Source organism: Eumetopias jubatus, unplaced genomic scaffold (genome assembly GCF_037043125.1).
Source record: "Eumetopias jubatus isolate StellerSeaLion01/CBP00866 unplaced genomic scaffold, mEumJub1_p1.0 scaffold_1, whole genome shotgun sequence".
NCBI lineage: Eukaryota > Metazoa > Chordata > Mammalia > Carnivora > Otariidae > Eumetopias > Eumetopias jubatus.
The window spans coordinates 5,158,609-6,312,041 of record NW_028274807.1 but is presented as its reverse complement, the minus strand read 5'-3'; the positions used below and the strand labels follow the sequence as shown (position 1 = coordinate 6,312,041).

The following is a 1,153,433-nucleotide window of genomic DNA, read 5'->3' as shown; positions in this document are numbered from 1 at the left end:
AAGGACTTAGGGGGTTTGGTGTCCCAGAGGACAGCGTACCCAGGTGATTGTGCCTGCCCTGTGAAGTCTGTCACCACCTAGTGGCCAGGTGTGGCCAGTGGAGAAGTCACACCCAGGACAGAGGCGGCATTCTCTTGGGCCAGGTGAAGCTGCTCAAGATGGAGTTACTTATGCTAAGCCAAGTCACGAAACTGGGGCCTAATACCTACTTGCAGTTTCGACGTCTCCCCGAAATCTAAGTTTTAACAGGTCAGTCAGGAATTTTCTGTTAAGCACCAATGAGGTGGCCTGTCCCGTGGGCCCTCTCCATCCCCCGGAGGAAGAGGAAGGAATCCATCTAAGAACCGCTGCCCTTCCCCTTAAGGGAAATTGTCCTTGCCTGAAACAATCATTTCTTTTCTTTTGCTAATAACTTCCTTGCCCCACTGTCCTTCCTATAAAAACCAGTTTTGTACAACTCAGAGCCCCCCTCTACTTGCTAGATGGGACACTACCCTATTGGTGAATCACCTGATGAAGCCAATTAGATCTTCAGATTTACTCAGCTGAATTTTGTTTTTTAACATTGTGAACTTCCACCCCCTACCATGGTTTAGCTAAGAACTTGCTTGTGGGGTTTCTTTTTATTGCACACCTTTCTCTTCTACCTGACTGTATGCTCCATGAGGCCAGAAACCGTGTCCGTTTTATGTACCTGCAGCAGGAAAACTGATCCCTGACACATACTAAGTACTCCACATGTGTGGAGAAAACAGTAGGAGCAGGAATCCCTCTATGGTCAATGACAAAATTCTGGAGGGGACTTCACCTTTTTGAGGCTTCCCCTGGGTCAGTTCAGGCACAGAATGAATCCCAGGCCCTCTCTGCTGGCTTGGCTGAAGGCCAGCCTGGTCTATTCTCTTCCAGGTCATGGTCAGGATGACAACGGTTGAGCAATTCTTTATGTGGGAGCAGATTGAAGAAACAGGAAATATAATCCATGCATTTCCTGTGACTACAAGAGCCACCAAGTTTGCTTTATGCTGCCCCACAGAGTAGTTCTTAATGCCATTTGTCCCTAAAATATAAATGTAGAGTATATGAAACAATCCATTTGGTTTGGTGTTAATGTGTATTTCTGACATAGCATGCTCTGGCCAGTGAGGAGGGAAACCCCCCTGAAGGCCTGATATACATGGGGTGGCATTTTAGATTTCTTTCTAAGTTGGCATGACTGTACATAAACTTTATTTAGATCAAAAGCCTGATTTATGGCCCGCAAAGCATACATTGTCCGTAGCCTAAAGGAAAATCATCTGTCTCTAAGATATTGTTCAATGCTCCTCTTGCTTCCTGCATTCCTCGACATTAAGATGTGTGATTCCTGGGGCACCTGGGTGACTCAGATGGTTAAGCATCTGCCTTCAGCTCGGGTCATGATCCCAGGGTCCTGGGATCGAGCCCCACGTCTGGCTCCTGGCTCAGCGGGGAGCCTGCTTCTCCTTCTCCCTCTGCCTCTCTCCCTGCTCATGCTCTCTCTCTGTATCTCTGGGTCTCAGATGAATAATAATAATAAAAAAAATCTATATAAAAAAAGACGTGTGATTCCTGTCTGTTATGTTACTCTATACTTTTTTGAGCTTTCATAAGATGTAAAGACTGTTCATTCTCTGGAGAAGACCTTGTTTCCCTCGGTAGCTGTCTTAACTTAGGCTCAAAGAAAATGCTCTTTCTTTTAGAGATTCTAAAAAGCTTGTTCATTTTCTATCAACACCAGTGAGAGCTAGTGAAGCATCACCTCCATCGGCCCCAGGTTAACCCCAAAGTTGAACATTGCACTAACAATTAAAGCAATCTTTCCTAATTTGACTTGTGCAAATGGTTTTTTGATGACTTCGCTTTCAACTTAACATTTTTTTGTCTTAGGCTTCTTAATTTATTTTATTTTATTATTATATTTTTAAAGATTTTATTTATTTATTTAAGAGACAGAGAGCACGCGCACGCACAAGTGCTGAGCAGGGAGCCTGACACGGGGCTTGATCCCAGGACCCTGAGATCACAACCTGAACCGAAGGCAGACACTTAACCAACTGAGCCACCCAGGTGTCCCTGTCTTAGGCTTTTTTAAATAAACTTTTTATTTTGGAATGGTTTAGAATTACAGCACAATTGTGAATATAGTACGTTGGGTTTCCATATTACGTCTATAAGGTACGCGAAAAACATGAAACAAATCCCAATTGAGGGACTCTACAAAACGTCTACCCGGTCCTCAAAACTGTCTAGGTCATCAAAACCAAAGAAAATCTGAGAAGCCTAAGAAGACAAGGTGCCTAAATGTCACACATGTGGTTTCCTGGACAGAATTCAGGAAAGGAAAAAGGACATTAGGGGAAAACAGGAAATCTGAGCAAATTATGGACTTTGGTTCATAAGAAGGTATCAATATGAGCCATGAACTGTGACAGGTGTACCATAATCATGGAAGATTAATAATAGGGGAACCTGGAAACCCTGTGTCTATCACTGCATTTTTAAATTGAAAACTACTCTAAAATAGAAAGTTTACTTAACAAAAAAAACCCATGTGAAATCTAAAAAATACAAAGACAAAAACCCCCTGAGCTCACAAATAAGAGATTGGTGGTTGCCAGAGGTGGGAGGTAGGTGAAGGTGATCAAAAGGTACAAACTTCCAGTTATAAAATAAGTAAGTCGCAGGGATGTAATGCACATTATGGTGACTATAGTTAACAGTATTGTTCTGTATATTTAAAAGTTGCTAAGAAGAGTAGATCTTAAAGGTTCTCACCACAAGAAATAAAGTTCTGTAACTATGTGAGGTGAGGGTTGTTAACTAGACTTATCCTGACAATCATTTAGCTATATATACAAATATGTTGCACACTCGAAACTAATATAATGTTTTATGTCAATTATATCTCCATTTAAAAAATCCAGACACTATAAAACGAAACAAAACAAGTAACCATCACCCTAACAGGAAGGATTGTTATATAAAGGGGCTGATGAGTTGAACTGCAGGTGGCAATAATTTAATCTGTAGGAATGGACATTTGAAATCACATCCTTCATTGTTAGGACAGTTTTCCAAATGGGAGGTTAGGTTAGTGAGGCATTTTGTAAATTTATCGTGAATATACTAATGGAAAGACAGTGCAATAGTGTGGGAAGACCACGGGGATGTCTTTGGGGTCAAATTCAGAGGCGAAGCTGGCTTCTGGATGGCATGGCTATTGGCAACATAATGAAATGTTGAGAGCCTCAGTTTTGGTCTCTGTAAAATGCGTATAATAATGCTCACCTCTCACGACTGTTGAGCTGATTAATGAGATTGTAGAAACAAGTCCTTCCACAGTGCCTGGAACAGGAAAAGCAGTCCCTCTGCCTTCCACCAATGCTGAGCCCGCAAATGGACATGAATCACAAGGAAGGCTTATTTGAAAGGGGAAACTGTTTGTAGAATGTATTTAATTCAGGAAGTTAGTTTTAATTCAAGTGCATATACCATCTAAAACAGGAACACCAATGTGAAATTTTCTTGCCTATTGTAATTGGGATTTGCATGCAGATATAATTGATTAAAATAAATCCCCTGAAAATTAAACCCCAGGATTTTATTTGCATTGTTCAGTTGATACAGAATAGTTTCAAATAATTACAAATTTGATATTATCATGAATTCTGAATTAAAGAAATCCATGAGGTTTTAATTTACAGTTAAAATAACCAGGTGCTTAAGAAATGTGGTGTCCTTCCCCATATGGATCACATACCTCTCTTGACGGTGTCAGATCCTGGATCTAATGAGGCAGCATTAAATATAAATAATGTGCTTCTCCCCTACTGCCAAACCGGATGACATACTCACCAGTGGGGAGCAGGGACATTTACTTTCAGAACATTGTGGAAAGTGTCCTAAGGACCAAAAGGGAATCAGAGTGATGTAGTAAAACAAACAGCCAGCTAACCAGCCAGCCGCAGTGGTTTAAAAAGAGCTTCCATGAATAAAATCAGAGGAAATCAGAGAGGGAAGCAAACCATAAGAGACACTTAACTCTAGGAAACAAACTGAGGGTTGCTGAAGGAGAGGTGTGTGGGGGGATGGGGTAACTGGGTAATGGGCATAAAGGACGGCACGTGATGGAATGAGCACTAAGTGTTATATGCAACTGATGAATCACTGAATTCTACCTCTGAAACTAACAATGCATTGTATGTTAATTAATTAAATTTAAATTAAAAAAGAGCTTCCATTGTTTGGGTTTGGGGTGAGATGATGCTTTAGATATTCAGAAGTGTGCTGAGAATGTCTCTAGGGGGCTGAGTAGATCTGCTGTGAGGAATGACCTGAAAGGAGCTGGGCAAAGCCATATAGAGCTGCAGGGCTTTCAGAGTAATTTCCGTATACAAGGTTTTCAGCCTTGCGCTCTCAGATTGGAAAGGTAGTGTGTTCATTGTAGTAACCTCGGAATATGCAACTAAGAACAAAGAACATTTTTTTAAAAATCTAATTTTACCACCCAGAGATAACCGTTGTCAATATTTTGGCATATATGTTTTTAGTTTCTGTTATGGACCGAATGTTTGTGCCCTGCATAGAAGTCACGTGTTGAAGCCCTAACACCCATAGGATACTATTAGGAGGTGGGGCCTTTGGGAGGTGATTAGGATAAGATGAGGTCATGGGGGTGGAGTCCTCATGATGGTGTCAGTGTCCTTAGAAGCGGAAGAGACAGCATCCCTTCTTTTTCTGCCATGTGAGGACACAGCCGGAAGGTGACCAACTGCAAATCTGGGAAAGAAGAGAAGGCTTCTCATCAGACACCATCCCCGCCAGCACCTTAGTCTTGGAATCTCAGCCTCCAGAGTTCTGAGAAATAATTGTCTATTGTTTAAGGCACTCAATCCTTGGTATTTCATTATGTTCATTATGGCGACTTGAGCAGACTAAGATAGACTCCCTCTCCCTCTCCTTCTTTCTCTCTCTCTGACAGTATTTCTCTCTCTCTCTCTCTCTCTCACACACACACACACACCTGTAAACACCCATAGACATACATTTTTAAAAATTGCAATTATGTTACACAATTTTTCTCTATCTTAATAATGTAGAGTCTGTCTTGTCTCATGACATTATTCTGCAACTTGGTTCTTATCAACTTTATAAAGTTCCATTAAAGAATTTCTGTTCTTTATTTAGTTAGTTAAATGATCACCATACTATATTTAAGCAATTTCTGCTTTGTTAGTTTGCTTCCATTCTCTCTCTCTCTCTCTGTCATCTATCTATGAAAAACACTCCTTGTTTCTCCTCTACTCAATAGTCACGTTGAACACTACTCTGGCCAAATATGCAAGGTGTTTCTCCCTGACACCAAGCAATTCTGTGACACCAGCTGGGTGTCCTCTGATTTGACTCCGTTCTGACTTATCTGGATCGCATCAGATTCCACAGGTGAAGGGCTCAGTCCCACAAAACCATGCCCCCCCAAACCCACCCCCACTTCAGACACCAAGTGCAAGTCCAGTTTGCCTCCTGTGCTGCTAACTGATGGGCTATAAGTTGGAGGTTCCCATGACCCCCTCCCTGAATTTGGTTAATTTGCCAGAGCGATTTGCAGAACTTGGAAAACCTGTTTACTCGCCAGATTACTGGTTTATTACAAAGGCTATTAATGGATATGAATGAATAGCCAGATGAAGAAATACTCAGGGAGAGAGCCAGAAGGGTCCTGAGTCCAAGAACTTCTGTCCCTTGTAATTTGGGGTGCACCACCCTCCTGGCACATGGATGTGCTCTAGAAGCTCTCCAACCATTATCCTTTGGGGTTTTTATGGAGGCTTTGTTATGAAGGCACAATTGATTACATCATTGGCCTTTGGAGATTAATCAACTGTCAGCCTTTTTCCCTCTTCAGGTAGAGGCAAAGCATGGGACTGAGAGTTTCAATCCTCCAGTTCCAGGGTTGGTTCCTCTGGCAACCAACCTCCATCCTTAGGGACTTGCAAAAAGTCACTTCAATAACATAGACTCAGGTGTGTTTGAAAGGGGCTTTTTAATGAATAAAAAAAGCATCTTTATCTCTCTTATCATTTAGAGAATTCCAAGGGTTTTAGGAGCTCTGTGCTAGGAACAGGGATGAAGGCCAAAAATACATGTTTCTATCAATCAGTCAATCAACCAGTCAATCATCATCTATCTACTTATATAAATGCGAGTTCCTCCAGAGAAGCAGAACCAGTAGCATATTATATACACACATATTTCTAGCTAGGCAAGTCTGAAATCCATAGGATAAACCACCAGGAAGGGTAGGCTGGAAATCTTGGCATGAGCTCAAGCTGCCATCTGCAGGTGGAATTTCTTCTCCTGAGAAGTCTCAGTTCTGCTCTCAAAGACTTTAGATTGTTTGGATCAAGCCCACCCAGATTATCTAAAATAATTTCTTTTTGAATCAATTGATTATAGGCATTAATCACATCTATAAAATGCCTTCTCAGTAACACCTAGGATTTAATTGAACAACTGGAAACTGCAACCTATCCAACTTAACACATAGAACTTACTCATCTATGTCCATCGACAGATGAATGGATAAAGAAGATGTGGTATATATACACAATGGAATATTATGCAGCCATCAAAAGGAATGAGATCTTGCCATTTGCAATGACGTGGATGGAACTGGAGGGTATTATGCTGAGCGAAATAAGTCAATCAGAGAAAGACATGTATCCTATGACCTCACTGATATGAGGAATTCTTAATCTCAGGGAACAAACTGAGGGTTGCTGGAGTGGAGGGGGGTGGGAGGGATGGGGTGGCTGGGTGATAGACATTGGGGAGGGTATGTGCTATGGTGAGCGCTGTGAAGTGTGCAAGACTGTTGAGCCACAGACCTGTACCTCTGAAACAAATAATACATTATATGTTAAAAAAAAAAGAAGAAGATAGCAGAAGGGGAAGAATGAAGGGGGGGAAATCGGAGGGGGAGACGAACCATGAGAGATGATGGGCTCTGAAAAACAAACTGAGGGTTCTAGAGGGGAGGGGGGGAGGGGGATGAGTATTAAAGAGGGCACGTACTGCATGGAGCACTGGGTGTTATACGCAAACAATGAATCATGGAACACTACCTCAAAAACTGATGATGTAATGTATGGTGATTAACATAATAAAAAAATTAAAAAAAAAGAACTTACTCATCTATCTATCTATCTATCTATCATCTCTGTCTTCTGTCTATGTATCCATCCAACTGTCATCTCTCTATTGTGAGCTCTGTCTTATGGTACATTCTTTGTATAAACTAGGTGCACATTCCTGGTTGTTTTTTTAGAAAGGGGAGTTACTGAATGAAGATGACACTAATTTTAAAATTATGAATTATATAGATCAGGGGTCAGCAAACTTTCTCTGTAAAGGACCAGAGATTAAATATTTTTGGCTACGTGGCCCATATGTCTCTGTCACAGCTACCTAACTCTGCTGTTGCAGAACAAAAGCAGGTACAGACAATGTGTAAAAAATGAGCACGGCTGTGTCCCAATAAAACTTTATTTACAAAAACAGGTGATGGGCTGGACTTTGCCCCAGTATAGACTAATTGCAAAGGGACTCTTTTAGGAAACAGTGGAAAAGGAAGCTAGCAAGAGAAGCAGCCAAGGGCAGCTGTGGAGGAAAGAGAGAGGACAGGGCACCTCGTTAGTGCTCAGAGCAAGAGCAGGAGCCTGATGGCTACTGTGTGAAAACTGTGACCATGGCTGAGCTCCATGTGAGGCCAGCAGAGCCTTTCACCAAACATGGAATTTCCCTCCTTTCAGGCATATGGACTTCCCTGCCCTCTTTGATGTTAGGTGTTGATTTGGACCGTGACGTATAAGCAGAAAGGACACGTTGCTTATGAGGGGGCATTTGAAGAGCCAGCAAGCGATTTGTCACATTTCTGTCCCAATGCAGCAGTTTCCAGAGGAAGCCTCTATACCCCGGGTGTCTGAGTAAGCAAGAAGAGCAGGATGCCCCGGCCAACCCACGTTATGTGGGTGAGATGTAGACTTGGGCTGTGTGAGCCGCCGAGATTTGGGGTTCTTTGTTACTGCAACAGAGCCTAGCCCACCCTGACTGCTAGACCTAACATCAACCACAGCCTTTACCTGAACTAGTACCCCATTACTGTCTGTGTTTTGTACTCTACCTTATTTGTCTTTACAACACATACCATAATCCAACATAAACCTTATCTGTTCACTTATTGATTGTTTCCCCCTCAAGCATATGAGCTTCCCCAAAGTGAAGATTTCTGATGTGCTCATTGCTGTCAAACCTCAGTATGTATTTATTATATGAATTAATCAACATCACTGAAAGCATCAACAATATAAAGAAGCACTTACTAAATACAGGGTATTGCATAAGGAGTTTATATGCAGTATTTCAGTTAGTCCTCACAAAGCTGTGTGAGGTTGAGTATTGTTAAGCTTCTTTTTCCTTATAGGGGAATTATTCTCATTTTATCTACAGGTAATGTATTTGTTAGCTACTTCTGTGTAACAAATTACCATAACAGCAGCTTAAAACAACACACATTTATTATTTCCTAGTTGCTGTGGGTCAGGAATCCGGACACAGCTTGCTGGGTCTCTGCTCAGGGTCCCTGCATGACTGCAATCAAGAAGTCAGTTAGGACTGGTGTCTCATCTGAAGGCATGGCTGGGGAAGGGTCCACTTCCCAGCTCACGTGGTCACTGGCAGGATTCAATTCCTTGTAAGCTGTTGAACCGAGGGCCTCAGTTCTTAGCTGGCTGCTGACTACTGGAGTCTGCCCTCAGTCACTGCCCTTTGCCCCTGGACCCTCAGCCTGACTGCTCCATCAAAAGTGCCTGCAGAGGAGGCAACAGTGAGCATCTGCTAGCAGGATGGAGGTTACAGTCTTATGTGATTGCAGAAGGGATGTCCCATCAGTTTTGCTGTGGTCTGTGGGTTAGAAGTCACTCAGAAATCCCACTCATGCTCAAAAGGAGGAACTTACACAAAGGCACAAATACCAGATGCAGGGCTACTGGAGCCATCTGGGAGTTCAGAGAGGGGAAGTCACCTGCCCAAGGCCATGTGGCAGGTAAGTTGATAAAGACCTTTCTCCCCAGACCTTACCTCACTGAGATGGTAGCCGAACCATAGGTGAGGGGCACCTGGGTGGCTTAGTCGGTTCAGCGTCTGACTCTTTGATTTTAGCTCAGGTCATGATCTCGGGGTTGTGAGATTGAGCCCCGCATCAGGCTCTGTGCCGAGCATGGAACCTGCCTGAGATTCTCTCTCTTCTTCTCTCTTTGCACCCCTACCACCCCCCTCCCTGCTCCTGTGTGCTCTCTCTGTCTTAAAAAAAGAAAAAAGAACTATTGGTGTTTAAGGATCAAAAAGTAATTTGTATTCCCTGAAGCATGATACAAATATTCACTTTGTTCCCATGAGGGTCGGAATCAGGGCTCTGACTAATATACATCCTCTTTTTTTTTCTTTTTAAAATATGAAATAGCAAATTTAGACTTACTTTAAGAAGGAAATCAGTTTTTAATGGCCTGAGATGATGAAACAAATTTCTTGAACCTAAAAGTACTTTGTGTCTTCAGGTAATGTAATAGATCTGTATCTCTACACGGGTCACAGAAGCCAGTGGAACTATTTCTGTTCACCCCCTCTTTGTCTTTTTATTTGGGCCAACAATGTGTCCAGCTGAAAGAGTACCTTTTTCATCCTCTGCAGGCGGTGTGGACATCTGACTGAAGTCTGGCCACGGTGTTATGTGGGGCTCCCAGGAAGGTGCCTTGCAGCCCGGTGGCTCAGCCCACCTGCACACCCTCTTCAGCTTTTGTCTTTGCTGCCCGGGCCACCAGCTGGGCAGTGAGAGGGTATTGGGACTGAGAGCTTCATGCTGAGGGTGGAGAGAAGAAAGGACTCTGGGAACTGCTTCAGGATCGCTTACCTCTGGACTTCTTTTTTTTTTTTTAAAGATTTTATTTATTTATTTGAGAGAGAGAGAGAGAGCACAAGCAGGGCCGGGGATGGGGGTAGAGAAGAGGGAGAGGGAGAAGCAGGCTCCCCCAGACATCTGACCCACAGAAATAAATAGGTGCTCTTTTAAGCCACCAAGTTTGTGGTAGTTGGTCACCGAAAACTAATCCAGTGACAGTGTGCGAATGTCTTGGTCCAGGCTTTAAAAGACTAGCAGCCTCCAGTTTTTGTATAATGGAGCAAAGGCTCTTGGACCCCAGAAGCTGTGCTGTAAGGAAGCCCAGCAGCTCCGAGGAGAGGCCCACGTGGAGAAGAACGAAGACCCTCTGTGCAGTCACAGCCCTGCTCCCAGCAAATAGCCAGGACCACTCTCCAGCCTGGGAACCAGCCACCTCAGCGGGGGAGTGGCAGGGAGAGTCCCCAGCCTCAGTTGATCTGTCCCAGCTGACACTGTGTGAAGCAGACAGACCGCTCCTCCACTGAGCCCTGCCCAGATGGCAAAATAAATGATTGTCCTTGTCTTTAGCCACTAAGTTTTGGGGTGTTGTAAATACAGGGTGAATTTTCTGCTCTTGACCCTGGGCCAAATTTGCTAATTATTTCACCCATGATATGAGTGACATTAAAAAGAACGTAAAGCCATTAAAGACATTTCTACTTTGAGGGAGAGAAAACAGCCCTTGCGACTTGAAGGGCACATTATTCTAGCTGACTTTTCTTCTGGGATTTTGTGAATCAAGGAGTGCAAGGGACAGAGAGCATTTTGCAAATTCCTAGTCACAAAAGGGGTTTATTTACTTTGCATTCCAGTTAACCACATTCATAAATATGACGGCATCCTGTGTTGTTGAGGGTGTGGTGAAACAAGTCATCTTTGAAACTGCATATGGGATCGTAGGTTGGCATAGTTCTGGAAACTCTCTTAACTTTATCCTTCATTTTAAAGTGACTAATGTTTTTACATGATCCTAATGAAAAAAGCCTAATATAGATACAGTACCAAATGCAACACACACCTCCCCGCCCAAACTTCTTTGTACTTAAATACGTTCATCTCAGTATTATTTGCAACACTAAAAAGATGGAAGCCACATGATGTTTAACCACATGGGTATTCTTTTTTTTATGGTTAAAATTATTATTTCAAAAAAAATTTTTTATTAACACATAATGTATTTTGTTTTGGGAGTACAGGTGTGTGATTCAGCAGTCTTACACAATTCACAGCGTTCACGGTAGCACATACCCTCCCCAATGCCCATCCCCCAGCCACCCCATCCCTCCCACCCCCCACCACTCCAGCAACCCTCAGTTTGTTTCCTGAGATTAAGAGTTTCTTATGGTTTGTCTCCCCCTCTGGTTTCGTCTTGTTTCATTTTTCCCTCCCTTCCCCTATGATCCTCTGTCTTGTTTCTCAAATTCCTCATATCAGTGAGATCATATGATACTTGTTTTTCTCTGATTGACTTACTTCATTTAGCATAATACCTTCTGGTTCCATCCATGTCATTGCAAATGGCAAGATTTCATTTTAATGGCTGCATAATATTCCATTGTATATGTATGCCACATCTTTATCCATTCATCTGTTGATGGATATCTAGGCTCTTTCCATGGTTTGGCTATTGTGGACATTGCTGCTATAAACATTGGGGTGCATGTGCCCCTTCGGATCACTACATTTGTATCTTTAGGGTAAACACCCAGTAGTGCAATTGCTGGGTCGTAGGGTAGCTCTCTTTTCAACTTTCTGAGGAACCTCCATACTGTTTTCCAGAGTGGCTGCACCAGCTTGCATTCCCACCAACAGTGTAGGACGGTTTCCCTTTTCTCCTCATCCTCACCAACATCTGCTGTTTCCTGATTTGTTAATTTTAGCCATTCTGACTGGTGTGAGTTGGTATCTCATTGAGGTTTTGATTTGGATCTCCCTGATGCTGAGTGACGCCGAGCACTTTTTCATGTGTCTGTTGGCCATTTGAACGTCGTCTTTGCAGGAACGTCTGTTCATGTCTTCTGCCCATTTCTTGATTGGATTCTTTGTTCTTTGGGTGTTGGGTTTGATAAGTTCTTTATAGATTTTGGATACCAGCCCTTTATCTGATATGTCATTTGCAAATATCTTCTTCCATTCTGTCGGTTGTCTTTTGGTTTTGTTGACTGTTTCCTTTGTTGTGCAAAAGCTTTTTATCTTGATGAAGTCCCAATAGTTCATTTTTGCCCTTGCTTCCCTTGCCTTTGGCAATGTTTCTAGGAAGAAGTTGTTGTGGCTGAGATTGATGAGGTTGCTGCCAACCACATGGGTATTCTTATTGTCATTATGATACACTTATAATGATGTTATATTATGTATCATAATAGAGCATATTATTATGAAGCCATTAAGACAGTGCTCATGAATGGTTTTTAATGATAGGGAACAATGCTTATGATGTAGTGTTAAATTAAGAATGCTATAAAATCACATTCTACTATATAATACATGAAAGTAAACATGGCTCTTCAAGTAAAAGATTTCTAGTAACTAAAATATAGATGCAACTTAATGTTTAATAATAAGAATTCTTTAAATAACTGATGGTACATCCATAAAACAATACTTTTTAGCCACTTAAAATTGTTTTGTAAGGACACATACATTTATGGAAAGACACTTAGGCCGTTTGGTTAAGTGGTTGTGTGAGTTGCCTAGGGCTATTGTTACAAAGTACCACAAAATAAGACACATTTATTCTCTCTCTCTTCTGGAGGCTGGAAATCTGACAAGGTGTTGGTAGGGCCATGCTCCCTCTGAAGGCTCTGGGGGAGATGCCTTCCTTGCCTCTTGTAGCTTCTGGGGGTCACCGGCAGTTCTTGGTATTTCTCGTTGGTACAACACACCCATCTCCGCCTCTGTTGTCATGTGGTACGCTCCCGTGTGTCTTCATGCAAACGTCCTTCTGTGTGTGTCTCTGGGTCCACTTTCTCTCTTCTTATAAGGACACCAGTCATACTGGATTAGGGCTCTCTGTAATCCAATATGAGCTCACCTAATTTAACTAGTTACATCTGCCAAGACCCGATTTCCAAATAAGAACACACTCTGAGGTTCTAGGTAGATAGGAATTTTGGGGAGACACTATTCGATCCAGTTCAGTGGGTTAGGTAAAAAAAAAAAACACAACAGATTTTGTATATAAAATTATATATAATACTTCAATAAAAAGTTAAAAATTATACTTGACATACACACATACACACAGTCACAGACGTACAGATGCACATACACACACATTCGCTGTTGGAAGGCTTTATAACAAATACTCCACAGTGGGTCTTTCTGGATGGCAAGATTTTGAGTTCTACTTTAATGATCTGTTATTATTTTTCCTGAATTTTCCACACTTTCCACATTGACAACATTCCTTTTGTAATGAAAACAATATTGAATTAAACAAAATTTTCCAAATTGTCAAAAATTAAAATAGCTGACGGTGTTGATTGCATTGGACATTAGCTGCTAAGGGCACTACAACTATCCTGGGGAGACTTTGCTAATCCAGGGTATTTCAGACTTGCAATGTGCATGTCTTTTGTTGCAGCAATTGCATGAAAAATAGACTTTTATTTTTTAGAGCAGTTTTGGGATTACAGCAAAGTTGGACAGTACAAAGAGTTCTCTCCACACATGTATAGTCTTCTTCCACCGATGCACCCCCCGGGGCCAGAGGGGTACATTTGTTGCAACTGATGCATCTATATCAATACGTCATAGTCACACAAAGTCCACAGTGGACCTTAAGGTTAACTCTTGGTATTGTACACGATATGGGTTTTGCCAAATGTGTAATGACACCCACCCACCATTATAATACCAGGCAGAGTATTTCCATTGTCCTAAAAATCCTCTCTTCTCTGCCTATTTATTCACCCCCCTCCCCAGAAATCACAGATCTTTTTACTGTCTCCATCATAGCAATTGCATTTTCAGAATGGATCCTAAGGAAATCGTTAGGTGTAGACTCCCTGATCCAGCTGAGATGGTGTATACCACCCACATGTGGTGTAAAGCCTGATAGGATAGGCTTCGGTAAGTGATTCTATCTTCAGCTGATGGCATTATGTTTAGTCACTCAAAATCATGTATTTACTGACTGGAGACAGAGGTTTATAATATATTAAGTAAATAAAAACTGGCTATTAAACAGTAGATCCCACATGAACAGATACTGATACTTAGCAGATACTTGCTGTGCTGTTAACAGTGCTTGTCTGCGTGGTGCGCTTAAAAGGGATGTGTTTTAAATTTTTCTCCTTTTGGTTTACCTCCATTTTCTAACTCTTTCATAGTGAATACATCTCACTTTTTAAGTAAGGCAAATAATAGAAGCCATTCATTAAAAATGGGTAATGCTTATCCATGGATGATATTGAGATTATAGACGGTTTTTATTTTATGCTTTATATTAGCTTGAGCCTAATATGAAATTGCTTTCTGTAGGACAAACAATGGTTACATGTAGGCACTTTTATATTACTCAACCTACTACTTTTAATATTTTGAAAAATTCTACAGGGATTATGCCAGTTGTTCACTTAAATTCCTCAAAGGGCTCCTGATGAGGGAATTTAAGATTGTGGCTCTCATACAAATCTAAAAGGAACACCTGTCTGAGATTTTATTTAACTCTCAAATTAACGAGGCAACCAACCAGCAAGACACTGCAACAGGTTCAATGGAAATTCAAAGAACACACATATACACGCTATCATGAATGTTGAAAAATTTATGAATAGATGCAAAACTGGTCAATATCTGAAGAGCAAAAATCAGGTGCATCTTCAAAATTCACTTGCATATCGATATACTAGAATAATTAGTTTTACTATCAGTTTCTTACAGCTTTGTATTAGTCAGGTTCTCTAGAAATAGACCCAGTATGTGTGTTGTGTGGTACGTGCTGGATGGCTGGTTTGTGCAAACACACCCCAAACGTCCCTGTTAATCACTATCTTGAGAATATACAGATCCTGTCCTCCCACTATATTCCCGTCAAGCAGGAAATGTAGAAAAATGTGTTGTTCAAGGGGCGCCTGGGTGGCTCAGTTGGTTAAGCGTCTGCCTTCAGCTCAGGTTATGATCCCAGGGTCCTGGGGTTGAACCCTGCATGGGGCTCCCTGCTCAGCAGGAGTCTGCTTCTCCCTCTCCTTCTGCCTGCTGCTCCCCCTGCTTGTGCTCTCTCTGCAAATAAATAAATAAAATCTTAAAAAAAAAAAAAAGAAAAATGTGTTGTTCAGTGTTTGAGGTCAGGTGCTCAGGGGGTAACCAACCTGGAATGACCACCTTTGTAATGAGGGTGTCTGGATGGCAGGGCTTGATGTCCTTGGAATGCTGGCCACGCAAGGAAGGGAGAGGTGAGAGGTAGTTGCTCGGCTAGTTGCTACATTATAAAAGCTGCATCTGCTTTGTCCTGCCAGCTGCTCCTGAACTCCCTGTATGTAAGCTCCCCCAATAAACCTGTGTCTTGATTCCTGTCTCTGGGTCAATTCTTTGGTCTTGTGGGTCCATCACCCACACTGGGCTCAGAGTCTGGGGGGTGCATCTGCATAGTATCTATGTATGTGTATGTATTATGAGAAACTGACTCATGCAGTTTTGGAGGCTGAGGAAGTGCAGATCCAGGAGACCTGGTGCTGTGGTTCCCATCCAAGTCTGAAGCCCTCAGTCCAATGTCCCGGGGCAGGAGAAGACAGATGTCCCAGCTAATAAGCAGAGGGAGAAATTTTATCCTTCCTCACTCTTCTTTTCTATTCAAGCCCTCAGTGGATGAGATGAAGCCCACTCACACTGGGGAGGGGTATGTGCTTTACTCAGTGTCCTGATTCAAATGCTAACATCTTACAGCTATACCTTCACAGACACACCCAGCAATAATGTCTAACCAGCTCTCTGGGCACCTCATGGCCCAGTCAAGGTGACACATAGCCTGAACCATCATACATATAGAGTTTTCAATAGCTCAAAGTTCAGGTCCTGCTACACCAGGTCACCTCATGTGGAGAGCAAAATGGAGTCACTCATGTCAAGCAGTGACTCATGTCAAACAGTGATGTAAGGAGCCAAGGGCGTTGCAGCAAAGACTAGATATCCCTGAAACCAGCACCGGCCGACCACACCCCAGAACCGACAACTAGCAGAAGCGGAGAGGAGGTCTGCAGGGCCCAAGACCGATGACATCCCTTTAGAAAGGGAGGATTTTTGCAGCCAACCGTCAGCCTCCTCAGACACTGACCCCTGCATCTCTGACCACTTCAAACAGGCAGCTGCCGCCGGGGGCTCTGCCCGACTGATCTCCAAGAGGAACCGAGATCCTTCCCTGATGGAATGTGAGAAGCAGTAAGTGCTGAGCGCTGACTAGGGCAGGACTGAGACCTTATCTCAACCTCGGGCCCACAGACTGACGTTGCATGGGGATTGTTCACTTCCTATGTCCTGTTCTGCCTAATGTGTTGTACGGCCCGTCTCCTGCTTTGCTTTGTGTGACCTGCAAGAAGCCAAGTTCAACACATGGTGAGATGTCACTGAGTTTGGAATCTTGAACCCGCCTCATCAGCATGTTAACCTTGAGGACTGCATAAAGCCGGCGTTGGGAAAGACACACCTTGTGTGTGCTCCTTCGTAGTGTGCTCAAGACACCCCACGATCTTCTTTGCTCATTTCAAAGTTTTTTTTTTTAACCACTTTTTCTGACATTCCTTTTTATATGTGAAGATGAAAACCCAATTCTTGACTGTAGTCTTTGGTCTGGACCCTGCCTCTCTTCTGGGCTCAAGGAAGGACCTCCGCACCCCCCAACTCTTACCCCTTTGCATTCAGGCCCCACTAGGCTCTCCGACCTCCTCAGGCTTGCGGGCCTCTGGCCACCTGCTGCGGGGACGCCCCTTTCCCTCTGCTCCAGGAGGCAGTCCTTCCCAACTCCACCTTCCTACCCAGTGATCTAACATGCCCACCCCCACCTGAGCTCAAACGCAATTTCCCCAGGGAAACCCCCTCCCAGCCCCTGCACCTTCATTAAAGCTTTCTTTAGAGCCTTTACCACAATTTGAATTTGAGTGTGAATGTTTTACGTAAATCTGAACTTTGTGATTTTCAAATAGCATAGGCTAAAAATATTGGTAAATCTGTCTTTATGCTTAAACTTTGAAATAATGCAACTTCCCAAAGTCCCTCCTCTCTCCCCCGCAAAAAAAGTCCCTCGGGGCCTGCACAGCTTCATAGCTGTGTTTCCAGTGAGCTGTAAACTGGGTTTCCACTCCGGGTGGCTGTGCCCAGGGTCAGCTGCATGGGCCCCGCATTTGGGTTACTCAGCACTGAGTTTCCCCTGCCTGTATGCATGCTGCCCATATTAATAAACTCTCATTATTCTCTTGTTTTTCTCTTGTTGATCTGTCTTTCGTCAGTTTAATTTTCAGGGCCCAAGCCACAAAACCAAGGAGGATATAGGAAACATTTCCCCCCTCTCCTACACACTTATTGTTATCAAAATTTAAAATTTCTAGAAGCTCTTAACAATATTCTCCAGTAGTCATGCTGAGGCTAAGACTGTGCTCTGAAGGCCAGTCCTCATGACGCCTGGTGCTGACAGAGACTCTAAAAATTAGGACTGAACTGAGGAAATTTTAAAAAGTATATCAGGGAATAAATCAGCTACACTGGCCTTGGGTTTTCATGTTGCAGGGTTCTTGTCTCAGAGTCGAAGAATGAATCTCGAGGACAATAGTGTGAAGTGAAGTGAAAGTTTACCAAGTGAAGGTGAGAACAGAGAAGGAAAGCTCTCTAGAGTGAAAGGTGTCCTGAGTGGGTTGCCACTGAGGGCCTTTATGGTGGGTCTTTTCTAGAAAACTGACCAGGGAACTTAAATTTTGACATCATCACTGGTAGATGTCATCCCTGGAGGCACCGGGTCTACTTCTATGAAGTTACTTGGTAACTTTCAGTGGTCAATTTGTAACTATCATGAAAATATCTGTCTATATCATTTAAGACAAACAAGTGGTCTCCTTCTTGTGTCCCCTTCTCTCTGGTTTTGTACCCCTCAGCATTTCCACATCTGGATTTCTGGGAGCCTGGTCACATAGCCCCCTGTGTGAGTCTAGTCAGGGGAATCAGGGGCCCCCTATCTCTCCCTGCCTATATCTTAACCTTTTCCTTAGTCATCCATTTTTGTGGCTCATTGTTCTGGAATTATTTGAGTTTTGAATTATGCCTGGCCTTTAGGGACATAGCTCGTAAATAAAACACTACAACCCTGGGTATATTTGGGAGATTATTTGACTCAAGCATTGCCTCCTGGAATCTATCTGTTTTCCTCACCATTTTTTTATCACCAGCTTCTAGCACAGGGCCTTGTAGGGGAGGAGGAAAAAAAAAAAATCTTTTCCTTTACCGTCTTAAGTGTTATACTTGGGACCTGTGCATGAAACTGACAGAAGACAGGTTAACAGGATAAAAGTTTATTCTGCATGCATATGGGAACCAACAAAGGAAGTATCTGGCTCACTAAGTGGTTAATGACTTACATACTTAATTTAGAAGGGGAAAGTGAAGGGGCGAAGAAAGGTTTCTTATGGAAAAAACAGATTTTTTTTTGTTTTTTTGGAAAGACAAATAGATTTTCAGGAGAACAGACAAGAGATGGGAAAGTCTGTGATAATGTTTACCTATACAGGCATGAGTGGTCTTTGGATCTTATTTACTGTCACAAACTCCCTCTGGAGAAAGAATCTGGAGTAGGCTTTATTTGTGTTCTCCCTTCTGGGGGTAGATCCACCCTGAAGAGGAATTTATGGCAGCCTTATTTCCCTGTAGTGGCTGCTTTTAGTCCAAAAAGGGAAGCTCTGAGAAGGCTTTGAAAAAAATCTGTTAAATGTCAAATATAATCTTTATGCTAAACTCGCTTCTTTTGAGGTGGTGTATTCTGACCCTGTTCAACATTTCCTCCTATTTACTTGTTTCAGCATCTTACCCTGAGTATATGATCCACATCCTCTGCTGGTGTCTATTCTGTTTAGATGCCCTTGACCCGGAGTTCCCTGACAAGAGGGAAACGCAGTAGGGGAGACAAGCTAGACGCTCAGAGAGAACCGCATGAGAGCAAACAGTTCAGCACGGTGCTGCGCATCCAGATTCTGGGTGGTGGTCTTTTCCAGAAATTGCCACAGTGCTCGGAGAAGCCAAGTTCCTTTGTTCACACAGGGTTGGGGGCGGGGTGGTGGTCACGTTCCAGAGGGCTTCACCCTCCAGGCTTCTTTCCTTTCAGCAAAGAACCTGTTCTTGTGGAGATGGAGGTGCCTGGCCTGGAGACGGAACCGGCTGGCCCCGGGCCTGCGCTGGCGCCAGAGGGCGGCAAGGTTGTCCAGCCCCCGGCAAGAGTGACCATCGGCCAGGCCTGCGGGGCCCAGGCGGGGCTTGGCTCTGCGGGACCGGACCAAGAGCGGCCTAGAGGAGGAGACTGGGCGGAAGCCCAGGGGGCGCGGTCGTGGCCCGGAGGCCGTGGCATTTCCAGCCCTGCCGCAATGCCCGGGCTGCTGTTTGGGGCTGGCTAATGATTAGCAGGAAAAATGTCACTCTGGGGCGCGCACACCTTCCGGGAGCGAGGGGCCGGTGGCATGCAGAGGCCACCTCTGTGTTTACAGCCTGTGACGTGACAGAGCGGGGAACTTCCTGTTAACTGGTGACGCGGGTCGGGATTCTCCGGAGGCCACTCAGCTGTGTTCCTGCGTCTGTGTGCAGCTAGAGAGGACCCTGGCCCAGATGCCTTTGGGATCAGAGAACCTTCTCTGAAGCCCCGAAGAGGAAGGAGGCCTTCCTGCCCGAGGTAAGCCAGCTCCAGCCAGTGGCCAGGCGTCTGTCCAGCAGGCTGGACTCCAGGCACCTGTCTCGGGCTGAGAGGCGGGTCCCCGGCCGCAGGCCTCTAGCTGCGCTCCCGGGAAAAGTGTCCCACGATCAAACACATACTCCTTGTTGCCCAACTTCCACAAAGTTAAACATTAGAAGAGGGGGCTGCTCTGGGAGTTTAGGAGTTCAAGATGATTTTCCATCGAGCGGGAGCCCCTTTCACAGTGCGCTGCGCTCGGGGTGCAGGGAAAGCTGAGACCCCGCTGGAATTTGGGAGGTCAGGATTCCGGTGCTGGAAAAATCACTGCGGCTCCATTGTTCCTTCCATGCATCTGTAAATGCCGTTTGTCCTCCCGTGGGAAGGAGAGCTGCTCTGAAGTCTCTGGAGGCCCGCAGACGGCCCTGAGTGGGGCATGCAGGGCAGCCCTTCCGGACGTCCCAGGGGAGCTGTGTTGGCGCCTATTTATATTTACGCACAGACGTTTGCAGGCAGCCCCTTGCGTGGATTTTGCTGCAGCTCATTCTCACTCACCCTGACAAGCACTCCTCCTTCCTTTTGGGTTTCGGCTTCATGCGGCAGCCCGGAACAGAACGTTTGCAGGCACCTTCGGATTTTACGATCTCAAACTACTTCCAGGGACCCAGAAATAAGGGCTTGTGTGTGTAGGTAATTAAGTGAAATGATAAAATTCAGCACTCTCCTTCCTCAGATCGTTCCTTCCGACTATTTTTGCCTTGTCCCGGCAGTAGGGAATTGGTTGGTGGTTAAATCCTGTCTATTTCATAAAGTTTAATAAGGTGTAAGATTTTTAAGAAGACTTTGCAGTTTTTCACCTAGAAGTAGGTGCTTCCAGTCTTCCATCACAAAATGAATGAGAAGTTCAATCTCAGGGATCTGTCAGACTACTCCCTAGAGATATTAACTTGCAAAATACCTGCCACAGGTCCTAATTTAATTAAAGCGAAGTGTCTGATTTCAGCTAAAACTTGAAATCGACTTCCTGACGGTGTCTTCCAACACACACCCTTCACACCGAACCCCGCACGCATCAGCCTCTGCAGTAATCCTGCCATGGGGTTCCTGTAGCTCTCGGGTGCTCCTACCCCGCCCACCCTGTGGTTCTGCTGGGCTCTTTGGAAGCGGAGTCCCCCCTCCTTCGGAGAATAAGCCAGCATGGCCTGAGGGGACGGCGGCAGAACGGAGCCTGTCATAAATGCAGCAATCTGGCCTGACTCAGCTCGGTTATTGGTATCCCCTGGTGGACCTTAAGCTACCACCCAGTTTCGACAGCGCTGGCTGCGCACTTGGCATTTATTGCTTTCGGTGAAATGTGTAAGCTTCTGTGACGTGGTGGTTCAGCTTCTCCTCCAGCTGCTGCTGGGGTGTAGCGCTCTGGGTGCCTGGTGCAGTGCCTGGCTTGTTGAGTTGTGCTCATGGAACTTTCACAGTTAGTAAATGATTTATTTGGTGTTTCATAATTCGGGATCTGGAATCGGTCTGGGAAGGCTGTGATTTCAGTTCCGTTTGTGTACAGCTTGCTGCTGAGGCTTGTTTGTGGGGTTCTCTAAGGCCTGTTTTAGATTACGGCCGGGGGCGGGGTCCGCCGCGGCTGGGGGCGGGGCCCACCGCTCCCGGCTGCAGCACATACTTTGAACCTTACGTTATGCACACGGGTGGTTATAGTTTAGCACACATGCTGAGTTTTGCTTTCCCAACACACCCGAGAATCAAAGAGGGTGGAAAGCCTATGTTCCTCCTCATGAGCTGTGAAAACCCAGTATCTCGCCTGAATGGAAAATGGGCTACAGGCCTGAGCGTCTTTACGACGCTTCACACCACTACTCAGTTTTACTCGGCAACCTGTATGATGTCTGTTCTGCAGACTGAGGTGTGGCGGTTATTAATCTGTGCCCTGTTTCACTGCTTGTATTTCTGCTTGTGTGTTGCTGTGGGGTCTCTTTCGGTCTGTACCGGAAGAAAGGGGACTGAAGCCCTGGACAGGTGTCAGCTCATTACAAAATCCCAGGGGGGAGGGGGTGTCTCTGGCGGAACCCAGCGCCCCACATTTTGGAGGGTTTGGATGGGTTCCCCAGGGTTCCCCCCCCCCCCCCCACCGGCTGATGGGGCTGTGAAATCCGTGTGGATGCCAAAGCCACAGAAAACAATCCCCTGGTTAGGGTGCTGTGCACCACACGGTGGTGTTGAAGAATGTTTGAAAGTTTCTGAGGCTAAGGGGCTGTCGTTTTTGCGGACAGCTCCCGACCTGTTCAGTGGGTGATTTACCTTAAATGCTCCAGTGGGACCTCACGGTGCTGGCGACTGCATTGCATAGGCCTGTCACAGGGGAGAAGGGGGAAATCAAAAGACAACATGCGGGGATGGAGGGTGAGCAAGAGGGTTATCCAAGAACAAGGGACTGGAAGGAAGGGCCAGGAGGTGTACATGACAGGATCCCCCTGTGCTGCCAAGGGGACAGTAAGGCCTTACTCAGTCTACCCTGGCCTCTAGCTCTGACCTCTCTGAGCCCTTTCCCTTGCCCTCACTCTGCCCCAGCCCCAGAGACCTCTCGAACATGCCAGGCACGGTCCCATCCCAGGGCCTTTGTACTTGTTGCTCCTCTGCTTGGAAAGCTCCTCTGCAGATACCCCCGTGGCTGGCAACCTCTCCTCCTTCACTGTTCACAGAACACCTTCTCGGGAGCCTTTCTCCAATTTCCCTAGTTGTGGTCATAGCCAGCCCACCCCCTACACACAATCGCTTGTACACACGCTCCTGTTCTATTTTTCTACATACCTTTGGCACCTTCTAATAAGTTTATGTTCTGTTTTTTCATGTTGTTGCCTGTTTCCCTTTCGATAACGTGAACTTGTTGTGGGCAGGATTTCTTTTTCCCTCAGTGATTAAAACATCGTGATTGAAATGAAGAGCCGTAAGCCCACGCCCTTGCACCTTGGTGAGGGCTTCTGCGGTAATGGTATACCATCTGCGTTCCACGATTTATACACGGGCTTGGGAGTAAGACCAACTAACACAGTGGTTCTCAAACTTGAGCACGTGCCAGAATTGGCTCCTTGTTGCATTGCTTACACAGATTTCTGGGCTTGACCCTGGAGCTTCTGATCCAGCAGGTGTGGAGTGAAGCTGTGACCATGCTGAGGAGCTCTGACTAACCCATCCACAGACACATGAGCTGGTAGGGGCTCCGCGTACTCTGAATGGCAAACGTTCATCCGTGGTAGATTGTGACCTGCCTGCTTTGTTTTCCCAGGGGTGAAGAAAACGTGTGGAGATGGAGGGCAGCTGGAAAGGCATCCCGGCCATGCTGGTCATCCTGGCGGGGCTGGCAGGTAAGGCTCTCCAGGGCTTGGCGGGACATTCGTAGGCATCCGGTTGAAGTGGGTGGAAGGGAAGCCAGAGGAGGCGGCCTGGACACGTGACTGCCAGAGGCTTCTTCCTTGGGCCCTTCTCACAGTGAGGTCTCTTCGGTTGGGCCCATTTCCTGCTCTGCTGACTGAGCTGTGGGAGTGGTCCTCCATGGGCATCTGGCCCACCAGTCCTGTTCATTGGTTTGTCCCTGGTGTGGGCGTTTGCCTTCTGTACCTGCCCAGGACTCATGGCTCTTGTTAAAATGTCCCATTCTTTGCCTGGTTTTCTCTTCTTTCATTTATAACTGGCCTTCAAGGAAGGCCCCATTCAGGCATCACCTCCTCCCTGGAGCCCTCCTGACCTGGCAGTGTTCAGGGTGATAATCCCAGCTCCCATTTATTGACGGGGGGCGGGGCACTGCCTGTGAGACCTGCCATTCCTCTCATCAGCTTCTCCTCAACCTGGATCTCCCCCAGGGTGTCCCAGGCCAGGGTCTCCTGATCAAACTCTGCTTTGCAGGAGATGGAGCGAGCAGACTGTGGGGTCCTTTGGCTTTCTCGATTAGGTCTTGTCTAGATTTCTTTGCTTCAGGTGTGTTTGTCTTGTCTTTCCAACTAGATTGTAAACTCCGGAGGGTATCCCTCCCGTATTCCTTATGCAGTGATTTTAAGGCATTGTATCGAAGCATAATGAACATAGAGAAAAGCACACAAGTCCTAGAGGTACACCTTGATGAAGTTTCACTGACTGAACACCTTCGTGTATCAACAGTGAGACCAAGCACCTCCCACGAATGCCGCCTTTCGGTCACTCTGATATCCCCTCCCCCAATATTCAATATTTATTGAGAATTGGAAAAGGCATAAAATAGTATAGGGACTATCAGAGTGTGTTATGGGCAGTAGGGGATGTTTTGTGAATTTTGGTTGGGGTGTGTGGAGATCCTAAGCCCAGGGCACCAGGCTGTGGTGTTAACATGTATTTGGGCGCCACGATGTTTGGAAACTCCTGGCTTATAGTGCGCAGTGCCAGGTGTTTAGTAGGTGCTGGATAAACATTTGTTTGTAGAGTGGAGAGCGAAACTCCGTCCCTGCTTGTGTGGAGCTTAAGGACTCGTCTCGAGGCTAGCAAACCACACTCAGCACACATTTTAGGGACAAGGCTCCAAAGCGGCTATTTCAGCCACAGGGGCAAAGATCTCTTCTAGCAGCTCAGCGGGAAACTGATGTGCCATGGGGTCTACTGTTTTTCTGAGGCAGTTTTCCCCGAAGCTGTTTTGAACAAAGGGATGGCTCTGGCCGAGGTCCAGAGTTGGCTGTTCCAGGAGGGGGGAGGCTTTGGGGCTAATTCTAATGCCCCCCTGGGGGATGGGGTCCATCGCAAAAGCCTGAGCCCCTTGGATGTTTCATCTTGGAAAGTCTTGGAGTAGAGACACCTTCATTTATAGACTTGGCTTTGAATAGCTGAGTGCAGCCTCCAGGTGCACCCAAAGGGTTCCTGCCAGCTCTCTCCTCTCTACCTTGCCCCAGTGTAATGGATTATTTAGAACTCAACACCCTTATTTATCTGCTCAGTGAGTATTCACTGGGGCCCTGTTATGTGCCCTTTAGTTGCAGGCACTGGGATGTGGTGATGAGCAAAACCAGGCACAGTCCCTGCTAACAAAGAGCTTACAGCTTAGCAGGGGAATCAGGCATTAGTTGAAAAATCAACATAAAATCACCATTGTGACAATTGCTTCGATGATTTGGAAGCCTGTTATAGGATAATTCAACGTAATAATCTGGGAAGGCTTCCCTGGGGAGGAGACAACTAGGCTGGGAGCTGAGGCAAGTAAGCAAGACTGGTATGCCAGGCTGATCGCGGCCTGTGCAAATGCCCTGGGGCCAGAAAGAGTCGGTGAGTTTGATAAATTTAGGGTAGTCTGGTGGCTGGAGGGTGGAGTTTGGGGCGGAAGGAAGTTAATGTGAGACTAAGTAGGGTCTTAAGATATGATAATGTTAAGGGTTATCTGGTCTTTCTCTAAGATGGATGTGTTTAAAATACTTAAAGTCTGAGTACGGAGGTGGGAGGTAGGGGAGGGGTACCTGATCACCCTGGTTTGCTGAGTAGGTCCTGCTGGCTGGCTGCCATGTGGATAGCCGTTCTGGGTGCTGGTGGCCCAGCAGTGACGCTGGTGCCTCCTGCCATCGTCAGCAGGACTCTGCAGGCGCCTCAGGACCCCTCCCTCGCTTCTCAGTTTCCTTCTGACAGGCCCAACCCCTAATGTGTTCCAACTCCCATTTTCTTCCTCAGACCTGCCAGGCCAAACCATTTCTCTGCCGCCAAGTCCATTGCATTTCCCTTTCTCCCTTCCGCTTTTAATTGTCTGCTTTTCTGTTCCTTTCCAGTGCTGAGTAAGAGAAGGGGGAAGGTGGGGGGCCCGCAGGTGCAGTGAGGAGCCTGCTGGAGGAAAGCGGAAGAATGGAGGGGTCTAACCCCCAGCGGGGGAGACAGCAGGCTACTCCTCCAGGGAGCCGAGAGAGAGCCTTCGAAGAAGGATGGTAGGATCCATGCTTGGGATCAACTGATGCAGGGCCGGCAGGAGGCACGGAAGCAGGCAGAGGGGCTACTGTTGGAGTGATTCCCATGTCGCAGACGGGAGGATGCAGTGAGTAGAAGAGATGCTTTCCAGTCGGGCTGGAGCCTGTCGTTCAAACTCCACCCGGAGTAGGATCCTGGGTGGGGGGGGAGGAAGCAAGAGGGTGGGGCTGCAGGTGCCGATGTGGAAATTACAGTGTGAGTTAGTGAATAAGAGTCTTGCGGGTGGATCAACTCCTGAGTTGGGCGGCCACCACGGCTAGCGGCGGGGGGAGTGTCTGGGAGGGGGACCCTGAGCTTTCCCGTGGCTCTGCCCCAGTTTGCCTGTTTGCTCTACAGAGTGAAAGGGGGAGCCGAGGGAAAGGGAGGTTTTGTGTGTGATGAAAGGTCTTATTTACAATTTTCTCATATTTGTTCTGTGCAGGGCAGGGTTACACACACCATAGCTGATAGGATTCAGGGAGAGGAAGGAGGCTCCAGGACCTCGCATTATCAGGATATCAGGCTTCTGAGTCAGGAGGCAGGGCTGACGGCGCGTTTACCCATGGTGGGAAGCCAAGACTGCGGGTGATGCTGTCCGGGGAATGTAGTGCTTAGGACTGGGCGCCTCCCTGTTTAATTTAGAGGTCAGGCTCAAACTCGAGGAGTTTCCATTTGGCCTCCCTCCCCCTCACCTCCCACCTGTGAAGTAAGGTATGTGGCCTGCCCGTCGTCATGGTCACATGTTGCAGTCTGCTGGCTTGAACAAACTCAGAGTGAGATAATCTCTCTACCTCGCACCAGGCGGTGAGGGAGCCATGGTTTCTGAGGGGCTTGCGTATTCTGCGGGGGCTGCTTAGATGAGCTCCTGGCAGGGAAGCCTGGGTCTCAGCCATCCGGGCCCTACCCACATCTGAGCCGCTGGGCTCTGGCCGCTTGGTTCTCACCGACTTGCATCAGGAGCCGGGGAAGAGGGCTGTCGTCACACGGTGGGGTCGGGAGAGCTCATCTCTTTCCTCAGGGTGCAGATTTCGCTCTTTGTGTTCTTTTGCCCTTCTTTTAAAAGATGCAATTCAGGGCTCATGGGAAGAGCCAAGTTGGACAGCGCTGTGGCTTCCCTGGGGAATCCTTTCTGACTTCCCTACCCAAGCTTTTTTTCTTTTTCTAAAATCCCAGATCAAAGGGATCTTTGGATCAAGGAGACTTGTCCAGGGATAAGAGAGGATACCCAGCAGGAGCTGTTCTTTAAACTCTCTCTGTCTCTCTTTTCTTATCACGCCCAGAGACAAAAGAGTAGCCATCATGTTTGCCCAAACACAGGAACAGTCTTAGTTAATTCTGACTTTTCCTCAGTTCTGCCTCTTTGGACCCTGCAAGACCCCCTCCTTGACCTTGACCCTGGCTGCCTCTCCCCCTGGTCCAGCTTCCCTCTGGGACACTGTCTGTGTAGCAGTTCCTACTCTCCCGTCAATCTGTCCTTGTGGCCGGCAGCGCATGCTGGGTACTCAGGTGATGTGTTAATGTATTAATGCCTGTCTGTGGTGTGGTGTCTCCCCAGAAAACTATAGGGCTGTAATGAGATTCTTTTAGAACCTGTCTTACAAGTTGACCTTATGAGGTTGGAAGGAGAGGGGGCTGCAGTGATTTGGGGGCAATCGGTGTATATGGCAGACTGCCTGGTGGACCCAGCGGAATCATAAAGCTCCAGAAGGTCAGAGGAACCTCCTGCAGTCTTATTGCTGTGGCAGGTGGGACTTAGAAGAAACCACAGGGTGGGGTCTGCCGGGGGTCATTTTTGCTGTAAACGCTGAGTGAGATCAGAGGGGAAAATGGGAAAGAGTGAGAATGTCTGAGTTTGGGTCCCTGCTCACCGCTGTGATCACAAGTCCTGGGGTATTGCTGCCCTTCATTTCTTCATTGTTAAACAATAGGTGGTAAAAAGATGAGCATAAGAGATTTTGAAGGCTATCCTTTGCTGTGCGAGTTCTACTTTGAATTTTTATTGCAAACATGGGAAGGTCTTGAAAACTCTGCCTGCCAATTGGTTCCTCTAAGATGATTAGAACGTCAGTCCTAAATGGCCAAAAGATCTCCTGAGCTCTTCCGGTGTAGAGCATGCTCCGTCTCAGGTGATTATGACTGAGGTCAGGTGAGCTGAAGAGCCCTTGGTGTACCCCATGTGGAAGACCAGTCAGAGATTGTCACTCTAGTTAAAACCGGTGTCACAGTGCATCTGGTGAGCTAAGGGTTGAATGTGGTGAAAAGTGTGAAGGAAACAATTTTACTTAAATCTGTGACATTCTTGGCTTGTCTTACAAATCAACACATCCCTTCTTGCACGTCACATAACAATAAATGTTTGCTGAGTGCTTGAGGGTCGTGTGAAGGGCTTCACGTGGATTATTATATTTGGCTTTTGAAACAAGTCACTGTGGTACTAGTGACCCAGTTTTGCAGCTGAGGGGAGTGGGGCATGGGGAAGTTGAGATAATTTGTCCAGTGAGCCAGCAGCCTCATCGGAGAGTCCGTGATCTTCTCTTGTGGGCCACCTGCCTGTCTGATGGGGTTTTAAACCCAGCACTCGGCGTGGTGATACTCGTACCAGGCTGCCAGACTCACCACTTGGCTGTTCTCATTAAGAGAGCCCCCTCCCCTACATCCTTCGACCTTTCCTTTTCCTCTCTTTGTATGTCCCCACTCACGTCTCTTCTGGTCCTTAAGAGGAGAGGTGTGGCCTCAATGACAGACGGTATGGTTCTCTTGATACTTGATACTGACTTACCTATTACTCCACGAGAGGGTACTCAGGATGCAACTTTTGTCTCTCTCCAGCCGGATCTCTTCTCTGTCAGCCTTGTTCCTCCAGCCCCAGACACCGTCCTGAGCATCCCATCTGGGGGCTCTAAGGGTGCAGGCGCGTGCATGGGGCTGGGATCACCACATGCTGGGGCCCCCATTCTCTTTGTGAAGAGAAGCTGCTCTCCACCTTCCTCTCTGAGCCTTGGGATTTCCTCAGAGGTGGGAATCAAAGATCCTTCCCACTTTACTGGGAGGATAACTCTCATTTCATAGTGAAGGTGAAAAACTTGCCTTAAATAACAGCTGGCCTAGCGGGGGTGCCCTTGGGGCCAGGCTGGGATCAGGTATTTGAGGTAACATCTCTCTGGAGGTGGAGGAACGGCATTTTTTTCTTCCAGTTTTGCCGGGAGTGCTGAGAACTGTGGAGGGAGGGATTCGAAAGGAGGGATGGGTGGCTTCCTGTCCAGTGGGGGAGACGTGGTGTTGGAACCAGGAAGACATGGAGTCTGACCCCTGGATATCCAGCGGTCATAGCTGGTACACATAGAAGGGTTAAGCCATACAGTTGACTTGCATAGATCCATTCACTTGCCGCCTTGAAAAACTGGCTGTCTTCCAGCTTCTGGATCCAGCTATCAAATCATAGAAGGTCCCAAGAACGCAACGGTGCTGGAGGGCACAGAGGCTCGCTTCAACTGCACCATCTCGCGGGGCTGGAGGCTCATCATGTGGGCTCTGAATGACACGGTGGTGCTGAGCATCACACCCACGGAGCCCATCATCACCAACGACCGCTTTACCTCTGCCAGTTATGAGGAGGGCAGCAACTCCATCTCTGAGATGATAATCCATGACGTGCGGCTCCAGGACACCGGGCGTATTAAGTGCAGCCTCCAGAACAGCGACCGGGATGCCTCTGCTTTCCTTTCCGTCCAAGGTGGGTACCCAGGTGGGTCTGAGTGGAGAAGGGGGTGTCTGCTGGGCCAGGCGCCAGGGGAATGGAAGGAGCCTTGGGAGTTCACGTCGCAGGTGATGACAGGGCTGCTGTCTGCTGGAGTTACACTTGGAATGGATGATTCCAAACCAACGAATATCCATAGTTTTGTTACTTGTGATTCCTTATCCCCCTTCCTCACCGGTTCTCCGTCTACTTCCCTTCTTTCTGCTTCAAGAGAAGCAGTCTCTCTCCTCCCTTCCCTTTTCTCTCACTAAGATTCTTAAATACAGGGCTTACCGCTTTTCTGTCTGGTCTGTGTCGGTACCGATAGCATTTGTTCTAGCCCCTGGCCGGTTGCGGTCACTGCTCTTTGATTTAGGGGGGGCTACCAATCTTTGCCTTTTCTCTAGTTTCTTACACGCTTGACTCTGTCTCTTTGCCTTATGTCATGTATGCACTTTGAATCATGCTTTACCCTTTACCTCTTTCCAGCTGAACTCCTCCAATCTTTTATTCTTTCCTGCCTCCAGCAGTTCTTATAGTCAAAGGTGTGTGTTCACAAAATACACCAAGTGTTTTAGAGAGGAGTAAATGAAATTTATCATAATGGATGACTTATTTTTCATTCTTAGAGGGAATTGTGAGGTGCTCCAAATCATGCTGTTTAGTGAAAAAAAAAAAAAGGATGTTTTACAAGAATTCAGAACATCTTTATCAAAGTTTAATCACTTTGCATTCCTTATGTAATTAGATGGTATTTATAGACCCACTGGAGGTGGTAGAGCTCCTGATTTCTGTGGCAGCATTTCGTACAGCAGACCACATCATGTTTTTGAAATTTTTCTTATGTCTATTTATTTGCTTGTCTAGGAGAAATTTTCAAACATTGGATTTATGTTAATGTTGCATCGAATCCAGTTTGATGACATTTGGTAGAGATGCATGCCTACCTATTTCTACTTGCCTTTTTTTTTTTTTTACTTAGCCAATTGTTTTCTCTTTGCTTTTATGTGTCTTTAATTTTATGAGGTTTAATGATATTTTCTAAATAGTGATTTTATGAGATGACCTGGATTATTGGCTTAGTTTGCACGACTAGATTCTTATTATAACAATTTGAGGTATAAGGGAGAGAACACGGGAAAAACGGAATCAAAGACATGAGTTCTGGTCTGGCTTTCATCATTTACTAGCTTGGGGACCCCTGAGGTGACTCAGCTGCTTCATCTCTAAAATGGGGATAAAGCTCCCCTGCCTACCTCGCAGGTTTACTGTGAGGATCCGATGAAACAATGACGGAGGATGGTTTGAAGACTCCAAAGTCCTGTCTGATTCAGTTCATCACACACACAGTCGGGAGCCAGAGTGGTCTAGTCGTTCATGATGCAGGCTAGGGAGCCCGAATGCTAAGTTCAGATACCAGCTTTATCACTTACTAACTGTGTGACCTTGACCATGTTATTTGATGACCTCAGGCCCTAGTTTCCTTATCATAGGGTTGTTGTGGGACCACATGAGTAGGTTCACGTAAAGCCTTTAAAGCAGCACCTGGGTCCTAGCAATCTCCGTATAGCCAATTGCTGTTATTTATTGCATTCCCAAGAAGAGCACACCCTTGTGTTAGGCATCTGAAAGGGGACTCAAAGATTAACAGGGTAAGGCAGAGTCCTGCCCTCAAGAACCTTACCCGAAAAGTAGATAAGGCAAATGCATGAATAACATTGGTGCACCGGAGAGGCTGGCAAGGACTCTGAGGGGGAGACAAGCTCAGGTTTGAACTGGGAAGGGGGATGAGAGACTAAGGAAAGCCTTCGTGGAGGACTCCATGGTGAGGTGCCCTTATGGGCTTCGGAGGTCTGGGGACGATAGGCAAAATGGAAAAGCGAGAGAGGAGAAGGGCACCCCTGGATCAAGGAAACAGGGTCAAAGGCATGACTTATTTGATATAGCATATCAAATTCATAAATCCATGTGGTTTTATAGCAGCTTTTCTCTAAGCTATGCATCTGTAAAGTTGTCTGAATATGCCTAAACATGCATTTTTATATGTTGGTGATTACTGTAGCTTTTGGCTTTAATACAGACGGAAGAACAAGCATCTAGGGATGTTACATTCTTTCCCAAGGTCATGCGGAAGGAACCCATAGACCGGGGACTGAACTTGGTCATATTACCCGGGTTGCAGTGTTCTGAATGGCACTTTGTTCCTAGAGGAACAAATGTGCTCTAAGCAGCACACAGATCTCTTTCAAGGGAAAAGAATCTTTAAAAGAAGAGGAGACATCCATTTTATTTTTAAAACGAATTATCCAAAGATTTATTTTTTTCCTCCTCATGTATCAGCAAGAAAAATAAAGACAGCTTACATAACTCCATACTGAGTCATCCAAAATCTATGTGAATGTTCTAGTCATCACCCTTGTATCAAGTGTTTGTCGTGCTACTAGATAAGCTTTGTGTAAGCCAATGGGAAAAGTTGAATCACAAATATATAGAGAAAAAGGAAATGCTTCAGACTGCTTCACTTGTCCAGTCTATCAATCACACACCAAATTCCAGACCTCTTGTGTTTTGAGGGCCACTGGGTTTGAGTTCAAGATCGTCCCTTATTAATTGAGGTAATACCGTTGTTTCCAGTTTCTGTCATCTTAAACCTCTCCATCAAATGAAACAATGAATGAAGGAAAAAGAATAAGGACAAAACCCTTTAGCTTTGAGGGACAGATCCATTCTCCTCTCATTGTTGCATTTACAGTAATCCTTGCATTAGCAGAGGTGCTCTACTGATTCCCAGAGACCATCGAGGAAAGGAATAATTGGAAATTTAACATTTCAGAATAGGAAGAGCTTTCAGAGCTGATCCAGTTCCATCTAGTTTGGGAATTCTTGGGCATCCCCTAGATCCTTTCAGGGTCTGTGAAGTCATGACTGTTCCATAATAACACTGAGATGTGAGTTGCCTTTCCTACTCTCATTTCAGTGGTGCACAGAAAGGCTTCCACTGTGCATTGGGAAGGTCTGCATAGACCCGAGGATCCGCATTTCCTAAATGACCAACGAATAATGATACAGTGTCATGCAAGAGTGAAAGATCAATCAAAGTGCCAGATAGAGCAGTGGATTTTACTGTAAAAGGGAATGAAAATTCCTTTATATAGTTACAGTTTCCACAGTGCAACTAACCTGTAAGAAACCGCTGCTTGCCAAGATTTGGTACAGTATCAAAGACTATCCTTGTTTATCTGAAAAGCCTTCTCATTGTTCCACCTATATATCCATGGGGGGGGGGGTCAGATTTTTTTTTAACATACTCCAACTAAAGCAATATATTTTAACAGATTGAATGCAGAAGCTGATATGAGAATCCAACCAGACGTTAAAGAGATTTGCATAGCACTGGGTGTTATATGAAAACAATGAATCGTGGTTCATCACATCAAAAACCAATGATGTATTTTATGGTGGCTAACATAACATAATAAAATAAAATTAAAAAAAGAGATTTGCATAAATATAAAACACTGTTTTTAATAATTTATTTTGGTTTAAAAGTATTTTTTTCATAATAATATGTTAATCTATGTTAGCCTGTAGTGGGTTATCACTGTTATTATAAAATAAATACTTAAAATTTCTAATTTCAAGTATGGTAAATATTGGTAGGTAGGATCCACATAAACAAAAGGTCTTTGGTGTCTTCATGATTTTTAACCTTGTAAAAGGTACTGAAACCTAACATTTGAAAACCCCTGATCTAGTCAAATTGTTTCATTTGACCAGTGAAAAACAGAGAGCCTGAAAAATGTCAGTGACTTGTTCCAGGTGATGGCAATTTTGCAGGAAATCCAGGATTGAGAACAGAGTTTTTGATTCTTAGTCCAGTGTTCTTCCCATTACATTACGCAGCAGGGAGGCTATTTTAATTTGGATGTTCCAGTGTTTATGTGTTTCACTAAGGCTGTGTCTTTACTGGAGCCAATCCTCAGGTTATTTTGTTAATATTAACACACACAAGCACTATTTTCCGGTGGGTTGTTTACAGTGTTCACATTGGCATATGCAGGTGGGTCCTTAATAAAAACTTTAAAATACTTTGAGTATTCTATTCTGATACGTGATTTAGGGTAATTATTTTTATAATTAGATTTGATTTTGATTTAATTTGTAATTGGAAAAATACTTTAAGGAACTATCATGGGAAGTTATGTTTAAAAATGTGTGACCCCAAAAATAAATAAAATGAATCTGACTGACCAAAGGCTAGGAGAGACTTGGTTTCCGTAAGCCTTTGAGATGTGTTCTCCTTACAGTGGAAAGAATGTAAAGGTTTTTCCCTTCTCGCTTTGGCTCCCAGGACAACTTTGTAACCCCACTTCAGTGGTTGTGTAGCCTTTAATGGCAGGCACATTTGCCCTCTTTCCCATATAATTTATACTCCCCTGGATCCTGATTTTTATTTATTCATTTTCTCTGGAATAATCTGTTTTCTGGTGAGCAACCTCACCTTCTTTCATGAACCTGGAAGGTATAAATAAAAACACAGCTAAAACCTGAGTTAAGGTTCTTGATACAGACATAGCCAGTTTGGACTTGGGAAGATAGCACTCATGAAATGTGATTTGAAGGAAAAATTAAAGAAAACCTGGAACCAAGAGAGTCATGGTCACTCCTTCAGAACGTTTCTCTTTTCTTCTCTAGTTATGGGGGAGTTGCTCATTCCCAGAGGCAACCTTATAGTTCCTGAGGATAAGCCCTGTAATGTGACTTGCCATGCATTGGGCTGGATCCCTCTCCCGGATATTTCCTGGGAGATCGGCATTCCGGTGAGCCACCCAAGCTATAATTCTGGTCCGGAGCCCGACGACGTCCAAAGTGCAGTGAGTGTCTTGACTCTCACACCACAGGGCAATGGGACTCTGACTTGCCTGGCTAACATGAAGGGCCTGAATGCCCACAAGTCTGTAACTGTGAATCTTACTGTGGTTCAGCCTTCTTGGGGTAAGTGAAGACATTTTGCTCTCTATAAAAAAACTACTGTTACATGCTTATACTTTATATATGGTGTTCTTAATCAACAATGCCTAGGAAAATTGTATAGTGACCTTGACTTTGGGTAGGGATGGTGATGGAGACAATCAGCATCAGCTTCATGACTCTGTGATTCCACTTGCTTTTTTTTTTTTAAAAGATTTTATTTATTTATTTGAGAGAGAGAGAGAATGAGAGATAGAGAGCACGAGAGGGAAGAGGGTCAGAGGGAGAAGCAGACTCCCCGCTGAGCGGGAAGCCCGATGTGGGGCTCGATCCCGGGACTCCAGGATCATGACCTGAGCCGAAGGCAGTCGCTTAACCAACTCAGCCACCCAGGCGCCCTCCACTTGCTTTTAAATTTCATCTTCAATGTGTCATTCTTTTCTACTTATGGAAACCATTAAGAACCTTGACAATTATTTATCACAAAGCAGCATCAATTCAGTGATAAATATTTGAAGTCAATGTTTCTCTGTAGCTTTTATCTGTTGTTCTAGTTTAATCCCATCCCCTGGGCCAGTATGAGACAAGTTCTTGTAATATTTGAGGAGGGTGTACAGGTGCTCTTGGATTCCTTCCAATCTTAGTAGAATTATGGTTTCATTTTTTTTTTTTTTAACCTGGCAAATCCACAGTGTATTTGAAAGTACCAAGTCTTATATTTTTTAAAACTCAACTAAGTGACATAAATAAGATGAAATCAGAGGGGAGACAAACCATAAGAGACTCTTAACTATGGGAAACAGACTGAGGGTTGCTGGAGGGGAGGTGGGTGGGGGGATGGGGTAACTGGGGGATGGGCATTAAGGAGGGCACGTGATGTGATGAGCACTGGGTGTTGTATGCAACTGATGAATCACTGGACTCTACCTCTGAATCTAATAATACACTGTATGTTAATTAATTGATTTGAAATAAAAATAAACTATTTAAAGTTTAGATCCCCAAGAGAACCTACTGTAGGCTCCTCAGCATACCAAATCTCCCAACTACACAGCCTACAGGGCTGCAGAGCCAGCTTCAGCTCTAGGTCAGCCCAGGCCAATGAGAAAACATGGGGCCCGGAGCTGGAGATTGACTTTAGGTCCTTCATTTTGCAAAAGAGGACAGAAAGGGAGGCCCGGAGAGGTGCTGTGCTCTATTCCAGGTCATGCCTCAGGTTGAGGTGGAACAGGGCCCAGAAGCCAGGGAAGGGGTTCCTTCTCGGTGCAAAGATTTTCCCACTACAAAAACACCTTTATTCAAAGTTCAGAACAAAGCTACCGCCAGAGCAAGACTGATGAAGAACAAGAAGAAAAAGAAGAAGAGGAAGAAGGAGGAGGAAGGGAAAGAGGAGGAAGAGGGAGAAGAGGAAGAAACGGTGTTTCACGGCGTTTGCCAAGGAAAGGCTCCCTTTTAAGTGCTTCTCCAACGTTAACCAAATTGACCTGCACAACAGGTCTATGAGGGGATCCTCATGCAGCCAGATGGCTGAGATCGAGGTGTTGGCAGGGTTGGTCCCTTCAGAAGACTGTAAGGGAACGATCTCGAGGCCTCTCTCTTAGCTTCTGGTCTTCGCTGGCAGTCTTCAGTGTTTCTTGGCTTGGAGAAGCATCAGCCCAACCTCTGTTTTCATTTTCACACGGTGCTCTCTCTGTGTGCTTCTCTGTGTCCAAATTTCCTTTTTTTTTTTTTTTCAAATTTCCCTTTTTTTTAATAAGGACTCCAGTCATATTGGATTAGAGGAGCCATCCCATCCAGTATAAATTCACCTTAGTTAAATTATGTCTGCAATACTCTATTTCCAAGTAAGGTCATATTCTGGGAGTACTGGAGGTTAGTACTTAAACGTATGAATTTTAGGGGGACACAAGTCAACCCATGATAATGTCTCCATGAACCCGTAAAAAGCCATTCAGAGTCTACCCTGTGGTCAGTACCAACAATTCTGTGCTTTGCACTGCAGGGATTGATCCTCAGTGCAGTGAGCCAAAGCTTGCTCCCCTGTTGTTAGGACTTTGCCTCCCGTCTCTGACTCAGATGCCCCCAGAGACCAGGCAGACAACAGAAATGAAAGCGTGAGTGAATACATGGTAGAAGACTGAGTGGAGTGGCCCACTGGGAACCAGACATCATGCTCCATCCACATGGAGCAGCCAAACCAGTACCAGCTGGTTGTTGCTAAGAGGAAAAGGGATCCAGGACTGCCAGATCTTTGATGTGGATCTGGTGAATATCAATGCTTTTGAGGGTGAAAGGCACAGAAATCTGTGTTTCTTTGATTTTAAGTCAAGATTAATTTATTTTAGCTTATTTTTAAAATTTTATTTATTTGAGAGAGATAGAGAGAGAACACAAGCAGGGGGAGGGGCAGGAAGAGGGAGAAGCAGACTCCCCACTGAGCAGGGAGCCTAATGTGGGCTCAATCCCAGGACCCTGGGATCATGACCTGAGCTGAAGGCAGACACTTAACAGACTGAGCCACCCAGGTGCCCCTCCAGTTTATTATTTTTAATAACTAAAACCTTTAGAAAAGTTGCAAGACTAGTACAATGAATACCCATGTGCCTTCACCTAGATACAACAAATGTTAATATTTTGTCATGTTTGCCTTTTTCTCAGCCTTTGTTTTTTTCTGAGCCATTTCAGAGTTTATGACAATTTACCCCTAGATACCTCAGCATGTATATCATAAGAACGAAGGCGTTCTATTTAACCACACTTGATGTAGTTGGCGATCAGGAAATGTAACATTGACACAAGACTGTTATATAACACACAGTTCATATTTAAAGTTTCACCAAGTATCCTTTATAGTGATTTTCTTCTCCACACCAATGTCTGGTCAGAGACCATGCATTGCCTTTGGCTATCAGGTGTGTAGTCTCCTTCCTTTACTCTTGAATGCTTCCCTCACCTTTTCTGTCTTTCCTGATATAAATATTTTTGAAGGGTCCAGGCCATTTTTGCAAGATGCCCTTCAGTTTGGATTTGTCTGAGGTTTTCCAACATACTTTGATTTGAGGCTAAATAGTCTAGGCAAGTCGTGGGTAATGTCATGTGGGGTCATGATGTCAATTTTCTCTGTCATTGGTAGTAAGTTTAATCATTTGGTTAATGATTTCTCCATTGTAAAGATCCCTTTCTCCATTATAATGAATATGTAATCAATGACTACTACATGAATATCCCGGTGGTCTTTCCCCCTAATAGTTTTTGCATTCATCAGTAAGTCATTGCCCAAATCTGTTGTTTCTATGGTGATTGTAAAAGAATGATTTTCTGGCTCCATCATATTTTCATATTTGTTGGTTGGTAGTCTTCTGTAAAGAAGAGACTTCTCTCTCCTTTTGTTTTTCTTTTTTTAAAAACAGGTTTAGTATGGACTCATTTTTATTCAGTGCACTATAAACTGCTCCTGTCATTATTCCTTTTGATGCTCAGAGTGCTCCAGATTTGGCTAGTGGGAATCCTTTCCAGCTGGCTCTGGTGTCCTTTTGACACGGCCGTATTAGTTTTTGAGCACTTGGCCCAATACGATGTTCTGAACTCCCTTTCATTTCCCCTGTTCTATCCTGGAATCAGCCATTTCTCCAAGGAGCCAATCCAGCTGGCTTTGAAGCTATTTAACTATGATAAATATGGTCCAAGCTTTGAAACGGAAGATTTAAAAAAAAAAAGTTCCATTAGCACCAAATGGAATGAAATCGACAGTTTAAATCACACATCTTAACAAGGTAACAGTGCAACAAAGAGGGCTGGTCTGATTGATGATGCCCCGTAGAGATGGATTTTAGAGATTCACTTGCCTGCAAAGTTCTTCTTTTGCAGGGAAGGGCAAGGGGCACTTAATTTCCCTTGATCAGGTTTAATTCAGTGGAGTGCTTCCTTCGTAGGCTAGGACTAGGGAAGTTAGAGGCCTTAATTATGGCAGCTAGAGTCCCTGCAGCCTCAAAGGGAAGCACAGTGGGTGCCTTGCAATGAGTCTTACTTTATTGGACCCATTTGGAAAAGGGTAATTTGTTTCTAAATTATTCATCAAGATCCAGAGCAGCTGGTGGCTGGCTGCATGTTGTGTATTTTATGCAAGTTTTAGTAGCTGAAGACCTCATTACAGCCCCGGCGGCTGGTGTCAGGGAGGCTTCTAGGAGCACAGCCGGGGGTACGGAGAGCCCCAAACGAACATGCCTGTGCTGTGCAAGCTTCTCCAGGCATCGATAAACACCTGTCCTGCCACTCATTTTCTCCTGAAAGTGCAAGGAGTCTGTGTCCATTGTGTTCCTTTCTGGAACAGTCCCTGTGAGTTGTTGCAGGAAGGAGAGTGGCAGTTGAAGAAAGGCTAATTAGTTCAAGCCTAACAATCATTGATTCTTGAAAGAAAAGCATGCTGAAAGGGGTACTGCTAATGATTTTGAAAAGATCAATTTTTTTCGATTCCAGAAGCAGCACAGACTTCAGGCACTGCAGACACAGGTACAACTGGAAGGTGGGAGCCCCTCTCCTGCCCGCCTGAGGAAGAGCACTGTCCATCCTCTGTGCACCCAGCTGCGTTGCTTTCTCTGTTTTCTCACTCAAGTGAAGCGTTAGAGCAAAGCAACATTTTTAGGACAGGGGAGCACCTGGTAGAGCGCAGTGATTCCTGGTTATAACCTTAGTTTTGTGAGGAGTGGCAACTTGGAGGGCAGACCAAGTGGGGGGAGTCACAGTCCTGGGTCACAGCCCTGGGTCTGGCTGTGAGACTCTGGGCAAGTCGCTGACCTCTGCGGCTCAGTTTTCTTGTCTGTAAAACAAGAGGGAGAAGAGTAGGGCGGAAGTTCTCTCTCCTGGCTGCCGTTTAGCCTTCAGGAACTTTGACCCACGGGATGGGCCCAGGCCCCACCCCAGAGGTTCTGATTGAATTGGTTTGTGTGCAGCCTGGAAATTGTCATTTTTAGGAAAACTCCCAGATTATTGGGCAGTCAGACCAGGGGGCTACAGAACAGGGAGATCCTGAAGAAGGCCTTGACTCCTGACCCAGCCTTCTGACCCAGCCTCTTCGGATGCTACTGTCCACACGGACTTGGACAGCAGATAGCTTGGGCTCCGATCCCGGCTTGCCTACTTACTTGCCGTGTGGCTTTGGGCAAGTTACTTAACCTCTCTGTGCCTCAGTTTTCTCATCTGTAAAACTGAGATGATAATAATAACTACCTCACGGGCTTGTTGTTGGTGTGAGAAGTAAGTGGGTTAAAACGTCTGACACTCAGGACAGTCCCTGCCACAAAGCCCACAGGGCAGGAGAGGGGACAGCTGCTCTCTTTTGTTTCACTGATTCAGAGACCTCCTGTGTCCCCCCCTCATCAGCACCGGAGCATGCCTTGCACATGCCCCCGGTGACATTTTGTACTGATCCAGTTGGTTTCGAGAAATTCCGTGTGACCTTTTAAAACTGAGCATTTCTGTGAGAGCATCTGGGAAGCACTATCTTCCTTTCCTGCACAGATGGGAAAAGGACAATCCTGAAGCTGAGATTGAAGCTGCACAGTAAATTCAGTCCTGCGGTGCCGACGTGCACAGTTGTGTGACGGAACGTAAGGAGGAAAGCAAGAGGTGTTGAACCTGGAGGTCATCTTCCTTGGTCACTAGGTGCCATACACATCCTTTCTAGCGACTCTGCCATTTGCCTTGAACCATTATGTCCACACCCTTTGCCAGGACACAAGTCAGGGACCAGTGCCCACCTGGACTCCCCGTTTCCCGTAAGACCAGGGCTGTACCTTCCCAGAAGATATTCCAAGTTGGACACACAACATGAATAGAAAGACAAGAGTCACAGCCCCGGGTTTCTGCTGGTCTGAGTGCCCTTGTCCGGTTCACTGAGCTGCTTTGTCCCAAGAGTCTCTGCACAATGAAGGGGCTGGATTACGGACAAGGTTATTCCAAGGATCCATGCTTTCTGTCCAGTGTCCTGCTTTTTATCAATATATGACCATCATTTATTTTTCTTTCAGTCCACTGTAAATGTACTCATTTAAAAATTAGCATCCCACTGAAGTGTCTATGATATATATGCATGTGTGTATCCACGTATATGTCATATATGGTAAATTAAAAATTATTTAAAATAAGAAAGATTCTTCCGTGCAGCTCCGGTACCAAATTACACCTCCTCATGGCTCATACACCGTGCTTCTTTGGCAGGGAGGGGGCTCCAATGGAGTAGAGACAGTAAGTCTTCCCCTGGTGTGGAACTCCAGGGGAGATCTGACCCCCAGCGGACTGTGGTCACAGCATATAGGAAGCGGAAGAAAGAGCCACGTGGCTTCTGAGACCAGTTTCTGTTTTGGTGAGAGTTTGGGGCTTTTATGTGAGAGCAGGCATCACTTTGCTAAACTTGGTGGTTAAATTAAGAGCCAAGAGAGTGAGTGATGTCACGATATCCCCTGGGCTCTTCCTTGTTTCGGTCACCAAATCCACTGAGGTGGCCCTTCCCCCCCTCCCTTTAAATAATAACTCCTCCCTGAGGATAAGCAGCTGTTTATGTACTAGATCAGAGGAAAGCTTGCCACGTCCAGACTCGGGTGACAGAAGCTTGGCACCCTGAACATTTTCTCCAGTAGGGGAGGAAGATGCCCCGATAGGGAATGTTTGAGTAAGTCAACAATGTGTGTTGACTTTTCCCAGTATGATTTTCAAGCCCATCTCTTGAGTCTTGAGCCAGACCTTAATGTTTAACCCCAGCTCTCTCCCTGATTATGAAAGCTTCTAATATTTGCAAACTTCAATTTGTAACAAGTTCCTCAGGCTGATTTAGGATGACGTCAGCAATCTTGAATGTGTGTGTCCGTGCCCTGCAGTGTTCTCAGTGTTTTCACACACATCCAGAGTCACTGAACAGCCTGGGGGGTGGGGGGCAGGAATTGTTGTGGGTGAGTGAGCAGAAACAGTGCCCATGAGATTTCACTGAATCCACTGACAGGAAGCCCAAAGCTCTTTGTCGGTCATAAAGTTTCCAGGTGGTGACCTGAGTTTAAACTCCAGTTTGTGATTATCATAAATGTGATTTGGAACTTAATTTTTTTTTTTTATCACATCCATAGGAGGGAGATTATGGGAACATCCCGTAATGTGGCAGTTTGTTTGGGAAACATTTCCGTTTTGGGCATTCTCAACGTGTGGGTCACCAACCACTTGCATCAGAATCACCTGGGGTGCCATTCCAGACCCCCTGACTTGGCACCACAGCGGTCGGGCTCTGAATCTCCTTGTGTAACAACCATTCCCGGTGATGCTTGGGAATTTTGTTCTCTGTGTAGCAAGTGGATAACTTGTATTACTCTCTGGATGTGAAGAGACTGGCTTGTCGGAAAGCTCCAGTTGCAGGGGCGCCTGGGTGGCTCAGTCGGTTAAGTGTCTGACTCTTGTTTTCGGCTCACGTCATGATCGCAGGGTCGTGAGAGCAGGCCCTGTGTTGGACTCTGAGCTCAGTGCAGAGTCTGCCTGCTCCTTCCCCGGCTCTTTCTTTCTCTCTCTCAAATAAAGAGATAAAAAAATAAAATCTTAAAGCTCCAATTCTGGGGCTGAGGAGGGGTGATATGGGAAGGGTAGAATACCGTCCCCACCACCTCCACCTTTCCTGGGGAACTCTTTTCCTATCTCTATCTGTCCCAACTCATCTTAGAAAAATGGTGGGTGATGTGGAGATCCATCCTCCCCCCACTTCCTGTCCCTCGCTCCTTCCCTCCCTCCATCTATTCATCCAATGTGCCCAATATGTGCCAGGTGCGTGGGATATAAGAAAAATAAGACAGTCCTTGACCTCGAGGGGACTAAATTTTGTTTAGATAGTAGCAGATGTGTAAGAAGAACTGGAAGTGATAGCAATTTCACAAACATTTACGGTGACAATGAACAGGAGATGTTTAAAAAAAAAGGAAATTTAGAAAAACTATCACAGGTAATGCAGAGAAGCTTTGCACAAAGAGCAGAAGACGAGTATCTTTTTATATTATGTAATTCTTCAAAGCACAGTGTTCTCTGAGTTTTAGCACTTGCTTGGAGATCAGTCAGTCCTTGTATTATTTTGCAGTGGAATCCTTACTTGTCCGTGAGTCACAATCCAGGTGGTTGATGGTCGTAGAAACCAGGGCATTAGTGATCATCTCTAACCAGTACCACAAGGTACTCTGAGCCTTTAACTTTGACACAGGATTAGCAAATTATGATTTCAAGGTCATTTTTCATGGGAAACTCCAAGGGAGAACACCTAAGAACTATTTTCCTCCTATAAGCTCTGGTTCCAGGGTGCTGGAAAGGCTGTTGATTTACAAACTCTGTCTTCCTTCATAGGAAGTCTGTTGTTTCAGTATTTTCTGACGACTTGCATTTAATAAAATAGCACTCATTCACGATGAGAGTCCAACCAAGCGCTCAGGGTTGAGTGGCGGAGTTTATTGAGTAGCTCTTCACATTTGAACAGATCAACTTAAATGCGGTTTTTCCTCAGCATGGTTCAGGAGGGGAAATGCAATGCTGGATAGAACCTACTTGCAGTTCTCACAAACCCGAGGCTGGGCAGTGCTGTCTAGCGGGACGTTCTGTGATGAGGGCAATGCTCTTCACCTGTGGGAACTGAGCCCTTGAAATGTGACGAGTGTGACTAAGGAGTTGAGTATGTAATTGCATATAATTTTGGTTCATTTAATTTGAATTTAGATAACTGCGTGAAGCGTGCTGGACAGCCTTGGCTAAGACAGGCCTGCCCTCCATCAAAATGGCTTTCCCCTCTCCCTTCCTTCCTGCCCCGCTCCGTTTCACTCCCTGCTGGCCCCTGCCTATCCATTCTTTTCCCAGCTCCATGACTACTGGATACAACAAGAAGGCAAAGCAGACCTTAAGGAAGGTGGCTCCTGAAGAGCCAGGGGAAACAGCAATGAGCCGATGAGAAAGGCATTCTCTGGGGTGTGGGTGGGCCGGGGCTGAAAACCTTGCAGTACGTTCCTTTAGATGTGACACCTCTTCAGTTCGTCCTCATTTCTTTTGGACTCTGGACCCCTGACGGGTGGGAACGTGGAAGGGAGAACCAAACTCAAGTCTTGCAGTCTTGTTCAGCAGTAGCTGCTCAGTAAGTATTTATTCCTTGGCTAAATAAAGGATGTTGGAGGTTGGTAATTGCTACTCCAACCCGGGAGCTGTCGTTCCTTGCCATCTACTTTCCCTTTAGGACTGGTAGAGGCGCTAACTGATGGATACGGGGACTGTGTTGCTCAGGGGTATTTACTGGCAGCAATGAGTATCATAGTGGAAGATCCTGTAGAGTACTGAATATCTGAGCACGCTCCAGAGAAGTTGGCTTATGACACCCAACTGTAGCAGGCCGAATAGTTAAATTATCAGAAAACAAAATCTGACTTATAGGGTGGTATACAATCAGGGATTACGTACCTTGGACAGTAGCAAGCACCACTAAATACATTTTTTTTTTTCTCTCTTCTTTCAACCTTATAGGCAGCATTGATAGAGCAGGTACATCCTTGCCTACCTGGGCCATAGCTCTGCTTGCAGTATCTTTGTCATTGCTTTTGATCCTGATAATTGTTCTGATTATAATATTCTGCTGTTGCTGTGTCTCCAGGCAAGAGAAAAAAGGTAATTTTTTTGTTCATATGGATTTGTATGTGTTTTTGAACTTTTGGTACAAGCACTTGAAGTTCATTAGCTCCTCAGCAATTTTGTAAGATGCATTGACCTTCGGAGCATCCTTCACTTGGAAGTGGACATGTGAGCTTCAGAGAACGAAAGGACTTTCTGAAGAAGGGATACATTCCTTTGGGGTCAGGTGTAACCCCTCCGGGGAAGACCGAGATCTTCACACTTTTCCGAAGGTGAAGAGACAGTACCTTTCTGAGCAAAGACACTGACTGTTTGAATTTGTGCATGTTTTCGAGGCTGTAAGGGCATTATAATCTGCCATTCAGATGCTATGCTTTTTTTTTCCAGAATAATACCTATCTGAGCACATTAAAAGATTATTTCCTATTTTGTATAATTCCAAATTGGCTTTTGTAGGCAAATGTTTTAGTGGCAGGAAGAAAAAGGTCTTCTGTCAAGTAAAAATAGTACAGATAAAATTAATAAAGATAATTACACCTTTCTTCTGAATGAGGTCTCTTGAGGTACTCAAAAACAGTGGCCTCATTTGGGGGTCAGGTTCAAATTCGTGGTGGGCTCATCAACGTTGTGGTGGGCTTGTCATAGAATTCAGCTGTTTGTGACTCCAGAAACCAAAGGATCTTTGTCATGTGGTTGGCTCAGGACTTTCCAAGTGCTGAATGTGTGTCCAGCCTTACCTTTCTTTGTCTCATAAAACCTCACCTATGCCTATTTGAATATTTTCTACAGTTAAATTATTTTTCTTAAAATCAGACTTTTGATATTAGGCTACGTGTCAGTTTAATTGCATTTAAAATTTTATTAACACTAATTGCCATTTGATGAGCATTTTGTGGCTGTGTCAGGCACCGTGTTAATTACCTTACATGGAATCCCTCTCAGTGAGATATTCTGTGTAAAGTGCACAGTTAGGCTGTATCTAGGCTAATTGTCTAGCCTAAGCCCCTGCGTGGATTTGGTTTGGCATTGGGAATTAATTCTGTCATACAACTTAATTCCTTAGGAAACAGAACATGAAAAGTAGTGAGCCTCTGTTGGCCCAGATTTGACGGAAATTTGCTTTTACCTGGGAGTTACCCTATATGCCACGGAAGGATTACTCAAGTAAAATACACTGGATTTTAAAGGAAAACTATTGGATAACTTACATTTTAATTGAGAAGTGACTAGGATTGTTCAGTGCCTTCAGATTATTATTTTCAACATTAGCTACTGTGGTGTCGTTGGAGGACATTCTGGTTATTTGGACTTATCCTCTTCAGCTGTTTTTTTGTGTGTTCCACAACAGCCTAGTAAGAAGGTTGTGAGGGTTGGTGGCCCATGTAAGATGTACACCGGGGGGACTCTCTGATTCTTAGCATCCTCATGAGATAGGCGTAAGTACTATCCTACAGATTGGTTGCGAGGACAAAATAAAATGATATATGAAACTGTTTCCACCCTAGATTTTATCCTTTATTTAACTTTGAGATGAAAAGCTCATATAAGAGTGAGCTGTTTTTATTGCCCTGGTTTTTAACAGGCATAGGGCCTGTGACAACCTATGTACCGAGGCCACCGCATTGGGTGGAATTCACAGTGGACGCTACACTTCACCTTGACATAAATGTAAAGGACCCAGGGAGGTCCTGGACTTCCCCATGACAATCGTCTCCATGCTTAAAAACAACACGCATCAAGTTTCTTCAGAAGTATTGTCCGGCACTTTGCTTTGCCAGTGCCTGGAGAATTCTCAGTGCTCTGATTGGTTAACTGGGGACTGACTGAGGAGAGGTGAGGGCCCCACTCCGTGCGGTCTGAAGGCCTTGGGATTGCTTCTGCTAATAGAACAGAGAAACTGGGAGCCCATCTCTCAGAGCCCATCCTTATGGGAACACTAGTGATATTCCAAACTGTCTCTCTTTTTCATTTCAAATAAGATTGCTTCTGAGGTCCAATTTGGGGTGTGAATTGGCAGATGTTATTTCAACTGGAAGTGAGAACATATCTAAAAATAAGGAAGATGATTTTTTTTTTTTTTTTTTTTTTTTAGATTTCAGTAAAGCTTGATGAATAGAAGGCCTAGACAGGACAGCAGAGTAGCAAGGAACACTGGCTTTTGAGAACAGATGATTGGGGACTGGTGTGTGGCTCTCTTACTCCCTATTTCCAGGTTCCCTAGGTCCCCTCCAGTCTAAGAATCTATTGATTAAAAACATTAGTATTTTAATGACAGCTTCTGGGGGTGGATGCAACTCTGTGCATTGATACCATTGTTACATATTGATTGAAAATATATCTTAGAATTAAGGAAGTACAGCGCTTACACAATGTAATTCCTTATTTGTTAAAGTATGGTGATAAGATATAATAGTGTCTAGTTTGTTAAAAATATGATGACACTCACACCTACCCCTTGGGTTGTTGTAATGAGTAAATGAAATAGTATTTTGCAACGTGCTGGCACACAGTGAGTACTGAATGAATGACAATAGGGATTGGGAATGCAGAATGCCTCTTCCTGGTGAATCGAGTCTTCATATCTTGCTAGTTAAATTCAAGATTCATTGAGAACTTATTAGGTACCTACTATACTTTAGGTATAGTAGTTATCATAGGAGAGCTAATAGTGAATTCTACTTGCCTTAGGCTTGAAAGTCATTTGGTAATTTGGTGTGGGGGTAATTTCATAATACCGAATGGGTCACAAATACTCAGCAATGTATTTAAAATCAGGGGGGTCTATAAGAATTGATTAGATTTTATTTTCAGAATAACTAATACTAATGTGATTTTGTTCCTTTTTTTTTCAGAATCTAGTTATCAAAATGAAATAAGGTAAGTTTGAAATCACATCAATTATCGGAAAACAAAAACAACTGAAAAACAACCAAAAAACACCAGCCCTACAACTGCTAACACACACAGAGCTGTGGGGTTTTAGGATCATGTTACTCAAAATTAAGTACTGAAAATGGACAACTTTGAAAAACACGTATGCCAAACACAAACTCATATGGCAAAATTCATTGTAGAATAAAATAGAGGATGGAGATCCTGCCTACATTTGACTTGCCCCAGCTCACTTAGGAAAATGGAGATTTTCTACTTGGTGTCTGGCATTTGCAACTCTTTCCACAAGAGGACACTATGCACCGTGACTGTTGTCCCTCCTGTTTTGAGTCAATGCAGGGGACTTGAGGACCATTTCAAGGATAAAGAACCAGGCGGAGGTCCTGATTGGAATTTCTGGGGCGGTGGAGAACAGTGAGGCCAGCTGGATGGCTTCAGGCACATGAAACTGACCAGGCAGGCAAATTAGGTAGCGTTCACTGCTTGTACCCCTAATGCGGGAGGGGACAGAGAAATCCCAGCCATTCCCATGGCCGTCCAGAAGTAGCTGCAAGCACTTTTAAGGTAGCTATACCGACGATAATACAATAACCAGTTTAAATGTCTGCAATGTTTAGACAAGTATAAATGCACTAAGGGGAGGGACTTTTAGACAGTCGTCATTATGCTGGGGGTGTTACAACAAAATCATAGCTAATTTTCAGTATTTTATTAGATAATTTTAGCTTCTGAAATGCTGAGATTTTAAAATACCTTTTGGTAACATGTGGTGAATGAGGATGTGTGTAATCACGGTATAACAGACCCTAGCCGTTCTCCCTTTGACCCCAGTCACTCACTGGTGGTAACGCAGTGTTGGGAGAGGCGGCTGTGGTCTCTGAGAACACTACAAAGCATCGGTCTGAAACTGCTCCTCCTTTGGGGCCTGACAGAGGGCAAGAGGAGAGGAAGGCAAATGGACTCCAGGAATTATTCCAGCATTTCTCTAGGGTGCTGTTTCCAGCAGGATGGCAGCCTGGATTTTTCTGTTCACCATTATGGACTTTGTAACATCTTTTATTTCTCTTCTCTGGGATCTTTGATGATTTTAAAACATAGTACAGTGGTCAACAGCTATTTGGGGTCATGGATAGAGAATAAGAAGAATAATGACGACAACAGCAATAATATGACAGTAGGGATGACAATCGCTAGTATATGCTGAGTGCCGAACATACATTAGGTCCAGGGAGGAAAGACGGGGAGACTCACCGAGACCCCGCATCCTACCTGCTTTCCGTGCACAGTGGCACCTGTGCAAACTCCAGTTGCTTCGGGCTCCTTCTGCCGTAGAATCACACATATTCCTTCCTACAGAATCAATGCATTTTTTATATAGAAAAAATTAAAATATACTTTCAGGAAATGATTTTGAGAGGCTCTGGGGGATGCAGTCAGTTGAGCATCTGACTCTTGATTTCTGCTTAGGTCATGATCTCTCCGTGCCCAGTGAGGAGTCCGCTGGAGACTCTCTCTCCCTTTCAGTCCGCCACTCCCCCCTAAAAATAAATGAGCAAATCTTTAAAAAAATAGAAATGATTTTCAAATCACCCCAATTCTATCGTTCAGAAGCAGGCATTGTTATGTAAGTATGTATCGGCTCACACGCATGTGTGTTCGCATAGATACATGCGCATATGCATTTTGTGAAATTTGCATCAGCATAAATTTTATTTTGTAGCGTGCTCTTCTCACTTGGCACTATTCTGCAGATTCTGTTAATAAATTTCTGTAATAAATAAATTTCTGTTAATAAATAGTAATAATAAATTTCTGCTTAATAGAAATGTCTTATTGAAGTATAATATAAGTTCAGAAAAGTATACAAATTGTAGGTGTGTAGCTTGATTCCTTTTCACAAAGCATATGGGCCTTGAGTGGGGACATGCAGAACTAGAGCACCCCAGATCCCCAACCTCTCCATGCCCCTCAAATCACTGTCTGCCCCTTCCTCAAAGGTCATTTCTTTTTCTTTCTTTCTTTTTTTTTTTTAGAGAGGGAGAGTGAGAGAGAGAGGGCCAGGGAAGGGCAGAGGAAGAGGGAGAGAGAGAATCTTAAGCAGGCTCCACGCCCAGCGCAGAGCCCAACGCTGGGCTGGATCTCACAACCCTGATCCCAAATCAAGAGTCGGATGCTTAACCAACTGAGCCATCCAGGCATCCCAAGGTTATGTCTTCTGACCTCTATCCCCACATCCCCAGAGATTATATTCGTATGAACTTTATGTAAATGGAATCATAGCATGTATACTCATTCATTTTGGTTTTCTTAAGTGTCACACTGTGAGATTGGTCCATATTATTCAATGAAGATGAAGATGTAGATGGTTTATTATTATATAATACTACACTGTGGGTATATATGCAATTTATTTTTCCTTTAAATGGGCATTTGGATAGTTTTTGGGGTCATTATGAATTCTGTGGCACTAAGCAATTTAATATGGATCTTTGATGACGTGTTCATAAGTACTCCTTCCTGTGTTGTATTCAGTTGGGTGTATGTCTACCCGTGAGAGCTGGGTAGGTAGAGTCTCAGGGTAGGTAGGGCAGACAGACAATACTGCCATATGCTTTTCTGAAGTGGGTATGCCAGTTTATACTTTCACCAGCAGTGCATGAGAGCTCTCACCTGTAATAATTTTTACAGGTGGCATGGAATTTCATTTTAGAGATGTATTGTCATTTTTTTTAATTTTTATTTTTATTTTATTTTTATTTATTTATTTGACAGAGAGAGAGAGAATACAAGCAGGGGGAGTGAGAGAGGGAGAGGCAGGCTTCCCGCAGAGCAGGGAGCCCGATGCGGGGCTCGATCCCAGGACCCTGGGATCACGACCTGAGCCGAAGGCAGACGCTTAACCGACTGAGCCACCCAGGCGCCCCGAGATGTATTGTCATTTATTTCACTAGTCCCCTATGGTGGGACACCTGGGTCATTTGCACTTTTTGCTATTATCAATAGCTCATGAATGAACGTTCTTTCAAGTAAATTTTTGCACATATCTTTGGTTATTTCCCTATAATAAGTTCTTAGTGGTCAAGCGTGAATATCTTTAAATATTTAGGTATCCATTGCCAACTTTTCTTCCCCTGGGAGGCTACATAAATTTTTACTTTATTTCAGAGATTAGCACACGTTTTCTATAAAGGGCCAGAGAGTAAATATTTTGCTTTTGTGGGCCACGCGCTTTCTATCACAATTACTCAGTTCTGTTGTTGTACCATGCAGACAACCATAAATAATATGGAAGCAGACAGGGGTGGCTGTGTTCCAATAAAACTTTGTTTATATAAAAGGGGGGTGGATTTGCCCTGTGGATCATAGTTTGCCAGCCCTGCTTAATTTGGTCCCTGGCTTCTGGGGGTTGATTATCGACCGGGGAATGGAGTCCATGGGCCTATCTCTCTCTATCTCAATGGGAGTGTGAGCAGGCAGACCACCTACAGAGTCATGCTGGTGGCTATGAGTGTCCCTCCTGACGTTGTGGTGGGTTCAGCGTGCAAGAATGCTCTGGGTGGAGCAGACTGAACCGAATATCCACTGCTGATTAACCTTTGGCTTTTTAAAATGGTTAAAATAAGATAAAATAAAATGGTCTGATTCCAGGAAATCTGCAAGCATGAAGACAAACAAAGAAACTTCGGAGACAAACGTAAAAAGTGGGAGTGAAAACAATGTCTACAGCCTGGATGAGCCCAGGACCGCCAGTGAGTGGGCGGGTGGGGCATTCCGAAGACCTGGAGGGGAGTGTGGGGGAGGGGCTGACTGACCCTGACCAGCACTGCTGTACACGGGCTGCACCAGGCAGGGGACTCAGCCCTTGCTGGTCATTAGTTTTTGAGTAATTTTCAGAAGAAGGGGAAATGTCAGGACTAGAAATATTCTAGGATATAGAAATATTCTATAAAAAGTAAAAATCCACCTATATCTCCAAAGTTTAAAATAAAGTGGGATGAAAATTTAAATTTTAAATTTAAATTTAAATTTATTAAAATAAATTTTTTTATGCTTTCTCTTTGTTAAAGCCTTCTACCTTTATTTTATTTATTTATTTATTTGTTTTATTAAAGATTTTATTGATTGATTGATTTGACAGAGAGAGGCACAGTGAGAGAGAGGGAACACAAGCAAGAGGCGTGGGAGAGGGAGAGGAAGGCCTCCCTCCCAGCAGGGAGCCCGATGAGGGGCTCAGTCGCAGAACCCTGGGATCATGCAGGACCCTGGGATCAGGATCTGAGCCGAAGGCAGACACTTAGCGACTGAGCCACCCAGGCGCCCCAAAGCCTTCTACCTTTAGTAAAGCATATGAGGAAGCATTTTAATACATTGAGGATCACTTTCCCAAAATGTCAAATAAAACCAAAACTCAGAGAGAAATCTGTTCCTCTTGAGCTTTGGAGGGTGTAGGAGAATGTTGAAAAATGAAACCCAATTTTGAGAAGTCTTTGTAGCACCCGAATGTCTTCCCTCTCGAGGACACAGTCCTAGTGGGGGCTCAGCCACTGGCAAGGGGCTAAGGGTAGGGTTTGATGTGAGGTCCTTCTGGAAGGCAGATGAGAGAGGAGGGGCGTATGAATGGGTGGGAGAGGGAGACCTGGCCCTAACAAGTGGCCTGGCAAAGCAAATTCCACAGAAAGACGTTTCGTCAATCAGTTCTTGCTGAGAGCTGCCCCCGCCCCCCCACAAATTGTTTTCAATAAGATTAGGGCTGCCCTCCTGGCCCATTTCTCCCATGGTGGCCTCCCACGTTCATTCCAAATGGCTCACTTCAGATTCTTAAAAATTCCACGATGCTGTTCTGATCATAGCTTACAAAATTTCCTGTGGGTGAATATTTATTTATTAGTGTTTTGAGTAGTTAATCAAGTAGCTTGACCAAAATCATGGCCCAAACCAAACCTCTCTGTGTTTTTGTCCTTTTGACTCCTGTGTTTATATTCCTTGGTCAGCATTAAAGCTACAGATTCACCTTGTCTCTGGATGAGACTAATGAGTCAAGGAAGGACTGGATTGTGAGTTTGCCATACTTTTATTTCATTAGAAAGATAAGATTTGAAAAGTATATAACCTCAAGGGAACTCTAAAAACAAGTTTATGGCTAAGGATTGCTTTATGCTTGGGTTACTGTATAAAAGCAAATGTGTTTCCTTATAAATCAGAATTGCTAGAATATTATTTGGGCTTTGTTACTTATCACTCTAAAAATCATTCTTCTGTTGCAGAGCTTGCTTCTCTCACTTCAGAGTCCCTTGAATCCAGTGTTTGGGAACAACACAGAAATGGGCAACCTTATCAGGTGACTCAGACCATTTTCCCCATTTCGAGGTTTTTTTTTTTTTTTTTGTCATTTAAAAACACTTGCCTGGTGGTAGGTGATTATAAAATGGTGCTTGTTTTATGTTCATGATGGAAGAACGTGGCCTTTGCTCACCTGTTAGCATGGAGGACATAGTATCTCTTGCACACAGAAGTGTAGGTGGGGGCTTGTAGATCTCGGGGTATCTCTTACATGCCCACTTAGAGATGCTGAGTGGGCAGCTGGATGTACAAGTCTGGAGCTCCAGGGGAGGAACACTAGTTGTAGATATTGTTGGTTGTTAGGCAAACTCTGATGGGCTCCATCCTTCCAAAGAACATGAAGAACACAGTCACCCAGGAACCGTGAGGACATGGTATGTTGCTTTTCTGACACGGAGTTAGTGTTGGTTGCCACAGATGAATGAATTGGAATGCATACACAGAAAATATGATTCTTTATATCCACAGTCATATTAGGCAAAATATGTATTTTCTGACCTCCTCAAAGACACCTTCAAATGAGAAGCACTTTGATGTGACTCCGCGATGCTGTGCCTGATATGTATGGATGTTCTCCCCTTTAGCTTTTGGAAAAGGCGCGCTTGCAGACTAGGTTCCCGACAGCATGTGGCATCTGAGGTCTTGGCTGTGTTCTGCCTATGAGTCGCTATCTGTTTGAGGTGCTGCCGCTGGGAGTGCTTGCCTAGACCCATCGTTCTTTCTTGGGGTAGTTATTGACTTAGGTTTCCGGGCAGCTCCAGGCCATCATATTCCTCCCTGCAGTTGGGATTCAGCTCAATCCATATGTCTTGCCGGTGATGTGTTTCTCCCAGGGCTTTGTGGGGGAGGCGAGCTTTGACTGATGCTCAGCCATGTATCGGGAGGACCTAAGTGATGCCTTTAGTGGAAAACCAGTGGTAGCCAGATGGGAAGACATATGAAGGGTCTGTGGCACCAAAGAACATTGGCCTAGGTGACAAACTGTTGGGTTCCTGGTACAAGTTCAGGCTATATCCTTAGGCTGGGTGGCAGGAAAATGGAAAGGTAAATTTCTTCCCATCAAGTCTGCTGTCTTTGGCACATGTGTCTTCTGAGGCATTCAGTCTGGCCCTGGGAGAGATGGCTATAGAGATGCAACAGGTTCTCTTCCGAGGGACCATCTCTTGAGTAAGGGGTAGCTGGCCAAAGGGAGTAATCACCAGGCCGTGAAGGATGTTTCCTGTCGAACCTCCACAACTGGACCTGAGTGGGGCTGTGGGCTGATGGAAGGGTTCTCTTCCCAGAACTAAGCATGGTCACCCAAGAACACATTTCCTCCAGCCTTTATTTCTGTGGCTTTTCTATGGTTACCTTTTACTGTCACGTGTCTTTCCACCAGACAAGCCAAAGTGCTTACGTCTGGGGTTGGGGGCATGGAGTAGGCAGGGAGGGAGTCAGAAAAGGTCATGTCAGATGGTGCCCTCCTGAAGTAGACATGAGGACAAAGGGGAACTCTAGATGCTTTTGGATACAGGAATGGAGAATGACATTTTGGAGCTCGGAGTAGATGCTTCTTAGGCTTGAAGTGTTTTGAAAATATGCGGGGAGAGAAACTTCAGAAGTTTCTGCTACTTGAACATGTAACCAGCTAATAATCTATTGGTGGGAAAAGAACAGTCGCCCGGAGGTGCTGGGCCCTGGGGGATGGTCACGTATATCTGCGTTTCTTGAAGTGTCTGACAGCCTTCTAGGGGGAGGTTGTATCTCGACCCAGAGCATCAGGGTCCTTAAGAAACCAACGGAAGACAAGGAAGATGAGCTGTTTTTGCCTGGGATAGAGACTGGGAGGGGGCTATTTAAACAGCTGGAGTCTTCTACTTAGAGCTGGGGCACCTTAGTGCAAGCACAGTTTTGAAGCAGTCCATCTCTGATTATGAACCAACGGGTGCCTCTTGGGGCACCGTCTCGGGGATGGGCCTAGGCCCTCCCTGTCTGCAGGTTGTCCATTTGGAGAATGTGGACTCGAGACGTGGGCTACGCTTTTCGTGAGCACGTGCGGACGGGAGGGAGCAAGATGGATGGTGGAGGAAGTGGCTGGGCCTCGGAGCCCACGGCCCAGAGAGGACATAGTCCTGCACGTGGGCAGCTGGGCCAAGTGGTCAAACCACTGCCTAGAGAAGAGGTCAAGGTGAGCTGTAGCACAGAGGTGACTTTAGGACTTCCCAAGGCCAGGCCTGCAGCCATGCCTGGTCCACGCGGCCGAGTTCTCACTGTGCAGGAGGACCTTCCTCAGAACGCTTTCTTTTCCTAGCCTTTCCCCATCCTGTAGGGGGCCTTGACCCCTAATGGCCCAGGAGAGGCAGCTGAGAGCTTCTCAGAGCCCCGTTGTTTCTCTTTCATCCCAGCCCTCTCCCCACAGGCCTCAATGTGCCTCCAGCCTGTGACAGAGCCACCCGGGCTGCTGTGGGGTGTGTCCATGCACATGGGCTCCAGTGGGGCTCCTGCCCGAAAAGCTGGCTTGTCAGAGTTGAGGGTTGTTGACTCCAGACTACACGATTGTGCAGAATATCCGCACTAGCCTCAGGTCCTGAAAACCCTGTAGCTCCAGCTGAGAGATTTCCAGCTGGGAGTGAGCCTGCAGCCAAAACTCTTCCCAGTCCCCGTGGCGGTGGAGCTGGTGGGGGCAGACGCACGTCCTATCCGTGGAGGCCAGGCGCGGTACATCAGCTGCCGAGGCTCCCATTTCGTCGTATTACTAGGTCTCACAGTGGGGCGATCGTGGCTTTGCCAACAGCACAGCCACTGTTGAGTCTGTGCCCCCGTCCTCCCTTCACGCTGGTTTTCTCGTCTGCTCAGCCTGCTGGTCTTATTTTCGCTCAGCATTTTTGGATCTTAACTAACGGGTGGCCACGGACCACGTGCAGTCTAGCGCAGTATTCCCAGGTGCTCATTAAAAAGTTATTTGTTGAAGTGGAGAATGTCTCCAATGCCTAGAATTATGCTGTCACAAGCTAGGCAGTACAAGGCGTGCACGTGCAGTAGGCACGGTCGCTTTGCGGATAATCACAATCCAGTCATGACAAGCAATATTATTAGACTGGTATAGATGAATATGCTGCACAAAAACGCTGTGTTTTGGGTCACTAAAAAAGGTATATAATTCCACATCACATTGCCACTTTGCTCATTTGCAGTCTTGGGCACTTTGGTTTTTTTCAAGGGTATTCTGTTCAAACACAACCCAAGGAAGGGAAAGTCTGAAGGGCCAGGGGCTCCATAGGGGAACTGTTGACATGGCCTTTAGGATGCCCAGATTCTTGGTCCCACTGTGGACCCCCTTGCTCAGTGGACTTGGGTGCAACCCGAGTGTGTCTGAGTTTTAAGACAACATTGAGTGATTGTCTAGGTGACTAGGTCTAAGGGTAATTGGCTACCTCATAGCAACATGGACATGAGGGGCTGCTGGCACAGTGTGACATTGCTGATGACCACCTTGCCTACTTTGTAACTTCACATCGCCTGTGAATATGATTTGGCTGGTGTTCCAGGGCATTCACGATACCCATGCTAAGTACATTGGGTAGGGGTTGCACTGGACCCTTTCCAGGACTGGAGGGTTCCTGTGCCCTTATTGGAATCATGTGGATCCCCTGTAAGTAGAGGAGGGTCCAGCCCTGAGCCTTGAGTGTGTGCCCACACCTGGCTCAGGGACCAGTGAAGTGCTCTGAGGAGCAAGCAGTGTCTTGGGGTCATTCTCATCCTCACCTTCAAGACCACAGCTTCCAGCCCCACCCAGCGTTCCACGTCTATGTCTGATCTCCTGATTGTGATGAGCCTCCAGGCACCACATCGTCATGCAGCACCGGGCATGATTTTAATTATGTCCTGTACCCAACAGTTACTGAAACAGGAAGCTGGAGTTTTAACACTTAGGATGGGCTACAAACCCCATTTGTTGCTGTACCAGCCTCCATGACTCTTGCTCCATCGGTACCCTTCTGATTGAGGTCCAGAATGCCAGAGCCCCACACTCCCTTGGGGAAGATCAACCCGAGGTGTCGTGGGGAGCCTCTTTTTCACATCTCTTGGTATGTCCAGATGCTTTCAGTGCTGACAGCCCTGAGAAAGCTTCAGAAGCGTGAGGGCTCTGCTCAGGGACAAGCTGGCATGAGTCAGGTCTGTTGGTGACTCTGGGCTGTAAACACACACAAAAAGTACCTGCTGGCTGCCTGGAGCTCCCTGCCTTGCTCATCCCCACCTCTAAGCCCACTCCCCTGCTAGGGTTCTCCCCTAAACATGGGACTTTTCACCAGAGGCTGAGAGATGGGGGGCAGTCCCTGTTCCTATCACTAACTGGCAGAAAGGAAGGATGTATTTCCAGTATCCTGGATCCCAAGGAATGCTTGCTGAGCATGGAGGTACATCCAGTCCCTCTAAGCTTCCGTATCTTGGTAACTTGCTGCTTTAGCAGTAGTTCTCAAAGGAGGGTATACCTGAAGCTCTTTGGATGTTTGTTAAAATGCAAAGTCCTGAGCCTCTTCCAGCCTTTCTGGATCAGAATTTCTGGGAGATAGGGCCAAAGAATGGATAGTTTTGCCATGTTCTCCAGGTGATCTGCTTTGAGGACAATATTTTCATGGCCCAAACATGACAGCGTAACAGACAGGCACAGTACTGTTCCTAAGGGCAAGTCATCACTGAGTGCAGGGCTTTTCCTTAGAACCGTGCGTGGGGAATGACTTCTACTCCACAAGCTTGCCACAAAGCGTGGAGAGAAATTTGGGGTGTGATGCTGTGATGAGTGTCAGATGGAAGGGTCTTGATGCTGAGGCTCTTCACAATCTAGGCTGCACTGTCGTGGGGAAACACTTTTTAAAACCTGTGTTTTAGGTGGGTCCTAAGCCACACTACCTTCACTGTGGATGAAAGAGAAACAGGATTTTAGGCTGCAGAGACCCCACAGCATGTAGGAAATTGTAGGAAGGATCAGAAAGGAAAATAAGAAGTGACATTCCAAACTGATGTATACCAAAATGTGACGCTTCTCTCCACTGATGATTCCTATCCAGGCTGGACTTACACTTAGGGTACGTAATACTGACTTTATTTTCTAGAAAGGAGTTTCTGTTGGTGAAGTGCTGTAAATGCAGGTATAACTGCCAACAAAACACGTGAGGACAACACTAGTAAATAAAATTAGAAAGTCTTACTAACAATTACAGCTAATGGGAAGGGCAAGTACCCTTTGTTTTTATATGAAGTCATGGGCTTTGCAAATGCTTTACATCTTGGTGAATAGTTAATACAAACAGCCCTCCTTTTCCTCTCCTCTTTCCAGGCCTCAACTCCCTGACAGTCAATTTTTCTGTTTATTTTGGGCAACTCTGTTTCTTTCTCTCCCAAGCCCGTCAGTTTTGAAGGGTGAGTGCATGAACGACTTGAAACGTGGATCGAGTCTTCCCCGCTAATCACCACTCTCCCGAAATAAACAGAAATACAACCTTAATAAATTTAGAAAAACAGCAACGCATTTGCACAGCCCAGCAGGGAAAACAAAAGGCAAACAACAACTGCAAAAATGTCAAAGCATTTTCACAGCAGAAGCCTGGTTCTTAGAGCACGGTGGTGAGGTGACTCCAGCAGGCTCTTGTTCTCCCTGCATGACGGGGACTCATTAAAATTAAGACTGTGAGCCAGAGTGATTTTATCCTCAAGACTTACTGACGTTCCATTGCAACATAAATAATGCATGGTGCCCAGTTACATTATTTAGGATGTGCAGTGCAGCTGAGTCAGCAGTCTCAGGACTGGCAGGAAAACATATTACATGTTTTGCAATAGGGCAGTACTGTTGGGCAGGTACTGGCCCCTCTGGAGGAGTATGTGGTTTGCTTGGGGTCATGTTACCCAAGGAGAATGGCAAAGACCACATTTCTGAGAGGAGGCACAGCACGGCCTCCCGAGGAGAGAGCAGGTGGACCTGTACAGTCAATTCAACTTTGTCCCTCGCCTTTAGGAGGAAAGTATGTTTTTAAAGAAGTTTAGACATATTTTATATTTTCATACAGAAGTTAGAATTTCCATAGGAAGATTAAAAAAACAAACAAACCAGAATAGTGCATCTTTGCTGTCATTTGCCTTCATACAAACAAATATGGGATTCTTTGAACTGCATTACTCGTAAGGCCCTGAACTCAGAAACTTCTGGAGGGTGTGGTTATTGAAAATAATGCAATAAAGGAAGGACATCTTTGGTTCCTCTCTGGGCCCTCACATTTCTTCTTATCTGATGAGTGGAGCTGTCAGCTCAAGTTTGCCTTTTATATTGCTCTCCACTGATTCAATGCACCCCCTTCCCTTTGTTACCAGGGACCTGACCACCGGTGGCCGGGACCCGCAGGTCGCCCGCAGGTTTCCTTCATCATGGCCAGTCCTAAGACTGTCAGGAACGTAACTTTGGTCTAGCGAAGATGTCTCTCCAGTTCCATTCTGCATGTGGCTGATGACCTGCATCATACCAACATGGGATCATCCTTCCTCTCTGTCCCAAGGCTGGGCTCCCGCTTTGCCAGTGTTGTGGGGACACAGCGAGGCAGAAATAATCAGAATGAATACTTCGTGGGGGAGAGAAGGAGTCTGTTTCGCACCTTTCAGAGTAGAATTTGGCTTTTGAAATGTTTCAAGATTTTCGTGAATTCCACCAAGTAACTAAGTGAAAGCTGCAAATTCATCATCTTAATTTACTTGTCACTCGACACTCCTTGTGAATCCCATCAATGGCGGATAAACCTCTATCTTACCATGACTTTTAAAATATTTTTGTTATCTTACATAATATGAAGACAATATTTATGTATGTTTAATATGTGGGGCATTAATGTATATTATCCGTGAAAAAGGAGCATACACATTAGGATCAATCCGAAATCTAAGATTTCCTGGAAAATCAGAACTTACAGGTTAAGAATAAGATTAAATTCAAAGCCGATGTGCACACTGTGAAATATCCCATTATTGGATATTTATATGAAGACATTCACTGTTATCTGCGCCTTGTCAGGCTTGCTCTCATGTCGTCTGATGAGTTAGATGTGGATTATGCTTTGTGGGGGATGTACCTTACATACCACAAATGCCGTGAAAAAAACTGGAAATGGGTAACATGTTCTTTAATAAATAAAAGAGAAAACACCAAAGAATGTTACTGCCTTTCTGAGTTCCTTACTATACAGGTGGTAGTTTAAAGAATCCTGATGCTTTGGAGACGTCTATAAAAAAAGCACATCTTCATATTAGTCTTTGATTATTGTACATTTGCCCCATGGAAGTTAATATGAATGTTGCTCTGATGAATAGAATTGCTGCCTTTTCCAGATATTTTTTTCCGTGTGAATATTGTCAGTGCATTTCCTGCCCACCCATCTCTTCATGTTTACCCCAGAGGCAAGACTGTTATTTGGCGAAGCGCTGTGCCAGTTGGTACAGATTTCTGTGATGATTAGTAATTAAAAACCGCTCAGTAATTAACAACATGCCCAACCTTGGTGCTGCTAATGTGGAATGTGACTCTTAAAATGTGTTAAGATTTTAGTGCTGCCTTAGGGTTAGTCAGTAGGGATGACAATCGCTAGTATATGCTGAGTGCCGAACATACGTTGGGTCCAGGGAGGAAAGACGGGGCGACTCACCGGGACTCCGTATCCTACCTGCTTTCCGTGCACAGGCTCCTTCTGCAGTAAAATAATATATGTACTTCTTCCTATAGAATCAATGCATGTTTATTATAAAAAATTAAAAATACACTTAAGAAATGATTTTGAAATCACCCCTAATTCTATTGTTCAGAAGCAGGTATTTTTAGGTAAGTATGTATCTGCTCACACACACACATGTGTTCACATAGATATACACACATACATACTTTGTGAAATTTGGATCATCATAAACCTTATTTCATAGCTTGCTTTTCTCATTTGACACTATTCTGAGGATTATTTCTATTAATAAATACTTGCCTACAACATTTTGCTTCATTTGCTTAGTAAAAATATCTTCTTGAAGTACAAGTCCAAAAAAGTACACAAATTGTAGGCATGTAGCTTGGTTACTTTTCACAAAGCGTATGGTCCTTGAGTGGGGACATGCAGAACTAGAGCACCCCCAGCACCCCAACCTCCCCACGCCCCTCAAATCACTCTCTGCCCCTTCCTCAAAGGTCACCTTCCTTGAAGTTTCCTTAAAATGTGTTAAGATTTTAGTGATTCCTTAGAGTAAATGTTGTCAATTCATCATGGTGATGTTTCTCATCACTGAACACTCCTGCTTGCTAATCCACTCAATGGTTGACAAACCTATATACCACCATGATTTATAAAATATTTTTATGATCTTAAATCCCATTCCGCCTCTACCTTGAACCCCCTCGTGTGAATCAACCACTGATTCCAGGGCTGTTTGCTGGCACACATGGGGCTATGTCAGGTGTCAATTCTGATTCGCTGGCGCTCATAAGGCTATCTGTTCTGAGGTGCTGGAGTTCATGCTGTACAGGTTGTCAACTATTTTAAGTATCACCACTGCTTAGAGGATCCTGAAAAAGATGTCATCTCTTCTAGGACTGTGTCCCTAAAGGGAGGGAATTGGCTGCCTATTTCCTTTGAAGTAGAGCTAAAATGCAAAATGTTTGAAACCCATGATTACTGCTGTATCACTTTCCTAAGATATCTTTATATGCAAAAACACTGCTAATTCACCAGCTTAAAAACTAGACTCTTGCTTATTATAACTCCTTTACTCTGTGCCAGTGTGGTTCTGTCTCCCAGCACCATCCTTGGATGGGTACAAGTCAAGGGGAAAGACAACAGTGTCACAAGACCCTTTGGGCAGAGTTGGTCAGTGAGTGAACTCCATACTCTTCACTTCATGGTTTGCTCTCCTTAAACCACCACAGAGCCCCGACCCAGAGACAAGGCAAATGTCATGTCAGTTATGCCTTTTGTAACCTTTACAGAAGCTAGCATTCTGTATGCATTTGGTAAATATTGAGATCAAGCAGGTCAATATTGAGAAAGACAGTATATCGAAGTGTAACGAATGTTCGCCACCTGCCTGCTATAAGAATCGTATTTCTGTGGTTGTTTTAGGAGTCAGTGGGAGTTGCCTGTAGACTATCATTGAACTTTAAGTTTTGAACTCTGCAGAACAATGCCAAGGAAATTTCATGGAAATGTCTCCAACTTAGGTTGTGCCTGCTGAATCACTCTCAAAATATTTATCAGACTCTGGGAAGTTTTTCTGTGTCACTAATGGACTACTTTCTTACAGTAGCTTATTCCAGAAGTAAGGTTTCTCAGCCAGGTTTTATTGCACAAGAGGGGGCAATTATTTGAACAGAACTATCTATAGCTGCATTGTCCAATACCTTAGCACATGTGGTTATTTACATTTAAATTATTTGAAAGTAAATAAAATATAAGATGCATTTTCTTGGTCCCACTGGCCACACGTCAAGTGCTCAATAGCCACACGTGGCTAGTGGCTACTGGTTGGGCAGAGCAGATGGAAGGTTTTGCTGCTGCAGAAAATTCTACAGGACAGCGCTGACCTAGAGCTAGCTACTTGGAAATGACCTTGATGTGTCAAAGATGGGCTCTTTTATACAAACACTCAGTTGGTGTTTTCTGTTAGTTTTATGTCTGTGTACTTGCCAGTTTCTATTTAGGAACCCTGTAAACCCCAAGGCAGCTTTCAACTGAAAATGGTATTTTGCTGATGTGGTGAATTCATCTCTTCCTTCTGCAGTGCAGAGAGCTGAAGCAGGCTCAGGGGGATGCAGTGAGAGGGATCAGTCACAGCAAAATGTCACCGCCAAGGGTGTTCCTCAGAAAGGCAGAGGGGGCTACTGCTAAGGAGTGGCTGTGAGGTGCAGGTTTCCTTAAACCAGTATCTCTCACAGGTGTGTGTCACAAAAGCTTCGCTGTGGAAGGCACACCTGTCCATCCTTCCAGGCATCTTTGACCTTGGTTCTTCTGTCAGATGCCAAGCCTGCCCCCTGAACTCAGGGGTCTTCCACAGTTTACTCAGAGTAGGGCATAAGTGGTAATGTCAACGCATGGAAGATAACTGGAGATCTTAAGTAGAAACGCCTCCTTAGCTCTGCGTGGCTCTGACGGGGGCCTTTAAAGTTGCCTTGCCAGATCCTGGGAGTTTGATGACCCAAAGGGTGAATGGATGCTGCCAAACCTATAGGAGGCGCCGTGTCAACAACCGGGTCTTGCCATGTGAGTGCTCCCGATGCCACTGGGGAAGAGCACTCTCTCCTGTGAGAAGAGGGAGGACGATCCTCCCCGTGGAGCGCCTGAGAACTTGCAGCAGAGATGAGAGGGACGGGGAGAGGAGAGTGAAGGACTCGGAGGGCAGCAGACTGGGACAGACAGGGGGTGGAGCAGGCCTGAGGAGCTGTGACCATCCCCAGGGCTGATGGGACAGGGAGAGGCGGCTCGACTAGTATGGAGAGGCCCTTAGGTACAGGGACGCTGCCAAGTCCTGGACGCCTGGCCGCGGAGAGGGAGGCGGCCAAGACTCCTCCCCACTCTTCTGTTCACACCGCCCACTGACCAGGCACGACCAGAACCAGAGGTCCATGGGGCCCTCTGATGTCGTCCATACAGGACAGAGAAGGGCAGAAAATGGATGTGGATGGCAGGCAGGCAGAAAATATCTAACCCGGAGGATCTGGCAACATTTGGGACACAGAAATCAAGGAATGGAGAATGTGTTTGTAAAGTTACGGGGAAAGGTGTGTGGCTGAGTTGCATTCCACTTTTTCCTTTCCTTAAGGATGAATCCATTTACCAGAAGGGGATGCCATTTGGGGGAACAGAATTTGGCTGCACTGAATTTGAGTAGGTCACATCTTCGGTGACACACCAGTAAAACAAAGGGATGGATGGTGGGCCCCTGAAGTCTCTTCTGGCACTTACCTTCGTAGAGATGCACACACACACACACACACACACGCACACACGCACACACCTGCCCCGTCCTCACCTGACATGGCCCAGCTGCTGGGATTGAAGCTGCTCCCACGTGAGTGTGTGCAGACGTCCCCCATCCCTGCTGCGTGGGGAGAAAGCTGTGCTTGTCTGCAGATGGTAAATATTTAACTCTCACCTAGTTCAGCCTGTAAATCACGCCACGGGCTATGGCCTCGGGTGAGACACACTCTCCAACATTTCTGAAGCAGGCGCTCCGGCGTCTCCCTGGACCTGGGTGAAATGCAGAGTTGGAGGTGGCAGGCTGGGTCCTGGGCTGTGAGCTACCCCACATTTGCCTTCCCTCCTTTGTTGGCGGAGGCATGTTATTTCTCGCAATGCAATGTGATTTGGAACCCACAGACTGATGGGAAGATTTGTGAGAATTACTGCCCAGCCAACGGCTTCAGACTGAGAGATTCATGACCAGTATGTAATCCTACTGGGCTGACAGAGCAGAAAATGAATGATTCCAATAAAGTCTGTGGGGGAAATACAGTGCAGAATATATTGATTATATTTCTGTTCAGAAACCTTAAGAATGTATGATATTTTATAGGGTAACTTAATTTGAGAACAATTGGCAATATTGTGCTTCAATTTCATGGCTCATAAATCTGAGGTAGTTCAAATAATAGCAAATTATTGTCTAAATCAAAAACTAATTCTAAACCTATAGTTGGCCTAGTTTTTTTCCTTAGAAAGTGCAAGTAGGGTGGGATTAGGTGAAATGTGGTTAGCCTGAAGGCTTGTACCCTGGCAGTAGCAGGTGGTGGAAGAAAGTGCCCATCCCTTCTGCATCTTCACAGTTATGGGGTGTGTGGCTGTGTGTGTGCGCATGCGTATGCAGGTGCGTGGTGTTCATTGTGTGATGTGCATGTGTATGTATGTGTCTTTCTGTGTGGTATGTGTGTATATGTGTGCATGCTTGGCATGCATGCATGTGTTTGCGTCTGTGTGTGGTATGTGTGTGCATGTGTGTGCGTGTGTGTGGTGTTCGTGTCTGTGTGCATGTGTGCGTGTGTGTGTGTGTGTGTGTGTAAGGATCAAGGAAAGGGGAGAGACACTTGTTTAGTGTCGACTACAGGGGTCAGGAGACTAAAGCCCGTGAGTCAAAATCAGTCTGCTGCTTATATTTGTATGGCCTGCAAACTAAGAATGGTTTTTAAATTTTTAAATGGTTGAAAAGAATCAAAAGAAGGATAATATTTCATTACATGTGAAAATTATATGGAATCTAAGTTTCAGCATCCGTAAGTACAGTTTTGTTGGTACACAGCCAATGTTTACGGATCGTCTGTGGCTGCTTAGAGGCCGCAGGGGCAGAGGTGAGGAGCTGGGACAGAGCCTGTGTGGCCCACAGAGCCTGAAGTAATTGCTGTGTGGCCCTTTGCAGAAAGTGTGGTCTCCTGCACACAGGCGCTCTCCTGGGTTAGTTCACTTAATCCTGACTTAATCCTGTGGTGTTCTTTTTGCCTCCATTGTACCAAGAGCAAAGTGAAGTCACATGATACAGTTCCCAGAGTGACATGCCTGTCTTCGGACCCCAGGTCTTTCTGATTCCAAAACTGGTTCCCTGTCTTCTCTCCGTGCTAGGTGACATCTTCCCCTAGATCTCCACCACTCTTAGGATAAAATCTAAAATCCTATTATGGCCTGAGGCCCGGTTGGCTCCATCCCAACTCTCCCTGGCCATGTACCACTCTCTCCAAATCACACTCTAGTACAGGAGATTCCACAGGGGTCCATGGTGGGGCCCACCTCAGGGCCTTTGCACATGCTTAGAACATTCACTTCCTCCCTCTTCACTTTGTCTGACTCCAGCTGATCCTTTGGATTGTCCTTGGTGAAGCCATCTGTATGGTTTTGTGCTAGGTCCACTAGCTACTCTTCCCACTATGGTTCTGGGTGGGAGTTGGCCACAGAAATGTGCCTAAGATCTGGAAGGTAGATATGAAGGCCCCGCTACTACATGCTCAGAAGGATGATGCCCAGATGCCCTGGAAGCTCACACATGCCGGCCCTCCAGTACCCTGGCCCTCCTGACCTCCTTCTGCCCCTTTGGGTCCTGGGCAGGGGTGTGTGCAGGCCCTGAGGGGCAAGGGGCTGGCTTCTGCAGGGTGCGTGTGTCATGGGGGTTAGGAGAGCTGGGAGAAAGGTAGGGGCCCCGGTTTTTCTTCCCAGGTCCCAGTTTGCCTCCCTGCTGTCCTATTCTTTTTGCTGATGGCAGTGACGACAGGCCCATCCTGGATGCAGAGGCGGGAGCTCCTCCATGGACTTCTCATGGGCTTCCCTTCGTAATCCCTGGTGAGTGATCCTCTCTCCTGATCCTCTCACCACCTCTTTCTGGGCCTTTACTTCCCTGGCATCTCCTATGATTGTGTGAAGTTGAGTCCCTATAATGAACCCCTTACTCTGTGTCACTGGGAACATTCTGCTTCCCTGGTGGAACTCTAACAAACCTACACCCTGTTGGGTTAATGCCTTGACTATGTTAACACATCACCTTAGACGTCTTCATTGTGCTACCTAGTGACATAATTGTTTGTATGACGAATTACTGAATGTCTCCTTTCCCATTCAATTCTGTGAAGGTGGGCAGCTCCACGCTGCCTTGCTCTCTGTGTAGCCTGGGCAGGCACATTCCATGTGGTCCATACATACTTGCGCAATGAATGATTTATGTCAAAAGCAATGAGGGGCACGTAAACATTGATTTTGTTTTTAGGCAATTGTTCACATTGTTTTTGGAACCTCTAGGCAGTCAAGGTCCATGCGCTAATGCACGTTAGTGGCCACTTTCCACTCATTGGCTCACCTGGTGCCAGAAACAAAAGGGGCACAAGCTCTCACCTGCTGCTGAAAGGCACGCACTGTTAAGGTCATCACCATGAGTGTTTTGGTCAGGGGGTCATTGTTGAGTTGCATTTTCCTTCTTGGGGCTCTGGAGTCCCCTGGCAGCATGATACAGGGGAAAGAGCTGGAGAGAAGCAACTGGGCTTGCTACCCAGGTGACCTTGGGCGCGTCACCTGACTCATGTGAGCCATACCGCATTGGTAAAAGGTGTGAATGTGGGTGGGTGCTTGACGTTCTTAATGACTCACACGTGCCAGTGGCTTTCAGTTGAGGGCAGGTATCCTCAGAAGCCTGCAAAACTTTCACTTGATGGATAGTGAGAGATATGTTTATATGAGCTTATGTTTCGCTGTAAATATTTCACAATAAATAAAAGCATAAAATGTGTTTGTCGTGCATCTAAGGCACTGAATTTTCCACGAATGCAATGACCTTGGAAAGATTAAGGTTGGTTTTGCGAGGGGCTTCATCCAGGGTGGTTTGCCGTTTTGGCAAACTACATCACCAACAGCACCACCACCTGCAGTCTCTGAGTTGCTGTCATGAGACACCGGATCACTCGAGAGGTATAGCTGCTGCATTCCTGGTGAGTCTCAGTGTGGAGGCCGGGATTTGACTACTTCCTATGTCTTGGGTGGAGTTCCACGGAGCATTGCATTTGCTCTCTTATAAACAGCTTCCCTGTTAAATCTCCTTTATACCATATACGGGGCGTTATGTTGGAGTTCTTTTTTCATCTTGAAATTTAGGTATCTGAGTTATGTTATCTATGAATTTAATTTCAGAATAGTAAAACAGGTATTGCAAAATAATTGTTATTCAAAATGGTGTTTCATTCAAAAGGATAAGAGCCTTCAGACTGTCAATGTCCTTCTCACTTCACAGTATCTCTGCATCTCCCCCACTCCCACAGCATCACACTTGACTTCTGGAGGAGGTTTGGGAAAGGGCAAGAAGAGCAATCCTCCAAGTTAGCATGTTTGGGTATGGGTTTCTTCTCTTTCCATCTATTGTTCCCTTTACCTGGGTGTTAACCCGTAATTTCTTTTTTTTTTAATTTTATTTTATTATGTTATGTTAGTCACCATACAATACATCCTTAGTTTTTGATGTGGTGATCCACGATCCATGGTTTTCGTGTAACACCCAGTGCTCCATGCAGTACGCGCCCTCCTTAATACCCATCACCGGGCTAACCCATCCCCCCACCCCCCTCCACTCTAAAACCCTCAGTTTATTTCTCAGAGTCCATAGTCTCTCATGGTTCATCTCTCCCTCCGATTCCCTCCCACTCATTTTCCCCTTCCTTCTCCTAATGTCCTCCATGGTATTCCTTATGTTCCACAAATAAGTGAAACCATATGATAATTGACTTTCTCTGCTTGACTTATTTCACTTGGCATCATCTCCTCCGGTCCCACCCGTGTTGATGTAAAAGTTGGGTATTCATCCTTTCTGATGGCTGAGTAATATTCCATTGTATATATGGACCACATCTTCTTTATCCATTCATCTGGTGAAGGGCATCTTGGCTCTTTCCACAGTTTGGCTATTGCGGACATTGCTGCTATGAACATTGGGGTGCATATGGCCCTTCTTTTCACTACATCTGTGTCTTTGGGGTAAATACCCAGGAGTGCAATTGGTGGGTCATAGGGTAGCTCTATTTTTAAATTTTTGAGGCACCTCCACACTGTTTTCCAAAGTGGCTGTACTTGCATTCCCACCAACAGTGTAAGAGGGTTCCCCTTTCTCCACAGCCTCTCTGACATTTGTTGTTTCTTTCCTTGTCCATTTTTGCCATTCTAACTGGCGTAAGGTAGTACACGTAATTTCTTGAAAATGTTTTGAGCGATAGAGAATTATCAGTGACATCAGAGCTTCGTGGGAGAGCTTTAGAGCACTGTGCTTGACACTGTTTGTGAGATACATTTCTTCTGGTACTGAATTCAGCATTTATACACAGCAAACTGGCTGCTTAACATTGGATAGGGGCTCCACTTTTGCCTGGGGTGTAGATAGCTGGAAAGAATGTCATGCAGACTTCAATGAGAAAATGCTGGAGAAAGTACAAAATCGTAGCTTTTCCCGAAGCCATTAGGAGTCAGAGATCTTAAGATCACAGGGCAATGGAGTAGCCTGAAATCCAAAGAGCCAGAGCCCTTCCCCCAGAAAGGAAGGACATTAGCAGGGGGACAGAGCATAGGAGGAAGTCCCTCTACTATACAAGTGTTTCAAAGAAATCAGCTAAAATTTTAAGTGATTGCTCCTGGCCTGGGGTGGACTAGCATGCCAGTAGAGAGACCCCGGGAGCAGCAGATGCAAGAGGGTTCACACTCACTCACAGACTCTGTTCCTTGCATCTCCAACAGGGACTCTCTAGAAAGACCAGGGTGGGAGGCTGGAGAGAGCCTTGTTGGCTTGCGGTTGGCCACCTTCTCCCTGTATCCTCACGTGGTTGTGCCTCCATGCATACGCATGCATGCGTGTCTTGGTGTCTCTTCCACTTCTTATAAGGACACCAGTCAGATTGGATTAGAGTCCATCCCTTATGACCTTATATTACCTTTATCACTTCTGTAAAGGCCCCATCACCAAAGACAGTCACATTCTGAAGTACTGGGGGTAGGGCTTCAACATATATGGCTTTTCGGGGGAAACAATTCAATCCATAATGATAACAATAACTAAAACAACCCAAACCCAGTTCCATTTTAACTAGATTTACCAAGCCTCCACACTTAAAAAAAAAAAAAAAACCTTTGTCATCCTATTATTAGTGTTTCCCTACTGCTGCAGTCACTATGGTTGCCATGATTAAAGGCTACATAATTTTTTGAGTGGATTTGTCATTCCTATGTCCTCTCCTGCTGTTGCACATTTTAGGTTAGTTCCATTTTTTTTTTTTGCAAGGAAAAAAATTTATGCACCTATTTTCTATAGTTGGGAACAGTGTATAAGGATAGATTCTAAAAAGAGAAATTAATGCATTGAAGGGGATGACCCTCTTCGTGCGCTAAATTGTGTCCCCAGGAAATTCATGTATTGGACCCTAACTCCCATTATAATGGTATTTAGAGGTGGGGCCTTTGGGAGGTAAATAAGGCTAAATGAGGTCATGAGGGTGGATCTCTAATCCGATGAGACAGGTGTCCCCGTAAGAGGAGGAGGCACCAGTGCCCCCTCCCCACACCCTGCCCCCAGCGTGTGCCCACAGAAAAAGGCCATGGCAGCACACAGCCAGAGCAGACTACTATACCCCCTTTGACACATTACACATCTGTCAGTCCTCTTGCCCCTAGTAAAGTCATCTACCTTTTCTTCTGGCCACTTACATAAAGTTCTCTGTGTGACCTCCTCTGAATGACTTCTGTCATCTATAAACAAGATATTCAAATGTACTCCCTCATTTAAATAATTTATGCAGATATATGTCAGATCCCATCCCTGACATCCCACAACTAAAAATCATGAATTTTGTGTCTTTAAACTTATCAATAATAAAACATGACCCTAATGCCAACATTTCTTTCTTTTATTTTTAGATCAGCCCTTTCTTGTACTGGGAAATACACATATGACCAAATGACCAAAAAAAACCCCAAAACCCAATAAAACCCCAAACCCTCCAAACTAAAAAAAACAAAAAAAAAAAACAAAAAAACCCGAAGTTACAGAAATTCATGCCTAAACCCTATAAATATTTAGCATAGCCATTTTTCCAAATTATATTTTTTTGGATCTTAATACACAAAGAGTGTTATCTGAATACATGTTGCTTTAACACGATTTGTATTAGTTTAAAACGTGGAGAGGAAAACTTCAATGAAACACTTTAAACACACTTGTCACGTGTGTTGTCAAAAATTGGAAGTGAGAGTTATGTAAAAATCAAGAATAAATAGCCTGGGAGAGATTGGCCATCGTTGGATGATCTGACTTCTCTGATCATCCAGACCCTTGGTTCCCCCTGGGATATGGCTTCTCTGAGACCACAGGAGTATCACATGGATGGAAGGTCAAATTTTGCTTCAGAGCCTTTGTTTTGCTGTCTTCACTCGAAGCTAAAGAGTCAGTCAATGAACATTTATTGATTTTCCAAGGTTTCTTAGGATGCGAGGAATAAGATAGTGTCTGTATGGACTTTTTGAGTCATTGGTTTTGTCAGTGTTGTTCTAAGGCTGACTACTTCTCACGATGGTACCCTGGGGACCGGCCCTGGGTTCTCACGTGAGTTATATCATCTGAAAGAGAGACACATCTTCTCAGCTTCTCAGGTCTGTCTACTTTATATTCACTCAATGACCGGCTATACTGAGCCAATGTACAGGTCAGGACTTTTTGAGGGAGTAGGGAAATTTTCAGATGATCCCAGATTGTCACTTAATGTTAAAATGGGCTCATCAAACCAGTTATCTCCTGGCCCAATTTCCTGACTTACACACACAGCAAAATTGATGGAGGGGAGGGTCTTAGTTCAACTCTGAAGAGAGACGATTTCAGGAAGCAGGAGTTAGGGAATAGGAGAGTGAGGTGGGGAGGGGGAAGGTAGCGGGTATGGTTATTATCCATAATATGCACAAACCAATAGGGCTTGCAGCTGTGACAGTGAGGGCTGAGGCTGGCGCTGCTCCTGCAAGAAGCATGGTGCCCCCAGAAAGGCCCACCTGAAGGCCAGCAGGTTTATTCACCTGTTCCATTCCCACTGACTGGGGACATTAACATCCTCCTCCCTTCCTCCCAACTACCAAGAAGACGCTGGAGTACAAATGAGGGAGGCTCAGCAGGCTGCCTGAGGTGGGATGCTGCAAAGTCCAGGATGAGTCTGAGCACACCGGGAACTCTTCACCACATCTGGGACGGTGCATCGGGGAGACGGACTTGGGGTGCCAGCAGCGTTGGCCTCAGTGACTTTGTCTCCCCCTTCCTTTTCCTATCTGACTCCATAACCAAACAAGCGAAGATCAGGAGAGGGTAGGGGGAGGACTCAAGCTTCTGATACCAAGACTTGAATAGTCTAAACCTTGCTTTTTTGGCAAACTGCTGAGAAAATGTGTGGTACTTGCAGCTGCGCTTAGATCATGATAATTATAAGGAAACAGATTAATGAAGAACCTGGGGGTATTGACGAGATTCTTCCATTGTCATGGATATGCAAGTGATTCTCTTCAAGACCTATAGGACTCACTAGACTTAAAAATTAACCAGAGTTTAATTAAAAAAGTAAACTCACGTATCTTTCCAGGGCAAACGAGGGCAGGTGCAATTGCAACCTGCAAAACACAAAATTTGGATCTATTCTCTGGAAAATGCACAACTCTAAGTTTCAAAGACCAATGGCCAACTGTGGTGGAGGGCAACTGTATGGCTACAGTTGGCCATATTTTAGGATAGCACCAATATACCCTCGACTTTTTATTTCATCGTCAAGATAAAAATACCAACATCTGTCTGAATGTGATACTACATAATATAAAGCTGTGATTTGTGCCTTCTTAAAAACTTAAAATATAGAGGACACCACCGAGGGGAGAGGCTAAATAATGTAGAGTCAACCAGGAAAACAGTTAAATGAATGCTTAAAAAAGTGAGCTATTAGCCTCATTACCAAGTGGCAAGGTCGTGAGTGTGCTTACGAGTTCATATTTTGGGGAGGGTGAGTGGGCGATTTTGCTGTTGTTTTCCTGTAGTGGTGAGTTCTTTGGGAGAAATGGGTTTCAAGGACTGCTTATATTTAGGAAGAGGTGATGATAAGAGAGAGCATCCATGGCTAGAGTGGGAGCCCAGGGATGACTTTGAGATGGAACTATGGCCAACGCCACACTGAGTACACTGAGTACATTTCTAGAGAACACACACTTTAGGCAACTTGCAGGAGTTGTTGTTAGAAGGTGGGCTCTTAGTAATGTTGGAAGAATGGATAAAGACACATGGTGTGTGACATGCATAAGCCCAAGGGAAGGCTGGAAGACGACAGTGAGGTAGTGGATATTGTGCCTATTTACTGTGCAAGGGAGGAAGGGCACCAAGGGGAGAGAAGTCACCAGAAGAGGAAGAAACATTACCAGGGGTCAGAGGACAGCCCAAGGGAAGTCTAAGCAGCAGACAGTGGTCCAGTGAGGAATAGGTGTCAGTGAGGAGCAGGGTGAAACCCAGCGTGGGGAAGGTGGGAAACACTAGGAAGGACCTACCCTTGGCTGGGTCTTCCATAATTTGTGCATAATGGGTTCCTGAGGATCTTCTGAGGAGACGTTCTGAATGGCCAGATTCTCTTTGGAGAACTTTGACCATGAATCCTTTTCCATTATGTAACCAAAGTGCTGAATTTCACCTCTCATTCTCTTGGTGGTTGCTGGTGACTTAAGCTGAGTCTGCATGGAAACGGGCTGCCTGTAGGAGCCCCTCGGCGGTGGCCAAATGCTCAGCTTGCGATTTCTGCAACTACCTGTCTCTGGCACATGTCTCATTACAGCATTTAAGGGGGAGGGGCACACAGGATGCGGCAATCCTGGCAAGACCTCCCCTCCCCCAGCCTCCCTGCCTGAGGATGAGATGAAAGCTGTTTACCTACTTTCTCCTAAAAGATCATCAGGAATAATCCCATCGCTTTGTATGCATAACTCTCTTTAGGTCAGTCTCCACCAGAGCACCAAGGCTTTTAGGTGGTCTTTTCCCGCCCTGATTTGAGCCTCGTAAGGTTCTTTATATCCCTTAAGAGGACTCAGTCTCCCACCCCTTCCCTACCACTCAAAATGTTGTACTGTGCCCTCTGCAATCTGGTCTGTCACCAGAAAAATCCCCTGGCCCTTCAAACTCTTCTCAGAAAGTTTCCTTCTTTCTCAGAATGGGATCTGCTCTCCCCCGAGGGCACGGTAGTCCTCTTAACTGTTCTCTCCTGTCCCATGGAGCACACGCCTGGGAGGGGGGTGGGCATCCTTTGTGCTTCTCATGGCCTCCTTCCCACCATTTCCTTCCTGCTTTCCTCAAAAATTCTGGCCTTGTCAGGTAGCTGCCATTACCATAGGTATTAGTCTGGATTCTCCAGAGAAACAAAACCAATCTCCTCTAATTGAAAACATTATTATGTTATATTATAATATAATATATATACATATGATATATTGTGTATATATTTACTATAAGGAAGGGCTCAAAAGACTATGGGGGAAGGCAAGCTGGTGCAACCCCTCTGGAAAACAGTATGGAGGTTCCTCAAACAGTTGAAAATAGAGCTACCATATGATCCAGCAATTGCACTACTGGGTATTTACCACAAAGATACAAATGTAGGGATCCGAAGGGATACGTGCACCCCGATGTTTATAGCAGCAATGTCCACAATAGCTAAACTGTGGAAAGAGCCAAGATGTCCATCGACAGATGAATGGATAAAGAAGAAGTGGTATATATACACAATGGAATATCATGCAGCCATCAAAAGGAATGAGATCTTGCCATTTGCAACGACGTGGATGGAACTGGAGGGTGTTATGCTGAGTGAAATAAGTCAATCAGAGAAAGACATGTATCATCTGACCTCACTGATATGAGGAATTCTTAATCTCAGGAAACAAACTGAGGGTTGCTGGAGGGGTGGGGGGTGGGAGGGATGGGGTGGCTGGGTGATAGACATTGGGGAGGGTAGGTGCTATGGTGAGCGCTGTGAATTGTGCAAGACTGTTGAATCACAGATCTGTACTTCTGAAACAAATAATGCAACATATGTTAAGAAAAAAGAAAAAGAAGAAGATAGCAGGAGGGGAAGAATGAAGGGAAATAAGTTGGAGGGGGAGACGAACCATGAGAGACGATGGACTCTGAAAAACAAACTGAGGGTTCTAGAAGGGAGGGGGGTGGGGGGATGGGTTAGCCTGGTGATGGGTATGAAAGAGGACACGTTCTGCGTGGAGCACTGGGTGTTATGCACAAACAATGAATCATGGAACACTGCATCAAAAACTAATGATGTAATGTATGGTGATTAACATAACAATAAAAAAATAAAAAAAAAGATTATGGAGGAGTCCAAGAAGTGTAATGGGCAAGTGAAGACCCAGGAGAGCTAAGGGTGTAGTACTAGTTTGAGTTCAAAGGCTTGAGAACCAGGAGAGCGAATTTGTATAAGATCCTGTCTGAATCTGAGTCTGAAGGCAGGAGAAGACTAATGTCCCAGCTGAAAGACAGTGAGGCAGAGAGAAAAGATTCTTTCTTATTCTGCCTTTTATTCTATCTGAACCCTCAATGGATTGGATGGGGCCCACCCTAATGGGGGGGGTCTCTAGTTTACTCAGCCTACTGATCCAAATGTGAATCTCATCCAGAAACCCCCCCTCACAGACACACCCAGAATAAGGTTTAGCCAAATATTGGGGTGCCCTGTGACACGTACAGTCAGGCATCATACCATACTGTCCTGTCACAGTCCTCTGCTGGTCTTCTGGTCACTGCTCCTTGTTCATGGAAAAGTTGGACACTTCATCACTATTATTACCTGGGGAACTATAGAGAAAATATTTTTACATTTCTGCACAGTTAGAGCATTCTGAGCAAATTTTATTAAACTTGAGGCTTGGGCTAACAGAACAAGCCTTGGAAGTTGAAGTGTGATTAGACAGGGAGAATTTCCGGAGAGATTTGCTTCCCTGGAAGTGTATGTTTACAGTTCAAGGTGGGGATGAGACCCAGGACCATCCCTGGGTTCTGAAGCCGGAGACACTAATGTCTTCTTCTTGGAATCATTTATTTACATTCCAAAGGGTGAGAACCCAGGATCCTTTCCAAGGAGAATTTATTTATATTAGGGAGTGACAAAAGATTCTTTGCTTGACCAAACTTTAGTCAGGCTCCTGAACCTTCTCCTGGACCCGTCTGTGTACTTCCTTGTAAAATCGAGTTTTAGCAAGGACCCTGCCCAGTCAGTTTAACCAGCATCCCCCACCCTGGGTGTCTGGTCAGGTTGCCCATCCTCCCCTCTGGCCCCACGTGGGGTCTGATCACCTGGCCTGCCTTCAGCAAGAATCCCGTTAGGTCAGTTTTGCCAGAATCCCCCTTAGCCCTGGTGTTTCTTCTTAGAAATTTTTTATCCATTGCCTCACACCTGCTCCTTGGCTATAATTTCCACTTGCCTATGCTATGTCAGAGTTGAGCCTGGTCTATGGTCAAGTCTATTTTCCCCTATTTTAATAGTTCTGAATAAAATCTGTTTTTACCACTTCACCTACTGTCCAACTCTGGTTTTTCTTAGACAAGAAATAAGTTTTATTTTCCTTTTTCAGAACGGGAGGAGGACTATGAAACAAGCCATCCTATACAACCACCCAGATTTATATTTTTATTTGTGGACCACAGTGTGTGGGGGGACATCTGATGTAGCTCTAATTGCATCTCATTGCATTACCCCAGGGGCAAGATTCAGGGTGTGAGGAAGGAGGGTGGTTATTAGAAGTAATAATTAATCTGTCCTTGTTCTGAAAACTCACAATCAACTTTGAATGTGAACAGCTATGGTTACTGCACACAGAACATTGTCTTCAACACTGCTCCAGCATTCTTGGTGGTTGAATACTCACGTCAAACCACCACATTCAGGCTTTTTGGGTCCTTCATTTCCTCATTATGCACACACGTTTTTTCTCTACATCAGTCCCTACCCACTGCTTTGATCATTTCTTAGACCTCCAAAATTTAAACTCTAAACATATTCCACTCAGACTCAGCACTTCTTTTGTTTAAATTTTTTATTGTTATGTTAATCACCATATATTACATCATTAGTTTTGGATGTAGTGTTCCATGATTCATTGTTTGTGCATAACACCCAGTGCTCCACGCAGAACGTGCTCTCTTTGATACCCATCACCAGGCTAACCCATCCCCCCACCCCCCTCCCCTCTAGAACCCTCAGTTTGTTTCTCAGAGTCCATCATCTCTCATGGTTCGTCTCCGCCTCTGACTTACTCTCCTTCATTCTTCCTCTCCTGCTATCTTCTTCTTTTTCTTTTTTCTTAACATATATTGCATTATTTGTTTCAGAAGTACAGATCTGTGATTCAACAGTCTTGCACAATTCACAGCGCTCACCATAGCACATATCCTACCCAATGTCTATCACCCAGCCACCCCCTCCCTCCCACCCCCCACCACTCCAGCAACCCTCAGTTTGTTTCCTGAGATTAAGAATTCCTCATATCAGTGAGGTCATATGATACATGTCTTTCTCTGATTGACTTATTTCACTAAGCATAACACCCTCCAGTTCCATCCACGTTGTTGCAAATGGCAAGATATCATTCCTTTTGATGGCTGCCTAATATTCTATTGTGTATATATACCACTTCTTTATCCATTCATCTGTCGATGGACATCTTGGCTCTTTCCACAGTTTGGCTATTGTGGACATTGCTGCTATAAACATCGGGGTGCACATACCCCTTCGGATCCCTACATTTGTATCTTTGTGGTAAATACCCAGTAGTGCAATTGCTGGATCGAACGGTAGCTCTAATTTCAACTGTTTGAGGAACCTCCATACTGTTTTCCAGAGTGGTTGCACCAGTTTGCATTCCCACCAACAGTGTAGGAGGGTTCCCCTTTCTCCGCATCCCCGCCAACATCTGTCGTTTCCTGACTTGTTAATTTTAGCCATTCTGACTGGTGTGAGGTGGTATCTCATTGAGGTTTTGATTTGGATTTCCCTGATGCCGAGCGATGTTGAGCACTTTCTCATGTGTCTGTTGGCCATTTGGATGTCTTCTTTGGAAAAATGTCTGTTCATGTCTTCTGCCCATTTCTTCTTTGGATTATTTGTTCTTTGGGTGTTGAGTTTGATAAGTTCTTTATAGATTTTGGATACTAGCCCTTTATGTGATATGTCATTTGCAAATATTTTCTCCCATTCTGTCGGTTGTCTTTTGGTTTTGTGGACTGTTTCTTTTGCTGTGCAAAAGCTTTTTATCTTGATGAAATCCCAATAGTTCATTTTTGCCCTTGCTTCCCTTGCCTTTGGCGATGTTTCTAGGAAGAAGTTGCTGTGGCTGAGGTCGAAGAGGTTGTTACCTGTGTTCTCCTCTAGGATTTTGATGGACTCCTGTCTCACGTTTAGGTCTTTCAACCATTTGGAGTCTATTTTTGTGTGTGGTGTAAGGAAATGGTCCAGTTTCATTCTTCTGCCTGTGGCTGTCCAATTTTCCCAACACCATTTGTTGAAGAGACTGTCTTTTTGCCATTGGACATTCTTTCCTGCTTTGTCAAAGATAAATTGACCATAGAGTTGAGGGTCCATTTCTGGGCTCTCGATTCTGTTCCATTGATCTATGTGTCTGTTTTTGTGCCAGTACCATACTGTCTTGATGATGACAGCTTTGTAATAGAGCTGGAAGTCCGGAATTATGATGCTGCCAGCTTTGCTTTTTTAATATTCCTCTGGCTATTCGGGGTCTCTTCTGGTTCCATACAAATTTTAGGATTATTTGTTCCATTTCTTTGAAAAAAGTGGATGGTATTTTGATGGGGATTGCATTGAATGTGTAGATTGCTCTAGGTAGCATTGACATCTTCACAATGTTGGTTCTCCCAATCCATGAGCATGGAACGTTTTTCCATTTCTTTGTGTCTTCTTCAATATCTTTCATGAGTATTTTATAGTTTTCTGAGTACAGATCCTTTGCCTCTTTGGTTAAATTTATTCCTAGGTATCTTATGGTTTTGGGTGCAATTGTAAAAGGGATCGACTCCTTGATTTGTCTTTCTTCTGTCTTGTTGTTGGTGTATAGGAATGCCACTGATTTCTGTGCATTGATTTTATATCCTGCTACTTTACTGAATTCCTGTATGAGTTCTAGCAGTTTTGGGGTGGAGTCTTTTGGGTTTTCCACATACAGTATCATATCATCTGCAAAGAGTGAGAGTTTGACTTCCTCTTTGCCGATTTGGATGCCTTTGATTTCTTTTTGTTGTCTGATTGCTGTGCTAGGACTTCTAATACTATGTTGAATAGCAGTGGTGAGAGTGGACATCCCTGCCGTGTTCCTGACCTTAGGGGAAAAGCTCTCAGCTTTTCCCCATTGAGAATGAAATTGGCTGTGGGTTTTTCATAGATGGCTTTAATGATATTGAGGTATGTACCCTCTATCCCTATACTCTGAAGAGTTTTGATCAAGAAAGGATGCTCTACTTTGTCAAATGCGTTTTCTGCATCTATTGAGAGGATCATATGATTCTTGTTCTTTCTTTTGTTAATGTATGTATCACGTTGATTGATTTGCGGATGTTGAACCAGCCTTGCAGCCCAGGGATAAATCCCACTTGGTCGTGGTGAATAATCCTTTTAATGTACTGTTGGATCCTATTGGCTAGTATTTTGGTGAGAATTTTTGCATCCATGTTCATCAAGGATATTGGTCTGTAATTCTCCTTTTTGATGGGATCTTTGTCTGGTTTTGGGATCAAGGTAATGGTGGCCTCATAAAATGATTTTAGAAGGTTTCCTTCCATTTCTATTTTTTGGAACAGTTTCAGGAGAATAGGTATTAATTCTTCTTTAAGTGTTTGGTAGAATTCCCCTGGGAAGCCATCTGGCCCTGGGCTTTTGTTTGTTGGGAGATTTTTGATGACTGCTTCAATTTCCTTAGTGGCTATAGGTCTGTTCAGGTTTTCTATTTCTTCCTGGTTCAATTTTGGTAGTTGATACATCTCTAGGAATGCACCCATTTCTTCCAGGTTATCTAATTTGCTGGCACAGAGTTGCTCATAATATGTTCTTAGGTTTGTATTTCTTTGGTGTTGGTTGTGATCTCTCCTCTTTCATTCATGATTTTGTTGATTTGGGTCATTTCTCTTTTCTTTTTGATAAGTCTGGCCAGGGGTTTATCAATCTTGTTTATTCTTTCAAAGAACCAGCTCCTAGTTTCATTGATCTGTTCTACTGTTCTTTTGGTTTCTAGTTCATTGATTTCTGCTCTGATCTTTATTATTTCTCTTCTTCTGCTGGGTTTAGGCTTTATTTGCTGTTCTTCCTCCAGCTCCTTTAGGTGTAGGGTTAGGTTGTGTATTTGAGACCTTTCTTGTTTCTTGAGAAAGGCTTGTATTGCTATGTACTTTCCTCTCAGGACTGCCTTTGCTGTATCCCAAAGATTTTGAACAGTTGTGTTTTCATTTTCACTGGTTTCCATGAATTTTTTTAATTCTTCTTTAATTTCTTGGTTAACCCATTCATTCTTTAGTAGGATGCTCTTTAGCCTCCATGTATTTGAGTTCTTTCTGACTTTCCTCTTGTGATTGAGTTCTAGTTTCAAAGCATTGTGGTCTGAAAATATGCAGGGAATGATCCCAATCTTTTGGTACCGGTTGAGACCTGATTTGTGACCTAGGATGTGATCAGTTCTGGAGAATGTTCCATGGGCACTAGAGAAGAATGTGTATTCCATTGCTTTGGGATGGAATGTTCTGAATATGTCTGTGAAGTCCATTTGGTCCAGTGTGTCATTTAAAGTCTTTATTTCCTTGTTGATCTTTTGCTTAGATGATCTGTCCATTTCAGTCAGGGGGGTGTTAAAGTCCCCCACTATTATTGTATTGTTGTCAATGTGTTTCTTCGCCTTTGTTATTTATTGCTTTATATAATTGGCTGCTCCCATGTTAGGGGCATAGATATTTACAATTGTTCGATCTTCTTGTTGGATAGACCCTTTAAGTAGGATATAGTGTCCTTCCTCATCTCTTATTATAGTCTTTGTTTTAAAATCTAATTTGTCTGATATAAGGATTGCCACCCCAGCTTTCTTTTGGTGTCCATTAGCATGGTAAATGGTTTTCCACCCCCTCACTTTCAATCTGGGGGTGTCTTTGGGTCTCAAATGAGTCTCTTGCAGACAGCATATTGATGGGTCTTGTTTTTTAATCCAATCTGATAGCCTGTGTCTTTTGATTGGGGCATTTAGCCCATTTACATTCAGGGTAACTATTGAAAATTATGAATTTAGTGCCATTGTATTGCCTGTAAGGTGACTGTTACTGTATATTGTCTGTGTTCCTTTCTGATCTATGCTGCTTTTAGGCTCTCTCTTTGCTTAGAGGACCCCTTTCAATATTTCTTGGAGGGCTGGTTTCGTGTTTGCAAATTCCTTTAGTTTTTGTTTGTCCTGAGCTTTTTATCTCTCCTTCTATTTTCAATGACAGCCTAGCTGGATACAGTATTCTTGGCTGCATATTTTTCTCGTTTAGTGCTCTGAAGATATCATGCCAGTCCTTTCTGGCCTGCCAGTCTCTGTGGATAGGTCTGTTGCCAATCTAATATTTCTACCATTGTAGGTTACATATCTCTTCTCCTGAGCTGCTTTCAGGATTTTCTCTTTGTCTCTGAGACTCGTAAGTTTTACTATTAGATGTTGGGGTGTTGACCTATTATTATTGATTTTGAGAGGGGTTCTCTGTGCCTCCTGGATTTTGATGCCTGTTTCCTTCCTCACATTAGGGAAGTTCTCTGCTATTATTTGCTCCAATATACCTTCTGCCCCTCTCTCTCTTTCTTCTTCTTCTGGGATCCCAGTTATTCTAATGTTGTTTCGTCTTATGGTATCACTTATCTCTCGAATTCTGCCCTCGTGATCCTGTAGTTGTTTCTCTCTCTTTTTCTCAGCCTCTTTATTTTCCATCATTTGGTCTTCTATATCACTCATTCTCTTTTCTGCCTCATTTATCCTAGCAGTTAGTGCCCCCATTTTTGATTGCACCTCATCAATAGCCTTTTTGATGTTGACTTGTTTAGATTTTAGTTCTTTTATTTCTCCAGAAAGCGTTTCTCTAATAACTTCCACGCTTTTTTCAAGCCCAGCTAGTATCTTTAAAGTCATGATTCTGAACTCTAGGTCCGACATCGTACTAATGTCAGTATTGAGTAAGTCCCTGGCTGATGGTACTACCTCTTGTTCTTTTTGCTGAGGTGATTTTTTTCGTCTTGTCATTTTGTCCAGAGGAGAACAGATGAATGAGAAAACAGAATGCTAACAGGTTAACAACGTCCCCAGCAAATATACTATATACAAATCAGAAAAGACCTGAAACCAGGGGAAAAGAAAGGGAAGGAAAGAAAAAAGAAAGAGAAAAAAAAAAGAAAAAAAAAGATAAAAACAAAAACAGAACAATACAAAAAAAGCAGAATATGATCAAATATGATCAGGGTAGTGCATAGATCAGTGCCACACACTAGATTTTGGGCGTATTTTGGTCTGTTAGAAAAAAGTGCCTCCTAAAATTTTAAAGAAGAAAGACATATATGTACAAAATAAGGGTTGATACAATGAAGGGATGGAAGATGACTGTAAAGATGAAAATTATAAAAGATTTTATAAAAGGAATTGATAGGAAAAGTTGTTTGAAAAAAGAAAGAAGAAGATTAAAAAAAAAAGAAAAAAGGGAGAGAATGTGATCAGGCAGGAGACTAGAACAAAGCCATACACTAGTGATTTAGGGTATATTTTGATCTGTTAGAAGAAACCGTATCTCAAAATTTTAAAGAGAGAACAACTTATATATATATGCCAAAAATAAGGGTAACTACTATGAAGGGATAAAATATGACTCTAAAAATGAAAAATAAAAAATGCTTTTTTTTTAAAGGGATTGATAAGATGTTGGTTGAAAAAGGGAAAAAGAAAAATTAAAAAAAAGTTAAAAAAATTAACTTTGATGAACTAATGAATCATGGTAAAAAAAAAGCCTTGAATTCTATGTGCAGTATTCCCCTAGCGCTGGAGTTCTCCCGTTCTCCTTGATCGGTAAACTTGGTCTTGGCTTGCTGGCTGTTCGTGCTGATCTTCTGGGGGAGGGGCCTGTTGCCGTGGTTCCCAAACGTCTTTGCCGGAGGCTGAATTGCCCCGCCCTCGTTGGTCCGGGCTAAGCAAGCTGCTCGGGTTTGCTCTCAGGAGCTTTTGTTCCCTGCAAGCTCTCGGTGCAGCTTTGGAGGACCAGGGCGAAAATGGTGGCCTCCCAATCTCCGCCCGGAGGAGCTGAGAACTCGGGGCCCCGCTCCTCAGTGCGCCCCCAGAGAAAAGCAGTCACTCCCGTGTCCCCGGTCTCCGGCCGCACTCCGTGCTCACCCGGCCTGTGACCGAGCGTTTCTGTCTCTGGCACCCGACCCCGTGTGGAGTCTCCAAACCCAGCAGATCCCTGCGGTGCGCTCCCGCGCCGCTCCTCCCGGGGGAGGAAGGGGAGTCTCCCCGGCTCTGCCGCTTGTGGGGTCCCTGCTGGAGGAGCAGTGGCCCGACTGGGCCGCGGATCACAGTTTATGGCCACCCCGAGCTGAGAGCCCGCGCCTCGGCTCCGTCTCTGCAGCCGGCTTCCCCGCTCCGATCCCTGGGAGCTCTGCCGCACTCAGGCACCCCCGGTCTTTCTGTGACCCCGAGGGTCCTGAGACCACACTGTCCCGCGAGGGTTCCACCCCCCGCTTAGCCACTGCAGCGACGTCCCTCAGCGGAGCCGACTTCTAAAAGGTCCGATTTTGTGCTCCGCGGCTCTAGCACTTGCCAGAAGCGGCCGACGGAGGCCCCTCCCCCGCCGTCTGTCCTCCCGAATATCGCCTCGGATTCACTTCTCCGCACGTCCTACCTTCCAGTAAGTGGTCGCTTTTCTGTTCAGAGAGTTGTTGCTATTCTTCTCTTCGATCTCCTGTTGAGTCCGTAGGTGTTCAGAATGGTTTGATCCCTATCCAGCTGAATTCCTGAGACCAGACGAAATCCAGGTCTCCTACTGCTCCGCCATCTTGCTCCGCCCCCTCCCAGACTCCCCACTTCTTTCTTTTCTTTTCCTTTCCCCTTCGTCTCCTTTTCTTTCTTTCTTTCTTTCTTTCTTTCTTTCTTTCTTTCTTTCTTTCTTTCTTTCTTTCTTTCTTTCTTTCTTTCTTTCGAGAAGGAGGGAAGGAAGGTGGATTGGGGCAGAGAGAGAATCTCAAGCAGACTCCCTCCTGAGTGTGGAGTCTGACATGTGGCTTGATCTTATGACCCTGAAATCATGACCTAAGCGAAAACCAAGATTTGGATGCTTAACCGACTGAGCCACCCAGGCGCCCCTCTTATCTTCACTTACTGTAGTCCTTCTGCTCCTATCATATTTAGTCTGCATTGGGACCACTAGTGTATTTGCACTCCTTCTTCACTCCTCATTACTCCTTTTTTTTGACCCATTTTAGAGTTCATGGTCCTTAAATATAACCACTCCCTTGCACAAACCTTCAGCTCCTTTGCCCTTCTTGACATTGCTCAGCAAAACTCCAGCCTTCACTACAGTAAATTTTCTGACTATTTCACACCTGCTTCCAATGGCAGCATGTGGTGCCAGCTGTTCCTGTTTTGAATTCATCACACAACCTCATGTAGATCTTCAGCACTGCCCAGCTATCCTGCTACTTTCTCTGGTCAATTCTTTCTCACATACACAGAGATAATTATTTCATACTTTCTCCTCTCTCCTTGAAATTGCTCATACCCTTCTGTATCAGTCAGTTTTTGCTCTGTAACAAACAAGTACGAAATCCCAGTGGCATACATTGGTAGGAATTTGTGACCATACTTACAGGTCTGTGGATCAGCTAGGCTGCTTGCTCATTTTCCTGGTAGCAGCTGGTGGCCAGGGGGCACATTCTTCTCATGGCAATGGCAGAAGCAAACGGGCCAGGACCAGGTGGTCTAGGTCACTTTGTTTCTCTGTTCACCTCACATTCACATTCCATTGGCCAAATTAAGTCACAAGGCCAAGCCCCACCTCAATATGGTGGGAAAGTCTACTCCTCAGATGGCCGAAGTAGAGGAAGGGAGTGAATATTGTTGAATAGTAATCACTCCCAGTTGAAGATCTTATTTTATTTCACTGAATAATCAAGAGAGAACCACCTTACATCTTCCCCACCAAACCATGAGTTCAACAACAGCCTTGGTCTGACTCTTATACTCTGCTTCCTCTCTTGTGGTAAAGGGCCTGCTGTGACTATGCCAACTGCTCCAGTGTGTCCCGGATCCTGTCTCCTTTGGCCATGCCAGCTGGCTTCCCTGTATCGTTGGCTTTTCCTTCTCTCCTGGATCATTCCCATTAGCCAGCACACTCTATTGCTGGCACTGAAGCATTGTCCTTGTTTGGTTTCTCACCGCCTCTAGACACCAACTCCTTCTGCTGTTCTTTATAGCAAAACTCCTCATAAGAGGTTCTCCGAATCACATTTCTCACTACCCCACTTCCCAATTCCAATCAAGCTTTTGTCCTCCACATTGAGATCATGCTGGTCAAGGCCACTCCCAACCACCATCTTGTCAAACCCAGTGGACACTCAGCACTCTCCATCTTCCTTGATCCATCGGTGGCATTTGGCAGGGTTGGTCGCTTCCTCCCTGAAATTTCTATGGTTTCCATGAATCTCCATTCTCCCCTTCTACCATATTAACTTGTTTTTTGTTTGTTCTTTGAGATTCCCCTCTTCCTGTGCTGTCTAAATGTTGGTTCATTCTGGACTGAGTTTTAGATTCTCAATGTACAATCTCTCCCTAGGTGGCTTCACATTTCACTTAGTCTCATGGCTGATAGTTCCACATTTTATATTTATCCTTGACCTACCTCAGAATGCCAGACTTGTTATCCAATTTACTACTTGGCATCACACTGAAATGTTGAGTAGACACCTCAAATCTACATATCAATACAGATTTCTCCCCAACTCCACTGCTCCCCATGTCAGAAATGATGCCACCTATAGTCCAGCCATATGGTTTTGGTTCTCTTCTTCACATCTTTCATTCAGTGTCTTGTTGGAACTATCCTTTAGACACATCTGGAATTCACTTATTACCACTTCTGTGGTTGGCAGAATAGTGACCCCCAAAAGATGTCCATTCTGTAATCTCCAGAATGTCGCTTTACATGGCAACAGGGGCTGTGCAGATGGGACATGGTCACAAACTTTGGGGGGAGATTCTCCTAGATAATCTGGGTCACACAAGTCCTTAAAATGGAAGAGGAAGGCAGAAAGATGGGTCAGAGAAATATGATGTGGGTAGGAGTCAACCTCTGCTGTGGACTTTGAAGATGAAGAAAAGAGCCATGAGCCTAGGAATGTGGCACCTTCTAGAAGCTGGGACAGCCCTCATTTCACAGCCTACAAGATAACAGAGACCTTGGTTCTATAGCCACAAGGAACTAAGTTCTGACAACTCAAATGAACAGGAAAGAGTTTCTTCCCTGGAGACTCCAGAGAGGACTGCCACCCTGCCAACACTTCGATTTTAACATCATGAAACTGTCCTGGACTATTGACCTACAGAATTGTAAGGTAATAAATTAGTGTTGTTCTAAGGCATTAAGTTTGAGGTAACTTGTCACAGCAGCAATGGGAAATGAATACAGCCTCTGTTATTATCACCCTGTGGAAGGCACCATCATCTCTCTTTGCCAGTAGTCTCCTACTTACTTCTACTCCACAAGATAACCCAAGTGGTAGTTTATTTATTTTTTTAAAGATTTATTTATTTATTTTAGAGGCGGGGGGGAGAGAGAGAGAGAGAGAGAGACTGCATGCAGGGGGAGGGGCAGAGGGAGAGAGAGAGAATCCTCAAGCAGACTCCCCACTAACATGGAGCCCAATGCAGGGCTTGATCCCAGGATCTTGAGATCATGACCTGAGCCAAAATCAAGAGTCAGAAGCTCAACCAACTGAGCCACCCAGGCACCCCCGCAAAGTGATATTTTAATATATAAATCAGATCATGCCATTCTCCTGCTCCTCTAAAAGCCTCTCAACACATTTAGGAAAAAATACATTTAAAAAAAAATCCAGGTCCTCAAGTCTCTAAATGTCTGATGCCTGTGTAACTTTATGATCTTGAATTCTTCCAGGCTCCTTCCTTCTCATTTTGCTCCAAGGACACTGGTATTCTTGCAATTCCTAAAATACACCAAGCTCATCCCTGTCTCAGAGCTCTATCCTTGCAGTGCCCTCTTTCTTGAATCCTTGATTTTCTCCTAGATATTCACCAGGTTAGCTCCCTTATTTCATCAAGTCATGCAAACACGACACCACCATGGGCAGGACCTCTCCGGCAGCCGTGTTTATAATTGTCCGCTGTCTTACTCCTGCCATCTCTATTCCTTTGCCTGCAGTATTATTCTTGGTAGCATTTACTAGTACTCGAAATGAGTATTACCGACTCATTCCTTTGCTAGTTTATTGTCTGTCTCTGAGACCAGACTATAAGTTTCTTGAAGGCCCCTAGAAGTTTATCTTGTGTATTGCTGTTTTGTGTGTTGCTGGCTAGAGTAGCTTCTGTTATATAATAGGGTTCAGTATATCTTTGTTGAATGAATAAGCAAGGGGCAGTATCTGAGTCTTTGATTTGATAAACTCATTTCTTCCATACATACCTTAACTGAGAGGAGAAAGAATAGAGAGAGATATTCTCAATTTTCTACATAATTAATTCTTTACCAGACAGAGGAACAAGTCATCAGGATCCCTGGGTGAAGGGTCTTTGTAGGGCCATGGAAGACAATGGTGCTGGATTAGGCGGGCATGTTACACATCTCCCAACATAGCAGAATCAGAGCCCAAGGGGCAAGTCAAACGGGAGCGTTTGATGGAGCTAGTCAGCTGCTGCCTCAGGGTGCTGGAGCTCAGAGGGCAAGAGGTCATAGCATTTTGCTTGCTTCTTTGGTTTTCTGCTGAACTCACAGAGTTTTGGAGTATAATGATGGCTAGAAGAAGGTTCTCCCCTCCTCCTATTTACAAAATGAGCTGGTACCATGCTGTCACAGCCTACAGGAAAGGTCACTGAGCATGACCTTCCATTTAAGTCACGCATGTAGCATCTCTCATTTCTGATGACATCGTTGAAGTGCTAAGACATCAGGGTATGCGATGTTTTAAAACAACAACAACAACTTATTCATGGGACAACTCCTTCACAAAGGGGAAAATTCCAGCAGGTGTGTCCTTGGGTCTACATGACCAGCAGAACTCCTGTATCTCACCGTCTACTTCCTTCCACCTATGCTTCGGGACCTAGTGGCACAGCAGGGCTCAAGCTTCTGTACCTTCTTTGTGTACATCACGAGTTTTCTTATAGTTTTGACCAAACACTTTTTATTACAACTGCAAAATAGAAATTTACCTTTATTTATCTATTAAAAAATAGTTATTTTGTCCTGGTCAATTTACTCTGCTGGTACCCTTTTCCTGGATGAAGTAGCATTTTGGCATGCATGTTGACTTTTGTATTTCTACAGTTGTAGAAAGTTGTAGCAGTCTACAAGTTAGGAGTCATGTGGACTGCACAGGAGACATGCCTTGTAATGGATAATGGTAGGTGACGACTTTTAGTAGAGCTTACTATGTGCCAGGCTCTGTGCTAAGAGCAACACTTTATATGGATAGTCCCTCATCCTCCATTCTCCTCACTTTGGTCCAGCTCTGTCCTAAGGACAACAGGGAATCAGTTCATGTCAAGGTCATCAATGACTGCCATCCTGTTAAGACCCATGAGAGCCACATGGGTTCTCTCACTGGCCCTCTGGGCAGCATTTGAGCCAACTGACCACTTTCTTCTTCTGTAACCTTTTCCTCTTTGGCTTTCATATTGTTTCATTCTCTTGATTTTCCTCCTCCCTCAAATTACTTTCTTTGTTGTTTGTTGTTACCAGATTTCATATTGGAGAAGCCTGGTCCATGGCCTTTTTTCTCCTTCTATTTACATTTTCTCCTTAGGGGATTCTTTATGGTCCAGTGCCTTTACACACCATCTATATGCTGATGACTTACACATTTATCTTCACCCCCAACTTCTTCCCTGAGCTCTAGCTTCATATATGCAACTGTCCCCTTGGCATCTCTGTTTAGATGTCTATTGTGCCTCTCAAACCAAAAAGCCCCAAATAGAATTTCTAGTGATCCCCACTATAAAATGAAAAAAAAAATCTAGAAGCAATTCTTTTTTCCCCTCATTTTTTTTATTATTATGTTAATCATCATACATTACATCATTAGTTTTTGATGTAGTGTTCCATGATCCATTGTTTGTGCATAACACCCAGTGCTCCACGCAGAACGTGCCCTCTTTAATACCCATCACCAGGCTAACCCATCCCCCCACGCCCCTCCCCTCTAGAACCCTCAGTTTGTTTTTCAGAGTCCATCGTCTCTCATGGTTCGTCTCCCCCTCTGACTTACTCCCCTTCATTCTAGAAGCAATTCTTGATGTGTCTTTTTGCATTATTGCAACATCCGAATCCATTGGCAAGTCCTGCCAGCTCTACCTCCATAATATACTTCCCCAACTCATCCACTTGGCGCGTGCCTATGGCTCCCACCATGGTCCAAGCCACCATCACTTCTTGCCCAGAAAACTGCCCAAGCCTCTTACTGGTCTCTTTGCTTTCACTGAAGCTCCAGTCCAAACAGCACGGAGTGTTTAAAAATTAAGTCAGACCTTACTTATTGTTTCATTAAAACTATCCAAGAACTTCTCATTATACTTAAGGAAAAAAAAATCCTCCAAGCTTGATTAATCTGGCTCTACTTTATTATGACTTCAGTTGGCACTCCCTGACCCTACATTGTCCACCCGTGCACACGCTCACTGGACTACCATGTTGTAGACTCCCTGGCCTATTTTGTCTTCCCATCTTGGTCAATTTTGTTTCCATTTCAGGGCCTTTGTATTCGTTGACCCTCTGTGTTGGACACTCTTCCCATATATCCCATTCAGGTCTCAGATTTATGCCACCTCCTCAGAGAAGCCTTCCTTGTCTGATTGGGAAACCAAGGTTCAGAGAGGTCCAGTAACTTGCGTGAGGCTGCTCTGCTGGTAAGTAACATGTGTGAGTCTGAGCTCAGGTGGCCTGACTCCGCTTCCTGTGTTGTAGCCACTATTTTCTCTGTCTTTACTTTCTCATAATAGGGGCAGAGAATATAGTATGATGCACGGCTAGTTAGGGCTGCACTTGCAGAAGACACAAGGAAGCAGGGGTGATGAATAAGGAGGAAGTGAACCCAAGAGCATTTTTGGCAATAGCGGCAGAGCCCAGTAACAGAACAACTGGACGCTGAATAAAATGGAGAGTGAGCCTGTAGAATCCTCAGTGCACCCAAGAATAAGACATTACATCATTATCCACCGATTACAAGATCAGGACTACAAAATTAACCGTTCTCCCCATTAGGAAGGTATTGTTTATTTCCTAAGGATGTAAAACAGGCATGAGAACCTAACACGTACTTGTATCTGTGGTTAGCACCCTATACTTGATTTAACAACTTAGCAAATACCCTCCACAATTTATCACAGTGTGATTGCTCAAGTAAATCCTTTAGTTTAACATTGCCATTAAAGTAATCCCACTGGGTATTGGTTGAAGTAGAAACACCTGAAACTCGTGAGCAACATTGTCACAGGACTGGAATCAAAAAAGATGATGGGAATGATAATAGAAAAGAGTGGCTGTATCAACTTTTCTGTTAGGTTCCTTTTGGGTGATCTCTACCTTAACCTTCTTGGGAGAGAGAAAGACAGATCCTTATGAGGTAGCCAAGAAAGAGGGTTCTTATATAAACACACTCAGATACCAGCATAATCTTTTGGAGCATGTACTGAGTTTAATGGCTTCCTCCCTGAATTTATGTCCATCTGGAACTTGTGTATGTGACCTTATTTGGAAATAGGGTCTTTGCAGGTGTAATCAAGTTAAGATGAGGTCATTAGGATAGGCCCCAAATCCACAATAACTAGTGTCTCTACAAAGCTGGAAATTTGAACAAAGAGATTCAGATGCACAGGAAGAAGGCTGTGCAAAGACAGAGACAGGAGTGGTGCAGCTAGAAGCCAAGCTATGCCAAGGACTGCTCACAACAACCAGAACTGGAAGAGAAAAGTAAGGACTTTCTGCTAGAGTCTTCAGAAGAAGCATGGCCCTATTGATGCTTTGACCTCAGACGTCTGGTCTCCAGAACTGGGAGAGAATATATCTCTGTTTTACAAACCATCTACTTTGTGGTTATTTGTTATGGTAGCCCCAGGAAACTAATACAGAACCTCTGAATAATTGGTCACTATCAGATGCTCAATATAAGTAAAAATCCCTTATAAAACAGCTTGTTTTTAGTATTTATTTAATTTACTTTCTTAAAGATTTTATTTATTTATTTGACAGAGAGAGAGAGAGAGAGAGAGAGAGAGAGAGAGTGAGAGAGCAAAAGCAGGGGGAGCAGCAGAGGGAGAGGAAGAAGCAGGCTCCCTGCTGATCAGGGAGCTGGATGAGGGACTCGATCCCAGGACCCTGGGCTCATGACCTGAGCTGAAGGCAGACACTTAACCGACTGAGCCACCCAGGTGCCCCTTATTTTTATTTTAAAAGTGGTTTCTAGCAATATGTGTGAATAGACAGTGCATTCACATGATGCTCAAATGAAAAATCAATCCGGGAATGTGTGAAAAGCACCCCCTCCTTCTTCTGCTTCAATTTCCCCTCTCCATAGGCAACAGTTTTTATTAGTTTCTTGTGTATTCTTCCAGGATAATTTAGTGCATATATAAGCAATTCAAGGACATATTCTCCCCCTATTTAAAAAACAAATCATAGCATACTATACATTCTGCTTTGCACCTTGCTTTTTTCACTCAATTATTTATCTCGGAAAACTTTCCATATGAATATAAAGAACATCTTGATCCATTTTTACAGCTGCAAAATTTTCCATTGCGTGCTTGGAATAATAATTTATTTAGCTGGCCCTCTCATGATGGTCATTTAGATGCCTTCCAATATTCTGCTTTTCCTTCTCCAGACCCTGGAAATCACCATTCTACTTTCCATCTCTATGAATATGACCACTCTAGGGACCTCATACAAGTAGAATCATACAATATTGTACTTTTGTGTCTGGTGTATTTCATTAGCATGATGTCTTCAAGGTTTTTCTATGTTGGAGCAGGTATCAGAATTTCCTTCTTTTTTAAGGCTGAAGAACATTGCACTGTATGTATAGACCACATTTTGTTTACCCATTCATCCATGAATAGACTTTTGGGCTGTTTCCACCTTTTAGTTCTTGTGAATAATGCTACTATGAACATGGGGGTACAAATATGTGTTCAAGTCCCTGCTTACAATTCTTTTGGGTAGATATTCAGAAGTGAAATTGTAGGATCATTTGGTAATTTTATATGATTTTTTTGAGGAACCTCCATACTGTTCTTACAGTGGCTGAGCCATTTTACATTCCCACCAATAGTACGCCAGTGTTCCACTTTCTCCACGTCATCACCAATACTTGTTATTTTCTGATTTTTTGATAAGAGCCATCTTAATGGGTGTGAAGTGGTATCTCATTATGATTAATGATTAGTGATATTGAGCATATTTTCATGTGCTTGTTGGCCATTTGTATATCATCTTTGGAGAAATATCTTTTTTTAATATTTTTTTCTTTTCTTTCTTTCTTTATTTTTTTGATGTAGTGTTCCATGATTTATTGTTTGTGTATAACACCCAGTGCTCTATTCAATATGTGCCCTCTTTAATACCCATCACCAGGCTAACTCGTCCCCCCACACCCCTCCCCTCCAGAACCCTCAGTTTGTTTCTCAGAGTCCATAGTCTCTCATGGTTCATCTCCCCCTCCAATTCCCCCCCTTCATTTTTCCCTTCCTACTTTTTTTTTTTTTTAACATATAATGTATTATTTGCTTCAGGGGTACAGGTCTGTGATTCATCAATCTTACACAATTCACAGTGCTCACCATAGCACATACCCTCCCCAATGTCTGTCACCCAGCCAGCCCATCCCTTTCACCCCACCCCCACTCCAGCAACCCTCAGTTTGTTTCCTGAGATGAAGAATTCCTCATATCAGTGAGGTCATAGGATACATGTCTTTCTCTGATTGACTTATTTCGCTCAGCATTACACCCTCCAGTTCCATCCCCATCATTTACAAATGGCAAGATTTCATTTTTTGATGGCTGCATAATATTCCATTGTGTATATATACCACTTCTTCTTTATCCATTCATCTGTCGATGGACATCTTGGCTCTTTCCACAGTTTGGCTATTGTTGACATTGCTGCTATAAACATTGGGGTACATGTACCCCTTTGGATCCCTACATTTGTATCTTTGGGGTAAATACCCAGTAGTGCAATTGCTGGGTTGTAAAGTAGCTCTATTTTCAACTTTTTGAGGAACCTCCATACTGTTTTCCGGAGTGGCTGCACCAGCTTGCATTCCCACCAAGAGTGTAGGAGGGTTCCCCTTTCCCCGCAACCTTGCCAACATCTGTCCTTTCCTGACTTGTTAATTTTAGCCATCCTGACTGGTGTGAGGTGGTATCTCATTGAGGTTTTGATTTGGATTTCCTTGATGCTGAGTGATGCTGAGCACCTTTTCATGTGTCTGTTGGCCATTTGGATGTCTTCTCTGCAGAAATGTCTGTTCATGTCTTTTGCACATTTCTTGATTGGATTCTTTGTTCTTTGGGTGTTGAGTTTGATAAGTTCTTTATAGATTTTGGATACCAGCCCTTTATCTGATATGTCATTGGCAAATATCTTCTCCCATTCTACCGGTTTTCTTTTGGTTTTGTTGACTGTTTCCTTTGCTGTGCAAAAGCTTTTAATCTTGATAAAGTCCCAATAGTTCATTTTTGCCCTGGCATCCCTTGCCTTTGGCGATGTTTCTAGGAAGAAGTTGCTGTGGCTGAGGTCGAAGAGGTTGCTGCCTGTGTTCTTCTCTAGGATTTTGATGGACTCCTGTCTCACATTTAGGTCTTTCATCTGTTTTGAGTCTATTTTTGTGCGTGGTGTAAGGAAATGGTCCAGTTTCATTCTTCTGCCTGTGGCTGTCCAATTTTCCCAACACCATTTGTTGAAGAGACTGTCTTTTTTCCACTGGACAGTCTTTCCTGCTTTGTCGAAGATTCGTTGACCATAGAGTTGAGGGTCCATTTCTGGGCTCTCTATTCTGTTCCATTGATCTATGCATCACCCCTGTTTTTGTGCCAGTACCATACTGTCTTGCTGATTACCACTTTGTAATAGAGCTTGAAGTCCGGAATTGTGATGCCGCCAGCTTTGCTTTTCTTTTCCATCATTCCTCTGGCTGTTCAGGGTCTTTTCTGGTTTCATAAAAATTTTAGGATTATTTGTTCCATTTCTTTGAAAAAAGTTGATGGTATTTTGATAGGGATTGCATTAAATGAGTAGATTGCTCTAGGTAGCGTTGACATCTTCACAATATTTGTTCTTTCAATCCATGAGCATGGAATGTTTTTCCATTTCTTTGTGTCTTCCTCAATTTCTTTCATGAGTCTTTTATAGTTTTCTGAGTACAGATTCTTTGCCTCTTTGGTTAGATTTATTCCTAGGTATCTTATGATTTTAGGTGCAATTGTCAATGGGCTTAACTCCTTAATTTCTCTCTCTTCTGTCTTGTTTGTGGTGTATAGAAATGCAACTGATTTCTGTGCATTGATTTTATAGCCTGCCACTTGACTGAATTTCTGTATGAGTTCTAGCAGTTTTGGGGTGGAGTCTTTTGGGTTTTCCACATAAAGTATCATATCATCTGCAAAGAGTGAGAGTTTGACTTCCTCTTTGCCAATTCGGATGCCTTTTATTTCTTTTTGTTGTCTGATTGCTGTGGCCAGGACTTCTAATACTATGTTGAATAGCAGTGGTGATAGTGGACATCCCTGCTGTGTTCCTGACCTGAGGGGGAAAGCTCTCAGTTTTTCCCCATTGAGAATGATATTTGCTGTAGGTTTTTCATAGATGGCTTTTATGATATTCAGGTATGTACCCTCTCGCCCTACACTCTAAAGAGTTTTGATCAAGAAAGGATGCTGTGGGGGGTGGGGGGATGGGTTAGCCTGGTGATGGGTATTGAGGAGGGCACGTTCTGCATGGAGCACTGGGTGTTATGAACAAACAATGAATCATGGAACACTGCACCAAAAACTAATGATGTAATATATGGTGATTAACATAACAATAAAAAAATTAAAAAAAAATAAAATAAAGGTAACCAACCCTTAAAAAAAAAAAAAAAAGAAAGGATGCTGTACTTTGTCAAATGCGTTTTCTGCATCTATTGAGAGGATCATATGATTCTTGTTCTTTCTTTTGTTAATGTATTGTATCACGTTGATTGATTTGCGGATGTTGAACCAGCCTTGCAGCCCAGGGATAAATCCCACTTGGTCGTGGTGAATAATCCTTTTAATGTACTGTTGGATCCTATTGGCTAGTATTTGGGTGAGAATTTTTGCATCCATGTTCATCAAGGATATTGGTCTGTAATTCTCTTTTTTGATGGGGTCTTTGTCTGGTTTTGGGATCAAGGTAATGCTGGCCTCATAAAATGAGTTTGGAAGTTTTCCTTCCATTTCTATTTTTTGGAACAGTTTCAGGAGAATAGGTATTAATTCTTCTTTGAATGTCTGATAGAATTCCCCTGGGAAGCCATCTGGCCCTGGGCTTTTGTTTGTTGGGAGATTTTTGATGACTGCTTCAATTTCCTTAGTGGTTACAGGTCTGTTCAGGTTTTCTATTTCTTCCTGGTTCAGTTTTGGTAGTTGATACATCTCTAGGAATGCACCCATTTCTTCCAGGTTATCTAATTTGCTGGCATAGAGTTGCTCATAATATGTTCTTAGAATTGTTTGTATTTCTTTGGTGTTGGTTGTGATCTCTCCTCTTTCATTCATGATTTTGTTGATTTGGGTCATTTCTCTTTTCTTTTTGATCCGTCTGGCCAGGGGTTTATCAATCTTGTTAATTCTTTCAAAGAACCAGCTCCTAGTTTCGTTGATCTGTTCTACTGTTCTTTTGGTTTCTAGTTCATTGATTTCTGCTCCGATCTTTATTATTTCTCTTCTCCTGCTGGGTTTAGGCTTTATTTGCTGTTCTTCCTCCAGCTCCTTTAGGTGTAGGGTTAGGTTGTGTATTTGAGACCTTTCTTGTTTCTTGAGAAAGGCTTGTATTGCTATGTACTTTCCTCTTAGGACCGCCTTTGCTGCATCCCAAAGAGTTTGAACAGTTGTGTTTTCATTTTCATTTGTTTCCATGAATTTTTTAAATTCTTCTTTAATTTCCTCGTTGACCCATTCATTCTTTAGTAGGATGCTCTTTAGCCTCCATATATTTGAGTTCTTTCTGACTTTCCTCTTGTGATTGAGTTCTAGTTTCAAAGCACTGTGGTCTGAAAATATGCAGGGAATGATCCCAATCTTTTGGTACTGGTTGAGACCTGATCTGTGACCTAGGATGTGATCAATTCTGGAGAATGTTCCATGGGCACTAGAGAAGAATGTGTATTCTGTTGCTTTGGGATGGAATGTTCTAAATATATCTGTGAAGTCCATTTGGTCCAGTGTGTCATTTAAAGTCTTTGGAGAAATGGCTATTCAAATTCTTTGCTCATTTTTTAATTGGGTTCTTTCTGTTGCTTTAAGTTCCCCATAATTGCTTTTTATATACTTAAACGCCACCATAGTTTGTGCTGTTTTTGATAAAAAATGTAGCTACAACATAGCTACTTTTCTGCCTCACATTGAGCAGAATTTATCCTTTCCTTTCCAGCTCAGAGATGTCTTGCCTCAGTTACTCTACTGCTCTGCTGTACAGGGAAACCCGAGGTGTTGACCATTGTGCAAACATCCAGGTGTTGATAATTAAGCCAAGGCTTCTGGCTTCTTGGTTTAAGACCTTCAGTTCATGTATTTAACATTTAATAAGGACCTGCTATGGTGAGCACTATTCTTCCAGTTGACAAAACAAAAATGAGCTAGAAATTTTCACTGTCTTTGCAGGACTTGCAGATAAATAAACACATGCTTGTAAGAGAGGGTGGAAGGCCAGTAGGTCATGGGGAATGCAGGGAATGTTCTTAGGCATTACTCTAATTAGGAATGTCTTGGGCTATATCACACAAGTCAGAAGACTAAGAGGACTGTTACTCTATCAGAGAATCATAAATTAGAACCAGAGCAAAGTCTCTTTGCAATGTCTCCATCTCAAACACGTTCCCATAGACTCTTCAGCTACAAAATGGTACAAAGGTGGTCATGAATTCATAAAGTGAGTATCATACAAGTAGAGATTAGTTGATCTAATTAAATTTTTCTTGAGCACCTACTGGATGCCCAGTATTGTGCTAAGGCAGGGTCAGAAAATACTTCTCTGATCTTTTCCATGTCAGCCCTGTAGTAAGTCCACCTCCTAGGGTGAGACCGACAAAATATGGCATATGGTGCTTATGGCAGACATCACTAATTGACGGTGACTTTTCCCACTTAGCCCAGTGGTAGCTTCCCAACCCAGGGCCACCAGTCAATAGGGTTGGCATTGTAGATTAAACCCTTTTACTATTTGGTTGCTGAGGGTCTCCATTTGGGTCTCCCAAATTTAGGGGAGATTAGCATCTGCTGCTTGGAGGAGAGGAAACTTTGGTACTTCAGGGAATGAAACCAGAGAGGCTGCGCTCCTCTGGGCCTGGATCCTGGTGACTCAAGGTTGCCACCTCTTTTTCCCCCCTAAGTTTATAATTTTTCTTTAAAAAAATATTGCGTTTAAGAGTAAAATCTTCAATGTGCTGGTCCCTGAAAAGAAACAGTCGTTGCAGCTTTCCTTTGACTGATGTGTTCGCACGTTTGTTTGCATTCTGTTCGTCTGTGTATCGCCAGCTCCTGCCGTAGTGCTTGAGACATGATGGGGCTCAGAGAACATTAGATGGATGAATGACTGAATTTATAGGAAGCCAGTCTTCAGCCTACCCATTTGGTTAGATAAGAGTACAGGTACACTGTAACACAGTTACCAAGTAACTGTTTTCCAGGCAAGCAGGAAAGCTCTCAGATAGGATTGCTACTTGGGAGCCATGTATTCAGGTATGCATTCATACATTTATTCATTCTGCACATGTTTGTGTTGGGTACTTGGGGGCAGACCAGGGGCAGGATCCCCAAACCCATGGGACTTCCAGTCTGGTTGAGGTGACATACCTTCAACAAGTAAATAAAGAACTACAAACTGATACATACTAGGAGAGAGAGCGCAGGAAAGATGCAGTTTAGATGGGGTATAAGGGTTGGCTGGTAATGAGGTGCGGTGGAGCTTGGCACTCAGTTCTTCACCTGGAGGTCTTTGGAGTGCTGACATACGCCCCCAGTAGGAAGGACCAAGAAGCACAGTGTTGTGCTGCTCTCTTTGCATCTGAGGCCCCCAGGTTCTTAGAGCATACTACTCTCCTCCGTGAGTATGTGGTCTGTTACCTAACATGCTCTACCAGCGGTGGGATCTGAGTGAGCTTTCCAACATCATTAAAATTTCAGCTTCTCAGACTTTGGTTTCAAAGAGGCAATAAACTAAATATTTAAGAGGACCCAGGATTAATGTAGACAGACAGTCCCAAAAAGTCTCCTACTTTGTAATTATAAAAATTAGCATAGTTTCCACTTCATAAAAATGTACTCTTACAGGGTTTATTGGTTTTCACTTTATGGTGGCTTAACTAAATCTAAGCCCTTGGAGCTTGGATTTTTTAAAAAATTCCATAAAGTAGTAACTTCATTCTCTTCTATTTAAAGCTTTAATTTCTTTTCTCTATTTTATGAAACAATTTTAATTTTATGTTAGATTTCAAATCCTGGTAAGACTTTGGAATGCTTATTCTATTTGATTGGCTTCATTCTTCCCTCCCTCCTTCCCTTTTCTCTCTTTCTTCTTCCTTCCATCCATCTTTTTCTTCCTTCCTTCCTTCCTTCCTTCCTTCCTTCCTTCCTTCCTTCCTTCCTTCCTTCCTTCCGTTGTGTTTTCTCTCTCTTTGCAAAATATAGAATTTGAACCTACCCCCTCCCCCAAAATTAAACCCTAAAAAAAGTTAAAACCTGTCTTCTCTTTACTAACAGACTCTACAGAGTTTTCTAGTTATCTCTAGGGTAGGACAAAGGAGAGCATTTTAGAATCTTCTCTACCAATAAGGATACAAATGTTTGAAGGTTAATTGTTAGTAATTTCTCCCCTCGTGTGAGCATAATATTGACTTCAGGAAGTCAATGTTCAGTCAATTTTCCATTTGCTTGTGTATAATCAAGTGCACCCACTATCTATTTTTCCTTGCTGGTGTCTGATGTTTGGGGCTGCTTGCTGCTTCCTTGGCTGGGACAGTGCTTCCTGAATGTCTCTGTCAGAGTGGTCTTTGCAGTAGAGGGACAAGGTGCGTGTCCCTTGGGTTCTGGAGATAGCACAGGAATGCTTACCAAAGGCATAAGACTTTTGTGTGATCTCATATTTAGTTTCATATTTTCCCTACGTTTGCATTTGTATTATATTCTTACTTGTTTTAAAAATGTTTATTTCTCCAAACCTTCAAGTAACCTTGATGTTTTCAGATGCTGTATCAAGCACATGTGTCCTACAGCTGTGTGTCTGAAGAATAGCAGGTACTTGGCCCAGATGAGCCCCACAGTGTCTGGGTATGGGACTCATAAGGTTTATTGAGCGCTCCAGGCAGTGGGCAAAAACTGAGCCTGATCTTCTCATGTTGCCCCAGAACCCAGCAACCTGCTGTCCTGACTGTGAACACCCCTCTACTCCCACATCTCCCCCATGTGGTTCCTTGTGTGTGCCTGTATGAACCAGCAGGAAACTGGAGGAAGGAGGACCACCTATGCCTGGCCCAGCCAGGGCACTGTTTGCATTTGTAGGGAGTATCTCTTTCCTGATAGAAAGCACCAAATGCAGCTTTTTCAATATCCTTCCACATCTCCAAATGCCATCTCCTGCCTGAGGCTTCCTTTATCACCTTTATTACCCCGAGAGACGGGATCCCCTTCCTTCAAATCCACATGGCAAAAGCAAAGCGCAACAAAACCAAAGGAGGAGACAGAGTTAAAGGGAAAGTGATGGAATTAGAGAATCATTATTTTGTCATTGTCACTAACTGAGTCAGGTGAAAACCATGGGATGAAAAGCTGGGGAGCAGGGACCTCACATTGCCTCAGAGTAACACTCCCCAGGCTATTTATTAATCACAAGGGGAAACTTCCCTGTCCAGCCCAGCCACCTGTCACCTTCAGGGTCACGGGAGAAGACGACATCATGGGCTCCCACTCTGATGAAGGAGAAGGGCATGGCATCAAATATTTAGCATTCTGGCCCAGCACGTTGAACCTGAATCTAATAACGAGGACACAATCTGACAAAATCAGACTGCTCAACATTCTACCAAAAAATATGTTGCTAATGAAAACAAAAACAAAAACAGAGGCAAGGGATCTATCCATTGTAGGTAAAAAGAAACAAAAGAGGCATGGAGATTAAATACACTGGTCCTCGATAGGGTCTCAGATGACTGGGACATTTGAGTACAGACTGTTTATTTGATAATATTATTTATCAGTGTTAATTTTCTCAGGTATGACAATGATATTCAAATTATGTAGGAAATATCTTTTTTTTTTTTTTAAAGAAACACTTGGGGATGAAACCTTTGGGGATTAAGGGTTCTAAGGACTTGAATTTACTTTCAAATGATAGATAAATAGATAAGGATAGAGCCAGAGAGAGAGAGAGAGAGAGAGAGAGAGAGAGTGGACAAGCAAATGTTGGGGAGATGTTCATATTTGGTGAATTGGGGTCAAAGGTATGTGAATGTTGTTTGTATTTTTTGGTGGGTTTGAAGTTTTTCAAACTTTTGCAGAAAAAAATCCACATAGCAAAACATACCTATCTACAACACTCATTTGGAAAATTTTAAATCTTGTGCTCCAATTGTTTGTGGGTGTTCTACTGTTCTAATGAGATGTTGACTCTTCTCTCTCCTACATTCCACAAGCACCCGATGAGGCAATTCATGGCTTTTCACACAATACATATTCAGTAAGTATCACTTGCATGAGTGCTGTGTACTAATACCTTATACGTTGAATGAATGAATGAGCTTCTCTCCTCCACCCATCCTGGGGCAGTAAAAGGGCTCAGTCTCCATTGCATAAGATAGGGAGTTTTCACCTTTGTGAGTGAGTCATGAAGATCTTGTGGGTCCTTCTAGCATGCAAGCCCCATGTTCAGGATGCTGGACTTCATGACCTTGAAGGCGTCACTGACCTTTATCTATACAAGATGATGGGAATTTTTGTATGGGGGGCTTGTATGAGGGAGCTGCCCAAATAACTTAAAAGTAATGCAATGATAAGGCTTTTATAATAGAGGAGAGATGAGGCACAAAGTTTCAGATGATAAAGTTTTTATGAAGTTATGTCTTAAGGATATAAGCACAAATAATAGAAAGGAAAAGCACATTTAAGTCAGAGGAATCAATTTTTTTCAGAATAATATATTTATTCAAGGTTCAGGAACCTTGAATTTTTTTCTTGTTTTCATTTAACCAGGGAAGCATTGGTTTATTTTATAAAGGGGCTCAGTGATGGTGAGGAGGGACTCTCAACCTTCCCATCAGATCCCAACAAAGTCTTGGGAGTTTCTCAATCTTTTTCTTGAGTACTCCAGAGTTTGTTGCTTTTCTGAACCCCTCCTGGATGGAGATGGAGGCATAGAGCTTCTTCACTGAAGAGTCAGATCGGTAGTAGCGGACTACCCCCCTCCTCTTTGGAGGATGGGGTTTTCTCCAATGGGGTCCTTATGAGTCTTGAATTCTGAGCATCTCCAAGTTGGACTCGAGGCTGACGGGGACTCCTGCTGCTGCTGAGACTCCAGGTGGAAGGGTCAGCACTGCTTCTAGGGGTGCACGGGAAAGCAGGCACCCCACCGATAGTTGAACCCATTATCCGCCAGACCGCCTTCCTCGCTCACCGGCAGAGCAGGCACACCTTGCCAAGGTGAGCGCTATTTCTTCTTGGAGACAATGCAGTTGGTCTCACCTAGTGAGAGGGATGTTGCTGCTATTACATGACCTTGTTGTTGCCCCCTTGTTGCAAAGAAATAAACCCTGGCATCATTGTGCCCAGGAATGTTTGGCTTCTTCCCAGGACCAGCTTCCATTACAAGAGCCTCTTTGCTGGCTGTGAATGGGTTTGTCTTTGTCCTCAGAGAGAAGGACACTGTTATAATGAGGTTGTTTTACCTCCAAATCTTTCCCAGTGATTAGAACAGTGGCAGTGGTTCCCAATTCATATGTTTGTAAGTCATTGGGGGGATATAATAAAATTAGACCATAATATCACACTAAATCCTCTGTATCATGCTTTGTTTTGTTACTGTTTTTGATTCCGTTTGAATTTTTTGATTTTAGTCTGGGGCGTGGAGAGCTTACCCCCTTCTCTCCCAATTTCATGGACCCGTTTGGGAGAGGGGCTGATGGTTGTATTCACAGGGCACACCGTTGTCTCTCTTACCCTGGGTCTCACTGTGTCCCCATGATTGACTTATTTGAATATTTAAATTTTACTTTGTATTCATTTTTGGAATAGGAAATACATTTGCAAGACTCAAAACTCAAAGCAATGTGAAAGTTGCACATGGAGCTGTCTCCACCCATCCCATCTCCCACCTGCCCTCTCCTGTGATTCTCCACTTGCCCTCCATGTCCGTTCTATGCTCTCTTCTGCCCACTCAGCCCAGAAGCTGCCCTCTGGAGGGCACTGACTGGGCTTCTTGGCCATCAGCCAGGGGGAGATATTGACAGTGGGTCAGACAGAGCGCTGGAGGGAGCCTGGGGGGTATATGCATATACCGTCTTACTCTTCTTCTTAGATAAAAGGCAGCACACTTTTCACTGGACAGTATATCCTGGAGGTATAGCATGTCAGTGCATAAGGAGACTCCTCTTTCTGTTCTCTCTCCTTTTTTTCTTTTTTTCCTTCCCTCCCTTCTTCTCTCCTTTCTCTCTTTCTCTCCTGTTCCAGTCCTGCCTGAATTAGTGAAGTTTTTGTTAACACCTGCAGTGTGTACGTCAGGGTGGGGATGGAAGGCAGGTTGCTTGTCCTATGGTGTGGTCCCACTGAGTGGGAGAGGGAATCTGTGGTTGGGTTTGGGTGTCCCCAAATCCACCTTCAGCACTAGGATATTTGGGAGCCAGAGAGAAAAAGAGATCGGGGGAGTGGCAGGGGAGGCTGAGAGATGGGGGCAGGAAGGTGGGGGCAGAGGGTAAAGTGTTTTTGACCAGAGTGGGTCGGCACTTCTGCTTCACCGTTACGAAGCTTCCTGCTCAAACCTTTGGTCTATAAGGTGTGAGCCCTGGGGAGCCCTCAGTTCTGTGACCTCAGTATGTGCGTGTGGTCTAATGAAGGAGCTAAAAAGCAACCTGCACCCATGGGGTCTATCCAATGAAAAAAATGTTTTAGCTCTATTTGACTCAGGTTTTAATTTATTCATGGGGCTGATGGCTTCCCAGCATGTTGTCCATCTGGCATCGCTACCTGGGAGCACTATTTAATCTGAGGAGCTGAAAGCCTTTGACCCCCTTCTACTTCCCATTCCCAGTGGCTGACTTACTTACTCTTATCAAGTAACAGTTACCAGTTCAATGTCCTTTCCAAGAAAGGAAGGAAATAAAATGGTCAGCCTGGAAAAAAGTGGGAGGCTATCACAGAAGAAGGTTTTGGGGGAGAAGTGACAAGGTATAAACAACACAAAAAGAGCTGTGGAAAAGCACTGTTCTCCACTGTGAAGCTCTGCCAACACAAGAACTGTAAGGTCACAAGAGAGGGGAACCCCCTTGTTTTCCCACTGGGGCATCTTTTTCTTTGAGCTTTGTGAGCGTGCAGGAAATCCATCTTGGCTTGGAGGTGAGTCGCACAAGCCGTTCCTAATTGCATTTGGAAAGCCAGGCTCTGTCAGGGGCAAAACAGGCACAGGTTTCGGGAGAGAACAGTCTAGAAGGGGATCTTGGGCAGGATCCAACTTCTGAAGGTGACCAGCCTGCCAGCTGCTTCCTTTTCCCCTGGGGTTGGGTGTTTTTCCTCCTGAGGTTGTTTGGAATGATGGCACCTACATCTAGGGCCCTGGTGAACAGGTGCTGGGCACGGCGCTCCTTGCACCAAGTGTCTTGAAACCAGAAAGGAAGAGTAGGAGGCAGAGGTATACTTTTATCATCATCCTTTCTAAACTGCAAGAAATAATTATTGAGGCCTTTTTTAAACACATTAATTCCCCTGTCTGAATAGAGATTGAAATTTGTTAACTGATAATTAATGTCTTTTTTACCTTTTAATTAAAAGTTAACTGCCAGGGGCAAGTGCCAAGGAAAATTCTTGTGCTGTACCCAGTCAGTTAATGCTTCTGTGCTTTCTTGACCCGTGGCCAGTTGGAGGGCCAGGGGATGGCATCTTTTGCAAGTGACAGGTTAGGGACTTAGGGAGCTTGAAATAAAAATTATTTCTTTTACGCAGAATTATGCAAAAGGTAAGGCTGAAATAATTAAAAATGAAAGGCATATCCAAGTCCATAACCCCTTGAGCTACCAACCCCAGCCCTACTTCCTGCTTGCTGGAGAGGAGAGGAAAGCTTTGCTTTGTCTTCCTGAGGATGACTGATGAGTCATCGTGGATAATAGCTTTCTCCAGTACCTTCCATAGTGGAGGACAGCTGGCCACCATGCTCTAAGTCTCCATTGGGATGATACCTCCTTTTTACCCTTCCAGTTGTCATGAGCTGTCGCAGATGGTGTTTAAAATTTCCCCAAAGGATACTTTCTTCCCACCACTGTTTATACCTTAGTTAATGGCACATACTGTGCTCTGTCCAAAGTTGCGGGGGGGCAGGGTAGGGGACACACAATGTTCTTACCTAGAAGTTATTTTTTTATGGCATTTTGCATCCAAGTTTAATTTAAATCCTTGTAGGATTCATATTTACCATTTATTGGCTCTTATGTGCCAAGCACTGTGCTAAAGCCCTGAAATATTTGTTCGAACCCTGTGATATTGCAGATATTCAAGTATTGGACCTATAAAACTGGGCATTTCCTATACGGTTCAACCAAATACCTGATGTCATCTAACCCTTACAAGACATCTAAAGGGGAGGTATCATTTAATTCGCCTTTTGGATGGTGAAGAACCATGGTTTGAGGGAGGTTATGGTATTTGCCTCAGGCCGCGTGGCTGGTAGGCTGGCAGAACCTGTGGTCTTGTTCTAAATAGCTCATACTGTTTTCACCTTGCTCTGGGGCTCGGGGCCCACATCTGTGTGTTTCCAAAAGCTTGGACTAAAATTCAAGGCTTTTCAACAGGATGCAGTGCTGTATGCTGAGGAGGCACTTAAAGGGGGCTGGTTTCGTGTTGCAGTGCCTGGGAAAGGGGGCCTTTGGGCATTTACTGGGTTGAACAAGGGTACTAAGTATCCTGCAAAGTGTGGGGAGGTCCTGAACAATGATCAGTCATTCTACTCCAATGCCAATTGCTTTCTTTTTAGAGACATGGCCCACATGAATGCCAGGTTTCTTCAGACAATAGAATCTGAACCTTCCAAGGTGAGAGTTTCTTTCTGTGTGTAGCTGATAAGCTCTCTGACCAGACCCTTTTTGAGGATGGGCTGGGTCTGCCAGCGTCAGGGCTAGCTCCCGGGGACATGATTCTGTCATATGACCATTTTTCCCAGACATAGTCAAGCCATCCGTGGGTAGGCACCTAGCCAAGCTAGGCTAATTTCTGGGAAATCTGACCACATATACACACAGAAACCCTGGGTGGCAGGAACCACACATGTGAACTTGGGCTTGTGAGTGGTCATCTTCTATTCATAAGTGGCCTTGAGGAGCTGGAAAAGCCAGTTTGTGAAGAAAGAGGGTAGAGGCCAATCATCAATACCTCCCGGTTCCCCAGGGGCCTCTGGGTCCCAAGTCCAGCCTTCCTTGTTGATCATCCACCTTCTTGTCCTTGGGTTCTAGAAGGCAGGCCACTTCCTTACAATCAGTCCTTCTCTTTGGTTTAAGCCAGCTGGAAGTGGCTGCTAGTTTTGAAACTGAGATAAGCCTAAGCAGGAGCGGTATCAGCTCTGCCTTTGCATACACATGATAGAACGTGAAAGATGAACCATGCTTCAGACTCCCTCTTTGGAAAATAAAGTTATACTTCATGCAAATGAGAAGATGCTCATCTTAATTTGACTCCACAGGAGGTTAATATTTTTAGAGTAGAAAAACTTAGTTTTCATTGTTCAAGGTGAATTTTCCATAATGAAAAAGGCAAATTACCTGTGAATCTGGCAGCTGTTATTAATTAAACAATTTCCAAAGGAAAATTTCCTTGTTTTCTTACTTAAAGACATTTTTTACCCCCTTGAAATCCTTCCTTGAAATTGGTCTTGTTTTTTGTCTGGAAATTTATCCAGTATTCACCTATTTATTGTGCAGCTAATTTTCATAAAATGGAAATGAATTATAATAATTGAACTTCATTTCAAAGTAAGAACATGGGTACTTTCCCCATCAAATAACTATTGTCTATGAATGCTTTTTATCCTGTGGATTTTTTGTGGGCAATAAGAGCAGCTCTTTTCCTTGTGTTCAGATCATCACGGCTTAAGTATTCTAGCTTAATTATCTTGACGGTTTTATCTTCATCAAAGTCACTGAGCTACTTGGAAATAATAGTTCCAACATCAACTAATAGAATTATGTGTGAAAAAAATCCCATCCTCAGATGCTGAAAGGAACCATGACAGCTGTAGACACCTCTACCACTCTCCTTTTATGTTTATAATTACAAGTATTAGATCCCATCATTATGGAAAAAGAATATACTTCATTTTATTAAAAAAATGGGATGTGCCTGTTACACAATGAGAATCAGATTCTCAGCTCATCAGGCACTTGGGGGAAAGTCTTGCTTTTTTTTTTTTTTTTTGTCTTTTTTTTATTATTATGTTATGTTAATCACCATACATTACATCATTAGTTTTTGACATAGTATTCCATGATTCATTGTTTGTGTATAACACCCAGTGCTCCACGCAGTACTTGCCCTCTTTAATACCCATCACCAGGCTAACCCATCCTTCCACCCCCCTCCCCTCTAGAACCCTCAGTTTGTTTTTCAGAGTCCATAGTCTCTCATGGTTCGTCTCCCCCTCCAATTTCCCCCCCTTCATTCTTCCCCTCCTGCTACCTTCTTTTTTTTTTAAACATATAATGTATCATTTGTTTCAGAGGTACAGATCTGTGATTCAACAGTCTTGCACAATTCACAGCGCTCACCATAGCACATACCCTCACTTGGGGGAAATTCTTTATCTGAGAATTTCCTGGAATTTTTTTGCTGGAGTCGACTGCCCAGGTGATTCATCAGGGCTCTAGATAACTTCTAATATTTTGGACTGTAATCCAGCTCCTGCAAAGCCCTGGATGCGTCCCAGGCTTCAGTCTGGATTATTTGTGTCTGAACCCACTTCATTCATTTATCTTTGTTCATACCTCAGGGGGCAAGAGGCCGACCTATTGATTAGAGTCAGGATTTCTCATGGTCCAAAGCCTGATGATGGCAGAGTGTGTGTGTGTGTGTGTGTGTGTGTGTGTGTGTGAGAGAGAGAGAGAGAGAGAGAGAGAGAGAGAGAGAGATACAGAGACAGAGAGACAGAGAGAGACAGAGACAGAAAGACAGAGAGAGAGAGAGAGAAAGTTCAACAGAATAATGATTTCCACAAATATGTCTGTGTCTTAATTCCCAGGACACGTGAATATGTTACCTTGCATGGCAAGAGGGACTTTGCAGATGGGATTAAGTAAAGATTTTGAGGTGGGAAGATTTTCCTGGATTATCCCCATGGGCCCAATGTGATCAACAGGGTCCTCCAGGATCTCACTAAGACAGTTCATGGAGAAGATGGTGTAGCTCATGGAGAAGATGGTGAGGCTCATGGAGATGGTGAGGCTCACAGAGAGGATGGGGAGGCTCATGGAGAGGATGGTGAGTCTCAGGGAGAGGATGGTGAGGCTCAAGGAGATGGTGGGGCTCATGGAGATGGTGAGGCTCATGGAGAGGATGGTGAGGCTCAGGGAGAGGATGAGGCTCGTGGAGATGGTGAGGCTCACAGAGATGATGGGGATGCTCATGGAGTGGATGATGAGTCTCAGGGAGAGGATGGTAAGGCTCATGGAGATAGTAAGGCTCACGGAGAGGATGGTGAGGCTCATGGAGATGCTGAGGCTCATGGAGAAGATGGTGAGGCTTATGGAGAGGATGGTGAAACTCAGGGAGAGGATGGTGAGGCTCAGAGAGAGGTTGGTGATGTTCAGGGCAATGGTTAGGCTCATGGAGAAGATGGTGAGACTTATGGAGAGGATGGTGAGGTTCAGGGAGAGGATGGTGAGGCTCAGGGAGAAGATGGTGAGACTTATGGAGAGGATGGTGAGGTTCAGGGAGATGGTGAGGCTCAGGGAGATGGGGAGGCTCAGGGAGATGGTGAGGCTCAGGGAGATGGGGAGGCTCAGGGAGATGGGGAGGCTCAGGGAGATGGGGAGGCTCAGGGAGATGGGGAGGCTCAGGGAGAGGATGGTGCAGCTTGACAAAGATGCTTTCCTTGATTAAACTCTAGTCAGGCCCTCTGAGCCCTCTTTTCAACTAAGCCTCAATCTTGGCTTATAGAAACTACGGCTTCTCAGCACAGATGATTCCACCTCCCAGCCCATACTAAGAGATTTGAACAAACACTAACATAGTTTCTAACAGCTCAAGGCTGTGTCCCTAGGATGATGACTGCACGCCCTTAAGTCCTGTCTGAGAAAGCTCAAGGCTGCCAAAACCTGGTGATGGGCAGATAGGCCTCTGTACCTCCTGCTAGAGCAGTTACTTAGAATTCTTGCCATTACAAATTCTTTCTCTGTCCCTTTGAGATATAAATCTTCTCTCACACAGAGCTGTCTTCTTAAGGGCCCCAAAGCTGTCCTGGAGAAACATTCAAGGAGATAACTCTTTGCTCGCTCTTACTCCCAGTCCCTGCGGGAGGGAAAGGGCCTAACTTTAGTGGATGCCATGCCCTAACCTGTACCAAGGCCTTCCATCCTAGAGACACATGAAGTTTTTTCTCTGCGAATAAGAACCAATGAAAAAAATCCAAGTGGCCTAGTCACATGGACCATCCCCACTTAATACCCCTTAGGGTCTCTTTTTAGCAGCTCCAGTCCTTTAAGAAGTCTCCTGATTTCTGTTTTGGTAAAGTTGAGTTCAGTTCTTGCTGGACCCTCTTCTCTATTGCAATAATTATTACTGAATGAAATCTATCCTTAGCACTTCTAGCGTCTAGCTTGTTTATCTCTGACAAGCACTCGGGGAAGACAGTGCCCTTCCCTCTGTTGACAGCCCTCAGGCCTTGAGACCGTCGGAGCTCGCCTGCACCCGAGAGGGACAGACTCACACCGCTCTTCCGTCTAGCAGCCATCGTCGGAGCTCTCCTGCACCGAGAGGGACAGACTCACACCGCTCTTCCATCTAGCAGCCATTTTTCCTCAGTCCTTCCTCATGGCAAAAGCTCTCAATCCCTCTGAAGTCTCAAGCCAAAGCCCCTTCACAGATGGATAAGGTGAACAAAACCTAGCCACTGTTAAAGGGAGGCAGGGACTAAGGCAGCCGGGCAAAACCTCCTTCTTGGTCTTGCCTCTGGGTCCAGACTGAGAGAAATTACTCCTTCTTGTCCGCTCTGGGAACTGTACTCCTGTTTTCCTGACTTCCTGAGGTGCGTGACCCCAGTGATATCCTGGTCCGATGCAATAACCACACCAGACATTGGACTGGAAAGGCACAATGCCCGCTAACAGAAGGTGCATTCCCGGCAGCTGTGCCTTGGGTCAGCTCTCACTCAGTCAGCCGGTCCCCGTACCCATGGATTCCCTCCCAGTTAACCTGTTAGTTCAGCGCAGTTTCCATCTGCAAGAATTCTCCATGTGCACTAAGTCAACCAGGGTCTCACAAGATGAAGTTCTTCCTCTTCACACAATGTCCAGAAGTACTTCCCTTCTCTACCTCGAGATGCAACCTGGCCTCCTGACTCCAACGTGCTGACCTAGCTGGCCCTGCCTATCTCCTCTCACCTGAAACATGATTCACCTACTCATAATCTCAGGCCATTTCTATTCCTCAGCTCTGGGCCTCTCCATCTCCCAAAGAATCTCAGCAATTTTTTGGGAGAACTTCAGGGAAACTTCTACTGGCTCCCCCCTTACTCTGTTTTGACTCCACCCTCTCCCAACTCTTCTGGTCCTTGGTTCTCCCATGCCAAACTACAGATGGTGAGTCTCACGGGTCTGCCATGGAGCCACCGTCCCTCCCCACTGCTGGGCTCCTCCCCTCTCCCCGGGGGGTAAATCCCTTTCCTGTAGCTATTCACTTATTCCCTATATCTCTACCACCCACGGCTGGTATTCTCACATGTTTCTGGCTAGCCTTCCAATAGTTCAAATACCTTACGTAGTTCTAGGTATTTTTCCACGGCACTAGAGATCAAAGGATGCCCAGGACCCTGAAGCATTACTAAAGGCCGTACTACTGCAGTTAAGGTGTATATGTTCAGGCAGGACTGGGCAGTGAGCTTGTCCACACTACAGTGTTTTGGGTAAAGATGTTGCAGTAGATAACGTTCTTTTTTTAAAATTTTTTGTTGTTATGTTAATTACCATATATTACATCATCAGTTTTTGATGTAGTGTTCCATGATTCATTGTTTGCGTATAACCCCCAGTGCTCCACGCAGAACGTGCCCTCCCCAATACCCATCACCAGGCTAACCCATCCCCCCACCCCCTCCCCTCTAGAACCCTCAGTTTGTTTCTCAGAGTCCATCGTCTCTCATGGTTCGTCTCCCCCTCCGATTCCCCCCCCTTCATTTTTCCCCTCCTGCTATCTTCTTCTTCTTCTTTTTTTTTTAACATATAATGTATTATTTGTTTCAGAGGTACAGGTCTGTGATTCAACAGTCTTGCACAATTCACAGCGCTCACCATAGCACATACCCTCCCCAATGTCTATCACCCAGCCGCCCCATCCCTCCCACCCCCCACCACTCCAGCAACCCTCAGTTTGTTTCCTGAGATTAAGAATTCCTCATATCAGTGAGGTCATAGGATACATGTCTTTCTCTGACTGACTTATTTCGCTCAGCATAACACCCTCCAGTTCCATCCACATCGTTGCAAATGGCAAGATCTCATTCCTTTTGATGGCTGCATAATATTCCATTGTGTATATATACCACATCTTCTTTATCCATTCATCTGTCGATGGACATCTTGGCTCTTTCCACAGTTTGGCTATTGTGGACATTGCTGCTATAAACAGCGGGGTGCATGTACCCCTTCAGATCCTGTAGATAATATTCTGACTCTTAGATTGTTCAGGTCAAAATAGGGCCACTGAATGGAATGTTATCACCCAAAATGTTTTTGACTTGTAGGTATATGGTTGCAGAAGCTACCTTTTCCCCCTTTTTTTAGGGAAAGAGAGGTGGGAGGAGGGGCAGAGGGAGAGAAAATCTCAAGCAGACACCCCGCTGGATGTGGAGCCTAATGCAGGGCTCAATCTCACGACCCTTAGATCATGAACTGAGCTGAAATCAAGAGTCAGATGCTTAACAGACTGAGCTACTCAGGCGCCTCTGTAGAAGATATTTCTCAGAAAGGAGTAAAGGCTTTTTCTGGTCAATTTCTCTACATGATGAAAATGGCCTTGCTTTTTGGGATCCAAGTATATGATGGCATTTATGCATTTTTGAGCTTCATTGACCACAATTTTGCTTTTGTCAAAATATCTCAATTATGAGGCTAGTAACTCAGGCTGCTCTGGTGGAACATTTTGCTTGCTGCCCCCCACCCTCCAGCTGCTTAATTAGGGAATTAAATTTTTCTAAAGACTTTTAGTTCCCGGAGTTTAATTGACTGAGATTTTCCCTAATTTTACAATATTGGTAATAAGTTTTTCAGCATGATTTAGCATTTGGAATTATTTAAAGCAAGCATTCATATTAAATGGAATGAACTTATCACTTTCTGTGCTAATGTTTTATAGCCTTGAAAGAACCAAAATGACATGAAGGTTTTGCAGATTGATTTTAGACATCATTTTCGCTTTCATTTGGAAGGATATTAGCACAATTTCCCAGCTTTCTATTGACACATGAGTTAGGTCCAGATAGTGGTGGCCATATATAAATTCTTCTTTCAATTTAGCACAGCAGAAGTTACCACTGGGAATATACTGTGGTTGTTTACTTTCTGTCTACCCCTTTCCTCGGCTTCCATCCGAGACACACACACACACACAAACACACACACACACATCCCAAATCTTTGTCCTGTTTGTGCGGCATAACCCCTAGTACAGGGAAGATTCTATCAAGGAGCAGGAAGAACAAGAACAGTGGTATCCGCCATGTTAATACACCCAAGAAGAAACAAACTTTAAAATTTGATCACCATACAAACTTTTTCTTGAGGGAAAAGAATTGGATTGTCTGAATTCAGGGAATTGCAAGTCAATATTGTGGGTAACAACAGCTACATTACCCATTTGTCTGGTATTTTTATTTCCAGATCACTTGGAGATTCTCACGTAGACAGTGAGATGCGAGACTCATTTCCTCCAATACGACCCATGTTGCCTTCTCTGGGGCACTTTCATGATCACAGACTGACACTGATATTTACGAATCCTGCTGGTCCCTTTCGAGCCCCTGGATAGACAGTTCCTTTGATATCAGTGAGTCCAGGCATATTATCATGCATGCTGCTATGCAGTCAAGCACACAAATTTTTAAAGCCAGACTGCTGCATGGTTACTAACTGTGGGACTCAGGGCAAATTACTAACTTCTCTGAACTGCATGTTCTTTGAAAAAATGAGGTTAATAAAATTGCCCATCTTATTCAGTTTTGTGAGAATGAAATGTAATAAGGCACCTACATCAGGGGCTATGCAGGTAGGGTTATCAGGAGGCAGAAGCCACGGATAAAAGTTCATAGAGAAGTTGATAATGAGGTGTAAAGTTGCTGAATGGCTGACCGAAGGGGCAAAAAGCGAACTCTAAAGTGTCACAGAGGTGGCAGTTGAAGGCAGCTACCACCCCTGGGGCTGAGGAAAAAGGAAAGAATTTAGGATTATTAAAATTTAGAAGCTTAAAGGAAGGACCTCAGGGGGCTGATGTTTAGACTTCTGTTGTCTCTGGGGGGAGTGCGGTGAGGCTGATTCTGCAAATGTTGGGAAAACCACAGACTAGATCCAGTCCGGATCCTGCCACCAGTGGAAACAGGGATCAAACAGGAAGGAGCAAGAAGGAAACAGGAAGGAACACACCTGTCCTTCTTCCTTCAGCCTTGCAGAATCCTGACCTACCGTGCTCTCTCTTGGCTGATTCTGGAAGGGAGTGGCTGGCAAACTTGAAATGTGGTTTGCAGAATCTCAGATACAGAATCGTAGACTGGGGATATATGAAAGAGAGGCTACCAATTCCACCATCTCTGCAATTAATTTTCATGAAATGAATGGATCATATTTTCCTGCTTTTTTGGCATGCCTGGTAATTTTCGGATGCCCGACATTATGAATGCCGAATTGTGGGGTGCTAGGTTTTACTGTATTCTTTTAAAGAGTGTTGGATTGTTTTCCTGGCACATAATTAAGCAAGTTGTGGGTCACTTTGAGTCTTTTGAGGCTTGGTGTTAGGCTCCATTGGGCAAGCCAAGAGCAGCCTTTATTCTGGGACTAATTGAACCCTACTCCTAAGGCAGGGCTTCAATCCAATGCCTGTGTATTTCAAGGTCACACCATTTCGGCTGGTGGGAACAGTAATGATTTCCAGTTCTGTGGGATCTCCAGGAATTGTCCAGGGGCTCTTTCCCCAGCATTGGGAAGTTTCCTCCACTTTGGCTTCAGAGAGTATTTTTTGCACGGATCAGTATTCCGTCCAAGGCACAGGGGAACACTTTGGGGCTCTCTGACTGTAATAACTTCCTCTCTGCTAGCCAGTCTTGCAAACCTTGGTCTCCCTGGCGCCCCCTGGTGAAAGCAATGTCCTCATCGTGTTTTTCAGACTGTGGTATACTCACTCTAGTCCTCTATCAAAGATAGGACTCTGTCCAAGATGATGTTATGCAATATTCTGTGTCAGTAGATCAGATACTCTTCAAGCCTCCAGACAGTGGTGCTGGAATTGGATAGATAGAGGCCTATGGGCAGCAAAGGAAACTCACACCAGAATATATGCCTATTCCAGTGAAGACAGATTACTGTCTTTCCAGGGTAGAAGGAGTCTAAAAATTTCAGCTTGCAACCAAAGGGCTGGCTGATCTCTTTGAGGGACAGTGTCATATCAGGGCTCACACCTTCTGATCCCCCTTCTTCATAAAGAAGGAAGAAGACACACTTGCCAGATCAATGACCACATACCATGTGCCTGAGGCTACGTTAATCTCCTCTGGTAGAGTGGCGTTGACCTCAGCTATTGCATTGGGATGTGGTATTGGTTTTTATGATCACTTTGGCTGAGGTGCGGGCAGTGTCAGAGCTTTTACTTGGCTTTCCCCACAACGAAAGCTCTTACACCACAGGTCACGGATCCATTGTGGAGATTCTGCCAACTGCCAATTATGTCTATTTCCAGGGAACCCACACTGTGTTGTACAGGACTTCATGTGTACTCAGCTTCCTTATACTCTCGCTTGGACAGAGAGGCTGATGCTTTGAGTTCCCATTTTCCACTTGCACCCTGTACTCAACAGTCCTCTAAATTTTGGGGGGGTTCTCTTTTTTATTGTGCAGTTGCTCAAGAAAATGGTCACGGACCCTTCTGAGGAATAACTGGGAAAATTAATACTACATACTATGGCTATGATGTTGGTGGGTCCTTTTCCCTGGACACCTGGCCCCCTTTTCGGGTGATTGCTTCTGAGTCTGAAACCTGGCTCAGATTGAAAACTGGGCAGGGAATCTTGACTTTTTACTGGGATGCCGGCCCTCAGCCTCTTGATTTCCTCCTTCAGTTTCTCGTACAGATTTGTGTAGATCTTTGTGTAGATGTGTTTATATAGATTTGGGTTTCTCATCCTCAGCACATTTCGCCTCGGATGATTCTTTGTTGTGGGAGACTGTTCATAATACTGCAGGAAATTTAGCAACGACTCTGGTCTCTACATACGAGGTGTCGTAAGACTGTCCCTGACCCAATGTTGAGATACTCACAAATATTTCCTCCCAGTTGTGACACCCCAGAATGTCTGCAGACATTGCCAATGTCCCCTGGGTGTGGGGGGGAATCCCCTTGCTCCCCCTTGGAGAACCACTAGTATGCACTGAGAAAGGCCCTTGTTGGTGCCCCTCCATCCTGCATCTATGGACGTGTGTTCTCTTACTATCAACACAGCGCTCTGTGAGTCAAGCCCACCGGCTGCCTCAGACCTTCCCGTTCATTTTATTTATTGCACCCACATGTTTTCAACGGTTGACGGCTGCCACTTGGCCGTGCTTGCCACTGCCACTATTATTTCTGGGCCCTAGCATCCCTGTTGCTACCCGGAAGCCTGGTTCTCTATGGGCTTCCCCTACCACCTGTCCTGGTCTGAGGAAGAGAGAGACCACTGAGCCACCCGGCGATGCAGCAGTCCCTCTCACCAACACATTCTTTGTCGCCTTGGTGAAGGCAGTGTCCTCACTGCGTATTTTTCCAGGATTATATGGTCTATCCATTCCAGCATGCCCTCACCTCTGGACCTTTTGATCCCCTCTTCCACTTCTTGCCATAGCGCTTCTGGCATTTCTGCTTCCCTCAGTGTGAACCACCACTTCCTGCAAGGTTCCAAAGCTGTCTTAGCAGCTTGTTAGAACTTACATCCCTTGGGGTCTTGCCTGGAATGGTAAGTGTTATATCATAAGATAGTTTTCCCGTATCAACAAACTTTCTCTTGTCCAACTTTACTTTCTGCCCCCACCTGTGGCTTTCTGCTTTGATCCAACACTCAGAACCCAGCCACATATGCATTCCCATCTTGGCTTCTGCCAGTACCCGTTGGCCAAACCCTGCAGCTTCCTTTAGGTTCTTCCCTTACCGGGCTCAACATTTGTGGCAGCTTATAGAGTGATTTAACTCTAGGTATGAGTCTGGCAGTCAGGAGGGGAGGTGGGACAGGTCTGGGATAGGCACGCACTGTCTTGCAAGATGGAAGCCTCTGTATCATCGTCAAGTACCAAAAGCACTAGCCTTCAGCAGGGAGGAGGAGGCCAGCACCGTAGGCTTGGAGTGATCAGAGGGATCTGGGCGTTCGAGATATTCACACGCGTCTACCCACGACTCAGGATCTTTTCCCCTCCCAGCCAGGCCCTGACTTTGGCATCGATTAGGAGAACTTGCCTTCTCTGGGGTTTGGCTACACTATGGTTAGTCTTGGGCCTGTTCCTCAGCTTTTTCTGCTGCAGCCACAAGACATGAGAATTTCTGTATGCTGCTCAAGAGGCCCTGGATTTCACACTTAGTCTTCAGTTCCTGGCTAATCACGCTCAGCCTTGCCTTATTTTGCTCCATGGCCTCGACTTCCCCAGCAACAGCCTTCTCATTCCATTGTCCTTATAAATGTCTTTCCCACCTATTTCCCGAGTGGATCCCTGGGCAGAGGGGGATTCGGGCTATGATTCCGGTAGAACAAATACCTCAGGTGATCCAACAGGAAGCATTAGAGCTGCAAGGGATGACCCCGCAGAGCTGTCCCCTTTTGGACATGGAACCGAGAACTGCATGTGGATGGTCACCCAAATGGCATGATGACTTTGAGCAAGCAGGGCCCTTTGGCCGAGAGCAGCCTCCCCGGGAGAACTGAGTTGAGGGCTGAGTCCATCACCAACACCCAGCACCCTGGGAACGAGCGCTTCTCTCTGCACATGTGTCCTTAGTGTCTCTTCCTCTTTTTTATATAAACACCAGCCTTATTGGCGTAGGGCCCCACCCTTAGGACTCCATTGAACTTTAATTACCTCATTAAAGGCCCCATCCCACATATGGTCACATGGGGGGTTGGGGCTTCAAAGTGTGAATTTGGGGGGACACTACTCTGCCTATGATACCAGACCCTTGGGCTGGCTCTGCAGAATCATTGATTTGAAATTTTGGAAGGAGTTGCTGAAGAGTGAATTGGAGGAGTTCACCTGTGTAGGGCGTGACTGCAGGGAAAATAATGAAAAACTCAACAAAGCACCATTCTGAGAGCTGTTGTGGCTGCTGAGAGCAGAGAGCCCTACCAGCGGGCCCCCGACGTGGCCTTCAGCAATGGGCCCCGAATCGAGGCATCGGGGACAGGGCTCTCTGAATGCAAACACCGCTGACCTTTTCATCAAAGAGGGAGCTGCCGAGGGTGACACATGGCTCTGGGAGCTCTCCAGGCAGACCTTATCCCCAGGACAGCCTTGGACCTTTAATTGAGCTAGAAGGGACTGCAGGTTATAAGGTAACCTTTTCATCCACAAACAGCATCAGCTTCCGGTGAGACTGTAGCACTTGACGTTGGAAGTGAGAAAAGCCAGGTGCCCAGAACCGTGGCAGCTAGATTGGACCTGCCCGTGTCTGTCTCCTGCACCATCCCCTCTTCTCTCCTAGCGCCTGGTGACTTTTTGCAGAAAACATGACCTCACAGAGGGCCAAGGTGGGGTGGAAATTGCATATGGAAACACAAGTTGTTTCAGGAGAGTGTGAGACATGGAGGGGGAGGGATGGAGGGAGAAGGAGAGAGAATGCTCAGGGATAACGAGTTTTCGATACCTCTGAGAAATAGTAAACTGTACACACCTGTTATGCAGAGTGCCCAGTTAATGGTGATGGAAGAGATGAGGAAACATGCATGTGGGACAGGAATGACGAGGCGGGGGGCAGAATAACAGCTGTAAATATTATTTGCTAAAACCTTGGGAAGCCACAGCCTAATATTTCTGTTAATCTATTTTTCCTTTAAAAAGTCAACAAAACACAGTCATCGAAGTTTAAAACAGGTCCATTTATATATCTATTACTGTTTTAAAAAGCTGGCTTAAAATCTGACAGCATAGAGATTGTTGAAATATCCTCTTTTTCCATTATTTATTTATTCTTTATAAATTTGCTTTTTTTAAAAAAGATTTTTATTTATTTGAGAGAGAGGCAGAGATAACGAAAGAGATAGTAAGAGAGAGCACATGAGCGGGGAGGAGAGGGAGAAGCAGACTCCCCGCTGAGCAAGGAGCCTGAGGTGGGGCTCGATCCCAGGACCCCGGCATCGTGATCTGAGCCAAAGGCAGACACTTAACTGACTGAGTCACCCAAGTGCCCCTCTTTTCTCATTTTTAAAAGAGAAAATTCTTATATGTTGGCTCTGCAAAGTGAACCTTTTAATTTTATAGAAAAGAAAAGAGTTTATATAGCAGGCTCCACACTCAGTGGCCGGTAGAAAGCTTACTTATTTGGAAGTGGTTTTGAGAGCTAACTCGGTGCTCACGTGGGCATTGGGAGAGAGAACAGGATGGAATAGCCTTACCCTAACCCTGGCTTAAAGTCCAGGAGGGGAGAGACAAGACTTGTGCAAGTGAGCACACACCTGAATCAGTCACTTGAACAAACAGATGCTTCTGGGAGAGGTCAGTAGAATTATGCTGCATTTCTATATCTGTAGATACAACCAGAGTGGCTTCCTGGCTCTGGGCCATGTGACATCCAGAGGTTGGCAGAGGGTTAGAATCTGTCAAGGGGATTAAAATTGAAGGCAGTAGGAAGCAAGGCGGGGGGAGCAAAGGCAGGAGCTTACTGGGTCCACCTTTTGGTGGGGGGAATGCTAAGTCTTTGGGGTGGGGGCTGCATAGACACCCAGGGACTGTAGGGGGCTTCTTTTGGGGGGCAGTGAAGGCAGAAGGGAGGGAGGGGTCTAGCCACTGACACTGGGCCATGATGCCTCCATCCTAGGAGGATGACCACATCCTCCCTTGGTCCAAGCCTTCCATGTCCAAGGATGAGGCCTGTGCTGTGCCTGCACATGGCAGCTCACAGAGCGGTAGAGAAGCGAAGGTGGGAAAATGAAGCAAGAAATTACACATAAATGATGCGCTTGGTCTAAAAGTCTGATGAAAAGCCCCAGGTCATCAGTACATAGTGGCCTTATTTATAGGGCTAATCTATTTTTCTATTTATAACCCTATAGGGTTATAAATACCCCTAAAGGAGGATTTTGAAAGATTACTTGGTTCAAGTCTGCACCTTCAGGCAGGATCACACTCCCAAGAAGATGAAAATAATCTATCCATATTATGTATATATATTTATATATAATTATATATAAATATACATAATATATATTTATAAATATATATTATATACATTTACAAATATATATAAAAATATATATATAATAAATTATAGAACTCCATGTCTATATTTTAATTCAGCAAGGTTGAAGTATTCCCCAAGATCTAATATATGAAGCTATAGATCTAATTCTCCTGAAGTTCTTTCAAAATTTATTTCTTGGCTCAATATATGTGTTGTATATATTTTTGCTTAGGTTGGCAGATGCAAGATTTTACTATTTCTATATCACAAATGGAGATGAGACACTGAGGAATGGAGAAGCTTTGCCAAGGTCTCTTGGAAAACCATTGCTCATGTCAAGGACTCAAGTTCTAAGCTTCTGGTTCATGACTCCATCTTCCATGTAACATAGTGTTTGGTTATATGGGTCATATAATAGGGCCACATGGATTCTAAAAGGCAGGAGAGAACAGGCAGGAGGCAGGAAGGAACCTGGAAAGTTTGGAAGGAGTGAGTGAGGTGTGCGGGTACACGTGTGCACGTGTGTTTCATCACCGTTTCAAGCAATGATTCTCAAACTTGACTGTTTATCAGAACCACCTGGAAAGGTTTAAAGACCATCCACTTACTGTCCTTGTCCCTTGGGATTCCAAGATGAGGTCCAGGGAGTCTTTGCAACCCTTGGTCCGATGGCTGGTCTTGTGGCGGCACCACTCCCCCAAGATGATGGCTGGGGCTGGGAGCTGTAGTCCAAAGGCCCACCTGCTGGGGAATGATGGAAGGAGCACTCCGTGCCCGAGTGCCCATGTAGCTGACCCCCGAGCAGACCTGGAACCAGGACTGTGTGGCGTGCACCCCTGAATGCATCCTGTGTAACCCACGGGTGCTGATTTCCCACAGCTGCTCAGTTCTCTCTCTGTGGCCACACTCACCTTTGCTTTGTGTTTGAGACAGACAGCTCCCCGACTCCTTAACAGGAGATAACAGTGTTACAAAAGGTATCCTGGGGAAATTAACAGGGTTAAGTTGCACGCCACATGGCAAATGCCAATCAAATTCGCCTTAAGATGCATCTGTGCTTCCCCTCAAAGTCTTCTTTGGCACTTGTTATGGCATCTGTAATAGTTTGCTGGGGTTGCCATACCTAAGTGCCACAGGCTAGGTAGTTTCAACGATAGAAATTTATTTTCTCTCAGTTCTGGAGGCTGGAAGCTGGAAGACCAAGGGTTGGTTTCTCCTTGGCTTGTAGATGACCATCTTCTTCCTGTGTGTTCACAGGGTCCTCCTTCTGCAATGGGTCTGTGTCCTGATCTATTTTTCTTATATGGACGCCAGTCCTATTGGACTAGGGTCCACCCGTATGACCTCATTTTAGCTTATGTACCTCATTTTAGTTTACGTACCTCTTTTAAGACCTCACCTCTAAATACAGTCACGTTCTGAGGTACTGGGAGTTAGAACCTCAATATGTGAATTTTGGAGGGGACTCAATTCTGCCAATATCATCTATCTTCTATTCTATAGCCTTTATGACCCCCTGATTTGTTCTAAACAATTGCGCACTCTATGCAGCAAAGCCTCAGCCCAGCCTGGACACCCATTCTGGCCTGTTCCCTGGAAACTCCAGCAACCATTGACTGCTCCTCAAACCCCCTGCTGTTGCAGATTGATATGCGCGTCTATGTCATGAGAAAATTCATGTCTGCACCACAACCAGGCCAACAGAGCACGGCTGGTTCTCTGTATATCCTCTATTTGTCCCCTTTGCCTGAGCATAGCCTACAAAACCACATGTGGGACCCTGTCTGGGTTGTCTCTGGGAGGTATCAGTCTCCACCTCCAAGCGCTGGGTGCTCAAATCCCAGGCAGGCTTTCACTGGGGAAGGTGGAAGATGTGGTTCTGCTCTTCACGGAGGGAAGCGAACACTGCTCCCCTTCCTCTGGTCGGCTGTGCCTCTCGGCAGACCCGTCCTCCTCTGTCTCCCACTCCTCACCACCTGGGGAACCCCAAACGCATCCTGGCTAGGCCCTCCCACGTGTGAATTTGGGGACAGGGAGGGGACGGGGGAGTGAGAAGATGCTGTCAGGATGTGCTAACAGGCAGATCTTTGTTTGCAAAAGCTTTGTGTGGTTGGGGTATATGAATATGTGTATACACATATATATAGAGAGAGTTATTATAATGAATGCACATATCCTCCCATTGAAAGGGACCTTTCTCTAGACACATTCCCATGGAAAGCGGCTATAAATTAAGAAGATTGGTCCCCATGAGCCGTAGGAGTCTCGTGCTTCTTGCTGCTTCGTGTTTGTGTTCCTCACGTGCATGCCACAGAGACAGCCTCTGGGCCAGGGCTCTGGGCCCGGGCCTCCGCGGGCAGTCTGTAGCGGCTGGTACCCATCTGGGGATGTGTGGCCTTCTACTCACTGAGGTGGACCCGAGAAGGGAGTTGACAGGAGGGGCCACCATAGCAATGGCAGGTAGGAGTTAATGGCGGGAATCAGAGATGGACCCGAGCTTAGTGTTGGTCCGTCCCGCAGCTGTCGGTCCACTGAGTCTCCCCCTGTGGGGGATGGATGAGGCCCTCCCGGGGCGGGGGGGGGGCATCTGAATAACAACGACCTACTTTCTCATGTACTTACCCACATGAGCTACTAGGTAGCTGTCACTTGGATATGCTTATGTCTCCGGTGGGTCCTTTGAGGAGTTACTAGTCATCGTTTGGAGTATCTGCTCTGACAGAGCCTCACTGTTCTCCAGCCGAGGCTCCTGTTTGAACTTGAGCCCAAGGTGAAGCTGGCAAGTTGCAGGAGGGTGACCTGACCAACCTCGGGCCGAGGAGACGGGCAGCGACACGCACCTCGTGCTCTGCTTCAGCCACGATCCCTGCTGTGAAAGTCAAGGCTTCACTTGGATGCTCTTCAGGGTCTCCTGAGTCCAGGCACAAGGAGGGAACCTCTTTACCGAGAGGCTGCGGGCTGCAACAATGAAGCCATCAGTAGGGTCCACGGTCCTGCCCACATCCTCTTCCCAATGCTGGCGAGGTTCTGACAACCCCCCAGATAGGGCTGGGGACCTTCTCCGTCATCACAGCGTGACTCTCCAACCCATGTCCCAGAGCTGCTATGACCTCCCACCAAGAGAGGATGTGCCCGGGGTACAAGCATCCTGGCAGAGTTGGGGGTGGGGCGGGGGACAGTGGAAAACCTTCCCCCAAAAGGCTGAGGTTTGTGCCCTGAAAAACAGGGGAGGCTGCCGCTCCTGGAGGAGAGCATGGGCTGCTGTTTCCAGACCTGGCCTTCCTTCGAAAAACAAACCTTCTTTCCACTGACATTGAAAACGTATTTTCCATGAATCTAAGTCCTATACCCTTGAATTAATAAACAATGGCAAGCCTGTGATGATCTTTGTATGTGATGACTTTGACCTTTAAAACAAAAACAAAAACAAACAAACAAACAAACAAAAAAAACAACTAGCTGTTCCTTCTCTCCCTGGCGGAATTTGGAGCAGAGACCTCGCTGGCTTCCCGCTTCGTTCCACTAGGTGGCCCCTCGTGCTCTCAGATGTCTGCAGGGAGTGCAGACAGGTGAACGGATCTCATTGGCTTACAGGAGGCATGATGCCACCGGGCAGCCCTTTTTAAGAGAAAAGCCAGGACCGGTGGAAGAGCGACCCCTGAGCAGCGTCCTGGGTGCTGAGCACAGTGCCGAGCACAGGGACCCCGGAGCTGCGGTGTTAGAACAACATGAGTGAGGTGAGTGGTGCTGTAACTTGCAGGGGGAGACTTGGGGTTGAGAAGGGACGGGGCCACAGTTGGTCTCGGAAAATGTGAAGGGTTTCCGAGGGGCGACGGAACACAGATCAGCCCTGTGACTCTCTGCTTTGAGGGCTGACACTATTGACATCTTGGTTGGTACGGCAGGTGCAGACCCCGGTCAAGTTTGCAACTTTTGAAAATTTGCCTTAGAAAGAGAAAGGGATTCATTGTGTGCTTCTGATTTCATTGTGACTTTGGAAAGTGCTTTGGGTGTGAGACCTCCCGACAGAAAGCCGATGGTCTTGGCGTCTCCGGAGGTTTGTGTGGTTTCCCGCTTGTCCTCACGTGTTTGCTTTGGGGGATACCTTGCGGAATGTTGGCAGGCAGGCCATCTGGTGACAGTCAGGCTTGAGAGAGAAGCAGGGGAAGGATTTCACGGCACAGCCGTGTGGAGGCACAAACTCTATCTGCAGTTAATCAGAGCACCAGTAAAAGAGGCAGATCGCCCGGTGACAAATCTGCCTGTGGGGATGGGGCTGGAAGATAGGGCAGACCCGGACAGAAGACCAGCTACAATGTTCCGTTGCAAGTCCCGTCTCTGAGTGTGTTTCTATAGAAGAGATTTTGTTGGGGCAAACTGATAGCTCATTTTATTTTAGGAAGATCATGTTCTCTTTCTTTCTTTTAAATGAAGCAGGTTTGAGGGTGTACAAACTGCCCCCTAATTCAGCTCAATAACCGAGACAAGTCCATTGTCACGTCCTTTGGGTCGGCACTTAAATAATTACTTTTAAAGACCTTTTATATTCTCTATCCTTTTTTTTTGACAGCTGGGTGATCCTTTTTTTGGAAGTCCAGAGTAAAATTAACTCCAGAAGGAAGAGGCACCTTCACTACGTTTCTCTCTCTGATGGGTGACTTTTGATATAAACATGACAGGAAGAAGGTGGGGGTGAAGCATATACGGTTTAGGAACGGGGTTTGGGACGGAGTGAGGACAGGGGCGTGTGGGAGGAAGACGGGAGGCTGGGAGCCTTCCTGCCACGGATCCAGCTGGGAGCTCCAGTAACAGCAGGGCGCTTCACTTTCGCCTGTTCTTAGCCCCCAGCTCCGCGTCTAGCGCTCCACTCCTGTTACCTCATTTGCCTCCCCAAATCCTGTGAGGGAGGTGCTAGTATTATTCCCAATTGACAGATGGGGACACTGAGGCACAGAGAAGTTCAAGGTCACCTGGTTCCACATCAGAGGCGAGTGAAGGGCGGGACTCAGGCTTTGTGGCTGGCGGCTGGCCGCCGGGGTGGATCTCGGGGTCCAGAGAGCCTTTGGAGCTCTCTGAGCACTGGGTGCCACCGAAGGAAGGGGAGAAAGAGGAGCTGGGGCCTGAAGCAGAGAAAGGGCAAGGAGGACCTGGCCTCCGGGTCCCTAGGCTTTTTGCTGGACTCCATGAGATTTCAGAGGCTTCTACCCTGTGTCAGCTCACCCTGCTCCCAACGAGAAGTGATGGCTGGGGAGAGTGGGTCTGTAAATATACAGATTAACAGTTTCAGAGAGGAGGAGTCAGAAAACAGTAGAGCAACTGGGGGCCCTTCCTCCGTAGTTCGCTGCTCTGGGTTCTTCTGGAGTGTTGGTGCTCCTGCTGGCTCTCACCCCATCTTTAGCTGGGGCTGGTGGCCAGCATCATACAGGTGAGCTTTCTAGAATGCCTCAGCCGTGTTCACCTAACTGTGGGTCCCCAGGGAGAGAGCAAACGTCCCAGAGCTCAGCCCATGATTAGGGTCACAACCTCGTTTCTGCTGAATGTGAAATTAGGGCAGCTCTGCGGTCGCGCCCTGCCCCCCTCCCCCCGCCTCCCCATTCCCTCAGACATGGTAGCAGGCCGCTGCAAAAGCTTCCATTAATGTTGATAAAATCCTGCAGGAGGCACATCAGCCTTTGCTCCAACCACACCCCTTCCAGCCCCCTCCTCCGCCTTTCTCCCCGCCTGTCCCCCCTGCGCCCAGCCCCCCTTCAGCCGCATGCAGGGCTAGTCCTCTGGCCACCAGCTGGGTGGCCAGCTCTCTGGCTGGTCTCCAAGTTTCCGGGCGTGTGTCCCTCAGAGAGTGGGAATTTGTCCTTTCACTAAAACTTAAATCTGCTTAAAACATTTAATAAAGTCGAACAGAAGCTCCTTTCTGGGTAGAGCACTGAACCTCTCCCCACCCCAAAGCTTTTCCTTAGTTGGATGAATTACATGTGGCTTCTTGTTTTAATAGCTCTCAGGCAGGGATGGATTTCAGATGATCGTTTACTTACTCATGTAACTAAGTACTGCGGAGGGCCAAAGCAACGGATTTTGTCAGGCTTTCCTCTGACTTTAGGATATTTTTGAGTCTGGTGGGCAAGTAGTGCCTGCTCCTTTCGGCAGGCTTTGGGGCCCGCTGCAGAAATCCCCGAGCTCACAGCTGCTCCCTTGGGCTGCACTGGAGCTGGGCCGGGGGGAGAGGCCCCCAGAGGGTCAAGCGCTCCCTGGGTGGGCCCTGCTCCTCCAGCTCTTCTAGCTTTTAGGGGGAAGGCGGTGATGGGTGGAGACTTGGGGACTGAGCTGGCTTTCAACTTGTGACTCGACGATACAGTGTCATCTCTATCCCCGGTGACAAGGCTTTTTGCGGGAATGGTGATTGAAAAGAGCAGCTCAAGTATAGTGAAGAAAGTCAAGTCCAAATTTAGGGCACCGAGAGAGTGGAGGTGGTTTGTGGGGGTGTCCAATTTACATTTCGGGATTAAAGTATGTGAGATGGACCTGGAGATAATTTAGTAGGAATCAAAATGCAGGTTAAGGTGCATTCGTTGGATCAGAAATCCCAACCACCAAGGCTGAAGTTTACAAAGTGCTTCTCTTCTCTCTTCCACTAGAGCCCCGCACGGGAGAAGAAAAAGACTCCCCTTGTTGAGCCACCAAATATGAGTCCCACGAACAATGACAGTCAGTCCCATTTTCTCATGCAGGTGTGAGTTTTTAAGTTGCTCTTCAAAAGAACTTATTTAGGAGAGCCAGGAGCAAAATTTTAACGTGATAAAGGCACACATTTGGAGAACCAATTTAAAAAATGACACACACCATCATCTTATTTGAGAGGGGGTAGGGGGAGCTCCCGTTGCATAATGCGTTGGTTGGCAGTTATTAATTAGACCTGAGACCCCTTTGAGAAAGTGTCTTCCTGTCACCGCTCTTTTCTTGCGCCAGCTTGGATGGGATGTTGCAACTCGGCGCCAGGGTTACGAGCTTTCTTTCATCCAGACACTGCCCACAAAAGGACTGTGCCCATCAGAGGCATGGTGGGAACACACTGAGGACATTTAAGGGCAAATTTTTGGACCCACATGCCTGTCCTTAGCACAGCATCAGAAGCTGCTGGCTACACATTAAATCTCTAAAGAAGGAAGAGAACAGTGAACAACATTGTCTGGAGAGAGATTTGCAAGGGGAGGGTAAGCTCACTTAAGCCTTGGGGTGGGGGCTTAGAAAGGACAGGATTTTTTTTCTCAAAAGTAGCCATTGGATTGTTCAAACATCAACTGTACTATTCGAATGTTTACAGAGCTCGTGCTACTTACCTAATTTTTAATTAATAAATATAAAAGCATTGCAAAAAAAAAGTAGACATTGGTTAAAATATATCATATGACACTTGCTTGGGACTTAGCTAGTCAGTCATCAGGGTAACCGATTGCTAAGAAAAATTGTAGGAAACAGAACTGAAATGAGAATTATCATAGTCATGTGATTCAATATGACATCATGGTGAACTATGGCAATTGGTAATGGACAGGTGATCAGGTTTGCAGAGAACTGTGTGGTTTAGACCAGTTAAGCACAGATTCTGAGGATAACTGCATAAAGTGGATTTTACAACTGGCCACAAAGACCTAGCAACAGAAGTCCAAATGACAATTCAATTTCTTCCATAATTTTAACCTCATTTGGGGGTGGACCAGCAGCAGGGACATAGGAAGATCCAGCAAGATCCACATGGTTTTACTGGATCACACCAGGTTAGACACTCTCTCTACTCTAACTGAGGATGTTAGGTCTAGAAAGACACCAGTTCCAACTTCGGTTCTAAGTTCAACTTTTCCGGAGTGCGAAGAGGTCATAATTCAGCCCGGAAATGTATTTGCTGGGCTGATGGTTGTAATGGATTGCCATAAAATATGTTCCCCCGATCCTGCATTTCATCAACGAATGGTGTGAGATTAAGAAGTCTCACTGTTTTCCTCTTTTGAATTCTAAGAATGACAGAATGAAAGATGTATTTTTTTTTCCAGAAACAAAAATTGAAGAAATGACTCACACTTGATTTTATTAAGGGTTTAGTTGAATAGTGTGATCAAGATGAAAAGGAAATGCTTTTTTTTTTTTTGGTCAGGGAAAGTGCCTTGAATGTATGATGAATACGTTCTCTGCATTATTTTTTTAAATTATAATTTCTGCCTCGGTGCTTCATTAGAGGTTTTGTCACAGGAGGAAGGCATTCACAGTTTGTCTGTGGTCCTTCTGTCCTCAGCGTACTTGGTGCACCATGCTATTTGAACACCTGAATAATATCATGAGCCCAAGCCAGGGGCTTTTCATTAATTTAAAATAGCTTTCTAGAAAGGGCTTCTCACTGCGGGGGAAGAAGGACTTTAGAGGATGTATACGCACAGATCTATGTTATATTTGGCTGATGGTTTTATAAAACCCAGCATCCAAGCTCATGCTGTTATGTCTGTCTGTTTGGGCTGCTATAAGAAAGTGCCACAGTTGAGCGCCTTATAAACCATAGGCATTTATTGCTCACAGTTCTGAAGGCTGGAAGTCTGAGATCAGGGAGCCAGCTTGTTCGAGTGAGAACCCTCTTCTTGGTTCCTAGACAGTCATCCCCTTCCTGTGTCTTCATATGGTGGAAGAAGGGACAGGGAACAGCCTGGGGTCTCTTCTGTGAGAGCCCGAGTCCTATTCGTGGGAGCTCCCTGCTCATGACCTAGTGCCTTCAGCTTGAGGGTTAGGAGTTCAGCACATGAATTTTGAAGAAACACAAATATCCCAACCATAACAAGTACTATGGGTTGGATTTTATTTATTGGCATGTGGCATTGGTCATATTAGCCTATGATTGTGAGCTTCCTTAGGACAGGAATGACTTTACATTGTCCACAAGACCTGGCTCCTGGTCTGGCACTTGGTAATATTCCTTTACTGGACGAATAAGTAGATTTTGGGGTGTGGATTTATTAGTTAATGTGACCAACAGACCCGACACCCTCTTTTCTAAATGTTGAGATTTGTGGTCCAGACAGGTTTGGAGAAGAAAAGTTCTATCTTTTGTTTTTTACTCCTGGTTTGAAACCTGGGTTTGTCATTTAAGTTGGAAATGGATACTTTGTTATATATGCAAAATAAATGCTTTGATGGCAGGCAAAGAAATAAGAAAAACTGGGGAGAATCTGGACAGAAAGAACTCTTGACATTTGGAAAAATGTCAAGGAAAACAGGGGAGCTGAGGGAGGGACAGAGAATTCTAATATTCTAGTTCGGGGTTGTCTCCATTGGGACTATTTCACTTCAGATAAGCTCTATGAAATTCAAACAAAAGGAGCTGTGTAGCCAGAGAGGCAGAGTCCGTGAATGCCTTACAAAGTGGTTTGCTGTATTGAGATAGGAAACCAATTTGTGCTTCGGGGAGGGTCAGAGAGAGCCTGAGCAGACCTTTGGTGAGATAACTCCTCGCGACGAATCATGGTTGACCAGACTGCAAATCCTGGTATATTGTTGAAGGCAAAGTATATCTCACATACAGAAAGCAAACTGCATATTCAAATATTTTAATTCATATTTAAAAATCAACCATTGATGTTTATATTAATTAACCAAATATTTTAATTTATAGTTGCATATATAAATATTTTAAGTTAGTTTATATTTGACATAGAAATATATGACAATTCATATGCAAAAAAGAGATGGATTTGCCTGTGTTCTCTCGGGAAACTAGACACTGAATTGGATGACTATGCCCCCGTGCAGTCCAATAGCCTCTGTCTCTATGTTCCTATCATCACCGTTTACCATTCTTCATCCCATCTTTGGAACGAAGTGAGGTACAAGTAATGAGGAGAGAAATATTTTCCGCTCGATTTGGTTCAGGTACCTTTCGAGCATGGATATGAGAATGTTCTACAGCTCATTGTTTTGTGCCATAAGCCAAGCAAGCTTGCCACATTTGCCAGTGGCCCAAACCTATAAATCCAACATCCATTTCTGGGCTGTTTTACACGAACAATTCAGCGTAAGTTACATATTCCAGGCATCAGTCTGCTTGAATATTGTTTGTGCCTTGCAAATAGCCCGAAATTTATGCTTCAGAATCTCACTGAATGACTTCTCATTCCATTTCTGAAAGGGAAACGCTTGGCCATATTTATAGCATTGCCAGTGGAAAAATCAATCACCCCCTAAATGCCATTATTTTATATTTTACTCTTAAGCTGCCACCTTATAAATAAAAAGAAGACAAATTAGAATCATAAAGCAGGAAGGTAATCATCCACAAGTTGAAAACTCCCCTGCAGAACACCGAAGGGAAAAGCAGCCAAAGAGTGTGAATTGATAGAAGTATTGAAATGAGGCGATTTTCTTATCGCAGTGGAATTAGACAAGAGGGCAGGAGAATCCTTTTCCCTGGAAAGTTTCTGCCCCCAGTTTGAGGACAGTCATGGGCTTCGCCAAGACTGAAATATCCCCAGTCATCTGTACTTTGATCTTTCGCCCAATGGTCTGGAATGCATTTGAATGTTAGGCTTTACATATTTGGGTATGACTATTTGAAAGCTATTTGATAGCTGAGGTTGTATCTGGATTGGCTTGAGATTATGCTTTTCCTGCTGTTACAATCCGAAACTGCGGAGTAGCGGTATGGCCAAGGAAATGGTCATCTGTCCTCATAACACCACACCTGTGGTTTGGCCAAGTTTGTTAACAAAGTGATCGATTATTTTAATTTTATACAATACCTGAAAAGAGGACCCCAGAGGTTGACAAGACTCATTAACATTTATCTTAACCAAACAAGACAGCAAAAATAGGACAAGGAAATGTGTTCTCTCTTTCTCCCCAAGATTTTTTTTTTTTTTTTTTAGCCAATATGGACTTTTATGTCCATCAGGGGCTAAGTGCCACTATTTAAAAACTAATTAAGATATTATACCTGTTTTTATTTTATTTTATTTCATTTTAATTTTTTAAATTTTTGAGTAATCTGTACACCCAACATAGGGCTTGAACTTACAACCCTGAGATCAAGAGTTGCACGCTCCACCGACGGAGCCAGCCGGGCGCCCCCCGATCATACCGGTTTTTAAATGGAAGATTCTGACACATATAATTTCCTTAATCCCATAATCCAGGATTATGAGAAAAGTGTCACTTTTCTTTTCCAGAGCTTGGCAAAAGTGTACCTGTATGTGGGCTTTTCTTTTTCACATTTCCTGACGCTTGTTTGATACACAGAGAAACCCCCGATGCTATGAATTGGTCAAGTAGTCTCGGTAACTGCACTTCTTCCAATCTGATGGCTGTGGGTTAGGAGCTCATGTCGGTGCTCACGAAGATATTCTATTTTTTTTTTTTAAAGATTTTAACTATTCATGAGAGAGAGAGAGGCAGAGGGAGAAGCAGGCTCCCCGCTGAGCTGGGAGCCCGACACGGGACTCGATCCCAGGACCCCGGGATCATGACTTGAGCCAAAGGCAGACGCTTAACCATCTGAGCCACCCAGGTGCCCAGCTCATGAAGATATCCTAGCGGTAGCATCAGGGTTAGATCATACTCCCACTGCTTCCCTGTTGCTTTTGCTGATGGTGATCGTATTCTTTTCAATCTGTGAAGTTTTATGCACAGTTTTTTTTAATTGGGGTAAGAAACATACCATAAAATTTACCATCTTACCCATTTTTAAGTGTATAATTCAGTAGTGTTACTTGTGTTTACTTTATTATGAAATAGGCCTCCAGAACTGGTTTATCTTGTAAAGCTGAAATTCTACACCTGTTAAACAACAAGTCCCCTCCCCCAGCTCCCCTTCCCCTGGTGATCACTCTTCTACTTTCTGTCTCTATGGATCTGATTACTCCAGGGACCTCATATACGTGGACTCAGACAGTATTTGTCCTTTTGTGCCTGGCTGATTATACTCAGCATGACGTCCTCAAGCTTCCTCCAGGTTGTGGCAGGGCACTATGCAAGACCTTTTAAAAGTCACTTTCCTACTTGGTGGGGAGATTAGTTTTGTTAAAGGTAGATTACATAATCTATAAATCCTCCTCCCAGAGCTCAAGGAACTGCAATGCAGCACATGGTGATATTCTGAGAGCAAGTCAAGAGTCGTCGGGCTCCCATCCTTCCTACTCACCAAGTGACAATGTCAGTATCAATCCTGATAGTAGCTATTGATAAAACCTTATTTTGTTCTTATTGATCTTTGAGCCTAGAAAGATACAAATAGAAATTTTAAAGTTTCCTTCACCGTGCTTGATTGTGAGAGTTAAGGACCTTACAGCTCCAGAGATGCCATTCTTGCTGTAGTCTGTATCAGTGCTGCCCCCTGGGGTTGTGCTGTGCACAACTTGTGCAGCTGAACATGGCAGCCCTGCCCTTTCCTGGGGTGTAGTCACCCTGCCTAAAGACCACTGACCTAGAGAAAGGCTGTCATTTCTATGGTCCTACTTAGAATTCAGAGAATTGGAAGAGACCACAGTTGTCATTTCATTCAAATTAGTCATTTTAAAATAGGGAGCTGAGTGCCCAAAGGCAAATTTTGTTCAAAATCATAGAGCTTCTTGAGGAAAAGCCAGTGTAGGTTTCACTTACACATTTCCTTTCCTATTAAATTTCTCATTCTCTTTCATATCCTGGATACAACTCAATTTCTTTTACACCTGTCCCAATTCCAGTTAGGACTTGGATGTGAAATCTATGAAAAACAATATTGTCCCGTTTTTTTTTTTTTATTAGCCTTGAATAAAAAAAGAGCAGCTATGGAAATCTTGACAAAGTCATTCTTTCCTCCCCTAGGTCTTCCACTTTATTTCTAGAGGTTCAAGTGTGCACTCTGAGCCTTATGCCTCGTCCTCACTCCTTGTCCCAATAACACAAGGAGCCTCACCCCTTGTCCCAATAACACAAGGAGCCTCACCCCTTGTCCCAATAACACAAGGAGAGGTAGGTGAGCGTCGGCGCACGGCTGCCGTGAAGTCCCTCATTGAGATTGCGGTTGACGGTCTTCTCCTGCCTCGCCGGGAGGTTTTCTTGACTTTGACTTTACACAATTCCACCTTCATTTCTTGCCTTACCCACCCCCCCCAGCTCTGTTTGAGTAAGAAAGAGCATTCTGAACCCCTCAAATAGAACTCTTAAAAAAACCTTTGCTCAGGGAATGGCAGCCCTTTGTATGGTCAAAACCATTGCGTGTATCATTGGTAATCACATATTTTGTCGGCCATGTTTCCATCTTCCTTCTAGATTAGGAACATTCAAAAGGCAGAGACTGTGTCTTCTACAGTTTTCCTCTCCCCGGCACATGCCCTTCAACCCACATGGTTGGGGAATCCTTCACGTGTTGTAGGCTGTGCTGGTGAGCGAAGAAGACATGGTCCCTACCCTTCAAAGATCTCAGAGGCTCGCCGGGGAGACAGAATCCTATAAAATTAACTGACTTCAGGTCTAGTCACTGTATAAACCATGGAGTCAATGCTTCCAGAAGTATGTATTGACACCATGGCTAATGGTTAGTCTGAAAAGTCATGAATTTTAGAACCACATGACAATTTAGTAATCTTCAAGTCCCAGGAACAGATACATATCTATTATGATACTATTGTTGATTTCTACCTCTTGCCTAGTCATATAAATTGCCTTAAGTGTGTCAGACATTTTCCCATCCTTATCAGTGGATATTTGGGTCCTATTAAATTATCATGTTTTCCTTTAAAAGTGCTCAGTGAGCCACGTGTCTTTAGTACACTGGAAGCGGATTACACGTGTATGGTCAAGAAGACTTTTGGAATTGTGCAAATTGTGCGTATTGTTTCACTTTAAAAGTTCCATGTTCCACTTGTGAGAAATGCCTGAGTGAATTCAGATAGGCCCGTAGCCTTCCTTCTGTGTGAGTATTAGCGTTTGTCCAGGGCGAAATATCAACTGTTCACTGTTTTATCTCAGAGCTCCTGGTGGCTCCCTCCCCAATGTTAGCAGTTTCTTCTCTTTGGAGTTTGTTCAATGCATGGGCTCATCCTTATATTTATAACTCTGTTCTCACATAGGCATAAGTCCTGTCAAAATATAGAGATAATCCAGCACCACAGCGCAAATATTATTTCTGGCAATGTTCTATACCTCAGAAATGTGGTCTATTTTACCTATTCTGGAAGATAAATTCCTAAAATAGATGTAGCAATTTGTCAAGTCCCTCCACCAAATACCTCATGCGAGTTTACTGTTATCTTTTCATCTAGATTTAATCTGTCCGGTCTTCAAGGAGGATTCATTCTGGGGGCGCTATTTAGTGAATTTCCATGCCACCCTTTTTTTTTGCCACGTTTTTGCTGAGAGCCAGATGTGGCTGAAATTCATGATGTGGCTGAAATTCATGTCATACCCTGACAATTGAATTTGGGGTAAGGATTTTGAATCTCACACGACAAACACATAAAGGCAGTGTTCTGTTGTAACTTCAGTGCTGCAAACAGTGCCCTCAGGGAACCCCCACTCTCGCTCCTGTGTCCCTTGCATATTTCGACAAGGAAGCAAGACAGGGACTAAGGAGTCAAGCAGATCTCCTCCAGAAATGAGGTGATTTCAAGACAAGCATCAGCTCTGTAATTGTTTGCTCCCACCCACCTCTGCACGAAGTATCTTTTGAGGTGATGGTGGCTCAGACAGAGCTGGACGGTCCTGGGGAAGCCTGTGTTTGGACGGCAGTACAGGACAGTGGCATGTGTGTGTGTGTGTGGGCCCCAGGGGAAAACAGACATGTGGGGGCTCCATGGAAAACATTATTAAGAATTTCAAGACCAGGATGCCTGGGTGGCTCAGTTGGCTAAGCGTCTGCCTTCGGCTCGGGTCATGATCCCAGGGTCCTGGGATCGAGTCCCACATTGGGCTCTTTGCTCAATGGGGAGCCTGCTTCTCCCTCTGCCCCTCCCCCCCGCTCATGCTCTATCTCTCTCCCTCTCTTTCTGATCAAAAACAAAAACAAAAAAATCTTTCCTCCAAAATAAAAAAAATAAAAAGAATTTCAAGACCATGATGACAGAGCGTTAAACCATGCTTGGGATTTTCCAAGCCAGAGGACCTGTGTGACTGCACAGGTCACATGGCCATGAAGTTGGCCCTGGGTGAAATTGGGGGCTGCCTGATTGCTTTTTAGTGGAGAGAGAGAGAGGGAGAGAGCATGTGCCCTGATGAAACCATTGTTATCCCTCGGCAATGTCAGGGGCCTTTTATACATTCTTCCCTCACCCAGAGGAGGTTTTCAGAATGGCCCATGCCTGCCCACAGGGGCAAGCGGCTGGAGGGTCTTCCCGCTGAAGCAGATGGAGTGTCGAGGCTGGCTTTGAGCAAGCCCAACTAGTAGCATGCTTGCACAAGAAACCAGGTGATACTGGCTGACCCTGCAGGACTGCTCTGAGGTTAGAGGAATAACATTGATTATAAAGCACTTGGAAAGCATACATTTTTTTTTAAAGACCATATAAATGCTAAACTGTGACCCCAAGGTGGAAAATTCCCTGCACTCCGATTCAAAATGACTTTACGGAGTGTTGACTGTTGATTCAGATGAATGTGGCAGGCAGCCTGCTCGCTCCGAGGTACCTCCTACACTCATGTGTTACTTCCCCGGAGGGGAAGCAGGTGTATGAGGCTTGTTCAATTAAAGAGACATTTCGTGCTGTGGAAGTAAAGGGTCCTCATCAGAGCAGGAGCCCAGGTCAGGATGTGCAGATACAAAGCCATGTGGTGGCTCGAGTGTCAGCCATTCGGATCAGCCCTGACCCAGGAAGGCGACCTTGACCTAAGTTGCAGCTGGGTTTGTTTTCCAGCAGATTACATGGCTCTGGATTTTGGAGGGACTTGAAAATAAGATAGGGAGCGACTATCCACCGTGAAGGAGGCAGAGCATGAGACTGAGCTGGTAGGTGGTGCTGGTGCTGGGTATGCATGCATTTTGTTTTCAGTGGGGAGATAGCTAGAATTTTCACCTCCCCGGGGTGTAGCTGATCAGATGGCCCATACAGCTTCATCTCGTCTTCTAATTTGTCTTAATTCACCCCTTGAGCTGTGACAGCTGATTTATGACAAAGCAATCCCCTTTCTTCCAGAAGTATACAACCTCAGACTTCTATGTGTTCTGAAGCTATTTTCGTTTTAGTTGACTGGGGGAGAAAAGCTGGCTGCTTCTTTATTACCAAAAAAGAAAGTCTCCAGCTTCTGCAACCTCAGAACACCCCCTCGGGGAGAAGCACACTGAGTAGCACGCCGTGCCAGGTTACCATCTGAGCTTTATCACAAGGAGTCCACACACAAGACCGGAGCTTCAGCTTCCTTAGCAGGGGTGCACATAGAGGAGTCCACGAAACTAGTTCAATTGTGTGAAAAATAAATCAGGACACCCGGACAGAGGGAATTACGGAGTGAGAGCTGTCTGCACAGCCCCCGAGCCCCATTCTCACCGGCAGGGTAAACACATCTGCAGGTCTGGGGTCCGAATGGGCTGAACACTGCATAGTGGTTACCGGGGTCCCTGGCAATCTTGTGAAGTGTGTTCACCCCATCTTTCCCCTGAAACTGTCGATGCATTTTCACACACAGAATTTTGGGTGACGTGGTGGATTTCCACACTAAGGAGGAGAAAGAAGGAGGGTCAGGAAGCATGATCCCCACCCTGCCACCAGATGGGTTGAGGCATAAAATATCTGTGCCGTTGATGGCAGAGGGGTCATCAAAGTCAGATCTTCCAACTTCCAAGCCAATATCACCCCCTCTAGATAGGCAAGTTGAAGCGGCAGGTGTGCAGACGTCCAAACCACTCTGCCTAGGTTTAAACTCCATCCATTCCAGATTAGCAGCTGTAATTCTTGGGCAAGTCACTACATCCCTCCGTCAGGGTCTCAAATTTTGTGTCCATCAAATGGGAATCATTGTCCTATCCACTTCATAGGATTGTCGCTACAGAAGCCTTGCACTGCTGCTTTGCAGAGACAGAGCCTGATGCTTTGGTGCAGAGTAGGGAAGGCTTTGCCAAACTTGGAAGCCTGATCTTTCACTCAGCCCTAAATGTGGCTTCTCTTGGTTAACAGCGGATTTGGCTGAGGTTCTTCCCTCTCCTGCACACTGTTTTGTTCACGTGATGAGGAAGTTGAGTGCCGCCGTAGATCATGATGGGCTCAGCCATGGTGGAGCTGTGTTGGCCATGGCGAGTGACCATTCAGGGCCCAGGATGGATGGCTGTTTAGGGCCCAGCAGGGCAAGATTCTCCCAGCTATGAGGGCGTTTTCATTCTGTGGTCTTTGGCCTTCACTTGATTACACCCAGCACTGCATTTTACTCTCCATCCTGGGGAAGAGATGGAGGAATAAAATGCCAGTGTTTACTGCTGAAAGCAAGCGAAGAGGTCTTTCTCTGGGGTCTCTGTAATCTGGGGGAACGTGGACTTTCTGGCCTCGCATCAGCTTCTCTGGCCTTTGAAATATAAAAGTGCCCTAAAAATAACATGACTAGAAGAGGGACGGGCAGGCTTGGTGCTTTCACAGTGATACAGTACGGGTCTCATTTCATTCGGAAAACGGGCCATGCCTCTTGGTTTTCTCCCCTCATCATCTGTACAAGGTCGATTTGTCCTTTAATGAGTTCGTTTAGAGGCTCATCTCAGTGTCTGCCTTTGCATTTATCTTTTATTGATGCTTTTCCACCTCTTTACTTTCTCGTGGCTTTGGACCAACTCGCTGTAGCTCCCGGGATAGGAAACAGAGAGAGTCTCTGCTGTCCTTTTCTGCTCTGCATGGCTCTGGTATCTTCTGTGTAGGCTAAGAGAAATAGTACACGTTGGGGCACGTGTGTCTTTGTCTGAGAGCCTTTTGTTGGGTCACAGCAGCTGTTGGAGAAAGCGTCTGCTCTCTACACCGACAGCCTCTGTTCTGAGGATATTCTAAGGAACCGCCACAGCGTTAGGAGGGCAAAGAAGGAAGTGGGGCAGATGGAAAAGCATTTCTTTGGGTGCAGTTCAGGTGTGGAAGGTGGATGATGACGTTCACATTCATGGATCGTTCTGGCTCCTTGCAGATCCATGGGGCTTCCCAGGACTGCTCAGGGCAGGCTCGTTCTGCTCTTGCTGGGGTTGGGGAGGGGCTGTGTCTTGGCTGATGCTTCTTTCTCAACCTCAGCTGTGTGGGTCTCTGCAGATGGATTAGCTGCACCCACGAGGCCCCAGGGCCACTCCTGTCTCGCCGCTTCCTTCCCGCCTCTTCCATTGGTCACCATTCTAGCCTCTTCCCACGTCTTCTCTTTCTGGAAAAAAAATACAAGCTGTCATTTGTATCAACACACAAAACACATCCAACCTGGGATTAGAGGCCCACCTGAAATTAATAACAACTAACAGGTAGAGACTACTTACTTTGTGAAAAAACCATCATAAATCCCAATATTCTCTTCTTTACATTCTCATAATAGCCATGTGAGCTACAGGTTGAATTTAATTTAATGTAATTTGATTTGATTTAATTTAATTTATTTTAATCCTTCGTGGAGAAGAAACTGAGCAGATGAAGAAGCCAAGCTCTGGGGAGTGAAATCACTAGTTCAGGGTCATTTGGCCACATGTGAGAGCTGGGGTTCCTCCTGGTCCCCAAAGTGCTGAGCCCAATGTGCTTTCAGTACCTTAACCTACTGCAAATGGAATACAACGGAAAAGCGAGAGGCAGACCTCTTTTGAAGCCTGGTTTCCCATTACTTTGCCATCTGATTCCTTTCAGGGACCAGGCCTGTGCACTGAGACCATTTTCAACATGTGTCATTCTCACAGCCCGATGAAGGAGGGGTATCGTTGTCCTGGCTTTATGGGATTAGAAAACTGAGGCCCAGAGAAGCCAAGTGACCTGCACAGGGTCACACAGCAACTAAGGGGCAGGACTGGGAGAGTCTGGACAGTCTGATTCCAGGACTTTTCTTTCTTTCTTTCTTTCTTTCTTTTTTTTTTAAGATTTTATTTATTCATTTGAGAGATAGCTTGAGCGGGTTGGGGTGCGGGAGAGACAGAGGCAGAGGGAGAAGCAGGCTCCCCCTGAGCAGGGAGCACGACACGGGGCTCAATCCCAGGACCCTGAGATCGTGACCTGAGCTGAAGGCAGATGCTTAACTGACTGAGCCACCCAGGCGCTCCTGATTCCAGGGCTTTTTTTTTGTCTTTCTTTCTTTCCTTTTTGGTCGTATATATAAAGGTATAATTTGCATATAGTAAAAGCTACCTTGTTCAGTTTATAGTTGATGAGTTTTGACACAATTGCTGTCTTATCATTGAGACAGAGACTGTTCTACCACCCCATAAAGTTCTTTGTGTGCCTCCCTGAGGAGAATTGACAGCAACCCATGTCTTATTGTGACTCCTTTCTGAGCTGAGTTGAATAAACAAAGCAAGGTGACTGTATCGGCCTATTTGAGATACATGAATTTGAAAATTTAGAGGTATGTACTGTAAATGAACTTAATAGGAAATGAACTCATCCTAGTTTGAACTTACAAGGTGCAAAGCAAATCCACAAAATTAGAGGAACCACACAGAACAGAGACTGTTCTACCACCCCATAAAGTTCTTTGCGTGCCTCCCTGAGCTCCAGAGCCTACATTCTTCACCACCACTCCCTAAGTAAAAACAATCCCAATTTATGATATAAGCTATTCGCACTGCCTTGAGGATACCACGGTCACCGAGGCCTGCACGGGGCTTTTGTAACTGACAACTGAAGCTCTAGGAATGCAGGGAAATGATCAGGAGCTTGAGGATGGTTCCGGTCCCCGTGAACCACTCCTGAGTCTCAAACTGCAGGGAGGACAGGACGTTCAGTGACAGCAGCCTCAGCCTAGTCTTTAAATGTGTTTCTGTCCTGCCCCCTAAGTGGACACTCTGCCACCTGCTCAGGGAAGCTCTTCAGGAAGAGATGGCTAGGGAGGCTCCCTGGCCATAGAGCAAAGAAGAAAGTGCCTCCGGGCCAACACGGGTCCCTGCTGCTGTCCTGGGCTCTGCTCCGCACCTCCTCCTTCCCATGCGTGCATGGCTCTGGGCTGGGCACAGGGTTTAAATTGGACACTTCACCTTCCGTCTGGCCCACGGACAGCATCCCGCCTCCATGTGTTTTGGGGTTCAGGAGAGAATTCAGCCCATGCCCGTAGAATCACATGCCCCAGGCAGAGCAGGGACCCCGAGGGGTATGGAAGGAGGATGGCCTCCTGTGTGCTCTGGGCACTGGAGGCCAGGGGCGCCCTCGTTGTCCTCCGAGACCAGAGTTTGGGGCATCCTGGACGAGACCAGTGGCATAGCTTTCTTTGTGTGAATCTAGTTTTCCGCCCAAATGGAGAAACATGTTGCTGTTGGCATCCCTAATCTGCCAGAGCTGCCCTAGCCAAGTACCACAGGCTGGTTGTCTTGAACAACAGAGATGTATTGTCTCACAGTTCTGGAAGCTGCCAAGTCCAAGGTCAAGGCCTCAGAAGGCTGTTTCCTTCTGAGGCCATGAGTGAGAATCTGCTCCAGGCTCTCACCTTGGCTTCCAGGTGGCCATCTTCTTGTATCTTTCCCTCAATGCATGTCTGTGTCCACATTTCCCCTTTTATGATGCCCTCAGTCATATTGAATTAAGGCCCATCCTAAGGACCTCATTTGAACTTGATTACCTCTGTCAGGACCTGGTCTCCTAATAAGGTCACTTTCTGAGGCACTTGGGGTTCATACTCAATTTTAGGAGCACACAGTTCAACAAATAACCCTGCAAATGTTGCGGTGAATTTGAAGGGCCATTCAGAACCTTCTCTGCCACCCATTTTCAAGGAGAATTGACAGCAGCCCAAGTCTTATTGTGACTCCTTTTTGGGCTGAGTTGAATAAACAAAGCAAGGTGATTGTATCACCTTGATACATGGATTTGAAAATTTAGAGGTAGGTACTGTAATGAACTTAATAGGATATGAACTCATCCTATTTTGAACTCACAAGGTACAAAGCAAATCCACAAAATTAGGGGATCCACACAGACGCCATTAAAGTGTTCTTAAAGTTCCAGCATATTCCAGTTATGAAGTTGTATGTGTGGCATGTGGCCATTTTTATAGAACAGAGACTATTTATGCATGTCCACACAGAAAAAAGATGGGAAGGAAACATTCTGGAATATTTCATGAACTATTAACAAAATTTAACCCTGATTAAGTTGGATTATATGCAGTTTTATGCTTTCCTCCTTGAACATTTATTTTCTGAAATTTTCATAATGACCATATCCTACTTTTATAAATGAAAAAAACAGTGTTATTTAAAAAAGAAAACTGGCACAGGAAAGGTTTTAAAAATATGGGTGTAGGGGCGCCTGGGTGTCTCAGATGGTTAAGCGTCTGCCTTCGGCTCAGGTCATGATCTCGGGGTCCTGGGATCGAGCCCTGCATCAGGCTCCCTGTTCAGCGGGGAGTCTCCTTCTCCCTCTCCCTCTGCTACTCCCCTAGCTCGTGCTCTCTCTCTTTCAAATGAATAAATAAAATTTTTAAAAAAATTAAGATATGGTTGTAGGAAAAGTATAAAGTGAATTTCAGTAAGACAAACCATGCACGGATCCCTAAAAATGAAGGTCCTTTTGTAAGCCCTCTGCCTGAACCACAGCAATGCTAATTATTTCTATTACCATAAAGGTCAGGATAAAGACGCTAGGGGCAGAATATAGCATCTGGGGTGGAATTTCGGCCTGTGGGTCTTTCCGCAGTGAGAGTGAGCACAGGGAGAAAAGTGAGGAAGTACGGAGATCAGTGCCCTTGTCTGTGAAGATCCCATCACTTTTTCTTTTAACCAACTATTTTTTTTTTTAAACCCTTCCAGCTGTAGTTCTCTTTTGACGTTAGTTTCTACACCGTTAGGGATTAAATTCGTGGAGTTTTAATGCTCCATTTTCGGAATGGAAAATTATAGGTGATTTAAAGTATCAGTGGCAAGAAATTAAATCTATTCTGTCCTTATCACATAACGTTGGCATGGAAGTCTCTTCTGCTCTTCAGACAAATTTAGGGGCTTTGATTTGGAAGAGGCTTTTAATGATGTGCCTTTGATGTTCCTGAGAAGCCCCCTGTTCAATGATCGTGGTGGCCCTAAGCAATCATCAACTACCTGCTGGCTAACCCAGCTGTTCAGCCCACTTCACCGCCGTGACCATGGTTTTGCTCCACTGTTCATTTAAAGTCTGGTATTTCATTCGAGAGACTGGCAAAACTCTGTCCATAAAGTGTTAAATATAATACCATAGAAACACACATTTTTGTTTCTTTATAAACACGGTGAGCAAAAGAAAACACAGAAAAAGTGCTGGGAAGGGTGAACTGAGATCTTCGGGGACAATCCCTGTCTTGACGTCTCCCCTGTGCAAGGCATCGATTCTGGGAAGAATCTGCAATATTCCAAATGTTGTGGTCCCTGAGCACGGCCCACACCCCAGACAGGAAGATTCGTGCTTTTCCTCTTATTTAGGACCCATCTGAGAAACTGCTCGTCACGATGCTACCATTTCAGGCAAGCTAGAAACCCTGAAACCATTGGAAATATGAATATCAACAACAGCACAAAAGGAAGACAGCACCGAGGAGAAAAATTACTTACGCAAAAATGCATCACCAGGGGATAGACGGCGTTAAGTAGCACTTGCGAACAAGAGCTTCCAAGCCACCATGGGAATGAGATGGCTTTTTCTTTCCTTCTTTTGCCAAATCTCCGCAACTACTTGGTAGACAGACTCCAAGAGAGGCCAGATGTTGGAAACAGAGAGCAAGGTGCTTTAAAAAAAAACAAAAATGCCTTGAAACAGGTACTTTCCCCTCTTTTGATGTGGACATGCCATCCAGTTGGTATCACCGAGTAACACCGCCTCTGGAATACTTTGTCACTGATGGAACGGGGGGGAGCATGCCTACTTGCTACCAGGTCCTGACGTGTGGCCAGAAGGGGCCAGAGGTTAAGGTCGTTCCTTCTCGGAGGTAGGAGCAGAGACTCCAGTAAGGGATATCCCCAGCGATACACGGCGGGTGTGGGGGCGCTGTGACTCACACCGATCAAGATGTGGAAAAGCCCCCTTGATTCCCACTCACTCTGGTGAGCCCTGGTCCCTCACCTCTGCCCCTGATCTTACTCATCTTGGGTCAAGCTCTTACCCAGCTCATAGAGATGATTGGTTTATGCCCTGTCTGTCCCTCCAGGTTGTGAGCCAAACAAAGTCAGAGAATGTGCCCTTCTCCAGGGGACCCTCAGGGCCCAGCCCAGTGCTTGGCTCCCTGGAGAAAGTGAACAGTCCAGGAATGAGTCTCTCCCCTAGGCTGTGTCTAAGCCTCTGTCTGACACTGAACCCGTACCCTTCACTGCAGATGGTCTTGCACATTGGTGAATATACCTAATTTTGACGATCTGTTTTCGTAAGGAATCTTTTATTTCTTAGGCTGGGAGAGACCAAAAGCCTTTAACTGGAGCATTTTCCTTCTGCAGCAGCAGTGAGAGGCTGATGCTGGAGCAGTGAGCAACCTGTTTCACTGTCACTGGAGGAGTCTCTTGGGAGCCTGGGAGGAAGGAGTAGAGAGTAGGTGGCACCCTGGGGACCCTGAGGATGGCCTGGGACATTTACTTGAGAAGGCTCTTTGTTTCCCAAGCTCATGGGGGCTTTGGAAGTGGTGACTCTCTAGTCAAATCATGTCACTAAATTAAATAGCAAACCAATAAAGATACAGTACAGATTTATACATATTTATTTATTTGTTTCAGAGGTAGAGTTTAGTGATTCATCAGTTGCATATAACACCCAGTGCTCATTACATCACGTGCCCTCCTTAATGCCCATCCCCCGGTTACCCCATCCCCTCCCCCTTCCCCTCCAGCAACCCTCAGTTTGTTTTCTAGCGTTCAGCGTCTCTTATGGCTTGCCTCCCTCTCTATTTTCATCTTATTTTATTTTTCCTTCCTTTCCCGTATGATCCTCTGTTTTGTTTCTTATATTCCACATATGAGTGAAATCATATGGTATTTGTGTTTCTATGACTGACTTATTTCGCTCAGCATAATACCCTCTAGTTCCATCCACATTGTTGCCAATGGCAAGATGTCATTCTTTTTGATGGCTGAGTAATATTCCATTTAAATGATACGGGTATAGCTTCATAAAATGTTCTCAGACTGTCATTTGGACCTTAAATTTAACTTGCTAAAATTCATTTCACATTCCATTCTCTTCAAACTTCTGGAATGGAAAGTAAATATCTGATAATGGCAACCTGTGTCTCATCCTAAAGATGAAACAGTGTGTACTGGCTGAATGATTTTCCAAGGAGACATAATTTGTCCAGTGTTCTGAGTTTGCACTGATGCAGAAGGAGGTTTTGGTAATTTGGTTTCGTCTACGACGTATGATGAGCATACCCAATTTTACAGGTGTTGATGGCAAAGTATGAAAGCTGAGCCCCCCCCCCCAACTGCAGTATTCTGGAAGTCATATAATAAGAACTTGCAGAATGACAGCACAAACTCATAACCTATAGTTGTGGCCCATGAGAAAGCTGGAAATTGAAGTTTTCAAAGACTTTATTAAAATAAGTTTCCAAATCCTTGAAATTACATAACTTCTTGAATCTTTTACTTCCTTTGGGGGGAACGTGTGACCAGTGCCTGGTGGAGCCACGTGGAGCCTGAGGCAAAAGGAAATGTCAGTAATACCAGTCGATCCTGTCTTCGCGTACAATGTTGATATCTTGTTATGATGACTTTTCACGGTACTTTTGATTTTCTAAAATATTACCTTAAGATATATATATTTTTTATCTTTTTAAAGCTGTATTGAGGTATGATTGACAAAATTGTAACATACTTAGAGCGAACAATGTGATGGTTTGATATATGTGCACGTTGTGAAGGATTCCCACCATCGGGTTAATTTCCACATCTCTCACCTGACATACTTACCTTTGTTTTTTGGTGGGAACACGTAAGTTCTACTCTCTTAGCAAATTTCAGTGATACAACACAGTATTATCAATATAGTTACCATGTTGTACATTAGATCCTAGACTTTATTCATCTTATTGCTGAACGTTTGTACCTTTTTACCAAAGGAAGTATAGATTTTACAGCCAGCGTGCAGGCAGGTGTTTGCTGAGTGTGTTTGTGAGGGTTGGGACAGCACCTCATTTTCTATTTAAACTGGCACTGTGAGGACATAGGTGCTGGTGATGTGTGTAGACCCCTACACGTAGCATACAGGTGATCAGCCATACCTCAATCTCCATGCCAAGCTCAAAATGCAGGAAGAAATGGATCCAAAGCCACTTGTTTACCAGAAAGTAGGTGTGGTCTCTTTCACCATTGGAATCATATCGAATATGAACTGTGATTTTGCAACTTGGTTGAAAGAGTCACCCAGACAAATGCATATGCTGAGTCAGATACCTTTCAGATGTCACTTCAGACTCTGTCAGTGAGGACCCCTTGGGCTCCACAGGCTTCAGGCAGGTGTGAAATGACAGCATGCACCTCCTGGCCACACCACGTGTCTCCACCTCTGCATCTGCTGCCTGGCACTTCCTCCTTGTCCCCTGGTAGATGCCAGAAGTGAGACCTCGCCCAGCCGAGAAGCAGCAAGAACTGGACTGGTGAGGGACAGCAGCTGGTGGCTTACTCGCTGGCCTTCTCCTGCTGGGGCCCCCTGGGTCACGCCGCTCTCAGAGGGGCAAGGTCACTGTAAGGTGTAGCTGTCAAGCCAACTTGATGATGAGTCCCCCCCTCTCTCCTTCCTCCCTCATTCCAGGCGCCCTCTCTAACAAAGCTGTAGTGCAAATGGCATTTGCCTCAGGCTCTGCGTTCTGGGAAACCAAATGAAGACATATTCTTTGTTATTTTCCTGTAGCTCTTGGTGCTGTGGGGCTGTCAGAAAAATTACTTCAAAATTTATGCCTTGAAATACCAATCCTGCCTTTTTATGGATACATGGCATGTACTAGATTTTCAGAAAGAACTGTCATGTACCCAGTCTTTATTTGGCTCCTTTTAATTGGGAGTTTATTAAGTTCCGGATGCTATCTTCTTATTAGTTAACATCACTGGGGAAGGACGCCTCCCTTCTGAGAACCGTGTGAGTTGCTTGGCAAGTGTTTAAGGGTTGGGGACAGTCCTCTCTGGCTGCAGTTCTGCCTCGTTCCCTCCGGTATCCTGCCTGGTTCTCTGCAGACTCTGCAGCAGGCATGCCCACCACCAGCTCATGCTGGAGGAGGTTACTTCAGTGTTGCAATCAGAACGTCTTGTGTCGCATCCTTGGAAGGCTATTTAGCATTTCCTAATGGCAAAATGTGGACAATATACAAAGAAGGAGTTTCCAAGAAAATGTGTCTGTGCTCTAACAAGCTGAGTAGTTTTTGTATTTGTGATTCTAAAGGTAAATTGAGTGGAATAAGTTTTCTCACACGAGACCATCTGTCCCTTGAAGGGGTCTTGGGAATGCTGACAGGGACGCTTTCTTGACATGTTAGAAGAGAGGATGCCATTGTGCCCGCGAAGGATGGGCACAGAGCTGGCCTGAGCAGCAGGCATGCTGATTTCAGATGGCTGAAGAAGGAAGGGACTGTTATTCTTCCAGACACGTAGGAAAGCTTGGAAGAAAGTGCTGGGTCTGGAGTGCGACAAGGTGTAGTGGTGGGTCCCAGCCAGGAGTGTTTGATGAATGTGAAGTTGTTAGCATGGGGCTGGAGTTGACCAGGAGAGGACCTGAATGAGAACATCTGTGCCAAGGGCCATGACAAAGGGCTGATGGCAAGAATCATGGGATAAAACAGTCATGCGTGATGACCACTGTAGACCCCCCAGAATAGGAAAGCTCTCAGATCGTTCCCCACAGTGCTCAGCCTTCCCCTTAAAAATGCTGCAAGGTCTCAGGGAATTCTGAAATGAGATACTGCTAGTGAATAGTTCTTTTTCATCAGGATCATTTTCTGATCCGAGACATCTTCTCCTTGTGACATCGATCAGTTTCATTTTGCCTCCATCAGAGTAGACCTGACACAAAACCCCTGTCTTAGAAATACTGAAAAAATGAACTCCTTTTTTCCCTGGGCACATTTCATGTTGGATCTCCTCGGGCTTCTAAAATGTGATCTTTTATGGAATGAGGTATTCATGACATTTGAAAGGTGTCACTGTTTAAGGTACTTAAAGACAGTGAGGGTAGAGTGCGCTCCTGTTTTGCATTTGTCTTCCGTTTAATTTTGACTTTATTCAACTCTGCAACCCTGTCCTTTCATTCTGTGAAATTCACTCCCCCCCCCGCCCCCGGCCCATCTATGGATTATGTGGGGACGGACGGAAGGTTTAAACACTGAAGTGTTCAGTTTCCGATAGCTGCCATGCAGCTGGCTGGATCCTCCATAGCGGTGGCCCGATTCCCTTCAGTTGCCACTTAACCAGCCTTGCAGTTGAAGAGGGCACTTCAAAGTCGGGTGAGAAGAAAGGAGTGTTTTACTTGCAAATCTACTCTATTTAAGAAATGTGTCATTTATTTAAATGAAGATGATGTATACTCCTGGTTGACTGCTGAGGTAACGATGCCATGACATGGGACCTAAATGAAGTTTGTAGAACAGTTGATATTTGGCTAAGAACTGTAGGTGCTCTCCATGGGAACACATGGGCAGATCTAGTGTTCCGAAAATTCAAGACGTTCCAAATTAAATATGAAGACGGGGCCCACATTTATATAACCTTTCCAACTTGTGGCCTTTCCTTCCTCCTCCTGCCACAGAGAATTGGTTCATCCTCCCAGAATTAGGACTGGATTGGGTGGGCGTTTGCACTTCATGGTGACTGGGTTGGGGTGTGTGGTGGCTTGGTGACACCGGGACACTTGGCTTTGTCACCTTCCCTCGAGTTATCCTCGGCAAAAAGCAAAAAACGTACACAGGGATGGTCAACTTGGTTAACATGATTCTTTATCATTCATCCTATTTATTTATACGACTCAGAACCAGAAAGCAAGATTTTCCCAGATGATCCATCTACTGTTATTCAAGAGTTGACTAAGGATCTGGGAATTTCTCATTACAACATTGAACACTAATTGGAGCTGATAATTATTTTTATGATACTGTTTTTAGACTGGGGTCCTGGACACAAATATAAATTTTGAGGACATCTTTTTTATTTTTTTATTTTTTTTTAAATTTTATTGTTATGTTAATCACCATATATTACATCATTAGTTTTTGGTGCAGTGTTCCATGATTCATTGTTTGTTCATAACACCCAGTGCTCCATGCAGAACGTGCCCTCCTCAATACCCATCACCAGGCTAACCCATCCCCCTACCCCCCTCCCCTCTAGAACCCTCAGTTTGTTTTTTAGAGTCCATCATCTCTCATGGTTCGTCTCCCCCTCTGACATACTCCCCTTTTCTTCCTCTCCTGTTATCTTCTTCTTTTTTTTCTTAAAATATGTTGCGTTATTTGTTTCAGAAGTACAGAACTGTGATTCAACAGTCTTGCACAATTCACAGCGCTCACCGTAGCACATACCCTCCCCAATGTCTATCACCCAGCCACCCCATCCCTCCCACCCCCAACCACTCCAGTAACACTCAGTTTGTTTCCTGAGATTAAGAATTCCTCATATCAGTGAGGTCATGTGATACATGTCTTTCTCTGATTGACTTATTTCACTCAGCATAACACCCAAATTTTGAGGACATCTTTACCCCTTAGTGAGAGTCACCTATAGAGGTTGCCTCCTTGCCCAGCACTCTGTCTCTCTTCCCAGGATCTTATTTGAATAGTTATGTAGCCAAGACAATCCCTGCAAGTCTCTAACCTCTGGACACCAAAGTCCCATCTCTAGTCTTGACTGTGTCACCAACTAGTTCCTGACCTTAGACAAATCAGGCTCCCTTCCTGGTTGCGTTTTATTCATTTGAAAGTAAAAGACTTCATAATCTCTTCAATCTTTTTCAACTTGAAGCATATTTGCAATAATGACCAGAAAATTGGATTGACACAATACTTCTCTCTCCATGGACTAGAACCATTCTGAGCATCATGTTATTTAGAGATAGTGGTCGGATAAGCTTTGAGGAAGCATGCTTGTGTGTTGACATGTGTAATGCATTTCACAAGGCTCCCCAGACCTCACAGAGAATCTTGCCCAATGATCCAAGACTGACCATAAAATTTTCATGCTTTTGGTCAACCTGGTAAAATGAAAATGCGCAACGTAGGCTTGCACAATGACAGACAGATGACTCAACAGTAGGAGAAACTCTGACTACAATCTAATGTTTTTTTAGTCGATCAATTTTTTTTTTTTTTAATCTCAACATTGTGATTGGAATGAGAACATAACTGTGTAGGGGCCATCATTGACCAAAGTGATAATTCTCATTTTCTCACAGTTGGCTGTTTTCCTCATATTTCAAATGAGGTTTTCCTCCATCAACAATAGCTTCCCATCTGGTGTTCCTTGGATGTGGGCGAGGGGGGCAGTCTGTGCAATTTGAATGGATCCTTTCTGGGCTTGACCCTTTCTTGGTCTCATGAGCACCATGTTTTTACCATCTGAGCTCAAGTAACATAGAACATGATATAATGCAACAGATATTTGAAACACTAGAAGTGATAAAAATAATAATATATCTGATAACAATTTCTTTCCCCCCTTTTTTTATGCCTTTAGCGACAAGGTGCTGGGGCAACCAATGGAAAAGACAAGACATCTGGCGAAAATGGTAAGATGACATGAGTTGTCCAGATATTTCTTTGCATCACCTCTGCAACCTCTCGCCTGTGGCCGGTGTGGGTAATGTCTTCCGTGCAAACCAGCTTACTGTGTGTGTTTGTGCTTCGGGGTTAGAGTGGATCTGAGCAATTCACAGTGAGGACCATGGTCTGGTTTTACAAAGAAAACCAAGCTAGTTAAATGTGGTGATAGGAACAGTTTCCTTCCCAAAGGAGGACTCCCATTTTGGGCAACATGATAATTACAATGCAAATATAGTTCTGTGCTTTCTTCATTAAGGTTGGTGAGACTTGTCGGAGTTGTTGTGAGGATAAAATGAGATCAAATGAGATAAGTGCTTTGAAAGCTGTGAAGCGCTCCTCTCCTGACGGGAGGCTCTACAGTCTGCTTCAGCCCTCCCTAGGACCCAGAGCACAGCGCGGGCTCCAGGGGGGGCGGTCTGGATTGGGGAGCAGAGGCAGCGAGTTGCCAGGGAATGTGAATGTGTGGTAGAGGCCAGAGTATGTGCATCCTGGGCAGCAGTCTCCACGCTGGCCTTGAGTTGTAGGAGCGAACATCGTATTTGTGGATGGGGCCTGAGGCTCGGAGAGGGGGCGCTGGCTGTGACCGCAAATGGGAAGAGGGTGGACTTGGGAGGAGACCCAGCCGGGTGTGAGCCTGGCCCCCAACTTTAGTGGCTTGAAGGGGCAGATGCATATTAATGAGGACTATGGTATGCTCCTGGTGAAGTTAGATTCTGGATGTTCTTACTTTTTGTTGTTGATCATGAAATTAACTCACCTTTGTGGAAAACTGGTCCTGTCGCGCCTGTGCCCCCTCCTTCTGTTGTGCATCATGCCGCTCTCCATACCAGCTGCAAAAAACTCCCTGGGTGCCTTCTGGGTCTTCCACTGGGTCTGCGCTGGGGCCTGAGCAAGACTCAGGTACTGGAATCTTCCTCTGTGCCATACTCTGTGGCCTGCTGACTCACCCACCTGTTCTGGGCCATCCTTGTAGGCACCCCAGGGTGAAAGGTCATTATTTGAATGAGTAGAGTGTGTCCATTCGGAGCTGACGGCCCTTCCTGTCTTCTCTGTGTGAGTCAGAGGTGGGCTGTTGGCACAGAGGTCAAAAAGCAGAGAAGGGCAACATGAGAGTTGCACACAGAGGAGGGCGGAGGGACCCCCAGCAGCTTGCTGGTCTCCCTGGTTCGTGGATTTGTAGCCATGTCTTTCCTAGAGGCTTTCCGAGGGCCCCACAGCCTCAGGATCCCAGGGTTTTATAGTCAAGTCTTTCAGAGACCTGCTGTTGGGACAGTTCTCATGCTTTTGCTCTCCCGGCTTCTTTTCATTCTTAAAAATTCTCGAAGACCCCTAGGATGGGGTCTTGGGGTTGGTTCCCAGATTGGAAATTAAAAGGGAGAAAATTTTAAAAAGGTTTATGAATTACTTCAGTAAAAATAAAGTGATAAACCCATGACAAGTTCATGTAAATAACATTTTAAATGGAAAAGTAATGACATTTTCCAAAATGGAAAAACTATTTAGCAAAAGGATAGCAATGTTTTACATGTTTTTGCAAATCTCTTTAATGTCTGGCATTAATAGAAGACAGCGAGCTGCCTCAGCATTCCATCCCATGACATCTCACATCGGGTCGGCTCAGGAAAATTCCACTGTGACCTCCTGACAGAACGCGATTGGAAAAAGCAAGTCATACCCTAGTACTCTAAAAAAAAATTCTGATCTGAGCGCTTCCTCAGAGGAGGGCTGCACTCCCAGGGCACCTGGTCCACACTCGGAGCGTTGCTGCTCCGGTATGACTGCCGTGTCATGCGTGAGGAGTCTGGACTCTGGAGATCAGGCAGAGTCATGGCTCAGAAATGACCAGACCCCTTGCATTCACTGCCTCTGCCCCTCGGCTCTACCCTGGTAGAGCCATCCCTTCCCATCGGTCCTCCAAAGCATGTCTGCACCCTCAGTGCTTTGCACAAAGACACGCATCAGCTGTTGGAGAAGACACACCTTTCTGCCATTCTGAGGCATGGCATTCTTTCAGCCCAAACCCCATCTCTTCTAGTGAAAACCGAATATGTCTCTTCTGGAGGTACAGAAATCAATGGAAAGAAAATATCAAGATGCCGTGGATAAAGCTTTCCTTTATATAATTCTAGATATTAGAGGATATTCACTTCTGAGTCGAAAAAAGGTTGTTTAGAATTAGAGATTATTCAGTACTTGTAGAACAAAGGTGCTGTCTACATTTAAATTATTAACATGTTGCACTTTGACTTCAGACAAAACTGCTCACATGTGATAGACGCACACGACATTTTATTATAATATTGAGTTTGTGCTTTGCCTCTAAAAATGAACAAAGACAAAAAAAAAGAAATGAACAAAGACATAAGTCAGTAACAACCCAGCAATGATTGGGGTAAAGCCTTGGTCTAAAAGACATTTTCTTAAATATCTAAGTCGCTTTAGTCCTTGTTCTTAAATTTGTAATACGAGACTATCATCTGGGAATTTGTTTTAACCTATTATTACATTCCATTGAAATTCAAATTATTTTACTCTGTCATCACAGGTGTCTCGAGAGATCTTTTAGCTGAATGTATATTTCCTGTTAACACAAATGAAGCTGCCCACATGTGTGGAAGGAACAGGGACCCATGAGAGTGGAACCATGGAGCATAGAACATCAAAATGTCAGGAGAGTTGGATCATGGTCAATTAATCATAAAATGATCATTCCCAAATTTCATTAGTTGTCTACAAGTCAAAGTGTTCTTATTACAATTATTACAAATTTACTCTAGGCCGCCATTTAACACTTAAAGCAATGAAGACCATGGCAGTGAGTTATGAGTGCCTGGAAATTCTAATTCAGATCACAGAAGACACCTGTCAGATACATGAAAACTCCAGAGGGATCTACATTGTTGGCTCTGCTGGAATTTTGTTACATTAAAAATTATCTCAAGAGGGCCACTGACAAAGAATCTGGATTCTTGGTATTCCAAGATTATTTTTACTGATGGAGTTGTTGCTGTGGTGTTTACGGATGTGAGATAGGATATTTATCCACTACACATCCAGAATGCGCCTGAATTCTTCCTCAGTCTCTGGGATGCCAACCTCTGGATACACAACCCGGTTCTTCATCACATCTGCAGTATGGAGATAGGTTTTTCAGAAATCTTAGGGTTATTATTATTTTTTAATTAAAAAATGAATTCATTAGGCTCTTGTTGGTTCAGAGATTTTTATTCCTATATGAAAAAAGTACCTTCATTGTTTGATTAGTTTAGGCCAAGAACTTCATTTGTTACCCTTCTTGAGTGAAATGATAGTTCATAGCTCCAGTTAAGACTCATCTGCTGTGTTAAACTTAAACATGTTTATAAATACAGACACAACTGTCTGACTCTCGATTATTCAGATTATTCACCTCCAGTCACCAGTTTGGATGCAAGCAAATGGTTTTTGTTTTTGTTTTTGCAAGACAGTAATTTTCCTCAATGTCTTGATCTGTATCTTGATACTTGTGCTTCAGAGAGACTCCAAGAGTTAAAGGTTTTATCGACATAGAAAGTTGGAAAATACTGGAAGGAGAGTGGCCGCTGGGAGGCCTCCAACATGAAGGAAAGATTTACAAATAATAAACCCCTGGCAGAGCTTACTTTCAGAGCCTGGAGGCTTACCCAAGCTAAATTGAATTTCCAAAACTGCAATGTATTTCTCTTGATTTAGTGAGCTGTGATATATTTGTTTCTGGAAAGCTCTGTCTTTGGGCGTGGAGGGCATGGATGCACCTGATTTAAGAAAAGGATCCCCTCCCATCCAGGCTGTGGGTAAACGTCCAGAAAGAAGGTGCTATTCTGTACCATCGGTGGAGCTCACTGCAGTTGTAATTTCTTTGAGGTGTGAGTGCCTGAGCAAGAATGCAGGTGTGCATTCTTGGGTAGGTGTGGCCCTTCTTTGGAAAAGAGGTGGTGGCTTGAGAAACTTCTAGTAGGTGTGGGGATATGCTAGGACCACATAACGTTCAGTTTGCTTTGATATGATTATATGATTGCTAACAATGAATAAGATCAAACGTTGTCCTGGGTGCTCTCCTCTCCTTGTTTTGAATAAAACGCAGACACACGGAAATTTAAGTTTATCTCTCCTTTGGATTTGAGAAAACACACACGCACATACTGAAATTTGGTTTCTCTGCTATCAAGTAGGTGGAGATATTGAGAAGGATTTGTGTTTATAGACAGACTTAGACACTACCATTAATCTGGGCATGACTGTGCAAACAAGAAATGAAATTCAAATGTTTACCCCCAAAGTAGCCCCCTCTCAGCTCCAAATCACTTAGTAGAGAGCAACATTTTTTCTTTTGGTGTTTTTGGTGTATGATGACCTTTTATACCTGCAAATGGACATGGGCAGATGTTGCCTAGGACACATCGAAGCTACCAGTTCTCCTGGTTTGTGGAGGTGTGTGGAGTGAGGCCTCGAGTACATGGGTGGATGAGGAACCGGGAGTAGGAGGGGTCCAGGAACAAAGGGGACTGAGTGCTTACTTTCTCCATTGAGCGAGGAGGTCAATCAATCTGGCAGGAGACGCTGCCTGGCTGATCCTGTTTTTGTGCACAGGACGTTTGGATGGAAGGTGAGAGGAAGAAGTGTAATTTCTAGAAAGGCTACAGAGGCGTCACGTCATGCAACCACTGGGGCAGGGAGGTGACCCGGTTCCGCTTCAAATGCAGGGTAGGAGAGACCAGAGTTTGGGGCCGACAGAGCGAAGGTCACAGCCCGCTGGGTGGGTTTGCGACATTCCTGTAGGCCGGCGTGTGCAGGCATCTGGAAGCCAGGATCTGTGAAGCTCTGCTCCGCAGGGAGATCTAATACGCCAACTCTGCCTAAATCTCAATGGGAGTTTAGGTGGGAACTTGCCATCCTCTGCTAAACCTCTTTGAAAAGGGGAAAAAAAGAATTCAGAATGTTGAGCAGCAACATGAATCGGAAATACCCCGTTTAGAATGTTTACAGCCCTCACCTGGCGGCGGGAAAGCACCTCCCCAAAGTTATCAATCTCTCAGGTGTGCAACGATTCCTGGGCCAGAAAGCTCTAAATCTGTCTCTGGCTGGTGTAATCAAGCCTCGAGCTGCAGGGAGCCCAGAATTCGCCTGCTGACATATTGCGAGCGCTGCCGTGAACACCACAGACACATGAAGCTTTCAAGGCGAAAAATCAAACGACTCTGGTCTCCATCTGGGGACTCTTGTCCCTTTCTCTCTTTCTTTTTCCATACTCAGAACAACCAGAAAAAAAAAATCAAAACCAGAGTGATAAGACACGAACACGGCTTTCAAATATTACAGCAGGATCTGCTTTTCTTCGCTGTCAGTGTGCAACGCTCGGAAGATCTATATTCCAGAAGGAAGGGATGGGCACACAAGGTTGCTTCTGATATTGATCCAGGGGGAGAAAGAATGGAATTGGAATTGCTGATTAAGCCAGGCCTTTCAACCACCAGGCTCTGCACACAAACCTGGTCAATGGGTATTATCGTTCAACAAATGAGTCGATCCGGCGTGAGGGTTATTTTAGGGATTAGTGCCGACAGGAAATTTATTACTGTTAATCTTAGTTCTACCAGTGATTTTATTTTGAGGGGGGCCTCCAGGTTGAGCATTACAATGACTTCGGTGTGCAGGTCATACTTTGGATAGATATGGTGCTTCGAATCTACTGTCTTCGGAGTAAACAAACTTGAAGGGTCGTCAGTAGGAGAGGAGAGTTGTATCTGCTCCTAGCGGTCAGTCTCTACATCTGTGTACATTGGCATAGCTTAAAATGCTCTCATGCATGACCTTCTGTCTGATTCCCTGGCAGCCTCGGGATGGGGGTCGGGAGGCCATGTTGGGCGAAGCTCCTCGTGACGTCGGTGATTTGTCCAAGGTCACACGAATCACAAGAGGGAAGTTGTGGTTGTCTGGCCCGCAGGGCAGACATGCCAGATTGTCTCCATGGACACCCCCTCCTGAGATGCCTCTGGACCTGGGGTCTTGTTGCAAACTGGCAATGAGGGTGGGCTGTGGCCTGAGCCCATGGAACAGAATGAGCCTGACAGGCTTACACCTTGGCCAAGCCAGAAACCAGAGTCTCAGCAGCACCATCACCTCATCCACTTAGTTAACCGGCCTCTGGAAAAGATGTGCAATGTCAGACTCATTACAGGGACAGCCACATTAATTTTTTAAATGAAGCAGTATGCTAATTTATGGGCTTATCCATATTTTCCTTCTTCTTCCTCTCTCCCTCCCTCCACCCCTTCCTTCCTTCTTTGTGAAACTGAACATTGGATAACTTTAGACCAGCTGAAGATAGAATTCTGTTTCATATCATATGGAGAAGGCCCATATGCCTTAGCGGAAACCTGAAGGTATAAATTAGGTTGAAAGAATTGCCTTTTAAGATCTTTTCAAGCCCAAGAAGCAGCTAGGACCAGGAACATGGCGATCCTTCTTTTCTTTGGAATCCTGCCTTAATCGGGACACAGGAACATCTCATATTCTGCTAATCAATTATTCATATGGAAATAATATTTCTCAAGTGCTTGAAAACATTTTGCTCTTTTAAGCATGCGAAACACTTACAATTTTACTTATAGAATTCATTTGCACAGCAAACAGCTTTTCAGAAGAGAGAACCGACTTGAATCTCAGCCTGGGCTCTCCGATAAGATGGTTTAAATTTGTAGGTTTCATATTAGTGAGTTCGTCTGTGATTACAGAGGCATGTGGGAATGCTAATGTTCCTTCTTGAGAAAGGGTGTTCTTGGTAGAGAGTGGGCTGAACTGTCTTCAGAAACTGAACCCCCTCTCAGGCTGGAGCGGCCCTCCCAGTTGCAGGAAGAGGAAGCCTTGAGGTCCTTGTAACCTGTCTCCCTGGGCATCCTTCCAGCCACCACAGCTCTTGCTTCAGATCCGAGGACAAAAGTCACCCTGCGTCTTCCAAGAAAGCTCTTTGCCACTGATTCTAGAACATGGCTTTGGGGAAAGTCCCTGGGGCGTGTTGTGAGCTTATGTAAATTCCACTCAACACTATTGACTGGTTTCTTCCAGCATTCTTCATCAGTAACAAGTGGGAGTTTCTGATCAATACTAATTAATTGTGACAATTTGGCTTGATTTGGACCATTCAATCAAGAAACAGCACTATTTTGTTCCATGTACGATTTTTATTCTCTCCTTAGTGGGCTTCTCCTTGTTTTCAGGAAGTGACTGATTTTCATGAACTTAAGCAAGCTGAGAACAGAGTTGCCTCTGAATGCTTCTTTAAAGAGTTACTTCAAAATGTGATAATGGGTGTAGCCGACTGGCCGAGTCACTAAGGCAGAGGGCAGGTGGCTGCGCCCTTGCTTTTTTGGAGGAGTCAGGAGAGCAAATGCTGTTCACCAGCCAAGCGCTCTGGAAGACAAGACCTAGCGAACTCATTCCGGGTGGTTCTCTGATTGACGCCTCCTTACCTTTTTCACTTTTTGTGAAGGACAGGGCCACCAATATCAGGGTCTAGGGGAAAATGAAAACACGGCCCCCTTGTTAAAAACGATTAAAGTGAAACGTAACTCGCCGTGATGAGTGTGGGGCCTACACACGTTGTCCGGCTATGAAGCCAGCCTCTAAGGGCACCAGATACAACCTTTTTTCTTTAAAACTATTCAATATGTACCATTCATTTTATAACACATTTTCTTTCTGACACTTTAATCTGCTGTCCTGGTTTAAGCACAGCAGATAGATAATTGGGAAATCTTTAGGGTATGAAAAATTAATTTGAATGTGAGTCATCTTCCAAATAAGGAGCACAAAACCTCTCCAGTCTTTATACTTGCCTTCCTTTGTGATGGACTTGGCGAAGCCTCCCGGATCACTTTGTATGCCCATTGTAATTGTGTATGATTTCTGGTTTTTCATCCTACTTTGTAGAGGATTACAGATGGCTTCAAAGTCTTTGGCCTGGGGAGAGGGAGTTCTACGTCTCCTGTTCTTACATCAGGGTAGGTGTGACTTCTCGGACCAGCCGCACACGGAAGACGGGTGCACGGGGTTTCTGGGTCGAGACCTTAAGAAACCGGCAGCTTCAAACTTTTTGTCTCTGGGAACACTTGCTGTGGGAGAAGACTGTGGCCACATGAGAAGTCTGATACCCTGAATCCATCACGTCATGAGTAAGCCTGGGTTAGCCGTGTGGAGCAGCGGCTTGTTGAGATGCGCGACCAGCCAGTGATGGTGCCGTCTCTCCCAGCCCCACAGCCAGATGAGTGGTGAAGTTCCCCCAGGTGACTCCAGCCCCAGGACCCTCTCGCTGCAACACATGGAAAGCTCCGTGCTAGAAGTGCCCGGCTGAGCCCATGCACCTCCAGAATCGGTGGGCAGAACAGCCGCTTCCTGTGTGTATGCTGTTAAATTTTGGGAGAGTAGTACCTACTCTCTACTACTACATACCTACACCTGTCCTCTTTACTGGCCTGTAGTTTGGGTCTCCCCTCCCTCCACCCTTCCTTCAAGTCCACCCTGGACTGTTTTCTGTTCTTGTTGGTAGGAATGTAATCTCTTCAGGAAGCCGAACTTTAGGTTCTTAAAAACCAGAACAGGGATGTTGCAAAACTGTATCAACTCTAGCCTTTTTTTGCACATTCGTTCAAAAAGTATTTGCTCAGCACCTACTCTGTGCTAGACATCATTATCAGAACGAGTAATAGAGTATTTTAAAAGAGCCGTCCTGGGACAGTGGGGTTGGAAGTCCTTGGTGACAAAGAGATGGGCCATGATCCTGGGGGGGGATGGAGGGTGCACCGCACCCCTGAGTAACTTGAGGAGAGTTAACTACAAAGGGACTGTTTGCAAAGACGTGGGTAGGGTTTGGGGAAACCCACATGGAACAGCATAGCTCCTCAGACTAGCAATGGCAGAGCCTGAGGGGAGGAACCAGAATTCAAAGTGGATGGGTGTCGGAAGATGCAGCCTGACGGGGGCTGTGTTCTTCTGTTGATGGACATACCTGAGCTGCAGCGACTGTGCAGACTTGTAGGGTTGCCAGATTTAGAAAATAAAAGTATGAGATGCTCAGTTAAATTTCAGTGTCAGATAAGCCAAAAAAAAATTTTTTTTAAAGTATTAAGTATGTCCCATGCCATATTTGGGACATATTTATTATACTAAACATTTTTTCATTGTTTTTCTGAAGTTTGAATTTATGGGCAGCCTGTATTTTATATGCAGCCCTAGCAGAGAAAGAGGCAAGGGAATCAATACCCAGATCTCTCTCTGTCTTCTGTTTGCCTATAGTACCATCCATTGGAAGAACCCAACCAAAGCCACAGAACGATGGTTAGGAGAAGCAGAGAGCAAATCCAAGGAGCAAAGTTTGAAAAACTGCATTATGCCTTGCCCATGCACTTTCCTCACTGAAACTTGGGTCATCAGCTACCCCTTTCAGTCTTCCCTAATTAAAAAATGTAGCTTATTATACGGTAAGTGATGGTGGCTCTACACAGACAAAACGGGCAGGCTTTTTGTATACAAGTTCTAGATTGGTTTCAGAAAAAGCACAAAAAAGAAAGAAAGGAAGGAAGAAAGAAAAAAAGAAAGGAAGGAAGGAAGAAAGAAATGAAGGAAGGAAGGAAGAAAGGAAGGAAGGAAGGAAGGAAGAAAGAATTGTCATTTATTAATATTATCCTTTTCTTTTAACTGTGTAGTGTCATTGGTTGGCTTCATGTTTTTAAAGGGAGGAAACCTGTCAGCTCTATTTTTGAAAGAGCAGTTAGGCTGTCCGTGAAGGTTAGTGTGTTTTCCCGGTGGTGAATTTAAGACCCCAGCTCCTCTCCGGTGTCATTCAGGAGCAAAGGGAGGTGGCCGAAGACTGGGGAGGGGTACTTAATAGGAATGCAGCCAAGAATGTGTGCGTGTGCACACACGTGTGCAAAGCTGTGCACATCTCACCCTGGTCTAAAGGAAAACCCAGATGGAAGCCCAGGCCAATTGGGAAATGGGTGTGTGTGTGTGTGTGTGTGTGTGTGTGTGTGTGTGTGCAGGGCAGGTACCGTCACCCCCTCCTGAAGTCGGGTTTGTCAGGGCAGGAGGGAGGGCCTGCAGTTTCAACCTCCTGGGATTTGGGGCTACCAGAGTCCAGACAGGGCTGGGGTGTGGTCAGGCACCCTCCAGTGATCTGGGTCTGGAAGCCACAAACCGAAGGCTTCCAGAAAAGCTGCCTCCCGGTGGTCCATTGCACCTGCGGTTGACTCTACCCAGCTGCCCTGAGCCACAGGAAGAGTGGGGAGAAGGGGGGCTGCCACTGACCCCAGGTGCTGCCCAGGAGGGCTGGAATAGCAACTGCCAGCCTGGGGCTTAGGAGTCTAGCTGGGAGGCACGCAGCGCTGGGCTCTCCCCGGGCAGTGATTCAGACAGGAGATGCTGAAATTCACCTTCACTGTCCTGGAGAGGGATCAGGTCGTAGGTTGAAGTCCTTAGTTTCAGAACCTTGAATTAAACTTCAGACTTGTGACTGCAAGATCAGCTGTTTCAGAAATAGGAGAAACAACCATCTCTTTCTTTTAATCAAGTGCAAACCAGAACCCAAATCTCCCTTCCTCTCCTTCGCCACACAGCCAGGGGAATTGTTCTTTTGGGCATGTCAGGGAAGATAATTTCCCGCAGAAAGGAGGACTTGAGCCTATTTAATAGAAACCATACTTTGAAAGTTCAAGAGGAAAGAAGGATAACCGATATTATGGAATCATTGGATTTGAAATGTAATTATTTATAAACTTTGCTTTTTCCAATATTAATTTGAAGGTGTATATATTATTATTATTTTTAATAAAAATTGTTGCTTGTGATGGAGAAGGCTAATTATTTGCATATCACTAGATTTAATTTAATGAGACATTTAAAAAAATTTATATTTCCCTTGAAAGTTACCTCCCTCCCCCCGAAAACTGACTAGAGGATGCTCTTAATCTGGGATTCCTCGGAGTTCTTGCCAGAGAACTCCTGTGCCAGGAGCCACTTTCCGTTTTCCTGTTGGGATCTGGAATTGATTCTCTAACAGACCAATGATCGGCTAAAAGATGTATTGATTCCATAGATACAGATGGGGGTGGGGTGGGGGTAGGAAATGGGAAGACAGAGACAAAGCCTCCTTCACATTTATGAGAATACTCCTTCCAGTAATTTACGATTATGCGAAATGGAAGCTTGCTGCCATTTTTGTGCTTGGCAAGGGGCTTCTTCAGTACTTCTAAAATGCCTTCTTCTCTTTCTACCATTCCACCATCCCAGACCCTGAAGATAATTGGAAAATTGAACTGTGCTCCAGCATTCATTTAGAAAGCAAAGTGTCCTTGGATGTCAGAGAGCAGCTTTCCTGGCTAGATGCTGATGTGAGCCAAGTAATTTCCACGTTAGATCTTCCTATCATAAATAGCTCACAGACCTGAGTGCAACAGAATCGACCTTTGAGCATGGTAGAACTCATAACCCACAGCACAGAATCACTCATTGTGCTAATCACAATGGAGACTATGAGTCTTCTTGCCTCTGACCTTTCTTAGATTTCAGAGTTTCAGAGTTTCAGTGCAAACATAAACCCTTTGGCAGTTTGAATTGATGTGCACTCACCAAGATTCAATTTCCCACCAGTCCATAAAGCAAGCGTTTTTATAGTATGCTTTGCAAATGGGCTAGGTCATCAGAAACAGCCCATGAGAATGTGTGTTGTAGATTATAATGCATTTTCTGCCTACAGAAAGTTCTCTAAATGTTCCTCCCAGGTAGTGGCACTCAATAATTATTTCATAGGAGTTTCAGAAGAAAATAGAGAAATGTTTAGCATCGACTTTTTGCTGGGTTCATCCATGAATTAGCTGGCACCATGCTACCACCCACCTCTGCAGTATTTTGACATTTTAGCCAGTTGCTTTTAGGTTTTTCTTTGCTTTTCGGCTGTTGCCCTGATTGCAGTACCACTGGACCTCCCCGGCTGGCTGTATGGTTTGGCAAGAAAACCACATCTGCCTCTCCGTTTGCTTACCAAGGGGTGGGTGAAGAGGAGATTCTGTTTTTTGTCCCTGCCATTTGTGGCTTGGTCATTGGCTGGTGGTTCACCTGTGGCAAATAGTTTCACATCTCTTGGGCCCCATTCCTTGCTGTGGGACAGTGTTGTGTTTGGGCTCTTGCCGAATTTTGATGCTTTAGGATCCTGTGGCTGTCCCTTTCTGGGACACTAGAGGATGTTTGACTTCTTTGGATTTTATGTTCTGCACACATTGAGGGAATATTGCCTGTGAGTCCGAAGAAGAAATACGATGCTATTTCTCGGCAGAGGCAGTGGAGGGGAAAGAAAGTACAATGGGCAGAATCTGAATAGGATTGCCAGCGGCTGTGATAACAAATATAACTATTTCAACAAAATGGGAAAATTTGTTCTTTCATTTGGATGGACTGCATTCCCACATTGCTGCCTGCAGAACACGGACAGAGGGCTCATTTCCTTGGACTTTCCTTGGTATGCTTTTGGGTGTGCGAAAGGCTGCCTGACCAGTGGCTGGACTCCTGGTGTGGACAGGTGTAGACAACAGTGGTCCACTCATCACAGGAACACAAAAGAAGGGGGCAGCCTCCTACCGCTGAAATGTGCACACCTGCGCACATAAAGAGGCTGCTGTCAACCCGCCTGCTATCCCTGAAATTAAATTGTTCCTGCAATTTTGCAGCCAGAAAGTATTCCAATTTTCTTTTGAAACTTTGTAATCATTTCACTTGTGGGTTTGGGCAATGCCCCCGGTGCCATGCGCTACTGGAATCGTGTGTGGGGCTGCCAACAAGTGCCCCTCTAGACCCTGGCAATGGAATATTGAGTTACAGCCACTTTTTGAAAAATGTCTCGCTTTGCATTTTCTATAAACCCAGCCCATCAGCACTCTAAATTATGGCAATGAGTGGAGGATTTGAACTATCATTTGGAAATGAGCCAGATTAGTTGGTAGAAGGTTAGAATCGTGTCTTAAAAGACACGGTGAGCTACCTGCAGATAAAAGGAGCAGTCTTATTCTGTTCACACATCTCCACGTTGAACAAAACCGTAACATCTTGCCAGTTCCATATCTGGCATGGAAGTAGACTTTTAGGTCACCCTAGCCATCCACAGTTGGCAAAATATATCCCTGGTGTGTATTTCCTCAGTTCAGCTTAAAATGACTTCAGTGAAAGGTCGGATGCCTTAGCTCCGGGGAGCACTTCCATTCTCTAACAGACCAATGTTAGACATTTTCCCCGAACGTCCTACCTAAATTGGTTTTCCGTATCAGATTCTTGATATCAGCCTCTATTAATGTTCCTTTGAGCTACTGCAACCCAAAACGGATATTTTATCACTGCTTACATTTTTGATCTAGACGGAAATGCTTCTATTACCTCTGTTGATCATCAGAATGCTTCAAGGGATGCTATTTCAATGCTTGTCCTTTGAAAAATGATTTTTTTTGAAAAAAAAAAGCTATTTAGAAACTGAATAAGTTTGGATCATGTTGCCTGACACTGGAAATTTCTCTGTTTTTGGAATTCTTGCGATAAAAATACTTGGTTTTATTTTTGGTCTGTAAGGACTTCTGTGTGTGTGTGTGTGGGGGGGGTTGATGGCTCCCCTATCACAGCACTACATAAAAGTCCTTGCTTAAACAGTGGTGATGGCTCGTCAGACCAAGCATGGTTCACATCTGATTTTTTCCCAGGCGCTAGCCCACCTAAACCAGTAGGAGAGATGTCTGGAGACTCAGAACTTCACCATTACCTGGGAAAGCACTTCTTAGTCTATTTCGTCTTGAGATTTGTTGTTGGAACATTATTATCAAATAATGCTTTAAACTAAAACCCCAACTCTTACTGTTGGCTAGTCCTTCTGGGTCTGGGTACCAGATGTGGTTCACCTGCCAAGTTCAGAAACCGCATAATCTCGTTCTGTCCTGGGCATTTGATTTTATTCTCTTTTTACAAATATGTGAACCCAGTCATTGGGCATCTGCCTTCGGCTCAGATCATGGTCCCAGGGTCCTGGGATGGAGCCCCACATTGGGCTTCCTGCTGAGCCAGGAAGCCTGCTTCTCCCTCTCCCACTCCCACTGCTTGTGTTCCCTCTCTGGCTGTCTCTCTCTCTCTGTCAAATAAATAAGTAAAATCTTAAAAAAAAAAAACCCAAATATGTGAACCCATCTTTCTGGTAAGTAGAATAACAAATCCAAAGCTTAAAATGGTGCCCCTCTAAGAAGCTCTTTCCAACAAAGCAGCAAGTAGTTGGCCATGAACTCTTAAGATGGTGTCTTTTTAAAAAAGCGCATAGAAATGATACACTAATACATGATGATACATGATAAATGATGCTTGATACATCAAGCATAGGCAAAGGAATGTGGAAGCAGAGGCTGGTGGGGTCAGGACACCAGGCTGCGTGGAATTTAAACCCACAACTGACAGTTCCTGGAACCAATGCACATCTTTGTTCACACATTTACAACAGAGGCTCACACCTCTGTGCAAAGCCATCCCTGTCCTTAGGATATTCTGGCACGGAACGTGTGGTCATGTTCGGGACATTTGAAGGGTATTTAAAATACGGGAAGTCGGGGACATGAGCAGTCTTGTCTACTTCTGCTTCTCTCTTTCTTGCTGTGAATGAGAGGTGTGGAGAGTGAATGGAGGCATCTGACGCGTGACCGGATGGGGAATCAAGGTTGGTGACAGCCTCAAGTTTGAGATTTTAAGCAGTAGCAGTGTTCATCAGCCCAACTGCAGCTGGACTTGGCATGCACCTGCCTCTGGCTTCGCTTCACAGAGTCCCTTTCCAGGTGTCACCCAGAGCGTTGCCTCCAAAGTCAAATTCTGTATACACAATGGACGCATCTGCACAATAGTCCTGTGCATCTAAGGAAGCTTGTAATTCCTGAAAATCCACACAGGAAAACACCTCTGTCTGCCAGGATTAGAGACACAGGGCTGAGAGCCAGGGTGGGAATGTGTCCAGTGAGATAGCGCAGCCTCTCTGCTCAGCTGCCGTGGGGGTCCAGGAAGAGGAAAGAAAAGGTCCACAGTCCAATGTATGAACCCAGCGTTGGTCCTTTGCTGGTGCATGTGTAATGCTTTTTCTATCCACGCTGCTGCTTCCCCACAGTCCGGGGCTCCTCTCGTCTGTAGACTTATGAGCCTTTCTCTTCCTTCCTCACCAAGTCTGGAAAACAGTCCAATTGCCTTAGTTCCTCCTTTCCCTCTAAAGACAACTTCTCTGGAATGATGGGCGAGGGGAGGGAAGACCCTCCAGTTTCTATATTAATGAGCTGAGCTAGTGTTCCTCGGAGGCTTCTTGAAGATGGCCTGTCATTATGACTGCATTTTCTTTCATTTTAAAACTGGAGAACTTTATAAAATTCTCCACGGTGCTGAAATCCTCAGAGTTTAATCCTTTGAAGTTTTGAAGGTTAGCAGCTAGGGACAAAGGAGTCTGAGAAGATTTCACCCTTCTGAAATAGTAAAACCAGGTAATATAAGAGAAAGGGAAAACAGCTAATATTCCAAAGCTCTGAAAGAAGAAAAAAAAATGGTCCCGGAGCAGAATGAAGGGAGGATGCTACACCCTGATTAAGGAAAACTTGCATTCCTTTCATGTATTTTCAAGCATTTCAAGCTACATACTTTCAAAAGCCAGAAGGGAAGGCTATGGAGGCAGAAGCCACAGTAGGAAAGCCCAGGAGTAATGCTTGGCAAAGGTTACTGAATATATGGGACATATTTCTGCAAAAAACCTCCCGAGGTTTTAGAAGTACTAAGTGCTATAAGGAAATGGCCAGCCATATCAGAAATTGGACAAATATACATAGCAGAAGAAAAAAAAAAACGTATAGTTAAAAGGGAGGAAAAAATAACCATATATTGTACAGTGATAATATATTTGAATTTGTTATTAGCCTGAAATGAATTCAAATGACTTATATGCTTATTATAATGTATGTGTAAGTAGATGAGGTTTATCACAAGAAGCTGAAATCCTAAAATAACAACAGCTTAAACAACAAAGTTATTTCTTTCTCATAGAAAAGGTAGGAAGTTTAGGGGCAGTTAGGATAGTTATGAGGAGCCTCAAGCATCTGTATTCTTTTTTGCCATCCAAGCATAAGACTCTTAATTTATGGCCCAAAATGGCTGCTTGAGCACTAGCCATTGCATCTGCCTTCTGGTCAGCAGAAAGCAGGTAGGAATAAGAATAAAGGACAGAGTGTCAGCTTTCTTTTAAAGGGATTTCTTTTTTTCCCACTCATACCATACTGGCCAGAACCTAGTTGTGTGGCCACACCCAACAGCAAGGAGGCTGAAAACCTAGTTCTGGATTTATAACTAAGGAAAGGGGGATAAATGGATGCAAGGAGCAGATTTGGCCACAATCCATTTCTGCTTATGGAGTTTCTCAAGCACTTGTGTATCTGGCTGTCTTGCGTGGAGGGCTGGTCTAAGGTGACAGATGACTCCTTTGTTGTCCATCCTCCCAATCAGCCTGAAGTCGTTTTTCTTTGTCAGCATGTGAAGGAAGGGAAGTTAGCTGCTGATTCCTGGGAAGGAATTTTCATTCTTTGCATGTGCTTAGAAGAGGGAAAGAAACATTTGGTATGTTATCCTTACCTCTGAAAGGGTTCTCCTTTATCTACTTTGATTCAAGCTATTCTCCAGTAAGTACTAAAGAATTTTCTATGCAAATAAAATGAAAGCCTGCTCTCTGATCCCTAAACACATGGGGGATGACCCGCTTTCTTTACATAACACCCCTGTCCTTCCCCTGCCCCCGTATAAACTAGGTATGCCTGCGGCAGATGGTGGCACAGACAACAGAATCCACTCTTGCTAGATTCAGTAGAAGGGGGTTTTTACAGGGTATCAGCATCTTACAGAATTTCCGAGAGGCAGAGACCCCAGTCTGGACCGTGCACTGCCGGGAACACTGCATCCAGAAACACCCAACCACACACAGGTCGTTCTAGCAGAATCCCTGCTGCTGCTGCTGCCGCCGCCTGGTTCGTGGCACCAGGCATGGACCAGCCAATGTCCCTGCGGCTGCCCCACAGAAATCCAATGCCTCTGCCTCTGTGCTTGCCAGAGGTGGGGTCTTTCTGTGTTTGCTGGCCACCCCCAGTGCTCACTTCTGCCTTCTCAGATACCGCCACATTGCACCTTCCTGGCTGGCCCTAAGCCTGGATGGCAGAATCCTCCTTCTGGGACATCTGGGAATGGATTTCCTCCAGCAGGTCAGCTTGTGTTGGAGTGAGCCAGTGGAAGGAGAGGGTATTGGGTGAGCCAGTCTGCAAGCCACCATCTTGAGTAGCAATGCATTTGTAATTGCTCTTTATACGTGACAGAGCAGGCTGGTGCACAATCTCTCCTTGTCCCTCTAAAGATCTTCAGAGGCAAATGAGTCTCAATTCATGATCATCTCCATTTCAAACACGGGGGAGCATTTGAACCCCGGAAAGGCAAATCTGACCACACTCAATCAGTTGGAACTTGAATTTGAGCTTTCCCTAGTGTAGCTTTTTCTTCATGCTTCATCTGCCTGTCTTTATTTATTTTTTCTAGAAAATGTAGGCATTATGGCTAGTGCTATGTGCTGAATTGTGTCTGTCCCTCCCAACATTCATATGCCCTAACCCCTAGTACTTCAGAATGGGACTGTATGGGAAGACAGGGTCTTTAAAGAACTGATTAAGGTCAAATGAGGTCTTGAACATGGGTTCTAATCCAAGACAACTGGTGTTCTTATAATAAGAGATCAGAACCCAGATGTGCACAGATGGACGAGCATGGGAGGGCACAGGGAGAAGACAGTGTCTACCCTCCCAGGAGAGGGGCCTCAGAGGAACAAAGTCTGCCTTCCCCTTGATCTCAGACTTCCAGCCTCCAGACTGTGAGCAAATACATTTCTGTGATTTAAGCGCCCCACTGGTGGTACTTTGTTACACAGCCATCGCAGACCAATACAACTAGGAACCATTTTGCCTTTCCAATAGGAAAAATAGTTATTTCAATAATATTTCTATCTTCTTGTTCTCTTCCTTGGCTTAATGAATTTTGGGGAAAATTCTATCTCAGCAGCACCTATGTGCACCCATTTGATTACCTAAATGGCCCAGCTCGGTAGTCTTTCTACATAAGCAAGGTGCACGTAGGTAGGGGCCAGAACAGCGGCATAGTGGAAGCCGGGGACTTAGGAGCTGGAAGTAAGCCGAGGCTTTCAGCGGACCAAATTAGGCTTTGCATTAACAACAGCGCGTTTTGAACAATGGAGACTGTGGATTTCAGAATGACTCTCTTTTAGGACAACAGAGAATTTCTCTCTCTTCGAAAAAGCTGTAAGAATCAAAAAGGTGCTAACTTGGTGTGTGGAAAGTTAGAAGCGGGAAATGTGTGTTTATCTGGTATGAGAACACAGTAGATGCAGACAGCCCCCGCGCCTGCTGCCGCTAATGCCTGACCTTGCTCATTAATCTCCGCCGCTTAGCCAAGACCTGGAAAATTGCAATTCTCTGCACCAGCAGCCCCCATTCAATAAATCCCGAGGCCGTGGGCAGTAACGAGAAAAGGCTTGGAGCTCAGGGCTCGGGTGGTGCCGGCATGCAGGAATTCCACGCACGTGCCCAGCCGCGGGGAAATGTTCTAACTCATGACCGACTGGGTTTTCCCCCAGCTTTATAAAGAAGGTGCAGTTATTGTTTTTTTATCGGTCTTTCATAAGGTGGATGCTTGATGCCAGCATTTTTTGGAACTTGGTATCCAAATTTATCTTTATTATTTTTTTGCGGGGGAGGACGTGGCCTCTTCCCTAACACTAGGTGCCTTGTTCTCTGGGTATATTTTGATTCAATTTGAGGCTTAAGGGATGAAAATTCCAATCTTTGCTTGCTTTTCTTGCTGGTCTTTTTGCTCTCCCTGCCTCCAGGGCCTGGGTTTGGGTCCTTATGCAGGAAGCCACACTGGCTGTCCTTTACCAATAGGGGGCCCCGGTGCGGGAGAGGGCGGAGAGCCAGCTAAGAGGCCCCAGGAGCCCACATTGCCCTCTATCAATTAGCTTAAGTATATCAACGGCAACACAATGGACAGATGTGAATTCTTTCCAAGTTAGGATTATACTCTGAAAGAAGGTAGGGCATTCTAAGAACCTTAGTATTATAATACGCCATTTGCAAGGCATACTTAAATTAAATGACTGTTATTTCTTCATGGTGAGCTAAAATTTAGGTCCTTTTATAGTAGGCTCTGTGCTGTGCCTCCTAATCAAGGCAAACTCCTACTCAGGACAATTATATCCCAATTTACTGCTTATGCACAAATTTCTGATCTATAGGATTAGGACTTGGGAGGTAATTTGTTTCTATAAAATAACTCTTAAGATATGGAGAGTTATAAGTATGTAAATGACTGTGTGTGTGTGTGTGTGTGTGTGTGTGTGTGTGCGCAAGCCCCTATGTTCATGACTTACTGCCAGTACCTCTAGGCACTGACTCTACATCATCATAAACTCAGAAACGAATATATTTAAGAGTTCCTTAGGTCAAGCATGGGGGTTAATATGATGTATTTTTGAATGATGCTGAGTTTCAAACTTTTTATCAGATCTTGGGCTGTCACAGGATCCAGGAATAGCTCTGTTATGCTCTGGATGACTACATGTCTGTTAATTTCTAAAGAATTTATGCTAATTATTTGAAGTCTGCTACTTAGGTTGTGGATGCATGGATGGAGAATAATTTTTCAAAACATGTTGTTTCTTGGCAGCGGAGGGCCCCTGCTGCCCCTCCTTCCTGGGCAAATGGGTCTTAGCCTTGCTTTGGGGACAAACCTCCTCCCCTGAACTGTCTCCTTCCCAGAGCACTTACCTGACCTCATAACATGCACACACACACACACACACACACACACACATTATTTTTGGAATTTATGAAATTCCATAACTTATTTGTGCATTTACTTTTTTATTTTCTGTTTCCTCCTGACAGAGTGGGGCTTTGGGCTTGTTCCTTGCTCTCTCTCAGCCCCTAGAACAGTGATGGACCCATACTAGGCAATCTCGACTATTTGCTGAATGATGAAATTTGGTGTAAATTCTCCTGGACTGCCTAGTAAACGAGCAGATTTTGCAAACTGGTTGACTCTATCATGTGTTTAACTTGGACCATTTAAGATTTGCTTTCCCTCTAAGCAACATTAACTGGTCCATACGAAAAGCTGTCATCTTGGCCTCTAAGGATCTGAAAGTAAGGTAACCCTGCTGATTAAAAAAATCAAGATTTGGAGCAAGACTGGGTTTCCAAATCAGCCCTTGGCCAGCTCTCACTCAGGTGATCTTGGGTGAGGCATATTATGGTCTCTGTGCCTTTGTGAAATGGGGACAGTGGGCATTTCCTGCAGCTCTTGAGAATGCAGCAGGCAGACAAGGGAAAGAATACAAAGCTACTTTGAAACCTATTGAGCCCAAAGTTAGGTGAGGTGTTATTATAGGTTGAACTGTGTCCCCCCAAATTCATGTGCTGAAGCCCTGATTCCCAGTCCCTTAAGAAGGAGGCTATATTTGGAGATAAGGACTTTAATGAGGTGACTAAGTTAAATCGAGGTTTTTATGGTGTCTGACCGGTGTCCTTATAAGAAGGGAAGAGACACCAGACCATGTGAGGACACAGTAAGGAGGTGACTGTTGGCAAGCCAGGGAGAGAGGTCTCAGGAAAAACCGAACCTGCTCACATGTGGTCTTGGACTTGAAGCTTCCAGAACTGAGAGAGAGCAAATGTCTGTCATCCAAGCTGTCTGGTCCGGGGTACTTTGTAATGGCAGCTCTGCAGATGGACACAGGTGCCCAGTAAGAAACTGTTGATGGGGTGTAGCCCTGATTTGATGACCATTATTCTAGCACTGGCCCCGTGTTGATCAGAATAGATGCGCACAAACAATATTTTAGCATGTCAAACCATTTTCCCCTACGAGAGATTTTCATGGTAGTATCAAAGACTTGCAATATTTACCTGGGATTGTCTTGAACTGGTAGTAGCTCCTTCCTTTTCTATTTATGATTCTCTATTTTACATTTGCCATCAAATGATCTGTAAAAGAAAATCCACTTAACTCTATGAGGGAGGACCTATTTCATGCTCGGTGAAGGGTTGCTCTTATGACAATGACATCTTCAAGAACGGCTACCTGAACATCTCTCTTATAGCATCATAAAATCCAAAACAGCAGAGCCACTTCCCCTCTGAGTTTTTGCAAGGAAAAGGCAGTATATCAGGAAAATGGCTTAAGAAATATCTACAGAATAGCCCTGGGTTCCTTCCTGGGGAGCAGGTCAGGGCAGCACTGAATCATGAGACTCCCGAGCCTGGGGGAGCATCAGTGCTCATGGTGCTGTCCAGTGGCTGGGCTCGGTTGTCTGATGAAGTTTCCTCCCAGGGAGAAAAGGCTCGTTGCTTGGGACTGTTGTGCAGCTGGTTCTGCAGGAGAGGTGGGGAGAGAAGAGAGGTGGACACACAGACTGGAGGGGGAGGCAAATGGAAAGGCTGGTAGATAATGCAGTGGGTGGTGATGACTCAGGCTGCCCCGTACCTTTGAGGCCAGGCGTGCGAGAGCTGGGTGAGATCCGAGGAGCTTGTGGGGGCTTCCCGCCTGCCTGGGCTCACGAGACACTGCAGTTATGAGGGTGCCCCTCACAGCTCCAGAGCTACGCGGTCAGGAAGGTGGGTTCCCTCCTATTCTCCAGGGGAGGTGGCAATCACTAGCTTTTATAACCAGCTAATTGGTACGAATAACGTCTTGGCCGTTCTCCTGGTCAGCTTCAGAAGGTCTTCACAGAGGGATGCACGATGATATGAAATGATGTGATATGAAATGATAAAACCCCTGTACTTCAGAGAGCCAGGAATAATAGCAACCATGCAATAATGGGCAGGTTACAAAGTGCTCAGGTGAAATACTGCTCGCTCAGGCTGGTGGAAAGCCATCACCAGGGACAGGGTCCCTATGCCTTTTGCTTACTGGGATCCTGGATACAAATGTCAGGCAGAGAGTCCATCCTGCCCAGCTGTAAGCCTGCACACGTCTTTTTGAAGCGACGAGCAGAAGCATCTGGGAAGGCACAGGGTGGTCTGGAGATGACAGGAGCACACATATTCCCTCTGCTCATTTTGATCTACTGCCCCTCATGAAGAGGGCTCAGGCCCCTTCAGTGCCTCCCAGCGATGGTGACTGGGGACTGCTGAGTTGATATTCACATGACCTGTGAGTCATGGGCTGCACCTGTCTTTCTGTGTAGCCTCTGGGCCTTGTGCTGCTAAACAAGGTCGTGAAGTCACAAGCCCAGCAAACGCCACCTGCCATCCAAGAAGCTGGGGAGGGCCCGACCCCTCGGCGCCGTCGCCTCATTGCATGTGATGGCCGTGTGGCTGTCCCTGCTGGAAAGCATTCCTTCCCTTCCCCTCCCACATTCCCTCGGATGTGGGCCCCAAACATCCGAGAGTCTGAGCAAGTGCAGGGCCTGGGGGCTGGGGAGCCATGTGACTGCTCACACCCTCGTCCACCTGCTTTGCAGCTCTGGCACATCCTGCTCAGTACCACTGGGCCAGTGGTTCCATTTACAATATGGCCCTGATCTGCACGTAACACTGATGGCTACATGGAACTGACTTTTAAAAACGATTTTACCTCCCCATTTTCGAGATGAGCAAACTGAGACCCAGAGAAGCTATGAACCTTCCTGAGAGTCACAGAGCGGTAGGACACCGCCCCCCACAAATCACTCTACCTGCTTCTGCCAGGTGCCTCACTGGGACCAGGAGAGTTAGGAGGGAGTCAGCCTTATCCCAGAGAAGGTTGGAGGACACTGCCTGCTTGATGCGAGGCTGCTTTTCCTTTATTCACTGGCCAGGTGGCGATGGCAGGCACTGCTCTAGGCACAGACGGGCTTAGCAGCCCACCCAGAGCTCACCCTTAGTGGGAATTTCTCAGGAGCTGTGTATCTGAAGGTGCCCACCCCTGGATGCCTTTCTCTCTCTCCAGGCCCTGACCATTCCCTGTGGCAGACCCCCTCCATTAAATGATGCTTCCTTATGTCACTCCAGTGTGACCACGTTTTGCATCTTGTTCACTAAGCCATCTGTGGATGGTGCCTCTCAGCTGGAGCTGCAGAGGCTCTGTCGTGGCCCCTCCCAGCCTCCTCCTGCTGAGATTGGGATGCTCTGAGCCCTGCTTTCCTAGTCTCAGGACCACAACAAGTCATCTGCAGGCCCTTGTGTCATCGGCGGTGAACCCTGTGCCACCAAATCTAATAGTTGCCCCTTCTCCACCACATTCTGGGGCCCCCTCCTCTGCTTTGTGAATCTCGGTGGAAGGAGTCACAGTGTCAGACCTTCCCCAGGGAATGCCCGACCCTGCCAAGTAAACAGAAGGTAACAATTCCTGAATTATTAGTGCTTTCTTTTTAAACATTGTAATATTTTTCCAACGTGGGAGGCATGTATAAATCACTTTCAGCTGAAGATATTAGTTTCAGAGATGATTGTGAAATTTATTTTTATGACCCATCCTCACAATCTTATATGTTTCTTAAATGTACATAATTTTCCACACCTTCTTTTATCATTTGTCAAAAAATAATATTGCTGTTTTCTTCATTATTATTAAGGAGAAAGATGAATCAGGTTGTTCAAAACCTTCAGGTTGCACGTTTTAAATCTAAAACCCGAGGTTTTCTGTGTCCCCTTGAATGACAGCAAGGGTTTCCTCAGGGAGGAAGAGGATTTGGGGCTCTGAACCATCTTATCACAAGTCCTAGTGCTGAGGCCGATGTGGTTGGTATGGAGGGTCCATCGCTGGGAGCCCGGGAGCTGCAGCTGGTCACAGTTCAGGCTTGCCAGACACTGTGCTGTTCCAGGCTTATGCAATAATGCTAAAGAAACGTGTTTAAGGTACTGGTGCGAGCCTCACGGAACTCCCCGCCCTGCCCAATGGCCCTATTCCTTATAGATTCCCTGCAATGCTGTTAAAATGGGAATGCACTGATGCAGTGCCAGGCAAACCCACCGTGTCCTCTGTATCATCTGGGCTCTCATGGGTTAGAAAAAGACGGTCCCCCAAATATTCCCTGGACATTGGGGCATTCTAAATTCAGTGCTGTTATGGGCATCAGCAGCCAGTCTGGCATGGAGGAAAACAGGTCTACTGATTTAGGTCACAGATGCATCAGCCTGGCAAGGCTTGCAAAGCCCCTGTCCTCTCCTCCCAGATGTAGGTGTGATTGGAGGGATCTAGGTGACCAGCTTAGTCTCTGGGAAAATTAACAGGAGTCTGCTTAGGGTCTGCAAAGGGAATGTCACACAACCAGATGCACCTGAAATAAGATGCAACTCATATATACTTATATCCTGATCTATGTATTTATCATCATTTATCTGTGTCTATCTATCTGTCTATCATCTATCTGTCTATCATCTATTTATCTATCCATCCATTATCTATTATCTATCTATCTACCTATCTATCTCTCTATCCATCATCTATCTATCTATCTATCTATCTATCTATCTATCTATCTATCTATCATCTATCTGTCTATTTATCTATCCATCCATTATCTATTAATCTATCTATCTATCTATCATCTATCTATCTATCATCATCGTCTATTTATCTTCTATCTAGGAGAAAAAGAACGGAGCAGGCAGGAGAGAACAAGCCTGCCTCGCTTGAAATGATCCCATGTCCTCCACCCTCTTTGTGAGGGATGCTGCTTGAACATTATTATCCAAAGTTGCTGAGGGAGTGAATGATGGACACAGGCTGCCTGGTGACAAAGTCAGGAGTAGAGCTCTGTCCCTGCCTCAAATGCCCCAGATATTCCCCTCCTGAGCTGCATATGCCGGGCACACTGCTGGGCTCCAGGTATAAGTCCAGGTGGCGGTGAGGTCTTGACCCAAGTGCTAGGGGGTAGGTCCTGTCCCCAGTTCTTCCTTGAGCTAACTCTAGGGCTTTATTTGGTGCTTCATCTGTAGACAAAGTAGTTGAGTCTCAACTCTGGCCAGATCTTGGAATCATCTTAGAGCCTTTTATAAAAGCAGGGCTGTCTGGCGCTGCCCCAGATGCATGTGACTCGGTGTTGCTACCAGAAGCCCTGAGTCTGGAGTGGGGTCCCGGGCCTGTATGATTTTTTTTTAAGATTTTATTTATTTATTTGAGAGAGAAAGTGTGTGTGTGTGTGTGTGTGTGTGTGTGTGTGTGTGTGTGTGTGTGCAGAAGCAGGGGGAGGGGCGGAGGCAGAGGGAGAAGCAGACTCACTGCTGAACAGGGATCCCCACCCAGGACTGGATCCCAGGACTCTGAGATCATGACCTGAGCAGCCAGGATCTGTATGTTCTTAAAAAAGATGCTTTGGCAATTGTGATGATTAACTTTCACCAGACTGAAGGAATTGTAACGATGCCTTCCTTTTATAACTAGAGGATTTTATTTATTTATTCATTTTTATGTTTGACTAGAAATTGATGCTGGTGCCCAGTGAAAAGGGACAACCGGTATGTGCTTTCACTTCGCTTTGGCTTATATCTTATTTTCTATAATTGTTACAGTGTGAATTAGTTAAATCCTTCCAGTTTAGCAAGCATATTGCTAAGTCTCCCTCATTGAAACAGAATGTAAGACCTGTGGAAGATCAACCAAATTGTGAAGGTCAAATGGGGTCATCCATTGGTGACAATGATAGAAACAGAAGCCCTTATTCAATCAGCAATCTCATTGGCAATGGAAGTATATGCAGAAACTCAGTGACTTTGACCCAGGGTTCTTGTGAATATCAGTCCCCCATTGGGTCAATATCTGTAGCACTATTTAAATTCTGTCTCTATGAAGTTATCAGGAAAAAGTCAAAGCACAGCTAATATTTTTAACACCATGGGATACGTGGCCATGAGACACAGAAAATCACGTACAGAAAGTATCTGAGGGGTTGGGACTGTGTTCTTGAGTTTCACGGTCTCTTGCAAGTGTAGAGTTGGGGCAGGCAGACAACAGCCAATCCTGGGCTCTGATGGGGGTCAGTACACGCTCTACTCTGCAAACCAGGTCTTATGCTGGGGATGGTGAGTGCACGCCACGTGGTGACTGGTGGCTGTCTGCCTTCCTGCTCTCAGCTCAGTGATGGCTTCACCTTTGTGTTTTCTCCTGTCACAGATGGGCAGAAGAAAGTTCAAGAAGAATTCGACATTGACATGGATGCGCCAGAGACAGAACGCGCAGCTGTGGCCATTCAGTCTCAGTTCAGAAAATTCCAGAAGAAAAAGGCTGGGTCCCAGTCCTAGTGGAAGATCCCTTCCTAGTCTGCCAGAAGACACTGAATTCAAGCATCATCTGTCAAGAAATTAAAAGAACAACACCCTAGAGAGAATTCATCTGCACACGATACACACATGCACACCTGTCCTGCAATGCATGTACAGAGACCCATGATATTTATTCCCTCATAGGAAGGTGTAGACAATGCAACTGTGAGTGGTTTAATCTCTGTTTATCTCTGGTATCATTGCTCCTGCAACTAACTATTTTCCTTGATGTTGTAATAAAATGGAGTTACGATGTGTGAATCAAGTGTCTGCTTTGTCTCTCCCTTTAGATTAACCTGGGAAGTGACCACTGCTATAGATGACTGTGGGGCAGGTGTCTGTTTTTGCCTTCCCTTAAGAGTTAGAGCTGAAACACGGTGCTTCTGCGAGAAGCCTTTCTGCTGGGAACAAGAGATCTACTCTTTGCCATGCCTGTCTCATTTGAAGAGTATCAACTTCCAATTGGCAATGCATTTTCCTCTTATGATGGCAGGAGAGCCCTGTATCCCGGGGTGCCAAAGAGCCAGTTTCCCAGGGGAATTCTGACTCACCCAGGAGAACAAGAAGGGGGAGGGCGGAGCATTGACATTTGGCCTGTGTCACGCAGATGTGCTCAGCAGGTGCATCTCACAACTCCAAGGGGACGCCCCCACTGCTGAGGCCATTCTCTCTGCACCTGCATGGCTCCAGAGGGAACGTGGCTCTCTGGTCCCCCCACCCCCCAACCTCCCTGAGCTCCTTACACTGTGATTTGCTACTTGCTAGAGTCATTGACCACAACCTGCAATTTGGAGAAGCTGTCTGGCTTCTCTCCCATCAAGAGAATACCCTCCTCTGAGATCCTTGCAGGTAAATGGTTTCACACACCCTGAAGGGGTTCCACAGCCTGGGAGGAGAGATTGTCCATCATATGGAGAGGATGCTTCACAGGGTAAAGGCCAGGGGGTTGGGTCCTTGCCTTGGGGCCCCAGTGGTAGGAGCCCCAAACCATTGAACCTTGCTGTTTGAGCTTTGCGGCATGAGAAGCTGATATGGAAGTTGTATCTTGTCTTCAGCATCCTGAGGGGGTCTGTGAGAGCACAGTGTTTTTATTTTATTTTATTTTATTTTATTTTATTTTATTTTATTTTATTTTATTTTATTTTATTTTATTACGTTATGTTAGTCACCATACAGTGCATAATTAGTTTTTAATGTAGTGTTCCACGATTCATTATTTGTGTATAACACCCAGGGTCACCTAGTTTCTTTCTTTTACCAGCTCCTTAACTAGGGATTGAGGTGGAGCATGAAGAATGGTGGAAAGAGGAGAGATAGGCTCTGTGTGTGTGTGCACCTGCTCACACCTGTGCCTGGGAGTGCAGGTATAAAGTGTGGTGGAAGGGGGCCAGGGGACGGCTGGGGTAGAGCCCATGCTGCAACTCTGGCAGGGCCCCATTTGTGACCACAAGCGTCGGGACCAAGAAAGACGCATCCGTGGGAAGATTAACTGTTTCAAAAACTCCATCTGAATATGTGTCTAATGTGTTTTGTGGGGAGATCCCTCCTACTGAACAAGTCTCTGGGGCTGTTAGAGATAGGGGGTGGGCTCTGGGATTCCCTGATGGGTTTCTAATTAGAGAAGTACTCAATAGGACCGCTTCAGTACCAGCAAACAACCAGGGCTTCCTGGGGCTCCTGGAAGCTGTGGACTCACTGCAAACAGGACAGCAGGTCGAGGGGACACTCCAGAGTAAGCTTCCTGAGACAGCAGGGCAAATGCCTCAGAAGTTATATGGGCTGCTCCCGTAGTCTTTATGGAGGTAAAGAAAGTTGGGAACATAATTCAGATGAATGCCCGCTATGCCCCATCCTTCTGGTGCCCTCATTGTCCCTTCATTCTCTGAGTAGTGTCACATAAAGGTAGTGGCCCCCTTCCTGAGTGTGTCTGGCCCTGATGGCTGGTGTGGGTCTCCTCCTGCTCTGACTCACCTAGAAGCAGATCTGGTTTTACAGGAAGAACGCTCCCCCTAGAGGGAACTCTCCATGCAAAGCTGGAGAATCTAGGGAGTGTTCTCCCCCAATGTTCCAAAGGGATGGGAAGCACTCCTTAGTAATAATGGCCCATTGATGCAGAAGGAGGAGAGGGGGACCAGGGCTGTCATGTTTGGAGAGGCCCTCAACAGCCCCAATACACCTCTCTCATCCCAATCACAGGACAAGGTTGTGTCTGACCTCCTTCGAGCCATGGGAATGAATTTAATTTTTTGCTTCCCAGGTGGACTCATAAGAGTGTCAAACTCTAGCTAACAGCAAGGGGGAGAATCCAAATGTGCTCCCCTCTGCATGGGAATTAGGTATGTTGAGTTTCTGGCCTCATGGAGCCAGAAGGAGAAGGGGCTTATGGCTCTAGGCTTGGAGGGTCTTTCTCTTCCCATGGGCTGCAATGTTCATCTCTGAGGAGGGAACTTCCCCAGGGTGTGCCCAAGGAGGGATGCATAGAGTGTCAGTAAGCTGGAGCATCATTAATTCAATTTCATTTCACACATATTTATTGAACTCCTACCACGTGTATGTACCGATGCCGTGGCCATGCCTTGTCAAGGTGCTGGAAGGCTGGTGGGGAAGAGGCCCAGAAAAACAGATGATAAAATGGAGAGATTTGCACTGAGACAGCTCATCCAGGCTTGGAGAATCACTGAAGTTTCCCTGAGAAACTGCTACCCCAGCAATGATTGGAAAGATGATGGGAGTCACTAGATAAATAAGGTGGGTTGTTGGGGTTGGTTGGTGGACAAGGGTCCGGGCAAGGCCCAGGAGAAGGAGATGCTCAGCTTTGCAGAGGCGCCCGGTATTAGTACATCCCAGCCCGGGACACGTGGTTCTGTCATCCACACTTGGGCAGGCCAGGAGGCAGGACTCAATGCTTGAGACTTGATACGGAATTGATCTTTGACTTTGAGTCGGCCAGGTGACTGCAGAGAAGTTACCTACTGGAGCAGCAGTTTTCCTTACCAGCAAGGTGATGATCAAGTGTACTTAGGTGGGTGTGAAAATTAGGAATTTAAAATGAGATAAAGTACTTGAGTGTCTGGCTGAGTGTAGGATGTCCAGTACATGAAAGACAGTGATGGCAGACCCATGTGGTAAAGAGTCCATCATTGAGTCCAGTGGCAACAACCTTTTTCCTGACTCAACCCTGATGCAGAATTTCCATGGGACTTGGCTTCTCTTGGTGATAGCCATTTGGGCCAGTGGTGGGCACCTGACCCAAGAGGTGGACTCAGCCAATCAGAATCCTTCTCTTGTGAGTCTGGACTAATGGTCATGGTTACAGAGCTAGTTAATGGGAAAGAGATGTTGAGTGGGGTCAAATCTGGTATTGTGACAGGTAAATCTCCAAAAATCTCTTCACAAAAAAGCAATTCCCTCCCTTTTTTTCCAAGAAGCTTCAAAAGCCCATTTGGAGAGAGATGTAAGAGAGTGCCAAGAGGATTTGAGGGCCATGATATATGGGCCCAGGAGAGACAAAGGGTAGCTTAGGTTGAGTTAGTCATTTTGTTGCAATGAGCAGAAACCCATTCACATGAACTAAAAACAGAGAAATATTCAGGTCTCAGAGACATCTAAGAATAGAATATTCAAGACATCCAAGTAAAGAATAGAACACCATGGGCAGGCAGAATTACATTAAATTTATAAATAAACTGGGGTGTGATGGGGGAAGAATTGACATGTTTATATTACTAACTTTACAGCATTTTATGACTTTCAGAGAAGTTTCATAGTTTTCTTCATAAAGGTCTTTTTATTCTATTTTTACATATTTCATGGTTTTTGTTGTCCTTTAAAAAATTTTTTTTATTAACATATAATGTATTATTTGTTTCAGGGGTACAGGTCTGTGATTCATTAGTCTTACACAATTCACAGCGCTCACCAGGGTACATAACCTCCCCAATGTCTATCACCCAGCCACCCCATCCCTCCCACCCCCACCACTCCAGCAACCCTCAGTTTGTTTCCTGAGATTAAGAATCTCTTATGGTTTGTCTCCCTCTCTGGTTTCATCTTGTTTCATTTTTCCCTCCCTTTCCCTATGATCCTCTGTCTTGTTTCTCAAATTCCTCATATCAGTGAGATCATATGATAATTATCTTTCTCTGATTGACTTATTTCGCTTAGCGTAATACCCTCTAGTTCCAACCACATCGTTGCAAATGGCAAGATTTCATATTTTGATGGTTGCATAATATTCCATTGTATATATATACCACATTTTCTTTATCCATTCATTTGTCGATGGACTTCTTGGTTCTTTCCATAGTTTGGCTATTGTGGACATTGCTGCTATAAACATTGGAATACAGGTGCTCCTTTGGATCACTCCATTTGTACCTTTGGGGTAAATACCCAGTAGTGCAATAGCTGGGTCGTAGGGTAGCTCTATTTTCAACTTTTTGAGGGACCTCCATACTGTTTTCCAGAGTGGCTGCACCAGCTTGCATTCCCACCAAAAGTATAGGAGGGCTCCCCTTTCTCTGCATCCTTGCCAACATCTGTCCTTTCCTGACTTGTTAATTTTAGCCATTCTGACTGGTGTGAGGTGGTATCTCATTGAGGTTTTGATTTGGATTTCCCCGATGCTGAGTGATGTTGAGTACCTTTTCATGTATTTGTTGGCCATTTGGATGTCTTCTTTGCAGGAATGTCTGTTCATGTCTTCTGCCCATTTCTTGATTGGATTATTTGTTCTTTGGGTGTTGAGTTTGGTAAGTTCTTTATAGATTTTGGATATTAGCTCTTTATCTGATACGTCATTTGCAAATACCTTCTCCCATTCTGCCAGTTGTCTTTTGGTTTTGTTGACTGTTTCCTTTGCTGTGCAAAAGCTTTTTGTCTTGATGAAGTCCCAATAGTTCATTTTTGCCCTTGCTTCCCTTGCCTTTAGCAATGTGTTTAGGAAGAAGTTGCTGTGGCTGAGGTCGAAGAAGTTGCTGCCTGTGTTCTCCTCAAGGATTTTGATGGATTCCTTCTAAATAGAATCTTTGCTCAAAGCTTTTCTAGTTGGTTTTGCTGTTACCTAGGAAAACTACTGATATCTGTGTATTTAAGTCTGTAACTACTCCTCTTACTGAACTGTATACTATCGGATGGTTTTTCAGTGGATTCTTTGGGATTTCCCAGTAGACAGTCCTATCATCTGCAAAGAACAATAATTTGTCTCCCCCCCCCCCCTATTTTTAGCTCCTTTCTTTTTCCTTGTCTTCCTTATACTTCATCCTTGCACTTTGAGGGAGGCTTGGGGGTTGTGTCAGCCTTCGGTGACAGTGATAGACCATCTCTTGAGGTGTTCTCACAGCTCATCTATTTTGGGTTGACAGATTTTAACTTCAGGGGGTCATGTATTCTCAAGTCCTATAGTCTTCTTGTCATACCTTTGAAGGAACAAATTTTGTACACCCTGAAGATTAGCTTGCATAAATTAGTAGAATTGTAAGGGAGGAGTGGAGAGGAGGAAGAGTTTAGGCTTGGAGCTTATTTAGGGTTTGTGCTTAAGGTGAGGATTCTCACGGATGGCATGTTTAGGAGATTTCACTTGATTCCAATTCAAAGCATAAATCACTGAGGTGGGGTCCCTTGGTTAGTCTGCAACATTCACAGTCTTTTCTCAGGATTCTGTAACAAAATGCCACAGACTGGGGGGCAACAGACATTTATTTCTCATAGTTCTGGAGGTGGGAGGTCCAAGATCAAGGTGTGGACTAATTTGGTTCCCGGTGAGAGTCCTCCTCCTGGTTTGTGGCCTGGTGGCCTCATTTTTGCTAACTCTTCACATGGTAAAGAGAAAGAGAGCTCTTGTGTCTCTTCTTCTTATAAGGGCACAAATCCCACCATGGGGCTCCACCCTTATGACCTCACCTAAACCCAATTACCTCCCAAAGGCCCCACCTCCTAATGCCATCACATTGGGAGTTAGGACTTTACCATATGAATTCTGGGGGAGAGAGACATTCAGTCCATGACACCTGCCTTTGTAGGAGCAGAGATGGCCAGTTCTCCTAGATGTCATTGACTGTAATATGATCAGACTGAATAACACATTGGACTTTATTCACAGCATGGCTGATTTACTGCAGGGCTGGGATTTGCAGCCACTGCCTGAACTGTGTTGGCTCTCTTTCCCTGATGGCTGTGACAGTGGATTCCGTTCAGTGCCACATTACCCTTTTGGAAGGAGTTTGTTCTTTTGCTAACAGATGCTTAATTGATTAAGAATTAAGGGGGAGTGAGATGCTCCTATGCTTTCTGTGACCTCCCCAGGAGGCAGGGGTCCAAAGGGCAGGGATAATGATGGGTTGGGCGGGGGCCCTATCAGGCTTCCTGAAAAAAACAACAAGAGGATTGTCAAAAGTAGAACCACTAACCTTGTTCTCTTTCTCTGTTCCTTGCCCTGTAAGGCTGATCTGACTATGGAGATTTTAACTGTCCCCGACTCCCCCAAGCTAATCATTCTCACTATTTCTGTGTGCCTCTGCTGCTGTAGGGTCCCTGCTACCTGAGTGTTTTAAAAGATGACATCACATGAGTCACGGTTCCTCACAAAGGTTGAAGTGCTTCTCTGTTAGAGGTTCTTGAGCTTTGGTTGGGGGTCTTCTTCCAGCCCCCGCAACTCAAGAACCATTTCCTAGCCCACCTGTGAAATGAATGATGGAGATTCCATTAGATGATTGTTTTGTCCAAAGCCAGGCTGAGTCCTTGACTGGTGAGTTGGATTCCTGCATGGAAACACCCAGTGTTCCATGAGACTGGGAGGGGCCCAAGCTTCCCTGATAGGTTTCCCAGATGTGACTGCATGTTTCCCTCTGGTACAGCCATGACCACCTGTGCCCCAGGCCTTTAACCAATCACTATGGTTAAGGCAATCACAGAGTGTGCATCCAGCCTGAGACAGTAAGGCTTTGGCTGACTTGTTAAGTGTTGACTGGTGGTTAGAGCTAATGGTGGGGAGAGAGCCAATGCCTTTCCACACCCGGATCATTTCAGCAGTCACCCCTCTGATTTCTCTACTCTTCACCCACTTTCCTCTTTCCAGTGCATTCCTTTGTGTCAGCCAGTCATTTAAGAATGCAAATTGAATCATGTCATCTTTTCCATGCCTTCTCACTTCCAAACTTAAAATCCTTTGAGGGTTTCACTATGTCTCAGGATAAAGCCAATTTTCTTGATGTGGCCTGTGACAACCTGCGTGGTGCCCATTCTCCTCACTTTCTGGGAGTATCTTCCTCAAGCACACTCTTTCCCCCACATCAGCTCCTTTGAGCTTGCCCCTCTGTCTTGGCATTCTTTAGTTCTGAGCTGTCATGCTACTTCCTGGAGTAGTTGAGATAAAACTACCTACCAGGAAAGATAAATCTCCAAATCCTGGGGGCTGCACCCCATAAAATTTTTTTTCTCACAGCAGAGCCTGATGGAAGTGTTCTGAGTCATGGCCAATCTTCATGTGGAAGATGGCATCAAAGGTTTGTAATGGACCAGACCTAGAGGTGATCAGTTCCGATGGCCAGAAAGCAGGCACATGCACTTTTCTTCCTTTTCTTTTCTCTCTCTCTCTTTTTTTTTTTTTTTAGAGAGAGCATGCATGAGAAGGGAAGGGGCAGAAGGAGAGGGAGAGAGAGAATCTTAAGCAGGTTTCATGCCCAGTGTGGAGATTGATGCAGGGCTTGCTCTAAGGACCTGAGATCATGACCAGAGCCAAAATCAAGAGTTGGATGCTTAACTGACTAAACTACCCAGGTGCCTCTACCACACCTATTTTTTAAAAACTTTTTTTGATTGTTATGTTAATCACCATACATTACATCATTAGTTTTTGATGTAGTGTTCCATGATTCATTGTTTGTGCGTAACACCCAGTGCTCCATGCAGAACGTGCCCTCTTTAATACCCATCACCAGGCTAACCCATCCCCCACCCCCCTCCCCTCTAGAACCCTCAGTTTGTTTTTCAGAGTCCATCATCTCTCATGGTTCGTCTCCCCCTCTGACTTACTCCCCTTCATTCTTCCTCTCCTGCTATCTTCTTCTTTTTCTTTTTTCTTAAAATATGTTGCGTTATTTGTTTCAGAGGTACAGATCTGCGATTCAACAGTCTTGCACAATTCACAGCGCTCACCGTAGCACATACCCTCCCCAATGTCTATCACCCAGCCACCCCATCCCTCCCACCCCTCACCACTCCAGTAACACTCAGTTTGTTCCTGAGGTTAAGAATTCCTCCTATCAGTGAGGTCATATGATACATGTCTTTCTCTGATTGACTATTTCACTAAGCATAACACCCTCCAGTTCCATCCACGTCGTTGCAAATGGCAAGATCTCATTCCTTTTGATGGCTGCATAATATTCCATTGTGTATATATACCACATCTTCTTTAGCCATTCATCTGTCGATGGACATCTTGGCTCTTTCCACAGTTTGGCTATTGTGGACATTGCTGCTATAAACATTGGGGTGCACGTACCCCTTCGGGTCCCTACATTTGTATCTTTGGGGTAAATACCCAGTAGTGCAATTGCTGGATCGAATGGTAGCTCTAATTTCAACTGTTTGAGGAACCTCCATACTGTTTTCCAGAATGGTTGCACCAGCTTGCATTCCCACCAACAGTGTAGGAGGGTTCCCCTTTCTCCACATCCCCGCCAACATCTGTCGTTCCCTGACTTGTTAATTTTAGCCATTCTGACTGGTGTGAGGTGGTATCTTATTGAGGTTTTGATTTGGATTTCCCTGATGCCGAGCGGTGTTGAGCACTTTTTCATGTGCCACGCCTATTTTTAAGGGCAGCTGGGAACATAGTCCACCTATGTGCTCAGGAGGTAGAGAAAACAGGTTTTGGTGGACACGCTACAGTTTCTGCCACAAGCCCTCCTGTCCTATCCCCACCTCACATTTGAAGTCCTGTTCTTGATGGCACTTATTACAACTTTAATCTCACATATGCTTATGTGATTCTTTGATTAAGACTGGCTTCCTCTACTCAGCTCCATGAGGTCAGGAACAATCATTTTATGGGCAGTTTAGTTGTTCAGCAAATACTTGCCTTGAGAATTAATGAATACACAGGTGCCTAAGTTTGTTGCATGTGCTTTACAGAAAATGTCTCCCCCAACATATTTGAGGGCAGAGGGACATAGACAAATCCTGTGCTTTCATTCAGTAAACAGCCCAGAAAGACCATGATTTGGTCAGAGTTCAAAGTCAACCTGTAGCCTTTGGCTTTTCATTTTCTTTCTAAAGAGGGTCTTAGAAAGCCAGCCCTGTTGTAGATTTTCTTGTCACCCCAGTTTATGATGGATAGGCATACAATGGAGTCCAGCACAGATGGACACTGACGCATAGGTACATTTCTAGTCCACCTCTCTTATGGAAAGAAAAAAAAGCAAACAAATCCCCAAGCTTGTGGTGGCCTCAAGGACAACTGGGTTCTGAATACTGCAAATCCAGGATTCTACTTATACATTTTTTTCATGTCATTCCTTCCATAGAGAACATAGCCCCACCTTTCCATTCACCCATCCTGGGAGAGAAGACCTCCCTGGACTATGGTCCATGTAGCCAGGCTTTGACCTTGACTCAGTCACTATTATTGATATTATCCTGTAAGAACTATAACTTCCTCCTGCCTCAGTCTACCTCTCTATGAAGTGGGTATAATAAGGCCCCAGGATGGTAGGAGGGGAATGGATGGAGTCTTTTCCATATGTCAGCCTGAAGCCAAGATGCTGAGCACTTTATGTGTATTAATTCATGTGATCTTAGCCATCTTAGAAAGTAGGTACTTAATCCCCATTTTACAGATGAAGATATTAAGTCTGAGAGAGGATGAGGCAATGCTCAAGGTTGTGCAGGTATTGAGGGGTGAGATGGAGTTTCTCATCTGGGTCTGACTTGAAAGCATGGTCTTTGACACCTACATCACCCAGTGTGAAGCACTGAATACCAATGTAACTTATAATCAGTGATATTTCTTATCCACATACGGCATCGTTCAAGTTCTACAGTCCTCAGCGACCCCCATGGTGCTTCCCTCATCCATTTAGGTCTTTAGGGGTTCCTCTTGACTTTGAATTCTGACAGTGGTCCTGGTAGATAGAACAATGGCCCACTAAGGTGCCCACAGTCTAGTCCCCAGGACCTGTGACTACATTACCTTACACAGTAAAACAGACTGTAGATGTGATTAAGTCAAGGATGTTGAGATGGGGAGGTTACACTCATTGTCTGGGTGGCTCAATGTCATCATGGAGTCCTTATAACAGGAAGACAGGAAGGTTGATAAGGCTCAACTTCATCACACTTCAGTCTCCATGGGACCCCCTCAGACAGGGAGGTGTTGATGGTTGAAGGGAGCCAGAAGTATTATGGGGTCTGTAGCTGCTGGGACCAGACCACTGTGGCTGAATTCAACACATGACAGTGTCCTGCCTTGGAGGCGGGCCAGCATTAGCTGTCATCACCGATTCTCTCGTGGTGGTTCAGGTATAGCTCAGGCTCTTTTGTGTGTTTTGTTTGCAACCAAGCCAGCAACCTCTGCAGCACCAGGGCCCTGAGCCAAGCTGATGAACACAGTGGCCACAGGAATGGCTTTGCCACTGCAGTGCTGTGAGCAGAGAGGGAGCAATGCAGGCTCTGCATCACCTGTAATATTCCTTCAGTGTTCCCATCCTCCCACAGCAGTGAAGCTCTGAGCAAAGGAAGATGCACATCTTCTCTTTTTAATATTAAATTTCCACCATCCTCCCGGTGTAGATTAACAGTGGGGTGAGACAACTTTATTAATTTGATAACCTCCTAGGTGGGCATTCAGTGGTGAGGGACTTCCATGGAGCTGTTCATGGAAAGGCTGAGCTTGACTTTTATGATTGTCTGGGTCTAAATGAACAAAGGCGTTCTCTAGCTCCCTAGGGAATTTCCAGGCTCTCACTCTACCTCTTACTCACTACAGCCCCTTATGTGCTTCATGCTCGTAAATCAAAGAGCATTCAATGCTGCAAACCACTGTAGGGATCTCATTCACCCTGCATTTTATAAACAAATAAAGCAAAGTTTGGAGTAATGGAGTGGCTTATCCATGGCCTCATGGTCAAGCCCTGGCCCAGAGTCCTTTAGGGACGGTGTCTACTGGCAAGCTAAGACCACAAACACAGCTGATGCAGCCCATCCCAGCTTCCCATCAGACATGTGAAGCTGCACTTGTCCACACCCTGGTCCCTAGAGACCCTTGCTGGCCAGGCTGTACAACCTTCTGCCAACATTCCCTGGGAGTGGAAGTAGAAGGAAGATCAGAAGCAAACAAATAGTGGGCTATACCACAGCTATTTTAGTGCAGATCTTGGGAGAGTGGAGAGGAGGAGGTGTGGCAGTCAGGATAAGCCCAGCTGCTTTCACCAACACCCCAAAAAATGGTGGCTTCCACAAGAGGGCTGTCTCATGTGGGGCAGTCTGCATCAAGCATTCCAGGGCTGTGTGGGCACCTCCTGGTGTCAGGAACAGTGTTCCTACCAACCTGCTGTTCCACTATCCACTGGCCCTGCCCTTTCTCTCCTGGTCACTATTCTAGGAAGGGGACATAGGGACGGACACCTAGAAGGATGGATACAGAGGGACAGCACACAGTCTGTGCCACGTGGGACATCCTGTGGCCTAAACTATGGAGATGGGCGTGTGTATGGCCCAAGTGCTCCGGACAGTTATCATCTGCCCAGTCCTCTCGGCAGGCGTGGTCTGGGGATGTGTGAGTGATGTGGCATAGCAGATGTTCTTAGTGCCTGCCCAGAGCTCCCCAGTAAATGTGACAGCCTCCTCTTTTGAGCCCCTATGACTCCCCTGGGGCTTCTCCCAGCCTGCATGCAGGGCAGCTAGGGGTTGACAGGGTATCCCTGCCACTCAGTGCAGTGCCAGCCAATGCCTGATGGGGGTTGGAGGATACCTACCCCAGTTCCCTCGCTCCTTGGGTGAGCTCACTCCAAGGCTGTTCCCTGAGCACAGAGCAACCTTGGTTGGCTTTGCTCTCTCCCATGTCACGTCCTCACTTCCCTCCCCACACTCCCTCAGAAAACCTCCTAGATAAACCACTTACATTTCAATCCTTGCCTCAAAGTTTACTTCCGGGGGAAGCCAGCCCTAGACATATGGTGAGGGAGACATGTGGGCATTTTTAGCTAAAACTCCAGGTTCTAAGGATTCTGGATCATATGTTTTGTTTACATCCTATTTTTCACAACCTCTTTTTATTAAGAAATCAGCCTCTTTTTAAAAAATTTTTATTTTATTTTATTATGTTATGTTAGTCACCATACAGTACATCATTAGTTTTTGATGTAGTGTTCCATGATTCATTGTTTTTTTATAACGCCCAGTGCTCCATGCAGTACATCCCCTCCTTAACACCCATCACCGGACTAACCCATCCCCCCACCCTTCCCCTCTAAAACCCTATTTGTTTCTCAGAGTCCATAGTCTCTCATGGTTCATCTCCCCCTCCGATTTTCCTCCCTTCATTTTTCCCTTCCTTCTCCTAATGTCCTCCCGGCTATTCCTTATGTTCCACAAATAAGTGAAACCATATGATAATTGACTTTCTCTGCTTGACTTACTTCGCTTAGCATAATCTCCTCCAGTCCCATCCATGTTGATGTAAAAGTTGGGTATTCATCCTTTCTGATGGCTGAGTAATATTCCATTGTATATATGGACCACATCTTCTTTATCCATTCATCTGTTGAAGGGTATCTCAGCTCTTTCCACAGTTTGGCTATTGTGGACATTACTGCTATGCACATTGGGGTGCATATGGCCCTTCTTTTCACAACATCTGTGTCTTTGGGGTAAATATCCAGTAGTGCAATTGCTGGGGCACAGGGTAGCCCTATTTTTAACTTTTTGAGGAACCCCCACACTGTTTTCCAAAGTGGTTGTGCCAACTCGCATTCCCACCAACAGTGTAAGAGGGTTCCCCTTTCTCCACAACCTCTCCAATATTTGTTGTTTCTTGCCTTGTCAATTTTTGCCATTCTAACTGGTGTAAGATGGTATCTCAATGTGGTTTTGATTTGAATTTCCCTGATGGCTAATGATGATGAACACTTTTTCATGTGTCTGTTAGCCATTTGTATGTCTTCTTTGGAAAAGTGTCTGTTCATGTCTTCTACCCATTTTTTGACTTGATTATTTATTCTTTGGGTGCTGAGTTTGAGAAGATCTTTATAGATCTTGGGTATCAGCCCTTTGTCTGTAGTGTCATTTGCAAATAACTTCTTCCCTTCTGTGGGTTGCCTCTTTGTTTTGTTGACTGTTTCCTTTGCTGTGCAGAAAGTTTTTATCTTGATGAGGTCCCAAAAGTTCATTTTTGCTTTTGTTTCACTTGCCTTTGGAGATATATCTAGAAAGAAGTTGCTGTGGCCAATGTCGAAGAGATTACTGCCTATGTTCTCCTCTAGGATTTTGATGGATTCCTGTCTCACATTGAGGTCTTTCATCCATTTTGAGTTTATCTTTGTGTATGGTATTAGAGAATGGTTGAGTTTCATTCTTCTGTATATAGCTGTCCAATTTTCCCAGCACCATTTATTGAAGAGACTGTCTTTTTTCCATTGCATATTTTTTCCTACTTTGTGTAAGATTATTTGACCATAGAGTTGAGGGTCCATATCTGGGCTCTCTATTCTGTTCCATTGGTCTATATGTCTGTTTTTGTGCCAGTACTATCCTGTCTTGGTGATCACTACTATATCATTCTTAAAGGGTCTATCCAACAAGAAGATCTAACAGTTGTAAATATCTACACCCCCAATATGGGAGCAGCCAACTACATAAGCCAACTGTTAACCAAAATAAAGAGTCATATTGATAATAATACGTTAATTGTAGGAGACCTCAATACTCCATTCTCAGCCATAGATAGATCATCTAAGCAGAAAATCAACAAAGAAACAAGAGCTCTGAATGACACACTGGACCAGACGGACCTCATAGATATATACAGAACATTCCACCCTAAAACAACAGAATACTCATTCTTCTCGAGTGCACGTGGAACTTTCTCCAGAATAGACCACATACTGGGTCACAAGTCAGGTCTCAACTGATACCAAAAGACTGAGATTATTCCCTGCATATTCTCAGACCATAATGCTTTAAAACTGGAACTCAATCACAAGAAAAAATTTGGAAGAAATTCAAACACTTGGGAGCTAAAGACCACTCTGCTCAAGAATGTTTGGGTCACCCAGGAAATCAAAGAAGAACTTAAACAATTCATGGAAACCGATGACAATGAAAACACCTTGGTCCAAAACCTATGGGATACTGCAAAGGTGGTCCTAAGGGGGAAATACATAGCTATCCAAGCCTCAGTCAAAAAAATAGAAAAATCCTGAATTCACCAACTAACTTTACACCCTAAAGAACTAGAGAAAAAGCAACAAATGATGCCTAAGCCATGCATTAGAAGAGAAGTAATTAAAATTAGAGCAGAGATCAATGAATTAGAAACCAGAAACACAGTATATCAGATCAATGAAAGTAGAAGCTGGTTCTTTGAAAGAATAAGATCGATAAACCACTGGCCAGACTTATCCAAAAGAAAAGAGAAAGGACCCAAATTAATAAAATTATGAATGAAAGGGGAGAGATCATGACTAACACCAAGGAAATAGAAACAATTATTAGAAATTATTATCAACCACTATATGCCAATAAACTTAAGCAACCCAGAAGAAATGGATGCCTTCCTGGAAACCTATAAACTACCAAGACTGAAATAGGAAGAAATTGACAACCTGAATAGGCCAATAACCAGTAATGAGATTGAAGCAGTGATCAAAAACCTCCCTAAAACCAAGAATCCAGGGCCTGTTGGATTCCCTGGGGAATTCTACCAAACATTCAAAGAAGAAATCACCCTCTTAAGATTAAAATGGGCAAGAATTGATTTAGTTTTTATCCATCAAGAGATGTTTTTTCCCTTTCCTTGAAGAAAAAGCTTGCCTTCAGGGAGAAGGAAGGTAGAGTAGGATGGTATAACCAGTCTGCTTTGTGTTGGGCTCTGGATGAGTCCTGTAGATACAAAAATGAAGGAGACATAACCTCTCTGTCCCCCTGAAGGCTGTCTCCAGTGGGAGATTGAAGATGTAAGAATATGAGGAGGCAAGTAAGGCCGAGCATGCAAACATGTCACATGGAGTTCATGTGTATGAGAGAGAGGGCGTGTCCTTGAACAATGGAGGGGTCTCCATGGCCAGGTTGAGGTGCAGAAGTTTCTTGGACGGAAGAGATAGAAAGGGGAGAGAGGACGGTCCAACATGGGGGTTATGACATCTGTGACAAGACTACATGTTCTTGCATCAGCTTCACCTACTTAATCACAGGAACTTCAGTCATGAAAACCTCCCTCTGGTTCCTTGGGCATTGCATATTAACTTACTTTTGGCTTTTCTAGTTTAGCTAAACATGCATTTCAGGTCACTTCAGGGCCACTGCTTTCTTCATTGATTCGTTATGACTTGGTACTCAGGTCTCTGGGATATGCTAACATCTTGGGTCTGCTTCTGCATCTAAGGTTAAAACAAAGATGGTGTTCTTTACACGTGCACTTCCATTCTTTCCCCTGGTGATGTTACCTGCTGCCCACTCTCTCTGTTCCTCCCAGATGCTCTCTCACTTGTTCTTTGTCGAAGCCCTCTTGGCCCCTTACCCTCCAGACCATTTTCAAGAAGGTCCTTGCTCCCCAGGAACACCTCCTTGTGTTTGGTCCAGTCTTAGTTTCCTCAAGGCTATGCCTAAGAGGTAATGCTTCTCAGGAGGCTCCTTGATGCCTCATGACAGCATTCTTCTGATGGACACAAACTCTCAATGGTCCTGGTTGCAGAGAAGCTTGAGCTGGTAGCCTGCACGAAGCTAGCCTCTCTCCTGGCACCTACACTATTCTAGAACTATGAAAAGCTCCTCCAGTTAAAATCAGTTCAGTTTGGGATGAGACCAATTGCACTGTGGCCACTCAAGATTTTCTGAGTCCTGTCTCTCCACTTTTTCTATAGTTTCTAGGCCCCAGGCTATGACCTTCCAGTTTTCTTAATGGGCAAACTAACAGAGTTGTCTTCCAGATAGATTACATCATCTTTATCTTGCTTTACACTAGATGCTTTACCTGGGTTGAACCAGTCCTGGGTATGCGTGTTGGCTTCCTCTGGGATGGGACCACACTGATTCTCAATGTGAGGTCTCCCTAGGAAATCATGTCAGTGTCCCTCTGCGGGGTTTGTGGACTTTAAAACTTGGCTTTGTAATAAGTGGTCTGACTTGGTCTCCATGCTGAAAGTGACTCCAGTAGGTTTTAGGGATAAGGTGGGACTAGCAGGGAGTTAGGTGAGTTTCTATTGTGTGAGTCATCCTATTCTGGGCCCATATCTGCAAGAAAGATCCAGAACTTGATATGCCATCATGGATGAGGAGGTGGACTGTCTCCCTCCTCTTCTTCCCACCTTTTCTGCTATTCAGGTTGCTCTTTGTTTCTGTCTCATCTAGATTCCCACTTTAGATCCCTTAATAATAATAGCTATTAATCCTATTAATAGGATAATTAATGCTAGCTGCTGTAACAAACAACCCCACATCTCAATGGTTTGATGCACAAGAAGTGAGTATCTCACTCCTATGAAGTCTGATGAGCATTGTGTAGCTCTCCTGGGCAGCTCTCCACCCAGGGGGGTAACTCACAAACTCAGGCTCCCTCTCTTGGGTGACCGCTATCTTGGATCATTTGCTTCTGAGAGAAAAAGCTTGAGGGATTATATGGTGCATTGATTTTCTAGGGCTTCCATAGCAAATTGCCACAAACTGGGGGTTAATGACAACAGAGGTTTATTGTCTCACAGTTCTGGAGGCCAGAGTCCAAAATCAAGGTATTGACAGGGTTGGTTCCTTCTGGAGACACTGAGGGAGAATCTGTTCCATGCCTCTCTCCTAGTGTCTTGTGCTTCTGGAAACCCTTGAGTTTCCTTGGCTTGTAGACACACAACTTTAGTCTCTGCCTTCACTTGTACCTCTTCTGTGTATATCTCTCCCTCTCTCTCTTTTTCCTTTTAAAAGGACACCTGTCATTTGATTTAGGGCCTACCCTAAACCCAAGATTAGCTCATCTCATGGTCCTTGATTTAATTACATCTGTAAAGACCCTTTTTTCCCCCCAAATAAGGTCACCTTCACAGGTTCCGGGGGTTAGGACTTGGATATATCTTTTGGGGGACCACTACTCAACCTAGCATACACAGTGTGTCTTATTGTCAGTCCTAGAGGAGCATACAAATCTACCCACATTCCACTGGCCAGAACTAATCACACAGTGCAGCCCTAGTTGTGGGGGAAACTGGGAAAGATAGTCTTCTAGTGTGTTCAGAGAGAAGAAATGGAGGAGGTAGGCACCTGGCCAGTCTCTGACATTGGCGAACACTCAAGGGGCGCTTACTCTGTGTCAGATGCCCTGCTAAGAACTTTGCAAGGAAAATATCATTTTCATCCCCACAAGAAACCTTTGAGGTAGATACTCTCAGTTATCCAACTTTCAGATCAGTAAACAGAGGCAGAGAGTACTTCAAATGATTTCTAAAGGTTATTTGTAGATGGTGGAAGCACTATTTTTGTCTAAGCAGACTGTTTTCAAAGCCTGTTCCTTTGGTTCCTGCATGACATGGCCCCTGAGTGCACTGACCCCTAGCTATTTGTCCCTGGGGAACACAGTTATTACCCTTCCTTGCTTGTCTTCAAGCCTGTTCTCTGACCTTCCTTTACTCATCACTGGGGACCGACCTGGCTGGAACCAAGTGCTGTTTGGGTGCTGCCTTTCCTAGGAAAGCCTCCTCCCTTCACCCTGGAAAGTCTCTCAGCTTTCTTTCCCTCACAGTGACTTGTTCAAGGACACTTCAATGGACACCTGTGAAGCAGCCAAAGTAGTTACCTGCCAGCCCAGTAACTGGATGGAACCTACCGGCAGGAAGGTCACTGCAGATGTCCCAGATTGATTGAAGTAAATGCTGATAAGTTTGTCTGCCAAAGAAGAGGAACTGGCAAGTAGAGCCTGATGAGTGGCTTGCAGGCACAATTATTGACTTTTGAGCTAGAGGATACTGCCCATTTATTTCTGTTTTGGCCACCCCCAGGACTGCATTTCGGCAGCTCTCGCATAACCTACATCAAGCTGCAGAACATCAATTGGCTGCTTGTTTGAAGTGGGTCCAAACTACCTTGTCTGAATAGAGAACACAGCACATTTTTAAGCAAGAAGGCCTTGGATTCGTGGTGTGTGGGGAGGAGGGGTTCAGGGTTACTTTCCTTCTCTGGAAAATTTTCTGCTGGCTTGCAGAAGTCCAAGAAGGAAAATATGCTTGTGTAATTTTGGATTTCATTACTGATTATTGATCCAGATCTGGCTTGTACACATAGCAGAAAACAATATTTTTGTGAAGAAATAAAATCCAGGAAAGGAGTGAGGTTGGGGGAAGGGTAAGAAGAAGGAAGAAAGGAATCAAAGAAAAGGAGAGAGGCAGGAAGGGAAGAAAAAAGAAACAAATATGCAGGAAGAAAGATTTCCCTTTAGCTTGGTTTTGAGGTAAGAGAAAATGTTTCTCACCATGTCCTTGGCAAGTGCATTGTCAGAGTATATCCACGCCCACTAAAAGTTCTGTGAGTTCTATTTCAGTGTCTGCAGATGCAGTAGGCTTCATTAGAGGAGCTGGAGACCTGTGGCCAGTCCATGGATGTAGGGAGCACCTGAGGGCATGACTAGCTGCTCACTTTGCACCTGCTGTGTAAGAAGCATTGTGTCTACTCCACAGGGACACAGAGTGAACGATGCAATTAGTTCTCATAGTTGCTATGCTTAGGCACAATGTTAAGGCATGACCATCTGTCTGCAAGGAGCTTGCTTTTTAATGGAGGTGATAGACATACAAAAAAGATAAAATGTCAACTTCTTTGGCAGACTGGTAGATGAAGAATGGAAGGGAGTGAGATCAATTTCAACAAGAGAATACTTCATGGAGACGTGTGAGTCTTGAAAAAAGCATAGAGCTTAGACAGTGGGGATAGGGAGGGCCAGACACAGAGGCAAGAAAACACTTGTTTGGGAGAATAGTAGCTATTACAGTTTGGGGAAAGCACAGGGAACTTTGAGTGTTGGGGTGGAATCAAAGCCTGGACAGGTAGGTTAAGGCCAGGCCAGATTACAGATGGCCCCTGTGGCAGAGATGGCTGGTAGTGAACCAGCCTGTCTCCTCCTTGTCTTGGAAACACAGCCATTTTACACTTCCCAGTCTTCCTTACAGTTATATGTGACCATGTGACATGTGAATCCCAACCAGTGAAACAGGGGCAGAAGCCATCTGCCAGAAAAGAGGAGTAGACACCATGGGTGGGCGGAGGGTGAGCCTGGGCACCTGCACCCCCACTTCTTACGATGCCAGTTGCCACCACTACCACCACCACCATTACTATTACAACCACCACTACCACCACCACCATCACCATCATCACTACCACTACCACCATCATCATGACCACCACTGTCAATGTCATAACCACCACCACCACCACCACCACTACCACCATCACCACCACCATCACCATCACTATCACCACCACTGCCACTGCCAGATCCACCATTACCAACCATCACTATCATCATGATGCCTCTACTACTGCCATTACCATTGACAGGAGTATCAGGCACACATGCTATACCAGGTGTTGTTCTGAATATTCTATCTCATTTAACCTTGACATTGACCCTGTGAGGTGGGCACTATGATAAACTCCATTTTGAAGATATCTTTAAAACTACTGGTTGTGTTCTAGATTTCAGGAATTTTAGCCCATCCATGCTTTTGAATTTTTTTGAAGTCAATCTTTAAATCATAGTATTCAGGTCATGGCTGAGGCTTTGTTTACTTAATCATATTCACCATGAGTCTTGCAGTCTTTTACTTAATTTTGAATAGTAGACCAGGGTTTTCAAATATAAGCACATTTAGCTGCAGATGGAAGAGTTTCCAGCAAAGTGCTACAACATACAAATGTTTAGTGTTATATAACTCCTTAAAACTTGGGCAGCAACAGCCATTGCTTTGATAACTGTCCTTCACTCTTATGACTCTTGCTCTTTTGATGAAATTATATAGGATAAATAAAATTAGGTGTTTAGAAACTTAACCTACAGTGGAACAGAAAAGTGATGATGATGGTTTTTGAAACAAAATGTTTTGATCTGAGTGCTGAATCCCTCTGTCACCTCCATCAATTCCTTCTACCTCTCTATAGCTACCATTCATTTATTGACTTTGCTCTTCATCCATGCCTTGACCTGTGTCTCTAATCTCTCTACTTTCCTTCCAGCCAGCTCCATCTCACCTTTACTTTCTTTTTAGCCTCTGCCTGGATCTCAGCCCTTTCTCAGGCTACATATTCCCTCCCCATCTTGATATGCTGCCTGAAATTTTTAGTTAAATTTTACCTTTAAAAATGTTGCATAGTTCTACAAGTCTTATAACAAAAACAGCAATGCTCTGCCTTACCCTTCCCATCTCCATGTCCTATTTCCCAAAGGAAACTCTTTCAACTTCTTCAGATGTTTCTTTGAGGATTTACCTCCATATTTCTAAAACATGTTTACACAACTCTTACTATTTCAGTTTCAGACATTATATGTCAACTTCCTTTATCAAATGCAAGGATTTGCCTCCCTCTCAATCTTCTCCTTCTATTCTCCCAATACAATTATGTTTTAATCAGGTTTGGTATTTTTATTATTATGTCTACATTAATATAATCTTTAGCTGAATCATTTAATGTACCATCCATTGCATTTTCTTTCCTCAGAGTTAATAATCGTCTATATTTTCTGCTTAGGTTTTATGTACTTATCCCTATTTTAATCCCAAATTTTCCACCCGAAGTGTATATGTGCCCAATACATTCAAATACCTCAAGTAATCTGTAGCTTCCTTCATTCTTGACATATTCCTCCAACCTCTTGCTTCGCTAGGACTGCGGCACGGCTTTCTTCCTGGAGCATCTGTCTATCCCTCAGGCAGTCACTTAATCTGTCTCCTGAGTTAAATTTCTGAAGTTCTGGCTCTCATATAGTCCTCTTTCTTGGTTAATGCCTTCATGTTGATGGGACATATCTTTGGGTTCCTACTAAGAAAGAGTACCTGGAAGGTATATTTTTTGAGATCATGCATTTTTGAAGATGTGTTTTTCTTAACTTTCACAATTGAGTGGCAGTTTGGCTAGGTATAAAAATCTGCATTGTGAATAATTATTTTTAGATTTCTTATATGGCAAATCTCCCAGCTTTACTGATGCATAATTTACAGATAATAAAATTTATTTCTGAAAAGTATATATTTTTATGATTTTGGTAATTATATATAATTGTGTAACCACAACTACAATCAAGATATAAAATAGTTCTATCACTCTAAAAAGTTACCCTTTTATGGTCAGTCCTCAGGCAACTACTGCTGTTTTGTGTCACTATAGTTTTGTCTTTCCCAAAATTTCATATAAATGGGATCATACAGTTTATAGACTTTTGTGTTTGTCCTTTTTCACTTAGCATGATGTTTTTGAGACTATGTTGTTATATGTATTAATATGTTATTCCTTCTTTTATGGCTGAGAAGAACCCCAGAGTATATATGTACTGCAATTTGTCCCTTTGTTGATGGACATTTGGTTTGTATCAGTTTTAGGATTTTATTAATCATTCTGCAAGAAACATTTGCATACAAGTCTTTGTGTGCACATATGTTTCTATTTCATTTCTTACTCAGTGAGTGTGGGTGATATTTCTGTGTCACATGGTAGGTTTCTGTTTAGATTGATAAGAAATAGCCAAATTGTTTTCCAAAGTGGCTGTGCTATTTTAGATTCCCACCAGCAATGTATGGGAATTTGGCTAATCTCACATCTTTGTCAACACTTGGTACTGTTTCTTAAGGTTTTTAAATGTGTTTTTTTATTATGTTACTGTCTTTACTGTTGCTGAAGAGAAATCACATACCATTCTGATTTTTCAATCTTTTATCTGTGCCTTAATATTTTTTGTTAGTATTAAGCTTTTATTTTGATTCCAGTATAGTTAACACACAGTGCTATAGTTTCAGGTGCACAATATAGTGATTCAATGCTCCCATACAACACCTGGTGCACATCACAACAAGTGCAGTCCTTAATTCCCATCACCTATTTCACCTATCCCCCACCCACCTCCCCTCTGCTGACCATCAGTTCTCTGTGGTTAAGAGTCTCATTCTTGGTTTCTCTCTCTCTCTTTTTCCTTTGTTCATTTGTTTTCTTTCTTATATTCCATATATAAGTGAAATCATATGGCACTTGTCTTTCTCTGACTGACTTACTTTGCTCAGAATATACTCTCTAGCTCCATCTATGTCATTGCAATTGGCAAGATTTGCTCTGGAAACTTTAAGGTTCTTCTCTGTATCCCAGTTTTCTGAAAATTTACAGTGATATGCTTTGAGATAAGTGTCTTTCATCCTTTTATACTGGTTGTTTAAAGCAGACTTTCCAATTGGAGCCTCATGTTCTTTAGTTCCTGGAAATTTTCCTAATTATTTTTTGGTAATTTATTCCCTTCTATTTTTCTCTGAACACATGTCTTTAAAGTCTCTATTGTTTGAGTGTTGGCTTTCTAGAACAAATCCTTCCATTTTGTTTACTTTTTTTTCCTACTTTCCATTTCTCTATCATTTTGTCTTACTAGCGAGAAGATTTTTTTTCAATTTTGTCTTTCAATACTTCTATTGTGCTTTCCATTTTGATCTCATATTTTTAGTTTCCAAGATTTATTTTTTGTTGCTTGAATGTAATTGTTTTTTAATCACACTCTATTGTTGATTTATTAAAACAGTATCTACCCATATCTATCAGGATATTAATTGCAGTTTCTCCCCCCAGAGATACGGTATTATCCTTGCATCATCTTTGTTTCCTTTTCCTTATTTGTTTTGGAATTTGTTTTTTCTTTTCCTGCTAGATCATGATTCTCAACAGGCAGATGGGCAGAGGAGCAGGGGCAGGAGGACGAGGAGGAGGAGTTTACTCTCAGGATATATTTGGTAACATCTGGGGATATTTTTGGTTGTCACAGCTGGAGTGGGGGTGCTACCCCCTCTAGTGAGTAGAGAACAGGGATGTTTCTAAGCATTTTACAGTGCACAGGATGCCTGCCACCCACCCTGCAACAAAGAATTATCCAGCCCCAAGTGTCAATGGTGCAGAAACTGAGAGCCCCTGTGCTGCTGAATGCTTTTGTCAAATGTCTGCTGGTCCTTGGCTGTCAGTTCATATTTAAAGTGCAACGTAGTAAAAAGTTTCTATTGGCAGAACTTGTTGACTGATGGATCCAACATAGAGAAATGTGGCTGGGTCTTTTCATTGATATGTGTAGGTCATTGGCAGAGCTGAAGAGAAATCCTTAACTCTCCCCAATATGAATGTGTAGGAGCAGAGTAAAGATAGCAGCCCTTGTGCTCCCAACTGAGGAGGGAGAGGGGCCCAGGGGTCTCAGCACTGAGTGTGTGAACTTAGTTAATTCTCATGTTTCTGTCTATTCCCTGACCTCAGCTCTGTGTAGCCTGCCTCTGTCTCAGTCTCTCCAGAGAATAAACCTCAGCCTTCTGCGGGGTCGAGGAGGATAACTCAGGACAATAATGCCTTTACACGGACTTTCGATCCATGTCTTGCTTTTGGTGATACCTGGATCCCCCCATTGCTCCCCTGAACTTTAATATTGGCCCAGCCTCCCTGGGTCTCATCTGCTCTTTCAGCGTTGCCTCTGCTGCTTTCCCACAGCAGCTGCCACACACCCTGTGAGCTCTGCTTAAATGCCCACCCTACTGCAAGCTGTTCCTTAAATTCTTAGCAGCTCATCCCACATCCCACCTGACTTCTCAGACTGAAGCCATTCCGACGTAAACCCCTTACTCCATTCCCCTTACGGACAACATTTCTAAGCTGCACCGGGCCTCTCGCTCCTGTTTACGAAGAGATATCTATTTCCCTTAAGAGGTGCACCATCACTCCTGTGTGGGGTCAACCCCTCTGGTCTCTTAGGAAAAGTGCCCCACTCTTTCACTCTGTTCTTGAATCCTTAGTTTCTCCCTCATCATAGCCTCCCTTTTCCCTGAGATGGTAGGGTTAGGTGTTTAAAAATGACCCTGGTATTTCCTAAGACTCCCATCCTTTCCTTCATGACCAAATTTCTTTTTACAAGTTGTCTACACGTCTTGAAAGCACTTAGCCAACTGGCGCGTGTGGACTGGCCCACACTTCTGTCCCTCCCTGTCACCGGTGACAGTCTTGCCTTGCACCCTCGGAGATAATTCCATGCTTCTCCTCCCTCTTGCCACTGCTCCTTCTTTTTGCTGACTTCTTCTGTCCCTTCTACTGGGTCTCCCTCTTGCATTAGTACTAACCAACACCTACACTAACACTGAAAGTAACCCAGGATAATCTTATTTATACCCATGGCTTCTCTCAGTTGACTTTCAAGTCTCCATCACCAGCTTCCTGGTTTTAAATGTTCAGACTCTTTATAAAGCACATGTGAGAGAAATAAACTTTTGGTTTTAGATTATGTTGGGGGAGGAAAGATGGTAGCCAAAATATTGCTCTAATGGCTCAATCCATATGGGCAGAGGACAATAGGCCATCAACCTGCTGGGCTCACCCCATCAAGTGTGGAAGCAGCCTCCCACCTCAGCTGAAGAGCCAGTATTTCTGCTCTTCCTCTACACTAAATCCTTACTTACCCTGTCTTAATTTGGGAACTTTTTTACACCGAAACTATTCACATACTTTTGTTTCCCGAATTACCCTGAAATTATTTTTTGTAGTCCCTCTGTAGCTAAACCAAAGAAATACGGTCTTTCATTCTTTTTCAGTTTAAAATGAAAGCATAATTTTGTTTATTCTGTGACTTGGAGCACAAAGGAGTAAGGTGAACCTCCTCTGAAACCCACACCTGCTCACACACTCATTATACTGACCCTGGATTGAGTCTTCTGGCTTAGGTTGTTGGCCCTGGCTCACACTGTAATAACCTGTGGAGCTTGTGAAGAACACTATTGTTCAAGCTCCACCCTAGACCAATTATGGGCCTCCGACATCAGTACTCTTACAAAGCTCTTCGTGTGATTCCAATGTGCTGCCAGAGTTGGGAGCCATGGTTTTGGTTGGGGTTTTTTCTTTGCCCAGCTTTTATTCTCTTTTGGCCAATGCTCAAATCTTACTGTAGTGGCTTTCAAACTTGAGTGGATGTAAGAATCACCTGGAGCACTTATTAAACCAGATTTCTGAGCCTTGCCCTCAGAGTTTCTGATTCAGTAGGTCTGGTTGGGGCCCAAGAAATTGCATTTCTGACAAATTCCCAGGTGATGATGATGCTGGTGTGAGGACCACACTTCAAGGACTACTGCCTTACTCCACCTAAAAGCATGGGTCTTTTGGAGTCTGCTTCTCAGCATTAGGCTAACCCGTAGTCTCCATGTTGGCATTAACAGTCTGACATCTTGGGAAACTCCTCAGTCTCAGGAAAACTGAGACAGGTGGTTACCAAAAAGATATGTCCCCATCCGAACCCCCAGAACCTGTGACTGTGATGTTATTTGGAAAAAAAGGGGGTCTTTGTAGATGTAATTGAGAAGAGTCTTGAGATGAGGAGATCATACTGGATTATCTGGGTGCACCCCAAAGCCAATGACAAGTGTCTTTAAAATAACGAGGAGGGAGGTTACAGACAGAAAAGAAGGCCATGTGGCCACAGAGGCTGAGATTGGAGAAATTGGCCACAAGACAAGGAATGTCTGGGGCTACCAGAAGCTGGAAGAAGTGAGGAATGGATTCTTCCCTAGAACTTTCTCTAGAAGGAGGAAGTGTAGATCTGTTGGCTCCTTGATTTTGGACTTCTCCCGAACTGTGAGGGAATACATTTCTCTTGTTCTTAAGCTACCAAATTCATGGTAAGTTATGACAATAGCCACAGGACATTGATAGAGTGGCCCTAACCACCGTTCCTCTACTGGGGGTGTTTCTTTTCTCTTGTGTCTATAAAAAGTGAACTATTCTGAAAAATACATTGCCTCCACAAAGACTGGCTGATTGACTAATGAGTCTGTAAAAATGCTTCCCAGAAAGAACAGGCTAGAAGCCAATGGATTGCAGCTAATCTGATACATTAAAAAGTTCTGAAGATTATCTCTAGTAGGTCATTAAGCAGCAAATGATGTAAATAGAAAATCTATTAATACTAAATGTGCCACTTTATTATGCAAGACATGGCAGCCCAACAATTGTGGGCGTCCTGTCAGAAATGTTCTGGAGCAATTGTGCCTGGGAACAAAAAAGAGAGCACATGGAAAGACCTGGAGAGTGCCAGCAGGTCCTCGGCCAGTGGGAAAGTCCTTCCAACCTGGAGTCAGGGGTTGAAGGGTTTTCTGTGTTCTGGGAAGGTATTGGCACCTTTGCATCATTAGGCCGCACAGATTTGGAGCCCAGGTGAGAGGTCTGGGCCACACTCAGGGCACACCCTGTCTACACCAAGTCACTTCTAGGGGATTTGTCCATAATGCTTGGAAGAGGAAGGTTAAGATCCATGTGGAAAGCTCTAGGAATGGCAGGTTTTCTTGCAACGGTCTTTGGATCCCATGCCCTGGGCTGGTTCTACCCTAGAAAGCCAAGTGTGGGTCTGCGTGTGGTCCACTGGCTTCTTCTGAGGGGTCTCTGGCTCCTACATCCTCACTGAGGTCCGAGTCATGGTTTTCCCGATATTCAACTTCTGGACTACCCTGTGAATGTACCACTGTATAAACCGTCTTGTCCAGGTTGCCCATACCGATATATGTCCAGTATATACTGGGATGTGTTATGCTTTTTCTGTTTATTTTTTAAAGATGTCCATCCGTTGTCTCATGTACATTCTTCTGCACACTGTGATTACTAATTATTTAAAGACAACAGTCAGGCCATCTTCTTTTTCTTAATTTCAGTACACCCAGATTTGGCACCAGCACACAGTGAGATCTTATCTAGCATAGATGCATTCACAGTCTCCACTATTTTTTTTTTTATTATTATTACTGAATCTGGTTCAGGTAGGAATTGAATGGGGCCCCCTGGATGGGTCTCAAAAGGTGGCTAAATGTTCTAGAACACAAGGAGAAAGGATCAACACAGCAGGCCAGGGAGAGGGTGATGGAGCCAGGGGCAGAGCTCAGTACCCAGCATCTTTGCAAACATTCAGTGACTATTTATTGAATGAATGCTGCCTGAGGGAATTAAGAGTGTCTAACATATTGTAACAGAATACTTTGTGGGTGTTTTTGCATTGAGAGAGAATCTGTTTGGAAACTCTGCAATGCCTGTTCTTATGGGACTGACTTCTTTTCTAAGACCGCAGAGGAGAAACTCTCAGTTGTATTTAGCGTCATGTTCAGCCCAAGACATAACCAGGCCCCAAAGGCCCAAAGTGTGTTTGAAAGCTGGTGTTTTAGCCTAAAAATTCACATGAACATCCATCCTAGTCTCCAGTGTTTGCATTGTACATTGCCCAAGGAGGAATGTAATCTTTAGGGAAGATGTGTCATGTGTATTTCATTTCTTTATTTCCAGCTCCTTCTGAATCCTGGGGTTCAGGGTCCTCCTGCACTGCGTTCAAACATACTGGCCCAGAGCCCAAGTGTAAGGAATTGTATTAAAATAGTTATTTTAAAGGGGAAGTGATTAGCATAGTTTGTAATGTGGAAAGATGTAAGATCCAATACTTAGCTCTCCCAGCTAACCCTACAGCTAGTTTTGCAGCATGAATTTACACAAAACATAAAGTGCTTCTTGCTAAAAATAGAAGCAATTTGTCCAGATACAATAGGCTAGTGGGACAAGCTTTGCAACATTTTTTCCCTTTTTTAACAAGAAAGAATTGTTAGTAAGCTACAATGCTGTGGGTTTCAATTCACAGGTTTGCTATTGAAGTTTTTAATTTGGGAAGGCTGACATAAAAAAAAATGCTTGGCTTGCAAAGCTATCAGTTATTTAGGTGATGTTTTCTTTGGGATTTATTTACTGATTTCATTGAGAGTTTGCAGTATGGGGAAGAGAAGGTGACTATTTTTGAATGTGGTTGAAGTTATGCTACACAAAGGTTCTAAACTGGAGAAATAAGGTAGAACAAATTATCTCCTGTCAATGGGAAGATAATTATTTCAAATACTAACAATCTTGTATTAGTCACCTTGGGAAAAATTAGAACAAATTTTATGTCAGTTCCTTGTAAATTTTAACTGGAATTGTTATGGCACTTTATCACTAAGTCCCAAATCCAAAGTGAATTTTGTGAAATGAACTTCTTGTGCTAAAAAAGAAAAAGTGTATCCGAGGATAGTAAGGCTTCCTCCTGATAAACACTGGCCATGTTCTCTTAGCTGTTGTTCAGTATTGTTCAGTACTTCTGAGCTGCTTCTATAAGCTTACTAAGGCCTTTGAAACTTGGAAGCACAAGCCAATGTCATGTACATAAAATTAAGCTCAGGAAAAATTTTCATTCTGGTTTGAGCACTCTCGATAAACACTGAAAAATAGATTTTTAAAAAATAAGTTCTGACCTTGAGGAGTTATGATATGTGATAGGATAAAACCAAAGAGAAATAGTATCTAAAAATTATGTGAGCCTGCTAACTCCATCCTGGGTTTTAAAAGTATGTGTGGGCACTCATTTTACAGACACTTTCTGGTATGAAACTAAGTTTCATGAAAAAAGTGGCATTTCCGAGGGTCTCAGAGTTAAGTTCGCCTGAGGATGAAGACATTTCCGTGAATGTGTGATTAAATTAAAAGCCCCATTTGGAGAGGCATTTACCATACCTTCCATTTGTTACCTTCTGTTCAAGTGCCATCCAACTGTGTGTCCACAGAATACTTTCACACTGAGTTTGCACAGACTGCCACCCCTAACTCCACGGATGTAGACCACCATTAGGAGAACACACAGCATGTTTAACTGTCAAGTCCAGGTCAAGGGATGCTGTGGGGCCATGGGTGCTACCCAAGTATCCTTTTTGTATTTTCCAAGTCACCCTACCTCCAATTCATCCCCAAAACTTGCTTCTATCATTGTTGATATTTTATGGAGGAGCTGAGCTGTCAAGTTGTGTTGGATGTTCTTACTTGCTTCTTTTTTTTTTGGAAACGCGCTGACCTGATGTTTTCCACCTTGAATTTCAAGAGCCAGGTGGATTTTTTATTTAGAAGTTCAAATTCTGTAAGTGTGTATGTTATCTTTAGCTGGGGCTCAAAAAGAAAATAGGAAAGCATTTATAAAAGGGAGACTTTTCAAAGAATGTTATTTCTATACTTTTAACAGTTTGAGTAGACATTTAAAAAGACTGTTTCATGTCAGCAAGGAAGCTTACAGAATAAAACTTTTCTTAAAAATTAGAACTTTGCTAAAAATCCCAGAAAAAAAAAAGCACAACATTTTCACTTAGGACAGGAAACAGAGGATCAGAGATGAAGTATAGGACAAAGTGTATGGGTCTGACCTGGGTTCTTTCATCAGTTTGAGAGAAAGCAAGTAATTTTTGGCTTCAGTCTTCAACCTTTTTGACATCAACAATCTTTATTTTCATTTCAATTAAGAAACTGTCATTCATGGATCTTTTTCTGGATCCTACAACCTGAAGGAGAGCAAATTCTTCACCATGGCTTTGGTCTTTCCCACTGACTCCTTCAGAAGTTCCTTTTCTCCTTATCAAACCAGTAGTCTTATAACTAGTAACTGGTTCTTCCCATGCCACCAGCCATTTTCCCCCCAGATCCCCCGCTTGGTCTGGGTTAGATGACCAGCCATTCCAACTGTTCTCTCACTAATGTTGTCAGTTTCAGTATCTGCTTGAATTTCCTCATCACTCATGTGATTTTTGCTTAACATGGATTAAATTACTGTGTGTACAAGCATGTGTGTGTGTGTGTGTGTGTGTGTGTATGTGCCTGTGAACATGTGTGTATTTTTATAGCCTTGATGTTGAACTTTCTGATGCTACCAGAGAAAGATACTCAATAATGTTCATTGCTCTCACCCCAAAATTGTTTTATGTAATCCCATTTGAAGCCTTCTGGTTACCTGGTATTTCTTATCGTTTATTTTATTTTTATTTTTTTAGGATTTGTTTATTTTTTTTTAGAGAGAGAGAAAGAAAGAGAGTGGTGCATGAGTAGGGGGAGGCAGAGGGAGAAGGAGAGAATCTCAAGCAGACTCTCCACTGATAGTGGAGCCCCACATGGGGCTCAATCTCACGACCCTGAGATCATGACCTGAGCCAAAACCAAGAGTCAGACACTCAACGGACTGAGACACCTACATGCCCCTTATCATTTATTTTGGTTAATTCCCTAGAGAATTGCTCACAGTGGCTGATCTAGCTCTTTTCTATTGTCTTCAAGTCTCAAACTGATTCCTTAAACTTCATTCTTTGATGGTGAACTCTGTCCTGCCCTGCTGAGAAGGTACGGCTGTATAAACTCTCCCTTACTCTCAGCTTCTCACACCTGGATATCAGAATTATATTTCATCTTCTACTCCCTTCTCTTTTGTTAATATTCCAGAAGATGAAATAAATCTCCCCTTTTTTCACTACTGGAAAATTCTCAGCCATTATCTCTTTGACGATGACTTCTGCTCAATTTCCCCTCTTCCTTCTCCTCTTTGGGACACAAACACAGGTATGGTGGACTTTCTAAGAGTATCCCATGTGTCATTTAGGTTCTTAATTGTTTTTCCCACTATTTTTTTTTTCTTTCCACAATTTGGGTGGATTTTACTAGCTTTTCTCCCAATGTGTTAACACTTGTTCTGTGTCCAGTCTGCCATCAAACCTGTCCACTATTATCTCAACTTCAGACATTATGCTTTTTTCAATTTTAGATGTTCATTGATTATTGATGAGCTTAAGTTCTTCTGGAAAATTCTCCACCTTTTGGGATATATTATGATTATTTTCTTCATTTAAAGAAAAATATTAATTAAATTAAATCCTTGTTTTCTATCTCTAGTATGTAGCTTATCTGTGTTTCTATTTCTATTGAACGTTTTTTTCTATTGATTATTGGTCATTTAATCTCCCCTCTTTGCATATCTAATTTTTAAATTCATACTGTATGTAAAAAACAGTAGATACTACAGTTGATGTTATCTTCCACCAAAAAGACTTGTTCTTTCTTTTGTCGCGCAGGGAGGATGAGGGATTGATCAGCTTATAGAGTCAGGATTGGGTGAATTGGGTGTTGAGTGGCAAATGTAGTAAGACTCAGTTTATATCTGATTTATCACTGTTTCAGGCTTTGACTGAGAGCATAATTGGTCTTTCTCTCAGCCTTGAAAAACAAGAAAGTTGAGTTCTGCCCTTCAGAGAGTTACAATTCAGTTTTTTAACTATATATACAGGTATGTATATATTAGTTATCTCTCTCTGCAAAACACATCACCTCAGATGTAGAAGCTTAAAACAAAAAACATTGTTATCTCAGTTTCTGTGATCAGGAGTTTGGGAGCAGCTTACCTGGGCAGTTTGGCTGACGATCTCTCATGAAGTTGCAGTCAGGATGTTGGCTGGGGCTGCTCTTGGGACAAAGACTGGATCAGAGCTGGAAGATTCGCCTGCAAGCTTAGTCACTTGGCTGCTGTGCCCTTTCCTCCTCTCTGGCTGTTGACCAGAAGCCTCATTTCCTCATCATGTGGCCTTTCTCTGGGGCACTTGTGTGTTGTTATGACATGGCAGGTGGTTTTCCCCAGAATGAATGATTCAACAGAAAGAGGAATGTGGAAGTCCCTGTCTTTATGACCTGGGTTCAAAAGCCATTCTCCATCACATCTACCACATTCTATTCCTTAGAAATGAGTCTCTAAATGGAGCCCACACTCAAGGAGAGGGAATTAGCTCCACTGAAGGGAAGGGTACTGAAGCATTTGTGAACATACCTTAAACCACTGCACCTCCACAAGCATCTTTAGAAACCTGGCAGATATCTTTTTTTTTAAATTTTTTATTGTTATGTTAATCACCATATATTACATAATTTGTTTTGGTGCAGTGTTCCATGATTCACTGTTTGTTCATATCACCCAGTGCTCCATGCAGAATGTGCCCTCCTCAATACCCATCACCAGGCCAACCCATCCCCCCACCTCCTCCCCTCCAGAAACCTCAGTTTGTTTTTCAGAGTCCATCATCTCTCCTGGTTCGTCTCCCCCTCTGACTTACTCCCCTTCATTCTTCCTCTCCTGCTATCTTCTTCTTTTTCTTTTTTCTTAAAATATGTTGCGTTATTTGTTTCAGAAGTACAGATCTGTGATTCAACAGTCTTACACAATTCACAGCGCTCACCGTAGCACATATCTTCCCCAATGTCCATCACCCAGCCACCCCATCCCTCCCACCCCCGACCACTCCAGCAACCCTCAGTTTGTTCCTGAGATTAAGAATTCCTCATATCAGTGAGGTCATGTGATACATGTCTTTCTCTGATTGACTTATTTCACTCAGCATAACACCCTCCAGTTCCATCCACGTCATTGCAAATGGCAAGATCTCATTCCTTTTGATGGCTGCATAATATTCCATTGTGTATATATACCACTTCTTCTTTAGCCATTCATCTGTCGATGGACATCTTGGCTCTTTCCACAGTTTGGCTATTGTGGACATTGCTGCTATAAACATTGGGGTGCACGTACCCCTTCGGGTCCCTACATTTGTATCTTTGGGGTAAATACCCAGTAGTGCAATTGCTGGATCGAATGGTAGCTCTAATTTCAACTGTTTGAGGAACCTCCATACTGTTTTCCAGAGGGGTTGCACCAGCTTGCATTCCCACCAACAGTGTAGGAGGGTTCCCCTTTCTCCACATCCCCGCCAACATCTGTCGTTCCCTGACTTGTTAATTTTAGCCATTCTGACGGGTGTGAGGTGGTATCTCATTGAGGTTTTGATTTGGATTTCCCTGATGCCTGGCAGATATCTTGAGGGAAGATCTGTCTTGTGTTTGAGGTAGACTCTCTGAAACTCCTTGCTTTTTAAGCATCAAGAGAATGCAAGAGAATTTGTTTTGTTGTCTGGAGTGTGTGGCTTGCCTCCCCAGGCTTCCACATGGTCCAGAACTCAGAGAATGTCCCAACGCCCCTCACCATTCCCATTTGTCACTGCAGTCTGGTGTGCTGCTGGAAGTCTGGTTATTTCTCTTTCTCCTGATGGAAGCCCTCTGTGGGTCCTGACCCTCAGCAGCAACCAGGAATGGGAAGTCCCCTGCGGGAATAGTGGACAGCCATCGTCATGTCATCTCAGAGGGGCTCCTCCATGTTTGGAATCTTAGTTCATTGGTCGCTCATATTGCTTCCACAGTTCTTGAATGCTTTACAAACATAATTTTGTAATTCATTCACATTTTTGTGGTTGTTGCGGTAGAAGCATTGGCCTGCTGTGACTGCTACATCCTACCCTGAGGCAGAAGCTGATTTCTTCCTTTAAAAGAAAATGTCTCCATTTGTTTTCTTGTTACTGAGTCCTTTGGGGTTCTGCTCCATGAAGTATATGTTCTTTCCCTGGAATCTCTCTTTGCTTTTGTTCTTTACCGACAAGCAGCTTTATGTCTTTGCTCTCTCGAGCCAGTCTAGTGTTTGCAACCCTGACACCTCTTTGAAACCAGCCTCCCACTCCCCTTCCACTCCAGTGTTGGAGTTGCCTTCAGCTCATCTCCCACTTGGATCCTTACCCTCCAGTTTCTGAAAGCCCCCTGTAAGGTCCTGTAATGACCCCTCTAGTGACCTTGTGACAAAGCCCAGAGGCTTCTCAGTTGGCCCCACACCCAAACACGCGGCAGCTTCTACTGTTGAAAACTCTGCTGTTCTTTGGTGTTTCTCTTAAGGCACCCTGTTTTGGTACATCTAAGCATCTTCTAGTGCACAAGCCAGCCCCACAGCAAAGAAATCCAATGTCTAGTGCTGAGAAGCCGCGTGACACTATCAGCCTTTCAGAAAATAGTGACGGGTCTACCTGTGCGTGAACCCACAGGGTTCGACTCACTGTGTGTGCTCAGTAAATATCTATGAAATGTCTGAAAGAAAAGAAACTCATTAAATACACTCTGCTGCTTTACCTTCTTTCTAGATTCTGTAATACCTTTTTCTCTTTTTGTTTACTAAATCTTTTTTTCCTTTTTGTTTACTAAAATCTTATACATGGTTCAGCTCAAAAACTAGGAGCACTCCACGGGATCTGTCACGGGCCCTGCAGTACTCCTCTCTCTCCTGCGTGCACCCAAAGCAATGCATCTGCGGCATTCATCCCTCTTCTGGAGAAGTACCTTTATTTGCTTCCATTGTCACCTCCCTCAGTGATTCCTAAGTCCCCTGGGAGAAGGGTTGGCTAACTGCTCTTTTTAGAATGCTCCAAGGGCCCAGCACAGTCCCTCCAGAGAGTGGGGTTGTGTTTCATCCTGAATACATTGACTCATGCTTCCAAATGGCCCTCATTCTCTCTCAATCTGGAGTCCTTCCTGTGTACCAAGCTGCATCCCCTAAAATGATGCAGAAACCAATGGATTATTTGAACCTCCTGATTGGTGTCCTCTGTTTTCTGATAATAAATGCCTAATTTGGGTCACCTGGGTGGCTCAGTCAGTTAAGTGTCTGCCATCGGTTCAGGTCATGGTCCCAGGGTCCTGGATTGAGCAAGCCCTGCATCGGGCTGCCTGCTCAGTGGGGAGTCTGCTTCTCCCTCTGCCCCTCTCCCCCTACTCATGTTCTCACTCTTTCTGCTCTCTCTCTCTCTCAAATAAATAAATAAAAAATCTTTTAAAAATTGCCTAATTGTGAACTGGTGGGCTGGTAATGCCCTATAGTATCTGTTAAATAAATCCCAACAAAAGGACTTCCAAAAACATCTTGTTTAACAACAGCACCACTGGAATTAATACATTATCTTTCTGTAATGATGAACAAATTTTATTTTAGTATATAAATATCAGTATGTTTGCAAAAAGAAAATCAAGCATATCACTAAACAGTCACGCCTGGCTTACAGCACTGAAGGTAGCAGAATATTGCCACCCCAAAATATGCCACTTTGGCGTAGGGATTATTCTGAACTGAAGACAGAACAGATATAAAGAAAAGCTCTCTGCCCTTTCCCAGTTGTCTAAAAGCAGGGCGTACATTTGTAAAGATGTCCCCTCTTGCACTTGCTATGAGGAAGGACAGAAGTTCATTCCTGGAGACAACTCGGACCTTTGCTGGCCCTAAGATGGCCCCAGAGGAATCTACATAGCGAAATTTACTAGATAGCCCTATTTTCCACTGGTTTCTCCATATATTTACCTTCCCAGAATTTGCCACCTCTAGAAGCTCAAGTCCTTTTCCTGTATGTTTTTGCTTCTCTGAGACTGTGTTGTTCTCTTGTTAAGATGCTCTAGACGCCTAAGTTCTAATGATCTCTTTGAGTTCCTTGTAGCTGGGTACCCTCGTGTACATACGTGGCATGTGTTAATAAGCTTCCATCTATTTTTCTCCTGTTAATCTGTTTTTTTTTTTTCAGTCTAATTTACAGAATTCCAACCAAGAAACCCAAGATGGGCAGAGGAAATGGTACCTCCAAACCATCATGAATGAGTTTGGAAATATGGCCATTTATTTAACAAGCCCTATTGGCTGGCACTAGGCATAGAGCAGTGAGCAGCATGCTCTTTCAAAGACAGACCCATCCTTCTTGCTGTTGCCAAATTCTTGCTCTTTGGTGGTGGGTTTGAATTTCTGAAATTGCCTAAAATCATTCAGAGTTGAGAGCAGAGAACGAAGAGAACCATGTGCCCTCTCTCACTTACTCCTCAAGTTAGAAATGGGGCTTAGATAAAACTTTGAAACCTGTATTTCTGGAATCACTTATAAACAAGTTCAGAAAGCCATTCCAACATTGCTTTATATGTTTCAGCATCACCGAACAGCTTTCAGAGACTTCAGGTAGCTATTCAGAGAGGCTCGAACTCATGTTGATATGTAAACACTGCGGGTGGGAATGCAAGCTGTAACAGGCACTCTGGAAAACAGTATGGAGGTTCCTCAAGAAATTAAAAAATAGAGCTACTTTACAACCCAGCAATTGCACTATTGGGTATTTACCACAAAGATACAGATGTAGTGAAAAGAAGGGGCACCTGCATCCCAATGTTCATAGCAGCAATGTCCACAATAGCCAAACTGTGGAAGGAGCTGAGATGTCCATTGGCAGATGAATGGATAAAGAAGATGAGGTTCATATATACAATGGAATATTACTCAGCCATCAGAAAGGATGAATACCCAACTTATACGTCGACATGGATGGGACTGGAGGAGATTATGCCAAGTGAAGTAAGTCAAGCAGAGAAAGACAGTTATCATACGATTTCACTCATAGGATCCTGGGGAAGGGAGGGAAAACTGAATAGGAAGAAATCAGAGAGGGAGACAAACCATGAGAGACTCTTGACTTTGGGAAACAAACTGAAGGTTGCAGAAAGGGAGGTGGATGGGGGGATGGGGTAACTGGGTGATGGGCATTAAGGAGGGCATGTGATGTGATGAGCACTGGGAGTTATATGCAACTGATGAATCATTGAACACTACCTCTGAAACTAATTACTATATGTTGGCTAATTGAATTTAAATTAAAAAAAAAACAAATTCTGTCATGGTCTCATTATCTGTTAATCATGCTTTGTTTTGGGGCTCCTGGGTGGCTCAGTCCTTAAGTGTCTGCCTTCGGCTCGGGTGCCTTGTTTTGAAAGTGTCTTTAAAGACCTTGTGAAGAGATAATGGGTTCTACTCTATCAGAAAAGACTAGAATATTCAGAAGATTGGGGGAAAAGAACATTCAACATACTTCTCATGAACGATTCCTTGAAATACTTTTATTACTTTATTTTTTCAAATTTTATTATGTTATGTTAGTCACCATACAATACATCATTAGTTTTTGATGTGGTGATCCATGATTCATTGTTTTCGTATAATACCCAGTGCTCCATGTAGTACGTGCCCTCCCTACTACCCATCACTGGGCTAACCAGTGCCCCCTCCCCCCTCCCTCTAAAACCCTGTTTGTTTCTCAGAGTCCATAGTCTCTCATGGTTCATCTCCCCCTCCAGTTCCACCCCCCTTATTTTTCCCTTCCTTCTCCTAATGTCCTCCATGCTATACCTTATGTTCCACAAATAAGTAAAACCCTATGATAATTGACTTTCTCTGCTTGACTTATTTCACTTGGCATAATCTCCTCCAGTCCCATCCATGTTGATGTAAAAGCTGGGTGTTCATCCTTTCCGATGGCTGAGTAATATTCCATTGTATATATGGACCGCATCTTCTTTATCCATTCATCTGCTGAAGGGCATTTCAGCTCTTTTCAGTTTGGCTATTGCAGGCATTGCTGTTATGAACATTGGGGTGCATATGGTCCTTCTTTTCACTACATCTGTGTCTTTGGGGTAAATACCCAGGAGTGCAATTGCTGGGTCATAGGGTAGCTCTATTTTAAACTTTGAGGAACCTCCACACTGTTTTCCAAAGTGGCTGTACCGACTTGCATTCCCACCAACAGTGTAAGAGGGTTCCCCTTTCTCCACAACCTCTTCGACATTTGTTGTTTCTTTCCCTGCCCATTTTTGCCATTCTAACTGGTGTAAGGTGGTATCTCAATGTGGTTTTGATTTGAATTTCCCTGATGGCTAATGATGATGAACATTTTTTCATGTGTCTGTTAGCCATTTGTATGTCTTCTTCAGAGAAGTGTCTTTTCATATCTTCTGCCCACTTTTTGACTTGATTATTTGTTTTTTGGGTGTTGAGTTGGAGAAGTTCTTTATAGATCTTGGATACCAGCCCTTTGTCTGTAGTGTCATTTGCAAATATCTTCTCCCATTCTGTGGGTTGCCTCTTTGTTTTGTTGACTGTTTCCTTTGCTGTGCAGAAGGTTTTTATCTTGATGAAGTCCCAAAAGTTCATTTTTGCTTTTGTTTCACTAGCTTTTGGAGATGTATCTTGAAAGAAGTTGCTGTGGGCGATGTCAAAGAGGTTACTGTCTATGTTCTCCTCTAGGATTTTGATGGATTCCTGTCTCACACTGAGGTCTTTCATCCAGGCAAAGACCCCAGCAAAAAGGAGAATTTCAGACAGATATCCCTGATGAATATGGATTCCAAAATCCTCAACAAAATCCTAGCTAATAGGATCCAACAAGACATTAAAAGGATCATCCACCACGACCAAGTGGGATTTATCCCCGGGATGCAAGGGTGGTTCAACATTCGCAAATCATCAGTGTGACAGAACACATTAATAAGAGGAGGGAGAAGAACCATACAGTCCTCTCAATTGATGCAGAAAAAGCATTTGACAAAATACAACGTCTTTTCCCGATTAAAACTCTTCAGAGTATAGGGATAGAGGGAACATTCCTCAAGTTCATAAAATCCATCTGTTAAAAACCCACAGCGAATATCATCCCCAATGGGGAAAAGCTGAGAGCCTTTCCCTTAAGATCAGGAACACGTCAAGGATGCCCACTCTCGCCACTATTGTTCAACATATCCTAGCAACAGCAATCAGACAACAAAAAGAAATAAAAGGTATTCAAATTGGCAAAGAAGAAGTCAAACTCTCTCTTTTCACAAATGACATGATATTTTAAGTGGAAAACTCAAAAGACTCCACTCCCAAATTACTTGAACTCATACAGCAATTCAGTAATGTGGCAGGATACAAAATCAATGCACAAAAATCAGTTGTTTTCTTATACACTAACAACGCAACTGTAGAAAGAGAAATTAGAGAAACAATTCCATTTACAATAGCACCAAAAACCATAAGATACCTCGGAATAAACCTAACCAAAGAGGTAAAGGATCTATACTCTAGGAACTACAGAACACTCATGAAAGAAATTGAAGAAGACACAAAAAGATGGAAAAATAATCCATGCTCATGGATTGGAAGAATAAACACTGTTAAAATGTCTGTGCTACCCAGAGCAATCTATACCTTCAATGCCATCCCGATCAAAATTCCAATAACATTTTTCAAAGTGCTGGAACAAACAATCCCAAAATTTGTATGGAATCAGAAAAGACCCTGAATCTCCAAGGAAATGTTGAAAAAGAAAAACAAAGCTGGGGGCATCACGTTGCCCGATTTCAAGCTATGTTACAAAGCTGTGATCACCAAGATAGCATGGTACTGGCACAAAAACAGACATATAGACCAATGGAACAGAATAGAGAACCCAGATATGGAACCTCAACTCTATGGACAAAGAAGGAAAAAACATGCAATGGAAAAAAGACAGTCTCTTCAATAAATGGTGCTGGGAAAATTGGACAGCCACATGCAGAAGAATGAAACTCGACCATTCTCTAACACCATTCACAAAGATATACTTTTATTACTTTAAATCATGGTGTCTCTTTTCTGCCTCTGGTAGGAAAATTCCAGGCATCTTAGATTAGGTTTTCTGTGCTTCCAACACAAGCATGTCATTGGGGAGCTAAATTACATTTAGAAGTTGCATTTTTATTTTGATGATATATAGTTGATTGACTTTGCACTCAATTTAATAGAGTAATCATCTTGCTCCCGAGTGGCTATGAATGCCCAGTGCCCGAGGCCACGAGCCAGAATCTAGATCCTGTTTAAGAAAGTCATCAAGTTCTTTAACAGAGAAAAGAAAGAGAATAGATTCTCTGTTCCACACCCTCCAGCCCCACCAGCTGTTTTTAACTCATTTTCACTGGGATTCCAAAATTAATGAATTGTCTTTTCCAAAACAGTAATATCAGTTTGTACAAGCTGATGTGTCCTGAGTGGACAAAATAGGTGCTTGTTTTATAGTAGGTAAGGCATGGGCTGTAATATTGCATACTTAGTTTCATCTTCCTTTTCAAAATACACACGCACACACACATACACAGCAAATTCCTATGAAAAATTCTAGGACATCTAATTCCACAGTGCTGGGATTGGATTACAGTGGATATTACAGTTCTGCTTGGACTTATCATTTATAGCCCACATTTTGTGTTTTTTTAAAATAATTTTTATTGTTATGTTAATCACCATACATCATTGGTTGTTGATGTAGTGTTCCATGATTCATTATTTGTGTATAACACCCAGTGCTCCATGCAGAACGTGCCCTCTTTAATACCCATCACCAGGCTAACCCATCCTCCCATGCCCCTCCCCTCTAGAACCCTCAATTTGTTCTTCAGAGTCCATCGTCTCTCATGGTTCATTTCCCCCTCCGATTTCCCCCCCTTCATTCTTCCCCTCCTGCTACCTTCTTCTTTTTTTTTTAACATATATTGTATTATTTGTTTCAGAGGTACAGATCTGTGATTCAACAGTCTTGCACAATTCACAGCACTCACCATAGCACATACCCTCCCCCGTGTCTATCACCCAGCCACCCCATTCCACACTTTGTGTTTTATTTTATTTTCAAAACAATCACCAGGGGGGTAGTAACTCACCAGAGATGAGAACACGACCAGGCTGGACTTGAGAATCAGTCTTTGACTCAAGTCATCCACCCGCTTCATTATAAGAACGTTTCTCAAACTGAAGTACTGGACAGACCCCTGTACAATACTTGTACAGGAAAAGCCTTCTTATGAGAAATGCACAAGTGAAATACTTCCATTTGGGTGATCACCTGGTCTAATAACATCATAAATCCAGAGGCTAGCATGAGCATCCGGACTTTTGGAATATGCTCATGCCTTTGAAGGTTAACATCAAAATGAGAACACACAATGGACAAGATACGTATGATTATGGCATTTGAGGGCTCCCTGTAAATCTATGGACTCCAGACTAAAAAAAGACTGAAAAATATCGTGACTTGTGACAAAGAGGTTTTTTTTTTTTTAACTTTCCTGAGTGAAGATGTAGAATTTGCATCTGAGCATGCAAGCTTCTACAGAGAGCATGAATCTCAGTCCTCAAACCCAAGCATGGAAACAATGCAGCCTTGTTTCCATACATATATACTAAGCCACGTAGATGGTGGAAGCAGAGGGTCCTAGTTCATTAGACATAATCACCAGCAGGTCAGGGTTTCCTCTGGTGATTCAGGGTCTTCTCTTCTCCCTAAAGTGGTGAGTCTATTTCAAGGGTGGTGGGCTTAGGAAGTGCCACAGGATAGGAAGAAAGGGGCATCGTGGTTTTGGGTGTCATGGTCTATTCTTGTGAGCCTCTGAGATCTCCATGTTCCATTTAATTAGGGGGTCACTGGTCCACCCAGATCTTTCTACATGGAGCCCTTGGCAAGTGTTTTGTCTTCTGCTTTTGTATCGACTGAGTGATTCTCAGGAAGGAAGGTGTGATGGTTAATTTTGTGTCAGCTTGACTGGGCTAATGGATGCCCAGGTAGCTGCTGGTAAAACATTATCTCTGGGTGTGTCTATAAGGGTGTTTCCAGAAAAGACTAACATTTGAGTCAGTAGACTGAGTAAAAAGATCTGCCCTCTCTAAGGTGGGGGGCACCACACAATCCACTAATAGCCCAAATAGAACAAAGGACAAATTCTGCCTCTTTGGGGGGCATTCATTTTCTCTCCTCCTCAGACATCAGCTCCCCTGGTTCCGTGGCCTTTGGACTCTGGGGTTCCCACTTGTGACTCCCGCCCCACCTGGTTCAGCCTTTGACTGAATTAATCCACCTACTTTCCTGGTTCCCTGGCTTGTAGACTGCAGATTGTGGGACTTTTTAACCTCCATAACCACATCAGCCAATTCCCATAATAAATATCTTTTTAAATATATCTTTATTCATTCTATTCTCTGGAGAACCTTGGCTATTATAGAGGGGACACTCTCCATCTTATGCAGAGGTTTGTGGGCCTATCCCAGCTGTCACTTCTCCTGCAACAAACTATCTGGGAGGGGAAAAAGCTGCAGATGTTGGTCCCCAGCTAAAGAGCAAGGCACAGGACACCTCTGCTCCTGGATCCCCAAACTTCTCCATGTGGGGAGGGTGAATTTGTCATTCTCCCCTTGTATAGGTCAGGGTTCTTCAAAGAAACAGAACCAATAAGATCTTCTATAGATAGATGGGTGGATAGATAGATAGAGATTTATTTTAAGGAATTTATTCACATCATTGTGTAATTGTGAGCACTACCAAGTCTGAAATCTATAGGTCAGGTCAACAGACTAGAAATTCAGGTTCATTCATGTCACAGTCCTGAGTTCAAGTCACACAGGGCATCAGGCTGAAATCTCAGGCAGGATTCTTATGCTGCAGTCTCAAGTTGAATTTCCTTCCTCTCTGGGAAAGCCCAATATTTGCTTGGAAGGTCTTCAACTGATTAGACGAGGCCCGCCCACATTATAATCTGCTTTATTCAAAGTCTACTATTTAAATGTCACTCATATCTACAAAATGTCTTCACAGAAACATCTAGGCTGGTGTGTGACCACAGAATTAGGCACCATGGCCCAGCCAAGTTCCCACATAACAGTAACTGTGACATCCCCTCCCTGCATGACTTGGCTCCATAGGACAGACCAGCCTGGATCTGGAGTGTCTTTTCAGGACACCCACTGACCTCTAATTATCAGGAATCCTTTCTTGAGTTCCTTTACTCCAGCCTGGGGACATTTAAAAATTCTCCCATGGGGGCAGGAAAAATTGGCTCTTACCTTATCTATGTTCTTCCAAATCTGCTGTTTACGGTATAAAATGTGCTTTCTTGGGTCCTTCAGGATTGTGGTCTCTGTCACTCAAATGGCTTTTCCATGTCAACTATAGTTTCTTCAGTGACTTGCAAAGGTGGTTTTTAGACTCAAAAGCTGGGTTGACACCCTGATTTTGCTGTGTCATCACAGCAGGAAGGGATCACACAGCAAAGGACTCTGTGATGTCACAGCTGTCGCCTCGCCCAGGGAGAGCAACCTGGGGCACAAACAGAGTCTCTGGGGGTGGGAACCCCAGAGCCAAGCCATCAGCATGGTGGTGGCTGAATTCCTACCAAATCCGCCCATGTATGTTGATGAGATCATGTGTGTGTGTTATGTGCACCTGGACCAGAGCCTTCTCTGCAGCTGCTTTTGCAGGTCAATCATCCTGCATCTACCCCGCAGTTAGGTTTCACTGAAAAGAAGCTGAATGGAGTGGGAAGAAGCTTCCAATTTCTCCTCATACCTGATGACCGTCCAAGCCAGGCCAGAGAGCAGAGCAAAGATGTATGTCTTTAAAAGAGAACTGGGATCTCTTTGTCCTCTCTGGCTGGTGCTGTTCTTTAAAGTAGTTGAACATTTTCACAGCCACGGAGACCCAGGGCTTCATGAATTTGCGCCTCTCTCCACAAAGCCCTTTCCTGTGGTTAGATTACAAGACCAAAACCATCTGTCTGGTCACTCAGGTCAATTATTAATAATTGCATTTTGGAAAGTAAGACTTTTGAAGCACAGACATAGAAGGAACATCTAACCACATCATTTATAGCTAGTCCTCCGTGTCCTTGAACACATTTCTAGTTTGTCTCAGAAAAAGCTGGCTCTGTGAAATATGGCATATCTTTTAATTGCTGATGAAGACCTACATAAATCTAAGGCTGTATGTCTTTGTTCAAAGACAAACTGCCTTATATAACTAGCACAGAGGAGGTTCTCAGTATTATTTGTGGAACAAACAAATAAATACATGTTAGTATTTACATGTAGATGCTCATATAAAATGCAAACTAGTCCCCGAGCTGCAGAAGGGGCACTTGTCCATGTGACTTAAACTATTTGGCATTGTTGGCCCATATATTACCAGGTCCGTTTCCCATTTTGAGGGCCTTTTTGTCAATGAATTAATTGTCAAGACCTCTAGGGTGATCCAGAGAGGAATTTACTAGAAGCTTCCAGAACTGAAGGGAAGCCTGGAGAATCTGGCTCAGAGAAGGACAGGGACTAAGGTAGACTCAGCAGCAGCGCTGGGGCCCAGGGGCCTCCAGTGTGGACATCAATGTTGATGCTGTCACAACTCCTGGATACCTAATGCCAGTCCTGACATGCCCTGGGGGCAGAGGCCTCCCTGGACATCTGTCTCTGTGTGGCAGCCACAGTGAGCAATTTCCTCCTCTATCCCAGCAGATCCCTGGGTCACCTGCCTGGATGCAGAGGCTCAGGCAGGAGCTTCTTGTTGGTCGAGTCACAAGCCCACTCAGTAGCAGTCAGGGTGGCACGCCAGGCATTACCATCCACCAAGATTCACACAATGTGGGGATTCCCCCCAAAGAGGACTGGGTTCAGAATCCTAGTGAGCAAAACCCTCAGTGATGCTCACTTCTATGTTGCAACAGATTCACGAGCACAGGTAGTTTTACAGGGATGAAATCAGCATAATACGAAGGAAAGCAACATTACGTTTATATGGAGCCATTTAGCACAGAGTTGGGCTCATGACAGACATTGTTTATTATGGCTAATTTATTATTCATCATTATTAACAAGAGGGATTTGCCCAGATTTTCAAAATAGTGGGTAATAACTCACGGTCCATGGGCTGGCCATCGGTGAAATTGTGCAGCAGGGAAATTTTGTCTCAGGCACCCCCTGTCCCTGCATTTTCAACCCTCCCATCCACCCCTTCCCGTCCCCCCTGTCTTCCCAGGCTATCTAATCCTCTTTCCCCATGACACCAGGTCTTGTTCTTTGCTAGTGGTCAACTAATGTTTGTTAAAGTAGTTTACACTGAGAAGGGCTTAAATGCAGAGCTATTTGTACTTACACCATGAGCTTGTGAAGATCTTAAAGTATGAAAGGCTCAGTGAATACATCTTTAATGGTGACACTTCCTGCTACAGGAATAGGAGCATCCAGTAACTAAGCACATGTTAGAAGAATACATGTTGGGCAAGGAGCAAAATGCTTTGGAAGCGCTATCTCCTGGGCGTGGAATAGTCACAGTCTTTGAGATAGTTATTACTATTATCATCCCCTTGATTTTCAGAGGGGAAAACTGAGGCCTAGAGTCAAGGCTTGAACCCACTTCTGACCAATCCACAGCTCATGCTGGGGGCTGCAGATCAAACTACCCCACCTTCCATCTAATAGCACCTTCTCCCAGTGCTGGTTATCGATACTGCTGCCCACTCAAAGGATACAGAAAATAACTTGAGGAGCATGGAGGAGTCCTGTGTTCATCAGGGTTCTCCAGGGAAACAGAACCATTAGGATGTGGAGATAATTGGCTCATGTCATTATGGAGGTTGATGAGTCTGAGATCTGCAGTCTACAGGCTGGGCACCCAGGAGAGCAGATGGTGTAGTTCTACTCCAAGTTCAAGTCTGGAGGCAGAAGACCGGTGTCCCAGCTACACAGTCAGGCAGAGAGAGAAGTTCTGTGTTACATAGTCCTTTTGTTCTATTCAGGCCTATAACTGGTTGCACCAGACACAGTACTCAGTTTACCAATTCAAGTGTTCATCTCATCCAGAAGCATCCTTATAGACACACCCAGAATAACATTTGACCAAATGCTGGACACTCCTGCCCCAGTCAAGTTGACCCATAAAATTAACCATCACAAGTCTTAATCTTCTATAGTGTTTTGAGTTCCCTAAAGCCAAGAAATAATGTTTGCTCTTTTTTGAAGCTTTTTGTTACCTGTGAATATTCAGTGTTCAGCCTGTCAAGCTGAGTTGAATAAATCTTTACCAGACCTTAGTTTCAGTGCATGGTGGCAGGTGGGGGTGGACAACCCCAGGGGATTGTGTGTCTAGCAAGCCCAGAGCATGAGAGCCAGAAGAGCCTGGTTTCAAGCCTTTTGTCTGCAAATAAGCGAGTGATTCAAAGTCTCCAAGTCTGCATATGGGAGACTGGAACGTCTACTTCCTGGCACTGCCGTGAAGATTGGAGAGAGGGCAGGGGACACGCCGGGCATGTAGTGGGCACACCATAAGCAGGTGCCATTATATTAAGAGAGGAGGAAAACGAAATCAGTTTTCTTGGCAAGGATCAAAGATGGCACCTATCTACTGGCTGTGCCCAAAGCAGTTTAGGGAGCCGGTCCTCCCCAAGCTGGCATTCATCAACTGGCCATTTAAAGATTTTCTCACAATCTCTTCTGGACTGCTTCATTTAAAAGACACCCAGCATGCCTCCTTTTAAAAGATAAATCACTGAAAATGTGACCTTTGTGTTCTAAAGCAGCTTTTATCTGGTGCAAACAAAATCCCTGAAATGCCGAGAAAGCCTTTTAAGTGAGGACGTTTGCTGAAGACTGGCATAGCCAGGGTAGATGACCTTTTAATTGATGGTCTACCAAACTCTCAGAAATCAAGTTCAAAGTTAATTTGTCAAACACTGTTTCTTTAAGGAGTTGAGAGCCATGACTTCTTTCTTTCTAATGACAGCATAGGGGTTTTACTTTTTTAGCACAGTATTTGCTCCCTCTTTTAACATCCGCCCCCTTCTCCCACCATCTCTGGGGCTTTGACGTAGAAGTTCATTCTCTGTGGGTCAAGGCCCCTGTTGAGGGAACTCAGGGAAACAGTAGCTTTCAAGATTCATAAAGACTTACAAAGAGTTCCCAAAGATCTAGGAGGATAAATGTTGGGTCTGATGTTGCAAGTCATTGAAAATCCATTTTGGAGTTACAGTGTGGTTGAGACTTTCTGCCAGTTCTGTCGAATTCCCCTTGCTGTGTCTTCATGGAATGCAACAGTAAGTTGTGGCTGTTAGGGGGAATGCTTGCCCCCGGGAGGAGTGGGTCTAGGTACTTCCGTGGACTTGAAATACCTTTAACTCCCTTATATTACTTGGTCAAGCCACCCCTTTCAACTTGATAATTCTTTCATTTTGCAAATGCCCTTTCTGCTCTGGACTTGACTGGGCACCATGGCTCAACTCAGCCACGTCTGTAAGCTGATTCCCAAGTATCCTTTCTGATGGGGTAACTTCTATTCCTCTCAGTCACCAATATCTTTGCAAAGATTCAGATTTGCTTAGTTATACAGCTTGTGCTTAAAAAAAAATCCAACAGAATGTTTGGCCATGTGGATTTCTAGAATGTTTCATGTACTCACGAGTTTGTTATCTACTCCCTCTTTCTGGGAGTCCTGGTTTGTCTCAAATACACCAAGGTCATGAATACAGATGGCCTGAGGTTTGGCCAGCAATCCCATGTCTGTGCAAAGGGTAAATCCTAAAATCTTTGCCATGCAGGCCCCTATAGCCTAGAGCCACACCTTTCATAAACCCCAGACCACATCCACCTCTCCCAGGAGAGGGTCAGCTTCTCTTTAGCCCTGTATCTCCCTCCCCTTGGGGTGACCCACCGAGTCAGGATACACAAATGCTCTTGGTGCCCCTGCGCCTCCCCACAGAGTGCTCCTGCCCAGAAGGCCATTCCCGAGGGTTCTGCTGCCATTTGAAAGCATGCACAATCAACTTCAGACGGAAGGAAACTGATGCAGCCCAGCGTACTTTTGGCTCAGGGTAGCTAAGAGCCATGGAATGCTGATTTAGTTTTCATTTTTTGCCAGCAGCACATAACTGCCTCTTTAAATTATTTCAGCTAACTTCCATTGATGGTCTGTGGATAAACAAAAGTGCCAGTTGCACTGAATTTGTGGGGTGGTTGGTTTCACATAAAAGAGGCATGTCCTAAGTAGGAGATCTATGCTCCAGAGCATCTAATTAGGAAAACCCAATGACAGCCTCAGTATATGTCTCCCAGGGAGCTCACAGCTGGGCTTGGTGCATCAATTGTAAATTAAAGATTCATAGATTTTGTGAGTCATTAGAAACTATGTGACAATCATAAGGCACATTCAGCTGTTGGGGAAAATAGAAGGCACCATTATGGATTTAAAAGTCATTTGTCCACGTGTGTGTGTGTGTGTGTGTGTGTGTGTGTGTGTGTGTGTGTGTGTGTCAGATGCAAAAACGTTCAGTGGGTGACCTTTGTTTCACAGGTCTCCTGTCTTGGCCTCCACCAGGTCCCTGGCTTCCACCCTGTAGTACTCTGTGTCTCCCTTATAGGCACCTACATGGGATTTCATGCCTATAAATTCTTGTTATTTTGCTGGCTGTCATGTTTGGAAAGCTAATATCCACTAAGCTTTTTAACATTTTAAAAGAACACATTTTAATGTGAAGCTTCTGAAAACTGAAAAACTTTCAAGACACACAAAGATTCATGTCCAATAGTGGCACGTAGGTTCCTGAAGAGTTGATGGAAAGACGGTGGTCAGAGGTGTCTTCTGTTCACTCCATCTGTTAGTGTCCTGGGTCTGCCAAAACAAACGATCCCCAACTAGGTGGCTTACAACTGCAACAATCTATCCTCTGGGTTCTGGAGAAGAAGTCCAAAGTCAAGTTGTCAGCACAGCCATGCTCCCTCCGAGGCTCCCTCTGAGGCTCCTTCTATGCCTCCGCCGTCTCCTGGTGGCCCCAGGTGTTCCTTGACTTGTGGCTGCATCCCTCGTTTCTGTCTCTACAGCCACAAAGAGTAGCATGCATTTTATTAGTCCACACATTGGCCATAAAAGACAGGGCGAATTCTTTGTATTGAGCCGAAGGGGAGAGTCCATTGTGGTAAACCCATGCTTATACCTCAGAGACCCCTTCCTTGGCCTTTCTCCCGCCCTCCCTGGACAGGCTCTTCCTGGAACAACATAGCCAGATGGCATCAGTCAAAAAAATATGACAAGAAATCAGTGGTTATGGCCTGACAGCCCACTTGGGAAATCTATGCCACTTCTCCAGCAGTTTCTGAGTTTAATGTTTCTTACTCAATCTTTCTATGTTCTGAACTCGCTGGCAGGCAATGATTTTCCTTTGAGATTGCTGCAGCAAGGAGCTTCTCTGGGCCGAAGTCATCTTTTGGAACTATAAAAATCTCAGCAGAATCCAAGAAACTCACTGGTGGTCCAGTGCATCTCTAGGTGATCGCTCTACTGAATCACAGGAGACAAAAAATTTGGTCCAAGCTCCACTGACTGCTATCACAAAGTTGGGATTTATTATAGAGTTCAGAAATCTAACAATCCTGGGAAATCAGGGAGAAAGAGTAAATTCCCAGATCTTCGGCAAAACTACTCCGGTAAATGGATACAATCCTGTCTCTCATTGTGAGCTCAAAAGACTAACTTCAGAGATCTAGAAGTTTCTGTTGTTGATGCTACTTAAAAGTGGCTGGTTCCAAAATCATCAAGTGTTCTGTTTGTAGAACAAATGAAGTTTTAATGGCCTGCAGTGCCATTTGAATATTCCTGCTAATAGGTATTTTCCATTTAGGAAATAAATAGAGTAACCGAGAGTTAATTTCAACGGCTAGCAGTTGTTAAAGGCAACTAATTTACGCTGATTCTTGACTAGAAGAAGCAAATTGCCACATCCATTAAGGAAATTAAAGGCCATTCTTTTTTCTTTCACCTGCACCAGCCCGAGGGCACCCTACATATGCTAGGCATCCAAATGTCTCCCAAATGTGTTTACCAGTTTTATTCCAACCATTAAGTGCTCTGTTTTCCATTTGCTGCTATTCATTTAACAAGAGAGGAACCCAATATGAAAACCTAGATTAGGTTTGAAGAGTCCAGTACTTAGGGCACATTATTAGGTCCTTCAAAGAAGACTGAGGCCCTGCAGATGGCTGGTAAATCTTGTAGGTCATGGTTGCGCAGATCAGAACCTGGTCGCTGCTCCCAGTTAAGTATGTAGATTTCAAAATGTATAGTTAGAACTGATGGGATGAGGAGCTTGGATGTTCTCCTTTGCATAATCAGATGAGCCAAAAAGAAAGCATTCTCAAGAAAGAACAGGATGGTCTATTTATTTTCCAGTCTTCTAATCAGGACCATAAGAATCATTCTTGACCTACCAACCTTCTCTCAAAATCAACATGTTAGATGTCAGAGCCTCTGCTTATACAACTTATCTGAAAATAGTGATTTTATTTATTTATTTATTTATTTATTTATTTATTTATTTATTTATTTAGAATCATTCCTTGAGGGTTCCCTGTTTTCTGTTTTTCTTTTTAACCGAGACTTACAGTCTTAAATAAGACCACCTGGACTGAGAATCAGCCTACCTGGCTCTTAGATCTTGTTCTGCCACTAACTAGTTTGGTGAACTGCTGAAAGTCCTCTAATTATGCTGAGCCTCAGTGTCCTCATATCTGCAGTACAGACATTAGACCAGACCATTTTCACGGTTTGTTTCTAGTTATTTATTTATTTTAAAAAGATTTATTTATTTGAGAGAGAGAGAGCATGGAGGGGAGGGTCCGAGGGAGAGGGAAAGAGAGAATCCCAAGCAGACTCCTCACTGAGCATAAAGCCTGAGGCTTGATCTCATGACCCTGAGATCATGACCTGAGCTGAAATCAAGAATTGGATGCCTCACTGACTGAGCCACCCAGACGCCCCCGTCTGTTTCTATTTAATACTCACTTAGATAACGGTATTCCCCACTAGTGGAACCTCATACCATACCAAGTTCAAAAAGACCCTTTGAGTACCCTAACAAAAGAAAACCAGAGAAGAGCAAGGTTCTAGGATCTTAATTGGGAACTGAAACATCCTAGACAAGGAAGTATACTTTATACATTTTAGCACAGAAAATTTTCCCCCACTCGTCTTCCTTATGTCAAATTCCATTATATGGAGAGCCACCTCTTCCTGCTTTGCCTATAAATGCACAACTTTGGGATAAGTACACACAAATTTCTCTAAAATGTTTGAACTGTTTTTACTCACTGCCCTTCTGATACCAAATCTGTGGGGTTTTCCACACCAAGAAATTCTTCAGTTTTCTGAGAAAGCTAGCCAGGTGTCCTCAATTCAATTCAGTTCTGACACTATCCAGAGTTAGGGTCAGACCCCACAAGCCCCCATTTCAGACATCAATCTCAAGTCCAGGCCACCTGTACTTCTCTGACTGACCAGCTGTAAATCAGGGATTCCTATGACCCCCAATTTAGGTCACAGAACTCAGGAAACCAATTCTTCCATTTATTAGTTTATTATAAAGAATACAACTTGGGAACAGCCAAATGGAAGCCATGTACAGGGCCGGGAATGGGAAGCCTGTGTGAAGCTCCCAAGCGTTCTCCAGCATTGCTGCTCCCTGAGCACCTCGATGTGGATGTGCTCACCCACCCAGAAGCTCATCATCGTTCACGAGTTCTTACAGAGCTTAATATCCAACCCCTCAACCCCTTTCCTGGAAGTCTGTGTGCAGGACTGAAAGTTCCAGTCCTCGAATCACTTGGTCTTCTTGGTGACCAGCCCCTCATAGGCTATCGTGGGGGCCCTGACCTAAGCCACCTCTCTAGCATTAATTCTGATGTGATCAAAATAGTCTTATTATGAATGAAAAAATGCTTCTTTTTTCACTCAGGCAATTCCAAGTGTTTTGGGAGCCCTGTGCCAAGAATGGGGGCAAAGACTAAATACATTTCTTATTGCACCATAACTACACTTCTTGGCTACAAAATTGGGGGTTCCTATAATCCCCTGCCCCTTTCCAGTTCATTAATTTGCTAGGATGACTTGCAGAACTCAAGAAAACACTTTTCTTACAATTACTAATTTGTTATGAAGGATACCACTCAGAAATAGCCAAATGGAAGAGATGCATAGAGCAAGGTATGGGGGTGGGGTGCATGAAGCTTCCATGTCGTCTCGGGCATCTTACCTTTTTAGCACCTTGATGTGTTCCTCAACTTAGAAGTTCTCTGAACGCCATTGTTTGGGGGTTTTTATGAAGGTTTTTCTTACATAAGCATGATTGATGACGTCATTGGCTATTGGTGCTCAAACTCAACCTCCAGACCCTTTCCCTTCTCTTAAGGTAGGAGTGGGATGGGCCCGAAAGTTCCAACCCTCTAATCATGTCTTTATCTTTCTGTCATACAGACCTGGAGCTGGTGGGGGTCCTGCAACCACCAGGCATCTCCAAAGTACACAAAAGACACTCTTATCACTTGGGAGATTACAAGGGTTTCAGGAGTTGTGTGCCTGGAACTGGAGACAAAGACCAAATATTTACTTTTATTACATCACAGTGCTCTCATATTAATTATGAGAAGACCTCTTCCTATTGCATAGATCAAGATCAGTGAAATAATTAGTCACATTTAGGTTCTATTTCATGAATTTATCTTCTCTCTAAAATATTTGTGTTGTGTGTATAACCATTGTTCACTGCCATATTCTTACTGCTTGCATGTGGCAGATAGTGAACAAATATTTATTGAATGTGTAAGTAAATGAACGAGTATGGTTTTCATACAAGCCATGTGCTATCGGGCACAAAATATTTAAGAGTAATGCCCTGATCTGCCATTCCTGGGGAGGGAGAGAAGATGATTCTGATGTAGTGACACAGAAATACATCCATTTTCATCTTATATCCTAGAAGTAAGTAAAACTCTTTCTTTTTTTTAATTTTATTTTATTTTGTTATGTTAATCATCATACAATACCTCATTCATTTTTGATGTAGTGATCCACAATTCTTTGTTTTTGTTTAACACGCAGTGCTCCATGCAGAACGTGCCCTCCTTAATACCCATCACCAGGCTAACCCATCCCCCACCCCCCTCCCCTCTAGAACCCTCAGTTTGTTTCTCAGAGTCCATTGCCTCTCATGGTTCGTCTCTCCCTCCGATTCCCGCCCCCTTCATTTTTCCCTTTCTTCTCCTAATGTCCTCTAAGTAACTCTTCCAATGGAAGAGTGTTTACAGAATGCCCTCAGTGCCACCAAAGCTAATGGTGCCTACAAGGATACTACAGAGATCATTCCATCAGAGAGCTTTGTTTTCACACATTGTTCCTATTTCCTAGTAATAAAGGCAGCCTGGATTTTGTGCAGTAAAGAATAGCATTTCATAAGATTTGGTTGATGAGACTCAGAACTTAACTATCATTCTTCCACTTAATAGCTTTTCTTAAAGACTTTATTTATCCATTTTTGAGAGAGAGAGAGAGAGAGAGAGAGAGCAGGGGGAGCGGCAGGCAAAGGGAGAGGGAGAAGCAGACTCCCTGCTGAGCAGAGAGCCCGATATGGGGCTCGATCCCAGGACCCTGGGATCATGACCTGAGCCAAAGGCAGACACTTAACCAACTGAGCCACCCAGGTGCCCCTCCACTTAATAGGTTTTTAAAAAGAAATGTGTCTGTGTCAGTTGTATTCTGGGGATGAAAACATGATTAAGATAGGGTTCCTATTCTCAACGTGGGAGGAGGTCACCATCCATTACACACCATTGTTTCAAGTGTCACAACACAAATGTCCACACTGTATTGTGGGAAGTTTATCCTAGACTTGAGATTGAGATTGGGGCCTAAATCGTCTTGTACTGAGTCATCAATGTCTGTGACTCTCAACACCACATCCCCTCCATGCCAGTGGTGATGCAGTACATCTGCCAGGAGTGATCAGCAACTGTCTCCAAAGTTTCTGCAAGTTTTAATGTGATGCTTACCAGGATGGGTCATGGAAAAATTTCTAATTAACAATGGTACTTACTTCCATCACCAAATGATCTTTAACAAGTTCATTGAATACAATATCAAAGGAAAGAAGGAGCAAGACTTTGGAAACTCCCTAATTTCCCCATAAGAACGTACAGAGCATCTAGGGCAACAAAACTAAAAACCCATGGGCATCAACTTACCATGAAACTTGGTGACAAGATAGCCCTACAAATTCCAACATCTAAGTGAGTCAGAAGTCCGTGTCAACAGGTGCAATCACTCCACCCTTTTCTGCATCATGTGCTCTTCATGACTTGCCATGATCTTTGTATTCCTTCTCTCCTTCCTTCTTCCCTTCCTTTCCTCCTGCTTTGTTTTCTTTTTTTTTTTTTAAGATTTTATTCATTTATTTGAGAGAGAGAGAGAGCACAAGCAGGGGGAGGGGCAGAGGGAGAAGCAGACTCCCTGCTGAGCAGGGAGCCCGATGTGGGACTTGATCCTTGCACCCTGGGATCATGACCTGAGCCGAAGGCAGATGCTTAGCCAACTGAGCCACCCAGGGGCCCCATTCTCCTGCTTTGTTTTCTGAAACTGAAGTCAAAAAGGGAGAAGAGAAACTAATATGTATTGGACTGCTATTCTCTGCCCGTCAGGGGTATACACTGGAATCTTCCCAAACCTCCACAAACACACATGTTATTTTCCAGAATCCTTATGTTTTCATGTAATTTTGTTCATTTCAATAAAGTCAATTTGCTAAAACTACATAACTAAATGCTATTTTTGTATGCTTGTAAAACTTCTCATAAATAAATTCATAAATCATAAAAAATCTTGTTTCTAAATGTGTACCATGATCTTGGTTTGGGAAATACAATTTTTAGAGATGACAGAAAGGGACAAATTTAAATTGAACAGCTGGGGAAACAAGCTAGAAAAAAAATTCAGCCTCTACATAAGATGGAAGGATTTCATGGTGAAGTGTAGTTCAGTGAAAGTTGAAATGACTGCATATCAGATTTCATAGTGTTGGTTTGTGTTCCCGAGACATGGCCAAACTCTGGTAAAATTTACTGTATGCAATGCTCTACTATTGGGCGCTGCTTCTGCACTTGCTAGCCCCTTCCCCGATGGCCCCGCTTGCCTGTGGAGTGCACACTTCCTTCCAAATTCCTGCTGCAGCCTGCTGCACTTCCTGCTCCCTCTCATTCCTGGAGGTGTCTCCAGTGCTCAGATTTTGTGCAAAATATGCTGGGGACTCCCAAAGGCCCTTCTCAAGGGCCTCCCGACTAGCCTGACTAGTTCTCCTGACTAGCCTCTGGAATTCCAGACCCATATCGGCATGGAGACTGGCACTTCTCAGCTTGGGCCTATGGGTACTTTCCGAGTCCAGGGATGGTGACAGGACGTCCGTCCATGTGCATTTTTCTGGGAAGAGGGTACGTAGGCTTTATCATATTTTCAAAGTGGACCCCCGTGCCCCCTTCTGTCATCCTAGCTAACATTCAATGAGTGTTTACTTTATGCCTGGCACTGTCGCAAACACTTTTTTTGAGCTGTTGCACGTCATTATTGCAGTGGTCTGCTGAGGTGGAATGTGTTAGCGGCTCCCATTTTTGTGTGTGAGGAACTGGAATAATAGTGAGATTGCTAAGTAGCCAAGCTTATGGATGTTAGAGGTAGGGTCCAAACTCTGACACCCTTGCCCCCGCCCACCAAAGTTAAGAATCCCAACCCTAAAGCCATGTTCTCTACTGGACATGGCTTCATATCACTATCACCTACCTAGTCCTCTAGACTCCCCTCTCTCCCTCCTCTGCCCAGGATTTTGTTGTGTTTTTGTTCTTGGTAATCTGCCTCCCAGATCTCACTCATAGCTTCTCCTCCAATCAGATCCCAAAGACGATGTCTGAGTTTGGGCTCTCCCCACCTCAGATCAGATTATGTTCCCATTGGCTTTCACCCCTCCCCCTCCCATCCATCTGCCACTTGCTGCCCTCATCGTTCTCAGAAGTGTTGATTGGCTTGATTGGATCCCGTTCCTCTGTTCAGATACATTTATGGCCCCATAAGATACAATCCAGCTTTTTAGCAACAAGTCATGATACTTCATGATCAAGGTAACTCTGACTTTTTCAGTCACAGCTCTGACTGGCTCCTACACACACACACACACACACACACACACACACACACACCACAGGCACACACATCCCACATGTAGATACATAAAGCACACACATCCCACCACACAGACACATGCCCACACACGTACCACTCACACAGACACACACACATCGCACTATGCAGACACATACATCACACACATCACACCACAAACACAGATACACACATCCCACATGTGGATATGCACATCACACACATCACACAATCTGTGTCTGACCCAGGCCCTTGAATGGCCTCTCCACTTGGAACGTGACCTCTTTTCTCGCTGGCCAAATCTTTTAAGTGATGACCACGTGGTTGGTGGGGTGGGTGGGAAAGGAGTACTGACACTGATACTCTGCTGATAGAAAGTGTGGGGGCTCCACCTGAGAAAGCAGACACTCTACTACTCCTGGCAGGTCCACTGAGGGAGGAACTTTTCACCTATGAGGGAGAGGAAGCAGCAGAGAGGAGCAGGGAGGGAGCTGGGCAGCCCCATGCATGAAGCACCACACGTGGAGTGTGGCACACCATCTTCCTTGCCCTCACAGTCAGGCAGCCTGGCTCCATCCGTTCCTTGGACGCTAGCCCAGGGAGCACGTGGTGGTCACTCGGCCACCTGCGCTGGCTCTGAGCATGCCTGAGATTCTCACAGACAAGCATGAGAACATCACCTGGCCCCTCCTGGCCTTGCTTTTTGGTGACAGTGAGTGACGGACACGCTGCCTTTCTTGCTCCTCCACACCCCAGGGAGACCTGGGCACCACCTGGCTGTGTCCCTTTGCCCCTCCGGGGTTCGTGCCATCTTGTCCCCCACTTTACATCAATTCCCCCTTCCACTGCTTGCTGTTGCTCGCTGCAACACTGCTGTTTGTTTCTGAGAGTGGGAGGGCTCCAGGGAAACAGGTCTGAGGCAGAGGGAATGCTGGGCCTCTGTGCAGGGGGCCCTAGGCCTGAGGTGGTACTCAAGTTGACCCCCTGAGGCAAGGGGTCCAGGCCTTCACAACACCCTGCACGGACCTATCACTGGGTGTGAGCTGCCCCTGGGGAGCGACAGGACTCCCGGCGAGAGGGCGCGCATCAGCTGGTGCCCCTGAGACCCTCATCCACCAACACTCTCAGCAGCTGGGGGAGAGAAGTCCTCTGCCCTGAAGGGGGTTCTGGGTGACCCATAAGTCACCCACCACACTTTTATAATTAAAATCCTTTAAAACCCCCAATATAAGAATTTCATAGAACCAGTATGGGAAGGAGAGACTCTTTAGTCCAAATGCCTTATTTCATTTGTCAGAAAAAAGAGGTACAGGGAGAGGTAAAATGTCCACCCCAGCCTGTGGTGACACAGCTCCTCAGTGGCTGAGCTGGGACTGGGACCCCCGGCCTCTGCTCTGGGTCCAGCATGGTTGCCTCGGTTTCTTCTGGCTGGTGGGGGGTGTGCTCACGTCGACCAACCACAAGCGGCAGCCAACTTGCACGTTCCTCACTGTGTCTCTGCAAAGGGAGCCAGGGAAAGACTACAAAAGGTCCTTTCATGAAGTGTCACTACAGGCCAGAAGTGTTCGCAGGATAAGCAGAAGACACGAGAATTTTGAACTCCAACCCCCCCCCCCCCCACCGCAAACTTCTCTGACAGTGATGCCCAACGGCCTATAAAGTCCTGGAGGAAAAGACCCCTGGCCGCTCATGGGCGCCTCCACCCAGTCCCTAGCACAGAGCTGGTACATGACGGGGCACACTATGGGCTCTCTGAACCAATAAGCCTCCTCACAGCAGCTAACTTGCTTATCCAAACTGCTTACACAGGCTTTCCTTCTCCAAGATTCCCTCAGAAATTAGCATTACCTTCTCAATTCTTATCTATATCCAAACTTTTGGGGAAAAAAAAAAAAGCAAACAAACAAACAAAAAAACAGGCCTTAAAATGAATGCCATGATCCCATTCTACCCCAATTCACCAATCTGCTGTCCTCCCACTGGGAATATTGTGATTTAGCATCTAAGGAATTCTCTGGCAAGCAGATCTGATGGGAGCCGGTGTGCAGGAGACTTGCTGGTGCTGGGGTGTGCTCTGTAAGGGAGGGAGGAGCGCAGTGGGTCTGGGCAGAGGGAAATGATGAATAAGATGAAATTGCAAGAGACCTCAGCCAGACTCACAGGGGGCTCTTGAACTGTGCTGCCTTCAGAGTCCTCCCGAGTCAAGGCTAAGGGTGAGGACTCCGTACCCGGCACAGATGTCAGCTGGCGAGGGAGGGGGGTTCCTCACAGGGAGGGCAGCGCCTTCCCCAACCACGGCCAATGCTGGAGAGGGTCTCAGCTGTGTGCCGTGGTTTTGGTCCTCAAGGGGCGTAGGGCTGGCACACGCAGTGTCCTCTGCACTCTACAGTTGGTCAATCTCTCTAGATATGGCAGATAGATACACCATGGTCCCAGGGACCATCAGACAAAACACTGCTATTCCTAGCCGGTGTCGGGAGCCGTGGTGCAGCCGTTCTGTGGATGTGTCTGGTGCTGCCTCCCTCTCAGCCCACCCTCAGTCTTTCTCTCATTCCCTTGGATATTTTCCAAAGGTCTGTTTGCAAAGTCAAGACGCCTGCCCCTTTAAAAAAATCCATTTCCTGACGTCCATCACTCTGTAGCCAATTTCTCTCCCTCCTGTCTCACCCAAACTCCCTTCAGCAGTAACCTGTGTTTCTGGACTTCACTTCAGCACAGACTCTCCCCTTAACCATAAGAAGAACCACAGGACGAAGAAGACTGGAGGTGGGGGGGGCCTCTTTCCCCAAACCCAGACGGTCACAGTAGAAACTTGGTGCAACCATAACAAGCTGCTCCAATCATCTGTGGAGATTTTGAAACATGGATCAGGATCCAATATCATGTTATTTTAAAAAAAAATGACATTGTTTTCATTTAGATAGGAAGTGCGTGCCTCGCACTCCTGCAGTATTGGGGCCCCGCAGATACTGGGGTCACACTGTACCTGTGTCTTGGCCCATTGCCATCTGGCTTCTTGGTCCTCACGTGACAGAGAGTCAGGTTCTCCCGTGGTCCCCAGGTTGCTGTGTCCAATAGATAGTCCCCTCCATTTCCTCTCAGTCCATTTGCTGGACTCTTCTTGCCCCTTCGTTTGGAAGCTCCCCCATGGCTATTAGAGGCCGGACTCTGGTTCTCCTTGTACTGCATTTACCATTCTGTCTTTTGCTCTTGGATTCCTCTTTTCTGGTCGCCTGTGGAAGCCTCACCTCCTCCCTCCTCACTTCGTGCTCATCTCCAGGATGGTCCCGTCCACCCCAATGGCTTCAAACACTGTCTTCACAGTGTCGAGGCTCAAACTCCATCTCCAACCTGGACTTCTTAGATCCAAACCCCACGGTGCTGCTGCCTCCTGGATCTAGAGGCACATGGGACCTCGGAGAAGTATGTCCAAACACACACGTTCTGCTGCTGAAAATCCTCTCCATCCTTTTGAGCAGCTCTCTAATCTAAGGCATCGACACATGTAGCTCGTGTGCCTGGACGAGGGCCTGGCCTGCCAGGATCTGCACAAATGGGCAGGCGGGAGAGCAGAGGCTGTGTGGCCATGCTCTGGGACTGGCTGCAGGACTGACCTCACATCAAGCTCTCTGCGCACCCACGCACGCACCCTCATGGGCTCACGCACGCCCCCGTGGGAACGCGGTCCCCATGCTGCAAGCATGGGGGATCAACGCGTCTGCTGAGGGCTTCTCAGGGGGACAAGGAGGATGCACGTCCCGTGTCCCACAGCGGACCTTCTTCCACATTCTCTTTCAGTGCCTCCTTTTCTTCCCTGTCAGCTCCTCTCCCGGGACAGTCCGCATCCCTTTCCTCCTCCATGTTTGTCTCTCTTGTCCTTGTTCCTCTGGCCTTTTTCTCTGGGGGGTTTTCCATCTTTGCCAAGGAGAGACATCTGGTCTCTTCTGGTCTCCTGAATTTCTCCTCTGCCCATCACTTCCTTCAGGGACACAGCACTAGTGAGAAAAGTGAAGGGCTGCTCCTATTTAGTAAATGCACTGGCTTCCTGGGGCTGCTGTCACCCAGTGTCACGGAAGTACTGTCTCACGGCCCCGGAGGCTAGTGTCTGCAATCAGGGTGTCAGCAGGGCGGGGCCCCTCTGAGGGCTGTGGAGAATTGGCGCCGGGCCTCTCCCATAGCTTCTGGGTATTTTCTGGCAGTCTTTGGCCGTCCTGGGCTTCCAGAAGCAACACACAGACCTCTCCTTTCATCTCCACCTGGTGTTCTCCCCGTGTACTTGTCTGTGTCCACATTTCCCCTTTCGATAAGGACACCAGTCATATTGCATTGGGGTCACTCTACTCTGGTGGGACCTCATTTTAACTGATATATCTGCAATGAACCTATTTCCAAATAAAGTCGCATCGTGAGGTTCTGGGGGTTAGTACTTCAACATAAGAACACGACTCAAACCATAACAAAGTAGGGAGGGGAAAAAGGATTATAAATATTGTCCCTAGGATTTCATACATTTTCTTTCACCTCCTGCTTGAGTGAGGAAGTCTCAGAATCCATCCTGGCCCGGGATATGACAGAAGGTAGAGATTTCTGATGGTGGCCTCACCGTTCCTGGGACAGAACGGGGTTTCCAGCTTCTCTAAGGCAACAAGTCCTGGAAGCCTCTTTAAAGGGAAGAGCTCTCTGAAGCAGGCAGAAGTTGGTTCCTGGGTCTCTTGAGGAGCATCTGCTTTGTGGGTAGAGCGTATGATGGGCTGGTGGTCAAAGGCTGATGAGGGGCACCTGTTGCTGCAGCAGTGGGTACAGTTTGTCATTTTTCATTAACGGACATCAGTGATCATAGTACTGATTCTAGCATTTATTACTTTCCCATGTGCCAGGCGCTAGGCTAAGTGTTGAACATGTGTGATTTCACCGATGTTAGTTGAGGAAAGCAAGGTTTAGGACACATGCCCCGGGTGTGCAGCCAGCAAAGGCACTGAGCATCAGGTGAGCAGTGGCAGGAGGGGGTTTCTGGAAAGACCAGGCTCACCCTATGTAAGGAGGGACTGTTCACAGAGAAGTGAGAAACGGAGTCTGTCTCTATTCCACGTGCACAAGCACATCTGCCCTCGGGAGCCCTCACAGGTGTCCCCGACCTGCTCCCGAGGGGACACGATTCCCTCTGCCTCCCTCTGCCACTACTACCCAAACCAGTGGTTCTCAAAGAGGGGTGTACAAGGGAGCAGTATCTGCATCACCCAAGCTCTTGTTAGCAGTGTAGAGTCTCGGGTATTCTGAACCAGACGCTCTGGGCCCAGAGATCTGTGGGGTTTCTTAAGCCCTCCATGTGATGCTGATCCACTAAGTCTGAGAAGCACAGAACAAAACTGCTGGGTTTACAAAGCCTCTACTGAGTGTTGGTTGAGAGGAATTGGGTTTTTAATGGGGACGGACTTCACCTTGACCAGAGGAGGCCTGCTTTGCTCGGTGGCCACAGACAGTCCTGGGGAGGGGTGGCTCCGGCCCTGGGCATCACACCCCATCCAAACCCTTTCTGCCCTCTTGTCTCACTTCTCATGTAGTTCATGCTTACTTTCCATCTGCAGCCACATTGTAATTTTAGCAGTGAAATTCATTTTAATGAACGGAAACCCCCGAACGCCTTGTTATATGTGCGTTCATAGTCCCGGATAACTGTGAAGTAGGAATGCTTATGGTGAGTTAGTTAACATGTTGCAGTTAATCCAGAAACCCCAGGTTCTAAACCCCTAACTCCCCGGGATGCTGAACGCATCCCTTTCAGTAATTTATCTGGAGGGAAGGGAAAACAGCTTAGACATGTGTATTTTGTTTTGCCACATGAGGAGCAGCTCCCCAGCCTGCAGCACTGCCTCACCAGCTGCTGCTGACTGGGAATCCCCAGACCACCTGAGCAGGTATGGGGCTGCGTTCAGGACAGGAAGGGAGAGTGTGGAGTGGGGGAGGGGGGCTGCCCAGTTCTGCGTCCCAGTAGAAGCTGTTGCTAGTTCTTAGCCCACTCTGTAATTTGTTGAGTAGGAAGGGAGCAGAGCTGGGGTCTCAAGCTCCTGCCCTGCTGTGATGTTGCCCACCCACTATGCTCGTGAAAAGGGTCAAAGTCAAGGGCTGCCCAACACTGGATGCTGGGGGTGGTATTTTCACTTTGAAACCAGATGCTGTCAATTTAACTGCACTATTTGATTGCATTAAATGCTCTTTTCCCTGGGGGGCTTTTGTTTGAGTGACACAGGGTCTTTTATTTCCCCAGACCCTCAAGCTGAATGTTGAGGTCTGAGTGGGGCAGGACTGGAGATGTCAGACCCTGCGGAGCCGATTGGCCAGAAGAAGGGGAGTTTAAGACAAGCAGGGTCGCCCAGTGGTCAAGCCATTGACACTGGTGTTGCTCCTGGGTGTACATGGCATGTCTGTGTCTTCTGGGCACCCTCCTTTCCCCTCTAGGACTTGGTTTGCTCACCCACACCCTACAGGTGACAGCAGTAGTCCTGCTCACCCAGGAGCCCCAGGGAAGGCATGACTTAGTTTTCATAGTGTTTAGAACAGTGCCTGGTAGAATAAGCACTATGGGTAAAAATAAAAGAGTAAATCAAGGATGCTGATGTGTTTTCATATACATTTTTTCCCCTAAAAGTGTAAGATGGAAAAATCATTCTGGTTCATGGAAACAATGGAGGGTCTTGAAGATGACATTTATATCAGTTTCCTAGGGCTGCTGTAGCAAAGTCCCACAAACTTTTATGGTCTCACAGTTTGGGGGCCAGAAGGCCCTGAAGGGGCACCTGCTCCAGACCTCACATCTTGGATTACAGGTGACTGTCTTCTCCATGGTTTTGGTCACATCCCCTTTCCTCTATGAGTCTCTGTGTCCAAATGTCCCCCTTCTGCAAGGACCTTGGCAGGTTGGATTAGGGTCATCCCAATGGCCTCATTTAATTCAATTCCCTCTGTGAAGACCCAGTCTCCTGGTAAGGTTCATTCTGAGGTGCTGGAGACTAGGACTCTCACACGTCTTTTGGGGGGAGCCCACAATTCAACGCATAACAACGTTTAACCATGGTTCTGGTCTCTGTGCTCATCTCAGGTGATTTGGATTTGGATTTCCACCAGCTCTTCCTTCTCCAACGTGGGTCATTTACATTTGCGTCTGTGCTCGGACCCCCTTTGGCCTCCCGTGATGTGGAATCCTAAATGCAATCAGCCGCTCCTCACTGGTTTTTACAGGACAGCTGTACTTCCAGTTTTGAGGTTGTCTCAGAGTGGTTGTGCTTTAATGGCTTTATTTTTTCTTGTCCAGCAAGACTGCTACAAGTGCTTGGCTTTCTGGATGAGGTTTTGGGATGCTCATATGTATGCAGCAGGCCAGGGTCTGGCCCGTGTGCTGGATGTTACAGGCTTGGAGATCAAGCCTGACAATTAATAACAATTATCACAGGGTGACCGCTCAGAGTCAATGTCATCTCCAAAATCGTAATTCTCTTCAGCATCTGCTTGCTTGAAATACAGGCGTGGGATTTTTAAAGAACCAAATATTCAGAATATACTTCTTTTCTCCCCTTGGTTCTGAGGAACTCAAGTCACTTTATTTGCTAGATCTAATGTGACTCCTTGCTTTTCATGGCATTTCATGATAACGTGGTCATCTGATGTACTGGGCGATCAGATGTAGTGTTAGACTGGTTCATGGACAGATGCTCTGCAGAGTAGCAAGGACACAGAAAGAGGGATGTCAACATTTCTGACTCTTGGACCTGTGTTCCAGCTTTTAGTCATACTCTGTCTAGGTTGACCAAATTTGGAGACACCTGTCATTGCAATTTCAGTGTATGTGCTCTGATACTTGTCTTGTACCAGGCCTTTAAGGAATTTTACTGGATGTGCTTTATATTATCCATTGCTGCCCTGGATGGAGCACACACGCTGGGTTTCCAAAATCTTGACATTTTGGGGTGGCTTTGCTCTTGTTGGCCTTGTAGCCAGGATCCAGCTGTGCAGGGGGCATGGTGGGTCTGGATGCCCTTGCTCTTTCCAGATGAGACCCACTGCAGCCTTGGACTAAAGAAGACAAGATACAGAGCTGCTGGGAGGGGCTCATGGATCACATCTTTCCTATGTATGAGCTATAGCAGAGGAGACATGGATATGTCAGTGGGGTCTGCAGCCCTCTTAAAATGTGCTTTTTAATGAGCAAGATTCAAAAACGAACAAACAAACAAAAATAACTCAGAACCTATGTAATGCTGTATTTGTTTCCCAGGGATGTTGGCACAAAGTACTACAAGCTGGGTGGTTTGAACAACAGATAGTGATTCTGCCACAGTTCTGGAGGCCAGAAGCCTGAGATCAAGGTCTGGGGGGGGGATGCTCCCTCTGAGACTCTGGGGGGCACTCTTCTTGCCTCTTCCTAGCTCCTGGTGCTGCTTGTTGCTCTTTAGCATTCCTTGGTTTGGACCTGTGTCACTCCTAGTCTCTCCCTATGTCTTGTGTCCAAATTTTGCTTTCCTTGGAAGAACACCACTCATTGGATTTAGGGCCCCTCCTCCCCTTAGTCCAGGATGACCTGTTGTTATCTTGATTCCATCTGCAGAGACCCTCCTTCCAGATAAGGACATCTTCATAGGTATGGGGGTTTGTGACTTCAATGTCTCTTTTTGGAAGTCACAGTTCAACCCGGGACATGCTCCGTCATCCTCACCTGCACTCATCTGTCTGCTTCGTTGTCAGAAGGTTTATCACAAGAATGTTAAATTCTAGGATATGCTGAAAATGATCTGACCTTGGGATGTTGAGGTTGGGTTTGCAGTGACCACACGTCTCCATTGATAGGGATAAGACAATAAAATTTGTGATGCGTTTTTGTTTTTAGGGATCAGGCAAGCTGCCCAAGAGGCAGCTTCAAGCTGATTGATCTTACCGTTGCCATCAGGACTGGTAAATGCCAACTTCCTCCGGTCCAGACCCTCTCACACCCATGGCCCTGTTTCATGGCAGTGGTGTGAAAGGGTTCCCTGTGCTTCTGTGTGTGATCAGGGAGCATGGGCAGGACCAACACTGAAGTTAAACAGTCAAGCAAAAAGCAGTGATGTTTTGTTAACAACGTACTTTAGTGTTCACTGGGAGTTAGGAAATTTCATACAGAAAAAACAGAATAACTTGTGTGGTGCTTCACATCTATGGCTTGTAGGAAGTGATTGTCTACTGTCCAGAGTCACAGCCTAAGGTGAGGAGACCCCTCTGCATGGCTTCTCTATGCTCTTGACATTGGAGAAATAAGGGTGATGGCCTCTCATGATCCTCACCGTGTTAAGAAGTTCTCCGTATGGATGTTAACCTGGCAAGATGGCCAAGAACATGTCCATTTCATCTTTGGAAGCATTGGCTTCAAATGCTTCAAATTGCCCAACCTTGCACAAAGCAATCAGACTCCCTCTGGCTTGCTTCTTTTGTTGTGAAGGGGAGCTCACACATGAGAAGGAAACTCACACAAGAAAGGTTTCGCCGTATGTTAAAAATAAATAGCAGGGCCCTTAGAGCAGCTTATTGGGGTCTAATGTGAATGACACTATAGGTACTCCTCACAATGAGCCTTCCAGCGTACTCATTAATGTTTTCAGGGTGCCAGGGCATTATGGAATAAATTGCAACTTAGGCATAACAAATAAAATATAACTGAAAAAGATTATATAGATCATAACATTTTTGGGGGAACATTTTTACAGGTAATTGGGACTTTCTGAATACATGGGCCATAATGATTCCCTCATTCAAGTAATTCTCCCATGATTAAAGTACCTAAAATGGCAAGTCCTGAAATCCTGAAATAGCAAGTGGTTGAATTTAGAGGATGCCCATTTATATAAATATGGCTTTTTGCACATATATTTAATGTCTTTGTAAGGTAAAAGTTGTGTTCACCTAAACAGCCATTGTTTGAGAATTTTCTCTCAGCTGAAATTGAGGTTGCTGTGAATGAAGGAAAATGGCCTTTTCTGGGTAACTTTAGAACTTCTTAGAGACATAACAGGGAAAGGAAAATAGCATTGTGAGTTATAAGTCTTAGGCTCCTATTATCAAGCCAGTGATTTGTTACTTGTTCTTTCTTATTCCTTGATAAGATGCACCTGTGATAACATTGACTAAGCTTGAGCTATAGGTTTATGTACAAGTTCAAAATTCTAACTTTCTGAAATTTGAACATATCCATTTACTTACATTTACAGTGAAATTGGCCTCTTGTGAAATGTCAGCATGTCTGGATGATGAACGAGAAACCTATAGTTTTGTTTTTCCCAATACACACCCTTCTGAACTCTCCCATTCTCCAGGCACAGCTCCCTGAGTAGAACCTGCATGTCTGTGCCAGCCCCTTCAGTTCTTAGAACAGTCTTGCTCTGGTACTCAAGGCTCAGGGTTGTTCCTTTGCAGACATCACTCTCCAGCTGTATTTATGCCTCTCTTCTCCTCCCCACAAAGTGGGTCACACGTCCTCCCCACCTTCCTCTTCTTCCTATCCCTCCTCCTCCCTCCATCACTTCTAGGCACTGGATCCTCTGAGGATGGGTTGAGGAGGTTGACAGAAAAAAGCAAATCTCTCCTGAGTTGACGGGGTGAAATGGCAGTCGGCTCTACTCATTATGGTTGCCTCTCTGGCTGACACTGATGACCTTTTTGTGCTCTTCTTCAGCTGAAAATCCAAATGCTCGGGCTGTCATGCGGTGGACACTCGGGTGGTTCTTTGGAAGACCCTAGGGATATCTCTCTCTCCTCAGCCCTCACTTCAGGAAGTCTCACCCTCAGACTCTCACAGCTCCAGTGACAGAACCCCTCTTGACTAGGTCTCCACAAGTCAGTACAACATTGAGGTGTTCACTCAACCCTCAGGGAACTCCTGGATCCTTACAACATCAGATGGTAGAGGTTCAGGGGGCTCTAGGTGCCCCATCTTGAACAGTTCTCCATGGTTCATGGAGGAAGGGTGTTGCCCTGCTTGGGTTGGGGAGAGTGAAGGGAAGTGACACAGTAGCTGTGTTCATGGAGGAGCCCATGGACTCCTCTCCCCACCCTGAGGAAAGCCTGTGAGGGAGCTGTGGGTGGAGTTGGTATGGTGAAGCCAGCAGCCTCCTTAGGAATGGGAGGGAGGCTTCCAGGTGAATTTTTTGACTGGTTGTAGACGGTCATCCTCATGTGAACTACATGGCTTCTGTGTCCATCATCAGCCTCGAATGGAAACACACTGTCTTCCTAAATTTTCTTCTCACAGAAATCCCATAAGGCCGATACTGCCATTCTCCTCAAGGTAAGGATCCCACACATTGTGTAACCTTGCACACTTTCCATCTGTTCTCCTACTGAGACAGAAATAACTACCTCTCTAAACCTCCAATGATTAGGCTGACCTTTATGGTCTTTCCTCCTGGATACTTAATTTGGCACTAAGTTTAATCTGTTTCATCCTATTTTATCTATCAAGTGTATTTGACTTGTTTCCCTCACAGGATAGTGAAATATTTGAAGATGAGAATCACATCTTCTTTTTTTTTTTTTTTTTTTTTTCATCTTCAGAATCAGAGAATCACATCTTCTAAGACTTATATTCTCTTTTTAATTGATTAGAAAATGCTGGACATTTAGTAAGTACTTTAAAAATTTTTCTTTTTTTAAATTTTATTTTATTATGTTATGTTAGTCACCATACAATACATCATTAGTTTTTGATGTGGTGATCCATGATCCATTGTTTTCGTATAACGCCCAGTGCTCCATGCAGTACGTGCCCTCCTTAATACCCAACACCGGGCTAACCCATCCCCCCCCAAAACCCTCAACTTGTTTCTCAGAGTCTATAGTCTCTCATGGTTCCTCTCTCCCTCTGATTTCCCCCCTTCATTTTTCCCTTCCTTCTCCTAATGTCCTCCATGGTATTCCTTATGTTCCACAAATAAGTGAAACCGTATGATAATTGACTTTCTCTGCTTGACTTATTTCACTTGGCATAATCTCCTCCAGTCCCATCCATGTTGATGCAAATGGTGGGTATTCATCCTTTCTGATGGCTGAGTAATAGTCCATTGTATATATGGACCACATCTTCTTTATCCATTCATCTGTTGAAGGGCATCTCTGCTCTTTCCACAGTTTGGCTATTGCGGACATTGCTGCTATGCACACTGGGGTGCATATGGCCCTTCTTTTCACTACATCTGTGTCTTTGGGGTAAATACCCAGGAGTGCAATTGTTGGGTCATATAAATAAATAAATAAGTAAATAAGTAAATAAATAAATAATATTTCTTGATTGCCTAGAAAAAGCAGCCCACACTAATTTTAGAAGCTTGGATTATTCAGGTAATTCCTTTAACTCCTTTTTATTGGCAACTCTTGAAGAGACTCATGATAGGACGATCTCTCCATCTCCTTCTTTTCATTCTATGGATAAATGAATGACCTTTGGCAGATGGAACCAAGGTGAGGCCCCATTCAAATGCACTAAGAGGGGAGATTCCCTGGCCCACATTTTCTGAGATCCAGAACCTACAAATGGTAGTTGGGGTCTTCTGTCCTACAACCAACCCCCTTAATCTCCCTGGAAAAGGATCTCTCATCAGTACCTTATAGAGACATCCAAGGGTATGGTTGAGAAGAACCAAAAGCATAGTATGGAAAATGCATACATAATTTAATAAGCAGGAGTAAGTACATGTAAGGCTATGTGCATAAAACCCTCTGTGGTCATAAGAACAGTCTCTTTCTGGTACTAAGCACAAACATATTCTCCCCTAAGCATTAAGGGAACCTGAGTGGCTCCACCTCTGTCCCATTCATGATCCCTTTCCCCCTCATCCAGCTCTGTGGTGACGCTGATCCTCTTTATGGCCCTTCACTGACCGACATTGGATGGGCAAATACTTCTGTTCTGGCTGATACAAAAATGGCATCAAAGCCTTCGTCTAGCCAGGAATTATGGCTTAAGATACTGACTCTAAAATACAGAGTTTTCATGAATTAAACTCCCACCACCCTTTGTGGTAAGGCAGAGATCCCTTGTATAAACTGGAAAATGCATAAATCCACCCCACCTCACCCCACCCCTGAGCATGGTCCTCTTTGTGTAGATTTCCTCACAACCGGCTGCTGTTCCTGACTATTCCTTCCCAGAAATGGCTCTTGTTTTCTCCTCATGGTTTCAGTGGCTGGTTCTATAATCCACTCTGGTTTGGGGGCAGACAAAAGCAAAAATTGGAATCAGCCAGACATGGATTTCCATCTCTATGACTGCTTATTAGTGGTGCATCAACTCATCTTTGGCCAACTCATCTGATCTCACAATGTTTTCACATGATTTCCGCTACCAGATCCTTTTGCATATGGGTGCTAAATTACCAAAGTTCCCCAGCTTGCAGCAGCAGCCCAAGAGTGGGGAAGGGGACAAAGACTGCAGGTTTTTTTGTTTGTTTGTTTGTTTGTTTTGTGCCCTCTTATGGTGACTCACATTTGCACAACAAACCAAAAAGTTGTATTGCTCCATCTGATGCATGCATCAAAATATTGTTGCTGATGATAATAAAAACTGACCAGAGAAACAAAATCCTGACATTTGTACCTACATTTTCCCATGTACCATTAATTGGATTCTTTTTTATTATTACTGAGTTTTCCTGAGAGTATTTCAAAATGTTTCCACAAAAGCATTCTTACTGACATTTATGAACTTGTACTCACTCCTCACTTGAGTTTGAAGGAAGGCAGGGATGCAGGATCCTGATGACCTCTCATTGAACTCAAGATGTCATGACCCTGCCTTTGTGCTGAATCTGGTCTGGGGACTGATTTTGGAACATAAAGGGCGCTGAGTATTTAGAAAAGGAAACTGAAGGCATGCCGGCCTTTAGGAGAGCTTAATCCATCCCAGACCCCAGGTAAAAAGGAAAAAAAAAAAGGAAAAACATTTAAAAAGAACTCATTAAACTGGAGGCATTTAAACAAAGCAAGCCTTAGTCTCACAAATGCTCTTAGGTGGAGAGCATCCTTTGGCTGAAAATATCAACTTGAATAGTTACTTGAAAGTCATGAAACATTAGCAGGGAAACTTTAATTAAAAATAGCCATTGCTTACTGCTTTGAGAGAATTTTCCTCTTAGGGGAGGGTCTTTAAACTGCTTGCAACATCAAATTTGCTTCCTTTTTTTCTTTTTCTTTTTTATTCTAATGATAAGCCTTGAATACTCAGAAGAACAATAACCACGTGAAAGACTTTACTGACATGCAGAGCTGTGTCTATGAATAGCGTCTTCTGCGAAGGGGACATGGTACCCCTAAGAAACAGAGCATCTCTGCCAAGTGAGGAGTGGGGGGACATCTCCATAGTGCATCAGACCTGCTTCTGTGAAGCCTTTGTTTGATCATGTATTCCTCCCTCAGTAAAACTGCTATGAATATCCTTTCAATTAACCGTGGGCTCATCATTAAATATGCACTGTTTTTCCTTGTTCATTAAGGTGTTGACCATCATCGAGGTTGAAGAGACCCCCATGAGTTCATAATCAGATCTAAGCTTAACTGGCTAATTTCTATCATTCAAATCCTGAAAATGATCCCTTGGTAAATAACACCCTGTGTATTCAGAAAGACTTTGGGAGCTTATTTTAGGTGAGTTAACCCTGGCTTTGCCATGGATGTTGTTGCACAGCTCCCCATCTGCTGAAGGTCCTGGCTAGCCGCTCCAATCCCTGCATGTCAGCTCAGGGACCAGCATGGTGGCCAGGATCCAAGCCGCGGAGTCACAAGTCCTGCCTCTGGCACTTGTCAGCAGTGTTGGAGAAGTTACTGCAGGTCCCCGTACCTCTGCTTCAAAATCTGTAAAACAAAGATTCCTATCTTCTAAGGTTATCAGAAGGATCACAGGAAATAATGCCTAGGAAGGGCTTTCTAGGTGCCTGGCACAAGAGAGGGGACTCCATCTGCAATAGCTGTTTTATTGTTATTTTTATTCCACAAAACTTTACTGAGACCCTACTATGCACCAGACGCTGGTCTAGGTCACTGGGGTGCTGACAGGTTATGATAGGTCCCTTAGTCTTAGAAGCAGACTTTCACAGTCTGAAAGAAGCAGATGAATATATGGACCATGAGAGTTCAGGGTGAGCCTAACTTTGATGGAGGATTCCCAAGGTATTTGTGAGCATCTGCCCAGATGCGGGTCCTGGGAGAGACACCTGCAGGGAATTCTGAAGGCTGGGTAAGAGTTAGACATAGCAGACTGTTTCCATTGACAGGGAGGAGCTTGAGCAAAGGCCCTGAGGCACAGAGGGGGACATGGAGGGGTCTGGAGTCACTGGTACAAGGCGGGCAGTGAGCATGTTTGATCAGAGGGACCTCAGAGATGGTATCCAGGGGCAATGGGAAGTCACCAAGAAATGTAAGTGAAGGAGCTATTTGATGATACTTCTGTCCCAGGAGGATAGATTTTGCAGGAATGTGAGGAAGAGACTGGCTCCCAGTGATTTGTTCAAGCAACACTCCACGGAGAGAGGGAGCCCCTCTTGTTTGTGTAGAGAAGGGGTTCCCACAGGAGCGGCCAGGCACGCAGGAAGAGATAGCAGTGATAGGAGGTTGGAGTGGACAGCAATAGCAGCCGCTGAAGGCCAGACTTGAGGTGTCTGGAGGAGGGGAGGTTGAGGGCAGGGACACTGGAATTGGCAGGCAGCTTGGAGTGAAGCCCGCCCTCCACCTGTAAGGGGGTTTGGAACCAAGAACAACTCTGAGGGGGGATGAGGCATCTGGCTGCCTGAGATCCCACCTTCTATTCTTTATGGTCTCTGACCTTGGGCAAGTGACTCTCTGTGAGTATGGGTTTTCTCACACGGAACTGGGACTAGTAACACCTTCCTCCGGGGCCCTGTGCACATCTGATAAGGGAACGAGTGTGCAGAACATGGCACTGGGAGCCTGAGGCTGGGTCAGGGGACCCAGACTGAGCATGTGGCAATTGTCATCAGAATAGTGTGAGGCCATGTAAATCAGGAGGGGTCTGATTCGAGGTTTCGCCAATTGCAGTTCTGGTCCCTATGAAAATGGGTGCTGGGCTTCATACCCAGGAAAAGGATTAGAATGGATCCCAAGGGCATTCTTATCCTGTCCGAGCTGCAGAACCAGTTGGTATGAAAGTTGCCCAGATAAAGTTCAGTCCCTCAGCTTAGGGAGCTGGGAGCTGGGGGAGGAGACCGGGGTGGAATCGGAGAAGTCGGGCTGCGACGCTCAGTCCTGCTGCTGCTTCCTGCTTCACCATTTTAGGTAAATTTCTCACCTTCCCTGAGTCGTGTTTACTCACCTGCAAAATGGGGATGATGATGGTTGCTTTCTGGGCTACTGAGGGTGGGGAATTAGGGGTGATCCATGGCAAGAGATGGCAGGCAGTGGCTTAATTATCATTAGGGGAGATGCAGAATCATTACAAATAGTTATGTAGCACAAAATCAGGAGCACTATTTGGGGAAGGATAAGGTGTTTTGGGGTGCCCAGGAGAAGGGGATCATTTTCACCTGAGATAATCAGGAGAGCCTTCCCCTGGATGACATGGGACTTGCTCTGGTCCTGGAGGAATGGTAGGGATTGGGTGGTGGCTTCACCACTGTGACATGGCCAAGTGGCAACTATGTTTCCCAGGATCCAGCTCTGTGCATACGGTCTAATTAGACTGGGCCATAGGGCATTTGCATGAGGTTTTAAAGGTGAAGGAGAAGAAGCAGCCATGTTCCTTCAGCCCTTGGGACGTCAGTGAACAGTGTCCAGGCACCATCGTCGCTGGTACACATTGTCCTCATTCACTGGCTCGGCTGTGTGGCTCCCACTGAAGGTCCACTCTGCTTCTCCAACTCCTCGGTGGTGGTGGGCTTGGCTCCATGACCAAGTGCCACCTTCTTCTGCAGGACAGCCCTCCACCTGTCACAGACTGGGACACGGCTAATCCCTCACCTCTGGGAAAACACAGGAGAGCCTCCAATGGCATCACCGCAAGTCTGCCTCCCCATTGTGCTCTTGTGGAAAGGGCCCCCTAGCTAAACCACTCTCTTTATCACAGGGACCAGGCACAGGGCTTGCTCACGGATGACAGCAGGCTTCAGTTCTCTGCCGGCCTGCAGCATTATTCAAACCAGCCAGCCATGTCCTCCTGACTCTGCAAAGCCTGCTCCCACAGTCCTGCGCAGTGTGTGGTGTCATCCTGCCCTGGCTGTGAGGGTATGTGACCAACAAGCGGTTCCAGTCTCCTCTGTCCAGGGCGAGATGCTATGTGTTTGATCCTCCCGTAACGCGATGGTTGTGGTCCTTCCCTCACCAGTGAGGTAAAGAGGCCGCGTTCAGAACAGAGATCCACACAGGTTCCCATCTGTTCTTGGGGCTTCTGGCTCCAGCGTGTGGGTTCCACGTGTTCTCTCCCGTCTGATACCAACTCTTCTTTTCCCACTGCCTTCCTTGTGGAACTTAAGCCCCGGCATCAGCCACAAAACCCACCACTTTGCACGGAGCAGTTTCCAAAACTGCACGGATCAATGCCTGGGTCATATAACTTACCTTGTCTCCCGAGAGGCCCTTTTCTGCAAGTAGCAGAAACATGATCTCCCTCGTTCCCAGTAAACACGGTGAATATTCAGGCTCCTTTCCCACTCCCTTTCTTTTCGGGGCTGGGGGCAAATTCGTTCTAAGGACTAACATGATGGCATCTTGGCAGGGAAGGAATTGGGCCTCACTTGGCATCTGTAGTCACCGGCCTCTGCAACACTCATGTCCTGTTGGTGTTCCTCAGTTCTGGCCGGCCCACACCGCTACCCTCAGGACAACGACCCCGGCTCTGACCCTGCCTGCCATCGCATTCGATTCCTCTCCAGTCTATCGGGGTGGGGGCTCTGTGAGCCTACCTTGTGCCCTTGGGCTCAGTATTCCACTCAGATGGGCCCCCACGTCCCCTTAACTCTCCAATCCCCATCATATCAGAGCGGATATGGCTCTGGGATGCCTCCTCCACTTGGGGTCAGTCCTGGGGTGGATTCACGACTACTTCTCAGAGATCTTGTGCACATCTAATTATTTTCCTTTCCATGTCTTTCTTCTGGTTTAAAGAGCACTTTCCCTCTTAGGAAAAGCAAGTAGTTTTAAAATCATTTCATTTTTTTTTTCCTGGGGCTATAGCTTTTAAAAAAAAAAAACCCTCAGATATTAAGAACTTGACATCTTTCTTCTTTCTTTCCAACTGGCCTGATGACTTTGCTTTGGAGCAATGACAGCCTCTAGTTCTAACTGGAGAAGGCCATGGGGCCACTGGGGGATGGGGGCACACAGCACACTCCAAAGTCCCAGATGGAGGACAAGGGAGGTGCAGAGCCTAGTATTATGGGCTAAATGTCTGTGTCCCCCCCAAATTCATATGTTGAAGCCCTAACTTCCAGTATGATGATATTTGGAGATGGAGATTGGGGAGGTAATTAGATTTAGATGAGGTCATGAGTGTGGAGCCTCATGGTGGGGTCAGCATATTTGTAAGAAGATGAAGGGAAACCAGAGGCCCTCTACCTTCTCGCCTGTGTCCACTCACTGAGGAAAGGCATGTGAGGACACAGCTAGAAGGCAGCCAGACACAAGGCAGGCAGACACAAGCCAGGAAGGGAAGCCTCAACAAGAATCCAATCTGTGAGCCCCTTGGTCTGGGAGTTCCAGCCTCCAGAACTGTGAGAAACAAGTGTTGTTTAAGCTGCTCCATCTGTGGTGTTTGCGTGGCAACCCAAACAGACCAAGACACCGGGCTAGCCACGGGTGGGAGACAATTCCAAGGGAGAGTCATGGACAGGTGTCCCTCTCCAGGTGGTCAGGAAAGCTGGGCCTTGGAAAGGCCATCCGATGCCACACTCAGGGACTGTTTACTAACCTTCGAAAGAGCATTCTGGGGAGAAGGTAAAAAGAAAACAAGACTGTAAAGGAAGTAAGCAAGGGTTGGGAATATGGGAGTGCTATCAGCTACTTCTATGAGATCCCAGTAAATAAAAGTGGGAACAGATGAGAGATGTTTAGGGCCTGCAGGGGACATTCAGAACCCAGCAGGAGGAGGGAAGGATATTTTTAGGACAAGGGACGCTTGGGTATTTCAGAACACAGAGGAGGAGTCAAATGGAGGGAGAGATCTCCACACTTGGAAATGAGAAAACTATTTTGGAATATTAGCCATATTTTTGCTAACTTGGTGATCTTGGACAAGATACTAAACCTCTCTGAGCTTCACTTTCTTCACTGTATAACTTGTGGGAAGGGCAAGTATATGTCCAAGGCTTGCTTTGAAAAGTTTTACTTCTAAATTTAAAAGGACTTTGCATGATGGACAGCAAATTCTATAAGTAGGGACACATAGGGTGCTCACTGTTTGTCAGGCCCCACTCTCCACATTTAATGCATATTAACTCCCTGAGTTGCATGTACTAAATGCCTCTCAACTTAGTTCTCGAAGCAACACTGTGAGGTAATTACTTTTCTTATCTTCATTTTACAAATGAGGCACAGAAAAGTTAATAACTCATCCAAGAACACAGAGCTAATGGTTGTCAGGGATACTGGCTCCTAATCACCGTGCAGCACTGTCTCATGCCAAATGAGTTTTCAGGATTAAAATTGATTATGTGGTTGATTGATTAGCTGGACAGAGAAAGAGAAAGGATAATTACTGGAAAACAATAGCAAAGGATGAACAAAAGGGTGGGTTCCATAGCCCAAGTAGAAAGGCTGAGCTTTGAAGGATGAAGGACAAGAGGAAAAACAGACAAAGCTGGAAGGTGATAGTAACTGAGCACCTGTACCAGCCGCTCCTGAGGCTGATCAGATCTATTCTGCAGATTTAGGCTTGAGCCAACAAAATCTCTTTCTCACTTAAATCAGGATATGTTGCATATTCACTGGCTTGCATCTGAAGGATGACAACTGATACGTTCATGGAATTTGGGGTCTGGTGGTGGACAAGAGAGGTGGAGGGTTATCATCGTATGGTCGTGACCAGTCCCCGTCTAGTTGTCTGCATTGGTGTCCTCAGGCAGCCCTACCAAGTTAGACCAACTGCTTGTCTTACATCAACAGAAATTATTCTCTCCAAGTGCTAGAGGCCAGAAGTCTGAAGTCAAGGTGTTGGTAGGGCCCTGCTCCCTCTGAAGGCTCTGGGGGAGAATCTGTTGCTTGCTCTTGATGATGCTGATAACCCTTGGTGTTCTTTGGTTTGTAGCGCATCACCGCAATCTCTGTCTCCAGCATCACACGGTTGTTTCCCTGTGGGTCAGTGTCTAAGAACATCAATCATGTTGCAGTAGGGCCCACCCTAGTGGATTATGACTTAATTTTAATTTGAGTCTATTTTGAAATAAGGTCACATTTAGGTTTCAGTGTTAGGACTTCAACATATTTTTTGGGGGGGGGAGACATAATTTGCCCACTGTACTCTTATACGTGGCTGTATGTGGCATATGATTATCTTGACAGTGTCCCCTCTGTTCCTCCTATCTCTCCACAAGCGTTCAGGCAACTTTCTCTCTCTCAGGTCTCAAGGGAAGAGATGATACTGTCTAGAACAAAGGCCAAATTCTTGACTTGGAGCTCCAAAACTGGTTCTTGAAATTCACTGTAAAGATAACAATCTAAAAGCAAAGGGAATTTTGATGTGTAAGAGTTGGACTTGGTTGAAAAACAAAAGGATTTGTGAGTTTTGGCAAGAAAGCCTGGAGGGCCGAGTACAGAGAGAATAAAATAAGCCAGATTTCTGGAGAAGACACAGAATGTAATGCAAAGGCCGCTTTTCAACTACTTGCGAAGGGAAGTAAGGATTCAACAAGGTGCTTAGGAGGAAGGGAGGTTAGAACAGAGCTGTTAGTCGGCATCTGAGAAGAACCCCAGAGGCAATTTTAAACTCTAAAGAGGCAAGAATCATGCACAGAGGTTTGAGGAGCCCAGGGAGCATAATCGGGAAATACGGCAAGCTTCTTAACATGACCTAAGCAGACCCTTAGGTAGATGACAGAGGCATTTAGCCAGACAGGTTCCAAGGTAATCTCAAGGTCCTGCACATCCCAGAGAGGGCCAGGCCCCCAGGGGGACCAGAGCACTCACTAAGTCAGAACAGGGGAACATAGTAGCCATGGCAGGGACCGTGGGCCTTAGTGCTCACTGGCTGTCCACACAGAATACCGACAGGCCATGAGGGGAAGCTTCACTGAGACCCGGGTTGTAGCAGGGGTTGGAGGCCAACCCTCACCCTGTCCTGAACCATGTGTGTGTTCCCCAGAACATACCTTCTCCTAGAACTTAGTTTGCCACAAAGACACAAAGAAGGGAAAGGAAGGAATCCTTCTTTTGGATAACTACTTACCCCCAATAGACCGAGTCATAAATTGGAAGTGTCCAGTTTCCTTGGATTGAGTTTTAATTTTTTAAAAAGATTTTATTTATTTATTTATTTGAGTAAGAGAGAGAGAGAGAGAGCATAAGCAGGGGGGAGGGGCCGGAGGAGAGGGAGAAGCAAACTCACTGCTGAGCCAGGTGCCCTATGTGGGGTTTGATCCCAGGACCCTGAAATCATGACCTGGGTTGAAGGCAAATGCTTAACTACCTGAGCCATCCAGATGCCCCTTAATCACCAATTCAAATGGAGGCTGAGTTCAGTTATGGAGGAACAGGATAGTTCCATCTCTATACATCTGAAGCTTCTTAATATGTGTATTAATTATCTACTGCCATGTAACTTAGCGGCTGAGGACAACGCATGGTTCAGATCTCATAGTTTCTGTCAGTGAGGGTTTGGGGTGGGATGTAGCTGGGTTCTCAGCTTCAGGGTCTCACCAGGCTTCAGTGAAGGAGTTGACAGGGCCTGAGGTCTCATGGGAATGCTCTTTGGGAGAAGAAAGTGTTTCCAAGTTTGTTCAGATTATTGGCAGAACGCATTTCCTTTTAGGTGCAAGACTGAGGACCGACTGCTGGCCGAAAGTTGCCCTAAGCTTGCAGGGTCTCCCCACGGTCCCCTGCCCCACAGCCCTCCGCATGGCAGTTCATAGCTTGGCACCTACCTCTTGAAGGCCAGCAGAAAAGTGAAGGCAAGTGGCTAGCAAGGTGAATTTTTATGTGATGTAATCACGGGAGTGACAGACGGTCAGCTTTGCCTTATTCTGTTTCTGGAAAGAACATCCTAGGTGCTGTCCACACTCAGAGGAAGGGGATTGCCCAAAGGTATGACTATCAGAAGGCAGGGCTCATGGGGGGTCATCTAAGGGTCTGTCTGTAACTGAATGTGTATCTTCAAACTTGCTTTACAGGCACCATTGCTGCATATAGCTTTCATTCCAGCATACAAATTCCATGATTTTCAGTGAAGTCTTGTCAGTTTTGTAAAGTTCTATTGAAGGTTGCGATAGTTAGAGGAGCTCTCTGTGGCCCTTTACATGGAAGCTGTGTAAATCCTCCCTCACTGTTGAAGGATGGGAAAGCAAGCAGGACTCTAATAGAGGTTGCAGGAAAGAACAGCTTCCAAGTGGGTGTGCCGTGACCGTTTCATACGCCGCCAAGGTCCACATGGACGCTTTTCTGTGCTTAGTCAGGAGTTACTCAATGTAATTTGGCTATTAGACATTTGAGAAACAAGAACTTGTTTTTGCTACTTTTAGTAAGTCTAATAAATAAATACATGAGAACGTGTAGCTACGTGACATTAATGACTATTTAAAAATTCTAATCATGCTTCTTTTAGAGTGATAGTGGAACAGTTTCTTTTGAGGTTTAACCCATAAATGCTTTAAGATGGCTTTAATTAGCGCCTCTTTTTCTCCCTACTCTCCCCTTCTGCAGCCCTTCTCCTCCTTCTATAATATGTTAATATAATTAGTTTTATGAACCCAACTGGCTCACATCACCAGAAGACATAATATAAAATTGAAAAGGCACTACATAATTAAACATTTAAACATGATTAAGCATGCTTACATATATATATGTTCTTGGGCTAGGAATCGATTTCAGTACCACGGACATTCACCCAATCAAAAGCTCCTAGGAGTGTTTGCCTTATGCGGATATATGTAACAAAATGACCCTTCTCAGCCCAAATGTTGAAACAGTGTTTGGAAGTGAGTGGGATGCTTGTTGGGACATTTTCTATTAACAGGTGTTACTCAGCATGGATAGTCTTAAGTAACTGGGTCAAAGGAATCCTTAAGCACAATTGTTAATACTTATTAATAACCTATATGTGCCAAACCGTTGTTCTGAGCCTTTTAGGTGCATCAACTCATTCCATACTCACAACATCCCTGAAAGAAGTTAGTATTATTTCCCATGCTTTACATATAATGAAATTGAGACTCAGGAAGTAACCGCCCAAAGGTTACAAGTTTATCCATGGTAGAGCCCAGAATCAAATCCAGTAATCTGACTGTAGATCTCATACTCTTAATTACTATGTTTTAAGATCCCAGCAAGGTTAGTGTACGTGGGCAAGTCAGGGCAAAAGTCTTTGAAGTGACCTAAAGAAAGGTAAGACTTCTTTGAGTTATTTCATTAAGTCTCAAGATGAATTGCTTGATGAAAAGACCCTGGTGTGGTGTGTTCAGGGTTCAGTGGTTTCCATCTGTATAATGGGGCAGGTTCTAATGAAGCCCATTCTCCTATATTTATTATTTTTGGTCCAAAGACTAGCTCATATGGACTTTGTGTGAAATGGTGTCTTTTTTTGGCCCTCTTTTAAAATGTTGTGCTCAAGTCAACAATCTCTTGCCCCATGTGTTAGCAACATTGGGCTCCTCTTAGCAGGGAGCAGGGAGGATGAATCAGCCACAAAGTGGGGTATCATTAAAAAAAAAAAAAAGCCTTAAAAGAAAAACCAAACTCAGATTTCTGGAAATGGTGTTAAAGGTTCTACATGTAATGCAAGACCTATAAATATCTCATCTTCTATCTTTGAAAACCTTTGCTGCTGGTCCAAATGTTAATCCTCATCAGGTTATAAACCTGGAAAGGATTTTGTGGTCAAAGATCAAAGACAAAAGATAAAATTGGATACTTCCTGGCTGAGTCCTACCCTGCTGAAGAAACCAGTGACTTCCCCTCCTTGACTTCAAAGCCCTGACTGATTTACCTATTCCCCAAGCCTGTCAATCCAGATGAAAATGTCCTTTGCAGAATCCCTGCTCTAGCAGCGTCCTGCCAGTTCTTCATCGGTGAGAAGGCCTGGGAGGGAAGGTTAACCCAGAACAAGCTTCTACCTCACTTTCTATTGGAGACAACATCGGTGGTCTCTCATGCTGCTTTCCATTTGTCTTCCCCAGGCTCACAGATCAGCTTCCAAGCAGACTCCCCAAAGCGGGCTTCTGTCTCCTCAAGAATGCAGAAGAGCATTTTACAATTCAAACAGTAAATATCATGGCCACTAGGGGATGGGGGGGGTGAGGGCTTAAGATTGGTGGCCTTTAAAGGTACAAAAACTTGTAAAAGGTACTCAATAAGCCATAGAGAACTAATGCACAGTATATTGAATATAGACAGTAATATTGTACTATAAGTACATAATGTGACAAATATCATTACAATGGCAACGTAATGTATCGAATTAACAATATATAAATGTATCACATACTGTACACCTTAAATTTACACAATGTTACACGTAAAATTTATTCAACTAAACTAAAGAAAAAAATAGTAAAGCAAAATAAGAGGATTTGGTCTTATGTTTTGTCCTTTACTTTTGGACAAGATTTACTCGCATCATACGCGGAGAAGGCCAGAAAGCAATCAGCAAGCCTCTCCCAGGAAAAATCATAATAAGATTAATAATAATAATATTCCTTAATGAAAATAATAAGAAAAGAGGTATTAACATTTGTGATGCCACCTATTCATTATGTCTTTATTGCCCAATATTTATTGAACATGTAATACATACTAGGCGCTAGGACAGGAACAGGGAGTAGAACGAAGTGGGAGACCTGTCATTAGGTATGCCTCCCTAGAAATAGAAATTGAGATGTGAGTTTATATGCAAATAATTTATTACAAGGCTACAATGTTACCAGGAGAAAGCAAAACGGAAGTGGGGGAGGAAGTTGGAAGAGATAAGAAGCAAGGATGTGATATCTGGCAAAGTCCCAGCTTTGGGCTGGTCTCATGTTCTAAATCATAGACTGCAGTTTGGATTTTGCTCCCTATGGAGGCAAGGGAGCTGGGTTTCCATACTCTTGTGCTCATCAGTCCCTGGGTAAGCTCTCTCCAGGGGATGTTAATTCCTGGGCATGTTGGCTCTCCATGCTTGTAGGAAAGGTAATCCCAGTAGCTCAAGAGCAGTGCACTGATGGCAGTTATAGGGGCTACCTTTAGGAGAGCAACCTACCAAAGCTGGTATGTGGGCACTTGGAAAGATTAAGAAGATATTTGAAGGGTCTGGGTGGGGGCACCAATAGTCCATATAGTCCAGCCCATAATCTGTCTAGGTTTACTTCCTTCTCACCTTACATTCCCTCCAACCTGTCATGGCTTCAAGCTTGGGTTTGAGTTCAATTTCTGTGGAAAACCCTGTAAGAGGAGAGTTAGTGGGACAAAATGTAGCCCCTGCTGCTATAGCTGGTCTCAAAGAAGTATCTGGCATCTGTTCTAGATAATCCTCACCAATGGCAATTATTTCTGCTGGCCTGGGTGGCTTGTTTAGCAAAGTCACCAAGACCCTCATCCCTGAGCGGATGGAGCCCCTGGTGACTATCTCTATTTATGGCTATGGTTGTTATAACTGCCCACGCACAGTTAAAAATGGGCTTGGGAGCACCAAGAGATACCCCAGTGAATCAACGGCATGGTGAATATATTCCCTTCTGCACCCAGGACATGGAAACCCTACTTCTTCATGATGATCAAGGTCAAGCACTCCTGCCAGGATGGTAATACCTTTATTTGCCTGCTGATCTGCTGTTAGAGAGAACCCAAAATGACGGGGTAACAGCTGCAGCTTTAAGTTTAAGGTGACTTTTACCGTGTCTCCAGATGGAAACAGCTCTCCTCTGGTAAGTGGGCCTATAGAACCTAAATTTGTGGGGATGAAATCACAAATTTCCTTGTGAGTTGTTAAAGGCAGTGGTCAGTAAGGTCACTCCTGCTTCCAAACTTTGGTTTCTGGATCCATGTATTCTACCACCGGGGACTTGGTACCATATAATGGCTGTTGGTTTAAGATATGTGCTGCATCCTGGGGGACCACAGTACCCCAACTTCACGGGGTGTTGTCTCCATTCTATCATCTTGGCTACATCTTCAAGGTACCATCATCATGCTCTATTATTCCTTATAGACATTGTAGGACCAGTAGACCCATCATCATGTGTCCAGTGGCACACTTTCTTTGCCCTAAGTGGTCCCTTTGTTCTAGACAACATTTTGTTATATGGGACCCCATCTTGGTACATTTATTACTCCATGAGCCCTGTGATGTGTGGGCTTCAGCTCTGGGGCAGGAAGGGTGAAATGATATATGTGAATCTTGATCATGATTGCTGACCTTTCCAAACCAGAGAAGAATAAGGAAGATGTCAAACAGGGAATAACTTCAGACAAAGTCTTGGGCTCAGACTAGTGTCTCAGGGAGAAGTGAAGAGTAAGGCACAGCTCAACAGGATGGTTGCCTTGCCCATAGGCAAGGCATCTTGGATTCCACACTCTGTGCCAGTTAGTCACTGGTAAAGCCCCTTCATCCAGGGGACACAAACTCCCAGGCAGCTCCTGCTCTCGTCACTTGTATGTAAAAAGTGGCTCCAGCAGCCAAAGGGAGTTCTTCCAAAAAGAGTCACATATACAGACCCTTGAAGCCAGAGGATGGGCACAGAGGAATTGAGTAAAAGAGATGTGAGGAGTTCTAGATGAAGTACAGACAGTGTCTTCTACAGACCTGTAGTTCATGGCTAGGAGGAGAGGCAGATCCTAAGCAAAATGTCATTAATTCAGAGAGGTAAGTGCGATAACTTACCTTGCAATTCCAGGGTCACTGAGCCTCAGTCTCTTTCTTGGGCTTAAGGGTGTGATAAGGGAGAAGGACAACTATGCCCCAAGAGGTGACCTCTGAGCTGAGCTCAGAAAGATGGGTGAGGATTATTCAGACAAGTGGGATAAGGCATATGATGTTACAGGTAGATGAATAGGTACGTGTAAAGTCACGAGGATGAGAGACTAGGTACAAATATTGAAGAAACTGACAGAAACTTTGAGTGTGTGTATGTGTGGAAGGGGTGGTGGGGGATAAAGGGGTGTTGATAGAGTAGTCTAGTTTAGACAGAATACACTAGATGAGAACCAGATCATGGATGGTCTTTTATGTCATACTGAAGAGCCTGGATAGTTTACTTAAGGCAATAGAAAATAATGAAAATTATTAATCAATAAATTACTCAATGGGAATTGCATGACAGGAAGACTAGTATGGCACTTGTATAGAAAATGAGATTGGAAAGTGTATAATATTGGAGATACCAAGACCTATTCTAGGAAGTCATTGCAATAATCCATGTGAAGAATGACTTGAACCAGAACAGTTGTGGAGAGATTAAGAAGCATGGGGAAAAGTGTGAGAGGATAAGAGACAAGGTTAGTGACTGTGGAGGTGAAGGAGAGTCATGGATTGGATGATAAAGCCATCACTGGGATAGGGACTCAGGAGGAGGGAAGCCAGGAGCAATGAGGTCATACACAGTCATCAGTGTTGAGGACATCCAAATGGAGATGTCCAGGAGGCTGTTGGATGTAGACTGATAGCTCAGGGCAGAAGTTCCGGCTGGAGGAATAAATTAGGAATCAGCAGAATGCAGATGAGAATTAAAGTTATGATTGCAGATGGGACACTAATTGTCCAGGGTGAGAAATAAAAGCATGAGTGAGGGTGGATATCTGGGAAAATACACAATCTGAAAGGAGCTTTGGAGAATGAGAACCTTATCAATGAAATTGAGAAGAATTATCCCAAAGAGCAGAAGAACCAGAAACCGGGACGAAGACAATTTCTCCAGTGCTGCAGAAGAGGTTGACCAAACTGAGCGGGACTTGGGATTGGGCCACAAGGAATTCCTCTGTGTCCTTGTGGGGAGGTCAACTTCAGGGGAAAGAGTAGATATGGGAGAAAAACAGGTGGTGAGGGCACATGGCCATGGTGTACACTTCTTCAAGATGCTTCATTGTGAAGGAGACAGGGGACAGGGCAGTGCCTGCAGTGAGTAGGGGGGGAAGAAGAGATTTCTTTTTTCTTGATGTGAAAGACTTGAATATCTTTATATATGAATATGAGAGGAGATAGGAATGAACAGGGGAGTGTGGGTCTTATAAAGGTGGGAGGGGTTGAGATCCAGACTACAATGGACAGATGAGCTGTGGGTAGGAAGGGACCACTTTTTCTACTGCCCTGGCAAGGCAAGAGTAAGGAAGGGTATAGGCTCAGAAGAGTTTGGGGGTGTGTGCAGAAAAAGGAAGACATTTTCTTGGTTGCTGTCTGCTGGCAGTGAGGGCAGGAGATGGGATGGGGGTTTGGAGGAGGTCCTGATGGGTTAGCCTGACCCAGGTGGAACTGGGGTAGCATCAGAAGTGTTGGCCTCCTAGGAACCTCAGCTGCAGAACACTGGTTTACATTTCCAAGAGTGGGAAATGTGATGCCCTGGCAAATGTGGGCTATACCCACCAAGGACAGACACCTGCCTTGTTTGTTTGTTTTTAAAGATTTTATTCATTTATTTGACAGAGCAGAGAGATAGTGAGAGCAGGAATACAAGAAGCGGGAGTTGGAGAGGGAGAAGCAGGCTTCCTCTGGAGCGGGGAGCCCGATGTGGGGCTCGATCCCAGGACCCTGGGATCATGACCTGAGCCAAAGGCAGACACTTAATGACTGAGCCACTAAGGCTCCCCGACACCTGCCTTGTTTTTAATTTTAATTTTTTTGTTGTTATGTTAATCACCATATATTACATCATTTGTTTTGGTGTAGTGTTCCACGATTCATTGTTTGTTCATAACACCCAGTGCTCCACGCAGAACGTACCCTCCTCAATACCCATCACCAGGCTAACCCATCCCCCTACCCTCCTCCCCTCTAGAACCCTCAGTTTGTTTTTCAGAGTCCATCATCTCTCCTGGTTCGTCTCCCCCTCTGACTTACTCCCCTTCATTCTTCCTCTCCTGCTATCTTCTTCTTTTTCTTTTATCTTAAAATATGTTGCATTATTTGTTTCAGAAGTACAGGTCTGTGATTCAACAGTCTTACACAATTCACAGCGCTCACCGTAGCACATATCTTCCCAATGTCTATCACCCAGCCACCCCATCCCTCCCACCCCCGACCACTCCAGCAACCCTCAGTTTGTTCCTGAGATTAAGAATTCCTCGTATCAGTGAGATCATATGATACATGTCTTTCTCTGATTGACTTATTTCACTCAGCATAACACCCTCCAGTTCCATCCACGTCGTTGCAAATGGCAAGATCTCATTCCTTTGGATGGCTGCATAATATTCCATTGTGTATATATACCACCTCTTCTTTATCCATTCATCTGTCGATGGACATCTTGGCTCTTTCCACAGTTTGGCTATGGTGGACATTGCTGCTATAAACATTGGGGTGCACGTACCCCTTCGGGTCCCTACATTTGTATCTTTGGGGTAAATACCCAGTAGTGCAATTGCTGGATCGAATCGACACCTGCCTTGTTACCAACGGTGGCAACAACAACAAAAATCAACTTTCTGTGACTCTCACATAAGGTTTACCAGCACAAACTTAGTAATCTGCTAAATGGAATGTTTGAATGGAGCCTACCTAAAAGAAGTTTTTACTTAAAGGGGACTGAGAGAAGGTCAATCTCTTTAATACCAGTATGTGAGATTTTATGCAACATGCAGTGAAGTCTCTGTTACCTGAAACCTTCAAAAGTGGAAGTTTCAATGAAATAGGCATGCTTTCTTGTCACGTGGCCAAGTAGTCAGAATCAGGTTTCTTTATTTTCCCCTCCCCTCAGGATAAAGAGTATCACACAGTAATTAGCTGAATTTAGGAGTTTATTAAAAAGGTTAAAATCTGTCTTATACCCTGGGCTTACGCATATTTAGAGCACCCTTTTTACATTCTACAGAACATCTGCACACCTACATTCACTTCATAAGCATCATTTAAGAACATCTACCAGTTTTGGCTAATGCCTGGGCTGGATGTAGGAATAAAAAAAAAAAAATGAATGTAATGCAGCCCTCACCTCTCACACACACTTCCAAGGAGCTCAGATATTTACCCAATGAGATTGACACCAAGAAGGATCATCCCCTTGTTGAGCTGGAAGGGCCTTGGAGAGCTGATCCAATCAGGTCTGTTTGCAGATGTCCAAACCAGATAGCCATGCAGGAGATATCACGGTGAGTTTCTGGGCTTCTTGGTGCTAGAGCTGAGCCTCTCTGCACAGTGTTCTTGCTGTTATACCATGTGCCTTGCCACCCCCAAATCCTCCTATGACCTGACATCATTAAACACACAAAATTTTTCACGTTCAGCAGAATGGGCAATTGGGAGGCAAACAGACAAAGGCATCTTGAGAACAGTTTTTGACAAGAATGGAAGCTGGAGGGTTTCCAGTTGGCTCTGTAGCCACTAGAATGTCCCCTTGCTCCTTGCTCTGATAACCCTTATTGGAAGTATCTTCATTATGCTTGGTTTGATACAAAAGACTCTTAACTACTCTTAATGAAACCATCATCTCCTCAGTGTTGAAGGTTAACTCTTGCCACATGATTGGGCTGAATGTTTTCACCAAGGTCCACTATTCTGAAGATCATGAAGGAAGGTAAGTGGAAGTTTCAACGGAACAGGCGTGTTCTCTTGTCGTATGGCCAGTCAGAAAAATAGGTAGTGTTGGGCTAACAGGACGTCTTTACCAGGCTTGTGCTTTGCTCTGCATGTGCAGATTACATCTATTTGTTCTGTCATCAGATTACCTTCCTTGTCAATGACAGAGCAAACTCCCACCTTGATGGGAACATAGATGTTGGAGGGTTGCTGATGTGGTGGGTGGGACGTGTTTCATCCGTGTGTTACTATGAGTGTGGGCACAGTGGTTGCATGGAAGATTGTGCTCTCCCTCAGGTCAAGGATCATTTTCTCCCACATGCCTAGGGTTGAGTGCTAGACCAGCATGCTGCCACCATTATTGCTCCATCTCAGAAGTTGAACCTTGGTAAAACACTTAAAATTTTGGATCTGGAAACAGGAAGCATCTTTTTAATAGATTGCCAAATATTTTTTCATAGAGTGGCAAGAGGAGGTCCTCTCTCTTTATTGAGACATTCAGCCCTTAGGGGAACCTCAGAGAATGAGAGATTAAGGCAAACACTGAATTAACTCTTCGAGAGCATGACTTTGTGCCCGCACACAGCATAATTGGAAATGCTGCCCCCCACCCCCGACTGTGATGCCTAGGAGGTCATGGGTAGCCCACTCTGTGGTAGTTTGGCCCTGGGTCCTCCTGACTCAAGGACATTGCTGAGTACCTTCCCTTCATTACATACATGAACGTATATCTCAGTTGTTTTTCTCTCCAGAGAAGGATTATTTCTTTGAAGCAGAACACAACCCTCTCTGGGGAGGCACAATGCCAGTGACAATAAACATTGCCTTTTCTTCTTACAGTTGGCTTGAAGTTTCTGGAACACAAAGAGCTTTACAGCTTTGCCAAGCTTGTCCTGGGAGGTGAAACAGACACTCCTTGCCATGTGCTCAAAGTCACTTTTTCCCAGCTTTTCCCCTTTCTGAAAGTGAGAGATTGAGAAAGGTAAAACAACAATAACAACAACATTCCCATCAAATTTTGCAAAAAGTCTGTGAGTGGATTACACCCAGAAGTCAAAGCTGCAGGAGTCCTGTTAGAGAGTGGAGGAGGGGGCTGGTGTTCCCCACATCTAGTTCACCATTGTCAGGATCTGTAGAGAGTCTCAGATTTATAGTCCAAAGCTAATAGGTTGGTCTGCCACAGTTCCATGGGTGCTGGAAGAGGACAAGAATCTCCTAAGTCAGAGACTCAGTTGTGGTATTACTCCCAGCAGAGTGATTGGCATGAGTGCCATGCTCCCATCAGTTCCTTTGTACCCTCAAGGCCCACAGGGTGATGCAGAAGAGCCAGGGAGACTCTGTGTACACAGTAGGTTTGTGTCACAGCTTACAAACCATGAAATTAAGAAACACCAAACATATTTTCCATTTCAACAAATATTTATAGGATGCCTACTATGACCAGGTGCCTGACTTAGGAAAGGAAGACACAATGAGAAAAATGGAGTTCTGTTTTTGTGCAGCTGACCTTCTTGTTGGAAAAGACAGATAGTGAAAAATTATCATTATAAATTAGTAAATTACATAGTAATTCAGAAGAAGAGAAGGGTATGGATCGAGAGCTACAGAAGATGTGGGAGCAGGAATGCTGGGAGGGGGCTCGATGCAGTATGAAATGGGGTGTTCAGGGAAGGCTTCACTGAGAAGATGAAATTGGAGCGAAGATGGAAGAACACAAGGGAACCTGCCTGAAGTCATGTAGACAGGCAGGGAACCTGGAGGATGCGAACGACTGTGTTTAATGCCTATGAAGCTCCAAACTTAGAAAAGGGGGTTGCTGGCAAACCTGGCAAATTTTGCCTTGGAGGGAGACATTGCTTTTATTATCTCAGTCAGCAAGTAGATCTGTCTTTTGCCCAGCAGGGAGACATAGGTCTGTCTTCCAAAGCTACTCGTTAGGCAGACATCCTTGAAAAGAGAGTCAGAACAGAATCTATTAATGACTCTGCTCAGAAGACATGCACAAATGCAAGGGACTCATGAAGGATTGTTTCTCAACAGTTATTCCCCACTCCCATGCCTAGTGACATTTGAGTGACCCAGCTAACACTGAGGTCCTTCCAGTATTCGGTCCCGATTTGCAGAGGGAAACAGGGCTCAGCCAGGGCTCTGTCCATAGTTACCATCTAACTCCATCTTAGCCCTGGCTTGGCAGGCTCAGATAGTCCTGCTAAAAGCTCAAGAGCTCTACCATCACGAATCTTCTCAAATAAACAACATACAAGAACAAACAGACATAGTTCTACATAAACCTGAAGATTCCTTGACTTATGTCCTTACTAAGATTGCAACACCTTGGTTTCTAAGAGCTGAAGAAAACCATTCCTTCACTCCAGCTTCATTCCTCTGGCCCTGTTGTTTGAGAGGTCACTTTGAGCGAATGGGTGGAAGAGTAACATGGGGCTCAGGATCCCTGGATATTAAATTGTTGATACTTAATCTTCCCAAGTGACCTTCAGAGAGCTGATGATACCCTCCAGGCCACATTCTTTAGGCAACTGAGGAAGGCTTTTGAACATGGACATACCATCAGCTCCCATTGAACTTTCCAGGGTAGGTGACTAGTCTAATCATCTAGTCCTTGGATTTCCAATCCTAGACCCTGAAGGCTCTCCACCTTTGCTAGAAATAGATTTATAGAGTTCACAACTAGGTCTCAGTCATTTCCTTAAAAATCACATGAAGTTTTGGCCTACGGAGGACCAAGTTCCCAGACCAGAGGAACCTTAACTGAGTGTGATCTCCTGTTTATTTTAAGAACAATTGAAACAATGATATGTTTTCTGTGTCTTAAAGTATTATCAAGATTCTCTGTGGCAAGGGCACAGAGATGATGGGATGAGAGCTTATCCAGTCTCACCTATGATAATCTTTGTATAATTTCACTCCTCCATCTTTCCCTACCTCCAATTCTCCACCCCCTTCTCCTTGTGGGTGGTCAGGGGGCAGATTTGGATGCAAGAAAGTGAACAGGCAGACATGTGAACTGAATGGAGGCACTAGGGTTCCTGTAGATGTATGTGCAGTGAGGGCTATGTGGTTTACTGCCAATGTATTATGAGAAGGCCTTGCTCACTTCAGGAAAGTGGGCATTTTTCAGACTGTCAGCTGGATGGATGCCTTAGAGGAAACCCAGCCCATTGACCCAAAAGCTATTGTCCATTGAACTCTATACCTATTCTCCATTAACCAAGAGCCATAATGCATTGACCCTATAGCTAGTCTCCATTGACCCAATGGCTATTGTTCATTGACCCTCTAGTTTTTGGCAGAGGATAAAGAAATCAGAGTTCCAGTGCTCTAAGATACGTCAGTCTGGTTTCAGACTTAGCCCAACAAGATGACCTCTCAAAGACATTATAAATCAGGTTAGAGACAGGCAGAGGTCTGGAGGAAAATTAATTCTTCTCACCCAATAATGGTTGTTTTACTACACAGTGCCCCTTTTAATCTATGGATCTGGATCTCTTTGTGGTCATCAATAGTGGAACTCTTCCTGAGAGGTAGGGAACTGGGCTTTTTGACACAAAGCTTGTGTCAAACTCATTTTAACAAACATCATAAAGGCAGGATTATTGAAAGTAATCCATTACAGAGGCAGGCATGATGCAGAATTTTTATTTTTGCACAGCTTGAGAGAAAAAGAAAAAAAATGGTAAACTTCTAGGTTTGGGGAACATAGAAGTTTTAAACTGATGAAAGATAGTTTTAATTTTTTCCCAGAAAGTAGCATTTAATTTCTTTTGCATACAAAAGCAGTCTGTGAGGGTCTGTGAGGGTGCAGACCATGAGCTGTTGACACAGATCAAATTCTGAAACGATGGCAAGAAAACACACACACACACACACACACACACACACACACACACACACACACTTCACAAACATAGAGTCATCTAATGTTCATGTCAGCAAGTGGTCTTGACCGAGTCCCGGACGTGTTCTGCAGGTGCTCAGTGTCACTGAATCTATGTAGGCAAATGTGCCTGCCTGGAAAATAAATGGAAGGAAGCGATTGATGGAAAAGGGGAGGTAGGACGGAGGGAGGGAGGGAGAGAGGGAGGGAAGAAGGAAGAACAGGAAATACATTTCTGAACATGTTCCCAGATGGTAATAACTGGCACCAGTCTATGCTGGTGGCTTAAATGGGAGCCTGCTATTAAGAGAGAGGAAGGTACTTGTGTAGTCTGTTACCTGGGCAACTGAGCTACCATGGGCATTTGTTCAAGTTTTCTGGTCAGTTCCAAACTTCTGTCGTGGAGACTTAAGAAAGTCTGGGGTGCGGGTGCCATGGGAAGATGAAGTGCTCTTTCCTGCGCACACTGTGTAAAGGTCATGGGATGAAGAATGCAGTTCAGAGTACTTAAGAGTAAGTTCTCTGTAGATTGAGTCACATGGTAAATCATTTAAACTTGGAGGAAGAAGAAGTAAAAGATTTCAGAGGAACATCACTTACTACTGGTTGGTGTTCCTCTGGGTACAGAGGAGTGAACCAGAGGCAACATATGATAAGATGGTCTATTGCAAACTTAGATACTGGACATGGCAGTGACAGGGCAAGTCTTGGAGGGTAGGGTGCATGGAATTCCCCCGTCCTCTCTTCCTTTCTCCAGTAAGCTGGTGCTAATGGTGGGACTCTAGAGTAGGGGTCTGCAAACTTTCTGTATCGGGCCAGATGGTAAATATTTTCTGCTTTGTAGGCCATACCATTTCTCTTGTAACTATTCAACTCTGCCATCGTGGCACAGAATAGCCATAGACAAAATGCAAATGGTATGCATGGCTGTGTTCCAATAAAATGTTATTTATAAAAGTAGCAGGGGGCTGGATTTGGCCCAGGGGCCATGGTTTGCTGACCCCTGGTCTAGCTAGAGGGCGAGGTGTTAATGGAGAGGCAAGGAAGGAGCAGAACATCTGGGAGGCTTAGAGTACCTGGCCAGCCCCTGGTTATGGTTGGGAACAGCTGCGTCATCTGTGCTCTTCCCAGCCATTCCTGAAGAGCTCGCAGTGTTGGTTTCCTCTCTGGTTTATTGAATTGGGCTCTGGGTTCAGCCCTGGTGTTTGCAAACACAAGCATCAAGAGGAAGGAGGACCCAGCAGTCAGGAGGAGACAAGAGAGGTAGACATCGAAATAAAGGCAGACCACCTTTTCGTTTTTATTTCGCTTAGACAAAATGCAAAGAGTGTCTCATTAAATTAAAAAATAAACAGAAAAGAAAATCAAATTGATTCCCCCCCACCCCTTCACTGACGGCACTCATCCTAATTCACAACAGAAGGAGGTCAAATTGAGGACCCAGTTTCTAATGGGAAAGAAAGGTGTGCAAACATGACTAAAGTCTCCCCCCTGCCCCCAAATCAGTGTTCCTTTTAAATTCACAAAGAGGGTAATTTTTTTCTCCGTTTTCGTTCTTAAATCTTGTGTGATAGAACTTCCAGTCAGAAGATTTAATTAGTCCCCCATGCACTTTGTAGAAAATCAGTAAAAATGCAATAACCTGTGAAGATCATAAAACTGGACTTCTTTCCCAAAAAATCAGATGCCCAGGCAGATGGAGCTCACACTCAGACAGAAAAAAAGCAGAAGAGTCTTTGCACTGTCTGTGGTTTCAGTATTTTCTCTCTTTTTTTTAATATATTTTGGCAATTTTCTTTAATTATAAATATTGGAATTCTGTAAAAAAAAGGTAGCTTTGATTGAATTTTTTAAATTGTATTTACAACCGCTGTCCAGTCATGCTGTTTGTTATACCAGGGTGTAGGATTTTGCGTAGGGATTGTTTCCTTTCAAATGGCCCCGAGAGTCGAGCAGCGATTCTTGGGAGCTGCTCATCTTAGCTGCCTGTCCCAGCTCTGCTCCCTCTCGCTGAGGTAATGTGGCCACGGCCCCCTGCTGCCACTGCTGTCCCTCTCTCGTGGAGGACGTGGAGGAGGAGGCCTCCATGGGGATTGGCTCAAGGACCGTGGGGCGCTTCAGGGTCCGACTTTTCTGAGGTTCCAAGCATGCTTGCCCTAAACTCAGGTCCCTGCTGGTGCCTGCACCGCTTCGGTTTAACAAAAAGTCCATTCTAAGGTATGGAGGCAAATGTATGAGGTCACCTGCAAAGAAACACAGAGCAGTTAGTTGGCTTCCTCATTTGCTAAGCAGGTGCTGAGTGCCATCCGGGTTTAGAGCTGGAGATGTCACGGTATCTGGCCGTGTTTTGCAAGACCCCTTGTCAGAGCTCACCAGAAAGGCAGGTGGAATCATGCTCACCCCCATCCCACCAGGCATAGCTGGAGCTGGCTTTTCTATGGCACATTCCTGAGGCTCTTAAGTGTCATACTTCAGCCAGAGAGAGAGAGGTAACAAGATCCTTCAAAACCCCACATTGGAAAGAAAAACATAGCTCAAAGGCAACAGTGCACCCCAAGGTATAAAGCGTGATGGACCAGACCCCGAATGCAATCAGAGGCACTCCGGGGAGTGCAGGGATTGAAGAGGGAGCAGGGATGCCAAGGCAAGGGTAATGCTCATTGGCTAGCCCAGAGCTTCTGTCTTCCCCACACGCACACAAGGAGTGCTTGAGTGGTAGCAAGCTGGGTGAAGGCAGGGGGCTCTTTCTGGCCACCCAGGGATGGAGGGGCAGCTCTGGCTAGAAAGCAGGCTGGGGGTGGGCTGTCCTAGAGACAAGAGACCAGGTGTGCAGGTTGAGGGAGGCATGGCGATGGTCTGAGCTGAAGGGACATCCATGGAATGTCAGAGGGAACGTAATGGCGAGGTATAAAGGGGCCCAAGGATCATGGCTTCCGAATGCAGGATGATGGGAGGGTGACAGGGAAGGATGTGTGGATTTTTATATATCCAATTTCCTCAAAGAGATGACCTGTCTTTCATTCTTAGGAGTTTAATAAGCAAATAACATTAACTTGCTCTTGTATTTACTTACATGACTATTATTCTTTTATCATTTTGTTCACATACTTGAGAAAGTGTGGAATTCATTTACCTCCAGGGTTATTTAAAAATGTAGGTCAAGAGTGCCTCATGATATTTCTGAGACCCAACTAAATCTTGAATACTTGACATATTTGTAATGTGTTGTAACAGATTTGGGAATGAGCCTATCCCGGTAACTCCCCACTGAATGAACAGGGCTTATTAAGCCCTGGAAAAACAATAGCCCCTTGGTCCCAGCTGGATTGCAGGACGCTCAGGTCCTAGATTAGGTGGAACAAATGTGTTTGAAATTAAACACAAAGCCCATGATAACTGCCCTCTGCCTGCAGGGGCTCTCACTTAGATTTAGTGATCAGGAGGGTAAGGGTAGCTGAGAAAGGTGGGTGAGAATTTCCTTAATAATGGACACAGTCCAGTGCCCACATCTTCGCATAAGAGGGCTACTTGTGTTTGTTTACTTTACTGCAGGTCTGCCAACTATCTCTGAATATCCAATATCTCTGAGTGATCCAGTTTCTCAGGCAAAGCTTTACTAAGTTGTATGATGCTCTAATTAACCCTTCCGACAGTGTGAATGCTGCAAATGTGTTCTCTTAATAATTCATGCACTTATGTGAAAGAAAGCACCAGAATAATCAGTGGTGAGCTTTGTTTATTAAAGGCACTTTATGTCCATTAAAATCCCACCCCGTGTGCTTGTGCAAGTACCACTTGGGAAACTGGGTTCTGTAATCATCCGTGCATCTCTTCTGTTCTTCAGATGCCTGCAGCTCTGAGGCAACTTGTGTGCTTATTACTCCAGCTAGAAGAGGAATGGAAACCGTGGCGACCGTCTGGATGTTGGCACACCCGCTTTTCTCAGCCTCCTGCCCTCCGTCTGCCGCCTGTTTCCGTGGGAGAAACTAAATAAGGATTCTAACAGTGGAGATTAGGAGTAGAGGTCTAGAAGGCATTGCCTGCATTTAGTCTGGGATGAGTCTCCTCGCTCATAAAATGGGAATAATAGTAGAATCTACCACATAGAGTTGTGGTGAGGATTTAATTTGGTTTATGCATATGAAAGGTTTACTGTCAGACATGTCCCTTCTCAGAAGGTCTGAGGTTATGGGCTGGAGACCGGCCAGGGGAAGGAGGAGCCGGGAACACTTCTTTCTGCCTTGGTTTCTGTCTTCAGTGGGCTGATTAGTGTCCACCCCTCCCAAAAGATATGTCCATGTCCCAACCCTCAGAATCTGTAAGTGTGACCTTTGTAGGAGAAAGTCTTTGTAGATGTAATTAAGTTAAGGATCTGGAGACAAAATCATCAGGACTGGAGATGGGTCCTAAATCCAGTGACAGGTGTCCTTAGGAGGAAATACAGAGGGAGACTGGAGGCAGAGAAGAAGGGAGAAGCCATGCGAAGAGGGAGGGATAGAGTGGAGAGACGCAGCCGCAAGGCCAGGTGCACTTGGAACCACCAGGAGCTGCAAGAGGCAAGGAAGGAATTCTTTCCTAGAGTCCCTGGCGGGAGTACAGCCCTGCTGACACTGGATTTTGCAATTCTGCCCTTAGAACTAACTGTAAGAGAATAAATCCGTGTTGTTTGGAGCCCCCCAGTTTGTGGTCCTTTGTTAGGCCAGCCACGGGACACTCACACAGATGTCCTTTCTTCTTGCCTGGGAGGACCTCACTTGGAGCCTCTTTGAACACTTCTACTGTATGGGAACAGTCCCTGCATATGTCACTCACAGGAAAGGAGGGAATTTCTCTTGAGAGACCAGTAACTGCAGCCAACAGGGTTGTGGTTTGCGGGGTGCCCACCCTGTGTTCTGACCTGTCACCCACCCTTCCCCCCCTACAGAAGCCAAGGCTGCCCCTCTTCCCCCAGTTCCTCTGCTCCCTGGGAAGCAGACACCTGTCCAGCTGGCCCCCAAAGACCCCCTCAGGACTAGGTTGGAGGTCTAGTCTAGGGAGACTTTCCCGCAGTCTCCCTCCGGAGGGAGCAGAAGCCTCTTCAAAGGCATCTGAATCCACGGGGAGCAGGTGTCTCGGTTCCTCACCAGCCAGCTCTCCCAGCTGACCCACCCCTGGCCACTGGACCCTCTCCATCTCTGTGGAGCAACACGCCCTGAAGCTAATCCGCCAGGACCCTCTGGAAGTGTCCCATGCATGTGAAAGCAGCAGTGACCCAGTAGACGTTCAAGGATCTTTTTTGCTTTGAACTCTACAGTCACCTCCATCAGGCACGCACGGCCCTCGGCATCCTTGTGCATCAGGCCACCATCGCCACAAACGCGGGCAGAGCCAAACCCTGGCCTCAGCGCATGTCCAGGAAAACCAGCTACAGCGGAGTTTCCCTCTACTTTCAGCAAGGATTGAATCTTTGATGATCTAAGTTCCTCCTCTTTGTTTTACTCCTCCTTACCCCTCCCCTTTCTCTCTCTCTCCTTCTTGTTTTGTCTCCCTTATGCGGACACTCTCCTCCATGGAAATGAAAGGTGGAGGGAAGGGGTGAAACAGTGTGGGTAGGAGGTGGGGAGGAGATGGCAGCGGCGTGCAATGCAGTCACCCTGGCACGACTGCAAGTAAAGTGGGGTGTATGTGTGTGTGTGTGTGTGTGTATTTGTGCATATGTGCATGTGTGTCTATGCATGAGTATGTGTATTTGTTCATGTGTGTATGTGTTTGTGCGTGCACACATGCATAAGTGTTTCTGTGTATGTGCATATGTGTATATTTGTGCGTATGCACATGTAAATGTGTGTTTAAGTGGATATGTGTGTGTGCATCTGTATGTGTGAGTATACATGTGCATATGTGTTTGTGTGTGTGTATATTTGTGTGTATGCGTGTGTATGTATGTGGTTAGGTGACTATGTGTGTGTTTATGTGTGTGTCTGTGCGTGTGTGTGTGTGTGTGTGTGTGTGTGTGTGTGTGTGTGTGTCACAAAGACAGAGGGGAGGAAAACCCGGGAGGGAGAAGCAGACAGCACAAGGAAAGAATGAGGTGCCCAGGAGAAAGGGACAGGAGGCAGGAAGCCCTGGGCTCACATTCTGACTGCTGGAAGAGAAAGGATCTGGGGATGCCAATGTCCCCTTCCACATCTTCCTTCTGCTCTGCTTACCTAACTGTCCATACCTCTAGCACTTTCCTAGTTAGCTAAACCTATTAGCTACTTTCCCAAACCCAGCATGAGTACAAACGCAGTGACAGGGGGCTGGGAACCCCAGATGAGCCTTTGGGGCACACTCTGCCCACTGGTTCTTGTGGTACTTATTCATGCACTTGTGTGTCATGAATAGTCACCCCTCTGTGCTCTGGTCCTGAGGCCCACGGCCCTTGAGTCAGAGACGTGGGGTGAGGGCGAGGGTGGGGGGGTTGACACACCCTTGGCAAGAAGGGGCTCTGAGAGGCTGAGCTTAGGGGCTGAGGTGCCGGACTAGAGTAGAGTCAGAGGGGCTGACAGGGGTGGTCAGGGCAGGGCAAGTGGGGGGAACGGGGCTGAGAGAGGCAGAGAAATGGACGGAGGGATGAGAGAGAGACAGGGAGAGGGAGAGAGATGAGAGAGACACACACAAAGAGACAGAGAGATGAAAGAGACAGAGATGGAGAGACAGAGAGACAGAGGGGGGATGAGAGAGATGGAAACACACACACACACACACACACACACACACACACACACACACACACACACACGTAAGCAGAAGGAAGGGACACAAGACATAGAACTGGGCGGGGGGATGAAAATGGGAGACAAAGAGCCATAAATGTTATGCCCTTTTGTCGACATCATGGTCCATTCCTCATTGTTACCACCTGTTATCCTCTGAGAGTTCACACTAAACAAGTGGCATCAATTTCTCCCTCTCCCTAACCACCTTGCTTACGGGCGCCTTCACAACTCCTCATCCCCAGACCCCCTAATGGTCCCTCATCCACCAGCAGGTGGGTACTCAAAGCTTGCTATCTTCCCCAAGGGGGCCTTCAGGCCATGGTTGGCCCCATCACCTGAAAACTGCTATAGTAAACCTGCCTCGCTCATCTGAAACCAGGAGATGCCCCTTCCTATCAGGAAAGCCAAACTTCCTGAACTTTCTCAGTAGAGTCAGACACACAAAGTCTGAATTCACTTTAGCTTTGGAAGAAGGATGGCAAAAATCGATATTGAAAAAGAGCAAAAATTCATCCATTCAGAAGATCTGTAATGGATGTGCATTCCATGAATCTATTCTTAGACAATGCTTCCTGCTGTTCGGTGTGCACACACTAGGGAAGGAAAGGTCTAAAGTTGAGATCAGTGGTTCTCAGCAGAGAGGGATTCTGCCCCCAGGAGGCGTGTGGCAATGTCTGAAGATTATCTGGATGTCACAGTTGGGGGTGGCTGCTACCGGCCTTTCCTGGATGCAGGCTAGGGATGCTGCTCAACATCCTACAAAGCACAGGACACCACCACCATCCCCCCATGCCTCCAATCCTCCAATGCTCATTGTGCTGCTCCTGAGAAACCATAGTTTAAAGGGGCTAAAGTTCACAATTCCAAGTGGACCCTTATTTTTGCTTTAATTTTATTTGAAAAACACTTCATTCAATCAGAATAAGGAATTGTACTGCTCAGCATCTACTAGTCCACAGGAGTTATGGCCTCAGTTCTTGGGAGAAAGTGAGGGATGGTCCCATGGAACGGCAGGCACAGGGTCTTCTTCCAACTTGGTCTGATGAGGTGCGAGCTTTCGTTGGGGTAAGAACATGAGCTAAGGGCTTCTGGGCTTCCTATAAAAATCTTGCCTTTACCTCTAAATGGTTCTGTGACTCCCTTTTAAGTTTTGCATCTTATCTTTAGTCAAGTGAAGGAGGCACGGTCATTTCTAAGGGCACCTTCAAGGCCGAAAGACTCTTTCTTATGCTCTTTACTATCTCACCTGTGAAAACTGGGTAAGCACAATGCATTAGGAATTTGAGGATAAGTATGACACAAACGAATGCATTTCTGGGAGCCTAAAATTCTGAGGCCTATGGCAAGAGCCTTCTTCCCCCTCCTATGCAATACTTCATCAGCACCTGTGAAAGCATGCATAGACTTTCACAACAAATACGCGTGGAAAGGAAGTGAATCAGAGTCCCTGGGGGCTTAGCTCTCCTCTGGGGCCATATAAAAAGGAACTTTCATCAATTTCTAATAAGCCTTCACATCTGCGCTTGGATGGAGCTGGGTATTGATGCAAAGGTAAGAAGCAAAGGATGCTTACCTTGGCTTCTAGCAATTTCAGTAAGAACCACACAGATCAGACTTGTATGATGGTACAGCATCAAAGAGCTAGTTACAAAGGGGGAGAGTATGGAGTTTGCCCATTCTGGAGGCAAATGAGATCTAACACTTTTTTAGTTTAATACTAATGCTGCAGCAAGGTAATGAAAACTTGTAAATGAACCTCTCTTGGTAAATGAATCTTCACTCCCAAATGGCCACAGAAAAACCCCTAAATAAATAATGCGAGATTGATACCAGAGGTCCATGTACACAGATTCTATTACCATTCTTGGCTTGTACTTATGAGGCTCATGCATTCTTAAGGGCTCATCAATATTGCAATCCTCCTATTCACTGGTGAACTTTTAAAACTACACTGAGGTACGAAGTGGGGCTTTGAGTTTGTTGCTGCTCACGATTCTTTAGAAATAAAGTAGTTCTGAATAAAAAGTAGGATTGGAAAACCTGCTCCAGCATTTAGGCCAGGTCAGAATCACTTAGCTGGGCGTTTGGAGCACCCAGTGAGGAAGGGTCCGTGAGGTTCAAAGAAGCTCCAGCTCCTGCGTAAGACCCCCGAGGACCCACACACTGGGGACCACGGAGGAGGAAGCCTGCTCGGAGGCTTGTGCCTGCTTCACTGTGGGGCTGGCAGACCCGTCTCCATAACCCTGTGCATCTTGAGTTATCCCACAGAAGGACTGAGTTAACCTGGAAATGAGAGGGTTCTAGGCAGAGGGAATATACGTTTGTGGAGTTTAGGAGCCCAGAGAGCAGGAGTCATGACGAGCGAGGAAGACAGGGCTGACTTCTTGGAGCCCTGTGAGTCTCTATCCTGAACATTGGGCAACTACACAAGGGATTTCAACGTGAGAGCATCCACCACACTGCTTGAATTTAAGGTTTCTTGCTTCCCAGTTTGGGATATAGGATGAATTAGAAGTTGGTGCCAGTTCTGTCCACATAGAACCCCATTGAAATATGACGGTCTTTGCTGTCTTCTTACCTTTTTGTATATTCCCAGCATTTTCAGGTTATCATGACATCTCACTGGGGACTGTGTGTGGGGGGGTGGGGGGAGGAGGTAGCCCCTGTCTTCCAGAAGCTGGATTTTGCCTTGTTTCTTGGATTTCCTCATTTATCTGTCTTGTGTCTTTAGGTCTCTTTCTGCTGTTTATGATACTACCTGCTATTCTGATGAACTAAGGAGACTGTGAGAAGTGTTGGTTTAATATATTAACATTATTATGTCTTAGGATAATACCTGGTAAAGTATCTTTTCACAGAGAAGATATTCAATAAATATGGGTGGAATAAATGAGTGTAACAGATCTGTGTTTTCACAGGGCCTTTTTGGAGATGCCGTGAACTTTCACTGTGGGGAACCTTTTTGCTTGTCATCCGTGGCACTGGAATCTAGAAACTTCCTTCTGGCCACCCAGCAGGACACAGGTGGGCTTCCTACCTCTCCCTTACAAGTTATCAGGCACGGACCTACTACCATGGGCTCCCCAGCAACTAAAGCTGAACCCCTATAAGCCGACCAAGAAAATCAGTGAACTAAGGGGCTCAGAGTTGGAGAACAGGCAGTCAGAACAAAAGAACACACACTTAGTAACTAGCGGACGCACACAAGAGCAGCATCTATGATAAATCCACAGGAGCACTCGGAAAGGTGAGACAACTCAGGCCCCTGGAACCAGTGGAAGAAAGGGGAGGAGGTCAGTGCAAAAAGCAAATGGGCTTTGAGTTCCAAGCTTGGGACCCTTCATAAGGAGTCCCACCATCACTTCATGGGTCCTGGAGACATCAGACTAAAAATAACAAGACAGTCTTTAAGAAGGTGAAGTCGAAAATGCACATTAAAGAGATCAGTTTCCTATCAGTGAGCCAGAACCAGCATGGTGAAATATGTAGGTCTACCCAGGGCAGGTGTGCATAGCAATATTCGGAGATGCTGTTCATGACCTCCAGGTCCTTCTAACTTTAAATAACTATGGGAGTATTTGAAAGCTTGTCAGCTCAGAGCTAACTGTTGCTCTGGGTGGTGAATGTGAAGCTCATCCCAATCTCCTGCTTTAGCTCTTCCTCTGCCCACACCACTGTCTCTTTAGGATGTCTGCTGGGCTTTCTCTGCCCCATTCACCTTAGATCTCAGCGCACAATTCATTCCTCCAGGAGGCCTTCCTAGACCATTATGCCCAACCCCCGACCCCCTGCCGGACTTGATCCCCTTCCCCAATTACTTCTTTTCCCAGCACTTATCATGGTCTGAAACTGTGTTATCTGCTTATTTGATCGGTGTCTGTCTCCCCCACCAGGAATATAAACTCCCTTCAGATGGGATCTTCGTGAGTCTCGTCTATCACTGTATCTCCAGCTCTGAAAGCGGGACCAGTTATTGAGTGGGAGCTCAAAAAAGACATGCTGAACTTAGAAAGGGAGCTGGGAGGTTGGGAGGGAAGAAGCAGAGACATCTCTGGAAGGATGGAGGCCAGAGCAGCTCAGTGTGCATGGTGTGTGTGTACGCATGCATGGTGTACACACCTGTTTGTGTCCATGTGGAAGTATCAAAGATACTTGCACTTGAAAGGAGACCCTTTCCATAGCTCTTAGAATAGCATTCATGATGAAAATTTCAAAACCTCATTGTAATGAGTGCAAAAAAGAGGGGAAGGATGCAAAACCTGAGGCATGGGACCCCCGTCGCCCAACCCAAAGGGGCGAGGGGAGGGGGGATACAGAACTGCTTGAGAGGAACCCAGTGTGGCGCCTTGGGTCAGGAGGAGGGAAGCTGCGCCAGGTGACCTGCAGGGAGCAGAGCTCACGTCCGCAGGTGGCGAGGGAGAGGCAAGTAGAAAGAAGCTGTGGAGGGGGATTTTTGGCAGTGAAGATCCCTGGAGTCTAATTCTGATTCAAGAGCCAGCACGAAAACCACATGGGCTTCAGAGGGGAAACAGCACGATCACAGTGACAGCTGAGAACTGAAAGAGCAGCTTTCGTTGGAGGGTGCTGCTAGAGCGGAGGCCAGTGTGTCCTTCAGGTAAGCACTTCTCACTCCACGCTCTTCCATTTGATTAAATGCACATATGCAGAAGATTGTGAGGGATGGCATGAATGGATCTGAACACCGCAAACCAAAAACTGCTTCAGGTCACTGGTTGTTCAGAGAACCAACAAGTTAGCAGCAGTCTGTGATTCTTTCTGACCGGAAAACCTCAAGTGTGTTCATCACAGGAGGGACCGATGAACATATATTTAAGGCTGGGGTCCCAGAGTGTGAGTGCAGAGATCTAAAGGGGCTGACACTTCTCCTGCTGCTCATGGGGCCAGGATGCATTTGGTTACATATGTGAAGCTTTAAATTGATTTAGGTAGCTGCGTGCGAGGGTATTTCTTGATTGCATAGGATAAACTCATGAATAAAGGAGCAGCCACAATCCAAGAATGTTAGAAACTGGCTTAGAATGCTACCTGAACCCAAGAACAGGTACTGTAACCTAAGTATTGGAAGTTGCCTTGACTGAGAGGGAAAGAAGTTGCTTAACCTTCCAGCTATTTCTCAGAGGAAGATAGAGTTTTATTTGTTTGTCTGGTTTGTCTTTTGTTATTAAAGATGGAAATAACCATCCCTTATTGTAGAAAATGAAACCATAGCACAATTGGCATTTTATTTAAAATAAAAAAGTCCTAAAAATTCAGTAAATTCAAAATTCAGGTACTGTTAAAATTCTAAAGTGAGATTCTGATGTTTGCCTTCTGTGTGAGGCATCACATTTCATGGGGAGCTTCCCTTTATCTGTGGAAGAGGTTTCCTTTTGATTTGTGAAGAGCAAGAATAGAAAATAAATCACTTTGTTTAAAGGTAAGCTGGAAAATGGGGTCGACTTGAATGTTCTCTTATATTTTACTAAGAATTTCTAATAATTGCCATGTTTTAACCAAGTGGCTAGTCTTGTCATCATCACAACTATGATAGATGCATTCATTCAATATATTTATTAAGCACCTACTATATGTATCAGACACAGTGATAGGAGCATATATTCAGCGCTACTAAGTCATTTAAACTATTTCTTGAGTGCTCACTGTACTGCCAGATTACCTGTTAGAGGTAATCGGGGAGAGAAGTAGGAAGGCAGGGAAGACATGTTTTCTGTCTTCCTGGAGCCAGGATCTGGCCACGTTGATTTAACTTGATCCTGATTTGATTTGTGGAGTGTTTAAAAGTTTTGGACCACAAATGGAGGAAAAGACCATCACACGGGAAGAGCCGATGATGAGGAGAAAGATGTACAGAGACTGGGAAGACTTCATTGAGATGCATGCTGATCAATGCCTCCTAGAGCCACGGGGACACAGGTAGGAATGAGGTTTGAAAGCGTAGCTCAAGGAACTGATGATTTTGATGCAGCCTCCAGTCATCAGAATAATAAATTGTAACCTTGGCTTTTGTGCCTGGTGTTGAATTTAGTTTCATAAAGGGACAATAGGAAGGCTTTCCGTAAAGCATATCAAATATTCATTAATAACAATACAGTCATTTAGGATGGACAAAACAAAGTATGTGGACATTAGGACTTGTGTTGACTTAAAAAGTGACTCATACCTAAAGTTATAAAGTCATTTTAGTCTAAATAGCATTTTAAGACTATACTACTTCAGTTAATTGTGATCTTTCAATTTTTCTGATGGATCCAGGCAACAATGTCATAACACTACATCAATAACTAATGATGTATTGTGTGGTGACTAACATAACATAATAAAATAAAATTTAAAAAAAGTTCAAAAAACTTTTTTTAATTGAATCTAACAAGAGGAACAACAAGACATCAAAAAGAAACTCAAGCCTTTAATTAATTCAAAGCTTGCACAGATAAGACTATCATTTCACCCAGGAGCTCCTGTATACAAGGGAAGATGGCTGCCAATGGAAGCTGGGTATTTACCCCAAAGACACAGATGTTGTGAAAAGAAGGGCCATGTGCACCCCAATGTTCATAGCAGCAATGTCCACAATAGCCAAACTGTGGAAAGAGCCGAGATGCCCTTCAACAGACGAATGGATAAAGAAGATGTGGTCCGTATATACAATGGAATATTACTCAGCCATCAGAAAGGATGAACACCCAGCTTTTACATCAACATGGATGGGACTGGAGGAGATGATGCTAAGTGAACTAAGTCAAGCAGAGAAAGTCAATTATCATATGGTTTCACTTATTTGTGGAACGTAAGGAACAGCAGGGAGGACATTAGGAGAAGGAAGGGAAAAATGAAGGGAGGAAAATCGGAGGGAGAGATGAACCATGAGAGACGATGGACTCTGAGAAACAAACAGGGTTCTAGAGGGGAGGGGGGAGGGTGGAGTCGTTAGCCCGGTGATGGGTATGAAGGAGGGCACGTACTGCATGGAGCACTGGGTGTTATACGAAAACAATGGCTCGTGGATCACCACATCAAAAACTAATGATGTGTTGTATGGTGACTAACATAACATAATAAAATTAAAAAACAAAAAAGGAAGCATGGTGTGCTCAACTGGGTGATACCCAAATGAGGCAATGCTTCCCAGGATGTCTGTGACCACTGAAGAGAAATAAACAAAAGAGGGAAAGAGGAGAGGAGCCAGCAGCTCATCTGGAGACCACACCGGAGTCACCATGAGAATCCCAACAACAGCGTCAATAAGGCAAAAACAGAAACAACAACACTAGCCACTTTACCCAAATTATGCTACACATATCTTACACCAGGGTCATGCCCATTTTACAGGTGGGGCAACTGAAGGCCACCAAGGCTAAAATGTGCCCAGAGGCACATTTTCTCCTCTCCTGTGTTCCTCCGCCTTGGCTTAACAGCCACGAAGAGCTTATGTTTTTATCCTATGTTTTTCTGCATTTGCCTTGCAAATAAATGCCAACAACAAGAAATGCCTGAAATAAAAACATCCACAAATAACAGCTCATCTTCTCCCTGAGGAGGTAGACAGAATGAGAATAAATGAAGCCATCATTCTTTATTGTATGCTGGCATGAATCTTGACTCAGTTTGGAAGATTAGTTGCTGGATAGACAATTCTTATTTTATATATTTTTATGCATTTATAAGGCTCATTTCAGCTGGGCTATATGCCATAAAACCCAAGGGAATTGCAGTAATTTAAAAGTGAAGATAAATTTTTGAAATAAGACTAGTAGAGTGGTTCAGAAAATGGGAAAAGAGGAAATAAAACTGGATTCAACAAGAATGGATAGGCCGGTCCACAAAGGAAAGTCTTTGGCAGCTATTTCAGGGTGAAGAAGAAGAAGGAGTGATTCTTCAGATGAGAAGTACCACTGGCTGCCATGGTTGGATTCAGTATATAATGTATTTATTTGCCCTCTACAGTGGTTTGCAGATATCTGACCCAACACTTGAAAACCGTGGGTTTCCATAGAAACACCAAGATTTCTGGCTTCTCTTGAGAAAGTCACTCATCCTGGCCCCCCATTTCCACTTGGGATGAGTTGGCGGGAACATACTGGAGTCTATCCCCTCTAGATAGTCTGTGAACTCAAACTGTCTATCATGCTTCACCCCACTTCTCCTTGCTCCCCATCCTCTTCACTTACGCACGTGATCTGCCAGGCCCCGCAGGCCTTAGAGCTCAGAGCTCCCATCCACACACCAAGTACTCTCACACACCCAGTCCACCTCTCACAGGCTCAAGGCAAAGACTGAACAGTGGCTGACCAAACCCCAGCCAGTCACTGTCACTTTGGGTAGCTCAATGAAACCAAGGCCCAAGCATCGGCCCACTGGTAAGACCTCTCTCCTTCTGAAAGTCCTTGGTACAGCAGCTTTGAAACATAAGCCCCCTGTGTTTGAGCCTCCTCTCACCACGTGATGGGGTCTCCCTCTCTCCAGCCTGAGCTCCTTGGGCTCTTTGACTGCTTGAACAACAGAATATGGCAGAAGCGATGTGTCACTTTCCAGGCCCAGCCTTACGAGATCGGCTATTTCTATTGCTTGCCTGTCAGGATGCCTGCTTTAGAACCGAGCTGCCATGATATGAAGAAGCTGGAGCCACCTTGGGTAGAAACCCACCCAGGGAGGACACGACCAGCACCAGGCTGCCAGGTGAGGGAGCCGTTTGGGAAGGGCTCCTCTGGACCTAAGTGAGCCTCCCCAGTGACACGGCTGGAGCAGAGATGAGCTGTCCCCACCAAGCCTTGACTACATTTCAGATGTGTAAACAAAATAAGTGACTGTCGCTGTTGGAAACCCATAAGCTTTGGGGTGGATCATTACATAGCAACCTGTAAACAGAGCCCCAAGTCCAAACACCAGGATGGTCTTTCATAGCAGGCGGGTGTGAATCAGGGAGATGTGTCTCCTATACAGTGGTCCATGCATTGCTTTTCTCACCTGGCCGATGTGCCTTTGGAACCGCCATGTTCATCACACGACCTCCATCCTGAGGTTTGGGGGGAGATGCAGTGAACCTGCAGATCCCCGATTCTGAAGGGGTGCTGGAGGTCAGACTGTCTGTGTACTCGTTTGTCCCTGCCGTCAACTGTTCAGATGATGTGTCTGATATGAAGCACTCTGTGATGGTGAACTTGGCGTGCCTCAGTTGCTCTTCCATCTTGGCATGCTCGTAGGCTCTGGCCAGTTCTTCATAAGTGGAGGAGGCACTTTCTGTGGAGACCATGCTGCTTCGCGCTCGATCTGCCACGTGTAAAAGAGAGAACAAGATGGATCAATTACTGCTTTATGGCCCCACTGGATGGCCATCTCTGGCTTGTGGCTGTCTCTCCCAGATCCTTGTACCACCTGGCAGGGGTCCTGGGTCTTTGACTGGGAACTGCCTTTGTCACCGCGGGGCCTGCTCTGTGCGCCTCGGTAAAGTGGGCAGAGAACTTTGTTTCAGCGGAATTGTTCCCAGCCTGGACGCTTCCGTCCATCAGCAATGCTTAAAAAATCCTGTGCTTCAGGACGTCTGGGTGGCTCAGTCCGTTAGGCGCCTGTCTTTGGCTCAGGTCATGAGCCCAGGGTCCTAGGATCGAGTCCCACATCAGGTTCCCTGCTCAGTGGGGAGTCTGCTTCTCTCTCTCTCCCTCTCCCTCTGTTGCTCCCCCTGCTTGTGCGTGTGCATGCTCTCTCTCCGTCAAATAAATAAATAAAAAAATCTTTAAAAAATATTCTGTGTTTTGTTAAGATGATTGGGAAGTTGGTGTACACAGACGGCAGTGCCCACCCCCTGCTCTGACTTGACAATCAGCCTGTTCCATAGAGACTTTAATTGGCATGGATGGTTTGAGCTCTGAAGTTCGGCTCCTCTAGCCCCAGCTTGGCAAGGAGGATGTGACGGTGGTTGGAAATGAAGCCCAGGATGACGCATGAAATTGGCCAGTAGGAAGAATGGCCCCTGGTGCCTCAGACCATCCTTTGTGACTGCCACATTTTATGGGGCCCAGAGAGCCACCAGGACCAGAGGAGGAGCGTCTTGGCCAGAGGAATCTCTATTTTACACACTAAAAAGTTTTGAATCACCTCTGTGGAACTCTGAGACTCTTCTGAGAGAAATAACAGCCATAAAAATAAATGTACAGGGTAATACTCCACCTTTGGAACACTATTTTTAAAGCATATCAGCCAGAACAAAAGAAAATGAGTATGAAAATTTCCTACAGCTATTAGGTTTAGATATAATTTCTTTTCAAAAGTTAAGGTGGGGGGTGGGACAAGCCGATGCTATTCTTAGGCCCTGTCTTCTCTCCGAAGTGAAATCTTGGTTGATGGCACAGACTAGATGACTTACCTTATAATCAACCCCTCTTAATTGTCAAAAGGAGCAGCCTATGTTCCCTATAGAGGGTGCTATGACCTTGTCATGAAATTTCAAGTGTAGCCTCTTAAACCCAGAGATGGTAGTGGGTCATGTGCCCTCAGAGTATAATCGGGAATTTTTGGAATCATGTGGGTGAAAATTTTAAAGTATCTGTGTTTCTCTTAGCTGGGTAGGAACTGAAAGGAGAGAAGACCATGAGTCTGAGATTCAAGACACCTGCAAAGTAGCTGCCTTTTGGTTCTGCTTTGCAGAAATCATTGGGCCCTGGGCATCATCAACGCTGCATGGTTGTATTGGTACCTGTTACTTAAACAGTCTAATAATTTGAAAATGACCTTAAAGGAGCATAAGTAGGAGGCTCTGAAGCCCATCTGTGGGCCATGCTTATCCCCAGGGTTGAGGAGGAGGCATGCAGACCCCTACCTGTGTCTTGTGAGGGGCTGACACTGTAGCTGTCACTCTCCTTGTCCATTGATCCCGCAGCCCTAGGCGTCGGCAGCCTCCAGTCTGTGGTGAGGGTGTGTGCTGAAATGGTGGGGTGGGGTCTGTTGAGGGTCCACTGGCTGGCATACCGGTTTCTTGCTGTGGGTCCTGCCTTTGCATTCCTCCTGGTGGTGGGATCTGTGAAGAGCCAAGAATAATGTATATCTTAGTGTCTAGGAGTATGGTCAGTCATGATCCAAGTGTTGAGAGTGGTTCTCTCCACCCAGCCCTGAGACCCCCCCTGCAGGATTCATGCTTCCAGGAAGCCTTCCCTGACTGCCCCTGTCCAGAGCATTCATTTCCTTTCTCTTATGGTCTGAGACATTTTTATGAAATGTAAACATTTAAAAAAGTCCTGTGGGGGGCGGGAGAGAACATTAGATTTGGACTTAGGAGTTATGGACTCAATGTCCACATCCTAACCCCTAGTACCTCAGAATGTGACCTTATTTGGAAATAGGGTCATGGCAGATGTCATTAGTCATGATAAAGTCGGACTGGAGTAGGGTGGCCTTCAATCTAACATGACTGGTGTCCTTCTAAGAACAGGTGACAGACACGCAGAGGGAAGACAGCCATGGAACAATGGAGGCAGAGATTGAAGTGCTGCAGCTGTAAGCCAAAGAATGTCAAAGATTGTCCCCAGCAACCACTGGAAACTAGGCAGAGGCGAGGAAGGACCCTTCTCTACAGGTTTCAGAAAGAGCGGGACTCTGCTGACATCTTGCATTTGGATTTCTGGGCCCCAGAACGGTGAGACAACAAATTTCTGTTCTTTTAAGCCACCCCAGTTTGTGGTATGTTGTAATAGCAGCTCTAGGAAACAATACAGTGTTATTGTGGTTTTGTATTTACTCATTGCCTTGAGTAGGACTGTTTTACTCATCAACTAAATTGCAAGTTCCTAGACCAGGAAGATGATACTTTTTGTCTGAATACTCTCTTAGTTTTTTGCCTATGGTAACATATCTTTTCAACAGAAGTGTCTAAACTTTGTCAAAGTTCAAATATATGGGTCATTCAATGCAGAGCACACACAGTTAATTGGTGTCTGAATTTTATATGTCTGCTATCTTCAGAAACAGAGATTTACATATATAGAGGCAGGTGCCAGATGGGTTTCATTTTCTCTAAATCTGGAACCAAAGACAGCAGGTCAATGTGGTGGACAGAGTTCTCAGTTCAGCTCTTTGGCTGGACACTGGAGTGGACCACAACACTGTCTTTTCTGGAATTTTGTGGAATAAGGGAAAGGCTCAGTGACCTGGACTGATTTTTCTTGGGCTCCAGCTTGAAGGCCACATAAGGTCCTAGATGGAGCTTTTTCCACCATTGAATTCTCTTCTTCTCAAAAAGGAATCTTATGCAGTTATATTTCAAAATGGTCTGGACACCTTTCAACACCACAGTTGATATTTACTGCTCAGCACTAATGAAGCAGGATAAAAAGATCAACAGAGAGAGGGCCAACCCTTGGCATTGGGAGAGTGACTTACTAATGTGCTTTCATGGGCCTGGAAGTCTGTCTAGGGCAGGGGTCAGGGTGTTCATCCTTGGGTCCATTCACAAAGCCTATGATAATCTCTGGTATACAGAGGCTCCTGGATGAACACACACAGCCCAGGGTCACTTTATGGATGAGGCAACAGATGCTCAGAGGGAAGTGACACAGCTATTAAGTGGTAAGTAGGGAGCCCAAGACGCCATGGATTGGTTCAGAGATTGCCCAGCACTTGACCACCCAGATGTCCCCACCCTGGACACCTAAGTATTTAATACAGTGTCCCTGTGACACTGAGTCCTTTGTAATGCCATTTTGGATCACGGGAGGCAAGACACTTGAAAGGGGTGAAAGGACTTTCTTTTCAAATGGAGGATTTTCCTCTTTACAAATTCTAGTTATTGGACTTTGAACCGAATCCATCATTCTACAGTGCTGGAGAGAAGCATTAAAATGGCAGCCAAATCAATATATTTTAAGACTTCCTGGGTCATCAAAATGCTTCATCTTGGTGCATATTCTTTGGGGCATTGATTTTAAAACACATTTCATCCCTTACTTGCAAAATTCCACAGAAGACTTTATTGGAAGATGTATTTTTTTTTTGCCTTGATTAGAAGGTGAATGTGTTATGCTTGAGCGCCAAGCTCTCTGGACATCAAGGTATGAATGATAATTGTGTTTCTCCACTGAAATGCTAGGAGAGAGGTCCTCAAGGAGGTAGAGAAATATTCTCACGGGTAGGAGGCTAAGTATCTTCCAGGTACAATGGACTTCCTAAGCAGAGCTTCAATAAATGGAGCTTGTTATTTAAATGCTAATGAATCTTTCCCCAAAAATTACCCTGTCCCTTACATAAGATTTGAGGATTCTCATTTTCTTTTAAAATTTTTTTTGAAGGTTTTCATGTTTATTCTTCTTTATGTTTCTTGCAACTGCAGCTGTGGATCAGATTTACTCCTGGCACGGATGCTTGGGCGGTGGGGCTGGGTGGGTGGGTGGGTGGGTATCAATTTGATCTTCCCACTTCAAGGACACTATTTCCTCAAACTCCCAAACCCTCCCTTGTGTTTCTTCCCACTGACCCACCCACCCATAGTGGGGCAGGACCCGTAGCCCCTTTCTCACTGAGATCACCCTGTGTGGAAAATTCCATGGTCACGTTGTACATGTCAGCCTCTATTCAAAGCCAGAACTCTTTTCAAGTTAATTTTGTTCGTTATCCTTTTTTTCTAGATGAGGACAGTTTTACCAGTGGCCTGATAACGTTGGAAATATAGGTCATGATATTACTTTCTCTGAACCACAGGCTGCAATTCTGTTCTGCTCTAAGCAAGCATCCTAGAGGCGAAATCATCTCAGTAGGTAGAATATTGGGGTGGTTGACACATTTTTTTTTTTTTTTAATAATCAGGTTTTGGGAGCTGTTTTATACCTGAGCTGAACTCTTCAGTATGATAGCTCCTAAGATAGCAGCTAAAATAAAAATCTGACTTGGACCCTACTTGGTAGCCTCCTTTGTAGGCCTTACCAGGTAATCAACTAAGGAAATAAATGTTGAGATTTACTGTCCCTGCATGAAAAGCATTTTATTCGGCTCCCCACCACTCTAATGTAAATACAACTTAGTGATGAGCCATCACGCTTGCTAAACAGTTAACAAATTAGAAGGTAAGTGATACAAATAACTTGGCCTTTCAAGACCGAGTCTGAACCTAAATTAAGCTTTTCTGCCCACTGAATCAAATTATTATAATCATCCTGAATTCGGGATAAGAGAGGATTTTGTGGCTAATAGGGTTATAAAACATGTCATGTGTACTGTGGTCTGGGTATTAATCTGTTTTTATTCTCTGGCTTTTGCTGTCCTATCTCGTAGGTGCCGTGGCCTCCACTGCATGTGGTGATGACGCTGTGGGGCCTGAACATTCCCATCACGTAACGAACAAGTATTTACCAAAGGCTCATTATACACGGGACACTCCTCGCCTGCCTCAGGTATTTTCCTGCAGTGTGATGTCGCGTACAATTCCGCGTGATGGGGTGTGTGTTGGTTTCCAGAGTCTCAATGAAAAAAGAATCAGTCCGTGTTGTGAACTCTTCTTATTTCTATATGTAAGTCTACTCAGCCCCTAGACATCCCCTAAGAAGCATCGTTTCCACTTAACAGCACTTAACAGTGTTTGAGTTAAGTTGCCTGCCTTTGACCCAGTTTCACTACTTGCTGGTGGTGAGCTCATCAGACGTGCCCACTTCCCTCATCTCGGAGAGTGGCGTTATCACCTCACCCACCCATAGGGCTGTTGTGACACATGGAGGGGCTCAATAGATCTCGGGGCCTGGCCTGTGATTCCTGAGTGACAAACACTTGGCAAGGGTTGGAGCACATCCTGCTTATTGGGAAGAGGGTGGCGGAGATTTGGTGGGTTGATCAGGAAGGCTAGAGACTCAGTTTAGAGAGGGTTTGGCAGAAAAAATAATACTCATTAAAAAATCAAGACCAGAGGTACCTGGGTGGCTCAGTTGGTGAAGTGTCTGACTTTGGTTTGGGTCATGATCTCAGGATTCTGGGATCGAGGCCCCCATCGGGCTCCCTGTTCAGTGGGGAGTCTACTTCTCCCTCTTCTGCTCCCCCTTCTTGTGATCTCTCTCTCTCTCATAAATAAATAAAATCTTAAAAAAAAATCAAGACCAGATGCTGGAGAATTTCCATGCTGCAGAAAGCAGCTGAAAGGTAGAGCTGGTAAGGACAGGCATGCGTCCTATTCATTCCCAGTCTAGCCCTCTGTACATCAAGTACAGTCAAGCCCTTGTACATGCCCTTGGCCCAGATGGGTGGATGGTGACAAAGGGATGACTTCCAGGTAAATATGACCCCAAAGCCCAGGTCATGTCTCTTACGCTTCACTTCATGTGTCTTTGTACCCTTGCACAGTTTGTGCGCAAGAAAGCTGATTCAAGTTCTCCTGTGATGGTCTCGTTGGTAAGTCTCACAGAGTGTGCTGGGAGAGACTATGTACATACCTACAAACCTCCAATCAGCTGGCATCCAGACCCCCAGCCTAATAGATGTCTTAGGAAATGGAGAACAAAGAGAGGGGCCAAATGGACTGCCCAAGTCCTGTCTAAAATGCTAAACATCCTTTCTTACCACCCCCTTTACTCTGATTTCAGAACTTGACAGTGGATTGATATTTAAGTATGTTTACTGATGCCTACTACGTGTCAGACTCTGTGGCTGGAGCTGGGGGTGGGAGACACAGACACAGACACCCACAGATGCCCCACTTTCTCCTGTACCCTAATACACAGGAGAGACAGGGATGCAAACAGAACTGCAGACACAGCCAAGGCATCTGTTTCCCTTGGTTGAAGAGCTAAATAGCCAATTGTTGGGATTTCTCCCATCCTAATAATGAATCTTAGTTGTAGGTCTGGAAAACTAAAAAAATAAATGCCTAGTAACATAGCTTCTATGATGCAGTCATGATAGTGTGAAAACAACATATTGTAGATGCTCTCCTCAAAACTAAGGAGCTTCTACATTGATGACCCCATCCTAGCATCATTAGAACAGAGTAATAATGCCATCTGCAGCTGAGGAAACAGACTATAAAACCATCTCGGCAAATGCGCCCAACTGCAGTGTGGAGAACCAGCCGCATGGGACTGAGATGACAGGGGTGCACCATGCGGACACCGTGACAAACTTGAGGCACAGGACTGAGATGACAGGGGTGCACCATGCGTACACCGTGACAAACTTGGGGGCACAGGACACAAGTGGAGAGTGGGCTCCTGCTGGGGGTCGTCTGCGGGGCGGGGGTTTGGATGCCCATTCTTTCCACTTCTAAATGAAAAATGGGCTGTTCTTAGTCCCTCCTCATGTGGTTCTGGAAGGAATATTTAATGAGAAAATGATCCCAAAGATCTTTTACTAATAGAGAATGTTGTGCAGATGCTAAAGGAAGAGCTCTGCTTTTTATTTTTTTGAATTAGAGACTGATGCATGCGTTTGAGTAGATCTACCTAATGCTTGTAAACACTGTTGGATGAAGTTCATCACAAACGAAGGAAGCAGCGTTCTGTAAGCTGTGGTTGCTTCAATGTGATGTGATCATCAGGCTGAACCCTGGGGTGAGCATCCCAACACTCTCAGAATGAGGTGCAAACTCACGAGGCTGGCCCAGGAGGCCTGGCGACTGGGCCACCTCTTTCTCTGTCTATGCCCCCTCCCCCCCTTCCCTGTGGCCCACTGCAATCCAGGGATGCTTCTGCCCCAAAAGGCCTTAGGAGCTTTTCCCTCCTGTTCCCTCCACCTGGCAAGTCAGCTCATGGCCACGGATTCGTGTTCCAAGTAGCCTCTCCCATCACCCCCCAAACCCCTCCTGACTCACTATCTCACCATTTCATCATTGTCTCCTATTTTTCCCTAGTTCTTTTAGGTAAAGGAGAAATGCTTGAGTTCTTTGTTTGCATCTGATTCCTGCGCTAAGATGAAATGAATGTCTTTTTGCGTCTCATGATGTACTCCCATCACTGGGCCATATGGCAAGTAAAACCTTAGTGAATATATTTGAGTCTGAATGCATGCATCCTTGCAGTTCCCCGGCTATGCTTCTAGAGTTACAGGTGCGAGAGACCCAGACATGCTGCCCCATGGGCCTCCGGGCCTGCCACTTGCCTCTTGCTGCCTCTAGTTTCTGTTTATGACCGACATTCACATCTCTGCTAATATTTTGAATGTCACCAAATCAATGTGTCCATTAGCCAGGTAGGGGTGAAATCATGCAGTTGGGAGCTTCCCAGTGCTTTTCTCCTCTATTTATGGCTGGCCTCTGTGCATGGCTCTGCCAGTCGAACATTGAAGGGGAGGTGGGAAGGCTTGCTTGTTTTACCTGGCAGAAAGAAGGCATGTGCTGTGAGTGTGGCAAGCTTGAGAGATCCTGCCCCACTGCACTCAGGGGCAGGGACACACATAGGTCTAACACTTGGGGAAATAGTTCTCCAAGAGGGCTCCAGACAATCAGCATCAGAATTACCCAGAATGTCTATTACAAGGCGGATTCCCGGGCCCAGTGGATCAGAACCTCTGGAGACAGAGCCCTGGAATGGGTGTTTTGGACAGACATCCTGGGTGATCCTGATGCATCTGAGTCTGGGAACCACTGTCTGGGCATCTGTCCTGTTTCCTCTGCCTCCTTCCTATCTTCCAGTTAATGTCTCTATCAGCTTCCATGCTGCCTGGGCATGGAACTCTGAGGTCAAGGATCCATCCATTTCAGTACCCCCCGCCCCCCCGGTCTATAGGCTTTCTCTCACTGAATACCAACCAGTGGCTCAGAAACCCATCAGTGCAGCAGCCTACATCCAGACCCTGGACCAGGCAAATGATGATGGGGAAGCCAGTGGCGGGAGAGAATATCAAGGGCCACGAAGCGGTTTCTAAGGGCAAGGCTCTCGCTCACACCCCCTTGCAGAATTAACTCTCACTCATGGCCCGTTTGGCTCTTCAGTATGTGCTAATGTCATCAGGGAAGGAAGGTGGTGAGGTTAGACAAAAGGGGGAATAAAAGATTTCTTTAGCATGTTCTTGAAGATAATTTTTCAGATGAATTTCACTAACAGTTGAAAGCTTTTTCAAATTACAATGTTATTAGGAATCAACTGGTTTGATTCATGATGCTCGGCGCATTTCACAAATGCCTTTCAAGTCAGAATTTATGAAAAACGGCTTTTAACATTGTAATATTTATTTTTCTAATTATAACACTCTGAGAATGTAAATTTTTGCGGAGTGATTAGAGATTTAAAAGCTAGACATCAAAGCTTTCAAAAAGATAATCGGGACATCAATTTCTCAGTCTTTATAAAGAGATTTAGAAACAATTTCAATTATGAAGGAATAAGAATATCTGATTAATAAGCTCTAGATACATATTAGGGAATTTAATTTCATTGCAGGAATTAATTCCCATATATTATGGATGCAGATATTAATAACTAAGTCAAACATAATCCCCGGATTAGTCAGGACTACAATTTTTCTCAGACAGCGTGTGCAGGAGAAAAGCATGAACTCCAAGGACAGACAGACCCACCGTTCAATCTTGGCTTCGTTATGCATTATCTGTACAACTTTGGGCTGTTTACTTAACTTCTCTGAGAATCCATTTCTTTTTCTACCGGTAAAATAGAGGCTATCATATCGATTCATACCTATTATAAGTAGGTACGTCACAGGGTTGCCTTACAGATGACATACACGACATAAGCTTTTTATCCTAATCCTGGCACAGAGTAGATACTCACTAATGTTAATTACCTTCCTCTTTTCCAGTGTCGTCCAAATTAAAAAAAAAAAAATTACCTCTACCTGAAATTTCTAGCACTTTCATAGTAAATCACTACCAAGGGTTATTGGCTTCAGCTGACACAATTTGAATACCAGCTCAGATCCAACAGTAAAAACTCACTGTCCCAAAGAAAACTACTGTTGTGTGTATTTGTTTCTCAGGCGTGGGGCCAATGAGCCCCACCTCCGTTTGACAGGGACAGAGCACCCATGTCTTGTCGGTGTTGACAACACCCACACGGTTTGCGCTGTCTGACCACTTACTCGTTCCCGGCCGTGCGTCCGAAACATCCACCAGGGGCCCGGTGGCCTGTGACACTGACTGGTAGTGGACTGTGTGCGTCACTGTCAGGGACTTCTGTTTCGCTGCCTCCCCAAAGTCAGCATCCGTTAACAGGACCGTGGAGCGATCGTCTGCAGAATAGCAAGGACACGGGAAACCGGACACGTTTACCCTCTTTCCGTGGCTCCCCTGCTTTCTCTCCCCAGGTCCTTGTGTTATCATTCATTACAACCGCAATTTACGGCCTCATCTAAAGCAGCAAAAACCACTGAAAATTCAAGTGCCACATTAGAACCACGGGAGAGTGTTAAAAGTGTTGGCTTTGAGTGAAAGAGAATGACCACAGAGAGGGTCTTCTCACAAAGCAAACACTGATTTGGGGAGGCTAGTTGTTGCTGCTGCCTGTTTAAAAGAGTTCGGGAATTCTGTATTTGTCAAAGGCTCACCTGAGTTGTCAGCAGGGAAGCCGGCACCACCCAGGGATGGGGCTGCTGCTGCAAGTCAGCTCTGTTTGCAGGACTAGAAGAACACCGCTGCCACAGCTGTCTACACTTGAGGGGCTCTCATGCTGAACTTGGCCAATGCTTGGGGCGGGGGGGAGGTGCGGGAAAGAGAAGGGCTGGTCTTCAGAGTTTATTGATTCCTCTATTTTAAAGATTCTGATGTATGTTCCTTTCCTTCCCACCTCTTCTAAGCCTCAATTACTCTAGAACATCCTTTAATTGATTTCTCAAAATGACTCACTTGTCAGATTTCCAAGCCCAGTTGGCATCTGAAGGTTAGGGAAGCAGGAGCCTAGGTTCAGACGAATTAGGAGCATTTTAGTGCTTGGGAATGGAAGCTGTTGGTTGAGCTGTGTGTCCTTATTTGGTTGTCTCAAGATTTTCATTACTTTGTTGTGATACTTTTCACACTTCCTTAAGAACTCTTTTACTCCAAGGGAAGCTTCCGTTAGGATATATGGATATATTCATACGTTTTCAAGCACTGCAGCCTGGGATGCTGTTCATATGAGTTTATCAGTCAGCTGGGACCACGCTGCGGTGTGCCTTGACACAGAACGGTGATGTGAAAGTCATAAACAACACAGTTAGACTTCTGTGTCCAAAAAAGGCTCTGAACAGAATGAACCTTACAAAATCCAATTACTCAGGCTCTGGCAGGAGAGGAAAGCCTCTTGAAGTTAGAATAAAATTTCTTGGCAGGGAAATAGAAGAGAGACTGCCAAGGTGTCTGTTGGCATCCTGGCGTGGGATGCAGCGCGGGCTGGTACCACAGCAGGATCCGGGGCTCAGTGCGGGGGGTCACGCCGCAGCCTTCCCCTGGCCCCCAGACTGGGTGGCCTTTCTCCAGAAACAGGTTCTTACAATTGGACCTGGCATCAGAAGCCCAACATCTACGTTCGTTTTTCACTAATAATACTGGCGTGTTCTGGTTTCCAACACTTAGCCCTGCGGAGAGCACTCTGGATTATCTTCGGGGCTAGGGTACAAACTCTTAATGGGAAATTTCAGGTGCCTGTCAGTGTGTGAGGTTAACCATTCATTCTGGCTGGAAATTAATGGCATTCTCCTATTGGATTCTTGTAGTCAGAGCCCAGAGTGTTTTAAAGCATCACATTTCTACTGCCCAATAATTAGAAAATGCCATTGACCAACTGTTAAGCGTCACCAGGAGGTAAACGACTCTTGGTGATCGATGATCCTGTGAAGAATAGGACACATCTCCGGTGAAGGGCAGTGACGATGGACAGCCTGGGATGCTTAGGCCAGCAATGACTACCTATTGTAACCACCATGGGGACAATGATTAACAGGTCTGATGAGGAACATTTATAGAATGTTGTAACTATATTATAAGGTCAAAGGAATTATATTTTGATTTTTGAACTGATGTTTCAGAGGAAATCTTGGTTTTTATGCCCAACCTATTGAGTTCAATAAAAGGGATTCCAGCTATACTCCTGAAAGGTAAAGGTGATCAAGAACAAAGCCTGGTGCTTTGTCCTGATGGGAGCTATCGAATAAAATCTTATGTATTTTAGGATGAGTAAGTGAGCCCTCCAAGAACACAGGTAGTATTTAACTGAATTTAGTTGATTGAGGGCCACACTGGGCTTGACCAACCTTCTCCAAGTGCTATTATGCCTGAACCAAACTTAAAGCCAGCAACAGCAGCCCAGACCTTAGGACTTAGGAACTTTTAAGTCAAGATGTCTCTGCTGTACTATTAGAACATAATCATGCAGGGCGGGAGACAGGAGCAACGGAGATGTTCTGCCAATGTGGCCATTTCCACTGTTTTTCTGGCAGGAGGCTTCTAGCGTAGGTGCCAGGAGTGCGGTAGTTTTAGCCAAACCACAGGATAGGGTTGCCCTGGGACCAAGTGCCAGCAAACACCTTCCAGAACAAACACAGGGCAAAGTTTGAAAAGGGCCAGACTGGGCAACCTGCCTTAGAGTCTGTCTCTATGGATACTGGAAAGCCGAGTGATATTTCTAAGGTGAGGGCTTCTGGGAAGTAGCTTGTTGATATGGAAGCAGGTGGTGACAGTCACAGGAGCCTAGGCTGGCGGCTGGGTGGGGGCCCTGCCCTGGTTCTGCTCTAGTCTAAGTGACCTGCAAGCTATGTAAGCTCTCGGTGCTCCAATTACAAAGTAGTATCTTTTTCCTATGTTGATTGGGTGGGTTAAATGAAAGGATGCACATAAAGTGCTTATAAAAGTAGGTGACATTAGAGAGCCCTCAGTAAATGTTAGCTATTCTTCTGATCGTTATTGCAATGGAAACATAAAGTCTCTGATTCTGGAATAAATAGACCTGTGTCAGAAGGCAGTATAGAACAGCGGATTTTGAATGGAAAGGGCTGGAAAGAGTCAAGACAGCAGGGTTCTGGGCGAACCAGACACAGAAGTTCTCCAGGTGAAACATGGATCTGGGTGTTTCCCAAAGCACTGCCAAGGACCCCATCCCAGGGTGTGTGCATGGTGCTGAGGGATGGGGAAAAGGCAGCCCATGCAAAGACACTTGTTTGTTAAATACTAAGTAGAGTTTAAATGTTTTCTTTAATGAAGGCCTTATTGTAGCTGAAGAAGGCACTGAGTGAATTTCTAGGATGGGGCTTTAGTGTGTGGCCCTTCTAGGCTTATTTGATTACAGGTGTTTGTTCTTTGGAGAGGCACCAATAGTCTCTGCAGGAAAGATCCAGCATGGATCAAAGTTGGGGAGCTCCTGTCTCAGGTGACCTCTGAGCTACGTGTAAGTTCATTTCCCCTCCCACATTTGCTGGTATTTATTATTCTCCTCAATAACAATTACCTCCCTTCTACCTTTGCTTGTGTAGCACTCAAGACGTTCCCATAACTACTGGGGTTGGGGCTGAGAGGGCACAGCTGTGGCAGCCACATTGTGTGAAGCCACGAACAAGGCACCTTACCGATGGTCTCCATTGTGTCTCTCTCTTCAATCAAAAGCTGAGCCCTGGGTATGTCAATGTGCATTCTCAAGGTCTGTTGTTGCTTGCTCAAGGTATCCGAAGTCCGGGTATTCTTACTAGGGATAAAATAGAGGGGATTCAGGAACAAATGCAGTTCAGACTTATATGATGCCAACAGGTGCTTATACATCAACTGGGTTTGGTATCCAATTATTTGAATACCTTGTGGGGAGGGGAGGGGGGAAAAAAAAGCAAGGAAGGAAAAGGGGATAAGGAGAAGGGAAAAAATTTTTTTCCCTTCATTCAAGTGATATTTACTAATATTAAGCTTCAGCAGTCAGTTGTGAGGCTCAAAGAATGAAAACTGTCAATAGGGATTGGTTCCATATTGATAGAACCTTTGGAATTTCCCTTTTCTTATGTAACACTAAGTAAAACCAAAAAAAAAAAAAAAAGTGATTCTTAAACCAACAACACTTTTATTTGTCAGACCTGAGATATTCCAGGGATGGTAAGGGAGGAAGCATGCGTGCTGGCTGCCCATTGGGTGGGGTTTCTACTAATGGATTTGTATTTACATCTGGTGTCGTTTTATTTTTGTTCTAGTAACAAATCATAAACCTTGTTAATTTCCCTGACACTAGTTTATCCTAACTGATATCATATTTTAGAATTAAAAACAAAACCCAACTACTGTAAGAATTTGTGTACCAGAAAATTACTCTTAGAGCGAGCTGTCTTCTAGAAGTAAATGAAAATAGGTAGTAAAATGGCATAGGATAATCAAATTCAGTTACAGCCTACAGAAAAAAAATAATCTGCATGTTTCACAAAAACACAAAAAAACTCCCACATCACAGGAGTGATTGTGCGGTCTTTACAGAGTTGTAAGGATTGAGAAGATTTCAAAATAATGTATAGTTGACCCTTAAAGAACACGGGTTTGAACTGAATGGGTCCACTTACATGCAGATTTTTCTCCATAAATACAGTCTGGTACTGTAATATTTTCTCCGCCTTATGATTCTCCTAATAACATTTTCTTTTCTCTAGCTTATTTTATTGTAAGAATGCAGTATATAATACATATAATACGCAAAGTATGTGTTAATTGACTGTTTATGTTATGGGTCAGGCTTCTGGTCAACAGTAGGCTACTAGCAGTTAAGTTTTAGGGAAATCAAGAGTTATAAGTGGATTTTTGACTGTATGTGGGGGTTAGCGCTCTTAATGCCTGCATCATTCAAGGGTCACCTGTGTAGTAAAACAACTTCTAAGGAGCAACAATCATTCAGAATAATTCATCAATGTGATAAACTATGGCATCCATAAATCCAGCTCAACAGTTGCCAAAATCTACTTTGGGAAAGATTTCTGGAGCCTACTTCACTGGATGATTTACCTCTGTGTTAGTTACTTTTGGTAAAGAACAATAAGAGGATAGTCATACTACGTCTTAAATGTTTTTCTTCTCAACTAAGCATTCTCCAGGAGTCCTAGGTCCTTTCTTGTTGATGAGGATTCATCTACCCTTGAACCCTGTAGCTGAAGGAATATTAATAATCCAAAGGTCAAGTTCACTCAAGAACCCCTGTAGACATTTGCATGTTGAAGTCTGTGTTAATATTCCAAATACTTTGTAATGGCCCTTCCCTCATTTGAGTCTAAACAAAACAACCTACAGAAACAACAGCTTCTAAGAGGTGCGTCATTCCTACTTAGGACTTGATCTTGAACCAGATTTCTTGCTCTGCAGATAAGTAACTGGGTTATGTAGCTAGATCATGCTAATTATGCAGAGCCCAAATTCAAAATTTGGCCTGAATTTTTCACATAGTCTATATACTTTTTGAAATTATTTACTTAACTATGCTTTCATTGTGTGTGTGTGTGTGTGTGTGTGTGTGTGTGTGTGTGTGTGTTTTAAAGCAAAGATTCAAATACTTGTATAAAATGAAGAACATTTTGGTGACTTGGGGGTTGCAGTTTAGACAAGCTCTATTTCCACAAAAACAGATGGGGAACTACTCCTCTGTGAGTATCTGAAAGGTCTGTTTAGAAACTCCGCTAGGGACTTGAGCTTGTCCTTGCACCAAAAATAGAAATGTGAGCTAGTTCCTTCTGCTCATCATGAATAGTTATGAGGCAGTCAGCGGCTGCTCTATTAAACACTATGAACCCGAGCACAGACTATCCTTAACAATAAGGGGTCCACTGTCAGACTGACACAGGAAGCATGCTAAATAGCTACTGTGCCCCACTGCAGTGGGCACGAGGACTTAGAATATGATTGAACTTCATAAACAGAGACAGTCAAAGCTGGAAGTAAATTTCTCCTTCTCCTTGAAGGCACGCTGTCAAGCCCTGTAATGGAAAGGCAAGAACATGGCCCAACAAACCTTGAGATTCAGGAGCTACTTGTTCCTCTCTCCCTTTGCATTGCTGTTCCCTTTGCTTAGAAGAAATGCTCCTTCTCCCCATCCCAGTGGCCAAGTGGCTGGCTCCCTCTCTGGCTTCAGGGCTTGGTGCAGGTGCTGTCTTCAGTGGAGCCAGATTGGCCCAGCTCTGGGCACGGCTGATGCTTCTCCTCCCCATCCTCTGTTGAATCTTGTTTCCTCAGCACTGAATACTCTTGAGCATATGTTTAATTGACTTATCTTGTTTGTGATCTGTCTCTTCCACTGGAATATGAGCTCTACAAGGGATAGTTCCTTCCGTTCTGTCCCTGTATACCCTTGGAACTTAGAGCAGTGTGTGGCCAGAGTAAGTGCTCAATAAGTATTTGCTGAAGCTTGTTGAATAAATCATGTTGTTTGGGGGGGTTCAGTGGGAGTGAGTGACAAGTCCCAGAGGCAGTAATAGCCTTCTCATTTTAAAGGATTATTAGGTCTCAACTTTTTTAATGTGGCTGACATAGTCTATAATCTATGGTTCTAGGAAGGCTGATTCTCTAAAATTATAACAATTGGTCATTAAAACAGCAGTAAACCCTATCCCCCCCCCAAGAAAAACCTATTTGAGGAAAACTCATTTGTGAAAAGATTCTGAATGTGTTCACTGTAGAAACAAAATTGCATCTTTTTTATGATATGGGATCATGCTAAATATGTTAGTTATTATTGAAATATCATCTTCCACCATCCATTTGCCATCTGGTTGTCTGATTAAAATGACAAAGAGCTGACCCTCGTTCACCAAGGATTGTATTTCCCAGCTTAGCCAATAAATTACTTGCAGTTGTTAAAACTCTTAGTATTTCCTTAAGCTTTGTGGGGCTGGGAGGGGACTGATGAAAAAGTCTGCACATCACCCACCTTCCCAAATGTGACGTGAAGCATTCCGTAAGTTTAGAATAACTGTAGGGTTATCAGGACCTCATTATAATAGGTCAGTGGTTTTTTTTTTTTTTTTTTACCATTTGTCAAAAATTTGAACATCAAAAAAGCTAAACTTATTTAAGTTCTCAGTTTGAACCCTTCTCCACCCTTTTCCACTTATAGCTAGCTCTTAATAATACTGGTCTTTGTATATTAACCACGTATTGGCTAATGCCTCAGAGCAGGCTAGTCTTACCTCTTAGAAGGCTGGTATTTTTCTTTAAATTATTTTCACATAACCATAAAAAAGGAAAACCCTTTCTATTTGGGCATGGTGGGTGAAGTCTCTCTTCTCTCTCTCTCTGTGGGGGGTGATCTGCATGGGTGAAATAGCGGAATGTGCAGATGCACAAAGCCCAGCGACGGGAGATGGGAGATGATACCTTGTGGGGGATACCCTGGCACCAGCTTATCTGTGTTTGTCCCACAGTAGCATCTGCCTTCTTGGCCCTGGGACAGCTAATCCCACTAAAGTATGCAGATACATTTTTTGTGGAACATGGTTGGAAAATAAGTTACCTTCACCAAGATCACAGAATGATAAAGCTAGGAATATTGCAAATTGTTATTTTTAGATGAGGAAAGTGGGGCATATGAGGGAAAATGACTTGCCTAAGATCACAGAACCAGCAGGTGGCAACATGAGGCCTACAATGTAGGCCTGTGGTTCTATGTTCTCACTGCACCAGGCTGCTATGTCCTCAATTTCCCACTCAAGCAGCAGTGAAGATCAGAGACAGCAGTTCTGTAGCCTTCTCTATACCAACAGATATGACTTGCCCAGATTTTCTAGACCACATTCGAAATACGGTTGGCCCTCAAATCTCCAGGTAGGTGACAGGGTCTTTTGTTGCTTGGCCCCATTAACCTGCCAAACTTAGAGTGAACTGACTCTTCATGATTAAAAGCATTGCGTTTGCTTCTAAATTAATCCCATAAAAATCCACCTATTTGAGAAGCTTGGAAATTCTCTTCTTTTCAATCACTGTACCCTCTGGAGGAAAACCACCTCAACCACCTTAAGTGGGAGTAATTACTAGTTTGAGTGTTCCTAATTTCATATTGGCAACTGTTAACCTCAAATACCACTATTAATTCCTGCTTTACTCAAGAGGTGGTCTTTCAACCACAGTGATTGACCTATTAATGAAGAAGATGCTTTTTGACGTCTTGCTTGGGGCTAATAAGAAGGGGGAGGGATGCATTCTAGGACCTTAGAGAAGCTAATACCAACTCATCCTAACCAAACAAATGTTGAACATGTCAGAAAACACAGATTCCAGTGTCACGGGCTTTGGGCAGAGACATGATCCCTGGTTGAAGAGTGGCCAGAGGAAGTGGCTGGAAGGTCTCTGGGAGGGCTGCAGGACCCAGGCTGGGGTACAACCCAGTGAAGTTGGCTGGGGTGGAGATGGGGATGGTGATCTGTTATACGGGGCAAAAGTCATGCCCAGTCTGCAGGGAACATTTGATGGAGCTCTAGACAGCCATTATCTCTAAGCTGTGCCCAGTATGGCCAGAATATTTTCAAGAGAAGTCAGAAAGCCACAATTTTATATGTAATCTCTTAGGAGGGCAAGTGATGTGATGAGCACTGGGTGTTACACACAACTAATGAATCACTGAACACTACATCAGAAACTAATGATGTACTACATGTAAGCTGATTGAACATAATAATAAAAGAAAGGAAAAAAGAAATCTCTGTTTCTAAATGTCGTCAATGAATTCATATTTTTAAGTCTACATTAGAAAGTTTATTTTATTTGCTAGATAAATTACTATAAATTGAATGACTCTGGCTTGTTTTGTTTTGTTTTGTTTTCCAGATCTTTTGTCAGATTTGCTTTGCACAGGTGCATGTGTGTTTGGCTGCCTTCCACGTGACCACAAAAATGTCCCAATACTTGCTTAGCAAACAAGTACAGACTTACATTAGAGCATGGACTCAGAGCATTTCATATAGATTTTCATATTCTCCTCATGCAAGTTTGATCTAGAAGGATGTGGTCAAAGACCCATTATGAAAGATACATTTTACAGGCCATTTGCATTTCTGAGTTCTCCTCGGAGGTCTAGATTCCTGCTAGCAGCTATCTATTTGACACTTTCATTGGACACTTGGAAAGCATCCCAAATTCAACATGACCCGTACAAGTCTTTTCATTCCCATCAACATTTCCCTTCCCCTGTCCTAAAAAAAAAAAAAAAAAAAAAAAATCTGTACCCTGCATCTATCTTCCTAATTCCTAATTTTAGCAAATGTCACTTATGTTTATTTAATTGCTCACTCCAAATATTTCAGAGTAATCCTGAGTCCTCCATATCCTTTACCTACAATGCACATAGTTTTAAAACACGGTATGGCCAAACAAAGATGTCTGTGTAAAATGTAATCAATGGGCCAATGGCAGTTGACCTCTGCCTTAGGTCTTCAAAGATACTGGTGATATGGGCTATGGGCTCTTCGTGAATAATAAAAAAAAGTACCAATTCTATATGCAAAGATGGGGAAGGATGTTAAATCCAACTGTGGTGGGGTGGGGAGTAGGAGAGACCCCATAGCCCATCGTTTTTTTCTCCTACAGTATCCTAAAATGGCAGCACCATTAGGGTCCCTGACGTTTTTCTTATCTGATTTCCAGACTCTGATTATCCTTTTTCGCTTTTGGTTTAATCATTACAATACAAAAAAGGCTTAAAATGTAAATACTGGGGTGTCTCCTACAGCTGTGAACATTCACTTACTTATTCAACTACCACTAGTCATTCATCAACTATAGTGCTGGTATTTCTAACATGAGGATGACATATCAGGCTATGACCTCCAAAACCAGACAGTGAATAGATATTTGCAGCAGAAGTTGGTGAGTGCTCTAGTGGAGGGGTGCTCAAGGTGCCATGGGTGCTGAGGGCAAGGAGAATCTTTCTTGATCAACCCGTCTCCTTAGAAAAGCACAGTGCACAATGCATTTCCTCTTTTTTTTTTTTTAAATTTAAATTCAATTAGCCAACATATAGTACATCATTAGTTTTTGGTGTAGTGTTCAGTGATTCATTAGTTGTGCGTAACACCCAAAGCCTTTTTGGTTTTCTTTTCACTTGACTAACTGTTAAAGAAGAAGGCTCAACCTCAAAGGTAGTATATTTAGGTGGAAACAAAACCAAAGCTACTTCCTTTGATGTGCCTTTTTATTCCCAGCTTAACGGGAAACATTCCACTGGGTGAGTTTGGTCAACAAGACAACTACCTATGGCATGTATAAAAGTATATTATTTGGTATATACATACCATATTAGGCATAACATGGATTTCTGGTACATAGAATGGACTTTATGTATCAAAAGTAAGATGTGCTATCAATTTCAGATAATTATTTAAAAAGCATTAAAGCAAGTTGGAAATTATTCTTTTAAACATGATATCTGAGATGGTAGGTTTTGTTCTTACCTCATGAGCATTTCAGCTAAACTCTTCGCATCTGGGGAAAGAAAGTCAATATTAGTACATGATAAACAACTCATTAACATTCACTTAGGCATTTATAACAAATATTCTACAGAGTCAGATGACAACAGCCATTTTAAAATGTAAATGTAAATCCATATAGCACTACTAATAACCAAAAGTTTAGTGGATTCCTTATTTCTTCTACATGAGAGAATATATATATATTTGAAATATATATATATTTGAAATGTATATACATATAAACACAAATATACATTTCAAAAAAAGCATAATACTCTGGGATCATAAAAATTCTCAGACACCTGCTAAAGTCTTCTTACAGTGTATTTATTTGCCTGTTTTTGAAAACCCAATTTTATTTTCAGTAGTCAGAAAATTAACATTTTGAAAGCAGTTTATTTATGTAGTACACATTCTACTCTTTTTGTTATCAAAATATCAAAATTTAAAAACATATGACATTATAGATCACTTTAAAAAGGCATTATTATAGAGCTGTGAGTTCCTTAGGTTGATCAAAGAATTGTATAAATGGCATAGCACTGTGTCTAGAAACTCAGATGCTTATTTCAAATTCCGAAGTAAAAATTTTCTTTATTTTTTGTCTCTGAGGACATTGTTTACTAAGACTTGGTTACCACCCCTGACAAAAGAAATTCTGTCTAAAAATGATGTGGAAAAAAATTTTCTACATTTTTGGTGGCATTGCTTTGAAGTCCTCATCTCCCTTAAAATATACTTTGTTTTTCCTTTTACACATTTTGTTCTAGCAAGAAATGAATGTTTGCTTTCTTAGAATACAAAAGCCCTCTTCTTGCTTTTCTTTTTAAAAAGTCTTGATATTAAATGTAGTATTCAATGAACAGAACTTTCTGGAAATGGATTCAGCAATGTGACTGGCTCCATAGGGGAGAAATGCAAATGTTGGAGCATTTTCATCTCATCTTTCATCTTTTGGGGGCCGACATTTAAGTGCAATCATTGTCATGTCGGGAGCAGCATGGGATTACCGAGGGGGCGCGGGCAGTCACAGGGATAACCACCCATAGGCTGATGCCTCCATGAACCAAAGCTCAGTTTTTCAAGTCAGCCATGCCAGCTCCCACTGGCAACCTCACAATGGGGCCCTGGTTTTGTGCACAGATGGGTTCAGTCTGGGAAATGAAACAGCTCTCTTCTACCCCACCCATATGGTGAAGCAAAGAAAGCAAACCAGCTTTTAACTTCCTAGTTCATGTCTTTGAAACGACCAAGCAGACATGAGTTTCTTCTCTTCCTGAATGATTTAACACTTGCAAAGTAAATATATATATCATGCCAAAAGCGTGGGATTAATTAGCTCTATGTAACAGCCAAGCAGTGGCTAGCCCAACAGTCTAAAAAAGAGGGGGAAATTTAAGGAGTACACACTGTACTTCAGCTCATGATTGGAAGGTAATTCAGTCTCCAGCATCTTCAGAATGGACCTGGTTTCCTTATTTTGCTCATTATCATCATGCTTTTTCTGTTCCTGAAGTCAGCGCAGTTTTCTCTCTCATGATTTTTTTCATATCCATGTGCTAAGGAATTACAGCATCCAACATGTGGGAAAAGAGCTCCCCTCAAATACTGGCATGCTCTAACTGCAAGCAGGTGTCTTCACTGTGATTAAGCTGGTCCACAGCTGCCTCCACCCTGAGCCATTTTGGTCCATGCTTCCCTACTCTTATCATCTTACAACACATCCCTTTCTCTTTCTGTCTGGTTACTATGTCCTCCTCCTGATTTCATCTGAAATTGTGAGAAAATTCTATTAATTGAAATTCACTTCTGTGAGTTTGCTCTTGGGAGTCGCTGGTGGAGTTTTACTCACTGTGATGGGGGCTCGACAGCACAGGTGGCACCGGGTGGGGACTGTGTGCGAATGTCTTCTGGGAGTGGACACGGGGTGGGCCACGGTCACAATGGAGCACACACTGGGAATCTGGATTGTGCCAGTCTCTGCCTGGGAATTATCATGCCCTCCTTCAGGAACCAGGAAATCGAGACCCAGATACATTCCGTAATCTGCTGCAGCTGAGCGGGAATTCATAACCAATGTCTGTTGGTTCAAACTTTTTTTCCATCACTCTCCTTCAGGTTCTTTATACATAGAGTGGGATTTGTGTCCTATCCTCAGGGGCACACAGAGCACAGACACCTAGCGCCAGCTGACTGAGGGAGATGATCCCAGGACCATCTGTTTCAGGTTGAGTCAATCTGGAAAGATCCAAGACTGCTCATCTTAAAGGGGGCATGGGACTTGGATAGCATAGGATCCAATGGGAAGAGAGCTCCATGGCACAAAATCAGTGTGCACTGGAATTTGAGCTCCTTCAGGAAGCAAGGGGTAGGTCAGTTTGACTGGAGAGAGAAGTTTCCAGGAGTGATTGTGAATTGGGGTTGGTCAAGGCATAAGGAGTTGAGGAGGTGTGACTTTGTGTTACTGGCCATAATCTGGACCAAGAAGAGGAGTGAAAGGAGAGCAGAGGTGGTGATGGGTGGGTGTGGGTGCTGTGTACTAGCATCGGTCCATCCAGAGTGGGTGCAATGGGGGCTGGGGACAGGGACTTGGTGGCGAAGGTGAGAGTCTGGGAGGGTTGGCTGTAGTGAGCATGGGGGCGGGGAGCACTTGATGCTAGAGCAGATGGATGGTGTCTGCAAGAATTTGGACTGCTGGGTGTGGAGGGGACCAGCAGAGAGGCTGCAGGGAGTCCAGGGAAATGGCAAGATTGAGGATATGCGGGGCTGGATGTAGGATAACACAGCGACAAGCACAGGAGTCTGAAAGGACATGGAAGCAGCAACGTGGGTGGTGCCGAGATGCTTGGCTTCAAACCTACCGCAGTACTTGGCCATGTTAGCGTAAGCTGTGGGACATGAGGTAAGGCCGTTCCGGGCAGATCTGGAATCGAGTTTGAGAGAGATGGCAGGACTGAGATGGGGTCCAGGGTCTTCTTCATATTCATGTAGGGATCGTGAAAAGAGATGACAAAATTTCGGACACACTTTTGTTTAGGGGTGAGAAGAGAATCTGGGGCAAGTGAAGAACACTTTTAGAATCATGGAATCTTAAGAGCATGAAAGAATCTTCAAGTCAGCGCTGCAGTAAATGTTTGCCTCCTTGCCACAGTGTCTTGGGCAGATATTCAAATGAGCTGGGCCACCGAGCCTTCCAGGGAGGGCTCGATGCTATTGCCACTCTTACAACGCCCCACCTCCCGCTCTCAGGTTTGACTAGCTTTCAAGTCTGTTGATCTGTCACCTCCACATGTCCCCGTGGGACCTTTGCTTTTTTTCTCTCTGCTCAGTTCGAATTTCATGATGAGTCAGCAGCCTCCTCCTTGGCCTCCCCACCTCCAGTGTGTCAGTCCTCTAAGTGACATGCACCTGCAGGAAGGGGGATGGATCTGAAACACACCCCTCACTGTGTCACACCTGTGCTTTGCAACTCTCAAAGGGACCTCCCTGCCGATAGGACTCGGAACAGAGCAAGAGCCTTCGCATGCTGGTCCCAAGCAGTCTTTCCAGCCCTGCTGCCCCTCACGTCCAGCCTCTAGCCCCCAGGTTCTCGCTCTTGCATTCTCTGCAGACCCCATGACAGGGCTCCTGGAAAGCTTCCTTTGTTACTGCACCACATGCAGATGCGACTTGCCCTGCGCAGCCTTCCAAGCCCCCCAGGTGAAGTTGGTGCCTTGGTTCTCTGGACCTCAGGCACCCCTCTGCACCGTGTCCAGCACAGCCTTCTGCACTTGACACGGTGGTTTCTTGTTCCCATGTCCTCTCTCCAATGGCCGAGTCATCTTCCTCTCCAGGCTCAGCCCAGTCCCTGCTAGGCACATCAGCTTTTCCTGGAGATACAGTTCCCTGTGGGAAACATCATTCTGCTCTCGTGGTGAGAGCCCTTGCTGTGATTTCTACCTGGACATAATGAGGACACCTGGAACCATTCACAAGCCATGCGAGTATCTCCTTGCTGATGCAAGCCACCTGTCTCTTTTCCAAGTTGAAGTTTCTAATTTTCTCAATCCCTCCTCAGGTAGCATAATTTCTAGGTAATTCTCTTCCTGGGACTCCCTTCTATGAAAGAGCTGTGATTTCTTATTGTCCTTTATTAAATAAGGCTGAGCGCAGAAACTGGTCATATTTTGATATTCTCTTTCTCACACACCCGTGAGGACACGATCCTCATTATGTGCGTTGCAAATGAATTTTTACAACTTATATAGAAGGTTTTACAATGATCCCTTTTACATTTTATTTCTTTGGTTCCAGCCTTTCAAAACTCTTCAAATTTGGAGTCTTCCCGCTAATACATTAGCTTTCCCCCTTGGAGTTCTGGCACCTCCAAAATGGGCTCAGCCTGCCCAGACTTCAGCCTGGTACTCCTTTATTAGTCAGCCGTGTCCCAAAGCAAGTAGAATTTGTCTGGGCCTCTGCTGCTCCCTGTAATTTCCTGATTGCTCACAAACCATCCTTTCTATAACCTAAACTACTTTATTTCAATCTGTAATTTCTAGAATTTATTGTTTTTCACAATGGGTATGGAGTAAAACTAGTTTGCAACACCTTTAATTTGATTGTTCAAATATTATCCAGAAAGATTTTAGGATTATGTCTGGAAAACGTTTGTCCAGAATCCTAAGACATCATCCTTTGGGGTCTAGGGACCAGTACCATGTGATATCCTTCCTAAGAATTCCTGTGGGAAAAAAAATCTTCCCCTTCAGTGTATTATCATAGCATTTATTGGTGTCCATAGTATGTTGCTTATCATTTAGAATTTGTGTAATACTTTGTTGTAAACATGCCTTCTTCCCACTAGCAAGAGATCAGAACTATTATTTTATTCAATTTCCCTTTTTTTTGCTCCCATAATGACTAGAACAGAGCAGGTTTTGAAATAATAAGTCAATTTAAATAATCAGGGGCTCTGATTATTTTCTTAAGCTCCTCCTTCCTTCCTCCTTCCTTCCTTCCTTCCACTCTTCCTTCCATCTTTCCTTCCTTCCCCCTTCCTTCCTCCTTCCTTCCTTCCTTCCTTCCTTCCTTCCTTCCCTCCCTCCCTCCTTTCTTCCTTCCTTCCACTCTTCCTTCCATCTTTCCTTCATCCCTTCCTTCTCTCCCTGTCTTTCTTTCCCTCCCTCTCTCCCCTCTCCTATCCTCCTTCCTGCTCCCTCTCTGTCCTTTTCTTCCTTTTTTATAATTCTTGCTCCACATTTTATGGTTTGAATAGCACTTCTCCTGGTGCACATCAAAGCAAGACAGACATTGAGTCGTTCTTTCCACCTGCCATCTGTTAATATGAGAACATCATCTCAAGGCTTGTTCTTGCTAAACAGCCTCTTGTGTAGCCTGTCACATTTCCCCCCCACAAATTTCAGCTCAATCTGAGATTTAGACTTTGTGACAACTTTCCTAAAGTCCTTTTCTACTCCTGCATATCCATCCTTGGCTCTGTGTTTCCCTGTTAATCTTCTGGGCTGGGGCGTGATAGAGAAATATCACCAGGATATTTGGAAGGAAGGGGTTTCGAAAAATAACGTTTGCTAACACTCTGAATGTGCAAAGAGTCCTAGCAAATGGTAGCTGGAAGGAGAATTTGGTGATCAGAAGGTAACTGGTCATCTGCCTTCAGGAGAGCATTTGAGGGGTGGGAATGGAAGTGAGACCATGAGGATTCAGGAGCTGGTGAGAAGCGATGCAGCTGAGTATAGAATTGTCTTTCAATAATACAGAGAGAAGGACATCAGGTAGAAGATATGGAAGACAGAGGTATTGAGTATAGAGATAAAAAATGAATAAACCAAATATTTTCCATGCGAAAAAAAAATAAAATTATAAAGTAGCTGTTGATTCTGTGTTAATATATCTTCTGACTCCATGTTTCATTGACAACACCTTCAAAGTGAACAATATTGATGGGATGTCCCATTTCTTTCTTGACCATTCCCAAATCTGAGGAAGTTTCATGGAAAGAGAACTGGGGTTGGGCAGCAGCAAGCTGGGCACTCTCTCTCGCTCTGTCCTGGTATGTAATTTTGGACAAGTTCCCTTAAGTTTCCATATCGGCAAAATAGAGCATAATATAATATCAAGTTTACACTCTATCTTTTTGCACTGCTGTGGAAAAACAAAGACAGGGTAGTGTAGAGTTAAGCTTAATGGAAGAGGAAGAGGGTGAAAAAGTAGATATGAGTCCTCTATCGATTACTGCATGATTCAGTGGGCTCTTGGAAAGAGGCACCCCTGTTGGGTAACGAGTACTATAGCGTGGTCTCGCCCAGTTCCCATGTTCTTTTTGTGGACCACTCTTCCCATCGGGGTTCTACACACAGCGCAAAGTTCTCATCCACCAGGCAGCGCCGCCATGTGCCTCGGGGGAGCACAAGGCAGGTCTCAAGCACCACAGCTGTACCAACTGAGAGTCTGAGCTGATCATATTTTGCGTGCCCAAATGTTTCATTAAAAAAGAGAAAAACCATTCATGGCCACACGACTACACTTTCATTTCTGAAGTTCTACTTAGGTGAAGTGGAATATGCTTAGGTTCATACTTCTGTTGGGCAGCGACTTGCACACACCCCCCAAAATAAAAACCAGCTTGCGAGTAGCAGATTTTACCTAGCTTTACTATCTATCAAGAGTTCTTTGCAAACCCCCTGACATCAATCCCTGCTTTTCTGTGGAATTGAAATGGGTCTCATGGGTCTCATAAAGTAGCTCTTTTCGTAAGAGCTTTGAGCCTGCATTTATGTTTTTTCACCAGATGACAAATAGGACTTCCAATCATCAGCATGCTATGAAAGGTGATCCAAAGACCACAACTCAATAAATATCCAAAAAAGAAAACAATATATACTTGCACTCTAAGAAAACTGCAAGTACAAACACGAACCAACTAGAACACCCAGGCGGGGCAAGTCGCCAGAGCTGACGCCAACTCTCTCCCTCCTGACTACCCGCTCTCTGTACCTCGCTCCACTGGTTGCCCTTGGCTTGGCCCTGCTGCCATCTTAATGCTCCTTTGCTCCCCACTCTGACACAGAGACCCCTTTTACTCAATTCTCCTATTGCAAATTTGGAGTTTTGAAAGAATAATTTTATTAAGAAATTAAGGCTTAAAAAAAGAAAAAAAAAAGAAAAGAGGGAAGGAAGGAAGGAAGGAGGAAGGAAGGAAGAGAAATAAAGTTTCAGAGCACATGCTTCTGATCTCAAATAAACCACAGTTTGGACATTCATTAGCTTGGTGAAGAAGTCTCTACACTGCTCTTCCTTTAGATTATTAAATTCAAGCGAATTTTTGGTCTTACAACTAAAGAAAGCATTTAGCTCATTTGCAGAACAGATGAATGGGATGTTGGAGCTCAGCAGATGCTGGCCATCCCTCATGGCCCGTCCCTTCACCTGTGCCCATGTAGAACCACGAGGCCACATTCTCTCTGGGAATGGCCTTCCGGAACTGATCTGTTTTTATATTAACCCATTTCAAAGCATGCTTAAAATAACTAGGCTTCTGTTCACAGGAAGAAAGGCATTTGCCACAGAAGCATGGTCAAAATTTATATCCTCCATTGATTTTTATCTTTAGTTTATTTGAAGTTCCAGAAGTAGCTTTTAGGCTTGGCATGCCAGTTGACCCAACTGGCTGGTGCCAACATAACTTTGCACCTTCTTGGGTAGACTCACACTAAAGGAGGAAGTTTTTAGTGATACTGGTGTTGATTGCTTGATGTGGGAATCAAATTTTTACAAGATTAGGGCTTCTGGGATTATGGACCCAGCCAGAGATTTGTTCTGTAATCTAGAACTTCGAAGGATTTGGAAGTGGGGAAAAATCAGGGCATGATTACAAGCGAAATGTGGCTTCTGGACTCCTGGATAAGGTTACAGATTTAAAAAAAAATGTAGCACTTGCAGACAATTTAGACTTAGGAGGTCGCTATGCTCTAAAATTAGTAAAGTTCTCAGGAAGGAAGAAATATAGGTTGGCTAAATTGCTTGAGTCCTATCTTCCTTTTCTTTTCCTTCTTTTTTTCCTTTCCTTTCCTTTCCTTTCCTTTCCTTTCCTTTCCTTTCCTTTCCTTCTTTCCCCCCCTCCCTCCCTCCCTCCTTTCTTCCTTCCTTCTTTCTTCATTTTTACCCAAAAGAATGTTATGTTATATTCGCCTAACTAGGTTGTTTGTCTACATGGTAAAACATACCTTGCTTATAAACATCTAGCAAACAAGGTCAAAAATACGAAGTTGACCTTAAATAGTAACGCTAACAGTGTCCATTAGGAATCCCACAATATTTTGCTATAACCCAAATTTTATTTTCAGTTTTGATCCTGTTGTTTAAGCAACGCTGACATATTATTAGAAATCTCTTTATTTGGGACAATAAAAATATTGTATGACGCAACCCTTTCTGTTGAATCTGTAAATATATTTGAACTCATTCTAATCCAGGCACAGGATCTGTGCCTTATGTGGGTCAGATTGTAACTAGGTGACTCTACCACTGAGCTCTGTTTAATAGGTAGGCACACACTTCATTAAGCTCTGGCTACAGTTTTCCTCTATGAGTGAGTTGGAAACATTTTATGTCATTAATTAACATTGTGTGGGCTCTGCTGGACTAAAAGAGAGATGTTTTGGGGGCAAGACCAGCCCCCCTGCCCCCAGTAACCTATGTCACCTACTCTGTCCTTTCATGGTGCACTTTTCACAGTTAGAGAAAGATGTCTGTCTGTTGTAAGCCTTTACTCACTGCCACTAGAGTGTCAGCTTCTGTGGTTCTGGGACAGGGTTGTAGTCCTCATTTTTCGCTTTGGGACCTAACCAAACCCTTGTGCTCAAGATACAGAAGTGGTTAATAAGAAAATTTTATGTTCGTTTTAATAAAAACGGTGATGGCCAGCACATGGCAGATGTGGTTTGTTGATTTGAATTTAATTCTGTGCGTCCGCATTAAAATGTGCTGATCACCACGTCAAAAACTAGTGATGTATTGTATGGTGACTAACATAACATAATAAAATTAAATAAATAAATAAATAAATAAATAAATAAATAAATAAATAAAATGTGCTGTTAGGAAGCATGTGGAATTGGATGCCTGGTCCTTTGCATTCTCACTGCCTTCTTGTCCGACTCTGGGTTTGGAAGGCTTTGCGAAGCGCGTGCAAAATGCAAGACAGCAGACACTTCTGTACTTCGGCAATCTGTTTTCCTGGAATTCTTTGCTCCCCAGCATCTTGCATAAATAAACACTCTTTCCCATAGTATTTGTTTTCTTCCTGCTGAAACCTTTGTGCGGGCTCTGTCTTTCCTCGGGCACAAAGAAAACAAAACCGTTTCCGGGGAAGGAAAGGTTGTGCTCTCTGATGTGATGTATTGCTTTCTTTACCAAAAGCCTTTATGAAATACTGGTGTCTAGGAGTAGAGGTGTCCACAGTAACAATGCCAGTCCCAGGATATTTTCTGGCGGGAGCCCTTGCAAAACAATCCCTGAATGATAAGACATTGTTAAGAAAAACAATAAAGGTGCATGGGCCCACCATCAGTACAGCCCAATATGTTGGTAAGGGTTAGAGGCATCTTCAGAATCTTTAGAGACTGGGGTGCTTAGATTATGAGTAGAATAGGGCAAATTAAACAACAGCTGGGAAGGAAGGAGTAATTCAGTAGAACTGGGGGGAAAGGAATGGTGAATTTGGCAGAGGGTGGTAGAATACCAGGAAGGAGTACCTTCACGTTTAATGCATTTGCTGCCAAACCCTTGTGATCAAATGGAAATGATTAAGAGAAAAAATTTACTGTTGGTTTTAGAAGATGTTACATGAACAATTCATAACCTCTGAAATGCAGCTAGTTAGACCTGGCCATCTAAATGCAACAAGGACAGATCTGTGTTGGTCTGTCAGTTATTGGCTCCTCAATAATATTGTCTGTAAAGTCCAGAATATGGGATTCTGTTGTCTGTGAAAGGATTAGAAAAACATCCTTTTGGTATCTTAGTGATGAGCACTTGTGAATGTAATCCAACACAGTTCACCTTATACTGGATTTCTCAACGTATTAAGCAATATGTTGCTCTTATGTAGTTCTTAGATGGCATCCCTTTCTCTCCCCGGTTGGGATTAATTGCTCCTTCTTTTGAGCGTATGTAGGATTTATTTGAAGCCCTATTTTAATATTCATGACATTTTTGTTCTTTTCCTGGTAGATGCTCATGTGTCTGCCTCCCACACTAAACCCAAAGTTCAGAAGGCTCTTTCTCTTCATCTTGGTACATCAAACAGCAAGCATGGTGCTTAGGATATATAGGATTTACTAGGGTAAGTCTGCAAAATTAAATAAGTGGTTAACAGAATTTAGCAAGGATATTTCAATGAGACCGGTGGCTCACCTGAATGATGGGGCTGTGGGAGATTTAAATGGAAGGGTGTACAGATGGAGTGTGATGTACTTCAAATATTTTAATTTTTCAGTTAAGTGGAAGCAAATTGAAAGGAAACTGTGTTAGGGCCACATAAAGAGAAATGCTTCGCATAAGCACAGACAAGAGAAAGTTTCACCATGTTCTGCTGCTCTCATGAGATGATAGCCAACTGAAGTGTTTGCAGAAGATGTCAATGTTTTCCGTTTGTATCAGCGATGTCTGGGGATGTCACAGATAGGTCTTGGGGCCTGGGCTTCCAGACTTGTTCCTCAGATGTAACTTTGAGGAATATGCAGGATGCTGCCTGACATTACTCCACACTGGACTGATTAAATGCAAACATCGCGTCCATGCATTTTAACAAAAAAAGGACTTCGTTAAATACTCTGACAGATGAAAAGCAAAGGAGTCAGAACCACTCTTCCTGCATGGGGTTTCATGTTGGAGAAAGCTCGTTTTCCTCACACTGCAGAGCAAGGGTAAGGAAGGGCTTTTGGCCAGGAGCTAGAAATAGCTTCGTCACCCGGACCTCACCGAGCTGGACATAATAATGACGGTGCCTGCTCACAATGGCTCTCGTCCGGCCGAGGCTCTTGTCTTCCATGGTTTTTTTGTTGTTTGAGTGAAACTCTTACACTGAGCTTTAGCTCACATTTCTAATTTGGGAAAGGGTGTGTTTTCTGCCTCACAGTGCTTTCCCATAAGCCCTCAATTTCCACTTCCTGGCAATAGAATAGTTCTCATTGCCACAGCAAATGTGATCGGTCTTTTTAAAGGACGCCATAATTGATGGCCTTGCTGCAATGGCTGAGAATTAAGGCGAGCAGAGTTGAAAGACCCACGAGAAAATAACTGTCTCTGCCTGCTGATTTCTAGGATTTAGGAGACCAGTGTGAGGTTGACCCTCCCGCAATGTCTGATTGTGTTGGGTAGTAACATCCGTGCGACTCTTCCCCTAAGGCTCTGCGGCCCTGCTGAAGGCGCGGCACAGAGTCTGGCAGTTGGGGAACCTGGCCTAGAGAATAAAAGCCCTTCTCCTCGGCGGTAGCGCCCGCCAGGCCGGCTGTCCAGTGGTGCGAGCAGGTAGGTGACTGCGGGGCTGCCACTCACCTCTCAGCCTCTTCAGTCTCTGCTCCCGCCTCCTCCTCCGCACCACCAGCAGGAGCACAAACAGCAGCAAGACCCCCACCAGGATGCAGGAGATGGTCACGAGCATCTTGAGCCCCTCGTTGGTCGTCAGGCCTTCTTCACTTTGGACAACTGACTTAATGAGTGGAGGGATTGTACCTGAAAGCAGGGCCATGATGTTAGATGACTATTAATGAAGACAGCATGGCGGAGGGTTTAGGGATGATGGTTACAAGAGGCGCACTGTGTGATCCAAGGGTGTCCAGGGTGATGAGAAATGAAAGGTGTTCTTTGCCTAGGTCCTGGCTCGTTGATTTACTTTCTCACGCCCCTCCTCTGCCCAACTTGCCACTTACTTGACAAAACATCAAATCAGGATTTGCACAAAGGCTGAAGCCCATTTCTTTGAAAGGGACTTCATTTTGCAATGTACTGCTAGGTGCAGGCACTTGAAAGCACAATGTCCAGGCTAGGTGCTTAAAAAAGCCACATGCATTTCGCTGGAATTGTCACCCATAGTACAACTGCTTGAAAACCTGCACATCAAAGGAGGAACAATAGGTCTGGCCAGTAGACAGGAGTCTGCAGGGAGACCGTACCAGATATACTGGCTTAAAGAAGCTTAGCGTCCCTTTTGGTTTGGTGATTCACCTGCTTTTTATCTACTTTAGAAACTCTCATTTTAGGGTGTAAGAGCTGCAGACAACTTTTCAAAGACGCAGCATCTGAGTCTCCAAAGCAAGCTCCTTAGTGATCAGACATTATTATACAGCGTTAGGAAATTCAGATTATTTAGAATTATAAGGAAACACCTAAGTAGACTGAACTCTGAGCTACTTGAAGCTGCTTACTAGGCAGAGGCTGAATGCAACAGGTGCAGAGTTTCAAACATACATCTGCACTTTACGGGGCATGCATTTTGGCACCTTCCATTACATAAGATGCTCCATCCCACTGTATTTTCCATGTAAAACAAGGGCCAGGAAGTCAATTGTTTAGGAAAAATAATGCAAAAATAATGCAGTTTCCTCCTGAGCAAAAGTGGTCTTTATCCTGCACTTAGTAAGTAGAGCAGGATAATTGAATCCTAGTCGCCTATGTTAACAGCCCAGGTCAAGTAAAGGGCTCTTCCAAATGCGCCATATTTTCAGCTGGAAACCCACGTCTGCAGATGCTCAGAACCCACGGAAGAGGATGCAGGGGAAGCTGGTCTGCAAAACTAAGGCAGCACAGGCACACGCGCAAACGTTTGGCTAAGGAAATGGCAGAAGAAAGAGTCAAATACAGACATGGAAGAATCTGAGATCTGACTGGTATAGGTGTGAGGCTAACTGTCAGTGTTTGTTTCTCCCCAGATGAAAGGGAAATCTTCAGCCAGATAGGACAAAAGAGATATTAAAGCTCTATATCCAGGAGATCGGTTCAAAGAAATCCACGATCCTTTTCAAGGAAAATGTAAATACGTAATTTTATTTCCTAGTGTAATAAAGTTATTTCAGATTTCAGGAATTTAAATGTAGCTCACAGAACTTTTGCATGATTATAATCTAAGATCCTGGATAAAATGAGAGCATCATTTTTTTTTTTTTTAAGAAGACAAGCATTTAAATTCTGCAGAGTGCTCTCCAAGTTTGAATCACAGTTTCAAATTCTGCTTGCGAGTCGTTTCTAATTAAAAGATTAGCATGACCATATCACCAATGTGCACACTGAAGCCCACGCTCTGGCATCTACATTAAACAGAAACTTCGTGACAGCATGTGATTATCGTAAGTCACTTCATGTAAGCCAATAAGCTAAAGTAAGAAATATGCTTACTGCCCAAATGTGTACCTGCTGGCAGAGGACTTTGGGGAACTCTTAAATGCAAAGTAAAGTGTTTGGTAAGTCAAAGTCCTTTATTCTGTAAGGTCAAAGAATTAAACCCTGTTGGAGGAGAAAGCCAGTAGGAAGGGCTGCTCTGCCTGTGGGTGGTGTTTTGGGATGGGACACCCTTGAATGACGTCACTTGTAACTGAGGCCTAGAAAGTTAGTCTGCTCGGATTCAGACTTTCCGGGCTAGGCTATCCAACTCTGTGGTCTGACCTGGTCAGTGGCGTTGGCCAGAAAGCTTGGAGGGGTGGGGGAGGATGCTAAGCCAGGAGCTCCCAACATCCTGATGAACTGTGGCAGGTTTTACCTTGTGACTGAGCACCTAACTCAATCACTGCTTTTCCCTGAGTGAAAGTCACTGCAAAGCTGCAGAAATCAGCACCAACATGCTGCTATTTAAGACTTTCTGAAGTTCCCTAACCTCTTAACGATCATCCCACTATCTTTCAGCTTCACTGGGTTGGGCATTTGTTCAGATATCAATCAATGGCCTTTGATACTAGTTGTAGGAAAAAAAAGTATAAAAATTTCTATTGTTTATTTTTGGTTGACTAAACATCACAAGATACCCCTCCTGGTTTTCAGAAAATCCAAGCAAATTGCACATGTGTGGAAGGGAGGGGCAGGGTGGGGCACACGCTAACATCCTGTGATATTATATTACTTTCATCAGTGCCTGCATTTCTGATCAGGGACTACCAGAAGCTCCTGTACCATGAAGACTGTTTCTGCACATGCAGTCTAAGGGCTAAATGAGAGCAAAGACGGAGTTATGTGGGTTGGGATGGGGTGGGGGACGGGTGGGGAGACAACAAAAGCAGTGTTAGCACACAGTCATTGACAAATGCACAGAACCACGTGTTTGGTAAGGGAAGGTAAAGAATCCTTCAGCCCGAAGAGAAATCACTACTGCACCATGATTCCCTAAGGAGATTCCCAGTGGCCCTCGGACCCTTATTTCTGGAGCAGAGCCACGGTCCCGTGAACACAGTGAACTAGGGAGCCCCACAGGGAGCCAGCTGAATGACCCCGAAGCCTAAAGGGATCTGAGGGCACTGGTCACTCTGTGCCCAGGATGAATGTTGGATGGGAAAGGGACAGTAAGCACATGCACGTGTGGGAGGGCCATAAAGCCAGCCAGCTTACTGCCATCATAGTTGAGCGTGGCGAAGTTGGCCTGCTTCTCCGCACAGCCGGCACTGTTGCACACCCTCATCTGCAGCTCGTACCACGTGGCTTCTTGCAGGTCGTATAGGATGTAGGACTTGGAGAGAGAGGTCCGCTGAGCTGTGGTCCACACTGTGGTCCCAAAGGGTCTGTACTCCAGTGTGAAGGAGGTGATAGGACAGCCGCCGTCATTCCAGCCGATGAGGTTCAACCTCACGCGTGTGGTGTTGATGCTGGCGAAGAGTTCTTGCTCTTTCGAGAACTGGGGCTCTGTGGGAGAATGCATGGTGGGGATCAGCTCATGGGATACACGAACGCCGGCCATAAGCGTAGTCATGCATTAGCCCTTGGCTGCTTTCCCCACCTGGGTGAGGAGCTCAGTCCAAGTCTGGGTCATAGACCAGTCCCAATTTGTCCACTATTACAGGGACCTGTGGACCAATGGGCTGTCTCCAACCACAATAACCTAAGTATGAGAGGGAAAATTGGGTGGGTAGAGGTTATTGTTGTGTATGTCAGAGCTCCTGAAGAACGGTGCTGTTTTCATGTATGTGTTTCCTTGAGTGATTCTGAAGGATCCCGTACCGTGTGCTGAGCTGACCCATTTCCATTCTTGTGTGGATGCACCTGACTCAAGAGAAGTCTAGTTGGATTTTGGAAGTACCAACGGGTGTCTCTTACGATCCAAGCACTTCTTACTGGAACCCAGGGACCTAATGGATAGATTTCTGCATAAATCAATCCCTCATCCTCTGAACCCTTGCTGCATCTTAACCAAAACTCAGGTGCCCGATCCAAGCAGCACCTTTGCCTTCCCATTTCTCGCTCTTTTGCTATCCAGTGTGGCCCTGTGCACCAGATGAGGGTCAGATATGAGGGGAAGCTCCAAAGACCCTCTCTTCACTGCCTCCCCTACACTTCTGGGCCACTGTACCCCTCCCCTTACTGGTGGCCCCAGACTGCAATTTCACCGCCGAGCGCCATTTCCACCCCCCAGGGGCTCCTCTCCTCAAAGGTTCATGTTTCAGATTAAAAAACCAATTCACATTAAAGGTCAGCAGTCTACCCCAATCACTTCCCACCTGAAAAGTGGGGCCTTGGAGGCAATGGGAAAGTTATGGATAGAAGGGGCATAGGGTGATGGAGGGGGAAGGTCATGCTAGAAGGTGAGAGGGCAAATGACATATTTCATGGCGACCCAGCCGGGGCACGTGATGTTGGCCCTGAAGCCCTTGGTTTGCAAATGACGCTCTTCTTTTCCACTGCAAATGAGGTAATGAGGTAAGAGAACCAGGATATTGTGTGAAGACCAGCCATCTCTCTCATTGCACGGCAACACGCCCAAACCCGTTTTGGGAATAACAAAGTTCAAACTCACAGACAAGTGTGCAGATATATGACGCATCATCTGTGATTGCAATCCCCCATTCAATCCGGAAAGCAGAGGAAATACAGACAGCAGAAGACACACATACCTTTCCCCAATGTTTTCGCTTCTATGATTTCACTGATGCGTCCCGGTCCCACTCCATTTTGGGCAGTAAGAGTGAACTTATACCAAGTACCACACTTCAGATTTTCCAGGCGGTAAGAACGTTCACTGGGGCTGATTGGAAAACTTCCCCACTGTTCACTGTTATCCTCGGAGTATTGCAATATGTATCCTACAGAACACAAGAAATGTTCAAAAGAGCCTTATTTCCTTTCTACTAGGGCTGGTGGATGTTGGCATTTTGTATGGGATGAGAATTCTCATCATTCATGCATCTTTGGAAGAGAACATCTGAAGTCTTCCTGATGAACCAGGAAATTGAACCCAGGCTGGGAGGAGTGCTGTGATGATGTTCTCATTAGTATTCAGGCCGTGCCAGACATTACGACGGTGTATCGTTAATGGGTGGGGTGAGATAAAACCACTTTCTCCCCATTTCCTTTTAAAAGATGTAGCAGGTAGCAGAGGATGGACACTAAGTCTCTAGAAATTTGCCCTCAGGGCATACGTGCCTGAATCCTTGGGTATCAGCATGGTCTGAGCTGAATTATTTTTTCAGAGAACCAAAGCTCTGGAAAAGGGATACGTTGTCAAGGGGGTAGGAATCTCCTCAACCATACCCTACCCAGTCCACAATCACTAAGGAAATAGCTCTAAATCCTGTAGCCATCCCAACATTTCAATGTTCACCAGGTTTCTCCTTAGTCTGAAAAATCCTTCCAAAAATTCATTTCTGTACATGATCACTATCATCTGGACTTCCATGACCACGAACATCAACTGTCCCTTTCTTGAGTGCTCACCAGGTGCCAAGCACTGTCCTCAGCCTGCTACGTTCAGTACCTCATGTAAATCTAGGACATAGTGATTATTATCTCCATGGTGCAGAGCAAGACACTGAGGTCCAGAGAGGGGGGGTGACCATTCGAGGGTCCTGTAAGTCAGTAAGATTCAAACCCCAACTGCAGAATCTGAAGCCAGATCTGCTGGCCCTTGTGATCCCTGAGACATTCCCCCTTGTTATGGCTGCCATCCCTGTTACCCCAGCCATTTCGGCAAACCGAGCCTGTTTTCTCTATTCCCCTTCTCCTCCACATTCACACCCAGGGGACCCAGGACCAGTCTGCCTGGTACACGTTGTCCTCACGCTGGTGGACTGCTATCTCCCCTCTGGCCCATGGGCTCCATTTTTAACACAGGCAAAGCACTTCTCAACTCCGCGCTACAGAAGCTCCTAGGCCCACACTGGCAGCATCAAGTGTTTTGAAGACCTCACACGGAGGTCACCTGTCCTTGATTCTTCTGTGGTCAGGAACCCCATCTTCCCTACTCTTTGCTCCTTTCCTCCCCTCTAGCCCTCTGCTGCCTTGGGGTCCCTCCTCCTTTCGGAGCCTCATTTTCTCTTTCAGTATCCTTGATCTGCACCCCTCAAAGCTCCTGCGTTATCTGACAGCTGGGCGAGGGATCTGGGTACCCCATGCTCCCACTGTCATTACCTGGCTTCCACTCCAACTCTGCCCAAACCACCTCCCTGCTGCCCTGAACATCATGGGGAGAACACTTTCCTTCTAATGTCCACCACCTGAATTGCATCTGGGAAGCTCTTGTAATCCTTGGCAACAGGAGCCCCCATGCCAATGACTTTGGCTACCAATGCATTTCAGGGACCCCCAGTTGCCTTTGCTTGGAAACTCTTCATCACCAAAATTGGCTTCACTTTCAAGACCTTCTGCTCTGACAATTCCTGTACCACCTCTCCCAGGCTCTCACACTTACAGAACCCAAACTCTACTCCATTTGAGCCTTGAGTCCTAGAGTCCCTTGAACTCTTCCCTCGATGCTCCATTTTTTTTTTTTTTTTTTCCGTAACAGTGTTCTCTAACCAGCCTAGAACCTTCTGTAGACCATTTCCACCAGGAGCCTATTTTCACTCACTCCTCTGACTCTTGGCCACTCTTGTTCTGCCAGTCAGCAGCTCTGGTAAACGGTGACTCAGTCTTCCTTGCAGGTGTCCGGCCCCACTTGACAAGGTGATGAGACTGTGAAATTGTGACCACCACAATTTGGGATATTTATATGCAGATGGGACCTCACTCCCTCTTGGCAATTACTTTGTTGGTCTATTAATGACTCCCTGTGCATTTCACATGGTAGCTGTTACAAATCTTCCCCACACTCTTCAAACATACAAACACAACCTTACCCCAATCAGCTTACGATTTAAAAAAAAAAAATCTAACTTTTTTCTTTTCCAAAAAAAAAGGAAGATCCTCCCTTTCTCTCAGTGGAGTGCTGATAAATGTTTAACAACTGGCTGTTCAAAGAAAAAAATAAAGCCCTGACCAGTAGCATTTCTGGTTTTTGGGGTGTGTAATGATTCTCAGCCTGGGTGCAATCGCTGGGTATAATGTGAGGAAGAGATAGGACAGCTTGCTCTCATGAACTGGAAGGAGCTGGCTCCCGGGCACTACTGGCTTCACTCTGAAATGACCCCTTATTTCCAGTTGTCTGCTCACCCTCCTCACTCAGAAGAAGGGATGTCCTCTGTCTTTGGAAGTCCCCTCCTGTGTGCTCTAGGACCTCTAGGTTCTCTTCCTTTCCCTTGGCCACAGCTTGCTCAGAATGATGTTTCCCCAACCATACTCAGGCTAGAATTATCACACTATATCATTCCTCAGGACAGACTTCCTTTATTCTTTTCTGCTCCGGACTCAGTGCAAAAGCTTTGTGCAGATAGATCATTTCCTATCTAAACTCTAGGTTCTCCATCTTTTTGTGCTTTGTAAATTGGAACAATAACTGTTTAATTACTAATTAAGTTAAATTAGTAATTACTAATTACTTTAACGAATGATTGCATACAGGAGTGAATGAATGATGGAGTGTTGACAACATGGGGAAGAAACAGTAGGCAGAGTCTTGGGGGAGAGATTACCAAATTCTTTCTTTTCTGCCTTCATTAATCTTTCACTCAGATTGGAGGCATAATGGTAATTTTGTGAATGGAATGCCTTGGATGAATGATGGGTTTCAGTCAATACCATAGAAATAGGTGTGTGGCTTGCTGTTTAGGTGGTGGGAGAATTAATTATAACTAACACACAACCATTACTTGATGGATATGTGTCATTTATCAGCCTGGGGCTAGTGACAGTCAACTACTGTGGCCAACCTATTGCTCTTACCTCTGATGGAACTGCCCCCATTGTCCCCAGGGAGCCATGAGAGTGTAATGGAAGAAGATGTCGTTTTGGACACCGTAAGCCGAGGCTGATCAGGTGGAACTAGACAGGAAACAGTTTTTAGAAAACAAGAATTAGTTTTTCACACCTTTAATCTGCTTGAACAGCCATTTACCAAATCATTTTTAACAGCCATTTATTAAATAAGTGTTTTAGGTTGCCAAAATATGCAATTCACTTCTGTCAAAGTGTCTATTTAGTTGATGTCCTTGGTTAAAGAGATAGAGCAGAGTGAATCTATTATTTAACAAAAATTCAACCACATTTCTACTTGGGTTTATATCTAACTCATTTCCTCACTCATTCCTTGAATTTCTGAGTCGTTCATCACTGATTGAAATCTTCTTTAAACTTACTAAAGATGCTCACAGTACTCTGAATTTCAGCCATGATCCAAGTGAGAAAGATAAATGGCATCCACTCAGCTGTTCTGTTCCCAGGGATGAGATGGGGGAGGGAAGAGTGGGGGAGGGGATATTGGTTGAGGGAAGAGTAGAGGAGGGAGAAGGGGGAGGGGAGAGTGGCTAGTGGGAAAAAGAATTGCAAAAATTTCCACTTTTTTTAGCTACTCCCCCAAGATGCAACACACACACACACACACACACACACACACACACGCACATGCACACGCACACGCACACACGCTCAGTTCTGGAAATCAAAGGTGTGCCACTGAGTGGCTGTACATGAACTTGCACACATTCATACAAGGTTTGAAGAATACATACTTCTAACCAATGGGCCTCAATATTATTTTGGATCAGCACCGAGGACAGAACATTGAAGAAATTCAGGATCAGGTTATCCAAATTGTAAAGAAACTTCCCATAAAATGTCCATCTCTTTTCCTCTGAGAGAGGCCCATATATATTAACCCAAAGGCGTGAAAACCTGACCCGTCTACTTAGAGTCACGCTATCATGTCCATCTTCTGAAACACCATGGAATTCTATAGACTCCAATTTACTTGAAATTTCAGACCAATTTTGCATTATTTTTTTAAAATATGATTGTTCTCCTCCTCTTCCCTCCCACTGAGGACAATACTGATTTTATTTTTACTCGCTGTGATTTATTAATGTGACAACACTTAAGTCCCAAGAAGCATACCCTTCAGTTATTCTACCCAAACCTGAACCCAGTCAGTGGCCATTTGGGATTTTACACATGATTTTAATTTAACTATCTTGAATTTGTCACATACTTTTTGTGCTTGATATCAAGAAAAACCACATACGCTGTATGAAAAACCGAACTAAATATTATAGCAATACCCTTAGAGTTTCAGTTCGTGATTTTTAACGTACATCGCATATAAAAGTTTAATTAGTAGATGAAAGAACTCAATTCAGACTTATTTTTGGTCTGTGGTTTTTGGGTTCCACTTACACATATGTAAACTCTGCAGTTAGTGAAAGTTATCAAGGACTTTCTCAGTCTCATTATTCTTGACTAGGTTCTCTCTATGCAAAAATAAAAATAGTGTCATCTTTGAGATTATGAGTGTTTTTATTTTCTTTGATTTGCTGCATTACATTTTCCAAAATGAACAATTAGCTCTTTAGAAAGGCTGATTTTTAAGTTTGTTCAATTTTACTCTTTGCATATCGGCATACATAGTAAATATGTCATAAAAAGAGTCCTCAAACTTTGTACCTTGTACTTGCAAATTTAAAATAATTTCATCTGATCCCCAGTTGTTATTGGCGATGCAGCTGTAATAGCCAGAATCTTCCGCCTTCACTGTGCGGATAATGAAGCTTCCGTTGCTGAAGATGCTCCTCCGCCCATCAATCGTTACTAAGCTGGGTGTCCCGTTACTACCTCACAGGAAAAAAAGGGCACAGATTAAAGAAATTACAATCCAAATTAGCTGAGGCTGGGGAAAAGCATAAAGACTCTCTCTGAGGTCAACAGCATACTTGGAACTAAATTGTGATTACACGACAAAAACAATCAAATAGCTGAATTTCATTCTTTGTAGAACATGCTATGTGGAGGTTAGATCTGTGCCAAGGGCTGGGATTCTGGCTCTCACATATGTCAATGTATGCCACATCCTGAATGGGCCTCTCCTTCCTCCACCATGTAGGCACGAGCCACCTCCTCTTGGGAATTCCTTTTGGGGTAGAAATGCCATTTTGACCCAATCACATAGGGACAACTAAATGTGGCAGTCTCTTGTGGACTTACTTAGATTTACAGTTGTTAATGATTTTGACCCCAAAAGAGTCAACTGTGGTCTCTCAAGAGGGTCATGTGTTGGTCTTAGAACAAAAGAGTTCCTTCCCCATTATAACCGCCACCATGGTGGCAACTGTCCAGCCATCCCCACGTCAGGCAGAATGGCTCTTGACCCTGGGAGCTTATTTATTTCCTTGGGTTAACTGATTTTAAAAGACGAGAAAAGTGGTCCCTGGACCAAGACCATTATTTCAATAGTTTATGTCTTTTAAGTGCTTTTGTTTAAAATAGGCACTCTTCTGAATCCATTTTATATCAAATCTCCATGTTCATTAGTGAATTGTCAGCTCTTTATTTATATCCTGATTTTGTCTTCTGAACATAGAGAAAGCACTTACAAAAGTTACAGGATAGAATACATCTCACTCACTTTCTGCCTCCTATCTTGGCTGCTATTATTTTAATAATTACTATTGAGTACGGAAAACCAGATTTTATATTAACTAAGTCCTAATGCATTCCGTCTCTAAGTCATTTCTCAGAGCATTTGAAGTAGGGTTAGTTGGGCTATTATCTTGGAAGGAGAAAGACAGGGTGCCAGGTCTCCTATGATGTTGGGCATGATCATCTCAGTAATACAGGAAATTTATATGAAAAAGTACAGAGATTATTGGATTGGTTAGACTATTTTCCTTGCAAGCATTCTGTTATGAATGTAAAGGCTCTGAATTTACAGAAGATAGAGGCCACACACCAGACCCTTTTAGCACTAAAGCCAAGATTCCATCCCCTGCCCCACCTCCTCTCCCATCTCAGAAGAGTTGGTGTTTTCCTGGTATTTTCATGAGTGGCAATGCATACAGCATTAGACCACCAGATCCAACCTGGTATGTCTGATGTAACCTCTTACAGTTTCGCTAAGGGCATACATTAGGTTACTGGTTACCTGTCTTTCATCCATTTTACTGCAGGTGAAGGGTCCCCAACAGCTTTACAAGGCAAGGCGATGTCCTTCATCCATGGAGTAGTCACTGTGCCACTGAAGGTCAGGATTCTTGCTGGAGCTGGAGCACCAAACACAGCAGAAGACCAATCATGGCACAGCCTCATTGACATAAAAGCCAAAATGACCTTCCCCCATATAGTGACACCCCCCCAAAAGGGTGAATGCTGCACAGCTGATTAGTGATACCCCTGCCAACACTATTCTCTGGTATCAGGAGATGTATAAGGGATTTTTTGGTGCCAAACTGTGGAAAGAGCCGAGATGCCCTTCAACAGACGAATGGATAAAGAAGATGTGGTCCAATAGATACAATGGAATATTACTCAGCCATCAGAAAGGATGAACACCCAACTTTTGCATCAACATGGATGCGACCAGAGGAGATGATGCCAAGTGAAATAAGTCAAGCAGAGAAAGGCTATTATCATACGGTTTCACTTATTTGTGGAACCTAAGGAATAGCAGGGAGGACATTAGGAGAAGGAAGGGAAAAATGAAGGGGGGGAAATCAGAAGGAGAGACGAACCATGAGAGACGATGGACTCTGAGAAACAAACTGAGAGTTCTAGAGGGGAGGGGGTGGGGGGATGGCTTAGCCCGGTGATGGGTATTAAGGAGGGCACGTACTGCATGGAGCCCTGGGTGTCATACAAAAACAATGGATTGTGGATCACCACATCAAAAACTGATGATGTATTGTATGGTGACTAACATAACATAATAAAATAAAATTAGAAAAAAAGAACATACAAATAGCTGAAAATCCCTATGGTAGCGTTTTCCCCCTCTATTGACTAAACATGAGGAGCCCAAATTAAATATCTGGGTCTTCATAAACCCAGCAGCCCCAAGCTGTGTTTTCTATGAGCCCAATTATTTGTCACAGCCCTTTATTAAACAATTTATCTCAACACCAAAAACTGCACATTAAAATACACTTTTAATATCTGAGAGAATAGACAATACAAGGCATAAAGTGCTAAAAGAAGGACTAGTAACACGGGGCAACTTCTATTTATCAATTTTGTGGTACGTTCCTGACTTTATTGTGTCATCTTGATCTTCAGCACAAACATTAAGGAAAATGAATGCTTTCTGAGCAGCTTCTCTTGAAGAACAACAGTTTGCTTGGGACAGTGATTCAGATGCTCCAACAGGAACATTGGCCAGAGGCATCTGGCACCAGCACAGTCCTGAAGTAGCAGGAGTAGAGAGGAAAAAGCCCAAGTGGACCTACACGAGCAGGGACCTCCTTGAAGACTAAGGAGCCCAGCACGGACAGGTTCTTAGTGTTACCTTCTTGAGGGAGACACAGAAGCTGACATCAAGACCCCAGTCTTCCAGAGGCAAAACAACGTGCCCCGTCTTAGCCATACACTGGGATACTGTCTTCAAGGACGATCCCTCTGGAAGCTCAACCAGGCCAGATGCAAAGTCATGGAGGCTACATATGAAAGGTGGCCCCAATCTGATTCTGGACCCATAAGGATGGGACCAATGTTGGGACCCTGAATCATCTGGGGCTTGAGGGTTTGGACTGGCCAATGGGCACGGGAGCAGACTCCCCAGGGAAGTGCTGGAATTTCATGAAAGATGGAGCCAAGTCATTACAGAGGCATCCTGGCCTAGAACACAAACCTTGGTCATTAAGGTCTACCATACAACTCCTATTTTCATTGTTCTGAGTGTTGTGGGCCAGAGCTGAGACAGGGATGAAATGCCATTGGGTTCAGAAGCTGGGCCCATTTTGTGCAGCAAGAATTACAGCAAACTTTTCCTTCTTGGAGCAGGGTCTTCAGAGATGGTTCATGGATGGCAAAGACCACTTTCTCAGTAACTGACCTTTTTGATTTCTCATCATAACAAAAATATCCTGGTCAGGGAGCATCGGATTTCTGGCATTGGTGGTTTGGCACCTTCCATTTCAAACCCTTCAGACCATCCTTTTATATGATGAGGAATGTTTTCCAGCAAAACTGGGATGATTAGGGAACCCAGCTAAAGTTAAGGGCTTTCAAGCCTTTTAACATCTCCCTCCCTACCATAAGAAACACATAACACATTGAATCCCAGAAGCTACACATGTGGTGGGGGTTGTGTGTGAGTGAAGACAAAGTGACTCAAATTAATATTTACCATGTTTCATTTTTTTCAAGTCAGTCCGGACTATTTGACTCTATTCCATTTTCGTACTTTAATATGCTGGCTATAACCCTTAAAACCAATTCCAGGACTTATGAATAATTTCCCATCTGCATTTTGAGAAATATAGGCCAGAACCACTTCATCTTGAAGCCCAACACACCCAGTTTATAGAATTAATGCCCATTTGTGGCACAGGAATTTAGGGTCCTCGTCCGAAATTCCAAGACTAAGCGATAGAACCCGCCAGATCTGGTTTTTAAACAAGAGCAGGCAAGAGAATCATCTAGAATCTCTGTTAGAAGTGCAGATTCCTAGGCTGACCTGTGACTCGGTGAATCTTTGGTGGATTCAGGGAGTCTGTCTTTTAATAAGCACCTCAAATGATTCTGAGAAACTGCTGTCCATTTGCAACCTGGACATCCCTTCTGGATCCTGCGCTGCCCTCAGCCCTGTGGCGGTGCTCTCTGTCAACCCTGAGATTGGTTAGACTATAGTCTAATACTATAGACTAATAGTCTAACCAATCCAACCCTGGGCTCCTTCGGGTTGGTGTTCCTCCAGGACTGGGTTCATGACTCCATTCTGCCACTTCATTCACTAAACAGCAGTCTTCTCTGTGACCCTAACTCTGGATTTTGGACTCCGCTACCTGCTGACAGATTTGCCATTGCTGTTGCCTGTGCCGATCTCCCAGCAACTGCAGGATAACTTGAACCTGTCTCCTTGGGCTGCCGGTGGCCTCATCTCTCCAGATTGCACCTTCCAGCCTTCGTTGTTTGCCAGTCAGTGTCTGAGGCTTCTGGGTAGAGCCTTTCGGCTGGAACATCTCCTCCAAGCCTGAGCCCTTCCCTAGCTCAGCCCCTTTCCAGAAAACCCATCTGGATTAACCCTAGCTCTGGGTGAACCCCACTTAAGCATGAGAAGCTGAACATTTCTGGAGAAATCCATACAATGGAAATTTAGGACCCACCATAGATTTACAATCACCGACCTCAACGGGACTGTCCACTTTCCCTGCCAGTCTTACTGTTTTGTTAGGAAGTTCCTTCCCACTTCTCTGCAGTGATGATTTCCAACTGTCCTTCCTCTTCTCAAGCTCCTGATCTTTTCTCCTCCACTCCCCAAATTGCCTAATACTTGGTAGAGGAAATAGAAGACACAGGCTGGGAACTCTGCATTTCCTGTCACCAAACCTATAAACCCACTTGTGTTTCTTCCTCTAAACCGCAGTCCTGTGGCCCTGCTCTTCCTCCCAGATTATTACCTCCCCCTCTCCACTTGGGTCTACCATTGTCATGCAAACATTCTCTTCTGGCTGACATATTAACCCATGGCAAAACCAGAGCCTTTCTTCGCATGAGACCCACCCTCGCTCCAGCTTGTCTTTCTTGTGCCTTCTTCCAGGTGATGTGTGTTTAGAGAACTTTCTGCAAAGTAGATCTGCTTCCTCACCTCCCAGCCACTCGGTCCCCTCATCAGCTCCCATTCCCATGAGGTTGCTTGCAAGAAGGTCCGCGAGGTCCCCTGAGTGGCCAACCCCAGGGCACTTCTAGTCTTGTTTCCCTTGACCTCCCAGCATCTGCTGCCATGGCAGACCACTCCTTCTTTTCCAAAACATCTCTGTTGAATTCTCGGCCTTGCCCTCCTGGTTTTTCTCCTGTCTCTCTGGCCTGACCCCTTCCTCTCTGGCAGCCCTTATGCCTCTACCTCTGCAGAGCGAGCTGATGTTCTGCAGAACTACTCCTGGGCCTAGGGCTACTCCTGGACCTGACTCTGTCTTCCAGGTAGGTTCTTCCCATCCCAGGTATGGGGGTGTCTGGGTGCCGAACCCTCTCCAAATCTGACTTCTGCCAGATGTCTCTTGAGAAAAAGGACTTTCCCAACTGCCTGCCTGACACTGAACACACAGAAGTAGAGAGGAGGCAAAGCAATTACTAATCCTGCATCTCATGTGGCTGGTTTCCTTTATCCCATGGTACAGTCCTTATGCCCATTGATAATCACTGTTTTCTAATGTGAGAGTGTGTGTTGGAGGTGGCTGGATATCATAATTGAAGAGTCCAATAGACAAAAAAAAAAAAAATCCATGATTTTATTTTCCTTACCAACAATGTATTTACTTTCTATCTGCAGTTGTGTTCAAAATGGGACAAGATTCTCTTTTTCCCCTCACTATTTCATTCTTTTTCTTAGCTATCACATTAATGAGATGTTATCAAGAGCTCTTCAAGGTAAAATTGGAATCTTGGAATGTCCTCTTACATTCTCTTTTAGGCACCTAGCAGCCTTGTTAGTAATAAATTGCCACCGTGGTGTAGTCCAAAATCAGGGCGTATCTCCTGCTGGCCTGGAATTGTGATGTTAGTACATTTACTCATGCAAACTGCTAATTTAGTGGTACCCTAAACACTGGGTGGTAGCAATTATCAGAAGTAGAATAAGAATATTCTGTGCCTATATGTGCTTTTTAGGACCGGTATAACATCTCAATGTGTAGATTCTATATTCATTTTTAGGAACTTTTATTCTTTGGTGACTCTGACTTCCCACTGTTAATTAAAGTCTTTGTTTATAGTATTCTAGCAATAGAAGAAGAGCTAAATATTTTCTTATATTTATAAATTTCCAAATTCCATATTTTCTCTTTAAGAAGTTTGATGCTTGCTTCTGATGAAAGTAGGACTTCGCTGGTAAGTTGCTATGTAGTGATTTTCACCTACCCAAGGGGTGAGGGCGGGCTCCTCTTCCTTACTTTCCTTAAGACACTTTGAGTTGTAAAACCACTAACCCTTAGCAATGTGTTCACTTCTAGGGGGATTCTTTTCTGATTTGCACAAAAGCCCAGTGCCAGCTAGCAGCAACCTTATTTCTTAAGCTGAAATGTGAAAGCATGGGATGTTCTGATTTTCTGGTGATTTTTAGGGCATTGTAAGCTTTATTTCTGGTAGAGTAAGGATTTAAAAACAGTCCAGTGAGAGTGGGAAATGAGGTCTTTACTACAGGGGCGCACCTTTAGCTAATGGCTCCACCATGATGATCTCACTGCTGTTGCCTCTCCCAGCTGAAGTCACGGCTACCACCCACACGCTGTACTGACGGTTCCGACTCAGGTTGGGAATTCTGTAGGAAAATGAGTCAGGAGAGGCTTCAAACTCGCTGATCACCTGTGAGAGGAGACATAAATGTTCCCACATTCAAGGAGGCAAATGGTACACATGGATTTCCTAAAAGCATGGTTATTAACATGTTATCTATCATAAGAAACAAGAGCTACTGCTAATCTTTTTCTAAAAGACTGGAATATATGGTATCAATATTGACATCTCATATATACATGTAGACAGCTTACATTTCTCTATGCAGCAGCTTTCACAGCTACCAAGGAAATTATTTCAAATTTCAAACCATTGAAATTACGGGTCTTAGCACATCTGTTTTCCTCTGAGATAGAGTAACAGACACAGATTGGAAGAGGGTCCTAAGTGGCTATTCAGCAGAGCAGATTTGTGCAGGCATGGGAGGAAACTGGCAGAAACTAGGGAAGGAACTACCTGAATGGATTGGAGGTCACAGTGCCCAGCATTTACACAGGGCTGGGAATAGTCCCTGTTCTATGGAAGGAGGTCTTGGAAGACCTCAAGATTCACTGGGCATTGGATACAGTGCATCAGGGTCTTACCTTGGTGGTGGGGAATAATTAGGCCTAGATTGAACACCACACTGGTATTGCCTAACAAATATTAAAAGCAAAATTCATATAGATGAAATTGTCATGAAGTAACTTAACTGCATCCCCGACCAAAAGTCAGAATATTTACAGGAGTAAAAATATTCGGTACTCAATAAAGTAAAATTCATAATGTTGTACACCCAATAAAATTTTTTCAATATGAATGACCCAAATATCCATCAATGGGTGAATGGATAAACAAAATATGTTGAATAATACCAAAGAGTGTTATTCAACAATAGAAAGAAATGAAGTACTAACACATGTTAACTTGGATAAATCTTGAAAATATTATACTAAGTGAAAGAATCCAATCACAAAATATTACATACTTATCCTTCCCTTTTTATGAAATTTCCAGAATAGGCAAATCCAGGGAGACAGAAAGTAGATTCGTGGTTGCCAGGGGTAGGGTAGGTTTGGGAAAGAATGGGGAATGACTGCTACGGGGTATAAAATTTATTTTGGGGATGACGTGTGAATGTTCTAAAATTAGATAATGGTTGGGGTTGTGTAATTCTGTGAATATACTAAAAGCCATGGAATTGCACACTTTAAAAGCATTGACTTTTATGGTATGTGAATTATATCTCAAAAAAGCTGTTAGAAAAAAAATTAGGAATGCAAAAAAATAGAGAAACATTTCTTCAGAAAGAAAATATAATTCAATCAATCCTCATTGACACATAATTGACACAGATATTAAATTTAGCAGAAATGAGCATTGTAACAGTTATTATACTTGTATTATAGCTGTATTTTAACTATAGATATTCAAGAATTCAAATGGATACATGAATGATATAAAAAGAGTCAAGTTAAACTTGAGATGGATTTACAATATGTGAAATGAAAGATACACTGGATTAGATTAATAGTAGATTAGATTTGCAGAAAAAAAGGTCAGTGAACTTGAAAATATATCCATATATGAAACAAAGAGAAAAGAGGATAAAAACTTAACAAAGCTTTAGTGAGCTATGGGACAAGATTGAGCAGCCTAACACACATATAATTGGAATCACTAAAGGAGGGAAAAGAGGCACAACAGAAAAATGTTTGATGAACTAGTGGCTGAAATTTTTCCACATTTGATGAAAACTATAAACACAGACAGCCAAGAATCTCAATGAACTCCAGCCACAAAAATATGAAGAAAACCATACCAAGGCTCAAAACCAGTGACAGAAATTTTAAAAGTAGTCAGAGAAAGGACGTGTTATATGTGGAGGAACAGAAATAAGGATGTCAGCAGACTTCTTGTCAAAAACAATTCAAGTGCTAGTGAATGTGTCCCCAAAATCTGTACACTGAAACCTAATCCCCAAGGTGATGGTATTAGGAGGTGGGGCCTTTGGGAGGTGATTAGGTCATGGGATTAGCGCCCTTATAAAAGAGACCCCAGAGAGCTCCCTTGCTCCCTTTCACCATGTGAGGACACAATGAGAAATCTGCAAGGCAGAAGCGGTCCCTCACTACAGTCCCACCAGGATGGCACCATGATCTCAGATATCCAGCCCCAGAACTGTGAGAAATAAATCTCTGTTACTTTTGAGCCACCCAATCTATGGTAGTTTTGTTATAGCAGTCTGAGCTGACTAAGACACCAAGTAAGAAGACAGTGGAACAACATTTTTAAAGCACTGAAAGAAAAAAAAGTCAACCTAGAATTCTACACTCAACAAATAAATATTTTAAAACTAAAGAGAAATACTTTTTAAAAATATAAAAAGCTTACAGAATTAATCATCAGTAGACCCCACACTATAAGAAATGTTAAAGAAAGTCCTTCAGTCAGAAGGAAAATGATACCAGATAGAGATATAAATGTACACAAAGGAATATAAAGTACCAGAAATGGTAACTGTAAAGGCAAATATATGGTTTTTATTACTATTTAATTCTCATAAAGATCATTGATAATCAAAAGATAATGATGTAGTGTGGGGTTTATAACATATAAAAGTAAAATGTATTATAACAATTGCACAAATATTGAAAAGGGAAAAAACAGAGGCATACTATTATAAGGTCCTTATATGTACAGTGTATAATATCACTAGAAAGTAGAAAGCGATAAGTTAAATGTATATGCTTTTAATCCTAAAGAAATCACTGAAATTAAAGACACAGATGTAGTGAAAAGAAGGGCCACATGCACTCCAACGTTCACAGCAGCAATGTCTGCAATAGCCAAACTGTGGAAAGAACCGAAATGCCCTTCAACAGACGAATGGATAAAGAAGATGTGGTCCGTATATACAGTGGAATATTACTCAGCCATCAGAAAGGATGAATACCCACCATTTGCATCAACATGGATGGGACTGGAGGAGATGATGCCAAGTGAAGTAAGTCAAGCAGAGAAAGTCAATGATCATATGGTTTCACTTATTTGTGGAACGTAAGGAATAACATGGAGGACATTAGGAGAAGGAAGGGAAAAACGAAGGGAGGAAAATCGGAGGGAGAGAGGAACCATGAGAGACGATGGACTCTGAGAAACAAACCGAGGGTTCTAGAGGAGAGGGGGAAGGGCGACGGGTTGGCCCGGTGATGGGCATGAAGGAGGGCGCGTACTGCGTGGAGCCCTGGGGGTTACACGCAAACAATGGATCGTGGATCAGCACATCAAAAACTGATGATGTACTGTATGGTGACTCACATAACAGAATAAAATTAAAAAAAACAAAATAAAGAGTAAAATAAAGCTAATGAGCCAGCCAAATAAATAAAATGGAGTTATAAAAAAAATGTTCAATTAATCCAAAGGAGGCAAAAAAAAAAAAGTAGAAAGGAAACAAATGGGACAATACAGAACCAAGTGGCAAGATTATAGATTTAAACTTATATCAATATATCAATAATTATATGCAGGGTAAGTGATCTAAAATCCTAAGTAACAGCAGCGATGGTAAGAATGGCCATAAAGGCCATACACAATTATATCCTGCCTATAATAAATTTTTTTCAAATATTTCTGAAATATTTCAAATAATTGCCTAATTCACAAAATGCTAAATTGTGTTCATGTTCCAGTGTCTTGTGGAAGGTAGAACCCAAAAGTGATGAAATTGGACATTTAGCTAAGATTTCTAAGTGAAGTACAGAAGTTAACAACTGTGGTTTCTCCTGACTGCTTATGGTAAAATGCAAAAAGAGAGAAATGAATTGAAGAAGAAATTGTTAAGTAAAGAGGAACCAGAACTTAAAAATTTGGGAAATTCTCAGCCTATCCATTGCAAAAACAGGAGAAAGTGTGTTGCGGATGAGAACATTAAGGGTGTGGGCCAGCAGCCATGTGATAAGGAGATTGGCACAGACGTGAGCCGTGGACTGAATCAGCTAAGATGGCAGGAACACTGCCAGTTTGCACTGAGATGGGATAGAGTTGAAGAGGGCTGTCTGAGTTCTTCGATTCTACAAGACAGGCTGATTGAGCTATTTGACCCCGAACTTGTGCTGTTCTTCAAGAAAAGGGAAGAATGGCTCTGAAGGATATTCGGAGATCATCAGGGTCACTGCCTTGGTTTCAACAGGCCAGACAACCTCCACCTAAAACCCTGAGGAGAGGACCTCCCAGAGCTGAGGTGGGGAGACCCCTGCCTGGCAGAGCCCTGGGGGTTCTACTCTGCCCTGCAGAACTGCAAAATGGATAAAGCCTCTGTAGAGAGCTGCAGTGTGGGCATAGCCCCACTGAGTAGTCAGGGAGACATTGTAATCCTCGGAAGTGTTGAGGGTAGAGCACTGAACCAAAGAGGATTATTCCTGTGCCTTAAGATCCAGTGGGATTTGCCTTGCTAAGTTTTGGACTTACATGGGAGCCTAATCCTTCCTTCTTTCCTATTTCTTCCTTTTGGAATGGGAATATCTACCCTATGTGTGTCCCACCTTTGTATTTTGGAAGCATATAACTTTTGTGGTTTCACAGGTTCACAGCTGGAGAGGATTTTGCCTCTGGATGAATGTACATGGACTCTGACCCATACCTGATTCGGCTGGTATGTAGACAAGACTTTGAGCTTTAGAGTAGCTGCTGGGATGAGTTAGCACTTATGGGGCTATTGGGATGGAATGAATGTATTTTGCACTTGAGAAGGACATGGACTTTGTGGGGCCAGGGGCAGAAGGGACCGAATGTCTGTTTCCCCCCAAATCCATATGTTGAAATCCTAACTCCCAATATGATGATACTAGGACATAATTAGGTCATGAGTGTGGAGCCCTCATGAATGGGATTTGTGCCCTTATAAGGGGATGAAGAGACCAGATCTCTCTCTCTCTCTCTCTGCCATGTGAGGATACAATGAAAACAGCAGACACTGGATCTGAGGATGCCTTGACCTTGGACCTCCCGGCCTCCTGAAACATGAGAAATAAAGATCTGTAGTTTAAGCCCCCCAGTGTGGTATTTTGTTATCAAAGTGGACCCAGGCAAGGAAACTAAGGTACAGAGTAAGTGACTCACTGAGGTCAGAGTGGCAGATGGGTGAGCAGAGGCTCAAGCTCCGTGCCTCTGGTCCAAGTCCATGCTGTCATTACAAGCAACCAAACACACAAAGGGCTTACTTTGACCCTTGCAAGCTGTTGAGTAGACCTCATGTAGGTCAGTAGGCTGCATGAGCTGCAATACCAGCTCTACAATTAATCAGGGGGTGCAAATGTTAACTATGCCTCTTCCTTGTCACAGACCCCTTGCTTACTCAATAAAAAATAAAGTCAGAGAATTTCCCATGGTGGAAAATTTGACTACTGTGCACGCACTGTCCGATGAATAATGGGAGACTTATAGGGCTCTTGCACAGGTTCCCCAGGGATGAGTGTATGCTTTAGTGTGCGTGCATCTTCGTCACCCTACCTGTCCCCTTCACTACCTCACCTCTCACTCACGCCAGTCTTGTCTTGTGTTTGGAAAATCATGGGAACATCAAATCCTTCTAGAATTTCAGAGAGAATTTGGCTTGCTTCCTAGCCATCTGAGGAGACAATCCCAAGACTGTGTGTATTTGTATTCTGTAATGCTCCAAGGCTATGTTGTTGCCAAATTCATTCTACAAAGCTTAATGATGTGCAAATTATAACAATCACTCCTATTGAACATTAAGCATCAACAGAACATTAAAATATATTCAGAAAATAAGAATTTTCTGTGAAGAGTACATAGCTTTTGGTTAAAACTCAATAAGCATCCTGTCTATAAGGGACAATTGGTCCTTGACTACTTCCCAAATAAGCATTTTATTTAATTTTTACCTGCAACCCAAGGTACAGCTAAAATCAATGATAAAAAAATACAATTTCTTAGGCAACAATATTTGTTTCACTGTTTATATAAAAGATCAACCAAAAGGCAAAGTAAAAAGGTTTATCAATAGAAACTTCTTCCTTTTGGAACGAAATTTCTCTATAGAGTGAGAAATAATAGTCAAGCTGTCCAGGGGTTCCTGTTCTTTATTTGGGAAACTTAGTTGCACTGGTGTTATCACCCTCTGATGCCACTCTATTCCCCTGATGGCTGCCATAATTAGGCACCAGTTTTTGGCTCTCAGACGTGTAAGCAGAAGGTTGCCAACCAACCAATTTAAACAATAGAAGAGTTGATTTGTTTTCTTCATAATATATGTAACTGGATATTAAATGTGACTTTTCCTGTTGTCTTAAAATTTTAGCAACTGGCTTAACAAGTGAGAATAGTCCCAAAGATGCTGGTACCTTCTTTCCTAACAAAAAATGTGAGACCGCCGATGCAGGGCTTTCTGATGTTTTGTCCATCATCCATTTCTGGGCCTGATGAGAGGCTAAGCCAGGAGTAACATAATCTTGTGGAGAGCAGTCTGTGTGCCTTCCCACCTAGGGGTGCCAGGGGTTTTGAGCTCCAAGCAAACCCCTCAGAGAGCTTGGAGTCTGGAAGAATATAGAGATTGGAGAGTCACACCTGAGGAGGTCAAAGGCTACCCAGAGTGGCAAAGGCTAGCCCTGCTCTCAGCAGGAGAGCATGCTGTGCTGGGGCTGGCTGTCACTTCCAGTGTGGTGGGTTTAAGATGCTTACATGTAGGCCCCGCAGAAGAGGGCAAGACTGGATGTCTCCAGGGCTGTGAGATGCCTCCTACAGAGGGCCGTCCTGTGAATCCATAATCACTTATCCGTAGAGGGTGCATGATTCAAACATTGTTAAGCTCAAGAGGTGGCAATATGTAAGAGAAAAAGAGCTAAATGGGAAAAAAGATCCTCAGAAGTTCATGTGGCGTAGGGAAGGAAATCTATTTGTTTAAAGACTTCCCCTTAATGCTCAGCCAAAAACGCTTGTTCTGAGAAACAGGGAGGATGAATGTTACTTCCTTAGGAAACATTTTCCTCAATAGTTTAGATGAGATATAATAACTGATTATATTTACCTTTCATCAATTGTCTCTTTGTTGGATACCAGATTTCCCAACACAATGATCTAATCGTGTTGGAAATGAGTTGCTAATTTCTACCTGCGTCCCATTATGTGTCTCTCCCTCCCAAACTCTGGTCAGTGAGAAGGGATCAATTTTATTTCCAGAATTCTCCTGCTACTTCCACTGCATCGATGCTTCAGAGACTCTAAATAGAAAGGAATGGGGGAGCTTCTCCCTCAAGGGCAGCAAGACAGAAAATTGTAGCCTAAAGCAAAGCACTCTCCAAATGTAGTTCCTAGGATGAATGAATCAAAAGTGGCAAAAAGAAATTGGTAGGGAGGAGAGACAGACACTTTTCTCAATATTTAAATATTTAAATCTCTAAATATTTAATTTTCTGCTGGCAGATCTATAACTCTGTTGTCTCATCTTCAAAGTTAAGACAGAGATATTGGCCACTCTAGAAGATTTGATTATGCCTACGATGTGAATTAATCATGAATGGATGTGGCTATAACTGGGCTGGCAAGGGGTGGCCAGAGCAACAGGACACCTGGGGACAGCCGTGTGAACTCACTGGACTAACGATCTCTCCTTTGGGTCTTGCAAAGAAAATTTATGCGAGAGCTCTTAGCACAATGCCCATAATGGGAAAAACTCATAAGTTGTTGCTGTGTTTGTATTCATAGGCATTTACTGAGTTCAAGTCCAGTGTGTAACCTGTAAGGTAAGTTCCTGCCCCAAGGGAACAAGAAATGATCATAGCTTGGCAAACGGAGGATTAGTTAAATAGGGCATAGTAAGATCCTGACGGTTCCTGCTAAAATCTAGAAATAAAAATCATTTCAATTCCCTTTCTAAAACGACTCCAGTCATAGTTGAGGACATGATTCATATTTACAAAATGCCTAGGAAAATAAATAAAAACTTCATATATTTGATTTAAAAAATACTTATAGCAATTTTCTTTTATAACACCTCAGACATGTTGGCTTCCTGAAAATTGTACCAAGAGCGGAAGTTACAGCTCATTGTATCAACCTTACAATAATACTCAGACCAGACAGCTCACATTCACTTGCTCTGCCTTTCTTACTATTGCTTTAGGTCTGGTGGGTGGAGTCACAAGATTGCTGAGAAACTCAACAGTATACTCAAAAGAACGGAGAGGTTGCTGGGAGGTTGGTTTTCGCCCCGTGTTTCAGTGTAACCCATGAAAAGCCTGAGAACAGGGTCTGCGGGATCTACTTTCACTACAGAATTATTTTTGCCTTGTCGTTTTGGTGCCATCGTCTTCCTTTCGTGTTTAAGGCACTTCACAAGAGTAAATAAGATAGAATTAAACACAATGAATTACTTTAAACGCTCTTTAGTGATTTCTACAAAACTGGATATTTATCCACTAATTGCTGGATTCATTTCCAAACCCCTCGCACTCTTTAGCTCGATGGATGACTTGCAAAGTCTTGTAGCCTTCTCTCAGCCCCTCCACTGGGGGCCACATCTGCCCCTGGCTTATACATCATGTAAGGTCTTGATCTTTATTCTCCTTCAGCTACGGTCTCGCATGTCCTCACGGCCTCTCCTGTGCTGGATGGGTCTCACGTTCTCTGAGGGTGGCCTAGCTACACCCCTCCCTCTACGATTTCCTGGGGATCCCAGATCCCAGCATTGCAGAGTCAGGACCCACCCGCTACTAACTGGAGTGGACTGAGGAAACACCTGTTGCATTAGGTTGACTAATGACCTAGAAATTATTTGAATACAATCGAGAATAACTATGTAGAGAATGACTATGGAGTCACAGGCTGCTCAGATCAAATTATTCGGCGTATCTCATGGATATAAAAAGAATTCCACTTAAAAAATTTCAATTAACTTTTTAATGAAAAACTAATTCTATTGAAGTATGGTGCTTTAAAAAGCTCTAATATCTAATTATTAAAAAAAGAGACTCGAATGTTCTGATTTTGTGGATAGTATGTTCACAGCAGTGATTTAAAAAACCTCCCCCAGAGCAGAACAAGCAAAATAGGCAGCTCTTTTAATTATTGGACAACGACACTTTGAGGGCATATAAAATCTTTCTTTTTAGTGGCAGAGAAGTGACCTGGATTATATTAAGAATAAGAAGTTAGCTGGATCAATTTAGGATTTGTCTTTGTTCTTTAAGTTCTCTGTATAATACATGGACATGATCTGATTTTCATTCTATTTCATTATTTTCACCTCTAAAAGAAGATAACGGATCACGAAGACTGCCCTATAGGGACAGACTGGGATGGTCTGTGTACATGGTGGGAAGAGCGTATTCAAGCCACTTGCTTCATCCAAGTCAATTTTGGTGGTTTCCTCTGCGCTTTCCTGAGACGATTATAACTGTTGTTATATCCATGACTGTTGGCTACTTTTAAAAGAGACTTCCAAACGATTTTGGCCTTCCAAATATAAAAATTATTATTTTGCAAGCACATTAAAGTTGATGTCCAGAAAAGGTACAGAAGAAGCTAGTGTCTTCATATTACTGTTTTAGAGTCAGCACCGTCCAATTAGCCAGTCTGGCATCACAGGGTCCTTACTTTACGCAGGCTTTTTTTAACAAAATCACCTCCAATTCACTATAGTTTTGCCTCATCTCTTCTCTGTGATCACCCCGTCTGCCATGCAAATGATTATCTGTAAAAATGCTTTATTAATCTGACTTGATCGCCATAACTTAGTTGATGATGAACAAGTAATTTATTGCATATATGCAAATGGAGCCAGCCCGTGCACTCTTAGCTAACTTCTGGCTGCTCCGTCATTTCTAGCTTTGCCATCACAGAAAAGAGAGAGCCACCATTAGGTCTTTTAAATAGAACTATGGAAGGATGATTTCCATGTCAGTGATTTAAAAGCATAGGCATTTTATCTAATTCCTTGTGAGATTGAAAGTATCCCCAAGTATGTAAGATACTTTCCTGCCTTATGAACCAGAAACATCATTATACAATTCAACCTCTATTGGATGACTCACAACCATCATCCATAAAATTTAATTCAACACAACATTTGCTGAACATCCACTATCTCCGCATAATACCAGGCTTTCTAAAGGCAGAACAGTGACTAGCTGGGAGGCCTGCACTTCAGCTGACAAGCCACTCTGGGGGCCCAACTATACCCCCATTAACAATAATTTAAGAGGTTGTAGCTATGCCAAAATGAGGCTGTAAAGTAATGCTGGGGACCTCTGTAGTGAGACAGAGCCAGCTTCCCAGGGAAGGCTGTATGCTGTCAGGGTACAGGGCCTGGACTCTTGAGCTCAGACACCTGTGGGTTACAACCCCTGCCTTTGCCTTGCAAACTGCGTGGTCCTGGACAGATGGCACATGATCCACTTCAGTATCACTAAAACGAGGTTCTAATAACCCCACCTGCATACAGTAATCACGAGGATTAGTTGATGAAAACCAGTATTGTTTAAGATGTGGGTCATGGAGGCAATTTTGTGAGTTATGACAATCATTTGCAAAATAAAAGCGAAGAGCAAAAAACCTACCAGAATGGGAAATATCAGAGTGTATCACGTGGAGCAAGTGTAAATTTTGTTTACGATGCTTTTATTGTGTGGGTACTGCATTATGCTTGTAAGATGTATTTCCTATTGTGAGCCACGAAGAAATACATTTGGAAACCATATGCATAAAATGTATAGCCTATAGCAAATGCAAATGCAAATAAATAATAAAGCGTTTAAATTGAGCCTTAAGAATAAAGACTTTAAATGGGATGCGGATGAGAGGGAAAAGGCAAGGAGGACCCAATGTGCATGCACACACACACACACACACACACACACACACACACGAGACGTGGCATGGTTTAAGAACAGGCTGGGTAGGGTAATGGAAGTAGGAGATATGAGACTGGACAGGAGTTGGAGCTGGATTGTGGAAATCTGTCCATGTCGTCTTGAGGATTTAGGTAAAAAGGGAGAAGTCATCCAAGAATTTGCCCAAGGGAGTGACATGGTTAGACCTAGAATGTGAAAGAATGATGATGCCAGCAATGTGGACAAAGGACTGGACCTTGAGACTGGCACTGGGAAAGCTTCTGACCTAGTTTGGTTCCCCAGGTGAGGACCTGAACCAGGGCAATGGCGGTGGGCATGGAAAGAAGGGCGAGGATTAAAAAGATATTGTGGAGAGAGGATTCTCAGGACACAATGTCACTTCACAGATGCTGTTTCCTCGGGTCATAAATACCCTTCTGTCCAGTAAAACGTCCCAGCTGCAAGCCAGGGCTGTATGTACATCCCAAGAAACCGGCTCTGATCCTACTGTTTGAGTGATACCCCCTTGCCTGTGCTCCATGTCATTCTGTCCTCTGCAGGTCCTGGTTGTGTCCTTTGCCACGTCACAAGAACAGTGACCATCTCTGGTATTTTCTACCCTCCCTAGAACCAGGAACTCCTCAAAGGAAGGCAGACACTCTATCCTTTATCATGGCAGTCCCATGGCCGCCAACAGAGTTGTTCTCCAAGCTGCTCTGGTTTTCCTGTCCTCTAGCTATGTGTTGGGATTGGCTTCCTGGTTCTCTTGTGGTTGGAGAGAGGACAGGTTATGCCTCTGTCAGACCCTCGGGAGAGGTCCTTCTCTCTGCCATAAAACTGGCACGGGTCCCTCCTGCAGCGTGGGTAATATGGAGCAGAGCTACCAACTCACAGTGGACGTGAATGTGAAAGAAACATAAAACTGTTGGTGTAAATCCCTGAGATTCGAGGCCTCTTGTCAGAGGACGACGGGTGTCATTAAAGCATTAGCTTAGCTGGGAAACAGGAAGAGAAGGGGAGCAAGAATGAATTAGGTTCTGGACACGTTGGATGCAGTGGAATCTCGACGGAGACATGGATGGAAGGAAGCTGGAAATATGAGACTGGTCCTGTAAGATGGTTAAAGAGAAACATTTTTGACCCTCGTAACTTCAGATGATAGTTAAATTATAAGAACAGATTCAATGATTCATGGAGATAATCAAGACTAGGAAAAGAAGATGAAGGAAGAGTGTTGAGAAATGCGTACATGTAAGGGTAGGTGTTGGTGGGGAGGGGGCAATGGCCTCCTATAGCCAGGGGGTCTGTGGTGGCTTCGGAGACAGGAACAGTGGCCAGAAAGATGGACAGCATTATAAATAGGGACGGTCAGGTAGACCCCGCTTGACGGTTCTATTGTGGCACTCTTGTTTGACCTGAGATTACTCAACATTTCTGGGTTTCTGAAGCCACTCTCCCTTGTCTTCAGCCCCATGATTTATTAAATGCAGGCCCTGGGTGGGGGGGGGGGCACGTATGGGGCAAACACACACCAGCTACCTTGGCTCAGAATTTACCCAGACCTGGTAAAGGTTACTTTCCTTGCTTCCCTGAAGACTTGCTTATTTCCAAGTTGTGGGCTACACTGTGGGGATTTTAGTAGGGGAAAGTCATCCTCTGGATAAGAAGAGTACTAGAACATTCTCCTCTGCTCATTCAGCACCGTCGACTGAACACCTGTCCTGTGCAGGGACTGGATCATATCATCATCCAAAACTGGAACAACTGATGTAGGTTACGGCTCGTTGATAAGATTATTTTAGGTCTTCTAATGTTGTTCATTGCTGAGAAGTTTGTGCTGTCTAATTTCATTGCCTCATCTGCTTAACACTGTAAAAGAGACACTTTCTCGATCCTCCCGCTTGGCTAACACGCGGCATGTCCCGCAGGCTGCTTTCATGCAGGGAGGAGCACTAGAGAGGAGATCCAGGCTCACTCCTTTCTCCCCGGGACCTTACAACTGGGTGAATTGATCGTTCCAACTATCATACATGAAAACTAATAGCCACGGCCCCAAAATTATATGGATGAGTTCCTGAGTCAAATGAATCTTAAGATTCTGTGGCTCGAATCAGCCTGGGAAGGTTGACGTCTCGGCACACCTGCTGGTCCCTCACGGTGAGACTCCCAGCACCACCGGACTTTAGATGAATTTGCAGTTTCTCGTCTGGCCACGTGTGCAATTTCAAATCTGAGTGTCTTTGACTAAGCTGACCCGAAAGAACACAACGAAACCATTGCCTGTTATTAGACAACGGGCTTTACGCATTATGGAGAAGAGCCCGGGGCTTGTTACAGGTCCTTTCACTGGGGGTCTTTAGGGGAAATTTATATCAGCGAGGAGGTTAGCCGAGGGAGTCCCTTACAGAGCAACAAATTACAGGGTGTGCGGTGTCCTCATTTATCTTCCCATGTTCCACATTCAACTATGAAATCATTTCAGAGAAAAGAAAGTCAGGGAGATGAGCAAGAGAAATATACAGAGCTCACACTGCCCTCTGGTGTTTATTCGGCACATAGGTGGAGATGGCAAAGCATCGCAAGAGGGGACAGCATCCAGAATTCTGACTGTCAAATTACAGAAGCTCGGGATGGAAACAAAGTCCCTCTTTCGAGTTATTTATACTCTCTTCCTAATTCCATATGAATAAAACCCCAAAATAATGGGTGGTTTTCCCTTCGAAGAGAAATGCATTAGTCCTTTCTGCTCTTTACTTAGAATAGTATTATTTTATTTTAATCATAGGCCTCGTATGGGAAATCTCTGTACCTCCCACTCAGTTTTTCTGTGACCCTAAAAGTGCTTTAAAAATAAAGTCTATTAAAAAATCTGGGCCTTGTGGTCTTAGATGTTTGAAGTAGATGAACAGCCATGTGGCTCGAGAGAGGGAACAGCCTGATTCTGGTTCACTTCACGTTATTGAGGACTGTTCTGGGATTCTGGACCTTCCTTGCAAAACTTACATGCTGCTGCCGAGAAGATCACAGGCACCTTATAACGATCCTATTTCTGGATCCATAGTGCTTTTTAATACCGTCAAAAGCAGCACGGACAGACCTAGCTAGTGGCAGTCAGACATTAGGTAGGCGAAAAACCTGGTTGCTCATTCCCATTTTTTTCTGGTTAGTTGGATGTTAGGATGGTCATTTTTGGAAGGGTCTTGTTGGGACGGTCCTGGGTGGTCGAACCCTACTGTTCTGTGCAAAGAGAGACTGTGGAAATCCCTTTCTTCTCCATCCTGTGGACAGTTTGAGCATGGCTTCTTGCTATTCTACGGTGGGGAATTCACCGGCTGGGGGGGGACAGGGACTAACGTGGTCCCTGGCATCCACAAGTGGGGCTGTCTCACCCATGCATTGGTCTGTCTGGACCAGCTGCAAATGAGCTGGCTGGGGTTTTCACCTTAGAGATAAAGAGCAGATAGAGGGGCAGCTGCTGGTGTTCTGGGTACCCTGCTAGCCTCTTCCTAGGCTGCTGGAGTCAGAACAGCAAATGTGAGTTCTACAGCAAATAGATGGATGAATGAGTGAATGGAAATAAAGAAGCACTTCAAATTCAAGTGGAATGCAGGTATGCCTTGCTCTAGCAATGATTTCGTCTCTTTTTGGCAGAATGGCTCTATGTTAGGGCTGACGAGAAAATCAGAGTCTGCGCAGGGGCCCCCCGCGAGTCGCCTCTCTGAGTAGCAGACCGCGATTGCCTGGGGCTTCCTCCCAGCACTGCTTAGCATCTCTGAACTTTGACGGTAGGACTCAGCAGGTGGGAATTAACAGCATGTTTGAAACCAAAGAAGGAACCTGCAAGAAAGTTCTGGAGCCCATCTCTGACCGTTTACATGTATATCTTTACTTCAGCTCCAGGGGGGCTGCTGTTGACAAACGTTCTCCGGCAGAGATGCAGACCTCTGAGAGCTGAACACAGGCTCTCCCTTGTCTCTCCGGCGCTGCTAATCACGCTCACTGTCTGGGGCGCTCCGAGGCCTGGGGGTTCTCTACGGACTCTAGACTTTGGAAAATGTACCACTTTGATTAGAGAATCAATTAATAAATTAGTTCGAGAACATGAGTCAGCCTTAAAAAGGAAGAAAATCCTGACACCTGCTACAACATAATGACCCTTGAGGACATGATACTCAGTGAGGTGCGCCCGTGGCAGAAAGGCAAGGGCTGTCAGATTCCACTTCTGTGGGACCCCGAGAGCAGTTAGATTCACAGAGGCAGAAGGCAGAGTGGTGGCTGAAGATGCTGGAAGCAGAGGGTTGGGAAGTTAGTGCTTAAGGGGGACAGAGTTTCAGTTTGGGAAGACGAAAAATGTTTTGGAGGTGGACGGTGAGGACGGTCGCATGGCAGTGTGAATGTGCTCAATGCCACTGACCTGGACACTTAGAAATGATTAAGATGGTAAATTTTATGTGAAGGCATTTTACCACAATAAAAAACAAAATTAGTTTGTGTATTCATTCCACAAACACTTCCTCAGTGACTATCCCTGTCAAGTTCTATGGCCCAGCGGGGAGACAGAAAGAGGGGTCAGCCATGGTGCCTACCTCTGAAAATGCCTTACATATTCTTTGGCTTTCTTTTCTCTAAAATTTCCCATTTGGATCTGCTTTTGTATCTGGTCTGAGAAACAGCTTAGCTCTATAATTATGACTTGCTAGTGATAATATTAATGAAAATAAATACAGCCCTGGGAAGTATTAATTACCCTAACTTTTAACTCTGTCACAATGAACGAGGCGGACCACGTAATTGTCAGGGTCACAGATCCTCAGCAAGGGCCCCCATGTCTGGCACAAGAGGGGCTTGCTCGCTCTCCCTCAGTGGGGGGTGGGTCCCAGCAGGAAGAAGGGGCGAGAGGTGGGACCACAGGAGGGAGGGCGGAGGGAAGGGGGGAGGCAGAGAGGGCCTGGAGCGCACATAACGACGAGTCCAACAGCAAAATCAATAGGTGTTGTCCACTGACTATCAATTAAGGCTCAATTACGACCTCTGGGTTTTGATTTCGAGAAGCCGGCTGGCAGTTTCGTGGGAAGTCACCAAATAAACAACAATTCTAGACAATTGTGTCCCTTGCAATGATTCAGAAGCGTATTTTCAAATGAGGTATAAATGAGGATGTTGCTTTGTGGTGGAGACAACGGGAGACAAAAATAAAACCACTGGAAAGACCCAAGTAGGTGGGAGACAGGAACAAAACTGTCCCCAGGGAGTGCTCGCAGCTTGTTTCTGGAAGGTGCTTGAAAGGCACTTGGTTATTTACCAACTTACTGTGGGGTAGGGGTGGGAGCAGAAAACAGTGTACTTTCGGATGATGCCGTTCAGCTTGAGAGGGGGAAGCCAGGACACAAACACCATGGAGGCTGAGGCTGCAGCTGCCTTCACTCCTGCAGGAGGACCTGGAACTAGAAGAGTCGTGCGTTTAGTCACAGACATGGGGCTGCGACCGGGCGCTCAGGCCCATGCTGCCCAACACGACCCCCGCTCCAGCTGGGCCTGGCCACTCTCTCCACGGTCAGCTCCTTGAATATCAGTGCTGACCGGAGAGAGGGCTCCACCGAGTCCCCTCAGAATCCACATGTGGAGACCCCAACCCCAGAAGCTCAGATTGCGACCTTATTTGGAGAAGGGGTCTCTAGAGAGATAATCAAGTTAAATTAAGGTCATTAGGGTGGCCCTCACCTAGTAGGACTGGGGTCCTTATGGAGAAAGGGGAAATGTGGACACAAAGACATGCAGAGAGAGAAGACAACGTGAGGACACAGGGAGCAGATGGCCATCAATAAGCCAAGGACAGAAGTCTGGAACAGACTCTCCCTCACAGCCTCAGAGGGAACCAGCCTGGCCCTCACCTTCATTTTGGACTTCCGACCTCCAAACTGTGAGATAATGCATCTCTGTGGTTGAAGCTCCCGTCTGTGGTACTCTGTTCCAGCAGCCCTAGGAGCTGACAGTCTCTCTCAGACGAGAGACTGGTGGACCCCACTAGCCCTGTCCACGGGCATGTCCGCTAAGAGCCCAGTTTTAAGAATCCTGCTAAGTCAGTTCAGCCTGAATCACCTCAATAATTGATCTCTCTTGATACACAATCAACGTCTTCGTTCTCTACCATCCCCCAGGTACTCCCCGGTCATCCTAGCGCGCCTTCAGCAAAAGTCCTGTTTGATCCGTCTCGTCAGAACGCCCCTCATCCCTGATGTCTCTTGTCCGTAATTTTCCACCCAGCGACCCCACTCCTTCCTCTCCATCCCTTGGCTGTAAATTCCCACTTTCACTTGTATTTGAAGTCAAGCCCAGGCTCTCTCCCTTACTGCGATCCCCCACTAAGGGGGTCCCCACACGTATACCTCACAGCAGTCCCCCTGAATAACGTCTGCCTTGCCACTCTTAACAGGTGCCATGAATAACTGTTTCTTCCACAGAAATCATACGTTCAGTTCAAGTCCCTGTCTTCCTGGGAGCCTTCCCTCCCCATTGCAGTCCCTCGTGATCTCCTGCCTCTGAACAGCTGGAGACTTTAGCTTCTTGTGCTGCTACAGAGTTTGGCTTTGAACAGGCTAGGGATGTACATCTCGCCTCCTGAGTTAGAGAGGAATGAGGGCAAACCTCCATAGTCATCAGGGACCGCTCTTCCTCGCCTGAGACACTTGGTAATAACACCTTTTTTGGCTGAGGGGAGGTACAGAAATACTTTTGATGAGGATAGACTTTTGTGTCAGAGATTCACAGCTCATGTAGACAACAAACACTCCTCTGTAAACCGTCTAAGAAAGCAGGACATGGTGCTAACAATATTAAGCGTAATTTGGGAGTGAGCTTGAATGCACGTGCTCTCCCCCCCATCTTTCTGTTTTCCAGGTTGAAGAGGGAGGTTGGAGTGAGGTAGGCAGGCTACAGGGAGAGGGGAAAAGAGCATTAATGTTGCTACTAGATAAGCCTTGAGGATCTTGTTTTGTTCCTCACTGGTCTGACTGTCCACATGAAGGGTGGTTCCCACCTTGATAGAGGTCTTCAAATTCCAACCAATATAAGTCTCTCGTGAGCCCCTGGAGGAATCTTTGAGTCTCTTCCTGCTCCAATAACAACATAACTGCTCAGTAAACATTTTTGGAGTTGAATGTGTGTCTCATGATTGCCATCTCGATTCTTCTAGGTCAAAACAACAACACCAGCAACCATGGTGAAAGCTAACTTGGGTTGGACATCGTCACCGTTTGAAAATATAAAATCTCGGATCAGTTTTTGGCAAGTCCCACTGATGGCAGAGGTCTAGGAAAGGGGACGCATGTAAGCGATGACACCGGAATTACTAAGTCCTTAGGAACAAGGCACTGTTGTCCTGAATATGGAGGGCATTTGTGCTCAGGTTTCCTATTGGTGAGGGTAACAACAAAGACCTCCACCAATCTGCAACCTGGTTCAGACCCACAGTGGCTCCTCCTGAACACCAAGGGTAGAGTGGACATTTGCTTGACCTTTTCATCCTAACGGATGCCCCAGATTCGCCAACACTCTCTATTCCTTCTGCAAAGCAACCACCTTGCTGGCGTTCACCATGCCCAACACTCCCCCTGGCTAGCTTCCTTCTAGAAGCCCAAGTGCTTGGGCAGCAACCACCCGGGGGCCTGCTTAGCAAAAGTCAGTCATGTTTGTTTCCACCTTGTTTGTGACAATTATACTTGTCGTGGTAATGCGATTTAATTCATTATGTAAACCAATGAAATATGAGTGCCAAAGAAAGCTGTTTCTGTGACAATTAATGGAACTTCTTTGGAAAAGCTTTCTCAAAGGTAAGTTAAAAAAAGGAAGGTTTGGCTAGGTTTGGGCCAAGACCATTGAGAAAAATGATACATATGGCGAAAACCAGATTTAAAAAAAACCTAGCAAAGCGATTGTTGGCAAACGGCAGCATGCTTTGCTCCACTCTCAGGGAGCCTAAGCTGGAAATGGCAGATGACCCACGATGGAAAGAGTCACGGAACTGATGACATAGAGATCTCTTCACCCAAAACTTAAAGAAATGAGACCATGTTATTTAATTAAGGAATGAATAGAGAATCAATCTCTATTTGTATGTTTTAAGTTAAAATGCAATGTACCTTAAACGTACCTTAAAATACGTCTGTTGGTCACTGTAAACTTTAGCAACTCCTTGCTTTGATTATTTCCATTAACTTCTCTTGATTAAATCAGATCAAAGGGCTTTCACTGCATTTACTATGTAAATCCCCATCTGACTCCTCATACACTGATGTATGATCTCTCTTGTGCAAGCTTTCCTTCTAGGGTTATTAGAATTTTATACAAAAAAATTTCATATCATGATGCTGGGAAGTGTGAGCCCTGCATTTTCACTGAGGGCTTTTGTTCAGCTCTACCACTTAGTTCTTTGTCCTGGGCAAATTCATTAACTTCTCCAACAAACCTTGGTCTCCTCATCTATGAAGTTGGAACAATAATTGTACCTATTTACGGTTTTATTGCTAGGATTATGAGAGAGAATTCATCTAAAGAATTTATATGGAGTTTTGCATACAGCAGGCACCAAGTAAATTCTAGCTATCATTTGTAAGGACAATCTTCATTTCCTTACATGGCACATCGCTAAAGGATCCTAGCCTTTACTTTGTGACCCAGGGTTGAACTATAAACACCAGATGTTGAGAGTTGCAGAAAACAGATGGTGTAGGATGGTCTGTCTGGGACATATTTTCTTAAAACGATCTTAGTCATCAAGTTACATTTTGTTAATCTGTTTTTTTTTTTTTTTTAATGGAAGTACAGGCAAGTTTAGACAACTTTCACGAATTCCATTGTTGAGTGGGTTTCTGACTTCAGATCTAACTGGTTGAAGTAAAGAATGCCACTCCAGAGGACCATCTCTTCTGTGTTCTTCCAATTTCCCTATGCCTCCTTGCTGCATTGAAGAAGCTCTTACAGCTCACAAAGCCAGTTGCCACTGAGATCTCCACTCAGATTCATAGGTGCCTTAGACCTACCATGTCCCAAACTGGGATCACCGTCTTCCCTTCCAAACCTCCCCTCCTCCTGTACCCATTGCAAGAAATGGCACAGCTATGTTCATGGTTGCAAAAGCCAGAACCTGGAATTTTCTCCCCCTACCACTCCCCAGAGGATGTGTAAGATTAGTGAGTCCTTTAGAACTCTACGTGACATGGTTAGTAGTTGGCCTCTCCCTCTGGCTTAGCGTTCTGCAATATCAGACCATTTTTTAGGTCTCTGGAAGTGGCACGCTTGTCCCACCTCAGGACCTTGATACAGGATGATCTAGGGTCTTAACGTTCCTTCTGTTTAGAATCTTTTCCCACTCTCCTTCTTTTCTCTGGCGACTCTTACAGGTCTGTCAGGTTCTACTAATTACTTCCTTGAGAAAACCTTCTCTGACCACTAGCCTAGATTAAGTCAGGGCTCCCACGTTCTCTCTTAAGATCTTTCTCCTTCATGGCACATGTCAGGATCCACTCAAATATCTGTCTCCTCCAGCAGCCTGCAAGCCCCGCCAGGGCCATCCTGTTCTCTACTGTATCTCCAGTGCCTGGGGCACTATCTGGAACACGCTAATCCTCAATACAGATTTTCTAAGTGAATAGAAAAATGATTTCATCAGCTATAGTGTGGTAGGAAGAATTTTAAGATGGTGCCCAAGATTCTCTTCCTCTGATATACATATCTGTGTAATTCCTTCCTGTTGAATGTGGGTGGTAACTGTCACTATGATGGATGGACTATTCCCATGATCAGGTTATGTTATGTGACAAAGGTGAAGGGATTTTGCAGATATAATTAATGTTTTAATCAGCCGACTTTAAGTTAACCAACAGGAGAATATTCTGGGTGGGCCTGACTTAATCAGAGGAACCCCTTACAAGAGGGGCTAGGGGTCGGAGATGGAAGAAGTCAGAGAGATTTGAAGCGGTAGAGATACTCTCCCACTGGTCTTGAAGAAGCAAACCGTCCTGCTGGGGAGGGACTATATGACAGGGAATAGCAGGTGGCCTCTGGGCACCGAGGAGATGGTACCAGCCCTGTACACACACAAGGAACCCAGCCCCGCCAACAACCAGTAAGCCCGGCAGAGGACCTGTCCTCGCATGAGCCCACAGCCCCAGCCAACACCTTGATTTCAGCCTGTGAGACCTCAAGCAGGGGACCCAGCTGACTTGTACCTGGACCCCTAACCCATGGAAAGAGTGAGATAATAAATTTTTGTTGTTTTAAGGTGCTAAGTTTGAGGTGATCTGTTCTACAGCATAAAAAATGAGTCTGTATAGTTAAGGCCTCTAATCATGTGGGTTAATATAAAACATTACAGTCAGTGCTTTGAAAAATTACTGCACTGGTATGAAGTGTAAGTTTGACTCAGTACACAGATACTTCAGCCTGCTTCATTACTATCACGACCACTTCTCTGGTCTTGGTGATTGGCATAGGCAGGGGTGTGTGTGTGTTATGGATGGTGTGTGTGTGCGTGGAGCCTGTCCGTATGTGATCCACCACGGTAGCCAGACCCACCCGAGCCCAGTGCTGCCCCGAGGTCCACCCCCCCAACCCCGAGCCATGCGCAGACCGCATGATGCTGGATGGAACCATCCACAACTGCCATCATGGTCCTGCCACGCACAAGTCTCTTTTCCAGTCCCATTTCCACAAGGTGCTGGTATTCCTGGCCTTTGCTCTTATAAGAGTGGTATTTTCTAAACATTTTTAAAAGGAGACAAATCCTTTAACTGCGGCATCCTGTGGGGAGCCAATACACAGGCACAGGTGGATGTGGGGTGGCTCTTCTTGAACTAGAGTGGGCGGTGGGGAGCCAACCTCCACGGGGCACCTCTGGGGCTCTGCCTGAGCATCACTGCAGTGCAAGGAGCTCTGAAATCCACACAGGGGAAGGCCTTCTGGGACACCCTGGTCTGTTGTGCTGTTGGTGCACCTGCTGCCACACGGAGCCCAGCCCTGCCATGTGCTCAGTACCTGTCTGTGCAGGGGTGACACTCGGGTCGTTAGGCAAATAGACATGAAGAGTCCACTGCTTTTAAGGTGCACTGAGGTGTGATCACACAACACCCGAGAACAGATGATCCATGCCTCCAGGAGAATGTATGGCTCAAGATCTGACGACCCCACGGATTGAGAGATTCAGAGATAGCCTGGTGTCAGTTTACTCTTCACTCAATCTTAGCTCTGTTTCCAGAGGCACACCCCCCACCCCGGCCCCGCAAAGCGAGTGTGAATCATGGGACGGGGGGAGCACAGGTCCCCTATCGCAACTCTTGCTGGCCTTCTTCCCATATAAAATGATTTACAGAGTTATGTGCATTAGTAATGTACTCAGCAAATATTTGCACTTAAACACAACCATCTCTATTTATACATATACAATGTTTACTTTTGCAGAAAAGGATCTGGGCTGTAACAACCTTATGCCTGCAGAATAAAAATAACAATTGGAAATTAATAGATTGGGTTTTGTTTGTGTTCTCTTTCCCCAAGGCTTTGCTCAGATTATAGTCTTAGCAAATAAGACGGTATTAGGATTTCACAAACCCTTTGGAATTCAGAATTAGCTGTCTTGTGTTAAAAAAAAAAAAACCAGAAAGTCAGATCAGCAAATAATCTTTTACGTTCTTGCAGAATAATAAACGTACAAGTTCTGATTGATCGAGCAGTCTTGGGAAGAGAATCTGAAGCCTGAGCAATTCTCACGGACCCTGAGAATATGTCCACAAACCTGAGGCGATGCCTGTGGGTCCAAGAGTATGTTTATGGACCCAAGAATATGTCCACAGGTCTAAGAATCTGTCCCTGGCCCAACAATCTTTATGGAGGCTGAGAAACTTCTTAAGGCACAGACAACTTGTTCTCTGAGCAAACATCTCAATTGCGAATTATCCCTGGCAGAAATAAACTTTAAAAATGTTTTAATTTTTGATTCAATTTATTTATCTTATCTATTTTTAGTTACCATTTTATTCCATTTTTGTATGTTTTATTAGCAAGTGATACATTTTTCCTTCTTGAGATGATCAGTGACCTAACAACACAACTTAAACTCTAGGCTTCCTGACACTGGGGGTTTAGGGACCTTGTCTGAGAAATGTGTGGGGCACAGAGGGCCAAACTGAATGCTTTGTGTCAATACATTAATATTTCTTTCCCCATGAGAATATCAATAAACACTGAAACTTCAATCTGTGCCTAGATTAGTGCCGTACTGAGGAAGAACTTAATGAATGTTGGCAGTTACTATTTTACTTGAATTTTATCCACAACCTTACATCATTTTAATTGAATCTGGCAGGTTAATCCAAACTTTCCAAACTGTACGATTTTGTAGCGGAAGTTTAAACAGGATCTATATTCTCAATTTGACTAAGCATTCCTTCTATGATAATTAGCCTTGTCTCTTCTTTCAATTAGACACAAAATTGCTTTCAGTCCTATAAACTGCTCAAATGCCTATTTATATTAGGTATTAAGTTTATAAGGGTGGCTGGCACAATTCTTCACCATCTCCAAACAGTGAATTTTTTGTGTGTATCTGGGGGAGATAAGCTCATTGTTATACCAGTTTTTCTCTACTTCCTCCTAATCTCTGTTCTGCTTGTTTTTGAAAATGCTAATGATTTATCCCAAGTAAATACTGACATTCGGTTCTGCATTGCTCTTGTAGTGCACACCAGCACACGTGGGATTCTCCACCTCCTTCCCCAGGGGAACTGCTAGACCCAGGGCAGGGTCTTTTACCATCGATGGCATCTCCATACACCATCGGCATTAGATACAAAAGCAGAGAATAAATGATTGACAAATTAGACTTTAGGTCTCAGGGTCAAGCTTTGAGTGAGAGAACCCTATGATTCCTAAAAGTGGAGGATTAATTAAAAATTGATCCAAAATCGCCAGTCAATAAGCTGTGCGGAACCTTCCCTTCTTAATGGATTTCTGTACATTCTTCTGAACAATGCAGGTGTCAAAATTTATGTTGCTAATCAATTTGCTCTTTAAAAAATGATTCCAGTGACATTTGTATTATTGCTTAGCAATGCAAAAGAATGTGCCACCCCCACTCTGAAGGAGTGGAGATCAAACAATCAAATATCTAGTGTCACGAACCAACCCACTTTGTGTCAAGCTAGCTGTTTGCACACATCACTTGACTTTTTATATCTTAAACCCTGATCATAATGGCAATTTTGTACATGAGTTCAGTTCAGAGGTTAGGTAACATGCCCAAAGTCCCCTGGGTAGCAAGCGACAGAGCCAACATCTAGACACAGCTTTGTCTATTGCATTTTTAAAAACTACATTATGACCACCTTCACTCAGGACAGAGCTTTGTAGATCTCTCCGTTAATGTGTGACTTTCTTACGGCATTTCATTTTGCTCTAAGATTTCCCTAAATAATCCAATTCCTTTGAGCAGAATTGGTTGATACCTGCACATTCCTGGGAAGAATTACCTGTGTGTTCTGAACAAGCTAAAGCTAATGAGGCTAATTTGTGTGCAACCCCAGTGAAACAAGAAGGACTCTCACCCAGAGACGGTGAGAATAGTGTGCGAAGGTAGATGGATGGGACCTGTTGGGGGAGTAGGGCTGGGCCTGCAGAGGTGAGGACAGAGAGTAAGAAGGGAGAGGGTATGCTGTGGGTGTCAGAGAAACTTTGTTAGGGGACAGAGGCTGAAGAAAGAGTCTATCCAGGCCTCGGAGCCTGAGTCCCCAGCCTTGCTTCCACTGGATGGATATGGGTGGAACCAGGGTGTTTGAATCCCACATAGAGATGGAGGGTGCATCAGCATCAAACCTGCCAACGGGAGGTCATAAGAATGGCTAGCCCCTCCCCACTATGCTCTGCCCAGCTTCCTGGGAACAGAGTCCTGGAAAGAAGACAAAAGTTGTAGAGCCAAAATCTGCACTGGATTTCGAGGCACTGGTGTCTCACCCCCACCCTATCTCTGGGACAGTTCTGTGCTCTGATGTGGAGAGTCCCACGTTGGTATCATTTGACATAGTTGCTCCTTCCTTTCTTAAGGTGGAGACGGTTTTTCTCACTATAGCTGTATTTATCAGAACTTTAACTGTTTTTTAAATAGGCTCAGATATGGCACTTCAGAGTTTCCCTTAAAATAATACAAAAAAAAAAAAAAAACAAACCCTAAAAAACCACTTGCCATATAGTTTTTGCAGGTTTGGGAGTCACACAAGCAAGTCTCCATTGTTTGGAACAGCAAGAATTAACGGCCTGAACCGACGTGAGCCGTAATTTAAAATTTTACTAAATCATTATGAATTCCTCTAAATAATTTTTAAAAAATTAATACAAAGCTCTCAAACTAAAGGTTTATTCTAAAGTGATTCTAAAGGTGGCGTAGAATAATATGACTTAGACCGTTACGAAATCTTCCAGTGGAAGGGTGGAAATCATCTGAGCCTACACTAACAGATGATGAGTCACGGAAATTATTCTGATGGGATAAAAAAACAGGTATGACGTGTTTCACAGCTCTGCGACAAAAGGCATTTTTGTTTAAATAGTACTCGGCCAAAAATTTTTTTAAAAAGAAGACAAATTCTAAGGGAGAGAAAAGATGGATACATCGAACAAAGGCGACCCAGGAAGTCGACGGTCTGAATTGCACTGGAATATCTTGGGAGGGCAGCCGGTGGTTCACCCAGAGCAGAGTCAAGGACAGGCCCATGAAGGAACACGGGGCTCTGGGACCCAGCCCTCCCAACACTAGCTCCTGTCCCGATGCTGTCGCTCCGCGGGGCCTCGAGCACCCCCCCCCCCCCACACACACCAGCCCCATCTCTCACCATCCTCTTTGGTCCGAGTGAAGATCTGCTCACTTCTGACTCCGTCCCCGGCGCGGGTAAAGGCCAGCACTTGGATGCTGTAGTTGGTGTACTTCTCCAGGCCATCCAGCTCCAGGGAAGGCTGTGTCGTGGTGACATTTTTAATCTCGCCCAGCTCTGGAGGACAAGAGAATATGACCTGGTGACTGGCTGTGGGGGCACTGGGCTCGCCGTCCAGCTCTGGGGCTCGCCCTCCAGCCGCCACACCCTGGAATCACTCCAAGGGGCTGTGCACGGCCTCATTCACACGGAACTGACCCAGAACAGAGGGGGCAGAATGTCGTTCTGGAAAGCAGAGCAAGTCACTCCACGTTAAGTGTTAGAACTCAACGCCGACCGCCAGGGCCCAACGCCCCCGGCAGCTAAATCAAGCATGCCCCCCACACTGGACCCAGGGAGCTTGGGACTGCACATCGCTCACTCTGTGGGTGTATTTCTAATTGCTCATCAAGAAACTTCTGCGAGTTGAGTTTTGTTTTTTGTTTAAAAAGCAAACAAGCTCTACTCTGATGGTCATGTATTTTTAAGTACCTAACTTCTCAGGTGTTTGAACTGAGATGAGGTGGCTCAGCAAACTGTTCCTCTTACCTGGAGTGACCTCCCCCTCCCCCAGCCTCCCTGCTGAATCAGTGACATGCTGATGTGTCAGAAACGGGGTGTTAGCTAAAAATGCCTCATTTTCTGGAGTGGGATCAGCTAATCATATTCAAGGGTGGAATGTTATGCTCTCCCATCTTAGGCATATTAGACAGGGCAATTTGAGAAAACTTACAATGATGTGTTAAAGACCTCCATGGGTGTTCTGGATTTTGAAATGAGCCACCTACAGAGCACCTGGAGCAGGAGAGAGTGGTTTGAGGACTGCTCCCGCCAGACACAACCATCCGTGGCGTGTTGGCACTGCCTGTGAGCCTGTGCCCAGTTACTAAGAGGACGGGCGTGGAGCAGGCTCAGGAGGGATGCCTTGTTGGGTGGCTGGCTATTGTGAAGGCCACCTGTGCATACGGTTAGCAAGCTGTAGGGCTGTCTGTCAGCTTCTCTCCCTCTTGCCTTGGCAAAGACAGCCGCCAACTACCAAACTCATTTAACCAGTACACCAATCCTATTATCTCCACGACCCATTCATGTTGCAGGTAGGGAAACTGGGGCAGGGGGAGGGTCAGTACCTTGCCTAAGGTTATGGAGCCTAATACAGTCGCCGAGTGCGTGGCCTCATGTCCACAGAGCACGGTCTCAGCGCCCTGCTGTAGTCACTTGGTGAAAATGTCACATTGGTCAGATTAGACGAACTTTCTCTTCTTGCCCTCTGTCTTTCTGTCCTCCTGTCCTGGCATATTGCACAGAAGGCTGCCTATTAATTAACAGTCACCTATTTTGTGTTAGTGACAACTCTAGAATGCCTTTTTGTCTTCTTGGTTTCCGTCAGAGCTGGACAGAGGTGAAAAGTTAAATCTCAAATAGGGCCTGGAGTGGCCCAGGCTTGTCACGCACCTGCCAGGATCCCTGTGTGGGGTGAGGGCTGTGGGGAAACAGGCATGCGAAGGACGGTGGGTGACAGACGCAGCCGCAGGCCTGAGCGTGAGCCCAAGGCGCATCACCACCTTGAGCAGATCGTGGGCCAGTCCTGCGGCCGGCTGCTGTGCTGGGGGGAAAGGAGGCAAGGAAGGCAGTCCCCAGAGGATGCCTTTGGCCTGGGGTCTTCTGGGGAGGTCAGCAGGGTGAAAACTTTTTGGGGCCACAATTTGGAAGCCTCAAGAGATGGCTTCCGAAAGTGAAAAGATATTCGCTCCTGTGTGGGGTCACTGCACATTCAGAGTGGATAACCTTTAGGCCTGATGGGTTAGGAAGTCTCCCCTCAGAAGGGAGGGTCTGCCAGTGACCACCAGAACTCCTCGTATTATATTATCCACTTAAGATGTTCGTTTTCCTGAACAGATCTAATATGGGTCGAGTGGATGACGATAAAAAAAAAAACTCAAATGCTAATGGGAAAAAAATTAAGTATAGATCTCATCGAGATCTTTTCAGATTTAGGAACTTCCATGCTGTGCCAAAGATCTCTCTCTCTCTGTCTCTCTCTCTCTCTCTCACACACACACACCCCAGGGAAAACAGGGTTCCACAGGGCTGCATGCCAGCAGCTAGTTATGAGACCTTGTCTACACCATTTGATCTCTGGGGACTTTGGATTTTTTTTTTTTTAAAGGTTTTATTTATTTGACAGTGAGATAGAGAGAGAGCACAAGTAGGCAGAGCTGCAGGCAGAGGGAGAGGGAGAAGCAGGCTCTCCGCGGAGCAGGGAGCCCGATGCGGGGCTCGATCCCAGGACCCTGGGATCATGACCTGAGCCGAAGGCAGCCGCTTAACTGACTGAGCCACCCAGGCGCCCCGGGACTTTGGGTTTTTGCATTTATTTTTAAATTTTTATCTTTAAGAAGGGCCCCAGGGTCTCTCCCCACTGGAGAGAGTGGGCTGCAGTCTTGCCGCAGGAGAGGGTGGCGCTGATGCGTCCGGACCGTTCCTAGGTAAGGCACAGTAATGGGGAGAGGATGGCTCCAAGGGACAAAGGGAAGTGGCTCATCCCCATCTTTTTAAAGAAAGCAACAATTAAAGCAGAAGAATTCCATCTACTCATGTAGCACAATGCGGATTAGAATCAACACTCGGATGTTTACTCGTCTTGGGGTTCGTATTTTTTTGATGAGTGATTTATTCATGAACCAGGAATGTGACTGCAGTCAGAAGCCCCATTCAAGATTACCCCCAGAGGTTCCTGACACGGTCCGGGAGGCACACTGGGCATTTTCCTGACTGGCAGATACGGAGAAAATAGAAAGGAAAATGATGACAAAAAACCCGATCCACACAGCCTGCTTCATTTGCCATTCTTTTGAGCTTTTGTTCTTTTTTATGGTTTAAGCAGGATTTCTATCAACTACCTTTTACAGACTCCATGGGGTTATATTAAAAAAAAAAAAAAACCACCCCAGGAACTAAAGAATAATGTTCAGTTGAAATCATGAATAAAATAACATGAAATGAATATATAAAATAAATTTAGACATATTATTTCTACTATAAAAATTTTTAACTTTCTGTTTTAAAACAAATTGTTTTATGTATTCATACCCTCCCTCCTTCTCAAGGAGTCTCAAGGCAAAAAACAGGGGTGGAAATGACATTTCTAAAGTGCCGCCAGCTGGGCCACCACCGAAGCAAACATCCGGTCGGCACTAAATGCTGTCTTGCTTTGGAAGCACCGTGTTGTCTTGGGGAGACACAGAAGAAATGACAAAGAGTTCAGATGCAGATGGAGATGTGACTTCAAAGTGTACACTTTTTCTAGCAATTGCAGATGAATGGCCTTGTCAAGTCTTGAAAAGTATCGAACTTTCAGGTTATGATAAAATACTCAGAAATTTCACCCACATATTCTATGGTTAGCCTCCCCTACCGAATGTATTCACCACTTTTATCTGACCACATTAACAATAACAAAACGTTTTCCTATATGTGTATTTGAGGTAACTGCTAATCACAGTGGTAGTAACAATCTGTGTCTCCCAGTCAGTGCGTGTGCCTGTGAGTGTGTGTGTGAGAGGATGTACGTGTGAGTGTGTGTGTGAGAGTGAGTGGGTGGTGTTTTCTCAGGGTTAGTGGGACCAGTCCTTTACACAGTCACATGTTTTCACAACTCCTTGGGACAGCAGCCCGAGGAGTTTCTGTGGAAGCACCCAGTAACCCCATGGAATTACCTGCTAATTCATACATGTCACTTCTTATAAGTAGCAGGTGAGGAGAGAGTGTTCATAGCAGGTTTATGTCTCTAAGGGTTTCCTTCTCATCTTTCGGAGATTAAGTGTAGAACTCCTACATTAGACATTAAGCACACCACTTCGATCTTAATACAGTGAGCAAAAGTATCTTTAGGAACTGTATGCATTTCCAAGCAGTCTTTATTTAAAGACTTTTATGTTTTTGAATATTCAAGTTTTTAAGGCTTTAGAAGCACCAAGTCAGAAGGACCGTATTAACCACATTACTCTTCGTGGAGCTAAGGTGTTAATAGTCAGTATTAACAAATAAGAGTGGTGTGTCAAAATGTGTATGATGGGATGAGTAGCCACCACTGGATACTGGAACTATTTCCAACAGGAACAAAAATAGAACAATTTCAGTGTCACAATGCCTCTAGGTGAGTGCTAAAGTATTTAGTTCTGTCTCATTCAAGACGAAGATGAGAACAAACATACACAATACTATAGTACGGAATCATGCCAATTGGATACTTTTACAAATAGTCATTGCTCTACACTTTATGTCTATGGGATTTGTAAAAGCTTTTTTGCGGCACAAGGGGGTGAAGTTGTTAAAAGAATCATCTATATAGATCTGTCTGTCTCTGGGGCTGGCTGGGCATGACTGGGCTTGTGGTTCTAGGCTCACTAGATTCTCCTTTGCTCACTGGTCTGGAACATCCAATAGGGCAGACGCTGCGTCCTCTGTGTCTAGCATGAGCCCAGCACAGAGCAGATGCTCAGCTAACGTGTCCGCCTCAGATCAAGCAGGTGAACCTTTACAGAACGGCTCTAGTGCCAGGTGATGCGTGAGGTGCTATACTCAACAGCAGGAGGAACCGGGTCTGGTCCTCAGCCCTGAGAAGCAGGTCTGGTATAGACATAATTAAGCCTCCAAAAGCTGCTCTTTCCTTAGCAAATTAAGCTTATTTAGCTAACTGTCTTTGTTCCTTTATTCTTACACAATATTAGAGCCCCCTGCAGCCTCTGAGGCCCTGTGTGTTCTGTTTACTGGGGTGGGGACAGCCACCTGCTTGGCAGAGCAGACCCAGGTGGCCTGAACAGGGGTGGGATGTATCTGGGGGCGCCGGCTGTGTTTGCCCAGACTCAGAGGTGAGCATGCACTAGGAGTCCACGTGCAGTCAGAGGGGTTGAAGGAAGCCCCAGGCAAGAGGAGAGGCATTGCCCCTGGGGCAGGGGTGCAGAAGGCAGCTGGGGAGGAGAGAAAGGGAGGGTGCGGGTGTGGGCCACACAGGTCTTGGGATGCAGACAGTGAAGAGAGCTTAGCAGCTCCCCTGTGGAGGCTGCAGGGCGGGTATGTGCCTATCCTGTTCACGGAGCAGGGCTCAGGCTGGTTCAGCAGCACCCACCCCACCACATTGAGACGCATTCTCTGCAAGAAACTTCTGGCCCCAATCTTGCCGCTACCTGTGTGGGTCACACTCTCATTCAGTCTTGGCCAAACACAGAGAAGGATTTTGTCCTATACCTTGAAAGAAAAAAAAAAAAAACAACAACACAGAGAAACAAGAAGAATGAAGGCAGAGAAACAGGAAGAGGGGAAGGAGACGGAGAATGAAACAGAAGGAGAAAAAATGGAGGGTTTTGTATGAAATGACTCTTTGCGAGAAGTAACAATATTCCTAGCAAGGTGTTCTGGCATTCCCCCTGAACCCTCTCATGGGTCAACTGCAGGGACTTAGGAAGTTTCCCTGTTGAGTTTTATCAGGAAATCGGAAGAGGTCAACCTTTTAGGATACACATCACATAGAACTTTCTAGAATCAGATCAACGTCTTGGTGCTGCCTGCAGAGGCTTGGCATAGATACTCATCCAGGAAAGCACATCCATGCCAACATTTCCCCAGTGCCACCCCCTCCGATACTTCAAATTGCTTTTTGAGGATACATAATGTTTCAAGCAGCTCTATGCACCTGTGAGAACACATGATGATTGCTAAGAACAGAACGACGTGGGGAGAGTGGACAGTGTCCATTGAGAAAGACGCGCTCTCCGTTCCCTGAAACCTACGTTAGGAGAGGGGTCTGCTACGCCCATCATGCATTCTCTGGGGCAAACTCACAGCCCTAGTTTTCATCCTTACCTCCGTCCATCAGGTTGGCCCAGTAAATGACTCTAAACCCCTGGAGAATTCCATTCAAGGCTTCCTTGGAAAGGGTGGACCAGGATATTGATATGCTTTCTGGTGATGTTGCTATGGCTTGGACATTTTCAGGGGGGTAACTGGGCACTGAAATTAAATAATTAGAATCTGTAATAACTGTGGGTAGTTTAATTGGCAAAGCAATACGGAATAAGCAACATTAGTTTAACATTTCAATATGCAAGCAAAAGAAAAAATCACACTCAATCCACAAAATTAAGGGGGAAAAATGAGCACCATTTCCCTCTTCAAATAGTATGATAACTCCATAAAATAATGTGAGTTTATGCGTAAGTCCTAACAGACTTCCAGTCTCTCTTTCCAGCTTAACTGCTTCACGTTGAAGGAGGTTGCCCCGGGACTGAGGAGCAGAGAACACTTCTGGTCTTACTGCAAGAGTAAAAAGCCATTGCTTCTCTGGTTTGTTTCCCCGTCACTCTCGTGACTGTTTGAAGTTACATTTGCTTTATACAGTACATATCCTCTGCATTTTGTAGCATATGGCATATAAATGGGAAGCCTGGCTATTGAAAGGTACTGAAAAGCAGACATGTAGTCATAGGTTACTCACTGCCCCCTCCCTGGCAAGCCCCTCTTGCAAAACTATACCACTGTGTCAGAGGAAAGACAGTAAACAGACTGAGAGGGGGGCTGTTTGAAATGTTTTTCACATCAAGTTTATCCAGACCTTAAATTCTGTACCTTGGAAAAGGGACAAAATATCAACAGAACCACACACATCAATTAAGAGTTAGCACTGAGGTGAAAACCAAAAGGCATATGTAATCATGATTGCAAAGATCATGACGCTGGATGGAAAATCCCAGTCTCTGGGTTTCTGGTTTTCTAAGACTTCTCTCCGTAGAAATGGTCAGAAATTATGGATGCAAGTCACCCTGTGCCTCTTCAAACCTATGATCACGTGGCTAACTGCACAAGAGGTAACTGCAGTGCAAATTTGGTGCCTTACAATCTACACTTAGTGCTACAATGAAGCCCGTATTATATCTCTGCCCCTAACATGGGGTCTCTGGACACAGAGCTCTTCGCTTTTCAAGCACTCCTGGAACAGTCATGGGAGAAGGCGAATTAACTCCTTGTGGTCATTAGGGGGCGCTCAGTCACCGTGAGATTTGCGCCGGGAAGCCTGCTCACTCCTTGCTCTGGTCCAAAGTGTTTGGAAATAGGAAGCAATCATAAAGAGAAAGAAAAAGGGAGGAAGGAAGGAAGGAAGGAAGGAAGGAGAGAGGGAGGGAGGGAGGGAGGGAGGATCCTACTTAACTCTGATCTGGAAGAAATTTTCAGAAAATCAGATTTCTACATTTCTACATTCTGGTCAGGCTTCTGCAGTCCTAGAGCGAGCGTTGGATGCACTCAGGAAAAGCCCAATTCTTGTGCTTGGAATGAATGAGATGCTGGAGAGGGAATGAATTTGGGCTTTGCAATCAAGCTCTGTCAAGGGCGAGACCCAATCCGTGCAGCTGGTGAGGGAATGAAGGCAGACTTCCCTGGAAGCCTCAGGCCCCCAGGCCTGGCACCTTTGCCACTGCAGAGCCAGCAGGAGCCAGGCCGTGTGTGGGGGGCAGAGTGGCGACCAGAGCAAACCTTTGAGGAAGGGAAGGCGCGAGCAGCGGCCGTCGGACCTACCATCCTCGAGGGTGGTGGTGATGATTTCCTGAGAAGAAGGTCCCGTCCCGGCCCGGTTGCAGGCCTGCACCACCAGGCCGTACTGGGTGAACTTATTGAGGTTGTCCAGGGTGTAAATCTCACTGTCCCCAGTGGTGTCAATACTGATAATGTTGAACTGGAAGTTGCCCCCAGTGCTGTACTCGCGGTAACCTATTTGGTAGCCACGGATAATCCCATTTTGCAAATGTTTCTTGGGAGCCTAAAGAGGAAAAGAAAAGAATACACTAAGGAATCCTGGGGGAACAGCAGGAGGCAAGCCAGCACCCACCGCCTCTTAGGAAAGTGGAATAAAGTCTGAAGGTCATGGTAATAATAGCAGTAGGTGTCCGGCGGGGGTGCAGTGAGGGGTGCTAGTGGCGAACCCATGCACAGCTTGCTCTTGGCCTGGTGCACTTCCTCTGGAATTTGGAAACACCGAGTGCATTCGCGGTGCCTCAGGCACACCGCCCATCAACACACAGGCCCACTGATCATCGCACCCTCACCCGGCAGAATCTGCTGAGCTAGAGCTGTCCTGCCAGGTTGTCTGAGGCACTGGGGAGCACAAATGATTTTTTACAACAAGGTCCCTGCCCTTGTGGAGCTTATGCTCTCGTGGAATGTTCCAGAATAAAGGCGTTTCCAGTTGGCAGCTGCAAGTAAAAGGAGTCTGCCACTGACATGAAGGCACAAATCATTTCGGAATCATATCGTGGCGTTTTAACCGGGCAGGGGTGAGGCCATAGTTAGCTACTCTCTGTTAAGGACAGAGGGTCTGCAGAGTCGAAGACAGAACACTTTAGCCAATATCGTGGGTTTTTAAAAGAAACCAAACTCTTTTCAAGTGTGTTATGAGAACAACGCAACAGCGATGCTCTAAAGCAATAAAGGTTTTGTAGACGTTCAGGCAGTCAAGTGATATGTGTGTAATGCAAGTGTGTATGTATGAGTGTGTTGTGTCTGTGTGTCCGTGGGTGTGTATGTCTGTGTGTTTCACTACAAACCATGGATTTAGGTTACTCAGGACCATGAAAGGCGTTCTCTGTCCCCAAAGTGCTGGCAGTCCAGTTGGAGAGAGGGAGTAAACGCTTAGGAAACCATAGGGAATCTCAGGTGTCTAAGTGTCCGGCACTGGACAGCAAAGGCCAGTGGGCTTCCAGAAAGTGGCAAGCTCAGAGTGGTTTTGAAGAGGGTGGCCCCCACAGGCTTGGAAGGACAACCAGGGTCTGGGACTGGGAGGGGAGGAGGTGGCGAATGGTGCCTGCAGAAAGCAGCTGGGGGAGGCAGAGAGGCTGGAGCAGAGTGGGGGGTGCCCAGCACACAGCAGTGAGGAATGGGGGCTGGCCAACAGATAGGGCGAGGCCACCGGGCGGGCAAAATGCGAGCCCGGGGAGGCCACACAGGGAGATGGCAGAAGGAGGCTCTGAGCAGCACTAATGCATTTCAGCAAGTATTTATGAATTGCCTACTATGCCCTCCTCCCAGTGGGATCAGATGGTGCCAGTTGTGTTTGGGTATTTGTTAGTCTGAGCTCTACAGGAACAGTAAAAATCACATTTCTAAAAAGCAAGTTTCCTCATTTTTGGTTTTTTTTTTTTTTGGATTGCAACTGCTTTGCTCAACATCCAGTCTGATTTCATGCATGTACACAGTTCTGATGGAGATCAATAAAACAGTTGTCCAAATCATGACGTTTTTAGTTAACCTGGTGCTGTTGGACCCTGACATGAGAGCTTATCCCTTTTTTACAAGCAAATCTCTCGGCAATCTTGTTTTTCCAGTGATGAGCTATGAATTTTCACTTTGTATTAAATCGGATCTAAAGACGTTAGATTTTGAGAATTTGATTCCATAGAAATTATCCTACCACAACCACTGAACTTGCATTTATGTCATTTAATTAATAAAATTTATTTCCCTGCAAGAGTCATCTATAAGTGAAATTTGAAACAGATATTTCTTATTTCATATATTTTTTAAATGTTAAATACATTGACCCAAATATAAATGATACATATTTTTAAAGATTGGTTTATGCCCATTAAATATTCTAATTTTTCAATTGGCTCCCTGTGTAGGCTTAAGACCTCCTCAGATACTAAATCCGGATCACAGTATGGTGGTCATGGCATTAGGTCAAGAAACAAGTGAAGGGAGTAGAGGCAAATGCCCATCAGAAAACGTTTACATAGAGAGGCAACCAATTTAGCTAAATCCTCCAAAAGCAGGGGGATCTGCTTGCTGACTTTTAGCTTCTTGGATTTGTGATCTGATTGCACAGGTAGGGTGGAGTCTTCCTTTTTTTCCCCCTCCCATAGATGAATATATATTCTAACTAGCTTAATTTATGATAGGCATTTTTTAAAGATTTTATTTTTTGAGAGAGAAAGAGAGAGAGAGGACATGAGAGAGAGAGAGCATGAGTGGTAGGGAGGGGCAGAGGGAGAAGCAGACGCCCCCCTGAGCAGGGAGCCCGATGTGGGACTCGATCCCAGGACCCTGGGACTACGACCTGAGCTGCAGGCAGACGCTTAACTGACTGGGCCACCCAGGCGCCCCATGATAGACATTTTTAATCAAAGGAACATTTAACAAGTCACATGAAGAGAAAGTATTGTTTTCATGCACAAAAACAAGCCAAAACTCAACTATGTCAGGCAAAGTTTATGTTTTATTATTACTTTGTAGGCTGGATAGTCAGATTTTCCACTTAGGGATGTGTTTACATTAAAGAAATCCTTGGAAACATATTGAAAACTCAGATCTCTTTTTAAAAGTCCATAAACAGAGGAATTCTGCACGTTCAGTATAGGAAATTTTAGGGATAGTGGTGCAAGTACCAAAGGGTTTTTGAAAGTGACCCTGGAGACTTTCTCTGAGTTGAATGAATAACAAGCCGGTGTGGACAGGGCGTGTGGAAAAGTCTGGCAATGGGCTTCATGTCATCCCAAGACAAATTAGTGCATAATATACTTAACTTTAAAATATGTTTTGGGGGGCACCTGGGTGGCTCAGTCAGTTAAGCATCTGCCTTCGGCTCAGGTCATGATCCCGGAATCCTGGGATTGAGCCCCAGGTCAGGCACCCTGCTCAGCGGGGAGCCTGCTTCTCCCTCTCCCTCTGACCCTCCCCCTGCTTGTGCTCTCTCTCTCTCTCTCAAATGAATAAATAAAAAATCTTAAAAAAATAAAATACATTTTGGATAACGCTTTAAACATCTATGCCTTTGTGTACGCATTTACCTGGGATAAAGGTAGATGTCTGTAGGGGAGAAATCCTAATGGGGAAGGCTGTTTTGGAATACAATCCTCTGGCCATTAAATATCATCAAATTGTGATTGACAAAATGGATCAAAAATAATTGTTTCATGAAACCATATGAATGAAATTAATGGTGGAGTAGGAAGAAAAGAAAAAGAGGAAATCAGGTAGAGATCTTGAACATACTTTGAATCTTGGTTGCAGATACTGGAGAAGGCAAATTTCCTAAGATACCACTTCGATCATGCCCTCTTCTCCCCAAATCTCAGCAGTACCCGTTGTGAGATTTAAACCCAGTTGTAGTGTTTCCAGGCTAATGCCCCCTGGATGTGCCCCGATGACACCTAGGATTCTCTCTGGATCCTTGAACAAGCATGGAAATTCCAACTCTCTTGTGTTTTCCCATCTCATGAAAGCCCTCATCAGAGACTGCTCTTCTTCCTCCTCTATCAAAGCCCAACTCATTCTCCAAAGCCAGCTCAACTTCCAGCTCATCTGCTTCCTTTGCCTCCATCCAAGGAGTTCTCGCTCCTCTGGCCTCCCCCGCACTCACTGATTCACCATCAGCTCAGTGAAAGCTGATCACTTCCATCCCCTCCTGCGGCCACTGTTCCATATCGAATGTTGGGTTTCCAAGGACTCGATTGCAAGCTCCAAGTGCCTAAGGATTCTCACAAACATGTTTGAAATCTCATCCACTCACTTGTCCAAAACAGGGCTTCAGCACAGTGGATATTCTCAGAAAACGTTCCTGTAGATGCTGAAGAGAATGGTTTTGAGCATATATGAGGCACAGAAAAAGTGATGGGCAGGAATGACGTCAGTTGCGGGTTTATAATTTGACTGGGTGCAGGGCTAATAAGAACGGTTTGAAGATAAAAGAGCTGCCCGGACTGTAGGTCCATGATGTGGCTGTTGATCAGAGGCCTGGACTGTCCAGTACAGAAGGATCTCTCAGGAGCACCGTGCAACTTGGATCCAAGTTGAGAGCTGGCTTCCATGTGGTCACTCGGCATGGTGGCTCATGCATCAGGATGAGAGATCCAGGTGGGATCTGGAGGGGTCCAGCTTCACTTCCCAGTCCCCGTCAAGGGAAGAAAATAGCATCTGAGGAGCCAAGTTGTTCGGACAATGTCATCCTTTCTCTTTTCCTTCTTAAAGCAGGGATTCTGGAGAGTTTGTGCACTTGTTTGGCCAGCTCATGAGTGACATGTTTTTAGAATAAAGATCATTTATGACAGACCCACAGATTTATAGCAAATCTCACCTGGCAAACAGTCCTCTTAATACATATTAAAGGAAGACTTTGGAGAGTAAGTGAATGGAAAAATTAAAAAAAAAAAAGAAAAGAAAAAAGAAAGAAAGAAAGTCCAAGGCTCACTGGATATTGCAGAATTCAACAATCTGAGGGCCTTTCTGCTCCAGAAGATGCTGTTATTTACAGACCGCTCTGATTTACACGTGTCCTGCTTCTACCTTCTCTCAAGCCCCTTTGAGTGCGCTGCAGTTCTGGGAGAAGCCCTTCTCTATTCACTGTGGTGCTTTTCATGTAGGGGTTAATTATTTTTCTGTGTTGAATACGACTCTTCCTTTCATTTACCTTTGGATCCAGTAATGAGCCTGGGTTCTTTCCATTTGTCTCATTGATCTGCCATCTGGGGAGCTCTCTCCTCTTTCTAGCCCTGGCATTTTTCTCCTCCTGTAGTCTCCCTAAACAGCCTTCTTCCATCCTTCCAGGTGTCCTTCCTCCAGCCTCTGGTCCCTGGTCCAACACCCACTTCCTTTAAGAAACTGTCTCTTTTGATCTCCATGACAACAGTAGTACGGCGTCAGTGGATCTGTGGTTTGCAAGCGTCTGTATTTTATGTGTCCATCCAAATGAGCCTTGAAGCTGCCTGTGGCACATACAGAGGTCTTTAAAAAGTCAGTAAGAACAGGGATGTGCAAATGCTCACAGCACCATCAAGGACGTGAGTGATTAGAGCAGGCCTCTCTTCTTTAGAAAGCCACAAGCCGGGTCCTGTTTCTGCACACTTCCCTCCCCCTTCCCAGCCCAGGTGAACAGACTCTGCTCAATGCCGGGATTCACCCGCTGACCAACCCCGAGAGCTAAAACCTCTGCTGCAGATTTCTGCATTCCAAGGATACCACATTACTCAGGCAGGTTGAGTAAGTCAGGTGAAAAATGAATTGAACATTCTCCTTTGGGATTCTTCCAAATTCCCTTGAAATGTAACCTGTCCTCATTTCCCGTTTACTCTTTCTTACCTTCATGTACTCCTTCCAGGCCCCGTCCCTATGCCCCAACATAAATAGCAGCTACGCGGTAAGCTTGCGCAATGAATGGATGCCTTCAGTGGAACAGTAGGAACTGGTGCCTCTCCTAGCCAAGGGGAGACCTGCGAGTGAACCTATGATTAGAGCAGAGCACGGTGCTTGCAGTGCCGAGGGTTGGCATGGGGTATCGTGGAAGAGAAAAGGGAGAGGATTCCCAGAGAAGGGGCATTTCATCTGAGCTTCTAGGAGGACCCGCCATTGTTGAAGGAGGGACAGCCTTACCGGAATGCAATCAGCCTCCCCACAGCACCCGGGTGAGATAACTAGAGACGACCCCGGAAGGAACAGCCCCAAGTGATCCTTCAGAAGGTTTCTGTGCTGACCGTGTGGGTAGAGATGGCATGAGCTATTCAGTCCAGGTCTGAGATGAATACAGAACTTTGAACTAGGCACAATATTGAGAGGCCAAGAACTTTGACTTGAAGCTGGTAGTCACTGTGTTCTCATCAGATCTGGCAGCTGGGGAGGAGGCGGCAGCCAAGCATGTGCTCGGTCTTGGAAAACACATGTAGAATTTTAGAAACAGGCTCTTACAGTTTTATGGGATGAAATTGAGGTTAACTATTGCATAACAGGACTTCATTTATTTAATTTCTAAAGTGTGTGTGGGGGGGTGGCTCTCATTTCATTCATTCATTCATTCATTCATCCAACCAACAAATGTGTTGAAGAGCTACTCTTGCTGGGCCCCCTCACTTTTCTGAATTTCACTGTTGTTTGCATGCCACGCTGTCTGGTAACCCCACACAGCATTTCTCACCAGCCTTAGTGGCTTATCCAGTGTTTTCCGCCAAAGACCTAACAAAGGAATTCAGAGCACGTACGCAGCCCCCACCTGGTGTTATATGTATTGCCTCTGAGAGCTGGTCTCCAGAATATCCCACATTTAATGTCAGGGCCTTTAGATGTCTTAATGTTTCTGAGAAACAATGTTTCTTGCCCGGAAGGGTGATGGCTCACAATGTCCTAGAGTCTGGGAGTGGAGTCTGTTGGAGAGAAATGACACAGAGAGTGGAGGTGTGCAGGTTCAGACCAGGGAAAGAGCAGGGAAACAGTGGGGAGGGGCTGCATGAGATGTGTCCACGGGCCACCAAGAGGCATAGCCAGGGCCCAGCCAGGAAACAATGCACCTGGAGACCGTGAGGCTTTGGGAGACAGGTCTCACCTGTGTGTCTAGACATTTCACAGGCAATGTGGATGCAGAGGGAAAGGGGTTTGGGTTAGGATGCCAAGAGGACTCCAACTATTTAGTGGCAGCTGACTGATCTCAAAGGGCTTGGCTCCTCCCATGTAGACCGGAGAGACCCAGCCTGGAGTAGCTACCCTATAGGTAATGGAAGCCCCTGGGGATGGCAGGGAGAGGTGCAAAACACAGCGTTTTCAATGGTATTAGGTTCTTTGTAAAGGAATGGTCGCCTCAACCATACAAAGAATTGCTGCTGTCGGTCCTTGTAACTTCTGCTAGTGTAAGGTCTGTCCAGAAGGACCAAAGAAGTTCAGAAGGAACTGCAGAATGAAAGGAAGGCTTTCACTTCATGCCTGGAAAGAGTCCCTCGGTGGTTTAACCCTCTTCCAAGTAACAGGAAACTATTTGCGACATATTCCACCGGCAGGTGGCTGCTTCCCAGGGGTCATCATGTTCGGTAAAGCATGGTGGACATGGGGCCAAGTCCTGGGGCCTATTTGGCCATTTCTTCTATATGGCCCTTAGCTAAGAATGTATATATATATATTTTTTTTACATTTTTAAATGGCTGCAAAATTCAAAAGAGGAAGAATATTTTGTGACACGAGAAAATCACCTGCGCTTCAAATGTCAGCGTGCCTGAGTAAAGCTTTACTGGCTGTCTGCTTCTGTGCTAGCGTTGGCAGGGCTAGGAGTTAAGACAGAGACTACGTGGCTCACAAGGCTGGAAGTCTTTACTCTCTAGCCCTTGACAGAAACAGTTTACAGACCCCTGGAGGACACAGCGCTGCGGACTGAATCAGTGTGCAGGGCGCGGGGTAGAATACACGGGGTGGGCTGGGGTTGGAGGTCGGGGGAGGATGGGCGGTGAGCACTGGTGGAAGGAGGGGCACCTCCATGAGAGGAGGCTCCGAGAGAGGCCAGGGCTTGGTGGCGTCAGTCCCCTTCCTTGCTGGGATGGCAAAGTCCTAACCTGTGTCCTGTCAGAAGACCAGCAATGCCTGCATCAACAGCAGACTTTTGGTCGTGGATTTGATATCTACCATGTACACTTTATGTCATGATTGAGGCATAGAGGGGCTTTGCTTCCATAGAGATATCTACCTTTGTCTCTTATCTGTGCTTGGGTAATGAAAAGCATTAGCCCCAACTGAAGGAATTTCAGACATGAACACTCATGAACGGATAATGGAGAAGAGCATTGAGAAAGTGTCCAATAGGATCATTTCCCCTGTCAGCAACATACTATCCTGGATGTGGGATCCCTCAGGGACCACTCTGGTTCTCAGATGGAGGACGCACCTGACACCTGCCCAAATGCTGAGACAGCCACAAGTCCTGTACAGAGCCCCCGGGAGTGACAATGCCCATTCTCTGCCTCATCTTTTCCTTTCTTGGGAATTCTGACTTCCAGAAGTCAATAAGAATACACCTCCTGAATTCTTCTGTTATTTAGATAAAAACAGGGCTTATATCCAACTTTAGATTGTAACTTTCAGAAAAAACAAAAATGATAACATATCTTTAAAGGGTAGAATTGCTTCACTTCCTATATTTCTATGATTACTCAAATTACATAGCACTTTTATTTTACATCTCCAGTTATAATTTTCAAAATTTTAGAATTTTAGAATTAGCACGGAAGAATGTGCTAATGGGAGGAATCCATCACGAGAGTTACAAGAATGTAAAACTTGTTTTCAAAGATTTTGATACAAAGAGGAGTTGGCTTTTAAAGATATTGTGGGAGGTTACCTTGAGATAGACTTAGTTGGTTATATCTTAGTGCATTAGGTTAAATGTATTTGTACTGGCAAAATGAATCTGAAAGCATACATTGTGTTTTTCTGTTCTGTTTCATGTTACTATGAAAATGAAATGTGGAAATTAGATGCAGAAGAGTCTCCTACAGCAACTGGCTCTCGCTATCCTGGCTGGAGTTCTTCCTGAAACAAACCACAGAGAACTTTGTCCAGCCTGGTTTTAAAGGATAAAAGGAACATCAGATTTCTTCCTTTGCCTTAGGAGACATGTCCATGACATAACAGGTGTCATCTGATGTCTGCGGAATTCTTGGTTGGGCACGTTTTCCTTTATTCATTTGATTTTTCCTTCTAACATCTGGGCTCATTTACTAATGTTTCTACCCTATTTGATTTCTGGGATAAGATGAGGAACGTGTTATCAGCAAGATGGCTTAAAAAGTGCTCTCTAATTCAACACAGATCTGTACTTCTGAAACAAATAACGCAACATATTTTAAGAAAAAAAAAAGAAGAAGATAACAGGAGAGGAAGAAAAGGGGAGTATGTCAGAGGGGGAGACGAACCATGAGAGATGATGGACCCTGAAAAACAAACTGAGGGTTCTAGAGGGGAGGGGGTAGGGGGATGGGTTAGCCTGGTGATGGGTATTGAGGAGGGCACGTTCTGCATGGAGCACTGGGTGTTATGAACAAACAATGAATCATGGAACACTGTAATATATGGTGATTAACATAACAATAAAAAATTTAAAAAAGAAAAAAAAAGTGCTCTCTAAGAAAATGAGGCACATAAAATAGTGTATATTCATTCATTCACTCGCTTGATGGATGCCAACTAGCTCATTTATAATACTTAGCTCCATATTCACTGTAACTTGAACTTCTGATTTGCTCTGTTAAAAGTGGAGTTAGTATTTTATGAGAACCAGCAAAACTATAACCGAGACAGTTTTATGAATATTCTTCTTAAAATCACTACCCACCTGTCAATTATGAGATTATTTAAATTTATTTATTTATTTATCGGTCCAGCAAATCTCACAATCTTTACATTTACTGGGGTGTATTGTTAGCAGAAAGGGCTATGCTATCAAGCACCACTAGGGGGCAAGCATCCAGGGTGGAGATCAAAATCAAGGCTGTCACTCGAGGGCCCAACCTGCAGATTCTAACGTGCCCTCATGTCCTTCATCGTCCCTGTTATCCAGTCAGTGCTGAGAGGCTGGTAGGGAAGATAATACTCATCAGCATGTTTACGTTTTTATGATAAAATGAAAAGAACGCTCTGAACGGAACTAGTGGAAAGGGTTTGAGTTTCAGCAAAGACAAAGTAACTTGCTTGAGGTCATTTTTTTAGGTATAGAAATGGGAGTAATATCTAATTTTCCTGAAGTCTAATCCAGTACTTTTTATATTATATTATATTATATTATATTATATTATATTATATTATATTATTATTATTATATGCAATTTACTTGTTATAGATATATTTAACTTATGTTAATCCTACTTTACGCATAATGAAGTGTTGTCCAGTGATATTTTTGTAAATAGTCTTCATTTTACACTGAAAGTATTACATATTCTCATATATATCCCTGTAAGATTTCATAGCTAAAATTACGCACAGTGTACTTAATAAACAATTAAGTAATTTGCAATATTATCCAACCACGAGCAATTTTTAGCCTCATGTCCCAAGTTTAGGATCTAACTGACTTGTAAAATGTGATGTTGATGTATCAGACAAAGAAAGACGGACGGCTGGTCATCAACTAATGTCCAGAATGCTCTTTTAGTTATGACCTCTGATTCTTACACATTGTTTGTATTTGTATCTTGACAATATGTTCTCTGTCAGGGCAAAAATACCATCCTTATTTCCTGACTCACTGTAACCTAGCAGTTTATAATCTAACAGCTCTGAAACAGAACCACGATAGTGCCTGCTCGCAGACGCCTTGCCTTGTCAGGTTCATCCAGGCTCAGTGTGAAGCTTTCAGAATAAACCACCTGAAAGGACTGCCCCTGATGAATGGAGATGGCCTTGGTCCTAGCCCTTAGTCCAAGCCCAATTTGCGTCCTGTCAGGGTCAATTAACTGGAGCGGTACACTGGGACGTGCTTCCTATACTGAGTCTGAGCTAACCTCTCCAGCATGCCCGGTGTCAGACCTGGATCGACACTCCTGACAGCTGAGCAGCCTTTGGAAAGGTAGCCAGCATCTTTTTGCCACACTTGGGGTTTGGGGACCAAGAGAATTGCCTGCTTAGGTTGGGAGGCCAGCCAGGACCCTTTGGGAGGCTGGCTTGAGGCTCTTCTCTGGGACAGAGAATGAGGGTCATTGGTGAAGGCCAATCACACGTCTAAACCAGGAGGGCTAATCCAAGGGATAGATGGAGAGAGATGCCAAATATATGCCAAGTGGGGCAAATAAGCAATGAGTCGTTTTATTAAAGGGATTTGTGTATTTTATACATGCACACAAAAAGTAAGATGTGAATATAGTCCAAGGGTTTCCAAAAGAAAAGGTAGCCCCTCTTGATATGAATGTTTTAACATGAATGTATACAATGGGAATGGCTCATGTATTCATTTCACAAATATTTAAACGTACTTCTACTGCGGATATAGTGGCCAGACAAAAATAAAACAAACAAAATAAAATATGCGCTCCTCCCTCATAGAGCTAGTCAACTGACAGAAGTTAAGAGAGAATAATGGTAGGGTATGTGGACAACCAAGGGGTTTTGAAATCAGTTTGGATTTTCCTTCTCTTGTTAGAGGGGAAAGAGGCTGACTTGTTCATATGAGAAGGGCTGATAGTTCCTTAAATATTTGTAAGACACGTTGGTCATTGGGATTTTTAATAAAGCTGCTGTAAATCCAACTCTAGAACAAATTGATTAAGAAATGCAAATTCTGTAATTTTTCATAGTCTGAGGATTAAAGTGAGAGTCGAGGAATGAAGTAAAATTAATTTCAAGGCAACCCTTTTGAATTTCAATGGATGTTGGGAAAAAGGGGTGTTGACTTACTACTCCAGTTATGCTAAGGCTAAGTTTACATTTGGAAAGAAAGAGGGATAAGGTAGAAATTACATTTTTCCTATTTTCTCTATTATTAAAGTCGAGTAAAATTTATAACAGGAAGTTGGAAGAAGGAGGACAAGAAACTAATATTTGCTGAACCTTACTATTGCACAAGCCACAATCTTGGCAGTTTGTGTACCATAGCTTATCGGTTGCTTAGAAACCAGTCAGAAAAACCTTGGTGAAGGTCCTCGACCTGACAGTCCCAAGCCCTCAGATTTTGGGCAAATCCCTTCAATGTCAGGAATTTTATGAAACCCAGTATACCCAATGCACAGATCTAATGGCATAATGCATGCAAAGTCGAGCACAATGTCTGGCTGAGAGCAAATGCTCAGAAAGACTGCTTTCCCAGGGATCCCAGCCAGGAAATATCATTTTAGAAGACAGTCCTTTTCCAATGTGGCATGCCATTTCCTGGGTAGAGGGATTTAGATGCAGGAGTCAAGTGGAGCCTGCAGTTTATTAAATCATTATGATGAAGGTCACTGGCAATAAGGCAGCTCTGCTTTTAAATGACAAGCTAAGCCATTTTCCCATTGTAAGAGCTCATCGGGGAAACATAACATATTGCAATGATGCCTCAATTAGTTGGAATTACTGGGGATTGTGCAGATGTGGTGTTTTAGTTAAAAGTATTCTTCGGATTACTGAAATTTAATTAAATCCCTAAATATGCAATGTTCAAATTTTATGCAAATCAGGTATCTCTTCTGCAACATTGTTCATCCCAAATAAAATCTAGCCAGAGGGTTTGATACAGAGGGGCAAGAAAGTGGCAAGATCATTCTCAGGACTTTGTCCTGAGTCATCAGTTGGACAACAGTTTTTAGCACCGTAGTATTTAAACAATTGAAAATTTCATAGTTTTGGGATAGCGTATGGCTCTAAAAAGCCTTCTCATTCAAAACAAAAGAAAATATTTCTACCAATAGGAAAAAAAATCTCTGCCTTAAACTGCATCCCCGGAGAAATGTTTTGAGATACTTGTAGTAGTTAAATATTTCAGATACTTAAGATTTTATGTTATGAACACATACAGATAGCGGGCAATCAAACTGTCCTTCATTTGCAATAAAATGGGATCAGTTGATTCTGAGACTGACCAGAAGAGAAAGTGACAGGCACTGTCAAAAGAGACTTGCTCTGTCAGTATTTTGACACTTAGGGAGGTAGATTAAACCATAATTTTCTGAAAAACCAAAGAATTCTCCTTTAGGTTTATGATTTTCAGGTACTTAATCAAATATATTATCAATAATCAGTAACTTTAAATATTCTTTCTGATTTTTTAAGATTTTATTTATTTATTTATTTATTTATTTATTTATTTATTTATTTATTTGAGAGTGGGGAGGAGCAGAGGGAAAGGGGCAAGCAGACTCCGAGCTGAGCTCCAAGCCCAACGTGGGGCTGGATCTCACGACCCTGAGACCGTGACCTGAGCTGAAATCAAGAGTCAGGTGCTTAACTGACTGAGCCACCCAGGTGCCCCCATATTCTTTCTGATTCTGAATAACCCCAGCAAAAACTGCAAGAAATTGTATTTGCTTATGCAAACCCTTCTGTGTTCAAAGGGGAGGAACAGGAGTTAGAAAATGAATCTTTATTATCATTTACTTCCTTTTTATTTATTTAGAACCACTTACGCTCTCTTTTTTTTATTATTATGTTATGTTAATCACCATACATTACATCATTAGTTTCTGATGTAGTGTTCCATGATTCATTGTTTGCGCGTAACACCCAGTGCTCCACGCAGAACGTGCCCTCTTTAATACCCACCACCAGGCTCACCCACCCCCCCAGCCCCCTCCCCTCTAGAACCCTCAGTTTGTTTCTCAGAGTCCATCGTCTCTCATGGCTCGTCTCCCCCTCTGATTCCCCCCCTTCATTCTTCCCTTCTTATGCTATCTCTCGAGTTCCTGTCAAGGCACCGCTCAGCATTTTTATTTAACTCCAAATACTTGAAATTATTAAAAGCCCGATTTAATAGGGCACTGGTTCTTGAACATCTTCCTGAAGGCTGACATTTGATGTGATGTGCAGAGGGCCATTTCCTCTGACACTTAACACAAATTTTTTGAACCATTACTGTCATTTATTTTTCAATAAATTATAGTAGGAGCCCATACGTAAAGGTCTGTGCGCTCCATGGAGCGGGGATGGCAGTTTTGGGCACCCGCCATGGTAGGCTCAGCGGAACTTCACTGCAGCATGAGTTAGACCCTCATGATATTCCAGCCTGGGGTTTGGAGTTCCTCAGAGCTGGGTGCCTTCTCTATGGCAGTTTCTGAAAGGCAGAATGTTTGGGAGGCTACTGTGATTTGGAACCCTTGGGCTGTGGACCTCATCATTCTCAACTCGAAGATGTCCTCATCCAATCATTTGTTCACTCATTCATTCATGCGGGTGTGCCAGCCAATGGGGACCAGAGAGGAACGAGGTCCTCCCTGACCTTAAGCAGCTCTCCAAACCACAGAGGAGGTGCAAGCAGACGGAAGGTAGAACCCATGGGATGGGGGCCTCACTGAGCTGTCACCAAGAGTGAGGGTCACACAGGGGCTCAGACAGTTACTCCCAGAGTCATGCAGGACTGGACGGGGAGGGGGGGTATGTGGGGGGGTGTCACAAACAGTGTCGTCAATGACAGTGAAGGAGGAGGGGGATGCCAACTGTGGGCACGTGAACGGCCTGTTGGAACAGGGGCAAAGTGGGGGTGACAGCCTGCAGCCAATGCTGAACGGCCTTGGGAGTCCAGTGGGTCTCGGTTGACATGCAGTGGGCCATGGGGAACCTTCACCAGGCTTGAAATTTTAAAAATTTGAAACTTTTCCTTGGTGAAAGACATGGCTGAAATCAAAAGGGAAGATTGTGTTGTTTATTTTGTTCATTAGAAAAGATATGTCACAGAAGTGTGGCTTATACAATAATTAGACAAACAATATCTAGCTCTAGTGTGATCTTTAGTCTCCAGAGTGCCCGGGACCTTTCAGAGGTCGAGAGTCTAAAATGGCTGTTTTCCCACCAAAGCCCCAGCATCCTTCTGCTCTCCATCTCCTCTCTCCCCTGAGTGCATCTTTTACTTCTGTCGGTTGTCCTGTGACCATGGAGGAGTTTCCAGTTCGCTCCTCCCATGACCCTGGTATTTCTAGCCTGCTGACTGGGGCGGGACTCCCTCTCTGGGTTCATGTGATTTCTCTTTCTTTCTTTACCTCCTTCTCTCTTTCCCTTTCTGGTCAGTTTCCTTACACAAAATGCAAATCTGGGGCTTTTACACCATAAAATCGAGGCGTATTTCATGCAGCATATTGTCCTTTGCATATACTTTGGATTGTAGATAAAAGCATACAGTTTAGTGGAATCAGTGATGCACTTTCATTACGTAATCAGGCCAACGTGAAATGACAAGCCAGAGAACGGGGGTCCTTACCTCAGTCAGACTGTTAAATCATCCAGACACCTGTCTGCACGCTGACAGGCCCCACAACATCGGCCCGCTGCTCCGAGAGAAACCACTGCTCCATGAACCGTGCATTACGACCAGCTCATGATCTAACGGAAGCAAGGCTTTCTGTCCATAGCCCACAGTGTGTCCATTCTTTCAACATTAAGAAGAAATTTAACTGCAATTTACCGACTCTTGCCTTTTTTCTTCACTGGAGACAGAAAGGAAGCCATGCCTAGAAAGTCTCGAAAGTTTCCATTTTGGGGTGTACAAGCTCTGTGGACAGACACCTGTCTCAGGCAGGACCCAGAAAGCTTTAGGGGCCACAGGAATAGCTGGCCTTTCTCAGTGGCAAAGTGTGAGACTGTGCAGAGCCCGTGGATGAAGCCTCACAGAGCCTTTAATTTGAGACAGAGTGAGTCAGCATTCCGTCTGCAGAACGGCCGGGATGCGTACAGGGTTACGGCTTGCTGAGTGCCTTTGATAGTACAGTGTGTGATGCTCGCTGCTGGTGGATATGCTCGCCAAGAGGAACGCCACCCCTTCCCACACTGCCCGGCCTGCGCTGTCTGTGCGGCTCCGCTGGAGCCAACCACTGGCTGGGGTATAAGAGCTCGCACAAAGGGGCTGTGGCATCGGCACTGAAGAGAGTAGCCACCCTGACAACCAGGAGCCTTTTTTGTTCTAGATGCAGCTCCCTTTACAAAAGAGCTGCTCCCAGGAGGAAAACACCAGCAACAGGCGTGATGCATTAGGCCTTGAATGGTTTTAGGGGCCTGTCACTTGAGGACCTCACTGTGGTTGTTGGCTTGGCTTCTCCCCTGAGTGCGAATGCAGGGGGAAAGGGTGAGAGCAGAGGAGAGGGAACCTCAGACCTAGAAGAGCCAGTGCAACTCACACAAGTTTGGACCCGACAAGAGCACTCTAGGTAGAGTCTACAGTCATCATCCGCAGGAGCACATCCAGGGATGATTAATTCCCAAGACAGTTTCCCCCACCAGGTTAGTGACGTCAAGAACCCTGGGGCAGTGGCACCTCAATGCCCCTTGTCACCAGCTTGCTCCAGCTCCTAAACCAATGCTGCTTCCTTCAGCAACGCCTTTGCTATGAAAAACACGGCGGCCGGACGAAACCGTGCTGCGTGTGTAGTTGTTTGCTCTGTAGCTCAGGGCGTCTCTCCCAGTGACCGGCCGCAAGCCCTCGTCCGACCAGCAGCCAGTCCACATCTGCAGCCACGTGTGGACTCTACTGCCTTGGACGGCAGCTGGCTCCACAGGCCACCTCGCTGAGGAGGAAGCGAAAGGCGTTCTCAAGGACACCGCTAGCTGGTGGCACAGTGAGGGCGACGGTCCTTTCTGCCAGCTCCATCCTATCTGCCATACTCAGATTTGCCACTTTGGAAAAGCACTTAGAAAAAGCTTCCCCTGGGCTCAAGTTAGAAGTGCCGGGCACATCTGTTCCCTTATTTGTGCGGAAACCAGCTCTTAGGACCCAAATTCAAGAATGAAAACAAGACATAACGACTCCACTCTCTGTGCAAAAGTATTCAAAATTGGATACACATATTGGATGTTTAAGAAAAGGGCTTTTAATCTAATGTTGCAAGACCTAAGTTTCACAAAATGTTAGTGTCTCGGCATCCTAACACATAACGTGGGTGAAGTGCTCACCCCGCGAACAAAGCTCCAGGAATACAAGTGTTTGCTTGGTTTACCTTCCAGGTGACCCTGATGCTCTGAGATGACAGGGGTTCCAGGTGAACTTCCTGAGGTGGGCCGTCAGGAGCTGTAAAGACCAAAACCCACAGGCCGGTTAGAACTGAGTTCCAGAGCAGACTGACATCTCCACAACACGCAGGCCCGGGAGACAGGCCCCCGGCAGCTCAGAGAAGCTTGTCAATCTGGCCGAGTCGCTGGGTGCTGGATTCACCCGGTGCGTACTCGCTCCCAGGAAAAATGAACCTTGAGGACCTGTTCTTCTGTCCCTCTTCACCACACCTTTGACACCGTGAGTAATAAACCTCAAGTCTGAGCAAGTTTGCAGGTAAGACAGGAAGTTGTAAGACAACATGGCTTTTGTGAAACCCTGTGGCACCTGTCGAAGACCCTTCTCTTTCCCTCGAAAGTCATGTTTAGGGACATGGCCTTGGGGTCACTCAGGTGGTGCGGAGCTATTGGGGCAAAAAAAGAAATCAGGATTCTTCTGCTTCCGAGTCGCTTTGATGGCTTTGGTTTTCCACACTTTCTGAGTGAAAACTCTCATGACCTGGGGGCCGTTGCCTCCGAAGGCAGAAGCAAAGTTGAAGAGCCAAAGCGTGCAACTCACACCACCCTATTTCCAATGCTTGTAGAGATTCCAATTACCTTCCAGTTCCAGTCCGTCACTAGGTATCAGAAACGTGCTAGCGCCAGGCACGCAGTGCAGAACTAAGAGGTGGGACACGTTCTGGTCCACCGAGAGTTGACACATTACCAGAATAGCAGATGCACGCCCTGCAAGAAAGACCAGCCTACAGCGTGGCGGACACTCAGGCATCTTCCAAGAAGTAGAAGCAACCGGAAACTTAGGACTCAGCGGGAGAGACCCCTCCTGATGAAAACATGCTGTGGGATCGACAGCTCCACCATCTGAGCTGCACAGGGACCATTTCTGTGGACATGGAGATGTCCGTTTGCAGAAGGGGTAGGAGCACAAGGGCAGATGAGGAAGCGGCAGGAGGGAATGTGAACTGGTTTGAAGGGTTTGAAAGTCGGTGGAAGGGTAAAGATAAAGGTCAGATTAGGGGAGAGGCAAGGTCAAGGGAAGCATGCTCTCCTTGGTTCAGGAGAGGAAGTTTTGTGTAATACCCGGATGGAGTTGCTAAGTTGATGGGTGTTTCAATCTTTCTGCCTGAGTCCAAATTCTGGCCGTATCACTTAGTAGCTGTGTGGTTACTTAATTTCTCTGTGTCTCAGTTTCCTTCTTTATAGAACAGGACAATAAAATGCATGCCATAGGATTGTTATGAAAATAATGTACTCGGCAAATACAAGCAATAATAATTATTTTCATTGGGTGTTTGACACAAGGGGAGGTAAAGGGGGAAATTCATATAATGAAAAGAAAAGGTACACTTGAAGGAACAATGTCTGAGCACAGATGCAAGGGTACTATCAGGAATGGAGGTGGTGGGGTCCCGGGGCATCAGAGTGACCATCTCTGTGGTGGGAGAAGGGAGGAAACAACGGGGGAGCTTTTGGTGGACTTGCTGGTTGAGGGAAGCAGGTTCAAACCTGATTGTGTTTTGTTAGCAAACAAAGTGTGTTTCTTAGCAAATAATAAGAGGCAAGGTCAGGGGCGCCTGGGTGGCTCAGTCAGTTAAGCGTCTGACTTCGGCTCAGGTCATGATCTCAGGGTCCCAGGACCGAGTCCTGCGTCGGGCTCCCTGCTCAGTGGCGAGTCTGCTTCTCCCTCTGCCCCTCGCTCCCCCAGCTCATGCTCTCTTTCCCTCTCTCTCTCACAAATAAATGAACAAAATCTTTAAAAAAATAAAAATAAAATAAAAACATAGACGAAGTCAGCAAATCAGAATGGCAGAAGGAAGGAGGGCCGTGGCTTTAGGAACACAGGGCCCAGGGAATGGTAACGGCCAATAGAAATGTGTGCCCTGCACAGCACAGAGGAGCACGGAGCCCCAGCTTGGCATGTGAACATCACACGGGGGGAAGCTTGCGTGTGGGCCTTCATGAGGGCATGGACAGGTGCTGACAGGGTGTGCAAGTGGACTGCGGTGAGCACTGGCGCTGGGCGGGAAGAAGCAGGTGCCCAACTTCTACTGGGGGAGGGGCAGAGGAGCACCCTCTGGCTCCATATATGAGCAAGAAGGCGCGGGGGGCGGTGGGGGGGGGGTGGGGACTGACTCCAGAGGCCGAGGCTGGTGGGACCAGAAGAGAGTGAGAATGCGAAGAGAGGAAGCTGGTTTGCCGGAAAAGATGGTTCATTCTGTTTTACAAATATGAACTTGAAGGGAACTGGAGACATCAGCACTGGAAAGGTTTACAAGAGCCGGGAGAGAAAGAGGAGTCAGGTCTGCATCTGCTGCCTTCTGCACACCTCGTTCCGTTCTGCTGCCGCCAGCCTGGCGTCTCCTCTGCATGTCTCCTCTCTGTGCTTGGTCTGCCGCTGTCCCCACCGAGGCGCTCAGCCTCACCGAACAGCCTGCCCCAGCCCCGCATCTGTGGCGGGTGCCAGTTTTTATTTGGGTCCTAAACATTGATTCTGGTTTCCACGTTACCTCTTTTAAAGGGCACATGGGCCCAGAGCACCCTTCAAGCCACTCACTCATCCTACTAACTTCCGTGTGTCCTGGGTCCTGCCTCCCTCTGAGTGCTTCTGTTCTGCACCCCCGTCCCCCATGCACCCCCGTCCCAGCCATGGCCAACATCTCAGTGGAACCCAAACACACCTGCCCCGGGAAGATCTGACCTTCTGTCCTCAAGCTTTCTTTTCCCTCCGTAGGCATTGCCTGCCCACACCTGGGCGACCCCCACAGTCTCCCCCACCTCAGCGTGGGGGCCATCCCAACCACAAGTGGCGCCAGGCACTTGCTCAGAGCCACCTTTGCCCCAGGCTGCCCTCCCCCGACTCTGAGCTGCACAGCCTCCCAACCTGGGTCCGGAGCAAGTCCCTGCCTTGAAGGGTAAAGCACTGTGAGACACTGAAACGCAGAGCACGCCTCTCTCAACCCAGCAGGTCACGGGGACCGCTGGTTTGCTGGAGGTGCTGCAGCCTCTTGGGTCTATGCATGAGTCCCCACGCGAGAAGGCTACGTTAGCACCGAAGCTGACTCCAGAGCAGGGACCGAGGGAGGGACTGGCATCCAGCTACCTGCCATCATTGTCCTTGTAGCTCTGTACCTAATTTCTGCTCACAGGGTCATGCCCTTCACGCAGGAGCCTTTTGATATGAGCTCCAGTGAAAACCCGTGTAGCAGATTTCTCTCAGCTGAAAATTCTGTGGTCATCGAGAAGCATGGGGTTCATCCACGAAAATCCTTCTTGAAAAAATGATTTTGAGGTCTGACAGCTGTGCTGATGTTTGATTATTTTAATTTAATTGTGCTAAATCAGACTTAAAGAAGCTCCTGTTGGTGAGGAATGAGAAGTAAGATGGGGGCAGCACCTCACCCTGCATCCTTTGAGTGTGTCTGGGCTGTAACCTTTGGGGGCATCATTCTGGGCGGGGAGGGGTGGTGGGTGGCTTATAAGCATAGGCTTCACATCTTTGATGAGATAGAGTCAGGCTTAAAAACAAAGATACGAGGATAGCGTTTACAAAATGGTCTTGATTCTATCAGAAACCTTGAAGTCGATGATGCAGTCATGAATTGGGGAGAATTTGGTTTTCCAATCTGGTCCAGACCTCTCTCTCAAAAATAAAGTTATAGAAACAACGTCAAAGACCAACGCCAAAAGAATACAATCTATACTCACACATTAGAGTCATGCCCGATATAATTAGGAAGCATTTTTGTTTGCTGGGGAACTGAATTTTCCACTCTTCAGCTTTCTAAAGCATTATAGGAAAAACTTTATATATATATATATAAAATGAGTCTGCTTTCAGAAATTTCATGCTTTCCTTATAGCCCCTGAGCTGTAATCATTCCACAGGTCCTCACCTCCTGGCAAACAGACAATTTCTGTAATTTCTCTAGAATTTAATCCAAGGCAGACTGAATTCCCCAAAGCTGAAAGGATTCAAGATCAACCATTAGGTACTCACTTATTTAACTAACTTTGAAAACCGTGTTGACATCTGACATTTAAGAATTTATTTACATATTCTTGAACTGAAGCTATACTATTTAGAGAAAGCATAGTTTCTTCTTCTGTTTTTAAACCAGAATATTTCGCTTTTTCTTGCAAGAGGAGAAGGCTAGGAGGTAAGAATTAATAATAAATGTGATTTTTCAAAAATAAATAATCTCTGTATTTCTACAGGAGCCCAAACTGCTCGATCTACAAAACAGTAATAATTGGAGATGGTGCGTACAGTTCCCAATGCTCTTCCTAGGCAAGGCAACTTTTGTGAATTCTGTTTGGCTCAAGACACAGGGATGACAGACCCTTCCTAACTGCCAGACACGCAGACATCTGCTCTTGCTTTCCTCTCTCTGCCTCGCCACCTCCTGAGCCTGCTCCTCTCCTGTTTCCTGCTTCCCTGACGGTCACTCTCAATGGATGGTCTCCAGGGATGGTCCTCTCTCTCACTTCCAATCGGTGAACACAAGACTCCAGCCTCAGCACTCCCCTCTGCCCCTTGAAATACCCTCTCCTCCACGAAGCCATCTCCTGGCTTAATGCAGAGTCTTGGCACCAAATCAATCATTTAGCTTGGCTGAACCGTCTCTGTGGGAATCACTCCCAAATTTCTATCTCTGGTTCCCTTATTGGCAGATTTAATGAGAGCTTCCTATGTGCAAGTGCAAAAGTCAGCAAGGGCTAGGGTACAAAAGTGGGCTCCACAGACACGTTTACCTCTGCTGGAGGCAGCAGGGGTGAGAATGATGCTCTTTGCTACACAGAGGAGACCAAGACGATGTTTGACAAAAATCAAATTAAACAAAGAATAGTTGACCCCTAGACGGGAAAAAGATAGCTATTTTGTAATGTAATAGCTATTTATCAAGTAAGTAGCTTATTAATTTAAGCTCTTTATTTAACACTTATTATGTGCCAAACACTGTTCTTGGTGGTTGGGATATGGCAATGAACCAAACAGGCAACTATTCCTGCCCTCGTGGGAGGGACACAAAATAGAGCTAAACAAAATAAATTGGTAAATTATATGCTATGTTTTTTTCATTTATTTATTTTTTCATTTATTTTCATTATTTTTTATTAAAATTAAAATTAAATTAAATTTAAATTTAAATTTTATTTAAATTATATGCTATGTTGATGGTGATGTGATGCTATTTTTACAAAGGAGAATGTTGAGGGAGGGAGGGGGCCAAGTGTGCCAGAGTGGGCAGTGGGTTGGACTTTAAATAGTGAGTAGGACTCACAGAGATGCCATTTGACCAAACACCTGAGGAGGTGTGTGTGTGGGGGGGAAACGAACATTCCAAAACATTCCAGAACGTTCTAGGTTAGCCAGTGAGTGTATATAGCGCATGAATGAGGAGTGGCAAGGCATCCAGTGATTTGTTTGGTTTAATTTCCAAAGTCTCTAAATGGACGCTGGAGAAAAATGAGGGCCATGGAAGCAGATTGCTGAAGGCTCAGGCACAGGGCGTGCCTGGTTCTTCCCGGGGGCCAGACCCTGTGCATTTGACGTCCCCTGGAGGAACACAGTCGATGCCACACCGGGCCCTACTGGGCACGACGCTTCACGTTTACTGTTACATGTGGATGGATGCCTTTTATTCCTTAAGCCCTCATCATATCCTCTCCCCCTCCACCCCCAACTCAGCACATAGAGGCAACGCTTCCTCTAGATCGGAGCTGCTACTCTGGAATGTGATCAGGACTGGTACAAAGGGCTGTTAATTTAGCGCTGGATCCAAGGGAAACCCGACAACTCCATGTGGCGACCCTTCCGTAATTCCGACTTTCCGCTCTCAGATGCATCTGAAAAAATTCAGTGGTTTCTCAGTGAGCTCCTGCATAACCGAACTTCCAGGTTCTAGGGGCAGATTCATAATGAAAACAGTGAAGGGATCAGCCATCCCAAACCCAGGCAGAGGTGCTAGGCGACATGTAACCTTCAGGGCACAGCTGCTGATACGGAAGTTGGTCTTGGTGAGGGTCAGCTGTGGATGTGACATGCTGATGGGCATTGAAGGAACCTGGCGAGTCAGTGCATTTCTGGTCCATTAGGATCTAATCCCGTGGACTCCTGACAGTGTCTCCACTTCCTCCCTCACCTTCTCCCCCTTGAGGGGTTAGGGGCTGCTGAGGGGAGTCGGGAGGAGAGTGCTAGACAGTGAGACCCCTGCTTTGTGTCGAGTGCATCGGGTGTATGATAACACCCCTGTGCACTTTCACACGAAAATTCTGTGGGTGTGGTTGCATTGGAAAATGCTGTTTTCCAACATTAGGTAAGGATGCTGTGCAGATGGTATGATTCCTTCTTCACTAAGCTCTGCAATGGGAAATATGACAGGAATCCAAAACCCAAATTCCCACCACGGCAAGACCTAAGTTAGGGATCTGTAAAATTTTCATGTAAAGGGCCAAATAGGGAATATTTAGGCTTTGTAGGCCACGGGAGGTCTCTGTTACATAGTCTTCTTTTTAAAATGTAAACCCTATTCTTTGCTTGAGGGTTGTAGGGGGGATTTGGCCCATGGGCTGGAATTTGCTGAACCCTGAAATGAAAGAAGGGTAGGATGATGATTAATTGAGGGGAGCTATGGCCAGCCTCAAGGTAACCTCTGTATACTTGGCTCCAGCTGATGGGTGCCAAGCAGGCACTCAGGAGAAACTCAAAATTTGGATTTTGATCTGAATTTTCCCGATTTCAAAAATTGGCACCTAAATTGAACGATTTGCACTACAGTAGGCCAGACCCAAGCCAAACACATGCTCAGGCCTCCTGTGCTGTGGGCTGCAGTTTGTGACCTGGGTCAAGCCCCAGCCCATCGGGACAGGGTTGGGAATCTCAGGCTACTGACCCCGATGATTCCTGTAGGCTTAGAGCTCTGGCTGGGTGTGCCTTCTTCTTCCTCCACCTTCCAAAGCCCTTCCCTTTTGCCTTCCTCTACTTTTCTTTCTTTATGAGACCCTTCAAAATTTCAGTGCAAATACATTCTACACACACACACACACACACACACACACACACAATCACTGTTACACCCTTCTAACACAGTACAGTGAGTCATCTTTATGAAGATTCCTCCCACATGAGATTTCCATGAAAGATCTGCCTTGTGCCGGACACACATGAAGAAGGAAACAGGAGTAGCCTGTAGCCCCTGACGTTGAGGGGGCCACAGCCTCACCCAGGACCCTGAGGTCCATGCAGAAAGGATGACATGCCTCAAAGGCCATTGTCAGAAGGATTCCTACTTAGCGGTGGGGGAGGAGGCACTAACGTCATCCAGGGAGACCCTCCAGACAGAGGGCACAGCACACATGCAGAGGACTGGGGGCAGGAAGGGGCCATAGGAAGTTGAGTGCAGCTTCAAAGCAGAGGGGGTCGGGGAAGACCCAGACCTAACCACCTCAAAGACACATTTCCACCTGGGTACTGAGCGATGTCCCCCATGCCTGAGACTTGGGCACTGTATTACCATAAAAATGAATGGGTCTACAGCTTCCAGAAGCTTCCATCTGAGAGAGAGATAGTCTGCTTGAGAGATGACCTTAAGGAAAGTGGGCAATAAGGATGGGAAAAGGTCACCTTGAGATGACAGTAGCTCCCCACAGATGTGTCACTGGGTATCCCTGCTGGGAAGCGTTAGTAGCAATCCATGGCCACTGCAGGCAATTCTGATGGGGGGATTTTTGGCCAGGACAGTTGCCCTACCTTCTCCATGAGTCACAAGTAAGAAAACCTGATTTCTTCATGTCAGGCACAAAACCGATGCACTAAGACAAAGACAAATTCTGTTTTGGAGCTCCACTTTGCTCTACCTGCTCCCCTCCTTGCATTTTCCCCTAGATCCTCTGAATAGTAAATCAGAGAGGCTCTGTGGGGCCATCAGCAGCCAGCGTGCAGGTGGAATCCCAGAGGCCAGCCCCGGAAGCCAAGAGGGTGTCTGCAGAAAGGCCAGGGAGTGGCGTCGCAGGTCGGCGCCCGGCCGGGAGTGGCTCTTCACCTGGCCTCCAGGCTGGGGAGCGACGCTGCCATGGCAACTGTCAGCTGTAGCAGGGGTCACCGAGAGCCCAAGAAAAGGCTACAGGGCAGGGTTCATCATGGCAATTGGGAAGGCAGTGGAAAATACAGTTCTCTTGAGAAGGATGTCCAGACGGAGCGCAGTCAGAGCAAGGGTTAAGAAGGAGGAGAAGCTTCCTTCTTAGGAGTGAGGAGTGAGTCCAAGATTACATTTGGGGGGCAGCGTCTCCTCCCTAAATATACAATGTGATGAAATTCCAGGAAGTTCGTGGGCTGTTTAAATATTTAAATACGATTCTATTTCTGCAGGAGCACGTTGACACTCATTTCTCACTTGTTTCTGAGAAATACAAAGTACTTTGAGAGCTTGCATTTCTTTCCCCCAATTATCCAATATGTTTGTGGTGAGGAGGAGAAAGGCATCATTATGTCCATTTTGCAGATGAGAAATCACACAGAGTTTCTAAGCAATAGACATGGCTCATCCTCAGACATCCATGAATAAAGCTATCCCATCACCTGCCCGTAAAAACAACTTTCAAGAACCAATGTGTTCCCAGGTGGAGAATGAAGTGCTCATCCCCACTGCGGGAAGAACTGTCTATTTCAACCCACTTCCTTGCGGATGGTATTGACTACACATAGCAGGAGAGTGAAATGTTTGTATTTGTTTTGGTCCAGCAATCCTACTACTTGGAATTGAGCCTAAGAGAATAATCTTAAGGGGCAAAAGACAGGCTGCAGAGGATGTTCATCACAGTAGCATTTATAGTAATAAAAAACAGAAAAAAACAGACATGTCTAATAATATAGGATTTGTGAAAAAGATGGTGAAAGATATCATTATGAATCATAGGCAAGTACTTAAGGGGTATATAAGAGTGATGACTTTTTGGAATGCCATTAATGAGGGTCGAAGAGAAGGGGGTGGAGGGAAGGAAGTCAAGAACAACCCGAATTCCCCAGCTGAAAGCTGAAACAAACCTCTCGTGGACTCTCACTCATTCGGGGATGATCACCTTAAACCTGGTGTTGAAGAAGGGATCTGAGTCTAAGTTTCCAATTTCACCGCAGCAGTACATAGTGGCTGATTAGCTCTGATTTCCGGCAGGGAAAGAAAAGCCAGGTTTGGGGCTGGACACTCTTTCTCCTGAGAGATGAGCCAGGCCTGGGTCCTTACCTTTCCTTCCCCAGACCACCTCAATGGCAGCTGGCTTCCTCCTCTCCCTCCAGGACGTGGGTTGACAGCCAGCCTTCACCGGCACTGCCTAACGGCTCAGACCCCCACAAATTGGTCAGTTCATCCCTGGTAGTCATGGGCGAGTGTTGGAGGGAGAACGCATGCGTGCATATGTGTGATGAATGATTCAGTAGGTGATAGCACCATGCCCACAGGTAGCCCTAGGTGGTGGGATTAGGGAAGCGGTTTTGCCTTCTTCAAAATGTTTATCACTATCCTCTAAATTTTCAACCCTGAATATGAAATTCTTTGTAATAGGAAGAACAATAAAGTTTACTATAGAAATATTGACATTTCTAGTCAATAAAATATCATCTACCGCTGTCCCCCCACCTCGTCACACACAGAATATTCTTGCCATTTCCTAGTTAAGCCATCCACTCACACCTGGATTGCGTAGGGCCTTGGGCAAGACATACACTCATGGTTCTCCTGTCAACCTGGATTCCATGATCCAAACAGAGGAAATGTAAAAATGGCCCAGCTCTTTAAAATATCACCAGACTGGTAGTCTCCTATGTCTGTGTTTTAATTCTTGCATATGAGAACCCTGAACGTAGTTGGAAGAACAGTGCCTTCGAAGTAGGAGGCAGAGTGCTGTCTGCGTCTCTAACAGGGTGTGGCGCTATGGAGGGCACTCTTCAAAAGGCCTCCACCAGGCACAGCCCACAGCCTGATTCTGTGTTAGCCATCTGAGCCCCGGGGGCCAGCTCCGGGGCTCCGGGACATGGGCCTCGCCTGCTCACACGCACCTGCCTCATCCGCGGTGATGGAGAGCTCGTTGCTGGGCTCGCTCTTGCCAATCCGGTTCTTAGCGTACATGCGGATGCTGTAGGTGGAGGAAGGGTGGATATCAATGATGGTGGCCGAGTTCAGCTGAGGGGAAACATCTTTGGTTCTCTGAGCAGAATCCCAGGAGTCTTTTGGGTTTTGTTTTTCAAAAAAGAAGAGATAGAGACGTGAGTTTTTTTTCTCTGCCTCTGAAAGTTCACAAGTAGGAATTAAACACGCACACGCACGCACACACGCGCACACACACAGGAAGGAAGAAAGAAAGAAGAGTTACAACTCCAAGTGAATTCTCAAAGCAATGCTCCCAGTGTGCTGGCGGGTTGGCCATCGGAGGGGGACATTGCACACTCATTACCCACGTTAAGGGGGACAAGGGCTGTGGGCAGCTAAGGTCTGGGGGCGGGAATGTCTGAGGCACTGGTGGGTTTCAAGGAGGAAGGCGCAAGAGATAGGAGCGCACGTCAGTGAACTGGGAAACGGCCACATCAAGGCACTCATTGTACGAGATAGTAAAAGGAATTATGGTTTGGACACTGCCCCCTACCCACAAAACAAAAACAAAAACAAAAACTCTGGTTCTAAAAGGTATTTGAAAACCAGCGAAACCCCTAACCATGTCAGATCCTTCCTGCTCCAGAAGCACAGCAGTCAACATGAAATACTTACGTAAAACCTAATCTCAGTCTCCAGCATAAACACTTAGTCTCGAATACTTTCTTGTGGGAAATATTTTCAACCACAGCTAATTTTCACAAGAGCACAGACCTCACGGGAAGAGTTATCATTGAATATGTGACAATTTGTACCTGCTGGGTTTGGGGTTTCGACCAATGAGGAGTAAATGGTTCTCCTTTCAGAAAGAGTTTGGGTGGTTGCTAATTGGGTTGAGCGGTCAAGAGATGCTGTCAGTTGTGGGAGAACAAGAACCAAAGGTGGTGCACAGAGATGGGGCTTATACAGCCCCACAGTCCCCAGCGTCCTCTTCGGTGGCGCTCACCACCCCTATATCTCACTGAGGTTCTGTGTTCCCTGCTGGATTCTGAGCTCTGTGGCAGCAGACACTGTGCTTGCCACGTCCACTGCCACGTCCCCGGTGTTTGCACAGTGCCTGATGCATAGCAGATGCCACATCATGAATGCATGCTTAACAGATGAATACATAAAGGGCAAACATACAGACCTCTGAGCCCTGGGGAGGGTTCATTTCCCCTTCCATGTTCATGATGAGCATGGAAGTTCAGAGGGCTGGTCTGCCTACAGGTAGCCATAAATATTAAGAGGTCTTCTGGACTTGTACAAAAATGTGTCTCTTCCAGGCTGCCTTGGAATGCTGTAACCAACTGGGGAACAGAGCATAATAAAGACCGACAATGACTATTCCACCTAAAAGGAAAAGTATCGCTTGAGTCAAGAAGATTGAAGGTGGATAAACACTGACATAGAAAAAGAAGATGCTACAAAAAAAATCACACAGTAGAAGAGGACAAGAAGGTGATCCGACAGAGGACCCCGAAGTGGGGGCCATTTAGGACCAGTGGACTGACACAGAAATGTGGACCCTGTCCCAAAAGGAGAAAGCCAAACCTTCTGGAGAAGACCTCTAGGACAAGAGAGGCACCCCAGGCTCTGTAAGGTGCAGAGAAGTGGCTAACCAATAGGTACTGATAGTGGTTGATGTCTCTGCTCCAGGCCACAGGGAGGTTTCTAGAACTGCCAGCTCCGTGAAGACATGGCCATCTTCACTGAGGATGTGTCTGGGAGACAGCAAAGAGGCCTGAGGAGGTGTAGTAATGTCCACTGACCGCCTCCTCCTCCTGCCAATCAACTCATGAGGAGCCCATGGGGGCGTGGCCAAGGCAAGGGGTAAAGGGCAGGAAGTGCAAGGTGCTTGAAGAAGGGGTGGTGTTTTAAATGGCCAACAGACACATGAAAAAGTGCTCAACATCACTCGGCATCAGGGAAATCCAAATCAAAACCTCAATGAGATACCACCTCACACCCGTCAGAATGGCCAAAATGAACAAGTCAGGAAACGACAGATGTTGGCGGGGATGCGGAGAAAGGGGAACCCTCCTCCACTGTTGGTGGGAATGCAAGCTGGTGCAGCCACTCTGGAAAACAGTATGGAGGTTCCTCAAAAAGTTGAAAATAGAGCTATCATACAATCCAGCAATTGCACTATGGGGTATTTACCCCAAAGATACAAATGTAGGGATCCGAAGGGGTACGTGCACCCCAATGTTTATAGCAGCAATGTCCACACTAGCCAAACTGTGGAAAGAGCCAAGATGTCCATCGGCAGATGAATGGATAAAGAAGAAGTGGTATATATACACAATGGAATATCATGCAGCCATCAAAAGGAATGAGATCTTGCCATTTGCAATGACGTGGATGGAACTGGAGGATGTTATGCTGAGTGAAATAAGTCAATCAGAGAAAGACATGTATCCTATGACCTCACTGATAGGAGGAATTCTTAATCTCAGGAAACAAACTGAGGGTTGCTGGAGTGGTTGGGGGTGGGAGGGAGGGGGTGGCTGGGTGATAGACATTGGGGAAGATATGTGCTACGGTGAGCGCTGTGAATTGTGCAAGACTGTTGAATCACAGATCTGTACTTCTGAAACAAATAATGCAATATATGTTAAGGAAAAAAAAAAGAAGAAGAAGATAGCAGGAGGGGAAGAATGAAGGGGAGTAAGTCGGAGGGGGAGACAGACCATGAGAGACGATGGACTCTGAAAAACAAACTGAGGGTTCTAGAGGGGAGGGGGGTGGGGGGATGGGTTAGCCTGGTGATGGGTATTAAGGAGGGCACGTTCTGCGTGGAGCACTGGGTGTTATGCACAAACAATGAATCATGGAACACTACATCAAAAACTAATGATGTAATGTATGGTGATTAACATAACAATAAACAATTATTTAAAAAAAAGAAGGGGTGGTGTTTTTAGCTTTCCTGCAGTTATTGCACTTTGATAAAAAAAGATGATGTCAATGATCATGATTATTAGAATAAGGTTCAGAACAACACAGGAAGGATTTTGAGCTAAAGATCAAGAAGATGAGAAAGAATGCTTTATCCTGGAGGATTTGAAAGTAACTGAATGGAGAAGGAGAAGAAAGTCTACTTAAATCCCCAGACACCTTCTGGCAAATGATACGGCACCAAAGGAGGAATAAAAACAAGGAGGTGGCTACCCAGAAGAAAAGAGTTTAGGGATCGGAAATACTGCTTCTGATCACAGAGGCTGATGTGCAGGACGTGGATTATCAGCAAAGTGTGCTGGGAAATGTAACACTGGGCATTATGAACAACCACAGAGTGATCTTGACACTTGGGAGGATGGAAATGCAGATTGAAATGCAAGTACACCTGGGAAGGGCATACCACAGACAAAATAAAGAAACTTAGGAGTCAGTCCCAAGCAGAAATGCGTGCTTGGGAATCCGAGAGCTGGAGGATGCATGGAGAGTGTTGGGAAGGGCATGAACAGGAAGGGCAAGAAATGAAATTGTCGGGGGAACGTACCACAGGTGTCCTTGCCCCGTGGAGGAGGGGGGCAGTGCTCTCCGGATGCAGAGAACAACTATAGTGTCGAGGAGGGCTTATAGTTCACACTGGACAATCCTTCACAAAGGGCCTATTTACCAAGGTGTGGGCTGGGCTAGAGATTCCCAGCACCTAGCAAGAGTGGGGAGCTGCTCCCTCTGGGGTCAGGAGGGCCAACGGGAAGGGAGAGGATTGCCGGAGTCCAGAAAGGGCTGGGACCACAGAAGAGGGGCCCCTGACAGAACACAGTCACTGCCAGGACCCTTGTCTGAATCATTCTTTGTGCTTGCCACCGGGTGAGCCCAAGGGGAGCTCCGAGGGGAAAAAAAAAAAAAACTGCATGTCGTAGCCGGGGGAGTTCGGCTCCCAGAGCAGGGCAGACAATGGGTTTGTGGGGTTGCATCTGCCCCCCTGGTCCTGTGCTAGGCATTTTATAAACGTGACTCCTGCGGTCCCCAAAAGCATGGGCATGCTGGAAACACCTTGGAGTTTTGCGACACCTGTGCTTTCAGACCCACTGAACCAGAATCACTTCGTAATGGTGCCCAGAAAACCGTGCTTCACAAAGCCTCTCTCTGGGTCATTCCGATGCACAGCTAGAGTTTGGAGCGCTCTATCTGAATGAATTATTACAACATCTTGGTGAGGTAGGGATTTTTATTTTCCTCGTGAAGGTCAAGAAACGAAGGCCTGTTACATGGCGGGCATGACGTGCGGGGTTTGACTTCACCTGTGTTACCCTGAAGCTCAAGGTCATTTTCTGGTAGCATGTGACCTCCACATCGTCCCTGCAGGACACCTAATGAGACTGGATTTCAATTTTCCAGGCGTCTGCTGAATGTCTCATATGTTGGAAGGCAGACCGACAAGGGCTTGACTTGGCTTACTGACCGGGAGTTTAGTCAAGTGCAAGGGAAGGGAACAGAATTACTGTAACTCCTATGAGTATGTGGACGGAAGTGGGGAGAGCTGTGCAAGAGCAGACTTGGACCCTGGTTTAGAAAGGAGATGTCAGGGGCGTTCCCTGGACCCGTGGGTGGGGGTCCCTGACATGCCCCAGAGAGCCTGGTCCAAGAAGAGGATGAGGGAAGTTCAGACTCACATTCCTGCCTCTGAGATACCCAACAATCCCGTGGGAAAGGACTGAGGGAGCCCACAGGGACCAGGGTGCTTGCACTGGGTGCTCACTGGGGACCCCCCCTTGGGGGTCCGGCATCCCAAGTCAGGGGGATGGCAGATCATCAGGGACAAACATAAGAAGGGAAAATTTGATCTAAAGAAGTGTTGTTAGAAGCCAAAGACCAGGAGGAGTGAGGGTGACCAGAAGGATGTTCTGGAGACAAAATGATTCTAAATGTTTAAAAATTATGAGGCAGCTCAGGGAAGGACCACTTCTACTGCACTGGTTACTAGACGGGAGACACAGGGCATAGGGAAAGCCCCTTCTGCTCCGTCTGCTCCATGGAGGAGATATTCTCAGGGTGAGATGGGGAAGGGAGGCTCGAGAAAGAAGGCTCTGGAAGATGGCACCTAGCTGCATGAGAGAGTGTGTGCTTCCTGGGCCGGATGGTTACGTGCCAGGACAAGAGCAGGTCCCAAGGCACTGGAGCCCCCTGGGCGATCTGTGGGGCACTGTGCAGAAGGAGACAGGGCCAAAAGGGGGGATGTGGGCATGAGGCAGGCTGCCTTCCAACGAGGGGAAGGAGGGGATGCCGCAAAGCACCTGAGGAGCTGGAGGCACACACAGGGCGAGATGCTGGGATTGGGTGGCGAATGGGGTTTTTGTGTCCATCAAGAGGAGAAGCAGTACTCTCTAGGAACCAAGTCACGTGGCAGCCAAAGCCATGGCACACGAGGCAAAGTCGATGATGCGGGCAGGACCGGATTGAGAGGGTCACGGGGTGGCCATAGGAGATACAAGTAAAGGGACTTGGGATGTTTTATTTTTCCTGGCAAACAGGAAAGCAGGAGCGTCCTCTGTCTTCAAATCCTGCAAGGGGTGTCATTTGACCACAGGGTTTAGGGGTGGGAAGAGAGCCACTGGATTCAGGAAGCATGAAATGTAAGAACTTGTGACAGTCATGGCTGGCCCAAGGCAGAACTGTGCTTTCCTGGGGCTAGTGAGTTTGCATTGTTGGGGCTGTTCAAGCACAGACTGAGTGACCCCTTGCAGGGACCCACTCAGTTACAAACGCCAAGTAAAGCAATACCTCACGTCCTTGGCAAATTAACGAAGACTAGAAGAAAATGTCTTGGGGATGATTTCATTGCTTGACACAGAGGATGAGAGTCAACAAGCTCACAAATGTTTATGAAAAGTCTCATATGTGGACTGCTCACTGTGGGGGATGCAGGGTCGTAGCACAGGGCTCCTCAGACACCATCCCTGCCCTGAGGGGTCACAAGAACCCTCAGAGGGACAGCTTCCCAGTAGGGGAGACAGATGTTAAACATCTTCCCAGTAGAGGATCCAGGTATTCAGTAAGCATCCACAAGCCCACCAAATGTTCCAAGGCAGACAGGATGCTATATGAATAGAGGAAGGGGCACATTATAAAATGGGTGATCAGGGAAGGCTTCCTGGAGGAAGTGACATTTAAGCTGTGATTTCAAGGATCAATTTTCTATGTACTCAGCCTATAAGTTGCATTAGCTTAAATTATAGTTGTCCTTTTTATGCATCCAAAACTTATCGAGGAAGAAACTAATACATGAAAAGACTAACGTGATTTTTATGGCAGTGAATATAATTATCGCCTGCTGCCCAGGCCTTTCAAACTGAATGCAGTGGAGGGTCAGGAAGGCCCTGCTGGTGACGTGAGGTCATGGAGTCGGACCCACCTGTCCCGTGGGCTCTTCCCCAGTGACTCTCCTGGAACCTATTCTAACTCAGACTGGGTTAGACCTGCTCCAGAGCTGTGTGAACCTCTCAACCACTGGCCCTGTGTGTGGCGGAAGGGCAGTGTGAAGCACGGATAGGTTCTGACTGCAGCCGGATCATAGATGAGGAGCTCTCCGACATAGGTTATGTAGAGCCCGATTGATTTAGAATTCAGAAGTGCTGTGAAGATGATTCTTAGATTTGGATCACAGGTAAATTAAATGCCCCAAGTATTTTCTGAGTGCTCCTCATGTGGCAGGCATTGTGCTGAGTGCTGGGATCCAGGAGCATATGACACTAGACACCAGAGTTCCTGCCTCTGGGGAAGTTACACGGCGTGCTGGGGTGCTGAGGATTCTCAAGTGGAGGGCACAGACCGTTTTAGAGGCATTTGATTTGGAAGCACGTGTGCATGCCAGACTGATACTCTAAGCCACCATTTAGAAAACTTTGGCTATGTGCCAGACGCTGGGGAGATGCTTTAAAGCCCCTCCCTTGTTAAGGAGTATTCACCAAGTACGTACTGAGGGCCCACAGTGCGCTGGGCTGTGCTAGATGTTGGAGGAATGGGTTGGGGGAAAACTAGGAATCGTGGCACAGGAACTTGCAGCCCAGTGGGGAGGACCCGTGGATCAGCAGTAACAACCGCAATGGCCCTATTCCCAACCACAGTCCCCTTCTGCAGAACCAGTGGTTAGAACTTCGACATACCTTCTTGGTGGACACAATTCAGTCCACGACAGCATCATAAAAATGTCAGTTCTCCCTTAGTTAGCAAAGCTGATGCAATCCCAATAAAAAAAAAATGCCAAAAATGTTTTTATGGAGCTAGACCAGCTGATCCTAAGGGTCACATATGGAAAGCTAAGAAAACGTCAAAAGGCAGTCAGAAGGGCGGACTAGCCCTACCAGACATTAGAACATGAGAAGAAGCCCCCGTGATTAGCGCAGTGTGGTGCTGATGCAGTCATAGACCGATAAAATGATGGAATAGACTAGAAAGCCCAGAAATGATGGAGGAGTACAAGGAAAGCTAGTCGGTGACAGAGCTGGCATCTGAAACCACTGGGGAAAGGTGGGCTTTTTAATAAGTCATGTTGGGGCAGCAAGATTTCCATCTGGGAAAAGATCAAACTGGACCCGTATCTCCCAGAATACACAGGAATCAAGTCCAAATGGATCAGCGATCTGAATGTAGGAGCGAGAGAAAGAAACCATACAAGTAGAAATCAGGGTGGATCCTTTCATAGCCCAACTGTAGAGAACGGCTTTTCTAACTTGACTCAAAATCCAGATGCAATAAAAGGAAATGTTGATAAATTTAGAAAAAAAAAAAAAAAACCCATAATCACAGAAACAACTATACGATCGCCTGTGATGGCTCAGCCGGGAAAGGAAGGAGATGATGCTGTGGGAGCACATGACAGGAGGCCTGGCCTCGGTGGTGGGCCAGGAATGCGTCCTTGTGGAGGTGACATGAGAGGTGGGGTCTAAGGAGCAGGTGGGAGTAAGCATGGGAACCGTGTGGTCCAGGGAAGGGGGTGCTCTTGCCAGAGGGCAGCCTGTGGCCTCTGAGGGACTCCTGTCCCAGGGAAATGCTGTGGTGTCCCATTGCACAGCAGGGAAAGCTGAGAGCAAGGGGCTAGTGAAGGCACACGGCTGGTTGGAGACCAGCACCTGGAAACGACTGCTTCCCCCGAAAACAGGGAGGCACTGAACCGCTCCCCCGAGAGATGCCCCAGGCACCCTTGCCAAGAGCACAGAAGCCCGCCATCCTGCAGTTATGCTCAGCCAGAGAGACGGGTGGGGGCCTCCCCGCCCTGGGACCTTGTGGACTGTCCCCACCACGTGCCTCTGCCTTTCTCTGGAGTTCTCCTTGTTACGGTCAGCGTCCCGGCCCTTCCCTGCTAGGACCCGCTTGCCTCACCTAAGAAGTGTTTCCTCGACTTCAAGGTGAGTGTCTCAGAACTTGGAGCCCCTTGGCTCCTTCCTGACCTGCGTCTCTCCAACGAAGGCAGGTGTGCTCTCTTCCCTTTGGCCCCAGGGAAGCTCCCACAAGAGTCCCGTTTAGGCCAGCACTGTCTTCACTAGCTCGCCGCGTCACTGCGTCTTCCGCCCCCAGCCCGCGCCCGCTGTCCGGTTCCCCGGCGACCGTGCCTCTGGCCGCCCCCGCGCTCCTCTCTCCGAGCTCAGGCAGGCCCCGTGGCTGCGTGGCCTCACTGCTGGGACTCCGCCGTGACTCTGGGCAAACGAGCTGCTCTTCTGTGCATTCCCAGTGCAGCTGCATTGCTCTTGCTAAAACCACTGTTCCGGGTGTGAAGCAGGTTCACGCACTGCTGCTGGGACACTGCCCCCTCGGTCGTCCGTCCAGCCCCTGCCACTCCCTTGTCCCTTCCCTTGCACTCAGGTCCTGAAACCTCCCCTCACTCAGGGCCTGCCTCCAGCTGCCCGGGCTTCATTCTCACTACCGCCTCCGCCCAAATATACTGAGTAAGTCACCACCCGCGAAGCCGAAGTCAAGTCCGGTGCCCAGAAAGTGAAAAATAAGGCTACGTGGGAGGTCTGTTAACCCCACACATGCTGGTGCTGCTCTGAGTCCTCCTCTCTTTAATGGGACACAAAGTCCTGAACAGATGCCGCACTGGTGGCCTTCTACCCTTGGCCTGATGGATCCTAGAGTTCCAAGTGATGCTGGCACTGGTGCCAGTGCCATTCCTAAAAAATTTGGGACTCAGTTGGCAGCTGACTCTGGCTGGCTCAAGGACTCCCTATTGACCTTGCTGAATTCTTCCTTGGATGGCACAAGAGACTAGAACACTTCTACCCAACTTTCTCTTGCTCTCTTTTTCATTCAGAATCAGATTTTCTTTCTGGTCAAATGCCTCTTCCATCTTCTTTCTGGCTCCCTCCCCATTTCACTCACTCACACAGTCATTTCCCCTAATAAAATCTTTGCATTTCCCCTAATAAAATCCCCTAATAAAATCTAATCCTAGCTTGATTTCTGCTTTTCAGAGGATCCAGAATAACATATTTAACAGATCGTTAAATACGTTATTTAACATATTTAGGAAGAACGGACACACCTGTTGTGGCCTGACCACTGAGTCTGTTTTATTTATGGCCCCTCTGGCCCCGGGGAAACAGGTGATGCTCTGAGCAGAGGCAAGTGCCCCCGGACTGTCCCTGCGGCTCTTCCGGAACCTCCCTGCAGGGTCAGTGCCCATCTCCACACGGAGCAGCTCTGTCTCTGTACAAACTGGGCTTACAGAGTCTGAGCTCAGCCGACGCCCAGGCTCTAGACAGAAGTCCCTGTCTAGGGCAGCCCCTCAGCTGAGGAAATGGGATCTGAAGGACAGCTAGGGGGTAGGGGGTGGGGAAGAAAACATAACACGCCGCTTGCTGGTCTGCGGCAAGAACGCCAGGGTGGTGGGTGGGAAGCAAGCCTGGAGTCCGGAGGGAAAGAAGGAAGGGCTGAGGCAGAGCCAGGCCCCTGCACACAGACCCTACCCTGCAAAGGAGACGCGGTGTGCTCTGAGCAAGAAAAGACAAACTGGTAAAAAGAGCCCCCTCCAAGTTTCCTTGAGTCGGGGTTTATTCGTACAGGTAATCATGAATAACCGAGGAGAACAAGAAAAGGGCTTTTTGAAGTAGAAATAAAGCTGGAGGAAATAAAGGACTTACCTGATTTATTTTTGCATTCAATATCGTAGCCCGTAATGGGGCTGTTGCCGTCAAACCCCATGGTCCACCTGAGGGTGATTGTGCGTGCTTTCACGTCTTTGATCTCAATTTCGGGAGGGTCTGGGGGCTCTGTGCAATCGACAGGAAAACCTGGGCTTAGTTCAAACATGACTCAGACAGAAGACATGGTGGAAATGCTGAGTTCGGCTCAGAAAAGCTTTGTCAGCCTTCGACGGTGGCTGACACGTTTACCAGGAAACATTTTTTTTCATAATTGCATCTCGTGGAGGAGAAATTCCACTTTCCCAAACTGCCCGGTGTTTTCACCAGGGCTATTTGTCAGGCTTTTGTGGCCTGGCTGGGCCAAAGCGGGATGTAGATTAAATGTCACTCTTCTGGTTTGGAATCCAGAACTCAAAAAATATTTTGGCTTCCAATGTTAAACTTTCCTTTTCCTTCGGATTGCCTAGCACAAGGATTCCCACCATTTGGCTAAGCAGGTGCACTCCTGCATTTGGTGCCTTCGATGGGACTAGGGGTCATCTGGCCCAATTCCTTTCAGGACTCTGTTCCCTGTGCTTTGGGGCTGCACTGTGACACAATCATGGGTACTGCAAAATACTGTTTTAACATCAACTTTGAACACATTTAAGATTTTCTGGGAATCAGGAGGTTTTACATAGAAAGCTGAGCCCACCACAGAGGTCCAAGCCTGGGCATACACTTACTGTCCTAAAAGCCGTGTTTTCCCCCAGTTCGGTCTCCTTCCTACCTTGCACTGTGAGCTGAATTATTCCACGGTCCTCCCCATAAGAATTGATAGCATGACAGGAGAAGAAGCCAGAGTCTTCTCTAACAGTTGGCAAAATCTATGTGTAAAGCAGAAAGAAAGCCATCTTATCCAGTAGCATGGAGCGAGGACAACTAAAAGGGCTTTTGGCTGTAAAAATCTCTCCACTCCCACCCTTCCTGCATCCCCAACACGCGCCCCTGCACGCCTGCACGGGCACACACACACCCACACACCCACACACACAAACACATGCCCCTGAGAGCAAATTATCTCCTTGCACTTGTGATGGTGTAGATGGACAGGTTCAATGTACCTTGTCAATGCTAGCTGCCAGCTCATTAAATTGGATGTGTCATTTATGTAGGATGCCATGGTCAGGTGGATGTATATTCCACATATGCATTTATTTTTCTCGTGGTGTGCTTTTAGTGCATCCAAAGCAACACTGCCTGGAGAAGCAGATCTATAAATCCTGCAGTAAATGCTTGGTCCTGCAGGACCCTCATTAGAGTTCTCTCTAGAAGGACCCCAGGATTGGACCTGCACATGAATCAATCTCAGCGTGTCAAACACAGGGCTTTTTTTTTTTTTTTCCCAGATGTGATGCTACAGCGTCACTTCTCCCCCTACTAAAAACACCACTCAGTTAATTACCAACAGTACTAAAAAATATATAAGGCACTATAATACTTTTTGCTAGCTTTTGTGATCCTCTATGAAGGACAGAAGGTTTTATATTGGATTTTTCCCAAAAAAGCAAAACATGTTTCCTTATAAAGCCTATCTAATTTCTGTTTCTGCAGGATGTTAAAACAGGTGCAGAGCATAGGAGGTCATTTCTCCAGGATTATCTGTCATTAAGAAACTCGATTTCTCCCATTTTTTTTTTAAATTACAGTTGGGTTCCCTGGCATGCTTGTCATCATTTTATTCTTCCTAACACTTAAGATCAAGCACTGTTTTTGTAGGTGACTCAGTAATGTTGCTGTAAGGGGACGGAGAGAGATGGTGCATCATAAATAAATCCTGAAAGATTATTTGCTGTTTATCTCCCACATGCACCCACTTAGGTGAAAGGGTAGGATTATCCTGCCAATGAAGTTAGATTCTGATCTGTTGTGTTCACCGTGTTTTACCTGCAGAGTAGAGATCACCTCCTCTCCCACCTCCTTGGTGGACACGAGGTAACGGGCCATCTCAGGGTTAATGATCCGGTCTTCCTTCTCCCAGCGGACTATGATGGGCTTCTCACCATGGGCCGCGCAACTCATTTCTTTCTTCTGACCCTGAGTGGCCAGGGTCGTGTTTGGATAGGACGTTATCATCGCAGGAACTGAAAACCCAAGAGGGACATGGCTTATTTGGCAAAGCAGCATTCTTGATTTCCCCACCGTAACACCCAGCTAAATCATGCTTAAAGAGGGGTTTCTTTGAAATACAATGTATTCAAGAAACAGCGGAGCAAGAATCATGAACAGAAGAGAGGGAAGGTGCCAGAAAAGTGAAACCTGACGAAATGAGCCCTCAGCTCATTCATTCAGAAGATGTTGCGGGATTTCAAATTTGGGGGGGGCGCTGCTTTCTTCCCAGCCCACCGCGGGCACACACAGGTCGCGGAGCATAGCGTATGTCCCGTCGGACACATAGGGAAATGACTTTACTTCTGAATAGACTGGAGAGGGGGCTTCCATTAAATGACAGTTTCTAACTACCATTTTCAATTGTGGAACTCTGAAACCTTACTAATCAACTTAGGTTGGGGCCCTGATCGCTGCTGACCCCTCGTTGAGGTGACTTCTGTCTATGCTTCTCTCCCACAGTTGTTACTAACTGTCGTGGTCACCTGGAGACCTCAGACCCACCCCTCTCCCATCACATGGCAGGGAATCTCATCCCCAGTTCACCAAGAAAACAGAAAGCTTTATTTTTCAACTTCTCTAGTTCCCCCTCTCCCACCGCAACAATTAATCTAAAGACCCCCATTCTTGGCACTATGCTGGGTGACTTAAGACCCTGCTCCCATTCCACACACCACCTAGAAATGCAGAGCAGCACAGAACGAGCACACGGGCTGCACACACTGAGCTTATAAGAAAGTGAGAGAAATCCCGGAGACAGAAGTGGATGTTGAAAGACCAGCGGTATTAGGATGCTGGGGCCCTGGCTACCTGAGAGAGAGGGAGTTAAAAGCGGGCCCTTCAAACCAGGTTCCTCAATGGACACCACCTTCAGAGCAAGTACCTACAACAATGACAACAAGATCCACACAGGCAAAGGGAGAAGCAAACTGCCTTGGCTCATGTTATGAGTGAAGAAAACAAGTCTCCCCTGAGAATCCATAGCTGGTCTGACTCCGCGTCAGTTTGGAGTTGGATTCATGCTAAAGGGTCAAGATGCTGGTGACCTTACTTTAGCCATAGGCCTGAAGATCCTAGCACAAGAAACACAAACACGCTCCAGAGGGAGGCACACTCCAACCAGGCCCATAGGAATTCTCCTAGATAAACCTCTGCTGAACATGAGCTAACAAACCAAAAGTAAAACACATGTGAGGACATGACCCACCATCACTGAGAATCAGCCCAAGCACCTTAGATGCTAGAATGATCAGACACAGACTAGAAAACAATTATACACAAAATGTTTAAAGATTTTTAAAAAACACAAGAAGGGAAAAAGACACTCTCAAAAAAGGACCAGGAGGTTTGAAAAATAACCAAATAAATCTATATTTTTACCTGTTTTAGGCCTCATTTCCACCATCATGGGGAGAAAGGCCCTTCCTCATTTCTAAGGTCAAGCTCACACTTGTGTACTTTCTTGGCCACCTCAGAAGCCCTCCACTGCTCCTTGGGCAGGTGGCCACAGAAACACTGTGACTTCTTTTCAGACTGGCAGGTACTGAGTCTCGTCTTCCCCACAGCATACCGGAGTGATGTGAGACATAACACAACGGGTAAAAAATCTCCAAGCTCTGCAGTCTGGACACCCACAGGAGGTCCCCTGCTCAGTCAGCAGGTGTGTGGCAGAGAGGAGGAGGCATGGAGGGGACAGACTGACTGGGAGAAGCAGCACCATGAGTCTCTTGTTTAATCCACAGCTGTGGTGAGACCCCACTTGTAGCACACCTGCGTGACAGCCAGCCTGGCTTGTGAGCCCCTGACTTCAGCCCTGATCACTCACTTCCTCCAGCCGGTTTGACAAAAAATTTAATTTTTCTCAACAGCTTTATTGAGGTCCAATTTACATACCATAAAAATCACCTGCATTAAGTGCACAGCTGAATGGGGTTTCCTATAGTATTCGTTTCCTAGGACGGCTGTAAACAACCACCATGAGCTGGGTGGCTTTCAACAGCAGAAGTCTGTTCTTTCACATGTCTGGAAGTCAGTCCAAGATCAAGGTGCTGGCAGGGCTATACTCCTTCCCAAGTTCTAGGGAAGAATCATTCCTTGCCTCTTCTGGCCGTTGGTGGCCCCGCTGCTCCTCGGTTTGTGTCCGCATCACCCCCATCTCTGCCCTCATGTCCTATCATGTTCTTCCTTGAGGGTTTTGCCGTGTCTTCATGTGGATTTCTTCTAAGGATACCAGTCATTGGGATTTAGGACCCACCCTCATGCATTATGACTTCATCTTAACTAATTATATCTGCAAATAACTTATTTCCACATGAAGTCATGTTCTGAGGTTCAGATGGGCATGTATTGTGGGGGGGGCAACACAAGTATATTTACCTTATCCAACACACACCATTACAACCCAACACAGGTATATAGAGTTGTGTAATTATCACCATAGCAAGTTTTAGAACATTTCTATTACCCTGAAAAGATACCCCTCCACCCCAGTCCCAGGCAATCACTGATCGACATTCATCCTTCTAGATTTGCCTTTTCTGGACATTTCCTATAAATAGGATCCCACAGTAGGTATTCTTTCTTATCTAACTTTATGGTTTTTTTCCTCAGTGATCGTATTTTCCAGGTTCATCCATTCTGTAGTGTGTATCAGCTCTTTGTTCCTTTTTGTTGTTGAATAATATTGCATTGCGTGGGATTTCCACGTTCTGTTCACTCATCCATCCATTGATGCACACTGGCATTGTTTCCATTTTGGGGATATTACGGATAATGCTGCTATCAACATAAGGGTGCAGGTTCTTGTGAGGACCTATGGTTCCACTTATTCCCAGGTAGATCCCTAGGAGGAATCGCCGCGTCACATGGAAATTCTGTTTAACATTTTGAGAAACTGCCACACTGTATTTCCAAATGGCTTCACCATTTTTCCAATCTCTGTGTCAGAAGACTGAGCACAGAAGAGGAAAGGGGGAGGAGTGGTTAGGATTCAGAGTTTATGACGCAGGACAGAAATGTTCCCCTTCAACCATGTGTAGGGCAAAGCTGTAAGGTGAGCACCAGCTGGATGCCCACTGGCTGTAGAAACCCCATGGCCACCACAGTGCCGCCACTGCAGAGGAGTTGAGGGTGGTGAGGAAGCTCCTAGGAGAGGTCTGTACGTGCCACCTTAGAGAATTAAGCAAACACAGGGGCTGAAGCCCCTCCTTCTCTGAGATCAGGCAGAAGGCAGGAGGCTTCCTGTGGCAGCCTGTGCAGCAGCACAAGAAGTGGCCACTGAGCTGTGAGTCTGGGACACCAGATGGGAGCCTTTGCAACATATTCCAATTCTCCACCCCACTGGGGGAAGGGACTAAAGCCCCAGGAGTTCACTGGCCCCATTAGCTGGTCCCAATAGTCACCAACTGAGGGTCTCTACCAAGAGAAGAGGCTGAATGGGCACTCCATTGGGAGGGGCTAAAGGGAGACATGGCGTCCCTCTCCAAGGGTGTCCTCTACAGGAGAGGAGGCCAGGGGGAGGCTCTGGGGGAACAGGGAGCAGAGTGGACCATCACCCCTCATTTGATACTCTTGCCTGCAACTTCGCACCATCTACAATCAAAGGGTTCTGAGTGCTACCAAAAACCTTTGAACAGCAGGTGTGGAACTTGAACATCCGGTGTGTGGAAGGACCAAGGGGCAAGTGGACAAGAGCACTGAATACATGTGCCCCTGGCCAGTGGGGGCACAGGTGCTTTCTTGCATGGAGCCTTGTGTGTGATCCCTCCCTGTCCAGTGTACTGTGATGCATACTCATTATGGTGCTGGGAACTGCTGGGGACCACTTTCCTGAACACAGTTATGGGGAGAGGTCAAACCAGCCTGTGAGACTCTTCTGATATGTCTCCTTATCACTTCCCCTTGAAACATAAAGTGGGAATTGTCTTTAGAGTGGCATGATTTCAACAAACCTCAACCACAGGAAATATTTATGGGAATATCTCTATGGGAAAAATGAAGCAATCATAAATAGTGTCTAAGAACTCCTAAATAGCCCTCAGATAGCTACAAAATGCAAACATTCTAGCAGTAGGAGAAAGCTCTAGATGCTCTCTCAAAGTCTCTTCATGTTTATATGCAGGACAGAGGAACATGGTTAAATGACTTTCCCGCCTATCAGATTAAAACCTACACTTGGAGAGAGCAGCAGGCTGTCCCGGTCGAGCCACCAAGAGAAGAAGAGCTGCCAGAGAGCTGATGTGAGAGAAGAGGGAGGAACAGCACACACCTCGAGATCACGGTGGCCACGACCACCTGGGGCTGGCAAACACAGTGTCCCGCCTCCCCTCACCCTGCACTCAGCATTCCCCACACCCAGAAGACCATCATCATGGGTTTTCAAATGATGATCCTCAGCCATCGAAAAAATGTTAAATTGGTCTGGTGTGGTTTGTTTAATAAGAGACAGAACTATTTCTTTTTTTCTTATTATTCTTTGAGACGATTTCTTTCCAAAATGGCTAATAAAAAACATTTTATATGTCCAGGGGCGTAGAAGAAGTCAGTTGTGTGGACATTTTATTCATGGGATGGTGTGGGATGAACTCAACATCTCTCTGTAAGCATCCCTTGATGTCTTCCCTTGAAAATATACCAGTAGGAAGTGGTAGTGCCACTTTCCCCCAAGAGATTCAGAGAAAGAATCAGGGGCACCTGTTGAATCCTGGTGGTGCTAGCGTGCGCGTAGGCTCTTGCCACAATGTTGTCAGTGGTGGGGGACTGGCTACTTAGGATGTATTCAGGTACGTTCAATGCGTTAAGTCGGGGTCTTTGTTACTGGTGAAAATTTTTTTCCATGATAATTATAAACTCCGTATTTGTGTATGCTATAAAATTACTTAGAAATCTGAAATTCAGTGGAGTTTTTATTTTTAAAAAGTATGTTTTAAGGAGCCAAATTATTTGAGAATCTCCCAAGATGCTTTCTTTTCTTCTACAATTACTTGATCTCTTAAAGACAGGAATTGGTTGCCTTATTGTAAGATTCATTGGATAAAACTGAGGGCAAAAAATGTGGACGAAAATAGGAAAAATAATTCAAGTATCCAAGATCGGGGCAGTCTCTGTTATGTTTAACCCATAATCGTCAACTCATTGCTAAAGAAGACACCTAGGAACAAAATATTTATGTTTTCACTTGGATGTGTGTTGATGTGTGGATTTATTTGAGTTTAAAGCAGGGAGTCACTCTGCTGCTTTGCTTCCACTGGGTCTGTGATGATGATGATGGGCCTCACTCCAACCGATGATGAAAAATGGGGGTGTCTGGGGTGAGGGAGTGAGCCAAGGTGTACTGGTGGGGACATGTGTAATGCTGACTGTTGGCTTCTGCATTTTAAACCCAGTGCGAGGTGGAGACCCCACCAGAAATGCCCAGGGCTGCAGGGATTTGGGGTCCTGGATGGGTTTGTCTGGCAACTCGGGCAGACACCAGTGGATTTGTGTAGAACCAACTGACAGGGACCCTGTGGGACCTAGGAGTTAATGAGTCAGCGCATGCCCCACTTTTGTAGATGCTTTGCATCAGGCTTGGTTTATTGTCTTATTGATTGTCTGGATTTAAGAAAAGGATGGAGGAAAATGTTAGTAACAAGACAAATGTCCGAAGCTGTTACATTTTACATAGCTCCAAATGTTGAGAAACTATTCTCCCAGTATGCAAAATTCAGCAAAGGAGTCTGGTTCATCTATTTTAGCAAACAATTCACTCACACCTTTGATAAATGAATGACATTCCCTGATCAGTCTTCCTGTTTCGCTTCTGTCTTCCCTATTACTACAAACAGAAGCACCAAACGACCTTCATGTTGGAACAACACTGGTTCAGCATAGCAGCCATATGGTGGCTATAGAAATGAGAGTTCACTTAAAGGCAATAAAAGCATTTTATGAGAAGGAATTGGCTCTATGGAATTGACGATGCTGAGTATGATATATTTTATTAGTATTTATACATGTTTTTGGAGACCTGGCGGTTAAACGTTTCCTAGCATACTGTTGGATATATGCAGAAAAATTTGCAGACAAGAAATAAAATAACAGAACATCATTAAAAAAGTGAGGCCCCAGCAGCCAAAATGGGCAGGTTGTTGTTGGGAGAAATGCCCCCTGCTCATTATGCTTCCGTGTGGGGGGACCATCAATGAAAGCAACACTCCTGACCCCTCTCCTGAATGGAGAGGCAGTGAATAACCTGATTTGAGAGTTGGGTGGGGAACTGAGAAGTGTGACCAGTCCCTTCCAGTTATCTGTTGGCAGAGGACACATGTTCTGATCTACAAACTTCCTGTAATGGAAAGAGGATGTGTCCAAACAAGAGGTGTGTATGTCTCCAGCTCTGGCAGAGACTGGGTGGCTAAGTCTCCCTAATTCTAGAGTGTAGCATCTGCAAGCACACATTCTCCAGAAAACTAAGATCAAACCATCCTACCCCTGTGTCTATCTCTTGCTCGATTCTGAATTCAGGGGAATTATTTATGAGGCCCTCTGAAATTGACAATAGGTATGGACTGTTGACTGAGCAGAAATTTCCAGTTGCCTCTGGAAGCCCATTTTCCCTCTTTCCACAGCTTTTAACAAGATACATTATTAAAAATATACCTGAATAAAAGAATGTGTTTCCAAGTTTTTCTTAGAGTTGGGTGTTGCTAGCTCAAGGCGATGATGCATCAAGGTCTCCTGGGAGGTGAGCTCTGCTGGTTGGAATCCTTTTGGGCTTTCTCTGTTTCCTCCTGTTCCAGCCCGACATCAGGATCTAATACCTGGAGTGCCAACTGTCATCTCAGATCATGAGATGACTCTGGAGACAGGAGCCTGGGTCCTTGATGACACCATGAAACTATCATGCCCAAGCCAACCTGCCTCACTCCAGAAAACATTCATATGAGAAAGAAGTATAAACCATTATGTTTATTTATTATTATTATTTTGGGTTTTTCTATAATAGGAGACTAAGAATTGTTTTGAGCTGACCTTAATCATAGGTCTTGGAGCTTTGGGAGAATATGGCAGATGTTCTATTTTGGAAAAAAAAAATTCTATTGAATGGCTTTGCAGAGAAAGATGTAATGTGTATCATGTATAGTTTCCAAAGAGGTCCCCAGTTGCAAAATCATTGTTATAGGTTGGGTTATCATCAGCCCGCACAACCTGGTAGTGGCCTGAGTGTGAACCTTAGATGTGTTGCTTGCTCACTGTGTGGCCCTAGTCACTTAATTGCTCTGTGCTTCAGTTTTGTTCTTTGCCACAGGGAGATAATGATCATTGAGAGGATTAACAAAGCCAGCCCACAGCACAGTCAGCACCACACAAGCATACATGGATGGCATCTCCATGTCTCTGACGGCAGGGACTTATTTCTTCATGCCCTGAAGGAGGGGAGATCTTCAGATGAGGAATGGATGTGGACTTTCATTTGGGGTCTGTGGTCTGCTCCGGATTTTGGGCACATCTCCTTCATAAAGCTTCTTAACTAAAGACACTTTCGGTTTGGGCTCAAATTCATTAACCCAGATTTTCTTCTCACAAGAGCCAAGTGCTAAAACATGATGATTAAAGATCCCGCAGCCACAAAAAGTGACCTTGCAAAACTGTGAACAAATCTGTTGTGGGTCCAGAAGAATATACTTACTTCTCATTCTTCCTCTCAGAGCTGAGGAACATGAGCCAGAAACTGTGAAACTCACATTATGATTGCGCTTTGAAACGTGACCCCCTGGTCCCACCAGCTAGGAGCCTGCAGGATTCCTGAGCAGAGCACAGGATGGAGGAGCTCTGGTGGCAAAGCTGGATTCTAGAAACCAGTCCATGCTAGCGCCTCACAGTGTCGGGGGCGTGTAAGCGCTACAATGGGGTGGGTTTGCTGCCAGGCAGGAGGAAGATGTTTATAAAATGGCAGAGAATGAAAACAGAGAGATTTCCAGTGAGGACATGGCAAGTTCAGGGTATTTGATCGTTTCTTCTTCTTCTTAGGAGAGTGAGCCAATTCTGAAATAATGGTATTCTGTCCTGCCTTATGAGCTGCTATGCAGGGGAGCAAATGTACTCTGAAGGTTGCTGTTAGCCCAGAAGGTAATTTCCTGTTTCTTTAAAACAATTCACTGAAAGAACATGTTATTTCTCCCTAAGAAAAATGCAGTGCTGCTTTGAGGACCTGTTTTCTGTTCTTTCCTTGCCCTAATAAGGAAAAGCTTAATTGCATTCCACATGGGAGCCCTGCCTGACCGAAATCATCAACCTCTGGCTTGTTCATGGTTTGCCCATCTTACTCTGCCAAAGATGTTTCTCTTCCTACTTACATTTCTCCCTTGGAAGAGTGTCCCACCAAAATAGGTATTTTAGGTCTGATGAATAAACGCAGTATTTGGTCAGAAATGTCCTGACCCAGCCTGCCTTCTCCTATCCCACCCGAGTATTTGCAGCCCTGTAAAGAAATGGTCAAAAAGACTTTTCAAAAATGGATCATTATCATGGCTCCTTGCAATGCTAATGTTTGAAAGTATGACCTTTCCACCTGTCACGGTCATGGGTACTGAGAGATGACAACATGTCAGCAGAGGAGTGCTTTTTGCAAGGATTTCTGAAGCATAACAAATGGATGGGGTAATTTAACAGGGATTGGTACCATGCAGAGGCTGTGGGGGCAAAGGAAATCTAGACCAAGAGAGCTTTGTTCAGAGACTGTATGCTGTGTGCTTCTCCTGCAAAATTACCCATTAAGCAAGGTGCCGTTTTACCATGGTTTATGTTTCCTTCATAAACCACGGTATCATCTAACAGCATCTCAATGTTCAGGAAATCTGCATTCTTATGGAACAAGGGAGTGCCATCTGACCTACTTTCTTACAGCAGAAAGATGCAGGGGTGTAGCAGAGCCACGCCACCAGCCAGGGAAAGCTGTGCACACTACAGCACAACTCACACTCATGGGACGTGACCTATTTAGCTTGAAATTGGCAACGGTGGGAGGATTTACACCATCGACATTGGCAAACACTAGAACTTATGGCTCTCTGCCCTCCTTCTACCTCCAACAGATTTTGCTGTTTAACACTGACCAGAAGACTGCATTGGGGAATGTGTCACCATATTGATGCTTTTAAGGGGTGTTCCCACAATACAGGGACACTGAGGAGGTTCACCCAAGAGCCATAGCCAATCTTATTCATAAGAGTAAACCCTATGGATGTGAACAGCACATCACTGTGTGTTTTGACAGGTGATTCAGCGAAGAATCGATGCATATGTTGCTTTCTCAACTCAGGGATACAGGAGGGTGGTGGACATTTATATTAATAAACTGCTAATATTCAAGGTTAGTTGCAAATGTTACTCTCCTCTTTTAATGGCACAAAATGGATTCTAATACATTTTTATTTCTTTTCTCACTCCCCAGCTCGGCTGAAACTAGTACTGAAAAAGAAACAGAACAAAATACCAAGCATCCTGGATAATTTCTAACTAGACAACCTCCCCGTCACGATCATCTGGTTCAATTCCTTCATTTTACAGAGAAGAAAGAGAAAACCAGAATAGAGAAGTGGGTGTCAAAGCCTTGGAGAGGAGGAAACCAGGATCGGACTTAAATGAGTCCTATTCTAAAACAAATGTTACCATCGTCAATAATGACCCCAGTAGATAGTGGCCAACCTTCCTGAGTGCCTAGGACTCCCATGTCTGAGCAGGCAAGCCCTGCCTCCTGGGGGAGGGGTGGTCCCTCAGTCCTTCACTCTACCCAAACAGAGGTGGCAGAAGAGGGTGTTGTCCAAGGATGAGGCAACAAGGCTGCCCCAAAGCCCAAGCTAGAAAACAGAGGCAGGGACAAAGGGTTTATGGGTGGTAGGACCAGGGAGGCAGGCAGATATTCTCAGACATGAACACATATTTTAAACCCACTTATTCAAGTATTTTTTTTTTTTTTGAGAGAGAGAGCAAGTTTTGGGGGGAGGGGCAAAGGGAGAGAGAATCTTAAGCAGACTCAGTGCTGACCGTGAAGCCCAACGTGGGGCTCAATCCCACAACCCTGAGATCATGACCTGAGCCTAAATCAAGAGTTCGATGATCAACCAACTAAGCCACCCAGGCGCCTCTTCAGGTACTTTTTTTTACACATCCCCCAACATTTGACTGGGAAAAATTTCAAGCATATGGAAAGTTGAACAGCCATATACCCACTGCCTGGATTCCACAATGAATATTTCATGCACAGATTTGAATCTAAATTTATTTCAGTGTTATCTCATCAGCCAATCAAAATTTACAGAATACAGAATTTTCATTATTTTATTTTAAAATAGACTAGGTGAAAACATGAATCAGTGAACATCTCAAAGATCACTAAGACACTAAGGTACTAAGATGGCAGCTCTCTTCCTGAATTCTGCTGCTCGAGGTGGGGATCCACTGCACGTGCCTTACTCTGGACTCTGCAGATATGACTTGGGGTCTGGTGCCTCTCTCACACATGTCATATCAGAGGGCGAAGTGTGAAGGGGACTAGGAGCAAGGAGGCTGGACCCCAACCTCACACCATCCACGACATGCTAGGAGTGGGCAAGACCACTGGCCTGATTCCTAGGGGGGCTGAATGGGACCAGACATTCTCAACCTGGGCTGCATCTCAGAAGTTGGAATCACCTGGTTGTTTTTAAAATGGACTAGTGCCCAGGCCCTACCCCAGACCAACTGAGTCAGAGTCTCAGGGGTGGAGCTCAGGAATGGCTTTATTTGAAGCTCTGCAAGTGATCCTAATAAAGCCTGGGCTGCAACAATTCTAAGGGCTGATCTCCTGGGCCATTGATAGCTCTACTGCTCCTCCACTTTCTCTGTCCCTTTCCTTCCCACTCTTCCCCCTTATTCCCCTTCCTTCCATCCTTCCTTAATTTCCTCCCCTTCTTCTTCTCTCTCTCTCACAATTCAACAACAACAACAATAACAACAACAACAACAACAACAGCAATAGCTAACTTGCTTGAGTGCTGACTCTGTTCTGGAAACTTTCTCATATGCCCCACATATATTTAACCCATATAACAATCTGATGGGATAGACGTTTTGACCATAGAGATGACCCAGGACCTATTGATAAGTTCCACTTTAAGTAGATTCTAAGTTTTGCTATAAATACGCGTGAGAGATGTAGAAATAATATTTTTAGCAGATTCATTAGATTTAAATTTATATTAACAGATGCCCATGCAGATGATCCAAGAGAACCAGGCACTAAATACCTATCTTGAAGTGGGGAAAAATAAAGAATAGAGTGTAAGTGAATGCTCAGGTTCATTTAATAACTGGCATCTTTTCCCCTTTCCCTTTATTTATATGCAAGGACCCAGGGAACTAGAGGGTTTAAGACTGGCTACACTGGAACACATGCTCTTTGCGCCCCTTTCCTACCCCTAATCCAAAGATCTATTTCATCTGGTAGGATTTTTTTCCTTAGAAAGCATCTTTTTATAAATTTTTTTTAATTTAAATTCAAATAACATACATGCACTCAATGTTTATAGCAGCAATGTCCACATCTTGTAAGATTTTTAAAACATTAATTTCACCATAAAAGTAATGCAGCAAAGTTATGTTCTTTAATCCCTAATATGAACAGTTTTCCCTACCTTGCCCTCCCTGGAATTCTTAATTCCATTTACTCATACTAAAAGAGGACCGGGGAAGGGAAGTAATAAGCCTAGAGTCATGCAACTAGGAAGTAAATGGAAAATCTAGAAGGAAGGAGGCCCTAGATCTCCTGAATCCAAGTGCAAAGCCTCTTTGCCCAACCATAGTGGAGGACCAGGTGCTGGCCCACCTCAGAACACAGGGCATGGGGCAGCCAGAGCATCCTTGGATGCCCCTGGACCTAGGGCTGGGTCCATTCAGGGGAGACTCCCCATGATGTCTTTGATGGCTCCAGTTCCTCAGCTGCAAAATCACATACCTCCTGTAAGCCTACTGCATATTTGAGACTGCTCAGCAGGACTGGCTACATGATTTCTGGACCCAGAACAAAAACAAACACGTGGGCCCTTTGTTCAAAAAACAGGAAAAATGTGCCATTGAAGTTCTAAAATATAAAACCTTTTAAATTCTTCTGTGGTCTCTCTCTCTCCCCACATGTCATAATGGTTTATAATTTTAATATTTTTTTCTTTTTTTAAATTTAAATTCAATTAGCCAACGGATAGTCTTATGTTCTCTTGAGCTTGGGGTTGGCCAAGTGCCAGCCTTCCCAGCATCAGGACAAGGCCCGAGACTTGGCATGCATATGCATACCCCTAACCACCTGCCAGGTTCCCCTTCCACCAGAATGACAGCCATACCCGGGACTTGGAAGGGTGACCCCAGTGGTATTCTGTCACCTTCTAAAAGCTCCTGGCGTGAGTCCATCCAAATCCTAAAGGAGAACACAGGTAGCAACCTTTTCGACCTTAGCCGCAGCAACTTCTTCCTAGAAACATCACCAAAGGCACGGGAAGCCAGGGCAAAAATGAACTATTGGGATTTCATCAAGATAAAAAGCTTTTGCACAGCAAAAGAAACAGTCCACAAAACCAAAAGACAACCGACAGAATGGGAGAAAATATTTGCAAATGACATATCAGATAAAGGGCTAGTATCCAAAATCTATAAAGAACTTATCAAACTCAACACCCAAAGAACAAATAATCCAATCAAGAAATGGGCAGAAGACATGAACAGACATTTCTCCAAAGAAGACATCCAAATGGCCAACAGGCACATGAAAAAGTGCTCAACATCGCTCGGCATCAGGGAAATCCAAATCAAAACCTCAATGAGATACCACCTCACACCCGTCAGAATGGCTAAAATTAACAAGTCAGGGAATGACAGATGTTGGCGGGGATGCGGAGAAAGGGGAACCCTCCTACACTGTTGGTGGGAATGCAGGCTGGTGCAGCCACTCTGGAAAACAGTATGGAGGTTCCTCAAACAGTTGAAATTAGAGCTACCCTTCGATCCAGCAATTGCACTACTGGGTATTTACCACAAAGATACAAACGTAGGGACCCGAAGGGGTACGTGTACCCCAATGTTTATAGCAGCAATGTCCACCATAGCCAAACTGTGGAAAGAGCCAAGATGCCCATCGACAGATGAATGGATCAAGAAGACGTGGTATATATACACAATGGAATATTATGCAGCCATCAAAAGGAATGAGATCCTGCCATTTGCAACGACGTGGATGGAACTGGAGGGTGTTATGCTGAGTGAAATAAGTCAATCAGAGAAAGACATGTATCATATGACCTCACTGATATGAGGAATTCTTAATCTCAGGAAACAAACTGTGTGTTACTGGAGTGGTCGGGGGTGGGAGGGATGGGGTGGCTGGGTGATAGACATTGGGGAGGGTATGTGCTACAGTGAGCGCTGTGAATTGTGCAAGACTGTTGAATCACAGATCTGTACTTCTGAAACAAATAACGCAACATATTTTAAGAAAAAAGAAAAAGAAGAAGATAACAGGAGAGGAAGAAAAGGGGAGTATGTCAGAGGGGGAGACGAACCATGAGAGATGATGGACTCTGAAAAACAAACTGAGGGTTCTAGAGGGGAGGGGGGTAGGGGGATGGGTTAGCCTGGTGATGGGTATTAAAGAGGGCACGTTTTGCATGGAGCACTGGGTGTTATGAACAAACAATGAATCATGGAACACTGCACCAAAAACTAATGATGTAATATATGGTGATTAACATAACAATAAAAAATTAAAATAAAATAAAAGCTCCTGGCATGGCCACCTCCAGGCAAGGAGGGCATGGAGATGCTGTGAGGAGCCTGACCTTGATCTTCCAACATACCCTAGGGTCCGCAGGTGAGAACAACCTCAGGGATTGTTGAGTGGGTGACTGCAGAAAAGGGGAGCCTGGGGCTCTGGGAGTAGGAGAACGGGGAGACAGGTTGCAGTGGGAGATGGATGATAGCGGGGCTGAGGCCCCAAGTCCCCAGCTCAAGCTCCACTGTTCCATCAGACTTCGCTTACAAACACAAACTTAGAGACAAAATTATTAAGAATTTCAAGATGGTGGCTGAAGAACGTTAAACCCTAAGCACAAGGCTCTTGAGAGCTTAGGGGCCCATGCCACCGCACTGGTCACATCCCCAGGATGCTGGCCCTGGAACCTGATAAATACTTGGTCTCCTAGGCAGCTGCTGCTGTTACCTAGTCACCTGAAGGGGGCACAGGAGCTGGGAGGAGGCAGTCTCTTGGGCAAGACTTGGGCATGACCAACCACAGTCTGGAAGATGGAACGGGAAGCCAGTGGCCTTCTTTTTCTCTATTGCCATGATGAAGGCCATGCACACAGGGCAAACCCTAATGAGAAAAGTGGTTAGTCTCATTTCTAATACAGTACAACCCATCAACATTATCTTTCACTGTAATTGTGGTTACTGTCCTGGCATCACCTGGGGCCATCAAGGAACCCAGAGTCACATTTCCCAGTCACAGTGAACACATGTTCTCCCCAACACACCTAACATCAAATTTACCATCTTATCCACTTTGAAGTGTACTGTCAGTGACATTAAGTACACTCACACTGTTGTGCAACCTTCCCCACGATCCGTCTCCACAACTTTTTCATCTTCCCAAACTAAAAGTGTGTCCCTATTAAAACTCAACTCCTATTCCCTCTCTCCCAGCTACCATTCTACTTTCCATTTCCATGCATTTGACTCCTTTAAGGACTTCAGAGAAGAGGAATACTGCAGTATGTGTCCCTCTGGGACAGGCTTATTTCACCTAGCATAAAGTCATCATGGCTCATCCATGCTGTAGCGTGTGTCAGAATGTCCTTCCTTTTAGAGCCTGAGCAACATTCTCTTGTGTGCATACACCACCTTTTGTTTATCCATTCCTCCATCCATGGACCCTTGCATGGCTTTCACCTTTGGGCCACCGTGAATAATGCTACTATGGTCATTATTCTTGAAAACGTCTACAGCGCTTTGCTAGAGAAAATGGTTTCCAATTATGGGCCCCCTTCTTCCCCAGGGATTCAAAGGCTGAGTGGCTTTTTCTCCGTTTGGGGTCCCTGCCTCTCAGCTTCATCTCCATTTCTTCATCTGTAAGAACAATGAGACCTCCAGCCTCCTGAGGCTGTGATCAGGATTAATGAGATTATGCTAGTGGAACCCACTGAGTGTGTCGGAAGAAAGGCCCCGCAGAAACACAAAGTGCTATTATCACTGCTGCAGAATCAAAAATTCCTCCTGTCCAAATACTTATTGTTCATAAAAGTTTTAGCAAGTGAGGCTACCTACTGGGCAGCTCTAATCCCCATAAAGAAAATGATTTCTCCAGCCAGGAATTAATAAGTTCTTAGCACATACTAAAATATCTTCTTGGCTGGGTTATGACGCTTACATAATGAAGTTACTTTGATTATAACCATTAATCAAATCCGTGTTTCCAAGCTACAGTGGGCTGTGTTTGAGGTTAAACTTTAACAAGAGTGGCAACAGCTCCACTTCCTGGCAGCTCAGCTGGGGCTTCGTGACATGAGTAAATGTGTCAGGGCTAAGACAGAAAACATTTAGGATTCATATTATATTCACTCTGAACTTGTTTCAAGTGACATTATGAGAAAGAAAGCTGGTTTATTTTGCATGACAAGTGTGAATATTAACCAAAAGATATTAAAAATGGAATTTCCCCCCAATTCACAGAGAGATAGGCAGGACATTTCTTCCTCCTCCACCCCCAATCTGGCCATGTACACAGATGCCACATTCTGCCTAACAAGACTTCCTAGCAATTAAAGTAGAAAGAAAGAAAATAGTAAATAGAATTTGATTTCCTGCTGACAGTGCTGGTAAAAAAGAAAATTTAAAATGTCATCATGAAAAATTGGATGACGTCTAGAATATTCATGAGAAAAAAAATCAGTGATGTTGGCCATCTCCTGGGGTGATTCCCAGTGGTCCTCATATCCTGGTTTGCAAACCCTTGAATAGCCCCTCCCACATTTTACCAGAGTCCTTGGTCCTTGTGACCAATAGCATCTGACAGAAGTGGTGGTCAATCATTCAGATTAGATTATAGACTGCAGCTTTCATCTTGGGCACTGGAGTGTGTGTGTGTGTGTGTGTGTGTGTGTGTGTGTGTGTGTGTGTGTGATCACATGCTCCAGGGAAGTCTGCCATTGTGTCACCAGGACACGCAGTGGCTGAAGAGGACCATGAGAATTGGAAGTTTCTGGCCAGCAGCCTGTGAAGATCCCAGGGTGGCCAACAACCCATGTGGGCGCTGAGAAACAGATTCTCCCCCAGTCAAGCATTCCCTCTTCTCACATATTCGGATACAGTTCTTGGAAGGCAAGAAGTTTCCATGGAAACAGAACCAGCAGCTTCCGGTGGCTTGGGGTTGGATACACAGAATGGCTGCGTCCAAAGCCATGGTCAAACTTCTGAGCAAAAACTTTACTTTCAGCTGTTTTTCATGGAGAAGCACAGAGAGAGGAGATAAGCCATTGTCCCCACTGACACTCGTGGTGGTGGACTCAGCCACATTCTGCTGCTTCAGCTGCAACACATATTGCCTTGTGGCTCCCTGGAATGCAGGGACATGTCCCCTGGCAGCTGAGATCACACCACTTCCCTCTCTAGGGCACCCCAGGGGCTTCTTCCACCTGAAGATGCTTGCCCAAGACAGGCCAGTGCCCAGGACCTTGATCCAGCCTTCAACCCTGCAATCCCCACCTTGCGTTTAATTTCTGATGTGTTGCCTTTTCCTTGAAGCCTTCCCAACCACCTGGTCTTCATCCTGTGTCAATATCCTTTCCCATTGAACCCTCTTTCTTTGGCCCCTAAAGTATGTTTCCATTTGCTTGCATAAATGCATATGAGTTTTTGTTAATTTGGTTACCTGGATTTGGTTATAATAGTTGGTTTATTTTATTGGGTTATCATTTTTTCCCTGCATTTCTTTTTCATTTGTTTGTGCTGGTATCAAGGACATAAAATCCCCTTTGAAAAACATCTGGTGTAATAAAGATGATGATAATTATAGCTAACATGTATTAAGCCCTATGTTGAGAATTTTATCTGCTTTTCACTTTTATAGCAGCCCTAGGAGGTAGGTGCTATTTTTACCCCGATTTTAGGTGTGCAGAAATTGAGGCAGAGACAGACTGAATGACTCATTCAAGGTCACACAGGTAGTAAGCAGTAGAGCCAGAAACACAACATAGGCAGCCTAGACTATTCCCACTTGGTTCTGCATTCATGAACAACTGAGTTAACCTTGCCTGTTTTTGAATTGAATCATACCCTCTGTACAGTTTGGTGTCTCCCTTCTTTTATTCTGTGTTGGTTTACATGATATCTATCACATATATACAGAGTCCGCAGGTGTTTTCACTGCTGTATAATATTTCTTTGCATGAATGTCCCATGGTTTATTTATTTCAGAAGTTTCAGATTCCACACGACTATGAACATTTCTGTATGTGAACCCTGGAATCTTATGCATGTATTTCTTCAGGGAACATATACAGAGAGCTAAGGTATGTGTATTTCTTTAGATTTATGAGACAATACCAAGCATCTCTCAAAAAGAGTTGTACAAGTTTACAGTCTCACCATCAATATTTGTGATCAATTTGTCGACAACAGTGGTTCTTCAAGAGTGGCTCCTGAACCAGCTGCAGGAGCGGCACCTGGGAACTTGCTAGAAATGCAACCCTGGGCCTGGCAGCGTGAACAACTGTCCATGAGATCCTGGTGCAGGCCAGAGCGTGAGAACCATGGCTTTAGAGCTGTCCTGGGATGGCCCCCCACTCCCAGTCACCTCGAGCCTTACTCTAAGGTCCTATGAGAGTGTCGTGCAGAAACAGCACAGAGTTTGGAATCAGAGGAGCTGACTAAGTTCTGGCTCTGCCAATTTGTGAACTATAAACTTCAATAAGTGTTTATACTCTGTGCCTGATTCCTCAGTGGGTACCATGGTGATGACTCCTCAGTACAGAGCAGCTGAAAGATCAAACACACGGGAAGTCCTTTCTAGACTGTAAGGGCTTATAATGTTAGTTATTTTTTCTCTAGCTAATATTTGCATCCATGAATTGCTTTCCCAACTACATTTACATTCCACCAAGGCTGAAGAGCTTTTCATATATACGTATATAGGCAAGGACCAGAAGGAAAAAAAAAAGTCAGCATTAGGGTGATGGGATTATAGAGATTTTAAAGATCTAACCATGTCCTGTGGTTTTCATAAGGTTTGAGCAATAAATAAAACATGCTTAAAAGTAAATTTCACGTTTGTAGGTTCTAAATGAAATATTAATGGATTTGGTAAATAATATAATGGCTGTATCCATCACATCACCTAGAAAATTGACAGCATAGGTTAAAAAAAAGGAAAAAGAGAGTGTTTTCTAAATGCTAAATTCTGGTCCCTTGATATGAAGAGAATGGGTTGACGGCTTGCTCACTTTCCAAGAAGAAGGTTTTGAATGCTACTCTCAAAGGGATTATTGCCATAGGTCCTTAGAAGGGCCTATATTTATGTATGTGTGTGCATGCATGTGTACTCGGGTGTGCCTGGGAGTGATTGTGTGACGTGTATGCATTCTTCTTCATGTGCACGGTGTGCATAAGGGTATGTGCACACAGGTGTGAGCACACCTGTACGTGTGTGTGTTGGAGGCATACAGGGCAATCCCTGAACCACCAGAGTGTTTGAATTCTCTTAAATTCTTTCTCCCAAATTTTATATGAAAGCCAAAATGTCAGGTATTTTTCACAATGTATATTAGAAGATAAATATGGCATTATATGTTTCTTTTTAAAGAGCTTTCTCTCTCAAAAAGAAAAAAAAAGTAAAGTGCTTGGATGGTCTCTTGTCCTATTTTTGGGGGGTTTGCTAAAGCCACCTCTGAGCTTATGGAGATACAAAATAGCATCAGTGACTGCAGACGGAAAACCACCTTTTCTGAAGGAACAAGCAGCACCGTTAAACACAGCCTTGTCGGAACCTGAACGAGCTGCCTTTCCCTTCTTAACACAAGGCGAGGAAAATTCTCTTCACGTACTGAACTGTAGGGTTAATGATACTGAAGGGTGGAGGTCACGTCCTAGCTCATGAGTAAATGCCAGGATATGTGCCTGCACAGGCACACGCACACACACATGCACTCGCATGCACGCACACCCGTCCAGCTCAAATCAGTGCTTTTCCTTGCTTTGTGCTGTGGACCTGTGAGTCCGATCCAGGCGTAAAATCAGCGAACCCTCACAGGGCATGCTTGGGGGATATTTTCCATGTAACTGCAGGCGGCGGCTCTCAGTATCTCCTGTTTATGGCAGTTGATAAATCTTACAAAGGAAGAAACAGAAAGGAGCAAGGAATTCTTGGCAAACAGCACTGTTAATCAGGAGATATTTTATGACCGAGCGCCTCTCAGGGGGCTTTGAGATTTCAGAGGCTTGTGAAGTGAAATGTGTAACCATCCCTCCCAGGGCAGGCGAGCAGGCATTAATTGAGGTATTGACGGCTCTAAATGAAGCAGAAACCTGCTAGGAAGACTCAGCTCAGGCGAAATGAGTGCTGCCAGTGGTGCATGCCGGGACATTAGCGGTTTTCATTCACTGCTCGTTCATGCAAGTAAGTGTGCGCTTAAGCACGGAGCCCTGGTCTCTTGCAGCACACAACCTTCCGTGCTACAAAGCCGCGAAAAATCAAGGTATTAAAAATCTCCTTTAAAGAAAAAAAAATCTCTCAAGCCTCTCCTTTAGGATTTTCCCAATTTGTTGTCTGTACAGATGAATATTTATCTTGTGTATTTCCCCTAATTCCTATAGAAAACAGGTACAGAAAATATTTAAGCCTTTCACAAGATATTCAGGCATATTAAAGAACATTTAATAGCTTCCCATGAGGAAAGACTGTAGCAGTATTCTCCCCATCCCGCGAGGAGAGTCTTTATGCAACAAGGCGCTGGGGTTTTACCTCATTTGACCTTTAATATTTAACATGGAAGCATCATGTCTGGCAGAGGCACCTGCTTCCTTCCCAGAGAGTTTTGGATGCCCAAAGAGGAGGGATCGTGAGTGCTGGCTCAACATTCAGCCCGTGCCTTTCTGAAATCCGCTCAGTTCTAAGAACAAGTAATGTCCGCATGTATGTGATGAGGGCTTTCAAACGTGTCTGTGTGTGCATGTGTCAGTAGCAAATGAGCTGTAAGGAAAATGCCCTCATCTGAGTGGATGTCTCCCTAATGACAGGGACAGAAGGTAAGGTTTAAACCGCTGGAAGCTGCTCGGGGGAAATGCCCACGAAGACCTGGGGGCAGCTCTATCTGCAGCAGCTGAAGCAGCAATATTTAGACTGGAGCCTGCCTCCAAGTCAATGGCAGGCACTCAGCACAGATGACCTGGCCTCGCTGAGTGTCTGATCCTGCAGGTCTAGGGAGGGACCCCAGAGTCTGCATGTCCTACAAGTTCCCAGTGGCCACACGTTGAGACCCACTGGCCCAGAGGAATGGGTAACTAGCTCCAAATATGTCCTACCCACTTTGACATGGCTAATTGGATATGTTCCATCAAAAAGTATAACACTGGGGGCGCCTGGGTGGCTCCGTCGTTAAGCGTCTGCCTTCGGCTTAGGTCATGATCCCAGGGTCCTGGGATCGAGTCCCACTTCAGGCTCCCTGCTCAGCAGGAAGCCTGCTTCTCCCTCTCCCACTGCCCCTGCTTGTGTTCCCTCTCTCACTGTCTCTCCCTCTGTCAAATAAATAAAATATTAAAAAAAAGTATAACACTGTTGTTTCTAATTCCACATAATAGTGTAGCAAACATCCTTAACCTCCGCTTTCCCCTAAATATTTACTCAAAAGAAATTAGGTGAGTATTTTGAGAAGAGGAAAAAGCATTGTGTGCATGAAATCCGAGCCAGAAACTGTGCAGTAAAGCTTAGTAGATCCCATGACATAACAATTTCAGAATTCTCTCTACTGATAAACAAGCAAACAACAAAAAGAAACAAAATGAAAAGAAAAATGGCAAATGGGAAGAGATACCGTAACATATACCAGAGAAAGGATCATCATGTGATAAATATCAAGAGAAAAAACATTGGAAAAAAGTGAAAAAGGAAGCAGAGGGTATGGGGTAACTGGGTGACGGACATTAAGGAGGGGCAGGTGATGTAGTGAGCACCGGTATTATATAGGACTGATGAATCACCGACCTCTGCCTCTGAAACCAATAATACATTATATGTTAAATAATTGAATTTAAATTAAAAAAATGAAAAAAAGAAATGAAAATTTCAGGAAGCAATTATCAAGATACTCAACTTCTTTTGCTATGAAATTAAGTGATCATTTTTGCTGACAAATATAGAGCAGGTTAAAGACTGAAAGTGTCTGGCTGATTAGGAGGTAGGGGTGCTAGGAATGAAATCTTGCCATTTGCAATGATATAAATGGAACTGGAGGGTATTATGCTGAGCGAAATAAGTCAATCAGAGAATCATATGACCTCACTGATATGAGGAATTCTTAATCTCAGGAAACAAACTGAGGGTTGCTGGAGTGGTGGGGGGTGGGAGGGATGGGGTGGCTGGGTGATAGACATTGGGGAGGGTATGTGCTATGGTGAGCGCTGTGAATTGTGCAAGACTGTTGAATCACAGACCTGTACCTCTGAAACAAATAATACGTTATATGTTAAGAAGAAGAAGAAGAAGAAGAAGAAGAAGAAGAAGAAGAAGAAGAAGAAGATAGCAGGAGGGGAAGAATGAAGGGGGGGATATCGGAGGCGGAGATGAACCATGAGAGACGATGGACTCTGAGGAACAAACTGAGGGTTCTAGAGGGGAGGCGGGTGGGGGGACGGGTTAGCCTGGTGATGGGTATTAAAGAGGGCACGTTCTGCGTGGAGCACTGGATGTTATGCACAAACAATGAATCATGGAACACTACATCAAAAACTAATGATGTAATGTATGGTGATTAACATAACATAATAATAATAAAAAAGGAGGTGGGGGTGCTGGTACTTAAATCCTGCAAATGGAAATGCCAGCTTGTGCCACCTTTTGGGAAGTCAGTTTGGCCATGTGTGACCCAATTTTGCATGAACACATCTTTTGGCCCTGCAATTCCACTTCTCATATTTTACCCTGAAAAATGATTTGATATATGTATACATATAGGGATGCTTCTTGCAACCTTGCTTATAATAAAAATCTGCAGGCACAACATAAATATTCATGATTGTTTAAATAAGTGATTACATAGCCATAGAATGGCATGTGATCCAGCCATTAAAACAGTGAAAAGATACCTGTGTTAGTTTGTTTGCACTACTGTTACAGCATACCACAGACTGGGTGACTTAAATCACAGACTGGACTTTCTCACAGCTCTAGAGGCTAGAAGTCCAAGACCAATGTGTCTGCAGGTTTGGTCCCTCCTTGGCTTGCCAATGGCCACCTTCTCGCTGTGTCTTCACATGCCCTTTGTTCCACGTGCCACATCCCTGAGGCCTCTCCCTCTTCTTAAAATGACACCAGCCCTATTGGATTAGGGCCCTACCCTTATGACATCATTTAACCTTAGTGACCTTTTTAAAGGCCTTATCCCAAATGCAGTCACACTGGGCGCTTAAGACTTCAAAACACAAAGTATGGGAGCCTGGCTGGCTCAGTTGGTTAAGCATCTGCTTTCGGCTCAGGTCATGATCTCAGTGTCCTGGGATGGAGCCCCACATCGGGCTCCCTGCTCAGTGGGGAATCTGCTTCTCTCCCTCTGTCCCTTCCCCTGCTTGTGCTCTCTCTCTCCCTCTCTCTCAAATAAATAAATTAAAAATCTTAATAAAAAAACACAAAATACAAATTATTTTGGGGGGGCACAATTCAGTCCGTAACAGTACATTATCTATTGAATAAAAAAGCCTATAAGGCAAAATTATTTTTTGTTCTTAAACATGTATTTAGGGGAATGGGTGGCTCAATCGGTTAGGCATCTGACTCTTGATTTTGGCTCTGGTCGTGATCTCAGGGTCATGAGACTGAGCGCCATGTGGGGCTCCGTGCTCAGAGGGGATTCTGCTTGAGATTCTCTCTCCCTCTTCATCTGCCCCTCACCCTGCTTGCATGCTCTCTGTCTCTCTCAAATAAATAAATAAAATCTTTAAACAATGTTTTTAAGAACCTCTCTCACTCTCTCTGCTCCCTCTTTGTATACAAACAAATCTATACATCTATATATAGGAATAAAAATTTAAATGCCCTAAAAGACTAAATATTTTAACAAGAGGAATGATCAGTATATTCACTGCATTTATTTCTTTATTATTTCATTATTCATTTAGTTCTTTGACTTGTCTGAATCTTTTTCAATAAACATATTTACTTTTATGAGCAGAAAATATTTTTTTTCTGTTTTTGACATAATATGAGCTTAATGGCTTGAGCTTAAGTTCCCATTAAAATATCCCAAATTCAAATGTGAGCAGCACAATGAGCACCTGAAAAAAAGGTGCGTCAAAATGCCTTGAAGCCCTGGCTGAAGACTCTTCCAGAGGTGGCACTGCTGGGCTGAATCAGGCCACGTTCCACTGTCAAACAAATGGCAGAAAATCTCAAGAGGTCTCCGGCTGGACACACACACTCTCCCACGGAGCTGGTGCTTTGTGTCTTTTTTTCAAGGAGCTCAAATTGCTGCATGCCCTCGTATTCCTAAATGGTCAGGGGTTCTCATCTGGCTGGGAAGAAGTGGCAACGTTTCCTGCCCATCTTACTTGTGAAGGAACATTTCGAGCACGGTGAGAACATGCAGAAAGTTATCCTTAGATGGCCACTCTCTATAGGAAGGTCCAATTTAGCACCAAGAGAAATTCTCCTGGGTCGCACAGCCCAGATATGGGGAGGCAGCTGCAGCCTCCCGTTTGGAAACTTCCCCATTCGTCCCGCTCCTCCCTCCTCTTCTCACCCTCTTCTTAAAAACCAAACAGCAACATAAAACAGGCTGATCTGATGCTCTAGGGAGACCTAAGAAATGTTTGCTGGTGATGGGATGCATCCCTCCACCTTCGAGGAAAAAGCCCTCAAAATAGCCCCCAAGATAAGGTCTGAGCTTCTGTGATTTCTTTCTAGAAGCTCTAAGGGCATGGGAACTGGCAGCTAAATGAAGGGGCACAATTCTGAGAACTTGCAATCAGGATTAATTGTGGAGATAAGGTTCTGTGGGTTTAGAGAGGCTGCCTGTAGCCACTTGGACAAAGAGTGATTTTCCCCTCATCTCTCACGACAGGGGCACTCAGGGCTGGTTGCTATGGCTAATGAAATGCACCTGACAATAGCCTGTGGCAGGAGCTTGTTAAGGAAGCAGTGGGGGCGAGTGAGCAGGTTGTGCAGGGTATGCAGCCAAGCCTGGACCTGTCTAGGATGATGTCAGGCTTTGAACAAATGAAGAAGAAGAAGAAGGGTAAAGGGAAGAAGGTTTTTTTTTTTTTTTTTTCCTAGACCCCGTAGGGGGATGTCTCCACGTGCAGGGGCTTCCAACCCTCTCTCCTCCATTGCCCGCTCTCCTGTCCGGGTCAGCCTTGCAGATCTCGTCTGTATGGAGTGTTGCAATGCATTATTCTGAAGCAGTGACCCACCTGTCTTCGGCTGCCGTCTCACATCACTGGAAATCAGCCAGACATTTGCAAATGGATGGCACGGCACCATCTCCACGTGCCAACTCTCCCCGCAAATTCCTCCCTCTCTCTATTCCTGCATCCCGGGCTCAACCTCGGACTGACTTCCGGTCCCCGTGCTCATCAGTGATCCGGTCCTGTATGGCGAATGTTCACAGCATCTTTCACATCAGATCTGCCCTTGTTGGTCTCCCAACGTTCACCTTAGTCTAAGCCTCAATCGGAAGCCTGTGCTGGGCTGGGGCCAGTGTTCTAATCCCTTTGCCGGCCCTGCTCTATCTTGCCCCACTCCGATCTATTCCCAACCTCTGCCTGGTTCAGCTTCCACAAATGTCACTTCTAGCATGAGAGTGGCTTCTCACTATCTATTGTTTCCACAGCGCAAAGTGTAAGATATTTGGAATCCTGCTGCAGCCTGTGTTTCCATCCACCAGTCAACTCGCCCTTTAACCAGATATTCTGCTTTTGCACTCAAACCCACTTTTTTTTTTAAATTTTTTTAAAGAATTATTTATTTGCGAGAGAGAGTGCACAAGCAGGGGAAGCAGCAGGCAGAGGGAGAAGCAGACTCCCCACTGAGCAGGGAGATCCCAGGACCCTGGGATCATGACCTGAGCCGAAGGCAGACACTTAACCGAGGGACCCAGGTGTCCCCAGAATTTTTTTTTAAGTTTATTTATTAAGTAATTTCCACACCAAATGTGGGGCTTGAACCTAAAACCCCGAGATCAAGAGTTTCATACTCTTCCACGGAGGCAGCCAGGCACCACCTCAAATGAATGTTCTTTATTATCCTCTAATCTGTAGTCTAAAAGTACACTCAAAGACATAATGCTACAATCAAACTTTCCACTTTTTGCAGCCCAGTTTGGATGTACAATGATGGCTGGTTCATTGGGCAAAATATATCTTCTTTCCCGACGCTGGCGTTCCATTTCCTCTTGACGTTTTCTTTCTTCTTCCTCTTTATCATCTTCAGATTTCCTATCATCCTCCTCTTCCTCTTCTTTTTCTGATTTCTCTAATTCCTTTTGTTCTTCTTTTTGCTCTTCTACTTTAAGCTGTTTTGTCAACCGGGCTATTAACTGGGATTTTAATCCTTTAGAACTAAGAGCTCGACTTTCTAATTCTTTTCGGAGATCATTTACCTTCATTGTCTTTGGATCAAGTTTAGACCAATGGGTGGGAGTAGAAATTTCTTTAGCTTCACCATCATCTTTCTCTTCTTCATCCTGTTCTCCATCAGCCTCCTTGCGTTCACCCTGAAGCTTCTCGACCAGCTGCTGCTTGTATCCTCGGGAGAGGGTTTCCCACTCTGAGCGGGTGGGAAGGCAATGCCAAACATCCGGGAAAAATAAAACCACTGTCTCCACGTGAGCTGGAACTGTACGCCCCTTGTGGGTCTCCTCAGGGCGATGGTAGCGAATCTCTGCAAAACAGTACCATTGTGTGCATACACTTAGATCAATGCCTTTCAGAGCCTTACAACAACGAATAGCAGTCTTAATCAACACAGAGGGGTCTTTTTCTGGGTCTGGTCCATCCAACGAAGGAGACCAGTGACCTCCAATGGCCATGGCTTCGTCCTTGCCTTTCATGCCCACTAAAAACTTAACAAGTCTAGCAGGATGTTGAAATCCATCTCGAAGTTCTTGTGGATCTTCAGCAAGAGCACATGACTTATGATACAAATCTTCCATACTAGGACTAGCCATCAGCATTACCTTTGCACTGTATAAATGGTCGGCATCTGGTGGATCAAGAATAGCCATACTTTTTTCTAAGGACTCTACTTCTCTGTGCATTACATAGAAATTGCAGTAATTTCCCAGCTGAAATGGTCTTGACAAAGGGAAAGCATCCACCCATGTAAACTGAGCATCAAAAAAGTCACTAGGTATATATAAATTCTGATAACGGCGCCTTAGTTCCATCATGTCACAACTAGGACAATCTAAGGAAAATTTTGAAAACTGAACTGTGTAACGTGGAACAACACGTCGAACTCTCCGAGGTGATCGTTCTCTCTCTCTTCGAGGAGATCTCTCCCGGGAACATTTGCTCTGAGGAGATCTTTCTCTGGATCTACGTCGTTCTCTCTCCCTTTCACGACTTCGGTCATCTTTTCTGTTAGGCACTTGATCCCCTCTGTCATTCCTTCCTGAAAATCTGGACGGTGGGTCTAATCTTCGTGCTGGTTGTGGCTGTGAAACTATATGAACAGGAGGCTGCAATAAACCAGCTTTCTGCTGTGGCTGCTGTAATAAAGGCTGTGGCTGAGTCTGCAATAATGGTGTAATAGAAGCTGCTGAGATCTGGGCCTGCAGCAGGGACTGGGGTTGGGGCTGAGCCTGAACACCAAATGTAGTCTGTGGTGCAATTGGCTGAAGTACAGCAGGAGGAGTCTTCAGTAAAGGTTGAGTTTGGGACTGATTCTGACTTGGTAGTGTCTGAATTCTGTGAGCATTCCATTTAAAAGGCATATTGGGATTATATGTAGCTTCAACCAATACTCTGTCACCCACTTGGGGGCTCTTCCCTTTGACAGCACTAAGCTGAAAGAATACATCTTCATCCACAAATCCAAATGTATCATGTAGTTTTGTAACCACTCCTGTAAAAACACGCTGTTTCTGAGGCTGGGTTTGTTGCTGACTGGACCTTGGTGTTGGATACGATACAGTTATCTGTGCTGCAGGCTGAGGAGTAGACAGGCTAAGGCTTGTAGGCAGTGCAACAGCTGGCTGTGTTAAAAGGGTCTGCTGAGGTTGCTGTAACTGTTGTTGCACACTATACAAGGCCTGCTGAGGTTGTGAATATTGCTGTTGCAATGCAGCTGCTGCAGCTGCAGCTTGTTGCTGCAAGGCTGCAGTCTGAGTTAACTGATAGTTGGCTGGGGTTTGTGTGGTAAGGCCTGCTGCTGCTAATGCAGTTTGCTGTGTATAAATGGTAGGAGATGCTCCAAGGAGTGATGGCTGTTGAACACCCAATGCAGCTGGCTGAGATACCGCAGTGGCTGTAAACTGAGTAGCCCATGGCGGATTCTTCTGTCCTCCAAACTGAGCCATGATGAAAGAGGGAAAAAACCTTCACTTGTTTGTCTTCTACAGCAGCGATCAAAACGGTCGCTCCCGGCCCTTCCGCGGATTCGACAGGACGTTAGGACCCCGGCTCCGCCGCCCGCTGCTCCAACCGCGAGAACCAGACCTTCACCTGAATCGGGTCCCGGCTAACACCGAGGCCATTTCAAAACCCGTCAGCCGCACTCAAACCCACTTTGTGTGCTCCTCCATCTCCCCAATCCCACATGGGAACACCTTTTCCCTTTTCCAGCACAGCTGGTTGGCCCAGCTGTACCTTTTCCACCTTTCCCAAAGTCATCTCTGCCTCTCCAGTCAAACTGCCACCCATCCTCCCGTGTTAACTCATATTCCATCTCCCCCAAAACCTGCCCGGACCTCACCTCTCCAAGATGATCTGTCTTCTCTGAACTCCCACAACATCATGTCTCTATCACTATATATTCCACATAGCCACCTGCTGTCTTTCTGTATTTGGCATTATGTTCTTGGGGATATTACTTATTAAAAATTTGAAAAACAGACTCACAGGGATTTGCAAAAATAGTGTTGGGTCCTATGTACCCTTCACCCAGCTTCTATCAATACTGAGATTTTTACATAACTGTGGCACAATATCAAAACCTGGAAACTGGCATTGGAACATTTCTATTAACTGAAATATATATCTTATTTGGTTGTCACCATTGTTAAACCCACATTTGTGTGTGTGTATGTGTGTGTGTGTGTGTGTGTGAGTGCACGTGTAGCTCTATGTAACTTTATCTAATTATAGATCCGGACACCTGCCACCATGGTCATGATACAGAATGGTCCCCTCACCACAAAAGAAGTCCCTGTTGCCACCTTTTTGTATTTACACCTGGCCGCACCCTGACCTCCTTCCCTGTCCCCTAATAACCACTAAATTATTCTTTATCTCTGCAGTTTTGTCCTTTGAGAATGTTATATAAACAGAACCTTTTGAGACCCACTGTTTTCACTAAGCTTATTACCCTTCAGGTTCATCCAGGCTGTTGTGTGTACCCATAGTTCCTTCCTGGTTATTACTGACTGGTATTCCACTGTATGGTTGGGCCAGAGATTTTTCAACCATTCACCTGTTGAAGGTCATTTGGGTTATTCCCAGAATTTGGCTATTATGAATGTTCACAAACAGGGATTTTTGTGAATATAAGTTTTCATGTCTCTGGGGTAAATGCCTAAGAATTGATTGCTGGAACATGTGGTAAGTACACATTTAGTTTTATAAGAAACTGCCAAACTATTTTCCAGACTGGCTGCACCATTTCACACCTCCACCGGTAATGTTTGAGAGATCCAGTTTCTCCACATCTTTGCCAGCATGTGGCATTATAACTTTTTATTTTTTTGCTGCTTTTATAAATGAATGTGCCGACACATCTACTCATAAGTCAGGTGATGGGCTGAACATTTCCAAAGGCAGCACTATGTCCTTCATAGCTTATAGTTCTCACCAAATAGCTATAGATTAACCACGGTTTCCCTGGAACTCCCACCACACCTCCCAGTTCAAAATCTGGATGGAGACATTTTATCAGTGCCTTACTCCTTTCTTGCCACCTCTCCCCTCCAGACTGCAAACTCCTTGAGGTCAAAGATTGTGTCTTAATTATGTATACTTCAATTATTGGCACCTAGTAGCTGCTACATAAATATAGATATTTGTCGTATGAGAATAAAATACTAGAACTTTTATCCAAAGGAAGGTGTTCAAGGCAGAGAGAGCAGGGCATTCAAAGGCACAGAGGTGTCATTGTGTGGCTCTCATGAGCCACTGAAGGGGTTTCCGTATAATTGGACTGCAGAGTAAATGTCAGGAAGGGGTAAGAGTGAGGCCTAGGGCAGGCCACAAAGCACCTCCTGGGACAGGCCACGGAATTTGGATTTAACATGAAGAAAGTGAAGATCTCCTTAAGAATTCTAAGCAGGGGCAAGATGGCGGAGAAGTAGGAGACCTGGATTTCGTCTGGTCTCAAGAATTCAGCTGAATAGGGGTCAAAACATTCTGAACACCTACGAACTCAACAGGAGATCGAAGAGAAGAATAGCAACAACTCTCTGAACAGAAAAGCGACCACTTTCTGGAAGGTAGGACGTGCGGAGAAGTGAATCCGAGGCGATATTCGGGAGGATAGACAGCGGGGGAGGGGGCCTCCGTCGGCCGCTTCTGGCAAGTGATGGAGCCACGGAGCACAAAATCGGACCTTTTTGGAAGTCGGCTCCGCGGAGGGACGTCGCTGCAGTGGCTGAGCGGGGGGTGCAACCTCGCGGGACAATGTGGTCTCAGGACCCTCGGGGTCGCAGAAGGACCGGGGCTGCCTGAGTGTGGCAGAGGCACGGGCTCTCAGCTCGGGGTGGCCATAAACTGTGATCGGCGACACAGTCGGGCCACTGCTCCTCCAGCGGGGACCCAACAAGCGGCAGAGCCGGGGGACTCCCCTTCACCCCCAGGGAGGAGCGGCGCGGGAGTGCACCGCAGGGATCTGCTGGGTTTGGAGACTCCACACGGGGTCGGGTGCCAGAGATAGAAATGCTCGGTCACAGGCCGGGTGAGCACGGAGTGCGGCCAGAGACCGGGGACACGGGAGTGACTGCTTTTCTCTGGGGGCGCACTGAGGAGCGGGGCCCCGAGTTCTCAATTCCTCCGGGCGGGGACTGGGAGGCCACCATTTTCACCCTGGTCCTCCAAAGCTGTACCGAGAGCTGGGAGGGAACAAAACCACTGGAGAGCAAACCTGAGCAGACTGCTTAGCCTGGCCCGCAAGGGCGGGGCAATTCCGCCTCCGGCAAAGACATTTGGGAACCACGGCAACAGGCCCCTCCCCCAGAAGATCAGCCCGAACAGCCAGCAAGCCAAGACCAAGTTTACTGATCAAGGAGAACGGGAGAACTCCAGCGCTAGGGGAATACTGCACATAGAATTCATGGCTTTTTTACCATGATTCATTAGTTTTTCAAAGTTGATTTTTTTAACTGTTTTTTTCGTTTTTTGAATTTTTCTTTCTCCCTTTTTCAACCAACATCTTATCAATACCTTTTTTAAAAAAACATTTTTATTTTTCATTTTTAGAGTCATATTTTATGCCTTCATAGTAGTCACCCTTATTTTTGGCATATATATATATAAGTTGTTCTCTGTTTAAAATTTTTGGATACAGTTTCTTCTAACAGATCAAAATATACCCTAAATCCCTAGTGTATGGCTTTGTTCTAGTCTCCTGCCTGATCACATTCTCTCCCTTTTTTTTCCTTTTTCTTTTCTTTTTTTTTTTTAAATCTTCTTCTTTCTTTTTTCAAACAACTTATCTTATCAATTCCTTTTATAAAAACTTTTATAATTTTCATCTTTACAGTCATCTTCCATCCCTTCATTGTATCAACCCTTATTTTGTACATATATAAGTCTTTCTTCCTTTAAAATTTTAGGAGGTACTTTTTTCTAACAGACCAAAATACCCCAAAATCAAGTGTGTGGCACTAATCTATGCACTAGCCTGATCATACTTGATCATGTTCTGTTTTATTTTTGTTTTGTTCTGTTTTTGTTTGTTTTTATCTTTTTCTTTTTCTTTTTTTTTCTCTTTCTTTTTTCTTTCTTTCCCTTTCTTTTCCCCTGGTTTCAGGTCTTTTCTGATTTGTATACACTATATTTGCTAGGGACGTTGTTAACCTGTTAGCATTCTGTTCTCTCATTCATCTATTCTCCTCTGGACAAAATGACAAGATGAAAAAAATCACCTCAGCAAAAAGAACAAGAGGAAGTACCGTCTGCCAGGGACCTACTCAATACGGACATTAGTACGATGTCGGATCTAGAGTTCAGAATCGTGACTTTAAAAATACTAGCTGGGCTTGAAAAAAGCGTGGAAGTTATTAGAGAAACGCTTTCTGGAGAAATAAAAGAACTAAAATCTAACCAAGTCGAAATCAAAAAGGCTATTCACGAGGTGCAATCAAAAATGGGGGCACGAACTGCTAGGATAAATGAGGCAGAAGAGAGAATCAGCGATATAGAAGACCAAATGATGGAAAATAAAGAGGCTGAGAAAAAGAGAGAGAAACAACCACAGGATCACGAGGGCAGAATTCGAGAGATAAGCGATACGATAAGACGAAACAACATTAGAATAATTGGGATCCCAGAAGAAGAAGAAAGAGAGAGAGGGTCAGAAGGTATATTGGAGCAAATAATAGCAGAGAACTTCCCTAATGTGGGAAGGAAACAGGCATCAAAATCCAGGAAGCACAGAGAACCCCTCTCAAAATCAATAAAAATATGTCAACACCCCGACATCTAATAGTAAAACGTACGAGTCTCAGAGACAAAGAGAAAATCCTGAAAGCAGCTTGGGAGAAGAGATATGTAACCTACAATGGTGGAAACATTAGATTGGCAACAGACCTATCCACAGAGACCTGGCAGGCCAGAAAGGACTGGCATGATATCTTCAGAGCACTAAACGAGAAAAATATGCAGCCAAGAATGCTATATCCAGCTAGGCTGTCATTAAAAATAGAAGGAGAGATAAAAAGCTTCCAGGACAAACAAAAACCAAAGGAATTTGCAAACACGAAACCAGCCCTACAAGAAATCTTGAAAGGGGTCCTCTAAGCAAAGAGAGAGCCTAAAAGCAGCATAGATCAGAAAGGAACACAGAAATATATAGTAATAGTCACCTTACAGGCAATACAATGGCACTAAATTCATACCTTTCAATAGTTACCCTCAGTGTAAATGGGCTAAATGCCCCAATCAAAAGACACAGACTATCAGATTGGATTAAAAAACAAGACCCATCAATATGCTGTCTGCAAGAAACTCATTTTAGACCCAAAGACACCCCCAGATTGAAAGTGAGGGGGTGGAAAACCATTTACCATGCTATGGACACCAAAAGAAAGCTGGGGTGGCAATCCTTATATCAGACAAATTAGATTTTAAAACAAAGACTGTATTAAGAGATGAAGAAGGACACTGTATCCTACTTAAAGGGTCTATCCAACAAGAAGATCTAACAATTGTAAATATCTACGCCCCTGACATGGGAGTAGCCAATTATATAAGGCAATTAATAACAAAACCAAAGAAACACATTGACAACAATACAATAATAGTGGGGGACTTTAACACCCCCCTGACTGAAATGGACAGATCATCTAAGCAAAAGATCAACAAGGAAATAAAGACTTTCAATGACACACTGGACCAAATGGACTTCACAGACATATTCAGAACATTCCATCCCAAAGCAACGGAATACACATTCTTCTCTAGTGCCCATGGAACATTCTCCAGAAATGATCACATCCTAGGTCACAAATCAGGTCTCAACCGGTACCAAAAGACTGGGATTATTCCCTGCATATTTTCAGACCACAATGCTTTGAAACTAGAACTCAATCACAAGAGGAAAGTCGGAAAGAACTGAAATATATGGAGGCTAAAGAGCATCCTACTAAAGAATGAATGGGTCAACCGGGAAATTAAAGAAGAATTAAAAAATTCATGGAAACCAATGAAAATGAAAACAGAACTGTTCAAAATCTTTGGGATACAGCAAAGGCAGTCCTGAGAGGAATGTATATAGCAATAAAAGCCTTTCTCATGAAACAAGAAAGGTCTCAAATACACAACCTAACCCTACACCTAAAGGAGCTGGAGAAAGAACAGCAAATAAAGCCTAAACCCAGCAGGAGAAGAGAAATAATAAAGATCAGAGCAGAAATCAATGAAGTAGAAACCAAAAGAACAGTAGAACAGATCAACGAAACTAGGAGCTGGTTCTTTGAAAGAATTAACAAGATTGATAAACCCCTGGCCAGACTGATCAAAAAGAAACGAGAAATGACCCAAATCAACAAAATCATGAATGAAAGAGGAGAGATCACAACCAACACCAAAGACATACAAACAATTCTAAGAACATATTATGAGCAACTCTATGCCAGCAAATTAGATAACCTGGAAGAAAAGAGTGCATTCCTAGAGATCCGTCAACTACCAAAATTGAACCAGGAAGAAATAGAAAACCTGAACAGACCTATAACCACTAAGGAAATTGAAGCAGTCATCAAAAATCTCCCAACAAACAAAAGCCCAGGGCCAGATGGCTTCCCAGGGGAATTCTACCAAACCTTTAAAGAAGAATAAATACCTGTTCTCCTGAAACTGTTCCAAAAAATAGAAATGGAAGGAAAACTTCCAAACTCATTTTATGAGGCCACCATTACCTTGATCCCCAAACCAGACAAAGACCCCATCAAAAAGGAGAATTACAGACCAATATCCTTGATGAACATGGATGCAAAAATTCTCACCAAAATACTTGCCAACAGGATCCAACAGTACACTGAAAGGATCATTCACCATGACCAAGTGGGATTTATCCCTGGGCTGCAAGGTGGGTTCAACATCCGCAAATCAATCAACGTGATACAATACATTAACAAAAGAAAGAACAAGAACCATATGATCCTCTCAATAGATGCAGAAAAAGCATTTGACAAAGTACAGCATCCTTTCTTGATCAAAACTCTTCAGAGTATAGGGATAGAGGGTACATACCTCAATATCATAAAAGCCATCCATGAAAAACCTACAGCGAATATCATTCTCAATGGAGAAAAGCTGAGAGCTTTTCCCCTAAGGTCAGGAACGCGGCAGGGATGTCCACTCTCACCACTGCTATTCAACATAGTATTAGAAGTCCTGGCCACAGCAATCAGACAACAAAAAGAAATCAAAGGCATCCAAATCGGCAAAGAGGAAGTCAAACTCACTCTTTGCAGATGATATGATACTGTATGTGGAAAACCCAAAAGACTCCACCCCAAAACTGCTAGAACTCATACAGGAATTCAGTAAAGTAGCAGGACATAAAATCAATGCACAGAAATCAGTGCCATTCCTATACACCAACAACAAGACAGAAGAGAGACAAATCAAGGAGTCGATCCCATTTACAATTGCACCCAAAACCATAAGATACCTAGGAATAAATTTAACCAAAGAGGCAAAGGATCTGTACTCAGAAAACTATAAAATACTCATGAAAGAAATTGAAGAAGACACAAACAAATGGAAAAATGTTCCATGCTCATGGATTGGAAGAACCAACATTGTGAAGATGTCAATGCTACCTAGAGCAATCTACACATTCAATGCAATCCCCATCAAAATACCATCCACTTTTTTCAAAGAAATGGAACAAATAATCCTAAAATTTGTATGGAACCAGAAGAGACCCTGAATAGCCAGAGGAATATTGAAAAAGAAAAGCAAACCTGGCGGCATCACAATTCCGGACTTCCAGCTCTATTACAAAGCTGTCATCATCAAGACGGTATGGTACTGGCACAAAAACAGACACATAGATCAGTGGAACAGAATCGAGAGCCCAGAAACGGACCCTCAACTCTAGGGTCAACTCATCTTTGACAAAGCAGGAAAGAATGTCCAATGGAAAAAAGACAGTCTCTTCAACAAATGGTATTGGGAAAATTGGACAGCCACATGCAGCAGAAGAAAACTGAACCATTTCCTTACACCACACACAAAAATAGACTCCAAATGGTTGAAAGACCTAAACGTGAGACAGGAGTCCATCACCATCCTAAAGGAGAACACAGGTAGCAACCTCTTGGACCTCAGCCGCAGCTACTTCTTCCTAGAAACATCGCCAAAGGCAAGGGAAGCAAGGGCAAAAATGAACTCTTGGGACTTCATCAAGATAAAAATTTTGCACAGCAAAAAAAACAGTCCACAAAACCAAAAGACAACAGACAGAATGGGAGAATATATTTGCAAATGACATATCAGATAAAGGGCTAGTATCCAGAATGTATAAAGAACTTATCAAACTCAAATAGAGCTACCATACGATCCAGCAATTGCACTACTGGGTATTTACCACAAAGATACAAATGTAGGGATCCGAAGGGGTACGTGCACCCCGATGTTTATAGCAGCAATGTCCACAATATCCAAACTGGGGAAAGAGCCAAGATGTCCATCGACAGATGAATGGATAAAGAAGAAGTGGTATATATACACAATGGAATATTATGCAGCCATCAAAAGGAATGAGATTTTGCCATTTGCAACAACGTGGATGGAACTGGAGGGTGTTATGCTGAGTGAAATAAGTCAATCAGAGAAAGACATGTATCCTATGACCTCACTGATAGGAGGAATTCTTAATCTCAGGAAACAAACTGAGGGTTGCTGGAGTGGTGGGGGGTGGGAGGGATGGGGTGTCTGGGTGATAGACATTGGGGAGGGTATGTGCTATGGTGAGCACTGTGAATTGTGCAAGACTGTTGAATCACAGATCTGTACTTCTGAAACAAATAATGCAATATATGTTAAGAAAAAAAAAAGAAGATAGCAGGAGGGGAAGAATGAAGGGGAGTAAGTCAGAGGGGGAGACGAACCATGAGAGACGATGGACTCTGAAAAACAAACAGCGTTCTAGAGGGGAGGCGGGTGGGGGGATGCGTTAGCCTGGTGATGGGTATTAAAGAGGGCACGTTCTGCGTGGAGCACTGGGTGTTATGCACAAACAATGAATCATGGAACACTACACCAAAAACAAATGATGTAATGTATGGTGATTAACATAACAATAAAAAGTAAAAAAGATGGAAAAAAAAGAATTCTAAGCAGGAGTCAACACACTGTGACTGTATAATGCATTTGACTTGATTTTTTGGTTTGAAATGGAGTTTCCCTTAGTCTTTGATATTCTGTTATTAATTCGCATATTCCATTATTTAAGTTCTCTGTGCATTTATTTATTTTATGTATATTAACGGTTTTTTTTTTTAAAGATTTTATTTACCTGGCAGAGGGAGACATAGCGAGAGAGGGAACACAAGCAGAAGGAGTGGGAGAGAGAGAAGCAGGCTTCCCACTGAGGAAGGAACCCGATGTGGTGCTCGATCCCAGGACCCTGGGATCATGACCTGAGCCAAAGGCAGATGCTTAATGAATGAGCCACCCAGGCACCCCTATATTAAGGGTTTTTTTTTTTTTTAAGAGCAGTTAGGTTCACAGCAAATCTGAGGGTAAAGTATGGAGACTCCCCATAGACCACCTGCCCCTTTGTTTGGTTCCACGTGACCTTTGTTGAGAGGCATGTGCTGATACCCCTCTGATTTCTGATTCTGTCACTTCCTGCTATATTCTAGCTGCTTTTTCATGTTTGGATACAACAATTAGTTTATAAAGTCTCCCTACCACACCCTGTGAATTAGTGTCTGTCCATTTGGTCAATAAAGGACCATCTTATTTTTCTGGGTAAGTGCCTTATTCCTGGGTTCTATGTTGCTTGAGATAAAGATTGCATTGCTTGCTTTTATGTGTGTGCATTTCCCTGATACATCTTTGCCAGCATTTCTGAGAAGCTGTTTTCTCCCCAGAGGCTTTCTGCTTCTGACATGGCAGATTTTCTGAGGTAAGAAGAAAGACATTGTTCTTTGGATTCTTCCAGGCACTGACATTCTTCCAGTTCTTTACCAAAGGGTGAAGACTGCCTCCTTTCTGCACCATGGGCATTAACGAATGCCCTTGCGCCCTCAGATCTTAGAGATTTGATAAAATAGCTCTTTCAGTTTTTGTTCTCACAGCACAATTCCAGCCTCATAAGATTCTGTTTCTAGTCCGTGGGGCATCGGGTCAGCAGATACGGACTCAGTGTCCTTTTGGAGATGCCTATGGCTTTATTCCCTCATCAAACTTACTTACCTCTTTTCCCCTACTCAGCCTGTGTGCAGAAGGACCTCTGGTGGACGTGCTCCATCAGACTTTAATGTATCTGAATCCTAGCAGTTGATGTAGCAGGTCAAAGTAACCTCCTGCCTTCTGATTGTCAGTGAAGTCAGCGGAGAGCTCGGTATACCAGATGTCCATCTGTAAGCCCGCAGCTTTCCTACAGACCAGCTATGGCTTCCTCCCTGGGAGTTACGGTGGGAATGTGAGTGATCATATTTTCTAGTAACAGCATGAACACTCACCCAATTTGTCATATTTTTATATTGAATGCAGTTATCTGTACTTTTATAATTTATTAGGAAATAATTCATTCCCATAAAGAGAAATAGAGACTAACAAATGAACATCCATAAGCTTTCATGGATAAACATCACCATCACGTGGCGCCAGGTCACTGTTCATCCCTACTCTCCTGACCCTCAGTTTTTAATGGGACATCAGGGCCATTCCGTCTAGGGCCTATACAGTGAGAGGCAACCACAAAATTTTTTATTGTTGCAATATTCTCATGTGCTAAGTGTTTAAATAAATTTTATTTTTTAGAGCAGTTTTAGGTTTACAATATAATTGAGATCAAGGTACAGAGATTTCCCATATACCTCTTGCCCCACGGTTGCATAGTCTCCCCCATTGTCAATACTACTCACTAGAATGGTACATTTTTTAGCAAGGGTGAACCTACATTGACACATCGTAATCACCCAAAGTCCTTAGTTTACCTAAGAGTTTACTTTTGGTGTTGTACATTCAATGAGTTTGGACAAATGTATAATGACATCCATCCATCATTATAACATCATATAGAACATTTTCACTGCTCTAAAAATCCTCAGTGTTCTGCCTGTTCGTCTCTCCCCTTGCCACCCCTGGCAACCACTGAACTTTTTACTGTCTCCATAGTTTTGCCTTTTTCAGAATGTCATAGAGTTGGAATCATATAGTGCGATGCTTTCTCATATTGGCTTCTTTCACTTTAAGATTCTTCCATGTCTCTTCAGGGCTTGATAGCTCATTTCTTTGTAGCACTGAATCATATTCTGTTACCTGGTTGCTACAGTATATTTATCCATTCACCTACTGAAAGACATCTTGGTTGCTTCCAAGTTTTGGCAATTATGAATAAAGCTGCTCTACACATCCAAGAGCAGGTTTTGTGTGGACATAAATTTTCAGGTCCCTTGGGTAAATACAAAGGATGGATATTTCTGGATGGCATGGTGAAGGGTATGTTTAGTTTTGTATGAATATCTCATACAATGTATGAGAGTTTCTGTTGCTCCACATCTTTGCCAGCATTTGGTATTGTCAGTTTTCTGGATTTTTGTCCATTCTATTGGGTGTGTAGTGGTATCTCATTGTTGTTTTGACTTACATTTCCCTGATGACACACAATGTAGAGCATCTTTTCATAGGTTTTATTACCATCTGTTTACCTTCTTTGGTGAGGTATCTGTTAAGATATTTGGCTCATTTTCAAACTGGGCTGTTTTTTTCTCATTGTTGGGTTTTAAGAATTCTTTGTAAGGGTGCCTGAGTGGCTTAGCTGGTTAAGCATCCAACTCTTGGTTTCATCTCAGGTCATGATCTCACAGTGGTGGGATTGAGCCCCACGTTGGGCTCTGCACTTAGCACAGAGTTTGCTTCAGATCTCTCCCTTTCCCTTCTGTGCTCTCTCTCTCTCTCAAATAAAAAACTTTTAGAAAAAGAATTCTCTGTATATTTTGGATAACGGTTCTTTATCAAATGTGACTTTTGCAAATATTTTCTCCCAGTATGTGGCTTGTCTTTTAATTTTATTTATATTGTTTACAGAAAATAAGAAGTTTTTAACTTTAATAAAGCCCAGCTTATCAATTAATCATTTGTATCTAAAAAGTCATCACCATACCCAAGGTCATGTAGATCTTCTCCTATGTTATCTTCTAGGAATTTTATAGTTTTGCATTTTATATGTAGGTCTGTGATCCATTTTGAGTTAATTTTTGTAAGGGTATAAGATTTGTGTCTACATGAAAAAGTGCTCAACATCACTCAACATCAAGGAAATCCAAATCAAAACCACAATGAGATACCACCTCACACCAGTCAGAATGGCTAAAATTAACAAGTCAGGAAACGACAGACGTGGGCAAGGATGCAGAGAAAGGGGAACCCTCCTACACTGTTGGTGGAAATGTAAGCTGGTGTAGCCACTCTGGAAGACAGTATGGAGGTTCCTCAAAAAGTTGAAAATAGAGCTACCCTACTACCCAGCAACTGCACTACTGGGTATTTACCCCAATGATACAAATGTAGTGATCTGAAGAGGTACGTGCACCCCAATGTTTATAGCAGCAATGTCCACATAGCCAAACTATGGAAAGAGCCTAGATGTCCATCAACAGATGAATGGATAAAGAAGATGTGGTATATATACACAATGGAATATTAGACAGCCATCAAAAGGAATGAAATCTTGCCATTTGCAACGACGTGGCTGGAACTGGAGGGTATTATGCTGAGCAAAATAAGTCAATCAGAGAAAGACATGTATCATATGACCTCACTGATACGAGGAATTCTTAATCTCAGGAAACAAATGGAAGGTTGCTGGAGTGGTGGGGAGTGGGAGGGATGGGGTGGCTGGGTGATAGACATTGGGGGAGGGTATGTGCTACGGTGAGCGCTGTGAATTGTGCAAGACTGCTGAATCACAGACCTGTACCTCTGAAACAAATAATACATTGTATATTTAAAAAAAAGAAAAGAAGATAGTAGGAAGGGAAAAATGAAGGGGGTGGGAAATCGGTGGGGGAGACAAACCATAAGAGACTATGCACTCCGAGAAACAAACTGACGGTTCTAGAGGGGAGGGGGGTGGGGGGATGGGTTAGCCTGGTGATGGGTATTAAAGAGGGCACGTTCTGCGTGGAGCACTGGGTGTTATATGCAAACAATGAATCATGGAACACTACATCAAAAAAAATTAAAAGATTTGTGTCTAGATCCATTTTTTATACATGTAAACATCCAGTTGTTCCAGCACCATTTGTCAAAGAGGCTATCTTGCTCCCTTGCATTGCCTTTGCTACTTTGTCAAAGATCAGTTGACTATATTTATGTGGGTCCATTTCTGGGTTCTCTCTTCCGTTCCAGCGATCTATTTATCTATTCTCTTGCCATTAGCACACTATCTTGATTACTGTAACTTTATAGTAAGCCTTGAAGCCAGGTAGTATTAGTCCTGCAACTTTCTTCTTCTCTTACAATACTGTGTTGGCTATTCTGGGTCTTTGGCCTCTCCATATAAACTTTGGAATCAGTTTGTCAATATTCATAAAATAACTTGTTGAGATTTGTATGGGATTGCACTGAATCTACAAATCAAGTTGAGAAGAACTGATGCTGCATCTTCCTATCCATGAACATAAAGTATCTCTCCATTTATTTAATTATTTGATTTTGTTTATCAGTTTTATGATTTTCCTCATTATACATGTTGTATATATTTTGTGATATTTATACCTAAGCATTTCATTTTTTGCATACTTTGACAAAGTATTTCATTTTTGCATCATTTACTGGCATTGTGTTTTTAATTCTAAATTCTGGTTGTTCGTTGTTTGTATATAGGAAAGTAATGACTGTTGTATAACAATCTGGTATTTTGAAACCCTGCTTTAAACACTTACTAGTTTCAGGAATCTTTTTGTCCATTCTTTGAGACTTTCTACAGAGATGAACGTGACACCTGCAAACAAGGATAACTTTTTTTTCCTTCCCAATCTATATTCCTTTTTATTTCCTTTTCTTACGTTATTGCATTATCAAGGACTTCCAGAACAATGTTGAAAAAGAGCAGTGAGAAAGACTATCCTTGCCTTGTACCTGAGCTTAGGGGGAAAGCTTCATGTTTATCACCATTAAGTATGATGTTAGCTGAAAGTTTGTTTTATAAATAGTCTTTGTCAAGTCGAAAAAGTTCCCCTCTAGGGGCACCTGGGTGGTTCAGTCGGTTAAGGGTCTGCCTTCAGCTCAGGTCATGATCCCAGAGTCCTAGGATTGAGCTGCGCATTTGGGTTCCCTGCTCAGTGGGGAGTTGGCTTCTCCCTCTCCCTCTGTTCCTCCCCCCACTTGTGCTCTCTCTCTCTCTCACTCTCTCTCTTGCTTACTCTCTCTCTCAAATAAATTAATAAAATCTTTAAAAAAAGAAAAAGTTCCCCTCTATTCCTAGTGTATTGGTTTACTGAGTTTTACCATTACTTGATGGTGAATTTTGTCAAAATTTTTTCAACATCTATTGATATGATCATGTGATTTTTCTTTTTTAGCCTGTTGATGTGATAGATTACATTAATTAATTTTCAAATGTTGAACCAGGGATAAATTTCACTTGGTCATGGGACATAATTATTTTCTTTTAAACTTTTTAAGATTCAATTTGCTAATATTCTGTTGATGACTTTTGCCTTTATTTCATGAGACATATTGGTCTCAATTTTCTTTTCCTGAAATATCTTTGTCTGATTTTGGTATTAAGGTAATGCTGGTCTCCTAGAATGAGGTAAGAAGTATTCCCTCTGCCTCTATTCTCTGAAAGAAACTGTAGAGAACTGGTATAATTTATTCTTTAAATGTTTGATATAATTCACCAGTGAATCCCTCTGGACCTGGCACTTTCTGTTTTGGAAGGTTATTATTGATTCAATGTTTTTAATAGATACAGGCCTATTCAGATTGTCTATTTCTTCTTGAGTGAGTTTTGGCAGACTGTGTCTTTCAAGGAATTAGTCCATTCCATCTGGCTTGTCCAGATAGAGCTAAACTAGGGTGGGTAGGAGCAGAGAGAACTGACCCTCTCTATGGCATATGCTCAAATCTCATGACCAGTCAGCCATGGCCAGATGTATGATGAACATGTATTGCACCCTGATGATGAGTACAATGATGAAGTGTCCACACTTATCCATTTAGAGCCCTGTTGAAGGTGTTATTAACTCTCATGTTTCCAGAATGTCCTTTCTTAAATTACACCCAGGTCTTACACTATCCTCTCAGAAAAGAGTCTAAGCTTCCTTTCTTCTATCTCCCACACTCAAAAGTAAACTGTGCACAAATAAACTTATTCAGTGTAATTTATTTTAATTTATGTATCTAACAAAGGGGAACTACTATTTATAGTTCTTTAGCTTTGTGTACTGGTAGAGGGAGTATATAGGGTCAAACATAAAGGGCCCCAAGAATCAAAGAGATAAGGCACTTGTATAGTAGCCTATGCTGGCCTAGAGCAGAAATATTTACTTATAGTAGGAATTCTTAGTCAGGGTTCCGTGGGTCCTCAGGGGATCATAAATGGAATTCCAGTTTGTATGTACATGCATGATTTTCTATGACAAGAAGCCAGAGCTATCCTCTGATGCTTAAAGGAGTCCATGAACCCCAAATTTCCAAATTTTTGCTTTAAAGTCACAGATTAGCCCAGAACAGCAAGATTTGACTATGACCTAACTACAACCCTATAAGGAAATCTAGAGGAAGAAGATGTCAGCATGAAGGGAGTCAAAAGCCATGGAAACAAAGAAAAAAGAGGAAATGGAAGCCAGGAGGAGCTTTCCATGTTCCTTCCAGAACAGAGGTAATCTTGACCCCAAAATGTCAAGCATTAGGGTTGGATTGGCAAAGCATCTACAGTGGAAGGCAATGCATAAGCCGTGTTCGCATTAAATGCCATGTTTCTGTTTCTAGTGCCTTCTGTTCTCATGCCAAGCCCTCTCTGGAAGTCCTCTGGCTTCTCATGGGGCTCCATCTACTGAAAGGGGGACATCTACACTTCTCATGAAGTACTTAGTCTCGGGTATTTGGCTGATTTGAGGACAAACCCACTATCAATGCCCAAACGCAGTCCTAAGCTGAGGAACAAGGGCCACGACAATCTCACCAGGGCATCAAAAGATGTCCTGTGGGATTTCTCGTGAGGAGACGCTATCTATAGTGCTTGGCATCACTGTGGAGTGAGCACATTGTCTAGAAGCTTCAGTGACTGTGCAACAGCCAGGGTGCTATATAGTGACGGTAATCTATTACTGTTCATAGACCTGACATTCACAGGGATCTTGTAATACATGACAATGGATTTCTGGAGATCAAAAACAGGGATGCCACCGCAAATGCACTGTAAGCCCTTTTGTCACTCTCTCCCAACAGTATCCTAAAGGCAAATCAATCCTGCTCATTTTTCCAATGAACCTAATGAAGTTAAATTGCTCATACAGTCATCACCGTGCCAGAAGGGAAGAGACAGGGAACTAGGAAATAAGGCTTGAAAATGACCCACTCGTTCCAGCATTCTGTGTGGGGTTTTTAGGACACTGTCCTTACTGGGAAATGTTTCAAGAAAGCTACTATTGCTTTCCTTCATAAGCCATGAGAATGTGTATCACTCACAGCAGTAGGATGACACATCCCTCTGCACATCCTAAGCTGCTTCTCTCATTTCCCACCATTCTCACACAAGGGCACACATCTCCTTTGTGAGGCCTCACTTGGATACTGTGACACCGAGGCATTTACATGCTTGCCAAGAAAACTATTCTTTTGGAAGGTCAATATTTTCCATTTTAATTTTCATCCCTGCAGTGGGTTGAATTGTGGGCCCCAAAATACATGTCTATATCCTCAACCTTAGATCCCCAGAATGTGGCCTTATTTGGAGTAAAAGTCTTTGCAGCCAAAAATAAGGTAAGGATCTCCAGATGAGAGCATCTGGGATTAGGGTAGGTCCTAAATCCAATGAGGGGTGTCTTTATAAAAGACAGAAGAGGAAAATGACACAGAGATGCAGGAAAGAAAGCCACATGTGGTCAGAGACAGATACTGGGGTGTCACATCTATGAGCCAAGGACCACAAAGGATAGCCAGCAGATGCCAGAAGCTAGGAGAGAGGTAAGAATGAATTCTCCTTCAGAAGCTCCAGATGAAACCAACTCTGGTGACATCTTGAGTTCAGACTTCTGGACCCCTGAACTGTGAGAGAATAAATACATTTCTGTTCTTTTAAGCCACCCATGTGTGGGAATTTGTTCTGGCAGCCCTAGGGGATGAAGGCAATCCCTCAAATAAACACATGAAATTTCATGTCATGAAAACTTTACTTACTATTTCATGTTTTTTTTATTTCATATTGTATATATTGCTTTATTTTGTGAATCAAGGTCTCTGAGGTATATTTTTCTCATCCTAGGATCATGAGCATAAACAGGTGTGGCTAGAGAGTGCCCCCTGAGACAGCAATGAAGTAAAGAGACCTGCTGCTTCTTCACGGTCTCTGCTTCCCCAGGTACCTCCCTGGTTTAGAGTCAGACACTGCTGTTAGGAGGGTAATGAAGGTGCATGAACAAGGCAGCTTTAGAAACAGCTTTTAAGTTGCCACCAAAATACATGTGAAGACGTTTGTTTCCACCATGTATTTTTCTTTCCTCTTTCTTTCTTTCTTCCTTTCTTTCTTTCTTTCTTTCTTTCTTTCTTTCTTTCTTTCTTTCTTTCTTTCTTTCTTTCTTTCTCTTTCTTTTCTTTCTTTCTTCCTTCCTTCCTTTCTCTCTTTCTCTCTCTCTTTCTCTCTTTCTTTCTTTCTTTCTTTCTTTCTTTCTTTCTTTCTTTCTTTCTTTCTTCCTTCCTTCCTTCCTTCCTTCCTTTCTCTCTTTCTTTCTTTCTTTCTTTCTTTCTTTCTTTCTTTCTTTCTTTCCTTCCTTCCTTCCTTCCTTCCTTCCTTCCTTCCTTCCTTCCTTCCTTCCTTCCTTTCATCTCAGTACATAGTGTAGACATGAGTAATATATGATGTCTGTATAAAAATCCCACTTAACATATTGAGTTTTTACTTGGGTTCTATGTAGGAGGCATTTTAGATGGCCACTATGGATTATTTCTAGAAGCCATGAGACACCAGTAGCTTGCTGACTTGGAGATGGAGCGGAGGAGAAGTTAGGACAGAACTGGTTAAAGAAGACACAGAAGGATGGGTTCCTTCTCTTGAACATAAGCTGAGACAAAGCAGGCTCCTGAGCGGGATAAGGAGGCCAGCTCCAGGAATGGTTCAGGGTTTTTCCCCTGAAAGGATAACTCCTGGGTCCCTACCTTTCAGCTTTTGTTCTCTAGTGGCACCTTAGGGCCTTCACCTGGTCATTAACGGTCATTCCAACTGGCAGCTAAGGGAGAGCAATGTTGGAAGACAAAGTCTCCTTAGCAAACTTTGACACTGCAGGCACCCAGACCCCAGCCTTCAACAAAATAGCACAATGCTCTTCCTTTTCCATTTTCTTTCCAGAACCTACTTTTAGGCACGTGGAGGTGGAGGGGACAGAGGGAAGCAACTCATGTTTCTTACATTTCCAACCAATAAACCTCCAATCTTTTCTTCCTGCAACTCACTGTGCGTGGGTTGGGGAGGGTTTGGACACCGGGTTTGCTTTTGAATTTAGTCCGATTTTTTGGCCCTGCAGCTGCTTTGCCCCACGGGCCTGGCTACAGTATTCATCTGCGTCCTGATGCGGGACTCACCCTCCTCTTACTTTCCCCATGGTTAGCCCTAATGTGCAGGGCAGTCCCTCCACAAACATCTTCTTCCTCTCTCTCTGCAGCTTCCTTTGAGACTGGACTGCAGATATGCAGATGTCACATGAACCAAAAAAAAGACACTCTTGTCTTGATTAATCCACTATTGATTTAGATTGTTTTTAATTGCTAACAAACCCGTGTTCTACTTTTTGTGCCACTACCTGTCTTTATCTTGGTTTTGCCCCATTCTCCAGGGTAGGAGCAGGGAAGTTTCTCCTCTGAAGACCTCACCCCTGCCTTTGGGGTCTCATGCCTCTCTGCAGGTGTCTTTCCCTTACAGTGTGCCAGAGCTCTTGACTCTTCTCTGCCCACTGCCCCTGTCGACATTCTGGTTTTCCGACTTTGATTTGGGTTCAAATGCTTCTCTGGGCAGTTGCTTGGCCTCCACCAGCAGGCATGCGCTGGTGTGCAAGGGCTTCTAGGCATGCACTCCCTCCTTTTTAGCTAGTTAATTCAACCATCTAGTTCTTCATTCACTCACTCATTCATTCCTTCAATTTTACAGATATTTATCAAGTGCCCACTGTGCCCACGAGGTGCTGGTGCCTGGGCAGTGGTCAAGGTCATCAGAGTCACTATCCCTCTGCAGCTTCCCTCCCTAGACAGAAAATGAAATAACCAACACACACAGGATGAGGTGTTGGGTAGTCAGTGATACCTGGGTTTGCAAAACCAAGCTTCCCTTCCACTCCTGCTCATAATGCTTTTCAGGTAGTTTGCTGCACAGTCTTTCACTATAGATTTTCAAATACACCAGACTCTATATTTCACCTTTTACCTTATCTACATATTCACCCTTTTGAGTCTTGCCTACATACTTTTGGAGCAAGAGTGTCCTCAGAGCACAGGCTCCCTATTTCCATGAGGACTTCCTTTTTTATTTTCTTACTGAGCCATCTTTCTTGAGTCTCAGCATCCCACTTCTAGAGCCTCTAATGCTTTGGTCCTTCATGATTCTGTCCCCCGTCCACATCCATATCACTTTCTTAAGAAACTGGCACTGTTGTTTCTCGTCCATGGTTTTAGAGAGTAAAGGAGGCTCAGCTATGTGCAATCCATCATCCCAGACCCCAACATCACTGTGACCTTTGCCGAGGGGCTGTTTTCAGCCTTAGAAGACACAGTGCCTGTGGCTCAAAGGCAGCACCCATGGAACACAGCAATTCTGACCTGAGGGAGACAACTCAGGGAAACTCACACCCCATAAACTGGTCATAAGTGTCTACCCCATTGGACATTGGATGAGGATGAGTGCCCCCCCCCCCCGTCTCCTCTACCATGGCCCAGCATCTAGAACAGAGCCTGAGCTCACTGCTCATGAATGAATTCATGGGTGAGGCATGAATGTCTGGAGGCTAAGACACACAGATTGCTGTAAGGAGATGCTAATTAACTCAAGTCCAGGAGGATGTATGGCAAAAGCACAGAACTGGCTTCGGGGTCCAGAGATCTGGGCTCTCTGCTGGGGCTGCCTCTCTGGCTGTGGCAAGAACTTATAGGAAGTCCCCCTTCGCCTCTGTCTGGTCACCTGTATGATCTGGGGCTTAACTGTATGGTGTTAAGGCCCTTCCAGCTATGAGATGCTCTGACTGCACTTGACACTTAGAGCCTTCTGCCAGGAGCGGCTCTGGAGGGAGTTGTTCCATATCTGGGATAAGTAAGGCAACCATATTAGCAAAGGGAAGGGTAGCTGCCCAGCCTCACATGGGCACAGAGATGGCTCACACCCAGAGAAGAGGTAGGCACTAGAGGTCAGCACTCATTTCACTGAAAGTGACATGGCCTCATGTGATAGGCTCTGTAGAACACAAGCTCAGTTTAATATTGCTTCTTTTATTCTCAGAAGAAAGAGTCCACAGCTTTTTATGAGAAATTAGATGGGGTTCCTCTCCTCTCTTATTTGGTCAACAGCAGTCTATTAAAAACTCAGACGTATCCTTGAATACTATATCAAAAACTAATGTACTATATGCTGGCTAACAGAACATAATAAAAGAAAACTCAGATGCTTTAAACCTGAGCAAAAAGACCAAGTCAATGATAAATTATAACCATTTGTTCATATGCTTTACCAAAAGGGTAAAGCTACCCATTTTCTTTTTTTTAAACTTAAATGTTCATATTTAAGACTTTCTAGAGAAGGAACCAGACATTAAAATGTATTTCATTCCAATATTCCTTCTGTGGAATAAGTGATAAGCAGAAGAACATCAAGGTGTGCCATGATTTCTTCTGGCCTCCTATCAAACCCATGATCCATTTTTTATGAAATTTATATGAAATCAGTTGCTCCCTGAAAAGCTCTTAAAAACATCCAGAGGCAAGGATGGCTAACTTTAGAATGTTGCTTGAAATCACAGAGATTTCTATGTGTGGATATCTATAATCCAGACTTTCTATCAATCTAGAGTGAGTTGTACCACCAGAGTGAGCGCTGCTGGGGAGGAGGTTAGAAAAATGCCAAATACACCGTTTAGAGCTAGGTTTATGTAGCCATGACTAAACTCATTTAAGTAGTTCATCAGAGGATCACAGAAGTTTGCTACTGGCAGACAGGACTTGGCTTATAGAGCAACATGGGTCATGCCCATTTGTACAGATGACCAGAGCAGCCTGTGGATGAGAAGGCGGCATGATGCCTGGTGTCTCACATGGAGCCACTGCCCTGCTCCAGGGTGACGGCAGAGATGAGACACCTCGGCAGGGCTAAACGACACATGTCTCTTCCTGGCTGAGAATTTAATGTCATTTGCCTAATTTTTCAAAGTCAGTTTCCATAAGTGGAAAACAAAGATCACCGGATCTGAACGAATTGAACAGAACTGATTGAACAGAACTAATGACCCCCCCTTCATGCAGAGAAAGGCCCAGTGGACAGATTTCTCTCATCTAACTATAAAAACACCCTGACTTTCTACAAGAGAATGTTTCTTGTCCTCTTCTCAAAAATGTTATGACAAAGATTTTTATCATTTCAAAATTATTTCATTTCCAATGACTCAGAGGACAATACATATTTCATAATATTTTATTACATTTCTTGATTAATTGTCTCTGATGGCAAACTAGAAGCTTGATTTAGAAAATTTGGAAAATGTAGGGCGCCTGGGTGGCTCAGTTGGTTAAGTGACTGCCTTTGGCTCAGGTCATGATCCTGGAGTCCCGGGATCGAGTCCCACATCAGGCTCCCTGCTGAGCAGGGGGGTCTGCTTCTCCCTCTGACCCTCCCCCGTCTCATGTGCTCTCTCTTTGTTTCTCATTCTCACTCTTTCAAATAAATAAATAAAATCTTAAAAAAAAAAAAGAAAATTTGGAAAATGCAGAAAAATATAAAGAAGTATGTCCTAGTTTGGGCTGCCATTAAAAAAAAACACACCAAAGACTGGGTGTTTTAAACAACAGAAATGTATTTCTTACAGTTCTGGAGGCTGGGAGTTTTGAGATCAGGGTGTCAGCAGGGTTGAGTTCTGGTGAGACTCCCTTCCTAACTTGCCGAGTGCCCCCTTCTTGCCACACCCCCTGTGGCAAACAGGGGATGCTCCAGTCTCTTCCTCGTCTTACAGACACAAATTCCATCCTGGGGACCCCACCCTCCTGACCTCCTCTAAACCTAATTACCTCCCACAGGCCCCGCCTCCACGTATCATCAGAATGGGGGGCGGGCAGGGCTTTAACATATGAATTTGGCAGGGACACATTCAGTCCACAACGAAGCACAAAAATACATCATCCATAATCATAATCCATAGAAGTGACCATTTTTAACACTGGCATTTCCTGCTCATCTTTTTCATGTGCTCTTCCTCATACTGTCAAGATTATTCTGTTTATACATTCCAGATACTGCTTTTTCATAATTTAGCTGTATCATATGACTTTGCCCTGCATTAAGGAAACTTCTTAAAAGCATCATTTAAAATTATCACATACTATTCACTTAGGTTGAGGCACCATAAAATTCACACATGCATTCACTTAATTGGCTATGTATGCAAAGAGAAATTTTTTATTATTATAAAAGGTCATGTTGACTCTTTTTACATAAATCTTTGTCTACACACTTTCTTTCGTTGGTATGGATAATTAAGGATGGAATTAGTGAATCCAAAGAGATGAACATTTTTATGGCTTTTGATATATGTTAGAGAAATTTTCCTACCAAATGGTATATCAGAATGCACATCTTTGTGCATCTCTGTCAGCATTCCATTTTATCAATTTTTTGTTTCCGTCCATGTTTATTAATAAAGCCAATGCTTAATAAGTTGTAAAATTAGTAAGTTGTAAGCTTAATAAGTTGTAAAATAAGTAAGTAAAATTTTTTAAAAATAGTATTCAACTTCATAAACAATATACCTTTTGTGAATTAATACAAGTGTCAATATACTGAAATTGGCCATTTGTTTTAAATACCAAATAACCTTATTTGGATATAAGGGATGCAGATCAGACATAAATTTTCTTTCTCTCCATAAAAGATACTGAAGAGTTCTGGGGAAATTAGCTTTAAGCATCTATGGAACAAAATCTCTTGTAAAGTCATTATAGTGTTAAATCATTATGATCTCAGCATCTGTAAACTGTTTACAATGTTTGGCGGGTTGATTCTGTCTTCTATTTTTTTTTTTTTCTTTTTACTCTGGCATGAAAGACTGAGTGGCATTGATTTGCCTTTCAGTTTTGCCTCACTTTTTACTCCCCCCGCCAAATGGAATCCTGGGAGCAGGTGTTGGAAGATGTGGACACCATGTACTCAAGCAAGAGTGGACTGACGTCTATTTATGTGCAGCCAGCTACCTTCTTTCTCCATAACTGACCTCAGGTGGCTATTTTCCAAACATAGCCAAGCCAAGCAAGAATCAGAAAATTTTAGAGTGAATTTAACTTAATTTAATTTTTTTAAAGATTTTATTTATTTACCTGACAGAGAGAGAGATAGCGAGAAAGGGAACACAAGCAGGGGGAGTGGGAGAGAGAGAGAAACAGGCTTCCCATGGAGCAGGGAGCCCGATGCGGGGCTCGATCCCAGGACCCTGGGATCATGACCTGAGCCGAAGGCAGATGCTTAACCATCTGAGCCACCCAGGTGCCCCTAAATTAATTTAATTTTAAAAATGTAAAATAAAGATGCTGAATTGAGTGCAAAATAAAATATGAGCTGAATTCACTATTTTCTCTTGTCTAAAAACATTGTATATTTGTAAGCACAGTCTAAGCCTGAGTTTTGAGATTAAGGTGTTTGGTATTGAAGAGAGAATTTAGCTAATTCTACCTTTTAATTAAGATTATTTTCCCCCATGATATATACATTGATTATAAAGGAACTTGATGCCTTGCAAACTCTGCTGTGATAAACTCTAATACTTCAGAATCCTATTTATGAAAAATCTCCATAATCTTGGTGCCATGCAGTGACAAGAAGATGACATGAAAGTTCTCTCCATGAGAGTTCACTGTTGTCACCAAGGAAACAGGCGAAGCACCCAATTCTTCCCTCACACACCAAAGTGGACAGGGGTGTTTGCACCCAGAGCAAAAGCTGGAGGAAATGGAGCAGCCCTCACTCATGGGGCGTGCTCCACCACCCAGCCAAAAGGGGAGCATCCTGCCTGTGTTCCTTTCTGTGGTCACTGGACCATGAGGCCGGAAAAGACTATTTTTGTAATGCATCTTCTGAAGCCTCTCCATCAGAGGGTTTTCTATCTCATTAATCCTCAAACAATCCTAGGAGTTAACTTTGTATTATCTCCATTCCACAGATGCAGAAACTGAGAGGTTCAGACACATGTGACATACAAATCACACAGCTGGTCAGAAGCAAAGTCAGGATTTCAATGCATTTTTGTCTGACTCCAGGGCCTCTGTTCATTATTATGCAAAAGGATGCAGCCTCATTAGTGTCACAAGAATAATAGGTAGATCCCTCCAGCACTACACTACTTGCCTATGGAAGCCCCACCGTACACCCTGCAGGGCACCCTGAAATTCAATCTGGTTGGAACACTCAGATTTGAGATTTGTATAACCTGAAAAAATATTTAAATATATCTCTATAAACAACACACACATAAAGTCATCATCGGGTTATTTTCTATCAGCTGTCCTCAGACGACCTTGGGTATAGTCAACACATACCTGGCATCCCCAAGAATCTTTCAGGGCATCTGTGAGATGAAAAGCTGTTTTCAGAATAATGCTAAGAAAGTATATGCCTTGTGGGGCACCTGGGTGGCTCAGTCATTAAGCATCTGCCTTCGGCTTGGGTCACTGTCCCAGGGTCCTGGGATTGAGCCCTGTATCGGGCTCCCTGCTCCAGTGGGGAGTCTGCTTCTCCCCCTCCCAGTCCCCCTGCTGTGCTTCCTCTCTCGCTGTGTCTCTCCGTGTCAAATAAATAAATAAAATCTTAAAAAAAAAAAGAAAGTATATGTTTTTAAAATGGATGGTGACCACGCTGCTGGCTGTTGGTGTGATTCAGGTGGTGGTGGCCCGTGTCCTCACCATCACACACAGCAAAAACAAACACTTCAGTTGCCGGCTCCACTTAATTATGTCCTTGACAAAGCAGTAAAAACCATTGCGTCTCTTTCCATTTTGACCCTGGAGGACACATCCTTTTCATCTTTCATGTGACAGAGAGGCAAGCACGTATGAAGCGCATACATGTGGGTGCTCAAGAGAAAGCACCGCGGTGTGACTCATTAGCTGCTTTCTTTATGCAACACCATTCTTACTGAGAGGAAATTGACAAACCATTTTTGTTGGGGTATTTGACAAACATTTTCTCGAAATGAATGAAGTGAGCTGTCATGTCAAGGCAAACCACCTATCAAATTTTGGTGGAGTATTATGAGGTGCAGCCACAGTGATCTCACGAGGCTATTATTGCCCCTTCCTTTTCCAGCTTCATCTTGGTGCGTGGCTATATTCTCTTCACATACTCCAACCAAAATCACATGTCACAGCAGACTGAATGTAGAAGCAGCTTTGCTGTCCAGCTGTAAGCCAGACATTTAAAGAGACTTTCAAAAGTATAAAATATTGCCTCCCTTCTCACAGAATTTTGTTTTGTTTTGGACAATATAGTTTTTTCTTTCTCTTTTAGTGATTTTATTATTTTTTTATTTTTTTACAGAGACAGAGAGAGAGCGTGTGCATGAGCAGGGCAGGGAGGGGCAGATGGAGAGGGAGAGAGAATCCTAAGCAGGCTCCATGCCCAGTGCAAGGACCCCATACTGGGCTAGAACTCATGATCGCAAGATCATGACCTGAGATGAAACCAAGAGTCCAATGCTTAACAAATTGAGCCATCTGGGCACCCCGTTGGACAATATAGTTATATTTCATTAAAAAGTGGTATTTATGATAACATGTCTGTTTATCATTGTTATTTAGATGTTTTTAAAAAATTCTCAGTTGAATTTCTAATACAATAAATACTGAGAGGTATAACCCACATAAATAAAAGCACTTAGGGGTCCTCAATAATTTTTAAAAGTCTAAAGCCATCCTAAGACCAAAAAGTTTGAGAAGTGCCTTTCTATCTAATTGAGAGAGTTTAAAAATTCAAAACTCTGTTTGGACGTGCTCCCAGGGCTTGAAGTCTGATGGACATTTTTTCCAACTCAACTTGAATCCCTGGGAATGTTCTTTGTTCTCTCCCCACAGGCCACCCCCCTACCCCATCCCAATCCCCTGTAGCTTTGTTAGTCAGGATGTTCTCCTCGCTCTGCCTGTTGGCTGCAGCCTTTCCACTAGGGCAGAGAGGGGCAGATGGAGAGGGAGAGAGAATCCTAAGCAGGCTCCATGTCTTCCCCACCCCCCCCCCAGGGCCCCTAACTCTGGCTGAGATCCCAGGGCCACATGTCCTGTCCCTGTTCCCTGGCTAGCACCTGGGTACTGTCCTTTATCCTGAGACCCAGAGCTGCACCTGCCCATCACTGGGGCCTGAGAACCTGTTGAAGGCTATGCCTGCCACCTCTGTCTGAATTGACATCTTCAGGTCTTAGAGACTTGTCCACCTTTCTTGCCTCCTGACACACAGGTTTCACAGAAACAGGTCAAATAACTCAAATAGGCAAGGACAGCCAAGCTCAGAGCAGAAGGACATTTTTTTAAATCCTCAACCAAATCACCTTTATTGTCATCCCATCACTCTTCCATCTTATAATCAGAAACACACGTGCAGACACGTCCATACGTCTATCCACATGGATTATATTCCTATCTTTGATACCTTCAAGAGCGGTTGTCAGCATGACCTAACAAAGTGCCTAGGCAAACCTTTCTAATGGGAAACTTTAAAAAGTGACAACATTAGGAAAAGGTTACTCTCATGTGTGAAGCTCAGAAGGGTTTCTGGCTATGAACATGACAACATCTATGTGAACACACTTAAAGACCTCTCTGCAACAGGTGAGACTCAGAAAAGCTGCACTTCCCACCTGTTCAGACAGGCTGTGGGCGTGAAGCGTGGGAAGTTTCAAGATGCACCTGCCCACCACACACTGGGGGTCCCTGTGCATTTCCTAGATTTCAGGTTAAAGAAGAGAGGATGAGGGGCACCTGGGTGTCTTAGTCGGTTAAGCATCTGACTCTTGGTTTAGAGCTAACATTGTTTCAAATAAGATTTGGTTAAGTTACATATGAGAATACAACTGGGGACACACAGATACATACTTAAGTGTTTCTGGTAGTTTTGAGTTTATTTTTTTATTTTTTATTTTTTTAAAGATTTTATTTATTTATTCATGAAAGACAGAGAGAGAGAGAGAGAGGCAGAGGGAGAAGCAGGCTCCCAAGGAGCAGGTAGCCCGACGTGGGACTCGATCCCAGGACCCTGGCACCATGACCTGAGCCGAAGGCAGACGCCCAGCCATCTGAGCCACCCAGGTGCCCTAGTTTTGAGTTTAGTCAGCAGTTTAAGTAAACTTTAAAAAGAAAGGAAAGAAATAGATTTGATCCACTACAAAAACAACTACAGTTACTTTGAAGTATGTTTATCATTTACAATATTTCATGAAAAATGCTAGGTGTCAGGACGGAGGCCATGACATCTACAGGAAGACTCTTATGATTGAGAAAAATGACCCAGGGAATCCAGCCTCCACTATATACACCAAGATTATCTACAACATCAATGAATGTGAGTTTAACTCCATATATAAATAAATATTAATGCTTACATTTGCAAAGTGCCATATTTGGCAGTAAAGAAACACCTCAAATTCTTATTGGAAGTTTTTATATAGTCACAAATTAAAAAGTTAAAAACTGACTTTCGGGGCACCCAGGTGGCTCAGTCAGTTAAGCATCTGCCTTCAGCTCAGGTCATAATCTCAGGGTCCTGGGATTGAGCCCTGCATCGGGGTCCCTGCTCAGCGAGGAGCCTGCTTCTCCCTCTCCCTCTGCCCCTCCCCCTGCTCATGCAATAATATCTGTCAAATAAATAAGTAAAATCTTAAAAAAAACCAAAAACTGACTTTCATGTTTTCTAAAGTGTGTATCTGAGACTTCATATCACTTTGAGTGACATTAATTAGGACAACTCTTTGAAAGGGCTAGACACACACACACAAACTCACACCAGAGAACTTCCAAACTAAAAACACCACCTGCTTCAAAAAGATACATAAGTAATGCTTCTGGTCTTCTCCATATTATATTACATATATTGTGGGTCCCTTAAATATTTGCTCTCTAGTGTTGTTGACCATGGGCTCTTGATAACATGAATTGGACTGGATTAAAGACCATCTTTTTAATACTGTGCAGTACATGCAATCCTGTGCTGGGCATGACATATATGTACCATGCATACATGACACACTCAGCTGGCTTGTTGATAAATGATGCAAATTCTCAGTCCAAGGCAGTCTGGACAGCCCAATTGCATGAAAGACACTGCCCATTCTCTGACTCAGATCTTCCTTCCCACCATGCCCAGAAGAAATTGAAGTGCATGCATGTACATACATGTTTTTCTCTCCTGTTTACTGTCTTTGTTCCCGTTTGCAAAAACTGCCCTGACTACCTGGCGTTCAGGGGCACCACTTGGGGGCCTTTCGGGTCAAGCCCGAGAAGCCCACCTTGGTTTGGAAGCTCATCACCCAAACCCCTTCCCTCTAGTCATCTCAGGCACAGCCCCTCAACATCTCCCAGCCACTCCCAGCGTTGCTCCCTGACACTCTACAAGTTCCTCATTTCCCCACCTTCCACTTTCTCACCTTCCACCGCCTTCTCATATCTTCAAAATGCCCGAGACCTACCACCTGTGAGAGAAGCCGTGGCACCTTCTTTCCTGCCCCTGTCTGAGCTTGACAGCCATCTCCCAGGTCCCTCAGTTAAGGGCCACCCATCAGCTCTGATAAAGTACAGACTGTGGGGGTACAATTTCTGCTACTCAGGAGGCAAGTTTCTTCTTTCTCCCCAATCCTTGCCCCTGTGGCCTTTGGGGTCCACCTCATCTTCCCTGGGACAACAGAGAGAGACAGAGATAGTGGCCCCCTTAGGCTCTAGTTATGCCAACACCTTCTTGGAATCAGAGATGAGTATGCTGGTGCCCCTCCACCTGCCATGTATCCTTAGCCCAGTCACCACATCGATATGTTCCAACTTTAAATGATGCTGATTCCAACATGGAAACACATCCATTCTTGCCTGGGTGTGATAATAACCTCTTATATGTCAGCAGAACGTACTACTAAGGGCTTGACATACATTTTCTCTTGTACATCCGCACATCAATCCGGTGAGTTGGGTTCTCGTCATCCCTGTGGTAGAGTAGAGGAAACTGAGGCAGGAAAATTTAATACGTGGTAGACATGGCATCCAAACCCAGGCAGTTTGGCTCCTAGAATCTATGCCCTTGATCGTATATCAAAATGCTGGCTACCTGTGAAATTAAGCATGCAGCTAAGATGGACAGGAAACTGGGGAACAGAATGTCGACATAAATGTGGGACACATCATTTCATTTACTCTTTGGTAAATAATTCTGTGTAATTCAGTGGGCTGTCAATGCTTTCTTCGGCTGAGACAGAAATTTCTGCCTTGAATTCTGACTTTATAATAGCTCATTCCACTGTCTCACATTTCTTTAGAGAGCAGTATTTCACTGCTGAGAGAGATAACAAGCAGTAGAAAAGATGTGATATTAAAATGATACTGATGATTCTGCTTGGCTATAAAATGAAAGAAAGACAGTTGCCTGCTGAGTACAGGAAACCCGCAGGCAATAAAATGTTCCAAACCCATGCAGCCATCCACCAAGACCCAACTGTGCAAAGTTGTAACACATGAACCCAAATAATACTCAAATGTCCTGAAGCCTCTGTGAAGTGTAGCAATATATATATATATATATTTTAGCAATATATTTTAAAAGGTGAATTTGGTATTTTTGTTTTTGATGTTTACACAGTCTCTCAGGCTTTTTGGAAGGGAAGAAATCACTTAGGGATAAAGGACCTGGGCTCACATGAAGTCGGGGGTGATGAGTCATGGGCCATGCAGAGGCTCCATCCTTGAAGATGCAGCACTCAAGCATGTGGGGGCTTCCAAGCTTTCAGAGAAGACTGACAACCACAGTGTAAGATCACAGTCCCCGACTCCTGCTTTCCAGAAGACAGCGGAAGGCAGCTCAGATCATTTTAACCAAGTGTTTGGAAAAGGGCCATCTTTGCGGCTTGTTGCAAACCTGAAACTTATGGGAGGGGCTGCTTTACAATACTAGACAACATGTAGGACAAATTGTTTCCTAAAGGCCCAACATGTGTGGCCAGGTCATTCTGTCATTCGCTCAGAATAGGAAATGCCCTAGCTCTATCCTGAGATCAGACAGGTATTTTAAGGACCGTAGCTAAAAGCACTTCTGCCCTCACCACTCCCACCTGACTCATCCATCTGGGGGGGATGCCTCTTCTTCGCTGGCTTTTTTTTTTTTTTTCAAGTAGACTCTACCCCTAGTGTAGAACCCAACGTGGGGCTCAAACCCACAACTGTGAGATCAAGACCTGAGTCGAGATCAAGAGTCAGACGTCCAACCAACTGAACCACCCAGGTGCCCCTTTTGCTGGCTTTAAAAAAAATAAACTTTACATTTTAGAATGTACTTAAATTTACAGACCAGTTGTGAAGATAATATACACCACACCCAGATTCTCCAGTTACATACATCTTACATTATACAATGATTCAATGTCTATTGAATCATGATTAACTAATGTCCTAATTTTATTCAGATTTCCTTAATTTTAATTCACCTTTTCTGTTCCAAGATCTCATCCAGGAACCACATTATATCCAGACCTCCCGTCTCCTTGTGCTCCTCTTGGTTGTTAACAATTTCTCAGATTTTCCTTGTTTTTGATGACTGACAATTTTAAAGAGTACTGGTCAGGTATTTTGTAGAATGTCCCTCAGTTGGGGTTTGTCTAATGTTTTTTTCCTTATCAGACTGGGATTCTGAGGTTTTTGGAGCAGGGGGCAGCAGAGGCAGCAGACACATGGTGTCATGTGTCCATGCTGTCAACGCAACTCATCACTGTTGGTATTGACCTTGGTCACCTGGTTGAGGTCTTATGGGTTGGGTTTTCCCACTCTCCCCACTCCATTTTCCATCTCATGCATTTTGGAGGCACTCACCACGTATAGCCCACACCTAGGGAGCGAGAGTCATGCAATGTTTTTGAGGTGGTGTGTCTACATAAATTATTTGGAATTCGTCTGCCAGAGAAATTTGCTGATTGCCTTATTTATTCATTCAATCATTTATTTATATCAGTATGGACTCACGGATATTTATTTTGCGCTTTGGATTATAATTCAACACTACTTTAGTTTCTTGCTCAAATTGTTTTACATTTAGCCACTGAGCACTCTCTCGGTTGGCTCTTGTGTCCCTCTGACATACCAGCATTATTGTTTTCCCTTTTTCTTTTCTTTCTTCCTTTGATGGTCTGCAATAGCACAAGTTTACAGAATGGAATTTCCCCACTTTGTTGATCAGCACACCTACACCCTTAACGGGAGTCAGACAAAGTCATGCGTTATGCACTAAGACACGGAATTTTATTTGTTGTTACGACCCTGAAGACAGAAGGGATGTGAAAATAAGCCAAATAAAATAGAGCCAAAAATGGATTTGTTGAATCAGATCAAGTGGTTTAGCAACCTAAGGAGTGGAGGCTTTCTGAGGAGCCATGGAGTCAGACAATGAGTAACATGACTTACGGAGCATGGAGTATGACAAACCCTGTTTGAGGAGCTTTGATGCAACAACCATAGAACAGGGCGGGACTGAGTTTCAAAAACAGAACCAGACACTGTCTCTACAAGGGGTTTCCCTGATTAAGAAAGGTTAGTCCACTGGGGTGCCTGGTAGCACAGTCAGTTGAGCATCTGACTCTTGATTTTGGCTCAGGTCATAATCTCAGGGTCGTGAGACTGAGCCATGCATCGGTCTCTGTGCTCAATGCAGGGTATGCTTGAGATTCTCTCTCCCTCTCTCTCTACCCCTCCGCCCATGCTCATGCTATCTCTCTCTCTCTCAAATAAATAAATAAATCTTTAAAAAAAGGAAGTTTAGACCCCTGAAGATACTGGGGAAGCTGCCCCCCTTCCCCTAACTGTTGACATGTTATGTTTCCTCAGCAGATAAATATCTTCTAGAATACAGTATAGTAATGTTTTAGAGAAGAAAATTCAAATATTATTATTTTTATAAGAAGTACAGTTTAAATGTTTATGAGATCTATTAGTGTTCCATATCAGATTTGTAATTCTAATTTTCATGTATAATGGGGTAATTGATTTAGAAAGGTAATAGTAGGTAGAACTCTTACTGAGGTTGGATACAATGATATAACATTTAAACAATTATGAGAATAACTAAATTTACTTGTAAGTTTAATTTGTTTGATTTATAAAAGTTATTTGGATGCCCAGAAAGCTTTAGTTATTCAGATAATTAGAGTATTTAAAAAGGAAAACAAATGTATTTAATTTATAAATATAGTTTAGTCCACAAAGATGAAAAATGAACTAAGTTTATACATGGAACAAAACATTCATCAAAGGTCCCTTAAAAGTACTTGTTCAAATTTGCTAGATATATATACAGCAAGGGTTTTAAGTTGAATTAAAATTAAAGGAAATTAGGGGGGTTTGCATTTATAACTTTAATAAATGACCATATTAATTTTTAAAGCAAAGTAATAATTTAAATAATTTTTTCTTCACTCAAAAGTAACTGAAGGTTATCTATCATATGGTTTCACTCATATGTGGAATTTACAAAATGAAACAGGATCATAGGGAAGGGAGGGAAAAGTTAAATAAGATGAAATCAGAGAGGGAGACAAACCATAAGAAACACTGAACTCTAGGAAACAAACTGAGGGTTGCTGGAGGGGAGATGGGTGGGGGGATGGGGTAACTGGGGGATGGGCATTAAGGAGGGCACGTGATGTGATGAGCATTGGGTGTTATATGCAACTGATGAATTACTGAACACTACATCTAAAACTAATGATACACTATATGTTAATTAATTGAATTTAAATAAAATAAGAAATAAAAAAGTAGCTGAAGACTGCAAGAAACTTAAACAAATACACTTAAATTTAAAGAAGAAAATAAAGACCACTTAAAATTCAGCCATCTCAAGTGTAAGAGGGCTCCCCTTTCTCCACATCCTCACCAACATCTGTTTCCGTGTTGTTAATTTTAGCTGTTGGTGGGGATGCAAACAGGGGCAACCACTCTGTAAAACAGTATGGAGGTTCCTCAAAAAGTTAAAAATAGAACTACCCTATGACCCAGCAATTGCACTACTAGGTATTCACCCAAAGGATACAAAAATACAAATTCAAAGGGGTACATGCGCCCCAATGTTTATAGCAGCAATGTCCACAATAGCTAAATTATGGAAAGAGCCCAGATGTCCATTGACAGATGAATGGATAAGGAAGATGGGGTATATATATATATATATACACAATGGAATATTACCCAGCCGTCAAAAAGAATGAAATCTTGCCATTATCAATGATATGGATGGAATTAGAGTGTATTATGCTAAGCAAAATAAGTCAGTCAGAGAAAGACAAATACCACATGATTTCACTCATTTGTGCAATTTAAGAAACAAAACAGATGAACATAGGGGAAAGAAAAAAAAAGAAGTAAATCTTAAGAGACTCTTAACTATAGATAACAAACTGAGGGTAGATGGAGGGAGGAGAGCGGGGGATGGGGTGATGGGTGATGGGCATTAAGGAGGGCACTTGTGGTGAGCACTGGCTGATGTATGTAAGTGATGAATCTCTGAATGTACACCCGCAGTTGATATTATGCTGTATGTTAACTAACGAATTTAAATAAAAACTAAACTAAACTAAACTAAAATTCAGCTACCTTGAAACAATTACTGTCAAAGTTTTGGGGACTGTATGTTTACAGCCCTCTTTATATATACAGGCATGCACATGCACACACATGTTTATATAACTTTGCATAATTGGAGTCTCACCTTGTACACTGTTTATCTAACGATGGGCATTTCGTTTCTCTCTCTCCCTTCCACAGGGACACGCTCTCTCTCACCCCTGCCCTCAGAAAACTCAGAACCTCAAGTATGTCCTTCCATATTTTTCTCTGTGTTCATACAACCCCCCCAAACACCTGTATAATACACATGGGCACAGTGCATAGATTTTTGGTCATAGTTCATTTGATGAAAGAGTGTCTACTACCTGTATTTCTCTGTGTATTACTTTTCTCACACAGCAATAGCTCCTGGCAATTCCATGTACCCTGGTACAGTTCTGATTCCCTTTTTTACTGCTGTGTAATGCTACTTACAGGTTTAGATGCCTCCAGGGTTGCCAACATCTGACAGCTGGGTCACAGCACACTCGTCTCTACCTCACTCTGGCTGCTGTATGACCCACTCTGCCCCATCCACCTCTTTGCGCCTCCCATCTCAGCTCCCAGGTGACACACTCCCGCAGTCCATAACCAGAAAGCCCATGCTTAAATATCCAGAAGTGCCAAACAGGCTTGCACAAAATCTGCCTGTGGAGCTGGGGAGACCTACATGTGACTGAGTTCCTCATCCTTGTCTCACGATCTCAATCAAGTTGGTTTATTTTTCCCTTTTAGGCGTGAAGTAATTTTTTGGATGACTTTGTGTTAGATGTCAGGGCAAATTAAGCTATCCTGCTGATTGGAATCCAGTCCAGTTAAGTTGTCCAGGTGAGTGGTAAAGAGGGCGGGCTTTGGTGTCAAATCCTGTCTGTGGTACAGAAGAGCTCTGTGGCTTTGGGCAGGTTGCTCAACATCTCTGAGCCATAGTTTCTTCATCTGTAAAATGGAGGTCATGGTCACATCCCACCCCAGAGGCTGATGAAAGCGTGCATGAGTTAGATGAGCAGAGCAGGTCCCACTGGGCCTGGCTCTTAGTGGACAATTAGCAATTATGTGCTTTTCCATTCTTGGTAATGTTGGTATAAGATGTGGTTGATTTCTGAATTTTAATAAAATAAGGCAACAATTCTGTGACTATCTTAACTCCTGTCTGTTGTGGCCTTGTTGCCTCTGTTTCCTGCTTCCTCTCTTTGTTCCTTGCTATTCCATGATGTTTCTCTTGCTCTGGCTCACTGCCCCACTCTTCTATCAATTTTCTGCGATGTCATGGTCACTGTCATCTTCCCAGAGCTTTTAAAAGCATTCAACTGGCAACACTTCAGATGCATACGTGCTTCTATTTTTATGGGACACTACCTCTCATATCCTGAACCACACCTCTCAGCTGTTTCTCCTAAAGTGCAATGGAAATAAAATGTGTCCATAAAGCCTGGGACTGGAGGCAGGTCCTGAACCCCAAGTGAGGGTCTTCTCCTCCTGTCTCAAACAAGAGGCTTCAATCTGCTCAACTTCTCAGTCCCCTTCCAGCTCCAAACCTTTATATGCACACCAGAGATACTATGACTTCATTGTCTGAAGTCTACAACAATGGTAAACTTTGTTAATAAGATCACTATCACCTGCCCGTACCCGTATGCAACTAGCCTTTTCAGAAATGTGATGATGTCAGGGAAAACTTACGTGCCTATGGGGCTGAAGAACCCTCTACAGACTACACACAGCAGATTGGGTATATATTGCTCTGTGGCGGGGGTGATCTATTACTATGGAATTATTCCCCTTCAGCCTACTGAGGAGCAGGCCTCATTTGGGGGCCAACAGTGTCCACAGAACCAAGACATACATGAAACCCCTAAACAGCAGCCTTATGTTCCACAGTAACCATCTGCAAGAGCCACCACAAAGAAACACATTTTACTTATGAAGCAGGTAGATGCAAGAGAGAAAAATGGCATATTTGCACAAATATATTTTCTCTCATATTTAATTTGGACAATGTTACAGAAATGCCAGTACTTATGACTAAAAGAGCTGCTACTTAAAACTATGTAAGGTTCCTTCTGATCTCTTTGTTCGCCTTGTCCCTCTCAGCAAGAGAGCTCAGTCGATGATATGGGAAATAGAATTGGGTCCCTTTGGAGGAAAGAAAATTGGTACCACCTCCAAGAGGGTCCACCACTGCCTTCCATTCAAATCTCATCTTTTCTTCGCCTGCTTAGGGACACCCTTATCTGTCACTCCTTCAAATGTATTCATTTGCAAGTAAATTTAGCTTCACTCTGGATAACAATGCAACCAAAAAGCTAACGATAATGCATCAGGCTTCCATTTCTCTTCAGGAAAAAAAATCAGATCTATTTACACCATGCTAGATGCCATCACCATTATATATTAAGAGCTCTATCACTTTAGGTAGGGTAAACGTATGTTTGTATCATGAATGGAACTAAAGAAAAAAGCTCACTATTGCATGGATAATTTTTCCATTACTCACAAGGAAGGTTGTTCTGCTCAAATAAAAATTACCAAAGCCCCGGGTGATGAGGTACCACTCCCAATATAGTGCTATTACCAAGCACTATATTGGGAACAGAAAGAGTGCCCTTCCTCTGGATGTCTGCCCTGATCTGCACACCGAAGTAGAAAACAACTTGTTTCTCCCTACACAGTGGTATATATGACAAAGGCATTCCAAGCCTTGAACTTGGCTGCCATGTTTCTTGCCCACATTATAGAAACAGCTCCCCCTTCTCTATGGTATTCCAAGCACAGAGCCCAGGGGTTGGCCCAAAGTGGAGACTCAACCAATATATGAGGAGTGGATAAGTCAAAATGTGCTTCCCAAAGTGCCCACTCTGAAGAGCACCTGAGCTTCCAGCATCTTTCCACAATGTTAGAAGTTCACCTTAGCTAATGGCTTTCTGGCCCTTTTCTATTCCAATGATTGTCCATGTGTGCAGGATAATTTATCATTCCACACTTCTGCAGAACTTCCAGTTCTATAGGATATTATTCCAGTGGGACAAACATGTGGAGTAAGAACCTAGACCTCTCAGTCCCTGAAGCTAAAGGAAGGAAATGCCCCAGCCCAGCGGGGATGCAGCACGTAAGGGTTCAGATCGGGACCCCTGAGAACATGCTGCTCAGACATGCATCCTGCCTCTGCTTCATACAAGCCCAGTGGTCTTAGGTAAGTTCTCTGGGTCCCAGTTACCTCATTTTTAAAATGGGGTTGGTAACTGTACCTACAGGAGCACCTGGGTGGCTCAGTCAGTTAAGCGTCTACCTTCAGCTCTGGCCATGATCCCAAGGTCCTGGGATCAATCCCCACATCCGGCTCTTTGCTCAGTGGGGAGCCTGCTTCTGCCTCTCCCTCTACCTGCCGCTCCCCCTGATTATGCTCTCTCTCTCCATCAAATAAATAAATAAAATCTTTAAAAAATAACTATACCTATAACATCATGACGGAATAATGATTCAACAAGTTAATATTGTTAAAGAGCTTGGGGGAATGACTGGTACACAGTAGGCATTAAATAAGTGTTCAGTGAATTACTATCACATCGGTGAGTCACAGATGCTCCATCTTAGCAATGCCTGAGAGGAGGCAATGGCCATTCGTGTCACTGGGCTGGGCATCTGGGAGAACTGGATGGGAAGCTATGGGGCAGCTTTGTTCTAGTGCTGTCATCAAACATCTCACAACAACTGGACACCTGTCCAACTCTCCTGTCAACGCCTGGAGCACCGGAGCCTCAGTGCCCATCACTCACCCCCAGAGCTTGCATGTTGTCTGTTGCATGAAGACTGTTCATCGTACTTTGCTAGAAACGGTGTTGAAAAAATGCTAGGGGGTTGTATTAGTTTTTACTGCTGCTGTGAACAGGTTACCACAAACTTAGTGACTTAACCCACATGTATTCTCTTATGGTTCTGGGGGTACAGAGTCTAAAATCAGGGTGTCAACAGGGTCGTTTTCCTTCTGGAGGCTCTAAGGGAAAATCTGTGTCCTTGTCTCTTCCAGGTTCTAGAGTGCAATCCTGCAATCCTTGAGTCACGGCCCCTCCTCCATCTTCAAAATCCCCCCACTCCAAACTCTGCTTCCATTGTCACATCTCTTTCTTTGGCTTTGACCCTTCTACCTCTCTCATATAAAGACCCGTCCATTGGGACCCCCAGATAATACAGGAATTTCTCCATATTAAGACCCTTAACTTAATCACAGCTGTAGGTTCCATGAATTAGGGCATAGACATCTTCGGGCAGGCCATTATTCGGCCCACCACCAAGGTTTTGGAAGTTTGAGAGAAAAAAAAATCAATTCAGATGTGGGTCTCTGTGGGAGTAAACAATGGAAAGATGAGGTTTTGAGACAGGACTGATTCAGAGTTGAATGGCCATACAGAAAAAGCACCAATTATCGGTGTATCTGTGGGCGAAGGTCAATATGGGCACAAGGAGCGCAGTTTAAACCAAAGCCAATATGATGACTGAGAACCAGGGTCCAGGCTTCTTCTCTAGGAACAGAGGACTTGAAAAATTGGAGATAATGAAAGAACTAGGGTCAAATGAGCAAACACCAGCAGTGACCTCAAGGGTCAGGTTCAACAGAAAAGCCAAATAATGAGAAGAAATGAGAGATAAGGAGCACCCAGGAGACATTCATGATTGTTTAAGCAATATATATCTGTGCACCTGTCATTAACCCAATCCGGCATGTATGGTCCGCAGCCCCTTGAATATCTCCTCTTGCATGAAATAATGTGGTATCTTGAATGTATTTCATATGCTGTAAATGTGGCAGGCACACCCTAGAAGGGAGGTTACAGCTCCTCACTGCAGCAAACCTGGAGATTAATGGGAAGGAAATGGAAGTGAGAGCCTGGCACAGTAGAGCATGGTGGGTGGGGAGCCCATATGTCAAAGAGTACTTGTGCTCAGGAATAATTCATAAGAATTGGGGGCAAGACCTGGAAGGGGTACTAGATTGATTCAAATACAGAGCTTCTCCTCTAGGAATAAGAGGACTTTGAGCGGTTGATACGATGGTCATCCATGCAATTGCCTTCAACAAACCTGGCCTGGAAACTGACTCTGCCTTATGGACCGAGTGACTAGGAAAATCACATCACCTCTCTGACACCTGGTTTCAGAGGTACAGCACGCAAGATGAGGCTGATCATACAATTCTCATGGGTTATTTTTTTTTTAATTATTAGGATAAAATGCTATCAGTTATAAAGCCTCATCTTAGAGATCTGTTGGGAAGTGACAACTGCTTCTTACTTGTGTTTTGTGTTCGTTTGGCCTTAGGGACACCTGACTCTCAGTGGTTTGGGGCTGTGGGTCTCTTGCCACCACCGTCTTCTAGAGCTTGACCCTCAGGAGATCCTCCTGCTTAAGTAGTAATCCATAGTTTCGGGGGTTTGGAACCAGGTCGACGGGAGAGCTGGATAGCTTTTGAGGACATTGGGTCTAACAGTGAGCAGGGGAGAGTGTAGAGGTATTTGACCCCTAAACTCCACCTGGCAGCTGGAATAAACCTGAAACAGGTGGGCTTGGCCTGGCTGGCCTCTAGGAGGAAGAAGAATGAACAAAGTGTTTCAAGTGGGGAAGCTTTAGTTGTCTCTCCACCACTCCACATGGTGCTTTCATGGCATCAAGAAGAAAGGAAAATCAACTAATTTGTGTGTTGTCTAAGTAAACAATGGCATCAGGTAGCATATCTTTCCTTTTCCGTGCCTTAACTAAATCTAATCATGGGCTTTGCATGGACATAATGGAGAGTAGCTGTTCTTTTTTAGGACAGCCACTAGAGGTGACAGTGCAATATCTGGGAAGAACTGGAAGCCCTTCCATGATTTTCTAGAACCTTACCCCTTTCTTTCTTTTCTTTTTTTCTTTTCCTTTTCCTTTTCTTTTCTCTTCCAGTATAGTTGACACACAATGTTACATTAGTTTCAGGTGTACACCAGTGATGTGACAAGTCTATACATCATGCTACACTCACCACAAGTGCATCCACCATCTGTCACCATACACGCTATTACAATACCATAGACTATATTCCCTATGCTGGACCTGTCATCCCTGTGATTTCATCATTCTATAAGCCTGTATCTCCATCATTCATCGTCAGGGAGATGCAAATCAAAACCATAATGAGCTATCACCTCACACCTGTCAGAATGGCTAAACTAAAGAACACAAGAAATAACAAGGGTTAGTGAGGATGTGGGGGGATAAAAGGAAATTTGTACACTGTGGGTGGGAATGCAAACAGGTGCAGCCACTCTGGAAAACAGTATGGAGGTTCCTCAAAAGATTAAAAACATAACTACCATATGATCCAGTAATTACACTACTTTCAAGTAAGAATGACTGTGCCCTTCTCATCTGAGTCTCTGACAGCGATATGAGCCCCCATACTGAGTGACTTTCCCACCTCTCTTGATTTGGGAGGAGCAGCAGTACCTTTCCAAAAAAGAATGAGTTTTAATATGTTCATCACATGTGCCATTCACTGTCTAATTTATAATCCTTTAAATTCTCCCCATGAATGACTTCAGATATGGAGAAGAGTTATGTGTCCACACGGGAATCAAGAAATTATGATGGGTTTTCACTGATTTCCCCATCTCTAGAAGGTCTGTTTCAAAGGTCTTTTCTTCGGAGATGAATGTGCAACATCTCAGAGGTCAAAATCCTAAATGCTATTAAGATAGTTAAGATACTGAAAGATCATTTTGGCTCTAGTAAAGGAGACAGAAATTAGTCTTTTTCCCAAAGTGAGGAGAAATCACAACAGTATATATTGGAAACAGAATTTTTGATAGCACAAATCTCTCTGGAAGAGAGCCTACAATGATTTTGCTTTAGATAACAGGATGAAGAAGGGGCCCGTTTCATATAAGTGTTTCGGAGACATACTTTCTTAAATATGAGTTAGTCAACTTTTGTGCAGGATGAAACCAGCAAAAAGCAATGCTGAACTAAGGGACACCATCTAAGTTTTTAAAGGAAATAAACTATGGAGAGAATAAACAAAATGTAACACTTTTTTCCCCAGCCTCAGGTGGATTAGCTGTCCTATGCTGGTAAGAAGTTATTTAACTGAGCATAAGTGCCTAAAATCATACAGGAAACTTCCAAAGGCCCTTGATGTAGGATAGGCAAGATTCAATATGGCTGCTTCCATCAGAAGTGGCATAGCCAATGGGGGTGGTTATGTAATCCAGCTCTGAAAGGGTCCAAAAAGCATCCAAAGTCGGTAATTGTAAATGGAGAAAGACTTAGATATTTGAGACATTTTAATAGTGACCTTAAAGTGCTCTTATACTGGCCACTTTTTAATGTGTTCAGTACTTGCCTAATCCTTGTCCATTTCAGGGGTCCGTCTGCAGAGTCCTGGTTGTACTTCCCCCAGGGTGATTGTATTAGGGCTCAGGTAAGTAAGGTTAAATGCAGTCATAAAGGTGGGTCTCCAAACTGATAGCATGGTGGCCTTACAGGCAGAGGAAGAGGAGGAGGAAGAGATTTCTCTCTTTCTCTATGCATGCATGGAGAAGAAGAAGAAGAAGAAGAAGAAGAAGAAGAAGAAGAAGAAGAAGAAGAAGAAGAAGAAGAAGCAGCAGCAGCAGCAGCAGCAGAAGGAGGGGGAGGAGGAGGAGAGGAAGAAGAAGCCACCGCCACCATGTGAGGACAAAACAAGATGGCTATGTGCAAACCAGGAAGAAGGCCCTTACCAGGAACTGAATTGGAGCACCTTGATCTTAGACTTCTAGCCTCCAGAACTAAGAGAAATAAATGTCTGTAGTTTAAGCCCCAGTCTATGGCGTTTTGTCCTGGTGTCCTCATCACACTAACACACCATAGCTTCCCAGACTTCAGTACGCACAAAAATTGCCCAGGGATCTTGACAGAGCATAAACTACTGAGCTCCACTCCAAGAGAATTTGCCAAGCCCACTGATGCTGATGCTGTGGGTCCCCAGACCCCACTTTACATGATTATAAGAGGGAGCCATCAGCATTAAGGCTCAACTTGAGGAGTGGAAAGTTTATCCTGTGGGATATGCCTATCCCACAGGGCCCTCCATTCCCCAAGGTCTGTATCTCCACTGACACCCCCGACCCCAGGGAACCATTCATCTCTTGTGATGGTTAGTCAGCTTGGCCAATATTAAACATCACCCAGATTAAACATTATTTCTAAGTATACCAGTGAGGCTGTTTCCAAATGAGATCAGCATTTGACTCAGTGAACTCAGGAAACTAGATTGCCCTCCCCAGTATAGGAGACAATCATCCAATCCAATGGTGGCCTAAAGAGAACAAAAAGGTAGAGGAAGAAGGAAGCTGCCCCTTTGGCCCCTCAGGCTGGAATTGGTTTTCTTGGGTCTCCAGCTGGCAGATGTCAGACAGTGGGACTGCTCAGTCTCCATTACGTGAGCCAACGTTGCATTATCTGTCTGTGTATCTATCAATACAGATACCCTATTGGATACAGATATCCCATATAACTACATCTACATCTGTATCTCTATTTCCTTTTTTTATTATAATTTTGTTATTATGTTATGTTAGTCACCATACATACATCATTAGGTTTTGATGTAGTGATCCACGATTCATTGTTTGCGGATAACCCCCAGTGCTCCAGGCAATACATGCCCTCCTTCATACCCATCACCGGGCTCACCCGTCCCCCCACCTTCCTCCCCTCTAGAACCCTCAGTCTGATTCCCGGAGTCCATAGTCTCCCCCTCTGATTTCTCCCCCTTCAATTTTCCCTTCCTTCTCCTAATGTCCTCCAAGCTATTCCTTATGTTCCACAAATAAGTGAAACCATACGATAATTGACTTTCTCTCCTTGACTTAGTTCACTTAGCATAATCTCTTCCAGTCCCATCCATGTTGATGTAAAAGTTGGGTATTCATCCTTTCCGATGGCTGAGTCATATTCCATTGTATATATGCACCACACCTTCTTTATCCATTCATCTGTTGAAGGGCATCTCAGTTCCTTCCAGTTTGGCTATTGTGGACATTGCTGCTATGAACATTGGGGTGCATATGGCCCTTCTTTTCACTACATCTGTGTCTTTGGGGTAAATACCTAGTAGCGCAATTGCTGGGTCATAGGGTAGTTCTATTTTTAACTTTTTGAGGAACATCCACACTGTTTTCCAGAGGGGCTGTACCAGCTTGCATTCCCACCAACCGTGTAAGAGGGTTCCCCTTTCTCCACAACCTCTCCGACATGTGTTGTATCTTGTCTCTCTTTCCCATTGGATTGGTTTCTTGGGAACTTGGACTCACCTTGCGGGTGATCATCTTTCTAGTGATTGCTGTGTTTTGAAGGTTCCACATGACCTGTAACTGCTCCCTCTTTATAAAATGAAGAGGCCAGGGGGTGCTCAGAGTCTGCCCCAGGCTGGACCTAGAGCTGCCCTCCACAGGTGCTACCTGGTCTCCTTCCCCCCTTCTTGTCTGGTCCCTGTCATTCCTGTTGAACTCCCCTCCTGACACTCTTATCCTGCCCTGCCCTCCCTATTCCCACTTCATCTGTGGGGAGCAGACCTGTGTCTAGATTATTGCAACAGCCTCCTTACTGGCTCTCCCTCCACTTCTCTTCCACTCACTCCATCTCTTCCAAACCATCTTGCATACACACAGCTCTTAACTACTTTTCCATCAGAACTTACCTGATATCTTCTCTGTTTTCACTAGTACTCAGCCTCTTCTGAAGGTTAACAGATTATGTGTGCTCCCTTTCCAGCTAAAATAGTTTATTTTCTATCCTCTAGGTTTTTGTTCAGGCTATACCCAACGTCAGACATGTCTTTCCCATTCTCCTCATCTCTGCTTATTGCAACTGCCTATGTTCTTAATATGTAGTCTGATGCCACCTCCTCTATGACAAATTCACGGATGTTCCTATGAAAAAAATCTTGGCTTCCTCCTCTAAACCCCCATAGCAAATTGCCTGCATGATAGGCATGACATTTGTGACACATGTCATGGCTCTCTTCCTCACGAAGTATGTGTAGCTCCCCCAACAAACGTGAACTCTTTGGGTGCAGAGATCCTGATAACTCCAGCAAGGTTAAGCATGACCTCCTGCACACAGAAAATAACTATTTGTTAGAGGGTTTCCTGGAGTTATGGATGGAGGGATGGGGGAACAGAAGGAGCGTTGGAAGGATGGATGGAGTGATGGATGGATGGACAGATGGTCCAAACACTCAAGTACAAACAACCATATTTTAGGCTTTGCAGTGGTCATGAATGCTGTTCACCACAGGCCTCAGGTCTTCTACCTTCTGAACATAAACTCTCTATCCTCACTGGTGTGGGCCTCTGGGCCTCTCGTCCTCCCTGCTTATTTTTTTCTCCCGGTCAACCCTTCCAACCATAACCACGTTGCTCTCTCCTCCACCTCTGACCTTGGTGGTGACCCCTCATCACCATTGTAGTTTGGTAACCTGACAGTGCACCCCTGTGTCTGAGGCTTTCTGTTTACAGCTAATGACTTCTAGAAGCTCACAGCTGGGCCATCTGTGGGCCCAAGTTCTGGGATCACCCCTAATTTGAATGTGCTGAATACAGCTAATATTCTTGAATGTCCATGCCCACTCTGAAACACTGAAGCTCAGGAGGAAGGTCTTCCTGCAGGAGTCTTGTTACGTGTTACAGTTTAAAATTAAAGCAATGAACAAATCATAGAGAAAGAGAAAAATGTAAGAAAGAGAGAAAATAAATTTTCGGAGAGAAAATAAATCTTTGAGGGAGGATATTTTGAGGGGCAGTGGGCACTGGGTTGGTTGGTTCATTTTGCTCTGGTAATGGGACCTGGGACTATTTTTCTTTTTTAACTAGTGAAAGGTAGTGAAGAAATAAAGAAATGAAAATTTTTAAAAAGGCTAGTTTCATATCTACTACCTATAAATGTGAGATATAATTTTCAGGGCTCAGTGCAAAATAAAAATGTGGTACCCTTTTTCAAACATTACTAAGAATTTCTAAACAGTCTTTTTGATGGCTGAGTAATATTCCATCATATATATCTCACATCTTTTTTATCCATTCATCTGTCGATGGACATTTGGGCTCTTTCCATATTTTGTTTATCGTGGACTTACCATTTGCAACAACATAGATGGAACTAGAAGGTATTATGCTAAGCGAAATTAAGTCAGCCAGAGAAAGATACATACCATATGATTTCACTCATATGTAGAATTTAAGAAACAAAACAGATGAACATAGGAGAAGGGAAGGAAAAATAAAACAAGATGAAATCAGAGAGGGACAAAAACCGTAAGAGGCTCTTAATCATAGAAAACAAACTGAGGGTTGCTGGAGGTGAGGAGTGTGGGGGGTGGGGTAACTGGGTGAGGGGCATTAAGGAGGACATGTGATGTAATAAGCACGTGATTATATAAGACTGATGAATCACTGAACTCTACCTCTGAAACTAATAATACACCGTGTTAACTAAATTGAGTAAAAATAAATAAACAAATAATAAAATAAAAAAGATGAAAGCCTTAGACCTATACTGTCCAACATGTTAGCCACTAGCCACATGAGGCTATTAAGCAATTGATGTACAGCTAGTTCAAATGAAGATGTTCCATAAGTATAAAACACACATCAAATTTGAAGAATTAGGACCCCCAAAATGTAAACATTATTTCTGAAATAATGTTATTTCTGATTACATATTGAAAGGACAGTATTTGGAATATATTGAGTTAAATGACATATATTACTAAAATTAATTTTACCCATTTACTTTTTTAATGTTGCTACTAGAAGTGTTTAAAATACATATGTGATTCACATTATGTTTCTACTGGACAGCGCTGCCCTAGAACATGAACAATATCATGGAGTCATTGTATAACTCTTGCTTGTGAGAAAAAAATAAATCCTTATTAAGTTGCTGTTAGTCAGATTATCAGTTTCTTGCAGCCAAAAGCATTCCTGGCACCTACAAGAATCCTTAAAGTGGAGTTTCAGGATGGGTGGAAATGTAAGAACTCCTTCAAACTTTGGGGAACCATGAGGGAGATCTTTAAGTTGAGTGTAAGCTGTGGAGGAATAGAAGCTCTGAAAGCCTCATGGAGCAGCAATCACAGAGAAGAGAGAAACATCTACATAGTAGAAGAGCCTACTGACCCCTGGATCTCCGTGGTTTCCAGATTGCCAGGTGCGAGTATCCAAAAGCTTTCCAGCGCCCAAACGGTGCTCAGAAGGAAGCTGAGCGAGGAAAGGAACCGCCTGGTCTGAGATCATCCTCCAGCCCACCCAAGAAATCACTACCGTGAGAGATATGACGCCAACTTGCTGCACTCGGGGAGTGTTAAGGATGAGGCCCCATCTCCAATGAGTGGGAATGAGATGGAGCCAAGCCCTGGCTTAAGACCGACACATGGACAGGGAGACATCCGATGCAGAATGTCGTGCACAAGATGAAACAGTGGGCACCCCCTTTGCCCTGCTGCCAAAGTCGCGTTTACACAAGCTTCTGGTAAATTCATTAAGCAAGGAGGCCATTAGACTGATGTGGCTTTAAAGGTGTGATGTGCCTACAGAAGCAAACTAGAATCTGAGCCTGGAAATGTACCAAGGTTACAAAATCAAAATGCTAAGGACAACCAAACACAAATAGCCACTTAGGCTTTAAGCTGTAGATAATCCGGTAACTTCCTTTCTTTGCTTCTGCACTTTCTCAATTTGGCACTTCCCCCATTGGAATCAATTTTCACTCAAATAAACTCTTAAAAATTTTTTAAATGAAATTAAAAAAAATTCTAGACAGTGACAGCAGAGTTTTGACCCAAGCATGAGACCTTTCTGGGAACTGGGTCCTTCCCCTGTGAAGCCAGCCCCGCCTGTAACACAGAGGCCTTGGCAAGACTCTAGGATCCATGTTGCTCTTGCACACTGTTCCTGTGTTATCGTCCATGACCATGGAGAGCATGGGGCTGTGGCAGCTGAGTTAGACCAGCATCTCTGGAGGAGAAAGGGATGATGCAAAAAAAGTGAGGAACCCCCTGTCCAGCAGCCACCATTCCTTGTCATCCCATTCATGCCCTGCAGTGTCCCAGAGAAGGCCTGCCCGTGACAGGGGTCCACACGGGCAGCAGAGGGAGGGACCTCTCAGGGGTCCACCTTGCAGTTCCCGGCTGGGATGTGCATTTCAGCCCTGTGGACCCCAGAACACACAGCTAAAGGGAAGCAGGAAATAAATGCACCTTTGCATCCAAATGGATTCTCCTTTCCACATTTAGATGGCCCGTGGGGGAGGCCATTTCTCAGCTGGTAAGCTGCCATCTGGGAAAGGACCACTCTCACAGTGGTCTAATATCCCACCTCTTTTATCATCCGGGCAGCGGCCGAACTGCTGTTACAATTCACAACCATGCTGCCATTGGCTGTTCTCTGCTTAGTCAGTTTCTTAAGACCCCGGGCCTGTTTTGCATCTCATGTTTCATGATGCAGACCCAAGAGGTCTCAGAGATAAATTGCAAAGGAATGGGGGCTGCAGGAAAGCTGTTGGAGGTGTGCTCTGTCAAAGCGTGATAAGCAGGAGTGTGGGCTACGAAGGAGCAGCACCAGGAGGTGGGATCCTTGCTCAGAAGCAGGTGCAGGAGGTGGGATGTGCCAGGCAGAAAAGCCCTGTTGTCACCAGACACGCAGTTTGTAACAGACCTAGCTTTCTTCCAGCAGCCAGCAGTGAGGTGGACAAAGGCAGTGTCTCAAAAAGCAAGAAAGCTCAGCCCCATCATGATTTACATGCAGAAGTGCTTGAATTTCTGTTCTGACAATTATTTCACAAAACAGAGTTCATTCTGCTGACTGCCAGCTTGACCTCACAAGAGTCCAGCCCACGGCAAGGAAACCAAGAGAGAGCAAGACGGATGCTCCTGCTTTCCACCAGCTCCCTTGAGCCCACTCCCTTCCCCCCAACTGCAAAAGGCACTGTGCTGTCCTGACAATGGCCAAGCTTTTCAGAACAGCTGAGAGAAAATCAACAAAGGGTTGCTCCAGTGACTTTCAGTGCAATTCACTGGCACCTGTGTCTTGCAGCTGCTGCCGCCTGTCGGGCTAATGACACATGATGGGTGATTAAAATGCACGTCCTTAAATCAAAGCTGTGCCAACGGTCAGAAAAGGCAACAAACAGCCCTGGGAGCTTGCTCACTCCCTCTGAGCGGGAGGACCTCATTAGGAAAAAAAAAAACAACAAAAAAAACAAGAGCAAGTTCTGCTCCTGGGAACCTTCTGGAGTTTCCAGATTTATTTGAGCTCCTCCCCAGTACCTGGGAGAAAAGGAGAGCTGGGGGTAGGCCCAATCAGCCACAGCTTGCTGGGCATTCGCATGGCTTGGCGGACCCCCACCTTCACCTCTCCTGCAGGGAGGCCCTGGGGAACAAGGGGCACAGGGCAGGAGCAGGCAGGAAGATTTCCCAGACGAAAAACAGCTGCCTTGCTCTGTTTCCCTCCCTTTTGAGTTGGTGTTGGCAGGGAGGGTGGCTTGAACAAGTGGAGCTCATCATTTCCCCTTTCCCTTTATCCCAGGGGGCCATAAGTGAGGAAGTCATATTCCGTAGGGCTCCCTTAGCTGGGTAACAGCATGTCTGGTGTAAGGCTCTATGCTTTGCAGCGTTCTAAAACTGGACAGACCACTGAGGCTTCAGCTGCCATGCTGGTGCAGCCAGGGGAGGGACAGAGGTGGCCCTGTGAAGAACAGTCTTCAAGGTCTGGTAAGATCCAGGTTTCTGTTCCTTAAAGTCTCATCAAGAAGCATGTCCAGGGGGCTTGTGTGAGCATGAGCAAGAATGCCTGGCCACTTCCCAAATGCCCAGCAAGGATAGGAATGGCCAAAAAGGAGGTCCCAGCAGAACAGTACTCTGCAGTGGGTGGTGTGTCATACTCAGGCCTGAAGGGCAATGAGAGCCAAGATGGAGGGAAAGCAGTAACGGTGAGTAAGACAGTAAAGAGCAGAATTAGAAGAACAGGCAGACATTGATAGTGTGTAGCCTGGAAGAGCAAAGGTTCACATCTCAGCTCCTTAATCCTCCTGCGTGAGGAATCCCCACGATGCTGGATATTTCATGCTAAAATTGAGAGTCCCAGGCAAACCGGGATCGTTGATTACCCTGTATGTGACCTTGAGTCCAACTTTAACGTTGATGAACACCAGTTTCACCAACTGAAACATGGCAAACGCGGTGACCCAAATTGCAGCATCATTGTGTATTGGCATATGAGTATACCGAAAGTGTCTGGTATGTTCCCTAGAACAACCTAGGGATTAAGTAATAGTATTATAAAAATAGTATTCATGATATTTCAATTAGAATAAGATGCCTTGAGCTCTCTGTCAACAGATGCATATAAGCTGCGGCCAGATGAGACCCTTCCTGGGCGGCTGAAGGGAGTTGAAGCCTCATGCAGGACCACGGGACCAGTTGAGGTCCCATCCCACTGGAGAGTCCAGGACTTCTAGGGGGGCGGGTCTGCAGCGCTGTGAACAAGGATATATATGAACATTCTGAAAGGTTCGAGGAGGTTGTCTGTGAAGGATGAACCAGGTTTCCAGACACAGGGGTGAGATGAGAACTCTCTTTATAGGCTGGATACTGGGATTTAAGTTTGGGGAGCCCAGACTTGAGGTGGTCATGACCTCATGGTTCTGTGCAGCCAGGAAAGAGGAGAACTACCCCCTGCCATGCTGCATGAAGGAGAGGGGAGGCGTGCAGCTCCAGGAGAGGGAGCGGCCTTGAGGCATATTGTCTGCCATGGTGAGTGAGCCCAGAGATGGCTCTGGCTGGTGAGCAAGAGATTCTTTCCCCTCTGGAGACTACATCGAGGGACCATCCTCTAGGAGACAGACTTGCTGGGCCAGGCCACTTGGGTGAGAGGCCCCATGCTGACCTGGGTCTCAGGCCTGGGTGGAAATGTTTTGAACAAATGGGGCGACCTCCTTATTGACTTTTAAGCCTCAGCACACCATCACCTTGTGCTGTTTTTGAAGAGGTTCTGCTCACAGTCACCTTGACTTCACAACATTTGAATTTAAATTCAAAAGTGCTCTTGTCCTCAGCTGGATCCTGCAGTTCCAGAGCTCAGGCAGGCAGAACACCCTCTAGAAGCCTGGGGATTCATGGACTCTGTGGTGAGCTTAATCCATGCAGCATCTTGGAATATCTACAAAATATTCCTACAAGGGTAAGGAGTTTTAAGGAAAAGTCAGGGGCATGGGTCAGGAGCATGGAAAAAGGGGGACAAAGGCAGTTGCATTTGAAGACATCAGGGGGAGGGATGGACAATCTAGAGCGAGGGGAGGAATTCGGTGCTACGTGGTGAGCTGGGAATGAAAATTTTAGGTTAGTTTGATGCATCTTCTGTAGTAGGTTTGAAATTGTTCTAATATCCCATGTTCACAGTGGACATACATGATGGATGGACTGCTAATGCAGTGCAAACCATGGTTATTTTACATTTCCTCTGGAAGGATCAACCCAGAATTTCTTAATCCCCATACAGCCTCACCATGGCCTCCTTTTATCTCTGTGGCTAATCAGCAAAAGGGCAACACGCACATTAAGACACCGCTGAAGTGCCAGTGCCGTCTCAGTGATGGCTGCTGTCTGCGCTGGGTGTGGCCGATGTGCCCAGCCTCGCTGCTAATGAGAGCATTTGAAAGAGTCCTGACATGCCATGTCCATGGAGGCTGCCGGAAGTAATTAGGCGCAGCTTCAGTGAAGGGTTCTGACCTCCACATGTCTAAGACTTGAATGGTGGAAGAGTGAGGGTGTGGCTGTGAGCACCGTTACCTGCCCGGGGTCTCCGAGACCTTCTCCTTCCTGGCGCCCTTCCTGGCCCATCATGCCAGTTCCGGGGGCTGCTGAGGCCACTGAGCACCAGCTCTCTCTCTATCTCATGATGTCCTGAAAAGCAGCGAGGGCCTTCCCGCACATTTCTGGGCTGCCACATCCTGGTTTGTCGCCTATACTCTATTATCAGTGGAATATGTGCAGGACGCCAGGTTATTGACACAGCTTGGAAATGATAAGAAGGCACAACTGGCTGCCAAAGACAGGGCCAAATAGACACAGGATAGTGTGTGATGGTGGCCCCTACAAAGCACATATCAGAAGAATACTGAATGGCAGAAAAATGTTGACAGTATGTAGGTAGAACTGGATAGGTTATTCAAGAGTTAACTGTCTTTTCCTTTGCCTTTTCTTGGGAGCTGGCAGCCCCTAGGAAACATGCACCAGTGATGGGCAGATTCGGTGATGGCCCCCAGTGACCCTGCCTCTGGGGCTCATACCCCCATGGAATCCCTCCCTCTTGGGTGTGGGCAGGACCTGAGACTCTAACCAACAGAGCATGGCAAATGTCATGGGATGTTGCTTCTGTGCATAGGTTACATCTCCATCTTGTAACTCTCTTGCATGTTTTGGGAAAGCAAGCAGCCATAGTGGAGACATTCATTGCAAGGAATTGAGGACAGACTCTGGCCAATAGCCACGAAGGAACTGATATCCTCAGTCCAATAGCTGGGGAGCAATGAATCCTGACACCAGCTACATGAACTTGGAAGCAGGGCCTTCCCTAGGTGAGCCTTCGGATGAGACCTCAGCTGTGTCTCACACATTCATTGCAGCCTTGACAGACACTGAAGAAGGCTCAGGTTAGCTGTGATTGGCTTCCTGACCATGGACACTGGGAGATGATAAATGTGCACTGTTTCAAGTTGCTGAGTCTGGGGTAATTTGTTACAAAGCCACAGAAATGAATGTACACCTCCATGTAGTTAAGGTATGCATGACGGGTCTATGCTTTGGTAAGGCACAAAAGCTATCAGGAGTCTACTCATGCTTAGGACCGCCTGGGTGAGTTTGTTGAACTCTTGGCTCAAGTTGGGAAGGTAATTTGCCCTAGATATAAACAGCCCCATCTCATCAGTTTTATCAGCAACAAATGAGATGTTTGACTACTTGTTTCTTTCACATTTTTCAGATCTTGGGCAGGACAAAGAGAAATACTTCTATGGGGTCTCCTTTAAAACACCTGATTTGAATGCTGGGATCAGGGAAGATTTATCTTTTCACTTATCACTCCATTTTAAAAAGATCTGGGAATATGTGCAATTATTATAATTGGAAAAAAATATTTTTACTTAAAAGGGCCAGCTAGGTGGCCAAGAACATACCAGTGGGTGCTGAGAAGGACTCTTGCTATGATCTCAGATTTCATTTCTATGACTCAAGGTTGAGGATCAAGGTGTCCTGTCCTTAATTTTCAAAAGAATACCAAGACCAGATTCCCACTAAGGACTTAACAACCATTATGCTGGGCCCCATTCCTTTCTAGTGCAGAAAACAAAATTGGGGGACATAGAGAAGGAAGAGGAAATTGTCCCAAGTTATGAGCAAGTGTTAAGGCTTGTGTCACTTGCCCCCCACCCAAATCCAAGCAAAGGAGGCTACTAGAGAAACTCATAGAGGTTGGGATTGCTGAACCAGTGGGAGAATGAAATTCATACTCCCCAGTTGCTACCTTCTGCCCCTTTCTGCCCCTTTCTGCCATACCTGAGTTTATGCTAATGAGGTGACCCCTGGTGGGCTCTCAGGTAGCTTGAAGTAGGGGCTGGCCATGCCACAAGGACAGAGCATTTGATTAGAGGGTTGGAACTTTCAGTCCCACCCCCTGACCTCAACAGAAGGGAGGGGACTGGAGACTGAGATCCATCATGATATAATCAATCATGCCTCAGCAATGAAACTGCTATAATAACCCTGCACAGCAAGGCTTGGACAACTTCCTGGTTTTGGACATATCAGTATCCTGGGGTGGCAATACACCTCAACTCTATAGGGACAGAGACTCCTGCACTCAGGACTACTCCCCATTTTGTCTATGTACCCATTCACCTGACTGTTCATTCCTATCTTTTCTAATAAAACATTAATTTTTAAGCATAGTGCTTTCATGAGTTCTGTGAGTCATTCCAAAGAACTCTCAAAACTGAGTGAGTGGGTCATGGGAAACCCCTAATTCATGGCAGGCCATGCAGAAGGAGATGGCCTGGGAACTCCACTTAGTGCTGGTATCTGAAGTTAGGACTGTCCTGAGGGACTGAGCCTTTTAATTTCTGGGATTAGACGCTAACTGTGGGTAATTAGCCTTAGAATCGAATCGAATCGAATCAAATCGAATCGAATTGAATTGAATTGAATTGTAGGACACCCAGCTGGTGTCAGAGAAAGGTGTTGGAATGTAGGCTACAGGCTTTCACAGTCATCAGGTATTAGAGAAATCACCATAGCTAAGATAATAAAGGCTCCTTTGTCCCTCACTATCTCCTCCTATAACCCCCGGAACAAAAGACCAGACCCTCCAGCCAGGGGGAGGGTAGAATGTCATAGGTTAAGCCTGACTGGCCATTACTGCACAAAGGAATCAATAGAAAGCTCTGGGACCTGTCCAAGAAGTTGTCACAGGAGCTTCAACAGAACCCAGTTGAAGACCGTGATGGGAGAAAATGACTGGTTCGCTCTACCTCCCCCATGTCCCCCCTCCCGCCGCATCAAGACCAGACTTTTCAATGTGCTCATGACTATAATATGTACAGCCAGCAATATTGAAATGCATTTGATTATTAAAATCACAAGGTTTTCTAATGACTGAGGGCATACATCATACGTACTTCCAAGGGATTTGAGGCACCCTGCAACTTAACACAAGGATCAAGTTGACTGGGGTAAATCCCAGGCCTCCAGCCCCAGCTCAAGACAACTCTGGAGGACCACCAGCTTAGCTTCAGAAGGCTGTGTGGCACCAGCTGAGACCCTGCTTACACCCACACCCCAACTTCTTCCTCTGCTCTTGCTCCTTCCTGCCCTCCCTCCTAGATGGCTGCTAATTGGTGCTGATCCCAAGCACGCCTCCCCTAGCTTCCTGCCCCCAAATCCCCACTTCAGCTTGTTTCCCCTGGAAGCCACCCTATGACACACACCCTTTGTTTTTTCACTTTCCATTGAAAAGCCAGTTTTCTCAGAGTCTCCCCGTTTATGAAGCACGTGCCATGTATGGAGTGTTATTAGCCCATTTAGTCAATTTCCCTCACGCCACTATCCTTGCTTTTAACGACACGTGTATTCATCTGGTTGTATTATCAGTGCCAAGCTGTAACCTGCACGAGGGGGAGGGCCCCCTGGTTTATTCACTATCACCTCTGTAGGGCCCCTGCCCAGAATGGAGTATAGAGGACGTTTTCAACATATGATTAAGGAGCGGACGTGTCGATAATAGATGTTAAATCACGTTAAGCAGATGATTCCAATAGATTTAGATTTTTGGCCCGTATTCCTTTCTATCCACCCATTCATTCAACCACTGAGCATCTACTACGTACAATGCGGTGTGCTGGGCATTATGGGTCAGGTGGCAATAACCAGGCTTCTGCTCCATTTCTGCTGTGTGATTCATAAAGCCAGCGGCCACTCTGCACCTCATTGTTTTGGTCTGCAATGGCGTTATGACACATCTGTCATTAGCATATGGTTCTTTTCTCCAGTGGATCTGTCAGGGCCCTGAGGGCGGAGACATTCAAAGTCCTAGTTCACAGCAGGTGCAAGAGGCAGAATAATCGTGCCCCAAAGATGTCCACACCCTAATCTCTGGAGCATGTATGTTACATTGCATGGCCAAAGACACTCTGCAAATGTAATTAAGGTTGCTAATTAGCTGACCTTAAAATAGAGAGATCATTCTGAATTATCCGGGTGGTTCCAAGGTAATCACATGGGCCCTGGGGCCCTGGTCCTTAAAAGTGGGAGAGGAAAGAGGAAGAGTCAGTTATTCAGATGTGGCTGCGGAAGAGGCAGGAGGAATGTGGTAAGAGAGTCAGAGAGTTTTGAAGTGTGAGAAGGACTCAAACTGCCCTTGCCAGTTCTGAGATGCAAGTGATTCTATGCAAGGAACAGAAAGAAGCTTCTAGGGGCTAAGGGCGGCCCCAAGTGACAGCCAACATGGAAACAAGGACATGAGTTCCACAACCACATGGAGTGGAAGTCTTCTAAGAGCCTGAATGAGCAGCAAAGCAGCTTCTGGCCCAGAGCCTCCAGGAAGCAGTGCACCCCGACACCTTCATTTTGGCTCTGTGAGATGTAAAGCAGAGACAAGAGCTGAGCCCACCAGATTTCTAAACCTGCAAACCCTAAGATAATAAATAGGTATTTTTTTTCTTTTGAGTTGCTAAGTTTTTGGTAACTTGTCATGGTGGCTGGAGAGAACAAAAACAGTAGGCATCTAATAGATATCTCTGACTTGAGATTTTAAACCTGGGTATTCCCAAATTAAAAGGCAGCAGACCCTGAGTATTTATAGAGAGAACATTCTCAGTTCCAACTCTTAGTAAACAATGTGGAATTTCCATGGCACATTAAAATGTATGATTTTGTGGAGGGAGATGTTTAGGTTGTAGTGCTAAAAGGCATGTGTATGGAAATATGATCTTTCCTGAGCAGCCAGACCACCTGCTCCAAAGTCTATATCAGTCAAGGTCCTCCAGAGAAACAGAACCGATGGGACAGATATGTGGATAGGTAGATTTATGTTAGGAACAGGCTCGTGCAATTGTGGGGACTAGAAGTCCAGAATCTACAGGGCAGGCTGGAGGTCCAGGGGAGAGTCAGTGTTGTAGCTCAAGTCTAAAGGCAGCCTGGAGGCAGAATCCCTCCTTCCTGCAGAAAACTCAGTCTTTTCCTCAAAAGGTTTTCAACAGATTGGGTGAGGCCTACTCAAACTATGGAGGGAAATCTACTTTGCTCAAAGACTGGATTTCAATGTCAATCACATCTAAGAAATACCTTCACAGCCACATCTCGACTGGTGTTTGACCATACAATGGGGCACCATGGCCCAGCCAAACTGACATGTAACATTAATCATCAAAGTCTACCCCTTGTCAGTGGCACCCACAGGTGATAGCAAGGTCATACTTTCACCTAACATGATGCAACTATCCTGTATAGGACCCAAAACACTAATCCCTCCCCTCAAAGAGGATGCAAAGACCCTGGGGGGATGTTCACTCTTCTCTTTATTATCCTGGAAATGACATACTATGATGTTAATTCAATATATCTTAGGTCTTATGATGAGGGGGTAAGAGAGGGAAGAAAACAAAGGTAATAGCTGTGTGTATATATGTATAGATGTATATGTACGTGTATACACTTGCTGTATGCATGTGCAGGTGCATGTGCACACACACACACACACACACACGTGCCAAAATCACCGCCCGGCCCCTGCCTCTCCTGGGGGGGACAGGACTGTGAAGACATTATTACAACAGCTTTTACAGCTGCAGGAATGAGTTTCCAATGGCACATGAGAAAGGCAGGTTCATAGGAAGTGTCGGGAAATAATCCGGGGGACAACTCAGGAAGCATTCATTTTCTTAATGATCATGCACGTCCCCGACACGGCCAAGGCAAGGTGTAACTGGAAGCACAGTGTGATGACAGGGAATTGTGTACTCACTAATGCGATTTAAGGTCAGAGAATGCCCTGTTCTCTTTGTTCTCTTCACAGAGGGATGAGCCCTCCTCTCGGTGCTGATTGATTAGTGGGCTTTACCTAAAAGTGCCTTTCTCTCCTCTCTCCCAACCAGAATGAATGGCTACAGACTCAGGACATGAAGGACTTTCTGACTTGACTCTGTTTCCATTTCCCAACAAGGGCCCGTTCTGTATCAAATCTATAAACGAGCCACAGAAGACAGAGCATTTGTGCTGCATCTCTGGGGGAGCATACTGTTGTCTAGTAGCACTCAACAGTATACAAAATGTGCAGAAGGGACGAAAACCTAAAAACATATATTCTGAAACTCCCCTGTTAGGGTCCTCCATGGTCTGGCCTCAGCTCTTCCGCTCCCTCTGTCCTGCAGGCTTCACACTATAAGCAGTGGTGAGAACCTATGACCCAGGGCCCGGAGTAGGTTATTCTCACAGGACCCATGAAATTGTTTCCACGTTGAATGTCCATTAAGAGATAAGCCAATCCACACAGTGAAACATGATGCACCATTAGAAGGAATAAGCAGGAGCTATGTGTATTTATCTAGAAAGACATCTAGGATATGTTATCAACTAAAAAGAGCAAGTCAACCAACATATGTTGTGTACTTTCATTTTTTTTAAAGGAGAAGCTGACACATACAGATGCACCCACTAGGAGAAAAAACAGAAGAGGCTGTGCCACCAACCCAGACTGCAGTGCCACATCCTTGCTGCTCTGCAAGGACTTTGTCCCCTCTTCCTTGAACTCTGCTCTTTCTTCCAGCAGCATCACTGAAGGGATACACCACGTTTTCTCCTGCCTTAGGGCCTTTGCACTGGCTGTGCCTTCTTCCTGGAATGCACACAACTTCTTCTCTATTCAGTAAAGACTCCATGCTGGGCAAACACAGAAGCTAAGTAATAAGCAGGAAGCAAGATGGGGACTTCCCAGTACAGACCAGGTCCCACAGTAACACCCAGCGATAAGAATCAGGTCACGCCAGCAGGAAGTGGTGCCTCTGGCCCCTCCATTTCAATCAATCAGTCAGTCAATCAACCAATCAATCTAATTGATTCCAATTAGAATCAGATGAATACCATTTATCTTGTAGTTCTCTTTAGGGAGAACAAGAGTATGAAGACAGGCATTCTCAACCAATGCATCTGCCATGTGTATAAAATCATGTACAGTCCTTTGGTGTATAATATACAACGCTGACAATTAGAGTCATGCTCTGGGGCCCAGAATGAGCTAAAAATCAGGTGACCTCTTCTGATGAGGAGGTTCCTTTTGGCCTGTGTGTATATGGGCTGTCCTCCTCCGTGATGGGCCTTAAAGTCAGCAGCTAAGTGGGCAGGTACACACATGTGAATACCTAGCTTGAGGTGCTAGAATCATTTGGCAAAGTGTGTGGGGATTTAAATGAATAGGTGGGGAAAGAGTATATTCGAAGACCCACTGCTAACCTGGCTTCTTGTTTCTGCTGCAGCTATAGCTGGAGCTGCAGAGAGCAGATGGCTGTTCACTGCCCTGGCGGCCAGGGGCATCCCGCCATGACCTACCATTGCATCACAAACATTCATCAGCACCCTCTTCTCTGGGGCTGTTGCCTTTGGATGTGTCCTAACATGAAGAGTTCAGACTGCCCCTGCAGAGGGTCAAATCTGGAGTCCCCAAGAGAAAAGTAGCATCACAGCCCAGACACCATATTCTACATAGAATAAATTATCAGAGGGAAATCTCTAAGCGTCACCTTTCTGCAAGCTTATTTCCATGTACCCGTTCACAAGGTCCATGGCAGATCAGATGATTCCCGAGCTTGCTGGAGCTGAGCTTGCAAAAAAAAAAAAACTGGCCTGTGGCCCTTGAGGACATTCATCTGTAGCTGCTTTTCTTTACGTGTGCCTAAACAAAACTATCCATTATCTTCTGCATCTTTTTCGAGATGAATTGCATTCAAACCAATGAAGTGATAGCAGTGAGTAAGAGAAATGAGCCAGAGAAAAGTAGCCCCTGACGTCCAGGGGCTGGCTGGGAACTCCCAGGTGGGCCTTGGTGTTCTCTTGTTGAGAGTAAACAAGTTCACAAAATACCGACATCAGACCAGACAACTCTGTGGCTGAGAAGGATCAAGATAAAATACACCCACTCCATCATGTCTGAACACAGGCAATAGCATGAATGTTGTCCAAATAAACCACAACATGACTAAACATCCACTATTCTGACTAATATGAGTGGCTGCGCATCTTTGCTAAGCTTTGGCCTGGCCCCACCCCTCCCTCCCTTATGGAAAAGATTCATTAAAAAGCCTGATCAAGGGCGCCTGGGCGGCTCAGTTGGTTAAGCAAACTGCCTTCGGCTCAGATCATGATCCTGGAGTCCCGGGATCGAGTCCCACATCAGGCTCCCTGCTCAGCAGGGAGTCTGCTTCTCCCCCTGACCCTCTTCCCTCTCGTGCTCTCTGGCTCTCATTCTCTCTCTCTCAAATAAATAAATAAAATCTTAAAAAAAAAAAAAAAAGCCTGATCAAGGAACTGCCCCCATTCCCAATAGCATCCAATCTAGAACAAGCTCTGCTTCCCTGAACCTTCGCCCAAATTACCAGACACAGACCCAGCCATATAATATATCCTTTCTGGCACCTTCTTATGGAGACACCCCACTGGCACCCCATGGTGTGTGTTCTCCCTTATGTCAAGAATAAACCCAACATGTTCCACTACCAGTGTGGTTGGCTGGCCATGGCTGCAGGGCATCCACAGAAAGGAGGTGGGAGTGCAGATGTTTGGGAATCCAGCTCGGACCCTTGACTGACTCCCTGGCACGTGGCAGGAACTCAGCAAATGTTTTTAAATGAATGAAAAACCTAAGCAATGGCTTTGACTATACAAGTGATAGGGAAAGGCAAAATATATATATATATATATAAGTAAAATAGCATATAGACTTCAAAATTCTGTGGGGAAAAAATAATAAAATACGTCTGGGTCCCAAATGGAAAAAAAATTGTGCATCTCCAGTAAGGGACCTACACCTAGAGAGAAAGGAGGGTGGTTTCATGTTTCTGCTTGTGAGGCCTCCATATTTTACAGATGTGGGTTCTGCACCCCATGGAAGAATGAACACGAGAGCAGAACAAAGACGATTTCAAGTAACGGTGAAGCGAAAGGGCTGGAGGGTCAGAGAGAGCCAGAGTGTGTGGTATCACACATTTAACATGTTATTAAGATGTAATTATTTCTCTGACTGACTTATTTCGCTTAGCATAATATCCTCTAGTTCCACCCACGTCATTGCAAATGGCAAGAGTTCATTTTTTTGATGGTTGCATAATATTCCATTGCATATATGAACCACATCTTTATCCATTCATCTGTTGATGGACATCTAGGCTCTTTCCATAGCCCTCCTTGGGGTCCCTCAAACGTAACCAGTTCCACCTTGAGCCTTTGTACTTGCTATTCCATTTGCCTGGAATGCTCTCTCCAAGCATAGGCACACCTTATTTCCTCCCTTAATTCTGTTCTCTGCCAGGCCTTATATTATATATCTATGTGCCTGTCGTTCTCTCCACGGAAATGTATGCTCCATGACAGTAAACTAGTTCTGTCTTGTTCACTCAATACACAGTGTCTAGAACAGTCCTGGATGCTAGTAGGAGCTCAGTGGGTACAGCTGACTGGATGAGTAGACAGATATGACAAGGGACAGCCAGAGGACCAAAGGGGGCAGCTACACAGTGACCCCATGGCCAGGGACCAGATGGGGATGCAAGCATTTCAGTGGGTATCAGCGTGGAGGGTGACAGCTAACTGAAGACTCAGAACACTGATGCCAACACCCACAGAAGGCCGTTGGGGAGGAAGGACCTTAAATCAACCGAGAAACCCTGAAATAGCTGAGATTACCCCCAAGAGGCAAAAATAACTTTTCAGCTGCTGGGTAGAAGGGAGCCTCCAGACAGGAGGAGGAGGAAGAAGAAGCAAGTAAAAGAGAAAAATACCCACACTCTCTTTTCCTCGGAGGAGTAACAACCGTCCTAAGGAACATTTTTTAAAAATGCTGTTTGTATTTGTCATTCTCCACCTGGCACTGGCCTTCCAGCTCTGGGGCACTAGGTGTTGCCCAGGCCTGCACATTGTCATTGACCCTCAAACGCCATTCCTCCCCCAGACCTGTCCTACCCCAACCAAAAGCATCATGATTTATGAATCCCTATAATGGTCCCTCAACCCAAAGAATGCTCCTCAGTCCCTCAGAGGTGTTCATTTCAGGCCGAATTAATTCCCATGAATTGCTGATGATACCGTCTCTTACCTATTTCGTTGGGATGTCTCCAGCTGCAAATAAGAAAACCCTGGCCCACATTGTTTAGGCGAAAGGCAACCAAGTAATTGGTCTTCTCATTCAACTATGAATTGGAGGTGGGGATTCCAGATACAGTACATTAGCGGTAAAAGTCGGCTTTTCCAGTTTTCTTGACTCTACCTTCCTCTATGTATTGTTTTTATCCTCAGGATGATACCAAAATGGTTGCCACGGATCAAGGTGCCACCTCCAGATAGGGTCAAGAATGAAAAGAAATGAGCATCTCTTGCAGAATCACCTCTTAAGAATAAGGAAATCTTTTCTGGAAGATCTCTTAGCTTTCATTGGCCAAAACTGGCTCTCATGCCCATCCTGAAACCAATTACCTTCAAAGGGAATAGCCTGCTCCTGGGTTCTTCAGGCTAGAGTTCACATCCACTGGTTTAGACAGATTAGGATTTACCTGCTGCAGCAGGTGTGGTGAGCATGAGCTCCCCTCAAATACAAGACTCCCCAAAAGATCTCTGTTACCGCTGAGTGCGTTAGTGTTCTAGGCCTGCCCTAACAAAGCACCACTAACTGGGTGGCTTAAAACGACAGAAACTTATTCTATCAGAGATTGGGAGGCCCAAAATCTGAAATCAAGGTGTTGGTACAGTTGTTCTCTCTCTGAAGACTCTAAGGGAGTAACTTTCCTTGCCTCTTCTGGCTTTCCTTCACCCATGGCAACATCACTCCTGTCTCTGCCTGTCTTCACATGATCATGTTCCCTCTGTGTCTGTGTCCAAATTTCCCTTTTTTATGAGGACGTCAGTACACTAGATTAAAGGCCACTTTACTCCAGTAAAATCTCATCTAAACTAATTTCATCCGCAAGGACCCTATTTCCTAATAAGGTCACATTCTAAGGCACTGGGGGACAGTATTTCAATATATGAATTTTGGGGGCATACGATGCAACATTTAACACTGAGAGATGAGACGAGGGAGACTGAAACTGGAGTTGGCAACAAATTACAGCTGCTCAATTCGTCTTCCCATCTTACGAATTCCTTATGAACCCCAAAGAATCTTCAGCTGGCAGCATATCAGGCTCATTTAAGAAGTGAAATGCAAATGTTAGGTGGACTATAAGATGCTCTACCTGGAAGGAGCCACCATCCGCCATCAGCATTATAGCCATAGAGGGTCTTCTACTGGCTGACAGTTGCCCAACCCCCTCCGTTTCCATTCTTACTTTCCTATGCTTCTTCCCAACTTCTGGTTCTGCACCCAGACATTCCCATGGAAACTGCAGATATGTTTGACTTCGGAGGGGAAGGGCAAGGGATATGAGTGTGGGCACACGTGTGGGATAAACTGGAGTGGGGGCCGGTGGCCGCCAAAGTCATGAAAATGTGTCAACTGGGTGTTTTTGAATCAGGGACACCTCATATCCTATAACAGCACTAATTTGTCTTGTTTGGGGAGGGAGTCATAGACTGGAATTCAGAAATGAGGATGATAACTGTAACAACAGCACTAACATCAGCCACAACAGTGGCCACCATTGCTCTTCATCAACCGGCCATCAGGAATTTTGCCGAGTGCTTCAGTGAAGGCTCATGTCAGCCTTACAACGACCCCACGAGGGAGGCACTTTTGCTGTCTCCGGTCTATGGAGGCTTGAAGAGAGGGTGAGTGGCTTGCCCCAGGTAACGCAGCTGGGAAGGCGTGGAGCCCAGGCAGTGTGAGTCTGGAGCCTGACTGGCAACCAGAGTTAACATCACTCTGATTCATTTACATCTCGTATGGTGTAAGGCCACAGTAAGTGTGGTCATGAAGCGAAGGTAGTGCAATATCAAAACCCATGTTTCAATGGAACCCAGTCTGCTGCCTGACTCGTGGTTGCTAACTCCTCCTTAGCCCCTTATAACCTCTCGTCGTGAGCCTGGTCGCTTCGGGGCCAGTGCTCAGAGAGGGGCTGCAAGGAAAACACACAAGGCCATCCAGGGTGTGATTTTCCAGAATAGTAGTTCTTGACCTTCTTTGCAGTATGGATCCCTCTGAGGATATCAGGAAGGCCACAGTGTTTCCTCTCAGAAAAAAAGCATATATTTTTGCACATGATATCACGGGATCCCCCACGGCCTATAGGAGCCCATGAGTCAAAGCTTGATGTAGAAGCTCCTGAATTAAAATATCGGGGAAAAGAGCATTGGACTAAGACTCATTCAGCTATCTTGGCAGTTTAGGAAACAAAAAAATTGTAAATTAGTAATGCTACATATTCAAACTCTCCTTCCCCTTCTTCTGTTAAGCACAAAACAGACAAAATAAGCCTTCATCTTGTTCTTAGAGGAAAGGGCGTCCTGTCAGAGTGACCGTGAGGAGACCAGAAAGCACTCTGTGGGACTGATTAAGGCCATCTCAGCTTCACGGAGAGGCAGCCTGGGGTCGTACTCCTTCCCTCTAGGCATCTCACAGAGCAATGACCAGGACTAGAGGAGATTTTTATGTAGATAACTAGGTGTAGGGTAAAAGATCTGTGGGTCTCAGGGACAGAGTGTAAAGGCAGGAAGTCATGGAGGCTGAATGAAATACTGAGGGGTAGATATGGATTCTCAGAGCCTAAATTAATGAATGCCATCTCCAACATCTCCATCTGCAATGGCAGAACTCTGAGTGGCCTGAGGTCCCACCACATCACCAAGGTCTGTCCAGAAATGGCCAAGCTCCTGGAGACTGACCAGAGCTGACCTGAGCTGGTGGGTGCACACGCAGGGCAAGGCCCATGTGCCTGAATCCTGGCAGCGAAGAGAGGTGGGACCAACGCCCAGGGACCTGCCCAGGATGAGCCTGACAGAGGGAGGCCTGGGGACCAAAGCCCCGCTGGAGCCTGTGGGTTGGCTCTGGGAGGCAGGGGCATTCACTGGATTCTGAGAGTAACCAGCTCTCCAGGGAATTTCCTGCTCCTGTTTGATAAGGGATGCTCTTTTTATATTGCATGTGGAGACAGAAAAGGAGCTGCTTATACATCCTTATACATCGAGGCCTCAGATCCATACAGAAGTCAGTGCTCCTGGGAGCATGCAGGCCTAGAGGTAGAAAGCTGTAGGGGAGGGTGCAATTTTGGCACCTGGGAGAAACATGAGGGACCCAGTGGTTTGGAGCAGCTCTTTTCTTACCACAAAGACAAGATGCCCCGGATCTCACATGGTCTGGGTATGGAGGGAAGAGGCTCCACAGCCCCCAGTGGGCCTGGGGCGAGGGCTGCGGCGTTGTCACCCAAGGTCAAATAGAAAGTAGAGCCTGATCCCTCTGTCTTTTCTGCCAAAGTCCTTAATAACATCTGATGTTTTTTGATTTTATATTCTGCCACTTTACTGAATTCCTGTGTGAGTTCTAGCAGTTTTGGGGTGGAGTCTTTTGGGTTTTCCACGTAAATGATCATATCATCTGCAAAGAGTGAGAGTTTGACTTCTTCGCCGATTCGGACGCCTTTTATTTCTTTTTGTTGTCTGATTGCTGTGGCTAGGACTTCTAATACTATGTTGAATAGCAGTGGTGATGGTGGACACCCCTGCCGTGTTCCTGACCTTAGGGGGAAAGCTCAGTTTTTCCCCATTGAGAATGATATTCACTGTGGATGTCCATCGACAGATGAATGGATCAAGAAGATGTGGTATATATATACAATGGAATATTATGCAGCCATCAGAAGGAATGAAATCTTGCCATTTGCAATGACGTGGATGGAACTGGAGGGTGCTTTGCTGAGTGAAATAAGTCAATCAGAGAAAGACGTGTCTCATATGACCTCCCTGATATGAGGAATTCTTAATCTCAGGAAACAAACGGAGGGTTGCTGGAGTGGTGGGGAGTGGGAGGGATGGGGTGGCTGGGTGATAGACATTGGGGAGGGTATGTGCTATGGTGAGTGCTGTGAAGTGTGCAAGACTGTTGAATCGCAGATCTGTACCTCTGAAACAAATAATACATTGTATGTTAGAAGAAGAAGAAGAAGAAGAAGAAGAAGAAGAAGAAGAAGAAGAAGAAGAAGAAGAAGAAGAAGAAGATAGCAGGAGGGGAAAAATGAAGGGGGGCAGTCGGAGGGGGAGACGAACCATGAGAGACGATGGACTCTGAGAAACAAACTGAGGGTTCTAGAGGGGAGGGGGGTGGGGGGATGGGTTAGCCTGGTGATGGGTGTTAAGGAGGGCACGTTCTGCATGGAGCACTGGGTGTTATGCACAAACAATGAATCATGGAACACTACATCCAGAACTAATGATGTAAGGTATGGTGATTCACATAATAAAAAAATAACATCTGATGTTTTGGGTCCCTATTCCAGGGATGAGTTTTGGTAAGAGCTAAACTATGATTGAGATGATAATGAAGAGTCAGAAGCAGCGAGACCAACAAAGTTGAAAGGATTTGCTCTGCTTATCTTTCTCTCCCACTGATTGCTGTCCCTGACCATTCATCCCCACGATTGCCTCATCTCTGCCCACAGACTCCACACATCTGATTTCAAAAATATGTGTGTGGTGGGCGGGAGGCTTCACTGTCCAATCGCTCTGCTATTGCAGGAGGCTCAGCCTGCACAGTTCCCCACATCCCCAGTGAGCCCCTGACAGCATGCCTGGTCGAGAGTGCTGATCTTTAAAAATGCGTATAAAACCCAGTACCAGCCCTCCTGGGAATCCAGGCTTCTCAGCCAAGAACATGCCTTCATTTCCTGACATCGCTGAATCAGGCAGAAAGTTCTCTCCTATTAAATTCAGAAATACTTGCAGCCCACATTTTTTTTATGACTTACAGGAATGAGAGAGTACTTCATATTTTTACTTAAACGTGAAATTTCCTTTCTATGAAAACAATTTTTTTTTTCAGTTTGAAATCCCCAAACACTTTATTGATGATTCATCAACCACTGGTGTTAGGGAAAAGACACTGGCCATCAGAGTTTCCAAAGGTGTCACTCCCATGGATCAGCATCACACGGACAGTGAAAATACCTGCCCTTGGATCTTGGAAGTCATCTTTCCTCTTCCTTCTTAACTACCTTGCAACATTTTAACTTTCTTCTTCAGAGTGATTTTTGGAAATGTCCCAGTGTAGAACACCATCGGCATCTATATTTTCTCTTTCTCTCCAAACAACAGGATCACCTACTATTTGCATGTGCTGGAATGCACAGGCAGAGTGCTTTCTGTGTTATGCTGTATCTTCAGAGATGTTACCCCATTTAATTTTCCTCCCATGAGGAAGATGTGATTCTTCCTATTTTACAGGCTCAGAGAAGTAAAGCAATTTGTCCAAGGTCACCAATGAGGAGTGGAGACCCAGAAGAAGAACCAGACTGCTTTGGGGTGCAACCCCAGGGGCCTGCCTCTTCACCTGACCCTGGGCTCCCTCTTGATTATGCCGCTTCACCCCTCCATGTCCACCTTACACAGGCTTTAAGGACTTTAGTAATTTTGACCCAGAATGTAGGGTTCCCTGTTTTTCCCCAACAGGGTTTTCATTTAGGAGCTACTGCTTGAAGGTAGGCTAAGTAGTGATTACCACCCCAAAGTAGACTTGTTACCAGTTTTATGTAATAAATTCCAGCAATACTGAGAAATGCTTTAGTGTCTGAAAGATTATAGTCAACTGTTTGGGGAAAAGGGGAAGGAAATTTTGTCCCTTCTTTAGTGATCTCAGGCAATGGTTTTCCCAGGGGTTGGAGAGTGGTGTCCCTGTTAGGCTGTCATTCCTGTCCTGCTATAGTTTGAACGGGTAGTTTTAGTTCATTTGGGATGATTTTTCTGTGTTTGTATGGAATGCAGTGTGTGTATGTGTGTGTCCATGAGTATGGGCGCATGCCATTTTTAGGGCCATGTTAAGAGATTAAAATAAGGGATGCCCGGGTGGCTCAGTCAGTTGAGCATCTGACTTTTGATTTCGGCTCAGGTCATGATCTCAGGGTCGTGAGATCTAGTCCCACATCAGGCTCCACACTCAGCTGGGAGTCTGCTTAAGATTCTCTTTCTCTCCCTCTCCCTCTGCCCCTCCCCTCACTCATGCTTTCTCTCTCTCAAAAAAAATAAAAAGATATTAAAAGAAAAGATAATGGGATGATGGTTCTTTCTCTTCTTGCTTCTACCTGGAAGGCATCTGGGTTTGGTGTGTGCACACTGTAAATGCACATGTGCGTGTGGATGTGTGTCTGCATTTCAGCACACCCCTTCTCCCATCTATAGAAGTAACAATAAAATATTAAAGAACGCACCCAACGAAAGCCTGGTTAATGTCAGATAAGAAGGGTCCAGAACCTGCCTTGCTGCCAGGTATAATCCTGTTCCCACTCATAGGGACATAAAATCAGCCGGCTGTGGTCCAACGTCCTCCCTGTTTTCTTAGTAAACCAGCTGTACACCAAGAAGCATGCCTCCCATTGCTATGTGTGCCGCCTTCATGCATCTGTTTTAATCCACTTAACAGTCTGCTCAAACAAATACACACACAAAAAGCCTACTCATCCCCCTGTTTGTTGTTTTCATGGTATCATTTGAGAAACAGACCTATTTAGTGTACATCTCCTGTCTTTGTGCTTCTATGTCTCTTTCTTAAATCTTTTTTTTTAACTTTTCAGGATTTAAATATTGTGATTTTATTTTTTTATTTTTTTAAAGATTTTTTATTTATTTATTTGGCAGAGAAGGACACAGCGAGAGAGGGAACACAAGCAGGGGGAGTGGGAGAGGGAGAAGCAGGCTTCCCGCTGAGCAGGGAGCCCGATGCGGGGCTCGATCCCAGGACCCTGGGATCATGACCTGAGCTGAAGGCAGACGCTTAACGACTGAGCCACCCAGGTGCCCCAAATATTGTGATTTTAAAGGGTTAAAAATACCAGGCACTTGAAGCTGGACTAATTTACAAAAGCACCAAGGGTTATTAAAAACTGGTAAAAGTAACTGTTACATAAATGCACCTCTCTGCTAACAGATGGTATGGTTTGAGAGAATCTGAAATTGGCCGACTCTGAGAACAATTGCCCTTTATAAGTGCTCACTTTAAACACTTTCCTGTCTAACCCCCTCCATGTATGAGGTACAACATCCAGACAGAGTTCCAATAGGTAAACAGCCTTGGGAGTTTTGTTTTTATCTACATATGAATGTATGTATTTTAAGTAGGCTCCATGCCCAGTGTGGAGCCCAACACAGGGCTTGAATTCACGACCCTGAGACTGAGACCTGAGCTGAGACCAAGAGTTGGATGCCTCACCAACTATGCCACCCAGGTGTCCTGTCTTGGGAACTTTAATTTCTTCTATCTCCTCTCGGTTCCCTCTCCCTCGTGCGCCTGTATCTACCCGCAGAGCCTGTACCTGTTGAACTCCACTGCATCCTCTAGGACTGAACTTAAATGCCATGTGTTTTCATTCTGCAGTCTCTGATCCTATACACAAATATAAATCACACCCTTGTCTGTGTGCCTTCATGTTCTGCACTTTTTTCTAGTGCATTCTACCAGACAGGAGTTGTACACACCCATTCCTGATTATCCCACGAGAAAGAAAGTTCACTAAGGGCAGAGAGACATCTCTGTGGTCCTCTGCCATGCTCCACTACTAGCACCAAAGGTGTGGAGAGAGGAAATACGGGGAAAATCAGCTTCTGCATTTCAAAATTTCACTCACTTGTAAAGATACTTTTCCCCATGAAGCTCTCCTTAATCCCCTCAACATGACAGTTCTGTCCTCCTCTGACAGGCACATCTATAACACATATTATATTATTCTCCATCTTGCATTGATATTAGTATGCTCTACATTCTTCCTTGTTATCTCCTCTTCCAAAACCTAAGCTCTTTCATTCATGAGGGTAAAGCTGATAGATGATGTATTTACATCCTTTATAGGGCGTTGTATCTATTAGAGCACAAATATGTACTTGTGGAATGGAAAGATTTTTTGATTTTAAAATACATCAAAGTTACAACATATAATCAAATTTATAAATCAAACATATTTGATTAAATATAACCAAATTACAAAATATATTTCTTTTACTGGGGAAAAATGGATCAATATTGGTTCACGTTGGTCCTCAGCTCTTGGGTTTCCTTAATATTTCATCAATTTATTATTTTTTAATTACCATTTCAATTCTGGATTTAAATGATCTGACAATTTGTCTTCAGACTCTTGCAAATCAGTTCCTCCAGAGTATGAAATTTAGAAGTCAAATTTATGTATTGGACATCTACAAAACATATTTTAAAGCAACGCTATTTCAGAACTGTAATTTTTTCATGATATAAAAGTATAGCAAAGAAATAGTTTGATATTTTCATTGTTATGTTGGAAATAATGGACTAACTAGAATAAATTCTTAGTGAAATAAAACGGAGACCAGTCTTTGTGCAGCTAGCTTAAATCTCTCTCTCTCTATCTCACATACACACACACACCACTTAGTTTCACTTTTAAATTCAATCCCCCTAATAAGTGATATGGCAGAGGTCCTTTCCAGCCTATCAATAATACAATTAAAATAAAAAAGAGAAAGGCTGATCAAAGCCTTTTTGAAAGAAATCACAATTTACCCAACAGAAAATTATACACATGGGCAAAGACATGTCATTGGCTGTAAACTAGATGCAGAGCCATTTGCTAAAAAGCAGCACTAAGTGAAAGTTGGCCCATTTCATGTCCTTTCTTTGGTGCTTCAGTTACCAAAGTCCAAAATAATTTCATCATATGTTGCCCTTTCCTATGAAATGGGTCAACAACACGGACCCTAGGCATGGTGCTACATGTTTCCGTCTTGTTGTAGTTGTGTGTCTTTGGTAATGAGGGTTCTGCTTGATTTCATAAGGACCTTTAAAAGGAAACCTATGGCCAAGCCAGTTTGCAAATAATAAAATGCATAGATTCAGACCTCTGAAAAGAGCGCATACGAGACCATGCATTAGGCTCTTCTGCAATAAAATCAACAGAGTAGGAATGCGGGTGCTAAAGGAGAGGCCCACTCACCTGCTGGGTTGCCCAGAGCCTGTACCCGTGGCCATGGGAACCAAAGGGGGAGGAGCATGTGGCCCCAGACACCAGGGCACACGGTCGGGCTATTGCAACTCGTTGGCTTTTTGCCCTCGTTTTCAGTTGTGTTCCCAAGGAGAGCAAAACCTTAAGCCTCATCTGTGGCGAACCAATGTTTTGTTTTGTTTTTAAACAAGTCTGTATGGAGACAATGGCAAATTGAATCACAGAAAGACCTATTTAGGTAAAACAAAGCATTCTTCTTCCTTACTTTTGACCGTGAGGTACATGGACTTGCTGACGTCCGCGCCCACATCGTTGCTGACCTTGCACAGGTAGTAGCCGCTGTCTTCCTCCACGACGTGCTTGATCAACAAGGACCCGTTGCTCAGGACCTGAATTCGGCCATTGAGGGCAATGGGTTGGAACTGGGGAACCCCAGCACCTGGAGGAGAAGAGAAAGGAGGGAAAATGATGCAATGTGAGCAAATATGGGGAGACAGTGAGCTCAAGTTCACCCAGACTAGTAAAGAGAAGGGAAGGGTATTTCACATACAGAGGGCAGTCATGGGAGCCACCATTTTTTTTTTTCCCAATGTGGACATTCCTGTTTGGAGAGAATTACATTTACTTCAAATGACACTATCTCCAACTCTGGGATAGAGTAAGAGATCTTACAGGTTGTTTCTCCACACACACACACACACACCCAAAAATACAAATTTGATGAGCGTTAAGGAGCTGATAAATTATTCAAAGACATGGCTGTGGAACAAGCACAGGAGTGGATGTCTCTCCTGAGATGAAAGAGAAGCCTTGTGTCCCCAGGGAATTCATACGAAGGTAAACAAGGCGTGCCCTAGGGACAGGGCCCTGGAAGACTCTGCTTGCAGCACACACCTGAGTCTACAAGTATTGCAGGTTTCTCTTCTAAGCATGGTCATATCCCAGTCTAGAAACACATGTATGTCAATATCATTTAATGTTATTTAAATAAATAAGTCAGGTCATGCCACTAAGATAGCACAGTATTCAAACACTACTCTCCTCAGAGTATTGTGTTCAAGGAGATAATGCCACGGATGAGATATGTTGTGGTCATAGATGTGATAGGACTCACATGGGAGATCCCTACGAAACTAATCTTTTTTAGAAATAATGAAAAGCAGGACTATGGTCTCTGGAGAGTTCTGGGAAGGTGATGTTTGGATTAATCTGCTACATTGCTTCCCCCTGTGTGAGGGGCATTGGATGGGACTAGGAGAGTATGATCCAAGCTTTGAAGGGCTGAAAGAGTGTCTCTATTTTGTGACTAGAGTCTGAGGATTTAGGGAGAGGGCTCAGGGGTGAGGACCAATTCCATCTTCCTGGAGAAAGCTCACAGCGTGAGCCAAGTGTGTGCTCTAGAGAGGGCCTGCTGGTCTCCGTGGCCCCCGATCCTGCATGGGAGCTGAGCACGTGCCCTGTCACCATACTCCTCATGCAGGAAACCTCGGACTTTACAGCCGGGGGCAGGAGAAGGGAGACGTCCTCCTGCTGTCTCTGTGCCAAACTGATCACTTACCTATTGGTACCTCTCAGCTCACAGTGACAGAGACGGTGGCTGTGCCTTCCCTTCCTTCATTTCTATACCAGGCATCAGCCCCACCAAAGGGACAAGGGACACTTGTCAAGGGGACATTTCACACGGAATAAGAAGGATAAGCAGAATCCCTACAACAGGTGGTTTTTATCAAAACAGAACTGCTACAGAGGGAATAGGAAAAATGGAATTAAAAAAAAAAGAGTTCCAGGGGAGGGGGGTGGGGGGGTGGGTTAGCCCGGTGATGGGTATTAAGGAGGGCACGTCCTGCGTGGAGCGCTGGGTGTTACACGCAAACAATGAATCGTGGAACACTACATCCAAAGCTAATGACGTAAGGTATGGTGATGAACATAACATAATAAAATAAAATTGAAAAAAATAGAGTTCTGCTATGGCTAAGGATGGAGGAAGACACAAAAGAATGTCCCTTTCATTTTAACAACAAAAAAGAGAGGCTGTTAATCTACAAAATCATTCTTCTCTTTGAGTAATTCAGAAAGCTGAAGTCATAGGTGACTAGGTAAACTCAGTTGCAGCATTAAAAGCCCTGCAAGGAGCTGTGGGTATATAAAGAGTTGCACCTTGGGCACAGGACGGGAGGCCAAGGACCTCGGCATAAAAGAGGACAAGAAGTAAAGAACTGGAAATAAGTACGACCTACCACAACCTCTACTTCTCTTTTACACACCAGGGCCAAAATTCAATAAGATATTGAGACACACAAAAAAGCAAGAAAAATGGTCCAGAGAAAAAAGTATCAACAGAATTTGGCTTGGAGCTCTCTCAGACAAGGCCTTTATAATGATTATAGTTAATATCCATAGACAGGTGGGAGGTTCAGAAAGAATCCCAAAACTGTTAAACTATATATATAAGAGACAAAATGATAAAAAGAGAGAGAACCACGATATTAGTATGAAGAAATTCTTAAATAAGCTAGTCAGCAGGTTATACACAACAGAGGAAAAAATGGTGAATTTGAAGCTAGGTCAATGGAAAATATCCAAATTTAAAGAAAAAGTGTAAAAGAGTGAAAAATGCAAAATGGATTGTCATGGAGTTCTGAAACTATATAAAATGTTCTAACATTGAGAATTACAGTCTCAAAAGGAGAAGAAAATAAGGGGCAGGAGAAATAAGATTTGAAATGCAGAAGACTTGAATACCACTACTAATCAATTTGATTTAACTGACATTTACAGAACTCTGCACCCCACAATAGCAGAAGACACACTGGTTTTGAGGGCACATTTGACACTTGTCAAAATAGATGATATTATTAGTCATAATACAAATGTCAGCAGATGTTATGAAATAAAAATAATATACGTTATGTGTTCTGTTTCCACAGCAAAACTAAAATTGAAACCAATAACACAAATATGTCTGGAAAAACACCCAAATATTTGAAAACTAAACAACACATTTCTCATATCTCATGATTCAAAGAAGAAATGACCAGAGTAACTAGAAAAACACATATATTTTGAGTTGAACAAGGATATAAAAACGCCATAGCAAAATTTTGGGGATGCAGTTAAAAGCAGTAATTAGATGGAAGTTTGTAGTATTTAATTATTGTATTAGAAAAGGAAGGAGATCACAAATCAGATATCTAAGCATTCACCTTAAGAAGCTATTCCAAGAAGGGCAAGGAAAACCCAAAGTAAGGAAAAGGAAGAAAATAATAAAGAGGAAAACTGAAACCAGTGAAATACAAAACAGAAAAAAGATAGAGAAAAATCAAAACCAAAAGCCAGTTCTTTGAAAAAAAGAAAAGAACAATATAACAAGTGAGCCACTCACTGGATTGATGAGGAAGAGAGAAGATACAAGTTACAAATAACCATAATGAAAGTGGCCATCACCACACCCCTTACTTGGACTGAAAGGATGATGGCATCATATCAGGAATAACTTCGTGCCAATGAATTTGACGACTTAGATTGAATAGATACATTTCTTGAAAAACAAGACTATCAAAGGTCACTCAAGAAAAAGTGGATGAAGTTAATAGTTCTATATCTAACAAATTAATTTATAGTTAAAAACCTTCACCACATCACACACATCAAAAAACTAATGATGTATTGTATGGTGACTACCTAACGTAATAAAATTAAACAAAAAAAAATGAAAAAACCTTCCATGAGCAACACCAGACTCACTAGTAAATATTACCTAATACTTAAAGAAATAAAATTAATTTTACACGAACTCTTACAGAAAATACAAAATCAATTTACAATTGATTTTATGAGGCCAGCGTCATCTTGATATTAAAGTCAGATGAAAACCTTATGAGAAAAGAGAACTACAGACCAATATTCCTAATGAATACAGACATAAATCCTTAACATTACCAAATCGGGTGTATCAACATGCACACAACAGTGCATCATGGCCAAATGAGATTTACTCCAGGAATGCAAGGTTGGCTTAAATTCAGAAACTTGTCAATGAAACTCACTATATCAACAGACCAAAAAAGAAATACAATATGACCAATTGAAGAGATACAGTTTTGTTTTTCTTTTTTACAGAATTCAACATCCTGATAAAATCTCATAGCAAACTAGGAAGAGAATGAACTAACCTGATAAAAGGTTTCTACAGAAAACTCATAACTAAATCATACATAATCAAAAAGAACCTCCAAAAAATTGCTAGAATCATAGTGAGCTTAGCAGAGTCATGGGATATATCAATATAAACAATTCAAAATTAATTTTATTTATACGTATATTAGTTACAAACAATTGGAAATTGAATTTTTAAAAAGATTTTATTTATTTATTTGACAGAGAAAGACACAGCGAGAGTGGGGACACAAGCAGGGGGCGTGGGAGAGGGAGAAGCAGGCTTCCCGCTGAGCAGGGAGCCCGATGTGGGGCTCGATCCCAGGAGCCTGGGATCATGACCTGAGCCGAAGGCAGACGCTTAATGACTGAGCCACCCAGGCGCCCCTGGAAACCGAAATTAAAAAACAATATATTTGCATCAAAACATGAAATGTTTAGGAATTCATTTGAAAAGATAAGTGCATGACTGGCCCACTGAGGACTACAAAAGCTCTTGCCAACAATTAATGAAGACCAAAATAAATGGAGCATGACACCATGCTCATGGATAAAAATTCTCAATATTTTCAGACAGTAGGGGAAATCTTTTTCCATAAAAGGCCAAATAGTAAATATTTTAGGCTTTGCAGGCCACAGTGTTTCCACTATGTACTTCTGTCACTGGGGCACAAGAGTGGCCATAGAAAATGTACAAACAAAGCAGTATGACTGGGCTCCAATAACATCTATTTAGAAAGACTGCTTGTGGGCAGGTTTTGACTCATGCCCCACATCTGGCTGACATCTGGTTTAAAGATATGGAAGAAAGTACACCGCTCTAAGACAATTGTAAAGTTGGAAGGTGGAGCATATACAAATAATACACATTTGGATTAGTTTTGTGTCACATATCTGATGTATTAAATATCATAACATTTTAAGTAGACAAAATTTAAATTATCTTATTCATAAAGAACTCAAAATCAGGGGTGAAAAGTTTTAAAGACATAATAGTGTTTTGCTTTTATAACTGCAACACATTGGGGCACCTGGGTGGCTCAGTCTGTTAAGCGTCTGCCTTCAGCTCAAGTCATGATCTCAGGGTCCTGGAATCGAGCCCCATGTCGGGCCCCCTGCTCAGTGGGGAGTCTGCTTCTCCCTCACCCTCTGCCCCTCTCTCCGCTCATGCTTTCTCTCTCTCTCAAATAAATAAAATCTTTTGCAACACATTGCTTTCCACATATCAGCTACTGACTATTTTCTAAAGGGAGACAGAAGGAATGATATCAAACTTATCCCTAAATCTGTTCACTCTTTGGGAATAGAGAAGTTGTCAAAATGTAGAAAATGCAAACTCAGAAACATGTGTAATATGGATCTTTTAAAATTTAATTCACACGAAATTCCCAGAGGATTTTAACAAATGTTTGATGAATTATGAACATGCCAGTAAACGAATGATTGGTTTTGAAAAAATATTTAATGAAAGCTATCTGCCAGCTTACCTATTATGGTGCAAAACTTGAGAATCCCAGATTAGGGATCTGAGAATTTTTGGTCAAAAATTCAAACAGTAAAAAAGTAAATGTCCTCTTTTTCTTAAGAGCCCAATCCCATAATTTCTCTTCCTAATATTTTATAAGCCCATATAAAAATGCGCTCTGTTTTTACCTAAACGGGATTTATTGTTCAAGTACTGAGCACCCACTGGAGGGGCAGATACTGCACATAGCTATGGTCACAAAAGACTGTGGCCTCTCTTTTCAGTCCTTCTCTGAGGCTAGTGGCCTCACTGTGGGGAATGTGAGCTACCCTATGGAGAGGCTCCCGTGAGGGTGTCCTCCAACCAGCAGTCTGTGAGGACCTGAATCCTGCCATACAACTGTGGTGTTGGAAGAGGAGACTCTTCCCAGGTTGAACCTTGACATGACTGCATCCCTGATCAACACCTTAATTGCAGTGCTGGGAGAGACCTTGAAACAGAGGACTCGGCTAAGCCATACCCGGATTCCAGACCCACGGACATAAGGAGAGAATAAGTATGCATTATTTCAAGCCACTCATTTTGAGGGTAATTTGTTACAGAGCAACAGATCACCCACACACTGAGAATCTAAGTAATGAGGTAAACTTTTTCTTCCTCAGTGTTCTCGCCTGTAAAAGTGGAAATAATACAGAATCTCCTTCATAAAGTGGTGCAGGTATTGAAGTTCTTAAACGATGGTATAGAATACAGTGAGCCCACGATATTGCTTTTTAAAATATTTCTGCTTATAATTATTTTATGATTAGCTGACTGTCTATCTTTCTTACTCCACAAGAATAAGGACCATGTTGCAAGGAGCCTCTCCATTTATCAATCAATCCAATAACAGAGCGGAAGGTGATCTCTCAGGTTAATGCTTGGAGTGGAAATCTGCACATTTAGTGTTGAAGTGCATGGCTAACATGCTTACTGAAGGACACATCAATTTCATTTCCATCAGTGCTGGCTGAGGGTTCATTTCTTCCTCACACACGTACGTGATCGATCTTTTTGATCTTCACCAATAAAATATATATCTCATTATTTTAATTTGCACATTTTGACTATTTTTTGTATTTTTCTTTGTTTTTAAGCATCTTTTCATGAATGTATTGGCAATTTGCAAATATTTTTTTTGGTGAACAGTCCATCCATAACTTTGGCCTATGTATCTATTGGACTTTCTGTCTTTTTCTTCTTCATTTGCCAAAGCACTTTGGGTCTTAAGCATTACTATATCCCTATTTTGCACAAATTTATTTTTGTTCTTTTTTTTTTTAAAAATCAGGATTGGATGTCAAGTATTAGCAACTACTTTTCATTATCTATTGAAATGATCATATGCCTTTTCTCCTATAAAAGTTGACTGTATGTCTTAAAAATTTGGTTTTATAAATAGGAAAATTCCTTTTTATGGATCACATGTTCTTTAGGATAAGGATAAGGGGATATTATTAGGACTTAAAATCAAAGCAAAAGCCTTTAATTTTTATTTAAGTGCCTAAATTTGGTCCACATTTTGAAAACCTGTAAAGGCTATTGATGCCCTTCTCAAAGTTAACGGCAAGAAAGGAGCCAGATCTAGTTCAAAGCACACAACCTAAAAATTCAGCCAAATGTAGGATTTAAAGAGTATATCCACATGGCAGAAAACCAGGAAATCTGAAGATGCAATGGGATTTGTAAATTATGTAAAACTGTGTACAAAACCCTAAAAAAATCTAATGAAATGCTGATACAGCATGAGCCAGTTATAGGATCATTCATGTCAAAAACATGTATGTTTTCTTTTTCTTAAAGACTTTTCACCAGAAAAATACTTGTAATATTTGACACATTTATACCAAAGAATTACAACAGAGAATTTAACTATGTTGCTAAGCTGTCTCAACTAAATAGCAGAAAAGGATTATCTATTAATTCCTATCTAGGTTGAGAGAAGCCTCTTCATTACTAAAAGGTCTGAACAAAGACAGAACTAAAGCATAAATACATTTGAAAAAAACATTAAATGTTTTTTTCATGAGGAAATGAACCTAACTTGAAGGGTCACACAATGTATAAATCTGATCATAGTTGCTAAACAGAATAATAGTGAACCAATTCATCTACCATAAGAACAGCAGTCCCAAGGATTAGTATTTGTTTAATTTAAGGGAAGTAGACTTTGTCACAGTCTGATACAATTATCAGTCATCCACTTTAGGTTCATCATTATTGTAAAGAGCAAAATTTAACACGGTGGCTACAATATTCAAAATTCTGTAATCTTGTTGCCATGAGGTAAGCACTCTGGGTAATTAGCTAGAGGATACACTATAGCAGCCAGAAGTCATTAATTAAAAAGCTGTCCAATTTCTGTGGCTAGCTGGGGTCAAGTGGGGACAGTTTTAAGGCTCTATTACACGAAAAGACAATGTTAAAGTATTATGTAAGGCACATACTGAATTACTGGGTGTGTTAATGCTGTGTGACCTTTCTTATTTATGGAAAGATATGCTTGGCAGTGTTTCCAAAGACTGAGGGAGTGGGCACACGGGGAAGAGAACAGCCAAGTGTCACCAAGAGAATCCACTTGGAAGGCAGCAGTGAAGATGGTGATTGATTCATCTTTTCTTCGACTCTTAGGTCATCACTGGTCTGTAGTGAGAGCACTTGGCTAAAGAGTCAGAAGAATTGGAAACTTACAAACTGTGCTCCTGAGCAAAGAGCTTATTTTCTCTGCACTTAATTTCATCGGACATGCAACACGAAGAACAACGCATTTCTTCTATGCTTGACAGATTGTTGTTCACCAAAGGCAGCAAGACTGTGTGGATGTGAGCATAAACGCCTGCATAAGAACTGAAAAAAGTTGGCCAATGACCACATGCAGAGAGTCTCCCTAGCACGGTGGAATGATGTTGATTTGAAGTCAAACAGAACAGTGGAAAGGAGATCTCTCTCTATGCTCCCTGGGCTGCACCCAAATGGTAAGGCTGAGAGCACATCCCTCTCCCCACCAAGGAATCAAAAACACAATCCCTTTTATCCTTAAGGAGCAGGTGTTTCCCTGAGGAATGAGTTTGTTTTGCTTGCTCAGGGAGGTGGTTTTCCTTGTCTTGGAAGAGTTGGTGGGTTGCAGGGAGTGAGTAGCTAGAAAAACAGAAGCAGATATGGGAGGGGGAGAGCAAGTGGCAACAACAGCGGCAGCGTGGCACCTGCTCCAGGGTGAGCAGCTGCAAAAGGAACCATTGCTCAGTGACCGAGTGCTGAGTTCTGGTGTCTCATTCTGGAGAAGAGCCCAGAAGTGGGCAGAGGCATGGTCCGGAGGCACTGGTCCAGGTCCAGGTCTAAAGGAAGAAGCTTCCAGGCTGTACAGCACGTGCATTTGACATTTGTCCATATGCTTGCATCGGATATTCTGTGCCCATCCTCAGCCTCCTGGTACCCTTCTGATCTCTTCCCTAAATTACAGGGATTGGAAGCTTGAGAAAACCCATTTCCTTCTGAATTGTCACCAGGCCCCGGTTTATATTTTACCAGCGAGAGGCACTTGAATACAGTTTGGAAGGTTCAGGGAACGAAAAACTACCATTCTCCTTCAGAAGCAACAAGCTGGGGAAGAGGCAGATGATGAACATCACTTCCGGGAGGACGTCACTTCCGGAAAAAGGTCACTTCCGGGAGAACATCACTCCCGGGAGAACACATCACTGCTCTTGAGCCAGGGGCGGCTGTAGCCACAGACGGGAGTAGCTTCTTATAATTCCCATGTTTCTCGAGCTCCTGACAGGTAGCTGGGTTTCTCCCACCCTTCCCAAAATTTTGCATGCATCTAATTCCTGGTATTAAGTCTTTTTTTTTTTCATAAAACACCACACCTCAACTAGGACAGCATCAAAGTTACTTATTTTGTAGATCTGCATATAATTGTGCTCACTGTGCAATTCCGTTTCTTTCCCTTCATTCCTTTATGTCTGTACTAAAGACCCCACTCCAGGGAAAACCACCTCACTTAGGTCGACTAGTTTCAGGCCTGCCCAGTCCTGGCTACCATTTGGTAGTTCGCTAGCTCAGCATGCCAGCTGCATGACTTTAACTCTATACCTAATTGGCAAGGATTCCTTTTTATCGTTAAGGTGGAACACTGGCCCCTCACTCACTCATCAGAAAATAGAACCATGAACTGACAGAAGTCATCAGGGAGTTTAAGTGACTCCATTATGCTGATGCCACCATCATTTTGCGTTGGGATTGTGGGCTGTCGGGAGCTCCTGCAGCTGCATCCACCACACAAGGCCTGCAGCCACCTCTTCCCTGGAGCAAGAGATCCCCAAACACTTGCCCTCAGTGTGGCTGCCTCTGTCTATAAGAACAACGAGGAAGAGGGCAGATGGAGGAGCGGAGAAAAAGAAGGGAAGGGAGGGAAAGATGGGCCTGGGGCCTATGGTCCTGGTGACCCTACCAAGGCTCAGGGAAATTGCAGCTTCTTTGGGTAGGGGTGGGGGAGTATCTTGGAGCACCTCCCGGGGCCACTAAACTCCACTTATTTTAGCCCAGAGGAAGGCAGAAGATTTTCATCCACGCTGAGTTCTATTCTACCATCAAAGGAAGAAAATAAAACAATATGTTGAGTATCCACCCCCTACCATTCAGCTCACAATCCTTTTCCAAGAACTCATGATGTTTGTGAGACCCATTGTCCCCATGTGGGGACCATATAAGTGGAGCTGTTTTTGTTGTACACAGGGAGCCACATTCCACCTTGAAGTCGGGTTTATTTTCACCACTATGTCACAGAGAGGTGTTGTCTTCTCCTTTTTTAGATTCTTTGAGCTCTTTCCCTGTATTAACTCCAGATTCTTGTGCTAGTGGGGACAGGGACACTGGAAAACAATTGGGTCCAATAGCCTGGATGAGCCTGGTGTGTGAGCTTGAAGCGGGTGTTGCTGGAAAGACCTAGGAGGTTGACTGTAGGTCCAGCAAACTGATGGCTCAGCGAGGTTAAACCATGGAGTTAGAGACTCAGGGAACTCTGCCCACACAGAGAACAGGGTAAGTGGTGAGCCCAGGAGTACCTGAGGGCTTGTCCCGTGCTGCGTGTTCTTCCTGTCACTCCAAGACACAGGTCTTGGGGACTGTGGATGGCCCTGGGACGTTACCTTGCCCATGGGAGAGAAGGGGTGAGCAGGACCAAGGCGAGGCATTCTAGGGCAAGCCCCTGAAGTAGGAGGAGGCTCCCGAGGGGTTACCTGAGCAGTTGGACCAGGTACTGAGCATAGTGTGCGTGTCTCAGTCTGACACTGAGCATGATACAATGGAAACATCCAGGGAACTGTTGCAAGTGTCTGCTTTTATTTCTATAGATTTGTAAACAAAAGAGTCAAGCCCCTGTTGTCCCCTGTAACAAGTCAACAATAAGCAAGGAGGGTTTGGGTAGTAGGGGCTGATGCCAAGCAACACTGGACACCTCTGGGACCTCGGTGGTAAGGGACAGCCAGGCCCTCTGACAGACTGCACCTGTGGATGCAAAAATGACCACCGTGAACGGCTTTCTGGGGACCGTGGGAGATGCCTGAACACAAGTAAAACCACCTTGCACTAAACAGCAGCAGATGCTTGGACACCTCTGAGGAAAACCAGAGCTGGGGGAGTGAAGGCTCTGCTGAGGAGGGAAGGACACAGGCAGAGGCTGGGAGAAAGGCAATCTGAGAGAAACAGGCGGGACAAGGAGGGCCTCACACCAACTGCAGGCCACTGTGTGTCCTAGAGAGCGGAAGAACACAGGAACTCTCCCAAATTAAGGGCGACCTCTCCCTCACTGGGAGGAGAGGCACAGGTGGCCTCAGAGGGCCAACAAAGCCTGGTTATCGATGGGCCGCCTTTCCACCCAGGAAAATGAAGAGGACCAAATACACCTGCAGGCAGAAGTTTACAATTTCCTTCCGTGTGCCTCAGGCACACGGAAAGAAAGCAATTAAATTATAATGGACATTTTTAAAAGATTTAAATAGGGCACGTGGGTGGCTCAGTTGATGAAGCATCTGCCTTCAGCTCAGGTCATGATCCCAGGGTCCTGGGATGGAGCCCCACAGGGAGCCTGCTTCTCTCTCTACCCCCCCTGCTTTTGCTCCCTCTTACTATCTCTCTCTCCCTCTCAAATAAATAAATAAATAAAATCTTAAAAAAAAGATTTGAATAAATAGAGAGAGTGTCCATGATATTGGCTGGGAAAGCTCAATATTTTAATGAGGTCCCTGTTCTCCACGTTAACCTTTAAATTTATTACAATCTCCCAAAGTTTTCAGAATAAATTTTTCTAGAATTTGATAAAATTATTCTGACATTCATCTAGAAGAAATAAGCAAACAAAACTCCATGTCAGAAAGACAGGACATTTTTAGGTGGGTGGGGGGATGGGGTAACCAGGGGTTGGGTATTGAGGAGGGCTCGGGATGTGATGAGCACTGGGTGTTATACGCAACTGATGAATCACTGACCTCTACATCAAAAACCAGTGACGAACTACATGTTGGCTAACTGAATTTCAATAAATAAAAAAGGGGAAAAAGAGAAAAAAGAAGGAAATACAGGACATTTTTAGAAAACAAGTCAAGAGTATCATTGTACTAGATACTAAAATATATTTGAAAGAGAGAACCCTCTAATATGCATGGTCCCAATGCCAGAACGGACAGATCAGAGTAAAAGAAAGGATCTAAAACAGATTTCAGTGGACACATTCTCTTTTTTGTAGACTATAAAGTAATTCATGTTAGTGGGGGAGAAGTTGGGCTATCCAATACATGGTTTTAGGACCCCTGGTACCCACGTGAGCTGAGGATAATGACTGCTGGTGTTCTTGACTAATTGCTATGTGCCAGGCACCAGGATAAATGCTTTCTATGAATCATCTTACTAAATCGTTACATGCATCCCCTCATTTTATCCACCAGACACACGAGGAAGCTGTGGTTCACACAGGTTAAGTAATTTTCCCGTAGTAACATAGCCAGACAGTGTTGCATCTGGTGTCTGAACTCAGCTGACTCTCTTAACAAATGATTTCCTAACTACTTCTCCTAGATTCCCACCTCACTTATTTTTCTGAAAGAAAGCCCAACTTTAATACAGCTTAGTGTAAGAACAATAGGGTTTAAGGTTTAAAGATGGCAGCATAAAGCCAGCATTTCCTCGGGTGCCTGGGTGGCTCAGTTGGTTAAGCGGCTTCGGCTCGGGTCATGATCCTGGAGTCCCGGGATCGAGTCCCACATCGGGCTCCCTGCTCGGCAGGGAGTCTGCTTCTCCCTCTGACCCTCTTCCCTCTCGTGTTCTCTGTCTCTCATTCTCTCTCTCTCAAATAAATAAATAAAATCTTCAAAAAAGAAAAAACAGAATTTCCTCTCTTCCTGGAAACCAACCATACAAGTACAAATAGGAGAAAGAGGGAACGAATATCTCAGCCACAAAGGAGGTAAATGGTAAACTCGAAGTGTACCTTGAGCAGAGCTGTGTGCAGAAAGACAAGGATAGAGGACCAGGGCTGTGAATCTGAGCAAGCATCAGGACGGGATGTGTTGTCAGAGTGGGAGCACATCCAAGGGGCCCCACCTGGGACCGCAGTGTGCCCAGGCTGGGTGGGGCTGGAGCTTTCCCTGCACCTGCTGTGGCTCTTAGAATCAGACAGGCAGGATTCAGCGAGGGACCAGATACTTGGACAAAGCAATCTCTTTGTGGGGATATGAATTCTCCTCCAATGGGAGTTCTCAAAAGGAAGCCAGCATCTAGCAAAGATGCTATGATAGAAGCAGAAAAAGCAATCAGGTGATGGGATCACACCAGAAAAATGTTGTCGTGAGTTAGATGAAAGCTGTGAACAAAACAGCCACTTGTCTAGGAAGCCAGAGCTCAAGCAAGAGTGAAATATGCACTGGCGGGAGTGGTGAAAGGAGGAGGAAAAAGGAAAGCACAAACGTGAAGGAAAAATTGGAGAGAATGCAAAGAATAGACTTGGCTCAGGTAAGAGGCATAGAAAATAAACATTAAAATATCATATTTGAGTCAACGGCTAAAAACTCAGAGAGAAAACAGCTCCTGTAGTGGATAGGTGAAGGGAGCCCTGTGATGCCAAAGAGGGGACCCTGCAGAAGAAAATGAAAAGCAGGGAAGAGAACAAATATTTACAGGTGCAATTTAGGCATTGTTTTCTTGAATTAAAGATGCTTAGAATCCACATATTAAAGAGCATACCATGGCTGAGGGACAATTGGACCCCAAATGAATGACATGAAGGCACAGACCATACATTTGCTGGACTCCAAAGTCAGCTTTTTGGTTACATGCAGCAAAATGATTCTACTGGGAATTCAGGCAGCCCCTGTTCCCTCCCTGGAAATAACGTGAGCCACCAGTCTCCTACTAGCCAAACTGGCTTTATGTGTGAAAAAGGAACAGACATGCCATTGCGAACAGAGCAGAGCTTGGAATAGTTCTCACTGGAAAACAATGGCTAAGTACCAGTGGTAGCAAAGGGTCAATGTCACAGAACAGAGGCAAATCTAAAGTTGGGCATATGGCAGCAGACCAGAGGGCGGAAGGTATGAGCTCTGACAGGGCAGAAGGCATTTATCAAAAAAAGTATGCTTGGAAAGTTCCTCATTGCTTATCCTGGGGACTGAGGGCTGTCTACAGAGAGGCTGGCACTCCTGTGCTAACGGCAGCCCCATTTGCCCTCCGGGAGCGGGCGTGCTCCGTCTCTTGTGAAAGACGCCTCCCCTTCGCTCACACCCACAGCCAGCCCATCAGCCTGGTGGATTCTGAACTGCTTCCCCTCCTGCGGGGCTGTCACCCTGATCCAAGCCATGTCATGGCTTGGGGGCCGCTAACAGGCTCCAGCCACAGGTCCGGCCTCCACACACAGGGCCGATGCACCGTCCCTGCTGGAGTGCTCTAACAGCCTCCTGGTTCAGGGGTCAGCGTGGCAGTGGAAGAAAGGGAAGACAGTCAGTGTCACCACTGTGACCCCCACTCACCCTCACCTTGGCATCGCCACATCCTTGTAATGACTGATGGGAGAGCTGACCTCCTGTGACCTCTTGGATCTCCTTTCACTCTGCCCCAGCTTCAGGGTCTTCTTCAGTGTTTCTGGAACATTCCAGGCACAAACACATTTCTGCCCCTGACTTTGGCACCGGCTGGCCCCTTGACCTTCGGCGCTTCCCCTGCAGATGTGCACAAGGCTCGTCTCCCATTTCTTTCAGGCTTCGCTAACATTACCTGCCCTCGGGCCTTCCCTGATGACCTTATCTGAAATGCAAACTACTCCCCACTCCTCTCTGACCCCCACACACTAAGGCATGCTCTGACCATTGCCCTTGAAAAGTTTCCATGAGGAAGCTTCCCTGAGGTCAGAAGTAGCCCTGTCCCTGGGCAGCCAGAGAGTGAAGGATGCCCCAGCAGGCCACACGCCAGAGCACTGGCTGATTCTTGCCAGAGCAGCCCCTCCTTGGGCCCGAGAGGCTAACACGGGGATGGTCCCCAGGACAGTGGCTGAAACCTGTTCCCACCACCATATATTTCTGGGAACACAGATGAGGCCCACTATGGTATTCAGCCCTGATTTTAAAAAGTCTCTTTGGACAAGAGGCTTTATTTGTCCGTGTGAAAGGAAAAAACAGTCAGGAGACGGAATTGGATGTTTCAGACTTGGTGCATCCATACCCAGAGTCAAAACTGTGAGAATGTTATCTTCCCACAAAGACTGATTCCTTCCCGCGCCCGCTGTCCTCAAGCCACTGCACTGACTCTGGAATTCTGCAGCCTCAGGATTAAACTGTTGCAGCTCTCAGAGGAACAACCCAAGTCCATTGTGTTTACATCTCTTTGGGTCACACATAAGGAATGCGCCCTGATGCTCTCAGTGAATATTTGATTACTGGGAACACATTCCATAAGCAAAGCTAAATTTTTCTTAAGAAACATCTTTATCACTTGTATAATTAAAATGATAATATACAATCTCCCCCTTTTCCATCGGAAGATATTTAAAAATAAGCATTGGGGCCCCTCGGTGGCTCAGTCAGTTAAGCTGCCAACTCTGGATTTAGGCTCAGGTCGTGATCTCCGGGTCCTGGGATCAAGTCCCGCACCAGGATCCTTGCTCAGCAGGGAGTCTGCTTAGGATTCTCTCTCTCCCTCTTCCTCTGTCCTTATCCCAACTTACATGCACGCTCTCTCTCTCAAATAAATCTTTAAAAATAAGCAGACCTCTTATTTAAAAAAAACAATAAAAATAAGCATAACACCGGTATTATTCATTGTAGAAACCGGCAATGGTGTAAACTGTGGAAGGTTGTGTGCAGGAATACAATTCTGGCCAGTGGCCAAGGTGTCTTGAAAGTGATAGAAATTGCTTACTCTGAGCCAGCCATTCTACTCATAGCAATTTATCCCTGGAAAAAATGGACACATACAAGGATCGGTGAGATAGAGTCACCATGACATTTTTAGGATAGTGAAAACTCAGAAGAATGCTAACATACACTACACAGCAAAGAGCGTTGGACGCACCTAACTGCCAAGGGTCCACCCTCCCCTCTTAACTTCATGAAGTAGCCCAAATTGTAGGCATGGTGGCCACGTGCGTTGTTACAAAGCATCTCGCAGACCCCTATGGGGTTTTTTGTTGGTTTGTTGGTTTTGACGCTTATTACCAGATTTATTAGAGAAATCTCTACTCAAGGTAAAAGGCAGGGAGGGGCGGTGGGTATGGGGAGCCGGGACCGGGCCTGCCTAGGCTCCCAGGACCGGCAGTGGTTGCAGTTAGAGTGGTGCCCATAGCTCTGGGTTTGACCAAGACAGCACTCTGTGCCCGATGAGGCTGCATTCTGGATTGTCACATGCCAGACCACCAGGGTTGAGCACATGGAACCCACAGGGAGAATTAAGACACAAGTGGTTTGCAGTTTCATTGTTTTGAAATCAGTTTGACCGTAAAAATGAGACTGGGGTGGGACCAGCGATGCAACTGAGGCACCAGAGAAAAGGTGGGGGAGGGGCTGGCCCCAAGTGCGGGCCAGCAGAACTGATTTATGGACATTCTGGAGAGGTCCCTGCAGGGGGATGACTCAGGTCGGGTGGCAGCTCTCTCCCTTCCGTGGAAAAGTTGGAAGTGGCCGTGGAGCTTAGTGGTGGGAGCTGCTTGCCAACAGGGGCAGAACAAAGGTATAAGCAGTTTGGGTCCCTGATACCCCAGAGGAAAAAACAAACTGGTGCTGAACTATCTGTCCAGACTCCTCTTGCGAGAAAGAGTAAACCCTTGTGGCTTTAAGTCACTGAGCCCAATTCCAGCAAAGGCAAAGAGATAGTTAGAGGGACTTATGGAAGTATTAATGTGACTACTACACAGGTATTAAAAAGTCATAATGGTCACCCATGTTCATTGACATGGAAAGAAATTCACAGCATATTGATAACTGAAGAAAGGAGATTATAAGTTAGGAAGAATCATATGATCAATTAACAAAGCCTACAAAATTATATGCTTATCCATGGATATATATATTTGCTAGGGGACAGGTCTGAAAGGCTAACCAAAAACACAGAGTAGTTATCTTTATCTTTGAATGATGCTATTTGGGGGGGAATTTAACTTCATAAAAAATTTTTTGTTGCAATTTCTATGTGTTTCCTTGATGATTTCATATTGCACATAAAATTTAAAAATAAAAAAGGCTACTGAAACTTAATTCGCACATGAATGACGGGAAGGAATAAAATGTCTATCAGATTCGTGACAGAGGAAGCACTATTTCATCTATGAAAAACACTCTTACAAATAAATAAAATATGGAGAGAAGCCTGTAAATAACATAAATAAGAAATTTCCCAAAAGGGAAGCAGAAGTGGTCAGTAAACAGAGGATAAAAATGTTGTAACATCATTAGTAATCCAAATATACAAATTAAAACAGAAAGCCATTTCAACCATTCACATTATAAAGAACAAAAAGATCCTTTCGAATTGGCGAGGATGCAGGGACACACAGAGCCTCACCCTGCTGGTGAGTGTGCAAACTGCTGCAGTATTTTCCAAAGGACCCTGGGCCAGTACAGACCAAAAGCCTTCAATGTGGTCATGCTACTTTACTTCTAAGGATTTCCCTAAAGAAAGCAATCACACAGACACACATCGCATACACATCCAAGGATGTTCATCCGGTGGAGTTTATAGCAGTGATACACTGAAAACAATCTCAAGGAGAAAGAGGGAGCCTTGCACATTGGCAAAATCAGATATATTTTTGAAGAAGGTAAGTGTTGTGGGAAATGTTCATAATGTCATATATGAACATGTATATAAACTAAGTTAAATGCATCCTGTTTGTTTTCATGTAATGCAACATGAGGCTTCAAATATGGCCTAAAATAAAAGGTCACGTGGGCAGATATTCTGAATAACAGGCTTAGGTTTTTGAATAAAATGCTTTCACATGGACAATGTATGTGGCAGGCTACAGGGGAGGAGCCTCAAGGAATTCTTAAAAATTTAACTGATTCCCTCCTGCGATGAAGTGGTTTCTAGCACACTCTTCCCTCCCTCTTCTCTTTCCCCCTGGATGGAGGTGGTAAGTGACCCATTCGTTCTGCTTTTGTTGCACTGATATTTCCATAATAAGAAAATGCAACATGTTACTTTAAAAAGCAACATCTGGAATACAAACCATAATAAAGCAAACAAATAAATAATATACTCAGAACAATTAAACACACATAGTAGGTCTTAGATTGTTAGGAAAAGAGACCATGATTTATTTGTTTATCCCACCCGTGTGCATTTGGCCTTCAACCATTTGATAAATTACTGAGTGAAGATGAGTGAATGAGAAAAGAAAGAGAACTCCAATATGTTGGTGAGCACAGTTAAGCACCCTTCCCTGGAGAAGACTGTAAGATGGATATAAATGATCTCTATGGTGTCTAGAATGATCCCCATTAGTCTGCATGTTACATGTTTCTATTCCTGTAATGTTTACAGCCTTACCTTAAAACTGGCAAAGATGCTTTGTCTTTGAAGAGAAAGCATGATTAGACACACATATTCAAGCAAAGAACACTGGATGCTCAACATAGGACATGGACGTGTGTGTTTTTAAAAGAGCATACCAAAAAAAAAAAAAAAAGAGCATATCAGGCAAATGATATGGAATTTGTATATTCTAAGATAACTAGTTAAATAAATCAATCAACAATTTTATTTTTAACCTTCTATACCCACTTAATGTCATATGTATAAATCCTGGGGAAATTCTTTTCAAACAACGGGCAATTCTGACAATTCGTTCTTGTGTCTGCACATGGAGGGGTGTGCAGGGTTCCCCAAGCAGATCATGGTTACACCTCACAGGTCGGCAATGCAGAGCTTTCCCTAAGGCTGAAATAACTTCCATTGAATCCCCTGCCCCATTCATGATCTTTCCCAGGGCATGCTCTACAAGACCAGACACTCCTGGTTCAAATTAAAAACACTCAGGTGGACCAGAAGGGGTAAATGTGAGAAGACAGACTTGGTGGGGGTGAGAACATATCTACTTGCCAGAAGCATGTCTGGAAGGATGCAAAATGCTCCTCTAATTCTTTAGATTCTACCATGTTTGGCAGGCAACAAGCAAATCAAATAACATCATACCTTTAGAGAATTTCCACACTATGGTGGGTACAGGATAGCCCTCAGCTGAGCAATTGAGGATGACAGCCTTGCCATAAATCCCGTCCTGGTCCCGTGGCTGAACCACAAATTTGGGAGGAACTGAAAAGAGAGAAATGTCACCCTTAATTCAGACAAGAAACACAACTTATTTTAATACCTTTAGGTATGATTTGAAGTCCAAAAATTTTAATGAACATTAAAATACAAACAACATGTTAACATATATGGAAAACTGAAAAACAGTATTTGTGAGCTGGAACAAATTAGGAAAGTGACCTCAGTGTAGGAAATCAATGATATTCTGCACACTGAAGTTACTTTGCCCTGGGGAAAACTGGGGTCATGTGTGGGAGTTTGACTAAACCAACGGAATAGGACATTCTGTATTTTTTTTTATTTGGGTTATAGAAGATCTTCAGCAACCCACTCCATGGCAAATAGAATCAGGACCACAATTGAAAGAACAAAGAGCAATTATCAAGAGTAAGTATTCCTCTTGGGTGTGCACTGCTCAAAGCATTTGGTATCTATTCTTCTTCTAACAGGAGATGAAGGGAAAATTAATAGGCATCCCCTAAAGGCAACAAAGAACATAGCATGATATTGAACTTTTCCCAAAAATCTGATGAAGATACATAGACCATTATTCCTGATGTCAGCACTCTTCTGGGCCAATGGGGGACAATGGAGGCTAACTGAAGTGAGGTACCATGATGGCTTTATCATAAGTGAATAAAAGAGGCAGATTAAATAACTGAGTATTTGGTGAGTTTTGTGAGGCGCAGAAAAAATGCATCCCTACCCAAAACATACACAAGCACTCTGTTTAGAACATACCTCCCAAGAGAAAGCAAATGCCTTGACAAGGTTAAGTTATTGTGATTCTAAGAGTTTTCGAGCCTTCTCTTAACTAAGAGTTTTCAAGCCTTCCCTTAAAGAGAGGATACGGATACTTCTAGGAAAGGCAGCATCTGAAGGTGTTAGAATCTCAGAAACTTTTCCGGGAGACCTGGATTTCGTCTGGTCCCAGGAATTCAGCTAGATAGGGATCAAACCATCCTGAACACCTACGAACTCAACAGGAGATTGAAGAAAAGAATAGCAACAACCCTCTGAACAGAAAAGCGACCACTTTCTGGAAGGTAGGACGTGTGGAGAAGTGAATCCGAGGCGACATTCGGGAGGATAGACAGCGGGGGAGGGGGCCTCCGTCGGCCGCTTCTGGCAACTGCTAGAGCCACGGAGCACAAAATCGGAACTTGTAGAAGTCGGCTCCGCTGAGGGACGTCGCTCCAGTGGCTGAGCGGGGGGTGGAACCCTCGCGGGACAGTGTGGTCTCAGGACCCTCAGGGTCACAGAAAGACCGGGGGGGGGGCTGAGTGCAGCAGAGCTCCCAGGTATCGGAGCGGGGAAGCCAGCTGCAGAGACGGAGCCGAGGCGCGGGCTCTCAACTCGGGGTTGCCATAAACCGTGATCTGCAGCACAGCTGGGCCACTGCTCCTCCAGCAAGGACCCAACAAGAGGCAGATCCGGGGAGACTCCCCTTCCTCCCCTGGGAGGAGTGGCGCGGGAGCGCACTGCAGGGATCTGCTGGGTTTGGAGACTCCACACGAGGTCGTGAGCCAGAGATAGAAACGCTCGGTCACAGGCCAGGTGAGCACGGAGTGCGGCCGGAGACTGGGAGACAGGAGTGATTGAGTGCTTTTCTCTGGGGACTCACTGAGGAGCAGGGCCCCGAGTTCTCAGCTCCTCCGGGTGGAGATTGGGAGGCCACCACTTTCACCCTGGTCCTCCAAAGCTGTACCGAGAGCTTGCAGGGAACAAAAGCTCCTGAGAGCAAACCCGAGCAGCTTGCTTATCCCAGACCAACAAGGGCGGGGCAATTCCACCTCCGGCAAAGACATTTGGGAACCACGGCAACAGCCCCCCACCCCAGAAGATCAGCCCGAACAGCCAGCAAGCCAAGACCAAGTTTACCGATCAAGGAGAACGGGAGAATTCCAGCCCTAGGGGAATACTGCACATAGAATTCATGGCTTTTTTACCATGATTCTTTAGTCTTTGAAAGTTAATTTTTTTAACTTTTTTAATTTTTCTTTTTCCCGTTTTCAACCAACATCCTATCAATCCCTTTTTTAAAAAACATTTTTATTCTTCATTTTTAGAGTCATAATCTATCCATCCTTAGTAGTTACCCTTATTTTTGCCATATATATATCAGTTGTTCTCTCTTTAAAATTTTGAGATATGGTTTCTTCTAACAGATCAAAATATACCCTAGGGGCGCCTGGGTGGCTCAGTTGGTTAAGCGACTGCCTTCGGCTCGGGTCATGATCCTGGAGTCCCGGGATCGAGTCCCACATCGGGCTCCCTGCTCAGCAGAGAGTCTGCTTCTCCTTCTCACCCTCCTCCCTCTCATGCTCTCTGTCTCTCATTCTCTCTCTCAAATAAATAAATAAAATCTTAAAAATATATATATATACCCTAAATCTCCAGTGTATGGCTTTCTTCTAGTCTCTTGCCTGATCATATTCTCTCCCTTTTTTTTTTAAATCCTCTTCTTTCTTTTTTCAAACAACTTCTTATCTTATGAATTCCTTTTATAAAATCTTTTATAATTATCATTTTACAGTCATAATCCATTCCTTCATCATATTAATCCTTATTTTTGTACATATATAAGTTCTTCTTTCTTTAAAATTTTGGGAGGCACTTTCTTCTAGGAGACCAAAATACAACCAAAATCTAGTGTGTGGCACTGATCTATGTACCAGCCTGATCATATTTGATCATATTCTGTTTTTTTTTTTTGTTTTGTTCTGTTTTTGTTTCTTTTTATGTTTTTTTTTTCTTCTTCTTTTCCTTCCTTTTCCCCTGGTTTCAGGTCTTTTCTGATTTGTTTAGAGTATATTTTCTGGGGACATTGTTACCCTGTTAGCATTTTGTTCTCTCATTCATCTATTCTCCTCTGGACAAAATGACAAGACAGAAAAACTCACCTCAACAAAAAGAACAAGAGACAGTACCGACTGCCAGGGACCTACTCAATACAGACATTAGTATGATGTCGGAACTAGAGTTCAGAATGATGATTTTAAAGATACTAGCTGGGCTTGAAAAAAGCATGGAAGTTATTAGAGAAAGCCTTTGTGGAGAAATAAAAGAACTAAAATCTAACCATGTCGAAATCAAAAAGGCTATTAATGAGGTGCAATAAAAAATGGGGGCACTAACTGCTAGGATAAATGAGGCAGAAGAGAGAATCAGCAATATAGAAGACCTAATGATGGAAAATAAAGAGGCTGAGAAAAAGAGGGATAAACAACTACTGGATCACGAGGGCAGAATTTGAGAGATAAGCGATACGAAAAGATGAAACAACATTAGAATAATTGGGATCCCAGAAGAAAAAGAAAGAGAGAGAGGGGCAGAAAGTATATTGGAGCAAATGATAGCAGAGAACTTCCCTAATGTGAGGAAGGAAACAGGCATCAAAACCCAGGAAGCACAGAGAACCCCCCTCAAAATCAATAAAAATAGGTCAACACCCTGACATCTAATAGTAAAACTTCCGAGTCTCAGAATCAAAGAGAAAATCCTGAAAGCAGCTCAGGAGAAGAGATCTGTAACCTACAATGGTAGAAATATTAGATTGGTAACAGATCTATTCACAGAGACCTGGCAGGCCAGAAAGGACTGGCAAGATATCTTCAGAGCACTAAACGAGAAAAATATGCAGCCAAAAATACTATATCCAGCTAGGCTGTCATTGAAAATAGAAGGAGAGATAAAAAGCTTCCAGGACAAACAAAAACTAAAGGAATTTGCAAACACAAAACCAGCCCTACCGGAAATATTGAAAGGGGTCCTCTAAGCAAAGAGAGAGCCTAAAAGCAACAGAGACCAGAAAGGAACACAGACAATATACAGTAACAGTCACCTTACAGGCAATACAATGGCACTAAATTCCTATCTTTCAATAGTTACCCTGAATGTAAATGGGCTAACTGCCCCAATCAAAAGACACAGGCTATCAGATTGGTTTAAAAACAAGAGCCATCGATATGCTGTCTGCCAGACGCATTTTAGACCCAAAGACACCCCCAGATTGAAAGTGAGGGGGTGGAAAACCATTTACCATGCTAATGGACACCAAAAGAAAGCTGGGGTGGCAATCCTTATATCAGACAAATTAGATTTTAAACCAAAGACTGTAATGAGATGTGAGGAAGGACACTATATCCTACTTAAAGGGTCTATCCAACAAGAAGATTGAACAATTGTAAATATCTATGCCCCTAACATGGGAGCAGCCAATTACATAAGCCAATTGATAACAAAAGCAAAGAAACACATCAACAGTAATACAATAATAGTGGGGGACTTTAACATCCCCCTGACTGTAATGGACAGATCATCTAAGCAAAAGATCAACAAGGAAATAAGGACTTCACATGATACTCTGGACCAAATGGACTTCACAGATATATTCAGAACATTCCATCCCAAAGCAACAGAATACACATTCTTCTCTAGTGCCCATGGAACATTCTCCAGAATTGATCACATCCTAGGTCACAAATCAGGTCTCAACTGGTACCAAAAGTTTGGGATCATTCCCTGCATATTTTCAGACCACAGTGCTTTGAAACTAGAACTCAATCACAAGAGGAAAGACGGGAAGAACTCAAATACATGGAGGCTAAAGAGCATCCTACTAAAGAATGAATGGGTCAACCAGGAAATTAAAGAAGAATTAAAAAAAATTCATGGAAACCAATGAAAATGAAAACACAACTGTTCAAAATCTTTGGGATACAGCAAAGGCAGTCCTGAGAGGAAAGTATATAGCAATACAAGCCTTTCTCAAGAAACAAGAAAGGTCTCAAATACACAACCTAACCCTACACCTAAAGCAGCTGGAGAAAGAACAGCAAATAAAGCCTAAATCCAGCAGGAGAAGAAAAATAATAAAGATCAGAGCAGAAAGCAATGAAATAGAAACCAAAAGACCAGTAGAAGAGATCAACAAAACGAGGAGACAGTTCTTTGAAAGAATTAACAAGATTGATAAACCCCTGGCCAGACTGATCAAAAAGAAAAGAGAAATGACCCAAATCAACAAAATCATGAATGAAAGAGGAGAGATCACAACCAACACCAAAGACATACAAAAAATTATAAGAACATTTTATGAGCAATTCTATGCCAGCAAATTAGATAATCTGGAAGAAATGGATGCATTTCTAGAGATGTATTAACTACCAAAACTGAACCAGGAAGAAATAGAAAACGTGAACAGACCTATAGCCACTAAGGAAATTGAAGCAGTCATCAAACATATCCCAAAAAACAAAAGCCCAGGGCCAGATGGCTTCCCAGGGGAATTCTACCAAACATTTAAAGAAGAATAAATACCTATTCTTCTGAAACTATTCCAAAAGATAGAAATGGAAGGAAAACTTCCAAACTCGTTTTATGAGGCCAGCATTACCTTGATCCCCAAACCAGATAAAGACCCTATTAAAAGGAGAATTACAGACCAATATCCTTGATCAATATGGATGCAAAAATTCTCACCAAAGTACTAGCCAATAGGATCCAACAGTACATTAAAAGGATTATTCACCACAACCAAGTGGGATTTATCCCTGGGCTGCAAGGTTGGTTCAACATCCGTAAATCAATCAACGTGATACAATACATTAACAAAAGAAAGAACAAGAATCATATGATCCTCTCAATAGATGCAGAAAAAGCATTTGACAAAGTACAACATCCTTTCTTGTTCAAAACTCTTCAGAGTATAGGGATAGAGGGTACATACCTCAATATCATACAAGCCATCTATGAAAAACCCACATTGAATATTATTCTCAATGGGGAAAAACTGAGAGCTTTCCTCCTAAGGTCAGGAACGTGGCACGGATGTCCACTATCAACACTGCTATTCAACATAGTTTAGAAGTCCTAGCCACAGCAATCAGACAACAAAAAGAAATCAAAGGCATCCGAATTGGCAAAGAAGAAGTCAAACTCTCACTCTTTGCAGATATTATGATACTTTATGTGGAAAACCGAAAGACTCCACCCCAAAACTGCTAGAACTCATACAGGAATTCAGTCAAGTGGCAGGATATAAAAGCCATGCACAGAAATCAGTTGCATTCCTATACACCAATAACAAGACAGAAGAAAGAGAAATTAAGGAGTCAATCCCATTTACAATTGCATCCAAAACCATAAGATACCTAGGAATAAATCTAATCAAAAAGGCAAAGGATCTGTACTCAGAAAACTATAAAATACTCATGAAAGAAATTGAGGAAGACACAAAGAAATGGAAAAACGTTCCATGCTCATGGATTGGAAGAACAAATATTGTGAAGATGTCAATGCTACCTAGAGCAGTCTACACATTCGATGCAATCCTCATCAAAATGCCATCCACTTTTTTCAAAGAAATGGAACAAATAATCCTAAAATTTGTATGGAACCAGAAAAGACCGTGAGGATGTCAATGCTACTTAGAACAGTTTACACATTCAATGCAATCCCCATCAAAATACCATCCACTTTTTTCAAAGAAATGGGACAAATAATCCTAAAATTTATATGGAACCAGAAAAGGCCCCGAATAGCCAGAGGAATGTTGAAAAAGAAAAGCAAGGCTGGTGGCATCACAATTCCTGACTTCCAGCTCTATTACAAAGCTGTCATCATCAAGACAGTATGGTACTGGCACAAAAACAGACACATAGATCAATGGAACAGAATCGAGAGCCCAGAAACGGACCCTCAACTCTAGGGTCAACTCATCTTTGATAAAGCGGGAAAGAATGTCCAATGGAAAAAAGACAGTCTCTTCAACAAATGGTGTTGGGAAAATTGGACAGCCACTTGCAGAAGAATGAAACTAGGCCATTTCCTTACACCACACACAAAAATAGACTCAAAATGGTTGAAAGACCTAAATGTGAGACAGGAGTCCATCAACATCCTAAAGGAGAAGACAGGCAGCAACCTCTTCGACCTCAGCCACAGCAACTTCTTCCTAGAAACATTGCCAAAGGCAAGGGAAGCAAGGGCAAAATAAACTATTGGGACTTCATCAAGATAAAAAGCTTTTGCACGGCAAAAGAAACAGTCCACAAAACCAAAAGACAACCGACAGAATGGGAGAAGATATTTGCAAATGACATATCAGATAAAGGGCTAGTATCTAAAATCTATAAAGAACTTATCAAACTCAACACCCAAAGAACAAATGATCCAGTCAAGAAATGGGCAGAAGACATGAAGAGACATTTTTCCAAAGAAGACATCCAAATGGCCAACAGACACATGAAAAAGTGCTCAGCATCAGGGAAATCCAAATCAATACCTCAATGAGATATCACCTCACACCAGTCAGAATGGCTAAAATTAACAAGTCAGGAAATGACAGATGTTGGCGGGGATGCGGAGAAAGGGGAACCCTCCTACACTGTTGGTGGGAATGCAAGCTGGTGCAGCCACTCTGGAAAACAGTATGGAGGTTCCTCAAAAAGTTGAAAATAGAGCTACCATATGACCCAACAATTGCACTGTTGGGTATTCACCCCAAAGATACAAATGTAGGGATCTGAAGGGGTATGTGCACCCCGATGTTTATAGCAGCAATGTCCACAATAGCCAAACTGTGGAAAGAGCCAAGATGTCCATCGACAGATGAATGGATAAAGAAGCTGTGGCATATATACACAATGGAATATATTGCAGCCATCAAAAGGAATGAGATCTTGCCATTTGCAATGACGTGGATGGAACTGGAGGGTGTTATGCTGAGGGAAATAAGTTAGTCAGAGAAAGACATGTACCATATGACCTCACTTATGAGGAATTCTTAATCTCAGGAAACAAACTGAGGGTTGATGGAGTGGTGGGGGGTGGGAAGGATGGGGTGGCCGGGTGATAGACATTGGGGAGGGTATGTGCTATGGTGAATGCTGTGAATTGTGCAAGACTGTTGAATCTCAGATCTGCATCTCTGAAACAAATAATACAGTATATGTTAAAAAAAAAAAGAAGAAGAAGATAGCAGGAGGGGAAGAATGAAGAGGGGCAAATCGGAGGGGGAGACAAACCATGAGAGAGGATGGACTCTGTAAAACAAACTGAGGGTTCTAGAGGGGAGGAGGGTGGAGGGATGGGTTAGCCTGGTGATGGGTATTGAAGAGGGCACGTTCTGCATGGAGCACTGGGTGTTATACGCAAACAATGAATCATGGAACACTACATCAAAAACTAATGAGGTAATGTATGGTGATTAACATAATAATAAAAAATTAAAAAAAAAGAATCTCAGAAACTTTTCCATCAAAATCTGAATCTCAGAAACTTTTCCATCCTAAAGTGATTAATTATGGAATGAAATTCTAAGAGGTCAATCACAGAATTATGTAAGAGGAGAAGGATTGTGTCCACCATATATCAGACACCTAACCAATGTGAGCATTCTTCCTCTCCTTTGCATAATTCCTGGTAAAGCTAATCTTGTCTGCCTTGCAATTTCCAGAATTCTTATTTTTGACACAGAAACATGGGCCTCTGTGCTACAGATCATTAGGGATTCCAGCCATCACATGAATGGACTGGGAGAAAGATCAGAGTTTATGTGAGATAGAAGCTTCGAAGCATGTTGAAATGATACAAACCATAGTGAAGATAATTTTGGCCATAAAATAGCCAAGGAGGAGGGAATGATAGACACGAGAAGCAGCTGGAGATGGAACTCACTGCTGTGTTTCTGAAAGAGATGACCGTGATGGCTAGGAGTACAGAGCCAAGGACTAAACACTGGGGCTTGTGCTCCAACTGTTTCTTCCAGTTGGATGATCTGGTGCAAGCTATCAAATGTCTCTTGGTTTCAATTTCCTTATTGGCAAATTGGGGATAATTATAGCACTCATTTTATAGGATTGGTGTGGGGATCAAATAAATTATGATTGCAAATGTTCTCAGAACAGTGCCTGGAAGATATTAAGTGCTCTAGGAGTGCTGGTTAATTTAATAAATGCAGGTATGTCCAGCTTTAACATAACCTTAACAAACACAATTCCCAACTTGCAAGTTAAATAATTTATACAGCCGATGGGTGTCTTCAATATTGCTTAACTAGTAAGCAATTTTACTTCATTTGGATGATATGCTGAGACACACATATTCAATAAAATGTAAATATATTTAAATAAGGTGATAAGGGATGACTATCTCATGCTGGAGAAAAATGCTGGAGATTATATAGAGCAAAGTTTTCTAGTAAAAATAATCAACCTCAAAGATAGATTACAAAGTTTAAGGCACCATGCCAAAATCACTCTTGCCAGGTAGAAGGTAAATATGCAGTCATCTATAGTCTATGCTCTATTTGGCTCAAATTCTGCTGAGAGAAGGAAACCCCTTGTCCAATGGGCAGGGTAACTAATCTCTTGCATTTCCTCTGGAAGGATGTCTAATTATAATTGATCCATGACCCCTCCCCTCAATTTGGTTCCAATCCAAAGGGACATTACTTAAAAACTGATCAAAGAGGTTTACATGGGAAATGACCATTGACATATTGCAAGTGGAAGGTAATTACAGATGGAAATGGCTCATAAAACTGCAAATTATCTTTCACATCTTCCTTTTTCATCTCCTTGTATCAGGTACTGATGGTTCTCCCTCGAAAATGTATCACATATCCTCAAATTCTCTTCATCTTCACTGCCATGCTCTGGTCACAATGGGTAGGCCGGGTGTATGGTAAAGTGCCACACACCCTCCATCCATCTGGTTTCAGCACACGGAGGGCTGGACAGTTCCATGCACTTGCCAGGGTACCACACCAAGAGCATGAGTCTCTCTTTGCTGTCCCAGAGCCTTCTCTGGACTTACAAATGCTTAGTCACTTTCACTGATGCAACCCAGAAGTGTGGGAGACAAACACATAACAATGAGAGAGGGCGGGGGGGGGAGTGCCCCTCCTCTCCATCCTTCCATCCCATGGAATGATTCTGAGGCACCTTCTATGCCTGTGCTTCTCAAACATTAGAGGGCATCAAAATCTCCTGAAGAGCTGACTAAAACACAAGTTGCTGAACCCTATCTTCCAAAGTTTTGACTCAGGAGATCTGAGGAGGGATCCAAGATACTGTCTTTTTAATAAGCTTCAAGTGATGCTGAGGCTGCTGGTCCAGAGACAATACTTTGAAAATCACTGTTCTCTGTGAGTCCTCAGAGGATTCCTCAGGGTACAAAGGAGCCCCAACTGCCCACAGCATCAACAAGCTCATTAAAACAACTTTAATTGATACTTTCCCTCTTTTTCTGATCTCATTCCCACCCCCCATCCCTCACTCTGGAATCCAGGAATCACCTCTCAAATAAGTGATCAGCGGTCAATCATGGACCTCGAACTCTGCTTTCAGAGGCACTCCCCTTGAAACAAGGCCAATACTGGTTCTTAGCTGGTTTCTGGAGTAGCCTCCTCACTGGTCTACCTGGCACCTACAGCCCAACTTGAATCTGTTCCCCATACAGTGGCCTGAAGAATCCAAGACACTAATTGGATGAGGTGAGTCCCTGCTTAAAATCACCAGTGCATTCCCATTGTCCCTTGATATAATCCAGACTTCTACAATATCTTGAAGGCTCTTTATGACTTGGGTCTCTAGTCTCCAGCTTCATCTCTCGACACTCCCCTTTTGCTGTTCTAAAACCCCATCTATTCTCCAACCCCCACGATTGCTCTTGCTGCTGGGTCTTCACATAAGCTTCTGCATTTCTTTGTTTAACAAATTCTCACTTATTATTATTACAACTCAGCTCAAAGCCCATTTTGTCTGGAACACCCTTACTGATGCTGTGGATGAGATTGACTGCCCCCACAAACCCTGTGTTACCTGCTATTGCCTTTATCAAACATGTCTCGTATTGCTGCTTTCATTGCCTGTCTCCCCCGTCAGGCTCTATACCATAGGAGAATAAGAATCATTCCTTTCCCACAGACCACTGGATCCCCAGCATGGGGCACAGCAATAGAACAACAGAAAGCTCTCTGAAAATGCTTGTTGAATGGACAAACAAATAGGTATTATTATTCCAGTTTTACAGAATAGAGAAATAGATTTTGTCCAGAGTAGCATGTCTAAGTTAATACCACAGATCAGAGTGACTCTAATGCCGAAAGCTTTGGAGTGGATGGACCTACTCTCTTCTGAGGGTAGAGAGCAGAAAGCATTCTAGGAGGATTCTGGGCAAAGAGATACGGACAGGAGGTGGAGCTGTTGCAATTTGAGCTAAAACTTATGATAGGACCCGAAGACTTAATACTCTCTGTCGTCTGGGTTATAATTCCCCAAAGTTGCTAGTTCCCTTTTTAAAAATTATATCTTGGGGGTACCTGGCTGGCTCCGTTGGTTAAGTGGCTGGCTCTTGGTCTCTGCTCAGGTCACGATCTTGAGGTTGTGAGATTAAGCCCCACATCTGGCTGTGCGCTCAGTGAGAAGTCTACTTCAGATTGTCTCTCCCTCTCCCTCTGCCCCTCCCTCCAGCTTGTGCGTTCTCTCTCTCTCTCTCAAATAAAGAAATAAAATCTTTTAAAAAATAAAATTATATTTTTGTTTCCTTTTATTCGTGTAACACTTTATTTGGTGTGTTGTAGTGAGCAGGTTTGCCAATATAGTTGGTTTTCCAATAGAAAGTGGAGGAGGAGGGTGATTAAGGAAATAGAAGGGAGAGATTCAACCCAATAACTATGTCACACCCCCATTCTTGACATACACCTTAGTGTCATGGGACCCATGTAGTCTGACAGTATCTCAAGACCCCCGGGATTCCTTGGAGGGAGCTGAATATTGAAAGTTATCTGGAATTTGTGCTTAAAAATGTGCAGAAACTAAACTTTTTTCGAATGGTGTGTTTTCAACTTGTATTCTAACTTTTACAAGTAAATTCTGCCTCTAACAGTTTTACAAAAATGTTCTGAAAAGGCCATAAAACTGTTTAATAAGTTTAAAAAATGAGGGCTGTTCAAAATACAGTGATCTTTGGTTTGGTCTGTTTATTAAAGGAAGGAATTATTTTTGGAGTTTTTAAGAGAGGAATAGTAGTATGCTTATAATAGGACAGGTATTTTTCTTTTTTAAGTTATTTTTTTGTTTTATTATGCCATGTTAGTCACCATACAGTACATCATTATTTTTTGATGTAGGACAGGTATTTTTCAATGTTAGATGGAGTCCAATTTTTTTTAATGTTTGAAATGCATGGCCTCCAAGAAGCTATATATTTCCAAAGAATGGATATAAGCTTCCTTAAGCTGTCAACAGGGACAGGGATTCGGCTTTACTGAAGGTAAAACTGGAAGCAGGGATTCGGCTTTACTGAAGGTAAAACTGGAAGCTATTTGGTGGGGGGGGGGCATGTACATAAATATTGCCATTCTCTACTGGATGGCATTTAGTCAAGATGGTAATTGGTCAAAGTCTAGGTAAGATTTAATTTATGACACTGGAAACTAAAATCCAATGGCTTCCTGTCACAAGCAGAAAGATGGCCTGGCCTTTGTCCTCAAACCTTTCCCTCCTCCCTTATGGGACACTGAGCCCATTGTTCTCTTGCTGCTCTTTGAACACACAAACCTCACTCCTAACTGAGGTTCTTCAAGCGTGGTCTATCTGCCTGGCACTCCCTGTGCTTTATTCCCTCACCTTAGTCAAGTCGGCTCAAAAATCTCTTCAGAAAGGCTTCCCCTGTCCACCCGACCTGACATACCTTTCCTATCCCTATCACTTTCAATCCTCCTACTAGCTTTACTTTCATAGTACATGTAGATACCCGACATTGTGTGTTTGTTGTCTCTGTCTTCCACTGGAATGTGAGGTTTATGGAGCAGGAACTTGGGATCTCTATTTTGATCATCACTGTACCCCAGCACTCAGATTATCTGGTATAAAATAGATGCTTAATAAATGTTTGTTGGAAGAATCAATGGATGAAGTAAAATGATAGCACAAATATGATATCAAAAATTGGACCACTAAACATAGCAATAAGATGGTGGCCTTGTATAATTTTTTATTTTCCTTGCCAAATAAAGGTTAACTAGTAGCCTTCTGTGCGGTGTTTGTTTTCTATGTGGTAGCCCATCATTAAAGGCCAGAAACAGCAGATACATCATAGGACATAAAGAAGTATGAGAACAGTGACTTCCTTTGAAATCACAGAAAATCATCGCGGCGGCGGCTTTCTTCTCAGTGATGCAGAGCCAATAATAGGAAGCAAAGGGCATGTGTGTTCTGTCATTAAGTCTAGTGCTTTCCTTCCAAATGTCTTCATTAATGCCAAGGTCACCCGACTGAGCATGACATTAGGGAGATCATCAGTCCACAGCCAGTGTAAGCCATGGGGCACACACATAAGAGCTAAGGGTTGTTTGGTTCTTTTTTCTTTTAATTTCCCTTATGATAACAGCTAATGTACTTTAAATTAAGTTTCTATAAATCTCCCCAATGACCCGGGCAATCAAAAACTGTGCTAAGCTCTATAATGATCCTAGGTCATAAGTCTGTGATAGAAGGAATAACTCAGAATTGGGCTCCAAAACTCCACTGCTGTCATACCCATTCATTCTACACCTTAGCTGAATTATCTCAGTTGTCACCTTCATTTCCTGTACACAATTTACCCCCAACTGCTGTGGTTCCTTCAAAAACATATTGTACTTTTTCCTTTTAGAATATATTCCCAAGGCCTTCATTCTAATTAATCATCTATGCTTGGATTGCCCCATGGTCTCTTCTATGTAGTGTGTCCTCAACCATGTTCCAAAATCATGTGGATGTGAGTAGCAGGAATGGACAGACAGAGGGACAAGGGTAGAAGGGTGTCATCACCCACTCAGTGGTTATTATGTGCCAGGCACTGGGATAAATACATCATTTAACCCTCAGAAATCCCTATTAGGTACCATTCCATTTTATGAATAAGAGAATGGAGGTAAACAGAGGCTAAGGAATTTACCCAAGGTCACATGGCTAACAGGTGTCATTATCACGTTGGGGCTGAAAGGAAGAAAAGAGGAAAGAAGAGAAGCAGGGAAAAGGTCTGGGGAGGCAGGCTTGAAGGCCAGCACGCTTTCCCTGGGCTCTCCTGTCCACATAGCACAGCCCATCACCTGCCTCCCAGAATGGTCTTCCTCCCTCCAGGCAATCTGTTCAAGGACATTTGTAGTCCCCCATCACTTCCTCCGTCAAGCACATACTTGTTGATAACAACAGGCAGATGGGCAAACTCTGACCATAGCACAGACTCTATGTCTTGGCTGGTGCTAACCCTCCCTGACCTCAGAACATATATCTGGACACCTGTGTCTCCTCTACTCATTCATGGAGAGTCATCAGAGGGCTCTGCTGCCAGCCAGGTGCCAAAGTCATACCAACTGTCACCTTGTTACCTAATTAAAATACTCTCAGCAGCTCCAAGAGGTAAGTCTCACTGTTGCTATTTTACAGATTAGGAAATTGAGGATCAGAGAGATTCAATCATGTTCTCAAAGTCACCTAGAAAATGAACAAGCAGAAGTGTGGACCTTGATTTTCTTACTGAGAGACCGAGTAAGAAAATCTTGCCCCTTGGATGGGGCAATCCAAGCATAGGTGATTAAATAGAAATGCATGAGTGTTGCATTTTTATTCTCTTTCCAAAACCCTACTCACATCAAGGCTGACACAGCTCACTCCTTCCACGAAGCCTTCTCTGAACATATCAAACACTGGTCTCTCCCTTATTAGAGTTCATTCTGCTCTTGTGATTAAGAGTCTGTCACTTGAAGGCTTCCAAACCACCCTCACTGTGACAAGGCAATTTCAAGGTTTCTAAACTCCTCATTCTATTTCTGTTTTTCCCAAACTACATCTCAGACCAAAAACTTTAAAACTTCCAAGAGAAAAACATTTCTTAAGTTAAAGATTTAAATAAAGACCCATATAGTTATTCTCTAAAACTGTTTGCTATTTTCATGTGGGTTTTATTTCCCCAACTATACCTTTGCATTTTTTTCATGAACCAAATGATAACTGTGTTCCAAAGTTAATTGGTAAGTCCACAGTTTGCAATATGGAATGCTCTTTCATTAAATGGCAATAAAATGATAAGATTCTTCATCTTACCTAAAACGTCTATTTAGCTGATTCAGAATATGATCCAGCCAAAGTGGTGATAAAATTCAACTACTTGACCACTCAAATTAAAAGCTGAAATTTGAGCAGCTGCCTGATTTCTAGCAATCGAAGACAAATTGCTGCCACTCACAGCAAATATTAGCCATCCACAGGGAAAGTTCCCTGTCCCAACTATTATGTACTAAGGGTGGATGGAGAATGCAGGAGACAATGAGAGGTCCATGTCCCACTCCAATACCCAGCACAGTCCTTGGCCAGCTACTCTTGGGGAGAACGTCTATCACCAAGGCTTCTCACACATTTTTCTCAAATAGTTGGTCCCCGATTCCTGCAGAGTGTCTTCTGAATTAACCCTACCTTTGCCATCCCTGCTACCACTACTTTAGCTCCAGTCTTCACCACTTCTCATGTGGACCACAGAGCCTCCCCTCTGGGCTTCTGGGATCCTGGTCTCACTTTATTGTGTGTGATTTTTTTTTTCTTTAGACCCCCCCTTATTCAATTCCTGTGGCCTCCAGACCTCAGGACACAGAACCTTCAAACTGTGAGCCAGAGTTAGCCCCGGGTCTCACCCTCTGCCATGTTAGTCTCCAGCCACCCTATTCCACACCAGGGAAATAAGCGCATCTGCTGTCTCAAGCCTCCCCACCACTGTAGGTGAAAGACCTTCTTCCAGAAACACACTGCCTTCCTTTCTCTCCTTTGTAACTCGCTGCTGTATTTTCTAATGCCTCAGGATTCCCCACCCCCTCCGGGAACCTGCCTCATGTGTCTCCTAACCTAAATTTGGTAACGTTCCTCTCTTCTTTCATAGTTGCCCTACAGCTTTGTCACACCATCCTGTGGGGCTGTCACCTGTCTCTCTCCCACTATATGGGAGCTCTTACTGGGAAGAAATGAGCATTCATCATCCCAGTAACTATTCCAGGGCCCAGCAATTATAAGTATGTGCTAAGTACACTGCTGTTTCATGCTGGAATAAGAGAAGGATGAAGGAAAGTAGCACAGAAAAAAACTCAGTCATTCGGGAGTGGGTGTAAAAGGGTATATTTGTATCTACCCATTGACGCTTCAAAGAGGTATAGCTCAGAATATTTTTTTTCTTTTGCTAGCAAGTAAAACAAGAAAATACAGAACTTGTCAGACTGAAAATTTTTAAGAAAAAAAAAAAAAACCACAATAAAGATGGCTACTCATAAGGACTTTAAAACAGAAAATGCTTTATCCAAGATAACCTGTAGTCCTTATTTAATTAATCCATTTAGCCATTACCATGCCAAAAACTGAGAGTCAAGAAAACTAAGCTCAAAGCTGATTGATAGGGGTTTGTTTAAGGTGTCTGGCTTTCTGGAATCAGAACGATGACCTATTATGGTATCTATAAAACAGGCACTCCAGACCTGACCCAATTCTAGAGTTTAGTTGAATGAATCATAAACCAATTCTCATCATAGCTAAGTTAAAGGAACTTGTATACCTACGTGCCTTCCATATGCTGTTAAATAGAATTAACAAAAACACAGGGGCGCCTGGGTGGCTCAGTCCGTTAAGAGTCTGCCTTTGGCTCAGGTCATGATCCCAGGGTCCTGGGATCGAGCCCCTGTCAGGCCCCCTGCTCCGCGGGGAGTCCGCTTCTCCCTCTGCCTCTGCCCCTTCCTGCACTCATCATGCTCTCTCTCTTTCTCTCTCTCTCTCTCTCAAATAAATAAAATCTTAAAAAGAATTAACAAAAAATATTTACTAAAAGCCATGTTGAAGATAGAATATTTTCCACATTTGTTATAAAAGATGATACAGCCTGTGAGGAAGAAAGTGTTTAAATAATAGCCTTTCTTTTTAAATGAGCATTTGAGCCAGAAGGGAAGCTACGACTTATTGATTTAAGGCCAGCCACTAACCTGTGACATCTATTCCTTTTCTATAGTCCCTTCCAAAACACCATCCCATTTTTAACAAACCTCTCTTGGTAGGAAAGTTGTTATCTTGCAAAGTAAGTTACTTAATTATTTCATTTTTGAAGAATTTTGACCCTTAGGAAGGTTATTTTTTAATATTTTAAAAGTTAAAGTACAATTTACATAAAGTAATATACACAGCTTTAAAGTGTATAGTTTGATAGGTTTTGACAAGTGCATACATGCACAAAACCCGCACCCCATCAAGATTTAGAATATTTCCATTCACCCCAAAAGTTCCCTCCTATCCATTCCCTGTCAGTTCCCAATCCCCCTTCCCAGTTGCAACAATTCTGATTTTTACCTCTGTTGATTAGTTTTCTCTTATAAATGGATATAAATTGAATATGTGACAAATATGTTATAAATAGGATATATTACTCTTTGTGTGTGTCTGGCTCATATTGTTCTTCAGAGCTGGCTGCGTTCTGTGGGTATCAGTAGTCTGCTCTATTTACATTTAAAGTAACTATTTATAGGGAGGGAAGGACTTGTTCTGGACATTAACGAAATGTTTTCTCTGTCTTATTCTTTTGTTTTTTATTTCCTCTGTCACAGTCTTCCTTGGTGTTCCATTGTTTTTTAATATTGACAGACTTTGACTTTGACTGCTTTCTCTTTATCTTTTGTGTATTGGTATATTTGTTAACATTTTTCCGTACACACCCATGTCATCAGCACATTTGTGCCTTCTATCACAAATGCCATGCCTTCTATTTCTTTTTTCTTGTCTAAGCATAAAGGCTATTACCACTAAAACAATACTGATAGAAATGTTGAGAGTAGACATGCTTATGTCTTTCCTAATCATGAAGATAAAGAATATAAAACACTATGGATTTTTCATAGGTGCTTTTTATTCTAGTGAGACAATCACTATTGTTTGTTAACTGAGAGTTTTTTTCTTTTTAATCAGGAACGGAGATTGAGTTCTAGTAAATTCCTTTCGTCTATTTTAATGTGTGATTTTTTTCTTTATTTTGTTAATATGATACATTCTTTTGATTAATTTTGAATATTAAACCAAGCTTTTATTCCCCCCGATAAAGCCCACTTTGTCATGGTATATTGTATTTTCTTTATATTGCTAATTTGATATGGTAATATTATGCCAACTATTTTTGCACCTATATTCATGAGCAATAACAGTTTGTTAATTTTTTTATGTGCAATGCCTTTATCAACTTTTTATCTTAAGGTTATTCTGTGTCTAAAAATTTGGGAACTCTTCCCTTTTCCTTGAATATCTGAAGGAGTTTGTATAAGGATGCTATTATTTCTTTCTTAAATTCTTCCGAAAACTTACAAATTAAGTAAGCTCTCTTGGCCTTCAGTTTTTTTGGGAAGGTTTTTGATACGAATTCAAACCTTATAACAGACATAGGGCTAGTCAGATTTTTACTTTTGTATCTACTTGGGTAATTTATGCCTTTGAAATCATTGATCATTTGATCTAAATTGTCAAATATACTGGCATAACATTGTCCAAAACCTTTCTTTACTTTTAATTAATGTCTGTAGGAACTATAGTGATGTTTGTACTTGCATTAGTTTTCTCTAGCTGCTGCAATAAATCACAACAAACTTAGTAGCTTTAAATAACAAAACTTACATTCTTATTGTTCAGGTGATCAGAATTCAAGAATATTGCATTCTGTAGTTGTGTGATATAATCTATAAATATCAACTAGATTATATGGGTTGATAGTGTAGCTTAAATCTCTATTCTTACTGATTTTTTCTGTTTGTTCTATTAATTATCGAGAAAGGAGTCTTGAAATTCCCAATTGTCTTTGTCTGTTATTCCTTTCAGTTCTATTTTGTAACCATGTGTTTGGATTTCTATTATTAGGTGCATCTGTATTTCAGATTTATATGTTCTTGTTGATGAATTAACCATTTTATTATTTTAATATGTCCTTATTTGCTTATAGTAATATTCATTATCTTGAGATTTTATTTAATATTAAATAAATATTTAAGTAAATATAAAATTAAATAAAGCCTGAGATTTATTTTATTTAATATTAATACATCCAATTAAGCTTTTTATGATTGGTGTTTTATACCATTTTATCTTTCACTATTTATGTCTTTATATTTAACATGGGGTAGCATGTACTTGAATCTTGCTTTTTAATTAAGATTGATAATCTTTGGGCGCCTGGGTGGCTCAGTTGGTTAAGCGACTGCCTTCGGCTCAGGGCATGATCCTGGAGTCCCGGGATCGAGTCCCACATCGGGCTTCCTGCTCAGCAGAGAGTCTGCTTCTCCCTCTGACCCTCTTCCCTCTCGTGCTCTCTCTCTCTCATTCTCTCTCTCTCAAATAAATAAATAAAATCTTAAAAAAAATTGATAATCTTTGCTTTTTATTGGTAGGTTTAGTCCATTTATACCTAATGAAAGTATTGATATAGTTGTATTTAAGTTTTCTGTCTATTTTCCATCTCTTCTTTGTATTTTATCCCTCTTTTCCCACTTTTTTCCTAGCTAATTGAGTATATTATAATGTTCTTTTAATCTATTCTGTTGGATTAATATCTATACTTGTTTCATTTTTGATAATTGCTCAAGAGTTTGCATTGGACATATTTAGCTAGCAGCATCTATGTTCAAATAATATTATACCGCTTCATGTATAACATAGGATCAATTTTACAACAGGAAAATTCCCCTTTCCTTCTTCCTGTTCTTTGTGATATTATTGTACATTTTATTTTTGCATGCTATAAATTATTATGTTTAAACAAAAACATCTAAATATTTTAAAGGAAATGAAAATGATAATAAGGTGTATCTTATCTTTAGCCATAAATTTATCATATCAAGAGATCTTCATTCCTCTTGTAGATCAATTTACATGTAATTGTTTTCTTTTAGCTTCAAGAACATTCTTTAAAATTTACTGTAGTAAAATCTAGCTGGTGATTCTCTAAATCTTTACTTGTCTAAAAATGTATTTATTTCGCCTCCATTTTTGAAGAGGGTATTTTGCTGGTTATAGAATCCTAGACTGACAAATGTTCCTCCACCCCCTCCTTTCAGCACTTTAAAGCTACTGTTCCATTCTGTTCTGGCTTGAGTTGTTTCTGATGAGTAGCCTAAAGTTTTCCTACTTGGTCGTCTTGATGTAACAAGTCAAATTTCTCTGGTTACTTTTAATATTTTATTATTAGTTTTTAACAATTTAATTAGAATGTGCCATGGCACGGTTTTTCTTTGTCCTTATTTTTTGAGGGTTTCATTGGTCATTCTGATATGTAGATTTATATTTTCCTTCACATTTGGAAAATTTCCAATCATTATTTTTCAAATATATTGTTCCCTCCCCCTCTTTCTGAGACTCTAACTATGTATATGTTGGAGTTCGACATTTTCCCAAGTTCAGTGAGGCGCTGTTTACTGTTTTTCCCTTTTACCTCTCCATGAAAATATCTGAATAATCCTGTCATTATGTCCTCTTTATCTGTGGCACATGTTTCTTTCCTCTCTGACTCATTCCCATGAGCATGTAAGCTTTTCTTGTCCCATGTCCCATGTTCTCTTCAACTTCCTCTCCATTTTTCTGCCTCCCATCATAGCAATGTTTCTGAAAATAATCATACATATTTCCTTGAATTCCCACACATTTATTCACCTCCCTTTCCATTCACTAGCCCTACTAATCTGACATTCACTGCAACCACAGAACTCTTCATGGTCATAAACAATGTCCATCTCCCTAAACCCAATGACCAATTCTTGGATTTCCTTTTTCTATTTCCAGTGAGATTTTATATACATTATTACCTGCATTTCTTGATATATTTCCTAATTTGCTTCCAGTACCCCCACAGTCTGCTGGACTTCCTCTTACTTCACCGGCTTTTCCTTTTCCCTCTCTGTTTCCTTTGCTGATTCCTGGAACCTCAAATCCTGGAATGCCTTGGGTCTGGACCTTCTTGTTCCTCCCTCATCGTTTCCTATGTCACACTGCCACTCTGTTTCTTCTCCACTTCTGTTAAAGACTTCTATTTACCCTATTAAGCAACACATGTGCTTCCTCTCATTGGCAACATTCACTTTATAAACATGTTTTGTTTGCTTTGCCTCCAAAAGATATTGCAAATTCAACTCCTTGTCATTACTTTAACCATTACCTCCAAAGATGGCTATTTAATTAGTATGGGCTGCAACCTAGACATTAAGAATTTTAAAGCTTCCCATGTAATTCTAATGTGTGACAAAATTTGAGAACCACCAATAGGTGATTTTTTTGGGGGGAGGAGAAAGTAATACCCTGTCAATATGAAAGACGGATCTACTCCCACGGATTATGTTTTTTTTTTAAGATTTATTTATTTGAGAGAGCGAGAATGAGAGAGAGAGAGCACATGAGAGGGGAGAGGGTCAGAGGGGAGAAGCAGGCTCCTCGCCGAGCAGGGAGCCCGATGCGGGACTCGATCCCCGGACTCCAGGATCATGACCTGAGCCGAAGGCAGTCGCTTAACCAACTGAGCCACCCAGGCGCCCCCCACGGATTATGTTTTAATTGGGCTTAGCTAGGGCCAGAAAATGTTATCAGTGTTTTCTTAAATCTGTTAAGATGTCTAGATTGAGGATTACTGTCCCACATCATCTTGTCCTTGACTACGTCTCCAACCACTGACCTGCTTGTGAAACACATTCCCTTTCTCAGAATTATCTTATCTCATTGGTGATTTGATGTTAATTTCACAGAAGTTTATTTGACATATTTGAAGAACAACCACATGGAGCCACTAATCAGATCGTGATCAACCACATCCTCTCAAATGGCTAGGTTCAACTTCAGTTCATCTGACCTCTGCCCTTGGTCAAAAAAATCCTGTTATCTTCCCTGCAAGGGTAAGTGATGCAAACAGCATGCGTGTACACTTTCGTCTAACATTCCGTTCTCTGATTTGCATCTTTCAGAGCAGATTATTCAGGAGACAGGCTGATGTACTGCTTTGCCCTTCACAAATAATAGTAAGAGTCAATTCCTCATGTAAGAAAACATTTGGGAAATGGATACCACATTGGCTTCCATTTTTATTTATCTTCAAAAAATGAGAAATAAATTCATGTGTTCCTATTCTTATACTCAAAAGCACAAGGTAGAAAGAGAAAAAACTGTCACTTGTATTTTTAGTTCGTATGTGACTGAAAATATATTTTCTTACTCAGGGAAAATCGTTTTTTTACAAATACAAATTTGGTTTCTTCATATAAACTCTAAGTAGCTTCAGTCTCTTTTGTTGGGAAGTACATAGAAAGTACATTACTCTTCAGCCAGAAAGGAAGGAAAGATGTCATGAGGACAAGGTCCAAAGACTAAGGAAGGACACAGGAATCCTTTGCTCAAGAAAGAACCTGCTCAGATCTATCAACTATCTGGAAAATAATGGAAATCAACCTCTCCCAACAATTACTCTGAGAGCCCAATATTTGGAGATTTTAAAATGCAAATAATCAACATTAACGTAAGTCTTTAATTTCATATAGTTGCTTTTGCAATACAGGTAAGAACTATACTAGGACATGAATGCATATAGCTCTTGGAGAATCATAAAATCACATGTCTGTGCCCAACAGACTTTACAGAATACTAGCTGCTCATTTTGCAGATGAGGAGTAGAGCCTTCATGGGAATTTGGTGATCAGAATACAGATTTGAAACAAGACGAATGCTTACATTTTAGATGCACTGAGTCCCCTGCCAATATTTTCTACAAGCTAGACCACTCTATTGTAATTTCTAAATACATATTATTCCACTTTAATTTAATAAATGTTGTTATAGCCTCCTAAATTAACGAGAGGTCTAATGCTAAACAGAAGAGAGGAGCAAAACATATTTCTAAACTGAAACTACACATTTCTAAAACTAAAACAAAAAAATACAAGAAGCTACTATTTGCTATGTGTCAACTGTACTTCACTAAAACAAATAATAAAAACAAAGCAATTACTATTTTATGAATCTTTAGAAAAAGTGTGATCTGGCAAAAAATATTTGACATTTTTAAAGCCATCATTCTAAAAACTAATATTATATTTTTCTCGGGTTTGTTTCTTTTACTAACTAGAATCATGCTGTGTGTATTGTTCATTGATGTGCTCGTTGGAGATGTTCTCAGCCGGGCACACTCCTTTTACCCATTATATATTCCACAGAATTAGTGTTACTGTTTGGGTTGCTTCATTCTGCTGTTATAATTATGCCCACTTTTGTGCACAAACTTGAGTACAGGGTATTATATGCAACTGATGAATCACTGGACTCTACCTCTGAAACTAAGAATACACTATATGTTAATCAATTGAATTTTAAAAAAGGAACCCCTCCCTCGAAGAAGAATATTATAAATAGTGCTAAATAGAGTAAATACAATAAAGCAGGAGCTCATGGACTTTTGGGGCCGATGTAGGAAAAGCCTAGTTCATTCATTAAATCCTACTCCCACCTCTTTCTACATACCTTTCTTAGCTGCTAATTATTTGGAGCTTCATATTTTCGGTAAATAAGACCTTGGTTTGGTGTTAGTGGAGTTCGTGGTTGGTTATAGTTGCAGGTTTTATTTTAATGGAATCACAGCAAATTCTATGAGTTCTAATTCTTTTCATATTATTTCAAGTGAACACTCTCTGTAAGCATTGTTGAATCTGACTGCATCGATGCTGCGCATCTTATGTCCCTGTCTTTACCTCTCACAATCAGCTGGCTTTGGTGCTCCACCGCCGCGGCCTCATTCCGGGCAATGCAGGTGTAATTCCCATTGTGCATCAGGGAGAGATTGGAAATCCGTAAGGAGCTCGTGAAGTCAATGTTGTCGATGGTCACCCCAAGGCTCGCTGGGATTGGCCGGCCGTCCTTCTGCCAAGTGATCGTGATGGGCAAGTCCCCTGAGACCACAACACATGGGATAAAGACCCGCTGTCCAATGGAGAATCTTGGAAACTCAAAAGGTTGAATAAAAGGTGGAACTGCAAGAAAGAAGAGAAGATGTAAAAGAGGAAAGATGGTAAACTGTGCACATGCTCTCCACTCTCTTTTCCTTCAACCCTCCTGTGTGACATTGAAAGAGGAATACAGTCACCGCTCCAGCACGAACATACACGAACTGGGAGAAGAGCTGAAATTGTGCTATCCTGCTCTTGCATTTTCTCACCGTTCTAAATGAAAATCATGGCTTAATTTGTACCTTGGCAAACATACTTAATTTATTTCAATAGACTTTTTAGAAAATAATCATTTTTGAATGAAAATATTTCTGACTCTGCACTCTTCATGTAAATACTGTGAAAGAGGCATTTGGGTTTGGTTTTCCCTTAGAAGCTTTTGAAAATGATGTGTACAAGAAAAGATTTCTTTCCTGCTTTGCTAATACTAGCACAATCATTACTATTCCCCCCTTTAATGCATTCCATGCCTTGTTAACAGGTGTACTTTAAGCATGTTCAAGAAGAGATTCTGGGCACCTGGGTGGCTCAGTCGGTTAAGCGACTGCCTTCGGCTCAAGTCATGATCCTGGAGTCCCAGGATCGAGTCCTGCATCGGGCTCCCTGCTCAGCGGGGAGTCTGCTTCTCCCTCTGACCCTCTTCCCTCTCGTGCTCTCTATCTCTCATTCTCTTTCTCTCTCAAATAAATAAAATCTTTAAAAAAAAAAGAAGAGATTCTAATTTCATTGTTAAACATGTTTTTAGGACTAACGTCCAACAAATAGCAAATGTTAACGAAAGAGACTTATTTTTTTTTAGGATAATCACATCTTTATTCTGTACTCCTCAGTTTTACACATTCCATGTGTATGACCTTAAATGATGAACTGATCTGTGGCCAGTTTTCTGAGTTGTTATGTGTTGCTAATGAGGACAAGTTTACAGCCTTCAACCTGGCCAGCCATGGACATAGCCAAGCTCAGTCTGGAAAGCTCTTTTCTGGCTTGGTGCTTGTTATCTGAATTGTAGTGTGGAGCTCCACTGAGTGTGGAGCCAACCAGGGGGCTCAATCTCATGACCCTGAGATCATGACCTGAGCCAAAATCAAGAGTCGGATGCTTAACTGACTGAGCCACCCAGGCTCCCCAAGAAGAATCATGATTTAAAAAGAAAACAGAAACAAATTCTACCATTTCAAAATTTCTGGAATTCATTGGTTTATAGAATTGTAAGGGATATAACTATAGTCCCAGGAGTAAATTTCAGGAACTTGAACCACAGAGTGACACTCCTGACGACCGATGCCTAAAGACCTGCACCTTTAACGCAGTGAAAACAAGCACCAGGAAGCCCATGTGCTCACTCTCACCTGTGGTGCTCAAAGGAGAATCCCCTCCTTCCAACACTGTGTTTTAAACTATCACAACACTCAGCTATCTCATTCTTCGCCCAAACCCAATGCTGAGAATGCAGACATACTCATGTGGGCTCAGTGAGAAGGCAGAGTTGGCAAACAAGGGGGCAAGGGACCAGGCATAATACTCTTTATAAAGAGTAGACACAAGAACACAACATGCACAGCAGCTGGGGGATACTGCTCTTAATTGCCAGTGTGTTCACAATTAATACACAATCACAGTACATAATTAAAGTAAGTACCTAGTTACATACTCCAAGTCATAAGTTAATGTATTAAATCGATATCAAAAATTAAATATATATCAAAAATATTTTAAAATACAGGCAGCCAAGGGGCACCTGGGTGGCTCAGTCAGTTATTCATCTGTCTTAGGCTCAGGTCATGATCCCAGGGTCCTGGGATCGGGCCCCGCGTTGGGTTCCCTGCTCAACGGGGCTCCTGCTTCTCCCTCTGCTGCTCCCCCTGCTTGTGCTCTCTTTCTTTCTCTCTCTTAAATACATACATACATACATACATACATACATACATATATACAATCTTTTTAAAGAAGTTAATAAAAGAAAATACAGCCAGCCAAGGATGTTGTGGGATCCCATAACAGAGGGAGTTCCCCACTGGGGCTGGCCTACAAGAGATGCTAAAGGAAACCTCAATGAGATACCACCTCACACCCGTCAGAATGGCTAAAATTAACAAGTCAGGGAACGACAGATTTTGGCGGGGATGTGGAGAAAGGGGAACCCTCCTACACTGTTGGTGGGAATGCAAGCTGGTGCAACCCCTCTGGAAAACAGTATGGAGGTTCCTCAAACAGTTGAAATTAGAGCTACCGTTCGATCCAGCAATTGCACTACTGGGTATTTACCCCAAAGATACAAATGTAGGGACCCGAAGGGGTATGTGCACCCCAATGTTTATAGCAGCAATGTCCACAATAGCCAAACTGTGGAAAGAGCCAAGATGCCCATCGACAGATGAATGGATAAAGAAGAGGTGGTATATATACACAATGGAATATTATGCAGCCATCAAAAGGAATGAGATCCTGCCATTTGCAACGACGTGGATGGAACTGGAGGGTGTTATGCTGAGTGAAATAAGTCAATCAGAGAAAGACATGTATCACATGACCTCACTGATATGAGGAATTCTTAATCTCAGGAAACAAACTGAGGGTTACTGGAGTGGTTGGGGGTGGGAGGGATGGGGTGGCTGGGTGATAGACATTGGGGAGGGTATGTGCTACGGTGAGCGCTGTGAATTGTGCAAGACTGTTGAATCACAGATCTGTACTTCTGAAACAAATAACGCAACATATTTTAAGAAAAAAGAAAAAGAAGAAGATAACAGGAGAGGAAGAAAAGGGGAGTATGTCAGAGGGGGAGACGAACCATGAGAGATGATGGACTCTGAAAAACAAACTGAGGGTTCTAGAGGGGAGGGGGGTAGGGGTATGGGTTAGCCTGGTGATGGGTATTGAGGAGGGCACGTTCTGCACGGAGCACTGGGTGTTATGAACAAACAATGAATCATGGAACACTGCACCAAAAACTAATGATGTAATATATGGTGATTAACATAACAATAAAAAATTTAAAAAAAAAAGAGATGCTAAAGGAATTACTTCAAGTTGAAATGAAAGGACACTAGGGTATAACACAAAGCCATGTGAAAGTATGCGGTTCTCTGGTAAAAGTAAATATATGGGCAAATATAGAATACTGTATTATTGCAATTTTCATGTGTAAATCCACTTTTAATCCTTGTATAGAATCTAAAAGACAAAAGCATAAAAACTATGAAACTGTTAATGGCTATACAACATGCAGAAATGCAGGGCTCGATCCGAGGACCCTGGGATCATGACCTGAGCTGAAGGCAGACGCTTCACCGACTGAACCACCCAGGCGCCCCTTAAATTTTCTTAAAGGGCCCCAAATCTTATATTTTACATTCATAAGTTACAAAATTGAAGGCAAAAGGTAAACCAAGTGAATCAAAAATGTTCGTAATGACTTGGTGAAGCCAAATAACCTTTGAGACACACTGCCTGCTTTATCTGGTTCATTAGTTCACCTCTTAAGGTAAATCATCTGAATCTTGTTGACAATGAAAACTTGTAATATCACAGGAGCAGAGATCTGGAATGTGACCTACACCAAGTTGGGACATAACCTTCCGACAGGAAGTATGTAAATACCTGCTAAATGTCACTAATTACAAGGTTTGTTGATACCATCCTCTGCGAGGGCGGGGCTCATCTCTCTCAGGCAGTTGGGAGCTATCCAATGCAGCCAAATGTTAGTTTCGACTCTTTCTCTTTCTAAACCCTTAACAAGAATGTTGAGTCAGCCTAAGACGTTTCTATGTCTTGTCCCTCAAGAATTAATTGTATATCCTTCCTCACAGGGGAAAAAATGAGCTTTTATTTTCTTCCCAGAGAGAAGTATGACATAGTAAAAGAAACATGGGCTGGGTGTCAGCCAAACTTGGGTAATTTGCAGTGTCTTCTTGGTCCACTTTCTCTAAGTTGATTTGGTTTCTTCCTGCATAAAGTGATGACACAATTCATGAGTGTTGGTGAGGGCTTCATGTAACAAGCAGGCGTAGGGCCCAGGGGTGCACAGAAGCTGCTCAGTTTGCATTGCACTCTCTCTCCTTTTCCTACCATTTTTTTTTTTTTTTTTTTTTTTTTTGTCCCAGAGCCCACAGTTCACTGGGAAAAATCAAATACATTACACGGATGTTGAGACACACGGGGGCTGTTTGCACTGCCATATATAATCTCATTAACTCCACATTCGCCATCTCTTCTCTAGTGGTAATTTAATGCCCTGGTCCTCCATACAGTCCTCAGGTTGAGAGCTGCTGGTCTCAGACTGCTCAAAGAGCCTGCCTTAAGCCAGTGTTCTGGGTTACAGCAATGGATATTCACATCTTCCCATCTCCTTTTCCCCATTCCATCCAACAAGCTCTCTCTTCTTACCCTTCAAGAAATTTTCTTGTTTTATATCTTGCCTGCTTCATGAAGTCTCCAAAAATTGAGTCTGCGAATCCTGCCCACTATGGGAATGCAAATCCCATGGCTGATCTCTGAAAGTTCAGTACCAATTACACACGCATCTTTGGTGCCTGTACTCCTACTAGATATGCCCAGGACCAGCAGAGACCTCCAGCCCCATACTGTCCCCTGTAATGAGAGCTGTGGCTCTAAAACCACAAGGCTGATGAGTGTGTGTGACTTGTGACTTGAGCATATCACTCAATTATCTCTCCACCCATAAGGCCGGTTGTTTGTCTCATTCTGCTACTTAGAACATGCTGTAGATTCCAAAATTGTGGATTACTAGCCCTATGCCATATAGTTCTCTACTCTGTTCACACAACATGATTAAACTCTTCCTCTACGTACTCTCAGAGCCTGCTGTTGAAGATTCTACAGTGGAAAGTATCACAGGATGGCGTATGAGTATAATGTGAATATAGCAGTCTGTGCACATGCCTATTTCCTTAAGTAGATATATCTATATAGAATTAGAATTAGGTTTGTTCAATTATTAGTATGGTAAATATGATTTGAATTATTTCTACGTTAATTAAATAAACCAGTAATATATTCTTAGGAATAATAAATGTCACCATCTCTCCTTTTTATGGGTGTTTATAACACACAGATAAGTGTTTTATAAGACTCTGTGAATTCATAGATCCCGTGGAAAAAGGAGGGTGGGTGCCTCATTCATATGAAAAATTCATAAAACAAACTACAAAGGAGGTTAAAAACCTTAAATAAGTAGTTCAGCAATTCATCGTAGGCCATGTGCCCCCTACTGGTCTTACACTTGTGGAAACCTCATTCCCAGGTGCCCTGTCCTGGCCTTGCTTCCTCCCTGTTTCCCTGATGACCTCATCTATCCCTCCACTCCAGATGTCAGCTCCATGCCTCTGATTCCCCAATCTACATTTTCAACCAAAAACTCCTTCTCAAACTTCATGCCTCCTCATTTAGTTGTCTGCTACTATCTTCATCTCGATATCCCAGGAGCATCTCAAGTCCCAAACCAAACGTATCAGGTTTCCCCTTAACCCAAGTTTCATCTTCCATGCTCTCTTCCTGTCAAAAAACCTCCTGGCTACAAGAAGGTCAGAGGAATAAAAGCCTTCCTAGTTGTGCACTTCACTTTTCTCCAGCCACTATCAGTGGGCTGCTGTGTCTCTCTACTTCATTCCTCAATATCTCCTGATCTGGCTCCTTTTCTTCCAAACACACAACCATCACTTTTTATTAAAACTTTTTCATTTGTGCCCTAATTGGGCTCCCTGATTTTTTAGTCGTTTTTTTTTTTTAATCTTTCCGCATGACAATCCACCTTATATGCTTCAACCAGATTAAGGTCCGAAAACACAGTTGTGAGCATGTCCCTCTGCTCACATCCCTCTGCCTCAATTATTTCACTACTTTCAGGATCAAATAGAAGGTAACAAACTAACAAACACTACAAGATATGATGCCTATATCTGTGCTGACTCGTCCTGCTTGCCTCCACTGGGGATTCTTTGTTTCAGCCTTATTGACTCTGAATGCAAGGAACTATACCCTTCCCCTATTTCTGCCCCCTGCCCTACCTGGACCCCATTCCCACCCTTACCATCTTATGGTGTGAACACTCAACTCAGTTGTTAGCTACTTTGGAGAACTTTTCAGGCTCCAGATCCCCTTTGAGACTCAACGCAGTTTCTCTTGGAATCTTTCTGGACTCGAGACTTCCCATCCTACCTCACCACCAGAACTGGCTAGATGTCATCTTCTCTACTTCTGAAAGTAGAGAAGCATACATATTTCTTTGATGGTGTTATGTGGAAATCAGTGCTTTTCTTATTTGTCTATCCATTGCTCTCCCACAGCAAGCTGAAATATTTCTCACCCTTGCTGCTTCCTTTTCAAGACATCTGTTACCTGCTGCTGTGCCGTAGTTATTTGTCTGTAGGTCCTGCCACTGACTCTAGTGCATTAACAGTAAATGCATAGATATTACCTGAATAAATTAAAGAAATCACAGGAATCAAAGAACTAAAGAGGTTCTCTGGCTTTACAAATTGTTTTGATGACAAAAGTCTAGTTCAATTAAGCTAACATCATACACTGTGATCCTTTTCATTTCTCTTTTTTTAAAAGGTTTTATTTATTTGAGAGGGAGAGCAAGAGAGAGAGCATGGGGGAGGAGGGGCAGAGGGAGAGGAAGAAGCAGGCTCTCTGCTGAGTAGGGAGCCTGGATGCGGGGCAGATCATGACCTGAGCTGAAGGCAGACGTTCAACTGAGTCAAATGCCCAGCCGCTTCCCCCTTTTTGTTTCTTATTTGAAATATTGGACTAATGTCATTATAGAAAGTGGGATCAATTTAAGGAAAAGATATTTTTTTAAGAAAAGTGTTTAAGATGCATATCTCTAGCTGTTTGGCCTCTATGTAAGTGGTAGGAGTTAATGCCCAGATTCCTTTTCAAGAAAGGCTGTGTGCCCCAGATTCTGGGAGTGATGTCAGGTAACAACCCTTCAGTTATCAGCCACTCTGAAGACTGCTCCTGCTGCAGAGATACACCTTACAAAGGACAGGCTTTTTTTGGGGTGGCCCACATCCGATGACTGACTTGAGGAGGGCAATTGTGCCCAAACTCACAACAGCTCTGAAGGACTCTCCCTTCTCCAGAGCTCCCTGCAGGGATGCTAAGGCTGTATCAGCCTGCACCACAGCTCACCTCCTCCCTGTGCCCAGTCCTTCTTCCTCGCCCTCCTTCCACTGTGTGGATTGTTGGGGTACTCCTTGATAAACACCCTACACACTAAACTCTCTCTCAGAGACTGCTTCCTGGAGAACCAAACCTGCAATAGTTTGCTTCACCTCAAGTGGAAATTGATCTACTGTCAATAACAAAACCAAATCTTTTTGTAACACTGCCCATCTATACTCCATCCATCCATCCATCTGTGTTGTTTTTATTCATTTCAAATTGTGACTAGAGGAAAACCATCATGTGTGCTGGGTTCTCTTTTAATAAGACCCCTCTCTATTTGATTGACAGTATCTTCCTAGTTTCCTGCAGAATAGAAACATTCTGTCATTGATAGAAGCAAGGGAAAAATAGTTTGGAAGTATAATTTTAAGATTACTGGGGTGCCTGGGTGGCTCAGTCAGTTGATCATCTGACTCTCGGTTTCAGCTCAGGTCATGATTTCAGGGTCATGAGAATGAGTTCCGCATTGGGCTCCCTGCTCAGTGGGGAGTCTATTTCTCTCTGTTTCTCTCTCCCTCTGCCTCTGTCCCTCCCCACTCATGCTCTCTCTCTCTCTCAAATAAATAAATCTCAGAAAAAAGATTACTACCTATTACCTAAAAAAAGGTCTGTGTTTATTTGTTGGTTGGTTGGTTTGTTTGTACTCAGTAAGGTGTCCCAAATTCAGCCAGTGTCCAGTACTGAAATTTTGTCTTTCATATGGGGTTATGCATATTCATAAGCTCACTAATATATGTCAACAGAACTAAAGAGAGTAAGAATTCAGTGCTAATATTGGAATCAGAGCTCAAGAACTCCCTAAAGGCTCAATTCAGAAATACAAGAGAGCATGGCAAATATAAGTCAGAACACACATATGTATGGGTGCCCAACAATATACACACCCTGCATGCACCAGATAAAGGGTTCCTAGCAGGTGAAGACTAAAGCATAAGGTCCCTAAGGTGAATACCAGCCAACAGAGTAGTTCCATTGACATAAAAATAGGGTAACTTTGGAATAAATCAGAGACAAGAGCAACTAACTCTTCTACAATGATTTTTCTAAACAAAGTATTTTGGACTTTCAGACTGTGAGAACCATAGAGCCATAAATATGACAACATAAGTACATAGGTAAGAAAAATAACTTTTTCCCCCAAATTGTTAAAAATTATCAATTAAGCCCATGGGAGAAAATACAATTAGAGGGTTTTAGAAGGAAAAAGAATTCCTTAAGGCATAATGTAGAATTATAATGAAGAGAAACAGGAACTGTTGTTCCCATCAGCTGGAAAGTTACAAATTGCACACAAAGAAGAGGAAAGACAAATTGCTTGGAATTTGGGGAGGTAAAAACACTAAAACAAACTCTGAGAAGGATGCCAGTATCTCCTCCCAAATCACTTTGAAGAACAGGTCACGTCCGCGCTTTTCAACCAATGGCTATAACCGGCTGTGGTGGAAGGATCTGGGTGGTTTCCAGGGGAGATTCTAGTCCCTAGTCATGAGAGATGTTTCTTCATGGAAGTTGTTTCATGTCCATGGCCATATCATGCGGAAATAAATAGTTTCTTTAACATTGAAAAATGATGAATAACTTGAGAATTCATGAGAATTTCTGTATTTAATAATTAGAGTCACCTCCGACTGAGGAGAAAGCCAGGTTACTTTTCCCCCGGTTGAGGGCAGTAATGTGTTTACACAGAACACTTGGTAATAAAATTGAGTAGTTTTCTGATGAACCCAAACTAACTTGCATCTCTCATATTTAAAGAAAAGCTATTTGAGTCATCATGGCATCAAGAAAATGAAACCTACTAAGTCAGAGAGGGAGACAAAACATGAGAGACTCTTAACTCTAGGGAACAATCTGAGGGTTGCTGGAGGGGAGGTGGGGGGGATGGGGTAACTGGGGGATGGGCATTGAGGAGGGCGTGTGATGTAATGAGCCCTGGGTGTTATATGTAAGACTGGTGAATCACTGACCTCTACCTCTGAAACTAATGATACACTATATGTTAACTATTTGAATTTAAATAAAATAAGTTAAGAAAAAAAGAAAATGAAACCTAGCTCGTGTTTTACTAATCCAGGTGGAGAAAAGACTCATCCAGATGGCTTGCAATTATTTTACTTGTGTTTATATAGATGGCAGCAAAGCCAGGTGACCCTAACCAGAGAGGATGACAGCGAGGCTCCATGACAGGGGTAGGCAAGATTCGTTAAAGCACTGGCATTCATCTTGAAACTTAGCTCCCTTTCCCAAGCAGCTTTTTTACAAGGGTTGTCAGTAATAACAGGTTATTTACTTGAGAAGTATTTTCCATGACACTGACTTAGAGAAGGTCATCCTTCTTTAGAAGCTTGGGGAGCCCCATCCGCATCAGGCTCCACACTGGGTGTGCAGCCTGCTTGGGATTCTCTCTCCCTCCCTCTAAACAAAATGCTGAAATATGTCATAGTGAAACAAGGGGATAAAAAGGTCGTTACACCATTTCAATGAAGCTCTAAGTCAATCCAATTACTTTGATAAATTTCAGGGCACTGAATTAGTGATATAATGAAGGAGCAGTATTGTTAAATGCCTAGAAATAGACAAATAGCATGCTTGTCCCTCTATATTCCATCCACACAACAGTCACATCAGCATAAATTTTCAACTGACTCTCCAGGCAGTTAGGACAGCTGTGTGTCAGTGGACCACTCTCTGCAACTTTGTTTCAATGTCTTCATGGCGAAAACTCAGACTAGGTGGGTTTCAGCAGTAACAGGTTCTGCGTCTGAGTGAATGAAACAGAGTGAAATCCTCCAGGTATTGTCATCACTCCTAGGCAACGTGAAAAATGCTAGTCTGAAGAACCAAGGTATTTTGTTCCCATGCCTAGATTAATACACTTAACAAGCAACTAATTCTTTCTTGAATAAATTAACAAACTCTGTGACTGAATTGAATAATTAGGACAAAGAACTTCATGTGTGTGAAACTATGATTGCAGCATATTTATGACCATTTAATATAAACAGATCATATTGTAAATCTAACTACCGGTACTTGAGTGAGTCTATCTGGTCCAGAGTAAAGGCAGAGAACAGGAAATAGTAAATAGAAAATATGGGACTATTGATAGAACTAAAATCTAAAATAACTTTGATATAAGATTAAACACATAGGTGTTAAATAGATGTCAAAAGTCACACACACACACACACACACACACACACACACACACACCATTAAAAATTGGATCCATGCAGGGGCACCTGGGTGGCTCAGTTGGTTAAGCAACTGCCTTTGGTTAAGGTCATGATCCCAAGGTCCTGGGATCGAGCCCCACATCAGGCTCCCTGCTCGGCCAGAAGCCTGCTTCTCCCTCTCCCACTCCCCCTGCTTGTGTTCCCTCTCACGCTCTCTCTCTCTCTCTCTCTCTTTCTGTCAATTAAATAAATAAATAAAATCTATAAAAAAAATTGGATCCATGCAACATCATAAAACAAAAGGCTACAGAAAAGCAGGAGTTGAAGAAATGGGGAAAAAAACCTACCAGGAAAATGTGAAACAAGGCAGAAGGAATAACTTTTCCATCATATAATTCAAGATAAAAAATCAGAGATTAGGGCAGAAAATATGTAAATCAACAACTACATTTAGTAATTCTAACACCTGTTTGATAACTGATCAATAAAGGGAATAAAAAAACAAACCTAGAGATGAGACATAACACAATTATTAAATTTAATTGAACACATACAGATTTTTGTCAACAAATATAAGAAAAAAACATTTCTTTAAAGATTTTATTTATTTATTTATCTGACAGAGAGAGAGAGAGCACACAAGCAGGGTGAGAGGCAGAGGGAGAGGGAGAAGCAGACTCCCTGCTCAGCAGGGAGCCCTGTGTGGGACCCGATCCCAGGACGCTGGGATCATGACCTGAGCCGAAGGCAGATGCCTAATGACCGAGCCACCCAGGAGTCCCGAGAAAAAACATTTTTTTTAAATAGATAAAACATCCATAGAGAAAGCTTCAGTACATTTCACAGAACTAGAATCATCTCTGAAGACACCACTGTAGTATCTTGGTGGACGAAGAAGAGTGGGAAGTATGGGTCATTTAATAAATGATATTAGGGAGACTGGCTCACTATATAAAGAAAGAAGAAATTGATGCCTACTTGTACTGTATCTACAACCCTCAGTGTGGATGGAAGACCTAAATGTAGACAGTGGAAATATAAACACAGAGTGAACACAGAAAATAATGTAGAAACAGACGTTCCGGGAGCTCAGAGACTTCTTACTCAAGATCCCATGGAAGACAATCAAAGGTGAAGTTAAGAGACCAGAGACTGTCTTGACAAAGATATTCACAACAATATCTATATAATCAGAGAGTCTGTTCACATGAAGGAACCAAGTCAAAACAGGAAGAATGATGGTAGAGTGGGCAAAGGAAATTCATAGATAGGATACCCAAATATCTAGTAAGAATATAAAGAGGGTCATGCTCAACTTCAGTAGTAATGGAAGAAAAGCAAATTAAAATAAAATCTACACTCTTTAGATTTGCAATACTTAGAAAGGCAGATGATATCAAGGGCTGACAGAGATATGGGGAAATGTGACCTCTCCTGGGTGGCTGGTGGCAGCATAAACTGGTATTTTGGAGAGCGCTCTGCAGTCACTGGGAACACTAAGTTAATGTTACTCATGGACCCACAGACAGGGATCTTCATCATACACTATGTACAGAGTCAAAGTGCTGGAGGAAAGCCTAAGGGTTTACTTTTCATGCTTTAATATACATTTATATCTATCTTCATAAGGGCATAAAAAGTAGATTTAAAATAAGCCTATTAGGGGCACCTGGGTGGTTCAGTCGGCTAGCCATCTGCCTTTGGCTCAGGTCATGATCCCGGAACCCTGGGATGGAGCCTCGGGTCGGCCTCCCAGCTCAATGGGGAGCCTGCTTCTCCCTCTCCCTTCCCCTGCTCATTCTCTCTCTTCTCTCTCTCAAATAAATAAATAAAATCCTTTAAAAAATTAAAAAAATTAAGTAAGCCCATTAAGTACGTACATGAATAAGTGCTGACAAGACAAGAAGGAATGATAACAGAACTGGTGGATGGTTAAAAAAAAAGATAAATGCAAATAAAACAAAATATGGAACTTGTATGGACTTATGATAATGATGTGGCATAAAGCAAATACTGACCAACCAAAGTCAGCAGCACCTCTGGGGGATTTTGTTCATGAGCCCAACAGAGTGACTACACAGTAGGCCATGGGTTCTACAAAAAAGTCTTATCTTCAGGGTGGTGGCGACATTCTCATGCCCCTCTTTGGGGCATGAGAAAATGCCTGGGGGGCTGGGTTTCTCTGAGAGGAGGCGGCACAGCCGTCCACCCTGACAGGGATGTCAGAAATGGTTCGTGGGAAGCAATGGCCCACGGCTGTACTCCTTTGGTAGCTTACGTGGAGGAGGGGGGATGCTGTTCAGTGTGCTGCCCCCCGGGGGCAGGCGGATGGGACCAGAGAGAAAAGGAACAGCTAGAGAAGGCGGATTTGTATCCACCAGGAGGAGGAGCTGTGCAGTGCTCATGGCTGTGCAGAACCAGGACGAGTTTCGTGCCTGGAGTGGTGCACTGTGCAGACCAGGCGCAGACAGAGTCTGGAAAAATGGTCAAGGTGAGTATCACATGGTGGTCTCATCCAGGTGAACTCCACGTTCACTGTATTTCTATGGCTCTATCTTTTTACCATCTATTTATGCTATGTAGGCATCTCTTATGATACTTATTTATGTCTACCTATATATGAATATAATATGCATATTTATACATGACTTTAACCCATGAGTATGTTTTATAGTTCTATGTAAATAAAAGACACAAATGTTATTTATGTCATGTATCACGTCTGCACAAACTTACAGAGTTGTGTTATTTACCAATCTTCATAAAAGATCCTACTGTATGATTTTGAATAATTGAGAAGGATTTTTTGCTGACTTAAAATATCATCAGAGCATTATTGGTTAAGCACTACCTGGGGGTCTTTTCCCGTGTGTGTGTGTGTGTGTGTGTGTGTGTGTGTGTGTGTGTGTGTGTTTGCAAAGAGCTTGATTATGGGTTTGGCAGGGAAGGTGCAATACTTTTCCTGTCATTCTTTCTTTTTTTCTCATCTCTACTTAATTCTCTCCTTCTCCAAGTTCCCATGTTTAACAAGCACAAATACTGCAAAACATGATTTCTCCTACAATCTTAATTTTCACTGAGTAAAAACAGCAATCTTTGACTTCAAAACAAATCCAATACACAATCTTTTTCTCTTCCTCTACTTAGAGAAAAACAATGAGATATTATTTCTAAAAAAAATTAATGAAGGATTTCCTTGAAGAAAGGTACCAGCTTCATTTTTCTAGAATGGAATGGAAATTACAAGAGCTTCTACCCCCAGGACAAACCTGTCTGAAGAAGATACTCAAGTGGGCTTCGGAGCTCAATTCTGACCTCCTAACCTAAGGAAAGTCGTTCTCTCCTGCAGGAGCCTGAGAGCGTGAATCCTCAACCAGGGGAGTAAATGCAGCCACTGGGCCCATCCAACAGGGGCGCTCCTTGGTAGTTCAGCAAGGAGGGGTGATGCAAGTCCCCCACATCATCAGCCTTCTTCTGTCACATTGGGATATTAAATTAACCACAAGGGGTATCTGGGTGGCTCAGTCGGTTAAGTATCTCCCTTCGGTTCAGGTCATGATCCCAGGGTCCTGGGATCAAGTCCCGCATTAGGCTCCTTGCTCAGTGGGGAGTCTGCTTCTCCCTCTGCCACTTCCACCCCACTCATGCGCACTTTCTCTCTCTCTCAAAAATAAATAAAATCTTTAAAGAAATTAACCAAGAGACTATAAAATCCCATTTGAAACCATAAAATCCCACAAAAGGATTGCACGTTTAATGTTTTCCCCTACATTCCTCTACTAGGTCTGTTTTCTCCCATATTATTCATAATAGAAACTACACCTTCCCTAAGGAGTTGCTGAAAATCCACATAAACATTTTGTGAATGACTACAATTTATGGCCATACCAGACCCAACAAATAGAACCCTAAATGAAACTCTGTTCAATTTTAATGAGGCACCTGAAAGAGAAACTAGCTTGAAACACCATGTGTTCTACCAACCGGTGTATAAAGGATTCCAGTAGCCAGTGGAAGTGACAAAGAGAGAAGAACTCCATCCCTGATGGAGGTGGGTTCTGAGCCTCTTTGGAACAGCAAAGAGGCTGGGGGTGTTCTGGTTGGAGCAGCAAAGGGGCAAGTGTTGGGAACGGGAAGTGGGAGTGGGGGGCGCTGCCAATGTCGTTTCTGTGCACAGAACTGTGCCTCTGCCCCGGCCGAATGACATCAGCTATCAGGAGCCCCTGAAGAATGATGTCATTAGCAGGCAGCACTCCTGGCCACTCACTCAGAGATGGGAGCAGACCCCACTTTTAATTTGGCATTCACCTCCCCAGCTGCAGCCACGGGAACATGGTCACGGAGCAGGTGCAGCATACGATAAAGAGCACCAGAGGCAGAAGCTGTAGGTCAGATTGTGCAGAACCTCGTCCCCGCTGAACACAAACGGTCACCACCGTTCAGTCAGAAATACTGCCAATGACACTTAAGTCTTCCCTCGCGTTGGAGCAAGACATGAGAAAGATGTGTGTTAAATCAGGAAGACCGCGGTGAAATGAAATACAAAGGAGCTAATGTTCGTGATCACTCTTGCTGGGTTTCGAGCATCATCATCTCATCTCATTATTGGCAAACATTTATTTTAAAAACTCATGAAAAATAATTCTGAAAGCTTGATGCTTCTCAGACACTGTTGACCACCTAGTGTTGGCTCTCTCTCTCTCTCTCTCTCTCTACTAATTTGAGCCCTCCAAATCCGTATTTCAGAATTCTTGTGGTCTGAATCCAGGATGCTGGTCCAGATGCTTTCAACCAAACCCTACCCTCCATAAGCCTTGCCCAAGCCACTAATTTTTTAGTCTTAGGCTCTCTGTCACCCAGACCAGAACTTCTGGTGTGGCCTGGGGTCCTCCCCCACCCTCACTTTCCAAATCCATCCCCCCTTTTACTGCTCATCAGTGTAACTAGTTCTCATGGCCTCTCTTAAATTAAGGTGTCAATAACCTCACACCCTTCCTTTTTAAATCATCTTCTTAACTTTTTAATAGCTTCCTACCTAGGTTCTTTGCTTTAATTTCTCCTCACTTCCACCCTGGCTTCCCACTGCAATGTGGATTGCTTTTCTAAAACACACTACAGGGTGTACTGGAATCCAAAGATGTGTATTTGAATCCTGAATACATTACCGGACAGCTCTGAGCAAACCTCCTGCTCACTCTTAATTCTGTTTCTCTGCTTATGCTTTATCTACATTACAGAGTCACTGTGAACATTAATTAAGGTTACACATATGAAAGTGTTTGTAAACTATAAAGTTTTATATAAATATAAATAGAAGGTGACATTTTTATGTAGCAGTCAATTAACTTTCCTGGCAGTGCTGGTCCCTAGCAATTAAAACACTCAATTAGGCACCATTCAAGTTCAATGTGGCACCTAAAATGAGAAAGAAAATGCTTTGAAATGTGTTAAATATAACCCTGCTTGTTATATTGAAATGAAGTGAAAAAGGGAATTTGACTTTCATTTCTCCCAACTTGTTCGAAAGCAGCACAACTGTGCTTCTGGTTGGTTAACAGAACTCAGAACTGCTTAAGTTTTGGGTATTATCAATAATTAACTGGTGTTTAAATTGATCTTTGAAGTTTTTTTTTTTTTCAAATTTCCTAAGTCAATGCTACATAATAAGCAAAAGGGCCAAGACTATTAGCAAAAAAGACATGACTGTGGGGTGCCTGGGTGGCTCAGTTAGTTAAGCGTCTGCCTTGGGCTCATGTCATGATCCCAGGGTCCTGGGATCAAGTCCCACATCAGGCTCCCTGCTCAGTGGGGAATCTGCTTCTCCATCTGCCCCTCCCACGCTCGTGTTCTCTCTCTCTCAAATAAATGCATAAAATCTTTTAAAAAAATTAAAAACTTAAAAAAAAGACATGACTGAAAAATAATATTGTTTAGGGGTGCCTGTGTGACTCAGTAGGTTAAGCATCTGCCTTTGGCTCAGCTCATGATCTCAGGGTCCTGGGATCAAGCCCCATGTCGGGCTCCCTGCTCAGCGGGGAGGCTGCTTCTCCCTCTGCCCCTCCCGCTGCTCATGCTTTTGCTCTCTCTCTCTCTGAAATAAATAAATAAAATCTTTTAAAAACAATGAATCGTGGATCACTACATCAAAAATTAATGACGTATTGTATGGTGACTACCATAACATAATAAAATAAAATCTAAAAACAGATCTTTTTAAAAAAGAGAGAAATAGTATTGTTTCCAAATGTCATCTAATATACACACTCATACACACAAACACACACACTCATACACAGCCTGCATTCACTGTTAACAGAGAACCTCTGGGCAACAAGACGAAAAGCTTGTGCTCCCCCCATTTATGACATTACTGACGGAAACAAGGGGGCCCACTTTCCAAGGAAGCCAACTTGTGAGCCAACGTATTTGCTCTTCTGAAATTATCTGAGTAAAATATTCACCATGCAGTCTAACAAGAAAGGTAATCGAGCTGTATTTATATAAATAAAATAAGAACAGACTGCCTTCCAATCCCAAGTCACAGAGAAAGTAAAAAATCTGTCTTTTGCTATAATTCAGTTGATTGCTTATTTCTTCCCTTATCATAATCTTTATCATAATTGAAATAAGTAAAGGTTATTAATCTTTTAAAAGCATCGATAGACTATAATCCCAACTCCTGGAGTGTGGCTTAATTTACATATTTCATTTCCAAACATTTTAAAATTCAAATGTAAATGTTCAGAAGTCAATTTGGTTGCAACCTTTCTAATGACATCTGAGTAAAGGCTAAAATTGTTCACGGTGTATAATTATTACTATATATTTAAAGTTAGAAGTCATCTTAAACAAGAAATGCAAGTGGTAATCTCACACTGAATTACTCAACTATCTTTGCTAGGGTGCAAAGCGGGTAACTATGACCAATGAGTCAATAAATAAAAGGGGATGTCAGACTGCATTCTTTTTCACCTGGGAAGTCCCACATAGGCTTACTCGGGATTAACCTTGTCCACCCAGCCTGCAATTTCCTCTTTTGGTGACTACAGTTTCATCTGTCAACACAGAAAAGGTGAAATTAAATAAATGTAAGGTGGGAGAGCCAACAACTGTATTTTGTTTAGAAAAATGCTCCTTTTAAAACATGTTTTGAAGCAATGATTCACCAAAAGGATATGCTCTCTCCTTTGCCCAGACATCTGCACAAAAAAATATAGACATCTCAACACAAATGAACACAGTTTTTAGCAAGTTCAGTATTCCAGGCTTCTTGGCAAACCCACTGTTAGTCTTCGCAATCAAATTTGTGTTAGTGTGTGATATTCTCATAGGGTCGGCTCCACAGAGAGATGTAACCTGTCGTCTAGAAGGCTACCGTTAGAGACTGTCAGGGATGTCTCGAGCTTTGCTCACTTGGCTATTGTAGGTTTCCTAGGGATCTGCTTGGTTTCAATGTCATCTTGGCATCCTTTTTTTTTTTTTTTATAGATTTTATTTATTTGTTAGAGAGAGCGTGGGCGAGAGAGTGAGCAAGGGTACAAGCAGGGGGAGCTGCAGGCAGAGGGAGAAGCAGGCTCCCTGCTGAGCAAGGAGCCTGATGCGGGACTCGATCCCAGGGCACTGGGATCATGACCTGAGCTGAAGGCAGACGCTTAACCGACTGAGCCACCCAGGCGCCCTGTCATCTTGCATCTTGAGGGCTTTCTGCTTTCTTCATCCCCTTGTCTGTCTGATTTGGTTGCTGCACCTGACATCCTCCTTCCATCTGGCTCCTTCCCTCACTCTTTTTTTTTTCTTTAAAGATTTTTTTTTTATTTATTTGGGATAGAGCACAAGCAGTGGGGAGGTGCATGAGGAGAGGGACAAGCTGACTCCCCGCTGAGTGCAGCGCCCAACGCAGGGCTCGATCCCAGGACCCCATGATCATGACCTGAGCTGAAGGCAGATGCCTAACTGACTGAGCCACCCAGGCGCCCTCCCTCACACTTTTTATCCGTGGTCTTTGCTTGGCTTCTACAGCCTAATATGATTCTTCTTATCCTCGGGGTTGGTCTCTTCTGGGGAGAATTCTTAGCCATTGGATAGAATTTATTTTCTGGGGTATTAACCTGCGTGGGGGCCTTTATTGAGCACGTGTTACTAAGTAAAGTGAATACACATTCAGGAGTCACTCTCAGCCCCATTCATATTTTAATTCACTTTCTTAAGACAGTTTATTATGGCTATTATTTTCATTTTCCTCCTTCTTTTGATAGTTCAACCTTCTCCCTAGCAAGGGGGTGTGGATGGAAGCAGGCAGCCTCTCCGGGCACCACACAGCTCTGGCCTCAGCGACTGGTCCAGGAATGGGTGTGGAAAGACAGCCAGAGTCCCTCCCTCTGATTTTCCTACATGGAGTCATCAGGGAAAGGGCATGTGAGTCCAGAGTAATGAGGGTCAGTTTTCTTGCTATATAGATAGGCAGCTCTGAGGGAATGAAGCCAGTGTGTAGAGGGAAACACCTAAGGAACAGAGAGAAGTTTCGGACGGTAATTAAATGGCCAACAGATACGTGAAAAACTGCTCAACATCACTTGGCATCAGGGAAATACAAATCAAAACCACAGTGAGATACCACCTCACACCAGTCAGAGTGGCTAAAATTAACAAGTCAGGAAACAACAAATGTTGGCCGGGTTGTGGAGAAAGGGGAACCCTCCGACACTGTTGGTGGGAATGCAAACTGGTGCAGACACTCTGGAAAACAGTATGGAGGTTCCTCAAGAAGTTGAAAATAGAGCTACGCTATGACCCAGCAACTGCACACACCAGGTATTTAGCCCAAAGGATACAAACAGAGAGATCTGAAGGGGCACCTGCACCCCAATGTTCATAGCAGCAATGTCCACAATAGCCAAACTATGGAAAGAGCCCAGATGTCCATCAACAGATGAATGGATAAAGAAGACGTGGTAGGTATATTTAATGGAATACTAGTTAGCCATCAAAAAATGAAGTCTTTCCATTTGCAAGGACATGGATGGAACTAGAGGGCATTATGCTAATGATCTCGCTCATATGTGGAATTTAATAAAAAAAAGAGATGAAGGGGGAAGGGAAGGAAAAATAAAACAGTATGAAATTAGAGAGGGAGGCAAACCGTAAGAGAAGCTGAACTCTAGGATACAAGCTGAGGGTTGCTGGAGGGGAGGTGGGAGGGACGGGTAGCTGGGTGATGGGCAGGCATTAAGGAGGGCACACGATGTAACGAGCACTGGGTGTTCTATGCAACTGATGAATCACTGGATTCTACCCCTGAAACTAATAAAAAAGTAATAAAATAATAATTTTAAAAGTCTAGACCAGGCCTCCTGTGAGGCCTATGCTATCTCTGCCTCTCCCAGAAGTTAGTGTAACGCAACCTTGACCTCCATCCCTAACTCCCCCCTCCCCACACTGTTATAATTGTTGCTGAACGAGTCTGATTGGAGTTCCTGCTCTTTGCAATTAATAGGATCATTGATACATTGATCCATCCTCATCTAGGAAATTTAGAGACAGATTTACATTTAAATAGTTCTTGTATGAATTTTTGTCAGACTTTATCTTCAGACATTTGGTGAATAGGTTTTAATGTGAGTTTGACTAAGGCACTGATGAATCTGCCTCTATGAATGAGAATCTGCAGGGAGGTGCACAGTCTCCTGATGGTTACACATAGGCCTGTGCCTTACACATTATTTATTCACTGATGTCTCCAAATCTACCGCTCAGACTCCACCATCCTAAATTCCACTGCCTGTCTATCCAACTGCCTACTTAGTAGATCCACTTAATATTTCAACCTCAATACATCAAAAAGTAGACTCCTGATTTCTTCCCTTAAATTGCTTCCTTGCATCTTCTGCTGACTCAACTTATGGCTGTGTTCTTCTTTCTATTGCTCAGGCTCTTACACCCACATCCAATCCATCAGGAAATCCCACTGAGTAGACCTTAAAAATATATCTAGAACTTGTCGTCTCCTCACCCCTTCACTGCTCTCTCCCTGGCGCAAGCCCCCCAACCTCTCCCCTGCATAAGCTTTCTAGCAGGGGGCCTGCTTATCCCTTCTTGCCTTTAACCTATTCTCAGCACAGGAGTCAGATGTATCCTTTTACAACCTAGTCAGGCCCTGTGACATCTCTGTTTAAAATCATCTGATCAACCCCTCCATCTCACTCAGGAAAAACTCAAGCCCTTAGAGCCCAGCCCTGCTGAACTGGGTCCTGCATGAAAGGGCCCTGCTAATTCTGACTCCACCCCTTATTACTTTACCCTGTGTTCACTCTGTTCCAGCCACACAGCCTCTTTGCTGGCCTTCCAGGTGGCCAGGCCCACTCCTGCCTCTTTTAGTTCCTTTGTCTAGAATGCTTTCTCCCCTAGATATGTGCTTGGCTCTCTTTCCCTCCTCTATGTCCTTGATCAAATGTCAGCTTCTCAAAGAAGCCTTCCCTGACTGCCCTCTTAAGCACTGCAAATCCCAAATCCCTACAGCTGTCCTGCCCACTGCCAGCCATTTCTTGCCAGGCAACTGTAATGAAACACCACGCAAAATAATATTTGCCTTCTTTTGTTTGACGATCCTTGCCAAGGACCTGAAAATGATTATTCTACATAATATATACTTAGAAGAAAAAAAATTCCTGAAAACAAAACCATTTGATTCAATTGTTTCCTAAAATGATGGATACTTTGGTGGTAAGAGCCAATAAATTCTCCTTTTGGGTGTAAGCTTGTTGGAGTTGGGTTCTGTCACGTAAGATTAAAAGGATCAAGATTAATACATGGATTTATGCTGTTCTACAAAATTTTAAGAATAAAAGCGAATAATTCAAATGGTCTTTGTTTGAATTTATGTCTCCTAAAAAATTGATATTAAAACATGTGTATCCATTTACCCAATGGTCACACTTCTGGCAACTTTTCCTAAAAGAAACCATCTTACAAGGAGATAAAGGTCAATGCATGGAGAAGCTCATTTGACACATCATCCAAAATGGTTAAATATTAGACATAAATGAAATAGCACCGGAGTCGATGTTTTCTAAATGTAGTCTGAAGACCCCTAGGAACCCCTGAGAACATTTTTGGGGGTTTGCAAAGAGATAACCATTTTTATTATAACAGTAAGATATTATGTACTTTTCTCATTGGCTTGACATCTGCATAGATACACAGAAGTCACAGTGGGTAAGATGGCTGGGGCCTTAGCACAAATCATGGCAGTGACACCAAAATGCACCAATCATCATTGTGGTGTTCGCCACCACACAGTTCTAATTGTTTTTTAAACCAGTTTCATTTAAGGACACTTGACAAAGCCATGAAAATAATAATTTTAAGTGTTTTACTTAAAGTATAAGTTTTTTTATATTGAGTTCATGTCATTTTCAGTGTTCTCTGCTCTGTGTAACAAAATGGGAAGAACACACAAAGCACTTCGGCCTGCTGTGCAGGATGGTTGTCTTGAAGCAAAGTACTTGCGTATTTGTTTGAATTACAAGCTCCACTAGTCACTCTTTTCATGGAATTCTGTTGTTTCCTCAAAGAATGGCTACCTAAAAGCTATAGTTACTCAGGCTTGTGCAACTGGCAGGCATTGTCCTAGGGGGAAAAAAGAATATAGCCTGCCTCTCCTACGATCACAACTGACTGTATTTGTTGCAAATAATGAAATTCAAACTTTCAAGCAAAAAAGTAGAATTTTGTAAAACTTTTATCTGTTGCTATGAGCTTCTCAGCTTCCCAATACTTAAAGACTTTTCTTCCTTTTTTTTTTTTTTAAGATTTTATTTATTTATTTGACAGAGAGAGACACAGCGAGAGATGGAACACAAGCAGGGGGAGTGGGAGAGGGAGAAGCAGGTTTCCTGCTGAACAGGGAGCCCGATGCCGGGCTCGATCCCAGGACCCTGGGATCATGACCTGAGCCGGAGGCAGATGCTTAACAACTAAGCCACCCAGGTGCCCCCTTAAAGACTTTTCTGATGAACCTTTGATGTTATTCTGTCGATATTTCAAAGATCCACATAACTCAGCAAACCAATAATTTCCAAATGATCAACTTATCATGTTACAAAACAAGCTGTGGGTAAGACATTCTTTCAAAGCGCATGATAGACCAATGAATTTTAAGACACCAGAGCACCAAACATTTATTGATACAGCTTCTGATTCTCTAGGGCAGCTAATCTTTAAGATACCACCATGTTTTAAGTTTCTGCATTGTATTAAACATTATAAAGTATTTTCTGGTTTATTCACTTGTTTTGTTTGTTTACTGTTTGTCTCTCTTGATTGGAAGGAGAGCTCCACAGGGAAAGAAGCTTGTCTACCTTCTTCATCACTGTTTTCCTCAATGTCTAGAGTAAAACCTAGCATGGAGCAGATGTTTCATAAATGGTAAAGAAATAAATACAACCACAAAATGAACTTTTATGTAGCTATCATAGTCTGATTTACCAAGAAATTCTAATGATATGAGAAAATTCTTAAGATATGTGGCTCTTTTCGCTGTGAATTGTGCAAGACTGTTGAATCACAGATCTGTACCTCTGAAACAAATAATGCAATATATGTTAAGAAAAAAAAAAGAAGAAGATAGCAGGAGGGGAAGAATGAAGGGGAGTAAATCGGAGGAGGAGACGAACCATGAGAGACGATGGACTCTGAAAAACAAACTGAGGGTTCTAGAGGGGAGGGGAGTGGGGGAATGGGTTAGCCTGGTGATGGGTATTAAAGAGGGCACGTTCTGCGTGGAGCACCGGGTGTTATGCACAAACAATGAATCATGGAACACTACATCAAAAACTAACAATGTAATGTATGGTGATTAACATAACAATAAAAAAATTTAAGAACAAACAAACAAGATATGTGATTCTTTTTAAAAGATTCAAAATTATTTATCTGCAAGTATATCCTATATTATACATACTATATAACATACAATACATAAAATATTACATAGATTGTATGTGTGCATGCATGTGTGTATTTATAGGTGTCCTGAAAAGGTAAACTAACGAGGTTTATGGGGAGAAAAAATGTTGGGGAAGACCATGGAAAACCCATGTAACTTTGTAGCCATGACATTAAAAGACAATTATTGGTATGTAGGGATAGCTCAGACAGATAGTTTAGCAGGCAGAAGGCTATTGTTGTGGTATTTTGAAAGTGTTTCATAACATTTTAGAGTTATTTTCATGACCTTCTTCATGTAGATTATTTACAGAATTGAAAAATTTCATTTTATGTTCAGCTGAAGAAACTGACTTGGGGTATAGAAGAAACAGCTTCCCCTAAGGGTCTGCCACTACAGGGCTGTGTGTCCTGGGGTGGGTCTTGTCATTTTAGTGGTCTTTACTGATAAGGAGATTGAGATTGAGTTGCATGACCCCCAAATTCATCCCGATGGTTAGATCCTGTGATGTAAAGAATCATTTAAAAGTCAAGAAATTTTTTGGTGGGTTCCTTTAATTATATAATTACTATATTGTTGCTTTGATCTACTCAACTACTCAAGATGAAAAATTTGTTTGAAGTCCTTATCCATTAGAAAACCTCTTCCGGTTGGATTCTAAAAGAACTTACTTTTAGGAGTTTTTAGGAAAAGAAAGATTCAGATGGTTCCCAACTTAGGATGGTTCAACTTCCAATTTTTCCACTTTATGATGGTGTAGAAGACATGTGCATTCAGTAGAAACTTTACTTTGAATTTTGAACCTTGCTTTCTCCTTCAGAGCTGGTGATATGTAGTAGATACTCTCTGGTGATGCTGGGCAGTGACAGCGAACCACAGCTCCCAGTCAGCCAGTGGTCAGGAGGGCAAAGATCCAAAACTGACTACTAGTCTTCACCCATACAACTTTTCTGTTCTTCATTTTCAGTACAGTATTCAATAAATTACATGATATTCAACACTTTCTTATAAAGTCGGATTTGCATTGGATAATTTTGCCCAACTGTAGACTAATGTAAGTGTTCTGAGCGTGTTTCAGGTAGGTTAGGCTAAGCTACAATGTTTGGTAGGTGAGATGTATTAAATAAAATTTTTGACTTACTACCTTTTCAACTTACAATGAGTTTATTGGGACATAATCCCATTGTAAGTGGAGGAACATCAGTGTGTGTTTTAAAATGATCTGTCAGACAACTAGGTAACAACGCCAATGATGTCTATTTTTTTTTTTTTTTTTTGATGGTAATACCACACATACCCTCTGGAAAACCAACCCAAAAATCCATATGAAAAGAAAATTACATCAACCACAGGTCTTGTGCAGATGCAGGAGTAAAGAGGTCAGAACATCTGATGTACTCTCATTCCGTCTTTGTAACTGTCCTACTGAAAATATGCAGGCTCTGAGATTCCCCCCCCTTCACCACCCTCCCCTCGCCAACTCCTGATCGTGGTTCTGGTGAAAGAGCGGAATCATGGCAAGCTGTGTGGGGACAGGGAGTGCAGCCTTACCTTTGACTGTCACGTGGACACTCTGGCTGGTGGAGAGCTGCGGTTGAACCAGCACATTGCACGTGTACTCTCCCTCATCCACTTCTTTTTGCACATCCGAGAGTTTTAGAGTGCCGTTGTTCTCAAATGCCACTTGGCGATGGTTGAAAGGAAGCAGATTAGAGTTCTTGTACCATTTGATAGAGTAATAGGGATAGCCAATCACACGGCAGTGGATGTATGTGTCCCGCCCTGCTATCGCTGTGATATTTTTCATTGGTCGAATGCTTGCAGGCCCTAGAGAGACACAAAGAAACTATTGAAAATAATTTAAGGGTACATCTCATGTGTGGAAATGGGTGCACTTTTCCTTGAGTAAAAAAAATGTAGATTATTTTCATGTAAAAATGTCTTTTTCGATTAAACAATTTTTTCTGTGTTTGGATTTTTCTACTCAGAAGTTCTTTGTTTCCTTTTAGTTTCATTACTTTCGAATGAATTGAATGAAGTGTTAAAAACTTTCATTATCAACTACTTCTATTAAAACATTTTGAATTACAAGACAAGAGGCAATTTAATCAACAAAAAGTAACTAGTCTCCACTGAACCATCATGCTGTTTTTGTGAAAACACTGGTAGCAATTCAATTTTTAAACTGTCTCTGTGAAGTAGGTTATGAAGATGGAGGTTATGCCATGTTGCACTATGAATGTAAGTTAAAATACCATGTACATGAAGGTTTACCATGAATGTGGTAGAACAGAAGAAGAGGAGGAAGGAACGAGCATGCAGAGCATAAACCAGGAAAGGAAAGATCAAGTGGACAAATCTGAGAGTAACAGAGAACAAGCTGACTGAAGAAACCAAAAGGCCTTTTTTTTTCCACATTAACCCAATCAGGGCCATTCTGGAGTCAGAAGGAAAGGGTAGGAAATGGAAAGCAACAGTTAATCTGTTTTGGCATTCCAAGACTCAGCTCGGTGCATGCAGAAACTTTCTTCTCCACTACAATGAGTTATGTGTGTTTTTTTGAGGAGCTGATTTGACAAGCACCTCTTACGTTTATTCGAGCCTGGTACAGGACGACTCCCGCCGAGTTGTTGGCAGTGCAGCGGTAGACTCCCCCATCCCGGACCTGAGAGCTGGAGATGTTCAGGTAGCTGACCACGTTTCCCTCCGACGTGATCATCTGGCTGATGCGGTGACTGCCACCCTTGAGTATCGGGTCATCGTCCAGGGTCCACGTGATCGTGGGCAATGGAGTTCCCTTCACGTTGCACATGAGGGACACTGGTTCTGCTGGGCTCACCACTTTTTCACTAAAGGCAGAAATAATTTTGGGAGTTCCATCTGCAGAAAGACAAATTATGGAAGGAAGTGGCATATACAAATAAACAACTTCCAAGTCCATTTATTTAATGATTAGGAGGTAGATGTGTTGGTTATTAAACACTACAAAAAAAAAAAAGTCTGATTTTATGGATAAAGCTAAATTCCAAGCAGAACAAGATTTCATTTTCAAAATGGGCAAGTACAGTATTAACAAGCTTTAATTACTTATATATTTCCTGGTTGTCATAAGAAGAACAATCATGCAACCCAGATGCCCATGGTACACAGTGTCAGCTCCCAAGAAATATATAGTCTGGAACTGTTACATCCCCACCAGCAGTGATAAACACAGAGGAAATTCACCCCTCTAAATGGTCACATTAGCTTTCCACTTCTGCAATAATTAGGGTTCGCTCACCAGGGAATAAAGGAAAGGCTGAGGGATTATCTCACCTTATTCATTTTCTCATAAGAAATCATCCTTTAATTATTGAACTCTACATCTGGAAATAATGATGTACTATATGTTAGCTAATTGAAATAAAAAACAGAAATCATCCTTTATAGTTTTAATGATAAATGGTAAGTCCGTGTAAATGTCCATGAAAGCTCTGAAAATGGGTAAAAGCCAAATAAACTTTGAGCCTTCCAGTGTGTATTAAATATCTCTGTAAGTATCTTAAGTTGGTGGGTATACAATTTATCATCCAACCTGGTACACTTTTGAGAATGAAACAGATACTAGGAGTAATTATGCCAGGAAGACAGGCACAGCCTCAGACTGTCCCAGGCAAAGTAGGATCTAGGTCTTAAGGAGTTTTCCATAGGAATTTCCAATGTTTTCAACAAAGATAAAATTTTCATACTCCATTGTTGTTCTATCATATATATGGACCATTTCCCTCACACTGTATGGTAGTAATCACAAATGCATTGCTGACAAATTGGAAAGCAAAACAAATGGAGGGAACACATCTGAAGCTAGCTCACAATGCCATCACAGAAAGGTAACTGTTAACACTCCCAAGTACTCTGAAGAGTTTCTCCTCCCCAGCCCTGCGAAAAACTGGAAGCCTATTTCTGTGGCCAGTGAGGCCAGCTCTGTAGGGGTCTCCTGATGGGGGTGCTGTGCTAAGCCCTCTACCATCTTTCCTCTTGCAAATTCCTGAATGTCAACTCCGTTCTAATTCCTTGGGTGACTGGAGAAGGCCCTCAAGTTTTTTTATTTTTCCCACATGCAATCATAAGTGGCGTATTTCAGTGTTCTTGGATTGCAAGCATCTTGCTTTAGTACAAAAGATGAAAACAAGGACTTCATAATATTGAAGTGAAGAACCTGTGCAGACACTGCTTCCGCATGCTTTGCCTTATGGAGAAGTTAGATGTCCCTGTGATTGTTATTCTTTGTACATAATCGGCTGTTGAAGCTTAGGAATGTTATTTATTTTTTTCTTTTTTTTTTTTAATTTTTTGGGTTTTTTTATTTCAAATGCTTAGGAATGTTATTTTATTTAATAATAATTTATTATTAAATAAATAATATAAATAAATAATTTAATAATAATTACAATTCACATTTTTTTCATGATGTGCTGAGCTGTAAATTTCTTTGCACTGATTTTTACACAACATACTGAAAACTTGTCTTTTTTTATCTATTTAGGAAAGTATTCTTCAGTTATTCTTTTTTTTGTAGATAAAATTTACATACAGTGAAATTTACAGATCTTAAGTGTACAAACAGAATGAGCTTGTTAAATATGTACACTGTGTAACCACCCACATGAGCATGATGCAAAGCATTTCATCACCCCAAAACTTTCCTAGGACTCCTTTCAATCTCACCAGAGGCAGTCAGTGTCCTGATTTCTTTCACCCTGAGTTAGTTCACCTGTTCTTGAGCTTCAAATCCATGTAGTCACAGAATTGTGTGCTCTCTGTACAACAGATATTCTACCATTGCCACAACAGTCAGCAAAATTAAGAAATGTAACTTTGGAACAGTGTGACCACCTAACATGAAGTCCATGTGGAAAGTCGGCCAGCTGACCGGTCATGTCCCTCTCGGCTATTTCCCCCAGCCCAACCAGTATCATACATCCCATTTATTTGTCATGCTTCTTTAGGCTCCTTCAATCTGGATCATTCTTTCCTCTTTTTTGTATTTCTTGACTTTGACATTCTTGAAGAATTATACGATAGCCAGTTGCTCAAACTGTTTTTTTTCTATTTCCACATAATTAGATGCAGTTTATGCATTTTTGGCAGGAGTATCACGGAAGTAATATTGTCTTTATGTGTTTATTGGCCACTGGGGATCTCCTTTTGTGAAATATCTGCTCAAATCTTTTGTCCATTGTTAGGTTAGACTACTTTTTTATTGATTTATAGGAGTTCTTTATTATGCTGAAGATAAGTATTTACCAGCTATCTTCTAATGGCCAAATATATTTGTCAGGTATATTATGTAAATATGTGTGTCAGACATATATATAGTATGTATTATAGCTGTGTATCTTTGAATGTGTAAAATGTTTTCTTCCAGTTTGTAGTTGCCTTTTATTTTCTCAATGATGTATTTGCCTTTGACTTTTAGTGCTTTCTGTATCCTAAGAAAGCTTTGTCAATCCCCCAAATGATGAAGAATTCTCTTATGCTTCCTTTTAGAGACTTCATAGTTTGGGATTTTATATCCTAGTCTATAATTTAGAGCAAATAAAATCTGTACAAGGTATAAGGTGTGAAGTACAAATTGATATTCATTTTTTTGTGTTATGTTCATTGAGTAGTTTCAGTATTGTTTGTCAAAAAGATTTTCTTTTAGCTTAGGAATATTGTGGACTCTTTTTTAAATTTTATTTTATTATATTATGTTAATCACCATACATTACATCATCGGTTTTTGATGTAGTGTTCCATGATTCATTGTTTGCATATTATACCCAGTGCTCCATTCAATATGTGCCCTCTTTAATACCCATCAATAGGTTAACCCATCCCCCCGCAACCCTCCCCTCTAGAACCCTCAGTTTGTTTCTCAGAGTCCATAGTCTCTCATGGTTCATCTCCCCCTCAGACTTCCCTCCCTTCATTTTTGCTTCCTAATATTTTTTTAAACATATAATGTATTATTTGTTTCAGAGGTACAGGTCTGTGATTCATCAGTCTTGCACAATTCACAGCGCTCACCATAGCACATACCCTCCCCAGTGTCTATCACCCAGCCACCCCATCCCTCCCACCCCCCACCACTCCAGCAACCTTCAGTTTGTTTCCTGAGATTAAGAATTTCTCATATCAGTGAGATCATATGATACATGTCTTTCTCTGATTGACTTATTTCACTCAGCATAACACCCTCTAGTTCCATCCACATCGTTGCAAACGGCAAGATTTTGTGTTTTTTTTGATGGATGCATAATATTCCATTGTATATATATATCATATCTTCTTTATCCATTCATCTGTTGATGGACATCTTGGCTCCTTCCATAGTTTGGCTATTGTGGGCATTGCTGCTATAAACATTGGGGTGCACGTACCCCTTCGGATCACTACATTTTTATCTTTTATCTATCTTTTATCTTTATACCCAGTAGTGCAATTGCTGGGTCATAGGCTAGTTCTATTTTCAACTTTTTGGGGAAACTCCATACTGTTTTCCAGAGGGGCTGCACCAGCTTGCATTCCCACCAACAGTGTAGGAGGGTTTCCCTTTCTCCGCATCCACGCCAACCTCTGTTGTTTCCTGACTTGTTAATTTTACCCATTCTGACTGGTGTGAGGAGGTATTTCATTGAGATTTTGATTTGGATTTCCCTGATGCCAAGAAATGTTGAGCACTTTTTCATGTGTCTGTTGGCCATTTGGATGTCTTCTTTGGAAAAATGTCTGTTCATGTCTTCTGCCCATTTCTTGATTGGATCATTTGTTCTTTGGATGTGGATTGTGAAAAGAACTTTATAGATTTTGGATACTAGCCCTTTATCTGATATGTCATTTGCAAATATCTTCTCCCATTCTGTCAGTTGTCTTTTGGTTTTGTTGACTGTTTCTTTTGCTGTGCAAAAGCGTTTTATCTTGATGAAGTCCCAATAGTTCATTTTTGCCTTGGCTTCCCTTGCCTTTGGCGATGTTTCTAGGAAGAAGTTGCTGCGGCTGAGGTCGAAGAGGTTGCTGCCTGTGTTCTCCTTTAGGATTTTGATGGACTCCTGTCTCACGTTTAGGTCTTTCAACCATTTGGAGTCTATTTTTGTGTGTGGTGTAAGGAAATGGTCCAGTTTCATTCTTCTGCATGTGGCTGTCCAATTTTCCCAACACCATTTGTTGAAGAGACTGTCTTTTTTCCACTGGACATTCTTTCCTGCTTTGTCAAAGATGAGTTGACCCTAGAGTTGAGGGTCCATTTCTGGGCTCTTGATTCTGTTCCATTGATCTATGTGTCTGTTTTTGTGCCAGTACCATACTGTCTTAATGATAACAGCCTTGTAATAGAGCTCGAAGTACGGAATTGTGATGCTGCCAGCATTGCTTTTCTTTTTCAACATTCCTCTGGCTATTTGGGGTCTTTTCTGGTTCCATACAAATTTTAGGATTATTTGTTCCATTTCTTTGAAAAAAGTGGATGGTATTTTGATGGGGATTACATTGAATGTGTAGACTGCTCTAGGTAGAATTGACATCTTCACAATATTTGTTCTTCCAATCCACGAGCATGGAACGTTTTTCCATTTCTTTGTGTCTTCCTCAATTTCTTTCATGAGTATTTTATAGTTTTCTGTGTACAGATCCTTTGCCTCTTTGGTTAGATTTATTCCTAAGTATCTTATGGTTTTGGGTGCAATTGTAAATGGGATTGACTCCTTCATTTCTTTTTCTTCTGTCTTGTTGTTGGTGTATAAGAATGCAACTGATTTCTGTGCATGGCTTTTATATCCTGCCACTTGACTGAATTCCTGTATGAGTTCTAGCAGTTTTGGGGTGGAGTCTTTGGGTTGTCCACATAAAGTATCCTATCATCTGCAAAGAATGCCTTTGATTTCTTTTTGTCATCTGATTGCTGTGGCTAGGACTTCTAGTACTATGTTGAATAGCAGTGGTGATAGTGGACATCCCTGCCATGTTCCTGACCTTAGGGGGAAAGTTTTCAGTTTTCCCCATTGAGAATGATATTTGCTGTGGGTTTTCATAGATGGCTTTTATGATATTCAGGTATGTGCCCTCTATCCCTACACTCTGAAGAGTTTTAATCAAGAAAGGATGCTGTGAATTGTGTAAGACTGTTGAATCACAGACCTGTACCTTTGAAACAAATAATACATTATATGTTAAAAAAAAAAAAAAGATAGTAGGAAGGGTAAAATGAAGGGGGGGAAATCAGAGGGAGAGATGAACCATGAGAGACTGTGGATTCTGAGAAACAAACTGAGGGTTCTAGGGGGAGGGGTGTGGGGAGATGGGTTAGCTTGGTCATGGGTATTAAAGAGGGCATGTATTGAATGGAGCACTGGGTGTTATACACAAGCAATGAATCATGGAACACTACATCAAAAACTAATGATGTAATGTATGGTGATTAACATAACATAATAAAATAAAAAAAAGAAAGAAAGGATGCTGTACTTTGTCAAATGCTTTTTCTGCATTTATTGAGAGGATCATATGGTTCTTGTTCTCTCTTTTATTAATGTATTGTATCACATTGATTGAATTGTGGATGTTGAACCAATCTTACAGTCCAGGAAAAAAAATCCCACTTGGTCTTGGTGAATAATCCTTTTAATGTACTGTTGGATCCTATTGGCTATTATTTTGGTGAGAATTTTTGCATCCATGTTCATCAGGGATATTGATCTGTAATTCTCCTTTCTGATGGGGTCTTTGGTTTTGGGATGAAGGTAATGCTGGCCTCGTAAAACAAGTTTGGAAATTTTCCTTGCATTTCTATTTTTTGGAACAGTTTCAGAAGAATAGGTACTAATTCTTCTTTAAATGTTTGGTAGAATTCCCCTGGGAAGCAATCTGGCCCTAGGCTCTTGTTTGTTGCGAGATTTTTGATGACTGCTTCAATTTCCTTAGTGGTTATAGGTCTGTTCAGGTTTTCTATTTCTTCCTGGTTCAGTTTTGGTAGTAGATACATCTCTAGGAATGCACCCATTTCTTCCAGGTTATCTAATTTGCTGGCATAGAGTTGCTCATAATATGTTCTTATAATTGCATTTCTTTGGTGTTGGTTGTGATCTCTCCTCTTTTATTCATGATTTTATTTATTTGGGTCATTTCTTTTTTCTTTTTGATAAGTCTGGCCAGGGGTTTATCAATCTAGTTAATTTTTTCAAAGAACCAGCTCCTAGTTTCATTGATCAGTTCTACTGTTCTTTTGGTTTCTATTTCATTGATTTTTGCTCTGATCTTTATTATTTCTCTTCTCCTGCTGGGTTTAGGCTTTATTTGCTGTTCTTTCTCCAGCTTCTTTAGGTGTAAGGTTAGGTTGTGTATTTGAGACCTTTCTTGTTTCTTGAGAAAGGCTTGTATTGCTATATACTTTCCTCTCAGGACTGCCTTTGCTGCATCCCAGAGATTTTGAACAGCTGTGTTTTCATTTTCATTTGTTTCCGTGATTTTTTTAAATTCTTCTTTAATTACCTGGTTGACCTATTCATTCCTTAGTAGGGTGCTCTTTAGCCTCCATGTATGTGAGTTTTTCTGACTTTCCTCTTGTGATTGAGTTCTAGTTTCAAAGCATTGTGGTCCAAAAATATGCAGGGAATGACCCCAATCTTTTGGTACCGGTTGAGACCTGATTTGTGACCTAGGATGTGATCAATTTTGGAGAATGTTCCATGGGCACTAGAGAAGAATGTGTATTCTGTTACTTTGGGATGGAATGTTCTGAATATATCTGTGAAGTCCATTTGGTCCAGTGTGTCATTTAAAGTCTTTATTTCCTTGTTGATCTTTTGCTAAGATGATCTGTCCATTTCAGTCAGGGGGGTGTCAACGTCCCCTACTATTATTGTATTTTTCTCAAAGTGTTTCTTTGATTTTGTTATTAACTGGCTTATATAATTGGCTGCTCCCATGTTAGGGGCATAGATATTTACAATTGTTAGATCTTCTTGTTGGATAGACCCTTTAAGTAGGATATAGTGTCCTTCCTCATCTCTTATTACAGTCTTTGTTTTAAAATCTTATTTGTCTGATATAAGGATTGCCACTCCTGCTTTCTTTTGGTGTCCATTAGCATGGTAAATGTTTTTCCACCCACTCACTTTCAATCTGGGGTGTCTTTGGGTCTAAAATGAGTCTCTTGCAGACAGCATATTGAAGGGTTTGGTTTTTTTATCCAATCTGATATCCTGTGTCTTTTGATTGGGGCATTTAGCCCATTTACATTCAGGGTAACTATTGAAAGATAGGAATTTAGTGCCATTGTATTGCCTGTAAGGTGACTGTTACTGTATATTCTCTGTGTTGCTTTCTGGTCTGTGTTGCTTAGGCTCTCTCTTTGCTTAGAGGACCCCTTTCTATATTTCCTGTAGGGCTAGTTTTGTGTCTGTAAATTCTTTTAGTTTTTGTTTGTCCTGGAAGCTTTTTATCTCTCCTTCTATTTTCAATGACAGCCTAGCTGGATATAGTATTCTTGGCTGCATATTTTTCTCGTTTAGTGCTCTAAATATATCATGCAGGTCCTTTCTGGCCTGCCAGGTCTCTGTGGATAGGTCTGTTGCCAATCTAATGTTTCTACCATTGTAGGTTACAGACGTCTTCTCCTGAGCTGCTTTCAGGATTTTCTCTTTGTCTCTGAGACTCATAAATTTTACTATTAGATGTCAGGGTGTTGACCTATTTTTATTGATTTTGAGGGGGGTTCTCTGTGCCCCTGGGTTTTAATGCCTGTTTCCTTCCCCAAATTAGGGAAGTTCTCTGGTATAATTTGCTCCAATATACCTTCTGCCCCTCTTTCTCTTTCTTCTTTTTCTGGGATCCCAATTATTCTAATATTGTTTCGTCTTATGGTATCGCTTATCTCTCGAATTCTGCCCTCATGATTCTGTAGTTGTTTATCTCTCTTTTTCTCAGCTTCTTTATTCTCCATCATTTCGTCTTCTATATCACTAATTCTCTCTTCTTCCTCATTTATCCTAGCAGTTAGAGCCTCCATTTTTTATTGCACCTCATTAATATTCTTTTTGATATAGACTTGGTTAGATTTTAGGGTTTTTATTTCTCCAGAAAGGGATTCTCTAGTATCTTCCATGCTTTTTTCAAACCTAGCTTATAATTGTCATTCTGAACTCTAGTTCTGACATCCTACTAATGTCCATATTGATTAGGTCCCTGGCAGTCAGTACTGCCTCTTGTCTTTTTTTTGAAGTGATTTTTTTCCGTCTTGTCATTTTATCCAGAGAACAGATGACTGAGAGAACAGAATGCTAACAGGGTAACAACAACCCCAGAAAAATATGCACTAAACACATCAGAAGAGACCCGAAACCAGGGGAAAAGAAAGGGAAAGAAAAAAAAAGAAAAAAGAAAGAAAAAGAAAAAGAAAGAAAAAGGAATATGATCACATATGATCAGGCTGGTGAATAGATCAGTGACACACACTAGATTTTGGGCGTATTTTGGTCTGTTAGAAAAACAGTCTCCCAAAATTTTAAAGAAGGAAAAACTTATATATGTACAAAAATAAGGGTAAATACAATGAAGGGATAGGACATGATTGTAAAGACGAAAATTATAAAAGATTTTATAAAAGGAATTGGTAAGAAGTTGGTTTAAAAAAGAAAGAAGAGAAATTGAAAAAACAAAGGGGGGGAGAGAACGTGATCAGGCAGGGGTCTAGAACAAAACCCCATACACTAGAGATTTAGGGTATATTTTGGTCTGTTAGAAGAAACTGTATCCCAAAATTTTTAAAGAGAGAACAACTTATATATATACACACCAAAAATAGGGTTAACTAAATGAAGGGATAGAATATGACTCTAAAAATGAAAAATAAAAAAGATTTTTAAAAAAGGGATTGGTAAGATGTTCGTTGAAAAAGGGAAAAAATTTTCAAAAAAAATAGAAAAAGAAAATTAAAAAAATTAACTTTGAAAGACTAAAGAATCATGGTAAAAAAGCCATGAATTCTATGTGCAGTATTCCCCTAGCACTGGAGTTCTGCCATTCTCATTGATTGGTAAACTTGGTCTTGGCTGGCTGTTCTTGCTGATCTTCTAGGGGAAGGGCCTGTTGCAGTGGTTCTCAAATGTCTTTGCTGGAGGTGGAATTGCCCCGTCCTTGCTGGGGCCCAGGCTAAGTAATCTGCTTGGGTTTGCTCTCAGGAGCTTTTGTTCCCTGCAAGCTTTCTGTACAGCTTTGGAGGACAAGAGTGAAAATGGCGGCCTCCCAATCTCTGCCCAGGAGGAGCCGAGAACTCGGGGCCCCACTCCTCAGTGTGCCCCCAGAGAAAAGCAGTCAATCACTCCCTTCTGCCTGGTCTCTGGCCACACTCCATACTCATGCAGCCTGTGACCGAGCATTTCTATTTCTGGCACACGACCCCATTTCGAGTCTCCAAACACGGCAGATTCCTGCAGTGCACTTCTGCATCCCTCCTCCTGGGGGTGGAAGGGGAGTCTCCCCGGATTTGCCGCTTGTTGTGTCCCTGCTGGAAGAGCGCGGCCCGACTGTGCTGGGGATCATGGTTTTTGGCAAACCCCGAGCTGAGAGCCTGCTCCTCGGCTCCATCTTTGTAGCCTGCTTCCCTGCTCTGATACCTGGGAGCTCTGCTGCACTCAGGTACCCCCAGTCTTTCTGTGACCCCGAGGGTCCTGAGACCACACTGTCCCAGCGAGGGTCCCCCCCCCCACCACTTAGCCACTGGAGTGACGTCCCTCAGTGGAGCAGACTTCAACAAGTTCCGATTTTGTGCTCCGCGGCTCTATCACTTGCCAGTAGCAGCCAACGGAGGCCCCCTCCCCCGCTGTCTTCTGGAATATCACCTCAGATTCACTTCTCCGCACGTTCTACCTTCCAGAAAGTGGTCGCTTTTCTGTTCAGAGAGTTGCTGCTATTCTTTTCTTCGATCTCCTGTTGAGTTTGTAGGTGTTCAGAATGGTTTGATACCCATCTAGCTGAATTCCTGGGACCAGACGAAATTTAGGTCTCCTACTCCTCTGCCGTCTTGCTCCTCCCCCCCTATTGTGGACTCTCTTACAAATCAATTTATCATATATGTTTAGGCATATTTCTAGACCATCCAGTATGTTCTATTGAGCTGTGTAGCTATCTCATTTAATGTAGCTTTACGAGTCCTCCAACTTTTTTTTTTATCATTGTTTGCACAACTCTCAGTCTTTTATGTTCCCACACACGTTTTTTAAATCAACTTAGAATATAGGACTTCCACTTTTCTACATAAATTTAAAAATCAATCTATAAAAGCTGTTGGGATTTTGACTGAGATTACATTGATCATGTTACAGAGAATTGCTACCTTAAGCAGATTAGTTTTTCAGTCCTTGAATATGGTGTACTTTCCAGTTTTTCAGGTCATCACAATTTTATATTAGCGATGTATAGTTGTACAGTTTTACATGTTGAAATCTTTCACACCTGTTGTTAAATTTATTCCTAAGTGTCTTTTGTTTTATGCTAATATAAATGGAATTGTAAAATATTATTTTCCACTTGTTGATTCCTACTGTATAAAAAGAAAACAAATTTTGTATTTTTTTGTATACTAAGAGTTTCTAAACTCACTTATGCATCTAGGACTTATTTTATAGATTTCTTGGGATTTTCTATGTAAACAGCAAGGTCTGTGATTAAAGATAACTGGGATTTTTTCCTTTCCAAACTTTATGTATTTTATTTCTTATTCATACCTGCCTAGGACTTCTGGCACATTGTTGAATAGAAGTGGCAGTTGTGAACATCCTTGCCTTGGTTCCAATGTTAAATGAAAAATATTTAGTGTTCAACCGCTAAGTATGGTTTTCACTATAGAGTATTCATAAATGCCATTTATCGGGTCAAGAAAGTTCCTTATGTTCCTAGTTTGCTGAGAATTTTTTATTCTGAATGGATGTTGAATTTTGTCAAGTGGTGTTTTTCTGGATATACTGAAGTCATCAATTTTTTTTCTCCTATATTCTATTAATATGATGCCTTATGCATACATAGATAATTTTTGTTTTTAATGTTTTTCCAATCTTACATTTATGGGATAAAATCCAACTAGGTTTTACATAGACATAGATACAGATGGATAGATCAACATAACAGATGGATAGATCAACATATACATATTTATATACGTGTATATATATATGCATATTTATGTAGATATACATACACATATATTCATATGTATATCAATGCTAATATATATGCGTGCATGCAACTATGTAATTTTAATCTCATGTACCAAAAGTGAAAATTATGCTACTTCGTGGAAATGTAAAAATCCTGATACAAATAACTTCAAATAATTTAATTTATATTCTCCTTTGTGTTATTGCATCTATTTATGTCTAAACTCTATAATACAGTATTATAATTTTATAATTTGTCAGTTATTGTTTAAAGACATTAAAAGAGAAAAAACAATTTCTCTAAATGTTTAGTAACATATTTCCTGCCTTTTCTCATGGCCTTTATGCCTACAGATCTGAATTTCCATTTTAGATCATTTCCCTACACCTTCAATGACTTCATGTGTCATTTCTTCTGGTATCACATTGTTTCAGCTTTTATTTACTGAAAATATCTTTACTATTGCTGATTTTTAAAGACTATTTTTTGCTAGATATAGGAGCATAGGTGGACAGGAATTTTTTTTTTTTTTATCCTTTTCAACATTTTAAAGATGTTGCTCCATTGTCTTCTGTCTTCCAAAATATCTGATGAGAAGTCATCCATCATTCATATTGATATCTCTGTTTACTTAATATTTCTCCTCCCTCAGAATTGGAAGATTTTTTTCTTTATCTTGGTTGTCAGCAATGTGACTCTAATGTGCCCACATGTGATTTTCTTTGTATTTATTCTTCTTGGGGTTTACTGTTTCTTGGCTCTGTAACTTTATTTTTTATACCAAAATTGAGAAAACTGTAGCTGTTAGTTCTTCAAATACTTTTTTCTTCCCCACTGTCAATCTCCTATTTTTCTAGGCCTCTAATTATACATGGATCTGGCCACCTGATGAATGTGCCACGTCACTGAGGCTATGGTCATTTCCTTTATAGTCTTCTTTCTCTCTGTGGTTCAAATTGGATAATTTATTTGAATTTATCTTTAGGTTCACTGATCCTTTATTTCTTCTCCAATCTGCCACTAAAACCAATATACTGAATTTTTATATTTCTACTGGTTCCTTTTTATAGTGTTCATTTTCTCTTCTGGTCTTTCCCAGATATCTATTCATTATGCCTTTATTTTCCTTTAAGATATTGAATATATTTTAAATAAAAGCTTCTAAGCCTTTGCTCATTCATCTGGGTTCTCTCAAGATCTATTTCTACTGCCTACCTTGTCTTTTGACCTCTGCTAACAGTATCCCTTTTTTTTTTTTTGTATGCCTAGTTGTTTTTATTTTTATTTTTTTAAAGATTTTATTTATTTATTTGACAGAGAGAGACACAGTGAGAGAGGGAACACAAGCAGGGGGAGTGGGAGAGGGAGAAGCAGGCTTCCCACTGAGCAGGGAGCCCGATGTGGGGCTCGATCCCAGGACCCCGGGATCATGACCTGAGCCAAAGGCAGATGCTTAACGACTGAGCCACCCAGGCACCCCTAGTTGTTTTTATTTTTTTTTAAATATTTTATTTATTTATTTGATAGAGAGAGACACAGCGAGAGAGGGATCACAAACAGGGGGAGTGGGAGAGGGAGAAGCAGGCTTCCCGCCGAGCAGGGAGCCTGATGCGGGGCTCGATCACAGGACCCTGGGATCATGACCTGAGCTGAAGGCAGATGCCTAATGACTGAGCCACCCAGGCGCCCCTATTTTTTATTTTTATTGGATTCTCCTCCGCATTTTCCAGTTCAGGTGTCAACTAAGTTTTTCAAGGAAGTTTATTTTTAGGTTTCAGGACTCCTCACTGTTAGGGATTTAGGACCGCCCTCCTTCCTGGAATTTCAACTCACCTCCCTCAACTGCAGGTAATTTGACAGTGCAGACTTCTGTCCTTCTATACCTAAATCCCATAAGACTATAGCTTTCTACTTTTCTTCTAGTATTATAGTCCCCCCCAACCCATCTCAAAAACTGGGCAATGTCCTCAAGGGAAAAGTGGTATCAAGGCAGATATCACCCAACCCTTTCCTCTTCTTTCATGGGTCCAATCCTCTCTTCCTGCTTTTGGGTGTCTCTCCCAAGTTTTGTTTTTCCTCAAGTTCATAATTTTTATCTGCTTGAAGTTTAGTCTGATACATGCTATTCTATCATTTCCTAAAATAGGAACGGTTCTTATTCTTTTCTATTATTCTATTTTCCAGTTACTGTGGTTTGATCTTGAACCTATAATTATTAGATTTCATTTTCTTTAGACTTCCATTCCAGTTTTTTTGGCCTCATAGAAAATACTCCCAGATTCTGCATTATATCAATGGCCATTCTTAGCTCACAGTATTGTGAGTTTTTAAAATTTACATTAATCTAAAGCTATTTCAATGGGAATATTGGAGGCTCTAGCCAAGGATACTAGTTAGACACCATTTTAAGGCAAATTCTAGATATGTATTTATAATTACACTTCTGCTCTCTTTTGCTACATTAGCCCTGTCATCTCTCAGAAGAGAAAAAAAAGTGAAGCTTCTTGTCCTGAATGGAAACTGACATGCAACAAATAAATCTGTGAGTATGCTCAGTATGCTCCTTTGCCCCCTTTTTTTATTCAAGTGACAGGCTTTTTTGGAGATGAAAGCAGACATTATTTTCCCAGTGAGACCTGAGTGTCTTTGAAATGCTTCTTGCTGTCACTCTCTGATAACCTGAAATCTTTCGGCATCATTATGGATTATCAATATGCTCTTTAGGTTTTCTTAGTCACACGAGATAGTTGCCAAGGTAACTAGGCCTAGACAGGTATTCTTTCCTTCTTCTACAAAGAATCTAAAAATAGTGATGTGTAAGGACTACAATGCATCAGCAGCAGCAAATCGGCTCTGTACAAATTGATTACTTTCTGCACTTAATTATTATGGGGATCTCAGGGTCAGGCATTTAATATGGGTTCCATGCCTTCAGCTAATTTCACCTCCACTTTAAGAAACTGTCTGCAAGAAAATGCTTGAATCAAAATAAGAATCTCATTGCTAAGTCTGCTTCTTCCTAAAAATCAGCTAAGGTTAAAAAAAATAGAAATATCCTCGAAGAAGATCAAGACATATTTAAAGTTATTTTCATATATAAATATGTTTCTCTCTTTATATGAAAGTCATGTAATTATTTTAATCAATTTATATCAAATGAATGTTAAATTATACATAAAGACATAATTTCCAACAAGACACACACATATACAGGTAAAAGCCATTCAATTATCTGGTAATAAACGTATGTCTCACTTGAATGTTACCTTGATAGCTTCTGTTCCCTGGCTGATTGATAAGCCTTCAGATGTAAGCAGGCCATTAAGAAAAGAGAAAAGGCATACCTAGGACCTATTATAACAACCTGAGGTCATTCCTCGCAAATTGCATTCACCTAAATTTGTGAATATCTGGACTCAACCAGGGACAACTGTACACACAGATGCCACTTTTTTTCCTTTCCACCAAGGACTATATTGAAATTTTGCCCCACATTTTGTCTGTCAAATTGTATTTCTCAGCTGGGGTCTATTCCCCTTACCCCCCACCCCCACCCCAGGACATTTGGCAATGTCTGGAGGTATTTTTGGTTGTCACAACTCAGAGAGGGGGTGCTGCTAGTGGGCAGAGGCCGGAGATGCTGCCAAAAGCCCCAGAGCACATAAAATGGCCCTTGAAACAAATTATCACTGAGCAACTCCAGTCTATGGTAATGAACTGTCAACCAAACTTGAAGTTGTAAGTTTCTGCGGTCTGTATCTTGACAAGTAACTAAACATATGAATGGACAACATTCCCCTTACTTAACTTAATGTGAAGTTACTTTTGTTACTTCTACCACTTACAACTTTACCAGCACTGGTTCTTTCATTAGCCCCATCTCTCCTGAAGAATTAGGGCAGAGTTGTTAGCTAGTCAGACAGAGAGAAATCTTAGCCCCGGGAATTATCAGCATTGCTTCAGTGTTCTTCTCTCTGAGTGCTCTGGGTTTGGGTTCTGGTGTGGCTGAACCCTGTAACGAGGCCCACTGACCTTCAAGGACCACCTGCACAAAGTCTTGAGCGGACAGCTTATCCTTGCGCACAAAGCACTGGTACGCGCCCCCGTCACTTTTGACCATGTGATCCATTATAAGGTTTTCATGGTTGATCCCTGTGATCCTCACATTTTTTCCAGGGTTGAGGATTTCACCGTTTCGGTACCAGGAGAGTTCCTGGTCCTCACTGCCTGTCACACTGCAGGACAAGGAAACCTGGCTACCCACGCTGCTTTTAACTTTCCTGGGGCTGATGGTAGCTTTCAGTGGCTCTGGAAATTTTGGTAAGAGAAAGAAAAAGAAGGTAAAAAAAATCACATATGCAGACATCATTTCAACAACATGCTGAGCTTTCGACAAGGCGCATGCATCACGGTAAGCATACTCTACAGATCTCATGTTCGCACACCATTTTGTTCAGGAGCAGCCTCTTCGTTGTTTGCCTTTCCGTCTCTATGTAGCAAATAGACTGGCAATGGGTCAGATTGCTTTCTCAATGAGTAAGTGTGAGGATTAACCCACTGACAATAAGAAATGCCATGTTCTGGTTACTGCTAAGGACAGAGGTATTTGAATATTTAAATCCTATTGCCTTGTCCCAAGGTAACAACACGGATGGGTTTCTCTGGGACATACTCACACACTCATACACTCGCTTATCACCCCCCTCCTATGTGGTTTAACCAGGGCCCATCACACACAGCTGTAAGAAAACAGGTGGATATTAGAATTTGTGGACACAAACAGAGTTTTCCTTTAAAGTGAGGCTAACTGGTGTGGACAGTGATGGAACTCTCCTATTTGACATTCCACATTTTCATTCAACAAACCAAATTTGATGTAACAAGTTCATTTATTGAGCATCTACTATAAGCCAAAAGTGGGGTTAAACTTATAGGTAAGACAAAGACGAACAACTTTTGCGGTGTAACTGCCATGTGCCAAACAATTACTAAATGTCTTTTGTACATTGTTTAAGTCAGTCTCCCCACAGTCCTGCATGTTTTGTCATATCATCGCATCCATTTTACAGAGGAGGAAGGGGTTGTTCAGAGAGCTTAATTAACTTCACCAAATCCACTCAACAGGTAAATGGCAAAAACCATTTTTTTTTTTTTTTGCCCTAATTATTCCTGACATCTTGTGTTACCACACCAAGGCGTCTCTGGTTCCAAGGAGTTCAGTCTTTCGGTGAATGAGACAAATATAAGAGCAGATATAGTAGCCAAGCAGTGATATAGGCCCATCAGAGACATCTACTACGTGGAAGGGGGTCAAGAAAGTCCTTCGATACCAAGGATGGATAGACCTGAGTCCAGCTGGAATGAAGGGGCATTTTGTGAATTAGGGCATGCCTCACAGCTGTGTCACAGGAAGACTGTGTCTGCTCAGTGTGGCTGCAACACAGCATCTCTGTAGGAAATTATGGGAGAAAAATGACAAAGGCAACCTGGCACAAGTAGGCAAAGGGCCTCAAAATGTTGGAATTAAATCAGTGGGGACCAAAGGAAGCATTCAAGAATTTTTAGCAAGTGACGATATGGTCAAACACATTTTTAGGAAAATTGACCGATCATATTGTGTTAGACAAATTAGAGTGGGGAACTTGGTCAGTAAGGGGGCATTGCAAATGTCTAGCTGAGGTACAATTAAGATTCAGTCTGGGACAGGATGGGGTTGGGGAGCGTGGCTGAGAAACACTGAGTTACAGTCTCTAGGACTTCGCAGGACTTGGATGCAGGAAGGAAAGCTTTATGGAGAATCCAAGATTTAAAGCCTGCATTCGGGGGGCTCAAGAGGGTAAGACATTTCGAATAAAAAGAGCCATTGACAAGGTAGAGATGGCGGAGTGTTTGGTTTGCAATACTGTTGTTTTGAAGTGCCAGCAAAACATCTGATCTAAAATTGGAAGACATACTCATCTAATACTCAAGAAGGAATCCAAGGCTAAGCATGCAGATCCAGGCTTGCTCTCAGAGGGGAGGAATCTGGAGCCATATGAATAAAGAGAGCACCAGGAGGGAAGAGATGGAAGAGAAGAGGGTTTTGGATTTGGAACCCAAGATAATGCTTTCTGTTTAGAGAGGAAAGACAAAAATGAAATCAGAGGGAGATAGGAAACATTCAAGAGGCATTTGAGGACTTGTCCCAATGTGGCAAAGAGCACAGTAGTGAAAACAAGCACAGTCAGAACTAAGACTTTTCCACAAATAACTTTTAAATTGTAGACAGTGATACAGAGAAAACAATAAATTAAACCCTGAGAGCTGAGCATGAGATGCTTGGGGATGGGGATGTCTCTGGGGAGGCCACTGCACTGGGCTTTGAAAAATGGGAAGTTTGAGACCTTTAAGTCTTTGAAAACCCTCTTCCATGTGGAGGGAGCAACATGACCTGTGTTCATGATAGGAATGGGTTTGTACAGAGAATAGGAAGAAGTTAGATTTAATAGGAGTATCTTTTCTTTGAAGCAAAACTATGGGCAGTAGGACCAGACAGGCTTACTTGGGATGATTTTGATACTATCCTAAAATATAAACTTACTCAGCAGGAAATGGGGAGCCATGAAAGGTATTTTAACACAGAGGAGATTTTGAGCTTCCAGGGATACTTCTTACTTGCAGTCCAGCACTGCATCATTGCATCTAGAAGTTTCTTCAACTACAGAAATAGAGCTGTACAAACCTTATCTTCCATTTCTCCCTAATCCCAGCATAAGCATGTTTGTGTGATTTTCAAAAGACCCACCCCTGGGCAGCTGTTTCCAGGCAGTCCCTGGAATGTCTACTCTAACAAATTCTGTTGGGCTAGAACAGTCCACAGTCAGGGTGACATTGAAAAGACAGTTCCATAAACAGGCATGGGGTTGGGAGAAAGTGGGATAAGAGAATGCCTCCCCTTTCAATGTCGACTCTTGTGATTTAGCTTTAGTTCAGCCAATTAGTTCATCAAATTAAAAAAATACACATCTTATTTGTGTAACATATAATAATATTACATACAATGAAAAGAACATTCCATTTGCATCTAAGAGCCACCTCTTTTGACCAAAGCTCTGCCTGTCAATTGTGGTCATGTGCTCCCGGGTAACTCACTTTGATTTGGTTTCTGCTTGAGTAAAACTGAGGGTGTCTGACTAGATTAAAGTGCTCCCCACTGCGGTCACACCCCCTCCTTCCTCTGAGGCTGGCTTCAGCATCCTTCTCAACACATCCCTCATGACAGTCACTACAAATCTATTGGAGATGAAACATAGCCACCATATTTGAACTAAATGATATGTAATAATGAGTCCAAGTCCAATATTTTGATCATTTAGAGACCTATATTTCTTCTGATAATAGCCCCATTCAGGTACATCAAATAGCCTCTGAAAATCGGCTAAGGACACCCACTGTGATCTGACTACGATCACTTGTGCTGACATCACAAGACTGCCCCTCTTCCTCTGTCAATGTTCAGACAGGGTGGCCATTATTAATTCAACAGCTAGGTAATGTGATCTCAGATACATATCCCGTTGGCCTAATGTAAATCTCGGAGGTTCAGACAGGCCTGAATTCGAATCCTAAGTCCCAACCTCCCCAGCTGTGTAATCTTGAGCAATCTGTCTGAGCATTCATTTCCTCATCTGCAAAATGGGGTAATACTGGTCTCAGCAGGACTGTTGTGAGGATGAATGGAAGGCTATATTGAGAGTCCGGAAGTCATCTTGTAACAAGAGCCCCATCAGTGGCAGTCAGCATCACCATTCCAAGCTACCATCCAACTTACGTTTCACGTACAGGCGGCCTATCACCTTAGCAGTGCCGTATCTGTTGGAAACTTCACACACATAGCTGCCTGAGTCTGAAGGACGAGTGTTCTCAATGAGCAGCCCTGTCACGGTCTTCTGGAACCTTCCAGAAAGTTCCAGGGGCATGTTGTCCTTCAGCCAGCGATAATCTGGCTCAGGATGCCCAAGCGCTTTGCAAGGCAACTCCACACGCTGCCCTGCCATGGCTTTGCGATGATCAAACCCATCCAGTATGGATGGGGCTGAGTTCGCTGGGTCTGAGAAAGAAAGAAAAACTCTTAGATGTAGTGAATGAGTTGAAGTGGTCATTTAGAATCATAGGACCTTGTGTATAAGTTAAATTCTATACATCATGCTAACTATTGACAACAGATCTTTAAGATTTTATTAAAGAATAGGAAAGCCCTATTCATTGAAATTTATTCTGCTCAGAATTTTCCAAAGGCTGAAGCAGAAAAGGTTCTGCCTTTCATTTCCCACTAAATAACTAAGAACTCCAGAATCAGCATGCCTCTACAGGAGCTGCTGGCCCAGGCCAAGGACTGGGTTGTCTTGTGACCAGAGAACGTCAGACTTCCCCTTTCAAAAGAACAACAGCAGCATAGATAGTTGTTTGACATTAGTAAAATTTATTTCACACACAAAAAAGAATTTTATAGATAGTTACTGAATTTGAAAGTGTTTTATTTATTCATTTCAAAATATTGTTGAGCCTCACGTCCAGGGCCAGCATACAGTCAGGAATTGGAAACATGGCGGCGAACAAGGCAGGAAAAGATGAGACCCTCATGGAGCTTACATCCGATTGCATGAGTGGGGCTGGTGGGCAACGTGCAAGCACATGAATACATAAAGATGGTGTGGCTTGTAGTAGGTGCAGCGAAGAAACAGAAAAGCCTGACATAACAGAGTGAGTGAAGGTGGATGTGTCAGGAGTGTGGTGAGGGGGACTTAGGGATGGTCCTCATGGATGTCCTTCATGATCACTGAGGACAGATGAAGGAATGAAGACGATCAAGGTATGGCAAAAACGAAATGGTTATTACTTATGACAAACCCTATTTTTACACACAACAGTATATAATTACAACACAACAGTATATAATTCACCTGTTCTCCCAAATGTTTGGCTGGTATTATGTTCTCGAGCTCGATGAAGAAAAGGACCAAATGCTCTCAAGAACTGGGTCAGTGGAAACCATGCAGCTCAATGACCAAGCTTGCTTTGAGGAATCGATGTTCTCAGGGAATATTATGAAGAATGCAAAAACAGAGGTCCCCTTTTGGATGCTCAACATGAAAGTCAGGGACCTTTCCTTACCCTCTCTTTTACTCTTCCTGTTCAGAACTTGCACTAGACCACACACATGAATGGTTAACACCAGTCTCCACACGGATATACAGAACAGATAGAGCCCCTGGCTCCTGAACTCTTCTTATCTTTGCCTTGGTTAGAAGAGCACCATGGCTGTGGTGATCTGCCTACAGTAAACTCAAAAGCAAAGGACTGGAAATCCTCTATCCTATCAAAGAACCCCCCTGGAATAGCCTCTTAAAGTGCTGTGATTCCACAGTCAGCCACCGGGGGCAGTCAGGAGACCCAAGTGAATGTGTCAAACCCATTGAGCAGAAGCTGCTTCTGCCTGAGCTTTCCTTTGTTACCATCAGGGATAAAATCCATGACGTACCGCAGCTCTTCTCACCTCCCTGGTGCTTTATGAGAACAATGTGAATGTTCTCATGGGATATGATGAAGGAACCCAATAATCTCCTTTCCAGGACTCTTCTGCAGTTCCATCGTCCATTATAACTGAAGAATTCGTTGCCCATAATTATTCTCACTCACATGTCTAAGTGTGGGGCTCCAGAGGGATTACAGACCTAAGAAGCCCACAGTAGCAGGTGCAGAGCCCTTGCCAGCGGAGGCCTTATTGCTTCAATCTCCTCCTGAAGGAAGTTAGACGGACTTTGGAAAGTATTGAAGAGCAAGTGACTTTCTTATGCACTACATAGTTACCAAATCTATTGCTTGGCTTAGAGTGGGAAGTAGCACTGGCGCTGGAGAAGGTGACACAAAGAAGGTGTCACTCCTTTGGTGGGCACAGTTAATTTTTTTTTTTTGTACAACAAGTCCACAACCCAGGAAACAAAAGGTGCCCACTTCTAACGCTAGTCACACAGAAAGCAATACCTGATGAATGCACTTAAAATTTTTGTTCTGTAACTAATTGTTGATGGAAATTTCTGAAATATACTTAAGATGGTGCTGTGTTAATCCGACTTTTTTTTGAAGATTTTATTTATTTACTTGACCGAGAGAGACACAGCGAGAGAGGGAACACAAGCAGGGAGAGTGGCAGAGGGAGAAGCAGGCTTGCCGCGGAGCAGGGAGCCCGATGCAGGGCTTGATCCCAAGACCCTGGGACCATGACCTGAGCTGAAAGCAGACGCTTAATGATTGAGCCGCTCAGGTGTCCCTAAATCTGACTTTTTTAAAAAGAAGGAATGGAACAGTTGGATATCCATATCAAAAAGAATAATTTAGAAACCTTACCTCACACCGCCTACAAAAATTAACTTAAAATGGATTGTAGATCTAAATGTATGAGTTAAAACTATAACACTTTTAGATGAAAAGTAGGAAAAAATCTTTATGACCTTGGGTCTGGCAGAGTTCTAAGACATGACACCAAAAACCCAAGTGGCAAAAAATCAATATATTACACTTCATGACAGTGAAAATATTTTACACTTTCCAAGATACCATTAAGGAAAAAATAAGGAGCAACCTACTGGGAGAATATATTTGCAAATTATATTTCTGATAAAGGACTTCTCTCCAAAAAATATAAAGAACCCTGACATCTCTGTGATAAGAAAAAAAAAATCAAAAAATGGACAAAAGCGGGGACGCTTGGGTGGCTCAGCCGGTTAAGCGTCTGCCTTCGGCTCAGGTCATGATCCCAGGGTCCTGGGATCGAGTCCCACATCGGGCTCCTTGCTCAGCAGGGAGCCCGCTTCTCCCTCTCCCACTCCCCCTGCTTGTGTTCCCTCTCTCGCTGTGTCTCTCTCTGTCAAATAAATAAATAAAATCTTTAAAAAAATAGACAAAAGATCTGAATAGATATATCACCAGAGAAGATATTCAAATGACTGATAAGCACATGGAAAGATGCTCAGTGTCATTAGCCACTAGGGAAATGCAAATTAAAACTACAATGAGATACCACTTCACACCCCCTAGGAAGGTTATAATTAAAAACATGAACAAGAACAGGTGCTCATGAAGAAGTGGAGAAGAAACTGGCGCCCCATACACTGTTGATAAGAGAGTAATATAGTGCAGCCTCTTTGGAAAACAGTTTGGCAGTTTCTCAAAACGCTCAAGTTCACTTTACCACAGCACCCCAAATTTCCACTCCTAGGTATCTATCCCAGACAAACGAAACCGTGTTCACTCAAAGACATGACCACAGATGTTCCTGGCAGGATTTTTCATAATAGCCAATACGTGGAAACAACCCAAATGTCCGTCCGTTAGTGAAGGGATAAATGAGATGTGTATATACATACAATGGAATATTATTCAGCAATCAAAAAGAGTGAACTACTGATAACATCTTACAACATGGATGAACCACAAAAGATTATGTTACATGAAAGAAGCTTGATACAAAGCCACATGTTGTGAGATACAACTTATAGGAAATATACAGAAAGTGCCCATGGGTAGAAACAGGTAGTTAATTAGTGGTTGCCTGGGGGCTGGAGATGGGAATTAGAACTGACTTCAAATGGGCCACAGGGCGTTTTCTAGGTGGTGGAAATGTTCTAAAATTGGATGACATTGATGGTTGCACTGCTCTCTATATTTACTAAAATCACTGACTTGGATACTTAACATGGGTGAAGTTTATGGATGGTAAATTAAATCTCAATAAAACTACTTTACATAAAAGGACTGGCACATTCCTTTTCTATTTTAAGTATACAATTTAAGCAATGCTTGAGACAGGCTCTCCGGGGGATATTTGGTCATGTACAAAATTAGTACAACCAAACAGCAGTATTTAATTTTCACCCCCTCATCTTCAATCCGTTTGCCTACATTTAAAAATAAGTTTTTATCATAGAAAACTTGCAAACTCACACAAGAGTAGAACAAATAATATAATGCATCTCATATATTTATCACCCAGACACGAGAGGCATCAAAATTCTTTTTATCATCTATCTGTTTATTTCTTCATAGGTTTTGCCTTTGGTGCTATTGTATTGAGGCAAATCCATGTAAGAACCTATGTCATCTTATCACTATATCATTAGTATGTTTCTGTAATAAAAATAAAAGTTTTCTTATAAAACCTCAATGTCAGTAACCTACACGAGTCATAATAATCTCTTGGTACCATCTAGTATCCATTCCATATTCACTTTTCCCTGATGAGCTAAAAACACATCATTATTACTATTATTATTATTTGCAATCGTGCTAATTAAGCAGCCTTGTTCTCCAGTTCACAGTTATGTCTCTCAATTCTCTTTTAATCCAAAACAGGCTCTTCCTTCTTTTCTCTCTCATGTGTCCGACTTGCTGAAGCAGCCAGGTGAATTGTTTTGTAGGAAACTCCACGGTCTGAATTTCTTTCTTGATGATGTCGTTGAACGTGTTCCTCTGGCCATGTTTCTCATAAACTGGAACTTAGTTCTCATGAGCTGATTAATCAATTTCAACCTCTCTCCTTTCTCTCTACACGCATACAACACGAAGCTTTCCTGCACTCAGTGACACTGAATTGATCAGCAAGTTCAGGTGATAAAGTTTGTCTGAATTAGTTATTTCATTAAAGGTTGAAATGATTTTCTAATTGTCATAGCTCCTTCACATTCAGTAGATGTAATTATTCTGCAAATAAGAACTTTCCTTCCTAAACTAGGATTATTTGGTTATTTTGAAATACAACAGTCATAGGAAAGATAAAGAGAATCGTGGTTCTCTTTAATCTGCCAAGTATCAAAATCAAGAGTTGGTCCCCTAGTTTCTTCTATGTAGACCAATGAGATTCTTACTATTGCTTTGGTTGTTATTAAGTAGACATGTGTGCATGTATCAAAGTATATACCAATGTAAGAACATAAGTATATATATATATATATATGTGTGTATGTGTGTGTATTCATAACAAACTCCAAAGTTCTTAAAATGTTAAATGGTTATCAATCAAATGCAATCATTATTTTTGAAATTCAACTCATCACACTTTCAGCCAGTAAGAGTACCTTCAGAAGTTGTCCCCTGTATCATTTTGACAAGATCCCATTAATGTTTCGGGCCCATTTATACATTTCCTGTCCCAGACACTATAATCCACCATTCTTCCAAGGAATCGTGGTCCCTTTTAGGGGGAGTACTTAAAGGACACTGGGATCTAGATATTAGAGGTGCTTGTTGCTGTCTGTTTCCCATCATTTCCAGGCCTTTTCAAGGTAAGGACCTTGGGGACACATTCATAAAAATATAGCAAGTGTGTACTGATAGTTTCTATTGGACATTTCAAGGATTTTATATTTTTATCTTTTACACTGAAAATCTTGGTTCCAAATAAAAGTAACATAAACATAAGTAACCCTGCCCCTTGCTCCATTCTACATTAGAGTGTTTTATAGGATGGGATTCCTTCAAGGCCTCCCATGCCACCTGAGCCTCCTTTGCCACCCTTAGTAATGCTGAGTCACTCTGAGCCACTCTGGCTCAACTTGACTCCAAACGCCAGTGGTTTTATTGGGGTGAGTCCTTGTTCTTCTGAAAGGAGTACTTATTTGCTGGACACTTGTGAGATCTCCGAGGAGCCGGGCCACCACTGAGTGATGTCATCATCACTGACTGCTCTCATGGCAGCTGGCACCCATCTTGCACTCTGAACTCAGGTAGGTCTATCCGAGGATGGTGAATACTCCTAGACACATTTCCCCAGGGTCCACTCAAGGGCTGATCCTCTGCTTTGGAGAGGAGTATCTGTTGACTATTTTGCAGTTGTGTGACCATGTGGAGTCCCAGCGGGTTGCGCCCCTTTGGCGCCCACTCCTTCCATGACATGGCGGCCATTCCTGCATGCCCCCACTGCTGTCAACACTCCATCCACACCAACCCACGATCCAGTGCCACCGAGTGTTCCTGGAAGGCCTTGTCCCTGTGATTTTTCTTTCGCCATCATATTTGGTCTGTTTTTGTTTCAAGAGGAGTTTAAGAGCATTAAAAACCTTGTCACTAGCCTGCCCCCACAGGACCCAAACCCCATGTGTGCATTTTTAAATGCATTTAAATCTAAAGTAAAATTAACTTTTCTTTTTCCTTCAAAGCTTAGATTTCTAGAATAGTCATCTGCACTCAGTGCTGATGTTCTAATTTTCTAGCAGTAACAATTTCCTCCCTCAACTACGTTATTAACATTTCTGTGACAAAAAGTCTTCACAGTTATGTGCTACATACAGAGACTCTCTCAAGAGTCTTTCCATGACACTTGACTCTGTTGACCCCACAGATATACCTCTAACCCCAAATGCTCAATATCTTAGTGTGAGATTGTGCCCTGAGGCTCCTCACTTCCCATCACAAATGCCCACTGGGTGACCTCATGGACCCCACTCACTTCCACAGTGACCAAGTGCTCATGGGTCCTGCTGTCAATGTCTAAAACATTAGTAAGACATTCTATTAAAAAAAATAATAACAACAAAAAAACTTGGAATTAAGAAAAGTAAATTTGTCTCTCCAACCCTAAGAGTTAAATTTGAAAATCAGTACTTAATAAGTTAGAATAGAGAGAAACAAGTCCACATTTCAGGTTCTCTCTCTCTCTCTCTCTCTCTCTTTTTTCCCCAGTTTTCTCCTTCTTTTCAGATTTCCTATTCAGGTTTCTTTTTCAAGAAAGATTGGCTCTCAGGGATGCCTGGGTGGCTCAGTCTGCTAAGCATGTGCCTTCAGCTCAGATTATGATCCCAGGATCCTGGGATCGAGTCCCACATCAGGCTCCTCTCTCTGCAGGGAGCCTGCTTCTCCCTCTCCCTCTGCTGCTCCCCCTGCTTGTGAACTCTCTCTCTTCTCTTTCTCTCTGACAAATAAATAAATAAAATCTTAGAAAAAGAAGATGAGCTTTCAGAATACCATCACTTAATTAATTTTGGGGGATGGAGAAATGCTTTTTGCTTCTTTTGCTAAAATCCAATTTAATCTTGTACCCAGATCCACCCCCCAATCCTTCCCCTTTCTTGTCCCAATACTGTTATGACATTCCTCTTGATTGCACACAAGACCTTTTCTAGGATATTCTGAGCAAGTAGAACACTGTGCTGTCATTAAAGCCACCAGAGACAAAGATCACAGATGTCATTCATTTTCTCATTTGCTTTTCTCTAGTCTTTTTTTTAATGGAGTATAATTTTACTATACTGATTGTTCCTGCCCTTAACAGAAGCAACAACGCAGAGCTATAAAGCAAGAGATAAAGTAACACTTGGCATGAAAAAGAAGAGGTAAGTAAAAAGTATTTTTGTGTACAGAGAAGAAATCACTTGATTCTGACTTGTGTTTGCAAAGCCCCTGGAAACACAGGTGGACTCTGGCTATTTTAAGAATGTGAATGTGGACGAGGAACCCAGCAAAAGCACAGTAAGTAGGTGTTCGGGCAGCAATGTTTTAAATTACACCAACGGTCAACAGCTTTCCATCCCTTCTTCCTCACAAAGCATCACTACAAATAAGATGAAGATATTCAGGTCACGAAGCAGTTTTACCTTCTAAAGATGCAAGCAAGGGCAAAGGTCAGATATTTTGCACCAGATTTCTAGGACCAAGATGGACATCTCACATTCTAATTGGCTCCACGAAGAGCTAGCACATCGCCGTGTGAGCGGATCGCTTACTTGTTTGACAGATGGGCCAGTAACAAGCCAGTGGTGAAGATTATGCAAAAGGTCGATATTTTCTCAAAGTATAAATGCTATAAAGGAAGGCACAAAACTGGTGTATTTCCAGCAGGGTGGAATTAGCAGCCTTCAGGTTTTTTTCGCTTGAGAATCATCCTGGACGGAGGTGGGAGGGAGTGACTATCCTTTTAGATATGGGTTCTTTCCCCAATATTGTTAGACATAATATGGGGAACAAGAGGTGTGTTCCCTGTGCCCCTGCTCTTCTCCCTCAGAGCTATGTGTCACGGAGACCCTCATAGTGCTGGTGGACAGGACACAAATACACAGGGCAAGGAGGCATTCTCCTCAAAACAGAAGCCATATTGGGTCATAGGAATGTGGAATTTTACAAAGCCTGAAATGACTTCCCTCGGAATATCTATATGTGTAGTGTATAGCATTAGGGTTGCTTTAAAAAAAAAAAAAAAAACCTTTAGTTGCTAATATATTTTGGGGGAAAGAAAAGAAGTCTTTATTTGAGTCATGAATTCTACAGGTTTGGTTGACTTCGCTCAGGACACTAACAAAGGAGTAACAGAAACGGTAACCACAAGTCTCGATGGGTTTTTACCTGATACAAAAAGTCTAGCGCTGTTACTCTGCCTGGTCTCCCCAGTGTATCTGTGCCGCGTGATACAGCGGTAATTATACAATCCATCTTCATTCTGTACATCTTTAATATACAAGGCTCCCGTGGATGTGATGAGAAATCTAGATCCTGCAATAGAAGAAAATGATTGCCCAATTAAAATAGAACAAAAGCAACTCAAATCACATAAACAAAGACATTGAATATTTTTTTCCCACCTGAAGGAAGCTTAAGCAAAGGCTAATGCTAGGAGTGTGTCAGTTACTTTAAGGGTCCAAGCTATTTTAATTTTTCAATTACCCTAAATTAGGAGTTTTGAGTAAGTATGCTACACAATAAATATATACTTAGAAAGTCTAATCTCATGAATTAAGTTTTAAGGTCATGTATTTTTCTTTAGAGCAGCAGAATTGGCATATAATTGATGTGCAGCTAATTTAGCAGATTTTCTTTGATGACAACTTCTCTCTTAGAATCTGACAAATCAAGGGAATATTAACTTTCTTTGGTGAATTTCTACCTCACATGAGCATGAACTTTTGCCTCAGCTTGAAGTGTTTCCATGAAAATCACAAATGTTAGGCTGGAAAGGAATAAAATATCCACAAATTTCCCAGGAAGGACTATCTTACCTCCTCATAATAACAACCAACACTTAACGCTCAATTCTAAGACTAAGATCAATTCCCCCTGCCGCCGGTGTTCTGGAGGACTCTGCAGTTTCTTAGTCAGTACTCCCAACAGTCATCAATCATCACTTTCCCTCCTGAGATGCATACCTTTACTGGTCTACCTGTATAGAACTGTCCACATTCAGAGATCAAATGCCAGGGCTCTCTAAGAAGAATAAAGGTAATTTTTCCTTTGAAAATGTAAATATCTGAAGACAATTTTTACTGTTCAGTTATAATTTGACGATAAACCAAATGAAGGCAAAGGTGTGAACCCCGAAGTGAACTGTGACACCCACATGGTGAGTGACTCAGGACAACACTCTCGTAACATTGTTAAGACTCTCTTACAGAAGATTTCTCTGCCTGATACAATTCTAGTGGGGGATAATGTGATTCTGTGTCTTTCAGAAAGGACTAAAATACCAATAATTTACCTTCTTGTATTGTTTGTTGCTCTTAAGTTCATTTGAAACTTCCTTTCGTTTATTTGAATCAGAATTTCCAGGCATCTTGACTTTGATAATTTTAGGTCTCAAATATTTAAGTTATGAACACAATTCCTACAGCCCTTGGTTATTTTTTTATAAAGACTACACTTTGCTCATAGACCAGTTGTTCACATAAAATAAAAATGGCTTATGATTTCTAATGCAAGTAAGAGCAATTCAAAAGGGCACGGATAAGAAAAAAAATAAAAAAAAAAAACAGATACCAATCTAGAATAAGCTTTTTAAAATAATGCAAATTAACCAAAAAAAAGTACAAAAATCTTTAAGTAAAAAATTCACTTTTTAAACTATTTTAGTTACTTATTTTAAAATATATTACAAATGTGCTAAATATTAAAATAGCTAGAAAAGCAAATGCTCTATATTCTAGATATTTTTGCTCTATCCTCCCCCAAAGAGAGAGCAGCTAAAAATACCTTTTACCATTTGTCATATGTCATCACACACAGCATTTCTTACCAATCCATACTGTGTATAATTGAAACATTCTTACTTTCAATATATTTTGCATACTTACATAATGTTTTAATAACGAGCTTTTTTAAAGTACTAAGCGGTAGACAGTAAAGAGAAACAAAAAGATAATGTATGTAATTCCTGTCACGTTTCTAACATAAGAGTATTTTCGTTAGAACTGACAGGCCATCAGCAGTGGTGAGCACTCTGTGTACCATTGCTTAGAAGTGTTGAGAGATGCTCAAGCAGCTGCACGCATTTATTACTCTGCAGATTCCTGAGGGGGCTCTATTCTCCAGGCACATTTAATTTAATCACTTACTTGCTCCTGTAATATCTCACTTTTTTTTTTTTTTTACTCACTTAGCACGCCAAATAAGACCCTTAAGACATGTTGTTTCAGAACTTGAACTTTGTTTTAAACATTCCGGAGATGTTCATAGGAAGAAGGAATTGTCCCAATTACTGTACCTCATTGAAACCATTTGGTCTAGCCCCTCATTTTTCCCAATGAAACCCATTTCAAAATCGATCAACATTTTAAAACAAAATAAAGATGAAGAACAGAAGACTTTGACTAAGAGAGAGCCCTGAAGACCCAGGGTCTGGGTTACAGTCTGAACTCCCAAGATGCATGGAATTTTCAGGGGCAACAAGGACACACAGGGTCTTTAGAGCACCAGATGTCTTGTCTCCATGGTGATAAGAAATCATCTTAACTGCTCCCTAACGTGCCACCATGTGCCATATCCTGCCTTACATCATCAGAGCCTTTTGTATCATATAGAATAAATGGTTCATTCACATCCTGAAACGGGATTGAAGAATGTGCTTCTGTTAAAATAAGCAAACGTTGAGATACAAAATGCTGATATTAATAATCAGCACACACAGGAACTCTGTCTCTGTCTCACACACGCACACATACACACACATACCTTTACTACTCACAACTGTCTGGTAACATACAACTGTGCAAAAAGCCAAAATTTTATAGGTTATTTTATTTCCCTTGGAAAATTATTAGCACTTTAGATAGTGCTAATAGTTTTCCAAAAACATTTCTCAAACATAGTGCAAAAACATTTCTCAAACATAGTGCATACTTTGTGTCATGTTAAACATACTGCAAATCAGTCAACTGAATAATAGTGAAAAATTTTGGGGTTCTGGGTCATCATTATTGATATCAATTATTGAGCTACACTGCTGAGTTTTTAGAGGGGTGTCTCAGAAGCTATCTTGACTTCTCAACATGCACTAAATGGTTCCCAGATGTTTAAGCCCTAGTTCTGTTTTCAACAGTGTATCCATTCCTTCCTTTGCTACCAGCCAAACCAAGAATTATTACTTCTCTCTGACGCCCATACCCCCATCAACACATTCACAAGGTGATGCATTCAGTATGCTGAGAGGTAGAAACCAGACATACCACAGCTGTTAGAGCTTTGCATAAACTAAGAGTTTGTGAGTCACGAGTAAGTGCTGGGGTGGTTCTCCAATGTTATTGACATGAGCTTGTATGTCAGTGCCACTAACAGGTCAGCCAGCTCAGCACAGGGGCTAGAGGGACATTTCTATCTAGAGACATAAAGCTCAGCAAAGAAAATTGAACATCTGCACAATTGGGAGTATTATAGGAACACTCAGGGTTTAAGTCCTGTAGCCACACTCTTCCTGTTTCCTTTTCAAGTTTTCTATGCAATAGCATCAGAGGCAGATATTAAAACTTCAGCAGTTCTAGCCACCCATTTGCCCAGTTACGTGTAGCTGAAGATCTGAGCCGCAGAAAGCAGGCATCAGAGACCTCCAGAAGAAAGCATATGGAAGTTGATTCTAGGAAAACCAGAGCCGAAGGATATGCCATTCACAGGGCCAGCACTCTTCTGGGCTCTGGGAATCCAAAAAGGAATGAGACGCAGCCTCGTCTTCAGGGAGCTTACGACCTAAACAGATTTCAGTCTTAGGGTTGGAGACATGGCATCAAGGTGAGAAAACAGGATGAGAAGGAAAAAGCCGGAGTGTAATCAGGAAACCTCATCTCACCTGGATGAAGCTAACTACCAATTCCAGGGAGGAAAATTGTATTATTACCAAACCCGCCTACATCCTTGCAGATTACTCCGACCTAAATAATTAACTTGCTATGTTAAAGCATACTTTATTAATCTGCTTTTTCAATCTACTCAGCTAATTTTTTCCTCATTCTTATAAAGAATCAAGTTAAAAGATCTTTTCCTTGGTACCAGGTAGAACAAGCTCACCCGCCCATAAGGATTTCTCATTGTGGAAGAAAAAGCCGGGTTTTACTCATATGTGGAATTTAAGAAACAAAACAAATGAACAAAGGGAAAAAAAAGAGAGAGGCAAACCAAGAAACAGACTCTTAACTACAGAGAACAAACTGATGGTTACCAGAAGGGCGGTGGTGGGCGGACGGGGGAACTAGGTGATGGGGAATAAGGAGGGCAGCTGTCCTGATGAGCACTGAGGAATGTGTAGAATTATTGAATAACTATATTGTACACTTGAAACGGATATAACCCTGTATGGTAACTACAATGGAATTAAAGTTAAAACTTAATACAACACTAAAAAAAAAACAATAAAAAATAAAAACAAAGGTAACAACCACAAAAAAAGCTGGGTTTTAGAATCCAGTAGCTCCATATTCCCAACCCGTTAAAGCCACTTTCCAATTGTGTGACCTCAGAAAAGACATTCAGCATCTTTAAACTTTGGTTTGTTCACGTATGAAAGACAGATGGCAAAGAGCATCCTCTTTATTCTGCTGTTGAAGTTTCGATTAATGCATGGCTGTCATCTAACAGATAGTCATGCATTAAGTAGGATATCTAGAGAAGCAGGCGTAAAGTGTGTTATTTTGCTGTTCTGATGGGATCAACCAGTTGTCCATCGACGGCATGAGCACAAAGCTGCCCGGGGCCATCAGCCTGCCTGAGCCAGATAGGGAAGAGCCCATGGACGTGGACATAGTATTTAATTGTTTATGTATTTGCTAACTTTTGTGAAGCAGCCTCACGTAGCAGGAAAAGCATGAGAGTGGAAATAACATGGCTGAGTTTTATACCACATTCCTGACACTGGGCGCTATGTCACTGAGACAGGCAAAATAGTTCCCAAACCCCTGTGAGCCAGGATCACACAACAGGGTACTAACAGGGTGCAGATGCAGAGGGATGGATGGAACAAGGCCCGCAGAGTAGCTTTTGCTAAATCCCCGTGTGGGGCTGTGGGCAGAGGATGGCCAGACATCATCCTCAGACATCCCTCCTGCAAGTAACTGGGACATTCATGGAAACCCGAGGTCTTCCTCTATAATCATCATCATGTGATTCGAATAAGAATATTCCCTGCATATTTGTCAGTATTTAAACCTGAGACAGATATTGTGAAGTCTTCCAAATTAACCATTCCTCACCTCTCATATCTCATCCAACACAAGGTCCTTCTGTTCCTACTTCAAAAATACATCCAGAATGGTCCACTTCCCTGTCTCGCTACGCACCCTGGTCTGGGGGTCCCAGGCTTTCCTCACTCTGTTTCTACGCCTGCTCATGTCAGCCTGTTCCCCACTCAGCAGCCATGGTCATTCAGTGCAGGAAATCAGGAAGATCATTCAGTGTCCCCTAGATCCCACTAGACCAAATTATTCACGGTGGGCTTTGACCATATTTCCAAAAGCCATTCACCGCCCCCTCTCCCTTTGCCACCACGCCTCAGCCACCCTGTCCTCTTAATCACTCTACCTGAAGGACCTTGAGCCCATCTCTCTACCTGGCTGGCTCTTTCTAATCTTTCTGGCCTCAGTTCCTAAATCAACTTCCTAGCAATGCCAGCTCACGTTAATGTACCCATGGTCACTCGTGCTCACAGAGCTTGATTTTATTCCATCTACATGAGGTTGCCTTGTGTGTGTTTAAGGTTGGCATAACATTTCTCTCCTCCAACCAGAATAGCAGAAACTTGATTTGTCTTGCTCAATTGTTCATCTCTATTATTCAGAGTGGTGCCTAGCTATGCTATCTAGAAATATTTGTTCAGGAGGTGGACGGCTGAAATGGTCTATCACTGCTTGTATACAAAATGTCTCTTCTTAAGTCTAGGTAAAAAGAAAGCAAGCTGAAATACCTCTTTTTAGGTTTCAACATGAAACTTCCTCATGTATAATACATAAAAACAGAATTTTTTCCCCTCTAGGAGTGACTAATATATTCTCATATGAAAATGAGCATATTTTAAGATTTTGATGTTAATTATTCTTTCATTATGCTCTCTGGCTTTTTCCTGTGCAGCCGGGCTGTTAGATCTTCAATAGGGACAATACTATTTTCAGGAAGATTTTAAACGTGTATTTGATTTTTCACTTAGAAATATCTTAGGGGTCTTTTCGCTCTTGCAATCTGAACTGCGTTAATAGTAATTAAAAGAACAGATGGTTCTTCTAATAAGATGCCAAATGGTAGCATAACACAATGAAACTTTTATCAGCTGTGCCTACCACCTCCAAGTGACAGCCGACTGGGCAATGGAACCGAGCTTTGTCCTGGGCACTTTCCATAACAGTCTCCAAGAAATAAGAGGAAGATTGAAATCTAAGTTCTAAGTATGTGGTGCTAGAAACAAGATGAGCCTTGAATGAATATCTTAACATTTTTTCGGATTTGAAAGTTGAATTAACTAAAATAGAAGTGGAAACCGAAAAAAAAAATATATATATAAATATATATGTGTATATATATATATAAAATCTATTATCGCCTTCTCTTAATTCAGATGTAGACTAGAATGGAACTCTTCCTTTTGTTCTGAGGTAGGTCTGTTGTGTGATGTGACGGGTGGGTGCCAAGCCATAGTTAGATACAGGTGTGAAGCATCTACAGCTATGTCTTGGGCAATTGAGTGGCTTGATAAAATGATTGTTCAAAGAAAATTATGTTGAAAGCTGCACATAAGGGAGAGGAGTAGGCCCTTAAGATAACAATTCTAACCTGGTGTTATGGGTTGAAGTGTGCCCCCCCAAAAAACTCAAGAGTTAAGTCCTAACCCCCAAGCCCACATTCTAAATACATGACCTTATTTGGAAATAGGTTCATCACAGATGTAATTAGTTAAGATGAGGTCATACTGGAGTAGGGTGCTCCTCTAATCAAATGTGATGGTTGTCTTAACAAATGGAAATTTGGACACAGAGACATCTGGGTATTGACACTAATCCTAATCAGAACCAACAGGTATTACATTCTTAGTCTGAACATCCTGTGTTTTGACCCACGTGGTTCTCACAACGACCCCACGGGACAGGTACTGTTATTATTCCCACTTTACAGATGAGAACAGTAAGGAACAGAGATTAAGTGACTCGCCCGTGTTTATACGACTTTTGGTATCCCCACCAGCGTAATGCCCTGGTATTGTGGCTGGGAGCTCACAGGCCGGCTCTGGGTCGTGGCCCTGGTGAGACAGCAAGGCACAGGAACAGGGAGAGCGGAACAGAAGTGACACACCCAGAATCATTTAAGCCAAAGAATCAACAGAACTGGATTGGGGAGAAGAGTGCTCCAAGTGCTCGGTCTGAGGGATGGACGGGACAGTGATGGTGCTGGCAGGTGAAGGAGCCGGGGCGGGTGTCTGTTTTTACAGGGAAGGTATGCTGGGTCACTTAGGGTGTGTGACAAAAGTCAAGCTGGAGACAGAGCTTTGGGGACCAAGCTCTGAATGCCAAGAAGCCCTTGATGTGGACTGATGCCCAGGAACCCCCCAGGTCAGGAGTGGAGGAAAAGGGCCGGCAAGACACAGCAAGAGAAAGGAGGGGCGGAGACGCAGGAGGGTGTGGGATTCTGAGAACCAGGCAGGGAGGACTTCCAGAAAGGATGGTGCAGACGTCAGCTCTGCGTCTCACTGTCAGCATAAACTAGAATGCACACGTGACCCAAAAGACCTCCATGTCCTCTTCTGCCCGATGGGGCGATACTACATTCCAGGCGATACTGTGATGTCGAATAAGAACATCCATGTGGGTGCCTGCTAGAGAAAGGTGCTCTAGAATAGTTGTAATCTGCAATAAAATATAATGATAAAGCATTCCACTTGGCTAGATCAATAAAAATATTAAATATCTAGCTACAAACTGCTAAGCATATATACAATGAACTTAAAGCATGCTACAAATCATTACCAAAGGGCATAATAGTATAAGACTTGGGTAAATCAAGAGGCACAAACCCCAGAATTAGACAGCTTGATACTGCAAAAATGTCCATCTTCCACAAATGAAATTAATTGCATTTTGATTGATTTCTGAATGGTATTTATCTAGAACTCGACAAAAATCAATGTGGATTAAAACAAGATGTGATTTTTCATTCAGGAGATTAGGAAAAATTAAAATATGTGATAATAGATAGTCTTCACAGGGCGTGGGGATTGCATACCTACTGGTAGGAGTGTCAATTGGTGAAGTCTTGGTTTTTGGTGGGCACTCCAGTAACCTATTTCAAATGTTAAGAATTGCATACAGTTCCCTCCAGCTTGACCCTTCAAAGAGTCTGTCCTAATGAAACGCTCATACACATGCACACACCAATGTACACAGAAGAGGTACACTTCAGCCTTGTTTAAAAGTGAAAAACCATAAACAAACCTAAATGCCAATCAAGGCATGACTAAATGAAGTTCAGGTGTATCCATACTAGGCAGTCCTTTAAAGGACATAACGTAATAAAATAAAATTTAAGAAAATTTACACAGTTAAATAAAAAAATATAAATAATAAAAAAACCCTCAATATCACCAGTCAAAAAAAAAAAAAAGTAAGGTAAATGCATGCAGACTGCATACTGCATGCGAAGATCTGCAAGACATCAAATAAAGTGAGTATAGAACAATACATAATGTCCTGTATAAAAGGCAATGGATGTGTGTCTGTGCGTATAAATTTGTGTGTGTAAATGAACAGAGAGGAAGGTGTCAGAAGATATCCACCAAAATGTGAGCTATAGTCACCTCTGAAGTCACCAGTGGACTAGGGCAAGGGAAGGCAGAATTACAGGTTTTATTTCATAGTCTCATGTATTTGAATATCTTAAAGGAAGACTCCATTAGTGCACTGCTTGTGCAGTTGAAATTTATTTTGAAGAAGGTGTCAGTGGGTGGTGAGCATATGGACGCAGCAGGCGTAGACCAAACTCATTTGAGCAGCACGACAGAGGGGAAGGAGAGAAATCCAGGATAATATTTATGTTGGGAGTAAATGTGTCAAAAGATGGCCTCTCGTTTAGGCTGGTTTTCAATTTGATCACACTGATGCCTACGGAAAAGCCTAAGGGGGGCTTTCAATATTTACACCGGTCTTTGTAACCCTCCCTCCGACAACCCAGCCCCAGTGTCTCAGCTGGTAGGTAGCGGATCTCCTGATGTTCCAGCCCTACTTTGGTAACACAGGACTTTACCACTAACTGCATTCAATCTAGTCTGTTTGCATGTGTAGCACTGCCCCCTCCCCCCCCATGACAGGAGGCTCTCCAGGGCAGGTCAATCCCCATGTTTGCCTGACTTACCTACTGTTTTCCCCCCACCTCTCACACTGTTGAATTAAATGCTTGTTTGAATACTGATGACATACTTATTTTGGATTTTTCCCGAAAATAGGCTCGGTACATAGGGCCTGTTGTCAGGATCTGCTGTGCTTACAAAAGTGTCACCAAGATATTCAAAGGAATCCTGAAGCACCAGCTTGGACCTTGGGCTGCCTGGAAGAAATCACTTGGCCAAAAATGATGATGCTACCCCTGCACACGGGGCCTGAAGAATAAACTAGCAACCCTGGGCTTGGATTCGATAAGTAAGGAGGGATTTGGCGTACATATGTTTAAATTCTCCCAGAGCAATCTAAGATATTTTTCTTATGTAAATAAAATTCTCTCAGTGAAATTCTCCAGCAGTTAAATGAGGCTCAATTATAGACTACTAATTTCAGCCTGCACACTGCATTCCAACTGTATACCTAATTACCCTATTTAGTCTGTTAATGATCAGATCTTCGTTTTTGAGCAGATAGTGCAGTCTGCCATTAATCTTTCCTCTAGTTAGATTCCTAGTTATTTAAAAGAATAAATCCTTGGAAAGAATGGAATTTGATTTTTAAAGGAATTATTTTAAGGATTTTTTTTTTTAAAGAGCCGAAGAAGGTTATAAAATTTAAATTGTATGTCCTCATTTATATGATGAAAAAAATGGTTTGGGGCCCTGACATCTAGGAACAAATATTTTGGTGGGGGAGAGAATCAAAACAAGTAAATAGACAGAGAAAATAATTACAAAATGTGATAAGTGTTCTTAAGAGAATTAAGGCAAGGAGGTTGAATCCACATAAAGAGAACTGCTGTTTAGACAGTGTAGGGGAGGAAGGGTTTCTGTGGAGGGTGCTTTTCACAGGAGGCACAGTGGATGGGAGAGTAGGGCTGAGAAGAAAGAAAGGAAAGCATGTGCAAGCGTCCTGAGGTGGAGAAATGGTGGCAGGTTCAAGGAGCTCGAATAAAATATGTTTTGAACACAGAATTGACTGGCTGTGGATTTGGCCTGGAAGCTGAGGTGAGGTCAGAAGCAACTTGTAGGTTTTGGGGAGGGGTTCTGGGCGGCTGGAGAGAAAAGCCTTTTCTGGAAAGGAGAAGCTTTGGGCCATGGCACTGGTTGTCCGCGGGTGACTTAATTTGGACTTCTGGGCTTTAACAGGTTGCTGGGAAGGTAGGAAAAAGAATGCCATGAGCGCTGCTTGCCGTTTCGGGGTAACTCACATCTGGAAAGGCACATCAACAGGATTCCCTGTCCCACGAGATTTCTGACTTTGAGGCAGAAAGGGCATGCATATTTCATGTCGATCACCTGTTCCAGTTGTGGCTGTGTGATACATTGCTCATTAAAAAGCAACCTGTTCAGAAGGGAAAAGAAAGAGTTGGAGAACAAAGCACTGTGCTTCAACCCGCAGTGACTGTACTTACGTGGCCTAACCATGCTGGGGACCCAAGAGGCGTGGAAGCCCCTGGGCTTACTGGTGAAACACAGTGAAAATTAACCATAAAGTTAGTCTGCCTCATGCATAGGATATATGGTTACAGGAAATAATTTAGAAAAATAGGAAGAGTTAAGGCTGAAAATAGACACAGTGGCCACTTAATATGACAGGGTAATGGTTCTTCCCATGGCGGGCAGTGACCTATTAATGGGCTGTGAAATCAATTTCATGGACTGTAACTTTGTTTTTTAAAAAATAAAATAGAGTAGATAGAACGAATTGGCATGCATCACAAATAGGAGGGCTAAGTCTTTTATGAAAGCTTTGTTTGAATTCACAGGTGCCCATTCAGGACTGTGGAGGTGTTTGTATATGTCTCTATACGTGTGTCTGTTTGTATATGTCTCTATACATGCGTCTCTGTATACATATGTGCTTACTGGGTCCCGATACAAAATGTCTTTTTCACTATGTATTTCTTACTGTGAGTCAAGGAAAAAGGGTTTGAAGAGCACCATTCAGCATCTGGCGATCTGGCTCTTCTTTTTTTTCGTTAGGTTTCCCACCTCCAGGCAAGTCTAATGGTCTTCATATATTTGAGATACTTAAAGTCTTCCCTTTGTGTATGCAGACTGGCAAGGCTATATGGCCACAGATATGGCTGTATTTACAGCCACCGTGGCAGACAAAGCAGCTGACTTCTTTTCTAGGCTGCATCATTTGAAGGTCTTAGATTATCTCTGTTTCTTGACAATGCAAGAAGATGTTTACAGGAATTACAGTGAGTTGATTGAGCATTCGTGCAAATCTGTACGCAAGTATATACTTACAAACCTCCCCCCATGGTAGAAATCATGTCAGATACAGGTCCTGGAGATTAGATACCAGATCCTCTTGGTTTTAAGTGGCCTGACCCAATGGGATTGGGTAGAAGCAACACCAGCTTTCATGTCTTAGAGCCTCTGGCTATGAGCGTAACTCCGTTTCCCAAATGGCTTCTCAAGATCTAGCTGATCATGAAACCCATTGCCTGGCAGTGTCTTTCCTAACAAAACATTACTAATACAGTCATATAGCAATTGCCCACCATATGCAGAGCTGGTAATAGGGCTGAAGGTAACCCCATGACTAAAGGCTAATTTCTAGTTATAGGGAAAGAAAACTCACCATAAAAGTATGAGTCATACAAAGCAGGGTGAAACCGTGCCAGTTGAATACACACATGTGTTGAGGTAAAAAAGACTGAAAAATAATATGTCATGATAATCAGGATGGGATAGGACCCACTGTTGGTACACAGGCTGATGAGATTCTACAAAGAAGTGCCATGGGAACACACTGTGAGAAGTTTTTACCCTGCGTGCCTTATCAATGCTTCCGAGTCTTCCAAAGGGAAAGCCTCCGGAGGGTGCCCCTGACCTACCCACCAGTTGTGTGCCTCTGCCTTCCCTCTGCTCTGATTCTCAGGATGTTCTATGAGGACGAATGATCTCTGCTCCTCCTCCAACACTTGTTGATCCCTTTTTCTTTTTTATTAATCACAGGTAAAGTAAGCCACTGGCTAAGAGCCTTTGGAAGGCAGGTGTATCTAGCCAGAATTTAGTATCACTGTTTTGCTTTCACTATATTTGTGTTGTTTTTAATCTGAAAATTTCTTATTAAGTTTTTTATTTTAATTCCAATATAGTTAATGGACAGTGTGATATTAGTTTCAGGTGTACAATATAGTGACTCAACACTTCCATACAACACCCGGTGCTCATCACGACAGGTGCACGCCTTCATCCCCATCACCTATTTCCCCCATCTCCCCACCCACCTCCCCTCTGGTGACCATTAGTGTGTTCTCTGTAGTTAAGAGTCTGGTTCTTGGTTTGCTTCTCTCTCTCTCTTTTTTTTTTTCCTTCATTTTTTTTTCCGGTTTTTATATTCCAAGTATGACTGAAATTTGTCACTATATTTGTATTTGATGCACACAAACACACATATACATGGCTAATGATACTACTTAAAGGCAGAAATGCACATTTTCTTTATAATTACGTTGCCTTCAGACAATATGAGTTATGTAGACAGATAAATAATAGTGAAGCTGATATCCAGTGACTGCAGAAATCATAACGGTGGTTCATGAATGACCGAACTTTGAGACGCACTATGTGCATGATGCTTCCAAGGACAGTGAGTTATATATGCTGTTGCTTGGAGAAAAGGATGGCCAGAGAAATTCGGACTCACAGAGAGCCAGGCCTGGACAAAGCAGGTGACCTGGGGTAGCACAGGACAGGCCGCCCGTGTGCTACACCACTGAGGTCCTGAAGAGTACAGCGGGTTTCTGGGAGGCCCTGGGCTTGGTGCCAGGATAGTGGCAGATGATTTCCAGATTGCAAGGCAAGAGCTAAACCCAAGTGAAGCAGAAGTCAAATTGTGGTTGAAGAGGGAGCAGAACCGGGAGGATGTAGACAATATTGCCAAAGCCAGGCAGGAAGACAGTTGGCCCCTGGGGAAGCCACTGGGGCAGCATGGGGCCAGGGCGCAGAGAGGGCAGAGGGCTCAGCTTCACGACAGGGGGTCCCTGGTGCTTTAGAGGAAGTTCAGGCCTCACAGCAAATCTGTTTCTTCTGACTCGCCCTCCTCTCGTGTCCACAGTCCCTCCTCCTTCCATTTCTCATGTAACTGAAGAAGTACAAACCCCCCGCAGGCAGAAAATGTTCATTTGTGTGCCTATCATGCAGAATGTCCACTGTTACCATTCTTATGCACTCTATGTATTTTAATGAAAGAAATGATGCTTTACAGAGAAAGGTAAATTCCTCTCTTTGTTCCCTCCGCTGCCCTATCTTTTCCTCCCAAAATGCCATCATTATCAGGAATTTATCCTATGTATTCGGCTCAGTTTTTATTCCACTGCACACGCCTACATGCATCCATTAACTGGACATCTATTGTTCTGTATCTTCTTTCTTTTTTTAAATTTACATAAACAGCTTACTGTTTATCATGGAAAAACTTGCTCTTTCCACCCAACATTATGCTTTTTAAACTCTCTCCATGTTGATATAGAGAAACATAATTCGTTTTTTTAATAGAAGTATAGCATCATATTGTATAAATAGAAGTCATGCTAAGCACCGCAATGACGCTCAGGGGAGACATGTGTCTTTCTGGGTTTTTCTTTTCATTGCTGTAGTCTCAGCACCTGGAACAGTGCGACACACACACACACACACACACACACACACACACACACACACACACACACAGTAGTTGCTCATTAAGTATACATCCAACAATGAATACATCCATTCATTCCACTACTCAGGGACTTTGAGAGTCCACAATTACAAAGAGTCTCCTAAGACAAGCTTTCCCGGGATCTCTCTGGCACACCTGTGAATGTATCACTGACACGTCTTCCTACATATATAATTATTGGGTTGAGAACTTGTGTTTTTAATTTTCCTGGCTCCTCTGCAATGCGTGTGACTTCTGAAAGGTCTGACATCTCACATGGTGGGTCACTGCTCTGGCTGAGGAGACTGGTGTTTGCCAGCCCACCGAGGGTGGGGCCAGAGGGCATGCTGTTGGTTTTGCAATGCCTCTTCCTCCCCAGTATACATTTTTTAAGTTGATAAACCTCGGGGCACCAAGGTGGTTCAGTCGGTTAAGCATCTGACTCTTGCTTTCAGCTCAGGTCGTGATCTCAGGGTCGTGAGCTCAAGCCCTGTGCCCGGCTCCACGCTCAGCCCAGCGTCTGCTTGAGATTCTCTTTCTCTCCCTCTGCCCCCTGGCCCCCGCGTGTGTTCTCTGTCTCTAAAATAAATACATGAATCTTTTTAAAAAGTTGATAAACCTGAAAGGAGAGGTAGAGTTACTCCAAGTAATGAAATAATCCTAAATATAAAATAAGTGAGTATAATGATTCACAGCCAGGGACAGGGATCCTCGTTCGGCCAATGGGGTATTGTCAATACCAGCCTCACTGCCTTCAAGCAGAGTCCCTTTCTAACCAGGGTTGTCAGTGGTAACAACGAGCTCAGGGTGGATGTAGCCCTTACCATCATGCCAGGACTGCACTGGATAAACATTAACGCACATCACTGTGTAAAAGCAATATCATGCTCCATTAATTACACCCGCGGCAATGTACTAGCCTTGTAGCTCCTAACACGATGCTTTTATTTCATTTTTCCTTAGGCCACCTCCCAGGCAAATATAAATGAAATAAGGCCTTTGAAAAGAAACACTTGAATAAAACATTTATTTTTCATCGCCAAGCAACTCTTAATGGGTTTTGTAACCTCCTCAGAACAATTAAAAGGAATACACATACAGGATCCTAAATCTCTTCAAAGATTTTCAAATTCTGAGCCCTCAGCTGAAGGCAATTGTAGAATGTACAAGGCTCTTTCCGAGACCTGCTTTGAGCATGCGTGGGTGTCATTAGCTGCACAGGGACTGGGGTGGTATGGGGACCCCTTGGCCAGGCATTTGAGCCATTGCCCAGGCCCTGCCACTACGTGGAAAGCACCTGGCGCCCCCTGCTGGCACTTCTGAGGCCCCACAGGCTCGCCCTGGGGGACAGGACTGAACCCGTATGTGGTGGGAAACACAGTGTGGGAAATGCTCTCGCAAATGAAATAGCCAATTCCTGTGGGATCTGCATGACCTTAATACTTCCTCATAATGACACGTGGTTTCCACTTTATTAATCTCTAGCCAATTCCTGTTCACTCTTTCTTGGGCCCGGATAGAGACCAGTGATCAGCAGAATTCTATTTTATAATGGTACCCTGTCAGATTACTTTTCAGTTTAAAGTGTAAGCAATCACGATTCTCAATTCTACATATGTTTCTTAATTATTATTGTTATGACTTTAGGGTAGTCAAGTGAAACAGTGGGAGTGGAGAAGGAGCAAAGAAATCTGTAACTGGATCAATTAATTGTAAACACCACTGTACTCAGACCAGCCTCCTAATTATTACTTTTAATTGCATTTTTGCGATACAACCATCTAACGAATTTTCTTTTAGAATATTGAGATAAAATTCCTCCTTGGATTCCTTTTGGTCATTTATGTCATGAAAACATGGCGTATTATTTAGAATCTTATTTTCCTATTTTTCTTTCAAATAGTTTAATATAGTCAACAGTCAAATGTGGGTTATAGCAACATTCATTTCTGACAATGTAAAAGATTATTATGAAATGCTTGCATAGAAGAAGCTAGAGATGGTGGGTCAATATAATAAACATCCATTTAATGAGCAGCAGAGCAGTCAGGTAAGGAAAATCCTTAGGGATCTATAAGTGAGGAAGAAATCAAACACTCTAGAGAAAAGATCTCATTGATGCTGTGGTTCTTGTGGGACATCTGCTCTCCTAGCAAGCATTGAGGAAAGAAAAGAGAAGGCTTTAGTCCTACACGAGGTGAGGAAGCCTCTGCAGAAATTCAAAACCTCCCCCACAGGGCAGACCAGAAGAGAACAATTCTTAGCAAACACCCTTGCTTGTTTCTGCCTGGGCTTTGGGTATGAAACATGTCTAACCACAGCACAAGCCTGGCTCAGGTTTGGGGTTTAGATGTATACTACCTGCAGGGCCTAAGAAACTTTATGCCAAGAAATTAGCATAGAGTGACCCAGTTTCCAAGAGCAATGGATGGACGCAAGGGTCCATCTTCCTTGGAGAACCAAGCTACCAGGGATGTTTAAGCCCAACCCTGAGTTCCCAATCCAAAACCATGGAATATAGTAAAGAACAATTTACTCTAAGAAAAGTCAGAAGAAACAACAGAGATCCCAGATAATGGAATAACTGGGTACAGATTACTCATTAGTATTTTTGAAATGTTTGCAGAAATGTAAAATGGCCACATGCACCCCAATGTTCATAGCAGCAATGTCCACAATAGCCAAACTGTGGAAGGAACTGAGATGCCCTTCAACAGATGAATGGATAAAGAAATGTGGCCCATATATACAATGGAATATTACTCAGCCATCAGAAAGGATGAATACCCAACATTTGCATCAGCATGGATGGGACTGGAGGGGGTTATGCTAAGTGAACTAAGTCAAGCAGAGAAAGTCAATTATCCTATGGTTTCACTTATTTGTGGAACATAAGGAACAGCATGGAGGACATTAGGAGAAGGAAGGGAAAAATGAAGGGGGAGAAATCGGAGGGGGAGACGAACCATGAGAGACGATGGACTTCAGGAAACAAACTGAGGGTTACAGAGGGGAGGGGGGTAGGGGGATGGGTTAGCCTGGTGATGGGTATTGAGGAGGGCACGTACTGCATGGAGCACTGGGTGTTATGAACAAACAATGAATCATGGAACACTGCACCAAAAACTAATGATGTAATATATGGTGATTAACATAACAATAAAAAAATTAAAAAAAAAAACTAATGATGTACTGTACGGTGACTGACATAATAAAAAAATATTAAAAAAAGAAAAATTTCTAATTAAAATGTACATTTTTCAACCAAGTTGCATAATAATATTAAAAGAAAATATCAAGTCAAAAAAAGAAATATAAAACTGAATCAAAAAGAAGAAAAAGAAACAAGAGAGCATGAAAAAAGATAAATTACATAAAGAAAATACAATGATTAAAAATCAAAATTAATCCTTGATATAAATACTTAGATAAGATACAGGGAGATTCATGTACTATAAAATATATCTAAAGAAATTACCCAAAATATTGCTTAAAGAGGAAAAAAAACAAATAGGAACGAGAGGTTAAGAAACTGGGAGAGAGAGATCGGAGATCTGTATGCCTACTTACTAGTCCAGTAAGAGGAAGCAGAAAACATGGCAGACAAGCAATGTTTGGAGAGAAAGACCTGACAATGTCCTGTAATTGATAAGAACAGGAGTCTGCCAATAGCGCAGGCTCTCCTGGACTCCAGGATGTGCTCCCAGGAAGGCCAGGTACTCAAGGAAGGAAGGAGGGCCCAAGGGAGTGATAAGCAAAGGCGCTGGTAAGAATGGGTAACTCTAAAGAAATAACGGCGGCATAAAGTGGTCATAATAATAACAACCAAAAGGATAGATATAAAAACTAAGATGCACCCAAAACGCTGGGCAGCGAAAACCTGTGAGACGGGAGGGATGTCACGGGAGTCAGGGTGTTCTCAAGTCCTGTGTTAACTGAGCATGAGGTAGGCCAGTAGCATTACATTCGCACCCAGAGGAAAGCAATCACTTTGTATGATATGGATCTGCATCTGCTATGCCACCGAAGTCTTAACCTGGGAGGCATATACTTACTATTTGAGAAAGCAGACCACGTACTTTGCAGTTTGCAAAGAAGTTTTATGGCCATCACTGTATTGAATCTCCATAGCAAAACCATGAACATAAAGGCCATTTTAAGACACAAACTCTCATTCTCCATTGATTCCTCAGACTGTGTTCTTTGAAAATATTTGACACCAATCTAAGAAATGTCGACTTTGCATTTTGAGATGTGTGTCCAGTCTTACTAAAGACTATGAGAATGCATTCCAATGCAAATGGGGTATGGTTACATGAGTTCATTGCTCAAGAGTAAGCAAGCCTTTCTTTTTCTTTTTTCTTCAATTCCCTACATTTTCTTCCCACATTTTCTCACCTAGTAATTGTTTACAAATTCCATGTGGAACACGTTCATTTCCTGTTGGTTTACGTAAACATTTCTCCCAGCAAATACGGTGGAGAATATAACCATCCCATACCAGTCAGACTCTGGTGGTATACAACATGGTCAATTTACCTTTTCCTTCAATCTAATTCAACATCTGTTTAATCAAATCAGGGTAATCCTTTATAAAGAATGAATAAAAATCCCTTGCATTTTAAGAAAATTTGCTTTCTTCTTGAGAGAGAGTATGAAAGGGCTTTCTCCAGCATATATTTTACTCATTTTGATACCTTCTGATAAATTATTCTTGTGTCATGCTGAGAAAACTTCAACTTGTCATTTGAGCGAGGATATAATAAAGTCGTTATAAGTGTCTAGCACTGAAGCCATCTTTCTTTCATTTCTGGATATTAAATGTTAATTAGAGAATATCCCTTCAAATACTCAATATTTTATACAGAGAAATAGCATAAATGAAGGCCATAAGGAAAAATGTTATAAAAAACACACCAGACTGGTGGGTACTACTTTTTTCCTGGCTCATTCCAAAGACATCCACTGTATATAACAAATACCACAAAGGATGGTACAAAAGCAGGGATGAAGTTCCATCACAGATACTTTATAGGCATATTTTTACCAAGTTCTTTGTTAAATTCTTCAAATCATTTTAATCATATGAACCAAGCTGACAAGGGTTGTACCACCAAAATCATAGCTAAAGTGTTACGTTTATATAATGAAATTTTTGAATGAATAAAATAAAAACACTGATTTCACTTAAAAAAAAAAAACAACATAGCTAAAGTGCAACTGAAATCTGGATTCAACTGCCTTAGATTAATGAAAGGGAGGAGAACAGCATACCCTTAACTCTTGTTCTAAAAAGAAAATATACGGTGTTATTATCACTAGATGGATAAGCAACTCCCCAAAAGATTGTCTTCATGTACCCTGGCCAACTTTTGTGCCTGCACAGTTTCCTATATCCAATTGCCACCATACACCTGATCTCACACATATAATGTTCACTTAGCACGTAGAGGAAAACTTGAAAACAGAGTTTTTGTGAGAATGTGGAAGTGAGAGAACATCTGTGTAGTTGAGGAGAAAAAATAAGGCACAAGGTACCTTTCGGGGAAGGCAGATTGTGTGGCCAGAGACGTGAACCTGGGTGTTCAGGGCCTTGGGGATCATTGTCAGATATTATGGAGAAAAAAATCCCATTTGTTGCCTGTTCATCACCTGACTCTCCCTCCTGCCCCTGTGGAAACCTCTTGGGGAGGGGAGTTGCAAGCATATGAGGGAGGGAGAGCCTGATGTTGTCTCAGGTGAGTTTTGCATAACCACGTTTCCTCTGACTTCTCTCGCCCAGTTTAAAATTCAGATCTTCTCAGGAGGCCTGTTCCTAATTTCAATATTCAGTCAAAGCTCAATTTTTGTTCATTTTTTTCTCCACTGCATAGAAGTAAAGAACATGGAGTCTATCAATCATCTGTTAGACAGCAACAACTTTAGAAGGATCTATAATAGCCAACCAAGAGACGGCAATCTTTGTTTTCAAACTGACAGGTGCAAAAAGGAGATTTGAATGATACATGGCAGGGAGATGGAAGGCCTTTGATGAGTTGATTGCCAATGCAACTTGTTTTGTGTCTTGCCTTTGGCTTCATCTTTCAGTATAGCATCTGTATTAGTTTCTCAGGGCAACCATGACAAAGTACCACCAACGGGGTGCTTTAAACCAGACAGGGTTCTCTTACATTTCTGGAGACCAGGAGTATGAAATAGAGTTGCTGGCAGGGCCATGTTCCCTCCAAAGCCTCTAGATTGGGATCCTTCCTTACCTCCTCCAGGTTCTGGTAGCCCTGAGCATTGCTTGGCTTGCAGCCGTGTAACTCTGATCTCTACCGCTGTCTTCAAGCGACCATGTCCCCTCTGTGTCTGTGTCCAGTTTTCCCTCTTCTTAAGAGGACACCAGTCATGTTGGATCAAGGACCACCCTACTCCAGTCTGACCTCTTCTTAACTGATTACATCTTTAGTGATCTATTTTCAAATACAGTCACATTCTGAGCTACTGGCAGGTGCGGGCTTCAACATATAATTTTGGAGGACACCACTTAACCTATAATGGCATCTCAAAGCAGCTCACCTCTGCCCATCTCATGTAGAACAAGGTTAAAACAAGAGGGAGCAAACTATACCCACAGTTTTTTGCAAGAGAGGGAAGGTGGAGAGAGAGTTTTGCCTAAGAGAATAGCTTTATCATGGAAAACGATTTCAAGATCTACAACAATTCCTATCAGATGGATCAAGTTGCATGAAATCACTGTAGTCTTGAACACCCTCCATGGAGCATTCCCTGCCATATAAGCATGTACACACAGATGCTCCTACCCCAGAATGAGCACCGATGTGTATTTACTCGTTCCAAGGAGCTTTAAACAAAAATCCAACGTTGTAGTAAAAAGTCTATGGGTGCATAAACACAAAACACAGAAATCCTGATGGACGCTGAATTTTAGACAATGTGCCCACTTCCTCTTTGAGAAAAGAATGCCATAATTCTTAAGACAAATTATAGGCAAAAAATGCAGAACATCAAAGAACACCTGGCTCAGTTTAATCAAATGAAATAATGTGTCCGCGAGTGAATTCGAAGTACAACTACAAAGTATTCTAATTTTCTTTCTTTCAGGAGGAATACTTAATTTTGTCTGCTCACACTGAGCTTTACCCCGCCCTCCAATGTGTTCACGCTCACCATGGAGTTTTTCTCTAGGCAAGTGTGAGAGTGAGTGCGACGTCAATGCAAGACATCCCCAGAATGCATGCTCCTTATGAACTGGTGTAAGGTGGCATGCCCCACAGCACCCTGCAGAGCGTGGCATGTATTCATTCAATAAATACTTGCTTACCACCAGTGTTTAGAGAAGTATCATGCCATTGCTTACTGAAAGTTCCTTATCACAAAGAAATTGAAGAATTGCTAACTCCATAATGTCACTCGGGTAGAGTACGTGAATACAGTTTGCATATCCTAGTACTTGGAATGTGGCCTGGGCCATCTCAGAGGAAAGGAATTGTGGTCAGTCCCTTCTGTCTTCCACTCTGCGGGATGGTGAGGTACAGAGAGGGGAGTTTGGGCTATGGGGACCTATACTTACCAACAACCCCCAGAGGATGAGTCCACACTTCGTCATCACTCCTTTCAAAAATACTTTCTGGGGCGGAGCAAGATGGCAGAGGAGTAGGAGACCTGGATTTCCATCTGGTCTCAGGAATTCAGCTGAATAGGGATCAGACCATTCTGAACACCTACGAACTCAACAGGAGACCGAAGAGAAGAATAGCAACAACTCTCTGAACAGAGAAGCGACCACTTTCTGGAAGGTAGGGCGTGCGGAGACGTGAATCTGAGGCGATATTCGGGAGGATAGATGGCGGGGGAGGGGGCCTCCGTCGGCCGCTTCTGGCAAGTGCTAGAGCCGCGGAGCACAAAACTGGAACTTTTAGAAGTCAGCTCCGCGGAGGGACGTTGCTCCAGTGGCTAAGCGGGGGGTGGAACCCTCGCGGGACAGTGTGGTCTCAGGACCCTCGGGGTCACAGAAAGACCGGGGGAGCCTGAGTGCGGCAGAGCTCCCAGGTATCGGAGCGGGGAAGCCGGCTGCAGAGACGGAGCCAAGGCGCGGGCTCTCAGCTCGGGGTTGCCATACACTGTGATCCACGGCCCAGTCGGGCCACTGCTCCTCCAGCAGGGACCCAACAAGCGGCAGAGCTGGGGAGACTCCCCTTCCTCCCCCGGGAGGAGCGGCGCGGGAGCGCACCGCAGGGATCTGCTGGGTTTGGAGACTCGACACGGGGTCGGGTGCCAGAGATAGAAACGCTTGGTCACAGGCCGGGTGAGCACGGAGTGCGGCCGGAGACCAGGGAGACTGGAGTGACTGCTTTTCTCTGGGGGCGCACTGAGGAGCGGGGCCCCGAGTTCTCAGCTCCTCCGGGTGGATATTGGGAGGCCACCATTTTCACCCTTGTCCTCCAAAGCTGTACCGAGAGCTTGCAGGAAACAAAAGCTCCTGAGAGCAAACCCGAGCAGCTTGCTTAGCCCGGACAGACAAGTGCAGCTCGGGAGAAGAGTTATGTAACCTACAATGTTAGAAACATTAGATTGGCAACAGACCTATCCACAGACACCTGGCAGGCCAGAAAGGACCTGCATGATATCTTCAGAGCACTAAACGAGAAAAATATGCAGCCAAGAATATTATATCCAGCTAGGCTATCATTGAAAATAGAAGGAGAGATAAAAAGCTTCCAGGACAAACAAAAACTAAAGGAATTTGCAAACACGAAACCAGCCCTACAAGAAATATTGAAAGAGGTCCTCTAAGCAAAAAGAGAGCCTAAAAGCAGCATAGATCAGAAAGGAACACAGACAATATACAGTAACAGTCATCTTACAGGCAATACAATGGCACTAAATTCATACCTTTCAATAGTTACCCTCAATGTAAATGGGCTAAATGCCCCAATCAAAAGACACAAGCTATCAGATTGGATTAAAAAACAAAACCCATCAATATGCTGTCTGCAAGAGACTCATTTGAGACCCAAAGACACCCCAAGATTGAAAGTGAGGGGGTGGAAAACCATTTACCATGCTAATGGACACCAAAAGAAAGCTGGGGTGGCAATCCTTATATCAGGCAAATTAGATTTTAAACCAAAGACTGTAATAAGAGATGAAGAAGGACACTATATCCTACTTAAAGGGTCTATCCAACAAGAAGATCTAACAATTGTAAATATCTATGCCCCTAACGTGGGAACAGCCAATTATATAAGGCAATTAATAACAAAACCAAAGAAACACTTTAACAACAATACAAGAATAGTGGGGGACTTTAACACCCCCCTAACTGAAATGGACAGATCATCTAAGCAAAAGATCAACAAGGAAATAAAGACTTTAAATGACACACTGGACCAAATGGAATTTACAGACATATTCAGAACATTCCATCCCAAAGCAACAGAATACACATTCTTCTCTAGTGCCCATGGAACATTCTCCAGAATTGATCACATCCTAGGTCACAAATCAGGTCTCAACTGGTACCAAAAGATTGGCATTATTCCCTGCATATTTTCAGACCAAAATGCTTTGAAACTAGAACTCAATCAGAAGAGGAAAGTCGGAAAGTACTCAAATACATGGAGGCTAAAGAGCATCCTACTAAAGAATGAATAGGTCAACCAGGAAATTAAAGAAGAATTAAAAAAATTCATGGAAACCAATGAAAATGAAAACACAACTGTTCAAAATCTTTGGGATACAGCAAAGGCAGTCCTGAGAGGAAAGTATATAGCAATACAAGCCTTTCTCAAGAAACAAGAAAGGTCTCAAATACACAACCTAACCCTACACCTAAAGCAGCTGGAGAAAGAACAGCAAATAAAGCCTAAACCCAGCAGGAGAAGAGAAATAATAAAGATCAGAGCAGAAAGAAATCAATGAAATAGAAACCAAAAGAACAATAGAACAGATCAACGAAACTAGGAGTTGGTTCTTTGAAAGAATTAACAAGATTGATAAACCCCTGGCCAGACTTATCAAAAAGAAATGAGAAATGACCCAAATCAACAAAATCATGAATGAAAGAAGAGAGATCACAACCAACACCAAAGACATACAAACAATTCTAAGAACATATTATGAGCAACTCTATGCCAGCAAATTAGATAACCTGGAAGAAATGGGTGCATTCCTAGAGATGTTTCAACTACCAAAACTGAACCAGGAAGAAATAGAAAACCTGAACTGACCTATAACCACTAAGGAAATTGAAGCAGTCATCAAAAATCTCCCAACAAACAAAAGCCCAGGGCCAGATGGCTTCCCAGGGGAATTCTATCAGACGTTTAAAGAAGAATTAATACCTATGCTCCTGAAACTGTTCCAAAAAATAGAAATGGAAGCAAAACTTCCAAACTCATTTTATGAGGGCAGCATTACCTTGATCCCAAAACCAGACAAAGACCCCATCAAAAAGGAGAATTACAGACCAATATCCTTGATGAACATGGATGCAAAAATTCTCACCAAAGTACTAGCCAATAGGATCCAACAGTACATTAAAAGGATTATTCACCATGACCAAGTGGGATTTATCCCTGGGCTGCAAGGCTGGTTCAACATCCACAAATCAATCAATGTGATACAATACATTAACAAAAGAAAGAACAAGAATCATATGATCCTCTCAATAGATGCAGAAAAAGCATTTGACAAAGTACAGCATCCTTTCTTGATCAAAACTCTTCAGAGTATAGGGATAGAGGGTACATACCTCAATATCATAAAAGCCATCTATGAAAAACCTACAGCCAATATCATTCTCAATGGGGAAAAGCTGAGAGCTTTTCCCCTAAGGTCAGGAACGCGGCAGGGATGTCCACTCTCACCACTGCTATTCAACATAGTATTAGAAGTCCTAGCCACAGCAATCAGATGACAAAAAGAAATCAAAGGCATCCAAATCGACAAAGAGGAAGTCAAACTCTCACTCTTTGCAGATGATATGATACTGTACGTGGAAAACCCAAAAGACTCCACCCCAAAACTGCTAGAACTCATACAGGAATTCAGTCAAGTAGTAGGATATAAAATCAATGCACAGAAATCAGTGGCATTCCTATACACCAACAACAAGACAGAAGAGAGACAAATCAAGGAGTCGATCCCATTTACAATTGCACCCAAAACCATAAGATACCTAGGAATAAATTTAACCAAAGAGGCAAAGGATCTGTACCCAGAAAACTATAAAATACTCATGAAAGAAATTGAGGAAGACACAAAGAAATGGAAAAACGTTCTATGCTCATGGATTGGAAGAACAAACATTGTGAAGATGTCAATGCTACCTAGAGCAATCTACACATTCAATGCAATCCCCATCAAAATACCATCCACCTTTTTTAAAGAAATGGAACAAATAGTCCTAAAATTTGTATGGAACCAGAAGAGACCCCGAATAGCCAAAGGAATGTTGAAAAAGAAAAGCAAAGCTGGCGGCATCACAATTCCGGACTTCCAGCTCTATTACAAAGCTGTCATCATCAAGACAGTATGGTACTGGCACAAGAACAGACACATAGATCAATGGAACAGAATCGAGAGCCCAGAAATGGACCCTCAACTCTATGGCCAACTGATCTTTGACAAAGCAGGAAAGAATGTCCAATGGAAAAAAGACAGTCTCTTCAACAAATGGTGTTCGGAAAATTGGACAGCCACATGCAGAAGAATGAAACTGGACCATTTGCTTACACCACACACAAAAATAGACTCATAATGGTTGAAAGACCTAAACCTGAGACAGGAGTCCATCAAAATCCTAAAGGAGAACACAGGCAGCAACCTCTTCGACCTCAGCCACAGCAACTTCTTCCTAGAAACATCGCCAAAGGCAAGGGATGCCAGGGCAAAAATGAACTATTGGGATTTCATCAAGATAAAAAGCTTTTGCACAGCAAAAGTCAGTCAACAAAACCAAAAACAGTCAACAAAACCAAAAGACAACCAACAGAATGGGAGAAAATATTTGCAAATGACATATCAGATAAAGGGCTAGTATCCAAAATCTATAAAGAATGTATCAAACTCAACACCCAAAGAACAAATAATCCAATCAAGAAATGGGCAGAAGGCATGAACAGACATTTTTCCAAAGAAGACGTCCAAATGGTCGACAGACACATGAAAAAGTGCTCAACATTGCTCGGCATCAGGGAAATCCAAATCAAAACCTCAATGAGATACCACCTCACACCCAATAGAATGGCTAAAATTAACATGTCAGGAAACGACAGATGTTGGCGGGGATGCAGAGAAAGGGGAACCCTCCTACACTGTTGGTGGGAATGCAAGCTGGTGCAGCCACTCTGGAAAACAGTATGGAGGTTCCTCAAACCGTTGAAAATAGAGCTACCATAAGATCCAGCAATTGCACTACTGGGTATTTAACCCAAAGATACAAATGTAGGGATCCGAAGGGGTATGTGCACCCCAATGTTTGTAGCAGCAATGTCCACAGTAGCCAAACTGTGGAAAGAGCCAAGATGTCCATTGACAGACGAATGGATAAAGAAGATGTGGTATATATACACAATGGAATATTATGCAACCATCAAAAGGAATGAGATCTTGCCATTTGCAATGACGTGGATGGAACTGGAGGGTGTTATGCTGAGTGAAATAAGTCAATCAGAGAAAGACATGTATCATATGACCTCACTGATAGGAGGAATTCTTAATCTCAGGAAACAAACTGAGGGTTGCTGGAGTGGTGGGGGGTGGGAGGGATGGGGTGGCTGGGTGATAGACATTGGGGAGGGTATGTGCTATGGTGAGCGCTGTGAATTATGCAAGACTGTTGAATCACAGATCTGTACTTCTGAAACAAATAATGCAATATATGTTAAGAAAAAAAAGAAGAAGAAGAAGATAGCAGGAGGGGAAGAATGAAGGGGGGGAAATCGGAGTGGGAGACCAACCATGGGAGACGATGGACTCTGAGGAACAAACTGAGGGTTCTAGAGGGGAGGGGGGTGGGGGGATGGGTTGGCCTGGTGATGGGTTATTAAAGAGGGTGCTTTCTGTGTGGAGCAGTGTGTGTTATGCACAAACAATGAATCATGGAACACTACATCCAGAACTAATGATGTAATGTATGGTGATTAACATAACAATAAAAACATTTTAAAAAAAGTAAGAGATGCTGAACTCTAGGAAAGAAACTGAGGGTTGCTGGAGGGGACAGTGGGGATGGGGTAACTGGGTGATGGGTATTAAGGAGGGCAGGTGATGAAATGAGCACTAGGTGTTATATGCAACTGATGAATCACTAAATTCTACCCCTGAAACTAATAATACACTATATGTTAACTAAATTTAATTTAAATAAAGAATTATAAGAGGAGTACATTTGAAAGATAATAAAATCTACCATCCCAAAACCAAGCATTAAAAAGTGCCATGAGATGATAAATACACACAGAACTGAACTTTAGTGCGTTAGTTAGACATCTCTCAAACTCTGCTTCCTTTAGGTCAAACATAAGACCATATTTAAGGCACTCATTATGTGTGGTTCTCTGATACTGACTTCAGATTGAGACCATGAACGTCTTCTTGGATGAAAGGTTTAGAATGCCCTCAAATTGAGTTCAAGTTCATAGAACTACAATGTAGTGAATAAACTGACTTCTCATTCTTGCCCGCTTCTGAAAGTCACACCCAAAAAATCCCTCACATCTAAGAATCTCTCAGGACCCAAGCACACAGAGTCTAGCCCAGAGTGGCAGTCTGTAAGTATTAGTTACAAGAAAAGTGAAAAAGGAATGAATTTCCCCCAAGAAGTGAGCTGGGCTTTAACATGAAAAGACATATTCCCAGCCCTGGGGAGTTTATATTTTATAGGAGAAAACACCAAGAAAACTCTAGCTTGAGATACTCTATTAAGTTTCTACATTTATCAGCATATATTTAAAAATCAACGTATATAGAAGTCCATATTTTCATGTTTATGAGGTTTTAAATTATATATTTTTTTCTGATTACAAATATAATAGAGGCACACTGTGAAAAATCTGAAAAATAAAGAAACGTTAAAGAATAAAATAGAAATCCCTCACAATTTCATTACCAGAGTGGACTACCTGGCCGCTACAGCTGACCAAGCACTGACCACTATTAACATTTTTGCTTATTCCTGCTATATTTTTTCTACAAATATATGTATGTATATTCAGATAACTGAGTTTATATTGTTATTTAAAAAGCCTTGCATTCAGTTTATTTTACTTGATATATTTTTTTGAAGATTTTATTTATTTATTTGACAGAGAGAGAGGCAGCGAGAGAGGGAATGTAAGCAGGGGGAATGGGACAAGCAGGCTTCCTGCTGAACAGGGAGCCCGATGTGGGGCTCGATCCCAGGACCCTGGGATCATGACCTGAGCTGAAGGCAGACGCTTAGGGACTGAGCCACCCAGGCGCCCCTATTTTACTTGATATTTTTAACATGTGTGCACTCAATGGATATTGTATGACTGTTGTGAAATGATGATTTCCTGCCACGAAAAGGTTTGAATACATCATTTTAATACTGTGTACTAATCCATTGGGTGGATATACAATAATTTAATTAACCTATCTACTCTTGGGTGCTTCTAATATTTCACTGTTATAATTAAAATAAAATAAAATAAAACTCTCCACATAGATCTTTATCTGTATTTCTAATTATTTCCTTAATTAGCTCCTCAATGTAAAGTTTCTGGGGCCAAACCTATACTTTTTTAAAGAAAGACATTTAATTGATGAAGTTTTAGAGTAGTTAATGAATAAATTCTACAAGATAGCTGTTGAGTGGTTTAGCAGAAGGGCAATCTGTGAGGGTCTAAATACAGCAGCAGATCCATACCCTCCTTCACTCAGAATATTCTGTTTATGAATGTGAGGGAGACCAAGTAATCCTTACTGATTACTATGTCCCAGACATTTTGCCTCTGATCTCATTCAATCCCTGAACACTCCTGTGAGTTGAATGAGCAATCTGTGGTTCAGCAGTCATACAACCTGAGGATTGAGGTCACATAACCCAGGTCTGCCTGACTCAGTGCCACATCCTTTCTGCTACACCAAACCAGATGGCTTTCATACAGTTAAAGTGAAAAATGATAGACCATGGACCCATGCCTCTGACAGCATCCTAACCCCTCCCAAAGCCCTGGCAGCAAAGGTATCTGGGAAGGTTTATTTTTTGCTTCCCTGAGTCTCAGCTCAGCAGACAAACCAGAAGGAGGTGGGAATGCACACTGAGTAATCCAAGCCCTTGTTCAGACAGAAATATTTACAGAAGAAAGAGCACAGAGGACAGCAAAGCCATCTCTTTCCTAGAGGAGGACAGATTGGGAGAGCCTCTATCTTGTGCTGAATTTTTGGGAAAAAAAAATGGATGAATTTCACTAAAGGACAGGGAGAGAAGGATTTTCAGCGCAGAACTGTAGAACCAAAGGCACATGTGGGGGAGGAAATTTTGCCACCCCAAGCTTTGCTTCTTTGGCATATTGATTATTTTAAGCTGGTTGTTTTTAAGAAACTACAGACACAAGGGCACCTAGGTGGCTTAGTCATTTAAGCATCCAACTCTTGATTTTGGCTCAGGTCATGATCTTGGGGTTGTGGGATCCTGCCCCATCTCTCGCTCTGCCCTCAGTGGGGAGTCGGTTTGGGATTCTCTCTCTTCCTCTCCCCCTGCCCCCCCCTTCTCTCTCTAAAATGAATAGATGAATCTTTAAATTTTTTTTTTAAAAAGACACTGCAGACACAAGAGAAGCTCTGAAAACTGAGTAGACATTAACCTTTTGTAAGAGACATTTACATGTATAAGGTAAATCTCCATGTGTAAGCTGTTTCCCTCCTCGTACCAGAAGAGAGGAAGGACTAAATCTCTAGAAACTGTTATCAGTGGAGTTGGCAGGGACTTAAATCTGCATAACAACCTTATCCTGCTCACTGTGCTTTTCTTGGTCACTTCCCATAACTGACTTCCCCACTCCCAAAATCTTTTGTCTTTAGTTGAAGATGGAATAAAAGACAATGCCCTCAGCCATTCCAGTGAGTCACTCAGTTTTCCTGGGTCTCTCCCATGTTACCAGGAGGAATGCAAGTTATCAAACTTCTGTTTGATTTTCTCCTGTTAGTCTGTCTCATGTCAATTTGATTCTTAGACCAGCCAAAGAACTTTGAAGGGTAGAGGGAAATTTTCCCATGCCAGCACAGATGAGTTTACACTTTGGGTTTTTTGTGTGTAACTGGGGAGCAGTAAGAGAGATTAAGATAGAGAGATAGGCAGTCCTAGATAGGAGGAAGGTTTAAAAATCAGTGAACCCCAGGATCTTTAATATGTGTTACTTATTTCCCAAGGGCACTATAAGGCAGATTTAAAAGAAAGGAAAAATAGAATTAGGTAGCATGCATAAACTAGGAATGAGAGGTCAAGGGATGTTTATTACTACAGGTGGTACAACTATACTGCATCCAGGTAGTTTAATTTACCAAAAGACTTGCAAGATTTTTATGAAAACTAACTCCAATAAGAAATGGTAATACATTATATTTGAACTTCCTCCTCCCTTTCCTTTCTCGGCTGGTTCCAAAAATAATTTGATGTGGCTCCATATTTTTAACTTGAGAAGAGCCTATTCTGCAACATTCTTTTTTATTTTATGTTTATTTTTATTTTAATGGGAAAAAAATGAAAGTCATTTTTGAAGGCAAGAAATTCCTCTCTTCAAAGGTCAGGTCTATTTTTACTTTCAGACTTTTTTTTAATCAAAAATTCAGTCTCTTTGGTATCTAGCTTTAAAATGAAGCAAGTTTTCTACCTGGAGACTAACATGTGCCTCTATTTTAGGTTGGAAGAGGTGAGAGCAATTTGTAAGTTCATATTTTAGGATCACTGAAATTAGTGACAATTGGTTTAATAATACAATTTGGAGACTTCTGGGTAGATGCCCTAGTTGTCTTTGCAAGGAAAGAAAGAGAACTTTCTTTTTCTTAAATCATAAAACTTAAAAAAAAACAACTCAGAAATATTCAGACTTTGCTATTAGTTTGTTTTCTCTCAAAATTAATGAACACAAAGAAACTGGACAATAAAGCAGTTTTATGAAAGAATCACTCTCTATAAATAAAACTCTATTATAAGTGTCTCTGTGTTTGTAGTTCATTTTTATTTTATTTTATTTATCTTATTTTACTTATTTTTTGCTCAAGGACCCTCTTAAGAAATAGATATGGGAGATACTGGCTTTTGCTATGTGACTGACTGTGTGTCCTGATCATTTGCCAAGTCTTATTAAAAGTCCCTGAGATCACTCCATACCTTGGCCTTTACACTCCATCAGCCATTAATTCAGAATGTCAAACCTGATTACCAGGACTCGCTCTGAAGCTCCTTCTAAGCCATTAGTGAGGGAAAGCTGCATCTTGGCATGATGTAAATGCACCTCATCAAGTCTTCCAACTCAAGGGCAACTCATTATATGCTTCAGAATAGCACTGACAGTGTTAACCTCCTAAACCAAGAGGATATTTGCAATTTTAAATTTGAACTTATTAGGGGGATGTTGTTTATTTTTGTTCTCATTGCTCCCACATCTTACCAAAAGACAACTTAAATTCAAATTCTAAATTACATACATAGTTCACAAAAACAGGTTAAAAGGATGTTTAAACAGGAAACAATGTAACAGCATTGCATTGAAAATCACTCATAACAGAGACTACATAAAAGGGATTCTTCACAATTTGCCTACTTTCCAAAAAATTTCTAACCTTGGGAATTAGTTAAATTTAGTTAGATTGGATTTAGTGCTCATTAATCCACTATAGTAAGGATGACTTCCAAATGCAAGGGTGGTGTTGATTGGTTTTGGTGGTTTCAGTTGAGTGATGAGGGAGATGACAGATGAAAATACACTGCTTAGGAGCAACTTACATCTGTATCTGTTGGTATGTTCCAGAACTGGGTGCTACCATCAGTAAAATACCTAACTTGAAATGGCTACAGCCCTTCATGTGAAGAAAACATGGTGAATGAATGCCCTTAAATCCTGCTATTACCCCTCACAAGCTCTGCTACTTCTGTAACATCAGTAGAAGCATTAGCAATGCAATATATCTTTATAACAAATTCAGTTTATAATGACGTCATGTAAAATGCCTACTGAGGATGTGTTCAGCTGGCTGTTACTGAAAACACACCTACATAAATTCCCTGGTAGGGTGCCACGGGCAGCCTACAGATCCTTGCCCTCTAGGTACTTGCATACTCTTCAGTGACCCGCCACTTTCATTCAGATATTTTAATGAGTGATTCAATTTTAATGGCCCTTCGGTGCTTCTGCGCAAAGCGCAAATAGTTATCCTGAAGTTCAAGGTCACCTTAAACTTGACCTTATCCCAAATCTTAACCTTTTGCAGCTGGCTCCCCAACATATCCTGCACTTTCTTGCCCTAAGCTAAAGCTTTCATTCTCATTATTCATTTCCTTTTCTAGTAACAGAAGCTACACTTTCCTCATCTTGTGTTTAAATGGGAAATAACTTGTTCCTGGCAGCCAAGCTAAGAAATCCTTAGAGCTGGAGATTAGTTAAGTCTCTCTAGGGTTCTATGGTTGCAACATTCATGCTCTGTCTGTCATGTTCATTTTGGAATTATGCATACATATTGAAATCTGCCCTGTAAGTAAGGAGTTTCTTTCAAGAAAAGTCAGTGTTTTGTTTTGTTTTGTTTTGTTTTGTTTTTTATCTCCCATAGTAAGCACTCATTGCTTGAGGAGTGAAGGACTCAGTCGGATCGAAAGCCAAAGATCCCACAGCCAGTAGGTGTTTCACACAGCTTTAGGGTGTGGGGGTGGAGAGCTCTGTATTGGAAGCTGTTTCTTCTAGTTTCTAGACAGAATTAGGGCTCTTGGGAGGATCAGCTCACTTAAACAGGACAGTCAGGGTTGCTAATTCCTTATGTGCCTGGCAGTTGATCAGCAATGGCCTTTTATGGTCTTTATATGTCACCATGTTTATGAAAACATGGGTTTGGCCCCATGTGGGGCTCCCTGCTCAGCGGGAAGCCTGCGTCTCCTTCTCCCACTCCCCCTGCTTGTGTTCCCTCTCTCACTGTCTCTCTCTCTCTCTCTGTCAAATAAGTAAATAAATAAAATCTTCTAAAAAATTTAAAAAAATAAAGATGTCCTTCCTGAACCTGCCTGGCTTGGACAAATTTCCCAAATCCCAGGGTTCAAGAGTCACATCAACCTGGTTATCTGCCTGGTGATGTGACCTGCAAATATGCCATCACTTGATATTAGAAGCTGTTTATCTATTCATTCATTTTGATTCAACAAATACTTATAAAAACTTAGTAGTGACAAGTATGTTCTAAGTGCATTACCAACACTAACTCACATAAACTTCATGATGCCCTTAGAGGTATGTCAAATAATTATATCCATTTTTGTGTTAGACGTGGCAAGTGAAATTAAGTAATGATTTTTTTTCTGTCTCTAAATATCTCTGCTCTAGAGAACATATTTCTAAATCTTACATAGATGTGTAATGAATTATTCCAGTGGGATTTTACATAGATTTGCAGATAAAAAACTAGTCACTAGTTAATCTGCTGTGATTGAAGCAGGCATTGTGGGCCAGAGTTGCCCCCATTCCAGAGGCACCTTCCTCTGATACCTCATGCAGCAGGTCTAAGGACCCCTTTATAGACTCTTACAAATTATTCAGGACCTCAAAGAGTCTTTGATTATGTGACTTGTCGATATTTGGTATGGCAGAAAATTTTAAACTCGTAAAAATATTTGTTTTTCTTTAAAAAATGAAATAGTAACCCATTACATGTTAATATAAATAAACATTCTTTTAATAAAAATAACTATATTTTCTAAAACAAAAAACAATGGAGACAAGAGTGACACTGTTCCATTTTGTAAGTCTTTGTAAGGCTTTTGTAAGTCTCTGCCTTAATAGAAGACTGCAATTCTCATATCTGCTTCTGCATTCATTCTCCTATGGTAAGCTGGTTTGGTGGAACTCTGTCAAGATGAACCAACTTCACACATGTGTAGCTGGAAAAGAAAGGAGTGTTTTCATAGCTCTCACAGATCACTGTGGATTTTCTTTGGTCATTTCTGAAAGGTTAGTTGCAATGGTCTTTCCATGTTCTGTTGTATTAAAATTCATCACCCAAAATCCTGCCTCAGATTTGAGTGGATCTATTATTGATGCATGACTTTTGTATCATCATGCATCAGTCATTTATAAAATATCATTCACCAAATTATGCAGATCTTTTAGATGTTGACACATTTCAATATACAATAATATCCAAAAAATTGTATTTGTGAATATCATCACCGATCTTAGCAGAAAAGTCTTTCTGATATCAGGAGACTGTCAAGCACACAGTGGTGGATAAAGGTTTTCCAAAATTTTTATTTTTATTTGAAAGGTCAAATTTTACCACTGAACCAAACTCTGTTGGTTTTTTTTCCTTGAGGTGACAGGCTCGCCTCAGTTCACTTTTAAGAAAACATCTGCTAAATATCTATAGTCCCAATAATCATAGTTTCTCCATTCATTGTCCTTTTAAGTAAAAGTGGTGTTCCATTAAAAAAAACAAAACAAAACAAAACCTGATAATTCAGCTTGCAACTCAATGCACAGTGTTCTTCCTCGATATACTCATCCTATTGTGTATGTTCCCAAAGTATTTTATGTGAACTTCCCATTTCTTCATAGAGTATTAAGAACTCAGGTACTCAAGGACTGAGATTTAATAAAATTAATAAGTTTATGTCTGCATAAGGAACATTCTTAAATTGTTTTTCCTGTGAGTGTGTGGCAGTGAATAATACGGTACAATACTTGCACAATAGGAGTGTGACTGGGTCCCAGGTCTTGATTTGTGCTAAGGCACCAGCAATTTACCCATCATTACAAATATCAAAGTAGTGAAGCAGCCAAAGAACATGTTAGCATTACTGTGAAAACACTTTTGACATTGAAGATCCCTACAAGAGCCTTGGAGACCCACAGGGGTCTAGGGCTCCATATTGAGAATGGTTGCTCTTGGGCATTAGGATTCAAAGTTTGTTATGGGATCACATCATGCTAGAAACATGAGAAAAATAGACAGAATGGTTCCATCAAGGTCACGTGCAGAGAGCAAAGCCCAGCATTCCCAAAGCTCTGCCTCCCAGCCCCGCCCCATCTCCATCTCTGGTGACCTACCAAGAGCCAGTCTTGCCAGTTCTCCTAGTTCTGTCTACAGAGGGCCATCCAGCCTTGCTGGAGCATTTTACACAGAGTGGAACAGTGCTGGAAAAGAATCAAATGGTTCACCTTTTTTAAACTCCCAGTGTGAGTGAAAGGAAACCATTATAACATCACAGTGCTCACGTGAGTTTTATTCTTTCTAGGACAGATGGCATTTGGTTCCTAACAAGTAATTTTAGCTATCTCAGATTATTATAAAAAGTATCTGCTTGGAGAAAAAGAAAATGTCTGGAGAGTTTAAATATGAAATAATTTCTAAATAGAGAAAAATGATTTTTCCCAAGAGAGTGAAACAACATCTGTGTATTTCCAAAGCATACTGGTTTTCTTTATCCGAGGTTATGTAACTATGACTCCCTGCAGGCAAACAAGATAAACAATGGACGTACCTCAACATTAGCATCAGATTTGTCCATTCATGTTTAATGACTATTTCTTTTTTTTAACTTTTTTTATTAACATATAGTGTATCATTTGTTTCAGGGGTACAGGTCTGTGATTCATCAGTCTTAAACAATTCACAGTGCTCACCATTGTACATACCCTTCCCAAAGTCCATCCCCCAGCCGCCCCATCCCTCCCACCCCCCTTCACTCCAGCAACCCTCAGTTTGCTTCCTGAGATCAAGAGTCTCTTATGGTTTGTCTCCCTCTCTGGTTTCATCGTGTTTCATTTTTCTCTCCCTTCCCCTATGATCCTCTGTCTTGTTTCTCAAATTCTTCATATCAGCGAGATCACGTGACACTTATCTTTCTCTGATTGAATTATTTTGCTTAGCATAATACCCTCTAGTTCCATCCATGTCGTTCCAAATGGCAAGATTTCATTTTTTTAATAGCTGGTCAATATTCCATTGTATATATATATACATATATATATCTTCTTGATCCATTCATCTGTTGATGGACATCTTGGCTCTTTCCACAGTTTGGCTATTGTGGACATTGCTGCTATAAACATTGGGGTGCACGTACCCCTTCGGGTCCCTACATTTGTATCTTTGGGGTAAATACCCAGTAGTGCAATTGATGGGTCGTAGGGTAGCTCTATTTTCAACTTTTTGGGGACCCTCCATACTGTTTTCCAGAGTGGCTGCACCAGCTTGCATTCCCACCAACAGTGCAGGTGGGTTCCCCTTTCTCCACATCCCCGCCAACATGTGTCGTTTCCTGACTTGTTATTTTTAGCCATTCTGACGGGTGTGAGGTGGTATCTCACTGAGGTATTGATTTGGATTTCCCTGATGCCAAGTGATGTTGAGCACTTTCTCATGTGTCTGTTGGCCATTTGGATGTCTTCCTTGCACAAATGTCTGTTCATGTCTTCTGCCCTTTTCTTGATTTGATCATTTATTCTTTGGGTGTTGAGTTTGACAAGTACTTTATAGATTTTGGATACTAGCCCTTTATCTGATATGTCATTTGCAAATATCTTCCCCCATTCTGTCCATTGTCTTTTGGTTTTGTTGACTGTTTCCTTTGTTGTGCAAAAGCTTTTTATCTTGATGAGGTCTCAATAGTTCATTTTGCCCTGCTTCCCTTGCCTTTGGTGATGTTTCTAGGAAGAAGTTGCTGCAGCTGAGGTCGAAGAAGTTGCTGCCTGTGTTCTCAAGGATTTTGATGGATTCCTGTCTCACATTTAGGTCTTTCATCCATTTTGAGTCTATGTTTGTGTGTGGTGTAAGGAAATGATCCAGTTTCATTCTTCTGCATGTGGCTGTCCAATTTTCCGAACACCATTTGTTGAAGAGACTGTCTTTTTTCCATTGGACATTCTTTAATGCTTTGTCGAAGATGAGTTGACCCTAGAGTTGAGGGTCCATTTCTGGGCTCTCGATTCCGTTCCATTGATCTAGTGTCTGTTTTTGTGCCAGTACCATACTGTCTTGATGATGACAGCTTTGTAATAGAGCTTGAAGTCAGGAATTGTGATGCCGCCAGTTTTGATTTTCTTTTTCAACATTCCTCTGGCTATTTGGGATCTTTTCTGGTTCCATACAAATTTTAGGATTATTTGTTCCATTTCTCTGAAAAAAGTGGATGGTATTTTGATGGGGATTGGACTAAATGTGTAGACTGCTCTAGGTAGCATTGACATCTTCACAATATTTGCTCTTCCGATCCATGAGCATGGAACGCTTTTCCATTTCTTTGTGTCTTCCTCAATTTCTTTCATGAGTATTCTATAGTTTTCTGAGTACAGATCCTTTGCCTCTTTGGTTAGATTTATTCCTAGGTATCTTGTGGTTTTGGGTACAATTATAAATGGTATTGACTCCTTAATTTCTCTTTCTTCTGTCTTGTTGTTGGTATATATAAATGCAACTGATTTCTGTGCATTGATTTTATTTCCTGCCACATTACTGAATTCCTGTATGAGTGCTAGCAGTTTTGGGGTGGAGTCTTTTGGGTTTTCCACATGAAGTATCATATCATCTGCAAAGAGTGAGAGTTTCACTTCTTTACTGATTCAGATGCCTTTTATTTCTTTTTGTGGTCTCTTTGCTGTGGCTAGCACTTCTAGTACTATGTTGAATAGCAGTGGTGACAGTGGACATCCCTGCCGTGTTCCTGAACTTAGGGGAAAAGCTCTGTTTTTCCCCACTGAGAATGATATTCGCTGTAGGTTTTTCATAGATGGCTTTTATGATATTGAGGTATGTACCCTCCATCACTACACTGTGAAGAGTTTTAATCAAGAAAGGATGCTGTGCTTTGTCAAATGCTTTTTCTGCATCTATTGAGAAGATCTTATGGTTCTTGTTATTTCTTTTATTAATGTATTGAATCATATGGATTGATTTGCAGATGTTGAACCAGCCTTGCAGCCCAGGGATAAATCCCACTTGGTCGTGGTGAATAATCCTTTTAATGTACTGTTGGATCCTACTGGCTAGTGTTTTGGTGAGAATTTTTGCAACCATGTTCATCAGGGATATTGGTCTGTAATTCTCCTTTTTGATGGGGTCTTTGTCTGGTTTTGGGATCAAGGTAATATTGGCCTCACAAAATGAGTTTGGAAGTTTTCCTTCCATTTCTATTTTATGGAACAGTTTCAGAAGAATAGGTATTAATTCTTCTTTAAATGTTTGGTAGAATTTCCCTGGGAAGCCATCTGGCCCTAGGCTCTTGTTTGTTGCGAGATTTTTGATAACTCCTTCAATTTCCTTACTGGTTATGGGTCTGTTATGGCTCTGAAAATAGGTTTTCTATTTCTTCCTGGTTCAGTTCAGTAATTTATAAGTCTCTAGGAATGCATCCATTTCTTCCAGATTATCTAATTTGCTGGCATAGAGTTGCTCATAATATGTTCTTTAATTGTATTTCTTTGGTGTTGGTTGTGATTTCTTCTGTTTCATTCATGATTTTGTTGATTTGGGTCATTTCTCTTTTCTTTTTGATAAGTCTGGCCAGTGGTTTATCAATCTTGTTAATTCATTCAAAGAGCCAGTTCCCTAGTTTCGTTGACCTATACTACTGTTCTTTTGGTTTCTATTTCATTGAATTCTGCTCTGATCTTTATTATTTCTCTTCTCCTGCTGGGTTTAGGCTTTATTTGCTGTTCTTTCTCCAGCTCCTTTAGGTGTAGGGTTAGGTTGTGTATTTGAGACCTTGTTTCTTGAGAAAGGCTTGTATTGCTATATACTTTCCTCTTAGGGCTGCCTTTGCTGCATCCCAAAGATTTTGAACAGTTGTGTTTTCATTTTCATTGGTTTCCATGAATTTTTTAAATTCTTCTTTACTTACCTGGTTGACCCATTCATTCTTTAGTAGGATGCTCTTTAGCCTCCATGTATTTGAGTTCTTTCCAATTTTCCACTTGTGATTGAGTTCTAGTTTCAAAGCACTGTGGTCTGAAAATATGCAGGGAATGATCCCAATCTTTTGGTACCAGTTGAGACCTGATTTGTGACCTAGGATGTGATCTATTCTGGAGAATGTTCCATGGGCACTAGAGAAGAATGTGTATTCTGTTGCTTTGGGATGGAATGTTCTGAATATGTCTGTGAAGTCCATCTGGTCCAGTGTGTCATTTAAAGCCTTTATTTCCTTGTTGATCTTCTGCTTAGATGATCTGTCCATTGCAGTGAGGGGGGTGTTAAAGTCCCCCACTATTATTGTATTGTTGTTGGTGTGTTTCTTTGATTTGTTATTAATTGGCTTATGTAATTGGCTGCTCCCATGTTAGGGGCATAGATATTTACAATTGTTAGATCTTCTTGTTGGATAGACCCTTTAAGTAGGATATAGTGTCCTTCCTCATCTCTTATTATAGTCTTTGGTTTATAATCTAATTTGTCTGATATAAGGATTGCCACCCCAGCTTTCTTTTGGTGTCCATTAGCATGGTAAATGGTTTTCCACCCCCTCACTTTCAATCTGGGGATGTCTTTGGGTCTCAAATGAGTCTCTTGCAGACAGCATATCGACGGGTCTTGTTTTTTTATCCAATCTGATAGCCTGTGTCTTTTGATTGGGGTATTTAGCCCATTTACATTCAGGGTAACTATTAAAAGGTATGAATTTAGGGCCATTGTATTGCTTGTAAGATGACTGTTACTGTATATTGTCTGTGTTCCTTTCTGGTCTATGTTACTTTTAGGCTCTCTCTTTGCTTAGAGGACCCCTTTCAAGATTTCTTGTAGGGCTGGTTTTGTGTTTGCAAATTCCTTTAGTTTTTGTTTGTCTTGGAAGCTTTTTCTCTCTCCTTCTATTTTCAATGACAGCCTAGCTGGATATAGTAGTCTTGGCTGCATATTTTTCTCGTTTAGTGCTCTGAAGATATCATGCCAGTCCTTTCTGGCCTGCCAGGTCTCTGTGGATAGGTCTGTTGCCAATCTAATGTTTCTACCATTGTAGGTTACAGATCTCTTCTCCTGACTGCTTTCAGGATTTTCTCTTTGTCTCTGAGACTCGTAAGTTTTACTATTAGATGTCGGGGTATTGACCTATTTTTATTGATTTTGAGAGGGGTTCTCTGTGCCTCCTGGATTTTGATGCCTGTTTCCTTCCCCACATTAGGGAAGTTCTCTGCTATACTTTGCTCCACTATACCTTCTGCCCCCCTCTCTCTTTCTTCTTCTTCTGGGATCCCAATTATTCTAATGTTGTTTCATCTTATGGTATCGCTTATGTCTCGAAGTCTGCCCTCGTGATCCAGTACTTGTTTATCTCTCTTTTTCTCAGCTTCTTTATTTTCCATCATTTGGTCTTCTCTATCACTAATTCTCTCTTCTGCCTCATTTATCCTAGCAGTTAGAGCCTCCATTTTTTATTGCACCTCATGAATAGCCTTTTTGATTTCGACTTGGTTAGATTTTAGTTCTTTTATTTCTCCAGAAAGGGTTTCTCTAATAACTTCCATGCTTTTTTCAAGCCCAGCTAGTATCTTTAAAATCATCATTCTGAACTCTAGTTCCGACATCTTACTAATGTCTGTACTGATTAGGTTCCTGGCAGTCGTTACTGCCTCTTGTTCTATTTGTTGAGGTGAGTTTTTCTGTCTTATTGTTTTGTCCAGAGGAGAATAGATGAATGAGAGAACAAAATGTTAAAAGGGTAACAAAGACCCCAGAAAGATATACACTAAACAAATCAGAAGAGACCTGAAACCGGGGGAAAAAGAAAGGGGAAAAAAAAAAAAAAGAATATGATCAGGGTGGTGAATAGAGCAGAGCCACATACTAGATTTGGGTGTATTTTGGTCTGTTAGAAGAAACTGCCTCCAAAAATTTTAAAGAAAGAAAAACTTATATATATACAAAAACAAGGGTAAGTATGATGAAGGGATAGAATATGACTGTAAAGATGAAAATTAAAAAAGATTTTAAAAAAGGAATTGTTAAAATAAGAAGTTGGTTGAAAAAGAATGAAAAAAATTTAAACAAAAAGAGAATGTGATCAGGTGGGAGACTAGCATAAGGTCATACACTAGATTTAGGGTATATTTTGGTCTGTTAGAAGAAACTGTATCTCAAAATTTTAAAGAAAGAAAAACATATATATACAAAAAGAAGATAAAATGAAGGGATAGAATATGACTGTAAAAATGAAAATTAAAAATGATTTTAAAAAAGGAATTCGTATCATGTTGGTTGAAAAAGGAAGAAGAAAAATGCAACTAAAAAAATAGAAAAAGAGAAAAATAAAGAAAATTTTAAAAATTAACTTTGAAAGACTAAAAAATCATGGGAAAAAAGCCATGAATTCTATGTGCTGTATTCCCCTAGGACTGGAATTTTGTAGTTCTCATTGATTGGTAAATTTGGTCTTGGCTGGATGTTCTTGCTGATCTTCTTGGGGAGGGGCCTGTTGCAGTGATTCTCAAATGTCTTTGCCTGAGGCCAGGGGCCAGACTAAGTGATCTGCTCGGGTTTGCTCTCGGTAGCTTTTGTTCCCTGAAAGCTTTCCGCATAGCTTGGGAGGACAAATTGGCAGTCTCCCAATCTCCGCCCTGGAGGAGCCGAGAACTCAGGGCCCCACTCCTCAGTGAGCCCCCAGAGAAAAGTAGTCAATCACTCCCGTCTCACCAGTCTCTGGCCACACTCTGTGCTCACCCGGCCGGTGACAGAGCATTTCTATCTCTGGCACCCGACCCCGTGTGGAGTCTCCAAACCCAGCAGATCCCTGTGGTGCACTCCTGCGCCGCTCCTCCTGGGGGAGGAAGGGGAGTCTCCCCAGATCTGCCACTTGTTGTATCCCTGCTGGAAGAGCAGTGGCCCGACTGTGCCACGGATCACATTTTATGGCAACCCCGAGCTGAGAGCCCACTCCTCAGCTCCGTCCCTGCAGCCGGCTTCCCTGCTCTGATACCTGAGAGCTCTGCCGCACTCAGGCACCCCCAGTCTTCCTGTGACCCCGAGGGTCCTGAGACCACACTGTCCCGCGAGGGTTCCACCCCCCGCTTAGCCACTGGAGCGACGTCCCTCAGCGGAGCAGATTTCTAAAAGTTCCGATTTTGTGCTCCTTTGCTTTATCAGGTGCCAGTAGCTGGCTGAGGAGGCTCCCTTCCCCCATGGTCTATCCTCCCAAATATCACCTCGGATTCACTTCTCTGCACATCCTACTTTACAGAAAGTGGATGCTTTTCTGGTCATAGAATTGCTGCTATTCTTTTCTTCAATCTCCTGTTGAGTTTGTAGATGTTCTGAATGGTTTGATAACTATCTAGCTGAATTCTTGGGACCAGATGAAATTTTGGTCTCCTACTCCTCTGCCTTGTTGCTCCTCCCTAATAACTATTTCTTAAGGGGAAATTTCTAAGTTCAATTGACTCAAATATATATATTTGAATGTTAATTTTAGGAAAACATGTCCTTACTATATTAACCTTCCTTTTTACCTTTTGAAATACAAAAATGTAAGGCTTGATTTTAATGAAATGCTAAAACTTAGAGCAATCTAGTACCAAGTAATATATCATCTCTTCACATCACCTGAGAGCAATAAGTTAAGGAAAAGATGAATTAACAAATTTGAGAAAATTTGGAGAATATATTATGCTTCTGTCTCACCATCATAGTCCTTCCCTATCATGGCCCATTTAATTATTTGTCCATCTCCTCCCACCAGATGCTGAAAAGAGGCACGCGCCCAGCACCATGTCATTTCCATCAAGCACACACCTGACACATGTTGTGTAGGTACGTACTTGACAAAGTGCTCAGTGATGCAGAATCATCAGAACGGACATAATTATATGTCTGTATATATAAAACGGTATATAAAAATCACTATTATTGGGCACCTGGGTGGCTCAGTTGGTTAAGCAACTGCCTTTGGCTCCAGTCATGATCCTAGAGTCCTGGGATCAAGTCCCACATCGGGTTCCCTGCTCAGCGGGGAGTCTGCTTCTCCCTCTGACCCTCTTCCTTCTCATGCTCTCTATCTCTCATTCTCTCTCTCTCAAATAAATAAATAAAATCTTTTAAAAAAAATCACTATTATTTATTAGCCATGGTCCTTTAAAATACCAGAAAGGAAAACGGATCAGTACGCTAGCATGGTCTAATAGAGAATGCACATTCATGCATTAACACAAAATGATAATAACTTTTAAAGTATAAGTGGTTAATAAACCTATTTTCCAAAGAACAAATTAAAGACAATGCTCACTGGAATTTTCACTGGAATTAGACATCTTGAAGATCAGATCTGTAGTTTACCAAACTGTGCCCTATACAGTCCTATTCTTACATGGATGGTTTGCCAGTCTGATATTAATTCACTGGCAGATGTCGATAGAAGAGGTTTGCCTGCAAGATAACAGGGAGGCCTCCCAGGTTTGACCTGCCTTCCACAGTGACATCCACTTCATGCTGTGACACCAACATCATTCTTACCATCAATGTACACACACACATACACACATACCACACAGAGCATACACACACATACACACCTACTTCTACTCTTACCAGGATCCCAGATGTTGTCATGACAATTCCAATCACAAATCAGGCAGAATCCACTCCAGCCTACAATGTTGACAGGGGACCCTAGATGTGAAAGCTGATAAGCACCTTAGGCTCTTTACCAAAGCTTGAGAATTGGATGTTTTCTTAAATATTTCTCAAGGAAAATATAGTTACAGCTTTAAATGCTCAAGAAATTTGACTAATAAAATATTTTAGAAAAATAATATGAAGTTCAGCCCTTTCTTTTTTATAACATTAACCATCATCATCATCTTCATCATGATGGCTACAATTTATTGAACTACCGGATAAGCATTGTGCCAAGTAATGTGCATAGATAATCTAATTTAATTCCCCACTGTCTCAGTCTATTCAGGCTGCTGTAACCAAAATATCATACACTGGCTGGCTTATAAGCAACACCAACTTATTTCTCACAGTTCTGGAGGCTGGAAGTCCAAGACCAAGGCATCTACAGACTCAGTGTCTGGTGAGGGCCTGCTTCCTGGTGCATAGCCTGCCATCTTCTCACTATTGTCCTCATGCGGCAGGGGGACAAGGGAACTCCCTGGAGTTTCTTTTATAAGAGCACTGATCCCATTCCTGAGGGCTCCCCCTCATGACCCAATCATCTCCTAAAGGCCCTACCTCCAAAGATTATCACACTGGGGGTTAGGTTCTAGCATATGAATATGGGGGGCCACAAACACTTGGTGTACAATACCTCACAAACATAAGTGAAAAAGCTCTGAGATGGATTTGTTTCTCCTGTTGACTCCCTTTTATATGAGACTTCTATCTTACACCTTTCTTGTCTTCTGTGAATACTACTTCCTTACCCATCACTTAACAACTGTCTCACTGAGGGCTAATTTCAAAGGGATCCATCTGTGACATAAACAAAATGCTGCTGTAAAACATTTTACATTTACAGAATGTTTTGGGAAATGTACACGAATAGCAAAAGGGTAAGGATTTAGACACCATATTCACCTTAGTCTTTCAGATTCTGTGAACAAAGGAAAGGTTGCAAATCTGTTAAATCAAGGTTTTAGAGGAAGTTTGTGACATTGGGTAAAATTTCGCAAATGAACGCCTCAGACAGAGTCTCTCGACTAGAGATTATTGTACACTCACATGGCCTCTCAGGACTGGAGGCCAAAGGTTGAGCACAAGGCTAAGAGCATTTTCTTAGAAACCAGGTTCTTCTCCAATACAGCAGAGGCCCTTTTGGACGTCACACATTTTCCAAGTGTCTGCTGTGTGTCTAGAAATCTGCTCTATGAATTGCACTTCATTTAAACAAATAAACATGGGGAAGAATTCAACTTTTAGATATTCTCTTTAGAAAGTTCTAATGTTGCTTAACCTCCATGAGACAAATAGAGTCCCTCATCCACTAGGCTCTGTGCCAGCAGCTGGGAATAAGATGAGCAGAGGAGGGTGTGGTCTCTTCTTAACTGGAGGTTAGCATGTTGTCACTGTCTAGGAAAGGCTCTTCAGCTAGGACTCCTGACATTGTTTGCTTTGTATTCATTTCCATTTTGATTCAATGAATGTGTCCTCTTTCCTAGAATGACTAATATTTATGAGGTCTGCAGGCATACCTAGCACATATCATCATGCTTATTTTACATGGCAGAATAAAATCATTGAATGAAATTCTATTTCAGCCCTGATTGCCCCTTACATTAAGAGGAGCCTTGCAAGAACCTTCTGAGTCATAGGAGACAAGCCACACTCCATGCAATATGGAGAAAACAGAAAAAAATTTTAGCAGAATTTAAAACATTATTTTTCATTCCTGTCTTAGATTCCTAGACATAAGATCTAGGATATATGAAAAATAATCTAATCTGGGGACCATAAGGATTTTAATTTAGTTCCATGAAAATACATATTATTTAAGTACAGGCACTTATTTTCATCCAGTGAACAGGTAGTTCCTATATAAAGGGTGTCATGCCAACTTTGGGAGAGTTAAAGGAGCATAGGACACAGCCCATGGCCCCCAGGAACTGAGTTTAGCAGAGGAGGCAGTCAAGTAAAAAGGCAATTCTCTGACCAAGCGATACTGATATTCTGGGGGCACTAAGCACAAGGGACTCTGGGAAAATGTAACAGGGACCCTTCGCCCATCTAAGTGGGACCAGAGAAGCTATCTGATCATCTTATCCTTCTGAGACCACACGTGTATAATAGTTATGTTTAAATTTAGATGCTGTGCTATTTATTGTGACCTAGAATTATAATCACTGGTGCAGTCTTGGGACAAGCCTTAGTGATACATGTTCAAAACAGTCCCCGATAAATCAGGCTTCTGTGTCAATATTCCCTTTGTGGTGTGACTTTGCCTTGAATCCCAGATTCAAGGGGGAAGTCTATGCCCCCCATCCCTTGAATCTGGGATGGTCTTGTAACTTGCTTTGACACAGAGTGCCACACGGGTGACATCATTGGAGTTTCAAAGTCATCAATTTAGAGGTCTTACAGCTTTCTTTTTGGTCCAGGTAGAATCCCACAGTCATATGAAGGAGTCTAAGCTACGCTGATGGAAAGAGGCCACATGGAAGGGAGACCCTGTAGGACAAGCCACTCCATATAAAGAGAAAGGCCACATGAAGGGAAAGCAAGTGAGCCAGAACAGTTTGAGCCATGTAAGCTACGGCTTTCTTAAACAGACGGGAAGACTGCTTTTGACACCTCAGCCTGAGTCCAGCAGACACCACAAGAACAAAGACAAGCAGTCCTCCCTGTGCCCTGCTCAGTTTCCTGTCCCAAGGAATCATGAGCCATAGAATAATGTTGATCTAAGGCACTAAGTTCCAGAGTGATTAGTAAGCATCTATTAATAACTCACACGACCCTTCTGTACATGAACCAGATCCAAATGAGCCACTTGACAGTACAATACTGTCTTTCAAGGATAATATTCAAGGGACCCAGTTCTTTCCAAGGCTGTCTGACTACTTTTTGGGTTTCCGCCCACTGAGTTATTAACAATAGAGACAAAAGATATTGCACAACATGCCTGGCAGTGGGCGTGTACTGCTACTAAGAGACATGGAACATTTTGAGCCCTGGGCCATTTCACTGCCCAACATGAGAGTAATAAAAAGTACCAAAAAAAGTAAGGAAATGTTAATAAGGAATATATTAAATGAGAAAAAAATAAAGAACACTAAGCCTAGACTCTAGGCTAGGACTGGCAATTCTCATCAGTGGTGTCACTGGGACCAAGAAAGAATGGTCCATACTAGGCAGGTGGATGGTGGAATTTGAGGTCACTTAGCAAGAGGGAATGGATTCAGAAGTAAAGTGATAAAATGGGAAAGGCCAGGTTTCAGAGATTGCAAAGTATTTACAAATCATACGAAGGAAAATGCCTGTTATGCAATATTTAACAAAAAAAGCTCTGGGGCTCAGAGTGAAGAAGGATAGAAGGTCATCGCTGGGCCTCACATCCAGTTTTGAAGACACATTTAATGAGGGACACTGGCAATCGGAACACTGAATATTTTCTAGTTCTGACATAACAGCAGACATTCCACAGTCTTAAGCTGGTATTAGCTCTGGTTAGACGTTTCTTTTATCCTAAGATTCAGCTAAACAATTTATGAAAATGGATATTTAGTAGGCTTTGTTTTTGCTCATCAGTTTCCTCTGTGTTTTCCTTTCCTGAGTCTATTTACTCCCATGGGGAGATTTGTACAGGATCTGCTCTGTAACACACCCAGAGTGAGGGCCAATAGATGTGCTCACTCGTGCGTACAGCATAGTACACCCAGTGCCCTGTGATGTCACTCATCATCTTCAATGACATTCCTAGTGTGCAGAGGATGGTGCCATTTTATTTAATGAGGTATTTGTTCTCTATCAGGTAGCAATTTAAAATAGCCCATTCTCTGTGACTTATGAATGGGATTTGAATATTACCTTCTAACCTGTCTAGGTGTTTAGGTAATTTGTGGCTGTTTTTTTTTTCACTGAGAAACCACTTAATATTTCTTTGAATAACAGTGTGATGGCCTAATATTAATGCTTATGGAGGAAAAAAAAACACGGTAACTGTAAGTAGAATTTAAATACTTTAATATGGATTTAAATACTACTTCCAGATGTCCATTCACACAAAAGTTTTAGAGTCAAATACTGACAATACTTTCAGTTCTTGGATATTGAGAACTTTAACATTAAAAAGGTTCATTATTTGGACTTTTTAAGTGTTAAATTGTATAATAATCACTTCCACATTCAGCTGTGACAGAGTAACAAAGTCCATATTAACCCTCTCATGTTAACCTGTGAAATGGGCAAGATCTATAAAGTGATGGTTTATAGTGTTAAAAAGCAGGTAGCACAGCCCAGGGAGGCCCAAGAGAAGGAAATCCAATGATTACCCTTGCCTCCTGCCAAAAGAGAGCTCCCCGGCCACAATGCATGACCTGATGGGCTCTCCCCTGGGTTGCCAGCATACAGTTCCCAGCTTGAGGAGGCCAAGACAGCTATTATTTACAGGCAAAAACACCAGAGGAGGACACTGGAGTGAAAGTACCTGACAACTAGTTTTTCTGATTGCAAAGTAAGTGCCTGACATTGAGCTTTTGATGGCCAAAGTGTCTGCTTCAAAGACGCCTGCCCCTATTGAATAAGCATATTGCCTGCTACACAATTAGAGAAAGAGCCAGGCTGCCCCACCCACAAAGTTCTCCTTTTAGAAAGCTGTGACTGACCTAGATAGCCAGCTTCTCGAGCGAGTGGACCAGACCTGCTTTTGTATTCTCATGCTTTAATCCCTACTCATGTTTTAAATTTAAGAAATTAACCCCCAAGACCCTAGGCACCCTATCCTCAACCCCAATAAAGGCTGAACCCCAAGTTTCTGCTATCTCTCTCTCTCTCTCCAGGATCTTGCTGTGTGGCCCCAGGCATGCTGTGTACCCTCCAGGATTTGTGAGTAATAAACTTTGTTCTTCAAAGTCCTCTGATGGTTGTTACTGAGGTGCATCTTGGAATCATAAGAACCACAAGAGTCAGTCCAGCCACAGCCCTGGCTCTGGCTAGGGAAATGTCTGTGGAAACTCACCACAAGTATGGGTGCAAGTGAATGCTCCTGGGCATTTCCAGTTCATAGCATCACTATATCAGTTCTAGACTGAAATCATGCAGAGGTGACTTAAAAAAAATCAAGGTTTAATGAGAGCATAGTGATGCCAAGTAACTCATCTGCATTCCAGAAAAAAGTCCAACAATATTGAAAGAGAACTAAAGTATCCAAACATAAAATTTAAAATGTCTGGCATCCAATATAAATTACTGAACATGCCAAAAGCAGGAATATTAACAGCCCAAGAATAAAATAGACGAGGAAACTAAGGTAATTATAAAGGTATACCATTTATTCAAGAAGGTAGAGAAAAAGGAAGGAGAGAAATGGAATATATAATTGAGACCCAAGTGAAACTTTAGAAAATAAAAAATACAATATTTGAAATAAAAAATAATCACTGGATGGGATTAAGAGCACATTGGACAATGCCAAAGAAATCATCAATGAACTTGAAAACATAGCAGTAGAAACTATCCAATGTGAAATACAGACAGAAAAATATACTAAAAAAAATGAACAAAGCATCAATAACCTGTGGGACAGTATCAAGCAGTATGGAATACATGCAACTGAAGACTCAGAAGGAAAGGAAAAGCAGAAATGGTACACACAATATATATATATATATTTGAAGAAAATAGGAAAAGGAAAGAAATAGTTCCAAATTTCACAAAATTATAAAATCATAAATCCAAAAAGTTCAACGAATCTTAAGGACCCGTGAATAAAAGAAGATTAAGACATGACACTATCAAATTGCTGAAATTCAGTAATAAAAAATAGAAGAGTCAGAGTTAGCAGTATGCACACGTGACTGTAAGGATGACAACAGAATTTCCACACAAGCCAGAGACAATGGAGTCACATTTGTAAAGTTCTGAAAGAAACACTATTGATGTAGAATTCTCTACCCATAAAAAAAATTTCAGGAAAGATGAAATAAAGATTTATTAAGACTAACATAAGTTGAGAGAATTCATTGCCAGGGACCTACACAATAAAGACTATCTTTCTGGCAGAAGAAAAAGGGAAACAGATGAAGCTACATTAATGAATGAAGTGTACCAGAGATGAAAAATATGAAGTTAAATATAAAATCTTTTTCCTTTAGCTCTAACACTTCTTTAAAGGATACTTGGCCAAACAGACACATGAAAAAGTGCTCAACATCGCTCGGCATCAGGGAAATCCAAATCAAAACCTCAATGAGATACCACCTCACACCAGTCAGAATGGCTAAAATTAACAAGTCAGGAAATGACAGATGTTCTGGGGATGTGGAGAAAGGGGAACCCTCCTAAATGGTTGGTGGGAATGTAACCTGGTGCAGCCACTCTGGAAAACTGTATGGAGGTTCCTCAAAAAGATGAAAATAGATCTACCATATGATCCAGCAATTGCACTACTGGGTATTTACACCAAAGATACAAATGTAGGGATACGAAGGGGTACGTGCACCCCAATGTTTATAGCAGCAATGTCCACAATAGCCAAACTGTGGAAAGAGCCAAGATGTCCATTGACAGATGAATGGATAAAGATGTGGTAGAGGGGGGCGGAGCAAGATGGCGGAGCAGTAGGAGACCTGGATTTCGTCTGGTCTCAGGAATTCAGCTGAATAGGGATCAAACCATTCTGAACACCTACGAACTCAACAGGAGATCAAAGAGAAGAATAGTAACAACTCTCTGAGCAGAAAAGCGACCACTTACTGGAAGGTAGGACTTGCGGGGAAGTGAATCTGAGGCGATATTCGGGAGGATAGACGGCGGGGGAGGGGCCTCCGTCGGCCGCTTCCGGCAAGTGCTAGAGCCGCGGAGCACAAAATCGGACCTTTTAGAAGTCAGCTCCGCGGAGGGACGTTGCTCCAGTGGCTAAGCGGGGGGTGGAACCCTCGCGGGACAGTGTGGTCTCAGGACCCTCGGGGTCACAGAAAGACCGGGGGTGCCTGAGTGCGGCAGAGCTCCCAGGGATCGGAGCGGGGAAGCCGGCTGCAGAGACGGAGCCGAGGCGCGGGCTCTCAGCTCGGGGTTGCCATAAACTGTGATCCGCGGCCCAGTCGGGCCACTGCTCCTCCAGCAGGGACCCCACAAGCGGCAGATCCGGGGAGACTCCCCTTCCTCCCCCGGGGAGGAGCGGCGCGGGAGCGCACCGCAGGGATCTGCTGGGTTTGGAGACTCCACACGGGGTCGGGTGCCAGAGATAGAAACGCTCGGTCACAGGCCAGGTGAGCACGGAGTGCGGCCGGAGACCGGGGACACGGGAGTGATTGACTGCTTTTCTCTGGGGGTGCACTGAGGAGCGGGGCCCCGAATTCTCAGCTCCTCCGGGTGGATATTGGGAGGCCACCATTTTCACCCTGGTCCTCCAAAGCTGTACTGAGAGCTTGCAGGGAACAAAAGCTTCTGAGAGCAAACTGGAGCAGCTTCCTTAGCCCGGACCGACAAGGGCGGGGCAATTCCGCCTCCGGCAAAGACATTTGGGAACCACGGCAACAGGCCCCTCCCCCAGAAGATCAGCACGAACAGCCAGCAAGCCAAGACCAAGTTTACTGATCAAGGAGAACGGGAGAACTCCAGCGCTAGGGGAATACTGCACATAGAATTCATGGCTTTTTTACCATAATTCATTAGTTTTTCAAAGTTAATTTGTTTAACTGTTTTTTTTTTTAATTTTTCTTTTCCCCTTTTCAAACAACATTTTATCAATCCCCTTTTTAAAAAAAAACATTTTTTATTTTTCATTTTTAGAGTCATATTTTTAACCCTTCATAGTAGTTACCCTTATTTTCGGGATATATATATAAGTTGTTCTCTCTTTAAATTTTGAGATGCAATTACTTATAACAGATCAAAATATACCCTAAATCACTAGTGTATGGCTTTGTTCTAGTCTCCTGCCTGATCACATTCTCTCCCTTTTTTTTTCTTTTTTCTTTTTCTTTCTTTTTTCTTTTTCTTTTTAAATCTTCTTCTTTCTTTTTAAAAATAACTTCTTATCTTATCAATTCCTTTTATAAAATCTTTTATAATTTTCATCTTTACAGTCATCTGCCATCCCTTCATTGTATCAACCCTTATTTTGTACATATATATCTTTCTTCCTTTAAAATTTTAGCAGGCACTTTCTTCTAACAGACCAAAATATGCCCAAAAGCCAGTGTGTGGCACTGATCTATGCACCAGGCTGATCATATTTGATCATATTCTGTTTTTTTTTTGTTTTGTTCTGTTTTTGTTTGTTTTTATCTTTCTCTTTTTCCTTTTTTTTTTTTCTTCTTTCTTTCCCTCTCTTGTCCCCTGGGTTTTCAGGTCTTATCTGATTTGTATAGAGTATATTTGCTGGGGACGTTGTTAACCTGTTAGCATTCTGTTCTCTCATTCATCTGTTCTCCTCTGGACAAAAGGACAAGACAAAAAAAATCACCTCAGCAAAAAGAACAAGAGATAGTACTGTCAGCCAGGGACCTACTCAATACGGACACTAGTACGATGTCGGACCTAGAGTTCAAAATCATGACTTTAAAGATACTAGCTGGGCTTGAAAAAAGCATGGAAGTTATTAGAGAAACCTTTCTGGAGAAATAAAAGAACTAAAATCTAACCAAGTCAAAATCAAAAAGGCTATTCACAAGGTGCAATCAAAAATGGGGGCACTAACTGCTAGGATAAATGAGGCAGAAGACAGAATCAACGATATAGAAGACCAAATGATGGAAAATAAAGAGGCTGAGAAAAAGAGAGAGAAACAACTACAGGATCACGAGGGCAGAATTCGAGAGATAAGCGATACGATAAGACGAAACAACATTAGAATAATTGGGGTCCCAGAAGAAGAAGAAAGAGAGAGAGAGGCAGAAGGTATATTGGAGCAAATAATAGCAGAGAACTTCCCTAATGTGGGGAAGGAAACAGGCATCAAAATCCAGGAGGCACAGAGAACCCCTCTCAAAATTAGTAAAAATAGGTCAACACCCCGACATCTAATAGTAAAACGTACGAGTCTCAGAGACAAAGAGAAAATCCTGAAAGCAGCTCGGGAGAAGAGATATGTAACCTACAATGGTGGAAACATTAGATTGGCAACAGACCTATCCACAGAGACCTGGCAGGCCAGAAAGGACTGGCATGATATACACAGAGCACTAAACGAGAAAAATATGCAGCCAAGAATACTATATCCAGCTAGGCTATCATTGAAAATAGAAGGAGAGATAAAAAGCTTCCAGGACAAACAAAAACTAAAGGAATTTGCAAACACGAAACCAGCCCTACAAGAAATATTGAAAGAGGTCCTCTAAGCAAAAAGAGAGCCTAAAAGCAGCATAGATCAGAAAGGAACACAGACAATATACAGTAAGAGTCACCTTACAGGCAATACAATGGCACTAAATTCATACCTTTCAATAGTTACCCTGAATGTAAATGGGCTAAATGCCCCAATCAAAAGACACAGACTATCAGATTGGATTAAAAAACAAGACCCATCAATATGCTGTCTGCAAGAGACTCATTTGAGACCCAAAGACACCCCCAGATTGAAAGTGAGGGGGTGGAAAATCATTTACCATGCTAATGGACACCAAAAAAAGCTGGGGGGCAATCCTTATATCAGACAAATTAGATTTTAAACCAAAGACTGTAATAAGAGATGAAGAACGACACTATATTCTACTTAAAGGGTCTATCCAACAAGAAGATCTAACAATTGTAAATATCTATGCCCCTAACGTGGGAACAGCCAATTATATAAGGCAATTAATATCAAAACCAAAGAAACACATTAACAACAATACAAGAATAGTGGGGGAATTTAACACCCCCCCTAACTAAAATGGACAGATCATCTAAGCAAAAGATCAACAAGGAAATAAAGACTTTAAATGACACACTGGACCAAATGGAATTTACAGACATATTCAGAACATTCCATCCCAAAGCAATGGAATACACATTCTTCTCTAGTGCCCATGGAACATTCTCCAGAATTGATCACATCCTAGGTCACAAATCATGTCTCAACTGGTACCAAAAGATTGGCATTATTCCCTGCATATTTTCAGACCACAATGCTTTGAAACTAGAACTCAATCACAAGAGGAAAGTCGGAAAGAACTCAAATACATGGAGGCTAAAGAGCATCCGACTAAAGAATGAATGGGTCAACCAGGAAATTAAAGAAGAATTAAAAATTTCATGGAAACCAATGAAAATGAATACACAACTGTTCAAAATCTTTGGGATACAGCAAAGGCAGTCCTGAGAGGAAAGTATATAGCAATACAAGCCTTTCTCAAGAAACAAGAAAGGTCTCAAATACACAACCTAACCCTACACCTAAAGGAGCTGGAGAAAGAACAGCAAATAAAGCCTAAACCCAGCAGGAGAAGAGAAATAATAAAGATCAGAGCAGAAAGAAATCAATGAAATAGAAACCAAAAGAACAATAGAACAGATCAACGAAACTAGGAGCTGGTTCTTTGAAAGAATTAACAAGATTGATAAACCCCTGGCCAGACTGATCAAAAAGAAACGAGAAATGACCCAAATCAACAAAATCATGAATGAAAGAGGAGAGATCACAACCAACACCAAAGACATACAAACAATTCTAAGAACATATTATGAGCAACTCTATGCCAGCAAATTAGATAACCTGGAAGAAATGGGTGCATTCCTAGAGATGTTTCAACTACCAAAATTGAACCAGGAAGAAATAGAAAACCTGAACTGACCTATAACCACTAAGGAAATTGAGGCAGTCATCAAAAATCTCCCAACAAACAAAAGCCCAGGGCCAGATGACTTCCCAGGGGAATTCTATCAGACATTTAAAGAAGAATTAATACCTATTCTCCTGAAACTGTTCCAAAAAATAGAAATGGAAGCAAAACTTCCAAACTCATTTTATGAGGCCACCATTACCTTGATCCCAAAACCAGACAAAGACCCCACCAAAAAGGAGAATTACAGACCAATATCCTTGATGAACATGGATGCAAAAATTCTCACCAAAGTACTAGCCAATAGGATCCAACAGTACATTAAAAGGATTATTCACCAGGACCAAGTGGGATTTATCCCTGGGCTGCAAGGCTGGTTCAACATCCGCAAATCAATCAATGTGATACAATACATTAACAAAAGAAAGAACAAGAATCATATGATCCTCTCAATAGATGCAGAAAAGGCATTTGACAAAGTACAGCATCCTTTCTTGATCAAAACTCTTCAGAGTATAGGGATAGAGGGTACATACCTCAATATCATAAAAGCCATCTATGAAAAACCTACAGCCAATATCATTCTCAATGGGGAAAAGCTGAGAGCTTTTCCCCTAAGGTCAGGAACGCGGCAGGGATGTCCACTCTCACCACTGTTATTCAACATAGTATTAGAAGTCCTAGCCACAGCAATCAGACAACAAAAAGAAATCAAAGGCATCCAAATCGGCAAAGAGGAAGTCAAACTCTCACTCTTTGCAGATGATATGATACTGTACGTGGAAAACCCAAAAGACTCCACCTCAAAACTGCTAGAACTCACACAAGAATTCAGTGAAGTAGTAGGATATAAAATCAATGCACAGAAATCAGTGGCATTCCTATACACCAACAACAGGACAGAAGAGAGACAAATCAAGGAGTCGATCCCATTTACAAGTGCACCCAAAACCATAAGATACCTAGGAATAAATTTAACCACAGAGGCAAAGGATCTGTACTCAGAAAACTATAAAATACTCATGAAAGAAATTGAAGAAGACACAAAGAAATGGAAAAACGTTCCATGCTCATGGATTGGAAGAACTAACATTGTGAAGATGTCAGTGCTACCTAAAGCAATCTACACATTCAATGCAATCCCCATCAAAATACCATCCACCTTTTTCAAAGAAATGGAACAAATAATCCTAAAATTTGTATGGAACTAGAAGAGACCCCGAATAATCAGAGGAATATTGAAAAAGAAAAGCAAAGCTGGCATCATCACAATTCCGGACTTCCAGCTCTATTACAAAGCTGTCATCATCAAGACAGTATGGTACTGGCACAAAAACAGACACATAGATCAATAGAACAGAATCGAGAGCCCAGAAATGGACCCTCAACTCTAGGGTCAACTCATCTTTGACAAAGCAGGAAAGAATGTCCAATGGAAAAAAGACAGTCTCTTCAACAAATGGTGTTCGGAAAATTGGACAGCCACATGCAGAAGAATGAATCTGGACCATTTCCTTACACCACCCAGAAAAATAGACTCCAAATGGTTGAAAGACCTAAACGCGAGACAGGAGTCCATCAAAATCCTAAAGGAGAACACAGGCAGCAACCTCTTCGACCTCAGCCACAGCAACTTCTTCCTAGAAACATCGCCAAAGGCAAGGGAAGCCAGGGCAAAAATGAACTATTGGGATTTCATCAAGATAAAAAGGTTTTGCACAGCAAAAGAAACAGTCCACAAAACCAAAAGGCAACCGACAGAATGGGAGAAAATATTTGCAAATGACATATCAGATAAAGGGTCAGTATCCAAAATCTATAAAGAACTTATCAAACTCAACACCCAAAGAACAAATAATCCAATCAAGAAATGGGCAGAAGACATGAGCAGACATTTTTCCAAAGAAGACATCCAAATGACCACAGACACATGAAAAAGAGCTCAACATCGCTCAGCATCAGGGAAATCCAAATCAAAACCTCAATGAGATACCACCTCACACCCAATAGAATGGCTAAAATTAACAAGTCAGGAAACGACAGATGTTGGCGGGGATGTGGAGAAAGGGGAACCCTCCTACACTGTTGGTGGGAACGTAAGCTGGTGCAATCACTCTGGAATACAGTATGGAGGTCCCTCAAACAGTTGAAAATAGAGCTACCATATGATCCAGCAATTGCACTACTGGGTATTTACCACAAAGACACAAATGTAGGGATACGAAGGGGTACATGCACCCCAATGTTTATAGCAGCAATGTCCACAATAGCCAAACTGTGGAAAGCGCCAAGATGTCCATCGACAGATGAATGGATCAAGAAGATGTGGTATATATACACAATGGAATATTATGCAGTCATCAAAAGGAATGAGGTCTTGCCATTTGCCACGACGTGGATGGAACTGGAGGGTGTTATGCTGAGTGAAATAAGTCAATCAGAGAAAGACATGTATCATATGACCTCACTGATATAAGGAATTCTTAAACTCAGGAAACAAACTGAGGGTTGCCGGAGTGGTGGGGGGTGGGAGGGATTGGGTGGCGGGTGATAGACATTGGGGAGGGAATGTGCTATGGTGAGCGCTGTGAATTGTACAAGACTGTTGAATCATGGATCTGTACTTCTGAAACAAATAATGCAATATATGTTAAAAAAAAAAGAAGATAGCAGGAGGGGAAGAAAGAAGGGGAGTAAGTCGGAGTGGGAGACGAACCATTAGAGACGATGGACTCTGAAAATCAAACTGAGGGTTCTAGAGGGGAGGGGAGTGGGAGAATGGGTTAGCCTGGTGATCGGTATTAAAGAGGGCATGTTATGCGTGGAGTACTGGGTGTTATGCACAAACAATGAATCATGGAACACTACATCAAAAACTAATGATGTAATGTATGGTGATTAACATAACAATAAAAAGTTATTAAAAAAAAGAAGTGGTGTATATATATACAATGGAATATTATGCAGCCATCAAAAGGAATGAGATCTTGCCATTTGCAACGACATGGATGGAACTGGAGGGTGTTATGCTGAGTGAAATAAGTCAATCAGAGAAAGACATGTATCATATGACCTTACTGATATGAGGAATTCTTAATCTCAGGGAACAAACTGAGGGTTGCTGGAGTGGTGGGGGGTGGGAGGGAGGGGGTGGCTGGGTGATAGACATTGGGGAGGGTATGTGCTATGGTGAGCGCTGTGAAGTGTGCAAGACTGTTGAATCTCAGATCTGTACCTCTGAAACAAATAATACATTATATATTAAAAAGAAGAAGAAAGAAGAAGAAGAAGAAAAGAAGAAAGAAGAAAGAAGAAGAAAGAAGAAAGAAAAGAAGAAGAAGAAGAAGAAGAAGAAAGAAGAAAGAAGAAGAAGAGGAAGAAGAGGAAGAAGAAAGGAAGAAGAAGAAGAGGAAGAGGAAGAGGAAGAAGAGGAAGAGGAAGAAGAGGAAGAGGAAGAAGAGGAAGAGGAAGAAGAGGAAGAGGAAGAAGAGGAAGAGGAAGAAGAGGAAGAGGAAGAAGAGGAAGAGGAAGAGGAAGAGGAGGAAGAGGAAGAGGAAGAAGAGGAAGAGGAAGAAGAAGAAGAGGAAGAGGAAGAAGAGGAAGAGGAAGAAGAAGAAGAGGAGGAGGAGGAGGAGGAGGAGGAGGAGGAGGAGGAGGAGGAGGAGGAAGAGGAAGAGGAAGAAGAAGAAGATAGCAGGAGGGGAAGAAAGAAGGGGGGAAATCAGAAGGGGAGATGAACCATGATAGACAATGGACTCTGAAAAACAAACTGAGGGTTCTAGAGGGGAGGGGGTTTGGAGTATGGGTTAGCTTGGTGATGGGTATTAAAGAGGGCACATTCTGCATGGAGCACTGGGTGTTTTATGCAAACAATGAATCAAGGAACAGAAAAAAAAATTTAAAAAATTAAAAAAATAAAGGATACTTGGCCATTTAAACTAGAAACAAGAATATATTGTGAAGTTTATACCATATATAGAAATAAAATGGAGAACAACAAAAATGAAGAAGCCCAGCAGGGAAAAAATGAACATAGACTGCAATAATATTCTTTTTTAAAGAATATTTATGTATTTATTTGACAGAGAGTGCAAGCGAGCACAAGCAGGGGGAGCTGCAGAGGGCTAGGGAAAGGCAGGCTCCCTGCTGAGTAGGGAGCCCAATGTGGGAGCTGGATCCCAGGACCCTGAGATCATGACCTGAACCTAAGGCAGACAGTTAACCAACTGAGCCACCCAGGCATCCCTGTCATAATATTCTTTTTTTTTTTTTAAGATTTTATTTATTTATTTGAGAGACACAGCAAGAGAGAAAACACAAGCAGGGGGAGTGGGAGAGGGAGAAGCAGACTCCCCACCGAGCAGGGAACCCAATGTGAGGTTCAATCCCAGGACCCTGGGACCACGACCTGAGCCAAAGGCAGATGCTTAATGACTGAGCCACCCAGGCACACCCCCCGTCATAATATTCTTATAACATATATGACAAGGTATAATATTAGTTGAAGATACAGAGTGATATGTTCAATAGTATATTTAAATCATAGGGAAAACACCAAAAGTAAACAAAGTAATAAAAACAAAACAAAGAGCTAAGCGTAAGGATAAAATAAAATTTTATGCAGTTAATAAAATAAATATACACCTAATGCAAAATATTGCAATAAAAGAGGAAAGCACAAAGAATAAATGGGACAAACAGAAAACAAATAGCAAAATGATAGATTTAAACCCAACATTATCAATAATCACGTTAAATATAGACAGCATAAATATTTCAATTAAAAGGCAGATATTGTGAGATTGCACACACACAAAAAAACCAAAACCCAGCTATGTACTGTCTAAAAGAAATGCACTTTAACTCTTAAGTCACAGAAAGACTGGAAGGCACAAGGTAGTTTAAAAATAAACATGTAAATATTACTTATCAGAAAGCTCACCTAACCCAAACCATTGATATATAATTGATATCAAATAAAATTAATAAATTTATTGTAAGACGGAGAAGGTGATTAATAGAGGAGACAAAAATTATCAGTAATAAAAAGGAGTATATCACTCAGACCTCCTAGTTATTAAAAGGATAGTAAAAGAGTAATATGGACATCATCATGAACATGAACATAACATGTTCATCATGAACATGAACATAAATTCACCAACTCAAAAAGCTACAAACTACCAACATTTACCCAATGTGAAATAGATTAAATGAAGAATCCTATAACTATTAAAGTATTACAATTTACAGTTAAAAACCCTCCCCCAAGGGGCACCTGGGTGGCTCAGTCAGTTAAGTGCCTGCCTTTGGCTCAGGTCATGATCCCAAGGTCCTGGGATCAAGTCCTGCATCAGGCTCTCTGCACAGCGGGGAGCCTGCTTCTCCCTCTCCTCCCTGCTCCTGCTCTCTCTCGCTATCTCTGTCTCTCTCTCTCCAATAAATAAATAAAAATCTTAAAAAAAACCCTCCCCCCAAATGCCTAGGCAAAGATGGTTTAACTAGCGAATTCTACCAAGCATTTAAGAAAGAAATAACACAATGCTATTCTATGTCTTCCAGAAAACAGGAGAGGAGGGAACACCTCTGAACTCATTTTATGAGTCCAATATTAATTTTATTCCAATACCAAAGACCTTCCAGGAAAAAAAATCCCCAGCAAAATATTAGCAAGTTCAATCCAATGATACATATACAAAGAACAATACACCATAGCCAAGTGAAATTTATCTTGGTTAGGGAAAATTGGTTTAACAGGTAAAAATCAACCAGTGTAATTTGCTAGATTTGCAGAGTCTAACAGAATTAGAGATGAGGCGTGCCAGTCAGATCTCTTTTCAAGAGAGTCTGCTGTGGGTGATCTAGTTTGTTGACTGCCACCACCTGACATGACTTCAGATACACTCTAGCAGTGATGCTGAAGCCACACTGTACTCAGGCTTTTCCCAGCAAAGGAATGGGGGCAGGGACACTAAATGGGTCATTTCTGTTAGAGGTAGGACACTCTGACAAGCAGTGTTTATTCTGGGGTTCCTCAGCAGCCTGACTGAGAATTTCTCAGGTATGCACAGCTATCTGTGGCTCTTTCCACTCCATCTATCCATTCACAGGTGCCAGACTTGCACTGTGGTCTGAAAGCCTCTTCACCTCCTCTTCCTGATATCCTATTTCTTTAACAAGGATTTCCCCTAATACATGTTTTCAACATGCTTCTGTTTTGGCAGCTTCTTAAAAGACCCCAGATGACACACATTATGTAGAAGAAAACCCATATGGTCATCTCAAAACATGCAAAAACAGAAAGACTAAATGTCTTTACCCTGAAATCAGGAGAAACAAGGATGTCTGGTGTCAGCACTTCCATTCAACATTGTAATAGAGGTCCTAGCCAGTGCAATAAGACAAGACAAAGAAATAAAATGCATGCATATTGGCAAGTGAGCAGCAAAACTATATTCATAGGTGACATGATGGTCTACATAAAAAAAAAAAAAAAAACTTAAGTAATTTATCAGAGGAAATACCAGAACTACAAAGTTCTGGTAGTAAAGTAAAAATGAAAGTAAAAATGTTATTTCTATATACTAGCAACAAACAACCAGGAGCTAAAATTTAAAAGCAAGACCATTTATAACAGGATGAACAATAGGACATACTTAAGAAAAAAATTTAGGTACACAAGAACTATACACTAAAATCTATAAATTATTGATGAGAGATATGAAAATAGACTTAAATAAATGGAGAGACAAATCATGGTCATGGATAAGAAGACTCAATTTATTAAGGTGTCAATTCTTCCTAACTCGATCCTTAGATTTAACACAATCTCAATCATAATTCTGGAAGACAAGCGAATTCTAAAATCTGTAAAGACATTCAAAAAATAGAGAATAGCTCAAACAACTTCTAGTAATAATGTAGTTGAAGAACTTAGACTAGCTGGTTGTAGACTATTTGTAGATTGTGCAATCAAGACAGTATATTATTGCCATAAAATAAAATAGGCCAATGGAACTGAATAGAAGCCAGGACATCTGACACACAGGGTCAGTCGATTTTTGACTGATGTACTTAGGTAATTCAATGGGGAAAGAAAAGATGTTTTCAGAAAATAGTGCTAAAAGATCTGGCTATCGATATGCAAAATAAGTTAGATACCCATATGCTGAAAATGGGCCTAGATAATTACTTCAAACCATACACAGAATTAACTTGAAGTGGATCACTGACCTAAATGGAAGAGCTGAAATGGTGGCACTTCTAGAAGACGACATGGAAGACAACTGAAGTGAACTTGGGCTAAAACATTTTATCAAGGACACAAAATAAATGATAAAAGAATACTGAAACAAATTTCATCACAATTTCCAAATCTACTCTTGCAAAATCACTATTAAAAAAAAAATGAAGAGTCCATTTGCAGCTTCAGAGAAAAGATTTACAAAGCATATCTCTGATAAAGGACTTGTATCTACAATAACAAGTTCTCAGGATCAACAGTAAGAAGGCAAATATCTCAATTAAACCTGCAGTGTGAAATACATGGATCCAGTGAGCAATCCAGGCATGGGTTGAAAATCACAGGTCATTATAATCAGAGTGCAGGGAAAATCTCCAACAAATTGGAGACTCAACTGCCAACACAAGCCGGCCTGAGGCTACAAAGTATTCGGATAAGGCACCAGATAAATGGCAAGGCCTCAAAGCTAAAGGGATTTATCAAGGCATAGGAGAAAGGAAGGAAGAAATGTTTAATATTCAGCATATAAGTATTCTTGAATAACTGAGAGAAAATTTTCTGGCTTTCAATAAAATATATATTCACAGTTACATATAGCAGGATTTGTGATATAGACCCGAAACTTTTCCAGGATTGAGTCTACAGATACAAGATACGATGATTAGTGGAAGCAAAGGCAGAAATTACTCAGGAGAAAGAGAAAATACCTAGAACTTGATTTGGACATGTTTTGCCCATGTTAGGCACTCAATAAAATTTGTTTATTAGTACTAATACTAAAGATGGTTATAAAAAAGAGATTGATTTTTTCCAAAGGCTTTTTATAAGTAAAAGAGAGTCATGATTTTATAATAATTATAAGAAAGAAGAGAACTCACATTCTAGTACAAAATAGCAGTGCAAATGGCTGAAGGTCAAAGGATATTGTTGCCTATGGTTTCCTCAGTAGAGCTGTCCAAGAGGTGGTAGCCCCACGGTTAGACTGTTTACACTGCACATGAAGTTGCTATACTAAACTTCTAGACCTATTTGAAGAGGAACTGGAGAAATGGTGAAGAAACCAAAGAACTTCCCAGGACTGGACGACTACTTGCAAGATGCTGGGGAGACAGACCAGATGTTTGCAAGTAGCCCAGTGTGGTGGGCTGTGCTGAGTAGGAGGCTGTGTGGAATGCCAGATTAGAGGTCTAGGGTGTGAGGGGACAAGGAAGTTGTCCAGGGCCCAGAGAAAGACGTGAGCTCTGATCAGCACAACAGCCCACATCCTTGTAATCACTAAGAGGCACCCTTCACAGATGTTCCCTGGTGGGCAGGCGAGGCCCATCTGGGAGGCCTTCTCACGCTCCATAGGCCGCTTCCTCTCTCTATGCTCTCCTCACCCCCACCATCATTCCCATACACACCTCCACCCTACCCCAGCCCCAGGAGGGCACAACCCTGTGATGCATCCCTGTCATCCTATCCACTTTCCGCTAGCTTTATTGAGGTATAACCGAGAAATAAAAATTGTATATATCTTTAAGTAATAGAGTACCATTCAGTGTTATTAATGACATGTGTGTTATAGCTTGGATTTTTTTTTTCCTTAGGTGGAAAGAAGGTTACAACCTTGTGGCGCAAGGATTGTATTTGAACTCCTAAAACTGGCATAGGAGGCTGTTCACAATCCAGACCCCATCCAACTGGGCATGCAAACATTTCCTTTCAATGAGATGACCTGCACACTTTATTTCATTTATGAACTGAAAAGTCCTGCCTTGCTTGGACATTAGGATCATTCTTTTTCTGTATTGTGCATCTTTGATGTAACTTATTTGAGTCCTACATGTTGCTCTAGACTGGTTCCCTCTTACTTCCCTATTTCTCCTGTGGTGTCTTCCTGACCTCCCCACTCCATGCTGGCTTCTTCCCCATCCCCAGTCCCTGCCCAACCCTCTGCTGTACCAATCTCTCGACCAGATGTTCTCAGCCCAAGGTCATGTCTTCATTTGTCTCCACATGCTTTATCAACTAAGGAGGGGAAGTACTGTAATTGTTTGTAGACACACACACACACATACACACCCACACACACACACACACACACACACTAAGCAGTGCCCGCTTCTGGTAGGTTCTTGGTGTTTAACGGATGTCTGTTGAATTTACATCTTGTAAACAAACCAGACACCCCTCTGATCGTTTCTTGCAAAATGTTGTTTGCCAAAATAAGCAGGCAAATGGTATGGAGGCAGGACTGAAACATACACTTTCTATTTCAAGACAAAGTAAGATCAAAACGAAAAAAACAATTTGGCCAACTCAGGATTTTTGGGGGGCGGAAATCATATTCAACTATTTGCAAAGAAAATTATGGAGATTGATATTGAGGTCAATTGAATTGTTTGAATTCGTAAAATAAAAGAAAATAATGAAGACACTATATTGAAAAATAGCAATAATATTTCATGACTGACAGTGTCTAGGTATTACAGTACTCTCTAGTGGCCGGATTTAGAGGAAGATACTTGCAGGATAAATGTAAGATTTTTTAGAAAAGCAAAGAGAGCAAGGTACATAACATTCAAAGTATCATTATTTAATGAACATTTTGTGAAAAATGCTGTATAATTTTAAAATTCAAGAACTCCTTATGCAACTAACTACTACTATATGTGCAAATCGAAGGATGCTGAAATGCTTCATGTTCCTTCAGGGTTTTTCGATCCAATATTCTGTCATCTGAAAAGGTGACATTGGTCTGATGTGGTTGAGGCATCTGATTATATATATAATGCTGGTGTCCATATTTTCACTTCCTATGTAACCATTCCTAATTGAATAGAAAATTTCCTAAAATTACTCTTTTAATAGCATTATAGAGTTGTAAGAATTGAGTGGATATCTATATGTGTTTCATGCATCCTTTTATTTTTATTGATGATATATATTTCACACAGGTTTTGTTCCTTTTGCTCAAAAGTCATATTTAAGACATAAGACAGAGGAAATAAGTGATTTGTAAATAATCATAAAGATTTTGCAAAGAAATACTGAATTTCCGAGTACAGCAAAAAACACACTAGAACTCATTTCAGAAACATGACCACAAGTTAATTATTATATCTAATATTAGATTTGATATTTGATAAAGACAAGAAAAATAAAGAGATATATAGAACCATATATTAAATTCACATCAGAAAGTGAATAACTCAAATTTTATCTTACTGTTGTAGAGTGAAATTTGGCTACAATCACCACCCAGATATTTCTGGTATGGTTCTAGGTATTTGAGGCATATTTAATTTGGTGTAACTCGGTAAATAATAATCACTGTGCTTAATAAATGTTAGTCACGAGAATACAAAGATTTTTGAAGAAAAATCCCTGTCAGACAAGAAGTGACCCTATGTAATGGACGTGGATGATCACAATAATGAATGATAAGAAACTTTGTCATATATATTATGTCATTTATTCTTAAGAAAATTCCTGTTGTCCATTATGATCCCTACATACAAATGAGGAAAATGAGGCTCCAAATGAGAAAATCTCTTGCCTAGAGTCATTCAGTGACTCAATGGCTTACGCACACTGAGACCTAGATGTTTTGCTTGACTGTGTGTGCTTTTCTTCCACATGAAGGTTTCTCAATAAAAGATGAGAGAACTCCCTTGGAAGTAGCCCCTGATGTAATAGTATCTTTGCTATTACGTCCGTGAACATGCAGAGGTTAAATGAGGCCAGACAATCAAGTGCATCGGGCAGATTTTACATTATCTACCTCACATTCTGGCAAATTGTCCAGTTGCAAAGACAGGAAAGTAAAGTTGGCCAGAGCAATGGACTCCATGAAATTCAGCTTTTGCATGCTACCTGAGCAAAACACCCTATGTAAAAAAGCTCATGTTTAATTCATCAGTCAGTTTTGATTAAAGCCCAGATATTAAAGATGAAGAGGCTCAAATAAATGATATCTGTGAATCCAATTCTTACAGTTCCAAGGCTGGGCATAGAGTTTTGTACCACTCCCGGGAAGGTCAAGTGGGATTATGGCCACAAGAAAATGGGATTTATTTTCAGTGAAGACAAGCCCTGTCTTGCTAAGGACTGCCAGCACTAGAGGGCAAAGTATGAATGTTTTAGCAGAACGTACACACAGTACATGGTTTTAGAAAATGTCTTACTAATCCCGATATAAATAAAAAAGGCATCGTATATATGAAACTAGACCAATCCACTAAAATAAAGGGACAAACTTGGATAAAATAAATTGATTTGGTGGGGATGAAAAAAATATGTTTCCTGAATCAAACACTGTAAACAGAAGATGAAATATTGCATAAAACGGAATTGGTGGGATAAAAGAAAAAAAATCAAATTCCACTGACAATAAAGAGTGAAAAATTAAAGCACTAATGTAATTTAAAAACTAAGAAAAATGGTTTAAAAAGCTTTTACAGACCTGACAAAATCGTACGCTTTCAGATAGAAAGAGCTCATGCAGTACCAGGTAATTGTATTGAAAATAGAAGAATTCTTAAACATACATTGAAGACATTTTTTAAAAATAAGGGAAAAGAAAGTCTTCTAACTATACAGGTAGATAAAACACATTATCTTTAAATGGAGCAAAATGTACAGCTCTGTGAGCAAACTTCTATACCCAGACGTATTGTCTTCCACTGTCTGCATTCAGGATCACATTAGCTACACCACCCACATACCTCCCCCAGAAAAATCACTATCATATTCCAGCCTATCAAAAGATGGAAAAAAGAACTCAATAGCATATGGCATAACTCAGTTAAATATAAACTAGGTCCAAATATGTGTTACTGATATTATCATAAAATAATAAAATGTCAACAAGTAATTCTGTTGTTGTCACCATCATCATGATGGAAAGTTCCAGACTGTTGCTATAGAAAAAGGCACTGGCAGGAAGAGAATAACAAACTTAAAAGCATACTTAATTACTCACATAACATCCAAGAAACATACAGACACTTTAGAAAATTTTTGGCATTTATAACTAGAAAAATATATTTGAATGCCTCTATATAAAATTTGAGAGTAATCATTAGTAGAGTAAGTACTGAATGCATGTCTTTCAAATTTCTAGAGAAAAACTGGTTATGAAAACAAGCCATATATAGAAAGAAGAAAAAAAGGACACATTAGGGAATGAAAACAGAAAATAACAAAAACATTCAGCAGAACTTGCAGAAACCATACTTTTTATGTTTTCCAAACGAGGCAGCTACAAAACCAAAATCTCATTGCTGAAGTTTCTTCCAGTAGTTAAAGGTGGTGCAGAAAAAACAAACTTTCAAATATGCCATCAAAATAATATGTAATAAACCTCAATAAAATGTGCATCTATCGACATAGACTACTGCTGTCTAATAAGGTCTTTTACTAAGTAATTATAATGACACAATTTTATCAGTAAAGGTTAAGTATCTTTATCTGAGCAGAATTCGATGAAATTAGTCCTGATGTAATAAGTACCGTTTGTCACTATTAGAGCAAGAGCTGTTGACAGGACTTGGGTGTCTCCATGGCAACCCTGGTGTTCCATTTTTTTCTGTAACCCTAGACACTAACAAGGCATACAAGTCCAGAGGGCATAGAAGGTATTGCCTGGGTAATTTATTTACCCTTTTCTGACTTTGCCAGGCAGCGGCATATACAAGAATCTTGAGGCATTTTACATCAAATGGGCATCTGCTCTTAATGTTGACTCTGCTGATGAGTATTTTGAACAGAAATATTGTACACAGGTTTTCATTAACAAGAAAAATGACTAATTTTTAATTGATTTATCATCCATAAGGCATAAGAGAAAGAGAGAAAGAAAACACATATGTAAACAGAATGTAGATTTCTCGACTTCAGAAACTTACAAGAATAAATATCCCTAAGCAGTGGTATATATTCCACTAAAATTAAGCAATTTTAGTGAAGTGCTAGCTACAGCCCATGTCTCAAATAACATTTTTGGAGTAGAGCATCCCAAGGGGGCATATTTACAGCTATGCCTGAAATGGCAGGAATTTGCTATAAGACCAGGGCTAATACAGAAGGCACCAGGGCTCCTGCATTACAGAAGACCCTTTCCCTCCAGCTTCAGAATCAGCTGGAGCCCAGTTTCCAGCCGGAATCATACCTGAAAACACGTACACACAATTTGACAGCCTCCATTTGGGCCACACTTGGTAGTAAAATAAAATGAATAATGACACTTTGTAAATGTTCCTGCTATCAGTCTTATAGGGCAAAAATCTAAGAGTGGAAGGTTCTGGGGGTGGGTGGAGGTGGGATGTTGAGATAAAACTTGAAAGGAATGTTGTAAACAAAATTTCATATTTCATTTATTTCCCATTGTTCTTTATCATTTTAGAAACAGCAAATACAAGTTTTTCCACTTTAATAACCTAACATGAAAAATAATTATTTTTTTAAATGTAAAGTTAAAAATGTAATTAGTATGTTTTTTTAATTTGTAGACTTAGATTAATAGACCTGGAGCCTTGGTCATGGGCAGATACTTCAGCAACGTGACATATCTTTCAAAATATATTTCCTTTATATTTCCATTTAGAATTTTTGTTACGGGTTTAATTGTGTTACTCTCCCCCCAAAAATATGTTGACGTGCTAACCCCAACACCTTAGAATGTGACCTTACTTGGAGACAAGAGTCTTTACTGAGATAATCAAGTGGAGGTCATTGGGGTGCCTCTAATCCGTAGGAGTGACGTTTTTATGAAAAGGGGAAATCTGGACCCAGACAGACATGCAGAGGAAAACAATGTGAAGACACAGGAAGGAGAAGGCTGCCATGTGACCGGAGGGCCCAATCTTCAAGCCAAGGATTGCCGAGGGCTGTTGGCAATACCAGGCGCTGGAAGAGGCCGGGAGAGGTGGGAAGGACCCTCACTCCCACGCCCCCACCCCCTGAGATCCATGAGGGGTGTGGTCCTGCAGACACCTGGATTTTAGACTCCTGGATGCCAGACTGTGAGAGAATAAATTTCTGCTGTTTTAAACCATGCAGTTTGGGGCAACTTATTTGGCAGCCACGGGACACCAATACAACTTACCATGATTTCAAGATAAAATACCTATTTCCAGGATATAATGCCAGTTAAATCTTCAACAGGGATGCCATCCTATCATGTAGTAAGTGACGGTAGGTCACCTAAATGAGGGTTAGGGTAATGAAGTTAATGCTGTAACTGAGATTAAAGTTGTCTTTCCTGAAGTTTCTTGTCCAAACATAAACTTAAAATTGGAGTATAGCATCTTTTTCCTGTTTTACTAAATTTTAAGATATATATTTACTTCGAATTTTGTAGTTCCTAATCAACTTTGTATTGTGTGTGTGCGCATTTATATACACATACATATACAGACATTTACATGCATATGTATCTATATAAATGCACATACATACATTACACACACAATTACATGCATGTGTATATATACACACATACATGCATATGAACAATATATGTCTATACAGTATGTTTATAGGTTATATGTATCTATGTTAAGCATATATATGTTATATATATCAGCTATATTATATACGTATACATGTATATATATGTATACACATATATAAAAATATACATATATATATGCATGCACACATATATACATAGTTTCCAGCAAAAGAAAGGATAAAGATGTCACATTTTTCAAATAATTCGAGGACTTCAGAAACATCACCTTGCCTGCTGGTCACAAAAAGCTTCTCTGAACCTTACGGCCGATTTTTACATGTATGGGCCATCGTGGGCCTGAGTGCAGGGCTGGGGCACAGCCAGTTTCACGCTGCTGGCAGCACTGGAAGGAAAGGGCAGCCCAAGATTACATCTGCATCTAGCAAAGCTGGTGCAGACACTGGGACTGTGGGCTGGGGACTGGGTCTGGAGAGCCAGGGCAGCAATCACAGGTTCTGCATGCCGCACAGACACATTTGCCTACAAGAGTCATGGAAGTTCCCACCTCATAAGATGGATAGGCAGTTTTCTAGGAAACCTTTGACTCCTCCTTTTCTCTATTCACCCCTGCAGTGGTCCCTCAGTATGTGGCCAAGGGGGTCCTGTGTGGACTTCCCCACGTGGAAACTGCATATGGTTAAAAACACATAAGAGGATTACTGCTTGTTACCACTTGCCAAAATATTTAGGGACTTGGCATCCTCGTTTTTTAAGATTTTCTTTATTTATTTAACAGAGAGAGAGAGAGCACAAGCAGGGGGAGTGGCAGACAGAGAGGGAGAAGCAGGCTCCGTGCTGAGGAGGGATCCCAGGACCCTGGGATCTTGACCTGAGCCAAAGGCAGATGCTTAACTGACTGAGCCACCCAGGCATCCCTTGGCATCTTCTAATATATTGTAAATATTTAAAGAATAACAACGTAAATAGCATCATTGATGTTGTCAAGGACCATGTTTCACAATCTGGTTTTTAAATGTGGATACCATTAAAGATAATTGTAGATAGTACAATGACATGAGAGAACAAGTGAAGAACCAGATATACCCCCAGAGGAATGAACTCAACGGGCTGGCCTCTAGAAGATACCCAGAGCTTTCCTCTCTACCTCCTGGGACCACCAGTTCACCACCACAGTCAATGTAACAACCAAAATGGTGTCAGGGCGGGGGCCCGAAGCAGCACAAATGGGAGAAGACCTAGGTGTTCCCAGTCAAACCCCAACTGCCTTCTCGGCTCACGTTTCTCTTCCTTCATCAGTGCCTGGCTAACCCTTTGGAAGAAATCCAATGGGCAAGTTCACAGTTACATTTGGCGGGAAAAAAATCACCAAGCTGTTGCTGGGTGTGAGCCCTGGAACCTGGGGTCACAGGCCGTTTGAGAGAACAAACAGCTCTCATGTTGTGATTCCAGGCTCACCGAGCAGCCACCTTCTGGCCACGCAGCTTTCACACCATGAGCCTCCCTGAGGAGGAGTGGGCTTCTCTGCCCCAGCTGCCTGCCAGCCTTGGATCAAGCCACCCACACACTGGCATGCTGGACGACTCAGAGCTCCCCTCAGCTTGGTTAACATGAGGCAGAATTCCCAAATCCCTACAAACCTGGGGCAGTACCAGGTTGGGTGCCCTGATCCTCGAAGCAGGAGGTCAAGGCCTCAGGTATGAGACATTTGCTAAATGCATTGGTCCCTTGCGGTAAGCCCCAGGACCCCCAACCCTCCCTGCAGGGACCAAGACCCCTGCCTCCTTGTAGTGTTCTCTTCCACATCTCTGCAGTGCAGGAGACACAGGAAAGAAGGGAGGGGAAGATCGACCACCCCATACCTGCTCCATCACTGAAAGAACGTCACAGATTCTTGTCCTGATGCAACAGACCAAACAAGACAAAGGCCCACTAGGCTAGTCTGTCAACCAAGCTCCTGCATCCAATTGAATATGGGCACTCCAGACAGGAAGCCCCATTCTTCCACGGGAGTTCTCCAAATAATACGGACGAATCTGCTCAGTCTTGGTGCTCAATGGGTCTAGCCTTCTACTAATGACACCTCAAACCACACTGTCTCACGCATGCAGAGGGAAGCACCTCCCTCATCTTGCTCATTTGCCTTCACAGTTCTGGTTCAATCTGATGCATTATGAAGGCACAATTGCCTCCTAAATTCCTGAAATTCCACTTGATTTTCACTCTCTAGAGGTGGGCTTGGCGTGCTCAACCCATCTTACCCCCAAAATACGTATCTACCCACAGATTCACTAATTCTCTGTTCTCTCTACAAGGGTGTCCTCAGCTGGGCCAACAATGTGTACAAATGCACAAATATTACTTTTTGATCAATTATTAGGGTGTGGGTGGGTCTTTATAGAGAGCGATTTAACTCAGGACTGAATAGGAAGACCAAACTATCTCCAAACATGATATGTGAATGTAAATTCCCTCTAGAGCAAACACCCCTATTTTAGTGTTGGGAATAACATACACTTTCCTTTTCATACAATGGCCCAATACACACACACACACACACACACACACACACACACACACACCCCTCCACGCACACATGCACACGTGCAGAGAGACACAACCTGTATCAGGTGAATCCCTTCATTAGAAAGATAAAATATAAACCAGAAATTGCCTCGGTGTGTTCAAAAACTTATTCTTAAGCACTTTGACAAGTATCTTTGGAACCCCTTACAACATGATGATTTTTTACAGTTAACACACATTTACTGAGCACATAGTATACACCGGGTTCTAGGCTTACTAGATAAACCAGTTAACAAGACAAAATTTTGCTCCCGTGAAGCTTACATTTCTACCCAAACTTTAGATGCTATTATATGGCATCAGAGGAAAATTATTTATTTCATTGCAAACAAAACTGCAGCTTTGCAAATTTTTGCAGAGTATCATGTAAAGTGTTACATTTATAGACTTTAGAAAGGTGGTATTGTATCCAGTTTAAAAGTGCAAACTGTGGAGGCAGGCATCCTGGGCTCCCATCTCAAGGATAGCACCTGCAAATTGGAGAGTTACTAACCTCCCCCCGACCCCAGTACCTGGGCCCTCCTGATGTTGACTGGGGGATCCATGTGTTAATACAAGAACCACACCCGGTTTCCTGGCCGGCACACAGTAAGGGCTCAGCTGGCTACTATGAAGTATGGCTACAGGGTATGTTACCTATTTTAGTTACTTGATAAACACTTTCTGGGCCTTTCTATGCTGAGGACTGTTCTGGATGCTGAAATACAGAAGACAATGAGGCATGAGCTCTGCCCCTAATGGAATTTCACCCTGTAAAAATTAAATGCGTCAATACCTAGTGAAGAATGGTGAGATAAACTTAAACCAAAGTCATTAAGTACTCGTGCAAAACACAAATGAACAAAAATTAATGTTTCCATCATGCCAAGAGCTTAAAGAATGCCTTCCCATGCTTGGGGGGGTGGCTACTGCTCCCCTACCTGTTACCAAAATCGGCACCGCCATAATTAAACAACTCCATGCATATGTGTTTGGTGGGGAACTAACCCCATCCTTGCTCACAGCCTAGCTCAGAGCTTCTAGGGACACCTCCAGCCAGCTGACACTGTTGGGAAGTGGATGTCGAGGCAGCTTGATGGTTTCCAGCGCTCCAGCTCATTTTCATCCTGGGAGCATTAGTGCCCACTTGGCTTCTTTGGACCTCAGTTTCAGGATCTGTACATAGGGTCAGAACAGCTCCTTCCTCAACGGGCTGCGGCAGGATTAAATGAGCTGAAGCATGTGATGCGCTTAGGCTGAGCTCATGGCAAGTACATGCTCCAGTTAGTACTACTCATTGGCTAGTTGTACATCCATGGGGGACAATAGGGTGAGACGGTGGTAAGTAGGGGCAGTCCTGAGATGGTAGAACTACAACAGGAAGGCCTCCCAAGGCAGAATTACCAGCTCAAAAGGCAAAACAACCCGAGCCTCTCTCTGTCAGACAGAACCTGTGCATGGGGAAATAGAACAAAAGTGGCTATCCTACCACGCCTTCATCAGTGTTTATTTTAAAAGGCCGATATTATGCAATAAGTTTCAGGAAAACTTCTATCCCTACTAATTGAAATGGGATGCAATAGGGTGTATTAGTTCCCTCTTGCTGCTATAACAAATCACCATAGAGTGGCTTCAAACAATGCCAATTCTTTCTCTCTTGTAGTTCTAATGAACAGAAGTCTAAAGTCAAGGTGTCGGCAGGACTGGTTCCTCTTGGGGGCTCCAGGGGAGAAGCTGCTCCTGGCCTCTTTCCCCTTTGGAGGCCACAGCATTCCTTGGCTCCTTGGCCATCATCCATCTCTCTTTCTGTCCTCACACCACTCTCTCTGTCTCTGATCCTTCTGCCCCCACCCCCATAATCCAGTATCATCTCCTCACATCTCAAGATCCTTAACTTAATCATATCTGTAATGTCTCCTTTGCCATACAAGGTAACATTTCACAGGTTCCTGGAATTTAGGATGTGGACCTACTTGGAGGGCCATTACTCAGTCTCCCAGGTAGGGCACAGCTAATTATCTTACCTTGAAGCAGAATGCCCTTTTTCATCGTGAAGCCAGAAAATGAGCCCTGAGTAGGTATAGTAAAGAAAAATAACTTTCATCGGCCACACATCGACTCAAGGAACCTCAAGTCAAGCCCGTGGTCTAGGTGTGGTCATCTCTGTCATTCAGATGAAGAAACCGAAACTCAGAGGGTTAAGTTGCTGGACCAGGTTCCAGGGCTGCTGGGCTGGGCTTTGCACCTGGGCCACGTGAGTGCGAAGCTTATTCTGATAACCAGGACCACACACTGCCCCTTTGGCTTATTCTTTGTTCCTGGTTGTGAAAAGCACAATTTCTCCCATAACCGTTCACATCTTCTACTTTCTTCTACTTGTCCCAAGTCACCAGCGCCTTACAGGTTCAGCAAAAATCACATTTCTCCTTTGTTAATGCATCCATCAAAAACAAGATGAGCACTGATGGCATCCAAGGCCGTGGCCCCTCAGGGTGCCATGTGGGACTGACAGAGAGAGCCTGGCACCTGCCAGCTCCATGCTGCTCCTGCTGGGACTGCCCAGGTCTCCAATCCCCGCAGGCAATCTTAGTTTTCTCGGAAAAACTAGTTTCCTAAAATCTAATTATAAATGAAGGAAAATAAAAGCTGGTTTGTTCATGACGCTGGCTGGTGGAAGAACCAGGATTCATCTTTCTTACCGTCCCTCCGTCTAGGCAAATGGTTAATAAAGACTGGACAGTATCACCCGAGTCAAAGCCACAAGGTTCCACCCTAGAGGGGCCGGTGACATCAGGACATATCTGGACTGTCTACTTCCTAACTGGGCCATTTGTTCTAGCCTTCCCGTGGGTTCTGTCCTAGCTACTATGTTACTCAGCCCACCCAATTCCACAACTTTCCTTACCAACCGCTTCATCACTGTTTTCTTTCTTAAGCGTGTTTGCCCACACATAATTTACCTATTCTCGAACACCAATGCCACACAACGTCCACCAGAGATAATATGTTTATAGTCACACTGATGGACATGTGCAGGAAGAAATCTCTACCCTTTCAGCTAGTGTGGCCAAAGCACGTGTGAACAAACGACTCGAAGGCAGGGAGAGAATGTCAACCCGTCTAACACTGGGATGCAAAGATGGGAAACCATCAGCAAACGCAAAACAGTAGATCAACTTCTCAGTTGTCCAGGAGTGAACCAAAATACCTAGCTTGAAAAACAGATTATTGGAATTTAGAATCTTGAAATCCAGTGGCTGAACTCAAAAATCCTTCTGGAGGCTGGCAAGGCCGTGCTCAGTTTGGGATGGTTGCTCAGCTGGGGGCTTGGGACACAGGCTCTTCAGTAATTGTTCCTCATAATGGCACATTATGCAAGGAAAACAGTGTGAGCAATTTTGCTAATCAGGCCATCAACTAGAAATAATTAAACAAACTAACACGGCAGCACCCCAATTATAATTACAAAAAGCAATTCCATTATGCCCGGTGCATAGAGAAGTGAAAGGATTTTTGGATTTATGTAATTAGTTACTATTCTCAATAAAGTTATATTGATCATCAGCAATACACCAGGTATCACAAGGAACACCTGATCAGATGCCATATCAAAATCTTCCAGGAAGCATAACTATTACGAGAACAATCCGCAAGACTCATTCTGGCTATCAATCATTGGTTTATTTTCTCATAATGTTGAAAAGAAGGCACAATTATATTCATTTTTAGATTGGGGCTAGTAGGGCATAAAAAAAAAAAGAGTCTGACCCTAGGATTACCTGTCTCTAAAGACTCCCATTTCCCACCCATAATGCTCTAGAAAGTCTTCCAATAATGGGACGAATCAGCAATAATAGAATGTCAAGGGCACAGACAAAAACTTTCCATTAGGCGGGAGATGGGCAAGATTACTCCAAGGATCTGTATTTTCCAGTTCTTAGATTTAGTGGCTGAGGAACAAGGTTACATAGCATACTGGTGGCCCCACTTTATGCTGCTGAGCTCAAACCCTGGCTGACAGAAGGCCCATGAGCCCACAGTTCCTTGTTCATAATTGTGGGGTCAGAGTACAAGCTTGTTGCTAGATAATTTGTAAAGTCCTCTCAGGCTTTCAAAGTCTACACTTTTTGTTTGATTTAGTTGGGAACATGAATTTGCACTTTATAGTTAAACCTGTGACCCATTTTGAGTTAATTTTTGTATAAGATAGGAGGTTTAGGTCAAGGTCAATTGCTTTTTTTTGTTTGTTTGTTTCCTACAAATGTCTAATTGCTCTAGGAACATTTGTTGAAAAAAAGACAATCTTTCCTCCATGGAACTGCTTTTGCACCTTTGTCAGAAATCAGTTGGGCATATGTGTGTGGGTCTGTTTCCAGGTTCCGTTCCACTGATCTGTGAGTCCAGCCCTCCACCAACTTGTAGAAATTTTAAACTCACCTTTGTGCCAATTTAAAGTGATGTGATGAGCTTTGGGTGTTAGACACAACTGATGAATCACTGAACACTACATCAAAAACTAATGATGTACTATACATTGGCTAATTAAATTTAAATAAAATAAAATAACAAAATAAAATACATAGAGTGTTTATAGACAATGTATTTCTTCATCTAAAAATAGTATTATAGGGGTGCCTGGGTGGCTTAGTTAGTTAAGCGTGTGCCTTCAGCTCCGGTCATGATCCCAGGGTCCTGGGATCAAGCCCCAAATCAGGCTCCCTGCTCAGCGGGGAGACTATTTCCCCCTTTCTCTCTCCCTCTGCCTCTCCCCCTGCTTATACTCACACTCTCTTTCTCTCTCAAAGAAATAAAATCTTTTTGAAAAATAGATTAAAAAAATAAAAATAGTATTATAACTCAGCAATTATGTAAAGATGAATTTGGGGAACAAACCCCTTGAAGTGCTTAGTTTATACAGACTATACTTAAGTCATATTTTTCTGGTTTAAGTAACCAGTTATAGTCCTTTGGGGAAGAACCTAGAACTCTGGTTATCAAAACAAGGTTAAACTGAATTTTAACCAGATAAGCATTCAGTACCCTGGCTGGTAGGATGACATTTAAGGGTGTGTGCATATATGTTTTAGATTTGGAAATCTGGTGCATATTTTTAACAATCAAGGTAGAGTCCTGACTCTTCACTGAGTTTGCCTTCCATTGACCCAGATGACAGGAAGTATGCATCAGGGGACCAGACAGAGGCAGTGCCCCCAAACAGAGGCAGGCGGGGGCGGTCTCAGCAGAGACTGTTTGGCACAATGCCAGCTCTTTGGGATATGAATGGGGATGTCAAGAAGAGCTGCATAACATGCAAGATTCTGTGGAAAATAAAAATGAATATCCCCTTTTTTAAAATTACTAAGAATTTCAAGATGACAACAACTGAGCATTAAGCCAAGAGCAGGGTCCTCTTAGGCACATGGTCTGTGTGACTGCACAGGTCACACGCCCAGTAAAGCTGGCCCTGAGGTGTTCCTTGTTCAAACAAGCTGCAGAATCCAGTTTTTGTAACCTCAGTACTTTTTATAGTTTTTAATAAGCTATTTGTAAATTTTGATTTCTAGGAAGGGATTGTACTGTTTTTCAGACGGATATGTGTGTGTGTGTGTGTGTGTGTGTGTGTGTGTGTGTGTGTGTGTGTTGTGACTGCATTTTGGGAAATACTGCATTACAATTGCTACAGATACACCCTGTACCTGTGATAAGATATAGTATCTAAAGACTCAGGAAGTGGATGACATTTGACTAAAAATGTAGGCATTTATTTTCAGAATTCCTGAAAATGGTCAAAATCAGTAATGTGGACTGAAATACCTATTTTATTTTATTTTATTTTATTTTTTTTAAAGATTTTATTTATTTATTTGACAGAGAGAGACACAGCGAGAGAGGGAACACAAGCAGGAGGAGTGGCAGAGGGAGAAGCGAAGCAGGCTTCCCGCTGAGCAGGGAGCCCGATGCGGGGCTCGATCCCAAGACCCTGGGATCATGACCTGAGCCGAAGGCAGACGCTTAACGACTGAGCCACCCAGGTGCCCCTGAAATACCTGTTTTAATGAATGCTCTTCAGATGGCTTTCTGTGGGGGGGTATAAACAGGCTCCCCGGTATAGTCACAAATCAGCTCATGCTCAGGATGGATTTCAAACAAGGAGAGGTCTACAGTGGAAACTTCTGCGCTGAAAATCCCAAGAAGGAAGAACTCAAGCTCTAGACTACATGTGGGTGTTCACACAGTCACAGGGGCAATAATAATAATAATAATAATAATAATAATAATAATAATGGCCCAGCTTCACCAAGTGCTGACCATGGGACAGGCAGGCATAAGTCTTTCCAGAACAATCATACCCTGGGTGAGAATCTTTTGATGCAAACTCGATTATTACCCCCACTTCCCAAGTGAGGAACTGAGGCACAGAAAGCCTAAATAACCTTCCCAAGTTCCACACCTAGGAAGAAAAGCCCAGTCTGGCCCCTGAGCCTAGGACCTGATTAAAGTTAAATCTATGGCAGTCATAACAAGCCCAAGACTCGGACCCTAAGGACACAGGGTCTAATCTGGGTTCTGCCTCGGACTGACTCTGTGATCCTAAGAAAGCCACTCGGTCACTGAGCTGAACATGAGGAGGACAGGGACTCCTGGGTGGCTCAGCCAGTTGGTGTCCAACTCTTGATTTCAGCCCAGGCTGTGATCTCAGGCTTATGGGATCGAGCCCCGCGTCAGGCTCCAGGCAAGTGGGGAGTTTGCTTGGGATTCTCGCTCTCCCTCTGCCCCTCCCCTCCGCTTGTGCTCACTCTCTTTCTCTCTCCCTCAAATAAATAAATAAATAAATAAATAAATAAATAAATAAATAAATAAAATCTTTAAAAAAAATGAGGTGGACAAACTAATATCTGAGGTCCTTTTAAACTCTAAAATGATTGAATGCAATAAGATTCTGTGCTTGTGATTTTGTCCAAGGTAAAACTAGTCTAGAATATAAATTTCTTGAGGGCAAAGGTCATGTCTTACGTTTATCTTGGTATCTTGACAGCGTGCCTGACACACAGTAGGCTCTCAAACATTTACTGAGTTGAATGAATGAATGAATGGATAGTAAGTTAAATAAATACGAGAATTCAAAAATCCAACACAGAGCAAACAAACATTACATATTTTTAGAACCCTCACAAATCATGACACCAAATAGAATCCTGCAATTTTACTTGGTCTTGGTCAACTTCAATGTCAAAAGTTCTACCAGCTTTTAGTCATCAGAGGTATGGCTGTAACAGGAACTCAAGAGCAGGGTCCACACAGTGTCTCTGAGGTGAACACTTTCCTGTCGGTCTAAGGGAAAGCTTCGTCTGGTGTCAACAACATAAGAGGGGAGGGCTGATGGAAATGACATATTTCTGCTTTCAAAAATCAGTGCATCTTCTGGCGCCTTTTGATGCTATGCAGACCTTTACTCTCCCATGAGACACATAATGTAGGAGTGAAGTGCAGGGCTGGTGGAGTTAAACTTCATAATTTTAACCCCTGCACACTGTGGATGGACATTGACCTCCTATTGCATATATGTTTAATGACCTTTTTTCTGGAAGGTGGCAATTGCGCAGCTGGTTCTAATAAAATCCGTATATCCTGATAAATCTGCAACAGATGAAAGGGAGGTCTCCTGAAGCAGAAACACATTTGCACACGTGGGTCCCCCTCCAACAGAGTTACCCCCGAGTTCCCTGGCAACCTGTCTGGAGCTTCCGTTTCCCCCCAACCCCACCCCGCCTGTGTTCTCTCTAGGTGCGCCCATGTTATTTTGCCCCATAACATTTAGTGCAACTTATAAATATGCACTAATTTGTTTATTCATCAGCAACTGTCTTCTCCTCTGGACTGTAGGTCCAGAAGATCGGGATCATGAACACAACTGAGTCATCTCAGCTCCCATAGGGAGGGCATATTGAAAGGGACCAAAAAATATTTGCTGAAAGAGTGAATTGATAAATATATTTGTTAAGAGAGAGGAAGGGGGTTCATAATATATTGTTGAGTAAAAAAGTGCATTATAAAAGGGCATTAGATACTGTGTGATCCCTTTTAAAAGATAGTTGTAAAATACCCATGTGTAGAACGTCTACAGACAGTTTTATGCATACGGGAAAAAAAACAAGTCTAGTTGTACAGACCAACATGCTCACATTATGCAGCTTAGTTTGCTGGCACAGAGCAATTTTATTTTATTTTTAAAATTTACTAATCTGTACCTCTGTCGTTTTCAGTAATGGATATGTACTATTTATGTATTAAATACGTTCTAAAGAACAAAATGCGATTTAAAATCCCTGAGTTACTGAAGTCTTGATCCACGTCTAGACTCCTCAAATGGAATATGCGTGTTTTAATGAAAGAAACCATAGGGGTTACGTCTATGAACCCCTTTTTTCTCCCCCAGTATTTGTGGGTATGAGCATGAAACAAAAGCTCATTAAACAACAAGCAGGGTGCCTAAGCCCTATTCTTACGAACCAGGAGATGGGGAAACACGGAGATACATGAATCAGCACTGCAGACTTCTCATTTCCTACTTTGTGTCTGCTCACACATGTGCGGGTCTAGCAGTGCTGTCCAAGACAGGAATCTGTTCCGGTGGCAGGAGGACTGTGTGGCTCTTCTGAGTATTGGCTAATTTACGTACTTTATTTAATCAACTTCTTATGCCGCTATAAAATGCTAACTCATTCCAAAATAAAAATTTTTAAACAAGGTTTTAATTAACACTCGTATTGCTATGGGCATAAATCCACATGATGTTCCTTTCTTGGTCAATGGATTTATACTGTACTAGATCAGTAAAGCTGTAGAGAATCCTTTTATTTTGGCAATATCTCATATCTGGCAATACTGTAGCATCTTCTAATTAACAAGAATGTTCATATGGCCTCCATGTAAATTAGAGGGTTGAAGCCACTGGTGGATTACAGGGCTCCACTCACAGGGTCTGTGTTTGCATCTGGGTCCCTGCTGGGGAAGCCAGCTCCCCATGGTTCCACTCCCGGTCACGAAGCTACTTTGTTGCCACAGTAAAATTCAGCTTTACATCATCACCTGCATGTCCAAATAGAGTTCAACATTATCTCTAAAAAGTAGAATTACACTGGCAATCTGTGACTTTTCCTTTGGGTCAACACAATTCCACTGGCAGAATCAAGAACAAGGAAATGCAATAACCTCATCACCAATACTAGCCGAGGAAGGGTGGGTACCGTTGCCACTGGCCTCATACCAGTCCTACTGTTGTAGCCATTACAGGTGACAACAGTGTGAAATACTTTAATGTAATAATGCTACCAAATTTATAGTAGATCCACAGCATGCTTCTATTCCTGTTCACTTTACAAAGTTACAAACAGGCATTTGTGTCAAGCTCTCTGACTATTAACCTAATATTTTCATTGAGAATTTAGAAGTGGGTGAAGGGAAAGCACTTAAATACCTTGACTTTGTGTAGATTGACGATTTCCTTCAGACAAGAGATCATGTACAGTACTAGAGAAAAATGGTTTTTCCTTTCTTTTTTTCCCCTCTTGTCTTTGTAATAGCCACAGAAGCTACTCTCTTTCTCAACTTTAAAATATGCGAAAACATGCTCATGGCTGGATTGATAGCTAAACTGGGATACTAGATTGGGGCTGATCCATTATTGTTCCTTTCCATTGCCAGCCTCGCATGGGAGGAAGCGTGCATTTCTCAGTGCCTTTAGAGTTAGGCTTGGACATGTGACTTACAGCCAAGATCATGCCAGCAAAGTGTCTGAAACAGAGGTTCTCAATGTGCTTGCATGGTTTGCCATGCTTCTAATGCTACTGTGACCTGCCCTGAGCAAAACAAATCCCACATCCCTGTTGGTTCAGAGAGGAACAGAATCAAGTGGAGCCAACCTGGCCCCGTCTGGTTCCTGGAGACAGGCCCAGCCCAGGCCGACCTAGCTGAGGTCAGCCAATACCCAGCCAACTACGAACGCAAGGGAAAGAGAGATAAACGGTTTTAGATTCAGGGGGACTATTTGTTACATTGCATTATTGCAGACGTAGCTGACTAATACATAATCTGTTAACAACAAACAGAGTTATAGCATGATATGTTCAAAGACTGAATGGGAACTGAAGCGATCATCTGGACCTGCTCCACTCTTTTGGCAGATGAGGACACTGAGGCTCAAAACTTGTAACTTGCTCCAAAGTAGAGAAGAGAGTAGGATCCAGGTCTCCTGATTCTCGATGCTTTTTCTGACTGAGCAATGGCCGATTCCAGACTGGCACGGATTTTTGTTATGAGCCCTGGATTGCACTGTCTACCTCCCTGCTTCATGGTGCCTCTCTCTGTCTGTCACTCTCTTCTCTCCCTGCCCCCCACCATGCTTCCCCATCATAGACTGATCTATATTTGTCCTCAGAGTTTGCCATGATTTCCACTAGGTAACCTCATAAGCCTCTGCTGTGTGCTGGCCTCTGGGCCGTGAGGTGACTCAGCTCACTCTGGGATAACACAAGGATGGGTCTGTTCCAAGGTTACAACTTAATTGAATAGTTTCCTTCCACCACATTCTGTTTTCATTTGTTTGTTGTTATCATCAATAGCTTTCCAGATCTCAGAGTTAATTTTTAGAATTACAGAATCTCAGAGTTCCATGGGGTCTTGAGGGTATATCATCCCACACCTTCCCCATTATTTTAAGGGAGAGGGAGAGGGGGAGAGAGAGGAGAGAGTTCTTAACATATCTGAGGCCTGAGTCAAAATGTCTAGAAGTTGGTAAAAATCCAACACAAATAGATTTTTCTTTTGTAAGCATAGTGGTAGTGATACTATTCACACCAGAACCACTTCCCTCTCCCTTGCTTTGAAAGCTCAGTCCATTGAACATTTTTCTATCTCCTGAACAGCTTCTCTTTGATCACCTCATTACTCTCTCTAGGGCTGAAGCTTATAGTTCAAGACCTTCAAGAATCTCCTCAGTGGGCTCCCCAAAATAAGTATTACTTCCCTTTAAAAAGGTACTCAGTGAAGCCAAAGTTTTACTCTGCACGTGGTGCCCCTGCTCATAAAATGCCTTGTGGAAGCTCCCCTGACCTGTGCGGGAACAAAGCCACGTCGTCTGCTGCATCTCTCAGGCCAGCTCCCATTCCTTGAGTTGACCGACCCAGGTGTGCTGACCCCCAACAGATTCACCCAGTGATCTCATCAGTGAAGGACTCCACATCAGTGTCTAGCCCATTTCTCCAACATCGTTCTGTGCATGGACCCTTTCCTTTTCGTGGTTTAATGAGCGTCTCAAATCCCACTTTGAACTTGAAGCAGTCCCCAACCAAAAGGCAGACAACAGCCCACATTGCTGTCCTTCCTCCCTAAACATTTATTTTACTAGGTTTATTTTTTCATCAGCAGCCTTCAGATTTAGGGGTTCCCAAATGTGGAAAGCAGCCAGATGGAGAGGGCAGCAAGTCTAGTCGTTTCTCTTCTGTAACAGCAATACGATCTTGAGAAATTTATTTAACAACAGTTTCCTCCCGATAACTGGGCATACATGTCTCGGTATTCTTGGAGAATTACCAGGGCTATGAGATTTCACACGAGAGCTCTTAAGCAGTGCTGCATTTATGACAGTGACTATGATGTCAAACACCTCACATTTGTTCAAAATCAATGTCTTTCTTGTAGTCTCCCCCACCTGTTTATGTTGGAGCAGTCTTCGGAAGCATCCAGACCAGGCAGCCTCCTTGGGAGGCCAGCCACCTCCGTGGGAGGCCAGCCACCGGTGGGCACTCTCTTCCGCACTGGCAGCTGGCAGCCAGAAGCTCATGGGCCATCCTGAAACACTCAGCACAAGCTTCCTTCCTTCTGTCCCAGCACCCAGGGTTTGCCAAGGGCCATGACCCACTCCACTTGGGCTCACTTCTCTGAAATACCATAAGGTTAAATGATTGTGCCTAATTTCACATCTTTGCCTTTCTAAATGCAAGCTTCCTTCCATCTTTCAGAAATCCTTCTCCAAGTTACCTGATTTGCCGCTGGCCTTTCACATTATTTAAAAGGCAAAACGGAACTCCTTTTTTGATAAGCAATTAACTGCTTTGGCAGGAAGGCCTTGTTAAATCCTTTAGGGGTATGTTAGTTGCGAAGCCTGGAATCAGTCATGTATACAGCATTACTAGACAGCTGAATTTATATTTGGGTTGAATCTACAGTTCAGCACAAAAGTCCTTTCTTAAGGGTGCTTCCCCTATACCTCAACTCATTTCTAATAGATAAGGGAAAACAAAACTCAACTATGTATGTCTGGAACACAAGGTCATATATAAAATCTGCTGCCCCTGAGCATCCTCCAGAAATCCAGGTAGGATTTAGAACTGTGATGGGCTGCTTTCTAGATGTCAGTTAACTTAACCCTTATTTTGAAGAATCTCCATCTCCTTCACATAACCTTAACCACATAGTAACTACGATACTTTGCAACTAAGAATACGTAAAACATGCTCAATTTTCTTGGAAAGAGAAGCATAGTCTTGTTTTCTCTAATGATTCAGGTTGTGCAGTTCATGCCGAAAGGATATCATCAGACTTTATTACTTTCTTTCTTTTTTAAATTGAGGTGTCATTAACATCCAGTATTATATTAGTTTCAGGTGTACAATATAATGATGTAGCAATTCTACACATTACTCAGTGATCAGCACGGTAAGTGTAGTCAAAACCTGTCCCCAGTCAACGTTATTAACATCTTATTGAATATATTGCCTATGTTGTACTTTTTATCTCTGTGACTTATTTATTTTCTAAGTGCAAAGCAATACCACCTTATATCTGTCAGAATGGCTAGAATCAAAAAGACAAAAAACAACAGATTGCAGTGAGGATGTGGAGAAAAAGGAATCCTCATACGCTCTTGGTGGGAATGTAAATGGATGTAGCCACTGTGGAAAGCCAGTATGGAGGTGCCTCAAAAATTAGAATTACCATATGATTCAGTAATCACACTACTGGGTATTTACTCAAAGAAACCAAAAACACTAACTGGAAAAGATATATGCACCCCTATGTTTATTGCAGGGTTATTTATAATAGCTAAGAAATTGAAACAACCCAAGTGTCCAGAAATAGATGAATGGATAAAGATGATGTGAGATATTCAGCCATAAGCTCTTGCCAGACTCTCTTACTTTAAATGCAAAGATGTCCAATTAGTCTAAGAAATTCATTTCTGTACTGGAGAAAAATACAAAAAATATATATTAAATACATGTAATAAGATATATATCTATATCTATTAAGATGAATACATTATTAATGGAGAATCAACTTGCCTGTATATTAATGTCTCAGTAAAACACCTTTAGCCCTGGAAATGAAGGTTAAATAGAATAGTTAGTTTTGTGTTCCTATCTGGGACCTTATCACCCAACTGGCACAGAGAAGTGGCACCAAGAATACTTCCAAGCTGATACAGCTTTTTTGCAATGCTCCTGAAATATTCAATAGTTTAAATAATGGATATTGACATTAAAAAATAAAGAGTTTATCAAGGTCATTAGTATCATTTATGTGAACATTTTGAGGCTCAGCCCCTAGATTCCTTAAGTTGCACTAATTATGACAATCTTTTTAATATGATTCAAAAAATTCTTCATGACTTTGCAAATGACAAGATTTCATTCTTTTTGATGGTTGCATAATATTCCTGTGTGTGTGTGTGTGTGTGTGTGTGTGTGTGTGTGTGTGTGTGTCCCACATCTTCTTTATCCCTTCATCTGTGGATGGACATCCGGGCTCTTTCCATGGTTTGGCTACTGTGGACATTGCTGCTATAAACATCGGGGTGCCTGTGCCCCTTTGAATCACTATGTTTATATCCTTTGGATAAATACCTAGTAGTGCAATTGCTGGGTCGTAGGGTAGCTCTATTTTTATATGCAACTGATGAATCACTAAATTTTACCCCCGAAACTAATAATACAGTATATGTTAACTAAACTGAATTTAAGTAAAAAAAATTTAAAAAATCTTCATGTCTTTGCTCCATGTGAACTTTTCTCAAGAAAATTGATAGTGTACTATTCTTTTGTGTGCAGGACAGAACTGAAACATCCTGATCTTACTTAAAGGCTCCTGGAGGGGGGCCTGTGTGGTTCAGGTCATGATCCCGGGGTCCTGGGATGGAGCCCTGCATCGGGCTCCCTGCTCAGCGGGGAGTCTGCTTCTCCCTCTCCCTTTGCCTGCTGCTCTCCCTGCTTGTGCTCTTTCGTTCTGTCAGATAAATAAATAAAATCTTAAAAAAAATAAAAGACTCCTGGGGTGGGGGGGGGGAATAGCCAAGGAACAAGGCTGGTAGCTCCTGCAGAAGTGGACCTGTTCAGCCACCACCACTTTGGACACCTCCACGAAGGGCTCAGTGCCACAAGGGCCCAGATGCACGTGTGGAGCTGATTTCACCCTATACCTTAAATGTTTCAAGCACCTTGGCAAATAACAGCAAGCATTTGTTTCTTCGATTTTGCACCTCTCTGTCTGACTCTCAGCTAGCCTTTGCCTTTTGTGTTTAAATAAGCCTGTGTCCTAGATGATGCTAAGAGCACACTAATTTATTGGAGGAAAGGAAAAGACCATGTATCAGGCATAGAAGCCCGAGTTGGCTGGTGCCTGCAGGAGCCTCCTGTTGACTTGTGTGTCTCCCCAGGTAGATGCCAGCTCTCTGTGGACAGGCACAGCTGATGCTCCCGTGACGCCCTGCTGAGGGGGGCACTGACAAATGCTCTGCTGGATGAGTACTTGCCGGGTGGCTCAGTGATGGATGAAGGACCATCATGAGGACCTGGCCTCCCTCTCAGTTTCAGCCACCTGTCTCTGTTTCCCAAAGTAGGGAAACATGCACTATGGTAGGGGTGGTGGTAACTTCAGGGGATGGCCTACATACCGCTGTATCTGGACACAGAAGGCAGATCTGAGAGAGCTGGGACGGGTCAGTTGACCCTGTCCGGAGTGTCAGCGAGGAAGGGAGTGGATGCAATGAACAAGTGAGAGGTAGACAGCGTGGTGGGGGAGGGGTGGACAATGTGAGCACACTACAAGCCATGGAGGCAAGACCCCCATCTCTCTGCTTGTCTAAAGAAGGTGGCTAGACTAAGTGCAATTTGAAGTCTAAACATACATGCTTCTAGGGTCTAGAAAGTGCTTATTTCTGAGAAGTCACCAGAAGCTGACTCTGGCCAAAAGCTCATCTTAGCATGCCATCCTCAGTTTGCGGTCGGTAATCCGGGGTCAGGTGGGTAGGAAAGTTAAGGGTTGGGCAGGCCAAGCCTGGCTGGCTGGAGATGGCACTGAAGGACACTCCTGGAGGCCGGGGGGAGACCAGGCACGGGGTAGGGTCCCTGGCAGATACAGTCAGCATAGCCATTCAGGCACGTGTTGGGCTATTAGTGCAAAGGGGGATAGACGTGATCTGCCCTCACAGAGCATAGCATCTAGCTGGAGAATCAGAATGTAAACATGTACTCATGTACATTACTGCATCATTAAAGGTCATGATACTGGCAAGAGGGAAACGCTGGGCTCCAGCTGTCATAGCAGGCCTCTCTCTTGGAGACTTTCAGGCTGAGTGGAGCAGTTGGTTAGACAAAGAGGGGCTTGGAGGGGAAGAGGTGGAGGCACACTTGTGAAGACCGAGTCAAGGAAGAGGTTGGTGATTTGGAGATCTGAGAGTAGGGAGTGTGGCTGGAACTGTGTTGCAGTCTATTTAGTATGCAAACATAAAACCTGTTTCTCATGTTCTGAGGGGCTATATTTCCCATCTCATCCCCACAACAACTTTAAAATACAGCTCTTAGAGTTTTGTCTCAGTGTTGAGGGAGAGAATGCTAAATGTTATTCACATCTGTATAGATTTCCTGTTGCTGATGCAACCCATTACCACACACTTCGTGGCTTAAAACATCAGAAGTTCATTATCTTATGCTTCTGGAACTTAGAAGTCGGACATGCATCTCACTGGGTTAAAATCGAGGTGGGCAGGGCTGTGTTCATTCTGGGGGCTCTGAAGGGAGACTGTATTTTTTGCCTTTTCCAGCTTCTAGGAGTCACTTGAACGTTCTGGCTGCGGCTTCTTTCTGCATCTCCAAGTTCAGTCCCGTTGCCTCTCTCTGACCCTTCTGTGGTCACACCTCCTTCTGACCATACCTGGGAGAGGCCTTCTGCTTCTAAGGGCTTGTGTGATTGGACTGGGCCGGTCCAGATAATCCAGGATAATCTCTCTCCATCTCAAGGTCACTTAATTGCATCTGTAATCCCAATTCCCTTACGCCAGGTAATGTTCCATATTCACAGGTTTAGGGCAGTAGGATGTAGGTACCTATGGGAGGCCATTTTTCTGCCTACCACAGTATATTTATATATGTAATTACCTTTCTGAAATAATGACCCACCTATAAAAATTGTGTATCCTACAATTCCAAATATAAGCTAATTATACCAATCTGTATTCTCACAGTTTCAGAAGTCAGAGATGGGAAATAAAACATCAAGTCATCACAATCACTTTTTAGGAATCAAAATAAAGTTTCACCTGCTACAGATTTTCACGTGTGGCAAAAATAACTGATTTCATAAGTCATCCATGATGTATTCTTTAATGTTATATTCCAAACAGTAATTGAGCAGATTTCTTAAAGGAATTATTACTGGAGAAGATATTTCCAAATGACATATCTGATAAAGGGTTAATGGTCAAAATATAGGAAGAACTTATAAAACTCAAGGCCCCCAAAAATGAATAATACAGTTAAAAATGGGCAGAAGACACGAATAGACATTTTTCCAAAGATGATATCCAGATGGCCAACAGACACATGAAAAGATGTTCAACATCACTCGTCATCAGGAAAATGTAAATCGAAACTACAATGAAATACCACCTCACCCTGGTCAGAATGGCTAAAATCAACAACACAAGAAACAACAAGTGTTGGCGAGGATGCAGAGAAAGGGGAACCCTCGTGCACTGTTGGTGAAAATGCAAACTGGAGCAGCCACTCTGGAAAACAGTATGGAGGTCCCTCAAAAAGTTAAAAATACGGCTACTCTATAACCCAGCAATTATACTACTAGGTATTTACCCAAAGAATACAAAAACACTAACTCAAAGGGATACATGCACTCTGATGTTTATAGCAGCAGCATCAACAATAGCCATATTTTGGAAATAGGCCAAGGGTCCACTGACTGATGAATGGATAAAGAAGATGTGGCATGTATATACAACGGAATATTACTCAACCATAAAAAGAATGAAATCTTGCATTTGCAATGACATGGATGGAGCTAGAGAGTATTATGCTAAGCGAAATAAGTCAGTCAGAGAAAGATAAATACCATAATATCTCATTCACATGTGGAATTTAAGAAACAAAACAAACAAGCAAAGGGGAAAAGAGAGAGAGAGAGAAACCAAGAAACAGACTCTTAACGATAGAGAACAAACTGGTGGTCACCAGAGGGGGCATGGTGGTGGGATGGGGGAAAGAGGTGATAGGGAGTCAGGAGGGGACTTGTCCTGATGAGCACCGGGTGATGTATGGAAGTGTTGAATCACTATATATTGTACACCTGACACTAGTATTATGCTGTATATTAACTAACTGGAATTTAAATAAAAATTTAAAAAATAAATAAGAGTAAAAAAATAGGCATTTTTACTGACTCACATAAGCTTATGTCCATATCCTTCTGTTGGTATTTTTCTTTGGAGACACAAAGACATGAAAGACTTTGAGTTAAAATAACCAGTGTAGCTAACATTTAATATCGTCTTTCTTACTCAAAGTTCCCTGATAAAAGAAACTTTCTAAAGTCAGGAAACGATAGATGTTGGCGGGGATGCGGAGAAAAGGGAACCCTCCTACACTGTTGGTGGGAACGCAAACTGGTGCAGCCACTCTGGAGAACAGTATGGAGGTTCCTCAAATAGTTGGAAATAGAGCTACCCTACGATCCAGCAATTGCACTATGGGGTATTTACCCCAAAGATACAAATGTAGGGATCCGAAGGGATACGTGCACCCCGATGTTTATAGCAGCAATGTCCACAATAGCCAAACTGTGGAAAGAGCCAAGATGTCCATCGACAGATGAATGGATCAAGAAGATGTGGTATATATACACAATGGAATATTATGCAGCCATCAAAAGGAATGAGATCTTGCCCTTTGCAATGACGTGGATGGAACTGGAGAGTGTTATGCTGAGTGAAATAAGTCATTCAGAGAAAGACATGTATCCTATGACCTCACTGCTATGAGGAATTCTTAATCTCAGGAAACAAACTGAGGGTTGCTGGAGTGGTCGGGGGGTGGGAGGGATGGGGTGGCTGGGTGATAGACATTGGGGAGGGTATGGGCTATGGTGAGTGCTGTGAATTGTGCAAGACTGTTGAATCACAGATCTGTACTTCTGCAACAAATAATACATTATATGTTAAAAAAAAAAAAAGAAGAAGATAGCAGGAGGGTAAGATTGAAGGGGGGAAATCGGAGGGGGAGATGAACCACGAGAGACGATGGACTCTGAGAAACAAACTGAGGGTTCTAGAGGGGAGGGGGGTGGGGGGATGGGTTAGCCTGGTGATGGGTATTAAAGAGGGCACGTTCTGCGTGGAGCACTGGGTGTTATGCACAAACAATGAATCATGGAACACTACATCAAGAACTAATGATGTATGGTGATTAACATAACATAATAAAAAAAATAATGCTGATGAGACCAAAAAAAAAAAAGAAAGAAACTGTTCTAAATTTCTTAAAAAAATGTTAGGCTTCTGGAGCACCTGGATGGCTCAGTCAGTTAAGCGTTAAGAGACCCAGGTCATGATCTCAGGGTCAGGGGATCAGGCCCCACAACTGGCTCTGCATTCAGTGCTAAGTTGGCTTGCGATTCTCTCTCCCTTCCCCCTCGCCCCTTCCCCCCACCCCCGGCTCACACTCTCTTTCTCTCTTAGAAAAAATAAATAAATAAAGTTTGGGCTTCCCTTTCCTAGTGAGACTTCTCACTATTATACATTTGATTTAAACCTATTTTTATTATACATCTATAGTATCTGCAGCCATTATAATCATATCCTGTAAAGGCAGAAATAAAATAATATATTGCTTGATTTTTTTTTGTTTGTTTATTTCTTTTAAGTAAGTTCTGATTGGGATATAAGAATAACAAGTCAACGAAATGGTTAATGACATTTCTAAATGGACATCAACATAGATGTCAATAAGTATTAGAAAGTTCTAGAATGCTATACAAGTTAACAAGTTACTCTGATATTCTTTTTTAGACTTTTTTCGGGGGGGTACACATGGAACTCAGTACCTTTATAAACCAAACCAAACCACATAACAATAATATATGTGAGGATTTCTCCTTGCTTTGAACACTGAGAAAACCAGCAGAACAAACCAGATTTTGTTTTGCTAAAGACTGTGTAGAGTCTGAATCTTTTGACTTTCCTGAACCCAGACTAGCACTTGAAAATAGACCCCAAAAGTCTTTGATACAACATTGTCTGATTCATATTCTAGCCAGAATCTCATTTATTCACTCACAGCTAATATGCTGATATTTGTACCTTCCTTTTGGTAACACAATAAATGTTATTTACCCATAAAGGCAATCTTGATGACTTTGAAAAGGAGTATTTTCAAGGATACAGCTCTGGGTTTAACATTCCATGTGGTTTTCATAGGCAATGACTTCCACATATTTAGTTAATTGTCCATATTTTTATCCAGGTTTTAATTCAGAAATGAAGTTTATTTTAAAAAGACAAAAATAAGAAATGAAGTTTATTTGTGATTTTTTGAGCTTTTGTCTTTCATCTGTATTAGGTTTATCAAAGCTATCAGGGCTCACAATTGAGGTCATGCATAGTTTTTATGAAGCGTACTGAGACTTGACAGAAGGTACGTTTTATTGCTACTGCTCTTTTATTGCCCACATCATTCAGGTCTGAAAGAAAGTGTTTAGGAGGCTGCTTGATTCATGTAGAGTTCATATGGAAATTTCTGGCAACAATTGCACTACAGCTATCTATCTATCTATCTATCATCTTTTGTTTTCCTTTTGCATCTTAGAATTTCAATTGTATTTTGTAAATCTGTGACTATCTTGTGGTTCACCTGCCTCCTCCTCAAGGTTCTGTCCTGTTGGTGGGTGTTCTGGCTAGTTGGCTGAGTTGGGCCATTCCAGAATCCATGAAAGTCTGTATGTCTTGTTCTTCAAGGCCAGGTCTATAAATAATCCTTCGGTTTTCACACAGCACACCAGAGTAGGGTGGGGGAGGCAGGAAGGTGGCAAATTTCTGAGATGTCTAGCAAGCCATCTTTGGGCATTCCAGCCTCATCTAAAACCTGCCCAGTTAGAATTTGGGCCTCCCATTGAATAGTTGAGATTAAACTGTTCAGACTCGTGGCCATGGTGAAAGAGAACACTAGGCTCCAGGGTTTGTAAAAGGAAGCAGATGTTATTTTAATGAAAAGAGAGTATTATAGTCCAGCTCCCCAAGATGGTGTCTACTAGCTTGGACATGTCTTCTTGTTGAAAGAGACGGAAATCTTCACAATAGATTAGTGGAGCTGCTTTCATGGTATATTGAAAGTAACAGACTTGGGGCAGCAAAGGAATTTCCACACCAAATGCATGAGACACTGAGTGTTTCTTGGTCTACGTCCATGTGGTGGACATGATTCATAAGAATCATGTGCGAGTGTGCATGTGTGCCTCAAATCATATTAAGTCTCTACCAGGTAGAGATGGTTGTCAGAATAAATTAAATTAAAATTGCTTTCTCAATTACATCAAACATCAATGTGGTCAAGGACAATAATGATAGCAATTTAGCCACAAGTGTTTCCAGCAGACCATGTGCTAGACTTCCTTCAAGTGCACAAACAAATCACTACAGTTAGAGTTTGGGGATACCTACACTATGTGTGTGTACCAGAAACTATTTGCAAGGTTACTACAAATGCGATATTTAACAAGGGATTGCTACTTCACTGTGGATACTGGTTATGACAGCGAGGTCCCTCAATAGTTAGTGTTGCTGCTGAAAGATACCAATCATATTGCTTCCCGCGATGTTGGCATATGGAGAGGCCCTCAATTAGGCAAACTTCAGAACTAAAATGTATTCATGTCTCTTGCCCATTTTTTAACTGGATTATTTGTTTCGTGGCTGTTGAGTTGTATCAGTTCTTTATAGATTTTTGGATACTAACCCTTTCTCAGATATGTCATTCGCAAATATCTTCTTCCATTCTGTAGGTTGCCTTTTAGTTTTGTTGTTTCCTTCTCTGTGCAGAAGCTTTTTATTTTGATGGAGTCCCAACAGTTTATTTTTGCTTTTATTTCCCTTGCCTCAGGAGACATATCTAGAAAAATGTTGCTGTGGCCAATGTCGGAGCAATTACTACCTGTGTTCCCCTCTAGGATTTTTAGGGCTTCAGGTCTCACATTTGGGTCCTTAATCCATTTTGAGTTTATTTTTGTGTATGGTGTAAGAAAGTGTAGTCCAGTTTCATTCATTTGCATGGAGCTGACCAGTTCTCCCAATGCCATTTGTTGAAGAGACTGTCTTTTTCCCATTGTATATATTCTTTCCTCCTTTGTTGAAGATTAATTGACCCTATAACTGTGGGTTTATTTCCAGGTTTTCTATCCTGTTCCATTGATCTATGTGCCTATTTTTGTGTCCGTACCATACTGTTTTCATTACTACAGCTTTGTAATAGAGCTTGAAGTCTGGAATTGGGATGCCTCCAGTTTTGTTTTTCTTTTTCAAGATGGCTCTGGCTATTTTGAGTATTTTGTGGTTCCATACAAGTTTTGAAATTGTTTGCTCAAGCTATTCAGATAGCCAAAAGACACATGAAAAGATGCTCAACATCACTCAACATCAGGGAAATGTAATAATAATAAAAATGAGATATCACCTCACACTTGTCAGAATTGCTAAAATCAACAACACCAGAAACAACAGGTGTTGACAAAGTTGCAGAGAAGGGACAACCCTCCTGCACTGTTGGTGGGAATGCAAACTGGTACAGCCACTCTGGAAAACAGTATGGAGGTTCCTCAAAAAATTAAAAATATGACTACCTTATGATCTAGTAATCACATTACTGGGTATTTGCCCCCAAAGTACAAAAACACTAGTTCAGAGGGATGCATACACTCCAATGTTTATTGCAGCATTATTTACAACAGCCAAACTATGAAAGCAGCCCTAGTGTCCACTGATAGTGAATGGATAAAGAAGATGTGGCATATATATATGTGTATATACATATATATATATATAACATTACATACATTACTAAATGCCACACCTTCTTTATCCATTATATATATATATATATATTCCATTATATAATGGAATAATATTCCATTATAATATGTATAATAATATAATAATATGATACTATATATAATGTAATATGATATACATATATATAATGGAATATTATTCAGCCAAAGGAAGGAATGAAATCTTGCCATTGCAACAACATGGATGAAGTTAGAGACTACTATGCTAAGTGAAATAAGTCAGAGAAAGATGAATACCATATGATCTCACTTACATGTAGAATTTAAGAAACAAAAAAAATGAGGAAAGGATAAAAAGGGAGGGAGAGAGAGGCAAACCAAGAACCAGACTCTTAACTATTGAGAACACACTGGTGGTCACCAGAGGGCAGAGGGGTCGGGGGGTGGGGGAAATAGGTGATGGGGATGAAGGAGTGCACCAGTTAAAATTTAAAAAATAAAATAAAAGTAAATAGAATTTATTTTATCTATCTACACAAAATCAAGATGATTAAAATTCAGAGAAAAAATTCATGAGAGATAGATATAGAGCACTAAATAAATATACCAAGAAAAGGTTATCCTGGAAAATGCCCTGTAAATGCATCAATCTAACTTGTGATGTAAATTCAATATTCAAAACGGATTTGAGAACAATTATTATCTTATGCAAGCTGGTTTCGGAGATGTGTGCACATAGACATGAATATATTTAAGATATTTTAGTGACGTTAAGATATGAAATGAATGAAATTGAATACAGAGAAATATCACTTGTAGCGCCTGTTTTACTGTATAAACACATTTTTATATTAAAAAGCGACTTCAGTAGTTATTCTAACAACCTACTACTATGATATAAAGTATGAAATATATGATCTGACTATTGGTAAGAGCGAGACTCTATATTTTGTTGACATAAAGCATGCAATTTGACATTTGCTCTCAGGTAAGCAGTGGGATGCTACCAGGTTATAGGTGTCATCGTGGGTGAGAGCCCTCTACCAGCAGAAAAGAAGAAACTGGATCTGTCAGGACTGTTTTCCTGAGGCATGATGCAAATAATTCTCTGTCAAGGCTCATAGTTAATTATACAGCTGCAGAGAAGGTCTGATCTAGGATTTGTGCCAAATGTTATATTCTATACAGGAAAATGGGACAAATCTGCAAAATTCTAGCTGGGGCTGAAATTAGTAATTTATGTCTCAGTTGTTCAATTAGATTTAATTTGATAATTCCTATTAAATTCAGAATGACATTTAAAAAGAGTTCTGATATTCCAATCTTTCTTTTTCTACTATGAGGCAGGAAGATGGCTGCCTCTGCTTCTGAACTTGATGCATTCTGTGTGTGAGCACGTGAGTGTGTGTGTACATACATACACACAAGTGCTATCACACACACGTGCATATAACTGCATAAAATAAAGCTTAATTAATGTGTACTTTCCATCTGTTTTCTGAGCTCACGGGGTTGATATGTGATGAATATATGCCTTTTTCTCCTTCAGAATGTATTCCTTCTTGAGAGGATAAGGAGGAGCGGCAGACTTACTGAAAAAGTAATGCGCAGTTTTCTGTCATATTGTCTTTGACATAAAACTCCATGGCGTGTGACACACAAAAAAGGTCATGATGACAGGCTGATCGCTGCAATTCTGGAGGATTCTGTAATATGATTGGCGAATGACTTTACATTCTCACTGCACAAAATGTCTGCAACAACAAAATGTATGTGTTCATTTGCATTTTCACAAACACTTCAGAAAACTACATTTGCCCCAACCTTCTTCCAGCCATTCTGGGGACCATCGACCATCTCCTGATCGAGTACATTTGGATGAGAAATGTACCATCCATCAGAGCACTGTTTAGTACAATGTCAATAAATAGTAATATTGATAACAATGAAAGATAAATAAAAGTAGAACATTGAAAGTGCCACAACTCTTTCCTTAAGAATGGATAACATTCAATCAAGAAACATTTATACGGCAGTTAAAATGTTTGAAGCACTGAGGTGTATAAAGAGCAAACAGACTTTGCCCTCCTGTAAAATTATCTTAACTGGAAAGATCAGGGGACAGCTGATCCCTCACTAATAAGACTGAAAAAGAAGGAAAAGCCTTGGTCCCTGGGTTAGCAAAGGCACTCCTCCTGTCCTCGGCTGGGACTTTTCATGTCGCACAAAAGCCCTCCCACTTGCCCATGGGGCCCCAGTGTGGGAACAAGGTCCATAAGTGCCCTCGGGTCCCTGCCCAGTGGGGATGAAGAGCGTTGCATACTAATGAGTGGAATCATATACTGAAATGGAAAGATATAGATGAGCCAATTAGACAGTCTGTCACCATGGCAAAGCCTGCTCATGATAAATAAGGGCAATTTTCTATTTTCTCTAATCCATTTCAAATGTCAAAGCTCTCACCAAGTTCTGAGGGCTGTTTCTTGTGTTTGCCTTCAGTTCCCTGCTACAAGGGGTGGTGTGCTGAAGTGAAGAGGGCTGTTGGGATCTCATTCTGCCATGTATTAGCTGTGTGACATTGGCCAGGGCATGTGCATTGCTGGAGTTTCTTCTGTTTTGCCTAACAAATGAGGATGACTATGCCTACTTTGAAGGATTGTTGAAAAGAAGAAAGCAAACTATGTGGAAGTTTTCTTTCAGTACTACTCTGTAGGAAAACACCCGATTTTCAATTATCCAAATGCCCTGCCTTTAAAAATTTAGGAATAAAAGAGAAAAAGCAGTACAACAACTTTAAAGACACTACAGAGAACAGAGGAGCTCTACCAGAAAGAGGCAGAAGGATGGCATGCACATACTTCTCACAAGGAGAAGAGTTTCCAAATGGAAGAAATTCACCAAAAGGCGCTTTCCATATATGATTGTCTTCAACAAACCCAAAGAGGTTTCCATTAACTCAAATGACCTTCCAAAAGCAGGGGGGAGAGAGATGAAAATGGAGGAAGTGACCACAAAAGTGTTATCTGTAGCAACTCAGGCAGAGCTAACAAAGCATCCTTCTCAAAGTGCGGGAATTAGACTACAGGAATAACTAATGGCTTAATTAATCATAAACTTCAGTAAAATGATGGCGGGCTGCTAATGGGAGCTTCTCTGGAGCTTGTCTGGCACGGTGGGACAGCAAGAGAGGTAGGGCTGGGTAATTTCTATCCCCATCTCTAAAGGATACTCGGCAGTAGGAGCAGCCCAGGACCTGCTGACCTGTGTTGGCTGGAGAAAATTGAAGACAAAGCAACTCACCTGTGAATATATGCCCATGTCAGAAGTTGCTTCATTATAAAGTGGGACTAATTCTTCCTAATCTGGTTATGGTTTCACTCCTGAATAAACCTTTTTACAAGTACCTGACCTAGGAATGTCTTCCATAAGAAAGGTATGAAATAAATCCAAAAATTTCCAGTGTGGAACTGTTTATATAAATATAATACAAGACAAGTTTAGGAAAAGCACTGGAAAAACAGATGAAACATCAACATTTCATCAGAAAAGGTAGTTACTGAGCCAAAGAATCATTTAAACAAAATATACAAAATGAAGGAAAATAATTAAAGGAAACACTTAGCTTTGAGCAGAGGTAAAAGCCTCGGTGAAGACAAGGAGATGAAATATAAGCTACTTAAAAGCAAAGGAAAGAAAAGGAAGAGCTTTTTTTTTTTTTTTTTTAAATCACAAACTGACTGTCACATCATGATCAGGACAAGGAAATTAGACATTGTCCATAACAGGTAGGACTAAATTAGGAATATAGCCTAAGTAAATAAGTAGATAGATGGATAGGTAATTAAAAAGGACTCAAGACCGACAAGGAAGAAGAGAAGATCCAAAATGCACATAACTGGTGTGTCTGAGTAAGAGAAGCACATATATGAACTGAAAAGTATTAAAAATGTTATTTAGGAAGTAATGCAGAAACACCAAGATAAGAAGATTTGAATATATAAATTAAAATGGTTATACTGCCCTAAGAATATTTGATATGGAAAAGTCAACAAGAACCTTATCTCTATTAAGATTTATTTTATAGGACTTTTGAGGATAAACATTTTTCTTTGTAATTGGATGAAAAAAAAAAGAAAAACAGAAAGTCACTTAAAATAAGAAAGTAAATCATAATTACACTTATCTTTTTACAATGACATCCCACATTTGAAGACAGTGTGACAATGTAAAATATTCATGGAAATAAAATGATATACCCAAGCAAAAATAGCATTCAATTATAAAGACTTCAGAGCACATTTTCAAATGAAAACATAGTCAGAAATTACAGTTGCTGTGAAATCATTCTGACAATTAGAAAAAAAATAGCTAATGGAAAAACTGAATGAAGACTATTAATATTGAACTCTAGTTAGTGATGTGTTGACTGAACTGTTCAAGAGTCTACTGATACCTGCAAATTATTCTGAAATGCATCAAGAAATAAGATGAGTGGATGGTAGAGGAATTGTTAAATGGGTAGTCAGATGATAAAGCATATACAGCAAATATTAATTGTAGAATCTAGATAACGGTTAACAAGTGTTCACTATTCAACTATGTCAACTTTTCTGTATGTTTAAAAATGCTCATAGTAAAATGAGGGGGAAATGAATCAAGAAATCATGGGAAAAGCACTGACTCTGCATTAGTTCATTTAACCATAGGACTAGGAGTAAAACTAGGAATTGTAGAACAGAAATCAATGTTTTACATCATGGCAATTTAAAATTACTCTAACAAAAATTCACAGGAGAGAGGAAATAGGAAGTAGAGCAATGTTTATCATCAGGGATCAAATATAGATTCTTTAATGGTGATATATCAATTAATCGAAATATAAATGTAAACACTAGAAGAACCAAGATAAATACAATCAATAAAATTGAAGGCTGGAATTCTTAAGATATTTCATAATTTCTTCACAGTCATTGTGGAGAGCTGGTGCTGTCTTTAGACAAAGAAGATCAAGCATATCACACAAATGTATAATTGTGGAGTTAGCCATTGTAAGAACTAAAAACAGGACATCAAGTTTCCATAACCACAAAGAACTAAACACACACCAAAAACAAACAAAGGAACAAAAGGGGGAAAAACAAAAGAAACCATATAAAGAAAAAGCATAACATGAAATATGATAGAGCACAATGTAGACTTGTTAACCTTATTCCCATATTGGGTCACAAATTTAATTATGTACCATTCGGGTGAATTTTAAAGTGTTTAATAAAAGTACTGAATATTAAAAATATGGAAAAGCATATTGGACAAATGCAAACAAAGGGAAAGCACTGGTCATGTTCTCAAGTAACAGACAAAGATAAAATTAGGGTAGCAAGCATTGGTGTTCTAAAGAATGGCCTTTTATGATGGCAAAGGCTATAATCTGCAACAAACATATAGAGGTATGAATATAGATACATAATGCAAATGTCACATCAAAATTCATAAAGCAAAATCTCTAAGAAAAAGAAAAAAAATAGTAGATTTTACTTTACCTCTCTCAGCCCATGATTGATCAAATATACATAAAAAGATAATGAAGATTCACACAACACAGTGAATAAGTTAGATCTATATGTAATTTGCTGACTTCTACAACCTGAAGACAGATAACTCTGTCCTCCTGTCCATCGTCCACAGAAAATCGTTACCAGGGTTGAAGACACATTAGACCACAGAGAAATTCATTAAATTTCTGCAAGTAGAAATGGTACAGAAGAGAGCAGTCTCTGAACTCAGTACAGAACTGCAGCTAACCAGGATTTCCCGCGTGGACTTTTCCCCTAAGTAACCACAGAAACCAAAGCAGACATTGGAGAACATCTAAAATACAATGGCACTTGTGGTGCGTACTAGCTGTCACATGTAAGTGATGAATCACTGAATTCTACCCCTGAAGCCAACATTACCCTATTTGTTAACTAACTAGAATTGAAAGAAAAACTTGAAATAAAAAAGGAGTTAAAAAATAATGGTAATGGGTTTAGTTCATATTGGAACCTATATAAAATACCAAAAACAACATTTGGAAGAAATTTTAAAGCCTTGCACACTTATATAAATAAGGAGAGAGAATGAAAATAAATGAATTTGGTATCCAATGGGGAAAAAAATCAGAAAAAAATGAATAAAATATATACAAGTAAAGAGAAAAAGAAATTAGCTAAAAATAAATGCAGAAATCAATGTATTCAAAGCAGACTGATGTTAGAACTATTACACAGATCTAAAGTTTTAAAATAATTAATAAAATAGAAAAGGTGGTTTGGCTAATCAGGAAAAGAAGGACAAAACACACCAAATTGACAATGGCAATGGGGACTGAGCTACAGAGAGTGACAGGACTGAATGTGTACAATGTGATGAGGGGAGGACATCAGAACAATGTCTACTAAAATGGAGAAGGAGCTTAGCATTGTTTGCACACGATACAATTGCACAACTGAAAAAACTATGAGGATCAACTGAAAAACCATTACAAAAGGTAAAGATAACTCCGTGAAGGGACTGAGTAAAAACAAAAAACAAAAAAACAAAAAACAGGTGACAGCAGGCTGTCTCGGTACCTAACAACCACCCCTCTGAAGCCCCGATCCGACTCACAACGGGAAAAGGGAGAGCAAAGGTAACAAGTGTGTGCGGACCCACAAACAACACGCTGAATTGCTTCTCAGCTATTCAAAAAGACATTTGGCTAGGTGGAACGGCAGACCCTATTTAAGATGAGAACACGGTATCCCGAGAAGGGCAATCCTTGAATTAATCTATACATTTCAGACCACATTCATGAAATACCAGATACATTTTTTTCCAGATAGATAGATAATCTAATTTTAAAGCAATCATGCAAAAACAGCCAGAAAAAAAAGAATCTTCAAAAAATGAGTAAATAAGGCAGAAATAGATCTACCAGATATTCAAATGCATTTCAAGGCTGTAGCAGGGTGCATGAGGAGATAGGAGAATGGAACAAAAAGGAGAGACCAGGAAAAAAATATATATATAAATTTTGTGGCATGTGATAAAAATGATGTCATCTATCATTAGAAAGAAAACAATCATTCAATAAATGGTCTGGAGGCCCCATTTTTTTCCAGAAAAAAAAACTGAATCCATATCCCTACATTAACTCACTGAATCAAAACAAGTTTTGGAGATTTAAACAGCACAAAATAATGTAATTATTAGAGGAAAAATAAGAAATTTTTGTCTTATATAACCTAAGATAGGAAACATCTTTCTAAGTATTATACAAAACTGTAATGTTATAAACAACATATAAATTCAACCACATAAAAATCAAATATTTCTGTAAGACAAAATGAATAGCAAACAAAGTGAGAAAAAATTTTGTAATCCATATCGTGGAAAAAAGATACTTCCTGAACTGTGATGAAATCCTATCGATTAATCATTAAGGAAAACAATCCAATAATCAAAAGAAACATGGATGAGGGACATAAATTGACGGTTAATTTAAAAAATATATATGACTGTAAAGGAATATATGAAAAGATGCTTGATTCACTCATAATGAGTGATGTTCAATGTATGCTACTATTCTCACCTGTCACAGGGAAATAAAGATCCTTCATCACATAAGCCAGCTGGGAAACACGTGGACACACACACACTGTGCTGATGGGAACGAAAATGGATAAGAGATCTCAAGAGCCACATTTGGCGATATCAAATTTTATTTTTTTTAAAGATTTTATTTATTTATTTGACAGAGAGAGAGAGAGAGAAGCAAGAGAGGGAACACAAGCAGGGGGAGTGGGAGAGGGAGAAGCAGGCTCCCCGCTGAGCAGGGAGCCCGATGCGGGGCTCGATCCCAGGACCCTGGGATCATGACCTGAGCCGAAAGCAGACGTTTAACCGACCGAGCCACCCAGGCGCCCCGCAATATCAAATTTTAAAATGCACATTACTACCTTTGATTCAGGAATTTATATAACAGATATATGGACCATGTACAAACTGTTTCATTTATAAGAATATTACCTGCAGCCCAGTTCCTAATTGCAAAGAACTAAACAACCCTCAATGTTCATCCATAAAGGACGGGCTGAGTAAACTGAAGTACATTCATAAAATAGAAACTATACAGCTGTTTAAAAGGTGAGGGAGGTGACATTAATTGAATTATTATTCAGAAAAGTTCCTTCTAGTCTACCACTTATGCAAAAAATTAGATATCTGCATGTGCTTGTAAATGCATACAACATCTCTGAAAGGATCCCCCCAAGAACTGGTAATAGTATTTGCCTATGAAGTGGGGAACTGGGTGACTGTAGGAAAGATATACAAGTCTTAGTAAAAATGATGATGATTATTAAAAAGTAAGAATAGCTAAGGTTTTCTAACATCCTTTTGCCGGCATCACATATCTATCGCTATTTGTCCATCTGCCCCCTACGTAATTAAATATCCACATATTTATTAATGTCTCAATATTGTGAGGTAAGCCCTTTAATTCTTTGACTTCTGTAAATGTAGAGAAGTTCAATATCCTGCCCCAGGTCACACACCCCTGGTTTTAGCTGGTTTCACGCTAAAGCATCCGCTTCTGGAGTTGGACATCCAGAGCTCAGGGGAGGCAACAGAATAATGGTCCCCGTAGGTGTTCACACCCCAACGGCCAGAACCTGTGAATGAGTCAGCTGATCTTAAAGGAGGAAGGTTATTCTGAATTATCCCAGTTTACTGGTGTAATCACGAGTGGAAGTGAGAGGAAAAGTCGATATCAGAATGATGTGATATTAGGAAGACTTTACCAGCACTGCTGGGTCTGAAGACGAAGGGGGCGGTGAGCCAAGGAATGCAGGGGGTCTACTGAAGCTGCAGAAGGCAAGGAAACCAATTCTCCTCCGGAGCCTCCAGAAGGAAACACAGCCCTGCCAACTCCTTGATTCTGGCCCACTGAGACTCATCTAGCCCGTGTCCACAACTGTAAGATGATAACTTTGTGCTGTCTTAGGCTCCTGAGATTTATGCTAGTTTGTTAAAACAACAGGAAGTTAATACAGTGGAGAAGAACAGAAGAATGATCCCAGGAAGATAAGAAGGCGGTGGGCGCAAATGGGATTTAAACCCACTTCTCTCCTCTTAGAAGTCCCTTCCTCTGAGATTCTGTGAGGTTTCATGCGGGACAGATGTGAGTTTCCAGCCAGGCCACCTGCAACCGGACACGTGGGCTCCTATCAGCCGGGCACGGTGGTTTGTTCTCGTGGTGCGGTCCCCAGACCAGCCGCAGCAGGGTCACCCAAGAACAGGTTACAAGAGCAAATTCTTGGGCCCCTCGTCAGATGTCTGCAATCAGATGCTCTAAAAGGGTAAGCCAATAATGTGGTTTAACAAGCCCTCGTAGTAACTTGGATGTGCTGAATGTTGGAGAACCACCGGCCTAAGGCAGCTGTTGGTTTAGACTGAGCCCTGGCTCCCCAACTTTATAGGACATTGGAATCACTTTGGGCTTTGGATGAATTCTCCACGCCCTGGTTGCACCTCAGACCAATCGAATTGGGATGATTCAAGGTGGAAGGTAGGTATCAGCAAAATAAGCTGTTCAGATTGATATAGATTAACATCAGAAACTGTGTCCAATTCAAATAATGAGTTGAGTTCACTCGTCCCGCTTCTAGAGAATAAAATTATGTTCTCTCTTCAAAGGGCATTATAGCTATACTCCCGAGGTACTTTAAGGAAGGAACAATGACCCCTTGCTGTACCAACTTGGATTATAAACACATTTGGTGAGAAATATTTTCTGCAATCTTGTCAAACTCTAAGGTCCGTTTTTGAAAGCATAAAAATAAAAGAGGAGCGTATCCTTGCTGTTTTGGGTGACAGAATCATGCCGACAAGCATCTCAAAAAGACTGCGCAATATGCAGATGTGCTCACAAAGAGTGCAGTGTAAACGGAGCTGTTGCTCAGAAAAAAAATGCTAGCATCCCACAGACATGTGCACGATCCCATCTGTGATTCTAAGTTCACGGCTCCTGGACAGCTAGAGAGTTCTCAGAGATCAGGAGGGATCTGTGCGGTTACCCTTTCAGAAATACGGCAACACGGAGCCTAGATGCATCTACCCTCCTGCAACTGGAGACAAATGACATTCACCCCTGCTGAGACCCAGCTCATGCACAGACACCGCCTTTCATTTCCTGAAGCTCTGATTTAAACAGAAAGCCTCCGATGCCTTCAGCTGCTCCCACATGACCACTGATTATTAACCGACGTGGTCCCAGGGTTGGAGGGTCAGAAAGGATCACGGAGTCCAGGACAACCCCTGGAAGTCTAAATCCCCTCATGGCAGCTCTCACAAGCAGGTCTCTATCCTCTGCTTGAATACTCACCGTGATGGGGGAACTCACTACTTCCCCAAGGAAGCCCATTTACATTTTTTTGTCTTTATCATATTCATTTATGTTTATCATTTTATTATTGTTCTGTTATTATTGGTTTTAATAGGAAGATCTTCCTTATATGGACCTGAAACTGCTGCCCTCCCCCCCAGCTTCTACTTCTGCCTTCACTGGCCAGGTGAGGAGTGGAGTCATTCTGACCGATATGTCCCTTGTGACCCTAGCTGATAACGAACACAACTCCTCTTTACTCCTGCTTACATACACTCGCTTCCTTCAAAGCCAAGCAGTGGCAACTTCTTTGGGGCCATCTCAAAGGTCTTTGAACTGCTGAGAGTGGACAGAAAGGCCCCAAAGATATTGGGGCTCCTCTGTGACCCAACACATAGGTTTGATTTCTGTTGGCTTCCAGAAGCACGCATAAGAACTTGGTTAAACTTAGCTGATCCTCACCTTTAAAAATCATATTTTTTTTCCTAATGTAGTTATAGTCAAAAGTTTTGAAAATTTTAGTTAGCTTTGTTCATCTTTTTATTTAATTTTTTCCTACATTTTCAGGAACTTTAAAATAACTAGATCTCATGCATCTAGAATTTAAGCCTAAGGATAAATACATTATTAGTCTGCATCTAAAGGTATTTTCACCACCAACCACCACCAGAGGGCTCCCATATTTTGGTCATCAGTACTTCACCTATAATTTAAAGAATTAAGAAAATAAAGGTAATTTGTAGAAATAGTCATCAAATTTAAACATAAGCTGTGACTGACAGAGACTTCAAAAATTTTTTAAATGCTTTGTCTTTGTTTCCTAACCTCAACACACTGTGTCCTTACACACGTCTATGTATACACAGATTTAATCCATAAAGGAATAAATAGTTAATTGCTCTTTATCCATAAATTTATTTAATATTATAGGATACGCTGTCTACATCTGTAGAAATTGTCACATGACTGTTTTATGTGAAAGAGTGAATGCTCTTATTCGGAAACAGGTGCCTATCGGGAGGCCTATTCAGAAGTAAGTGATGACAATTTGATGACATGAATTTACCTACACAGTAAACCAAAGATGACAAATCCTTCCTTCTGGGAAGCGAAGAGCAGAGTGAACCCTCTTGTACATACTTGCTATAAGGGAAATTCATATAAGAAAGTAGTTTTAGGGGCGCCTGGGTGGCTCAGTCGTAAAGCGTCTGCCTTCGCTCAGGTCATGATCCCAGGGTCCTGGGATCGAGCCCCGCATCGGGCTCCGCTGCTCAGAGGGAAGCCTGCTTCTCCCTCTCCCTCTGCCCCTGCTTGTGTTCCCTCTCTCGCTGTCTCTCTCTCTCTCTCTGTCAAATAAATAAATAAAATCTTTAAAAAAATTTTTTTAAAAAATGCAATTCCTTGGTGAGGGGGAGGGAAGGAGGGAGGGAGGGCAACAGGGGGCGAGGAGATGAAGAGGGAGGGAGGCCATCCCATTCCAGAGACCTCGAGCGCTGCAGAGCTACAGGGAAATGTCCACACACACTAGCTCCATGCTCCGGGGCCAGAAGATGGAAGAGCAGCGGTGTGTACATGGAAGGATGGGCGGGGGGGGGAGGCTATCTGAGGAGATGTTTCCTCACACACACCGAACACTGGAACACCTCAGAAACTGGAGGCACCAGATCCTCCTGAGATGCGGAGCGAGTAGGGGCTGAACCAGGAGACGTTGCCTGAAAATCCCCAGGTCCTCCTTCCCTGCCCTGCATTCTGTGACCACTCCTCTCTCACCAACTCAGGAGCCTAAAGATTTGTTCTCTGGCTAATAAGCAGAAACAGAATTTTGGGGTCATTAAAAGCTGAGTGGAGAATTTTTTTTAAGTGCATATAACCACCAGAAGAAAAAGTTGGAAGAAATGTGTGGGATATCAAACAACAATGACAATAAAATCTGGACAACAAATAAAGACTTAAAACATCATCTCTATCTTCAAAATGCACTTCTCATGCACTCTTTTTTTGGAAATGACTGGTTGGAGGCTGTGCCTCACTGAAAGGAGAGAGAAAGAGAATGCAGACGAAGATACAGGACTTAGGAAATGGGGAAGCAACTTCTAGGGAGATGGGGAGAATGTAGGCAGACGCTGGCCAGAGCTGCCCAGGGAGAGCGGCTCAAACTGGAAGCCAGTGGGGGTGCCAGGAGACCCCTCCGCTGGGAAAACAAGCAGGGACTGACCACCTGCCTGCCAGACCTGACCAGGTGTGCTCTGGAGTGTGGAAGACATCACTGTGCAAAGCATGGGGCTCTACCTGCCTCAATCGTTAATGATATTTCCATGGTTATAGTGGATTGGTTGAAACTTTTAAAATACTAGGAGCAGTGAAAGTGGTTGACTGTATGGACAAAAATGGGGGGGGGGATGCTGTATAGGAGCTCTTTATAATGAGGTGACTCTGATTCAGAATATACCAGTGAGGGGCACCTGGGAGGCTCAGTCGGTTCAGGGGCCAACTCCTGATTGCGGCTCAGGTTGTGATCTCCAGGTCGTGGGACTGAACCCCTATCGGGCTCTACACTCAGTGGGGAGTCTGCTTGGGATTCTCTCTCTCCCTCTGCCCCTCAGAGAGCTGCTCATGTTCTAAATAAATAAATAAAATCTTTTTTAAAAAGTAAGTAAAATCTTAAAAAAAGAAGGAAAAAAAGAAAACAATGAGGACTATGTACTCTATGGAAAAGTGTTATTTAATATGTTATTAATATTAATAAATAATAATATCCCACACATTTCTTCCATAAAATAATGTAATCTCACATATTATCATAGGAAGAACCCTGGATAAATCTACTCCAACATATTTGAAAATATTCATTTCTGGGGTGCCTGGGTGGCTCAGTCATTAGGTGTCTGCCTTTGGCTCAGGTCACGATCCCAGGGTCCCAGGATCGAGCCCCGCATCAGGCTCCCTGCTCTGCGGGAAGCCTGCTTCTCCCTCTCCCACTCCCCCTGCTTGTGTTCCCTCTCTCACTGTCTCTCTGTCAAATAAATAAATAAAATCTTAAGAAAAAAAAGAAAGAAAATATTCATTTCTGAGGCACAAGATGATAGGGGTCCCTCACTTTTTAATAATCCTTCCTGTTTCTAAATATTTTGCAGTGCATCTATCTTTGGTTTGTTTGTTTTTTGTTTGTTTGTTTTTACCTAAAAGTGATGGAATTAATATAAATATTATAATGAATAAAGATAATGAAACCAATATGGAAAGAGCAGGGAGATTTGGCTGCAAAAGGAAAAGCTTTGTCCCTTGATGCAGTACAGAGACATTTCCAACCAATCAGAGTTTAGTAAATATGACAAAACTCAGGGGCTCTACTAGCCCATGAATTTCATGTTTCTGTCTTATCAGAAAAAAACAACGTGGATGCTGGGTAACCAAAAGCCCTGAACTCTACAATTTATGCCAGCAATAGGCTTACAATAACGTCCCACCAAAGCGACAGGCACTGCTCGGTGCTTCCCTCCACAGGCAAAGTTGGCTCCCTGAACAAAGGTGGCTCTCAGGATCCAAGAGCTTTCTGCTACCTGGTGTCCAATGGGGTCAACTCCGAATTGACACGGCCCGTCATGGTCCCATTGGCCCTTCTTAGGGGTCCCACAGTTTGAGCCCAGCACTACGGTTTCTCCAAGTCATGACGCCTGAGGAGTTTTGGTTGTCTTTTAATTGATAGGATTCATTCAAGGCCAACAAAGAGCTCATAATCTTAAACCAGCAGCCTCAGAATGCCACATACGTAAGAAAAATCATTATGAATTATTTTGGTTTTGTTTAGCAACTTTACTTTCATTATGGACATTTCACGGTTTTCCTTCTCTAGACTCCAGTTGTCATATTCAATTTTATCTAGCCGTTTCATTTCTGGTATTTTTTCCTTTTAATGCATCAGAGGGGCTAAATGTAACTGATAAAGATCTATAAATGGCAACTTTCTTTTCAGAGGTTTAGCTGAATCCACTTGAACTCTGACCAATTAATGGCAAATTATCCCAGCAATTTGAGCTCCTTGCTGAAGTTCTGACCTCACATGCACAAAGAGCAGTTTGTTCACGTGCCAGAGAACCGAGCTCCTGTCAATGCTGCAAAACCACTCTATACCACAAGCAGGGACCAGTTGACTTAATGGGGTCAAGGCCACGAGCCACTCCCTGTGACACAACTGAGGACAATCTACCCTCTTGCCACCAGCTAGTTAGTGGCAGATCTCAGCTACCGTGATTTTTAACCCAGTGCTGGTGAAACAACCCTCACGGCAACTGTGGATGACCAACCACCACCGATCCTGATCCAAGGGCTTCACGGGGATTCAATAATTTAATCCTCCGCAGCAAACTGAGGAGCTGGGTGCTATTTTTAATTGTTTAAAAAATTTTTTTATTAACATATAATGTATTATTTGTTTCAGGGGTACAGATCTGTGATTCAACAGTCTTACACAATACACAGCGCTCACCATAGCACGTACCCTCCCCAATGTCCATCACCCAGCCACCCCATCCCTCCCACCCCCTACCACTCCCGCAACCCTCAGTTTGTTTCCTGAGATTAAGAGTCTCTTATGGTTTGTCTCCCTCTCTGGTTTCATCTTGTTTCATTTTTCCCTTCCCCTATGATCCTCTGTCTTGTTTCTCAAATTCCTCATATCAGTGAGGTCATATGACACTTGTCTTTCTCTGACTGACTTATTTCACTTAGCATTATACCCTCTAGTTCCATCCACGTGGTTGCAAATGGCAAGATTTCATTTTTGATGGCTGCATAATATTCCACTGTGTGTGTGTGTGTGTGTGTGTGTGTGTGTGTGTGTGTGTGTGTGTGTGTCTATATATATATTCCACATCTTCTTTATCCATTCATCTGTTGATGGACATCTAGGCTCTTTCCATAGTTTGGCTATTGTGGACATTGCTGCTATAAACATTAGGGTGCAGGTGCCCCTTCAGATCCCTACATTTATATCTTTGAGGTAAATACCCAGTAGTGCAATTGCTGGGTCATAGGGTAGCTCTATTTTCAACTTTTTGAGGAACCTCCGTACTGTTTTCCAGAGTGGCTGCACCAGCTTGCATTCCCACCAAGAGTGTAGGAGGGTTCCCCTTTCTCCGCATCCTCACCAACTTCTTGCTTTTTTGATGGAGAAACTGAGATCGCACACACCACCTGACCCAGGACATACAGCTTTGCTTCCATGTAACCTGGCTCCACAGCCCTGAGAAGCTACTCTCCCATCAGATCCTGGGCTTAGAGGGAGAAGCGACCCACTCTAACATTTCACCAAGAGGGAAAGCCGAGAGGAGCAGAGATTACCACCTTGGACTACCGTCCAAGTTACCCCATGTGTCGGAAATGTGGTCCCGGGAGAAAGCTGGACTAGAACTCGCTTTTCTGACCCTTACTCTCTGTGGCAGCTTTTAGTTCTGTGGTATCACTTAGATGTTGTCAAGGAAATGAGTGTGTCTATGCATAAATATGGGGACGCGTTACTCTTCCGTTCTGAGATTTGGAACGCAAGATTACATCGCATTTCAAAACATATGTGCCTTAGGAGAAGGGTGTGAATTTGTTTCACATTGAATCATATTTTGCATTCATGAAGAGCTATTTAAAGCAATTCTGAAGTGAATCAGTTTTTTAACTGAAGGAAACTTTTGGGAAATCATCATCTTTTAAGCTATCAGCATATTAGGTCTGATTTTCATAAATGTGTTTTAGTTAACTGGAGAGACACACACATCTTGCTGTATTGGACATATTGTGTCTTAAACAGAAAAAAAAAAAGAATGGTAGAACTTCATTTTGAAATAATTTTATCTTGGATTCTGAAATACCAGGTCTGTGGGAACTTGAAGACAGTTCCAAATCAAACACAAGAATAGTTGATTAGGTTTGACTCACTTGTCTGTTTGTTTTGGAAGGGGTGGTTTATTTGAGGGATGGTTAATTTTTGTGTGTTAACGTGTTTTTGAATTAAAAAAAAAAAACCCAAGAGTCCCTAGGACTCATTTCTCAAAACAATTACATGCTGTGCTTCCTATCCTGTCCCGGTCTAGAACACAGACTCTCCCCAGCTGTGTGCACAATGCAGAAGCTGGGTGCAGGCTAACATCCACCCCCGGGAAAGGACAAATGAGAAGGGGGAGTGCACAGCTTCCCAATGCTTATTAGCACAAACACAGCAGTGAACTTGATATTTTTGTTGCAAAGGTCACACCGGTCAGCCCTCACAGTAGGCTATGAGCCTATTTCCCAGCAAACAAGACCGTCCATATGGGGCACTAATTTATTTGAGCAGACGTATCAGTGTCGTTTTGGGGAACAAAGGGGAAGTTCACCAAACTGGCAGAGACTTTGCTTAAAAAGCAGCCATAGTCCCTGAGTTTCCCTGCCGGCAAGAACCGCCAGCTAACCTCAGTTCATGGTTAGAAGTCTTCAGCCGGTCTGACACAGAAACACAGAATGACCTGCGCTCATGTCAGAGAGGTGTGTTCTTCTGGATCTATGGATGATTAAAGTTAATCAAATGTGCAATCTGAATATAATGAGACAAATATTGGGATTCTCTGTGAAGCTTATTGAGGATCTCGCACTGAAATACGCAGTAACTGAATAAAAGGGAGGATGAGTAAGAAGTCATCAGACAACAAAACAGGGTGACTAAGGCAACGGGGCTTCCCGACACGCTGGCGCCAGTAATCCACGACCAAAACACAGGCGCTGAAATGAGGCAGGGGCCTCTCTGTGATCAGAAAACCCATAGACTAACTTTTTCAGATGGTGGGCTTAATTGTACGCCCCCAAAATCATATGCTGAAGCCCTAATTCCCAGTACCTCCGAATGTGACTGTATTTGGAGATGGGGTCCTTAAGGAGGTGACTAAAACAAGGTCTCTGGTGTGGGCCCGAAACCAGTGACTAGCGTCCTTCTAAGAAGAGAATGTTAGGACAGAAACACGCACAGAGGGACGACCACGTGAGGACGCAGGGAGAAATGGTGTCGACGAGAGAAGTAGAGAGGTCTCAGGAGAAACCGACCCTGCATGCACCTTGACTATGGACTTCTGGCCACCAGAACTGTGAGCAAATAAATTTCGGTTGTTTAAGCCCCCAGCCTGGGGTCCTTTGTTATAGGCGGCCAAGGCACACAAATATCGATGACTGTCAAACAGACACACACACCAAGGTCTACAAGATTCTAGAGATCAGTCCAAGAATTCCCCTGGTGTGTTTCTTTGTGGCAGATCATATCCCATCCCATTGTTTTCTAACTTTCTTTTTAGTAGACCATGCTTACTTTTCTTCATCCAAAATACGAACCAACAGTTATAAACAAACAAACACATAAAATCACTGAAAATGGAGCACCAGCCATGGGAGCCACCACCCCCCACCCCCTTCGACCGTGAGCCAGCACAGCCCCTGGGGCTCCAGCAGAGCAGCGCTTGAAAAATGCCGCTCCCATTCTGGTGCCTCACAAAGATCTAATATGTCAGCAAATTACCTCAGGTTTGCACATTATCATTAATCACAGTTGTCACGGGGGATGGTAGCATTCCCCCAGACATAATAAATAATGATGACCTTAAGGCTTGTGCAGCCAGAATAGTGTGTGTGTGTGTGTGTGTGTGTGTGTGTGTGAGCATGCATGCACGTATGCCTGTGACGCGGGACCCGAGTCCATAGAGACAGAGGGAAAAGTTGCTCTTGACATGTCCGCTGAGGGTCCCTGCAAGGAGACCCCCTCCCCTCAGGGAGCCTGGCCCAGCAAAGACCCAGCGCAGGTGGATCATCAGTACCCTGGCCCAGCAGCCTCCAGCTTCGCTCTGCAGACTCTCAAGGGCATCTGAAGACTTGCATCACCACAGAGGAAAAAAATGCCCATCACCCCAACAAGAACAAGGCTTGCAGTTACCTCACCCACCCTGGGTTCTGAAGAGCACCTGAAAGTTTTAGAAACTCCTGCAGCAGTGAGGCGCTCTGCAGCTCTCCCTCACGCGGCCATGCACAATTAATGACTTGCTTCCATTTTTTAGGGTATTAGCACTGCTGTCAGCCCTTCTGGGACACTCCTGAGTTTACTCTGTGTTTAAACCTTCCAACTCGGCTTTGATTTAGGTCTTAACATTCAGACCTGCATCCTTCAGGAGAACACTAGGGTGGTGCATCACATCTTTGAGGGCTAACTGGCCCAGCAAGATGCCTTCCCTTGAAAACCCTTAATTAGATGTGGCAGGGAAAGCTCCTCTTAGAATAGGACTTGAGATCACAGGCTCGAGTCGGAGGCTCCTTCTCTCACCTTCTTGCTGCTCCACTTATTATTTGGATCAGGTTACCCTCAGATGCATTATCGATGTGTTCACTAACGGAAGTGCTCACCTTTACATACAAGATGGTCTGCCCATTCAATCTGGGTAGTTGCAAGTTTCCTGGATTTTTCATCCGAATCTTGACTTTAGAGTGTAGTCCCATTATTCATTGTTTGTTAATTATCCAATACCATAGGCTGCTTTATTCCAGATCAGGTTTTATCTTTGTATAAATACTGTTTCACTGCTCAACTGGACTAGGAACCTCATGGGGAGAAGGAACTGTCACTGGGACTTCTTTTTATTTCTATCGATGTGTCCCCATTAGAAGGCACTTTGTCGAGACACACTGATAAATTTTAGAAAGGCAATATAGTATGGGGAAAGCACAGTCAACTCTTGAGTTTTAACATCAGCTCAGCTATTCATTCATGTGAAATTGGACCATTTTTTAACTTCAAGTTTCCTGAGACTCAGTTTCCTCCTCTGTTAGATGAGACTCATATCACTCACTGGGTTGTAATAAGGCTTAAATATTTATTTATTTATTTTTAAAGATTTTATTTATTTATTTGACAGAGAGAGAGAACACAAGCAGGAGGAGTGTCAGGCAGAGGGAGAGGGAGAAGTAGACACCCGCTGATCAGGGAGCCTGATTTGGGGCTCGATCCCAGGACCTTGGGATCATGACCTGAGCTGAACGCAGACGCTTCACCGACGGAGCCACCCAAGGGCCCCAGCTTAAATACTTAGAAAATGCAAGCAAAATGCACAGCTAAGTGCCTGGCACAGAGTAATCAATGTATAATGATAATACTGATGAAGACAGTAATGATGATTGCAAACATTTAATAAAATGTGGGATTAGAGTTAACTCACAACTTTGTCAGCCACAGTGTGTGGGGACTAGCTAACCAAAGAGCTTTTAAGTGTTTACTGAGATCAAATCTAGATGATCAATGCAATTAACCATGAACTGGGAAGCAAACTTGATGGGAAGTTCAGAGGGGGCAGTGAGAAAGTTTATCCCCTAACCTTCATCGGCGGCCACCTTGTTTTGACAAGCCTAGACCTCATAAAATCTGGATCTATTTATTGCTAAATTTACTTATCTTTAAGTTCAAATCAAAACACAATATATTTTCATTGCATAAAATGGAGATATGTGGAAAATTCCAAAGAATAAAACAAAAATTCTAGAGCTTCTTAAAAAGTTCATGTGTGTTTTTAATTTTCTATGAGTATAGTTGACACACAATGTTACATTAGCTTCAAGTGTACAACCTAGTCATTTGAAAAATTTATAAATTATTCTGTGGTCTCCACAAGAGTGTTAAAAGTATTTCAATCAGCAGGGATGTCCACTATCACCACTGCTATTCAACACAGTATTAGAAGTCCTAGCCACAGCAATCAGACAACAAAAAGAAATCAAAGGCATCCGAATCAGCAAAGAAGAAGTCAAACTCTCACTCTTTGCAGATGATATGATACTTTCTGTGGAAAACCCAAAAGACTCCACCTCAAAACTGCTACAACTCATATGGGAATTCAGTCAAGTGGCAGGACATAAAATCAATGCACAGAAATCAATGGCATTCCTATACACCAACAACAAGACAGAAGAGAGAGAAATTAAGGAGCCGATCCCATATACAATTGCCCCCAAAACCATAAGATACCTAGGAATAAACCTAACCAAAGAGGCAAAGGATCTGTACTCAGAAAACTATAAAATACTCATGAAAGAAATTGAAGAAGACAGAAAGAAATGGAAAAACGTTCCATGCTCATGGATTGGAATAACAAATATTGTGAAGATATCAATGCTACCTAGAGCAATCTACACATTCAATGCACTCCCCATCAAAATACCATCCATTTTTTTCAAAAAAATGGAACAAGTAATCCTAAAATTTGTATGGAACCAGAAAAGACCCCGAATAGCCAGAGGAATGTTGAAAAAGAAAAGCAAAGCTGGCAGCGTCACAATTCCGGACTTCCAGCTCTATTACAAAGCTGTCTTCATCAAGACAGTATGGTACTGGCACAAAAACAGACAAATAGATCAATGGAACAGAATAGAGCCCAGAAATGGACCCTCAACTCTAGGGTCAACTCATCTTTGACAAAGCAGGAAAGAATGTCCAATGGATAAAAGACAGTCTCTTCAACAAATGGTGTTGGGAAAACTGGACAGCCACATGCAGAAGAATGAAACTGGACCATTTCCTTATACCACACATAAAAATAGACTCAAAATGGTTGAAAGACCTAACGTGAGACAGGAGTCCATCAAAATCCTAGAGGAGAACACAGGCAGCAACCTCTTTGACCTCAGCCACAGCAACTTCTTCCTAGAAACATCGCCAAAGGCAAGGGAAGCAAGGGCAAAAATGAACTATTCAGACCTCATCAAGATAAAAAGCTTTTGCACAGCAAAAGAAACAGTCCACAAAACCAAAAGGCAACCGACAGAATGGGAGAAAATATTTGCAAATGACATATCAGATAAAGGGCTAGTATCCAAAATCTATAAAGAACTTATCAATCTCAACACCCAAAGAACAAATAATCCAATCAAGAAATGGGCAGAAGGCATGAACAGACATTTTTCCAAAGAAGAAGTCCAAATGGCCGACAGACACATGAAAAAGTGCTCAACATTGCTTGGCATCAGGGAAATCCAAATCAAAACCTCAATGAGATATCCCCTTACGCCAGTAAGAATGGCTAAAACGAACAAGTCAGGAAACGACAGATGTTGGCGGGGATGTGGAGAAAGGGGAACCCTCCTACACTGTTGGTGGGAATGCAAGCTGGTGCAGCCACTCTGGAAAACAGTATGGAGGTTCCTCAAACAGTTGAAAATAGAGCTACCATATGATCCAGCAAATTGCACTACTGGGTATTTACCCCAAAGATACAAATGTAGGGATCCGAAGGGATATGTTCACCCCGATGTTTATAGCAGCAATGTCCACAATAGCCAAACTGTGGAAAGAGCCAAGATGTCCATCGACAGATGAATGGATCAAGAAGATGTGGTATATATATATACATATATATATATATAATGGAATATTATGCAGCCATCAAAAGGAATGAGATCTTGCCATTTGCAATGACGTGGGTAGAACTGGAGAGTGTTATGCTGAGTGAAATAATTCAATCAGAGAAAGACATGTATCATATGACCTTACTGATAGGAGGAATTCTTTATCTCAGGAAACAAACTGAGGGTTGCTGGAGTGGTGGGGGGTGGGAGGGATGGGGTGGCCGGGTGATAGACATTGGGGAGGGTATGTGCTATGATGAGTGCTGTGAAGTGTGCAAGACTGTTGAGTCACAGACCTGTACCTCTGAAACAAATAATACATTATATGTTAAAAAAAAAAAAAGATAGCAGGAGGGAAAGAATGAATGGGGGAAATCAGAGGGGGAGACGAACCATGAGAGATGATGGACTCTGAGAAACAAACTGAGGGTTCTAGAGGGGAGGGGGTGGGGGATGGGTTAGCCTGGTGATGAGTATCAAGGAGGGCACGTTCTGCGTGGAGCACTGGGTGTTATGCACAATGAATCATGGAACACTACATCAGAAACTAATGATGTAATGTATGGTGATTAACATAACATAATAAAAAAAACAAATATTTTAATGAGGACTAAGGCCAGCCTACTTGCATTTAGGATCTCAAATACAAAATGTATTTCAATTTATAAGTAAATTTTCAAAATATTTATCTGTTCACATGTTGTGATGAGCACTGGGTGTTAAATGCAACTAATGAATCATTGAACACCACATCAAAAACTAATGATGTACTATATGTTGACCAACTGAACATATATATATACATACACACACACACACACACACACACATGTTCAAACCTCATTGACACATACAAATAAAAAGAATATGAAAATAGTCCCTTTTCACTTAACGGTCTAGAAAAATAAAAACGGTTCGTGATCTGTCATGGAAAACTCCAACCTGAGCTAATAAATGACAAGAACCAAAAAAAAGAATGGGGAAAATAAAGGATCCCATACAAGGAGGAAGAGGAGAAGGGGGGAGGAGAGGAAGGGGAAGGGAGAGAAGAAAGTTAGAAAACAAAACAAAACATGATAATGACTAAAACAGTATTTATCCACTAGTAATCTCTGCAGCAGAACTTTGCATTTCCTCTGATGTTCAACACTGGAACTCTAAAGGAATGTTTTAATTTGCATTAATGCCTATGAATGGCCATATATACTTACATCCTCTCCAACAAAGATACCCATTAGAAGGAACATTCAAAACTTAATGTTTCACTTTTCTCTATTTTGGAAGGAAGTGATAACCCACCATACTTAGTGTGCTCAGTTAGGTATAGTGTCTCTTGGAAGTGAGAGGTATGCTTTTGAGTACAAATGCATAACAGTTTTAGAATTTTATCAAAATTGTATAATTAATTTAAAATTCAAACATATTTCCATTTAAACTGTTAAAACTGTATTCAGTATTTTTTTCAATGTTTTTTTCACATGGAGCCCAGTGTGGGGCTTGAACTCACAACCCTGAGATCAAGACCTAAACCGAGATCAAGCGTCAGACATTAACCAACTGAGCCACCCAGGTAGCCCTGTATTCAATATTGTAAAAGATACAAATGTTACATTTTCTGCATTGATATTTTTTCTGTATTATTTTTTAAACTTGCTAGTAGAGTGTAATATGCTTAAAAAAAAGAATACATTTATTTTAAGTGAACAGTTCAATTGAATTTTCACCAACTGACCCCACCCATGTAAGAAATACTTAGATCAAGAAACAATAAATGACCAGCACTCCTGAGGACCCCCTCCCCCAACCGCATGCCTTTGTCGGGATCACCCTCCAAGGTAACCCATTCCCTGACTTCTAACAACATAGGTTAGTTTTGCCTGTTTTTGAACTTTATATAAATAGAACCACACAGTACACATCCTTTTGCGTCCCTCTTCCTTCACTCAATATTGCCTTTGTGAGACTCATCCACAATGCGTGTAGCTGGTGGCCATTCATCCTTATTTCTTTGTTAAGTATTGTGTATTGTGTGAACATGCCTTGATTCCTCTCCATTCAGCTTTTTGGGGGAATTCGGGTGGCTTCCTGTTTGGGGGTCTTATGAAGAATGCTGCTGAGAACATTCTAGTCCCTGCGCATTGTGAACAATAGTGAATATTTCCATTAGGGGCATACTTGGGTGTGGAATGGCTTTGTCATATGGCAGCATATGACCAGTTTTATAAGATATTGATAGTTTTTCATAGCGGTTGTACTTGTTTTACTTTTTATCTGCCAACTAAATGAGTAAATTATAAAAAATGTTATTTTATACTAAAATTATGGCCATTTTTGTTACATATAATCTTCAAAACATTTAGAACATCCTAAAAAGTCAATTTGTGGCAATAAGGAAGATTTGTAGTTTCAGGTGTTAAGCAGATTTTGAACAAAAACTTATGTATCTAACAACAATGATTATTACCATTTTACCGCTACTTCCACAAAATGCAACAATGTAACAAATGGTAAAGGAACCCCTTCTAGGCACCAGTCCCTGTGCCGCGAGCTTTACCACAATAATGTGTTATTCCTCTCAATGAGTGTGTGGGTTCTACTATTGTCCCCAGTTGTCCATGATGAAACCAGATATGTACTATGAGTAACACAGGGTCGAGGGTGGAGAAGCTCCCCGTGAAGGTCTGTTGGACTCCAGATGCAGCTCTTACTGCCCTCTGAAGCCAAGGCTCCCGGTGTAGCTCTGGGAAGCACACAGTTGTGATCATCGTACAGAGGGAGGCACGGGTAACATACTGCTCTTCTGGATTTCCTGATGTGGTTATTTCATTGGTCTTTCTAGAAATATCCCATGTGGGAGTCTCTACATGGGCTGCCAAAAATAATTTTCTTTTGACTTTAAAACTTTGTATTCCAGCAGTGAAGAGAAGTGGGTTGCAAATATTTTAGATTGCATTTCCATACACACATAGATCTACTGGTCTTTTGCATCAGGTAAATGATAGCAACACATGTGAGCTCTAACAAAAATAAATAAATAATATCAGGCTTCCTTTACCATCCCGTTTATTTAACTTAGCAAAATTTTACAATGGAATTCTCCCCCAAGCCCTAAGCTCAGTGAGCTGAGGCAGAAACTGCCTACACACAGTAGGAAGAAGGAGGAAGGTGGGACGTGGGGTCAAATGGAAACTCAGGAGCCATTTCTTTGTGAGTCCCTGTTTAGATGCCTCATGGCCCCTACACAACTTCTTGTGCCCAGACCTAAGCTCCTGTTTAGAAAAGAGATGGTCTCTTTACGGAGATGTGGCATCATCCATACAAGTTGAGGAATTATTAAAGCATGAGACGAAGCATTTTGCAAAGATTTTTGGGGGTATAGATCTTCTCCTCCCTGTGTCCTTCCCTTTAAACATCTAAATTCATTGAGAATAAGTAGCATGTCAAAGACTGATATAGTTTGTTCGGAGACTCATGTACGTTAAGTCTGATTCTACATATAACAAATCGGGGCTGCTTTTAGAAATATCATAGATTTTGTTTTCTACACACCTGAGACACAGTCCAGATGAATTTTAGGGAAATGCAAATCCAAACCACAATGAGATATGACCGCACATCTGTCAGAATGGCTACTATCAAAATGACAAGAAATAACACGTGTTGGCAAGGATATGGAGAAAAGGGAACCCTTGTACATTGTTGATGGGAATGCAAATTGGCAGAACCACTGTGGAAAACAGTACGGAGGTGCCTCTAAAAAAATAAAATAGAAATACTATATAATTCCATTACTAATCACCAGAAGAAATCAAAAGCACTGATTTGAAAAGACATATGCACCCCTGTGTTTATTGCAGCATTATTTAAATTAGCTAAGATATGGAAGCAGCCAAATAAATATCCACTGATAGAGGAATGGATAGAGAAGATGTAGTATATATAGTGGAATATTATTCGGCCATAAAAAAGAAAAATGAGCTCTTGCCATTTGCAACAATGTGGATGGACCCAGAGGGTATTATGCTGAATAAGTCAGACAGACAAAGACAGATAGCATATGATTTCACTTATATGCGGAGTATAAAAAACAAAATAAAAATAAGCAAAAAACTGAAACAGACTCATAAATACAGACAACAAACTGGTGGTTGCCAGAGGGGTGGGGGGGGTGGGGGATTACACGGGTAAAGGGGATTAAGAGATACAAACTTCCAGTTATAAAATAAACAAGTCATGGGGATGAAAAATACTGCATAGGGATATAGTCAATAATATTGTAATAACATTGTACGGTGACAGATGGTGACTATACTTATCATCGTGAGTGTATCGTAATGTATAGACTTATCAAATCACTACGTTGTACACCTGAAACTAATATAACATTGTATGTCAACTACACTGCAACAAAATTGTTTTAAGAAGATGAATTTTAATGTAGTGTTCCATGATATCAAAAACTAATGATGTACTGTATGGTGACTAACATAACATAATAAAATAAAAAAATAAATAAAAATAAAAACTTAACCCTAAAAAAAAAAAGAAGATGCATTTTAAACCATTAGAGAAATTCCTTATCTCTCACATACATCCCATATTAAAACACGTCTAGTTATGCAATCCATACAATTTTGATGGCAGGAATTTGGCACTGTTGTTGCTGAAAGCCATGAAGGTAGGGTCCAGGGCTAGACTGCATTATTATTACAGAACAATGTGCCATAGAGTTTGAGTGGAGAAATTTATAGCGATGCATATAGAAGTGGGTACACTAGTAAGACCACCATAATCCCCACAAAGACTTTGGATAACTGGACCTTTAAGATTATATTGGTTCAAAGACAGAGGAAATTCTAGATATTAATATTTGTATATTTTTCCTCTAATGCCATTGGAAAATGTTTTAGTCAACCTACCACGTATACGGATTTGGAAAAGAGTTAACAATGTCTATTCATCAAGGGGGAAAAAAAAAAAACTATTTTAAAGCTATTAAATTCACTTTTAACAAAAGCCTTGCTCGGGAACACTGAAATATACTCAAATATCCAACATTATTCAGTATTGGTGAAAATGACCAAAGTAATCCAACAAAACTACAAGAGTATGATTTTCTTCCATTTTTAAAAATGTACAATAAAACCAGAACCACATTCAATAGTGCCAACAGTAAATTATGACAACAAGAAGGACTGTCGTAACTCACCTCACTTCATTAGAATTGGGGTTTGGGGCCCCCATAACTGATTACCCCAAGAGGCTGACAGGATGGGGATCAGGTTCCTTTGGAGGGAGGCAGCTGAGTGTGGGGACCGAGCAGCCATGAAGCCACAGGCAAATGAATGACAGAGCCAGAGCCAGGAGCCACTGCCCTGGTTACTGAAACAAAGCTGTCCCCTCACCCCAGCGGGTCCATTCCTGGGCCCCAGTTGAGCAGGAAACAAGAAATCTCAGAAGTCACTGAAGTCACTCTAATTATTATTAGAGCCACACAAGTCCCATGGGAAGAACAAGAGGGCCCTCTCTCCTGCCTGTGAGCCTACTGCTCATTTATTCCTCGGTGGAGATGGCTCACCACCACCCTTTAGTGACCACACTCCCATAGAAGTGAAGATCAGGCCCAGCCTCCTTGTTCACATAGATGGATTTCTTCCTATTCTCTCTTAATTTCTTCATGTGGCCATTCTAACCAGTATTCTACACATAACTACTGCCTACATATTTACTCTGTGAAGCAGCTTTTCTAATAGATACTTAATTTTACACACTTAGAGCTATAGGAAAACACCACTAAATTGGGCCCATTTACTTTGAACACATTTAACCCCCAAATAATAAAACTAACAATTGCTTTTGTCACGTATAGATGTTTCATACAGGCCTTTCCTCCCTGTCTTCTCCAGGTTCAACTTTTTTTTTTCCTGTTTTTTTTTGTTTGTTTGTTTGTTTGTTTGTTTTGTAAGTAGAGAATTGCTCAGAATTTTTCCTCACTACAGCTCAAGCATCGTTTGAAACAATTTCATGTTTTTGAAATTGGACTAAAGGAAAACTTTATTGGTTTTGAGAGCAAGACCAGAGAAATCACGACATTGTCCCATTCTCTGAAGCCATGTCAAAAAGAATTAGAGCAAAATGTAGCCCACGGTCCCCGAGGTTGGGCCTGACAGGAGGGCAATCAATGCTCTGCTTCTAGAATTTCTGATTCCCTTTGTTTATATCCTGTGTGAGACCCGTGTGTTTTTTCCCAGAGCATTTCAGCAAGACAATTTCTAAGTCTCAGCACCACTGCAGCACTTGAAGAGGTTTGAGGCAGAGAAGAATGGCGGGCGTGGGGTGTCTTGCCTCCAGCAGACGTGTGCTTGAAAATGAGGTGATGATACGCAGGATGCTGTCAGGGAGACTACTGACACACAGCCTGCCTAATTGTGGAAATATAATTAAGGGAGTGCCGCTGTCCTGTAGATGGGATTATTTTCAAAAATACATCTGACTGGCTTGTTCCATATTGATCGACTCTGTCAGTGAAAGACAGCTCATAAAATTTGACAATGAATTAGTCAACTAATTGAAACAACCACATGATTCTTCTTTGTTTCTAGATTAGAAACATGATGAAATGTAGTTTTGTGGAAAAGCAAACACACATGTGCTGACACACATAAGGACAAATTCTAAAAGATTTTAAGTAATGTAAAAAGTAGCAATTATCTACTTTTTTTCCTAAAGTGTTTCACTGTTCTGAGGTTTTATTTTAACTCAATTTTGATTCCATTTGCAAAGTAAGGAGGGAAGAATAAACATTTATTAGAAACCTGTTACACATAAGCATGGTCTTAACCATTTAAAATAATATCACAGTTTTTTGTTTTAAGAGAAAATGAAGCTAAATGGGCAAAAGTGATTTAAGTGTTAAGTGGGTTTGGTTTTAATGTCATTGACCTAAACACTTTGGCTAGAAATTACAATGGGAATTATATCTTTATCAGCTACTTTTCATAAAAATTTTATTGTGTGCATTGACAAGCCATGATGACTTCACCCAATTTAAGCAACTATGAAAACTTTATCCTTAATAACATGTTATTTTCCTACATAATAGAGGCATGCTATAATTAAACATACACAACAATACCGCTTGAGCTGTTTGTCAGACACATTTTTAAATAATTCATTTAGCAAATATGGATATCCATGAATAAACGTGGATTACTATTTTTCCATTGCCAGTCTCATCTCTGGGTTGGGTATGAAAGCTTGCCTGTTTTCCTTATCATTTTATTAAAAGAGCTGAAACATGCTTGGGTCACCCTACTGTAGACATGTCTTGAGCACTGGGAAGCTTTCTGTGAAAAGGAGTTCCATGAGTGTGGGTCTTTTAAAATTTGAATGGGAAGTGTAAACGTTAGGTATTTAAGCATGAATTCCTTTCCCTATCAAGACATCAAGCAAGCACTTTTTATTTTTCCAGGAATCAGGCTATTTTAAACTCAATATTTCTGCAAATGCCCAGTATTTATGGATTATTAATTCTATGGAGTAGGAAGGGTCCTAGTGGATGGAGGATTGGGCGTGGCTCTTCCTTTTAAGAATGTCCCAACCCCGCAAGGTCTTCTGACATTCATCAGGCATCCTACCTGTTGACAGACCAAATCTAAGGACTATGAATGGTCAGGTCCAGTATTTCATCATTTCAAGTATGTTGTCAGAAAAAATTGTGAAGAATTAAAACGGGCAAGAAATGATTAAATGGGCTTTGGGTGTCTTATGTCGTTCACCCATCTTGGCTGTCCATACCTTTTGCTCGCCTGTGAGTAGGCTTTTACAACTCCAAAGAGGAAGACACAATAGACAGAACACAGACAGCAATGCGAACATTTTCTGTCTGTTCAAGGAGGTGCAGGAGAGAGTTTGTCCTGTAGATAACACAAATCCTGTGAGTCAAATCCTCATCTGAACCAGCTCACACCTTACCAGTTCGCTCATTGATGAATACGTTAAATAAAATCTCTGACTCACGTTCATGTTTGTGTGAGTGTCATGATTTCACCCTCTAGAAAAAATCCTTTGACAGAGTTTGTGAGCAGGTTTTTGCTCTGCTTTCCTGCTGGTCACATCACCTTTATAGCTGCTGACCTTTCCCCATCTCATATGACACCAAGCGTGACGCACAAATTTCCCCAAACACTACTGAAACAAGGCTACTGTGGTTACCTGGCTTTATTTTGGAGTCTGGGGTTTATAACACAAAAAGTGCCCCACGACTGTGCGAGATGACGTTTTAAAGTTTATGTTTTCACACCTTGAAATGCACACACAGGTCTTGTGCTCTGGCTCATAATACAGCAGTGTTTTAGCATTAAAATGAACGTTTGAATGTACATGGAGTAAACTGGTATATCAGGAGACCAGATAATACTTCCTTTCCAGCTTCTTTTTTTTAAGATTTTATTTATTTGAGAGAGAGAGAGGGAGAGAGAGAGCATGAATGGGGGCAGGGATGGAGGGAGAGGGAGAAGCCTCTCCGCTGAGCAGGGAGCCCGACACGGGGCTCGATCCCAGGACCCTGAGATCATGACCTGAGCCACAGGCAGACGCTTAACCCACTGAGCCACCCAGGCGCCCCCCTTTCCAGGTTCTTACATCTGCTGAGTAGCACGAGCCTGCAGCCCTTGTGCTCTCGCACTCAGTAGCAGTCATCAAACAGTGCTTGAAATAAGCTAACATCAGGGCAGACATCTGTGGAGCAGCTGCACCCCCGTGGGCTCCTCTGAGCTCCTGCTTTGCTCCTTATCGGGTTTCTGCTCCTTCTGAAGCACCTGACCCTGGCTTGGTGGCATCAGCACTTGCTTTAGCAACCTGGCTTGTCCTCACTTTCTGTTCCCAGGAGGAGGTAGCACCAGGTGGTGGGGAGGTTACAACAGCATGCTGCTGGAGAGGATGAAGTCATAGGGAACTCTCCCGTGCCTGAGAGGCAGGATCTTTAGCACAAAGCCTGGATCCCTTCAAGTTAGCCTTTCGGGGGCCTCTAATTCTTGGTTCTTGCCTTTCAGAACAGTTGACGTGGCAAGTTGCAGGAAGGCGCGTGCCAGAAACCACTCTCCACGTGAACTGAAGTAAGGTCAAGTTTTCTGTGGTCTTCAAAACTGATGAAATACGTATAGAAGGGAGTATTATTCAGCCCTTAAAGGAAGGAGGCACTGACATCTGCTACATGGATGAGTCTGGACACTGGATGCTAAGCGAAAGAGGCCAGACACAGGAGACCAGACGTTGTTTGACTCTGTGTATAAGAAACATCCAGTACAGATAAACCTATAAAGACAGAATGCAGACCGGTGGTTTCCAAGGCGGGGGTGGGGAGGGAAGGCTGCACAACACGGTGGATGTTTCAAATGCCACTGCATTGTTTGATTAAAAATGGCTAACTGTAATGTTATGTCAGTTCCACCTCAATAAAAAAATAAGTGAAAAAAATCGAAATAATGTCAGGGTGAGGGAGATCTCTCTGTCTCCCCTTTCTTCTCTACCTCCTGTCTTTCCTTTCTCTCTCTCTCTCTCTCTCTCATGTGTGCACATGCGTGTTAGCTCTCTCTCTGTCTACAGGTGCCAGGGAAGCATGCCAGGTAGCCGTAAGACTTACCAGGTAGAGTACCCTATCGTCTAACTCAGGTTTGGGCGTTTGGGGTGTTGCATGAGGCAAGGCTGGAGCAGAATAACATCCCTCGGGAACTGGAAGCCACCAGGCGATGTGGACTCTCCTTCAGAGCTATGGGGAGCCACTCAAGCTTTTTTTTTTTTTTTTTTAAGATTTTATTTATTTATTTGACAGAGAGAGACACAGCGAGAGAAGGAACACAAGCAGGGGGAGTGGGAGAGGGAGAAGCAGGCTTCCCGCGGAGCAGGGAGCCCGATGCGGGGCTCGATCCCAGGACCCTGGGAGCATGACCTGAGCCGAAGGCAGACGCCCAACGACTGAGCCACCCAGGCGCCACTCAAGCTTTTTCAGCAGATTTGGGAGCAGATTTGAATTTTAGCAAAATCAGCAAGGTGGGGGCCATGAGGCTGGGCAGCTTCTGGAAATCTTCTAGAGGGACCCTGTGGAGCAGCTGTGAGGGAGGGGACAGTGGTTTCCAGAGAGCCCCAGGCTCTGGGGACTGGGATGAACCCATGCCTTTGCTATTCAAAGTGAGAGAAACGTGGGGGAGCAGGGCTGTGGGGAACAGAGGGGCTACTGCAGCCAATGTGGGCCAAGTCTGAAGTTCTAGTGCCTGTGCGCCCTGGACCAGCATTTCTCAAACTCCCGCCCATGCACACTTGAATCCCCTGCTCATCTCATTAAACACAGACTCTGATGCATGATGTCTGGAAGTTTCTGCCTCCTGAACTAGCTCCCAGGTGATGCTGATGCTGCTGGTCCAGCGACCAGATTCAAATTAAGCCTCCAGATTCATCCAAACCTTCTTCTTGTTAGGCACCAGTCCTCAATGAAGCTAGCCTGCACCCCATGAGAGTGTTGGCTCTCCCTCCCCACACCTGGAGTAGTAACGGTGGCCTGTGGTAGATACACAACTTTGTTGAGAGAACCAGCACCCAGGGTAAAGTCCTCCCTCCCTGTGGTCCCGTTTCCACAGGGAGGGATGCTACTGCTGCTGAGGCGGAGACAAAGGGGCTGAGAGGTCTCCATGGAGACCACGGCTCCTCCCCTTCCCGGGGACAAGGGGAAAGTGGCTTTGGCCACTGTTAACTATTATTTGGACACTCAGGCATGTCCAAGGTTCTCTGTCACCCTGATTGCCTGACAGTTTGGGGAATAAAAAAAACAAAAGACAAGAACCCCTTGGCTCTCAGGTTTGACTCTGTTGCGTTAGAGAGGGAGGTATAAGCATTTGAATCCTGTTCTGACTTCATGGACACTGAAAAACACGTGCACATCGCGAAGAGGAGAAAGGCTTCAGCCCAAAGAAGAGAGGAAAGGTAAATTATCCTGCAATGGACACCATGCCGATGAGAGTTCCCTTCAAGGACTACTGAAGGAAAACCTCTAACCTGGGAGGAAGGGAGAATTGTCCGGACTGTAGCTTCAGCAGAGAAAAGGAAAACCTTAATTTTATTATTCTCTGCTCCAACTCCCTCACACATCCAAAGATTAACAAAATGGTTTGTTTTCCCTTGGTTTCATTTCCAGAATCATCCTCAGCAAAAACACAATTTAAATTCTAGATATCTCCCTACCAAAAGGCAACAAAGATGTGTTCAGGAGAGTTCACGGAGATTTGAAAGAAAATTCGCAGAGATTTGCCAGCTATGTGCAGAGAATATTGTATGAGATTCTACCACACTATGCTGTACCCATATGTAATGGGATAGTCAAAAACCATGGGCCAATCTTCTCTAGATGTACGCCTTAAAAAAATAATGCCATAAAATACGCATAAAGAAAAAAAATCTTCCCTCTCCTAAATTTTGGAGATGTCAAAAAAGAAGATATATTGTTTCAACCAGGACACAATGTGAGATTCTGTAGGTCTGTCTGATTTGCTAAGAGCAGTGTGGTGCATGATAAATGTAGCTTGCTTTAAAAAAAAAATCTAGATCTATAATTGGAGTCTAGACATTTTTATTTTTTACTTAAGCAAACTCCCATAGTGTGGTTCCATCACATGGATCTTAAGACCATGACTTTCCCACTTTGAGGCCAACGGTGTACCGCCCGGCTCCTGGTCAGGACGTACCAAGAACGGTGAGCAAAGAGGGAGGAAGGAAAGGGCACGGGTGTGCTTGGGGCCCCCCCTCCCTCTGCCCCTCCCTCACTTTGCCGCCACCTCATTGCTGAGGAAAGATCTGAGCTCTGCCTGAAATTCTTCATCTCCAGACTGGAGTAATACACCCCATGTGGATGTCCCAGAGGAACTGGACCTGTGAACTAGTGTAGGACTTGGGTCTGCCCTCAATCTCCTGTCCTTGCTCTCCTCTGGGCCCTAGACTCTTGGCCACCACCCTGGCATTATGTACATTTCAAACGTAATTCTCTTTACAGGAATAAATATTTTCTAGTGAAAAATCTATTTTTCTGCTTGACAGTAAATGATCCAGAGCATTGGGGTGTCATCGTTAATTGAGCTCTTTTTCCTCACATCTCATATTATCCAGGTCATCACAAATGCCATTCCTTCAAAGTAAAACCAGCATGTGATCCCTTCTGCCTACTTCCTTGCTGACCCTGCCACGCCATCCTTTACTGCCAGGACCCCTGCTCATGGTCCCCCTGCTTCTAGTCTTGACCACGCCCGGCCCTACCACTATCTGTTCTCGACTCCATAGCCACAGTGGTTTCTAAAACAGAAGTCAAGCGTCTGCTCAAATTCCTGCAGTGGCTCCCCATGCTGCAGAGATCCTACGGGGCTGCGATGCCCTATGAGGCCCGGCCCTCCCTTTGCTCTCTGAGCTACCTGCCACCCTCCTACCTCTGCCCCATTCATTCATCCCAGCCCCACGCTGGCTTCTGTGCTCTTTCTGCAACATGCTAGTCACACCCTGGCTCTCAAACTTTACCCTGATCTTCTCGTTGCTCTCTACTTATCACCAGCTACCTCTCCTGTTTGTGTTGCCTCAAATACCACTTTCTCAGTGAGGCCCATTGTGGCCACCAGCCCCTGTTTAACACAGCCACCTGCTGGGGTCTGGGGGTCATTCCCCACTCTCTTTCTCAGCTCTGTGCAGCTAATTCCCCCAGGATGCTTATCTCCTCCCAACACACAGCATCATCTGCATGCCAATGATGATCCATGGAGGTACCCTTTCCCCAGCAGAAGTCACAGGAGGGAAGATCTTTGTCTGTTTTGTTCACTAAAGTATCCCGGACACCTAGAACAGTGAATCACGTTTAATATACACTCAATAATGTCTTTTGAATAAATCAAGGTTTTTTTCATTACTTTAAGGGGAAAAAAAATGTTACTCCAGAGCTTGAGTCATTGGTAAATTCCACTTTACAATGCATAAATTATTAGGTCTATATTACACATAATGATGTTCCATTTAAATTAAAAACTTGGTTCGCTTTGTATTTGTATGCCTTGAATAGGCATGCAGGTCAGTGAAGGACAATTATATAAAAATAAGAAGGGGAAATAATTGAGCATAAACCTGACTTCCCATGCCCAGAATAGAGGGCTCCCGCCTGCTCTGGACCCCTCCCCTTTGCTTGCATGTCTTTCAATGGCAGGGAGTATCTTTCCTTCAAACCCTGCCATCACATACCAGTGAGGGTCCCCCTTGCCACCCACATAGGGTACGGAAGCTCAAACAGGCACTGTACAGGGTCCCCAAGTCAGCTGGCTTTAGACTGAAACTGTGGGGCATTCAGTGTCCAGAAGATAATAGTAATGTTTCAATTAGAAGGCAATCATTCTCTTTACATGGGAGCACATGTGAATGGTATAGTTCCAACTGGTCTTTCTGCAGCAAGCTTTTAACTAATTTATTCTCCGTGACTGAATAAACATAAACAATTCAAACCATGCTTTCAAAATTTGCTACGGTTAGCACTTATTATGTATGTCACTCTTCTCTTTTGCTCAACAGAAATTCAACATTGCACCCTTGTGCTCCAAGGAACTCAGATCTAAAGATAATTAGGATATTTGCTTTCCATATAAATCAGGTATATACATTTGCCTTTGCACAGCTCTGTGGCACCAAACAGAAGCTTATTTCTAACACGGATTTCCAGCTACTATTCGGAAATGCCACCACGCTCTGTCGAAGTGCCACTGATTTTCAAACTACTGCAATTGTGAAACATGAATAGTTAGATTATCAAGGAGAGAGTCTGTGGTGTATTATCCAGTGTACTCAAAAGTTGAGCCCAGGGTAGGACACATAACATAGGGTCAAGAACATGTGCGGGCTTTGGTGTTGGTCCTGAGTTTGAGCCAGTGGGACTCAACCTTGCTTGGCCTCAGTTTGTAAAATGGAATTAATCACAATACTTGGTTATTATTGGGTTTCCTAAATGCTCAGCACAGAGCCTGTGTTCACAGGGGGTGTTTAGGAAATGTCAGCTCTGGTTATCACAAGGATTGCTATGACCACTTTTAGATGGTGTTCTGATCCTAGCATTATGGCTCAGTGAACTTGGAAACCTGACCCTACCTCAGTGGGCCTCAGTTTTTGTTTTTGTTTTTGTTTTTGTTTTATATTCCGTTAGCCACCATAGAGTACATCAGTTTTCACATAACAAAGTGGGGATAATGCCATCTGCTATGTGAGACTGCTATGGAGACGAAGCAAACTAAGGCATATAAAGAACTGAACAGAATGAATGGCCCATGGTAGAGGGTTCAGAGGTAGAGGATCTTGACTTCCCTTCCCTTTACACAAGGCTATTTTGGACACAATTTGTGTAAGACCAGAAATTGATTGAGATGATCAAGAAACAGCTGTCTACCGTTGTTCAGAATTTATAAGCAGATCCCTAAGAAATTGTATTTTAAGATTATGCATACCTATATTGTAATATAAAATATTTTATACAGGTACCCACCAGCAGTACTGAGAAAAGATAACAAATACTAAAAGGACAATAAGTAAACACTATAGTAATTCTCAAATAGAATTTTAGAATCCACAGAATGCCCAAAGCTGTCATAAGAGGGGAAATTAATTAGAACACAAGAGAGTTTCTCATTGTAACAAGATGACATGCCACCCATCCTGCACCAAGGAAGGAGCTGGAGCTCTATCTACACAGAACATCGTTAGGATGGGTAATAATTCCAGAAAAAAAAATTAGCTGAGAATAAAACAGATCAACTCAGTTAAATGAGATCAACTAAATTTACCTAAGCTAGAAAACAGACTACAGTGAAATTCACGTATAGATACTTGCAAACTATGAAAATTGAGAAGAAACTCTTATATGTGTTTATGTAATCATATGGCAGGAGAGAGGCAAACACAATATGGCAGATCTGGAGAAAGCTGCCGAGGAATCCCGACCCAACAATACAAGCAATTCTAGCCCCCAAATTTATCAGGGCTGAAGAATTTTGACAAGACCAGTCAATCTCTTTGTTGATTGCTCTCCTGCCTTTCAACGACCTTGCTTGAATACTCAATGTAAAACCAAGTGAAACCAGACAAACTCTGAGAACTCGCCTACATATGTGACGATAGTAGCTAAAACCTTCTAATTTGGGCCAGCCTCTAAATAAAAGATCCTTGCTCTTAATTAAGAATCCACCCACTGGCCTGGTGTGTGTCTTTTCTACTGTGTGGGATCAGCCATGCTGCAAGATGCCTCCTAATTCACTGAGAAAGTTTAAAGAAATAATTAGGGGATTTAGCCATTTCTCTGTTGCTTTTCTCCCAACCACATCTGAGACAATTGGGTCAAAGGAGCAGAAATGCAATTAAAATTAGCAAATAGTTCTTAAAAACCTACTATATGCACTGAAAGGAGTTGTCCAAGTTTTGAGCCAGGAGGGAAGTGCTGAGTGCCATTTTGGGGGAAGAGAACTCTAGCACAGTGAGGGAATGGTGGTTGCAAGCAGGAAGGAGGGGCTGCAGGAAAGAATGGTCCAAGACAAGATGTGACTTGTCTGTTAGTTTTTCCTTTTCACTTACTCAACATTTTGATTTCTGGATTTTCTGAAGAAACTCCCTTAAAAACACAGGTTCTATAAACACAGGATTTATGGTCTTGTTCTATGGGGCACATGGGCATTCTAGTGATAAATTGCTTTTTTCCACAGAGCTTACTTTTTTTTTTTTTCCAAGCTGGTTAAGATTCCTATTTCTATTCATTCTTCTAGGAACTTTTTAGGAGCAGATATCCATTTTATAATGGAGATTAAGTGCCCACCAGGAACTCACCATCTGAATGGCAGAGCTAGAATGCCAACTCTGCCATTTTCTTCCCAAATCTTTTTTTTTTTTTTCATTCTAATTCACACTTTCATGATCACAGATCAAACACTTGACCTTGGATATGGGGGTCCATTTCCTTGTCCTTTCATTTCCATGCACAGCCTATATTGTATTAAGGTTCCAGCAGGGAGGAGATGACACCCTAGGCTCAGTAATTTGAGGAGAATCTTAAAAAGGGGCAATTTACAAAGTTAGTGCATTGCCCAGGGGCTAAGAGCAGCTCAAATCTGTTACCTGCCTCAGGACTAAAGAGTGAAAGAGAGCCCAGCAGGAACCTCAACAACCTGGCGGGGAGGGAGCTGGCGGAAATAAAACAAATGTACTATCAGCACACTTCTGCCTTTCCATCTCCCACTGGTGCCTCCCATTAGCTGACCCCAATGGGAAGCCAGTGACCAGGGAGCCCGCTGATTCATCCAGCCACCTGGGATCCAAAGCAGGATGGATACAGGTGACAGAATGGACCTGGAGAGGCATATGTAAGGTGTGCAGCCAAGGATGCTCTTCTTAGGAAGAGCAAGGTCAAAAAGAATGGTGGTTGCAAGCAGACTCAACACAACTTCTTGCTACTACTGCAGCAATGATTCTTCATAGTCTAGAGATAATGAGTCCATAGCCTCTTCTTTGTAGGATTGCCAGATTTAGCTAACAAAAATGCAGGATGCTGTTAAACCTGAATTTCAAATAACATGTAATTTTGAGTGGTAAGTATTTGGGATTTGCTTAGACTAACATTATTTACTATTTGTCAGAAATTAAATTTAACTGAGCATCCCATATTTAATCTGACAGCCCTATGTCTTTGTGTAAAGTTATGACTTCTGTCCCAGAGGAGGAGGGCAAATGATGAATTTCCATCAAGTGTGTTATATTTAGTATTAATCTTGTGAGTTTCATATTTTTGCTTCCCTTTCCAATTTAATTCTTGGGTTCTCCCTTTTAAAAAATTATGCTCTCTATTTTTACTCATTGTGATATATAAAGACTGTCTCCATTGAGAATGTACCAATTTTATTCTCATTGAGGTCATCCATGAATTGCTTCTTTTCTCATGAGAATACAGTTTTAAAAAAGGCATTAAACTTAGTGTTCTCTTGCAAGGCAGTGAAGTTTTGTTACATGTCTTCTGCTTGCAAATGGGAAATATGGATTTTTAAAAACGAGTCCTCATTCAGGGATCTTCAGTATGCTTCCAGAGATAAGAAACATATGAATCTATAGAAACTAATACAAGAGCAAGCAAGACAGTGGTTCCACAGCTCCAAAGTCTTCTAGGGTTTAGTGAAGAAAAGGCCATCTTCAGGATGGATTACAGCATGACCATTCCAGAAACTCTGCTTTTGTGGTGCCAACACTGCTCCTCGCTTGTCCAGGGTGGGAGATGCTGAGGAAGAAGAGGAGCCCCCATGGCCAGGGCTGGGTGAAGAGGGAGAAGCTGGTGCGGTGGAAGGGTCCACGGATGGTGTCTGCTTCTTCCTCCCATTTACCTCTCGATAGCTCCCCAGGTGAATCCTATCCCACTCAGAGTCAAGCCCAAAGTCCTCACAGGACTTCTCATGACTTGGCCCGGTAATGTTCAGACCTCAACTCCTGGTTTCATTTTCTTACCTGCTCTCCTTCAGTCACACTGACCTCCTCAGGGGTCCTGAATTTTCTAGGTACAAAACCATGACAGGGCTCATGACCTGCTGTTTTTACTCCCTGCTCCCCCATTTTGACGGGGTCCATTTCCTTGCTCTTTTATTTTTTATGGCCTTCCCTGACCAGCCCCTTCAAAATGGTACCACCTCCATCTTTTCCTGACCCTTTACCTGTTTTATCTTTCTTCTGGGCATAGACCTTCACCTCCCTGTGAGGTGATCATTTGTCATTTGTCTATCTTCCTCTCTACAGAATATAAACTTCATGAGACCATGCATTTTTGTCTTTTTTTTTTTTTTTTTTGTCTACTGCTGTATAACCAGTGTCTCCTCACACATGGAGACCCCACAAAATTGGTGTAAGATCTCCATCCTGAGTGATATCACACCACATCTTTATTCTAAAGATATGTAAGCTGTGTTCACCTTCTGACTTTGCAAGTGTCCATCACATGAAGAGTTCACCTCCATATAACCAAGAGAACCACACTTGTCCTTTCTTTCTTTTCCTTTTTTGTTCTTAATAATCACTAAAATCAAATTGAGTTGGAGGTGGAGGCTACCATCATCAAAGTGTGGTATCTAACCATGTAGACAAGTAATCAGTCCATCCAATTTTTTTGCTCATTTGATTTCAGCTGTAGTACACTGTATTACCCCTTTTGAGTTTTGTTGATGGTCTTGCTGGTACTTCAACAAAACAAACTCACTGTCTTCTTCAGAAGATGATTTGTTATACCGCTCTATATTGAGAAGTGTATATTTGACATCTGTTGACCCCTTTACCAACAGGCCTCTAGACTTCTTAAGTCTGATCTTGGAGTCACTCTTACTTTCCCTGAAAATGTTTACACCCATTGGAGCCTTGAGACTCTTGTTCTCAGTGTTTCATCCTCTTCGGTTAAGTTCATCATAGACTAAAGGGTCCTGAGCACTAGGGGTATCAGCCCCACTGGCCACCCCATCAATGTCTCTTGGGTCTATTTGGAAATGCACAAAATAATAATTCCTGACAGCCATGCAGCCCTTTCAAATTTATAAAAAAAGATGGGATCTATATTATTGTATTCAGTCTTCACAGTAGACCCAAGATGAATTGTTTCCCCAATTTCACGGATGAGGAAACTTGCCAAGTTAAGTGGGGTTGAAGCAGAGCCAATGGCAATGCCTAAATCCAGGGGGAGCTCCTCCCTCACGGTGAGTGTGAGGCTGTGTGTGATGGCTCTGGTTTTAAGTGATTTGGTCACAAATTACTTCAGTGGAAAAGGCAGTAGCATACGATTACAGAATCTAATTTGAGGTATTTTTCCCAACTGTCCTAATTTCCCATACACAAAATGAACAGATCCCTTAAGCAATTTGCCATGCTCAAAGTGCCAAACTGGGGAGCCACCCAGAAGACACATATACTGCTTAGACACATATTTTTCATATGAGCCAGTGAAACAGTTTCAATGAGTGGCACTTTAATTTTATATTAACTCATTCTGAAAGTACACATTTTGGCATCCACAAAGACAAAGGGGGACTTATCTAGGGGCCTCACACACAGAGACACAATCTGGTCTTTAATGATGTAAGCCATACATGAACAGCCCCAGGAATCCAGGGTTTTAGGGCCGGAAGGGACCACAGAGAGCATAGCCTCACTGTTTTCAAACAGAGGTCCCAGTAACTGGGACACGTGATGGTATATAAAGGAATATGAATCTCTGGCATAAGCACAGTTCATAACACTAATGCTTCAATGATAAGCAATTTCAAATATTATTTAGTATTAAACCAAACACATATAATGTGGAAAAGAATTAAATCCACATGAATCTTCAAGATTTAATACAGTTTTCACAGATGGTTTAAGCTGGTAGTGGACTGCTCTGGGCAAATCCCAAACTGTCTGGGGCTTTATGTTCTATTGCCCTCAGGGGCAGGCAAATGGAAGGATTTCAGAAAAACTAAGCCTCCTCAATTAGCAGATGAATAAAACTTGAGCCCCAGACAAGCTAAATGATTAATAAAGGTGTTAGGATTTGCTATTGCATGAGATGCCATGGCTTTCCTGTCTTTTTATGGGATAATGTGCCGAGTGTCTGAACTGCTTGAGCACCTAGGGGTTAAATTTGGCTGGAGCATGCTGAAAGGGTGGTCTTCTAGGGCTGTCACAACTAAGTACTGTAAACGGAGTGGTCTAATAACAGTTCTGGAGGCTAGAAGTCAGAGATCAAGATGTCAGCAGGGCCATGCTCCCTCTGAAGGCTCTAGAGAAGGATCTGTTCCAGGCCCCTCTCCTAGGCTGTGGTTGTTCCCTGGCTTTTGACAGCATAACTCACCTTGACATGACTTTCTGTATGGGTGTGAGTGTGTGTATAGGTGTGTGTGTGTCTGTCTGTCCAGATTTCCCCTTTTATAAGGACATGAGTGATTTCAGATTAGGGGTCCACCCTAGCCCGATATACCTCATCTTAACTAATTACATCTACAGTGACCCAGTTTCCAAATAAGGTCAAATTCTGAGGTACTGGGGGTTAGGATTTCAATATCTGAATTTGGTGTGGGGATAGGATGCAACCCATAACACACATCAAGTCTGTTATGGCCCAGACTTAATGAACCAGGTGGTTCTGAGAAATGGTAGCCAAGCTCAAAGACCAAGATGAGCCTTTCTCGTGCCCACCACTTAGGCTTCCTTAAGCTCAAAATTAAAAATTATCCTCATTTCCAGAACTCACTGCAACCATCCAGTCTAACATTTTCAACTTGGTATCTTATGTGTGCAGTACTAAAGAGTCTGTAATTGTTGAACTTTCGCTGGTCTTTGGCCAAGACATACAGGAAGAAAAGCAATGGAAGTTTGAGTCAGCTGCCTCTGAGAGAGCAGAAATCTTCTTGCTGGCACTGCATTATCAAAGGAGGCCTCTTTGAGATCCCCAAATAGTTATTAAGTAATAATCAAGAGATGGAAAAATCTGTCACTTTTAAGTTAATTCATCTTTCATTTTAGTGGTCTAGATTCAGATTTATTCTCCTGTCTTGCGTATTTCGGCATTTCTGTTGATGGGTCAGGTAATTCACCATGACTGAATACACAAGGTCTGGTCCGGGGGAAGCATTCAGAGACGTGCTCCATGCTCTGGCTGCACTGACATTTCAGCTTCTGCTCATCTTCATGTGTGTAAACAACATTTAGCTACCCTCCATGGACCACCTTTTTTTTTTTTTTTTAAGATTTTATTTATTTATTTGAGAGAGTCAGAACGTGAGAGGGGGGGAGCAGCAGGCAGAGGGAAGGGGAGAAGCAGACCCCCTGATGGACAGCCCCCCTCCCGGACCTGGGGCTTGATCCCAGGACCCCAAGGTCATGGCCTGACCTGAAGGCAGACACTCAACTGACTGCGCCACCCAAGTATTCCACCTCCATGGCCCACCTTAACCATCTTCCAGCCCTGAAGTAATGAAGGTCATCTAACAATTATTACTTATGAATCTTTCATGAAACTTTTCTCCTTTTATTGAAAGGACAGCTGATTAGCAACCTTAATTCCATCTGCAACCTTCATCCCCTCTTGCCATGTGACAGAACATACTCACAGGTTGTGGGGAGTAGAACCCAGGCATCTTTGGGAGTCATTATTCTGCCTGCCATATATATATTAATACAAACGTGATAAATGTCTTCCTTCCTAACACTATGTAGTTTGTTCTATGCACTTAGAAACCCTATGCTGAGGAGGGTTCCGCAGGCTTCACCAGACCTGTGAAGAGCTCCATGGCACTCACCAGGTTAAGAACACTGGAATCTATAGACAGTGAAGCCGACAACTATGACCACTGCTTCCTCTAATGAAGCATCGACCACAAAAGCACTTGCACATAGTCTCTTTAACTCCTACCTCCCAGCAACTTTCAACAATCGGAGGCTTTAGTAGGTATTTTTGTAGATGAGAAAACTAGGGTGGCAGAGAGTGATTTGCTCGTGGTCGCACCACTGATGAGTTGCCAATCCGAATTCAAAGCGCTCCGCTGTCCCCTGAGCTGAGAATTCTCCTTCACATCTTTTTACATCATGACATATTCACTTACCAACTAAGACTAAGAAAAATTAGTATCAGTATCAGTGTACAATGTTTTTCCCTCTCTTTCTAATTTATCTGACCAGAGTTGGAAAAAAACTTTTGAAAAACACATTCCAGTCACTTCCTTCACTAGCTTTCTCGCATCATCAAAGAAGACCTTATTAACATGAGTTTATGACAAGACAGCCTGCTGGAGTGAGCAAGTGAGCAGGTGCTAAGGCTCTCAATGGTCTGTTGCATGCCCACTCCTCTATCCATCCACACCCATTGCTCTTGTGGCATATTACCTCCCTCAGGTAGCCATAAGAATTCCCCAACTATTTTTGGGATCTGGAACCCAGCTCTTTGTCATTGATGACTGACCGGTCTCTTTAATTGAAGTATTTAATCAGGATTCTATTTCCTCTGGATTGTTCAAGCCACCGAGATTCAGATCTGGCTCTGCCTTACAACAAGGATGGAACCAGAGTGTATTATGCTAAGTGAAATAAGTCAGTCAGAGAAAGACATGTATCCTATGACCTCACTGATAGGAGGAATTCTTAATCTCAGGAAACAAACTGAGGGTTGCTGGAGTGGTGGGGGGTGGGAGGGATGGGGTGGCTGGGTGATAGACATTGGGGAGGGTATGTGCTATGGTGAGCGCCGTGAATTGTGTAAGACTGATGAATCACAGACCTGTACCTCTGAAACAAATAATACATTATATGTTAAAAAAAAAAAGATAGTAGGAAGGGAAAAATGAAGGGGGGGAAATCAGAAAGGGAAACAAACCATGTGAGACTAGGGACTCTGAGAAACAAACTGAGGTTTCTAGAGGGGAGGGGGGTGGGGGATGGGTTAGCCCGGTGATGGGTATTAAGGAGGGCACGTTCTGCGTGGAGCACTGGGTGTTACGCACAAACAATGAATCATGGAACACTACATCCAAAACTAATGATGTAATGTATGGTGATTAACATAACATAATAAAATTAAAAACAAAACAAAGACCTGGCTCTGCCTTGTTGCTTTAATGCTGGATAGCATCTTCACAGTGTGACTTAGAACCTGATGGACACACTGAGATTCGGCTCTCAGTGCAGCACTGACTTACTGCCCTTGTGGGCTGATTATCATCGGTTACTATGGCTGTTTAGCATCACCACTGGGTCACTGACTAGTAGAACTTCTCTTCCAGGCTGTCAAAGGAAAGGTGCTGTTGGCCATTTCATAACAGCTCGAGATTCTCATTGGCAGCTATGAAGAGGGTTGGAAGAACCAGACTAAGGACACAGACATCTCATGCTCACTGTCCCCTCTGGCCAGGTCTAGAAGCTCACAGGCCCCAGGCCTGGAACAATGAAGAAAGGAAAAAAAAAGAGGAGATGACAGAACAGAAGAGGAAGGGGAGAGAGGAGGGGAGAGGAGAGGGATTTCTTTATAGTTTTTAAATATGCAAAGGACACAGGTATTTTATCAGACAAAAATTATTTAAATTATTCCATTATTCCATACCAGGTATGGAAGGAGATTCTTAACTTGGGGTATGTTCACCACTCTGAATCGTTCAACTGTGAAAGCAAACGGGCATTTGCTTTTGTAACTTTTGGAAAATAAATAAATCAATGATGAAATTGATAAAATGGAGTATGTTGAGATTCATACTTCATCCACACTTTAAATGGGAATTACCACGCTATTCATAACCCCAAAGGAGAAAGTAAAAGATCCAAAGAAACTGTTTTTGAGAATTAGAATAACTTATTTATAATTGTTACATGCAAACTAGTAATAGTAAAAGGATCCTAAGCATGGATTAATTTAAATCAAATTTAAAATATGTTAACTAAATAGTGTGGCATTTAAACATGCAGAAAAACAACAGTTCGATAGAAGGAATAATGGCAGAATGATGCATTTCTGAAATGAAGGTTTGGTTCCTGAAGAGTAAGAATCTTGTAAAAACGGAACCAGGGCCTGAACACAGCTAAGTGCCTAATGTATGAGTCACAGAGTTATCATGACTTCCTCTTGGAACTGCAACTTGTCCTCATGAAAAATTGTTGCTTTCCACTCTCCTGGAATTCTGCCTATTTTTTGGAAGTCAGTGTTGTCCAGTGAGAGTCTCGTGTTACACAGGAAAGGGAAAGGCTCTTGTTTGACCCTCTGTTTCCAAGAGCACAGCCATCTGTAACCACAAAAGCCAAGCGAATAAACCATTAAGTAGAACTTAGGAGGAGTTATGGACAGTGAGCCCAGATGCCCGAGCTGATGTCAAACCTTGCCACCATTTCCCAGTCACCTACTGATTAGCAGAGGGTCTTTTTCCAAGACTGCTTCTCTTGTACACTTAAGGGGGAAAAATAGCTGCCGGCATTCAGTGGCCTATGGAGATCTGATTTTGTTCTTCACTGGCGGGCACTGAGCAGGGAAAGATTTCTCCCCTTTGTTCATTTCACTTAGAGCCAGGGCCCTGTCCCTGATTTCCCAGGGGGCCTGCACACGCTCACCCCAAGGGCACATGTCAACACGCAGTGGGGCCAGATTGACAAGGAAGACCAGATACAGACGTGGACCTGGTCAATACACAGAGCCTCATGTACAACAGCCAGCCAGTGAAAATTCCGTTAAACAATCATAGAGGATCATAGTAAAAAGCAGGAATAAGAACTCCAACACAATGACTTCACACTTCATGAAGTTAAAAAAGTTACATACGTCCATTTTGAAGCAAACAAACAAAAACAAAACTAAACTAAACAAGAAAGTGAATTTTATAAGAAATGCTTGGAATTTTATTTTTTTCTGAAGGACTCCAAAATTAGCTCCTGAACATTACAAAAACAAAAACAAAAAATCACTACGAAATCACAAATGGATATAGGTAAATCTAATACAGAAATAAACTCTACATGGGCTCTACTTCAATCACAGGCTATCAAATTTGGGGGAATATTTATTAATTTCACCAGACCTAGTACTTTTATCACTAATATTCTAGCTGTGTAGTCAAACATGACTAGATATCACCTTCTAATTAATCTTCCTTTGATGAACTAAATAATAGCTTAATTTTTAAATAATAAGCTGTTCAAGAATTAGTATCATGCTTATTTACAGATTAGAATAGAAGCAAGAAATTTTTGTTTCAGAAAATCACGTCATGCTTGTTCTACAATCCAGAAACTCCATAAAATCCTCATTTAAAAAAAATTATCAGAATAATTTTGCATTGTGCACACATGTATTAATAATATAGATTGTGTAAGGGGAGGGGGGTGGGGGGATGGGTCAGCCTGGTGATGGGTATTCAAGAGGGCACGTTCTGCGTGGAGCACTGGGTGTTATGCACAAACAATGACTCATGGAACACTACATCAAAGACTAATGATGTAATGTACGGTGATTAACATAACAATAAAAAATTATTTAAAAAAATAATATAGATTGTGTTTATTTGGGTGGATAACAAAATTCTATCCATTTCTGTAATTCTGTATGTGGTATTTTCTTTATAGTTTATAAAGCGTTTTCATAGGTTCTCAGCTACTCTTGGGAAAGGAGAACGGAATAGAGCAAATATTCCTGTACCCATTTTACAGATAAAGAAATAGAAAGAAATTTCCTAACAGCCCCCAAGAAAACACAACTGTTAAGGACTGATGTTAAAAATATATTCTCATATCAACACAACTAAAACTAAAAGGAATTAAACTTAATATAAGTTATTACATGAATTTCTTTATCAGATAAGATGAGAGTTCCCTTTGAAATACTATAAATTCAATGTATGTTACTTAACAAAAATAATTGATGACCTTGGTTGGGCAACTTTAGCACTTCTTCAAAGAAAAGCCTTCTTCAACTACACAAGAAGTGGAAAGGATTGTACCAAAATCAAATCACTGATGTCCCTTTCAGCTCAAACGTCCCAAGAGTCTATGAGTTTTATAACTCACTGAATAAAGTTAGGGTCCTGTGCTTCCACCAAGACCAGCCCCTCACACCTCTGACCACACATCAGCTGCCATTGTGCCGCCTAGCAGGTATCAGATTGAGGTCTTGTTTCCACAGAAAAGACCTGCACAGAACTTATCCGGAATGAGGACAGAGAGGGAGACAGGCTACATGGTTTTGCAATAAGAAGGTAAATGTGTTTGAATCAACCTAACAATGATCTCCTTCCAACTGAACTCCATTCAGTGACTGCCAAGGAGAATGAAGGCATTTGTCCATTCTACCCTGAAGGAGCCCTGTTGTTTCCCACTCACAAAAATGATTGAGTCTATTTTCCTTCTTATCTATCCGTTCACAAGTGTTAGTTTAACACCTACTCCCTGTGGTCCACCTGTTGCTCATTGGGGAATACAATGGCAAGTGGACAGACACACTCACTGTCCTTCCCAATCTTACATCTATTACTTCCAGCTGTTGGAAATATGGGCATCTTGTGATGCTCTGGAGTCTAAACTGTCAGAGACAGTAAGATTCAATAGTCGTCAAAGCTTGTAAAAGAAGGGACAGAGGAGAGCGTGTGAGGCTTCCTTCACACCACATTAGTCCATGCCATCGATTGCCAGGAACAAGTAGATCTCAGAAGGGTTCCTGGAACTGGAAAGTGTTTGGGAGGCATCAGCTTCTGACTACCTGGTTATCAGTAAAGGAAACAGGCATCAGTTTGCACCCTCGCATGTACTCTTTAAATCTTACTGCATATTTTACCTTTTTGTAGTGAATTTATATCATTTTATAGCTATCAGCCTTGGGAGTAGTAGTCTTTAGCCCCTTCTGTTCACACCTGGACAGCTCCGCGCCATTAATGCGCGATTAACAGCACCACACTGTCCCTGGTGGCCGCCCTCAGAACTGCAGAGAGGGGACAGTGGATCCATCCAGTTTTGACTAATTCCTCCAAAACTTCTGACAGAAAGCCTCAGCGGGTCATCAGTGGAGCCCTTGTGTTCCTTTCCTCTACCTTTTTCTTATCACCTCTTTCTTTTTTTTTTCTCTCACTAGTAGGTAGTCTGTTTTCTGTCATCCTCTTTTTTTTTTTTTTTTTGTAGAGTTTATTTATTTGAGAGTGAGAGAGAGAAAGCATGAGCAGGAGAGAGGGGTGGAGGGAGAGGGAGAAGCAGACTCCCCGCTGAGCAGGGAGCCCGATGCGGGGCTCGACCCCAGGACCCTGGAATCATGACCTGGGCCGAAGGCAGACGCTCACCGACTGAGCCGCCTGGCGCCCGCATCCTATCTTTTGTTACCTACTCTACTTCACTCAACCTGCCTTCTCTTCCTAACTTTCTTCTCTTTGCCATGAATACCACAAAATCTCACCCTGTGCAGAGAGGTAATTCTCAACCACAGAGAACACACATCATAGCAGGAGACAGTGATGACTTCTCACTCAGGTCATGCATCATCTCTAAGGAGATGTCATTTGCCCCTGGAAAGAACGAGGTGGGTGCCTCAGGCCATCTTGCCAAAGCAGGATGGAAATTAGCACCCAAAAACATATGTTCATGCTACTCACATCAGAGCGCAGGAACCACAGTGGTTAAGAGAATAAACTCCATCTTGGGAACAAACAAAAATCGAAGCAAAAACACGCATATGGGTGTTGAACACATACAAGAAAAATAACATATTTAGAAGGAGAATTTAAAGACTGGAAAATGTATGTAACAATGAAGAAAACATAAGTTCAGTTGAAAATAGTCAAACAATTTTCTGGAAACCAGATCATAGATTGGACGAGGAAACAGAAAGGCACTTCATAAATTTTCAGCATTCTGGTCTCAGGACCACTAGGTAAACAATGCAGTGATGGATGGTATATAGAATCCACATGGAACACCCAAGGACGTTTTTGCAAATGGGGGCAGGCATCAGCTGGGTGGGAATGAGGAGGCATATATTTGTTTTCAAAAATTTGCCTTTCAAAAAAATGAAAGCAACCTTCTGAAATAATTTAAGAGAAAGAGGGCACATACCAAGAAAATCCAACAAATATGGTCAACCATACTCCTTGTCCCCAAAGAGTTATGGGGGAGCTCTTGGCTCAGTCCTCTGTGCTCTGTTTACAATTCCTGAATCACCTTTTCTCTCACTCTATGGTGTCACTGAGCTAGGGAGCCATGTGAGGCTTCATTGTCCCGGGGAAAATGAAAAAGTTTCTCTTATTAATTTTAGTGAAACATACTTATTCCTCTTAAAATGTGGCTCATTGTTAAAACTCCGAATTATAAAGAAAACACCTCAGGCTCCAACTTAATATGTCCGAACATAAGAAATTGTCTCCTTACTCAAAACAAACCATGAAACACCTGGATCTTTGTTTTCCCTCTTGATGTTGCATAAAACCGGTAAGAATTTTCAGTAAACAACAGTCACACGATGTAGGTTGCGCCAGTGTATATTCTAATGCTGTGACAATATCCAGTGATAAGATGAAAAATCCCAACCTGCATTTAAATATTAAAGTTTTTTTCTTTATGGGACATGGTCCCATTTGCATGCGCAAATGGACCCTGCAGAAGAATTTGTTTTCATACCTCGTTTTCTCTCTCAGACTAGTAAATGTGACCTAAATACATAATGTGTGTTGGGGTCCTTGGGTGGCTCAGTGAGGTGAGCATCTGACTCTTGGTCTCAGCTCAGGTCTTGATCTCAGGGTCGTGGGTTCAAGCCCCGCAATGGGCTCCACACTGGGCATGGAGACTACTTTAAAAATAAATTAATTAAAAAATTTTAGAAAATACATGTTAAATAATAGTCGTTGTTAAACCATGACTAATACAGGTTTATCGGCAGAGCTTATGAAATCCCAGGTATTCTTCTCTGAAGGGCCTTCTGAAGGGAATAAGCCAACTTAGCTACAAAAATGCTGAGTGAGTCATCTGATCATTTGATCCTAAAACAGTGGCAAGGGTGAGGTCTGGGACAGCAGTGGGAAGAGATGGTGAAATTTCGTTTCCAAGAAGAGGGAGTGTGCGGAAGGTATTTCAATTTTTCCTTAAAGAGTGAGCTCCCAGCCTTTATTAAAATCTAGAACTTCAATACTTACAAGGTCATCACTTCTATAGTTTTCAGAACACAGCAGTAACTACTCTGCTGTTCCTCTGAAATAGGAAAAAGCTCTTTCTGAATGCATCCCATTTTCTGAAGGAGCACCATTTTCAAAGCAATGGTTTCTTCACTGTGTTCCTGAAACTCTGAAAATGGTCACTTCATCAAAAGCTATATACTCCATTAGTTTTTAACTTATAATTTTGAAAACACAAAGTAAGGGACAGTTACCAAAAACTTGTAGGGTGACCTGCAGCATCCCTTCCAATTAGCCTGGCTCCTCGGGGACAAGGTGCCACCTGCCGCCACCACTGTCACTTCTTCTAAGAGCGACAATAACCACTGTTGCCGCTGAACAGTTTAAAAGTATGTTGCAGGGGCGCCTGGGCGGCTCAGTCGGTTAAGTGTCTGTCTTTGGCTCAGAGTCCTGGGATCAAGACCTTAGTCAGGATCTCTGCTCAGCCGGAAGTCTGCTTGTCCCTCTGCATCCCCCCCCCCACTATTGCAAGTTCTCCCCCTCTCTCTCTCAAATAAAATCTTTTTTAAAAAGTAAAAAAAAAATAAAATAAAAGTATGCTGCATACCTGATGTCCTTTTACCTCAAATACTTCAACATTATCTTCCAAGGGTAAGGACAGGCTTTTACATAACCATGGAACAATGAACAAGTTCAAAAATTAAGATTTTACTGTGAATGTCTTTAGTTTTAAGTGGCAGTGTCATCGAACTCCAATCAAAGGTAAAAATACTTCTCCTTCATTATAAACCAAGTCTTTTCTGACTCCTCATGCCAAGGAACTAAGCAGGGTAAAAATTCTTGAGGGCAACGATCTGTCTTCCTTATTTTTCCCAGGTGCCCAGGAGCCCCCCGGGGACAGCCTTATACCTTGAACACGCATAGAGAGTGTTTGCTGACTGCAGAAGTCACTCTTGAAACCATGTTAATGCCTGCTGTGTATCTTGTGTGTCTAGAACAGGTATGTGAAGCGATTTTTCACGACGCTTATGTCAGTAATGCTGATATAACCCACCTATTTGGGAAATTACATGTTTTTTTAAAGGATCATACCAAACATTTTTTTTCCCCACAGATAACCCTCAAACATTACCCTCTTGATTTATTTTTAAATATGTTGGGCATTTGTGCCATTGCTTTGGATTTTTAATATCTAGTGATAGTTACCACTGGTCACTATCCCAATGTTACCATTGGTAACACCCAGCGATAAGGGGAGTTATTGGTTTAGGTTGATTGTGGGATTCAACTGAAACGTGGTGTTCTTTTACTTCTCCACATTGTCATAGATAGATAGATAGATAGATAGATAGATAGATAGATAGATGATAGATATAAATCTATCCTTCCAAAGAAAAGCAAGATTCTTCAAACTGACTTCTATTCAAATTAATCTTTTAATAACTGCTTGGTTTTATCACTACTTCCCCAAATGCTAATTAATTCTAACTCTAAGCTATGTAATTATAATACTTCTGCTGAAATACAAAGTATCTGGTGCCCCTGGGGTGAACAAGCTAGAATGTATTTCGTGGTCCATTCAGCTATTTCGGAGAGCAGGGAAACAATGGAGCAGCCCCCGCTGGCTCCCCTCCCCCAAACACTGGCGAGCCCCGCTCCTCCCTCTTTAGCAGCGAGACGGGAGCAGAGCTGACAGCTGACATCCCGTCAGTTAATGCTCATCTCCGCGGGGCTGGGAGGAACGGTGGCATGCCAAGTTATTTTTGGCCAGGACCTTCAGGAGCCTTCATTTAGTCCGTGGTCTAAGTGGCCGCGATATACCTGCAGAATGTGAATTGACGTTGCCATGGAAATAGAACAACTCTTCCTGGTTCTGTCAAAATCCATCTCTCTCTGCGACCAGGCCGGGGTCAAAAAGGAAAGAAACGGCAGCTCCAGGGAGAAAGCCAGAGAAGGAGAGGGACTCGCAGCACCCTACAGCGTCTGAGAAATCCGATTGGCTTTTTCTGCTAAGATTCACACACATTATTGCCTTTAGAATCCAAATCTCTCGGTCTCTTGTCTCCTCCCTCTCTCTCTTTCCCTCTCCCTCTTCTCTTTTCTCTCCCTCACTCTCTCCTTATCTCTCTCTCCGCCTCTCTCTCCCTTTCTCTCTCTCTCCTCCCTCTCTCTCTTTTCTGTTAGGCAGTAGTGAATTCAAGCTCCGCCCCCCCGCCCGCCCCAGAACCTGAAACCAACCTTCGCTGACCTGTTATGTCACATCTTCAGGGGCCCATTTCCTCCATTGTCACACGAGGAAGGTGACCCAGATAACCACTAAACCATCCCTTTTGAGCATTTCCACAATGCTCTTTAATGTTCTGCTTTCAGTGTTAACGGACATTAGCCCGTTCTGCCCGGACCTAAACAGAAATGTCATGACGTAAGCACATGAAAATAGGGCCGTGGATGTCAGAAGAGCAAACCAGGAGAAGGTAACTCCCCCTGTTCTCCCTCTGCCTGGGGGTTGTAGCATTTTGGTGATGCAGGGGCCCATGGCTCAGTGCTGGTCCAAGCCTTCGCTCTTGAGACAACAGTAGAAAGGCTGGAGGTATGTCGTCCACGTCACATGGTCCTCCATTCCCCCGCTGCTGGGAACCAGGAGTGACAGCCTACTCCCGCTTTCCTGGATCCTGCCCACTGGTCTCACCCCCAATCACCTGTTTGGCCCTGCCGGTATCCCAGCCTCTAGGTTGATAAACTCTGCTTCACAGAAATACTGCTACTTAGTGCAGAGGGACGGTATACCCAGGATCTGCTGGTGCAGCTGTGCGCACACACACACACACACACACACACACACACACACACACAGATCCCATTGGTTCCATTTCTCTGGAGAACCCTCATAGGATACATTTTTGCCTAATGTTTGAACAACAACAACAACAAAACCCAAACAACAACAAACAAGCCCCTTTGGAGCTTACAACACCTGGGTAATTTAGATCACAAAACATGTGCCTTACCTTCTTGCATCCTTTGGACCCCAACATCTGTAGCCCCGACCCCTAATATCAGTGAACACACATTATTTCAGACGTCTCATCTATGAGAAGACATTTAATGACTCCGAGCCAATGTGTTATCTGAGTGACACTAATCATTGGCCCTACATTAGGCATGAAGTAGATTAGTTCTCAATACAGGGATACATTTCAATTAGAAGAAATTCTGTGAGCCAGAGCCCTATAAACTGCAAGTTGAATTGCAGGGGTACCCCGAAATGCCCACACATCAGCACATGTGTCAGGTTTGCATGTCAGTAGCGCTGCCTTACTCTAAATACCCTCTTTCTGGATGAAGTGATTCTCTATAATCATAGCAAGTCAAATGGGGGGGCAAGGTTAAGCGCAATGCTACCATATTCAAGCAAACGGCGTTTCCCATGAAAGTGTTTCAAAATCAAAGACTGCCATCAAGAATTTAAATGTCCTAAGTGTGTTTATACTTTTATAAGTTCTTGAGGGGGCAAAACAAACACACTAACAAAAACACCAATGCTGAATGGAGACTGGATGAAGAAATGCATGGTGCGTATGTAAATCCCAAACGATTAAATCTGAGTTAGTACGTGAGAGCTGAACTGAAAGGGTCCTTGTTTGCTAAGCTCCTAACAGACTCTAATGAAATAAGATTGCAAGAAACTCTAGAAACACCTTGTCTCTCTGTGGTCTTACATTAATCCTACAGTCCCTACTTTACCTAGAACACTGGTTCTCAACTGGGTGGCGGTTGTGCACTCCAGAGGACACTGGGTTAGTATTTGGAGGTATTTTTGGTAACAACTGGGAGTGGCAGGGTGGATGACACTGACATCTAGTGGGTAGAAGCCAGGGATGCTGCGATCTTAAAATGCACAGGAGAGCCCCCCTCCCCCCAGAGCAAAGAATTATCTGGCCCAGACTGTCAGCAGTGCTGAGGTTGACAAGCACTCTAGAACAAAACTGGGCATAAAGTATGTGCTTTCCATGGGCATGTGTTATAATTAAACTGAAGAGGGAGACACAACTCTTGATTGAATCAAGGGCAGTACGTACTAGGCAGTTAGTAGATAGAAAACTGGTCCAAACTCAAAGTGCAAAATACATGCAGTTCTCCTGAGGAGGAGAGCTAAGCAAACAAAGCCCATTTCAGCTCAGTTATCATGCGCTAGCTCAAATCAACAAGAAGGGATAATAGCAATGCAATTTGTTCCACTTGATTATAGTTCATTTTGCTCAACAGGGAAGTCAGATTTGATGTTCACGATCATCAAGCACAAATCCTACAAAATGTATTTAATAAGAATGCAATGTAGTTTTCAATGCCTTCATTAATTTGATTTTTCCCCTTTTGAAACCATAAATATTGATAACTAAATCCAAGTCATGTTATCTCTTTGGGCTTCAATTCCTCGGTTTTGAAACTGGACAGTTCTACTTGGTGAGTCTTTCTGAACTGGAGTGTATGGCCCTTGCTGGTGTACAACAAACATCTTCCCTTGCAAAGGAAACACAATTGACCAGCCGATGTCTATAGTCGGTTATGAGCAAAAAAAAATTTCATTTTAGGAAAGTATTAAATCTCTGTATCTACAGGGAGCTGTGTATTAATTAGAAAAGCTACATGCACCCCTATGCTTATTGCAGCATTATTTACGGTAGCCAAGATACAGAAGCAGCCCAAGTGTCCATCGATAGATGGATGGATAAAGAAGATGTGGGATATATCTGTACAATGGAATATACTCAGCTACAAAAAAAGAATGAAATCTTGCCACTTGTGACAACATGGATGGACCTAGAGGGTATTATAAGATAAGTTAGACAGGAGAACAACAAATATCACATCATTTCACTAATGTGTGAAATCTAAAAACCAAGTCAGCCAACCAACCAACAAAGAAACAGAAACAGACTCACAAATACAAAGAACAAACTGGTGGTTGCTGGCGTGGGGGGGTTGGGGGGCAGAGGAGATGGGATTAAATAAGTCATGGTGATGAAGAGTACAGCATGGGGAACAGAGTCAATGATCTCAAGAGTATCTCAAGAACTTGAATACATGTGGGAGCTCAATCTGATGAAAAGAATTTGGTTTATAACAAAAATGCCACATAGACTTTTTTAAAAAAAATTAGTAGCAGCAGTTTTGGTCCCTCAGCAAATTTAGACCATGAGCAACTTAAAGTTAGAATTTTCATGAACAGATTTTCCAAGATGAGCTTTTTAAAATTTTGGTATTTTCCAACATGATTTATCAAAAAAAAAATCTAAAATTTGGAAACTAAAAAGAGATATTCAAAAACTTGTATTATTAGTGTGGTTATGGAAGAACACCATGCATGAGAATTCCCCTTCTCCTTTCCTTTTCTATGTCTTTATTTCTAAACATTCCCACCAGTTTTGCTAGTGCAGAGATACTAAATGCACAGAAGTAACATAAGTATTTGTAGAGTGAAGTCTTCCCCTCCTTTTTTTTTTTTCTTTGCTGATTGATGTACTATATGTTGGCTAATTGAACATAATTTAAAAAAGATAAAAGGAGTTTAAAATACTGGATTTTAAAAATTTTCTACAATTGTAAAAATTGTATTACAGATATATGTATTACATATACATATAAATCTTAACTTCCCTTAATATATAAAGTCTTAACTCTATGTAAATTGTTTACATATATACATATAAACATTTTACATAGAGTTAAGCTTTTCCGGCATTTTTTGTGTGTGTGTGTTGCCATGTATTAACGATCAGTGCAATCTCTTGGTATACAGTATGTCAGCCACACACATTCTTTGGACTAGCAAAACTAAATCATTTTTTTGCTTAAGTTTTCTGGTGAAAGGTGACTTACTTGGTTAGCTTGGGGAAAAAAATCATAGATACCTGTAAACTTCAAGTCCATCATGTTCATTCACATGATGCTGATACCAGCAATATGCTAGAAAGATCTCAGAAAAGTTTATCATAATTTCACAAATACGTATACTTATTTCATACCACTTGTGTTTATAGATACTGTTCCCAAAGTGGATCTTTATTTGTAGTGTATTTATCTCATGCAAGTATATACATACTATAGAGCATTAAATAAATATACTTGGGAATGCAGAACTAAACTTAAGAGTGATGCCAGTTTTTGGAGGAGCAGACTCCCTGTTTTCTGTCTGGCTGTGGGCAGGGGTGTAGTCAGAATACATCAGCAGAGATCATCACAGAACGTGGGGCTTTGTGCTTCAGGCCCCAGACTGCCATGAAACAAACACCATTTGGGTGAGAAGAACAATTACACATTGCTGATAAACCCTTCTCTGAATGTATTCAGTGGTTTGCTAAGATATTAAAGCAGTCACTTTTCAGAGTGAGTCTGGTTTTCATCACCAAGCCTTCTGCACACCCAGGCACTACCCTGGATCCCCACAATGACAGGTGCATCACCAATTCTTCTCCCCCATCCTTTTCTGGTTTGCTGACTTGCTCTCCATTTCCACAATGTCCAGATCCTCCATCCTTAGGGCCCTCAGCCCTGCCAAGCTCACGGCCTCTTTGCCCAGCACACTTTGTTGCTCTGGTCTCTCCTTTCCCTTTGGGGGCATTGCATTCTGTGGTTGGAATGGTGCCTAGTTCAGTAAAAAAGAACAAGACTTTTTTTTTTTTTTTTTTTTTTAGATTTTATTTATTTATTTGACAGAGAGAGAGACAGCAAGAGATGGAACGCAAGCAGGAGGAATGGGAGAGGGAGAAGAGAGCCCAATGCAGGGCTCGATCCCAGGACCCTGGGATCATGAAGGCAGACGCTTAATGACTGAGCCACCCAGGCGCCCCAAGAACAAGGACTTTAAAGTCAGATTGAGTGCCTGGCTGTGTGGCCTCATGAAGTTCGCTTAATGCTTTGAGGCATCCATGTTCCGGTTCCGGCCCAGAAGGGTCCCACTACACACAGCTGCACCCTGCACTTACCTCTAGCCAGCAAACACACAGGGAGCACTGGGGGTCAAAGTCCCCAGGAACACCCTCAGCCATAGATATGGCAGGGTCCTCATCCCTCAGGTAGGATCCTTCCTTAAGGATGCTCTGCCTGGTCTCTCAGGGTCCCACGAGGAGCTGAGCCCCCATTTCAAATGTCCAGTAACCCACTGGACAGCAATCACTTTATTGTCTTCTTACCTGTCTCTCTCCCCTAATTCCTTAGGGTATCTTCTGGGACTGCCTCTGAAATAAACTGCTTGCACTCATTTTCTTGTCTCGGGGCTTCAGGGAGGCCCCATCAGCTGCTCCAATGGGAAATGGCCCCAGATGCAGAGCTGTGATGTCCCTAGGGCTAAGGGGCTCTCACCTAGATGCCCCTGAGCACTTGGCAGGGACCAGGTTTTTTCAGGAGAGTCCTGAGTGCGGAGGAGAGGGAAGGATATTGTTCATACTGTGTGTGACATAGCACAAGGCCAAGCCTTCTAGGGAAGCTCAAAGTATCTCCACCCCTTTTTTGGCTTGTTCAGGCTAGGGACAGGGAGGTTTTCAGGGGGTCGTGGCTTTATGGATCCTGGTCTTGTGATGAGAATATGAAGCAGAATTGTTCCATTGCCCTCTCCTTTCTAACTATGTAGAGACAAGGCATCTTCCAGCAGAGGGTCGAGGTGAGGGTCAGCACGGCAGGCGGGTGGGGTTTGGAGTACTGAAGACAATGAAAGCAGTCTAAGTAAGCCCTGCTAGAGAGCCGGGAACTTCACTGACCAGACACTGAGACAGCTGGGAGAGAACCGCCCACGGTGGCATTGTATCTGGCATTGACCTATATAATGAGGAAGAAGTCATCATGTGCCAGCACCCAGCTAGGGTTTTAAGAGACCTTAAGCACTTTCTCTCTCCCTGAACATGCTGAGACGCCACCTGGGCAAGCCCAGGCTAGGCTGCTGATGGCAAGAGGCAACTGGCACACTTTCTACCATCACCCAGCTACACAAGCTGGCCAACCCCAAAAGCAGAGCCACCTTCCTGACAAGCAGCTGGTCACAGACTCATGCCCAAGCCCCGTTGAGCCTGGCCCAGCTGCCAACCTACAGAAGCATGAGCTAAATAAGTAGCTCTTATCTGAAGACACGGGGTTTTGAGGTGGCTTATTACACAGCCATGGATAACTGAAATGCCCTGGAACAAATCCAGCTTTCCCATCCGGCGGTGCCAACTTTGGCTGTCATAGCCACTGGTTCAAAGGAAACTTGAAGCCGCTCTTGCCTCTCAGGAGGGAATCTTGCATGGAAGTCTGAGACAGGAGCCCTGCGTGGGCTTCTCCTTCCTCTCTGAAGAATGCTTTCCTCAGAGCTATGAGAACACGAGAGCAAGCCTCTCATCCAGACATCCCTGAGATTTCCACAGTGTGAAGGGACCCATGCTGGCCGCCATCTTTGGGTCCCAAAACATCAGGTTCCCATTTTAAAACTCTAAGCCAAAAAGCAATCCTTCAGCACTTCAGGATGATTTGATAAATTCCCACTGATTTCATTTCACAAAGATCTCTACGCTGTAGACATGGCCATAGCCACAAGTCCTGGGCCAGAGTGAGTGGTGAATTCCAGAATTCCATTCCGTGTGGAATTCTCATTCCTGCATGTGGCTCAAATAAGACATAGATCACAAGGCATGATTCACCACATTAATTTAAGGACTAAAGCAGCCTCTCTAAAAACATCACAGATTCATTTTGCTATGTTAATTCCTGGCCTCTGATATTTTATTATGCATATTTAGGAAGTGTAAAAAAATAAATGTTTTTTTTTAACAAATAGAATATGCAAAAACATTTGCTCTGGATTTTCTAGGACAGCCCTGATTTAAAATATCCCCTCCCAATATATACATAGTGTTCTTCCTTGAACTAAAAGAAAGAATTATTTTACAGTCTTCATGTTCGGACATTGTTGGTATCACTGTCTAACATTACTGATAAATTGTGTGTGCCTGTGCCTCAACTTTCTAATTAAAATGCTCAGTTCCTTAAGCCCACAGGCTTGAGAAATACCCTCTCATGTCTCTGCCCCCATGCTGAGGGACGCTTATTGTGTTTTTTGCCTTTGTCGAGTGGGTCTCAATAAATCACCTTGTAAAGCAATGTCTCTGTCTTCAGCATCCCGGAAGATAAAGGATGAGAAGTCATCAGAATCTTCATGGGTATGATTAAAGATATAGTTTGTCCTTAGCAATGTCAAGGCTTTCCATTTTTGACCCCTCCTCTTTCTCAAAGCATGCCGTGGCACTCGCCTTCAGGAAGGGTCTTGAGTGAGTCACCAGAAAGCATTCACCAACACCCTTCAGCGCTAAAAGGCACTGACATGCATCTGTCATGAGTTTTGTGTGTTCCTATTACAGAACATGGTGGGGTTCCTTGGTGGCTGTTAAAATAGTTTTGTTTTGTTTTTTTTCTCTTGAATAGGAATTATGTTTGCAGAGCTTTCACTCCAAGCTCTAATATTTGCTCGTGTTGATTAGGAGTAAACTTATCTTAAAAGTCTTGGTTCCTTTCAAAGCCTTTCAAAGCCACATGGATCTCCTTAATACTAAGTATTTAGCTGATCAAAGGTCTGCATCCTGATCCTCAGAGACTGGTGGTCATTTCTGTCCGTCAGGGGATATTTTACAATCATCTCTCCCACATCAGCTCCCACCCGAGACCTTAATCTGGTGAGATGAGAAACATTCGAGGTAAATTCCTAAGCTTCTTAGCCATTTAGGTATAAAAGAGCTTTAAGAATGTTGCAGACCTATCTGTGGGTTTGGAAGAATGTTCATAACTGCCTTAAAAATCTACCTTGCTTCATAGAGGAAATAGCTTTTTCACTATACAAGATCAGAGGATTAGAACAACCCTTGGCCATCTCTCCCCCTGGAACCCCCCTCTATATGCAGGAAACAAAACAAAACAAAACAAAACAAAACTAAGAGCCTTTATTTACCTAGAAAGCACAGTTACAGAAGGCAATAAAGTTTATGGAAACAGGCTTGCCATTTTTTACTTCCTACTGCCCCCAGCGATACTTTGAAGAGACAATTTCTATACCAGAGATACACTCTGTCCTCACTCTGAGGGTGCTGTCTGTTTCACGGGGTGCCTCACCACAAGGATGAAATAACGCACACTAAATCTTTCACAATTTCCCCAGGTCTACCTCTCAGCTCCACACCGCCCTCGAAAGGGGCTGGACCAAACAAGATGCACTAGAACACGGAATTCAAAGAAAGCACCATCGGTTCTCCTGATATGTTTATCTTTTTCGAATAAGCTTATGCCGGGCTTGATCCTCCTCTTATGCTCTTTAGAGTCACCTACAGACTTGACCACTCTCTTTTCCATCGGACCCTTGTTGGGAAATGAGAGTGTGGGCTAGAAAATGCTTTCATATGGTTCATATGGTCAAGAAGAGAAAGAATTCCTATCCCTTCAGTTGACCAGTTATCTATGATTTATCCATTGGGAACTCGGATTTCAGGTGATCCTTCTAATTTCTTTTGCACTGAAAGTAAACCCTCTGCCCCCGCTTTATGTCAAGTTAGGAAAATTCTGAATTATCCCACATCCACCCTATAAAAGGACTCAAGTGCCTGATTTACAACAGCAAATAACTCTGTAGGTGTTCTGAATGGTTTGATCCCTGTCAGCTGAATTCCTGGGACCAGACGAAATCCAGGTCTCCCACTCCTCCGCCATGTCGCTCCTCCCTCCTACAACAGCAAATAACTTATTTTCCTAGAGAAAAATGTTTTCTCATATGCAGTCTCCCCTCCATCAAGAAATCCTGGAGACACTTCAAAATCAACCTCTCCAATAACCACTCTCCTCCTTCTCCACCCAAAACTCACACTTCCCCTGGTTCCCTCCATGTGGGTGGAAGGTTCCACCACCCACCCCCTACCCAGGAAGGAGGTCACCTCACCCGCCCTCTATCTTCTCCCTCTCTGTCAGCGGGGGCTCCCAAGTCTGTTCCGCTCTCTGCCACATCATCTCTCAGCTGTGCCAGAGACCTGCCCTCCGGGTCAAGCTCCCCCTAGCTCTCAAATGGATTAAGACCCAAGCATCACCCCACTTCTGGAGCAGGTCAGCCCCTTTCCCCCAACCAACTGCTACACTGTAGGCAGAGTGAACATTTATATTGAAAATGTGATTGTGTCTCCTCAGCACTTACAGGACCATTACCATGCCTCACAGGACATCACAGGGTAAATATCTGCTGGCATCTGCAGCTTCGCCTTCTGCACCTGATCTGTCCCCCCGCTTAGGCCCCTCCCCACCACAAGCACACTGCGCTTTCTCTCTCTCCTCCAGGTCCCCTCTGCCTGATGCCCTGCCCCTGCCACCACATCTGTCTCACTCCAAATCTTCCCCCGTGTGTCAGTGTGCTTGCCTTTTCCTACAGCTGACATGCCCATGAGTGCTGACCGTTTCTTCTCCAGGGACCAGCACACCTCACTGTCCCACTGGAGACTTGTGGGTGTCGCCCCATGCACTGCAGACTGGGGAGGGGGCTCACGTCGGTGTCTCCTACCCCTGGGCCCCATGCCTGGCAGTTCCTGGCTCACAGAGGGGGCTGCTCAGTAAACATGGGGCAAACAAAGGACAAAGTGGATTCCACCAGGGAATTCCAACCCAAAATTCTAGGGAGGGGAGGGAAGCAGGCAGAGTTGTCCATCCTGATCCCTGCGCCCTCTCCACGAGAGGTGGCCCCACACGTAGGAGGGAGCAGGGCACTGGCCATCAGAACCTGAGCCACATGACAGACAATGCTGGTCCTGTCCCCTCCCTGCCTTCATTCCAGACAGAAATTCAATGAAAATGATGGACCAACAAGGAAGTGCAATTCGGCACCCGCCTCAGCCCTCCGCACCGCTGACGTAGGTATCACTCAAAGATGAGCCACTGGGCTGGGGGAGGACAAATGTGGAGTGTAGGACATTGGACCACCAGGAGGCAGAGCTGGGGTCTGACCACCCCAGGCTCCAAAGCCCGGCGACTGGAACAGCTGTAATACATTCAAGGTGAACGTTTTCAAATACCTGAGGGTGTTTACCTTATGTCTTAGTAAATTCTTTTATACTGTCATTCCTGCTTAAGAACAAAGGTCATCAAAATCGAGCAGCTCCAAATTAATGTTGTTAGGTAAAAGCGGTTGTTGTAAATACTTTACATAAAGAAATTCCATCCGAATTCACAGCGGTGGGCAACACAGAGAATGAACCATGAAGCTGAAACACGAATAAATCTCAGATAAGACAGTTTCGGTTTCTAGTAAAACCAATGGTTAATCTTATCCCCCACCCCCACCCCATTCCCAAATCCCCTCAACTGTTATGAGGCAGAAATCCCACTGGCTCTATTCTAGGGACTAGGGATAGATCACTGAATGAGCAGATGACATGCATGCCCTGGACAAGAGGGACACAGGCACCAAACAAGATAAAGGAGTGTGTGAGGTGGCATGCATCCTACAGAGAAGGAGAAAGAGAAGTGAGAAGAAATGTTCCATTTAGTCACGATTTTAAATAAAGGGGCCAGACAGGTTATGTGCAGGGCCGAGGAGGCTCCGGACCAAAGAAGAATCAGGGAAGGGAGATCGAGGCTGATGGGGCGTGCTGTGGTATGAGATGGTCAGGGCCCTTCTGATAAGGTGACCCAGGAGCACAGACCCAAAGGGAGACAGAGAGAGACAGAGGTCACCTGGAGAGAGAGCATCCTCAGCAGCAACGCCTACAAACAGAATGACACTGAGGTAGAAGTGTGCAGGGAGTACTTGGAAACATCTAGAAGATTTTGTGGAGTGAGCAAAAGAGGGACAGAGGGCAAAGTCTAAGGGCAAGGTGTGATCTCACAGTGCCCTGGGGACCACTGAGAGAGTCTCAGTTGATAATGTGATGGTTGGACCTCAGCCTGGATGTATGTATGTGTTAACAGAAAGAATATCATTTGACTTGACTGGCTTTGCCAATAGGACAGAAAAGTATCTCACTTGTAGCTGGTCAGCAAAGGCAGGGAAACTGAGTAAAAAAATGATTTTGAGGATCCCTAAATTGTTTCAGGATATTGTAAATACAGTGGTACTTCATTATCAAAGCTTATGAAGGATCAAAACTACCCTCATCTCCTGCCTGTGAGTGTGATTTTATCTATGCATGTGTAAATGCATGTGAAAATCATTTCTTTGCGTTGTGCTATAAACATATACACATATTTTAAACATCCCAAACCTACTTAAAAATTGTTCTCTTTCCCCAGTTTCCTAACTGAAGATTGGAAGCACAACATTTAACCAATGTATAAGCATTGTTCAAAGAAATGAATCCACCTATCTATTCATTTCCCCACCCACCCATCCATCCACTACCCATGCACCCATCCATTCACCCACCTAGCCATGCGCCCATCCATCCATGTACCCATCCAACCATCCATCCACCCACTGTCCACCCATCCATCTACTCATACACCCGTCTATGATTCGAAGCATTATGAGTTATTATTTTGGAATTTACATGAATGACTTTGCTTTGACTTTATTCCTATAGAAGCTCAGAAGTTTATAAAATAGATGATAAACTCTTAATACCACTGCTCTACGTTAAAATAAAAATGTAAATAGGCAACTATATGCTTTTTATCCATTGAAATTAAGATATTCCCAAGTTATGGTATATGAAATCTTTTTTTATGAAAATTGACTTTTGTAGCAAGAATAGAAAATTTCACCCCAGGTGGCAAAATCAATTCAGATTCTTTCTGACATTTCTAACCTTCAGATTTCTCTAGGAGCAAAGGAGTTGGATAAAGATTATATTCTTGGATATTAATTATTTTGAGTAGTTTCCACAGGGAAAAAAGTAAATGTCATTTGTGACAGTGCAGAAGAAAGTCAAGGTTTTATTGTCTCTCGCTTATAAGAAAAAAGAAAAAGAGGAAGACCAACAAGAAAATACATGCATCTCAAATGTAGCTGAAGGGGCCTCTGGCACCTTGAGAGCATTGATGGGGATCGAGTGTATAGGCCCTGCTTCGAGATGCCAACCTGAACTCCACAGGCCAATGGCATTCATCACCAAGAGCTTGCTTTCACGAACATATTTCTTGACCAGCATTATTTTCATTTGAAGAATATTTAATAAACAATATTATCCAGGACAATTATTTAGGAGTGGTACATTTTTTTTTTTTAGTTTATTCATCATTTTATTCAATAGTTTCCTATAGGGTAATTAGCCCATATAATTTTCTTTTTTATTTATTTGAGGGAGCGAGAATGAGAGAGAGAGAGCACATGAGAGGGGAGAGGGTCAGAGGGAGAAGCAGGCTTCTCACCGAGCAGGGAGCCCGATGCAGGACTCGATCCCGGGACTCCGGAATCATGACCTGAGCCGAAGGCAGTCGCTTAACCAACTGAGCCACCCATGCGCCCCAATAATAGTGATTTTTATATACCATTTTATATACCAGGACACTGGGTTTTGATCCTTGTCCACCATTTATTCTAGTCTAATCTGCATCTGTTCTTACATCCTCTGTGCCTAACTGGCCTTATTTGTAAAGTGAATGCAACAATACCCCCTATCCTAAAGGTCTGGGGGAGAATGAGGGAGATAATACATGTCAGAAGGTTTAAAAGAGTGCTTCCTGCAGAGCAAGCACTAAAAAGAAATGTTTGCTCTGCTTATTACAGCGCGTAGGAACATGGGCAAATACGTTCCCTAGATGCCTGTCCTCACCCATCATCAGGCAAAACCAGGACCAGAGTTAGGGTGAGGATCAGCTGTAACAGCTCATGATTTGTTCCCAGCAAACACCGGCCGATGGTAATTCCATCTCTGCCAGTGTTAGCTTCCTCTGCATTTGCTAATCAGGACAGGAGATTTATGATATTGGATCAGGTAAAAAAATAAATTTTTATCACCATAAATACTGTGGAAATTCAATTAACTTTAGATATGAGAATATATTTTTCAAAACCGTGTTCATCTCAATTCTTAACATTAATTGAACATGTACTATATCCTGGGCGCTGAATACAGGGATGTATAAGAGCCAGTTTCTGCTCCTGAGAAGTTCAAAGTCTAGTGGGAATGACTGGCAGATAAATATGTCACACGCTTAGAGCCAGGGGGTGGGAGACGGGTAGCGGATCACACGGGTGTTGGACAGGACACCTCAATGAAGGCAGAGCACGAATTCTCATTGGTCCCACATACGCCTCGCGGGCTTGTCTGGAACAGAATCCCACTTTGGCGGGCCTGAACATGGCCTGTTTTTTTGCTGTGGCGATGGAAAGAGAATTAAAATTGGAGTTTTTTGAGCATGTAACTGAAATTTTATTTATTTTTTTTAAAGATTTTATTTATTCATCAGAGAGAGAGAGCACAAGCCAGGGGAGGGCAGAGGGAGAAGCAGACTGCCCACTGAGCAGGGAGTCGGACAGGGGGCTCCATCCCAGGACCCCAGGACTCCATCCCAGGACCCCAGGATCCCAGGGATCATGCATGACTCGAGCCGGAGGCAGATGCTTAACCAACTGAGCCATCCAGGCGTCCTTTAACTGAAATTCTAATGGACCTTATACTCACTCCTCAAACTCTTCCAGATGTCAAAGTTCAGAAAGTTCATTAGATTTTATAAAAAGACATCAAAGTCGTCTTCCAAACATCCTACCTCCCTCATACTATTCTGTCTGGGGAGACTTTTTTTTTTTTTTTTAATTACTTGGACATGGTTTTAAAGAAATTTTCAGAAGGAGGAATTATGGCCAGAAAGGAGGCAGCTTCGAGCAGGAGAAAATAATCAAAGTTGGACCACTTGGTATTTATTCTAGCCACCTTCTAGTGATATGATTCGGGGCAAAAATCTGAGCCTCAGATTCCATGCTATTAAAAAAAAAAAAAAAAAAGGTTTAATTTCCCTACGAGATTGTTTTGAGAATCGAAAGAATAATGTATGCTTTTTAAATCTTACGCACTGGAAAATATAATAAGAGGGACTTGTGAGCAGGCACTGTAATCTGTTGCTGTAAAAGGTATTGTTATCCAGGGTGGAAGACAGCGGTAGGGACTCAGGACCTCTGTCCTGTGCACAGCTTCTATCCTTGGTGACAAAGTCCCCTGGTGCAAACCTGAGCCCCGGGCAAAGCTCTTAGGCACCAACGTTTAAACCAGACATCATATGATCACTGCATTCCCTTTGTTTTTGTTTATTTTAATGCAGCTTTTCAGAATTCTGATCATAATGGCAATTCATGTTCATGATAGAAAACTTCAAAAGAAACAGAAAAGGAATAAAGATGTGAAAATTTATTAAGTTGGCTGTTTTCACCTAACGCAAGGACTGACTTGGAACTTCACAATATTGGCAACTCAACCATCCCAATCACCCAAGGGGCTGGTACCACTGTCGTGTCCATTTTTCCGATGAAGACGTGGAAGCCTGGAGAAAGCAGCACACCCCCATCACACAGGTGAGATGTGTGCTCTGCAAATTGACCTAGTGAAATCCTTTCTGTGCAACCCCGCCTCGCGGAGCTTGTCATGGTCCATACATTGTCAGTCTGAGTCCCTCCAGTTCCTAAGTCCTCGGTGCACTCACCGAAACAGCAGCTACTTTTGAGAAAACTCTCACTCCGGGGAAGGTTCTGCCCCACATGCTGGGGCCAGAGCAGCCAACCAAGTAGTGAACAGAACAGTCTGCCTTCAGCATGGGGAGGCAGGGAGAAAAGGAAGAAGGTGCACCCTGGGTCAGGCAGTGTTAAGGTTACAGGGAGTCAGAGGTGAGGGGCACAGCTGAAGAAGAACTTGGTAGAACTTTGGCTTCTCCTCTGATGAAAGGGAAAGCCATCGGAGGGTATGAGCAGAGAGTATGACCTGGCTTTTATTTTCACAGAATCACTCCCTCCCTGGAGGAAGTGCCTGGGAGAGGAGGGGAGGGAGGAGGAGGAATTATTCTCAACATGTGAATTTGGGGGTCACGGTTTAGTCTTTCACAGGGTAGCATGTTCTTCCCTTAATTAATTTCTTCTTGTGACATTAGATCTGCCACAAGGGAAAGGACAATTTTAGTTTTCTCACAGTTCTTCAAAAATGCTGCCAATTGCTGGAAACATTTGCAAGGACAGAAGGCAATAATTCCCATTCATAAGTTAATCTCCCTCCCTCTTCTCTCCTCTCTCTCTCTCTTGCCACCCACCTCCCCCCACTTTTTTTTTAACACCTATTGACCAAACCATGTTCAGCAATATGATATTTCTAATCCCCAGGACTTTAGACCGTGGTTGGGAAATAGGATTGCCCAAGATACCACCAGAGATGAGGTCATCTGGATTAGGGTGGGCCCTGCTCCCAGTGAGGATGCTGGTGAGATGGGGTGGTGCAGCTACAAGCCAAGGAACCCCGAAGATGCCAAAGGGAAGCCAGGGGAGAGGATGGAGCAGATGTCCCCTCCCCACCCTCGGGAGAAACCAGCCCTGCCCACACCTTGATCTTGGACTTCTGGCCTCCAGAACGGTGACAGGAAACATTTCTGTGGTGTAAGCCATCAGTCTGGGGGACTTTGTCCCAGCTGCCCTAGCGAACGGAAGCACTACCCAAGCACTTTTGCATGATATAAAGTACGCCTCTTTCTTCCTCTTTAGAGGTCCTTGGAGTGGGGCCCAGGGCCTTGCATCTTCAGGCCTCAGAGAGAGTGCTAGGTGAGTAAGTGAGCTGGTGAGCAAGGGCATGGCTCCAGGGACAGATGCAGGACTTAGCTAACACTGGGGCAGAGCAGGGGCTCCTCCACTGGCTAACGAAAGGTCTGCCTGCCCATTAAATAATGGGGGGTAACCCCTCCACCCTCGGGTCATTCACCCCTGAGAACCCTCTTCTTTCTTCACAGAGAAGCCACAGTTTTGATAAGGAGCCAGGAATTTAGTGTCCCTCCATTTCTAGCCCAGAGAGATGATGGGATCCTTACAGAGCCCAAAGCAAATCACAAGGAATGGTGGAAGAGAAGGGTATAGACGCAGCCCGACCCCTGCACCCATCATTCTTGGGAAAGATTCTTCCCTAAGAAAAGATTCTGATTTCTCCATTGTGGTGCCAAGTAGAATTTGCACCAATACCTAAGTATGAAATGAAAATTTGCGTTGATACTGATACTGTGCTTACGCTCTGTTTACCATCCTATGAATCCTACAGCAATGATCTTATTTTATTTTTCTGGGTTTTTCTTCTCCAAGTAGTCTCTAGACCACCTGATATTAAAATCATCAGGGATGTTGTTTTCAAATCAGATCTATGGCCCCTCAGCCAGACTTGCTCGGTAAGATTGGGAAGCAGGACATACAGCAGAAGAGACAGGATAGCACCGTGCATTTCAGTGAACTATTCAAGTGGTTCTACACAATAAAGGTTTCTCTGGGTGCCATCTTTCTTACACAGGTAAAGGGGGTGGAGGTCAAAGATGGCATTAAGGTAAATTAACTCATATACTGAAGAGAAACACTTGCTTCTATGAGATGAAAAGAAATCCAGACACGGACTTCTTATAGATCAGGATTTAGGGCTAGGAAAGAACTTCATGATCATAGTCCAGTGGCGGTTTGGGGAGCCCCACACACCAGGAGCCCCCAAGGATCCTCAGGGAACGAACAGGTGGAGGCGGGGTGGGTGGTGAGGTGGGGGGCGGGGGCTGAGCAGACTGGACTCTGGATCTCCAGATATTCACACAGGCTCAACCAGAGCATCAGCCACAGATTATCTGTTAGAAACACCGAGATTTCAAATGAGATTTTATTTGAGAAAAAGATTTTATTGCTTAATAACAAGTCTGCAATCCTATGACCATTTGTAAATGAAATAAACAGAACCACAGGAAGATGGAATATACCTAAAATCATCTATAATTAGTGGCCAAGCTAGAGCAAGAACTCTTGTTTTCTTTCCTATGCATATGCTTTTCACGGGATGAGAAAGGATATTGTCATAGGTAAATTTATAAAAATCAATTTGTGAGGTTTTTTTTGAAAAATGGAAATAAGGCATATTCTCTGTATGTGGACATAATCCAGAGCATTCCTGGTGTGTCTCATTTTACCTAATGGCTTTATTAAGATTTATTTTTTTCTTAGTGCTATGGGAAAAATACGATAAAGAAGACACTTTCTTTAGGCTCACTGTACCCATAATTTTAGAATGGATAACTTTTTGCGTTTTTTTTTAATTTTTTATTGTTATGTTAATCACCATATATTACGTCATTAGTTTTTGATGTAGTGTTCCATGATTCATTGTTTGTGCATAACACCCAGTGCTCCACGCAGAACGTGCCCTCTTTAATACCCATCACCAGGCTAACCCATCCCCCCACCCCCCTCCCCTCTAGAACCCTCAGTTTGTTTTTCAGAGTCCATCGTCTCTCATGGCTCGTCTCCCCCTCCGACTTACTCCCCTTCATTCTTCCCCTCCTGCTATCTTCTTCTTTTTCTTTTTTCTTAACATATGTTGCATTATTTGTTGCAGAAGTACAGATCTGTGATTCAAAAGTCTTGCACAATTCACAGAGCTCACCATAGCACATACCCTCCCCAATGTCTATCACCCAGCCACCCCATCCCTCCCACCCCCCACCACTCCAGCAACCCTCAGTTTGTTTCCTGAGATTAAGAATTCCTCCTATCAGTGAGGTCATAGGATACATGTCTTTCTCTGATTGACTTATTTCGCTCAGCATAACACCCTCCAGTTCCATCCACGTCATTGCAAATGGCAAGATCTCATTCCTTTTGATGGCTGCATAATATTGCACTGTGTATATATACCACCTCTTCTTTATCCATTCATCTGTCGATGGACATCTTGGCTCTTTCCACAGTTTGGCTATTGTGGACATTTCCTTTGCAAGCGTTTTTACACTGAGTTGCGTTATTCAGTTAGGGATGCTTTATTTTCATGTATGATCCATCCTCAATATCCTTATTAGAATTCATGAATTCTTAACAAATATTGACTAATTATCAGCTGTCAGGCTTACGGGCTGTTCCTTCTACTTCTGAAGCCTGCTCACCTCCCCTTTCCGTGCACAACCAAAACACAGAAAAACAAAACACTCTCTATTCATTAATTCACTCACTAAACATTAATTAAGGCACATTTAGATTCTCGAGAAGGTAGAGTAGAGATCAAAAACAGCAATTCCTCTAAGAAGCCTCCATTGATTTTCCTGAGAGAACCAAACTCTCTCTCCCTGTTCCTCTGGGACTCAGAGATTCCACTCTAACACATGGTACAATCTGCTTCCTGTCGATCTTAATTACCAAGTGTATCCCCTCCATCATCCCCACACGAGACTGAGCTTCTGGAGTACTAGAATCATGTTTTATTTTCTTTTTGTGTTCCACTCTCATTCAATATGGCCTTCATTCTTCCAAATTGTATGAAGCTTGGTAAAGGAGCCAACAAGTACAATTTTCTAGGACACAACAGCTGAAAAATATTCATCAGAAAAAGACTGACAATAAACAAGTATTTACAAAAAGAAACTGTCTACCCTTCGATCTACCCCTCCCCATTATATCTCCTTCTCTTTATCCCAAAACGTCCTAAGAGGGTCCTTCTTCTTTTCTGCTTCCTGGGGTGCACTCCAGTCTGATTTCAGCCACATTAACTCCGCCATCAAATACTACTGAGCGAACCACTAAGCCACTGAGAGAAGATACTTTATTAAAAGAAATCATAAATATATGTTAAAAATGAAACAATGAATGTTCTGGAAGAAAATGCAGTTGTGTGTCAATATCATCTTGGCATGGGAGAGGCCTTTCTATACATCAAAATATTAACGAATGCCATTATTTTTACAGGCTACCACTTTGTTTTATTTTTGTTTATCTGTGTCTTCTACATATTACAGGAAGAACATGTATAAACCTTCACTAAGAGAAAAAGCAATTCATGTGACTACAGTCTAACGAACACAGAAGTTTCTGCAGTGAAGCCCATTTCAGTATCTACTCCATGCTTTCAACATCTCAGGTGGAAGGTGAATTTACAAATGGAATAAGGCAAATAAAAGAAGCATCAGATAATAAACGTTCTAAATACAGAAGAACAAACTAAAAAGCTTAAATGCAAATATTTTCAGAGAGGAATCCTAACAAGCTCTTCACAAACCGCTGTTGAAGAGTCTACTTTCTTCATATACAAAAAGTTGTTTTCTTGCTAATTAAATGAGTAGCAATATATTCCAGAGCTGAGCTTCTAAACCTACTCGCTAAAAAATTTTGAAATGTGTGCTTATCATTATTAGGCAGTAGGTTTATATAACTTATAGGGATGGATTTTCCTTTCTGATAGGGTCTTAAGTCTAAGGCACTCTGCATATATGAATTTTGAAAAGTATTGAGAAAAGAACACAGGGAGCCAGAAATAATAAGGAAAATAAAGACATCGTTAAGGAGGAAGATACTTTGGGCTAATATCTGCAATCCTGTGGGTTTTCAGATACAGATATGTGTACATATATGTCCGCACGGAAACAGATGTGTTACAAGACCTAAGGCCAACTTTTAAAAGTTGTAACATTATCAAATCTACCAAAGTGGGGGCTCCTGGGTGGCTCAGTCAGTTAAGCGGCTGCCTCCGGCTCAGGTCAGGATCCTAGGGTCCTGGGGTCAAGCCCCACACTGGGCGTCAGGCGTCGGGCTCTGCACTGGGCATGGAACCTGCTTAAGATTCTCTCTCTCCCTCTGCCTCTGCCCACCACCCCCACCACTTGTGCTCTCTCTCTCTCTGTCTCAAATAAATAAAATCTTTAAAAAAAATAAAAAATGTAAATCTATCAAAATGAACTTGAACAAGTAAAACAGTAGGACTCTCCTTAAGAAAGAATCATCTGTCCAGCATATTAACATCCAGAAAGACTTTGAAGAAATGCATTCAAATTCAGCAACATTTGCTGCCCTGAAAGGAGTAGAATATAGAATAGGCATTTGGGGTAAGTCATATTTGCTTTGGACCTGGACATCTCATAATGAATGGCAACCGTATTTGGTTGTGGTGTTAAAGCATGCCTCTTAAAACAAGAGAAGTCCATTTGGAATAACCTGGTGTCCCTGATGCTCAGGAAGAATACCACCCGCATAGCTCAGTAGCTAGAAACAAAGAAAGAGCAGGGCAAAGCACACAAAAGAAGGCAGAGGAAAAAGGCACCATGGCTCAAAGATTTAATGAGGGAAACACGTGGCATTTTTGCTTCCCTTCTTTCTCATTGAGACCACCTCTCCAGTACTCACGGATTGACTAATTGATTTTGGAAGAGGTATTTGATGATTCAACCTCTAGAGAACAGTTCAAAAATAAATATTTAATCTCGAAAGATAAAAGTTAAAGTGATATTTGTAGACATGGGTAGAAATGGCCTATTTGCCGTGAATTGGAAGAAATTTATTATTATTGTGATTATTAATTATTATTATTGTAAAAAGAGAAAATGTTTAGGGGTAAGGATGTCACAAGGAACACATCTGCCGGCCTGATGCCTTCTCTCTCCCAAGGCGGAAGTTGTACCAACGGTTTTCAAATTGTGCTCCAAGGGGTCTCGGGAAAATGAGGAGGGTCTCTGGACGTGGGACTATGGCAGGGAAAATTCACTGAGATTCCTCCAGAGCAGCTTTGTTCTTGTACATTCTATATACTTGGTATGCACTGAAGAACCGAAAGCTTCAAATAGCTTTTGGTTTGTGGGCTTTTATTCCTTTAGATGGAGGCTATTCATTTTTCTTTAAATTGATTAATAAAGGTCTTTATAAGAAGAGACAGAGACACAGAAAAGAGGGCCACGTGATGACAGAGCAGACACGGCGTAACACGTCCACAAGCCAAGGAATGCCAATGATCGTGCAGACCCCACAACCTGGACAGGGCAGGAAGGATGATCCCCTGGAGCTTCTAGAGGGAGCCAGGCACCTTGCTGCTGGATTTCTGGACTTCACAGAGCTATGAGAGAGTGCATTTCTGTTGTTTTCAGCCCCCAGCTCATGCTAATGTGTTAAGGCAGCCGTGGGAAAGCCATCACTGTTGTGGCAGTGGGCTGACCAGTTGAACCTTTCTAAATGAAAATTATCTCTCGATTTGCCTTTGATAGTCAAATTGAACTTGGGAGGCAGGTGTCATTTTTTCTCTTCCCAAGAAGGGAAGTGAGACATGTGCTCAAGATCACTTAACTAAAAGCATGCAAAGCAAAGCAGACTGGGGGCCAGAATTCCAAACTGAAGAACCCACCCAATGATTGCTCATCTCCATAGATCGGGGAAACTCTTTCTTCCCTGAGATCCTCTGCTGGAGATATCAGGCCCTGTGATTTCTGGAACTTCCTTCTAGCAAACCGAAAAAGCCTGGCTTGCAAGTCCTACCTGTTCTCCCCAGTCTTTATAATAAAGACAGAGAACACCATGAGAAAAACAGAGGCTACGGAGCAGTAGCCAGAACCCTGGTCTGTGCACCTGCCCCCCAGTCCAGGGAGCCTTGGGCCCCTCAGCCGCGAGGGCCATGCTGGGGGGTGTGACCACGTGGGACACAACACACAGGTGCATGGCCCGCCCAGCAAGGCGGGCAGGGCTGCAGAGTTGCGGGAGAAGCCTCGGGCATCGGCTATCCACACCTACTGCATGCAGGGGAGAGGAACACATGCGTCAGAGAGCCGACTGCTTCCCTAACTTCCCCAATGACACTAGAAGCAAGTTGGAGGCAGGACATGGGTCTCTAGCCATGGTGGCATTTCTGAATGTTGCCCCCATTTGTCCACTGCAGTGGTCTTAGACTCCCCAGCCCCCTCGTGTGGCTGGGTGAGCCTGTGGCCTGGGTGGCCAGCCAAGGGCTTTAGGGGCAGAGAGTTGGGCCCAGTCTGGGCCTCCCCTGCAGGCACATGACCTTGGAAGGCTTTCCTAGCCTTGCTAAGCCTTCTCCCTTCCTCTGTTACTGAAGATCATGATATGCCCCAATAAGAGGGTCTTCGAACTTAAATGAGGGGATGCAGTGCCAGGGGCCTGCACGGGAGTGAGAGTTCATTTCCATCTTCCCTTCCAACACTCCCTGCGTAAAACTCAGACTGGAGATCCTCCTTCTTCTAGGACACAGGTATTTGAAGAGGGCTGGTGGGCAGGAAGAGTCCATATCCTGGGGAATATGGATTTCAGGTGTCTGCTGGGCAGAGATTTGGGATAGGAAACCATGGAGGGGAGCAGGGAGTTGCTTCCAGGAGGCCGCATGTCACTGGGTCAAGAGGGATATCCGGTGCAGGGCCCTGAACAAGTTAGCAACATCACCACCAGCACGCTGGGCAACCTCTGGCCGGAAGCAAAATGGAATATGGCCAAGGGACTACAGGCTTTGGGTGGGACAGATCTGGATTTGAATGACAGCCACCTCCCAGCCTCTTGACCTTGGGCAGGTCGCTGAAACTTCTTTGGGCCTCAGTTTGCACATGCAGGTAATGGGATGATAACACCTACACCACAGGGCCTGGTCCTCATGAGCACAGCTCGTAGCGCAGGAAGGACAGTAAATAAATGGGGTCCCCTTCCCCAGTCTGTTCACGGGCCCCAAATTGGCCTTTGGCGTGTACATTAATTTTATTCCTTTGAGATGCAGCCTATTCACTCACAAGATAAATTTAATTTTTTTAAAGTCTACAGACAATATTTCCTGGTGTTGGATTTGTGACTCATATAATATTTACTGGGATCACGTCACTGTCAGCCTCACCCCAAAACCCATCTAGAGAAAAGACAAGTGTGAATCTCTCTAAGGAAAGTCACATCTTATACTCCCCCAAAGTACCTTTTTGGAACAACACTAGTGAGTGGGTGGCTTTGTTCTGGTGGCTGGGGCTGGGGTGGGGTCTGGAGGATATTTTAAGAAGGCTGACGCCTTATACACAAACAATGAATCATGGAACACTACATCAAAAACTAATGAGGTAATGTATGGGGATTCACATAACAATAACAAGATTCAAAGAAAAAAAAAGAAGGCTGACACCTGGTTATGGGGGAGAAGGGTCACCGGAGAACATTTCTTCTTGAGGCCTAACACAACCCCTTCCACAACCCTCCAAAAGACCAGGCAAAACCACCCAAATGTTGCCCAAATGCAGCCAGGTCTTGGTCAGGGAAGAATCTTACCATCCGCTCTGGGAGGACCCCCACCCACCCCCAGGACGACACGACATCACTGTCCCTGGAGTGAAGGGTCAGCTGGGCAAGAAGGCGGCTCCCGACGTCTCTGGAACGCCCCGGTGCTGCACACACCCTCCCCTCAGCTCCCTTTCCCTTCTCAAGCACCTGCTGCTAGGAAGGTCTTGATCCTGGTGACAGAAGGAAACATGAAAAGGCAGCTCAAACTCCAAACTCGAATGGAGCCCAGAAGCCACCCTAGACCCAAACCTATCACCTTGGAGGGACCTGAAAGGGAATTCCTCAAAAGCCAAATGCACTCATCTCCTTTTCAAAGCCCTGGGATTCAGCTGTCAGCCCGCATAAAAACCATTCTCCTTGAGGTTAAAATTTTAATGCACTGTTTACACATTGAAGCAAAAGAGGTTTGCATAATTAATAGAGCACAGAAAATTGAGAGCCAGAGCACAAAATATGTTTTAAAGAAAAACAGTCTGGGAAGGAGAAAGGACGCTCTCCTGAAACGTCCTGCACAGCTACAAAGAAACCACTGGAATCCCGCTTCCAAGGGTCACAGGGGACCCCGTTCCCAACGCTGCCACCCTCAGGGGCACAGGGAGCCTGGCAAGTTTCGGGAGCAAATGGGCATCAGATCAGTTAAGCAAACGCCCGAGGTCCCTGCCACAGTCCCCGGAACAATGGGACGTCCTCAAGAAAGGCAGGGAGGGAAGGAGGAGGTGGCAAGAGCATGCATTCCTTCTGCAGACTTTGCAAGGGGCTCCTGCAGCGCCCGGAGCTGAGGAGGAATTCCTCGGTGTGTCGTCAGAAGGGGCGCCCGGCAGAGGCAGCCTGGCATATGGTGTCTCCAATTTTTTCGTGACAAGTGACACGCTAGCAGAGCCATGGAGGAACAGGCAGAGAGCCGGTTGGCTAATCACTCCCCGTTGCCTGCACCCTCAGGCAGAATCATATTGCTTTATGCAGATGAGCTCATAACAGTTTCTTCAATTTGGCTTTTATATAAAAAAGTGCCAACTCCTCACACTGTGTCAACAGCCACCCGAGGGCCTACCACTTTACAACGCAAGTGTATTACTATTTAAAGACAAGCTTTTAGCTGAACATCAGTGCCGCCTTCAGAGTTTAATTACCGCCCTCCCCATGGGGCCCAATGAGCCAGCGACTCTTCCCAAGGGGGTTCTGCTTGGTGATGATCTTTAACTAAGTAAGTAAATGCCAAACCAGCTTGGCTTAAAGTACCTGCGTCTGATTTCCTGCTCTGCTGCAAGATTCTAGGTGACTGGTAATGAGCCATGAGCAATTTAGAATCCTGGGGTAATTAATTTCCAATTGAAAAAAAAAAAAAACAACCAGTAGAATGTGTGTGTATGTGTGTGTATATATATATATATATATGTATGTGTATATATACACATATATATAAAATAAACTAGTAGAACGTAACTTATGTAAATATATTATTTATAATATATATTAATATATATATATATTAAATTTTTATTTCCTCTTCTGAATTACCAGGGAGAGAGCTCCATAGCAGGAGCTATCTCCTGCAACCAATTCCAGTTTTACTAGGGCAGTCATTTAATTCTGATGCCAAAAAGAGGTCCTTCCCCTCTTAAAATCCTTTCTCAATTTACTGAGTCAAATGAAGAGGATTTGAAAGGATAAGGTCAGGGATCCTTCACTTCCTATACAGTGATCATTAAATTAGTCCTTTCTTCCAAAGTACCATTTAATAGGCACAAGTTTGGGATATGTAATTGTCTTTTACAAGATAAATTAACATGTCAAGAGCAGTACACATTGAAATTTTATCTGAAAGTCTTCCAGAGAGTTAAAAATCAAATGCATTTTCCAAAAGCCATCTAAGAGTTGAAATAAGGCAAAACAGAAAGAACTGCTTTTATCTTCTTGTTTTGAGAAAATACACACCAACAAATTAAAGATGAATCAAGGCATAAACTCAATTTTTAACAAAACCATGCTTGGCAGAACATTCCTAAGGGATTGACTGAGCTCCAAATAGGTCAAGGTATTAAGTGTGCATTCTAGAAAATCCAGCAGGTTCTTCGGTCCCCTACTTGGAGATTACAAAACGCACCCGCGGGTTGTGAAGCTGGGCTGACGCATTGTCAGCCACTAAGAAGGATAAGGGTGGTCCTGATAGGACTGTCTCTCTAAATCAAATAAAGCTCTCCACAATGTTTACTTGGGGTGCCGAGTCAATCCAGTCACGTGCTTATTCTGAGAGGACCGAGGCGGGTGGCAGTGTGAGAGGGCTCAGCCCTGGGCGGGAAAGACCCAGCTTCCGACCCTGCCCCACCCCTAGATAAGGCGTGAAATGTGGGGATAAGTCGTCCGGACGTTCCTCCTTATTGAACAAAGGGACCATTATATCTATCAGGCTGAGGTTTTGCACCCGCAGCCACACCTCTGGAGACAAGCGTGGGCTGAAGTGGGGGAAAGGAGACAAAGCACTTGGAGGAAGAGCGCTGCACAAGGCACTATGGACAGGGACAGACACCCAGGCTGACAGAGGCGCCCGCTGAGTCAAGACTGGATGGCACCCGCCGCGTCTGACACGCACGCAAGTTAACGAACCGGATATTGAAGTGGATGAAATGATGAGAAGTGAAGTAAAGAGCCTGGCTTTATGGGACATCTATGAAGTATGGAGCACTGTGCTTGGTCCTTTGTTCTTCATCTCGCTGACTTGTGAACACAACCCCACTGGAGCCCCGGCCCTGTTCCCAGGAAACGTCCACTATCAACCAGCTGCTCATTGGGCATTTGGACCACCACTTCAGGCCAACATGGAGGCCCAGGCTTGACACTCAACTCCATACCCTTTCTCAGAGCTGCCCTGCCCATGACTTCTACCTCTCGTCCACTGGGTTAAAAATATTTTACTGAAAGTTCAATAAAATTTTCCACAGCCTTGTAAATGCCTTTGCATGTAAAAATTGCTTTTTCATAAAGATTCCTGCTACGTAACAATGGACCCTTTCTACTCCCTGTTAGGATGCTCTCTTCTTCTCATTGGAGACCATCCCAACAAATATACCACTCTCTTTGGGGAGCACTTTTGCAGAGGACTAGTTGCCAAGATGCATGGCCACTGCAGCCAGACCTCAAAAATGCACTGGGAGCGTCCTTCTAGGTCAGCAGGTCTGGGGCCTGAGGTTCATGAGAAAGGCTCATGCAAGGTGACTGACGGCAGATGCAGTGTGCTGGGTGGTCAGGGCTCTGCGGCAGCCTGATGCTCTGCCAACCCCCACAATCACCCAGACCTCAGATTTCTTACTCAGGATTTCACAGATGAGAGGGGAAAGAGCTGAAGGTGCCCCTAAATCAGGACTACCACAGAGTGTTCATCAGAGTCTACACTTCTGAAAGAGAGGATGTTTCCAAAGATATTCATCCACTGGGCGCCTGGGTGGCTAATCAGCGAAGCGTCTGCCTTTGGCTCAGGTCATGATCTCAGCTTCCTGGGATTGAGTCCCGCATTGGGAATCCCTGCTCAGCAGGGAGCCAGCTTCTCCCTCTTCCCCTCTCCCTCCTGCTCATGTGCTCTCTCTCTCTCTCAAATAAATAAAATCTTTAATAAAAAAAAAAAAAAAAGCAAACAAAGACACTCATCCTTTGACAGAGGGGTAGCCACTCAAGGGGAAATGGAAGTCAGCTGACTCGCAGAAGGATGTGCTCCTTGGGCTCACAATACATAGGTTGTTCTCTTACTACCATATACGGGTTTGCTTGTAGACTGCTCACCCCCAAACGCCTGCCCACTCCCCCTTCTCTGGGACTGCTGCACTTGTCATCAGCCGGGGTGGCAGCTGAGAGAGTGAGATCCAGAAGTGTCAAAGCCCCTCTTTTCCAAAGGGAGCTGTGTGGTCACCCTGAGGTTCTGTGCCGCTGCTTCCTGTCCACCCCACATAGGCTCAAGAAAAGAGTGTATCAGTCGGGGCCAAGTCAGGACAACAAGAACCCCTTCTGTTACCTATAGGAAGAATTGAACAAAATGAATTTTTAACCAGGTACTCAAGAGCAGAAGGGCACAGAGGAGGCCCTGCAGCTTCAGAGAGTTGGCAGCTTCAGGGCTGAGAGAACAGAAGCGAACAGGTGGAGTTGCCGGAACCTGGTGGCTTGGGGAAATGGCCCACAGAGATGGACTCCAGCCTCCAAGGGATGTATGAGGTGACATCTTGGTGGCTGGCAGATGCTTGAACCTCAGGAGCTCAGAAGAGGGACCTCGTACATTCGGACCTAGAAGTAGAGGATGCTACTGGCTGGCATTTGCATCTCGGAGGGGGTGCCGTAAGGCTGATTTTGCGGGTGCAGAAATGATAACGCTGCAAACGGAAAGTGAACGTGGCTCCAGGAGCCCACTGCCACTGCTGGGTCAAGTTCAGATGCTACTGAGACCAATAGGAGTCAATAGCTGGGAACTCGCCCTCCCCTGTCTGTCAGCCTCCAGACACACAGGGGTCCCCAGTGGCAGACCCGGGAGGCAGAGCCGGTGAAGGAGAAGGTGGATTTGCAAAATCCCAGCCTTGGGATTAGCACACAGAGTAGAGAGGGTGGGTCAGAGCTGAAATCCTTAATCAAAGAAATGAAATGGTCCTACTGACTATAGTTGTGCCTGTGTTATTAGTTTTCTATCATGGCGGACAAACCTCCTCGTGCTCAGCAGCTTAAAAAAATGATGATTTATTAGTTCACAGTTCTGTACATGAGATGCTCTCTGGGGCAAGGCTGCACTGTCTGCTCAGGATGTCACAAGCCTGGAATCAAGGTGTCAACCAGGTAGGGTTCTCATCAGGAGGCTCTGGGGAAAAAAATCTACTCCCAAGTTCATTCTTGTTTTCAGAATTCAGTCCCTACTGGTTTTGGGACAGGCCCCTATTTTCTTGCTGGCTGCCCCTTGGAGGCCATTCTAGCTCTTCTAGGTTGCTCCCATCCCTTGTCACATGTCCTCCTCCCCTCAATTGCTTCTCATGCTCCAACCTCTGACTCAGATTTAAAGGGATCGTGTGTTTAGGTCAGGCCCACCCTGGTAATCTCCCTATCTTGAGGTCAGCTTATTTGGGACCTTAATCACATCAATAAAATCCCTTTTGCCATAGAATATAACATCATCCCTCACAGGTTTCTCAACTCTCAATGGGAGGAAATTATACAAGGGCAAGGGTCTTTGGAGGTCGTCAAGAATCCTGCCTATATGCAACTAATGAATCGTTGACCACTACAACAAAAACTTACGATGTACTATATGCTGGCTAACTGAAAAATAAAACAAAAACAAACAACAACAAAAAATAAATAAATAAACCATTTGGGGTAGAAAAAAAATTCTGCCTACCACAATCAGCATGTAGGGAATCCCTCCTGCTCTTTTAATTCAAAGAATTTTGAGACTTCCCAGGGAATTTTGTCAGGCATACAAGGTAGGCCCGAACTAAGTTCTGATAAATGTTAAAGCTAAATTCTTAGAATAAACGCACTCAGATCAAAACTTTAACCTCTTAAGGGCGCCTGGGTGGCTCAGTTGGTTAAGCGTCTGCCTTCAACTCAGCTCATGATCTTAGGGTCCTGGGATCGAGCCCCACATCAGGCTCCCTGCTCAGCAGGGAGTCTGCTTCTCCCTCTCTCTCTCTGCCTCTCCAACTCACTCATGCTCTCTCTCTCTCTCTCAAATAAGTAAATAAAATCTTAAAAAAAAAAAAAAACTTTAACCTCTTAGAATATTTTGAATACAAAATTAAATTGTGGGGTCAGGAAGGCTCCATCTCCCTATAGCATAGATCCCCAATAACCCCAGCAGAGTCCATGATGTACAAGCATGATCTGTGTGTGCAAGAGCTGAGCAGGCCACATCTGTTTCTTCTCTGCGTGTGAAAACTGCACTACGTCGGCTGATCTCAGTCAGGTTCTAAAGGATGATTCTTCTTGTAGGGTTTGAGAAGCAAAGCTGAACAGATGAGGACCAGCAGACACAGCTCTAGGGGCGTGCTGTCACCACCCTGTCCTTGGCATCAGGGCTCCAAAAGCGTAAAGAAAAACAGCCAAAACAGAAAGTGGAAGTTCCAAAATGAGCGAGACAGAAAATTCACAGCGCCCACCCCCACCTCCCCGAGATCCATCCCATCCTCAGATCTGTGATCAGAATCAGGTTGGGTGGGCTTCCGCGCACTGCATTTCTCAACTCCGATCCAACCGGAAACTCTCATCTCTGTGAAGCGACAGGTCACCGAGGAACCTACATGTATCTCCCCATTGCTCCCAGTGCGGGCTACACCAAGAAGCTGCCACCTTGTCCTGCCATCCTCTGTGTTGGAAGTATTTCTATCTTCCTCCACAACCTGGTAGTCAGTCTCAGCAGTCCTGCCTGCACCCTGCTGCCCAAGGTTCAACTGCTCCGTCAGCTTGCCATCAGAGCCAGAACTCAAACCACATTTAAATCCATTCTGGCTGACCAGATTTGCGGGGAAAATTCTATCCAGCTTTCTTATCTGGAGGAAATGGCACTTGCGTACCCTGGATGCATCTTCACATTTTTATCCACCTCCGTGAACTAATTTCGTGATGATTTAAGCCACACAGTTTCGAGACTGTGATCCTATTAGTGTTCTTTCTCTTCACCCAACATTGTAACAGGCATTATTTCCCATGCTTAAGGACTTCTGAAGCGAATGTTGCGAAAGAACATTACAGATCATCTGGAAACAGTTTTCTAATTTTTTTAGTCTAGGATTAGGATGCAAATCCAACCCGGAAATTGAACCATCCCTAAACTGTATCGTTCTTTATCTGATTACTGCTCAAAACCATCTGCGCTTAATTGTAAGACAGAAATCGTGTAACCATCAGTTAGGATTAAAGGACAAACCTTCTTAGGAACAGTATCTACTGGTGGACCTTAAAAATTCAAGAAGAAAGAGCACACATCCCAACATTTCTTTCCTGATTTTAAAGCCCTGAATCATCGAACTCTACATCAAAAACTAATGACGTACTATATGCTGGCCAACTGAATATTAAAAAAAAAAAAAAACCTAAAAAAAAAAGAAAATGCATATAGATTAACAACAACAACAACATCCCATCAAGGGTTTTTGTTGGCTATATTTGTGTAGCGTTTTTATTAGAAGTACTGAGGGACTTATCTTTTTATACCTCAGAAAGGGCATATGCACTCTCTGCAATCAACTCCTCCCTTCTGAGAATTTCCAGTGAATTCCAGAGACCCGCACAAATAACAGCATCTCATCTGAATCAGCATTTCACGTGGAAGGATGAGCCAGTCCACCAGGGCTCCTGCGAGATCATTCTGTGTGAAAGGGCCTCCGGCGGTGCTGAATGAGCAGGGAGCTCCTGCGTTATAACGCTTAACACAGGGACATGCAGATATTTATTTTCTTAACATTTTATAAACGATGAGATATATTTTTGAGATCTTTTTTATTTTTTTAAAGATTTTATTTATTTATTTGACAGAGACAGAGACAGCGAGAGCAGGAACACAAGCAGGGGGAGTGGGAGAGGGAGAAGCAGGCTTCCCGCTGAGCAGGGAGCCCGATGCGGGGCTCGATCCCAGGACCCTGGGATCACGACCTGAGCCGAAGGCAGCCGCTTAACAACTGAGCCACCCAGGTGCCCCATATTTTTGAGATTATTAAACCAAACCCATAATCACCTCTTCTCTGACCAGTCCCTTCTCTTTCAAGCAAGACTTGTGGTAACATATCGAAACGCTTCTCACTCTTAATTCTCAAGACAACACACCTTTGTGCATCTAAACGCAGACTGCACACACATGCCAACAATTCCTTTTTTTGAATTTTTTATTATGTTATGTTAGTCACCATACATTACATCATTAGGTTTTGATGTAGTGATCCATGATTCATTGCGTATAACACCCAGTGCTCCATTCAATACGTGCCCTCATTAATACCCTTCACCAGGCTAACCCGTCCCCCCACCCCCCTCCCCTCTAACACCCTCAGTTTGTTTCTCAGAGTCCATAGTCTCTCATGGTTCATCTCTCCCTCCAATTCCCCCCCCCTTCATTCTTCCCTTCCTTCTCCTAATGTCCTCCATGTTATTCCTTATGTTCCACAAATAAGTGAAACCATAGGATAATTGACTTTCTCTGCTTGACTTAGTTCACTTAGCATCATCTCCTCCAGTCCCATCCTTGTTGATGCAAAAGTTGGGTATTCATCCTTTCTGATGGCTGAGTACTATTCCATTGTATATATGGACCACATCTTCTTTATCCATTCGTCTGTTGAAGGGCATCTCAGCTCTTTCCACAGGTTGGCTATTGCAGACATTGCTGCTATGAACATTGGGGTACATATGGCCCTTCTTTTCACTACATCTGTGTCTTTGGGTTAAATACCCAGTAGTGCAATTGCTGGGTCATAGGGTAGCTCTATTTTTAATTTTTTGAAGAACATCCACATTGTTTTCCAGAGTGGCTGCACCAACTTGCATTCCCACCAACAGTGTAGGAGGGTTCCCCTTTCTCCACAGCCTCTCCGACATGTGTTGTTTCTTGCTTTCTCAATTTTTGCCATTCTAACTGGTGTAAGGTGGTATCTCAATGTGATTTTGATTTGAATTTCCCTGATGGCTAATGATGATGAACATTTTTTCATGTGTCTGTTAGCCATTTGTATGTCTTCTTTTGAGAAGTGTCTGTTCGTGTCTTCTGCCCATTTTTTTTTTTTTTTGCAATTTTCAAATCCAGCTCCACCTGTAATTTTTTTTTCTTATGAGTTATTTCTTTTTACCATTATAAGGCAGAGACATAGAATTACTAAAACATGACTTGGAAATGGAAGTTTCCCACAAGATGACTTAGTTCAATTTCCTCAATTAACATAGGATAAAACTGAATCAGAAGGGGTGACCTGACTTGTCTGGGTGAGAGAGCCAAGGCTGAGAGGAAACTAAAAAATCCCAAACCCCACAGTAGGGTGCTTGCATCTTCACATCTATAGAAGTTAAGTTTGTGGTTGTATTTCTTAATTTGATTGTTGGTTTGGTTTTTTATGATACTTCAAATTGTTATATTGAACTAACTTAAGAAGTTCTAGACCAGAAGTGCAAGCCGAACAAAACTAGACCCTTTTCTGGTGAAGTCTTATTTAGGGGGAAGACCCGGGGTAGGTATCACTCTTATACAAGTAAAATCAAGGTGGTTTAATGCACCTTGGAAATGTCTGTCACTGGCTGCAGGAAATTTTGTTCCTGGTCAGTTCCCTGGGGGATGTTGCTGTGTGATCCCAGCCACTCAGGCCCCATGTGGGTAGCTCACACCATGTGGGCAACTCTGGAGAAATAGGACCAATTTTGAGTCATTTGACCAGTGGTAACTGGGATTCCATTGTGTGCTGAATATGCTATTAAGAATGTGAGTGGCAATCCCCATTCAGAAAATTATACAGAGATGGTTATTCTACTCACATATGTACACTCCTCATAGGCTGTATTCCACTGAATCATGTTTTTAAAAATTACACAAGTTATTCCTATTTTTAGGCGTTCTTAGAAGATGGCAGACCCAACTATATGTGAGGTATGAAATGCATTTTAGTAAACTTCTGTAGGATACCAAGCATGATTTCCCTATCCCCATGATATCACAGCTTTTCTGTAACTTCTGACATATTGTATTAAAATTTATCACTCAACACATTGTGTTGGGATTATGATTTACTTCCCAGTTCCCTCCATGACACTCGAAACTCTTCACAGACATCTCATTTGTTTTTTAGTACCTAGAAGCAAGCCCAGATCCTAGCACACAGGAGGCATTCAATAAATGGTTGACATATGAATGAATCAACAAATCCATTAATGAATCCATTAATGAGCGAATGAAATGATAAATACCTTACATTCTAAAACACTATAAATTATTGACATGTAGATTTTAAAATTAAATATTCAGGCCTTGCTGTCTCCATTTTTCAGACAGGCTATGAGGTTGAGTCACTAGCTCAGTAGGGCCTCTACATGAGCAAGCCAAAGCTGGAATGCAGGTAACACTCCATCTGCTCAGGGAACCCCACAAAGATAAAAGTGCACATGATCTTGAGTGCTTAAAACACACAGACCTTTGCTCAAGCAGGTATTTTGCAGATGAATAGAAAAATGTTTTGATGATAAAACACAAAGATCAAAAGTAACCCTTTCCACTACCAGAGACCTATCACTCATCACCTATACAGGACTGAGTTACTGAAGGCCATATTTAATTGGCTCCTGAAATCTGCTTAAAATCAAGATTCAGTTGCACTAATACTTTTACTGATAACAAAATAAGAATCAGAATGAAAATGTGATCATCAACCCCCGAAATATTTTACCAAGTTACAGAAGATAAAATATTAATTTAACTTTCTTATATAAAATGATTATTCTAAATGTGAATGCAGGACACTGTGACAAATCTTAAACTAACTTTTGTTCTGATAGTAGAAAATTTATCAGTTGGATGAAAAAGGTACCAATTGGATAATACTGTTAGATACTGAAGAAACATTTCTGTCATTAAGGGAAAAAAAAGAAGGTAGAACAAAAAGCGATATATAATATTTGCTCCAAAACCATTTAGTTTTTCTACCTCCAAATCAAGATCACTATATAGAATCACGATCTTTAAGGAAAGAGATATGTTTGATGTTAATGACAATATAACATTCAGGACATGAGACTATACACACATGGACAGCTCACTGGAACACATCAGAAAGATCCACCATGGATCCATACTCTTTGACTGCAAATATTAGGAATACCTGCTTTGTGATCTGATAGTATTTTGATTTATAGCTGCATTTAACATAGGTGCTTTGGGGCATATACCCAAGGACAATGTTTAAAAAAAAAAATCTTTTGTTTTTGTACAGATGACATGAGTCTCCCTAAATGACTAGTATCCAAGGATCATTAGATAAATGAATGTCCATCTCTTTCTTCAGCCCCAGAAACTTTCCATCATACATTTCTATCGATAAAGAAATGATGTCATCACCGGCTTGTACCTTTCTCAGTTGTCACTAAAATGATCTAAGTTAATTACATTGAGAAAGTCCCCATTCCTTCCCAGTAGGGCAAGGTGCAGCATGAGATGGCGACTGTGTTTGCAAGCACAGAGAAGCCAGACCGCAAGCTGATGACCAAGTGGTCCGGGTCCCACCAGGCAGACCTCCCTTAACACAAGACAGAAACACTGATGGTTCTCTTTGTAACTTAATCTGGATAAAAATGAATATTGGAACATTGCATAGCTACATTCTAATAGAGCCAGTCTTTCTCATTCTATATTGTGAGGCACTTCATGCTACTTTTTATCAAGTTTCCATCCCTTTGCACAAACCAACCTGGTGATTTTATCACCTCTGAAAATGATTTTAAACCTTGATTATTCTTGGCAACACATGGAGAAATGTCCTTCACTAGGGACGCCAGAATGAAGTGAATTTATGAGCCCATGCCTAGATCTGATAAGCAGGCAGAAATCATTTTTATTATGTACATAAAACAGTGCCCGATTAAAGGACAGCCACGTTGTCCCCTGACAACCTGTCCTACGTCACTCCAGAAAATAGGCTTTCTTTTTTAAGGTAAACTTGTAAGAAAAAGTTTAAAATGGAAAACCTTAAAATGTAAAGAGATGCAATTAAGCAAAGTCACAAATGCCTGATGGGAATATTTTCAGAATAAACCCACCTAGTTTAGGACAGTACAAGTGTAGACAAATGGTTATAAGGAGAATAAGAAACCAAGAGAAATGTCCTGGCCTATTCTGCATGTCTCACAGGGTCCACAATCTTGTGACTCTGTAAGAGTGAATCCATACTTTCCCAAGTTCAACAGAACATCAGTAGATCTAGAGTCAAAAGTCATGCTTAGAATTCGAGGCTTATCATAAATACCTAAATGAGTAAGACCATACCCTCATGGAGATGACCAAGCTGAGTGTCTCTCTACTGTGGGAGGATAAAAAAAGAGAGAGAGAGACAACAAATGTTACATTGTGTTCCATTTCTTTTAGGAATTAAGAAAATCTATTAACAGAAAAATATATTTTAAAACCAACCATTAACTAGAGCTACCCTACGATCCAGCAACGGCACTCCTGGGTATTTACCCCAAAGATACAAATGTAGGGATCCGAAGGGGTACGTGCACCACGATGTTTATAGCAGCAATGTCCACAATAGCCAGACTGTGGAAAGAGCCAAGATGTCCATCGACAGATGAATGGATAAAGAAGAGGTGGTATATATACACAATGGAATATTATGCAGCCATCAAAAAGAATGAGATCTTGCCATTTGCAACGACGTGGATGGAACTGGAGGGTGTTATGCTGAGTGAAGTAAGTCAATCAGAGAAAGACATGTATCCTATGACCTCACTGATAGGAGGAATTCTTAATCTCAGGAAACAAACTGAGGGTTGCTGGAGTGGTGGGGGGTGGGAGGGAGGGGGTGGCCGGGTGATAGACATTGGGGAGGGTATGTGCTATGGTGAGCGCTGTGAATTGTGCAGGACTGTTGAATCACAGACCCGTACCTCTGAAACAAATAATACATTATATGTTAAAAAAAAAAAAGAACAAGAAGAAGAAGAAGAAGATAGCAGGAGGGGAAGAATGAAGGGTGGGAAATCGGAGGGGGAGACGCACCATGAGAGACGATGGACTCTGAAAAACAAACTGAGGGTTCTAGAGGGGAGGGCGGTGGGGGGATGGGTTAGCCTGGTGATGGGTATTAAAGAGGGCACGTTCTGCATGGAGCACTGGGTGTTATGCGCAAACAATGAATCATGGAACACTGCATCAAAAACAAGTGATGTAATGTATGCTGATTAATATAACATAATAATAAAAAAAAAAGAAAAAAAACAACCATTAACAAGAAAAAGGAAAAAAAATACATCATTGGGAGAACTAGACAGCACAGGATTATGAGTGGGAAGAAATGACTTACTCAGACAGTAATGGCAACCATGTGAATAAATGGATTGCAGATGTTTTTGGTTATATATTTTTTAAAGATTTTATTTATTTATTTGACAGAGAGAGACACAGAGAGAGAGGAGTGGGAGAGGGAGAAGCAGGCTTCCCATGGAGCAGGGAGCCCGATGCGGGGCTCGATCCTAGAACCCTGAGATCATGACCTGAGTCGAAGGCAGAGGCTTAACGACTAAGCCACCCAGGCGCCCCTGATTATATTTTTAAAAAGCAGGTAGAGCTATCCCACTGCTTATAAGCTCCCCAAATCCCATATGTGCATCTTTTAAAAAGATATATGTGTATGTATATAAATGTACATAAATATATATGTGAGTTCAGTGTTTAAATGGTCAATGAAATGACATAAGAAAAAAGAAATCAAGTCCTAACCAGCAGACAAGATCAAGGGCAGAGTCTGGAGGTTTCATCAGGGAGCCTGAATCCATATTCCTAGTCTGTTCCTAAGACTCTCTGATTTTGTGTGTGCGTGTGCACATGCGTGTGTGTGCACGTGTGTGCATGTGTGCGGCGTGTGGTGGGAGAAATCTAGGCAGCTGCACTGCTAGAGTTCTCTAGGTTCCTATTATGCACTTTGAAAAACCAATGTTTCAAGGATGTCCACAACTCAGCCTGAGCTTTGCCAAGACCCAGGCTCCCAGCAACTTTTCGCTTTAGAAGCACCAAGTTCCCCACCCACCCGGGCAGCTCAGGTCACCTCACAGTAAGGGAAGCTGTATTCCAGACAACCATCCAAGTGCTCCTCCTCCTTTCCAGTGAGAATAATGCACTATCTGACCACGAATTCCTGGCAATGTGATTCCTGCAAGTGATGTTGGGAGGGCTGTCCACATGACAAGTGAATGCGGGCTGTTCTCTGAGCAGACGTGAGCCTGGGGATTGCAGCTACAGAGCACCGTCTGCTCAGTGCTTAGCGACGTCTCCTGATGTCCTCTTCAGCTCTTTCGGGGCCCTGAATATGAAAGGGACCCAGTTTCAGACTTCCCCAGCAGCCATTTTGAGGATTCCCAGTGTGACCCTTTCTCTGTGGGGGGGGGGGGGGGGTTCCCAGTGGGACCATACACTGTATATTGTAGGGAGCCTCCCTCTTTATTTCTCTTTCTGCCAATCAATTAAGGCAAATCAAATATTAGAATGGGTCTCATTTTCTTTGCCATAAAGGCACCAACAAGCAATTTGTTGCCCTTTCTTGTCTCTTGGATATCAGTATACGGTCAAGAAGGGAAAATTACTTATTGTCTACCTGACACAGCCAAAACAAATTGGAATTGCTTGAACTACCAGTTTTGGGAAATCATACTAAAAGATTGTTCTTAGTTATTATTTTTCCTTATTTCTCCTGTGACACATTTGACAAATTCGTTCATTGCTAACAGAATGAATGTGTGTGTGTGTGTGTGTGTGTGTGTGTGTGTGTGTGTGTGTGTATCAATAATTCACCACTGAAATTGTCTTTTTTTTTCCCCACTTTGCCATAAAGTGTAGATGGCATTGTAAGTTGATACCTCTTTCTTTGTGGTCATCAGTAGGAAGTAGAAAGGAAATAATGAGTTTCCCCCACGTGTGTAGAAACAACTCATTGGAAGTTCATGTTGTAGTTCTGGGGTCTGATGGTCTCATTTACATAACAGACAAAAATCTGCAAGGATAAAATATGATTCAGGACATAAAAGTCATACAAAAGTCATTACAATATCTATTGAAATGGAGCAGCACAACGATATTTAAGTATTTTGTTGACTACTTATTAAGGTCTTTCGTGCTTTCAAATTTTTCTGCATTTTAAACTCAACAACTGCCATCCACCACTGCTCTTAGAACAGTAAGATGAGAAGATGTCAGGGTCGAGTGGCAGAATTCACAGGGAATCCTCCCATGTTGCCCCAGTACAAGGAAGGACCTTCTGTCACTCAATGGAATGAGCTCCCTGTGAAGTAAGATTTGCCTAGAAGATCTCGGAGTATGACTAGAAGACAAGCAGTCAGGTAGGCAAATGGCCCTTGGGGAGACTCCTGCCCTAGGTGGGGATTTGGGAGACAGTATCTAGAAATTCCTGGCCAGCTCCAGATTCTTGACCCATGTTCCCACAAATATCCACAACCACCTTGACACTGACGTCTACCCACACTGAACCAGATGAAGACATGGATGTTTTCGGTCAATCCACTGTTACTATTATACCAAGTCCTCTTTATTTATGAGGATCATGCTAGGGGTCATGAGTCAATGAACACTAAGGGCTTAGCCTTTGGATTGATGAGGAGCTGGGCCAGAGCCTGGGTGGTGTCGCCTCCATTCCCACATCTGTCCACTGACCTGAGCTAATGGTGGTAACCAATCTACAATGGAAACCCTGTCATTCAGACTACATGTGCATGCACCCAGTGCCCCCTGATGGCAACATATCCCACATGCAACAAACCCCTTCAGGGGAACATAAATCCTTTGAAAATATAACTGACAAGAATGTGTTCAGGTGCGTATTTTGAATACATGTTGTTTCACCATTCCTCACGGGCAGGTCTCTTAGGAAGAACATAAGCAGCCTGGTTTTCATTTAAGTCTTTTTCTGCTAACTCTGTTTCCACTGTGACCGATCACTGCTTTCTGGCCTGCCATTTGAGACAATGTATATGGTCACCTTTCCACCTTTGTTTGGTGGAATGACAGCTCATTTCCTCTATTTTCCTCTGGGTTTTCTTCAAATGGTTTACATCTTAATAAAATAGGGGGGTTGTGAAGTTTTGTCGCAGTGAGACGGTTTTCTTTTCTCTCTCCCTTTCTCTCATTTGTCTTTTGGTTTCAAGATTAGCTCATATCCTAGATCCCCCAACAACGATGAATTCTTTCGTGAAACATAATAATGACAAAGGCAAGTAGACAAAGTGGTTGCTTCTGTTTTTGGAGATGGAAAGGCATGTACAGGGAATTATTGATATTGCTTAGGGGAAAACAGAACCAGCGGCAATAGCATGAAGGGAGCTTGGATTTGGAGGCCCTTTGTGTATTTTTCAAGTTTTATAACATCCAGGCATAGCTCACTTTTAATATTTCAATTCACATACTTTTTTCATTATTTAAAAGTGACCTCACTCATAATTGCCAAAAACTTGGAAGTAAATGAGATGTCCTTCAGTCGTGAACGGAGAAATAAACTAGTACACCAAACAATGGGATAGGGTTCAGCTCTAACAAGAAGTAACAATCAAGCTAGGAAAAGACATGAAGGAAGCTTACACACATATCACTAAGCAAAAGAAGCCAATGAGAAGTCTCCATACTGTATAAATCCAACTTCCATGACATTCTGGAAAAGACAAAACTATGGAACAGTAAAAAGATCAGCAGCTGCCAGCATTTGGAGTAGCTATGGAAGGATGCGAAGAGGGAGTACAGAGGATTTTTTAAGGCAATGACACAACTCAGTGTGATACTATAACGGTGGGCACCAGTCATTATCCCTTTGTACAAACCCACAGAAGGCACAACACCAAGAATGAATTCGATGTAAACTATGGACTTTGAGTGATGATGACATATCCGTGCTGGGTCATCACTGGTAACAAACGTGCCTCCTGGTGGAGTTGATAGTGGTCGATAGTGGGATAAGGCAGTATATCGGTAGGGGTAGGGGGATATAAGAAATCTCTATACCTTTCCCTTAAGTTTGCTGTGAACCTAAAACTGCTCTAAAAAACTAAAGTCTTAAAAAGAAAAATGACTTTGCTGACTTTTGCAAAGACTAAACAATCCTAGCCATCTGTCCATTTTGCTGACTTTCCCCACATATTAGCCTCTCTTCGTAAGAGAGGCTCAACTCCCATAACATAAGCTTGCACTTTCTAATGTCCTCCAACATCATGCAGCACGCCCCTCCCCAGATACCCAGACACAGCCGTCCCTCAGAGAAAGCACGTCTTCCTTGCCATTCACTTCTTCACATCATCCTCTCTTCCTGAACTGATTTTTCTACTATCTCTGAAAATAACAGCTCATTAGAAAGTGATCAGAGACTGAGCAAGCAATTGAATACAATTAAACAAAATTATACAGATCTTAAACCAGGTGCTCAGCTCTGCCTCTGAGCGTGGGAAGCCGAAGCCCTGTATTTTCCTACCCAGCGCTGCTTGGAGGTCACCTCGATGGCCTTAAAAGGGAAAAAGGGAAAGGATCTCTCACTGCAGTACTTACAGAACCTCATTTTTTACTGCACACTGCTCTAGAAAAAGGAGGTCCCAGTGGCGGGACTTCTGTAGCCCACATGCTGAACATCAACAGTTAGGAGAGAGATGCTAAAATAAAGTATGTCAAGAATCTGGCATATGGAGGCAGTGGCCAGTGGATGTTGGGCAGGCTGACTTCTCCCCAGGAAAAGCTTACATGGAAGTAGAAGAGAGTCTGTTGTCATGGGGAAGGAAGGGGCACGATGTCTTAAAATGACAAAGTTTCCCGGGTACTCTTGCTCACCAAAACCATTTCTAATGCAACCAGCTGTCCAGGTTTGCCCAGAATTGTCCAGGTTTTTGCAATGAAATTAATACCTCCTGGTTACCTCCTTTGTCTCTGGTTAACCAGGATGGCTAGTCGTCCTGTTTAAAGTGACCTGAGACCATGAGACCTAGTAACACATGCAAGAAAAGCAACAGAGGACCATTCCAGGAATTAGCAAACTTCTACCAGATTGATGATATTACCTAAATTTGAAGGAAAAATATAACATAGATGTAATATAAAATTTCTTAGTGGATGAACACCTCTAGCTGATTTGGTAACTCACGGTTTTCAGTTGCATGTTTAAAAGCAGACCTATAAAAATGGGAAAAGCAAAACAAAAAAACCTTCTGTGACAGTGCATCCCAGTAGAGAAGCCAGGAGCTGGAATGAAGAGCTGAAGCTATGATTTCAAGGCCCAGACATGACATGAGACAATGAACGGCTGGACTGCCCTGATTCTCAGCCTTCCCATCTACCCAAATCTGCCCTGCTATCTGTTTTTAAATATCAGACATTTAATGATTACCACAACAAATGTATTTGGTTAGGCTTTCCAAAGATGGAAAAAGAAATCACCCCAAAACATCTTTGACAGTGTTTCCCCCTTGAAATCTTGTGTCAGAGGGAAATACAAAGTCACACCGGAAACAAGGTGCATCAGGATACTCTTCAAATAGACCATCTGCAGAGAGAAAAAAAGACTGTGAAGCATAAATTTCCCCGTGACGAAGAGAAATGAAAACTACAGTAAGTTTGTATCATCAATGCTCTTGTCAGAAGCTGAATAAGTCATCTTCAGAGTAAATTTGGGGAACCGGTTCCTGTCTTGCACACAGACAATTGGGCAGGAAGGAGGCAGGGTGACTTCCTTATTTGGCGTGCCTCCCATCACCCTCTTCTTTCACCATTCCTGCTCTCCTTTGTCCTGTGGTGGACACATTCTTGGACACGGGGTTGGTGCCGAGCACATCCCCTGCATCACAGTAGCCCTGCTTCCTACAGACCGGGCTCCTCAGAGCCACTTTGCTCTCTCTCTCTAAGATTGCCCTAGTTCATGGGACTGTTGTCAACACTAAATGGAAGGAACATGTAGAGCATGAGCATGATGACTGGTTCATGATAAACAGTCAACAGACGTTCACACTTGTGAGTTCTATCAGTATAATCTCAATGGGGCGGTACCATCCTGGGGGGCATTCTGGAGATCTATAAGGACTCTGTGTTTCTATTATGCCTGGGGCCCTGGTGTGGCTGCCAACGAGAGGGAAAAGCAAAGATTCTAGGTGTGCTAATCATGCAGGCCAATCCCACCTGGCAAATAATGGCACCAAGTCTCACAAGCCTTTCAATGTCTTGTTATGCATTTATATAGATGAGCAAGCTGATGATCACTATCAGAGCCTAGACTCTAACTCTCTGGGGCTTATAAACATGAATATTTTGTACCCAGTTCTAATTGGCAGTGACTTTTTTCAAGAACGTGATCACTGTGTCAACTAAAGGAAGTTTGTATGTTTTTCAGCTCAGAACTTTCCAAAAGACCTTTCAATCTTTTAAAGACACCAGTGGCACTCTTGAAAAGCAATAAATGATATTATCTTCCTACCCAAGTAATGTTTAAACACTTGTAAAACCTTGTATACAAGTGTTCATAGTATCACCATTTATAACTTGTGAAGGAACAAACAAAATGTAATATATCCACACAATGGAATACTATTTGACAATAAAAAGGAAGTGTTGATATTACCTCAAAAACACTATGGAAAGTGAAAAACAAGACATTAAAGACCTCAGTTATGATACAATTCCATTTGTATGACATGTCCAAAGAAAAGAAATCGACAGGATAAAAAGTAGATTAGTGGTTGCCTACAGCTGGGTGTGGGATGGGGAGAGATCACTAAAGCATATGGGGTTTCTTTTGGGATTGATGGAAATGTTCCAAAATTAGATTCTGGGTATGGTTTCACAACTCTGGAAATATAAACATTATTGAGTTGAATATGTAAAAGGAAGTCAAATGATAGGAAAATCGTGCCTGAATAAAACTATTAAAAACTCAATATAATGAATTATATAACCTAAAGACAAGATAACATAAATATTATTTCATGAAATACACACTTCATTATGTAGATGCTCAGACACAAGAGGCCAGAGGTTTGCCCCCTCATAGAATGGCTGTGCATGTGAGGCCTGGTGCATGGGTCAGTAATATTACTTACAAATTTCATGCCAGGGAGTAAAGGGTTATTCCAAAATATTTGTTATCAAAATGGAAGTTGGACTTGATAGTATTAGGAGCCACTAGTGTTATTTCTTTTAGTCAACACATACATCTTTGCATATGATATTATCTCTTAGAAATGACCTCAGAGAGGTTGAACGAACTACCCAAGCTCATGCACATGGTGCAAGGCAGACATGGATCCATTCCTGGTTTATCTGCCTCCAAGGGGAGACTCAACATCGGGCTATGCTCAGCTTTCCGCGTTACCCCACTCAAAGACACATCCTAAACCTCCCATTCTTCCTAGAGCATGAAACTCTCTCCTAGTTTTCTGGTGGGACAAAGGTATTTGGCTCTCAAGTCTTATTCAAGGGTGAGATTCACAGCCTATGTTGGCAGGTGGAAATAGAGATGATGCCAAAAATGGCACATAACAGAGAGAAAGAGAAATAGCCCCTAGGAGGGGAAAAGGGAAGGAACTGAATGGAATCCGAAGTCATAATGGTCAGACTATGCACGGGAGCCTATAGCTTCCTGGCCCCATCTGAGAAATTCAGAAAGGCTCCCTGATCTCCCCAGCCCCCAGCATTTCCTTCAGGAAGGTCAAGCCTCATACTATGGGACTCGCCTCCTTGGCCACAGCTGTTCGGACCTGAGACAGGTCAGTGGGGAGGGGTGTTGTTGCGTGGCATGTTGAGTAGCAGACCTTCTGCCCTGGGGAGGATGAATGGGTGACCTACAAAGACTATCTATAGACATGGATCGGGCAGAAGCTGAAAGGCAGCCAGATAGAGGTCTGAGGTAGTAGAAGCCCTAAAAGGAGAGAAGAGTAGAGAGCTGGCTTTGGCAGGAAGAGAAGAGAGAAGCATAAGGAGTCTGAAGCACCATGATGGGCTCACACAGCTCCAAGAGAGTGATGGGGACTGCCAGAGACAGAGGCTCCTGTGTCCTCTCACTGGTACCAAATTTCTTGAAGTTTTGAGTCTCAACTTAAAAATGCATGAGACAGGGAGGCGCAAAATGGTGGAGGAGTAGGATTTTGTCTGGTCCCAGGAATTCAGCTGGATAGGGATCAAACCATTCTGAACACCTACGAACTCAACAGGAGATCGAAGAAAAGAATAGCAACAACTCTCTGAACAGAAAAGCAACCACTTTCCGGAAGGTAGGACGTGTGGAGAAGTGAATCCGAGGCGATATTCAGGAAAATAGATAGTGGGGGGAGGGGGGCTCCATCGGCCGCTACCGGCAAGTGATAGAGCCGCGGAGCACAAAATCAGAACTTTTAGAAGTCTGCTCCAATAAGGGATGTTGCTCCAGTGGCTAAGCGGGGGGTGGAACCCTCACTGGAACAGTGTGGTCTCAGGACCTTCGGGGTCACAGAAAGACCAGGGCTGCCTGAGTGCAGCAGAGCTCCCAGGTATCAGAGCAGGGAAGCAGGCTGCAGAGACGGAGCCGAGGCGCGGGCTCTCAGCTCGGGGTTTGCCGTAAACCGTGATCCACGGCACAGTCAGGCCACGAGGCAGATCCGGGGGGACTCCATTTTCTCCCCCTGGAGGAGCAGCGCAGTAGCACACCGCAGGGATCTGCTGGGTTTCAAGACTCCACATGGGGTCATGAGCCAGGGACAGAAACACTCGGTCACAGGCCGAGTGAACACAGAGTGCGGCTGGACACTGGGGAGACGGGAGTGATTTACTGCTTTTCTCTGAGGGCTCACTGAGGAGTGGGGCTGCGAGTTTTCAGCTCCTCTTAGATGGAGATTGGGAGGCCGCCATTTTCACTCTCATCCTCCAAAGCTGTACAAAAAGCTTGCAGGGAACAAAAACTCCCGAGAGCAAACCCAAGCAGATTACTTAGCCGGGACCCAGCAAGGGCAGGGCAATTCCGCCTCTGGCAAAGACATTTGGGAACCACGGCAACAGGCCCCTCCCCCAAAATATCAGCAAGAACAGCCAGGCAAGGCCAAGTTTACTGATCAATGAGAACCACCAGAACTCCAGCACCAGCGGAATACTGCACATAGAATTCATGGCTTTTTTCCCCATGATTCTTTAGTCCCTCAAAGTTAATTTTTTTAATTTTCTTTTTTTTCTTTTTTTTTCTTCTTTTTCCTTTTCTCAGCCAACATCTTATCAATCCCTTTTTTAAAAATCCTTTTTATTTTACATTTTTAGAGACATATTCTATCCCTTCATAGTAGCTAACCACATTTTTGGTATACATATAAGTTGTTCTCTCTTTAAAATTTTGCGATACAGTTTCTTCTAACAGACCAAAATTTACCCTAAATCTCTAGTGTATGGCTTTGTTCTAGTGTCCTGCCAGATCACATTCCATCCTTTTCTTTTTTTAATTCCTCTTCTTTCTTTTTTCAAACAACTTCTTATCAATTCCTTTTACAACATCTTTTATAATTTTCATCTTTACACTCATATTCCATCCCTTCATCATATTTACACTTATTTTTGTATATATATAAGTATTTCTTTCTTTAAAATTTTGGGAGGTACTTTCTTCTAACAGACCAAAATACGACCAAAATCTAGTGTGTGGCACTAATATATGCACCAGCCTGATCATATTTGATTATAGTCTTTTTTTTTTTTCATTTTTCTTTCTTTCCCTTTCTTTTCCCCCGGTTTCAGGTCTCTTCTGATTTGTTTAGTGTATATTTTTCTGGGATCATTGTTACCCTGCTAGCATTTTGTTCTCTCATTCATCTATTCTCCTCTGGACAAAATGACAAAACGGAAAAAAATCACCTCAAAAAAAAGAACAAGAGGCAGTACCAACTGCCAGGGACCTAATCAATATGGACATTAGTAAGATGTTGGAACTAGAGTTCAGAATAACGATTTTAAAGATACTAGCTGTGCTTGAAAAAAGCATGGAAGATATTAGAGAAACCCTTTCTGGAGAAATAAAAGAACGAAAATCTAACCAAGTTGAAATCAAAAAGGCTATTAATGGGGCGCAATCAAAAATGGAGGCTCTGGGGCACCTGGGTGGCTCACTCATTAGACGTCTGCCTTCCGCTCAGGTCATGATCCCAGGCTCCAGGGATTGAGGCCCACACTGGGCTCCCTGCTCAGCGGGGAGCCTGCTTCTCCCTCTCCCACTCCCCTTGCTTGTGTTCGCTATGTCTCTGTGTCTCTGTCAAATCAATAAATAAAATCTTTAAGAAAAATATGGAGGCTCTAACTGCTAGGGTAAATCGGGCAGATGACAGAATTAGTGATATAGAAGACCAAATGATGGAGAATAAAGAAGCTGAGAAAAAGAGAGATAAACAACTACTGGATCATGAGGGCAAAATTCGAGAGATAAGCGATACAATAAGGTGAAACAATATTAGAATAATTGGGATCCCAGAAGAAGAAGAAAGAGAGAAAGGGGCAGAAGGTATAGTGGAGCAAATTATAGCAGAGAACTTCCCTAATGTGGGGAAGGAAACAGGCATCAAAATCCAGGAGGCACAGAGAACCCCCCTCAAAATCAATAAAAATAGGTCAACACCCCAACATCTAATAGTAAAACTTACGAGTCTCAGAGACAAAGAGAAAATCCTGAAAGAGGCTCGGGACGAGATCTGAAACCTACAATGGTAGACACATTAGATTGGCAACAGACCTATCCACAGAGACCTGGCAGGCCAGAAAGGACTGGCAAGATATCTTCAGAGCACTAAACGAGAAAAATATACAACCAACAATACTATATCCAGCTAGGCTGTCATTGAAAATAGAAGGAGAGATGAAAACTTCCAGGGCAAAAAGAAAAAGGAATTTGCAAACACGAAACCAGCCCTACAAGAAATATTGAAAGGGGTTCTCTAAGCAAAGAGAGAGCCTAAAAGAAACATAGACAGGATGGGAACACAGACAATACACAATAACAGTAACCCTACAGACAATACAATGGCACTGAATTCATATCTCTCAAAAGTTACCCTGAATGTAAATGCGCTAAATGCCCCAATCAAAAGACACAGGCTATCAGATTGGATAAAAAGATAAGACCCATCGATATGCTGTCTGCAAGAGACACATTTTAGACCCAAAGACCCCCCCAGATTGAAAGTGAGGGGGTGGAAAACCATTTACCATGCTAACGGATACCAAAAAAAAGCTGGGGTGGCAATCCTTATATCAGACAAATTAGATTTTAAACCAAAGACTGTAATAAGAGATGAGGAAGGACACTATATCATACTTAAAGGGTCTATCCAACAAGAAGATCTAACAATTTTAAATATCTATGCCCCTAACACGGGAGCAGCCAATTATATAAGCAAATTAATAACAAAATCAAAGAAACACATCAACAACAATACAATAATAGTAGCGGACTTTGACACCCCCCTCACTGAAATGGACAGATCATCTAAGCAAAAGATCAACAAGGAAATAAAGACTTTAAAGGACACACTGGACCAAATGACTTCACAGATATATTCAGAACATTCCATCCCAAAGCAAGAGAATACACATTCTTCTCTAGTGCCCATGGAACAGTTTCCAGAATAGATCACATCCTAGGTCACAAATCAGGTCTCAACTTGTACCAAAAATTGGGATCATTCCCTGCATATTTTCAGACCACAATGCTTTGAAACTAGAACTCAATCACAAGAGGAAAGTTGGAAAGAACTCAAATACAGGGAGGCTAAAGAGCATCCTACTAAAGAAAGAATGGGTCAGCCAGGTAATTAAAGATTAAAGATGAATTAAAAACATTCATGGAAACAAATGAAAATGAAAACACAACTGTTCAAAATCTTTGGGATGCAGCAAAGGCAGCCCTAAGAGGAAAGTATATAGCAAAGAAGCCTTTCTCAAGAAACAAGGAAGGTCTCAAATACACAACCTAACCCTACACCTAAAGGAGCTGGAGAAAGAGCAGCAAATAAAGCCTAAACCCAGCAGGATAAGAGAAATAATAAAGATCTGAGCAGAAATCAATGAACTAGAAACCAAAAGAATAGTAGAATAGATCAACGAAACTAGGAGCTGCTTCTTTGAAAAAATAATAAGACTGATAAACCCCTGGCCAGACTAATCAAAAAAAAAAAAAAAAAAGAGAAATGACCCAAATCAACAAAATCATGAATGAAAGAGGAGAGATCACAACCAACAGCAAAGATATACAAACAATTATAAGAACATATTATGAGCAACTATATGCCAGCAAATTAGATAATGTGGAAGAAATGGATGCTCTCCTAGAGATGTATAAACTACCAAAACTGAACCAGAAAGAAATAGAAATCTGAACAGACCATAACCACTAAGGAAATTGAAGCAGTCATCAAAAATCTCCCAACAAACTAAAGCCCAAGGCCAGATGGCTTCCCAGGGGAATTCTACCAAACATTTCAAGAAGAATTAATACCTATTCTCCTGAAACTGTTCCAAAAAATAGAAATGGAAGGAAAACATCCAAACTCATTTTATGAGGCCACCATTACCTTGATCCCCAAACCAGACAAAGATCCCATCAAAAAGGAGAATTACACAACAATATCCTTGATGAACATGGATGCAAAAATTCTCACCCAAATACTAGCCAATAGGATCCAACAGTACATTAAAAGGATTATTCACCACGACCAAGTGGGATTTATTCCTGGGCTGCAAGGTTAGTTTAACATCCGTAAATCAACCAATGTGATACAATATATTCATAAAAGAAAGAACAAGAACCTTATGATCCTCTCAATAGATGCAGAAAAAGCATTTGACAAAGTACAGCATCCTTTCTTGATCAAAACTCTTCAGAGTATAGGGATAGAGGGTACATACCTCAATATCATAAAAGCCATCTATGAAAAACCCACAGCGAATATCATTCTCAATGGGGAAAAACTGAGAGCTTTCCCCCTAAGGTCAGGAACGCGGCAGGGATGTCCACTATCACCACTGCTATTCAACATAGTACTAGAAGTCCTAGCCACAGCAATCACACAACAAAAAGAAATAAAAGGCATTCTTTGTAGATGATAGGATACTTTATGTGGAAAACCCAAAGACTCCACCCCAAAACTGCTAGAATTCATACAGTAATTCAGTCAAGTGGCAGGGTATAAAATCAATGCACAGAAATCAGTGGCATTCCTATACACAAACAACAAGACAGAAGAAAGAGAAATTAAGGAGTCGATCCCATTTACAATTGCACCCAAAACCATAAGATACCTAGGAATAAATCTAACCAAAGAGGCAAAGAATCTGTACTCCAAAAACTATAAAATACTCATGAAAGAAATTGAGGAAGACACAAAGAAATGGAAAAACGTTCCATGCTCATGGATTGGAAGAACAAGTATTGTGAAGATGTCAATGCTACCTAGAGCAATCTACACATTCAATGCAATCCCTACCAAAATACCATCAGGTTTTTTCAAAGAAATGGAACAAATAATCCTAAAATTTGTATGGAACCAGAAAAGATCCCGAATAGCCAGAGGAATGTTGAAAAAGAAAAGCAAAGCCGGTGGCATCACAATTCCAGACTTGAAACTCTATTACAAAGCTGTCATCATCAAGACAGTGTGGTACTAGCAGAAAAACAGATACATAGATCAATGGAACAGAATAGAGAGCCCAGAAATGGACCCTCAACTCTAGGGTCAACTCATCTTCGACAAAGCAGGAAAGAATATCGAAAGGATAAAAGACAGTCTCTTCAAAAAATTGTGTTGGGAAAATTGGACAGCTACATGCAGAGGAATGAAACTGGACCATTTCCTTATACCACACACAAAAATAGACTCCAAATGGTTGAAAGACCTACATATGAGACAGGAGTCCATCAAAATCCTAGAGGAGAACATAGGCAGCAACCTCTTCAACCTCAGCCACAGCAACTTCTTCCTAGAAACATCGCCAAAGGCAAGGGAAGCAAGGGCAAAAATGAACTATTGGGATTTCATCAAGATAAAAAGCTTTTTCACAGCAAAAAAACAGCCAACAAAACCAAAAGGCAACGGACAGAATGGGAGAAGATATTTGCAAATGAATTATCAGATAAAGGGCTAGTATCCAAAATCTATAAAGAACTTATCAAACTCAACACCCAAAGAACAAATAATCCAATCAAGAAATGGGCAGAAGACACGAGCAGACATTATTCCAAAGACATCCAAATGGCCAAAAGACACATGAAAAAGTGCTCAACATTGCTTAGCATCCCGGAAATCCAAATCAAAACCTCAATGAGATACCATCTCACACCGGTCAGAATGGCTAAAATTAACAAGTGAGGAAACAACAGATGTTGGTGAGGATGCGGAGAAAGTGGAAGCTTCCTACACTGTTGGTGGGAATGCAAGCTGGTGCAACCACTCTGGAAAACAGGTACGGAGGTTCCTCAAAAAGCTGACAATAGAGCTACCAGACGACCAACAAATGCACTACTGGGTATTAACCTCAAAGATACAAATGTAGAGATCCAAAGGGGTACCTGCACCCCAATATTTATAGCAGCAATGTCCACAATAGCCAAACTATGGAAAGAGCCAAGATGTCCATCAACAGATAAATGGATAAAGAAGATGTGATACACACACACACACACACACACACACACACACACACAATGGAATATTATGCAGCCATCAAAAGGAATGAAATCTTGCCATTTGCAACGACGTGGATGGAACTGGAGGGTATTATGCTGAACAAAATAAGTCAATCAGAGAAAGACATGTATCCTATGACCTCACTGCTATGAGGAATTCTTAATCCCAGGAAACAAACTGAGGGTTGCTGGAGTGGTGGGGGGTGGGAGGGATGGGGCGGCTGGGTGATAGACATTGGGGAGGGTATGTGCTATGGTGAGTGCTGTGAATTGTGCAGGACTGTTGAATCACAGATCTGTACCTCTGAAACAAATAATACATTGTATGTTAAAAAAGAAGGAGAAGAAGAAAAGAGAAGAAGGAGGAGAAGGAGGAGAAGGAGGAGGAGGAGGAGGAGGTGGTGGTGGTAGTAGGAAGGGAAAAATGAAGGAGGGGAACCAGGGGGGGGTGAAGAACTCGGAGACACTACGGACTCTGAGAAACAAACTGAGGGTTCTAGAGGGGAGGGGGGCAGGGGAATAGGTTAACCTGGTATTAAACAGGTATTATGGGTATTAAATGGGTATTAAAGAGAGCACGTACTGAATGGAGCACTGGGTGTTATATGCAAACAATGAATCATGGAACACTACATCAAAAACTAATGTTGTAATGTATAGTGATTCACATAACATAATAAAATAAAATAAAATAAAATAAATCAAAAAATGCATTAGACCACATTTTGATTTATTTTATTTTTAAAGATTTTATTTATTAATTTGAGAGAGAGAGACCATGAGCTGGGGGAGGAGCAGAAGGAGAGGGAGAAGCAGACTTCCTGGTGAGCAGAGAGCCCAAGACACGGGGCTCTATCCCAAGACCCTGGGATCATGATCTGAGCCTAAGGCAGACACTTAACCAACCGAGCCACCCCGGCACCCCTATGAGACCACACTTTATGCATAATATATGCAAGCTTACATTAACACAGTGTTAGGGTGAGAAATTACTTGGCATTAAGATGCACCATATTGATTCAGTTGGTTCCCATGCCTCCAAGGTGGGTACCTGGAAGCTGGAGGTGAGGGAGGCAGGGGTGGGGTAAGAAGGGGAAGAGTACAAGGTGAATGCTGCTTCCCTAAAGCACATTACACCAAAGTGGCACCTTTTCATTAATACTTAAGGTCATATGTTTTTAAGACTATGACATGAAGACACAAGATGAGGGAGCCAAAGGTTGTAGCCTTTGTACACGTGTTCTCTTCTGCCAGCCAAGGTATGGGCTTCTTCTCCTAGGACACCTGATCTCATGTCTCAGGGCTGCTAGGCATCTAGGACTGAATGACCAATGTACCCAATGAGGTTTATATCACCTGATAGTTTAGCAGCCATCTGAGGCAATCAGATGAGAAGACACATAACTTGGAGAAGAGAACAAGGGAGAGAAGGTTCTACTCTCATAGGAAGGAGAAGCCGTTGGTAAGCTAAGTAATAAACTCTCGGTGGCCAGGGGGGTGACCATGTGTCTTCCAACTGCCTCTAAACAATCCAGGATATCAGCCATCTAGCTGATGACAGTTCCCACCAAAAAAGGTTAAGATGCTAATGTGTTCATGGAGAAGCCTTGTGACATGTGTCATAGAGATAAATCCCACATAAAGAACATTCTGGGATAAGGAACATACCCGATTTAAATTGGAATTTATTTCCACAGAGCTCAATTGCTGTCCCTACCTTGTACATGGCTTCTGAATTATCATCAACAGCCATATGTTTGCCATCAGTGTCTTCAAGATGTACAAAAACACCAGCCAGATCTCCTTATCTGTGGAACAGCTCACAGTTCCTTCACATTGCTATTTAACATTATATAAAAAGGAAAGATTTAACTTTAAGAGAGGGAAAATACATTCTAATGAATCACTTTCATCCACATTTAGATATGAGTAATTGATTCAGTAGATTTTTTACGAAAATGTTCAGCAAAGGATGCAGAATGCATGTGTACCACCCCCTTCTTCCCCTGCCAAATTCTTTATGTGCCAAAATTTCTTAGCTAAACTTTACACCAATTTGACAGTTTCCCATAAAGCAAGAAGAACAAAGAGATCACATTAGCAAAGTTAATAGGGTTAACTTTATTAAAGTACAAGGTATTTGAAAATATGGGTCAAATATATATATATATATATTTGATATATATATATATCTTTTAGAATGGCTGCTCTACTTGAAAAAAAGGACAATGACTTTGGATTAATTATTTCTGATATCCTGAGCACATAAACTGCCCCATTTCCCACATAGGGGGGCTCCCTCAGGGTTTAGGAAGTCCTTTGTTGTCCCCATGAGCCACTGCTACCACAAAGCACTGTACATTCAAGGAGATGCTTATGGTAATTTTAGGTGGAGACTTACAGAAAAAGCAGAATATTAAGAATCCTACTTTCTTCCTTATGGAGTGTAAACTCATTTCCTTGTTTATTCAAAATGTTAATAGTTGCCTTGACTTAATTATAAAATTAAAATATTCATACTGTAAGAACTTTATCAAATATGGAAAGGTAGGGAAAAAAATGACCCATTATCACCTAAAGACATCTTGCAAAAACAAAATGCCTTCTGTTAACATTTTGATGTACACCCCATAGATTGGGTGCAATGAGCAGAATGATCCAAGGTGGCCCTGTGAGTTCACTCAAGCTAGCCTGGATGGTAAGCCAACTGGAAGCAGGAACCCCCTTTCTGCTGGCATAAGCGGCTGCATCTGAACAAGACTTCTTTTTCCCTGACAGGAGCATAGCACCTTCCCATGGGCCTCTGAGTCTCTAGGTGCTGGGCAGCTGGCTCTCCCAGACAACTCCAGTAACAGCTGATGCCTAAATGCAGATGAGATGCTTGTCTCCCTGTTTACTAGAATATCTCTCAGGTTCCTAAAGGAAAATCAGGAGGCGCAGAGGGGCCCCTCAACTGGACACAGACCTACCCACTGTCCAGGATACCCAGCCCCAGCATGCCTCCCATGGGATGATGAATGAATTAAGAACACTTTCATTTGCTTGCTTATTTTTATTTTCTCCCTCAAAGATTATTCTTTAGCATGTGCTTTACCATATCGTGCAATATACCCTTTACCACTATGACAGTCCATTTTATGCATCAACTTGTAACTAGGCAGTAGCACCAAGTTGTTCAGTCAAAGCCTAGATATTGCTGTGAAGGTATTCTGCAGATGTGGTTAACATAACAATCATAACATAACATAACAATCAACTGATTTTAAGTAAAGGAGATGACCTTGGATAATCTGAGCTGACATTATCTAATCAGTTGAAAGGCCTTAAGAACAGAACTGGGGTTTCCCTGCAGAAAGGGAAATTCTGACTGGACACTGCTGCAGAGTTGGAGTCTTAAGGTGACACAGTTCACCTGTTGTGAAGGTGGAGCTGAAACTGCCTTCAGAAGGGCCTGGGATCTGAACACCAGCCAGATTCTTTAGAGCTCTTCATGCTTTGCATAAGAGATATAAGCTCTTGCCCCAGAGTTTCTAGTCAGCCCTTGGCCAGACTTGTTCATCCCAACTCCAACTTTTTTGTGTGAGCCAATATCTTGAAATACATTCATCTATCTATCATTTATCAATCCATCTATCTCTATCTATCCTACTGATTCTCTTTCTCTGGCAAACCTTGACTGGTACACCCACTTTGCATCAGTGCTGTATATTTTTCTTAAGCTTAAGTTCTGTATAAATGATAAACGACCTCTTTAGATAAAGTTTATGAAAATTTTCTCTCATCCACCCACCACATACTTATTTGCTTCCTTGTTTTTTTATGTCCCCTTTTCCAATCTGGATTTAAGATATCAACATAGCAAGGTATCAAAAATTCAAAATATAAAAATAACACTTAGAATATTTATTAATAAATAATTGACAAATATTAAAAGGAAGATTATAGTAGGAAAGCAAGGAGGCAAGAATATACTTAGCAAACAAAATAAATGCCAAAAGTTGGGAAAAGGGCAGGGGGATTGAGACAAATCCTGCAAAGATCCCTGGACACACACCAAGGATGCTGAAATGGCTCTGTAAAGACTGAGGGCAATACTATAAGGCAAAAAGAGATGTCCGCATATGCACAAAGCCAGGAATGGGTCTAGAGAGCAAAGAGAAAGCTCCAGAAACTCAAAAAGCTGTCAGGCAGGCTATAAAGCAGAAAGAGAATTCCCATAGTTTAGAAAGCTGGTGGCTGGCCCTGCAAAGCATGAAGAGATCTAAAGAATCTGGCTGGTGTTCAGATCCCAGGCCCTTCTGAAGGCAGTTTCAGCCCCACCTTCACAACAGGTGAACTGTGTCACCTAAAGACTCCAACTCTGCAGCAGAGTCCAGGACCAGCTCAGCTACTGTTGTACTGGCTCAGTCTCACACCATCAGCCTGAAAGAGAGTCAAGTCCTTCTCAGGAGGTAACTATCCCTTACCCCAAAACAGTGTTTAACCTAAAATAAAAATCACAAAATACACAAAGTGAAAAAATGGAATCTGAATTTAAGAGGAAACAGATCACAGTAGCAAATGTGGCAATGGCCCAGATGTTTGAGTTATCATTCAGGGATTTTAAAGTAATTATGATGAAGGATCTAGAGGAAAATGTTGACAAGTGTGAACAGATAAGGAATTCCAGCATGGAAAGGGAAACGGCAAAGACAAAGATCAAATGGAACTATTAGAGTGAAATTTTATAATACCAGAAAGGAAGAATTCAGTTGATGGGTTTACTAGCAGACTGGGTACAGTAGAGGAAAGATTCAGTGAAATCAAAGGTGGGCCAACAGACACCATCCAAACTGAAACATAAGGAGAATAAAAAGTGAAAACTAAATAAATAAAACAAAGCATCCAGACCTGTTATATACTAACAAGCAGTATAAATAATTGGAATCCCAGATGGAGAGGAGAGAGATAGAGAAGAAAAAATATTTCCAGAAACAATTGTTCAATAATTTTTTAATTGATGAAATACATCAGCATACATATCCAAAAAGTCCAGCAAACCATGAACACAATTCTTTAAAAATATATTTTTTTAATTACACCTAGTACAGCAGAGGCAAATTGGAAAATGGAAAGGAACTCTTAAAAGTAGCCCAAAAAACAACCCATGTCATCTGCAGAGGAAGCATGAAAAGAACGATGGTTTAATTTCTCACCATGGAATGGAATTTTCAAAGTGCCAAAAAAAAAAAAAAAAAAAAAAGCTGCCAATATAGAATTCTATATACAGCCCAAGTATGCATCAAACATGAGAGCTAAATAAAGACATTTTTGGCCATAGAAAAACTCAGAGATTTTTACAGCAAGAAAACCCATGCTACAAAAAATACTAAAAGAATTTCCTCAGGGTGAAGGGATATGACAGAAGCTCCAGTCTGCATGAAAAAATGAAAATACAGGAAATGCAATATATGGGTAAAAACAAAGGACTCATTTATTATTTTTAATATGTGTGTGCTTATGTGTATGCAATATATGTGTATATTTATATATATCATATGTATAACATAGACTTAAGCTACGATTGTTTGAAATAAAAATAGTAACACGTGGAGTGTATAGAACACAGAAGAATAAAAGAGCACAGGGGTGAGGGGGAGGAAAGGAATTATACAACCATGAGGTTCCTACTTTTTTTTTTTAAAGATTTTATTTATTTATTTGAGAGAGAGAGTGAGAGAGAGAGAGCACATGAGAGGGGGGAGGGGCAGAGGGAGAATCAGACTCCCTGCTGAGCAGGGAGCCCGATGCGGGACTCGATCCTGGGACTCCAGGATCATGACCTGAGCCGAAGGCAGTCACTTAACCAACTGAGCCACCCAGGCGCCCATGAGGTTCCTACTTTTTAAAAAGAATTTAATATAATTTGAAATGAGATGATCTTCAGTTAAAGATATGTATTGTAATTTCTAGAAACTTTTAAAAAATAACAATAATGAATATTTAAAAATATATAAATTTCTAGCTGATTTGACACAAAATAATGATATGTACAAACATAACACAAAACTCATGGCACTACAAGGACATCAGCAAAAAACTGAGTATTTAAAATTAGTTGTTGTACAAGGAAATCTTGAAATGCCCTGAAATCTGATGGTTCATTTATGAAAAAAACTTGACAGAAGTTGTGTCAAATTTGATCACTGCCCCAACCACTCACTTGAAATTACATTAATTTAATTATAAATTGAAACTTTTTCTGATATCTTCAGTAGAAAAAATAAATTTTGATCAACCACTCTAAAACAATAACCCAAAAAGGTTAATAGAGTTAAATAATTTCTTGATCATTCAAAATAAGGCAGGAAATAAGAAAGAGAAACATATACCAAAGTGAAAGACTTAAACACAATTGATAATTACATTAAATATAAATGGACTAAACACCACTTAAAGGTTAGATTTAAAAAGCCAAACCCAAATGTATGCCTTTTACAAGAAACACACTTAGAACACGCACGCTCACACACGCACACACAAAATAAATGGTTGAAAATAAAATGTCAAAAAACAACCTACTACCAAATCACTACGCATCACAAATCTAGATGGCTATTTTTATATCAGACATAGAATAATTTAAGAAAACTGTAACACCAAAGATAAAAAAGAAATATTTCTTAATGTTAAGAGTCACTCTGTCAAGAATAAATAACAACCCTAAATTTGTCTGCACCTAACAAAAAAATTTCAAAACATATGATGCAATAATCAATAGAACTAGAAGAACTGCTTTTTAAGCTTACATTCATAGTGGGAGAAATGAACATGCCTCTCCTTATGACTAATGAAACAAGTAGACCAAAAATTAAAAAAATATAGATTTGAGTAATACTTTCAACCAACTTAACATAATTAACATTCCATTTAAGAACTATATATAATATAGATTCTTGCCAAGAGCACATGAAACATTTGCCAAGGTAAATCATATTCTTGTTTTTATTAAACATTTTATTAAAAAAACCCCTCAAATTATAATAATTCACACAAAGTATGTTCTCTGGCAACAAAGCACTAGAATTAACATCAACAATAAGATAGCTTTAAACATACCCAAACATTTGGAAACGAAACAACATATTTCTAAATGGGTGATGACTTATAGAAAAAACAGAGAAAACTAGAAAATATTTTAAATTGAATAATACAATATATCAAAATGTATGGAATGCAATGAAAGCAGTGCTTAGTGGGACATATATAGCTTTAATCACCTGTTCAAATACGAAAAACATGTTATAAAATAAAAAGCCTAGTCTTCTAGCTTAACAAGCAACAAAAAGAAAAAATTAAACTAAAGCAGAGGTAAGAGAATAATAAAAACAATATGGCAGAAATTAATAAAATAAAAACAAAAAAGGATATAGAAAATCAACAATGTGGAAAGTTAGTTTTCTGAAAAGATTGATAAAATTTATATGACTCTAGCAAAACTGTTAAAAAAAAGGAAAAAATGCAAATTATCCATATTAGGAATAAAAGAGATAAACATCTCTCCAGTTCCTACAGGTAATTAAAAGATAATACAAAGATACTATAAACAACTTATGTCAATAAATTCTACACTTACATGGGTGTACAAGTACCTTGAGAAACACATCATAACTGATACAAGAATCAAAAGACATCTAAGTAGTCCAATTCCTGCTAAGGAAATGGAATTTGCAATCAGAACTCTTCCTATAAAAAAAAAAAAACTCAAAAAATTCTTTAGGTCATATATCAACTTTTAGGAAGGAGTGATACCAATCCTTTACAAATTTCTTTTAGACAACAGAGGAAGATGGAAAATTTCCCAAATAATGTTTTAAGGCTGCATAATCCTGGCATTGAAACCTAATGAAGACAGTATAAGATAAAAAATAATAAGCAAAATTCATCATGCACATATATCCAAAAAATTCATTAAATTATTAACAACTGAATGCTATAAACATAAAAAATAATACATTTGGACTAAGCAGAGTTTATCCTAGAAATACAAAATTAGTTTAAGATTTAAAAACCAATAAAAATAATTCACTACAACAGAATAAAGAAAAATTTCCTATTATCTCAGTATATACAGAAAAATCACAGGACAAAATTTAACCCCATTCATGAGAAAACCCTCAGAAAACCAAAAATAGAAAAGAACTTCCACAATCTGATAAAAGGCATCTACAGAAAATATACAAAGAACCTTGTATCTAATGCTGAAATAATATTGAACACTTTCAACCCTTAGGATTGGAAACAATGCAAAGGAATCCATCCTTATTACTTTTATTCATTTCTAATCAACATTTAACATTGTACTAGAAATCCTAGCTATTGCAATACAGCAAGAAAATAAAATTCAAAAAGCCAAAATAATCTCAAAAAACCCACTTAGAGTACCTGATTTTTAAGACTGCAATAAAGCTTTAGTAATCAAGACAGTATAGGCAAAACTAGCTCCAAAATAAATACATGGTTTGATTTTTAGACTAACCATATATAATTAAAGCAGTGGGGAATTGGCATAAATATGGACAAAGAGATCAGTGGAACAGAATAAAGATACATTACACATATGATTAATTTTTTAAACCAAGGTGCAAAGTCAATTAAATGGTTGTGGAGGAATAAAGTATTTTTCACAAATATTGTTGTAACAATAAGATAAATAGATGGGAAAAAAATGATCCCAGAGACCTACCTCACTCTTTACGTAAAAATTAATTGAAGAGGAATCTTAAGATTTAAATATAAAAGCTGGAACTACATACTTATAAACACAAAAAAATGCTATAAACATTTATAAAAGAAACATTTATAAAAGAAAGCCTTGGAGAATATCTTTACAACCTTGAAATAAGAAAAGACTTTTTTAGGCATGAACTATAAAAAATTATGAATTAGCTTTTATCAATGTTTTCTTAATTTGCTAATTGAAAAGCACCATTGATAAAATGCGTATACTACAACTAAGAAACAAAATATTATACCACACAAAAGATTTGTATCCCAAATATATGAAGAACTCTTACAACTCAATTAGAAAAAAACAAATAACCAAATTAAAATTAGACAAAATATTTGAATAGTCACTTCACAATAGATATATGATGGCAAATGAGCACATGAAACAGTATCATTAAATGATCAGGTAAATGCGAAGTAAAACCATAATAAAATACTATTTCATATACATTGAAATGGTTAAATTATAGTGTCATACTAAAAGCTGGGCAAAATGTAAAGCAATGTGTACTATCAGATATTTCTGGCAGGAGTTTAAATGGTACCTTTTTGAAGTTTCTTATAAAGTGAAAAACATGCACTCCCACTCCAACAATTTACCCCCCAAAAATACTAACATATGTCCACAAAAAGACTTCTACAAAAATTTTTAACCAGCTTTTCTCATATTAGTCAAATACAAGAAATAGCCCAAAAGTCTAGCAACAGGAGAATGAAAAAAAAAAATTGTTTTAATAAAGGAACGAACTTCTGAAACTGGCAACAATATGTGTGAATTTCATAATTACTATGCTGAGAACAAAGGCCTAGTACCAAAGAATGCATACAGCTTGATTCTATTTATAAAGTCCAAGACTAGGTAAAACTACTCTGTTGATAGAAATCAAAGAGGGGTTGCATTTGGAACATGCATGGAACATGTCTGGTAATGGGCACAAGCAAACTTTCCACGATGACACTTAATTGAAATGTACTACATCTTGCTTTGTTTGGATGGTGTTAATATAAGTGTATTCAAATGACAAAACACATTAAACTGAAAAATTGTCATTAGTGCATTTGATTGTATATAGATTACAACTCAAAAAATAAAAAGAGAAAGTATGGGTTTCTGTTGAATACAGGGGACTATGGACAAAGTTAAAATAGTGACAGAATGGGAGATATTTTCAGTGTCTAAAGTCAACAAAACCTAATATTAGAATATACACAGAACTCCTGAAAATCAAAAAGAAAAAGAAAACCTACTGGTAACACAGCAAAGGATATGAACGGGCAATTTTTCAAAAGAGAAAACCCATAAGGCTCAAATGGTTAATAAAAAATACTAAAATTAATTAGTAATCAGAAAAAAATAAGAATTAAAATAATGAGATATTAATTTACAACTTTTTCATCTATCAAAAGTTAGAAAACCAAATATATCCAAGAGTTGGCAAGGATAAGGGAACATGGGAAACCCCATGCCTTGCAAGAAAGAGTACAGACTAATAACATACCCATGGTGCAGAGCAATCTGGTGATGTTCAGCTAAATCATTCTGTGTATATCTCCCCAAGAAACTCTGACACAAGTCCAGAAAGGGAGAAATAAAAAGATATTCACTGTAGTAAAATTTATGGTGGTGGACTTGAAGATATACTGGGTGTCTATCCCTGGGGAAGTAGATAAATGAAATATGGTGGTTACTAAACCACAGAATGCAATGCAGCTGTAAGGCAAAGAAACTGGGTAGTTCAGTCAGTTAAGCATCTACCTTCAGCTCAGGTCATGATCCCAGAGTCCTGGGATGGAGCCCCATGGCAGGCTCTCTGCTCAGCAGGAAGCCTGCTTCTCCCTCTCCCACTGCCTGCCACTCCCCCTGCCTGTGCTCTCTCTCTCTCTCTTTCTGTCAAATAAATAAATAAAATCTTAAAAAAAAAGAGAGAAACTCAATTTACACATAGCAACATGGAAGAATTCCAAATGTAGCATTGACAAAAATTAAAAGATGTGTTACACCTTTAGGGGTACCTTAGTGGCTCAAGTCAGTTAAGCTACCAACTCATGATTTCAGATCAAGTCATGATCTCATGGGTTGTGAGATCGAGCCCCATGTTGGGCTCCATGGTCAGCGGGAGGTCTGCTTGAAGATTTTGTCCCTCTGCCCCTCCCCTCACTCTCTTTCTATCTCAAATAAATAAATCTTTTTTTTATTTTAAAAAAATATTTTAGAAGATGTATTACATCTTTTGATTACACAAACTAAGACCAACATTTGCCCACAATAACACTGCACAGTGTACAGAAATACATTTAAAAAGATGCACTTTAAACATATAAGCACATTTCAAATGAGGGGGGAGCCTAGAAGTAAGTGGGTGATGGGAATAAAAGGAAATAAACAGCCAAAGGGACAGGACTGTCATTGAGACCAATGAGCGTGGTGTGCCACAGAATGACAACAGAGTAGCTGAGTCCTCTCAAACCAAATCCAAACAGTCAAAACTAAACAAAACTTCACAAAAACGTAGAAGAGAGAACGACGGAGAGAAAAGGGGGTATGATGAAATGGCCCAGCATACAACACAGAGAGGTAAAAGACTGAACACTGTGAAAGAGGAGCTAAATTGATAAAGGGTAACAAATTCTAAAACATCTTTAATAGGAATCTTGGAAAAAGACAATAGGAGAGACAATATTCCTGAAGGAAATTCCACACTCATGAACCACAGGAATCTTCAGATTCCAGAAATATTACCAGCCAAGCAGAACAAATAATTTATGAGATGTTTACTTAAATTCAATTAATTAATATACAGTATATTATTAGTTTCAGAGGTAGAGTTTAGTGATTTATCAGTTGCACACAACACCCAGTGCTCATTACATCACATGCCCTCCTTAAGTCCATCACCCAATTACCACATCCCCCCAACTCACCGCCCCTCTAGCAACCCTCAGTTTGTTTCCTATAGTTAGGAGTCTCTTGTGGTTTGTCTCCCTCTCTGATTTCATCTTATTTTATTTTTCCCTCCCTTCCCCTATGTTCATCTGTTTTGTTTCTTAAATTCCACATGAGTGAGATCATATAATTGTCTTCCTCCGATTGGCTTATTCCACTTAGCATAATACCCTCTAGTTCTATCCACATCATTGCAAATGGTAAGATTTCATTTCTTTTGATGGCTGAGAAATATTCCATTGTATATATACCACATCTTTATCCATTCATCTGCCAATGGACATCTGGGCCCTTTCTAGAGCTATAGCCCATATCTGGGCTATTGTGGAACAAATATATATATATATATTTTATCCATGTCTTCACTATATGAAACTATAGATCATCACAGAACCAGGGAAAAATATTAAATCCTACCAGAGAGGAAAATATTACAAGCAAAGTAAGGACAGATACATTGACAACAGACTGCTTATCAACAATAAAATACATAAGAAAATCATGAGAAGATATCACAAAAATTCTGAGGGAAAGTAGATGTCAATATAGAATTCTGTACCCAGCTATAATATCAGCCCAAAATGAGGCAAAACAGAAATCTTTTGAGACATAAAAGAATGCAGGAACTTCCTACTCTCAGATTGTCGCTGAGGAAACTATCGAATATCATACCTCACCAAGAAGGAAAAGAGGGCTGCAGTAACAGGTGGGTTTTCTGCCACTGTGCCCAGCCTACTCAGCCATGCCTGCTCTGACTGGTCAGGCCTCTGTCCTGACTGGCTAGACAACATGCCATCCCAGATCTCAACTATTCAGATCATCCCACCAGAAACAATGATGAATAAAGAACTCCATGAATACACTGGCAAATTTAAATGAGAATTCACTTTAAAAAAGACAAATGAGCGTGTTAAAAAGAAGGCAGAATTAAAATTCTAGACAATGGGCGCCTGGGTGGCTGAGTCGTTAAGCGCCTGCCTTCGGCTCAGGTCATGATCCCAGGTTCCTGGGATCGAGTCCCACATCGGGCTCCCTGCTCCGCGGGAAGCCTGCTTCTCCCTCTCCCACTCCCCCTGCTTGTGTTCCTGCTCTCGCTATCTCTCTCTGTCAAATAAATAAAATCTTTAAAAAAATAAATAAAATAAAATTCTAGACAAACGTGGAAAGCAGGAAAAAGAGATCAGAATGAACAAAGTCAAGTTCAGGAGAAAGATAGATATGATCATCGACTGCAAGCTTTGTACATGAGGTATTGATGTCATCAAGGTCACTAGGTTACTGACAATACTAGATATGGATTTGCAACTTTCACACCAGTAGGAGAAATAGGGAAAACACTAGCAACCTAACAGCAGCAGGGAAGTTCTGGAAGGTAGGCAGAGAATCAATGACAAAGTGTGATAAATGGAAAATGGCAAATGTATCAGAAATTCAAGGAAATATAAATGGGCTTAAATGGTCGACTAAAAACAACATATTTTTTAAAATCTTGTGAAGTACAGCTATAGTGTTCATTGGAGAAATGTAGAGCTTTAAATGTATTTCTTTTTTAAAAGGAAAGACTGGAAACAGATTAGCTAATATTCAATTCTATAAGCTAGAAAAAGAAATGAAACTCAAAGAAATTAGAAGGAAGATATAAAATACGAAACAAGAAATTTAAACAAAGGTTATGTTTTTAAAAAGACTAATAATAGAGAAAAATATTTCAATAAGGCACAATAACAAATAGATATGAAGAAGGAGACTATGGGTCAACCAGGTCTTTTTCAATCATCAGCAAATAATTCAAAGGGGAAGATACACTTTGGTCCTCTTTTGAAGTTCAGCATGTGCCCTGCAGTGACAGAAAATAGGGTTTTCTTCTTAACACTGAAGTGTCCACTTATCACCTTTTTAAATCTTTAGCAGTGGTGAGGTAAGTGCTGTCACCCCTGTTTTACAGGTGAAGACACAGGGGCTTGGGGACATCAGAGAACACATCCATGTTCACTCAGCTAGTCAGTGAAGAAGCCAGTTTCCAAACTCAGGTTTTTCTCATTCCAAAACTCAAAATCCTAACACTGCAGCGCCTTTCAGTTTCTCCCAGGGGTGAGGGTAGGGGAGCTGGGATGGGGAGAGAAACGGAAGGAAACGGAAGATCAGGATTTAAGTTCTCCTTCACTCTTGACAAACTGTGACCTTCCAGTTTTTTCAGCCAGGCACAGGTTATATTCCCACTGTTAGGTGGGCCCAGTGCGCCCACACTTTCCAGAATACACTGGAATTTGAAAACACTGGTCTCACCTGGAAACAGATGAAGAGGCATTAAAGGTGATAATTGATAGCTAATATGAATTTAGTCTTACAGTCTTTTACAGCTTACTAATGACACCTTTATATTAGAATTCATTTATTCTAAGTCTTTAAAAAATATAAACAAGTAATTCAGTCAAATATATTTTCACTTCCGAAGTCTCATAGTATTCACTAAGGAAACTGTAAAATGTAATTTATTCCCTCCATGTCTTATTTTTATAATTCCCTGATTCCATATGGTAGTGAGAGGAGCAAATCATAGTGAACTGCGTTTGAGTCACAGGTAATTACTTTAGATAATGTCATTCTGTGGTTTAGGATTCTGGTCCTAAGTCCAGCTTTTAATTGTACCCAATTAAGACCTCCTTGGATTGGCCATAGAGTCCTGGGGAAGTGTATGTAACAAAACCCCACAAAGTGACTCATTCATAAGTCAGTTCTGATTCATCTATCTCAAGGGATGGTTTCATGTAAATCCAATCTTTATGTCAGATACCACCCAGAAAAGCAGAACCAGCAAGCACAATTGTGTTTAAGTAATGAGAATGCAGACTTGAAAGGCACGTATCAATATGCACTTGTATCAAATGTTGTCACTTTGACTTTCACTTTGTAGGTATTCTATTTTCTTTTAGTGCCAAAATGGAACAAACCGCACAAAGGAACACATACTCTTAAAACACACACTCCAGATTCAGAAAGCAAGGAAACGTCCCCAACAAGAAGGAGCCAAAAGAAAACACGGCCAGGTTCTGTGTCATAAACATATATGTGGTAGACGTAGTCTTGGTGACAATTCTCAGAGAGTGTTTTTAAAACATACCAGTAAGCAGAGGAAGAGAGAGAGCCATTTGGAGGAATAGATATGGACACACAGAATAAATATTTCAGGGATTTCCAGTCACTGCGATTCTGTATGTAGCCCAGGTACATGAAGATAAGATCCAGGGAAAATGAAACTCTGGTTAGGTAACATGTAGCCTTACTCATAAATATTTACTGGAAGTTGAAATGGTGTCCTGAACATTGCCTAATTAGAAATAAAATGCCAGTGTTTAGAACAAAGTACTCTAGATTCTGAAGGAAGCGTAAGTGAGCAGAACCCGCACACTGGGACGGATGGCATGCCAGCGAGAACAGACAGAAACTGGCCACGAGTAGGTAAAGGTATGATCTTCATACAGACTGCACACTGATTGTGAAGCAACAGGAAAGCAATGCAATATTCGGAACAGACTATCAAAGTCATGACTAGATGAGAGAACTGAATTAAATGTACCACAAAACTGTAGAAAGCAATTAAAAAAAAAAGACCAAGGACAACTTATTATGTATGAACTATTGAAGAAAGACCACTTAAGAACTCAGAAAAGTACAAGATGGAATCATAAAAGGATGTTTATAAAACCAGTCCTGTATTTTTTTCAAGAGACCCATTTTATAAACAGAAAGCAGTGGTTTGTAATGGGCCCAGCCAGTGATGCAAAAGGCCTTTTGGGGCAAGCGCACGTCGTACCATTCAAAGCAGTTGCTGGTTTTCCCGGTTGAAGACAGATTATATTAACAATTCCAGGCTGGGTTTGATTTCCATTGACTTAATGTTTGATCACTCAATTCCCAGAGAGTCACACTTGTGGCATATAAGCTTTCAGAACTCAAGGCCACAAATGAAGCCACAGACACAAATGTGCTTGTGTGTGTGAATGACAAAGGGAATGTGAGCTCCCGTTCTGCCCTCCTCTCTTCCCTCACACCCCGACATCTGCCTCAGCTGACATCACCCCAACTCGGAAGGCCTTCAGATCAACCAGAGAAATGAGGAGGAGAAAATGGAAAAGTGCAAAAAGCAAGAGAATATTCTGGTGAAAAAACAACAACAGCAACGCAAATTTCCTTTTGGCGGGCCAACTGGCTCCAAAGGAAATCCTAGAGTCTTTCCAAAACTTTCAATGAAACCAGTATAATAATCAGATAGTCTCAGAAGTATATTGAAGAACTGGGCTCTTTGCCTGCATAACGAATGAGTTCTCCTAGAGGGCCTGGAAGGCAGAATATAGAACATTCTGGTTGTGTGGGTCACCTTGTGTTATAGACGAGGGAGTTAAATCCCAGAAGTGTTGGCTGACTTGGTCATGATTTTCTTAGTGTGTTGTTGCATAGCCCATTGACATAGTCAGTGATGAAGGAAAGCTTTCTTTTATATGGAAGAAAATCAACCCATTTAAGAAGGAAAATCACCAACTTAAGAAAAAAATTCCCAATGAACATCATCACTTCACAGTCCCACTTCCATTCCATTCTTGATGTCTAGAGGCCCAGGTGGCCTGGGAATTATGCCCTCTCTATAGTGAGGCAATGTTTGGGGCTCATCAGCAAGGTCAGTTTAATGAGTTTGTGGATTCATGTTCAAAGTGAATGTTCAAAGTTCCAAGCATCTCAGAGTTTGACCATCGGGCATCACTCTGAGGTTGGTTTAAAAAAAAAAAAAAAGGGGATCAAAAGGAGTAAAATTCAGTGATGAAAGTGTTCTTCTGTGTTTTGAAGGGCATGATTACTATGCATTAAGGAACGAGGCAAAATTGCCGGTGTGGATGGAATTCTGACTCAAGAAAACTAAAAAGGAAAATAATTCTGTATCATCAGAGGAAGACCCATAACTTGATCTCCATTGCCCATGTGTGTTATGGAGAAATCTACAAGAAAAGGAGCACAAGGAAATGTGATATTCCTCCCATAGGCCTCCTGTTGGCTGCTCTCCTTGATGTTATGCAGGGGTTTCGGCATAGCTCAACTGAGGCCCCAATGGCTCTAGTTTCAAGCCCTGGGTGTGAGTTACTGGTGGTAGAGATCACTGGCTCAGGGCCGGGGAATAAATGAATTACATGTATTTTGCAAATTCACCTGCAGGCAGATGAAAGACGATCTGGAATTAGCTCAAGGCACAAAGCTGGAGTGTTATCATGACAAGGACTGAAATCAACTGCCATCTCACACGTGTCTGTGGTGGAGTAGGGAGATGCTGGGTAGAGCAGGGAGCTAGGAACTCGGCAAGAGTTGCAGAATGGCAGGAAAAAGCAAAGGGCACCCATGCTGATGGGAGGGACCATGGGCAGTTTGTGAAGGGCTCGCATGGTTATCACTGTAACTGGCGCTCATTCCACACTCATCACTCACAGAAGAAACAGAGGCTCTGCAAAAATCAGGTCAGTAGATTCCAAACAGGGCCGACCACCAGAAACCCCCCCACAAAACTTGTCACAAATACCAGTGCCTGGGGCTCTGTGGTCCAAAGGAAGCTCTGGAGGTGGGAACTGTGAAGCTGGAATTGTCAAATCCTATCTTGGTGATTCTGGTGATTCACAGATAGAAGAACACAAAAAGGGTCAGAGAGATGGGGCTTATCAGAGCCCATTAGATCCATAAGGAAAGTCTATTAAATGTTTTTAAAAATGCTAAGAAAAAAGACCTATATTAAAAGACTTATATTTTAAAAAGACCTAAGTATTAATATGCCCACAGGGTTGTTGTTTTTTTTTCCAGTGTGATCAATGCAACAGCAAGAAACACAGATGATTTGGGAGAGGGTTTATTTTCTCCTGTTTCGTGCTAAAGGGAGAATAACCCCGTGCACCTCCCATCAGTGATGACCAATGAAATGAGAGGGTCTTGTTGAATTGTTCTGTGTCCCAGAGCAGAGCTGATTAAGAACGGAAAACTGCACACGGTAGGAGGGAGCGTTCAGAAAGGTCCGGCCCAAGGTTGACTCGAAGGACAAGACATTTTAGTCCCGTGCTTCTCAGGCTCCAGGGTGTGTGAGAATCACCAGAGGATTTGCAAACATGCACATCCTGATTCAGGAGCTCTGGTGCAGGGCCTGAGACCCTGCATTTCTGATCCGCTTCCGGGTGACGCCAACAACCACAGACACCCTTTCAGGGAGCGAGATGTTTCTGGCAGGACAACAGCAAATTTCTGTGCCTCATAGCTCCACATTCCAATTATAAGAGCAATACAATTGAACGGCAAAGGAAGGCTGGACCCCAAATGTCAGCAAAGATGACATCCGGTGCAGTAGCCACCTTACGTGGCATCCAAAAAAAGGAGCCAGGCACTAATTCCTTGATGTACAAATTAAAAAGAACAGGTAGGTGATTCAAAGGGTTCACAGAGAATACAATCTTGTCCAAAAATTAAAAAGAAATTTAATAAATCATTTCACTTAAAAAATACACCAAATACTAACAACACACACACAAAGGAAAATGATAGCTTTACGAGCAAATTAGTTATAGAAACACCTGTGGTAACCCCATCCTCGGCAGGGGAAATGCAAAGAATCAGAGACTGCAGACTTCTAAATGCAAATTACCTTGAAATCACAGAACTTTTGATTACCCGTTTTTTTCTGACCAGAAAGCTAGGGCTGTGGCCAGGCCTAAAGCTTATGATTCTTATGACAAAATCTGGGCTATAACTCACATAACTACATTATTTTTACCAACTTAAATGCAAGTCTACACACTGATTTTTTTTTAATCACAATTATAGGTTCATTATAACATGTATTCATGTCGGAAAATGTTTTCTCTGTTTATTAAGTTTTATACAATACTCATTAGTATCAGTTAATTAAAGGAAAAGATAATGTGTTGTCCATACCTGGCTGCATTACCAGAAGAATGAGAATGCATGGTCCTTATCACAAAAGGTTAAATTTGGCATTTGGTAAGTTCTTCCTTTCCAAATTCTAATAAAGCCAGGCAGGACATTATCTATACTTCATAGGTATCTATCATTGAAATCGTATTAAAAGAACCATCAGCTATATAATAACTAAAACAAATTTTTAGGGTTGCCAACAGTTTCTGTTTTAGTCTGTTCAAGTTGGAATATGCTATAAAAATCAACATTTTCTGATTTATAAACCAGGGTGTTTTTTTTTTTTTCACGCACTTGCAAAGCCTTTGGGCAAGAGGTTGAGTTGAAAGTTAAACATCTATTTGCATTCGGTTTAGGAAATCCTTGTCACTTTCCCATGAAATTTCAGCTGTCTCAGTGGATTTGGCGAAGATCAAAGCCCCAATGCTCAGAGAGCTCCGGTTTTAAGCCCTGCCAACAGTCAATCATTTGATTCTTGAGTACAAAGAGCTACTCCTGGCACAGGGCTGCCCACACAGTTATGACTTCATACGGCCCTGTTTCCACCTGCCTGGGATGCATTAGGTTCCAGGTATTACAGAGATTTTGCAAAATTGATACAAGGAGAATCTAAAATGCAGACTTGTGCTCAGCATGCAGTGCCAGGAAACACTGATGGAAGCCTTCCCCTCTTCCTGCCTAGTGAGCAAGTGACATGGTGTGGGGCTATCAGGCATGGGCTTGCATCGTAGCTGAGCCACTGACCTGGGGTTTCTACTCTGGGACCCTGGCAGGCCCCTCGGCCCCTCCAGGAAGAGGTGGGGTCCATCAGACCTCAAAGTCCACTTTCTTTCAACTGCATCGAATAACGTCATGATATTATATATGCTCAAGAAAAATACTTTGTGATTATCACTTGATTAATATCAACATTTTTCAGGACATGATTAACTAGGAGGATATGCGGGGCGCCTGGGTGGCTCAGTTGGTTAGTGTCTGCCTTCAGCTCAGGTCATGATCTCAGGGTCCTGGGATCGAGCCCTCTGTCTGGCTCCTTACTCAGCAGGGAATCTGCTTCTCCCTCTGCCCCTGCCCCTCTCCCTGCTTGTGTGCTCTCTGTCTGTCTCTCTCTCTGACAAATAAATAAATAAAATCTTTAAAAAAACATAAAATAAATAAAAAAATAAGTAAATAGGAGGATATGCTTGTAATTAATCTCAAATGCGGACCAGGATGGTAAAAGATTTGTAAGCATCGATGGATGCCATAAATTTCAGCTAATGGTGATGGGAGAAATCTTATTGAAACTGTCATTTTTAGAGCAATGGACTCTTGTTGAAATCATGGAGGCTGAATCTTTATTTTTGTTTTATGACAGATTCATTAAAAATGATTGATAAAAATGATTGATTAGCCAAGTAATAAGGATAATTTAATATATATAATTATAGTATCAAATGCTCATAAATATTCTAGTCTTTCTCTCTCCCATGACTTAGACAAAAGAAAAAAAAAGGATTTTCATTTTCTGGGTGTACTATTCAGTTGGTGCTATTCCATATGTGGAAAAATGTTTAACAAGGAAAATAACTGAATAAGAACAAAGGAAATCACTCTGAGGAAAAAGGAAGAAAATCTTCATTCTCACAGAAAAGAAAGTGAAGCCATTGATGGGAAGAAAAAGAAATCGCAGTCAATTGTCATTATTCTGTAGTAGTGGTATTTTCAAGAGCCGAATTTTCCATCTTACTAATTAGGAACTCAGAACTCTATTTGTATGGAAAAAAGAAAACCCAGGCAAGGGATGCCATGTGACCCATCACAGCTCTGCTAAGTGCAGACCTTTCTACTCCTCTCCATTGTTTCTCGAAGACCATGAAAGTAATGATTATTCACAATAGAATTGCAATCTATCAACAAGTCACTTTTTCCATAGAAATAATCAATGAAGAAACAGCAACAGAGTCTGCAGCTCTTGCCTCCAAAATACGACTTATAAACTTTGGATTAATGTTTTATTCATGCTTCCTCACCAAAGAAAATGAAAAGAAAAAATAAACAGAAATGAGTTACCATCCTTTTAAGATAGAAGGTATTACACATAGGAAAGTACAAAAAAAAAAATAAGCTTGTAACTTTTGAAATCATCTTCAGCAGTGAGTATGACATCAAATGTAGAGAAATGATGAAGTACACAGCTTGCAACCTAGTTCCTCTAATCTTCACAAAACCATTCTTATCTCTAAATTTCGGAATACAAACTATTTAAAAGATAATAGATACATTGTATTCTTTCATCCTCTGGTGGCTGATGTCTGGATAATACAGCCAAAAATTCTATACAAATGAACTGGCTTTTCCTTTAACCACTATCATAAATTAACCCCTTCCCCTCCAACGGCCATTTTTTTTTCTTAAGGATGCAAAAAAAAGATCTAAACATAGAACTCCTCTTCCCCAGAACTGAATTAATAGAGGCTGGTAGGTGATTTCTGCCAACTCATAAGGGAGCCCACACACTTGAAATGAAGTTTCATTGTACCTAAGAAATAGACCCAAGATGAACCTGCAGCCAAAAGCCTAGATTCATATACTGAGTCTGCAGCTCACACAGAAGTATGTAAACAGAGGATATTGACATAATGTGGAAGAAATCACAGTGTGAAAAATGTGAGTTTCTAATATCCCCTAGTTGGTGCTCTACCATTATGTTCACTTTTTTCACCCAGGCAGGGGCACATCCACCATTCACGGAGGCTCTGCACAGCTTCCACTCAATGCGTTGAGACCCAGGATCAAATCCTAGCTCTCACACTTGGCAACCTGTGAAAACACTAAGGAGATAACTAAACTCTTGGACTTGAGATTTCTCATAGATACAAGGGTGGGGGGCAGCCCATTGTTATTGATAGCAATAATAGTGTCACTTAATATTACCTTGCAGAAGGGCGCCTGGGTGGCTCAGTCGTTAAGCATCTGCCTTCGGCTCAGGTCATGATCCCAGGGTCCTGGGATTGAGCTCCGCATCGGGCTCCCTGCTCGGAGGGGGGGCCCTGCTTCTCCCTCTCCCTCTGCCACTCCCCCTGCTTCTGTTCCCTCTCTCACTGTGCCTCTTTCTGTCAAATAAATAAATAATCTTTAAAAAAAAAAAATTACCTTGCAGAAGATGTCCCAAAGTCAAAAATACTGAAAAACTAACAAGAGGCTAGATCTGAGGTCTTCCTTTTTAAATATGAGTCTTTGGATGTTTTCTCACTAGTAGAAGTCCTGTGCAATATTGTCAGCCTCACTTCTCAGACCAGAAATCACCTTAAAGGGTTCACATCTTGTCCAGGGGGAGCAGGGCCCTTCTTTTTCCTCACTTCTGCCTCTGAGCAATGTATTGACAACATTCTTTCACAAAGAGTGGGCGATGAAATGAATCCGTCATCTGGCCATCATGCGGCTGACATAACTCCGTCCAACCACTCTTCTGGGTGCTGGGGACACCGTGGTGCGCTAAGCCAGCAGACCCCCACCCTCAGGGAGCTTCCCTTCTTGGGAAGATAAATATACACACTCGAAGATGTGGCATGTCCCACTGGGTAGTGATCATTCTGCAAAAAACAGAATAGCAGGAGGAAGAGTGGTGGGGTGCTGGCAGCCAGGGCAGTGAGTGTGGGCTTCCTGGAGGGGACAACCAATGACAGAGCAAGATGGGAACGAAGTAGGGGCTTTGCACAGCGTAGGGGGAGAATTCGGGGTGAATTTCCAGGGTTTTGTTTCAATATCCCCTTTTATGTAAAGAGTTTTCTAACTTCACTCGTTCTTAAACACCATCCTCAGTTTGGGGAAGTGTGCTGTGAAGAAACAGAATCTCAGGTTTGACAAGCAGTACAATTATTTGGGAAGAAAAAAGACATGGCCGTCTTCCAGACCAGCGGCGGCTCTCGTGGGTCAGGTGACTTCACATGGTGAGAAGTCAAGTCACTGCACATCTGCTGGGGCTGGATACATCTGGCCCCGGATGCAGGCGCCAGAACTCAAGTCACTGCCCTTCCCATTCCTGTCTGGTTCATTCTCTGTCTGCCCCATGAAGGTCAAAGTTTCCTCACTGACTGAAACCTCACAGAGGCGAGAAAAGAGAACATCTGTGAGGTGAGGATTCCTCACACCCCAGGGGGTAAGCAGCTGAAAGCCCAGTTTCAACGCACAATTTTCACAAGAAAGAAAACACAACTACAAAATATTAAAGAAGGCCGATGTCACCAGGGTCAGGATTTCAGCTGACTGAATTCATAAGCATGAGACCCTGTGGAGGGGAACTTCCTTACCAACTTTTAAGAATTCTTAAAAGCTTTGCATCTGGTAGACCTGATAAAGGGTGACCAAAAAGAAATCACAGATCTTCCATAGTAAAATTTGTACCTCTGATGCCAATGAATAAGCAAGGGCCATTAAGTGCCATTGTCAGCGAAGAACGGAATCACCACATGACACCGAGACACAACACGATTTTTATATAATATCATTTGTTAGAAGCCTCCTGTTAATTTAGGCCCATACATTCAATTTGGTCAAAGTTGGAAAATATTATTTAACTTATATTCTATGACAATATTATAAACATTTGAGATGCACAGAGGGCTGTACTGGGAGAGAGAAGCAAGGTGCCCACCAGGTGAAGAATCCTGGAGTAATTTTCTTCCAGATGAGTTCTGAAAGGACCAGGTCAGCTAACATAGTGTGAACATACATAAATTCTAGTCTAGAGTCATTCTGCAGAGCTCTTCATAGCTACGGTAGTTGGGACATACTGAATTCTAATTTAATAATTTCCATTTCAATCCCTTAATCATATGCCAAGTACGGGTTGACAATATGAATGGTCCAGGATATCTGGAGAAGAGGCCTTGGATTTGTATGCCATTTAACAGCTTACCAGTTGTTTTCCGATGTATCAGATTGCAGTAAATCCGTGAAACAGAGCATAGCCCCACTGTACAAATGAAGGAATCACATGCCAGAGAAATTACACGATCTGCCCAAGAAAAACACAGCAAGGAAGTGGCAGGACTTATGCAGACCTCACTAAGCCATGACTCCTCATCACAGCCCAGCTATCCAGTGGCATTTAGAATTGCTACAGATGCCACATTCAAGAAGATCTATGCCATCCAGGAAGGGGACAATAGATATCCCAGTAGAGTTTTGGCACTAAATGTAATTTTTTTTAAAAAAAAAGGCTATTATGTACATTAATGTTATATTTGTCAAGCAAGGAGTCACGCTTAAAATATGATCGTTCCCCAAGGAATTCTGATGTTTCTCCTAAGTCAAGGTACTGATAAGGATATTTCAAAGTCTAGAAACCACCATCTATATAGGCAAAGAAACTCCATTAGCTGAAGGTCTATCAAACATCACATGGTTGCACGGTATTGTGTATCTTAACATTTTGAATAAGAGAGTCAAGTTGTCAACAAAAGGGCAAACTGTTACCTGGTTTTGGTCAATGGCTTCCTGTTGCAATTACCATAACGTGTGACTACCCCCCTTCAGCCCACAAGGCTCAGCTTCACTTCGCCCCTGAGGTCTCTCCCACTTCACCTTGAACCATCCTTCTCCTCAACTGGTCTTTCCGAAACAAACATTCTCTCTGTCCTCCAGTACACCTAGCCCCCTCCTGCCTCTTCATTTGCTGATGCTGTTCCCTTTGCCTGGCTGGAAAAGAAGATCCCTTCCATTCGGGCCTGGATGAAGATGTCACTTGCTCAGGGAACCCTCAGAGAACTCTTGGTGACCATCCCTTCTATCAGGTCACCCCAGGTCCTCTCTAGCCGCACATCCTGGGTTATATCCTTCAGGACAATGTTGGCATCCCCTCTCATTGTGTATTAATGTCTTTCTCACAGAACGGAAGCCCCATGAAGGCACACACCTCATTCTAATACATTGCTGTCCCCAGCCCTTAGAAGGATTCATAGGAACTCATCACAGGCACTCAATATTTGTTGAGTCAACAAACTGCAGATAATTTGTTAGCCATTAAACTGAAATAAGGTAAGAAAACATGCAAAACAAAATACATTTGACTAATTTAAATGTGTGAAGAACCAAAATAGGTCCTGAATTGCTGTTCAAAATTAGGATAAAAAATATTCTCTGCCCACAATTGAAGTTTAGAACTGCCTTAGAAACCTTTTAGTTAACTTAAACCACACTATTTATGAGTTAAAGTTTATGTTTTATATCTTAGAACTTCATAAAAAAGTTACTTGTTATTTCGAGTCTTATTAATAACTTTAGAAACTCCTGACCCATGGAATAAAGTCTGAACTCCTGGACTTATGTCATGATTTGGCAAACTCACCTGTTGGCCTTTCAATCTCCACCTTCACATGAGATGCTTCAATATTACAAAACTATCTGAAATGATCTGAAAATATCATTCAGTGCCATGCCTCTAGGAGAGCTCCAACTGATCAACATCAAGGATTGTGCTTTGTTCAAGATCACTGATTAGTAGAAGGTAGAGCCAGGAGTAGAACCCTAGCCTGGGCTAACAGCACAAAGCAGAATTGTCCACTCTCCAGGATTTCACTGGAGTGTCACGCAGTGCCAGGGAAGAAGCAAATGACCATGAAGGGAGGACTCACAGGCATTCCAAAAATGAAAATGATGATCCAGAATTGCTGTCACCTGCAGGCATGGCCAGGGAAATTGTGGGAAAACTGAGGGGGAGGGAAACAGCAATGGGGTAAGTGCAGTAAGTTGTTAACATGTTCAATGTGAATGGAGAGAAAGGGGCTCAGACCAGGCGTGTAGCTCCTTGGCTGTTCCTGCTGTTCCGGGCGCCTGGGAACTTTCGGCAGGTGAGGTCCGGCACTCACTCAGCTTGCTCAGCCAGCCTCACAACAGCACGTATTCATGAGAGTTTGTAATTGTCGTTGAACTATGCTGAGCTAGAGGCCCTGGAGAGAGCAACCTGAGCAAGTTTAGCACCTTTGAACAGCTGACAAGTACGCTGAGTTTCCAAGTGACCCATTTCAGACGTTCAATAGGAAGCTTAGCTGTGGATCTCATGTAACTGCTAACATTCAGTAGCTAAGCTGCACATGTTTTCCACTGAATCTGGTGTTCCAAAACAGAATCCTAAATCTGCTCTGTGAACATAAGCTGAACAGTAGGATATTATTTCTTGTTTTGTTTTCAGAAAAGCACTTCAGTTCTTGCATACCTGACACAACATTTGATACAAAACTCTGCCACTTCCTACAAGTCCCCTTGTACCTGAACACAGATGCCATGATATTGAAAACTGTGCAGAAGTATTTTCATCTGCAAAGCTTACAGGACAATACCCCTCCCCCCAAAATTATGAGGGCAAAAAGGGTTATGTGCTAGCAGGTAAACCAGGAAAACAGGAACCAATACTGGATTTGGAACAATCTGTACTATGCGGTGGAGTCTGGAAATGTGTTGTTGGCAGAGATTCTACAGAGCCACGAGTCACTGGAAGGTGACCAGAACGTGCGCACATCGTACAGAGCTGCGTAGATTAGTGGGACATCATGGTAGGTGGGAGCCTGGGATTGGAGTCCAATCACATGGGTGCTATTCCCAGTTCTGTCCTATCCAGAGTACGACTCTGGGCAAGATACTTCAGTCTTTGAGACTCACTTCTTACCATCTGAAAAATGAAAACACTAATGATTGTCTCACAAGACCGTTCAGTATTAGGTGAAGTGATATTTGTAAGGCTGTTGGCACAATACTTGGCATCAGGTGGGGGGGTGAATAAATGCTAGCTTCTCTGCCAGTACCAGGGACGATAATGTGAAGAGGCCATCAGAGCACAGCCTGTCACCACCAGAGGAGTTTGGCACATTACAGCACAACTGGACTGTCTACACAAAGATGTGCTATCACCATTGGGTAGAGCAATGGAAACGAAGGTGTGGCAATGAGTCACTGTGAAGGCAGTGTTGTTAAGGGGCTGATGCCAAGAAGGCAACCGCATTCCTTCTGGAAGGTGCTACAAGTGCTCAAGGATACCACCGGAGAATGCCTCATGCCTTTGTCTCTGACTCTGTGTGCTCTCTGCTGAGACTGGGTTAGGTGCGGTGGCCTGCATTCACCAGTGCCTTCTCACTGGGTACCTCCTGGAGTTGACCCAGGCAGCACCAATCAGGCCTTGTCTGGTGCCACCATGTGTCTCTGTTCATCTCTTACTTTCCCATCCTCCCCCTTTAGTCATTTCTTCCCATAACCACCCATCTACCTTGTAGGTACCAGAAATTGCTTCTCTTTAAAATCTAATCTGAGGGCACCTGGGTGGCTCAGTTGGTTAAGCGACTGCCTTCGGCTCAGGTCATGATCCTGGAGTCCCGGGATCGAGTCCCACATCGGGCTCCCAGCTCAGCAGGGAGTCTGCTTCTCCCTCTGACCCTCCTACCGCTCGTGCTCTCTTATCTCTCATTCTCTATCTCTCAAATAAATAAAATCTTTAAAAAAAGAATTGGTTAAAATTTAATCTGAAACAATGTCTAGCCCGTGGTAGGTTTGTCACAATAGATGAATGGATCATTATATTTTATTTACCTTCTCCACATTAGGGACTTTCCAGGGAAGGGAACATACTGAGGTTTTAAAGAACCATCTGCACTTAATGGTGTGTGGCAAGCTCACGCCACTGAAAGCACCACCAAGCTCCACCGTGCAGCACAGAGCTAGCAGGTTCTGCTTGGCTAAAGAATATGAATGTGCCCTCCTTACCCGAAAGTCAATAAAATCTTCACAAACTCCCCCACATAATTTATTCTTCCTGATAACCTATTTTTTTTTACCATAAGCAATCAGAGCTACTTTTTTTTTGTCCCTCGGAATTTGGCATAAGCTTTCTTTTCGGGGGTAGCCCAACTATGTTGATAAACATATGTGAAATTGTTGTGAAAGACCCTTTACTTTAACTGACTGTCCTTCTAAAATAATGGCACAGTGTCACTTTGGCATATTGGGAAAGAGACTGAGTTGTTGAAAAGATCAAAACTACACAGATGCACACACCTATGTGTGTATGCATTTATTTACATTCGAAGAGCAGCGTACACTTGCTAGAAAACCTTTGTGATCCAGAAAAAAAAACATCTGATTTGTTCATTTCCATTTAATACGTACAGGCTGTAAATGTTATAGGTACTTCTTAGGTGAAATGACTCCTTTCTTTGAGGGGGGAAAGCCTTCAATATTTTGTTTATCAGATCAGCTAATGTTTAATTCATGGCTTCTGCCAAGTCAATCTAAAGAAGGAATGTTTATCAACAGAAAAGAAAAGGCAAAGTCAACCACCTTAGGGTTCCAGTTTATAAGAATTTGGACCAGATCCAAATTGTTTAATGTTATACTGAAAGGAATGTCTGAAAATGCAACCTTTTTAAAAGGAAGGAAGGAAGGAAAAGTAAGGGAAGGGAAGGGAGGGAAGGAAGGGAGAGAGGGAGGAAGGGGTTGTACATTTTTAATGGTCCTAGGACACAAACATTGCTAATGATAAATTCTTCCAACAAAGTAAAATGTATGAGCTTGAGCGTCCTACCCTCTAATGTCACCCCTATTGCTAATGGAATATACGTTGCAGCAAAGTGTGGCCTCTTTGTTCTGGGTACACGTGCGTCTGGCCTTATGCTTATACCCCAGCTGGCTTCCAGTTGACTTTTGGACAAAGACTAACAAGGCAGGGCACTCTGAGAAACTCACTTTTCCTGCAGTGGTGTGCTGAGCACCAGCCTCAGGGCAAGCCTGAAAATGGTGGAGTGCAGAGCTAGAAACCCCCTAATATTGTCCCATGAGTACACGAATACAGCAGACTCATTTGTTCTATGAGAAGACATAGCCACTACCTATAAAAGTGGGTGTTTTAGAAAAATGACCAAAATAGCACTATAGCCACACGCTTAGTGCAATATCAAACTTTTGGATACTTTCAAATATAAAACTGCTCCCCCCGAATGATAACCTTTTGGGAAGTATTGCTTTTAGAGCATAGTCGAGCCAATATTCTGATATTCACTGAAGGATGGGAGCTGGAGAATCAGAGGCCCTTGATGCCCTTTCTTTGCCCAAGAGTTTCCTGAATTTTTCCATTATTAATTTCTTTGGTTCCGATAAAAAAAAGAAACCTCTTTTGGATTTCAGAGTTCTACAATACGAGGAAACAGTCTTTCCTGGAGAGGTGGGGAAGGCCAAACATGCTGTGTGTTTGACAGGTAGGTATCTTAGGGAGAAAAACAACAACAAAAGAAAACAGAGAATATAACTGGCGTAATTTCTCACAGCAAGAAAAATATTCTCGAACATTAGCCCCCCAAAACAATCTGGGCAATACCAAACGTGCACATTAAGAAAAATGGCTGAACTCTATTCACAACATTATTAAGGCAAATATAATGCTTTTTTCCTGTGATTTAAGGCTTGGCTAACCTGACAGTTTCATAGCTGAAAATCACTCTTGAGGAAAAATGGAAGAGCTCATATATGCCTCATTTCTTGAATGTATCATATGAATACAAATATGTATAAATTATATATAAAATATATATAACTATGAATATATACATATGTTCATGTTGCTCCATGTTCCAGAATCCATCACAATAGGTAAGTCAATGTGAGGCTCTATTAAAAACAAAATAGGGGCGCCTGGGTGGTTCAGTTGGTGAAGCCTCTGACTCCCGATTTTGGCTCTGCCTGGGACTCCACAGTCAGTGCGAGTCGGCCTGACATTCTGTCTCTCCCTCTGCCCCTCCCCCTGCTCTCTCGCTCTCTGAAAGAGTTTGTAATTCATTCATTCATTCATTAAACAGCATTGTCTTCTGCACTTGTCCTTGCCCGTAAAACATTTTCTTTGTAATTAAATTTCTGTGGGCTTTTTTGTTTTCATATTCTTTGCTAGTTTTTTTTTTTTTTTTTACCAATCTCAGTACTCTAACATATTTTAAGAATCCACAATCAAATAACACAATGCTCCTGTAGTACACTGTAGCACTCATGACACAGAGAATATATTTATGCCCTCATGTGTAACCAGTTTGGCTCTTGCTGGCTTAAACTAGCTTCTGCCTAATAAGACATCACCATTGTGTCTCAAGTGTAAATAGCATATAGGGCAAATCAAAATAACCTAATTTCCCAAAGTAAAGTGACCTTGTATATCTTACACTGAAGTCTGATCTCTTTGGAAAATGTCTTCTGCAAACAAATGAAAGATCTCCTCTGTTGGTATGATTACAGAAATGGGGTACAACAAGCATCTCATAGAGTTTTAGGACAGAAAGTTTCATGGCTCCAGACCAAGACTGGCAAACTTTTTTTCTTTTTCACTTTTCTTTTGAGAATTAGTAGACTTCATTTTTTAGAACAGTTGTAAATTTATAGAAAATTGACCAGATCACACAGAGAGTTTCCATATGCTGCTCCCCCCACCCCAACCCCCTAGTTGCCCCTCTTGTTAAAGTTTTGATCGGTGTGGTAAATTTGTTACAACTGAAGAAGCTCTAATGATATATTATTAACTGAAGTCTATAGTTTATATTAAGCTTCACTCTGTCTTGTATATTCAATACATAATGCCATGTATTCACCATTATGGTGTCACACAGAATAGTTTTTGTACCCTAAAAATCCTCCATATTTCACCTATTTATCTTTCTATGGCCCATACCCACAAATCCCTGATCCTTTCTACTGTCTCTACAGTTTCGATTTTTCCAGGATGTCATTTCATTGGCATCATATAGTATATAACCTTTTCAGACAGGCTATCTTCATTTGGCAATATGCATTTAAGGTTCCTCCAAGTCTTTCCATAGTTTCATACCTCATTTCTTTTTATCACTATATAATATTCCATTGTCTAGATACACCACAGGATGCTTATCCTTTCAATTTTGAAGGACATTTTGGTTGTTTCCAGTTTGGGGCAATTATGAATAAAATTTCTATAAACATTTTTTGCAGGTTTTTGTTTGGACATAAGTTTTCAACCCATTGAGTAAGTACCTAGGAATGTGATTAATGGATTGTATGAAAAAATTTCATGTAGTTCGAAAGAACCTGACAGCCTATCTTTGAATGTAACTCTACCATATCATATGTCTACGATCAGTGAAAGAAAGTTTCCTGTTGCTCCATCTCCTCATCAGCATTTGGTGTTGTCAGGGTTTTGGATTCTAGCCATTTTAATAGATATGTACTAGTATCACACTGTTGTTTTAATTTGCGATTCCCTAATGATGTATGATGATGAGTATCTTTTCATATGCTTATTTACTATCTATATATATCTTCTTTGGTGAAGTGTCTATTCATATATCTTGTTCTTTTAAAAACTGGATTGTTTTTCTTATTGTTGAGTTGTAAAAGTTCTTTGTGTATTTTGGATACAAGTCTTTTTCAGATGTGTTTTGCAAAGATTTTCTCCCAGTCTGTGGCTTATCTTTTGATGCTCTTAACCAGTGTCTTTTGCAGAGCACAACTTTTTAATTTTAATAATGTCCCACATCAGTTTTTTTTTTTCTTTCATGGATTGTGCTTCTGTGCTTATAACTAAAAAGTCATAACCAAATCTGAGGTCACTTAGATTTTCTTCTGTATTCTAGACATTAGTTTTGCATTTTATATTTAAGTCTATAATCCATTTTGAGTTAATTTTTATAAAAGTAAATTCTGTAATATTATTGTTAAAGTTTATGTCTAGTTTTTGGTTCGGGGGTTTATTGTTGTTGCATATGGATGTCCAATTGTGTTCAGCACCATTTGTTGAAATGACTATATTTTGCCATTGAATTGCCTTTGCTCATTTGTCAGAACTCAGTTGGATGTATTGGTGTAGATCTACTTCTGGGCTCCTCTTTCTGTTCTATTAATGTATCTGACTATCCTTTTGCCCATAGCACACTGTTGTGATCATTGGAAGTCTTAAAGTCAAGTAGTGGTAGTGCTCTAACTTTATTCTTCTATGATACTATATTGGCTCTTCTGAGTGTTTTGACTTTCCAAATAAGCTTCAGAATCAATTAGCTGATATGCAAAAATTGGCTTGCTAAGATTTTGATTGGGATTGCATTGAATCCATAGGTCAAGTTGAGAAGAAATGGCATCTTTGCCATATTGAATCTTCCTATTTATGAACATGGGATATCTTTCCATTTATATAGATCTTCGATTTCTTTCATTGCAGTTTTATGGTTTTCTTTATATATATCTTGTACATATCCTGTTAGATTAATATCCAAGGTTTTTTGTTTTGTTTTGATTTTGCTGCTAATATAAATGATCTCTGTTTTTAATTTCAAATTTCAATTGTTTATTGCTGGTACAGAGGAAAGGAATTGACTCCGTATATTAATCTTATACCCTGAAACCTTGCCATAAATGCTTATTAGGAGTTTTATTGTTGAATATTTTAATTTTCTAAATAGACAATCATGTCATCTGTGAACAAAGATATGTATACCTTTTATCTCCTTTTCTTGCCTTATTGAAATAACTAGGATTTCCAGTATGATGGTAAATAGGCACAGTGAGAGGGCACATCCTTACCTTGTTCCCAATCGGAGATGGAAAGTACTTACTTTCTTGCCATTAAGTATGATGTTTGCTGTAGGGTTTTCTGTGGATATTCTTTATCAGGATGAGAAAGTTCCCCTGTATTCCTAATTTGTTGAGAGTTTTTAATCATAAATGAATGTTGGTTTTATCAAAAGTTTTTTCTGAATCTATTGTTATGATCAATTGATGTTTTTTCTTTAAATTGTTTATCATGATGGATTATATTTGTTGACTTTCAAATGTGGAACCAGCCTTCCATACCTGGAATAAGTCAACTTGGTTGTGGTGTAGAATTCTTTTTATACATTGTTGGATTGGATCTGCTAATATTTCATTGAGGACTTTTGTATCTATGTTCATGGGAGATGCTTTTCTGTAGTTTTCTTTTCTTGTGATGTTTTTAATTGGCTTGGTATTAGAGCAACGTTAGTCTCCTAGAATGAATTAGAAAATATTTACTCTGCTTTAGTTTTAGGAAGAGATTGTAGAGAATTGGTATCATTTCTTGCCTAAATGACTGGTAGAATTCACCAATGAAACCATCTGGGCCTGCTGTCATCTTTTTGGAAAGCTATAATTACTGATTCCATTTCTTTAATATATGTAACCACATTAAGATGATCTATTTTGGGGGCGGAGCAAGATGGCGGAGGAGTAGGAGACCTAAATTCCGTCTGGTCCCAGGAATTCAGCTAGATAGGGATCAAACCATTCTGAACACCTACAAACTCAACAGGAGATCAAAGAAAAGAATAGCAGCAACTCTCTAAACAGAAAAGCGACCACTTTCTGGAAGGTAGGACGTGCGGAGAAGTGAATCCGAGGCGATATTCGGGAAGATAGATGGCGGGGGGAGGGAGCCTCTGTCAGCTGGCTACTGGCAAGTGATAGAGCAGCAGAGCACAAAATTGGAAGTTTCAGAAGTCTGCTCCGCTGAGGGATGTCGCTCCAGTGGCTAAGCGCGCGCGGGGTCGGGGCGGGGGGGGGGGGGGGGGGAGCAGGGATGGAACCCGCGCGGGACAGTGTGGTCTCAGGACCTTGGGGTCACAGAAAGACCAGGAGTGCCTGAGTGTGGCAGAGCTCCCAGGTATCAGAACGGAGAAGCTGGCTGCAAAAACGGAGCCAAGGAGTGGGCTTTCAGCTCGGGGTGGCCATAAACTGTTATCTACAGCACAGTCGGGCCACTGCTCTTCCAGCAGGGGCCCAACAAGCGGCAGATCTGAGGAGACTCCCCGTCTTGCCCAGGGTGGAGCAGCATGGGAGCGCACTGCAGGAGTCTGCTGGGTTTGGAGACTCCAAACAGGGTCGGGCGCCAGAGACAGAAATGCTTGGTCACAGACCGGGTGAGCACAGACCGCGGCCGGAGAGCGGGGAGACAGGAGTGATTGATTGTTTTTCTCTGGGCGCTCACTGAGCATTGGGACCCTGAGTTCTCAGCTCCTCTGGGGCAGAGAATGGGAGGCCGCGATTTTCACTCTCAACCCCAAAGCTGTACCGAAAGCTTGCAGGGAACAAAAGCTCCCAAGAGTAAACCCAAGCAGATTACTTAGCCAGGACTGGGAAGGGCAGGGCAATTCCGCCTCTGGCAATAGGCCCCTCCCCCAGATCAGCAAGAACAGCCAGCCAAGACCAAGTTTACCGAGCAATGAGAACGGCAGAACTCCAGCACTAGGGGAATATAGCACATAGAATTCATGGCTTTTTTCCCCATGATTCTTTAGTCTTTCAAAGTTAATTTTTTTATTTCCTTTTTTTTAATTGAACTTTTCTTTTTCCCTTTTTGAACCAACATCTAATCAATCCCTTCTTTAAAAATCTTTTCATTTTTCATTTTTAGAGTCATATTCTATCCCTTCATAGTACTTAACCTTATTTTTGGTATATATATATAAGTTGTTCACTCTTTAAAATTTGGGATACAGTTTCTTCTAACACACCAAAATATACCCTAAATGTCTAGTGTATGACTTTGTTCTAGTCTCCTACCAGATCACATTCTCTCCCCTTTTATTTTTTAATTTCTCTTCTTTCTGTTTTCAATCAACTTCTTATCACTTCCTTTTACATCTTTTATAATTTTCATTTTTACAATCATATTCCATCCCTTCCTCTTACTTACCTTTATCTTTGTACATATATAAGCTTTTCTTTAAAATTTTGGGAGACGCTTTTTCTAATAGACCAAAATATGACCAACATCTAGTGTGTGGCACTGATCTATGCAACAGCCTGATCATATTTGATGATATTCTTTTTTTTTTATCTTTTTATTTTTGTTTTCTTTTTTCTTTCCTTCCCTTTCTTTTCCCCTGGTTTCAGGTCTCTTCTGATTTCTTTAGTGTATATTTTTCTGGAGTCGTATGTTACCCTGTTAGCATTTTGTTCTCTCATTCATCTATTCTCCTCTGGACAAAATGACAAAACGGAAAAAAATCACCTCAAAAAAAAAAAAAAGAGGGAGTACCGACTGCCAGGGACCTAATGAATATGGACATTAGTAAGATGTCGGAACTAAAGTTCAGAATGACGATTTTAAAGATACTAGCTGGGCTTGAAAAAAGCATAGACGATACTAGACAATCCCTTTCTGGAGAAATAAAAGAACTAAAATCAAATCAAGTCAAAATCAAAAAGGCTATTCATGAGGTGCAATAAAAAATGGAGGTTCTAACTGCTAGGAAAAATAAGGCAGAAGATAGAATTAGTGATATAGAAGACCAAATGATGGAGAATAAAGAAGCTGAGAAAAAGAGAGATAAACAACTACCAGATCACGTGGGCAGAATTCGAGAGATAAGTGATACCATAAGATGAAACAATATTAGGATAATTGGGATCCCAGAAGAAGAAGAAAGAGAGAGAGGGGCAGAAGGTATAGTGGAGCAAATGATAGCAGAGAACTTCCCTAATATCGGGAAGGAAACAGGCATCAAAATCCAGGAGGCACAGAGAACCCCTCTCAAAATCAATAAAAATAGGTCAACACCCCGACATCTAATAGTAAAACTTACGAGTCTCAGAGACAAAGAGAAAATCCTGAAAGACGCTCAGGGCAAGAGATCTGTAACCTACAATGGTAGAAACATTAGATTGGCAACAGACCTATCCATAGAGACCTGGCAGGCCAGAAAGGACTGGCATGATATATTCAGAGCACTAAATGAGAAAAAAAATGCAGCCAAGAATACTATATCCAGCAAGGCTATCACTGAAAATAGAAGGAGAGATAAATGGCTTCCAGGACAAAAAAAAAAAAAAAACTAAAGGAATTTGCAAACATGAAACCAACACTACAAGAAATATTGAAAGGGATCCTCTAAGCAAAGAGAGAGCCTAAAAGCAACACAGACAATATACAGTAACAGTCACCTTACAGGCAATACAATGGCACTAAATTCCTATCTTTCAGTAGCTACCCTGAATGTAAATGGGCTAAATGCCCCAATCAAAAGACACAGGCTATCAGATTGGTTGCAAAAAACAAGACCCATTGATATTCTGTCTGCAGGAGAATCACTTTAGACCCAAAGACACCCTCAGATTGAAAGTGAGGGGGTGGAAAACCATTTACCATGCTATGGACACCAAAAGAAAGCTGGGGTGGCAATCCTTATATCAGACAAATTAGATTTTAAAACAAAGACTATAATAAGAGATGAGGAAGGACACTATATCCTACTTAAAGGGTCTATCCAACAAGAAGATCTAACAATCGTAAATATCTATGCCCCTAACATGGGAGCAGCCAATTATATAAGGCAGTTAATAACAAAAGCAAAGAAACACATTGACAACAATACAATAATAGTAGGGGACTTTAACACCCCCCCCCCACTGAAATGGACAGATCATCTAAGCAAAAGATCAACAAGGAAATAAAGACTTTAAATGACACATTGGACCAAATGACTTCACAGATATATTCAGAACATTCCATCCCAAAGCAAGAGAATACACATTCTTCTCTAGTGCCCATGGAACATCCTCCAGAATAGATCACATCCTAGGTCACAAATCAGGTCTCAACCGGTACCAAAAGACTGGGATCATTCCCTGCATATTTTCAGACCACAATGCTGTGAAACTAGAACTCAATCACAAGAGGAAAGTTGGAAAGAACTCAAATACATGGAGGCTAAGGAGCATCCTACTAAACAATGAATGGGTCAACTAGGAAATTAAAGAAGAATTTTAAAAATTCAAGGGAACAAATGAAAATGAAAACACAACTGTTCAAAATCTTTGGGATGCAGCAAAGGCAGCCCTAAGAGGAAAGTATATGGCAATATAAGCCTTTCTCAAGAAACAAGGAAGGTCTCAAATACACAACCTAACCCTACACCTAAAGGAGCTGGAGAAAGAAGAGCAAATAAAGCCTAAACCCAGCAGGATAAGAGAAATAATGAAGAGCAGAGCAGAAATCAATGAAATAGAAACCAAAAGAACAGTAGGAACGGATCAACAAAACTAGGAGCTGGTTCCTTCAAAGAATTAACTAGATTGATAAATCCCTGGCCAGACTTATCACAAAGAAGAGAGAAAAAACCCAAATAAATAAAATCATGAATGAAAGAGGAGAGATCACAACCAACACCAAAGATATGCAAACAATTATAAGTATATATTATGAGCAACTATACGCCAGCAAATTAGATAATGTGGAAGAAATGGACGCTTTCCTAGAGATGTATCTACTACCAAAACTGAACCAAGAAGAAATAGAAAACCTGAACAGACCTATGACCACTAAGGAAATTGAAGCAGTCATCAAAAATCTTCCAACAAACAAAAGCCCAGGACCAGATGGCTTCCCAGGGGAATTCTACCAAACATTTCAAGAAGAATTAATACCTATTCTCCTGAAACTGTTCCAAAAAATAGAAATGGAAGGAAAACTTCCAAACTCATTTTATGAGGCCACCATTACCTTGATCCCCAAACCAGACAAAGATCCCATCAAAAAGGAGAATTACACAACAATATCCTTGATGAACATGGATGCAAAAATTCTCGCCAAATACTAGCCAATAGGATCCAACAGTACATTAAAAGGATTATTCACCACGACCAAGTGGGATTTATCCCTGGGCTGCAAGTTGGTTCAACATCTGCAAATCAACCAATGTGATACAATACATTCATAAAAGAAAGAACAAGAACCTTATGATCCTCTCAATAGATGCAGGAAAAGCATTTGACAAAGTACAGCATCCTTTCTTGATCAAAACTCTTCAGAGTAGAGGGATAGAGGGTACATACCTCAATATCATAAAAGCCATCTATGAAAAACCCACAGCGAATATCATTCTCAATAGGGAAAGGCTGAGAGCTTTCCCCCTAAGGTCAGGAACGCGGCAGGGATGTCCACTATCACCACTGCTATTCAACGTAGTACTAGAAGTCCTAGCCACAGCAATAAGACAACAAAAAGAAATAAAAGGCATTCTTTGTAGATGATAGGATACTTTATGTGGAAAACCCAAAAGACTCCACCCCAAAACTGCTAGAATTCATACAGGAATTCAGTCAAGTGGCAGGATATAAAATCAACGCACAGAAATCAGTGGCATTCCTATACACCAACAACAAGACAGAAGAAAGAGAAATTAGGGAGTCGATCCCATTTACACCTGCACCCAAAACCATAAGGTACCTAGGAATAAATCTAACCAAAGAGGCAAAGGATCAGTACTCCAAAAACTATAAAATACTCATGAAAGAAATTGAGGAAGACACAAAGAAATGGAAAAATGTTCCATGCCCATGGATTGGAAGAACAAATATTGCGAAGATGTCAATGCTACCTAGAGCAATCTACATATTCCATGCAATCCCTATCAAAATACCATCCACTTTTTTCAAAGAAATGGAACAAATAATCCTAAAATTTGTATGGAACCAGAAAAGACCCCGAATAGCCAGAGGAATGTTGAAAAAGAAAAGCAAAGCTGGCATCATCACAATTCCGGACTTCAAACTCTATTACAAAGCTGTCATCATCAAGACAGTATGGTACTGGCACAAAAACAGACACACACATCAATGGAACAGAATCGAGAGCCCAGAAATGGACCCTCAACTCTAGGGTCAACTAATCTTCGACAAAGCAGGAAAGAATATCGAAAGGATAAAAGACAGTCTCTTCAACAAATGGTGTTGGGAAAATTGGACAGCCACATGCAAAAGAATGAAACTGGGCCATTTCCTTACACCACCCACAAAAATAGACTCCAAATGGTTGAAAGACCTAAATGTGAGACAGGAGTCCATCAAAATCCTAAAGGAGAACACAGGCAGCAAGCTCTTTGACCTCAGCTACAGCAACTTCTTCCTAGAAACATTGCCAAAGGCAAGGGAAGCAAGGACAAAAATAAACTATTGGGACCTCATCAAGATAAAATGCTTTTGCACAGCAAAAGAAACAGTCCACAAAACCAAAAGACAACGGACAGAATGGGAGAAGATATTTGCAAATGACATATCAGATAAAGGGCTAGTATCCAAAACCTATAAAGAACTTCTTAAACTCAACACCCAAAGAACAAATGATCCAATCAAGAAACAGGCAGAAGACATGAACAGACATTTTTCCAAAGAAGACATCCAAATGGCCAACAGACGCATGAAAAAGTGCTCAGCATTGCTCGGCATCAGGGAAATCCAAATCAAAACCTCAAAGAGATACCACTGCACACCAGTCGGAATGGCTAAAATTAACCAGTCAGGAAACAACAGATGTTGGCAGGGTTGCAGAAAAAGGGGAACCCTCTTACACTGTTGGTGGGAATGCAAGCTGGTGCAGCCACTCTGGAAAACAGTATGGAGGTTCCTCAAACAGTTGAAAATAGAGCTACCATACGACCCAGCAATTGCTTCTACTGGGTATTTACCCCAAAGATACAAATGTAGGGATCCGAAGGGGTATGTGCACCCCGAGGTTTATAGCAGCAATGTCCACACTAGCCAAACTGTGGAAAGAGCCAAGATGTTCATTGACAGATGAATGGATAAAGAAGAAGTGGTATATATATAAATACAATGGAATATTATGCAGCCATCAAAAAAAAAAAAAACACGAAATCTTGCCATTTGCAACGATGTTAATGGAACTGGAGGGTATTATGCTGAGTGAAATACGTCAATCAGAGAAAGACGTGTATCATATGCCCTCAATGATATGAGGAATTCTTAATCTCAGGGAACAAACTGAGGGTTGCTGAAGTGGTTGGGGGTGGGAGGGATGGGGTGGCCGGGTGATAGACATTGCGGAGGGTATGTGCTATGCTGAGCACTGTGAATTGTGTAAGATTGTTGAATCACAGACCTGTACCTCTGAAACAAATAATATACTATATGTTAAAAAAAAAAAAAAGAAGAAGAAGAAGAAGATACTAGGAAGGGAAAAATGAGTGGGGGGGGGATCGGAGGGGGAGACGAACCATGAGAGACTCTGGACTCTGAGAAACAAACTGAGGGTTCTAGGGGGTAAGGGATGGGGTGATGGGTTAGCCTGGTGATGGACATTAAAGCGGGCACATATTGAATGGAGCACTAGTTGTTATATGCAAACAATGAATCATGGTACACTACATCAAAAACAAAATGTAATGTGTGGTGATTAACATAACATAATAAAAAAAAAATAAACCACACACACACAAAAAAAGAAGTGTAGGTTGAACAAAAGATTGAGACCTAACTGTAGGACTCTGGAACACGTCCCCGCCACACACACTTTACACTATTTTACTGAAGGCCTATTTACTACAGTTCCTTTTATCCAGTACATCATGTCCACCTTTCAACAAAAAAACTACAGGACATATTATTTTGAGGTGTTTTTCCTCTAGATCTACTTTGTTGAAAATTTTTATTATGAATGGCTATTGTAATTGGTCAAATGCTTTTTCTGCATCTATTGAAAGGATATTATGGTTTTCATCCTTTTTCTTGTTAATATGATGAATCATGTTGACTGATTTGCGAATATCGAATAAACCTTGCATCACTGGACTAAAAAAAATAAATAAATAAAAGATGATCTATTTCTCCTTGCATGAATTTTGGTAGCTTGTGTCCTCCAGGAAATTAGGTTTTTTTTTTCTTTTTTTCATTTAAGTTATCAAATTTGTGGGCATGGGTCTTTCATAATACTCCTTTATTATCATTTTAACCTTCATGGAATCATTAGTATGACCCCTCTTTCATTTCTGATATTAGTTATTTGCATCTTCTCTTTTTTTTTTTTCATAACCTAGCTGGAGGTTTACCAATTTTATTGATCTTTTCAAATAACTAGATTTTAGTACTGTTGATTTTTGTTATTGGCTTCCCATTTTCAATATAATCAATTATTTATATTATTTTTATTATTGTTTTTTGTGTGCTTGCATTAGCCTTATATTGTACTTCCTTTTCTAGTTTCCAAAGATGGAGGCTTATATGATTGATTGCAGATATTTCCTCTTTTCTAATATACACATTAAATGCTGTAAGTTTCTGTGAAAGCAATGCTCTCATTGCATCCTACAAATTTTTATAAGTTGTATTTTCATTTTCATTTAGTTCAAAATGTTTTTAAATTTCCCTTGAGACTTTTTCTTTGATTCGCGTGTTATTTAGAAGTGCTTTGATTCTCCAAATATTTAGAGATTTTCTAACTATGTTTTTGTTATTGAATTAAATTTAATTCCACTGTAGCTTATTTTTTTATTAACATACTGTATTATTTGTTTCAGGGGTACAGATCTGTGATTCATCAGTCTTACACAATTCACAGCGCTCACCATAGCACATACCCTCCCCAATGTCCATCACCCAGCCACCCCATCCCTCCCACCCCCTTCACTGTAGTTGAATTCTGTTGTTGTGTGAGACCATGTTTTGTGTGATTCTATGATTTTAAATTTGCTGAAGTGTGTTTTATGGCCCAGCATGTAATCTAGGTGAATATTCCATTTGAAAAGAATGGGTATTCTGCTGTTAATAAAGTGTTCTATAAATGTCAATTAGATTCAGTTGTTTGATGGTAGCGTTCAGGTCAACTCTGTCCTTACTCAGTTTCTATCTGCTGGCTCTGTCAATTACTGATAGGTGTTATACTGTCTCTATAATAGTGGACTTGTCTATTTTTCCTTGCAAATTTTATTCTACTATCATTAATTCCGTCTATGATGTGCCTCCTTTCTGTATGTGGATCTGAGTTTCTGACTTTGCTATTTTCCTTCTCTCTGAAGAAAATCTTTTAACATTTCTTACAAGGCAGGTCTATTGTTGACAAATTCCCTCAGTTTTTGTTTGAGAATATATTTCTCTTTCACTTTTGGAGAATAATTATGTTGTATATAGAATTCTATGTTCATAGCTTTTGTATTTTCTTTCCACATGGTACATATTTCACTTCTCTTTCTTGCTTGTGCTGTTTGTAGCAAAAAGTCCAATATAATTCTTATCCTAGTTCCTTTATAGGTGAGGTCTCTCCTGCCCCCTGTGGACTCTTAATATTTTCTCTTTTTCTTTGGTTTCTGCTGTTTGGATATGATAATATGATATGCTTAGGAGCAGAATTTAGGGATATTTATCCTGCTTGGTGCTCTCTGAGCTTCTTGGATATGTGATTTGGTGTCTGTCATTTTTGGACAATTCTCAGCTATCATTTCTTGAGATGTTTCTTCTGCACCTTTTTGTTTCTTCTCCTCTGGCATTCACATTGTGCATATGTTATATCTTTTGTAATTTTCCACAATTCTTAGACATTCTGTTCCTTTTTATTTTTTTTCCTCTTTGTATTTCAGTTTGAGACGTTTCTATTGACATATCTTCAGACTCACTGTTCTTTCTTGGTTGTGCCTAGTCTAGCCAAGAGCCCATCAAAGGCATCCCTCGTTTCTATTACACTGTTTTCTATTTTAGCATTTCTTTTGATTCTTCCTTAGAGTCTCCATCTCTCTGCTTATCTTACCCATGTGTTCCTGCCTGTTGCCTACCTTTTCCATTAGATCCCTTAGCATATTAATCAGAGTTATTTTACATTCCAAGTCTGATAATTCTAACATCTGTGTCATACCTGAGTCTCGTTCTGAGGCTTGCTTTGTCTCTTCATATGTGTCTTTATTTGTATTTCATTCCCTGTAAATTTTTACTGAAAGACAGACATGATATATCGAGTCATAGGAACCGGGATAATAAGATTTTTAGTGTGACATTTTATGTGAATCTGGGCAGCATCTGGGCTATATTTAATGCTGTTGTAGCTGTGGGGGCCAGAGACTTCAGCTTCCTCTAGTTTTCTTATTTTACTTTATTTTTCTTTTTTGTTCTCTGTGTTTCCATAGGAACTCCTTGGAATCTGTGTCTTATGGCTCTCTCAGTTGTAATACACCGCTATTATTTTGGAGTCCTGTTGATGCGGTGAAAAGGGGCTGAGAAGGGTAAGCTTTCTATAATCTTGGGATTAAATCTGTTTTCAGTAACCCTGAGTCCCTGGGTTGTAACTTCCAGATATTTTTTGTTTGTTTCTTTTTTTCTCCCTTCGTGTGAGATAAGAACAAAGCTAGAGGGAGCTGCTATTGGCTAAGTGCTCTTCCCTAGGTTAGATAAGGCTCTGGCAAAATAATTTCCCTCAGAAGATGGCTTTGTTATAGAGAATGCACTGGGCTTATTTCAAAAGTTGTTTTTCCACTTCCCATGCTCAAAACAAAAAGGGGTTTTTCTCTGATCTCCATGTGAGAACTTGATGAGGCTCCTGGAGGTAAAAACGAGGAAAGCAGGTGGGAGCGTCCAGGCAATGTTACCTCTTTAACCATCTACACTTAGCTGCCAAACTTGCCACTTAAATGTTCCAGCCCGTTTTGCTCCCAGTAAACTGACCTTAGCTGTCATTCTCTGTTTGGGCTATCTCTCCAGACTTCAGAGTGCCCGTTTGCCCTGTGACTGCAATTCTCTGATGGATCTAAGAAAAGCCATCAATGTTCAGTTTGTTCAGCATTTTCCTTTTTGTAAGAAGTTGAGTGATGACTTCCAAGTTCTATACATGTCAGAGCTAAAGCTTAAAAAAGAAGTCATCAGGCTTTTTCTAGAAAGGGTCAAATAATAAATGTTTTTGGTTTTGTGAAATACATAGTCTTTATTGTGGCTACTCAAGTCTGGATTAAATTAAATTTAATTTAATTTAATTCCACTGTAGTTTATTTTTTTATTAACATACTGTATTATTTGTTTCAGGGGTACAGGTCTATGATTCATCAGTCTTACACAATTCACAGCGCTCACCATAGCACATACCCTCCTTTATTGTGGCTACTCAAGTCTGGATTAAATTAAATTAAATTTAATTTAATTTAGCTGGAGTGTGAAAGCAATCATAGACAATATGCAAATGATAGGTAAGTCATGTCCCAATAAAACTTCATTTACAAGAGCAGATGAATGTGGCCTGTGGGCCACGGTTTACCAACCCCTGCTCTAAACTAAAGGCCACAAACTGAAGTGCCATCCGGGGCCAAGATGGTAGCAAACCCGAGCAAAATTGGATGGGTTATCAATAAAAAATAAAATATACTCTGCCTTTATATTAAATACATACTCTTTACTTCCATGAAGTAATAGGGCATATCTCATCTTTCTTGAAAACAAATATTTTATTTTGGATGGAAATGTGGGTGCCACCAATCATTTAATAATTCTAAATTACTATAAACAAATAGCACACATCATGAATATAATTGCTGACTGGCAGTTTGCCTCAGTGCCAAGGACACCGGGGGTGGTGGGACATTGATGAATGGAGAGCAGGGCACCGCACCACAGCCAGCTGCTGACCCATAGAAATAGGAGTCAGCAATGCCAGAATTAGTTTTTCAAGAGGAGATGGGAATCTAGATTTAATGGTAACTTTACCATTTTAAATGTTGCCAATTATTCAAAATAAACTTTCAAGGATCATACAGGCCAACGGTGTGTACACCAAACACAAGTATTCCAGCTGGCTGAACTCGGCTCTGGGTTGAATTCGTCCTCCCATCTAGAAAAACTCCAAGATAAGAGTCAAGAACTTTCCCAAGGTCACACAGCCTTGAGATGGCTGGGCGTGATGTGTGCTGTAGCTGCAGAGGAGACCATTTCTCTGGGTCTGTTCATATCTCCCATCAATGCACCTTTAGCCTCCACAGGACTAATGTCCCCTGCTCTGTCTTTGGTCTGGCACTGTGTCACTTTCTTCCAGTCATAATATCAATAATCCCCATGCACATTCCTAGGTAGCCTTTTAAATTAACCAACTTCATAATTTTCTTCATTTTGTTCAGAGGACAATTATATTTCACTTAAATCAGTGAAGAACAATAATCACAATTATGTTTGTGCCGTGAAATCACAGCAAGAAAATTATTCCAATCAGTTATAGGAAGTCTGCAAAGATCATCTTATTCAAAAAATGTGTTTCAAGTTATTCATATCTTACTTTCCTGTGCAACACAGTCCTGCTTAATTCTGAACTGCTCTTTAAAAAACTTTCATCTTTCTAGGGACTTCAAGGGCAAAACAAGAGCGAGAGAATAGTTAGAATGTCCCCACCCACTGTGTGTTATCCCAGATGGACTAGGACATTGACCAAAGTGGTAAGGCCAAGAGGACTTCATGGAGGCTGATGGTGCAGGGTGGAGGGCCAGGCAGGAAAGTAGAGCTTTCACCCTGGAAACTTACAGAGTTGCCCAGGTGTGCATTCCTTGTTGCCCTCTATCTACAGCCTTCAACGGGGAGTTTTTCAAAAGAGAGAATTATCAACTCTAAAAGGCACTACAACTGGTAGAGAGAGACTGATTATGACATTGAAACAATCATAATGAACTCGATAGAAAGATTTCCATATCGACAGCAGAAAAAAAATTATCTTAAAAATGTGCTTATGTCACATTAGGTTTCATTGCTATAATTTTGGACTGCCATAGAAGTACTTTTCAATGGAGTTAGTTAGATATAAGGACTGGATATTTTAAAATATATTTTAGGCTGGAAAGGACAACACAACATTGCAATCCAATGCATTCAATAAAATTACAGAGAAATAGCTGGGTCTACTGAGCTGAGTAACAAAAAAGACACCAACCCATCACACACACACACACACACACACACACACACACACACACACCATCAACTATATATTTTAGCATGTCTCAAATTGGTATTCTAAGGAAAAATAAGAAATGTGGCTCAAAATAAATTGCTTTGTGCCCAAACAGGCTGTGGAAAATGCAGGTATTTAGATAAAGTAAAACAGGTACTTTTACTATAAAATCTCAGCACTTTTACTATGCTTGATGCCTTGCACTCTCACCAGGAGATCTCTGCTATGAAGTATTTTTCAAATCTGTTGACCACCAAAACCTGTAGTCAAATGCACAAATTATAAATTCTCCCAAAGAAGGGTTTAATGGAACATAATTTGGGAAATACTGATTTATTTTATTTGTTGGCAAATTTAAATAACAACTTCACATATGAAGAATTTAAATTTGTGATTTTCTTAAAGGATGCAGCCATTTTGGTTATGAGAGTACCAGGCCACCTTTTCTTCCTTCCTTCTTTAAATGGAGGTTACTAGTTCTAGAAGCTACCACTGGTTCCATACCCAGTGAAATTCTCATGTTCTTTCTGTGAAAAACATTTTGAATATGATGAGTTGCTTTGGATTTCCAGATCAGTGTTTTCTTTCCAGTTGGGTCTAGAATGAGTTAAAATATGCACATCATATGGAATTTTCAATGCCAGAAGTAATTACACAAAATTGTTGTCATAAAATTTATACTGAAGCGAGATAGAACACCTGGTTAGTTATCAATTAATACCTTTTTATTATGTTCTGCCTGACTTTCCTCCTTCTTATGTGGGATGAAACTTGGGCTAAGGTTATTTATGATTTATAGGAAGGATGGCAATAAAAATTTATGCTTAGAGGAAACGCTTTGCCTCTCTGCTCCATGTAGAATTACACAGTACAATGTTCCTTCTAATCACACAGTGGGGAAGAGAGCCGAACCTCTGTGAGAAAAAGAAAAATGAAAAAGAAAAATCTTGGGGAAGGGGATGAAAATGACATTGGAGATGCTGATTGAAGAGGAGAGCTCTAAAATGGAGACACTTTATTGAAATTAGGTAGCAAGGGAGACCAGGACTGGCTCCGGCAAAGGGCAGGCTGCCCTTCCTGGGAAAGGCTAGTCCCAGGATGGGCAGAAAGTGGTGTGACTGTCAAGATTTTCTCAAGCTCTGGTTGGAATTCTTATCACTCTGTGCTCTTACATCAAGATAATTCTAGTAACAGTCCATCAAAGAGTGTCACAGTGCTCCGGGGATTAATTTATAAGATGCTACAGTTCTTCCTTATGGGGAGATGGATGATTTCCCAGGTTCAGAGAGCTGCAGAACACAATTTCATGAGGCCTAAACACCTTTAAAACAAAAATGAGGCACAGGACCCAGTCCAAATGGCAATCTTGAGGATTCTGTGTCAAGAAATGGAACATTTACATCTTTTGTCTCTCCCATCAAGAACAAAACGTGGAATGCCCAGTGAGAAAATAGCCATCATTGATGGTAGAATAAAATGCCCACATTTCTGGCAGCCAGTTCAAGGAAACTGGAGGACAATATGGCACTTTGACCGTGACACTGTCTACATTTACCTCTCCATACACATTATATGTTGGAAGTTGTACGCTACACCTTGGGTTTGCCTCTTCAGCAAATTAAAACAAACTAGATAAATAAAGTAAACCAAACAATGACCCAGACCTCTGCCAAGAGCCCAGTGTGGGCTGTTCAAAACTCTGGGGCTGGTAAGGCTCTGTCCATCTAAGTGGACATGACTTCCAGCACCCAGGGGACCATGCATGTTCTATGTGACTTTATAAAAGGAGTCGTACAATTCTTGGAGAGTCCCTAAATCTGGCTTTCTCTTGAATGTCCCCCACTCCACCTCCTACCACCAATGAAGAGGCACTCATAGGCTCTGCTTCTAATTTTTGCAATGAGATTCAGTATTATGTGAACCACATCCATGACTGCAGGGTCAGGCATTCTGGTGACGGGTGCCTAACCATGTTTCCCAAAGTGTGTTTCATGGAAGATGAATATACAGGTGCTAAAAAGAATGGATCCCATGCATAGTCAAATCACTTCCAAAAACATTGGCTTAAAGTAAACAGGTGTCTCCCTGCAGGACTTCTCAGCACCTTTAATACATTATAAACCTTCTAAAAGGGAAGATTTTGTAGCATTTCTTCAAGCATATTTCACCACACAGAACGCTGTGTTTACAGCAGCATTGTTCAGTGGAAATATAACATGATCCCCAAATGAGAGCCATGCATGTGATTTTAGATTTTAAGAAAGTCACCCTAGGGGTGCCTGGGTGGCTCAGTCATTAAGCGTGTACGTTTGGCTCAGGTCATGATCCTAGGGTCCTGGGATCGAGCCCCACATCGGGCTCCCTGCTCAGCAGGAAGCCTGCTTCTCCCTCTCCCACTCCCCCTGCTTGTGTTCCCTCTCTCACTGTGTCTCTCTCTGTCAAATAAATAAAATCTTTAAAAATAAAAAGTCACACTAAACATGTAAAAAGAAGGTGGAATTAATTTTAATAATATACTTCATTAACCCAGGATATCAAAACTATTATCATTTCAACATGTAGTCTGTATAAAATATTATTAATGAGAACATTTACATTATTTTTTGTTGGGGAATGTGGTATGTAGTTCACTCTTTGGGCACTCACAGTTCAGACCAGCCCCATGTTCCGGGGTCCAGCGCAACATCGCATGCACCCATGGCCACCCCACTGGATGGTGCAAGTCCGCAGTATCTTAGGAGACAATTATCTCATGGAATTGGTGTAATGTGGGAGGTATAGGTAAGCACTGTTTCTGGATTTAGGCTCATATGATGTTGACTCACTTAATAAATATTTATTAGATACCTACTGTGTGCAAGACACTGGGCTAGGTGCTGTAGAAATAGTACAGAAATGTACTAAAAAAAAAACCCTAGCCTAATGAGGATTTCATTCCAGTGAGGTATGCAAGTACCAGATTACATGATTAACATTTAACACTGAGTACTAGGAAAGGACATCACAGAGGCCAGGGGTCAATGAAGGCTTCCTCAACCAAGTGACATTTAAATGGATACTGGAAGATACTTTGGCTTTAGCCAGACAATGTACAATGAGAAGAACATGAGGTGGGAAAAACAACTGTAGTTCAAGGAAATTCCAGAAAGTTGATGTATTAAAATAGAGGGAGCAGAGCCTGGGAGAGCCGTGGTTAGATGAGCCTGATCGACAGAAATATACAGGGTGCTCCAAACCAGTACTGGATTTTATCTGAAAAGCATTGGGAAGCTTGGAGGGTTTTAAGCTAGACTGGAAAGATCCATCGTATTTTTGTGAGGAATTAAAGATAGATATAAATTCTTTGCTGCACTTCCCATTGAGAGTTGGAGTCTAATTCCTCTCTTTGAATCCAAGTTGACCTTAATGATCTGCTTAACCATGAGAATTTGGTGGATGTCAAGTTGTGGGATTTCCAAGGCCAGGTTATAAGAAGCCTTGTAAACCTTGTAGCTTCAGCCTAGTCACTGGGCTTACTCTCTCTGGGAGCCCTGAACCACCACGTTAAGAAGTCTAACTACTGTAAGAGAGCCAAGTCAAGAGCCATACCATGGGGAGAGGACCCAAGGCGATGAGCTAAAGAGAAAGAGGTCATCCTGCGCATGATAAAAGTCTCCGCTAGTTTCCAAATCAGCCTTGCCCCAAGGAGAGAGTGGATTCCCATCCTATTGGTCATTCATGCCATCACAGCTGAGGTCCACACATCTGGAGGAGAGGTGAGCTGTTCTACTGAGCCCTACCCAAAATCTCCTGCCCATAAACAAAGTAAATGGGTAGTTATTTTAAGCCACCAAGTTTGGAAATGTTTGTTTCACAGCAATGGATACTTTGAATGGTTTCTGATAATTTCTTTGCCTGCAGTGTGGAGGTGGCCTACAAGGGAACAAGGACATGTGGAAAATAGTCACCGAGCCAGAACTTTGCTGTAGACAAGGAGGGAAGAGGTCAGCAACACACGTTATTGTCTTCATTTTAGCTTTCTCATCTGTAATTTTTTTCCCTAAAGATTTATTTACTTATTTTAGAGAGGGGAGGAGGGGGAGTGGGAGAGAGAGTCTTAACCAGACTCCCCGCTGAGCACAGAGCCCGATGCTGGGCTCAATCTCAGGACCCTGAGATCATGACCTGAGCTGAAATCAAGAGTCAGGCACTTAACCAACTGAGCCACCCAGGCGCCCCTCATCTGTAATTTTATTTACAGCATTGAAGAACTAAGATGAGGGTCTTTAATTTTCTTTCCTTTGCCACCTTTCCCTTATGTTTTTTTTGGGGAGTGGGGGTAGGTCTCAAGAGTGTCTGTGGCCCCATGGCCATGAAAATAACTTAGGTGTCACAGTAGATAAAATGCCTGTGATCCATCCTTGGAAAGAACATGATTGGATTTACTGGGAAACTGTACTTCCATGGTCAGGTGGCTTAAGAAATAATAAAATAAATCTAGAAAAAATTGAAAACATCTACCTTCACCCCATTGTAGCTAAGTAAAAACCATTACAATGTCTCTAAGTAGGAACAAGTATTATTAGTGGTCAAATGGCAAGAGGAAAGAGTCCCCAGCAACTGGCATCCCATTGGTTAAGTCTGCCTGGGGTTGGTGCCCCAATGCAACACCATCTCCTAGCGCCATTTTGGAAAATAAATGTAGTGGAATTTTGTTTAATTGGGTCATTTAACAGGGAAATTTTCATTGGTATTTATCTACAGTAGTTTTATATTCTCAATTCTTAAAGAAGCTGTTTTTATTGTGAAATCTTGGGCTCATGTAAATAAGAGATTTCTCGGATGTCTCTAAGAAAGCCTTCCGTGCATCAATAAAGGCCACAGTTTTTAACTCATCAGTGTATTGCAAATTAATTACAATCACATTTTTAAAGGGAAATTGTTAGAATAGAGAATGGGATGTAAAACTTGCCCTAGCATGCACACCGCTGAGAAGAGATATTACGGCCCACTTTTCCACTTCACATTTGGGGGATCCGTAGCTATTATTTCTTATTTAGGAAGTAAAATTGGCTGCACCTGGGCATATTATTAGCTGTTCACCACAGGGAACCTCATGCTGATGGGCTATAATTTAGCAGAGAAGAAAAAAAAAAGCAAGCCAATTAAAATGAAGCACATCACTTGGTGCCCATTCACTGATTGTTTGTCAGAATTTATTATCTTATATTGAACAAATAAGGGATAATTAGAAAAGGAATAAGTGTGACATAATCAAAATCTGGAGGACAAATTATTTCTCCTGCACATGAAGAGAAAGTCTGAGTCCTGAAAATCAGTCCTGCCCACGGAGAAAAGCACACCGACCGAGACGCCCCCACCCCCCGCCCCAACACTCACTGAGAACTTGAGAGACACCCCATCAACCAGAACCCAACCCCAACCCCAGGAGCTGGCCATGTAGACCCTACCTAAAGTGCGGCCCACACCTGGCCCACTCAGTGCCCACAGGACCCAGGCTTCTAGGAGGAGTAACTGAGCCCCAGTTACAAAAGTCTGGGAAGTTGGGTGATCATCAACAGCTTCTTTAGGGTCAAGAAACCATTTTGTTTTGTTTGCTTCTTCACATTATTTGGTAAATTTAAACAGGCTAACATCTTTATATATATATATATATATATTAGAGATTTTATTTATTTATTTATTTATTTATTTATTTATTTATTTATTTATTGAGAGAGAGAATGAGAGATAGAGAGCATGAGAGGGAAGAGGGTCAGAGGGAGAAGCAGACTCCCTGCTGAGCAGGGAGCCCGATGTGGGACTTGATCCCGGGACTCCAGGATCATGACCTGAGCCGAAGGCAGTGCTTAACCAACTGAGCCACCCAGGCGCCCTAAACAGGCTAACATCTTGATTAAAAGAAAAGCCAGTGAAGTTCATGTAAAGGTTTTTCTGGTGGTTCCTTACTAGTCAAAATAATTTTACATTTTAATTACAATGAGAAGCCATTTCTGCACACACATGTGCTAATCACTAAAATTGGTAAATTGATGAGAAAATGGGCCCTCTGTGAAATGTGGAACAACTTCTATGCAGGACAACTGGCCCTAAGTTTCAGTTGGAAAATGTGCATATCCTTTAATTTAGAAATTACACCAATAAGAACATAATCTTGAGAGAATATCATATGTGCTTGGAGATTTGATGGAAGATTGTCATCACAGCATGACATGTGACATAAAACATACAAATAGCTGTATGCCCAATACCAGGACTTCTAACTGTGACACAGCCATGGGAGGAAGACTCATGAGGCCAGGTAACATTCTTCAACAATGTGGACAAATATGTAATGTTGATATAGTGTCAATAAGACAAATGAAAAGCATGTCACGCAAGGACATCAACAGGAACCAAATGACATAAATAGTATATAAATTACAACTATATGGATGCATATTCCTAGGCACATATGTGTGTGTGTACATACATATACACACATAGCATCCCTCATCTATATGCCTTCAAAGTAGGTGGGAATATTATACACCAAAATTGTAGCAATTCTCTGAATAATGGAATTACAAATTATTTTTATGATCAACTTTACATTTTCCTGTGTCTTCATATTTTTAATAACTCTGAATTACTTTTGTAATCTGAAAAGAAGGGGGGAAAAGTATTTTCAGAGTAGCCTCCTCATCATCTTTAATGTCTTAGAAAGAGAGAGAGGAGGCTGGTATGGGAGAAAATCGGACAAACACACCACAGCCATGGCCAAACATCTCATACTGAACTCTTTCATGATTGCGAGTGATAATACTGCTTTCCTCGGAGATTATGATCTGCACTACACACACAGTTAGTAAGCACATAAGAAAACCAGGATGCCTCAGACCACAGCAATGGCAGACCCAGACACAAGAGCTAAAGGCACCCCCCAAGGCACAGCGCTGCACATCGACAAAGGTCTAAGTGTGATATGAGCAACCCCTGTGCAGGTCTGCTGGCTCTAGTCTATGAGGCACCTGGGTGGCTCAGTGGGTTAAACATCCAACTCTTGGTTTTGGCTCAGATCATGATCTCAGGGTCCTTTTTTTTTTTTTTTAAGATTTTTTTTTTTATTTATTTATTTGACAGAGAGAGAGAGAGAGAGAGCACAAGTAGGCAGGCAGGCAGGCAGAGGCAGAGAGAGAAGCAGGCTCCCCGCTGAGCAGGGAGCCCGACGTGGGGCTTGATCCCAGGACCCTGGGATCACGACCCGAGCCAAAAGGCAGACGCTCAACCGACTGAGCCACCCAGGTGCCCCATGATCTCAGGGTCCTGAGATCGAGCCCTGTGTCAGGCTCCACTTAGTGGGGAGTCTGCTTGAGATTCTCTCTCTCTCCCGCTCCTTCTTCCCCTCCCCCCACTCTCTCTCTAAAATAAATAAATCTTTAAAAAACAGATTCTCTCTCTCCCTCTGCCACTCCCCCTGCCCGTGCTCGCTCGCTCTCTAAAAAAGAAAAAAAGAGTATTTTAGGGCTGCCTGGGTGGCTCAGTCGGTTAAGTGTCCGCCTTCAGCTCAGGTCATGATCCTGGAGTCCCGGGATCGAGTCCTATATCAGGCTCTCTGCTCAGCGGGGAGTCTGCTTCTCCCTCTGCTGCTCATCCCACTCGTGCTCTCTCACTCTCTCTGATGAATAAATAAAACCTTTTTTTAAAAAAAAAGTATTTTAAATACAAATTTTTAAAAGCCACAGGGAGGTAAATGGAATTCCCTATTTCACCCTCCCCATTGACTCATGTATGGTCTCCAGTGGAGCCTTCAAAGAGCTCACTTTTGATGGAAATGATAAAGATATCAGTTTGAAATAACACACACACACACACAATCAATGCAAAGCACAAAAGTGGCCTTGGTTGTGATTTTTTGAATGATGTCATGCACCAGTCTGCTCCTGCTTGTCGGCTGTAAGCACCAGCAACCAAGCCTGTCGGATTTAAACACCAGGGCTTGGCTGAGAGGCCACCGATGACCGCAACGTGTGGTAAACAGAGGCCGGTGTCGCTCATCTCCCGAATCTTCCAGGGGACCTGCTTGCATAACTGACCTTGGCCTTTGCCCTTGGAATCTTCCTTATGTCGCTCATTAATAAGGCTGTTTGTACACCAGGGGCCCGGAAACATGCTGCATAAGCTTACCTGGCTGGTCTGTATCATCAGTGTGATTGATGGTGGTCACCAACTTGCCTCTGGTTGTCTGTGCCTATGCGACCACACCCCCCCCAAAAAGCCGTGGCTTCTGAAATTCAAGCGGGCTGCCCCAGCTTGAGACACCGCACATCCGTCACACAGGTCATGGCTGGGTGGGATGAGTGGGTCCTGAGCAATTACATGGGGAGGACTTTGGAAGCCAGTGCCCCATCTCCTCCAGACTTTTCCTGGTGCCTCTTCCCCCTTCAGTGACTGCTGGATGTATTTTCTTTTTTTTCTTTTAATTTTTTTATTGTTATGTTAATCACCATACATTACATCATTAGTTTTTGATGTAGCGTTCCATGATTCATTGTTTGTGCATAACACCCAGTGCTCCACGCAGAACGTGCCCTCTTTAATACCCATCACCAGGCTAACCCATCCCCTCACCCCCCTCCCCTCTAGGACCCTCAGTTTGTTTTTCAGAGTCCATCGTCTCTCATGGTTCATCTCCCCCTCTGACTTACTTCCCTTCATTCTTCCCCTCCTGCTATCTTCTTCTTCTTTTTTTTTTCTTAACATATATTGCATTATTTGTTTCAGAGGTACAGATCTGTGATTCAACAGTCTTGCACAATTCACAGCGCTCACCATCGCACATACCCTCCCCAGTGTCTATCACCCAGCCACCCCATCCCTCGCACCCCCCACCACTCCAGCAACCCTCAGTTTGTTTCCTGAGGTTAAAAATTCCTCCTATCAGCGAGGTCATAGGATACATGTCTTTCTCTGATTGACTTATTTCCCTCAGCATAACACCCTCCAGTTCCATCCATGTCGTTGCAAATGGCAAGATCTCATTCCTTTTGATGGCTGCATAATATTCCATTGTGTATATATACCAAATCTTCTTTATCCATTCGTCTGTCGATGGACATCTTGGCTCTTTCCACAGTTTGGCTATTGTGGACATTGCTGCTATAAACATCGGGGTGCACGTACCCCTTCGGATCCCTACATTTGTAGCTTTGGGGTAAATACCGAGTAGTGCAATTGCTGGATCGTATGGTAGCTCTATTTTCAGCTCTTTGAGGAACCTCCATACTGTTTTCAAGAGTAGCTGCACCAGCTTGCATTCCCACCAACAGTGTAGGAGGGTTCCCCTTTCTCCGCATCCCCGCCAACATCTGTCGTTTCCTGACTTGTTAATTTTAGCCACTCTGACAGGTGTGAGGTGGTATCTCATTGAGGTTTTGATTTGGATTTCCCTGATGCCGAGCAATGCTGAGCACTTTTTCATGTGTCTGTTGGCCATTGGATGTCTTCTTTGGAAAAATGTCTGTTCATGTCTTCTGCCCATTTCTTGATTGGATTATTTGCTCTTTGCGTGTTGAGTTTGATAAGTTCTTTATAGATTTTGGATACTAGCCCTTTATCTGATATGTCATTTGCAAATATATTCTCCCATTCTGTCGGTTGTCTTTTGGTTTTGGGGACTGTTTCTTTTGCTGTGCAAAAACTTTTTATCTTGATGAAATCCCAGTAGTTCATTTTTGCCCTTGCTTCCCTTGCCTTTGGCGATGTTTCTAGGAAGAAGTTGCTGCGGCTGAGGTCCAAGAGGTTGCTGCCTGTGTTCTCCTTTAGGATTTTGATGGACTCCTGTCTCACGTTTAGGTCTTTCAACCATTTGGAGTCTATTTTTGTGTGTGGTGTAAGGAAATGGTCCAGTTTCATTCTTCTGCATGTGGCTGTCCAGTTTTCCCAACACCATTTGTTCATTTGTTGAAGAGACTGTCTTTATTCCATTGGACATTCTTTCCTGCTTTGTCAAAGATAAGTTGACCATAGAGTTGAGGGTCCATTTCTGCGCTCTCTATTCTGTTCCACTGATCTATGTGTCTGTTTTTGTGCCAGTACCATACTGTCTTGATGATGACAGCTTTGTAATAGAGCTGGAAGTCCGGAATTGTGATGATGCCAGCTTTGCTTTTCTTTTTCAACATTCCTCTGGCTATTCGGGGTCTCTTCTGGTTCCATACAAATTTTAGGATTATTTGTTCCATTTCTTGGAAAAAAGTGGATGGTATTTTGATGGGGATTGCACTGAATGTGTAGATTGCTCTAGGGAGCATTGACATCTTCACAATGTTGGTTCTTCCAGTCCATGAGCATGGAACGTTTTTCCATTTCTTTGTGTCGTCTTCAATTTCTTTCATGAGTATTTTATAGTTTTCTGAGTACAGATCCTTTGCCTCTGTGGTTAAATTTATTCCTAGGTATCTTACGGTTTTGGGTGCACTTGTAAATGGGATCGACTCCTTGATTTGTCTCTCTTCTGTCTTGTTGTTGGTGTATAGGAATGCCACTGATTTCTGTGCATTGATTTTATAGCCTGCTGCTTGACTGAATTCCTGTATGAGTTCTAGCAGTTTTGGGGTGGAATCTTTTGGGTTTTCCACATACACTATCATATCATCTGCAAAGAGTGAGAGTTTGACTTCCTCTTTGCCGATTTGGATGCCTTTGATTTCTTTTTGTTGTCTGATTGCTGTGGCTAGGACTTCTAATACTATGTTGAATAGCAGTGGTGAGAGTGGACATCCCTGCCGCGTTCCTGACCTTAGGGGAAAAACTCTCAGCTTTTCCCCATTGAGAATGATATTCGCTGTAGGTTTTTCATAGATGGCTTTTATGATATTGAGGTATGTACCCTCTATCCCTATACTCTGAAGAGTTTCGATCAAGAAAGGATGCTGTACTTTGTCAAATGCCTTTTCTGACTGCTGGATGTATTTTCACCATAACAAACTGCCCCTGAGTCCTGAGTCCTTCCCGTGAGTCACTACACTTGAGGGACATCACAGGACTCCAGAAGCAGAGGGAGAAGAACCAACAGAAGTCAAGACCCAGGACAAAAGAAAGTCACAGCACCAGTGCAGAGTGGACACCACCACCAGCATCACTGAACACCCCCACCAGTCCCAACTAATACCAGCACCGGACCCTGGAGACCTGGGGCCCCAATCCCATCACTGCCCAGGATACCCAGTGACCTGCCATCAGAACGGACCTGAGATCCCCATTTCTTGACTTCACTGGCTCCCCGGTACTGCAGGGCTTCTCGATCTCAACACTGTAGACATTTGGGGCTGCATAATTCTTTGTTGTGGGGACATTTTGAGTATCATAGGATGTTAGCAGCACTCCTGTCCTCTCCATACCAGATGCCAATAGCTCGCTCCCTCCTGATCATGACCATCAAGTGTCTGCTGACATTGCCACAGGACTCCTGGGGGCAAAACTGCCCCTGGTTGAGGACCACTGACTTAGAAGAAGCTAGGTCAGGGGTCCAGTGCTTAGCTACAGGCACATCTGGAAACCAAGACTCTGCTGACTCAGCTTCTACTATTTCCTCCCTCCACCAAAACTCATATGGTAGACAAATCCCCAGACAGAGGAAGGGCATTTGGATGGGAGGCATCCGTCCACCTTGAAATCCCTTCAGGGTCTTCATCAGTATGGCTGCCTTCATTACAGAAAATAGGTGAAAGCAATAGAAATGTCATGGCTGCTTTCAAAAGAACATTTTCCTTACTCACTTTCTGTCTCCTGAATTCAGAACTGTGTGGAACTGATTAACATATGGCATTGCTTTAAGAAATTAAAGCATCGTGTTTCAATAAACATCTTTGATAAGAAGAAAATTGCTAGTTAGTGCACATAAAATCAATAGGCTTCTCAATGCCTCTCAGAATGCATGCTCCTTTTTCATAAAATCTAAACGAAGAGTGAATAAATGCATTTTAAAATGTTGCCTCATAAAATCCACAGATATGAACTCTACATGGTCTGTGCTCTGCCCTTAAAAAAACTTGCACTAGACATGGTCTCAGGAAGGATGGGAGGAGGGTGGCAGGTCGGCAGCAGCCCCAGTATGATCAAGATGAACTCAGGCTGTACCTTAAAGCTCTCCTCTCCATGAGCACGCACCCCCCCCCTTACCTTCACATTGGTGGCCTGGGGGTGGGCAGTGGGGGGGAAGACCATCAATCCACATTCTGGACATCTGGGTTCATTCTGCTGAGGGCTTTGCTGTGCATGTATGCTCCGTCAGATATAATCTACACAGCACTTAATTCTGGATGACTTAATTTGAATATTACAGATGAGTAAGTTACAATGGGCCAAGAACATCCCTCCAGGTGGACAGACTCAAAAACAAAACAACAACAAAAAGATCAGTGTCTTAGGGTAATATTATTTCAACAAAATACAATTCACTCTAATCTTATTGTTATGCAGTCCACATTTCTCCATTTTGTTCACAAGTCTGAAATACAATGTTATATCTCTGAAATTATTTTAATATACAACTTAATTAACTCATCAGAAAGGAAGGAAATCAGGTCCCTTTGGCATAACTTATTTTTAGTGAGGGCTTCTGTTGATTACGACTTTATTTAATATCTACTCCTAAAGGATCTACAAAATAATCTGTCTCGAGAAGCATGCTTTCCCATCACGTCCACAAGCATTGTAAATATGCCAATCCATAGTTGCTAGACTCAGTGCATTCTTATTTTGTGAACAATAAAATTTGAATGGGAAAACTCTTTAAAGAAGCCCAGTCAGAAGGTTTGAATAGATAACTCCAATAAAGAAAATATACACATAGTGAATAAGCAAATGGGGAGGAGAAAAGCTCCAATATATTAGTCATCATCATCATCGAGGAAATGCAATTTAAATCATGTGACACAATACTCACACCTATTAGCATGGCAAAGCCGGAGAGGGAGGACCGCAGAGGGAGGGGAATCTGACAGTACCCAGTGCCGGTGAGGATTTGAGGATAAGAGAGGAAGTGGGATTCTCCTACGTTGCCGGCAGAACTTCAAAATGATTTAGCCATTCTGGAAAACAACCTGACAGTTTTTTACAAAGTTAAACATTCACCCACACTACAACTCAGAAATGCTGCTCCTAGGTATTTACCCAAGTGAAAGAACAACCTATGTTCACATAAAAGCCTATAAATGAATGTTTATAATGGCTGTGTTCATAATCTCCCATAACTAAAAAAACCCCCAATGTCCCTCGACGGGTGAGATCATAAACAAGCCTGTATATCCATACAATGGAATACTTCTCAACAATGTAGAATCCCATTCAGCCTGCACGGCTATATGTAGTAACATAAACAAATCTCAGGTGAAACAAACCAGGCTCAGGGGCCACCAGAGTTGGCACCTGCAGGGAACAGGGTGGGGTAGGCGTGCAGAGATGAGTATTGACTATAAGGTGACGCCAGGGTGTTTGAGGGGCTTGATGCCAGTGTGACTGTGGCAGTGATTATATGACTCGATGCATCTGTCAACATTTGCAGAACTGTACATTAAAAAGAGTGAATTTTTATATGTAATTATATTTTCATAAAAAGAAAAAAAAAAAAAACCTAGCCAGTAGGCAATAACAAAGCCAGCAATTTCGAGGTGAGGTGAGCTTAGGAATAGTGACTTGTGGGGCTCTCCTCACACCAGACACTCTTCTGGACCTCCTCTCCCACATTTCAGCCCTTGGGAGTCATGACTGGACTCCCCAGGAGCCTTTCATAAAACCTGTCCTGGAGGTGAAGTCAACGTTCTGCCGCCTGGGGTGACATTTCATTCCGGGCCACAAAAGAAAACACCAAGAAGATGGGCATCTTAGGAAAGTTATTATCCCCAGGACATCACTGGAAGGGGCGTGAGGATCCTGGAGTCAGAAGCTCTAACTTACAGAACAATGATCTCTGGGTCTCTGACCAGCAGGCGCCAGGCGTTGGCCGCTGAGCTCTCTTTGTGTGGTTTAAGCTGACAGGGAGGGATGGTGATTGCGCTTCAAGGGTATTTGGTAAATCTATTTGCAGGCAGCTTGCACAGAGATGGCCCCAAATGCCTATCCAACTGCGCAATTAGGGACTGCTTTTATGGAGAGTCTGTGCACAGAGACAGAGAGGGATCAGAGTGGAAGTGAGGGCAGGTACTGAGTCATGGATCAGCCACATGGAGAGTACGAGAGACAGGAGACAGGAATGGGGAAAGCCGACTTTACATCAATTATCACTGCAATAAAAAATCTCTAAGAGACAAAAGATGGTTCAATGCTAAGGGGATGGGTTGCTTATTTTAGGCCAAATTTCTTTCGCTCCCTACAATTATCACTTTCCTGTTCTTTTCTTAATCCTTGAGCTCCAGCTAGTACCGTGAGTCAGGTGCTTTCCTAGTTGTAAAAGCCAAATAAAGGATTTGAGTATCAGCCACCCTGTCGGAGGTCCCGGAAAAAAAAAAAAAAAAAAGTTGTGCTTCAGTGAAAAACTGCAAAACATGCAGAGATTATTCTGGGCTTTCATTACCTTGGAGCTATTTTACAATTCTGTGGTTTGTATGTAACTGATGGACACAAAGTCTGCTGTATCTGGTGGGAGTCTAATGGACTTCCCCCCAGCCATCCCTCCCACCTCATCACCGTGGGAAAGGCAGCTCTGACTGTGCTGGCCCACTGATTTCAATATTCCTGGTGAATATTTGAACTGGTCACAACATCTTCTCTGCTCCCTTATTCAATAAGTTACATAAAATCTTTAACACGTGTTCACTCCTATACCTGCATGAGGTATCTTTTGCAGACAGGTATGTGAGAGCCACCCCACCCTAACCCAACACCTGGGATGCCCTCTGTTCAGAGGAAGGCCTTGAGAGGTTCCTGATGCAGTAAAGTTCCTTTTAGCTCAGGGAGTAGACGGGACCAAACCCTGCTCTGTCTTCCTGCTAGTGCTTTTCACTGAGCTGGCTCTGAGCATGCCCTCAGGGAATATTTATTTTGAATTAAAAGCACTTACCACTGATTTGTATGTACCCTTTACAAAAACTAAAAAGAAATAATAATAATAAGGGTGATACTGTACTCACAACTTATCATATAATTGGACCTAATAAAGAAACATCACATTAGTTACCTAAATAAATTTCAATTTATTACTGAATTAATAGCTGCCCCCGCATACATCAGATATTGTCAATACTCTCCTGGAAGCTGGTGCCACCCACAAATGTAACCAATTAAATAATTAATTGAAGTGAAATGACTCTTGTCCAACAGAAGGGACATCAGATGCTTTTCCTCACTCTATGAAATTCCCCTTTTTCTATGTTGCACCATTTTCTGAGAAGCAGGGCAGAGGGTGGGCTCAGGCTGCCTCTCCCACCAAAGACTGCATGAAATATTTTTGAATATTTTGATTCAGAAGGATCGCATTAAAAACAACTTTTGTGCTGGAGGTTAAGTGGCAGAAGTCTTTATAGAGAAAAGTCCCTCTGTGCTGTATGCTACTTCCTGAGTGCAGTGAACTTATTAAGCACTTTGATGTAGCAAAAAATGTGATGTGCATATGTACAAATGATCCAAACACAGCAAAACGCAGCTAAAAAAAAAAAAAAAAAATCAATAAAGCTGCTTTTTAACAAATGCATTCCGAACTGGATCAAAGGGATAGCCTCCCGGCTACATGCTACTGATCTAACATTCTTTACATTTTCAGTTCAAGGAAACATCTTTGGCAACAGAAAGGTGAATTCTATCTGTAACGAGCTTCTTCTAAGGCAAGAGGAAAGCTTCTTTTCAAATAAGAGACTAAATAAATACAGGGCTTATGGAGGCTCTACAAACACAAGGCTGCAGAGGGCTTACCTCTGAAACACAGGCCACTTGAAAGCAACTGCAGGCTCTGAGGGCAGCTCTGTAATCATTTGCTGCCTTGTTCCTCTCCCAGAAGAGAACCATACATGTGAATACGGACCAGGTTAAGAGAGACAGAGGGGCCGAGGCACAGTGGGCGTTTGGGTTTGGGTTTGTTGCTGTTGCTTAAGGTATGATCCAGCACTGCAACTATGTGCTCCAAGGAGCTCACCTCCAAAGGGCTTGATCATGACCTTCACCGCTCATCCTACAGCCCAAGGAACGGGCTCCTCTTGGAATTTTTAAGGCATGGGATTTTTCCAATGAATTCACTCTTAGAGGGTTTGTTTGGTTTCATGTGGGACGAGGCCTTGACACTGATTTGGGGCTGTGTTCTGAACACACACACACACACACACACACCCATTCCAAGTTATGCCGCCCAGGGGTGCCTGCCTACCCCGGGAGCACAGCACCCCAACAGAATGATGGACTTGCCAGCTTTCTGTCCAGACCCTGCTTCACCCCTCAGCCTCCCTACTCATCATCTGCCTCACTAACGTGGAAGCTTGCCCTTGCCTGCACCATTGTGCTCACAGGGAACAAAACAGAAGTGGCTCTCAGTTAGCTTCTGGTAATACAAGTTAGAAATAGGTGAATAAGGCACAGAGATCTAAAATCCTTTTTCAGACCTGCCTTATCTGAACATCTATCTAGAATAATATGTCCCCAGCATTACCAGGAAATACTCGAATTTAAAAAAAGACCCACAAGATTTTCCATTTTTTCTCCCAGACCCTTAGAATGGAGGCAGAGGATTACAGAAAGTAGGGAAATAAAGCAGCCTTGTCTCCAGATGGGGTGATGGGCACCCGGACATCATGGCTGCCCGGCAGATGCTCAGAGCAGGGTCTGCAGAACAGACTCCAGAGAAAAGGGAGAAGCACAGAGGAAGACAATCGTCAATGCTGGTGCCTTTTGTGTTCTTAAACATTGGCTTTTATGGACTCTAATAGGTAGTTATTTATTCCAAGGAAATGTTAGAGGCAATTTTTGTGGACGCATACACATACATACACACACACACACGTGCACATGCACGCCAACTTTACAGGCAAATCCAAATTATAAAATATTTCAAATATATTTTGAAAAAATGAGATAGTAGAATTAATGGAACAATTTCCCAAATGCCTTATTCATAGGAATCATAGCAAAATAACCTTTGTTTGTATAAATTAAAATGAGCTTTCATAATCTAACAGTATGTTTATTATGTTAGTTGTTAATGTTTTGATATATATTGTACAAATATATTCTTATTACAAAAGATGCAAATAATATATACATCTTGGAGTCAGGTAAAGTTTTACTTTAAATCTTTATTTTTTAGGTGTCCCAACTTGACAAAATGAACATTTACACCATGTCTGAGAGAGAAATGAGTGTCCTGGAAAAATGAGAGACGTTTATGAAATTCAACAGATACAAAACCCGAAATACGATTAACCTGGGAGTGGCGACACCGCAGACATAAACGTGGAGACCAGTTTGTCCAGGTTCTCCAAAGGAAAATAAAAAATCGCGGGGAATAAGAGCAAGATTACATAAGGATGCACCACAATGCACAGTACAGCTACATTTAAATCCTGAAACCAGCTCTTCCAGAGCCTTTCCCACCTGAAGCAGTCACTCAACAGGGGTCCACAACCCTGTGTCTAGCAGGCTTCTTTCCGTCTCCCTGAGGCAGGATTTTCATTTCCTCATCTCCACCTTCTCTCCAACAAGGTCTCCCAAGGCCTTCCCCACCCTTTCTCTGAACAGAAATCTCATCTTAAACTTCCTCAGTTAGAATCTCCCTCAACTCTATACCCATCTCCAGTTTACCTCCCAAGCCAGACCCCTCTGCTGGAGCTCTAGGAGCCCCCATCTTATGGGCCTCTTGAGGACCTCAGTCCTTCTGTTTTCTTTCTTCCTTTGTAACTGCCTCTCACTACCCTATTCTCTATGAGATCACTGTGCTCATCACGCAAAGATGCTTGCTATTTGTTTTGTGAAAAACACTTAAACAACTAACAACAATAAAACCAAATTCCCTTTGCTGGATTTTCTCTATTACTACTCCACTACCCCATTTTTTTTTTCTTCTCATGCACAACCATGTTTTTCAGAGGAGTGGGTCAAATATTCATCTTCATATCCTCACCAGCCATTTACCTTCAACCCCTTCAATATGGCTCCTGCCCCCGGCCCCAGGAAATTGGCCTTGTCCGAGTCTCTGACGATTTTGATGGTGTTAAATCTGGGGAATATTTCATGGATCTCATCTTGATCTCTCAGCAGCATCTGATACAGCCAAAGCCTCTCTACCATTATTCTTTTGATCGATGTCCATGACACCCCACATTCTTACATTTCCTTCCAATCCACTGGGTGTTCCCCTGAGATCTCTTCCCTCTTTGATCGCTAAATGTTAGCGTTCTTCAGGAATTCATCCCAGGCTCTCTTTTCTTCCCTCCTAGAGCATCACATTCATACAATGGCTTTAGATACAATTATATATAGCTGATACCTCACAGATTTATGTGGCCAGATGAAATCCACATATCTAACTGCCAACTTGCCTCTTCTACATGAGTGTCTGTTATATTTAAAACCTAATCTGTTTAAAAGCATTCTTAATTTCCCACCTACAACCTCTCACATTTCTTCTTCTTGGAGAAAGGGACCACTATCCACCCAATCCCTCAACCCAGGAACCATTCTTGATTTCACCACCCTCCTGCCTCTGGGTTCCTCCCTTCCTCTCATCCTACCTCAGCACATCCTTCAGGAGAACCCATTCTTTCTATTTCCAAAGTATATCTCAGACCTCAGTCCATGTGCCTCTACTTCCAGTTCAGGTCAACATCTTCTCTTAGGTAAACATTTGTCTCTCTGCATTCACACTTCCTCTTCTACAATTTATTTCTCCTTGTCTTCATTAGTGAGAGTGACCTCTTTAACCCAACATCAAATCACGTCATGCTCCTCGTCAAAATCCTTCACCGACTTCCCAGCGAACTTAAAATAAAATCAAAACTTTTCCCATTGCCCCCCAGCCTCTGGGCAACCTAAATCACCTCTCCCTGTGACCATTTCTCCTTTTCAGTCTCACTCAGCTCCAGCCACACTGTCTCCTTGTATTCTCCATTAATGTCACCCTCTGCTCTTCATGTGGCTGGTCCTGTCTCATTCTGCAGGACATGGAGGGAACTTCCTGCTTCCCTAACTCAAAATAGGTGCTCTCCCACCCTGTGCCACCACTGTATCTCTCTTCCTCATTCGTTTCCTTTGCAACATTTATAAGAGTCTTTAATTATTTCATTTTTTTTCTGGAAGTAGCTCTTCTGGCTGTGAAGTCATGTCTTTTACCTTTGTGTTTGGAAAACTGTATGATTTCTGTTTATTCTGCCTTAGCTACAATAACCCTCTGAGTCATCCCCTTGCTTTGCCTTGTCTTTCTCCCCTCCAACTCATCCAGTACATTGATGGCATTATTTTCATTTATTATATGTTTCAGTTATTGGGATTTTTTTTTCTAATCTTTGCTACTGGACTATAAGCTCCTTGAAGACAGGAGTTCATGACCAGCATTTGCCATTGTTTTCCTGAAGTGACCATCACATAGTAGATGCTAAATAAGGATTTGCTGCTCAAATGATAAGGAATTTGGAAGCTAGTGGAAATAAAACTTCTCAATGAGGTCAGAACAGGTCATACAAAGCCAATGCTATCAAACTTGGAAACTTTATTCACAAAAAATACCTTGAGGTCTTAGATTCTCACTTTATAGACCAGGAAAATAATAGCTAGGATAAATTGGACATCCGGTTTCCAGATCCTCAGTAAAGTAGGAAAGTGCCCGTTGTGCCAAGTCATTCCAATTCTAGCTGGGAAGAGAAAGGTGTACTGAGGACAAGAGTAATGTCTATTTCATATGTCATTACCTTCACTTCCCCAACAGCTAGCACTTTCCATCACCCATAGCAGACAACTTCATATTTGTTGAATGAACAAACAAACAAATGTAACTCCTGGTAAATAGAGGTAACCTTGTAACCTCTCATAGATAGAGGCAATTACAAAGGACGAGGTAAGAACAGAAGAATCAGTGACATACATCCTTGGAGTTTGTAACAACAACTGAGCAAGCCAAGTCTTAAAAGTTATGAGGCACTAGAACAAGCCGAAAATGTAAAGAAAGCTGTCCACATAAGAGAAACCACAGGGGCGAAGCTAACAGCTTCTACCATTACTTACAAGAAAAGAGACTCTAGAGATCCTGAACCTTCTGACTCTTCTAGAAAATTGCTTGAGATTTAAAGAGTTAGTTGTTTTCCTTAAACAAGTATGAGCAACTTAGAATTAAATGACTCTCGGGCACCTGGGTGGCTCAGATGGTTGGGCGTCTGCCTTCGGCTCAGGTCATGATCCCAGGGTCCTGGCATCAAGTTCCACATCGGGCTCCCTGCTAGGCGGGGAGCCTGCTTCTCCCTCTGCCTCTGCCTCTCTCTCTCTCTCTCTCTCTCTCTCTGACTCTCATGAATAAATAAATAAAACATTAAAAAAAAGAATTAAATGACTCTCAGTCGCACTGAGTACATGGTTGCAACCTTCCCTCCATAAATGCAATCAACCTAGAAATACAACAAAAGTGAAACCATACCATGAAGACAACAAAGATGGTGAGGATTCCTTACATGTCTATGGAGTGTTATAATTCACCCAATATTTGCATTTACCTAAACTCCCCAATTATTCCCAGCACACAAGTAGGTAGATAACTTAGCTCCACTGTTCAGAAGAGAAAACTCAAATTTCGAGAAGCACTGAGCTTTGTACAGTCCCACAGCAGAAATACTGCTGGCCACTCACATTCAGCCCCTCCAACCTCAGTTGCTTCCCACGATGACTCTTCCTCACTCCTGGACAGATTTCCTCTGTGGTGCTTTCGCCTTTTATTCTACCTTTGTGGAGAGGCACCGGAAAGAAACATGAAGGTCCCCTAAGCTGTGTGTATGTGTGTGGTGGAAAACATTCAGAGGGCACATTGCTACTGCTTTGTATATTTTCCCAGTTTTGTGCCTAACATGCTTGTGTTAACTAGGGCCCACAACCCCAGCATGATGGCAGCTTGAATAACTTGTGGCTTTGTGTAGATAGCCAAAGGATCACCTATAAAAAGACCAAATTATTAAATACCTGGGAAGCCAACCCCTCTGCCTCTGATCTACACTTCAACAGCCTATCTGAACCCACCAGAACAGCGGGCATTACAGAGAAGCAGCGCATCCCCATGGTTAAGAACGTGGGCCCCGGAGCCAGCCTGCACAACCTTTAGGGCACCCACTTACCAGCTGGGTGACTGCTTATAAACTAATCTACTTTTATGAGTCTCCATTTATTTATCTATAAAATGAGAATAACAATAAGGTTGTCATAAGGAAAAAATAAGCAAATACAGGGGTCGACAAACTATAGCCCAGGAGTCGAACCAGCTCACTGCCTGCTTTTGTAAGCAAATCTGTATTGGAACACAACCACACTCACCTGTTTACAGTGTTTGTATTGCTTTTGCTCTGCAATGGCAGAGTTACGTAGTTAAGACATAGATCTCATGGCCCCAAAGGCTAAAATATTTAGTATCTGTCCCTTCACAGAAAATGTTTGTTAACTCTTGAGTTAATATACGTAAAGCACTTAGAACAGTCACTGGCATCTCATAAGCACGGTATCTATGTATCTATCCATCCATCTATTATCTATTTTCTACCTACTATCTATCTGCCCGCCTGCCGATCTTGTGTGTGTGTGTGTGTGTGTGTGAGATACTAGTCAGTCTGTGGAAGGTACTAGGGTATATGCAGAACTGCTTGCTCTCTGAGATTATTCAGTCCCTGCCCCCACACAGAGGCCCAGAGATTGGGAACCATGGCTCAAACAGTCCTGGAATTGGATGAGATTATCCTTGTAAGTTTCCTTGAGCCCTTTGATTCTAGGGAAATCAAAACTAAATCAAAATAAAATTAATAGAATTGGCTTCTTCAGAAGGATTAAGTCACATGAAAATATATAATTGTGTATCTTTCATGTGCAGAGTATATATCAAGCTAAATGACATCTAGCCAAACTCCTTTGAGGAAAGTCACATGCCCACAGTCTATTGACATCAGGACTGGCCACGTGACTTGGTTTGGCCAATGATGTGTTATCTCAAAATGGACAGATAAATATAACATAATTTGATGTTTAACCAGGGCTCTTGAGGACATTCAGTTGAGCACTGTGGAGGACACAATCCTTGGTCTCCAACCATCTGCAGGAGGAGGAGAAGTCAGAGCTGTTGGGCCCTGGGGAGCTGGGATGCCCAGGAAGTCAGACAAGAATGGGTTTTAGAGGCTGGCCAGGGAGACAAGCCCCCAGAGAGAACTCTGGTCAAGCAGCTAACAAAGGAAAGACCCCGGAAATTAAAACATCTTTGTAGTAAATGTGGAGAGTGAAAGGACTATCATTTTCCAAAATTAGACAACATAACTTTTTCCCCATGCTTTTAAGCGGTTATAACCGTTAAATATGCCACGTTATTCAGTAGGAATTTTGTATACCAGTGTTGACTTGAACCCTCTGCACTTACACATATCTACCAAGTCCCCTTGAATTGTTTTATAGGCATGCCTTTCTAGGGGAACCCCATGCCCTCTCTCACCCTCACCTCCGTGGGTCTGCAGGTCAGCTCTGCTAATGACACGCTTCCTGTACTACCTCATTTGTCTTCTTGGTTCTTAAGTGACTCTTCTTGGCAAACTACTCCACCTGATACTCAAACCAGTTGCTTACCTGCTCTACTAACTCACATTCCCTTCCCTAGCTTGCAGATCAGTTCTAGTAACTTGTTCCCACATCTAACTCATCAACCACTTTTGTTATTTCTTCTAAATGAAATTTGTCAGCTTTCCTGGGCATAGCTTTGGAGTGGGATCCCAGGCTCATGCGATGGTCATGTTGTTCATGTGGGCCATTCACAGTTTTCCTCCAACTGGCCCTGCACCTTCGTGACCCCAAAACAATTTCACAGGATCGTTTCTTTCTTTGTCCTCTCTCTCATGCTCCATGATAATGGCAACGATGAGAAGGAGCTGAAACACTGGAATCTGTCATCTAAAGAGATAATCTCTGTTCACCTGGGAACAATGTAGGTAGTTTTCCATATTTACCTAAATGAAACTGAGTGATAGACTCTCAGAGCGGGGAGAGTCAGAGAAGTCTCAATTTATTATCTCTTTCTAAACTAGGAATTTACGACAACGTGTGGTCATTCAGCCTTTGTCAACCTCACTGTCCATGAGGCTTCCCAGTCCGACGTGAGACACAGGCTTATGGTGCAGAAGAAGGGAAAGGACTGATGGGGACAGTAGCCCCGGGCTGGAAACCAAGATATGACCCAGCCCTGCAACTGTGAGCAGGTTCCTCAAACACTCTCCTTCTCAATGCTTTGCCTGTAACGCCTGGACAACGGCAATGCCTGCCTCCCTGCATGCTGGAAGGCTCTATAAGTGTGGGCCTTCGGAAGCACGTGTTCACGCAGAGGAGGTGGGCATCCCTTTACAGGTTTGAGTTTGCAAGGGTAGCTCCAGCTGCGTGCGCCAGGCCTCCGAGGAGCTGTGCCAGCTTCCAGAACCGCTGACACCAGCGCTGTTGGAAGTGCTCCTGGGTGAGGCCCTGGGACTGCAATAACCAGGCTTCAAAGGCCTTTTGCACATAGGAGGGCAGAAGCAATAACTGAAATCGCCCCCAAACGAGTCCAGCTACTCTAGCCCACTGTAGAATTTGCCCATGCCTGCTTGTATTAATATTTATCATTCTCTATATAAATGAAGATAGAAAAAGCAGTTCACAAAATTAAAAAGAAGTTGGGGGTGGGGAGAGAGAGAGAGGAAGGGAGGCAGAAAGGAGGGAGGTGGAGGGAGGGATGGAAAGAAAGAGAGAGGTTGTCCGTGGGAGTGGGGCCCCAGATGCCGGAGCTCCCTCGAGGAAGTTGTCTAAGAAGGGGAGGAAAACCAGGAACAGCTGAGTAGGTAGACTTAGTGAGGAACCCCTAAAAGAGCATGGTTCCAATGTGTGGGAACAGTATGTCTTCCCATACTTGGGAATACGTGCTGCTCCTGCCCAAAGCCCACCCAGGGACCAGATGCCCCTCCCAGTGCTTGGAAAAGGCTCCATTTGTCAGCACCTCCCACAGCAGCCACCCACTGGCCCAGAAGAAAGGCACTCTGTGCCACTCAACTGAGTCGGCCCATCTGGGTGCCCCCGTGGGCACCTCCTCACCTCATGGCTGTTGCTTCCCCCACCATGGCTGCCCTGTCCACTCATGGCCATCCTGAGCCACCCGAGAGCAACGATGGCCGTGGATACCCCAGGGGCACTTTGGTGCACTTGGCTCTCCTTGACTTGTCCCTGGCTTTGAAACTTGGCTGCTTTGCCTCAAAGCTAGAAGCTCCTTGGTGGTCTTTGTTTTTCTTTTAGTAGCACTTCTCAGGCAGTCTCTCCACCATGTAGCTTTTCTCAATCTCAGTGCACCCCATCACAGGCATGGCAGGAAAGAGGGGCCCGGCCTGGCTTTCTACACATTCCTGCGTAGCAAGGTCTCTGCTAAGTGTCCCCTCACTCTCTGCGGCACTGCTAACCTTGTGACAAAGAAAGGGAAAGAAAAAAGGTGTGCAACAGTGCTGCCGCTGGTCTGAACAAAAAACTAAAGTCGGTGTTCTTTTCCAAAAGAGCACACTTTGATACACTTCAGAGATTTCTAAATACCCCAGCCCTAACTCGGGTACACTTTAAACAAACATATTTAAATATTAAATTAGTAGTTTATAGGAAAACCAAGAAACCTGCATAAAGGTAAATGGCTCCTACAAAGTCTGAGATTCCATACTGAATCAAAATGCTTTTTAGAAACACATTGGTTAAAGCAGATTCTGATGTGACTTGTGAAAATGAACAAAGGGAAACCTCACTAAAATGAAGTTAGAAGGCCAGAAGGGGAGGCCAGAGGGAAAGCTGCAGCACTCCACATCAATTACAGGAAGAACTGTCAATTACAGACTCCACAGAAGAATCCTCAAAAGGTAAGAATCATCCATTACTGGCCCCAACAGGGAAAGATGTGCACTGCATCTCCTACAAGCAACTGGCCACCCCTGTAACTCAGCCAACGAGAAACCATCATCACCCTGAACACTCACTTTTCTCCAAACGAGTTTCCCTCAAAGCAGCTTCCTCCTTCTTCTCCATAAAACAGAATTCCTCTCCTTTGTTGGACTTCCTTATGGTTTTGCCATAGTTTGCTTATACCAAATTCCAATTCTCTGTTATTCCTGAATAAACTCATTTTGCTGGTAAGAGGACTGGCTGTTTTATTTTTTAAGGTTAATAGATCCAATACTTCATTCCACAGACAAGCAATGTCAGGGTCTGGAGGTGAATGAATAAGGCAAAGTTCTAATGGAATTAATTTATACTAAAGATGTCAAGTGGCAATGAGAATGGAACCCAGAAAGTGAGAGAGCTCAAGACTGTTACAAAGTTGTGGCAAAGAACAGAGATGTCAGAATCCAGTAGCAGGATTGTGGCAGAGATAAAAGGTCCAGAGCAATAGAGCATTTTTTTTTTAATTTAAACTCAATTAGTTAACATATAGTGTATCATTAGTTTCAGATGTAGAGTTCAGTTATTCATCTATTACATATAACACCCAGGGCTCATTACATCACGTGCCCTCCTTAACGCCCATCACCCAGTTACCCCATCCTTCACCCACCTCCACTGCAGCAAACCTACAGCATTTTCTGATGCCTTCGCTGCCTCCCCACAGGGGTGGAGGTGTGGCATCTGAGCTCCCCTAGTGGTTTACTCTCCTCCCCTCCTATACAAGTGACCTAGTACTTTATTTTATAGTTAGTGAGTGCATCCGTTTTTCTATCTACCTAATTCTGATCTCCTTGAAGACAAGGACTAAGTTGTATTCAACTTTGTCACCCAAGTAAGTTTAACACAACGCCTTGCTGTACAAAGTGAGTGCTCAAAAATTAGCTTTGAAACAAAGAATGAATAAATATGTCACTCTGCATACACTTCACATACATGGCCCCGCGAATCTGCATAAAGCAGTGCTCCCACATTCCCAGTGTCCTTCGCTCTCTGTCCTTCCTGCTTAAAACCTTTTCATCAGTAAGAGCTGGGTTCAGCAGTCACAAATGGCCATGTTCACAGGGCCAGTATGTTCATCACTGTGTGGTTGGAAGCAATTTATCTCCTAGAGCATAAGAACCATGAGGACCCCATCTCTGGACCCTGGAACAGACTGTCATGTTGCAGGCATTCAGTAAATGTTTACCCAGGGACACTGAATAGAATACGTAAGGACAGAAGAGTTTATAGCTATTTGTAGTTGAGTCAGAAAAATCACATTAAATATAGTATCTTTTAAGTCTCATTTGGTGTACTGACTATATCACAAAAACATGATGAATAACAGACAGAGACTGGAACTATTAAGCAAAGAACAGCCCTGAATCTCCTTCTGGAAGTGAAGGCCCTCCTCGAGGTCCTGACCTGGGGTAGGAGTGCAGGATGCTGAGTGGCTGGAGGAGGTGGAACATGGCTCTTCTTTCTATTTCTTCATTAGGACCATCTTGGGAATACTTTTAAGCATTGATTAGATAGATAGCCACATTTAATTAGATACCTATAAAGCATAATCGAAGAGAAAATCTACCCACTTACACAGTGGCCCATCAGAGTTGTCCATACAGAATGATAAAGGATGGTCCCTACAGGCTAGGGATCCCTGGTGCTCCCTGGTAGACATGGGCCCCCCAGCAAGTGGGGTTCCCATCTGCAAAATGGGAAGAGTAACAGTGGCTATTCATCAGGATCACTTCACACATACACACACACAGACTGCCTTACATGCGTGTACACATACATACATGCATGCATGCAAACATAAATACACATGCATGTGCATATATACCTAACAATGGGTTGTTATATACGTACACATATAGAAAACACACGCACTATACATACATATAGATAGTAGCGTTGTAGTAGAGTTGTCTTATATAGACACGTATATCAAAGGGTTGTTTCACACACACAAATACACACACTAAAGAGGTAAAACATATAAAGTGCCTAACAGTCCCTGTAGGTGCACCAAAAACGTGGGATATTATGACCACCCTTAGTGTATCAGATACCAAGTCCGAAATGAAATCAGGTGCTGTGCCTATTGGGAGACACAATCTTAGTACAGCTTCGAAACCACTCACTTGGAATATGCAGGTGCTTTCACTCTCACTCATCCTTTATTCTAAACCTATAGTTTTTATTCAACCCTGACTTTGGACAGTAGTTTCAGAAAGAAGGAGCCACACACAACTGCACTGGACCAACACGAAGCCCAGCAGCCTTGGAATTTAAAACGAGAATGTGACCAAGTGTGAACCCCCTTCAAAGGGGTGTGAATTCCATTTGCATATTCTAATCCACAAGTACTTGAATCATTTTAGGTACAATTACTTAGATCATTTGCATAAGGTTTTCACCCACATCACTTTTCCCTTCTATTTGTCCTAAGAGAATTTATTCCCAGGGATTTTGCAAAATAGCATGTAGAGGAGTTAATTATCCATTTCCTAGTATTGCCGACATCCATAGTGCCATATCGATTTGTTATTCAAAAGAGCCTTTAAATTGTTTATTGGTATCTTCCCAGCCTGCGGCTCTCTCTTATTTAATATATCACCAGAGAATTTTAAAAAAAGCTGAATGGCAATTACTTTAATAGATTGCACCTCTGAATGTGATACTTGGTTTTAGAAGGAAAGAGCAACAGCCTGAAATGATTTTTCTATAGCACCGGTCACACGGTCACAGAGGAACACACAGCCTTCACTATCAAATGGCGGTGGCCCTGGGGGGCATGCAATGACCCCGCAAGATGAGACAGCAACACCTGCCTTCACGTCACTTCTGCGAGTGCAAAGACCCACAGCTCAGATGCAACGGGGCAACCATGATTCCAAACACATCCCCCACTATTCACTATTAATTGTCCTGGGAATAAAATAGCATCTAAATAAATTACATAAGCAATCAGTAAAATAAAATATGCATAAGTCAAATAAATAAATCTAAAACAATTTTTTTTCAAAAATCCCACTGTCAAGTAACGTATTCATTTCACTATATTAGTTTGAAACCTCATATCTATCTTTATGAACTTAGCAAATACACATACGGATTCTTCCATTTGGGCAGTTAGGTGAGTGGGAAGAAAGGAGGAAACTAGCTAGAAATTGGGGATGATATCATCACCCATAAAGGGCATCAGTTAGGACTATAGGGTAAGAACAATTTGATGGGGACACACAGAGTAAAACCACAAGGGCTGGATGAGCTGTGGTAGGGAATGTTCAGTAGAAGATCTTTGAGTGCATGAGAAACAAAGAACCATATCTGGAAAACACAAGCTTATTTTCTCCAAAGGAAGGACATGATGGATTTGCCCTCTTTTTCTCGACCCAGGAACAAAGACTAATTAAAAAAAAAAAAAAAAAAAAGGAAAGGAAAGAAAAAGAAAACCAGCAGCTATTTCTTCTCAAGTATATTGGGATACATTCCTTTAAAAAGGTCTCAAAGATAGAAAATGTGAGCTTCTCTATTTAAAGATGACGGGGGGATGGCTGTTCTCCTTGGTCTGTGCACCACCTGAGGGTCAGCTCTCTGCACTATGCACAGAGTTGTCCCCCGCCTGTCTTTGCATGCACGTTGGGACCTTGTGACTGCAGCGTGATGCTCTCGTGTTCTTTGCTCCACAGCCACAGGGCCTTCTGGGACTTCTGCAATCGAAATGTGAGAGCACCAATTTTCCACTTTCTGCCTGCCCAGAAGACTCTTCCTCCACATATATGCACATCCTTTCCCCACACATCTGCCTAGAGATTTGCCTCTCCAGGAGGCCTTCACCCAACATCCTACTGCAAGTGTGAAACAGTCTACAGCTCTGATCACACTCCCTCGATTTGCTTCTACAGCACTGCTCGGCAAGCATGTCACGGTCTACATGTTCTTGCTCATAGTGGTCGATCTTCTTCCCCACTGGAAGGCAAGCACCCTGAGGACAGGAACTTTGCCCTTGGGGTTCTCTATTACATCTGCAGACCTCAGAACAAACGCTGGCACACGTGAGGGGCTCAGTATACATTTGGGTAATGACAGAATGAATGCACTGGGGATGGACGGCTCCTATAGAAGTGAGAGGTAAATGAGGGACGGGACACAGATGGGTTGCAGCCAGGGCAGGAGAACTGAGAGGAATCCCACTGAAGGAAAGAGCAACCCAGAAGATCAAGGGAGAGGAGAGGAGCGAGCCAGGGAGGGAGGGCTCTCAGGGGGAGTAGGGTGGGGCAGCAGACGAGGTCAATCACTCGACGAGGTCCAGCAGCACGGCCACTACTGGATCCCACAAGTAAACACGCATCGGTGACCATCAAACGAGAGGTTTGGGCACAATGGTCCATCTAGACTGCAAATTACTAAGAAGTTAAAGGGAAGATTTAGAAGACAGAGTTAATGAAAATAATTTAAGAGAGAGGGAGTGAGGGAGGCAGGCTGGCCAGTAGTCTTAGCAGCCCAGAATCTAGAAAGAGGGCTTACTGCCTTCAGAGTTGTGTATTGCACTGTGGGGGCGGGGGGGTGTTAGGTGTGTGTATGTGCCAGTGTGTGTGTATCTGTGTGTCTTGAGTGAGCGTGTGTGTCTGAGTGAGTGTGTGTTGGTGTGCATGTACGAGTGTGCATGTCTGAGTGTGTGTGTGGCAGGGGTGCCTCTGTGTTTGGGTGTGTGTCTGACTGACAGGGTGGTGGACAACCTAGGAGGAGTCCTTTCAGTTCCATTAAGAACTAACCTCACGAAGGGAAAAATGAAGGGGGGGATTTGGAGGGGGAGACGCACCAGGAGAGACGATGGACTCTGAGAAACAAACTGAGGGTTCTAGAGGGGAGGGGGTGGGGGGACGGGTTAGCCTGGTGATGGGTATTAAAGAGGGCAAGTACTGCATGGAGCACTGGGGGTTATGCACAAACGATGAACCATGGAACACTACATCAAAAACTAATGATGTGATGTATGGTGATTAACATAATAAAATAAAAAAATATAATAAAAAAACTAACCTCACCAAGTTTTCTTCTAAGGAAATGTGAGAAATTAACATGGAATTAAAATGCCATTGACAGGGTGAATTTTGATTCCTCTATTTTGATTCCAGGAGATAAGATATCACAATGTCCACACTTCAATTTACTTAGGACTTTTTTAGATAATAATTTTAAGACAGCTCAGAACTAAGTCTTCAGGTCAAAAGAATTTACCTAAAATGTGCTGTTGACTCAAACAAAAGAATAGTAGGAAGCAAAAAAAAAAAAAAAGAAAAGAAAAGAAAGAAGAAAAACCCTGCATAAAATATTAAAACAAATGAAAAACCCTATAGGACCAGAGACAGAGGCAAAATGAATTCTCTGAAAAGGAAAATACATTTTGTTATAATATTCTCTTAATAGATTTTTTTAAACATGATAAGAAGATGGAAAGAAAGCTGAGAAACTCTGATAGATTATGCAAATACTCATTTCATTTCCCCAGTTTTGGGTGAAGTATCAGCACCATTTTAAAGCTGTAAACCCCCAACATTCCCTATCTCTGCTCCCCAGCTGGCGAGCACAACCAAAGGATTATGCGTAATGCACTCCCCGATCCAGCGGCAAAGACGTTTATGCAGAGCTCAGAAGAATCTGGGATACTGCAGGTCTCGGGGGCTTAGAATGAAGATTGTTAAAATACAGTTCCATGATTTTTACCAGCTTATCTCAACCAAGAGGTTAAATATTCTCTCCCTTCTGCAGAGAGAGGTGGGGGATGGGGGGTGGGGATTTGCTGCTCCTGAAGCCAGGAATGGAAATGACTTTGATTCTTTGATTTTAGATTTTCTAATAACCCCTAAGGCCTTTCCTCATCTTCCCTCTTTCTGAAAGTATGAAGTTTACATCAGGGAACATTCCACACCAAATTTTACCATAGTGATTCTTTTTTTCAGAGTCGTATCTCTAACACAGAAAAATATGCCCTGCTACCTTTTTAGGCTAAGGGAAATGAAATGAATACAATATGCTATATTTCCACTGTCTCTTCCTCTTCCTAAGAAAAGAAATACCACTCCAATCTGAAGATTTGCATCTAGGAATCTCATGGTTTCTTTGCATAGCATCTCATCCAACAAATATTCCATGGCTTGAGAATATGCCCCTCAAATAAATGTTGCTGTCATCCCTGTTCTCAGAAGCACACTGCAAAGTCAGGAGGAATGCCCCAAGACCTCAATGACCAATATAGATCAAGTCTATCTTCGTCACTCAAACACTGTCTTTGTCCGAAGGGAGTAATGGTGACTTTTAGACCAAAAGAGGGATCTGGATAGAATTAACCCAGAAAAATCCACTCTTGCTACAATAGTCGTAGGCAAAGGTATCTACAGACTTCCTCTTTCTCATGAGAACATAATTGAGCTTAGTCTTTCTCACGTGAACCTCAGAGATAAGACAATGTATTAGAAGAATAAATAAATCACAGCTATATTTGCCTTCGTGCTCCAATTTGTATTAAACAGAAATGATTGAAGAAGAGTCTTCTTTTCTCTATGTGCCCTGCTCCCTAATCTACACTGTCAGGTGTTAACACCCACGTGTAATCCTGAACTTTCAAATGGAATTTCCTCGATAACAAAATGGGACTATAACCCTGTAATATAAATAAACTGTGTATAACTGTAACACACAGGATGCAAAGGGGGAAGTCGGCTTGGATCATTTCTAGCAACAATAACCTCATGAGTTCGTCACTGGAAATGGATTCAAGACGATTGGCCAAAAATAAATTGTAATTTGAAACAGAATGACAAGCACTGTGGTTTAATATTTGGGTGGCGAAGGAACCGGGAGTTTATCAAACTCGAATTAAACAGACAGTCACAATGCTGTGCAAGCACTCAGGGTTAATTCAGGTCGTTTCCTCGGCTCTTGTGTTCCATGATTTGAAGCTCGGCAAAGCTGGGGTGTAATTAGGGAATGGGTAGTACTCACTGTACACAAGTTGGGTGTAAGCTTTAAACTAATAACTCAGCAATTACGAGAAAAATGAGCAGTAATTACACCCATTTTACTCGCGGCTAGACAGATGGAACATTCTCTCCTCATTATTGGCAAACTGTCACCACATTTATTTCATTTTTACTGTTTACTATTTGTTGTACTTTGATTAAGAGTAATTACAGGCTAGAAAAATATGAAAAATATGAATGTTGGGTATTTTTTAAAAATAGAAGGAGGCCCTTCCGATCTATACTGATAGAGCTCTCATTTTAGATCCTATTGAAACGATGTAAGTATCCTTAAAATACTCTGAGGCAGCTTTCATTTCTGGGACGGCTCTTCAGAAAGGGATTTCGTGTGTACTAGTTATCCGGGTCTTCACAGGTGCCACCTCCCTCACACTCACTCCTAGTGCGGTCAGTGAACAAGTTAAAGCAGAAATTCACCTGTGTCTGGAACAAAGCAAGTCACGCAAAACATATCGTGGCTATTGTTTTCATGTTTTTTAGGATGAAACATCTATTTCCCTCCCACCATTGTAGAATAATTTAATAGACATTGTCCAGTAAGTAATAATATTGAGTTCCTTACTCAGATTTCCCTCTGAAGCCCTTCAGCATAAGTGACATCAATTTTAAGATCCCGTGATATTTACACTGCAGTTACTGACAAGGCATCAGCAGTATTGATTACGCCAGTGGGGAAACACACTTGAATTCATTTTCGGCAACCATGTTTCTAGCTGGCATTATTAATTTTTAATTTATGTGGGCTAAAAAATGGTACTATTTTAAAAGAAATGTTAGGGACAGAAGAGCCCCTGGCGAATTATCGTCCCTTGAGTACAGATTTTAGCTAATCTTAAAAACAGTATCTATTTTAGAGCAAGTACCCACATGTAAAATAATATGTTCTCCATGTATACAGTTAGTGTGTGTGTGTGTGTGTGTGTGTGTGTGTGTGCTGCTTTAAAAACATTTTGTGAATCATGATTGCCAAGGGTGCTACTCCAAATTCTGAGCCCTGCATGATGACACAGTCCCAGGAGAAATAAAAGCCATCACGGTCCACAATTGGCCCACACAAAAGCATGATTTTCCAAGGAAAAAAAAAAAAAAATGTTTTCCCCTTCCTACAAGGCATACTAGAAAACATCTGAAAAGTTGTTTCTGGCTTCAGTTTTTCTTAATGGGAGAAAAAAACCCCACACGGCTTGTTCTACACGGGCTCCATATTGATTCATGGAAATGCCATGTGTTAATGCACCGACTTGCTAATGGCTCTGCCCGTGTGGTGATCTGCTGCGCTGGTGCAGTGCACGGAATTGATTAGTTCCCTTAATGAGCCTCCGATTGTGCTGCTAGCAGCATGCAGAATGCAAAGCAGGGGTAAGTGTGCAACTGGAGCAAACCTGCCTCTGAGCAGCCGTCAGGAGAGAAGCCGAGAAATGCAAGTGGCAGAAGAATGTGGGAGGGGTGGAACGGAGAGCAGAGCTGGAAGCCAAGACGCCTTTTCTCTTTTAGGGGACGCTGCAGCTTGCTACGTCCCAGGCTTCCTCCCCGGGGGGCGGGAGAACAGGGCAGGGTGATGTGCTGAGCCCACTCCACAGCAGTCTCCGCGAGCAGTTCCAGAATCAGCTGGAGCCAGATCAGATGGGGAGTCCACTCTGGTCTCTGCCCCCAAACCTCCCCTCCCTGACCCGCAGCTTCCCACCAATGAGGGAAGGAGGGAAGTGATGTAACCATCCCCATCTTCATTTGTGTATTAAGTGCATCATACAGTTTCAGCTAGAAACGCACTAGAGGAAGTAAATAACGTAAAGCTATGAAGAAAGTCGGTTTGGTTCATGGCTAGCCAATGACTGATGAATGCATCAGTGGGAGCAATGGGGGCTGGGTCTTCTAGGAGGCCCGTTGTTAAGGCCAAGGGGAGCCCAGGAAAGAAGGAAAAGAAGGTGTGGGTGGGAGAGATTGGTGTAGATACTTTTCATGTATGCAAGGACCCAATCGTTTGTGTAAATATCCAAAAAGCTTTACAGAGAAAGAAAGAAGGCAGAAAAAGAACAGATCAAATAGCTCCCCCTTTTCTCTGTCCCTGCTTCCCCTGCCTTTCCCACCTCAAAACACACCACACACACACACATGCTGCACACACACAAATACGCACAGACACAAAAACCACATATACACACACCACACACACACCACAAACACCGCACCCATATCACAAACACCACACACACATCACACATACTGCACACATGCCGCACACACAAATACACACACATCACATATACACACACGACACTACACACACACCGCAAACACCATACCACACCACAAACACCACATACCACGCACATACCTCACATACATACTACACACCCAACACACAAAAAATACCACACACATACCACACACGTACATGCCACACCCACACCACACACAAAGCACACACATCTCACACACACATTGTGCATGCATACCACACATGCACTACACACACACACACCACAAATACCACACACAGCACACACACATCTCACCACACTACATGCATATTACACACGCTACATACACAACACACCCAACACAAAAAAATACACAAATACACCACACCACCCACAGAACATACACAACACACAGACACACCACACACACACATCACAAACACATCACACACACATCTCATACACACATCTCACATACTCACACACACTGTAGAAGAGGAAATGTTGGATAAGCTGTTAAGAACTTCTACAATGTTTCCAAGCAGTATGTGAGAGCAATGTAGGAAAACACTTCCATTTTCTGAAAGAAGGAAAAACAGGCACTGTGAGCCACCCCACTATGCTCCTCTGGGAAGAGCAGGAGTGCAGGAAGCCCTATGGCTTGTGGAGGAGAGAAATCCCATCCTCACCAGGAATGCATAAGAGAACTCATGGCACAGAGTTGTATATGGGTAAGTCAGTGTTTGGTTCCCCTCTTGCCCTTATTGAACATGAAAGTGTGTTCCTCGTGAGATGGAACAGAGGGTGTGGCACGTGGATAAGATGCATCCAAGAAGCCACATGATGGTCTTGATGGCTGCGTCAGTGTGGTCTGTGTGCTGGACATTTACGTTTATGTGACCACAATGCCCCAGGTGCCAGACACAGAAAAGGGAAGACAGGAAAGACACGGGAGCTACTTGGAGGAAAAGGTATCTTGATTAAGTATTCAAGGATGCCTCCCCTTCCTCCAGATGCTCAAAAGGGACTCCTGTTCATGTATTAACGCCCACTGGACAGGTCATACTTAAGTCAAGGAGAGGGTGTTTCATTTTGGTCATCAGAGGCCACTGGCTTTCCTTCCCTTCTTTTAAACATGTATCACGAAAGACTTAATACAAATTGAAAATATCTGGAAGTGAAGTTCTAGAATAATCTTAAGACTTCAGATAAGAGGGGCGCCTGGGTAGCTCGGTCGTTAAGCGTCTGCCTTCGGCTCAGGACATGGTCCCAGGGTCCTGGGATCGAGCCCCGCATCGGGCTCCCTGCTCGGCGGGGAGTCTGCTTCTCCCTCTCCCGCTCCCCCTGCTTGTGTTCCCTCTCTCGCTGTGTCTCTTTCTGTCAAATAAATAAATAAAATCTTTAAAAAGACTTCAGATAAGAATTTATTTGGTTCTGGGGCGCCTGGGTGGCTCAGTCAGTTACATGTCCGACTTGATTTCAGCTCAGGTCCTGGTCTCAGGGTCATGGGATCAAACCCCACATGGGGCTCTGTACTCAGCATGGAGTCTGCTTGAGATTCTTTTCCCCTCTCCCTCCCCTTCTGCCCCTCCCCCTACTCTCTCTCTCTCAAATGAATGAATGAATGAATACATAAATACATACATAAATAAAATCTTTAAAAAAAGGAATTTATTTGGTTCCAATTCAGTAGATTTTTCTGCTCTGAAACAGAGATACTCACAGATTGGTAAAAGCCCAGTTAATATGTGTTTCAAAGATGCACAGTAGCAAAAAATAATAATATAGTTGAATCACTACTATGACCCTTGAAAATGATAAGTAATAGTATCAGTTTTCAAAGCCTGCCCATATATTATATGGCATCAAGTGATAAAGGATGCTGTACAAAGTTAAAACGGAGAGGTGAACGCAACCTTGGGAATACACGTTCCCAAATCCCCAATGCTAGCACTGCCAAGTCAGACTCATCACGGTATGCTTTCAGGGTGAGTCCCTTTGATAATACATATTAACCATCTACTATGTGCCAAATGCTTTGCCAGACACTGGGAGAAGAGAAACAAGGAAAATGCAAAGTTTCTCCTTTGAATGAACTTATAACATACTTGGAGAAAAAAAGACCAACATTTTGCAGGGTTTTTAACGGTTCACCTTTTTTTTCCCCTTTTTTGTTAATCTTTGTTGTTGCTGTTCTAGTTCTTTTGACCCAGAGAATAACAGGAGGTAGCAAAATCCAACGCTGGCAGACACCATGGAAGAATGTACCATTTCCTGTGGGCCTACTATGTGCCAATATTGCACAGCATGATTTAGAGATGTCCTCCCAGTTATCCTTATGGGGTCTTTACAACATAATGATTATTATTCACACCTGGGCTCCTGGATGGGAAAGTTGAGGCTCAGAGAGGTGAAGTAATTTGCCCAGGGTCACACAGCCTTGGAATGACACAGCTGAGCCCTGGCTGTTGGACCCCACAACTGAAAGGAACTCAGAGATGAAACTCTCTACATTGGCTTTAGCCACTGAGTGGGCCTCACAGTAGAGGAGAGGCCACTGCTGGTCTACAGGATGAAGAGATGCCCCAGGGAAGAGCACCACAATGGAGGCAGATGGCGGGGAAGGACTGCCCCAGGCCATGGTGGAAAGTTCCCATGAGAAGCCATAAGAGTTGAAATTACAGACAGCCACAGTCTAGAACCCCAGTCTCCACCCTGACTCACAGGAGACATTGGTTCTGGAGATGAATGATGAGTCCCAGAGGAAGCCTTTTTTTACAAGCTCTCCTGTGACCTTGGTATACCTGCCATGAGCCTGGGGGTCATGGTGCCAGAAGCCCCCTAGAGAGCCAGCAAGGGGGTTGTATTTGCTCTGATAAGAGCCTGGAGCCTGGACCCTGGGTTCTGTGAGTGCATAGATTAGGGCTATCTTGTGTTTCTGGAATGTAGCAATATCTGGAGTAGAATAAAATGTTTTCCAGTGGATGGTGAGTAGATGGATGGGTAGATGGAGGACATGTAGGGATGAATATAATAAAATTCTTCTTAAATGCAGCCCATATCTATCTGAGTTGGATGTGCATGATGGCTACTGCATATAAAGAGTACTTAATATTTTTCAATATCTTAAATTAAGTAAAACAAGTTGATGTTCTCGCCCCTAACTCCATACCTGGGTGGCCTTCAGTCAGGGGCCTGACTTCTTGTTTTATTTTTCTCTAACTCAGAGAGAGAACATATTTTACAAGTAAGCAATGTGTTATCAATAGCAAGTTTGCAAACACTGGAGCCTCCTGCTCCAATAGCTTGAGATACTCCAGGCTCAATTCAGTGGCACAAGCCTCCCTGGGAGAAATTCTGAGAGTCTTAACAGAACCTGGAAGCTCTTGGGTGAGAAAACCATATCCATACACCATCTACTAGCATTCCACAGAGCAGACGAAAACACCAGCTAGGAAGGTGGCCAAATCAGCCAAGGGTGGATGCTTCCGCCCTGTCGTGGGCTGAACTGTGTCCACAATCCCTCATTCATACGTCAACATCCTGACCCTAGTACCTAAGAATGTGACCGTACGTAGGGATCTAGACTTCAAAGAGTTTAGATAAAATGAGGCATTAGAGTTGGTCCTAATACAATCTGACCATGTTCTTGTAAGAAGAGGTCATTTGAGCACGTGGAGGGGCACCAGGGGCATGCACACAGAAGAAGGGGCACCAGGAAGGCAGTTGTCTACGAGCCAAGGAGAGAAGCCTCAGGAAGAACCAGTCCTGCCAACAACTTGATCTTGGATGTCCAGCCAGGAGACAACACATCTCAGTTTTTTAAGCCACCAAGTCTGTGCTATGTTGTTCTGACAGCCCAAGCAAGCTAAGACATGCTCCCTTTGGTCCACATCCACTCTGCTGAGACTATGAGGCTCACAGTACATACGAATCGCTGTGGGAGTGACTGAAGGGGGGGGGACTCATGGGAGGTGGTCCACAGGTACAAACTCACAGTTATGACATAAATACGTGCTGGGGACACGATGCACAATGTGATGACTATGCTAACACCACTGCACGACATACAGGAAAATTGTGGAGAGATCCTATGAGTTCCCATCGCAAGGAGACAGCTTTTCTTTCTTTTCTTTCTACTGTATCTGTGTGAGGTGATGGATGTTCACGAAGACTATAGTGATGACCATTTCACAATATACGTCATCAAAACAACATGGTGTCCACCTTAAACCAAGACAGCGATGTATGGCAATAATGTCTTAATCAAACTGGAAAAGAAATGAAGTAAAAAAAAAAAATCAGTGTGAACTTTGGACTTGGTTAAATTCCCAATTTCCCAAGGCCGAGCCCAGAGGTTCAGTTCAGCTGGTCCAAGACAGAGATTCAGAATATGGGTGGTTGCAGAGCTCTGCTTTGACCTCACAGCCTGACAGAGGGAGAAAAGCCACTACATAGTACACGCTCCAGGACTACTTTCTGGATGGATGAACGAACCAACTCATTCTGATAAGAGTATAAAGCCAAACCCAGATTTTATGGCATTTCTCACTGCGGCAAGTAGTGTTTGGGGCAAGACTGAGGCCATCCGTCTGTAGTAAAGGCCCTGATGAGCACCTGTACAAACATGAAAATCTACGAATGAATGGGACATACCATTTACAGTCTGAGGGGACTGATATTTTTTCACTCACAAATGAAGATTAAAAAACTTCAAGATTTGTCAAATTGTTTTTGAAGTAATGAAAAGCCAGGCCCTCACACTCTTTTATTACATTTTACAAATAAGGATATGTGGTGGGGGGAGCTTCATTTTCTTCCAGATCTGGCCACAGAAACACACAGTGGGAGCTGTCAAACCAATGACGTTTTCCTAGGATAACAGCATAATGGAGTGTTTCATGAAGAATTTCGGTACTCTCTTCCTACAACTTTTCTCCCTAATATCTCTCCCCTTCTTTCCTTCTCTGGTGGGTCGTTTGATGCCCTGGAAGCTACAGCAGTTAAGGAAACCATCACAATCCACATGGTTTCTCCTGGTTTGGGTGATTTACTACGCTACACAGTCATGCGGAGCCACAAAGACACAGTTACTGAATATGAAGTCCCTGATAAAGAGCCCTTGTAAATCATGCACCAAGAGCAAAAGATTTTATTAGAGATGATGATACACAAAGATGAAATTTGGCTGGAGTGTAGAAGGCTGTTAGCTGAATTACGAGTAACGGTGAAGACGGAAGCAAAACTGTATTTATGGAATCCTGCGATGCTCCGATGTTGTCCCATTGAAGGCACTCACTCCGTTAGTTTATATCCACGAGTAAAGCAAGAACAAGTAGGGGGGAGGAGCCCCCAAACCTCACAGCCATTGGGCAAGACCACAAAGGGCCCCCCCTCCTCTTTCATGTGGTAAACGTGTACCCTTTCTCTGGACAAAACGTGGTCACATTTGGTCATATTGGGCCAAGGGCCTAAACACCATGTAGTTATCACACAGGTAATTTATCCCATTCACTTTTACATCCAACTCGATTTATATCCAACTTTTAAAAAAAAGGAACCAATTAACATGAAAGTATATTCATCATGGATTCTTGGTAAACTAAAGGTAATTCACGGAGAAGGAGGGGGGGTGGAGGGAGGAAGGAAAGAAGATGCCACTTAATCTAAAAAAGATGCTGTTTTGTTCATGGGATAGTCCAAAGCAATGGATTATTTGAGCAGCCTTGTGACACAAAAGATCTATCCTCCACAGAGTGTAACGGGTCCAGAGTGGATAACGCGTAATGAAAACCGCGTGTCTGTTACAACCGTGTATGCTCCGGGCCGTGAAATTCGCTGTGTTAACCACAGAGAGACCCTTGTCAGCAAGGAAACCGGGGACCCAGTGCCGTTCCTGCCAAGGAAGGAAGTCGGCTGGCAAAAGCATCACGACTGAAGAGAGAGACATATGGCCAGAGCATAAGGCCAGAACTTAACTATCCTGCAAATCACCAAAAGAAGCAGGTGTTCACCTGATACCTGACTTCTGATTTCTTGTTCTCAAAGAGAAATAATGAGTCATTGGCTTGGTCTAGAGTCAGTTCTGTGCCCACTAAACTTCCTCCAAACTCTGCTTCTTTCCTCTGAGTTCATCCTGGTTTTTCTTCCTTGGATGAAATATTTAGAGATGACAGAAATAGTCACCTCAAATGTAAACTATCCACGAGAAAAGACGAGGAAGGAGAAAGGATTACAGAGAAAATGGAACAGAATATAAATACGGTACATGGCGAGCTAGCAGGTGGTTGGATTTCAGGGGGGCCCACATGCCCACTCTGGAGGCCAGAGAGCATGAAAACTTTGATTCTTCCTTCCAGGCTCTCCAGGTAAAACTGGACTGTCCCCTAGGCTCACCAGAGCTTCTGGGCAGCTCAGGGCCCCCTCCCCGCTGCATGCAGGCCTGCATCCAGGCACATGCGAGTGATGGGAGGGCTGCCCTCCCGCCCACCCTTTGGGTCTTCTTCCAAAGCTGCTCTTTGCTCTTAGCTATGTGCATTCTCACTGAGAATCTAGAACACTTTAAAGACACAAAGTCATTTAAATTTTGCTCTGGCTTTTAAAGGAGGAAAAGTTCAGCCATTGAATATTCACTGAGCGATGCTAATTTATCATTGTGAAGGTAAGTTTTCCAATCCTATAATTATCACTTTATTGGTTTCTGCTGTAGAAGTTGTTAAAATTCACAAGACTGACATCGGCCAAATGTTACTGAAAAGATGTATACACTATAATTATAGCTTAGGAAGGCCGATCAGTTTGCTCCTAAATTATAAATGCAACAATCTTTGACTTAGTCCTCATGTGTATATGTACTAGTCCTCTGATAATCATACCCTTACTTCTGCAAAGTGACTTTGAATCTTGTTTCTCTATCAGACATATTTAAGAAAATAGCCGTAAGTAGCCCATTAAATGTTTCCAACCTAACAATTCAAAATACTCTGATCCAACGTCAGTTTTAGATTAATACTACAAAGTAACATGTGACATATTATGGTAAATTTTATGTAAGCTTTTGTTATTGCTAAATAAATTTGGCTGCCCTCCAAGAAATCCCATCATGTTGTCCAAGGTCTGGTTTTCTTACCTAAAATGGTAACATTGCAAGGAACAGGATACAGAATTAATAGTGCCAGCCTAGTTATAAGACAGAACCTTTGGTATAGTGAGAATGTCAACTATATGTCACTTAACAAAAATCATGCCCATTGAAAATAATTCTTCTGAAACTTTTTACTTTCAAAACTCATCAGATTACACTAAGGGACAGCTATTTTTTTATTTCATGACTCAGAAACCCTAGGACTTTCAACCCAACCCAAAACGTGGCTGGTTTATATGATCTCACACATCTGCACGAAGAATACGACACTGAGCATCATCCAGCTGTACGTAAATGCCCAGACGCCCTGGAACGATCCACCCGTGTGTCTTGCACATTTAAAGTGCCAGATAGTGATGTTGAGTGGGCACTAATGTCCTACACAGGGGAGGGAAAGACGTCGACATTACCTAGAGAAGTAAGATAAGTTAGGTTGGTACGTGCAAGAGAACATGTTCAGATTGAGAAAAAAAAATAAACGGAAAACCAGCAATGTCAAATGTGGTATATTTCCCATCCTTGCAACAATAAAAAAAAAAAAATAGGATTTTGGAAAAGGAGAGCAGAAGAGTCGGTAATGACTACACAGATTCCCAGGGGTGATATTAATATATTCAACAACCGGTCCAGCTACACAATTCACTAAGTAAATGATGTAATTCAACATTTTCCCCCAACCTCATTTTCCTGAATATATACGTCTGCACACCCTGGCTCACACGCCACAGCTAACCAGCAGGTGACCAAAACTGTAGCACCAACTAGTTACCAAAGTGTTCTAGACTTCGGATTTCAGAAATTGCTGGTGTTAGAGTCTGTTTGCTGCTTCTGTCACAGCCAAATGATGAGCCGTCATTTAGCATCAGACACTTTCCTGACCTCCCCACAGGGCGGACAGTCTTTGGGCCCCTGCACCTGCTTGCGGAGGAGGTATCTGAGTGGGGTGTGCCCTGGGTGCCTGCAGTTTCCACGTGGACTGGACTTCACAGAGCAGGGTCTTGACCCCAATCCCAGTTCCACTTCATGCCTTCAGCCCCTCACCTGTTCACTGTCTCCACTGTCTCTGCACCACCCCTGAGCAGCAGGGGCATCACACATACCCCTGCCCCTAACCTCTACCCCTGTCCACGTCTAAAACATCCCCATTGCCATGTCTACATCTCCTCCACGGCCTCCACAGGGCAATGTCATTAGATCCTGTGTACTCTTAATAAGTAGACTATTTTCTGTTTACTAAATGGTCCAAAAGACTTCTGATTCAGTTTTCCCTCCCCTCCCCTCCAATCCTCTGTGCTGTTTCTGTTCCATATTCTTATATTTCACATACGAATGAAACCATATGATAATTGTCTTTCTCTGATTGACTTATTTCACTCCACATAATACCTTCCAGTTCCATGCACTAGATGCAAATGGCAAGATTTCATTCTTTTTGATGGCTGCATAATATTCCAGTGTGTGTGTGTGTGTGTGTGTGTGTGTGTGTGTGTGTGTGTGTGTGTGTGTGTGTATTGCACATCTTTATCCATTCATCTGTTGATGGACATCTTGGCTCTTTCCACAGTTTGGCTATTGTGGACATTGCTGCTATAAACATCAGGGTGCACGTACCCCTTCGGATCCCTACATTTGTATCTTTGGGATAAATACCCAGTAGTGCAATTGCTCGATCTCATGGTAGCTCTATTTTCAACTTCTTGAGGAACCTCCATACTGTTTTCCAGAGTGGTTGCACCAGCTTGCATTCCCACTAACAGTGTAGGATGGTTCTCCTTTTTCCACAAATTAAAAATAAATAAATAAATAAATAAATAAATAAAAACAAATGGTACAAAAGAATTTTTAGAAACATATTTTAGGGGCACCTGTGTGGCTCAGTCGATTAAGCATCCAATTCTTGATCTCAGCTCAAGTCTTGATCTCAGGGTTGTGAGACCAAGCCCTGCATTGAGCTCCACACTAGGCATGGAGCTTACTTAATGAAAAATAAAACTAATTTAAAAAAATTTAAATATATATTTATATATACAAATAAATATAACAACAGATAATGTCTCGTGGTTGTATATCAGCTGAATGCCTACTCGGAATATACGGTCCCTTTGGCCCTGGCAAGGAAACCCCAATAGAACCACCTGGAAATGAGAACGATGGCACACAAACAATGCTAAGTAGTAGTAGAAAAACACGTGGCCCGGAAGCTCCACATGAGAGGTGGTCTAGAAAGGATTTCAACAGGTGGCCACCACTGTGATGTCTCCAAAGAGAGCTGCTACTGAGCCCAGGGCACCAGAGGCCAAGCTGGACGCTCTCTGGAGGAATGGGCACGGGTTCTGCCTTGTGCCTCACTTTGCCTCCCCTGTCCTGCCTGATGCCACTGCCTTCCTGAGAGAGCGTGGGAGAGGGAGACGCCGTTTGCTCACATGCGCACCTAGAGATTGCAGAGCTGGCCTTTGTCACTTCCAGAGCTCCAGGCTCCAATAGCAGGGACGAGCCACCCAGAGAAGAAAGAACACAACTGACTGGGGCCTGGAGAAGGGGAGAGATGAAGAAGCATTTTATGTGGTGCCACAAAATCAGGGCTGGAGACCTTCTCTTCTTCCGACTGGAACTGCTTCCTGAGGTCAAATACGGAAAACAAACCTTTCCTTTGGGAGAGGCCATACTTTCATCTGAGCATCTCTGAGCATTTACCGCGCACCCATCACATTTTGTGTGATGCTAGAGGCCACATTTCCACTCCTCATCACCCAAGTGCTTTGGCTAGATGCCTAAGGAGGCTTATCGCCCTTTTGGGGTGAAGGTACTTAGGCGAGGTTTACCCTCATCATGCCCTGCCCCCAAAGAGAAAGCCCTACATGCTCCAAACAGAGTCAGTACACACATAAAGAGATGTTCGTTTTTTGACACAATCACCTAGACGGTAATCCTAAGGTTGGTAAAGATTGTTATGTTTTTCCTTACAAATCGCATAGGCTATCAGGAGAGTGAACAAACACAAACACGGTATGCAAGACAGAGCCCCCTTTAACAGCTGCAATAGACACAGGTTTCTAGACAGAGCCCGTGGGGGCGTGTTTTTGTCTTTCCAGTGTGGGTGCGGGGTTAAAGGCAGCATCTCCCCACATCGCTCCCCTCCCATTCCACCTTGGTTGCTCACTGTATTTGTTAGCTTCCTGTGGCAGCTGCAACAAATCACCACAAACTTGGTAGCTTAAAACAACACAAATTTACTTTCTTATGGAATTAGAAATCAGGCTTGTAAATGGGTCTCACCGGCTAAAATCAAGGTGTTGGCAGGGTTGTTCCTTCTAGAGGCTCCCAGGAAAAGTCTGTTCCCTGCATTTCCCAAACTCAAGAGGCTGTCCACATTCCCTGGCTTGTGGCCCCTTCCTCCGTCTTCAGAGCCAGCAGTGGTGAGTAGAGTCCTTCCCACCTTGGATCCCTCTGAGTCTGATCCCGCCGCCCCTTCTTTCCCTGGACCGTTTTGATTATATAGGACCTGCCGAGATAATCCAGCTCCCCATACCAAGAGCCTTAATTACATCCTCAAAGTCCTTTTCAGCGTGTAAGCTAACACTGGCCCAGGTTCTAGAAATGAGGACGTGGGCATTTCTGGGACCAATTACTCTGCAGACCACATTTAGTAAGGACCAGAATCTGGTCCCAGGGTTAATACACAACCTTAGGAATGAAATCATCATCTCTGCCATCGAGGTGCTCAGTCCAGACAGGGAGGTAACCACGGGAATCCGTGTTTATACTCTGTGATCACTGGTTTAAGCAGGCTCTGAAGCAGCCGGAGGAGGACACAGACTCTGGTTCCTGCCTTTATGCAGTGCACAGCCCCAGACATCCCACATGCCCGTCGACATCCTGCCAGAAAACAGACATTTAAGGATTATGCCTCTTGCTTGTTCCCTTTGTCAGGAAAGTAAAAATATCACTCTCGTTTCATTTGTCCTCTTTACCCCCTTTTAAAGCCTACCTTCTATGCTTTTTCAGAGTTTCTATTTTATTTTCACGCACAAACCTGGCTTTCAGTTTCCTCCCAAGTCCCTTGAAGTAGGATCCTAAGGTGAACACTTTCCATCTGTTTTGGCACGCCTCGTCGCCAAGCCCTGTTGAGCCTGAGCGAAAGCTCTTGTCATTTGCTCCGTTAGAAGCTGCACTGTCACACGGGCTGTGTGTGTTCCTTCTCGCCCCGGCCCCAGGTTGACAGGGAAAGCCAAAACGCGCTGCTAGATGCTTCCATACAAAGAGTGTTTGTCAGCACAAGCCTGCGGTAGCGCAAGATGGATCATTCTGGGTGCTATCCCTGCCACATCCTGGGCCACTTCGGTTGAGGATTCCACCTCGAGACAATGAAGAGGCAAGAATATAATTTTTCTTCCTAGCTGTCTTTGAGGTTGGCAATTTAAAGGCTGGAGTTTAATTATTTGTGACATGGGGACAAAATGACCAGCCTGGTCATTCCACACCCACAGTGAGAAAAGCAGGTGATAGACACCAACGGGACACTTTCAGCTCAGTTTAAGTAAGGCTGTGAGGGTGGGAGGTCCCTTATGTTATCTTATCTTAGTTAATGTAGATCCAAGTCGAAAGTACTACGTGCCAACTGCCTAGGAAATGCTGCTTTACATAACCCCTTAATGCAAGTATGGCACCCCCCCCCAAATGTTATGTCTATCAAAAAAAAATAAATAAATAAAAGTCATCATTTTAAAAATTAAAAAAAATCTTATCAGTAAAATTTTGTGTTGCTTAGTAAGACGTTTTAAAGGTTTCTGAATGACTCTATTTTAGCAAAATCTTGCATTATAAGGAAGTTTTGTGCAGGAGTGGGTTGATTTGCTATCTACACATGGGTGGTCATCTTTCTAAACCACCGCAGAGGGTATAAATCACCTTAGCATGATCTTGGGTGGACCGAAGCCTACAGAGTCATGAAAAGCAGGAATGCTCCATCTCATCTTCCATCCCCAGAGGATACTTTCAGGCTGACATGAGGAATACATCAATAATTAGCCCTTAAGATGCAATTCTCTGTTGGCCTAATTATTCGGGCCGTTTTCTGCAGACAATAAAAGCAAAGAAACCAGAGTACAGCTCTTTTTAAAACGTAAGAGATGTTAAAAGCAACATCAGGGGGTGAGTTCAAGTGCCTTTCAAACAGTGAGAAAAAAATGTCAAATGGATGAAGTCCAGGGTTTTATTTTCGGCTGAGAACAGGAAAGATGCAAAGAAGCAGCTGAGGACTTATCTTCAAACAACACAGCCACGATTTCCTGGAGATCCCATGGACAGACAGAAAGATGCCTTCTAGAATGTGGCAGTTAAATTAGGGAGTGCTCCTCCAGAGAGCCCATGCCATGCTGATGGGTAAACATTAGTGGGACAAAGCAATACATCTGTATTTGTTTATGTATGCATGGGGAATTTCTGAAAGGACAGAAAACATATGAATGGGAATGACAATGGTACCTACGTGAGGGTGGGGTACGCATACCTGGGAGTTAGGGTGAGGGTCTGCAGTCGGACTAGAATTGCCTCTACGTACGTCTTAAAATACTTCTTGAGTTTGGGATTATGAATGTATCACCTATTTGCAAAGTAAATAAAATAAGAACAAGCCAGCAGTGATCTCCAATTCAGAAGATGCTGCTTCGTGGGAACAAAGTGGTCAGGTGGGGCTTTCCTGCCCAGAGCTGTCACAAAAGAGCCACCCACAAGGAAGAAGAAGCTCATTGCAGTCCCGGAGAAGTTGGCTCATTCTGAGGTTTTGCAGGGACAAAGCCAATCATGGCAGAAGAAAACATAACACAGGCCATTCCGCAAATGCCACCTCCTCCCGTGTCCATAACTGTAGCATTTAATTTCCAAATATCCCTGGGTCTGTGAAGACACTGATCTTCTCTGTTTTTTTGGGGTGTGTGTGTGTGTGTGTGTGTGTGTGTGTGTTTTGTTTGTTTGGGTTTTTTTGGTCAAGCCCTCTGAACAATGTGCCTCTCTGACTGCTTCTGCCAAGGTTTAAAAATGATCTAATATGTGGTGTGCCCTTCCTAGGAGTAAACATCATGCTGCCACTGAGCCAAACTGACACTCTAATAGGGCACAGTGAGCTGAGAAGGAATCTTATTGCAAATCCTCACCATGGGGCATCGTGGGAATTCTACAAGAATCTTCATATTCATGAAGCTTAATTATAGCAAAATTGCCAATCTGTAAAATACGGCTGCATTTGAATACTACTTTCAAGTCTGCAACAGGAACAAGGAGACGCGGGTCCCCCCGAGACACCCCGGCAGTGTGCGCACAGAAGCACCAGTGAAAAGGAATTCGGGGGGAAAGAGAAGACAACTGAAAACACATCAAGAGGCACTCTACTTCCCCAGAAAAATGAAAATGCCAATCACAGAAAGGGTCTTATTATGTACTTGTAATCAACCATAACATTCAAATTGGCGAATAAAGAATCAAATAAAATCACAAATTTAAGACATTAGTCCTAAAGATAATACAGATTTTAGTTACAGAGATGACTACAAAGTTGCCAAGGCTGCACGCACACCCCATCTGTTCGACAATAGGGCCAAACGAGGCTCTGTCTTTAAGCCCCTACAATAACCAACTTGAAATCATAAGTGCTCCTCTGGAGAGGAGGGGAAATATCTTGAAATAACAGAGACTGGGTGGGGGGGGGGGCAGGGAGGCTTCAGAAAGAGAGGAACAGAGCCGACAGCTGGAAGGAAGGAAAGGGAAGGGAAGGGGGAAGGAAGGAAGGGGAGGGATTGAGGGAAAGGGGGAGGGAGGGAGGAAGGAAGAAGAGAGGGAGGGAGGGAGGGAAAGGGAAAGAGGTAGATAGAAGGGAGAGAAGAATCTGAGTCAGCGCTGGAAAACAGGGCAGGACGCCATCGACTGTCCAGAAGGTGTGTGAATTTATAATGAAATAATCATGATCACAAACATCTACAATCTCTTATCTGCAATTCCACAACTGAAAAATATCCGAAAAAAGAGAAAGAATTTTCATGATTCACCTGACAGCAAAACCTGGCCCGAATGGACAGGAGACTCCATTTGGTCCTTGTTTATCCCACTCAGGATGAAAACTCCAGACTTCTGCTGCACAGAAGTATTAGAGCAGCTGGGCCCCATGCTCCCCTCCCCGGGGGTAGTGGGGGAGAAGACGTTCGGGATGTGCACAGTGTCACCTGTCTGAAATCCAAGAAACTCTGAAACACATTTAGCACCCCCAGGTTTGGACAAGGGCTGAGAACACATAGTGTCCAGTGACCCAAAGAATCTCCCCATCATGAAATGTCCTTCGCGATCAGAGGGACCACAAAACAACTTGCAGTCAAAGCCAAACCAGCAAAGACAGAAACGTAGTGACAAAAGGACCGGACATCTCAGTAACTGATGGATGGTGGGGGGGCGGGGGGGGAAAAGGCAGCCTGCTCTGTTGTCAGGAGAACTCATGGCAATGTTATCACATTAGGATCTGACATCATCCTCTCTCCTCTCCAGGCTAATTTCATAACCCAGTTTAGTTTGAGCCCAAGGACAGACACTTCTGGACCCTGATTACATTTGTGCCCCCCAGGCTCACCAACCCTCAACTGAGAAGCACAATATTTTGGTTGCACAGTTTCTGTGGAAAAATAGACAGCGTTTAGAGAAATGATTTATAAGAAAACCTAAGGGTGAGTCTTAATGTGTGTGATAGCATTTCCACATATTTTTAAACCCGACAAGTAATAGTTCTGTGGTTTATGAATTCATAAATATATTGTGCAGTATCAAAACATGCATAAAAATATCAGTGGGACCCTAGTTCTAACATTATTATTTATGAAAAGAATGAATAAAATGTGGCAAAGGATAAACCTCTGTCTCTGTACCTGTTTTGTTATTCTCTTTTTCTGTTTAGTTGCAATGCATTCGCTCATTCAACGTTTGTCTCAACAAAAATAATCCTCACTGAATGCCAACTGCGTGCCAGGCACAGAGCAGAGGAGGGAGAAAGCAGATAAAATCCCTATTTGAAAGGTTTACAACTAATATAAAAATTATATGAATTTACTGTGTCTTCTCAGGTCTAGGAAACAAACTCACCTTTCCCAGTATAGATGGGAACTATGTTGATTTGCTTATTTGGTTTTAGTGGAGTTTAGGCTGATAAAATAATTAATGACAATAGATTTCCCTGACAAAATGGACATATCCTCAAACTGTACAGAAACGTCAGGGATTACCAGGCAGAGAGGGAGGGATGGCGGGAGGGAGAGGAAACTGAAGGCACCTCTGCTGTAAGCAGGGTCTCTGCTCTAGATGTCCCCAAAGGTACGGAATGCAACATGAAAACAGACCGCGTGCAACGCCATTTCCCAAAACTGGGCCAAGTCTCTGAGCAAAAGTTCCTTGCGTGGCAAATAAATGTAAACAATATAGTAAGTAAATATTGGAAGAAATAAAATAATCAGATTGAGATATTTATTACTCAGACTATTCCTAGGAAGATATTCTTATTTTTTCAAAGTACTTATGCACAAAGGATTAGAGCATAAAAATCACATCATCACTCCCTTGGGAGCCCCTGGGAAGTAGTGCTTGGTAAGTGTTATGGAGATATCCTAAAAATGTAAAACTGATGGCATTTAAGTTGTAAAAAAAAATTTGTAGAGACAAGTGTTAGAATGCATGAGGATCTACAATTATATAAGAAACTAACATCGAAAGGAAGTTCACGGCCATTTCTTTCTTGAAAGGTATAATCCCGGCTACCTTTTATCCTTCAGTTCTATGGCCTTTTCCCTTTTATTTATCATCATCAAAATGAATTTCCTGACAGATATGTCAATCTAAACGTGTGTTTTTTTTAACTGAACGAGTTCCACGCTTTACTTTGAAAGTGGCCCATTTGAGTTCGAGAGCAGAGGAGAGTGCTGTGCTTTGGTCCACCACGAACACCAGGTCCAACTCTTACCTCCAAGTGCGCAACCGGAGAACAGGTAGCAGGTAGAGAACCCCCCCAAGGTTTGCTTTACCCCAAAATATACCATTGGGATTGGCTTAGCTCCCTTTCAAGGCACTTAATGAAAGTGGAAGTAAATAGAAAAAAAATAGAAGCAGCAGAGTGCCAAGGTGCTCATCAGAAGCCCAACTTCAGGGGGGTTCTGGAACACACAGGGGCTGGCTTTGGTTGTCAGTGATGTGGGGGGGGGGGCCTGTCAGCACAAGTGCCCAGGGCCACCTGGCCATGCACGGGCCATCCCACACATCATGGCATCATCCACGTGGCCAATACTCTCCTCCTGCCCCTTAAACACAGGTTTGTGGGCATCTGTCATTTTCATTCAAGGCATCCACCTGTCCCTCTCAAGGTAAGAGCAGCTGGGCTTTCCTGTGAGGATCCCTCCATCATGGGTGTGGGACCAAGGTCGCCACCATGATATGCCCACACAGATGGACGTGAGCACATCACAGGGACTAGAGAAAGAGAACTCTTCCCCTTGGTTGCCAAGCTGCTTGCTATTGATCGGAAGGAGTGTGCTGTACCTGCCTGCCGAGGGGCCAGTCTAACCCAGAGGAAATCCCAGCACAGTGAGACCGACAGCAAGAGGAAGATGTGCTCCCATCAGAGTTGCTTGAACACCTTGATCCAGCTGGACCAGAAGGTGGTTACTGTTAGACTTTTCAGCTATGTGAGCCAATAATATCCTTTTGGGCTCTTGTTTGGCATCTGCCATCAAAACAGTCCCAATTTGCCCAAATCCTGAACTGAGTTTATTGCTATAAAAAAAAAAAAAAACCCAATACATTTGAATTACAAGTTTATAACGTGTTGTAAATAGGTGTTCAGGTGTCAATCTGCCCAAATTATATATTCAGATTTACAAAGCCAGTGTTCCTCTTCTTCGGAAGTCTATCTCCATCTGCAAATGACCCCTCATCCACAGCCTGAGACAAAGAAGTACATTCTTCTAACAGGCTGAGAAACACATCCCAATGCCATCCAGTGTACATAGAACCAGTTGTGAAGTCTGTAAAAACATCTGTATTTTCATGGAGGGAGGGAGTGGGGTCCTTCCACTGGGACTCACAGGATGTCTCATCGTATTTGTAAAAATCTGCTCACTCTCCGTGGATGCCGTCACGATGCCCAAGTCTGCTTCCGGGCATCATTAGTCAGTCACTAGACAGAATAGAGTTGTCGGGTTTCCCCAAGGGTGAAGGCGAGGATTACAGGGACTACAATGCTGCTTCCAAAAAAATTGACAAAAACCATGAGTTTTGGCCTGGTGGGAACAGAGCAACGGCCACCTTGAGAGAGGGAGGCCCTATTCCTGACAACACATCCTTTGGAGAGACCCTCTTGTCATGGTAACTAGACTAAGGGCTCACTACGCAGGGGGGAAGGCACGCCTGGGAACCGTCCGAGGGTTGCACATATGCTGTAAGAGAAACATGGACTGCAAGCAGACTGAGAAAGCAAGGCCCACCCTGCCCTCCCTATCGCTCGGCAGGCTCAAGGTCCCCAAAGAAGTGACCTGGAGCAGCCAAGCAGCTGCGGTGAGTCAGCCATGCCCAGAACCACGCTGCAAACTTGCTCTGTGTATTTGGCCTATGAGTAGAGGCATCTTTTACATGGCTGTATTTCTGGAACTTTGACCATACTGGAAACCTTCATCCGTTGCTGCATAAACAGTGAGTGCTTAGTACATGCCACGCACTGTTTTAAGTTCGGGGAAGAGCACCGGATATGACAAAGGACCTACTTCCATGGGCCTTCATTCAGAAGAGGAGTAAGCAAAGAAATCAGTGAACAACAGACCTTCCAAGGGGAGTAACTGCCATGAAGAAGACGCGGTGAGTGGCTGGATGGGGGGAAGTGGCGGGTGCAGAATGAAGGTGTGTTCCCAACCATGACCTGAATGGCAAGAAGAGAACAAACAGGCCCCGTGAATATCTGGGGACAGAATATGCTGGTGGGAGACTGCATGAGAAAAAAATCCCAAAGCAGGAACCAGGGGGCAAGACTGGACTCAGTGACCAGGAAAGGGCCGTTCCCTTCCCCTTCACACCTCCTACCTCAGGGGCCCCACACATGCTGTTCCCTGCCCAAATGCTCCCTTCCCATTTAAATGACTACTTGCCACTTTCTAGGGGACACATCCCTCATGTCTCGCAGTTATAACTGGAGGGCCATTCGCATGATGGTTTGAGGCCTTCCCAGGCCCACAGGCCAAGGAGAACAGGACCCCCGACACTCCTGTCTCACCATCCATGCAATGCCTGACTCATGGCCACACCCAATAAACACTCCTTCAATGAGTTGCTGAATCAACTCTGACTAATATGCCCTAGCTCCAAAAGACAGAGAATTCTGGTGGCCATGACACTCGATGGGAAGCTGTCAGGACAGTGGTCAGACATGCTACACTGCCCCCGAATGTCTTCCATCCACTGTCCCTTTGGCGTGAAGGTGAGTCAGGTGCAGCGTCCACCGGTTTTCCCCCAGCTTCCCCGTGGCAAGCTTCTCTCCTGGTTCGCACCTGCCTCACCTGCCCAGGCCCGAAGGTGCTTGTGCCCTTGGCCACCTCTCCCTACTGTGGACCTTCAGTCATCAATGGTGACAACCTGAGGGGACCAACTGCACCTCCAATGTGCCAAACCAGGGAGCAAGAGATTTTTCTCCCTTCCCCGTTCGTATGCCCACATCCTGGTGGCAGCTGAGCTCGGGAGAGCGCTCTGATAATGAGGATGCTGACGGCCATACCCTTCGTGCTTCCTAAGCCCCAACAGGAGTACTTTCCAGGCAGTCTCCCCTTTCATCCTAAGAACAACCTGCTAAGAAGGGTGGTAACATCATCATCATTTTGTGGAGGAGGAAAGTGAGGCGCAGAGGTGCTAAGTAACTTGACCAAGATCACACAGCCCAGGAAGCAACAGAGCCTGGACTGTGGGCGGTCGGATCTCAGACCGCAGCTGCTCTCCCAGTGGATGCTGCTTTGCCTCGACTGGGCCACGGCACATTCTCTACCTGCTCAGCCAAGCCCTCCTTCTGCCCACATCATGAGAGCCACCCTTCTGTTTGTAATGGTTCATTCTGACGAGTCCGGGAAGTCCCTGGCAGGTGTTTTCCTGACCCTCTGGTCCTTGAAAGGGTGAAGCCATCAGCACCCATGGCCGGACCCTGCTCTGTCCCTCTGTTTTCTCAGTCTGTGGCTCCACAGGGCCAGCTGTGGCTCATACTAACTGAGAGGCACAAACCCAACCTGATGCTCCAGGGACCAGAAGCAAGGGCTCCCCAGATGGGCCCAAAGTGATGTGCAGCAAGGAGGTCCTGAGAACGCTGTGGTCGGTTAAGTGTCTGTTTAACGTAATGTTCTCCTGTTAGCTGGCTTCCACGGTTGGCCTGATTATTTTAACCCTCACATGCATGAACTGCAGGGGTTTTGTGAGAGGGGACACTGCAAAAGTCCTAAGGTGGCCTTCATATCTGTAGAGGCCACCTTCTGTGGTCACCCTCAAAGCCACACAGGCCATGCATTATCTCACAGAGGCTGCACCTGCTGAAGAAGCAGGCCTGCTGAGGAAAAGGTTTCCTAACATGTACATCGGGAATGCAATAGGAAGATAAAACAACATGAAAGTCACTTCCTGTCCATCTGATAATGCAATCAAAGTAATATCTCAGGAAAAGTCCAGAAAGCGCTTTCTGCTCAGATAGAAGAATACATGTCCCCGCCCCCAACCTGCACAGCAAGGTCATGCTTCTTGGAGACCCTGTCATGGCTGGGAAGTAAATGGATGGGACCTGAAAAGTAGACCTTAGAAGGGAAACTTATTTTTACCCAAAGCAATTTTTTAAGACTTCATTTCTACTTGTATTTAAACATACTATCAAAAAAATAAATGCTTGTTTATATTGCTGAGTGTTTGTTGAAATGACGTGCCCATAGTGTCTATCTGTTCTTCTGACTTCAGGACCTGGCAAATTACCGTGGATGTATGCCTCTCTGTTCTGAACTGTAGACTTCGTCTCATCTCTTTCTTATTTTATCTATAATCTATCTGTCCATCCAATATCCATCCATCCATCCATCCATCCATCCATCCATCCAACCATCATCCATCACAGATACAAACATTTTTCCACCACTTTCTTTCCAATACCTCCCCCAACTTTTATCCCAGAGTACAAGACCTCTTTCTTCCTCCATGAAGTCGGGGGCTGGAGGCCGAGACTACAGCCATGGGACCAAGTCACCCACCATAATCTATAATGTCTGAAAATGATCACTCACTTGCCCAGCAAATACATTTCTGCACACTAGTCCCTGTGCCGGGTGCTGCCTTATGATAATTCACCCACCTTCCTCGGACTCCAAGCAACACTGGTCTGCACCGGATCTTATCAGTGGACTTGGTTACCTGGGGTGACAGGCAAGTGGCAGCTGGGCTCGTCCAGGACAGTGGTCTTCATTACCGGCAGCTCATTGAAGTCACTCAGCGACCTTTTTAAAATATGGATGCTAGGGCCATGCCCAGACCACTTAAAGTGAGTCTCTAAGAACAGAGTACCAGTATTTATAAAAAGCCACCCAGGTGGTTCTCATGTATAGCTAGGGCTGAGAACCTACAGTCTTGCCACTCACAGTGTGGCCCCTGGACTAGCAGATTCAGAACACCTGAGAGCTCATTAGAAATTCAGAGTCTTGGGGTGCCCAGGTGGCTCAGTAGGTCAAGCATCTGCCTTCAGCTCAGGTCATGATCCCAGTGTCCCGGGATCAAGTCCCCCCATTGGGCTCCCTTCTCAGCGGAGAGTCTGCTTCTCCCTCACCCTCTGCCTGCTGCTCCCCCTGCTTGTGCGCTCTCTCTGTCAAATAATAAATAAATAAATAAATAGAGAGAGAGAGAGAGAGAGAGAGAGAGAAAGAAATTCAGAGTCTCAGACTCTGCCCTAAACAACTGAATGAGAATCCATTTTTAACAAGATTTCTCAGTGATTCATGTGCACATAACAGTTTAAGAAACATTGTTCTAGGATACTACTTTAGATAAAACTTAACTGAATTAATAGACTGTCCTACAGGAGGCTGCCTGTCATATCAGAAACTAACAACTGTATAACAACGTGTCTGTAAGATATAGATCTCTCCAGACCACACAGAGATGACAAAGGACCCTACTCTCTCTCTTTAGGATACTCCCACCAAAAGAATGTAATTAGAAAAAAAAATAAAGTACAAAAATTGGTGCTAAGACGAGGTGCTAAAGAAGAGGGTAGTCGGTATCAACCTCAGAAAGCAGTTCTATCCCCCTCCGCACACACGTCAGATTACCCGTTCCTTGAGTGTGGGGGCTCAGCATCTCTCTTAGTCACAGTGACGTTCACAAAGCCACACACGGGGCTTGCACACAGTAGGTGCTCACTGAACACGGATCGCCTGATTTAGCATCCTGAACAGAGGGTGCCTCTGTTACTCATCTATTTTGAGACAATGCACAAATCTCTCCACCCTTCTGCTTTTCAGTGTTTTTATCTGTAGGATCTGCTTACCTTATTTATTCTGAGATAGGAGATATTTAACAACTAAAAGATCACTGATAAGTAGTAACAGGCTAGAGACAAGGAAGGCTCCTCATCTCAGAAGTTCTGTAGCACTGGCTGAGGAACCTACTTTTGTACACACCACACACTCAAAGATAACTAGCACAGGGCGCCTGGGTGGCTCAGTTGGTTAGGCGACTGCCTTCGGCTCAGGTCATGATCCTGGAGTCCCGGGATCGAGTCCCACATTGGGCTCCCTGCTCAGCAGGGAGTCTGCCTCTCCCCCTGACCTTCTTCCCTCTCATGCTCTCTCTCTACCATTCTCTCTCTCTCTCAATAAATAAATAAAAATCTTAAAAAAAAAGATAACTAGTACACAGATACCCCAAGTGCACTCATTAAACAAATACTCACTGAGCTTATACTCTGTGCCCGCTCCTGTTCTAGACATTAACAAAACAGATCAAAAGCCCTGCTTTCTTGTAGCTTACATCCCAGTTCTATGCCATTCAGGCAACCATAGTGCTAAAGAAAAAAAACACTCGTAAAATTACTATCATATTCTTCAACTGTTATTACAACTTAAGTCTACCATTTACTTTTGTATCATTTTCTAAGGGCTTTCTTTGACATATGGCTATAATTTAAAAATCCAAATTCAATGTCATCAACCACATTCTTTTAAAAATAATTCTTACGATGCTTTTTGAAGTTGTTTGTGAAATACGGTGTTACACATAAGATCCTGTTTAGTTAACTCACCTAGGTCTTATCTGTGAACAAAATCAGTTTTCCCATTTCCCCATGCAATTATTTAAAGGGAGAAGATGCAATGATTTACTTTTTAAATTTTTAATTGTGGTTCAATATGTATAATATAAAATTTACCCTCTTAACCATTTTTAAAGATTTTATTTATTATGTATTTATTTATTTATTATTTAGAGAGGGAGAGAGAGGAGTAGTGAGGAAAAAAAAAAAAGGGGGGTAGTGGGGAGGGGCAGAGGGAGAGGGAGAAGCAGACTCTCCACCGAGCAAGGAGCCCAATGCGGGTCTTGATCCCAGGGCCCTGGGATCATGACCTGAGCCGAAGGCAGACGCTTAACCGACTGAGCCACCCGGGCACCCCAATCTCAATCATTTCTCAGAGTACAATTCAGTAGTGCTGAGTACATTTACATTATTATGCAACCATCACCACCACCCATCTCCAGAACTCTTTATCTTGCAAAACTGAAGCTTTATACAACAGCTCCCCATTTTCTCCCTCTACCCAGTCCATGGCACCCCCATTCTACTGTCTGTGTCTTTGAGAATTTGACTCCTCAAGGGAGCACACATAAGCGGAATCATGCACTATTTGTCACGTTGTGACTGGTCTATTTCATTCACAAGAAATGTCCTCAATGTCTATCCATGCTGTAGTATGGGTCAGAACTGTCTCTTTTTTTCAGGCTGAATAATGTTCTCTTGCATGTACCACATTCCGTTTCTCCAGTCATTTGTCAGTGGGCACTTGGGCTGCTCCCACAGTTTGGCTGTTGTGAACAGTGTTGCTATGAACGTGGGTGTGCAAATATCTCCTCCACAATTTATTTTGAAAAATTAGTCTCCAATCACTTTTGCACAGGTGACAGCATTTCCCCTTAAACCACCATCAGTTCAAACAAAGAGAAGACAAGTCAAATGTGTGTTTTTCATGTAACTCGTACCAGAGAAAATGCTGGGTGTTCATCAAGTAACATTGCTATCCCATTAGAAGAGAGCACATCCGGTCGATTTGAAGCTGAAGCTGAGAAGGACTCCTGCATGACAAGGCATGAAGCAAGTTTTTCATGAAAACGACATGATTTATATCCATGTTCCAATTAGAAACATGACCACATAAAGTTTCTGCAAAGAAACGCCATGACAGTCTTTCACCGCATTTACTTCCTTACAGAGATATAAAACTTTATTTTCCTCTCTGAACAAGTGTAGAAGAAAATTTACGTGCTGCCCTTAATGAAGGAATATTCGGAGGGAGATCAAAGGCAGTGAAGAAAATGATCCAAAGGGTGGAAATTGTAAAACTTAGAAGAGGTTAAAAGAATGTCTCCTAAAGAAGAAAAGACTAATAGAGTAGGCTGGGAAAATGAAAGAAGAAGAAGAAGTCTGCACACACTAAACGAGCATACAGAAGGGGATGACTATGGACAAAGCAGAAAAACAGTTTGAAGTCGAGAAGATGAATCAAGGCCTGATGACATGGACGCTCCATGGAAGCTGAGCACAAAGGTGAGGGGACAGGGAACAGCACTTCTCTGAGAAACCACATTCACAGGGTCGGCTGTCACACCCGGGGTCTGGAGCAGGGCAGTTGAGAAGAGAAGCCCATTACCTCCCTTCTTGTCTCAAATGCCTAAACCATTCACTGGCCTTTATTAGGACCACCCTGAATCCGTCAAGGAGAACAGAGTGAAGTCAGTGGTGGGGCAGAGGAGCAGTAAGTCAGGTAGAGCCCACGGTGACACAGAACGAAGAACAGAGCGCGATGGAAACGAAGAGGCGGGAGAAGCGGGTCTTGACCCAGCTTCCTGAAGATATTTTCGGCGAGCATAAGGGGCTAACGGGCCTCCCCTCCCACCCCCACCAAGAAGAGGGTCCCTAAGGGGCTTTCCCTATTATTAAAGCTGATCAATTTCTGATTGATTCAATTAAATAATAAGGTTTCTCTCCACTTGTTCATGGTACCACCATCCACTGAATTCCCTACGCCAAAACCTGAGTCATCCCTGAGGACTGTCTTTCTTTCACCCGTCACCTGTCACTCTATCAGCCAACATACCACATCCTCCCCAAACATCTCCCAGATCTGTCCTCTTCGCTCTGTCCCCACGTCTACTGACCGGTCAAGTCTGCATTGTGTCTCGTACTCACTCACCCAATGACCCGTTTGCTCGCCACTCCCTACTCTCGCCCATAGAGCAGCCACGGTCGCATCATCCCCCTGCCCAGATTACAACAGTTTTCTACCATCCCACCAAAAAATCCAAACTCCCTGATGGGCTGAGAAGGCCCTTCATGCACTGGCCCTGCCCACCTCCCACGCTTGTCCCTCTTAGGCGCCTTTGCCTCACTTGAGGACCCCGCATGGTGGGTCCCCTCTTGCTGCTCCAGCTCAGCCATAAACACACACCCTTTCCTTGCCCCCCGTACCGGACTATTCTGGAGCTGGCCATGATGGTGTCTTGTTTTACAGTACAAAGGATAAAAATGATGTCTAGAGAAGTACAAAACAGAATCCAAATCCAATAAAATCTGAGACACCTATACGCTAGATTCTAGAAAACCAGTATTTTCAGGTTTGTTCTACCCATAGTTGGTGTTTGGTCCTACGACAACATCTGGCCCATACTTAACCATTAATCACTGAACCTAAGGTTTAAAGGAACACCACTTTTATATAAATTAGCTTTAGTGGCCTTAAATTCAAACATACTGTTTCCCAAATTGTAATCTAAGGAATATCATGGATGGTCTTGGAAAATAAAAGTAAATAAAAATAAAAATTGCAGTGATCATTTAGGATTTGCACTGCACGGCCCTATCGTAAAGAACCATGCTCCTATTGATTAATATATTCTTTCCTAATTCCTTAAAGCCCAGAATCCACATGAGCATCTTCTATCCTCTTAACCTCTCCACAGACACAGCTTAGGAAATGCTGGTTGAAAATACCTCATCTCATTAACTGAGAAGGAACACTCTCAACTTGGAGAAGCGTCACTAATTTTAAAGGACATTTTTTTTATGGTTCTAGTGTTGTCCCAGAATTTCAGAGCTCATAACCAGCAGGAATACAACACTTCACTTAATGTATCATTAATTTTTAAAATATGACATTCATAATCTGCCTATTTCTGGCTTGATGATGTGCCAATTGTTCATGTCTAACCGTGTACTCTGAAGGTTCAAATAAAAAGTATTATGGTTTGTTATCCAGGTGTTTTTCTTTCAACTTCTCATTACAGAGTATTTCAGACATACACAACAGACAAATATGATCCTAATGAGCGTCCACGTGTCCGCCACCCATTTCAGCAATGATCCCCTCCTGCCACACCCAACCCCCACCCGCAAACACACTGGATTAATTTGAAGTCAATCCCGGTATCAAAAAGGCTTTTTTAAAATATTTTATTTATTTATTTAACAGAGAGGGAGAGAGAGTACAAGCAGGGGGAGCAGAAGGAGAGAGAGAAGCAGACTCCCCGCTGAGCAGGGTGTGGGGCTCAATCCCAGGACCCTGGGATCATGACCTGAGCCCAAGGCAGACGTTTAACCATCTGAGCCACCCAGACGCCCCTCCAAAAGGTATTTTTTAAGAACGAAATGTTGGCTAATGTTTGTTACTAACAGTGAGAAAGCCATAGCTCTTACTCCATCATACAGCCATACAGAAGCAGGCGCGCGCGCACACACGCACACACGCACACACACACACTTTGCACATTTACTAAACAAGTAGTCCCAGCTGCTTCTGACTGTAGGCTGCTGTCCCTGAATTCACGACATGGCATAGGAAGGTGTGTTAACGGATCTCTCTCTCACTGTTGATGAGGGCTACTAAGTATAAAATATTTGTCCCAGACCACAGGGACTAATCCACTAGCACAGTTCCAATTGTCAGATCGGTCTGATCCACACAAACCTGTCAACAAAGCAGGTCAGCAGGCTGGCGCAGAGAAGAAAAAAATCAATAAGCCTTTGAATGAATCATGCGGCCATCAGGGAGAATATGGGTGTGCGGGATGAGACGCACCCATCTGGCTAACTCGCCTTCCTCTGTCCCACCATCTCTTGTTTCTGCCCAGTGTGCTCACCGTCACACAGGATGCCCACTCCAATGACTGAGTGCAAGTCACTGTCCCTAATTTATAGTTTCTGTCCCACCTAATTCTCTTAGAAAAGGATTTGAGACTGGAGATAAATGAGCCAAACTTGAATTAAAGGAAAAAGTGCATCATTCTAAATGGCCTCAAATTCTGGTCACATATGATGGTTATTAACAAACAAATACACTTCTCTGTAAAAGTGGGTTTTACATCTCATGTCATAACCTTATGTACACAGAGAAATTTACTGAACCTTTACAGAGGTTCGAACTGCCATCACTTTCAACATCCTGCTATTTATTACATGTGGGGTTTAGGAGCATGGACACTCATTGCTGTCACAATTTAACAACCCTCCAAAAGAGACATATCGTAAATCACACATGCCTGGGTCTTCCGACCCTACTTCTGAATAACCATTTCACAAGGGTACATATCAAAGATCTATAAATCAATAGCCAATATTAGTAAGAAGTAATTCACTCTTAGATTCTAAATTGAAAACTGAAGCAACTATGGGTATATATTTTTCCCACGTACAGCAAACAGGCATAAAATTTGAGATTATCAGTGATGAGTACACAACACGTGTATGTTTTAAGTACACAAAATGGGTTGTCCACCTTCGTCACTTTTCCTTGAAAGATGATAATTATGCATGCCCTTACCATCTACAAAGGATTTCTTTCTGAAAATCTCAACATAAAATTAAAGACATGTACAATAAATGTTTTGGCAATTTTGATAAAGGAAGAGAGGAGCATGTATGCATTCATTTTTTGTAGCAATGAATCAAATCCAGTAAACAAAGAGCCAGAGATTCAGGAACATAAACCTGGGCTCACATGTTCAGGACCATACATAAATTATGTAAGGGGACCAAAGAAAATCACTCATCAGGTCCCAAGGAAATCAGAGGTTCTGTGCATCTCACACGTAAAATCGACTTTGGAGTTCTGTGGCAACCTTTTGCTAGAGAGTCACTGAGGGCACGGCCAGCGGTGGGGCGCTCAGGCTCCCTTCATTTGTTGATGGGATGGCACAGGAATCCACAGAAGAGCAAATGGGTGAGACGCACACTGCTATATTTTCTCCTCACTTAATGGCAGGACACAGAGGGGAATTCAGCAGAAGAGGGACATCACTGGGACACGGATTGGGACACAGAGTGACAGAAAATAAAGACAACGCAAAGCGTACAGGCCCTGAATAATGTTCGTGTATCACTTAAAGGATATCTGCCTGGCTGAGATACAATTCTCTTCAACATTTGATTATTTGTGGCAGGAATTTGCAGTATAGATGATTTCTTTTTTTTTTTTTTTAATCCTGAATCCCAGGATAATTTTTTAAAGAACAAATTACTTGAAACCGGAGCGGAAGAAATGTGTCACGTGCACCCAGATGGCGTGTTGCTTTGGCTTTCTGCAGAGGGCTCAAGTCTGGCTCCATTCCGTTTTGGGAAACGGCCCTCCTCAATTCCAAGTTCATTTGGCTTTTTCAATGATAGGGTTTCAATTCAAACAGATAACAATGCCAAGAACTAAAAATTTCACCATCTAATTAGGGAGGGGGAAATTCAGTACGGCCTTTCTTTCCTAATATCATCTGTAGTTTGAAAATGACTTGATGAAGGCTCTTTATAAAAGCCCCTCACTTTTCCTGGTACAAGAACAATTGCACTGAAAGCTACCGTACGATGGAGCGGGCACAAAAGCAGAGGAAGTGTGTGCATGACAAAGGGAGCGGAGGGGCAGCACAAGTAAGAGATCAGAAAAAGGATAAGGCTGGAGATTTCAAGGTCAAACTTGGTTAAAAAAAAAAAAAAAAACTCTCACTACCTGATGTGTCTATCAGAGGGTTTCACCTGGGATGGACACCCAGTTGGTCTGGGCAAGGGCAGGTATGGATGGCGGTGGGAGGCTGTAGATGGGTTGCAAGGTTGAAGAGAAGCAGAAAGATTCTAGAATTCATGCAGGTTTGGGTGCGTATGTGTTTCCTGGCGATCCACTGTTCCGTAGTTTGCATTACCTCCTCAGCTGGTCCCTGATCCAAAATAAAGTCTAGAAACATCAATCTAAGGACATGTCTACCTCTAAAGGAATATATTTATATTTTAGAAACTACCAGTACACATTCCCAGATATGCAACATCTTGTTTGCATCAAAACGCGTTTGAAGTATTTGATATTGAAATAAAACTCAGAAACTTGGGATTTTAAGTCTATTTCAAAATGACTTATCCTGAGAAGCACAATTTTCAAGGAACTTCTTTTAAATCAACAGTTCCAAGCGTGCAGCAGTGTGGGCAGCTCCTTCACTCCAGCAAAGGGCACTGACTTGAAGTCAGCCCTGATCAGACACCTCTGTCTCACCCGTGCACCTCTTCCATGGGCCATATAATGCATTGGGGCGCCTGGGTGGCTCAGTCAGTTAAGCATCTGCCTTTGGCTCAGGTCATGATCCCAGGGTCCTGGGATCGAGCACCGTGTCGGGCTCCCTGCTCAGCGGGAATCTGCTTCTCCCTCTCCCTCTGCTCCGCCCCCTGCTTGTGCTCTCCCTCTCTCTCTCTCAAATAAATAAATTAAATATTTAAACAATAAATATAAATATAAATATAAATTAAATAAACATATAAATATAATTATAAATATACATATTTATATAAATATATATTTATATATATAAATATATATAAAAATATAAATAAAAAATAAAAAAATAAAAATAATGCCTTATGTACAGTAAGGGCTTAAATGAAAGTAATAAAAGGTCTTTAAGTTACTAGTACAAAACAGACACAAAAAAATCCCAGGTGTGATTCCCCACTGACTCCTGCTTCCTCCATGAAATAATTTTCCAACACAAAATCTGGTCCAGTGATAGAGATGAATGAGGCTCTAGGCAACACTCCCATTGTCACCCAGACTCACACGGGTGAGCCCTCCCGCTAGGCAGCCGCCATTCCTGCTGCTGGTCATGTGACCTTTCTAAGGCTCCACCATCCCCATCAAAAAGATACTCTGACCCTCCTCCACGCAGAAATTCTATAGTTTACAGATGTAGCATCATAAATTGGGGAAGCACACTGATCCATTTTTGAAACGGGCACCCCTACACACAAAAGCTATACAGGACAGTTGACTATGTTTACTGAAGGGGTGTGTGTGTGTGTGTGTGTGTGTGTGTGTGTGTGTGTGTGTGTGTACCTCCCTTTAGAGAAATGAGTAAAGTAAAGTGTGAGGAATAACGGCTTGGCTGTGGATCTCGTGCATTAGAAAATGTTCTAAAATGTCCCTAAAGGTATTGTCATGGAAGTATCTCCTTTGTCTTGTGCACCTACCCACTATTCAGTGCTAAATTTTAACAAATGTCACAGCACAAAACTGGAAGGTGACAAAAATAAAATCATTTCTCAAGAATAATGGGAGACAGCTTTTGCTTTGGGACTAACAAATATTGGGGATTTGGGAATATCTGTTTCCCTTAGAACATAATCATTTTATGAAAGTCTGCTGTGAAACACCAGGTTGCATGGGATTTGACCTGCCCAGACACTTTGCACTGGGAGGAGAAGTTGATGTGAAATTGTGCTTCAGAGTAGTAGAAAAAATATATAGGAAAGGAAAAGCTCTCCTTAAAGCATTAAGAATAATTTGAAAGAAAATACCATAATTTTAATGGAACAGTTGCTCATTCAACATTCTTTCAATAAACATTTATCAAGCTACTATTATATGCCGGGCATCATAATGTTATATTTGAGGCAGTGGGAAGGTACAAATTTAAATAAAATCAAAATTAAGAAAATTATTTTTATCCTAGACAGTTTCATCTATTTGGGTTTTTCTCTAGTTGGGGAATATTGTTTCAAAAAACATAAAGCATATTATCCCCAAACCACATGAAATGTCCTAGATATGTCAACTATCCAAAATCATACCATATTTGAAAATGTTTTTCTTGGTTAAATAAGTCCCTACTCTCAAGTTACAGCTGTTATAAGTTGTTTGTCATTCAACTGACAACTTCTGTTGACTCTCACACACTTGGGTGCTGTAGAAAACCAAAAGACTTTTCAAAAGGCAGAACCTCTACTTTCTAGAGAGGGAAAACCGCAAGGTAAGACCCTGGATGAGTGTTTGAAACACCCTGTGCCTCAGTATTCTTATCTGGGAAGTGGGGCTGCTGAGAATAACCACCTACAGGGCTGTTAGAAGTTGTTCGATAGAACCTGACATAGATCACTAACCCAAACATTTTGGAAGTGTTTCAATGTAAGTTCAAACCTTCCCTCAAACAGGTCTTCTGATTTCTCTCTGGAGGTAAGGCAGAAAGTAAAGAGCCTCTTATTCTGGTTCATTGCTCATTATACATTATCTGATTTCTATTTAATAAAAGTAAACATTTAATAAAGCAAATGTTGTTTATTTTGATAAAACCCAAGAGATTATTAGTTCAGTCGCATTCTAACACCTTTCATTGAAATTGCAGGACTCCAGATCATTCATCATACCTGGCATTTTAGTAATTCCTCTTAAATAGAATAATTTCTGCTTTTGCTCCCTAATAAGCACACACAAACAGTTTCTTCTTTGTTTAGAAATCATGTAGTCCTGAGCACCTGCTTTCTGGAGCAGGAATAGTTTAGACAGAAGATAAATAATAACAACAACAATGCCAACATTTACACCAAACACTGTTCTAAGCATTTTACGTAGATTAACTCATTTAATCGTTACAACTACCTTATGATGTAGTTCTTGCTGTTGTTGCTCTCATTTTCCAATCGAGGAAACTGAGGCATAGAAAAGTTATGTGATCAGCCCAAGGCCACAGTGTGTGCTGTGGTAGATTGGGAATGTAGACCTAGACATCAGCTTCAGGGTCCATCCTAGTGCCTTCTGACGAGATAGACGAATACATAGCTAGAGACCAGGAATTGGCTAGGTATTTATAATTCATGGAGCACCTCCCCTGGCATTTCTAATCTTTATCAAAATACTGTGTCCAATTCTACAGAGAGGTAATTAATGTTGAAGCTCTCACAGCTGTGAAATTGGGACCCAAAGCCAGGTCTAAGTTCAAACCCAAGACATCACACAGACTGTTGGCAAAATGAAAGGTGAACAGAAGCCTGAAGCCTTCCCTGGAAGAGCATGTGACCCAGTTGGGAGATTTTGAAAACAGTCTATATTTGTTTATTTACTGTACCTGCTTATTAGCTTCTCCACAAAGGACATCTTGACTGTGCTCACACAAAGCAGCACGTGCTAGAGATTTTCAATTCTTTAAACAGTCCAATTCTGGACAGTCAATAGTGGGCATTATCACTATGTTTCCAGAAACTAAACAGACAAAAATATTCTATAACCCCCCCCCCTTTTTTAAGTAAGCTCCACACTCAATGTGGGGCTTGAACTCATGACTTCGAGATCAAGAATCACATGCTCTACCAACTGAGCCAGTCAGGGGCCCCTGTAAATATTCTCATTAGTTAGCCACACATGGACACAGCACAGCCATTACAAATAGGGCTTAGTTGTAGACGTTTCAATCCAAAATGATTGTTTATCCAACAAAAATACAGTTACTTTGGGATTGACTTTTGAATTTGGGGTACTTTGGGGGGAAATTTTTTTTTATTTATTTTTATTTTTTTATTTAAATTCAATTAGCCAACATACAGTACATCATTAGTTTCAGATGTAGTGTTCAATAATTTATCAGTTGTGTATAACACCCAGTGCTCATCACATCACAATATTTTTTGAATATAGTTGACACAAAAGGTTACATTGGTTTCAGGTGTACAACAAATACCATATGGTTTCACCCGCAGGGGAAATTTTGTATTGCATATAAGTTTTCAGATGACTAGCCATTTGGGAAATTTATTATTCATTTTTCCAGTAATAAATGTCCTCCTTTCCCTTAGGGGAGGAAGCATAGGACTCTAAATTACAAAATATCCACTGCACCTGAAAATAGAATCATTTATCAAAAGCGTGAGAGCTCACTTTATCATCAGATTGCTTCATATGTGTTATTTAGTAATGTGCCAGTGCAACCTAGAAAGTTGGGTGGGGGAGCAAGGTAACATGCAGTTTCGAAGTGGCAGAATTAGATTGAGAAAGTGAGTTTATATGCATATCATCTATATTAGTCAGCTCAGACTGCTATAACAAAATACCATACACTGGAGGGCTTAAACAACAGGAATGTACTCTCACAGTTCTGGAGGCTGGAAATCAGAGATTAGGGTACTGGTAGGGTTGGTTTCTGGTGAGAGCCCCCTTGCTTTCCCCCTGTGTGTTCACGTCTCTCTCCCACTTCTTATAAGGCCATAGTCCTACTGGACTAGAGCCCAACCCTTAAAACCTCATTTAACCTTAACTACCATTTAAAGATCTTATCTCTAAATATTGGGGGTTAGGGGTCATGAATGTGGGGACACAATTCGGTTCATAGCATGATCTGAAAATATAAGTCAAGCAGTTGGCCTATAGTCCCTGGTGTCTTGGCTCTGGAACATCTTGATTCTGTCCCCATCCTGGCCCCTAGCCCAGTCTGACACAAGGGCAGGCTACACACAGCTGAGGGGGAAGCAGCTAATCGTGTGGCTGCCAGCTGGCATTCTAACACAGCTGGGGCAGGGCAAAGGCGCCAGCACGAGAATAGTCATTCAGGTATGGGCACTCCGCACTGAAACTTTCTGCTTTTTCTTTCCTTCCTTTTGAAATTGTTTTTATTTCAGGATCTCATTTGATACACATTTGTCAGTTGTCAAGCAGGTGATAGAAAGATGTAAAATAGGTGTAATAGAGGGTCAAAAGAAATCAGGATTTGTCAATGTACTGGGTTGAAGAGCGCCCTCCCAAAATTCGTGTCCTTCTCGGAACCTCGAAATATGACCTCATTTGGAAATAGAGTCATCATAAATGTAATTAGTTAAGATGAGATCATCCTGGAGTAGGGTGGGCCCTTCATCCAATCTGACTGGTGTCCTTAGAGAAGAGAAGAGACATGCCCAGGACAGAGGCCATGTGACCAAAGAGCAGACATTGCAGTGATGCATCTATAAGCTGAGGAATGCCAAGGACCAGCTGGACCACCAGAAGCTCGGAGAAATGCATAGAATAGATTGTTCCCTAGAGCCTTCAGGGAGAGCATGGCCCTGCTGCCATTTTGATCCTGTACTTCTAGCCTCCAGAACTGTGAGAGCATACATTTCTGTTGTTTTAAGGTGTGTGTTAGCACCTAGTTTGTGAAATTTTGGAAACTAATAGTTAAAATCTGGAGGAAAAAAAAGAAAGAAGTAATTCAAAGGCAAATTCATTTGTGGTTGGAAAGAATGCTGAATGCTGCTTTAGTTACGCTCTGTGGAGGTGGCAGGAGCGGAGCAGACAGTAGGGAATAAGCAAGCCCAGGGGGAGAAGACAGGCCCAAAGTTAGGATCATCTACATAGACATGATGGACAAAGCCCCGGGAAAGAAATGAGACGACCAATAAAGAAAGTGGAGATTGGAAGATGCTGGGGGTAAAGACTGAGTTTTGGGGTCTATTTACATTTCTGAGCAGGGAGGAAAAAATAAGGAAAGAGATGGTGCAGAAATAATCAGAGAGGAGAAAGCCAACCAAAGGAGGGCAACCAATGGAGGAAGAAGGTCAATGGTTTAGCTTCTTCAAGGAAGTCAGAACTTGCCGTTGGGATTTGACATTAGGAAGTCCTGGGTGACCTTGAAAACGTAAGTTTCAGTAGCATGCAAGTGGTAGAGACCAGACCATGCAAGATTAGGAAGAAGTTATTCACTTGCTTTCTCCAGCATTTGGTGCTGGGCACATTCAAAAAGGGATTGTCGACTGGGTGACATGCAATGAGCCGCCATCTCTGAGAAAACTGCCCTGTACAGAAACCAATTAACATAATAGGTCTAGAACTGCTTTCCTTAACAGGCCTGCTTGCAAGGCTGACCCTTGGCTAGTGTCTGGTAACTGGAATTTCAGGAGGGTTCCTGCCACCTCACTGTGTCTAAACTATACAAACAATAGGGTTTCTTGAATACCTAAACTTTCCTTCTGGGAGTCTGGAATTTTGGTACATGCCTGGTAGAGAGTGCCCACATGACTGGCCTCCAGTAAAATCCTTAAACACTGAATCGCTAATGAGTTCCCTGGTAGAAAGTATTTTATACTTGTCATCGTTCCCTGCTATGGGGATTAAGTGTGACCTATGCGAATCTATGCGGAAGAAAGTCCTGGAAGCTTGTGCCTGGTTTCCTCCAGACTTCTCCCCATACACCTTCTCCCTTTGCTGATTTTGCTCTGTATCCTCTCACTGTAATAAATCACAGAGGTGAGTAAAATTATATGCTTAATCCTGGGAGTCCGCCTAGCAAATCACCAAGCCTCTGAAACATGCATAAAATAAAAATTCTATGAGATTAAGTCTAAGACAAAAAAAAAAAAAAAAAAAAGAGAGCTGGCTTAAGAAATGAAATATTCAATTTGGAATTTTAATATTCTGCCATTTTATTAGGAGAGGGACCAGTAAAACCATCTTCTATCTACATATGGAAGCTGAGGCAGGGAAAAAAGAGATTTGCTCCCTGGTCACCAGCTAATCTGTGGGAGCTGCAATCAGCAGCCAAAATCCCCTGGTGATCCTTGGTAGGAAACCAAGCAGTGTGTGAGGCTGACCTAATGACCCAACACCTTCTCGGCCGAAGGGGTGTTTCATACACATACACACACCCTGAGAGGCTCTGGGATAAATTTGCTACCACATTTTCCTTGCCTTTCCTTGTCTTTCCTTGTCTTTTTCCTTTCCTTCCTTCCTTCCCTCCTTCCTCTCTCTTCCTTTCTTCCTTTCTTTCTTTTTTAAAATATTATGTTAACATGTCCTTAGGCATGTGTCTACTTGTCTCAGAAGTTCAAAAGTCAAAACCATTTTTTTGTTTTGTTTTGAGCTATAATCTTCAATACAATTTCTGATTTTGAGAATGGGAATGTGTCTTCTCTCTGAAGGCTGACACTTAGTAGATTTCCTGTTCACTCTGGACCTTTCAGGATCTCACTAGTGGTTTATTTCCGGAATGCCAGACTTGAGCCACCTGTCTAACATCACCTTCATTCCCAGTGTCAGGCGGAGTTTCCTCTGCATTCCCCACACAGGTTTTAATTACTTTCAGGTGGCAGCAGAGTAGCATGCAAAACCTAATTTAGTGAGAAGAGACTTAAGTGGCAAAAGTATAAACAAGTAATGGCTTTTAAAAAAGAAAGAGACCAGGACCCTCCTTTCCTGTGCACTTGCCCATTTTTCAGTTATCCCGCTTGCTCAAAATATAGCACAGTGAAAATACTACATCTCTCCACCTTTCTAATTCCAGTCTGCTACATCCGTCCTGTGCTGATTTCGAGTGTTTGTCATGAGCCTCCTACTTGCTGGAAATCAAGATAGATGGGGAGGCAGGGAGGAAGGAAGGAAGGAAGGAAAGAAGGAAGGGAGGGACGGAGGAAAGGAAAATGCTCCTTTAACAGTTTCCATTTGGACCTACAAATTTCTTTTTCAGTGAATGTGAAAGCAATGCTTTTTTCTTCCTGCAACTCCCTGGTACTTTTATTTATTTTTTGATTTAAATTCATTTAGCCAACATACAGTTCATCATTAGTTTCAGATATGGAGTTCAGTAATTCATCCGTTGCCTAGAACACCCAGTGCTCATCACATCCCTGGACTTTTTAAAATCAAAGACCAGGCCTTCAGGTGACAATAGGCCTGTCCCCTAAGTCATTTTGATGTTGATCGCATTCCCTTTACTCACAAGCACCTTGAGGGCAGAATTGGGTCTTATCACCACCACGGCAACCTGAGCAGCTTTGTCGCAGGTCACCTTGAAAATGCTCAGTGACCAGGAGTAAAATGAAAATACGAGTGCCTTAGGAGGCAAGAACGTGCACTCTCTTAGAGTTGCGGGGCTCATGAACGGTGACAACGGGCCACATACAGCCCTCCTTACTCTCAGAAGCTGTGCCCCCCACTCCAAAAGACAACAGAGGACATCAAACCTGCTCTTAGTTTAAGTTTGCTGAAACGTGAGAACCTTGCCTACCTGGAGTGACTGTATCTACGATGTAATGGTTTTCCCCAGCCTAAAATGCAAACCAACGTTCTCTTAACCGGCCCCCACTTCTGGGAAAGCTTCTGTCTCCCGCACTTGTGTCCCTCTCACACACTGCAGGTGTGTGCTCCTGTGGTGGTCGCCCCTCTGCCTGTCCCCATGCTCACACCACACACAGCACGGTAATCTCCCCGCTCAGCTCCCTGAGAGCAGAAGCCATCTCCACAGGGGGCTTCTTCAAGCCCAGATCCCGCCTTATCTATGGTGACCAGACCCAAATACTGCATCCATAAACCACCACGAGTGGAGTGTTTCATGTGAAGTGCTGGGCTAATGTCCTTTGATATTTAATGTGGGCAGAAAATGTTCACTTTTACCCAAAATACAGGAAAGAGATAATCATCTGTTGACTTGAACTCATTGATCCTAAGAGATAACATTCTCCTTGAGTCATCACTAATAGAGGTGTTCAGATGGGAAATATCGTAACAGAAAATTGGGCCAGTGCTAAAGAGGGAGGCCGATTCTCTGGGAATAGTAAAATGTTCAGTTTCCATTTTCCAAATCCAGTTACCCTTGGGCTGTGTCTTTGATGTTAATGTAGCTAAACCCCCGGTGAGATTCTCAGAATTTTATCAGAGGAAACAGACACAGAATGCTGCGCTCTCTCATTGCCAGCCTCCCTAATCAGGAAGAAACTCACAACGGGCCACTGAGTGAAACCCAAATATAAAGCTGTCAATATTGTTCTTTGCCAGGATGGGGTCTTCTGTATCTCCACATCAGCAATACCTCCCAAGGCATATCACTATCCAAACTACTACACTTTTACTGGGCTACACTAATATTCTAATATTTAAAAGGCTCTCATGTGTGATCAGAGGAAGAGAAGTGATAAGGTTGTTGGAAAATGAGTATGGACATCATCGCTCTTGCTTTTCCTGGCTCCTTTCTCTTAGGTAGAAGGCAGTAGATCGTGGAGGACAGTAGATGCACAATGTGCACCTGTCCCTGAGATGCATTCCCTCCACACATTCCCCAGTGCCTATCACCCATCGGCCAGAGTATGAGAGTGAAGGTGGACCACACGCCATCCTGTGGTCAGGTGAAGAGCCCAGGGAGATGGCAAAGCAGAGCACACAGTAGCATCAGACATCACGTGCCTCTCCTTCCCCTGGGGGAATTATGGGATGGCTACTTCTCAGCCTGTTTTTTCAGCTCTGGCTGCTATATATATATATATGGACATATATATAAAATACAATACCACAGGCTGGGTGGCTTCAACAAGAGGCATTTATTTTTCACAATTCTGGAGGCTGGTAGTCCAAGAACAGGCTGCCTCAACAGTCGGGTTGTGTAAGAGCCCTCTTCTGAGATTCACTGTGCTCATACAGTGGAGAAGGCAGGCCCTGGTATCTCTCATTTTAAGGACACTAATCCCATCATGGAGTGTCCCACCCTCATGACCTCCTCAAGCCCTAATTCTTCCAAAGGCTCTACCTCCGAATACCATCACATTGGGAGTTGGGACCTCAACATATGAATTTTAAGAGGACATGGACATTCAGTCCATAACAAGACCATTGGAGGATTCTTTCCAAAGATCATTTAAAATAAATGAACCCATTTATCCTCTTAATTTGGTGATCTAATGACCTCATCTGATAAGAGAGGCACAGCTTGATTCCTGAGTCTAGAGTCAGGCCAACTTAAACCTCCCCTGGAAAGAAATCAATGCCTGACCTCATGTGTAATAAGCTAATGAACACAACTGTTGGAACAGCTAATGAATCCATACAGCTCACAATGAAACCCAGACAGACATGACTGGTGCTTCTCACCCCTGCAAGAACATAGCCCAGTCATCGATTTGCTCAACCAAAGTAAAAGGCAAAAATTAGTAGGACATGCCCATAGAAGCCATTCCTTTCTTTTTATAGGAATTCACCAATATTTACATTTTTTCCTAGGCGACAGATATCCACTCACCTTAGCCTAGGTTTCCAAAGAACCCTGGCCTAGAAGGTCTGCAGAAGCTGGATGCTCACCAACCAGAAGCAGGCCTTGCCTCTTTGGCCTTCCCCCAGGGAGCTCTGGACCCAAGAGGCTGAGGGGGTGGACAAGAGCGGAGCCCCAGGGAACAGGCCTCTCCCTGTGCAGGCGACCTCCTGCCATGAGCCCCATGTAGGCAGGGACAGTGGCCAAGGCCCTGGGTGGCCTGTGGGAGCTCCAGCTTTCTTGGATCAGCCCCAAACCCGGTCTTCTCTTCCCCCTCTATCCACTGCGGTGGAGACTCACACAGCCTCGTTTTCATGGAGGATTTGGTTCACTGCCCTCCTCCATCGAAGGAAGTGATGTGTGCAGAGCAGGCATGTTTCCTGGGAGCATTCCCAGCCAGATTCACTGACGGCTGGGCTGTCTTGGAATCCCAGAAAGACTGACACGGGGTGACGGCCCCTGCTAACCACCAAGCTAAATCAGTTTAGCAAGGAGGCACCGAGGCACCGGGGCTATCCATTTATTTACAAATCACAGACAGATTAACCTTTTGCAGACAATCTGCTATGCATACAATCCAGATGTCCCCCTGCTGCCTACAGGATGGAGGCCCCAGGCTCATTCTCTGAACCTCCTGACCTCCTACGTGTACTCCCCTGTGCCCCACCTCACTCAGGGCCCTGGCCGCCAGCGAGAAATGTAATCCTTCTCCACCAAAACCATAAGGAACTGGCTTATTAATTAAGATCCCCCAATGTTTTTAACCATTTTGTCACCTCCAGTGGCTTCATGACCTCCTTCTCTGGGCATTTTTGGCAGCCCCAATGGGTGGAGCTCGGGTGTTGGAAACAGGGTCCAACAGCAAGCCACTGCAAGTTGCATTACAAGGATAATTCCCAGACTTCCTGTTTACAGATCATAACACTGCAACGGGGTGCTGTTCTCATGTCAGACTCCCTGAGAATGCAAACAGCTCTGACTCACTGTCTTTCTGGGTGTGTCTCAGTCTCTCTGTCTCTCTCTCTCCGTCTCTCTCTGTCTGTATACACATACACACACACGCACACACACACCATGTGAGCCATGTGGAGCATCTTGAGAATGCCTTGTGTTTGGTTAGATGGCTTACTTACAAACAAAAACCTGCTACTGAAGTATCCCTTAATGAGATCAAAGCCTATACTACATTGGTTTTCTCAATACTTTTGGGCAAAAAAGAAAAGCCAAGTACTTATCCCTGGCACACATTGTTTTTAAATTTCTGCCAAAGGGTAAAGCTCCCATGCATGATTGAAGAGATGTGGGCGTCGTCAGAACCCATCAGCAAGACCCCAGCTCTGTGTTTGCATATCAGCACCCTTTCTGCTCACCAGATATAAAATTCCATTTATTTTATTTTATTAGGTTCATGTTTGAAAAAAAAAAATTCTATTCACATCGATTGCAACAAGATGAAACCTTCATGGGGATACCACTAACTAAAGATGCCTAGGAAACATAAGAATGCACACAGTATATTTTTTAAATATAACTTATCTTGTGAACATATAAAACATATCTATACACATAGATATCTATATCGATAGGTATATAAAACCTTCGGTAGATATTTCTATTTCTCACCCAGATCTCCAGTGGTTCTCTCCTTCCGGGCACACCTAACTGAAGTAAGATACACCATGTGACCTGCTTTGGCCAATTAAATATTAACAGAAATGAATATGTCTCCTCAAGTAAAAGTACACGGAGACAGTTTGCAATCCTCCACTGTTCTCTCCCTCTTCACAGCGAACCCCGGGGGCTGTCTGATGGCTGTTCTATGATGGCTGAGCCTCCATCAGCCCAGTCCCCCGAGTGTGGGAGATTGCAAATCCCGTCCATCCTCCCCTCGGTGCACCCACAAGCCCTCACTACGTGCATGTGAATACCCTTCCACTCTGGCCCTGGGCTCAGCCAGAGGGACTTGTCATCGGATCTCTCCATCCGCCATTAAGAAACTAAAATGACCTCAAAACAGAAGCCCTTAAACCCATTAATTAAAGACAACAAGTAGGGGTATCCAGCTGGCTCAGTCGGGAGAGCATGTGACGCTTTGTCATGAGTTCAAACCCCACACTGGGTTTAGAGATTACTAAAAATAAATAAATATTTTAAAAACCACAACAAATACAAGTGTACAGGTGAGTCTATTACGATTATTTGCAATCATATTTCAGGAATTAAGCTTAGTATTTTTTCCATACTTTAAGTTAAATTATGATGATTAATCAACATAACAGCAAGGCACTTATTGTTCAGTGAAGTTCGAGGGACTCTGGACAGCGTTAAGAAAACCTGATAATGTCTGTTACATGCTAGTTTATTGGATGTACTTTAAAGAACAAAGATTTAATTTTTTCTAATGGTTTAATGACTGTTTTAATGGTTAACTACACTGGCAACCTACACTGTCTAGAAAATCAATAAGCTGAAAAACAGAAATGCTATGTCACCGTGAGAGTTTAGTTCCAATTTCTTAGGTCTATAAATGAGCAAAATTTGGGGGGTATTCAAGAGTTATATGAAAGCATGTGTGTGTGCACACTTGTACACACATCCACACAGACATGTAAAGAAAAGCAGGCATTTATAACGTGTTATAGCACATTGGATGCTCATCACCACTGTTCTCTGAAAGCAGCCCAGGGTCACTCACTATCCAAAGATGAGCAAAGCAGGAGCACTGGACCCTTTCCAGGTAAACAGCAAGGGGGCAAGAAATCTACTTAAACACCACAAGAAAAGAACCATAAGATCTTAGAAGCAAAATTTCAGTTGCGTCATTTCCAGGTTCTGAAAATAAACCTTTATTATATATATATATATATATATATATATATATATATATATATATATATCAGTAATGAATACATATTCTGAATAGAATCTTCAAGAAAGAGGTCAGAGACATCACATAGTTCTTAAGACATTTGAAATGGTCACAGTGAAAACCAGAGCTTCTGTTTCCCAGATTATAGTTTCAGGCTATCAGTTGTAAGTGTTATCACTGAGGTCTCTCACAGGTGCAAAAACCCTACTGCCCTATTTTCAGGAGCAGAAACAAGCCAAAATTGCCTCTGAGAAGTAACATGATAGCTATATGTACAGTAACTTACTTCTGTCCATCAGCCAATTCACTGAAGAATATCTGAATCGAGCCACGAAAGCAATATAAAGCACTGAAGTCACACAATCCTCAAAGAGCGTCAACAATACATATGCTAATTCTTATTAGGATGAACACAGATCCAGCGACCCAATTCAATACCTGGAACAGCCTGAAGGTGAGCCCCACGTCCTGCGCCCCGGACGTGCCCCACCTACCTGAGATGAGTGACACGGTATCTTTCTCCCAGGAGACGACGGTGACGTACGCCTCCACCGAGGAGGGGATAATGCACTTGAAGACCGCAACATTGCCTCTCATGGTTTTCTGGTCCTCCACACGGACTGTATAGGGCTCCCGTAAAACTGGAAGGCAAGGAGAGAACCCTTCGTAAGATACCTCAGCAGGAGCTCATTCTGGGAGAACGTCATAAATAAATATATGCACTGTAGCTTACATAGAGTAACTGTACCAAATACAGTCATTGGGGGAAAAAAAAAGTGAAGAAACCTGCAGTTCATGTCTTAAAAACTTTCATCCCCTTCACAAACAAACCACAGTTTTCTTTAATTATGTTATGTTAATCACCATACATTACATCATTAGTTTTTGATGTAGTGTTCCATGATTCATTGTTCCCGTACAACACCCACTGCTCCATTCAGAACGTGCCCTCTTTAATACCCATCACCAAGCTAACCCATCTTCCCACCCCCTCCCCTCTAGAACCCTCAGTTTGTTTTTCAGAGTCCATCATCTCTCATGGTTCGTCTCCCCCTCCGATTTCCCCCCTTCATTCTTCCCCTCCTGCTATCTTCTTCTTCTTCTTCTTCTTCCTTCTTTTTCTTAACATATAATGTATTATTTGTTTCAGAGGTACAGGTCTGTGATTCAACAGTCTTGCACAATTCACAGCTCTCACCATAGCACACACCCTCCCCAATGTCTATCACCCAGCCACCCCCTCCCTCCCACCCCCCACCACTCCAGCAACCCTCAGTTTGTTTCCTGAGATTAAGAATTCCTCATACCAGTGAGGTCATGTGATACATGTCTTTCTCTGATTGACTTTTTTCGCTCAGCATTACACTCTCCAGTTCCATCCACATCGATGCAAATGGCAAGATTTTATTCCTTCTGATGGTTGCATAATATTTCATTGTATATATATATATACCACATCTTCTTTATCCATTCATCTGTCAATGGACGTCTTGGCTCTTCCCACAGTTCAGCTACTGTGGACATTGCTGCTATAAACATCGGGGTGCACGTACCCCTTCGGATCCCTACATTTGTATCTTTGGGGTAAATACCCAGTAGTGTAATTGCTGGATCGTATGTTAGCTCTACTTTCAACTTTTTGAAGAACCTCCATACTGTTTTCCATAGGGGCCGCACCAGCTTGCATTCCCACCAACAGCGTAGGAGGGTTCCCCTTTCTCCACATCCCCGCCAACATCTGTCGTTTCCTGACTTGTTAATTTTAGCAATTCCGACTGGTGTGAGGGGATATCTCATTGAGGTTTTGATTTGGATTTCCCTGATGCCGAGCGATATTGAGCACTTTTTCATGTGTATGTTGGCCATTTGGATGTCTTCTTTGGAAAAAGGTCTGTTCATGCCTTCTGCCCATTTCTTGATTGGATCATTTGCTCTTTGGGTGTTTAGTTTAAGAAGTTCTTATAAATTTTGGATACTAGCCCTTTATCTGATATGTCATTTGCAAATATCTTCTCCCATCCTGTTGGTTGTCTTTGGTTTTGTTGACTGTTTCTTTTGCTGTGCAAAAGCTTTTTATCTTGATGAAGTGCAAATAGTTCATTTTTGCTCTTGCTTCCTTGCCTTTGGCGATGTTTCTAGGAAGAAGTTGCTGTGGCTGAGGTCAAAGAGGTTGCTGCCTGTGTTCTCCTTTAGGATTTTGATGGACTCCTGTCTCACATTTAGGTCTTTCAACCATTTGGAGTCTATTTTTGTGTGTGGTGTAAAGAAATGGTCCAGTTTCATTCTTCTGCATGTGGCTGTCCAATTTTCCCAACACCATTTGTTGAAGAGCCTGTCGTTTTTCCACTGGACATTCTTTCCTGCTTTGTCGAAGATGAGTTGACCCTAGAGTTGAGGGTCCATTTCTGGGCTCTCTATTCTGTTCCATTGATGTATGTGTCTGTTTTTGTGCCAGTACCATACTGTCTTGATGATGACAGCTTTGTAATAGAGCTGGAAGTCCGGAATTGTGATGCCGCCAGCTTTGCTTTTCTTTTTCAACATTCCTCTGGCTATTCAAGGTCTTTTCTGGCTCCATACAAATTTTAGGATTATTTGTTCCATTTCTTTGTAAAAAGTGCATGCTATTTTGATCGAGATTGCATTGAATGTGTAGATTGCTCTAGGTACCATTGACATCTTCACAATATTTGTTCTTCCAATTCATGAGCATGGAATGTTTTTCCATTTCTTTGTGTCTTCCTCAATTTCTTTCATGAATATTTTATAGTTTTCTGAGTACAAATCCTTTGCCTCTTTGGTTAGATTTATTCCTAGGTACCTTACGGTTTTGGGTGCAATTGTAAACGGTATTGAATCCTTAATTTCTCTTTCTTCTGTCTTGTTGTTGGTGTATAGGAATACCACTGATTCTGTGCATTGATTTTTATATCCTTCCACTTTACTGAATTCCTGTATGAGTTCTAGCAGTTTAGGGTGGAGTCTTTTGGGTTTTCCACATAAAGTATCATATCATCTGCAAAGAGAGAGAGTTTCACTTCTTTGCCGATTTGGATGCCTTTGATTTCTTTTTGTTGTCTGATTGCTGTGGCTAGGACTTCTAATACTATGTTGAATAGCAATGGTGAGAGTGGACATCCCTGCCGCGTTCCTGACCTTAGGGGGAAAGCTCTCGGTTTTCCCCCACTGAGAATGATATTTGCTGTGGGTTTTTCATAGATGGCTTTTATGATATTGAGGTATGTACCCTCTATCCCTATACTCTGAAGAGTTTTGATCAAGAAAGGATGCTGTACTTTGTCAAATGCTTTTTCTGCATCCATTGAGAGGATCATAAGGTTCTTATTCTTTCTTTTATGAATGTACTGTATCCCATTGATTGATTTGCAGATGTTGAACCAACCTTGCAGCTCAGGGATAAATCCCACTTGGTTGTGGTGAATAATCCTTTTAATGTACTCTTGGATCCTATTGGCTAGAATTTGGGTGAGAATTTTTGCATCCATGTTCATCAAGAATATTGGTTTGTAATTCTCCTTTTTGATGGGGTCTTTGTCTGCTTTGGGATCAAGGTAATGGTGGCCTCATAAAACGAGTTTGGAAGTTTTCCTTCCATTTCTATTTTTTGGAACAGTTTCAGAAGAATAGGTATTAATTTTTCTTGAAATGTTTGGTAGAATTCCCCTGGGAAGCCATCTGGCCCTGGGCTCTTGTTTGTTTGGGAGATTTTTGATGAGTGCTTCAATTTCCTTAGTATTTATAAGTCTGTTCAGGTTTTCTATTTCTTCCTGGTTCCATTTTGGTAGTTGATACATCTCTAGAAATGCATCCATTTCTTCTAGATTATCTAATTTGCTGGCATAGAGTTGCTCATAATATGTTCTTATAATTGTTTGTATTTCTTTGATGTTGGTTGTGATCTCTCCTCTTTCATCCACGATTTTGTTGATTTGAGTCATTTCTCTTTTCTTTTTGATAAGTCTGGCCAGGGGTTTATCAATCTTGTTAATTCTTTCAAAGAACCAGCTCCTCGTTTTGTTGATCTGTTCTACTGTTGTTTTGGTTTCTATTTCATTGATTTCTGCTCTGATCTTTATTATTTCTCTTCTCCTGCTGGGTTTAGGCTTTATTTGCTGTCCTTTCTCCAGCTCCTTTAGGTGTAGGGTTAGGTTGTGTATTTGAGACCTTTCTTGTTTCTTGAGAAAGGCTTGTATTGCTACATACTTTCCTCTTAGGGCTACCTTTGCTGCATCCCAAAGATTTTGAACAGTTGTGTTTTCATTTTCATTTGTTTCCATGAATTTTTTTAATTCTTCTTTTTACTTTCCTGGCTGACCCATTCATTCTTTAGTAGGAAGCTCTTTAGCCTCCATGTATTTGAGTTTTTTCCGACTTTCCTCTTGTGACTGAGGTCTAGTTTCAAAGCACTGTGGTCTGAAAATATGCAGGGAATGATCCCAATCTTTTGGTACCGGTTGAGACCTGATTTGTGACCTAGGATGTGATCTATTCTGGAGGATGTTCCATGGGCACTAGAGAAGAATGTGTATTCTGTTGCTTTGGGATGGAATGTTCTGAATATATCTGTGAAGTCCATTTGGTCCAGTGTGTCATTTAAGGTCTTTATTTCCTTGTTGATCTTTTGCTTAGATGATCTGTCCATTTCAGTCAGGGGGGTGTTAAAGTCCCCCACTATTATTGTATTGTTGTCAATGTGTTTCTTTGCTTTTCTTATTAACTGCCTTATATAATTGGCTGCTCCCATGTTAGGGACATAGATATTTACAATATTTAGATCTTCTTGTTGGATAGACCCTTTAAGTAGGATATACTGTCCTTCCTCATCTCTTATTACAGTCTTTGGTTTAAAACCTAATTTGTCTGATATAAGGATTGCCACCCCAGCTTTCTTTTGGTGTCCATTAGCATGGTAAATGGTTTTCCACCCCCTCACTTTCAATCTGGGGGTGTCTTTGGGTCTAAAATGAGTCTCTTACAGACAGCATATCAATGGGTCTTGTCTTTTTATCCAATCTGATAGTCTGTGTCTTTTGATTGGGGCATTGAGCCCATTTACATTCAGGGTAGCTACTGAAAGATAGGAATTTAGTGCCATTGTATTGCCTGTAAGGTGACTGTTACTGTATATTGTGTGTGTTCCTTTCCGGTCTATGTTGCTTTTAGGCTCTCTCTTTGCTTAGAGGACCCCTTTCAATATTTCTTGTAGTGTTGGTTTCATGTTTGCAAATTCCTTTAGTTTTTGTGTGTCCTGGAACCCATTTATCTCTCCTTCTATTTTCAATGACAGCCTAGCTGGATATAGTATTCTTGGCTGCATATTTTTCTCATTTAGTGCTCTGAATATATCATGCCAGCCCTTTCTGGCCTGCCAGGTCTCTGTGGATAGGTCTGTGGCCAATCTAATGTTTCTACCATTGTAGGTTACAGATCTCTTCTCCTGAGCTGCTTTCAGGATTTCCTCTTTGTCTCTGAGACTCATAAGTTTTACTCTTAGATGTCGGGGTGTTGACCTATTTTTATTGATTTTGAAAGGGGTTCTCTGTGCCTCCTGGAATTTGATGCCTGTTTCCTTCCCCAAATTAGGGAAGTTCTCTGCTATAATTTCCTCCAATATACCTTCTGTCCCTCTCTTTCTTTTTCTTCTGGGATCCCAATTATTCTAATGTTGTTTTGTCTTATGGTATCACTTATCTCTCAAATTCTGCCCTCGTGATCCAGTAGTTGTTTATCTCTCTTTTTCCCAGCTTATTTTCCATCATTTGGTCTTCTATGTCACTAGTTCTCTCTTCTGCCTCATTTACCCTAGCCTCCATTTTTCATTGCACCTCATTAATAGCCTTTTTGATTTTGACTTGGTTAGATTTTAGTTCTGTTATTTCTCCAGAAAGGGATTCTCTAATAACTTCCATGTTTTTTTCAAGCCCAGCTGGTATCTTTAAAATCATCATTCTGAACTCTAGTTACATCGTACTAATGTCCATATTGATTAGGTCCCTGGCAGTCAGTACTGCCTCCTGTTCTTTTTGTTGAGGTGATTTTTTTCCGTCTTGTCATTTTTGTCCAGAGGAGAATGGATGAATGAGAGAACAAACTGCTAACAGGGTAACAACGTCCCCAGAAAATATACACTAAACAAATCAGAAAAGACCTGAAACCGGGGGAAAAGAAAGGGAAAGAAAAAAAAAAAAGAAAGAAAGAAAAAGATAAAAACAAACACAAAAAAACAGAATATGATCAAATATGATCAGGCTGGTGCATAGATCAGTGCCACACACTAGATTTTGGGCGTATTTTGGTCTGTTAGAAGAAAGTGCCTCCCAAAATTTTAAAGAAAGAAAAACTTATATATGTACAAATATAAGGGTTAATACGATGAAGAGATGGAATATGACTGTAAAGATGAAAATTATAAAAGATTTTATAAAAGGAATTGATAAGAAGTTGGTTGAAAAAAGAAAGAAGAGGATTTAAAAAAAAAAAGAAAATGTGCTATGGTGAGCACTGTGAATTGTACAAGACTGATGAATCACGGATCTGTACTTCTGAAACAAATAATGCAATATATGTTAAGAAAAAAAAGAAGAAGATAGCAGGAGGGGAAGAATGAAGGGGAGTAAGTCGGAGGGAGAGATGAACCATGAGAGACGATGGACTCTGAAAAACAAACTGAGGGTTCTAGAGGGGAGGGGGGTGGGGGGATGGGTTAGCCTGGTGATGGGTATTAAAGAGGGCACATTCTGCGTGGAGCACTGGGTGTTATGCACAACAATGAATCATGGGACACTACATCAAAAACTAATGATGTAATGTATGGTGATTAACATAACAATAAAAAATTATTTAAAAAAAATAAAGGTACAGGGAACTCACAAAAAGAAAAAAGAAAAAAAAGGGAGAGAATGTGATCAGGCAGGAGACTAGAACAAAGCCATAAACTAGAGATTTAGGGTATATTTTGATCTGTTAGATGAAACTGTATCTCAACATTTTAAGGAGAGAACAACTTATATACATATACCAAAAATAAGGGTAACTACTATGAGGCGATAGAATACAGCTCTAAAAATGAAAAATAAAAAATATTTTTTTAAAAAAGGGATTGATAAGATGTTGGTTGAAAAAGGGAAAAGAAAAATTCAAAAAAAAAAAGAAAGGAAGAAAAGACAGTTAAAAAAAATAACTTTGAAAGACTAAAGAATCTTGGTAAAGAAGCCATGAATCTATGTGCAGTTTTCCCCTAGCGCTGGAGTTCTCCCATTCTCCTTGATCGGTAAACTTGGTCTTGGCTTGCTGGCTGTTCGTGCTGATCTTCTGGGGGAGGGGCCTGTTGCCGTGGTTTCCAAATGTCTTTGCCGGAGGCGGAATTGCCCCGCCCTTGTCGGTCTGGGCTAAGCAAGGTGCTCGGGTTTGCTCTCGGGAGCTTTTGTTCCCTGCAAGCTCTCAGTACAGCTTTGGAGGACCAGGGTGAAAATGGTGGCCTCCCAATCTCCATCCCGGAGGAGCTGAGAACTCGGGACCCCGCTCCTCAGTGCGCCCCCAGAGAAAAGCAGTCACTCCCGTGTCCCCGGTCTCCGGCCGCACTCCGCGCTCACCCGGCCTGTGACCGAGCGTTTCTATCTCTGGCACCCGACCCCGTGTGGAGTCTCCAAACCCAGCAGATCCCTGCGGTGCGCTCCCGCGCCGCTCCTCCCCGGGGGAGGAAGGGGAGTCTCCCCGGCTCTGCCGCTTGTGGGGTCCCTGCTGGAGGAGCAGTGGCCCGACTGGGCCGCGGATCACAGTTTATGGCCACCCCGAGCTGAGAGCCCGCGCCTCGGCTCCGTCTCTGCAGCCGGCTTCCCCGCTCCGATCCCTGGGAGCTCTGCCGCACTCAGGCAGCCCCGGTCTTTCTGTGACCCCGAGGGTCCTGAGACCACACTGTCCCGCGAGGGTTCCACCCCCCGCTTAGCCACTGGAGTGACGTCCCTCAGCGGAAAGTTCCAATTTTGTGCTCCGCGGCTCTAGCACTTGCCAGAAGCGGCCGACGGAGGCCCCCTCCCCCGCCGTCTATCCTCCCGAATATCGCCTCGGATTCACTTCTCCGCACGTCCTACCTTCCAGAAAGTGGTCGCTTTTCTGTTCAGAGAGTTGTTGCTATTCTTCTCTTCAATCTCCTGTTGAGTTCGTAGGTGTTCAGAATGGTTTGATCCCTATTCAGCTGAATTCCTGAGACCAGACGAAATCCAAGTCTCCTACTCCTCCGCCATCTTGCTCCGCCCCCCGCAACCCACTGTTTTCTAAAGGGCAAGAGCAGTTCTAAAACCAGCTCATTCTGCCCCCTCCCTGCACCTGGAAGTGTAAAGTAGCTTCTTAAAGAAGTTATGATTATAGGGCACTGCCCTCCCTGTCCCCTGAAGACAAAGGAAGAATTTTCTGACTATAAAGAAAAAGAGTTTAAAAAAATCAAGAAAGGCAACCTCTCCTGGGAATTCTTAAAAACTAGGTGACAAAGTAACTCTGCATAAGTGATTTTTTTTTTTTGACAGTTGCAAAACAGTCTTAGAAACAACTACTCCACTTCCCTTGGCTTAGGGAAGGATGCTGCTTAGGGAGCCTGCCTCAGCATCTCCAACAATAGGAGTAGCCCTAAAACTCTCCGAGAGAACATCCATGAGCTAGACGTCTGGGTTAGATGCAGGGTGGCAGTGGGGTTCAGGGCCCACCCTGCAAGCCCACCTGCCTGGGTTCATAGGGAAGTCCATCCACTCCCACAGTGAGTGAGTGCCCTCGCCATCTAGACAACAGGGATTTTGATGATAAATCTACCACTGGGGGAATGCAATGACTCAGTCAGTTAATGTAGGTACAGCACTCAAGATGGTGCCTGCCATGAGCAGGTTGGGTAAGGTTATGCATACCAGCAGCCAGAACTGGATGCACACCATCACCCAACATGAGGAAGACCTTTGTCTCCAGGATAAGGAGAAATCAGGGCTCTAATCCAAGCCATGCCTCACCCCAGTTCATTAAATATGGGTGCAAGCCTCACTTCTCCCGAGCTTTATTTTCCTCAAACTTAAAATGAGGGGGTTGGGACAGGAAGATTCTCAGTCTGAGTTTTAAAGTCTCTGGTTTTCTAAGATAGCCACAGAGACAACTTCTCTCATCATCCATTGAGCTTTCTTCATGTTTTAGTCATTTACTGGACAAGTATGTGTCAAGAAAACTGGCCGTGGAATTACTTTTTAAAGAAATTAGCATACCAATGAAAATAGGAATGAGTTTCTAAAGGGTAATCTCTTAATTGGCAGAGGTGAATGTTCTAGAAGAAGCATTTTTAAGATTGGCACTAGTTCTGTGATATGCTGACTGTTTTAGTATTAAAGCATGCCCTTATTCAGAGGATTGCTCCCTAAACCCCGCTTTTAACATTAGTGTTTAATATTTTCCCAACTTGGAGAATTTTTTTTCATTCCTGTCTCAAACCAGAGAGATTTTCAGAAGTTTGGGATTCTTCTGAGACCCCCATCTGTGCACTCTATAGCAGTCTGATGCGATGTGCCAAGCACTGCTTGCCAAAAAGTCCCCAGGGCAATCGCTCAGGGTGCTCAAGAGCCTGGCCTCAGAAACATCATCATCATACACAGGGGCAGGAACTGACTTTGTACAGGAAAATACCTCGATCAGTAACACTTTGGGGAGAGCGGAGGTCCACAGTCATAGGTCGGAAAGAGGCGACAAAGAAGTAAAGTAACCAAACTCATTAATAAATGAGGATTGGGGTGTGGTGGAGGGAAGAAGACAGAGGAGAGGAAGGGGTCGAGAAGAGAAGAGGAAGGGACTGGACAACATGGCTGAGGGCCGAAGAGTCCATTAGCACAGCGAGAGGATCACCGGAGCAGGTGTAGGAATCCCATGTAAGTCTGTGTGTTTGCATGATGCTGGCTGTGAACTCTAAAATCACTTCATCTCCTCAAACTTCCAGTGCACTCCGCTTCACACAAATGGCTCAGGTGGAGGAAATTTTCATGGAAATTAAGGCCAGGGAGCCTACTTCTCTGTCCCAACCAGGGAGGAGCAGGGACAAGAGGAGAGGCCCATAGAGAGACAGAGGAAGCGCCTTCCCAGCGGGCATGCAGTCATGCACTAAATGCTGGTCACCAGAGCCACAGAGAGGGACCACGTAGGGACTTGCCCTGTTTGCATCCAAAGTCCTGCACCCTCAGAACTCCTCAGTCCAGGCCTCCCACACATACCATGGGGCACCCTCTCCCCTTCAACTGCCCACTGGTCTCACCTGCACCCTCTATCCCTCATGTCAGCCCCAAAGAGCCCAGATCTTCTTGAAGCCGGAATACAACCTGGGTGCACTGCACCCCACTCAGCACAGAAAGAATGGGGCATGGAAGGAAACGCTCCACTCCCTCACTAGATTCTTCTTCCCACAAAGAGAGACCACACAGGAAGCCTTTAAAAAAATTACTGTAGAACTTCTAACAATGCTTGGCATACAGTAGGTGCGCAATAAATGCTTGGAGAAAGAACAAATAAAAATCGCAGAGCTTCCCTGTTACAAGTATTTCTAACCCTATTGTAGAGTATAATCATTATCTATTGTTTTAAAAAACAACTTGGGTTTTCATTACAGATCTCCACCTTATTAATGAAAATGTTTCTTCCTGAGGTCCCCACAACTTAAGAAGCCAACACTGCTATCTATCAGAATATACCTCTCACAGCACAATACAAGTATCCCAGGATCACAGTAAGCCTCCCCACGGTACTTGGTTACATCTAGTCCTTACTACCACTACTTAGGGGAACAGAGACTAGGCTACAAACCTAAGATCTGGGCAAAAACTAAATGTTATTTTAAACATGATTGACATTTGTATTACAGGATAGGATGACCTAAGCCTTGCACCTTGTGTCCTAAGCTGGGCTCTCCGCAGAAGCAAGCTGGAGCTGAGGAGCTGGGGGAAAGTGACTGACTGTAGACATGATCCCAGGAGGACCAGTGAGAGAGAGGCTGGGGATGCAGGACAGGGCAGGGCCGGCAGCTAAGCCAGGGTGTGATTTCAGGGCAGTCCCAGCCTCCGTCTGATACCTAGGGGAGTTGTGAATGTGAATTACACTTAGAGCTCCTCTCACTCCATGCCTGGAGCTGGAACTTTATCCTTAGAGCAGTCTGGCGCTGGCTCAGGGTCGGTCCCAGGGCCCGGCATTCCCAAGCACTCCCCACTCGGTGCATATGAAGCGACTCCAGGACACCAACCATCCTCTGAAGGCTCTCTGTGTGAGCTCTCAGCAACCAGCACACAGAGCCAAGGGATCTGACTCAAGGGCTGCCAACTGTGTCCATGATGGTCCTCTTAGCCCTCCTTAGTCAAATTTACAAGCTTTGAAGTCTTTCCGTAAGATCTAATGTGGTAAGGGGATGAGAAGAGAGAATCCACAGTGATGTGGCTTTGGGGCAAATTCAGGCACTTTGAGTGAGCAGGGATCACAGGGCTGATGTGCATTTGGAGAACCCACCCCTCTCTGTTAGACTTCATCCTTTCAAATGCAAAGACGCCTTAAAACAGAAATATTAGTAAACAAGGAATAGTCTCATTTCATATTCTACTATGAAAATGAATTTAACCAAGTCAGGCCAAGCACATAACTCGTGGGTCCCAGAGCAAATTAAAAATCCAGGACCCCTTGTTTACAAAAGAGGGGAAAAGGGCCACGAAGATACTAGAAATATAAAACTTTTTCCTTCTTCTGTGGTCTTTCTCCCAACCCGTCATAGTGTTTTTTATTTGCTGCCCAATGTCACACTCACTGGGATGCAGGACAGTCACTGAGCAGGTGCACACCATCAGAGGAGCTCTGGATCCCACTCCGCTGGGCACACGCAGCCCACCAGCCACAGGGCTCTCTCCTGCCAGTGTCTGGGCTGATGCACCGTGCCCCAGCTGGGGATGGGGAAGACAATCTCCCTTCCCCGTTACCCCTCCCACGGTGGACAGGTGACCTCTAAGGGATTACAGCCTCCATGATAAGTTGGGGAAGGGGTGGCTTCCACCGTGCCCCACTTCAGAGCATATGCACAACTCCTACCCACACTCCTGCCCCAGCCAGCATGGAGGGTGGCAGTGGTTCCTGGACAGGGGCAGAGAGGAGAGGCCAGGCAGGGCCAGAGCACTCAGCATCAGAGGGCCAGCAGTGGTCATAGTGGGGTTAGGGAGGTGGAGCCTCAGTGGGGCTCTGGGCACCCAGAGACTGGAGAGAGGGTCGCTGAGAATCCATCTGGGGGAGGTGGCATGAGGCAGGACACTGCAAGAGCTGAGGCGCTGAGCTCCCAGAGCATGTTCCGTTGTCCCATCATTTTACTTATGAAACACAAGTGGAAAGAGAAAAGCATTAATGTTTCAAGGGGGCAACAGGAGAGCATTAAGCCATAACTCTGGGACCTTCTCAGCACTGGGCCCTGTGGGACTGTTCCTAGCCCGGGATGTCGGTCCCATGCAGCAATCAGACAATGGGGGATAATGGGGTGGAGGTAAGTCAGAAGAAAGTTTGAAGGATTGAACACTTCAGGGGAGGCGGGTCTGGGTGGCCCTCCTCTCCTGATGGGTTGGACTTGGATTGTTCCTACCCCTTCGATGCCTACATCCAAAGTGATAAAACATAAACAAACGCTCATGTGTTGGATTTCTCTGGAACACCAGAGGACTTAGGGCTGGGAGGAGGGTTGATGCCTGTCTTTCCTGTTTAGGAAATGGTCATCTGAGGCACAATGTGACCTGGAGGCACATTAGTTTCATAGAAATTGCGTTTTATTCTATTACACTTTGTAGTTGATTACTTAATAAATTGCGATGTGCCTCAAATAATCAACTACATCTTGAACACACCTTCATGTCAAGCACCGTCTAAGGGACTATGGGGATCCTAACACTTATGGAATGATCAGCTGAAGAAAGAAAATTCAGGGGGCAGAACAACTAGAAGAAAACAATCAAAGACTGATGGGCACGGGTGAGAGAGAAGGATGGAACTGGGGAGCCTGTGAGTAGCTGGTGGGGAAGGAGGCGCTTGAGCTGGCACCAAAGGACAGGAGGACCTTGAGGTGGAGAGGAAAGAGGGAGAAGAGCGAAGGTGACACGCACAGGGAATACTACAGAGACTGTGAGGCACTGGACCAGCACCTTTTAGGTAAACCGGCTTCCAACCACAACTCCTATGAACAGGCAACGACAGGCTCACAAAAATTCCCTTTTCCTTGTCTGAAAATGGAAGTAAGTTCAACCTCGGATGGTTGTGCAGATTAAAATAGAGAATGCCTCAAAGTGCTTGGCACAATGTCCAGCACATAACCACTTTTTCACTGAGTCTGATTGCTGGCAAGAGTTGCTGATCTGAGCTACCAGAAGCTGAAGGAGGAGACTTCTTTGAAGACACAGTTGCTTTGGAACCTGCAACTGGGGCCTGGGAAGGGCCCCACACCTCTTTCTCTTTGATCCTGGCTTCGCCCTTCTCTTTTTCCACAGACAGGCTTCCTCTATTTTTCTGGTCCACATGGAGGATGGAAGATGTTCAACCCCCAGTTCCCAAGCATCCTGAGGAAAGACAGATACTCTGTCAAGATTTCCATTTCAAAATCAGAAAGCAGAGAAATGGATAGAACAATCTAGTTAGCTGCTCTCTCTCAGTACAATCACCTATGAGCAGAGGTTCCAGACTATTTTGTGTGATGTTGATGCAAGAGACAGCTAAGGGGCTTACTGTGGGCTGGGCAGCACAGCACAGAGACATGCAGCTTCCAATAGCTACTGGTACTCTCTGAACATCAAGGTCAGCCAAATATTACTACTTGTTTTTTCTCAGAACAACTTTATCAAGATACAATTGGCATACACTAAAACAACACATTTACTGATAAGTTTTGACATAGGTAGACACCCATGAGGTCACCACCACAATCAGGATAATGAACAGACTCATCACCTGAAAAGTTAACAAGTTAACTTGTCCTCTGTGAACCATCCTTCCCACCCCCTTTCACAGGCAAACACTGATGTGCTTTCCATAATTATAGATTAATTACACGTTTTAGAGTCTTATATAAATGGAATCATACAGTACATACATTTTTATCTGGCTTATTTCACTTAGTATAGTTATTTTGAGATTCCTCCCTGCTACTGTGTTTATCAATACAGGACTCCCTCCATATCTGTGGTTTTCCTTTTTGTGGTTTCAGTTACCCATGGTCAACCATGATCTGGCAGCACACGGCCCTCCTTCTGACATATCATCAGAAGGTCAATAGTGGCCTCAGGCCACATCACAACGTGCATATCATTCATCTCACTTCATCTCATCACAGAGGCATTTTATAATCTCACATCGTCACGAGAAGGCAATAAGCCACAGCAAAATAAGATATTTTGAGAGAGAGAGACCACATTCACATAACTTTTATTACAGCACATTGTTTTAATTTTATGATTGTTGTTAATGTCTTACTGTGCCTAATTTATATACTAAACTTTATCCTAGGAATGTATCTATAGGAAAACACACAGTACCTATAGACTTTGTTACTATCATGGTTCCAGGCATCCACTGGGTACCTTGGAACAAATCCCCAGTGGATAAGGAGGGGGGGACTCTGTAGTCCATTCTTCTTCATCCAATTTTATGGGTAAACCACAATTTGTTTACTCATTTGTCTGTCGATGGCTTTGACCCATTTTTGGCTATTACAAATAAAGCTGCTATGAACATCCACGTAAAAGTCTTTATATGGACGTATGCTTCGGTTAAATACCTAAGAATAGAATGGCTGGAATATATGGCAGGTATATGTTCTTCTTTTAAGGAAATTGCCAAACTATTTTCCAAAGGAGCTGTACCATCTTACATTACCACCAGAAGTGCATCAGAGTCCCAGCTGATGCATCTTCTCACCTACACTTGGTCTGGCCACTGTGTTTACTTTGAGGTTTGTAGAGATATCTATTTCACTGTAGTTTTAATCTGCATTTCCTCGAAGGTTGCTGATGTTAAACACCTTTTCATGTGCTTACCAGCCTTTTACTTATTGTTCTTGCCTTATTGCCCTGGCTACCACCTCCAGTACAATACTGAAAAGAAGCGGTGAAAGCACACAACATACATCCTTTAATTCTTCATCTTTAGAGGAAAAGCAATCTTTGGCCATTAAGATGTTAGCTACAGTAGGATTTCTATAGGTGCTTTTTATTAACATGAGGAAGTTCACTTCTATTCCTAGTTTTCTGGGAATTTTTATCATAAGTGACTGTTGTATTTTGTCAATGCTTTTCTGCATCGATTGAAATGATCACATGGTTTTTATTTTTAAAATGTTAATATGGTGAACTACCTGGATTACTTTTCAAATGTGAAACTAATCTTACATTCTGGAGATAAGGCCGACATAGTCATGATGTATTACCCTTTTTCTTTGTGTTGAATTCAATTTGCTAAAATTTTGTTTTTAGAATTTTTACATCTATATACTCATGAGAGATACTTGTTTTTCTTTTCCTTTTTTAAAATTTTATTTTATTATGTTATGTTAGTCACCATACAATACATCATTGGTTTTTTATGTTTTTCTTTTCTTCTTGTAATGTCTTTATCTTGTTTTAGTAGCAAGGTAGTGCTAATCTCATAAAATGATTTGGGAAGTATTTCTCCTTGTCAGTTTCCTGGAAAAGTTTGTGTAGAATTTTTATTATTTCTTCCTTTTGTTTGGTGGAATTCAATAATAAATCCATTTGAGCCTGGAATTTCATTGTAGAAAATTTTTTATCACAAATTCAAATTCTTTAAAAGATATAGGGCTCTTCAGTTTATTTCTTCTTGAAAAAGTTTTGGTATTTTATGTCTTTTAAGGAGTTTCTCATTTCATCTAAGTTGTTGAACTTATTGACAAACACTTGTCCTTAAGTTTATTATAATTTTAATATCTATAGAATATATACTGATATAACCTTCCTCATTCTTGACATTGGTAATTTGTCTTCTTTCTTATTTTCCTTTTCAGTTTGGCCAGAAGTTTCTCAATTTTATTGATTTTTTCCCAAAGAACTAAGTTTTGGCTTCATAGAGTTTCTATGTTTTATAATTTATTGATTTTCACTCTGATTTTTATTCTTTCCTTTCTGCCTATATTGGTTTTAATTCGTTCTCTTCTAGTTTTAAGATGGAAGCTAATACCAATATTTGAGACCATTTTTATTTCTAATCGGGGTTTTTAAAACTATAACTGTCCCCCAAGCACTGGTTTAGTGGCATCCCCCAAATTCTTTCTTAGATATGGTGCTTTCATTTTCATTCCATTCAAAATACCTTTAATTTTCCTTCTGCTTTTTCTTTTGCACAGACTATTTAGAGTAGTTATTTAGTATCCTAATATTTGGAGATTTCCTGGAGTTAGTGATTACTATCTTAATTCGACTGCAGTCAAAGCACATATTTTATTTAATTTTATTTTTTAAAAACTCATCTGAGACTTTCTTCATTCCCCATAATGTGGTTTATATTGGTAAATTTCTGTGTGACCTTGAAAATAATGTGTATTGTGCTATTGTTGGATTCATTGTTCTCTATTTAAATGTTAATATTGTCAAATATTTAATAGTGTTCAAATATTCTTTATCCTTGCTAATTCTGCCTACTGCTAATTAATGAAAGAGGGGTATTGAAATCTCCAATTATAAATTTTGATTTGTTTCTCCTCAAACTTCTTTCAGTTTTTACTTTATGTATTTTGAAGTGCTGTTGTAGGGGGCATAAATATTTAGAATAGTCATATCTTCTCAATTAAATGACTCCTTTGTATTATGAAATGAACTTTAGCCCTGGTAATAGTCTTTGCTCTGAAATATATTTTGATGTTAATGTATTTACTCCAATTTTTTTATGTTTTTGATTAAATTTATTTGAGTTAATGAGCGTAGTACATATTTTCCCATCCTGTTACCTTTAATATATCTGTATCTTTATATTTAAAGTACATTTCTCTTGAGCAGTATTTGAAACTAATCTAGCAATTTCTGCCTTTTAAATCAGATCATTGGAGCATTTATATTTAATGTGCATATTGGGATGGTTAGGCTTAAATCCATCATCTTGGTTTTTTTATTTCTATTTTTACCATCTGTTCTTTGTTTCCTTTTTCCTATTTTTTATTCTTTGTTTAGAATTGAGAATTTTTTTTAATGATCCAATTTTTTCTCCTTTATTATGAAGCTTATTAGCCATAACTCTCTGTTTTGCTATAGTGATTGCTTTACATTTTATAACATACATCTGTAACTTATCATAATCTATATTCAGGTGATATTATACAACCTCACATATAAGAAAGAAAACTTACAATACTATACTTCCCCATCTCTACTCCAGGCTTAAATGTTATTATTGTCATACATTTTACTCATATATATGTTACAAATCCCACAAGTCATTATTATTATTTTTGTTTAAACAGTCAATTGTCTTTTGAAAGATTGTAAGTACCAAAAAGTTATGGTTTAAAGCAATCTACAGATCTGATGTGAACCCAATCAAAATACCAATGGCATTTTTCACAGAACTAATGGCATTTTTCACAGAATCCTAAAATTTTATGGAACCACAAAAGACCATGAATAGCTAAAGCAATCTTGAGAAAGAACAAAGCCAGAGGTATCATGCTCCCTGATTTCAAACTATACTACAAAGCTATAGTAATCCAAAAAGTATGGTACTGACACAAAAACAGACACATAGATCAATGGAATAGAATAGAGAGACCAGAAATAAACCCATGCATATGTGGTCAATTAATCTATGACAAAGGAGGCAAGAATATACAATGGGAAAAAGGCAGTCTTTTCAGTAAATGGTGCTGGGAAAACTGGAGAGCCACATGCAAAAGAATGAAACTGGACCACTTTCTTACACTATCAACACACTAAAATCAACTCAAAATGGATTAAAAACTAGAATGTAAGACCTGAAACCATGAAACTCCTAGAAGAAAACATAGACTCCTAGAAGAAAAACATAGGTAGTAAGCTCTCTGACATTTGTCTTAGCAATATTTTTTTTGGACCAGTCTCCTCATACAAGGAAGAAAAAAGCTAAAACAAACAAATGGGACTCCAGTGAACTAAAAAGCTTTTTCACAGTCAAAGAAACCATTAACAAAATGAAAAGGCAACCCATTGAATGGGAAAAGATATTTGCAAACCAAACATCTGATAAGGGTTAATACCCAAAATATATAAAGAACTCACACAACTTAAAACAACAACAACAAACACAAAAATTTAATCTGACTAAAGATTGGGCAAAGGACTGGAACAGACTTTTTTCCAAAGACACGCAGATGACCAACATGTACACGCAAGGATGTTCAATATCATTAATCATCAGGGAAATGAGGTATCACCTCACATTGCTCAGATTTGTTATTATCAAAAAGACAAAAAATAACAAGTGTTGGCAAGAATGTAGAGAATAGGGAACCCTCATGTACTGTTAGTGGGAATGTAAAGTGGTGCAGCCACTATGGAAAACAGTATGGAGGTTTCTCAAAAAATTTAAATAGAACTACCATACAGTCCAGTAGTTCTACTTCTGGGTATTTATCTGAAATAAAAACTCCAATTCAAAGAGATATATGCATCCCTATGTTACTTGCAGTGTTATTTACAATAGCGAAGATATGGAAGCAACCTAAGGGTCTGTCGATAGGTGAATAAAGACTATATGGGGTGTGTGTGTCTGTGTGTGTGTGTAAAACAGAATATTATTCACACATAAGAAAATGACTAACATAATAAAATAAAATTTAAAAAATTTTTTAAAAAGAAAAAAATTGTTTTAAGACTAATAAAGTAAAAAAAAGGAAAGAAAATGAAATATTGCTATTTGTGGCAACATGGATGGACCTCTTAGAGGGTGTTACGCTAAGTGAAATAAGTTAAAGAAAGATACTATATTATTTCACTTACAGGTGGAATCTAAAAAACAGAACAAATGAGCAAACAAAACAAAACAGGAATAGACTTAGAACAAACTGTTGGTTATCAGAGCAGAGAGGTGAACTAGGTGAAGGGGATTAGGAGGTACAAAACTTCTAGTCATAAAATAAATAAATCAAGGGGATGGAATGTACAGCATAGGGAATATAGTCAATAATATTATAATAACATTGTATGGTGATGGATGGTAACTACACTTAGCAGGGGCATCATTTCTTAATGTATAAAAAGATCAAATCACTATGATGTACACCGGAAAGGAAGAGGATATTGTACGTCCCATAGTTAATGCTTTAATTTTAGAAAAATGTAATTTATTTACCCACGTGGTTACAATTGTCACTCTTCTTCTTCCCTTCAAGTAGATCCAAGATTCCATCAGGTGTCTTTTGTCTTCTGATTGTAGGACTTCCTTTAAGATTTCTACAAGTGCCGGTCAGCTGCTGATAAATTCTTTCAGCTTTCATGTGTCCATAAAAGCCTTTATTTTTTAAATAAAAATATTCTATGGATACATAGATTTCTAGATTTACAGACTACATTTCCTTTCAGTACTTTAAAGATGTCACTTCTCTATTTTCTCACATTGATTCTGAAGGGAAATCTGTTGTCATCCTTGGTTTTGTTCCTCTCTGTGTAATATCTCTTTTTCCTCTGGCTGTTTTTAATGTTTTGTCTTTAGACTGTTCCTGAGAAATTTGATTATGATGGGTGTTGGTGTATTTTTCATCATGTGTCTTGTGCTTGGGATTTGTAGAGCTCCTTGGCTCTGTGAGTTTTTAGGTTTCATCAAATTTGAAAAATTTTGACTGGTATTTCAAGTATGTATTTATTTTGTTTGTTTTACCATCCACTCCTTTGGGGACTCTATTTGTGTAACAAGCTACTTGAAATATTTTTTTCCAATTTTCTTTTTTTTTTAAAGATTTTATTTATTTATTTGACAGAGAGAGACACGGCAAGAGAGGGAACACAAGCAGGGGGAGTGGGAGAGGGAGAAGCAGGCTCCCCGCCGAGCAGGGAGCCCGATGCGGGGCTCGATCCCAGGACCCTGGGATCATGACCTGAGCTGAAGGCAGTTGCTTAAGCAACTGAGCCACCCAGGCGCCCCTTTTTTCCAATTTTCTTTGGAATATATTTTATTTTTTAGGGCTGTTTTAGGTTTACAGAAAACTTTCGCAGAAAGTACAGTGCTTTCCCCAAAGGGATACACTCCCTTTATCCACCCTGGCAGTCTCTCTCATTATTAGCCTGTTCCTTGGTGTTATGTGTTTGTTACAACTAAGGAGGCAGCATTTATACATTATTATGAAGTAAAGCTCATAGTGTACCTGAACATTCCTTCTGTGCTGTGCAGTTCTATGAAGAATGTTCTGTATCCTCCATTAAGGTATCATCCAGAAGTTTCAGTGCTTAAAAATGTCATGGAACGCTACATCAAAAACTAATGATGTACTGTTTGGTGATCAAGATAACATAATAAAAGGAAAAAAATGTCCTGTGATCCACGTAGTCATCCTTCCTCTCCTCCCCTGCCATCCCTGGAAACCACTGATCTTTTTATTGTCTCTATATAGTTTTGCCTTTTCCAGAATGTCATAGAGTTGTAATCACACGTTTTATAGCCTTTTCAGATTGGCTTCTTTCACTTAGTGATATGCATTGACAGTTCCTCCATGTGTTTTTCGAGGTTGCATAGCTTGTTTCTTTACATTGCTAAATAATACTCCATTGTATGGATATACCATAATTTGTTTATTGTTAAAGAAAAAATTATTCTGATGCTTGTTAAAATGTAAAGGAAGACCTTATTCAGGACTATTGCAAATAGGACTCATGACTATTCCAACAGGGGAGAGAAATTTTTCTCAACTCCAAATACAGCGAGGACAAGTGGGGATTTCTAGCCAAAGGGCAGAGGAGATTAGTGGATAGAAGATTACCCAGAGGAGACATAAAGGCTAAAGGCAGGGACTGACTCACACATCAAAGTAAGATGAGGAACTTGATCAGATATTAGAGTGGCCAGATGTCAAAGAGTGGGGATGACTGAGTAGGAGTCTCACTAAAACTGGGCTGGAGGAGAACAGACAGAAGTTCAAGGTCAAAGACTAGTCCAGAAGAGGGCTCACAGGAACCTGACAAAGGTTTCGGCAAGGGAAGAGTCTTTGTTATTACCCACTCGCATACTGAAGGACCTCTTTGTTGCTTCCAAATTTTGGCAATTATGCATAAAGCTGCTATAAAAATTCGTATGTAGGTTTTTGTGTCCCCCATCTAGAAATTCAAGGCAGCGCACTGGGTCAGTCACAGGGCTCGCCTGCTTCTTCCAGCTTCTCAAGAATCACTTTCGTCTATCGCCTGATGGCCAGTCTTGACAACAGTGGCTCTGTGTATCTTATCTGCTTGTTGTTGTTTCAGAGAAAAGGGTAAATTCAGCCCCTGCCGCTCAACCTTGGCCATGAGCAGAAGTCCCAGTCAAATGCTATTAACCACAGTAAATGAAAGAAGAAAAATCACTAGAAATTTTTTTTACTTGCCTAAGGTCATACTGCTGATTACTATTTGCCGGGGGCCAGGGGCAGTACAGCTTCAAGTGGGCCGTCTGCATTCCAGTCCTTGGAACAGAAAGGTGAAGAGGGTACTTGACATGCATGTGCAAGGTGACCTAGCCTTGCTGATTCATGAGACATGACAGATGAAAAATGCCACTGTTGCTGACACCCAGGCCTAAGTCCAAGTTGCTGAAAACTGTGAAGAATGACAATTTCCCGTACTGCCAAAGAAGAGGTTATGAGGCCATTTTACCCATATTCCAGGAAAATCCCAACACCAATCAAAAGGGGCCTGAGACACTTAAGAAGACCTGATAGATAGGGCTACCCTGTGAGCCAGTCCTCCTTCTGCTCAAATCTGCACTCCAGTTGTCACTGGGTAGCGCATACCGGACACCCCCACCTGCCCTTCCGAGCCATCATCCAGTTCTATCCTAGCATCTACATGAAAAGGCTGAAACCAGATTTTCAAGCACCCAATCAAAAATCTAAAAGATTATTACAGTCATAATGTCTTCACAACAAGAAATAAAATTAAATAAGAAAACAAATTTCCCGCGGGCGATGTGACTGTCCATTTGTAAGTTCCCATGGAGGCAGCAACCATGTGCTTGTTGGACATGTACTCAGTAGGATTAGGGGGTCAGGAATACCAGCACATCAACAGCAAGAACATACTCATGTGGAAGTGGAAGGTGGTATAGCCACCAGATGAGATGATACCATCTCCACCCCCTAAAACATGCAGTGTCACACAAAAGTAATCAATTTCATGACAAATTTCCAAAATGGCAGTTAAAACAGGAGTAGGCATTGAATTCCTTTATCTGACAGGAAACCTGAGAAAGAAATAGCGGATTTACACATACAAGCATAGCCGTTTGAAGTTCCAGGTTTTTCTGTAAGTGACACTTTGTAGATTATAAACATGTTTCTATAACACATCGCTAACATTTGCAGCCTGCCAAGTAAAAGGCACTCCCTCTATCCTCCTGTTTGTCAGGTTTAGAGGTCTCTGTACAAATTTCATTTGCTTTATTTTAATTATTTGGGGTATCAACTTTTCATATCTCTTGATTAAAGCCAATCTTTCCCTTCCTTTCCTAAGTGTGCTCTTGCTCAGGTGCTGGAATTCATGAGCGTGTCCCGGAGATCAAAATGTACTTGAGAAAACGACTAGCTAGCAGGATGCACCGCAGTCTAATGTTTGATTGCTTACATCAAAGAGATCATATGCAGGAATTCAGAAACCTTTCATAATTTGCTCATGTTGTGAAGTCTTAAAGCAACACCTACTTGCTTGCTGCAGAAATTATTACAAAGCTCCCCCAGCTACCCGCTGCATAAGACAACAAAGTCACATTCTCTTTGCCCTGACATCATATTGTGTCAGGCTACTGTGGTACTTGCAAGGCGAAGCTTAAAAAAAATTTAAAACACTGTTTGCTAACTAGAGTGTAGCTGTGAGCTTGTTTTTCAGGGCTTTGTTAAATCTATAAAATGACACAGTATGCCCTATATGTATACCTTTTTATGTCTCTGAATCTCAGACTGTATTCCTGGGTTGACTTATAAGAATATAATTTTAAAAATATATAATATGTTGTTATAAAAGGGACACAGCCAACTCAGGATTTTCTCTTTGGCAACATCCTAGCAACATGGGACACAGTCAAAAATGTTAAAATGATCCTTTTTTATTTCACAAGGAAGACAAGAATATTCGATTGATTCTGTTTCAGTTACATTACACCTTAATGCCAAGGTTTTCTTCCACTTGAACTGTGTGTCCTCCTTCCATCCCTTCTCCTGCCCACTCCCCCACTGCCTGCCTGTCTCTAGGACGGGGGTATAGAGGGAGGGGGCGGAACCAGAGCAGGAAGCAAACACACTGGGTTTGAGACACTGAAGTCTGAGTCGGAGTAGCTATCAGTCAAAATACAATGATGTCTGGGTGGCTCAGTCCGTTAGGCGTCTGCCTTCAGCTCGGGTCATGATCCCAGGGTCCTGGGATGGAGCCCCACATCGGGCTCCCTGCTCCTCGGGGAGCCTGCTTCTCCCTCTGCCCCTCCCCAGCGCTTGTGTGCTCTCTCTCTCTCCGACAAATAAATAAATAAAATCTTTTTAAAAAATCAAAATACAATACAATTGGGTTACAGTTTAAATCTTACCCGCTTGCTATCACTAATTTTATGTCTTAGTTCTAGCGACATAAGGCATTTTGAAACCAAGTCAAGGGATGCTCAGACGTCTCAAAGAAGCCACCAGCACTGTCAGAATGAACTGACCATTGGGTTTTCATTAGTTCTCAGCTGATGGCGCCTTACTGTTTGTCACCGCCCACCCATCCCCACTACCCCCCCCAGCCCCAGCCCCTAGCAGGCCTAGAGGGGACAAAGCAGAGGAACTGTACTCACCAGCCTTGATGTGGACATCCTGACTTCTAATTTTCCCTGAAGGATTTTCAGCTGTGCAATAATAAGTATTATCATGGATTAAGGTACTAAAGCTTGAAGGAGGGAAGGGAAAAATTTGGAGAGTGCCGTTGGGGTGGACGTGGCGGATCCCGGGGACATCGTAGATCTCCTCGCCCGTTGCTAGGTACCATCTGAGAGACACAGGAGGGACGCCTGCAGCGGGGCAGGGCACCAGGGTCCCTGTGGTGCTCGCAAACACTACCTCTTGCAGAGATGCATTGACAAAGTAGAGGCTGGAGTGAAGGTCCTCACTGAAAACTACAAGAAGACAACACAAGAACTGGTCAGTAAGGTGCACGTTCCGAACTTGGCCTTCAGTCAACCTGGCCTCACAAGGTTGTTTTGAGAAACAATCGCCAGGTTTGACTAAAATGAAATCATTCAAAATTTCTCAACTACTATGGACAGAGAGGCTGGTACTAAGGAATAAGCTACCATCCTCACTTCATACCTTGTACACAAACTGATAAGTTATCCCAGATCTTAACTTATAATAGATTACTTACCAGCCTGTTCCCCACACCCCATTCTGCCTTCACAGTACTGACCACTACTGGGATTTATGCTGTGTATTTTGTATTCATCTGGTGTCTGTCTCCCCATGAGAACAATGTCATGATTTGTTCATGCTCTTACCCAGAGCGCAGCGCCTAACACCCGGCAGGTACTGGGTGAACAGAAGCTAAAGGAATGAATGACTAGGTCCAGTCGCTAGGACCATATTGCTCTGGTTGGGAGGTACACTGAGAAATATTCTGAATGAAATTAGTCACAATTTTGAAAAATTAAAACCTACGTTTATAGGTAAAACATTTTTAAAAAGCACAGCTGTTTTTCTAAAAATAGTATCCAATCAACGATGCATTTTTTTTTTTATTGAAAAGGTGCAGTAATAATATAGAGAACTTTGACAGAAGGAACACTCAATTCCACCAGCCCATGACAGTTTCTGTTCTGATTTTTATATTTCTTGTCCTGGTCCATCTGCCTACATGCTGTACCTATATGATTATTCTATGTCATAATGTGTATATATAAAATATGTAATTGTTACAGACTGTGTTCATTCTCTTAACATTATTTCATATACCAAATTCCATATTCCTGTACAGACCTTGCAAGTGAATAGTGGATGCACATTTTCCCTAATATGGTTTTCTAAACTATTTTCTTGATCTTAGTTATTTAAATTGTTTCTGTTTTAATTGCTACAAATAAAATATCTACAAACCAGTTCACACATATTTGGCTTTTTAATTCACTGACTGAGTGCCCACGTTGCACTCAGTAACAAATAGTCACAGAGTGTCATTTACATGAACAAAGGAAACAACTTCTAGAATCCAAAAATTAACCAGAAGATGTTAAAATGCCATGAAGACCTACTTCTCAGATGCTAGCGCTTATATATGACTTCCTAAAAACAGATGCTTGTCACATATTCACAAGAGAGAAAAGCAGCCCTCGATACTTGGAATTAATCTCATTGGGCAGAGATGCGAATACTAGTTAGGGAGCACTTACACCGTCCCAGGCCATGTTACGATACTCAAGCTGTTATTCTAGTCTTGTGAGTAGCAGCTCTGCCAGAGGAGTAGAGGCTCCCCCCGCCGCAGAAGAAGATGGGGAGATTCAGAGGGTTGTCACTTGACCAAGGATTCAGGGTTAGGAGGTCACAGACGCAGGATTCGGTCTTTCTGATGAAGATCTAATCTCATTATACAGCTGCCTTTACTCTATAAAGCCGATCCCCAGGAAAGCTCTGTGTATGCGATTCAGCATCCCCCAGATAGCTCCCCTGGACATCCCCCCACTTCCTCTTCCATCTCTCTCCTGGGTAGCGCCCACCAGCTTGCCCACCGGGGCCAGTGCCGACTATCTCTGAGCGGGCAAACAGAGGGGATGCCATGTGTCAAAAGATGGTGAAGAAAAATCCACTTTATAAAAGTGATAGATTTACTCAAAAAGACAGGCAGGGGTGTTCATCAAGTTGTAAGTGTTTGATGGCTTTCTCTGCCAACCATAACTAAAGACTTTAGCAATGCTCCGTAAATCAGAATATGAAAATTATTGCTAACTAAGAAATTGGCTCAGATCGGAAGCACAGTTAATAGTTAAACATTACAGCTTTCAACTCAAATAAAAATGCTGATAGTAGCACTGTGATTTTACATTTGAGCTTTCTAGGAAACTGACATCACCCCAAACACATTGTTAGGAGCGAGGTAACTGTCACTCTTCGAGGCTAATTAATTCCACCCGGCTTCTTTTTTGTTCCCCCCCACACACACATGACTCTTCTGTCAACTGGATTTGGGTAATTCGAACTAAATAAAATTTAGTCATATTTGAATTCATTCTCTCGTCTCATAAAAGTAGCCTTGTTAAGAATAGCAAGTCTTGGAAAATGTGAATGTATGTAAGAAATATTTCATATATACATGTGAAATTATTTAAATGACTGTGAGAAAAATGCAAAATAAATGTTTAATCCTAGTAGTTAAGAAGATAAGTGACCCACAGGGGATTACTGTCACTTCTCCTTACATTTTTTAAAGGTATTTCCCATTAGTCTTCCTACTTCACACCACTGGGTTTAATAATGTAACATAAACTCATTCTCTAAGATACACATCATATGGCCACAGGCAAGAGAAAACCCAAACTACATTCCAGCAGCTTCTTTTTCTTCCATCTAAGGGGCCATCCATCTGCTTAAATAATAGTACTTCATTTTATGGCATGCTGTGTGCACTTTAAATACAGCATCATTTGCTCCCTCCAGTAAGGGCACAGGCAATCTCGCTGTGAATTATGTGTGTGTGAAATTTCCCTGAAACTAACTGCAGTTTAATAACAGAAAGCTAAACAAAACATTTGGCATAATCTTGCCGCACAACTTGGCATATAAAATCCTGGGGTATGGACACTAAGGACGCTGAAGGAAGGGGCTTCGGAGGATTGCTCTTTCATCGGCAGATTTCTCCACGTTTTATATCGTTATAACAGATGGTATAAGCAGGGCTCCTATGACAACATAAAGAAGAATGTTACACTAAAAAGAAGAATAAGTCTATATTGCTTTCTTCAAATTCCAGATCTGGCCAGGTGAAGAGACATGAAAGAAATGTTAGAGAAAGCAATGACACGATCGCTCCTTCATGTGAGAGTATTTATGGAGCACCTGCCCCTACACCAGGCTTCAGGCAAGGGCCCAGGAATGAAAATTCACATGAGTCAGAATACTGATCTCAAGGAGTTTTTGGTCTAGAGGGTGTCACGATCAGTAAAGAGATTGACGATAATTCTTTGCTGAGCGTCAGCACAGAATTATTCACAAAATGCTACAGGAGAAGAAGAGAAACTACCCCAGCCTGGGGAAGATGAGGGAAACTCTCCAGAAGAGAAGAGGAAAGTAGATTGTAGGCAGAGGGCATCAAAATGTTAGGACACGGAGTCATCACAGACAGGAGAGAGGCAAGAAGACACTGGATAACAGGAACTTCACGGCTGAACTAACAGTGATGCACAATTTGGGAGCGGGCGCTTGAGGTTCTGTATACTCACTTATTCTGTTCACACTCGCTCATCACCTACTAATGACCTGGCACTGTGTTCAGGGCTGGGGACACACGAGCAGCCACGACTTGGAGGGTGATCTCAGGAAGCTTCCATTTCAGATGTTTATCATAAAGTCTAGGTCATAAGTGGTATCAGATCTCATGCTGAAAAGCATGAGCTTAATTCTGCGGGCAACAGGAAGTCCCATCCGTAGGTATATGCCCAAGAGAAACGAATATACACAACCATTAAAAAAGTTGTACACAAGAGTTAAAACAGCATCATTTATAATAGCCAGATGTGGGAATGACTGCAGTGTCCAACTGAAGAACGGATCAACAAAATCTGGTGTGTCCATCCAGTGGAACCGTATTCAGCAGCAACGAGAAACGAAATACTGATGCATAATATAGACACGGATAACCCTTGATAATGTCATGACAAGTGAAAAAAGTCAATCACAAAAGGCCACACACTCTACGATTATGTAAATTCACATGAAATGTCCAGAAGAGACAACTCTGTAGGGACAGAAAGGAGTGGTTTCCTTAGAGCTGTGGATGAGGGTGAGGGGGTGATAAGGTGGTAGCTAAGGGATGCAGAGTTTCTTTGTAAGGTGATTAAAATGGTCTAAACTTGACTCTGGTGAAGGTTGTACAGACCTGTAAATTTACTAAAAACCACTGAATTGTACAAATGGGCGCATTTTATTGTATGTAAATGATATCTCGATAAAACTGTTTAAAAAAAATAGAGAATCAGTGAAAGTTTTGATGCAGAACAAATTGACACTTTCCCAAATTGTAGTTTTAGAAAGTAAACACTGGATTTACAAGGAGTGGAGACTAGAGGCAGGAAGTCCAATTAGGCTGCTGTGGGCATGGCCGTGACCTGCCTGGTCATTGGTGGAGTGAAGGGAAGAGAAAGCATAACTATATGAACATGTCTTACGTGACCCTGCCAGGATGTGTGGGCATTCATTGGAAGGAATGAGACTGAGGAAGAGGAAAAAAAGTCATTATGGTCAAATTCAATAGTTTGCCTGCCTGGCTGCATCATTGTGCCGTGAGTGAAAATAGAGAATATCCAAGGCAGAGCTGGTTGGGCAGAGAAAACAACAATGTCAGACTCACTAAAGTTAAGGGGCACGGCCTTGGGGCCACCCACTAGTGAGGTGGGAAGAGGGGTCTAAGACCCCAGAGAGAGATGCCACAATTAGGGAAACTGAAGCCCACCATTGGGTGAAATGTACCAAAGAGAGTGTAAAGAACAAGAAGACACAAAAACCAGAGATGGGGTGGGTGGGAGACCGTGTGAAATAAGTGCAGGGGATGAAGAGTCCACCTGTCATGATGAGCACTGAGTAACGTATGGAACTGTTGAATCACTACATTGTACACCTGAAAATAATATAACACTGTACATTAACTACGCTGGAATTAAAATTTGAAAAATAAAATAAAAGTTAAAAAAAAAAAACAGAGATGGGGGTGGCTGGGTGGCTCAGTTAAGTGTCTGCCTTCGACTCAGGTCATGATCCCAGGATCCTGGGATCGAGCCCCGCACTGGGTTCCCCGCTAGGCGGGGAGTCTGCTTCTCCCTTTTCCTCTGCCCTTGCACCCTGCTTGTGCTTGCTCTCTCTCTCTCTCTCAAATAAATAAATAAAAATCTTTAAAAAAAAATGGATCCTCAGGAATACTTAATACATAAAAGGTGAGCAAAGGATGTCTGACCAAGGACTGACACCCCAATCCATAATGGAATCCTACAATAGAATCAATAAGAAAATCAATAAGAAAAAGAGAATCTGATTTAAAAAAAATGTACAAAAACCATTATACAAGTAGCCAATATGCACATGAAAAAATACTGAATGCAACTAGTCATCAGAAAAGTCAAATTAAAAGCATGAGGAGGGGCGCCTGGGTGGCTCAGTCAGTTAAGCATCTGCCTTTGGCTCAGGTCATGATCCCAGGGTCCTGGGATCAAGCCCTGTGTTGGGTTCCCTGCTCAGTGGGGAATCTGTTTCTCCCTCTCCCTCTGCCTCTCCACCCCTCCAGCTTGTGCTTGCTCTCTCGCTCTCTCTCTCTCTCAAATAAAACCTTTAAAAAAAAAAAAAAGCAGAAGGAGTTACCACTATACAGCCTTCTGAATGATTAAAGTGGAAAAGACAGAATATACTGAGTATCTCAAGGATATGGAACAAAAGGAACCTCATTCGCTGCAGGTGGGAGTATAAACTGATAAAATCAGTATGGAAAACTGTTCACCAGTATCTATTAAAGTGGAACATATGCATATTTAATGACTCAACAATTCACCTGCTAGGTATTCGTCCAACAGAAATGTATGCACACACTCACCAAAAACCACACACTGGAATATTCATAGCAGTCCTGTTTGTAAAAGTCCCCACCCGGAAATCACTCAAATATCCCTCAATAGTAAATAGTGTGATATATTTGTACACTGCCTCACTACATAACAGTAGGAATGAATAATCTATAATTACAAAAAATATATAAATCTTACAACCATAATGCTGAAGCAAAGCAAAGAGACACAGCAAAAGTAAATAATGTATTATTCCATTTATACCAGGCATAAAAATAGAAAACACTAATTGATGATGTTGAGAATCACAGGTTGGGGGGCACAGAGAATGAAAAGTCATAGGGGCATCCAGGCTGCCAGCTGTGTCCATTTTCTTGATCTGGGCACTGTGTACACTGATGTGCTAAGCTAATGAAAATTTCACTGAGCTATGCACTATGATGTGTACACTTTTATGGACATATTCTATACTTCAGTTAAGAAGTTAAATATTTTAAAGAAATGGAAAAATAAAAATCCATCATGAAGATGAAGAGGAAATTATGAAATCAGGAGCCCACAGCTGAGAGAGAACGATGCCTTAGAGAGAAAAGGATAGCATTTGGGGAAGTCAACCAGGGGTTTTCAACAGTGTCGACTGCTTCAGAGAGATCAGAAAACATGACAACCAAAACAGACCATTCGATTTGCAAATTGGGTATATTCATTTTGAATGGAAATGCCATTTAGGACTAAGATACTTTTATTGATTTTATAAGAATATGTGAGTGAATGTGCTTAGTAAAATGTACTGCTTCTGTAAAGGCCTTCCAAAACGAAAAGGGATATAACTTTGCCTTTGGTAAATATTATCCAGAAAGCAAAACCTTTCGCTGATTCAGAGACTCCAAAATGTTTTTATGTTTGAATAAATGCTTTGAAATTTAGGGTCATTTTGATCAGATGATCTGAAAGCAGATAAATGAATGGTCTCATAATGACTTGGAAAGCATTCCAAACTTCTATAAAATAATTCTACAGCAGGCTATAAAAACATGCCCATATGTTATGCATTTAACTCTAATATATTTCAATTATTCTCTCTATTCCCCAGCACTGAAGCAATGGTGCAACTACTCTTACGAATAAGAACTGGATAAAACTTCACAGTGGCATAAAACTCTGAAATATGAAATTCTGTTTCTGGCCATGATAAAACAAAACAAACAAAAAGCCAGGGACTGGATTTACCCTTCCACAAGTAAAGATGTCAGGTAATACAGAAGAGTAAGCCATGAAAAGAAGGGGACAAATGAACTGGGACCTGTAAGTGCCCAGCCTACTGTCCAGAGAGAGTTCCCAAATCCTTTCAAAAGGAGGAAACCTAAGTAGAACCTGGTGGAATTTCTGAGCTGAGAAAACCAAATGTGAGGTGTGGGGAAGCCAAGATTGCTAGCTGTACAAAGCAGAGAGAAGGAAGTTGCACAGACTTCCTCCAGGGAGCTCCAGAGACCCAAAGAAGATTCTCTTCCATGAGTCTTTAGCTGTGTATGGATATTTGCATGTATATGAGGAAACTGCTGGATAAGAAACACCAGAAAGGAGCAGGTGGAAAATCCCTGAAACTCCCATGGAGAAGAGAATGGTTCATACTCTGGCCAGCCAGAGTGGAAAGGAACTAATGCTTTGGGTATTAGCTAGCATACTCTGAAGTGTATCAGTACAACACTGAGGGCCAAATGGACCATAACAAAGCCTAAAAGCGATCCCAGAATGGATCTCAGAAGGAATGGAATGGATTCCAAGTAAATTAACTGCCCAGAAAAACACATTTTAATACTAGTTAATGGAAAAGAACAAAATCTAATAATCAATAATGTAACATTTGCAATGTCTGGTATTCAATAAAAAAATGGACACAAGCAGGAAAATATGATCTATTATCAGGAACAAATTCATTCGTAGAAACAGAGAATGAGAGATGATAGAATTCACAGGCATGGACCCTAAGTAGCTATTATAAATAATCTCCCAATATCTTCAAGATAGCAGAGAAAAGCAAAGGCATATTGACAAAAGAAATGGAGACCATACAAATAGCCAAGACGGAACTTCTTGAGATTGAAAATTCAGTATATGAAATGAAAACATGAAAATGAAATTAACAGCAGATTAGATGTTGCAGAAGAAAATATCAGTGACCCAGAAGATGGAGCAGGAGAAACTACACAAATTAAAAAACAAAGAAAAAAGGTATGAAGACAATAAACAAAAAATTAGTGAGGCGCCTGAGTGGCTCAGTCGGTTAAGCATCCGACTTGTAACTTTGGCTCCGGTCTTGATCTCAGGGTTGTGAGATCCAGCCCCACGTCAGGTCCCATGCTCAGCTGGGAGGCTCCTTGAGATTCTCTCTCCTTTTGCCCCTCCCCCTACTCATGCGCGTGTGTGCACGTGTGCTCTTTCTCTCTCAAATAAATAAATCTTAAAAAATATTAGCAAGATGGGGGGCTATCTCACATGACCTAATATATGTTTAATTGGAGTTCCAGGAGGAGAAAGTGAGACAGAAAATTTTTAACATCCAAAATTTTCAACATTTAATGAGTACTGGAACTCTAAATATCCCATAAATTCAATAAACACCAAACAGAAGAAACATGAAAAAAAATCCCACCATACTACATCATATTTACATTTCTGAAGGCCGATGATAAAGAGAAAAATCTTAAAAACAGACAGATTTGTAAGTAAAATACACACTATAGACAGAGAAATACAGATAAGAATGATGGCTGACTTCTCAGAAACAATGCAAACCAGAAGACAGTGGAGAAAAAAATAAGCATTATTTAAAAAGAATAAAGAAAAAAACTCCGGCCATCTAAAATTCTATACACAGCCGGGAGCCTGGGTGGCTCAGTTGGTTAAGCAACTGCTTTCGGCCCAGGTCATGATCCTGGAGTCCCGGGATCGAGTCCCACATCGGGCTCCCTGCTCGGCGGGGAGTCTGCTTCTCCCTCTGACCCTCTTCCCTCTCGTGCTATCTCTCATTCTCTCTCTCTCAAATAAATAAATAAAATCTTAAAAAAATAAAAATAAAAATAAAATTCTATACACAGCCAAAAAATACTCTCATAATGAAAGTGAAATAATAATGGCTTTTCACAGATCCATAAGTTAAGAGAACTCAGTGACAGTAGACAAGCAATATAAGAAATGTTAAAGGAAGACTTTGGGGCAGAAGGAAAATACCAGATAGATATTCATGACCTCACAAAAGAAATGAAGAGTGCCAAAAGATGGTGTGTATATAAGTAAATATAAAAAATTTATTTCCTCTTTTAAAAATATCATCAAAAGACAATTTACTGTTAATAGCAAAAATGATAGTAATGTATTGGGGAGTTTATAACATATATAGAGATAAAATGAATGACAGTATTAGCACAAAGGCAGGCGGGAGGAGGGAAATGACAATCTACTGCTATGTTTCATCTACTATACATTAAGTGCTATAATATAACTTGAAAGTAGGCCATGTTAATTTAAAGATGTATATTATAAACCCTAAAGCAATCACTTAAAAAAAAAACAAAAGGTAAATCAAACAGAACTTAGGTATTAACCCATTAGGTAGATAAAATTGATCATTAAAAAAAATAGCCCACTAATCCAAAAGGAGACAAGAAAAGAAAAAAAACAACAGAAAATAGGTGGAATAAATAGAAAGCAAGTATAAAGATGGTAGATTTAAATCTAAACAACTGATGTTCGCATCACATATAAATGGCTGAACATGACAATTAAAAGGCAGAAATTGTCAGATTAGGTGAAAAATCAAAACCTAACCAGAGGTAACCAAAACCTTACCTAGGAGAAATTCATTTTAAAATATAAAAAACAGGTAAATTAAAAGTAAAAGGATAAAAAAATCCCAAGCTACCGATACTCAAAAAAAAAAAAAAAAAAACTGGAACAACAGGTTTTAGCAAGGATGCAGAGAAAGTGGACCCGTCATGCACTGTTGGTGGGAACGCAAGCTGGTGCAGCCACTCTGGAAAACAGTATGGAGGTTCCTCAGAAAGTTAAAAATAGGGTGCCTGCCTCAGTCAGTAGAACATATGACTCTTGATCTTGGGGTCATGAGTTCCATGTTAGGGGTAGAGTTTACTTTAAAGAATAAAGTTTAAAAAAAGTTTTAAAAAAATGTTAACAATAGAACTACCTTACAACCCAGCAATTGCACTACTGGGTATTTACCCAAGGAATACAAAAATGCTAATTCAAAGGGATACATGCACCCCGATGTTTATAGCAGCATTATCTACAACAGCCAAATTATGGAAATAGCCCATGTCCATTGATAGATGAATAGATAAAGAAGAGGTGGCATATATATATATATACACATACATACAATGGAATATTACAGCCATAAAAAAGAATGAAATCTTTGAAAACACATGAATGGAGCTACAGAGTATTATGCCAAGTGAAATAAGTCAGAGAAAGACAAATACCATATGATCTCACTCACATGTGGAATTTAAGAAACAAAACAAAGGAGCAAAGAGAAAGCGGCAAACCAAGAAACAGACTCTTAACTACACAGAACACACTGATAGTCCCTAGAAGGGAGGTGATGGGTGAAATAGATGATGGGAATTAAGGAGGGCACCTGTTGTGATGAGCACTGGATATGTATGGAAGTGCTGAATCACTATATTGTACACCTGAAACTAATATAATACTGTGTGTTAACCAACTGGAATTTAAATAAAAACTTTTAAAAAAAAAGGAGACAATACACAATTTTGGTAGGATTTCGAGCAACTGAAACTCTCATATATTATGATGAGAATGTAAAATTATACACGTTGGAAAACAGTCTGGCAACTCCTAATAAAATTAAGCATACAACAAAATAAAATATAAAGAAACAGGCAGATTAAAAGTAAAAGGATTTTAAAAATTCCCTGCTAACACTACCCAAAAAGAATATTACTAGGATGGCAATTCCCTAATGAGAAAGTGGTCAATTCATCAAAATGACATAACAATCCTAAATGTTTTGTACCTAACAAGAGAACTCCAAATTGCATGAAGGAATTCTGAAAATACAGCGAGCAAGAGCAAATTGAAAAGGAGAACAGAGAACTAGGTTTCTTTCTTTTCTAGCATGGGGATGATCTATCAGTGTTTTTGGATGAGATGGAATCTGCCTTCTTGTATTTTGATGTTAATAAATTATGCATAGAAAAAAACTCAATCTTACCTCATGCTGATGGTTTACTAGAGTCCAGCCACATTGGGCTCCCCAGTGTCTTGGGTCCCCAAACCTCTTCCCACCTCAGAGCCTGCACAGATACTGGGCCCTTTGCTGGAATATTTCACCATCTTTTGCTCCATGTGCTACTACTCATTCTTTCAATCTCGGCTTACACATCAATCCCTTAGAAACATCTTCCTGGTCTCCCACCCTCCCAGACTAGACCCCTTGCCCTACCTGTCAGCCTTCTGCATAATTCATTCATAACTGTTTTCTTAGTTGTTTGGTGTAGACCCCCCATCGAACTATAATCTACACGAGGTACACCGCATAGAGATGACACAGCTGTACTCCTGGTACCTGGTGCACTGACTAGTATGTAATAGAGGCTCTCACATTCTTATTGAATGAATAAATGCTCAAAAAAATATTATGGTTTTCACACTGTATACAGCCAAAACCTATCCTTTTAAGGAACAATATTTAATCTGTATTTCATATGCATCATCTATTATAATCAAAATTCCATTACATAGATGTCAAGGGACAGTGAGTAACTGAGAAAAAGAATTTCTCAGATATTATAAGAAGAACACATTTATGAGATTTAGCTACCACGTGTAAAAAATGTTCTTTTCATCCAATATTTGAACTGATTTTTCAACAAGGGAAAAAAGGCTCAATTTTGCTATGTGTTTTTACAAATCTCTGGAGGAAAAAAAAATAAGAAAAATGTTAATGTTTTTGTTCAGAAAATGTCTAAGTATTGTTTGCAATATCCTTCTAGAGAATTATTTCCATATGTGTACAGGGAATTCATTTTAGAGATAAAGTCTCTCTGTCCCTTTGGATGGATGAAAGTAACTCTCAGTAACGTTGCTAGTGGTTAAGTGTACATTTTTAGAGAAGAATACAGACGCTGTAATCTGCATGTAGTTTGCTATGTTCCAGCATTTACATTTTAGGCTCAAAGTTTTCCAAAGGCATGAAAGTGGCTAGTGATTTGGAAAGAGCAGAAGGCACTCTGGGAATTATGACCACATGCGATAAAGCACATGAATAAACCAAAATGATGTCAATGACTCCTTAGCATTCGGCAGCATTTGGGAACAAACAAACAAAAATGGGACAAATTAATGAAAAAAGCGGCACTGCAGATTCACATGAGGTATTTCAAATCTAAAAAATCATCAGAAAAAGAGAGTGGAAAATAAAGCTAATAACATAATAATGTTGAAAGAATTGTTTCCTGAAGATTAAAAACCTTGGGGAGAGAGAAAATATTACAAAAACAAATGTCCAAAAACACAGCAAGGTGAACCAGAAACAAACAGAACACTGAGGCAATAAATGAGACTCTCAAAGCAAGGGGTGGAATGAAATAAACTGAAGCCAACTGAATCCCCTGTCCTATGATTAAATAACAAAATTAATTAAATCCAGAGATTGCAATGAGACCCCAACAGAAAGATGTAAAATCTAACTCCAGAAGTGAAATCTTAAGCTACAAATGTTAAGTGAAAGCAGTGAAGTATAATGATGATAAAAAAATAAAAAATAAAAACACAAAACACATGCTTCTAAGTTAATCTCATTGTTCAGCATCATTTTCTTTTGCTAGAACTTCACCAAGCTCAGTGGCACTCAATTTTCCATTTTGCTCTGGCCTAAGGACTTCCATAAGCTTACTTTTTAAAGTAATTTATTTTTCCAGGTAATGCACAGATTTTCCTTTGTGTTTCCGTAATAAAATGAATGACCATCTGGATAACTGCAAAGGTAGTCTAAGTGGTAAGTGACAACAATCTTTTCAATTAGAAGGACTCTCAGAGGAATGACTCTAGTCTAAGCTGGCGCCTTCAGTTCACCATCCTGAGTGAGAGACCTGCTCATTGGCTTCCTCTTGTGTGACTTTCTTCAGCTCTCTCCAGTATGTTAAACCTTGGACAACTCATCTACCATCATTGCCAACCCATGGCTGCCACCATCTTACCCGCCCCCCTTCCACTTTGTCCTTAGGATTATGTATAAATGCCTTTACTACCATTTGAATGGAGTTTCAGGGGAAGGATGAATGAACAATGACAGAGTCTAGATGTTCAGTTGCTTTGTCTCACCAGCAGTGCCCACTATCTCCAAAGCAGTGGCAAGAAGAACCTGTGTCTGGGTTCCAGGTATGACACAACCCTCTGCTTCCCATGGAACACTGGGGAACATTGCACAGAATTCACCTGTCTCCACCATCATCTGTACTTTCATGCCAGCTGATCTAGTCTTTCACTTTTTTGCCCTTACTTCATCAAGATATTGCTCATTTGTGTGGCTTCATTCATTCATTGCTCAAACATTTGTACCATGGATGCAACAGAGGGGACATTATCATCCTCGCACACCATCTGCTTATACAGCACTGAGTACATAGATAATGCAGTGGACACTTAAATAGAACTCAAGTCAGGTCTCCGTTGACATAGAAAGACATTTCTTTGGACAAAGGTGCCATCTTCCTTGGGGTTCTCCATAGTTGAAACCTGCTGTCTGACATACAACGGTATGAAGGTCAAGGACCTGATCTTTCACCTCTGAACCCTGACATGGTCCTTTATAGAAACAGTCATGGGGCTGACCTAGAAATCTACACCCAGAGTGTCAAGTAAGTAAACAAAGACATTTTTAGATAATGAAAACCCCCAAATTTTACCTCTCATGCACCCTATTCAGAAAGCTACTGGAATGAGTAAATAAGGCAACAAACCAAGGGAGAGGAGTATATGACATACAGAGGACAGAGAGACTCAGATGCAGGTGAGGAATTCCATGAAAGGAATTTCCAGAGCGACTGAAAGGTTACAAGATAACAGCTGTAGAGTAGAAACTAGTCCAGACAGGTGCAGAGAGAGGGCTCCCAGCGATGTTTCAAAAAAAATAAAAAATAAACATTCAAAGACCCTGATGTATCTGAATGCATTAAAAGGAGTACTTAGTCCTGTCAGAGAATTTGGGGGATGACTTAGTTACACATGCCGTGAAGACTAAGTAAACAAAAAAGTCAGTGATTATTAATCCCAGGGAAAACACAAAGCTGTAATAGAAAGGAAAAGCATTCATAATGCGCTAGGTGGCTCAGCTGTAGCTAATATTTACATGGTTATAATAATGTAAACCCTAAATATTGATTTAACCGAAAACGGCAATATCATTATATGAAAAAAGTAGGGGAAGATAAGGAGGGCAGGCATGCAGAGTCGATAAAATTAAGTAGATATCTAGCCCGCAATAATGAAGTATTTCAGTGTAAACAGAGTTTGAAAATACAGGTGTGAATACTAGGAGAAAAACCTTAAAAAGAAAAAAAACATAGAAAGCAAAGTCAATAGGTGAGTGTATTTCTAGAGTGTATTTCTTCTAGTGTGTTTCTAGAAGAAACACTTCTAGAGAGTGTTTCATTCCAATCACGGTAAGAAGCAGGCCTAACCAACCGTTATGGACAACAGCGCCCCCCACGTGTATGAATCACAGGGTGACCAACGTTCACCCCACCCCACATCGGCCAGCATGGAGCCTAACGGCACCCCATGGGCTCTGGACGATGGACCACAGGATGTAGAAATCCCACTCACACAGCTTTATTTGGGAGTCTCAAACATGTAAGACTTTAGGGGGGGAAATCAGTTGATTGGAACCCCGGTAAACTGTTGCTCTAATTTCCTGCTCCCCTCCATGACACCCATATTCTGGGACCCAATATTCTGAACATCTCACATTCATGAAGTTCTTTTACCACCCTTCTCTTCCATGTGATTCTTTTTCATATTTGTCAATACTTCAAAAAGTGATAAATTAGAATCACACACGGTACATGCAAAAATATTCTATCCGTGGGCGCCTGGGTGGCTCAGTTGGTTAAGCGACTGCCTTCGGCTCAGGTCATGATCCTGGAGTCCTGGGATCGAGTCCCACATCGGGCTCCCTGCTCAGCAGGGGGTCTGCCTCTCCCTCTGACCCTCTTCCCTCTCATGCTCTCTGTCTCTCATTCTCTCTCTCACAAATAAATAAATAAAATCTTTAAAAAAAAAAAAATATTCTATCCGTAAAATATCCATGTTTGAATAGAAGAACTAAGGGCCATCTGGTCTTACAGTCCCTCAGTCCAAACACTTGTGGTCCCCCTTGACACCCCTCTTTTTCTCATCCCTTCCATTCACTACATGAGGAAGTCCATTAGCTACATCTCCAAAATATGCTCAGAATCAGCCACTCGCCGTCTCTTCTGCTGCCCCCCTGGTCCAAAGCACCACCTCTCACGCCTGGATTGTCACAGAGGCCCCTCTGGCTCTCTGGCATCCACTTTTGCTGCCCGCCCCCCCCCCCACACACACACACATACACATGCTAATCCATCAGCCAGAGTGATCCAGGCAGACATCTCAGGTTGTCTCTCTCCTCTGCTGAGAACCCTCCGGGGCCCCCATTCTCTGGCATAAAAGCCAATATTTTTGTATGACCCATGCTTGCTGTTCCTTCTCTGCTATCACCTCCTACTCCTCCCCCTTGCTCCTTCCATTCCAGCCACGGGGCCTTCTTTAGGTTTCTATAGCATTTCCACAGGCTCCTCCCTCTACCTGGGATGCCCCTCTCCCAGGGCGCACCTGGCCAGTTCCCCCACTTTCTCTAGCCTTTGCTGAGCCCCCTCCTTCTCCCTGAGGCTTGCCTCATCCTGCCCTCCACTACAGCAAGGACTCCCAAATGCCCTCAGCAGCTGTCTCTCTCCACAACACTGATCACTTTTTAGCATCTTGCATAATTTACTTATTTGTTACAGTTTTTTGATTATCTGTCTCTCCCGCTCCTTTAAGTTTGAGTCTCTACCGTCTCTAAATGGTAGACGGTTGGTTGGTTGAATTCCCTGACAGATCTCCAATCCCTCCAACCATTTCTAGCACACAGTAGAATCCCAAGAAATGCTTCTTGAATACATGGCTGCTTGATTGAGGTCAACCAAATATAAATAAATACATCGCAGTGAAATAAAACATTCTAAAATTAGCTTTCATGATGATTAATTATTCCCTCTGTACATGTACAGACCATTTTACCCATACCAATGAATTTTCTTCCACCCCTGCCTCAAGTCACTGGAAAGTTTACTGGTCCACACTGTACAAGGTCAGAAGACAAAGGCCAAAGAGAAGGAAGGGAGTTAGTTATCCAAGATCTCACATTCATGTTCTGTACAATACAAAGATGAGAGTGTGTCCCCTTTACTTAGTGGCTGCATCCATGTATGACATTACTGTCATCCGATTTAACATGGCTTGCGACCCTCACTTCCACCAAGACAGTATCACCAAGTGCATAACTAAACTTTAAATTTAGTTAAATCTACCATTATCACCTTTGTTCTGGGGTATAGTTGAATGACTGCTATTTATTGAATATGTATTACGTTAAGTATTTTTATTATAAAACAGATCCTCAGGGACACCTGGGTGGCTGGGTCGATAAAGTGTCTGCCTTTGCCTCAGGTCATGATCTCAGGGTCCTGGGATCGAGTTCTACATCAGGCTCCACACTCAGTGGGGAGTCTGTTTCTCCCTCTCCCTCTGCCCCCTCCCCAACTCTGCTCTCTTTCTCTCTCTCAAATGGATAAAATCTTTACAAAAACAAACAAATCCTCAAAACCAATCTTGCAGGCAGCCATTACTGTTATTTTCACATTAGAGATGAGAAACCATATGAAGTTTGAACTCCGCAGTGAGACACACTGGATTTGCTCTCAGGAGTCATCTGAGCAGGGACCGTGTTTGGGCCCAGACTCTTCCAAGAACAAGGGGCACATGCTGGGTGCTCTCTCTCAGAAGGGAGGCAAAGGCACCTACTGATCTGGATGTAACCCCTTCAAAGTTCAAAATCCCCAAGTTGGACACCTTTGATCCAAACATGACTGCAGAATAACAGCGTACAATTCCCAAAATCGGATGGGCCTGTCTTGGTGCCCTGTACTTGCTGGGGCTCACTCCAAAGCCTCGTCTCCTGAGCCTGGGTCACCCACCATCTGTGTATTCCCTTACCCTCAGCAACGACCGCCTTAACCTGGTGCCGTACATACCCCAAACAAACAAACGACAGCCACTGAAATGTCTTTGATAGTTGCTCTTCCTTCCTTTCTTTTTTCTTTTGGTTTCTAGAAAATCCGAATTACTTAGCTTGGTGTATTTCTCCCCAAAATTAAAACTGTGATTAAGGATGGAAACAACCAAACCAGAAAACATGCTTTTCAGAGTGGTTTCCTCTAAAGATATCCGCTAAGCTTGAATCTGTGGTGAAAGTGCAGCATGTTCAAAATACATGGGGGCGTTAATGCTCATTCCCAACCGGGCCAGGTTTCTCCCTGTAGGGACCGAATCTCAGCTGGCATTCATTAATGTTGACAGTTTGTCCATTGCACTGGAATGGATTCGCTGAGTCACAGAAACTTCCCTAAAAAGAGAAGAATCCCATTCTCCTTGCTATTAAGTATTCATCACAGAATGGAGTTTGAGCATTCTCGGGGAAACCAGGTGCACCGTTAATAACCCCAGAACCTGTGCGATGCGGCTTGGGCTTCACCAAGCAAAGAGCCCACAGCCCACTCAAGTCCCTTTGCTAATATACCTAATATACACCAACCAGCTGTGTAATGGGCCCAAGCACCCCCTGGGGCACAGAAGAAAGTCATAAAATAGAGTCCATTATCCCGCACTGGAAATTTGCCTTGATTTGGATTTGACACTTCATTTAGAGAAATGTCCTGGAGGCATATCTTTTCTAGAAAGTTGGGGTTGGACTGGGTGGCTGGCTATTGCCACATTAATTCTGCAGAGCATTTTTAAACTTAAAGGAGTAAGACTTTTGAAATATTCCCTTCATGATGACTTCAGAAAATCAAATTGAGTTGTAACGTCTGAAAGTTATTACTGGAACGTTTTACATTAAACCAACCCAGCCTCACTCATTTCCAAGAGGGAGCATGAGGGCAGTGCCAGTCACAGCATTTCCCAGTGTCGGATAAAAATCAGATCTTACCTGTAAAGATAAAATAGTTCTAACCTCAGAGGGTACAACATGGAAGAAATAATACCCACACAGTCTTTTAAAGGACACGCCAGGACCACAAGCCTGGCATGCTCGGAATCCTGTTAAGTCTTTTTCCATATGAGAATAACCTGGTGTGCGATGCAAGAAGGTTTCCAAAGCAACACAAAGTTGCAAGATAGGAGGAGAGATGGAGATAGAACCCAGACAAGACTCCGGCTTCTAAATCAGTAGTGTCTTCGTTTTTGTATTTGGGGAGGGCTATGGTGTATTAACAACATGGTGCATGCAACTCACTCATAATTACTGAAGCCCAATGTGGATACCATTATGAAATATTATAAAGTGAGTCTATTACTACTAGGAAAATTTAAGCCAGTGGAAAGTAAACCCATGATCCTAAGTAAACATCACAAGAATAATTTTCACATTTGTATATTTGGACCAATACTACACACTTAAAAACAAAATAATTTAAATTTTTTAATCACTTCTTTAAAACATAACAGGCCAGTAAACTGGGAAAATGTCAGAGGCCACAAGCATAAATTCCAATCAGGAATGTATGGACACAAGGGTGGGAGCCGTAAGTATAAATATCTGAGGAAGTGTTTAGGAATGGATCGAAGTCAACCTTACAGACATCCTGAGGTATCATGGCATCAGATTTGTCCTAACCTTGTCTTATTTAATATTTTTATTACTTAAACAAAGATAACATAACCCTAGGAATGATAATGTTAACAAGAAATAACATTTCTTCAATACTGCGCCAGACACGGTTCATTATCTCCTGTAATCCCCCGCGAGCCCCATGGGGCAGAAGCTATTGCTGTCTTTTTTAGAGAGAGAGAAGGGGAGGCAAGGACACTAACAGGTCACACTCACAGTGGGGTCGGGGGTAGAGCATGTATAAGTCAGTTCTGGCAGCCATAACAAAATACAGACTTGGCGGCTTAAATAACCCACATCTATTCTCTCAGAGTCTGGAGGCCGGAGGTGCAAGATCAAGGCACCAGCAGGCTTGCTTTCTCCTGAGGCTTCTCTCCCTAGCCTGCACATGGCCAGCTTCTCTGTGTCCTCACATGGCCTTTCCTCTGCGCATGCGCGTCCCCGCTGTCTCTCTGTGGGTGCAAATTTCCTCCTCTTACAAGGACACCAGTCAGATTGGATTAAGGCCTCATGTCAACTTAACCACCTCTTTAAAGGCTGTGTGTCCGATATAGCCACACTCTGAGAAGTTAGAGGTTAAGGCTTCAGCATTTGAAAGAGTAGGGTGCGGGGGGGCACAATTCAGCCCATGACAGGTGGAGGCATGAGGAGAGACAATTTGGGACAATGTAACAGAAGAATCCTGAAGATTTTGCAACCATTGCTATGAACAAGAGGATGAGATGTTCCCTGTGGCCCCAGGACCCTCCAGAAGGAAGTCCAAGGCAGGCAGATTTTTGTCTGTAAGGTAGAATGTTCTGACAATTAGAACTGCCTACTACTGAGGCTAGTGTTGCAATGTTTCAGGGGGTGGTGGTGGTGGTGATGTATTAGTGCAGTGGAGGTTGATTAGACAATGTCTAGATTCTTACACCTTTCCTTTAAGAAGCAGGAAATAACTAAAAAGATGCATATTTCTCTGCCTTGGAAAAGATATATTGGTTCCATAACCTGGTCCCTGTCAAAAAGAAAACCACACGCCCAAAATGGAGTGACTTAGGCCAAGGCACCATACCAGGACTTCATCCCTAACCTAACGGCAGTTCCAGGCTCCCCCGAAAATATAGTCCCAACCGGCCAGTGAGGAATGTTCCGGTGGCCACCAAGGAGGTACCCGGTCCCTTGGGCCCTCTCCCTCCCCCCAAGGAAGAGGAGGAAATCTGGGGATAAGACCCCTGCTCCTCCCCCTGAGGGAAGGTGACCTTGCCTGAAACCATCCTTGCTTTTGCTAATACCTTCCTGGTCCCACCATCCTTCCTATAAAAACCTTCCACAGTGTACAACTCGAATTCATGCCCAGTTCATGAATCAAGGAATAAAACCATTAGATCTTCAAATTTACCAAGTTGAATTTTTGTTATATAACATCCTGGAAGCTCTTTTTCTGAGTGATGTGAACAAGGGTCCTACAATTAGTTGCATATGAGACTTCATTCCTAAAATAGTTCATAGAATTATTGAGACAATTTCAAGTGAACATGCTTTGCAAAATAAGTTGCTTTTTGCCCCCAAATTAGTCCTAATTAGCTACATGTATCATATAACTAGAGGACTATAGCTTGAATCCAAGATAAAAGCATAAGAATGATGAGTATAAAAACACTTCGGGGGAGGAATCACATGTGAGGAAGGTAATCTATGTGACTATTATCACTATTTAATGGTACTCTGTGCTAGCGAGGACTGGGCTTGGAGCCAGCCCCACGGATAGGACTTGCTATCCTTTTCACTGTTTTAAGAGTCTCTGCTTTTTGGGCTGGGTAAGATCCATGTGTCTGGCAAGTCAGATGAATGCATAAAATGATTTGGAGGAACAACATTGACAGCAAATATTTATATGGAAAAATGTTCACATCCATTTTTGTTCCAGTATCTAAAAAACGTTCTCTAAAATCAATACCACTGTCCACACAAGGCCACACCGTGCCAAGGGACACAAAGCCAGGCAGCTGCTACCCTTGCAATAATCCACAGGTGACAGTGATTACGAGAAGTGGGGGTGTAGAAAATGGGAGGGAGGAGGCATACACAGCGAGCCCAGACGGAGCAGAGGAGGCAGGGCATCCTGCCTGCCGGGATTAGGGGGACTTCTGGGGAGGATGCTCGGACTTTTCTTCCATTTGGAGGGTCCCCATATTGGAGAAGAGCTTCTCCACTGGGGGCAACTTGGCAATGCCTGGAGACACCACTGATGGTCACAGCCCAGAACTGCGCGGGGTTCCAGCATCTAGTAAGTAGAGGCCAGGGGGTGCTGCTAAACACAGGCCCCCACAACAAACAGTTCTCCAGCCCCAAATATCAGTGGTCCACAGTTGAAGAAGCTTGCACTGGAGTGTTATGCCCATGGATTTTCAGACCCTGCCTCCGTCAGACAAGAGGTGAGTTTGGGAGAAGGAAGGAGCACATCCCCTCCACCCCCCCCACCTGCGGACCCCTGTTTGCCTGCAGGGAGCACCTCCTCTGGTCTGCTCTCACCCACGTGGTAAACTGAGTGGGGTCCAGCCCGGTCCGGTTCCAGGGTTCGCACTGAAGCCTGCCATAGGAAGATGCTATTTTGATCTCCATCTGACTCCTCTCCCCCCACACTCCCATGCCCCCCTCACCATCTCTCTTAATTGGTTCCAGGTGTGGGAAGAGAACCAGGAGGTCTCATGGGCTTCCTGAAAAATCCCAACATCTGTGACCCTCGAATCTAAAATGTCTGGAGGGCCCTTGATGTACTGAGCACTGGGTGTTATAAGCAACTGATGCATCACTGAATTCTACCCCTGAAACTAATAATACAGTATACATTAACAAAATTGAATTTAAATAAAGAATCTTAAAAATATAAAAATTAACTAATTAATTAATTAAAATGTATAGCAGTCCTCAATTAAATTCTCCAAATGTCAGTGTTTAATAAAAGACGAGCAGATAAAGCCCGGCGAGTACTGAATTAGATGTACACGGACCTGGGGTCATCAGGGGACCCACATCAGCCTCAGGAATTCTGAAGGAGGCCTGAAGACAAAATCAAGGATCTCAAATCCAAAGAAATCAATCCTAAGGAGAGGCTCTTGGCTTTAATAGCCACTAAAGAGATGGGACCATGCGACTACCCTAGAAACATCTCTAAGATATTTTCTAAATTAAAAAACAATGTAACTATGTACGGTGATGACTAGACTTCCTGGGGTGATCATTTCACAATATATACAAATATCGAATCATTATGTTGTACACCTGAAATGAACATAATGTTATACATGTCAATTGTATCTCAATAAAAAAAAAACTAACATAAATAGAAATTTTAAAACTGTATTTTTTAAGTGAGCAATAACCATGCCGGAAAAGACCACATTAGGAGACAATGGCCAGAGCCTGGAGTCAAGCCATGACCGAGGACAAGAGCACCCTGCTTCTGAGGATGGACGCACGTGAATCACTGCACTTCCTTTTCACCCACAGCCATGGGAGCAGGATCTGCCTGAGTGTAAATGGAACTGTTCACCAAATATGAAGATAATGTATGGCAGCCCTGGCTGTAAAAATTCCCTTAAGCCCTCCATTCCACTTGCAGTCAGTTTCAATACGGGGGGGCTCACTCTTGATTTTCCGGGGCTCTCTTTTCAGTGAACATCTTATTTCCTCCCGAATGCCACGTGAAAATGCAGACCACGGAGGTGGCTTTTCTGTTGGCTTAAAAGATGCAATCTCGGGGGGGCAGAGCAAGATGGCGGAGGAGTAGGAGACCTGGATTTCGTCGGGTCTCAGGAATTCAGCTGAATAGGGATCAAACCATTCTGAACACCTACGAACTCAACAGGAGATCGAAGAGAAGAATAGCAACAACTCTCTGAACAGAGAAGCGACCACTTCCTGGAAGGTAGGACGTGCGGAGAAGTGAATCCGAGGCGATATTCGGGAGGATAGACGGCGGGGGAGGGGGCCTCCGTCGGCCGCTTCTGGCAAGTGATGGAGCCGCGGAGCACAAAATCGGACCTTTTAGAAGTCAGCTCCGCGGAGGGACGTCGCTGCAGTGGCTAAGCGGGGGGTGGAACCCTCGCGGGACAGTGTGGTCTCAGGACCCTCGGGGTCACAGAGAGACCGGGGGTGCCGGAGTGCGGCAGAGCTCCCAGGGATCGGAGCGGGGAAGCCGGCTGCAGAGACGGAGCCGAGGCGCGGGCTCTCAGCTCGGGGTGGCCATAAACTGTGATCCGCGGCCCAGTCGGGCCACTGCTCCTCCGGCAGGGACCCAACAAGCGGCAGATCCGGGGAGACTCCCCTTCCTCCCCCGGGAGGAGCGGCGCGGGAGCGCACCGCAGGGATCTGCTGGGTTTGGAGACTCCACACGGGGTCGGGTGCCAGAGATAGAAACGCTCGGTCACAGGCCGGGTGAGCGCGGAGTGCGACCGGAGACCGGGGAGACGGGAGTGACTGCTTTTCTCTGGGGGCGCACTGAGGAGCGGGGCCCCGAGTTCTCAGCTCCTCCGGGCGGAGATTGGGAGGCCACCATTTTCACCCTGGTCCTCCAAAGCTGTACCGAGAGCTTGCAGGAAACAAAAGCTCCTGAGAGCAAACCCGAGCAGCTTGCTTAGCCCGGACCGACAAGGGCGGGGCAATTCCGCCTCCGGCAAAGACATTTGGGAACCACGGCAACAGGCCCCTCCCCCAGAAGATCAGCACGAACAGCCAGCAAGCCAAGACCAAGTTTACCGATCAAGGAGAACGGGAGAACTCCAGCGCTAGGGGAATACTGCACATAGAATTCATGGCTTTTTTTTACCATGAATCATTAGTTCATCAGTTAATTTTTTTAACTGTTTTTTTTAATTTTTCTTTTTCCCTTTTTCAACCAACATCTTATCAATCCTTTTTTATAAAAAAACATTTTATTTTTCATTTTTAGAGTCATATTTTATCCCTTCATAGGAGTTACCCTTATTTTTGGCATATATATAAGTTGTTCTGTCTTTAAAATTTTGAGATACAGTTTCTTCTAACAGATCAAAATATACCCTAAATCACTAGTGTATGGCTTTGTTCTAGTCTCCTGCCTGATCACAGTCTCTCCCTTTTTCTTTTTTTTTTTAAATCTTCTTTCTTTTTTCAAACAACTTATCAATTCCTTTTATAAAATCTTTTATAATTTTCATCTTTACAGTCATCTTCCATCCCTTCATTGTATCAGCCCTTATTTTGTACATATATGTCTTTCTTCCTTTAAAATTTTAGGAGGCACTTTTTTCTAACACACCAAAATACGCCCAAAATCTAGTGTGTGGCACTGATCTATGCACTAGCCTGATCATATCTGATCATATTCTGCTTTTTTTGTATTGTTCTGGTTTTGTTTTTATCTTTTTTATCTTTTTTTTTTCTCTTTCTTTTATCTTTCTTTCCCTTTCTTTTCCCCTGGTTTCAGGTCTTTTCTGATTTGTATATAGTATATTTGCTGGGGACATTGTTAACCTGTTAGCGTTTTGTTCTCTCATTCATCTATTCTCCTCTGGACAAAATGACAAGACGAAAAAAATCACCTCAGCAAAAAGAACAAGAGGTAGTACCGTCAGCCAGGGACCTACTCAATACAGACACTAGTATGATGTCGGACCTAGAGTTCAGAATCATGACTTTAAAGATACTAGCTGGGCTTGAAAAAAGTGTGGAAGTTATTAAAGAAACGCTTTCTGGAGAAATAAAAGAACTAAAGTCTAACCAAGTCAAAATCAAAAAGGCTATTCACGAGGTGCAATCAAAAATGGGGGCACTAACTGCTAGGATAAATGAGGCAGAAGAGAGAATCAGCGATATAGAAGACCAAATGATGGAAAATAAAGAGGCTGAGAAAAAGAGAGAGAAACAACTACAGGATCACGAGGGCAGAATTCGAGAGATAAGTGATACAATAAGATGAAACAACATTAGAATAATTGGGATCCCAGAAGAAGAAGAAAGAGAGAGGGGGGCAGAAGGTATATTGGAGCAAATAATAGCAGAGAACTTCCCTAATGTGAGGAAGGAAACAGGCATCAAAATCCAGGAGGCACAGAGAACCCCTCTCAAAATCAATAAAAATAGGTCAACACCCCGACATCTAATAGTAAAACATACGAGTCTCAGAGACAAAGAGAAAATCCTGAAAGCAACTCGGGAGAAGAGATATGTAACCTACAATGGTAGAAATATTAGATTGGCAACAGACCTATCCACAGAGACCTGGCAGGCCAGAAAGGGCTGGCAAGATACCTTCAGAGCAGTAAACGAGAAAAATATGCAGCCAAGAATACTATATCCAGCTAGGCTGTCATTGAAAATAGAAGGAGAGATAAAAAGCTTCCAGGACAAACAAAAACTAAAGGATTTTGCAAACACAAAACCAGCCCTACAAGAAATATTGAAAGAGGTCCTCTAAGTAAAAAGAGAGCCTAAAAGCAGCATAGATCAGAAAGGAACACAGACAATATACAGTCACAGTCACCTTACAGGCAATACAATGGCACTAAATTCATACCTTTCAATAGTTACCCTGAATGTAAATGGGCTAAATGCCCCAATCAAAAGACACAGGCTCTCAGATTGGATTAAAACACAAGACCCATCAATATGCTGTCTGCAAGAAACTCATTTTAGACCCAAAGACACCCCCAGATTGAAAGTGAGGGGGTGGAAAACCATTTACCATGCTAATGGACACCAAAAGAAAGATGGGGTGGCAATCCTTATATCAGACAAATTCGATTTTAAAACAAAGACTATAATAAGAGATGAGGAAGGACACTATATCCTACTTAAAGGGTCTATCCAACAAGAAGATCTAAATATTGTAAGTATCTATGCCCCAACATGGGAGCAGCCAATTATATAGGGCAATTAATAACAAAAGCAAAGAAACACATTGACAACAATACAATAATAGTGGGGGACTTTAACACCGCCCTGACTGAAATGGACAGATCATCTAAGCAAAAGATCAACAAGGAAATAAAGACTTTAAGTGACACACTGGACCAAATGGACTTCACAGACATATTCAGAACATTCCATCCCAAAGCAACGGAATACGCATTCTTCAATAGTGCCCATGGAACATTCTCCAGAATAGATCACATCCTAGGTCACAAATCAGGTCTCAACCGGTACCAAAAGATTGGGATCATTCCCTGCATATTTTCAGACCACAATGCTTTGAAACTAGAACTCAATCACAAGAGGAAAGTCGGAAAGAACTCAAATACATGGAGGCTAAAGAGCATCCGACTAAAGAATGAATGGGTCAACCAGGAAATTAAAGAAGAATTAAAAAAATTCATGGAAACCAATGAAAATGAAAACACAACTGTTCAAAATCTTTGGGATACAGCAAAGGCAGTCCTGAGAGGAAAGTATATAGCAATACAAGCCTTTCTCAAGAAACAAGAAAGGTCTCAAATACACATCCTAACCCTACACCTAAAGGAGCTGGAGAACGAACAGCAAATAAAGCCTAAACCCAGCAGGAGAAGAGAAATAATAAAGATCAGAGCAGAAATCAATGAAATAGAAACCAAAAGAACAGTAGAACAGATCAACAAAACGAGGAGCTGGTTCTCTGAAAGAATTAACAAGATTGATAAACCCCCTGGCCAGACTTATCAAAAAGAAAAGAGAAATGACCCAAATCAACAAAACCATGAATGAAAGAGGAGAGATCACAGCCTACACCAAAGAAATACAAACAATTATAAGAACATATTATGAGCAACTCTATGCCAGCAAATTAGATAACCTGGAAGAAATGGGTGCATTCTAGAGATGTACCAACTACCAAAATTGAACCAGGAAGAAATAGAAAACCTGAACAGACCTATAACCACTAAGGAAATTGAAGCAGTCATCAAAAATCTCCTAACAAACAAAAGCCCAGAGCCAGATGGCTTCCCAGGGGAATTCTACCAAACATTTAAAGAAGAATTAATACCTATTCTCCTGAAACTGTTCCAAAAAATAGAAATGGAAGGGAAACTTCCAAACTCATTTTATGAGGCCACCATTACCTTGATCCCAAAACCAGACAAAGACCCCATCAAAAAGGAGAATTACAGACCAATATCCTTGAGGAACATGGATGCAAAAATTCTCACCCAAATACTAGCCAATAGGATCCAACAGTACATTAAAAGGATTATTCACCATGACCAAGTGGGATTTATCCCTGGGCTGCAAGGCTGGTTCAACATCCTCAAATCAATCAACGTGATACAACACATTAACAAAAGAAAGAACAAGAACCATATGATCCTCTCAATAGATGCAGAAAAAGCATTTGACAAAGTACAGCATCCTTTCTTGATCAAAACTCTTCAGAGTATAGGGATGGAGGGTACATACCTCAATATCATAAAAGCCATCTAGGAAAAACCTACAGCCAATATCATTCTCAATGGGGAAAAGCTGAGAGCTATTCCCCTAAGGTCAGGAATGCGGCAGGGATGTCCACTCTCACCACTGCTATTCAACATAGTATTAGAAGTCCTAGCCACAGCAATCAGACAACAAAAAGAAATCAAAGGCATCCAAATCGGCAAACAGGCAGTCAAACTCTCACTCTTGCAGATGATATGATAGTGTATGTGGAAAACCCAAAAGACTCCACCCCAAAACTGCTAGAACTCATACAGGAATTCAGTCAAGTAGCAGGATATAAAATCAATGCACAGAAATCAGTGGCATTCCTATACACCAACAACAAGACAGAAGAGAGACAAATCAAGGAGTCAATCCCATTTACAATTGCACCCAAAACGATAAGATACCTAGGAATAAATTTAACCACAGAGGCAAAGGATCTGTACTCAGAAAACTATAAAATACTCATGAAAGAAATTGAAGAAGACACAAAGAAATGGAAAAACGTTCCATGCTCATGGATCGGGAGAACCAACATTGTGAAGATGTCAATGCTACCTAGAGCAATCTACACATTCAATGCAATCTCCATCAAAATACCATCCACTTTTTTCCAAGAAATGGAACAAATAATCCTAATATTTGTATGGAACCAGAAGAGACCCCCGAATAGCCAGAGGAATATTGAAAAAGAAAAGCAAAGCTGGCGGCATCACAATTCCGGACTTCCAGCTCTATTACAAAGCTGTCATCATCAAGACAGTATGGTACTGGCACAAAAACAGACACATAGATCGATGGAACAGAATCGAGAGCCCAGAAATGGACCCTCAACTCTACGGTCAACTTATCTTTGACAAAGCAGGAAAGAATGTCCAACGGAAAAAAGACAGTCTCTTCAACAAATGGCATTGGGAAAATTGGACAGCCACATGGCAGAAGAATGAAACTGGACCATTTCCTTACACCACCCACAAAAATAGACTCCAAATGGTTGAAAGACCTAAACGTGAGACAGGAGTCCATCAAAATCCTAAAGGAGAACACAGGTAGCAACCTCTTCGACCTCAGCCGCAGCAACTTCTTCCTAGAAACAGCGCCAAAGGCAAGGGAAGCAAGGGCAAAAATGAACTACTGGGATTTCATCAAGATAAAAAGCTTTTGCACAGCAAAAGAAACAGTCCACGAAACCAAAAGACAACCGACAGAATGGGAGAAAATATTTGCAAATGACATATCAGATAAAGGGCTAGTATCCAAAATCTATAAAGAACTTATCAAACTCAACACCCAAAGAACAAATAATCCAATCAAGAAATGGGCAGAAGACGTGAACAGACATTTTCCCAAAGAAGACATCCAAATGGCCAACAGACACATGAAAAAGTATTCAGTATCGCTCAGCATCAGGGAAATCCAAATCAAAACCTCAATGGGATACCACCTCACACTTGTCAGAATGGCTAAAATTAACAAGTCAGGAAACGACAGATGTTGGCGGGGATGTGGAGAAAGGGGAACCCTCCTACACTGTTGGTGGGAATGTAAGCTGGTGCAACCCCTCCGGAAAACAGTATGCAGGTCCCTCAAACAGTTGAAAATAGAGCTACCATAAGATCCAGCAATTGCACTACTGGGTATTTACCACAAAGATACAAATGTAGGGATCCGAAGGGGTACGTTCACCCCAGTGTTTATAGCAGCAATGTCCACAATAGCCAAACTGTGGAAAGAGCCAAGATGTCCATCGACAGAGGAATGGATAAAGAAGATATGGTATATAGACACAATGGAATATTATGCACCCATCAAAAGGAATGAGATCTTGCCATTTGCAATGACGTGGATGGAACTGGAGGGTGTTATGCTGAATGAAATAAGTCAATCAGAGAAAGACATGTATCCTATGACCGCACTGATATGAGGAATTCTTAATCTCAGGAAACAAACTGAGGGTTGCTGGAGTGGTGGGGGGTGGGAGGGATGGGGTGGCTGGGTGATAGACATTGGGGAGGGTGTGTGCTATGGTGAGCGCTGTGAAGTGTGCAAGACTGTTGAATCACAGATCTGTACCTCTGAAACAAATAATGCAACATATGTTAAGAAAAAAGAAAAAGAAGAAGATAGCAGGAGGGGAAGAATGAAGGGGAGTAAGTCAGAGGGGGAGACGCACCATGAGAGACGATGGACTCTGAAAAACAAACTGAGGGTTCTAGAGGGGAGGGGGGTGGGGGGATGGGTTAGCCTGGTGATGGGTATTAAAGAGGGCACGTTCTGCGTGGAGCACTGGGTGTTATGCACAAACAATCAATCATGGAACACTACATCAAAAACTAATGATGTAATGTATGGTGATTAACATAACAATAAAAAATTTTTAAAAAAAGAAAGTAGGGGAGGAAAAAGGAGGCTCTTTCTTAGGAGGTGGTGGGGGAGTGCTTAAATTCAAAGGAAACTTTGACCTGATTTAACCTGGGTTTCCAGTTTAAAAATGTTGACTAGAAATCAGAGAAAGACATGTATCATATGACCTCACTGATACGAGGAATTTTTAATCTCAGGAAACAAACGGAGGGTTGCTGGAGTGGTGGGGGGTGGGAGGGATGGGGTGGCTGGGTGATAGACATTGGGGAGGGTATGTGCTATGGTGAGCGCTGTGAATTGTGCAAGACTGTTGAGTCACAGATCTGTACTTCTGAAACAAATAATGCAACATATCTTAAGAAAAAAAAAGAAGAAGATAGCAGGAGGGGAAGAATGAAGGGGGGTAAATCGGAGGGGGAGATGAACCATGAGAGACGATGGACTCTGAAAAACAAACTGAGGGTTCTAGAGGGGAGGGGGGTGGGGGGATGGGTTAGCCTGGTGATGGGTATTGGGGAGGGCACATTCTGCGTGGGGCACTGGGTGTTATGCACAAACAATGAATCATGGAACACTACATCACAAACTAATGATGTAATGTATGGTGATTAACATAACAATAAAAAATTTAAAGAAAAAAAGATGCAATCTCTGCCCTCCCTGTAGCTGCAGCAAACCCACCGCCCAGGCTTCCAGAGGGCTGAGGCGATGCCACGTGTTTAGGGAGGAGAAGAACGTGCTTTTGAAAGAGAAGCGAGTAGACAGAGTATGAGGATCTAGGGTACGGACTTGTCATCTTTGTTTGCGTCTAGGATGCAAAAGAGAAATGCTGATTGGTTTGAAATATCCGCTGGTCAACTATTCACAGAGCAATTTTTAAAAACTAGTAAGGAATCCAGAGTTAAATCGGCAAAGGAATTCAGCACTGTCTCCACATGCCTGTTATTGTGTGGACGGTACTGCTTTGTACTCATTCCCAGGCTCATCTTCCTCCCCCAGTAGACTGACCATTCCAGAGAGTCAAGGATGGTATGCCATTCACCCCTGCATTACCAACGCCTAGCCAAGTACCGACACAGATACCCCATTATTGTTTATTGGATTTAATTCAATTCAAAGGCTATAGGAAGAGACAAGTCACAGAAGAGGAAATACAACTAGTTAAGGGACATATAGAATTTGTAGCAATTAAAGAAATACCACCTATAACCACAGTGTTTAAAATGCACCTGCACTCATGTGAAATGGAAGTGGACACACATTTTAGAAAGGAACTTGGTAACAGGGATCAAGATCCTAAAAATGCTATAATCTTTTACCCAATACTTCTGACTTCTGACTGTTTATTATACTAACATTCACCACTGGTGAAGTACCTTGCAACAACTTTGATAAGACTCTCTAAATGTCAGTGTATCCTTTGATCCTCAAAAGACAATGACCACCACAACCTCATGGGTAGGTAGTAGTCCCATTTTCAGAATGAGAAGCAGAGGTTCCCAGACATTAGCTCAAATACGGAAGACAGGACAGCCACGTGGCTGGAGCAGCGGAGCCAAAACTCAAACCAGATCTGTGGGCATTTTCTTCTATATTGCACTGCAATGTTTTCATCTTAAATAGCATGTGTTTTCTGCACCAGCTGATTTGTTTCAGTCTTATTTAAAATTCCACAAAGTTGGATGTTATCTAAATAAACCACAGAAGAAAACAATTAATTGGGGAACATCGGTTAATGGAATATTGTGGGCCAAAAATTGTATTTAAAAAGACCATGAAATACCACAGAAAATATGTAAGATAGAATGTTAAGCAGAAAGCAAAACTGTGATTGCACTGTGATTTCAATTAGAAAAATAAGTTTGTATGTATAAAAAAGACTGTAAGGAATATTCTAGAATTATGGGAACTAAGACTATGAAAGATATCTTGCCTTATTCTGATGTCTTGTTTTCACTAATGTATTTCTTGAATTTTGACTGTTAGTTATAAAACTGTCGATTTCACCGTAAGGCAGAAATGATGCATATTATAGGATGCTTGTTAAAAAGAGAGAGTTTTATAAGGAAATACCACTTTACCCTCGTTCCTGGAGACCTTTGCACTTAAAAAGCTCAGGAGTCTCTCTGAGTGGCAGGTGATTCATGTGTCGTGGATCAACACCTAATTACAGGAGTATGGCAGTAAGCTGAAATGAGGCAGGAGCAATCCTGGCTCAATCCTGGCTCGGCATCACCTTGGTCTCCCCTTCTGATGAACCGAAAAGCCAGGACTTACCAGGAAGAGAGAGCCTGGGACAGGTACTTCCCAACTGCATGTCTGCTTCAGTGGACATTTAATGGCCCTCGCCAACTTCTTGCTGGAGGTGTCTTGGACCCTTCTATTTGCAGGGCAGCTCTGCTTGATCTCTCTCTCTAGCTTAGAAGCCATGGGGCTCCGGGCAGATTAATTTATCCAAGCCTCAGTTTATTTATCACGACAATGGGACTGAGAGTAACTGGCTTATATGTATGTTAGGCACTTAGTGTTATTTCTGGCCAATAAATGTTTAATGAAGGGTAGTTACTATTATTAGCATTAACACAGTGGTGATAATAAAGAGAAATATGCTGCTAATAATATAGCCACCTGATTAAAAACTAGTACATTTCAGTGGGGCGAGTGCTATTGATGGATGTTGTTTACCAGCAAGAGTCTGTTTCCAGCTCTCCCCCCCCGCCCCTTCGTTGGAAGAGCAGGGGATCTTTCTATCCATCTGTTCCTAACTTTGGATGGACAGACACACACACACACACACACACACACACACACACACACACACACACCTGATTCCTCCTACAGGATCGGTTAGGAACACTCCAGAATTAGACTTGGCTCCCCCACATTACAAACACGTGACTTCAGGCAACGTAAAGATCTTCTGGGTGCCTCTCGTTCCATGTCTTTGAGATCAAGCTAACAGCAGAGCTGACTTAGTGATCAGTAAGAGGGCTAGCATAGGGAGCGTTCAGAACAGCGTGGGCAGGCAGCACGTGGTCACTGAGTGCTGTCCTTTGTCTTCATCAAGATGCTGATTGTTTATAACAGGGAGACAGGCTGTAGCTATTAGAAAGGTTTCACTTAATCACCTTGACAACAAAAAGGGAACAGAAATAAAAAGAATACAAGAAGCTGGCGATGACTAATTTTACATGTCAACTTGGCTGGGCCACGATACCCAGATATTTGGTTAAATGTTATTCTAGATGTTTCTGTTAAGGTGGGTTTTTGTTGTTTTGTTTTGTTTTTTGGGGGGGATGAGGTTAACATTTAAATCAGTGGACTTTGAGTCAAGCAGATTACCCTCCCTAATGTGAATGGGCCATGTCCAATCAGTTGAAGGACTTTATCACCCAAAAAGACTGACCCGCCCTAAGCAAGAGGGAATTCGATCAGCTGATGACCTTTGGACTTAAACTACAACTCACCCCTGGCCTCCAGCCTACCCTGCAAATGTACTTAGCAAGGCTCCATAGTCACATGAACCAATTCCTTAAAACAAATCCCTATCTGTGTATACACACACACACATCACATATACACACCCTGTTGGTTCTGTTTCTCTGCATAAACCCGATACAAACTCAAAACCAGTGTGGTTTACAAAGGACAGGTGGGTTCTTGTTCAATCCTGGCATGCTTACTCTGGGCTCACAGACTCACCCTTCTACACCTTGTCCCAAGAAAACACTCCTCAAGGATTAGCACCTTGAAGGCAGCAACAGCATCTCTCACACTCTTCAGGCTCTCCAGAATTTTTTTGGCGGTCCCTCATTCCTTAATCCAGTGACTCTCAAACTGGAGGATGATCAGAATCCCCTGGAGAGCTTGGTAGGAGATTGCTGAGCCCCAGCCCAGAGTATCTGATCCAGTCAATCAGGAGCAGGCACTGAGCCTCCAAGTGATGCTGATGCAGCTGGTAGGGGGCCACACTTTGAGAACGAGTGCCCTAAATCCAGCCAGGGGAGAAGTAACGACACAGAGAAATACACCTCCTACTTAACTGAGGCCCAGGAATGACATCACTTCATTCAATTCAGTTCAGCAGGGGCTAGTCACAGGGACCCCCAGCACCCCCCAGGGGCAGCACCAACCCTGTCAGTCCTGGTGGGGAGAGGGCCATCTCTGCCAGAGTCTGGTCCTTCTTTTACAGAACTGGTGTCCTGGTTATGAATCCTCCTGGAAGGCCGTGTTTCCTTTCTCCAGATCTTATGTCAATGGTGTTTGCTTTGCACATGTAGGCCGAGGATCACATTCCCTCTTGCTACCTTCCTTTATTGGAGCCACTGATGAAGGGAAAGAAGGGGTGCACAAATCTAGGCAGGTGCCAAAGGGAGGACCATGGTCTGCAGCAACACTGGGAAGAGAAGGCTCAGCCCAGGGTCTGGCCAGTGAGGACCCTGACAGAGAAGCTCTCCCTGCGTGGAGAGCAATGACTGATGGAAGCCTGTATGGGAAGGGTGTGTTCACTAGCAACTTCTCCCTCTCTTTCAGGAAGTAAAGCTGAGGGTATTGGTTTGCTGGGCCGCCATAACAAAGCACCACAAACTGGGGGCTTAAACAACCAGAGATTTGCTTTCTCACGTTTCTGAAGGCCAGAAGTCTGACACCAAGGGATCATCAAGGTGTTGGCAGGTTTGGTGACTCCCCAGGCCACTCTCCACAGTGTGCAGACAATATCTTCTCCCTGTGTCCTCACGTGGTCATCCCTCTGCATGTGTCTGTGTCTTATTCCCCTTGATTTATAAGGACGCTGATCACATCGGATTAGGGCCCAGCCTAGTGACATCCTTTTACTGTATGGCCTCTTTCAGGGCCCTCTCTCTAAATCCAGTCACATTTTAAGGTGCTGGGGATCGGGACTTCCATGTAAGAATTTTGGGGGGACACAACTCAGCCCGTAACGCTGAGGACACAATGCAGCTTGCACTTCGCACGGTCACTGTATCCCTTAAAACATGTGGATTCAAGTTTTTTCCAGCAAAGAGAATCTAAATCTGACAGGCAGGTTAGTCTCAGTTGCTTCCTTCACCTCAGTTTTCAGACCTGACTTTCAGCAGCCAGCCCACAGTCACAGGTGGAAACATCCATCCGGCAGACCATCTCCGGGAGATGTGGGTGAGGTGCTTTCTTGCCATTGTTTAAAGCGAGAGCCACAGTCACACTGGGGCGCCTGGGTGGCTCAGTCGGTTAAGCGTCTGACTGACTGTCGGTTTCCGCTCTGGTGGTGACCTCAGGGTCGTGAGATCAAACCCCGCATCGGGCTCCCCACTCAGTGGGGAGTCTGCTTCCCTTCACGCTCTCCCCCTGCCTCTACCCCCACTTGTGCACTCTCTCTCTCTCAAATAAACAAATAAATCTTTAAAAAAAATAATAAATCAAGAGCCACAGCAAACCTTGACTGAGCAAATGCACACCAGCCTCTAACTCAAGAGCAGAGACCATCCTGCAGCTGATGACCCTTTAAAGCACCTGCTTGAAGCACCTAAAATAGTGTGCTGTGAATGTTGCTATCAGTGAAACTTAAAGCGTTTGTAGGGAGGAACAAGCTAATACAGACACCTCCCCCTTCCAGATTTGAGATGTGAAGTTCCACACATTCACCATCAGCTTTCAGCCATGCCTGCCTCTTGCAAAGTGGAAGGGAGCTGCAGGGATGGTTTGGTCAGAACCCTCAAGCTGTGTGATTCTTCTCAGCCAGGGTACGGGGCAGCCCAGGGAAGAAGGTCAGGAAACTGCCCATGGCACTTTCTGTCCACAGATGTCCCCCTCTCCAATATTTTCCCTATACCCGAGAGTCATTACAAGCTCCTCTTTTAAAATTCAAGATGTCCATGGAGCATCAAGCCTGACTTACATCTCAGTGTAAACTACTTTAATCACATCATCTTCCGCATTAGTTGAATGCTGCTGTGTGTTTCAAGAAGGGACAATTTCAGTTTGGATAAAAGGGATAGGAGAAAGTTTTGGATCCATCTGGATGAAGTCAGGGTATCTGACCCAAGCAAGGCAGGCTGGGGACCACAGATTTCTGGGTAAGAGAAGGGCTCAGAGGGACAGGGAGAACAGCCCGCCAGGAGTAACTCCCTTGAAATCTCACCTGGAGGCTTTGGGAATAAGTGGTTCAGCCCTGAAAAATGTCTCCTGTAATGTATAAAGTCTAGTCCAAATATCCAAAGTTGAGAATGATGCAAAGGAGGGCAAATCTCAGGCTGGTGTCACTTTCCAAGTCTGCACTGGTCAGTGTGCGGCCGGCCTATTCAAGTCAATCCAAGATATCTGAGCTAGGGAGGCACTTGGTGCTGTGCAGGGAGGACAAGGCTGATCCCCTTACACAGAAGTTAGCAGGGAAATTGGTTAGGAGCTCCGAGGACCCTGTCACACCAGTCACCTGAGGTCAGAGCAGGAATAGCGATCAGGAAGGGGGAAAGGTAAGCACAAGATAGAGTGGCCTCCAGTTTCCCAGAGGGTGTGACGTTGGGACACACTGCAAGATCAAGCATGGCTTGAGCAAAATTATTCACCTCCTTGGGTTTTTGTCAGTTAAAAACGAAACAAAACAAAAACCCAAAGGTTAAAAATGCCTACCTCAAAAGGCTTTCGGATAGAAGGAATGATATTACTTATTTTAAATTCACAGAGTAGGTGCTTAATATATCTTACATCCGCATAAAACAAAGCACACACACTTCCAAAATGATGCCCCCAACCATTTTTCTCCTGTGCATACCAAAGGGACTTACCTTCTCTACCACCTTCCAAAGCAGTGAGTCTCAAAGTGTAGTTCCCCAGATCAGCCTCATCAGCCTTACCTGTGGGCCTGCTGGAAATGCATATCTCAGCCCCCCATTCTGGACCTATGCAGTCAGAAAACCCTCAGCCCAACAGTTTCCCAGGTAGTTCTAATGCATACCAAAGTTTGAGAACCACAATGCTAGACCGACGCATTAGCTACCTGGCTGCACAGTAGATTCACCTGGGATCTTTCTAAAAAGAGTTGTAATACCATGGCCCCACCCAAACCAAATAAATCAGAATATCTGTGAATAGGATCCAGGCCCAGAACTTTCTTTTTTAAGATCTCTTTCAGGTGAGTCTAACGTGCAGCCAGTGCTACGAAACCATTGTTCGGGGCACCATGGACGAGGAGTTACTTGGTAGCTTTCACACTGAAAACACATCTTTCATCCCTTTGCTTCCCTAAATATGAATGCCCACTCTATGCCCTGTGCTACAGTAGGTAGTGGGGATACAAGACAGACATGGACCGTACATTTCTGGAGATAAAGAGTCTGGTGGGCACCACCATTTACAACCATACAAGTTGTATACTGTACAACTCTAGTGGGTACTTTATATACATCTTTATATACAACCTGTAAAGCCACACACAATATCCAAGGTCAAAGCCCAAAGTAATCTTGGCACCATAATATGTAGAATACATGAATTCCAAGCAGTTTTAGCCTCAACTATTGGCCATGCTGAAGTCTTCACAGGGAGTCCCAGCAGGACCAAGGCCAGTGAATTGATTTCTTATCACTTCGCTATGTATAACTCCTACATTTTTAATGAATGAGGGACATTGTGTGAAACATGACTTTACTGAGCATGATAGTTTTATTTTGTAGTAAAACGGCACCAATATGAAGTGTTTTCATTTTGAATTTACTTTATTCTTATTGTGGTAGACTGAATAATGGCCCCCAAAGGCCTTAATCCCTAGAACTAGTGAAAATTTTCTAAAACGGTGACAAGTCTTCAATAGATGTGATTAAGTTAAAGGTTGAGATTGGGGAAATTATGGGGTGGCTATAAATGCAATCACAAGTGTCCCTGTAAGAGAGAGACAGGGGTGAATTTGATACAGAAGAATAAAACAGTGTGACCACTGAAACAAGATGCTACACTGCTCACTTTAAAGATGGAGGAGGGAGCTGGGAGCCAAAGAACACACTCTAGAACAAGCGAGGACAAGGCAATGGATTCTCTCCTACAGCCTCTGGAGGGAACATGGTGCCCCTGACACACCGATTTTGGCCCAGTGAACCTGATTTCAGACCTCTGACCTCCAGAGGGAGAAAACTAATGTATGTTGCTTTAGGTCATCCAGTTTATAATTATTTGATACAGCAGCAACATAAAACTGATACATTTATATGTACCCAAATAAAGAAAATCCAGAAGAATAGAACAGAAGGTTTGGAAAGAAGTTCAGAGCAGCTGAAATTTAATGTATCCCCTTTAGTGGGCCAGGCTCTATGCTGGTTATTTTATATGGATTAGGTCTCAAACACAAAAACCATAAGAGAAAGATGATATCATCACCATCATCATCACCATCTTCATTTATCACCATCAACATCACCATTATCATCATCTTCATCAGCACCATTTTCATCATCACCATCTTCATCATCATCACACCACCACCATCATCTTCATCATCACCACCATCACCACCACAACCATAATCATCACCATCTTCATCTCATCATCACCACCACCACCATCATCTTCATCTTCATCACCACCTTTTTCTTCATAACCATCTTCATCATCACCATCATCAATATTTATCAATATTTTTATTTTATATTTTTGCATTGAGTTATAAAATTCTACTCCAAGTAGAACATATTGGGTTACCAATTAATGGTCTTTATGGCCTGAAAGTGAAATGAAGGACCCACACTTGAAGAGCAACAGAGCAGGTGTTTTGGTAGCAACCTGAGAAGAGCAGCCCACATATGAATGTGATGGGTGGTCCCACAGCCACTATTCATACAGAAATTAACATAGTAAATGTTATTAATAACTCCCCATTCAGCACCATCTTGCCCAAGAGAAATTGTTTCTGCATCATCAACTCCTGGCAGCAACTTTGCTATATCTGAGTTGCCATTTCTCAAAATAATGTCCTTTTATCACACTTGGGACCTGTCACCTGGAACAAATAAGGTCTTTACAAGTCCCAGAAAATGAGAGAATTTTCTCCACAAACTATATTTTTCTGTACTTGTTCTCTACCCTGATATAATACAAGAGATCAACCTACTAGAGAGGTTGAATTTCACATCTCCCCAGAAAGAAATGAGGATTTGCTCATATCAGAAGGGGAAAATGCAACTGATACAAAAAAGTAAAATCTGAGGTAAAGAAAAATTATTTTTTAAAATAAATAAGTTTTTATGAATTTTATCTCAGAATTTATACTTTGATAAATAAGAGTTCTTCATGACACAGAGAGGTAACTCAGATATGATGTTTCTGTCTGGTCTAAAGTTCCCAAGATATCTCACAAGTCCTGGATCTAAGGAAATCTCCTTCTCATCCTTCAAAATCTGTATTTGTCCCTGTGATATAAAGAGGTCAAAGTTCCCTAAATCGATCAATACACTAAAAATAAGTCCAATAAAAATAGCAATAATTTTGACACCTCACACTTACTTAGCAATTCCCAAATACCAGGCAATAGTCCAGGCCTTCACTGATAGCAACTCTTTACTCTTCCCATTATGAGGAAATACTATCTATCATCTCTGTTTTGCAGATGAGGGAACTGAGGCACGGAGCTAGTAAAAGGTAGAATTCTATGCTAAGGATATTGGCTCCAGAATCTCCTTAAACACAATGTTTTAACGTCTCAACAAAGTTCTAAAAGGACTTTCAGAGAAATGTGGATCTCTTACTTCACAATTTACACAAAAGCCTAAAGAGCCAAGAGGAACAGGAGGCACCTTGTCAGAAAAGCAAGGTAATTATAAAGCCAGGGTCACAGAGTCAGATGGGTGCTGAGGCAGGGCCACATCACGGGCCTCTGGAACAAATGAGAGATGACAGAAAAGACCTGCACCTATGTGGACACCTACACGCACAAGGGACGTATGGCAAACCTAAGGAGGAGGTGCCTACTGAACGATGCTGGGACGATGCATTATCCTGACGGAGGCAAATGAAATCAAATCCCTGTCTCTCATCAGACGAAAGTCCACCCCAGATGAATGAAGGACTTAATGAAATGAAAGCCAATATGAACCATTCTAGAAAAAAAAATAGGAAAACTTATGGTAGGAAGCCATTTTTTAAGGCACAAAACGCTACTCAAAAATTGTGAAATGACTCTAAGATCACCTATTCCTCGAGGAAAGAACCAAGAAGGTGAAATATAAGCCTCAAATGGGAAAATATTTAAAGTACTTATCTCTCGTTAGTGTTGAGGGACTCCTCCCCGGGGGATGGCTGCATGTCCTCCCGTGTCTCTTCTCAACACAGCAGCCACAGACATGGTGTCAAAACGCCAGTCCCCAATGTCACACCATGTCACTTCTCACAACCCTCTGGTGGCGACCATCTCCCGCTTCCTCTCTGTCCTCACCTCCTCCCCCTGCACCCCCCAAATTACCCTGCTCCCCTTTACAGCCCTGGAAACTCCAGACCCAAGGCTGCTGCAGGGCTTTGGTGCTTGCTGTTTGCCCCACCTGCAGTGTTCTCCCCAACATCTCCAACCTCTCTCCCTTGCCCCTCCCCCCAGGTTTTCACTCAGAAGTCCCCTTCTTAGCCTCCCTACCTGGGCCTCCTCATCTCCCCTAAAATGACTCTTCTTCATGGTTTCAGGTTTCTCCTTACACCAGTTACGTGCTACGTATTCTACTCACTTTGTGTGCTGCCCCCGGTCTCCTTAGGATGAAGCTACATCAGGACACAGGATTTCCCTGTGTTATTCACTCTATTTCCCCAGCACCTAGAATCAATGTGCGGCACATGTTAATTGCCCAGAAAATTATGTTACATGGATGGACAAATGACACACATTATCCTGGGTAAATCTCAAAGCAAGAATGCAGAGGAGAACAAAGCCAGTCCCAGAAGAACACCCGCTCTGTCACTGTAATGGCATCAAGAGCACACACATCATAGCAAGATACCACTTGGGGCTGTGAGTACATGTGCTACAATGAGAGAGAAAAGCAGGGGCTCGCTAACACTGAATTCAGGAGGGTGTCCGTCCTTGGGAAGGGAAGTGATCAGAGAGCGGCACACAGGGGCTTTTCCAGGACACTCCTGTCTCTTAACATAGGCACGTTCTATGCAAGCTTCCATTCTGTTAGTGTAACAAAATTTTAAGTTGCATTTTTTTTAATTTTTTATTGTTATGTTAATCACCATATATTACATCATTAGTTTTTGGTGCAGTGTTCCATGATTCATTGTTTGTTCATAACATAAGTTGCATTTTAAAAAGACAAGAAAAATCATTTTGAGTGCATCCAACCACATCACTTCTTGGGAATCCAATATTCAAAATACAAATGGCCACACCACCGATCTGCTGCTCTGCTGTTTATGTGTCTGTATTGCAAACTCACTGTGTAGCCAAACCAGGCTACTTCCTTTTCGTTCCACAGCCCAACTGAATGGCAAACCTCACCCCAGATGACTGACCTCCAAGAATGGGCAAGGTAAGACAGTGAAGGCTGTCTCATTTTGAATCCCCTGACAACACTTTGTACATGTCAGTGATGAAAAAAAATCCAGTGATTAATTATATAAGCCACAGATATGACTTAGTAGCATGAGGGTTTGTACCCAGAAAGGAGAATGAATTTCCAAAGCCTTTGTCAAAAGTGGGTGCTTCCTTTCTGCTGCATCCCCCCACATTTTCTCAAACACCAGCTCATCTTCCTCCTGCCTGAGGCATCTGGGCCCCCCTCCCACACATGCTCACGCAGTCGAAAACCTCTTCATGTGGCAGAGACTCCCTCCATATCCTTCCTTAGGAAAATGACCTGTGGCTCCACTGATATCTGACAATTCGTCATGAAGACCAAGAAGATTAGAGGCAATATGTGAGCAAACATGCAGTTATTTTAAAAATATTGTTGTGATTCTGGATAAGAACTCAGATGTTCAAATAAAGTCCTGTTAATAAAGCTCAAGGAAATAAACAAATGATAGATAGATGAGAGCTGATCGATAGACACATAACTGATAGATAAATGATAGATGAACAATAGATGATAGATAGATAGATAGATAGATAGATAGATAGATAGATGATAGATAGGTAGGGAATAAATGGATGGATGGATGGATGGATGGATGGATGATGGATGGATGGATGGATGCATGATGGATGAAGGATGGATTGATGGATAGATGATGGATGGATGATGGATGGATGGATGGGTGGGTGGATGGATGATGGATGATAGATAGATAGATAGATAGATAGATAGATAGATAGATAGAAAGATGATAAACAGAAGAAAGGGAGTCTGTTTGGTCACCAGTATATCCCCGGCAATTATTAAATAATAGACACTCAATAAATATCTGTCAAATGAATGAATGAAGTAATGGATGTCAAACAAAATGATAAAGTATGGTCCAAAATCTCTAACAACTTGTTAACCCACACGTGAATCTGTACAAGTGGCCCTTTACCCTCTGCTGTGTGGCAAAGCTCAGGTGAACATGCATTTTGCTTCTGTCTCCTGAATGCCAAGACTATTCTCTTTTGGAAGCCAGCCTGTCTGTGCTCTTTCTCCATGGCAAGTGCTTGAGGAACAAGCTCTTTTACTTAATACGTTTTAAGAGAGTGTCTATAAGGATCCATCCAGTTTAGTGTATCAGGAGGTTTTCTTTGGTCTCTTGGATCCCAGAAAATGACCACACTCCATGAAAAATCTGTTTGTACCTGGTGAGTCCAATGTGGTGATGCTAAGAACTTTATCTCTGGACTACAAACACTGTGGATTCGTCAAAACCTTCCATAGCTCAGCCACAATAGTTCTTTGTCCTCCAGAACTGTGTTCTCCAATATGGCAGCTACTGACCACATTATGACTATTAAATTCAAATTCACCAAAATTAAACAAAATTAATAATTCCATTCCTCACTCATTCTATCCACATTTCAAGTGCTCCACAGTCAAATCTGCCCAGTGACTACCAGCTACTAGATGGTTTAATGTTCTAGAACATTTCTATCATCACAGAAAGTTGCACTGGACAGCACTAGGCTAACATGTGATTTGATGCTGACAGTATCACCTTCTCCCGAGATCACTGAGAATAAGCCAGCTAGAAAACCGTCAAACTACAGAAAGGACTAAAATGATTTAACATAGATTAAGGAATAGAGACATGAATTATAGTTTAGGAAGCAAAAATATAAAGGAAGTAACATTCGATGGGAAAGGGGATGAGTAAATCCTCTAATTAAAAATGAAACAACACACTTATACAAAGGATAAAGAGAGAAAACTGACCCTCTTTAGACCCATATTGTACTGAGTTTAAAGCAAATGCATTGGTCAAGAAATAGACTAATCCATTTACAAGCTAATTGGATTGTTAGGTACACATTACTATCAGAGTAGCCTGAGGTAGCACTTCCAACTAATGGTAGTAATTGCTTTTAAATAACCTTAAGATGAGTACAGTCATCTCAAAGGTCCCATTTAACTCCCTTTCCTATTATAGAAATTATGCTATAGATCAACCTAATGGGGGACGCACACCTAATACGCATACGAAGGACAACTGGAAGGAGTCAAGAAGTGAAAAGTAAAAATATGAAGCTTTGTAGAATGAATTAAGACAAACAAAAATCTGAACCTCCCTTGGAGAAAAGCTGGCCCTAGTCACCATTTTATGGTTCATGGTTCGGCAGCTTGCTAGCTTTATGACCTTGAGCTTGCCACTCCATCTCTCCACACTTCAAATACCATCTGCAAATCGAAGGGAATTGTGTGAGTGTTTGACATTTCTTTCAGTTGCTGTGGGCAGTGAATCCATGAACATGGCAGGGACAGGAATGGAAAGAAACAGTGGCCCAGACTTTCTGGCCATGAGGCCAGCTCCACACTGCCATGCTCAGCTCAACTGGAGGGACCAACGTGCTCCCAATCACTTCACCCGACGCCTTGGACTCATGTCCCATCCTTCTGCTGCCCTGCCACTATCCTGTTCCCCTGATGTCATCACCACCCCCTGAACGCACAGGACCCTCCACCAGAACCACCACGACAGCCTCCTCTTTATCACTTCTCTCCAGGCCATCCCCTACCATGCTAACTGCAGTGAGAGCAACACATATGACACATTACACCGTTTTACCCCTAGATCCTCTCAGAAGACCCTGAGACAAGGACTCAAGTGAAAGCAGTCTATTTGGGAGATGTTTTCAGGAGTCATAGGCACTGAATGGGGCGAGGGAGTCAGAAGATGGAAGATGGCCAGGGAAGGGTGAGTTTTCAGACAAGCCACCACTCTGAGCACCTGTAACTTCATCTTTGGGACACTGTAAGACCCACACCACAGTGAGCCTGCCCGAGAGGCTCATGTATGTGTCATTAACTCCTACAGTCACTGGTTGAAGGCTACTCCTAGGAGTCAATCCCCAAGCATTCCGGCAGGAGCCGTGAGGCAAAGTGTAGCTCCTGCCAGCGGCCAGAAGTCTGACTACCTGCCAGGAGATGCTAAAGTCTGAGAGGGTCTGGGCAGGCGCCAACAGCATCTGCTACAAAACCATGCATTTTCATTTATTAATTGCCCCATGGATCCTTCATCCACCAAGGAGATGGCGGCCCCTGGGTCAGAGAAGACGGATACACCTAGATTCAGCTCTGAACTCCTGATTTGGTTTCTCGAGTCTGAGATAAGAGTTTGAAAGCCAGGCTTTATGGGGCAATTGAGAGAAAAAAGAATTTTCTAAATACGAAATTCTTCATCCTATTTCAAGGGCAAGCAGAGCTTGAAGGTCCAGTGACAGAGTCCAGCTATAAGACATGGTGGGAAGAAGACCAAAGATACGACCTCCAGATGGAGATCCTGCATCCTGAAGAGAGGTGAGGATGGCAATATGCAGGATGAGGAAAGATGCGGGGATAAGATGAAGTTCTTGAGAGAGAGCTGGGTGGTTTGAGATGACAGACACCCTGCGTAGGCAGAGGGGGACCTACCAAAAGGAGAGGGAAGCTCCCCCGCTCCCCTGAGAGGTCAAAGCAAGGTGGAGATGGTGGATGGAAGGACACAGAAGAGCAGGGTCAAGGGAGCACCATGGTTTGCCATGGCCTGGGTATGGTGTATAAGGGACCCCCCAACACACACAGGCGCGCGCACACACGCACATGCACGCACCATACGTATATTAGCTGACGTGCAAGTTCAAGAGCAAAACGATATAGTAATTAAAACAAGTAACATCTGCGTAACAGTTGCAATATGCTAGATACTGTGATAAACACTTTCCATATTTTTTTTCAAAGATTTTATTTATTTGACAGAGAGAGAGAGACCGCGAGAGCAGGAACACAAGCAGGGGGAGTGGGGGAGGGAGAAGCAGGCCTCCCGCGGAGCGGGGAGCCTGATGCAGGGCTCAATCCCAGGACCCCGGGATCACGACCAGAGCCAAAGGCAGATGCTCAATGACTGAGCCACCCAGGCGCCCCAAACACTTTCCACATTTTAACTCATTTGATCCTCACCACCCGCATCCCTAGGAAGGAGGTATTGCCATTCCCATTTTGCAGAGAAGGAAACTGAGGCACAGAAAAGTTGGTCAAAGTTCATACAGTTTGTGTGTCCTGGAGCTAGAATTACAACCCAGGCGATGTAGCTCATAAGCCTGTGCAACTAACTTCTAGAATATTCTATAGCTCTGTAAGAAAAGTTACCAAGTGCCGATATATACATTATTTTTACTCCACTACAAATACAGAAGATCATGTCACTCAACTTCTATGGTAGATTATTTGTGAAAAATGGCTGTAGTAAGTTCTCCCATTCCTCTGTACAAACAAATACTATGGTCTTAAACGAGAAGAGTCTCGAGGCAAACATCTCATTGATGCCCTGAGCAAAGAAACTGCTACCTCGGGCGCCTGGGTGGCTCAGTCATTGGGCGTCTGCCTTCAGCTTGGGTCATGATCCCAGGGTCCTGGGATTGAGTCCCACATCAGGCTCCCTGCTCTGCAGGAAGCCTGCTTCTCCCTCTCCCACTCCCCCTGCTTGTGTTCCTGCTTTCGCTTTGTCTCTCTCCGTCAAATGAATAAATAAAATCTTTAAAAAAAAAGAAAGAAACTGCTACCTCTTCTAGATCTAAGTGAAAAGGCTAATTTGAAAATGAAAGGACAGGAAACATTCCCAAACTCTCGCAGAAATATTTAATATTTAAGATGTCCATACTTTCAAGCTAGTTACAAGGAAGCACTAAGGTCCCATCAAGGAGACAGCCACAGGAACCAAAATGGAGACACAGAAAGTAGGAAATGCAGTAACTTCTGGCATAAAACAAATGAATTATCTTGAATCATCTTGGTCACACCTATTCTTCTTTGGGGCCAACTCTGCCTTTGTATCAGCTGCTTGTTCAGATGACTAGGAGCACCAGTTCAGTGACCTTGGGAGAGCAAGGTGTTAAGCTAGCTCCTGAAAGAGGCTTTATCCCAAGACTGAATATCCCAGGTTGTCTTGTCTTCCTTCCAGCCAAGACACACCTGGCAGAAATTCAGGAGAAGCAGGCTTCTTCACAGGCCCTGACTGGGATACTCACCCACCCCAGCAGGTGATGTTAAGGAAAACTTTTGATCTGTAGCTCTTCCCCTGGCTTGCATCCGAACACTTACCCTAGTGAATAAACTACCCCAAACAAAGAACCAGGATGTGCATCTGTGACATCCCTCAGAGGAGAGGGGTCCAGGCTGCACAGGGCTGCCAAAGCAGTGTTGGGTATGGGTAAGGGATGGAGAGAGCCGTTTAGTAGAGAAAAGGGGGCAGAGAAGGGGATGGAGAGAAGGGTGGGCAGAGGAAAACACAGCTCCTCCCCAGCACAGGGCATTAGCCTGTCCCACCTCCTCCATGGTGAGTCTTCCTGGAAGGGACTAAAAACCGATAGCCCAGGTGGACCCCAGGCTCAAGTCCACACTCCTCGGGCTTACAAACCCGCCCATGCCCTCATCCTACCCTGTATGTCCCGTCCCACCCCCACCACTGCCTAAAACCCCACCAACCAGGTATCTCTACTGCCCCTAATTCCTCCAACATCATGGCAGCCGTGCAGCCAACTCTACTCTGGCTTCCTCTTCACCCTTTGGAGTCTCTATGGGTTGCATTAGATTTTTTTTTTTAAATCTGAGTAAAATAACCAGTTGGACAACCTTTAGAGTCCTTTAGAGTGTGTGTCTCCTCTCTGCCCTGCCAGTTTCTGGCAAACGCCCATGTTGATGAGAGCAGCACCCCGGCTAACCTGTCTCCTCTTCTTCCTCCCTAGGTAAGAAACACCAGGGGACACAGACCCTTATTTTTTTTTCTTTTTAAGATTTTATTTATTTAAGAGAGAGAGAGCGACAAGCAGGGGTGACCTGGGGAGGGGCAGAGGGACAGGCAGACTCCCCGCCAAGCAGGGAGCCCGATGCAGGGCTCAATCCCAGGACCCTGGGATCATGACCCGAGCCAAAGGCAGACACTCAACCATCTGAGCCACCCAGGCGCCCCAACACAGACCCAGTCCTATTCTCAGATTGCTGGTTTGGTTGGTAGGGCTGGTGGACCCCAGGCCACTTGCTAAATGAGCATGAGAACCAGCTAACCCTGCCTCAGATACTAGCAGCCAAAACTAGCCCACTTCCTCCTCCCCAGCACCTCTGTGAGCCTGCCCCCTGGTGGAGGTCAGTCTGCAGCCCAGGCCCAGGGTGGCACGCTTGCCTTCAGCACCGCTCCTCACCCTCCAGCCTCCAGCATTACTATCCCAGCCACGGCAGGAGGGAGATGCCGAGAGGCCCCATGCACCTCTAGAACCCCACAGAAAATCAGGCACCACATTTGGTAAGTTCACATCCATCCCTTCATTGGTCCTTGCCTCAGTCCTGCTCCAAACATTATACAATCATTCCCATTTCTCAGATAGGAAAACTGAGGCTGAAAAGGGTGCTGGGCTTGCACAAAACCCACAGATCACTTAGAGGAGAATTTGGATTTGCTTCCCACCAGCCTTACCCCAAAGACAATGTTCTTTTCACCAGAGGCCCCAGCTACAGACGCTTCAAGGAATGAGAAAGTGTCACTTCCAGACGTTCAGTGTCACCAGTAGCATGGCTGCCACAGAGCTGGAGGAAGCTTGCTTCTCTGCGAGTCCCCACCATCCCCACTCACCAATGCCTCCCCTGGCTGTCCTCTGTGCCTGGGAAGCTGGGTGCAACTCTCCCAGGGACCTCTGGGAACAGGGCACCCTAGCTCTCCTGCATCTCCGCCTGCCTGACCCCAAACTGCCCTTCCATCCATCCCTACCTCCTCCCAGCTGCAGCTCCAGCATCATCCGAACAGGGCTCCCCAGGACACCATTGCAAGTCACTGCACTCACACCCCACAGTGTGTATGTGCACATAGGGGGTGAGTGTGCATGTGTGCGCGTGCGCGCGAGCGCGCGCGCGCGCGTGTGTGTGTGTGTGTGTGTGTGTGTGTGTGTGTGTGTACTTGGACTGTGCTCCAAAAGGGATATCAGAACTTAGAATCTTGAGATTCCTGCATCACTGCTCAGTATGCACCCCTTCTTTCTCCTCCTGCAACACAGGACTCACTGCGAAGCTTCCCCTCCCCCACCCCATGGTGCCTCCATCCTGCCTACAACCAGCTTCTCCTTATGGAACAAGCTGGCCTGGTATCTGATTTGAATGGGAACCTAGGTGGGGGCTTGAAAGTTGCCAGGGAGGATCCCTAAACCAAGCTGTAGGTGCCGTCCTTGCTCTTCCTGAGTAGTGGACTTCACCACCGTTGCTCCGAGCAGATTTGTAAACCCAAGTACAGTTCCAGGCTGCTCCGAGCCCACCAGCTCCTACCCGCAGTAGCTTCCCATTGCTGTCGTAACCACAAACTGAGTGGCTTAAAATAACACCAATATCTCATCCTACAGTTCTAGGGGTCAGAAACCAAATGGGTTGGCAGGGCTCCATTCCTTCCAAAGGCTGCAGAGAAGCAGTTTTCCTGTCTTTGCTTGCTTCGAAAGCCTGCCTGCAGTGCATGGCTCTGGCCCCTTCCTCCACCTTCTCTCTAGCTTTCCCTCTTCCCCTCCATCCCTTCTGCCTTCCTCTTGTCAGGACCCAGATGGTCTCCTCATCTCAAGATCCTTAACTGCATCTGCAAACTCCTCATTGTCCTGTAAGGCGGTATTCACTGGCTCCAGGATCAGGACCTTGTGTGGCCCATTACTCAGCCTAAAACAATACCCACCTGTGCCAGGCCCCAGGCCCCCAGGCCCCAGGCCGACCTGTACAGACTCACAGGGCAGGAGCTAGAGCTTCTAACATTTTATATCTTGAAGGACCTTCCTTGTCCTTGATGGCCACTTGACACGCAGTTCTTGGATAAATGAGTGGACAGTGTAGTGTCCCTTCAAAATGCATATGTTGAAACCCTAACCCCCATTAACTCAGAATGTTACCTTATTTGGAGAAAGGATCTTTACAAAAGTAATCAAGGTAAAATGAGGTCTTTGGGGTGTGTTGTCATCCAAAAAGACTAGTGTCCTTGTGAAAAGGGGACATTTGGACCCAGACATGCATACAGGGAGAAGGCCTTGTGAAGGTGAAGATGGCCATTGACAAGTCAAGGGGAATGGCCTGGACCACAGTCTTGCCTCCTGGCACAGAGAGAACCAACACCATGAACGTCTGCTGTTGAAGGTGCCCAGCTCACGGTGCTTTGTTGCCAACAGTCCCAGCAGACTAACGCACATAGTAAAGCTCCTAATTAGAGAGAGTCCTAAGGTTTTTTGAAGATTTTATTTATTTATTTTTTATTTATTTAAGAGAGAGAGCTCGCAAACAGGGGGAGGAACCAAGGGAAAGAGACAAGTAGACTCTGTGCTGAGCACTGAGCCCGACGTGGGGCTCTATCTCACAACTCTGAGATCATGACCTGAGCTGAAATCATGAGTTGGACGCTCAACCAACTGAGCCACCCAGGTGCCCTGCAAGTAAGATTTAAATAAAATAAACTTGTCAGAAAGTTCTGTGCCACCAAAAATATTTTACTCCTTCGAGAGGCAGAGGAGGTGGGTTGCGTGGGTGTACTCAGGACACCATATCCTACCCCAGTGTTCTTGCCATCTCTCAGTGCACAGAGATTGAAGCAAAGGTTCACGCAGTGAGGCGGTCTGGTGCAAGCAGAGGAGGCTGCCCTTAGGACCCCCGGCTCCTTCCTGCATGGCCAGGTAGCAAATTCTGAAGAGACAGCCAGGTCCCTTCCTTGTCCCTGGTCTGCCCCACCCCTGCTGCCTCTGCGGGACCCCCAGTCTCCACCACCTCCCACATGGCACCCTTATTATGAGAAGCTTATTCTCCAGGGTGTCTGTGGTCACGAACGATCTCTTCAATTAAGAACAACTACAAAAATTTCCCCCGAGAATGAAATCAGAGGCACTGGAGAAGTGGTGAGGGAAGGACTTGGGGGTATCAAGACATTGCAGGTAAGATACAGCCCCTTTACAAGACCATCCTTGACACCTTGTGAGATTGGCAAGAAGGCACTTTCTCCGGGGGGGGGGTGGGGAAACAACACTTAATTCGGGGCCATTTTGCTAGAAATGTCTAGCAAAGAGTCTGCTGGAAGCCACCAATGAGCTAGGTGTTTATTTGTTTTGATGTCCACGCCCAAAGCTGACCCCTCTCACTGCCCTGCCAGCATATTTTATTAAAGGCAGCCAAGGGTCTTAATCTCTGGCTCTGCATTTTCTTCTCCAGATGCCCCTCATTTCTCATCTTACACACCACTGGTCAATTGTAGGGAAAATAATTAGCTTCCCTCTACCCTGCGCTAATTATGGAAAGCATCATTTACCCAACCCCGTGCCCGCTCTCAGGGCAGCCCACCTCCACCCTCCTTCCCGGACCCGCGGGGAGGCAGACAGCGAGCTTGTTCCGGCGACAGCTGGGAAGCCAGCCTCTGGGAATAAAACATTTTAGCACTTCATAAATTTCTAACAAGGTTTCAAATTGCTGCCGCTTCCCTCCTTTCAGCTCTGTCAACTAGCAAAAGGGAGGGGGGGAAAACTAATTAAATCTACGATGGGAAAGTACTATGGGTAAGATTGCTACTTATTAAAAATAATGAACTGAGAGGACCAAATTGCAAAGTAAGGTGAAATTCTCCCCATTTCCCCCATATATCAAAATGCGAAGCACACTCTTCCTACTTTATATATGTTTGGTATTTATGGATATACATCAAAGAACTCAATACATATCAGAACAGAGTATCTGCTGCACAACATTCTTACCCTTGATGGAAGGTGAGACCCCATAGGCAACAACACTGAATATGAGCATTAAGGTTTGATCTCATTGATAAAGTAGGTCATTTCAAATTCTTTTCCCATATGATTTTTACTGCATGTAAATGATCGCTGGTGAGGCATCAAACAGAGAGAAACATAACCTTGAGGACATCATGGAAATGACAATTTCCAGGTTTTAATCACCATCGCTAATTTTTTAAAAAATATCAACAATAATAAAAGCCTCTTAATTCTTTTGCACTCTGTTTTAAAAGCACAGCTACTCAACGGGGGGGGGGGGCAGGAATATGAAGACTTTCAGTAGGGGGAGTGCTGGAGAAGGAAGGGAAAGGAGTTCCCAGAGGGGCTTCACTGTTACCTCAAACATGGCAGCAGCCCAGGGGGAGGGGCGAGTTCAGGCCATCCTGGGGTACTGACAGGTCCTGCCAGTAACTGGGGGTTCAAATCCCTCGGCGCCAGCACACAGCCAAGCACAAAGCCGCTGCTGGACAATCAGCAGCGGCCAGGCAGGGGATGAGGGTCACTCCCTGGACCCACTGAGGCGCACCTGACACTCACTCTCTCCACACAGCAGCCTCGTCTGCTTCCCCTGATGCCTGTTTTCGTCTTCCTCTGCCTGAAAAGGTTGACCTTTAGAATGACATAAAGACGTAAGCTTCTGCAGCTAGGAAAATGCATGGAAGAACATGTGCCCTACCTACGTCGGGGAATATGTCAGCCTAGCCCACGTTCAGAACAGCAACCCCAGGACTGGCTATCTCACAATGGCTCCCGACTACATTTCAAATGCAAATGATCACTTGGTATTAATTCCAGCCTTGCTAATATTTGGTCCTGGACATCACGGGTAACTGATAGGATGAACCGCCAGTTCTGCTGCCGGTGGCCCAAGGTGACGTTTGGGTTCTTACGCGTGATAGAACCTACAGTGGCTTGATGTTGCTGGTTTGCCAATTATGATCCTTGGTATGTTGCTCACTGTTGTCTCCCCCCTCCCTCTCCCCACCCCTCTGCTCACTCTCTCTCTCTCTCTGTACTTTCACCAAGAGATATATCAAATTTTATGTTTTCCACATATGCAGAGGTTTGGCGACAGGAACAAAAAGAAAAAAACAAGAATAACAAAGAATGTGGCTAAGGGCAAACTACTTAGAAAACACTCTGATGTTGACTAATAATGGCAGACAACAGAAAGGTGGATTTCAGAAATTCATCCGGGCTTTTAGCAGCAAGGCTGTGGCCCCACTAAAGGAAATGAGGTCACCCCGGGTCCACTCTGCACCCCAGACTGAAGCTCCGGGCCACTAAAGGGGACCCGCCCACCTGCCCTATCGGTATATGGTGACACCCTTTCGGGACTGCAGCATGATCATTCTGAGAACGGCACCATGATATATATTTGTCCTGCATTTTTATGCAAGTTTCCCCGTGATTTTATGGGCACTGTCTGAGCCAACGCTGCTCACCATGACATCTTGTCTTCCACCAGTGGAAACAATTGTTCTCTATCCCACCCAGCAATTCTTGCAGCACACACCCGGTAAGGACAAGACAAGTTGCCAGCCAATATCTTGGGCTTAATAAATACACCCAACCTGAGTTTATTCTCATCATGCACAATTTCCACTTCCTGGTGTTTGCCAGGTTCAGAGAACGTCACGGGATGGCCTTTCCCTGGCCAATTTAGAAATCCATCTGCTGCTAGCAGCTCTCATGCACTTTGATCACCCAGGCTGGAAGTGCGTCAAGGTAGAAGCAGGTTTCCCAAGGAACAAGGAAGCGTGCTAATTGTAATCAGAGTGAAAACAGCAGTTGAGCGCGGAACCACGGCACAGCCTGGGGATGAAGGGCTTATGGCGAAGGAGAGAAAAAACTGCTTTTCCTTTGGAAGGGAAGGGGGGAGCTTTGTGGGGTGTGGCTGAAGTTTCTCCAAATGGAGGTTATCAGAGGGGTTGATATTAAGTATGGAAGTTAGAGACCTCCTTCAAGGTCAGGGTGAAGTAGTTTGGGGGCTAAAAAATTAGACCCATCTGTAGAGGGCAGCTGGGAGAAGTTTCCTCATATTATTAACTCACTGGAGTTGACATCTTAGACTCTTGAGGGTCCTGACGCATCCTCTGCAGTCTCCTCCAAGGCTCTAAGTGGCCCTATGGTGCCAGATCCCTCCCCTCCCCAGGAACGTTCCAGAAACAGAGTGACATTTATACTTCTGTGATAAACTGCTTGTTGCCACATAAATATTCTTTTCTTTAAGATTTTATTTACGAGAGAGAGAGTGAGCGAGAGAGAGAGAGAGCGTGCAAGCCAGGGTGGGGGAGAGGCAGAGGGAGAAGCAGACTCCCTGCTGAGCAGGGAGCCCAACTCGGGACTCGATCCCAGGACCCTGAGATCATAACCTGAGCTGAAGGCAGACATTTAACTGACTGAGCAACGCAGGCACCCCCATAAATATTCTTAATAGTTTAGATTTTCTGAGCAGTCTTCTAGAAAAGATGGAGTAGCACCTTTGATGTTCAGACCCTATTTTCCTCTTGGGAAACTCAAAGAGACTTGGGTACTGAGACTGGCCTGTTGTGTTGCATCCACTGAGCAAAGGAAGTGAGTCCCCCGCAACACCCACCCCAGCACAGGGTGAGCATTACCAGCACTGATGTCATCATAGCAAGACCCCGCAAAGAGCCCCAAATCCTAGGCCAGCTCCCATTCAAGCACACTCAGGCCATCTTGTGTTCAGTTCCAGAGAACCCTGAGCTCTTCCCCAAGTCAAACCAAGGAACATCCTCTAAATTACATCCTCCTAAAAATAAAAAGAGGTATTACATAACTGGTCTTCATTGTCCTGGTATACAAGAAGTCGCCTTTCACATTTTTTAAGAGTCTTTTCCCTCAATTTTTTGTTTCTCCTCACATTTATTGACGTGAAAACCAAACTTGGAATCATTTCTGAACACTTTTCAACATTTTTTCCTCTATTGGCACATGTGGGTCACAGTGCAGGGCAGCACATTGGGGCTCACAACTCCGCGCCGTGGTAGCTGGTGGACTCACCTGCAAGCATCCGTGCCCCCCGAGGTCTGGGGCCCAGGAAAAGGGGGGTGGTTGTGTACCAACGTAGAGACTTGCCCATAAGTAGTCCTTGAGTTTTCTCCGTGAAATTATAGTGTAATACCATCCGAATCACTGGTGTGGCCACCCAAGGTCATGCAGGCCTCTGCACTGTCTCAGAGGAGGAAGAAAGTCGGCATTCACCACCTACAATTGGCCAGACACTGCTCTAAACCTCTTTAGATGCACAAACCCACGGCAACCCTATGGAAGACAGATGTTATCACCATCCCCACTTTCCAGACGAGAAAATGGAGGCACAAAACAGGGAAGCTGCCGGAACCATACAGCTGGTATGAGGAGGAACAGAGCTTCCAACCTTGAGATATTTATAGCCCAAGAAGAAAACCTTTTAGCAGTTCCTAAGCAAAAGCAAAAACATGTTGAGGGCATAAGGAGAGTGTGAAAAATAAGAGGACAAAAGTTGCCAAGTTGAGGAGCACATGAGGATCTAGGGAGTCATTTCTTCCGGAAACCCACAGAAAGATTTAGAACATCTAGAAAGAAAAAAAGCAACCATGGAAGGCAAGGGGGTGGGTTGGAAAGTGTCGAGGGGCATAAGGCAGCTTGAGAGTGGGCATGGGCATGAACCTGACATATGCTCCCGGGCAGTCCAGCCTCAGATGCACCTGCTGGGCGCTGCAGAGCATCAGTGGTAAATGGGGCTAGACAGAGAGGTTTAGGCTCCATGCAGTAGGAAAGGGGCTGGCTAGGTGTGCTGAGTGCAGGAGGGACAAACAGGCTGCATAAGGAAATGAGCCTTCAGTACAAGGACCACACAGCTCATTCCCCAGGTGTCCTCTTTGAGCGGGCACTGGGCTGGATGTCCTCCAAGGGCTTCAGTCATGTTCAGGCTGCTGAGATGGAGGGAACCAGATGCAGGCGGGTAGTACAGGGAATGGAAAAGCATGAAGGTCATCTCAAAGAGCACTGTGCCTTTTGGAGCTTTTCTTAAATGCAGAGTTTTGAAAGCAGAACTTCTTGAAAATGTGTATCATGTGTGCCACTGCCTAAGACTGTGAGCAAGCTATCTCTTGGCACCTGCACCAGGTGAGACAGGGCAAACACTTGACCCCATCTCTGCATGGCACACTTGCACAGTCAATGGAAACGAACACCAGAACCTGATCAGTCTGCCTTCTCTGTCCCTCGGCGCATGGCTTGTTTCCACCTAAACTTCACCTCAATAAATCAAGCACAAGCAAAAGGAGGTATGAAGATATCATAGGGAACCCTGAACAATACATTGTTTACTCTCAATTACTGGAGGCAAAACTCTGAAAACCATCTGTCTGATTTGTGATGCTTCTGTTACTGTCTCAAGAACTGTTTTTGATTTGGAAAGGCATTCCAAGTGGGTACACGGGGAATACCACCTATAATAGTCAGGTAATTTAATTTTACACGCATGTTTTATGTCCAGGCAAAATGCACATGTTACACACAGTGGAGAGGGGGAGAAAATCGGTAGACTGGAGTTTAGGATGTCATCTTTATGTGAGTGTTCTTTATTATTTTGTAAACTGTGACCCTGTTCATAGGAAAGAGACCATGAAAAATAGTCATTTTTGCTACACGTACAGATAACAGCAAAATAAGATGGACAGGAATTGATACAGATTTTTCATAATAAGGGTTGATATACAATGTCCTGCTGTGTCAACAGCAAATTTGATTCCAAGTTTTTGTTACTAAATGTTTTGTGAGTAAAAGATGAAAAAGCAATTCTGTGATCACAGCCTCTGTCTCTCCTTTGTGCTAAAGGTGTCTCAGACCCCGTCCTACACCTTCAGCTGCTCCCGGCTCCCCAGGGAGCTCACGCAGTTTTCAGAGGTGCCCTAACCCTCCCACTGAAAGAGCCCCATCCATCCCAGTGTCTCTGTTGCCACACCCCTGGCACCTGGTACCTCTCTGCAGCAAGTGAAGGTGACGTCCCCCCTCAGGCTGCGGACAACAGGAAGAACGGTAGGCATCTTGTGTGCTGTGCAACATGGTACCCCTTGGGGGTGTCTCCTGCCACGCAAAGCGGTTGCCACTTATCACACAACAGGATTTAGATAAAGAAGCAATTATTGGCATGGTCAAAGCTGTGGTAACCAGGCATGGAGCCAGGGCACCCATCTTCCAGCTGAGTTAGCAGCTACTAGCTCCTCACCTTCACCCAGATGCCCCTCACCCCAGAAAAGTGTCTCCACCACATGAGAACCAGCACCCCCTGGGGACGCCCCCACTCCTCCCTGGCAGCCCATGGTCCATACCAGGCTGACCTGGGCTTCAAGAGTTTGGCCCCCCTGCCACTGCCAAACAAATGTAGCGGACACTTTGCACTCGGGGGCCCCCCAGGAGGTCAGGCTGGGTCCAGCTGGAACCGCACCCCGGACACACCTGCTCCTTGTGCTGCCCTTCCTCAACAATCCTTCAACGACCTGCACAAGAAACCCCTTCTCAGTTTCTGCTTCTTGGAAACCAACAGTATCAGGTCCCTGCGGCAGCTGTAACAAATCCCCACAAACGGAGTGGCTTAAAATACCTGGAATTTATTATCTCATACTTGTGGAGGCCAGAAGTCTGAAACTGAGGTGTAGGTGGAGCTGGGTCTCTGGAAGCTCTGAGGAAGGAATCATCCCATGCCTTTCCTCGCTTCTGGTTCTGTCTGCAATCCTTGGTACACCCTGGCTTATAGATGTGTCAGTCCAATAGCTGCCCCCACCTTCTCATGGCCTTCTCCCTGTGTCTCCGTCTAAATGCCCCCCTACTTTCTCTTCTAATGACACCTGTTACTGAATTTAGAGGCCACCCAAGATCCAACATGATTTCCTTTCTAAATCGTCACTCAATCTGGAGACCTTATTTTCAAGTAAAGTCACAACCTGAGGTTCCAGGTGAACATGAATTTGGGGGGACACTTTTCAACTCATTTCACCCAGCTAAGACAACTGAGCAAAGTACCTACAAGCCAGGGTCAGCAAGAGAAGGCACGGGTCCCCTGATCTTTGCTCCAACCCCACAGCAAGTCACACAGGGCCAGGACACTGTGATGGCCATGCGGTGTGTCTGTGACTTTCAGGGGTCCTCCCCTCCGCTATGCTGTTCTCCCTGACAAGGCAAGAGCGACTGCAATCTTGTGAGCAAAGGAAAAGTCAGGCCTACTGGGCCACAGGCAGTGTGGGTTTCCAGCATTATCTAGGAGCTGAGTCCAGGTGCACCCCCAGTAGGAAGGAAGCCACTGGTCCTAGGGGAAGCTGAAACTGGTTTGAGCGCCCCCATCATGGGCAACTGAGGGAAAACACCAGCAGAGACACTGTCCAGAACACACGAGAGAGATCCCAGAGCTCCTTCAGTCACCTGTGGTTTTTCCACCACCTCCTGTAAGGATAGTCAGCTTTGCCGTGAGACCCATCTTTTCTTTCTGCAAGTCTAATATAAAATACGAAGGCAAAGAGCACCAAAGCGATGAAGAGGAAGAACAAGCATACTTCCCAGCAGGCAGTGAAATAAGAGACACACAGATGAAAGCAGCTCCTCCCAGAACCTCCCTGAGGTTAATGGTGGGAACCAGAGTGAAGACCCATGAATTGCATACCGCTGTCGACATGAGTCAGTCTTGTGCCAGTGCATGATAATGAACCAACAGAGTACCCCACAGAGCCAGGAAGATATGCGACACTATATTAAGAACCTTAGGCATAAATAAAGCATCTTTACACCTAAGCCACATGGATCATTACTTAGTCTCGCTTGTTTCTCCGACGAGTCTCAGATTCGGTTTAGTTGACACCTTGTCATGATCACTCAATGAGTTCAACTTGGATCTCCTAAATAGCTTCGAAAAACAGGCTGAGATATACCATCCAAAGTCCCTCACTGCTTGCTATCAGCTGACCTACTGTTCCTTCAGCGTCTGTTCACTCAACAGAGACTAGGGAAGAAGCTGGTAAGCAAAGTCAGATATAATTACTATCCTTACAGCACTTACGTGGGTGAGACAGATTTGACCAAATGACCACTGAAACAGAAGCAAAATTACACTTCTGATAAGTGCCGCAAAGGGTCTATGATGCTAGGAGGCTATTTACAATGGCAATTTTATCTATTTGGGGGTTAGAGGAGAGGGTCAGGGGCTGAGAGGGCCTGAGGGAGAAGGCCCTACAGACAGAGAGAATGGGATGTGTGCAGATCCCTGAGAGGCCAGAGGAAGCCAAAAGAGTACTGAAATCAAGACAGAGCATGATTTCAGATGAGGCGGAGAGAGCAACTTAGAACCTTGGAGACCAAGGCAAGGGTCCTATTCTTTGTTCTATGGGCAACTAGCATGCTTTCTGCAGGGGGTTAATATGATGAGAATGCTCCTTCAAAAACAAGCAGACTGGGCTATGTTTCATGGAGGACAGTAGCTTCGTCTCTTAACTCTAGGAAACAAACTTTTAAGGGTTGCTGGAGGGGAGGGGTTTGGGGGATGGGGTAACTGGGTGATGGGTATTAAGAAGGGCACATGATGTAATGAACACTGGGTGTTATATGTAAGTGATGAATCACTGAACTCTGCCTCTGAAACTAATGATACACTATATGTCAATTAATTGAATCAAAAAAATAAAATTAAAAAATAAATTAAATGAATAAACACATAGAAATAGAAAACATAAATCCTAAACAAGCAGAGAAAAAAAGAAAAGAAAAATTCATTACACAAAGAAAGACAGGAGAAAGTCTGGATACGATAAAGTAAAAAAAAAAAGTAAGGTAGGAAAAGAAGTTCAATATGCAGATCATGACAATGAATGGGACAAAGCTGGAGTGCACAGTCCTCTCTAGAAGGGCCCAGGGGACATGGGACAGCAAACCGATGGTTTCCAGTACACCAGACTTTAACTTTTTAACCAAGGTCATTTTGATAAAAACATGTTGTAAAGGGGAAGAAAATATTCTTGGCTTAAGTATGAAAAAAAGGGAATGGAGAGATGCCAGGCTGGATATCAGGATGTCATAATGGAGCCTACGTGAGTGATGACAGACACATTTAGAGTCAGCTTTTCCAGGACATCCTCAACTGTGTCCATGGAACAAATTCTGAGGAAAAGAAATTGAGGTCAAAAAGTTTATCACTTTCAATAGGTAATGTTCAAGGTTCTCTCCAGGAAGTCTGCCCCCTTCGGTGCTACCACATTATTTGTAAACAGTCTCATTAAATTCCTATTGCATAGGAACCAAGTGCAGGCACTGTTCTAGATCGCAAAAGGGAATGACAGAGACAAAATCCCTGCCCTGGTGGATCTATCATTCCACGCCAGGAGGGGAAGAAGGCAAATCACATGAAAATTAAATCAAGAAATAACCATTTCAGGGCGCCTGGGTGGCTCAGTCGTTAAGTGTCTGCCTTCGGCTCAGGTCATGATCCCAGGGTCCTGGGATCGAGTCCCACATCGGGCTCCCTGCTCGACGGGAAGCCTGCTTCTCCCTCTCCCAATCCCCCTGCTTGTGTTCCTGCTCTCGCTGTGTCTCTGTCAAATAAATAAATAAAATCTTAAAAAAAAAAAAAAAGAAAGAACCATTTCAGACAACAAAATGCTATGGGGAAAATAAAATAGGTGAGCGGATGGGCAGGGACTTCAGAATCTAAGTCAGTGAAGGTCTCCTAAACCAGTACTTAAATGACTCAGAAGAAGAGCCTCCCTACCAGACTTGAGTGACCCAGAAGAAGAGCCTCCCTGGCAGAGGGATGGCAGTGAGTAGGCTGTGAAGCAAAACTCCCAGGGCACAATCCGGGGACAGAGAAATGCCCATGTGGCCAGTGTATGATGAGTGATAGGCTGAGTGAGCTCTTTCCAAAGAGATGACTAAGATTTACATGCACCCCCATGTCTGTGGGGAAGGGAGGAGCAACAAAGACACAAATGAGCATGTCAAACCCGTAGGTGTGTCTTCCTTCCCAGGAGGCAGGGATCTCACCTTTAGTAAGTGTTATTATGTGCTCTGAACTTCATATACACCATCTCTTAGATTATGACAACAAACAGCAGATGTGGACAAGCATCAGGTCCATGCTTCTATATTAGGAAGCAGAGTCTGAGCAAGACAAGTCACACAGCTTCCAAGAAGCAGAATCCAGCTTTAAACCAACATTGCCCTGACTTCCAACATTCATGTGTTTGCCACCATGAGCCAAGGGACATCAACTTGCACCGTGACATTGGGATGAGGCTTTAGAAACCAAAAAGCAACCTCTCAAGCAAGCATGTAAAACCCATAAAGGGGAAATGGTTTTCATGACTTAAATTGACCATAGGATTTTCTGAGCCACCTACTTCCAAATTATATGTATGTCATTTATTATACATCTTACCTATAAACTAAAAATAATTATTAGGAGAAACTAGAGAGCAGAGAAAATTTAGTATGGCAGCATCCTATGGTGAATTAGCCATTACAGGTAAGAATTAAATTTTAATTAATTAATCACAGCTACATCTACACTCAAACTAGAAATTTTTGTGTCTGCCAGTCTTGCTACCTCATGTAATAATAAACTATGATTCTACGAATTACCAACTCATCTTTAAATTGAGAGTGATAATACTTGTAGGGACTATTTCACAGTAAGTTTTTCAAGAGGAAATGGGGCTTATAAAAGCACTTTGGGGTTGCTCTGGGATTCACAAGCCAAAAGTGGGTGATTGCAATTACTTTGGAATGTTTTCAAATGAGCTGGAAGAGGAAAGCTAGCAGAGACCACTGGTGCACAAGAGTCTGGAGGATCCTCACACAACACAGGGGCCATAATTATTTGAAAAGAAGACTCGAGAAAACATTCGAAAGGAAACTCCAACCAACTATGGGTATGTGATATCAGGTTGTGCAAGGGTTTCCATTTTGAATGCAGGGTTGACTCCTCTCAGAGATCACATTAAAGGAATAATGTTTCCATAATTAAACAGAGGAAAAAGTTCAACAAAAATCTGGACCCATCATTCACTAGAATTAGCAAATTTCAGTGAAAAGAAATTTCCTGAGCCCTTGTCTTTGGCTGTAGGAGGTGGTTTTGAACTTTAGACTTTGCAGGATCACAGAAGCACAGCTGGAGAGAATTCTGGACAGACCAAATAGAGGCAGAGCCTCGATGGGACACATACTACCTTCCCTTATCAACACTGGGACATACTCCCCGGAAGCTATCCCAGGGTCAGTATCGCCCTCAACACGCATGGATGAACTCAAAACCTGTTACTAGCAGCCATTAAAATGTATTCATTCATGTTTTTGAAAGTGATGATTTACCTTTTTAATGCCCATAAGTAAAACATTTTTTGAAGTATGGAAAGGTATAAATTAAGAGCAAAAATTTACCTTTACAAACTCCCCACCTCAAGTATAAAGGAGAAAACCATGGGTAATATTTTCCTATGAATTCTTCCAGATCAGAAGTATATATGTATGTTAAAAGTACATAATACGTATGTACTTTTGAAATACACAAATAAAATTAAAATATGCATGTTATTATAACAGTACCTCACATTTTTGTCACTTGATAATCTACTGTTTTATATCAGTGCACATAGGTCTACCTCATTCCATTAATTTTTTTTCTTTTCTTAACCTTTTTTTTAAAACCAGCCTATGTTGACTATATCTTTCTGGAACAGAATCAGAAGAAAGTTGCATCAAACTCTAAAGCCATTAGCATGTGTGACATTGTGAAAATACTAAAGATGGAAAAAAATCCTGTTTGTTTGGTTATATTATTTATATTAAGACCTCTTTTCAATATATTAAATATAACACAGATTTAAAGAGCCAGAAAGAACCTTCAAAAGTTATTTACAACAGTCATCTCTTTAAGTAGGACTCAAATTATCTCAAGCAAATAAATTAGCATCCTAATTTGAAAATAGCTCCTGAAAAGATTTTATAGCATCACCTCCCATTAAGCAGTCTGAAAAATTTTTATGTCTAACTCAGAACCCTTTCAATACAATATTAACATACAGTAAACTTTGTTACCCAGATGACAGGGTGTAGATTTACCTAGGACAGTGGGGCCCTAGCAAGTACTCAACTCCAAGTCTCTACTGGAGGAAGTAGGAAAGTAAAGGGCTCAGAGCCCTACCCATTTGGCTCCAGTGGCTCCAAACGCCCCAGCCCCCTGGCTTTCCCCAGGAACCTAGCCCCAAAGCTTGTCTCTCTCTACATAACCAACAGTTGACTATCTTTGTTTTCACTCTGACTTGAGTTTCTCTATAACTTTTTTCTCCCCCAACCTCCCTCCGCTCAATTATCCCAGTAATCAAGAACTGATTTATACTTCCAGTGAGAATGAATACCTAGAATATTTTTTAAATCCTAAAAATGTTACCTATAAATGAAAAAAAGAAAATCCTAAATTTTCTAAGTGTATGGGTACTTTTTCTAAAAGAAGTATATTGGAAAGTCTTTTTTTTTTTTCATGTAGTCATGGACAATTTCAAAGTATATTCCCTTTTTTTACAGTACAGTACTTTTTTTACAATAAAGACTCCCTGAGGTCAGAGGCTAATTTTGTTTTAGTTTTTATACCTGACATATTCCATTGAACTATTACTGTGATATAACCTATGAGGGAATTAAAAATGTTAGCTGTGTTTAACTGAAGCAATGGAGGCTCAATAAAGTTGTGCCTTACATGATTGTTGCATTCCTCTTCTTCTTCATCGAAGTCTAGACCCTGATGAGCAATCTCAGTAGTGCTGTTCTCCTGAAAGAGATTGTTCTCCAAATCAGATACTCTGGTGGCTTCAGTTGTGACTTTTACTTTCATGCTATGAAAGCCAGTGGAGACCAATCCCACTTGCAGGTTTACAGGCTCCCCCTCGAACAGCAGGAAGTGTGTCAGTTTACCCCTTCTTTTAAAACCAGGGGGTTGGTAATCATGTGGAGTCACCACATCATAGTAGTGGAGTTTCACAGTAAGTATAACATCATTAGGAAGGGGTCCAAGGTTCTGCATCAGTATATATAATTTATGGATCAGTAGAATACTGGCTTATTTAATATCTTCACTGTTTGTGCCACTTTCGAAGCTTGTACTACTGCTTTCAAAATCCATAGTGGCTCCTTCTTTTGTGTATTTGAATTTGAACTGGTATATTTCAGTCACTTTCTCTGGTTCCTTGGGATTTGTATAAAGGTATCTCTTTTCCAAAGCATCAAAACAACCTTGGATCCATTTGATAATATGCAGTGACCCAGGACATTTTCTATCTTCTCGAAGGATTTTTAAACTGAGGTCATCCAAATGGCGTTCTCCATAAGAGCTCTCTGGAAACAGGCCTCTTAGATATGTCATACGCGAGATAGAAGTAGCAAAAAGTTTCTTCACCATTATCAATGACTCATGCTCATTAGTGATTTGGGATGGAAAAATGGTTTCCTTAGATGCTTTGTGAATTCTGATAGAGTGAGAGAGCTGAGCAGTGGCCACTGTAGTAATGTATCAGGATTCTTTTAACAGGTCAAACCTCAGCTCGTCGACGCCTCTCCCAGAAGGGTCATTCCATTAATTTTAATGGTAGTATATTTTAGTTTATCATATTGTTGCTTCTCGTTTTTATTGTGACCAATATTGCTACATGAATATGTTGTACACGTCTCTTGTGTGAGAAGATCACAGGTTATTCCAGGCAGAGAGCATGTTGTGTGCTTCCATTTTCCACTGCAGGGCCTGTCTCCATATCCATGTTAATGCAATGGCAAATTTCCATTTTTACCCATCTGGTAAATAAACGATGGCATGGTGTTGACTTAATTTGCAATTCTTTAACCATGAGAGTTAGTCCATTTTCATGTCTTTACTGGACGTTCAGATTTCATTTGGGGTTATCTGCCCATTCATATCTTTGCTCATTTTTCTATTGGGTTAATCATAATTACCTTATTCATTTTAAGCATTCCTTAGAAGAAAGTTAGTTCTTTATCTCTTTTTTATCATTACAAATATTTTCCCAGAATTCCATGTGTATATGGATTTTATAGCATTTACTTCATTGTAGGCAGTCTTTGGGTGTTTTGTCACGCCCAGAAAGGTTCTTCCCATTCCACGATTATTTTTTTAATTCAAACATATTTTTCTAGCACCTTTTTGGTTCACATTCATATATAAATGTTTATTTCATTTATAACTGATTTGGGTATAAGAATTGAGGTATAGATTCAGCTTTATTTTTTATCCTAAATAATAACAGTTTTATTCACTGAAGAATCATCTTTCCCTCCCTGATTTGAGCCACATTTGTCGTATAGTAAGCCCCACACATAACTGGACCTACTTCCAGACTTGTTTCCCTTCTATTCAACTGCCTCTGCATCTAAGACAAGCTGAATAACAGGCACCAGCCCCGGAATACCCACCTCATTCTTCTTTTACAAAACTCCCCTGCCTTCTCCCCAAAGGACTAGATGCTGGTTCAAATCCCAACTCTTTCACTTACGGGCTGTGCTTCGACTCAAGGGCAAGTTCCTAAAGCTCTCTTTCCCCTACTGTTCTCATCTATAAAGTATTAACGTGCGCAGAAGCTGTTACATCAGAATCTTTGGGGGAGGGAATGATTTAAAGCCATGAGCACAGAGCGGGGGTCATAAGCCCTCAATCCCTGTGACAGTCATCATCACTATTATTTTTTCTGTCTGTGGACGGATGGTGCTTTCTCATGTGCATCTTCCTTTTGGTAATTTAGTTTTATATGTAGTGTTAGTCCTTCTAGTGGTTATAATACTAAACGTTCACTACCTTGTTTGGTGGCTGCAAGCAGTGTCCGTCTGCTCCCACTTCCCTACCTTTCCTCATTCTTCCTTATCCCCAGTGTAATACACATTAGCCCACATTTTCATGTTTAATAACATTGAAATTCTCTAACTACAACTCTGCGGCGTGTAGCCTTAAAAACTCAACAGCACTCCTTTTGCCACTGCTCCTCCATTCCTGAATTATTTTGGAGGCTAGCTTGGTTGACTGGATTTTACCATCAGTCTGCTTCTCTCCAAATCAGGTGGAGATGTGTATGCTCTTGAGGTTTTTCAGAAAACTTTGTCTATTCTCCTTCCTTGGCCCTACTGCTCACAGGGTGAAGGCTGGGGTCAGGAGTTACTTCCTGAGTTTCCCTGCCTCCCATTACCTAGAGAGGACCCAATTCTTGAAGGTCAGACTGTCACCTCCTGCCCCATTGTCAGCTTCTGCACACATTCACCTTGCTGTGCTTTACTTAATGCGTTAAAATTTGGGTCAGGACAGGACACCTGAGTGGCTCAGTCATTAAGCGTCTGCCTTTGGCTCAGGTCATGATCCCAGGGTCCGGGGATGGAGCCTCGCATCAGGCTCCCTGCTCAGCGGGAAGCCTGCTTCTCCCTCTCCCACTCCCCCTGCTTGTGTTCCCTCTCCCGCTGTGTCTCTCTCTGTCAAATAAATAAATGAAATCTTTTAAAAAAAAAAGTTTGGGGCAGGATGTTCTGTGACCCAGACTCCCATCTTACCTGGGATCTCATCTCCAGTTTAATTACTCTGAGTGTTAATGATATTTAACAAGCATATGTGTGTACACACAGAGTTGGAACTGAGCTCTGGCTGCATTCTTCTAATGTGTTTCTAAAAGTCTTCCCAGCCACATTCATCCAGACAAGGGATAAAGATGCCAGTCCTCTACGTGCCCAGACTCAGTGAAGTAAGTTGATGACAAAGATTCATTAGTTGTAGGGTATAAAATCCCAAAAGGTGATCCTCACAAGTCAGGGAAACATTGATAGGAATCATCCTTTCTTGGAGGACTTGTCACACACTATCTATATGAACACTAGAATGTTCCAGAAAGTCTGGGCATCAAGGTGAGGCATTATGCTTACAGTTGTGAGAGTGGCCAATATTTATGTATTTCTAACTATGTGCCAGGTACTGTTCTAAGTATTTCATATACTCACTCGATAATCACAGCATCCCTATAGGGGAGTGTTATTACTGTAATTAACCTCCTTTTGTAGATGGGGTCCTGAAGCCCAGAGAGACTCAGTAACTTGCCCAAGGTCATCTAGCTCTTCAGCAATACAGTCAAGATTTGAAGTCAGGGACCTATTCTCTACCCCAATGTTGTGATGCCTCCTGAGTAATGGGGGGGGGCGCATTACAAGAATGACCTCAGCACGTTCTGACTACAGCTGCCACTTGCTACCCACCTCAGGTCCAATGTGGACCCATTCATTGAATGATTGTGGAATACTGTCTAATTTGCCACAGGATCAGACTGGGAAGACTTCCAAGCCTCTTCTGTCATCCATCTGCATTTCTTATGTAAAAAGTCAGAGGCCTCAGTTTAAATTTGTATCATGCATTATTTATACCAAATGTCCACATTAACCCAATAGAGCTGAAGAAACAGCAAAATGGGAGGAGATCAAATCACCAAATTTGCTACCAACTCTCTGTGCACAGGCAAGTGATTTATCTTTCCCTGCCACCACTTGGGCTGCTTGGAGGAAAAAGACACCAACGAACAGAGTATTCTATTTTGTAATCTTTTAGATAGATGGCTTCCCTTACTTAGAAAGACTGAGCTCAGAAAATGTTCTTTAGCCTTGCAAAAAATGAAACACTGGTTTCTATCTTCACATGTTAATATTGCAGGCTGAAAGGAGAGATGCACAGCCAATTTCTTTTTCTCTCTTTAAAGGGAGATTAAGGAGCAGAGAAGAGTGCGGGGGCTGGGCGCAGAAGCAGGAATCTAAAGCATGCCTTGAGTTTATAACAATCTGGTTTTCCTATGCATTTGCTCTTTGCTATGGAACCAGCTTCCCAGGGGTAACAAAAAGGAGGGAGTTGGTGGTAATCAATCACTACCGAATGGTTATGTCCAAGGCAGCCTGAGATGGATGACAGGGGCTAGGAGCTCAGATTGAACAGCAAGCTGGGTAAACTATTTCTAGCACCAGGTGGCCCTTTAAGGAGTTCCACCAGGGGAGGAAATCACAACCAAAAAGTCAAGGGATTATGTCCATGATCCCAAAGAAGGAGCGACCATGTCACCTTAAAGTACAGAATGAATTTCAGATGTCCGTCTTTAGACGATGACCTTGAGAGAGAGGACTCTCCCCCGAGATGACTGCTCTGAATTTGACAGCGAGAGTCCAAAGCAACAAGATGCAGTTCCACCACTCCAACTGCTCCTTCATAGCAACAGCCCTTTCTTCTGTCTTAACACTTCAGGCAATGGAAAGCCAGACAGGTGCAGTGTCATGGACTGATTTGTGTCCTCCCAAAATGTATATATTGAAGTCCTGACCCTTAGAACCTTAGGCTGTAACTACATTTGTAGATACAGCCTTGAAAGAGGTAATTAGGGTAAAATAAAGTTCCTAGACACCTTGACCTCAGACTTCCAGCCTCCAGCACGGTGAGTCACATGAAACACACACAATAAATTGCCAAAAACAGCTGCAATTGTAATTCAGGCCAGAGCAATGGACAGCACGCATGGACGTGGATGGTATTTTTAACTCACCACACTTACACTTGCCTAAAAATGTCTGTCCTATGTCCACAAGCATGAAACTGTTGAGAGCAAATGATCATTACACTTTGACAATTCCTACTTTGAAGAACCTATTGCTTTCCACAGACGTCTGTTTGGGGTCACATCCCAAAGTAGCTGCCAAAACTGCTTTCCCTCTTTCTTCTCACACCCACCTTTAAAATATTGGAAAAGTCAAATTTGATTCTGTATATAATCCAATGAACATGCAGTGTTTGGGGAGGTAAGGAAAAAATTTGTTTTAAGGCAGGTTTTTTTTTTTTATAACTTGTGCTATATTTTAGTAGAGAATATATAAAACATCTTCAGATTCATTTCTAGAAATAAGTCAATATTCATTAGCATCACCTTTGCATAAAGATATTCATTCTAGACAAGGCCATACCATGGCATATTGTATTAACTCCGTGCTTTTGTTTACCCTCTTAAAATACACCAGCTAGTCCTCTTGTTCATAAAGTCTCAAAACATAGTTTCCAAATAAACTGAATGATCCCACACTAAAAAAATTTTTTAGAGGTAGAGACTAATACAATTAACGTGGAAATCAATTTACATTAGGGCAAAGCTATTTGTTTCGAACTACAAACATCAACTATTTCTGGTGAGGCTCAAAGCTGTCTACAGGAACCAGCATACGGAGGGACAATTCTGTGGGACACCTCGACTCCACTACCTTCCCAGTTGATTGTTTACTGCCCTCCAGGAGTTGTGATGACTTACCAGCAAGAAGGCACTCTCGCACAGAGGACTTGAGAGGGTGAAGAAATAAGGGGACCCATCTGTGCACCTCCCATGGCCTCGCCACAAAATTACTCTCATGGTCCCACCTGCTCCTGGGACTCCAGAAGTTTCCAAAATAAGAGGCAGGAATGGTCTCCCATGGCCAGCCCTCTTATCAGAAGAATATTAGTGAAGACCTTTAACTGACAGAAAATAGAATGTGCTATCGGTAAATGATAGAATCAATGTTTTTTTGTTTTTTTTTTTATTTTTTTATTGTTATGTTAATCACCATATATTACATCATTAGTTTTTGATGTAGTGTTCCATGATTCATTGTTTGTGCATAACACCCAGTGCTCCATGCAGAACGTGCCCTCTTTAATACCCATCACCAGGCTAACCCATCCCCCTACCCCCCTCCCCTCTAGAACCCTCAGTTTGTTTTTCAGAGTCCATCATCTCTCATGGTTCGTCTGCCCCTCTGACTTACTCCGCTTCATTCTTCCTCTACTGTTATCTTCTTCTTTTTCTTTTTTCTTTAAAATATGTTGCGTTATTTGTTTCAGAAGTACAGATCTGTGGAGAATCAATGTTTTTATATGTCACCTGAATCCTACTCTCGTCTGTGCCTTTCCATTATGATCATCTAGCTTCCCCCAAACTCTTGGGTGTGGCATCTGATGAGATGTCCATGAAAAATAAGACTCAGAGTCCCTTCACTCATTCATTCATTCATTCACTCAGTCATTGACTATGTAATGATCTACCTGTGTGATGCCAAGAGAAGCAGGGAGTAGTGGAAGGGGCAAGACCGTCACATCACCCATGCCTCACCTGAACAGGACGCTGGGTGTATGTCTCCTCTGTACACACTCCCCAGTGTCTACAACTGAGAGGACACTCTGTCCCTACTGCTGATACGGGATTATTTCATCTAAAAAAAAAAAAACACTTAGATGGGATGAGCACTGGGTGTTATACGCAACTGATAAATCATTGAACACCACGACTGAAATTAATGATATACTGTATATTGGCTAACTGAATTTAAATTAAAATAAATAAAAATTTTTAAAAAACACACTTAGATTGAAACTGCAAAGACACAGTTGCCACACCCCCCTGCTCTACGACCTTGCCCCTTTGAGTGAGGCCCTCAAGCCAGCGACAACAGCATCACATGGGAGCTTCTCAGAAACACAGTCCTGAGCACCCTCTGGCCCAAATGCATCATAGTCTGTGGTCCAACCAGATCCCTGGGAGACCCATATGCACACCCATATGCAGCATTGCACTCAGATGCTTTTCCCAAAGTGCTTTCCCGGAAACTCTGCAACTAGGTGCTATGTGAACAAGTGAGATCTTTGATCAAATAATATAAGGAACCAGTGGTTAAAGCAAGTCACCAATTTCTTCACTATGGGCTTTCTCAGAGTCTTTGATGCTCATTTTAAATACTCAAGGGGAAGAAATCACTCAAGGGGGAGAAATTAGTGATTATAATAATAAGAAGAAGAATGATAACTAATATTTGTTCAGTAGTTACTATAGGCTCTCTTCTAGATAGAACGATACACAAGAATATAGAGAGAGAGTCATTTTACTCTTAAAGGAACCTAAAAATTAGGTATTATTGTTCTTATTGTTCGAATTAGGAATCTGAAGCTCAGAGAGACTAAGCAAGTTTCCCAAGACAACATAACTAGCAATCCACCAACTGGGTTTAGAACCTAGCCCCACCTGATTCCAAAGCCCAAGGGCTCAAAACTTGTGGCAGTTTATATTCAATCACTTCCCCCATGCGGATGTAGTTGTTTTTTTTTTTTTTTCCTATTTTATAAAGATCATATAGGACTAGTCCATAAAGTCTTTCAAGACACAAAATTTTCCATAGTGTGTCAGACCCATACCCCAGGGGCAGAAGTCCCCAATAGCATGAGGCCAGGGGACCCCCAAAGGTGATGTCCATTTTAAATGTAAGGCTTACATTCTAGCCATTGAGGGGGTCACAAAACAATGTAAGGGTTTCCTCCAGACCCAGCACACTGGTTCCATCCTGTTCAATTATCTCTGTCTTTATCGGCATGCCACACTCCTATACGACTTCACTGTTATTCATCCATTCTGAACCTATATACTGAGCCCCTACTAAGTGCCAAGATGCCATTCACTCTCACAGGATGCTCTTCACATGTACAATCATGATCTGCTCAAACCAAAAGTAATGTGACTCATCCACGGCAGCGATTCAAGCATACTGCGATACAACATTCTATCTGTGGATAGGCTGAGGGAGCGGAAGGATCAGAATTCAAGGTCAGACCCAGAAGATATGGGGAAAAACAGGCTATGATCTTCATCTTCTCCACTGTACCCTCAATTTTATTTTTTTAAAGATTTTATTTATTTACTTGCCGGGAGAGAGAGAGTGCGCGCACGCACAGGCAGGGGGATCAGCAGGCAGAGACAGAAGCAGGCTCCCCGCTTAGCAAGGAGCCTGATGTAGGACTTGATCCCAGGACCCTGGGATCATGACCCAAGCCCCCCCAATTTTATACTGAGGAAATCAGTATTAAATGATCATTAACAGCAAAACTCAAGTAGGTTTAAAAGACGCCACAGAAAAATGGACACCATTGTTCATAAACAGGAGTGAAGATGCCCTCGGCCGGCCGGCAGAGTCGACCCAGAGTGAAGGATTTGGTCTGCTCTACAGAAAGCTGACTCTCCATCTGCGTGTAACACCAAGCAAGCTGACACCAGAATCAAAAATGCCTTCTACTTTGCTCACCTCTCTTCCGAGAATTCCTGAAAGATTCACAATAAACTAAATGTGTTTAGCTCTGACATGAATACAGGCTATTTTCCTAAGCAAACGGCACTACACAAATTGATATGAATTTTTTCCTACATCTGTATTGCCGTGTTCTGAATAAAAATATATGTTTAACCAGCACACGTGTCTTTTTAACCAAAAAGAACATTATGAAAATTCAGGCAATGGGCACGTGACACTGCCTATTCCTATGTGTTTGTAAATAAACTTGGTTCCCCTTTGGGTGAAAGGGTAACTTTGGTGTGGGGGATGAAGAACTTTCATTTCATGGTTTTGCTGGAGGCCATTCTGTGTCTTGGGAGTCCCAGGCAAAACAGAAGCCTAATTGTGGCCTTAGAAACCCAGCACAACTCTTACCCACGTCAGCCCACTCCTGCTTCATTCTGAATTGGGATCACTGGTTCTGGTCTCCAAATTCCCTGCCCTAGAGCTCATTGAATTAAGTGATTTCTGCCTAAAGCTATTTTTAGCCACTTTCTCCAAAGTGCAGTGTCCTATAAATTCAGCGATTTGGACACACACAATACATCCAACTCCCTAAAGAAGATCATGTGTGGATTTTGTTTTCATACCAGAATCCCTTTACTGTAAAAACATACAGAGGGGAATCTATGATGATTTAAATCTAAAGCAATAATCCAACTTTTATTTTAAGGCAGATTATTGAAGAAGACGTAAGTAATCGATCAAAAAGATTAATTTAGCAACATCTCTTTTTTACCCGATTTTATGGTGTAATGTAACAATACAACCACCCCATAGTTTTAGATTTTACCATTAAAAGAATTGTTTTCTACTCAGCAATCAGAATCTAGGTCCAGAATTTCCACTAGAAAAATATCAGTACTTTTAGGTCACTGCTTGGCACATAGTTGACACTCCTTAAATCTGAAACAACAACATATTGCTAAGAACCCACAAAAAGCATTTTACTGTAAATGCTTCATCTTACCCTTGGGGATCATTAGGGAATACCGCACCCCCATACCTGCTGTAAGTATATTGATAGAGCAGCTGAGGTTGAAGATACTTTCAGAAGACAGAATGAAACCAGAGAAGCATCGAGACAACCCAGAACAAGAGGGAAGATGACCGATAACAAGAGAAGATGCTTGAGATAAAAATGAATCACACTTTTAGAGAATCAGTCAAATCTTCATCCTTTGGCTCAAAAAAAAAAAAAAAAACAATGGAATAATTATCTGAGTTGGACAATAAATCAGGCTTAACACTAACTCAAGAACCTAACATGCTAGATGTGACAAGAGCAACATTTAAGTGACTGTGTAGCTTTGTAAATAATTGGGACAAAATTCCATAATCATAGCAGCTGCTTCATTATGTCCTGATAAGCTGCCTAGGTAATTAAAATGTCACACATGATGCAGAAGAGTAGATTGATTTTTTCTGCTCTACTTCTTAAAGTCAGATGTTCCTTCCCAGCCTCAGTGCTGGGAGCCCGGACCGTCCCCACACTGTCTGCATGGCTCTGATGGGAGCCTCAGCCAACCCCGCATCACTGGCTCTTGTCTGTCCCTCCCAACTAGAGCCAAGCCTTTGCTTTTAAGATGTGGTACCAGGAGGCATGATTCATATTTTTTCCCAATATCAGAGGTTCACAAGCCACTGTCCAGCACTCACAGGACCCTCAAAACTTGTAGTTAAAAAGCTCCCCCAGGAGATGAATGTTTACCTTGATAGAGCTTGTCATAGGTGGCCTTGCCCCTAGGCCCTGATTAAAGTCCAATTTATCTTACACATAATGAAGTCCATACTGGTCCTGACCACTTGTTTTGCCCTCTTTCACAGCTCCTCACCTTTCCAATGCTTGAAATTTAAAGAACACTATATGGGATACACCCTGGTAAATGATTTCCTTCATGGCCTTCTGAGGCTCATATTCCCATCATCTTGTTACACGAAATCACTTGAATGGGCCATTGAGGTTGGTGGACTCTTGAAGAAAATCGTGTGTGTGTGTGTGTATGTGCACATGCACACAAGTGAGTATGTGGATTCTCGTGCAATGAAGCACTGAAGATGTTTGGGATGCTGTAAGATAGAGTATAACAAATAAATGAGGATTTGTAAAATTTTCTAGGGCTCATATAACAATTAAATAGTAAATATTCCACTCATATTTGTCATTAGCCCAGAATGCACACTTGATGCTTCGTGTAATGCCAAAAACATCTTTACGGAAATATGTTTCGCACCGACTGGCTGATGGAAGCAGAAGCCTTTAGGAGCACTCACAAGGATGGATGGAGGGTGGGGTGCATTTATATCTATCTTCTAAGAGGCCTGAATAAATCAAGGAGGGAAATAGATAGCATGCAGGACTGTGACAATATCCTCTTACATAGTCATAGTCTTGCTAGTTATTTGTATAATAAATAGAATAATAAAGTATCAACATATGCCATTTTCATTCTTATGAGTCAGGATATAGTGAAATGGTTTCTCTCCCTGCTCCTAAGGGACTACATAAGTATTTGCACTATAAATAAATGTGCTTCTGCTCACGTTGTCTTAACCCCAAGCTCAGAACCAGGGCCACAAAGCATGAAACTGCAGACTTCTCAAGCTCGCAGAGTGACTGAGGCATGTTTCCCGCATGGGTCCTGTCCCTTCTTCCCTCACACTGCTCAGCTAAGGAAACTGAAAAATGCTTCCTTGAAGAAGACAAACCAGACAGGGAAAAGAAATGCTCATTATTTAACTGGAGGTCTATTCGATTTTCGTTAGATGTACAGAAAATCCTTATTTAACAGCTGTTAGGTACATCGATGAGCTTGTGCTGTAGGTGGAATTACGTCCCCCAAAAACTTTATGTTGAAGTCCTAACTAACCCCCAGGACTTCAGAATATGACCTTGTTTGGAAATAGGATTATTGCAATATAATTAGTCTGGAGTGGGGTGGGCCCTGAGCCCAGGATGAACTGTCCTTACGAAAAGTGGAAATTTGCACATAGAGACATGCAAACAGGGAGAAAGACATGCAAAGATAAGCCAAGGATCACCGAAATTGCCAGCAAACCAGCAGAAAGAGCCAGTCCTGTTGGCACCTTGATCTCAGACTTCCGGCCTCCAGGACCGGGAGGTAGAGTTTGTGGTTTAGGCCCCAGTCTGTGGTGCTTTGCTAGGGCAGCCCTAGCAAACTTACACTGCACCATAAGCCAAAAACATTTTAACTTTATATATAGATGTTTACAAACATACATGTAATTGTGCACGTGTTTACGTGCATGTGCATGAATACACATGCATACATACACATTATAACCTGTTAAGATGCCATCACCCATGACATTAGGTGGAGCAGAGAAATACCAAAACACATTTTATTTGGGCTGACTTAATGATGTGGGATACTGAATATCCACTTAAATAGATTTGTTCACCCATTTACATTAATGAGCATTTAAATGCAACAGATATAATTTCAGGTGACTTAACATGAATGAATAAAAGTCAGTGCTATTGGGGAAAAAAAATCGAAAAAAGAATTTCAAAAACAAAAAAAACAACCACCAGGCTGACAGGCAAAGACAATTTGAGTAAAATTAAAGCTTCAAGAAATCTCTGGGAGCATGCCAAAGGGCAACTGCACTCATTATGCAAAGTCAAAAAGACTTAGAGTCTTCATTTTCCCCAGTAGACATGCACACACATATGCACGTGCACCCATGCACACGTGTGTGCACACATAGGCACACACACCCATAGGCACACACACATAGGCACAGGCACACACGCCCATGCGCACACACACATAGGCACAGGCACACACACACACAGGCACAGGCACACACGCTCATGCACACACACACATAGGCACAGGCACACAGGCTCATGTGCACACGCACATAGTCACAGGCACACACAGGCACACATGCTCATGCGCACACACACATAGGCACAGGCACACACGCCCATGCACACACACACATAGGCGCAGGCACACACGCTCATGCACACACACACATAGGCACAGGCACACACGCTCATGTGCATACACACATAGGCACACACGCCCATGCGCACACACACCTAGGCACAGGCACACACAGGCACAGGCACACACGCTCATGTGCACACACACATAGGCACACACGCCCATGCGCGCGCACACCTAGGCACAGGCACACATAGGCACAGGCACACACGCTCATGCGCGCGCACACATAGGCACAGGCGCACACACACATAGGCACAGGCACACACAGGCACACACGCCCATACGCACACACACCTAGGCACAGGCACACATAGGCACAGGCACACACGCTCATGCACACACACACATAGGCACAGGCACACACGCTCATGTGCATACACACATAGGCACACATGCCCATGCGCACACACACCTAGGCACAGGCACACATAGGCACAGGCACACACGCTCATGCGCGCGCACACATAGGCACAGGCGCACACACACCTAGGCACAGGCACACACAGGCACACACGCCCATGCGCACACACACCTAGGCGCAGGCACACACAGGCACACACGCCCATGCGCACACACACCTAGGCACAGGCACACATGCGCAGACATAGGCTGGCCTGCCAGATTCCCCTCCCATCAGCTCCAAGTTCTCCAAGCACAGGGTCTCTAAGCAGGCCATGCAGGCCCTCCCGTGCGCCTCTCTCCCTCTCCTCCAGGGATCCTCCTCCCCTGCTGACCCCTCTCTGCCCTTCCCACTTGGAACGCCTTAGTTGTCTGGCTTCTCTAACTTTTGCTTCACTTGCCCGTGCCTCCCTAGAAAGTCACTATCTTCCTGCCTAACACAGGTTTCTCTTCCACAGGTAGAAGTTGCCAAAGTTTCAAAGTAAAATAATGTTGCCCTTTTAAAAAAAAAAATCAAGTTTCTTGTAAGAAGCCCTGAGGTCTTTTGGACTTCCAGGTGTCCCGGCTTGCTCCAGGATCAGGGTGGTTCTTTGGAGCCCCAGAAAAAGAGAGAAACATGAAGAATTCTGAGGGGTTCCTTGGGGCCAGAGCACCGGATTTGGGCCCCCTCAAAGCTCGGGGAAGAGATTACTGCATTGCTGCCCACAGTTTCAGGAGTAGGGGAGGTGTCTCAGTCGCCTCCAATGAACAGTTCTAGAGACTGGCTTGCCCTGAGGCCGGCCCCCTTGCCTTGTGGACGGCTGGCTTCTCACTATGTCCTCATGTGGCCTCTACTCTGTGCACACACAGCCCTGGTATCTCGTCCTCTTCTTAGAAGGACACCAGTTCTACTGAATTAGGACCCCACCCGATGACCTCGTTTAACTTTCAGTACCTCTTTTAAGGCCCCATCCCAAATATGGTCATGCTGGAGGATTAGGATGTCAATGCATGAATCTGGGGAGGACACATTTCAATCCAGGACAGGGGCATGAGCGAACACGCGACTGAGAAAAAGCAAGGACAGAGTCAGCTACCAAGAGTCACAACATCAGCTGTCTTCAGGCAGCACCAGGACCAGGCAACAGGCCCTGGAGGTTCCTGGGACATCGGAGGGTAGGGACCCACACACAGGCAAGTGAAAGAAAGAGACACCCGCTGGCCAAACAAAACACATCTGTGGGCCGAGGACGAACACTTTTCAACTCCTGTTGTACAATTTCTGGCAACTGTTTTTTTTTTTTTTTCATTGAAGAATAATTGACATCCAATAATTGCATGAGCTTCAGGTATACAACATAGTGCTCTGATATTTATATACATTACACATGCTCACCATAAGTCTAGTTACCATCTGTCACCATACAAAATGATTGCAATATTATCATCTCTGTTCCCTTTGCTGTACATTACATCCCTGTGTCTTACGTATTTTATAACTAGAAGGTTATACTGCTCAATCCCCTTCATCTACTTTGCTCATTCCCCCTCACCTGCCCACCCTCTGACAACCACCAGTTTGTTCTCTGTATCTAGGAGTCTATTTCTGTTGTTTTCTGTATTTCCTTAACTTTTTTTTTTTAGATTCCACATATAAGTGAAATCCTATCATATTTGTCTTTCTCTGTCTCATTTCATTTAGCATAACACTCTCTAGGTCCATCCATGCCATCACAACTGGAAAGATACCATTCTTTTTATGGCTAAATAATATTCTATTGTATATATATACATCTTTATCCATTTAACTATCAATGGACAGTTTGTTTGCATATCTTGATTATTGTAAATAATGCTGCAATCTTTTCAGTGTTTTCATTTTTTTTCAGATAAATGCATAAAAGTGGAATTGCTGGATTGTATGATACTTCTATTTTTTTTTATTTTTATTGTTATGTTAATCACCATATATTACATAATTTGTTTTGGTGTAGTGTTCCATGATTCATTGTTTGTTCATAACACCCAGTGCTCCACGCAGAACGTGCCCTCTTTAATACCCATCACCAGGCTACCCCATCCCCCCACCCCCCTCCCCTCTAGAACCCTCAGTTTGTTTTTCAGAGTCCATCATCTCTCCTGGTTCGTCTCCCCCTCTGACTTACTCCCCTTCATTCTTCCTCTCCTGCTATCTTCTTCTTTTTCTTTTTTTTTTTCTCAAAATATGTTGCGTTATTTGTTTCAGAAGTACAGATCTGTGATTCAACAGTCTTACACAATTCACAGCACTCACCGTAGCACATACCCTCCCCAATGTCTATCACCCAGCCACCCCATCCCTCCCACCCCCGACCACTCCAGCAACCCTCAGTTTGTTCCTGAGATTAAGAATTCCTCATATCAGTGAGGTCATATGATACATGTCTTTCTCTGATTGACTTATTTCACTCAGCATAACACCCTCCAGATACTTCTATTTTTTAGTTTTTTGAGAAAGTTACTGTCTTCCATAGCTGCACTAATTTACATTCCCACCAACAGTAACAAGGGCTCCTTTTTCTCTACATCTTCACCAACACTTATTATTTCTTGCTTTTTTGATCCTAGCCATTCTGACTGGTGTGAAGTGACATCTCACTGTGGTTTTAATTCGCATTTCCTTTATGATAGTGATGGTGAGGACTTTTTCAAGTGCCTGTTGACCAGTATGTTTTCTTTGTAAAAAGGTCTATTTGAGTCCTCTGCCCATTTTTCAATCAGATTATTTTTTTGATACTAAGTTTTAGGAGTTCTTTATATATTTTGGATGTTATCGCCTTACTAAATACATCATTTGTGAATAACTTCTCTCATCAGCAGGCTGCCTTTTTGTTTTGTTGATGGCTACCTTCACTGTGCAAAAACCTTTCAGTTTGATGTAGTCCTGTGTGTTTATTTTTCCTTTTGCTGCCCTTGCCTGAGGAGACAGATCCAAAAAAAAATCAGTAAGACCAATGTCAACCAGTTTACTGCCTATAGTTTTCTTCTAGAAGTTTTACTGTTTCCAGTCTTACATTTAAGCCTTTAATCCATTTTGAGTTTATTCTTGTGTATGGTGTAAGAAAGTGGTCCAGTTTCATTCTCTGGCATGTAGCTGTCCAGTTTTCCCAGCACCATTTAGTGAAGAGAGTGTCTTTCCCCCATTGTATATTCTTGCCTCCTTTGTCATAGATTAAATGACAATATGAGTGTGAGTTTATTTCTGGTTCTCTATTCTGTTTCCTAGATCCATGTGTCAGTTTCACACCAGCACCTTACTATTTTGATTACTATAGATTTGTAGTATAGTTTAAAATCTGGAGGTCTGATACCTCCAGCTTTGTTCTTTCTCAAAATTACTTTGGTTACTTGGGGTCTTTGGTGGTTCCAAACAAATTTTGGAATTATTTGTTCTAATTCTGTGAAAAATGCCATTGATATTTTGACAGGGAGTGCATTGAATCCATAGATTTCTTTGGGTATAGGAACATTTCAACAAAATTAATTTTTCCAATCCATGAGCACAGTATATCTTTCCACTTATTTGAGTCATTTTCAGTTACTTTCATCAATGTCTTATAATTTCCAGAGTACAGGTCTTTCACCTCCTGGTTACATTTATTCCCAGGTATTTTATTCTTTTTGATGCAATTGTAAATGGGATTGTTTTCTTAATTTCTAACAGTTCACTATTAGGTTATAGAAATGCAACCAATTTCCCATGTTCATTTTTTATCTTGTGACTTTCTGAATTCATTTATCAGTTCTAATAGTTATTTTAGTGGAGGCTTTGGGGTTTTCTATATACAAAGAGTGATAGTTTTACCTCTTTCTTTCCAGTTTGGACACCTTTTATTTCTTTTTCTTGCCTAATTTCTGTGGTTAGGACTTCTAATACTGTGCTGAATAAAAATGGCAATAGTGGGCATCCTTGTCTTGTTCCTAACCTTAGAAAAAAGGCTTTCACTGTTGGTCACTGCACCAAGTTTTCAAACCTTGGAGTCAGTTTGGATGTCACCCTCCTTTCCTGTTGCATGTTGAGTTTTTCCCAATATTCAACAGATGTTGCTGTGTCACACTTGAAAATATTTGTGGAGCTCCTCTGAGTTCTTGTGGTGGTTTAGGGGTGCTTTAGCTTGCAGTTTGGAAAATGTGGGCAAAAACCGTGTGCTACATACAAGTACAGTGGTTACCTCAAGGAAAAGCCCTGGTACAGCTGCTTGAGCTGCAAGTTCAACTCGTCACTTTCTTCATGGAACACCATTTGTACTTGAAGGAACAACTAACAGGCCAGCAATGGCTTTGCAGACTTGGGTATTTGGCAGATATTTTCTCCAAAATGAATAAAGTGAGCTTGTTACATTAAGGACAATTGATGGTATTCTCGGCCAATGACAAAATTCAAGTTTTCAGATAAATATTAGTACGTGTAAAACTTGTACCCATCAACCATGAGTTTGGCAGATTTTCAATGTTTAAAGACTCTTCTAATGAGATCCATAGTGATATTAACAAGTGAGATTTTTAAATATTGTATGTTGGAATGTGCCAGGATTTTGAAAATCTGCATAATTCAGTGAACTGATATTTTCCAAATGATCAATATAACAAAAGATGTGTGAGTAAAAATCTATTCAAAGTGCAGATAGGCAAATGGATTTTATAAAAAATTCATTGATGTGGTTTCAGATTCCACATGACAACCAACCTTTAAGCTGCTGCCACTTTTCCACTTTCAGTATAGAATCAAAGCAGAATGTCCATAATTATCTGAAAAGGCTATTTAAATACTCCACCCTTTTCTAGCGATATGCCTGGAGAAGCCAAGTTTTCCTCACGTATTTCAACCAAAGAAACATATTGCAGCAGATTGAATGCAGAAGCAGATATGTGAATTCAGTTGCCTTTTATTAAACCCAACATTAAAAAGATTATTTCAAAATGTAAAATAATGACACTTTTCTCATTATGTTTTTTGAAAAATTGTTATGTTCATAAAAATCTTTATAACATGTAATAAAATTCTTATTTATAAAGGAATTAATAAATATTTTAAATTTTAAAAAAAAGTAAAAAGGCTTTCAGCTTTTCACCATTAAGTACAATGTTAGCTGTGGGTTTGTCATATATGGCCTTTATTATGTTGAGGTACATTCTTACTATATCCACTTTGTTGATAGTTTTTATCATAAATAAATGTTGAATTTTGTCACATGCTTTTTCTGCATCTATTAAGATGATAATATGATTTTTCTCCACTGCTTTGTCAACGTGGTGTCTCATGTTGATTGACCTGTGGATATTGAACCATCCTTGCATCTGTGGAATAAATCCCACTTAATCATGGTATATAATCCTTTTAAGGTATTGTTGAACATACTGTTCAAATATTCTCCTAATACTGAGGATTTTTGAGGATTTTTGCTTCACTGTTCATCAGGGATATTGGTCTGTAACTTTCTTTTTTTGTGGTAGCTTTGGTTTAAGTATCAGAGTAATGCTGGCCTCACAGAATGAGCTTGGAAGCATTCGTTCCTCTTCAACTTTTTTGGAATAGGTTTGAGGAGAACTGATAGAATTCACCTGCAAAGATGTCTGGTGCTGGGCTTTTGTTTATTGGGAGTTTTGTTTTATTTTGCTTTGGGGGGTGGTGTTAATTACTGATTCAAATTCATTACTAGTAACTGATCTGTTCAGATTTTCTATTTATTCCTGATTCAGTTTTGGAAAATTGTATGATTCTGGGAATGTATCCATTTCCTTCTAGATTGTCCAACTTGTTGGCATATAATTGTTTGTAGTAGCCCTTTATGATCCTTTGCATTTCTGTGGTATTAATTGTAATTTCTCCTCTTTCATTTCTGACTTTGAGTCTTCTTTTTCTTCTTGATGAGTCTTGCTAAAGGTTCATCAATTGTGTTTATCTCTCCAGAGAACCAGTTCTTGGTTTCATTGAGCCTTTCTAACTATTTTTTTAGTTTCTATTTCATTTATTTTCACTCTTATCTTTATTATTTTCTTCCTTCTACTAACTTTGGGGTTTTTTTTTAAAGATTTTATTTACTTATTTATTTGAGAGAGCGAGAATGAGAGAAAGAGAGAGCACATGAGAGGGGGGAGGGTCAGAGGGAGAAGCAGACTCCCCGCTGAGCGGTGAGCCTGATGCGGGACTCGATCCCGGGACTCCAGGATCATGACCTGAGCCGAAGGCAGTTGCTTAACCAACTGAGCCACCCAGGTGCCCTAACTTTGGGTTTTGTTTGCTCTTCTTTTTCTAGTTCCTTCATGTGTAAGGTTAGATTATTTGAGATTTTTCTTGTTTCTTGATAGGTCTGTATCATTATGAACTTCCCTCATAGAACCTCTTTCACTATGTCCCAAAGATTTTGGAACACTTGTTTTCATTTTCATTTGTCTCCATGTATTTATTTCCTCTTTGAATTATTTTTTGACCCATTGCTTACTTAGTAGCATATGGTTTAGTCTCCAGGTGTTTGTGGGTTTTTTTTTTTTTTCCAGTTTTCTTCCTGTAATGGATTTCTAGTTTCATACCATTGTGGCTGGAAAAGATGCTTGATATGATTTCAATCTTCTTAAATTTATCAAGACTCATTTTGTGGGACAACATGTGATCCATCCTGCAGAATGTTCCACATGCACTGGAGAAGAATGCATATTCTGTTGTTTTTAGATGGAATGTTCTGTATGTATCTGTTGAGTCATCTGGTCTAATGGGTCATTTAAGGTCAATGTTTCCTTATTGATTTTATGTCTGGATGGCATACCCATTGATCTAAGTGGGCTGTTAATGTACCCTACTGCTGTTGTATGTAAATTTCTACCTTTAGGTCTGTTAATATCTGCTTTGTATGTTTAGGTGTTCCTATGTTTACAGCATAAATATTTATAAGTGTTATACCATTTTGTTAGATTGATCCCTTTATCATTATGTAATGACCTTCTTTTTTCTCTTGTTATAGCCTTTGGGTTTTTTGGTCATTTCTTGGGGGCTTTATTTGTTGTTGTTGTTGTTGTTGGGTTTTTTGCTTTCTTTTTTTCAAATTTTTATTTAAATTCTCGTTAGTTAACACGTAGTGTAGAGAATTTCAGACCAATATCCCTGATAAATATGGATTCCAAAATCCTCAACAAAATCCTAACTAATAGGATCCAACAATACATTAAAAGATCATCCACCACGACCAAGTGAGATTTATCCCTGGGATGCAAGGGTGGTTCAACATTCACAAATCAATCAATGTGATAGAACACATTAATAAGAGGAGAGAGAAGAACCATATGGTCCTCTCAACTGATGCAGAAAAAGAGAGAGGGAACATTCCTCAAGTTCATAAAATCCATCTATGAAAAACCCACAGCAAATATCATCCTCAAAGGGGAAAAGCTGAGAGTCTTAAGATCAGGAACACGTCAAGGATGCCCACTCTCGCCACTACTGTTCAACATAGTACTAGAAGTCCTGGCAACAGCAATCAGACAACAAAAAGAAATAAAAGGTATTCAAATTGGCAAAGAAGAAGTCAAACTCTCTCTTTTCGCAGATGACATGATACTTTATGTGGAAAACCCAAAAGACTCCACCCCCAAATTACTAGAACTCATACAGCAATTCAGTAATGTGGCAGGATACAAAATCAATGCACAGAAATCAGTTGCTTTCTTATACACTAACAATGCAATTGTAGAAAGAGAAATTAGAGAAACGATTCCATTTACAATAGCACCAAAAACCATAAGGTACCTCGGAATAAAACTAACCAAAGAGGTAAAGGATCTATACTCTAGGAACTACAGAACACTCATGAAAGAAATTGAAGAAGACACAAAAAGATGGAAAAACATTCCATGCTCATGGATCGGAAGAATAAACATTGTTAAAATGTCTATGCTACCCAGAGCAATCTATACCTTCAATGCCATCCCAATCAAAATTCCAATGACATTTTTCAAAGTGCTGGAACAAACAATTCTAAAATTTGTATGGAATCAGAAAAGACCCCAAATCACCAAGGAAATGTTGAAAAAGAAAAACAAAGCTGGAGGCATCACTTTGCCCGATTTCAAGCTATATTACAAAGCAGTGATCACAAAAACAGACATATAGACCAATGGAACAGAATAGAGAGCCCGGATATGGACCCTCAACTCTATGGTCAAATAATCTTCAACAAAGCACAAAAAACTATGCAATGGAAAAAAGACAGTCTCTTCAATAAATGGTGCTGGGAAAATTGGACAGCCACATGCAGAAGAATGAAACTCGACCATTCTCTAACACTATACACAATGATAAACCCAAAATGGTTGAAAGATCTCAATGTGAGACAGGAATCCATCAAAATCCTAGAGAACATAGGCAGTGACCTCTTTGACATCGGCCACAGCAACTTCTTCCAAGATACGTTTCCAAAAGCTAGTGAAACAAAAGCAAAAATGAACTTTTGGGACTTCCTCAAGATAAAAAGCTTCTGCACGACAAAGGAAACAGGCAACAAAACAAAGAGGCAACCCACGGGATGGGAGAAGATATTTGCAAATGACACTACAGATAAAGGGCTGGTATCCAAGATCTATAAAGAACTTCTCAAACTCAACACCCAAAAAACAATCCAGTCAAAAAATGTGCAGAAGACATGAACAGACACTTCTCTGAAGAAGACATACAAATGGCTAACAGACACATGAAAAAATGTTCATCATCATTAGCCATCAGGGAAATTCAAATCAAAACCACAGAGACACCACCTTACACCAGTTAGAATGGCAAAAATTGACAAGGCAAGAAACAACAAATGTTGGAGAGGCTGTGGAGAAAGGGGAACCCTCTTACACGGTTGGTGGGAATGCAAGTTGGTACAGCCACTTTGGAAAACAGTGTGGAGGTGCCTCAAAAAATTAAAAATAGAGCTACCCTATGACCCAGGAATTGCACTACTGGGTATTAACCCCAAAGACACAGATGTAGTGAAAAGAAGGGCCATATGCACCCCAGTGTTCATAGCAGCAATGTCCGCAATAGCCAAACTGTGGAAAGAGCCGAGATGCCCTTCAACAGATGAATGGATAAAGAAGATGAGGTCCATATAGACAATGGAGTATTACTCAGCCATCAGAAAGGATGAATACCCAACTTGTACATCAACATGGATGGGACTGGAGGAGATGATGCTAAGTGAACTAAGTCAAGCAGAGAAAGTCAATTATCATATGGTTTCACTTATTTGTGGAACATAAGGAATAGCGTGGAGGACATTAGGAGAAGGAAGGGAAAAATGAGGGGGGGGGAATTGGAGGGAGAGATGAACCATGAGAGACTATGGACTCTGAGAAACAATCTGAGGGTTTTAGAGGGAGGGGGGTAGGGGGATGGGTTAGCCCGGTGATGGGTATTAAGGAGGGCACGTACTGCATGGAGCCCTGGGGGTTATACGGAAACAATGAATCGTGGATCACCACATCAAAAACTAATGATGTACTGTATGGTGACTAATATAACATAATAAAATAAAATTTAAAAAAAAACACATAGTGTAATATTGGTTTCATGGTAGAAATTAGTGATTCATCACTTATATATAACACCCAGCGCTCAACACAGAAAGTGCCCTCCTTAATACCCAACACATAGTTAGAGCATCCTCCACCCATCTCCCTTCATCAATGCTCAATTTGTTCTCTATCATTAAGGGTCTCTCTTTCTTCCCCTTCCCATAAGTTCATCTGTTTTGTTTCTTAAATTCCACATATGAGTGAAATCATATGGTATTTGTCTTTCTCTGATTTATTTTGCTTAGCAGAATACACTCTAACTCAATCTACGTCATTGCAAATAGCAAGATTTCATTCCTTTTGATGCTGAGTAATATTCTATCATATATATATGTATATATATACACATATACTATCATACACACACACATATCACATCTTCATCCATTCATCAGTCGACAGACATTCGGGCTCTTTCCTAGTTTGGCTGTTATTAATAATTACAGCCTTTGCTTTAAAGTCTACTTTGTCTGATATAAGTATTGCTACCCCAGCTTTCTTTACATTTTACTTTTCATGGTGTATGTTTTTCCATTCCTTCACTATCAGTCTGTGTATGTCTTTTATCTAAAGTGAGTCTCTTGTAGGCAATATATAAATGAATCTTGTTTTTCAATCCATTCTGCCACCCTATGTCTTTTGAACATTTAGTCTATTTACATTTAAAGTAATTATTGATAGATATGTACTTATTGCCACTTTGTTAATTGTTTTCAGGTCGTTTTTATAGTTCTCTGTTTGTTTTTTTTTTCCTTCTCTTCCTCTCTTTCCTTGTGATTTGATTACTTTCTTTCATGTTATGTTTGGGACTCCTTATTTTTATTTTTCTGTGTATTTACTATAGGCTTTTGTTTGTTATTATTACAAGATTCATATATAACAACCTATGTATATATCAGTCTATTTTAAGTTGGTGCTCATTCAAATGAGTTCCAAGAGCACTACATTTTTTCTTTCCCCACCCCAAGAACAGTTTCTGACATTGTGTTTGATATATTTTTCCTTTGTGTACTCCTTAATTATTATATACTTCTTTTACTTCTTTTGTTTTTTTACTCTACTTTTGTTTTTTAACCTTCATACTATCTTTGTAAGTGGTTGATCCACTCCATTCACTATATATTTGCCTTTACCAATGAGTTTTTCCTTCCTGTATTTTTTTTTTAAGATTTTATCTATTTGAGAGAGAGAGAGAGAGAATGCACAAGCAGGGGAAGAGGCAGAGGAAGAGGGAGAAGCAGACTCCCTGCTGAGCTGGGAGCCCGACATGGGGCTCGATCCCAGAACCTGGAGATCAGGACCTGAGCCAAAGGCAGATGCTTAAACATCTGAGCCACCCAGCCACCCCTCCTTCATGTATTTTCTTATTTCTAGTTATAGTATTTTCTTTTTTACTTAAAGAAGCCTCTTTAATATTTCTTGCAAAGCTGGTTTAGTGGTGATAAACCCCTTTAGCTTTTGCTTGTCTGGGGACAATTTACCTCCCCTTCAATTCTGGGTAATAACTTTTCTGGGTAAGAGTATTCTTGGTTGTAAGTTTCTTCCTTTCAGCACTTTGAATACATCATGCCATGCCCTTCCGTCCTGCAAAGTTTCTGCTGAAAAATCCATTTATAGTCCTATGGGTGTTCCCTTATATGTAATTAACTGCTTTTCTCTTGCTACTTTTAAGATTCTTTATTTTTAAATTTTGGCATTTCAATTGTAATGTTGCTTGCCATGGATCTCTTTGGGTTGACCTTGTTTGGGATTCTCTGTGCATCTTAGATCTGGGTATCTGTTTCCTTACCCAGGTTTGGGAAGTTTCCAACTATTATTTCTTTAAATAAGTTTTCTGCCTTTTCTCTCTCCCTTCTCCTTCTGGGACCCCTATAATGTCCACGTTAGTAGCTTGATTTAGTCACAGAGGTCCCTTAAACTATCCTCATTTTTAACAATTCTTCTTTCTTTTTGCTGCTCAGTTTGGGTGATTTCCACTATTCTATCTTCCAGATCACTAATGTTTTCTTCTGTATCACCTAATCTGCTGTTTATTTCCTCTAGTGTATTTTTCATTTCTGCTCTTGTATTCTTCAGCTCTGACTGGTATTTTCTTATATTTTATATCTCTTTGGTGCAGTTTTAAATGTGTTCATCCAGTCTTCACACAAGTTCAGTAAGCATCTATATGAATATTACCTTGAACTCTTTATAGTGTAGATTGCTTATCTCCATTTCATTTAGTTCTTTTTCTGAGGTTTTGCCTTGTTCTTTCATTTGGAAAATATTCCTCTTTCTATTCATTTTGTTTAACTCTGTTTGTTTCTATGTATTAGGAAGTTCGGCTATGTCTCCAGTCTTGAACAAGTAGCCTTATGTAGGCGATGTCCTGTGGAACCCAGAAGCACAATCTCCCCTGACCATGATGGCCAGGTGTTTGAGAGGTGTCCCCTGTGTGGATTGCATGTGCCTCCTGCCATGGCAGGATATGACTGTTATGTGTGTGCTGGTGGGTGAGGTTATTGTCCTTTCAGCTGTGAGGTCCAGTTGAGATGCAGGGTTGTGCTGGGCTCTCAGTGAGACACACACCCCCTGGCATGAACAGCCTAGAGGGAGGATTTCAAAATGGTGTCCACTAGCCTTGGGATCAGTTGGCAGAAAGAGGTAGCAAAAATGGCTGCCACTAGTCTTAGTCCCCCAGGCAGAGGCCTGGCTTTCTCCTACTTCTCTGTCAGGAGCTCCAAGATTATTAAGTAGGTCTCTTAACCTATGGTCTATGCACTTTTTGTTCTGGTGTTTTTGTGCTGGTTTCCAGTTTGACTGAGTCTGCACTGAGCCCTCTAAGAGTGGGTTTTCCTTTCCCTATAGTTCTGTACTTCTCCTGGACATATTCCCTGTTGGCTTGCAAAGCCAGGTGTTTGGAGGGCTCACCTCTCTATCACAGGATCTATGGATTGGGGTGCCTGATGTAGAAGTCAAATCTCTTGCTCCTCAGTAAAAAGTTCCATACCTTTGAGATCCTTCCCAACCATAGAATGCCATGCCTGGAGTGTAGTTTTCTCCTTAGGAGGACTGTATCTCTGACTCTTTTACCTGTTTCACTGCTGTCCCCTCTCATAGAGGATCTGTTCATCCAGTTCCTAGACCCCCTTCAGAGAGAATTATTCCATATGTAGTTGTAGATTTGTTGTGTCCATGGAAGGAGGTGAGCTCAGGATCTTCCTGCACTGCCATCTTCAACCCTCTGGCAACTTTCAAAATCAGTTGAAAACTGTCTGGACTAGCACTGGTGACCCAGTGGTTGTTCACTTGTTTTGTGTTTACTCTTTGTTGAGTAATGAGTATTCCATTTCTTATGGGATGGGGAGTAGAGGGGGAGGGGAAGCTGATTCTTAGCACATATTAATTCCCTCAGATGTATATGTAGGTACAAAAGGTAAAATACAGTTATCACTTAATTGCCTTCAAAGTTTACTGCTAGCCCTTACTGTCCATACAGAGAATAGAAAGAACTCATTTCTACAGGCTGAACTAAAACATAAGGTGACAGATGTTTGCATGTAGTAAACAAATCAGACAAATTGTTAATATGCTAGATAAATATTACCAAATTCTTAGATCCTCATACAGATAGCAGGTAGGTTTCATGCCACATGCCTATTCTGATCAACTTGAAGTAACTGCCTTGAGTCTTGTGACGAGAAGGATTCTGAGGTTTAGGCTGAACATACAAAAGATAGTGCTCTCATCAATTCGCCATACCTATCAGGGATGGTGGAAGGAGAGCTTTGCAGCACCAGATCATGGAAGCATAGGGATCAAACCAACTTTCTAGGATATTTTTGTCTTGGAAAGGATCCAGTGGCTTCAACCAGACAAATCTCTTGCTTTGCAGGTGCAATAAATGGAAGAGTGCTCTCCTGTCTTTTATGAAGCCACCAAACACAGAGAGAATGAATTGTTTCCTTGGGCTTGGAAGAAAATTAAGATCATGTATAAGTGATCACATCCCCTCTATGATGTTAAAATGAAACCCAAAGAAAAAATGTTTATTAGTTTGTTGGGAGGTCGGTGCTTAAGATTTTGTAGTTTGGGTTTTTTTTTTTAAATATATATATATGTATATCTGTAATAAGCTTATTGATTTTTTCCTCTTTAAATAAGCAATATTCTGTGGGTAAAAGCCAACCTTTCTTGGCACTACCTCTTTTTTCTGGAGATTATTAATTTCTTTTTAATAGACCTCATACTGAAAATCAAATTTTTATATCTCAAAAGGATTTACATTTATCTTGAGCTGCACACTCTTCATCGTCTATCAAACTGAGTTTAAGTTTCTAATTGAAATAATTTTTCAAACATTGAGCAATAAAGAGGCAATAAGTGATATATTTAAATTATTTATTCATCTTATTTATAATTAATTCGGTTTTGTTCCTTGCTGCACAGTGAGGTTAACCCAATGCCTTTGATTTTCAAATCTTCTCTATCATTAGGGCAACAATAGAAGTGACTGCTTTTCCCATCCCTCTTGTGTTTCATTGGTCCCTGGGGACTCAGGCAACATCAATTGAAATCACAGTTAAATTTAACACATTAACTTTGTTTTGCAACATGCTGCTCCAAAAACAGAGAGTCGTGAATACAGTGTGCCTATTATTTGCCTTAGTCAAACTGGGAAAAAAATTACCCCCCTGATAAGATGAGCCATTGCATTAACAAAGATCTTACCCTTCAGCATTCAAGCACTGCATATGCCTTGGTCTACACTCTTCCTTCTATACACTGAGATTGATATGTCTTTAACATGTATTATGCAATGGATCTTCAACTAGTTAATCTGGTTAGCTGGTTTGTAGATTGTCTCCAACACTTTTTCCAATCTCTTTGTCTGGTTCTCCCTCTGGCAACATAAATTCATGCTCCACGTTGAATTTACAATTTCCTGCCTCAGTTAAGCCATTTTCATAATCACAATTCCCTTTCTTTTTTTAAAGATTTTATTTATTTATTTATTTATTTATTTATTTATTTATTTAGAGAGAGCACGAACAGGGGGAAAGGCAGAGGGAGAAAGCACACTCCCCACTGAGAGTGGAGCCCCACAAAGGACTCGAACCCAGGACCGTACAATTATGACCTGAGCCGAAGTCAGACACTTAATTGACTGAGCCACCCAGGCACTCTACAATTCCTCTTGCTGATTATAGTTGTTACTACCCAAAACTTAGCAATGGCAGAGCCAGTATTCACATCCCAGAATCTACAAGGTTATCCAGTACACTCTCCTGCCCCCTAAGCACATGCCCTATTATTAGAAGAGGCCCTAAATCTACTTTGGTGGGGCTCTGTCCCCTCTGTCCTGCAAACTGGAATGAGCATACTACTCAGTGCAGTCCGTGGATCTGCAAAAACAGTATGAACATTAGCTGGGAGGTGGGTGAAAATGTAGAATCTTAGCCTTTCACTCCAGAATCTGCATTTTAACAAAATCTTCAGGTGATGTGTGTTCACACTAAAGTATGAGAAATGGTGGTTTAATACGTCTGCATGAATGTTATCCTTCATGAAAAGGCAAGATCAAAGGGTCATGAATTGGAAATGAAAGGGCAGAAGCATCACCTTATTTCCCTCCACAATTAGAGATCAGAGGGAGAGGGATCTGTGCGGTAACTACCATGACAGCACTCGAATACATTCTGGTACTTGCTCTAGCCACCAAATAATGCTCTTGGATGGAGCAGCTCCCACCTCACTGCTGGCTCTGCTGACCTCTTATTCACAACTCAATGGCTTGTTTACTGAACAAATAAACATGAGGTCCTATTAGTCCTCATTAGAGACTGTTAGCATGTGGGAAAAAAGCGATACATTGTGCTTATCTTACTCTCCTGTTCCAAGATCCCATTATTGGTTTTGATGAGTGACACTGACCACTAACCATAACAGTACACACCACAGCTTCCCAAGCACAAGTTATTATAATAATCAGAAGAGGAATATAGTCCTTACCACGTGGTACACAGCTGAAAACTCAGCCATGATCTCTTCTCCACACATCCTAAAACCCAGTGGCAGTGAGCCAGAACATCCAAGTAGTAATGGAAATGAGTAATGATCTTTCAAGATGGCGGATGACAGAGGCAGAACAAGTACCCATGCGTCTGAGACACGTTCTCCCCCGTGAAAGCTAAGGGTTTTGACAGGCTGGTTTATGAATAAATTCATGACATGAGACATTTCCAAAATGTCTGTTAAGAACCGTCTCAAAATGAAGTCATCAAAATTACTGCAAAATGTATACTTTAAATTCAAACAGCCGGGGGAAAGAGTGTTCTTGTTATGTAGAATTCATTATCAGTATTTCAGAGTGCAGCCTCTATAAAATTTTGTTTAGGATTGCTTTTATGCAATTGTTTGGAACATAAGCAGAGAAAGAGCTGAATGGGAAATTCCAGAAGCCCAGAGCTTATTCAGCTTGGTTTTTTCCTGCCTTGTTAGAAAGAAATCATTTCTTTTTCTTCAAATTTTAATGCAATTGGGGGTATCTGATTTTTTTCCCTAATTTATCAGTTTATGTTGTTAAGAATAGGGCCATCACTTTAATGTGGAAAATGGAAGCCATATACTAGGTATTTTCTCTTTCATTATTATCTGGGGGTGGGGGGAAGGCTCTTTGTTAGATGCAAATTACTTTTCATAGGTATTTAACTTACAATGTAAGTATGTGCACATTCACAGACTCACATAATACTGATTCCCTATATATTATGAATTCAGGCTAGAGCTGCTAAAAGATGAGATTACATGGTCAAACAATCAAATTAGCCAACAGAGGAAATTAAGGGTCAAAATATGCTAAAGGAAAAAAAAAACTATCCTTAACATAGAATGAACTAAGTGGTTGGTTACAGATTAGAAACCTATGAAGAAGGAAATTTCATTTGCTCGAAAAGAGAAAGCTGATTAAGATCTGGCATGCCATCATAACTGAAGAAAATCAATCTGTAAATAATAGAGAACAGAAATCACCACAAATATGCCCAAAAAGGAAGCCAAATAGTTTAGGGTACATAAAAGTTAAAAATACATATATGTTAAAAAAAAAATAGCTCACTATAAACAAAACTAAAATGAAAGTGATGACCTTCAAAAGTATATGTATCTGTTTAAAAATTAATAACCCTAACATACAACAACAAAAAGCTTGCAAATCTATTGTTCGAATAACATACCAAAAGAAATGGGCAAAGCACATGAACAGGCAGAAATAAAATTCCAGGGACAATTTGAATGCACATTAGGGGGACTGGCTAAGTAAATTGTGGAAAATACATATAATAAAATGGAATGCTGCTATTATAAAGCCACATTACAGAAGAATTTATATTGGTGGGGGGAAATATTCAGGAAGTAGAATAATCAGACAAGCACTGATTATTAATATCTGACAAAAGTATCCTACATGTTAACAGTATTTATTTCCACATGGTAAAACTATGTTTTCCTGCCTTTTTGGCTTGTATTCAAGTGTTTTACAAATTTTACACATTCAGTATATACTGTTTTATAATTAGAAAAAATAATAAGCATTAAAAAATTTAAAGAATTTAAAACTGAAGCAGTTCAAATAAAACATTTAGCATAAATGACAGAGGAAATTCTTCCCAATCATATCAAATTATACCCTAAACCATTGATATATCTTACTTCCAAGTGTAAACTGGCATATTTTGGACAAATGTCATTCACCCACATGGACATTTTTAGGTATCAGCAGCTATGTTGAGGACAGTGTTGAGTCACACATGTATGGAGATAGCCTGGGCCAAAAGGAAAATTCCGTTTCCTAAATTCAGAGTCTGTGTTTGCAAGGTGACTTTCCTGCCAGAACACCTGCTGCATCCTGGAGCATGCTGGGTTGATGGGATCAGACTGCTGGTGCTTTATGTTGGAGGAGCCTCCTCACTAACTCTGCATCTACCATCTACAGGCTGCCAATAGGTTGAGATGGGAGCTATCACATCAACTCAAGTTCACTGCCTGCATCACCTCCTCTGATCCGGGAAAGCCAATCATGCAAATTCATCAGGGTAACTGATCAGTGAAACATAAGGGGAAAAAACTCAAAATAAATTATTCTACAATATTATTGTCACCAGTGTGATACGCCAACACAAATTTGGTGGCTTCATCAACACAAATTTATTCTCTTATAGTGCTGGAGGCCAGAAGTCCAAGATCAGTTTCACAGGGCTAAAGTGAAGATGTCGGCAGACCTGTGCTTCCTCTGAAGGCTCTAAGGGAGAATATATTCTCTTGAATTCTCCCATGTCCAGAGGCCGCCTGCATGCCTTGGCTCACGGCCCCTCCTCACATCCCTCCACCCTCTTGTTTCACCATCACATCTCTAGATAATCCAGCATAACCTCCCCATGTCCAGAGCCTGAATTTAAATACACTTGCAGGGGTGCCTACATGGCTTAGTCAGTCAAGCATCTGCCTTCAGCCCAGGTCATGATCTCAGGGTACTGGGATTAAGCCCCACATCAGGCTTCCCTGCTCAGTGGGGAGTCTGCTTCTCTCTCTCCCTCCACCCTCTGCTCATTTACTCTCTCTCTCTCTCTCTCTCTAATAAATAAATAAAATCTTTTTAAAAACTAACTAAATAAATATATGCGTAAAATCTCTTTGGCCATGTAATATCCACAGGTTCTGGGGGTCAGCACAAGGCCATCCTGGCGGATGTGGCCACACAATTCAGGTAACACCTGCCAGTCAGCTAGGCAAGGCCAACCTACAGAATCCCTCTTCTTAGAGGAATGACTTCGTACATCTTGTTGATATGCGAGAATTATGACAAACTACGATTCTCCTCAGAAGCACTAAATTGAAGATAAGTCACATGAGTGGGTTCCTAGGAGAGAGAGGAATATTCATTCTTAAATTTTTTGCTTTCTCCCCAAGTCTCTGCTGAGTGCTGCACAGCTGAAAACTCATGTTTTAAAAACAATTATGGCACGTGTGCCCATATGGCAGATACAGATGTGAGCAGAGGCTTTTGCTTCACAAATGCAAATGATGCCTTTGACTTTCTGATGGCCTCTCTGTGGAGATGCAGGAAGACAACGAGAGCACACTCTGACACTCTGACATGTGAGCACACATGTGCCACCAGGTCACCCACCCCAAGCCTGAGAAAACAAGGACAACCAAAGCAATCAACGGCAGTGGCTGAAACTCCAGTAAAGAAAAATATAAAACCTCCAGGTTCTTTACCATGGCAGGGCTGCCATGCAGAGGATGTCCACTCATGAGATACTTCTGCCTTCACAACATTCACCCGCAACCAACCTCAGGCCTCTGTCTCTCCCTTCTCTTTCTCCCATGAGCTCATCACCTACAAAGGGAATGTTTTGTGTCTCTATGATCACCAACTGTTTGAGTCGTTTGGCGAGTTGGTGATTACTATTGAACTCCAATTTGGACAGCACAGGAAGGAATGAAGAGAGAGAGAATGGGGAAAAGCCACCTTCCTGCCTGTATCTGGACCCTGAGTGTTGCTAGAGAAAATCACACAACTGGGCAAATTTGTGTCGTAACAAACATGTGGTCACTAAGCTACACAGGGCCCTCTGCGTCCCCAAGGAGAGGTCCCTCTCCCTCTCTCCAAAATGGCCCCTTTGCCTTCCACAATCTCTTTAAGCCTCAAACTCCTCATTCTCAGGAAACAGTCTTCCCTCCCTCTTTAAAGAGAAAAGTGGGAAATAGCTTTTAAAAAAATCCCTTTCACTGCCTCGCCACATCCCCTTCTACAGACGCAGCAGAGTCTGGTCCACTCTTCCCTCAAAGGGTTTCAAATGGACAGGATGCTGTCCAGTACAAGGCACCCTTCCTCCGCTGTATCCAGAGGGAGATGGGCGGTGCTGATCTGTCCAGTACAAGGTACCCCTTCCCTCAGCTGTGCTCATACAGAGTTGGGGGGACTGGCTCCTGCAGTTCTGAGAGTGAGCGTGGCTTTGCCAATGCTGGGTTGGGTTTGGAATCAGGAGAGACCCAAGCCTTCAAACCTTCCTTCACAGAGGTTGACAAAGCCTGGGGATGGATGTAGTGCGGGGTGGTGAGACTTGAGCGTTGGCTTCTCCCTTTCTCTTGACTATCTGGTTCCTCCTGGATCCTCGCCTCTCCATCACCCCTGGCTCTCTGTTGACTCAGGTCATCATCTATATGCTCGGGTCCTCTCACAGAGTGGAGCACTCCCTGTGTCCCCACCACCCTCCACTACTGAACAATTTCCCTTGCCCCTATTCCCAGCAAGCATTCCCTGGGGAGATGCAAATATCCCAGGCTCTGTGTCTCCATTTCTCAGATGCTCCATAACCCAGTCTGACCCCCTCCGCCTGTCCCATTCCTCTTGATTTTCTGCCATCCATGGAAGCTGCTTCTCAGTCTTCTTTACTGGGTCACCTTTCTCCCCCCCAACCCCAAATGCTAGTGCTTTTAGGGATTCTAGCCCAGGCCCTCTTCTTGGTTCACTCTACACTTGCCCTTTAGAGACCTCAGGCACACCCCCTGCCTAAATTACCATCTACAAGCCAACTGTCCCCTCCACTCACATGTATCTCCTGAGTTCCAGGAGATACTCCTGAGTTGCCCCAGCTGCTACACGACAGTCCACCTGAAGGAACTCATAGGCATTTTAACTGATCAGGACCCCACCAGAACTCATACTCTCTCCTTCCTCACTCACCAAACTGCTCTGACTCCAATGTTCCCTGCATCAGGGACAGACACATCCGCCCCGCTATCCAAACTAGACTCTCCGAAATACATCTCGAATTGGCTCACTTCTCCCCAGCGGCATTGCTCAGCTAGTCCAAGCCCCCAGTGTCTCTCCTCATGAGCTGTAACTGCCTCCTAAATGGCCTTCCAGAATCAATTCTTGCTCCTCACAAACCCATCCTCTACTCTGCTACCTCCTAAAATAACCTGATTACTCCCTTGCTTAAATCTTTGAGTAACTACCCAATAGCCTTTGACTAAAACTTAATCCTTGATATGAGCCAGCCACCTCTTTACAATTTGGCCACTGCCCATGCCTCCATTCCTCTGTGTCCCTCTCCCCCTTGGGCAGATTCCTTCTGTTCACTCATCCATATCTCCTCCCCACCTGGTTCTCCGAGCAGTATTGACTGTATCGATGAGGTGCCTGTGCCACCTGACTTCTGGTGGGCTCAGGGCAGCAGGAGCCCACATAGGAGATCAGAGGTGAGTAGGAGCGTGGAGTCATTTATGACTCTGCTGGCTCACTCCCTGAGGGGTTTCCTTAGCTTGCATCCATCAACCAAAGGTCACCTGTCCTGTCAAAGTGGCCCTCTCCTTCCAGGTCCTGGAAACTGAGCCATCACGCTCTGACCCCACCAAGCATCTGGACGGTGACAAGTTGGCCATTGCAGGAGCCGGGGCACCCCACCATCCTTTGTGTGCTCCTAAGACCCAGACCACACCTTCATACATGGTCCCTTTATTAAACATTCCTGGTGCTTTCTCATATTAGAGTGTCATCACTTTCCTGCTGGGGTCCTGCTAGTGTACCTTCATCCTCTGCCACTCCAGGCCTGCTGACCTTTCCTCAGATCCTTTAGCATGCCATGTTTTATATCCCTAGAGGTCGTACCACAATCAAAGCTGGTCTTTCTGCCCTGCCTGATCCACAGGCTAGATTAAGTACCCCACAACATGCTCCCAAAGTGCAGTCAACTTCGGTGCTGATGCCTTCTGAAATACTACCATTCCTATCTCAGGGACCATGTAGGTGGCACCCAATTCCCTCAGTGCCTGGCACCCTGTAGGAACTCGATAAATAGTGTTAACCAACAAACTCATCTCTCCAAGTTTACCGTCTCCTGGTGAATATCTGATGATATTTAATGTTCCATTCTAGCTCTTGTATAATATACGTAGCATTGCTATATAAGTAGCTTTGGATAGCCTTAGGTAAAAAGTAACATCATTTACTTCTAAATTCTAGAGGTATTCAAAACTCAACCTCTATTTTGGACCTCAGTCATGAGGTCCAAAAAAATTATGAATGTTACAATATGTACAGACATATTTAAAGGCTGGATCACATTTGTTTCATCATCCTAAGAAATTAGTTTTGCATAGCAGACTCCGGGTAATATATAATGAAATGCATCATAAATATATGATTAGTGGTTCATTATTATTGAGCTCTGTTGCTGGCTGACCATATGGCATCCAAATGTCTTCACTATAAGGAAACATCTATGTCCTATAAACCTGGAGGCTAAACATGGGTTCTCATACCTGCTTCCTTCCAGATCAGCCTCCTGTGCCTTTGGATGGCCACTTAGGAACCAATTCTTGTCACTGGTTTTTTGAGTACCCATCACTGCTATCAACCAAATTGCGGGCTCTTGGTCTTCCCACCTTCACACCCCTCTGGGGGACAATTCTTCTGTCCCCACCTCCACCGAAAAGCTTCAGTCAACTCCTTGGACCTGCTCACTCCAGAGAAATGACAACACTCACAGCTCTTTGCCAGCACATCAAGAAGGGGAAAACCTTGGCTTGCTCACGGACCAGGACACATAAGGATCCAAAGGTAACAACAACATGAAAGTGGCCATCTTGCCAGTGGATAGAGAAGGAGAGCAAAGCCAGAGCCACAGTGGCCACAGTGCCAGAACACAAGAGAAGAAAGAAGAGAAACAACAGGCTGGGAAAGGTTGGGGGGGTGGTGCTGAAGAGGGGACAAAAGCCTGGATTCTATCCACCTTCCTCCACCATCCACCAGAGGGGCACTTGTACACATTGTATGATTGTGAGCAACGTTGTGTTTCATAAGCCACCAGTGTCCCTTGGCTACATGGAGGGTTTTGTTTGGCTTCTGTTGTCTGTAGTGGATGCTATAATCTGCTGCCCAGATTCTCTTTTCAGGATTCGAGTACTCAGCCCCTACTTCCCAGGCATGTTGCCTGCTGAGACCTCATAGCAGAGTCCCTTCAGGGAATTGACCTCAGCTCAAAGAAGACATCATTTATCTGATGACTAGTCAAAGGCAGTGGGGGACACCAGCCCAATCCCGGACAACTCTGAGGGTCACCTCAGCCACAGAGTTACTCATGAGATCAGCTCAGGCTTCTCTTTTGCCCAATCCTCATGGCTTCATTTCCTCACAGGTGTGGCTCCTAAGAATATTTCCTCCAAATTTCTTGCATGTAAATCTTCCCAGGATCTGTCTCCCTGGATCCGACCTAAGACATAAACCCTCACTGCTAAAATACTGAAGCAATGGAGGCTCCATCCTTATCGTCCTTCAATCAGTCAGCATCCCACTTACCAGGCCTCAGGGAGACCAGCAGGCCCAAATCTGCCCAGTAAAGCTGACCTTTGACCTTGAGATTCCAGGCAGTCCTGGCCTTTATACAAGAACTGCTATAATATTGGGCGCCTGGGTGGCTCAGTCGTTGGGCGTCTGCCTTCGGCTCAGGTCATGATCTCAGGGTCCTGGGATCGAGTCCCACATCGGGCTCCTTGCTCCGCAGGAAGCCTGCTTCTCCCTCTCCCACTCCCCCTGCTTGTGTTCCTGCTCTCGCTGTCTCTCTCTCTGTCAAATAAATAAATAAAAATCTTTAAAAAAAAAAAAAAGAACTGCTATAATATTAAAGTTGAAAAAGGCTTTGGGGGTCACACATTCACCTGCTGCTCGGTGCGGGCTGGAATCATGCCCAGAGCACATGCCATCCACAGATGGCTGGCCCTCTGCCTTGTGTAGTGGTGTTACCCATCCAGACCACCAAATCCATCCTCTTCAACCTGTGTCAAGCCTCTTTCATCTCAGACTAACCATTCCCAGGGCCACCTGGCCGCCTCTGAACAATCTCTGATGTCCCTTTTCTCACTGGCTGAGAGCCCTGCCCACCCTAACAGTCTGTTTGCATCCGTCCAGCTCTGGTTAGTTGGGATCCGGACCAAAATGCTCAGGGTGCCCCAGGACAGCACAATCACCACCACAGGAGAGACAAGAGGAAGCATGTGTCCCCCTGTCCCAGGGCAGGACCAGCTGCCCAAAAGACAAGGGGCAGTGTCGGTGTGGGTTCTCCAGACGCAGATCCTAATTCAAGAGTTCAAGTGCAACATATCTACTGTCCCTGCCACCCAGGGAAGTATACTGTCAAGTCTTCTGTCAGAGTGAGCCTGGAGCTTCATCCTGCAGGAAAACTCTGAGAAGTAGTACAAGTCACACACCCAGAATTCTTACTTGTGGTTGGAGGGAGTCAGGTTATTTATACACCCACTGCCATGGACTGGGTACTTGTGCTGTCCCCCCCACCCCAATTCATATGTTGAAATCCTAACCCCCAATGTGATGGCATTAGGAGGTAGGGCCTTTGGGAGGTGATTAGGTCATAAGGGTCGGGCCCTCATGAATGGGATCAGGGTCCTTCTACAAGAGACCCCAGAGAGCTCTCTCTCCATCTTTATCTGCCATGGGAGAGACCTCACCAGAACCTGACCACGCTGTCATTCTGATCTTAGACTTCTGACCTCCAGAACCGTGAGAAATACATTCTTCTTGTTGATAAGCCACCATGTCTATAGTACTTTGTTATAGAAACCTGTACTGACTAAAACTCACCACCAATCATGGGTTGTTGGTTGAGGGCTGCTGGGTGGGGGTTAATTCTCTGAAACTTCCAGCCTGCCCTACGTGGACAGACCAACCTTGCGGGCCAAGCCCACAGGCAGTAGGAGGCAAATGCTGGCAGCTGGAAATCCTCAGATTACACTGACACAGGAAGATCTGGACACCTGGGCGGGCATCAGTCCAGCACCTGCTAGGGCCAGGGAGCACTTTAGATGACCAGCACGCCCCGTATCCTGGTCCACTGCACACCCCCCCTCCTGCCACGGTATAGACTGATTAAGCCTGCCACCCTACTGTGGTTGTTGATGCAGGTACTATGATGGACTTCAACAACCAGACAGAATATGCCAGAATGTAAGGCAAGTCGTTCTGGTGCTAATTTCTAAATCTGACCACCCACCCCTGGCGACTTCTACCTTACTCAACTTTCTCCACACTTTGCTTAAAAAAACAACAGGAAAAAATGAGCAAATGGTTTGAGTGGACATTTCACCTCTAATGTATATACACAAACAGCTAGTGAGCAGATGAAAAGATGTTTCATGTTCTGTCTTTAGGGACATGCAAATGAAGACCCCCATGAGATAGCACTTCGCACCCAGTCGAAAGCTCTAATAAAAAAGATAAACAAAACCAGTGCTGACAAAGAGGTGGCGGGGCTGGAACCCTCCAACACTGGTGCTGGGAATAGAGTGGCGCACCCATTTAGGAAAACAGCTTGGTAGTTTCTTAAAAAGTTCAACATACGTTTACCGCATGACCCGGATATTCTGCGCCAGTACACACCCAAGAGAAATGAAAACATATGTCCACACAAAAGCTGCCACATGAATTTTCATAGCACCACATTCTTCATAGTAGCCAAAAAGCATAAACTACCCAAATGTCCATCAACTGGAGAATGGATAAACAAAATGTGGCCCATCCATATGAGAGAATATTATTTGGCAATAAAAAGGAATGAAGCAGTGATATGTGCTACAACATGGATGAACCTCAAAAACATAATGGCCAGTGAAAGAAGCCAGTCAGCGGACCATCGATTGATATGAAATGCGTGGAAAAGGCCAATCTATACGAAGGCGGAGTAGAGATCGTTACCCAAGGCTGGGGCTAGGGGTGGGAATGGCGAATGCCTGCAAATAGGAGTGAAGCATATTTGGGGTGGTGCAGGAATATTCTGGGGTGCTTCTAAAATTAGGTTGTGGTACTATCTGTACAACCCTCTAAACTTACCAAAAATCAGTGAATTGTACACTGCAAACAAGTGAATCGTATGCCATGTAAATTATACCTCAATGAAGATGTTAAAAATATAAAAATAAAATTAGGAAGTAGGTAAGTAGTAAATAAACTGAGCTTGTGGTCACCCAGCACAGACCCCCCACCCCACCTCAGACTATGTCTGTGTCCCCAGTGAGATTTCAGGTTCCTTGTCAACTGGCATTTTCATCTTTGTTATCTTCAGAGCAGAGTTCCTTGCCTATAGCAATCACTCAACAATTCTTTGTTGAACGGAACCCTAGTGGAGGGAGGGGGAGGCTTTTTTCTGGACATCAGAATAATGCTTTAGAAAAAAACGTTTCACAAAACCCTTTCCCCAAATGGTCCCTTGTAAGTGACTCACCACATCTAGGAAAAGTGCAATGACGTGGGTGTGAGAAGCAGACATGACATTTAGCTAAAGACCCAGCAAATCAGTCTTTGGGGGAAAAACAGTAAACAACCATCAGCAGCGAATACGGTGTTGCCTCCTGATTTCGGGCCAGCTGACAGTGGCATTCCAGAAGGGGCAGCCATGCGTCCACTGCTGCCCAATGCCCGAGGCTGCTGGCTCCTTCGCTGAAACCATCAGATTATGGCCCACACGGCTGAACTTGGGGGGCAAGGAACACAGCTGAAGCTGTTTTGCATTTTCATCTAAAGGCTGCTGTGCATGTCCTTGTGGACAACAGTGACATACGGAGCCTCCATCCTGATGAACTCTGTCCCCGGACCCCTCAGAAGCTCCCGAGTAGCAAGCATTCCACACCTTGCGACCGCACACAGTAATATTCTGGGGAGAGTCCTCCTGGATGAATGTAAACTGTTGGGTTTTCTCTGGAAAGGGACTTATATTAAAAGAGAAGGATTCATTTGGGAGCCCTCCTTGGCCCGGGAGGCCCAGCCTACTCTTGACGGGGAGCTTCTGAACCAGGAATGTAGGTGGGTGGGTAGAGTGTCTAGACCGTGGGGTCTGAGATCGGGTCCTGGCCCCATCAGTTACTAGCTGCCCACCCGTAGCCTCCCTGGACCTGTTTTCCCACTTATGCATGAGGTCATTGCTGGTTTGCAATGAGATGTACCATGACTGATGGCATCGTGTGGGAAATACTCAGCTAGGTGCTGGGAGCCCCCAGGGAAAAGCAGATCATTAAGTTAAATGAACAGAGACCCTGGTGCAGCCAGTCATCAAAGGTGTGCCCTTGGTTGGGGTTTCAAAAGTCTTTTCCAGGGAGCGTCTACCAGAGAGGAGAGAGTCTGATTCATCTTTGCATGCTTGAAAACACAGTCTCACAAAGGAAGGAAAAGAGGCCCATATGATATTTGAAACTCAGACCAACTTTTTGAGGGAATTATGTCTTAGAGCCCCAAAATTAGCATCTGTGGCTCTGTGTTTTAGAGAGCCATCACTTCAAGTAAGACTATCTTCTTCAAATTTTACCCTCCAAGAATAAATCCTGACTTCCCTTGGCCAAGTGTCTGATACCTACCAAATGCTCAATACTGATTGTTGAACTAAAATTGACTTAATTATTCCTACAAGTTCACCAACATGAATCATGAAGAGAAACTGTATTATAAAGAGATTATTCCACCCAAAGATAGGCCTAGACAAGGACAGATTCTTTCCTCCAGGCACTGGAAAGGGAGCCCCGAGACTGTGGAGCAGTGGCCTGGGGGTTGGGGAAGCAGAAAAGGAAATCTTCAGACGGGATGAATCTGACACTCCAGGAGAAACAGGGTAAAAGAGGGTGAGCCTGGAGACCAAGACGGACTGCTAGTCAGTTCTGGGTCACTTCTCAGGTCTGGCTTTACTTTCTCAACTTGAGAAATCTGTATGTCGCGCTTAACCTCCCTTTGGGTTGAGCCAAGCAGAGTACATTTCTCAAAGATTCACATGGGATCTCATATAAGACAGGAACCTGGATCATCACAAGTCCAACTTGGTTCTGGTTCTGGCCTTTCTCACTTCTTACCCCCTTTGGCTTGTGATTCACAATTGCTATGTTCTCCATCTGAGGCACTGGTGCTCCAGTGAAAATATAATATTCTTTCTCCATCCTCCAAACTCCTGGTATTGGGGAGTAGAAGGGATGACTTATAAAGAGGGGGGAAATTTTAGATGGGAAAAAATAACCAAGAATGGGCAGAACCAGAGTAATATAACAAATAGGTGGTAGCAGAAATCCCTAGCACTTAACCTCACAAAATCTTCACCTACACAGCCACTCTTCATAAGAAACAAACTTTTTCACTTTCACTGTGGGTGCTTAGGGCAAAGACCATCATACCAGAGCACCCCAGGCGGCTTCCCAGGTAACCTCCTGGTGCCCACACCAGGGCTTCAGCACAGGAGCCCACATGCTACACCTTAAAATGTCCCCCAAAACCCATACAACCATCCCTGCCACAACAGCATGCAAAGATGACCACTCCCAGAGCTCCTAAGACACCTGACTTCCCTCCCACCTCCTGCACTCTCTTTAAAGATATATCTGGACCATTTTTACCCACATCTTACAGCATGGCTATTTGTGGCGGATGGAGGGAAGATAGCATCTGGTTGGGACTACTGACTATTCACTTTAGAAGTGACTCTGAGTTCCAAGGGGACATGTCTCGACAACTGAGCATAGAGGTCTGAGACTCAGAGTAGAGCAGGAATTAGTTAGTCATGGGCATGCATCTTATCATCTAAAGAAAGAGCAGGGGATAAAGACAGAGAGGTTGAGCACTCAGGGGGCCTAATGCTGAAAGACCAGACATGTGCTGGCAAAGAAGACTAGAGAGACCGGAGAAAGCAGGAGAGTGAGGGAGCCTGGGAGCCAAGGAAGAGGTTGTCCCAGTGAGGAAGGGGACTCGACCGTGCTGAAAAAGACCATGAGGACTTCACGTCAGCCAGCCACTGAATGGAGCAAGATGGAAGTCCCTGCTGGCCTGGGAGCAGTCTGTCTTAGCAGAGGGACAAGGCTGCATAGAGCTGATAGAAGGGGTGTTGAGTGAATACAAGGTAAGGACGCAGGGGCAATGAGTGTAGACGTGTTTAGAGAAAGTCTGCTTCTAGTATAAGGAGAGGTAAGGGGGTAGAAGCAAGTGGAGTAAACAGCAAAGAGCAAATTTGCATGAAAATGCAGCCAAATATATAGTAAAGAATGTAAGAGGTGAGATTTTCATCCCACAAACGGCTAAGTGATGAGCTGATTGAATTTGAAGCCACATTGCTTTGACCCAAAGACCATGGTTGGGCAAAAGGACGGAAGATGATGACACCAAACATACGCCTATTAATCTAAATAACTGAACTAGGAAAACAGGGGTGTGAAGTGGGCCTGATTCGCTAGATCTTCTGGTCACTTGCGATTTTCCAGCTGTCACATAGACACGGCTGAAATCCACTGCTCCAGCCAAGTGACCACATAATACCCAAGAGGAAGCGGAAAGCAAAGGCACTAATAAGCATATGTGACCAGAATGCAACTGGAACATTCTGAAACACAGCTTTTCTAGTGCCCCAAACAAGGGGCTGGGTGTGCCAACTGCACAATTTTCCTGCACATGGAGAACCACAGAACCATAACGCCTCTCCAGCTGCGTCCACGTCCAGGTGCACTTCTCAGGCCCCTTTTAGAAAATGAGTTCAGTGTTCAACCTGATGCTACCATGCTTGAAGTTTTACCCATGTTGTCGCTGAAATCTTAAGAATGATCTGTGTGGGAGTCCCCCCTCCCAGCATAGTAGAGAAAGGATCAAAGTTAGAAATGTTGGAATCTCTTGTGAAAAGACTCGCTATGAAAGGAAATACTGCTTTTGTTCAGTTACATCTAAGAACTGTTTTAAAAGCTCACACAAAGATGGGCACTGATGAGCAAGGGCGCTGTTTATCTCTACTGTGTTGGTGCTAAAGGCTTAACAGCAACATTGATAAATAACCCACTGACATCGAGAGATTTTAGTTAGTATTAGGGTAAAGAAAGAAAAGGATATAATGGAAGAACAAGATGAAATGCTGACTGGAGATTGATTGACTTGGAGCCACAGTCTTGCTGTTGAGTAGGCAGAAATAAAAACACTAGGACCATCCACAAGAAGCAACTAGGCCATCCAGTTAACAGGAGGTAGACCAGATAACTGAAATGCCCAGGAGCTTCATACACTGACTTTCAGTTATATAACAGCAAAAGGAAGCACTGTGAAGGCCTATTTATCTCATATTCTTATAAGTAAAAAAAACAGCAGTCACAGTGTTTAAAAACATGATTGCAATTTACAAGTTTAAAATAAGCACAAATTAAAAGCCAGCACTTGAGAAGAGTCACATATCAAATCCTCAAAACGTGAACTGACCTGCTCCTGCAGGAAATGCTCAAATATTATAGCAGAGTAAGGGGGCAGGAGTTTAGAGCTGAATGGAGAAAAGAGACCAACTGTCACCAATCTTGACCTTCCTCCTGCTGCCATGTTGTTTATTTCTAGATGCCGAAACAAAAATGACTGTGCACCGCAAGGGGCCCATCGAGTGGTGCTTGGTAACTTCCTCAGGACAAACAGGAAGGGACAGACCACCACAAGATAAGGCTCTTTCTCCCCCCAATCAAAGCTCACTGGTTTCAGCTCAAAGGCTCCACTCCTGGAGGCCACAACCTGGGCTGACACAGATAATGCCTCAAAGGCAGGCTGCTGCCTCGTGGAGACCCGAGAACCTATTCAGGGAATCTGAGAGAATGGACATCCTTTTATCTCCCAAGATAAAGCTGGCACCAACCTCTGCTGGAAAAATTAAAAGACAACATTTCCCAATGCTAATCAATTCTCTTCCACTTAATGAGCACCAATGTATGTGTGCTTCACAGATGAGAAAGTGGTAATAAGAACAATGTGACAAATGCCAGGATGATATCCTTTTTTAAGGTATTTTCACACGCATGATGACCCTTTGGTTTGATGCTTACAGTGACTTCATGAGGTACACATGAAAGGCCGTATGAGCCAGTACTTAGGGAATGGGTTACTAACACTGGTCCTGAGCTGGAAGAGCTGGGTCCAAACTGACCTTGAGCAATTTTTTCAACCTTCCTGTGATTCAGTTTGCTCATCATAAAGGGCAGAGAGCTATAAAAGAAAGGATTGCCGGTGAGAGATAAACATGAGCATCTTAGTACAATGCCTGACATTTAGTGAGCGCTCAGCAGAATGTCGCTCACTCTCATTATTATATTTGTTGTTGCTGTTGTTGTTGTTGTTACCCCCACAGATAAGGAACTTGCTGAGATCCCACTAAGATCCCAGAGGCAAAGACTCAACCAGAAACAGAAGGATCCCAAAGTTAGAGACACAACCAGAGCTCCTACTCCCGGTCTAGCACTTCTTCTGATCTACCATGGAAAGAACTTAAAAAAAAAATGTTTTATTAAAAGGTAGAGGCTTTGTGTTACATGTGTATTTTATATAAATGGAAGCCAAAGTCCTATAGAAAGAGAAGTCCGGTTTGAAGCTTGGGTAAAGGGTACAAAAAAAAACGGTAGTGGTTTATGCTTAGCTCTGCCCCTGACTATGTCAGGATGAAGTCAATTTAATGCAGTGCTAGAAGCCTTTCAGCCGCTCTAATGGAAAGGGGGGCTGATGACCTGATCAGGAGGTGACAGGAGGGAACGTGGTCACCCTCCTCATCAGATACCATCAGCACCTCCACAGGAACCAAAGTCCTAGCCCAGCGGACCACATTTTACGATTTTTAAAGCAACATAAGAGGGTTGTCTTCAAAACAAACCTATTTTCCTAAGACTATACACCTTGAGTCTCAAGAATATGGACCCATATTTATTTTCTTTCTCTAATACTCAAATAACATTGCCAAGGACTCAAACACACTAAAATTCTCCCAGGATACAGCCAGAATGCTTTCAGGAGAAGAAAATTCAAAACCAAAATCTACACATATTTCCCCGCTCTGCTCCCTTTCCAGCATGTCTATGATGTCAGATGCTGGCATCAGAGGCAGATTCCACGGCCGTCAAAGTCATTCCCTTCACCTCCGCAACAGGGAAGCCTTGAAATCTCACACGGCCAAAGAACGGTTACCCTTATTTAAAGATAGGCAATAAATTAGATTTTTTTCTTCCTGGTGCCAACAATTAGGAATACATACTTCCCGTTTCTAAGCAATTTGAGGTTTAATTAGGATTCTCCAAGCCCCATTTGTCTTAACAATGTGACAGCTCCCTTCCCCTTGCACACCCACACTCTTCCTTCTTTTCCTGTCCTTCCCATTCGCAGCATTTTATTCCGTAGAAATGCCAGGAGGGAAAAGGAAGCCTGTAAAAGTGCAAATGAGAGCACTCGTTTCTTCTCTGAACACTTTCAAGGCACCTTTGATAAAAGGTTATTTTCCCTTGACTGACAATTATCTCTAAGCTAATTATTAAAGTGTCTTATTAAAATGTGCATGTTTGAGGGGCTTCCGTGGGAGGCAGCGATGAAATCTCCCTGGAAGAAGATGACATCACAGGAAGAATGTGCAGGAGAGTGCCCTGTTTGTCCATTTAAATTAGTTTCATCATCCATAACAAGTGTTTAAAAAGCAGAAAAGCAAGGGTGATGCATAATGCATTGTGTCATGATGCATAATAATTAGGCCTGCTCCCAGCCACCCCAGCTCCCAATACTTAAAAATCTCTCTGAGTAAGCATTTTGTTCTAAAGGCTTTGACAAAAATGCCATTTAGGGACTTTCAAATTTACAGCTAGGCAATTTGTCATCATTTATAGGAGAGGGAAGAAGGTAAGAGGAATAGAATGTTCCACATTTCATCACTTCACAAACCTCCTAGTGACGAAAGCTCCCCAGGCCTCACATCAGAAGAGAGGCAGAGGCCTGTCCCCTCTCACCCATACGCACGTGGACTTCCCGGGGTCACGGGCCACGCGTGGCTCTTCTGTTAACAGAGTGACAGAGCGACAGCCAATGTCTGCTCTGGGCCCACACAGGAGCAGAATGATTTGCTCTTGGAAGAGCCAATGGTGACTCAATGTTTGGAGAGCCCCGACTTCCTATTTGCTTTTCCAATTCTCCACCCAGACAGGCTGAGGATGGCATGGCCTCAGAAACATTCTTTATTCTAAAACTTCATTTTGAGAAGCTATGATGATCCCTAAGAGGACACCAAATTTCTGTAACAACGAAAACTCCTTGGAAACAAGAAATGGCTGTACGAAAAAGAAAACAGATGTTTTTGGTTTGGTTTTGTTTTTTGGAATGAGACATTGTTACTTTAAAATGACCAATTATTTTCTAAGAAAGGGCTTCTTCTAGATTTAAAATAGAACTTAGATCTGAAGTGCACCTGTGCTATTTCTCACTGAAGCAGGAAAAGAAATCAGAATGTGGGATCTAATAAGCCATATACGGCCTATTTTTGCTTCCACCCATTCATTCGACACTGAGCACCTTAATGCGTGTGGGATTCTTTTCCATGGCCCAGGGCTACTTGTCCACAAAAGCCTGAGTGAGGAATAAGAGAACAGTAAGCCACCTAAAGGCTGATTATTTTCAGACTATGAAGAAAGAGTTAATGGAAATGATTTAATGAGTGAATAATTAATGGAGTCCAAAAGGCGAACTCAAGTAACCAGAAAAATTCTCTTTCAGCTAATTTAACATTTTATCATAACTGAACACAGATTGCCTTGAGCCACGGCGTTGTGCTGGGCTGCACCCAGGGACGGGCACCTTCTGTCCTCATGTTCATTCCTCCCAGACAAGAGGGGGAGTGTCCCTGTCACTAGAACATCTTTCTGGACTTTCACAAAAGACACTCAGTCCTGGGAGAAAAACGCAACGACCTGCGGACATGTTTCAAACCGTAGCCACATTTAGCATTCATTAAGCCACGCATTTAGGAACACAGAGCTGATGCCACATAATTACTAATATTCACAAACTTGTGGTATAAAGAACCCATCTCAGTCGACCGAGGAGAGCATCATGGGCCAAGCTATTAGGATAGAGTATGCACATATTGATCTGCTTTGACCCATATGTGACTACCCAGTTCCTTCTAATATCCTTCTTCTTCATGCATTCAGAATGATGAAAATTATCTGCAACCGGGATGCAGGTCAGCTGGTTGGATCCTAATGTGTCCAAATCCTAATGTGTCTTATGAGAGAAGTTCACAACACCTTTGGTCCCCTCCCCTCCAGCCTCTCAAACAGAAACTGGAGATGGTAGCTGCCAGAGTCCCTTCCGTATCTCATTGTCCATGGCTCTAAGGACTCTAAGCATCATGCCTCAAAAAGTAGGGTGTCTTGGGATGCCTGGGTGGCTCAGTCAATTAAACGTCTGCCTTCGGCTCAGGTCACGATTCCGGGATCTTGGGATCGAGTCCCGAGTTGGGCTCCCTCCTCAGAGGAGAGTCTGCTTCTCCCTCTGACCCTCCCCCTGCGTGCTCTCTCTCTCTTTCTCTCTCTCTCCGTCAAATAAATAAATAAAAACGTAGGGTGTCATTGTCAGGACTATGATGAGGTGGGAAGGAGGAAATTTGTGGAGGAAGATAGTGCGCTTCGGGACATATGAATGAAGGCTTTCTGCAGGTGACCAGCACGGTAAAAAACCACCCTGGTGAAAGGTGAGAGTCACACCTGTATACCGAAAAAAATAAAACAAAACATTACCTTCAAGCTGAAGTCCAGAGGCAGGAGAAAAGGTAAAGGGAGGGACAGAAGGGAGGGTCTTTGGATGAGGAGCCCAGCTCCATCAAGGCTGTAAGCCACCTTAAACAGGGGGAATCTTGCAGGTTTGATGAGTGACTATCCATTCCCTCATGAAAGCAATAACTTCTCTAAAGCATACTGGCAGCCTGTGTTCTATAGGTCCTTCACTTACAAATGGCTTTAAACGCCACTATCAATAATCGGCGAAGTATCTTCACCCCAGTGTGGCAAACACATTTACTCTAATTTCCCAAAACATCTCCACGTTTTGATTTCGTCAAGCTGCAATGTTTTATTCTTCCCGTCCTAGAAGTCAGGACGTTGTCAACGTCATCCTTCCAGCTCTCTCCAGAGCTCGCTCCTCACCCAGGGCTACCCCTTCTCATGCCCAGCTCCCTGTCCCCCTCAAGTGTCCCCAAGCTCCACCCCTCCTGTGTGCCACGTGCAGAATGGTCTTCCAAAGACACCATTCAATGAGTCACGCAGTAGAAATTTAAAAAATGGAATCACCCTCAGTGTACCTGGGTGGCTCAGTCAGTTAAGCAGCTGCCTTTGGCTCAGGTCATGATCTCAGGGTCCTGGGATCGAGTCCCACATCAGGCTCCCTACTCAGTGGGGAGCCTGGTTCTCCCTCTCCCTCTGCTGCTCCCCCTGCTTGTGCTCTCTCTCTCTAATAAATAAATTAAAATCTTTAAAAATAAATAAATAATAGAACCACTCTCTTTAAGTAGGGGAAATAGGAGGTAAAAAATATAAGTCTCTCTTTAGGAAGGGTGTCTCATTAAAAACTCATTTAAAAACTATAGCAAGCCCCCTGGACATTCAGATGTACTGACAGGAGAGCTGACACATCATGAACTGAAATAGAGTCAGAGAACTAACATATAAATCCAATTTACATCCCTAAGAGGTTAAGGGGAAGGTCCCAAATAAGACAAAATTTGACTATAGCTTTGATGAATAATTAAACTTCAATTTTTTTTTTGCCCTAACATTCCTCATGCAGGGTGATAAAGACCCTCTTCTGGGCAAATAATCTTAGAACAGACTTTGCCTTGGCTCATTCTATCTACAGTGTAAACTCCTCTGTGTGTACAGACATCAAGACATTTTAGATAATTATAGGATCATAAAACTTGGTGGGTGTTAGCATGCAGAGAGGTCATAAATTTTACCCTTTGTAAAGCTCTTCACTCGTAAGTGATGGGGAATTCATTGCACTTTTCTTACTTAATTTCTTCCATTCATCTCTTCCTGCCTTAAATAAAAACTCTCTCCTTTCCATGTTGTAAAAACTTAGTGCCAAGTCTGGGATTTCGGAAGTAGCTGTAATCATTGCTACCTTTATACGACAGCTGTTTGTCACAGGCCTGAGTCCAGCACACGTGCTTCGGACCACTTCTAAACGGCTCACTACAATGGGAAACTTCATTTTCCCCACACTGCCTTACTCTGAGAGTCTTTCAGATCTTCTTGTTGAAGCCTGAATTTTGCTGTCAGCTTCCTCTGGAACCATGGGATCAGTCAACAGATTTATAATGCCCACTCCTACTTCCAAGCCTACGAGCTGCATGCACACATGCCCATGCACACATGTGTGCGCGCGCACACACACACACACACACACACACACACACACACACACACACACACACCATTGCTGTCAATGCCCAGCCCAACCTCAAATTGCTGTCCAGCCCTGATCCATGCCCCTTAGGATTCTGCTAAAGCTGTTCTTCTTCCATGAAGCCTTCCCTGACTTCACCTCACAAAGCGTGCTCCCTCCTCTTTCTTAAATGTAATCCCTTTTCAGAACCATCAGCAACTCATTTTTAAATCTAACTAAATTAGATTACCCAGTTTATCTTCTCAGTTTTTGACACCTCAGTTTTAAAAATATCTTGTTTCCTTATTTATATGTCACGATTTTCCAGTGAAATGACCAATTATTCAAGGGCAGAAATCTTTCTACTTTTCTTCTCTTATTCCATACTCCCAATGGGCACAAGATATACACAGTAAATATTTTCTGGTTAACTAAAAAATCCTTTCCTAAGAAAACCCACTGATGAGTTTATGTTGGTTTCATGATCAGCCATTAGTAACGTTAGTAACATTCAGTTACCAATGATCAGTCACTTGAGCTAATCACAATTCATCATGAATCATATATACATGTGATTTTCTGTTTTGAAAACTGAGTTTTTCAATTTTCAGTTTTGAAAGCACAACTCTTTATCAGTAAATACAAAAGCAAAGGAGTATTTTATAAATGGATTGTAAGAAATACTGCTTAATCTAAGGGCACATAGAGTGTGTGTGACTTGAGTGTGAACACATGTGGAAGGCAAGGAGAGAAAGGAAGAGAGGAAAGGAGCTGATAAAAGAGATAGATCATAAAAGATACCCTGGAATTCGACAACAAGAAATGAGACCACGAATGTGGATTATGAACCGAGCTGTAAATTATTTTGAGGTTGAAGTTATACTAAGTTGAATTCTGCTGGATCTAAATTTGACTTGTTTAAGAATGGAGAGACTTCAGGAAACTCACAACATGGAATAAAATTTTTAACTTACAATTTTTAACCATACCATACATTTCTGTGGAGCACAGTATACAAATACAAGAAAATGGATGTTTGGGTGCTGACATTCCAAACTGGTGCCTCTTACGGTTAATCTAGTTAGGGTACACGACAGAAATTATAAATCTTCATGCCTTCGCTTGACCCTTCCTCTTCTGGCGACTATAGAACCCAAACAGGTTCACACGAAAGGGAACCAAAATGTAGCTCAATTATCTACAATTAATAGATCGTGGTTGCCACGTTGAGACTGTAACCCAAACTCACGGTCAATGTTAAACTTTCATATGCTTTACCTTCAGGAGAAATGTGAGAACTAAAAGGAATGAAAACTGCGGGTTTTCCACTGGTTCAAGTTCATTAGTTCCTCTCTCAGGGTGGGCCCAATGTGAGAATTAAAAGGAATGAAGACTGCGGGTTTTCCACTGGTTCAAGTTCATTAGTTCCTCTCTCGGGGTGGGCCCCTGACCTGTACAAACTGCTGTCCAGTTTCTAGGCTCTCTCAGTTATAACTAAATGACAGAATGGCTCTCATCGGGCACTATAAAACTCCGCCAATGACACACAGTTCTCAGGCAGGCAAATTCCATACAATACCCCCCACCAAAAAAAAAAAAAAAAAAAAAAAAAAAATTTTTCAAGGGAAGGAGTCTGGGCAGTAATGATTGTACAAGGTTGCAAACCTGTTCATTATTCATGCCTTCAGTTTCCCAGTGACTCCACATAGTGAGATGGTCCCTAGGGATAATCTAGACCCCACTTTACCAGTAGTCATGCTTAGATTCTCACCACCGATTTCCCTGTTCAGCCCACCTCCCCCTCCGTCAGCACCCCGCCACCCACCACCGTCCCAATGGCAGACTGTCCCCTTCCTGAGCCACCAACACAACTCTGCTTGGCCACCTTTCCCCCAAGGTTCTCGGCAACGCTTTCCTGGGCACCCCAGGCAAAACACGGCACTAACCACTCATGTGACTTAGATTATGATTTTAACACAAAAGCTTTAAATACAAATTGAATTTGAATTTGAATTCCAATTCTCTGCATTCTGCTCCCTGTCCCATTTTAGACGTATCTTCCCTTCGGACGTTGCACAGCTGAATGGAGCTCCTGCCTCCCCCTCATCTGGAACTTTCCTGCTTTCCCCCTTTGCTCCTGCCATCTTTTTGCCGCCCACCTTGTCCAGTGAAAATATGCACCTCCTTAAAAGCCAAGTCTTGAAAACTCCTTCTCCTTGAAGCACTTTTTAAACAGTCTAATCAGAAGTTGTTTCTGCCTCTATAAACTCTGCAGAACCTTTTCCACGTGTCCAACATAATGAGCACTACCACACCCAGCCCCTTCTGCAGTTGTGAGTTTTCCTCTCTTCCCTGGGATTTTGCCATGACCTATAGAAGACCTACAAAAATGGTCTTCTTTCTTGCACCATCCTCAGTCTGGTGACAACGATTTTTTTAATTAAGGTATTTTTTTATTGTTATGTCTCTGAGAATGGGTCAGAGTTGAAAATCGTAGGACATGATGCTTGCTGACCTTTCTATCAATATGCATGTCCAAACCTTCTACAGGAAGAAGCTCCTAGTATGCAGAGAGATACTGTCACTCCACTGGGAAAAAAACAGAATAGAATTAAAGAGAGCAGTGACATCGAGCCCCTAAGAGTTTTAGCCCTGTAAAGAACATCGATTGACTTATTCATTCAATCAGCAAATACTTGCTGGGCACCTGCAGTGTTCAGGAACTCTCCTGGGGCCCAAGACACAGAGGTGAGTACACAGACAAGGTCCCTGCTTCCCCAGTTGGAGGGAAGAGATAACGGACAAATAACCACATTATTGCAGGCACCCATAACTGCTCTGAGGAAACACAGGGTGAGACAAAGAGGGGCAGAGTTATCAAGAAGGCCACTTCAGATCATATGATCATGGGAGGCCTCTCTTAGGAGATGGTATCTGGGCAGAGAACTGAATGAAGTGAAAAAGCAGACAGTGGAAAGTTCCAGGGTAGAGCATCCCAGGAAGAAAGGGCAGGGAGTGGAAAGCTGAGTTGCTGAGCATGTACAAGTTCAGCATGTTGGAGCGACACCCAGAAGTCTGGTGTGTCTGAAGAGGAGACGGCATAGTGTGGCCAGCCTGAGCCAGGTCCTGGAGGCCCTTCAGGTTACAGGAAGGAATGTTGGGCTTGTGTTAGGGGTGACTGAAGTGGATGTGGAAGAAATGGTCATATTCTGAAAGTCGAGTCACTGGGTCCTGCTGGTGGTGTGTGCACAAGTCAAAGGAAAGAGGGCCGTCAAGAGCGACTCCAAGGCTCCGTCCTGAGCGGTGGATGAACAGCAACACCCAACGTGGATGACAAAGACCTGGGACGGGAGCAGATGTGTTAGGAGCTCTGTGTTAGGTCAGAGTGTGAGATGTCTACAGGGCTTCTAAGGGGAGATGTTGAGTCAGCAGAGGATTGGAGGGTCTGAGCGGGGGCTCAGAGGGGAAGCTGTGGATGGAGGTACACATGTGGACATCATCAGCATACAGATGGGATTTCATGCCTCGGTCTAAATTAAATCACAGAAAGAGCAAGTAGAGATGGCAGAGGGAGGGGAAGTCTGTGAACTGAGCCCTGGGGTACTGAGCCCTGGAGTACTGGAGAAGTGAAAGAGACTCCATGAAGACAACAGGAAAGAGAAATCAGAGAGGCAGAAGACAAGCCTACAGAGTATGAGACCCAAGATCCCAGGGAAAGTGACCTGCTGTGTCAAAAGTGAGGATGTCACAAGATGAAGACTAGAAACATGGGGGTCTTCTGTGACACCAACCAGCAGTGTCAGTGAATCTGGACAGAAGACACTGACAGGAGTGTGTCTGAGAGACTGAGGGGAGTACAGACAGCCCCCGTCAAAGCACGTGCGGACTGACGGCCTGTCCCTTGTCTGCAGGGAGGCGAATGCAAATGTTGAGGGGCTACAGCACTGGAGCACGTGATCCACGGCCTCTGTTCTCAGCCCCCGGGGTACAGAGCACCCTGCATACTGTGAGACTCACGTGCCGAGTGGCGTGTAGAATAACCTGGGTGCTCGACGTGGACTGGAGGGCCACACGCTGATCTGCAGCGCATGGACCCTGAACGCAAATCCTCACCTCAGCTGCACTAGAAGTACTGCTATGCGCCACTCTTATGGGGAGTTTTGCTCTAAATGGTGTCAGAGAAAGGAGGTGGGTGATAGGAGCGCTGAGAAGAACCAGGTTCATCTGGTAGTGTGTTCTGCATGTCAGTGTGTGCTATAGGCTCGTGCATTTACGTGTTAGTGTGTTCTGCATGTTAGTGCATTCCACATGTTAGTGTCTTGCATGATCGTGTGTTCTGCATTGACTGATGAGCGAGAGAATGCCGTGTAGTATGTTACCCCGAAGACAGGGAAACCGGGACATGCCTGAGAGTGAGAACACAGATGTGAGGCCAAAGTCCTTGAGTGGATGGGAGGCAGTGCAGTTCCGGATATGGAAGGAGGCCCCAGGCTTTGAGGGGAAATGAGACAGGTGCTTCTACAGTCAGGGGTGGAAGGTGGTTTACACGGCTGTTGTGGTGCAGGGCCTAAAATTAATGTTACGGTCGCATGTTGCCTCCACACCTGGTAAAAGCAGAAGGGCTACAAATGCCCGTCACTAGCCCCCCTTTCTCACTCTGCTCCCACAGACACAGACCCCCAGCCTAATCAGCCTCCCTGTCGGGGGACGAGGCACAGTCCCCGCTCACCCTTAAGCAGCGGTGTCAGTTGCCTGCCGGCCTGTGGGCCTGTGGAGTTACTCCAACAAGCCAACCACGTCCTCTGTGTGAACCGAGGGGCACTCACGCTCAACAGTGCAAAGCCCCCTCTGTGGCTCACTCTGTTCCCGAGTGTGGCCTTGCACCGTGTGGCGTGTGGATGTCTCCATCCTGTGGGCCATGAGCATACATGACTAAAATCTGGCTGTCGACCTCCTCTGTTCAGGGTCCAGAGTCAGGGCCCCATCATCCCCATAACTGAGTCCCTCCCTCACTCCTGGGGCAAAGGGAAACTGTCATACCAGGGCAAGACACGGCACCACGATAAACGGGGGGTAGGGGAGGGGGATATTCCAAGCAGTTCACTGGCTGCTTCTCGGCTCCCGGTGAGAGAATGGAGGGCGTTGGAGGTTCGCGGAGGAAGGAGAAGGTGGAAAAGAGTCTTCCCACAGAAACAGGAAGCAAGAGTCGGTCAAGTGGGACTAAGGACAGATCTAAGGGCCCACTTGAGGTCTGTGGCCATAACTTCAGACCTATCAGAACAGCAATGCGTGTCTCCCCAGGCCAGCTCAGCTGCTCCAGTGTGGCAGCATCAAGGTTGGGTTGCGTTTAATCAGGTGTACCCTAAAGTCTAAAGTCTCTGAGACAAGGGGAGCTCAGGGTAGGCCTGAGGACCCAGGTGAAAGGGATCAGAGGGAACACTGTTAGAGCGAAGACAGCAATGCCAACTGTCAGGGGATGCACAAGACAAGGCTTTGGGCACAGTCCTCTGAAATCAGGAGGGTTTAGTTTTCAATCCAAACACCTTGGGAATAGATATGGAAAGGCACAGGACACGTGCTACAAGCTGGGAAGTGGGGGTGACTGGCGCTCAGTAGCACGGGACAGGCAACGTGGGCTTGGTGATCCTTCGCCAACTGAGCATCCTAGCTCAGGAAAGAGCTGAGATCCTAGAAATGCTGTGATTGAAACAAACCCTGAAAGTCCCAAACTATACCCACACTGCCACGTTTTCCCAGCAACTTCCTCCAAGAAAACTTAAGAAAGCGATCTGGCCCATCCCAACCCTCTGGCATAACCCGCATTTCCAGGTCTCCAGATAAATACCACCACTGCAACTGCCATGTGCATTCAAGAGCCAGCCCAAATAGCAGGAGCTCGTTAATGGACAAGTATGGGCAGGTAGTCAACAGAGGCATTCTGGAATTAGATTGCCCGGGTTCAAATCCTGCCTTCACTGCTAGCTGGATATATGACTTTCACAGAGCCTCTTCACCTTTCCAAGAGGTGACGCACTTTGATTCCTCCCAAGGCTAAAATGAGGCATAATATGAGGAAGCATCTCAAAGATTTGAATGAAGATTAAATGAGATGATATAATTAAGCACTTAGTGCAGCACCTGGTGCATGGTCAGTGTTCTGTAAGTATTAGCAATTACTGGGGTGCCTGGTGGCTCCGTCGTTAAGCGTCTGCCTGTGGCTCAGGTCATGATCCCAGGGTCCTGGGATCGAGCCCCACATGGGGCTCCCTGCTCAGCGGGAAGCCTGCTTCTCCCTCTCCCACTCCCCTTGCTTGTGTTCCTGCTCTTGCTGTGTCTCTCTCTCTGTCAAATAAATAAAATCTTTTTTAAAAAAGTATTAGCAATTATTATAAATCGGTTTGGTCAGCACACCACACCACAGTGACTCCACAGGCACACACCCAACATCTTCTCATCTCTCTGTGGTCGGGTCTTCTGTGGGACCAGAACTCAAGGCTTGCGAAGTGGCTGAGTAGATAGAAATGCAGGCAAACTTTGTGACAGGAGTCCAGCCGGGGGATCCAGGCCTTGACTCCATCAGCACGTCCCACCAATGAGCCTCAAGCGGAGTGTGCACCTCCTACCAATGAACCCCAAGCAGTGACCCCAAGAGGACACCCAGTCAAGAAACAGCTCCACCAGCTAAGGGAAACATGGGTCATTCAAGCTCTGAGCACTGACACGGCTGGGCCATTTTCATCATATCTGGGCACTGGGGCTTCCTACACTCCTCAGAAGGCTAATATGTCCTGTATGAGAAACTGGTTCGAATGTTATGTAAGCACCGACCAATAAGAATATTGCCACATCATGGCAGGTGTATTCACATGCATGCACACACATACATTATCCTTACTTGCTGCAAGTGGGAATGTCTAGGTAGTATTTTCTCAACTCGTCGGGATACCTGTCCCATGGACAAGCCAGTAAAATAATTAAGCTTGTGTGCACAAAACTAATTTGTGTCTTTTTTTCCTAACACCCCAGTTGATGCTAAACTCACACCTGGTTACCAGTCTTCAATTACCAACTTCAAAAACTAGTTTTATTCTAACATTTTGACCTGTGAGAACTGACGGCCTGCTCAAGACAAATGAATTGTAATGTACTTAAAAACGGATATGCAGTTTAAACCTGGGGGCTGGGGAAGGTCCTACCACGTAACACGAACAGAATATAAATGTCACTCTTAAGCACACCGACAACAGACCATGATGCCACGAAATAGCTCCACCACTGAAGTGGATAAAAGTTAATTAACCTGTCCCTTACCTGCCTATCTTAGCGCAAGTGCATAAACCACGGCTGACAAGGAAAAGTAAATGAATTTTCCCCATTTATACACTCATTCTTCAGAGATGATATTTCAATTTCTCAAAACAAGTTCCTATGGCTAAACTTTTAAAGGAAATTTAACATCATCATTTTCAAAGTTTAAAAAAAAAGTCAACCATTTGAGATTCTGATGAAAGTTATGGTATCTCTCCCCAAAGAAAGCTACAAAACTTTAAAAAAATAAAGTAAAAATTAAAAATTAAAAAATTAAAAAAAGTCAAACAAGTAAATATGGCTTTGTTTGGAGGATCTGGGGATGCTCACGATGCAGAGATTACAGGGACCTGGAATCAACAGGCCTCGTCTGACCAGAGGTCCATGTCCAACATCTGCAAACCCTGGTCTCTTAGTCTACAAAACTGATGCTGGAAGTACTTTCTCATTGGGCTGCATGAGGATGCACGGAGGCCGTACAGTGGTGTGGGTCTGCACCCAGACCTGGGCTCAGGCCCAGTTTTTTGTTTTTTTTTTCAGGCCCGTTTCTGCCATTTGGCAGCTATGTAACATGCAGCACAACGTCGAACCCCACCTTACCGTGGTAATGGTGGTAAGAATGCCTCCCTCCCAGCTTCGGGCATTATAGGCACTACCATAAACTCTTAAAGTTGTACCTCGCATCTTAGCAATACATAATGCCTGTGATTGCCATTGACATCATCATCACTCTTATTACTAAGAAACACAAGTGCGCGTGAGACAGTAAGCCAAGTGCCTACATGCTTTAGATGCTCAGTACGTGTGAGTTTCCTCTTACTTTCATTCTTGTATGGGAAGAATTACAAGTAGAATTTCATTCTTCAAAGAAAATCAAAAGATTATAATCTGTTACAAATGATATTGCACATGGGGCGCCTGGGTGGCTCAGTCGGTTAAGCACCCGACTCTTGATCTTGGCTCAGGTCATGATCTCAGGGTCGTGAGATGGAGCCCTGCACGGGGCTCCGCACTCATCGGGGAGTCTGCTTGAGATTCTCCCTCCCCCTCTACCCCTCCCCCACTCACGCTAAATAAATAAATAAAATCCGTTAAAAAATGATATTGCATACTTCTCAAATAGGGGAGATGTGAAAATCTAAGCAGGTATTTAGTCCCTATATTGTCATTAATTCTGTGGTCCCAGCATTTCTCAGGATGAGGTATGTGGGACGGATGATAAACGTATCACCTTCTGGCCTGTTCTTAAATGCAAATGTCGCAAGTTCCAGCCAGACCCAAACTCGCACACATTCCATAGAAAAAAATACATATCCTAAATAGTGATGTTTCTAGTAAATGGACAACCCCCACTACAGAAACGTAAAGGGAGAAGAAAGGGACAGGGTGTAAAGAAAAATCCCACCACCGCTATGCTCCTGGACCCACAAGGTAAGCCATGGCAACCTCCCGTCCTGAAGGTGAAATCCATTCACACTCTTTCCAACTCATCTCAAGTTTCTCCTATGAGGGCATTTCATAAGCATTCATTCAACACACCTCCAAGTCACCTAGATGAAAGAAAGTTCTGGGCGTGGAAAAGCAGACAGTGATGAGCACCAGCACCTTAAGCCATATTATTAAAAACTAAAACACACAAAAACAAAATGGTGGAACACTCCTTTCAGGAAATACACACTTGAAATAAACACAGAGAACATGGCTCCATGACCAGCACACACACAGGCAGCTCACGCTCTCATGACCCTCAGACTGGGAGGAAGGCAGCAGGGAAGGTGCCTTCCAGAGCCAAAGGCCGAGCTGGTGGCCTTGGGAGCCTCACCCCCTCCTCTGGGCAGGCGGGGGCACTCCCTGCCCTCCCGGCGCTTCTCCGCATCCCATGTCTTCAAATAATTGGTGCTTCCTAACTAGGGTTTCCATGTTTCCCACAGGTCTCTGCAGCCCGGCCTCTGCCTGGGAGAACAGGTTACAGAAATATCCCCTCTCCCTGCTACCATGCAACAAAGGATTTGCAGTGCTTTGAAAACAGAAATCCACATCTTCAGGAAGAGCAGGCCTCCGTCAGCCAGCAGAACAGGGTGCTTCGGGCACAGGGTAACCAGGCGAGAGAAATGCATTCCGAGCACTTTGCACGCAGGATTAATCGAATTATAATTTAATCATCTGATCAAACACTAATTAGCATAATCACTTGGGGAAAAGGGCTGGAGGAACACCTCGACACTCCTGTTCTTAGTGACTTGGCCGGAAAGGGGATATGGATTTGGTTTTCTTCTTTTTATGCGTGAAAAAAATTAAAAGCAGATAGTAAATAAAGCTTAATCAATAACAAGTACCAGCAGCGATGAGTTTGGTAGCCCAGGAATTAGAACTGAGATTCAGAACAGCTTCCTTCTTGCTGTCTCTCCAGGGCCGCTACGGCATCCACAGAGAAGAACAAACCTGATATTCTGGTGTAGGAACTAAACCCCACACTATTTAACTTAGGGTTGCTCAACCTCTGCAAGATGGACATTTTGGACCAGATAATTATTTATCACAGTGGGGGAGGGAGGGGTGCCTGTCCTGAGCATTGTGGGACATTGAGCAACATCCATGGTCTCCAGGGCCAGTGGCATCCCCTTCCCCAGGAGAACTGTGACAACTGAAAATGTCTCCAGATATGGCCCATTGTCACCTGGGGGCAGGAGGGGAGAGGGTGAAATTGCCCCCTGGTTAGAACCACTGATTTCACGGAAGACTACAATTTGTCAAGATCTTACCCCTTTTCAAAATGATCAAATCCTAAAAGGGCAGGGGGGAGAGGGAGTCTTTTATTTCCATCTGCCTAAAATAGCAGCTCCATGGAGTTTACCTCCTGTCTCGTGGCTCTGTTTAGAGCTTCCCAAGAACCCAGAATGCCGATGCCTGGATCCTCTAGGAGAATATTTAAATACCAGCCTACTCCCCATGCAAAGATCTCTAGACTTGCACGGGCACCCCTGAGTGGGTCACCCACAGGCTGAAAGCACCCTGTCCTTGCTTCTGGACTTCAGCTAAGGGATCACCGCAGGTGCCTCCAAGCTGCCCATGTGAGAGAAATCCCCTGCAAAATCAGTAGCGCCAACAGAGGCTCTGGACCCTGGGGCAATATGGCTCTCTCCCCATAATCTCATGTGTGCACAGAGATTCGGATATTTGCTTCAGTTTCCAAGGAGAGAGAGAGGAAGGTGAAAATAATGACAAGGGACTAAGCAGAAAGCCTCTCTGGTCCCTGCAAATCCATCTCCACTGCAGGGGGCTCCCTGCATGGCCCTAAGCGGCTGGGCCATTAGACACCCCGGCCCTAACGATGCTCATGCTTGCAGAGGGAGGCAGATGCTAGGAACCGAAGGGGAAAACACTCCACACTTACTACAGCATGTAATAAATATTTTCTACGGGTTAAGGTGATTTCCTCTAATAATAAATCTGAGTCACACAACCTCTCATTTGTATTTCTTCTAGGGAAAGTGTTTAACCACTTACAATGACTCGTGAGTCTCTTGCAGGTCATTAAACTTGATGATGGAAATATTTATGCCCTTCCCACGGGGCAGAGATCAAAAGAGAGTGACCTGCGCCAGTACAAAATTTTAAAGAGAGCAGTCTGTACAAACTGCGGCGGTTTTGAGAACTCCAGATCAGAGAGGGACTAGGAGCTATTTTAGACGAGATCTTCTTCTGCGAACTCCCTCGGCAGAGCTGCTGACTTCCTAGCACAATGCCCCCCTTTTAAAGGAACGTAGGAGTAGGAGCCTATTGTTGCAAAGAAACGGGGTCTCCCCTAATTCCTGTAGTTCTGAGTAAGCAGAAATCACATTCCTTCAGCCTGTGATGCCTTTCATACCGTTTTCTTCTAAAGCTAAATATCAAAACAGCCGCTCTAAAAAGCTAATCTCTGCAGTGAATCACAATAAAATCGCCAAAGCATTATAACATCAAACTTGTTTAAGATGCCTAGGAGGGAAAGTTATTTTTAATATTATCTAAAATAAGATCTCAGGACACAAAAGGATATTTTTTAAGGCTCTGAATTTAGGCCTCTCTCCAGCACACATTCAAGTCTATTTTAGTTCAAAAATCAAGGACATGGTGTTTTGAAAGGATTATTCTGCCACTAGTAATTGTCCTCAATTTTATCATACATGTGACAAGGTCTAAAAATGCATATATGTCCTGATACGCCATTTTCTCTTTTTGTGACAACTTGGCATGACAGCACATGCTTCATATGATAAATACGGTCAATTTGGGGTCATCTGCCTCAAAGAAGGAGGCAGAGACCAAGAAAACCCAAAAGAGCAAATGATTCCCAAGTGGTTTTATCTGACTTTGGAAGGAGCTTGAGCACCGATATTTGAATGAAGGCATATCCAGGTTGGCACCAAAGTAAAACTTCAAGCTGCAAACAGATCCATTTTCCTGTCCTGTCTCAATCTGCCCTAGCTCATCTCTCAAGATTGCTCTGTACAATCACCCACTCGATTTCACACTATTGGCTTCCTGCTTGGAGCAATGAGACTACATGTAGGTTTCAAAGGGCTTCTCTGCTAGGACTCCAACCGCTAGCAAGGAAGGGGTCAATGTGAGGGAATAAAAGGGGAACCAGGTCCAAAAGCAAAGCACATGCTAGCAATAAACCAGAACATTCAAGAAACTCTGACAATAAGAAAAAAAGGGCATGCATATGCATGTACACACACACACACACACACACACACACACACATATATATGTTTAGATGCAAACGATTCTCAAGCTACCAGCAGCCAAATTAGAAGTGCTCCTGATGGGGTCACACCTCTCCCTATTCAGGGTCTTCCCTGTTTCCAGTTTTTACCACCATCTCTCCCCCAACCTGCCCAAATTGATACAATAGTCAATGACGACCTAGCCTCACACATGTTCACCCCTGCCAATAAATCATTACTCAATATAGAGTTCACCAAGAATTGAAGTCCGCTTGAAACTTCACTGGGTTGGCTTTCTAGCCAGTGTCTGGCCCTCTACGTCCAGCAGGGGCCAGGAAGCCCCTTTCCACATGTGTGTGTTTCCAGAGGTGGCTTATGGGCCCCCTGGATCAGAAAAATAAGGCCGTTTCCTAAACCATGCATACCCCAGAGCTGCAGAACCAGACTTTCTGGTGGTCGGAGCTGGGAAATATATAAACTATTAGCTAAGTCTTCTGCACAAAGTTGGGGGCCTATGAGGGTGGGGGAAAATGATGGCAAAGGTACACATTGGAAGGAGACCTGAGGAACTTTTTCCAGCTATAGCCCATTCCCAAAATGGTGCCAGCCTTAGAATCTCCAATACGAGACTCTTGAGGGGACCAACTCTCCAGGAAATTTCCTTAGCTGCTTCTTCCCTGCCGCAGCCCACATGGGCACTGAGAACCAGTGGCCTTGATCCATAGCTGAGAAGGTCCAGAAGGAGGCACATTACTAGAACGGGGCCCAAGGTGTCAACAGGCTATGCCTAGAGGCAGCCTGCCTCCTCCTTCCTCCCCTGTCTGTTCCTGTTATCCTGACGTGGGGGCTGGTGCAGCCCCTTTCTCCATATTTTTGGTCTTCCCATAACCTTTACTCCCACTGCCTCCAAGCACCTGATGCCACCAAAGCCCACAGCATATTGTCCTATTCCCATCATCAGCGATGGGGCAAAAGGAAGAATGAGGGGTCTCTTGTGACCATAAATAACAACGGGGGTGGTTGGGGCTGGTGACATGACACGCCACAAGACACAGATGAACCACTGATCAAAGTAATTGCCCAAGACAAAGACCAACATCACGTGTAGGTCAGAATCTTTCTTCCCAGCTTTCTATGTAAATATCCATCAGGTCTATTGTAAAACGGTAGCCACCAAAGATTTAATAGGTATTGATCTGGGGAGTCATAATACACACGGATCTGGTAATTAACCATCCCACTTGCTTTCTACGCTCATGTCAAGGTACCACGCAGGAACTGCTAACTTAGGTTTCACCAACCTAAATAATTTATGAAAGAATAATTCTTTTCCTTAGAGAGCATTTCACATGTGTTATACATTTCTTGTTCACTGGCCACCAGATAGGCAAGTGATCACCCTTTGCAGGAACTGCAATGACCAGCTCCAGAATGGGTGACAAATTAACCATGGAGCCCCCCTACGGTATCAAGTTGCCTAAGTTGGAGTCGGGGTCTTCAGCTCACCCCTGAAGTTTCACATGTAATATTACAAAGCATTGTTATTTCTACCCGGGTAGCTACAAATCAGTTATTAAAAATGCTCTACAGCCAATATTAAGAAATAAACACTGTAATTAAGCAGGCTGGGATTTGGGGTTTCTAGTGTCCTGTGGGAACCCAAGATCAAATCAGGCCACAGTGGAGAGAATAGATGAATCTCGGGTCTCTCTAATGAGAAAATATATTTACTCAAAAGTTTCCACAGCATAACTCAGGTCCTTTATGTAGAAAAAAAAGGGGGGGGGGGAATAAAATTTAAAAACACACAGAACTGCAATGGTTCTAATTAGCTTCAGACTTTGTTTCTGTCTTAGGACATAATCACAGAAATCTTGCCATCACCCCGAAGTTCAATCAGTGAGTGAGGAACCAGAGATTTCATGAGGAATGTCAATGTTTTACTCAATATTAGGAAAAGGCGTGAATGGTGAGGGTCTCCACTGCCATCCGCCATTTCACACGGCCCGGCTCCTCAGTGTGTGATGCAGCCCACCTCGGCAAGCCACCTGCCTGCTGGGGGTTCTAGTCCCAGCTGAATGTGATCCTCATGGAGGTCCCCCGAGGATGCAGAGGGCACCTGGGGACCCTGAGGTCATCAGGATCTTCACTGAGAGTGTTATCACCACTGTAGCTTTTGCAGAAATATCCAGTAATTTGAGAGTTCAGGTATCTAGAAAAAAGAACTCTAAATTTTCACCGTATTTGTGCACAGCAGACAACAAGAATTGTTTAAATTCTGTGTAAAATGAAGCTTACAACTATTTCCTGGTTCCTCATTTCAATATTAAAAGAGGCAAGGCTCGGGACACCTGGATGGCTCAGTCACTTAAGCGTTCAGGTCATGATCCCAGGGTCCTGGGATCGAATCCCACATCGGGCTTCTTGCTCATTGCGGAGACTGCTTCGACCTCTGCCTACCACCCCCCTTGCTTGTGCTCTCTTTCTGATAAATAAATAAATAAAATCTTCAAAAAACAAAATAAAAGAGGCAAGGCTCACATCAATCAAAATCAGTAATTAAATAGTTCCCATCTCCTTCTACCACCTCAGCAAAGATGCACATTCCACAGTCTGGAGGGCATGGCCACAAAGTGGCCCATTTTACAGATGCTTCCTCACAAGACAAAAGACAAATGCTTTTCACAGCGTCCGTGCTCAGGGATAGGTCAGGATGCGGCTTTTGTTCACATCTCCCACCTGTAAACCAGCAGCATTTCCATACAAATTCAAACATTCTACTCTTAGTAGAAAATAAGGCCCACTTGAGACTAGTAAAACCAAAGTGTTACAAGGAACAGATGCAGGGTTAGGCAGGAAGACCTGTTCATTGTTAAGAGCAGGTGTGTTCTCTTTTCTTTGTCTGGTAACATTTATGTCAATCAAGCAGCTTGTGGTGACTTGGCCTGCCCATCTGGCCCATTTAGAAGAGCGGATAGAACAAGTTAAATCTCCAGAATTTAGTCGCTGATTAACATGGAGGAACCTGTGATCATCACAGGAGCCTAAATTTGAACCCTTCTCTCAGTAATCACTCTGGTACAAACGTGCCCGCGGATTCAGCGGTCCTACTTTCCGTGGCTGACCTGCAAAAGTAGGCGATGCGGCCTGCCCAGCAAGGATCTGTGCGCACACAGCACGCTCCACACCCTCCCTGCACTCCCCTCTTCAGACCTACCCAGACCCAGTTTCCAACAATATATGCACTGGCTCCCCACCCCACCTCCGAGTCAGACACAGACTTAAACCCAGGGAGCGTTTCTAGAACAATCTGCAGTGTCCAGTTTCCAACAATATATGCACTGGCTCCCCACCCCACCTCCGAGTCAGACACAGACTTAAACCCAGGGAGCGTTTCTAGAACAATCTGCAGTGTCCAAAGGCGATTTCTCAGGACCTCAGCAAGGGTTGGCGTGCCTTTTATGTCTCCTGCAAAAATTCACTATGGTGCCGGGAAGTTGGGGGAAGCCGGCATTTGGTAGGGAGGTGATCTCTCGCATTTTCCATTCTTTCCTTCACTGTCTCAATCACTGCATTTAAAAGCAGCGTTCTATAAATAGGACTGCTTGCTCACTCTTAAATCGTACTCACTGTTGTCTGCGTAAAAATAACTTAAATAGGGATGCGGGCAAGATTTATTAATCTCTGTCATGCTGTCTCTCTGTGCAGGAGCCCCTTCCTTCCTCTTATCTCGACAAATATCCCATCAACCCCATCCCTCCCGTCTCTGCTAAACCAGGATATATATTTACATATTTCCAGGGAGCTTAAAGACCAAAAATTCACCCAGCTAAATGACTTTTATGTAATCACTGATCAACACAGAATACAGATCACCAAGTATCAAAAGATGGTAAATAATGTAAATTATGACACCTAATCTGATTCTTGTATTTAAGCAAAAGTCGAAATTTCAGTAATGAATAAAACCTACTCCTTTCATGTTACTTTGATGCAGAAACTTTTACATTTGGTTCTGCTGCAAAACGAGCAAAAAGAGATAACGCTGGGAAACTTATAAATCAATGGGATACTTAAGAAAAAAATAGTAATGTGATTTTTTTTTAATAAGACAATTAAGGCCTAAGAAACGGAGCTTTGTTTTGATGTCCCTGGTGGCTCTTTGATGAAGAAATGGATTCCTAAGAATCCCGAGGGAAAACCCTGTGTCGATTTCATGTTTCTGACTGGTTTTCAGAATGCAGCAGGGCGGTAAACATTGTATAGGATTTCTGAATCGTGCACTTAGCTGCATATACTTGAGAACAAGGGGGTTGGTGTATTTATGGACTTACTTTCTGTGACATTTGACCCAACCCACATCAGGAAGAGCACCTAAAGCAACTGTATCACCATAATGTTCCTGTGATGGAGACCCAGCGCTGATTCCAAATGTGAATCCATTTTGGAAAAGACAGAAAAATGCCCCCAGAAGCATTTCTAGCAAATAAACACTTCTATAGCCATCAGGTCCTTGGCAGGAGCCAAGGAAACCACACAGGTTGCTTATGTTCCTTTCTCACCATGGTTAGAGACTGGGGCCCAGAAGGAGCAAAGGAAAGGTGAAGTGGGGGCGGGAGAGAGGTGGGAGGGAGGAGGGCTCTGTCCGGCATCTGTCCCTTCGTTCCCTCAGTCAGCCAACACCCATCTCCACCTACTCCATGCATGCGCTCTGCACAGTGGATCTAAACTGTGGACCTTACCTTCTAGAGAGGGGGACAATCACTAGCCAAATAAGCACCAAAGCAATAAACAGCTATGGACTGCCCTAGACACTGTCGAGAGCATGCCCGAGGTTCTGTGAAAGAGGATAATGCAAGGACCTAATCTGGGGTCTCTGAATCCAGCCCTTCCCAACATCCTGACCAGAAGCTATCTAACCTCTGAGCCAGATACCAGTCATCTATCTGCCCCATGGTACTTCCCTCCTGCCCCCTTGGTGGATGGCGTCACCTGCAGAAGGCACCCTGTGGGCTGCACCCTGCGAATCCAGAACTGGGTACATGCCGGTCTGCTGGAATCTTCCATTCCCACTGTGTTATCTTAACCCATAAATTTGGGGAGGGAAATGCAACTTTGAATTTTCTCCTGTCTTCAAAACATTAAAAAGAACACAAATATGGGGGGGGAGGGACATAGAAGATGGGAATTTCTGTGCCCAGTTCTCTGGGAGGTGAAGAGTTAACACCAGCCCAGGTGAACAGGTGCTGCCCAATTTGCCTGGGGGAGCCGGGAGGGGGCTCCTGGCCACAGAGCCCTGCGTGGCAGCGAGACAGACGGACTGCAGAGGCTCGGGAGCGGCAGCATCACCCCTGTCACCATCAGCAGGAGGAGAAGCAAGCAGCGCCTCCTGGAATGACATTGGAAGGTCAGCCAATCAGGCGCGGGGCTGCTCCTGGATCTGCCACCTCCACGAGGAGACGCACACGCCTGGGCCCGGCTCCCCCGCCAGTTTGGAAGGGGCTATGCAAATGCAACCTTCCTTTCTATGCACCTTCTAGGTTTCAAAACAGTGCTGCCAACGGGGTCCTCCTTTGTAAAATCGGAAACAAAGACGGCCGGACGCTGCCTCCCTGCCACGGCTTCGCGCTGCTCCTGTACAAGTGCACCGAGCCACGGGAGTCTGGGCCCTGGGACTGGAGAGATCGCGGGGCGGAGGGCCTCGGATCCCCGATCGCCGCACACAGCAGTGCTTCCCCGGAGGCGGCGGGTTTGCCTGCTCTGCTGAAGAAGGCTGGCTGCACCAGTCTTGTGAGGTTTGCCGCCCACTAGTGTCCTATGGCAGGGACACAATTGACATGCAGGTAGCACCACCTCTCCGTCTCCTAGGCCGGCCGGACGGCCGAGGGAGCCGGTCACCAAGAGCCAGCGTGCACTTCCGCTCAGCAGCCAAGAAAATGCCCAGACGCGGCTGTCTGCACGAGAACGCCCCAGGGCCCTGCCTGCTTTCCCGGCTGCACCCAATACACAGGCAAACCAAGAAAATGCTACCGGACGCCCTGCCTAAGCGAATCCTGAACGTATCGTTTCCACTGCCTGTCAATTACTGAGGAGGCACATTCACAATCTCACCCCGAGAATTCAGCTGATTTTGTGAAATTTGATGCCATCGATTTTGTAAATACATCCACTGAGAAATCCATCCTTTAATTTTTCAAACATAAATATCTAGTCTCCTGCAGCATTCATAGGTCTCTCCTTATAAAATGACCTTCTCCATCTCTCTCTTCTTTCTCTCTCTCCCTCTTAGCCCAAAATTTTAGATCAAGTTTCAATGCACACTGTATAAGTCCCTTCAGGAAATCCTCATTGCCTCTCATCTCAGACACATCAATGATAAAACACTTTGATAGCTACCTGGAGGTCCAGGAATTAGGGATTTAGATTGGCAATTTTTTTGGTCAAAATTATTTCCCCTACCAGCATGCTGTATATTGTCCCCGTTCTGCCCAGTGGGTCCCTGATTGCCCGAGGCAGCAATGAACTGTGATCATGCCAAAGTGGCATCCAGGAGGGAGTCAAGAAGTGGAGAAGGATGGGTTGGCATTTATTAAAGGTCTGCGTGGCATTTTGTTTTCCTACAGAGGGCATCTGGCAGGGGCACACAGCTTAAGGGACCTAGAAATTTCAGGTGAGCTCTGAAATTCTGAGATAGAATTTGAATCTGCTTGATAAAAACACGGGAGGGCAGTGAGGGCAGGAGGCCCTGAAATTATTCACCTAATGACACTGTTTACTTGCGTGTATTTACATGAATAAAATAAAAGTCATTTTCAAAGCCCTCAAGGCGCATTTGTACTCACAAAGGTCTACTCCTAAATTTAAATAAAATGTCCAGTTTGCAGTATGTAATATCCTGTCAAGATGAACTGGTGCGGCCCACAAGGGGCTGACACCCCACCTCCACGCTGATGAACACCTGTCTCTCTTCCACCCCCCACCTTCTCTAATCTCCACGCGCTTCATGAAAACAGCAAAAGCAGCAAATGTCAAGAGTCCGTGGCTCAAGAAAAGATGTCAGGGACACGTGTGTACATCCAAAGAGACGCAAAGATACTGGCAAAAATGTATTCTATGTAATAAATATGCTTATTGTTCCTCGGTCTGCTTATCCAGAGGCCTGTCTATGTTTTTAACAAGAATCTTACACTAGAATGTGCTCAGTGGGGTTAAAACCACAAGAAATTGTGCTTAAACACAATGCAGCATGATCCTGTCCTAAAGGGACATCCAGGGACGTGCGTGTGGATGTGTGTCTGCACATTCATGGACCCCGATTCCTTGCACTGTAACCGAAGGTCTCCCGTGAGTATTTCCAGAACACTGCAGAACAAGTTGACTGCTTTAAACATGATGACAGCACCTGATCAGGTGAGGTAATTCATTCAAGGGTTTAACCCATGAAGGGACTGCTCACCCACTTCTATCTGTCACCCAAAACCCTGTCTGCAGCCTGTCCAGCAACCATGCCTTTATTAAGCAATAAATGTACATCCCATTACATCAGTAGGAAAAATGCTGTTGCCTACTGTGAAAATGCAGATGCCCAAGGGGGGGGTTCTTATTTTGTTCGCACCCCCCAAAATATCAAACTGCATAATCTGTTACAAACAGATTTTTTTTTAAATCATGTCATTTTGCTGTTTGAGGCCTAGCGGTAATCAGCTTAAGTATTAGAATTCATAGATCTTTTATCACACACATTCAGGAATTTTTCAAAATTAAGGTAGACTAAACTACGATAGTTGTTGAAAATTTTTTTTCTTTTTTTTTTCCAAGTCTCATTCAGATAGGTAAGAACCATCTGATTTCACATTTTTGAAATGTGGTCCTATGAACAGACAGCATCCCAAATTGGATCCTTAGTCTATTTTCACATGACCATATATTTTATGATCCTTTGCACGGTAGGCATTGAATATCATTGAGAAACTCTTTAAAGCTAATTCCCCACCCCCCACCCCAAAATGAAAGAGCCCAGAGCTCTACAGTGGGGCCTTTCTTTTTTTAATTTTTTTTTAACGCTTGGTCATATAAAGAGAGGGCCATTTTTATATAAGAGAGTTCCATAGCCTTCTGATAGATAGTATCAGGCCACATAATACAGCCACGTAAAATATTAATTTGCATGGGCAGCCTTATATTGTGACCTCTACCTGTGTTCATTACAGTCCTAATAATGGTAATTATCAATCAACTTTAAAGGTCTTGAAAAAGATGTAAGAAGATAATGCTCAAAAAAAAGGGAGATAATGCTCATACATATGCACATAGTCTTTGCATATATTTTCCATGTAGAATATTTGAGGTTTTACACAATTTTCTCACTCTCTGATTCTCTTGTGATTCTTTTAGTATGAAAATTATTTTTAAAAAGTCACACACTCTCAGCATCCCTGTATCAGAGACGGCACCAGAAATTCTTCCATACTATTTTTGTCACCTCTAACCATGAAACTGTAAAGTGAGAACTGACTGACTGGCACTCAGTCTTCTGTCATCCTGAAACACATACTTCCCACCAGGATGGAGATTTCATTTCCTCCTGTGATCCTGGTCTTTCCAAGGAGTCCAGAGATGTACGCCCTGACAAGTGAGACAGGCCATCAAGGCTTGGAGGCACGGGAGAGACGTATGTGATTTTTACATTTTCTCCGAGTTCACATGAGCAGAGAAGCAGAAAGGGCCGACCTTCCTGATGCATCACCACACATTAGCTACAGCAGATCTCTCCCCCCCCCCCCACCAAGGTAAATTCCCACGAGGCTGCAGAAGAGGTAGAGTGCCCTCTGGGAAAGATGGGGTCACGTCAGAACTTGTTGCGAATCTCTCCGGCTGGGAAACCTCCAAATGAAAGTTTTGAACACTTTGCTTTAGGTTACATTACAGAGCAAAGCATCATTTCCATGTTAATTTCGGGAGCACCTTCTTTCAGCTCCATCTTTTCTTAGTCATCATTTTTTTTTAATTTTCCAAAGTTTATATGTTTCCTCTGGCCTGTCAGTGTGATGATTCTTAGGATGCTATCTAGATAGGCACAAAAAGAAAAAAAAATGCGCCCCTATGCAGCTAACACTCAGAGCTTCCCAGTGCATCTTCCAAGAAAATCTCAGAGCCTCCCCTTGGCTTCTGGCATTTTCTCACCAGGGTGAGATTTCCTCCCTCTCACCCCCACCCCCACGAGCTCGCTCGCGCTCTCTCTCTCATGGATAGGGGATTCTGCTTAATGGTTTAATTTTAACTGTCAGCAAGTCATACATTTTATGCAGATTTGTGCTCCAAAATTTGAAATGGGAATTTAAGCTGTAGCTAGCTACTCCCAGGCAATGCCAAATGATGACAATTTCCCCCCGTTCCCAAATGAGAGGAAGCCATTCATACATGTAAGTTCATATTTACGCGGTGACAGGCAACCTAAGGTGCAATCACACTTACTAATTGGGTCTGACTCAGGCAAGAGCAATAGCTTTCCAAATCCCCAGGAAGAAAGCATTTTAAAATGTAATATTGATGGGCGTGAGGAAAGGAATTCTATTTACGATATTCACTGATGTCATTTGTACAACTGTACAGGTGTTTTTAAAAATTTGTCAACATCTCAGATGATGTCATGCTTATGAGTGCATATTTTTACATAAATGACTGTGAGGAATATGTAGTACCCAGGAGGTTGGGGGGGGTGCAGGAAGGACAGATCTTTCTTAAAGGCTTCATTGCTGCCGGGGATAAATTGTAGCAGATTTAAAGCACATCTTTTAAAAGCTCAAAAAGCTTTGAATGTGAAAGCAAGTGTTCTTAATTGACCCTCCACCTTCCCACACTTGGAATGTCATATCCCTTTGAGGTTGTAATGTGTCAAAGTGGTGATCTTCCCGGTCTCTCCTCCTCTCGCCAAACCTGGTTTATTCTGAATGAGGTAGCTATCTAGTACCGGAGTTAGCTTGGAGCTGTCACTTTGCTAGGTAAGCTCCTTTAAATGATTACAGAGCAATTTTTCCCCCCGGCCTCTCTACATTGCCTCCTCTCCTTCCCGAAGAAATAAAAATAATATTTTTAAAAAAGAGAAACGCATGACAATTTAAGCACAGATGGGGGGAGAAGAAGGGAAAGACTTCACCCATGCATCCGATGCCCCCACACTCCGGTCCATACAAGCAATGAAATTCACCACAAACCGAAAGGCTCACCATTCGCGAAGCTCTGGAACAAGGAGAGAGCCAGTATCCACATGCCCCTGCTGCTCCCCGGCCTCCCGCGAGCGACGCGCCGGCCTCGCCCCCCGCGCTCCGCCCGGCTCCGCTCGCTCGCCACCTGCCCGGGGGCCGCCGCCCGCCCGCCGCCGCCGCCGCCGCCGCTGCTGCCGAGCCGCCCGGGCACGCGGCGCGGCCGGGCTCCGGGGCGAGGGCTGCGCTCGCCGCGCGCTGCGCTCCTGCACACCTGCTCCCGGGCGCCGCGCCCAACGCTGCGGCCAGAGCGGGCCGGCGGGGCTGCAGCCCAGGTGCGCCGTCAGCTCAGGGGGCCGCCGGCAGGTCGGCAGGTGGAGAGAGCCGCAGACGCGGGCGTGAGCTCATCCCGGGCACCCGGCGCCCCGAACGCGCAGCAAGCGGCCTCCCGTGCGCCAGCCCTCAGCCTCCACATCCAGGCAGCAGGCGGGCGGGCAGGCTCATCTTTCCTCTCCCGCGGCCCGAATCGCAGTGATCCGTCGCTAACCTTCCCTGCCTGGGAGGCGGGCGGGCGCGGAGCGAGCGAGCGGCGCGGAGGCGAGCGGGGACCCCCTCCCCTGCCTCTGGCCGCTGGGGCGCTCTGCAGTCTTAAAGCAGCAGCCGAGAAGTGGAGCCGGACTGGAGGCAGGACGGAGAAGAGCGCCAGCCACCACACGGTCACGCACAGTCATCAGGATGCATTTCTTAGAGGCTTAAATAATCATTTCAACAGCCGATTATTTTTAGTTATTTTCTTGCAGGTTGCTAATAAGATACGGCCAGGGGTGACTATTCCGGAAGGCTGCCAGCTAAGCAGAGGTGACCATGAAATGTTAGCAGTTTTAATAAAATGTGCAGCTGGATTCAGATTTCGTATTTACTCTCATAAAAGTCCAGTTCATTTGCCTGGAGGGAAAGGCTGCCTCCAAATCCTTCCTGCTCCTATAAAGATCTCTATGGTTTCACGGGCTAATTTTTAATTATCTCAAATACACTGTCGAACACAAACACAGGCAATTCTAATTTTGCTCTCTGAATGGTGCAAAAAAAAAAACTGATTAAAATTGCTGATAATTTGAGTTAATTCCAAACATATAACCCCTTCCACATTACTGTGAAAAGCCAGCATGATAATATTTCCTGAATGTTCTGTATGGTTCTTGAAGTCATAATAATATTAAAATAAAAGCTTTAAAAAGGGCATGCATCCATATTTTATCACTTTGCAAAAAAAAAAAAAGCTGGAATGCACCCCAATTTAGGATCCAAGGTAGAATGCTCAGAGACAGGGCAATAAAGACTGAGGAGAGGCATTTGGGGTGGAGGAGGGTGTCCTCGTGGGAAATGAGCGGGCTTTCTGAGCACTGGGTGTCTTTTGCCTAGGCCCCACGTTTCCCTCCAGAGCAAAAGGGGAAACAAGCACACCTAGAACAGCTCGCAAAAGAACAGGAAAAGCAGATGGTGAGGCAGAAACAAAATGGTGCTTTACCAGAGTTGGGCACAAGATGGCCAGGCCCTGTGTAGGAGGAAGGGCCAGCTGAGCCAGTGATGCTGTGCTCGCCACTGCTCTGCAGCTGCAGGTGGTCACGTGCTGCCGCCCACTCAGGACCGCAGGCCCAGCCCTGCCCGACCACACACCCCGGTTGTCCTCTGGCTTTGATCGTATGGGGCACTCACGCTCTGGTCTTTCCTAAATGCAGCCCAGGAGCACAGGTGATGGCGTGATTTCTGCTCCCACACCCAGCTCCTCCACTCATGCATTCAATTCACAAAATCTTACTGCACACCAGCCATGCATGAGGCTCCTCTCAGCCTTCATGGTCAGGTGCTCAAGTACCAGGGTCAGGCAACACTCACATCAGAGTATAATTTGGCCACTTGCTGGATGCGCAGCTTGCACCTCGTTATCCTCATAGAATGAAAATGATCAAGGCTCCCCACTCATATGGTTGGGAAGATCTGATGGCAAATCCCTAGCATGTGTGGTCACTGTAATCAATTGAGGCATGGCTGTTGCTGGGTCTGGGAGCAGGGCTGGCTGCAGGATCCCATGCAAAATGAAAATGGGGAGCTCCTTTCTCAAAAAGGGGAAAAGTACTCTTAAAGCTCCTAAAATATGAAACTTTGCCCTTTCATTCTCAGTCTCTCTCAACCTGTCATGGTGTTTTTTATTCCGTACTTAATGCCATGCTCCCTTGGGCATGGGAATAGTCCCTGGCAAGTGCCTGGGACTCAGTGCAGCACCGAGAGCGCACATCTAACCCCCTCCATGGACCAATGCACTGTGCCCCCACCAGGGCTCCTCCTTTCCCACAGGCCCCTGCCCCCGTGCACAGAGGACAGGAGATCCTCAAGGAGCTTCCGTCTCCAAGCTGGGAAGCACTTGCCCCTGGGTCAGAGGTGGTAAGAGTCTGGCCCTGCTCGCGTCACTTGCAGAATAAATCATGACAAGGGCAGCCTGGGGCAGGGACAGTCTCCACTAGATCCTGCCCTAAAACACCACTACCGTGCACATGCCCAATCTCAACACTCCCTTCGTGCACACCTGGGCCCCTACCATGCCGACTGAGGGCAAAGGCAGAATCCAGGCCTCCTCTTCCAACATCACCCAGATGCCGCCAGATGGGAGAGTGGCGGTGATTGCAGGATGGGGTCGGGGGCGGGGAGCGGGTCACGACCCGGGGCACCATGGAGGGAGGGAGAAGGCAGGCAAGACCCCCTCCTGAGAAACTGGCAGAAGACAGGACAGTGCAGGAGCCATAAATGCAGAAAAAAATGTTGAAGGAGTAAAAGTAATTTTTAAAAGTAGTAAGTTTTTAAATTTTTTAAAAGTAATAAAATTTTCAAGATGGCCGTGGCAGAGCTTTTAACCCCAAGGGCAGGCCCTTCCAGGAGGCAGGATCCCAGGGCAAATGCATCGGTCCCATCCCCCATGAAGCCAACGGGCTGTGGTGATCCACCTGGTGTATCTGCCACAGACTGAATAGGTTAACAATGATCTAGAATAGGCCTAACATGGCACTCTTTTCACAAACAGTTTTAGAACATATTTCAGTATGAAAGCACACATATACCACAAAATTGTGGGCTCCATGAAATCAGGCACTGTATCTGTCCTGCTCAAAAAGTGGTCCCCAAGGCCTAGCACAGTGCCCGGCCTGCAGACACACTCAGTAAACAGCTGTGAAATGGAATGCAGGGAGAAATCGAAGCCCACTCGAAGACGTGTGCTCAGAACATCATGGGGAAATTCAGAAGAGAAAGAGAGCACCTCCCACTCACCCTCGGAGAAGTCTTTGGAGGAAATAGTCTAGCTGAGCTTTCGGGTTCAGTTAAGATGTCACCATGCTGGGGCACCTGGGTAGCTTAGTCGGTCAAGCAACTGCCTTCGGCTCAGGTCATGATCCCAGAGTCCTGGGATCGAGTCCCATGTCAGGCTCCTTGTTCAGCGGGGAGTCTGCTTCTCCATCTGCCTGCCACTCCCCCTGCTTGTGCGTTCTCTCTCTCTCTCTCTCTCTCAAGGATGTTGGGGCACCTGGGTGTCTCAGTCGGTTAAGCAGTTGCCTTGGGCTCAGGTCATAATCCCAGGGTCCTGGGATCGAGTTCTACATCGGGCTCCTTGCTCAGCGGGGAGCCTGCTTCTCCCTCTCCCTCTGCCACTCCCCCTGCTTGTGCTCACTCTCTTTCTGTCTCTCTCTCAAATAAATAAATAAAATCTTTAAAAAAAAAGATGTCGATGTGCAAAACTGAGTCAAGGCAAGGGGGTGTTCTCCCCTGATCAAGCAGACACCAGGAACTTTATCAAATACATTTAGGTTTTAATTCTGATTTCAAAACTCCCTCGGGAGTTCTGGGAGTTCTGCAGGTGAAATTTGAAACTGGCCCCAAGCAGGCGGAGGAGCAGGAGAGACAGAAGAAAGGGGCAAGCCATAAGGGTTTGCTATGCAGAAGGTACAATGAGCAAGGAAACTTATATAGGAGGCTTGCTCTCCAACTCAGAGAACTGCATCTCCACCCTGCCCTCCAGAATCTCAAAGTTTAATACCGAGGCCTTAAAGAGATTCAGTTCCATGTACCCTCCAGATGGTCTCAATTGCACCTCACTCTCTCAAGGTCATAACCTTGAAGTGGCTTCTGGGGGTGGAGGGAGAGGAAGGGGTCAGCTCTCCATCTACCAGAGGACATGACCTCTTCCAACAGTGGAATTCTCCTTTCCTTGTATTCCAACTTAATGGTAACGCCTGGCACCTGAAGATCAACCTTTAGTCTGAAAACATTCCATAAGGGATTGTTCCCGGCCCCCCACGGTCTTCCTACTGCTCTGGGTCAGCCTCCCCAGCAGAACAGAGGCAAAGTCAAAGGGGCTACTCTTCACCCCCTTGAATTATGCTAAATAAGAAGCAATGGACATTTGGGGAGAGGCATCATCCAAATTCTGCCGTCTACTCCTCCACGTTCTCTAGGATCAAGAAGAGCATCTCTGGAGTGGCAGGATTTGAGCCATGTTCTAAAGGGGGGACTGGGCTTGCCCATAGATGGGATGGCTGAGGAGGCACTTCAGGCGGAAATGTCAACCGTGGCCACAGGGGAAGGCTCACTCCTTTCTGACCAAGAGGACAAGTATTTGCCCAAATGGGACCTGGGGTCCTGTCCTCAGGCAGCTGAAATGAGTACCACAAACTGGATGACCACAGAAATTTCCTACCTCACAGTCCTGGAGGCCAGAAGTCCAAAATCACAGCATTGGTAGGGCTATACTTTTACGTGCATAGGAGAATCGTTCCTGCCTCTCCCAGCTTCTAGTGGCCCCCAGTCCTCGGTGTCCTTGGCTTGCAGATGCCCCACTCCAGTCTGTAGCTTCATGGGGTCTTCTCCCACTGCTTAGGTCTGTGTCTCTCCTGCTTCTCTTACAAGGACATATTCGATAAGGGACGCACCCGGATCCACTATGGCTTATCCTACTCACATCTGCATCTTATAATGACCCTGCTTCTAAACAAGGCTGCATTCTGAGATACTGAGGGTTAGGGTTTCAACATATGGTTTGGGGGAGACACAGTTGATCCAAGAAGCCTGAAACCAAAAAGCAAGAGGTATGAGAAGCCTGCCCAACAGAAATGGCCATACGCCATATGCACCAAACGCCCCTTCGTGGTGGGCATGAGCAAAGAAGGAGTTCAGACTATCTGGAGTCTCAGTTTCTTCCCTTGGAAAATGAAATAACCATACCGGCTCTTCTTACCTCACAGCTTGTTGAGATAATAAAATGAGGTATGGGAGCTGGTTTGATAAGGATTACACAGAGAACCACCATTTACAATCACTACTGTCTGCAGCCGGACCTGTGGAAACCTTTTGAATAAATTTATAACATGGCGGCCAGTACTTTGATTAAATGGAAATTGGGCATTATTATACCTCTGGTCTGAGCAATGAAAAGGGCAGAGATGGTCAAGAGTGTCAGTGGACCAGCCCTTTTTCCCTCCAGTGAACTGATGGAGACTGTCCACAAATACTCAGAGCATACCTGCTCCCAACAGTGGTTGTCATAGTACCCTGGGAGCTTAAAGAAGAGTAAGCAGGGACCAGGAGGGGCGGGGTGCTCAGGAGCCTCTGGGCTGCTTGACATGCTCTCTATCTGGGTCTGGGTAGAAGTCACAAGGATACATACACATGTAAGAATTCATCAAGCTGTACACTTAAGATTAGTGCATTTATATACTTCACTGTGTATTTAAAAAAAAGAAACAGTGGCTAGACAGTCCCTACTAACCTCACAATTCAGTGGGGGATTCAAATAATAGTTACAATAATTTGAGGAAATAAACCCTTAATTGGGGGTGGCACGTCTAATTCCGTGTGTGTGTGTGTGTGTGTGTGTGTGTGCACGCTCACACACTGGGAACAGGTGTGCAGGAAACGGGACAGGAACAGAAGAATTGGTGCAAGGAGGTGTTTGGACTCCATCCTGAAGGCAAGAAGAAGCCCCTGACATATGGTAAGCAGGAAGTGATATGATCAGATTTATGTTTTGGAAACATTCCCTGCTAGGGACACAGTGGAGAATGGCCTAGGGATTTGAGAAGGTCACAGGGAGACTGCTAGAAAATTAGCCTAAGTCCAGATAGAAAACGACTGAGACCCCATGAAAGCCGTGGTCCGGGGATGGAGACGTTTGCATCTTATAATATTGGGAGAGGGCAGGAAGGGGAGTCCATGGGAGTGCGGAAATACTACTCACAGTGATGACAGCCGCTGTCACCGTGAACGGGGGGTCCTTTAGCTCATCACTGACATTTATGCAGCACTGGCTTGACCAGTTCTGTGCTGAGTGCTGTGGATGCTTACCAAATTCAATTCTCGTCAGTGAGATAAGTGCTATTACTGTCATTCCCATTCTTCAGATGGAGAAGCCTCAGCTCAGAAAGGTCCAGAAACGTGCACTGTAGCACCCAGCCTATTGGGTAGGGGCAGAGCCTGCATCCAAGCACAAGCCCCATAGGTCTGGGAAGGATCAGTCTCCTCTGAGCAGGGAAGAGATGGCAGGAAGTGGTACGAGAGAGAGAAGGAGGAAGTGGTGAGAGAGAGAAGGAGGAAGTGGTGAGGGACAGGGCGGAAGTGGTAGGGAGAGGGAGGAAGTGGTGAGAGAGTGGGAGGAAGTGATGAGAGAGAGAAGGAGGAAAGATGAGAGAGAAGGAGGAAGTGGTGAGGGAGATGGAGGAAGTGGTGAGGGAGATGGAGGAAGTGGTGAGGGAGATGGAGGAAGTGGTGAGAGAGAGAAGGAGGAAAGATGAGAGAGAAGGAGGAAGTGGTGAGAGAGAGAAGGAGGAGGTGGTGAGGGAGATGGAGGAAGTGGTGAGGGAAAGAAGGAGGAAGTGGTGAGGGAGATGGAGGAAGTGGTGAGGGAGATGGAGGAAGTGGTGAGAGAGAGAAGGAGGAAAGATGAGAGAGAAGGAGGAAGTGGTGAGAGAGAGAAGGAGGAGGTGGTGAGGGAGATGGAGGAAGTGGTGAGGGAGAGAAGGAGGAAGTGGTGAGGGAGATGGAGGAAGTGGTGAGGAAGAGGGTAGAAGTGGTAAGAGAGAGGAGGAAGTGGTGAGAGGGGGAAGGATGTGATGAGAGAGAGAGGGAGGAAGTGGTGAGGGAGAGAGTGAGAGGAAATGGTGAGAGAGAGAGGGAGGAAGTGGTAAGTGAGAGGGAGGAAATCATGAGGGAGAGGGAGGAAGTGTGAGGGAGAGGGAGGAAGAGATGAGGGAGTTGGGGGGGCACCAAAATGACTCCCAGGGTTGCATCTGGGATGCCTGTGTGGACAGAGGAGCCGCTGCCCAAAACTAGGGACACCATTATCTCTCAGAGGATTTTAATGTTCCTCCTGTCTTCCACCCTCACACCCACAGCCTATTCTCTGCAAAGCAGGCAGCATGGTCTTTTAAACACACACACACACGTGCATGCACACACACTCTCCAGATCACAGGAAACTCTGCTCACAACCCCCACTCCTTCTGACCTTTCGCAACGTGCACACCATGGCTGCAGACCCTGTGCTGTCCACCGCCACCACCCTACCCTGGTGGGCAGGTCTCCTGCTGCGTCCCCACTCCCACAGGCCACACAGGTTCCTTGACCTTCCTCAAACACAACCAGCACGCCCCCACCCTCTGCATAAACACTGATGGGTCAGCTGCCCCCATGGCTCACTCCCCCCTCAAATGTCCTCTCCCCAGACGGGCTTTACCTGACAGCGCCCACACCACAGCACTTCTGGCCTATCCGTATTTATGCCCCGTAGTTATCCATAACCATAGGTATTTATTACGAGGTGCACCCCCCTCTGTGGCGTCTGGGACCTCGTGTTTGTCTTCCCTGTTGCACTCAGCACGCTGAGAGCAATGGTCAGCGTGTAGTAAGTGCTCAGTGAGCACCTGCTGCAGGATGACAAAGGCTGGGTTTTCGAGAGAAACTGCACATGAGGCATGCCGCAGGAGCCCAGAGGTACATCTCTTCCACTCCACTTGCCAGGAGACAGAGAGGATGACGAGTGGAAAAGCACACCCAGATGGAAGGGTGTCACATAACCTCAATCTGCATAAACGTGTCATCAAAACAAATATCTCTTTACTCCCCACCAGGCAGGTGGCTTGCTGACCGGCAAGTTATTTTTCAGAGGATGCATTCCGGAGTCTGGGGATGTGAACTGTAGCAGAAGTTCAAGGCAGGTGCACACCAGGGGCACCTGGGAAGTGGCGATCACTGCACAGGGAGGCATGGGCCCGTGGGAGCGACTCGTCCCGCGGCCCCGTCTGTGGGGAGGACCCTGGGTGGGGGGCAGGGGAGGTGGGGGAGCAGGATGGAGTCCGTCAGCGGGACTGAGCCCCTGCGAGCCAGCTGGGTCCAGACTGGGGGCGGCAAACTGCCCCCCACGTTCACACAAACTTCCCAGAGACAGAAGTTCAAGGCGGCTGGGTTTGGACCTCATTGCAGGCGGAGCCTTGGTTCTAGATGAAGAGAAGGACTCACACTCAGGGTTAGCCTGCGGCTTTGGCCTCGTGTGATGTGGCCTTGAGGGCAGCAGTAGGGAAGACAGTGTTGGGCCAACGGGTGACCCCCATGTCCCCAGCCACAGCCCAGCTCTGTGGCTTCAGTACACCAGACAACACAGGACAGGCGCTGATGGAGGGCCCAGGGGCCACCGTCATGACCGCGGGGACAGGACAGGGAGAAGCAGGAACCACCCACAAGTGGGAAGGGCGAAGGGACAAGCCTGGCTTCCCGGGTTGTGTGGGGGTCTGAAGCACGGTGGCTTAAGGCGGGGACTGCGGTGTCGGACCCGTGCAGTGCCACTGTGTGTGTGACCCTGGGCGGTGGCGGTGGCAAAAAGCCCAGTAAACGTCAAGTACCGTGGATGTCACTGCTGCAGTTGTTGAGTGAGGTTTCATGGCTTGAGGCAAAAATGGAAGAGCAGAAAAAAGGGCAAGTGCCAACAGTAGGACAGAGCAGGAACACGGAGAACACGGGGGAAAAGGGAGATGCAGAAAGCATAAGTGGGTGAAAAAGAAAGCATTCCAAAATTTTCCTTTTGATTTATATGAACCGAAGCTGAATGGTTTGTGTGGGGTTTCTTTAAGATTTATTTATGTATTTGAGAGAGAGAGTGCGAGCTGGGGTGGGCAGAGGGAGAGAGAGAATCTCAAGCAGACTCCCCACTGAGCACAGAGCCTGATGCGGGACCCGATCCCAAGACCCCGGGATCATGACCCAAGCTGCAGTCAAGAGTCAGGCACTTAACCGACTGAGCCACCCAGTCACCCTAAAACTGAATGTCTTCAGAGAAGCCAAACAGGATACGATAAAATTAGACCTTTACCTCATTTCAGGCACATTTCAGTGCTTGACTTAAAACTAAACAACAACAAAAAAAAAATCCCCAAGTTTGAAAGATAAAAAAACATGTTTTTTGAACCGAGCAATTCAGATAGTAGAATATCCTGGAGAACGTATGTGCAATCTGGGGGCCCGTGAGACACCTGTAAACAGGACAGAAAGCCCAGAAGCTCTAAAATAAAAGAGAATCGACTACAAGCATTCATGGAACAGCAAAGCAGAGCGAAGCAACGTGGAAGAAGGTGCAGCCTGGGGCGGGGGACACAGTCGCCACATACAGGACAGCTACTGTCCCAACATCAACAGCGGACGGAGCACTGACCAGTCCGTAACAAAAGGACCATCAAGCCAACAGAAAAACGGGCACAGGATTTGAATTTGACCATTCACAGAAGAAACAAACCGTGCAGCCGGTAAACGTGAGCAGATGCCCAGCCACATTCATAGCCACAAAACGTAAACGTAAATAACAATTCGATATTGCTTCTCACCACGAAATGAAAAAGGAAACAAGTGGGGTTCTGAAGTTGGCAGGATGCAGGGAGGAAGGGCGCTTTCAGACAATGCTGGTGGCGGTGTGATGTGTTTGTAGCTTTCTTCACTGTTAACAGATTCTGGTGATAAGTATTAAAAAAAAAAAAAACAAAAATACACTTACCTTCAACTTAGCAATCCTCCTCTGGGGAATCTCTCCCATTGAGGTGAAAAATAACTGGTACTTAAAGCTATTTGTACAATGCTATCTACTGCAGCGTCGTTTGCTGAGACAATAAACAGAAAAAAGGAAAAAAAAATCATCTGAGTGCCCATCAAGGAGGGATGCTGAATACATTTCGGAACATGCAAACATTGGAACATCACAGTCAGAAAATAGAGAAATAAATCAGTGATATGAGGACATTTCCACCACATTTAATTGAGAATAGAAAGATGCAGAGGAATACATAAAATATCTCATTTGGGGGGCACCTGGGTGGCTCAGTCGTTAAGCGTCTGCCTTCGGCTCAGGTCATGATCTCAGGGACCTGGGATCGAGCCCTGCATCGGGCTCCCTGCTCAGCGGGGAGTCTGCTTCTCTCTCTGCCTCTCCCCTCACTCGTTTTCTCTCTCTCTCTCTCTCTCTCTCTCTCTCAGATAAGTAAATTTTTTTTAATTTTTAAAAAATGAAACGAAATATCTCATTTTTGCAAATCAAACAATAACAGAAACCCCATATCTGTGTACATGTAAGTGTATATGTGTGCCCAAACAACCTCATAAGGGTGGGAAAATGTTGCACACCAAATGTAAACACTTGTTACCTGGCGGGGCTGAGGGAGGAGGGGAGCCAGGGAGAGAGGAGGAAGAAACCTAATGAATGAAATAAAAAAAAAAAAAAGCTTGATTTAGAAAAACCCAGCATGTATAACTATGTATAACATGAGTTCTTTTATGTGAAATACGCTGCAGTGAAAATATTAATGGTAGTCATCCATGTAGGGGGAGATCCATGTTTTACTCGTTTATTACCTTGTCTGGGTTGTTTGATCCTTTTTATTTTCTTGATAAGAACATCTAAGGGACACCTGGGTGGCGCAACTGGTTAAGCATGGGACTCTCGGTTTCAATTCAGGTCGTGATCTCAGGGTCAGGAGATCAAGCCCTGTGTTGGGCTCCATGCTCAGTGCAGAGCCTGCTTGTCCCTCCTCCTCCCCCACTCACGCTCTCTCTCTCCCAAATAAATAAATAAAAACTTTAAAAAAGAATATTTAAAATTAAAAGACAATAATGAAAGAAAATAAAATCAGCTAGGAAGCCCGTGGGGGTCTATGTGACATCATAGGAGGGGCACATGTGGAGTATGCGTGCTGATCCTAAAAGTCAATATTCCCTGGTCTCCTTCTCTCCTAACCTTTCTGGTCCTGCCTCAGTGAAACTAAAATGTGGAGTCAAGAGCCTCTCCTCCCTGTATTGTTAGTCCCCTCCTTCTTGTCATCCACGGACCCCAGCCTGTGCTCCCCTCTGGGTTCCCATTACAATGAAAACGTGTTGGGTGAGAGCTCGTGCTTTTCTCTCATTATAAAAATCCCTAAGGGACGTTAACTTCCCCACTCCCCACAGAGGGCTGAGCCACAGGGTAGAGGAGGAGTCAGAAGCCAACACCCCGGGGAGGTGACAGAAGGAAAGGAGGCCTGTGAGCGGCTCTGGGGAATGGGAGGGAGCCTAGCGGCTTCTGGAAGAAGGACAGAGTGTTCATGGAGCTCCATGGTGGGAAAAGCTGGAAAGGAGAAGCCAGATTTTGGAAATAACACCCAAGATCAACCGTGCAACCTCAGTTTCCCCTTCTGTGCCATGGCTCCTGTCCACACTGCCTTGCAGGAACATAGCCTGGGCTGTGGTGGCAGAGGGCAGGGTCCTTTCAGCCGAGGGACACTCAAGGGAGCAGCTGAGCAGAACTCATAGTCCACAAAAGGGGCAAGGACGTCTTGATCCATACCAATTTCCATAGGATTTTACCAAAATTTAAGCAAACTTTTGAAGAGCAACTCTCAGTATTTCAGCTTCTTTATTCCTATTTCTCTAGGAACAGTGGGGTCGTTACTCTAGGAATGGGTGTGAAACAATTAAAAAATAAATAATATTTGATGGCCAGAACTATTGATAGCCTTTGATTTCTATGACAAAGGGAACCCATTCAATCTTCAGTCGATGTTTTCCAAAGTAGGAGAAAGACCTCAGAGTATGATTTACAGCTGCAGCATCTCCTCGTTCTTTAGACAAAGATTTGTTGAGCTCCTACTATGGGCCCAAGTGAACAAAACAGGCAGCAACCATTTCTCATCAGTAGAGAGTCAGCACGACAACATGGCAATCAGCGTGACACCCATCACATGAAAACTGTGCTCACTCAGGTTTGTTTCGGAGAGCGAGACAAAGAAGATGACTTATTAAATCTTCACTGATTTGTTGTTGTCTTCGAGATTTTTCTTCTCATGCAATCTGCTGTCACAGAAAAGACCAGCCACACACAGGTGCAAAGATGTAAGTGGATGGATAGTCATTAAATTGGTGCTTGAAATAACAATGAGAAGTAAAAAATATAACAATAAAACATTCACTACTGGCGTCAGTTAAATATGGTGCAACCAGCTAATGGAATACTATGCATCCATTAAAAAAGATGAGGCAGCTTTACAGCCCATACCAAGATTAGGGTGTTTTGAAGTGAAAGACATAGAGTGGGGAAAATAATAGGTACTGTATGTTCTCACTTACATAATGAAATGTGTATACATTTACAAGTTCAGACATGCATAGACAGGTCCCAGAGAGAGATAAAAGAAACTATTATCCATAGTTACATCTCAGAGGGGGGACTGGAGTGAAACACGGGATACAGAATTTCACGAAATCCTCTTTTCTTATTAAACAGATGTTTTCTTATTGATTTTATGTCATTTTACCATGCATCTTTGTACTTTATCAATTAGAAGTCATTAGCATAAAAAAGATATCAATGAGCCTTAGGAAGTTATTGTCCATACCTCTGTCCTATATGTCAGAACCAGTATCTCGGCCACTAGCCACATGTGCTATTTATATTTAAAGGCAAAGTAATTAAAATAAAATGAAAATTTAGTTTCTCAATTGCACTGCCCATGTTTCAAGTGCTCAGTAGTCATGCGTGGCTAGTGGCTAGCACATTGATGGTGAAGATATAGAACATTTCTATTATTGCAGACAGTTATATTGGGCAGTGCTGGATGCTCTTCATGGAGCTAGAGCCAGAGAATTGTTCTTAAGATATCTCAGCCTTCGCTCTTCCTAGTAGAATTGATGCAAAGGAGAAATACAGAACAGGGTTTGCTTATAGAAAAAGACAGGCAATAAGATGTCCATCGACAGATGAATGGATAAAGAAGATGTGGTATATATACACAATGGAATGTTATGCAGCCATCAAAAGGAATGAGATCTCGCCATTTGCAACGACGTGGATGGAACTGGAGGGTGTTATGCTGAGTGAAATAAGTCAATCAGAGAAAGACATGTATCCTATGACCTCACTGATATGAGGAATTCTTAATCTCAGGAAACAAACTGAGGGTTGCTGGGGTGGGGGTGGGGTGGGAGGGATGGGGTGGCTGGGTGATAGACATTGGGGAGGGTATGTGCTGTGGTGAGTGCTGTGAAGTGTGCAAGACTGTTGAATCACAGATCTGTACCTCTGACACAAATAATGCAATATATGTTAAGAAAAAAAAAGAAGATAGCAGGAGGGGAAGAATGAAGGGGGGGAAATCAGAGGGGGAGACGAACCATGAGAGACGGTGGACTCTGAAAAACAAACTGAGGGTTCTAGAGGGGAGGGGGGTGGGGGGTTGGGTTAGCCTGGTGATGGGTATTGAAGAGGGCCCGTTCTGCATGGAGCACTGGGTGTTATACGCAAACAATGAATCATGGAACACTACATCAAAAACTAATGATATAATGTATGGTGATTAACATAACAATAAAAAATTTAAAGAAGAAAAAGACAGGCATTGATGTGCATCTCTACCCTCTGTCACCCCTTGTTAATGAGCTTGAACATGAGAAACTCATCCCTTCAACTTTTTACAGTGTCATGTCTTATGGCTCTAAAATATTTTGCATATATTGTACGTATTAAAATGTCTGGGTACTTTTGCTCCCTGGAAACCTAAACAAGTCAATATTTATGGATGCTATTTGCAAACACAAAGTAATAAAAATAAGTGACAGCCCAGAATCATAGTATTTTTTCCTTACTGTATAAATACTAGAACCTTCTCCATTTTTCAGATTTGTTATACTATAACTTGCTTTGGCTTCTGAGGGCCCTCCCAACTCTGAGAAGCCACAGCTTCTCCCAGCTAAGGGTTAAGCTTGAGTCACGATGGATCCCTAAGGTTTGTTAGCGTATCTGGGTCAATAAACCACAGAGAACAAACAAATCAGTCAGAGATTGCCCACCCATGTCTACTCAGAAGATTGCATTTGTGTCTCTTAATCAGCCCAGTAGAAATTGCAATATTTTCTCTCTATTCACACAGGGGTCTTGGTCAGTCAAATGCCAAGGAAGCAACCTTTAAGACTTAGAAGGCTTCTTCTTCCACTTAGTGAAAAGATAAATGCAGAATCAGTTCTTACCCTTGCCCTTCAGAGAGAACACAGCTTACTCTAGAACTCTCTCCTCTGTTCATAGAGCTGCCTTGGTGCCAGACAATAAAATATCAGAGCATCATCTGGCTAGAGAGCTGGCCTCCTAGGACTCTCTGTGGAGGACACAAGCATATCATCCCTTGATAATAGTATCTTCAACACAGCCCCACACCCAACCATCTGTTAGGTTGGGGGTTTCCGTAATCAACCACTAGGGGAAGAAGTGGCGAAGAATACAAAAAAAAAAAAAAAAAATGGTCTTTCACTCAGTTTCTTTTTTCTATCCTTGGACCTCCTAAAAGAAACTGCGATGACCTGTCTCAGAGGACAGAACTTGGAAGCTGCAGGGAAAGTCCAACGCCATGGACTTAACCTGCAGGCAGATTTCCAGAATGAGCTTCTTGCTACCAGGAGAAGAATGCAAATCTCCCAATACTGCAAGCTCTCCTTTTTCTTAGTCACAGACTTTCCTGGGAGTGGGCTTCTCATAGCAACCCGATCTGAACTCACCACGCAGGACAGTGAGGCAGAAGTGGGGCCAGCCCAGGTGACAAAGAGCATCCTGTGCCGGCCAGGCCCTTGCACAGGCAAACCCTCAAACAGCCCAGCAGAGAGAAGACGTGGTGGAATAGCATTTCTCTGCTGTTCAGTGTGACTCAGACTGTGGAAGTCTAGCAAACAGATCCCCGATACGGACCTACTGCAATTTAGAAGGTGCAAAGGAGTGAAACCTGAGAGTTCTAATCTTTTTATCTACCAAAGTGCTCTGATTATAAATTAAATAAGGACTGAAATTTCACATTTGTCAACCATTATCCAATCCATTTCTATGGGCAATTTTTAAGTAAACATAACAATGGTTCGTTAATACGGTGCTGAGAATCATGACATGTTCTTCATAAATTAATTTTCTTAACAAATTTCTCTTTTATGTGAACAAAAGGAACTTCTTCAACTAAAGATTAATATCATCAACTTTAGAGTCAGACAGAGGAGGGCTATGGTTTGTCCCTCCAGTTACTAGTAAAGGGACCTCAAGCAGCTCACTCCATCGCTCAAGGTCTCAGCTACCTCATCTGCAAAATGGGAACATCAACAGAACACAGTCTGTAAGGCTCTTGTGAGGTATAAACAAAGCATCCTCTCTGCTCAGAGGTGTGCCCGAAATGTCAGAGGTGCTCGACGTGGCAATGGGGTGATGGTGATTTGTTGGCATCCTGACTTCTCAAGGAACACATGTGGAGATATAAAATTTTTCCTGATGACTTCAACCCATCATTATGAGCCCCACCGTATAGGTGAGAGATCTGTTTTGTCCCTGTACTTAGTGATCCTGTTGCATTTGGGGAACTCTATGTTGTTTGGTGTTTGGGACCAGTTTCTGGTAAATCTCCCCTTCCGTACTCATTTATTTCAATCTGCTATGAGACAGGAATCCCGGGGAGCAAACAAGTTACTGTTCTGCTTAAGGCAGATGTAAACGGGCTTAAGGTCAGTGATTCTCATGTTAGAATCACCCAGGGAGGTTAGTCTGGAATGGGACCAAGACTCCAGCAACTCCGAAATAAGTTGCCCAGAGAGTCCAATGGGCCAGTGGAGCCCACTCTCTCAGGTAAAGTCAATGCCCTCCATCTCTGTTGGCAGCCCAGGAGGTGCAATAGATGACTCACCTTCAGTAAATGTGGTTGGAGGGCAGGCTCAAGATGTCCCATACAACAGAGGGACCAAGGTCACAGACTGCTGTATAAATCCAAAGTCAACCCAGCCTCCCACGGGAGGCATAAAGGTGGAAGAAAGGCAAATTCAGTCCTTCATCCAGTGCTCACCGAGGTTACCGTGTGCTGGTGCACACGTGGGGCATGTTAGTGACTAGGACAGATGTTGCCTCCATCCCCTGCATGCAAGAGACCCATGTGGAGCAAATAAAACCAGTAACTGCACAAAAAATTAAGTAATTGAATACTTAAATAAATCAATTAAAATTAAATAGTTGTACTAAAGGAAATACTTTGGTGAAAAAGCCTAAGCTGGAGATATTCCAAAGGATTCCTTAACCAAGGGCGGGAGAGCAGACCAGGCATTGTTGAGGAGGACCACAGGGTAGCGTTATCAGTTCACTAGGACTATTGTGAGAAAGTACCACAGACTGGGCAGGTCAAACAACAGAAATGTGTTCTCTCCCAGTTCCAGAGGCCAGAAGTCCAAGATCAAGGTGTCAGCGGGGTTGGTGCCCTCTGAGGGCCATGAGGGAGACTCTGTTCCAGGCCTCTCTCCTGGCTTCTGGTGGTTTGCTGGCGATCCTCGATGTTCCTTGGCTTGTGGAAGCATCACCCAAATCTCTGTCTTGATGTTTACACGGTATGCAGCCTGTCTCTGTCCAAATTTCCCCATTTTATTGGATTATTGGATTAGGGCCACCTGAATGAGCTCATCTTAATTTGATCATCTGCAAAGACCTTATTTCCAGTTAAGTCACATTCACAGATGCTGAGGGTCAGGGCTTCAATATCTTTGGGATGGGGTGGGGGGCGACACATTTCAACCCATTACAGTAGCAAGGAATTAGGTCAGGTGAAGGAGGATGGAGAGAGAAAGTATCACTAGAGAAGAAGTTTGTGCCAAGCCTCCCAGCCCGGAGGGCTGCTACGATGACATAGCAGCTGGTATAGGAATGTGGTGAGCACAGGGAAGATTGTGAATTCAGAAATTCAGATTCAGAAGGTCTAGCAGGGGCTTGAGAACCTGCGCATATGACAAGCGCATGGAATGCTGGTGCTCCTGGTCCATGGACCACACTCTGAGAATCATGACTTGATGAGAGTCAATGAGCTTCCAGCTGACATTTTAGAATTCTGCTCTTAAATGCAAACAAAGATTAAGTATTCAAAAGGTCCAAAACATGTGAAGAGAACATTAATCATGAAAGAGTGACCAAAACAAATAGGAAAAAAAATAATGACTTAGAGGAAAGAGATCCTTCAGCAAGAAAACATAATAACTCAACCAATAAAAGATATTATATCCATAAAAATAAGAACAAATACTACTTTTTAAAAGATTTATTTATTTATTCGAGAGAGAGAGAGAGAATGTGTGCAGGGAGGGGCAAACGGAGAGGGAGAGAGAGAATCCCAAGAAGACTCCCCACTGAGCACAGAGCCAACGTGGGGCTGGACCCCACAACCTATGAGATGATGACCTGAGCCAAAATCACAAGTCAGACACTCAACCGACTGAGCCACCTAGGCACCCCCAAATGCTATTTTTTAAAAAAGAAAAGTCAGGATGCCTGGTTGCCTCAAACAGTCATTTGAGCATCAAATTCTTGGTTTTGGCTCAGGTCACGATCTCCGAGTTGTGAGATAAGCCCTGCATCTGGCTCCGTGCTCAGCATGGAGTCTGCCTGGGATTCTCTCTCCCTCTCCCTCTGTCCCTCTCACTCATGTTCTCTTTTTCTCTCTAAAATAAATAAATAAATCTTTGAAAAAGAAAAAGAAAAGTCAAAAATCAAAACCAAAGTTCTTAGAAATGAAAAATATGATAGCAGAATTGAAAAATCCAATAGAGGGGCTGGAAAGCATGATGTAGAAAGCAAAACAAAAATTTAGAGAGACAGATATATTTTTTTTTTTCAATTAGAGCCCTGACTGGTCCATGGAGTCTGACATCCGAATTAAAAGAGATATAGAGGGAGGGAAATCATATGGAAAGAAGAGAGTCATCAAAGAAATAATTCAAGAAAGTTTTTTAGACCCAAAGCACAAAGACATGATTTCTCTGGACTGAAGGGGGCCAGCAAGTATCCAGCACCACAGACGAAAACAGACTACACCTAAGTACACTGTAAAATTTTAGAGCACGACACCAAAGCTACTATAAACGACTAGTAAAAAAAAAAAAAAAAAAAAAAATCAGGTCTAATACACAGGGTTAAGAACAGAACAGCATTGGATTTCTCAAAACTGGTATTAGAAATTAGAAAACAAAAGAGTATGTGATATAAAACCACAGATAAGATTATTTCCAACCTAGAATCCCATGTCCAGGTAAACCAACTATTAATAACTGGCACCAATACATTTTCATAATACAACGTTTCAAAAAATACACCTTCCCTCCACCCTTTATCAAGGAGGTACTAAAGGCTGAGCTCCACTAAAATGAAATTGGAAACCAAGAAAGAAGGCATGACATACAGGAAATGGGAGATCTAAAACAAGTCAGAGAGGCAAGCAGTCTCCACGATGATGGTGGGAGCCCTAGGAAGCAGCCGTACAACAAGCCTGGACAGCAAAGAGCCCAGACAGTATCCAGTCAGAGGCTGTTGGAGAGACGTCTTCAGAGAGATGAAACTGGTAGAAATTCTGGGTGTTTGAATGCACTGAAAGGAGAATTACTCAGATAGAAGAGGGTTTAGAATTAGTAGTAAGCACATGGGAAACCAAGCAAACAAAAGACCCAGATGAATATTAATTCTAAGGGGAAAAAATGTTTAAAAATGGGCAGGAAAATAAAAGTAGTGTCCTGTGTAGCTCATCTGTGAATACTGATGGTACTTCAAGACACTGGATATTGAAAATGTAAACGTGGAATGTCAGTCTAATCAACATTATAACTATCTTGAAAGAGGCATGATGGAAGAACATGTGTGCAGGGCAATGTCAGAGTGAACTAGAGCTCAGTCCTCATCTATCATGGGAAGTTAACACACAGTGCCTAAAACTGGAATATTTTTTTAATTTAAATGCAATTAATTAACATAGTGTATTATTAGTTTCAGAGGTAGAGTTTAGTGATTCATCAGTTGCATATAACACCCAGTGCTCAGTACATCACATGCCCTCCTTAATGCCCATTACTGTTACCCCATCCCCCCACCCACCTCCCAGCCAGCAACCCTCGGTTTGTTTCCTAGATTTAAGAGTCTCTCATGATTTGTCTCCCTCTCTGATTTCCTCTTGTTTTATTTTCCCCTCCCTTCCCCTATGATCCTCTGTTTTGTTTCTTAAATTCCACATATGAGTGAAATCATATGATAATTGTCTTTCTCTGATTGGCTTATTTTGTTTAGCATTATCCCCTCTAGTTCCGTCAACGTCATTGCAAATGATAAGGTTTCATTTTTCCAGTGGGTGAGTAATCCACACCTTCTTTATCCACTCATCTGTCCACGGACATCTCGGCTCTTTCCACAGTTTGGCTACTGTGGACACTGCTGCTATAAACACTGGGGTGCAGGTGCCCCTTCAGATCACTATGTTTGTATCTTTTGGATAAATAAAACTGGAATTAAAAAGAGTTGAGTGATTTTCTATAGGGAGGAGGAAAGAAAAGGATGGAGATAGTGTTATTGTAGCAAACCCTGTAAACTATATGATTCTTCAAATTTAGTACATGTCTGAGAAAAACATTTAAATATCTAAAAATCCAAACAAAAATAGACAAATAACATATAGAGGGACACCTCTAGAATGGTGACATGAGGAGCTACATATACTGTCTCCCCAGAGAAATAACCATAATCGGCAAAAATTATTTTTAAAAAGACAAGTCTTTGGAAATTGTCCTAAATGACTACAAAAGACATTTATAAAATGGAGAAACATTTATTTAAGAAAATCTATATCTTGGTAAAAACAGTGAATGTCTGTAGCATCTGAGCCATGATTTGCTCGGTCACCACCCCACTCCCACCTCAGTGTGCTAGAAGCTCTACTCCAGGCAGATACAGCCAAGAACATGGCGCTCCACTTCCTGACCAGATTCTGGATTTAGCAGATAATGACTTCAAAGTATATCTTGTAAATATGTTCAAATAGTTAAAGGATGCCTTGCTTCAAGGATTAAAAGATAGTATGATAACAACGTCTCATCAAATAGAGAATATTAACGAAGAGAACATGAAAACAAACCAACTGAGAATTCTGGAGTTGAAAAGTATAATAATCAAAAAACTCACTAGAGGAGTTCAGCAGTAGATATCAGCTGGCAGAAGAAAGTATCAATGAACTTAAACATAAGTTGATAGAGATCATACAATCTGAAGAATGCAGAAAAAAGAAAGAGAAAAATAAACAGAGCCTCAGTAAATCCGGGAACGTATTAAGCACACCAACATAAGGGTAATGAGTGCATCAGAAGAGGAGAGAAAAAGGAACACAAAAAATATTCAAAAACAATGGCTGAAAACTGCTCGGATTTAATGAAAATCTTTAATCTACATATTTCAGAAGTTAAATGAATTCCTAGTCAGATAAATGCAAGAGATCCAAACCCACATCTGTTATAGAGAAAATTTTGAGTGCCAAAGACCAATAGAAATCTTGAAAATAGCAAGAGAAAAACAATTTATCACACATAAGGAATCCCAACAATATTAAGAACTGATTTCAGCAACACTAAAGATCAAAGCAGTGGGATGGCATATTCAAATTGCTAAATGGAAAAAAAAAATGTTGTCAACCAAGGATCTTATATCCACCAAGCCTATCTTTACAAAGTGAAAGTGCTATAATTACATTCCTAGAAAGAAAGAAAAAACAGAAAATTTATTGCTAGCAGACATGATTTATAAGAAATACTAAAGGAAGTTCTTCAGACTGAATGAAATTGACACCAGACAGTAATTCAAATTCATACAAAGAAACAGGGAGTACCAATAAAGGCAATCATATAGTTAATTGTTATTATAGTTACGTATATATAGTTAATTCCATATATCTTCTCCTTTCTTCTCCTAAATGGTTTAAAAATCAATTGCATAAAATATCATGCATGTAATTGCATCATTGGTCCTATAACCTATAAAATTATAATATATTTGTCAACGGCCACACAAAGGAGGCAGGGGGAAATAAAATTTTATTGGAGGAAGAAAATGACTCAAGATGATAACTGAAAGCCATAGAAATAAATAAAGAAAATCAGAAATGGTGACTAAGAAGGTTAATACAACAAACTTCTAATTATATAAAAAAGAGGGAGGAATGGAGTTATATAGGATTACCATTTCTATAATCTCACTTGAAATGAGTTAATCTAAATCTAAAATACATTCTGGTAAGATGTATATTGTAAACCTAGAGCAATCAGTAAGAAAAAAATCCTGGATAATATATAGTGAAAGTTGTTCAAGAAATTAACATTAGAAAATGTTCACTTAATGCAAAAGAAATGAATAAATGAGGAATAAAGAAACAAAAAAAGACATGAGATGTATAGAAAACAAAGTAAAAGGGCAGATAAATTTAACCATATTAATAATAACACTAAATGGGAATAGATTAAGCAATCTAATCAAAAGCAGTGATTGGCAGACCGGACAAAACAAAAACAAGGTCTAACCACATGGTATCTATAGAAGACATACTTTAAATGCACAGATATAAACAGGTTGAAATCAAGAGGGTGGAAAAGATATACAACAACCAGAAAAGAACTAGAGCAGCTATATAAATATCATATAAAACAGACTTTTAAAAAAGTGTAAAAGTGTTTCTAGAGATAAAGAAGGAAATTTTATAATGTTAAAACATCAATTCCTCAATAAGATATAAAGTTAAAAATACATATGCCCTAACAACAGAGCCCCAAAGTGAGGGAAGCAAAACTGACAGAACTGAAGAAAGGATTAAACAATACAAAAAAAATTATTGAATACCTCATTTCAATAATGGGTACAACAATGGAGCAGAAATCAACTAGACCTAACCAACATCCGTAAAGCATTTCACCCAACAAGAGCAGATTGCACATCCTTCTCAAGTGCACATGGAACATTCTCCGTGTAGACCATATATTGAACCATGAAACAAACCTGAACAAATTTAAAAGGCCTGAAATCATACAAAGTATGTTCTCTGACCACAATGAAATAGAAGAATAATCAATAACAGAGGAAAATTGGGGAACTACACAAATATTCGGAAATTACACTACATGGTCCTAAATTCCTGATGGGTCGGAGAAGAAATCTAAAAAGAAATTGGAAAATATTTTGAGATGGAATGAAAGTGAGAGACACAACACATGCAGATGTGTGGGATGCAGGTTAAGTGGTGCTTAGCAGGAATTTTATAGCTGCAGATGCAAGTATTAAAAAATAAGAAAGATCTCAAATCAGTCACCTAAACTTCTATGTTAAGACACCAAGGAAGAAAAAAAAAAAAGCTAAGTAAACCTAACTCAAGTAGATGGAAGGAAATATTAAAGACTAGAGAGAAATTAATGAAATAGAAAATAGAAAAACAATAGAGAAAATCAATAAAACAAAAAGTTCCCTGAAAAGATCAACAAAATTGACATGCCTTTTTTAGATTGACTAAGAAAAAAAGAGAAAACATTCAAATTACTAAAATTAGGAAATAAATGAGAAATTATTGATCTACTAAAAAGTATTGTGACAGGATACAATGAACAAATACATGTCAATAAATTATATAACTTATACAAAATAGACAAATTCCTAGAAAAACACAAATACCTGACACTACTCAAAAAGAAACAGAAAATCTGAATAGACGTATAACAAGAGCTTGAATTAGTAACCAAAATACCACAAAAAATGCTCAGACTCAGATGGTTTCACTGGTTAATTCTATCAAGCATTTAAAGAGTAAATAATACTAACTTTTCATAAATTCTTCCAAAAATTAGAAGAGGCATTTCCAACTCATATTAGGCCGATACTAAACTGATGCTAAAACCAGCCAAAAATATTACAAGAAAAGAAAATATCAGTTGTGAATATAGATGTAAAGTCACATCCAAATGCCAGACACTGAATCCAGCAACATATAAAAAGAACTATACACCATAACCAAACAGCATTTATCCCAGGAATGCAGGGTTGGTTTAACATCTGAAAATCAACCAATGTAATACATGTCAATAGAATAAAGGACAAAAGCCACAGGATCACATCAATAGATGCAGAGAAACCATATGACAAAATTCACCACCCTTGCATGATGAAGGCACTTAGCAAACTAGGAACGAAAGTGAACTTTCTTAGTGTGATAAAGGGCATCTACAAAAACCACAGTTTAACATCAAAATTAATGGTGAAATATTGAATACTTTTCCCCCAAGATCATCATGGCAAGGATATATGCTCTCACCACTGCTATTCAGTGCGGTACTGGAAATTTTACCCACGAAATTGGGCAAGAAAAGAAATACAAGGCATCCAGACTATAAAGGAAAAAAATAAAACTACCTCTATTTGCAAGTTGCATAATCTTGTATAGAGAAAACCCTGAGGAATCCACTAAAAAAAAAACTATTAGAACAAGTATACAGTTTAAGCAAGTTTTCAGGATATGAGGTCATTATACAAAAATCAGCTGAGTTCTATATGGTTTCAACAAACAACCTGAACATGAAATAAAGAAAACAATTCCATTTAGAATAGCATCAAAAATAAATAAATAAATAAAACACTTGTAATTTGTTTAAAAGAAATGCTGACGTGTCTGACTGGCTCAGTCAGTGGAGCATACTACTCTAGATTTTGGAGATCTTGAGTTCAAGCAACCATGTTGGCATAGAGCTTGCTTTAAAAAATTAAAAGTAAAAAATAAAATGTCATTTTAAAAAAGAAATGTAAAACATGCACTCTGAGAACTATAAAACGTGTTGAAAAAAGTAAAGAAGAAAAATATACCATGTTCATAGATCAGAAGACAATATCATTAAGATGATGATACTCCCCAAATTGATCTACAGATTCAATGCAATCCCTATCTATGTGCTGGCTTTCTTGCAGAAATTAACAAGCTAACCCTAAACTTTATATGTAAATGGACAGCCAAAATAATCTTACAAGGAAGAATAAAGTTGGAGGAGTCACACTTCCAATTCAAAAACTTACTACAAAAAGAGTAGATCTTAAAAGTTCTTATCATAAGGGAAAAAACATTGTAACTATGTAAAGTGATGGAGGTTAACTAAACTTATTGGGGTAAGCATTTTACTATATATATATATATGTGTCAAATGATTATGTTATATACCTTAACTTGTACAATGTTATACGTCAATTATATCTCAATAAAACTGGGAGGAGGAGCTTACGACAAAGCTTCAGTTATGAGGACAGTGTGGTCTGGAAATCAGTGGAACAGAATTGAGAGTCCAGAAATAAAACCTTGCGTTTTCAACAAGGATGCTAAGACAATTCAAGGGGGAAAGAAGAATCTTTTCAACAAATGGTGTGAGACAACTGGATATTCCCATGCAAAAAGGATAAAACTGGACCTCTACCTCACACCACATGCAAAAATTAACTCAAAATGATCACAGACCAAAATAAATGTAAGAGCTACAACTATAAAGCTCTTAGAGGAAAACACAGGAATAAATCTTTGTGACCTTGCATTAGGCAAAACCTTATTAGATACACCATGAAAAGCACAAGGGACAAAAGAAAAATGCCTAAGTCAGACTGTATCAAAAATAAAAGTTTTTGTTCTGCAAAGGATACCATCAAAAAAGTGAATACACAAGCCATGGAATGGGAGAATATTTCCAAATTATATAGCTGATAAGGTACTTATAGCCAAAATGGATTTTTAAAAAAACCTCTTACAACACAATAATTTAAAAATAAATAATCCAATTAAATTAATGAGATCTTAATTAGATGTTCTTCCAAAGAAGATATGCAGATAGGCAAGAACACATGAAAATACACTCAACATCATTAGTCATCAGGAAAATAGAAACCAAAACCTCAATGAGAAACCATTTCACTAAGTATCAGAAAGAGGTAATAACAAATGTTTGCAAGTTTCAAGAAACTGAAACCCTCATTCACTGTTGCTAGAAATGTAAAATGATACAGCCACTTCGGAAAACAGCTTGTGAGTTCCTTAAAAAAATTAAACACAGAGTTACCATCTGACCTAGAAATTCCACTCCTAGGTATCAGCTCAACAGGCATGAAAACTTAGTCCACACAAAGACTTGTACATAAATATTTTAGAGATGTTATTCATAATGATTCATAATTATCGTGATGAATAGATAAAATATGGCATATCCATATGATGAAATATTATTCAAAAATAAACAGGCACAAAGCACTTATGCATGCTACAACATTTACGAAAAAGCACGTGCTAAGTGAGCAAAGCCTGTCACAAAGGACCATGTGCTGTATGATTCCATGTCTGTGAAATGTCCAGAAGAGGCAAATTGATGGAGAGAGAGGATAGATGAGTGGTTGCCTAGGGCTGGGAGGTGCTACTGTAAGGGGGGGGGAGTTGACTTGTAATGGGTAAGTGGTTTCTTTTGGGAGTGACAAAAATGTCCTGAAATTAGATTTGATAATGAAGGTACATTTCTGTGAATATCCTAAAAGCCATTGAATTGTACACCTTAAATGGGTAAATTGCATGGCGTGTGATTTATATCTCATTATAGTTCTTTAAAAAATACATAAGCAAGAGGCAGAGAGAATGTTGCAGACCATATTTACCAAAATTTCTCAATGAGCATAGATACTCTTTGCTTATTACATGTTTTTTTTTTTTAACTTGAAGCCATGATATTCTTTACATGAGATCAAATGTTTCGTAGCAATAGCTCATTATCTCTTAAAAATACAAGTTTAACAGGGGTGCCTGGCTGGCTCAGTCAGAAGAGCATGTGACTCTTGATCTTGGGGTCATGATTTAGAGCCCCACATTGGGTGTTGAGATTACGAAAAAAATAAAATAAAATAAATAAGTAAACTTTAAAGAAACAATGGGCCGCCTGCCTGGCTCAGTTGGCAGAGCATGCAACCCTTGATCTCAGGGCTATAGGTTCAAGCCCCAGTGGGATAAGAGATTACTTTAAAAAATAAAATCTCAAAAAAAAAAAAAATACAACTTTAGAAATATAATTAAAATGTAGGTTCAACTCATTTTTTATTGATAACTTTAAAAGTATAATGAGGATGCAGATTTGATGACTGTATCCCAGATATTGTGTGTGCTGGTTGGTCTCCACTCACTCCTCAACCCTTCCCGGCCCCTGTGCCTCAGGCAGGTGACCTTGGCAGACTGCACCATCCAATGCACCCTCCGGGCTCCACAGGCTCAGCCAGCAGAGAAGGGAGGAGACCGGAGGGCAGGAATTGAGAGGTCTGACTCAGCGCCCCTCCTCCTCACTGCCACACCATGGTTTTGTCAATAGTGGAGTTCCTGGTGACCACACCATTTGTCCCCGACCATGCTGTCCTCCACAGTTCTGTCTCGGGGTGCTATCACACCCTCCAGCTCCCTGGCCCCTTCATTCTTAAAAGACCAAAGCTTTCCACTGGGACCATGCCTTGGTCACCTCCTCATCGCCCATTGGGGCCCCCACCTCAGTCCCCTGTCCTTCACGGTGCCTGCCTTCTATTTCCCGCCAGGGCCTCAGCAGAGACAGGGCATTTCACAGCAGTTCCTTCTGCAACACGAACCCTCTGGGGTCAAAGGAAGAATGAGTTCCACCGTTCAGACTCATCACATCACATCTGGCCTTCGGCGTTTGTGTGCCTGCAGACACCATGTCGCCCTTGGCCTCGCAGATTCACATTGGCGGGCCAGGACGTGATGTAACGGGGTTCCACCTGCTGGCCTTTCCCTGTAGTCTGCCATGAGACCAGAGGTGCTCTTACAAGCGACAGAGTTGTATTTTAAAAGTCCAATTTTTCCTCCCAAATGATGAACTGGAGATACGGTCCGCGTGCCTCTTTTCCTTCAGGTGGTATAATATCGGATCTCCTCATTAACAGGCTAGCTGAAGATGCACTTTGAAGCTTTTTCTCTAGAACCACCAAAAGGCTGTAATTATGACGTCCACAAAGGCTGACTTTAAGAGAAGTCAGTCATGGGGACGGTGTGATGGAGGGACCTCCAGGCAGAGCCCTTGTCTGAGAAGAGCAACCCCTCCCCTGGTCACTCTGCTATGAAAGGGCCATCCCTTTAATCAGGGGTTTCTCGAAGCGTGTGTCTACACATGTATGAGTGTGGAGAAGGACACTGGCCAACTACTTTTTTACCTCAGAGGATGGAACTGCAGGGGAGTTGGCAGGAGAGAGATTATTAACATTTTATATGGCATCATTTTACTTGTTGCCTCAATATGTACTGCTTAGATAATTTGTTCTAAGAAATTTAATACCAAGCATTTATAAGGTAAAAAGCAGTCCTATATATAGAATTAGTGTGCTGGGAACACACTTTGGGAATTCTGCTTTAAACCCGTTTCCCACTGATAAAGTCCAGGCTCCTTCACACAGCGTAGAAGGCCCTTGGACAGCTCATCCCAACCCGGACACTCAGCCTACCCACGTCGCTCATGGGCAGACACACTAAGAGCCAGCATCACCAGATAGCCAGAGCTCCCCAAACACACCAAATGCATCATGCTAGTCTCTCTGCCAGAAATTCCCTTCTTTCCTCTGTCTGGGGAAAGCCCACCCTTAGCCCTTCTGGGGCCAGTCAAATGTCACCTCCTGTCACCCAGACTGAGAACTAGCACCCTCTCTGGTCCCCCACATCTTCCACACAGCTGTCTGCGTACCTACCACACGTCTGGCGGCCATTGAGTGCTCACGTGCTTGAATCACACTCAAGAATATCAGCTCTTGGGGCACCTGGGTGGCTCAGTCAGTTAAGCGTCTGCCTTCGCCTCAGGTCATGATCTCAGGGTCCTGGGACTGACTCCCACATCGGGCTCCTTGCTCAGTGGAGAGCCTGCTTTTCCCTCTCCCTCTGCCCCTCCCACTGTTCATGTGCTCTCTCTGTCAAATAAATAAATAAAATCTTTAAAAAAAAAAAAGAGTATCAGCTCTTTGCTGAGCATTCCTTGCCCCTCCGATGTGAAGCTTTTTACAAATGTCCTCCTCACACCCTAGGAGGCAGAGAAATCTCCTTCCTCATTGTACTGACCAGGTACCCAAAATGTAGAAAAATTACAGAACTTGCCCAAAGTTACATGGCTAGCGGCCACTGGAGCCAAGATGCTGACCCTGCCGGCCAGCTCTGGGTGCCCCCCTCACCCTGGGAGGCTGACAATAAATCATGTGCTCCTCATGAGGCTGGCAGGGTGAGCCTCTTATCTCTGTGCCCCCCCCCCCACCCAGGGAGCTGGCAGGACTGCCACTTGGTTTAATAAAGCTTAATCCCTTACCAGGTTACCTGATACAGCCTCTGTTATCAACCCCATAGCAGGGTGACCAGATGTCAACTTCCTCACAGAGTGCCAGAAATTCAGGAGACTCAACAAACGCCTTCCTTCTTCCCCAAGTCGGAAGGATGGAGGTTGGGCGTGTGATGTCACTGTGTGCCAAGAAGACACAGAGGCAGGGACATCAAGGATGAGCCTCGCCGCTCCACCACTTTGGTTAGCCGCAGGCTGTGCACATTATTCAAATCACAGAAAATGCCAACTCCAGCTTCACTCACCAGAATGTCCATTGGGCACAATCACGTTTGGCTTTAGAGTTCACAACTGCCCTTCTATGCCCTGCCTCGGGTCAGATCCTCGGCGAGCCAGCTTTCGTTGGTAGGTGCAAATAACCCAAACCCACAAGGGTTCGCTCGAGATGATGACCAGATGGCGAGGGGACTAAGATCAAATCGAGGTGTCTTGACTCCAGTGCACATCCCCAGCTCTCCACACAGAACCTCCTCTCTGGGTGTGGGGCCCACGGCCAGACATGGGTAATGAACGGGGATAGGGTCTGACTTTGCTTGTCTCCTTTTTATAGCTCCAGCCCTCAGTCAGCTATGAACAGGGAAAGAAGTAAAAGAGGGTGTTATACGCAAACAATGAATCGTGGATCACCACATCAAAAACTAATGATGTATCATATGGTGACTAACATTACATAATAAAATAAAATTTAAAAAATAAAAAAGAAGTAAAAGGCTGTAAGCTAGGCCTCCAGGAAAAGCTCCGCCCTCTGTCATCTCAGACACTTAGCCTCCTGCAGGGTGAACCTATTCCCCAGGCTCAGAAATGGGGCAGGGCCAGGGGATTTTACAGGGAGCTATTTAATCTAGGAGCACGTGTCTCAGTGTCTCCCCCCCCCCCGCCCCGCCCGGTGTTCCACTTGACTTTTAGGAGCATGAACGCATATATAAATTGAGGACCAGGATTAGAGAGGGGATTTGAAATAAAAGCAATCTCCATGTCTGTCTCAATGGCCATAAGGATGGGGGAACAAAGTCACCCCTCTGCGTTAAAATGATGCAGCCCAGTATGATACAGCAAGGGTGTGGGACCCTGGATTTTAGGCTCACCTTGGCAAATTGATTAGGCATAAATCACTTACCCTCTCTAGCCCTCGATATTAAGCACCTGTCAAATGGGAATAATACTGCTCATGCTATTTTTCTCATATATTTTTTAATTAAAAAAATAGAATATTTAAAAATTATCAAGAATCTATGAAAGCCTATAGGAATGTCAGATTACTGTTATTAACGCTCTACTTTTATTACTATGAATTAAGAAATAGAAAGCGGAGAATGTGTTTTGCATATTAATATTTAAATTCTGAGGGTTAACATGTTCTTCAAATACTAAAGCAGTTTTTCATTCCATGGCATTCGAGGAGTTGTTTGTTTCCTCATTGAACTAAATTAAGGAACACAGAGTGTAGATTGATTATTGCCCATTTGTTCATGCAAATACAGATTAATATTTTATTCAGGAAAGAATGGTTACAATTTTTCAAATCCCTATTCCTCTGTCAAACAATCCACAAAATACCTCTGAGATTCCCAAAGGGCAATTTTTTTCTGTTCCTTCCTATTCAGGACAAGTATTTTTTTCCCAAGCCCTAAATCACTCACAGTGGTTTCCCCCCTTGTCCCCTCTTCTTCCCCTCTTCCCGCCTCTTCTCAGGAATGTATGGATAGAAAAGAACGTGATATATGTAGGGTTCAGTACTACCTGCAGTTTCGGGCGTCTGCTGGAGGTCTTGGAACAGATCCCCGCAGATAAGGGGGGCGGACCCCTGTATGCCATACACCCAAGTGATTGTGACTCACAGAGCTGATCTTATATAACAGCATTGAGAGATAATTCACATCTTACACTTGACCCACTTAAGCTATACAATCCAGGAATTCAGTACATAGACAGAGTTGTACAAACATCATCAAATCTAATTTTAGAAGATATTTGTCACCCCAGAAAGAAAAACTTGCACCCAGGAGCCACCTCTCCCCACTCCCCTCCCCGCCCAGCCATAGACAAGCCCCATTCTACTTGCTTTCTCTGTGGATTTGCCTATGTGGGCATTTCCTATAAATGGAACTGTACAATATGTGCCCTTTAGTGACTGGCTTCTTTCACTTAGCACAGTGTTTTCATGGTTCCTTCATGTTGTAGCATGTGCTAGTATTTTGTTCCTTTTGATGGCTCCACAATATTCCACTGTCTTGATATTCCACCTTTGGTTGATCGGTTTATCAGTTGATGGACACTGGAGTTGTTTCCACTGCTCTCAATATTCACGTGCAAGATTTTGTGCGGAGACTCCCTTTCATTTCTCTTGGGTGGATACCCAGGTATGGAAGTGCTGGGTCATATGGTAACACTATTTTTAACTTTTTCAGGAACTCGAAGACTTCCCACACCATTGGCTACACCACTGTACATTTCCAACTGCAAGGTATAAGGGTCAGGGCTGATTTTTGGAGATTAATCTGTAAGCCTCTCAGATTATATATGTTCAGAAGCTACTGCTGTATGACCTTGGGCATGTTACCTGCCAACAGCAGTGCTGGACCCATACCTTGGGGAGAATAGTGTCTGCCTATTAAGGTCCATGTGTGGATCAACCGAGCTGATACCTACAGCGTACCAGCCCGGGGCTCAGAGTATACAGCAGGTGCTCAGGCAGTGCTGCAGGCCTGCCATGGCTGGTCATCAGTAGGAAGGCAACCAGAGTAACCAAAACATATGAATCACAAAACACTCATCATCATCCATACCCAAAACAGGTCAGGTCCACTGCAGGAGAATCAGTAAGTTAGGGCAGACAGGGGGCAGTCAAACAGGAACCAGCTTTTGGATGAGGAGGAGAACCTGCTTCTCTTCTCTGCTCCAGGTGCATGCAGGGAACAGCATGAGTCAGTCAGGAATGGCAAGTTTGTTGATAGATATTAGTGAGGGAAAGAGCATTGAGAAGACTGTCCACAAAGGACAACCATACCAGGTGGGGAACCAAAGTGGGAGTACTTTGCCAGACCTTGAAACACCTGGTTCATCAGGATGCCTTTCCCGGGCTTTGCTTTAAGACAGCAAAGAGCCCAAACCTGTGGCATCCTTTGTTCCATAAAAAACCAGCCTTCGTGGACAATGACCAAAATAGTCCATTTCACTTCCTGTTCTGTCCGGGAAAGATGTTCTCAGGCCGGCTGAAAAACAAAACCAAAAAGTGAGTTAAATCAGGGATGGGTGGTGTCAGCCCTAATTTAAGCCCAACATGGAGTGAAGACATCACCGTATGGCCCCTTACAGGATTCTACCCCAAGCTTTTCAACCACATATCATTGAGCACTTCTAACGAGCACAACCCCAGAACCTGTCACTATCGAACCACGCTAGGAGGAATCTGGCAGGAAATTGAGACTCTTCTGAAATGTTAGGAAAGAGAGGGGACAGGTGCAGTCGGGGGCGGAGGGGCAGGAGTGTTGAGAAAATCGAAGGGCCATTCATGGAAAGTTGGATTAGTTGCAGCTTTGCTACGGAGTCTAGCTTGAAAGGGGACACAGTTGTTTGCCGTTTATCAGCTGGTAACAGAAGAGGGCAAATCACTGAAAAGTTGTTTAGAAGGTCGCTGTCCATTTTAGGACACACTTGAATTCGGGGAAACTGAAACGCAGCCACACCAGCAGGGCGGTCGCGGCTCCCTGGGGTGAAGCTCTGGACGAGAGCCGGTATCCACACGCCCGCCCACCCCCACCCCGCGCTCCGCCCGGCTCCGCTCGCTCGCCACCTGCCCGGGGGCCGCCGCCCGCCCGCCGCCGCCGCCGCTGCTGCCGAGCCGCCCGGGCACGCGGCGCGGCCGGGCTCCGGGGCGAGGGCTGCGCTCGCCGCGCGCTGCGCTCCTGCACACCTGCTCCCGGGCGCCGCGCCCAACGCTGCGGCCAGAGCGGGCCGGCGGGGCTGCAGCCCAGGTGCGCCGTCAGCTCAGGGGGCCGCCGGCAGGTCGGCAGGTGGAGAGAGCCGCAGACGCGGGCGTGAGCTCATCCCGGGCACCCGGCGCCCCGAACGCGCAGCAAGCGGCCTCCCGTGCGCCAGCCCTCAGCCTCCACATCCAGGCAGCAGGCGGGCGGGCAGGCTCATCTTTCCTCTCCCGCGGCCCGAATCGCAGTGATCCGTCGCTAACCTTCCCTGCCTGGGAGGCGGGCGGGCGCGGAGCGAGCGAGCGGCGCGGAGGCGAGCGGGGACCCCCTCCCCTGCCTCTGGCCGCCGGGGCGCTCTGCAGTCTTAAGCAGCCGAGAACCCAGAGCACCAGGGAGGCTGGAATAGCAGGGAAGGAGGAGGGTCAATCCAGAAAAATTTAGAAGTGCACCCGTCTGCTCCTATCTATAGTCCGGCCCTTTATCACAATCTAGCCTTACATCATTGTTTCCAGCATCCATTTTTCAAAAGGCTAAAGAAATACTATATTGCACTCATAAATATGCCATCTTTAAGATAAGTGATCAAAATGGACTGCTTATAATGAAACACTTCTGATTTTCAGAGAGCATTAGCATTCCTGGTTGTTCCTCATCCCCCAGGGCAGCTGTATAATGCAGGTATTAGTAGATTAGACTCATTTTCCAGAGGATAAAACAGATTTGGAGAAATGTGACTTGTTCACGAATAAGCAAGTGGTTGACAAGCAAAGTTCAGTCTTTCCAACTGCTGGCCGGTGTTCTGTGGCTTGCTCACATTGTCCTCACGTTCCCTAACATTTTTAAGCAAACATTCCCTATAAATTATTTGTGGATCGTTCTCTAAAGGCCTAAAAATATGCAGTGTATGATAGAAGCTAAGGGATTTCCAGCAACCATGGAGAGCTGGACACAGCACCCTTTAGGAACCCCACTCCAATGACAGTAAACAAACTAAGATTCCAAAAGGACAAAGTGAATGGAAAGAGATGTCCACGGGGAGAAGATGCCCAAATAATTTGAACAGGCATGGAAGAGGAGGTTTGTGTGCTGACTGACTTGGCAGGGAGAGAGGCTGGCTCTTTTATCTGTCGTAGATGGGTCCATAAGAGGCAAGGCTGTTCTGCTCTAGGGCCCTGGAATGACTGAGGGGCCTGGAGGCTCAGATGCCCTGAAGGTAAAGTCTTCAAGGAGCAGGTGATATCCCAAGGAACCCCTTCTCCAGGCAGCCTGATGTAGGTATCTCCCAGATGCTGGCAGGAGACTTGGGCAAACCTCCAGAGAGCATCTGGACTGTCCCCAGAAACCCTGTGGACAGGGGTGGTTCTTCCTTCTAGAAAGAAGAAATTCAGTTGAAATCCACATCCCTAAGCTGGTATTCTCCGGATTGCAGCCGGAGACCGGGGAGACAGGAGTGACTGACTGCTTTTCTCTGGGGGCCCACTGAGGAGTGGGGCCCTGAGTTCTCGGCTCCTCCAGGGCCCAGATTGGGAGGGCACCATTTTCATTTTCGTCCTCCAAAGCTCTACAGAAAGATTTCAGGGAACAAAAGCTACTGAGAGCAAACCTGAACAGATTACCCAGCCTGGCCCCTGACAAGGGTGATGCAATTCCCCTCAGGCAAAGACATTTGAGAATCACTGCAACCGGCCCCTCCCCCAGAAGATCAGCAAGAACAGCCAGCCAAGATCAAGTTTACTGATCAATGAGAACTGCAAAAGTCCAGCGCTAGGGGAATACTGCCCATAGAATTCATGGCTTTAAACTATGGAAAGAGCCAAGATGTCCATCAACAGATGAATGGATAAAGAAGATGTGGTGTATATATACAATGGAATATTATGCAACCATCAAAAAAACACGAAATCTTGCCATTTGCAACAATGTAGTTGGAACTAGAGGGTATTACGCTAAGCGAAATAAGTAAATCAGAGAAATACATGTATCATATGATCTCACTGATATGAGGAGTTCTTAATCTCAGGAAACAAACTGAGGGTTGCTGGAGTGGTGGGGGGTGGGAGGGATGGGGTGGCTGGGTGATGGACTTTGGGGAGGGTATGTGCTAAGGTGAGCGCTGTGAATTGTGCAAGACTGTTGAATCACAGACCTGTACCTCTGAAACAAATAATACATTATATGTCAAAAAAAAAAAAGAAGAAGATAGTAGGAAGGGAAAAATGAAAGGGGGCAAAATCAGAGGGGGAGAGGAACCATGAGAGACTAGGGAATCTGAGAAACAAACTGAGGGTTTTAGAGAGGAGGGGGGTGGGGGGGATGGGTTAGCCTGGTGATGGGTATTAAGGAGGGCACGTTCTGCATGGAGCACTGGGTGTTATACACGAACAATGAATCAAAAACTAATGATGTAATGTATGGTGACTAACATAACATATTAAAATAAAATTAAAAAAATTTTTTTAATTAAAAAAAAATAAACAGGGAGTGTAGCATGGAAGAGAGAAACATGCCCCGCACCCTCCCGAGCCTTCAGGAAGAAGGGATCCCTACAAGAGAAAGACCAAGGCAACCCGGAGAAGGACTGACGGAAAGGTCCAGGGACAAGGGTGTCGAGCGCTGGTGAGCACAGACCGTCCATCCTGGAGCAGGGCACACGGCGCTCCAGAGCGAGGTTCCAGGGAGAAAGAGTTACAGCTGCCGGACGTTTCTGCGTGCATGGAGAGAATTCGTTCTGTTTGAATGTCTGGGACTGATTAATAACAGTGAGAGAAAACAACACAAGTGGAAGAAAGGGAACACCTGTTATCTCCGGGAGTAACAAAACTGATAGAAGTAGGAAATAAAATTGTGGGACCCAACGGGCTCAACCGTGACCAGTATGTCCACAGCAAGTGCGTGAATCGTGGAACTGAATTAACCGAAGTCATCACCCAAGCCTACTGCAAGGAAGCAGGGAAGGGAAGCGTCTCCCTTAGGTGGTAGAAGGAGGTGTAGGAGAACCCAAACCCTGTTATCCGTAGTAAGGAAGTCAATAGACAGTCTCTTCTCTGGAACAAAATGGAGAAATCACAATATTTTAAATCCAGGAATAACAGAGTAACATGCCATTTAAAAAAATGGTGTTTAAAATAAATCAATGGTGTCAACGCGGGGTGGCATTCTTTCAGGGCTAATGAGTAACCAAGGTGAGCTCGCCTGTCCAGGGGTTCTGGGCACGTGGCCAGATACAGGCTGATCCTTTGTGCGGTTGGGCACCACCCGGTGGCCAATGTCTGCACAGGACTACTATTGACAGGACAGTTTGGGGTTTGTAGGGGTTGTGGGGTTTGTAAGAAAGTAGCAGCAATCCCTGGATTCTCCTGGTGACTGGACACTTGCTAGGATATTGTTTTAACTTTAAATGACTCACAGTAACTACATTACTTGTTAAAATAATAAAAAATAATAAAATGTTTAAGGGACAAGTGTACTATAAGCCAGAGCAATTACTACATCTGAGAAAAAAATAACCACCAAACCAGCCCAGTGTAATCATCCAGGTCATTGTGCACCGTAGAACAAAAATTAGACAACAAAGTGTTACCATCCATGAATCTTTTCCTTGTTCCCTTTCCTACTTTATAGCACATTTTGAAGCTACATGTTCTCAGTGTAAAAAAAAAAAAAGTTGACAATATATTTCTTTTGCAGCAAATTACCTATTTTTTTTATCAGTTCAATGTTTAACAAATCTTTTCTTACAGAAAAAAAAAGGTTTTTGTCTTTTTTCTTCCCCTAGTTCCTTGTTGTCACAATTTGCTTTCATTTACTCAGCAAAATTCTAGAATAGGCATCATTGCCCGTAAAATGCCTTCGATGATCTCAGGGACAGTGTTAAAGTACCATCTTGGTCTTCTCTTCATTTCACATTCCACGTACCCTTTCTTCTCGGATCCTCTTGTCCCAGATTTTAGGCATTTTGGTTGATTCTTCTGGCCAGACTCCAAGCTTGCGCATGCCTTTTAGGGTTGCCAATCCCAGCAGCCTGGAATGTTTGCCCGCTATTGGAAAGGGTGGCTCGGACCCCCACCTGCTGGAAGCCCCCATGGGCAGGAAGTGGCCCCTTTGCAGGGTTGGTGGAGAGAGTGGTTCAGTGCCCTCCCGGACCCCTTCTGGTCAGGCTAGACCTTCTCCCGTGCTGCATCTATAATACCAATACCACCAACGGACAGAATAAACAATTTAACCAAGCCGCATGTCTGACAGTGTTACTGAATTTAACTTTTTCTTCTTCGTCCCGTCAAACCATTCTGGGCACACTAACAGTCTAGTTTTTGTTTCACTGTTGGTAAAAATCAGCATTTTGCACTCAGGCTTTTTTCAGATTTTTTTTCAAATTTCTTTCCAATAGATCAATATCACTTCTTCTATATATTTTTTTAAGATCTTGGTCCTATTCAGTGTGTAAAACTGTTGTGTGTGCACACTGTTATGGGTAACACTTTTTTGAAAGTCATAGAATCCAGAGCCAGGGAAGAGTTGGGGATCCCCAGGGAGCCCCTGTGAGGTCAGGGCTTCAGAAGGTCCTGGCAGTTATGACTCAAAGCCTGGCCAGAGCCCACTTCCCCGAATTTTCTGCCCGAGTCTCTCTGGGACCCAACACTCTTGTTCCCTGACATGGGCAGCACTGCTCACGGGCAGGAGCCCAGGTCCCCGTCAGGAGAGTGGGGTTTGATCCCCACTTCTACCACCCACTAGCTGCAGGACTGTGGCCCCATGACAAAGCTCCTTGGCCTCAGTCCCCTCCTCCACAGAACTATGGTGGTGATAACACCTGCCTCACAGGGGTGTTTTTAGCAACAAAGGAGATAAAGACAAAGCACATGGAACAGTCCTTGACTCACTACACACCAGCTACATACCATTATTATTATTATTATCATTATTCACTGTTTTGTGAGTACAATCAACTAATGAAAGTTCCGCATACTTTTATCTACTGCTGCCTGTACGCAGATAAACCAGCAGCACGGGCAGATCAGACGCTGTAAAGGAGAAGATCCTGGACCCCACTCACAAGGCAACACCCTAGCCTGTTCCTGTTTCATGGGAGTTGGTACAAGACACCAGACTCAGGGCCTAGGATCTGCAGCAGGTGCGTCTCCCAACAACATAGCCCAACATCAAAGCCGCTGGACACATCACTTTTAAAACCATGACACAAGTAAATACTGTAAATAGTGGAAATATTTCATTTAAAATCAAGAATAAATATTGCTGGGCATTGGGACATGTTATAAAGCCTGTAACTCATTGAAATTTGACCACCACATTGTACATGAGATCCACCAGACACGCCCTCAGACGCCACCTCTTTTAGCCTCACAATAAGCCTGTATGGAAACTCTTCTCCCGCCCCCAGAGAGGCTTGCCCAAGGTCACACAGCTAATCCCTGGGGAACCTAGGATTTGAACTCGTTTTTTTACTTTCTACCAAAGGTTTGAGACAGCAGGGCAAAGTGGCTAGGATTTTGGTCTTTAGAGCCAGCTGATTTGGTTTCAGAGTCAACCTCCACATCTGCCTAGCTGACCTTTGGAAATCCCTTAACCAGTCTGTGCCTGAACTTTCTCATCTGTAAAATGGGTATGATAATACTTTCCACGCAGGACCGAAGTGACTATTAAATGAGATAGTTGTACAGAGTTTAGATCCTAGGTAGCACGAAGTAAATGCAGCCAGTTTTATGTACTGTTTTGACATATTTTCCAGTATTGAGTCAGATCCTGATGATCTGCTCTGAATTATCCATGTCTCTTGGGAATCACGTCTTATGCCTCCTAGGAACCTAGACCAAAGCACATGCTCCCTTTTGTGCTTCTCAGTAGGTGAGAATGTCAGTAAAAATTCAAGGTGTGAACTGAGACGTTGAAGGCCTGGGGGGTGGGGGTGAAGGCCTGGTGCCAGGGTCTGCAAACTCCTTCTAAAAGGATCAGATAGTAAATACTAGATTTTATGGGCCACACAGTCTCGGTCTCAACTACTCAACTCTGCCTTCAGAGCATAAAAGCAAATACAGACAATGACATGAATGAGCATGACGCTGCTCCAACAAAACTTTATTCACGGACACAAATCTAAATTTCACATAATTTTCACATGTCACAAATATGCCTCTTTTGGTTTTCTAACCATTTAAAAATGTTAAAGCCACTCTCGTGCTGGCTGGATTTGGCCCGTGGGCTGTAGTTTGCTAAGCCTTGGACTAATGTATGAAACCACAAATGTCATGCTATCGATGGGACTGAGGATCACCGGGCAAGAGAGGTTGGGAAAAGGGTCGCTGAAGGTCAAGGACTTGCGTGGGTCCAGAAGGAGTTGGGGGAGGGGCATGGTGAGATCTGGACAGGTGAAAGAGCTGGCTTACAGGAGACAACACATGTGCAGACTCAGCACAGTGCCTGGCACTTCATGGATGCAGACTCTTAAAAATATTAGTATCCTGTAAACGTGGATTATGTTTTTTAAATACAGAAGACAAAAGGGCTGATATCCAAGATCTATAAAGAACTTATCCAACTCACACCCAAAAACCAAATAATCCAGTCAAGAAATGGGCAGAAGACATGAACAGACATTTCTCCAAAGAAGACATACAAATGGCCAACAGACACAAGAAAAGATGTTCAATATCATTAGCCATCAGGGAAATACAAATCAAAACCACAATGTGATACCACCTTACACCAAGTAGAATGGCAAAAATTAACAAGACAAGAAGTAACAAATGTTGGTGAGGATGCGGAGAAAGGGGAGCACGCCTACACTGTTGGTGGGAATGCAAGCTGGTGCAGCCACTCTGGAAAACAGTATGGAGGTTCTTCAAGAAGTTGAAAATAGAGCTACCCTATGACCCAGCAATTGCACTACTGGGTATTTACCTCAAAGATACAGAAGTAGTGATCCGAAGGGGCACCTGCACCCCAATGTTCATAGCAGCAATGTCTGCAAAATCCAAACTATGGAAGGATCAGAGATGTCCTTCAACAGATGAATGGATAAAGATGTGGTGTGTGTGTATATATATATGTACACACACACACACACACACACACACACACACACACACAATGGAATATTACTCAGCCATCAGAAAGGATGAATACCTACCATTTGCTTCGACATGGATGGAACCGGAGGGGACTATGCTAAGTGAAATAAGTCAATCAGGGAAAGACAATTATATGGTTTCACTCATCTGTGGAACATAAGGAATAGTGCGGAGGACCACAGGCGAAGGGAGGGAAAACTGAATGGGCAGAGATCAGAGAGGGAGACAAACTATGAGAGACCCTGGACTCTGAGAAACAAACTGAGGGTCACAGAAGGGAGGGGGGTTGGGGGATGGGGTAACTGGGTGATGGTATTAAGGAGGGCACGTGTTGTGGTGAGCACTGGGTGTTACATGCAACTAACGAATCGTTGAACACTACATCAAAAACTAATGATGTACTATATGCTGGCTAACTGAACATACGTGCCTAGAATTTTTTTCATCAATATTTCATTTCTGTGACTTGAGCTCCTGCTAGCAGATAGATCTTGGTTACACCTGGAAGCAGGTGCACATCATACCTCCTTAAGCACATGTACTTACTGATAAAAAAGCAGAACTTTACTGGGAAAGAAAAAGGTCTTAAGTTCTAAGGGAAGGGGGAAAAAAAGGAAACACCATCCTGGAGAAGAATCCAGAATGTCAGGCCAGGACCCTCCAAGTCAAACTCAACCCACTTCACCTGTTCCCATCCATGGCCATTATTCTTGACATTAATTTTCATAGTGGAGAGGTGTTTTTTTTTTTTTTAAGCTAACAGAGAATTCTAGTTAAAAGGGTGTTGGACAGTAAGCTTGTTTTGTTTAAAACATCAGTGCTTCATAAAGCCAAGGTTGGAGATTTTGGTGTCTCGTGACAAAAATTTAAAATCCTATCTAAATTATTTGAAATAATTGATTCATTATCCATGATTTTCAAACCTAAGAATATTTAGTTCAAAGTACTCATAATTGGACATGTAATTAAGATTACTGACTTTTATTTTAAGTGCTCTAATAAGATATTTTAGGCTCCTGTATGACATAATATTAACAGCAAAGATTTTTACCCTGTCCCTACCCAAGCTAATTATGAAAATCATCTTAAACTCATCCATTGCTAAGTAATTAGTCTTAAATATATCCTGGAAATAGAGTGCTTAGCATCTTGTTGTCTCAATCAGTATTCTAGAATCACCGTTGTGCATCTTCCGTGATCCCATTCATTTCGGGTCACAGCGCACTCGATCTTGAAGAGGTCTGTCTCTGTAAAGGAGAAAGGGCTGCACAAAGAATTGCACACAGCTTCTGTCTGATTTGGAAGCAAAGTGCATGAAAACCCACAAGCCACAAAATAACTGTTCTATCAAACAGCCAGGGCCAAGTTCACAGGGTTCTCCTCCTGTTTCATCTGCACGTCTAACAGCAACGTCACCAGCATGCTGAGACACATCACGTGCACTCGGATCTCCTGACACATCTCTACGTGTTACCTTTGAAAGTGACTTCTAAGCTGCCATTTCTTCCTGGAATTCCATGCCCGAGGGTAACGAAAATCAAATCCAGTTATCATCTGGGGGCTCCATCCCCCAGGGGCAGGGCTTCCCAGAGTTCCGCCAGGGTGTGAGGCCAGGCAGCACACCGCCTCCCTGGCTGGTGTGGGACCAGTGCTTTAGAACCGCGCCCCGATGCTCTAGGTTAGAGCCATGGAAGAGACCGTTTTCACGTTGACTTCAAACTTTGTCAATGGCCTGGGGCGCAGAATTATGAATCACCAACACGCTTTTATTTGATTTAGTAGTAATTTGTTCAGTTTTGCTCTGAGTCAGGAAGTTTTGCCCAAAGACATGAACCTTTCATTTTATCTTTTTAGCAGGCACATGGATTCACATATACGAGGCCGAATCAAAAAGAAACAGTAAGGGATCTTGACGCTAATAGTTGGTTTTTCACTCTGCTCTTCCATACTATCTTCCCCATATTTAATTTTGAAAAAGCTCCAACACATGCTATTTTATATTATGTCCTATCGTGTTTTCTTATAAGTTTAAGTCGTGGGCTTTTCAGCCCTCCCGCGTGGTTGCTGTGCTTAGGGTTGTGGGCATGTTTCGTGGGGACGAAGTCATGTGATTTCCAGCACTGATTTGATAAGGAGAGAAGCACAGATATTCTGGTGGCTGGGGGCACTTAGGATATAGTGGTTCGTGGTGGGAACAACAGGAATCTGGGGTATGAACTTTTAGGGCAAATAGATATGCAAACAGGCAAACTCCTGAAGGTGGAGAGGGAAACTAAGGCACGCAGGCAGCTGGGTGCCAAGGGCACCCCCCAGCTGGCTCGAGGTTGGTGCTGGCGTCACTCACCTGCAGATACTAGAAAGCTAGGGCCGTGGTGGCAAGGACTTGACTTGGCAGCTTCCTGTCTGCGACTCGAAGCATCAGCATTCCGGGTGCAGCCGGTTCCCACCTGGGCCCCACACCACGTGGCACTGAATCTGCAGTGACTGTCTTTCCACTCCTGTGCTTCTCACAGTTCCTCTTTTTCCCCGGCTGATCACTGATCCCCAAGGCGTTCTTGGCTGCCCGGACCCGTCACATCAGCCAGGTTTCTCTCATGCCAAGGAATAAAACACCTCTGTAATGCCCTTCTGAATAAATCCATGTCAGATTCGGGCATTAATAGTTCCTTAGACTTGGATTTTTTTTTTTTTTACCAAATATCACAATGAGTGGCTGCTTCACTGAAATATTAAGGATTCATTAATTACACACCAGTTTCCCTGTAAGTACTGATATGATGGCTTCCACAAGGCTTTATTGCAACACCATCACCAAGTGTCCAGCATCCAGCCAGGAACGAACTCTCTCAGGAGAAATCAATCAGCACGCACGACTTCAGGCAGCCTTCATCCAGCTTAACCGTGGGAACCCAGTGGCTTGTCTGTGCGTCAGGCCAGTCAGTTAAGGTTCTAAGCCACAGTTTTTTCATCTGTGAAGTGGGGATAATGACGTCACCTCCGAGTGTTTTCAGTGGGTCGAGGTGACGATGTCTGCGCAATCAGCATACTGAGAGAGGGCGAACCAGGGTGGGAGGTAATCGGGAAATAGTCCTACGGCTCTCACTGTATCATCATCTTCAAACCCACTTTCAGATCCCTGTTCCACACAGTTGGATGATGCCCCTCGGAAGCCCACAGCTTCTCCATCCTCTTCAGGTATTCGTAAGGCTTGGTTTCTGGATATTAAAAAGTCAGCCTTGTCTAATTCCTAAATCCTAGGATCTTCCTGATTTTCCTACAGCTCAGCCCTGACTTCGGTTTGAAAGTCCGCGAGGAATCCGCAGGGCGTCTCTTCATCCCTCCTTGAACACCCTCCCGCCGCCACCTCCCTGAGGCCTCCGGGACTGAGCGAAAAGGAAGCATGAGAGTTGGAGACAAGACGGTCTCTCGAGTCCACTGGTGCTGTCCGTGGCCCTGCATCAGGGCAGATGCTCCAAGGCCAGATCCTTCCCTTACGGCCACTCTCGTGGGTTTCTCAAGAACCCACACGGACCCAGGCCGTGGCTCACCTCCGCGGCTGCTCAAGCCACAGCAGGCATCTCCGTGATGGCAAAAGCCCTTTCTTGGCAACCCAAGCCCAGCCTCCTTCTGGAGCCTCAGCCCAGAGGGGAGAAGGGCACAGTTGGGCTCCTCCCTTTGCTGTCAGGAAGCTGCCTCCGCGCTCAGGTGAGCCCATGCCTCCAGGTGTGCTTGCTGACCTCTTAATGGGGACAGTCACAGGATCCATCTTCTGCTGTCCCCTCACTGGCTGCCGTGAGGATTACGTGAAGTGGCCACAGAAACCCTGGCCACAGCAGCTGGCTCACGTGGCATCTGGCAGAAAGAGCATGGTCAAGGTGGCCAAGAATATGACCCACAAAGCTGGGTACCTGGGTGTGGATGCCACTTACTAGTTTTACACCTTGGACAAGTTACATGCGAGTTGATCTCTTTGTGCCTCAGTTTCCAATCTGTACATGGAAACAATAGCAGTAGTACCACCTAGTCCTGGATGTTATGTGTGGACATTCAGGACCAGGCTGCCCTCAAAATTCTCCCTTCCTCCCTAGGGACGAAGCCTGGAGACTCAGTCTCCACCCGCTCTGCCCATGGGTTCCTGTTAGATTCTGCCCCGGAGAGGCTCTCCCAGGCTGTTCGGAGCTGGACCGGGGCTCCAGAAACGGCAGCTTGCAGGCATCAGGCGTGGAGGTCTGCCGAGGGCCGCCAAGCATCCTCCTGAGAACCAGGCACTTCAGTGCAGCAGGCCCATGAGAGCTCCCCAGTGTCCTGGTCAAGTCCTACCTGCCACCTGACCTCCCAGGGCTTCTGCGAGAATGAAGTGACCCTGACCTCAAAAGAGCTCGGAACAGCTCCAGGCACAGTCAGTGCTTGGTACACGTCAGCTGCTAGGATCTGTTTGTTATGATTCTCAGCACCGCTGGTCAGTCCATGCATAACATTCCACCACGGCTTTGCACTCACAGGTGGAGGGAGATGGCAAAGCAGCTCAGCAACGCCCAGAGGCCTGGACAGAGCCTGCCATGCTCGCTCCACTTGCTCGGGAACACAGAAGATCCTGGGAGTGGTCGCCCAAGCGGGGCATGTTGAGAATGGGAATTCTCAGGAATACGCATGGTATTCACAAATGCATCCACAGAAAAGTCCACTGAGATCCGACTTGTCTATCTCTCACTTCAGCTGCTCGAGAGGGAAGGTCAATGACCAAACGCAGAGAACCCCTCACCATTTGGTACCCAAATGGGACACACACGTGGAGGGCAAGTATCAAAAATCACTGTGCTGTTGAAACGTGTCTTAGATTTAATTTGAAGTCACCTTATTTTGGCAAAAACGGGGAACTCCAAGTGAGATCGGGTAACTCCAGCCAACGCAGAGCTAGGCTCCGAGAGCTGTTGTGGTTACAGATTCTGGGCTCGAGGTCCAGCTGCCCCTGAGTTCGTGGCCAGGACAGGACTCCAGAGTGGTTGCCAGCCACGTGGCTTGCAAAACCCCAAACTGGCCGCATTTATTTCTGCTCTGCAGGGAGTCTTCAAAGGATGTCTATTTGAGCACTGTGGTGATTATATATTTGTTTGCAACTTGAAGAGGACAAACCCACATAAAGCCTAGACTGTAAGGAAGAACAAACAATCAAACACAAAGCCCTTCACGCCACCTGGATTTTTCTGCTGGCAGAGAAAGAAATGGCTCTTTTCAGTAAAGCTTGTCCAGGGTACACCCTCAAAACTCTGTGTCCCGTTGATCTATCAGAGCTTCATTTGGAGGCCCTAAACAGTCTGTGCTTTGTGCCTGCTATCCTAATGCCTCCTATATATTGCTATGGCAGCCTCCCTCCCGATCTCTAAAACCAGAATCAAATTAATCCTTTTTATTTTTTGTACACCCTTATGATCCCTCTAATGATCTCTCTGTGTTTAAAGTGGTCCAAGTCATCCCCCCTTCAGCCCCAGGAATGACAGGGGCTCACGGCCGCAGAGGTTGCTCCTTTTCCAGAATTACTGTCTCCAGGAAACAGACGCCTCATTAGTCGTCCGTCAGGCACAAGCACGCATCGTGTCTCGTGTTTTCCCGCATGAAAACACTCAGCTTAACGGTCACAACAGATCTGATAGCAGCTGGACTTCATCCCCCTCTCATCTCTCTATATTTTTAGGATGTGATAAAAAGAAAATGGATTCATTATACGGGACCCTATTTGGATGCTTAAGAAAAGTAACATAAACATGCAAAGTTTACATCTGTGTGTGTGTGTGTGTGTGTGTGTGTGTGTGTGTGTGTAGATAAATATTCTGCTTTTCCCCTTTAAAGATAGATATATACATATGACAGAAAGACGATTTCCTTTTAACGGACCTATCTTTGTTCAGAGATTTCCATTCCACTGTCAAGCTTCATTCAAAGTGCAAGAAACCAGAAAGAAGACAATGTGTGTCTCATTCTGGGAGAGATGGCCAAGCCCAGAGTAGAAACAAAAGATCCAAACTCCAGACTTGCAAGTCCAAGAGCCGGACCAAAGACAGGCCACATACAAAGGAGTGAAGACACTGTTTGTCTGCTAATTTTTGTATTACTACCGGTGGGGTGACAGCCTGTCCTGCCTGATTTCGGGGACATGGGAGTGCCCGCCAGTGATTACATCATTCTTTCACCCTGTGTGCACGGAGCACTTACTGGGTCCTGGACAGGGCACAGTAAACCAGGAAGAGAAGTTTCTGCCTTTGTGGCTCTCATTTGCTAGCAGAGGAAACACAAATAAACAGAGAGACAAAAATGACTTAAGGCGACTTTGTAGTAGGGTCCCCAAGGAAGACCTTAGGCTGCCGTCACTGGGGGCCTGGCCAGTTCAGACCAGGTGGGAAGCACAATGTTTGGAGAGCAGCATATAAGTGGGATACAGGTCTGTCAAAAAGTACAAATCCCAAAGAGCTGACCCAAAGCTGGCCCCAAACTCCGAGACGGCCAGCAACTTGACCTGCCCCAAAACCGGCTCCGATGTTACAGATCCGTCCCCGTAGCATTGGGGAATCACGTGATGTCCACGGTGGCCCCACTGAATCCAGTTGATCCCATCAGATTGTCTGAGCAGTCACTTGCTTGTGAATGGTGACTGGGAAGCTTTTTGGTTTTACACAAATACGTGTTTTTCCACGGTGCATTCATCACCGGGATTGAAGGCGGCGTTTCCAGGGAGTGCTTATGAAGACAGCAGAGGAAAGACACCAGATTGGAGTCTATCCTGTGCACTGCCCCCCGGGGACATGGCTTATCTCCTTCTGCCGATGGGGCCGGGATTGAATCTTGCCAAGGCTCATGGGCATTGCCAAAACCGGTAGCAATAGACCATTCACTATTCACTAAATCTGAAAAAGACGAAGACAACAAAGTAACCAATGCCCTAAATCACGCTTTGTGCAATGGGGAAATCATGACTTCTGCCTGGTTGTAGGAGCTATCTCAAAGATGAGTTTTCAAAATGTGTTCATTGTACCAGAGCCACACAGGACTGTGTCTTAGCATTTTGATGTATAACACTGAACAAGATAGAAAACGTTTAATATAAAAAAAGAGATAATGTGGGGGGGGGGCGGTGGTGAGAAAGGAAACTATGATCACTCATACTTAGGGCTGAATGTCGGGTGTTAAAATGTGCCTGTGATTCTGATAGTTATCCTACCCCCTTGGTTCTGCTTCTTTCCTCGTCATCTTGCTTCCACCCCCCAGGACTCTCCCTCCCCCAGCACTGCTCCCTCTCTGGCACCTCTCCCGCCCCCCTTTGCAGCAGGTTGGCACGATGCCACCCTACTCATGTTTGCTCTCCAAGCAGGCTCTCCATGTCTTCCCCTCTTCTACCTAGAAGAAAACAGCATTTGTTTTTTACCAAAGAATAGCCAGCAGCCCCCTAGTCAGGCTGAGTGCCGTTGGCAGGACCCTGATGCCCATCAGCAGCCCAGCGGTACCCGCATCCAGAGGGTGACTCTGAGAGGGAAGTGGACACCTCAGGAGGTCCAGGCTGATGTCTTCCACCTTCCCGCCCCCAGTCTTCCCCATGAGGGTCCCTACAGGTCACGCATGGCCCAGCACACCTTCGCTGTGTGCTCCATCCTCCATGATGAAGACCTAGTCTCTCCCGTGCTCCAGAGCGCAGGTGCACATCAGCTCCTTCCAGAGCCCTTGCAGCTGACTCCAGCCCGGACCATTGCACCCCTCCCAGTCAGAGCCCTCCTGGTTGGCCGTTCTCAGTGCTGCTCTTGTACCCTAAAGAGTCCACATCTCGTTTCCTGGTCCAAACTTTGAGGTCCTTGGAAGCAATCTCCACATGGGACACCTTTTTTCTCTCCCGAAGCACTAAACAGCACCGTTCACATGGTAGGGGCTCGTTTTGTCATACCAGTCAAGTGGCAGGGCCCAGGGGGTGAGGAATGATTGTTGACATGCTCTCACTTCTCAAGGAACTCTGCCCAGTGCTGAGCCAAACATTTATCACTAGGTGTTAAAAATCACATCTGCTGCTCCTTGATATTTACCCAAAGGAGTTGAAAACTTATGTCCATGCAAAAACTTGCACACAGTGTTCATAGAAGCTGTATTTATAACTGTCACACTTGGAAGCAACCACCATGACTTTCAGTAGGTGAAGGGATAAGTAAACTGGTAAACTCAGACAATGGAAAATTATTCAGTACTGAAAAGAAATGAGCTATCAAACCATGAAAAGACATAGAGGAACCATATCCATGTCACCCGGTGAACGAAGACAGTCTGAAAAGGCTGCAAACTGTATGACCCCAACTATACAACATTCTAGAAGAGGCAAAACTACGGAGACAGGAAAAGATCAGTAGTTGCAGGGGTTGGGGGAAGGAGGGACAATTAGGCAGAGCACAGAGGGTTTTTAGGACAGGGAAACTACTCTGCATGATACTGTAAGGGGGGCTACATGGCACTATGCATTTCTCAAAACCAAAAGAAAGTGCAACACCAAGAGGGAACCCCAATGTAAGTAACTATGAACTCTGGGTGATAATGATGAGCGGGTTCATTGACTGTGACAGATGCACCACTCTGGTGTGGGATGCTGACCGTGGAGGACACTGCACCTGTGTAGGGGCAGGAGGTATGGGGGAATTTTCTGAACTTTCCACTCAAAAATTTTTGTGAATCTAAAACCATTCTTAAAAATAGTTTCTTAAGGGGAAAAAATCCACATCAGTGTGTCTAAGAGAGCTGGGGACGGGGGAAGGGGTGGGCCTAGCCCTCCCTGAATCAAACCACAAAAGAATTGGCAGAACTTGCTTCTGAAAAGCCTACAGCCCAACTTTTTAGGGACAAGTGGAATTAAACACAATAACCCAGAGAGGCGAAGAGGTTAATCCATGGGTACACGTGGGTGTTTTCATTCTGGCAAACTTAGAATCCTAGATTACTGGTCCAAAAAGTGAACTCACAGATCATTCATTGAAACCGCTGGCTGCATAAAGGAAGAGACCATGTCTGGTGGAGACACATGATTTTCCCAAGTATAGCGAGAGTGATCCAGAGCTCACCAACCCCTCTGAGCCCCAGGATTTTGTAGGAGCCCCACAGGTGGGTGAGCATCTACCGCCTCAGTTTTTGAATCCTGAAAGGGGCAGGGGAGCACTACCTCTCCGGACTGCTGGGAGTGCGACTAGCAAGTTTCAGAACTCATAAAGCTCTATTCAACAAGAATCTCCTCTGTTCCAGGAATTCTACTTTGGGGGAAGTCTAAGGCAGGTAAACATCCTTCAGGAAGCATCCATTTATGATAAATCTCGCAAGAAGGAAATCAGAAGGACCACATTAATTCTAACGGTGGCTTCTGAGTGCACGAGCGTGAGTAATAAAAAATTTAAGCTACTGATATTAAAAAGACAGGAAATATCTTATTATCAAGAAGTGTCTGGTTTCCTGAAGCTTCGGGTTTCAGCCCATGCTTTCTCAGAGCCAAGACTGTAAGATTTACGAGGTTTTTTAAAACTCCAGTAATTTCTTCTAACTTACTAAAAATCTCCCTGGATTGTGGCAGTAAGTATCTATGTCAATCTTCTTTTTCCTGGGATCACTTCTTAAAGAGAGATTGGATTTCAGAGCCTTTTGACGTAAACAGCCATTTGAACTTATTTGAAGGAAAAAGAAACTGCTGAGAAAATACACCTTATATATTTAAGTTAAAATTGTTTGGGCAATAATTTCTAGGAAAAAAAAAAAAGTCTTAGTGAGAAGGATAAGGCGGAATAATGATGCCCCAGCTGTTGCTACAGCTTTGCAAATTATTTGAGGGTTACAGATTATGTCCACAGCAATGCTATGATGTAGCTCCCTTACTACCAGCCTGCATCTGAGGTGGAAGTGTCAGGTGGACAGATGTGAGAAGCTCTAGGCATTACGTCAGGAGTGCTTGCAATTTTAGACCAAAGATGCGAATGCTTCTCCTTTGAGTCTTGTGACACTGTCACTTTATTCCTTTCCAGACTCAGTATTTCATTGAGGAGATTAAGTTGTGGCCTTCTGTACCCAAAGGACACCTGACTATCTGAACGTCCACGACCCAAGTATGATTCTACAGTGAAGAGCTCGTGGCTGAGGAGCAAAGAGGGGCTCCCCTGGCACGGGTCAGAGGGAGGCACTGTCCATATTACGGTGTGACCACGGCGCCGGGGGTTTCCATCATGCGAGCGTCTGAAGGAAGTCCCATTCATCTAAGTGACAGCATCTACCACATCATTGGCTTGCCAGCGAGGCTAAAAACTATCTCAGAAGCCTTAAGAGGAGACAAGGAGACATCGAATGCAAACGCCGGCCGAGAACGGGTCTGTTCAGGAGTCCGGGCAGAGCGCAGGCTGGGGCAGGCACACTGGAGCCTCACGCGGTCCCAGGTCTTGGGCGGTTCCTTAGCCTTTCCGCCATCAACTCCTCACCTGAAGAAGAAGGTTATAAAGAGTCCTCAGTCCAAAAGATTTGCTATGAGGATTGAAAGTTTGCAACAGTGCCCGCCAAGTGGCATTCTGTGAGAATAAGCAGACACACAGAGCTGGCTGAGGAGCCATGAATCTGAGCTACCCAGAACATTCAGAAGGAACACTATCACAGAAGAATGGCAAGGGATGGTGGCAGCCGGGAGGGTGTCTCTGCCTAACGGTCTGGCAGGCGGCCCAGGGGATGTCAGGCAATGCCAGGGTGTGGGGGGGGTGACGGGCAGGGACCAGGGAGGGCATGTATCAGACAGTGCCAAGCAGTGGGCAGCACTGGAGGAGGTGCCCCGCCCAGACTCTGTCTCTAGTAATGAAGATGAGATTGGACCTGTCATCTTACAGCACAGACAAATAATTTCCCTCTAATTCCCTGAGGAAAACAACCGAGCATGCTGGACATACAGACTCTGCAGATGTGTTCACGAGCAAAAGACAATAATTAAGAGCCAGCATGAAGTCATGAAGAGGAAGTGCTGCCAAAAACATCTTTAAAAAAAAAAGAAAAGCAAATTACTGGTCTGTTAGATGAGGAGAATCTGTTAGATCTCAAGGATCAAGATCACAGGGGGATGATAGCTTGATTTCAGCAAGTCCTTTGACAAAGACGTGACATTCTTGTTCCACAGAGGAGCGCGATGAGCAGAAAGATGCCTTGAATAGTTCAAAGGTAGCTGGGTGTGCACCGGATCCAGAGGGCTGGGTTACAGGTTGTTACAGGGACAGGTGGATTCTCTACTGCCATACTAAAGGACCACGATCTTGACTTCTTGCACTCACATTTCATCAACAAGTTGGATGAGGACGGTGTGCTCATTGAACGTTCCCGTGACACCTGCTGTTGCAGGTGACCCTGCATCGAATGCAGAATCAAGCCTTAAAACCGCTGCTTCCCCTGGGGGCGGAGCTTCAGCCAGGGAGGAGGGAGGCCCTGCAGGTGGATGGTGCTGATGGTCACACAGCAATGTGCTTAATGTACTTAATTAAGTGTACTTAATGCCACTGACCTGTTCATCCAAAGTGGCTAAAATGGCATATTTTTATTATGTATATTTTACCACCATAAAGCGAGACAAAAACAGAAAGGTTGACAGTGAAGTCAAACAGGCTTATTACATGTAAATTCGCTTTGGTGGCAGAGCTAAAAGCCAAGGTACAGTGTCTCACCTTTTGCCGTGTTGTGACAAATTGTTGGTGGTAAGTGTCCTTTCACTCATGATGGGTTTGAAAACAAGAACACATTTAGAGAAGGTGTTAGGGAGATTTCATTTCCTGTTTATGTTGGTTTCAAGCTCAGGGAAAGTGACCTGTGAAAAGGGAAGTGTACGCCACCATTTCAATATAAATAACCCACTCAAGTAAGAACCCAATATCACCAGAAAAAAGAAAAAAAAAAGTACTATCTTTCAATGCAAAAGTATATAAACAAATATCTGCTGTTTAAACCAAAAAGAGAACACAGTGTTAGAGACATTAATGATTGACCAATTTATTTATAAAAATAATTTTCACAAATAAATTATACTAACAAAGCATGTAAGTAAAGTCAGTTTACAAGTTTGACCACACGTATGGCATATTATGCATGCATTTCACTTGATATTATATTTTGAATCTGTTTTGTTAACTTTGTATAACAACTTTTAATCAAATGCTTGCATGAGATTTAGAAACACGATCTTGTTATTTGTTTGCAACATCACAGAACAAAGCCTGCTACTGTGACAAATGAGGCAGAGTCCTTTGAACAATTTAACATGAAAGTTAATAGAATCAAGAAACCCATGAAGTAAATGATCAAAGTGATATTTTTGTTCCACATACCTGAACCGGAATAAACACTTGAATATTTCAAAATGATGTCCACTTAGCTATTAGTGCATATGAAGAAAACAGGAAATCTCATGGAGGAAACCAAGAAAACACAGGACATGGAAGAACTGTAAGAGGGAAGCGCAGATACAGCTGGATGTGATCTGCAGAGTCCTGAGACCCTGGGCTTCAGGGTCCACTGCCCCCTCTGCCAAATGGCCTCAAGACCCAAGAGGTTGCTATGAGAAGGAAGTAAGGCAATGTGAGTGATGCTGAGGTGCTTACTGCTTAGTCCCTGATCCATGACACATAGAAAGGATTGGCTCTTTTTATTCAAAGGTCCAGCGTGTCCAGCATGCTCGGTTGTTTTCCTCAGGGAATTAGAGGGAAATTATTTGTCTGTGCTGTAAAAGGACAGGTCCAATCTCATCTTCATTACTAGAGACAGAGTCTGGGCAGGGCACCTCCTCCCATGCTGCCCACTGCTCGGAGTGGCAAGGATCAGTACCTGATCCGTGACACGTAGAAAGGATTGGCTCTTTTTATGCAAAGTCCCTCCCCACTCAAGATTAGAGGGGAAATGTCTTCAATTTTTCGTAGGTCTCTTGGAAGAGGGTTCAATAGAAGAACCATCTTGAGATGCAGGCAGCCAAGGAGGAGAAGGAGGACCTGGGGACGACCCCTGGAAGGCGTTTCCAGATCTCTCTGTCCCCTTCTACCTTCAAGTCCTTCACCCTGCCTCCCAGGCAGGGGGAGGTGCAGCCCCATCGGAAGCCAGAGGGCAAGGGCTCTGGGGAGAAGCACCGTGGAGGTCAGCCTCCAGGCACGTTGGAGCAGAGAATACACGGGACGCGCCAATCTCAAGTGCCCTGCTCAGTGCACAAATATGCGCTCTCACCCTCCCCAACTGGACGTGATCAGAGGGGCAGGTCCCACACCTGAGTTTCTAACAATGTGACATCCGCTTCCTCAACGAATTGTCGTGAAGCAAGGCATTGTAGGAAATGAAACCAACTTGCCAAACAAAATGGCTTTTCTGGCCACCCGATTTAACTCTGATATGGCCAAAAATGAAAATAAGAGGGCGTCGAAGAGTTAAAGAAAGGAAATCGTTTTAATATGTGGTAGGAAAAAAACGACTTTGGCAATAATAATAAACGCAGGCTGCTTTGGTCTGGACGTGCGTGTCCAGACAAAACTCGTAGGCTGCCGTCCTACTGCTCAGTGCGGTGGTTTCAGGGGGTGGTGCCTCTGAGACATGATCAGGTCGTGAGGGTGGAGCCCCCGTGAACGGGATGCATGCTCTTACAAAAGAGGCCCCACAGGTTTCCCTACCTCTCCCCCTCTGTGAAGACGCAGGAGAAGTGGGTCACCGGAAGAGCACCCTCATCCCACCACACAGGCACCCTGATCCCACACCTCCAAACTCCAGCTCTGGAGCGGTAAATCTCTGTTGTTTTAAGCCACCGAGTCTATGCTATTCTGTCACTGCAGCCCAAACGCACTAAGACACAGACTTCAGAAGATCCTTACAAAATGGAAGCTCACACCCAGTGTGTGTTAAGCATTTCAAGTCCTGAGTGTCCCTGGCTTATGCTGTACACGCCTCTGGGGCATGCATGTTTTCCCATTGGGCACCACCCCTCATTTTTGGCTGAAAACTTGGGTCATTGTAAGTCCAAATCAAAGGATCAGTGGGCACATCAGATTACAACTTTTTGAATAAAATTATGGCAGAGACACTAACGAGTCACAGGCTATGGCCACCTTTACTGAAATGCAGCACACTACTTGGAGAATTTATTGCTCACCTTGGAACTAGCAGCCCGGAGGTGTCTGCCTTAATTTCCAGACTCGTTCCTCACCACCCCGATTTAATGAACCTTTTGCTTCAACCAAGTAGGTCAGAGCCCCATCCTCAGCCCCCGGCACCTCTCCGTGTGGCTCCCTGCCCAGAGGTGCACATGGGTCCTTGTCACTTCCTCATAACCCCCCCGTCTGGGGAGCCCCCACCTGCAATCCTCCACTCAGACACTATCACAGTAATGAAAGATTAGCAGTGCAATTTCTGCTCTGTGAGGACGGCCACAAGCCAGATGTGACATCGCCGGAGACTCCCACCTCTTGCACTGAGTTTAATGTTACTGCCTCTCATTTGGCACCTAGTTGGTCTCTATACTTAGTAAGAATTCCTTGTGTCTCCTCGCTGACCAGGCTGTCAGCATCTGGCGGATGAAAATCTTCCTGAAACATTTCCAGTTCCGATTTGCTCCTGATTACAGAGCCTCTGTGGGGAGGTGTTTAACCAGGGCTCCCCACCCATGATTAAACCCCAGTAGTGGGACTGTGACAAATGTGCACATCAAAGGTTGGTCGTCGTGATAAACATCTTACCTCTACCTTGCAGCAAAAATATATGCCCTCGTTGGGTAAGTAAGCTTCACAAAACACATTTCGGTTCTAGAACCCTCCCAGGCTCAAACCCTACAGCCGCTGCAGAAAGCGCTCCATGGCGCATCAGGGGAACTGATGTGCTCGAAACATTCCTAGGAACCAGTGGACATGTCATAACGTGAAATTATGTTTCAAATGCAAAAGAAGTAGACATTGGAACCTCAATAAATTTAAATAAGTAAATCTGAGCTGAATAAATATACTTCCTTAGGTAAACACACAAATGAATATATATTGACTATATATGTACTTAGATAGATAGATGGCGATACATAGATATCTCCCAGAATTCATTATCTGCAGCAAATGACAGAGAAATCTGTGAGAAGTGCTGTACAAAGACGCCCACAGGTGAGGGAAGATCCACGTGGTCCATGAACCAGGGCAGAACCAGATGCAAAATCAGATTCCAGGTGGGAATATAAGGCCCAGTAGGGCCGAACATTAACGGTAACATCCAGGACCCCAAAACAGGGGAAATCCCAGGAGCTAAGAGTCAAGGGCAGAGGACAGCCCGGGGTACATAAGTGCTGTAGGTTCACCTGTGTAGGGCTACCTCCCTTTTCTGGAAAGATGCAGCTGCTGCCAGGGCTCTCAGCGTGTGTCCTCACACTCCTAGCTAAAGGTGCGAGCGTAGCTGTGACCGCTAATCTCAGCTCAGGCCCCAGCTACCCATGGCCCAGGGCAGCAGGGCACCGTGCTCCAGGTTGTATACTGCATAATTGCAGGAGGAACCGCAGTATAAAGAAGCGGCCCATGCCTCCACCCAGCCAGCATTGAAAAACTGCCTTTCTGTGCAAGACAGTACAAATTTGACCAGTGCCCTTGAAAAAAGAAAAGAAAACCAACAAAAGCTATTAGCCATATATAATGATTCACCCGGCAGTGGCTTTTCAATCATGCCAGCTCTCCTGGGGCTTCGTGTCCCCTCCCCATGTGTTTCCTTTGCCAACCCTGCTATAGCTTGTTTCCAAGGACTCACTCTCCCTCAGTCACTCAGTTATGGTCTGAGGTCCTTCTCCAGTAACTGGGTGTTTGAAAATAATGTCACAATAACATAGTCTCCTCCCCTGTACCTTCCTGATGACTCTACTTTTCCATTAGCCACCTCTTCTTTCTCACCATGGCCCCTTCCTTCTCTGATCTGGTCCAGAACACTCCCAGGGGAGGCTGGACAGAATGTGCGCACATCCAGGGCCAGGCATATGGCCCACAGCTCAGGATGAGTCAGAGGGGCAGGAGGGAGAGTCACTCCTGAGCTCCACCTTCCGGGGACGTCTATGCCTGTGAGCGGACATGAGGCCACGGAGGCAACCACGGGCATGCCGCACTCAGCTCGGCCTTCGAGAGAAACCAGCAGCAAAGAGTGTAGTTGGCTGGCAGTGCCCTGCTACCACCTTCATGGTCTGCTGCGGTGCTGGCCGCGAGGCCACATGCTTCCTGGGGTGGCCCTGGTCAGATGCAAAAGCCAGGCCATCTCTGCCCAAACACAGGGCTGCTCTAAGGCTGTCTCCACACTAGGGCGCCCTGTCAGCCCAGCCAAGACTTTCTGGGCACTGTGTCTCAGTGCGAGGCCCTTCCCACACAGCCCTCTGTCCTCCCGCGCTGTGTGCACAGGGGGCAGCCCTGCCCTGCACCTGGGAGGCCCACCCAGCCCGCTAGTGCTTCTTCTCGCATTTGTCCCGCACAGACGTCCCCCAGTAAGCCTCTTGCTGGTCTAATTGCTCTAGACACAGCTTCCCGGAGGACCCCAAGCCACACAAGGACCAGAGAGGACTGAAAGCTTTGAGGCATCAAGTTGTGCCAAGCACCCAGCAGGTGGGACCCCCCTCCCCTAAAACAGAGAGGCCCCTCTTTCTCTATGTATGTCTATGTATGCAACAGGCTTCCAGAAGCCATCCCCTCCCCTCACCCCACCCCCACCCCAACCCCCACCCCCACCCCCAGGCAATGGTTGAGACCATCTTCCTCTCTGGTAGCTGTTCCTCTCTGCTCCCATTCTGACAAATGCGGTCTTTCTCTAGAAGCGCCCGTACCACCATTCAAGGCACAGTATGAACTGTAACAATGGAGTCCGATGCGCAGTCCTCAGCCAGTCCTCATGGCACCTATGGCTTGGCCGGCCCCTCCCGACAGCTCTGCGGGCCACAGGTTTGGCCTCGGTGCGCCAAAGCGCTCCTCGGACATCGCAGGAAATGCCCTTAAAATGCTAATAAGCTTCTTTGCCTGTTCTCCTCCACTGGGTATGCAAGAAGCCCTTTGCCAACTGTACTATTCAGGAACATTCGATGGTGATGATTGTCTCACATCAGATTAGAAGCTGCCGCTGACAAGACACAAACAACGCTGAGAAGGCAGCTGAGGGCAGCGGGGGAGGAGGGTAAACCACAAGTTGCAGAAGCAAACCTGAGGACGCACAGCTGAGGCTCCCTGCAGCAGGAGCAGAGGAGGGTCACTCGGCAGCCATCGGCACAGGCAGGGTCGGTGGGAGTTGAGAAGCATCGTGCTGAGCCATGCACAAGGCTTAAGGCGGCTTCACTTTGCAGAGGCGTGAAGCAAACTTAACCATTTTCGTGTATTTATTAAATTAACAAGTTGTGTGTTCAGTGCCCGATCATAGGCCCTGTACTCTTCTAGACCCTGGGGATATTGTGACAACCAATCTCTGCCCTGCAGAAGCTGAATTGGAGCACTGTTCCCATTACAAGTGGTCACAAGTGCTCTAGGTGACGGCAGACAAAAGAGTGAGCTTCTGTTATCTGCAAAACGCACGCGAGCAGTTGGATGATTTTTCCTGGAGGTTGCGCAACAAACAAGGTAGTACTGCGCATGCTCGGCTGGAGGGTTAGGGAATGGGGCGGGGCCCGAAGTAACATTTCCCTCTTCCGGTGTAGATTGCGCCTTACCCTCACTGGTGGGGCTGATCAGGCATGGAGTGGGCAGGCGCTGGATGATCCCTCCACCGATGTCAAGTGAACGAGTTCTGACTTCGCTGTCGTTGGCGCTGGTGGGAGTTCCGTCTCAGACTCGGTTGTAGGAGCGCCACAGAAATAGCAAATGCACAAAGCCATCGGGGATGCCGGTCAAAGCCCCGTGCTGTTCCTGACAAGGAACTAGGGCAGCGGAGGTCGAAGCTTCCGTGGAGGCCAAGGGGACGGGCTCGCACCGTGAGGTTTCACATGGAGCACCAGGGAAGGGCCTGGAGCTGGTCGGTTAGCTATAATACATCCGTGCGACTAAGTGCCATAAAGCCACTAAGATCATACTTCTAAAATTACTTCCTGACATAGAAAAATGTTAATTCTATGATACCTTTTGAATTAAGTTACTTGTGAACAAAACGGAATCTACAATAGGAGCCAGAATTCACCTGGAGAGAGACAGAGAAAAAGAAGAAACAAAATCCCATGGAGAAGAAAAAATGCCCAAATGTCAACCCTGGTATGTTTGTACATTACCTGTTATCTTATTGTCACATAGTATTTAAGAGCATACATAGACTCTAGAGCCAAAATTCAGGTTCAAATCCCCCCTCTACCCCAGACTGGCTGTGTGATCTCAGGCAAATGACTTAACTTCTCTGTGTCTGCATTTCCCCATCTTAAGAAAAAAGAGGAGATTAATAATAGTATCTATTTATATGGTTGTTGGGAAGAAACCTCGTAAAATAATGTCCAGCACAGGGTAAGCATTATATAAATGTTTATCAAATAAAATCAATGAACAAAATCAAATTATTTTTCAAAGTTTCTGTGATATACATGCATTGCTGTCATCATTAAAATAAAAATAATTATTTAAACTTTGCAATTAAAATCCTGATAAATTATAAAATGCCATCTGTCCCCTCCGTTCCTTCCTTCTTCTGCAGGCACCGACCTGAGAATTTCCTGCTGTAGGAAGAGAGGTTGTCTCTGACTTGAGTGAATGAACCCGAGTCCATGTCACCCTGAAATAAAACAGTCAAACGTGCTGACCCCCTGCCCACCTCCCCCCAGAGAGACGGAATCAGTCAAATGTGGCTGTGTGGGGTTGGGAGAGAAAGGGAGAAGGTGGCCATCTATGAATGAGAGCCTTTTCCTTCCTTCACTTTAAAAGGCATGTTGGAAGGACGCTTGCTTGTACGTGGAAAAGAAAGAGGAGACTGTGTGAGTGAATTCGCTTATTCAGCAAGCATTTCCTGAGCCCCTGCTCTGCGCCAGGCGCTGTTGGAAGTAAAGCGGAGAAGACTGAATAAAACAGGCAGATGCCTGCACTCACTGGGTTAGTGGAGGAGGAAAAGAATGAACGAGGAAGAAGCACATGGGAAGCCTGATGACACTCGATGACTCGCTGAAGGAAGGAGACAGCAAATGGCCAGGTGTCCCTTACAGAGGGAGTCCAGGGAAGGTCCCAGAGATGAGGGTGCATGAGGAGAGAAGAGAGAAACTGAGCCGTGCAGGGACAGGAACGGTCCTAGCAGAAGAAGCAAGCGGGAAGGCCCTGAGCTGGATTCACATGTGTCCAGCCCAAGGAAGGGGTGTTGGAGGTCTGAAGGGCCTGAAGGGCAGGCTGGCCAGGGACCGGAGATTCCCGAGTGGTCAGCAAAAAGGTGATGATGAAAAGAATAGGAAAGGATGAAGCTGTCCAGGGAAGGGGCCTAGGGCCCGAGGCATGGCGGGGAGATGCCACAGACGTGGCGTGGCGCATGTTGATCTCAGCCGGCCTGGCCATGAAGGTACAGCTGCCAGGAGTAGGGGTTGCCAGTGGGGCAAAGTGAGTTATTGTAGGACCCAAAATAAGAAATCCAGGAGATTGCCGGGTAAGTGTGGCTAGAAAGAGATAGGAGAGACATAAAATGCAGGTACTTTATTTGATTACGGGGCTCCATGGCAAGGACGGAGAAGATGCTGGAATCTGCCTGCCTGCCCGCCAGTGTCAGGTTGACAAGTGCCACTGGCAGCCACAGGAAGCACTGTCTCAACCCCAGCGGCTTCAGCTCCTGGCATATGCCACTGTCTTGACCTGATCTCCAGGAAGGCCTTTCTTTGGAGCCTCCCCGCAAATTTCTGACTGAACATAGGACATCTCCATGTGGACTTCACACACCCTTGAGATGAGACGTGCCCTACGTTGAACTTACAATTTTCCCCTCAAACATGTCTCTTCCTCCATTTTTCATGCAAAGGAGCCACCAACCACTCAGCAAGTGAGTCTGTGCAGGAATCATGAGCTTACTCAGACACACATTTCTTCCCTACCCATCATTCACCATCAACTGGCCTACAAGCTCTACGAGTGAGGACTGTGAAGGATCTTCCACCATGCCCACCCATGCCCAAGTGAAGGAACCCCCTCCTCCCTCATTCTTCCACAACAAAATGAAAGATTGGCTATGCAGAGAGATGCCCCGGGTGGGGGCAGGGTGGAGGACAGCTGAACCATGGACCTTGTCCTTGACCTTTCAGTGGGGTCTCTCTCTAACAGCCACTGCCACCCCTGCACTGGCCCTCAAAGGACACAAGCGTACCCCCACTATGCTCCCACTTCACATGGACACAGAGCCTTCTGCTTAATTCCACACAGCTCAGTTGATTACAAACTGAAACTCAGTAACAAGAGATAACACAAAGGGACTATCACAGGAAGTAACATGACACCTAATCTATCTTATGAGGCAGACCAGCTCCCTGAGGCTCAGGGACCCTCTCCCATTCTTAGCCCACAGCAAGTAGGCACTGCTCTGCCCTCTGTGAGTCTCCCTTCTCTGGAAAGGATGCTGAGACACAGATGCGCACAAGGGACCACATCCATACCCCATGATCCTATCCCCCCACACCTTTGTCTTTAATGATCCATCCAGGGATTGCCATCAGACCTGGACAGGGCAAATCCAATTTTTCTCTAGAGTTCTTCAAACCGGAGCTTTGGAAGCATTTTCTAGCATGGTGAGTGATGGGCTGTCAGCAGCCATGTGGACACAGTTTGAAGAAAGCCAGCAGGGAAGGAAGATGGGCAGGAAGATGACACTGCACAGGGGGAAGCAGAGACAACACACAGGAGCCGCGGCTATGTGAAACGGCATTTCCACGGCTCCCAGAGACTCAGGTGCTCTCTAGCCTTTCCTGGGATTTGGTAAAAGGACAACCCAACCTCATCTCCGAGAACATTCTCCCTAGCCCACACCAGGTCTTGTTCATGTTATGTGCTTTGTGACAGTCCTGAGCGGTACGTCCTAGGACCTGGTTTGTCTTCTCCTGCGAGGGACCCTTCCCTCTGTAGTCCTTTTCTTCACACTCACCCCCCAGGAGTGATGCCATCCCTTCCTTGTGGGGCTCAGATCAGTCAGTTACAAGGAAATCCACAGGCCCCCCACATGCTTTTGCAACATTGTGCACTGGTCATTGGAAAATACCGCTTCACCAAAGTATGCATTATACATCAAAAAATCACAATTGCCAGTATAACATTAGGAAAGTCTTTATATATGGGGAAAGTGTTAAGCTCACATTTTTTTCATTCTCACTTTTTACTCAAAATATGAATTTTATAATTAGCGACAAATACTCTCAGTTGTTCTTTGAAATGACAAGGCTTTGTATGTCCATTTTTATGACAGTGTCTCCTGAACACCCAAGTCTGAAAGAGCAGTGTGCCCAACAGGTGTTCCTTCAGCTTCAGGTGGCATCCTGGAAAAGCCAAACGTGCTGTTCCAGCTCGAAGCTCAGTCACACAAGGGCTGTTCTGGTGACAGGCGCTTAGGTATGTTCTTCCCATCCTGCCCCACAGAATAGTAAGAGATGTGAACTCAAGTGTTGGGATTTAATAAAATTAAGTATTATTAGTATTTCATCAAGGATATTCTTAAGTGAAACTGGTTTTCTTTCTTTTCTTTCTTTCTTCCTTCCTTCCTTTTCTTTCTTTCTTTCTTTCTTTCTTTCTTTCTTTCTTTCTTTCTTTCTTTCTTTCTTTTTTTCTTTCCTTCTTTCTTTCTTTCCTGTGAGTGCACAGTAGGGAAGGAGTGAAGGACTCATGGCCAGTTTGACATCATGACCTTGACTCATGCTAAGGCACCAGCAGCTTTACCCACCATGATGGTTAATTTTATGTGTCAACTTGGCTAGACTATGTTTCCCAGTTGCCCCATCAAACACAAGTCTAGAGATTTTTTTTTTAAGATTTTATTTATTTGAGAGAGAGCGACAGCACAAAGGGAGAGGGAGAAGCAGACTCCCTGCTAAGCAGGGACCCTGACACAGGGCTCAATCCCAGGACTCTGAGACCATGACCTGAGCTGAAGGCAGACACTTAACTGCCTGAGCCACCCAGGCGCCCCTAAAGGTTATTTAAATGAGATTAACATTAAATCGGTGAATGTTGAGTAAAGCACTTTACCCTCTATCGTGTGGGTGGGCCTTATCCAATCAGTGAAAAGCTTACAAGAAAGGACTGAGATTCCCTGAGGAAGAGGGAATTCTGCCTCCAGACAGCATTCGGACTCAAGCTGCAACATTCACTCTTCCCTGTGTCTCCAGCCTGCTGACATGCCCTACAGATTTTGAACATGTTAGTTCCCACAATCATGTAAGCTAATTCCTTAAAAATCTCCCCCGCCTCGTGTGTTATCTATATGCATCTATCTAATCTACATTACATATGTTTGTATTATCCCACCAAACAGCACTGTCTCTCTCTCTCTCTCTCTCTCTCTCTCTCTCTCTACACACACACACACACACACACACACACACACACACATATACATACACACATCCTATTGGTTCTGTTTCTCTGGAGACTCTAATATACCTATTAATGCTTCTGCATCATTAAAGTCAACTCAATGAAAAAAGGCAAATAGCATCTTTGTATTGCGTTAAGAAAATCATTTTGGTGATGTGATACTCTATTGTGAAAATATTTTGGGTTCTGATATTCCCAGAGGTCCATAGCCCACACCTGGAGAACTACTGTCCTCACAACTTGCCCCCTGACCTCTCTATAGTCTCAAACCTTCATGACAAGGCAAATAAATGGAGTCTCTATCAAACCTGATCAGCAGGAGGAGCTTAGAATCTAGGAGAAGAAGACAGGAAGGCCATCCTTTTTGGGCCCCTGAGGGCTTTGATTCTTAGGAAAAGCCATTCCCAGAGCCTGGTGCTTCTCAGCCTCGGCTGTCTTCCTGACATCAGTTCCCCCAGGAGCCCTTGGCTCAGAAGCTTTCTCTGATGATTCTATTTGTGGACAAATAGCTAACGATTCCTGTTCTTTCTCTTCAGGTATAACAGCCATGCATATTTTATTCCCATAAATTATAAGAATTGAGCCATCACAAAACAGGACGTGTTCTTTATCCCCTTTTTGTCTCCTCAAGACTCAGCAGGTGCAGGATGAAGCATGAGCCGTGCTGCGAAGAGGCTGAGCAGGTACTGCTCCTGCTGGCTGAGATCTCGGGAGAGCCTGGACCACAGCCAGGCCACCTCAGGACAAAGGAGAAAGGGGAAGAATTCCACAGTTGGTGGCAAAACTGTCTCCTCACCCGAGGGAACTTTAGCATTCAAGTTATTAAATAAAGCAACCCGTCTGGCAGTTGGCTACAAGAAGCAATTCACACCACTGTAAATGGATTAGCATAACGTAACACCTTCCACCTTTCAATTTCAATTATTCCAAATGGGTGCACGATTTTTAACGTTCACGAATTGTTTTGAATGTCTCTAGAAATGCAAACAGTAAATATGTTTCTTGTTTTGGGGCTCTGAGGAATGTTTCCCATGCTCATTATTTTCCCTCTTTGCCTTAACCTACCGTTAGTGTCAGGTTGACCAGCTGCCTCGTTTTGCTGTGAGAAAGGAGACATAAGTATATGTTCATTGGGAAGTAAAGATGTAATCACCAGGAGGACCCAAGGAGGAGGGTCTGTGGCTGTCCTTACCTGACACTCCAAGCTGGTGAATTCTGAAGGAAGCCTTGTGTGAGAGGGGCGGTAGCCCCTGCCCCTGGAGGCTGCATGGAGGATTTTTCTGGGGGAAGTATAATTGACATGCACAGTGATAGCTTTGGAGCATGCTTGCACCCTACCTGATTCTTTCTGTAATTAAGTGGCATAATATGACATGGAATCTGAGGCATAATTCTAGGGATGATAACAGATTCAGTGTATAACTGCTCATCACCCAAGGGTGCAACACTACAGGATGGCCCTGCCCACTGGAGATGTCATTTTGCTGTGGCGCTTCGGTGCAATTTTATGCACACACCATCCTTTAGCTCAGTGTCTGGGTGACCACCATTTGCTGCCTTTTCACACTAAGAGGCTTTGAAAAGCAGCAGACAGACCAGCCATAAAAGTCAAGTCCGTTCTATGAATTGGAACTGGGGAAAGAAAGTCTCCCCTTCAAATGTGATTTTGGGGAGTGGGAGAGGAATTTCCACTTGCCTTGGGAAATCATGAACTCACAAACTTCATTCATTAGAAGCGTTAGGAGACAACAAGAGTTGGGCCCTATAGAAAAAAAGGAAGGCAACAACAACAGCAACAGCAAAGAGCCCATTCAATCACAAAGGCAGGGAGGAGAGGGAGCAGGCACTGGTGAAGCTCATCCCCATGTGAGGCCAGGGAATGCCATCTGGATCTTACTGAGAAAGGCACAGAATCAGGGGGAAGGGCATCTGCAGAGGGGCCAACCAGAACAAATGATGGAGCTAGACCCTTGACCTGCATGCCCACTGGTTGTTTGTATAAATAACTGCAAGAAACATGGTCCTCGGGTGGGAGTACCTGAGACCTGCCAACCCCTCTTCCCTTGTGCCTTTATTTATTTATTCCTCTTGCATTTGCCTTGCCAGTCCTCACCACAAAATAAATCTAAAAAGCCAGACTTAAACCAATGTATTGGAAATGTGACAGAATGCCGGGGGTTACACAGAACGTGTAGCCTAAATCTCTTTGGGCTCCTCAAGGAAGTATCTGGCTCACAGCTGCCTTTTAATTATTGAAAATTTCAGAGGCTTAACATATAAAGAGATTCACATATGCTTGGAGGGGGGGCAAGGCCTACGAAAAAACAATCTCTCTCCAACTCAGTCTGAGTTCTTGATTTAAACAAAGTTTGTTCTTCTAACCTGTTGGGAAACATCACTCCAAGTTGGAAGCAGAAACCAGGATGTTTGCCCCACTCTCCACTTCACCCCTGCCCCCTCTGAATTAAAAAAAAAAAAAGTCACTCTAATTTCCTAGTTCTGATCAAAGGACAAAATGGAAAGAGCACTATGAGATTATATTTTCACATCTTTTAAATTCTTACCCCTCTTGAATGAACGCCATGTTGGACAGTAAGGAGGCTCCCACACTCACCTGTGTGGACAAGTAAGGGAGCACTCCCTCTTTCCTGCAGATGAGACCATGCAGAAGCATCTCTTGTGTTGGCAGTTCAAGGTTAGACAAGGGCTTATATTTAGGAAGAATGGTGAGGTGTGCCTGATTGATTTTGTTGTGTGTCAAAGAGTCCACCAGGCCTCTAAGAAGAAAACAGGTGCCGGGAAGGAAGAAGCTGAGCACTTTAGGGCCAACATAATATTCTTGAGTTGGATTGTAATTATCCGTGATTTTATAGTAATGCAAATAATGGATGTGAGGGAAGAGAGAATGAGTGATCTTCAGACATAGAGTGACCCATTTAAGGTCAGGGCAGAATTATCACCCAGGCTGAGTTATCAGATTTACACCCTATAAAGATTATTAACTTCTAGAAAATTCATATAATTTTCCAATAATGCAAGCACATTAACATTCAGCTGAAACTCCATGAAATCTAAATTTTCCACAATGCTTTAGAAGACAAATAAACCCCTCTTTATCTCTTCCTGGCCTCACTAAACTCATATTTCTCAATTTGGGTTGGACCTGGGGTCCATTTGAGCATCTTGTAAAATCTTCTTTCCCCATAGACCCAATTCAGAACCAAATTTGGAAAGTTTGTGAGTTTGTGAATCCCTTAAAGCAGATCCACTGATAATTTAGAGAGTTAAGAACCTTAGACTCATTCTTTGAACAAATATTTATCAAATACCTACCATGTCCCAAACCATTTCCAGGTGTCCAGTATTCCAAAGTCTGGGACAGAGTGGTCCCTACCACCAGGAGAACAAGGACAGTACATGGATAAGCAACTAAGAAACAAGATCATTTATGATCATGAAGCGTGCTTAAGAAAGTTACCCAATCCAAGGCGACTCATGTCCCAGGAACATGCTATGATAAGATAGTTGTCTCACTTGCATAATTAACAAGAGTTTTGTTGGAAGAAAGCGGTGCTTAAGTACCAGGGCTGCCTCCATGCCAGCGTGCTATCATTATTCTAGATTAATAAACTCTTTGGATGGAGAATTACCCCATTTTCCCCACAAATGGGAGACCCCCCCACTCTGCTTCTCTCCCTTACTCAAAGGGGGTCCAGCCTCCTTGAACGTCTCAGAAAAGAACCAAGAAGAGCAGCTCTACACAGCAACCTACGCCACTTGGAACACTCCTAATTGTTAGATGGATGCCTTTGCTTACAGCAGCCTGACATTTGACTTTTTGTAATTCTGAACAATTAAATTATTCCTAAACTATTGAACAAGTTGAGTTGAATCCATCCTCCTACAGGTTCTCCCATAGATCTTTTATCCAGGTCAAACATTCCCAGTTTCCACAGTAATTCCTGAACAATTCACCATTCTTCACGTGCCAGTATATTAACTTAAAGCCCTGGAGATGAACTGAGCAATGCAGAATAGTCTGTGACAGTCACTGCCTTTGACATACAGCATTTTATTTATATTAAGCTTCAGATTGCATTGGTTTAATTCAGCACCCACTGCTGAATTAAAGTAGTGGAGACATCCGTTAACTAAAATCACCTAGGCTTTCCTATTAATCAAAGTGTTCTCTATTTTACTTCTTTGTTTTGTCTCTGTTTTTCTTTGCCTAGCTTCTTGAATTGAATACTTAATTGACGTTTATTAGTCTCATTTGCAACTAAAGTATTTTAAGGCTATAAATGTACACCTAAGTACTGCTTTAGCTGCATCCCGCAAGTCATATTAAGCAGAGTTCCATTGTTGTTCTAACTACTTCATAATTTCCACCGAGATTATTCCATTAGCAAAAAAAAAATTATTTAAGAAAAGTATAATGTGTGTTTGCTGAGATTATCCAGTTCTTCTATAAAGAAAACAATCAGAATGGGTGTGTGTGGGTGTGGGTGTGTGTGTGTGTGTGTAATTCTATGAGCAGTAATGCAGCCCCTTGAGTCTGTACCCATACTAAAACCTTTGAGTGCTTTGAAGAAGGATAATTGAGGCAGTCCAGAGACCGTGTGGATTTTCCTACGAAACTCAAAGAGTTAAGCATAGATCTTAAGTAAGCTATTAGTTTATGAAATTTAGTAAAATCATAAGATAGGTTACATATAGGTAATGAATATTTAAATAGCTAATGGAACACAGTAAAACTGATAGATGTGTTACATAGAGAAAGTAAGTTAGTAACCTGTACGACATATCAAGGTTAGATAGAATAAATCCTTAAAATATGTCGTAACAAAGTAGATGGTGGCGTAAAGCAGGAAAGGCCTGGAGAACAGCTCATGATTGTGCCACCTCTGGGCGGGTGACTGTGTGTCCCCCAGATTCAATGAGCCATCAGCGACACCCATTATGGTCTCTCCACAGCCCCAGTGCTCTGCCCAAGCAGCTCAGATGAAAACCACAGCTAATCAGCAGGCTGCCAAGTGAGCTGTGGTCAGGTCAGGCTTCCTTGCCCTTGTGTCTCCCATGAGGCAGGTATCGGGTGCCAGTGACCCGGGGAACCTTCCATTTGTGGAGCCCCTTGTTCAAACCTCGGCCCCAGTCCTCAACTAACATCCTCAAGGGGAAGGCTGATGGGGCAGGAAGAGAAGCAGATCCAGTAAGCACCATGTACCTAGGACTCAGGGAGTTCACCAGCTCTGAATGTGTTAACTTACCCTTCCTCTTTCCCCTTGCCTCCCTCTGTGTGATTTAGGTTGAATTTAATAAACTGCATCATTCAAGCATCTTAATATGGCCTATGTTCTTTTCTGTTGCTTCATCCCTGGGGTAGCCTGCCCAGCAGTGTATTTCAAAGCTATGGATTCATCGAGGCAATTTTCTACACAGCAGTTTTTTCTTTTTAATTTCGACTTTGATTCCATCCCATTGTAATCTGAATAGTACTAATTATTTTGTATTTGTCGAAGAGTTTTCTTTGTGACTTAATTCAGGAGCACTGTAAATGTTCTACGTGAACTTGAAAAGACTGTATATCCTCCATTTTTTTGGTGTAGGGATATATTTTTTCCAGTCAATTGTGCAAAATAGTATTTTTCATCTCTTTTATAACATTACAATGTATTCTTCTGTTCTATCGATTTCTGGTAGAGTAGTGTTAAATTTTCTCACTAAGGTTGTGCATAGGTCCATTTCCTCTTGTGGTTTTCTGAGCCAGATAGAGAGATGAGTCAGTGACTTAGGCTTGCAGTTTGCCTTTTGCATGTACAGTAAGCCACATATTTTCCAGACAGGCACAGGCTTGTGGTTGTGATATTTTCTCAGGAAACTGTTGGGTTTATCATCATTGCGTCTCTCTTCATCCCTAATGATGCTTTCTGCCTTTGAAGTCTATTTTGGTGACATGATGGCAGCTGCATCAGCAGTTGAGTTTTTAAAAAATCCGTTCCCTTATTTGTTGTCGTTTTGTGAGGAAACATGATCTTGCTTTATAATGAGTTAAGCCACACGCAGTTACTAATATTTAAATATTCTTACTGAAAAAAATGGCAATCTCGTGACATTCGTGCTAATATTTACTGTGATGTAATTGTATTTATTTCTGCCGTCCTAAGCTCTGTTTATCCTGCTTTTCTCCTTTGCTTATTTTTTTTCCTTTCCGGCCTTTTGTTGCATTAATTTCTTTGTTTTTAAGATTGTATTTATTCGTTTGACGGAGAGAGAACAAGCAGGGGGAACAACAGAGGGAGAGGGGGAAGCAGACTCCTCGCTGAGCCAAGAGCCCGATGCGGGGCTCAATCCAGGGACCTGTGATCATGACCTGAGCCGAAGGCAGCCGCCCAACAACTGAGCCACCCAGGCGCCCCTTGTGGCATTGATTTCTTTAAGTTTTCTTCACCAGCATATCCCCTTCAGAAATAATCAAAAATTATTTTCTGTTCTTTGGTCATTGCTCTGCAATTCTTAACACCTAGGGGCACCTGCGTGGCTCAGTCGGTTGAGTGTCCGACTCTTGATTTTGGCTCAGATCATGATCTCAGGGTTGTGAGACTGAGCCCCATGCCAGGCTCTATGCTCACATGGAGTTGGCCTGAGGATTCTCTCTCCTTCTTCCTCTGCCCCTCCCTCCACTCATGGCTCTCCCTCCCTCCCTCCCTCCCACATTTAAATAAATAAATCTTCAAAAAAATAAATAAAATAAAGTTGTTAACAACTACATTCTAATTCTATAATTCTAACAGAGTATAAGGATTAGTCTTTCCTATTTCAGTAGCTCTACCCCACCCCTGCCTACGATGAAGGTGATTTTCTCTTACTTTTGTTGCCGAGTTTGAATTCCACATTGATCAACATTAAAAAAAAATAAATGGCTGTTTTGGCAGCTCAGTGTGAATTCAGTGTAGCTGTGCGTTTTTGCACCCTCTGTGCCCACCATCCTTTCCTTGCATCCCTGTCTCTCCCAGGCCACTCCTGTTTTGCCAAATACATTTCAATGCTGACCTATCCGCCAGGATCCGCAGTGGGGGGTTGGCGTGGTGGGCAACACCTTCATCTGCAAGGGAGGCTGAGAAATGCGGTCTTTCTTCAGGACACGATACGCCCAGCTGCCCCCTGAGGAAGGATCCCGGAGGTGGCCCACAAAGCCGTCCCGCCCCGCCGTGTCAATCCAGCTAAAGGAAGGAGAGTAACGTCCATTCCAGAGAGAGAAACCAGCATCTTGAAGATTGTTTGCCTGCTCCTCTGAACAAATGAAGAAGAGAGCACGTAAAAAAAATGAAGCTGAGTCTTTCTCTGGGAACACCAAAGGAGCAGGGATGTGCATCACAGAGCAAGCCGCTTGGGCAGCAGAGGAGTGTGAGCCGAATGGAGGAGAATAGTTGCTCCTGCCCTGGATTTATGGACTGCACCCCCCCCCCCGAAACGTGTATGTTGAAACCCTGATCCCCGGAATGGCTGCATTTGGAGATAGGGCCTCAAAGGAAGTAATTAAGGTTGAAGAAGTTCCTGGAGTGGTCCCTGATTCCATAGGCCGAGTGTCCTGATGAGGGAAGACACCAGGAGCTTGCTCGCTCTCTGTCTGTGTGACAGGCATTGAGGAAAGGCCATGGAAGATGGAGCAGGAAGGTGGCCATCTGCAGGCCAAGAAGAGAGACCTCACCAGAAATTGAATCAACCAGCACCTTGATCTTGGACTTCTATCCTCCAGCACTCTGATGAAAGAAGCGTCTGTTGATGAAGCCCCGGGGCCATGGTGTTTTGTCCTGGCAGGCTGAGCAGCCTGATGCCTGGCATCACAGCGGCCTTGGCTAGATGTCCCTGGAGAGCCCTGGGACCAGGGCCTGATGGCAGAGGCACAGCCTGGCCTCCCTCTGCCAAGAGCATCTCTGAAAGCAGGCCTTAGCCACGGAGCTTCCTATGTGTCAGGAGCAATCTGACGTTCCATGAGCCGGGGAGATGGATCTGGAGGCTCCTACAGGGACCACATCTTATTTGGCTGGGAATACGGCACACAGCACAGTACCCAGTGCTCAGCAAGAGAATGAATAGATGCTAGAATAGACGAATAGTGACTGCCTGAACAGCCCCTGAGGTTGGCAGGAAAGAGATCTCTATCCCCTCGGGATACCTGTGCTTACCCCGGCAGCTTCCCCAGGATCCCAGAGCTGGAGAACAGCCTTTAGCGATTAGATTCTAGATCTCTGTTGACTTTTCTTCTCTATGCTGTGATGGGGGTGGGGAGGGCTGTCAGGAAGAATGAGTGCACTTGTGTCCCCTGTTCCCTTAATGAGCTGTGTCACCTTGAGAGAGTTACCTGTCCCTGCACCTGTGCCCATGAGCTCTCGCCTGTAGAGGGCTGCGCGGCAGCACTGGTGGTGGCCGGTTTCAGCATGGATATTGTCGGTCTCTCCCCAAATATAAACTGGTCAATTTCCCTGGGATGTGCTTTCAGCAGTGGATTCTGTTAGCCAAACCCTTCACAGGTGGTCGGGTCCATGCACAACTGTATGGGGCTTTGGTGGAAAGGAGCATGCATTTTCTGTCCTCGACGTAAATTCTATCTTCTTGGCTTGGAACTCAGAGAGCTATTTGAACCGCAGCTCTACCCCCTCCACCTGGGACCCGACAAGTATTTGAAGCACTCCCATCATCAAGGAGAGTGTCTCTCCGTGTGCGGTGTGCGCAGGGGAAGCAGGCTGGCGGCTGTCTCTGCGTTTGCATCAGGCTTGGTCCTGTGATGTTAGCAGAGGGGCCACCTGGGGTTTGTCCTAAACCAAGAGAATTGGAGGGAGTAGGGAGCCACAGCAAGATAATTGCAATCTTCTGTTTTTCACTGGCTCTCTCTGCTTACTGCCTCATTAAAATGAAATGAGGGGGCATTGGCTAGGTGAAGAGGAAAGAAGAGAGTTCTGTTGGACAAAACGCTTGCGGTAAAGAGGCGAAGAGCAGCATGTTCAGGAGATGGAAGGTGAGTAGCGTAGTATCAGAGTGAGTGAGTGGGGGCAGCACTCACCTGCATGGTGGGAAATGGAAGGGGGCTGAGCTCAGCCCCTGCAGCCTGCTCCACGGGACAGCAGCCTGTCTGTGTCTTGCAGGCAGCCCAAGCACATGGCAGATTTGCATTCAGGAAAAATCACTGTGGCTGCTCTGGGGAGTTCGGGACTATGAGACTGAGGGGACAGAAATCAATGAGGAGATGGTCGAGCAATCCCCGTGAGAGATGGTGAGTTTCGAGGATGGGGGGACATGGCATGAGTGAGAGGAAGGCATCGGGGGGTGCCCCAGAGCTGGCTAGAAAGCTAGGGGGCTTCGCAGGATCATTCATTGCCAGGGGGGACTCGAGGCCGGGGAGGTAGGGGCTTCCGTTCTGGAGAAGTTGAGTTGCAGGTGGGGGCAGGACAGGTAAGCAGCACTACTTAGCAGGGTGGAGGGCCATCAGCAAGCAGACGCAGAGATGGCGGGGGCGACACAGAGAGCACGTGAGAAAGGCGGGAAGCCGAACCAGCGGTTAAAGGAGTAGATGAGAGGTGAACGGGGTGGAGCGGGGTGAGGGGGGAGAGAGCAAGTGTGCACAAACTGTCTCCTAAGAGGAAGAGAGACACATGGGCATGTGGGGTGGGGGAAGGTTGCTGTTTTGTTTTGTTTTGGCTACTAAAGGAAAGACTGGGTTGCAATGTTCGTGAAAATGTGCCAGCCAACTAGAGTTCCCTTGTGCTCCTGTCCCAGTAAAACCATAGCCTATATCACCGAATATACATACCTCAGCAAGGCACTGGGGGCTCTTCATAAGCCAGCCTGTTGTGGACCAAATTGTGTCCCCTAAAAAGATATGACCCCCAGTACTTGCAGGTGTGATGTTATTTAGAAATGCACTTGCCCCTTGAACAGCCCCCAGACCCCTTGTGCAGCCAAAATTCCATACCTAAATTTTCCTGCAAAACTTCTCTACTAATAACCTACTGTTGACCCTACAGAGAACATAAAAAGTTGATCAGCACATATTTTATGTGTTAAATGTATTACATACTGTATTCTTACAATAAAGTCAGCTAGAGAAAAGACAATGCTATTAAGAAAATCATAAGGAAGAGAAAGTACATTTAGAGTGCTCTACCATATTTATCCAAAAATTAAAAAAAAAAAATTCTGCATCTCAGTGGACCCATGAATTTTAAACTTGTGAGGTTCAAAGGTCAACTTTCCGGATGCCATGCAGTTAGGAGGAGGTCAGCCTGGAGCAGGGTGGTCCTGACTGCAATGGCTGGTGTCCTCGTGAGTAGCGAGGTATTTGGGGAAGAACGCAGAGACGCACGCTGGGGGTGCCCTGTGCCAGCCCAGGCAGAGACTGGAGAGAGGCAGCCACAAGCCAGGGTTCCCCAAGCGGGGCCGGCAGTCGCCAGAAGCTGGAAAAGCTCTCAGAGCACAGCGGGCCAGCACCCGGATACGGGACTCTGGCTGTCAGAAATGCGAGACAATAGCCTTCTGTTGTTTTAAGCCACCGGGTTCCTGGCGACTTGTTGCTGCAGCCCCGGGACAGTGACTGACAGCCCTGTGACCTTTCACTGCTGCTTCCGTCCCCGGCCCTCACTAGGGGTGCGTGTGGCCCACAGCCACGCTGGGCTCCTCTCCACTGCCCTGTGCCCTAGCCTGGTCCCGCCTCTGTGCTCCTGTGGATTTCCGCCTTCCGCCTAAAATGCCCTACCCACTTTATTGGCCCAAAATTCCCGCCCCCCCTCCTTGAAAACCAAATGTCCATTAAGCTTTGAGTCTCCAGAAAGGTCCCGTCCCTAGGCCCCACAGCGTCTTGCAGACAGAGGATTGTGGCCTCGCCCACCCCATATTGCACAGCGCCATTTGCTCTAGTGCGTCCTTGGCCATGCTGTCAACCTCTGGGAGCAAAGGTCAAGCCACTTCTTACCTCTCCCTCCCCCACACCGTGGAAATAGTCCGTCTGCCAGGGTCTAGCCAGGAAAACAGAATCTCTGTAGGATAAATGAAATAGAGGGAGCTTAACTTGGACAATTAAATACAAAGGTGCTTAGAAGAATTGCAAGAGCACGCAGGGGACATGAGGCACCCCAGAGGTCAGCAGCACGACAGAGCCACCACCATCCCCTGGGGCCGGAGGTTCAGGGCAGGGGACAAAGGCAGGAGTGGGGTCACCAGCAGGAGGGAAACCCTGGAGGTCGTGCAGCTGATGCCAGGATCCTCACCCACCCAAAGAGAGATGGGAAATGCCCTTGTTTCTCCCTCCCTCCCCCCGCAGGGACCCAGCCCGAAACCAGCAGAAGGTCTGGTAGCCTGGTTACGGGCCAGCCCCACTACAGGGAGGAGCAGAGAATGGCCAGCACTCATGGTGGGGGCTGGGAACCTCTCAGGCAGACGTTAGGTCACAGCAGCTGGAGGGGACGGACACGCTTTGTGGCGGAGGATTTGGTGAGCCCTGGAAGACGTCTGCACCCTAATCCCCGGAGCCAGTGACTATGTTCCCCCACTGGGTGAAAGAACTTACAGATGTGGTTAAATTTGTGATAAGGAGGTTATCTTGGATTGTCGGGGTGGGTCCAAGGTAAGCACAAGGGTCTTTATGGAAAGGAGGCAGGACAGAGGGGAGCAGGGTCAGGTCATGTGAGGAAGGGGGCCCTAGCCAAAGGATGTGGCCGACTTCCCGAAGCTGAGAAAGGCCAGAGCCTTCGTCAGTTAGGGCTGCCGTAACAGAGCACCACAGGCCGGAGAACCCACACCACAAACACGTATTTCTCACAGTTCTGGAGGCCGGCTGTCGATGATCAGGTGCCTGAAAGTGGGGACCTGGGCAGTGTCCTCTTATGGGTTGCAGATGGCAGACGTCTCCCTGTGTTCCCCCCTCTATGGCAGAGAAGGTGAGTCAGCTCGGGGATCCCCTTCATAAGGGCACTGATCCCATCACGAGGCCCCACACTCATGATTAATCACCTCCCAAAGGCCCTACTTCCTAACACCGTCACATTGGGGGTTAGAATTTCAACATAGGAATTCTGGGGGCACACAAACTTTCAGACCAGAAGAACAGCAGAGGGATATTTTCTCCCCTGGGGCCTCCAGAAGCAACCAGGCCTGGTGACACCTTGATTTTAGCCCCGTGAGACCCCCTCTTAGACTCCTGACTTCCAGAACTGTAGGAGAACAAATTCTTGCCGTCTGGCGCTAACACGTCTGTGGCCATTAGTTTTAGCAGCCACAGGAAAGCAGGGAGGTCAGACTCATAAAGACAGGACGGGGCTTTTCAGATTTAATGAGAGCCAAGGACGCATGGTCTTCATGAGCGTGGTGGGTGCGGGTGAGAAGAGAAAAAGAAAAGATTCCACAAGAAAAGGGAAGGGGCAGGAGGGAGCCTCGCCATCAGCGATACGCGGGCTGGAAGAAGACAACGGACCACATGAGGCCAGGTGTGAACACGTGGCTAAGGCGCACGGGTTTTCTGTGGCTCTTAGGAGAAGAGCAGACCCCAGCACTGAACGCGCTGTAATGAGCCGGCCTCGCCGTCAGGACCCCGCAGGTGCTGTGTGGGTGGGATGCGGTGACCCCCAGGGAGGCGGGTACCTGTAGTTAATCCCCACACTCTGGGCAGAACGACCCCCTTTTTGCTTCCCTATTAGACAGGTTGATTTTTGTTTTCCTTCAGAGAGGTGTTCCCCTTGAGCTGCCTCAGTCTAATGCTTGCTTTGACCTTCCACCAGAAGACCTGGTGCAAATTTATTTTGTCTACTGATATGAGGCCATTTCAGTCAAAAGCATTGAACTCCTTTAAACATGCTAGGTCTAGTGTGTACCTGTTGATTTCCCTTGGTCTTAATAAGTCATTTATTAAAGTTCTGAGCATGTCCTGTCTGAGGCCACTCCTTCATCCTATCCCCAGGCAGCCAGCATGGAATTCCAACCTCCTGGCATGTTTTGTTTAACTTTTCAAAACTGCTGTGGGAGCCTTTCCTGAAGCTAACCCTTTGTCTAAAATTACAGCTAAATCCACCTAATCCACATGGTTCTGGTAAAGCCATTGTCTCTGACTTATTTTAATGTTTTTAAAGTGCATTTGCTTTATTTTGAAAGCACAGGCCTAACCAAGTATTTCTCTAAGGGTTCAATTTGGAACCAGGGTGGAAGGAGCCGCATGAAGGATAATTTTCACATCACAACCTTCTGCGTGCCATGGGCACACAATGTCACCATTGTTAACATTGAACCGATGCATGGCTGATGGACGTCAGGTTGGTTCATTACTGCAAACAGGCCCCCATTGTTGGCGGGATGTATTGTTACAACTGCATATAATTTTTTTAAATGTCTCCCTCCAACCATTTATTTTATCCTTTCAGAATTTAAGAGACTTTATGACAGGCTCCCAAGGTCATTGATGGGCACAATGTACCTGAGTTTTCTATTTTTCTTGTCACACTTAACCCTTTTTATATGAGCAGTTCCAAATCTGTTGGCATTGAAATTGGCTAGCAAGTTAATATTTTACTACATTAAACCAGCTTGACCTACTCTGACTGTGATCATTATTACTACGGCTTTAGAAAAGTGCGAGAAGGGAATTCAGATTTTAACAATATACTTCTTGAGAAACGGGAAACTAAAGGAGGAAAATGAGAAGCAGATTCAGCTGCCAGAAGCATGAGAGAGAACGTGTTGGGTCAACCAGCTCAGCACATAGTAGGAATTCAAGAAATATTTGCTGAAAGAGTGAATGAAAACAAACTCAATTAAAACTGGGAGATATAAGGAATAACTTATCCATGGGATAAATTTCTAATCACTATTCTGCCATGCAATATTTGCTTTTATGCAGAAAAATGAAATAAAAATAAGGACTCCTTAAGAAACTGGGGCAGCGCTCCAGTTCCATACCAGGAGCAAATTACTTGTAATGTAGCTGAAACTGACATGTGGCTTCCTCTTTGCTAGTCAAGTCTCTTCCGGCAGGCTCCTGCCCTCTGCTCAGCTGTGAACCGGATTGACTGAAGGGGGTTTCCAAATGGAAACCAGAGACCGCCAAACATGGGGGCTCATCAGAGGAAAGCAAAGGATGGAAACTTGAGTCTTCCAGAAAATGTGTTTCTCCATATGAAGAGATACTAGCAGATGCAGTACGGTGGCCCAGACACAGAGAAGGCAGGGGCGGAATCTTCCCAGCTCAGTCTTTATGATTCAGACACTCCGGGTTATTGGGCAACACCTCTTGACTCCTTGGAACGAACACTTTCTGGCCTGTAGGGAAAATACACATCAATACAAGGTTTTTGGACTACTACCTTTGGACGGGGGTAGAAGGACCATCTCTATGCGGTGACAATGTCAAAGGGTCATCAGTCTGGCTACCAGATGATTATTGAAATGCAATTTAAATCTTTAAGGAAGTCTTTAAAATTGGACAAAGATTCCCCTCATGGTTGCTGCTTTATTTTTTTTTTAAGATTTTATTTATTTATTTGACAGAGAGAGAGAGAGAGAGAGAGCACAAGTAGGCAGAGAGGCAGGCAGAGGGAGAGGGAGAAGCAGACCCTCCACTGAGCAGGGAGCCCGACGTGGGGCTCGATCCCAGGACCCTGGGATCAGGACTTGAGCCGAAGGCAGACGCTTAACCGACTGAGCCACCCAGGCGCCCCGATGTTGCTGCTTTAAAATCATTAATGAATATGTAGTTTTCAGTTGGGGAAGATGAAAAAAGTTCTGGACGTGGAGGGTAGTGGTGGCTGCATAGCAGTGTTAATGTATTTAATGCCATTGACCTGTACACTTAAAAATGGTTAAGATGGTATGTTTTATGTATGTTTTATCATAATTTAAATAAAGATATTCCTTAGTGAACAAATAAGTAAAATCCCCCCCTTTCCCGGAGGCGCTCTCTGTGTTTCTCATCCCAGATCTCCCAGTGTCCGCTCCCCTCCAGGCTCTCCGAAACCTGGCACTGCGGGACCTGTCCCGCTGTCCTTCCAGGCCTGCCCCCAACCGCTCCTGTTCGCCCCCGCTGAGAAGGCAAGCTAGAGTGGGAACAGGCAAGGCCGTGGGCTCCGGTGCTAGCCCAACAACGATTGGCTCAGCCCCGTCCCTGTGAGTGGGTACGTATGTAGAAATCTGGTTTTTGCCGATGTAATCGAGTTAAGGATGTTGAGATGAAGTCATCCTGAACTGGGGAGGGCCCTAAATCCAAGGACTGGCATCCTCATAAGAAGAGAAGAGAGGCAGATATTCACGCACGGAGGACGCTATGTGCAGACAGAGCAGAGACTGGAATGATCCGTCTACAGGCTCAGGAACCCCAAGGGTTGCCTGGAGCCAGAAGCGGGGAGAGAGGCCCCGGGACGATTCTCTCTCAGAACCTCCCAGAAGGAACCGACCCTGCCAACACCATGATTTCCAACTGCTGGTCACCTGAAGCGAGAGAAAAGATTCCTGTTGTTTCCAACCACGCGGTTTGTGGTAATTTCTTTTTCTTTTTTTTTTTTTAAGATGTTATTTATTTATGTGACGGAGAGAGCGTGTGTGAGCAAGCACACGCAGGGGGAGCAGCCGAGGGAGAGGGAGAAGCAGCCTCCGTGCTGAGGACCTGGGACCCCAGGACCCTGGGATCATGATCTGAGCCGGAGGGAGACGCTTAACAGAATGAGCCACGCAGGCGCCCCGGTTTTTGGTAATTTCTTACAGCAGTCCAAGCAGACGAATGCGGGCAGCCCGTCAGATTCGAGGTGAGGTCTCAATGGATTCGGTAAACTTGGGCTGCACACCTTCCTGGCCTCACCGGACCCTGTGTTTCGTTCCTCGGGATGGGGGCCAGTCCTGCGCCTCCCGCACCTGAACATCCTCCGTCTGGTGGTGTCTTCCTGGGAATCAGCGGATCCTCCCGTCCCTGTGGCTCTTCCCTGGCAGGATGCCCTCTGCTATGACGACAGAGGCTCTGCGGCGCTGAGTCCATGAATAACCCCTCCTGCGGCCCCCGCGCCCCCCCAATTCAGTCGCTCCCGTCACCCAGTCTCCCACCTCTGCTTCCAAGCTGCTCACGAGCTTCTGCTCCACCCCGTGCCCTGCCCCCAGTGGGATCTCAAAGCTCCCTGCTGGGAACCCTGTCTATCAGCTATTCCATGGGAGGAAACCTAGCTTTGGTCCCCACAAGGCTCCTCTCTCTGTCCAGAAAAGACTCTAATTTCTTAAAAAATGGACTGTCCATGGAGACTACAAATTCCAGCTAACAATTTCACAAGGAAGTTTCTCAACCGTCCTCAACTCAGGGAATTCACGTAACACAGTGGAGTGTTGGTTCTCCTCCGGATACATCCTGTGCATCCTCTGAGGCACTGCCATGACCACCTCAATCCCTTCCATGGTTTTCTGCTAGCTCCGCTGGGGACGCAGACCTCCACCACTGACCCAGGTCAGCCTATGCCGGACTGGCTCATCAGCCCACCGCACGGTCTCATGGCTGCCTCTAGGCTGACAGTAACTCAGGGCTGGGGTGTGCCACCGTGCACTCACAGGTGGACCCCCAGAATATAACTCCCATGGAGCTGCATATGTTAGTCCTCACCTTAAGACGGTGTGACATTTAAAAACAAAATGTAAGGGGCACCTGGGTGGCTCAGTCATTTAAGCATCTGACTCTTTATCTTGGCTCAGGTCATGGTCTCGGGGTCATGAGATCGAGCCCAGTATCCAGCTCAGTACCGAGCATGAAGTCTGCTTAAGATTCTATCTCGTTTTCCCTCTGTCGCTCCCCTGGCCACTAGCTCTTTCTCTCTCCCCTCCCCAAAAAACAAAAACAAACCAGAACATAAGTTCCATGAGAGCAAAGTCTTTGCACCTGTTCCATGAGCTCTCAAATCCCAAGTGCCTGGAACAGTCCCAGACATAAAGTAGGAGCTTCAGAAATATTTATTAAATAAATCTAAAATATGGGGTACCTGGGCGGCTCAGCCGGTGAAGGTTCTGCCTTCGGCTCAGGTCATGATCTCAGGGTCCTGGGATCGAGCCCCGCATCGGGCTCCCTGCTCAAGGGGGAGTCTGCTTCCCCCTCTCCCTCTGCCCCTACCCCTCCACTCATGTTCTCACTCTGCTATCTCTCTCTCTCAAATAAATAATCTGCAAATGAATCTAAAACATTGAAAAGAAATGTACTTACTAAAATCCCTCAAAGGATGAAATCTCTGTGATAAGTCTTTGTTTCAGCCCCCTGCCCACACCCTGCTTTCCTTCCCTCTTGCCCTCGCTCTCCTCCCTGCCCCCACCCCACGCATCGGGGTATACTGGCTTCCAGGAGCAGCTGAAACAAGTTGCCACCAAGCAGGGTGGCTTACAACAAGAGTAATGTATTCTCCCACAGTCCTGGAGAGCAGAAGTCTGAAATCAAGTGGTGGGCCAGTGGGTTCCTTCTTCCACCTGCCGTGAGGAGAATCTGCTCCAGGATTCTTGCAACTTCCGGAGGCTGTGGCTGTCTGTGGAATTTTTGGTCTGTAGTCTCTCCTCCTTCATCACCTTCATCACCTTCTCCCTGTTTCCTCCCTTCTGTTCTCTGATAAGGACACTTGCCATTCAATCAGGGTCCACCCTAAACCAGGGTGATCTTATCCAAGATCCTCACTTACATCCACAAAGCCCTTTTCCCAAATAAGGCCATGCTCACAGGCTTCTGTTGGATGTATATTTGGGGGTCACCATACAGCTCACCACATTTGATATTCGTCAGATATATAGAGCACATCCCTGACTTGCCTCCACGACACCCCCAAATCCCTCCTAACACTACCCACGCTGGCTCTTTTTTCTCTCTTCTTTTTCTCTTTCCCAACTAATCCCATTTTTCTGTCCTACGTGAATTGATGCAGAGCATCTGGACTCCTGACAATTGCCCCTCTTCCTCGGCAGGCTTAAAAAGAAATCTTAACAGGCTGGGGAAAGGAAAGGCGATGGAAACCCATTTTATGCTGTCAATGACATTTTTTCCCACATAAACTGATATATAAGTAATTCAGAAGAGTATCTTTTCTTACACTGGGGACAGGAAATGCTCATCTCTAGCCCAACTGACATAATATTTTCCATCTGTTACCGAGGCTGGGAACCTCTACATTTGAATATTAGGATCTCAGGAATTATCATCTTTGGGAGGGTCCTAGGTTTTCAATTTAAACCCCTCCCCCCTGATTCTTGAAATACAGAGATGAATGTTCAACCCGATAAACGATGGATTTTCCTGTATTTTGTGGCCATTTTCAGATTTCAGCTTGGGTACACTAGAGAAATAACAGAATCAAACGTTTGGAGGGGGTGTGTGTGTCCATATACAGGTCCTCCCGTCTGAACTGATTGAAAGCGAAGGAGCAATTACCATTAGTTTACGAGGAAAACTTTTGAGAATTCCCAGACCCCA

At 43.4% G+C, this 1,153,433-nt stretch overlaps 3 protein-coding genes and 2 pseudogenes across 4 annotated transcripts; 2 read left to right on the top strand and 3 right to left on the bottom strand.

Moving 5' to 3' along the window:
- The first annotated feature begins 23,181 nt into the window (after positions 1-23,181).
- IGSF5 (immunoglobulin superfamily member 5) lies at positions 23,182-58,830 on the top strand. 2 transcript variants are annotated; one of them, XM_028126423.1, is made up of 8 exons: positions 23,182-23,239; positions 29,236-29,553; positions 34,252-34,551; positions 44,050-44,190; positions 47,007-47,031; positions 50,695-50,795; positions 52,311-52,384; positions 58,735-58,830. In XM_028126423.1, the coding sequence occupies exons 1-8, from the start codon at positions 23,182-23,184 to the stop codon at positions 58,828-58,830; spliced, it is 1,113 nt and encodes a 370-aa protein (XP_027982224.1). The 2 variants fall into 2 exon arrangements, with proteins under 2 accessions (XP_027982224.1, XP_087876984.1); XM_088020858.1 differs by having other exon boundaries at positions 50,695-50,807.
- Positions 58,831-147,774: 88,944 nt separating this feature from the next.
- On the top strand, positions 147,775-174,997 carry PCP4 (Purkinje cell protein 4). Its single transcript, XM_088019311.1, has 3 exons — positions 147,775-147,783; positions 148,243-148,294; positions 174,588-174,997. Exons 1-3 carry the CDS (start codon positions 147,775-147,777, stop codon positions 174,713-174,715), a joined length of 189 nt encoding a protein of 62 aa, XP_087875437.1. The 3' UTR covers positions 174,716-174,997.
- Positions 174,998-267,167: 92,170 nt separating this feature from the next.
- Positions 267,168-939,616, bottom strand: DSCAM (DS cell adhesion molecule). The gene is made up of 33 exons (XM_028126500.2): positions 939,595-939,616; positions 939,029-939,346; positions 915,502-915,648; positions 596,568-596,714; positions 588,007-588,285; positions 584,229-584,504; positions 568,608-568,904; positions 567,576-567,851; positions 542,460-542,738; positions 518,570-518,689; positions 499,502-499,675; positions 401,485-401,681; positions 400,328-400,424; positions 399,556-399,684; positions 389,395-389,562; positions 379,292-379,362; positions 362,466-362,706; positions 360,759-360,905; positions 354,819-354,974; positions 345,253-345,386; positions 329,026-329,179; positions 323,811-323,928; positions 322,337-322,500; positions 320,624-320,722; positions 317,422-317,610; positions 315,926-316,216; positions 312,890-313,066; positions 301,313-301,343; positions 294,485-294,600; positions 291,032-291,181; positions 282,852-283,049; positions 281,003-281,305; positions 267,168-267,520 (listed from the first exon to the last, which is right to left on the bottom strand). The coding sequence occupies exons 1-33, from the start codon at positions 939,614-939,616 to the stop codon at positions 267,168-267,170; spliced, it is 6,018 nt and encodes a 2,005-aa protein (XP_027982301.1).
- On the bottom strand, positions 427,134-429,532 carry LOC114226409 (cell division cycle and apoptosis regulator protein 1 pseudogene; annotated as a pseudogene).
- Positions 939,617-982,758: 43,142 nt separating the features above from the next.
- On the bottom strand, positions 982,759-1,018,926 carry LOC114226419 (HORMA domain-containing protein 2 pseudogene; annotated as a pseudogene).
- Positions 1,018,927-1,153,433: the final 134,507 nt, after the last annotated feature.

Coding starts and splice junctions, on each gene's coding strand:
- IGSF5 (XM_088020858.1), top strand. CDS start 23,182: ATGGAGGGCAGCTGGAAAGGCATCCCGGCCATGCTGGTCATCCTGGCG. Junction 47,032..50,694: donor AGTTATCAAAATGAAATAAG/GTAAGTTTGAAA, acceptor GTCTGATTCCAG/GAAATCTGCAAGCATGAAGA. Junction 52,385..58,734: donor GAAATGGGCAACCTTATCAG/GTGACTCAGACC, acceptor CTTTGTTACCAG/GGACCTGACCACCGGTGGCC.
- DSCAM (XM_028126500.2), bottom strand. CDS start 939,616: ATGGGGTGTGGGGAACAGGCTG. Junction 568,905..584,228: donor TGTGCAGGTGGTCCTTGAAG/GTCAGTGGGCCT, acceptor GTCTTTCTGCAG/ATGGAACTCCCAAAATTATT. Junction 317,611..320,623: donor TGGGGGCAGTTCCATCAGAG/GTAAGAGCAATA, acceptor TGTGTTCTGTAG/GATACATATTGCAATACTCC.
- PCP4 (XM_088019311.1), top strand. Junction 148,295..174,587: donor CAAGACATCTGGCGAAAATG/GTAAGATGACAT, acceptor CTCCTGTCACAG/ATGGGCAGAAGAAAGTTCAA.